Raw genomic sequence first — 1153433 nt, forward strand, 5'->3', positions numbered from 1 at the left:
ATAGCTGTCCTACAATTTGACGAAATGGCCAACAAACTGGAAAACTGTAACTTTGAAGGATTAAAGAGTTAGTCTTTGCAGATATGAGATTAACTCTATTCGCTAGACCCAACTGACACAGTGATACCTGCAGAAAGTAAATACGAATTAGCGAGTGACAATCATTCATTCATGCCTCTGTTGATCAAATATATACTGACTGCCTACTACCTGCCAGGCACCATGCTGGACCTAGGAATTGCTGCTATAAAACAGGTAAGTTCCTTGCTCTCATGAAGTCTTCATTGAAAGTTCAATTGTAGAGAATGACCGTGAGAAACCTTTCTCCTACAATATTTCACCTGTTTTTTTCATTATCTCTGTGCACATTAATTTTCCTGTCCTCATATATTTTGTATCAAAGCAGTCACCAAAATTTACCAAGAGCGCCACTGCAGATATATTGCAACAGGCTAAGAGGTTAAACACCTTTTTGGTCTGTTTTCATGTTAAAAAGTATGACATAGCTTAAGTGAAATCCATCAGTATCAGCAAAATGACTGTTAATCCCATGGACCAGAAATTTTAGTCACGACATATTTCCATGGCCTTTGATTCTAAGTCACCATCGTAAAACCACAAACATTAAAATGTCTCTGGGCTTTATTTTCTGTGCTAACATCAGGCATCTTTTATTATCATTTCAAGTTTTTGGCCTTGTGTTTGTTTTCTCTTTGAAAGGGGAAGAGTGGGGAGATTATCAGGTGTCTCTTAGTCATGTTTAGCTGATTATATAATTTGTCTCCAAGGGTATTCTTTGATAGAATTTTGTTAAAGAGAAAGTAGGTCCTATTCCTTGCTAAGAATGAATTGCTTTCAGAGTTTGTGTCCAGAATGCAGAGGAATAATCTGCAGCAATAAAATGTGTGTGTGTGTGTGTGTGTGTGTCTGTGTCTGTGTTTGTGTGTGCACTTGCAGAGGTGGGGGTGGAGGGGGGGAAATGCATTTATTCTTGTTGTGCTTTAGTTTTGAAGCTGATACTGCTAATATTGCCATTCTTTCTGAGGAAAAAAAAAGACAATTAGTACCAATCCTTAAATACTTATGATTGCAAGTCATGTTCATTTCACCGATGTTTCTCCCTCTCTGATCTCAAACACATCCACATGATGGTTAATGAACAGGATGATCTCATTTCCCAGTTTGTCTAGAAGAATTCCAATTTACACATCAGTGTTGCCAGAGTGGTTATTAATTGTGTTTCTTTTAATGCTCAAAACTGTCCTCATTTGGGCGAGAGATTCTGTGGTCACTTACTGGAGAGGGTCTGGGGAGATTTCAAAAAACGTTTGATGTAAAAAATTAAATTCTATTTGATTTTAGCTTTTATATAAAATGGAAGAAATTGCTCCACAGCTATTATTCCAATGATCCGCAGAATAATCGATGGTATCTGAATCTCAGTCTTGAAAAGTGTTTCCTAAGCAGAAGTCTTAGGTTGACGCCTCACCCTGCAGATTAACAAGCTACGTTTATTTTGGTGACAGCTGGTGACTTTGAGAGGAGACTCATTTGAAGCCATATTTTGGGGATGGCCAGTCCCATGTGGATCAACCTGATAATACAGATCATATCCCATGCCCCCAAACCCCAGACAAAATAAAACCAAACCGAAAGTAACACTGATGAATTGGAAAATCTTCCCAGTCACAGTATGAGGCAGAATGATGGGAGGGTGATGGTCAAGGAGTCAGGACCCAGGTTTTAATCCTGACTTTGCCCTTGACCGGAAACATGGGTGGGTAACCTTGGAAAACCATTCATCTCCTTTGGGCCTTAATTTCATCCTCTATTAACTGAAGAGGTTGGACTCCGTCCAGAGTTTTTGAACATTGTGTGTTTGTGTGAGTATGGGGGAGATGGCAGTGGGGAGGGATGTCAGTCAGAATATCCAGAAGCTCTTTCTTCTCATTGTTATCTCAGGGGGAAAAAATAAGAAAAAAAAAAATAGATACAAGGGAGCTACTTAGGTTGAAGGGAAACAGAGGGGCCTGGAACTCTGTCAACTGGACTTCTATTACCTCCTGTAGTAACTTGTGAAAGCTCTAAGGAACACATTTTTTTAATACTAGAAAAGATCATTGTTGAAGTGCTTTCCTCATCAAAAATTCATAGGCACAGAGATTTCATTGCATGCTGGCACCTCTAAGGTATTCGCTGTGTTTGTTACTCAGGTGTTCATCAAGAACTCACTTGCTACTCATCATTTCAAAACAGTGGTGAGAAATGAAAAACTCTAGTGTGATTAGTAATAACAAGGCATTGAGTTTAGCGCTGGAAGCTATGTCTTATATAGAATCTCTTTTTTGCAACCCAGAGCAAGCACGGCTGGTTGACCAGAGAAAACATGATGATTTCTGCTTTACCGACAAGGAAACTAAGCCTCAAAGATCTTAAGAAGCATGTGCAAAGACAGACAACTGTTTTTTGTTTTTTTTTTTAAAGGGATGAATGTAATTCATATTGCGTCTCTTCAGACATGCCCCATCTCACATTCAAAAGGATAAAAGAATGAACGTGATTGTTTTATTTATGGACCTTAAAGATGGGAGAGTTGAATATCTTATTGTTTAGAAACAGGATGAGTTTCCTAAACCACAAACTCAGTGGCAAAGAAGAAAAATTCATAGGACCTGTAAAATTTTCTCTTGCAGAAAATGTAACATAAGGAGGAAGGTGTAATTGATTGCTAATCTGGTAGATAAATAAAAAGGTCATATGGAGAAGCACATTGCCAAGGAAGTCAGTTTTCAGACAGTTTTACAAAAGATAAAGTGACAAGTAGTGATGGCAGTGGTTGCTCACTGCGTTATGCCTTCAAAGTTCTTGCTTCTCTGGAAATAGAATTCAGCAAAGGAAATTCTATCAGGCTGCTTTGATGGGGAGGTGAATATGGGAGAAAATGGAGGCAGAATTAGTACTGAAGCAGAAAAAGCAATGCAGTTGAGGACAGAGAGCCTAGGTATGTTTTGCCACTAAGTAGCCTTATACTTTGGGGAAAATATCTCTCCATTTATCTAAGTCTTAATTTCCTTATTCAAAACCAGCGAGTGTTGGTCTTAATCATTTTTAATTTCTGTTAGCACAAAAGTTTTCTCATTTTAGAGTCCCCTTTAAGTTGATATGATTATTGATATAACTTGAGAGATCAAGAGGGAAAAGCCAAGTTTTACCCATACTATAAATTCACCAATTTGGAAAAAAAAAATCCATTTCCCTGCCAGTAATATCAGATGTCTCCATGGCAAGATTGAAATGCATGTTCTGTCAGGAAATTCTGCCCACTCCTCATTACACTTGTGCTTGTCAGGACTCTTTTGGTGGCGAGTGACAGAAAACGCAACTCAAACCGAAGTGATGAATAAAGAGAACTTACTGGCTTTTAGAATCAAAAGTGCCAAAGGTATATAAGACTTGAGGTGGAAACTGAAAAGGTTTCATAAGGACATAGCCTCTGTTTTGGACTTTGCTTGTCTTTCTGTTACGTTTAACACCACAAGTTGTTAACATGGCTGCCAAAACCTTCAGGCATGAGTCATCCCACATTCACATTCCCCAGAATCTCTTCAGTATCTCCAGTTCCCTGAATTCACAGAGATTGGAGCATTTTGGCTTTATGCTCTCATCCTTTAGTCAATCATTCTCACCTGGGGAATGAAGCACCCTAACCAGTCAAGCCCACTAAAGATGCAAATGTTAATTCCCACAGACTTGCCTGTTACTGACCTAGCGCATGTCAGTTCCTCAAATTGATATATGTCCACAGCCCCCTGCATAATACTCTCCACAAATAAAGCACTTTTCTGCTTTTTCTCCATAGTATCTATCACTACCTGATAGACTTATTTTTACCTATTTATTTGTGTATTGTCTAGTCCTCCTCAACTAGAATGAAGCTGCATGAGAGCAGGGATTTTTTTTTTTTTTTTTTTGTATCAACTGACCTAGAAAAGAGCATGACATTTAGGATGGGCTCATTATTGAATAACACTGTGAGAAACATATGTTATTATTCAGCTCATATCGATAAGGAGAGGAAACTAAGGTGCCGAAATGTATAAGTGTCCAATAGCATACATTTATTAAGTGGCTGAGCTGGAATTCATACCAGGAAGTCAGTCTCCAGAGATCACACACTTAGGCAATACACCAGTAGCCAGAAGAACTTGTTTCTATGTTATAGTCACCGTTCAGTAGCATTCTGAAATTATCAGTAACTTTACGGACTCTCAACCTTAGGTTTCCACCCTCCAGTGAGGTCCTGATACCAAGAATTATGTCATTTGGATAAAAGAACAATCCAGCATCCCTGGGAATTAGTTCAAATACTAGTTCCATTTGCACATCAAAGTTCCAAGTGAATATTTGAGCCAAATCAGTATCATTAACTTTCACTTGATTGAGCTCAGGCACCCCTAGGTAACTTTCTCAAACTTCTCCCATTCATAGATGACACAGCTGGGTAGAAATTAGTCTCTAAAAATACTTTCACACAACCGGCTTGTTTTCTAGTCACTGTCTGCTTATGTTATGCTCATTCCATCTGTCAATAGATGTGAGTCACACAGTCGACCTTTCAGCTTCACTTGCGCACATAAATTTCTTCCAATTTCCTGTGAAACAAACACTTTTAACTCTTTAGGGTTTTGTAATTTGTACGCAGGTCATTCAGGGATGATTCAAAGAACAAAGTAAGCCCTCGACTGGGTGACAAATTTGGCTTGAGCTCTTTATTGCAGGAATAGATTTTCTTTTATTGTTGGACTAATAGATGTAGGTCTACGTATAGAGACAAGCATGCACACATAATTGTATTTGTATATATTTCTACATACATGTAACCAAACCTTCCAGTGGCTTTCCATGATGTAGGGTGACTAAAAACAAAACAGTTTTAAAGGAGGCCACTACCAAATTCCTCCTACCTCTCCCTTGGTCTACAGAGTCTTTTCTCTTACAATTCATGTCGAACAAGACTTGAACATTCAAGTAAGAAAGCAAAGTTGATTCCTGTCTAATGCCTACCTGTGATTATGACTGTTTTATCAAATTCGTCTGCTCTTCCTTTCCCTACGACTACATACAATGAATAATCTAAGTTAGAAAGATATGTTGGCAGAAACGCATCTCAATTTTGAGAAATTTTATTTGACTGAGTTAAATTAAAACTAGTTCCTTGATTTAACAAAATCCACAAAACTCTCCCCAAAGCCTTTTTAATGATAAACAGCATACAATCAATGAATAACAAAATGATGAAATTGACAACGGTCACAAAAAAAAAGAATCCCAAAACTGTGTTCTTATCTCAAAAGCTATTCTTACCCTGGACAAAAGAGGAATAACAAAACATTTTTCTTCTGTCTCCTCCTTATTTACCAATCCTGAGTGTCTGGAGCGGTGGGGGGAGGGGGGTGCTTCTTCAAGTACTATACAAGGGAGCTGTATCCACAAATCTCCAAGAAAATGGAAAGGAGATCTTTCTAGTTTCGTGTCAAAATGTTAAAGACTATCCCTCCGTGCCCATTTCTGTTTTACTTTTCATCTCCCCTTCCCTGTCCTTGGCAAATCTGTCATCCTCAATAAAATGTTCTGACTGTACTTCTTGTATTATGGATACAGTCTAGGACCATAGGGACAGATAGTCACTTGGAAGAAGGTCTATGATTATATAACCAAATATATAATCAGAACACCTCATCTGAGACCAGGTCAGGTGATAGGACTTCTCCTGGTCACACACTCTGGATGAGGAAGCCAGAGATTCTGATTTACTGACCAGTGCTCATTGGGTCGTGCCTCACTCTCTCTCCCACATCTCTCTGTTTGTGCTCTGACTCATCTTAGCAAAGATGATAAAAGTCTCAGGTTATCCTTAATATATAATTCCCAAATCCTGGTGTGATTGCCCCTGAAAATTGTTTGTTTCTTTTGTGATTAAGTCTTAAATGGAGGAGAAGGACAAAATGTCCATGAACCTGGGAGCAGCAGAGAGCAGCGAGTGCAACAACTGCTCAGGGGGCTCTTTGAAGCAAGTGGGGGTGAGTGGGAGACGGAGGGAATTTTACTGTTGATGAATACATGGCATCCATGGCGGGTTGGAGACATGTCCCCAGTCTCAGCTTTGCTGACCTGGAAGGGACAGGAGACAGAGCCCCCCAGAGGCAATGGAAATAACTCTGTCTTTGAAATAAGGCAGATTTGGGATCCAGTCTAACCTCTGTTGATGAATGGTCTGGCACAAATGGCTAAACTGCCTCAACTATGAAACGGAGAAAATGGGGAAAAGTTGGTAATAATAACTATATTGAGTTTTTGTGAGGATTAAATGACATGGGACCCTGTCTGTCTTGTCCACCACCGTGTCCACCATTCTTGGTGCTGTCGAGGACTTGCTCCTCCAATTCCCTTGGTTTGACACACAGTGGGAGCTCTCTATAGGTTAGTTGTTTCTCTTTGCTCTGTCTTAACTTCCTTTTTGCCCCAAAGCAATTGGTCTTTTTCCAGTTTTGTTTAGATTCATCATCTTGGGAATAGGTGAATAGTGAAAAGATTAACTAATTTATTATGGCATGCTAAGAAATAGAAAATTCTAAATGAGAGAGGGGGCAAATCTGGAGTATACACAAGACTGGAGACGATCCAGTAAGTAAGAAGAGACATGTAACGTATGACAAGGCAGACAAACAGTCACAGGGTCCGTTGTTGTGAAGGCCACCTCACTAAGGAGATAGCCTGTAACATATCCCCAGATAGCTTTGGCAATACCAAGTTCATGAAAGCTTGTGTTTCACTTAAAAGACTAACGAAATTTATTACCAAGAGTACAAAATGAAAGTCCCAAACTAAAAAGAAAATATTCTACTGAAGAAGATGCACGCAAGTAGTTTGGAGCAAAAGAAGAGCCAAAATGATGTCAAATCTGATTTCAGATCTATCTAGAAGGGATAACCATTAAGATTATCAGCCTCTTTCCCCAGACCCCCCAGAATAATCCAGAAACCTAACCAGAAAAGGAAGAAGGCAAAATGTTGGTTGAAAATAAAACTTCCTGGCAGGAAAGTCTGTCAAAATCATGACTCTTTCCAAGAAGGTGATTCAGCTACCTTCCCAGGAGACATATGAACCCAGGTTGCACAGAGGAACAGAAAGAACATCACGGTGAACAGTTTGCTCCCCTAATTCCCTAGCGTACACCGCATGCACCAGTGAAATCTTTCCATCTTGATTTTCTGTGACTTCAGCACAAATTGCTTTGGGGGGTTCCTGACCCCTGCTGGAGCTTATGAAATTGCCAATAGGTGACTAAATCAGTGGGAAAGAGAAAGGTGAGGAGGCTCCTGAATTAGATTACTTTGTAAATATTAGAGACACTTCAGGGGACTCAGTGTACTTGGACACTGACTTCTGATTCAAAAAGCAAATTTGTTGTGCAGGTATCTGTGTTTATGGCCCGTAGCCTACTGTCCAGTTGTTGGTATTTTCACGAATAACTTTCTAAACTTTATTTCGTGACGTCTCTGAGTCACGTTGCAAGGTGATTCTCCATAGGCAGTGAGTCAAAGGGAGGTGACAAACAACGGAACCATTTTTGCAGCCACTTTCCTTTGGCCGGAGCTTTGGTATGACAGGAGATATGCTTCAGGTCGTCTCTCTATATTTCTTTTCCCCTCAATTGGTATCCTTGGATATCTATTGACACCCTGTCTGGAACAAGCTGAGTTTAAATAAATAATGAAAAAAAATCCTATTCTAGTAAGGAAAACCACGACTGCAAAATATGAACAAGATTAGGTCAGAGGAGTAGATAACCTAGTGCCAATTATGTGGGATTTTGAACCAGAAATTCTCTCGCAAAAATAAGACTCAGTAAACCTGAACTAAATCAAATTGGCATACCAAAGAAGGCAAATGGACAGCTGGATGCACAGTCGGAAATTTAGGGTTCAGACTTTCTATTTCCACTCCTCATTTTAGCCAGCATGTACATTTCAGCAAGATTACTCCAAAGTTAATTTAGATATAGCCAACCCCATTTTCCTTTGATTATCTTCTGTATAACCAGGGCAGAAGTTGAAAGTGAAATGAATCTCAATTAGAAAAGCAGTGGTTTTGTTAAAATGACCGGCTCGGTTGCACACTGGGACCTGGAATCCTAAAATAAGAATGTCTGGTGTCTTTTGCATTGTCCAAAGTGGGTTCACATGTGATCCTCCCCTGTTTTTACATGGAGACTTATGGCCAGGGAACTTAATTAAAGTGACCGACCAGACATGAGCGTTTGAAGACAATTTACCCCAAAGACCAATATCCTCCCACCCCTGTGACAGCCCACATGCAGATGACTGGTTTCCCTTTGCATCATTTTGCAGCCAATCTTTCTACCATTGGTATTGTTTTAATTCCACTTTGTTACTCCAGATAACAGATATTTCAGGTCCCAGGTAGGTAAAAATCTCAGGAAGGAATACAGTACCTTGGGGGCCAATGACCAGTGTCCATCAGTGTCAGTTTATCTGGCTGCTCTTAACTGTCGAATCCTTGCTCCCCTCAGTAAGGACTCAAGACTTGGTTGTCAGACAGATGTATATGTAAATCAACATTTAGCCACTTAATTGTGGGAAATGTACTGACCTCTTCTAAAATGGGCATCATAATAACTGCTGTTAATGGTTGTTTTGAGGATTAAATGAATGCTAATGCACCGGCAGGCATATCATTGACAATAAATGTTTTCCTCTTTGACTCACTCTCCACTCCACCCCCTCCCAGAGCTACATGTCTCAAATTAACATAAATGAGATCCTCACTCTCACAGCCAAAGGCTTACTGTAAATTGAGGCCCCATTCTCAATTTACTTAGAAGCAAAACTCAGCTAATACATAAATTGCTTTGTCATGACCATCTTGCTCTAGAAGACACCATGTTTATTTTATCATTCTATTGTGAAATTCTATCTCACATACAGAGATGTGCAAAAGCAAAAAGAGGTACAGAATAATAGCTATAATGCAGACAACTTTGTAATTAACACCTGAGTCAAGAAATAGAATACTGCTACCAACCCAGATGTTCTTGTGAGGGTACAACTTTTCTTAGAGACAGTCACACGCATATATAGAAATTGTGGAGACAGTGGGAAAGACATAGATTGTAAAGTCACACAAACCTGAGATTAATTGTGTTATAAACTTATAAACTCTGGGATTTTGGCCATGTCACCAAATCTTTTTGACCCTCAGCACCCACATCTGTAAAATGGGAATGATAAAACCTGGATTTCAGCACAGCTGTGAGGTTGGTACATATACCCAAACATATACATGTGTAGTGTAGGGGTGGCATATACAGTTGTTCAATGAACAGAAACTACTACCATTAGTAATAATGTGTATTTCAAAGGCATCATGATATATATTAGCTTCAATACATGGCAACTTCACTCATTTCAGTAATTTAAATTATAAATACTTGCCTTTGTTAAAAATTGTCTTTGTGGTGTTTGCAAGTCTGAATAATAATGATTTCTTAAGCAAATGGATATTTTACGTCAGAATATAGATTTATTTTAAAAACCTTTAGCCATTGTTTGCATGTCTGCAAATTGCAAACATTTGTTAAAATATACCCAGCAGAGTCTCCAATTAGACTGTTATTTACTAAGATGCTGAAGGTGATACTTTATTAAAATGTTCTAAATTCACACTTTAACTAATTGACCAAAAGGGCCATCCCCAATTAATCTGACTTAACAGTATTTTGATAAATTACTACATTTCTATCAATAGTCTCTTGTAGCAACACAATTTTTAAAATATCATGACTAAATTGGATTATCAAACTATCTCCATATAGAATAAACCACCTATCAGGGTATCCTAGCATGCCAATTTTGGGAAAACCTATACATAAATTAAGACAATGAGAGAGGTGGTCCCAACTTCTCTAGAATTCTCAGAAACTGCATTATTTTTGTTTAAATTTCTTTTGCAACTGTGTTCATAAGAACAAAAGAAAATTAGATGCCTTAAGCAAGAGCACATGGGGTATATATTTAGATGATTAGCATTTAACTTCTTATGTTTAGTTTTTACTTCTGCCCTCCACCTGAGAACACATGCATGGACAATTTTATTTTCCCACAACAATGATTGTATGTCCTTGTTACGTACTGACTTTGAGACTCGTCTCTGAAACTCTTCATATTTGATATTGAATGATTGCTTGATATCTTTTAGCTTTGGTTTCCTCATCATTAAAATTGAAATAACAATACTGGCTGTACCTACATCATAGATTTATATTAAGGATCAGATGAAAATATATGTAAAATACAGTTTTTTAAAAACATAAATCGATACCCTCATGGAAATTCTGATTACTGTTTTCTCATCCTGCCAGAGTGTAGTTAATCCAATTTTTATGAGTTGTGATGTTCTTGAAATGGATTATTTTACAGATCCTGCTTCACTGTTTACCTTACTTTGGGGATGTTTTTAGAATATAAAAGGAAAAGTTATGTTTATGGCTACATACTTTGTGGATTAATAGTTCTAGGAAGAATCTCAGCTTTATCTTTTTGTTAAGTCTATCAAGTGCGATCTCAGCCCTCAGGAATGCACTAGCTGTGACTCAGAGCTTTCAGAATTCACTTTTACATTAAGATAGATAAGTCTCATTACTTTGACTAAGACATGTAGCTGAGATTATTTTTTAAGTCATCTGACTACAGACTAAGCGTGGATACAGCATTAAATGTGGTAAGCACACGTAAGTCCATCAAGGAAGTTGCTATAACATGGTTTCCTCTTTCGGAAAGGTTCTGACCTTTCTTTTCCTGTTGAAATCTGACACGTACATGTACTTCAGAGTCCAGCTCAGCTGTTACCTTTTCTGTCATAATTCCCCCCAAAAGAACCAATTTATGGCCACTCCTCATTCCTGAAACACTGCCTCTCTTCTATGGCATTTCTGCTGCCTTTCTCATCCGTTAGATCCTGGCATCCTTGAGATCTGGAACCTAGTCTCATTCATTCTTGTATCCTTTACATTATCATAGTGCTTCTCTCCTCTCTGGTGATGGTGGTGAATGCCAGCCCCCTCCAGTTATCTGAAATCACCTTCTTTCTACTAGTCCCTTTTCTGGGAAACTTCTGTATTTTATGAGTTAGTCATCCTTTTGCTCTCAGCTTAGATACTATTTCCTTTGGGAAAGCCCTCCCTGACCTTACAGACTTGTTAAAAATCAACATAATATGGTATGTTTTCCAGCACATATTATTATTACTGCAATTATATAACACTTTGTATAAGTTTTAATTCATTGCCTGATCCAACCCCCCCATTAGACTTAAGTTACATGAGGACAGGGACAATGTCTGTAAAATTTAATGATGTAGCCTAAGGTCCTGGAATATTCTGTGTATTTAATAATTATTTGTTGAAAGAAAGAAAAAGAGAGGGAGAGAAGGAAGAGGGAGGGAGGAAAAGAAAGAAAATCTACCCAGCCATGAAAAGGAGAACTAGAAGCCATTTGGGCATCGGATGATTTGAACTACCCATGTAATGAAGGAAAATATGTTTCTGGAGAGGAGGGTTTGAATCATTAAGATCAATTTCCTCAATTCTCCTCTTCACTGTGTGTGCATAGTTACCATAGTAAAGGAATGAGACTTTATTTAATATTTTTTCAATTTTCTTCCAGATTCAGATAAACCAAAGCTTGCAAACTTTGCATATTTGCAAATCAACAGTTTCCTCCAAAAAAAGATTCTCTATAGCACTCTCAAGATTAATGCTCAGGCTTTTCCATTTTCTCTTATTTCTCAAATCAAAATTTGCCAGGAGGGATTTGATCAGGCCCACGTCTGGCGCTGCCAGCCTGACGGAATGTCCTGGTCCTCTAGGTGGTGTTGGAAATGTCACTGGCAGGAGTGCTGCCAGGTTGGAAATGACTGCTTATGACTCCACATGCAGGTAGGGACAGGTGTCTTCTTCAGGCTGCCAGCAGCTTCTGTACCACGAGGAGTTTCTGTGGGAAAAAAAAATAATCAAGTTTCTTATGAAATAGGGATTTTAAGTTTCCAACACATCTCGGATCAAAAGTATTTGACACAATTGTTCTTTCTGTGCATTGATACACTTGCCTCACTTGGCGTCCAGACTACCGCGTCCGGCTGGCTCTCTTCCCGCCTCCCTGCTCACTTCCTGTGGGTCCCTTCTGCTCATTAGGATGCCTCACAACTAGTCCTGCATTTGCTTCTCTTCCCTTCCTGCACTTCCTTGGTGATTCCATTTCACTTTCACCGTTCTGAGCACCATCTCTGCTGATGCCCACCCCCCAATTTTGTGTCCCCAGCTATGCTCCAGACCCACGTATCCGGCTACCTACATGACAGTTTCACTGAGCTGTCCAGTCATCACAAATTCAACACAGCAAAAACTGAACTTCTCTCCTGCCGCCAAACTTGGGTAATCTCAGCTGATGAAAACTCAAGCTTCAGGTTGTGAGGGGGGAAAAAAGTGACATTAAGATGTCAGCTCTGACACCTCTCTTTCACATTTCACTGTTGATCTGGCAGGACAAATTGTGCTCTCTACCTTCAAAGTATACCCATGTTTTGGACATTTCTCAGTAATTTCACTGTTGCCAATCAGCATCATCTCTTGCCTGCATTATTAAAATAATCTATGTGGGCTCCCTGATTTTACAAAATCTTTGGTCTCTCTCATGAAAATAACAGTCAGAGTCATCTTTTTCAGATGTCCGTCGGATAATGTCACCGTTCTCTCCAAACACTGTAATGGCTCTCCATCCACTCGAAGTTATAGCCAATGTCTTTTTCTCCCGACTTGTGTGGTCTTCCCCCATGGTCTGCCTCACCTCAGCTCCTCTCTCTCTAATGCTCTGCTTCACCCAGGCTGGCCTGGTTCCTGCTCTTCAAACGCACCAAGCACACTCTCACACGAGGACCTTTGCACTGGTATTTCCTCTGCCTGGAATGCTCTTTCCCCCAATATCCACATGGTCAACTCTCTTACCACCTTTGGACCTTACTTCAAATACCACTTCCGCACGAAGCTGACCTTGCACCTTCCCACTGCCACCTGACATCTCCCGTCCTCCTGGTTTTATTTATTCTGTGCTGTTTTTTCTTTAACCATAGTCATTTCACTTTCTAACATTTTATTTAATTTACATATTTATTATGCATATTATGTGTTGTGCATCTCTTCCATGAGAATATGCACTCCATTAATTCAGGGAATTTTCTATTATTTTATTTAATAATAACTGAAAGGGCAGATTCATATTCAATATATTTTTTACATAATTTACATAATTTACATCGTAAGTAAATTAGATAGCATACCAAGTTTATGAACAGGAAAGTGTGTTATTATAGACAGAAAATATTTCTAAAGTAATTGATGATTTTACTGCATTTTAATCAAAATATAAAGAGAAACTTCATAGAATTTGACAATTTACTTCAAGGTCAAATGGAAGGAAAATAAGTATATTCAATACATTTTTAGCAAAGGATTAAAAAAAAAGAGATAATATTAGTAGTGCAGGAATAGAACAGATCCATGACATTCCAAATCTCTTGGAAAAAGATGGGCTAGTAGCTGAATCACGTGCAGAATTAGCTATTTATTAAGAGAGTATAAAGCGAAACTGTAACTGAGACATATACCAATGTATATTTCTGATGGATCAAGGAGCTAAAACTAAACTACACAAATATTGTGAAAAAGATAGGAGAATATCATATAATTTTACAGTAAAGAAGGGCTTCCTTAAGAAAAATGCAAAACCTAGAAAGTATAAGAAATGAATTATCCTTTTTGCCATCATAAAAAGGAACACAAACAATTTTTTAAAAATAGGTTAGCAAAGGCATCATTAACACTCTGGATAAATATCCAGGATGCATAAAGAGCTCTTTAAAATCAGTAGAAAGAAAGACAAATCTCCCAGAGGGCAAATATATATGAAAATAAAGTTTACAGAAAAAGGAAAACAAAGAGAAATAAATATAAAACCACTTAATCTCACTGATAATCAGGGAGATCCCAAACTGCAAGAGAGAGATCTTTTTCTTTTTTAATACATCCAACATGTTAAAAAGTTTTAAAAGATTGCCAAGATGGAGTAAAAGCAAAGAGGTAGGGAAATGGAAATATACACCCCAGGGTAATGGGTGAAGAGTTTTGAAACCATTATTTAATGACTTGACTCCCCTGCCACTCTCTTTTGAATATTGCCTATAAACCCAGGAGGCTCAAAAGCTCCTGTTTTTGTTTTGTTTTTATTTCTTTCTAAATGAGAGAAGGAAGAAATTGAGACGGCATAGCATATGAAAAGCACTCTCCTCTTTTTCATATAGATGCCATTCTCTCTCCTCGATTCCAGTTACTCACCAGTTCAACCATGTATTGATTACTAATTACCGCCCAATTGTAAATGCTATAGCAAAATAAAATAAAATAAAATACTTTTAAAAACAGTGAATCAGAGCCCTGTTAGTTTTCTGGACTACACAATTTGTTGGATGAGGGAGACCCTCTTATATGTAGCTCTTGTTCAAGATAGATTGTTAAGTGCTCCCATGAAGACACATACCAAGTGCTATGGGACCATGGGGAGGAAGAGATTAATCGTTACCATTACCACATTTTAAAAATCAATTTATCAAGATCCCTGCTTTGCAATGAAAGGAAATTTGCCAAGGCACTTAGAACAAAGAATCTGTGTATAATTTTCTTTCACTTATCCTCTCTTCTGGCCTTTCCATCCAGTGGGTTACATGCAATCAGTGTGATTTTTTTTTTTCCTTTCCTTTTTTTTTCTTTTTTTTCCCTACTTGCTAGTCAAAGTATGACTCAGAATGGAAGACCAGCTTTGGATACAGTATTTTGATGCCTTATATGGCTTCACTCTTTCCATTTGTAATCATAGAAATACCATACAATAAAGGTCATTCATTCTACCAGCATGACAAATAGTTTGGAGAAAAAAAATAATAATTGCATGTTGGAAATTGGCATATTCCTTATACTTTAAAATTGTGAAGGGTTTCTACTAGTCTTCTCTTTGGGAAATACTGTTCTGTTGATTATTTCTTGTTTCCTATTTGTTGCAAATTATGTCATTTATCCAAATTTACAACAAAGCATTTAGAAAGTAAACTGAGTGCAAGAAACTAATTTTTGTCACCAAATTACAAATGAAATTTCTCAATTTTTATTCTCTTATTCTTTCACCTAGTATTTGTTGAGCACCTACTAAGCTCAAAGCACTCTTCTAGATGCTAGGAAACACAGGTGAACAAAATACACTAAGTCCCTGAACTCACAGGACTTGTTTTTTTCATCGAGGAAACCAACAACAAACAAGCATAAAACGAGCACAATTTCAGACAGCGATAGGTGTTCAAAGGTGCAGGAGAGGGACAGATTTAGGTGATAGCAAGTGACAGGAGGAAAGGCTCTTCTGAGACAGCCTGGTAAAGAGGGAGTGGTAAAGAGCAAAGTTCAAAAAAAGGAAAGAACGTGCCATGGGAAAACCATTCCAGGGAGACCAGACTCACAAGTGCAAAGCCCCAGAGAAGGAACAAGGTGTGTTCCAAGAATTCCTGGAAGGGGGATGACCATGTGCTCCCGTGTGCCGAGGATGGAGAGGATTTCTGGGATGTTCATGGGAAAACAGAGATAAATTAGTCATCCTCCTTGGAAAGCCACTCTGACCAGAGTGCTTGAAGAGCAGACCAAGTGGCGGGAAGTGAGTTTAGTGAGGCAGGCAGGGGCCAGGTAACGTGGAACCTGTAGAATCTGGTAACGAGAGTGCGCTTTTCAGTGTGACATGACTTTGGAGGGATAGAAGCAGGAGAGCCATGTGATCTGAGTTATTTGTTGTATTGAAATGAACAGGCGTACATTTTACTGGGAAGGCTTACTGTTTTCTCTCAAGTCAGAGAAACATAGAAGCTTGGGCAGCCTTCCCATCAGTCCAAGCAATTCTAAAGATCAGAGTCAGAAAATTCTGGGTAGAAGACTCACCTGCCCTCAGCAGTATTTCTAAGGATATGTTTAGAAGTAATTTTTGTAAGTGCCTTAGACTTCTCTGTTAAGAATCTGGAGCAAACAGCCTTCCCATAGAGGACAATGTTGAAATCAACTACAATGGCTTTGCTGAAATATGTAGAAGATCCCAGACTCCAGCCATGACCTGTTAGTCACCTCCCAGCCATTCTCAGCTGAAGGCACCAGAGTGATCACTGGTATGATTTGAACCTAAGAGCTCTTTATTCAGCAGAAATACTGAAGGTTTCTCTCACTAGACTTTCTGTGTTCATGTCTCTTTTTGTGTGTGTGTATTTCCTGGAAAGTCTCAAAGCAGTTTCTCTAAGCTATGAAAATGTCCTTAACTTTTGGCCTAAACGGAGACATACACCCCTTCATGGGTGGGAATGACTACCTCGAAATGGACCACTGTGTTCAGTCCAAACTGTAACAGCAAAATACCGAAAATCTGAGTCTCTTCGGTGGTGTGTTTCTCTCCGCTGTGCTTCATTTTTGTCCGAGGCACAGATGTGAAAGAATGAAAAAATTAAAATGATTGCGAAAAGGGAGAAAGAGGTAGGGAGATTATGAGCCAAGGAAGTAAAAGATGCAAGAGGAAAGAAAAACGAAGTGAAAGCAAGAAAAGGATTCTGTTCAGCAAGGATGCAGCTAAAGCTCACTCCCTCTTTTGGAGATGATGAAGGACCTGGACATTTCTGAGTTTTCCTCCAACTGAAGGGCTTCTCAAAAGAAGGATGAGGTGATATAAAAGGTAAAGATACAAGAAGAGAAAGAAATTATAAATACAGTGTTTTCTTAATGTCCCTGGACCTCAGGTCTTCCATGAACCAGCCGCTGCATTTTTCTGATCACAGTGTAAAGTTATTTCTTCTTTTTCTTTGTTCTTTTTTTTCTTTTTTTTCAGATTCTACGTATGGTATTTTTCTTTCTCTTTCTGGCTTACTTCACTTAGTATAACTATACTTCAATTGAAAAAATACTTCTTCTTAGGAATGGAGACTGGAAGGAAAGTAAGAAAATTTAAAACATTAATAATAATATTTACTAATAATTTGAAACAGTTGTAACAGAGTGGAAAAATCTTTTTTGTTTTTTTAATGCTTTTTTTGATATGCTTTAAATTGACTAGAAATCAATATACAGAGGGATTCACATAAATAAGACCAAATTCATTATTGAATGTATCTACTTTAAATTTAGTTCAATTAAGTGGACTTGTAATTAATCAGTTTTAACATAGGTATACATAACATAAAGTGTATAGAACACAAGGTTATGTATGTATAACCACTAGATTTACAATAGATTTCCTACTAATCTATACAGTGTATCTAAGAATCCTAACATTGGGAATAACATATTATATGAAATATTCATGTGTTTTTTAAGGGAAAAAAAAAGCTCATTTCACTGAACTCTTATGCCCAAGTTGGAGAAGATAGGCTATTTAGGAGATTATCTTCCTGGGGTACTTGTCCTCAAAGTCTTACACAAAGAATACCCCATGTACAACTGTGGTTTCTGAAGTAGGCAGATAATAAATATGGACACACTGAAAATGTATAATTAAGTGTACCATCTTAAGACTAGAGTTTATTCTGGAAGCAAGGTTGAAGGACAATCTTTAAGTAAAAGCATCTCAAAATCAGATATGTCATGTCTTGGGAACAAGGAACAGAAATTTGAAGAGAAGATGGGACCAAGTCAAGGTCTGGCATGTCGGGAGGCATTCCCAGAGGACTATTCTGCTTTAATTTGCAAACTTAGTAATACTCAGCCAGGCATGTGCTCAGTACCAAAGAGAAGCAAACAAGGGCGATGGACTGGGTCTTAAGAAGCTCTTTTAGAGGAGAATGGATCAGTTATCAGTTATTGAGCAACTTCTATGTGCAAATACTGGGCACTTCACAATGTATTATCCCATTTTATTCTGATAAAAACAATCAGGGCATTTCAGCAAAATGTAGATGACTGTTATGAGGAACATCGTTAATGCCTATACACATCCAGCTCCCATCTCCCTCCTGGCACACGGGAAGACTACAGTTCCCGGGTGCCTTCATGTCAGCAGAGTCATATGACCAGTTCTAGCCAATAACACATGAGTGGAAATGAAGAGAGCCACTTCCTGGACAAGGTCGTGTGAGCCTGACATCTCCACACCCTCTTCTTCTCTCCTGAACACATTTGGAAGCCACATATGAAAATGGAAGAGAAACAGGCTGGAAACAACCTGCATCCCTCAGTAGTCATTTGGAAGAGCTGTCTGACCCTCAAGAGCTGCCCAATCCACGTTGCACCTAGTATGAGTAAGACATCAATCTTTCTTGCCCTAAAGAACTGAGATTTCAGAATTTATTACTACAGAAAAGTTGAGCCTGTCCTTCCTAATATAGCGAATATACAGTGGGCAAAGGGTGGAGTTAGATATCAAAATCTATGCCTGTTGACTCCAAAGACCAGGATCTTTCCACTCTATCATCCTGCCTCTAATAAGCAGAAGACTACTGCCTCTGTGTGGTGGCTTAGACTCTGTGTTCCATGAACGCAGGATAAAGTAGACGTCATCTTTAACTCAGAGTCATGATTATCGGGAGGTGGGCTTTGACTCGGATCTTGAGATGAATGGTGAAGAATGTAGGAACTATCAAAAAAAGAATGGGAAGCTGTATGCAACCAGCTTTGAGGTGGGCGTGAGAGTGGTCTATTTGAAGAGGAGATGTATACAGTGGGAAACCACAGAATATAAGATTAGAGTGGAAGAGGAGCTATTTTCTTGAGAGTCTCAATGTCAGGCTAAGGAGCTTTGATTTAAGACAGCAGGAAAAGCACTGGACCAAGAGTCAAGGATTTTTCATGCTGTTGTCAGTAGCTTCATCTCTGCGGACTGTACTGCACGTGTAAGAAAAGACGGTCAGTAATCTCTAAGACCATATCTAGATTTCTTCAAGGCTACATCTCCAAGTTCCTTTGTGTAGATTCATTGGTTGTTCAATTTAGGGAAGATTAGAACCAATGACATTTGACAGCCATCAGCTCATTAATGAACTGGCTAGTAACCATCTAGAGTGAGATATGTTCCCATGCTGAGGCCCGAACATGCACATTTTACTACACTGATTTTGCCACACAGTGTAATGTCAGAGGAATGATTCTGCTGCTGTGGGAAGAGATATTGACACTTCTGTGAGCTACATTGAATAACTTTTTTTTTTCCATCACAAGTAGGCACTGCCATCATTGCCTCCTGTTGGGCAAATGTTCAAGAACTTGACCACCAAGTCCTCTGTCTTCTAGTTCTTATTTCAAACTCTCTCCAAAGTACTTCCCTCTTCAGAAAACCCTCAGTTCAAAGGCAGTGGGAAAGGTAGCATATATGACTGCATGTGAGCATAGGCAAACATTGACTGTCCTACAAATGCTAGCAATCTGTTGAACACTAAAGATTATATAAATCTTAGCAGCTTTACCGATGCTTCATACACAAGCAGCTGTTGTTTCTTGGTTGCCTGATTAAATATGCTGCCGAATTTCTCCCAAGAAAATCTCACCCAAGTTGATTCCAGCAAATCCTTCACAACATCTCTGCTAGCAACTTCAGTTTCTAAGCGATTCAAAGAAAAGACCCAATCAATAGCAATTCTTTCAAGGGGGCTACTCTTTTTCCTTTCAAGGCAAGGCATTTATAACTCCAGACCCAATGTCCTAGTCTTGGCTCTGCCATTAACCGGCAGTTGCTTGACATTTCCGAGATGGAGTTTTGACTGTTTCCAAGAGAAATAGTGTATGACTATTTCAAAAAGACATGTGGATTGAAATGTGTTTTTGACACTGTGTCTCTACATATGATAATATATCTGTCTATACATATCTGTATCTGTTTATATATATAATATGCATATATGAAATACATATATATATATATGTATCAATTGATGGAAAAATGATGGGCTCCGTATTTAGAGATGAAGTCAGAAATATATCTCTAGCCAAGCCTAAAGCTATCAAAAATCAACATTACATTCATGAAATTCATGAAATTAACCATCTATAAAACATTCGCTGGGGAAATAAATTAAAAATCTACCTAAAATGTGATTTTCAAGACTGTTGTTCTCAAGGATTGGCTTACACCTGAGCCTAGGGAAGGGTTTTAGGGGGTTCCCTGATGCCTAGTGTTTAAACTGCCCTCACGATGCCGCTTCCTCCAAGACTTACCTAACATTCCTCAGTTTGGGTAACATTCCTCATATTCCTTGTATTTATGTCCCTATGGTCCCCAATAGTTACCACCATCATGTTTGTTGGATTTTCCGTTAAATTTTAAGATATGAACCGTCCTGTCTTGATCATTGTGTCCTGTATATCAAGTATTGCACAGAGCTTGATACGTAGTGTGTTCTCAATTTGAAAAATAAATTGGTGAATGAATTACTGAATTTTGCATGTAAGGTATATTATTATCTTAGAATAATGATAGACTTTCAGTGAATGCACCCGATTTTCTTTCCTGCCACAAGACTTTTGTCTATTTGGTTCCCTAAGCCTAGAATTCTTTACCCAGTGAATTCATGAGTGGCGCTACTCCTTCCCATTCCAGCATCTGGTAATGTAGCACCTCCTCAGACAGCCTTCCTTGGCCACTCACAAATCCAAATCCTCCTATTGCGTGCTCTCGTTTATACTAACCTCTCTCTTCATACTTTTATATATCATTGTGTGAGTATTTGTGTAATGTATTTTTCCCCCATGATGGCAGGGGCCCTGAATGGTCTTGCTAATCACTGTAGCCTCAGGGTCTGGCAGAGTGCCTGGCTTACAAAAGAATTCAATAGTGATTAGCTGAGTTAATGACTGGTGACTGACTTTTTATAAATAAAATGAGGGATTTAAAGAATAAGAAACGGCCAATACTTGAATATTATTCATGGGAAGGTTATATTTAATTTACAGATAATGACTGCCCATATAGAAATGTAAAATGAAATTCTCTAGACGTTTAAAATTGGTGGGAGTGAGCCATTAGGAGTGTATTCTTGTGTGTCATTGTTTTCTCTAGTTTGCTGGTCACCCGCAGGCCTTCTGATTGGGAACTTTGCCTCCTTGGTTACGTCCTTAAGAGCAAGACTGTCCTGTGCAGGTACCCAGCACTGAGTCATCTGCCAGAAACAATCTCGACTATCAGTTCCTTTTACGTTTGGTTACTGTGAAATGACTATCACGAGGTTGGCCATATTTATTGATAGACCCATTCATTCACAATAGTCATTCATTCTTTATGTTATTTCCTGAATGCCGACTAGGTGCCAGCACTCTGCCAAGGATCACTTTGATGTGCTTAACTGTGTGTTGGGGTTTAGCATCCGGCCTGGGCTGACACAGAATGGGGAACTCAGTGTCTGTCTTCTTGCTGTACCGTTTCCTTGGAAACGACAAAGTTACGATAAATGTGGAATGTTGAGTCTGCCTGGTCTCCTGGGTGGAACTCCATCTGAATCGGGGCGGCTGGGTTTGGGCACGCAGGCCTCGGGCCTATGTAAATAAAAATATAAAAAATTGCTGGAAAATTAAGGAGTTTTTCTGAGTTGAAATGACCCACACACTTCTTGGCTCTTAACGGAGGCAGCTATGCGCACCCTATACGGGCGTGGGGGCGAAAGAATCTGTGAACTCAGATAGCTGCAGGCCTTCCCCTGAGATGGAGATGGCGTAGATGCTGACCCTCCTTACGTCTGGAACTTGAGAAACTAGGTTTAGATCGAAGCCTGTTTGTGTCTCATGAGACTGATTGCAGTGGTGCAGAAGCCAGGACCGATCCTCCCAAAGCCAGAGCTACTCTTCCTCCTGAAGCAGCTCCCTTCAAAGTACATCTCCCTGTGTGGTCTCACCTCACACCTCGCCAGCCTTTCTCTTCTGTTCTGTGTGCTCTGCAGCATCCGATGCCCTTAGCTGCTTATGCCGATCAGTATGATGGTAGGAGACAGACTCACATTCATATCTCAGTCCCACTACTTCCTGGTTCTGTGGCCTTGACCAGAGATTTAGTTTCTTACATCAGTTTTTTTTCTTTCTTCTGAAAAATGAGATCACACTGGAGAGACAGTAGAGCAAACTTGTTAAAAATACAATCTTTGCGGCCAGCATAAATTGAACTACCATTAATATTTATGAATAGCTGTGTGTCCGTGGCCAAGTTACCAAACCTTTCTGTGCCTTGAATTCCTTAACTACAAAACTGAGAGAATTGCACATACACTGTAGAGCTGCTCTGAGGATTTAAAAAGTGTGTGTGTGTGTGTGTGTGTGTGTGTGTGTGTGTGTGTATGCCCAGCACATAGCAAACCCTCAGTAAACGCCAGCTATTAACTATAATTATAATTGTATTCTAATTACAATGAAATGTTTATTCTTCCAGTGTTTCTACTTCATCAAAAGCAGTGAAATAACAGGTCATCAGGTTGGGAAGATAAACAGTAAGAGAAGGGTTACAAATTCTAAATCTACCTCAGAGAAGACACAAAAGACAACCAATCTAGAGTGGTTTCTTTTCTTCTCCTAAACTGGAGAAACAATGAAATTATGGCAAAATGAAATAGCATAGTTCACACGCAGCAAATTAGTTGAAGACGAGCAAGGAGACCGGGGCACGTACAAAGTCACCATGGTGATCCAGAATGCATTGTTCCCCTTGGCTCAGTCTATTTAATACTTATTTCTACTTGTTTCACCAAGGATTTATACAAATGGGTAATTCCCTTCTTTTATCTAGGGGGGGTCTCGATTTTCTATAAAATGAGAGGGTCAGATGAGATGACATCTATGGCCATTCATAGTTCTAAGTTTCTATCACATATCCACACACATACATATATACATATATACACATATATACATATACACTCATATATATGTATACACACACGTATATATACATATATGCACATATATACATATATATATGTTTCCCCTTTGCCAAAAAAAAAAAACTATGTAACTTAACTTCCCCTTTAATTAATCATCCCAGAGACTTTTTTTTTTTTTTTTAAAGATCTGTCTATCTTGTATTCTTCATCTGCTTATTTTAAGTTTTGTGAAGAATTTCCATTTTCCTCTGTGGAAAGTGAATGTGGAGCCTCTCCCAGAATCTGAAGTCATGTTTGTCTCCCACACAGTCCAATTCTGAAATGTTTTCGTGACATTTTCATTGGTTCAATAAATTACCCTGCAATATAGACTTGCCTTGCCTCTCTCTCCCGCAAGGATAAAAAAATAAATAAATACACACATAAATATAAATGAATCTGGTCTCAGCTGCCGAGACGGTCCTTGTCGCCTCCCACCCACACTCACCCAGCTCACCTGGCAGCTGTTCATAGCACTCATTTCAATTAAAGCAGAAATCACTTTTAATCAGGGAGGCTGGGTGGCTTTGTCTGTTCTGTTTTGTGGCAAAGTTTCCTCAAGTTCCACAGATGCACTGTAGACAATTCAAAGTCCTTTGTCATTCATTATGTTCATACAAGGCTTTAACGTGAGTGGGCTGGTGGAGAAATAACTGCCTTTCTACAGCTGGGGAGGGGTCCTTCAGCTACAGCTCTCTGGGGCCGGAGGATGCTACGGGGATGTTCTTTGTCAACTCAGTCAGCAAGTGGCTGCTCATAGGTAACTAAAACCTCAGGCTGGGAAGCCTCAGGTACAAAACCTCAGGCTGGGAAGCCTCAGGTACAGCAGGGCTCTGTATAGAAATTTATGATCATCCCAGCCTTCTCTGTTTGTCAGGGATGGACTTAGAGTTGGGAAATTTTACATGATGCCAGGTGTGCAGTGCCAAATCTTCATGGAAATCAAAAGTTACAATACTGCATTGTACTATGGGATTTGGAATTTGAATGACTTCAGTTGAAGTGTGTCCTTTACAAGTTATGTACGTGATGCTTTTAAAACCCAGCCTTCACATCTGAAAAAAGGGAAAAATTGAATCTATTTGATTGGATTTTTATGAAAATTAACCAAGCTAGTGTATAAAAATGCTTAATACTATGTTTGGTATCTAGTATTGGCACAATGAATACTTCTTATTATTCTTATTATTAAGTCTGTAACATGGGTCAGTGATTCCTATCAACTCACTCAATTTCATGTGGTAAAACACACATCTTCCAAACATATGCTACTGAGTATACAACAAATGTGCCAACAGCGTCAAAAATAAGAACATGCTCATCCCTACTTCTACAGAGCCATCTGAGATATTTATTTCTCAGGATGGTTTATGGTTTTATTGAAGAATAGTCAGTTTACAACGTGTCAATTTCTGGTGTACAGCATAATTTTTCAGTCATACATATACATACATATGTTTGTTTTCATATTCTTTTTCTTTATAGGTTACTACAAGATATTGAATATAGTTCCCTGTGCTATACAGAAGAAACTCATTGTGTATCAATTTTAAATATAGTAGTTAATATTTACAATCTCAAACTCCAAGTTTATCCTGTCCCACCCCTCTCCCCCTGTAACCATAAGTTTATTTACCCTGTGAGTCTGTTTCTGTTTTGTAGATAAGTACATTAGTGTCTTCCTTTTTTTCTTTTTTTAGATTCCACATACAAATGATATCATATGGTATTTTTCTTCCTCTTTCTGGCTTATTTCACTTAGAATGAGGAATTCCATCCATGTTGCTGCAAATGGCATTATTTTATTATTTTTTATGGCTGAGTACTATTCCATTGTATAAATATAGCACATCTTCTTTATCCAGTCATCTGTCGATGGACATTTAGGTTGTTTCCATATCTTGGCTACTGTAAACAGTGCTGCTGTGAACATTGGGGTGCATGTATCTTTTCGAATTAGAGATCCCTCCAGATATATGCTCAGGAGTGGGATTGCTGGATCATATGGTAAGTCTAATTTCAGTTTTTTGAGGAATCTCCATACTGTTTTCCATAATGGCTGCACCAAACTACATTCTCACCAACTGTGTAGGAGGGTTCCCTTTTCTCCCCACCTTCTCCAGCATTTATCATTTGTGGACTTTTGAATGATGGCCATTCTGACTGGTGTGAGGTGATACCTCATCATAGTTTTTGATTTGCATTTCTCTGGTAATTAGCGATATTGAGCAATTTTTCATGTGCCTATTGCCATTTGTATGTCTTCACTAGAGAATCACTTGTTTAGGTCCTCTGCCCGTGTTTGGATTGGGTTGCTTGTTTTGTTGTTGTTGTTGTTGTTGTTGTTGTTATTAAGTTGTATGAGCTGTTTATATATTTTGGAAATTAAGCCTTTTCTCCTATTCTGTAGGTTGTCATTTTGTTTTGCTTATGGTTTCCTTTACTGTGCAAAAGCTTGTAAGTTTAATTAGGTCCCATTTGTTTATTTTTGCTTTTATTTCTGTTGCCTGGGTAGACTGCCCTAGGAGAACATTGCTGAGATTTATGTTAGAAAATGTTTTGCCTATGTTTTCTTCTAGGAGTTTTATCATGATTTGTCTTATATTTAAGTCTTTAAGCCATTTAAGTCTTTTAAGCCATGTTGAGTTTATTTTTGTTTATGGTGTTACTTGTAATTTCTCTTATTTTCATTTCTTATTTTGTTTATTTGTGTCCTTGCTCTTTTCTTCTTGGAAATCCTGGCCAGAGATTTGTCAATTTTGTTTACTCTTTCAAAAAACCAGTTCTTGGCTTGATTGATTTTTTTCTTTTTTTTTTAATCTTTATATTATTTATTTCCTCCCTGATCTTTATTATGTCTTTCCTTCTGCTGACTTTACATTTTGTTTGCACTAATTATCAGAGAAATGCAAATCAAAACTACGATGAGGTATCACTTCACACCAGTCAGAATGGCCATCATTCAAAAGTCCACAAATGATAAATGCTGGAGAAGGTGTGGAGAAAAGGGAACCCTCCTACACAGTTGGTGAGAATGTAGTTTGGTGCAGCCATTATGGAAAACAGTATGGAGATTCCTCAAAAAACTGAAATTAGACTTACCATATGATCCAGCAATCCCACTCCTGGGTATATATCATCCCCATTTTAAAGATGAAAGAAAGTGATGCTCAGAAAAGGAAAACAACCTGCCCATGATCTCATGGCTAAAAGGCCAGAGTTTGCTTTTAAATTTATTAATACAAACCTGATCTTCTGTTTCCTAAATAAAGAGAAGTTGAGTAACGGTGTACAAGGGACACTAAAAACCCACTGTGCAGTGCTCCTCCTGGATGCAGGCACCTCTTTCAACATCATAACAATTGCAAAATATGAGGGGTCTTTTTTCAAGCATGCCTTTATTTAATTAGTGCCTACTATTTGTCTAGCATTGTTCTAGGTCTAAAGAATACAGAAACAGAAAAATAGAAAAGGCAGTGAGGGTGGAGGACAAAACGATCTTTTTAAAAGAAGCTTAAAATCAACAAATCCATCTAAAAAGCAGCTTCAGAACTCTGTTATTTCAAACCAGTGTTTGATCCAACAATAAATCTTCTGACTTATGCTCCATTTGGAAGCAAATCTGTGGCCCACAGTACACACTAGTAAGCACACAACCTGAACAATCCTCCTCAAAACATAAAATGAATGCTATTATGTTGGAAATATCATATCAGGGATTTACAGCATTGGAGTGACAATAATACCTTTCATGTAATCTTGCTACGGAATAAAAGGGTTGCATGTTTGAAAACCAGTCATTAAATCATAAATTACCATATTTAAAACTGCCAATTTAGCTTGCCGATTAAATCATTTGAATCATAAGCTACAAATCATCCATTTCAAAAAAAATTTAAAAACCCACCTAACAGAACTGAATTTCTAAGATGAAAAAAAAAAAAAATCATATCACTACACCATGGAAACAACTATCAAAATAAGCCTAAGTGTGTAGACTTAATTACTGACTCTGGTAAATTATGTGTATAGTTTGACTTTGTAAATAAATGCTGATATCTGACAGCATTTAGTAAAACTAAACAAAATTTACAAAGACTTCAATTTTATTTAATTATGTGCTATAAATATAAAACGAGTCCAGAGAACACAAGACTCTCATTTGATTATGGATTTGCTTCTGCTCTATCTGAGCTGCTTCCTGTTCTTGTTGCTGTTGCTGTTACTCTTCACCTGCCTGGTTCTAGATTTCTTTTTCTACAGCACAGGACTGATCTCTTCATTAAGACCGTATTACTCCATATACATTTGCTTTCAGCGACTCCTTACTGACAAGGTAATCACGTCTGGGTTTTTTCTGGGTAGGCATTCAAGACATTCTAGTAGCTCATTAAACTCCCCCCCATTCTAGCATGATCTTCCACTCTCCCCTTCAGATGTGGCCTCTGTTTTGATATATTGTTATTTGCTTACGCTCTCTCCACATGAGATTCTCTTCAAAACCTACTCATCCTGAAAGGCAGTGACAGTTCCAGTTGACAGTTCCAATGAACCTAAGCACAATTACCCAGAACATCCATTGGTTCCCATCAGCGCGCCGAGATAAACACCCCTCCTAAATTGAAATAAACTGCAAATGCTGGTGCAGGTTGGGAGACTGATAATAAACATTGCCCATTATGAGGCTGTTTACTAGCACTGACTACTCAAGTGCAAGGAAGCAACATGGAACACAAGATCAAGGATGCAAGTAAGGAGGTGAGATTCTCTAATATCCTTCCTGTTCTGTGGGAATGTTCGCTGAAATTAAGTCATTGATTGGCCCATTAGAATACCAAGTCTACTTGATCAGAGTAGCTCAGAGCCATGGAAGCATGGTGTTTGCCATATGTGGCTGGAGGACAGTTCATGTCAAGAGTCAAGGGTGCACTTGTTAGCGTATATGAATTTTTTACTATGCCAGATTGACACACCCTTGCGTTCTATGTCTGACTACACCATTGGGCCCATCACTAGTTGGTCAGTTGTCCACCACGTGAATAAAATAAAAAGTACTTGCTCTGCAGTAACCTCAGGACAACCCACCTAAATGGGGTACCTTCTTAGCTAATCCTTCAACCTGATCGCTACTTCTAAACTACTCCTAAGCTGTCTCAAGATAATGTTTCAAGGTTGAGCTGAAATACCAATGATGTGGGACATCCTCTAGACATAGTCATGGTCTTTCTGCAACTGAGAGTAACCTTTCCCTCCAAACCATCACAGACTCCTTGGGTTGCTCTCTTGGGTTCTCCCAGTCTCTTCTCCACAAAAACCACTGGAGAGTGTGTCTCATTTTCTTTACCAGACTGGACGCTCCTTGAGAACAAAGATTCAGGTTAGATTCGTTTTTATGTTTTCCCATTTGCTTAGCATGATATTCTTTGAATGAATGAATGAATGAATGAATGAGTGAGTGAAATAATCCAGTCACATCCGCTATCGTGGACTTGAGTATATCAAGCCAGGTACTGGCCAGAGGCGTTGTTGTGCCATTTAGTAGAAGAACAAAGTGGGTGATTAACGTTACTGACTTATTTTGTTGCTTGGACACGAGAATTTTTTTTTTTTTCAGGTATCTGTGGTCCGTGCTCATCTCTGCATTGTGACCCTTAGTCCTCGCCAGCATCACAGGAGGGAAGCCAGTGAGAAAGCCACAAATGCTATCAGGTACCCAGAGGACACAGATGCTTACGTAGTTAGTGCACCAGCTTGGTCCACTGTTAGAAGAATAATCTGAGAAAGAAGCATCTATGCATCTTTAAAAAAAAAAAAAGTGAAATAGGGCAAACTGGACTTTGCATCATTCTCAAATAGAACAATGAATCAGTGACATGAGAAATATAAGCTTCTTCCAAAAGGAAAGATAAAATCAAAAGAATAAGGGATGGAAGAAAATAACCGTTCCATCTATCTCTTTATGAGATGTATGTGCACACTGAAGGGGAAGGAATTAGCATCAAGGGTGAGTAACTGTGTTCTGGGCACTGAGGGCAGTCGCTTGTGCCGTGAGATCCTTCTAACAACCTGGGAGTCTCCATTTCACCAGTGAGGGCATCAGGACAGAGAGTGTAACTCGCCCAGGGTCACGTGGCCTCAGGTGGCAGAGCTAAGATCCAGATGTAAATCTCTGCCTCTAAAAGTGCATGCAGTCTGGTTTGCCTTGGCTGAGCAAGGATAATGCTATTTTGTAATAATTACTAGAGAATTGGCATATTATAGAATGACTATTTAAGGAGAAAAGTGAAACTGTGCTGAGAACCTAAAAATAGATTGAGGCTGGGGAGAGGTTCCAGTGCCAGAGAGGTTAATTAGAAGTAGATATTTAATAAAGTTTTCATTGAAATCCAGAACGGCAGCTGTAATCAAATCCATGAGAAGGGTAAAGTATCCAGGCTCCCACTGTGTGAAGCACGGAGCTATTTCTGAAATCAAAACAGTAACATGAAGAGATTACAGTTTGACCCACTTCCTGGCATAAGAACTTGGTATTTCCAGATTGCTTCAGAACACCAATAACCTTACCACAGCTTGAAAATATTATTTAGGATCAACAGATCTGCAGGCGATGTTGAGAATGGATGCTGAGGCACTAGAAATAGATTTATCTATTACTTAAATTAAAAATGTTATTAATGTCTTATATGCAGAGATGGCCTGGAGGCCAGATGGCTCCACAATCCCATATTCTAAAGCTCACAAAGCACATTTGATTTGGGTTTTGAACTTAGTTTCCACATTAAAAAAAAAAAAATTATTAAAGTCACATATAGGCTCCATTCTCCATTATTAAAAATGACTTTTAAAGACTTCTAAAAAAACTTCTAGCGGACAGCACAGATTTATTTCTAGGACGATTTGTGAAGGCAAGTCAATTTATATTCTCCTTTTGTACTAACTAAGGGAAGTCAAAATGGTTTCAATAATCAGGGATCAAACCCTGTTTCTAGAGGCTGCAGGTCACTGTGTTTCTAAGAAAACGAAATAGATTTAGAGACACATAAAATTTTTTATCTACAAAATGGCCAACTATTCTAGTGAAAAGTGAAAATGCAATTTATTTGTTCGGCTAGTTGGAAATATCTAGATATTTGTATAGCTTCTTGCAATAACATTATATTAGGTTTTGTGTGTATGAATCACGGAGGGGTTTGTCTGAAGTCATCCCTTTATCTGAGTTCATGATAGCTCCTCCTGTTGAACAAGTGTACTCAATAACGATATTCTACAAATTGTCGGCAAAAATAAAGAAAGAGAAAACTCAAGAGACAGCGAATGCTGAATAGCTTGGGCTTTTTAATGGGGTAGACCAAGGCTTAAATCCCAGTTTCACTATTTAATAGTGATTCAATTATAAGTAATTTATTTTAACTTCTCTGATATTTAATTTCCTAGTTTGCAAAATGGGAAGTTGAAAATAATGTACAGTGTTCATATAATACTTGAAATATAGTAGTTACTCAATAAATGTTAGCTATTATTATTTTAAGTTAAATCACATGAAATTGCCATTTCTGCCTGTCAGATGGTCAAACATTGGCAGCTTCACGTGATTTCATATAGTTCTGGCATTATAAATTCCAAAAGTCTTAATGGAGAGAGGGAAAAGTCAAGGCTTAACTTGTGCAACCGGATCAAAGGTGAAGAATTTTCCAAAAGGCAAGAAGGTGTCCAACAATACCAATAAATACACAGTATCACCCATAAGCTGAGAAACTGGTGCTGAGTTTTTAGAAGAGGAAATGCCAAATTTCACGTTCAAGGATGAGATAGAGAGTTCTTTCTGACTAAAATCTGAATATTGAAGATAGTGGGGAAGTAATTATGCACAAGTCTATATTTTTATTGATGATTTTTTTTAAAGTCTCTTTAGATCAAAATGGAGTGAAGGGAAAACAACATGGAAAACAGTAAATTCAGGATACTTTCTTGATGGAGTAAATTTCCTATGAATTCAGCTCAGGGTAAATAAACAGTTCAATGACGACAAAGAAAGAAGATTCCTTCTCCCTGCTCATATTCTTTTTCCAAAATGTTTTTCAAAGCTCTCCCGGAATATGCTTGTTTGAATTTTTTTCGCACCCAGAAAGAGAAGCAGTAAAGATATTTCTAAAATTTTTATAACTGGTGAACAATGCTCATCTTAGTCCTTGTGTGCTTGGAAGCCTTTCTAGTGGTCAGATTTTTATTGTGGTGGTTACTGAGAATATACCAAGGATATCCAGAAAATAGAAGAAATGTGTATTTAAGTTCACCTTGATAAGGACCCAGTGTCCCCTAAAACCTTGGAATAGCCTAGAATTCCCATCTCCTTTGCCTACAGCCTCCAATTCTATTCTTGTCACATTTATGCTCATTCTATCCTTCAAGTAGAGCTGCACGTCAATGCACAAAAATGGATGTGTCCCTGAGATTGTTGATTCTAATAAAACATTCTGCAGGTTGAAATGTGGTTTTTTTTTTTTCAGATTTGCTTCCAAAACATAAGGTTTTCCAAAAACCACGCAATGCTAAATAGACACACTGTACCAGCGTTACATTCACAAAAAAAGAATAAATATGCATCAGAGATAAAGGAAACTGAAGTATCAAATAGAACAACAACAAAAAATGTCCATGGACTAGGTTCCGGGATTCAGGACTTGTTTTCAAAAATTCATTCATTCTGTCCATCCTTCAAGATGTCCTGAACTTCCTACACCTGGGCATACAATTGTGAACAAAAAACATTTAAAAGTTGCTGCTTTCATTAAGTTTTCCGCCTGGAGAGGGAAACAGGTGACAGCCCTCAATTAAATAAATGCTTCAAACAGAGTAAGTGTCATGCAGGAAACAAACTGCACTAGAACAGAGAACTTTTTCTTGGATGGGGTTATGAATCCCTTCCCTGAGGAAATTAGCACTGGAGGTGAAAGATAAAGGATGAAAGAGTTAAGCTGGGAAAGTTGAAGAGCGAATGGAGTTTCAGGAAGAAGAGAAAGGATAATCAAAGTCCCCGAGGCTGGAAGGATGATGGTTTATACTGGAATCTGAAAGGCCAGAGTGGCTGGAGCACAGACAGTGAAGGGAGTGGGACTCCAAGGTGAGTCTGGAGAGGTGAGCAGGGTCCAGACCAAGGACCATGAAAACCATATTAAGGCATTTTATTTTATTTTATTTTATTTTATTTATTTTATTTTATTTTATTTTATTTTTTTTTATTTTATTTTATTTTATTTTATTTTATTTTATTTTATTTTATTTTATTTTTCCTTATAGGCAAAATGGCTTAAATCAAGAGGTGAAAAAAAAATCAAATTATTCTCTGAAAATTCTACTTATGGGAGAGTGAAGGATAACAAAGAGAATCCAGGTCAGAGACCAATACTGTCACTCCTTCAAGAGATGGTGATGATATAGGACCCAAAGTCTAGTGGGGCCAAGGGCTCAGAGACAAGATCTTCTTTTCAGTCAGTTCTTCTATCTCTGCAGGTAGCAAACCTGAGGAGGGTGGCTGGGGATGGAAGGAGGGGGTGCCTATTCCAGCCACCAGCCTAGGGACTGACGTTGCATGGTCTCCTACTTCTGCTTACCAAATTAGTTGTACCAGTCTACCATTATGATGCAAGAACAATTAAAAAAAAATTTTTTTTCTCATCAAGTCTTGGTGTTTTTTAAAGTTAGAAATTCCCTCTCCTTCATAAACTCGATTATCAAAATTCAGTTTGTGGGATCATCTTAAAAGTCATCGTAAAAGATGACTTTTAGATTTTTGTTTGTGGAGAACAAAGGACCTGTTCAGGGATCTTTGTCAATTAGCTTAAAGACAAATGTAAAAGGCAGGGGCAGGAGTGGTTGAAGACTCAATCACATGTGGAATTTGCAAGAAGCAGATAGATATAAGCCGTACTCACAGGAACTGGAAATGTTTCAGGGTGCAACACTGTATGTCTTTCTGAGTCTGCATTTTCTCTCCTATCTGGTATTTTCTCCATACATGTCCTATTCTCTGAGGACTGGTTTCCTCTCTTATTCATAGCATCGTTGTCCCCATGGCTTCAAATGACTTACGGCTTTGGTTTGCCTGGGGACCTCCTGCTCTGACACAGACTTATCAACCTGTGAGTCCTCTTGCTGATGAACTCAGCTCTGTGTCTCTTGGTTCGCATTCTCTTTTAGGCATCTAGATAGGTAATTTCAGTTTGTGGATGCTTTTCTTTTGGTTCAGATGTCTTCCCAGGGAACAATTCATGATCACACCAAGAGGGTTTGGGACAAATGACTGCCCATATTTTGAGTTTGTCACCATGTTAGCTCAATTTGGAAGAGAAAACTGAGCCTAGAAGAAACTGAGTTCATGTCATAGATTAGAAAGAAAATGATAACAACTACAATGATTTTAAAGACGCAGAAGAAAAAAAAAAAAGTTTCGTTTCCACTCTAACAAACACCTCTAGAAAGACTAGAAAGAGCAACTCAGGTAAAAATAATGCTGACAGATTTATCTTTAAGCCTCCCCTGATTAAGCAAGACTTTGAGCACTGGGGAGCTCTGATCTGTTTTTGTGCTGTTACATTCCCTAATAAGCCAACCACCTAAGTTGTGAAATGCTGTAATATTTAAGGACAGAATGTTACTTTACACTTTCAGTTATACACATACCATCTGCTTGAGCTGAGTTTTAGTTCGGAGAAGACCAGGTGGTCTGAGACTTTTTTTCCCCCTTAGAGACACCATCATTGGGCTACTCCTGGAAGATGAAGGAGAGAAAATGAGATCACTTTTGGCTGAGTGGGAGTCAACAGCAGAGGAAGATGGCTGGGACGATGTTCACTCCCATTTTCACATCTCTGGCCTCTCACATGCAGGATAGACACTATGGAGCCATCTAGTGGTTTAGCATCGTTGAACCAAAACATTGAGAAGAGCTGGGTTTAGAACTGAGGAAAAGTCCGTCTACAGTCTCCAGTGGACTCTGTTTTTCGGAACAATCTCACATAGACGTGCCATCATTTCAGGAGGGCAGCTCCTGCTGCAGGTGTCCTGGTTCTGGGAAGGCAGCGGACCCCCATCACTCTGCCTGATTCCCTGTGACCACAGCTTCCTCCAGCACTGTTCCAACGCGTGCGTCATCTAGTAACCTAGGAGGGGTGGAATTTATAAACAATAGATATTTAAAAAAAAAAAAAAAGATTCGATAAAGTACAAGTCTGCACCTCCCCTCTCCAGCAGAAATTAGAATCTGTTGGTTACTTTGCTGTTGACTCCTACATAATTAGACCTATTTTCAAATAATCACTCGGGCTGAGGTTGGGTTGTCAAGGGGTTAGTCAAGGGCTCTGATTTGTAAGGGTGGTGCTTTATTTTGATGGATATTTATGGAGCTTGAGGACTAGAAGGACTGGAGGCATCTTCCTGTCCCTGAAAATTAAAAACCAATTCTCTCTCTAACTATTTGGACTGGCTAGGACTGATTTGAAATACCTAGAAGAGATTTTCCTTAGGATCTGCACTGAAAGTTTCTTTCTATTAATTTTACCTCATTTCTTTTACTTAGTAAACTCGATTAAGCTCTACGGCAGTCGGTCTCAAACTTGAGCACGCATCAGAATCAGTTGAAGGCTTGTTAAAAATGCAGATTTCCAGAATTTCTGTATCGGGTAGGTCTGTACAGAGTCCAAGAATTTGCATTTATATCAAGTTCCCAAGAGAGGCTGATACTTTTGACTGAGGGGCTGTACTTTATGAGCTACCAATGTGGGGAATCAAGGCATGGAGATCTATCCTTTATTGCTGCACTGACTTAAAGACAAGACCCAGATAGTCTTTCAGAGCTCCCCACTGTGCCACAGGCATTTGTTATTGGTAATTCTTCTTCTTTTTTTTTTTTTTAAAGACATGATTCTTTCAATGAGATCCTTCTCAGAATTCCAATATATAGAAGAGATAAAAATAAAGCTTTGATTAAAATGAAGCTTGAGGAAACACAGTTCACCTCTTCTTCCTCCCTCTCCACAAATTTCCACAGCAGATACAGGAACCCCCTGGCCAGAACCGCTAAGCCATCACAGAGCAGTGGATAGGGCTGCTGTCCCCTGAACTCCCCCTTGATGTTTGCCAGCTACACGGCTCTTAGAAAGTTCTCTTCATCACCCAGACTTCTCTCTTTAGTTGTTCCTTCCCAGACTCAAATACCATTTCCTCCAATTTCCCTTTTGCACCTCCCCACTATTTTCCATTGGGTGGGGGCAGGGGAGATTCATGAATAGAAGGATGTGCATTTTTCTTGTAAGGGTAACCATTGCTTACAAATTCTGTTTCACGGTAGCTTGAATTTGAGATTATTGGGAATGAATGGCGTAAAGTATCATTTCTTCTTCAGGAGTATCTTCTGCACAATTTGGTCCTCTAGCACATCCAAGAGTAGGGCACCAAGATCACCATTGCCCTGGGTTCTGTCACTGTCACCAGATCACCACCATGCTTCCCACCAAGCCCACCATAACTATGAAGAAGTTAATTTCTGCTGACACGTAATATGTAACTTATCCCAAACAATTACAAATATTTATTTAGGAACACTTTTAAACCACACCTTTTAACTCAATATTTCTTTCCCTCAATAGCCCAAGGTTGGTTTATTACAGAGCAGAGAGAGAAAACAGACTAAGAATTGTAATTGACTTGCAGATTTTCCAAGTTACAGCCTTTATCAGAAGCTGCCCATGGGAATATGCCACCATGTGAATATTTATCAATGGTAGATAATTTCTCTTTTTTTCTTTCCAAATGAGTTCTTGAATCTAAACCGTTACTCAAAAGCAGAAAGGTGGAAGGTTCTGTGTTTCTGAGTAGTGGAATTGCTTTGGGATAGAAATCTAGAATCAATTCACTGCTGTATTAATTCTTGGGGGATATGAACCCAACATGAATAGTCCCATTGTTGCCGGTGGATCCAACTGGTGTCCCAGGTTCTTGTCCCGTCCCAGAAAGAATTCAGAGACAAGACTTAGAGGTTTAAAAAAGCAAAATGAGGATTTATTAAAGGATGGACAGTACACTCTCAAGGGGAGAGCGGGCACGCTCACGTGAGTGGCTGCCCTGAGTTTTTTTGGCAAGTTAGTTACAGAGGGTGTAAAAATGAATGGATGGCATATTCACTGAGGAGGGAAGGGCTTGGGGTTGTATTTCCTGATTATCATCCCAACTCCACCTTCCCAAAGGGAGGAGGGATTTTTGTCCTTATTTAGTCTGGACCAGAAGTGTCGTGGTGTCAGTGCATGATGGGTACTTCTGACCTGAAAGACTAATTTTATTAAAATGAGGGCATGAGCAGAAGGTTACATTTGGACACTGGAAATTCCTGTCTTTTCTGACCATTCTTTGTTGGTCTCCAGGCCAAAAGGTGTGGGCCCTTATCAGCCCAAAGATTCCTGCTTTTCTTTCTCTGCCCAGGAGCCCCTGGTGCTTACAAGATGTATGTTTTCCTGCATTTGGCTTGTGCCCCTCCTTTCTCTGCTCATATCTATCTTCTATCTGCCTGCTCTAACACCATGATTTTACTATTGGAGATATGACCCACTTTGGCAGCCATGGGCAAACAGACCAAACTTTCCCCACTGGAAGTACCTGTTCACTTTTTGGCTGGCTCTTGTCTTATTTTCACATACTGAATGTGAATTTCATTCAGCATAATTCGGATAGTCAACATTCTTTCTCCAGGAATTTACATTATAATCTCTGTTTTACCCATTGTCAAGGATCTGTTCCTTAATTTGACCTATAGAGAGACTCTAATCTAAAATCATTAACATTTACAATATCTACTCCACACCTTGTTGGGTCCCTTTTTGGGGGAATCCAAGGCTCTCTTGGAGAGGCCAAAGGCAAACTTAGCTAACACGAAGGAGAAATCCAGAATTTAAGAATAAAAGGGATAATCAGGAAGGTAAAAACTAACACTTCTTGCAAAAGTGAGTACTGCACGTGGCATCAGGGAGTTACACTGGAAAACCCAAATCTGTGTGTGACTTTTAGAGGTGAGTGTGGGGTCGGCGCCGGGAGACAAAAGCTCAAAAGTCAATTTCTGAAAAAATGCTGGGATGAGGCATTAAAGTAAGAATAATGTGAGTGGCTCAAGGTCATATTATACAAAACATAATAATAAATGTCTGGCTCTATTTCATGGATTTGTGTTGCTAGGCATATGTATTAATGTTGTATTCAGAGTACACATACAACATATCATAGCAACTCCCAAATGTTTTGTCCACTCTTTGCTATTCCTTAGCTTAGACACATCTCAGATGCCTGAGGAGAGGTCCAGCAAAAGAAAAAAATAAAAAAATTAAGTCTTCCAAATTAAGCTTCCAAGGGGATAATTGTGGGATATATATGAAAAAACATATATCATCTTATTATGTTTCCCTCCAACCTCTTAGAAATTGGCATCAACTGCCATGTTACCCAAGGTGACTATTTATTTAGCCTCAAATTGGGTCACTCTGTGGATGTGCGCTCATAAAACCTCAAAGCAAACCCTACAAAGAAACTCTTCAAAGGACATTCATCAGGGATTTTCCATGTAGAGTACTTAGGAGCCCTGTCCATGGCAGGGTGTGGGACGAGTGACGTTGAGAAATGGTGATCAGATGCCCAACTTTGTATCACAAGGTGATAGTGGAATCAGAAACATCTCCCCAGATTTCCTGGCTTTAGCTCTGGCTGCTCTTTCTTTCTCATAATCAGGGTGCAGTATATGTATCTTTCTCTGTATTTGTGACTTTTACACTTGGGGAAAGGAAAAAAAAAAAAGCACTTCCCCCCTGGAAGCCACTGTTCTGTTTCCTATGAAAAAAATTAAGGTATTTTATAATACACCAAGGAAATTTGGACAGTGGTCCAAATAAATCCTCCAAACTGACAGACCTATAATTTTTCAAGGGTTGTTACAAAGACTGTGCCCTTAAGCCAAACAAGCATCATCTTTGGGGAGATTTTATTTGTGTGATCAGTTCATATCTGGACAGGTCTTCTGCTGGTTGGCATAGCAACTAACTGAAGTTCATTGAACTTTTAGATGTGTTTGTTAACAGTCTAAAGCTGCTTTCCCCCCACAGGGACCAGAAAAGGCTTTCTTTGTTAAACCTCTCCAGTTGCATTAAAAAATACATCGTTTTCCTCAAACCTCCACACACATGCATTTGAGATTTGGAAAGTCATATGAGGAAAATTGTATCTTTCATATAATATCATAATAATTTCCCTCTACTTATGAAAAAAAGGCTAACATTTTAGTTGGACATGACCCTGTTTTATATCCATTTCTAGGTCTTTCCATGCCATCGTAGGAAATTCTTTCCAAGAATTTTTCTCTTTTTTTTAGGATTTTGTTGAAGAAGTCTGGGCAGTGATTTTTGCAGAGCGTTGGTATTTACTTTGACCTTGATAAAGTTTCAGATTTGAAAATGTTCGGCCTCCACTTCTTAGTGAGGTGAAGGTCTCCAGGAATTTACTTCCAGGCTATGTTCATTAAGCAAAGAGGTAAACAATGCATATTTAGAGAGGAAGTCCCATCCTAAACCTGAGCTCAGCACCGTGGAAGTTAAAAAACGAGCCAGGAATGTCATTGGTGGCTTCTCAATAATGCATAATACTATTTTTAAAAAAAAAAGACTAAAGGAAAGGGAATATGAGCAAAGAAGATGTCTCTACCACAGGAAACAGTACAAAAAAGCCTTTTAAAGGACAAATTTTTAGTTAGATTCTGTCTTTTTCTTGGTTAATTCTCAGTTCTGAAAGCCTTGTCACTCGAGAATTGAAGAAGCTTAAGGTGTAGGATAGCTTTCTCCAAACAAATGCATTACCGGACCCATGTGTGCCTTCAAAGATCGTCTTACCATTTAAGGGGATAAAAAGAAAAGGTAGCTTTTTTTTAAAGTACCCCCTTATGTAGAATAAAATGAGTGCTCGTTTAATGATTTGTTTAGGGGATATCTTTGTTCTTTTCTTATTTAAAGTCTGGAAGCAGCACCCACTAGTCCCCAAATCGAAAAGATTTTAACTTGCCTCACTTCACATGTGTGGGGCATAGGAAAGATGTCTCAAACATGGTTTTGTAGCCGTATCTCGATGCTGGATCTGTTAGGGGCCGCGCTGCTCTGATTAAGTAATTACCATCTGACTGCTCGCGAAGGCTGTTTCCCCGTAGCCTGGACCTGAGCCCGTCTACTGTCAATGAGGCCATCACACTTCAGTGACTTTATTGGCGAACAGTGATTAGCTCAGGTTGCTGACAATGTGTAACTGACCGCTGCTATTTATAAACGACTAGTCAGCAGCCCCAAACGAAGGCTGGGTTGCATGTGGTTTTGTGGGCAGCTGGACCCCCGCCTCCTGCGTCTGGGGGGCTTTTATCATGAAGCTGGTGTATTGTATGGCTCTTCATTCATAAATGTCCTTTTTGAACCGAAGGGGCTGCCTTTGTTTGATTCGCAAGAGAGAAGTAAGAAATGTTTAGAGCTGGGGTTGCAGGAGCCTGTGGGCATATGGAGAAAAGAGGAGTTGAGTGCCAATTCTGAACAAAACCCCACTGTGGGGTTTTGAAAGGCTGGCGATGGTGAGGTTTAACATTGGCCTCTACTGCCATCCTGTGGACAGAGGGAGAAATTCTTCTCCTAGTGACAGTGGCAGGAACTGCCGGAAACTTAATGATGAAAAGGAGGCCAAAGGTTGATTTCAAACAATACACTTTTAATTAAAACTATCTTGGAGTCCACATTATTGCTTCAAATGATAGGTTTTGGAGCATTTTCTAGAGTATTAAACAAAGGCATCCTTTGAGATTACTAACCAACGGTCTCTGAGGGGCTGAGGCCAAACCTCTCTTACACAAATGAAAGGCTGAGGCTCGGAACCTGGGCTCCTTGGCCCCTTCTCACACACCAAGGAAAAGAATGAGAAGCCCACCAGCAAAACCCTCTAAGGGTTAGACTAGCGAAAAGAAGAAAAGACAAGAGGCATAAATGGGTATGAGTGGAAGGGAAACGGTAGAAGAAAACATTAGTTTGGAAACCAAGCCGCTCTGAATTTACACCCTGGCGATCATTCCCTGCGTGTTTGAGGTTCTAGGAGGGGACGGCAACCTTCCGCGTAGCCTTGACGGAAGAAAGGTCCTTCTGTTCCGGGGGTGGCGGTCCTCTTCGCCTGAGCGCGCAGCCCCAGGAGCGATGCACCTGGCGTGGGGAGGGAGGGAGGAGGCGCAGCAGAATTAACTCTGGAGACCAATGGGGTGACAGATGGCGGAGTCAGATCGCCCTCACATCCCGTGTGAACTATTACGGTATGTTCTTCTTACGGTGATCGCACAAGTGCAAGAAGCAAGCCCTTCCTCGTGACCCACCTGCTGAAAACTGGCTAAACAGGGTCGCATGGGCAAACCCAAAGGCCAGAGGTGGGACAGTACACTGCCCAGAAGGGCGGGACGGCGGGGATACATGATATTACTACAGAGGAGGCGAGGATTAAGACCAGTCACTCCATCTATCGCAATACGTCATCCGTCTTTATGTATATATTTGTAGCTTCCCCGCTCTCTATACCTTCCCATCCTAAATCTCTAGATCTTCCGTGGTGATTAGTTGTGGGAGTAGACAAAGTACTTGAGCACAGAGCAGAATCTCAGGAGAAGGATGGGAGTGCATTTAAAATATTCCCCACCACAAATTCAGAGGAAAACAGGACCCAAACAAAATCTTGCATCTTTTTGCAAAAACATTTCATTATGCCAGTGTCTTACATTTTTCAATTTTCCTTAAAGGTTTGCCCTTATTGAAAAATATCCTTGTGACAAATTAAATGAAATGGAGGTGCCAGGCTGGAGCCAGGGATTTGAAAGAGCTTGCCACATACAGGGGAAATAAGCAACTATCCAAAGGTGAGCAAAAGATGGATAAAGATGGGTACTTGTCCCCCCCACTTTTTTAATCTCCTCACCTCCTACTCACGCCCCAACTAACAAACCTGAGTCATTTGAGCTGAAAGAAGAATTCATCTCTGAATATAGATCTGAGTTAAAAATCATTCTGCAATGGTCCTACTGTGGCTTTTGAGAACAATACCATCTCTTAAAATAACTATTTTCAATCGTGACCTTCAGTGCGTCTGAGAGTGTGCGATGATGAATAGTGAATGGTGAATAGCATACTACAGAACGCAGCCCCTTAATTGCTCACAGAGAAGTCACATAGGATTTTCAGGGCTCTTGTTTGTGCCAATGCTTGGAAAAGATCACTGAGCCTGGCTCTATGTGGAACTACCAGACTGAATCAGAGATGAAAATTTCCATTTGAGCCAGCTCCTCAGTCTTTCTTGAAGCAATTCGGAGAGGCGGGCAGCAGGAAACACAGGGCCTCGTGATGGGGTTGCACGGACTTTGGCATCCGATGCGTGTGCCCTGGAACTGTGTCATTATCCCTGAACAGCTGTGTGGCCTTGAGCAAGTTCATAAGTGCATTTCAGCAACTCCCTCTGCAAAACGGGCGTCATCACCACTCACCAGGTGGTTGTGAAGACTGAGTGAGCTAATCTATGTGAAAGATGGCACGCATCCTTTGTAAGTGCACAGGAGAAGACAGATGTACTTGGAACTGTTATAATGCACTGTGGAGTTTGTTTTCAGCAAAGGGATAAGGTAGGAACCCAGCAGTCAGCTCCTACAGGGGTAGAGCCTGAAGACAGGATGACAAACCTGAGTTGTGGGTAGGGCAGGAGTGGAGGCCATGGGATGGGTGACAAAAGAATATGGTAAGACAGGTAGGAGGGTGTGTAGGGAAGGCATCTGGAGGACATGGAGACCAGAAACAGTAAAACAGTAACAAAAGGACCCCTTCCCCTTAAGCTACTTCTCCTGTTCTATCCAAGGCTGAACATTGAAGGTTTGCCCCTGGAGTATCAGATTCATGTCGATGACCCCAATTTAGTGCTTTCCAGTACTGGAATAAGAGGGAAAGGTGTGATGATGGATTTTATGTGCCTGTTTGACTGAGCCATGGGGTGCTCAGGTATCTGACGCAATATTATGAGGGTGTGTTTGCTGGGAGAGTGTTTCTGGATGGATTAACATTAGAACAGAGAGTTTGAAAAAACAAGTTTCTTCTGTACAGCATAGGGAACTATATTCAATATCTTGTAATAGCCTTTAATGAAAAAGAATATGAAAGCAAATATATGCATGTGTATGCATGGCTGGGACAGTGTGCTGTACACCAGAAACTGACACATTGTAACTGATTGTACTTCAATTTTAAAAAAAAAAAAAGAATGGGGAGAGTTAAGCAGACCACGCTCCCCAATGTGGATGGGCCTCACCCAATCCACTGAAGGCTTGGAGGGAAGAAAAAAGGCCAAGGGAGAATTTGCTCTCTCCTCCTGGTGGGCTTCTTGCTGATACCTTGGTTTCCTCCTGCCCCGGGGCTTGGGCGACACCTGGCTTGTTGCAGATGTCGGGACCTCTCGGTCTCCATAACCAGATGAGCCAATTCTATAATAAATCTCTTCACGGACACCTCATTGGCTCTGTTTCTCTGGAGAACCTAACCTCATAAGGAGGGTGTTGTGCTTCTGGTTGTAAATCCTAATACAGTGCTCAGAGCCATCCGGGCTTCAGTGCACTGGGGAGTCCCCTCCCGCACCTGTGTTCTGGAGAAAGCAGACAGGTTCTGACATCACAGGCGCCGCTGAAGGCACAGAGGAACCAGCTGTCAGGAAGCACAGCGAGAACAATCTTTGGAGGCCAGTACTGAAAACCAGAGACTTGCTTTCCCTGCAAGGAGACTGAGCATGGCAGGGGGGAATCGCAGGAGCAACACTGTGAAGATTCCGGAAGGTAACAGAGCGAATCACAGGCGTTCCAACTGAGTGGGCAGTGGGAGCGGGAGAAAGAGCCCCCTTGGAATCCTCAGAGAGGGGCGGGGCTGGCAACGCCAGGCTGTAGTCTTGTCACAGCATCTTTGGAGCTAAGGATTAAAATGAGGCTTGAATTTAGACGGGGGGTACAAAGTGATGTTCCCAGGAGCCAGGCAAAAGTCCCCTACTTTTATCTGTACATTTTGAGCCCCCAAAGGATGTTGCTGACATTTGATCGGTTGATAAGAAGGGGGCTGTATCTTTCCCGTCTTGATCCCCTCACCACTAACCCCTCCCTGGCCACTAGGACTAGAACACAAGGCACAGAAGGGCTAGGAGGCGGTGTGACTGGATGTGAGGTACCTGAGCTGCTAACTAGAGCATCCAGGTGGAGGACGGCTCTGACCCACGCTCAACACTGCCTTCCAGACCTTAAGAGACTCTCATAATGATCAGACTCTTCCCAGCAGGGCTTCCGTGAAGTGCGTCTTCCTGAAACCTCTTCTTCCACACCTGGGGAAGGGGAGATGTCCCGTCCTTATCTATCCTTGTCCAGGTCTTTTTATCCATGAAACACCCCCTGGTGAAACACTGTAAGGCAGGAATCCGATACCCCTCTCTCATTTACAAACGAAATCCTGAAATGCTGGCTCAATTCACTTTACTCACAATATAATCTCAAACTGTTTATTAATCTCTGAGTGGTGACCTTGTTATTAGAGCCTTCAATTTTAATTTTACTACATCGCACACTGCGGACTTGATGCTTGATACTGTTTTCATTAGAACCATCCTTGGCTCCTTTCCTTGAACTTGTTGAAGTAGAATGATAACTACACAGGGGTCTAATTATTGAAATGGACTTGGAAATTAACTTTCCCCATCTCTGCCAGCACTCTTGACGGTCAAATGGATTTATCGATCAGTCACGTGCACAGAGGCTCCCCTTCACTTTACCCGTGGTTGAGAATAAGTCTGCTAAACAAACACTCCACCACACTGGGGGCAGCCGTACGTCAATCTATATCAGAGGAAGAATAAGATGGTAAGTTTCGCAGATGTGAAATTTATTACGTTCAATTTTTTTTTAAGAGTTAGCATGGGATGCCAAGTAGTCTGGCAGGGAGTCTTTGGAAAATCAAAGCATGAGATTAGACCTTTCTCGTTAAGGGCAATGGTGACCACAGTAGTCTGTCTTGAAGATCTTTCCTCCAGCTCTGCTGTCCCATGAATATGGGTAATCCCTGTGCCCGTCGAAGTGAATTTGAACTGGGGAGAAGATACATAAGACTTTTTTGAGTTTGAAGAGGTTTAAAACTCATTATAAATGCCTCTCTTTTAGAATTAGATTTGGAGGGGAAAACTTTTCAGATGCTAATGTTATAGGGGCAATCAAATACTTCTTAGAAGTCAAAGCTAAACGGTTTCTGCCTCTTACTGAATTTGTTCTGATGTTCCAGCAGGAAACTAGGCAGTAATTCTTCTCCACTACTAAACTTCAGAAGGTTGGAGGTTACCCAAGCAAGTTGTAGACTCTCTAGCCCTTTGCCTTCACCCTCCTCTCACCCCATTCTCCAGCCACTTGAGATGAGTCAGTTTGAATGAAGGCAGCAAATTCATGTGAATGGATTCTATGACCGCAGGCAAGAGTTCCTGTTGGTCCACAGCTGCCCTCTGTCTGGCAGTAGCCAGGCAGCCTGCTTGAACGTGGTGAGAATGCTCATCCTGATTTCTCAGGCTTTTCTCACTGGAGGAGTCTTTGAGTCGCTGCTTTAAAAGACAAGGGCGCCGTGGAAGCAGAAATAAGCCTTAAAGCCCTTTCCAGTGGGGCTGGTCTTCACTGCGTCACAGTGTCAGGCAGCCTTTCCTCCTCTCTGAATCAGGCACCCCAAAGCCTCTCAGATACCCTCTTCCCTTCATACGTCCATTTTATCCTGAGACCAAGTGCGCTGTGTGGGACATTCTTTTTAAAAGACGTTGAGAGCGAAACATTCTTCAATGACTTACTGCAAAACACTTGTTCTGTAGTGTTTAAATGCTGAGCTCAAATTATGCTTGTGTGTTTATAAAAACCCTCTATTATTTGAAGAAATGCTCCAAAATGTAAACAGAAGCTGTCTTTGGGTTGTAGGATTATAGATGACATATCCCTGAAATTTTTTCTTTTTTTCATTTATTACTTTTTTTTTACTGTGTATACTTTCCTTATAACCTAACAATGATATAAAATTAAAATCCTATTCATTTTTATGAGCACTTTAATATCTTCCTACTTGTGTGTGTATGTGTGTGTGTGTGCATGTTAACGTGGTTGCATCTCTGTGTTTCTACATCACAACTGCCTCTTTCCTGTATTATGCTTTCCTCTTTTTAGCCCCTTCAAATTATTTTTAGGCTGTAATCAATGAAAAAGAAAATCCCAGTCCATTGTGGTTTGCTTTTCTCACCCCGAACAACCACTTTAATTTAGTCTGAATGAACTTAGGTCAACAATAAGGCATCATTACACAATGTAGCATTCAAGAGACAATATAGCTCTCCAGTGATACACTGCACAGTATACGTGCTTCCCAAGGGAACCACAATACAGCAGGCAAATCCAGAAGATTCAGCTTTACTAAAACCAAACACTTGGGAATTACCTACGCCCCCAAGACTGTTAACATCCCCAAGAGGGCAAGAGCATCGGTCTTGAGAATGATGTCTAGATGTTGCTTCTTGACGTTTGCACATTATCTGCCGTGTTTAATGCACTTTGATCTCCCGTCACCCAACACATTTATGTCGTGATCACTGTTATTCTCAATTTGAAATTGGAGAAACCGAGGCCCAGAGAGATGGAATAGCTTTCTATCACACTGCGAAGGAGTGACAAACCAGGACTGAAGGTTTATGCTGTTCCCCGCTGTGGGACATTGAGAATGGGGTTCCTCTGATGTGAGAGGTTTTTATCACCTTTACACAAGTTTTACACAAGTTCCAGCCCACCCTGAACATGTCCTTAGATCCCAAAAGAAGGGGGCATGGTAGATCCATGCTACACAGTGATCTGTTCTGGTCCTTTCTCTCTGTCCTCCACCCTGGGTCTTTTCCTATCACTGGGAGGTCCAGAAAAAAAGATGCAAAAACTAGGCGAGCGGCAGCTCCGCTGTCCGGAGTCCATGTGCCCCACGCGGACCCGAGGTGCCTCCTAGACCACCCCTTCTCATTCTGAGTCCTGTTCATTGCCCACCCGGCGCCGACCAGAGCTCTCTGCCACGACTGGGCTAAGGGATGCTGCAGCGACCCTCCATTTCTTGTCCTTCACAACAATGTGCATTTGGTTCTGGTTCAGCTGCCTCACAGATGAAAACCTTCTACAAAACAGCATTAGGAAGAAAAAGCAAGTCAATGCTGAAGAGGGCAAGGACAGCAGAAATCCTGTATCTGTGACAAATGGGTTTATGTGATTTCCTGAGGCCTTAAAAAAAAAAAAAAAAAAAAGTACATCGCGCTGCTTCGGTGAACAAATAGTGGTCCACTAGGTGGCAGCACACTCTATGCCCGGCTCCCTGCCTGCTGCTCTGGAGCGCCTGCCCCTCTCCAAAGGAAGGGGAGAAGGAAAAGGCAGGGCAGAGGGTTATGGAGGGAAATGAGTATTTCCTGAGGATGTCCAGTGTGTTAGATCCTGATATAGACATTTTAAAATACATTAGTTCAGACACAGTAAAGTCTTATGGTTACTGGGGAAAGAAGGTGGGAAGGGGTAAATTTGGGAGTTTGAGATTTACAAATGTTAGTTACTATATATAAAAATAGATTTTTTGCAAGTTTCTTCTGTATAGCACAGGGAACTATGTTCAGTATCTTGCAATAACCTTTAATGAAAAACAATATGAAAACGAATATATGTATGTATATGCATGAATGGGACGTTGTTCTGTATGCCAGAAATTGACACATTGTAACTGGCTGTACTTCAATTTAATTAATTAATTAATTGAAATAAAATACATTAGTTCATTTACTTTCCACAACTGATTGAGGTAGATATCCCTGTTTTAAAGTTATTCATATTTATATTGAGTATTGAAGATTTACTCTGTGCCAACCACTGTATTCTGTATTCATTTACTTACTTAACTCCCTTAATACCCCAACAGCATGGGTACTATTATAAACCCTCTTTTACAGATGAGGGGGCAGAGGTTTAAAGAGGGTAGGTGAGTTTAACATCCCACGAGTATGAAGCCAGGACACTGGAGTTTGAACTCTGGGAGGGTACTATCAGAGTCTGTGAAGGACTGAACTGAATACACTCCGTGTGTATAAGGAAGATTAAATAACTTCAGATGTAAAAACTGATGGAATTGGAACTAAAAGCCTATGTTTCTAATAGTATTTTTTTCTGAGTGGAAAATGAATGTTTCTTTTCCATGAAGAAATTTAACATAAAGGATATTGACCCAAAGAATGCAATTATTATCTTTAATGACACAATTCAGAGATAACAACTATTAACTTTCTCTTCTACGTCTCTCCGTGTGTGTGTGTATGTATTTCTCATAGTTCCAGTCACATTTTTAAATAGCATTTACTTCACTTAATACTCAAGAATTTTCCCAGGCTATTAAGTTATGTCAAAAGCACAATATTACATGAAATGCATGACATAGTTAATTATACACACCTTTTAGAATCTGGATGGGTTCCAGGGTTTCACTGCTCTAAATTTTGTGGTAATGTACAACTTTGGCTATAAATCTGAGCACACCTCTACTTCCTTCTGCAGGAAAGTCCTATACACAGAATTGCTGGGTCAGAGGAGCTGATCACATTCAAGTCAATACTTACTACCAAAGTTATTTCCAGAAAGATTGTGTCAGTTTTCATTGGCTCCTGCCCTGTGTGAGATTTTCAGATTCATTTACTCCTTTGCTTTGGAGCCTGTTCTTCTGCCTCTTGTGGATTATTTCACCCACTGTTAGATCCTTATTTCTAGAATTGTCAGCCTCTCCATCATCCTAGGCCCCTTTGCTCTGCTTTAAAATAAGCACCACGTTTCTCTATTCTGACTCCAAAGGAAGACTCCCCTATTTTTTTTTATAGGCATAGAGCTGATTAACAATATTGTGTTCATTTCTGGTGTACTGCAAAGTGATTCAGTTATCTATATTTTTTCAGATTATTTTCCATTATATGTCATCACAAGATATTAAATACAGTTCCCTGTGCCATACAGTAAGTCCTTGCTGCTTATCTATTTTATATACAGTAGTATGTATCTGTTAACACCATTAATTTATGCCCTCCCTCTCCCCTTTGGTAACCATAAGTTTGTTTTCTATGTCTGTGAGTCTGTTTCTGTTTTACATATAGATTCATTTGCATTATTTTTTAGATTTCACATATAAATTATATCATATATCTTTCTCCATCTGACTTCTTCACTTAGTGTGATATTCTCTAGTTCTAACCATGTTGCTGCCAGTGGCAATATTTCAATAAGTATCCCTTATTTGACTCTGTTCTCATTAGGCTATTTCACTCTGCCATTTAGATGTATATATAAATGAAATATTCAAAAATACATAAATAATACGTAAAATATATACTTAATACACAAATACATAAAAATAATTATACATAAAATGCATACATAGAAATAATGTTATACTACGTGGGTATACATAAATAAGATGTTCAACTGCTATGTGGGAAGCTCTATTACGTGTGTGTGTGTGTGTGTGTATTAGATCAGTGTGTAAGGACAATGAGATACTCAAATTTTGTAAGGAAATAAGATAAATCCTGTGATGTAGTGGAAAGCTGATATTATCTCCCCTCCCAGAACTCATGTCCTCATACTGATGCCGCATTCAAAATCCTGCTTCCAAATCACTGAGCCTGTTACGCACTATTTCACTGCATGGTTCCTTTTTTTATTTCTATAATAATGATAACAACCAACTCATCAACACCTGGTGAGCAGAGCATTCTACCACCAGAGAAAATCTATTGTGAAAGAGAACCAGTTTCGCTGAGTTGAAATGACACTATGAAAAAAAAAAAAAAAAAGACAGTCTGGTATCTAAAGGGAGAAAGTTTGCTTTCTTAGCTGCAATTTTAGAAAATGGGATGTAACAGCCTCTTTGGGTTTGGTGTCTGCTCATGTCTCAATGTTTTTATGGAAAATGGTAGTATAATTTCTAGTCTCGGAAGTGAGCTGACTTGGCCCGCAATTTTTAGTGGCCTCTGAAGAAGAGGTAAGGCTGATATGAGTTACAGCTTTGAAGTTATCTGTATACTCCCCAGCAACATTCATTGAAATAAAAGCCAGAGTGTTATCTCAGCATGAGAATGAGCCAGAAATGGACAAAACACTTGCTCTCACAATACTTTGCTGCTTCTGGATAAGTACAAATCAAATTGTCAAGCATGTTCTCAGCTGCCTCGTTGAAGCTAAGGGTGGGAAGTCAGTAGGTACAATGATACACGTGCTGGAGTCAGGTGGTTATGTGTGTGATAACTTTCCCCATCACTGACTAGCTGTGTGATCTTGGGCAAGTGACTTGACCTCTCTGAACCATAATTTCCCTTTTAGAAAAATGGGGACAGTAATCATAAAGCATCTGATATAATTGCTATGAAGTTTTTAAAAAGCGAAAATCAGTGTCTATCATAGAGTTATCTTGCCTCACCCAACACCCTTATTTTACTATAGCTTCAAATCAGACACAAGTTCTTTGAAAACAGGGATGTGGTCCCTATTCTCAAAGAGATTGTAATTGAGCTGAAAAAACATGATTAAAAAAACAGACTAAGCAATTTTTCATAAGGTTCATTCAAGAAAAATTAATGAGATGCCTCTCAGTGAGGTTCACTGAGTCGTATAAACAATAAATGTTCCAGGACCTGGGTCACCCTTGATACACATTGATCTAGGTGTTAAAAAACGACTGGTAAGATTCAACTAGGAGTGAAGCATCAGGAGAGAGCTGACCAGCTGCTCAGAGAGTGTCAGCAAATATGAGGGCAGAAAAATACACTTCAGAGTATTAGATGAGGGAAGACCCCTTTCTCATCAAGTTGATATTTGACTCTATTCATGTTCCACAACTGAACCAGAATGTTTTTCACCTTAGGCCTGATGGAAAGGAGAGTTCGGTGATAAGAGAGAAAAAGAGAAACACCTCAACTGAGAACTAGGTGAAGGAAGTAGCCAGACAAACAACAGAAGTGTGAACGACTAATGTGTGTTTTTCACATGTTAAGTCTTAATAGAAAACAAGTACAAACTGAAAAGTGAAAAATCATATTTAACCTTTCAGCTCTTAGATATCACAGAAAAATAGGAGGAGGAAGAGGAGGAGAAAAAATAGCGAGTGTCGGTGTAAATGTGAGACAGCAGCTACTCACATACATTGCTGGTTGGCATGAACTGGCACAGTCTCTTCTTGAAGTCGATTTGATATTACTTACTATACATGTTTGAATTTTCCAAATAATTCAGTCCAACAATTCTTAAGAAATTCATCTTAAAAGAACAGCCATGGACACATATAAATATGTAGCAGCTGCAAGAATGTTCGTGACAGCCCTCAGATAATAGTGATTCATTGTAGCTAATTTATACACCTTACGATGAATGGCTATTTATATAATTCGTCACATCTGTTCAAGGAGATTCTATGAAGTTATTAAACGTTACGTTATACACGTATAAGTACTATCACAGTACGGAATGTAAAACAATATTGCAATGTTAGCTGTTTAAAATATGTATGTACATGTATACAAACAGAAAGAGCCATCCATTGTTATTTTGACAGTGGTCATTGCTTGGTGATCTGGTTTGTGCTTTTAGTTTTTATTTATTTGTTTTTTTTACAATCTTTATTTTTGTTTTGTTTAAAATTTTATTTTATTGAGTTATAGTCAGTTTACAATGTTGTGTCAAATTCCAGTGTAGAGCACAATTTTTCAGTCATACATGAACATACACATATTCATTGTCACATTCTTTTTCACCATGAGCTACAACAAGATCTGTGCTATACAGTATAATCTTGTTTATCTATTCTATGTATACCTGTCAGTATCTACAAATTTGAACTCTCAGTCTATCCCTTCCTACCCCTCCTCCCCGTGGCAACCACAACTTTGTATTCTATGTCTATGTCTATTTCTGTTTTATATTTAAGTTCATTTGTCTTCTTTTTTTTTTCAGACTCCACATATGAGTGATATCATATGGCATTTTTCTTTCTCTTTCTGCCTTACTTCACTTAGAATGACATTCTCCAGGGACATCCATGTTGCTGCAAATGACGTTATGTTGTCATTTTTATGGCTGAATAGTATTCCATTGTATAAATATACCACCGTCTTCTTTATCCAGTCAAGCTGTTGATGGACATTTAGGCTGTTTCCATGTCTTGGCTATTGTCAATAGTGCTGCTATGAACATTGGAGTGCAGGTGTCTTTTTGAAGTAGGGTTCCTTCTGGATATATGCACAGGAGTGGGATTACTGGGTCACATGGTAAGTCTATTCCTAGTCTTTTGAGGAATCTCCATACTGTTTTCCATAATGGCTGCACCAAACTGCATTCCCACTAGCAGTGTTGGAGGGTTCCCTTTCTCCACAGCCTCTCCAGCATTTATCATTTGTGGATTTTTGAATGATGGCCATTTTGACTGGTGTGAGGTGATACCTCATTGTAGTTTTGATTTGCATTTCTCTGATAATTAGTGATATTGAGCATTTTTTCATGTGCCTATTGATCATTAGTATGTCTTCATTGGAGAATTGCTTGTTTAGGTCTTCTGCCCTATTTTGGATTGTGTTGTTTGTTTTTTCTTATTAAGTCATATGAGCTGGTTTGTGCTTTTAGTTTGTACATTTGTGTTTGCCAAATTTTCTGCAAGCAATGAACAAATATCCCTTGTTTAATGGGATATGAAAAAGAAATAAAAACATAGAAGCAAATAAAGAAATATTCAGTATTAAAGGGAAGTGGTTCTTTAGGATCTATGTATGGGCTAAAAATGTGGAGGAGAAGACAGCAGAGGAAGAGAAACTCTAAAACTCAGGTTTGCTAAATTCGACCTTGGCTGATGTCTAATATGTAGTGTATTCAAGGCTAATTAGTGTGCATCTTGAGAATCAGGCTGATTTGGACCACAGTATTATAAGCTGTATAATTAGTGGCTATTATACAAGGTCATCACAAGGGCAGAATTTGTCTAGAAGGAATTTGACTTTTTCTATGTAAATCATTCTGAGAAGAATTATCACCAGTGGGCATGAAATGGTGATTGACAGTATCTCTGCACATTAATGGGGCATTTTCAGGGCTGTTCAAAGCAGATAGCTAATTTTGCATTATGGGAAAGTCTTGGTCTGTAGCTCCTGAGAATAACCACATCTTGCAGCAAGTGTAAGTTACTTTCCCTGTTGAATTTCCCTTCTATTATCACAGAACCTTCAATAACATCTTACTAAACTATACTTTTGCTTGAGGTGTGCCATGGGGCATTAAGAGATTTATGCACAGTATCAGGATATAGAGTAGACCTGTGGCAGAGTGAACAGTGTCCCTCAGACAGAAAGAAAAATAGAAAGGTGAGTTAAAATCATTGTAGTTAGAATATTCAAGATCTTCATATAGTCAGTGATACCTGGAGAACTCAGATGCAGCCCCAGGTCGCATGGCGCTGCCCGGTTCCCAAACATGCATCGACACACCCTCATTCGAAGGGTAGCGTTAGTCCCCGATGCACAAGAATCAGTGCGAGGACTTTAAGTAACTGTGTAGCTTTGCCAGGCCTCACCAATCTGTGAATACCAGTGAAATCACATTCGCCGCAATAACTGACATCACGTCAGCGCATTCCTCGCCTGCACAATGGAGGGCCCCCAAGACTGTTTTCAGGCCTTCCACAATCATTTCTAAAGGTTTTTGGAAGAGTCACTCACAAGCCGTTAGCCTCTATCCCATGCTTTTACGGTGCCTTGATTAAAACGCTTCTGCTGGTATCTGTTCCCACACGACAACAGCATCGTTAATTCCTCTGTCAGATACTGGTTAAACACCTCTTCTGTGACATTTTCTGTTCCAGTCACTGCACAGCAGTGAATAAAACAAGACACATGCTTTCTCTTACGGAGCTCACATGGCAGTAGGTAGGTGATAAACAAAGGCAAATCGATATAAAATAGGCTAAATGGTGACAAATGCAGTGAGGACAAAGCAGAGAAAGGAAGTGCAGTGTGATGGAGATGAGGCGGCCTTTTAGATAAGAGAGTGAGGGAAGAGCTTTCTGTGCAGAGCCTGGTTGGAAGTGCAGGAGCAAGCCAGGTGGATCGTCCACTATCGTGGGACCAGTGAGGCCGCGTGGAGCTTGTGGGCCCTTCCTTCGGTCTCCCAGGTGGTCATGTGCAGACTGAGGAAAGGTCATGTCAAGGAGACAATTATTAATACACTCGAGGCTATATGCTAATTTCAAAAGTTCCCCCTAACATATCACTAAATAGGGGCTACCTGTATTCCATGCCAGAGGGTAAAAAGCTCCCCTGTCACAGTCTGTACTGAAATCCATCACTAGAGGCATCGAAGAAGCTTTGCTTTAATTCACACAGTCCCCACCCCAGGGAAACAGCACCTTTTCTCTTTAGGACTAAAGCGTAACTCAGGAGGTCAGACTCTTCCCTCAGACTCTACAGCACACTTGTGCAACCCTAGAAACCTGCTAGACGCGTGCTACTCACATTTTGCTCAGAACTTTATTTCTAGAATGTAGCTCAGTGCTAAGGTACCTGATGAGTGCTTCCAAGTCAGATATGAAGAAACAAGTGAATCCAACCCCATCAAGGCAGCAGCCATGCCCAGGGGTGTCCGGGTGCCAGTCATGAGCACAGCCTGGGCTCAGATGCGGATGTCTCCATAAATTCTGGGAAAATCCATCTCTGTATATGGATGAGAGAAAGCTAATGGGGAACTGAAATGCTAACATTTTCAGAAAGCATCTCTCACGTTCTGTTATAGAGAGCTTGGGCTTCAGAGACAGATTTAGATTCAAATCCTGGCTTTTCCTGTGTGTCTACCCTCAGACAAGTTCATGCACTTCTTTTTTTCCAGCTTCATTGTGGTATAATTGACAAATAAAGTCAGTAAAACACTTGAAGTGTAAAAGGTAATGTAATTTAGTATATATTATGAAATGACTCCCTGAAACAAGTTAATTAACATACGCATCATCTCAAATAGTTATTTATTTTTTTCCCCCATAAGAATGCTCAAGATCTATTCTCTTAGCAAATTTCAAGGATACTGGTACAGATACTAACTGTAGTTCCCATGCTGTACATTAGATCCTCAGAACTTACTTATCTTATAACTGAAAGTTTGTACATTTAACCAACCTTTCCCCATTTTCCCCACCCTCCAGCCTTTGGCAACCACCATTCTACTCTCTGTTTCTATGAATTCCACATTTTTTTTAAGATTTTACATATAAGTGATGCCATATGGTATTTATTTTTCTGTGTCTTTAAATCTTGCCGTCTGGGACAACATGGATGAACCTGGAGGGTCTCACACTGAGTAAAGTAAGCCATGCACTTATGCATTCATTTACTAGGCACTTGCTGAGTGCACAGTCCCTTTGAGACTTGTGTGGGCACCAAGTATGCAATGGTGAATCAAGCAGCAAAGAATTCTCTTGTCAGGAAACTCATGTTCTAGCAGGGAAGACAGATAAAAATGAGGATGAAGTTACTCCCGTGATTTAGTCCATCTGACCCTCAGTTTCATTATCTACAAAAATTAAGCATAGTATGTTTTGCTAGATTATCATAAAGATTGAACAATTAAAATCCATGAAAGAGCTATCATAGTATCTGACTCATGACAGGCACTCGTAAGTGTTGAAAACAGCACACGGAGGAGAGCATCACCCAATGGAGGGGGTCTCAGACTGTTAGTGCATCAGTAGCCCCCGAAGGGCTTGTTACACAGACTGTTGGGTCCCACCGCCGGAAATTCAGACTCACTAGGTCTGGGGTTGTGCTCAAGAATTTGCATGTCTCGCAGTTGCCAGGTGATGCGGACGCTGTTGGTCTAGGAACCACATCTGAAAACCGTTGACTTATGAAATCAGGTGCTCTCATTCCCAAGCCATTCTTCAGGACGTGTGCAGTCATGAACAAGAAACTTAATCTCTCTTAGTTTCTGATCCCGCACCTCCACACAGGATAGTAACACTTATTTCACAGGACTGCTTTGAAGAGAACTCACCAGTATAGTTCGGCGTAATACAGAAGCGATCAATGTAAATTCTCTTTCGTTTCGGTCTGTCTTCATTTCTCTGAGTTCTGAAATTATTATCTAAACCTCTCAGAACCTTCTAATTTTTACTAAAGTAATTTTATAGGATTATCTTCTCTACTTAACAGAAGCTCCTCATGAGAAAGCATATGATTTTCTACATTGCTCACCTAACGTAGCACCTGGAATAGGATAGATTCTCCCACAGTAAATAGGGATTGTATTCTCTGTATTGTAACTGGGTCCTTCCAAAATCGGGTGTGCCTTCATTGTCTTACCTGCTTGCTTACTTTTTGCAAAACATGGAAATTTCAGTAAGTAAAAAGTTGGAATAATTTTTTTAGCTGTTATCAATAACTTAGAGTGTAATCAGCAAAACCATGATGCTGCATACCCGAAACTAATACCATATTGTGAGTCAACTATACTTCAATTTTTTAAAAAGTCGGAATGATTTTGCTCCGTTTCAAGCATAACTCACATATCATTGGCTACTGATTGATCAGAAAAGCCCTATTACTAACATTTGAGTAGTTGTTCAAAAATGACTATATAAACTTCCCAGAATGTGACTGTCGCTGTTTCTTCTTGCCCTGTGGCCAGTGCTCCTGGAACTGCTGTTCACAGTTATTTCTCCACACACCTGATCCCCATGTCACCTTACCCATGGCTTCTCTGCGGCCCATTCGATGTCGTCCAACACTGTCCTGGCACTCAGGACCAACTTCACAGATGTGTGGCCCACGCGGTCACACAGAGCCCCACGCTTGCTGTGTGCTCAATTTAATACATATCATCACCATCTTTCCCTTGTTCTTAATTTTTGAACAAGGGACCCTGAATTTTACTTTGCACTGGGCTCCGCAAATTACGTAGCTGATCTTGCTGGCATGAAAGCTGGGATTCCTGGGAGACGAGGATGCTGCATCAACAGTCAAAAAAAAAAATCTTCCTTTCATTTTCTGACAGACCAATGATAGATTTCTCAATAACTATATAACCTTGGGAAAAATCACTTCAGTTCACTGCGCCTGAACAACCTCATCTATAAAACCTCATCTAAACTGGATGCTCTCTTAGGTACTTCTAGTTCTCAAATACCACACATCTGTTAATTTCTAAATACCTGAGGACATTACAACTTTAAAAAAAAAAAGAAGGAACCTTCTACTTTAGGGAAACACACTTTCTAAATCTACCTACATCTATTGAATCTATTTAAGAAGAAAAACAGATGATGAATGTATCTTAAGATGCAGTTATTTCTCATGTAACTACATTCCTTGCATTTCCATGTAATTTCCTGGGGACAGTCAATCTGAAAAGCTTCTCTACCTTAGCCTGAAAAATGACACATCAACAACATGCTGAGCCTCCTAATTATCCAGGAATGCAGGGCCCATTAAACTGTGAGCATGCATGTGCACACCTAATTATTTTTATGCTTACTGATAAATCAGCAAAGTGAAAGCATATGCATGCTGAAAATTACCCATCATTAACTTTCCCAATTGCACCCAAATAAAGAGGGAAATAATTCACTTTAGAATATGTTTTCATCCTTTGGGCAAAGCCTACAATCGTCTTGTTTAGGTTTTGAAAAATTGTCTTCCTGCTCATAAGTGGAAATCAATTCTTTGCATGCCAAAACACAACACAGCTCTTCCCTGGGTGTTGAGCTAGAGAAAATGAGAAGATTCAGCCAGGAACATCAGAAGATTAGGGCATGGATGTCGGAAGCAAACAGCACAGAGACGAGATGCTAGGTACACGGAAACAATTCCATCATGATGATGGAGAGTGCAATGCAGATGGTGACAGGCCAACCACAGATACAATAGGATGCAACAATGAGGGACAGATCCTCAGGGAAAGAGAGGCATTAAATTTAGATGTCGACAGAAGACTCAATTTCATGACAGTAATTGAGATCAATTGGAGCACTGTCTGCTCTCTGCACTCACAATCTCCCTTGTAGTTCTCTGAACAATTACTGTTCTATTACTGGCAAGATTAAGATAAGACAGACAGGAGTTGTGCATGTTTAATTGGGCTCCCATATATGGTTTATTGCTGTCCTTAGAGACAGGAAGCAGAAAGAAAGGCCGGGGGAGAACAGGGCTTTTGATGTTCATAATAATAGGAAACCATTCAGGTAGTAATTCAGAGGTGCAGAGTCCTGAATAAGCAATCTGAGGTTCTGCCTGCAGATAATTCTCTTCTCAGCACTTTGCATGCATTATTTCAGTTAGTTCTCGCAACAGCACGGCAGAGGTCGCAGTGGCTGGGCCGGTTGTACAGGTGAAGAAGATACGGAGAAGGAAATCAACTAAGATAGTCCGTGACTAATGGGGGATGAGGGTGAAGATTCAAACTCCAACTCTTTCTGATTTCTGAGCCCTTGTTTCAGGCTATCTCGCCACCCAACTCAAAGGAGCCCAAATTCCCGGATTTAATCATTTTCATTTTGCCAAAGATTCAGGTGGACTTTTATTTTCTCTTCACTTCAATGAAGTTTTCCATATCAGGTCATTCATAATGGCACTTCTACAGTAGTTTCCTCTCCAAGTGTCACAGGTGGAGTCAAAAGAGACTGACAGGTTATGTCTTTCAAATCCTTTGGAATCATATTTGTGTCTACCGTATACACCGCCATCTGTATGTTATGTTCCTACAGATGTCTCACCGGGTATATTTAGGGAGGAAGTCAACTTCACAGGGGTTCAGGCCTCTCTCTGTCACGGTCTATATCCATATAAAACCCCTAAGTCACGTTGAGCCTCACTGCTTACCCTGAGGCAGCTCACCCGTTGCCTCGCACTCCCCCTAGTGCATCTTCTGCATCCTCACCAGCAGCTTGGCCAGGGTACCGTGCTGCAGATGCAGTCCCTGAAACACTTAGCATGTGCCAGCCCAGAAGAAACAAATTATGCTTTTCCTGTCAGATACAGTACCCAACGAACAACAGTTTTCTAAAACTGTTCAGTAAGAGAAAGTGGAGACTGTTGTTCGCATTGTGAGTGTCATATTACGAGTGAGTGTTGTTGCAAGTATAGCAGCAAAGAATTATTTCTCAGCTGATGACATAAAAGATATTACTATCTTTTCTTAAAGCAGCATGCTACACTCTCCAAAAATACTGTGAGTCGTTCATTGTTCTGAGTAATGGGTGTTCTTAAGATGCTGGATAAGAGGTTGACCTGAGATGAATTTCAAGCTCAGAAGGGCTCATGATCTGCGTGGGGAAGCCTCGGCCCAGGAGAACTGTGAAAGGCCATAGTGAGTTAACGAAGCAGCAGCAGGTGTCCACGGAGAGCCCCCGGGGGCCCAGCTCTATGCCCCAGAGCCCTGTTTCTTTGCCAGGTGAGCTTAGCTGTACCATCTTCTCCGTTAGTGGCTTTAAAGTCTTTCATAAATATAAAACTATGCTCCCATTGACTTTCATTCTCATGTCAGAGCGCCACCATCAGCACCATCACTTTTCTTGTACTGTGTCAATATTGGGATGAGTGGTCCCGGACCCAGAGAGTTAGGGCAACTTACCCAGGGTCCCAGTCACCCACATCTCCAAATGCTCAGTTCTGTGCCAGGTAACACATTGCCTTCTGGTAGATTTTAAATAGGATGAAAACTGGTACATTACTTTAAATACATGTCTGATTCTACGCCTCTGTCTTCTTTTCAAGCTGTTGAACTATTTAATTACCTACTGATGAATGCTACAGGCTGCGTATTTCTCCCCCACTGCCCCAGTTCACACGTTGAAACCTAATCGCCCACGTGGGGCCTTTGGGAGGTAATTAAGGTCTGAGAGGCAGAGCCTTCATGAATGGAATTAGTACCCTTATAAAAGAGACCCAAGAGGGCCACTTGCCCCTTCTGTCATGTGAAGACGCAGATGATCACCTGAGCACCTGGAAGCAGGACCTCACCAGGCACTAAACCTACCAGCGCCTTCACTGTGGACTTCCCCATCTTCAGAACTGGGAGAAGTACATGTTTGTTATTTGTAAGCCACTTACTCTATGGTAGCTGGTTAAAGCAGCCCAAACAGTCTGAGACAATCCACATGGAAATGAGTTTTGCACACACAAAAATGAATTATTTAAATAAATCCTAAATTGCATCATTTGGTGAAGCGACATTTATTTCTATTTATTGACTTCATGCTCCATTTTATCTTTTTTTTCGTGAACACAAATTATTGTATATCAGCTTTCCATTTATTGAGTGGAACTTAATTCTCATGCATGTTACAGGATTGTGTGCTTGGATTTCCTGCAGTTAAGGAACACAGTTAAAGAAAAACAAAGCTGTACAACCATAGCACTTAAATTCTTTGGACCGGACTTATTTGAGACACCTGTAAAAGCTATAATTCTTTTCCCAGGAAGAAACACATACACACATGCAACTACTTGCATACAGTTTTCTAAGGCTGATGTTGTAAACAAAGTCTGGGAGAGGACCCCCTAGATGTCCAGGATCCCTGACTTCAAACTTTGCCTTTACCTGTACCTAGAAGTGTCTCCTCAATATTCTGATAAAGGATATTACACAGAAGGAAGTGAGTAGAGAATAAAAAGTTAAGTCCCAAGAAATAAGAACTTAGATGTAAGGGAAATTGTAGGAAGGAGAAGAGGAAGTGGGAGTACGAATGAATGAGAATTTGGAGACCAAATCGGCAGAAATGGCCAAAGTGATTCTTAAGCTCTCCTGAACCTGGTAACTTAAATTATTTACTGTGGGTCCCAGTAGTGTAAACTCCTAGCTTGGACCCTCAAATCTCCAAAGTTTCCTGCACTTGCCTGCCTCATATGAGATGAATTTCTGGGGAAAGTGCTCAAGGATTTGATGCTGTTTTAGACTTTTTAGTTAATGACAAAGCAGAAACAGAGGAACAGATACAGAAGGCAGAAGCCAGAAATCAGAGCCAGGACAGATAAGGAGAAATACAGTTTCTCAGAATGTGAAGAAATCTGGGAATGTGAGATTGTCCACAAGCTCCTTTCATAGTCCACCGCCTGGAGGCTGAGAACATATTGACTTAACTTCACTGGAATCCCAAGGCCTGTAGCTAATGTGTCCACAGTGGGAGCCCTGAGGAATCCCATCCCTGCTGCTGGTAGAACCTTTATCACCCTGTCCTGGGATTCGAAATCAGTCTCTTCTTACAAGTGATATTACTAATAAGGCATAGGATTTGAAGGGTCATTGCTGGTAGTGACATAACTTACTCACATTAAAAGTTAAAAAGAAATGAATGGTAGTCAGGTCAAATATCAATTTTCTAGTCCTGAAGGTAGACCTAGAGCTGTCTCTTTGTCTGAGCCAGGTTTAATGCTGCTTCTTGATAACCCTGACCCACAGGGGAAGGTAAGGCTTACTTCCTTCACGCTACATAAGGTAGAGACAGCTCCCTGCCCCCTTCTGTCCTCACCTGGACGTGACACAGCTGTGCCTTCACCCAGGGGCAGGGACTGTAAGCAGGTGCCCATCTCCATCACCAGCTGAACACACTTCCCTCGCACACAGAACTAGACAGGTACGCATCTCCATCACTGGCTGAACACACTTCCCTCCCAGCACAGAACTAAACAATCAACAGTCCAGCCTTCTCCAGGCTCCAGCAGTCACTCTCTCCTCCTGGGTTAAACCGTTCCTTTTCAGGTCCAAGCTCTGACCCAGTCTTCTGCCTTTAGAGATAACTCTGTCTTTTGGTGCTAAATTTCTAAACACAGACATGGGTGGGGTTTTCTTCAGAACATGCACGGAGGCTGGCGAGGGGTGTGCAAAGAAGAACTGAAAGCTGTAGGGCACAAAGGCTTAGCTGACCTAGAGGGCAAAGTGGGAGGGAATGAAAAATAACATCACCTTTTCATGTCTTTTCTGTCTCTTCTAGAGAGGAGAATGAGATAGACGTTCATTGCACTGTATATTTTCTTGCCACACTTGATCTTATATTTGTAGTTCTCACCAGTGTTTCATTAAGGTGGAAGGAATATTGAATTGACTGAAGATCCAGCTATCACCAACCAATACTCTCGTATACATAGGTCATCAAGGAAAAATATTTTCTCTAGATCACCAGTTTTCAAAATACTTTTGGGGAGAATGCTGGGAGGTGTCTCATCCCCCCAAAGAGTTTGGTTTTAGTGTTCAGAGAAGAGGGGGGTGGGAGGATGGACGGAATGGGTGAAGGGAATTAAGATGTACAAGCTTCCAGCTATGAAATAAGTAAGTTGCAGGAATGTAATGTACACACAGGAAATACAGTCAATAATATTGTAGCAACTCTGTGTGGTGGCAGATGGTACTGGTCTTCTTGCCATGATCATTTCATAATGTATAAAAATATGGAATCGCTAGGTTGTACATCTGAAACGAATATAATATTGTATGTTAATTATAACCCAACAGGAAATATTTCTAGGAAACAGTGTCTCTTAGAGAGCCACATTCACATTTTAAAAGACCATTCTAAATCTTGAGATAAAGACTCCTATTAAATATTGTTTGCCAATTTCATTTATGTCCCCTCCCCCCACCCCCCAGGAAGAGTCTATTCATTATTAATTTTAGAGATCGTGTTCATATTTTGAATATTTCAATTTGGAAAAGATACAAGGCCTGCCCTTGCCCCCTCCCCACCATTTGTAAATGCATGTTTGGGGCCTGATAACCCTTCTTCAGAGATGCTCTGGAGACACAGGCAGAACTGAATTTCTTGGCTCTAATCTCATGTTGATTCTGGGGAAAGACATTGCAATTTGGAAGTAAAAATAGCCCAGGAGATTGTAAATGGCAAAAGCAGAGGGAAAGGGAGGCAGAAAATGATAAGAGATGTAGCTAAATATTTATATATATGAAAAATGAAAATATGAGAAACGTTCCTTCTGAAATACATAATTAAGCTCAAGACAGAGTAGGCAGATGGAGCCAGTAATTACAGGTTCCTAATGTATCTAAAATTCCCAGAGAAGTGTTGCTACTAATTTTGTAGCTTCACAGTTTATAGCTTGTTGCTGTTTATAACAGCCTCTGCGCCATTAACACTTGATGTTCCAGTTAGATAACTTGCATTTTAAAAATACACCTAGCAGAGCAAAGCCGCCCAATTTCTGACCTACTTAGACTATTTAAAAACTTTTTTTTTTAGTTGAAGTATAGTTGATTTACAATGTTGTGTTAATTTCCGGTGTACAGCATAGTGATTCACTGATATATATATATGTGTGTGTGTGTGTATCTATAATCCTTTTCATATTCTTTTTCATTCTATGACCTACTTAGACTATTTACGTGAAGATGCGATGCAAACTAAGATTATTATGCATGTATCATAATGGTTCGTATTACTATCATCTTCATTATTGTAGGCAGTCGTGGTGTCATAGAAAAGACCCCGGATCTGGAATCTCAGTTCATTCCCACGCCTGTTTATTGAATGCCTGCTCTGGCTGGGCACCCTGCTGAGCCCCTGGGATATGTCTGTGAATAAAATAAACTTAGATTTCTGCCCTTGCGGTGCTTTTATTACTGGTTGGAGTTGGGGAGATGGAAAATAAGTAATAAAGTGAATAACTAAATTATATAGTGTATGAAAAGGTGATATGGGAGATTATAAAAGAGGAGATTGTCTTGGGTAAATGGATTTTCCAGTAGAATAGTTAAAACAGTGCTTATGGAGAATGTGCCATGGGAACCAGACTGAAGGAGCTGGCCGAGCAGGTATCTACGGGGCGGTAAGGGGGACAGTCAGAGCAAGAGCTGTGAGGCGGGAAGATTTGGGGTCTGTTAAGGAACAGCCGGAGGCAGCACAGCTGGAAGAGGCTGAGAAGGTGGGAGAGCTGTGAGACCTGTGGTCAGCAAGCTGACCCAGCGGCATCTGCAGAGCCTTGTGGCCGTCGTAAAATCCTTGACTTTTACTCAGAGGGAAACTGGGACTTGTTTCAGGAGTACAAAGGAATGCAGTAGATTAACTTACATTTAAATCTGACCTGGTTGCTAAAGGATTTGATTTAAATTCCCTTTAGATTATCTGGGTTCATGTTTTCTGTTATGTGTTATGTTAATAGAAAAAAAAAATCAATTCCAACCGCCTAGCTCTTCAACCAGGGGGCTGGGTAGAGTGTATTACTTTTAACCAACAGAGTTCTCTGTGAGAAAAGCACTAGAATATTTTTCATAAAAAGGATGCCATTTTCCCCATCGCCATCCACAGATTCTGTTTCTCTTCCCAGGTGTTGAGTGAAGAAGATAATCTCCCAGGTAGGTTCCCTGACAGTGAGAAAAGTTACACAGAAACTCCAGTCCTTGACCCCACACAGGCACCTCCTATCCCATTGCCACTGTCACGGTTATTCTGTTTTTTTGACCCTCACCTCACCACCCCCTTCAAACTCAGGACCAACCACAGAGAGCCACATGTGCTCTGGCACAATCACATGAGAACCCTGGCATCAGCTTAGCCTGGTTCTACCTTCCTCATGCCAACAAACTTCAATCAGGCAGGCACTCCTGAAGCCTTCTCTCTCTCTCTCTCTTTCCCAGTTATAAAGCTTTCCCACTCCCGTGCCTGCATTGGAGTCTTTGCCAAGGGCAAGAGATGGTGGCTGAATCCCTTGTCACTGGAAGCTTTGAATAGTTAGCCTGTTTTCATTTGCACTGTGTTTATTTATACCGAACCATCTCCTTTCCCCCCACAAACATGAAGGGAAAGATGGAGAGGAGCAGCGAGGAGAGAAGCATCCTGGGAGAGAACACACTGGGTCCATCTCTGTAGTTTCTCCCAGGTGTGGACCATGGTGGATCCGGAAGCTGAGGCCAGCTGGCCTCTGCTCTTGTCTCCCACGAGGCTCCTGGTAGCCTTTTAAAGCTTAAGCCCCTTGGTTAATTTGTAGTCAGTGTTTTTCAGGGCTGGTGGATGGTGTTGGATAGCTGCTTTCACTGAACCTGTTGAAAGATCACTGGGGCCGTTTGCACACCTCCGTCTTCCACTGCACAGGGTTCCCTTGGCCCAGTGAGCTCTGCATGCAGAGCAGCATGCGCTTCCAGTACGGCTCGCACACTGCTGCTTGCATCCCTTGTCCCTTTCCTTCTCCTGCATCGGCATCTTAGACTCCATCAAGCTGGTGATCTTCACAGCCCAAGTAAGTGTGGTGTACAAGGCTGGCCTCTCAAAATTCTTTTTCTTTATCACTGCCTCCACTGCCCAGAACAGGTTTGAGCGTCTCCACTCAGTCATTGCTTTCAGGTTCAATCAGAAAGCTTCAGGCAAGCCTGCAACAGAGATGTCTGTGTATAAACCTGAAAGAGAATTCACTGCAGTTCCCAATGGCCCCTGCCAGTCCTGGTTGTTGCCAGAGGGAGAGGCTGGGGTCCCACCACAGGGCAGATTCTGCTGGTCACAACTGTCGAGCCACCCAATGTGGGGAGCCAACTCATGACCTGAGGACGGTCGGCACTAACAGGATAATAAATCTTGAGTGCTGGCGTCAGGCTCTGAGGTTGATCTGTTAAAGACAATCTCTGTCCCGCCACCCCTTGAAGATGTTTGCGTCAAGGAATCTTAAGCCTTAAGGACATCCTATGCAAATAAGATACCAGTGACATTGTTAAAGAAGATATAATCAGCACACAAGTTAACAATCTTAGTACATGGTGGTTTACGATTAGGGTAAAGGTTACAATGCTTATGCCTACATGAAGGAATGCATGCTTTGAATTGTCAAAATTGTATAAATTGACTGCTGGAAATAAACTCGGGGTCCATTCTTGGTCCTGTGTCTTGCGGGCTTAGAGTGCGACCCTCTCAACCCCACCTTTTGTTGTCTTCTTTCTTTTCTCAGTCCTGTAGCACAGGTTTTTGGACCTGCTCATTGTCGGCTGGCTCCGACAACCCAACATGGACAGTTTCCTTTGGACGGGCCTGAGGGCTTGGTTAAGTCTGGGGCACCACCACTGCTGCTGATGTTGTGAGCGGAGGGCGAGGTCCTGGGGACACGCTGGGGGGCGGTGCTGAGCTGCTTAGGGTACAGCCGCCAAGCTTGGAGGGGCTGCACTGAGGCTTGTCTTAGATTCTTGGTGCAGGTGGAGGGGACACAGAAGCCAAGGAGGCTCTGCTTCCCCCTGGCACGGTTAGGATGACTGCCATTCTGGGTGGACGCCTCCCTCTCCAAAAGCAGGGATTTCTTGCTTTGTTGATGCTGGTGGTGAGGCTGAAGTTTGCTGAGGGGAGAGGGAATTCTTTTCCCTCCCCAGGCAGGAGGGAGGCTGGCAGGCACGGGTGGTGCTGCCGGCCTTCCGTCCTCACCCCTGGTCTTCCTCAGGCTGCCGATTCTCTGCACTGCTGCTCTGAGTGGGAACTGAAGCGGAATGGCAGCCTTGCTGAAACCTTGCTGCTTGAGGTTAGCAGATGGGCTACGGTGTACCTTGTGGGGTGGAGAAGGGGTGCTGCTAGTGGTCAGGTCCGTCGAAGGCTGGGCCCTCAGCCTGGTGGTGTAACCCTCCAGCTTGGATGCCTTGTAGCCCTGGAGCAAATAGGTGGCCATCACTTTGTGGTACGTCTGGCCCATCCAGAGATATGGATCTCTTCCCACATGGAACCCACCGACAGCATCTGAGGGTCCGTGGAGTCAGGGGTGGCTGCACGGAAGTCTTCAGTTCATTATCGTCATGACCAGCTTTCATCCATCAATCTTTCATGATTTGCTCTAAAGGGCTTCTCTTGCTCAGACTGTGAATGAGAAATTCCTTGAGCAGGTCACACTCTGTCGACACGGAGAAGAGGATATGGTACTATCCTCTCAGTACTGTTTCCACAGCTCCTTGAATTTCTGTGCATCCTAAGGCAGGGATCTGCTGACCAGGGTATCCAGGATGACTCCCAGGCCCCACGAATGCACTGGGAGACCTTCACACCTTTGATCCTTGAAGAGTTCCAGGCAGCATCAGGGGGGCTGCCTCACAAAGTATCCAGCTTGCTGCTAAAGGTGAATTTGTTGCTTAAGTTAAAGATGGCACTCTTGATGGTCACACCAGCATCCAAGTGCAGGTTTTCCGCCTTTAAGTCCCTATGAACAATAAACTTGCTGGTGATGGTACTCCATGGTAGACACTGCCATTCAGATTTTGGCTTGGGCCTCTTTTTCTATCATAAATCCATGAGTTACTAGGTAATCAAACTTCTCCTGCACTAGTACACGCCATTATGAGATAGAGGGATTAATCAGTCTTGATCACATCAAATAATTTATTGTTGGGATGATTCAAAGTCTTTGTGATTCCTGCTTCACAGGGTAGTTTCTGCAAGCTCAGGGACTCCTACTGAGTCTTATCCGTGATGTTCTGGGCTACCTCTTCCCAGTCAGGATGTGCCAGGCCAACGTCACCTTGGAGACGGGAGCAGGGCTTACAGCAACCAGATCTCAGAGTTTAGAAGAACAATTGCCTCAAACTGGGTCAATGCAAAGAAAACCACGCCTAGGTCTACAGCTAAAAGCCATGCTAGAAAGACAACTAAAATCTTATAAGGAAGAGAAAATAAAGTAACCAAAACTGTTTAAAGAACATCTCTAAAGTACTGAAAGAAGGAAATTACCAGCCTAGTATTCTATATGCAGTAAAAATAAATCACTTTCAAAAATAAAAGCAAAATAAAGATATTTCTTGATTAAAAAAGAAGACAGATATTTTTTGGAAGCTGACCAAACACAGATAATGACAAGTGGAAGGTCTTAGAATAAAGAAAAGGCCGAGTGGAAATTCTTATTTATTGGAAGAAATAAAAATCACTGGAAGGGTAAATATGTTGGTAAATATATCATTATCTGGCAACACAGGATTGCCACAAACCTTCAATTGGTAGAAAAACACAGCATCTGTAAAGCACACTTAAGACCAAGCACAATAAAATGAGGTATGCCTCAAAAAAGCTAGAAAAAGACATACCATGAAAACACAGAACCAAGGAAAACTAGTGCATTAGATTCTACAGACCATAACGAATCACCATTCCTGCCACATGGCCTTCGGGACAACATGGCGGCTTACTTCCTTCAAGTCCAGTAGCAGAGCATCTGCTGCTGCTGCTTTTCTCCTTTGTTAAGGGTTTACATGATTCACCCACACCTGCCTACCCAGGATAATCGCCCCCTTGATTAACTCAAAATCAGCTACTGGATCTTTAGTTACATCTGCAAAATCTCCTCACCTTTTCCATACAACATAACCTAATTCCATCATATTTGCTGGTCAACTCCAGGTGAGGCCATGACTCGAGGGTATGAGTCATTCGGGGTCATCTTAGAACTCTTCCTAACACAGAAGGAATGTCCATAGTAATATCAAAGTAGATTTCAGAAGAAAATCACTTGGAATAAACAGGAATATCACATGTTGATAAAGGATCAATTCAGCAAGAGGATAAGATAATCCTACCTGTATGTGCACCTAAGGACAAAAACAAAATAAATATATGTGCACCTAAGAAGCAAAAACTGATAGAACTATACAGAAAAGCAGAGAAATCCACAGTTTTCTTTGGAGATTCCACCACTCCTCACTCAGTAATCGACAGAACAAGTAAACAGAAAATCAAGGCACAAAAGAGCTGAACCCCCTGAACTAAAGGGATATCACTGACATTTAGAAAACATTTCACCACCAAGAGCACAATACACATTCTTTTCAAGTGTGTGTTTACCAGGATAATCTGTATTCTTGCCCATAAAACAAATTTAAGAGACTAGAAATCATAGATGGTGTGTTCTCTGACCACAATAAACTTACTAGAAATTAACAATAAAAAGGATGTCTAGAATAACTTATTGCTTTTATAGTGAAGAAGGTTTTCGGAGGCCCTTACTCTTCCATTCCTGCCAACATCTCTTCTTTTTTTCTATTATGAGTATAGTTCTTATGAAATTCCTTTGTATGTCTTTTTTGGAAATACATTTTTACTTATCTTCAATAAATACTGACGTTAGTAATAGGGTAGGTATTTATTCAACTTTGTAAGACATTAAGAAGTGATTTTCCAGACTGTTAGTGTACATGTCTTTCACCTTTTTGGTTAAACGTATTCATAGGTGTTTTATTCATGTGGATGCTACTGTAAATGGGATTGTGTTCTTAACTTCCTTTTCATGTCGTTTATTTCTGGTGTATAGAAACACAACTGATTTTTGCATGCTGATATTTAACTTTGCAAATTTGATGAATTTGGTGAATAAATAATAAGCTCAAGTAGTTTTGGGTGGGTTCTTTAGTATTTTCTATATGTAGGATCATTTTATCTAAATAGAGATGGTTTTACCGAGACAGGAGGGAAGGGGGCAGGGCACAGCCAGTCAAGGAATGACAGCAATTTAACCCCAAATGGTGGAAGATTCACCTCCCAGTTGGCCTGGAGGATTAAGTTGGTGGGAGGTTTGACTTTTTAGTAGACCCTGAGCTTCATTATATGCTCATTGTAACAGCGTGATAAATAACATGCCTGCAGGCGCCATGACAGCCCCAAGGCTAACTGCAAAAGGCCAAGGAGTGGGTGGTGGCCCAGTTCCTGGGAATTCCAGCCCCTTCCCAGGACAGTGGAAATGGTCCTACCTGTATGCACGTGAAACTACTGAGCCCATACAAACTGGCAACACCGCGCCTAACCGCCGTTTCTTGCCCCCTCCTCCTTGGAGACAGCCCGCGCTCTGTCTGTGGAGTGTGTACCTGCTTTACTGTAACCTGAGCACCCAACTCCCACACCTCTTTCCTTGCCTTTCTCTTGCCTTACACTCTATGCAGTGTGCATCTCTCTAAATAAACTACCTTTACTTGACTGTGGCTCATACTTGAATTCTTTCCTGCATGAAGCCAAGGACCCACACCTGGCGGGACATGTCCCAGGGGCTCAACTGAGACCTGGGACACAGCCCTCCCATCCTCATGCCCCACATCCGTTTTCCTGTGTCATTACTTCTTCCTTTATAATTTGGATGTCCTTATTTTTTTTTCCCTTGCCTAATTACCCTGGCTGGGACTTACAGTACAATGTTGAATAGCAGTGGTAAATGTGGGCGTCCTTGCCTTGTTTGTGATCTGTTGACTGAAATAAATACGCAGCCTAGAAGTTGAGAGTTATGTTTTATTTGGCGGGAGGACTCGAGCCGGGAGTACAGCCTCTCAGATGGCTCTGAGGGACTGCTCCGAAGAGGTAGGGGAGGAGCTAGGATAGATAGGAGCTTTACAACAAAGACCAGGTAGTTGGAACAAGAAAAGATTGCTTCTTATCTAAAGAAAACCAGGCATCTCAAGTTAAAGAATTTAGTGCTTTTCTATGTATGGGAGGAAGCAAACATTTGGGCTGATTGAATTCATTCCTTTGACAAGCACCTAGATATCTAGGGCCAGTATCCTGTCCTTTCTTATTCTGAGTACCCTCAGGGTGCACCTTTGTGAGTGGTTGCAGAGGCTGGGCGGCAGGCCTGTCCTCACTGGGGGGTGGTGGCAGCCGCTGATGACTTGATGGCTTCAGCATTCTTTGTTTACTGATACGGTTTGCAGTATTTTTTGTTCACAGATTTTAGGGGGAAAACTTTCAGTCTTTCAACACTGAGTATGAGACGAGTTGTAGGTTTTGGTAAATGTCCTTTATCATGTTTTTTGGGTCCCTATACTCAGTTCCAATGTGTGTGCTGGTCTTGGGGGGGTAGGGTGGGAGCAGTGGTTTCCCCATGCCTTGGAAACCAGCAGGCTACCCAGAATTCAACTCAATTCTGACACTATCTGAAGACGACATCAGATTCCACAGGTTAAGGCCTCAGTCTTACAAGGCTGCCCCCACCCACACACTTCTGACACCGGTCACAAGTCCAGGCTCTTGACCTGTACTTCTGACCAACTGGCTATAAATCAGAGGTTCCCATGACCCCCTTTTGGGGTTCAATTAATTTGCTAGAGTGGTTCACAGAACTCAGAGAAACATTTTACTTACTAGACCACCAGTTTATTATAAGAGGATATAATTCAGGGACAGCCAGGTAGAAGAGATGCGTAGGGCATGACATGTGGAACGGGGCACAGAGGTCCTATACAATATTGGAGCATGCCATTCTCCCCAGGTCTCCACACGTCCACCAACCTGGAAGCTCTCCGAACCCCATCCTTTTGGGTTTTTATGGAGGCTTCACTCAGTAACTCACTGGCCTTTGGTGACTGATTAAGCTCCAGCCCCTCTCCCCTGCCCACAGGCTAGGGTGTGGGATGGCTGGATCAAAGCCTCTAATCACTTGGCTGGCTCCACCCCAACCTTAGGTGCTTTCTAAAAGTCACCTTATTAACATAACAAAAGACAACTTTGTGGCTCATACCACTTAAGAAATCCCTAAGGTTTTAAGAGGTCTGTGCCAGAAACAGAGACAAAGACCAAATGTATATATTCCTTAATAGATATCACAGTATCATATTAACTTAAGGAATTTCCTTTCCAGTCTTAGATTTCTGGATGTATTTATTATGAAATGGTGTTGAATTTTGTCAAATGCTTACATTACTGAGATGGCCATGTTTTTTTTTTCTTTCATTTTATTAAACTGGTACATTAAATTGATTAAATTTCTGTGTTGAATCACCTTTGTATTGCCAGGATAAATCTTACTTGCCCATAATGTATACTCTTTTGAATGTGCTGTTGATTTGGCTTGCTAATACTTCTTGAGGATTTTTGTGGTTACATTGGTAAGAGACAGTGAAGGAGGATTAAGAAAGTGGCCGCACTTAGGCTAACAGATTGCTTATTCTTAACCCTTGCCCTTAAAACGATCAACTGACCTGACTGACCTGGTTGCTACTCACAGTTCCAGGCCCATTGTTAAAACTAAAGCTGTTGATCTTATTGATTCTACTTTATTACAGTCATTGAAATTTGGTCTCTGAGTCCTTCTCCAAGGAGAAGGTCACAGGGCTGTAACTTACAAAATAGCCTGAATTACCAAGAAGAACACCCCTTGAGTACTTAAGAGATAAAGAGATCTAATCACTGGCCTCTATAGAACTGGTCGCCTGGAGGCATCACGCCGCCATTCTAAGGCTTCTGATGAGAAAATGATCCTGTTGATTGTTATCGATGCTTTATTGTTTGAGCTATGGCTAGACAGCCACCCCACCCCATCCCCAGGTGGGCTCACAGTGTTGAAGGCACTGGCCTGCTGGGAGTCCCCTTTGCCTGGCAAAGCAGTAAAATTGCCTCTTTTTGTCTAAGCTCCAAGACCTTGTCTCTGGGTTATTTGGCTCGTCTGAGACGGGGCCAATCTTTCGGCAACAATATTGGTCTGGAGTTTTTTTGGCGTGGTACATCTGTCTTTCGTTTCAGGCAAATTTGGCCTCATAGAATGTGCTAAGAATTGGTCTCTCCTTTTGTAATTTTTAGAAGCATTTGAGTAGGACTTAGTGTTACTTCTTTTTAACATATTTGGTAGAATTCACCAGAGAAGCCATCTGGTCCTGGACTTTTCTATGTTGGAAGACTTGCTTATTAATTCAATTTTTGAATTTGTTATAAGTCTGTTCAGATGTTCTATTTTTTCTTGAGTCCTTTTTTATAATTTTTGTCTTTCTAGGAATATGATCATTTTATCCATATTACCCAATTTGTTGACATACAGTTGTTTTTAGTACTCTCTTATAATTCTTTTAATTTCTGTAAGGTCAGCTATAATGCAATGTCCACACTTTCATTTCTGAATTTAGTTATTTGTGTCTTTTCTCTTTTTTCTTGGTCAATCTAGCTAAAGTTTTGTCAATTCTGTTGATCTTTTCAAAGAAATTAATTCAGTAATTCTATTGTTTTTCTATTCTTTATATAATTTACTTCCTCCCTTATCTTTATATTCTTCCTCCTTTAGGGAATAGGGCTACCAGATATCTATCAAATGTTAAATTTAACAGCAAGGAGATTTCAAAGTAGCCATTCTAAAAATATGTTCACAGAACTAAAGGAAAGCATTATTAAAGAATAAATGAAGGTGTGATGACAATGTCATAACAACTCAAGAATAGAAGCAGATGGAAATCATAAAAAAGAACTGAATGTAAATTTTGGTCTCGGAAAGCACAATAACTCAAGTAAAAATACTCTAGAGGGTCTCAACATTAGAACTGACCTGATAAAAGAAAAAAATTAGTAAACTTGAAGATGGATTGAGATTATGCAGCCCAAAGAACAGAGGGAAAAAGAATAAAAACAAATGGAGCCGTGGAGAACTGTAGGACACCATTAATCATACCAACATGCAGGCGCTAGAAAGAACAGAAGGCGAGGAGAGAGAAAGGAAAAGAAAAAACACTCAAGAAATATGACTGAAAAGCTCTTAAATTATTTAAAACAAATAACCAGTACTTCCTGAAAATTCAATAAACACCAAGTAGGGTAAAGGAAAGAGACTCAAAATTGTTGCCAAAAGATCAGCCCCTGTTCCTGACGAGCCAAATAGCCCAGAGACAGGTTCTTGGAGCTTAGAAGAAAAGAAGCAATTTTACTGCTTTGCCGGGCAAAGGGGACTCCCAGCAGGCCAGCGCCTTCAACACTGTGAGCCCACCTTGGGGATGGGGTGGGGAGGCTGTTTAGCCATAGCTCAAACAATAAAGCATCGATAACAAATCAACAGGATCATTTTCTCATCAGAAGACTTAGAATGGCATCGTGATGCCTCCAGGCGACCAGTTCTATAGAGGCCAGTGATTAGATCTCTTTATCCCGTAAGCACTCAAGGTAATTGAGTAAGCACTCTTCTTGGTAATTCAGGCTATTTTGTAAGTTACAGCCCTGTGACCTTCTCCTTGGAGAAGGACTCAGAGACCAAGCTTGATTATTACTTTCAATGACTGGAATAAAGTAGAATCAGTAAGATCAACAGCTTTAGTTTTAACAGTGGGCCTGGAACTGTGAGTAGCAACCAGGCCAGTCAGCTCAGTTGACCATTTTAAGGGCAAGCGTAAGAATAAGCAATCTCTTAGCCTAAGTGTGGCCATTTTATTAATCCTCCTTCAAAATGACACATTAAGGAAACATGCTGGAAGTCAAAAATATCTTGAAGTATGAAATATGAAATATCTTCAAAGCAGTGAGAGAAAAAGAATGTGTCACTTATAAGCAAATCCAAAAGCTGCTATCTCAGAAGAAACGATGGTGTTCAAAAGTCGTTAAACACTGGCACCAGTCTTTACTAACATTTCTTTCAGAACATTACAAAAAATGTAAGTTTACATTTAGAAATTTCTGGACTTTATATTGTCATACTCCCCTAGGGCTTCCTACATTCCACCTACACATTCCACTTTACCGAAAACTTTCTATGAAGACCCAGGCTACCTGCCTCTGGTCCTTTTGTTCCTTCCCCCCTTTTTATTTTCATCTCTTTAGTGTTGTGTGTCTGGACCTAGTCCAAAACTCAGCTGACAAAAATGAGAACTCTCTTTAAGAGACAGGATATTATTGAACTTAAGCAGGTAAATGTTGAATTATTTTTATTAGGAAGGGTTGGACTGTGGGAGTACCAAGGACCATCAACAGTGGCACAGGTTACTCTGTGGGGCCTGCCCAATTCGGGAATTATGTGGGTCTTCACTTTGGTAGAGATGTTTGAGCCAACATCTGAAGGATAACTTATTAGCTGAGTGAAAAATGGGAAAATACTTTTCACGCAAAGAAGATTATTTGCACAAATACTCTGAGGTGGCAATGAGAACGATGCATTGGAAAAGCAGAAAAAGAGAGCTTTGTTGGTTGAAAAGCAATGAGTAAAGTTTAAAATGGCTGAGGCAAGATTTGAGGTAGAGACCACACTGGGGCATGTTAGACTTTGTAATCCACATTAAGCAGTGTGTTTCTCTCTGCTCCTTCCCATAGCTGACAGTCGATGACTAACTCCTTCAGTCATGAATGATTAACCTACTCTCATTGACCTACCTGGAGAGGATCCACCGAAGTGCAGTATCTTAATTCAGAAGTTTCCAAAGGAATGTGACTTTATTATTTTTAAGCACTGGCAGAAATTGGAAATCTTCACCTAGTGCGTCTTGCAAGTGCATCCTAGAGAGATGTTTAATGGGGGGTGAGGCTCATCAGTATTTCGTAGCAACAGTTGCGTATAATAATTAGTCCTCTGATGCCTTATATATCAATCTTCTCTTAAGAAAACATCAAGGTCTTGTTTATACTTAAAAAAAAATTTTTTTTCAAAATGAAAAGCATTTCTGTTAAATGTCACATAAGGGAATGAGTTAAAGGGGTTTTACTAACATGACTTGGCTCACCTAGAAGGCTCCAAATGCATATACAGGATCTCCTCAAGGAGAATCAGTTCTGACTCCAGATCAGGGACTAAGGAAACCTCCCTGCCTGAGGTAAAACAATGAAACAAACAAACAAGCAGAAATAGAATTCCTTCACCCGACTTAAAGAGGTCTTGTCTATCTGTCCGATCTGCCACCTAGCATTTCTGTTTTCTCTACTTTGGAAATCTCTGCCCTGACTTAATCTCGTGCTACACTCCGGGAATGGGGAAAAGAGAATGGGGGAGGAGGAGTTGTATGAAAAATGATTGTACTGGCTGCTCAAACCGCCTCCCCCACCAAGAGATGAGATACGTGTCTGTGATTGTGTAAGGGGAGAGGGTCTGTTTATTAAGGACGAGTCTGTCAGGTTTTGTGAACATAAGTATGTTGAGTTTGAGTCTTGAGTCAGTGTGCGAGCTGTGAATGTATGTGACATATATTATATATATGTATCTTTAAACACTTACTCATAAAACAACAAACTGAGACCGTTCTGGTCTATACATAGCAAGTCCCTTTTCTTTGGGTGTCTGCCCGTGAAAAGCTTATGAAATGGAGACTGAAGTAATTTTGTTTGAAATGTCTGCCTACAGCTACTTACTTCTTGTTTTTTAACTGTCACTGATCAACCTGTTAGCCAGTCAGCAACATTTATTGATTTTACTGTGCTGAGCAGGAAGAAGTGCTAAATATGGAGGCCTTGACTTTACAGAAATAGCGACAAAGAGAAATAGTGGGAATCAAATTGCTGAATATAGTCTACCCTCTTGAGCAAACAAATAAAGGCAGTGCTTTTTAAGAACACTCAAAAGTGAGAGGGCAAAGACCAGGGTTCTTGCAGACGGGGGTTATGATTCCTCTTTCTAAACCCCATCTTGTGGGCTATTATATGTCAAGAAAGTTGTTTGGTAGTTGGCTGGCTCTCATTTCAAGCCATTGGGTACCCCATAAACTTCCATTCTCTATTCTTGTTTCTCACCAGTGGATACTGTGGAATCTGACATCAGTGAACCTGTTCCTTTCCTGCCACTAAGTGGCAGTCTTAGTTGTACAGAGAGGGAAGAAAAACATAAGAAGGGGAGAAAGAAGGAAGGGAGAGGTGAACTCAAGGAAGAAAGGCATTGGAGTACGCACAGTCTGAAGTGATAATGGGAGTAGGAAACCAGAGGTCTCGATTCTAATAATAATTACTTGGCAATAAAATATATGCAGTTATATCCTCTAACCCTTCTGTTAGTAGAATACATTGTTTATCCTCAGTTTCCAAAGTGTATTCTCCCACTTTTGTGAGAATATAGTGATCAATTCCATGGTATTTCCTAAAATCCAGAGACACTTATCACCTTGCAGATAAGAGGTAGATTTTTATTTATTTCATGGTATGAATTTGATTGGGAAAAGACCGTGTCCCTAATAGATAATTGAAAATCCATAATGAAATGCTTTCTTGGATTCTGCCTGGTTGCAAAATGCTCATAATTGCAACACTCATGATTGCAAAACGCTTCCATGCTTCTCCTAGGAAGTCTTGACCTGTCATGGCGTGACTCCTAGAAACTAGAAGGATACTCTTATTTCACCACAGTCTGGTCTCTTGAAAGTGACAGATTCCTGTTCCAGGAATTCAGACAGAAAAAGATTTTTTTAGAAGACCACAAAAGAGATGTTTTAAAGATTTTGGTGACCTCAAGGGGAGCATAATAATCACAATCTCATTTGCAAGATCACCTAAACTGCTACCCTTTTTCACTCTCCTAGTATCTAGATTATTTTTTTCACACCAGATTAAATTTCATAATCAATTAATATAATTACTGCTTTGTATGCATTTCAACCTCCTTGTCCCTCTCTCTAGTCATTCTATTCTCTTGTTAAAATCCCAGTCCTACTTAAATACCACTCCTCCCCTACTCAGATTTGCATCAGTGTAGCTACATGTGGCTGAAGAAAAAACATTTTTACACATTTTAGTATGTTTAACCACTCAGGTTAAACTATGACCACAAATGTCAAGCACACCCTTTACTGCTCAGCAATCAAACTACATTTCCCTAGTCCATTCACTTTTTAAATTTATTTTTTAATTGAAGTATAGTTGCTGCACAATATTATTTAATTTATAGGTGTACAATATAGTGATTGACAATTTTTAAAGGTTATACTCCATTCATAGTTACTATAAAATATTGGCCATATTCCCCATATTGTACAATATATCCTTGTGGCTTATTTTATGCATAATAGTTTGTACCTCTTATTCCCCTATCCCTATATTGCCTCTCCCCACTGGTAACCACTAATTTGTTTTCTATTTTTGTGAGTCTGCTTCTTTTTAGCTTTATTCACTCGTTTATTGTATGTTTTAGATTCCACATATAAGTGATATCATACAGAGTTCATTCATTTTATTACTTGCCCAGAGGGTTATTTCACACATTTCTCTCTCTCATCGAACTCCACTCTCACTCTACTTTCTACTTCATTAGGAAAGTTGAAGCCATGGAGAAGAACTTCCACAGATTTCTCCTGCTACAGCTCTTCACCTTCTAGCATTTGTGTCCATACACTTGACCTTCTGTCCTGTTCCTACATGGGGATTACTCATACTCCTATTTTCATGCCAGTGCCACCATATCTGAACTACGTAGTGTCCTTTTACCCATTCAAGTGCTTGACTCAAAAATGGGCCCCCCCTCTTCTAAGTCGTCATTATTCCCCACTCTCCTGATTTATCACATCAGCGTTCAAACATACTATTTCTATCTTATAAATAAAGTCTACTGAACTTGAATAGGGCAGAATATGGGGGTGGCAAAATGTGCTTCTTAATCTCACTATAAAACTGGTTGATCATCTTTATGAGTTAAACTTGTTTACCTAAAGTAAAATTTTTATTCACTGGACGTCACCCATAAGGATTTAATGTAGGAAAGGTTATCAGAATGAAAGAACTAAAGCTCAAAGTAGGTGGGACGCAGAAGACAGAAGTATAACACAGCTGCCTGCCAGGGACCCCTTGCGAGGATATGTGGGGGTGGTGTTCTGTGGATGGAGGAAGGAGGACAGGGGGACACCTAATCAGGTGTCAGAGAGTCTCAGAGCAGGAAGGCATATGGAGTGAAGAGAGAGAGAAAAAGAGGTTTTCCAGCAGCTGTGCATTAAGGATCATAGTGATAAACTATAAGGGAGAGGAGAATTTTACGACATGTGACTGTGGACTAGAAATTGAGCCCTTTAACAGACATATCACTGATGACGGTAAAAACAGAATAACCCTCAGCTACCTGTTTCTCTGGACTGCTGCTCTGAATTGGACAGTAACAAGACTGGGGCATGAGTGACCCCTGGATTAATACGGTTAAACCTTGCGTAAATCTGTGTCAGTTTTGCTCACAAGGCATGCATGTTGGGTGGCACCAGGACTCAGTTTAGGGAGCTTGACCTTCCTAGGCATACCATATGTAAACCAACGTGGAATGTTCAGATGAATCTTATTTGTTCCTATTAATTTATTCAGCATATATTTACTAAAGATCTGGCTCAGGCTGTCCACAAGCTAGCACTATAACCATGACACTGTTCTTGCTCTCAGGCAGGATACAGATGAGGATGTATAGGACCAGGAAAAAAAATAGATGAAAAGTTTAATATTAGAAAGCATGGCTTAAACTATAAAATGCTAGGTAATTTCATAGTTTAGGGCTAATGTGGCAAGTGTTCTTTCAAGAGAAAAAGTGTTACCTTCTTCCTGGCTCTGGTGGAAGAACAGCCTTTAAACTCTTTATTTACACCTCATAGCAGACTTTTTTCTTTCCTCTTTGATTCCTCTCAACTTAAGTCCTGAAATGTTTAATGGACACCTTTGAGCCTTCATTTGTAAACTTCTTGTGAGAATATAGTGACCAATTCCATGGTATTTCCTAAAATCCAGAGACAAGAATTTAAGTGCTGTAGAGACCTGTTAACGCTCTTCTAAGAAACTTCTAAAATACAATAGTGTCACCGAGTTCCTCCTTCTGCTCTGTCTGCAGTAATCAGTGAAGGCATTTTCCCCTCACTCGGCTATTGTCCATGATAGCAATACTCTTGTGGGGTCCTTACTTTCCTCTCTTACGGCCCCCGGATTGAAGACCCTCCAACTCTGCCTGCCCTTGAAATGTTAATTTCCCAGTTTGTCCCACACCGCTTGCCAGGAATCTGCCTGTGTCCACCCCCTTCCCTCCCTTTCCCGCATTTCTGCTGGTCTCTTTCCCTTTCTCTTCTGGACTCTAATCTCCTCTACTCTTCTAACTTTCTCATCTTCTCTTTTCTCCACCCCTCCTCTCCATACTCCTTCCCATGAAATCCTATATACTCCCTCAATTTAAATATTGCTGTTGCATTGACAGTGTTAAAAAAGACCTCACAAAACTCCCTCATGGCTTCCAGACTCGTATCTCCTACTGCCAGAGGACAGCCCCACGGTGCTCCAGGCTGGTATACACTCTCCCAGACAGCTTCCCCACAGCCTCACTCCTGACTGAGTCATGCTGTCATGTGGGGGACAGTAAATAAGTGGGGGGACAGTAGATTCATGTAATGTGAGCTTTCCATCTTGACTCTGCCGCTTGACTGCTGTGTGACTTTAAGAAAAACATCAAACCGGTTCAAGTCTACATGTTCTTATGTAAAAGGCAGCTAATAATGCCTACTTTATAGTGTCATCATGAGGATTAACTATGATGATGAACTTGTGAAAAAAAGGAGGCATTCTCTCCATTGGGCGTCCATTCAGATGGATTACACTTGATCCCATGTGTGTGGGTGGCTCCAGATACTTCTCTCTGCCATCAGGGATTCTAGAAAAGTTGCTTACCTGTTTTTTTGTTACATTTATTTTTAAGATTCTGCTTTCAGGGAATGAGTGAAGATGATATATTCACTTTTGTAGTAAATTTAAAAAATATATATATAGACTTTAACATCTTATGAATCTGGGATGGATTTGCGACTCACCTTTGACCAACAGCATGTGATGGGAGTGACACTGTGTGATTTCTGAGCCGAAGCCTTACGGGGTCTTGTAGCTCCCACCTCTGTTCCTGCAGAACATGCACGGAGAGCGCCTGCTGTGGAGAAGCCCTGATGTCAGTGGAAATGTTCTAAGTCTGAATTATGGCGATGGTTGTACCACACAATGAAGTTACTGAATGTCACTGAATTTTACACATAAACTTTATGATTTTTAAAATATATCTCAATAAAGCTGTTACAAAAAAAGAAGCCCTGAATGGAGATCACATGGGGAGAAAGGCGCAGGCGTCCCCGATACCCCAGTTAAGCCCATTGCCAGTTAGCTGACCATGCGTCGAATGCCATCAGATGGATGTGTTCAAGCCAAACCAGTCAACTCAAGAATTTTGAGAAACTTTAAAATCAGGGTTATTTTAAGGATCAATAAATAATTAATTATAAATTGGGAGTTCAAGATTTGCAGATACTAACTAATATATAAAAAAATAAACAACAAGTTTATACTGTATAGCACAGGGAGCTATAGTCAATATCTTGCAGTAACTTATGGTGAAAAAGAATGTGAAAAGGAATATGTGCATGTTCATGTATGACTGAAGCATTGTGCTGTACACCAGAAGTCGACACAACATTGTAGACTGACTATACTTCAATTATATATATATATATGTATATAAAGAATAATAAGTAATTAATTATCCTTATGCTACTAATTGTTTAACCCATATATGGAACTCACATTATTCCTTTGAATTACACAACCTCATATACATCTACAAACATTGCAACAAAGTATGTATATGTACATGACAGTCTTTGGGGGAGGATTTTTTTTTATTTAATTTTTTTTATTGAAGTATAGTCAGTTTACAATGTTGTATCAATTTCTGGTGTACAGCACAATGTTTCAGTCATACATATGCATACATCTATTCCTTTTCATATTCTTTTTCATTATAAGTTACTACAAGATATCGTGTATAGTTCCCTGTGCTGTACAGTATAAACTTGTTTATCTGTTCTATGTATAGTAGTTAGTATCTGCAAATCTCAAACTCCCAATTTATCCCTTCCCACCTCCTTTCCCCCTTGGTAACCGTAAGTTTGTTTTCTATGCATGAAGGTCTTTTCTGAAGGTTTGGAGAATAGGAAACTAAGTTCATATCAACAAAAACAACAGTTAAATATTTGATTTTATTTTTCTTAAAATTCTTTTGTTTTCTTTCTCACTGTTTCTCTCTTCCTTCTTCTCTTTTCTCTTGCCTCTTCTGTTCTCTTCCTTTCCAAATATCTGTATTGGACACCCTCGCTTGTATAGTATGGTTTACTTCTTGATTTCCTTACGTTCTATCATCTGAGGTCTCAGTTTTATTCCCAATAACCTGTCAAAATGTCTTCCCTAACCAAAAGCAATTTCTTCCTAAAGAGGCGTTACAGATCTAGCCACTAAGATTATTCATTATCATACTACCGTAAATACACATCATCTTGTCCAATGACTGACTGACACATATTCTAATAAAATTTATTCTTCTTCCTGCATCCCACATCTTGTTTCACAATATGTCAATCTATCTAGTAACTCAGATGAGGGCATTTGGAGTCATGCTTGATCCCTTCCTACATCTGCCCTCCTAACTCCGATCTCTTATCTTATTATTCCCTTCTCAGAAATATTTTAAGAACGCGTTCCCTTATCCACATCCCAGCACGAAAGCTCTCGTTCAAAACCTCTTCATTTGTCACCAAGGTTAGCATAATTTTACCCTAATTTTCCCTTCTGCCTCTAATTCACATTTATTTTAAGCAATGCTCCAGGGAAGGGGTTGTTAAATTATGCCACACAGGCCAAATTTGGCCAACCATCTGTTTTTGTAAAACATAAAACAAAACAAAAACAGTTTTATTGGAACACAGCCATGCCCATGTATTTATGTATCGTCTAAGGCTGCTTTTGCATTTTAACGGAGGAATTGAGTCATTGTGACAAAGATGATATGGCCCGTGAAGTCTCAGATATTTACTATCTGGCTCGCTGAATAAGTTTGTAGATACCTGTTCTAGAATCAATCACAAAAATCTTTCCAAAGCACAGACCCTTTTGCATGCTTTCATTATTGTTTTAAAAAGTCAAATAGATATAGATTTTTAAAACTGCAAAAATAGACATCAAATTCTTAATAGGTTTACATGTGGATGGTGGAACTCTACTCATGAATTTCTGTATCTTTATATTTTGCATAACAGCATGAAATAATATTTTATACAACAGCAAGTGTGATGTACCTTATAAGAACAACAAAATATAAAGACTTGAAAAGCATTTAAACCTGCTTCTTTAAAACTACCAATGACTATTTTTGCTTATAAGAAAATGTCCTAATTCTTTGAAAAATGTATAAGGCCTTCATAATTTCTCCAATCTTTTTTTTTTTTTCCCAATTGCTAATACTCACCTTGCCTGCCACTCTCTCACAGACTCTAGTTTGGTGGATCTCAAATTTTAACATTCTTAATAGCTGCTGAACATCTGAATTCCTGAGCTCTCTTACTGGTACGTTTGGGGTAAGACTACACATTCACATTTTTAATAAGCACTCCTGCTAGTGGTTCATGGGTCACATTTTAACAGAATTTTACGCTGGGAAATCAGATTGACCTAGGTTCAAAGCCTGACTTCAGTACTCACCAGTTATCTGACTTTGGAAAAATAACAAACTCACCAAAGCACAGCTTCCTCTTCTGTGAAATGAGATCCCAAAAGTATCTGCCTCACTAAGGTCTGTGTAAGTTTTAAATGAGATGGTGCAGGTCAAAGATGGAGCACAGTGTCTGGCTCAGAGTAAATATTTGGTAAATGTGATCTGTTTTCCTTTACACTTTCCTCATTATTATCAATGATATCATTATTTTAATTGCAAAACTCTCTTTGAGCCATAACAAATTCCAGGCCATGCCCGTCATCTACAGTCATGCACACTCACCATTGCACATTCTCCCCTTTTTCCATAATGTCCTTCTTCATCCTCAGCTCATTTGTGTTCACTGGCTTAACTCTTACCCTTCCTCTAGGGACCAATTCATGCATTATCTTCAGCTAAAGCCATCTCTCCCTCTCTCGCAGCTGTACCCCCACAAGACCTTGTACGCATTACCACTCTAGTCCTTCTCATAATGTACTAAAGTTATGTTTATTTTTGTGTGCTCAGAAGAGACTGTGGCATCTTTGAGAACAAGCATCATGCCCATTTCATCTTCACGTGATCATCATTTTCATGACTGGTCCCTCTATTTATTCTGGGTTTCCATGAGATAAGCCTTGAGTTAGCCATGTGCTGCTGACACTTTGACATCTAGGGCTTTGCAGACTCTGGGGAGACTGCCCCTCACAGGGCTAGTCAGTTCCTAGAGATAGTAAATGAATCACCTGTGAACAGGTCCTTCAAATGCAAACCACCTACTTTATCAAGCTCCTATCCTCCAGGCCACTATCCCCTGCCCCAATCACTCCGGGGCCAGGTTGCAGACACCTGGGGACAGCCCCTCTGCCCACGTCTGCCGAAGTTACTCAAACTGGCCAATCAGAGAACTGCTCATGCTGCCTTGCTGACTCCTTCTCAGGCAGACCACAATAAGGCCTCTTGCCTACAATTTCTGCACTCCCTCTGCCTCCTGACTGATCCTGCTCCTTCGTGCGGCCCCGCGGCATGGTGTTCCCCTTCGTTATGGGAACTGGGAATATAACGAGCTATTTTTTCAATGGTAGTTGTTTCCTCATCTGTTGGACCTGGTATACCTGAATAACGATAAAACCTATATTTAGAAACAGACCGTTTACTGAATTTTTTAAGTGACTTAAATATTCTTACTGTAGTCATGTGTGGTTGTTTTTAACAGAGATGAGAAACGTGCTCAGCGGTAGGTTAAGTAACTTGTTCAAGGTCACGTGACTATTAGACCATGGCCATAATTCAAATCCAAGTCTATTGTCTCCAAATCCTGAGTTCTCTACTCTGTATGGCCTTGAAGTCCTCCCCATCACAGGATTCACAGGTCAGTCAGGGAAATTGCCTGAGTGCTAACACATTGATTCAAGGTATCTGTATCTTAATTTCATGTACCTATTTTCTCAATGTTTCCCCCTCAACTATCAACAAAATATACTTCTTTTGGGGGCTTCAGGGTTGGGGAAGCAAGAAAACTTTTAAAAGACCCATTACAAAACGGTTTGCATATTTATAAATGACTGCTAAAAAGGAGTACATTTTGAAAGGGATTTTGAAATGAATGTAAATTCATCTGGCTAAAGCTCATTCGAGATCAGGGTAGAAATCATTAAAGCAAAAATAAAAAGGCAATTTGGTTTATTAGCTCTTAAGAAACCAGTTTCATAAGTGATAAAAATTCAGCATTGGTTGAAATCTGCTTGGTGATAAGCTCTTGGAGTCTTTATTCACCAGCAGCTAAGTCTATTAACAAGAAGTCAGAGAGATTAGAAATAAGACCCTTTTCAGAGCAAGAGAACAAGAAAAAGAGAAAAAAAATCTTGAAGCTAGACAAGGAGGATGCATGGTAACACTCAGGTGAGAGAAGCCCTGTAACGCAAAACCTCGTGAACTGAGATTTCAGTGACAAGGTCCAAGCTCGCAGCTGCGCCATCTTGGACAAGCCAACAAGCCACTTCCGTTCCCTGAAGTCTTGTATTCCTCATCTGTCAAATGAGGTAGGCTACAGTAAGGTGCGGCTCTCTGAAGTTCTACTCATACTTAACCTCGCCTTTTAATTTTTAATCATGCCACTAGGTGGCAGCAGGAATTAAACAATGTCGTTGCCTTAGTATTCTGGTTTTTCAGAAGGATTTGTTTTGTGAGAGTAGGAATCACTTTGGAGGATAATATTACCATCATCACCACCGCTACAAGCACACAATCTAAAACAGAACAATGGTTAAGGTGCACGATAATTAAACAAGTAAAACAAACAACTTCTCACTCATTAAAATCAGCATATTGCTACCTAAGGAAAATGCCCAATGATGGCAAGAATTTATTTAACCTGCTTCCCAGTGAAATACGTTATCACAGTGTCTACATTTTTATTACTTGTAAATTAACTGTCTTAATTCTGTGGACTCCAGGCACACAGATACAATGGCCTGCTCAATAATTCCATTTGGATGTCTACTAAGAACTTCACAGACTCAATTTCACTCCCCCAAAGCTGATTCGTCCCAGGCTTTTGCAGTCTCATAAAATTGACAGCACTATTGCCCTCAGTGCTCAATTCAAACATCTAGGTGCCATAATTTGTTTTTCTCCCCTGTCCCCATTCTGCATCTGATCCATTAGAAATGCTTTGCCTGCACCTGCAAAACACATGGTAATAGTTTCCATTTAATTCTAGCTTCACTGCTACCATTTCAGTCCAGACCACCATCATGTCTCACAGGGATGACTTCGAAAACCACCTACCTGGACTCTTCTCTTTTTGTCCCCCTACAATCTGTGCTCAGTTAATTAGCCAGGGTGATGGTTTAAAATATAATACCTATCATGCCACTCTCTGATATAAAACCCTCCCAGAACGAATCAGTGCCCTTCTTACTCTGTAACGTGAGTTATGCACCTCTTCATAACCCAGCAGTTGCCTGCGCCTTTTACAGCTTACACACCCACTCACTGTGCTCCAGCAGTACCACACTTCTCCCATGGACTCTCGCACACACACACACACACACACACACACACACACGTCAGTCACTCCTACCTTAGACCTCTGGATTAGTTCTTCCTTCTGTCTACAATGCTCTATCCCCTGGTCCACCCCGGGCTGGTACTTGTCATCATTCAGATCTCAGATCCTCCAAGTCTCACCCAGCCAGACCATCTACAGTGACAGTGACCCCTTTCTATCACCTTACCCTAGTTTGTTCCTGTCTCTGCACTTACCATGCTCTGAATGGCCTTGTTTATCCATTTGTTTACTTATTTATTGTCTTCTGTCACTAAAATAGGCCAGGGATATGTCAGTTATTTACGACAGTGAGTTTACTTCATGTCTACTGGAGCATCAGAAGTACTTGACAGGTAATTTAAACCAAGTCAGTGAATTACAGACAGGATCGTACCTTTAAGATTGAAAAGAAATACCAACATGGCACTGAGAAACGGGTCACCGTTGGTCTTCATGGAATGCAGCCATTGGCAATAACTTGTTTTCCTGGAAAAATCCTCTTAGCAAAAGCAAGTTTTGCATTCTCAGTATTGGGTAAATGCTTCTCTCTCAATAACCATTTAACAACAAAATCATGTTGTGTATAGTTTCCTAACAATGACAACAGGTAATACTTGAGTACGTACCCAGGGCTAGGCTCTGGGCGAAACCCTGCATTCATAACCCTGTAATTTAGAACAGCCCTTTGATTAGGCTACATCTTGTCATTTCCTTAAATGGTATAGTCAGTGGCTTAAATGAGAGTGAAGGTGGTTGCCAAACCTGCTCAGATTTTGTGCTCAAACCAGGATCTCAGCCCTTGTGCTGCGACCCCCGAGGCTGCCCACCTAATTCTTTTGTTATCTTCCTCCCTGTATTCGTTTCCTATGGCTGCAGTAACAAAACAAACTTAGTGGCTTAAAATAATACAGATTTATTCTCTTACAGTTCTGGAGGCTGGAAGTCTGAAGTCAGTTTCACTGGGTTACAGTCAAGGTGTAGACAGAGTGGGTTCCTTATGAAGGCTCTGAGGGAAGATTTTATTGTCTTGCCTTTTTCAGCTTCTGGTGGCCACTTGCATTCTGTGGCTGTGACGCCAGAGTGCACTGCTCCAATCTCTGCTCCCATCGTCGTGTCATTTTCCCCTCTGACTCTGATTCCTCTGTGTCCCCTCTTAAATAGACCCTGCTGACTCTGTTTACCCACCCAGGTGCTCCAGCTTAATCTCCCCATCACAGGACCCTAACTTAATCACATCTGCAAAATCTCTTTTGTCATACAAAGTCACTTTCACAGGTTCCAGGGATCAGCTGTGCATAGATTATGGCGGCTGCTTTTCAGCCTCCCACACTCCCCCTGCTAGTTACTGATGGGCAGGAGACACCAGGCCTCCTCATTCACTACCTACGTGACTTGTCTCCACACACCAGCCTCTCTCCATCTGCAATTCAGGCTAAGGCTTCAGCAAAACTACAGAATACAGACATCACGGACCTTTGGCATCAACCACAAGTAATTGATGCTAAAAATGCTACGGTCTACTATATATCGATCATAAAGATGCCTGCAAGGTACTTAGGATTATTTAAGCCTTCAAGGGCTTAAATACAGATATTTAAGACTAAGTCCTAATGCATGCCTTTTCTACCTCTTAGCTGCTTTAGCTTGGGCTTCCTACTTAATAATCCCCTTGACATTGCTATGAATGATTTTTATTTGAAAGAGGACAATACTTTTTACAAAGCCCCAAAACTCTTGCCTAGTTCAGATATGACCTAAATGAAATAGCTTGAAAGAGAATTGAGGCTGGGTTTTATTGAACCCAGCTCCCAGATGCTAAAAAAATGAACAGTGATATTGGCAAGGAGTAAAATACCCAGTAAAGTGCTCAATAGCGTCTATAAATAAATTTGCGATTCACTTAGGATGTAAACAGTACAGAGCAAGACTTGAATACATCAGCAGGGCTGTAAAATGCGGCCTTTACTTTCCTTTACTCCTGACCTCTCAATTACAAAGGCTCCTCAAAAGAGGGTTTGTGGTAGAGCATCATTCCCAAATTGCTGCTCTCAGCATGTGGCAACACAGAGCTTTCATTGCAACTTTCACTTCATCATATTCCTGGAGGCAGAACTACTTTCTAAGTCCAAAGTGGTTCTCTTAGAGGAACAGTTTAAGCACAGGACCATCTGCAGTCAAGGTCAACTTGTCTCTTACAGTACATTTTTAAAAGCCACTATAACTGAGAGTTTCAATTCATTTCTCTTTTGCAAAGAGATGAAAATAAAGGGTACCACTAGGAGAAAAGATCATTTTCCTATAAAGCAGCATTTTTTGAATTGTTTTTGGCAGAATGTGAGATAGTTTAGTAAGGAAAAAAATAGTTTTGTTTCAAAGCACTGTTGAGAAATGCTTTGTCCTACGTTCTCTTTCTGCAGATTGAAATAGCACAGTAGGATAGTAAAGGCTCTGAGAAGTCCTGCAATAAGGAAATATCCTCAATTTTGTTTAACCCACTAGTTTTGGCCACTGATTCCACTATCTGCCTATTGCCTCTTCCCATCCTGTAGAAGGATGCTCTGTGGCACACACTCTGTGAAACACTGCTCTGAAGTATTTTTGTAGATGAGGAGACTTAAGCATCACAAGAATGGTGGTGAGAACAAAATGATGCTTTCTGAAATAGACGGGACTAAGGAATACCGATCTGAAAATTCAGAAACTAGCAAGAGTCTTAAGAACAGAGCAAAACTAGCTCAGATAAGATTCTGATGAGTGGATTAGATGCTCCTTGAGAGCAAAGTCGTCTGTCTTCACCAATTTTTTTAAATTCCTAAAAACATACCCAATTCTGTGTAAAGACTCAGTATTTACACCAAAACTCCTCAAATGTGCCATTTTACAGTGATCTGAAGCTGCATCCAACATGGGATCTCTGGTTGTCTATTGACCATATATGGTCCTCTTATTTAGTATCTCTTAAAATGATAGTTTATAAAGACTAAAGGCATAATCTCCAGAACCAGACGCCTTGGGTTCCAGTTCTGGTTCTACCAGTCATGGCCAACATGACCTTAGATAAATCACTCTACTGACTCATGCCGATAATGTCCTTATTTATAGAGTGGGCATAGTAACAGAATATATGATTTCAGAGGGTTGTGAGAATTTTAAAAGATGTGAAAAGATGTGTGCTTGGAACAGTGGGAGTACTCACAAGGGTTAAACATACCCTTTGGCCAGGCAAGCGGGATCCCTGCTCTGAACTCAGCGTAAAGACCTCATTCTGTCCCTCCTTTGACTACTGTAAGCTCACACAAGTCAGGGGTCCACAGAGCCCGGGGGACATGTGCACCAAAAAGCCTGCTTCCCTCACCTCTTAAACCACATTTTAGGTACCTAGGAACCCCAAGCTCCTTGTCTGAACTGAAGCGATGGCTGAAGCATTTCATGGAACTCTAGTAACATGAGATACTTTTTAAAGGGATTCCACGGCCAGATAAATTTCAGCAACACTGTGCACTGTATCTGCTGTCTTAGAGTGTGAACCAAATTTTAGAAATAAGCTCGATTAACTTTATTGAATCCAATTTCCCTAGGTTTACTAGAATCTAAAAATTCCTTGTCCCTCCCCCTCACCCCATAGTAATGATAAATACCCAGAGGAACTAAGTGTGGAAAGTACTTTGGAAACTGATGGTAAGGGAGAATGAACACAGACTTTGGAGTCCGACCAACTTAGATTGAATTTTTGGCTCTGCTACTCGCTAACCGCTTGACTCTGTATGAATTACTTAACCTTTCTGAGCTTTAGTTTCTGTTGGTGTCTCCGAGGTAGCTTCTGGTAAATAGTATTCCTGCCCAGGTTTTGAGGAAGTTTAAAAAAATTAAATATAAATATGGAAGCCATAATACAGCCTTTATTACTAACAGAGGACAGGTTTTAGGACCCAGTGAAGGTTGGTTAATCCCAACCTGACTTGATAATCCAGAGGGTGTCCGTGCTAAAGAGGAAGAAAGGAGAAGCTGAGCCCATCGTGTCCACATTTGTACCAATCAGGTAAGTCTGTCTGTTTCTCAGAAAGCTTGGAAGGGGGATGGAAGTGGTGAAAAGAAATGCCACACCGGTGAAATTCTCTGTAACTAAAGGAATCATTCCTCCCCCAATAGTACAAGCCCACCTCTGATAAATGTCCACACAAAAACCTGAACATGAATGTTTATGTTGGCTCTATTCATGCTAGCCCCCAAGTAGAGGTATACCAACCTTTCCTTCCATAGGTGAGTGGATAAGCAAATTGTGGTACATCCATACAATGGAATAGTGTTCAGTGATAATAAATAATCAGCCACAAAAGACATGGAGGAACCTTAAATGCATATTGCTAAGTGAAAACAGCCAGTCCGTAAAGGCTACATCCTCTGTCTTTCCAACTATATGGCATTTTGGAAAAAAAAAATAACTCCAGAGAAAATAAAAAGATCCATGGTTCTCAGGGGTTTCAGTTGGAGGAAGCACAGGAGATGACTGGGGTGGTGAAACTATTCTGTATGAAACTGTAACGGTCTATACATGACATTATGCATTTGCCAAAACCCACAGACCTGTGCAACACAAGAGTAAAGCTTAATGTAAATTATAGGCTTTGGTTAATGACAATGTGTTGATACTGGTTCATTAATTGTAACCAATGCAAGAAGATAATAATTTAATAATAAAGGAAGCTGGGTGTGAGTGTGGAAGGGAGGTTGGAAATGGGGGTAGGGTAGATATATGGAACTCTCTGTACTATCTGCTTAATTTCTCTATAAATCTAAAACCATACTGAAACACAGTGTATTAATTATTTCAACAAAAATAAATAATACTTAAAAAAAGATGAAGATATTAATACCTAATGTATATGGCTACTCAAATGATTAAACTAAAGTGTATTATATATATATCATCTAATGTAATAATTAATATTCATAGCAGCCCCATTGAATCTATCCGTCTCATTTACAATTTGTTTTCTACTTTCTGGATTCACTTTATAATCATTATTTTCAGTCTCTGCCTAGTTGGGCTTTTCCCCGAAGACATAATCTCATGGGATTGAGTGTAACACAGTTAGCTCAAATGTTTCCTCTCATCCGCTTGAGACCTGCTATGAGAAAAACGAGATCCCTAGTCAGGGTTGAGAATGAGGTGTTTTAGAATCAATACAGGAAAGGGTAAGCTTATACTTAACAGAGGAGGGGGGTGGTGAAATCAAATAGGCAGTTTGTTATACTGACCTAAGAAACTGGGTTCATCCCCATCTGCTTGGGGCAGAAACTACTTTGATCAGCAGATCTCAGAAGGCAGAGGATAATTCAGAGACCAGGCTTGTGTCGGGTGGCTTTAGTCTATCTCCCAGAGATCAAATCACCAAGCTTGCTTTTTATACAACCAGCTGTGTGTTGTACTGATTCTTATCAAGAAAGGCTAAGTATTGAGGGACTGGGACACTCACACAAAAGCAACCCACCAGTTCTCCTAAGAGAAGCCATTAAAAGCCCATTGCATTAGCTTTCTGTGGCTGTGTAACCAATTACCACAAATGTAGCAGCTTAAAACTACACCCATTTAACAACACTGCAGTTTTATAGGTCAGAGTCTGCTGAGCTCAGCTGGTTTTTCTGCTTCAAGTCTTACCAAGTCTTTCAAGTCTGCAGGGCTCTGTTCCTTTCTGGAGGCTTTAGGGGCCAGTCTACTTCCATGATTATTTAAGTCGCTGGAAGAATTCAGCTCTATGGAGTTGTCTAACTGCAAGCTCCATTTCCTTGCTGGCCGTCACCTGGGGGGATAGGGGGAGTCATTCTTATCTTCTGGAATCTGCCTGCCTTCCTTGGCTTCTGGCCTCTTTGCCTTCAGAGCCAGCAACGTTAGCTCGAGTCCCTCTCACGCTTCAAATCTTTAGTCCTTCTTCAACCGTCGTCTTTCTCCCACTGATTCTTCTTCCTCCCTCCTCCCTTTTTAAAAGCCCATTTGATTGCACTGGGTCCAACTGGATAACAAAACATAACCTCCCTATGTTAAGATTAGCTGACTGGCAACTTTCAAATTCCTTTTGACATGTAATAAAATATATTCATAGGTTTAAGATCAGGGGGCAAACCATCACGGGGGACAAAATTCTGCCAACCACCCCAATCTCACTTGATATTTAAAACGTGGGACTGGAGCTGAAATACACACGCCGCTTACGCTCTGATTTTCATTGGCCGTTTCGTTTAACACATCCATTACTGGTGGGGGACAATCTGGTGACGAGAAGGGAAGACCTGTTACAAAGTGGTGTTTGCTTTAAGGAGTGCCCTGGTTTCTCAAAAGAATGCAAGGGGAAAAAAGTCTCATTATAATGCAGCAGTTGCTTAGAGGAGACTCAGCTCCCAGGAAAGGGACAATCTTGGGACTCCTCCCCAGCTGTGCCCCCTCCAAACCATGCCTGTTTTCTCTGAAGATTTCAAATCACTTACTGGTTTCCTGGTACAAGGAGTTAATTTTTCAGTTGGGATGCTCTTCTACCAAACTGGTTCGTAAGCAAGCAGTCATTACCTGCCTTGAAATTCTTTGACTCCTCAGAGCAAATGCTCCAAAACATGAATAGAACTGTACAAATGAACAGGAATCTGTAAGGAGACAGCACCAGAGTGTATATAAACTCAGTTGCCTACAAACCAAGAATACAAACAATGTCCACTAGAATCAAAGGAGGCCTAAGAAAGTAAATAAGTAGAAAACTCCGGGATATCCCGGAGTGGGCTGTGTGCTCTGAGACACAGCATACTAGTTCTGTTTCTGTTTTTATTGAAGTATATAGTCAGTTACCATGTGTCAGTTTCTGGTGTACAGCATAGTAATTTTTGATACTTGTTTTTCTCATTACTGATGAGAACTTGAGACTCTAAAGTTCTTTTCCTCCTTTTTCATTCTGTGATTATATTATCTCAACAACTGCCCTTTTATTCTCTGTCTCCGTTCAGAACATTGTGTTAACGTGTCTAAGGATGATTAACCAGGTGTTTGTCTGGGCAGTCATTATGCTAGGGGAAGTGGAGTTATTTAGCTGGCCCTAAAGAATCTCAGGTTGGAAAAAAGGAAAGGTAATGAGACACATAACTCAGTGACCACAATACAAAGGAATATATTGTGCTGAAGTGTCAGAAGAGGGTGATTCTGAGACAGTTATGCAAATAGCTGTCTAAATCCACCGAAATCCAACAAAGCCATCAGGCTGACTGCAAGGGCAGTTTTGAGTAGAGAGAATAAAACCTTCTTTCATCACAGGAAGTTTCTGAACCTTTCTGGAAAGATTTGACTTTCTACACCTTCTTTGGAAATTCCCTACATTCTTGTAGAACCACCGTGTTGACTGAACCGTTCCTTGCTGGTTTGCTGACCCAACCTATGTGCCTTGTAATAAACACCGTAGCAGTGGCTGTGAATTATTTCTGTAATTAGGTGGGCCCTGTAGCTACAGGACATTTGAAACAATGACATGTGCATAATAAACATTCTCTTTATATTTAGTTAAAAACATTAACTAAGATAGACATGGCTAATAATGTTGCAAATTACAAACTAAAACCCCCAAAATTAAGACCAACAAAGATTCTGTGATATTCTCCCTTATAAGGAAAAATAGTCTCCTGCCATGCTCCAAAGCACCAGGAGAAGGCAGAAGATGCACATGGTTGAGAATATCCAACAGCTCTGAATTCTGTTACATAAAGCAGCCTTTTAAACAGTGTCTTACCTACACTTTGCTGAACCTAAATTGTTTTAATCTTCATTCAGAATTTCTCCTAACAAAATAATGAAAATATATAGATGGGTTTCAGTTTTACTATGTAGTGATGATTCTAAATTCTGATGACTCTCTGTATTGAGGAATGCTATGATATTGAATTTTATAAAATAACAGTATCAAACATGTATTAAGTGCTTATGTGAATGGTGAACTTTCTAAATGCTTTACAAGCATAAGCTGGTAAGCAGAATTCTGAGACAGTCTCCAAGATTTTTCACCCCTGGGTCTGCATGGAGAATCCCATGGATTGGAAAAACTGGTGGATTTTACTCTTGTGATTAGATTATGCTAGATGGCACAGCTGACCTTAAGAGAGGGAGATTTTCTGGGTAAACGGACCAAATGCCATGAGCCCTTTAATGGCAGTAAGTTTTCTCTGGCTGGTGACTAAAAGACGTCAAAGATTTGAAGCATGAAAAGTATTGGGTGTGTCATTACAGTTTTAAAGATGGAGGGGGTCATGCACCAAGACAGAAGGTGGCCTCCACCAGCTGTATGCGGGCCCCAGCAGACAGCCAGCAAGGCAGGAGGGACTGCAGTACTACACCCACAAGGAGCTGAATTCTGCCAGTGGCGAAAATGAGCTTGGAAGGGGAATTTTCTCCAGAGTCTCTAGACAATAACTTAGGTTGGCCTACACTTTGATTTCAGCCTAGTGATACACAGAGCAGAGAACCAGCTTGGGCCATGCCATGCCTCTGACCTACAAAGGCTGCGAGCTAATAAATGTTGTTTACAGGTGTTAAATTTTTAGTAACTTGTTATGCAGCAATAGAAAACTGAGATCAATGAATTCATCTAATTCTCACACCAACTATACAAAATAACAACTTGTATCCTTATTTCTATTTTTTTCCAGCTTTCTGGAGGTATAATTGACAAAAGTTGAATATATTAAAAGCGTACAGCATGATGATTTGCTGTATTTGTATGTGGTAAAATCGTTACTACAATCAAGCTAATTAACATATCCATTATCTCACAGTTTTCATTTTTTTCTGTGTGATGAGAACATTTAAGACGTACCTTTTAAAAAACTTCAGGCATACAGTCCAATAGTATTAACTACAGCCACCGTACATTAGCTCCCCAGAACTTACTTGTCTTGTAGGTGAAAATTTGTACCCTTTAAGCAACATCTGCACATTTCCCTCACCCCTAGTCCCTGGCAACCACCATTCTGCTCTCTGGTTCTGTAGGTTTGACTTTTCTGGACTCTACATGTATGTGAGATACAATATTTGTCTTTCTCCCTAGGGCTTACTTCACTTAGTGTAATGTCCCTGAGGCTCATCCATGTTGTTGCAAATAGTAGGATCTCCTTCTTTTTTGATGGCTAAATAATTGTCAGTTGTATGTATAATACCATATTTTCTCTATCCATACCTCCACTATGGTGTCTATATCTCAGCTCTTGTGAGTAATGCTGCAATAAACATGGGAGTGCAGATATGTCTACAAGATACTGATGTCAATTCTTCTGGATACACACCCCCAGAAGTGTGATTGCTCAATCACATGGTAGTGCAATTTTTAATACTATAGATACCCTCCATACTGTTTTCCATAATGGCTGTCCCAATTTACATTCCCACCAGCAGTGTGAGGTGACATCTCACTGTAGTTTGATTTACATTTCCCTGATGATTGTTGGTGTTGAGCACCTTTTCATGTACCTATTGGCCATCTGCACATCTTCTTTGGGAAAATGTCTATTCAGGGTTATTTGCCCATTTTTTTAATCTGGTCATTTGTGTTTTTTCATACTGAGTTGTTTGCGTTCTTTATGTTTCAGATATTAATTCTTTATCAGGTGTATGTTTTGCAAATATTTACTATACGTTGCCTTTTCACTGTGTTGACTATTTTCATTGCTGTGTAGCAGCTTTTTGGTTCAATGTAGTTTTACTTTCATTTTTTCTTTGTCATTTATGCTTTTGGTGTCCCACCCAAAAAAAAAAAATCATTGTTAAGACCAGTGTCAAAGAGATTTCCCCTGTTTTCTTCTGGGGGTTTTATGGTTTCATGGGTTACATTTAAGTTTTTAACCCATTTCTAGTTAATTTTTGTGTACAGTGTTGAAAAAAAAACAGCCCGGTTTCTGTTATTTTTAAAACAAGGAACCTGAGATACAGAAAGTTATGGTAACTTGTCCAAAGGACACAGGTAGTTAAGTGGAAAAGCCAAGATTCAAAACTGGGAAAAATGAACCCTATGTTCTTATCCACTAAGCTTGTTCAGTTCTAAAGGGAAATGCTACTAAACTCAGAGCAAAATAGGTAAAAGTTACCAAGCAATAGGACCAAACTCAGTATAAGTTGTCAGAAAGCCTTCCAGTATATTTAAACTCATTTAAAAAACAAAGACTTAAAAGGGTGTAGTGGAAAGTAACTGGCATGTACCCAAAAAAACCCAGAACAGAACACACACAGATTTGCCATCAGGTAATCCTGTCTGTATCATTTACTGACTCAGGTGAAGGAAGGCATCTAAACTCACTAGCTTGTAATATTCCATCCACAAATTATACTCAGAAATCTATGTTCCAGCCTTGTTTTGTTAGTTATAAGCTATTTTATATGATGGCATATTTAGCAAACATCAATAGTATTTTTGAAGAATACTTAATAAAATGATGAGACCCAGGATGAAATGTTAAATGAATGGTATTTACAGATATATATATATATGTAATTACAAATGTATTGCAAGTTTGTATATATATATACATATATAGCCCACTTATGTATAGATATTTTAAAAGTAAATAAGCATGCCCACAGAATTATTTAGGAAAAATGTAAATAAATACTATAAAATGTTAACCTCTTAGGGTTTTAGGACAACACATGATTTTTATTTATTTATTTATTTATTTATTTTTGTATTTATTTTAATGGCGGGACTAGGGATTGAACCCAGAATCTCATGCATGTTGGGCATGTGTTCTACCACTGAGCTATCTCCATCCCTGACACATGATTTTTAAAACCCCTGTTACAGTTGCTGAAACTTATAAACATACTATCATTTATTAACTCAACAAAAATGTATTGAATTTATACCATACTCTTTGTTTACATGAACATTATTAGCCGAAGATGTTTGTGTTCTCCAGGAAGTTCCTTCTACTCCATAGATACCCACGCTTAGGTCCCCGGGACTCCGACCGCGTTTTCACCCCGTCTGATACTGAGGAGCAAGGGTTTTGCTGTTTATCTTTTTTACTAGACTGTGATAACCTTTCTATCGGGGACTGTATCTTTTTTATTGTATTTTTAGCACCTGGCACGTTGTCTGGCACATAATAGGATCTCAATAAACTCTGAGTTAATTCTCTTCTTTGTCATTTAAATATTAACAAATGAGTCCTGAGAAATAAAGTGAAATGGTGTCTCAGGACCTGTTGAATTTTTGGTCATGTTTTTCAGAATAAGAGTCTTTCCACTGGATTTGTTTCTTGCTATTTCCCAGGACCTTAATGCCATATTAAGAAGGTTGTTTAGACTCTGACAGGACTGCCTTCCAGCCTTCTAGTAAGTACCAATCCGTAAATTAAGCAAAAGCACGCAGGTTGTGTCTGTAAACACTCTGGTTAATCTAAAAGTAAAAGTCATTATCCAATTAAGATGAAAAAGAGAAGACTTAATTTAGAATGCGCTCACTTCTAATGAGGAGGAAGGAAAAAAACCATAATATTATGGAACAGGTGTTGAGAGAAAAGGAGTCAGGATAGGGAAGGGGAGGATGTATTTATTTAATGAGAGCCTCGGGTCTAGAAAGGACCAGACAGAAAGCAGAGTTGAAAGCATCTCATGGCCATACTGACATTGCCTCCAGAAGTCCTGGATTCGTGGTGAAGAGAGACTGGAGGGGCTGCTGATGAGGAGTTATGCTGTGAAGAGAACATCAGTGTATGTTTTGTAAGATTCCTTTCCTGGGAAATTTTCAGATGCCACAAATAGTCACAGAAATATCATAATTTTCTTTAAGTCATTTTTTCTGCTTCTGTAAAGTTTTGATCAGTGGTCCCATTTCACCACACAAAGACAAGCAGAGGGGGAGTTTCTAGTTTGAGTGGCCTCAGGGTTTTGCTTGTTGGTTACCATAATGGACTGAATTATGTTGCCCCAACGTGGAGTTCTAACTCCCAGTAAGATTGTATTTGGAAATAGGGCCCTTAAGGAAGTAACTAAGGTTCAGTGACGTCATAAGCGTGGGGCTTTATCTAATAGGACTGGTGGCCTTAAAAGAAGAGAAAGAGACACCAGAGATCACTCTCTCCCCACAAGCACACAGAGGAAAGCCCATGTAAAGACAGAGGAAGAAGGCAGCTGTCTGCAAGCCAAGAACAGAGGTCTCATCATAGATCAACCCTTAGACTTCAAACCTCCAAAACTGCAAACATTAATTTTTGTTGCTTTAAACCCTCAGTCTGCAGTATTCTGTAATGGCAGCCCCATCTGACTAATAAGTAGATCTTTGTGGTAGCAAAAACTCAGGTTCAGTGAACAAACTGCTTGATCAGCTCATCTTCTCAGACAGAACGATTCAGTGTGACCAGGGCTCCTCTTCCGGCTTCATTTCCCAGACTGGTGTCAGACAGAACCCCCTTCTTTGCTTAGCTCAACACGGGCCCGCAGAGTAACTGGAGAGTTGAGTAAAGCCTGAGAGACACACAAAAAAGAGCCATGCTCTGCCTCCATGGTTGGCGTGAGAACCCTAGTCCGTCTATGGAAAGGGAAGAGCCATCTCTTCAGGCAGTTGGATCTCCAGGAGAGATGTATCGGTCATCTGAAATTTCTGAATTATGACCATAGTCTCACATGCTGAAGATCTAAAAGAAGGAGAGACCAAAATGGTATGTCAGACCTATGAACATTCCATGTTTATAGCTAAAAGTAGACAACTAGCCTTAGCATGGTCTCCTAGTCCACTGGGAAAGACAACATGGAAGCCACAAGAATATTTTTCACTAAACAGGCAGGTCAAACAGGCTGCCCAGACCTCTTTCCCCTGAGTTTCCAAGACAGAACTCTGAGATAGGTTAGGAGACTGAACCCCCTGCCTGGGAGACTCCGGGGCTCTCTTACTGTACCAGCAGCAGGAGAGAAGACAGTCCAAGAAGTCTCAAAAAGAAGAATGAGCAAACCATTCTTCATGGTCACACAAGATTTTTTTCCCTTTTCCCACCTCATATTGTACATGAAAGGCTGAATGTTTGGCATTGTGACATACTTTTAGCACACCTTCTTATCTTTGATAGGAATGGTTAGGACTTTAATCTTGATGAGGGTACCCTTAAACATTATGCACCTGTAAACTAGTAAGATGTGACTGAAATGGCTCAGTTCCCCCCATGTGTCACACACTGTGCTGAACGTTCTACATATATTATCTTGCATAAGCTTTACAGAACTCTAAGATATTGTGGCTATGTTTCCATGCTAATATCCATTCATTCTAATCCTGTTTAATAAACCTTAATTTCCTTCTGAGGAGCCATCTTTTCTCCACTTTGTTAATTAAATCCCTGTGGATTGAAGTAGAAGTAAAGGATGTGACAAATTTGAGCCAATCAGCAGTTCATACACAGTGTGAAAGACAATGTCATTTTCCCTGGAACGTTTCAGGAAGAAACATTCTTATTTCCCCCATAGCCCAAACTAGGATACATTCTTGGGAGTTGCTGGTTTTGTTTTCTTAAAAGAATACATTTTAGCTTAAGATAGAGAAAGAAAAAAGTAAGGTGAATCTACGAAAAAAATAGAGATAGAAATTGGATCCAGGTGATAGTGTTTGAATCCTGGATCAAGCCTTATCTGAAGTCAGTGCTCATCTTTGATCTGTTCAGTTATGAAAACAAAATTGTTTCAGTTTAACCCAGGTTAGACCAGGTTTTCTGGCATCTGTAATGGAATCCTCACTACTGCATTCCATCTTACATCCAAGTCCCTGAGTCTTAGACAAGCTTAGTAATTTAACCCAAAGCAAAACTGTCACTAAATAACAAAAATCCTGAGCCCTCAACCCAAACATTTGGAGAGCTTGAGTGCAAAGTTCTTCATGTCTCAGCTGAAGATAAATTACTGTCAACAGGTTGAGGGAATTCACCAAAAGAAACAAACTCTGAAGGACGTTGGTCTGACATCTCTTCTTGCTGTATTTCAGTGAACAAGTACATGTCAAAGTAGGACTCCATTCCAGGTCTGACCAGCTCCACACCCTGCTGTGCACCCTGCTACACCCCAGCCTACACCCTGCTGTACTTTTTCATGCAGCAGAAGCAATAAAGGATAATGTCCTGTCACAAAGAGCCTGGCTGTTTCTCAGTGGAGCCAAGATAAGACCAGATAACAGTGGAGGGGGAGGGCTGAGGTTTGGGGGCCTGACATACATGCTAAGATAGAGTATGTGGGCTGTCTTCAGGAACTAACATTGAAATGTTTTCTCTACCTACTTGTCTCTTCTTTGCAGGAAATCCCTGTCTACTGTCTGGCTTAATCAATGGTTTTCAATCCTGGCTGAGCAATAGAATCATCTGGAAGATTTTTTAAAAATAGAAATGCCATGGCCATACTCAGGGAGCTTCTGTTTCAGCATCTGTGATTCTATTGTGGGACTGGAGTGAGAGCCACTGTCCTTCTAGCGCTTCAAGATGGTAGCTCTTGCATTAACTCCTTCAAGTGTGAAATTCTAAGAGCTGAATAATTTTGGTTTTGGCAGAATCCAGATTTATTCAGTTAACACCTTGAGTTGTAAGTATAGTATTTTTTTAAATTGAAATTTAATTGATTTAGAATGCTGCGTTAGTTTCTGGTGTACAGCATAGGGATTCAGTTACATATATATATATTATATATATATATATATAAATATATATATATATATTTTCATTACCATGTATTCAATGCAATTCCCTGTGCTATACTGTAGGACCATGCTGTTTATCTATTTTATATAGTTTATACATAGTAGTTAGTATCTGCTAATCACAAACTTCTAATTCATCCCTCCCCTTCCCTTTCCCCTCTGGTAGCCATAAGTTTGTTTTCCATGTCTATGAGTCTCTTTCTGTTTTGTAAATAAGTTCCTTGTATCATTTTTTTTTAGATTCCACATATAGGTGATATTAAATGACATTTTTCTTTCTCTGATTTACTTCACTTAGTATGATAATATCTAAGTCCATCCATGTTGCTGCAAGTGGCATCATTTCACTATTTTTATGGCTGAGTAGTATTCCATTCTATCTATCTATCTATCTATCTATCTATCTATCTATCTATCTATCTATCTATCTATTTACCACAACTTCTTTATCCAAATGTCGATGGACTTTTAGGTGGCTCTCATGTCTTGACTATTGTAAATAGTGCTACTATGAACATTGGGGTGCATGTATCTTTTTGAATTAGAGTTTCTTCCAGACACATGCCCAGGAGTGGGATTGCTGGATCATATAAGTCTATTTTTTAGTTTTTTAAGGAATCTCCATACTATTTCCCATAGTGGCTGCACCAAATTACATTCCCACCAACAGTGTAGGAGGGTTCCCTTTTGCCACACTCTTTGCAGGATTTATTGTTTGTGGACTTTTTAATGATGGCTAGTCTGACCGGTGTGAGGTAATATCTCATTGTAGTTTTGATTTGCATTTCTCTAATAATTACAAAAGCTGAATAATTTATTTAATATACATGTCCTAAGCATTAGTGTTTTCCTTTCTCTTTGAGTTTGGATTGTCTTCCTTCTTATAAAAAGTAAAAGCCTTCACTTGTATGACCCAAATAATTTAAATCCCCTCCAGCCTATTGTCTCTCAACTCTCCAAATTTCTACAAGTATCTCACCTAATAGAAAGACAGAACTCCTTGAGGATGGGTAGTCTATGTCTTATATCTGGATCCCAGTTATTGACTACATGGCTCAACACACAGTATGCCCCTTAATGCATTCAGTTAAATGATGAATGGTTACTACAGTTTGCATTTTCAGGAAACAGCAAATTTCTCCTCTTCTCAACGTTTCATATTGACCTGAGCCCTAAACTGATTTAAAGCAGAACAATGGCCAAATTCCTGCCTACATTCCCCAGGCCGACTTAAAGTATTTTCCTTTGATCTCAGTTGCTGATGGAGAGACTATGAGGTAACAGAAAATTCCTTTCTTCTTTAGGAAAAAAAAAAGTGATATTAATGCCCAGGAGGGATCTAAGATTCTATTTTTACACCTTCTCTGAATTATCAATTTACTGCTGGCTTTGCTTTGATTTTTTGGCTCTAACAGAGCTGGTTCTGTCTTTTAGCACTTACTGTTCTGTAAGATCATTTAAAAAGCAGCTTTATTAAAATGAGCACTCTTAGAATCAAAACAATTTTCGTGTTTCTAGAGAAATTTCCTGGAAAGGATTGTGAAAAGCAAATCAACTGCTTAAGAACCATTTTATTACCTCTAAGTAGAAGTAGTTTTCTTTCCATGTTATGGTGACCTTTCCGGCAGAGAGGTGGGGCTTTTAAAAATAATTTCTCATGTTTGCCACGTACCACGGAGCCTTATACTTTTGTTTCCTGACCTCATGCCTTCAGTGCCCCTCACAATAGGTTCTCAGGTAAACTTCATTTGCCCCAGGCCCCGTCTGCAGAGTTGTTTACCTAACTTTAACATTTCCATAAATTTGCATTTAAATAGAAGAAATCTTCAAAACATTTTCATTGAATTGATCGTGTGAAAATAAAGGCCGAAGATCTGCGGAGGCAGTGTGATACCAAAGGAAAAGCAACAGATTTGAGGATCAAAGGACTTGAGTCCCCGCACCACATGCATTATGTGACTTTTTGGAAGGTTATTAAACTTCTTTGATTCTCATCTCTCTTATCTGCAAAATGGAAATCCTGAGCACGTGGCTTCTATACACACTATGGATGGTAAAAGAGGGTCAGACATGAAGCACCTGACACGTGGCAGTAGGTGTTCAATAAAACCGGTGTTCCTCCCCTTCCCATGGTTGCCCTTTTCTTCACAAAATTCACCATAACAACCTCTTCTCTGTCAAACTATCAGCCTTATTAACTAATCCTCATCCTCCGCGGCATCTATATTCTGGTTGTAAATGCTGTGGAAAAAAAAAAGTAACCACCAAGGTAAATAAAATAAGGATACTGATGAATGAGAAAAGGCCACATTTTAACTCACAAAGATATTCTGGAAAATGTCATTTATGCATTAATTACACCTCAGGGACCATGCTTGTTATCAACTATTATTTCTTCGCCACAAAGCACTGGCAGTTTGGTAGGACAGCCAGACATCATCACTAAAACTTCCCGTGTGAAGTCGGTGCTGATCCATACCGTGAGAAAGGCGCAGCAAAGGGCTGTGGCTGTTCAAACAGAAAGAGAATCCTTTCATCTTGCGAGAACAGTAAAGGTTTCTGGAAGCAAGGCGCACATTAGCTATGGCATGAAAAATTGATAGGATATAGAAACGGAGAAGCTAGAAATGAAAGCATTGTCACTGGAGGTGCGTGCGATCTGCCATGCTCCCTCCTTCCGTCCCTCATTATCTCTCTGACCCTGGGTCCTACTAATCTTTCTCTTACATCAGCTACACATCCCACCATTCCCCCAACAGGACTTCTTCTCACCCCCGGGCGTATTTACTGTTCTTCTCTCTGCTTGGAATGGTGCTTTCCAGATATCCTCAGGGTTTACTCCTTCCTCTACTTCAAGTCTTTCTCAAATGTGCCTTCTCAATAAGACCTATGGTGATCTCCCGTTTGAAATTGTAACTAAACCCCCAGCATTCCCAAACCCTCTTACTCTGTGGATGTCACGTTCTCATTTATTCCTAGTGTTTATAATTTATTTTCCTTCTTCCTGTGATGGAACGTAGGTTCTTTGGAGGACTTGCTTATTTGCTCTTGGGGCCATTTATTTATTTTTAAAGTGTTTAGAACAGTGTCTGGCACACAATAGAAGCTCAAACAATAGTTGATAAGTAAAATTGATTAAAAGATCTTTCTCCCTTCCCTTTTGACTTACTCTTCCATTTGACTTAGTCCTTGATACCTGTAGCTTCTAGGAGAATTCTTAACATGTAGAGGTGATCAGTAAATATATCATGAATTCAGTTGTATTCCACATTTTAATGGATTCTTTCAGAACCATAGAGTTTGCTCAATAGTAAGATAAAAAAAACCAAAACAAAGCACTGTTAGCTTATGTCTGTTGTTACCAGTGGAATAAATCACCTCTTTAAAAAAAAAAAAAAAAAACCTCTCTTTTGTTAGCAGCAGAATCTGGAACCTGAATTCTCTGTATTAGTGGCTTTTAAAGTGTTCTCCACGTCGTTTCTATGATTCTGAGGAAGTGCTACGAGGGTTGCTGAACGTGTAAAAGTCAGGAGGCACTGTCTCCCTAACCTATCCAGGGTCCTATCTCAACTTTACGGATTTCTTTTCACCCAGGTTAACTCTGTTATTTTCATTTTCCATATTAAGCTAATTGAGCTTTTGCCTAAGATTTTGTTGAAATAAAGAATTCCAGAGCAAAAAGAAAATTTGAAAACAACAAAATGAGGTCATTTCTTGACCCTGTACTTACTTAGATCTGTACAGAAACCGTTTTTCCCTTTCAGTCTCTGCCAATTCTGGAGCTAAATGGAATCGCATTGAATATCAAAAATAGGGTTCTTTAAATTCTTTCCCAAACTGACACTTTCTATTTTTCTTTAAGTAGGGCAAATGATTTTTTTTTTACCTTGTATCCAACTACAGTTTTATTTTATGTATTTATTTTGCCATCTTGTCTTCCTCTTAATAGACTAAATGGCTGAAGAAGAATTGCTTCAATAGTGTCTAGGAAAATTCACGTTTGCTATTAAATAAGACCGATGGAGAAGGAAAAAAGAAAAATCAGAATGACAGAACTTATTATGTCATAACCTGTCATGCTGTCAGATTCTTTAATTTGATGTCTGAAAAAAAAAAAAAACCCCACCCACAGATGTGCTCCAACTAGCAATTTTGAGTCATCCAGGAATATTTAACATCTACTCGTATTCCATTACCTTGCTTGGTGCCTTTTCTCATTTATTTTTAAATTTTCCTTCTTTGGTTTGTTATTTTAGTTGACAAAAGTATATCGATATGTTTCATGTTCTTTCTGATTTGTCTGATTCCTATTTTTTCTAGGACAAAAGAAACATGAAGTTTTCCAAATTTCCTTTCTGCCCCTCCTCTCTCCTCTGCTTGGGGCAGTTTCTCAAATGTGCACTTGGTGTCTATATTCTGTACATAATTTGATCCTTTCAGCAATCTAAACTTAGGAGATAATATACTGTTCAATTGTCAACCACCAGTTACAATGCAGATTGTATTAGCCAAATAGGATAAGTATTTTAGACTCTTGCAACTCCCTAGGTCAGTGACTCTTAACCTGGGCTTCACGTTAGAATTACCTCACATTTTAAACGCTGATGCTTAAGCCCCAGTAAGGACCAGTTAAATCAGAAACTCTTGGGGTGGGGCCAGTCACAGGTATTTTTTAACAGTGCCCTGGATCATTTTGATGTGTGGTTAGCATTGAAAACCATGCTTCTAGGAGAACTGAGTTACTAAAAAGTAGACTAGAAAGTTCTTTTAAATTTGGTCACCAATGCATCATGCTTAAAGAAAAACATTCAAATGCATGAAGAACTGAATTTGCTACTGCTTTGCCAGCTCAATATGACCTAGAATGACCTAGAATGGAACCAGAGGTGGCTTTGCTGTGAACTTGATGAATCTTAGGCTTCAGCGTCCTGTGAGGGCTGGGAGGGGCTGAGAGTTGGGCAGTGTTTCAGGTATGAAAAGCCAGGTAACAATCAGAAAGCATCTCTAAGGGTTTCGTGTAAGCTGCCTAAAGAGAGCTCAGAAACAGGGGCTTGAGTCATTTAGCTGACAGTAATTTATTGTGATTTCTTTTCTTATTTTACTTGAATATTCATTTTCAAGGCTCATTATAGATGTGTAATTTTTGCATGCCTTTTCTCAAAGAAAGACCTACAAATCTTATGTGCTTGAGGTCTCACTAAAGCTGGACCTATTCCTGAGTGGAATCTGATGAAAGTAGAAGGGATTGCTGGTCATATTTCAAACTAAAACTTTACTGTTAGGAATTCAGGGCGAAGAAAGGCACATTGATCCTATTCTGCATAATTGCACACTTCAAAGACCTAGTACCTCTACCCTTCAAAGAACCTTTTAAAATATTTAATCCAAAGAATGCTAACGAGTCAAAAAACAAAACAAACAAACAAAAAAACCCGAAGAAGGTGGTATTTCTGCTTTGCAGTTTTGAGTTGCTTCTCTACCTTTTGGGTTTTTTTGACTAATTTTCATATATATTCTTAATTGCTATTCAAATTAGATATAGCCCGAGAGTTTCCATTTGATGAGATTTCCATCTGATATCCACAACTGCTTTTTCCTCCTTGAATTCAATTACAAAAGACTCTCAGACTCATTATTTTATCATCATTATCATCCTCACAGATATTTTATAGATAATAATTTCACAGAAATTAACTCATGCATTACTTACAATATATCTGTGAATTAGGTACTTTAACTCCATTTTTAGAGAAGGTGCAAACTGAGGGATAAACTCCCCGGACTAGCACCCAGAATTCAAAATTCAAACCCGGAACTATCAGATACAAAAGCATCATTAAACGCTTCTTTTATCCAAACATGCCTATGTTTCTATATTGACCTGAAATGTCAGGATTACCCTGAGGTTTTCATTTTCAAGTCCCAGATCTCTGATGATATTTCAAGATCAGAACTGCAAGTAATTTTTTTTTTCTCACATACCAATTCTAATTGCTAGATAGTGACCAGCCGAAGTCCCATGTTGAGAAGGATTCTAAAGGTGTGTCCGGGATCAGCAGATGACTTTGGTGAGAAAATAATGTCTGTCTCTGATACGTGAAGAAGTGTTGGCGCACAGACCAACATTATATCTTATGTTCTAGGCTACAGATTGTAGCCAGTCCCTAACTGATTTTCCTTCATTTAGACTTTAGTCAATAGCCCATTGCCCTACCAATAATTTTCAGTCCCAATGTTTCTCTCCAAAACACTCATCCAATATCAATTGCTCTATGCAGATCTCAATGCCATTAGGGAAGGTTTAAAAACATTAGGTTCTGTTTATTTCCCTTACTTTTCAACTGGAAGATGTATACTGAACTTTCTGGGATTGTGAAAAAAAATCTTTGCTTTAATGCAATAAAGCACCTGCTTATTATATATTGTACTGTTTTACATTTACATGGCTGGGTAAAATTTTCTACCTTTATCTGCTTGGTCATTAAAAAAAACAATTCAACTGTGTCTTCCTTAGCAAAGCTGTTCATGATTTTATTTTTTCTTTACTGTAGCTATTTCTACAGCTGAAACAGTTAGGGATGCATTTAACTGCAAGTAATGGGAAAGCGTAAGTACAAGGGCTTAAATAAATTGGAGTTTATATCTTCTTGTTTGTTGAGAAATCTAGACTGTGAAGTATGTTGGCATTTAGTGGATCAGCAGAGTCAAGAGAGCTCCTGGCCTTCCTCTCACAGCTGAAAGATGGTTTCTGAAGCACCAGACTTCACATCCACATTCAAAGCCAGAATGAGGGGAGAGCTGTGCTTTTCCCCATCATTGGAAAAAAACTATGCCTTCCCAATTAGAACTCCAATTAGATCCAGTTTATAATAGTTTTGTCACATGATCACTCCTAGCTACAAAAGGAGGCTGTCAAACTAGTTAGCTTCTTCATCTTCTCTGGCAGAGATAACGAGCCAGAGAGACAGGGGTTGAGTTACCCAATCATCAGTGTTAGACAGAGCTATTTTTCCGATCTTAATTATAGTTTTTTTCCCCATATTTTGTCCCTTAAATAAATGGTTTACTTGGTAAGGATAGAGACAGTGTCTCTCATCTCTGAACAAAAGATTAGTTCCTGCTGCAGAGTGAGTACTCAGTACCTGTTGATTGAATTGTACTGCGTGGTGCTACCACTCGGGGCCAGCTTGGCCAAGCCGATGCTGCATTTCTCAGAATCCTCCTCCCTGTCTGGTCCAGGTGTACTCCTGGTGCAACTGTGAAATTTACGTGAGATTTTAGAAGCAGAGGAAGTTGGTAGCCTTTATTCTCTGAGCCTATCATGGTTAGATACAGTGAGAGACAGACATGGAAATGCATGCAAGTTTGAGATTATCCTTGCTCTTCCCTGCAGTAGAAGACAGATACAGAGGTGCCATTGAATTCCAGTTTATTCTCTTCCTCTCCTTTCTTGTGTCCATTGTGTCCAGCTCTTTTCCCCAACCGCTAGTTCTGGAGACCAAGGGCGACAAGATTGGAGGAAATAGCTTTCCCCTGACTTCTCCACCAGTTCCCCCTGTAGTTTTACACCATGGGCTGGACGTGACTGAATTCCAGATGTCCTTGCAAGCTCCACCTTGTCCTCCAGTGCCCTTGCTTCAAGGGAGCTCATTAGTGACTTCCCTCTGATCCTCCAACTTCCCTCCGAAGCCTGTTTTCCCTCAAATTGTATAAACTTTAGTTTCTGCAAGAGAGTCTTCATTTCAATCTGCTTTCCTGGTGTACCCTAACTGATACAGAGAAACTAAGTGACTTACTCATGGTAACTAATTTTATCATAACCGATATCACATTTTTCCTGTATTAACGGAGGTATTAATTAACAGAGTCATTATAATGGTTACATCATTTTATTTTAGATATTTGTCTATATATCTAGGTGTCTGCTCTTGCAACCTCAGCAAGAATTATGTGGATTTTGATGCACTCTATGAATAATTGCAAAATAATTTTGCTTTAGAGAAGTCTTGTTTTTTTCTTTTAAGGGAACTCTTAGAGGAAGTGTCACAACCATTTTATTTCATCTCTGAATTCTTAATATTTCATATAGAATGAGAGAGAATTTGAAATGAAGCTAAGAAATCAAATTGAGTGGATTCTTTTTCTTCAGATAGTGGTTCCAGCATCCTTCATGGCTTAGTGCTTACTTCCCATTAACCATACTCAGAATCGTCCTTTACTTTTTATTTGTGACCTTGTGTGGTTAAGCAATAAAAAGTAGCTGACTATCAACAATAGCAATATGTTCATTCTCTCTTAATATTTAAAGAACCAGCCTTTCAGAACGGAGATGGTGATCAGGTACAAGAGGTGAAGCCCAGTGCTATACCTCAATCAATTACAAAGAAAAAACAAAATCTATGCAAATCAAAACTATGATGAGGTATCACTTCACACCAGTCAGAATGGCCATCATTCAAAAGTCCACAGATGATAAAAGCTCGAGAGGGTGTGGAGAAAAGGGAACACTCCTACGCTGCTGGTGGGAATGTAGTTTGGTGCAGCCATTATGGAGAACAGTATGGAGATTCCTCGAGAGACTACAAATAGACTTATATGATTCAGCAATCCCACTTTTGGGCATATATCCAGAGAGACCCTTGATTCAATATTCATAGCAGCACTGTTTACAATAGCCAAGACATGGAAGCAACCTAAATGTCCATTGACAGATGATTGGATAAAGAAGTTGTGGTATATTCATATAATGGAATACTACTCAGCCATACAAAATGATAAAATAATGCTACTTACAGCAACATGGATATTGTCATTCTAAGTGAAGTAAGCCAGAAAAAGAAAGAAAAATACCGTATGATATTACTCATATGTGGAATCTAAAAAAAAAAGGGGGGGGGGACAAATTAACTTATTTAAAAAAACAGAAACAGACTCACAGACATAGGAGACAAATTTATGGTTACTGGGGGCAAGAGAAAGGGAAGGGATAAATTGGGAATTTGAGATTTGCAGATAATAACTACTATATATAAAATAGATAAACAACAAGTTTATACTGTATAGCACAAGGAACTATATTCAATACCTTGTAGTAACCTATAATGAAAAAGAATATGGAAATAGATATATTTATGTACACATATGACTGAAATATTATGCTATACACCAGAAATTGACACAACATTGTAAACTGACTATACTTCCGTTAAAAAAACAAAAACTCTATGGCTCTAGCCTACATTTGACATCTCTGGAAAGCACCCAAGGAAGCCTAACCAGCTTTACCTGGAGGAACCTATTAAAGATTCAGTGGAGAAGAAAACATATTGGCAAATCAGAGCTGGATGCTTGTCCTTGTTTTCTACCTGCAAGCACAGGAAAAGCCAGAGCATTCTAGCTGTCACTCAGCTGGAGGCTCAGCAGGGACTACAAAAGGCAGAACTAGGCTTTTTGTTTCCTGGAGTCTGCATTGCCAGAGAACATCATTAATTAATTTCACTTTTGAAAATGAAATTCATGTGAAGGCACCAGTAAGGAGAAAGTCACTTTTGTATTTTCCAGGGGACAATAAGCAAGCCTAAGTATTTGACCCCAGGTCATGGCTGAACGAATTGTCAAGACCCACACTGGAAAAAAAATTGAATCAGAAATATTCACGTGGTTTAAAGAAGTAAAAACAAAAAAAAACCATCTGTAAAATATCTCAGTCTTACTTCTATCCTCAGACTCCCACCACATCTCCAGCTGCAAATAACTTTAATTTTTTTTTATTTTCAGGTTTTTTTTTTTAATTGAAGTATAGTTAGTTTACAACGTTGCATCAACTTTCTGGTGCACAGCATAATGTTTCAGTCATACATATATACGCATATATTCCCTTTCATATTCTTTTTTGTTATAACTTTAAATTTTTGTATATCCTTCCAGTGTTCCTATGCAAGTGTAAGAAAATATGAACAGATATACTAAGTTTCCTATTCTACATCAAAAAAAAAATCATATGCTTTGATCTGAATCTTGCTTTTTTCACTTAAAAACTTTTCATATTTGTAAATAGAGAATTTCATCTTTTTTCCCCTCTAATGGCATAGTATTTCATCTTGTAGCTGTTCTACAGATTATTTAACCATTCTCCTGCTGATGGAATCTTGGCTTGTTTCTAATGTTTTGCTCTTACAATGCTGGATGAATAACCCTGCACATTTATCATCTTACACGTGTGCAGATATATCTATTGAATATTCTGAGCAGTGGGATTGTTGAATTAAAAGTTAAAGCATTTCTCATTCGGACAGAAATTGCCAAAATGCCTCTGTTAGCCATTGTACTATTTTGCAGTCTCATGTGAAATGAGTCTATTGTCCCATAAACTCACCAAAATAGCTGTTGTCAAACTTCTGGGATTTTTGTTGATCTGAAAAATGAAATCTGCTACTGAAATTTTGTTTTAACTTGAAGTTCCTTTTATCATAACTGAGATTTAGCACCTTTCACACGTTTAAGGGACATCTGTACTTTTTCTGTCAGCTCTGTGTTTACATCCCCAGCTCATGTTTCTTTGGGTGTTATTAATGCTCTTCCTCTCAACTTCTTGTAGAGCATCTTTTTTTCTTGTGTTATGAGCTGCAAATACTTTTCCAATTTTTTGATTGTTTTTTAACTTTGTCATCTATATTTTTACAGATATATGATTTTACCTTGCAAAGCTCTGTACTGCTTAGTCAGATTTACCAATTTTTCCTTTTAGGTAAGTTAGAAAGGGCATCCTCTCTCTAAACTTATAGAGAAATCCTCCCATGTATTCTGCTAAGACTTGTATGGCTTATTTTTCACATTTAAATACTTGTTTAAAGTTTATTCTAATGTGTAGTGTGAAGCATGGATCCAGCTTTATGTTTTATAGCTGTCTGCCCACAACCCAGTTTTTTATAGACTCTCTATATTGTTCTATGGATCAGTCTAAACACCAGTGTTATATTTTAGTAATTAAAGCATTATTATATACTAGTCTATTTTAAGACTAATTCTTCCTCTTTCTCCCAAGGTCACTTGGCTAGTATTTCTTATTTGTTTTTACATGTGTACTTTAGAATCCTTAGGCTACCGTTATTTTTATCAGCGTAGCATTACAGTTACAAAATAACTACTATTTCCATGTTTCTCCCATTTAGATTTTGCAGACTTCTTTCATTTATTCCCAAGTATTTTATATTTACCCATAATGATTTATTTACTTTCCGCATTTAACTGTTTTTTGTTTCTACATAACAAAGATGCTGACATCTGCCCATTTTTTTTAGCCCACAACCTTATTGAATTATCTCATCATCTATAGTATTTTTTTTTTCAGTTGATTCTCCTGGGTTTTCTATATATACGATCATCTCGTCTGAAAATAGTGATCACTTTGCCTTGTTCTTTTAAATTTTTAGATTTCTGATATTTTCATTCACAAAATTTTATTGTTCAGTTGCTTGGTAGAACGTTAAATGGCATATAAATGGTAGTGGGAATCTTTACCTTATTCTTAACTTTAATGTGTCCCTGTTGAGCATGACACTAGTTCTTTTTTCAAGATATACATAGTTTATCATGCTGAGAAGGATCAATTCATTCCGATCTTACTGAGACTTTTAAACTCAAGAACTGTGTGGAATTTTTAAAAATGTCTTTTTAGCATGTAAGCATATGATCATATAATTTATTTCAATACAATGATCTATATAATACATCATATTAATACATTTCCTAATGTTGGTCCAATATTGTATTCCTGTTATAAAAAAAAATTAGTCATGATGTATTACTTTGTAATGGGCTACTGAATTCTATTTGCTAAAATTCTATTTGTGATTTTTATCAATATTTATAGTAAGATAAATCCTTAATTTTGTGTGTATGCAGTCTTTGTCACATTTTGGTAATGTAATGTGAAGTTAACTTTAAAAAGAATTTTTAAGTTGCCTGCTTTTTGTATGTCCAATCTGGCTGCTACCGACAAGACAGTATTACTGGAATGATCTGATCTTTAAAAACATGATCGAATTCTCCAATGAAGACATATCAGTCTGTTTCTTTTGGTGAAGGAGTTATTTCTTATACTACTTTTGTTACTTTTCCCCAAGAAAATCAGTGTATAAACAGTATTTCCTCATTCTAATTTTTTTTTTCTTTTGAAGAGAAAGGAGGTCGTAACACAAATGACAGTGAAGCACTCAGGAATTATTAATTACCAAATTGAGGAAGAAGGGAGACTATTTTTAGGTGATTATAAAGTGCTAGTCCTTCCTTTTAATTCTCAGTAAAACTCAGATAACTATTACCATGTCCATTTTACAGGTGAGCTAAATGAAGTTCTAAAAAGTTACATAACCTTCTCAAGAAAGTAAGCAGCAGAGCATGATTCACATTCTTGTCTCTGTGACAACAAAGCCTAAATATTACAGATTGCAGTTTTTTCGCTCTTCGGCTTTCCTGAGATGTAATGGGTAATAAATGTATACATGAGGAGGTATAACTATTATATGGTTATTAAGATGTTTGAAATCAAATGACTACTCAACAGCTTACATCATTACTCGGGTCGTTGTCTAGATCTGCCTTCCATCAGCACATCAAACAAGAGGAAAGGAGGCTGAGACCTCCAAGGCATTGAGGGGTCTGACTTGTTAGTGAGAAAAATGCAGCTAGCCTTTGCTGGTAGTGTTGGGACACACTGGCCAGACTGGCCGTATACTGAGTGGCTCTCTAGAATAATCATCCTGTCATCTTTTTTCTAACATCATGTTGAGCCAATTCCTAGAGAACTGGTTAACTTTTTTAAAAAGTATTTTTCATAACAAATGCAACCTGTAAGCTATGCTTACTTCCTTAAATAAATTCCAGACTCGGCGAAGTGAACTGTAGAATTACTTTATTGGTATCTTTTTGCTGAAGCTAATATGGGGATGGTGAAATATTAATCAAAGGAGTGAGAGTTTCCCCAAAATCACATATTGGCTTATCCCTTCCCCCTCAGTAACATTTGTACTCCAAATCACTCTCCATTTAAACCCCTACTGATCCTAATTCTGTAATTATCAGCCTGAAAACTTTTCCTTGCAAGCCTATAATGTCTTGAAGGTTTTCACTGTAAACTAAACTATATGGATTTCAGGTTAATCTATAAGCCTTCAAGAGTGTGTTACCAAATTATATAAATCCTAAGTAGCAATGGAAATGAAAGGGCTATGAGAATAACTGAACTTATCTCAGCACAAAGCACAGAGCATCCTGAGTTTTCTCCTTATTCTGTGGCTGTCAAGTGTCTCAGATGCAGGCAGCGACTCTGTACATTAACCTCAATCATTTCATAGAGAGTGTACTCTTCTAAGAGTTGGAGGAAAATAAGTCAATATCAATTGTTTAGTGTTTATTGTCTCCTCTTCTAATTGTTGGATGGCAGAGAAAAATAAAGCCAAATCAAACCACCTTGCTGATTTTTAATTAAAACCATACATCTCCTGTTTGAATTGACTACATTTGATAAATAACAGCTTTGTATCAACACACACACAAACAGATACACATTCATATTCATTTCAGAAGATCATATAATTGCATACTGTGACTCTTCCATATCATTACTAAAAGTTGGGTTGGTAAGAGACAGTAGAAGTAAAATGATCAAATAATACTTTTCAGAACGTTAAAATTATGGCTTTCATGTAACTATAAAATAAACATACATTAAAAATGGATGGAAATACCAGTACACAGCTACCAGAAAGGAAAGAAATAGAAAAAAAAAAACCAAAACACTGACAATATTAATTGCTGGTAAGGATTGCTGGTAAGCAGCAGGAAAGCTCATTCATTGCAGTTAGGGATGCAGTGGGTACAGCCACTTGGGAAGATAGCTGGACGGGTTCTTACAAAACTAAGCTGACTCCTACCATACCGCCCAGCAATTGTGCTTGTTGGTATTTACCCAGCTAATTTTAAAATGTGTGTTTACACAAAAGCCTGCATAGGAATGTTTATCGTAGTTTTATTAATAATTGCCCAAATGGAGGCACCCAAGACCTTCTCGAGTAGGTGAATGATTAAACAAATGGTGGCACAGCCACATAATGGGATACTATTCATCATAAAAAGGAATGAGCTATCCAGGTGAAGCAAGACCTGAGTGAATCATAAATGCATGCTGCTAACAGAAATAAGTCAGCCTGGAAAGGCTACGTACTGATCCATTTACATGACATTCTGGGAAAAGCAAAACCACAGAAGAAATGAATAGGTTAGCAGTTTCCAGGAGTTGGAGGGGTGTGTGTGTGTGTGTAAGGGGTGAAGGTAGAGGTGTTAAATAGCGGAGGCACGGGAGACTTTCGTGTAGTGAAACCATTCTGTATGATACTGTAACAGTAGGTATATGCCACCCATTTGTCAAAATCCATGAAACTCTATGGCATTAATAGTGAATTTATACAAGTTTAAAACAAAATTATTCAGAAGGCCAAGGGATCCCAGGATGGAATGCAGACTGTCACAAAAGAATCTAATTGGGTGACCAATATATGAAACAGCCTCCCTGAGAGGAGTGGGGATGAAAGGTGCCAACCTATGTTTGAAAATGAGTAGAAACTGAAATTTTAGAGGCCGGGGCAACAGGACACACACTCTACACTTTAGTCGATAAAGTTGTTTCCCATGGGGATAGAGACTAACAATTCTGAAACCACTGCACCTGTAGACTAGAAATGACCAGTAAAGTACATAGATGGCAGATGGTGGGAAAGGGTTCTCCCAGTGTTGGAGTGGAATCTAAGAAGTTTTGTATAGAAGTAGTATTGGATTTTATCCTGAAAGGACGTACAGAATTCCAGCAACAAGAAAAAGAAGAAAGGACATTTCAGTGAGGGGGAATAGTTTCAACCAGCTATCCTCAAACTTTTAGGTCTCGGAAGCCTTTTACACTTAGAAAAGTTACCTAGCACCAAAAAGAGCTTTTTTTAAAAAAAAATGTGCATTATATGTATTGATATTTTCCTCTTATGTATAAAATGGCTAAAATTTTAAAACATACATTTACTAATTCATTTTAAAATAAAATAATCAACCTATTCTTTATGGGTAGGCTTGAACTTCCATGCCCCTTTGAGGTTGAATGTGGCTGCCTGACCTGCTTTAGTCAAGGACAAGTAAGCAAAATAGACATGCAGCGTTGGAACTGGAATATTTTTAAAAGCCAGTGGACAATTTCCCAACTGGCCCTTTTCCATTGCCATTGCCATGAACCATATTTAAAATGGTGGCTGCTTCAACAGCCTACAAGGAGGTACAGAGCAGATGCCTTAGCCTAATCATGACAGACACAAAAATGTGCAATGAATAAACCCTTGTTGTTCAAAGCCACTGAAATTTGGGGAGAACGAGGTGGTTTGTTGCCATCATTAATGTAACCTATTCTAATTGATAGAACCAGGTTATTCAAGATGAAATGAGTCTCTGGCTATTAGAGATATAAACCACTTCTCTGTGTTTAAAACTTAACGTCGTCTCTAACAACCAAGTCTTTACTGTAACCACCATTTCCACAGGGCAAAGGGTTATCTTTTCTGATTATCATAGGAAGACACATGTATCGAGCATCTAACATTGTAGGAAGGTGCGTGCACTTTGTTATACATCTTTTAAGTAGAAATGATTATTTCTATTTTACAGATATTAAAACTAAAGATTAATAAGAGTTCAGTAAAATATACAGGTTGTATGACCAGTAAATAATGGACTCTCGATTTGAGTCAAGTTCTGACATTGATGTATGTGCTTTTCCCCTACCCTACAATTCCTTTGGTTAATCTAAAGACAGAACATTGACTGTCAGCATCTAGGGGAAGTTTCTTATTCTCTTTATTCTCTTTAAAAGGTTTAGAATCTCATTTAAACAATTTCTTGGATCTTCTGGAACTGGTCTTTAAGTGAAGGTGATCTTTACTTCTATGTTCTGAAAAGGAGGCCCTCTTTAGACTCTTCTGCTCTAGATAACTGAGTTCTTACAAAACAGTAGTTCCAGGTAAATTCCAAGAGAAACTGGCCTCCTTGCCTTATGGGAAAGGCAATACAGGGGAAAAAAAAAGAGGAGATGCAGGTGTATTTTTGTATGTCACTCAACAAGATAGACTTTTCACCCACTTGGGGAAAAATAAGGAGACAATCATAACTAGGTCAGTCACTTTCTTAGTCTGTCACTTGGCATAAAAAGACAGTGAAAGTTTAAATTAAAAAAATAAAAAACAATTATGTATAAATTTTACTTTGTAACTTCCTGGATGGACACTTCAGTTTGTCAAATAATCTCTGGCTACATTTTCCTATTTATACAGTCAAGATAATGGTACCTCTCTAACAAGGTTATAGCAAAGGGTTTTTTTTGTTTTTGTCTTTTTTTAATTACATAAAATAACTAGCCCAGTGCTTTATCTATTTCACCGATCAAATTATATTAGAATGGAGGATTCTGTGATTAATTTGGCTGTGAGAATCATTAGCCACCTGCAAAGTGACCAAAACAGCCAAATTATGTTCCATTTATTTTGGAAGTCTAGAGAAAGCCTTAGCTAAAGGGCTGTGGCAACTTACTTACCTTTACCTCTCGTCCTAGTGCTCTGGGCGATCATCATAGAAAATGTAGACACAGCTGAAGCTCACAGAAACTTCCAACCCTGGAGCCACATAAATTGCTTACTCATATGGTGAAAATAAGAGGTAAGATGCAGGATGGCTTTACTTTTTAATAAGCCTTATTTATATTTGTTAATTTTACAAAAGGTAATAATTTAACACATGCATTGTGGTAATTTTAGAAGACACAGAAAACTAAGAAAGTATAACAAGAAACCACATAATCCCATAATAAAATGAAACCCTAATCTCAAGTAACAAATTTTTCTCAAGTGAAAAGGTTTTCAATTGATTTTCTCGCACTACAAAATTAGGATATTCATATTAATATTTAGTTATATCTACAGAATTTAAAATAAAATATTAAACTATATATATTGTTGATTTGCAACTATCAGTTTTTGATTGAATATATCATAGGTTAAATTTCCAAGATTATTAATGGATGGTTGTATTTCAGTCTATAGATATTTAAGTTAAATTATTTTCTTTATTGTAAACATTGCCACGATGAACCTTTTTATTCCTATGTACAATTTATTTAGCAAAACTCTCAAACTGGAGAACATTAGCCAAAAGTTATAAAATATTTAAGGCTTTCAAACTGTCCTTTGGAAACAACATAAATATTAAGAGTTAAATAATACAATCCACTTAAGAAAGTCTTCATTTTTCTATACTTGTGCCAATATTAAATAATATTAAATATAATCAACCTTTTAATATTCCATATTTTGTCAGTCTGATAACCAAAAAAATAGCAACACCAACAAAAAATATTTCTTATGATTTTCTTTGAAAGTTAATTACCTTAAGCATAAATCTTTATGTTCATTATTCATATGTATTGCTTGTTTGAGTTGCCTGTTCAAATTCTTTCTTCATTTGTCTTTTTGATCTGCTCTCCCTTCTTGTTGACTTTTTAATATATATATATATATATATATATATATATATATATATACACTTTTATTTTCTACAAATATTGTATCTTTCTAGTTTGCCATTGGCATTAATTTTGCTTATTTTTCCATTCCCATTAAGCAGTTTTTAATTTCTATATAGTTAAGTGAATCGTGTTTATATCTTCTACCATGCTTTAAAAGTTTTCCCAGGATTCAAATTTCAAAACCCACTTTCTTATGTTTTCCTGGTTTTTAAAATGATCACATATCTACTTAATTCGAAATTCAATGTTATATAAAGTGCTAAGAGATCTAAATTTATATTGGTAATGGTGTACAGCTGTTGTAGAACTGTTCACTGTTTCTTACTTCCCACGCTGTTTTTAAATGTTAACTTTAGCCCGAAAAATATTTCTACTCTACATTAATCTTGTATTACTCTTAAATGAATTTTGGTGTGTAGTGTGAAGTAGTAAGCCAATGTGTGTTTTCTTAAGAATAACTAGCACCCTTGACTGAATATCCTTCCTTCCCCTGTGTTTTACAACACTCATTCTCTCCAGTATTGAATGTCTATACAGCTATTTCTGGACTGTCTACTTTACTTCATGATTACATTTATTTTTTCTTGTACCAATACTTCAATATTTTAATTGCTATAGCTTTATAATAATTCTTATTGTCTGTGGGTTATATCCTCAGCTCCTTCACCTTTTCCTTCTTCAGGTATGGCTTGGATCATCTTGACTCGACTTTTCTACGTAAATTTTGGAATCAGCTTGGAGGACTTTTATCGGAATTGACATTCTATAAATCATGACACTAGTGAATACAGTCTATTAACCAGAAAATGAACTATCTATATCATTATTCCAACATTCTTTTATGTTTTTAAATTGTATTTTATAATTTCTCCTGAAAGTGTCAGAGCAGGTAGATAGCTAGTTATGGGCAGAGAAATGGGGACGCAGGCCAAATAGCAGGAATTGGGCAAAAAGGAGGGGCACGAGCCAAACGAAGGAAACCATATATGTAAACAACAGGGGTCCCTGGGCGGTCATTTATGAAGGTTTACCCTTCAAACTTCGTGTTCCCATGTGAATCTCCTCAGAGCCTAATTTTAGTCTTTGTTCTTACTCTAGGGCACTAGCCTTATTCCTAAGGCATCCTTTTCTTACCTCTCAACTGCGATGGGATGCAAAAGATATTATTAATGAGGATTTAAGGTCTTTCTGCTTTGGCTGGATCCCAGTGGCCCCAGCACTGCTCTGCTTTTAGTATCTTGATTCCAATTTCAACCCTAGAGCGACCCCTCTCATCAGAGTGGTAGCCTCCTCCTCCACGTGTGTATTCCAGTCTGCAGCCAAGGACTTGACATGGACTCCCATACCGACTTCTGGGGTCTGCCCCTGCACAGATTTTTCCTTTCTAGTGCTCTCCCAGGCTGAACCCAGTCACTTTAGCTCTGCCCTGAACTCTAACCTCTGCCTCCTCCTAAGGTTCTGCTTGAATTGCTGCACTGAAGTCATGAGGATGCCCTGTAGTTATAAAACTTTCCTCAGGCCAGGGCAACCCTGGGGCTTACCTTAAGAATGTCCCTTCTCTTAGGGATTACAGTCTTGTGTTTCCAGCTGCCCACCACCTGAAAACAGTTGTCTTATATAATTTGTATAATTTTATGGTTGATTATGGCAGGCAAACTAGTCCAGTACCATTGACTGCCTTGTAACCAGAAGCAAAAATCTCTGCACCTAAAACATTTTCATATATTTCCTCCACTTTTCTTATGTAAATGTTAATAAAGATGTGATTGTGATATACATAAAATTTTGAATCCTTCTATTTTTACTGAGCACTAGAAACATTGTCCCAACGTTGCTTAAGATAATTATTAACCATCTGAAACACTTAATAAAAACAAATAGTTGGATTTGCAATAATTTTCTATAATTATAGTAATTAATTCTGAATTGTAAAAACCTTCTACTTTGTAACTAATTTTATTTTATGTCATAATTATTGTTCTTTCAGAGACTTTTGTGATTAAATCCTTGCTGTCAGTCAGCCTAAAGCACAATACATACAGTTGGCTCATGAAAAGCAACTCAGTTACAAATCAGTGCTTATGATCTAGAGTGACAAATGTGACTTATCACTTGTAATGGCAATATAATACTTATCAGTAACTGTAGGTAATTGAAAGTAGAGAAGTATGTGGCAGATAGATGTTCATTCCCCTCCACTCTTGCCCTTCATTTTAATGTATTTGTAGCTTCCTCCACCCTTTTAAAATTATACTATCTCCATTCAGAATTTTGGGGGCTTGGCTGATTCAATAACAGACTCAATACGACCTTTTCACTGATACAGCTTACACTTTTGGGCTCATCTTTTCATTTCAGGTATTGACATGAGTAGCAGGATCCAGGCATAGAATCAAAGTTACATTCCTTAGTTCATTTGAGTCGACTTTTATATTTGAAACCACAGTTTGTCTCATCCGTCCACAGTGGTTTAACATAATACGGCATGTCTCTCCATATCTGAAGTCACATGAACCTTGTGCTAGAGTCTGGATTCAATCCTGGTAAAAGCTCCTGCTGCTCCCAGTTGGCAGCAATAGGCAGTGGTGCACTAGAAAGCATTTAACAGTGACACACACACACACATCCACACCCCTGAAGGTCTGATTGGTAGAAATTACTATAGAGAAGAGATGTACATGATTTGCTGCAGGATACCACTGGCCATGGGACCTTTTCATCAGTTCCTGGAGGATGAATGACAGCTCATTGAGTGCTCAAATATGCCTCCTGTCAGCCATCAACCTCAGTTATGCCTGATGAGCAGCATTCTTCAGAAAGGTCACTAAACATTTGTTCCATTGTATATCACTTCCATGCGCCTTTGAAAGTCTTTTTTTCCCCTGACAAATATTTAAGCAGTCATCTTCCTGAATGAAATTCAGGAAGTTTCAGATTTCTTTTTAGCTTTTTTTCAGCTTTACTGAGGTATACTTGACAGAATTCTAAGATATTTAAAGTGTGCAACATGATCATACGCTATATGTATCATCATAGAAGGATTCCTCTCATTGAGTTTATTAGCATATCCATCACCTCACCTGTGTTCCTTTTCTTTTTTTTTTTTCTTTATTTTTGGTAAGAACATTTAAGGTCTACTCTCTTAGCAAATTTCAATTATACAAAACAGTATTATCAACTATGGTCACCAAGTTACATATTAGCTTCTCAGACATTATTCATCTTATAACTGAAAGCTTGTACCCTGTTAGCAAATTCTCCCCATTTTCCCCACCACCAATCCCCTGAAAACCACTTTTGTAGTTTCTATTTATAGAAGTTTGACCTTTTTTGTTTTTTGATGCCTCATATATGATACTGTGCAGTATTTGCCTTTCTCTGTCTGGCCTATTTCACTTAGCATAATACCCTTAAGGTTGAGCCACATTGTCACAAATGACAAGACTTCCTTCTTTTTAAAGGCTGAAAAAATTACATTGTCCATTCATCCATTGACAGACCCTTAGGCTGTTTCCATATTTTAGTTATTGTAGATGATGCTGCTATGACAATGAGAGTTCTGATACCTCTTGGAAATAATGTCTGTTTCCTTTGGATACCTACCTAGAAGTGGGATTGTCGAATCATGTGGTAGTTCTATTTTGAATTTCTTGAGGGACCTCTGTACTGTCTTCCATAATGGCTGCACCAATTTACATTCCCGACAACAGTGCACAAGGGTTCCTTTTTCTCCACATCTTTGCCAGTACCTTTTCGACAAGAGCCATCCTACAGGTATGAGGTGATAGTTCATTGTGGTTTTTATTTGCATTTCCCTGATGATTAAGTGATGCTGAGCATCTTTTCATGTAACTATTGGCCATTTGTATGTCTTCTTTAGAAATGTGTCTATTCAGATCCTTTGCCCATCTTTTAATTGGATTATTTTGCTATTGAGTTGCATGAGTTCCTTATATATTTTGGATATTAAGTGCTTACTGGATATGTGGCTTGCAAATATTTTCTCCCATTCTATAGGTTGCCTTTTCATTTTGTCACTGAAGTCTTTTGCTCTTCAGAACGTTTTAGTTTGATGTAGTCTTACTTGCTTATTTTTGCTTTTATTGCCTTTGCTTTTTATGTCATATCCAAAAAATTATTTCCAGGACCAATGTCAAGGAGCTTGCCCCCTATGTTTAACTTCTAGAAGTTTTATGGATTCAAATCTTATATTCAAGTTTTTTTTTTTAATCCATTTTGATTTTTTGTATATTAGTGTAACATCAGGATCCAGCTTCATTCTCCTGCATGTGGCAATCTAGTTTTCACATCGCTATTTATTGAAGAGATTTTCCTTTCCCCATTGAATATCTTTGATCCTTTGTTGTGAACTAATTGACCATATATGCATGGGTTTATCTCTGTAATCTCAGTTCTGTTGCATTGATCTCTGTGTCTGTTTTTAAGCCATACTGTTTTAACTACTGTAGCTTTCTATTAGTTTGAAATCAAGAAGTATGCTGCCTCCTGCTTAGTTCTTCTCCCTCAGGATTTCTTTGGCTACCTGGGGGTCTTTTGTGGTTCCATATAAAATTTAGGTGTGTTTTTCTCTACTCCTGTAAAAAACACTATTGGAATCTTGATAGGGATTGCATTGAATCTACAGATAGTTATTGACAGTATTGACATTTTAATAATACTAATTTTTCCAACCCGTGAGCAAAGAATATCTTTCCATTTATTTATGTCTTCTTCAATTTTTTAATCAATATCTTACTGTTTTCAGTACACAGATCTTTCATCTCCTAAGTTAAATTTATTTCTAAGTATCTTATTCTTTGTGATGTTATTGTAAATTGTATTGTTTTGATTTTCTTTCTGATAGTTCATTGTTAGTGTGTATTTAACACTTGAACGTAGGTTTAATGTAGATGTTTAGTGCTTTTCAGGATCACAGTTTGTCTGGGTTTGTTTGTTGCACACACATTCAAATAGATTCTGAAACAAACACACACACACGCACACATACACATATACTTCTTTCAGAAGTTTGAGCTTTATCAAACATTTCATTTCTTTGGCTGGTTTAACTAAAAGTTAAGTCCTGCAGAAGCAAATTTGTTTGCTTTAAGAATTGCTGTTTGATACAATTTACTTAAACATAGTTAAGTGTAAAGGAAAACAAATAAAATTAATAACTTAAAAATCGTGTCCTAATTCTTAGAGAGGATTTCTCTGACCATGCCTATCATTCTCTGTCACTTTACTTCATGTTTTATCAAAACATTTATGACTATCTGACACTATAATTGTATTTATTTTTTCATCCATAGCAACCTAGAACAGTGGGCAGTAAAAGTAAAGACAGATAGAATAAGCAAATGAATAACCTTAGAAAAGTTAATTAACATTCAGCATCCTCAGCCCACCCCAAAGTTTCCATTAAAATTGATTAAAATAATTAAATTAACAAATTCTTGAACTTTACTCATGAAGATATTTTAAATGTTGATATCATAATACCGAACAAAATAAGAAAGTAACTGAGGTGCTATCCATATATCCATTCAAAGTTAGTTTTATGTGCTCCACAGAACCTATATTTTAGGTCATAATCTCTAGATACAGTGAAAATCCATTTGGCATTTTAGCCTGATGCAATAATAAACAGAAAAATAGACATACCTAGATATGCTTACTCATATTTATATGCATGATTGCCAAAAGCCTTTTCATTTATATTAAGAATTCTTTCTGAAAAATATTTTTAATGGTTACATATTTTATCATCAAAATGTGTAATTATTTACATATCAGCTGCCAAGTTTCTCAAGAGCTGTTGGTATTAATGGGGCCGTATTTGCATTACTCATTCAGATTTCACTGACTTTTGTCAGTGCCTCCCTATATAAGTCCTCAGAGCCTGCAAAGATTATGGAAAATTTTCTATATGACCAAGTGGTCATATAATAGTATCTCACATTTTCTCATGAATATGGATCTGATCTGCATCCACTGGTTTGCCAAGGGCCTCTGACATCCTCTGGCCACCATGATGCCTACCAGGCAGCTCTGTGCCCTCTGACTACCATCATTCCTTCTGGATTCCAGGATATTTTGGAGGAATGGTGGAAAGTTCCTCCATATCTACTTGAAATCACTGTCTGACAAACACTGTAGCCTCTACCGAGTCTTGTGACTGCTGCTTTTGCCTCCTCTGGGTGTGCAAGCAGCCTCCCAAGATCTACCGGAGATTCCCCAAAGCCATCGTAGACACTAGAGTGATCTACCACCGAGTGGGAAGTAACAGTACTTCTTGTGTTACATCAGAGTGGAGCTGGTTGTGCCCTGATACTAGGGAGGTGAGTCAGCTTTATTTTTCACTAGTGATCCACTTCCTGGGAACACAGACAGAAGTCCATGGGGATAGCTGAGAGTATTCTCAAATGACAGCTTTAGAATTATTCCCTTCTTTGTCCCTAAAACTTTTTTTTTTAATTTTGTTTTTTATTGAAGTGTAGTTGACTTATGTTAGTTTCAGGTGGACAGCAAAGTGATTCAGTTATACATATACATACATACATACATACATACACACATATATATTTTAGATTCTTTTCCATTGTAGGTTATTACAGGATATTGAATATAGTTCCCTGTGCTGTACAGTAGGTCCTTGCTGTTTATCTATTTGATATATAGTAATAGTGTTTCTATTAATCCCAAACTCCTAATTTATCCCTCCCCTGCCCTTTCCCCTTTAGGAATGATAGTTTGTTATGTCCATGAGTGTATTTTTTGGTTTGTAAATAAGATTTGTATCTTTTTTTAAGATTCTACATATAAGTGATATCATATGGTATTCTTCTTCCTCTTTCTGGCTTACTTCACTTCTAGTGATAATCTCTAAGTCCATCCATGTTGCTGCAAATGGCTTTATTTTGTTCTTTTTTATTGCTGAGTAGTATTCCATCATGTGTGTGTGTGTGTGTGTGTGTGTGTGTGTGTGTGATCTCAAAGAAATACAAAAGGTCATAAGAGGCTACTACAAGCAACTATCAGCCAGCAAAATGGACAACCTAGAGGAAATGGACAATTTCTTAGAAAAGTACAATCTCACAAGACTGAATCAGGAAGAAATAGAAAATATAAACAAACCAATTACCAGCACTGAAACTGAATCAGTAATTTAAAAACTCCCAACAAACAGATGTGCAGGGCCAGATGGCTTTACAGGGGAATTCTACCAAACATTTAGCGAAATGTGCCCCTAATACTTTACTACCTGGTGAAGCTTGAGGTATTTGGCTGGTGTTCTCCATGGGATTGGTTCTTTCCCAGCTTCACCCTTAGCCACTCACTCAAACTGATTTCCGATAACTCTCCCTCCTTCAACCCTTATTTCCACTCGTTTATGAAATGTAATGACAAACCTAACGGCCACTGTATAACCATTGCCCTGTTATTATACTGGGAGGTTGAAACTTTACCCCCTGTTGTAATAGAAATACTGAAGCTTAAAGCTCTTTTGAGTGTTAGAGGTTATTCCTTTAAAATAAGAGGCTGGATTATTTGAACAAAGGTTTTGAAAAGTTTTAGAATTCTTAATATGCATTTGAAAGTAGATATTCTTATCTGATTTTTGCTTATATATAATCCCTTTACTAATCTCAAGAAAACAGTTTCTTCATTATGCAATTTATGTAGCAAAATAAATGTCATTCTTCTAAACACCTCCATCACTTGCTGTAAATATGTCTAGCTATACTGAGAATGTGTCACACAGAATCACCAAAACCTTGTGATTAAAAAGAAAAGAAAAGAAATTCACTTTAGTCCCCTTGCTGGCAGAGTATTATTCTCACAAAGTTGTGCAATTATTTAAGCTTTCAAATTTGAATGCCAAGGTTTAGGGTCAGGCTTTGAAATCTTCCACACATAACTCTTCAGTATGTTACATACACAGAACAGTTCCTCCAGTCTAACATGAGATGTCAGTGGCCTTGACAGTGTTTTATCGCTCACAGGGAATTAAATGAATGCCAACCTTGAAGTGTTTCCCTGGACTCAATGAAAACTATCTACATTATATTTATAAGTAGCTCTTCTTGGCTCTGGACTAACCAGTTCCCACTCTCTGACTCAGAGCATTATACATGCCAATGTTGTGCTTTGTCCTTGCTTACATCAATGCACCAGCTACTGACATTCAAAATGAGTTTTTAAATGTGTTTATAACTCTTGAATCATTTTCTGTTCCTTTCTTCCATCTTTCTTTTCTCTTTCCCTTACTTTTTTATTAAAAGGCAAAATAAAATGTCTGTAATAGATAAAGCAGTGTGTAGGTATAGATGAAAACATCCCAGATCAGTTTGCCAACAGAATTGGAAGGCAGCTTAATGTAAACGTTTTAAAAATGTATCTTATAAGCCTGTCAAAATAATCTAAAAACAGGTCTCACGTAGGACTACGCATGTTGAATAAATACTTTGAATCTGTTGATTTAGAAAAGGAAATGATCATGATCATCTTAATCAGCATCCTCATCATCCCAGATATGATCTGAATGCCTACCAGGCGTCAGGCGATGCCGTCTGAGCACTTTACTGGTTGTATTAGTTTCCTAGGGCTGCCATGAGAAATGACAGAATCTTGGCAACTCAAAACAACAGAAACTTATTTTATCACAGTTCAGGAGGCCAGAAGTCTGAAATCAAGCAGGTTTGCCCTTCCTCCTAAGGATGTAGAGGAGATTCCAACTTTTGGTAGTTGCCGACTTCCTTGAGGTTGTGGCCACGTAACTCCAATCTCTGCCGCCCCAGTCAAATTGCTTTATCCTCTCCATCTGTCTCCTTTCTGTGTCTCTTATAAGGATACTTGCCATTGGATTTAGGACCCCTCAATAATACAGAATGAACTCATCTCGAGGTCTTTAACTTAATTACATCTGAAAAGGACCATTTTTCTAAGTCAGGTAACATTCACAGGTTCTGGAGATTAAGGCTTGGGCATGTCTTTTTAGGGAACACTGTTCTATCCACTATACTTACGTTATTTCGAATTGTAATAAGTATAGAGAAAAACTGAAAATGAGAGAGGTTAACAGTTTTCTTATGGTTGCATGGATCATGAATGGAAGGACTACAGAAGTAGAACTTGTCCCATTGCATTTTGCTGTGTTTCATTTTGTTTCTGCTGAGGTATTATTGGCATACAAACAAGCTACAGGTTTAATGTATACATCTGGATGGCTTTGAAGATAAGTAAGCATCCATGAAACTATCATCATTACATTTTACTTGTTTATGTACCCATTTGTTTCGCTCTCTGGGTCTAGCTATACCGACTAGACATTCTGTTATTCTACAATATGTATCCAACACCAAACTTTTGGCTTTTGAAACAGACTAGGCATTAAATAATCAATCACTGAATAAATAATGTATAAATTCTCACCAGTAACTTCTCTATCAAGGACCACCTATGGCCAATAACCATAACGTAAAGAAAAATGTATCTGTTATTTTACAGCTATTTTACCTAAAGACCATCCAAATTTAATAGCAATAGCTAACCTCTTTCCAAAGATATTTAGTATGAAAATCTAATTCTTTACACTCAAAGAACAAGCTCTAAGATATAATTACAAAAATAGAAACTAACCATTTCTCACCTTCTTCCTCTCTGCTTTTTTCATTATTGTTATATCTTTTAAAAGTCAATGGTAACTAAAAGAACAAGGAGAACTTCATAAATTACCTCTTTATTTGGTCTTTAGGCACAGTCACTGCCACACATTGGCTGGTGTGTGATTTGTATTGAGAAGTGAGATCCAGTTTGTTGCCTAGCTATTGCTGGTGACTGAAGATGGTTGTTTTTTTTTCCCCCAGACAAATTAAGTGATAACTGAGGACAGCCAAACACCACATCAGAACTACTCAGTCTCTGTGACAGTTGCTTTGTGAGTGAATCATTCAGGCACCCTTTCTCTCTTTGAGGGAATTTGAGTTACTCATTTTGATAGGCAACTAAAATTTTGGTAATAGAGAGAAATAGGATTGGAAATTTTATGAGCTGATCTATTTGAGGAATAATTTTCTCAAAGTTACTTTTTGTTTTGTTTTTTGGTTCTGAGCTATTTCACGCTGCTTTTTTTCTTTGTCATTTATTCATTAACCACTTTTATGCCAAGGCAAAATACCATCCAGGTGAACCTTAGTGTTTTGTTATAGACCTCTTGTTTGGTTCAGATGTACTTTCTTCTTGGGTTGTCCAACATTGGCTTCCTTATCTCTTTTCTAAACATTCCTGAATTTGGCAAGGAGGGTTTGTGCACTGCAAAGAGGCTGACAACCGAGTTTCTATCGTAGGTCATTAAAAGAGAGTTGCTACCAGATTCATGGATTTGAGAACACGGTGGTTTGAAGGAGTCAAATTCAAGGACACTGAAGGGTTAGAACTGAAATATAATTGATTTGAAGTATGCCATTGAGGCAGCGGGACACAGATGTACATGAAGCCAGAAGAAACTAAACCTCCTTGGTATTTCTGATGCTCAATTTCTTCATTTGTAAAATGCATATTATAACACATTTCCACCAAGGTTCACATTAAATTTAGATGAGCAGTACATGTAGAGCAACTGGCACTATGCCAGGAACATATTAGTGCTCAAATGTTATTACTTTTGAAAGTTCAGGTAGGGCAGGTAATTTCAGAAAGTTTTCTCCATATTTTTAGTGCAAATAGTATCATGCAGTTATTAATGTATTACCTTTGCGAATTTTGCAATGCCTAGCGTTTACCCCTCAAGCATGTTAGTTCAATAACTAAGTTGAGAGAGCAGATACATTTCTTGGGGGAAAATTGCATTAACCAAATTTATGACACTGGAAGATAAAATCAGAATACTAATTTCTTAATTTTCTGCTTAAAACATAATTGTCATGCAATTTGAAGTATGTGAGTCCTTATTACTTTATCTCTGTTGGCAGACTTCAAAATATAATTAGAATGCTGTGTGGAATCTGAACAAGGAACAGTAGATGAATAGAACTGTAATTACTATCAGGTTTATGTAGTTTAATAAACCCATCTCCAAAACATGCGTGGTCTTATTAACAGCAGTGGAATGTTTAAGTCACATTGTCTATTTTTCTTTTCCTTAGGACATTGGTTGGATGGCTATTCTATTTGTTTGTTTCCATCACTTAAATTTTATGACCAACCTCCTGGCAGATTGATTTCTTTTTCTTCAGGAATGTTGACATCCTCAATCAGGAGTAGACAGTTCTTCTTTGCCAAGAGCGCCTCTCTGTCCTTAAAAGAAATTCTCAGCTCTCAGCTCTCATTAATTGTGTGTTGATTTTTACAATATAAATGTCAGAAAGCACTCTCATTTTTCTTATTTCTGTACTTTTTGGATCTCCTCTAACTGAAGACACTACTTATTTTTTTTTTAGCTTTATTGAGAAATATTTAACATACCTCATTGGATAAGTTTAAGGCATACAGTACGATGGTTTGACTTACATATATTGTGAAATGATTATCACAGTAGGTTCAAGTGACATCCATCATCAAATAGAAATAAAAGCAAAAAGAAAGAGAAAAAAATTTTCTCCTTGTGGTGAGAAAACTTAGAATTTACTCTTTGAATAACATTTCTATATATCATACAGCAGTGATAGCTATAATCATCATGGTGTACATTACAACCCTAGTTCTCAATTTACCTTACAACAAAGTTTGTACATTTTGACCATCTTCCTCCAATTCCCCCTCTTCCTACCCACCCTCCAACTCTGGTAACCACAAGTCCAATCTTTTCTTTCTTTGAGTTTGGATTTTGTTTGTTTGTTGTTATTGGAATCTAACAAAATGTGATAACATACAGTATTTGTCTTTCTCTGTTTGATTTATTTCACTTAACATAATGCCTTCAAGGTCCATCCATATTGCTGCAAATGGTAGAGATTCCTCACTTTTTAGTAGCTGAATAATATTTATATATATACATATATATACCACAACTTCTTTATCTGTTCATCCATTGATGAACACTTAGATTGTTTCCGTGTCTTAGCTATTGCAAATAATGTTGCTGTAAACATGGGGATGCGGATATCTTTTCAAGTGTTTCCATTTATTTTGGATATATTCCTAGAAGTGGAAATGCTGATCATATGATAGTTTTATTTTTAATTTTCTGAGACTCTTCCATGCTGTTTTTTCATAGTGGCTATGCTAATTTACAATCCCACCAGCAGTGTACAAGGGTTCCCTTTTCTCCACATCCACACCAATATTTGTTATCTCTTGTGTTTTTGATGATGGCCATTCTAACGGACATGTCATGATAACTCGTTGTTTTGATTTGTATTTCCCTAATGACTAGGGATGTTGAACATCTTTTCATGCACCTGTTGGCCTTTCATATATCTTCTTTGGAAAAATATCTATTCAAGTCCTTTGCTCATTTTTAATAGGGTTCTTTGTTTGTTTTCTTGCTATTGAGTTGTCTGAGTTCTTTTTATGTTTTGGATATTAACTCCTTATCAGATATGTGGCTTGCAGGTATTTTTTTCCCATTCTGTAGGTTGTCTTTTCACTTTGACAATGGATTCTTTTGCTGCACAGCAGTTTTTAGTTTAATGTGGTCCCATTATTTAGTTTTTACTTTGGTGCTTGTGTTTTAGGTGTCATAACCGAAAAATCATTACCAAGACTCTTGCCAAGGAGCTTTATTCATATGTTTTCTTCTAGGAGTTTCATGATTTTGGGGTCTTACATTCAAGTATTTAATCCATTTTGAGTTCATTTGTGTGAGCATGTCAGATAGGGGTCCAGTTTTATTTTTTCACTTGTGAATATTCAGTGATCTCAGGACCATTTATTGAAGAGACTTTCCTTTCCCATTGAGTATTCTTGGCTCCTTTGTTGCAAATTAGTTAACTGTCTATGCATGGGTTTATTTCTGTAATCTCTATTCTGTTCCACTGTCCATTTTTATGCCAACACACCATACTGTTTTAATTACTATAGCTTTCTAATATAGCTTGAAATCAGGAAGTGTAATGCCTTCTGCTTTGTTCTTCTTTCTCAGGATTTCTTTGGCTACTTGGGGTCTTTTGTAGTTCCAAATAAATTTTAGAAAGGTTTTTCCTACTTTAAAAAATGTTACTGGAATTTTAATAGGGATTGCATTAAATCCATAGATGGCTTTGGGTAGTACTGACATTTAATAATACTAATTCTCCCAACCCATGATACCTTTCCATGTATTCATGTTTTTTTAAATTTCTTTCATCATTGTCTTATGGTTTTCAGAATGGAAATCTTTTACTTCTTTGGTTAAATTTATTCCTAGGTATTTTATTGTTTTTGATGTTATTGCAAATGGGATCAATTTTAAAATTTATTTTTGATAAATTCATTGTTATTGTATAAAAATGCTACTGATTTTTATATGTTAATTTTGTATCCTGCAACTTTTACTGAATTCATTGATTAGATCTAATAGTTTTTTGGCTCAGTGCTACTTACTTTTTTTGACTTTCAGTTACCTCATTTAAAAATGGAGATGGCAATGGTATCTTCCTCATGTGGTGTTTTTAAAGGCTTAATAAAATAATACTTTGAAAGGACTTAACATAGTGCCTGATAAAAGTATGAACTCAGTAAATGCTTTTAAAAACTCTTAATTCCCCTAACATTTAACAGTGCTTTGCTATGACTTCACTTGTCATAAAAAGGGACCCCTGGTGGGAGGACTCAACATGGCGGAGTAGGAGGACACTGAGCTCACCTCCCCCAACAAACACATCAAAAGTACATCTACATGTGGAGCAGCTCTCATTGAAAACAAACTGGAGACTGGACAGAAAGGCTCTTCTACTACCAAGGCTGTAAAGAAAGAGGCACAGGGAGTCTAGTAGGAAGGGAGGTGAAGCCATCAGGCAGGACCCACGCCCCTGGCAGGGGACACAGAAGAGGAGGGGGATATCATGAGCTCTGAGAGCCTCCCTGGAGAGTGAGGGGCTCCAGCCACATACTGGCACCCCACCCCTGGGATATGACACTGGGAAGACAAGTACGTTTAGCTGTTTTGAAAACTAGTGAGACTTTCCGAAGGGCTAAAAGAAGCCAAGACTCCATTTGTCAAGAGTGTGCACACAAGCTTGCTTACTCCCAGGAACAAGATGGAGGAAGGTAATGGAAAACTGTCCAGGGCTCTGGTCACTTCCTACGAGCTCTTCCTGTCATGTTGGGACTATCCCAGTGCATGCTCTGGCCAGTGCTGGCTGCCTACTCTGGCCCCTCTTGCCCCTGCACTGCACTTCACTCTGGGGTAAAGGTGTCATTGTCGGGGGAGAGCACACACTTAGAAGGATCAGAACCAACTGTCAGGGCTTCTTTTCCAGCACCTTGGGACCTGTCCCCAACCCTGATTAGGTGGTGACAGCCACTGAGCATAGGAGAAGCCCTGGCTCACAGCTGGCTCTGGCTCTAGCCCCTCCATTTCCAGCCCTACCTCCCATAAAGGTGACAGCTGCCAGCACACCAAAGGAGAATAAGTGACCTGTGCTCATTTTGGATCCACCTAGTCCAAAAAAGCCACTTGGCATTTACAGACTGCATAGGGATGTTCCTACTCAAGGATACTCCTTTAAGAATAGGATATGTAACTGTTCTAGTTAATTTCATAGACACAGAGAAAGTCAAACAAAATGAGAAGACAGGGGGATTTGTTTCAAACAAAAGAACAAGAGGAAAAAAAAGAAATCCTGAAAAATCAAGTAATGAAACAGAGATAAATAATTTGCCAGATAAAAAGTTCAAAGCATTAGTAATAAGAATGCTAACTGAACTTGGGAAAAGAACAGTGAGAATTTTAATAAGGAACTAGAAAATATTAAAAAGAATGAGTCAGAGATGAAGAATATAATAACTGAAATAAAAATAAACTAAAAGGAATTAACAGCAGACTAGGTGATACATTAAAGTGCAAAAGCAATCTGGAAGATAGAATAATGGAAATCACCCAATCAAGACAGAAATAGAAAAGCAAAGTTTAACAGAATGAGAGTAATTTAAGGGAAATTTTGGACAACACTAAGCATGCTACCCTTCGCATTATAAGAGTCCCAGAAGGAGAAGAGAAAAAGAAATGAGTTGAAAATGCATTTGATGAAATTATGGCTGAAAACTTCCTGAAGCTGAAGAAAGAAACAGACATCCAGGTCCAGGAAGCACAGAGAGTCCGAAACAACATGAAACCAAAGAGATCCACATCAAGATATATCATAATTAAAATGGCAAATTTGATGAAGTGAGAATTTAAAAGGCAGCAAGAGAAAAACCAAGAGTGACATTCAAGGGAACCCCCATGAGGCTCTCAGCTGATTTTTCTGCAGAAACTTTGCAGGCCAGAAGGGAGTGGCATGATACATTGAGTGTTGAAAGACAAAAAGTTACAACCTAGGATGGGTCTACTCAACAAGGTTATCATTCAGAACTGAAGGAGAGTGGAGGAACTGCTCAGGCAAGCAAAAACTAAGGGTTTAGCAATACTAAACTGACCCTACAAGAAGTGCTAAAGGCACTTCTCTAAGTGGAAGAGAAAAGGCTGTAACAAGAAGTAAGAATGTATAGGAAAGGAAAAATCCCAGTAGTAAAGGCAAATATATAGTAAAGGCTATCGACTGACTACTTCAGTAAGCTAGTGTGGAGATTAAAAGATAAAAGTTATGAAATCAACTGTGTTGGGCTAGACACAAAGATGTAAAATATGACATCAAAAGCACAAAATATGGGGCAAGGGAGTAAAAAATGTGGATCTTTTAGAATATATTAGAACTTCAATCGTTACCAGTTTAAAACAAGTAGATATAGGTCAACATATATGAACCCCTGGCTACCACAAACCAAAAACCTACAATAGATACACAAAAAATAGGGAGAAAGGAACACAAACATACCACTAACTAATATAATATTATAATTCAAATATCCTTCAATAAAAAATAGGGATCTTAACAGAGAAAGACTTTTCTAAATACATATAGCTCACTCTCTAATAACAGTTTCCCTCAGGATCATGTGAAGAGTGAAGGCTGCCTTAATTTTTAATAGCTGGAGAAAAGTGTTGGAAATGCCTGAACTTACTTTGTTGGGTATCTGGAGGTTGGGATCCAGGGATCTGGGATCTAGAAGCCTTAGATCCCTGTGTTGAAGAGGAGTCAGGCAAACTAAATAGGATAATGCACATGAATGTTTTTTAAAAATGGCAAAACATGTTGTATGTGAAAAGGGCACCTAGGAGAAAATGGTAACTTTGTAGAGAACATGGGAGCAGTAAATGCAACAATGAGGCTTTCTGTAGGTAATGAAGAGACAAGTTCCACAAGATTTCACGCAATTCCTCCAATTAAAAAAAAAAAAAAGTCTTGAGAGATTACCTGTTTCTTTAACAATGAAATGATCGATCACAGGGCAATCTAACAACATAACGAGACAAAGTGCTCCGGTTGTTAACGCCTTCGGGTGACATCTCCTGAAAAAGAATCTTCCCTACGGAGATTATAAAATGGCATTATTCTTGCTTCACTATTTTCATACGCAGCAAGAAGAAACTACAGGCTAATGAATCAACAAGTCACTTATCCAGCCTCCTCTTTTCAGCAGTATTGCTTTAAATAATCTCCTATTTGAATTATTCAGTAATTTCACCAGAAGCACAGCAAGGATCATTAGTCAGTCTTTCCTACACCAGGCATGGGTGGAAGGCTTAAGAGTTTGAAACATAAAATGATTTCTTAGTTATATAAATGCTTGTGATCATGTTCATGAAATTTCTCATGAAATAGGGAGAGGATCAAATAAGGTTTTCACTCTGAAGCAAGAAATCATTTATATAGGAAGAAAGCAGTCATGTGTTCTTCAAGAAGAGAACAGTGATTGGGCTGTTAGCCAGATACATACATATTAGAATATACAAATACTGGAATTCTTACGAAGCAGTGGATCTCAATGCAGGCTTCCTCTACACAAATTAATCTCTTGGTTAAAGGCAAGCTACCAGAAAGTCGTTTTTTGAAAAAGTCCATTCTTCCAATTTGAAACTCCACAAATTTCTTTCTAATAATCTCCCAGTGTACAATAATTGTCCCATGCCAGACACGACTTGGTTGCTGCCATCTTGGGCCGAATCAATTTGATCTAGTTTGATCTAGGCTCCTGTTTTAAGTCACTCTGATTGTCAAGTGCTTCTGTTGCTCACAATATCAGACTGGAACACAGCATGTGTTAGCAGTTTACCTCTTCAGATATTGGGGGTCTTTATTCTTATCTGCTTTGCCCTTGGTTGACCTGAATAATCTGGAGAAATGATCTTTGTTCTAATGGAATTACGTTCGATTAGTTCATTCAGTTCCAATATCTCATGTCTTGACATTGTTGGGAAGCAGATGCTTCAGGACCAAAACAGGAGGGAGAAGCAGGCAGAACTTAAGCAGTTCTTAGTAGCCAAAGAGGGTTAGGCTAAAAACTTAATTGAAAATCATGCATTTAAGTGAATATATTACGTTTTCTTGTGGGGGTTTTTCTAACAAAATATTTACTTAGAATCCCAAAGAGGTTCAGCACCAGACATCTGTGAGATAACCTGAGAATCTGTTGAAGCCTTATACTTTGATTTCAGGAGCTCAGCCAGCTTTGCTAAGCGTGGCTATGTGCAATAATTGTAGCTGGACATCATTTGGCTCCTTTTATCACATAGCTTACAGTCTTCAGATGCTCAGCCTTGCTCATCATTAAATAGAAATTAATTGGAAAATATATACCCTTTAAAACAAATGTTGGATTGAACACGTTTCAATGTATGACCAAATGGTGATAGTGGCAAAATTTCCTAGCAGGAACATTAATTGGTGCAATGGTACAATATTTGGGATAAATGTTTAGTGTGTATATATAAGTAATTAAGTTCAATATCTAATTAAGATAAACATGTAATTGCTAGGCATATGCACTTAAGAAATAGTACATAGATATACATTTATACATATAATGCATGTGCTATTCGATCCAGCAATCTCAACGCTAGAGATTAATTCAGTAGTTGTAGCATACTGCTCATTTCTACACTGCTTGATATGGCAAAAAACAAGTGTTCTCTCTCTCTATCTCCTCTCTTCACTCTCTCTCTCCTTCTCCTATCCTTTTCTTTCTTTATCACACACACGCGCACACACACACACCCCAACCTAGAGGTCCATTAGCAGGATTAATAGAGTACTACTTACTATGAGAGGCAGTATAGAAACCAAGCTTCCTGGCTTGAAATGTCAGCTCACGATGCTGTGCAGTCTTGAAGATATTACTCAACCTCTCTCTGCCCCTTTTTTTCCTCATTTGTAAATTGAATGATAGTAATGGTACCTAACACCTATGGCTGTTTCAAGGATTAAGTTAAGATATGCAAATTATTTTGAGAAGGGCCTGATATATAGATGATTCCCTACATTAGCAACTGTTTTATGCGTCCATTAAAAATAATGAATTAAACCTGCTAACGCTGATTTGGAAAGCTCGTTAAGACATATTATTAAGCAAAATGAAAAGTAAATTAATGAATAATATCGTGTATGTTTTATCTCATCTAATTAAAAACGATAAAATTTTCATAAATGCTAAAGATTTCTGGAACAATATACCAGAAACAGCTAAATGGTAGCAACAGGACCCTCTGAGAAACTGTAGTGGAGATTAAAGAAAGGAGAAGAATTTTTCATTTTCGTTCTTTCCTTATTATTTGGAAATTTACCAAATATATTTTTATAAATTAAACAAAATGTACAAGCATCACTGGCTGGTTTTTGATGACAAGTTTAGTGGCTCTTTGTTTTCTTGCCACATTTATCTCCAATGTGACATCTCCTAGTAAGCCACCCACGGCAGGAGTTATTCTAGCAAGGTCTTCTAGTCCTACCCACCAGTGTGAGTTACTGTGACATAATACAGTGATTTCTTCATGATGACATGGTTTATCTCGTCAATATTGAAAAGCTTCGATAATTCCCTCTGCCCTAGCCTATGACTGGCTCTTGCATCAGAATATAAAGTTCATGTTGGAGAAGGAAGAAGCCACACTCCACACATATAGAAACACTAATGGCCATTACTTGTCTCCGTAAGTGACATTTATCTTTTAGAGATTAGGCTTATTTTGACAAAAACTGGAAAAATGATGGCCTTTGACCCTTGTATGTTTAAGGTGACTGGTACACTATTTCAGCTTGGATGTTATTTCAACCCTCTTTTAGAGGAGTTTATTAAAAATTACCCTTCCCCAGGGATTCCCAGGTCTCACTGAATGTCCTCCTGTCTTCCTTGAGGTAATGAAAAATACTAAGCAAATTAAGTCTGAACAGAAATATTGCTGTGTCTATAATACTGAGAAATCCCTTTAAGTTAGCGGTAGAGTCTTTAGGAAGTGATGAGGGTGTGATGTTTTTTCTCACAGTGGGTCTAGCCAAAGATTTTTTTTAATCAAAGATCTATTGGTCCAGGAAGAAAGCACAATTTGCAAATAGTATAATATTTGTGGAAAGTATGCAATTGAGGATTAAATGCCAAAGGGCATTTAAACCAAAATTAAACAGTGTACCTGCAGAAAAAAAGTAGCTTGTGCTACACTTGACCTCAGTGAGAAGCAGTGCTGATATCTAAAATTTCTGGAAAATGTCTACAAGTAAAAAGTTTTGAGTGGAGCTGTCCCTGTTGGCAAGTACAACAGAGAGGTGACTGTCATAAATGGCAATGCACTGCCATCAAGTGTTGTGTGTGTGTTCGTGTGTGTGTGTGTGTGTGTGTGTGTGTGCGTGTGTGTTTGGAAGGGCATAAAAATGAGGTCTCAGCCGAAGGGAATGTCTGGGGTTGTCTTAAAATGAACCTCTCTCAAGACAATGTTGGAGAGGCAGAGGACCTCAACAAAGGTGTGCACTTACAGAAGTCCACTGGCTGATGAGGGAGTCAAAATCGGGCAGCCTGAGGAGGCATAATCTAGGAGGAGGCAACTGTAGCTGGAGGCACCTGAACTCTAAAGAGAATTTCTGAAAAATCTGTACAAGCAACTCCAGAAAAAAAAAAAATTGACAGTGTTGCTCTCACTTTCAGAGGATACCAGTATCAGATTTCAACAGCTGGCCAGGTGAGACCATGACCTTTCCCCTTAATGTCCCTTAATCATCTCCCTCCCTAACCCAACACTCAAGATGTCAGAAATATCTATTAGAAAGGTGGAGAGTGAAAAATGAGAAACTGACTACTCTCCACTCTTCCACTGAACGCTTCCAAACCTGAAGCAGGCTAACACATGGAGTGGCAGGCAAAGCTTTAAATTTGGGTTAAGTAAGGTTAGAGTGGGCACTCCATTATCTAAGAATCACTGGAAAGGCTTTTGGATGTCCAGTTTTGTTTTGTTTTGTTGTGTTTGTTTTGTTGTGTTTTCCGGGTGTAGAAGAGAGCAAGTCTATAGAGTAAATTTAATGGTGAGAGAAGGGAACAAGAAATTTCAATGCCAATCCATCTGTCAGGTCCAGCCCATGCAATAAAGATGCTACACATAGCACAGCTCTTGACTGTAACAATGAATGAATAGATGGATGGATGAAAACTCTTTCAAGATGTAGGAGTTCTTTTCTTGAAAACCAGATCTGGGTTAGCATAATCATAGGGAGAACCAACAACTCTCCCAAAGGTGAAAAGCAACTTTGGGGGCTGTCAGAATTAGAACTGGATCCATCATGCTTCTTCTTCTCCTTTGGTCTCTTTTTCCCCCGGGGAGTGGTTTTATTCAGGCAGAGGCCATATCATTACAATTCCATCTCCAGAGAGGAAAAGAAACTTAGGAACAAATCCCCAAAGGAAGGCTCCACTGGCTTGGTTTTGGTCATGCGCCCATAATCAGACAAATCACTAGCATGGGGGGCAGGGGGGGATGTACAGTGACTGGCAAACCTAGCCAGAAACACTTGGGCGCAACGGGGAAGGAGTTGTTCCTCAAAGAAAATGGGGCATGGGGGAAGGATTCTGGAAAGACAAACTTACGGAGTCTGTTTCCTATATCCTCCAAATTTATTCCTAAAAAATGAATTGCTAAAGTGCTCTGGTGAGAGGCTGACAAATAGATTCATGAGCATTGAGAACTAACAGTTTTTGTCAGAGATTGTGATGACTTACTGACAGCCACCGTTAACAGAGGTCTTTGAGAAAAGACTAATAAATGCTCTGAAACAGGCAGGAAAATAACGCTTCATAACAGTATTTTAGAAAAGAAACGCTGCTCATTTGTCAGCAACTCTGCTCATGGATATGAGTGGCAAGTTCTTCAGACAATTCTCAGGAGACACTTTGCTTATAAGATTACCTCTATTAATTGTATCTTCTTCCCAACCACGTATGTTCTAAATGGAATGAGACAACTTAAGCATATTAAATGCATTTCAGAACAGAAGTTATCAACTGTTTTATGAAGCATTTGTTTTCAGTTGATTTATTTGGGTTTGTAGGGCTAGACTTTCATAGCCAGTTTCCACAAGAATGTAGTTTTTCAATAATTTAAGTAAATTGCCACACTGTAAAGAGTGGTATTTTGGCTCTGTCTTCATGATCCATAAATTCATCTTACTGTAAGTTTGCAAATAGTATTGTTAGAATTATTTTCCTCTTTCATTATTGTCAAATGAGCTCATTTTTGTAATAGAGTTAAGAAAATTCATTTTAAAACATATTAAATAATCCAAAAAAATTGCAGAAGTTGCCTATAGTTTTTAGTGAGAATTTTTTTTCTTAAATATTATTTTATATTTGTATTATTTGCATAACCAATCACCTTGCAGTTCACTAATTTTTTCAAATCACCTTCAGTTAATACCATTGGCTTTTTCAATTATTAGCTTTTTCTCTAATTTTTAATGGAATGCTGTATTTATTAACTTTTTGTCTTGTTTAATGATGTGTTTAAAGCTGAGTACTTTTATCAGATAATCTATATATTCTTCCATAGCAGGTGCTTTTTATTCCCTGGACGCTTATAGGATTCTTTTTTTTATTTTGAAGTTTCTTCTTATTTGAAATTTGAGAACCTCAGGATTAGGTACTCATTTTCTATACTTTGATTCTTTTCTGAAAATAATGAACCTTTTTATTTTCTAGGTTTTTGTCTTTTTACTTAATTTGGAAAAACTTTATTCTGTTTAAAATTGGACCCTTTATATGTTTCATTTATTAGGTTCTCTTTACATTTTAGATTTCAGTTGTCTGTCCAGTTCTTTGCTCTGTTTTTTTAAAAATTATTTGTATCTAACCTGCTTTAAGTCAAATTCTTTTTTCTTTACTACAGTTTTTGTGTGTTGCTGTTTCTAATTTAGCTTGGAATTCTATAGTGTTATGAATATTCTCTTAATAATAATGATTTCTTACTTTAGCTGGAATAATCCCCTACTCATTTTGCTCAACTCCATCCTTATCTCCTGATTATCTTATTCATGCTTTAGTATTGTTCTCTTTTTTTAAATAGATTTAATTCAGCCTTTTGGCTTACAGATGAACAGCTTAAGGATGCAGGAGTTGAATGGTTTTCCAAAAGTCACAGAGCGATAGATGACTCTACACCTCTCTCTGTGTTGTCTCTCCTTTTCCAAACTCGCCATTCCAATAGCAATGTCTTGGTGAGGCTATGTGCTATATACCTTTTGCATATTCAAAAAGAAAAAAGCAGTTTAAACAGGGAGTTGTTTATCTACTGGTTCCATTAATAAATATGGTCACCTTAAGAGTTAATATAAGTGCAGTAAACCAGATACAGTGCTGTATAGTATGAAATTGTTTGAGAGTAGATCTTAAGTGTTCTCACCACACACACAAAAAGTTAACTATGTGAGGTGATTCATGTGTTAATTAACTGGATTGTTGTAATCATTTTACAATGTATACATATATTAAATAATCAAGTTGTATGTCTTAAAAAAAAGAGTTGGTAAGGCATAGTGGTAAAGAGCAGAGATGCCAAAGCCATAGTCCCTGGGCTGGAATCCCACTTCTTCCATTTCTAGTGGTGTGACTGTAAAACCTACGTAACTGCTGTGGGCCCAAGTGTCTGCCTCTGTAAAGAGGGATGACAATACCAGTACCTACCTTAAAGGATTAATTCGGTTTTGTACTTAAAACCCTTAGTTAGAAGTGTCTGGCAAATGTACAGTTGGTGGTGTTATGGCATTGTTCTTGTTAGTACCGAAGCATGATCTCTGGGCCATGGGGGATGAATCATCATGATTCCTGTGAGTGATGAGAGTGGAGACTGGCAGCCAGAGGGCTACGCGAAGACACTCGGGAGAAAAAGGGAAGACAGCAATAAGCTGACTCACTCTGGTCTCTTCACTGTCCGCAGCTTGTCACAAGGATGAGGTTACACCCTTTGCTTCTCTCAGTAACTTGCCTATGTTATGTAAGCATTGACTTAAAAAACACATAGAATTGCTGTGGGAAATAATTAGGCCCATTATAATAGTTAGAACATTGGCAGGAGTGAGATGGTGCAATCAAAACAGATGACTGAAAAGAAAGGACTGTTTACAGAAGTACGGGCAAGGGAAAGGATACCAAATTAGGGATGACAGATGGTGACGCGTCCTCAGGTTAACAACATCTGGAAGTCACTACCGTCCCAAGATATAAGCAGAGGAAGTGGTTACCAGAAGAAGATGAGACCTGCTGCTTTAAGGAATGGTGGCCCCACTGATACTATGACCCTCATGAAGGAAGGCAGCCGGTGCCAGCCTGTGCCGGGGCAGGGAAGGAGCCAAGACAATAAATAGCTCAACTTTTCCACCTTTGCACCCTCCAGGCTCCTGTTTGTACCTCGCATTGGCCAAATTCAATGATAAACTGAAGGAAAAAAGATCTCAGTCTTTAAGCTGTGTCCTGGCAGTATTATCAGCTGTTCATTAATGATGTGCATTAATGACCATATCAGTTATATTTATATTTATATATATATATATAGCATTCAAGCCCTAAACCAAATAACTCCAAATTACCTAAGAGCCCTGGGATGGATGCTATGAATAGGCTCCTTCAGCCTCTATTCCATCTACCTCTCAGGATGCTTTCCTTTAATGGAAAATCTGGAAGGCAATAACCCAAATTTCCTAGACGCATTGCAACTCGTGGTCTGGATGCAAAACAGTTTCTACTGATGCGGTGCATGTGTGTGAAATTCAGAATGCAGATATAATGCAAAGGAAATCACCCTCCTGCTGTGGGTTGTACAGGCAATCAAGGTAATGAATGCTCAGAGGTAATTCCAGAGCACAGGCTCCACCATCCACTGTCCAGTCACCAAATCTGGAGGTAGTTGAGGAATGGTAGCAGCAGTCATGGCAGCCTTCTCAGATCACAGCTCTCCTGTGTCGTGTGCTCTTGAACTTTATACTATCCAAGATTCCTGCTACTTCAGCCCCTTCAATAATTTTATAAGCACATATTTAACTACATTTCATCCTTTGTGGCTTAAAAAGGCTGGGGTGTGCTTTGTTTCCTGCACTGAACTGTGCACAAAACAAGCCTCACTCTACCTACTCCTCAGCACACACTGTGCACTTCTATGTTATGGGCCACTTTTGGGCATCAGATAAACCTCAAACTTCCTCCTCCTCCTTCTTCTCTCTCTCCCTCTCTCTCTCTCTCATTTGCCCTAGCTCACGACAACACCTCTAAATGTCTATAGCGATAAACTCCTTCTCCTATTGACTAGATAATATTTACCTCTCATGTATTTGTCCAGTTTTCCTAAACATATAATAGCATGCTTCATGTTTATTTGTTTGCTCGATCATGTTTTGTGTGTGTGTGTGTGTGTGTGTGTGTGTGTGTGTGTGACAAATTCAGCAGGGCCTAGTTCCATGTCTTGGATATAGCTACAGGTTGATAAATATTTTCAGTTTAATTACTGATGAACTTAACAATTGTGCTTTCCACATGCAAACCTAGTCTTCAAAACTAGAGCAAACAGAAGCCCATGGCATGCAAAATTAACACTCTAAACTTGTCATAGGCCATTTGATATTCTTTAACATGCAAGCCAAAATAAAATGTTGCAAAGATTGTCAATGACTTTTAGTTGAGGATGAATATGTGCTTTTTAATCATCATGAATTTTTTTAAAGTAATTTAATTATTGTGTGCATTGTTTTGAATCTGGCTCAAAAACTAGAAATTCACATCTGCCATTAATGAATTTCCAGAGAAGCATTTGTTAACTCCTAGGAATTAATAAGTTGTTTTCTTTATACTTTTATATCATCTAAATATACATACAAACACATATTTCCATTTCTGTTGGTATATATTCTAACCCTAAAATTTTGGGGTTTTTCAAAAGCACATTACAGAAGTAAATAAACATTAACTGTTAACATGAATGGCTATACATGGTGAATTATGCCAAGAAGTAGAAATGGGTGAGAAAATGCATTACAAAATTTAAAAATCACCATATAAACATAGAACACTGACAGTTTATTTTAAATGAAGATGCTGCCTTTCTGAGCAAGGCAGCTGGGGACTTGAGACCAAGGCTTGGTGCCACACTTTACTATGTGAATGTGGGCAGTTTGCTTCCTGTCACTCGTCTTCATTTTAGTCATGCGTCAAACGGGAAAACAGGAAAACAGGTTCTCTTGAATTAAGGCACAAAGACAACCCCCAGAGGATGCCCCCTGAGTAGAGATGGTGTATTTACAGCAGATGTTGATCACGTCCTGGAAACACTCATACCCCAGCTGAGGAACAGGGTATGACAGCCAATTAGGACACTTCTGACTCACATCAATCATCTCTCAGGTCTGTGATAAAATTAGAAGAGGAAAAAAACAAGGCTGCAGTGCAGTACTTCTAGAAGATACTATTCCTGCCCTACGATGCCAGAACAGCTGCATGCCTGGGAAGTGTGCAGCTCCCTCGATCGTACAGATGTTTGGCACAGAACTGGTCCAGGGTCCAGCTGCTCAACCAGAGTGAGTACTTTGCATCCAGATGTTTCAGCACCATATAAAGCAGGCTTTAACACGTTTCTTTTTTTCCCCTCGGTGATAACTTTTGTTTTTACTTCTCTTTTATGATTCTCAGGACTGATGTTTTCATTTATTCAATCTGCAAGTAGATCATTAGGTAGCTCATATTTTCCATCCAACTGGAAATGAATATTACAAAATAGATTTTTTTTAACCATGGCATTTATTTCGAGAAAAGTTGTGGTTTAATGAGCAGAAACAAAGTTTGAATTTTTTGGCTCTAAAAAATTATTTTAAATGATCACAATTTTATTATAACATTCTGGAGGAAATTAAATTTGAATAAAGTTGAAGTAAATTGCGTTTACATTTTGGGAACTGAGATCATCTATTAATTCTGAGTAGTTTCAATGTCTTTGAATTGATGAATTATGTTCAATCTGGTTACATAACTTAACCCAGAATCCACTAGGTACTATCCTAAAAGTGATTTTTAGGGCGGTCCCCACCAGGTTACATGTCGCAGAATCTCCTCCTAGTGAACGTTTCCTAAAAATTCTGCTTCATTACCATTTCATTATTCACATTGGTGATTTTCACCTAGTATGGAGAGCATTGCAATTTTTGGGCCATCAAATCTTTAGCTACTGAAGTGTCTCAGGAAAAATGCACAGACGATGTGCAGGTGACTTCTTCTTCATCAATATACCATATCACCTTGACAGACTCTCTCCCTTCCTCCATCTTCTGTCTTCACTGGTTAGAATTTAAAATCAATTAGACAACGGTTTGCTGTTAAATTAAAGGCTGCTGCTGGTTTTATAGCCCGAATTTTCCAATGGTGCAAACAGAATAGAATACAGATCTGTGATAATTAGAGCTGCCACTACAGTTACAGTGGTAATATTATTGAATCGGGAATTCAGAAACTGCGATTGTAGTTCTGCTTTATTATTAACAGTATGTGTAATAAGAGATGTTTAGTTTTAATTTTCTCAATTTTCTCTTGTTGAGTTTTAATTTTCTCATTAATCAAATGAGAGCTTGAAAGAGGTGGTCTTTATTGTGCCTTTACTAATTAGCCTCTTGTTCCAAGTTGTGTCAGCCCTGGCATAAACGCAAAGTGCCTACATTTGCTTTGTTAACTAATTATTCAAATATGCCTTTTCCTTCTCACCCATACCATTTAATTTTTTTCTCCATTAGATATGGAGCTACTGCATATACTGTTCAGAAATTTTATATAGAAGGTGCCTTATTGACAAGCAGCCCAAGAACAAGGACTCTGAGGATTAAGACTATAGTCAGAGCACAGAGACTAACACATTAGAACTGTACCAACATGGAAAGTCTAAATCAGCTGAATACTGATTGTGAATTTGAAATCTTGGCTATGCTTTAAAGAAGGGTGATAAATATCACTCTAGACAAGTTACATAAACAACTTTTACATATTATACAATTTAAATTATTTCTAATAAATTATAGAGTATGTTTCTATTTTTTTAACCTCTAGAAAAAAGTCCATTGAATCAATCCAATAAAGCACAACGTTTTAAATGCCTCTTCACTGCTCGCTTGTGAAAGAAAAGGAAAATGCATGTAAGCAGAAAGAGTCTAAAATGAAGTTGCAGAGATCAGGTAAGAGGCAAATGAAGAAAATCAGTGGCTTCTGATGTGACTTAGCACCCACACAAATATTAATTCACCAAGACAGTGAGTTGTAGAGCATCCATGAATGTCATTGACCTTTGAAATGTCAATTTACCAATATTCACAGTTCGTTAGCTGAATTAATCCTACACCTTTGGAGGTCTTCTCTTTAGAAGATACAATTCAATAAGAAAAAATACTATTCTGAAGCAGCCTTGAAACTTCAAATACTATCCATCAAAGAATGATATGAGAATATGAGACTACACACACACACACACACACACAATCTCACACACAAAGAAATAAATTAAATATTTATAGACATTATCCTTTAATAGGAGATTATGGGTAATTTTCCATAAGATGCTTACCTTTGTTTTTTTAACTTTCTAAAAGGAATGTGAATATTTTTGAAAAATAATAATGAATCAGCTGATAAACATGGATATATGTAGGAGTCATTTGAGTATCTCAGCTGTTTCTTCAGCAAGTGGACTCTACCATCTGCAATAGTAAATATCACATTTTGCTGCACATTAGATCATCTAGGGAGCTTTAAAAAAATCCCATTACCCAGACTGCACTCTATACCAATTAGATTAGATGCTCTGAGAATGGGACCTAGAGATTCATATTTTTAACACAACCCCCCACACAGATGATTCCAATGATCAGCCAAATTTGAGAATGAGTGACGTAGAGCACAGACGCATGTTATCTAGAGATTTGAGGACTTTGAATTAGGGAGAAATGACATAAGATGCAATTGCACGGTGATGAGTGTCTAGTGATGGCATTCTTAATCCAATTCTTTTTGTGACCTTGTCTTGGCAGACTTCTCCCTAGCCTGTCCCTTCTTAATTCAGTTCCATTTCCACACTTGGTTCACCAATATTTCTGTAGGTACCTGATATTCTTCCTATAAATTCCACTGTGCTGTAAGGTATTCAACTATTTGAAACCTATAGCCCTAATTCGCATATCCCTAATGTATTATTAACGTAGTAAGTAATCTGAACAAGGGGGAACAAAAAGAGAGAAAAAGGCTCTATATAGAGAAAATTAAATTGTAAATTTTTGAAGAAAAAAGTTGAACTATTTATAATTGTTAGTGAGATGTATACTGGTTATCATGTACCGACATTATGTCTTACATGTCTTTTCTCACTTACGTCCTCACCAACATCATTAGGTAGCTACTACAACTACACTTGAGTCGCACGTGAACAAACTAATATTTAAGCAGGCTAGGAGTCTGAAACCAAGAGGTATGATTCAGAGTCGATTTTCTAACCACAATGCAATAATGCTTATTAAGAGGTGTGGGTTGTGATGATGATGCAAAGAATGTCAGGGTAAAATGGGGGTAACTTGTAAGTGACTACAAAGCTGAAAGAGTCTTGGGCTGCATCAGCTTTTGTAGATGCATGTTTCTTTGACGTGATTTTGGCATATCATTTCATTTACTTCAAGCATTTTGTTATGTTTAATTGTTAACAAAACACACTAAGATTCATCAAGTTGAATCTATGACCCATGACTAAAAGTATAAGGAGAATTATAAATCCTTGTATATGTGGTTAAAAAAAAATATAAAATCTGTTTCTCTCCAATTAACAGTTTAATCATGTCATCCTGCAGCCATGGAATGAAATTCACACCATATAAACAATGTGATTTTATAAACATCTTAAAATCAGGATCTGCTTTTGACTTATCTTTGCATCTTTCATGACATCTGAATATTAGAAGATTTTTTTCCCAGTTTTTAAAAAACTACTGACATTACAAAGTCAGTAGACTCAAAATTCTTCTGTGTTTATTATTTCAAGATATATTTAACAGACGTTTCAATATTTAGAAGGTAGAGACACAAAACTAAATGGAACAATCCTTTCTCTTAAAGAGAATTCTCCAAAGGGAGTTTTGCTCCAAATAGTGAAAAAAGTAAAAATAGTGTTATCTTATTTCTGGTAATTTCAAAGTCAGATAATAAATAACACTTACTTCACCTCCACTGTCTAGCCAGGAGAACTATCAGATTTCTCTCTCCATTTCTGACCCTCCTCCTGAACCTCCGAATCTTATACCCAGCTGTGTGGCTGGCATGTGCATGTGGATGTTTAGACCTGACAACAAAGCCAACTAGTGTCTGAACTTAAACCTACTCTATTCCATGCTCCCCAGCTCAGTAAATGGCAGCTCCATTCTTCCACTGGCACAGCCAAAACAACTTCAAGTTATACTTGCCTCTTTTTTTCTTTTCTTTCTTATATGCCTCATACCAAAGTCTATCAGCAAATCTTGTCAGCTTGATCTCCCAAATTTATGTAAAATCTGATGCCTCTTGTCATCACCCCCATTGCTACCACCTTAGCAATATATGACAAACCCATAGCTAACATGGTAATAGCGAAATGTCTAAATATTTTTCTCTAAGATCAGGACAAATCAAGGGTGCCCACTTTTACCACTCCTTTTCAACACAGTACTGGAAGCCCTAGCTAGCGCACCCAGGAAAAATACATAAATGAAAGGCACCCAAATCTGAAAGGAAGATGTAAAATTGTCTGTATTTGTAGAAAATATTATCTCATAGAGACAAAATCCTGAAGACTCAACCAAAAAACCATTAGAACTAATCAACAAATTCAGTAAGGTTGCAGGATATAAAACCAACATGCAGAAATCAGTTGTAATTCTGTACCTTAATAACGAAATACTTGAAAAAAGAAAGAAAGAAAACATTCCCATTCACAATAGCATCAGAAACAACAAAAATACTTAGAGGCAAATCTAATCAAGGAGGTGAAAGATCTCTACACTGAAGACTCTGGCAAGAGAAATTGAAGAAGACACAAACAAATGTAAAAATAGCCCATGTTCATGGATTGGAAGAGTGACTGTTGCTGAAAATAGAACCACGTTATGATCTGGCAATTTCATTTCTGGGTATATATCCAAAGGAAATGAAAACAGGATATCAAGGAGATACCTGCATTCCTGTATTTGTTGCAACATTACTCCGTCATGGCCAAATGTGGAAACAATCTAAGTATCTGTCAATGGGTGAATGGATAACATATACTGGAATATTATTCAGCATGAGGAAGAACAAAATCTGTCCATTTGTGACAACCTGGATGGTCCGTGAGGACATTAAGGTAAGTGAAATGAGTCAGACAGAGAAAGACAAATACTGCATGGTATCACTTATACAGGGAATCTAAAGCAGCTGAACTTGTTGAAACAGAGAGTAGAATGGTGGCTGCCAGGGGCTGAGGGGCAGAGGAAACAGGGAGATGCTGGTCAAAGAGTATGAGCTCCCACTTAGAAGACGAGTAAGTTCTGGGGATCTAACAGACAGCATTGTGATTACAGATGACAATACCGTACTGTGTACCTGAAAGCTGTTAAGAGGGTAGATCTTACATGTTCTTACCACAAAAAAGAAATAGGAATTATATGGCCTGATGCAGGTGTTAGATAACACTTCAGTGGTAATCATATTACAATATATGTGTACCAAATCAACATGCTGTATATCTTAAAGTTACACATTATATATCAATAAAGTTTTGGGGGAAAAAACAAAACAGAAATTCAGGTTGGCATCATACTTTTCAACATACAGAGCAAGACAATGGTGGAGCACTATTTTTAAGAACCCTAAAAAAGACACTATGAGGCAATTGTGTTATACTCAATATTCAAACCAAATGTCCTTCGAGTATTAAGGCTATAATAAAACTGATCTAAACATGCACAAATAGAGGAAATTTAAGGAAAAGTCATACCCACAAGCCCTTCCTATGGAATACACTAAAATTAAGTTTCATTCAGCCAATAGATTTTTAGGGAAATGAGCAAAAAGATTTTAAGAATTGAATATATTTGTAGAGTAAGATCAAAAATGAAAATTGAGGATAACAGTGGAAGGGTAATATATGAATCTCACATGTTCTGACAGATTAGAAATAACACCACTAAAAGTGGGTGGCGAAGGGAGATAGTGAAAGGAAAATAGAATATGAGTCAGAATTCTTCAGTCTAATGATATAAATGAAAACTCACAAACTGAATAGTAGAAGCTGAAGTAAGGTAAAAGGGAACCAAGGGACAGCATAAAATTATTGATGTACAACTAGTAACTAGAACAAAAATATTAACCTTCCTAATACCAAGAAATAAAGAAAAGAAAAAAGCCAACAAAAATAGTAATGAAACAGCTCACACTGATGAAGAAACAGAAGCTGTAACACAATACACACTTAAGTGTGTCATAAAGGTAACTGACAAAGTGGGAGAGATCCCCAAAATTACCCTATCACATATATGTGAGAAAATGAGTTTCCAACTGGCTCACAAAACAAAGCTAAAGCTTAGCTATATACAAAAGTCTAAAATGATTCAAAAGACAAAATAAAAGAGACGGGCAAATGAATACCTAACAAATAAAAGCAAAAGAAGAGGCTACTATCTTGACATTTAAAAAGGTAAATTTCAAACCAAAAGGCATTAAATGAGATCACGTATACGTTTTCTAATATTCAAGGTTACAATTCACAATAAAACTATAGATAAAAAAGCTATGAATATCTATGCTCTGAATAACACAGTGGTCCAAGTCAGTCAACTGAGCAAATAAGTAAGGTTGTAGAGGACCTCATAACATAATCAATAAAGAGGATCTAAGGTGGCTATTAATCAAATTGCAAACCCTCAATAAGCAGAAAACACGTCTGCTCACAAACTGCCATGATAATATTCATAACATTTAGTGGATTATGATACTATCCATGTAACAGCACAAAGAAAATATGAGTAAATCTTATAAAGAAAAAATAATACCCAAAATTCTCTGATCACAATGCAATAAAACTAGAAAATAAAAGGAAAATTAGACAAAATTGTCTTCCACTTGGAAATTAAAATAAGTCAAAATTTATAAAATTTTAGAAAATAATTTTAATGTAAATATTCTAGAACATATAGAATGTAGCAGAAGAATCCCTCAAATGGAACGCCATCACCTTAAATAATTATGTCAGTAAGAATAAGAAAATAAAAATAAATAAGAGCAAATAAAAACACAGTAAGAACAAGACAGATACAAAATAAGCATAATAAAGACACATTAATAATAAAATAGAAATTAACAATTTAGGTAATGGAATAATAATGAGACAAATGAATAAATTAAAGTGGTTTCCTTGAAAAATAATCAAAAAAGAAAAGGAACAGCAAAAGCATATTTGCCATCGTCAAAGGTGACTGAATTACATTAACTTTCTCTTTAAAAAAAGAGAAAAAATTAATTATTTATTCTGCCTTTTTATGAGGAAATAGAGTTCGTTAACAATTGAAAAGGAAACCCTTTTTTAACCGAAGTATGACAACCAAGAAAACATATAATAGATTTTTTAAAGTACCATTTTGACATCAAATGAAATCACTGTGTCAAGCAAAGATCATCAGCAGATGTTACAAGGAGGCAAAAATTAATGTGGACAGGATATTTGCATATTGCCAAAATCACCACACAGATTACTTGATAACTGCAAAGGGAAATTTTATTTTTATAGTGAAGAAGTTTGGTTGTTGCCCCCTTAAAGAAGTGGCCAAATTTAGCATCACTAATTGTGAAAATACTTGACACTGTGTTTCACCTAATGTCATGTAATATGAAGTAAACAACTCTTATGAAATACTCCTGACAAAAGAAGTATTTAATCTCAATGTCATCAAGCTATTATACCTGACTTTCATTTTAAAAGAAATGCAACAATATATACAGAGAAATACATAAATGACCCTGTGAGGAAACAATCAGATATCTTAGAACAAACTGGCCTCTTACCTTGAAAAGTCATTGCTATTAAAAAAAAAAGTGACAGAAGGAAAATGGGTCGAGATTGAAAGAGATACTGGAATTTCAATCAAATGCAAAGTGAAAACTTGGTTAGATGTTATCATAAAAGGGACTTGAAAATAATTAGGAAATTATTTTGCAGTTCCTGTAGATATAATGTTATTTTGGTTATTGAAGAGTATGTCCTATATGCAACATTTTTAGAGGTTAATTATCATGATGTCTGCAACTTTTTTTGAAATAGTCAACAAGGAGTTTGAGAGATAGAAATAGAGACAGAAACAGATGGAGAAAGAGAGGAAAGGAGAGAAGGAGGGAGGAAGAGAAAAGCTTTGACAAGTTTCGGATAGATCTCTTAATACTAAGTGTACGTTGCTCATTGCCATATTCTTATAGAGTCTGGAAATTTTGATAACTAACAGGTGACAGACTGCTAATTTTTTTCAAAACTGAAGTCTTCAGAATGTAACATTCAGCTCAATTTCAGTCAAAAAAGTTCTTTATGCCTGGGTAGACTTCATTTCTTCAGAAACTGTGATCTGAGGTGCACACCACAAGGCTTATGGTTATTTCAACAACTCCAAACTGAATGAGTACAACTAAAAGCCTTTTATCTGTCTCATTTGTTCAAGAATCCAAAGAGTTCACTGAATCATCATGCCACACCTCCCCTAGCAATGAAATTTAAAAAATGAACCAATCCCCAGTTCCAGGCCAAATTATTTGAAGCCCTAGACTTGATGTTCACAAAGGCCAGAGAAATGATTCATTACTAACCGAGTGAAGGAGAGCAGAAAGGAAAGACTATTCTCGATTTTCATCTCCCTGGGACTTCGGTTATCTATGGTAGTTGTGCGGAGTTCATTATCTGTGCACCTAAAATAAACTGGCCAAGAAACTCATTTTGGCAGAATGTGTTTACCGGTATGGTGGTTGGGAGGGAGGAGATCCACCTAGCCGTAATTCCTCCTTTCTCAAAGAGTGGTACTTGATGATTTGCAATGATGGTAGCCTTCCTCACCAGGATGTTTTATTGATAGGTCTTTTATTTCCCATCCAGCATATTCGAAGCTTGTTAATTTTCATTTCCCTTTGAGTTCTGTGATCCTGGCTCACCAGTGCTGCGCCGGATGTGGGACGGTCCTTAGCAACATGGTGTGCCAAATGTTACTAGTGTTCACCAAAATTTCTGTCTTCTTTCTGGGCATAGGGATCCTGACACTGTCCAGCTGTCTTGTAGTTGAAGGGGAGTCACAAGACTAGATCTGGTCAATACTGTGTAGACAATGAAAAGAAATATGAGCCTTTCCCAGGCTGAAGCAGTTAAAAAGAAAAATCACTGAGAGAAACTCCAGCAACTCCTTCATGCTTCCGTGAGCAAGATCAACCAGAATCCCTGAATATCCACGTGGAGAACAGGGCCCTTTCCTTTGCATATTAACACGAATGAAGCCTTTTTATTTTGGGGCACTGAGATGCAGGAGTTAATTCACTAGCACAGCATAATCGAACCCCTCCTGACCAATGCACATGGCTTCTTCCCTCCCCTGTGAGCAAGGATTTTTGCTTGCTTGCTACAGTGCCTACCAACGATGTCATTTAATTTGGGATTGTTGGGACTGTGAAATTAGCTCTTTAGGGAACCTTAGCAGTATCTCTTCATTTGTTTCAGCTAGAGAATCACCCTTCACAGATTCTTGGACCAAAATGGCCATTGCTTCTGAAATCTATACTGCAGTCACCTCCTGAAAGGTCATGCATCTTGGCATGTACTCCCAAACACTTCCTTTGCTTACCACAGCTACTGATGTTAGGTGTCTCGAGAGCACTGGTTCTGCTGTATCCTTTTTGGCAAGAGTGGGGTCTGCTGTCCTGTTTCTTTCACAAAGGTCCTACTTAAATTTTAGCAGTTCAATATGCTTGTTCATTTGGTTCCATTCCTCCTCAAACATACTAGGACTCACACTGTTTGCTGGGACTCAGGGCCCTTTTGTTTTCTTTCACTTCCCCTTAGTCTTCTGACTCAGATGTTTGTTTTTCAAATGCACCTCTAGATTTTGAAATAGATAGTCTCCCATAGTAAAATACATGAAATAAATGAATTCTGTTCAAACAAATCACTTCATTCTTCACCTGCCTAACTCGGATTGCCCTATCTTGGAGGATTCCAACATCAAATCAGGAAATGGATTGATTTAGCTCTCTGTTGACATAATTTCAATTTGTTGTGACTTTGCTTAATGTCGTAATTCTGTAACTTTCTTGAATATGTTCCCTGAGGACAGAGACAATTGTTAAACCTCCACTTATAATGACCATTTACACAGGATCCCATAGAGTATCGCTTGGGTAGTTATGCTAACCTTTGGTCTTCTCTGTTGGAAGCTGAACACATTTTCTCTTCTTCCTTCCCTCTCAATGCCTGTTGTTAAACAAGTTTCAGGAACAGAGATCTGATTGAAATAAAGAGGCATTTATTTAGGGTTTGTTAGGACTGCAGCTGGGGAGACAGATTCAGGAAGCACTTGAATCCTGTTCCACCAAACTTCTAAATGGAGGAAGATTATAGAGGTGAAACCTGCAAGGCTATGGTTAGTTACATGAGTTGTTTATCGAGAACTGTAATTGGAGCTGGCAAAAAGTAAAGGTGCTTGTTAAACAAGGATTGGTTGGGGCCTGCAATGCTTGCATAGTTACAAGGGTCTTTGGAAGAACCTTGAGATACAAGGTTGCAGCTGGCAGATGCTGTTTTAAAATCAGCTGGAGGCCTTGGGTTAGGTATAGTTCAAGTTCTCAGTGGTGCCGTCATGTCTGAGACCAGGTCCTCAGTGGCCACCCAGCTCCATTTTGGTATGCCTGAACTGTGATTACCCAATGATAAATTTGATCACTATCCTGGCCTGTAAGAATCACTTCTTCCCTTTCACATATCATTAGCTTGGCTTCTAATATCTCAGTTTTGAAGGAATTACCCTCTTCCTCTACCTTAATCGATCGTTTTCTATTTATTTCACTCTCCATCATTCACTGCTTCTACACTGACATAAAATTAAATCATGTTTTCCAAAACTTTCTGGATTTTGGAAGAGGTTGGGTCTTGAAGAAATGATTCTCAAAGACAGCACTGTAGTATGGGACTTTTTTGGCTGCCCACTTAGTCTTTGGGTATTTAATAATTTCACTGAGCTTGTTCTTTCCCCCAGCTGTAGATATTAACTTTACAATATGGGGGGGTGGGGGGCTTCCTTCTATTTGTCTGTTAATTAAATCAACTAAATCACTCAGTGCTACACATGCTTGTTAAACCTGAGTGTTCTAGGCACATTTGCGAAAGCCTAACCCCCCCTCCCGCCACACACACATCACATGAATTGATCATGCATGAGATGAGCCCCTCTCATTTCCTGCACCTAGTCCTGAAGACTTTTTAAAACATCAGATAGGAAGAACAGAATTTGGGTCAACTACTCCAGAAAGTTACTTATTTTGGGTGCTCAATAGTGTGAGCTAAAAGCACTAGAGTGAGCTAGAAGCTCATACAGATCTTCCTTGACTTATGATCAGGTTATGCCCCGATAAACCCATTGTAAGTTAAAAATATCCTAAATCAAAAATGCACTTGATTCAACTAACTTAGATCACAGCTTAAACCAGCCTACCTACAATGTGCCCAGAACCACTTGCATTAACTTACAGTTGGGCAAAATCATTTAACATAAAGCCCCTATTATAACAAACTGTTGAATATCTCATATAACTTATTGAATACTGTACTGAAAGTGAAAAATGGAATGGTTGTGTGGGTACAGAATGGTTGTCGTGGATCAGTTGTTTACCGTCCTGACCATGTGGCTGACTGGGAGCTACCACCGCCCAGCATCACAAGAAGTATTAGACTGCATATGACCAGCCCAGGAAAAGACCAAAATTCAGAATTCAAAGTAAGGTTTATACTGGATGTGTATTTCTTTTGCACCATCGTAAAGTTGAAAAATGGGTAAGTCAAACGCTGGCAAGTCAGGGACCATCTGCACTAATTCTGTTATCGCACATGGAATGCAGCTGTCTCTTTAAGCCTGTAGTTCTGTCTGATAAACATTATAAACACAGGAAAAAATATTCAGCCCATGAATGTCATGCCCTCACCTTCCAAGTTCCTCAGTAGTTTTCATCTTAACTGCTTGCCCTCTGATATGTGATTTATACATGTTATTTCAATTATTCCTTACAGAAGGCCAATGAAGCACTTTTATGTATGTATTATCTATCTATCTAGCCATACATACATATATATATTGAGGGAGAGAGAGAAAGAGAGAGGAAAGTTTTAAGAAGGTCATCAGTTTTCCCAAAGTTGCACAGATAGTAAATGCTGGACCCAGACCAAGAAGCTTCACTTTCTTCATTCTCCTTCTACTGTATGCGATGAATTTGTGTTGTATAGTTGTGTTAAAATGTGACAGAGATACTATCTTGAACGGGAACTGGAACCTAGAGAAGGGCTTAATTTAGGACTGATATCCATCCGTGCTAATACGTTCTTTTCCTGGCAATCAGCACATGAGGGATCGGAGCCTAAACCTCAGCTTTAATGGTAAGAAGACAGATTGCATCTCTTCCTCCTCCTGCTACCTGTAGGGTCTACTTACCATCGGCATTGGGCAGGGACTGCTGAGCTCCTGACTAAACATCCAACAAATCTTCCCCAAGAAAAATATAAGAAAACCTGAATTCCCAGACCTTAGAGTAGATCTTTCTATACATTGTAGCAAACCTGCAAATGAATACTTAGAAAATGAGTGGGGAAGGTTTTCCAGGAAGAGACCAAAAGATTCACAAAACATGTATTCCCCTGTTTTCTGCTGTGAAGTGCTTGCAGTTCACCTTAGTTTTAGTCTCAGAAATACTGCAGCATACAGCAGCCTTTGATGTTTTATTAAAAAAGCAAACGCTTTGATGATCTACTCGTGGGCTCAGGGACTGTACCTCTGCCAATCCATCTTCCCCCAGCCCTTGTTAACCATCTCTACTAGAAGTTGGTAAAGGTTTAGTCTTGCTTTGGTTCATTTTACTAGTTCGTTATATATCCAGAATTTGAAAAATATGCCCTTGATTAAAAGGATAGAAATATCTTATTACATAGTAATGAAGAAAAGTTTGGGCGTTACCTTGAAACATGTTTCAGTGGATGTTTATGAGTCTGTGTAAAAGTGAAATATTTTCTTAAAATATTACCAATGCTTAACTCTTGGAATAGCTTGTATATGCTAGAGATTTTCCATTTGCCCCTCTGGATCCACCTCCACCTTTCTTCACACACTCTGTCCCCCAGGAGCATGACTTCTGTTGACTGCATAGAAGGGCTCCTTAGCTCATTGGTTTCCAATTGAGCTGAGTGAACAGAGGTCCCTGAAAGGAGAGCACAAGAAATAAGAGGCTGAAAGAGATCAAGGCTACAGTATTTATTGTCCGTGATGCCCTCTTTCTAAGTGCCACAGGATGGCTGTGTCCTTTTACCAAAGCCCCCAGCTCCTTTTTGATGGTCCTTTCAACACATCTACCCCCTTGGTAGAGCAACTGCTTCTTCAGATTTAGGGACTGTAATGACGTCCTACTGTTGCCAGTACTGGGGAACCTACTAGCTTTCACTGATTTTCCTAATCCCTAACCACAAATCTTTCTAAATAGTTCCTCTGTTGAGCTCCTTTTCACAACCCAGGATGAGTGTGCCAGGGGGCCTCCTCTTGGAACCTTGACTGATACATAGTGTAAAAAGAATCCAGTCATGCATAGTGCATAGTCTGATGTCAATAAAGGGAATTCAAGGATTAATTGTTACCTGAAGTCCAAGTACTTGCTCTCAGTTTGAATCTGACTTCTTTCATTTTCTACAAGTATTAGAGAAGTTCACTGACTTTTTTGAACCTCATTTTTCTCAAAGGTGAAATATTTTCTCAGAGGACTGTTCTAGCATAAAAGATGAGATAGAATTTGGTACAGTGCCTGGAAAACATGATATCGAACAAATACGGGTTACATGGGTTTTTGAACCGTGTCTATGTAGCTCAGCTAGAACTGTTTGCTGGAATCTCCTTTCCTGTATTTTTTTTATTGGCTCCAAGAGACAATTGCATGATATGTGGAAGGCAGAAATGAAGCAGCAGTGATTCTGCTCTGAACACAGATGCAAGGCCAGGAGCTGAGGCAGATGACACACATCTTTATCAGTCTGCTAGCTCGCCTTGTTGGTGTGGGGGCAGCATTTGGACTCATAGCTCCTCCAGCTTCCATCAGGTCTCTCCTTCAGTTTTGCTGAATCCTGAGTCAGGTTCAAAGGTACTAGTGTCTTTTGCAAGTTGTCCACATCATCAGGGCGGAAGGTGTTGAGAGACAGGTGTTAATTCCAATTTGTTTTCATGGATTCCAGTTTGTCCTCACTCTACCCAATTTTATATCCATTTTCCCCCCAATTACTGGTTCTATGAATCTGTGGCATCTTTAAGCTCCCACCAGACACACAGGCAATTTCCATAGACTCTCACCAGCTCCCACAATTGTGGATGGTCTAATTACCATTATATTAGATTCCCTCCTTCTGTATCACTCATAGTGGCTCTGTTCACCTGATTAAATCCAACTGATATACTGGTCCTCTTCTCTTCTTCCCCTATTAGTAACGTGGTCAGAAATAGGACTGAGCAGATACCATAGAATATTAGAATCTGTTCTCCAGTATGAATGGAGGGTGATGTAAAAAGCCTCTTACCTTGTTGGATCATGAAATTAAGGAAAGACAAACACTATTAAAGCTTAGAAGTCTTTATTTTAAGAACTAAACCCACCCCTCTCCCTTAGTCTCAGATTTTTAAGAGTAGCTTGGAATTTCAGACTCTGTGACTTTGGTTTTCTCCATTCCACAGGCACAGTACAAAAGCTTTGTTCAGAGTTTGGGAAAGGAGACTGATTATTCATTTTCGTTGGGGTTATTGAGCAAACCCTATGCTTCTTTTTCCCCCTCAGATTCCTGTCATTGTCTAGTCAAGTTTAACTTCCAATGCTTTGCTTCAGACAGACTTTCATGCTCATTTAGCACATGATACCTTAGGAGCTGACAGAAGTGATCCACTTGGAACAGCCCAGCAAACCTATGCTTGGTCCCAGAAAGCTACAGAAATAGTCTTCTTTGTCTCCTTGATTCTCTCCGGGTCATTTAATAGCAATAGTTCTTCTTCGTTCTTTTCCTTTCTGAATGGTGCTTCTGTGAGTTGGAGTCCTAATGTGGCTGTCACAAACCTTCCACTTCAGAGGTTAAACTACAAGAGCTAATGAGGGAAACTTATTTTTAGCTTAGCCTCTGGCACTATAAATTCCAGGAAATTTTTGAATTAAACTTTACGACTTTATAAGAAAAATAAATAGCAGGCTGCCAACCTGCCTTTATAAACTCTTTCTCTCTCTCCTTTTTAGTAAAATGTAACTTGGTGATTTTTTAAATATTATTTTAAATTTCTTTTAGTAGCAACTGCTTGGCAGTTCAACTCAGCACAAATCCTCAGACCCTTTTTGTGTATTTGTTTGTCTTCTAATTGAGGCTGTATCTGACTACTGGTGCTAGACCAGCAAAGTATACTGCCCATGATCAGTGCTATGTGAGCATGAACTCTGTTATCTTCTCTTCATATTGGAGAACAGAACATACCCCCTTAGGTCTAATATTGGGGCTGAAGGGAAAAAAACATGCTACTACTTTATCCTTAAAAGTTGAGGTATTTCTCCTAAGGTAGAATTGCATCCTAACTCAGAGTCAATAAATAAAATAGGAGCTGAGTCACAATAGAAACAATCCCAATCATGAATCACTCAGGGACTTCTCCTCTGCAGTGTGGCTTCTCTAAGCCCTAGGCTTCTCTCTGAGTCTCAGCTTTGAACATTTCACTGCTTATTGACAACTCACCCAAGACAGAAGAAGACTGGAAGAAACAAGGTAAAGGTGAAGGAAGGCTGATGATCAGGAAAATAAAATATTTATTGTATAACTACTGTGTGCAAGGCAATGGCGGGATTATGGGGGTCTCCATTTATTACAGATTGGCTAGGAAGAAAGCAACAAATTACAACTAGCAAGTCTGCTAGCACTACTTGCAAACAATGATAGAAGGTGGGCTTTTATCTTCAGGAAATTTTAAATATCTTTGGTGGGAAATGGTAGGCCTTGTGACTGAGGGGAACTACCGCTACTCTCTGATAGCAGGGAAATCACGTTCCAGGTAGGTCTTGTAGTGAGGTTGGGAACTCTCCTTGGTTGAAGTGACTACTGCATATTGCAGAAACTATATGACTAAGGACGGAGGTGGGCTAAGAAACAAAGAAAGACAGTCTCACACAAACAAGATAGAGATCTTGGAATCTTAGTTTGAATATTAAAAAGATGTGCCCATATTTTATTCCAACTACAGTAAAATCAGACTATCAGTCATGATGATAGGGGCAACATTTATTATTTTTATGACCCATGTACTATGTTAAATCCTTTCTATACATGCTCATAGTTATCCTCAAATAACTATTACCACCACCGTCTTATGGAAGAGGAAATTGATGTTTGGAAGGTTTAAAAGTACAAGTTTACCAAGCAGTGAATGGAAGAACTTAGACTCAAACATTAGATCAGTATTATTCCCAAGCTTGTGATTTGAATACTAAAAATAAAGAGAATGGGTCAGACAATAAAATCATTGTCCCACTGTGAGTTTAGGTGGTACGATGAAATCAGAAAACATGGAATTTGAACTGAGTCTTGAAGGACGGGAGAAACTAAGCAGGGATACAATGTATTTTGTGAAAATAAATTGCATGAACAAAGCTGTACAGGCAAATAAAGAAGGCGTGTTTGGAATCGAGCCACTGGCCTGGGTTTTCTTAAAAGGTTTGTGGATTGATAACATCCATTGTTTATGGATACTATTTATCTATAAAAATTTGTTATTGCAACATTTCCCTAAAATGCTATCTAATTTGGAGATATCTGCTATAGAAAAATGTCTTCTTGAATCTATTAAGTTGAAGATACATGAAGTATAGGAAAAAACTTGCCGATTTGTTAGAAATCTCTCATTGGGAAGCTTGGTTGTGTCAATGAATAAATATAAATTTCAGATAAATGTAAAATCTGTATGTATGTAGTATTACTACTACTATTATTATTAGAGTCATTTTTTAAAAAATAAATAAAGTCCCCACAGCTTACCCCAAATAAAACCAAATCTCCATTTGCAAATATTTACAAGGCCATTTTGAAATGACAAAATTCAGAATGAACTTACAACCAAATTATATTCTACCTTTTGGCTTATCCATTAAAACACACACACACACACACACACACACACACACACACAAATTCATCTGCAGCCAAAACTCCTTATGTTTGTTAAGGGAGGCTTAGAAACACAAAACCTTGCTTTGAAAAAAAGAAAATCTTTAGGACATTTTGACTATAGTTTCATTGTGGTGAGGAGCTCTTATTGGAAAAAACGAAGAAAAAATAATACCTTTATTCATTACCCTTAGTAACACATAGAGAGTTGCAGCAGGCAAAGTGGTCTGTAGAAGGCTGAACGTCTGGAGGTCACAGCTGGGAGGGCTCAGTGTGTCATAACCTCAATGCTCCTGATTCAACATGGCTGCCAGTATTACTTGCTAATTTCAAATAGCCCTCGCAATGAGAATGATGTCATGGTAATATTTCTACTGGATCTTTGGATCTTTGCACTAACCTTACATTCTACAAGTCAAATTACAGAAACCCTCTTGCTCCTTTATATAAATCTAGCTTTGTCACATATTAATAAGAATTTGTAGTACTTGCTTGACTCAAATAAATATTAGCAGAGTCTTTACCAGTGACTTAGGAGTTGTTGATCAATATATTTTCCCCCCAAAATGCCTGTGATTATAAATGAAGCTGCACTTTCTGTTTGGAAAGAGTAATTTTCTGCTGCATGACTTAGAGGTGAAGACAGTTTCATAGCACTAAAAGACAAAGCATGGTGTGCTAGATTGATATTCTGATGTGGTATGTTAATACTTTTTTTTAGAAGACTGTGAAATAAAAGACTCATATCTGTGAAGTTGGCACTACAGCATGCACTAAAGTCCTCAATTAAAAAAAATCTGTTTCACATTGTATTTAATTTGCTTACAAGAGAGTACAGGTTAGTGAATCAATCAATGCATTTAAGTAAAGAATTCAGTGCCTAAAATCAGAATCAATGGAATTCTTTTCATTGACGTGGAAATGTTGACTATGGTCCTCAGTAAGATACTTCTGGAGGAATTATCAACTTTTGGAATCCTAAGAGAGGAGATCTGTGGCATTCTTTATTTAACATCAACATGTTATAAACATGGAAATTAAGAGGAAATAGTCATTTTTATTTTACTTTCGGGTTAAAGAGTACTTACTAAGAAAAACTAATAATGAACTATAGCCTAGTAAATGTCATTTTCTTTCTCGTTCTCAAAAACCAGATTTCCACGCAAATTCAGAAGTCAGGATAGGAATGGAAGGGACAGGAAGTCAGCCTGAGGGTTACTGGCAGAAACAGCAGGTTACAGAGGTTACAGGAGAAGGTGGGCACGGGGTTGGAGAGAACTTCAATCAGAGGAAGTTTTTATCATCAAAGTCTAGATGTACTCTTTTGTTTCCAAATATCTTGGCTCTTAAAGAAGCCTTATCCTCTTTTGTTCTAGTTATGGATTTGGGGAACTCAGATATTACCCTCATTTTACTGTATTTTCTGGCTGGACTAGAGGTCCCACAGGGGAATCAGGCAATAAGTATGTATAGCTACCCTCTCCATGGCATTCAAAGAGTATCTTTGAAACAACAAACCTTAACCTTTCTCCCCATTCTACCCCTCAGCATCCACACAGCTGAGCAATTACATATAAACTCATCAGTAATGGTGCCCCAAAAGTTGCAGTCCTTCTTAACAGAGACTGGAGGGTGGGGGTTACTCATTCTGATAAGTGTTCTTCAGGGTCTCAGCTAGGCATGGGTGGAATGAAACAGCACTCCAGATCATTCCAACACGTCTTACTTAGAGAGATAAACACCATTTGCTCCTCTCCCAGTTCCCCTGCTGAGAATCCTTGTCTGGAAGCTGGGTGTTCCCAGGCTGGTGTGGTGCTATCTTATGAACAGGCAGATGAACCATAAGTTTAGGCCAGTGAAAAGCATGGACACAAGTGCAAAGAAGAGAGATTAACTGTTCAGTGTTTGATAACCAAAAAAAAAAAAAAAAGTATTAACATAGTAATCATTAAAAAAATTAGATCTCTGATTTCTTTACATTTATTTTACAGTATAGTTTTGTCTTCATTTTGAAATACTCTGCTTGTGGCCAAGAGGAAGGGGTCTTTTTATGGCTTTAATGTTTAAAGTGGTAAAGTTCTTAATCTTGTCTTGGTTTAGGTTCAGAAAGTCAGCCCCGACAAGGCCCCAACAGACTGTATTGAGATGGTCTCGGCGTAGAACTGTGATAACTCTGGGGCTTCCTCAAAAGCAGGCAGCACCCCCCCCCCGCCCCATACACAGTCCTCTAAACATGCTGGCACACTGAGACTTCAGATAGAAAGCCATGACTCAACCTTTCCCATTTTGCACGGTGTAATTATAAAAGAGTGGCTCCCAAGAGACAGCATACAAATAAAATGCACGGTACAGTATCATTTGAGGTGACTGGACAACATCATATTCTCCTTCAGGTGATAAACCTTCCAACTCCGTCATGACCCATGGGCTGCCATGAAGAGCAGACAGATGAGCAATCAATTCTTAGATGCAATCTGCTTTTAATAGGTCTTTATCTGAGAGGATGCTCGCTCTCTCGCTGCCCTATATAAATAGCATCTGAAGAAAGGCAGTTATTAAGGGGGCTGGGCAGTGAGCTCACCCTTCCCATCACATCAGATATTAGTATTTTTTTGTCCCTTTCACATCTGGTATTTCACATTTAGTATTTACAGATGCTTGGTAAGGCTAAAGCACAAGTTTCAGAAGCCTGAAGTAAAAGAATGTTCTTTTCGGGAAGACTTCAATATTATCTTGATCTGTTCTTTCCATTGTTATTGTTTAGGTTTTTGCTTTCAAATAATTTCAGTCTTACAGAAAAGCTATAAGAATAGTACAAAATACATACGGTACTCCCATCCAGAGTTTGCAGTTAACGTTTTGTAATTCTCGTTTCATCATCCTATGTGTGTATATGTTTGCATGTAATATTTTTTTCTGAATAATTTGGCAAAATGTTGCAGTCATAATGCTGCTTTACTGCTTAATATTTAGCATGCATTTTCTAAGGATAAGAATACTCTCTTTTATAACTGTAGCAAAGTTATCAAAATAATGTAACCAATAGGAGCATAATATATTATCTAATCTAAAAATCTTGTTCAAATGCCACCAGTTTCCAGAAGTAATATCCTTTACCGCTATTCCAGGGTCTAATCCAGGGTCAGCCATTGTTTGTCAGATTTTCTTTGTCTTCCATACTAACATTTGAGAAAAGTATAGGGCAGTAAGTTTTTAGAATGTGTCTCATTTGGGGCTTGGTTAATGTTTCCATGTGGGAAGATTTAGGTGACTCAATTTCAGTGGAACTATTATAAAAGCTAAGTGACCTTTTTAGTGCATCGTACATGTAGGCACGTGATGTTGATTTGTCTATTAATGGTGATAAATTTGATTGCTTCCTTAAGGTGACATCTCCATGGTGAAGTAAACTGGATTTCCCCCTTGTAATTAATAAATACCTTTGGAGAAGATACTTTGAGACTATTTAACTATCCTGTTTATCAACAGATTTTACCCAGTCGTTTAATGAGTTTTGCCTAACTCAGTTGTTACGATGATGGTTGCCAAATTGTAATTCTCAAACTCAATTATTCATTTTATGTTTGTTCTTTTTCTCTTTATATGTTGTTATTTTTCTCCCATTTATGTTTATTATCAAGAAACCTAGACCTGGGTGCAAGGTATGCTCATTGCTACTGACGTGTCATGTACTCTTGGATTTTGGAGGGGACATAACTAGAAAGTAAAGGTAACGTGTTCACGTGTATGTGTGTGTTGTCTGTGTGTGTGTGTGTGTGTGCACACCTACCTATATCTATCTAACCCATCTATCTTTAAAACCAAGAATTTGTACTGACACCTCCAATTCAAATCCCACACCATATGCTTAATTTTCATCTTCTCTCCATATACTTAACACTCATCTTTACTTATTTGATCAATCCTACAATATAGAAAAAGTGGCCTAAGAAATATTAATCTATACTACATCTTTAAACAAATTTAGCAACTGGACTTTAATACTTGGTTACAGTTCTTTATTTAGTCTGAGAGTGTAGAGTGAAAAAACAGTGTTCAAAGGTTACCTTTTGTATTAGCTGTCACACCTCATTAAGTAATTTATTAATTTGAAAGACAATTAAGTTTATGAGTTTCTGTTTGCATTCTGTTGAAGTTCTGCCCCACATCTTCGTTGACTGATTGATTTTTTGTGTGTGTATATAAAGTATTAACATGGTTCTGAAATACAAAAGGACAGATATGTATCAAGCCTCTACCCTAAAGCCTCCCACCTTAATTTCAAAACCTTCATAAAGATAATTACAAATTGGTTTCTAGTTTATCTTTCATGCATGTGTCTGTGGTGTTATTTTTTGTTTTTGAAAGAAATAAGCAAATACATGTATCTTGTTCTTATTTTCCTTTCTTACAAAAGAGCTAACATTAAATAAATGTTCCATTCTGCTTCTTTACTTTTGCATTTAACAACATATATTGAAAATCACATCATTTATTTCTCATTATTTGTTGCAGCATCATAGTAATCTATTGTGTGGGTGGACCATAGTTTATTCAACCAAATTCCTATAAATGAGCCTTTAAGTTCTCCCATTGTTTTGTAATTCCAAACAACAATGCAATTCATGAAATCAAATCTTGAAAACATCTTTTTTCATACTGTTGGCAGTGTCAACAGGGTAAATGATTAGAAGTTGAATTTCCGGGTCAAACACATATATAGTTTTGGCAGATTTGCCAAATTTTTCTCCATAGAGGTTGTACCAATTTGTGTTCCCACCTGCAATGTGTGGGAGTGCCCGTTTCCCCACAGTCTTGCCAACAGAAGGTGTGGCCAGGCTTTAATTTTTGCAGTCTGAGAAATGAAAAATGGCATCTTAGTGTGGTTTAAATTTGCATTTCTCTTATTATGAGTGAAGTTTCACATGTTTTGGAGCCATCTAGGGTAGATTTTTGTGAATTACTTGTTCATTTCTTTGGCCAATTATTGTATCAGGTTTGGGACTTTTCCCTCTACATTTTAAAGAAATAATATTTATATATATCATATGTAATATATATCAGGAATAAAAGACTAATATTCCATATATACTGATTCATAATAGATTAACATATGGAATATTAGCCCTCTGAATTCATAATAAAGTACTATATAGCGAATATTAACCCTCTACCTGTGATATATATTATAATATATATAATATATATTTTCTCCTAGTTTTTAATTTATTTATTTTTAAACAAAATCAACTTTGTTTAAACACATAGCTTTTGCTAAGCAAATGTTTTTATTTTTATTGTTCCTTTTTAATTTTTTGAAGTTATATTTACGCCATCTTAACTTCGAGCCACAGGCAAAATATTTTTTCTTATATCCAAGTCATACGGAAATTCACTCAAGTTTCTTCTGTTATTTGTGTGGCTTCATTTTTACACTTAGTTCTCCTATCTATTTGGAGTTTACTTTTCTGTTTAATGTGACGTAAAGATCAAATTTAATTTTTCCATATAGTTATCAGAACCACGTATAAAATGTTTATTTTTGCTCCAGTGATTTAGGATTCCACATGTATCATATGTTCCATTTTCCTCTGTACTCAGGTCTATTTCTGGACGTCTTACACTCTTTCACTGCTGTGTCTCTTTCTACTCATGTTCTCTTATCACACTGGTTTAGTAGATTTTAATATCGAGGAAGTCTAGTGCCACTCATAGCTCTTCTTTTCAAGTGTGTTCCTAATTATTTTTACCTTTTTTCCCACCTGAACTTTAGTAATAAGAACGTTTGCTGGTACAGTAATTGAGGTTCAGTAAATTTATAATTTAAGGAGAACTGACATATTTATGATGTTGAGTCATTCTATTAAAAAAGATGCCTTTCTGTTTGTTCAAGACTGGTTCTATGTCTTTCCAGAGGGTTTTAATCTTTTTATTGTATAGGTTTTTCAGATTTCTTATTAAGTTTATTGCTAAATTTTTTTTCCATTTTTTATTGTATATGTGGTCTCCTCTATCATAACCTCTAACTGGTTATCATTTCATTTATGAAGGTTATCAATTTCACTTATGAAGGTCATCAATTTCTTTAGGTTAATTTTATGCCAACTACTTATTAAACTCTTAAAGGGTGACTGAGTTAGTTTTATTATTGCTCCTCTAAGGTCTTCTAAGAATACTGTCATATTATCTGAAAAAGGAGTGAGTTTTCCCTCTTCCTTTACAATGCCTATATCTCTAATTGATTTATCTTATATAATTATGTCAAAGTTTTTTTTTTTTCCTCCAACATCTATGGAGATAATGAGAAGTGATGCTGGTCTGTAATTTTCTTTTTCTTCTGCCTTTATCTGATCATTAAAGATTTGGCAGAATTTCCTCATGTACTCTTCTAGACCTAGTTAACTTTCTCTGTTTCTTTTAGAGAAATTAATAAGTTTGAGACGAGACATCTCTATTATATTATCCATTTAATCTATAAAATTAAAAGGGCAGGCCAGTCCCTGCGATCTGTAGGGCCCAGGGTAAGAACACAAATGGAGATCCACGTAATACGTCTAAATATTTCATAGCTTTAAACCAAACAAACAAACTGTGGGGAGAAAAATGCATGTTATCTTTCTGCTTTGACAAAAATATCTCAATAAGGCCCTGTGTAGCCCAATTAGAGTTTAGAATTATCATATTCCCTGCTGTTCTGCTCTGGATCACAGTGGCATGGAGAGATGATAGCAGAGCTTTCCTCTGGTCTCTCTGACCACACTCAGCATATATACGTGCATACATCTGAGACCACACGCTCAAGCTCTAACTAGCTTCTTCTGTTCCTCACTGTCTCTACAAAGAGCTGTCTCTTGCCCACTCTTTGAGTAGTTTGTCCTCAGGAGTACTGACCTGGGAAGACGGCCCCCTCCCAAAGCCTTTGGAAATGAGTTTAGGTTCAACTGAGCATGAAATTTCAGAATGCAATGTACCCAGAGCAAAATGGTCAAAAAGGGGTAACTTGAGTTTGGTGTTCAAAGTCTGCTTGGCCCTATAATCCTTGTCTCTTGGTGAGAGGCATGGCTAGAGGAAGGCCGAGTGGTGCCATAGAGCGCAAGGGCTGTCCTTGCTGAGTCTAAAGGCATGAATGCAGTCATGTTAAAAAGGAAAGGAAAGTTGTTTTCGCCCATTAAATTTTTGTGTTTTGCGTGTGTATGTGTGTTTTGTGATACCACTGAGAATGCAGACGTTGAGATTTTCATTTCATCACTAGTAGTAAAACTCTTTGAAAAGTAATTTGACTTTTTGTATGTATATATTACATATATAATTTATGTATATATTAACCTAGTAATTACACATTTTGGGACTTAATTTAGAAAATAATGTTAAGAATCTCAAAGCTTTAGTTTTGAATATTGTCATTGTAGAATATATATATGATGACCTAAATGGAAACCAGCAGAAATGTCCAAATACTAAGTGATTAGCTAAATAAACTATGATGCTTTCACCAAGGAAAATATTATTTAGGCATTAAAACTATTATTTGAGAAACTGTATAATCCCACAGAATAATGCTTATGGCACAATATTAAGTAAAAAAGTAACATACATGTTGAATTTTATGTATAATTTCATTTAAACTGAGTTAAAATCATCTTTTCACAGAAATAGAGGGAAGGATAAAAATTCTACACAGCCTATCAGTGTTTGCATTTGAGAGTTAAGATGAAGGGTAAGTTATTCTTCCTGGTTTTGCTTTTCTGAGTTTTCAGATATTCTTTTCCTGAGAATTTATTACTATTATAACGAATAGAAATATGATTAGGGTCAGACTCACTTATTTCTGAGGTCTTTTCCAACTCTAGCATGGAAATATTTTTATAGCTGAATAATCAAGACTTTGCTGTGTTCTTCACTCTTGTTCCTTTCTCTGCCCCATGTATATTAATCCAGGATTTATAGTTGATGCCTGTCTTGAAATGCATAAACATTAGCTAAGCTCTCAAATAGATCCTGAAATTTTGAGGCAGAATTCCGTCCTGGACAGCCAATTTCTTCATAGTAAGCATTCATTAAATGTGTCTATGATAAATTTGGAGTATAAGTAGACTGGACCGAGGCCTGTGATCATTAATGTAAATTTGTATTCCCCGCATTGCCAAGAGATTTTGTTCCAGCTCAAAAACATATTGGATGCAGTGAGGTTATCTAGAAAGAGTCAGAAATTGCCTCGGCTGGCGATTTTTTGTTTGCACCAGTTCCTTCCAGGACTATTACTTGCTCCTGATGAAACACGGAATCAATCTACCAAAAATATTTTAATATTAATAAGTGGATACATGATACATCTTTTTGGATTTTAAAACCTCCTCAGAGCTAATATGCTGTCTGTAGCTTAGGTCTGTATCAGACCTTGAAATTTCTAAAATGAAGAAGGCGGTAACACATCCTTGCATGAAAACATTGCTTGAGTCTGAGAACTTGATGGCATCACTGGACCCAGCACGGACTTCAAAGCCAGTCAAAGCTTTATTCAAATGGAAGCTTCATCATTTATTATCTGCCCGAATTTGTACTGGTTAATTAACTCATCTGAATTGCAGGTTATACTTCTGCAAAATGTGGATAATCTTCCTTAACTTGTAGGCTTGTTGCAAATATTAAATGATGTAATTATAGAAAATATATACTAGAACTTCACTTAATTTAAATTCTAGTAATCATCATAATCGTCCAGTGATGTGGATTCCAATATTACAACATAAAAAGTCAACATGAAAATGTTAATTTTTTGCAGAACCCAATGCTGAAGTGTTGGACGAACAGAGTCCACTGATGGGGAAAACACTCATCCAAATATGGGTTCTTGCAGTGAGGCACTGGCTGAAAGCTCAAACGTTAAGAAATGGCGGTCTGATTGGTAACAATAAATTTGGGGGCCTCAAAATTATAACACCAGCTATGAGGCTGAAATAAGAAGGAAAAAGATGCTTCGTAGGAAAAAATGACAGGAAAGTAGATATATACATAAATAAAGTTAGATTTAAGAACCGTTTGTCTCCTATTACTGGTTAATAGGAGACAAGCACTTGCATTTAGGTTACGGTAGAATTTTGTCCTTGCTAATCCTAAACTTTTTACTTCTACAAAGTGGTTAGTCACCTCGTTGGGGAAATTTTCATATTGCTAACTGTAGGCAAAACTTAACTTCCTCATAGTTTTCCTATGGACGTTAAATAAAATAATGCTTTGAAAGCACCTAGCCAAATGCTTGGCACCTTCCTAGAGTTCTGATGCGCCTCAGGCAGGACTGTGACCGTGGATCATCCCCCAGGTGGCAATCTCATCCTGGGGCTGCTTCCTGATGCAGATTATTTGGGGGTTGCACAGTTACGAAAACGCAGAGCAAGAGTAATGCTAGCACGCTCCAGCCAAAGCGTATCAGACCTTTCCAGACACTGAGATACGGAAACCCAGACCCATCTATGAGACTGTGGCTCCCTAGACGTTTATCTGGATGTTAACACCACTTTAAGGAGCTTCATGGGAATCCCCTTCAGTGTCCTTAGAACATACAGTGTGCGAACTGAAACAAAGAGCAGCTGTGTCCCTTATCAGATCTGTGGCCTTACAGAAGTCACTTAGCTTCTCCAAGTATCATTTGGAAAATGGAAGCAAAATTTCCTATCCTGCCTATGGCAAAGGGTGGGAAAATGAAATGTAATCTTCTTTATAACATATACTAGGATTACTATTTTCAGAGATAAAGAGATTATACTTCAAAGAGCCTTTAAATAATGTCAAGACATTTGGCCTTGCCAACATAGGCAGTAGCAAACTAGTTGGGGCAGTGAATGAAGTTGCTAAGATGGATAAGACGTAATTGAAAACCTTTGGAAATCAGGAGCTCTGTTTTGGGTCCTCCTTGACTAGCATCTTCGCTTGTTTCTTGTGTCGTTTGGATTCAGCTACAGGAGACTTGGCTTTATTTTCCTAACTGATGTTTCATCTAGAGAATGCTTCCAACTATATCTAGCCAGAAGAAAAGCAATAGATAGTGAAGATGAAAAAGAAGGGAGGAGAGGAAGAAAAAGAAGCAACAGAGAGATTCCTGCATGGTGCTCCAAGGTTCCTGCTTATGAGGGCCATTCTCACCTCACCCGTTCCTGTGTTTTAGATCTTAGGAACCAGTGGTCACTTAATCAAACATCATGGCTCCTGTGGTGAGTGAAATGATATTGACTCTTTGCCCAGTAGGATATTTGCATGTTTATTGGTTATTCTAGGATGGCATTTATCATTCACTGAAAGTTTCAAGGGCAAACAAGCACACTAGAAATTTGGAAAAAACTCAAGAAGCTATAAAATATTACCTCTTGACAGCAAGATATTTTATAATGATATCGTGTCTGGTGGGCAGGACTGCCGGTGGAACAGGAAGATTAAATCCTCAATTGGCAGTGGATTTTTATACATTGCCAAGGACAGAAACATAAAAGGTTATTCTAAGAAAAGTAGTATCTGCAGAAAGTGGTGAAGCAAAATGAGTGTGGATAGCTAGCTGAAACGGGGAATGAGAGCGGCCACGCACCAGGGGACTTCTGTGAGGGAGAAGGTCATAGATGGTGTTACAGGAATGATCCACGGAAGATGGCAGGCTCCCTGCACAAGAAGCCATCTATATGGAAAGAAAGTAAATTCTTAGAAATTACTATGAGAACCCTTGTCCTTGATTGTCACCTAGTTTCCACAATTCTCAGATCACTACTGACTGACTCCCAGTACTGAGAAGCAGAATGACCCTACAGGAGTTCGACCTTCTTTTATAAATGCATGATGTCAATATGCTAAGATCCACTGCAACAGGCCATGGTTAAAGAACTATTTCTCCAACACCTAGATGAAAAAAGTAAGGTTCAGAGAAGTCATAGTGCAAGCAAGTACTGATACAAGCTAGAGTGCAAATCCCAGTCACGTGAGCTCCAAAGTCAGTTCTCTTTGTCAGCTTGTGATATGTGTACAGGTTCCTATTCATAACAAAGTGTGAGCCAGCAAGGTAGGAACAGAAGGTCATAGAACATTGGAAAAGTTACCCAACTTGTCTTGATTTTAGGTTTTTTCAATGTTTTTTATGAAGGAATTAATGATAACACCTGAGGCATAATAACATTGAATAATGAAGGCACAAAGACATTTTCCACTTTTTTAAAGTATTATATGAATATTAGTAGATAATTATTTCCAATGCCTAGTACATTGTAGAAATTCAATACATTTCCCTAACTTAGTTAAGTATCTTCAAATGTTGGTTTCCTGGCATGAATGGATTAATCTCAAATAGAACAGGCATGATCCTTTGGTTTTTTTGGGAAAAAACCAAAACCAACCAACCAACCAACCAACAAAACGGAACATGGTATATTGGAAGAGAAATACAAGGGGGATGGTATTGGAGACAGGGGACATGTGCCCCCACATTGCATTAGCACTCTTAATACTGAACTCTGAGTCTGAGTGAGGAAATTAAAACTGTCCGAAATGTTTCACACTGTCAAAGATAAGTCAATCATCTGTGCAAAATATAAATATTATATTGTCCAACAAGGGTAAAAAGCTGCACTACTTTGTGCATATATTTCTTCAGCTAATTTTGTGTCTATTTGTTAGAAATTATGCTTGGGAAACCAGGGTGGATAAGACAAATGTGGTTCTGTCCTAACTGAGCTTACATCCTCTTGGAAAATATAGATAAGAACATTCATACAATTTCTACAACATATTGTCTTGTAAAGTGCTAAGAAGTAAACAGAATTTGGGGCAGTATTGGTGCCTCAGATAGGATGTTTATGGGTTGATTTTTCAGACATGAGACTAGATGGCTGTAGTATTAAGAGGATCATAATTAATTGTCAGTTACACTTAGACTCCTGCTATGAAAGGGCACCTCAACATCCTTACCTTCTCTTGAGAAAGTTCAACTTTTCTTCTTATGATAATAGAAAGGATTTGTTTTCTCAAGAGTCAGCTATTTTTAGCACTGAAGAGTTCAAACGCAGTTCAAAATGCCGACTTGATACATTCTGACTGGGAAATATGGCAAAGTACAATTTCCAAGAGTTAATTATGTCATCTGAGACATGTGACAGCAGGTTTTACTGGTCTAAGAACTGAGTCTGATAGGATCCATACTACAACTGTGAAATGAAGAGACCAGATTCTGTTTAATAATTACACTAATTGCAAAGAGGAGATAACTATGAGGCAATGGAAACAGGTACAGACTTTTGGAAATAGCCAGAAAAACTTAAGTCCATCATCTTATCAAACTGAGCATCATTTTTCTTATCTGAAAAAATGTGGGTAATAAAAATGAGAAGCAAATGTTTCTTTGCTGCTTCTGATGTTCCCCTCAGGAACACAGGGAATGCAGTTAAAGTAACAGTTCTGGCTTCTTCTGCCCCTTTACTTGTTCTGTTCCAGAAAAATGGAATGACTTCATTGGGATGGTAAATTCATGGAGAATAACCTGGATGTGCTTTTTCAACTCCTCTCTTTTCTTTTTCGTAAGGAGCTGTGAAAGGGGCAGGCCCTCCCACGGGGAGGACCCACTGAAGAGCTGTTTGGCAGGTGCGTGAGTCAGTCAGTGCTAAGAAGCTGGATGACATTCTTCAAGGTCAACAATTAAGATGATAAGGCGATAATGTGCAGATCTGCTTAGAATTTTCATTTCTCAATATCTCATATTCTGGTGTGGAAGACAAGTTCTATTTAAACTCAACAATAATAATTTGTGATTTGCAGTTCTGTTGTGAGAATCAAATGTGATGATAAATATGAAACTATTGCACAAACTCAAATCTGCATATAAATGTGTACTTTTTTATTCTAGCAATATATTTGATTATACTTTATTATTAAAACTCAAACTTGCTCCTTTTATTCTGTTTGGTCTCTTGATCATATAATATTCTGCATTTTTTTGGTCTCCATATTTATAGCTGATGTTTCTCTAATCTAAAGATGCCCCCGGCTCCTCTTTACCCATCCAAATTCAACTTTCAAGGTTCAGGTTATAATCTACTCTCTTTATGAAACAGCTGCCAGTTATTGTTGCCAAGATCAACTACTCCATGTGACCTGATTGTGCAGCTCCTGCCCCTAAATTCCCTTGTACCTCTGTTTGGTGCTTTGATATTTATGGGGTATGTGTGTATGTGTGTGTGTGAGTGGGAGGTAAGGAGTGAAGAGAAGAAGGTGGTGACCTTGTCTTTGAACAAGATTCTCAGCTCCTTATGGACTACATTATAATATGGATTATATAATATGTATTTTATAATTTTTACATTTACTTCAGCACATAGCACAATGAAGAATACAGTAAGTGGTCAATAAAATTTGACTTGATAATAAAGAAATCTAGCTTTATTATAGTTGGAAACAAAATGCAGTTAAATTGTAGGTACAGAATCTGGGTCAATCATGGGATTCCATTATATTAATAAAGAATACATGCAAATGTTTATCAGCCCCACGTGATAGCGGAGAGTAGAGAGAAATTAATATTTATTGAACATCTGAACTTTCAGATACTGCACCAAGCAATTTACGTATGTAATCTCTTCCAATCCTCAGAACAATTCTGTAAATTCAGGGTCATTATTACCAATTTAAAAATCAGGAAACTGAGAGTCAGAGAGCTTCCTGAAGAAATAGTACTGTTGCCCTCCCATTATAGGTGAGTGATATGTTCTAAGACCCCTCAGGTGGGTGTCTGAAACCACAAAGAATACAGAACCCAATGTAAACTGTTTTTTCTATGCATACCTACCTATGATATGCTAATTTATACATTAGGCACAATAAGAGATTAACAATAATAACTACTAATAAAACAGAGCAATGATAACAATATACTATAATAAAAGGTATGTGATCTCCTACTCCTTCTCTCTCTCAAAAATCTTACTGTACAAATTTAATGCCTTTTCCACCTTAACTGAGCACTTACCATACATCGTGGCCCCAACTTTTGCTGTCTGAGATGCGGCAGCAAAACTAGCATGAATTTCTCTTTCTTTCTTCACAATTTCACCAAAAGAAGATTCATTCTTATCACAGATTTTAGCAACCTCAGCATATAATTTTTTCTTTCCTTATTAACTGGAGAACTTTCCTCTTTATTTAACGGAAGCACTTTACTGCTTCCCTTCGGCAGATCCAAATTGCCAGCATCACTACTCTTGCACTTTGGAGCCGTTACTAAGTAAAACAAACAAAAAGTCACTTGAACACAAGCCCGGCGATACCACGGCAGTAGATCTAATAACCAGAGGCTACTAAGCTAAGATGAATGGGTGAGACACACTGGATAAAGAGATGCTTCATGTCCCAGGGGGATGAATTGGGACAGTGTGAGATTTCATCACACTGTTCAGAATGGCATGCAATTTAAACCTTATGAATTGTTTATTTCTGGAATTTTCCATTTAATATTTTCAGATTGAACCCGGGTAACTGGAAGTGTGGAAAGAGAAACTGTGGGTAAGGGGACCACAGTATAGAGTAAAAGGTCCTTGCACAAACTCTGCTCGCTCATCTCCCTCATTGTCATGTTTTAAAATATTTCAGGGAGCAGAGTAAGAGAATGACTGTGGATTCTGTATAGGAATTCAAGGGTCACATTAAAAATAAATTATTGACTGACAACCACTATATGTCTGTGACAGGACAATCTTGGTTTTGATGACATATGGGAGAGTGTCCTCCCAAGAGATAAAAGCCAACCAGCAGGTTTGCATCATGGAAAACATTAGAAAAGAGTTTCTTTGAAAGAATAAAATCTGCCATTAAAGTTGTTTCAGAGGCATTTTTTAAAATGTGCTTTATTCTCTAAGATTGTGGTGAAAAAGCATTTAACTATCAGTCAGCAAATTGAGCTTTGTGATCTTAGAAAAGACAGGATAATTATTTTTAAATGTTACACTTCCTCCCACTTTTCAGAAAAGAAGAATGAGGTTTAGCCATATGGAATGACCAGAGAAGTGGAAGAATTGTCCATGTTCCTCTTCAGAGCTGGTGATTACTTACGTAGAGTCAGTGGCAGCTCCAGGCATGGGAACACTAGGTAGGTGACAGAATGGATTCAAAATGTGTTCCTTTTCAGTATAGCATAGCATAGCGATTAGGATGCAGATCTAAATATATATCAAAGGATATATATATTTTTAAGTGCAGTCAAGTATATCACTTAAGAACATACTGTTGGAGCCAATGTGGTGTTTTCAAGCCCTGGCTCTGCATCTTAAAAGCTGTGTGACTTAGGTCAAGTTACTACACTTCTCTGGGCCTCAGTTTCCTCATCCATAATATAAAGATAATTATAGTGCCCACTTTATAGAATCATTATGAGGATTAAAGAAGTTCATATTTATAAAGTTTACAACAGTAACAAGAGCTATAGTTGTGTTTTTATATAAAGTAAATTAATCCCTGACCACATCATTTATAGAATCATAAAAATATAAACAGTTTTCTTAGAATCCTTGAATCTAAATGCACATTTTTTTTTCTTTGAAGAAAACTGTCTTGTTCAGGTCACACAGGGAAGCATGGGCAGGGTGAGGGGTAGAACTTCCAGCTCTTAATGGCTATCCCAGAACTTTCTCCAGTCTATGCTGCACCTTCAATATTTGTCAGCCATGGAAAGATGCCATTAGTTCCTCTCCTTCCTTCCTCTCAGGCTGGGAGTTTCTCACTCTCAGAACCCAATGTGGGAATTGACAAGCAGTTCTCTTGGACTTCAAAGCCTTCCTGGTCCCAGAAGCAAAGGGCAAGCAGGACAGTACCCTTCAGAGCTTTTGAGTTAAGGAATTATTTCCTCAAGGCCATGGTCAAAATGGAAACGGTTATTATATGGGAGCACTAAATCATGTATCTGAGTAAGGATGAATGGAGAACGAAACCAGGACAAGTAGATTACCATGAGGTGGTTGGTTTGGGGAAGATGTCATGGGTAGCAAATGACGAAAGAATTGGAGGAGGGGAGAGTGAACAAAGTTCACTGAGAAAGAAAGAGCTAGGAGCCAAACCAGAGCGCGCGAGGAAGAGTAACAACACACACAGTGCCTTCTTCTCATTGAATGGAGTTTTTCTTTCTTCAGGAAAATCATCAACTAGAGAGAGGAGGATAACTGATGGAGGAGCAAGAAAGACGAAGAGAAGATGGAAGCCAGTGTTTATTGGTAGGTACTTGTGTGCAGAGACTGTTTTGGCATTTCCTCATAATAATCCGTGAAACTGGGGAAGTTTCCAGTGGGGAAACAGGCTAAAATAAATTTTAAAACTTGCTCATTCAGCAAACAAGAGGCAGATCTGGAAGTGAAACACAGGACCATTCTCTGGTGTCAAGGTCCTTCTGCCACAGCGCCTGGCTCCCTCTCTGCTGTGATAAGCCTTTCCCCCCACTTGCTGAACCCAACGGGATGGATTCTCACTACAGAGCAGTTTTCTCTTGACCACGCTCCTGCCGAAAACCCTTCACCCTGTATTAGAAGGTACTTGACTGCGTGTCAAAGAGAAAAGAGAAATTGCTTTTCTTTAGTTAACTATTTTTAGGACAAATTAACTGACTAGCCGGTTTATCTTAAGTGATGCTGGCACTACTCATGGAGTCAGGACGGCTCCTGAAAATACAAATGCTAATTGTGCTGACAGCCCTCAGCACAGCTTTTGACTTTCAGCTCATTCTAATTGAAAGGTGAACGATGGGGCCTTGTTTCATGTAAATTTGCATGAACTGGATGATTGTCTTAAGTCCGCAGACTTACCATCCTACACTTGGCTCTATTTAACATGTTTGCCTCCCTGAATAACTCAGTTGCCTGAAAATCCATTTCATCCATGTTTATTGAAATGCGAGAAAGAAGTCACGAAGTATAATATTAGAATTGATTTTGGAGGCTCCCTTTTACTGAAAAACATCCTGCGGAACCCAGTTCAGAATTATAGAAAAAAAATCATGAATGAAAGGAAAGTGATTTCTTCTTCTTCATACTCTCCACATGACCCAAATAACCCCACACTGAAGAGGAATGGTAATGGTGGGTTTATGGCCGAGAGTGAAGACATTCAGATTTACAATTAAAAATTTTATGACCACATGAACATTGTCTTTAGAACATGAATGCCCAGGTAGGGTCATAAATTTTAACATATATAAAACCCTGAAATCGTCCATGAACCTTCACTGGCTACCAGATGGTCTTGTTAATTAATGACGGCTCTCTTTAAAGTGCATGGCCTTGTAAATAACGTTTTGTTTTGCTTTTGTATGTTTGGAAATAATGCTGTATTTTGCCTTTGTGTATTTTTAAAACCATCTTTTTCTATCCCTCTATAATTGCTGTCTCTTCTGTGAGGTACCCAAAGATGACACTCATTAGTTGACAGTAATTAGGACTGAATACGTACACAGCACAGTGAAGGAGTCAAGAAAAGAAACAGTGAGAAAGTTATTCTGCGTTGGCTTGCACATCAGTTCTGTCTCTGCTACTTGTTAGTGACTGAATGACTTTCAGCAAGTAATTTGTATCTGTAAGCAGCAGCTTCCTGAACTCAGAAGAAAATAAATTTAAAAAAAAGGGAGAGAAGACTAATAGCAGTCTTATTTAAAAGGAAGTCTGTGAAGAGTAAATGAAAAATAACATTGGTAGCTGTTTCACACAGTGTCAGTCACATGAAAAATATTCAAGAAATTATATCTTTTAAAAATAATTATTGTGAGCCATAGTAAAAACAGCAACTTCTAATTTCATGTCATCTTATCATTTTCTGTAGAACAAAAGACTAGATGAGTAATGGCATACTTTTCTTTCATTTCAGGTAGCTTTCTATATATTAATTTTTTCTATAGATTGTTTTTATTTATACAGCTGTACTTACAACATTTTGCTTGCTGCCTTTTGAATGTAGTATTCTGTCATAAACACATTTATGTATCATTCACGCTCTGTGGCTACACTGTATCCTATACAGTGTAGATACTATATTACATTTTGGTCCCAGGATGTGGTGAACAAGTTATTAAATTTAGAAATCCTAAGGCTTCACTCATTCCCTGCCCAACACTCAGTTCCACAATCCTTTAAATCTGTCCACGTATCTGTCCTCACGGGTGCGTCCCTCCTCCACACCCGCCTCACTTCCTGCATGTTTCCCCGAAGGTAATGACAGCTGCTTAACTGAGCTTCCTGTCTCAGACCTTGCCTCCTTGGTTTCAGTCACCTCTCACCCTGTAAACAAAGTTGTGTCCCTCAGTTTCCAATACAACTGTGTTTTCTCTGTTTCTCAGAGCCTTTTAATTTCATATCTCAAGAAATGCACTTAAACTCACTGACCTCAAGAAAAAAATTCCAAATGCCTTGACGTTTTTATGAGTCCCTTTAAGATCTGCCTGTCCTCTATATGTATTATTTTTAAATATAAATGAATACAATTCTGCACAGAATTCATTTTTGTTTTAAAGGGTGGGAGTTAAAAGAATTTAAAGTTAACATGGAAAGGTAAACATCCTTGAACATCCAAGAATATTAAAAAAAAAATAAAGAATATTAAAGAAGGATGTGCTTTTTGATACCACATGAACTAGATGATTGCCTTACATTCAAAACCGTGTGATGCTGGCTCAGAAATAGGTTAATAGATTGTTGCAACAGAACCAGAATCAATAAATAGAATAAACTAGATACAAAAACTTAATATCCGAGAAAGATGGCAGTTTATATCACAGGAAGAAGAAAAGATTTATGTAATAAATTTTGCTAGAATAAATGACTTCTCAGTAGAAAAATTAAAGCTTGATTTTCATCTTCACAACATATACAAAATGTAAAAACTACACTACATTAATTATTAAAAGTGAAAATAAATACTTAAAATATTTTCAGCCAAAACAGATGTCTATAGAAAATGGACTTTTTGTATAACTTACAGGTGGGAGACCTTTTCGAGTGTGACAGTACATCTAGAACCTGGACTCATATAGATGCTTATAAACACACCTTTAGTGTGCAAAAGACACTATGAAAGTTGTAAGTAACCACGAGGGGGAGGTGGGTGGGAAGGGACAGACTGGGATTTCAAAATGTAGAGTAGATAAACAAGATTATACTGTATAGCACAGGGAACTATATACAAGATCTTGTGGCAGCTCACAGCGGAAAAAAAAAAGTGACAATGAATATATGTATGTTCATGTATAACTGAAAAATTGTGCTCTACACTGGAATTTGACACAACATTGTAAAATGACTATAACTCAATAAAAAATGTAAAAAAAAAGTTGTAAGTGAGAAAGATAATAGCATTGTAAAAATGTTTATAATAAAAGTTTCTATACTTACTATTTGAAAAGCTTCATCCAGTAACTCAAAAAAGACAGAGAACCTTATAATAAAGTTGTCACTACGTACTAATAGGCAATTCATGGAAGAGGAAAACAAAATGTTCAAAATACATGTGCAAAGGTGCTCAATCTCACTTGTGGTAAATAAAATTTAAAGTAATGCACTGAGGGGAGGGTATAGCTCAGTGGTAGAGTACATGCCTAGCATGTATGAGGTCCTGGGTTCAATTCACAGTACCTCCATTAAAATAAATAAATAAATAAACCTAATTACCCCCCCCCCCCCCACCGAATAAAGTAATACAGCAATTAAATACATTTTTTTTTATCATGTTGGCAATATTTATAAAGGGTAGTACCACCCACTACTGGTAATGATGTGGATAAATGTGTTCCCAATGCATTAATGCTAGGAAAGTGAATTGATACAATATTTTGCAAAAGTAGTCTGCTTATGACTGGTCACATTAATATCACAGAAGATAACAAACAACAAAACAATTTCATTCATAGAATGCTCTCTTACCATGTATAGGCAGAAATAATGAGAGATCTTACATATTTATAAATCATGTTATATATACATATTTATATACATATGTATATATATAAATTATATGCACATAAGCTTGTAGCTGAAAAATGTGCAGAAAATACAGAGAATGTGAATGTATATGGTATATTTGTAGAAAAAAGTGGTTGAATAAAATGAATAAATGTTCATTCTATGTAATATGATATAAATATTGAAAAGACTAAACTAAGCTTTTTGGACAACATGGCTAATTTACTGTATGTGTTTTTTTCCTCTTCTTGTCAAGTCTCAACAAAATAATATTAAAGGGATGAGACAGATATAAGCCAAAATAAAGAGAGAAGTGGGCTGTCAAAGATGAGATACTTTAACAAATTTCAACAAGACGGAAACGTGAAGGGAAGACAGGAATCTGCTACAGGAGATCAGAGAAAGCTGCACAGAGAATAGAGGTACAAGGGACTTCATAACCAAGGAGAAAAATAATTTGCCTCGAAAAATGCTATAGAAATCTGGAAGTTAGGAACTTTAGGTATGATGGATCGGGTTGATGCTAAAAATAAGTAGGTTACTTTAAAAGCTACATACAGAATAGACAACCATCTCTGCACAAAGAATACATAGATGTTGAATGTTCTATTTTGAGGCATGAGAGAGAAGAAGCAAGGAATTGTGAGAAAAAAGTTTTTGATAAAGCAATTGAACAAAGCAATGTAAAATGCACTTAGTGTCAATGTAAAAATGAATGTTTATCTATGCTTTATGCATTTACTTGTGCTTTTAATTTTTGTTCAATATTACAGTTTAATATTAGCCTGTTTCAGTTCTGAAAGTGTAAAGTAGATGCTTGAGCCTAACGTTAATTCACTGATTCATTCATTCCCCAAAAGTTACTGAGCACACGCTATCCTGAGCTATGAAGAACTTTATACAATAACATTAAAAACTTAGGTGAAATGGATAAATGCCCAGGAAAACTCGATCAACAAAACTGAATCAAGGAAAAATAAGAAACCTGAATCATTAAAGAAATATATCAGTAGTGAAAAATCTTCTACAACCATAAAACCCCACAAATAGATGTTTATAGGTGAGTTCCCCAGATATTTAAGGAACAAAAACTTCTAACAGATACTTAATTAAAAACACATTCACCAAATCATTTTATGAGTATTAATATAAAAGATATCAAGTTGATACAAATATCTCATATCTCATATGAGAGATGAAGATTCTCAGCCCAGAGAGAGGGCATATTAATTTCCAAAATCATTCATGAATGTTTAATGCAACAAACCACCATGTCATATAATTCTTTTCTCCAACTTGTTATATATAATGGGAATTTAACATAAAGATGTTTGAAAATCTGTTACAATTATAAATAAGCATTTTCTAATATCTAGTTGAGTCCATATCAATGGACTGGGAAGTTAATAGAAATAGACTAGAAATTGTTTATATAATCAATCAACTAGCAGAAATGTTGCAACCCTCTATAGAGGCAAGGTCCAATAAAGGAAATGGAAAAAAGCAAGATTCTTTGTACTCTTTTCCTCAAGAATTAAAAATATATGTATAGGTAGACAAACTACTGAAAATGTAGCAAACAGTATCACACAGTGAATGATGTGGATGACAAAACCCAGAGGGAATTCAGGTGAGGAAAAATTCCTGTGGGCTGGCTGGGACTACACAGTCTTCAAGGAAGAGGTTGGTAGGTAAACAAAGTCCAGATAGATAATGTGGAAAATAAATTAAAAGGCCAACCCAATTACTCAAGTTGCTATTCATGGTTTTTTTTTCTTCCTTTTTTAAAAAAAAAAAAAAATTGTGATAAGAAGCACTTAACATCAGATTTACATCCTTAGCAAAATTTAAAGTGCAATACAGCATTGTTATTTATAGGCACAATATTGTACAGCAGATCTCTAGAAATTATTTATTTTGCATAACTGAAACTTTATAGCTATTAAATAGCACTTCCCTATTTCCTCCACTCTCCAGTCCCTGGGAACCTCAATTCTACTCCTTATTTCTATGCACTTGACTCTTTTTTTGATCCCTCATATAAGTGGGATTGAGACAGGCTGGAACCTGGGACCTAGGACACTTGACTGCCGTGTTTGCATCTGGACAGATGTCTCCTTGGGAACAGAATACAAAGAAATTATAAGGGACTAAAAATAACTGCACGCATGCCCAGCAGGGGCAAAATATAAACAAGATACAAATTATAAACAAGATATAAATTATAAACAAAAAAGGCCCAAACCCAACTGCCACTTCTGAGGTGCAAAAAGCAGGGTACTGTGCATGATCCCTGCACACAGCACCACCAAGGGGTGTGCAGACTCCCTAAGTTACCGCTTCAGCCTGACCAACCAGTCCTCTCCAGCCTCACCCAATGTAAGGGACCAGCGCACCTCCACTTGGGGAGCAAGCAAGAGAATCTGTTACCTGTTTTCCCTCCCTTGTGCTGCAGCCTAAGCCCTAGTAAAGCCTTGCTGAATTCCTCTTCTGACCTCTCATCAATTCTATTGATTAAAGAGTCCAGGAACCCAGGTCGGTAACAGAACATGCATTTGTCCTTCTGTGACAGGCTTATTTCATCTATAGTTACATCCTCAAGGTTCATACATGTCAAATATGACTGGGTTTCCTTCACTTTTAAAGCTGAATAATATTTTTTTATTGTTTGTATATACCATTTTTTTTTATTCATCTGTCGATGGACATGTAGGTTGTTTACATATCCTGGCAATTGTGACTAAGGCTGTAATGAACATGAGAATGCAAACAGCTCTTTGAAATCTTTTTTATTTAATTAAAAAAATTTTTTTGGTTGGGAAGGAAATCAGGTTTATTTTTATTTATTTAACAGTACTGGGGATCGGACCCAGGACCTCATGCATGCTAAGCACACACTCTACCATTGAGCTATACCTTCTCTGCTCTTTGAAATCTTGATTCCAAGTTAGAGAGGTACTCAAACCAGATCATAGTAGTTCCATTTAAAAAAAAATTTTTTTTGAGGAACCCCCATATTGATTTCCATAGTAGCTATATCATTTTACATTTCTACCAACAGTATACAAGTGTTCTAATTTCTCCACATCTTCTCCGACACTTGCTACCTTTTTTTGGTTTGTTTTTTGTTTTGACAGGAGCCATCCTGATAGGTGTGAGGTGATACCTTATTGTGGTTTCGATTTGCATTTCCTTGATAATTAGTGATGTTGAGCATCTTTTCATGTCCCTATTGGCTTTGTATGTGTTCTTTGGACAAATGTCTATTTGTCTTTTCCTCATTTTTAAAACTGGATTATTTGTCTTTCGTTATTAAATTGTAGGAGTTCCTTAGATATTTTGGATAGCAATCCCTTAAAAAAATTTACGCTTCACCAATATCTTTTTCCCACTTCACAGGTTGCTTTTTCACTTTGCTGATTGGTTCCTTCGCAAAACAGAAGATTTTTAGTTTGATGTAGTCCTGCTCGTCCAGTATTGCTTTTGCTATCTGTGCCTTTGGTGTCATATCCAACAAATCACTGCCAAAACCAGTGTCATGAAGATTTCCCCCTGTGTTTTCTCTTAGGATTTTTATAGTTTCAGGTGGTACCCACTAGTAAATAAACAAATTCAAAGATTTTAGTATAGAAGGAACTCTAAATATACAGTTGCTATTGGTGGCTTATTTTTCTGTTTTAAGACCTCAGAAATTTTTAAGAAAGATGAAGATTTCAAAGTACTCACAGAAACATTATTGCAGGAATAAATAAGTACAATTGAAAGAGGTTAAGTCAGGGATAAATATTAAGCTCAAAGAAAAGCCCCAATTTTCCCAAGAAATCGAGAGCTGGGAAATTAACATGTCATGGAGATAAAAATTATACCTATAAAATGTGTTTTTTAGAAAAAATATAATTCTTTATTAGACATTCATAATATTTACTTGACACTTTATTTTCTGTTATCTTAGGTATGAGTGTGCACAAATATTTATGTTGCTTTCTTCTTCTAACATCTAAATCTGTTTTTCCAAATCTGCTCTGTGCCCCTGCTTGCCAAAGTTGACAAGTCATCCATACCAGTCATTCTTAGTGAAAACCTCTCCCTTTCCAGGACTGTCCAAGCATCCTGGCGTTTACCAGAATGTAAAGACTTCTGGTCTTTTGTCAATCATGCTTACTGCTGACATCCCCAGGCTTGTGTGGACTGGGGATCCATAGCTGATAGCTGATACCTGACTCCCTACCTGATCACCTTGCAAACTGAGAAACTGAGAACTTTCACTGTAGTCTGCAACTCCAGGCACCAGCCTTTATCCCCCATCTTTCTGACCAGTTGAACTTAAATTCTTTCTTTAAGCCTGAAATGCAAAATATTTTGCTCCCCTCTCCAGTGTATACACACTTGCTCAGGCTTTAGAAACATACCACTCTTTCTTTTCCTAAAATATGGGGTTAAAAAATGTGTTTTCCCCAGTGACTTAACAGCATAAGAAACCAAAAAACAAAGTAATTTTTTTGCCTCAAAAGTTCAGCTTTTGACATTTTAACAATCTATGTTTCCAATTAATTATTTGAACATCATCTTATGAAAATGAAAATATGACTCAAGATTCAAAAAAAACCTTACTGAGCTCCTTTAGTCTCCCCCTTGTTTGTACTGGTTTGTTACAGTGTGTGTCAAATATCAAAATATCTGCAAGGCTCCTTACGAAGACCAATTCATTTCTCTTCTAGGCAAACTTGGCCATGGGCAGAAGGAATTCTGGATTTAGGCTGAAAGAGGAGAGTGGAAAGCTGTGGCAGATCTAACGGCAAGTATAATCATACAGTCGGCATCTCCTTTTTATTAAAATTTCCTGGGGTAAAGGCACCCCAGGAGATCATCAGCCCCTTGAGGGTTTCATACTGGGCACTTTTTGTTTATATCTAGGGTAATAAAAGGATTTAGAAGAGAGGGGAACTCAGTTATACCTCATCTGAAGCTTTCAGAGACAAAGGGCTGCTTTTGTACTGAGTAAAATGTTCACAGGGACACAAATATGAAGATAAATTGATAATTCTCCTCATACCACCTCACAAAAGATGGGGAAAGAAGGGGTAACCCAAAGGAGACCTCAACTTTCTTGGGAAATGAGATGCAAACCAGATCTCTTCAACAACAAAAAGGGATCTCACCAGGAGGATGTGACTGGAATTGCCACTCGAGATCTCAGCCAGAGGATCGGAGACATTCTCATCAAAGTTTAAGCCAGAGCAACAACCACCACGGAAGATGCCAAACTCCAGCCAGGGCAGAGATGAGTTTGAATGAGCATTGCTGGACCGCTGGCGCTCCTGTCTGGTTAGCTCAAAAGGCTTCCCTATTCATTGTATTAACCTCATAGTAACAGAACACCACACTGTACTCGGCTGAATTGTTTATATTGGATTCTGGTATGAATCTTAGTAGGCAAAACAGATAACGTTGTTCTGTAATCCAACATAATTTCTATTTTAAACTCACCATTTATCAGAGCAGCAGTCAGAATGGGAGCATTTCTTTTGTGTCGACCTGTGTCTAAGGGGCTTACCTAGTTCCAAGGAAAGGTGTGTTGGGGGATGGGGAGGAGACTGTTCATCGGTGTCCCTTGAAATGTCCATCATCCCAAATGATCACCACTGATCTCAAGGTCGCTTTTGTCTTTCTGGCCTCTGCCTGTCTGGAAGATCTCTGCTGTGTCCACAACACAGAGGGAGGCTTGGGTACATCTATAGCCTAGCTAAGAACACATCTTGGTGGCCTGTGATGAGCCACACAGCTGTTTACTATGTGGGGGCATATCACTTCCTTGGACTCTGTCTGGGGAGAAGGCACAAAACCTTACTCTCTGAATCAAGCCTCCTTCTGTCCCTCTCACCTCATCTGGGGGATCTGTTTTTTGGTTGCCATAGAAATCTCACCTTTTTTCAGAGATACAGCCTGGTTCCCAAGGGAACTCTAGCCCAGGACCAATTCTTATAATGGCTCAAGTTTCCAGTTCTCTCATAAACATGGGTTCATCTCCGAGTCAGTCACTAAATGTAGGGCGGATTCCTTTCAGATCCTGTTATAAGACAGTGTCTGCATCCTTCAACATTGCAGGTATGCACATTTACCTAAGCCATAGTCCTGGGCAGCAGCCACAACTTTCTTTTGGCCATATTTCATAGGCTAGTGAGCCCTGCGCCTGCCCCAAGTTTCATGCAATTAACTTAACTCTGGTTTCCTGCCATGCACATGGAGCTCTGGCTGCACCCAGACCCAGAGCTCAGCAGGCTTTGGCTCCAGTCCCTGATAACTAACTTACCACTGTGAACTTGTACTCCCTTTCTGGTCCATGGAGATACTGTTTTGAGTTCAGCATATCTTAATCATTTTCTTGCTCTTTAATCTTTAATCTTTGCTTGCTGTGTTTAGAGTTGATGGAGAAGTTCAAGCTTAAACTCATAATGTCATCCTGACCCTTCATCCCCAATTTTAAGTTTTGGATTATCTTTTCTCAGAGTAAATTCAGATACTGTGCACATGAAGACCCAAGTAGACAGGCAAGTTAGCACTCCATCCTGTCCCCAGCTCACCTGAGCCAGGAGGGAAGATTAAAGTGCACTGTTTTCCACAACACACTTCATGTGAGAGGCAAAGAATTAAACTGTGGAGGGTATTTTTTCATAATGAAGCCCTTGCTTAAAAACAAAATCCCAAGAAGAGTTATGACTGAATTTTCTTAAAGAATATTTCCAGGCACGGACTTGCCTCAGGGATTTTGCTGTTGTGCCTAATTGCACTCCCAGTCCACATTACCTTCAGGGCACGGGCTGGACAGTCAGAGTCGGTGATTATAGAATCCCTTTTCCAGCTTGGACATTCACAAATGTGTGAGGGATGACAGGGAAACCCCAAACCCTTCACAGCGTGTCTCCCCAGTGTAAAATGAGAATATTAATCCTTGCCAATACCATGGTATGGCTATGAAAAACCAAGGAAACATGGTCGAATGATATGACAAATCTATGTTTTGAGACTATGCTCAGCAAACTTACCCACAAGTAAAATTTTAGCCTTAATTGCATTCATTTTAAAAGAGAGTTAAAAAAAGTGTAGCTAAGCATTAAATTAAAAAAATCTAGGAAAATAACCTCAGAATAAATAATACAGTAAAAACATATTAAATTATTCAACCAAAAAAAGTTTTTTTTTAACATGTGAATGGAATTAAGACAAGATCTTAGATATTTCATTTTACTGAGGGTAATGCTGAAAAATGATAATACCTTTGTGCTTTCCTTGTGTCTTTACAAGATGACATTAGGAATAATTTTATGAGTAAAAAACCTTGAAAGTGTTAGAGAAAATTACTTTTTTCCTAGAGAAAATATAACTATCAAAAATGGCATCAGAAAAAAACCAGCCAACTTAAACAAGTCAAATATTATTAAGAATCAAAATTCCAAATGCCCCAGTATTCACCTGACTGTGTTAATTGTGATTCTGGCCAAACCACCAAGGAATGGATAATCCTTATATAGTATCACCTTTCCAGATTATAAAAAGAGGAAAAATGATCTAACAAACTTTATTTTGGCTTTAATTTTTGATTGTAAGATTGTTCATTTGCTGATAAATTATTGGAATCATTATTTTTATCATTATATATATTATATATATATATTAGTATACATTATTTTATATATAATATATTACATGCCAATATAATTATTTATTATACAATCATTACATAATATAGTGTTCATATTATATATGAATTATAATTATATTTTATATATTTATATATGTATACATAATTATACTCATATATATTATTCAGAGTTCATTATTTTTCTGAAAAACCAGATCGATATACAAAGGTCAATAGAATAGCAGAGTCAGCAGTAATAACAACAAAAAAGGGTAGAGTCAGAAAAAAAATATTCATTATATCAGAAAAAACTAAGACACTAGGAATCTGACAAGATGAAAGCAAATAATTATGGAAAAATAATTATAAAACTTTAGTGAACGATATACATGAAAACCAAAACAAACAGTGAAGGTCTCATTATTATGGACAGGAAAATTCATGACAGTAAGACTGTCAGTTTTTCCAAAATTAAAGTAAAACCTACCACAATAATTTTTCTAGGATATAACAAACTAATTTTATACTTAATCTGAATGCATAATATCCAGAAATACCGCAAATGTCTGGTAGTGGGCCTGCCCTAACAGATATAATTTTTTTGCAAAGTTATAATAATTAGCACAGGATAATATTGGCACAGAAAGAGACAAATATGAGGAATTGAGAGCTGATGTAGAGACTCAAGTTTATAAAGTTTTTCTGCTAAACAGCTTTGTGTTTTCACATATGTACATTTTACATATAAAACTTGCATATGTTTAAAGCAGTAATTTGATGTTTTGACATTCAAGTAAACCCATGTAATCACCATAATCATAAATTTTTGTGATCCTCCACAAAAATTTCCTCTTCTTCCTTTTCAGACCCTTCCCAAGGCCTTCCTCATCTAGGAGTCAAATGATCTCCTTTCTATCATTATAGATTAGATCACATTTTCAAGCATTTTATGAGTCATACTGCATGTATTCTTTTTTGTCTGGCTTTTTTCACTCAGAATAAGAGATTCATCAGCAGTGTTACCTGTATCAATAGTGAATTATTTTTATTGCTGAGCAGTATTCCATTGTATGGATGTACCATGACTTTTCTGTTTATGCATTGATGCACATTTGGGTCACTTCTGGTTTTGGCTATTATAGTAAAAGACTTTGTATAGATGTATGTTTTCATTTCTCTTGGGTGCAAATTTAGTAGTGAAGTGATGGGATCATACGGTAGGTGAATCCTTCACTTTTTAAGAAACAACCAAATCATTTTCCAAATTAGAATAGATTAGAGTGAATTTTTCTCTGCACTTTCTTGACATAGATTGGCACAGTCAACCTATTTTATTATAATCATTATAGCAAGTGTGCAGTGTACCTCATTTTGGTTTTAATTTACATTTCCCTGATGACTAAGGATGTTGAGCATCTCTTCTTGGCATTATTTACCATACATATATATATTTTTTCCAGTAGAAAGTGTCAGTTCAGATAGTTTGTCCATTTTTATTTTGTTTTATGCTTTCTTATTACTGAGTTTTAAGAGATCATTATATATTCCAGATAGAAGTTCTTTATCAGATACATGATTTGTAATTTTTTTTACTGTTACAGTTTGTCTTTTAATTTTCATAACTGTTTTTCAAAGAGCAGATGAAAGCTTCTAACATGAAAAAATTAGAACCAAAACATACAGATGTAATGTGACTTGAAAGAACAGAAATCAATGCAGGGAGAAGAATAATTTTTAAAAATCTTGTCAAGTATTAATATTCCCATAGAGATAAGAGAAGATACTGTGTTTTGAGGGGAAAAAAGAATAGGATACTAGAAAAAAGGAATATTCAGAAAACAAAAAGGAACTCTTAGAGTTTAAAAACACGATAGCTGAAACGAAAATACTTTGTAAAAAACAAAAAAATTAAAAGATAAATTTTGGAAAACATCCCAGAATCAACAGAGAAATGGAAAATAAGAGTGAAATAATAAGAAAATTAGAGCATCAGTGGAGGAGGTCCTTGGTGTTTAATAGGAATTTCAGAGAGAACAGGAAAGCAAACAAACAAATAGAAGGTATAAAATAAACAACACAACTTAAGGAAAATTCCCAGAACTGAATGCTTGGAAGGACACATCAAGTGCCCAGCTCAGTGGATGAAGCTAGGTCCATACCAAGGTCTATCACTGTGAAATCTCAAAACACAGGATACAAAGAGGAAATCCTATAAGCTTTCAGAAAAGAGAGATAGACTTCAAAATTCTGAAGTAGAATTATTTCCAATTTAGAATTCTATGACTAGGCAAAAAATAATAAAGGATAGGGAAAAAAAAGACACTTTCAGAAAAACAAAAGCTCAAAAGATGTACCATCTATGCACCTTTTTCGGAAAGTTATTGAAAGGTAAACAAAGCCAATAAAGAGAAGTTTCCATGAGAAAAGATAACTGGAAATTTAACACGGGAGAGCTCGATGAGACATCCCAGAAGGACAGTGGTACCATTAGAGCAGAGAGACTGGAGAAGCACAGGTGCACACTGGGGGCCGTCATCTCTCATATTTTTTAAGACACCAAGTCTACCAGCACCTTGATTTTGGACTGTCCAGCCTCCAAGATCTCTGTACATGAGAGTACACTTTTTTTCCCCATCGTTAAGAATCCCTGTCTACATTTTAGCATATCCAAATAGTTTTAAGAAACAGGGAAGCCTATATTTGAGGAAAGTTTCTTCTTCTTACAGTTGAAGCTAAGAGTGTTTTTTTCCTGGCACACAGATAAAAATTAGCAAGGCCAGTACCTGAACCCAAAAGTTCCAGCTCCAAATCAAATGCTTTTTTTTGGCTATCTTCTGATTCTATTTATTGTAGCAGAGTTCACTGGTTAAGGGGGAAGATTCCTGCCTGCCACTGAACTGGTGAATGGCATTTAATTAATTATTTGTTCATTCAAAAAATATTAGTTGAGTTCCTCTTGTAGTTCAGGTGTTAAATAGGACTACGCAGGGGCAACATACCGGAAATCAAAAGTTACATGAAGAATCATTTAGTTATAATTTTAATAACTTATTTGAAACAGAAATGTAGATAGTATGACTGTATGAAAAAGGGAAGTTAACTTCGTTTAGGATGATAAGACACCTCAAGGAACTTTAAGACTTCAGTGACAAGTAGGCACTTTTAGGAAATTGATAGTGACAAGTAAGCACTTTTAGGAAATTGAGCTTGCTATGAACAAAATGTTTGGATCCAGTTTCATAGGCTGAAATCCTAACCATCAACGTGACAGTATTAGGAGGTGGTTCCTCTGGGAGATTATTAGGTCATGAAGGTGGAGCCTTCATAAATGGGGTCAGTGCCTTTGTGAAAGAGACCCCAAAGAACTCCCTCGCCCCTTCTGCCACATGTGGATGCAGCAGGAAGATGGCTGCCTGTGAACCAGCAGCCAGCCTTCACCAGACACGAAATCTGCCAGCACCTTGATTTTGGACCGTCCAGCCTCCAAGACAGTGAGAAATAAATTTCTCTTGTTTATAAGCCACCCAGTCTATGGTCTTCTGTTACAGCAGCCTGAAGCCCAGACAGGGATGGACAGAATCTTTCCATGAAGGACACATAACTTGATACAAGATCCTCACACCTTAAAGGAGATCTTCGTACGTTAGAAAAACTAAGTGAAGTCAAATGTGCATGGACTATAATGAGTGAGGGGCTAGGCCATGCCTGTAGATGAAGAAAACTTCTGCTCCACATTCGACTTCCAAAGAGCCACTCTCTTATCTCCTGCTCCATGATGCCGATCTGCTTCTCTGTACCCAGGAGCAGTGATTACCTGGAACAGCTATTTCCCCTCGCAGCAGAGAAGCATTTTAAGTTTCATATATAATTCACAGTGCCATTGCAAACTTTCCTGTGTAGATGTCTACTGTGCTACCTAGAGATGGAGAAATGGGAACAGATAAATAATCTAGCTGTAGAATTCTGGAACACTGTGTAAAGATTTAATTTCCTCTGGATTTCCATAGAGAGGATTTTCAAAAAGGAATGAAAATGAAGCTGCAGCCCAAAAGAAGTATGAAAAAAAAAAAAAAGATATACACACTTTAAATTAGAATGTTTTTAAACTATTCACTTTATAACCTAGCCAAGCACTGAAGTCCCAGCAATTCTAAGGATCAGGGACTTGCAAAGGTGCCAACTGCTGAAACGGAAAAAAATTTTTTTTCCTGTTTTCTCTTATAGTAAAACCATGGACCACAGCTTTTATTCCTCCTTCTCCCTGTTAGTTTGTCTGTATTGAGGGGCCAGTTTTTTTTTTTTTTTTAATCCTAATTAAGTTACTTTTCATTGACATTACCTGTTCTCTGAAGTCTAAAGCCTGTGATTTTCTATGTCTATATTCATTCTCTTCACTATTAGAAATTCCAGGAAGAGATGATAGGTTTCTCCCAAAGAGTTCTCTCTATATTGCTAACCAGTTATCTTTTATCCTTTTTGTTTAGGACTAATTTTGATGAAATAATTATATGTATATATTCAAATACCTTTAAGCTTTATTCACTGTCCTAATTCCACAAAAGACTATTTATAACCTAATTATGCAAAATTACTGGTGGTGCAAGTGTCAGTTTGGCAAACTGTTTGACAAATAATTACATAGTCACCTATAAATTGGCTTGAGAAAGTGGTAAATGCTGGCATCTGTGAACAGCAACATCTTCATCCCTATCAGTATCAGGACTTATTCTGAAGCAGAAAAAAAAACTCTGAAATAATCTATGACTGAGGACTGCATGTAATATATCCATCTAGCACACTGGAAACTGACACAAAGCTAGAACTAACTGGCAATGCCAGACTTCAGCTTATGTCATCCATCTTCACTAAACAATATGAAAGGCCACGCGAAGTGCTGAGTTTAGCTCCCATTCTCAACACTGAACGCAGGGAAACAGTTATCCCCACAAAACTCACCTGCATAGACTGACCCTTCCTTGGTCATGCCAACTTCTACACTTCATGAGTGTCTCAGCTGATTTTTAATGACATTAACTCTGAACTGGATTTTCCAATGTTAGGAATAGTTCTGAACGCACCCATTTATAACTACTTCTAGTCAAAATAGCCTAACATTCATGGAACCTTTCCTACGTGCTGGACAAGTCTTTCTCAAAGTGTGGTACTCTTACTTCATGTAGTATACTATTTGGCTTAGGTATCCTATATCTGTTTTAAAAATCTATGAGTTATTTACTTTAATATATATTAGAAAAAAATAGCTGGCACTCTAAATTCAGGGTTTAATGTTATGACAAATAGAAACTTCAAAAAATTAGTTAAATGAAAACATGAAATATTGCTATAAGTGACAGGCTTTTGACAATGGTTGCTGTGGTGTGTTCGTTAGGAGGAATATAATGAATGCTTGTCTCACCTTTAATGAGGTTAGAAGCTGTAAATCCTGAATGCCTATACCCATTAATTCAAGAAAGTTTCTTAAATTATTGTTTTTGTTATTTGTGGTGATCCCTTGCTTTGATTTTCTCCTTACAGAATCCTGTAAGCCGTATGTTGAATCTTCATCGCCTATCTTCAATACTTGTCATTTCATTTTCTCTTTTTATCTCTTTGTTCATATTTCATTTCATTTCATTTCATTATTTTATTTCACTTCCCAATTATCATAGGATATTCTGATATCAGTAGATGACTCCCAGTGATCCCCACTTCTGGACATGCACATGCTTCTCTGGAGTGTGAGCTGAAACTAGGGAATCACTGCTAATAAATGGAATACACTGAAAACAATGGGATGCCACACTGGGGTTAGGTTACAAAAACACTGTGGCTTCCACCTTGCTTGCCTCCTCTCACTCGCCCTTTTGTTCACTTGGAGAGGCCCACCTAGCAAGGAATCAATAACTAGCCAACAGCTAGAAAGGAGGCCTGCGGCTTGCAATAGACACATGAATAAGCTTGAAAGCTGACTCTCCCCTACTGGGCCTGGAGATGACGTCACTCAGGCTGACTTCTTGATTTTAGCCTCAAGACCCTGAGCTGAGCTAAAGGCATCCAGTGAAACTGTGCACAATTTCTGACTTGCAGGCATTGTGAAACAAACGTTTTCTTTGTTTGAAATGGCTACGCTTGGGGATGATTTACTAAGCATCAATAGATAATTAATACAGGCATTATTTTTGTCTTTATTCACTCTTGTGTTTCCTCTACATTAGTATTCATTGCTTAAATTGTTTTTTCTTCTATTTCTAGTTCATTCCCCCAGGTTCAAGTATCTCATACTCAAGTTTTTGTAACTATGACTTATATTGTTGCTTTTTGTCTTTATCATTTTCTTAATGTCTGTTAGTAATTTTGGAACAGGTTATAGTTTTAATCTGTTCTGTAGTTGTGACTTTATTTCACAATTTCTGTAAAGATATTTTCATTCCTTATTCTTTCTCTTTTTATAATAACCTTATATAGAACTTGACTGTGATGCTCACTGAATGATCATTAGTCCTCCTGAGCTTTTTGGAAACATATTCAAGGTAGTTATTCAAACTTCACATAGTTCCATCTTGTCTGATTTTCATGCAGAGTAATAAAGTATGGCAGCTTGCTTTCTGAGCTTTCCTGTCTCCGTTCTCGCTCCATCTGCAACTTTTTTTCTATTTCTGTTCTCTAACCTGCTCAGTTTTTTTTCCCCTTCCTGCAGTTTCTTCTCTGTGAGGTGTCATGTCGTCCACGGGGACCCCTGTTGGTCAGTTTTGAGAGTTCTCAGACCTTAGACTGATTCAGCCCCTTCAAGCCTTCCTGAGGGTCCTATGTGCTCATTCACTATCAGAGTGGGCAAAATGTCTTCAGTGTCAGCTGTCATTCTCAAATTAGCCCTCAAACCTTCCCAGTGAACTTCTCTTGGCGGTTCTCCAGTTTTTAGGTTTATAATACTCCTCATTGCACCCCTCTGCTTTCTGATACCAAATAAAATTTGTGACTGTTGGTGGTTTTCTCTTACCACCAGTCTTGAGGTTTATGTGGATAACTTGTACCTAGATTTGCTGTAAGTGTTCATGTCTTTTTGATTTTGCTGTCTAGCCCCTTTTTTATGTTTCTATGTGGGATTCTAAGAAGTTCAAAAATTCTGCCCCACTACTGCTACCGTCAGTCTGGACAGACTGTGCATTCAAATATTGTCTGCTACGTCTTCTCATGACCAAGGGCACAGATTACAAGGGTGGGTGGGGGCTAAAAGACAAAGTGGGAGGGTGGTTAAGTCTGCTACAGTGAGGAAATATATCTTATTTTTTAATTTCTATAAAATATGATATCTAACAATTGATAACAATTAGCTATAAAATGCCTCTTCTTCCAGCCCCTCTGCTTATGTTCCCCATGGCCGTCTTATTGCCCAGTGAACATGCTCTATCTTCCAAATGAGTCTGTTGAGAATAGAATGTTAATTTGTTTAGGCACACAGGCTTCAACAATGTCATGAAAGGGAAAAATGTATGCCAGCTCTTTTTTTTTTTTAATTGCCGAGAATGAAACTCTTAAGTCCTTGATAGAAAAACCCAGGTTCTCACATGTCTCATCCATTAATAATAGACGAAGCAAGGTTAAAATACAGAAATTACCATTTCAGAAATAGAAATATAATGAAGAGCAAAACTGGGATCCCTCGTTTTGCTTTTCTCTGATCCCTTTATTCCTTGGTCCGAGATTATTTAAAAGAGTTAGGAACGCCATCCTATAAATGTTTAGCTCTTATACTACATGTCTTTAGATAACTCTTTTCTTTCTCCATAATGTGGCAGGGAAATGGACACAGCACTCAATTACCAAAGTCAAAATGCATGATTGAGTGCCCCTCTGGGCCGTAGGTCACGCCCCCAAAGAGACCTGCTATTTACCGGCTTCCCCTTTTCCCTATACTTACGAGCCACTGCTCAGTATATGAAACATTGTGAATCCCGTAAGAGCTGGCAGGAATGAGAAGGAGAGAATTTGTTGCAACAGAAATAGAATGGACTTGCTCCAAGGCCAGTTCTGCTCTTTTGATTGTATATAAAAAATAAGACTTTGAGCAACACAATGCTAAGAGTTCAAATCATAGTCTAGATTGACAGCACCTTCACCCAGAATGGTCCCTGAGAGTCACATCTATGCTACAAACAAATTTTATTTCCAAAAACAATGGCCATAAAAACAGTCAGAGACGTTTCAGTACATTGTGTCGTGTGTGTATTCTATGAATGTGTCCATATTTGTGCATACATACACTCAGGCATATATATCTACATCCTTTAAAAAGTCAAAGAGAAGAAATGAAACAATGAATCCATTAGAATGTATTTGATATTCAGCTGCTGAGAAATTTGCTTTGATATCTTTAAAGGAAGTAAAAGCTATTAAGCCTACTTTTCATTTGAGCAAGTGTTATTCTGCAGATCTTGAGGAACAACTGACAACCATGAGGAGTTGGAGGATTTTAATTTTATTTTTCTTTTTAACAGAACTCAGAAGAGAACAAGTGAACCATAGTACTACATAATTGAAAAACTTCTGCTAGTAGCAACATAGAGATTAAATATGTTTACAGTTTTGCTGTAAAATTAAGCAAAAAAAGAAACAGCTAAGTATTATCCAGTGTCAACATTAATGATCTTAACATTACAATCATTGTACTTGCAAAAGCAATAGCTATTAAAATAGAGATTGTTTGCTCATTAACTATACTGAGGAATAGAAATCCAGAGATAAAATGCATATAGACATTGCTATAGATTGGCAGTTTTGAAAATTCATGTTTGGTCTTCAGATTTATAATATTACCTGAAGTTTCTATTTTTCATAGACATTTTGATTTTTAAAGACCTTCATGTCAAACATGCATACAAATACACATTAATGCTCTGGTATAAATCATAAGCACACAAAAAGTGTTTGTAAATTTTTCTAATTTATAGTATGTACACTCTTAAGGCATCCTTACTATCCAATAAAATATTTCCAAGTCCTTGTGGTGACAAACTCGTGTCAAGAAACAAATGGTATACATATTATTCACAACAGCTAAGACATGGAAGCAATCTAAGTGCCCATCAGTGGATGCATGGATAAAAAAAAATGTAGCATATACACACAATGGAATATTACTCAGCCTTAGAAAAGAAAGCTATACTGCCATTTATGAAATCATGAATGAACCCAGAGGGTATTACGCTGAGTGAAATAAGCCAGACACAAAATGACAAATACTACATGGCATCACTTACATGAGGAATCTAAAGTAGTCAAACACATAGAAATAGAGAGTAGATGGTGGTTGTGAGGAGCTGGAGGGAAGAGGGAAGTGGAGATGCTATTTAAAGGGTACAAAGTTTCAGTTATACAATGTACATAAGTCCTAGAGGTCTACTGTACAACATAGAGCCTACAGTTAACAGTACTGTATTGCACACTTTAAAGTTTACTAGAAGGTTATGTTAAGTTTTCTAACAGCAAAATAATAAGTTAAAGAGGATGGGAGGAAATTGTTGAAGGTAATGGATGTATTTACAGCACAGGTTGTGGTCATGGTTTCATAGGCGTATATTTATCCCCAAACTTGTCAGGTTATTTGTATGCTTTTTCTATGTCATACATACATACAGCTTTTTCTATGTCAACCATATCTCAATAAAGTGGTTTAAAAACACTAAATGAAAATACAACAATGACTAACCAGTTTTAAAATTAGTCTCTATTTACACATCCTTCCACACATAACAATAGATTCTATTTTAGCTCCCATATTATGGCACCTTCTCTGTAGGTAGGTCTTTCCTATATTTAGCAATATAGTGAAAATGTAATTCAAATTAATTTCAAAGTAAAATATCGAATCTTGCAAAGATGCAGCAATTTATAAAGTCTCAAACTGGGATGTTGGATGTGATTGTTGGGTTTCTTAAATTACAGGTTAAATTAAAAAATTCAGATTAGGTAGAACTCTATTATTTAACAATCAAAGAAAATGAATCCACATGGATGATGACATGGTAGGTGCTCCAAAAGAGTAATGATTTTAATACCAAAGGAAAATTGACAAGCACCTTATATATTTTAATTTAAAAAAATTTATAACATGATATCAATGTTAAAAAATGGCCTTTTATTTATTTTCCTTTTTCTAAGAAATAACTCACAGCTTCATTTAGAACTTAAATTTAAGTGAAGAATTAGAGAAGGGTGCTTGCTTTCATCACTCCTATTCAATATAGTATTAGAAATCCTAGCTAGACTGATCAGGCAAGAAAAAGAAATAAAAGGCATCAGATTTGAAAAGAAGGAAGTAAAACTGTCTCAATTTGCAGATAACATGATTTTAATGTAGAAAGTCCTAAATACTCCACCAAAAAGCTGCTAGTTCTAAACAACAAATTGAGTAAATGCAAGATACAAATTAATACACAGTAATCAGTGATGTTCTACACATGAATAACAAACTATCTAAATAAAAAATAAAGAAAATGATCCCATTTATAATAAATAAAATACTTCGGAATAAATTGAACCAAGGGAGGTGAAAGACTGCTAACACTGAAAACTACAAGACAATGATGAAAGAAATTGAAATCAAGATACAAATAATGTAAAAATATCCCTGATTTTTGGATTGGAAGAATTAATATTATTAAAATGTCCAAACTACCCAAAACCATCTACAGAGTCAATGCAATCCCCATCAAGATTTCAATGGCATTTTTTATGGAAGGAGAAAAAAAGAATCCTAAATTTTATATGGGACTGCTCTAGACCCCCAACAGCCAAAGCAATTTTGAGAAAGAAGAATAAAGTGGGCGGTATCACACTCTCTGATTTCAAATAATACTACAAAGCTAGAGTAATCGAAACAGTGTGGCACTGGCATAAAGACAGACACATACATCAAAGGAACAGAACTTTGGAGCCCAGAAATAAACTCATGCATATATAGTCAACTAATATGACAAAGGAATCAAGAATACTCAATGGAAAACAGCCTCTTCAAAATGGTGGTGGGAAATTTGCATATCCACATGTAAAAGAATGAAACTGGACCCCTACCGTACACTACTCACAAAAATTAGCTCAAGATAGATTAAATACTTAAGTCCCAAACCATAAAACTTCTGGGAGAAAACATAATTAAAAAAGCTCCTTCACGTAACTTGGCAGTGATTTTTTGGATATCATACCAAAAGCATAAGCAACAAAATTAAAAATAAACAAGTGGAACTAAATCAAACTAAAAGCTTATGCAAAGCAAAATAAATGACCAACAAAATGAAAAGACAATCTACAGAATGGGAAAAAAACTGCAAACCATAAATCTGATTAGGTGTTAATATCTAAGATATATAAAGAACTCAAACACTCAATAACAAAAACAAAGCAAAGTAAAGCAAAACAAAACAAAACGAATAATCCAATTAAAAATGGGCAAAGGACCTAAATAGACATTTTTTTTTCCAACAAAGATATATAAATGGACAACAGGCACAGGAAAAGGTGCTCAACATCACTGGTCATTAGGAAAAGGCAAATCAAAACCATGATGAGCTATTGCCTCAAGCCTATTAAAATGGCTATTATCAAAAAGACAAGACACAACAAATGCTAGTGAGGATGTGGAGAAAGGGAAACCCTTGTGCTTTGATACTGGGATTGACTGTGTAGCCACTATGGAAAACAGTATAGATATTCTCAAAAACTCAAAAATAGAACTACCATATGATCCAGTCATTCCACTACTGGGTATTTATCCAAAGGAAACAAAATCACTATGTGAAAGAGATATCTGCACCCCCCCATGTTCATAACAGCATTATTGACATTAGCCAAGGCATGGAAATAACCTATCAACAGATGCCATTTGTGACAACATGGATGGATCTTGGGGGCATTATGCTAAGTGAAATAAGTCAGACCAAAAATAAAAAAAAAGACAAATAATGTATGATCTCACTTATATGTGAAATCTAAAAAAAAAACCAAACTCTTAAAAAAAGAGATGAGATTTGTGATTATCAGAGGTAGAGGGTGAGGGGAAGCAGAATTGGATGAGGTGGTCCAAAAGTACAAATTTCCAGTTATAAGATAAATCAGTACTAGGGATGTAATGTACAAATGATGGCTGTAGTTAACACTGTTGTATGGTACATTTGAAAGTTGTTAAGAGTGCAAATATTAAAATCCTAAGAGTTCTTATCATACAAGAAAGACACCTTTTTCTTTTTCTTTTTTTAACTATATGAGATGATAGATGTTAATTAAACTTACTGTAGTAATCATTTTGCTAGGTAGTTAGATATGCGGGGGCACCGGACAGACAGGTGGAGGAGAGGGAGGATGGTCTGGAAGATAACATTATTCCTGCCTCCAGCATAAAGAGACATTACTTCTTCTAAATGAGTATCAGCAAGAAACCAGTTAGAACCCGACAGCCGTGACTGTGAGGCAGCAGAAAGGACTTAACCGGACATGACCCGGCGCTCGTTGTATTATAATTAGCGTTGCAGTTTAGCCCCCATCTGCCCCCCGGCCCCTGGCCGCCCATGGTTTTTCTGTATAAACCATGGGTAAGGACATGCGCAAACGGGGCCAAACATGGCTAAGCATTCCAGGGGCAAGCGCCGTCAATCAATCAAAAGACCACCTCTAAGCCAGGGTATAAGAGAAAGGGGAGGCAAAACTCCCACTTTTCCTCCCTTGGGTCAGCCTGCTTCCTGTTCTTGGAGGTGAACTTTTTCTTTTCTAAACAAGTCTTTTAAAATCTTTCGCTACACAACGCACCATGTCCCGACTGTAAATGTATATTTTGGGCATGACAAGAACTGGGGTCTTTCCCTTTTGGGGTAACAGTTTCACAATATATGTGAGTTAAATTATTATGCTGTACACTTTAATCTTATACAACGCTGTACGTGAATTATATCTCAATAAAAGTAGAGGGGAGGATCAAAGATACGTGTTTAGTGATAGTCACTCTCATTTGTTAAAGTTAAACCCCCCCCCCCAATTTACTAAAATATGTTGGTTTCTGTTTTAACGGAATCATAGTAGGAAGATTTTTCTTACCAACTGTCCTCTGATATTTCCACACTGCCCTTTGGAAGGCCATTCAACCATCTAAGTTTCTAATTCATTACTGTATAAAGGAAGGGATTGGAACAAGCAATATCTCATTCCCCATCTGAGCCTAGATTTTTAATTAAATAATCCTGTCAGTTATTTTATTATGATTCCTCTCACATGTGTTCTTTCTTCATTTTCCCACAGCTGCCCCCTCAGTTCGTGCTTGGACTATTGTTCTACTTCATACCTTATACTTAATAGTCATTGCAAAAATATCTCCTGAGCCAATACAGGCGACAATGTCAAGAGACAAGCATACACTAATACAATTACAAGAAATCCTTCCTACTTTAATTAATGATTGTTAAAAATTTTTTTGATCACTGTTGTACAAAAACATAAAATTGCTTTAAGCTATAGAAAAGTTCAGGGAAGCAGTTTATCATAATGGTTGAGAGTTTAAGCTTTGAAATTAGAGAGTCCTCAGATCAAAGTCCAGTTAGAGGCCAATTAAGTGCATGTTTTGGGGCAAGTTAAACCTCTCTAAGCCCTACCTATTCCTTAACTGAAAAACTGGAATATAACAGCCCTCAATATTAGTTGAGAAGGATTAAATAAGAACACTGCTCATGAGGGATACACAGTGACTGCCTAGTACACAGAGATCCCTCTACAAATGTTAGCTATTGGGAGTTTCATGACAAAGCTATGAGTATGACTTACTTTTTCATTTTCAGTTCACATGTAATATATTTTATAAATGGATTATTTCTTACAGATGAGGGTTGAATCAGGTTGGGTGCTGTTGAAAGCTGTAGCTTCCTGAGGCTTGAATAAGCTTTTCTCTGTCAATTTTCAGGTGGAAAAAGCAGTTTACCAAATGGTCAGTTTATCTAAATGAATAATAATATGTATGGGTGTGACCAGGGTGATATTCAGGATACTTCTCAATACAGCTCCTGGTCAATCAGAATGCAAGCCAGTTACAAGCAACCTTATGGTTGTATCAATGCTTATCAACTGAATATCATCCTTAAATGTTACAAATACATACTTTCTTACCTCTCATTATCACTGACCGCTGATTTAGTCACCGTTTGTTTTGCAAGTCCACTTTTCTTAAAGGTTGGGAAGTTGTGTGTAGCTAATAAACTCCCTCATCTTAAGCTTAGAGATAAGACAAACAGCCCACGATTGTCATTTAAAAAATACTGCTGGGGCCGCATGAACGAAACTGGCATCCCCAAAGGTTGGGCCTGGGCATTAGCACAGTTTTAAAGCTCCCTGAGTGTCTCTAGTGAGTAGCTAGAAACTATAAACCACTGCTTTATGGTTTAACTGTCAGCCTTCTATTTCTTAAAAATTAACCCGTGAATTTTTGGTTGAATGAACTCTTAAAACATTTACTGTGCCTGCTGGGTGCAGTGGGGGTCGGGGAGAAGGGAAAGATGCAAAGATGACTAAAGCAAGAGTTGCCCATCCATCGACTAAAACCTGTATTATGTTAACACTAGTGAAGCATCCTCTGCAGCACATAGCAGCCCTGTATTTATAAGAAAGTTACAGGGGACAGTACAGAACCACAAGACTAATAATTGCAGAGTTGTTATCACCTCTCAGGCTAAAGAAGCAGGTAGAAAGGGGTCCCTAGTCCTGGATGGAGAGAGTCCTGTAGGGAGGGCCATCTTGAAAGGAACAGGGCCATTTATTGGAAAAACGCAGCTAGTCCACTCCAGCCCTCTAGGGAGGGAGCCAGGGGACATAAAATTCTACTTTTAATGGAAAAAGATATGAAAACGAATGTATGTATGCATATGCAAGACTGGGACATTGTGCTCTACACCAGTGATTGACACAATGTAATTGACTGTACTTCAAAAAAAAATTCTACTTTTCTCTTTCCTTCCTCTGATCTCTTGCCATCACTTACTGGCCAAATGCTATCAGAAACCAGAAAGCAAAGGGCCTCCTTCATGGTGTTTATAACGCTCAGACCCTTAAAACAAAATACAGAATCGAGATGGCTGGAGCATAGATCCAAAAGGGCAGGAAATAAATACCTGATACAACTAGCTTGTCTCTTTTTATCTCATTCTCCAACCAAATATTTAATTCTGAGACCAAACAAATCTATGAATGGTTCTGACCTAAGTTGTCCTGTGATTTAAACCCTCACAAAAGGGCATATACTCCAAGAATGAAATAAATATGACACTGTCATTAGACCCTCCCTGTCTGAATTTTTCCCTTAGAAAAATTAAATGTCTGCTCTTCTTAATATTTAAACCATTATTACATTTTATATCAATCCAGCCTTCAGACTGACACAGGAAGATTTAAAACATAGATCCTTCAACTTACCACAAAGATGTATTTTCCTTAAATCAAAAGGAGAGAGTTATTGCAGACTTTGAATTGGAAAGGCACATTCAACATGCACATGAATAATTGGCTCTGACTCTACCAGCCGAGGGCTCTCACAAATTTTAATAAAATATTATGAATTCCAAGTGAGAGACATTGCTTTGCCAACATTTATTTTTTTAATGCCAGTCGCTGACTCCACACTCCCCTGTAGGGAAACAGTAACAAATTGCAGGGAAAACCCACTAGAAAATAACGTTCCAAGATACAAATAGGGAAGTTAATGGAGCAGTAGAAATTTCCAATACCTTGTGAACACAGTTACCATCTCCCTAGAACAGTGGTAGGCAAATGGTTTGTGGAAGGCTGGGCACAGCTGGGCTCAAAGTTTATCAAGGAGGGAGATGAAGGAAATACACCTGGACTCTCCCAAACAAAATGATTCCACTCACTGTGAGGTCTATGGGCTCGGAAGTGACATTATTAAAGACATTGTAAGAATAAACAGGAAAATCTAAAAATTAGAAAAGGCAATGGAGTGTTACAGGACCACTCTACTTGTGGTGAATAAAAGTGTATTTTATAATGAAAACCAGAAAATTCTCCACAGGGTCTAAAAATCTCACCGTAAAATGGAATGAAAAAAATTGTCACTGGACCTTGTGAATCCCCTCAGATAGAGTAAGAAAGATGAGGTAGTCAGGCTAAGATATTAAGGAGCATAAGATTGATGATCTGCTGTCAAAAAGATCATTCTGCACCCTCCTCCCCAGTAAACTGATATTTCAGTCTTCTTTAAAAAATTTTTTTTATTGAAGTATAGTTGATTTACAATGTTGTGTTAGTTTCAGGTGTACAGCAAAGTGATTCAGTTATACATATATATATATATATTCTTTTTTCCATTGTGGTTTATTATAGAATGTTGAATATAGTTTCCTGTGCTATATAGTAGGACCTTGTTATTTATCTTATTGTAGTCTTCTTTGAGCAGTATGCATTTTATTTCCTTATTGGATAAACTACCTAGTTATGGAAAATCCAAGGGATAGCTTTACTGAGAACCCTCTCAGGCCATAGGTGATTAAGGATTACCTCCAGAAAGTCCAAAATCCCCCTTGGATCCTCCCAAGGGTTCAAGGTCTTCATTTTCCTCCTGTCTATTCAACTTTGAAAAATGGTCCACAGAATGGAATATACTAGGGTAAGCCATTGACTAATTCTGTCCTCTCGATTTTGTGACAGCTACAGAAAAGCAAAAGATTCTGTAAAAGAAAAACAACCATATGCTTCCTACAACCTGAACTTTTCCAAAATTTACAAAAGGGAGACTTAGTACTGAAATTTTAACTCTGAGAAGAGATTATTTCTAAACCATTTACATTATCAATTTCTGACATAGAAATCTTAGGTAATCTATGTAACAGTACTTTGTGTCCACATCTTCCTTGAAGTCGCAGCAGCCACAGAGGAAACAGGAGTCGTGCCAGAAGGCAATCAGAAAGGTTTAGATATTCACTCCAGCCCAGATAAAGCCTAAATATTCAGTGCCAGGTTCAAAGGAAAAACAGGAAACTCAGAAAAACCAATGTTGCCTAGAGCATCCCTGCATGGATATAAGGAGCAAACAAAAATCTCCACTTGTTGGCATGAAAGTGATTTTTTTTTTAAAGCATCAACTGAAATTAAATTTTCAATACTTGTGCAATGAGATAATGAGTAAAAGCTTGCCAAATCACAATTTAACATTTTAACAAAGTCAGTGATCGACTCAGCCATACTTATTTATTTTGCTTCCATTGCCATTGTGATTTTCCTGGAGAAGACAGAAATAAAACTTATCTTTATAGCTGGAAAGGATTCCTGCACTAAAAGTGCTTTTGTGAATGTCTAATGTTTTTGGTTCTCAATCGTCACTATGCATCAAAATCAATTGCTTAGGAGATTAAACAAACAAACAAACAAACAAACAAAAACAATATTCTGGTCCCACTCCTGGAGGGTCTCGTTCAGTTGCTCTGGGATGGGGCTGGTCACTGGTATTAGGGTTTGTGTTCCCAAAGTAATTTGGTTGCACAGTGTGGGCTGATAACCACTGATCTAGCTGAACCTGGGATCACCCATTTCATAAGTAAGAGAAGGACTGCAGAAGTTATGTGAGCCACACAAAACCCCTGTTAGTAGAAAGAACACTGGACTTGTGGTCAGAAGATACTGGTTTGAGTCACAGCTTCCTCACTGAATAATAATGCGAAACTGTGCAAATCACCTTAACTCTGAGTTTCAGGATACTCATAAGGAAAATAAAAATGAAATGCCTGCTTGACTTACTTCACAGGGTTGTTGAGAGGATCAGTATACATAAAACGTTGAGACCTACACTGTGCAGAATGACTTCGTAAAAGGCAAAGTCTGATGCACGTATCAGGATTTGTTGTTTGTAGCGGAGGCGAGACCAGAACAGTAGTCTCTGTGATCTCCTAGTCCTTTTATGTTTGAAACCATTCTCTTTTTATACCACGGACTGTATGATGCCGCCAGTCATCAGGTATGTAAATCAGCACATACTGTTAACTAGCTTATGCTCATACAGCGGTGACTGATTTTCACCATCGGGACCCAGATGCTCTGCATCCTCACTACCTGAAGTATGGTTGGCCCAAGAACCAGGAGCACCTGCATCACCAGGTAGCGTTCCAGAAGCAAGAATCTCACGCCTCACCTCGGACATACTGAATTTGAATCTTCAGTTTAACAAGGTCCCCAGGTGACTCAATGCACATTAAAATTTGAAAAGTACTGTTCTACAAGATCTCAAAATGTCTCTGGCATGATGAAACTAGGTTCAGCTCCATGTGAGCAGTTCCTTTTCCATTTTAATGCTTCATAAACTAAAAATGCACATGATCTATACGTGGGTATAAAAATGTGATTCTGTCTGAAACTACTGGACTGAGTACATGTCCCCTTTCTGTTTGGGCTGAATAACAACAGTCATCTCCTTAATTTAATCAAACTCCCCTCAGATTTCCCCTCATAATAATCAATTCTTAGCAGCAATTTAGATTCATTTGAGCTAATCACTATTAGTTAGGTCTTGTGGAAGCTTAGGGATTTGACATTCTCATTTTAAATGAGATTTTTTTGAACAGAAGTGATTAGACTCTATATGATCAAAGTCCCTCACTGACTATTACATGCCTTTTCTCCCATTCTCCAAAGCCACAAGCTCATTTTACCCAGCCCAGGTGGAAACTAGCTTGTGATTTCCAGGGGTGACCAAAGCATGCAGCTTATTATTTGGATTACATTTTCTTAGTTAGGGAAGACATATCCTCGGTGATTTTAATTTAATTACAAGATTGCAATTTGGGGCAAGTTAAAAGACAAAGAATGTGGTCTCATTATTCAGACATTTTTAAAAAGGAAAGAAAAGAAGTAAATAGTTTTGTCTTTCTTTTTCTCAAAGATGCTATGCTCCAATTAATCACCCTGTCTTAAGTCATTCCCTAGGCTCTGCACAAATTAGGAGTTTCTGAATGAAAATTAAATACATGGAAGTCTTAACACATGGCAGGAACATCAGTCACTCAGCCATCACTCAGACCCTGCACACTGAGTGAGTGGAAATTTTCCTGCAACCCCAGATTTCCCTCCACGTCTAATTGGGTGTAAACTGCTGCCTATTTATAGTCCATCTATGAATAGATGTCAGTCCATAAGTGTCATGGACTGGAGGTATATTGCAAGAGGCTCATGATTAATTTGTTTCCACTAGGAGATAATGATTTTTGAAAAGTGTGGCCACAAAACGTGAGCAGGGCAACAAGATGTGGCAGCAAAGATACTTCCCTAGAACATCTTTTAAACCTTTTGTGAAATGAGCCAGTGGTAAGGAAATTCAAAGGGATCCACAGGGCTTGGGCAGAGGCAGGGGGAGAGTGGCCTCCACTTTATGTCAGTTTCACATTGGAAATGGAGAGAGAAACTAAGGTTCAGACAAGGTAAAAGCTTGTTGACGAGGATGAATTTGCTTGAATAGATTCCACCCCCAAGAAAACTACCGATTGTCAGCAATTAAACATAGGTGACTAGTCGATGTTTCTGGCATAGTTCTCTGGCATGTAACTTTTAGTGAATGAATTAAATCATGCAAAATGTACCACCTCAGTGCTACAGGTAACAGAGTCAGCTATGCATAGAGCCAGACCTGTTTTACAGTAATTCATATAAGTCTATATCATGTCATGTGTCCTTTTCAATTTAATACTACATGAGGCGTGATCATTTTTTCCCACCGTTCAGCATGACTATTTCATGCTAGGGTAATAAGAAATGCTCATTGGTACATTCACAGATACTGACTGTCACCTCAATTATGTTCTCAATGTCTCTCTCACTAGAAGCAGTTCTCCCTGTTCCTCCCCATCCCCGCTCCAGTCATGAGGACTCATCTCTGTCAGGAATTTATAGAAAGTCTGTACAGATACATTCTTTACAGCTATGAGCATGTTCCTCCTCAGCTTATAGACCAAGAGATGATCTATTAAAAATAGCACCTGGGGATGACAGAATGGACATTTACCAGGAGCAATAAATAGTAACTCTAAAATGCTCAGAGGTTACCCTAAAGATGGAGAAGTTTCATTTCCACTTTTCAGTAAATACGCTGGATGATGGAGCTCCTGAGGGGTTCTAGGTCTGGGTCACTAGGTTTAACTAACTAGGTTTCACGGGCCACAAAAACACTGAAATATCCTAGCTTCTGGCAGAGTGTAACAGAAAAAGAATCAGACGAGCAGGTTGCCAATCCTGGTTTTGCCATTCATTTACAAAACATCTTCAAACCCTTCCATGTTCTCATTTGTGAACCTCAGTGTGTTACTCCAATGATAAAATGGGACATAATAAGAAGGTTTCAACAACAACAAAAAAGTTCACGGTATTTTCAAGAAGATCAAGGAAGATAAATTGTGTGCAAATAAACAGCACAACATAAAGACAGGCTAGAAAATGCAGTAAGGGACAAATGTGAACACCTGTATGTTACTTGTGACTGATAACTGAGAAACCTCCCGCCCACGGACGTCGATTTGAACTTCTAAGTCTCTAAGCTGATTTTGCGTTTACTGTGTCACTGAAAAATGGAGTGCTGCTCAGACTCAACCTATGTGTCTAGATTTGCTCTAGAATGTCTTTTCTGTCAATTCATGTAGCTCGTATTTCACACATTTTGGAACTGTAAGAGCTGTTGGTCTTGGAGAATAAAATTAAATTTGAATCTGGAATTTTATAATCAAATGGCTCATGCATTCCATCTCCAGCCAACATCTTCTGGAACACACGGATGTAACAACACCTCAGCCCCTTTGCAGCACTGTATACTCATATACACAGCATAGCACGTGTATTCTTCTGATACCCTGATATTCTGCCTGTGTGTATCAACAGAGCTATATTAATGACCAAAAGAAATACTGAAATACTGCTGTACATTTGGTAAAGAGCTAGCTACTGCCTGGAGCCTTTAAAGGGCCCTTCTACTCCCGCAGCCCTGGCCCTGGAATTCCCTACAGATCCCCACTATCCAGCAACCAAACACATTTGTGCTTCCACGGTCCTACTGGTGCTGGTGCTGGAGTCTGTCCTCGTTGATCCGAGCCTGTGCTGTGCCTGTTAGTAAACAGTCGTGTCCCGTATATATCTGCGTCTAGGTTCTTGCCCTTATTTCTCCCCAACATAGCACAGAAAACCACCACCAGCTTATATCCACAACTCCTTGCATTTCTGCTGGTCTCATACCCTTTGCCATTCCACTGACCTTTGACAGTCATGGTACTGACAGCTTAAGGATAAATCTCCTCTTTTCAATCCTCAATTTTTATCTCTTCTGAGTCACTTTGGATCCTCCTCTTCCTACACAGACGTTTTGGACCTACATCCCACTTTAGTGCCATGATGATGACAGATACTTTCTTTGCATCTGACTGCTCTGACTGCAGTCTCCCGAAGCATCGTCCTGTCCATTTCTATGAAGAAGACTGAGGGGATGAGAGGTTATTCTCTCTTCGTGCCATGGCAGCAGTCTCGTCTGGTATTATACCCTCCAAGAAACGCTAGATGCTTCTTAAAGGGAAGACATGAGAGACACAAAAAAAGGAAGAGTCGATCTTGGTTGACTCTGCTAGAATGCCTTCCAGAATGAGGAGGAGCAATGAAAAGTCAGGATAGATCATGGTCAGTGGTATGCATGAGCTACAGATTGCGGCTGTTCAGTTGATCAGGGTTTTGTTCTGTCATTCTTTGGAAGTGTAGGTGATGAAGTTCTGCAGAACAGTGAGAGGATCTGATAATAGTGAAAGACACAAAGCTGAAGGTCTCTGCTCCAATGATACACCTGCCCCTCCAGATGGCCCTTCCACAAAAAAGAGCTGCAATTGGTCAAGTTCTGCCCCAGTTCTCTCTGCCTTCTGCCTTGGTCCTTGGAAACCTGATTTTTTTTTTTTTATTCCCCAGCTTCCGACTTTTTTTGGACTCTATTTTACCCAATCATACTTGATGATTGATACAGTTTCTCTGGCATGAATCATTGCTCCCAGCTTTTGAGGACAGGGATTTGAATTTACTGTATGACTCTATCCAATTTCTGTGACTCTTGAAAACTACCTGGCCTCTCCTGCTTTCCATGTATTCTACTGGTTTCTATATAATTGTAACCCAACAGAATGTAACCTAAATTGCTTGAAGTCAGTATAGAATTATTCAAAGTTTAACAATTGAATATGAAATTGTTCAATTTATGTAAACTAAGTTTTCCTACTAATAAATAAACCATTCTTCCAGGGTATGGGAAAAGGCCAAAGAACCTTGATGTCTAGATGTGTCTCTGAATTGGTTCACTGAGCATCACGTAGGAAGGGTAATCTCTCTCCTTCCCCAGAGACTAGACAGCACTGTAGATAAATTCCAGTACTGGGCCTCTAGCTAGAGCAATGTGCAGAGACTTCAGCTGGAGACTTCAAGCTATAGACAAGCAGAGGGACCTTACAGAGCCTACAGCAGGAGTAAGTGGCAATGAACGCTGGAAGCACAGGGCTCTTAAGCCCTTTTGTGAGGAACTGCCTTCCTGTGATTCGCTCTGTTTTCATCATTGTTATTGCAAAGTAACTTATCTTAATTGGTTGATTCTAAATACGGTTAGTGAACACGCTAGCGCTATGACCCCCACCCATCTGGCACTGGTCTCCGGACGTGCGGATTAAGCACTCTTCACGTGTTGAAGCTGATGAAATGCTCTGGCCAGAACTGAGACAGAGGAGCTCAGTTAATCACTTAATCCTCTGTTTCTCCCCTCTGGGCTCACTCTCCTTCCCGCCCTACCTCGGGCTCTCCTGTTAGCAAGTCATTAAGGGATGCCAAAGGAAATCAAATGCCAAATTGATTTGGGTGGAAGTCAGAAAGTGCTGCATTTTGAGCTCCTTCCTGGTTTTGCAGCATTTACGGTGACACGAAATGCCTTTCTGTGCATTGAAGCAGACAAAGGATAAAACAGACACCCATTAGAAAAACGTTTGGATTTGTCTTCTTTCCTTCTCGAACCTTTACCTGAAAATCGTCTGGTAATCTCATCTTATTTTTAATAAGGCTCACTAGGCCCTGCCCCCAAAGAATTTCTGGCTTTCTTAGGAATCAGAGCCCAGGAATCCACAGTTTTAAGAAATGCCCGGCACGATGTTGATAAATGCGTTGAGGGCTCAGTCCCCAAGGGATCCCAGGCCAGTTCAGAACAGATGCTGCTGACTTCCTCACTATTCAGCAGATGGGGTCAAATACTTTAAATACGCATCAGTTATTTGATCAGAAAGAAAGATGAAATACAGCATAATATCAACGATAAACCAAAGTGCACGTGGCAATTTGATATTATAAAGGTGGCATCTCAAATTAAAGGGGGAAAAGAGAACTTTTTAAGAAATTGTACTAAGACAAATAGTCATTTGAGAAAAAAGGTAAATCTAGATTTGTACCTCATACTTTATGCCACACACAGGGTACAGAAATCTAAATATAATCAGAAATCTAAATATAAAAACTATATCGTGAAAGAAGAAAAATCTGTGTATTCCTTTACAGTCTCTAAGTGAAGAGATATTAATTATGATTTGATCTAGAAATAATTATAAGAAAGAGTAGTATAGATTGCTGACAGAACTGAATGAGGTAGTATGCACAGGCACCTAACTGCAGATGCCCACCTGTTATTTCTTCCCTTTCCTTCTCTTTCCTTTCAGGCTGGTCTCTAAGGTTTGACTGTCTGTACATAAAGTTGTTTTAGGTAAGGTGGTGACAGAGTCAGGGATGGGGAATCGGGTGAGAAATTGTTCTCAGCCAAGAGACGGGAGGCCTCGTTCTAAGAATCTCCACTGTTCTTGACAGTGTTTGCAGGCCAGCCTCAAGCGAAACAGGATCTTCCATATATGGTAGGAAGGTTTACTTTTTTTGAGTTCCTCAAAATTATAAATCTTTTCCTCTCTAGTCCCGTCAGGAATTTGAAGATAGAGTTCTCTAAGCCTAACAGGGACCAAGATGGCCTTAAGTGTCCCCTCAGATTGACTAAACTGCAAAGAGTTTTCTTTCTGACATAGGCCCCTGGCCTTCCTTTGCTTAGAGCAGTTATTTTAGAAAACTTGCTGTTGTAAATCCTTTTTTTTTTTTTGCCCCTTTGAGATATAAATTTTCTCCTAACCTCTTGTCAGAGTTACAATTTAGGAATGTCTTTCTTAAGGACCTGGGATCCACCCCTTTGAAATGTAATCATCAAGAAAGATAGTCTTCCAGCCTCTGTGGGCGGACAGGAGCCTCACTTAGCTAAGCACTGACTGGCAAACACTGATGGTGGAATCACACTGACCAACCTGCCTACCCAAATCTTGCTTTACTTCCCACTGGCTCACCCCAGTGTCTAAAACCTCCCCTGCCTTTTATTTTAGCAGAATTGAATTCAGTCTTTTTCCTCTATGGCAATAATCTTTAAGTCTTTTTTGCCAGACCTGAGCACTTACTGAAGCCCATGACTGAGACTTAAAATCCAAGATTCCAAGGAAAATTGTGTCCTGTTTCATTATTACTTTCAAAGCTACTACAGCCAGACTGGGCATTTGTTCATATGATGAGGAACTACTTAAACAATTGCTCCTAGGAACAGAAATGAGTTCAAGGAAGACACCATAGCTTGCTGATAGATCTTCCTTACCAGTGACATTATTGATTGTCATTTTCAGTTATTCAATTGTATCATGTGGGGAAAAGGAATTCGGCAGCTTTCTGCACATGACCATGCTCCCCTCCATCTTCATGGTTCAGTCAAATCAATTTCCTACACTTTCCATCTCTCCGTGAAGCATCTGTCTGGCCACTTCAACAGGTAACCAGGTACACCTGAGGGACCCCTCGCTGTGGGGCTCCTGTTCAGTGTATTTCTTTGATACGAAAGCTGAGGAAAAAGATCCCAGATGCCAGGAACATTTATAGACAGAAGGCTGTCCCTAGTTTTCATTTGCATCTCTTTGTTCTTATCATCAAAGACACTTGTGTAACAGTTGCCAAAAGGAGATCCTGCTACTTGCTCATTATGTACATCTTCCTAGGGTAGCTGCATAGCTGACATGTCCCTTGCTAAATCGCAAAAACTCTGATTAAGGCACTGCCCTGGGCGAGTCGCTCATCCAGCCTCAGGTGCAACGTGAATCTCCTGCTTCTTAGAGCTTCCTTTATGTGCTGCACAGAAAGGAGCTTGGAAAAGAAAGCAAGCTCTGTGCAGACACGAGCCAGGAAGGGCGCAAGGAATATGATCTCAGCTTAATCAAGAGCCGTGGGAGCCTTGATTCCATCCACTTTCCCAAAGAAAAAGTCACCTTAGCTAGGTTTGTTTGGAGTAAAGACTGAAAAAAAAAAAAAGCCTACTTATTTATTAAATCAGGCGATTGATAACCTCAAATCTAGCATTATGCCATTTTGAATTGGAAGAATTAGCAGTCTGTTACCACTTCAGAGGGCAAAACGAAGGCCAGAAATTGGGGGATCAACTTAAGGGAGAGAATGTTAACAGCTGAGATGCACAGAACAAGCTGCCTGGGGAAGGGGTGATGTTGTTCCAAAGGGAATTCATGTGTGAACGCTATTTCTACCTTTTCTGAAATGACTGGATTCTTTATGTTAAATTTCCAACAAAAATAAACTAAAGGCGTAAAAGAACGGAAACAGGAATCTGCTCTGATTTTACTGGACTTTTGCAAGGCTTATTAGTGCATTTGAAAGCGTGGATGAAGCAATGGAATGGCAGAGTTTGCCATTTTTTTTCCCTTTATATAGGTTATACCAGGTTACACTTCTGCTAGTGAATTAGGAGGTCTGTTTCCCTACGCTCTGGCAAACCCACAGTGTGTAATCAAACCTTCTGACCTTTTCCAGCCTGACAGGTAAATATGAAGACTAGTATAGTTTTAGTTTACGTTCTTTTTTTTTTTTTTTTTTGATGTGTGAGGCTGAACAGGTTTTTGTATGTTTAAGATGTTTGTATTTCTTTTCCAGTGAACTGCTTGTTCATTCCCTCTGCTCATTAATTTATTGAACTTTTGGACTATTTCTTAGAGATTTATAGAGCTCACAGCCCTTTCTCTGTGATATGATTACCCAATGCTTCTGAGTTTCATATTTGCCTTATGACTTTATTGTGTTTTTCTAACAAGATTTTCAAAAACATTTTTAGTGGAATGTATCCATTTTCCCCTTCACTTCTGGACTCTATGTAATACTAAGAAAAACATTTTTAAAAAATTATTCTCTATTTATTTGAACAATATTTTTAGCAGTCTACATTTCATGTTTAAATCTGGAGTTCATTTAGGTATAAACAATGAATACAATTTTATTATTTTACAGGTGACTGCCCATGCATTTTAACATTTATTGAATAATCTATCAGTTCCTTGCCAAGATGAAATGTCACATTTACTACATACTTAAAAATTCATATATATTTGGTACTAATTCTAAACTTTCTGTGATATCACAGTGACTGGCCTATACACGTAACAGAACTACACTGGTTTAATTATTCTAGCTTTCTAACATGCTTTAATATTAGGACTATCCCCTCCTTCAGTCAAACAATGTTATGAACAGTGTTGTTTATTTTTTCATATGAAAATTGTCCAGTAAGAAAATAATAGATGAAATTTATATTAGTATCATATTCAACTTATAGAATGAATAATAAATGAGTTGTTAGCATTATTATGTGAGTCCTTCCAAGAATACGGTATTTCATTTCCCTTTTTTTTTTGTACTTTGGGTGCCTGGTGGTATCTTTCTTCATGTAGATCTTGAATATTATTTGTCAAGTTTATTCTTTCACGTTTGTTCATTCTTGTTTGTCCTTTCTTGAAAATGGAGTATTTTCAAGATGGGAAGGAGATTTTTATTTTTAAAGGAGGAGAGAGTTGGTTTGTCTGTGATAAGAGGTCAGATTTTAAATGGCCTTGGATGCTATGACTTTCAATTCTTACCCTTGACATGACAATTCGTGTCTAGAGATTTTTAAAAGGTAGTCTATTATTTTTGGAAGATGATAGTTCTGGAAGCAGCATGAAGAATGGACTAGAATCAGGTCAGCTAGGTACAAGGGATCTAATTCAGAAAAATGCTCTGCTCATTTTCAGGAAGAATGAAGACAGAAAGCCAGCACTTACTAAGGGCCTATTATGGGCCCAGACGTCGTGCTAATACTTGCAGATTTTTCCCCTAAAGTGGGCCCAAATTGTACCCTTGCCTCTGGCTCTTAATCCAGGTCAGCCAATTTAGTTATCACCCATTGCTTGCCTATCAAAAGAGACTTAGAAAAAACTGGTTAACTCCTTGTAAATTATCAGCATTCTTCCCATGACTGACCTGTCCTTCCATGACAGTTGGTCATGCCTGCTGTTCATCTTGCTTCCCTAGGTCAAGGTCGTATCTCTGTGGCATTAGCAGCTTCAGATTAGACCTCATCCTCACCTACCACAGCATTTGGGCCTCTGTTCCTCCTCACCAGCCCTGGCTTGGCCTGGTGTTTGGACCACCATTTCTCTTAGTCTCTGGTAAGAATCTTGTTGCTCAGTTCTGACCCCACAGAACTACACCCTCAGACTAGTCACTGGACCAGCTCTTTAGATTTGAGAAGAGGGAAGTTGAAGGTTGATTGTTTTTGAGACTTAATTATCCTAGATGTCACAAGTCAGTATAGAAATGAGGTCACACTCGTGTGTACCTGGCCTTCACTGGCTTCACATCTTCCATTTGCAAAACCATGGTTCTCAGCAACATCCCTGCCCCTCAATTATTCGAGGTCATCTTCCTCCTTTAAAATCTCAGAAGGTTCCGCTGTTATCCCACTATATTTACAAGTCCCTCTGGTTTGTGTGACTAATTTGTCCCCGTTTGCCCAGGGCATTCCCATATTAGCATGGAATTCCCCTTTTCTAAGACTCTTCTCAGTCCCTGGGCGAACTATCAGAGCTGGTCCCCAGTGCTCAGTCCAGGCTCCTTCTTGTGTCTTTTCTTGTAGCATTGCTGTGTGCCACCTTCTGGAATGAGATCTTTCACATCATCATGGACCTTACTTGTGTAGTTACCCGCTTGTAGGACGCTGACATTCCCTTTGGCTGCTATTGGCACCACATTCACCTCTAATTCTGACACCTCTGGTGCACCCTCCTCTCCAATCTACTTGAGCAGACTTCCTTCCTCTCCCTTTTTTTTCCCCCTGGATCTCACTGTTCTGCACATTTACAGGATTCCACAGCCAGCTGGCTGGAGCATTTAGGTGTTAAAAATATTTTAATATTTATAAATATAATACTTCCCTTTCCTAGGAAGCATAGGTACTACTCAGATGGTTGCTTCTGGCTGGGTTTTTTTTTTTTTATGTGTTTTTTTTTTTAAACATTTTTTATTGATTTATAATCATTTTACAATGTTGTGTCAAATTCCAGTGTTCAGCACAATTTTTCAGTTATTCATGGACATATACACACTCATTGTTACATTTTTTTCTCTGTGAGTTATCATAACATTTTGTGTATATTTCCCTGTGCTATACAGTGTAGTCTATTCTACAATTTTGAAGTCCCAGTCTATCCCTTCCCACCCTCCACCCCCCTGGTAACCACAAGTCTGTCTTCTCTGTCTGTGAGTCTATTTCTGTCCTTTATTTACGCTTTGTTTTTGTTTGTTTGTTTTTGTTTTTGTTTTTTAGATTCCACATATGAGCGATCTCCTATGGTATTTTTCTTTCTCTTTCTGGCTTACTTCACTTAGAATGACATTCTCCAGGAGCATCCATGTTGCTGCAAATGGCATTATGTTGTTGGTTTTTATGGCTGAGTAGTATTCCATTGTATAAATATACCACTATCTTCTTTATCCAGTCACCTGTTGATGGACATTTAGGCTGTTTCCATGTTTTGGCTATTGTAAATAGTGCTGCCTATGAACATTGGGGTGCAGGTGTCATCCTGAAGTAGATTTCCTTCTGGATACAAGCCCAGGAGTGGGATTCCTGGGTCATATGGTAAGTCTATTCCTAGTCTTTTGAGGAATCTCCACACTGTTTTCCATAGTGGCTGCACCAAACTGCATTCCCACCAGCAGTGTAGGAGGGTTCCCCTTTCTCCACAGCCTCTCCAGCATTTGTCATTTGTGGATTTTTGAATGACTGGCCATTCTGACTGGTGTGAGTTGATACCTCATTGTAGTTTTGATTTGCATTTCTCTGATAATTAGTGATATTGAGCATTTTTTCATGTGCTTTTTGATCATTTGTATGTCTTCCTTGGAGAATTGCTTGTTTAGGTCTTCTGCCCATTTTTGGATTGGGTTGTTTATTTTTTTCTTATTGAGTCGTATGAGCTGCTTATATATTCTGGAGATCAAGCCTTTGTCGGTTTCACTTGCCTGGCTGGTTTCAAGTACAAAAACAATGCACTCATTCCTTCCCCCATATGACCCTCAGGCTTGCTTGTGGAGTTTGGCTCACTGAGCTCAGTATCCTTCCTTTCTTGAGGTGGATGAATTCTCTCTCGAGACTTCTGTACTTTTGTCCTTCTTTCACTATCCCCATAGGCCTCCATACATGTTCGTATATCCCTGACCCCCAAGTATGAATGGGTTGAAGTTCATAAGTTCATTGCCAGGACACTCCAAACTCCCATGCAAATCACTGGATAGTTGGTACAGGACTGGAGGCAGAAGTGGATAATACACCATCAGTGCAGCACTGATCTGGAACGAGTTGATGTACCCAGTCCAGACTCAGCAAATTTCCACTCAGTTGTCATGTCAAATGCAGTTCCTTTTTTTCCCCTGAATTTTCTCAAGTGGAATGAACTGTTTTCCAGGTATGTTTTCACATCACTTCATTCAGACTGTTTCTCTTCTCTAGCCCATATTACTTTCTATTACAGTTTTTGTTGTTGATGATAATCTATTTCCTTTTTTTTCACTTTGCTACATAAAACCCTTGTATCCCAGGTTGCTAACACACACCTGATACTCAGATACCTGCTGTTTTGCTTGACTGGCCGAAGGCAGTACGTCTGGCCCCTTTGGCGGCTTTCACTTGTTCTCCTGGATATCAGACCCTAGGAGACTCCCTTATTCTCTATATGGTTGAACTCAAGCCAAGAGGGCAACATCAGAGACTTGGGGCCCTGCACTGTTGGTTTGAATCCTGGTTCACTCTAGAATGAAACAAAGCAAAATCTCCTACCTACAGACTCCAGTGTTCATGCCACAAAAGATCTTTGGCTGCTCAAATGTTAGGAGAACTCATAGTTGCTTCCACTTCATTCTCCTTTGAATGGGCTCAGTACTTCTTCTAAGGCATCATTACCAACCTACCAAGTGTTAAATTCTGAGAGCAAGAAGTCATAGGATAGCATCCTTTAGTCCACAAGACACACAGGGGAGACAATGGAAAAGAAAGGACTTCTGAACACTAAAAAACTAGAACTGATTTCTTTCTTGTCTCCACAAAAATGATTTTCCATGCTAGTAGGTACCTGAGGAACACATTCAGACTACATGGATTCTAGGCCATGTCTATACTTTTAAATTTCCACCAGCATCATGATATCCTCTTCAACTAGACCTTCTAATCCCCAGTCTCAACATCAGATCTAACGAGTGATTCTAAGAACCTCATATATTCCAGATGCTCTAACAGATATTTGTACTTACGTTAGTCATTTAATATCCATAGTAATTCTGTGAGGAAAGAAATATTATTGGTATTTAAAGATGAGAAAAGTAAGATTCAGAGAAGCTAAAATAATTTTCCTTCCTAAGCCCAATATCCACTACATTTTGGAATCACAATTGAAACCTAAGTTTAACTCTAATTCTCATCAAAATACTTTACTTCATTATTTTCTATAAGGTGAAAGGATGAACTGTTTCTAGCAAGTATTTGGACTTATGATACTGTGATAAGGAGACTACTAACATGGTCTTCAATGATCCCTGTCTCCTGGTGCTCACATCTTTGTGTAATCCACTCCTCTTAGGTGAGGACTGGACCTTGTGACATGCTTCTCATGAACAGTAATGGGGGATGGTATGTCATTTCTATGATGAGATTCCAAAAGACTGTGACTTCTGTAATGTGCTTTTGCTGGCATTCTCTTTTGCTCCCTTGCTTACTTGCTTCGATTTGAGATGCTATATGGAGAGGCACTGAGAGAGTCTTCCAGGCATTGTGAGCCATTGATGGCTCAACACTCTCTGAGGAAGTGAACTCTGCCATCAACTACATGAGAGATCTAGGGAGCAGATTCTTCCCAATTGATCCCTGAGATGGCTATGGTCCAGCCAATATCTTCATAGCAGCCAAGTGACAGACCTTGAAGTAGTGGACCAGACAAGCCACGACCAGATTCCTATAGTAAAAGTATGTGTATTTAAACTGCTAACTTTGGGAATAATGTATTACACAGCAATAAATAACTAACATGCTTGTACCATCTGTCCTTGTTACTTGTTACTGCTGTATAACAAATCACTCCAAAAACTTAGTGGCTTAGTAAACAACAATCATATATTTTGCTCCAGGATTTTCAATGTGGTTAGGAATTATTGGGTTGGAAGGTCTCTGGTCCATAATATCTGGAGCTTTAGCTGGGGTGATTAGACTTTCCAGGGATGGGAAGAGATGGGAACGCATTGGGCATGCCTCTCTCTCCGTGTAGTCTCAACCTCTCTCCATGTGTCCCTAACACAGTGGCCTCAGAGTAGCCATTCTGCTGACCTAGCAGTCCAGGGCTTCAAGAAGAAGTTGTGTAAGAAACCACAGCAGATGTTCCAAGGCTTCTTATGACCTAGTCTCAGAAGTCACACGGCATCGTTTCCGCCATATGCTATTAGCCACACAAGGCCAATCACATTCAGTGTGGGAGAAACCTACAGAAGAGCATGCATATTGGGAGATGAGAATATCTGGGGACTATCTTGATGTCTGTCTACCATTCTATTCTATATCTATTCCTCTTTCTTCTCCCATCAGATGTCAAGTGCTACCTTAAAAGAAAATGGGATTGAGAGTTGGACAGATCTGCTCCTTACTGTCTTTGTTTTTATTTTTAAGTGAAACACTTAGCCTGTATGTGCCTTAGTGTCCTGATGCACACAATTAGGACAAATTTCTGTACTTTTAAGGGTTATGGTGGAAATCAATAGGTAAACTCCAAAGTAGAGCACTGGTACGTTATGTGCTCCATGTTCAGTGATGCTATCCCTGCTTTTCTAATTCCTATATTTATTCTCTCTCAGTCCCATTTTTTTCTAATCTTCTCTGCTAAGGCTTACCACATCCTGCCTCCTCTTATAGTTGTTTGTATACATTTATTATGTTACCTAATAAATTATAAAAATATTTTAAAAGTAGGAATTTCATTCATCTTTACAATTCCACTAAGTTAGCACATGGCAAGTGCTTAATGTACAGTCATCAATTAAATAGTCACTACTTCCTCTTTGAACTGTTCATCTGGCACTATTTATTCATTGCCTTGTCTCCCAGCTCCTTAGTAGAAGCAGCTATGCCTTGTAATTCTGTCTCCAGTGTTAGCCTCAGGCCCTGTACAAAGTGTTCCCTAATTCAAGTCTATGAAACAAATTGAAATCTCCATTGTTTTCTTAACACATTCCCTTATGCCTTCCATTGGCTCCTTCACACCTCCTGGTAGGAAACAAAGAGGCAAAGTGGAAGGAGGCAGCAGAACAGAGAGTTTAGGTATTGATCCTCAGGGAACCTGGCTTTGAACCAGATTCAGGCAGTTACTACTAGTAAACCTTTAAAATTATTTAATCTCTCTAAGCCTCTTTTTTGGTCATTTGTAAAATGGGGAAGAATAGTTTCTCTTCATAAGGTACTTGTAAGAATAAAATGGTATAATGTATGTATAGAACTTAACACATTGCTTACACAAAGCCAGTGCATAGTAAGTTCTGACTTTTGTTTTTGTTTTTGGGTTTTTTTTGACTTTTGTTAAATGTCACCTCTTCCAGGAAACCTTCTTCAATTGCCCAAACTGAAACTCTGCCCGCACTGCCTATGTAATTTTGCTTGATTTTCCTTATGGAAAATGTCTTCCTCAGCCCTTTATGATAGTGAACTATGTGGTTCATTTTACTATCATCCATATTAGACTGCAAATTCTTAGACTATAGCATCTGGACAAGATGTCACAAGAAGTCCTGAATACAGCATAAGTAAAGGAATATTTTTGTATCCTTTCCCCCTACTTCTGACTCTGTCTGTCTTATCTGCCATAATGACGCTGATTAAAAGAATTGGCTAATATTATTGGTTAAAATCTGGTATTGGGCCATTTTTACTAGGCAGCACTTTTGATTAAGTCTACCACTCTGATTACCATTTTTTCTAATAAGCAGACTCAGAGTTTCTCTTGTAACCAGCATGTCTCTCTCAATCTTGTTCTCTCTCTTTGAAGCCGTATTTAAGTATGTGCTACTTCCAGTGTTTATCCTCCCTTTCCTCCCTCCTTGGAATTGAAGACAGGAAGAGTTCATTTTATAACTTCAATCAGAAAGCCTTGCTTTGGGCACTGTTGAGCACTGACTCAATATTCTTCAATCTCCTTTTGTCCTATGTGTATACCTCTTTCTGGAACTTTGCTGAGAGGGCAGGATCTGACTGTACTTTTGTTCCTGGAACTAATACCATTAAAACCCCATCCCTGAATATCCAGTGCACAGCAAATAGCAATACTAGTGACAGCAACAGTGGCTAATACGCACCGAGTGCCTCGTGAGTCCTTCTAAATATTTTGTAGGTGTTCACTCATGAAATCCTCAGAACAGCCCAATGAGCGAAGAATTGAGGCACAAGTACATTAACCACCTCTCCAGTGTCAACTAGCTGACAAGTGGCAAAGGTGAGATGCAAATGCAGAAAATTTATCACTAGCAAGAGGCAGCTCTAATCTTTCGCTGTATATACTTCCTCTCACTGGATACCTATAAATAGAGGGTGAATATAAAAATCGAACTACTCCAATCTACTCCCATTATTATTCCTGAATGAGAAAGTTAAGACAAAACCCCTACCAGCTAGATATATTTAAATAAAAATGTCAATTATCAATCCATTTCCATGCAGAAATGGGAAAAAATAAAAAAAAACAAAACACTTGAGGACATAACAGACTAGTAGCCAAGTAGCTGACTTGTGGGGAAGCAAGGTTATCAATGCCTAGCTGTCATCAGCAGTGGTAGCTTCTTTTCTCAAGTGGGTTTCAAGTTCTTCCTTTTATCTTGAGAGGCAAGAAATCAGATTCCATCCACACTTCCACTACCAAGATTAACTGAGGCCCAACCATCCACTGATAAGAAGTTACCTGGAATCGGCCACTCCTTCATTCCTTTGTCCCCTCAGTGGTGGGTGGGTCTAAAGCCAATATGCCTTCATATCAACACCGAGCAGGATGAGGTTAGCAGGTTTATTTAGCTAAGTTCAACTTTGGTAATTTACCTGCAAAGTCATAGGCAAAAAAAGCCAGCTTCTACTGCCTTTTAAGACTTGTAACAAGATTTGCAACCTTAAAAAACAGACTGATCAACAACAGATACACTGATGGGGATACAATGATCCTGACCACTGATCAGTGTTCTTCCGCTTATAACCTGTAAACAAGAAGAAATGCATCAGGAAATCAAAATACATTGTTTCAGTAAATATGGGAACCACAGTCTGTCCAGCAGCACAGGCAACGAACCAGGAATGGACCCCCACCTTCAAGCAGCCTAAGGGTCAGCTTAGGGAACTAAGACTTATATAAATAAGACGGGAGTCAACACAAGACAGCATCGAGGGTATCAAAGATATCAAAGACAGTGGGGGAGGCAGAGGAGGTGATGATGGGGGCAGAAAAACTGAGGATATCTCTCAGCTAGCAGTGAAAAGGTACGTCATTACATAACAGTTCCTGAAAAACAGCATTGCATACGCACACTATCATGCACTTAGAAATAGAAATTACATGTTTGAAAATACAATTTTTCATATTTTTTACATGTACAAGGTGTAAGAGAGTAGCTCAAACAACAGAATCCCAGGCTTTATGTATGCTAGGGGAGTGGGAAAATGGTAATGACAGGTCAAAACCCTAAAACTTCTAATAAAAGATGTAATAAAAGAAGTAATCTGTGTTCTTTCTTTGCGTCTTGCACGGCTATTATATTTAGTAATTAATTTATGTGATTATTTGCTTAACGTCAGTCTAGCCCTTTAAAGGGAATTTTGTTTTTGTTTTTCCTGCTTATCCCCCAGGGTCTATTACATTCAAGTCATCTGAAAATTGAGAACTGTAGACCGACATCAGCTTTCACATAGAAAGAGCTCTCTTGTTTTATTAAGGGGAAGTTATGTGTGTGTACTATATACACAAGTTTTGACATGCACACACGGACTCAACTATGATTTGCTTAACAGGTTAGAGAATGACATTTTCCTGGACTCCAGAAATACACTGAGGGAACTTATTAAACGGTGTGCTGTGCAAATGCCAAACATCCCAAATGGTCAGCCTTCCCCAGCCATTTCATAAACAAACTTCAAAAGTCAATTGGTTTAATTGAACTGTCAAAGTAGGTCAGACTGAAAGGGCAGAGAGTATATATAAATAGTCCAATGTCTCTCAGTCTTGGGCAGCTAGTCATTAGATTTCAATCTTATCATAATTAATATATTACTAAAAATCTTCACAAAATAAATCAGCTTCCTTTCAATTAGAGCATTAGAGTCATGTAAAGAAGTGGGAAGGGAGAACATTGAGGGTAACTTCCTGGAATTCCAAATTTGGGCAAATCTACAGAGGCTACATTATTTTTCTGCTTGGTTAAAATAAGAGATCTTTTCATTTAGTAGTAGTGTACTCACAGTTTAAAGTTTTGGAAACTTAGAATGAATGTCTCTAAATTTGTCCGTTATTAGGTCAGTGTCATGAATTTCTCAAGCCAATATTTTGTCTCCAACAAAACAAACAAGTGCAGTGTTTTGCCCACCTGCATGTCTGCCTCAAGGTTTAGATAAGTCCACAAAATATGCACAGTACCCAGCACAAAGCAGAAGAGTACACACATAACAGATATTTGTTGGAATAACTGAAATCTAATTTCCAAGAATAACTCGTTCATGTGTTTTTCCCTATCTTTTTCTAATTTTTCATCTATTTTCTTACTGAATCTATTATGGAATTATCCTGTATCATGGAGGAAGCACAATGTGTGTAAGAAATGTTAAGAAAAATTTTACTGAATGTTTGCTATATGCCAGGCAGTCTCAATTTAACCTCCTTACAACCTTATGAAGGAGGTGTTAGTGGTCTATTTATTTTATATATGAGGAAGTTGACACTTTGAGAGATTAAATTGTCCAAGTTTATGCACAAAAAACCACGAGAGAGCCAGGATTTAAACCAAATCCTTATATCTTCAAAGCATCAGTTTTCCTTAACTCTTTTTTTTTTTGTTTTAATTGAAGTACAGTCAGTTACAATGTGTCAATTTCTGGTGTACAGCATAATGTCCCAGTCATGCATATATGCACATATATTTGTTTTCATAAAAAGTTATTACAAGATATTGAATATAGTTCCCTGTGCCATACAGAAGAAATTTATTTTTTATCTATTTATATATATATATATATAGTGGTTAACATTTGCAATTAAATGTGGTGAGAGAAGCAACATAAGCCCTCTCCCCTTGGCGCTCTTTCTGTCTGTGTCTTCGTATCTCCTGCTTCAGAATGTTTGGGGCTAGGGCAGGAGTAATAGAGGTTTTGTCAAAAACACAAATTCATCAGCTTCACTTAGACCTACTGAAGAAAGGTGGAACTCTCAAAAAACAAAAAAACAAAACAAACAAACAAACAAAAAAATCCTGGCACATTGGAAGGAAAATGAGAGAAGTGAAATGAAGTTCCGATTAAATATTACCGATATTTTCAGGACTGACTAATGTGAAAGGCAACTTTATTGTGTACCCATGGCAGCTAAGACTAAGCTCAAAGCAGAACTTCAGTCACTTCAAATACCACACTTACTCATAAGGACGAAGAGTAACAGGTTAATGGAGGAAGTTCAGTGCTGTCGAAAGGATGAGAAGAATTCTTAACGTAGAAGGAGATGACTGATTTGCATACTGCCCTGGGTGACTCTTAACACACTGTTTAAACGTCTCTAAGCCTCAGTTTACTCATGTATAAAATGGGGGAGGTAACACCTATAAAGGAACATCAACACCAATACTGTAAGTAAAATTGTGTAGCTGAGTGTCTGGCATATAACAAGCACTTAGCTAGAAATAGCTTCTTTTTTCTTAAAATAGCTAGCTTCTCCTGTGTGGATAGTCCTCCATCCTCTGTAGATTTGAACATCCCTCTTTGTCACTTTGGCTACATACTAAGCTAGAAGGCTGCTTCTATAGTCCAACAGCTATACTGCAAAACCACCCCTCAGGATCAAAAACAGGAAAAAACCAAAAAACAAAAGACAACCCACAGCATTGTCTTGTGTGAGTCCCTGGAATAGCAATGTGCTCATTTTCTCACAAACCAAATGCCCTTTACAAACACTGACCTATGCCAAGGTCGTTCTGCTCCAAATATTCTAAAAACGGCATGAAGATTTTTTCAAGTTAACTATCTCTCATTGGGTCAGACTCATAACCTTGGAGCTAAGACAGCAGGCATTATCAGAGAAATTCAGCAACCAGTTTAGTGTCAGATCTGCTGGGTAGAGTTGCTAATAAGAACTGGGTCACAGGTTCAATCCCTGTGTGGGCCTGTTACAGTCACCTTCTTCTGGGACCTCTTGGCAGCACGACTTGGGCCACTAGCACAGCAATGTTCACAGGAAAGATGGAGCAGAGGGCAAGGCTTCGGCACAAACCATCTCTATTCTTTAGAAACCTCCACGCGTTTACTAGATGTGGTGCATTTCTGTCATACGCCAACCCTTGCTTTGATTCTCAAAGCATGTGCTGAATCTGCTTTCATTTTAAGAGCAACTTGAAGAGTCAATGTCTGGGTTGCTGGGTAGAGGAGGGACATGTGTTGCACAATTTAGGACCCGTGGGTATTACAGTGTTTGTATTTTCAAAGAGATGTGCTTCTGGTGTTAGAACAAATGAAAGAGGGGAGGCAGAAAAAGGAGGAAGGAAAGGTAGTCACATTTATTAAGCAATGTGAGAACTTTATAGAAACCCTTTATTTATCCACCTGTTAACTGTTTCCAGGTGGCAGGCATTGTGCTGGGGGTAAGCACTGGGAAACAGAGGAACAAGGTGGACAGTGTTCCTTGTTTTTATAGAATTTACTCTCTGGTGAGGGAAATAAATAACAATCAATTACAGCCAAGACAAGAGTGAAGGGCACTATGGAGGCATATGGCAGGGGTTAGTTTCAGTTAAGATTTCTGCATGCCAAATACAGAGACCATTTCTCACTAAATTTAAACTGAAATGGGTTTATGAAATGAAGATTATGACAGTTCACAAAATCCAACAAAGAATACAGTATCCAGGCCTCTTAGAGGAGGGGCTCCATTGTAATCTTGGAATCTCATAAACAAGGCATCGTGAGTCCACCTGGCGATCCTACCGTGGCACAACTCTGCTACAGCCTCTGCCAGTCTCTATGTTTCTCCACGTAGGAGGGGTGGGAGGACAAATATCTGATCAGTTTATTTTATGTCATGTGTCAACCTTTGGTCAAGATTGCAGGATTTGTTACCAAACAGAAGATGAAGTGACTTACATGTGGAATCTAAAAAGAGATACAAGTTTTATTCACAAGCCAGAAATAGACTCACAGACATAAAAAAAAAATCAGGAGTTTGGGATTAACGTATACACATTACTGTATATAAAATAGATAAACAACAAGGTCCTATAGTAAGCACAGGGAACTATATTCAATATTTTATAATAAACTATAATGGAAAATCATCTTAAAAATATATATACATATATATGTATGTGTATGTGTAACTGAATTTCTTTGCTATGTACCTGAAACTAACATTGTAAATCTACACTTTAATAAAAAATAAAATTAAAAAAAGAAGATGAGGTGGAAGTGAAGCAGTGATGTTCTGCAGACAAAAACTACCACAGAGATCTCACTGAGGTGGTTGTATCAGGGAGTGGAATTTCAGATGAAACTTGAACCATAAGATAGACATTATGTCCACTTTACAGACGAGGGAGGGAAGGTCCAGGAAGGTTTAGTGACTTATCCAGGGTTACGCAACCATTAATTTAAAGGGGTGGGAATGGAAATTCAAGACTTCTGGTTATAAAACTCATGGCTTTTCCATTACGTTACATTTCCCCCAATTTTTAAGTCATTTCTATAATTAAACCATGGGCTCTTAAAGATACCATGGGCCAGGTTTTGAATAATGAATTTTTATGTCATTGGTGATCCTCAAGAAAACAAAGGAAAATCTTTTACTTGTCACTCTAATGTATTTTGCACAAAGTCTATGAAAGCTGTAGCAAGATCAACCTTATCAAACTGTGGTGGATTATATACATATATAACAAAACTTCAAGAAAATCGGTCTTAGAGGCAATATTCAAGATACAACTTGACTTCTGCTAATTACTGCCAGCCTGGCCAAAATCATGGGTGGCAGATGGAGGCACAGTTAACAGATGGGGGTGTCTTTTTCAGCGAGTCTGCTCCTCTATGTATCAAAATGTTGGTGAATTAATTCTTTTCCCAATATGGTGCAGCAAAAGTAAGCCAATCAGCCAAAGCTAGCATAACAATCATTTTAATTTTTTCATCACCTTAACCATGGCAGACACAATAGTGGTGGGGTACCTTATGGAGGAATATAATAAATAAGATGCAATGTTAGTTATTCCAAGCACTGGCTCTAATTTTATCACTTTTCCTCCCACTCAAGAAAGCATTCCAGAATACCCGTGAGAATGAGAGTGACGTTACAATAGAGACAACTTGAAAGTCTCTCTAATGTATGTAAAGTTTAAACAACCCCATTTTGCAACTTTATTTTGCAACACACTCATAAAAAATCATGATACAAAATACATTCTGATGATTGTTGAGAAGATGAAAAGCTTCTTTAAAGCTCAGATCTCAATTCACCTGTTTCACAGGTTATCTCTGACTACTCTGGTCTACACTTTCACTTTACAAAGACCTGATTAAATGCTGAACCACAGAATTTTCACCATGGTTATACACCATCCCTTCAGAATAGGCACCATCTCACAATCTTTTAAATTATCTCACGTGTTTTCTTTCCTGCTGGATAAGAAATGCATTGAAGACAGTAATCAGCTCAAAATACAGAGGTGGGCACAGCTGTTCTGTGAACAGAGATTTCTCTTCTGTGGCTTTGGTCTTTTTCATGGAGATAACTTCAGAAAGGATACGTAGAAAAACTGTACTATCCCCCTGAAGTTAGACAGTACCACAGGAGCAAACTACAACTTCTCTTAAACCTATTCCCAAGGATATTTTTGATTAAAACCTAAGGCTAAGGGTTGAGGGAATCCTCACTGGGTCATGTTATATTTATATACTGCTAAATCTGATTTGCTAACATTTTGTTAATGGTGTCTATGTTTGTGTTCATGAGGAACATGGATTTAGAATATTCTTTTTTTGTAATGCTTTTGTCTGGTTTTGGAATCAGGATAATTCTTTCATAAAATAAGACGGGAAGTCCTCTCCCTTTGTCTGTTTCCTGAAGGAGTTTGTGAAGGATTGGTATTATTGATCCCTCACATGTTTGGCAGAATTAACCAGTGAAGCCATCTGGCTTAGAGTTTCTTTTATGATAAGGTTTTTGATTATGGCTTTCTATTTCTTCTTAAGTCAGTTTTAATAATTTGTGTTGTTCAAATAATTTGTTCTTTTCATCTAAATCGTTGAATATATTCACATTAAGGTGCTCATAATACTCCCTATTCTCCTTATAATGTCTCTAGGATCTATAATGATGCCCTCTCTCTTATTTCTAAAATTGATAGTTTGTCTCTTTTGGTCTTAACCAGTCCAATAGAGATTTATCAACTCAATCCCAAAGGAACAAGTCATGGATGCTCACTTTAACCACCTCTATTCAACACTGAACTGCAGTTATGGGACAATATAATATATCAATGATAGAGAATATAAAATACACACATGGAGCTCCACATTTTTGGTCAATAGATTTCCACAAAGATGCCAAGATAACTGAATAAGAATGTCTTCTTTATGAATAGGGCTGGAACAAGTAGATACCAATACAGAAAAAACCAAATCTCAACCCTAGCCTCACATAATACATGACACAATTAATTTAAAAGGCTCATTATCATAAATGTAAAATCTGAAACTAAAACTATAAAATTTAAAAGAAAACATGGGAGAAAATCTTCTTGACCTTACTATAGACAGAGATTCCTTAGGATTTAAAAAGCAGAAACCATAAAAAGAAAAAAAAATTCAAATTGGACTTCATAAAAGTTCAAAACTTCTGCTCATTGAAAGACATTATAGAAACTATAAAAGGGAAAGCTTTGGACCAAAAGAAAATGTTCACAACACATATATTTGACAAAGCACTTTTATCCAAAGTATATTAAAAAAAAGTCTTCGAACTTAATAAGGTGGTAAATAATCCAGTGAAAATGCATAAAATTTTTGAAAGGGAATCTCACATGAGATGATATACAGTAGGCTGATGTCCATGAAAAGAATGGTCAAAATCATTATTTATCAGAGAAATGAAAACTAAAACTTAATTGAGATACCACTACATATACATTAGAATGGATAAAATTTTAAAGATTGGCAGTGACAACTGTGGAAGAGACTATGGAGAAACTGGAACTTCCATATACTGCTGGTAGGAAAGTAAAATACTACAATAACTTTTGGAAGCAGTTTTCAGTTTCTTACAAAGTTAAATGTGCAATTACTATACATCCCAGGAATTTCACTCCCAGGAATCTACTAGAGAGAAATTAAAACATACTTTCATACAAAAACTTGTATGTGAATGTTCACAGCAACATTTAGTTCAAAACTGGAAACAACTCAAATGTCCATCAACTGAAGAACAGATAAACAAATTGTGGTATATTCATACAATAAAATATTATTCAGCAATTAAAAGGAATAAGCTACGGATACACACAACAAAATGAGCAAATTTCAAAAGCATTACACTAAGTGAAAGAAGCCAGATATAAAATATGTATATATACACATACATATACTATATGATTTCACTTATATGCAAAATTACAGAGGCAAATCTCATCTATAATCATAGAAAGCAGGCCAGTGATTACCTGGAGCCAGGACGTAGGATGAATTATGATGGAACACTAATTAACTTCTGGGGGTAATGTTCTATATCTGAATTGTGGTAGTGGTTTCTGTCCATTGAAATTTGTCCAACTCATAGAAATATACAATTACAAGAGGTATCATATGTAAACTGTATTTCAATAAAATTGTTTTAAAATTAATACAACTCCCATTACAACAATTTTCATCCTCTCCCAATTTTCATTCCTTTCCAAATGCCATCACACATGGGAGAACGTGACAGGAGTGGAGGAAACACATTGTCAAGAGACGTAAGTGTTGTCAGTCTGTCACTGGAATCTCTACCACCTTTTCAATGGTCTCTCCTTTTCTGTTTGTTCCCTGTTAGCACTATGTGGCCTTCAGAACCTGCCCACAGACACTTAAGCATCTCAGCCTCAGTGAGAATTTAGCACTAAAACATTTTTACTTGAATTAACTTGAGTCTACAAATACCTAAATTTTATAGATACATTTTATCAACTAGAGAAGAGATGAACAGCATTGTAAGAGAACAAGGGAACGCTGCTTATTTCCTGTGTTCCTGTTTAATTGACATGGATACAGGATGACAGAGGATTGCAACATTGCCTAATCTAGGAGGGCAGTGATGAAAAAATCTAAAACGAGAAGATTTACCTCCTCTGGTTAAGAAAAAGAGTGTCCAGGACTTCTCAGTTTCAGCAAATTATCCAGCCTTGTATGTTTCCCAGGTCCAATTAATATCAATATATTTAAGGCAACTTTACCTTTTCATTTCCTAGACAGGAGAAGGCTCTATTTTTGAAATGAAGACAGGAAGAGGAAAAAAAACTGAATAGAGGAAAGGAAGATGAGCAGGTGACAGGAATAACATGAAAATAAGTTACATAATTAGTCTTACTTGCTTGGTTAACCTATGAAACTGAACATCCTTCATTTTACAGAATCTGATAATAACAAATAAGGAAAACAAAAAGCCAGAAGATCTTGATTAACCACCTACCCCCCCCCCAAAAAAAAAAAAAAACAAAGAAAAAGAAAAAATAAAAAAGAAGGATAACCTGGAGAAAAGATTAAGGAGAGAAACCAGAGCATCAGAATCCACATTTAGCACACAATTTGAGGAGAGAGGCTGGAGAATCGAGGTTGACATCATAAAAAAAAAAAGTAGAGAACACCTGAGAACCGCTGCAGTGGGTGTGAGAGACAGTGTGACAGAACTGAGAGAGAAGATGTTGAAAGTTTTGCGTAAACGTGAATTAAGATGCCATTCGGTAAGCTTTGAAACTCCAACAGTGTATGAATTGATATTTTAATTATTTTTGGTTATAGATGGTTATGATTTCTTCTGGAAAGTATTTTTAAGGAACTTTGTGGATTGTGTAGATTACAGAAGAAATAAAAGACCTCTTCAAAAAGGCCAGGAGGCAGTCCTTTAGGGCACAGGGGTTCTACTGATCCCACATCTAGGCTGCTGACCAAGAAATCAGCTCTCATCCTCAATCCAGCTGCAGACCCGACCCCCCACCGTCAATGGAGCCCTCCTGCTTCTTTGGTGCCTCAAATAAACACAGATGTTCCCACCCTTAAAAATTAAAAAAAAAAAAAAAAAAAAAAAAAGCCAAGAGAGAAAACGAGGGAGAGAAATAGCATCTCTTGGGTGCTGTGCTGGATACTGACATGCTTTCAATGAAAAAGCACGATTCCCTTTAAATGAATTTTGAATTTCCATCATCTTAGCTTCCCTCCTGGATGAGACTCTCAGGGTTACAGGATGCTCGAATACTTTCTTGGAAACTCTGTAATGATTAAAATCAAATTGCATTCCCTCCAGTTCTTTATGTTTTGCTGTCTTCTCAGAGTTTTTATTTTTTGAAGGGTGACACAACTACTTTTTCACTATTTCACATTTTTTGAGATCCTGAGGATAGTACACAAAGAAACATATCCTGACTACGAGAATGGTGAGAGAGAGTAAAAGATCTATCTATCTGTCTGTCTGTCTGTCTATCTATCTATCTATCTATCTATCTACCTACCTACCTACCTACCTACCTACCTACCCACCTATACGTTTTATTTGAGTGCAGGTATGCCAGTAAGTTCATATGTATACTAGGATATGTTACAGGGGTACAATGAACCTTCAAGAAAAGATGACCCAGCAACCAGAGGAGTTTTTACAGAAGCCTCACCCCATCTCCTGTGGGGCAAGTGGGGAGTCCATATTTGAAGATATTTTATATTTGTAAATGTATATGAGAAATAGCCTGGGAACTCTAATTGGATAAGACATTACAGAAAGTTGGTTATTTGGTATTAAGATTAACAAGAACTAGCTAAACATGAATGATTAATGTCCACTTTTTAACCTGGATTTGGAGTTGGGTAGTCTGAGAAAACTCAGAATATGCAGGGTTCTAAGTTACCTCTAACATTTTGGCAAGTAGCGACAATATGTAAAAAAGAGTAATGCACCCTAGGTAAAATTTAAATGTTTCCTCTGTTACACCGCCTTAATCCAGATGGCCTCTTTTGAAAATTATATAAATGCTTATGTATATCCAGAAATTGTGGATAACTCAAAAGTTACTTTCACTGCTTCTAAAGAGGATTTCCAAACTTATTTCTTTATCCTCTCTACACAAACTGAAGCTGAAATTTTCTTGGAAAATGGCAGAAAGAATTTCTATTAGATTATAAATGATACCTTTTCCTCACTTGCTCACATAAATGGGAATATTTAAGGTATGAAAAAAACAAGAGCTGATCAAATGAGCAGAAGTCATTCCTAGAATAGCTGGGTCTGTGCTAACTCCCTTAGAGGTAGGTCATAAATCACATCAGGGCCTCCTTTCCCCCAATCTGTACACAGTATTAAATAATGGAATATAATTTGAATGTTCACTGTCAAAGAAGATATCAAGGTCATCTGCAGAATTCTAGCCAACATCCATCTTTCTAGCCATTCACCTTCTGAAAATATTATTCAACATTTAGACCTAGGATTTAGGGTAAATTTTTAACGATGGCATAAAGGCTTTGAATCAACTATAACCAAATCATATTTCCTGGAAATATTCATTATTTATGATTTAGAAGTAGAAATATTTCAAATACATATATTCACTTTCATTTGTATCATCAATCTAGACCTGGTATATCATCCAGTACTTTTTATACTTATATGTAAGTTTCATTTTTTTTAATGGTTGCTTTAATCTTTTGATAAATCTTTGTTGAGGATCTAGCATGTGCCAGGTACTGATTTTGGCATAGGGGATAGAGTAGTGAATAAAACAAGAAATTGCTACCCTCACATGCTTATATTTTAATTGTTGAGGATTCTCCTTCAAAAAGATATTTATTGAATATTCAAGAAATGTTTGTGTAAGCCCAGTGGTACTAGGGATATGGAGATGAAGCTGAGTGTTCCAGGCAAAGTAAATGGACAAATTAGGATGTTCTGTTTAGTAAGACCCTAGAGAAATCATGGTAGAGACATCTGGCATTTTAAAGCAAAAGCATCCCCTCTTCGTATTTAAAAACAAACACTTTTTTTTATTAAGTTATACTTGGCATACAATATTATATTAGTTTCAGGTGTACAATATAATGGTTTGATATTTTTATACATGATGAAATAATCACCACAATGTGTCTAGTTACCATTCATCACCATATAAAGTTGTTCTAACATTATTGACTATATTCCCCATGTGTACATCACATCCCCACGACACTTATTTTACAGCTGGAAGTTTGTACCTTTTAATCCTCTTCACCTATTTCATTCATCTTCCCATCCTTTTCCCTTCTGGCAACCACTAGCTATTTTCTCTGTATCTTTGACTCTGTTTCTGTTCTGTTTTGACTGTTCATTTGTTTTGTTTTGTTTTGTTTCTTTTGAGTCCACATATGAGTGAAATCATACTGTATTTCTCTTTCTCTGTCTGACTTTTTTCACTTAGCATAATACCGTCAATGTTTACCCACTTATCACAAATGGCAAGATTTTTTAATGAGTAGTATTCCATTGTATATACATACCATGTCTTCTTTATCCATTCATCAATCAGTGGACACTTAGGTTGCTTCCATATCTTGGCTATTGTAAAAAATGCTGTAATGAACATAGGGTACATATATCTCTTTGAATTAGTGTCTTCATTTTCTTCGGATAAATATCCAGACGTGGAATTACTAGATAGTATGATAGTTCTCTTTTCAGTTTTTTTGAGGAGACTTCATACTGTTTTCCATAATGGCTGTCCCAGTTTATATTGCCACCAACAATGCACAGGTGTTCTTTTTCCCTCACATCCTCACCAATACTTATTACTTGTCTTTTTGATGATAGCCATTCTGACAGGTATAAGGTGATATTTCATTGTGGTTTTGATTTGCATGTCCCTGATGATCAGTGATGTTAAGCACACTTTCGTGTGTCTGTTGGTCATTTGTATGTGTTCTTCAGAAAAATGTTTATTCAGATCCTCTGCCCATTTTTAAACTGGTTGTTTCTTTGATATTGAGTGATATTAGTTCTTTATAAATTTTGGATATCAACTTCTTATCAGATATATCTTTTGCAAGTATCATCTCCTATTCAATAGGTTGCTTTTTTGTTTTATTGGTGATTTCCTTTGCCCTGAAAAAGCTTTGTGATTTGATGTAGTCCCATTTGTTTATTTTTGTTTTTGTTGCCCTTCCCTGACAAAACACATTCAAAAGAACATTACTAAGACCAATGTCATACAAAAGAATATTGTGAAGACCATGTCGAAGAGTGTACTGCCTCTGTTTTCTTCTAGGAGTTTTATGGTTACTAAATCCCTTTTAATTTGCTACCATGCCCTGGTAGAGAGTGAACATCTGGTCTTGAGATACCAAGTGGCTCTGACATCCAAGCAGCTGATTTAAAGAAAACATGGGCTTGGTAATAGAGGCAGGAAGAATAAATATCCACCATGACCCTGTGACTGAAAGAAATAAAGATTACTATATCTATTCATGTTTTCTCTTTTACTATTTATTTACTTCAAATAAACTTCTTCTGTTTTCGTCTTCCTTTGCCTTACTATTTTATGTCAGATGTGTTGTTGTTGGTTAACATTATAATTTACTCCATAAGTTAGAGAATATTTAGGGGTTCATCACGGAACTAGAGGCATAATAGATGTAGCAACATATCAGCAAATGCTTACATGTTAGGGCTTATTTTATGCCAGACAATTTCCCAAGCATTTTTATTATTATTATTATTATATTAATTATATTAATTTATTTAGTCTTTCTAAAAGGATAATGGATAAGTACTTATAAATGAAAAAAAAATGAGGAGGTAAAAGGAGGTTTATAGATTCTTTAGGGTCAGAAGGCAAGAACATGATGGAGCCAGAATTTTTCCCAGGCAGCTCGAATACTAGGGTCCTTGCTCTGTTAACCACAGTGCTACAGGGACCCTGCTCAAATGCTGGGTTGGATTCCATATGGCAACTTGATTTTCCAAAGGTATCTTGAGTTCCATTGGCTCCATCAGGTCAAAAGCGTCACAGGAAAGGTTTTTGCACTACAGACTGGATTATCTACAACACGGAATTGAACCACACCCTAATGAGACATCTGCTATAAATATTACACTCTCCTATTTTTTAACGGAGAGGAAACAAAGATTTTATTTTGTTGATAGAATAATTGCATTACATCAGGCAGAAGTATGTGGTGGTGTACTTCCTGTCTGAAATTTAAATATCATCTAAATGTATAATTTGATATTGGGAAAAAAATTGATACTGGGTGGGTTGTAGTAGATATGTTACTTTAATTTGAGTGCACCAAGTCTTTGAATGCTATTCCTACATTTATGGAATTCAGTTCTTTATGAGACCCTGAGTCCCTCTATAGAGCACCAGATATAGAAGCTTCCACTAAAACTATACATCCATATTAAGTTATTTTGAATCAAAAGCTAGTAATCTGCAACAGTGTGAATGTATTTAATGCCACAAAATGGTACATTTAAAATGGTAAATTTTATGTTATATATATTTTATCACAATAAAAAATACCTAAAAAATTTTTAAGAGCTAGTGATGTGAAAATGTAGGCTCTTTGCAGAAATAGCTTTGTTGAGGGGGGGGTGCATGTATATCTATATCTTAGAGGAAACAGTACAAAGGTTCTAGAAGTAGCCTCTGGAGTCCAACATCCATGAAGTTAACTATGCCAATTTCAGGGTCATATCCCCAACAGTAGTGTCACCACTGTGTAAGTTCTGAAACATGATGTTGGACATTATTCTCACTGCATAGCTTCAAAATTTAGTCTTCATCTTTCTAGGAATCCAGTGAGCTACATGATATCTTTTAGTACATTTATTTTTTTGCTTAAACAAGTTTGGCTCGTTTTCTGACATTTGTAACAATAATCACTGGTTGGAAACCAACAATTTTAGGTATTATCTGTCAGCATTTATTGTGTGCTGGGCACTGTATTATTTATCTTCATTATCTCATTTAACAGTCACAAAAATAAAAAGAAATGTTAACTATGATTATCCTCTTTACAGAGGAAGAAAATCAAGCTGAGTGGAACTGAGTAATTTGTCCAAGGCCACATAGATGGCAAATGGTAGCCCCAAGACTACCCTAACACTAACCCTAACCCTAACCCTAACCCAGGTTTGCTTGATACCAATGCCTATGCTGTTAACAACTGTCCCATAAACATTACTGAGTTACATTAATATATTCCAGTGGTACCATACTTTAAAGACTTGAGAGATATAATGTAAGATTTTCAATTGGTACCTACCAAACCTAAAGTCTAAAGAGCTGATTTGCAGATGTGACTTTTCTCTGAACTTGAGCCAGTGACCCATCTTTCTGGGCCCAAGATTTCTCCTCTGTAGAATGAGGGGCTGGGTCAACTAAGGGTCAAGGTCCTGCACAGCTGTGCCTTTCCACAGCATGTACTCTCCAATTAGAAGCCTCTCCTCTTATCCACCTCATTAAGAAGAAAATGTGTGCGAAAGCTTTGAAGCTGTCCTCGCGTCCTCCTCACCCCCCTCCTGTCTGTGCCTGAAGTCCAGGGAAGTTTTTTATGTGCAACCCAGATAATTTAAGGTCAGTCTTCAGAAGCTGTTGTGCAACTGCTGGCTGAAAATCAATAGTACATGGCCCGTACTCAGGGACATGGACACACAGATAAGCACAAATCAAGTAGGATGACATCTGGGCCTTTGATTCCATCATAGAAATGCCAAAGGGTCATATTTTTCTCAATGTCATCTCATTAAGGCAAAGCATTCCATGGGGGGCAGGCTTTGGGCCCAAGTATGAGAAAGGTCATTGTGGTTGAATTCCAGGATTCTCCCTGGGACACCAGGTGTCACTGCAGAGGCTGTGTTTTCTTTGGCCTTGAGCAAGCAATCAATTCCCCTGCAGCAGTTTTTTATTCATTATGACTGCTGTATCCGTTCTCGTATTACTGATACTTTGATCACCCACATTAGTTTTCAGAACCCAGTGCCAAACTAGGGAACTTCGAATTGGAGACTGTGTTATCCTATTGTAGTATTTGGAGATAGCTGTCTGCTGATAACAGTAAAAACAGTAATACTTAGAGTATTTAATCAGTGCCAGGTATCGGGATAAGACGTCTGCATACATTATCACTTCCATAGGCATGGCAACCTTATATAACAGGTATAATTATTATCAGCTTTATTTCATATATGGAGATACTGAGGCTTGGAAAGGAGGAGTGATTTCCCTGAAGTCGTATAGATAATGTCATAGACCTGCCTGACTTCAAGAACTAGTCTCTTAATCTTCTCATTACGGAGATAATAATACCTACTGAGAATCAGCCTGCATAAAATATACATGAAATAAAATCTTGTTTAGAAATTCTAATAGAGTGGCTGTGCTCATCCTCTATCCATTACTAGAGAAGAGTTTCTTTTTATCTGAGAAGGCCATTCCCTTAGACTGAATTTCAATAGTGGGAGACACATGTGAATGTACTAGAATTGAATGGGTAATGGCCATGAGGCAAGACCAAAAAGAATATGAGGATGGATGCAGTGATTTAATTTCAAATCCAGTCCCAGAGGCAAAGGCTGGATTGAGGACCAAAGGCAAGGTCACTTACTAGGTATCCAAATGAAACATGCCAAGTGATGAAAGAACTCATGAAATCAGTAGTTAGCCAAAAAAACAACAACAAAAATGTAGCTAGAAATTGGTCCTCATTACAGAGTGGTTTAACATACAATCAAAAGAGAGCCTTGTGGGTTCAGGACTGTTTTTGAAGAGCTTACGGTCATGCCTACTCCCTGAGGTACAACTGTATCTGAAAAGATGAGCTGAATCAAAGCTGGTACAGAAGGGATGGACAGACTTCACAGTCAGATGAGGACACATTTACGAAGACTATTGCAATGTATAACAAAGAAAAAATGGGATTCTAACTTGGTCGAGCCCAGATCTGGGCTCAAATACCTTGAGTAGAGAAGAGCAAATAATCAGGCTTATAAAACTTAATAAATACCACTGTGAAATCCCATTCTGCCAGCAAGTTGCTGTCTGTTGGGAACTGCTGGGAACTCTGCTGAATAAGACCATTCAGGCTGGGAGTGAGGGATTTGGGAAGGGCAAAGCAGGGTACCACTTGCAGATATCAGGGTCTGATTGATGCAGATTTCTCCCATTGTCCAAGTCTGTTTATTCCTATTTATTTCACTGGCAAATATTTTTCATATATGTTTTGTGTTCTGGAAATATAATGGTGTGCATAATAGACAGGGTTCCTACCCTCACTAAACTTACAGTCAATTAGAAGAAACAATAAAGTGAATAATCAATGACAGACAAATGGGATAGATACAGGGTGCAAGGGGACCTCTACAGAATGAGGGGATTGGTGATGGCTTCCCAGGAAAAATTATGCTTCATATGAGACAAGGGGTGAGTAGGAGTGGTTCTGGAGAACAGAAGCAGGGAGAAGAGTGCTCTAGGGTGAAGGAATAGCAACTAGAAAGACCCAGAGTCTACTGAAAGTATGATAGGTTTTATAAATGTCAAAAGTTTAATGCACTTGGAGGATCATTTACAAAGGGAAAGTGGAAAAAGATGAAGGAGTCAAGATTCATGGAAGGCAGCTCAAGATGGCCCTGTAGGCTTATATGAAGAAGTCTGAACCTTCTCCTGAGACCAACTGGGAGCTGAGGAAGGAAATGCATGATCATAACTGTATTTTAGAAAGAACTTTGGTTGGCCTTTATGCCATGTTAGTTAGTTTGAATGGCACGTGTTGTTTCCCTGAGACAAACTGGTGAATACCTTGGGTCACCCCAGAGTGAGCTAATGAAGTTGACTTTCTGAACCTATGAGGTTGAGGCATTACCCCTCCAGGTGATACCACCATAGAGGAATCTGGGTGCTCTCACCCTTTCATTTCCAAAATGTAATACACAATGACAGTGACTTGGGAGTCCCAAGTACTGTATTTAAAAACCCAAACTCCCTCCATCTAGTTAATTCCAATTCTAAACTGACCACGAGCTCACATAGCTGTGTTTACAGACAAAAACAGTGGTTCAAAATAGCAAAGGTAAAGAGACAAGATTAGCCCTTCTGGACCAAAATTTTTGATGGCCTTACCCTTTTAAAATGGAACCCCACATAATAATGCCTATTTATTTTTAAAGGTTTCTGGCACTATGGTAAATACTTCATGTGCATTATCTAATTTAACTTCGTGATAATTCTCTGAGGTTGGTACTAATATTATTCTTATTTTTTTTTAGATAAGAAAACATAGATTTAGTGAGGTTGAATAGCTTCCCAAGGACACACAGTTAGCAAGTGGCAAAGCTTGTCTTCAAACCCCAGATCTGTCCTATTGCAAAGTGTGTGCTTTAAATCACAATTCAACCCTGCCTCCTTTTTCATAGAGCGATGTGAGAACTGTCACAATGCTATCTTACCTGGGGATGGACGAAACCAGTGCAGAAATCCGTGAATTTTACTTCCAATCACATTTGAGCTCAAATGTGAATGCGCTCTAGAACTCAGTAGGACAACCCTATAGAAAATGAGGTTGATCATTAAATCAACCTAGTAAAATAATTAACAATTATTGCAGTTGTTAATCTCTGCATTCCTCATGTGAGCAGGCAAGGACCTGAAAACTCAGACTTAGATGGGGATTTTAAGAGTCCAAATTAAGTGAATATATATGTGCTACTGGAATGGAAAATTACTTAGCTTGTATCTTCAGAACAAGATGTTAGAAAAAAAAATCAAAGTAGAAAAAAGTATCTAATTAAAAGAGAGACTAGGCAAAGAGGCAAAATTTTAGTTCAATTTAAAGGGGAAGCAATTGGTATCACCAAGACTCAGCAAGTTTTTATAGTTGGGGAAGTGAATTAAGACAGAGAGATTCCATAGACACTCCATCACGTATAGATCCAGGCTCCCTTGAAAACATGAGTTGCTCTGGACTCACCCTTCAAGCACATGCAGGAGATTTACACATGATGGAGTAACCGAAAACTTTATCACCCACTTCTATTTCGTGGAAACCCCTTCCTAGTAGGTTAGAATCATGGGTATGCCAGGACACTTTCTACAGTCCAGAAAGCCCCATATAGAGGCAGTAGAGGAGAACGGTTGAGAATGAAGTCTCTAGAAGCACTTCTTAAGTCTGACACACAGCTTCAGCATTGTGTGTCCTACAGGACTTGGTTCATCCTCTTTATGCTTCAGTTTCTTCATCTATAAATTAAGGCTAATAATATCAAAGTCTAAATTATAACACTGATGTAAGGACTACATGAGGCAATCCAGTGGAATACCTAATACAATTACGTGTGCAAAATCAAAACCAATAAAAACCATTATCATCATCATTGTCATAATTATATTCGTATTCTATGCTTGTCAAGGTAAATCTTCAGAGTAAATAATTTTGGAAAACAGGATGGAAATTCAAGAGACAAAAAAATAAAACAACCAAAAAATTCAAGGATCTTGAATAAGGCCAGTGGGACTTAATGTACCACACAAATGAGAAAGTGCTGAGACGGGGCTGTAGACATAGCAGGGATCTGATCAGGCAGGCCTTGCAATTCTACTGAAATATTCAATTTTACTTCCAAGGGCAGCACAAATATCAATAAATGCTGTTCTCTTCCCAGTGGGACAGGCAGGCAAATAAATAGATATGTCAGTGTGTGTAATGCTACGGCAGAAATTACAACACAGCTTTTGGAGCAGAAAAGGGAAATGAAACGTCACTCAGCCTTCAAGGAGACGTCCAGACTTTAAAAAAACAGAGAAGGGGAAATATACATAGGCTACATTTTCATGAAAAGAAAGAAAAGAGTTTGGTTTTATCCACATCTTACTGAAGATTTTTCCATTCTTATTGCATACAAAACATCGATTATCTGGTTCACTATTTCAGTGAAAAACAACAGTAAATATGGATGATACTGATGCCAGTAAAGAGTCAGTATCTATATAGGTTCCTCCAACTTTCTCAGCAACACACCTCTTGCCAGAAGTCCCTGTTGTTCAAAGGTTTATAACCTCTCATATCATGACAAGTTGGAAGGAAACTCAAATTCAGCAATGGTCAGCTGGGCAGAAATTAGCAGACAAGCAGAGGCAGATTGCAACAATCTCGAAGGAGAAATTAGAGCTGATTACTTGTTTCCTCCGATGATCATATGGAGAGAACTGTTTGTGATAGCTGGGGAATTCTGGAGAACCCCTGAGATGCTGAAGGACAGAAGGTACCATCTTCAGGCTTTTCCTCCAGACTTCTGTCACTTTGAAAGCACAGTTGGTCAAGTATGTTGGCAATATTGGCTGGAAAGTTTATCCCAGGCTCAGACACTAATGAGTGTGGTCCCAGGGCCCAAAGGGCTGGCAGGGCCATCACACTGGATGACATCTGGCTCTTGTATTAATGAAGAGCATTTGAGTTTTGGCCTCTTCCCCAAAGCTGTTCATCAAAGGCATTAAAAGGCTTAAATATGTTCTAATGTCATGAGGTAGACAGCTAAACTCCATAGCAAGAACAAGATTCCAAATCAAGTAAAGATACCTTACATAACAATTAAGCAAACACTGCATTCTTTTTTCCCACGGCCTCCAATGAGCCTTCCATTCCAGTCATTCCCTCCTGAGCAGACCTCCACATATGGCTTGCACAGTCTTACCTTCCATCCTTGATTCCTGATAGTCAACCCTCCTCTCTAGTTGTCTGAATCTTATCAGTCCTTTCAGATATAGTTCCAGAGATATCTCCTCTATGGAAGAGGCCTGGATTACTCTGTCCCAGAGTGGAGTAATTGCCTTCCTCAGGACTCCCTTAACTTAGTTGATAGGCCTAGAAGCAAACTTTCTGAACTAGACCCCAGAAGATAATAGCTAATATATAGAAAAAGGTAATAATCAGAAATATGTATTCACAAATAAGCTTTCAAATAAAATTAGCCATTTGTAGTTTTTTTTTTTTTCAGTTAAACATATGGTTACTGGTTTGTTTTGTCTTTAGTGAGCACTTGTTAGCAGACAGGAGGTGTAAGTATTAATGCTTTTTTAAAAAATCATGGAAGACAGTAATTCTACTCCTGAGCATATATCCAGAAAAGAAGAAAACTCTAGTTCAAGAAGATACATACACCCCCATGTTCATTTACAATAGCCAAGACAAGGAAGCTATCCAAGTGCCCATCAAGAGACAGTCGGTTTAAGATGATGTGGGGTGTGTGTGTATATATATATATATATATATATATATATACACACACACAATGAAATATTACTCAGCCATAAAAAGAATGAAATATTGCCGTTTTTAGCAACATGGATGGACCTAGAGAATATCATATCAGGTGAAGTAAGTCAGGCAGAGAAAGACAATATTATATGATATCACTTACATGTGGGCTCTAAAAATTAGTAGCAATGAATCTATGAACAAAACAGGAACAGACTCACAGACAAAGAAAACAAACTTGTGGCTACCAAAGGGGAAAGTAGGGGAGGGATACATTAGGAATATGGGATTAACAGATACAAACTACTATACATAAAGGAGATAAGCAATAAGGATTACTGTATAACACAGGGAACTATAATCAATATCCTTATAATAATCTATAATGCAAAATAATCCAAATATGTACACATATATATAAAACTAAATTACTTTGCTGTACATCTGAAACTAATACAATATTGTAAATCAACTATGCTTAAATTTTAAAAAGCAAAATGAAAAAAATGCATGGAAGAAAAAAAAGCTTAAGCTAATGAAAAGATCTTTGTGATTTTTTATACTTTTCTGGAGATTGGAGAAATGTTAACAGTGAGAGATTTCAAGTATGGGATATCTCAGTATAGCTTATAGAAAACCAGTGTTTGTTCTAAACGTATTGGGACCCAGTGACCCAGATTTTTTAATAGCCTGTGTTCAGCTCTGTCCAACTATATTTAGTATGCTTCATCCAGATAGGGACTGAGCCTCCTGAATCAGGCAGGGAATGCTGAACTACTCGCATTTTTGCCTGACTGATCAGCTGGTAAACAGGCAGGCTATTGGACTTAATGTTTGGCAAACTGACTGACAAATTCCACTGGAAAAATATAAGCCCAATAGAAATATACACAAATATGGTATGTTTACTAAGTCCTGGAAAGAACAGTCCTGCTTAGGAGAGAGCAGAATCTTACTGGCTTTCTTTGAACCCGCAATTGACATTCACTTGCTTCTGGGACATGAGATATACAGAGCGTTGCTATCATGGTTATCAGTGGTAATTGAACTGATGCATTCCAGTACTTTAACCCACAAAAACATCTTCCTCAATGGCTACTGGTGTGTACACATGACAAAAAACTGACTGTCCTGCTGTTGGATAGGACAATGTCATCCGTGCAAATGACAGCTCAAATCAGATGCTTTCCTTACCTCCACACCCCCATCATCCCCACTCAACCCATAACCCAGGAAAAGAGGATCTGATAGGAGGATAGGATTAAAGACAAGCGGTTTAAATCATATATGTAAACACACACACACACACACACACACACACACACACACACACACACACACTCTCTCACCCTGAGCTCTTATCTCAAGAGAAAGTCAGTTGTTTTTCAAAAGCACCCTCTTTAAACTGAACAAAACAAACAGGATTAGATATTTGCATCTAAACAAATATTGCCTAAAATATACATGCTCTGAATGTGAGAGAGTTAACTAGGAGCATTTGTGCCCGCGACAGGAAACTGGCACCAGGAAATGTATTCTATAGACAGACAGTCATTCTGAAAGCACGGTTGACCAGAGTTATGTTGGCAATATCGGCTTTTATTGCAATCCGTAGTGCTCCCTGCCTCAGGGCAGGAGGGAAAAGCTAAGACCTCTTTGACGCTTGCTACCTGTTTGTCTTTTCAGAAGGCCAATTAAACAAGGCATGCAGAATCTTTGTGTCTCCAGCAGCTTTCTTGGCCAGAGTACTTGGCTTGGGACTGAGCACACTGCGGGAAGCCGAGGGTTAGATAGAGACCAGTTGGCAAGCTGGCTGACACACGGCTTCTCACCAGTCTAATCCCAGTAGCATGGGCAGGCACTTCATCTTGACTTTTTAAACTTGGTTTGAATTAATTAACTTGTAATACACTCTAGGACCAGAAAGAAAGCTAATAATTCCCAATTCACATGGAAAATATTTTTTCAGCCTCTTAACTTTTTCTCCTAACTGCATCCCCATTTCTGTATCTATCTCATACACATAGCATGCACCACATTACCTGACTCAAGTGATAACCCATTAACATGAGTATGAATAGAGATACATATATATTATGATGAAGATGACTTTAATAGCAGAAATGATTTTAAATTTCATTCAAAATGGGTGGGAATATGTTTTTGATAAAGGATGACTATACAGTTATGTATACTATCGGACCTAGAGGCATGAAATTTGGCTGTATTAAATTTGCAGACTCCTCAGGAAAATCATTTAATTTGCATTGACTTCAACTTATCTATCTGTTATAATAAGACAATAATTTCAGATCCACTGTTGTGGTATGAAAATGAAAATCTCGATAAGAAAAAATTTTAATGCCAAGTACCAATTCAGTAAGGTATTATCAAGAAAACCACACGATGATAAGCATTGAGAACGATGGTTAAGATCTTTAGCTCTGGAGGCTCTGTAATCAACAGCACCGAATTCAAGTCCCAGGTCTTTTTTAGCTGTGCAGTCTTTGTCAGGCCTCTAAACTAGGACATTGACTGCCTCGTTTGTAAAAAAGGGAACACTAATAATAATACCTACCTCACAGACTTCTTTTCTCAGGTTTAAACTACATGATGAATATGGAGCTCTTAACACAGTGTCTGGCAGGGAAGAAGTGCTTAATAAATTAAGCCAGGGCCCCCTTGGGAAAAATATGGCCCACACAGGTTATAACAATTTGAGGAGAGTTCAATAAAGGGGTAATTTGCAAAGATGTGCAGACGGAAGCCACAAGAGAGAACGCAGACATATTACCACAGCTGTATGGGAAGGGATGAAGGCATGGCATTATCTGACCCAGAAGAAGAGGATAAGGAAGAGACAGCTGCTTTGAGAAGAATAAAGAGCTTCGATAGAGGGTCTCTCTTGCCCAAGGAAGTCTCCAGTAGAACTCACTCTTTTCCCCCTCTCCAATCTCCAGCTTTGTACTCTATTCACCAACCCATCTGGAACTTAGGAGGCAAGGAAGCCCACTGCTACACTCCAGAATTAAGCAAATATTTCTTTCTAAGAGTCAGACAGTAATTATCTTAGGTTTACAAATCATAGGTTATCTTGAAAACAGCCAAAGACAGTATGAAAACAATGTGTGAAACTGGGTTTCAATAAAACTATTTATAATCAGGTTCCAGCTTTTTGGACACCTGATGAGTCCATACAAATTCTATACAGACTCCTGGTTTAAAGAGACGATTATAAAATGGATCAGGAGGGGCCGATAGAGGATTTCCAGCTCAAAGTAATGCTAGTTGCTTTAGCTTTGTTATGCTTGCTCCAGTTACAAACACCATTTTAATTATGTACCAATGGAACATACCAGCATATCTTCTTCAGCTGCAAAGTGGCTTTAGTTAACCGTGACAGCCTTACACAGGTCTACCACAGAAAGCTATAAATAATCAAGGTTATCTAAGCTCTGTGAAGGTAGAGACTACATTTTATCCACAACTGTAAATCCTGAGCCAAGTTCAGCATCCTGGTATACTGCAAGTGTTCCGTAAATGCTTGACAAATTAGTGAATCCCAAAAAGTATCAGACGTCCTAAGGAAGATGAGGTCACCATGTTACATAGAAGTATAACACACATATCAAAAAATGCACAAATTTTAAATATACAGGTTCAAATTTTAAGGAAGTTAATACATCCATTTAATCACTCGTATCAAAAAAAGGTCCTTTTCAGATATATGAATTGCAAATATCTTTTCCTACGCTGGCTTGTCTTTTAACTTTCTGAATGGTGTTTTCTGAAGATCAAAAGTTTTTATTCCAATCTTGTCTCATGTATCAAATTTTTCCTTTATAGTTTCCTTAAAAGGCCTCTTTGAGAAATATTTTCAATCTCCAATAACATTAAAATATTCTCCTACATTAACTTCTATGAACTTGATTGTTCCTCTATTATAAAGAAATCATTCTAAAGAAATAGGCTTTGTGTGTGGTATGAAGTCAAGGTCAAGGTTTAGGTGTTTCTTATGGATATTAAACTGGCCCAGAACCATTTATTTTAGAGACTATCTTTTATTTATTGCACAAAAATGTCACCTTTGTAATAGTGCAAGTGACCTGTGGGCCTGTTCTATGCTTTCTATTCTGATACATTGGCTTGTCTGGCTAAATTACATGTTGTAATTACTTCACCTTTATGACAAGTATTGTCTCAAACTTTTCAAGATTGTTTTGGCAATTCTTGGCCCTTTGCACTTACAAATATATTTTAGGATCAGCTTTTAAATTTCCATCAAAATATGGCAAGTATTTTTTATTACAGTTATATTGAAACTTCAGATACATTTGAAGAGAATTTTTATTTTTACTATATTGAGACTCCTGGTACCTGAACATAGTATATTCCCCATAAATTTGGGACTTTAACATTTTGTAGTTTCTTAGCTTACACACCTTACAAATCCTTAATTAGATATATCCCTAGGTATTTTGTATTTTAGGTGCTATTATAAATGGTATCACTTTTAGATGTTCTTTAGTGTCTTCTGCTGATGTATTGAAACACAATTTTTTTTTGTATATTGACCTATTGTCATGCAGTTTTACTGAATTTAATCACTACCCTGTAGAGCCTTTTAGATTTTCCATGTTATGTTATTAGTCTGCTTGACTCCCAAAACAAAATATCACACATTGGGTAGTTTAAACAACAGAATTTTATTTTCTCACAGTTCTAGAGGCTAGAAGTCCAAGAGCAGCATGCCAGTAGGGTTGGTTGCTGGTGAAACCTTGTCCCCTGGCTTGCAGATGGCCACCTTCTCACTGTGTCCTCACGTAGCCTTTCCTCCGTGCTCTGGGAGAGAGAGGACAATCTCGGTGTCTCTTCCTTTTCTTATAAAGACACTAGTCCTATGGGATTAGGGTCCCTCCTTTATGAACTTATTTAACCTTAATTATCTCCTTAAAAATCCTATCTCCAAATATAGTCACCTGGGACTAAGGCTTCCACATATGAGTTTTGAGGGTCCACAATTCAGTCCACAATGTGTAGAAAGATATACAGTAATAGGTAAAGGTCTTGATTCTTCAGAGTGAATCATGGTGGCAGCCATGAACTCCAATTTTTTAATCTCTGTTGACCCTTGAGAATTTCAAAAGGCACTTCTGAATGTACTAGCTTCTTCATAGCAGCTTACTTCTCAGCATCTCACCTTCTTGGTTCATGATGCTTAGGAATCCGTGAATGTCTCCAGAAAAAGCAGTGTAGTGCATCAGGTTCACTCAGCACAATGTTTCTTTTCTCTGAGATCGTAACCCCTCTGTCCAGATGCCTTCAAAGCTCTCTGATACCTTGAAATCATTTATTTTAACTACTCTACCTAGCTTTTCCAGTTGTCTGTGATGGGTGGAGTTGTATCCTATAAAGTAGCTTATTATGGCTAGAAGCAGAAATCCATATAAATTTTGATTGGGGAGTTCTTGAAAGAAGGTTAGATTGAGTAGGAGCTTAAAAAGAATTATAGAGCTTAACAGGGAGGAATAAACATTGCAGAGAGTTAGAAAAATATTAGGAAAGTTGCAGAGACAAAAATGAATCTGTGGAAGTAGAGAGTGCATGTGAGAGGCAACATCTGGCGGACAATCACTTATTGACAGAGCACCAACTCCGGGGCTATGAGCTGATGGAATATAAGGACACAGTGCCTGGCTTCTGGGAGCTTGTATCATCAAGGGAAGAGAAGAGATGTTACCAATTAACCATAAAGCACAGTTTAATAGCTATATGCCTTATAAAGGTCTTCATATGTATAATTAAAAAGGAATTCAGAGAAGGGAGAAACCAAGAAAGGCATTTTAGATGGGACAAGAGAAATAGTTTTTGTTTTGTTTTGTTTTTTGTGTTTCTACCAGGCAAAAAGAAGGAAATACAGAGCATATAGGATAAAATAGAGAAAGCAAAAAGTATGGCCTAAGGCAGTGGTTCTCAAACTTCAGCATCAATTAGAGTCACTCCGTGGGCTTAAAATGCAGATTTTTGGGCTCCATCTCTGGGAGTGAGCACAAATAATTTGCATTTCTAACAAGTTCCTAGGTCTGTAGCCGATGCTGCTGGTGTGGGAACAGTGTTTTGAGAATAACTAGTCTAAAGTAACTGCTGAAAGAATTGTAAAGGAATGTGTAAACAGCTAAGAGAGAGGTAGAGTTAAATAATAATTTTGAAAACATTTGCTTCAAAGAACTGAAATGTGTTTCTTTTGGCTAAAACACAGGGCATAAATATAGAGTTCTGACATTTGTAAGATCATAAGTAATTTGGGCCCAGGCTTATAAAAAATTTTCTAATTTACTAAGAAATGTGATGGCCATGCAGCTAGTAAGGAGTATAATTGCTTTATTAATCATTTTTCCTGAGCCAGCATCCCAATATCTCCATAACTTTGTAAGTAGTGCAATTTCTCTATGCAATATTTGTACTAAAATTCAGCCTGGTTAGTTTAAGAGCTGTTACTAGCACTCCATGATAATTGAATATATTAATAATTGTGAGGAACAAAATTACTATCCAGAATTTTGTTTTAATTGCATACCATGTGACTATCATTTTCCATCAACAACATTCCTGGAATAGATTTTCGTTGAGCCATCCCTTATGATGGAATGAATCTAGGTGAAACAAATTTCCTTAACATGAGGGGAAATTATTTAATAGAAGTGTCAACTTAGAAAAAGTCAAGTTAATATTTAGATATGGCAAAACATTACATTTATACATTTCTGGAAAGTTAACAGGAAATATTACTTTGTGGTAAAATAAAAATTGAAATACACTTACAAATGGTCACCATACCACTTCCATGAAGAAAAGGTTATATTTATTTTAAGTATTGAATAAAAATTCAATTATGGGAAAACATTTTAACTTTCTATTCCTTGGTCTCTGCTTAGAAAAATCTAACTAGGTGTCTGCAATCATTATGCAGCCATTTTCTTCAAGTGAAATGCATGCGATTGTTTTAGGAAAGTTAGACATATGTAAAGAAGGTGCAAATAGTGACAAGTCTCACTGACTGTCCTTCCAGGCTGGGTTAACAGCTGGTAATGGGTTAATCCACATCACTTCTGAAAATTCTTATATAGGCAAAAATCACAGTGGAAATTGCCAGAACTCAGTACATTAGTGCATTAACCATTTGAAAAAAGGTAATGAATCTGGAGATAGAAGAGATGAAAACTGGGGGAAATGTCAATTGTGATAACATCAATAATGAAATTCATTCTATTCAGGTGTAAGTGAGACTGGGTGAGCCAAATCTCTCAGCTCTTTAAAATGATTCTAAAATGTCCAATAGTTTTCATCACCTGCAACCCAGGACTGATCCACCAGCAATAAAGGGAAGGCAAATTGGATTTCTAAGCTTCAAGCACCCAGTCAGCAAATCCCCTATTGGTTCTTGGCTCTTTTAAATAATTGAATGTGTGATTTTATTAAGCAGACATTAAAGACAGAGGAAGTAAAAGACTCCATGAAATGCTGTGTAAAGCATTTTGATTTAATCAAAACAGAATGCCCTGCTTTTTATAGTAAAGCACCAAATTGTTTGCGGTTCTCCAGAAAGAATTTGAAGAGTCCTGGAATTTTTTACCTCCTTCAGCATTGAGTAAGGCACAATGTGTCCTCTCAGAAGGTTCCAATTTTTGATCATCAAAACAGAGTCTTTTGAGCCTCCTGGTGTTGATGGGGTGCCACTCCCTGGGGTTCACAGTTGGACTGCCCCAGCTCATCGGGCCATCAAGGGACACTCCCATGACCACTTTCCCACAGGGAAAGACAATCAGTTCATAAGACAGAGTTCCCATTCTCTCTAGCCTGCCCAGCAATGACAGAGGGCTGAATTACTTGTTTATTAATTGCAACATTTATTGAATAGCTTTATGTTTTTTCTTCTTAACATCAAAGGCAAATTTAAAAATAATAGGTTTTCTCTCCACCGCAAACCAAATTCAACATCTCTATCACAAACTAAATTTATTTTACCAGTGTAGACCCCTTGATTAATGCTTTGTGTGTTTCAGAGTTCTTCAATATGCAAAGATTCTGCACTCTTATTTTCAAATCAGGATATGGCAAACTTCTTCTTTAAAGGGCTAGATAGTAAATATTTTAGGCTTTGCAGGGTATAATATGATCTATGTCATGACTATTCAACTTTGTCATTGTAATGGCACTTAAATTGGAAACAGACCAACCTGAGTTTGATGTCTAGTTCTGCTATTATGTGACCTAGAATAAGATATTTTACATCTCTAGGTCTTAATTCATTTGTAAAATGGAATTTCTTATAGTCTGTCTTGGAGGACTACTGAGTGCCTAGTATGCCCCGGAGACAGCACTACACAATTCTACATAATGCCTCATCCTCCCAACAGCAGCCATCGAAGGCATTATTAGTCCCTTGGAAAGTTAAGGCAACAGACTTAGAGAGATTAGTTCTGGGTCACACAGCTAGCAATTCAGAGCTGGGATTCTAAACTAAAATTTCTGAGACGCCAAAGTCCTTTGTTTCTTCTGATCTGTGATATTGTTACTGAACCAAATTTGGGTCTGCTCATCTACTGTGCAGCAAAGTCAAGCTACTGAAACCAGGTTGTGATGAAGGAAAGTACAGCATTTATTGCAAGGCACCAAGCAAGGAGTACGGGAAATGAATGCTGAACAGACCTGAACTCCTTGATGGATTTCAGGGAAAGGTTTTTTAATGATAGTAAGTGTAAGGGAGAGGGTCACAGGGCGTGTGATCAGCTCATACACAATTCTCTGATTGGTTGATGATGAGGTAACAGGGTGATTCAGGATTCTCGATCATCAACCTTTTGTTTCCAACGAGTCTGGGGTCTACGTGCTCGTGGTCAGCATGCAGTTAATTTCTTCCACCTGGTGGGGGTTTTAGCATCTGGAAAATAACTCAAGGATATGGCTCAAGATATTGTCTATAGCCCTTGAGGAAGAACTAAAGGTCCTTGACTTTGTTTTATGGCTAAACTATTATTATTTTACCTTGCCTGACTGCTTTCCTTTGTCTCTGCATTTTTTCACTTCTCTGAGTAAATCCGCTCTTTGGAACTTGGGGAAGGCCTAGGAGGCTATAGCTTTTCTACAAACAAGAGGCTGGGAATGTGGAAGAGTGGTCCTGTCCCTGAGAAGGCCCTGAAGGGTCCTGCTCAGTTTCAACATCTGGCTCTTGCTGTACTTCCTGTTAGGAATGAGAAAGAATGTAAAAAAGTGACTAGCACATTTTGTGGCCTATAGCAGGTGCTAACTAAGTGTTGGTTTTCTTTCCCTCCCCACAGAGGCAACCCAAGGCTTGTTACTGGCAGCTCAAGGAAGATCATCTGATAAATCTTCCTGAGGAGAGGAGAGAAGGGGGAAGAAACCTATCAGATATTCTCAATAGCTCTGAGTAGAAAATTCTGTCATTTCCAGCTCTCATGCAAGAAGAGTTTCTGACAGGCAACAAAATAGGTCTTGAGACCTGAAGCCTGGCTGCAGCCCTGAAGGGTCCACAAAGAATATGTGTCCATTAAACTTTCAATTCCAGATCCCATCTTGGGTTTGTCTCATTACTTTCAGTGGCATCGGTTCAGTATGCCGAGACATTAGCAATGTGAAGTTCCTCTCTGAAGCTTGTGTTTTGTCCCAGCAGCCCAGAAATGAACCAGAGTATGGGGCCAGGCCAGGGCCAGAAAAGGAGATGTCTGCAGTCAGGACCCAGAGTGCTATAGACCTAAGCCCCCAAACACAGCTACCCGTATGGTATCCCTTTGTTCTTCTTTCCTTTTCAGAGAGAACTGTTCAGGGTCTGACATGCCTGTCCAACAAGGGTTCTATGGAGCCCAGGAGAACTCAACTACCATGACACAAGCCAACTGGCCATTTTTATTAAGCACTAGGAGAAAGATATTGTACCAGTCATGATGAGCTAGGCTGTACTGGGCCAACAAATTAGGCTTGAAAATTCAGTGATGTAATACAACAAAGACTTATTGTTTCGCTTTTATAAACTCCTGTGAAGTTGGGTGACTGAAGAAGCTACTGTGCTCCTGCAGTGACTGAGAACCTAGGTAGCTTCCACACAAGCTTTTGGGTACTTTGGTCGGGAAGTGATACACATTACTTAAGACTTCTAGCCCATTGCCCAGATTGCCCAGAGCTAGTCACATGACCTCTCCTTGTGGCAAAGCTGGTGGGTAAACGGGGGAGTAGGAGGGGAACAGGTGGAAATTCACTCATCTGTAAATGTCTGCCAGAGAGGTTCCCACTGACAACCAGTGCAATGGAAATACACCTTTATCCAACGCAAGAAACATTTAGCACTCTTTCCCACTGCATTTACATTCCATTGGGGGATTTCAGCTCAGTCCCCCAGTGGAACATATGATGAAACACTCTTGAACAACTCTTTATGGCAAGCATGAATCACCTTAGGCTTTACCCTGGCTCTAGTCCTTTGCCAAATTAACGCTTAAGGGATGGCATGCATGTGTTATTCCACGAGGCAGATCTAAGACCAGTGGATGTTACTAGGTATTAGGTCTGTCTTTATATCGGTGGAGAAAGTCTACATTGGGCCTCACTTATGTTTTTATTCACAATAGAGACTAGGGGTTGGAGATTAGACTTCTTTCCTAGACAAAAGGCAAGAGGGTCTAATCTGGACATCAGGTTCCTCAAAGGGGCTAAGGGAAGAGAGTCTGTCTTCCATTCTGCTCTGATATAAAGTGAGGTGAATCCCAGGCACTTATCTGAGAAATACACCAAATGATCTAAGCAAGAGAATCAGAAGAGAGTTGAAGAGTCAGGAAGAGAAGATGGTCAGAACAAGGGAATCTGGACAAACTTCTCTCATTGGCTAACACTTACACCTAGGATTTGTATTTCTTCTAATTGTATGTATAGAATAAGAACATTCAGAGAAGCCAGAAATAGAACATACTGAATAATTTTGACTAAAAGACCTTTGGCTAACAAAGAGATGAATACTTGTTCAACCACTATGAGCAAGTTATGGAGTTTTGAGAAGCCAAAGGTAGGCTGCTCAGGGCAGGGAGGTTGAGGACAATGTGCCTTGTCCTGATACACAATTCTGGTGTAAGTAAAAGAAAATGACCATCCAGTCTAAGATGTTCCCTTCACCAGGAGACCTCTAGTCCTCTCCGTGGGAATGTGGTATAACTTCCTACAGAGGGTTCTAAAGGAGAAAGAAGAAAAGCATCTCTTGTAGGCTAAGAATGATTATGGGGAAAACAAAACACCATAATTGGCACAGAAAGAACTATGACACTCAGGGGAGCAGTAGTTATAAGGAAGGCAGCCACAACACTTAAGGTGTAGTCACTCTTCTAGAACTAGTCCCACCAGTCTGTTGCAGGTCAGTGGTGGTGACGTTGGCAGCACTGCAGAAGAGTAAGAAAGTTGAGGGAAGAATTGCTGCTGGAATTGGATACCCAAGATCTGAACTGAGCTGGAGCTGTATGTCAGTGACAAGGAGTTGATTTCTCCCATCACTGCTATGCCTGGGAGCTGAAAAGCAGGAGCTCAGAGGTGTGGTTGAATGCTCCTTGAGCTACCAGCAGTAGAATGAGTTACCAGAAGTACTGATATTACTGTTAATGGCAATATTTAAGAAAGGGCAGGATGACCACCCACCCAGGTTACTGTAGAAAACTCTCTGCTTTGACTGAGAAGTTGCAAAGGACACTTAAAGTCCCTTTTAACATCTATTGAATTGTGAAGAGTCTGTTTTTTATGGGGTTTATTTATGTCAGATGATGTGTGTGTGTGTGTGTGCCCACTTATTATTCCAAGCTCTGTAAATCCATGGTTGTTTTGAGAATCAAAGTGATAATATACAGGAGGACGAAAGAGGAAGGGATAAGCACGCTGCCTGACGTCTTCAATCGTAGCTTTCTCCCTCTTTCCATCCCTGTCACCAGGCACCACCATCCTGTCAAATAGCTGCTCCCAACCCTCCATGGCAGTGTTTCCTTTAATGACAGTTGGAACCCGGGTATTGATTCAGACCAAGGCTTGAGATTAGCTGGCAAAGCTACATTTTGTGTTTTTCACTGTAAACAGCAACAGGCAGAGTCAAACCCTGTGAATTCCAGAGCATCTCTTGACAGGTGAGCCACCAAGCTCTCTCTGGAAGCCTGCCTCATTCCTGCCCCGAGGCACCATGATTTTCTTCCCCGACTCCAGCCCAGGGCCCACCTACTCCCACCACAGAATAGAAGGAAGCTGGATGTCATCACTCCCTTTGGGTCCAGGGCTGACCACATGGTGGTTCCACGCTGCTCAGTCCCAAAGCTTGGGCCTGTTCTGCAGCTTCCATTTCCCGTCAGCTGGCATTTCCCATCCAGGCCTCCCATGATGAGGCCCAGACTCATCTGGATGCAGCTCAGCCTGCCTCCTGCCAACATGATTTTTCTTCCCCTCTTGATCACTAAGTGACAGGCCTACTGGAGCTTTCCCCAGCCACGAGAGAAGCAGGGCTTGGAAATAAGGCCAAAATAGACTCCTGTCTCTGCCTTCACGCCTGTCCCACCTGTCCCCAGCCCCACCACTGTGTCCGGGCTCTTCCTACTCCCAGGCTAGAATATTATCAAAGGGTGCAAAGAAAGCAGGGAAGAGAAAAGAAGGAAGGCAGGACAGAGGGAGATGAGCAGGAGGAAAGGGCAAAGAGGAAGTAATTATTTGTTGAATAAACACAGAAAGAAAGATGAAACTGTTCATTCTAGAAACAGACTCACACCCTCTTATTCTTCCCATTGGCGTGAACCAGGGGCCACAACTAAACCTTTTCCTGATCCCTGCCTCACACCCTCCTGCTTCCCTCTAACCGGATCCAGTGTCCCCAGCCACACCCTCACTGTACTCCTTAAGGTTCATGGGCTCCCAAACTTGGAGACAATATTTGACCAACTTCTTGTACTTGACAAAATAATATCTATTAGCTATTGACCGCTCCCTGTGATCCAGGCTCTGTTCCAATATGCTCTGTAAATATTCTTGCCTCTGGTTGTCATGACCTCCCCATAAATTACTATCTGCTCCATTGTCTGATGAAGAAACTGAGGTGAAATAACTTGTCTCAGAGCACATCGGCAAGGAAGAAATCATGATTCAACCCCAGGCAATATGAAGCTGGAAATCCTGCTCCTGAAAGTCTTTTCCCGCAACAAACACCACCTCCCATGAAGGAAAGGAGGGACAGGACACTTGCTCAGCTCAGACTCTGAAAGCAGAGCCTTCTCAAATACAGTATCCTCCAACAAGAAAGGAGGACTTCCTCAGAATCAGTGAGGATTTCAGAGATGCAGCCAGTCTTCTCTCCCCCAAGGAAGTGCCCGGAAGCTAAGTGGAACAGAAGTTTGGTTAAATCACAGAACGTCAGAGAGGGAAGAAAATTCACCAGACTCTTTATTTTCTAAATGAGACTGCCATACCTTCAAAGTGAATGGACTCAGAGTCTTGGCTGAGTGGAACTAGGGCCAAAGCTGCTAGGTCAAAGAAACTTAGAACAAGAAAACATCTGATAACTCATCTAGTGTAAGCCACTCATTTCTACCTGCCTCTCTTCTGCAGATGTGGGCTTTAAGAAGCTTAAATAACTGGTCTGTCTTTGAAGTACAGTATCTACTTTTCCACAAAATGTGAGGGCAGCTGTTGTGGTCAATTTCAGAGGAATAGTAGGATATTCTTATATCTAATACAGAATGGACATTGTTTAGAATAATTAGCAGACCACATGAAGGACACAGTGTATCAATGGGTTGGGTGAATTAATGGATTATGAATAAATGAATAAAATTTAAAAAGTGGAAGCAGAAACAACTGAAGTCTTTTCATGTAGTTCCAAATATATACCTTAAAGCCTTCCCTGATGACAAAGAATTCTGCAAGAAAAATTCTAGCATTTTCCCAATTAAGGATCTTGTTTCACTGAGATAAAGTCAACGGGACATTTTTGACACTGAGATAAATGTATGAGTGGGATCCAAAGTTTCTGTTTGATATACGACTTCATCAACCTTCACTGCTATGGCCAACTGAAACAGGAGTCAGGCTTCCGTTATCCTAGTGACCTTGAGACAAGTGTCTGGTGCCTCAGGCTGCTGTCCTGAACAGAACCTCCTCAGAGATGCCCTCGGTGTTTGTGGATTGCTCTGCTTATTTCTCATTCGTCCCAAATCACCTGATGTTGTTAGCTATCATTTTGTGTATGTCTCTACCAATTTAAGGAACATTAGCTCGAAGTATAGTGTAGTGGTTGGCTAGGGGTTTGGACTTTATTAGCTTTGTCTCATTCATATGGTTCTTGTTCAAATTGTGTGTCTATCACTGAATAACTATCATACCCTAAACTCATTGCTTAATCACTCTGAACTCCATTCAGCACTTATCTGTAAAATGGACAGGTACTAATAGTCACTAACTTAACGGGTTCTAGGGGCAGAGAGTTAAATATGCTAGCATTTTGCAGAGATCTCATTTTGACCCTCCTAGAAGTTGCCCCTACACTACAGCCCTGACCTAAGTTGCCCTCCTCCTGACCACTGGTGGACAATGTTACAATGACCTCTTCTCCCTTCCTAGTCTTATTTTTAATAAAACAAACTTCTCCTCTGGTTAATCATCAAGATGTTTAATCCCCAAGCACTAACTATTGAGTTGGAGTCTGAATGAAGGCTGTTTCCCAGCTTTAAAAGACAATTTCAGGCTAGAGTGAAGACAAATTACTTGAGAAAAGAGGTTTGATTCCATTTATGCATATATTTACTGTCCCGACGTTCAGTGAACAGTGTCTCATTCAAAATTCAATTTAGGGAATTATGGTGCTTTCTGAAAAAGGGAGAGAGAAGCATCAATGAAATCACCACTAAATGACATTTGTCTATTTCTTACAAGTTGGAAAAGTCACTGCAAATAGAAATGAGGAGTCTGCTCAGAGGTCTCTTCTGGTAGGAATCCTAGAAGGAGAACAGAAATTGGAAAAGAAGGGAAGTTCTCTCTCTCTCTCTCTCTCCCTCTGAAGATTCTAACTGGCACTGGTGAGCCCCCCTCTGGAAGCTTCCAGAGAGGAGAGGGAAAAGTATGGCTGAAAGGAGAAGCCAGAGGAACTCTTTGTTCCCTTTTTTAAAGTTAATAAAACAGGAACCTAAATGGTGCAGCTTTTCTCAGAGATGATGCATTAGACCACTCACCAAAAGATGTCCTGGGTCACAGGGGTTCTCCTTTCTTTATATTCATGAGAATTGACTATCTAACTTCAGCTTCTTAGATTTGAAGGTGTTTCTAAAACTTGTCCTGGCATCTGATCCCTCTCAGGAGGCTCAATTAAAGATTTCTAATGCTGTTTCTCTTTTCCTATTTTTCTTGGTACAAAAAGGCAACTGACCTGTACTGTGAAATAATCATCAATGAGCCAACTCATTTCTGGGAGAAGCTGGGAAGGAAGGAAACAAGCTTAGAAAAGAGGATTCAGACAGGAGACAAGAAAGGAACACTTCAGCAGCATCTGGCTTTCCATACATCATCTCATTTAGAGCTGACCACCACCCCCTGACGTGGGCATGTCATACCCATTTTAAATGCAAGAGAATTGAGGCTCCAACAGGTTAAATGCTTGCCTAGGGTCACACAGCTGCTAATTGATGAAGTCAATTTAGGATTTCTAGCCTGAGTAGCAGTTAATTCAGGACTCCAACTCCATAGTGAGTGCCTGGGGATAAAACACCTTAATAGTCAGCTGGAGCCCAAGAGGAAGAGTTTGTTTTGAAAAAATAAAACGTGGAAAAGTAGATGAGGTCATTAGATCATTGTTCATGTGTGTTCCTTGCTCTTGCCAAATTGTTCTGTTTCAGTCAAAGAGACCAAGAGAGAATTTCTCCTTCACAAGGTCTTTAGCTTGTTGCTAAATGATTGTAGTTGGAAAGTTCTCTCCTCTTTATATATGCAAACAGACACACGCACACATATACTACATTTCAAAGAGTTTAAGAAGGGTAATCAAAATGAATTTTATACACTTTCATCATCATCATCATCATTCCAGGACAAAGCTTAACTAAGTAGACAAGAAAGTTCCTTAACTGTCAATGTTGGTAAGTGTTTTCCTTATCTCTGAAATAGAACTCTTAGGCAGTTCTAAGAACCAGAAGGGAACCAGACTCTTCCAAACATCTGTCTTTCAAGCATCACTGGGCAGAGAACACTTTTGAGTCCCCTGATAAATGTTCCTTATCCTCCTTCCTTCCTTTCTTCCTTCCTTCCTACCTTCCTTCCTTCTTTCTCCCATCTTGCTTCCTCTAGACAATTTTGCTGAGTGTGTATGATGTAGTAAGTACTAGACATGACCCTGGGATAAAACTCTCATCAGAGTCAGATGTACCTGTTGAATGGAGCTTTGCAATTAGTGAGGGAGACAGGTATTAATCAAGTGATCCCACAAACCATTGTGAGGTTATAACTGTGGCAGGTGGAAGGAAGAAGAGGAGCACAGGGCTTTGAGAGAGAGGTTGGTCAGAGAAGGCAAGGACAGCTTCCTGAAGAAGGGACACTTAAGTTGCAACCTAAAGGATAAGCACGAATCCACTTTGCAAAGAAGGTAAGGAACACATTTCAGGCAGACTGGACAGCATGTGCAATGGTCCTGTGGTGAGGGGGATCATGGCAGGTTGGAGGGAATGAACCAATGCTCAGAGAAGATGAAAGACAAAAATGGGAGAAAAATTTGTTGCAAGATGAGGTTGAAGACATGAGCAGGATCATAAAGGGACAAGTAAATTATTGAATTTTTCATGAAAGCCTCAGAAGGGTTCTAAGTGAGAGATGACATAATCAGGCTTGTGTTTTTAAAACTTTACTTTTGCTTAGATGTGAAGAATGGATTCTCTGTGCAGGGTGTGTGTCTGTGGTAGGACGTGCAATTCAATTCTCCTGCCTACTTGTGCCATGAATTTCTATTCTCACTGAATTTCTCTCACCCCACTCATCGCCATGTACCCTGTGGTTACAATTCTTTCTTTTATCCCTTGATCCCCACACTGGACACTGCCCTGCCTCCTTTAGTCCTCCAGACATTGCTAACCTAGGCAGTAGGTAGTATGTTTTTGACTAATGTTTAGTAATTCAGAAGGGATTTCAGTAGAATACAGAGAAAGCAAAAACAGAATATTGAATGTGAGACTTTACTCTCTTGAAGTTCCTGGTGAATCTCTACCAGAATCGTCTCACTGGCTTCCTTTTACTTTCAGCCCCACCTCACTGCAGTCTGGATACAGCACCTTTTTTCCTCCTGCACCTTTTTCCTCCATCTTGTCCAAGTCACAGGGCCCCCAGGCCCCTCTCCTTCCCCACCAAGCTCTGTCTACCCTTCAGCAGCAATCAAAGGCAGGTACAAAATTTCTCCTTCCACTTATTTAAGTCTGTTATCATGGCCGTGAAGAACAGGACAAATGATGGAAGACTTTGCTTTTCATAACCAAACAAGCCCAGAGAGAGGTTTTTCCTAAGCAAGGAGGCTAATCTCTTCCTAGAAGGAATTCCTTCTCCATGCAGCCAAAAAGTTTAAAGCACAGTCACTTTTTTTTTTAACATTTTTTATTGATTTATAATCATTTTACAAAGCACAGTCACCTTTTAATGTCACAATTCTTTTCTTTCCTTTACATGTGCAGGAGTCATTTGTTTTTATTTTACTCACCGAACTCTATCTGATCATGCCATATTAGCACCAAAATGTAAGAAGTACAAGGGATGTTTAATAAAAAAAATGACCGTAGCAGATGAAAGGCAGAAGACAGGAAATCAAATGGTCATCATCAAAATTTAGAAGAGACGAGATGGCAAACATGTCCTTATAAGCAAGCAGATAAAATAGATCTGGGCGTGAATTTGCAAACGAAAAAAAAAATTGCTGTAGGAAACATCAGCTCCCCAAAGACACTGAGAAGTGACGGCAGAAACGGCAACAGAAGCAAAAAGGAAGGTTAAAAAGAGAGATGAGAAGATGTGAAGGCTGCCAAGAGGAACAGAACACTTTGCCAACACATGTGTCATTCCTCTCATAAATTAACTTCATTGATGGGGGCTTAATTGTTTGAACAAATAGGATGAAGCTATTTTCAGAGCAATTATTTATTCTAATCACCAGTTCCCTTCCAGTGAAGGGAACTGTGAGACATGACGCTTCTCCAGGCTTCACTATTTCAGTTAAATATTTATACATTCAAACTGACACTCAGAGTAGCTGCTGTCTTTCGGAGCTGTAAAAGATAAGGGTTCAGGGCAATAGAGTTTAGTGGCTGCAGGTGGGTCCCTTAAAGAGGAAACCCATCTGTGTATGCACTGCCTGTGCTGGCAAACGGCTGCTTCTTTCTATTCATACTCCTCCTGAATATGTATCTATCCACATGAGTGGGAATCAATTTAATTTCTGGAAGATGGCAAACTAGGCTCTTGCATTGGAGAGCCTAGGTTCAACTGCTGGCTCCATCACTGACAAGCTGGGTTGCCTTGGCCAGCTTACTGAGCCTTTCCAAACCTCAGTTTTCTATCCTGTAAAATGGGGACAATAATGACTACTACCTCATAGGCCTGTTGTGATAAGTAAGGAAAAGGCATTTAAACACTTAGAATCAAAGCTATCATACAATAAGTGTCCAAGTAATCAGTTATTATTATATTAGTCATTCTTTTTGTGAGTGAAGAGGTAAAGCGATGTAAAGCACAGTCATTCTTCCAGATATGTTTGTCTTCAGGAGTTCCTCCAAAGTGAGACTGAGCAAAGGATCTGAGTGCAGGAGGTTTGTGTGGAAGGTACGGGGATGATCTACAAGTAAACACAACAGTGTATGAGGAGGGAAGGCTGTCAATAAGAGTTAAGTTAAACCAGTCATCACACTGGGTGACTGGAGCTAAATCCTGCAGGGACTCCCAGGGAAATGCTTGCATACCACTTGAAGATAGAGAGTGTTGGCGTATTTATACATTCACTTGCATCAGTAATTGGTTGAGGGCAGCACTAATTCCCCAGCATTTCTAGCCAGCTGTTAATGAGCAGAACAGCTTCCTGCAAAGAGCCCTCGGGGAAAGAGATGCATAGACTGGAAGTTGGATGATGTCCAGAGTACTGAATGGGCATCTGATATTAACAATAACTCAGGGACCCGAGGACAACAGCTTTTAAAATGCAGATTTCAGTGATGCCAGGTGATTTCTTTATAACCCTAAAATGGAAGTGGCCTTTGAAATGATCACTGTAGCTGTGTTCCAGCCAAGCTGTCATTTTGCAGGATTTATGGACCCAAAAGAGAATTATATCATTTTTTTCGAAAGCAGTAAGGGATGAAGTATTGAATATAAGTGTCATTACAATATAATAAAACAAATAATTTGGGATACAGAACATGTGTATTTGAGTCTTGGCTATGTCATTTCCTAGTTTATGACTTTTTAACCAAGTGAAGATTTTTAAGCCTCTCTTCTTACTCGTTAAATTGGAAACAATAATATTTGCCATTCATGAATCTTACATTAAAGTCATTGAAAGATGTCAAAATGCTTTTTTACAGCTGTAAGGCATTCTTACAATCATCACATCCAGATAACTGAAGCGGACCCCTCCAGATAACAAACTTCACTTTTGGGACTGTTCTTGATGGAAATGTTTGCAAAATAAAAATTCCCAATAAACTATACTTGATGAGATGACTGAATTATTTCTCGGAGCCCTTATTCCGCAACAGCCATGAGCTCCAGGCCAGCATGATATATCACACTACTTGCTTTCATGCTTCCTTCTCCCTCATGATATGCTGGTCCTGACTTACTGCTGTTAGTTTCTATGGCAACTAAATAACTAAGCTCATTAAATCAGTAACCCAAGTTAACATCTAAGATCGAATCAACTCCATCTGGCTTGAAGGTATGCACCTCGTAAATAAACTTTACTATAGCTATTTTCCTTGCTGTGCAGAGGAATTTTCCACTTAATTTCAGATTCTTTGCTGCATTTGGATAGTTGAAGATTTCAGTAATCTGACCATTTCATAAAAAGTAGCACTATACTATGCACTGACCATAGCATTAAAGAAGATGGGTCATCTAGATGTTCTTCTGTAAATACCTCATTCATTCATTCAGTATTTCATTCATTAATTTACTCATTCAGCAAATATTGCTTCCCATGTGTATATTGCAAATATAATAAAGAATCAGCCATTTACCTCACTATAAAGGAAAATTTAGTTCAGAAATGAAAATAAAGCTTGTATAATTGATTAGAATTGTATTATATTCTCTATTAATCATTATGTTTTATTAAAAATTTATAGGAGTCATAAGACAGCAGATAAAGTGCTTTGGAGTTTAGAGTTCAAGGAGAGAAAAAGATACTAGTTTGGGAGATTAGGAATGATTTAATCAAGTAGTTGAAATATTACCTATAAGAACAGGTAGAACATGGATTTAGGAAGGTAGAGGGAAAGGCTGTTGCAGGCTTAGAATAAAAGCATGAGCAAGGGCACAGAGGCAGCTCCTTAGGATACACAGAATGTAGAAAGGTAACTGGTCGGTTTGACTTAAGACAGCCCCAAAAAGTCATGGGAAATAATTTTCCTAAAGTAAATGTGGCCTGAAAGTAGAAGGCACTGAATGCCCTACTACCGGGTGTGGACAGTGACAGCCACGAATACTTGTGAGCAGGTGTAGGCAGGACTCACAGCTATACTCGGGGTATTACTGTATTTGGTAGAGCAGGGACAGGCTGGAGGAGGGGGGACCAGTCAATAAGTGTTAGGAGACGTGGGGAGAAAGCCATGATAGAAGACGTACTGCCCACTGGGATGAGGAAACATAAATGCTGTCTCCTAAGGAAAAGACATGAGGAAGAGTCCTGGACCTTGACAAAGGCAGAGGGACACTCTGGATCTCTCAGCTCCACAAATCATGTCCTTCTCTTGGAAATGAGGTTATCTATTATGAACTTGTTCCACTTTCCCCTTGTCTGCCATCAAAACATTTATCTCAAAATAATTGCTCCTTAGTCATCCCTCATCCTAAAGAACAAGTGCATGAATCATAATTTCTATTTTACAGCAAGAAGTCAGGAGTCATGAGAAGTTCTGAAATTTACTTACCATTAAAAGTTCAGGTAGGAGCTAAGATAATGACCCAGAATATTAATGAGGAAAACCAACTCTAAGAAGAACAATAACAACAACAAAAAAACCCACAATCTTATTTGAGTTCTAATAAGGTATATGGTAATAATAGCATCAAATACATGCATTACAGATTAATTAATAAGTGATTAAATGAAGGAGTAAATAAATTAAGGAAAGAAGGACATGCATCATTGAATCAATGAACAAATGATCTTTTGGAACAACATTCTAGATGTGACAGAAATGTTTCCTCAATCTTTTATATTCATATTTTTAAAAATAGTACATTCATAACAAGTCTCAATCCATTCAAGGCAAGTCCCACTCTACTCAGCCAAGTCACAATTATCCATGTGTTATGATGAAATAGTCACTCAACATACATTTGAGCAACAACTATGCACCAAGCAATGTTTTAGGTGCCAGAGATACAAAAGCATTTAGAAGCAGCTGGATCTTGACAAAAACTTACTTTCTAGGGACACTGTTATTGAATAACAATTATCTGTGATAGGAATTAAAAGTAGACATTTTTTTTCAGGCTGCAATGAGATTACTGTAAAGTGTAAAAACGAGTTCATTTATACCCACTCTTTAATTTGTAACTATGTTTTTCAGTCAGAGGATAGCAAAAATAATGTTTGACTATAAGATTGTAAGGTTATTGTAAAAATCTTCTGAGTTAAAAACTTCAGATGATGCATCAGTATGAGATGCTTTTACTATTACTACTAATCATCAGACATTCATGGCATCATCGCATCAGCATTTCAAGTGGGTTGCTAGCAGATCCTTCCAGATTTAGGAATAAATGAAAGCAGTACTCATTGACCAAAATCTCAGAAAGTTTTCTCCAGTTATAAAAGTTGAATGACTGCTTTATGAAGAGAAAATTATTTCACTAGAATTTAATTCTGTCTCCAAACTTCTCAGACAGTTGATTTTCTCTAAGAAATGATAGATAACCAGCCCTTCAAAGTGTGTCAGGCAACGTAGAGAATTAAAAAAAAAAATCAACCACTTAAAACCTAATTATTTAAAATGGTAGATAATAAAATGGCCTTGCTCCAGATGAAGACACTTCAATTCGGATTATATTCAAGCAAAGGAGATTTGCAAATCTGAGCTGCATTCCTGCTGCAACTGGCATAGAAAATTTCTTAGAGTTTATGTACAAAAGCTCATCACTAAGAAATGAAATGCTTTTTAAACAAGATAGTTTATCAACAAGAATGAAATACACCTCTTACTGCTGATAAAGGCTGGGCACAGCTGGAATGCAGGACACATAGGGGGAGCTGGATTAGGTCTCCAGATTTCTCACATGTTAAGCTAGTAAACTGGATTGCATCTTGGTTGGACTTAGAATCCATGGTATTCAGTTATAACAGTGAAATGAAAATTAAAAAGAGCAACTTCTTCCTTTCTTATTACTAAACAACATCCATCACAAACACATTACATGTTGGATTTGTACCTGGTTATTATCCTGAAGGTGATGAACCTGTGATGTTTTGGATCAGAAGGAATCTTGGGACTCATCCTCTCCATCAAGCCACTCTGCCCATCCTGTTCTGTGTAGACGAAGAAAATAACAACAAGAAAAGTGAAGTTACTGTCCCAAGGAATCAAGGAGAGGAAAACACAGTGCATAGAGCTTTCAGTGTAAGACACACTGTTTGTGGGCGTTGTGTGTCCCAAATCAGCCTTATCAGCTGATTCCCTGAGGTCAGGAACTGTTTGAACTTTCGCTTTTCTTTTTTCCTCATTATGCAGCATAGTACCTTACACTTCGTAGCTGCTCAATAAATATGTATGGCATGCATGAGTAACTGTTGATTAAACACCAAGCTATTGAGCAAGTCAGTGGCAGAGTGTGGTCTTGAGTCCAGTTTTCCTGCCACCCAGACCCCATGCTTTTCATGGTGCCACAAAGCCATCCCTAAGTGCTGGTTTCCAAACTCAGGAGCCTTCCTGTACACGAAGGGCATGGAGAGGCTGAAGAAAGAGGCAGATAACTCCAGATTGGTAAGTAAAACATTTATTTGCCTCTGACTGACAAGGTCCAGCTCTCTGGTCAACCAGAGGTCACATCCTCTCAATGACCTCTTCCAATGCCAACTATGAGGCTTTTGAGAGTGGTGAGTCCTGTTAAATTTACTCCTAGGAAATATGCACTAAAAAAGACGTCTGTTTTATTTCAAGTTAAAACTTAGTTTCTAGATTTTTGGTGATACCTGATAATTGTCTGTTCAATGTATCTTTTGAAGTTATACTTCCTGAATAGTTTGACCAGGGTAAAATCTAGAATCACAATCCAGGCCAAGCACCATGCTCACAGTGTTTAAGCCAATTAAGAGACCGTCTCAAAAAGATCATTAAGATTAAATAACCTCTAATATCACATTCAGCTTTTACATAACATAGCTTTTCCAAAACATTGTTTACATTAGATTTTTTTGGAAAAAAAGTGAGGAAAATAAAATTAGGAACATCATATGTAAAGGCTTATTCATTATTCATGATAGTAATAATAATAGAAAGCTGCAATTACATAGCATATAAAATTTACACAGAAGATTTACATAAATAAGATTATGATGATTAAATAATATATATAACCAACTTAGAACAACACGTGGCACACAAGGAGAATCAAAAAGGTTTGCTATCCCCATATTATTATTCATCACAGTAATAATCACACTTGGAATTTAAAGTTAGTAAGCCAGAGGTAAAAGAATCAGAGGGACTGAATTTGAAATTCAGTTCCCCCGTTTCAACTTGGACATAACTGCATGGTAGAAAATAACCTTTTCTTGCCACAGCTTGTTGGTTAAAGCTCATGGGTCTGTACACAAACTGTCTCAGCTAATACCGTTGAAATTTTTGTTGGAGGTTTCCAGAAGAACAGTGCCTTAAACAAGCACTTTTCAGAAGTGTATTTTATGGAACAAAATTGTCTTGTGATACTCATGGAAAAAAAAAGGGAAGAGGGTACAGTGTCCATAATCTCAATTTGAGAATTGCTCTACAATTTATTCACCTGTTGTAAATTTACAGTACATGTTAACACATCAATGAAGTCCTGCACCAGACACTTAAAAAATAAATTACACTCTGTTTAATCCCACATTTATTCCCAAAGCCCTGAACACAGAACACTCGTGAGCAGTCTACAGAACCAACTTTGGGAAACACCACTTTCTCTGATGCTAGGAGTTATAGATACATTGGCAAATTATTGAGATAGATAATGAAGAGCAAGGTAGACCTGTATTTTCCTCTTAAATTCTACAATGTATATTGATACTTGACCTATACATGATTATCTTTGAGAGTATTAAAGGCTTTGTTAAAGGTTTTGAGCTGCAAAAATGAGCATGAGAGTTAAAGTGAAATGCTGGACTAATGTCAGAGAGTCTAGGTTCTGGCCATAATTTTATAACTAACTGCATCTTTGTAGCAGTCTTGAGTTAGGGTAAAATCTTATCCCTGCCACCTAATAGCTGTGTGACTTTGGACAAGTCTCAGAGCTCTATGAGCCTCTACTTACTCATCTGCAAAATGGGGATAATAATAAATACCTTTCACAGCTGTTACCAAGCTGAATGTGAAATGGAGCTAATATCACCTACTTAGAACAGTTCTTATAAGGATGCTAATAATGCATGAATAGTGCCCCTCGGAATCAGAGCATCATACATATCCAGTAAATTTTAGTTATAACTTTAGCGTTTTTCATCTTCACTTTTCTTTATCAGTAAACTGGATTTGATACAGACCTACCCACCATTCATTCCTTCATTCACTTATTCATTGTTTCTTTTTTCCTTTCATTAATTAAACATTTGTTAACAATCTGCATATACTGGGGTAAGCACATGGCAGAGATGAATATGGTGTATGCCTGGCATTCAAAGAGCATACAACCCAACAGAGAAGACAAATGTGTATAGGATACTCACAATAGAAATGGTTTAGGGCCGTAAGAGAAGTGTGTAAGAGATGCTAAGGGGGCACAATAAAGGGGGTAAATTACTGCTCAGAAAGGGAAAAAGGGAAGTGGAGAATGTTTCAAAGAGAAATAATCTCTGAGTTGGTCTTTACAGGTTGAAGAGAAGTTCATAAGGCAGATCATTAAAGTGAATATTTATTGAGCCTATAAAATATGCAAGGCATATGAAGAATTATAAATCTAAGTGGGAAGCAGGGCGTAGACTGGAATCCCCATCTGAACCATCTTGATAAACATATTCTAGGAGGTGAAGGTCTGCTTCATCCCTAAGTGCCCCGCATAAGAGCACTAACATCACAATGCCCTTGGTTATGACAATTTATCATTCTCACTCTGGGCTTGTTTTAATGCTGTCCCAATATATTGTGTGACCAAGATTTAAGAAAAAAAATTCACGGCATTTGAGTAAGAGGATACTTATGAAGATGGGATAAATTCTTTACTTCTCTGTGCATTTCCTATTGCCTTGTCTTCATTAACACACCTTTTTTGAATTACAGTTGTCTTTAATATATGTTATGTTAGTCCATTAGTCTAAATTTTAGCATTTTTATTTTAAATTGAAAAAAACCTACATTCTCCCTTTCAACTATGCTGAATATACAGCTTGTATGTTGTTGCTTTGTTGTTGTTGTTGGCTTAGTTTTCTGAGAAAGGAGAATGCCCTCTTTGTGCCAGGTACGTGTAACACTAATTTTAGCTCATGTCTTCCACTTCATTGAGATGGAAATTAGATTGGTTTCATTGGTGTATTCCTCAAAGGGAATTAACATTTCCAAGGAGTTCACATTCTAAAGTTCCCTTTGAGTTCTGATTTCTTGAGTCTGCTGTATGTTCATTCCCTGGTCTGAGTCCTGCCTCTACTCACGGGAACTCTCCACACTTCCTCTCCTTTCCAGGAAGATTTGAGGGTAGTGGTGAAGAGCTCACATAGCAAGTAACAAATAACTTAGCCAGGTGTCAAGGCACTCACCTGAACAAAGGGTCTTTTCAATAATGTAGCCTACTGTCCTTAAAAGACAACTGCCTTCATAATTAACACTTTCCACTTTCTGTTAATTGCTTGTTTTTGTACTAAAAGGACCTGTAGACAACTTCCAATTTTCCAACTTATTCATAAATTCTTCTGACAAATGTTGACTGAGGACCTACTATGTGCCAGGCGTATTTCTTGGCACTGGTAATACTTTAGGAACAAAGCAAACTACCTACTATTAGCCTTAGTTTTTTTTTTTCTTTTTTTCCCATTCGTAAAGAAGTTAAGGTGTTCTGCCCATTTTTAAATCAAGTTGTTTGTCTTTTTGGTATTTAGCTGTCTGGCCTGTCTATATATTTTTGATATTCAGGGCAGAAGACCTGAATAGACATTTTTCCAAAGAAGATACAGATGGGCAACAGGCACATGAAAGGATGCTCAACTTTGCCAATCATCAGAAAAATGCAAATCAAAACCACAACGAAATATCACCCTCACACTTGTCAGATGGCTATTATCAAAAAGACCACAAAAAAACAAATGTTGGTGAAAATGTAAAGAAAAAGGAACCCAAATACATTGTTGGTGAGGAATAAACTGGTGCAGCCACTATGGAAAACAGTAGGTCAAAAAAATAAAAACAGAACTTCCATATGATCCAGCAATTCCATTCCTGGGTATATACTTGAAGAAATTCAAAACACTAATTTGAAAAGGTATATGCACCTAAATGTTCATAGCAGCATTATTTATAATAGTCAAGATACGGAAGCAACCTAAATGTCCATCGACAAATGAATGGATAAAGAAGATGTGACATATATATGAAATGGAATATTACTCAGCCACTAAAGATGAAATTTTGTCATTTGTAACAACATGGATGGACCTAGAGGGTATTATATTAGTGAAATAAGCCAGAGAAAGACAAATAATGTATGTTATCACTTACATGTGGAATCTGAAAAAATAAACAAATAAATGACTATAACAAAACAGAAACAGACTCACAGAACAAAGATAACAGAACAAACTAGTGGGGAGAGGGAAGTGGGGGGGCAAAATAGGGATAGGGGATTAAGACGTACAAACTATGTATAAAATAAATAAGCAACCAGGATATATTGTACAGCATAGGAAATATAGTTAATATTTTATAATAAGTTTAAAGGCGCATAATTATAAAAATATTAAATTGCTATGTTGTACATCTGAAACTATTATAATACTGTAAATAACTATACTTCAATAAAGAAAAAAATTACCCAATTGATTTCTATTGTAACTTAAATGCTATGGAAATAACAAAAAGTTTCTATCCAGCACATAATAAAATAAATCTTAATTAAAAAAAAAAAGAAGAATGAAAGTATAAAATAGCTACTTTGAATTTTTGTTGTAAGGGTTAAATGAGATCTGTACATAAAGCACTCAATAAAGTGCCTGGCACGTTGGTTGTCATCAACATCACTGTCATTATCATCATCATCATCATCACCACCAAACTCAGCAATAACATTAAGGGGAAGTTTAAACTTGGTCAGAAATGTGGGGAAAACATTCCTTACATTCTACCAGTGGTGGTAAGGTGATTGTGATTAAGAGACAGATAATAAACAAATAACCAAAACAATATTATTACAGAATATGTAAATACTAAGAAAACGAAGCATGAAGAAGTTGATAGGGCATGGGAGAGCTAGCTACGTGAGAACAAATGGTACAACGAGACGTTTATGACACGCCCAGGAAGACTTCACAGCACATATAACAACAACTGTAAAAATCAATGGGACAGAATGCTTGTAGGGATAATCTTTCCTGCTTGATAGAGAGTTATATCAAAATGTAGTTATAGAAGAGTTTAAATCTTTAATTTTTTTTTCTTTTGGGACAGTTTCTTTTTGCTTTCTACGAAAAATACAATTCACTCTAAAAATGAATGATACAGTTATCACGATGAGTATAAACACAATGACAGGCTCCAAGACATACACTGAATTTGAGGTGAGAAACCTGCCATGCAGTGGCAGTCTTGCAATCTCAGACACAAAGTGTTAGAAATCTACATGATGATGATGATTGCAAAATGGCAACCTACCAAGGAAAGGCACAGCCCATTGCCTTCAACAGCTTCTGGTGCCAATGGGAACAGCAATAATAACCACCACCACCCCTCTTTCTTCCCAGAAGCGATTTTCTTCTGGTCCATTTGTACCTCCTATAGAACTTGTACAGCAAGAGAGAATTGACAGACTGGGTCCCTGGACCCAGGGGTGCATTTAGAATGAAATCTCTGCCCACAAGTGGGAGTTAAGAACAGAGGCTGGTAGGTTGATTAGCTGGATGAGAGACTCCTGTTGATAGTCTCTGACCAGAATCTCTTCTCCACAGCTTAAGGAATGGAGGTGAGGAAGAGCATTAGAAGGGTCTGCTGTTTCACTAGATCACTGAGCTGGCTGTAAAAACGTACCAACATGCCTGTGAAAAGCGTTCTAGCGTACAGACAAGACAGAGCCACAGAAGTCTTTTTCCTTAGTGCGATGCTTGACTGGCTCACTAACAGAGACCCCACCAACTTTCTTCCATTACTTCCATCTCCATCTCAGTCTCTTCCTCCTATTCCTCACCTCCACAGGCTCCCTTGAAACCTTGCTCTGAGGCCCATTATGTCCTTAGGCAAGGGAATACAGGAGCCAAATTCGGTACCTTAGGTGACTCCCCAGTAAGTTGCTTTCACTTTCCTTCCACTGTAATCCAGCGTCCCAGCCCTGGGAAATAAACTCTTATTATTGGCTACAGTTCCCTTCTTAGACCGCATTTTTAGGAATATTCTCCCCATCTTTCTCCCCAAGCCTGAGCGTCACCGTTATATTACTGCTGCTGTTGTGATTAGTAGCAGGAGTAGTAATATTTATGTGTCAAACATGTATTATGCCCTTTATACATCTACGCTTCATTTAATCATCACGAAAAATATTCACAGTAGCTATTTTTACCTCCAATTATTTTTTTACGTATAATAACAAAGGAGCAGAAAATAAATTACTGACGAGCTAATAAATGGAGGGGCTGAGATTTACATCCAGGTCTGTGCAATCTAAAGCTTATGTTTTAAGCAGAACAGTATCTTGACAAACACCATACTGACCTACTCTATTCTTCTATATTATTGTCTCTAGCTCTCCCTAACACATAGGGTCATGCTACATGATCTCCGACCTGACTCCTGCCAAGTTCTCTCTTGCTTGCGTTACTACGTACTGTTCCCTGTTGAGAATCCTTATTGTGGTAACCTGTTCCTCTACACTCCTGGAATGTGCCTTCCTGACATCTACCAAGGGCCAAAACTCCACGTTCTTACCGCTCTGGAGAGAGCATTCTGCCCTCTGGATTCCTTCTCATTGTGCGGCTGCAGCACCTTCACAGTGGGTGTCTGTTTCCCAATCTGGTCCCTGCCTGTCCTTCCTATTCCTCTGCCTGCCAAGTTTAGTCATCATCCATTGCATGGCATACACAGAGTTGGTGGCCAAATTCAAGGAGAGGGAAAAGCCATTTTTCTCCAAGCAAGGTCAGAGAGAAGCAATGCCCTGTGATCATACTTCAAAAAGTAAGATTAACAAACTTCTTTATAATTAAGCACAATTTTAATTGCCTAGTCAAAATTGTCCATTCATTGTCTTCATCAAAGTCCTTCTGAGATAAAATCTCTAATCTCTCAAAGAAGGTCTGGTCAGTATTCCCCTAAAATTCCAGACGTCTAAGCCCTCTTAGGACATGCCTGCTGCTCAGAGTTATCCATACATGGTATTACTAAATGGCTTCCTTCAATTAATATCTCATTAATTAACTAAATTTAGAGGTGTGTCTATTACAACTCCAAGCTGGTTTATAGTTCCTAGATTATTCATCTCTGCACAAAAAACATTGTTGTTGTTTTTACAGTATTTCAGAGAGTTTCAAATGTCATCTCAAAAATTTAAAAAGTATCCTCTCATTGTAATTGCTTTAATCCCATTGCTGAATTTCCATCATTCCTGCCACCTTTTATAGTGAAAAATCTATAATACTGAAACTTGTTTACTCACTGATTTTAAATTATATAACAAGTAGACCAAATTAGCATATTCTCTACAAAACGAGTACTTTGCAAGGTACACTGAGGAAGCAAAGAGTGGTAAGAAATAACATTTAATAACATTTCTTACAAACTATATGCATTACTTGGCACTTTTTATATGTTACTATTTATATTGGAAATCAATATATCTGGGGTCTGTGTGAAGCTACCAATTACCTGTGTATGGAGGTGGCAAATATGGCCACAAATCCCCCAAATCTGTCTACTTCCCCTTCTGCATTGTGTTCTCTTATTATCTGTTCCAATAAGAGAACAGAGATCAATTTTTTACTCTCGAATTTCTACTGATCCTGTAGCTTGCTTTGGCCAATACATGTAGCAAAAGTGATGTGATGCAAGTTTTAAGCTGAGGCTTAAAGAGGCCTGGATGCATCTGCATTTGTTGTCTCAGAATCTTGAAACCATTCTGCTGTGAAGAAGTCTGGGTTGAAAAATCTGATGGAGAGAGAAAGGTCCAGCATGCTGGCCACTCCAGCTGATTCACCAGCACACTGAAGTTGCAAGAGTGAGGTCAAGGAAAAACAGCAGAACTACCGATCATCACACAGAATCATGAGAAATAATACATTTTTGCTGTTTAAAGCTACTAAGGTTTAGGTGTTCTGTAATGCAGCAAAAATAGCTAAGAGAGAGATTGGCATCAGAAGTGGGATGCCCCTGTAACCAAAACTTAAAGCACACGGCATTGGTTCTAAGACCAGGCAACAGGCAGAGATAGAACTGGAAGAAAGAAAATTATTTAGTGGAGGCTGCATTATACGTGATATACCCAAAGAAACTGCATAAAAATGCAACTAATGAATTTAAGCTATTCAATTTTGATACTGCAGTTGGAATCAGACACCTGTGGACACTGCAATAGAATTGAGTATATTTTGCATGTGATAGAAAGGAGAATGATTTGTGGCCAGTGAGCCAGAAATTTACCAAATTCCCTAGTAAACTGTGAAAAGTTGTAAAATATGGCCAAATCCTTCCATGCCTACTAAACAAGCCTCTTTGCAATATGATTTTGGCCTTTCTTTCATCAGTATGTGGAGTCTACCTTTTGACCTCTTGTATCTGGGCTGATCTTGTGACTAGCTTTAATCAAAGAATGTGGAGGAAGCCATTCTCAGCCAAGGCCTCAACAGGCATTGTAGCTTCTTTCTTCTCATAAGCTGAGATCACCGTGTTGTGAAAAAGAACAGGATGAAAGACTATGGGGGTAGAAAGAGGTTGGTCATCTGGGCAGTTCCGGGCTTCCCATCTGATCCATCATATGACTGTGGTTGCATGAAATGTGTGGAAAAACCACCTAGTCAACTCACAGAATCATGAGAAATAACAAATTGGGGATTTTTTAAAGCCACTAAGTTTTGGGGCTCAGTTTGGTGGTTTATTATACATTTATAGGTAATTGAAACACCATGTGATATATTGTGAAAGTACTTAGCCTTTCTCTATCTCTAACTCATTTGTGATAGAGAAATGAGAATATCAATTTTACCTTCTTTCCAGGGACACTGAGATAGTTAAAGGTGATCCTGAGTATTTGAATAAAGCTGAATAAAAATGATCTCACCAAGCTGCCTCTTATATCTTTCAAAATTAGTTTTCATTCAAGGAATATTATTCAACTGTATTTAAAAATCTTGGCTACAAATTTCTCAGATGAAACTTCTGAATCAATAGTTAAGGAAGTGGTAAGTAACTCAGGATCAGGGGAAGGGAGAGAGCGAGGGAGGGAGGGACAAATAATAAAAGGAAAAGGAAAGGTCAAAATTAAAATTAAACTATCAATCAAAACAGAGGCCATAACTGAAATAAATAGACTTTTTTTTTTTGCAAAATTACGAAGTTTGGGATGGGTTAAACCTTGATGTCACAGAAGCAAGCACAGATATCAGTGTTAGAAATATTTTAAAGGATACGGGGTTTAAAGTTCCTATACAAAACTCAGGCAAGTGACTGTGCTTGGTTGAATACAATCAGGAATGAATAATTTGCTTTTTCCATGAATAATATATTTTATTTCCATGCAGTTCAAAATGCTAGCATTTTCCTCTTTTGCACTGAAATATGACAGCTCACGCAGAAAACATCTCATCAGAGACTTTCATACTTATCTAAATCAGACTTCTCCATGCATTGGTCTCAATTAGACTGATCAGCATCTCCTGTGGTGCTTGATGAAAATGCATACTCCTGGTCCATTTACACTGACCTACCTCATCTGCATTTCAGAATGGGTACCCACATTTGAATTTTTAACTTTTTTATTTTAGGTACCAATGTCTGAGAACCTCAGACTTAAGCTCTAAGCTCCTCAAGGGAAAAAAAAATCATGTTTGACCTTGTATTCCCAGCCCTTGGCGTAGTGCCTGATATATCCATAGGGACTCAATGATTTTTTGCAAAGATGAGTGTTTCAAAGAGTGAATGATGAATAAATGACATATATAGTTCTAAGATTTGAATAATGCCATGTCCTATCAATCACTGCTTCTATTTATATTATACTTAAACTATACTTTAAATGGAGCCAAATCCATATACTGTTTAAAACGACCAGACATGAACATATATCTGAAGCTTTATTCATTTGCCTTTACTCTTAAGTTCACTGATCTTCCTTCCCAGATTCTGCAACCAGCCCTGCCTGACTGTAGTCAGGGAAATTTTTAGATATACAGCCTAATACTCTGGTCCCTGCTCCCGGCACATGATAAATGGCTAACACACAATTGTTGAAACTGTTGAAAGATTGTGTTTTGAAAGTTTTGCTGCTCTTACTTATTGCTTGTTATGAGTACTTGGGCTTCTATTCTGATAACTGAGATTTTAGTTATTAATCTTTTATTCTGAAAAATGTTCTATAGACTCCAGTCCCCTTTCATGGGGATTTGTCAAGTCTTTTACCGAACTCCTCAGATAAGACATTCGACTGACACATACCCAACCCAGTGTGACTTTCTTTGAACTGCTGCCTGACTCGCTTGCAGCTGCCTTCCCAGCACCCAAATGGTGCCTATTCTAATGTGGCCCACCTCTGTGATCTTCCCATCAGTCTTCCCTGAAGGGCTGTTCCTATGGCCTGATCCCATTGCCCATTCCTATTTCCTCAGAATACCGTGTTCTGATTCCATCCACCATTCAGAGGTCCAAGTTCAGATTCTGGCCTCCTGTGGGCCGAATTCTTCCACTGACATGGAATATCATCACATTCTGCACTGACTGTTTTTATTCATTTCCAGTCCATGAACTAGAGAGTAATACTCCTTGCAAATCATGAAAGGCAAGGGAATAATTTCTCTAATTTGATTTGAGAGCTGAGAGTTTAAACTAATTATAACCCATTTTTCCTTTCCAAATGGGTTTAGAATTTCAAGTCAGCCGGAACTGGACCTGAAACCAGCTCTGCTACTCACACCTCAAAAGGTACTCCTCTGAGTAGCAGTTTCACCTGTAAAATGGGAACAATACTAGGGTATCGTCTTTGGACTGATGTCGGAATTCACTGGGATAATGTGGTCTGCATGGTTCCATACACAGTAAATGCTTGAGAAATGGTAGTATTATTAGGACTATCTGTACGGATCCTTTCCAGGAGATCATCATCTTATGTACGGCAACAGGGTGTTAGGAAAGTGTGGGCATTTTTCAGTATCCTCTAAGATAAGAATGCGTCTGGATCATCTCTGGTGCATAGCTTCTCTTGCCTAAAAATAGAACACCTTCTGCTTTATGTCAGAAACTATCATTATTCCATTAGCAGCTTCGCTGAAAGCCACAGACAACTCGGCAGAACCACTGTGTCTGCAGCTTGCTCTTTGACCCCCTAAAGGACCACAGGGGCTGAATTTCATTCCATTTCCTAGTACATCAAACCACACATCACTTATAGCTTTCTTTCTCTTTTATATCTCCTAACTCATTAATAAACATATTATACACACATATTTACATACATTGCTCCTTCTACATAGGAGAAAATCACAGGAACCAACATGACCATGCTTATGATTATTGGTTAATGTATGCATTCATTTCAAGGAAGTGACTGATTATAAGAAGCTTACAAACATATGAAAAACAATTTATACTGGTTGGGGAATGTTTGGGTTTCTCCATGTGAGTAGAGAGACAGATGACAGCCCAGGCTACCATAGATTGATAGTTTGCAACTATTAAGTAAATACTAATATTTGTCCCTGATACAATGCCTAATTCAAAAGGGAGCTGCTTCCACTGCCCACCCCCCCCAACAGTAAACGTCATGGATTTGACTAAGCAAAGAAAGAATTTAAGGCTTAACAATGGTAAAGTACAAATAATGATGATAAAAATAATTGCAGCTTACATTTACTTAGTATTCACTATGAATCACCCATCATATTAAGGGATTAACATGTATGAATACACTTAATTTGGAGAAACATTAAGCAGTAAATATTATCATCCCACTTCATAAAAGGGGAAACCTGTGATGCTGAAAGCTTAAGTACCATGACCAATGTCCCACAGCTTGTGGGTGACAGAGCCAGGATTTCAACATGGAGAATCTAGCTCCAGAGCCATGGAATGAGCATCCATAATGCTCAAGAATTGGAGCCAATAAATTTTTTTCTGGGCCACACAGTATGTATTTTAGGCTTAAAGGATCATAATGTCTCTATCGAAACAGTCACTTCCACTGGTATAGAGTAAAAGCAACCACAGACAATATAAATGAATGAGCTTGGCTGTAAATAAAACTTTATTTACAGAAATAGGTGTCTATTCAGCCCCTGAGTACACTGAGCTTCATTCTTGAAAGCAACCAGCAATCTGTCAGAAATTTGACACTAAAAGCGTTTCATTCATAAATGAAGGTTCTGTCTCTCCTACTCTCTTGCCAGACCTCTCCTTTGGCCTGAGGCAATGGAGGCAATGCTTCCAAAAAGAAGAAGCTGGAAAGTTTACTCTTTTTCCGTATGGAACCAACAGACTCTTAACCTGTGACCAGCAGCCCTTCAGCCTAAACAAAACTGGGTCAGAGTGAATATAATTGCTCTATCACCTGTTTACTCTTTCACACTTTGTGTGTGTGTGTGAACAAAGGGAGGCAAAATAAGTGAATAAATGTTCTTTCAAACTGAAATCCTTGTATGCCCATCCCAACAGCAAGGTAAAAACAATTCTGACAAACTTTGAACTCACTGTCATTTATTGCATCAGAACTACTCAGTAATTAATTGATCACTATCTATTACAGTGCACCGTCTCCTTGTAAGTAATAATAGTCATTACTAAGGGGAGAGACTCTATCATTCAGTGAATGGATATCAGAGCCAGACCACCTGGTTTTAAATCCTGGCTCTGGCACTTGCTGACTGTACAGCTTTGGGCAAATTAACTCACTATTCTGTGTCTCAATTTACACATCTATAAAACGAGGACAATTATTAAACTCATACAGTTTGGTAAGGATTCAGTAAGTTAATATATGCATGCTATGTGCTTGGGAAAGCACCTGGTACAGAGGAAATACTCAAGAAACACTAGCAGTTTTTATTAAAGAACATGGAGAAAACAGTTCTGAATTTTGTTATGTTTTAAATTAAGGAAGTATTGATTGATTTCATAACTCAGACAAGGATCTTTCTTGAATGTTATTGTGAGTAAGACCCCAACTTAGCTTTCAAGGAGTTTAAACTCTAGTAGTCATTCAAATTCTCAGCTATTTCTGGAAAGTTTTAGGAAATGATGCTCTGGTTACATGAAAATATTACAAGCATAGTTGCCTTAATTCTGCTTCCCTTCCTTCTTATATGCCACCAGCATCTATCAAAAGCCTCATGTGTGTACTTCCTAAATACAGTAAGGAAAACGTAAAAAGGTATATCTTAAGTGGAGGAAGGACTAGAATATGATGATTCTGGAGGGAAATATAAAAATAAAAGCTATCAGAGCAAAAATTGGGGAACTGCAATACCCAATGATGATTTTCTTGGACTGTAGTGAAGACTGTGACAGTGCGATAGCCTCATAACCCTCAATAGGTCAAATTCTGTTGACTTACAGTCTAAGTGAGATTCACAGTTTCCACGTGGAACTGGGATCTAGTGGCATTAAAAAGTTTTTGTTTGTGCTAGTGGTTAAGAATTATATCATTTATGGTTATCATCAAAAAATCTACAAATAATAAATGCTGGAAAGGGTGTGGAGAAAGGGGAACCCTCCTGCACTGTTGGTGGGAATGTAAACTGGTGCAGCCACTATGGAGAACAGTATGGAAGTCTCTTAAAAAACTAAAAATATGGTGTGTGAAGGGATAAATTTGGGGGTTTGAGATTTGCAAATATTAACTACTATATATAAAAGTAGAATTTATAAAACCCCACAAATTTATTTTGTATAGCACAGGGAACTGTATTCATTATCTTGTAATAACCTGTAATGAAAAAGAATATGAAAATGAATATATGTATATATGTGCATGACTGGAACATTATGCTGTACACCAGAAATTGACACAATATAACTGACCATACTTCAGTTAAAAAAAAACTAAAAATAGAGTTGCCATATGATCCAGCAATCCCACTCCTGGGTACATATCCAGAGGAAATTCTAATTTGAAAAGATACATGCACTCTAATGTTCATAGCAGCACTGTTTACAATAGCCAAGACACAGAAGCAACCTAAATGTCCAATGACAGATGACTGGATAAAGAAGATGTGGGGGTGTGTGTGTATGTACACACACACACACACACACACACACACACACACAGAGGAATATTATTTAGCCATAAAAAGTATGAACTTTTGCCATTCACAGCAGCATGGATGAACCTAGAGTCTCATACTAAGTGAAATAAGCCAAACAGAGAAAGACAAATACCATATGATACCACTTATATGTGGGATCTAAAATATGATACAAATGAACTTATTTACAAAACAGAAACAGACTCAGAGGAATTAACAGATACAAACTACTATACATAAAATAAATAAGCAACAAGGATTTACTGTGTAATGCAGGGAACTATATTCAATATCTTGTAATAACCTATAATGGAAAACAATCTGAAAAAAAATACATAAGTGAATCACTTTGCTGTACACCTGAAACTAACACAATATTGTAAATCAACTGTATTTCAATAAAAAAGAGGCTGCTAAATGCTAAAAAAAAAAAAAAAAAAATTATGCCATTTACAACATGTGCAGTCTTCAGTAAGAACCATAACTTCAGTAAGTTGATTTTCTCATTTGTAACATAAGTATTAAAATATTTGAAATATTAATGGCTACCTCATTCTGTTTTTATACAACGTCAATGAGACATTTCATGTCAACTGCCTAGCAGAAGGCTAGTTCATACAATAAACCCAAAATATAGTGTTTATTGTTATCCTATCTTCCTCAAGGGCTCAGAAAAATCTGCTATCCAGAATCTTTATCACAAAGGGGTATGTTCTATATTATTCAAATCAGTTGAAGTACCAAAGGAGGCATATTGGGGTCCAATGGACACTGTGGCAGCCTTGAAAATGTGCAGCTCTGATCTTCTGCTGTGGGGAGTATAACTGATTGACAGCTCCAGCAGCTGCCCTTATAAATGTGGGGGTTTATCCCCACATTCATGCCAAGGCCCCACTTCCTGTGGGCTGTTCCCAATCAATAGCTGAGCATGATGGCAATGCTAATGCAGGTCCATCCCATAAGGCCCAGGATTATTTTAACAGATATCTCTGGCTCAAGGATTCCTCATTAACCTGGCTAAATCTTTCTTAGAACTGCCTCCAAACTGAGACTCTTCCTGCCTTTCCTCCCTCCTCACCCTCTCCTTCTCAAGTGTCAGAACTGCACAGTGATGTGAGGTTCCCCCTTCTCCTCTGGATTCCCCACCCTTTTATCCTTCACAGAGTTCCCCCCCAGTGAATGTCCTACAGTTTAATCTCATCTTGACAGCTGCTTCTTGGAGGACCCAAACCCACACAGACACCACAATTTATTTATACAGATTCCTGACCTGTTAGTATTTACCTACCTTACCTTCACTCCTGCTTCCCTTTATCAATCTTGTTCTATTGATTATTTAATATAAACCTAGCCCACTGGACATATGATACAGATTTTTCAAGCCACTGAATTCAGCTCTAATTCCCAGCTAGAATATTATCTCTCTTCCTCAAGTCTGTGCTTCTACAACTTTCACCAGCAATACCACTTCCCCTCACACCTTGTGAGGGTCCGCTGTGAGCACTGGTGCTTCCTTTTGCAGACTGCCCAGTGACTGCCAACGCTCTCGAGGAAGTCTCTCTTGACCTTATGGTGACTTTTGAAATGGTTTGTATAAGTAAGGTAAATAGTCAGGATCTACCTTATTTTTTAATGGTACTTATTAAAAGGGAGACCTAGAGAGACAAATCTTTTATTGCTAGATCTTAGAAGGAACTTTGCAATTTCTTTTTCCAACCTTGGCTTTTCCAAGATGAGGAGCCTGAGGACAAAGAGATGAAGTGACTTTCCCGAGGTCATACAAAGAATAGAGAGGAGATAAGAAGGAAAACTGTGCTCCCAAATAAATAAAGAGCATCCATAGCACAGGCAGCAACTTTATGAAGACCTCCAGCATCCCACAACTGAAGGAAATGGAAAGAAATCTGAAGATGACATGTAGCGACAAGAGTTCTAAAAGAGGAAAGAATATGTGATTTTAAGAGGTTTGGTTTAGAGGGAAAAAAACTTCTAATAAAACTATGATTCAGAATAATGTTCTAGATATTCAAGTGCTTAATAAATCAATTTTAGAAATCAAGGGATCTTGTTTGGACATTTAGCTACAGGCTCAAATATAATGATGTGTGTGTTCTGATAGTCATCACATGCAAATATAGCTACACTGGCCTTCCAGGTAAGGAGAATATAATTTAAGTTAATGAACACTATTTTTTCCCCTAACAATAAAATTGGATTATTTATCCTCAAAATGTTATTTTTTTTCCTATCAAGAGTAATGAACAAAATATCTTTCTTTTCTCTGGGGGCAGGAGAGTTTATCTTTTAGTCTTGGCCATATACAGTTGTATACCTCAATATTAATTATACACAAGCACCAGGAAATTTTTGACAGATGGACAATACGTTTAATCACTTGATGTTACATAGGTTACTTCCATTTCTTAGATCAATAATCTACAAAACCTAACAATCATATCACACATAGCTGTCGGTAAACATTTTTGAATACACATTTCCCAATAAATATACACTGGCTTATTTATAAATTATGTTCAGGTACTAAACTGATTGAACATATGATGAATATTATAATACATAAGCCAAAATAGTACTTTAATGAAGAATAAAATAATTAATATTAATATAAGGTCTAATACTTTATGTCCTCTCCCTCATAGATCATTTTGAATACCTTACTTTTTAGACCACTGTCTATTTCATGAAAGTAGAAATAAAAATTCTCACTGTTTCATCAAAACAAAACTCCATTTTATTGTCTTCATATTCATATTTCTATCAGAATGCATTCAAACCATTTTTTCTGCTATTCTAGCTCTTGACAATTTCTAGATTACCTGTATATGCTATATCTCCCAACATTTCCCAACACCAAGGCTTACAAAGAGGTGGGCAATGGTGAAAATCAAACCTCTAAATATATTCTGTATGGCCTAAACAGTGCTTCTTAAATATCTTAAATCTCAAGCGCATAGGAGGGGAAAGATGCCATCTGACTACATGTTCCCTACCACTCTTTTTTAAATCTCATACCTGTCCTGCTTCACTCATTAAATATGGTGATAAATTCTTTGACATTCCCATTAGGGGAGAGTCTATTTCCTCTCCACTTGAAGCTGGATTAGCCCTATGATTCGCTCTGACTGATAAAATGCAAAGGAAAACGATGCTGTATAAGCCTATGATATATGCAGCTTCTATTTTCACACATTTTCCATTAGATTTCAGATGTCATCTGTAGGAAACCCAGGCCATATGGGGAAGCCATTTGCAGGAGAACCATTGTGCTCCAGTTGAAACCCCTGTCAAGCTCCTAGCTGGCAGTCATCACTATCTGTGAACCATTTTAGGAAGTAATCTTACAGTCCAGCTGATTCAAACCTCTGGACCACCATAGCTGCAGTTGATACTATATGGAGCCGAGGAATGACCCTACTGAGCCCAGCCTACCTACAGAATTTTGATTGCTATAATTCTAAGCCACCAAGTTTTGGATGATTTGTTACACAGCAAAAGAAAACCGAAGCATATCTTTAAGTGGCATGTGAATTTGTGATGCCTTCCCTATGCAAACTTCTCATTCCAGTGGGATTGGTCTGATACTAGGTTTTTAATCTGACTTCACATGTGCATTCTCCATGTCTTTGTCATCATATAGATTTTGTGCCTATGCACTTATGCAAATTCTATCCAACTGTCAAGGCACAACTGGTCACACATTTTAGCTCCCATGTCCTAATTAAGTAATCATGGATGAAATGCTTCATTTCCCTACCCCTCTCCTTGTTTGTAGAGGATGTATAGTAATAATACTTCTCACAGAGTTATTAGAAAGAGTAAGATATACTGGATGTAAAGGGCTTAAAACAGTGTCTGGCCCACAATAAGTACTCAGTGAAGGCGATTTATTATTGAAACCCGCTTCAAGTATTTATATAGACTTCATCTTCTTTCATTCCAATGTTGTTTACCTGAGCAATTCCACATTTCCAGAATTCTGCTCCCAAAGATGAGAATGAATTCCTTTCCATCCCTTCAAAAGTTGGCTGTAATAGATCACTGAAGAGAGTATCTATCAAAGAACTAAGGTTTATCCTTCAAAGTGGAAATATTTTGGTGAAGTTAAGCTCCATAGACAGTAGAAAGTCAATAAATATTTGCTGAATTAATTAATAAATGAGCAAACCAGAAGGCACAGCCGATGTTCAGCCAAAAATGGAAAAACAATCACTTCAGGTGATCTATGCATTATAATGTTTCCAATACTTTATATTTCATTCACAAATTGGACTATTTTACCAAATTAGTTATTTTGGGATGAACCCTGTGTTATGCCATCTTATGAAATATATAAACCATAAGTAAAAAAAGGAGTTGAATTTCATTGAGTCCACCATCTAAGGAATATTCTCAGAGTCCATGTGAGCCTCAGGGTTATTTAATGATGTTGTATAGCCTAAGATCAGGCCTGGAAGATGCTAATATTTAACGTACTTTCTAACTTTTGAACCTCACTTATATCACACCTCTCACTAAGAATTCTAGATACCCCATTGCCCTGGAAAATGAAGAACAGTAGAAGAGGTGACTCTAGAGGGGAGAGGCTAACACCCAGCCAAATAGAATGTCAACTTCGAAATATAGAGCTCTCTTTCTTAAGGACAGTAATCCACTCCTGAAAATCATATGTGCCTTGGAAAAAAATTCAAACAAAACAAAACAATACCTGGAAAGTCTTCTCATTATTTTATATAGGAAAAAAGTATATGTGGTATGCCTCAACACATTTCTAAATATGACCAAAACACATACACACACAAATGTCTTTAGAGAGTTAACAAACTATCATGTCAGAATATAAAATTCTTGGAATATAGATCTGTGGCTATCAAATAATTAACATAGTAATTTTTAAAATTACGTTTAATGCAATAACATTTCAGTTCTATTGTAATCACTTTCTCACTTGCTTGGCATACTTCTCTATTATTTTTATGACTGCTTCCTTTGGTTTGCAGGGGGTCACACTGTACAATTAATTCTTGGCAAAAACATGAAAGGCATTCAGGACAAATGCCCAGTGGTAGAGAACGTCTCACCTTGAATGTGACACTGTGATGCCTTTCTTAGCACCAGACACATCCAACTGATATGTTTCCTTTGTCAACACCCATCATACTTCATACTTTTCAAAATATTTATCACAACTTTGACATTCTACTGTTTGTTTTTGGAGTACAGCTCAAGGCTTTTTCCTAAATACCATTTTGTTTGAACGTTATATTTAACTCTGGGGACACAAATATAAATTTTCTGATGCAAACATAGGCTAATGTTGCAGCTAAGAATTTTGTAAGCTCCATGAAGTCTGGGTATTAAAAGCTAAGGGACACTATTTCATCAGGAAATAATAACTAAGGAGACACTATATAAGTCAGTACCTGTACAATATTGCTTAGAGTTATAAGGAGATAATATCTATACTGAAAATATGTAAATTAATGTGAATTTGTTTTTGCTTCCCAGCATCAATTCACCTTACTTTATAGAATGGTAATAACCATTCTATTTCATTTGGGAGAACCACTCCCCACTCACTGTTAGTCTGTGTGACTTGGGTGGGACTGACCATAATTTTAGCGCCCAGACAAGGCCAAGTATAATACATTAAATATCTGGTCATGATTCACATTCATGGAGAGCGATAAGTACATGATCCAAGCCAATATGATGATATTCAATTCCAGGTTTGTTTGTTTGTTTGTTTAAGAATAAAGGAAATATTGGAATTTTAAAAAGTCCTTTTCTTTTTTACTGGATTCCTAAACTATGAATAAGAAAAACTGGGGCTACTTCAGGGATAGAGACTGTCTAGGAATGGAGTCAACATAGAGAAATGCAAAACTAAGATGAGGAATCACCTAAGTCGAGCTGTTCCCAAAGTCAGTTACCTCTGGAGTTTTAAGTCATGTACTTATTTTTTTAACACAAGCCACCCTGACTCGGTACATCAGGCAGGATATATAAGCAAGACTGTTGTAAGTAAATGTAAGTGGCCCAAAAGGAAAAAAAGATTTATTTCTTACTTACAACTGATTAGGATAAGGCAACTGTCAAAGGAAATTCTTCCCCAAGCAGTGACTCAAAGATCCAGGCTGACCCAACATGTGTCCGGCGCAGTTACCACCAAAGGGGGAGAGACAGCATGAGGCAGCCCATTCTTAAGTACTTTGGCCTGGATGTGACACCCATCATGTCTGCTCTTGCTTCACTGGCTCAAACCAGTCATATGATTTTTGTGAAGACACATCTTGTGAGCAACATTCACTTCCACAAGATTGTTTTTGGATATTTTAAATTGAGTGTCCTGAATTATAAATATCTTCTTTGCTATAATTCCCTACTGGAAAGAGGACTGACGATGAAAATTATTAGGTTGAAATGTGGTGAAGAAGGTGAAACTGAGTCTCTCTGGAGAGCGTATGCCCTGTGTAAAACACTGGATAAATGCCTACTGGGATTCATTTGATGGATGTACCCTAGCACCATTCATCTTGTCATTTTCCAGAAATGATATTATTTGCTCAAACAACACAGCATTATGTACCTCAATCCAACATCCAGTAATCACCCTTTTTTGGTTCTGCACCCTAGCATCAGTCACACTTTGTAGCTGAGAAGTGACAATGGCAACCTGGACTCAGGTGTAAGGTATAGGGCTTGAAACTTTCATTCATTTTGATTAGCTCCTCTGTCTACTTTGTTGCCATTCTCAGCAGCACTATGAGCTTCTCAGCCACCAAGCCAAGGTATTATGCAGTTTAACCTTTTCAGCTCCATATATTCAGCAAACCTTAGGACTGTTTCCCTTCCATTCTGACCAATAGTACTCAAGCCCAGGCCCTCATCATCTAGCTCCTGGTTCAGTTCAATATCCTTCTTTTTGATCTCTTGAAATTGGGTTCACTTCTCTCTGACCCATCTGGTTCACACTTACCGGTCCAATTTTACACAAACACCCACAGTGTACTCCTTCAAATTATTTTGTTGATTTCCCAATGGGTCTCTTATTTTCTGCCAAACCCAATGTAAACTGCAGTTTCTCATTTTATTAATATGGCCCCATCCTTTCTACCCAAGCTATTAGTGCATTCATTCCAACATTTATCTGTGATTCTAGACAAGGCTATCACCAAACAACCTGATGTGGAATAGTCTCAGTGAGGTTTACTCTAAGGCCTGGTAGTTCTTCAGAAGAAAGCTGATTTAGAAGAAAAAAGTCTGTGATCGTGCGTCCAGGGAAATACTCCTATCAGCAGACTTGGACTTCAAGTTGGCCATCAGCAGTTTAAATTTCAGAGACTTGGTAAACTCATCATTAGATTTAAAGGGCTCTCTATGATATATAAAGATACTATAGTAGAATTCTTCAGGATAAAGAATTTAAAAAAAACCTCAAGATTACATCTTGAATATAATTAGACCACTGAATTATACCTTTCAAAAGGGTACACTTTATGGTAAGTGAATTGTGTCTCAATATAACTGTTATTAAAATAATTACATCTTGATTTGGGTACAACCTGCAGTGCCAGATATACAAGCTACAGTAATATTTATCAAGCTTTAGTGTAGTGTTTCTCACACCTTTTCACCCCCAGGTTTATTGAGATATAAATGACATAGAGCACTGTGTAAGTCTCAGGTGTATGGCATAATGATTTGACTTACATATATCATGAAATGATTACCATAATAAGTTTAGTTAACATCCATCACCTCATATAGATAACAAAAGAAGAAAAAATATTTTTTTAATTTTTCAAACTTTCGCAAACTGTGGGAGCTTGTTTACTTGCAAAGTCCAGGGTCTTACATACAGAGATTATGATTTCCTAAGTCTACATCAGGATACTGAAGTCTGCACTTGTATTAGTATCTAGGAGATCCTGTAGGTATCCTATGGCCTATACTTTAAAATAATAACAACAAAAACACTGGTCTACACTGCAACCAGTCCTAGGAAGAAGCTCACCATGGCTGGAGGAGTTGTCAAAGTGCCAAACATATTGTTCAGGGAAAAAGTTGCAATTTTTTGAGCTGGAATATAATTAGACAAACAAGAAAGACACATTTCATTCAGACTGTCTAAATATGGCAGATGCGGTGGTTAGGGGAAGGTTGCAGTTCATTAGCTACAAAAGTACTCTCAAGTTGACCAGAGGGATTCAGAGAATAAGGCTTTATAATAGGCTTAATGCAGCAAGACTAGCTTAGGGCCCCTTATTCATAGATATGATAAGATGATAATATATTACCCACTTTGGACTGAATCACTCAGCGACTCGGATAGGTAGCTGCAGGTCAAAGACATCATGGCTTGCATTAGAAAGGCTGGAAATACAAGAAGTGACTGACAGTACAAACACTCATACTGGTTGCTGCTTCTCTACACTAGGAACCTTTACACACTCAAATACCATCTTCTGAATGGGTAGAGTGCTCTAAGACTCAGAGCAAGAGTATGACTGCAAAGTTGATCCCGCAGATTTACAAGCTGCTGACCAGCATAATTTGTAATTTCAAAGGCAGGTCCGAGAGCAGATGGGTTCTCAGGGGATGCTTAGAACTTACTGAAAAAGGAGAAAACTTTTTTTTTCTAGGAATGACACCTGAGGAGTAGTCTCGGAAACCAGGAAACACAGAACTATGGGTCCAAAGGGAAAAGTCAGCAATTTTGTTATACCAAGGCTGTTATCTTTGAGGCCATAATTTAAGCCATGATTTTAATCAAAGTCATCTTAAAAGTCACTATTGAAGATATGACATAAGATGTCTTGCCTTCTAGCTATGTTTTATTCCTTTTTATCAGGACTTTAGGGCAAGAATCATCTATTCTGAATAATTTAGCCCTAAGCTGTTTCCCTTCCTTTACTAACCTCTTGTGTATTCATTTAGTAAACATTTATTAAATTCTTTTTTGGGCTAAAATGATGAGAAGTTTCTTACTCTCAAAGGGCTTAGAGTTCAATGAATCTTAACCTTTAATACCTTTTGGTCAATGACTGAATCATATCTCCTAGCTGTGTCCATTTTAACATCCATTACACCAGACTCATTTTGTCTTTGAATATAGTTTTGCTGATTATTAAATACATTTATTAAACACTGAGTTTCTTGACATTCTGGGCGCCCTGAAGTAGATTATGCATCAAGATGATCAGTTTGCCATCTGTAACACTGGAGATGCCCAAATCGACAGTTAGCTTGAATCTTTTCACTGAATCAAAAAATTATTCCATTTTTAAAAGTTATTTAATACTTGGGTTTTTAATATAGAACAAATTAACTGGAGTGGTTCCTGGAGAGAGGGAGTTTGTAGAGGTACTAGACAGGCGTTTAGAGATCCAGTCCGAAAGAACCTCTAAATGTCACCATGTGTACATGAAGATGAGATTCAATTAAGTGGGGAAAAGGTTAAAATGGGAGCGAATCCAGCAGTGAATTACTTGTTTGACATGAGTGGTTGAAACAAGACAGCGGGGAGATGGACTCTTTAACTTTTCAATCAACTTCAGAAAAACAAGGTGCTAAATTGGCTGTCCTCTCCTCATTACGACACCAGCAGAAACTCTGAAGTTGAAATCACATTTGCATAAGATATTTATTCACCGCCCTGGTATTTGTTACTGTCAGCCAATTTCAGCATGTTTCATGACCATCTGAGCGATGTCAGCTATGAAGAAAATAGTGGAGTTTGAGACATAGTGACAGGCACTCTGTTTTTTAAAACCAGTGTTGCTCTCTCTCAATCTTACTGTTATCATTATATTTGAACCTGGGATTTCCTAGCAAAGAAAGAGAAGATTTAACTTCCTATACTTCCTCTGAACACCAGGCTTACAGATTGAGACACATTTGAAATGTCTTTGGTAGGTCATCTGGGTACCGCACTGCAGGCTTTATTTCCCAAGATCCTTAAACCAATCAGACTATGCAGACCCAGGATTTCTAATAAGAGAATTATTTAGTCAGATTTCTACTTGACAATTATTAAGATAATGGGTCATTACATTAAAATGATACACAAAATGAAAGAAGTTTAAGTAGAAAAAAAAAAAAAACAGATGTCTTTAAAACCCATTATCCAGACTTGGTGGATTTCCTTGGTTAATATGGGAGGAATATTTAAAATGAGGTCCCACAGCTATGTTCTGTTGAGGAGACTAAGAATGTCTCTTTGCAGAGATTATTCACAGTTCATCTCAAAATTGTGGGGGGACTACAAATATTATACACTACTGATAATTACAACAGGGTTATGGATAAATGTCAGGACAGCTACACCAAATCTAAGTTCATGCTGAAACCCTAGCTAAAGGTTGCTATGGGGCAGGGTGAAAGGAGTCATTGGGTGGTTTCTTGTAACCAGAACTTGCCTGGGAGGAAGAGAAGCAGGATAGAGTTTTGCAAGGGCCTATGCATGAATATGGATCTGCTAAAATAGAAAAAAATGGTGACAGAAGGGAAGTGGAAGAAAAAGCTGGAATATAAGAAATGGATGATGTCATATGCAGATGTGGCTGTCAAATGAAATGGTGAGGATCAGCAAAATGACCGAGACGGACTGAGATTGAGTCACCTGTGTATGTTGTCAGGAATGGAGGGAAAAGCAAATTCTGTCTAACCACCCCATCTGGATCTAAAGTACAAAGAACCAAAAAGCTACCATGAGCAGCCAGTGGAGCCAAAGTGCTGTAGAGATCAGACCTGTCAAAGCACGATACCATAGTTACCTTGCAACTACATTGCCTTGTTTTCTGTTACTCAAGCTTCTTAAGTAAATAGATGCCGTCTCGACAAGGAGGAATATATGAAAGGGGCAAGGGGAAATGAAATTAGAGCCTTGTGTCAGTTCAGGAAGCAAATGGCATGGCAGAATTGGGAGTACAAGATATTGAGTGGGGAAAGGCCAGTGAAAAATAAAAAAGAGAAGGAACTGGAGCAGGCAGGGACGGCCTGGAGATGGGTTCAGCTCTGACACCTGTGAAGGGAGACAGGGAAGGAAGGAGAATGCACTAGAAAGGAGCTCATGCTGTGTTGTATCTCTGAGAAAGTCTCAGCCAACTCAAAGAGGAGCCCAGAGGAAACAAAAATGCCCATGAAAGGAGTCCTGCCTTGAGCCTAAGTGGCCAGAGTCTAGTACCCCTCTGCGCGCAGTCTATCATGGCCTTGATGTGAACAAGGCCGCACATTCCATAACAACGTGGCTGGAGACTATCAGCTCCTCCTCTCCTCACAGGAGCTTCTCTCTTCACATATCTGAGCAGCAGAACTCTGTCCCTGCCACAGTCCACCCCTCATTCTGCACAGATCAACTTTTCCATACAATTTCAAGGTAGTTTCCCTTTGACTCTCCCTTCATAAAAAGAATAGAGAGGTTACTGGCATGAGCTACATCTTCCATGATTGCATTTGGTCTTGAAACTGCAACTGCTTCTGGTCTCCATCCTCTACTATCCATTCTAAATTCCTCTCACCTTCACTTACCACATCTGCAGGTCTTGATAGCTTACCTGGTGTTACCTAAACCTTCATTCCTAAAGGGGTCTAAGCCCCTGATAATCACACACATCTCAAGCCAGGATAATTCCATGTGATAACTCACAGTCATGTTCGTATAAGGGAATACCAAGAGGAACCACTGAGTTCCTGAGTTCCATAGATGTTCCTGTCTGCCCCAAGATGTAAAAGCAACCCTATTTCCTCCTGCTGATCAGGATCAACTTCCCTGGCAAGATGGTGACTTTTCTCATCTGTTGGTCCCTATTCACAAGGAGTCCAAAGTTCTCAGGCAGCCATCACAGCTTAGAGTTGAATGAGCTCTGCTCTGTCTCCTGGCAAGAATGTTTTTCCTTTGGCCACCAAGATCTCTAACCCTACATATCTCAGAGTTTCAGGGATGAGAAGTATAAAGTTCTCAGTAGTTTAAGAATCTGATGATGATGATGATGATGATAATGATAATAATAATAATAATAATAATAATAAACAGCAACAACAACAACAACACATAGAAATAGAGACTAGATCTAAGGATACATTAAACTGCAGCATTCTACAAGACCAGACTCCTTCCTGTGCAAGCCTATTTCCATTATACTACAGGGATCTCAGAGATGGACCTGAAATAGCAATTTTATATATAAAAATAATAAATCAGCAAAAATCACCATTAGATAGCCTTCTTCTCTGAGGCCATTTCAAACATAGTTTTACAAAATAAATAGTATGAAGCATTTCTGAAATCTCTGTCTTCAAGGGCTTCCTGACACAACAATCTCTCCACCATCAAAGCTCTAGAAGGATGATACACATGAAACTAGATATGTTCTTTGCTCCATTATTATCTGTCTGCCCACCTCCTCATTTTCCCAGAGGAAATCTGACACTCTCCCAGTTTACTAGTCAGTATCTTCTGCCTTAAACTTGATAAAGGACTTCCATTCTTAGGGCATCTGTACACTCTCCTTCCCCCAATATTTACCTTTCTCCATGGCTTCTGGATTCTCAACCCATTCTGAGGGTCCCCCTCCTGGTGTTGATGTATTAAATACAGACTTCTCTGTTCTGAGCCTCACTTAGTAATAAGAAAACATTTAACACCTCAAGTCTGAGGTATTTTCTCATTCATAAATCTGTGCATGCAAAATATTTGTAGTGCCTCGTCCATGACTAGAGTAGGAAAAGCAGTAGAAAGAATAGAAAACTTGAACTTGAAGTGGGATTACCTGGGTTTGAGCTCTGCTTCGATAAGTCAAATTAGCATGAAATTGAGACAGCCAATCCTTCTTTCTGACTTACTTTTTCGCTTGTAAAATGGAAATAATACAAACCAACCAGTAGGATATTTCCTCAAAAATCAAAATAAGATAAAAGATATGAAAGTCCTTGGTAAACTCAGAAATGGATTAGACATAAAATGAGGTCATTTTGCATGATAATAATACTATATACAATCCAAAGAAGTGTATCACCGTTAATCAAATCTTCATTTCATCAAAAGAAAACAGTGGGAAGAACGCTGAAGGAGGTGCGCTTTTTGGAATCCTTTACATTGTACAAAGGGTTCCCTACTCGGCATATTCCAAGATCAACCAGCTTCATCCTTCTCTCTTACTCCATGATCTTGGCCAATCATCTACAGGCTAGCCATGTTTTTTCATCTGCCATCAGTATTAGTAACTCACATCTTACTCATTTCTGAAGGTAATTGTGAAACCTCACAAAACAATAAAATTAAAGCATTTTGTACACTGCAATGTAACAAACAAATTATAGGTTCTGTCTTTCTCACCTTCTTATTGTTTTAGGTAGTGTTTTTAGAAAGCTGTCTTAGCCTGGTTTTCTATTTAAAAAATCTTAAAGACAGTATCCAATGTCATATGTGCTTGAAATTTGATACTAAGAATTCTTAAACACATTTGATTTCAAGTCTCTCTGTTCCTGTGTTCTATGTCGATTGTGTTTCAGAAGAGAGCTGGCCAAAAGAGGAACTTGTACATAATTTGGAAGACAGAACTGAAGTCCTTAAAAGTCACTGCAGTCATACATGGTAAAGGTCAACACGAGAGGGACAGATGAAGAAGTACCCAGCAAATCCAACCTTGTCCATGTTCTCTGCTGCTCCACACAGGCCCTGATGACCAATAACAATGCCACACCTAACACTAGAAACTTGGCTTTCGATCCACAAGGGGGTAACTACCTTTTTAGAGGCAAAAGCTTCTCCCGAGGCAGCAATTTCCATAGACCCCTTAAAAGCTCTCCCTTTGCTGTCCCATTGGCTCTGACCTGTCCATTCGCACCAGTGTATCAGGCAGACTGCTTTGTGACTCTTACTTCGCCCCTTTGGCTTCCCCTTTCCAGACTTCCCCTTCCTCATCTCCTCCTACATTTGTGTTAAGTTCGAATTTTTACAATAAACCTCCAATTTCCATAAAACTTATAAAAGCTCTGTTTGCTGACTGCTACAAAGATGCTGTAATTCTCATTCCTGCTGCAAACCTCAGACAGATTTGATAACTAGCCAAAGCTAAGTATGTAAAAATAGTATATTAAAAAAGTAGTGTCATTAGTTTAAAACCCATAGGGATGTAGTAATTTTTTTTCCTTTTGCTATATGGGTTCTATTACTGGTAACACTTAGTAGTCAAAGGAAGTGTTTAATGCATCTGAGCGCTCTGAAAAACTGAGAGACTCGTGAATAACAAAGGACCTCAGAAAGTACTTCCTCTACGTCCTTACGATGAGGACACTGAATTACAGAGATTGTCAAGTTATTCACCTAATGTCCCTCAGAGTCAGTGACTTGCCATTCTGTTAAACTTAGATTTCTTAAGCTGTTTCCTTAGCTCACCATGAGGAATCCAAAGCATCTTACGCGGTAGATGCATTTAATTCATAATGTCTGTGTTTTAAATAACTTCCTTGTCTTATCCATGATCCTATTTCTTACTCTCTGCTCCACTTTCTTTCTGTCTCCCAGCTACCAGCATCGGTGCCATGGAACAAGAATTACATTGCTCTTGCTTTGCCTAAATAGATACTACGGTTTCTTTTCCTCTCCTCATGTTGGCCTTAACGAATAAAATAAACAGTCCCCTAGCCATATCAGACATTTGGTGCATCTCTTATAAAATGTGCCGGTAGTAATATCCATTCTGTGTTATCTTTGCTTACAGGTTGTCATTTCAAAGATAATGAAATAGGAGAGAGTTGGTACAGATTGGATTTTTCGTGAATCAGACTCTCAAATGAATGGAGCCCTGAAATCTATTCAGGCGGAGGAAATACACTCCATTATAGCAAGATGTTACTGCATGCCGATGAGCATCCATCTGAATACAATCATTTGAAATGAAAGTTTCAGAAGCCTGAAATACTTGCAGGAAGCCTCTTTTTAGGTCAGCATTGGAAAGTTTTGGAAATGATGCATTGCTCCCTCAAAATTCACTGGTAATACAGGGGCCCTCTCCAAAATTAAACGTTGCCTTGCCTGAGAAAGAAGATACGTTTCTCAAAACACCACCTGTCTTCTACTTTTCCCTTTGCCCAGATTATTCTCGAGAGTGTTTCTGTTGATTATAACTAGATATTGGTAAATCCAGTCACTAATTTTAACAGGTTTGTAAACTACAAATTTCGTTTTGCATTTTTTATTCTGACAACGCTCCCTGACTACCTCGTGTATACTGGACTTGGTGGAAAGTGTTGGGGGTATGGAAGGAAAATTCACTTGACTGTAAGTGTTGTGAGAGCAGGAACCTTGCACTTATTATGCACCAATAATAAACTCTATGTCTTGTATTACCTGACACAGGACAAGTGCTCAATAAACAAATGATTCTCTAAATTTGGTTGATTGAATGAATGAAAAGTTTCTAATTTCACACAGTTCACAGTCTGGTGATGATAATTACACTCTTGGTAAAAAGTGTGAGAGTAGTGATATAAATGCAGAGTTCAGGGAGCTGACAGGAGGAAAAGTCTAGCTGATATTCTGATTCAGGAGAACCACTACAGAAAGAGAGTTAGGTGCCTTTTTGGACTCACCTGCCAAGACACAGTAAAGGAGAAGGCCACACCTGATCTTCACCTAGAAGGGCAAGTAGGAGAGAAGAATGTTCCAATATATAAGGACCCCAGACATGTTGTACCAAATGCTACTTTTAGCACTTGCCATTATTCATGGAGACTTCAACAAGCTAGAAAGAGGAGCTGAGATTCCTGAGAAGTGAGTGATGTTGCTAAAAACTTAGAGGAACTTTAAAGAATGACAGGGAGGCCTTGTAGTCTGACAAAACAGCCTTGTTGGAACATATTAATGTGTCTTCCAAACAAATAGAATGAAAACAAAAACTAGCAAAGCCAGCTAAACCAGCAAACAAAATAAACACCACTTCATTTCATTACCAATAACCCTATTGGCTTTGTCGGTGTATAAGGGGTTGAATATAAAAGGAACTTGCAAAGCATCTACAGATTTGTGTCCTGGCAAAAGAGACAGAGAGCAAATCAGTAAGTTCACACTGATGGGCTGCTGTAGCATTTTTTAAAAAATATTTACAATAAGGTCTAAAACTATGGAATCTGCTGGTAAATCATAAACATTTTAAATTCAGATAGAAAATCAAGAATATCTAGAGTAGTAGGAAAAATATGAAGCTTAAATCTAAAATTAAACCCATGAGTATAAACAATTCAACCAAGAGCCAGGTGTTGGATGCAAAATCAACTGAAATTTTAGCAACTTCAGTGTTATTTTAGCTAGCAGGAATCATTTCGGGAGGCTGGAAGGCACAGCTTGCCATCCCCAAGAGATTGAGCTTATATCCCCAACCTAGAATAGAGCCTTTCCTGGTTATGCTGTCGGTATTTTAAGAAACATGACAGCTCCATCTGCCATCCATATGAGAAGTCACTCTTTCCAAGATGTCACTGAATTTATGCCTGTAACCCCAAACGAACAGGAAAAGGAAATATCCTTCTTCCCATCTCCTTCCAAGAAAGGTTTGATGTGCAATGATCTAGCACTCTTTCCAAGAAGATAACCAAAGATTTTTTTTTCTACAAATACGTATCAAAGTATGTCAATAACCAAAGAGGATAAGAGGTTAAAAAAAAAAAGGTAGTGATACTCACAATAATTATTTTTACCTTAAAATTTTCTTGCCAAACCTTCACTCCTCCCCTGACATGCATTATCTGTCTTAAGTCTAATCCTTACAATGACTCTAGTTTTGTTACAGTTTTCATCATTTAGTAGATGGGGGAAAAAAATCCTTAGAGAAGTTAAGATACTGGTTTCACTAATCCACAACAATAGCAAAGGTACAGAAGTGGGATTCAAGTCCACATTTTTCTGATGCCAAATTTCACAGTCTGAACTAGGCTGATATAGTATCACTGACATCATATTACTCCCCTGATTACACTCTTTTGACAGCCCCCATCATCTGTAGCAAGGTTCTTCATTCTGCTCTAAGTTGGCTGTGGATAGAATGCTGGGTGTGTATAAACATGGATGAGACAAAAAACAACGTTTTATTTTTTTTTACCAGCCCCTTCACTTTGGCATATCCTTCATTTATGAATAAGGGCAAAACACTACAGGAGCAATAGTAGTACCTCCAACTTTGTCACTAATAGAAACCACAGCTATTTGCACATCACTTTACAGTTGCAGAATATCTCAAAATGTTCTTTATTGCCATCACCATTTTTAAAATTATGTTAGTTGCTAGGCTTGCCACTAAATCTTGTCATTTGATGCACTAATATAGAAGCAATATATATATTATGATATCACAACTGAAAAACCTATTTTGGTTCAACAGAAATGCCTTCCTTTGAAGTCCTAATAGTCTTATTTTATATTAGTTAAAAATATCATTCTGAGAAGGGGTCTAGGCTTCACTAGACCATGGAAGAGTCTCATGGCACACAAAATTTAATTTAAGAAATGCTGTTGCATGGGATTCATTGCACACACTCTAGCATGGCTTCTAAAACTTTTCATGGAGTCTCTTAGACAAAGAGCATTTCCTGGCCCAAATTAAGCCCACCACATCTTTCATAATGATTTTTCAGTTGGACCTGAGGATTGAGTCAGCTTCTCCCTGGAAATGTAATTTGGAAGTTGTTAGCCTGTGGAGTCTTTCGTGGTGGTGTTTTCCCCATTGTGGCCAAAGGAGTCTGTACGTGTTAGGAGAGAATGAAGTTAAATATACACATCCATAAATAGTGATAAATCAGTAGGATTTAGCCACCTCTATCGTCTTACTGTCTCCTCCCAGGCTCAATTTAAAATTCTTCTGACGTGATTGCCCTCTAGCTTTCTATCCTCTTTCACGTCCATCCTGTTTATCATGAAGCTGCACCCCCAGGTTAATCTTCTTGCACAATGACTGCATTCACACCACGTGACTCCACACAACACTTCCATGACTCTCCGTCGCCAACAAACCAAAGTTCAGACTCCTTCAATGGACTCACAGTCCAGAACTTCCATGTAATAGACCCAGCTTGCCTTTCCAACTTAGCCTCAGCTTCTTCCTCTCCATCCACCCTGTATTATAACCAAACGGGACCAATCACCGTTTCCTGTTTGTGGCTCTGTATTTCCCTCCTTCTGTGCTTTTAATTGGACTCTTCCCTGGACCCTGGGATGCCTCTTTAATCTTCACATGTCTAGGTCACACTTACTTGTCAAGGTCCAGCACGAATGTAGCCATCTGAATGTCTGATTCTTTCCAGTATTAGTAACATTTATTTCCCGAGCTTTATTAATAATTCACCTATCCCATCCACTGGCCACTTAATCCTATTCTATCTAATTATATAACTATTTCACATATAACTTTTCTCCCATAATGGTAATAGTAGTGATAGCAATTGAGGATTTTTCTTATGCCAAACAATGCTATCTAGCAAGTTGGATAAACATTTTAATTGAATGGTTTAAGTCTCACAACCACTCTGTGAGTTAGAAACTATTAGTGTACCATTTTACAGATAAAGACACTGAGGCAGTCTGAATTCGGACTCCTCTTCGGCCATGCTCCACTAATCTGCCTTCTCTCAGAGACTGGAAGCTTACTGGAAACAGTTCCGTGTTTGGTGTAACTTAATGGCCTACACAATGCCCAGTATCATGCTTTGAGCATAGTCTGTGCTCAGTAAAGATTTGGGTAAATCACTTTTAGATATTTACCAAAGATCACAGTATTTGAGAGAAAATGAAACTTAGGGAAAAATAGTCTCTCAGTCTAAAAAAAAACCATTTCACTCCTTTTTAGTGGCATTATCAGCTGTCAATCTAACTTTTTTACATTTACTAAGCTAAATAAAGTATGTTAACATGATGGCTACACTTAATTGTTCAGTAAATGTTAGTGTGTGTTTTTTTTTTCCTGTGATTATGATTGGTTTTCTTGCTGCATTGAGTTAGAAAGGAATGGTTAGGCACTGCACATCAGAGAACACTGAGACTTTAGCAGGTTGAACAAAGTGGTTAAGATTATAGTCTGGCTGGTTTCAAAGCCAGAATGGAAGCCAGTGGCTTTTTGGTTTTAGCCTGGGGCTCAAACCAACAGCGCCCACGGCTATCACCTAATCTCAAGAATCACATCTGCTTCTTTAACAAAGAGTAGAAATGAAATCCATTCATTACTGGCCTGTGACATACTTAGTAGCATTCAGAAACTCAATTTCTATGATCATCTTTATTCATTTATTTAAAACAGAAGTTGTAATGGAAAAAAAAATTGAAGACAATTTATGCGCTTAACGAGCACCAGAAAATTCAAGATGTTACGCAACTTCAATTTTTAAATAGCGTTTTCTTCCACCTCAGAATCACAAGCTTAGGAAAAATAACCAACCTTTGTTTTGAAGTCCCCAGCTTTTGTCATTTCATGGCAAATTTTAAAGTGCTTAAAGATAACATCCTTGATTCATTTTGGCTGGAAAGACGAAGCCAGTCTAACAACAAATGCTGGTATTTCAACTTCAAAAGATATATAGTGCTAAGTCATTCCCTGTTTATCATCCATAGTCTCCGAGTAATAAAAAAAAAAAATGTTGCATAGACTATATGGACAGAAGGGGAAAAATTAAATTTAACAGATTTCTGCAACAGACATGCCTTTCTCTGGAGACTCCAATTATCTTAATCGTAATAAGAAGTTAATTGTTAATAGCCTTCCCTCTGCCAGCTTCCTTCAAGTTCAGTCCCCAAACAAGCAGATTGCCTTCAAAGTAAATAGAGATTCATTGCAGGAATGGTGGACTGTGAGCACTCAAGCTGGAAGCGACGACCCAAGTGCTTCACATTCCATTCAATCTCTGACTTTCCTTGTGAATCTAAACAGATGACAAATTACCCCTAATTTGAACTCAACAGCTGTCTACTCTCTCCACTTCAGTCCCACTGCCCTCCCCTCAACTCCCCTAATATGACCTTCCTTCTCTATATCTTGCCTGTATTAATAACACCATTATCTACCCAGTCGCTGTATCCCTTCCCTTCATGGTCCCTACAAAGATTTCTAATCAACTGTGCTGAGCCCTCTTCTAATACCTGCCCAGATGCTAAGGAATTCGGTCCTTTTCATGCTATTTTTTAGACTGCTTCCCCTCCAGATGTTGTCAGCTCAGCTTACCTCTTTAATGTTTTCTCAAAAGCAAAAATAACGATCCCAATCACTATGCCGTGCAACCTGGAAGAGAACGAATCCTTTGAACTAAAAGGGAACATGTTGCAGCAGGAATATCATATTCATCAGCCACAACACGGCCTCATCTTGTGAAGGGCTTGGCCGATTGTCAGACCTCAACTAGCATGCCCTCTTTTGCTAAGCCTTCATTTTCGACTAGCATCTTTCTGATCTTTCAAGCATAGCCAAGGAAGGGAACTCAGAACTGGAGCTCTGACAGCAGCGTGTCATAGAGTTTTATTGTTCATGTCAAAGACAACTGCCACCACTTTTATTATTTGGGTCAGTTTCTTAGTTTCCCAAGTACTAGAAGAATGCTGGTTTTGGCTCCTGGCCACTTTTGGTTGTTCTTTTCAATACCATCCATGTATTCTTCTAACAGAAAGAGAGAGAGAGACAGAAAAAGAGAGAGAGAGAATGTGATGTAAACCTGGTTTCTGACTAGACTTCATGTAGCAAAGAAATTATAGAATGACTGTGGACGGTACTACATCAACTAGGACAAGCCTTTTAGATTAAGAGAGCACGCTCCTAAGTGAAGGCAAAATCATTCATTAAGGTATGGAAGCAATATTAGAACTTTTTTCCTATTTTTTTATCTCAGTGATTCAAATTTTTGTTACATATATGTCTTATATGTACATATTATATTAATAAGGTGGTAAATTTATATAATTCATTTTTAGAAATTAATGTGCAAATATTGGTGGAAGCTCAAAGATATCTTCCTTGTATTGGTGTGTTGTCAAAAATCCTTGGAAACTACTGGATTATGCCATTACCCAAATAATAAAAAATGCTTAGAGGTACAAAAATATCCCAGTTATTTATTTTTGTTGAGCCATTTCCCTTTATCTCATGGACTCGGGGTCAAAGTCATTTTTCTGCTTTTATATATAGTCTAGTCTACAACAGTAGAGGGCAGAGTGATTGGCATTTCCATCCACATGAATACTCTTGAAATACAGTCTTTGGATTTCTACATTCCTCTAAACCAGAAACCTCATAGTCTCCCTAAAATCTCCCTCTTCACACAAATACTAACTGGTCACGAAGGACTGCTGACTTTCACCCCTAAATACTGCCTCAGTCTGTCCCTCCTCTCCATTTGCCCTGAAGCTGTGCCACCATCCGCACTGTGAACAGTGGGTCCCCTGGACTGCATGGTACAGGGTCTTGACTTGTATTTAGTGACTGTGTGTATGTTTACTTCCCTGACTTGGGTACTTATCACTTCTCATCCCAATGACTGCCATTATTGCCCTGGCCTTTTAGTGCCTCCTTCCATCTTCCTCAGGGTTACATATCTAAAGGGCATATGTTATCCAGACCCACACATATATTCCTAGCAGTCATCTGTGGTTTACCATTGCTTTCAAGATCAAGTTTGAGCTCCCTTGTGTGAGATAGAACATGTATTCTATCATCTAACTCCAGGTTCATCTCCCAGCGTTCCCCTTACACGTATACTCTTGAAATACTGAGTTTGCTATATTGTCCCCCCTAGATCTCCTATTTCTTTGGATCTCCATGGTTTTGTGAACTAACTTCCAATTGCCCCTGTTTTTCCTTCAGCCTCTGTTCTGTTCTAAAGGAAAGCTTACTTTAACCTTCACCCTTGGCTCATACTTTACACTATTAGACCTCTATCACTTCATTTAATTTATTAAATTTATTCTCACCATATTATACTCATATGACCTGTTTATGTGTCAGCCTCTTCCCTAGATTGGGAGTTCTCTGAAGTCAAGGATTTTCTCTTGTATCTTTGAATTCCCCAGTGCCAAGCATATCCCTCAGTACTGAGCTAGTCCACAGCGGACACAAGGGAGTAAGCCTCCAAGTGAAATAGGAAAAAAAAGTCCCTTTTATCATATCAAGTGTTTCCTAAAGAACATGGATTCCAGTGATTCAAAGTCTCCTTGTTCTGCTGCACTTTTATGGGTTTGGGTTTGCAAGTTTTGCTCAGGAGCTGAGAATAACTGAATTTCTATGCACAAGGGAGGGGAAAATTTAGAACTTGAGAGGCTAATCTGGGAAGGAGGAGGAGAGGAGACGCCAGAGTGAGAGAGGTGAGCAAGCTGGCAAATGGTAGATAATTGAGTGTTGCTTGAAGAGGTGCCTCCCATTCCTCACCACCCCCCTGCCTCTGCAGTTACTATTACCAATTCACAGAGTCGGTGGCATGAATACTGTATCTTGTGGAAACCAGGAAAAAGGGAAAGGAATAAGCATACGTGTATGTAAGAATGGGAAGTAAAGAGCGTGAGAGCCAATGTCCACAGAAATGAGTAGCAATCGAGAGAAATTTGTATTCCTCATGCATGGAATTAGCTAGGATTGAAACTGATCATGCTTAGATCTCTGAGAAGCAAAGGAGCCCTGGCTAACATACGGAGACACTCCCCTCCTCGTGCGCACACACACACACACGGAAGGTGTAATGCACAGTCCTAGAACTCTATGCGTTTGAAAAGGCATGCCAGGAATCCACTGTGAGGGTCCTCTAAGCAAGCAACACAACACATGTGAAAAGTAAAACGAATAGAGCGTCACCAGATTCTAGAGAGGACAGAGATAATGCGGGGCCAGGTTTATCGGGAAAAGCCTTGTTGGAAAAAGCGGGATCCAAGCTGGGGTCTGAGTGATCTGGAGAAATGAATTAACTGGATATAATTTAGGAAAGGAATAACCACAAGTGCAGAAGCAGCAATTAAAAAAAATCAATCAATCTGACTAGGACAGGGGGTATATTTGAGATAAATAGTATATTTTCATCCAGAAATGTAGCATCTCACCTCTCTGAACTGGTATCAAATAGCTTAGCATTCTGACCAAATGCTTTCATCCAGCTATCAATCATCTCGTTACCAATTTTTATGCTCTAAAAACCAAGCCATTCTATTAACAATTTTCAGGAATAAGAGGACCCTGAGCATCTATGACTAACAATTTCCAATTTCCCCTATGGCCCTTTACTAACCATAGTATGTGAATTATTTTGACCAAAACAACTCTTTCTCTTATTGTTTTATTGTCAAGTCTGGCCCTAGCACTTCACACAGCATTAAAGTCTTTCTAAGTCCTCTGTTATCACTGAGGCTCAACTTCTCACACTGGCATCTAGATGATGAGGTAACTAGACGATATTTTTTAAAGTTCCATTAAAATTATGAGGAATTGCACCTGCCATTTTATATTTATTCGTACCATGGATGCTCACTGCTTTTTATCAGATAGACTAAGTTGTAATTTTCTTATGTGTTTTTCAAATAGAGCAACAGTTAAGAAGCTCGAAAAGGACTACCTCATTTCAAATCCTGGTTCAACTCTGTGTTAAGGTATCTGACCTTAGGAAAGTTACTTCATTTGTTCCTGCAACTCTTTACTCATTTGTAAAATATTGATGCTAATCATAGTACCTATCTTGTTTGTATGGATTAAATGTCTAATGTGAATGCATGTGTATTACTTACAATTATTAGATTAAGCTCTGAAAAACAAAGACCCAGAGAGAGAAGTTTGCAGGGGAGCAATTCGGTATGGTGGCTCTTCTGTATCGGGGAGCCAGGCTCTTTCCTTCTGGTTACTCTACAGTATTTGGCTTCTCTTCTTATGGTCATTTCATTCTTCCAGAAAGCTGTTGAACCTGGATAATTTACATTTCAAGCAGCAGGAGGAAGGGGCAATGGAGAGAGTATTACTTGTAAAGGGCAGTTCTGGGACACCCCACACAACAATCTTCACTATCATCTCGTCAAACAATAATTATCAAATGATCTATATATTGAAGGAGATTAGAGAAAGGGTAGAGGATGGTTATTGTAATCTTGTTAATTTTTTGTTAGTTTTTTAAAAAAATCTTTCAATCAACAGCGTTTCTTGTCTACAACTTCATTCTCATAAAACCAGAGTTACACACAAACTACTTAGAATCCCAGTTAGTTACATGATAGTCAGATAAACATTTCATATGCCATTGAAATCACTGGATCCTCTATCCACTTTCTGGGTCCAACTAAAGCCTGTCTCGTTTCTTATATCAAAACTATTCAGCATTAATATGGGCCTAAAAATAAATTTTGCTTCAGAATGACCCACTGCAAACATCGCTTTGGAAAAACATGAAGAATGGTTATTTGGGAAAACCAATATTTGTATTTGTTGTCCTAAACTAAGAACTTTACAGTTTACCCAGTTTCTATATATGGTGTTTATTCAGAGGTTTAAACTAGAATATTGTAAGTACTTGGCATGGTAAAAAGCCAAAAGAAAATAGGCATGCTTATAAATGATTAGCCTGCAAAATGTCATCTGTTAACACTCTTTCTGAATGAACACAAAAAGTCTATGCTTCCAATTTGTTTTTCTGCCCATTAAACTCATTACTTGGGATGTGATTACTGTACCATTACTTCAATATCACTGATGAATATACTCAGTCACATGGATCACATACTTAGAATGAAATCTTGCTAGAAGTGAATTGCTGGGAAAGTTGAGGTCTCTAAACAGCAAAAATCACTTGCAATTCAATTAATAATATCTTTAGGAATGAAGGCACATGTTCCAGTTGAGAGTAGAGCTGTTCTGAAAATTACATGGTTAACTCTGTTGTTTCTTTTCCTAGGAATAAAATGATTTTGTGGTACTGTATCGGACAAGAATTTGGGTTCATGTTTAAAATGGCTGGAAGTATCCCAAAATAGACTTTTATAGCCATATGCTCCAAAAAATAGTCATCTCATCAGAAAACTAACAACAACGGGGATTGCTGATGTTTCAAGGGCTTACTATAGATATGTCAGCATCTGATAGAAATAATTCTTAAAATCTGGGGGTATGGTGGGGTAATAAGGAGTATAAATAGAACTAAAATGGGTGATAAACTACGGGTATTATTTTTGCAAGGCAGCTTTAAGAAAGCCAAAGGAAGGCAAAGCAAACTGTACTCAAGCCAGGACTTGCGATCCTGAGTTGGTTTCTGAGAAGAAAATGATATGCGTGTAAAAGGGCAGTAAAGAGGACTGATAAAACCAGCCTTCATGATATTTTCGATTGTGTTCTTATGTTCTCTGTCATGAAGGACCTAATCCTGCAAATTGGAAAAGGATTTTGTAGAAATATACTTTAGTGCACATGGTTATTTCTGCCTAGCTTTTCTGGCTGAAAAGATGGGGGAGAAAAAGAATTTGCCTATTTTTCCCTCCATTTAAAGAAAATAATCTAAAATTACAGCAGGACCTAGGAGACAGGAATCAATTGATTCCTTTACAGAAGACTATAAGTAATGGCGCATAGAGTCAAATTTTTCTTCTACTGAGTAGAGATTCCATGTTTACAATATCTATCAAAACACAATGCATAGGGAGGATGAACTCCGTTGCCTGTGGACATAGCTAGTGGTGTGCTGGAGCTGCTAGTACTGGAGAGCAAGAGTCAAATGTTAAGTTTTCAGGAATTTTGTCAACTAGTTTTTTAAACACAGCTACTATTTTACAATTATGTTATATAAACTCACAATTGAAAAATTATATTAAAAACAAAAATTATAAATACTCAAAAGTCATCATTTCCTTATTATTTTTTACTGTATTTTACTATTAACTATGCTCTTGAGGCTACTCACATCTATTTTTATCTGCATAATGGAAATACCATATAATGGTAGATTCTGTGCCCCTCTTCCCAATTCCATATTCAGTGACATTACAGTGGTAGCTCGAAGGTGACTGTGCTGAGAATATTTACACCACAGAAACCATCCAGTGCTATGACTTAGGCTGATTTATTTTTTGTTGATTGTCTAGACTTATAGTGATGGAAAATATTAATAATAAAGATTAAATTTAAAGTGGATCATGTTTTTTGCTGTTATGTTATAAATTTCCCCCCAAAACAAGGAAATATTCTTCCAGTTACCCCAAAATTACTACTCAATTCAGCAAAGAAATCACTTGCATGATTGAAGAATGAATAAAGTTGTAACCAACATTTTCATTGTTTCCCTTTTATCTTACTCATTAAAGTAAATGAAAACATTAATCAATATTCATGTTCGGTCTACACTCATTTATCAATGTCACCAGTGACTCCTTTGTCAACTCTGATAGTAATCAAGCATTTCTTTGTAGTCTGATTCTGTCAGATCATTGTTGAATTGCAACCATAGGTGGGCTGCAGATAAAAGAATTTAACAAAACCAAGAAAAGCATTTACTCAGAATTAATTGATTATGTGGAATTCACAATATAGAATATTGTTTATTTCATTATTCTTTGTAAATGTTGTGCTATGCAGCCTTAATATCATTAAAGTTTATTATAAACTTGAGTACACATGTATAAATATGCTCTTTTATCAGAGAACCAGCTGTTAAACAGCTCCAATATCTAGGTTATATAGCATTCCTCTAACAGTATGCTGCCTCAATAACAGTATGGCTTTGTGCTCTAAGAATTTAACCAATTCATTCTTGAATCTATTTATATTTTTAACTTGCATTTCCTCTTGCTCTCAGTGTTACTGATTATTATTGTGTAAATCACTGCTTCTCTCAGATTGGTTGCAAACTGTAGGTATAGTATTTAAGAAATTGATGAATTCATTTATATTCACCCTACTCATATTCTGCCCAGTTTTGAGTCCATCTATCTCAAGCCACATCTCTTCTCAGCTTCCATTATTTCAAAATGAAAATCCTTCACCAAACTGATTGGGCCTCTGTCTTTCCTTGTTTCTGTTATTCAGAAGTCTCCTAAAAATCAAAGACCAAAATCTGCATTCATTCACTTGACCAAATTGTTTTCCCAGATTATCCATTGATAATTCCAAAACGTGAAATCTAGAAAGCCCAGGAGAACTTATGCCAACATCAGAGGCATCAGTAAGGGGGGGGGAAGTTCCACACTCAACCCTGTGCCAGAGACTGCAAATGGCAGATGAATAAAAGGATCAAGACCCACACAGAAATGAGCCCACACTGGGAATGGAAAAAGAAAATAATGAGAGTACTGGATTATGATCAAGAAAGCATTCCAGTGCCTGCAGGCTAGCACTGATGGTCTTCCAGTTAAGTAATTGGCTGTTAAGTAGAGGACTCTTTGATTTTAAAACATTACTTACACCTACAACATACCATACACCGCGCTACGTGCTGGGGACACACAGTGAGCAAGACATACTTAGCAACTGCCCTCAGGGAGCCTGCACTCCCTGCATTGGGAGAGATAACTTCTCTGTCATTTTCTCTCCCTCTCCCTTTCTCTCTCTCTCTCTCTCTCTCTCTCTCTCTATATATATATATATATAGGTTTAGGATTTTAAGACATTTTTAAGGAATGTGTGTGTGTACAGAACCAACAAGAGAACCCTAACTGATACAGAACTCTAATGGAAATTGCACTCTCTAGAACTTCTAATTCCCCTTATTTTTCCATACTCATTTCCCCCCATATAATTTCCCATATTAAAACATACTCTTCGATTTACTTCTCTCAAGGTACTATTTATTCATTGTCTCCACCTGCAATACACACTAGAAGGAAATACCAAAAAGGCAGAGAATGTTGTCAGTTTTGTTCACTGATGTGCCCCAGTGAATAAAACCAACAAACACACTGCCTGAGACATGGTGGATGCTGAACAAGTATTTCTTGAAGCTATGTTCTCCAAGTATAATGTGCAAGGTAACAATTACGATAATTACTTCTATGACTAAAAATAACATTGGCACCACTATCTGAATGTTTAATAATATTATTATTAACATCCACAATTCCTATAATTTATACAGAAATGACTTTGTCTAAGACACACTACAATCCCATCATTTTGTGTGTCTATCATTTAAAATTATAAAAGCCGTATGAGGTAGGTGCTAAGACTATTCTTGGTTTTCCAATAAGGATCCTGACTTGCAGAGAGATTAAATGACTTGCCCAAGCTCACATAGCTCAGAAGTGGCAGGATTTAGTAAGTGAACTAAAACTCATGTAGGTCTTCCTCTGAAGCCTATGTCTTTAATTACTCGGCTATGGGGAATAACTTTGAGATATTACCTCAAATTATCTCAATTCTCCAAATCACTCCACATAATTGCAAAGACTAATAAAGTTAAACTTGGACAGGTTATTTGTAAAGATAGCAGGATTTTGGCCTAATGAGACTCATCTCAAATGTATACTCATCTAGCAATTTGTCTTGTTTTCATCCTGATCTAAAGAAACTAGGGTTTCATTTTAGCAAGACTTTTATCTTCCCACTCAGTCTTCCACTGTTATGAACAGTTCATCTGTATTTTAAAATGATGAACTATAAATCTTCCTAATATCTGTGCATATCTCCTCGGAAGACCCTTCATGTTGCCTGCATTTTTTTTTTATTACAATTTGTCACATTGGTTGGCAATTGCGAGACAGGTTCTTATCTATCAGCTGTAATAGGTCATGAAATAATAAGCAATTTAAGCACATATTCATTGATCATCTTTCCCCCATTCTTTTCTGTAGTGAAACTCATGTGACTTTGAAATCAAGCTGCTCTACCAGCTTTCGGGAAATAACCAGAGAATGGATGTAAAGAGAAGTAGCTTCCACTAAAGGTCTGATTCAAGGATATGTCCATTAAAATGAGGCCCCAAGAAATGTCTGTGTCTGAAATAAAGGGATCAGCATGTACAAGGGAGTTCATGGTGGCTGCTGGGCCGCCTGCTTGAGCACACTTACAAATTGTGAATGTGACTGAATTTTATCCCCAGGATACGTATAACTCAAAGGCTGTTCAGCTTACATCTATGATAATGACATTTTCTCTCACTTTTATTGTATCAAGATCAGACATTTTTCTAATGATAATCTTCTTCATACAGGGAATCAGTCTCAAGGAAGGTACAAGCTCTCAATGAAACGTAAGCCTCAAACTGCAGTAAACCACTGTATTACTTTGATTGCAAATGATAGAAGAGTAAACTGGCTTAGGCAAAAAATGAAAATTAATGCCTCACATAGCTAAAAGGTCAGGAATTGTTTAACATCAGCAACATCTGAATCCAGGTGCTCTCCATGTCTCAACATCACTTTCTTCTCTGTTGGCTTTATTCCCAGAAGATTTCTGACACTGTGGTGGGAAGTTGGCCACCACTACCTCCAGATTTGCCTCTTCATAGTTTAGTAACTCCACTTGGGAGTAGTGGGGGAAAAAAAAGTTGTAATCTTTTCTTCTGAACATTTTTGGCTGTGAGTTTTGGATTTGAGTCCCGTTGACCTGGTGGGTTTGGCTTGCCCATCACTCAACCTAATGGGGAAGGCAGGGAGATAGAATATTCTCATTGACCAAGCCTGTGTCACATGTCTACCCCCAAAACAGGACTGAGGGTAGACCAGCATCACCCAAAAACATAGACTGAGAGTTGATGAGAAGTATAACCTTCCTTACTATTTGCCAAAATGTCCCTCTCTCTAGTCAATCGACCCTCTTTAAAAAACAGGATCTCAAGCACAACTGAAAACCACTGTCTATTAAAATGAAGATAAACTGCTGCTATTTCTAGTTGGTAAGTTTTTTTTTTCCCTGAGAGGCAGCCAGGCAAAGAATGGAAATCAGTGACCTGGGAATCATGAAGCTCATGGGCCAGTTCTGGCTCAGCTCCCATCTAAATAAATAAATTTCTACAAGTCTCGTGGCTTAAAAAACTCAGGTTCTAGAAACAGCAATTCCTGGGATCAAATCTGTAAGGCTTTCTAGATAGTTGGCCTTGTGTAATGTTACGGATTGAATTCTGTTCCCCAAAGTGATACGCTGAAGCCCTGATCCTGTGTACCCGTGAATGTGACCTTATTTGGGAACAGGATCTTTGCAGATGTAGTCCAATTAAGATGAGGTCTTTAGAATGGACCTTAATCTAATATGAGTGATGTCCTTGTAAGAAGGGAAAACAGAGACATCATAGACAGAAACAGAGAGAGGGAATTCCATGTGCCAAAGATGGACTGCCAACACCAGAAGTCAGGATGAGGAAAAGGATTCTCCCCAGCAGGTTTCAGAGAGAGCATGACCATGTCAACACCTTGATCTTGGACTTCTAACTTCAATAACCATGAGAGAATAAGTTTTTGTTGTTTTAAACCACCCAGTTTGTGATAGTTTGTTACAACAGCCTAAAAAACTAACATAGGAAATCTTCCTAAATTGTTTAAGCCCCAGTTTCCTCAAATACCAAATGGGAGACTGTGATTACCAGCTCACGAAATTAATGGGACAATGCATGTTAGCAGTTTAACACTGGGGCTAGCACAAAATAAGTACAAAATAATGGAATACGTTGTTTACTTAAACTAAATGCTGTCAGCATTAATAAGAACTGACCACTCACAACTTCACATGCTGTAGGGGGTCCTCATTAAAACTCTATTTTATGTACAAGGTATCTGAGACTAAAGTTAAGTTTAAAAAAAGACTTCTCCAAGCTCACACAACTACTTCATGATGGAGACAGAGTTCAATCTTAAGCATTTTGAATATTAGTGGAGAGCTTTTCACCTGTAGTAATACATCTCTCAGAGTAGCATGGATTTCTTCATCCAACAGGGTTGAGGGTCTGATATTACTGAACATCTTTCATGTGTGTCATGTTTCTAGGTGAATTATAATCACCAGTACATGGATCTCTATAACAACCACCCAGGCAGTTGTATGCCCATTTTTAGGAGAGGAAGCTAAGGTTCAGAAAGGACAGTTATCTACTCAAAGTCATACAACCTCTTACAATAGAACTGAGATTCGAAAACCTAGATTCCTCATACTTCTCATTGCATCTTCTCCTGCCGCCCCTCAACACACTAAGGGCCACCTAAGACTGTGTATACGCTTTTGTCTGTGCATAGTAAATTAGCATCACTTATCACAAGCCGTTTGGACAATATGATTTAGTTTTTCCAATACCCATTTGGATATGTCAAAGTAACCTTTGAGTCTTTTTTAAAGACCTGCTTCTTGCCTGCCCAGCCCTGTTAAGAGACTGACAACTTGTCACAATGTTTATCAGGACAAAATGACTTGACTATAAAAGGTGCTGTCTTCTTTAAGAGACAACTTCTAGATGCTTCACTTGCAGTTCCAGTCTTCAAGCCCTGGCTCATTTTATGACACTTGGTTTTACCCAGAATCTTTGATTAGGAAAATAAATAAGGCATGATCATGGAGTTGTGTAACTATCCTGAGGAAACTGGGATTTTAAAATCAGGGGAAAGGGTGAGTAAGACAGAGTAGACAGAGCTCTGACTCAGAGAACCAGACTTTTCAGATTGAAAAGTGGATATGCTTTCACTTCTAAAGGTGTTGAGGGAAATGCCACCAGCCTCTAATGCCCTGCTAATGGTTTCCTTTTGGCCTCAGTGAATGACTGAAAATCTAAAGATCATATGATAAGCATGCAGCACAAGCAGCATATGCTGTTAAATGCCATTTATCAGACATACCTTACCAGAAACTGTCATCTCCTGTCAAGCATAATCAGTAAAGGGAGTCAGGATGGCAGAAATAAAGAAGGAAAGAAACACGCACTCTGAGTCCACACTCACCAACTATTAACTGAGCACCTGCTTTTGCAAGCTTAGGTTCTAGGCATTTCAGATGCAGCAACGAATAAAGCAAAGTGACTTCTCTCACAGAGTTTTCATCCCAGGGTACTTTATTATGTGTAAAGGGCTCTCAAACTGTTTTATCATTTAATCTCCACTAGACTCCATCATGGTAGATGTAGTGGAGATATGTTTCCTTTTATTCATTTTTTTTGACTAATTGGTATTTATTTCCCCTTCTTGTGGTAGCCATCCTTTGGGGAATTGCCTCTCATCTATTGTGGGTGATCTTTTTAAGTCTGTAAATCAAAGTGTCCTGTGCTCTCCTAGTCGAACTATCATGTTAGGCCAGTTGGACTCTCCAGGAACCTTGAAACTTGATCAGAATAATTCAAGGATGGAAGGAGAAGCAGTGGAGAGCATTCATTACAGCAGGAGTGTCTAAGGAAAGAGCATTTCTGTCTCTTGAAACCCTCCATGGGTTCAATTCTCTCCTAATTTCCCCATCTATGATTTTCTATTTCTTTTGTGTGTGTATATATATATATAGTCAGTTTACAATGTTGTATCAATTTCTGTTGTACAGCATAATGCCTCTGTCATACATGAACATACATATATTCATTTTCATATTCTTTTTCACCAATTAGTTACTACAAGATATTGAATATAGTTCTCTGTGCTATACAGTATAAACTTGTTTATCTATTTTATATATATTAGTTAGTATCTGAAAATCTCAAACTCCCAGTTTATCCCTTCCCACTCCCTTCTGCCTGTGGTACCATAAGTTTGTTTTCTATGTCTGTGAGTCTGTTTCTGTTTTATAAATAAGTTTGTTTGTCTTTTTAGATTCCACATATGAGTGATATCATATGGTATTTTTCTTTCTCTTTCTGGCTTACTTCACTTTGAATGACAGTCTCCAGTTCCATCCATATTGCTGCAAATGGCATTATTTTATTCTTTTTTATGGCCGAGTAGTATTCCATTGTATAAATATACCACCGCTTCTTTATCCAGTCATCTGTTGATAGACATCTCCATCTGTGATTTTCATTCTTCCAATAAATTTCATTTTTGCTAGCAACCAAAGAGCACCAAGTATCACAATTGGTATCATCAGCATAATGTTATAGATGAGGAAACTAAGGCTCAGAGAAGTTAAAAGCATATCCAAGTTTACAAAGCTGCCATACAATGGTATTAATTGTCTCTTATCTCAAAGGTCAAGCTCTTTCCACCATACTATCATGCAAGCCTCCTGATGAGGGCAATTTAATGAAGATTATTCCTTCCATAGTTGGTGATATACCCCTGGCTTCTTTCCAAGAGAACTGAATGATAGAAATGACATCAAAGCACACAGAATAGAACTTATCTCATCTTCACAGAAATATGCAAGGACCCATAAAATGCAAAGGCAAGCAGCCTGGAGGCTCCAGGTCCTATCTAATGTCTGAAATAAACAATGCAGGGAGAAATGCTGCAGAGGCTCTTTAAAGGGATTTATTAAACTGCTTTCCTCTAATCCTTCGTTTACAGTTTTTTTAATGCCGAACTTGATTATGTTACCTGAATCCTCTGGCAATTAAAAACAGGTATGCCATGGTTCACAATGCCAAGTAACTAAAATTCCACAGGAAAATACTTTAAAAAGAAAAAAAACCCACCGTAAATAATTAGCAATGGTACGTGTATTTTATGGACCTTGCATCCTCCATAGCCAATTATGACCATGATGGTTCTTATGTTATTTTGCATTGGTTGTGATGCTCTTAGCCTGTACAGAAAGATGGTATAAGAAGTGCTGTCTGAAAATACATTGTCTTATTTACTATAACTTAAGTAGCTATTCAGTGAGGATTTAAGAGAACTTAGAACCATATTTGCTTGTGCTCATTCTGGACTGGTAATTTTTCACTATGATTCATGTAACTGATTATATTTCTGTCTTTCCCTTGATTGTTAAACACTTAGATGCAAGAATGTGTAAGGAACTCACAGCTGGCTTCAAATTGTGTCCCCATCTTTTTTAACTGTTCGTCTCACTTACTGATTTTTCTTTTCCACTCTTGACTCATACTCTCTCACTTTATTTGTGTGTGTTGTTGTGTTCTATTTTCAGCTTTATTTAAACAAAAATAATATAGGATAGATAAACAAACAACCAACTGTAATATGTAATTTCAGGTCGATTTATTTCACCTGTAATTTGTTGAGTGCCTACTTCATGCTAGACCTTAACCTGTGCCAGTCCATGACTATACTATAAATAACAACAGTGCTGCAAAGAATTTGACAATCAAAATATTAAAATATGTAAACTATTCTGATCTAATCCCTTTGGAGAATTAGAGTGATTTGAGAATTCCACTGAAGCATAATGTTTAGGTAATTGTAGAAGTTCTTTATATCCCAGTGCCAAAGAAGCCAGCTTTATGGTTATAGGTGAAATCTAGGTAAATACTACAAACAAGTTTTCCTTTTTTCCCCCTCCAGTTTTATTGAGAAATAATTGACATACATCACTGTGTAAGTTTAAGGCATATAGCATGACGGTTTGACTTTCATATATTGTGGAATGATTATCGCAGGAGATTAAGCTAGCTAGCATCCTTCATTTCATATAAACATAATAAAGCAAAAGAAAGAAGAAAAAAAAATTCTTTTGATGAGAACTCTTAGGATTTACTTCATTAATAGCTTTCTCATATATAATACAGCAGCGTTAACTGTAGTCATCATGTTCTGCCTTACTTTCCCAGTACTCATTTTTCTTACATCTGGAAATCTGCATGCACCCGCCTCTTTCCTCCAATTCCCTGTCCCCCAGCACTCCACCTCTGGCAATCAGATATCTGATCTCTTTTCCTATGAGTTTTGTTTGTTTATTTGGTTCCTTAAATTCTACATATAAGTGAGCCTGGTATTTATCTTTCTCTATCTGACTTATTTCACTTAGCACGATGACTTCAATTCCAACCATGTTGTCACAAATGGTAGGATTTCCTCACTTTTATGGCTAAATAATATTCCGTTATATATACCACACTTTCTTTATCCATTCATCCATCAATGGACACTTAGTCTATTTCCATGTTTTGGCAATTGCAAATTATGCTGCTATGAATATGAGGGTGCAGTTATCTTTTCAAGTTAGTGTTTCTGTTTCCTTTGGGTATATTTCCAGAAGTGGAATTGCTGTTACATGGTAGTTCAAGTTTTAAATCCCCAAGGGATTTCCATACTGTTTTCCATAGTGGGTGTGCCAATTTACAGTCCCACTAATGGTGCACAAGGGTTCCCTTTTCTCCACATCCACGCCAGCATCTATCTCTTGTCTTTTGGATGACAGCCATTCTCACAGGCATGAGGAGGTATCTCACTGTAGTTTTAACTTGCATTTCCTGTGACGAGGGACGTTAAGCATCTTTTCATGTACCTGTTGGCCTTTTGGAAATGTTTATTCAGGTACTTTTCCCATGTTTAAAAACTGGGTTATTTGAGTTTGTTTTCTGTTTATTTTTTATTTTGTTTTGTTTGCTTTTTGCTATTGAGTTCTTTATGTATTTTGGGTAATAACCCCTTATTGGATATATGGTTTGCAAATATTTTTTCCCATTGCATAGTTTGTCTTTACACTTTCCGGATGGATACTTTTGCTGTGCAAAGGCCTTTAGTTTGATGTAGTCCTACTCATTTATCCTTGATTTTGTTCCATGTGCTTCAAGTTTCATTCCCCAAAATCATTACCAAGACCCATGTCAAGGAGATTTATGCCTGTTTTCTTCCAGGAGTTTCATGGTTTGAAGTCTTCCCTTTAAGTCTTTAATCCATTTTGAGTTAATTGTTTTGAGTGGTGTAAAATAGGCATCCAGCTTCATTATTTTACATGTGGATACTCAATTTTCCCACCACCATTTACTGAAGAGACTGTCTTTTCTCCATGAAGTGTTCTTAGGATCCCTTGTCAAATAGTTTACCATATATACTTGGGTATATTTCTGGACTCTCTCTTCTGTTCCACTGGTCTATTTGCGTGTTTTTATACCAGTACCATACTGTATTGATTACTACCACTTCATAGTACAGCTTGAAACCAGGGAGTGTGATGCCTCCTGCTTTGCTCTTCTTTCTCAGGATTTCTTTGGCTATCCAGGGTCTTTTGTGGTTCCACATAAATTTTGGGAGTGAAGCAGTTTTTCTAATTGATCTTCTTCTCTTCTTTTACAACAGAGTTACTGAAATTGGTCATAAGGACTGAACTCATTTTTTTACTATTAAATTTACATTCAATTACTTTTTGAACTGTGAGAGAGCCCTGGTAAAGATTTTTCTCTTGTCAAACCTTAATTTTTTTTTAATACAGATAATTCCCTCCGAATAAGTATATATGAGAACTACTAGGGTGGGAGTGCCTTTGGAACTAATAGACTTAATGGCTCATTAAACAAATCTTAATTCTAAGATATGAGAACTTTTTAAAAAAAATTACACCCTAAGATTTCAGCATCCAAAAGCCCATACCTCATTCAACCAATGTAACACTGTTGTTAAAAGCAAAGACTTTAGGAACAGACAGATTTGGGTCGGTCTCCACTTACTGTTTTAATCTTAGAATATGGCTTTATTTAATCTCTCCAAGCCTCTGTTATCTTTTTCTTCTGTAAAATGTGAATAGCAACACAAACTTTTCAGTGTTGCTCAGAGAATTAAATACAATAATGAATGTGAATTTATTATCCCAGGGCCCAGTAAGTAGCAAATGCACAATAAAAGACAGTTAATAGTGGCATCATTTTATATATGTGTATATGCACATGGGTATACTGAAGATGTAATGTGTGGAATACTCTACTAAGCATCTGGGGAAATGAAAAGATGTATCGGACATAGCCGTAGCCCCAAGCAAATAACATAATTTTGTGAGAGACAAGAAAAAACAAAATGCCGAACTATTTTAAAAACATAAGCTCAAAATTGTTCTGAAATAAAGCCAACGTTTGAAAAAAATTATTTTATGATAGAGGTTTGAGGTCAGCCTTAAAAATTTAGTGCTAATCAGTGTAAATGGGCACTGAATTCAAATCAGAAGTTTTGAAATTTAAAGTTTACTGAATGTACTTTACATATTTCATTACCTTTTCTTTTAGGCAAGCACACATTTCTAATTCTTAATAAACCTATTATTAGAAAATATTCTTTTTGCCTTATATGCACAAAGTCCAGTTGGAAACTTCTCTGTATATGAAAAGATAAGGGCTCTCCTAAATTATCACATGCTATTTTTAATTTAAAACATGGCTAAGATTTTTCTATGAGTCTCCTTTATTCCCTCCAATCAATTCAGAAGAACTTCAGCAAAGTATATATTTGGTGTCACTATGGACATGATACCATCGGTACAACATGATACTCCTGCGTGGCTCCTATTTACTGGATGTTAATCACGCATCAGGTAGTGTGCTAAGCACTTTGCACGCGTTAGTTTATTTAATCCTTGCAACAACATTGGAACATAGGTAGAATCATCCTATTTTTACAAGTAAGGAAAGTGAACCGCAGAAAGAGAAGCGACAGAATTTTAAACGAGGTCTTCCTGAACTCAAAGTCTGTGCTCTTTGCTAATGTTCATGATCTCCTAGCCATAGTTTACTCCAAATAGTTAACAGAATTTCTGGATGGCCTCTCTTTCGATCAGCTGGAGATGCAGGACAAAATCTGTTCTAACTACGTACACAGCCTCATAGTGACCTCTCTGAAGCTAATTCCCAAAACTGGCTCAATTCTCATCCTTCTCTTACTTTCAAGTTTAGGCTAAACTATGTATTTATAAGAACAGGAATTCCTACTGTTCTAGTAAGAATAAACATGTACAAGCCACAAAAAAGAAGAAGAAAAAGGAATAATTTTTTTTTGCACCTTAGTGATGAGCAAAGGCATGCTCAATAACTGTCAATCATTCTTTAAAAGTTTTCTTTCTATTTTCCCAAACCTGCCTCATCCTGCACTTAAAATGTGGCTAGTGAAATATTTGGGGAGCAGTGGGTTGGGAGAGTAGGCTAGAAGGGGCCATTTTGTGCATTTGACTGTGCTTTCTCATGCTTTTAGAAAATGTATTAAGCCTTTCTTGGTGGAAAAATAGGTGTATGGAAAGGGCTAGATCCAAAATTAACTGTATGGAGTCATGGTAAGTAGTAACGGCAGAGTAATTTCCATTGGGCAGAGCTTAAATCTGTCACTTATAAGCAACTTACAAGGAAGCTTTGATTGAGACAGTTTTATATTTCTATTTGAGGGATAAAAATTATGTTTTCTTTTTTCTTTTTTAAAATTATTATCTTATAATAAATGGTTAAGTTGACCTCATGTATTTATACTTTTCTCTCTCCTGCTTAATAAGAAAATTTACTTAAGCAGAACTGTCCTTCCATAGACAACTGCGAAGACGTTACTGTCAAATGCTATGTAAATGTGTGCAGTTATTATTATTACAGCCATCATCATTAGTATTTCTGATGGCCTTAAATATTAGCATCTCCTTGTAAAAGACATTGACACCTCTTTACATAAATAATGTTCTCTGCAGATACATAAGAGAGACAGCCTTAAATGTCACTATGAATACAGAAGCAAGGCAAGGAGAAGGTGCATTTCACAGGTCATACCTGTCCTGATTTCAACTTTATACTAAGCCATAAATCAATCATTGTTCTTTTTCTAAGATAGGTTGATGTTTTTGTGTGCCATTTTTAGTTTTGATTGGTAAAATGTAATGTATCCATTGGAGACAATGTGCAAAATTCAGAAAAAAAATAAAGGAAGAAAGTAAAACTATCACTTAAGGATCAACACTGTTAATGCTTTGGAATATACCTGGGTAGGTTTTTTCACATGAGTACATGTAAATAATCCTCTCTTCTTCAAATTTAAATCCCATTAGACATGCTGTTTCATAACAGCCTACTTTATTTCATACAGCCACGAAAATATTTCATGTTACTAAATATTGTACTACAACATGAGTTTTTAATATCTGTAGACAAGTTTTGAATATATGCATCACACTGCTTAAAAATTGGCTAAATATTTGTTTCTAATTTTTACTACTGTAAGTAATTCTATAGGGAATATCTTTTATATAAAAATTTTTCCACCTCTATGGCATTATAGCTTTCTTGGATTTCCTGGGACAACAGATAGATCAGTCTGGTTTACTGAAACTCACTAGGGATGTCTCCAGGATGTCCACCCTATCCCTGGATCATCAAGTACAATATCTTAGAACCAACTCAAGGGAGTCAATTCCCCAAACTGCTTATGCCCTGTAACAGTATGTTTCTAGTCCCTCCGTTAATTCAGTTTCCCACCCTCAGAATACAAACCCTCACAACATAAGAAAATTCAAGCCATGGTTCAGAGAGGCAGCAATGAGACAACTCTTGGTATACTTTTCAGAGGTCCCATTCCTTTCCTCGGAGTTCTGTCTTACTTTCTCATTAACCCCGATCAACCGCCTGGCACCAAGTATTTGACCACTTGTCAAAACTAGAGAAGCACTAGATATCAAATAAAGATGAGAGATCTTATTTTTAAGTGTCTAAAATAGTTTAAAAGCCAAACCAAGCAATGAAAGGATTCAAGGTAAAAGTGAGTGTAGAGTGTTATCACCATGATGGCCACAATCTTAGAAACAAAAACATAGGCATTGATGAAGATTTTCCCTGTGCCCAGCCAAGAGGATTAAGGTATTGACGTACAGACCAAACTACTGAGCATTAGTCCCACAGACCTGGACAATCAAGACTCTACCCTACCACCCCACACTTTGGAGAGCCTTAATCCGGGCCTCCTCTGCCGTGCCTCTGCAGCAGAGTCCAAGGGTGAAGATGATGTGCTCCGCCAGGATCTGGGCCCACCCTCACCTTCTGGACCATATTTTGAGCACCTAAAACTCAGAATGCCATGCCAGAATGGCCCAAGGCTCACCTCTAGGGCTTGTGCTGGTCCTTTTCCAACAGATTTTACTGCCAACGCACATACTTAAGGGTAAATGAGCCTGAGGATGGCAAAGAGGTACCTTTTTAGGTACCTCTGAATGGTGTTTGGACATGAATTCTGGAGCAAACACTTGGATATGAGGGAGGCCCTTCATGGGGCAGCAAAATAAGAGAAGGGCGCAGGTGGGAGCCTCCACATACTTTTGGCCCAGCCTCTGCAGACCTCAGGATGCGCCTGCTTCTCCAGTCTCTGAATGGTTGGTGCCCAGTATATTTTATATTATGTACCATTTCAGCATCAGTCTTTTAAAGCCTGGAGATAGTTCTTTAGGGATGAGTTGATTAAAATGTATAAATGTGATACACCTTTCAAAGTCAACTTTTAGGGAACATATTGCAAAATTGCAGTACCCTGCCCCTCTCAGAGCTATAGCTAGGTTCCTCTAGATGAGATTCAATGTTTTCAGAGGTGCTACAAAAATACCGTTGAATTCAACTGGGAAAGGGAATGCCTATGTTTTAGAAAGTTTCAAAGAGCTATCTTGCAGCCATCTACAGGCCTGATGCTTTCTCTCTTCCAAGGTCATCTCACCATGGGCCTGCCTTTGACCTCTAGACACAGCCATTGGGTTTGCACTCCTCCTCGCCAGGCCACCATAGGTCTGTTTCCTGAGATAGGTGAGGTAGTGGGTGGAATTATTTCCTCAATAAAGGTAGTTCAAGCCATAACCTCCAGTACCTGTGACTGTGACCTTATTTGGAAGTCAGGTTATTGCAGAGGTAATCAAGTTAAGATGAGGTCACGTTGGCTTAGAGTGGGCTCTAAATCCAATGACTACTGTCTTTACAAAAAGTGGAAAGGACCACAGAGACCCAGGGAAGAAGGTCATGTGATGGCAGAGGCAGAGATTGGAGTGATGCAGCTACAAGCCAAGGTAGGCGAAAGATTGCCCGAGACCCCCAGAAGCTAGGAAGAGGCAAGGAAGGATTTCTTCCGTAGAGCCCTCAGAGAGAATGCGATGCTCTGGTCCCTCAGTTTCCAGACTTCTAGCCTCCAGCATGCTGAGAGAGTAAGTTTTTGTTTTATGCCACCAAGTATGTGGTCATTTGTTCTGGCAGCCCTGGGAAATTCACAGAGCTGCTACTGGCCATTTTCTTCTCCAATCACCCTGCGCAGCAGGACTGCACCCCATCTGTACCACCACCTTTCACCTCTGCCAAGGTGCACTGCCAGGTCTTCTTTTGTTAAAGGTTTTACTATCAGTCACTCCAAAGAAGTGGGCCAGGATGAGGAGGGGGCTGGAGGTGGGGGATGGCAGGGTAACAAAATTACCAAACAGGAAAAGAAATGGAAAGGCATTTTCTAAACGTCACTCCCTGGGCTAAGTGTATTTCTGCTTTAATCCAGGAAATCGTCACAATATTTTCAAACCACTCTATTAAGATGAGAAAGCTACATCTCAGGGAGTGTAAGTCACTTACACTTAAACACACTGTCGTCTGGCTGAAACGGGGAGCCAGGGTTCAAAATGAACTCTGACTCCAAAAAGGATCAAGAGAACTTTAAAGTTGTATTAATTCACAACTATTATTTGTCCTTTTTTTTTCCACTTTGTTAAAAAGAGTCTGTTATATCTCAAGATCAGGCATTACTCTATATATTCTCTTCCTGTGATTTATTAGTTTTATATTAAAATATTATTTATTTTTAGTAAATAAGGCATTGTGTGTGTTAAACATTTCTTACATATATTTTAACTTACATTTCTTATATATACATATACATATCTATGCATGTTTTGTGTGTGTGTATATATATATTAAAACTAATAAATATATATATATATATATTCAAATAATAAATAAATCTCCTTTCCTCTCTCTGAACCAACCACCCACTTCTTTTGCCTGGAGGCAGCCACTGTTATCAGTGTCTTACACATTCTTACCCGAATACTCCATGAATTTACACATTAGTACATATCGCTATCACTGCTTTTCTCCCAAATGGCAGCATGCTATACACCTGGTTCTGCATCTCTCTGAGAGCTTTTTTGCTTCTAGCCAGTCACAGACACCCTCCAGGGTGTATAATGTTCCTCTGTTTCCTAAAATATTGCCAAGCAATCTGTATCATCTTTCTCTCCTTAGTCTTCCTTTTTCCCTTGATGTCTTTCTTCCTAGTTAATGCTGTTTTATTCCAGCACATAATTATTGAAAAAATATTAAGTGAATCAGAACATCCAATAAACCAGAACTCCTCTCTAGCCTCCCCAGCCCTAACAATACCTTATCAAGTCAAAATCTAGGTAATCAAAGTTTTACTGCTCTAGAAGGAAAAGTTTTACAAATTGGGTGTAGGATTCAAGGATTTTTTTTGTTTGTTTACTTGTTCGTTTTGTCTTTATAAAAGATTTGCCCTGAAGACTACACAAGGCAGACTGCTCTCAAAGGAGCCCAGATCCATCATGGAAAAATCTTTGTCATTCTTCCCTCCCACCATAAGCTAATCCATGTTGGTATCAATAGATCAAAAGAGATTAACTTTGTTTAGAGGTTCATGAGAGTAAAGTTGTTGCTCCATCTGATTTTTAAGAAACATTTACAGCAATTCACCTGATTCACATCTGTATTTCAATAGCACATAGAAAGTTCATTTGTTCAGCTTTGTCAATATCTTCCAGCCAAAGACCACTGGGAATGGACCTAGAGTTTACCAACTTGGGTTTACTGCAACTTGTTGAAAGGAGGAAGAACACACACCGTGAGGGATGATGGAGCATCTCAGTAAAAGGGTGTCTGAAAACACAGATTTAGGTGATTTGAGGGAGAGTGTAAGGAGGCGGGACTTTGTTTGGGGCTGCATGCAACAGGAAGCTGGGGAAATTCTGTGACTGGGCATCTTAACAAATCTTATTTAGAAGGAGGAAGACTAGACTGAGACTTAAAACTATTGAATAAAGAAGCAGCAGTCACTCGTATTGGCCAGGATGTGGAAATGTTTGGTCATTTTTGTGGCTTGTACAATGTAGTTTTTTGTTTTCATGCAGACACAGTTACAGAGAGGACTTGTTTTTGTCTTGAATCATAAAGATAACAGAGTGGCTTTGTCTGACGTTGATGTTCTGAGAAATTGTTTCTGTTCAACAGAACACCAAGCCTAGCTGGCAGGGGGCACCACGCCAGCCTGCAGCAACACTGAGTCCCAGCTGACAGTACCGGGTCAGCTCCTACAGGTCAGGGGCTGCTTCTCTCTTTCTGACTCCTCCCCTTCTAACGAAGAGCAGATGAAGCTAAACTACAGGACATTTGCCCATAATACCCACATTTCTACCACGGCCAAGATTTTGCTGAGCAGGAAGCTGTTTAGACAATGTGGGCTATAGTTGGACCAGGGTTAGTCTTTCCTGCTCCTCCTGTTGCAGGAGGAATAGTTCAAGCCTCTGATGTGTCAATGGCTTTACAGGCTGCACCAGCCAAGTGCAACACAAGCCAGTTATCAGAAACAAGCCTTGAAACCAGGAGCCTAGACTACGAACCCCAAGCAGTGAATCCAGCTGGGTCTCTTGTAAAGAGAGCCAAGTGACTTACTGTTTTTCTTAGTTTAATTACAAGCTTATTTATTGGCCTTGTGGCACATAACTACAGCAAGAAATGCCTGTTATAGCATAAATATTCTCTCGGTCAGCTAAGAGCAAATCGAGGAATATGTGGTTGTCCATTAATAACTCGTAATAATGATTTGGACTTGTTTGTGGAGCTCTCAGAGGAGCAGTTGTATACAAGTGAAATTCTGAAAGAAAGCAAAAGTGATAATGGTAATGTTAATAGTAGCTTCGTACTTACGTAATTGAAACCGCAAAGAAATTCTCTGCTGTATTATTTATCTCCACGGCATAATTATAGAAAGGCAAGCATGAAAAAGAAAACTTCCCCAAGTTCATATCAATAATAAGTAGAAGAAAGAGGAGTTGAACCTCAAGTCTGTCTGACCCGATAGCCTGCCCCCTTAGCAATTACTCTCTATTGTCACCAGGCTTCTGGAGTCACCTCTGATGAAACATCCTTGAGTAATATGCCTGAGAAACTACCCTTAGAAACCAAATCTTCGTTCACTGCCACTCTCTGTATTTGCTTGTCTGTAGTGCCACCGCTTTGAGGGTTTGTGGGGAAAAAAATCAGAAGCACCGTGTAATCGGGCAGTTTAGTAGAACAGTAGATGAGAGATTGAGAGGTACCATGTGGTTACACACGTTCCATAGCTGTCATCTTGCTTCTCCGTGGACTGATAAAATAAATATCCATTTTGAAGTGACTGCATGTATTGGAAGCCAAAATGTCAAACAATAATTCAGAAGGTAGACATTTGTCCTTTTTCTCCAATAAGGCAGGCTATGGAACTTTTGAATGGTTATTTGTTTCACCCACTTCTTAAAATGCTATTTTTTTAAAGGTTTGTTTTGTTAAAATGTTCCCATTGAAATGTAATAGAGTGACTCGTCAAACTCCTAACCCTGCACCATATCATTTAACTTAGCAAAATGTGCTGATGGATGCCCCCAACTAATTAGGAAAATGACTCGGAGACCATATCCCAGTGACTCAGAAAATCCTCCTCAACTATTTTTTCCAAGTTAATTATTGGTTTGGGAAGACACATCCTATTTTGAAGACTAAATTCCCCTTTCCTGGAATAAACACCACAGTAATCTATATCAGTGTTAGATTTTTGTGTCCATGGTTCTGATTAAACTTTTCCATTTATATGTATTGCATCCTTACCCATATAAATTACATTTGAAACACAGAGTGGCATGAAAACTCTTGTCTACCTATATTTTACCCTGAAGCCTGGAACATCACATAATTATTTTTAAAACAATTTAAGGTAGAAATCTGTTCTATGAATACATGCTCTTCATTTCATATGAAAGGTAGGATACCGAAAAGTTGAATGTCAAAAAATAATGCCTAGGAAATTGAATCATTCTATGACTGTCTCATGGTATACAAAATTGTTCCTTTATACAGTTGCTTTAAAGCCAAGTGTTGTTTTAAAACTCGCTAGTTTATTTGCGCCTAAAGTTCATATGTTCCTCTCGCAAGTTTTCCCAAAGTAGGCAGGCCAATGCTGTTGAGCAAATTAAAATTCTGGGGGGAAGAAAAAGTGTACTCTCAATACTGCTTACATAAATACCAAGTATGGTGCTGCGTAATCCAGGAAAATGTTATGCAGTGTAGTCATGCAAATGCATCACAATTCAAGGGTTATTTTTATTCTCTGGAACTTTCAAGGAAATTGATGACATTAAGTGTAATTTAACAGAAACGTGCGGCCTATTTAGCTGAACATAAAGTTCTAACCAAATCCAGCAGGAATATAATCTTTGGCCAAAATACTGTGGGTTCTATGAAGTGATATGTGTATTCTAACTTTATTTTTAAAGTCATGCTCATATCTTGGGCAATGAGATCCAGAAATCAGATCCTGATCCATTCCTGATTAACAATGTATGGCAAAGAGCTCATGTTGTTTTATATGTGATTTCATGTTCAAGATGCATTTAGAAGAGAAGAGACAGAAAAAAAAAAAGGAGAAGGAAGAAGGGGAAGGAGAAAAAAAAAAAGAAAAGGAGGAGAAAGAGGTTCGGGAGAAGACAAGGTCAGCTCACATCGCTCTAATAGAATGCAGCATGAAAGACCAAAGAGGAGTCAGAACTTGTTCTACATCCAGCAGCTCATGTGATTTCTAAATTTGGCAAACCTGGAATCACATCTTCTCTCTATAGTGAAGTCTCTTCACACTCTGAGGCTCGTCACAGAAAACCTTCTGGAATTAGGACTATTCATATTTTGCTCTCAGATGTTCCTGCAAAACATTCTGCAAATTTAATTAGAGCTTCCTACTCGTGAAGATAGGTACGAAGGACTTTTTAAATGACACTCGGGAATATGCTCAGGAGATTACCTTAGTAATCTGTCTGATGTCACAGTTTAAAGGCAGCTCCCACTTTAAAAAGCCTGCTTCACATCACATCTACCCCACTAGGCATCTCTGATCCCTTCAGTCTGAAATCACCCAGATTTCTATGCTCCCTTAAGCAACCTGTTTTATTTATTCCTATAAAGTTCCTATTTATTCCTACAAAACACAATTTCTACTTATTTCTGGGTTACTTAAGGATCCACATCCTGAAGCCTTATTCACAGAGTTGAAAATCTGGACCTACTTCCTACCAGCCATGTGGTATTAACCTATCAGTTATCTGAGATATCATCAGTTATCTCAACTACAAAATGGAGATAACATTTATCTTGCATAGTTATTGTATTAGTAAAGGCATTCAAACATTCAATGCTCTTAGAAGAGTGTCTAGCACATGGTTACCTACTATTGTTACTGCTATTATTAGTATTATTATCTCTGTGATGGAACATATCACATACTACCTTTAAAATATTTTGACTAATTTCAATCAGGACTATAAGCCTCACAAGTGGCAAGGATCATACCTTATCCTTTGCATCTACCTCCTGCCACTGTTCTTTGAGATTTAGAAGTGTTCATCAATATGTGTCAAACAACTGAAAAATGCAGTTGTTTATCATTGACAACACTAATTCTGTAGATAACATTTCTCTTCCATGAAGAATATATATAGGCTCCTGGAGGTCAAGAACTTCATTCATCTCTGCTCACATAGCACGCTGTCTAGCATATAGTCGACAATACATACTGTTGAGTGAGTTATGTTAACAAATACTGGAACAGATGCACCATAAGTGGAAGTGCTCTGTTTTATTTATCACTGTATCCTTCTCAATGCACACAGACCTGGGAACAAGACGGTACTCAATAAATCTAGATGAGGAGTATAGCTACTAATACCCAAGGACTTTAAACATGCCTTCAAGTAAGCTCTGTGAATAGGCAAATACTCTGAAAAAGAAATTAGTATCCAAAATGCACATCACCCAATGACATCAAGTAAGGTGGAATGCAGGAAATATGAAACCGAGTTTGGATGAAAATGACTGACACGATCCTATAACAGGGTTATGAATGGCTTCAAGTGACATTCAATCCTGCTTCTCCTGGGGTCACCTACTCTGCTTGCAGGAAACTACCATGAAGTTGCCCAAAACAAGTCCCTTTCCCTAGTTCTTTGCATTTGCAAAGCCCAAACACTAACCCATTTCTCTAAAAAGACGGCCCATATATCTAGGGGCTTGGGAGAGGCACAACAGTAAAGGAAAGATTAATAGCCTCATCCTGCTCTTTCTCTTCTCCAAAATGAACATTAGGTTCCGTGGTAACAAATACCAGCCTCTGACTTCCCTTCTGAGATTTCCAAATCCACAGGCTCACAGTTCTCTCAAGCAGAAAATAACTTATTTTCTCTGTGTTGTTATCTTTCTCTTTCATTTTGGTTTGCAACTTCTTGAGTAATATGTTGTATAATTGACCACAAAAGAGAAGGAGGAAGGGAACTGTGTGCAGCCAGAAGTTTTGGTATGCAGTTGGGCTAGTGATTGCAAGGGGATAGTTTCTGGGCAACAGAGTAAGTCTCCTGGCTATTGTATAAAGAGTTAAGTCACTTGCCTAGTGGTTTTCAGTTGTTTTGGAAAAAGAAAATAGAGTTTACAATCAAAATATTTTGAGGGAGGAATCATAAGAACAAAAATCCTTCAGCTTTATCTTACTTCTCTATCTATAATAGCAGTAAATCAAGCAATCAGTCAACTTTCTGAGTATGTCAGTGTGCTGAGTGTTGTGCTAGATATATATCACTGTTACAGAGAAAGAACTGTGTTGAAGACACAGACACGATCACCTGCCAGCACCATAATACATGATAGAAACACCTATACATGCACGTACGCACACACACACACACACACACATACACGCAATTGTCTTCTGGGTTAAAAACAGAAACAAAGAGAAATAATTAGACATTATACCCAATGCTGTCATAAATATGACTGGTCCTAGTTATTTATGCTTCTTCTTCCTGTGATAGGATGGCATGTCCCTAGCCCGTTGGCATCAGGCTTGGCCATGTGACTTGCTTGCACCAATAAAATTGAAACAGAAAGCAATAAATGTCACTACTATATTTTCTACTATTGTTTTTCCAGTGCCAAGAGCCCAGATAGGGACTGCACTTTTGGCCTAAATCCTGGTGTGAAGAGATGTAGAGCAGAGCCACAGTTCACGTGCAGTGTTAGTGAGAAATAAAATCTCTTTTAGGAAGGCACTGAGATTTGGGAGTCCTTTGTTACTGCAGCAAAACCTAAACCTAAACAGACTATACACATATCTTGAGAGATCAGAATAGCTCATACTCTACTGTTTTGTTCTAGCTCCTCCCCTACTTCATATATTTTCCAAGGTTCTTCTCTGTTTATTATGTAAAGTCAAAACTCTAAAGATGGAATTCAAGATTCCATAGGATGTAGACCCTGACTGCTGTTTAGCCTCATCCCTTCCCTTCCATTCCACCCAATACAGCCATACTGACATATTTACAATTCTTTCATTTCCCCCAAGATTTTAAACCTCTGTACTTCGCTCATAACATTCCCTTGTGGAATCCTATCCACTGTCATTCTCTACTTCCACTTTATATGCCAGGTCAATTTCTACTTATTTGCAAGACACAATCCCTTCTTCTTCTTCTTTCTTAAGTCTCTTGGACCCACCCAAATAATTACTCTCTTTCTACTTCTTGTCACCAATGTAACATTAGACTTCACTGCAATACTTTTTGACATTTCTGACACTGGGAGTTCCTTGAGAGCCAATTGCTTTGCTTTCGAGATCTTTAGATCTCCAACACCTAGTAGAGAGTCTGATATATAATAGATGTCTGATAAATATTATGAAACTCATGAGTAATTAATGAGTGCATGTGTTAATGGTCTTTCTCCTGTTTTCCTTTCACATTGGCATGTAATTTTTTTTTAAATTCTTGCAAAATGACGAAGAGTAAGAGGAAAAAGTAATTAATTTAAATGTGTTAGTCTTGCTCTGAAATAAAAATGTTATCTCCTTACTGAGAATCTCCTCTATAATAAAAAGAGTGCTTTAAAAGTTGAGGTATGTGCTAAATGATATCATCTCAATTAGAGATTATGCCTCTAGTCTCTAATTTGGCTTTAATTTCTGTATTAATGGTGATATTTACCTGAGTTCCTGCAGGATGTTATGTCAATCTTAGAGGTTTCTAGCATATTTATTTTTGCATGTGTTCCAGTATGACGTCACCCTGACCCCATCAGTGTGGTCGTTCACTTCATTTGGAAGCTTAACACTAGAACTCCAGAACCTTACAAGGTCCCATTTGGCACTTCTTTCCATCTTAATGCAGGATGTAATAAACACCCCATACTTCTCAACCTATTGAGGCTAATTTTACTTCTGGCCAAACCATATTGCTTTTGCCCTCTCAAATTAGAAATACACAATGGGGCTTAAAATCAGAAAACCTGAATTCAAGATCCAGCTCAATTATAAATTGATTGTATGACTCAGATGGTGTCACTTCCCCTTCTTTAGTTTCAGTTTTTTCATTTGTGAAATGAGAGTGAAAGAGGGGAGGGAAAAATGAAATTTCTTTTACATGATAGCTGTGAGAAACAAATTAGAGTAAATGAATTCACTTAGAAATTTAGAGAATGAGAGCCCTAATATTCAGATTTGGAGTGAACTAAGAAACTACCAGAAAAACTTCTGACTCTTCCTTAGCACCTAAAACTGAAATCTATAGGACAGGCTGCAACATCAGAGAGATCTGGGGTGGAATTTCGACTCTACCTTTTCTTGACTAGATGAACTTGGACAAGTTGCCTGACCCACCTGAGCTTCAGCTTTCTCATGCATAAAAAGAGGATAAACTGTTTTCTCTTACAGAGTTTTCATTCAAATCAAATGTCTCTACATCTCAGTTTATGACAACTTCTTTCTTCTGATTACTCAAACAAAAATTTTGGAGTCATCTTTGATTTTTTTTTCCTCCTCTCTTATTCCATATCTCATAGCTGGAAATTCATCATAAATCTTGACTGCAACCATCTCTCACAACCTTCACTAGACCATTTAACACTCACAAAAACCTTGAGAATTAATCACGGTGGCAATGCTTATGATATTAATGATAAAATTAATGCTTAATACTTATCTATCAGGCATTGTTCTAAGGAATTAGACTATCTCATTTAATCCTTACAACAACATTATAACATAGACACTATTTTCATTCACATTTTACAAATGAAGAAATTCAAGGACTAAGAGTTAAGTGACTTAGCCCAAAGCCATAGAACCAGTAAGGGGTTACCTGGTATTTGAACCCAGCTACTCTGGCTCCAGGACTCTTAACCTGAATGCTGCACTACCTTCCAAATAAAAACAAGTCCTTGGAATCCAAGAGTGATGGAAAGAACACTGAAATTCAAACCAAGGCTTCACACTTTTGGAGAAATGCAGCCTTTGAAATGCGAGCTTGAATTCTAGTTCACAACTTTCTCTATTACCCAGTGTACTTTCTGAGCCTCTCTGAGATTAATTTCCTCATTCAAACTTGGAATTTTGGTTTTCATCTAGGAAATTTATTAGGTGCCACTCCAATATCCATTTCCCCTTACTCATGTCTAGCAGTACCTAGAATTTCTCAGCTACGTGTATGGAAAAGGCATTAATGGAACTCTGTCCAGGCATGGGCCTCTGTGGATAGGAAAGGAGACCACTCCATCCACTAGGAGCTGAGACCTGCAGTGGAGAGTCACAAAAACTATCAATCCTAGCAGGCAGCAAGCTGAGAGGAAAAGTCCCCGAGTTCCCTTTTCTTGCCAGTCAGTTTTCTGCTGAGTCCAAGTAGAAACCCATGGGCAAGAGAGACTGTGGCTGCAGTCCATGCAGATCAGCCTCCCAGCACAGACACAGAGCAGGATAGAAAAGAACAGGCAGTGAGTCTGAAGGGACAAATGAAAAAGATCCAGCACAAATTTCGTTGTTAGTATCAAGTCTGAATGCCTTGGAATGCCAAACCTCCAACACAAAAGGGAAAAGCAAGAAGAAAAGCCAAGGGACCCCTTGAAAATGAAAATTCATACCTCAGGATAGTGTAAGAAAATACATTCCCTTTCAACTTAATTAATAAAGACTGATTTGTGTTATAATGACTGAAGAGTTTTTTCATGGTGGTTACACGTTTATTTCTCAGCCTTGGCATCTGCATCCTTAACAGTCTTCACAGCTTTGAATGTTGCCAGCAGCTCACCTAAGTCAGTCCTTATTCGTGTTTATTGAAAGTCTTTTCCATCTTGACTAAATCACATCTGGCCTGGCAGTTGCTGTTCACATAAAATAGGGGACAGAGCAAAGACTGAACTGGTAAGAGCTCCTCCTTGAAGAAAATACCTGGAGTTTCCATAATTGGTTTTCTTGATAAAAATAAGTCTCTTCAACTTTCCCCCTCACTTCTGTCTACAGCTGCCTGCATTTTCAACCAAGCCACCATGTAATACTTGCTTTCAAACTTACTCTTTAAAGTGTTTTCTGTCTGATACCAGGATCACTCTTACTCTAGTTTATCTTACCAATAATTAAAGTGTTTCAAGCCTTTTCATCCAGCCAACCCTGTGAATTACCTTTTTTTTTTTTTTTTTTTTGGCAAGGGAGGGGAAGTTTAAGGCTTGCTTCCATTTGAATTTCATGGAATAGAAAGAATATTTCTTTCTCTACATAATTCCCTTGCCACTATACCAGAATCAAAAATGGTCCCAAATTAATGCTGGGAGACCTCTCTTCTGTCCAACTTTTTCACCCTGCAGATGCAAGGCCATCTCTGCTGGACAGGAAGGAGTCTTTGCGAGAAATATCTGTGCAATGATTCCTTCCAAGTATCTTTAGTGACAAATTATCTTTAAATTTTAGAGGCTGAAATTTCAACATCCATCTGTGACTTTTCTAAAAAGTATATAAAATTGCAGTTACTACCTGGGGCAACAAGGTAGTGTCCCCTAAGGAAATGGAAAAGATGGAAATGAAGTTGCCACTTGAGAGTTAAACTATATAATCAGTGCAAAAATATATCAAAGCAGAGTTATGCAGTCATCTTAGAGAAGCAAAACTGGCGGTCAAGAGTAATAGTGCAATGTCTATAGGAACTACAGCAACAAATTAGAAAATTTTCAAATCAATGCATCCTGTATGTCAGACACTTTGGAAGGCACTCGCCATGATTATTTTATTTAATTCTAACAAAACCCTATTGAGGAAAATATTATCATGGTTCTTCTTTACTGATGAGAGGACAGAGGCTTGGGGCCATTAAATAATTCACTTGCTTAAGGTTCACACAGGTAGTAAATGAGAATCAGTACTTGAACTTTTAAAATCACTAGGGTTTATGTATCCAACCCCAGAGAAAGCACAGATGGTGGAAACTCTGGTAGACACATGATGGTAGGTTTTTTTTTAACACCTTTATTGTGGTGTGGTTCCTATATAGCAAACTACGCATATTTCAAATGTACAGTTTGATGAATTTTGGTAGATGTATACACCAGTGAAACCAACCCCACAATCAAGATAGCTAATGTTTCCATCACTCCCAAGAGGTGCAATTTTCGAATACCCAACATGCTGGTAGATTTGTGTAAGGTAAGATAACCCTGAAAAAAGTACCCATTCCCTCTGGAAGGCACCTTCCTATTGTGGAAACAGACATAGAAGCCTGCATTGGGCTTAAGTTACTAAACATGGCGAATCACAGAGCTGACTCCCCTGACTCTGATTCCAGGCTTACTAGTGAGTTTACTAACTTAGCTTCTTCCGTAGCTTTCCTACATGACGATGTTTTGCTAATTCTAGTGGCATTTTAATTATTTGCTGTAGACTCTTATAAGCTATTAGTGTAAGACTGTTTTACACACCTTCAGAAATGGGACATGAACAAGTTTGAATTTAAGGACCTGTGAAATGGGCATCTATTGTTTTTATCATCCAGAATTGGGGACCAACTTTTACCACCTCATGACTGAGGAAATATTTCTTTCCTCTCCCTCTAAGCATGAATTTTGAATGGGAGTTTCCAAATTTCTGCAGATCCAATCTCCCTCGCCACAATGGACCTATGACAGTATTTAATCCACCAGCCAAATTGTGAATCCAGAGATGTGCACTTACTGCAAATGGAGACACTCAGAACTTGTCCCTAGGACTGTTAAACTTGGGATTAGAGAGAGAGAGTGCATTATGTGTTCTTTCATAAAATGGAACCATATGGTTTTAGAGTTATGGGCAGCCTCAGTCTCCACCCTGTGGAAACAAACCAGTCTATAATAATAAACAAGACAACACATACAGAAAACTGGAGTTTTCTTGTCCCTACCACACTGCTACCCCATCCTCAGTTAGAACGTTTTCTAATTATCCTGCCTTTAGACCAAAGCTAGTTCACATTTGGTTTCAACTGAAAGGGTACTGCCTAATATATATGTTAATCTAAAGCACAAACACGGACCAGTATAGTCATAGCCAGGATCACCACATACAGTTGTGCACTCTGTGCACTGCACAAAGGCCCCCAGTCAAGGTGAGGAGCAGAGGACAAAAATTCAGTCATGCAACTCTCCCAGAAGTAGTGATTTCATAGAAAATTTCACAGTCCCTAGTCACAGGGCTTATGATGGCCCTGAGTGAAGTCAACAAAGTAGGTACCAACTTGGAGGTCCTCCTGGTAGCCAAGTATACTGAGAACATGCAGACCTTACCTGATTTCTTCTAACTTAAAGATCTATACCCACAAGTGTGCGACCGAGAGATAGCAATACTTGAGAATGATGTACCAGATACCCCCCCGCAAACACACAGACACACACAGGCCCCGCCCAGTCGCAGTAAATCCCAGACGCTGCTCTTCTGCTGCTACGTGAGAAAAATCAGCCAGTTTTCTTTCTCAATAATCGTGAAAAAAAAGCATATTTTAATATGATGAAATTTCTTACACATACAAGATGTTTGACAGACATTACAGATGTAGCTAACAATTCCTGGGTTGGATTTTCTGGTAAGTGTCAGGAGATGGTATGTACATGTGAACACCTGTGCCAAACTCCCCATTGCAAGTCACATGATCCATGTGAATGCTTGGGCACTTGGATGTGATATTCAATGTTTCCAAGTCCACGAGCTCTTCTTACGGTGTTTCCTGGGTATCTTAAAAGAGCTCTGTTGTTGTGATTGTGGTGAGTGAGCCACCCATGTCATAACAGCCTATCCACCAGCTGCCACCCCCTGATTTGTCACAACTATCCTTTATATTTCTCTTGACTATTATTAGGGAGCATCATAAAAAGATGAAAACTGAGCTCCCAGTGAGTCACTTTATCTCTAAGACATATAGGGAATTATAGAGAGGATGATGATTTAAACATCGACTGCATTAACAAGCAACCAAATGGGGAATTAGGTCACAATTCTTATTATGCATGTCAGTCAAATCTCTCACCAAACACCATCACTGGAGCTCCTGAAAATAGAGCTGATGATATCCACTTACATTTCCATCCATTTGGATTAATCATTGATGATTTATTCTTTTAGTTAAAAGACACTACAGTATAATGACTAAGAGTACAGGCTTTCTAATTGGTACATGACCTTCATAGAGTTATTGAAATTCTCTGGGCCTCAGTTCCCTCATTGGTGAAGTGATGATAATAGTGGTACCCACGCTGTAGAACCAGGGTAAGTGTGATAACACATACAGAGCGTCAAGAAGTACTCCTAGTCTGTGGCAAGGACTCAGTAAGATTAGGTTTTTATTAGTTTGCACGTATTTCATAAATATTTGTTAAGCTTTTTCATATGTTGGGTATTATATTAGGAAGTAGAGAAGGAAAATAGAAAACTGAGTAAGATAGTCCACTTTCAAAAAGACATATTATGTAGCAGGGTGAGGAAATACATGAACAACTCACTCCAACACAAAGTAGAATGAATGAAGTGCTAAGTAGAATTAAAGGCCACATTCGAACATGCTATAGATACTCCAGGTGGCTGATTCTAACTGGGCCTTTAAGAAAGCTTTGCATTAGAACTTCACGACTTAGGTACATGATATTAGGTGATTTAGTTAAATGAGATCAATCATGGAATAAGAGAGAGAAGGAATATTTCCATAGAAATCCTTGATTGACTCCTTTCTTAAAGATCTTGGCCTGCAGTAGGTGCTCTTTGCTAAAGGAATAAAAGGAATGCTATACATCCTTGCTAGGGGTCGGTTTATGACACCTGAGCCTGGTCAATCACTCTGCGCTTGGATGTTCATCAACCAGAACCCTCACAGTGAACTTACTCGTGAGAAGAGTCAGAATGAACCCACCCTTGTGACTGGTAGCAGCCCTGAGGCTTCTTTCTCTTACACAGTAATTGTTTCCACACCCAGAAAAAATAAAATGTAATAAAATAAAACAAAAAACCTCTGGGGGTAATAAGATATTGAAAAAATAAGAAAAGAGGACAACTTGGAAATCCGTACTAATGTATCCTTATCCTCTGGCTTCCTTGCATTTGTCCCCATGACTGGGATGCTGAGGAAGTGTTCCCTTAGTATTAGGGGTGTTGTCCCTGGAGCAGAGATAGTCTAATCTCCTCCCATCCCATCCAGTAATTGTACAGAGGAGGAAACAGGGGTCAAGGTACCCACCCAAGGCCCCACAGCCCATGAGGCACAGAACCAGCTTTCAAACCCAGCTCTCCAGCCTCAGAGGCCAGACCCTTTCACCACAGAGGGCCGTGTCTCTCTGAAAGGTCAGTTCCTTCATTCCTTATTACATCCTGGGCTTGTCTTCTGCCTCCTAAAGTACTGATTTAATGGACTCAGAGATGCCTTGAGAGCTTCTGTCATCAGCCTTTCACTTAGCATCAGAACTTCCCATTTAGAAGCAGGGGTGAAGAGCTGGACCCGAGGGGTGGCTAGAAGGCTGCGAGCATCGTCCCTTGCACAGACCCATCAGATGGAAGCACTTCATGCCTCCTGTGTGTGGTCGGTGGAAAGCGGGGCAACACTGGACACATGAAGGGCCTCGTTTACGAAACGTTTCTCACAGCAGCAGCAGGAGAAAGGAATTGGAATCGGGATTGCAAGTGTTGCCTCTCTGCCTGTGTTAAAAAAAAAAAAAGCCTATTTCTAGCCTCAAACGGGCCTCAGCTAAGTACATAAACATATAGCGAAAGCCATTCAAAACTTAGAATTATGTTCACTGATTAGCTTTTGTATCTCAAAATTCTCCTAAACCTAGTCCCAATTAACCTAGTTCAATCACATTTCAATGTAATAAACATTTTAATTAGCACTTATATTTCTATTTTAGTGCTATGAATTACAAGGTTAATCAGGTTCTTTTGTTTTCCAAACCTCCTCAAACTCAGACCTAATCTAGAAACCTCTAACCAGAGGGGGCCTTGAGAAATCATCAGGTCCAGACTGCAGTCTTTAAGAAATGAATGTGTAAGGCACCCAGGATTGGAAACCAGATATTATTCTTATGAAGATTTCCAGGATTAGAGCCCCTTCAGTCACGTGTCTTGGGTTGTTACCATTCCCACAGTCAGAATGGACCTCTGTATTTCCATGTGAAACCACACTTCTTTTTTTAAGTTTGTTCCGCTTTATTCTAGTTTTCATTCATAAGAAAAACAACCAACCGCCAGATGTCTAGTTGGCCTCTAGGATTTCTTCCAACTTCCAGATTTTATGCCCCTATTAAACTCAGCATCTCCCGTATAAACTTGAAAATAGTAATTAAGTCTGCTCTCAGCTTCTCTAAGCTAAACCACCACTATTCTTTACAATGCATTCATTTACTTACGATATGCCCTTTGCCAGGCATTGCAAATGGCTCTGACTCCAGTAGCTCATGGTCTAAGTAAGGGAGAAAAGCAACTACGTGCAATGAGATGTGGGACAGAGAGAAGCACGGGGCGCTAAGGGAAGAACAGAGCAAAGCATGGAACTCACTGCGGAGTTTCACTGCCAGGTAGACAATGGGGGGTCAAAACGTCCACAGGTGGCGACCAAAGGTGTGAGAGCAGAATGAATTCAGGTGTGAGGAGTGGGTCAGGGAAAGTGGTTTTCACCTGAGACCACAAGACAGGTAGGTGCAGTGTGATCAAAGAAGCAGGCAGAGATATAGACAGGCAGACAGAGTCAAACAGAACAACCAAGAGGTAGAAAGACTTCATGATGATGGATGCAAAATACAAAAACCAGGAATATGCAGAACTTGGGCCTGGTTAGTTGCCAAGCAGAGGACATGGAGATAAATCATGTTTGGGGTTTGAACTCAGGGCAAGGTCGAGGGGAAGGTAGCTCTATTTGTTAGGGTCCAGGCAGTAAAACAGAACTCATACATGCTAGTGCAGTAGAGGGATTTTAATAGCAATGAACTAGTTATAAAGGTCTAGGACAAACTGAAAGCCAACTGGGCAACCTCAAGATGAACAACACCAGAGAGCCACAGTGATACCTGGGATGGGAATGTAAGAAAAGTAACCAGGAGTGAATATTACCAGAGCCCAGTAGGTTAGGCCAGGAAGAGGGGCTTTACAGCATGGCCTGGAACCACAGAGGAGATAGCGCCTGGCAGAGATGCCACGCAGAGCAAAGGGGAGAAGGAAAGAACGTTCTGGCGTCTTCCTTCTGCTGGCCATCCAACCTCTTGCCAGGGCTTCCGTTGGCTGAACCTAGCAGGAAGCCAGCTAGCAAGCAAGTCTTAGAAATATGAATGGTTGAGAAACAGACTCATGAACATAGGAAACAACCTGTGGTTACAAGAGGGGAAGGCGGTGTGGGGAGGGACAGATTAAGGAGTTTGGGATTAACAGATACACATCACTAAAGATAAAATAGATGAACAACAAGGAGCTACTGAACAGCACAGGGAGCTATATTCAATTTCTTGTAATGAGCCATAATGGAAAATAAACTGAAAAAATAATTAGCCCTCATTTTTTTCATTCCTAAAATGAGGATAGCAGTACCCACCAGCCAAGGCTGTTATAAAAATTAAATAAATTCAATATGTGTAAATCCCGTGTTTGTTTGCGAGGCTGCCATAGCAAAATGCCACCGACAGGGTGGCTTAAAGAACAGAAGTGTATTTTCTTGCAGTTCTAGAAGCTAGAAGTCTGACACCAAGGTGTCTGCATGGTTGGTTTGGTCTGAGGCCCCTCTGCTTGGCTTGCAGACAGCTGCCTTCTCACCGGCTCCTCACATGCTCTTCTTCTGTGCTTACACACCCCTGTTGCCCCTCTGTGTATCCAAATTTCCCCTTCTTATGAAAACAGCAGTCAGATTGGATTAGGGATCTGTCTAACTGCTTCATTTTAACTTAATCACTCCCTTTAAAGGCCCTATCTCTAAATACAGCCACTTTTGGTGGTTAGGACTTCAACCTACACATTTGGGGTCTGGGGAGACAATTCAGTTTATAACAAGACTTTAAGAACAATGAAAATAATCTTCCGATAAATGTTGGGTATTTTTTTGAATTGTGCTTCCACCTTTCCAAACAAATGAGTATGATTTCCTCAGGTATCAGGGATTGTGAGGACGGGGACTGTTGACTTAGTTCCCCACAGTATACGCACTGCCTGGCATAATTATTGGCCCATAATAGGAATTTGTATTAACTCTCCAGGGCTGCTGCAACAAATTACCACCAACTGATACCTTAAAATAACATAAATTTACTCTCTCACAGTTCTGGAGTCTAGAAGTCCAAAATCAAGGTGTTGGCAGGGCTATGCTTTTTCAGAAGACTCTAGAGAGTTCTCCCTTGCCTCTTCCAGCTTCTTGTGGCTGCTGGCCAGCCTGGGCATTCCTTGGCTTGTAACTGCATCACTCCGTTCTCTTGTCTCCATCATCACATAGTCTTCTCCCCTCTGTGTGTGTCTGTGTCCCTGTGTCCAAATGTCTCTCTTAAAAGGGAACAGGTTATTGGATTGCCAATAACCTCCTCATAATCTCCACCTGATCCAGCAGAATCTCATTTTAATAAGTTACATCTGCAACAATCCTATTTCCAAATAAGGTCATATTCTGAGGTTCCGAGTGAACATGAATTTTTGAGGGACATTATTCAACCCAGTATAGTACTTAGTAAATACTTAATTGCACGAGTGAATAAATTAGTTTTGATTTTGTACTGAACAACTGAGCCTATTGCTGTAGGAAACAGAGAAAAAGTAAGGTAAGAAACCAGAGTGGCTGAGATTTAAACATATGATGCTTGGTGGGAGAAATATCTCCATATCTGACCTTGGTAGTGGCAGTCAAGAATAAGCTCAAAATCTCCCTGGACTGAAATGAAGGGTCACATCTTCCCTATCTCTCTGCACAAAAACACAAACAAAGGTTTGAGGGGGTTAGCAGGGATTGGAAAGGAAATTGTTGGTTTGTATGTTGGCTGTAAAGTAGACTTTCAGGTCATGAAACTGCATCAACTAAGGAAATACATTTTATTTTGAGCAAAAAGCATATATACCAACTCCAGTAGCCCACAAAAATTAAATGAGGACACCGGGAAAGCTGGAAAACACCCATTTTCTTCACTTTGGTGGAAGCAAGATTATTCTATTGACCTGACTCTTCTGTCTGCAATTACAAAGCTGGAGAGCCCCTTTACAATATAGATTTCTCAATATAGACTCTAAAAATACATCCTACATAGGTGTGTGCATGACTAGTAATTAGTCACTGCTTTATCCATCTTATGAGCCAAAATAGGATAGAGACCATATAGTCATAAAACATTAGTCAGTGCAGAATGGCTAAAAATGGGCTTGGGAAGGTTAGAATAGACTGGGGCTGACCACCATATCTTCCAGTCCCTCATCCCTTCTCTCTCTCTCCATCTATGTGTGGCCTCCATGGAAGATACAGTTAATATTCTGTGACATAATAAAAATAGTTCTAATCTAGATGATTCTCTACCTGGAAAATAACCATTTACTTTGCTTATCCTCTGCATTAAATTTTAGCTAAAGAGGATTAAAAACAGTCAAAACAACTAATAATAATTACTAATATTTACTGATCATCAGTGTCCTGGTAGGGATCTCCCTTCCTATTCTTGTTTTGTCTCATATTTTTTTTTTCCAGAAACATTCATTTCTATATGCAAAGTAACCAGCATCACACATCATCCCCATTGCCATAGCATCTGGTGTATTCCAGGAGCCAAAAGCGTCTGCTTCAAAGGAGGGAGTTAGATGTCCCTAATACATGTAATTGCTCAATATAATCCTCAGTTTATCAGAGGTAGAGAGGAATTTCTTCCCGACATGAAGAAGTCACTAGCTTATACTGCACCTTGACATCACAAACGAGCATCATCTTACAATTCAAGTACAGAGAGGGATTGAGCTTGACCTAAAGTAAAATTTAGCTGGAGGTCAAAGAGGAACAAGAATTGTATCATCGCCTGTGTGCTGCTTCCGCTGCTTATGTTCAACTGCTGAAGGCAGACTGATCTTTCAGAAGCAGCAGGCAGACTGCTCTGAGTTTTGGAAACTTGTTCCATACACACTTTCCTCCTCTGATTGAATATCACAGTTAAGATAGCATCCTCTGAGGCTACGTCAGCAGGCATCGCAAATTTGGCCATTTCAGCTTAGTCATCTCTGATCTATTGATCAGAGAGGCTGGGCCAGGGGTGGGGACGGGGGGAAGTTGGAAGAGGATGGAAAGCCCCCAGACCTGAACTAGGAGGGAGAAGATGAGGATTGGATTCTTTCAGGGGAATCATATGGATTTATAGTATATCAGTGCAGCCCCTCAGCGAAAGAATAATTGGATAGAAAGGGGTTTCTTGTCTAAAAGTAAAATGTATCTCTAATAAAAATTTTATAAAAAATAAAAATAGCATCTTACCATGTCTTCTTCAGTTTTGCATCCCTAACAAATATCACACCCTCAGACGCACAGATTGCTAACATCAGGGCAAAACTGCCCATACAAAAATTCTCAAAAGTACCTATCAGATGAATTCACATCTGCATTAAACATGCAAAGGAATTTCTCTATGTGCTTCCAGAACTGTTCAGGGTATTTGTTTTCAGACCAATTCCTCTTGAAAGATGTTTGGCTACTTAATAAAGTGTGCCCATACTTATTACTTTCTGTCTCTGCTAAAACCTCAGGCTCTGATGCCTGCATTCTACCAGACAAATGTATCCAGTCTTTGCCACATTGTTTTATTATCATAAAAGAGCACTTTCTGTTCTGAAAACAAAATGCTCAAGTAGCTTTTGCCACCACAATGCAGAACCATAGGCTGAAGACTTTTGTTTTAATTTGCTATACCAAATCCTTCATCATTATCCTCCTTTTCATGCCTAAAATGATTTGTGCAAATATGGGCAATGTTAGATGAGCCAAAATGTTTACACTATTGGACTAAAATTTTATGCCAATAAGATGTTTGAGTAATCAGACAACGAACAAAACAGTACTGGGAAAAACTAGGGTTTATGTAAAGCTGATCTTCAAGCTGTCCCCTAAATTAAAATTCCTTTGACTCTGAAGCCATTCAGAATCCTCCACCTTGAAGTCCCACATACGATCTACTCTTTGGGAGTGTGCTGAAAGAGGGCCAACCGATTTCATCAAATCATTTGCCTCACGGTTCAACTAGTGATGAGATAACTTTTTTTAAATCCCCAAATAACATCGTTGTCTACTCCTGATGCTCTAATTTCATGAAAAGACTAATAATGGAGATCCAAAGAGATGGTTGGACATTTAGTTCTCCTCACTCACATCTTTTTCAAGCTTCCAGTCCTGAACTTAGGTACTAGAATCTAAGAAAACTAGATTCACTTAATCTGTATGACTTGGGCAATGGCCATCGCCATTCAGAAAAATAAAAAATCAGACTTTGCAAATGGCTACTGTTCCAATTTTAAGGACTATTGTGTCCTTGGATTAGTCTCATTTTCAATTGTACATTTTAAAGAAAGAAGGAAAGACATCATCTTACCAATTATCTGTATCCTGGGTTTAATGGTGTCCCCTCAAAATTCATGTCCACCCAGAACCTCAGAATGTGACCTTATTTAGAAATAGGTCCATCTTTGCAGACGGAATTAAGTTAAGATGAGGTCACACTACCTTATAGTGAGCCCCAATCCAATGACTGGTGTCTCTATAAGAAGAGAAAATGGAGATGCAGAGATACACAGAGGAGGCCATGTGATGATGGAGAAGGAGATTGAAATGATGCATCTAAAGCCAAAAAACACCAAGGACTGCCAGCAATCAGCAGAAGCAAAGCAGGCTCCTTGCCTAGAGCCTTAAGAGAGCATGGCTCTGCTAACACCTTGGTTTTGGACTTCTAGCCTTCAGGACTGTGAGAGAACATTATTTCTGATCTTTTCAGTCACCTAGTGTGTGGAACTTTGTAACAACAGCTCTCAGGGGAAAAAAAAATCCAGCCTGTGATTATATCTCCACTCTGTAACCCTCTCTATTCAAGTCACAGCAGGAACCCAAAGATGAGGCTAATTTCATGGTTTCTCTAGTTAGAAACAATCTGTCCCCAGCAATTCCAGAGCCTCTTTCCTTGCCATATTATTTTTTTTTCCTTCTTATTGAAGAATGCATCAAAGGCTGGCAATCTCTAGTCTCCTGAGAGATAAAGTCTGGAGAGATTCTGAAATGGAATCACCACAACAGCACCATTATGTTATTATGAGATTATCCCATGAATAAGAATTCAGAATTCTCTTAAGTAACCCCAAGCCAATAAAACAGAAATATCTGCTGGGCTCAGTGATGGTGCCCTCAACAGGCAGTGCTAGGTTCTTCAGCAGCTCAACGCAGCACAGGTAGGCAGCATCTCTCCTTACTGGTAGCTCCCAAAAGCGCTGGTGGGGGGTCTTCATCATCATGGTTTATTTACAGCAGCCTCTCCTCAAGGTGGTGGTTCCAGTGACTGGTGGCATCTAATGACAATAACTTTTGCTTTTGGTCGTAATGACCAGACATAAGGGTTCCTAACGCTGATTTCATCCTGTGTTTCTGGTAGGTGCTCCCTGCCCCTTTGGTGTGTTTTGCTTCCTCACATAGTGCCTAAGACTTTTTAATGACTGGACATCACATTGTAACAATCTCTGTATCACTTTCAGAGGCTTCTCACTGCAGGATTTTTGTAGACCACGAGAGTGATAGGAAACCATCTTGATGCACACAGAAGCATCTGGAAAGCTTCTAAAAATAGAGATTTCTACACTCCACCCCAAGACGTATGAAAAGGGGCCTCAGGATTGGTATTTTGACGTGGTAGGACCACGCTCCAGTGTTGGAGAGCCTCAGCTCTAATGGCAGCCTGGAGTGTTCCATGAAACGAATTTGCCTGAGGGAAGTGAGTGTCAGTAAGAGCCCACAGGCCCACCCTCCAAGCTAGCTTCTTAGCCAGCACTCTCTCAGTTTCTTCAACACGACAAACTCTTGTCTCACCAGGGCCTTTTCCACTTCCTCTGCCTGAAATTCCTTTACCTTTCAGCACCATGTCTCCGCCTCCTTCTCTCCATTAAAAGCTTAGTTCAAAGGTCCCCCTCCCTGACCAGCCATTGAAAGCAATGCCTCCTTTCCCTAGTTGCCCGCTCCTCATCCTGTGCTGCTTTCTTCACCTCGCTCGCCTCCAGCTGAAGTTATCTTATTTACAGATCTCTGTCTTGGGTTGCTGCCGTCTCCCCTCACTGCACCAGGTTCATAATGTGAGCACGCCCCTGGCCCGTCTTGGCCACGGCAGCAGAGCCAGTGCTCAACAAGTGGCTGGTACAACATAGACAAGGAATAAACTAAATGCATACAAAATTGAAAGTAACCTTTTTTTTTTTTTCACATTTCTAAACATCTAATTAGCAAAAGAACTTGGATCAACAAATAGTGGCCATGATTCTGCATAACCTCTTAGTTTCCTTTTGTTAGACCTTCAGGGGAGGCCAGCTCCCCTGATTCTCTTTTATACACACTAAAAACACCAATCACTAAAACTCAGAAGTTTCCAGTATAGAGTTTCCCTCTTGTTAGAGTCTGAATTCAATTATCTAGACTATTTAATAAAAATCCCCAATTCCTCTTTATATACTCCCCACCTATCTTATCCAGGTTTATACATGTATTAAAAATGCATCTTACAGAATAAGACTAGGTATTGTACAATTGTCCACAACTAATGTAACATCTAAATTCTATTAGTAACTCTGGGTAATGTTAGCATTAATTGTCCTGAAAAATCCACAATACAAGACATTTAACTGAAGGAAACGTTGAGCTTTTTGCCCTCTTTTTGTTTTTATACTAGACCCTGGAAGTGTTCATTTCCTGGGAAGTCATTAATAAAATTAAGAAATGACTCCCTGAAATACAGTCTACTAAGAAAGTCAAGAAGAAACTTCTCCAGCCATGCCGCATTTTAACTTAAATCCAGAATGTCCATGGTGCTTCTATAAGGTGATTTACGTCCCTTCCACATGGAAGGCAATAAACAAGTTTGTTCTGGAGAAAAGAGTGTCAGTACCTCACATTCAATCCAAGTCAGCTCCCCAAAAAGAGGTCAAGTGAGGCTCACCAAACAAACATCAAAATCCTTGTACAAAACTTAGCTATAGGTATGATAAGATAGGAGTGAGCACTCTGCGAAAAGTATAGTATAAAGACACAAATTTATTGTGCTATTTAGTGCATCTTTCATTACAGAACTGCTCACAATGTACTCTCCTTACAGTTCTCTTACAATGTACTCTGTGCATGAAAGTTGGCTTCTAAAATACGAACTTTATAGCAAGTAAACCTGAAGTCCACATAAGCCAAGAGAAGAAAGTTGACCCATTGTTACTAGAAGGAAGAATTATGATTTATTATGTAGCTACTACATACATATCAGGCATTTCACAACAAGATTTACCTATGTTATTTTTATTTAAGGCAAACCACCCTTGCTATAGAAATTCTTAGCTCTATTTTTAAATGGGTAAATGGAGTCTCAGAGATGTTAGCAAATTAATTAGAGAATGAGCTTGGAAAGTAACTACGGCTTCAATGTCCATGCTGTTTTCCTTAGCCCACGCTGACTTTCACTGTGCTAATGCCAATGTGTATTATTAGAACCTGGAGCTTAAATCTGCTGCAAGAACTTCATGGAGACTGTTTCAGTCAGCTCGAGCTGCTATATCAAAAGACCACAGACTAGTCGCTTAAACAATAGACATTTATTTCTCTCAGTTCTGGAGGCTGGGAAGTCCAAGATTCAGGTGACAGCAGATTCCGTTCTTGGTGAAGGTGCTCTCCCCGGCTTGCAGACAGCAGCCATCTCCTAACCCACTGCAATATTACAGCACTGTTTAGCAAGGTTCAAGGCTGTTTCCTGTCATGATCTCTCCCAGATAAAGACTCTGCTTAAGTCAAAGCACTTTCTGCCTACTTAATCATTTGATATATTTTGATCATTCACAATATACCATATTATCCTGTTAGCTCAAATTTCCTTTAATACTTTTTAATGCTCTGGTCACTACTTATCTTTCTAAAATGCTTCAAAAATAACATCAACCCCCCGCCCCTCTTTTGTCTACCACCTTGCTTCCTTCCGATTCTAATTGCTTTCATTTGCTATTTCTTACTTGAAGATTGTTTTTCTGAATCTGTTTATCGACCCCATTTCTTCACCCAAGGGATGGTTTGTACTTTTTCTCTTTTTTTAACCCCAAATATGATTTTTGAGGGCCTTTGATTTGTTCCCTTTGCTTCTGCCCTGACTGAAGTATGCCTCATTCTTTGGAAGCAATGGTTTTTTATCTCGACTGGACTGGCTCCCCCAAACCAACTAATAAGATGTTGGATTTTGGATGGAAATAGAAAGAATAAAAAGTTGATGACTTAAAGGAGAAGTGAGAGAATCAGGAAAGGGCTGCTTTGTCCCTAGTACAGTCATCAATTAATATTTATTCAATACACACTGGGTCATGAGATGCAACTAGAGAAAGTAAAAATCTGATGATCAGCTAACTGAATAATTAGAGATCTGTTAAATACTCCTTTTAGAATCACAGACAGAAGTAGAGCTTTAGAGATCACCCACTACCACCCTGCCATAAAATGACCAGAGAGGCTGAATGACTGGCCTGGGATCACACAGAGGAGTAATGCCAGAAGGTCCATGTGAGCTCAGATGTTTTCCAATAGCACTGTGGTCTGGAAGAATTCCAAGAGGTTTTTTCAAAAAGACCAGGCAGTCAGAGCAAGTTTGTAGGTGGCAAAGGCAAGCTCAGAGATGGGTGAGACAGTTAGGAAGCCCAGGGAAGAAACAGCACTACCCCCATTTTATATTTTACTGATTAAAGTATGCATTCAAATCTCTGCTTCACTGACTAGGTGCATTACTTGTGACCTTGGGTGGATTACTTAGCCTTTATCTTAATATCCTTAACATAAAATAGATTTGATAACAATAATGTCAAAAAAACGTTAAGAGTAACAATTAAGATAATGCACATATACTGGCTAGGGATTACATTTGGCTGCTTGTATGGAAATCTCAAATTATAAAAGCTTCATCAAATAAAGGACATTTTTTCCATCAGTTAAAAGCCTAGAAGTACTCAGTCCAGGTACAGAGGCTCCCCAGTGCCCCAGGATCCCTCTACCTTCTCACTCCATCATCCCTCACATGAGGCTTGCATCCTCATGGCTGCCTGATGAAAGCCAGAGGGCTGCTCTCCCCCAGGCTCAGAGCCACATGGCAGGCAGAAAACAGAAAGAGGAAGTAACCAGGGAGTGGCAGAGGTTTCCCAGAAGTCCACAGCGGACTTCTGAATCTACACCTGTTGCCAGAACTTTGTCATGCGGCTGTTCCTAGTTTCAAGAGAGCTTTTAAACTGAGCACGTAATCTAGGATTCTGTTAACACAGAAGAATAGAATAGGAAAGACAATTGACCATGTCCACTCCAACAGTTAAAGTAGTTAGTGCAATGCCTGGCATAGAGTCAGTGCTTAAGAAGTATGAGATATTACTAGTGCTCTTGTCATTAAGAAAGAAACCAAGGCTCCGAGGAAAATAAGAGTGCCTGTCTTAATCCCAGCACTGTGATGAAGAGCTCTGTTTATGTTATTTTATTCAATAATCACCACCACCCTCTGAGGTCAATTTTGCTTGGCATGACAGTAATATTTTGACATGAAGAATATTAAAGCTTAGACAGAAGTGAAGGATCTTGCCCAAGGTCGAATAGCTAGAGAATAACAGCTCAGATTCAAATGCAGGTTGTCCTGACTCTGGAAGCCCACTCGGACACCATTCAGGGAGGGGCAGGAATAGTGACACCATGGACACTGTACTCTTTCCTAATGTGATCTTTTGGGGACTTAACCCAGCTGCAGTAGTCACCTTGAGCCTGGGCCATTTTAAGCTGTGGACAGTGAGGATAAGCTATCGGAAAGGTACTCACAGGCAATGTGAGATAGAAAGCATAGGCAGCAGATCCCAAGAAACATTCCTAACAGACGCCTGACTCACTGGGATCCTGCTCCTCAGCACGCACGGCCCCCACACACGCAGCACCTTAGCGCCGAACAATGCACTCCCACACCTCACTGCTGAGATGATGTGCGGGGTTCTTCCTGCCAACAGATCAGTAGGACCAGATACACCGTGCAAACGAGTCACGTGGTGGACGTACTGCCACGTCTCTACCACAGCACTCTGAGTGCTTCTGGGTTTCTGGAAGACCTTTACAAGGTAGAATTTCTCACTTCCTTCCCAGACAGGATGAGTACTTGGCTGCATTCTAATCTCCCTGAAACTCCTCAGGAGGTTTTCAACATTAAACAGGTGGGAACTGCGCTCCAACACTAGATGATAATTTCTTCCTGACTATTACATAAAAGGTTTTCAGACTAAGTTAAAACAGTACCCTCACCGCCACCACTGGCGAAGTACCTGAGGAACATGAAAGCTGACACATGATGTGAAGGGCTTCATAATATGCAGAAGTGTGAGAATATCCCCCAGTAGTCTACAGATGTGCATAAACATTAAAAATAGCGGTTTGAAGAGACTAGGGAGTAAAGGATGGAACAAACAAACCAGAATGTGTATCAGGTATGGGGAAGGTCTTCTTTTGTAGGTTCATGGCTTGGGACCGGTGGGAAAATTGAAGTGGATAATTATCTAAGGAGACCTTTCACTAACATGGGCACCGATAATCCCTACAGCCTCTGTGCTGTAGGTGTCAATATCTGTACGTTTGGAGTAACAGAAGCTTCCTCACAATAGCTGAACTATTATTTTTTCAGAAACGATTTATTCGTGCCACCAGTGTGGAAACGCTATACCCCAGTGTTAGAAAAAGAGCGGTGAACCAAACAGTCGAGGTATTTGTTGTGTATTCTGTCATGTGGCGTATTCTAGCAGAGGAAACTGATACTAAACAGACAAAATAAAAAGTCAGACATGTAAAGCTCATTAGCACCTGTCTGTGGTGCTAAGTACTACGAGGAAAATAAAGCAGAGTGACTTGGGGTAAAGAGCTTGATGATAGAAACCCTTACGGGAGCAAGTCTTCTACTCGGAGATGACACTCAAGCTGAGACCAAAACTAGTAAGAGAAGCCAGTGATGTTAAAACCTGGAAAAGAGTGCCCATGAACTCAAGAGAAGTGTAGAACCCAGAACCAGGAGCTGAAAATACATCAGGGACTGATAAGCCATCAAGAACCAAAATAACCATTCTCTTAAGGGCCAAACCACCCCTCTCTCTGCTCCTCCCTGTGCTCAACCTGAAATCTTCTGTCCATAAACTGGCTTCATCAGCACTACTTGACAAAGGTTCATTCAGACAAGGTCTCAAATCCAAATTCCAAGAAGAATCCATATGGTCCAGCTTAGGCCAGCTGATTGCCCTTGAGTCAATCTGCGACCAGCTGGGCAGATTCCCAGCCTCTGTTTTCTATGAAGCAGGGTGAGGACAAAGTTGGTTCTCTAAAATGGGGGTATGGAGTTGAGTAAAGTGGATTTGCTGAGAACATTCTATTCTTTAAAGTTCCGATGGTTCATCTAATTATTCACTCATTCACTCACTTATGATTGAAAGAGTCAACTATATACCTGTTCACTCAGTATCTGGATGCAGGAAGTGGAGTGAGGAAAGGAGCTATACATAACTGGGAGATAAATATGGATGTATAGGGTCTATTAGGAAAGACAAGCCATACAAAGAAATATGTATAATATAGAGATGAAAGTGCCATGAGAGGAACACAAATAGAAAACTAAGGTATTTTAGCACAGAGAGAAAGACACATACTTTTTTTTCCATAAATTATATATTTGGTCCTATTTCTCAGAGTGATGATAAAATTAAAGTTCCAAGCCATTGGCAGGACTGTGAGTCTACCGCTGCCTTTCCATGACATCCTGAAAAGTTAATTTCCATCAGAAATGTAAACATAGCAGGTAAGGTAAAGGTTTCTGTCAGGAAAAGTGCTGGGAGGCCAGGAGGCTAAGTGCTGTATCAATAATAAATGAGTGTGAATGCTTTACGGCTTGTGATTAAACCACGCTTTCCAAAGAGTCAAGAGGGAAGGCTCTTCAGAAAGACGATGATCTTTGCCAAGACACCACTGTGCCGGTAAGCATGGAGCTGAGGGTTTTTTGGGTGGGTTATACTGTACAGCAATTTCCATTTCCCCAATCAAATTTGAGGATCAAAATATGAGTCTAAAAATCAACAACCACACTAGGAATTTTAGAACCAAAGCTTTGTTGCTCTGGCTCATGGATATAAAGCTTCCTGGCCCCGTTTCTAGGAGGAAATTTATCTGAGCTGATGTTTCAGAGCCTACGGTATGAGGAGTTGTCAGTCACGCTATGCAGATGTAATAGGATGTGAAATGTAAATTTTTTTTATGTTCTCTTAAACTTCTACAGAGGTCTCAACAATTGAAGACAATGCTATAGGCAGCAGGCCATATAAATCAGGTAATACTAAAAGATGTGATATTGGATAGTCAGTCCGTAGCTCATCAAGCACCTTGGGGTTGAAAGTTAAAATGTAGATGCAGAAGACCACTTGGAACAGCTTTTCTACTGTGCTGGGTGGAAATGCTCTCAGCCACCAACCATCACCCTCAAGGTGAGAAGGCGTGGGAAGAGTATTTCTCTATCATCCAAAGCTAAATGAGTTTTAAGAGAACCATTCAAGAGCTTGGCTGGGGCTTGAGTGGTCTGTAATGGCAGAGGAAGGAGAAGACAGAAGCTAAGGACAGAGTTGTAAGTGCCCACACAGAAGGGATCTCATTTTCATAGCTGTAAATGCCACTGGAGAGGCTCCTGCAGGGAGAAACCCTGAAGACCCCCAAAAAAGCCCAATAAGAGAAGCCCTCAGCTTAGGCACTAGCAAATACAGACTTCGACAAAACCAGACTATATCTTCTTAAAACTCCTTGCCCCAACCCACCAATGCTTGCTTTTAGACAAATCCCCCAACAGTAGCAAATAAATGGGGAAAAAGATGAAGAAAGGAAGAAAGCAGAATCAGCTGAGTTCCCCTTCCCTTTAGCGAACAAGCGCAAGTTGGGGGAAGTGGGAAACTTGAAACTGAGAAAAAGTTTTTGTTAGACTGGGCTGGACAGTTTTACTATCTGAGAACGCCCAGAAGAGCTATGAGCTATGCCTGAGATTTCACTCAGGAGAGTAGCCTGCTGTGATTTTTAAAATGTGTCCACACATTCTTTGAATCTCCTTCCTTCAAGTGGTAGGGTTTAATTCCCCTCCTTTTGGGTGTGAGCTATACTTCATGACTCGCTTCTAAAGAACAGAATATGGTGGAAATGATGGTACATGGCTAGGTCATAAAGGGTAGGGCAGCTTCCTCCTTGCTTTCTCTCTTAGATCATTCACTCTGGAGGATGACAACTGCCATGCCACGAGGACACTTGTGCAGCCCTTATCTAGCCTGTACCTGCCTGCAATCTTCATATGGAAGCCAAAGCCACTGGAGCTAAGTCAGGACTGGCTTTGTGCACGGTATCTTTTCTGGGGCATCAAAGAGGCTGCAGGTGTCCCTCAGGAGTCTCTAACCCAAGGTTTTATCCCTAATAAGATGAACTGACCCTGAAAAGGAGAAGTGATAAAGATAATCCTGTTACCTATTAGCAGACTTTCACAGCTTCATGTGTATCAGGGTTTGTCAACATGGGCAATATTGCCATTTAGGACTAGATCATTATTTGTTGTGTGTGTGTGGGGTCCATTCTGTGCATTGTAGGATGTTTAGCAACATCTCTGGCTTCTACCTATTAGATGCCAGTAGCAACCCCATTCCCAGCTGTGACAACCAAAAATGTCTCTAGGCACTGCCAAATATCTCCTACAGGCACAATTTCTCCCAGTGAAAAGCAGTGCTTTCCTGTGGCAGAAAACCCGATTCAAATGGACTTCAGTGCAAAAGAAGCTGACGGGTTCACACGATGAAAAAGTTTAGGTGAAGAATCTGCTTCAAGAAAAGTGGATCCAGGGTCTCAGATGACATCACTTAGACTGCCCCTCTCCCTTTTCCTGAATCCTTTAGTATTAACCACATTTTCATGCAGGATCTCTAGCTAAGATTACTGCCAAAAATTTTAAATTGCATCCTTCACTTCCAAGATCAATAAAAAATATTTTTTTTCTTTAGTCTTAAGTAGTTCCATTTAAAGTTTGACCCTCATTGGTCTTAACTGAGTCGTGGGCTCATCCCTAAACCAACCATTGTGGTAGTTACATGATAGATACTGGGGTCTGGGTTTCAAGACCACCCCTAAGTCGGTGCAAGATCAGCCCCACTCAATCTCATGTATTGAAAATAAGGGTGGGATGTTTTCTCTAAAGCAAAGTTGGATCTGGTACAACCAAAGGACTGGAGTAGGGGGTGAAGGTTGTTTGCAAAAACAAAGGTTGACTCTACAGGTGACCTTTCCCCGGGATGCACTTGGCTTGTATCCCTTTCACAGTGAACAAACAGGCAGACCTGGCCTCCCAAGTTTCACCCTGGCCCCAGGCCCCCTCGTTAAGCACTGATCACAAAGCCCTGGAGAATCAGTAACACTGAGGAACTGAGACAGCACATAATTCATCCCCTTGGAAACTTTTCAGAAATATCACCTTGCTGTTGCAGAGGAGGATTTCTTTGCCTACTATAAATTAGAAAAAAAAAAAGAAGAAGAAGAAGAAAAAAGATATAGGAAAAGAATCTGAGCTGCCTGACAATTACCCTCACCGTGCATCACTCACACTGCAATCACGCCCACACCCCCGTGCCAGCGCTCCGGCAGCCACAGGCACGCGGGCTCACAGCACCCTCACACACCCTCTCACACACCCACCACCTCAGAGGCGGCCCACCGGGCTGACAATCACGCTGGCAGCTCAGTGTAACCAAAGCCTTTTCCCCCCACACCCCGTCATTTCCTAGGTTACCAGGTCCCCAACCCCAGAGGGGCTGCAGAGAGGGGAAGGAGATGCCCCAGAGGCATGCAGCAAAGCCGGCTGCACAGAGAACCTGGACTTGGTAGGTGGAGAAGTCCTTCCAACAAATCTTCCCCGCAGGCTGGCTGCAGGTGGGGAGCCAGTGCTGGAATTCACCCTCAGTCCCCTTTCTGAAGCCTGAGATGCCAGAGGCACTGACCAGGTATCAGTAACCAATTTGCACCCCTAGCCAAGGGCCATGCTTGCTTGAACCTGAGTTGAAAGACAAAGTGCACACAGGCATTACTGGGAGAGATGAGCAGCGTATGAGGAGGAGAACGGACACCGTGCCAGGAATTCCAAAGAGCAGTCCTCCCCCAGGGAGCTGGGTGCCAGGCTCTGTGGGACGGGCAGGAGACAGAAATAGCACTCTCCTGAATCCCTGTGGGGCCGGTAGTGGGTGGGCAGCTGGAACCCTCAGTGACCCAGTTAGAAGAAGGCTTTCCGAGGGCTGGAGCTGGCCTCGTGTACGATGAAGAGAATAGCGATAAGTGATGATATTATTTCCTCAACTGTAAAATGATGATAACAATATTTAAACTTGCCCTCAGGGTAGTATTGTGAGAATTAAATGTAGTGAAACATACAGAGCTCATTGAGTAGTGCCTGGCTTATAGTAAAATCTTCATAAATATTAGCTAATAATAATCAGAGGCAGCATGGCACCATGAAAAAAAAGCACAGACCTAAGTCAGAAAGCTAATCCTCACCCTTACTTGTCCAATTCAACCTTGAGTATCATCTCGGAGCTTCATTTTCCTTAGCGGCGAAATACTCATTGAGTATTGAGAATACATTGTCTAATACAGATGATGTTTCCTTAGCACTAAGCCTGAATTATCTCAGAATTAGCTAGGAATATCATCACTACCGCCACTGCCATCCTTTGTACTTTTTTCCTGACAAAAAATTATTACAATTATTTATTTTTTTTTAGTGGAAGTACTGGAGATTGAATCCAGGACCTCATGCATGCTAAGCACACACTCTATCACTGGGCTATACCCTCCCTCTACTGCATTTATTATCTCACTACACTTCCTTCAATGCTGTGTGGCATGTTGATGAACAGGACAGATACTACCTTCATTTTCCAGATTAGAAAATGGGGGCTCAGAAAGGTTAAATGACTTGTCTATAATCAAACAATTAAGAGGAGGCATTTGGGATACATGCAGGCTTTGGATTCTTAAGAGGATGCCTTTGGATTCTTAAGAGGATGCCCCAGCATCCCCAAAGCAGAGTGAGGCACCAAGCGATTCATGACAATAACTGCGGCTGTTCTTTACTGAACACCTGTTATGCTGTAGGTCCTGTTCTAGACAATTCCCAGGCTCAGAAAGGATGAACACAGAAGGATCCTGGGAATTCCTGTCAGTCGATTCTTACAGGTGCCCTACAATCTATTTTAGGTGTTCATTTCTCCAAATATCATTTCTCTGCAAACTGCACGCTTTCTGGCAAGACCCAGTCTCCATCGAATCCACATCTGCACCTTCCTATGCACTATTAAAAAGACGCAACTTCTGCCTAGCCTTCCAGAGCTTTCCTGCTGCCTCCTCCACTCTCCTCCCAGTCTTAAAAAAGGCTCCTTCAACCTCACAGCCAGCTGGGTGAGTCATGGGGGAGGAGGCCAGCTTTCTTCATCTCTTCCCGAAACAAGAACCTGTTTTATTTTGATTTCACCACCCCATGCACCAGTGCATTAGCAGAACAGGGAGATAATCTTAGGAAGACCACCACAATGGATGACCAGCCTCATCCACGCATCAGGCAGATCCCACACCCCTTCAGGGTGTAACATCTCCCCTCCTCTCCTGAGGTAACATTTCATTTTTTGTGCAATCTAGATTATTCTACCATTCAAGCGTTCTTCATTTTTCTCGGTAAGAACACTGCTCATTAAATGGTCTCTTTTGATATTAATGTAGGTGTCAAAATGTGGGTTTGTTTGATGAGTGCCCTAACACATAAGCAATTTCTAAAACAAATGTTAAAAAAGAAAATTAAATGGTTGGGAATCAACTTGTTATATAGCTTAACCATACAAGGCTGGTAAGAAAGATCTATCCTTAAAATGTCAGTTTTGACAAGAGAAGGGAAACGCAGAGAGGCATTCCAAAGGCACACAAATGATACTAAGGTTTGATGGGGCTCATCTGACACAGATATAAAATGAGTCATATTTATCAGAGGCCTTTGGGAGAAATGAGAGGTGGAAATACATCCCTATACCGGAATCAAGCAGTGAAAGGTTGTTATTTGCTTAAATGCTATGTTTCACAAATTGAAGAAGTAGTACTCATGTTGAATGGTGTCCATTAGTCTCCTACCTAGCTCAAATCCTCTGACCAGAGTCCGTAAGTAGGAACAAAACTTTTCAGTGGTCAGAAAAGGCTAATTTTAAAATGGTTTCATAACCAACTCCTAGAATGTCCTTCTTCTGCTTGACCCACACCTTGAACTGGAAACCTCCTCAACCTCTAAATGAATCCCAAATCTGTTTCTACTCTTCATTTGGGGTTAATGTTAATCAGTTAAGGAATGCATCTGGCCTCTTGGAGTTATGAGAAGTGAAGATTTATGTATGACACATGCACAGGGACTTGTGGTTCAAGTTCCACCAGAAACCAGCCATTGTGACCACGGGCAAAGCATTTTCATTCTCTGGGATGCACTCATCTCATTTATAAGCAGAAGCTATTGATTAGACAGTTGAAATGTTCACAGAAGCATAGAAAGGTAACAAGAACAGAAGGCTCTCAGGGAAAACTGCGCATCAAGGTTCTGGATTTTAGGAGTTACTAACTGACTGAGCAGCAGTTTTACTGATTTACTTTATCAGTAGATGGAATTTTGCACTTCACTCACTCATTCATTCATTCAATAAACACTTCCTGAGAGTCTGCTATGTCCCAGGCATGGCTCTAGACCTAGGCATACACCAAAGGGCAAGAAAAAATTTCCCTGCCCTTTTGGAGTTTACATTCTGATGAGAGAGACAGACAACAAACAAGTATATTTTAGAAATACGATTTTAGTGAGGAATAATGCTGTGAAAATAATAAAGATCTCCACTGCCAGCAGTATAAAGGAAGAAGCATGAAAAAACACAGCCCAGGCAAGCTCAGGGTCTTCCCTCCAAATGTTACTGCCTCCAATTCGTGAAATATGAATAGATTCATGAGTAGAGAAAAATAAACATGTTTAGTGCTGGTTGCTTCATGAGGAAGCAAAGAAATAAAATAAAGGATCAGAAATCAGAATCAGAAACTTGAATTGTGCTTAATAAGCCAAAGAGAAGGCTGAAGTTGCCAATACAGTGCTCACCCCTGAATTAAGCTCTGATCCTTACGGGGAAGAAACTGGTCCCCAGTAAGTTGTACTAGCTGGCTCTAGGCAAGAAGCAAATACAAACATGACCTAGAACATCCCTAATTTATATCCTCAAGATTTCACATAGTAAGTTCAACCAAAGGTGATCTATCTGGCCTCAGTTAAAATTATAACAACAGAATATAAAAATATATGAAAGATTTAAAGAACTAAAAAGACAGAATAAAGCATAAGTAAACAACAAAACACTACCAAAGATGAAGGTTAGATTTTTTTTAAAAAGGGTCAAATGGATTTCTATTTCTAGTTATTCAGGTGATGAGCTAGGTTATCAGACCAACCTTCTGCTGAAAACAGAAGAACAGTATTATACTGAAACCTCCTTAAAGACATTTTTAAACACTGGAAACACATAAAGGATTTATGGAGCCAACATTTAAGCCAGCATCTCTCAAACTGTGGCCCACCAACGCCTGGGGGAACTCAAGACCCATTTAGAAGATCTATGAGGTTAACACTGTTTTAATAATAATACTAAACTGTTATTTTCCTTTTTCACTAGGTTGAGATTTGTACTGTTGGTACAAAAAGAATGGAAGTTTGGGAGAGAGAAGGATAAGACTGCTGGTACCTTAGCCCAAATCAAGGCAGTACCCTCAATATACTAGTAGTCAGACTACTGGCATTTAAAAAGCCAGTTTCACTTAAAAATATCTTTAATTGAGTAGTAAAACAATTTTATTAAATATTGACCATCGAGTACATCTTTTTAACGCTGTGTGTGATGAAATGAACAGGACACATAAAGCACTGTTTGCTGCATACGGAAGTATAATGTGTGTCAAGAGGAGAAGCACATGTGTGACCTGAGCTAAGAGCCCTACGAGCTGCTTTTTCCAAAGGATCACCACTTTGACTTGAAAGAACGACTAGCAGACATACTATGGTCACCCAGGCTTGGGTGTTTCCCAAGATTTCTCTTGAAAATGAATGAAACAAGCCTGTCGCTTCAAGGAACACAACTGACAGTACTTGCTGCCAATGGTAAAATTTGAGCTTCAAGCAAAAGCTAAAATTTTGGAGAGCGTGTATCTACTACCAGGAGCTTGACAGCTTCCCTACACATACAGGCATTTCTGATGAGATCAGTGATGATATTAACAAACCTATGTTTTTCAATTAGTAGACTTCATTTTTCAGAGAAGTTTCGGGTCTAGAGAGAAATTGGGCAGATAGTATAAGGAGTTTCCACATTTTCCATCTCCCCTATGCAGTTTCTCCTATTATTAACATCTTGCAAAGGTGTGGAACGTGTGTTAAATTGATGAACTGATACTGATTCATTACTATTCACTAAATTCCAGCCTGCATATTACTGTTCACTCTTTGTGTTGTGCAGTTCTACGTGTCTGGACAAATCCATGTGTATACACATTACAGTACCATACAAAATAGTTTCACTGCCCTCTGTGCTTCACTTACTCATCCCACTCCCTTATGCTTTAAAAAAAAAAAAATCTGTAGTTTTGCCTTTTCCAGAATGTCATATAGTTAGAATCATATAGTAGGTAGACATTTCATGCTGGCTTCTTTCAATAGCATATGTATTTAAGTTTTCTCTGTATCATTTCATGGCTTGATAGTTCGTTTCTTTTTATTACTGAATAACATTCCATTGTTTAAATGTATCATAATTTATATATCCATTCACCTGTTGAAGGACATCTTGGTTGCATCCAATTTTTGGCAATTATTGCTGTAAACATTTGTGTGCAGGCTTTTGTGTGGGTTTATGTTTTCAACTAATTTAAGTAAATATCCAGGATCCTAATCACTAGATCATATGGTAAAACACTATGTTTCACTTTGCAAGAAACTGTCAAACTCTTTTCCAAAGTCTCTGTACCGTTTTTCATTCTCTTCAACATAGAATGAGAGTTCCTGTTGCTCCACATCCTTGCCAGCAACTGGTGTTGTCAGGTTATCAGATTTTAGTAATTCTGATAGGTACACAGTGGTATCTCATTGTTTTAATTTAAAATTCCCTAATAACATATGATGTTGAGCATCTTTTCGTATGTTTATTTTCTGTTTACCTTCTTTGGTGAGATATCTTTCAGATCTTTTGCCCATTTTATAATTGCATTCCTTGGTTGTTGTTGTAATTGCTGAGTTTTAAGAGTTCTGTGTATATTTTGGATATAAGCCCTTTACCAGATATGTGTTCTGCAAATATTTTCTCCCAGTCTGTGGCCTGCCTCTTTATTCTCTTAATTGTGTCTTTTGCAGAGTAGTTTTACTTTTAATGAAGTCCAACTTATGAATTTTCTTTCAGAGATCATGCTTTTGGTGTTGCATTTAAAAACCTCACAGCCAAACAGAGGTAACTTACATTTTCTCCTATACTATCCCCTAGCAATTTTTTAGTTTTGAATTTTACATTTAGATCTGTGATCTACTCTGAGTTAATTTTTGTAAAGGGTGTAAGATCTGTGTCTGGGTTCATCTTTTTGCATGTGGATGTCCAGTTGTTCTCGCACTATTTGTTGAAAAGACTGTTCTTTCTACGTTGAACTGCCTTTGCTCCTTCGTCAGAGATCATTTGTGTGGGTTTCTTTCTGGACCCTGTACTCTGTTCCATCTATTTGTTTATTCTTTCACCATAAACACCTGTCTTAATTACCATGGCTTTAAAAATAAGTCTTGAAGTTAGGTCAAGTCAGTTTTCCAATTTTGTTCTTTTTCTTCAGTATTATGTTGGCTATTTGGGACATTTGCCTTTTCAAATCCATAAAAATTATTCCTTTAGAATCAGTTTGTTGATATCCACAAAATAACTTCCCAGAATTTTGATTGGGATTGCATTGAATTTATAGATCAAGCTGGGGAAAATTAACATCTTACTAATCTCCTATCCATAAACACAGAGTCTCTCTCCACTTATTTAGATCTTTGATTTCTTTCTAGTTTTCTTGTTTTCCTCATATAGATCCTGTACATGTTTTATTAGTTTTATGCTTAAGTACTTATTTCTTTCTTTTTTTTTTTTTTTTTTTTTTTGGTGCTAAGAAAACAGCAATGTGTCTTTACTTTCAAATTCCAATTGCTCATGTTTGGTGTATAGAAAACCACTGACTTTTTGTGTATTAACCTGGTATCCTGCAGCCTTACAATAAGTACTTATTAATTTGAGGATGTTGTTTTTTTCTTTCTTTTTTCTTCTTGCATTTTCTTGGGATTTTCTAAATAGACAATGTGGATAAAAACAGTTTTATTTCTTGTTTCCCAATCTCAATACCTTTTATTTCCTTTTCTTCTCTCATTGCATTAACTTGGTCAAGTCCCCAATTATTTACAGGGCAGGCTATACAGCTGATGAATAATTGGCTATAATACATCTTATTTCCCAAGCAGGAGAGAGATAAAAGCTTTACTGCAATAATTCAGTCTCTTGTAATATTCATTTCTTTACTTTTGACACAGCTAACTGGAAAAGTTTGCAGTATATATGAAGTTACAATGGAAGTTAATCTTAAGGAGAAAAAAATCTGCTGTATTACATTTACAAACCTAGAATAGAGTTTGTGCTATCTAACAGATAATCCCAGGGTCTCCTATATGACCATAAACTCCAGTGACGAAGCTGCTGTGACCTTGACATTTAACATAACGCACTGTATTGGATTAAACTCAAGAAATGCTTTAGATTAGGAAACAATAAATATGGTTGGCAGCAGTTTCATTTGTATGGGAAGAAACAGCAAGTGAAAAGTATTAGTGTGAACTGGGTGGCTGTAACTATATCATGAGATCTCATTTCGCAACACCAGAGTTATGACAGCAGGAGGCTAATTCTGCAATCACAATTTGGGCAAAGCTCTGACAACGCAAGCTGCTCAGTTCCATGTTAACGGGAATAGGAAGCTCTCTGAGGGATTTAGGGAAAGGAGGGGAAGGATGGGATGATTATTCCAATTTATGATAGAACAAAAAGTATTCTATCCCCCAAATCAGAAGTAGTCATTAAAGTTTTAGCTACAGTTAAAAATAATGATTTCTCCTAAGGAATCACTCCTCTCTATATTCACAAGCAGCAACACAGTCCTCTTTAATGTTCCTTGTTTCTGTCATTATCTTCCAGGTTAACTCAGTCAGGAGCGTGGGCACTGACATCTGAGGAACCTGTATTGGAAGGCCACTTAGCTGTACAATCCTGGGCAAGTTACCTAACTTTTCTAATCCTGTTTCTTCACTTGTAAAATTAGGAAAATAATTGTATCCACATCGGATTAGTGAAAGGACTAAATGAGCTAATACTGTAAAATACAGTGTGGTACCTAGCACATAGTGAGATCTTTATATAATGTAATATTATTGTTGATAAGACAGCATTACTACTACTAACAATGCCCATGCAGCTTACAAGTCCCACCAGTTCTATTAAAAAAAACAAAAATAATGAGGTATCACCTCACACCAGCCAGAATGGACATCATTCAAACATCCACAAATGACAAATGCTGGAGAGGCTGTGGAGAAAGGGGAACCCTCCTACACTGCTGGTGGGAATGCAGTTTGGTGCAGCCACTGTGGAAAACAGTATGGAGATTCCTCAAAAGACTAGGAATAGACTTACCATATGACCCAGGAATCCCACTCCTGGGCATATATCCAGAAGGAACCCTACTTCAGGATGACACCTGCACCCCAATGTTCAGAGCAGCACTATTTACAATAGCCAAGACATGGAGACAACCTAAATGTTCATCAACAGATGACTGGATAAAGAAGTGGTGGTATATTTATAAAATGGAATACTACTCAGCCATAAAAACTGACAACATAATGCCATTTGCAGCAACATGGATGCTCCTGAAGAATGTCATTCTAAGTGAAGTAAGACAGAAAGAGAAAGAAAAATACCATATGAGATCGCTCATATATGGAATCTAAAAAAAAAAAAAAAAAACCGCACCCACAAACAAAGCATAAATACAAAACAGAAATAGACTCACAGCTCACAGACATAGAATACAAACTTGTGGTTGCCAAGGGAGCGGAGGTGGGAAGGGATAGACTGGGATATCAAAATTGTAGAATAGATAAACAAGATTATGCTGTATAGCACAGGGAAATATATACAAGATCTTATGGCAGCTCACAGAGAAAAAAAGGTGACAATGAATATATATATGTTCATGTATAACTGAAAAATTGTGCTCTACACTGGAATTTGACACAACATTGTAAAATGATTATAAATCAATAAAAAATGTTAAAAAAAATTGTTGCATCCTCCATTCCTCTCTTTCTCTTATTACAGACCTGGAGTATCCATCACTTGATCCAGTCTGATGGCCTCTCATCTCTAGTTTTACACACAAACACCAAGTTAATCTCTCTAAAGCACACCCTGTTTAAAAGCCTTAACTGGGGCCACAGTGTCTACAGAAAAGAGTTTAAACTCTTTACTTTGGCACTCAAGGCCTCTGAAAAACTGACCACAGCCTCCAGCTCTAAACACTCTATCCCTGCCACGCATTTAAATTCCAGCCAGACTGAATAGGGCAGCCAAACTCAGGCTTGATTGAGCTTCACAGTTTCCCAGAATGAAGCCAGCTGGGGAGTGTAAGCTGCACCCAAAGGAGAATGCCAAGGTTTAAAACCAGAGGAAAAAAGCCAGAGCTGTTGTCAAGGCCAAGGGCTAAATTGGGGATCAGGAATGATAGTTAAGGCCAAGAAGGTCTGAGGGTGGTAAAAGCAGGGTGGAATCAAAGAACAAAGTCAGGAAGGAGCAGGGGTCAGGAGTTTTTATATAAATAGGGCCAGAACTGCCAGAATGTGTGTTTATTTGGTTCTATCTCCATGATGTAAATTGAGTGAGCACAATTCAAAATATGACTTAAACATGACTGGGAAAATAGCACATTGCATAAAAAAATCATTACCCATAAAATTTAATAATGGGAATGTTCATCACAGTCCATTTTTGTAACATAAAACTAGAAAACATATATAAGTATGTAAAATTACTAAGAGGAACATACTAAATGATTAATATTGATGGTAAATTTACATTAATGTATATTCATACAAATTTATATATACTTGTATATATAAATATGTATGTATATGCATTCATTTATTCATACATTTATTTTATTTATATATGCATTTATTTATACATTATCTAGGGTAATATGTAATATGTCTAACATATAAATGTATTTATGTATTATATAAATATATAATATGTGCTTACATATAATATGTATTATGTACAATTTATACATTTATGTGCAACATAAATATGTATCCATATATGTATAGATGCATGTACGTATATATATTTATAGAGGGAGACTAGAATGTTAACTGCAGTGAAGAGTCAGCGGTATGGGGCTACAGGCAATTCTGTCTTCTTTGTACATAAGTTGAAATTTTCTGAAGTGAATGTGTGCTGAAGCAACAATGGGGATAAACCAACTACCTAAGCCATACAATTAATCAGAAAGAAATCAGTGTTTTATCTCTTTATGAACTTTCTAAATTCTCTGGTTATATTAACAGGAATCTAAGAAATAGATTGAGTTACATAAAGAACTTTAACTTCTGAACAAATACACTGATTCTTAAGCCAAACAGTAAAAAATAAATGTGACAAAATAAAAGACATTTTCCCATCTATAAACTCAGATATATATCCTGCATGACTATTGCCTTCCTCAGACAGAGGTGCTCAGTAAAGTGCTTTAGAGCACTTTTGCAGACACAGTTGCGTTTGGTTCTCAAGACAATACATACAGATGTGGAAACCTAAACACAGAGAGGTTAAGGGATTTTTCACACAAAGTGAAATTTCACCACAGTGGAACTAGACAGAAGCCAGAGATCTTGTGAATAACATGAGGTCTAATACACTACATAGAACACTTAATTGCATGAGGATTTTTGTATTTTTTAACTAAAGGACATTTTACATGATATACCAAGCACATCTGAATCTTTTTGAAGAAAAATTTTAAACCATTGGAAAGACACTAAATTCTCTATTATAACTGAACAACATCACTATCTTCAACAAATAAAAGGAACCAAACTGAAACAAAGAACAATGAGAAAAAGAAATGAAGGAAGGGAGAGAGAGAGCAAAGGAGAAGAGGAGAGAGGGAGGGAGCGAGGGAAGAAAGTAAAGAAAAAGTTAGATTCTTTAGGCAGTAGAGATTCATTTTTAGACAAAGGGAGGTATTCTTTCTTTGCACGTTTTCTTACAAATAATACAATCCCCCAAATCCACTGTTAATATGACATTGGGGACAAATTAAACTTATAAACCAAGAACTCATTAGAATGGATTGATAGGGTTTGGACTCTGGTGAATTGCCAAACAAAAGAAAAGCAAGCAAGAAATAAGTCTCTCACATTCCATTAAAAATGATTTATTATTTATTAAAGGACTCTAGATATAGATTAACCTGTGACTTTTTTTTTTTTTTTTTTTTTTTGGTCCCTGCTTTGAATCCAAAAGTGCTTTGATAAATGGATTAAAAGATATACCGTTTCTGGGTAGTTTCACTTCTGTCTCCAGGTCCTGGGCTATCATTCTGCTTGTTTTATTACTTCTACTGTTTTATTACTCCTCTCAGTAATAATCCTTATTGAATTACAGCAATACCCAGGGTACCTTCCAGAGCACAGAGATCTGGGTCTGTTTCCCATTTCCTCTGAACAGTGGAAAATGCCAGGGAGGAAAACCTGAGCTAGAGTCTGAAGCCAATCCTTTCAGCACCATTAAGGGCAGGCTGAAGCCATCTATGCTGTGAAAAGGGCCATGTGGGCTCCCTAAAGTGGATGTTCAGCCCATAAATAAAAACAACAAGCAAAACTTTCTGGTTTTCTGCCTGATGACTTTCCAACTTCTGATTGTACACATCCCACCCACTCTCACGAGTCCCGTCCACATCGCCCCTCCTGACCAATGATGCCCGCATCGATCTCTCCTGCCTTTGAACTCATGTATTATCTGTCCCATCCCTTTGGCACTTGCATTGCTATTTACTTTTTCCTATGAACACTTCTTTGTCATTCTACATAGACGATCAGTGTAATTCATAACCCACTGGAAAGAAATGAATCTTGTGAAGCTGCTTTGTTTAAGTGGTCCTGGGGATGAGAATCATGACTTTGTCAGGTAAGGTCTAACTATATCCATCTACAACAGTATCCAGGGAGATTCTTTAAGTCGTGACTTCATGAAGACCAGGAAAAAAAAAAAAAAAAGAATGTCAGCTTATTCAGTAATTCAACCGTGTTTACCAAACATGAACTATGTAGCAGGCACTGTTGACACAAATATAGAAGATACAGGCCCTGCCCTGAAGGATCTCAGACAATTGAGAAGAGTCAAATAAGTAAGGATTATGGTAGAAGATAAAGTAAAAGAGCATTCTGAAACCAGACCTTAGAAGGATTTGACGACACCATGCAGTGAGGTTCTATTTTAGAATCCCAGATTCTTCCCTATGAAGAGCTATTGAAAAGAAAGCCCTTAACCCAGGAGGGGCTCATCTGGATGAGTGGTCTGCCCAGTTTTGTTGAATTTCTTGATTTGCCCGCACGTTGATCTTATCCCATGCCAAGTTACACAGGGGTGTCACTTTCTTATACCAAGGCCATTACTGAATAAAGACAGCAGTGTCTTTTTTTTTTTTTTGAAGTATAGTCAGTTTACAATTTAAAATTTAGATTTAAAATAAAGAAGCATTTGCCCATTGTGTATCACACAGCTGGTAAGATGCTTGACAGCAATGATCAGATTTTTCTCTCTGTGTAGTCCTGGGTCTCCACACCTGTCCCTGAACTTGTTATGCTCTGCCTCTGAATTTCTTATCCTGAAGCTGTCCCAATGGAAGGAGTATTATGTAGTCTTTTGGACTGGCAGAGAGAGGAAGTGAAAGGAATGCAGTTGGAGAGTGACTTCATTAATGTCCTGGCTATAAACAATAGCTCTCCCACCAGATAGAAACATGAATACTAAAACAAATTCCTGTGTAATACTGGTTTACATTGTCCTACCTAAGCTCCCCTCCACTGCAGCTATTTAGGGGTATTTAGGCTCCTTAACGATAGAATGATGGGAAAGCTTTATTTTATACTTCTTTCTAAAAACTTTATTTTCACCACATCCCTCACACCTAATAACACTACATAGCAGGCATTTAAATATTTGACAGACTGATTCTTAATTGTTTTCAATTACAGTTTCCATAACGGAATCTTTAATGCAAGTTTTCATCGTACAAAACCCCACTTTTATATCAACCATTGAGGAGTCTAGGTCTGCACTGTCCAAAATGGTAGCCACATCTGACAAGTGAATATTTTAAATGTGGTTAGTTCACGTCGAGATGTGCTATAAGTGTAAATACACATCAAATTTCACAAACTTGGTGCAAATAATGTAAAATATCTCATTAATGATGTTTACATTGGTTATTATCATACAATGGTATTTTAGGTTAAATAAGTCATTAAAATTAACTTTACTATTTTCTTTCTATTTAAAAAAAAAGTCATCAGTAGAAAGCTAGAAATCACACATGTGGTTCACATTATACCTCTAATGGACAACTCTGGTCCGGACAAGATTATATAATCTTTTTTTTTTTAATCCAAGTGAATTGCTCATTTCCCAGTAAGCGCCAGAAGAAAATAATCCTGGTTGGGATCGATTTGCAGCAGTGCTCAGTCAATATATCAAAACGACACAAGACCTGGGGAAACTGTACCATGGTGGAGCTTGGGACAAGATAAGAAGAAAGAAGTGGAGCTGAGTTTCAGAGTTTCCATGAAGACTTCTCATGTCTAGTCTCTCACAGCTTTGGTTGGTATCTTAACAACCTGCCTTGGAGTCCTGCAGAAAATTATCATAGGACACACAGTCCTAGTGGCAGTGAGAACCATAGGGGCTTACCACAGTGAGAGGGGAGCTGGGACATTGTTGATGATGATCGTAAATCACAAGCACAAGAAATGAAACCTATTAATCGAAGCAAAGTGAGAGGTAAACCAAGCAGGTGAATACAAATGAAAGCTCTCTCTAGTTTCAGGGCAGATAGAAGACTGTCATCAATCCTGTAAAAGCATTTATGTTTCACTTCCCTGTTGCATTGATTGTCATATTTTTTGGTGAAAATCATTATTCCTATAGAGAATTGGGGGGGGCAAGAAAAAAAGGTCTTTTCTTTATTTTAACTTAATAAAATATCTTGATAAATATGATGATTCATTAACGTAGTGCTTTGTTCGCCCTATCTTAGAAAAATCTCTGAAGTGTTTGATATGGCTGTGGACCAATCACTATAAAATCTCTGCTACTGTTTTCTCATTTGTGTATGACAGATGTAGGAATGCCTTCTCTGTCTACTTTACTCAGCTATCAAATAGTAACTTACAGTCTTCTAATAAAAACGAGGCAGAAATGACGTGGATATTTGAAAGAATGTGGGTTTGGAAATTAATAGATATGAAGCTTGCCATTTTCTGACTTAGGAAAGTTACCTAATCTGTCTGAGCCTCAGTTTCTTCTTTTATAAAATGCAACAATGATACATATCTTTCAAGATCACTGGAGGATTCATTGAAATCATTTACATGAGGCTTTAATACAGAACTTAACACATCATAAGCACTCAAAACAAAGCAGCCATTATTTAGAATCCATGTGCTCAGCAGTAAAGTTGACATTCTGATATGTGTGTATATATATTTATAGATAATAAACAGATATAAATTAGAGACATAGATTAAATGACTGAGAATGTCTCCAACTCCAAGTAACTTCACAAGTGAGAACTGCTTATGTGTGTAGTCTCAATGGCAACTTTTCCCATTTTTCACTTAAGATTAAATAAAACCATTGTAAAACGTCATAGGTTAAACAGAACTTTGTGCAAAATGGTAGATTTGCTCAAGTGAGCTTTAAAGTGGGAGGCATGAAGGTAGATGACTAAAAGAAGCTTCCAAGGAAAACGTTCAGATTCCCACTGCCGGATTTTGGACAATGCCCTGGAGGAAAATAATCTTCATATGATTAAGACTTTTAAGAAAGTCCCAGAGTTAATCACATGGACCTCTTCTGGGCCTTCTGCATTGACCAGAAAAAAGTTTTAGTATCACCCTTAGTCTTAAAAAAAAAAAAACAACCCACCTCTCTCTCGAAAACATTTATTATTGTTTCTTAACAGAAAAAGGAAGGAAGAGAAATAAAAGAAGAAAGGGAGGGATGGAAGACAGGCAAGAAGGTGTGAAAACTATCCCAGATCCATGATTGGATCTCTATTCAGACATTTTCTATCTCTTTCCTTCATTATCTTGATCAATGACAGTCTAGTCCACCTTAACCAGAATTTTTGCTCTGCCAGGAACATATTAGTTTAAAAATAGGTCATTGTTTTTTTTCAGAAGGCAGTTCACTTGTGAAGAAGTTAAAAAAAAAAAAAAAAGAATTAAAAATTCAGCTGTCGTGCTAACTGGATCCTTAAATTGTTATTTCAGCTAAGCTCCCGGCTCAGTGAATGGCTATTATAGGCCAGGCAATGGGCCATCCCCATCCCCTGCATCAAGCTGGATGTCCTGTGTGCTTCCCATTGTTACTCTCCTTAACTATTCTGGGGCTGAGATTCCTGGAAAGCACCTTGCGTGTCAATGGAAACCGCTCCCTGGGTCATAGGTGGGCCCCTTCCCTCACCACTCCCAGCTGGTTCCCAACTGCACAGTGAAGGAAACAGACTGCTGGCCTGTCCTACTTGTCCATCCCTGTACCTGAAAAGACAGGCAAGGCTGGAGAGTCCCCTTGTAGTTTTTGCTGAGTCCACCCTGTTGGCCATTATAGAACCAGTCTCACGTGCCTGGTGAGTAAGAATCAGACTATATGTTAAAGGCCTCTGAGCCAAGCTAGCACTATAATTGGTATTTTTAATAATTGATAATAATAGTATTTCACATTTGTGTATCACTTGAAGTATCACAAAATGTTTTTCTTTAATACGTGATCACATTTCATTGTGCATGAGCTGGAATGGAGATATGGAAAGAACTGTGGTGCTGGGCAAATCCATGTTTAAATTTCAGTATTTCCAATTCTCAGCTCTGTGACTATGTGGCAATCACCTAACCTCTCTGGGCCTTGGTTACTCATGTGTCAAAAGGGGAAAATATCTAAGGTTCTTGTGAGGATGAAATGGACTAACATATGTAAAGTTTCTAGGCAAAGCTCTAGGCCCAGAGTCACATTATACTCACCCTAGCATTTCCCGGGGTTTAGTCTCTGGCAGGAGGAGAAGAAGGAAGAGGAAAGGCAGGAAGGAGAGTTGGGAAAGAGGAGTGGAAGAAGGAGAAAAGGAGCTAACCTAGCTTGAAATATAGTATTTATCATTAGCAGAGCACTCACTGTCTGTGGTGAATGCTACTCCTTTTTGTGTATTTTCTTTTTCTTTTTTTGCCAGACTATATGGTAGTTTTATTTTTAATTTTTTGAGGAAATTCCATACTGTTTTCCATAATGGCTGCATCAGTTTATGAACAGTGCACAAGGGTTCCAGTTTTTCTACATCCTCGCCAATCTCTTACCTTTTTGATGATAGCCATTCTAACAGCTTTCAGGTAATATCTCATCATGTTTTTTACATGTATATATATATATATTTGTATCTGTGTGTATTTTCTAATCCACTCTTGCAACAATTCTGTGACATGAATATTATTATTCTCAATTTAGTGGTATGGAAATTGAGTGGAATTTAGGGAATCTGCCTAAATTTGCACAGTGGATAGTGGAGAAGCCTGGCTTCAAGCTCAAATTCATCTGAACAAATAACCCATGCTTATGACAATGTTTCCACCTAGAAGTTACCATCTTCCTCTAAAAGTCTACAAGTTATGGGAACACAGAATTACGTCCCTCCAGTAGAAAGCTAGTAACAAAACAAAATGATAGTACTTTGTATAGAAATGTGAAGTAAACAATTGTGCTTTTCATCCTGGCACTTGCACTAAGTAAGCAGGACTCATTTTCTACAAATTCTACAGATAAGAAACTGAAGGTGAGTGTAATCAGCTCAACCTGACATAAGGAAAAGGTAAAGTCAGGTTCCTCCAACTCAAAGACCAAAGCTTTTCTCAGACACAATGCCTGTCAAGCAAGGTGAGAAAGACCTGGTTTTGATGGATTCTGTTCCCACTGAAGGCAGGGATCTTTGCTGGTGCACTAATTACTCGGAAACCCCATCAGCATGACTTTAGTCCTGTTTCCCGCTTAGATGTCATTGACCTATTCACATTAATAGCATGAAAAATTTGCAGATGGCTAAATGCTTCCTGGTCTGCAAGCAACCATGAAGAAGAGGAATATTCTCCTTTCTTAGGACCCATCACCAGATGTTTGGCAGAAATATTATCAACACCAATGCATTTTCCAGCATCACAAAACTGTGTGTGCGTGTACATGTGTGTGTTCACATGCACATCAGAGCTGAGTAGTAGAGATGTGGGAGGCAAAAGTGTTATTTCTAATCTGTTTTCAGAGAGAGGAGTAACTTTTAGAGGCTTTTGATTTTGTCAAAGGCACCAGCTTCAGGCCTCCTAGACCCAGCACTCCCTGGTCCCATCTCCCACCTCCCAGACTCACACTCTTGCCAGCCTCCTTCTTCCAGTGCTCGTGCCACCTCAGTCCCACCAAGTGCACTTGCCTACCCTTCCCTACACAGGAGACCACAATGCATCACACTCAGAATGCCTTCACAAGTGAGGCAGGGTCTTCTTTTCCCTCTAATTTTTGTCCTACATCATCCTGTGCTGCTCTCCAGCCCCTAGACCCTGCTGCTGGAGAGCGCATGCTGTCTTTCTCTTGCCTTCCAGATCCACTCTCCACCCCTGGCCTCCTTGATCTCCATCCAGGGGGCTGGTCCGTGTGGTCTACATGGACATGGGACCTTGCCCCAACAGCTTCCAATTGATTTGGCCAGTAGAGAGCTCCTTCGGGATACTAAAGGGAAGAGAAACAAGTCTGGATATTTCTTCCTCCAGCTTCCTCCCCGCAGGGTGTCCCTGGACTAGTTCAGCCTCAGGACTGGTCAGTGCTCCTTTCAAGGGAACTTGTCTGTATTACTTTCTCCTTTAGGCTCTGGTAACCATTCTTCTTCCGTTCTTCTGAGCCTAAGGTGATATATGTTCCTCTGCTTTTGCCTGCCTTAGGATATAATCTTTCATGGTTTTGCTATATCCTGCACAAATTTTTATAAAAAGGTCCTTTATTTTACCCTCTTTAAATTAACCTGTTTTGAATATACATCTATTTCTTGCTGATACCTTGACTGATACATGTACTAACTTTCTTTTATATATTATCCTGAAAGTCTCAACCTGTCACCAGTCCTACATCAGTGGCTCAAATTAAGGCCCACTGGATGATTGCAAAAATTACCCAAATACTCTCCCTGGCAGCCATAATTTTCCACTGTATCCTATACCACACAGCCTGAGTAATCTTTCTAAATTAAAATCGATACTGTTTTCCTCCTCAAAGCCTTTAGTGACTTCCCATGTCCCTCAAGTTAAAGTCCATGTCTCTTAGCGTACAAGGTAGTAAACCTACCTCTCACCCACCTCTTCCTCTGCCTTCCACTTTCCCGGCCCTCCTATTGTAAGTCCCATCCAATCACAAAGCAGACTGTAAGCAAGAACTCAGGTAAAGGTAACTTAGTAAGGCGATGTTCTCAGGAAGAAAGGAGGACAGGAATGTGAGGAAAGGCCAGAAAATGTGCATTTAAAAGCCAGGCAGGTGCAGTTCAATTCCACTGGAGGGCTCCTGTGAAACTGTGCGGATCGGGCTTCAAGATTCCCCACCAATGGACCAAAAGTCTAGGGCATTAACCACTGACTCCCATCTCCCATTGGCTGAGGGTCACTCCTGAGGTTGTTTACTCCCCCAACACTCCCAGGTTGCACCCATGTGCAACTGAGCAAGTTCCCAGGCAGAGAAGCAAAGAGGCGCAAGTACTTAGATTGGGAAACCGTCTACAACAGCTTCAGGTGAAAGCAGAGGTAAACTTAAGGATGTGGGCTGATACAGTAACAGCATCTATTACACCCACGCCCCTTATGCAATGTATCCTGTAGCTTAGAAATGCCAAACTCCCCCGTCTCATGCACTTCCACCTTTGCAAGAACTCCTTTATTCCATTTGTTTGATCAGAAAGTCTATTACTCTCACCTTTTTCTCACACAACTCCCAAAGCCCAACTAAAATATGACATCAGAGCAACACCCCAGAAAGAACAATCCATGTTTTCCTAAGTTCCTAGATCATTTGTTGATCATTCTATTTTAGAATGCAGACCCATAAACTAATAAATATTGCATGTTATTTTATTTCTCCACCATATTTATTAAGCGGAATGATCTTAGCTTTGTTGATATCTTTGTGCCTCAGTTTCCATATCTGAAAAAAAATACATTCCCCATAGTGTTAAAAAAGTTAAATGAGTTGGCATGCATAGAGTGCCCAACACTTGACCTGGTGGAGATGATCCAGAACATTTAGTTCTCATCGCTGTATCTAACCCTCGCCTGTGTTTGCATCTCTGTGTCTTAGACACCCAGCACAATCCCCAGCATCCATCCTGACATAGTAAGAATGCATCGATGGCACTAAATTGTCCCATGTCATTCCCATAACAACTCTGTTACAGGCAAGCCAAGGATGATAGGTCTTGAAAAATAACTTTGAAAATTTAAATTGCAGGTAAATAAATGTATTGTATCAGGAAAAAGAACACAGTGATAGGTCTGTAACATTGTAGCCCCTCCCATTATGTCAGAATACAGGGTAGAAACTCCTCTATGAAGAATTCTGACTAACTGTAGTAATGATAGGAAGCTGGATTCCAATGGTTCTGAAATGATCCGACCTATTGTTTAAAATGATTTTTTTCTTCCAAAAACAATAGTTTTAAATGCTCCCTACCTCCTTCTTCTGAAAAGCAATTTCAAGGACAATGTGGGGTTAACTAAAATGGCATACATTTTAAAACCTCAATATAAATACACTGAATAGCTCAAACTGAGTTTCTTTTGCCCTGAGAGTATGATGAGTTGACATATGTCCTTTTAAAAAAAAACTAAGATTTGAGCAAAAATGTTTTGTTAGAAATATATGACTCAAAGGCCTTAAAACATTTTAGAGGAGGGACACCAACAATATTTGGGGAAGGTTTCATGAGTCATTGTATTTAAAATGTGACATCGGTATTTTAGAAATCAGGCAACCTGGTAGTCCTCTTAGGGCTGGACTGTGAGACCACCGCTGCCCTCAACTCCTAGGGTATCAGCTGAGGCTCCCTGCAACATTCTGGGAAGCAATTTGTCTTAGTGGAGAATATACACTGGTTTTTAGGAGACTTCATCCACTGTTGAGTGAAAGGGTGAGTGACTGAAGGAAACAATGACATTAAGAAAGTCCCTCTTGGCCTCAGTGTCTTGGCACATTTGAGGAGAGGGTCAGATGATGGTCTCTAAGGTACTCTCAGTTCCGTAATGTGAAATCCCCATCTATGTCAAGTAGAAAGGAGAGGGTCCTTCTCTCACTGCAGGCGCTTCCTCCTGTCACTCAGAGGGATGAGGAGGCAGCGATGGATTTCATTTTCCAGAGTACGATTTCGTCATGGATGTTGAGGAAAAGGTGATTACCCCCTTGAGCTGAAATCAAAATTTATAAAACCATGGAAACGACAAACAAAGTCTGTGTACAGGAGAAAGAGCAAACCCACTCTCATAAGGAATCTGGTGTTTGTGGTGGAAGCAGCCCATCAATCATTCATCTAAATGAGTCCTGGGAAGGCAGGCGCACACAGCTGAACAGGGTTTATGAATACAAATTTAGAACTACATTCACTTGGGTAAGAGTCTGGTGCTGCCCCGATCACCTGAGCTGCCTTTAGCAAGTGACTTGAACTTTTCACGTCTAGATTCCTCTGCTATAAAATAGGGAGAAAAATAGCTTGTTCTCCAACAGGGTTCTTGTGAGTATTCCACAAGTTAATACATGTAAAATGTTTAGAATGGTGCCTGCCATGTGATGCGTGCTCAATAATTACTGGGTATTATCATCACAGTCCTCCAATGCCATTCAATTTCCATAAACATCAGGGAAATAAATGGTATTAATTTTTCAAAATGTATCAAAATAGATCAGTAAATTCAGACTTAGCTGGAAGAGTGTGCTTGAGAGTCCCCTTGTTATAAATTAGTATTCATCATGATGAGAATGACAATTATCATTTATTTATTGCCAATCTTGTCTTACAGGAACTGTCCAAGGAACTGCATATTTTCATTATTGCATCCTACCAACAAATCTGTGAAGGAAAATATTATATAAATTGAAAACCTGAGTCTCAGATATGTTAGTGAAATGTCTTGTATAAACAACTTTCTAGCTAAGAACCACAGCTCACAATTATGTCTAATAGCTCTGGAGCTCATTTTTCCTTCCATTTTAACAAAAAAGAACACTATGCCTATGAAATTAAAGTTGAACTGGATGGACTTCAAGAAAAAGAAATACAGAAACAGAAAAGATAGGAAAATGACCAGATGGGTTAAAATCTAAATCTTGAACCTGGTTCAGGATGCCCAAGAATATAAATATATCCCAACCTCTCCATTTTAAGGATTAAAAAAAAAAAAAAGTGACTAGGAGAGTTGAGCTAGTTATGCCTCTGACCAGAGTGTCTTTTAACTCTGTATAGTCAACAAAGCCAGAATAAACTTGAAAAATACCACAAGATTAAGGGAAGCTATGAAGTGGGGAACAAAAATGTAGAATGAAAATGAAAATGATTAGAGATGTAAGATCTCTCAGGAAACTAAAGAAAGACAATGGTGAAAGGATCTGGGTGCAAGTCAGAATCCATGCAACAAATCACTTGATTTCCTAGGTGATTAGATTGTCAAGAGAAGTAAATGACAGGTGACACTGGCTAGGGTGAGGGTTGCTGCAATAGAGATGTTGGGAAGGACCACATTTGAAATACATATTTTCCAAATAAATATACCATAGCTTGTCAGTTATCTATTCCTATATAAGAAAACTCCCCAAAATCAGAGGCTTAAAGTAACAACCATTTATTTGCTCAAGATTCTGCCATGTGGGCTGGGTTCAGCTGGGCAGTTTTTGGCTAGTCTCTCGCGGAGTCCCTCATGAAGCTGAAATCACCTGGCAGCTCAGCTGGAGCTGGATGGTCCTAAGTGGCCCCAGCACTCATCTGTTGGTTATTTGGGGCTGCCAGCCAGGGAACCTGCATATACCTCTGCGTGATTTCTTCAGCAGACTAGCCTAAGCTTCAAACATGCTGATAATGGCATTCTAAAGGATAAACCTCAGTGTTCCAGCACTTAACAGGTTGCTGCTTTTGTCATGTGTGTTGGTGTCCTATTGACCAAAGCAGCAGTCCAGGAATACAAAGGATGTGGGGCAGAGCCCCAGCTGCACCATTTTCTAACGCAATAACCCTGGGCAACTTCCCTCATGTCTGTGAACTTGAGTGCCCTAACGTACAAGTTAAGTTCATCAGTTCTTCTAGGACTTAAGTATGGTGACCTTCAGTATAAAAAAACATACGAAGGGTATTTTTTTTTTTTTAAAGGAAATGTCAGTTGTATTTAGAGGTTAGTTTAATTTACAACAAAAAGTTCTATCACCAAATCTAAGCCCCGGTCCCTAGTAATCCCATTTGGATGACTTCAGTCATTACCAAAGTCTTCACAACCAAGTAACCTGGTGGGAAGAATGTTTTATTTAACATCTACCGCCATGTGGCAGTTGGTCAGTTGTTCTAAGAAAAGTGTTTCCTTGTGGATTTAATAATCAGCCCTCACCTGCTTTCAAGAAAGTGAGGTGGGCTAGTCTACACCTCCAACGGCAGCAACTCCCCTGCGCTGGGTGGGACCTCGGTGTCAGCTGTGCAAAGAGGAGCATGGTGCTTTTGCCTCTAGCAACTTCCTGGACTTTAATTCCTCAGGCCATCCTCAGATGACACTTGTTAAGATTCCTTGAGAATGGAGTTTTCTTAATAGCAAATGATAGGCCTCCTTCACCAGCTTCGGTGAGGAAAGTAGAAAGGAAAATGATACCTTTTTCTTCTGTCTAGTAGTGGAGACCAAAAAAAAAAAAAGGTCATTACTTTTGCTTCTGGCTGGAAAGAGTTTCTCACAACTCTGATCAACAGAATGCTTTTTCACACAGAGGCTTGTGGAATGGTAAATGCATCCGAACACTGAGGTTCAAAATAGGTCTCTTCTTTGGTGTAAAATTGCTTTGGGGGTTGGAAAAGATGGGTAGGGAATAGATTTTTGTGGCCAGCTATACACTGGGGACTAGACCTACATCTGCTATTATCCTCTTTTAGAAATTCTGATAATCTACATTAAATATCTTTGCACAGATTTGATCTAGCCCCACTCCAGCCCTAGAGCCTGGCCTGGTGCCTTATACAGACTGGGGAAGTCAATAAATATTTTGTACAAATGAACAAGAAAGAAATAAACAAGCACAACCTAAGAGGCAAAAAAAAAAAAAAAAAAATCAAAGATGTAAGACCCTTTCCTCTCTGGAGGAGATTTTCTCCCCAAGGAGACAGACATCTGGTATTTCAAATACTGGGCACTGTCTTTGGGCCATGTGTCTCTACTTAAAAGGCGTAACCTTGTTTAAAGTGCAAGCCAGTCACTTACTGTGCATAAAAATAGTAACTTTTAATTTTATTCACTCCTACGTGGTCTGCACAAATAGAAGAACTTCTACATGATTGTAAAAACAGTGAACATTCTAAAACAAATACATAATTGGATTTGAAACAGAATTGAGACACAGTCAAATACATGCACTAAATGTCCCTCTGCAGACACTGGCTTGTGCTCTTCCTTCCAATATGCTTATAAGATTAAATGGCGCAACACAGACTTGGTGTGTCCGCTTGTTTGCGAGAAAGAGGTATCCCGGGATTCATCCCTTCAAAATGAGTACAGCCTGGCTCCGGTCAGTGCCTCTGTCTGCCTGACTTCCATCTCCGACCACGTGACTTAAATTTAAGTCACAAGAATTTTCCTTTCTTCCTACCATTGACAGTGTCTTCAGTTTAAGTGCTCTCTGCACTAAATACCTCCATCTCTTTATTTTATTGTATCAACCTTTATTATCTATTACAACCCAGACCCTGCACTCAGGCTTTAGGGTAAGAAAAAAGGGATAAAGAAATGTGACAACAGTCTATCCGGGGCAAGCAAAGTAGTAAAAACAAAACCAAAAAGTCCCTAGAGGAGATACCACGATTTCTTGGGCTTTGTAGCCCAGTGCCTAGGTCAGTGGCTGGCAAGTGCATCTTCAATGTTCATGGAAAGAAATGCTTCGTATCAGAGATAAATACAAGACCTGGGATGGAGGAAAGATTCTGGCACAGTTTCAAAGAAGCTGAGGCCTGAAGGGTGAGTCAGCAGGTAGATAAAGAGGGGAAGGGTGCGCCAAGGAGAGGTGGCCCTGTGTAAAGGCAGGAGGAATGAGCTGGGTGCATGGTGGGCTCAGAGGGTGGAAGGTGATGGGTATGGCTTGTGTGTTGACATCAACTGTGTTGGGAGTGGTAGCAGAAGATGAGCAGGAGATGGGTAGCAGGAGACATAATCAGGGGCCTGGATGTTGTCTTAAGGATTTGTAACTGCATTGCTACGTAACTTGTAACATGTGACAGTTACACATCCCAGGTTAATCTCCTTGGGGCCAATCCCTATGTAACAGTTTATTTGTTGCACTCTAGCTGCATAGCACAGTGCAGTTCACAGAAGGAAATCATCATCATCACCTTGACTATCACCATCATTATCATCATGTGACATTTTCTGAGCTCTTAGTACGTGTCACGTCTTGCTCTGATATTCAAAAAAATGTCACAACACCCCCACTGAGGTAGTAACTGTCCTCACTATACCACGGGGGGCAAACACAGGCTTGTGGAAATTTAGGTAACTTCTTCAATTCCATCTGGCTAGCAGATGCCAAAGAAGCTAAGATTTTTCACTAACTTTGACTTCAGGTTTTATCCCTCTAATGCTCCACTTCTCTTGATAAACATCTGTTGATTTATTGAGTTTATATTTTTTCTCTGTCCCCAAATAGTTTCATTTGATGATCATTTTAACTCTATTTCAATAAGGTTCATTTTCTTTTCTTTTAAGCTAATAATGTGATGAGGTGGGCAAGGTGGACAGATGTGGTATTAGGTCAGCCTAGCCACTGACCTTCTGGACCAGGTACGAAGCCCACCTCCACCCCAGCCCCATCACTTGTATACATTTATTCTGGTAAATCAGAAAGTGCAGAAGTCTGAATGCATTTCACCAGCTATGATAAGCTTTCTCTCCTCTTTACATTTCCCAAAACTGACAGGTATCATTAAAACCTCCTCCATAACACTTTTAGCCATTAACTAAGTCCTGGTCTCCATGGGAAGAATAAATGAAAGCACATTTTTTCAAATGTATAAACTGAATCTTCAGAGGTACAGCGTTGGAGGTTGCCATGGAAACTTCTCTCTCTCCTTCCCACTGTTTTTGGCAAGTTTTTTATTAAACAAAATAAAACAAAAAAAAATTTAAATGCCCTCATTAGCCCCATCTCCATTTCCAGCAGAGTCAGACCATTTCTTCTAAATGTCTTATGGCCCAGGTCATCGGCTCACGATTCCCTGAACACTAGAAAAACATGTACTTTAGCTCTCCAATATTGAGAACTGGGGACTGAATTCATTCAGTCACTCATTCAGTACATGTAATCCAGACTTCCTCTCTATAACGCTCTGATCTAGGCCCTTTGTGAACAGAGACCTGTAAAAAGGCGTCACTTAAAGGAGTCAGTCATCTACTGTGAGATAAAATGAGTACATGGCTATGGTTTAGGGCAGCATCTAAGAGAATTTCAAAATGCCATAAGGGTTCACAGAAAAAAGCAATCATACCCAGGTACTGCCAGCAGTAAGACTTCTTGGAGGCAGTAGCATTTAAATTGATCCTTGAAAGCTGACTTAAGAATTAAAGGTCATGAGGTCAGGTTTAATTATACCCCTTCTTCTATGTCAGGCTAAACAGCCTAGTCTTTACTTACCGGAAAAGCTGTTTTTGAGTCACAGTGTTGTATGATGTGATGTGATATGATATGACATGATATGATATATCTAGATAATAAATCTGAAAGGATCAACCAGTGTGGGGATATGATAGCGTTTTCCTTCCCACGTATCAAGCTTAAGGTAGAAAAGACTGTCTCTCCCCAACTTAACTAACTAGATAGAAAAAAAGTCACATGAATATTTCTTGTTTCAATGCTAAATGAAACCCTAGCCAAGGATGAAACTAAACCTCTTACAAAGCACAGTGAAAGAGTTTTAGGAGGAAGGGCCCATGGTTCTTCCCTGATAAATAATGACTAAACTTTTCTATATGCAAACTAGCCGTATTCTTCATTATTTCCCTTGGTCACATATTTTGTACCACATTTACTCAATGGTGGAAATTAGAAACCAGAAACTACTTTAAAATAAAGAATGCTTCAAATCTGCTCTCCTTACATTGTCATTTCATTGAGGCAAAGGACAGAAACTTGTTTATCTTGGACTTAATAATTCCTGGGACTTAGCAGCTATAAGCAAGTTTTGTGCACTAGAGTAAAAAGGCTTCTTGGACATCCAGCTAGGATGCTGACCTTAAAAAAAAAAAAATCATCCTGCTAGACATTGAGAACTTCTAAAAAATTTTACCCTAAAATTTAACCCAAGAGCTATGACTTAAGTCAGTGGCTCTTAGCCTAGGTTTCCTAAAATGAAGTATTTTTTAAAGAGGGGAAAACAGATTTTTAAGACAAATTTTTGCTACTTTTAAAGCTTAATTGAAGTTCTCCATTTACATATGGCAAGACTGGAAAATTCCTTGCTTTTCACTGGATATAATCATCTCAGTGGTCACACTGCCTGTATCTCATGCTGATCAGAAGATCTACCCGGCAGCTGTTTAAGTCTCTGGTTAATTAAAAATGGGAAAACAAATTAATTATTACTTAATATATGCAGCTGGCTTGATAGCAACATTTTTTATAACAGTGAATCCATAGAAGATACAAAAATAAAAATGAAATAATCGTTAGGTATAAAAATCTGGGACCCAGCAAAGTCTTGTGATAGTTCAGTTAAGTACCTGTTACCTCCGTTATCATATTAAGAAGAATTCATCTTTCACAGGCACTGGGAACAGGACATGGGACAGATAAACTTTGATGTAAAAGGTGGGGGAGCTTGACCTCCTTCACAAATTAGTCTTAAGCGGACCTTGGTCTAAGGCAAGTATTTACATATCATTAAAACAGCAGCATAACTGGCAAACAGCAAGCTCATCATATAAATGGCTGTGACTGACAGGTTAAGTGGAATGAAATCTCAGAATTATTCTGCCATGATGGCTTGTGACACAGGTTAACAGAAAGGTCCAGTGAATTTGCCAGTCAAGCTGGGAATCTCAATTAAGTCTAGTAAGTTCTGATTCTGGACTCCGAATCAGGAAATAATAGATTCTAATTGCTGCTGACTTACTGTGTGACCCTAGGCAAGGCAGCTGCTTTTCTTATAAAATGGATACAGTGCTTTGTTGCCTCTGAGTCACAGAAACACAGTGGAGGAAATTTACGCACGACTATTCTGAGTTCTGAGGAGGATATTTAGAGTCTTCCTGGCTCCAGAAGCTAATGGCTCTTTTGCCTTGGTGTATTTAATCTTAATTGATATTTCTTCAACTTTACTAATTCCAGGGAGGCCAGCTATATCTAGACTTCTTCAGGGCCATTTCACATTGCTGTTATTGAGCAAATTATAAAGGGGAATTCACAGTGTAAATCCATCACATTTCAACCACATTAACAATGACACCAGCTTCCTTAAATTTATATTGTTGTTTTCTTTCTAAGAGCTCTAAGCCCTTTTAGCTCATTTTGACCTCAAAGCATCCCAAGGAGAGACTCGTACTAAAGTCTCCAATCCCCATTACAGATGGAAAAATCGAGAATCAGAGATAAATAACTGGTCCAGGGAGATGGAATGAATTTTCAGTAGAGGTGAGATTAGGACACATATCCCTTGACTTTTTGCCTTGTAGGAACAGCTTGCTTGGTAGAATTCAACCAAGAGATGCAAAAGGATGCACCTCTCACAAAACAGGCCCCTTATCAGCTTCCTAAAGTGTCCTATACTTGCCCTGATCCTATTCCTAAGACTAAATAATAATTATTATTGTTGTTGTAGCCAATAGATACTGAGCATATACCTCATGCCAAATATTTATGACTCGTTTAATTTTCACAGCAGTTTTAGACATGTGCACAATGACAGGCAGCAAGGTTAAATAACTTAACCAGGGGTCACACAGCTGGTGGATTAAACATTAAAAGCCCTTATTAAAGGACAAATGTGACCTGTTTTGGGAGTGGTAGGATGGTTGACAGGAAAAGGGTGAAACCCTTGAGTTCAGATCTGAGTTTGAAACCTAATCCAGTAGTTCATGAACTATGAGCTCTTCGGTATGCTACACATCAAGAACAAAATGAATTGTGTTACTCCCTGAGTGAACTGTTTTCTGGTTTCCCATGGCTCTAGGTCTCCGCATGTTTCACATTTCCTGCCTCTCCAGCATCATCTCCCATCAGCCTCCTCCCTGCCCCCTGGGTCAGATCATATACCACCACCTTCCAGGTTTTCAAATGGGCCATAATCTCTCTCCTATCCCAGAGCCTTTTATGGAATGTATACTCCACCCCATCTCTCACTTTGCATCAGTAGTTAAGCAACCCCCATCACCTATTAAAGGACTCTCATCTGAGTCTAAATTGCATGACTCCACAACTCTGTGTGGCATTCATTATTCTTTATGCATATTAGACAAGGACACTGAAGTTCAGAGAGGTTTAATCAGTTGCCTCAGGTTATATTAGTTAGTACCTGAGCTAAAATTCAAATCTAGTTCTAACTCCGAAGTTTGGGGTCTCTACACTTAACCAAGCTGCCCCTGATCCTGCTCTCTGACATAGCTGTAAAGAAATCAGGGCTGCCCAGTCCTTTCTTGCTGCCCATCAGTTCACTACTGAAAACTAGGCCACCACAGGCCGTAAGGCTTAGACCTTGCTGACAATACAGGACTAAAGTCCACACTGCAAAGGAATATGTGAAATCCTTCAAAACTCTGCCCTCTTGGCCCACCTACGATACCTCAGCCAAGTGATCTATCCCAACAGAATTCCAGAGGAAGGCCACAGTCCTAAGCAACTCTGTTCAATTCTTCCTCCTGAAAGTGGTAACCCAAAAGGAACTTCTGATAAAATCAGGGTCACTGAGATTGGACTGCTATGAGGATCACTTCAGCCAGTCAACTTGAACTTACTTTGAAAACTCCCTGTTATTATGCCATTGGTTCACTCATTGGACACATTTATAATGAGGGACCATCACGCGGTGCTCACTGCCTTGGGTCTTTCATATACTGTAGAGAACAGGCAAGACTCAGGCCTTGCCGTTTTGCCGTCTTGGGGGAAATCAAACGAGAAACAAGAAAACAAATGGAGCAATAAATATTTGCCAACTGTGACTGTGAAGGAAACCCAGGCAATAATGAAGGGGGCAGGAGGGGCTACTTCACACGATCTCTTCGTGGGGCTTGGAGCCTGAAAGATGTGGAAAAGTGTCTACCACATGCAAAGAGCTGGGGGAGAAAACTCCAGCTGGACGGGGATGACAAATGGCAAAGTTACGATTCAGTGTGGAGTGATGTGCTCATGATACTGAAGGAAGCGAGGAGGTTGAAACAGGAGAGTAAAATGAGAAGACATTTATTCAGCCATTCACAGACCTCTAGCAAGCCCCACCGGGCATTATTCCAGGTGCTGGAGATAAACTAATGACAAAGAGACAGAGAAGCTCCTGTCCCCAGGGGTTGTTAATTCCAGCAAGAGTTTGGAGTGACAGGTAGGCTCCAGGCCTTTGGGGTTTGATCAGTCATAGCCAGGAGTTTGGAGTTTATTCTAATTAGAATGAAAAGTCAGGAAGTAACTTGATGTCATAAATATTTTAAGAGCTCACCCCAGTTTCCTCTGTGTGATGGCAGGCAGAAACCTCCAGAATTACTGCTGTTGTGATTTTGATGATTATCACTAATAAATATCCTGGGTCGCTCTTCCCTACGTTTTTGAAGACAGAAGTCTTGTCAACAGTGACAAAAATTTCAAACCACTAGAGGGAATCGTTTACAAAAAGACACCAGCAGAGAATGGTGTTTGCTCTTGGACACTGTTTTCCTCCAGATTCTTTCTAAGCTAAAGCCAACTGACATATTAGCCAATAACGTTTATAAGGCAGAAGCCCCTGATGCAAACTGAAAGAGAGTGGAAGAAACAGGGACCATCTGTAAATACAGGGGTAATTAATAATCAATCATGTCCCATTTCTCTCTGAGCCTTTTCTATCCCTTTCTAATCACAGACTACTTTAGAACGTTAATAGTCAAATTCCATTTGATTCTTCTAGGAAAGGAAGAGGGCAGCTTTCACATCTTTTTGCAAGAAAGTGGACTACCTGCCTCCTTTGTCCTTGGGAAATACTGCTCTCTCCTGGAAAGAACATGGGTTTTAGACTGTGAAATCCTGATCCACATCCCAATTCTAGTGTTAGCTGTTAAATGTGGCTGAGTTACTTAGCTCCTCAAAAATGAGGAGTTAAAAACAGGTATTTAAAGAAAAAATTGTACCTGAACGTTCATAGCAGCACTATTATACACAATAGCCAAAAAATGGGGGGAAAAAACCCCCAAATGTCCATCAGCTAATGGAATGGATAAACAAAATGTTGTGAATCCATACACTGGAATATTAGTCAGCCATAAAAAGGAATGAATATTGATATATACTACAACATGAACGAACCTTGAAAATATTATGCTAATTGAAGGAAGCCAGACACAAAAAGCCATATATAATATAGTTCGAGTTATAAGAAATATCCAAAAGAGGTAAACCTATAAAGACAGAAGACAGAACAGTCAATGCCAGGGGCTGGGGAAGTGGCTGGGGAGTGACTGATTAATGTGTACAAGGCTGCCTTTCTGAGTGATGAAAATGTTTTGGTACTAGGTAGAGATGATGACTGTAACACTGTGGACATGTTAAATGCCCCTGATTTGTATACTTTAAGTGGTTAATTCTACATTTTGTGAATCTTAACACGAATTTTAAAAAAGGTGGGAGTCCCAGGAGCCCTCTCTCATTTTGAATAGTTAAAGCCCAAATTTGGCACAGAAGTTATGTTTACAAAATATGTTTCATGGAAACCTAGAGTTACTGATGGGCCTTTGGAATCCTGGAATAACTATCTTTTCCACTTTATATCTTGACTATCCCATGTCAGATTTAATATCTGCCTTCCATAGAGTTCTTTATAGGGGAATTGTTTTTAATCCCATATTATAGTGGTCAGTCTTTATCTGGTTTTAAATCAAAGAGGTTACAAAATGATAAGCTAAGGACTTAACTTGAACTTGGGAGTCTGTATTTTATATTTAAATTATTTCTGATGTTGAAAAGCATTAGACACTTTAAAGGAGCTAACAGATTAGCCTGTGTTCATTAAGCAATTACTCTTAGACTTGTGGTTTCTCTTTGAAAAGTATAATGGTATTTAAACTTGGTAAATAGTTTTAAAGTCACCATATTAGTTTTCCTGGAATTGTTTAAGTATTTGGGAAGGTTTTGATTATTAGTCATACCTCAAACTGTTTAAAAAACAAATAGATAAATTGGGATAAATTGGGAGTTTGAGATTTGCAGATACTAACTAAATATAAAACAGATAAACAACAGTTTATACTATATAGCACAGGGAACTATATTCAATATCTTGTAGTAACTTATGGTTTAAAAGAATATAAAAACAAATATATGTATGTTCCTATATGACTGAAGTACTGTATTGTATACCAGAAATTGACACAACATTGTAAACTGACTATACCTCAATAAAAATGTATTTTTTAAAAAAACAAATAGAATAAATGAAGTCTAAAGTATTGGAATCAGCTTAATAGACCAAGTTTGGAAATGGAACCAAACTAATCAAAATGATCATCAAAATATGCTTGACATATAAATAGCATAATAAAATGAACTAGGAATTTTAAGGAAAACCAAAGTTTCTGAATTTATAGAGTATTACTTTAAAAATAAGCACAAAAATCATCTCCAAGGAAATCTAAAATTCACTTTGATATTTTCCATTCAATAAAGCCATCCACACTCTACCTAATCTTCTGTCACTAATGCACATACATCACCTCCCTTACCCAGCCCATGTTGAACTTTTAGAGCTTAACTCTCAAGCACAGTGCAGGATAGCACAGCATTCTGACTCTACTCATGAGCCTGCATGGCTTTGCCTCTCTTTTCTCAAAATATAATTTATAACTATCTTAGTTTCCACTTGCAAGGGATGCCAAAGAAAGAGAGGGAGAGAAGAGGGGAGAGAGAGGAGAAAGAAGAAGAAAGAAAGAAAGAAGAAAGAAAGAAAGAAAGAAGAAAGAAAGAAAGAAATAAAGAAAGAAAGGGAAAGAAAGACAAAAGAAGGGGAGAGAAAAAAGACGAAAGAAAGAAAGACGAAAGATACAAAGAAAAAAGAAAGAAAAAAGAAAGAAAAAAAACTAGATCTGAAAAAGAGCGAGAAAGAAAAAGAGAAGAGAGCTCCCGCATGCCCCCCTTCTTTCTTCTCCCTTCCTCAGGAGGGAGGAGGAAGTAAGGAAGGAAGGAAAGAAGGAAGAAAGGGAGTGCTTCCACTTTCAGAGAGCATTCACCATTAATTGATCATGGCACACTTCCCTGCAAACCCTGGCTATTGCCTCAGAATCTTTCTCAAAACAACCTTTTAGGGAACTGCTACCAAATTATCAGAAATAATGCACAGGAACTATATTCAATAGCTTGTAATAGTCTATAATGAAAAAAAAAATGAAAAAGAATATACATATAACTGAGTCACAATGCTATACACCAGAAACTAACACATTGTAAATCACCTATACTTCAATAAAAAAAAGAAAGAAATAATGCACAAAATGAAATCTGTTCATCACCTCCAGTCTTCACTCCTGAATTATTTTGTCAGCCCTACTTCTCCATCTTGTGTCCCTTAAGGAATAGAGTAAAGGTAACACTCTGTACCACTTCTGATATATGTGGTTGCCTGGCCAGGTTCCACTGAAAAAAAAAGTGACTGCTGAACAACACGTCTCATATATGCTCCCAATCTATTCCTTGGCATAGAACACATTCGAATTGACTACTGAGAATATTCAAAGCTAGGTAACTCCAAGATGGAGCCTTGCCTGTTGCAAAAGTCCAGAGAACGGAACAGTCTCTTTCTAGAGGCCACAGATACTAACTTCTCCATGCTAGGTCTATCTCCAAATTGCCCTACAGCTAAAGAATTAAACAGTTCATGTTATCATTTCACTTTCCAGGCTAATTAAATGGAATCATCCTCAGGACCTGTCATTCTCTGGACAGCCTTTTGGAGGAATACAGCATGGAAGCTCTACTCCAGTGGCGTATTACGGCATGTTAATCTATCATCAGGATGCATTACCAGTAATTCTTCTGATACATTAGTGAGTACACTGAGGTTTACTAAAGGTCAACTACATCATCAAATGAGTTTCCAGCTGACAGGATCACTTAAAATTATAGAACAACGAGTCCAGAAGCAAATTCATTAATGGATTTTATTCTCAAGATAGCTCCACTGATGTTCAGTTCCCAGAATACTTAACTCATTCTGCACAATAATTCCAGATGCTACCAGATTTGCAACACCTTTCCTCAGCACTCAACTCCTTCACTCACACACACACACACACACACACACACACGGCTTTTGTGCCTATTTCTGGATGGTTCTTTACCTCCAAATCTCTTTGTTTCATCATATCTTCTTTATTGCATGAGTTCTTCTCAGACTGTAGAAGTATCACACAGTAGAACCAGGACTGTGACGTGGTGATCCAAAAGTGGGACATTCAAAACTTTCTTTCTAGAACATCTTGACACATGGCAATGATTTGTTTATAGCTCAAACGATCTCTTTAAGAAAATAATATTTTCTTTACTTAATTTTGTCTGTTTATGTAATTCAACCTAGTATATATGTGTACACAGTTTAGAAGTAGAAATAGATATATGGGAATGGTTTTCAGATAGTTTCAGATGGAGAACTGCCCTTTAAAAATGACAGACTTTTGCTTCTGGCCATGATGGAGTCACTGGTACAGGCCTTGTGAGAGGGTTGAGTGCTGAGGAAAGGTGTTGCAATATAGCACAACAAGAAGGGCAAGAGTATGATCAAATAACCCCAACATTGGCCCAGCAAGGAGAGTAGTGCCAAGAAGATTTTCAGAAGATGCAGAAGTTCACCCATGTTGGAAGCACTTGGCTTTTTATCATTTGTTGTCAGAACTAAAAATTCCATTGAAGGTTCAACTCTTTATGTCGACTGCTGGATGAAATAATTCTTCCCTCTTTCCATCAAGATTCCTCAGTAAGAAGCACTCGGTTGCAAGCAAAACTGATATTTCAAATGAATACCAACCATGATGATAGTAAACATACAAATAAATATGACTCAAAAAGTTAAGTGCGTATTTCCTTTTATGCTGACAGCACACTATTTTCTAAGTGAAATCAATTGTTCATCAAAACTTCTGATTATTTACAAATCATTTGTGGATTTTCATGAATTGTTGATGTGATTTTGTTTGACAGAGTTGTCCCTAGCCAAGTGATGTCCCTGTCTGAACCGTAATGTATTGTGGTAAACCACATCCACTCTTCCGACAACTTCCCCAATTAATTGGTAGTCATCCTATGACTTGTGGTCTTGCTAAGCAGAGAATTTCTGTAAACTCTCCAATACCACTTGCCTTGCAAGCCTTACACCACTGTTCTCTGAAGTCCCTGGATTCTAAGGAGGGGGAAAGGAGATGAAGGTAGAGGGAGCGCCCCCCGCCAGTAGCTGCGTTGGTGATGTGGTATAAGCACTGTGTGGCCCCGCCCCGTAAAGACAAGTGGGGAAGCACTGGTGGGCCACCAGGCTTTGACAGCCCCAGCAATCCAAGCACTCACCCCTCCCCCAGCCAGTCTCAGTGGAGATTAACCCTGAGGGCAGAAGCAGGGAAGGGGGATGATGGTCTGATAACTCCTATTGCCACTTCCAGTGTAAACCAGATGTGCCCTGCACAGAGCCCTCTTTCTGTTCAGGCAGACATGACCTACAGAGGCAAAGTCACTTAACAGACAATATGTGAGCCTCCAAAAGCACAGGTCACTACTGGAAAACTCCAGAACACAGCTGGAGCTGGCACCACCGAAGACGGAGGTGGCAGAAAGGGCTCAATAGTGTTTCAGACATTACCGTAACCAGGACGACCATTCACAGTAGTCACCGCAACATCCCGTGACGATTATCCTGAACTAATTTCTCTACTCGTCACAATCATTATTGCCAAGAGACGAAGAAGACACAGCAAGTGTCAAACTGGCGACAACTCTGAATATTAACCACGACTTCAAACAGTAGACTACTCGACCAGCAACGGCTCAAGCAAGTAAACACAGGCACTTCACAGATCCTCAAGAGGCCCTGCTCCTCCTGTTTTTCTCCTCCGGCACCCTCAAAAGGCTGGCTGTCCTTCCATATGCCTGTCACCTCAAAGCCACACCGTAATTCTGAGCATCCCACAGCCAGGAGTAAAGGAAGGGAGAAGGAGGAGCTGAGGCCACAGTGACAAGACATTCACATGCCTCTCTCCTTTCTATCAGTAATGAAAATCATTTCCCCCAAACTCCTTAGGAAACCTCCTTCTATTCTAACTTTTTGCCATGAAAGAGAATTAGAAACAGTCATATGCAAAAAAAGGTCAAGAGGAATGAGACCTTAACATCTTGGTTAGACCAGTTATGACTTATTTTCTTGAACTGGTAGGGTAAAGGCTAACTTCTCTGAGATCTAGAACTGTCTACAACTAGTACAAAACGAGGGTTCCTTTAAGGAAAGAAGAGGTAGCACCTGCTGAAAGGCATCTGCCATAACTGGATTTTATTTTGCAGATTTATTTAAAAATATTATTAGCATGACCATTACTATTACTACTAGTAGTACCATCATCTTTCATTGCCAGGAAATTCACTACACTAAATACTTTATTTAATTTACACAATAATCTTCAAGGACTGAAAGGGCCAATAAAATTCATACAGTTAGACAGTGTTTGATTTCATCGAAGGCCTGCATGATTCCAAAGCCCAAATCACTGCATGTTCGTATGATGACCCATATTTCTACACATGGGTGAATCTTAAAAACAGCCCTCTTCACAGCTCAATCTTGGCATTGTCCCTATTATTTAATTCCATGCAGAAGATGCTTACTGAAAACGAAGGTAACTCGTTACTCTACCTTTGTACATAATTGTTTTTAAGTTGTGTAAAGACATGCATTGCTTTTATCAAGTCCTCGAGGGAAAAAGAATTTCGATGATGCTACTAGGAAGTGATGGTAGCCCAGGAGTTCTCCTGCTGGGAGATTAAATAAAATGGTCTATGTGCGCTTTACAAACCCAAAGCTCAGCGCAGAGTGAATGATCAATGAATGCTAGCTGAATGAATGAATGAATGAATGAATGAGATTCAAAGACTCAGAAAGTTGTCAATTTGGATGCTTCTTCTGCAGCCTAGAATGGCTTATGAACATGTGTGCTGTGAATCAGCCCAAGGGGAATAAATGGAAATATTTTTATGCAAACTTTGCAGATCACAGATGGGCAACAGGATTTTGAGGTGGAAGATATAGGTTGGTTTGGGTGCTATTGACCAAAAAAAAATATTTCATAAATAAAATCCCCTTGATCTTTATTTTTCACACCAGTATCAGTACTTCCAAAGAGTATTCAGAGTGGTCTGGGTTTGGATAAATGTATGTTAAGTTATATTATTTTAAATAATTAGAGTTAATATTTTTCAAGCATTTATTAAATACTGGGCACTATGCTAAGATATTCAAATATATTTCATTTAATTACCAGGATAACACTACGAGGTAGACAGTCACTAGAGCTTTACGTGATCCAAAAACTAACACAAATGTCTTAGCAAGCCTGAGTTCTAAATTATAAGACAGATGAAACAATTAGATGGAGACCAAAATATTATTATATATCAGGCTGATCAAAGAACATGACTTTAGATCTGGAGGAAACAGCCCCACCCCATCGCAGGTAGCAATACACTATGGTTGTCTCCTGAAGGGTCAGGCTTCTTTCAGTGACAAGACCACAAGCTGGCCCAAGTTCACACTCCTTAAAAACGAGATCCACAAGAAGAACCCTCAGGGGGCTGAGAGGTGCATGCAGGCCTCCTTCCTTCTCGCATATTCAAAATCAGAGGAGATGCCTCTCTTAGGTCTGGTCCCCTGGAAAGAGACTCTGAGATAGAGATTTACCTGTAGGAGGTTCATTGGGGAGTTCCCTGGGGTTCCACGCCTATGAGGGACAGAAGGAAGTAGGAGTGGGCAGTGGGAGAGAAGTTGAAGTTCAATGCAATTGTAACCGAGGCCTCTGCAGATCCCCTGGGAGCTCTGGAGCAGAAGCCTTGCACAGTTGTCTTGGCTTAGTTAAGGCAGGAAGGCCAGGCCTTTGTACCCCTGCAATGATCAGTCACTGGATGCAGGCTGCAGGGGAGGTGACATAACTTGGGCAAGGCCATCCCTTCAGGTACAGGCCATTCTTGCAATGTGACTCAGCTGTGGCCTGTGGGCAGACCACAGCCTTGCAGGTGAAGAAGTGAATGTCTTGGTCCTAAGGGAGGAGACGGGCAGCTCAGCATTCATTAGGTGAGAAGCTCACGGTGCTTTTCCAGTGGACTTTCCTCCATATGGAAATAGAAATCAAGGGAAAAGGAGAATCTCCAAGAATAGACATCACAACTGTACGCATCTTTACACATGAATTAAAAAATTAATGAGAATACACAGCAGATGGTAAAGGTGGGAATTACAAATAATCTGAAGTCACTCTGTTGCACTGCTTTGTGCTCCAAAGCTCAGATACTAAGTAGTTTACAAGGAAACAAGAAATAGGCGTACCCTGATATATTATTAAAAATATCACATGGATTGGAAACACTTGGTTCATAATGAATGAAAACAAAAAGAAACTGTCTAGCACAGTTTACTTTGGTCAATAATAGTATGTATATAAGCATATGTCTGAATATTAGTACTAATGTTTTCCATTTGAATTTGATATCTTGCTTGTGCTGACTCTTGGCAGTTGTTAATAGTTGTAAGAAGTTCTCCCTTTGCACAGAATGAAAAGCTGTCTTTCTGTACATTGTGCACACTGTTGAGAAATGCTAATTGTGCATCCCAGTCACCCGTGGAGCAGTACAAATACAGATGTCCAGACACTCCCACAAACCTACAGAAAATCAGAGCCTCCCAAGCTGGAATCCAAATTCTGTATTTTAGGGTTTTTTTTAAGACTCTTAGTTAATTCTGTTTTTTCTCCTAGTCACGCACCACTGCTCTGGTGTGACACATATTTAAATTATTTTTAATAACACTGAATAGACATTTACTGTGTGCATAATACATTAATCTCCTCTTACATATTATATATGCCCATGTGCTAACCTAAATTTCTAGGTCAAACAAGAATGTTCTTTCAAGCAATGCTCTGAAGTTGTGGTTTGTAGATTCAACATCCTGCCAGCACAGCTCAACCTCCCAGTGCTACAATTTAAAAATATTTTTTGCCTTGTAACAAAATAACACTACATATACTGCAAACACTATAGATCTGGTCTAGGCTTTTCAACATCTTTGTACATGAAGTACCAAAAACATGGTTCCAAAGTCTAAAAGAAGTGGAAGATAAAAAAAAAAAAATCTGAAATAGGGAGTTAAATACAACTTGCACCTTCACAGCTTAGAGCAATTCTTTGCTATTTTTACATTGTAAGTCCACAGCCACTCTATTTGACATTTAAAAAGCATTTTAAATATTTACTTTGTAAAACAAAATATAGTCACACTAACACATTCTAGGCGTATGTAGTGATTGTTGGACAAGATGAATGCCCACTATATGTAAGCTCCATGAGGATGGGTCTTAATTCTTTGGTTCCTGACTGCAGCCTCGGCATCTAGAACAGTGACAGGTGCACACTCCATGCTCCATCAATATTGTCAACTGAATGAATGAACATCAGAGCAGAATATGAGTGAAGAGCAATTTATGCAAGTGACTATTAACTCATATCCAATCAGTTCATAAACAGAGGGGCCACAGTAGCAAGGATAGACCATCATGTTCCTAGGATGAAAAAGATGGGGAGCTGACTTGGTGTATCTGTATAACCAGATAAAGTCAAGCGCTGACAAGTGGAAGGCTGAGGTCAGCTGCTACAATGAAAAGTCATGATCTCTCACTCATATGCCATATCTGAGTCAGTTCTCATGCCAGAGCTCCCTGACTGAAGGAGAGGCCACGTTCTCTGGAGGAGAAAGTCTGGAGCCAAATCAAGTATGTACAATAATCATCCCCCTATTTCTTCCCCAAAGGGAACCATAGATACTTATCACAGTATCTATATCCTGGGAAGGGACAATACACAGATCATTCCAGGGTTGATGACTATACACATCGTTGCAAGGTCTGAACTATTACAAATATCTGGAACCAGAAATACAAACACGATCTTTGGTTATATCAGGTGCTTTCGGAGGCCAAAAAATAAATCGAATCCTGGCCCAAGTCCATCTCACAGTGGATCCAAAGGGCCCATGGACCCACCCTGAGGTTACTTCCCCAGTCCTTGAGTGCATAATTGGGGTGAGTATGCTTAGTAGCTGGCAGAATTTTCACACTGGTTCCCTGAAATAAAAATAAGAAATACTGTGGTAGCAAGTACTGTGTGGAAGTCCCTTAAATTACACCCACCCACTTGCAAAAAGAATAAATCAGAAGTGATTTCACAGTCTAGGTAAAATCATCTATAAGTTGAGCTACTACCAAAGATATGTCAAATAATATGGCATTTTAAAGCTTGTATATGGTGCCCATGGTGGCAGATTGATAGGCAAGGAAGGAGAAACCATATCCCAACATATACATTAATTCCAGCAGCAATAAATGTTTGCCCCCTTCAAAGTGGAAAGGGCTTGATATAATGAATCTGCCACCAAGGTACTGGTTAGTCTCCCCGAGGAACAGTGACATATCAATTAGCACTGATCCCTGAGGCTGGCACCCTGGCCACCCAGGGAAAGCTGTAGTTACATTAGCCTTGATAAAAGGGAGCCCATAATGGTTAACTCATGCATTGCCTCCCCTCAGCCACCCCGTTACCTGGATTCTCTGTTCATAGACCCACTAAGCAAGTTCTGGGATGGCTAAGGACAGCACTGACTGATATCCATAGAACAGGTTATCCTCATTCTTGTATAGAGCATCTTTTTTGGATGTCACCTGCCATCACATTGAAGGCTGTACGGTGAATTAGATTTAATTAGGGTAAACCATTGAATTAGGGCACAAGTTCAAGGCATGAACTACATCAGACATGCCTTTTGTCCAGTTAACATCCTTTCCACTCCCCCCTTTTCACTCCAGCACTCCAGCCATTGTCGCTAGGACACCCAGGGCACCCAGCTATGAAGAGGTGGAATCTGACTGCATGCTACCGCAACTGTGTCACATAAGCTCTGCTTTCTGTCCTGGGACTTCTTTAAACCAATCACTTCTACTACTTGCAGGGTCCCTCTCAGCTATTTTGATGTGCAAACCTCAGTGAGAAGGAGTTGGTTAATATACTACGGGGCAAGCCTTGATCAAGGGGGGAAATGAATCTATGTATAAATACTTCCTTCTTCTGTCTGGCAGGCGGACAATTCTGAGGGGCGCTCTACACAACTCGAAAAGTCTCCAGCGAGATCAAGCCCCTGTTGTCCACAGCAGACACCAGTGGTAACACATCCTTAAATGGGCCTTCCATCCTAAATCATTCTGTCACCCCTCCCCTTCCCCTAATCCTGCTCCTTAGGGTCACTTCCTAAAATAAATAGCCATCATGGAAGCCTTTGTTTCTGGCTCTGCACTTTGGAGGAACCTAGACTAAGACAGAGTCCTTTCCCAGGTTATAGAAAGAAGTTCAGTAAGAGGGCAGGAGGCCCTGTTCAAATGAAAGGGAAGAGGTCAAAATTAAAATGGCAATAGTGTACAAAAAGGAGAGAAAATGTATTTGGCAACTTCCAAATTTTGCTTTGAGATGATCCTCTGAATTTTACTTGCGTGTCTACAGGGGAAAAAAAAAAGAAGTCTTCTATGTCTAAACACTGGGAAATTGAATGGGAATACTGCCCTAAAGCACAGACTCCTTGATAAAAAACCTGAAAATAGGGAGGTACGCTTTAGTATTTTTTCTCTCTCTATTCCCCCTGCCCTCTTCATGTCCAGAAACCATGCCCACAAAGCCCATCTTTGTACCAGAGCTCATCCCCACTTCTTCCTTTACTTTTCCAAAAGCCCCCACCCTCATTCCAGGCTCTCAGAGTTTTATACCTGATCCTTCTTACCCTAATGTATCGACCACTACTCTCATATTTCTAAAATATCATTCTGCTCATTTTGCTGATCTGAAGCTTCATGGCCTTTTCCACTTTAGAATAACTGTAAACAATCATTCTCATGCAAAAAAAATTTATTAATCACATACTAAATGTTGGGCACCCTAGCCAGGCGCTAGGGATGAAATGCTGAGCAAAGCAGGTATCACCACTCACCTCCCCTACATTGTTACTATTCTCTCATAGTACTCCTAAATCTTCAGCCCAGTTCAATGTAATGATTCTTTGGTCTCAGGACACATGATCTTCCAGTCTCTATTTTAAATGTTTCTGCTGACTAAGAACCACTCCGTGTCTTCCCTCTGCTTATCTTAAGGTCATTCTTTATCCCTAATATGTATCTGTTCCCCTGGGTCTAACCAGATCTGTCTGCCTTCATGGACTGTTTCCTTCTTGAAGTTTTACTGTACTCACTGCCCTTACTATGCTCTTAGCTGGTCCTTAGCATGTGCACAGGCACCTGAAAAAGATGGATGTTTTACATGTAAGCATTTGTTATATATACTCTTTTATTTTTATACTCCCATCTTTAAAAAATTTTTTTTTATTTTTATAAAATTTTTAAAGGTTACTTTCCATTTACAGTTATTACAAAATATTGGCTATATTCCTTGTGTTGTACAATACATCCTTGAGCCTGTCTTACACCCAGTAGTTTGTGCCTCCAACCTCCCACCCCTATGTTGCCCCTCCCCCTACTGGTAACCACTAGTTTGTTCTGTGTATCTGTGAGTCTGCTTCTTTTTTGTTCTAGTCACTAGTTTGTTGTATACATTCTTAAAACTCGCCCCTCATTATATTCTATTTTCCCCATTAACTTATAAAATAAATATAATCTTGGACACAGGTTCATTTTACATTGGCATGCATGAGAGTCATAATTTTTGAAATCACCCTTTAATACAATATAAAATCCAATCTAGATCAATGCTATGTCTCATACACTAAAGTTTCTCCTTTCCCGCTGCTTGGGACCCGTCATGGGTTAGGAAACATGCAATGGGGCAGGAGTTGAGGGCATAATGGCCTCTTCTCTATTTGCTCATCTTGTTCCTCTAGTCCTCCTCCTTGTCCAGCAGGATGGCTCTGGCTCCTCCAGAAGTGGAGAATGGCGGGGAGAGGAAGTGAGGGTCAGGAAAGGCCTTGCTTGACTGACAGAGTCATCATCTGTATTGGGGCCCTTGGAGTTGGCCAACTGGAAGCTAGTCTCATATCAAGACATTTTGGGAGTCCTCAGAGACCCTATTCTTGGGGGTTTCTGACTGCTTCCCTGATGTAGGCAACATCTTCTCTTGTCTCCTATCTTCAAATGGTTCTCCCTTCTGTGGGGCCCCCTTGTCCCTTCAAGTGTTCCTGTGGGTGCTCTGTCTTTGGACAAGCCCCTCCTCCTGCTTCCTTTTGGGGTCGACATATGCTCACATCCATTTCCCACCAAACTCTGGAAGTGCAGGTCTATTTCTTTCTTGGCTGTCACAGACTATTTCAGGCAGAAGCCACATGTCAGGCCTTGCACCATAAACATCCCCACGGACACAAGCCATGTCCTCTAAATGATTCTCTTAGAGTCCTTCATCTGGCTTCAAGATTAGGAAGGCTATCCCTTCCTCCTTCTTAATAGGATGTAGGAATCACTCAGTATACTTACAAGGCTTTCCCAAAATAGTCATATTCGGACTGCTCTCAAGAATTCTTAGCTCTCTAAGAGACTATTACACAGCCTAGACTTGATGTGGGGGAAAAAGCTAATCTTGAGAGGAATTTTTTTTTTTCCACTCCCATTACATTTCCTACATTGATAGTCAAGCACTTCAATGTAGACTTTGAGGTATTTAACAATTTAACATCTATTCTCCTCATTTCTGAGAACTCAGCTAAAACTCCAAGACAAGACCATTTTAGCATTCTTTCATGCATGCATAAACTTACACATCGCTTGTCTTTAAAATAAAGGGTACTCTGCATATGGGTCTGCAACCTGCTCTTTTCACTTAACATGTCTTTGATGACTTTTCATATTTCACATTTCTTTTGGTCAACAATTTTAGGCATAATATAATAATGGTATAGGGATATCAAACATACATACACCTTGCTGATCCATACACATAAACAGAAGTCATTAGAAAATTCTGCAGATTTCAGAACTTTTCATTTTTCATAATGAGTGTCATCCGTGTCACTGGTGAGATTAAAAGCTCAGCTCTTAATTGTGACTGTCAGCATTATCACATGAGTGACAGGGGAAAAAAGTTGTCAAAGACCAAATTTCAGACAACTGAGTTTCTAGGCCATGATGAGCCACCTTGTACAGAAAACGTGGGTCAAGGAGCAAAGCTGTGGATTAAAAAAATACCATGATTGTGTGTATTCTGAATTTTGAGAAAGTAGAATAGAGAAATGATGGTTAATTCATTGTTTACTACCTGCAAGCCACCGTGCTGTTTGTGTGTACTTATCATTTAATACTTTCCCCAGTGGTCTTCTCTCACTTGCCCCTCATTGCACGACTCCAGCCAAACCATCTTCAGGACTTTGCACATGCTGATTCCCCCAGCTGGATTGTTCTCCCCAGACAGATGCATAGCTCCTATCCTTACTTCATTCACAAATTTGGTCATTGTCACCTTTTTTTAAAACACTGTATAAAATAGCACTTCTGGCCTCATAGCATTCATTATCCTTCTACGCTACTTAATTTTTTCCCATGCAATTTATGGCTATCAGACACTTTTGCCCCCTTTAATTTCTTTGGATTAAAAAAAACTGAAAAGCACCTAAAGATGGGGACCCTCATTTTTAGGTTGAGGTGCTGGAAGGGTAGATGCCTAAACAGTGCATGGGAGGTCCTCACCCTTTCCCCATGCCTTGCCCTACACGCCTCTTCCGTCTGGTTGTTCCTGAGTTATACATAAAATGTTTCTCTGAGTTCTGTGAGCTGCTCAAGAAAATCAAATGAACCCAAGGAAGAGGTTGTAGAAACCTCTGACCTATAGCCAGCAGTCTTCAGAAGAACAGGTGACAAACTGAGCTTACGAATGGCATCTGAAGGGGGTGGTGTGGGGCAGGGGTAACACCAGTCTTGTGGGACTGAGCCTTGAACCTGTGGAATCTGATCCTACCTCCAGGTAGAAAATGTCAGGGTTGAGTTGAATTGTAGGACATCCAGCTGGTATGCTGAGGATTGCTCTTTGGTGTGGGGAAGCCTCTCTCTCTATATATATATATGTACGAAATGGGTCTGGGAATCTAATTTAAGCCCTATGACCAAAGGATGATAAAACATCAATTACAAAATTGATGAACGTTGATTAGAACATAGAAGTTCCAATGAAAAGCACTTTAAATAGTTGTTAATTACCTCATGTGCTAGGAGCTGTGAAGGTAGAGAAATTACAGGAGTGGGTCTGAAATACCACCAAGGCCAAGGTCCCTCTGCTTGTCACTCTGCCATCCATAGCAAGCCTCAGCATGTCGACTTCTTCCCTCAGATTTGCCTTCTTCATGCTCACAAATCACTGCCACATCTCCAGGGCTCTATCCTTGTTAAGTGTTACCTCACGTGCCTTTTTCCATTGGACAACTCGGTTGCCAGAAATATATGAAAATCAGGTTTGGTTAGCAAGGAAAATGGTGTGAATGGTTGCTTAACAGGCAACAAATGGTATCTGCTGGAATCAACGTGCCTGGCTTGCATCCTTATCACTAAGTAGTTTTCAGTGTCTGGGGGTCGACAAAGGGACAAAGGACTGTGAAAATGAGAATGTCCTCCATGTAGTTAAGGTGATTAAGAGATATATTTAAAACAACATCCTAATTCCTTCACCAAAATGGTATACAGGATGGGTAAAATTAGTAAAAATCTAATTTTTTGGCTGAATTTACATGACAATATAATTAATTAATTGGGTTAATTCATTGAAAGCCACAGGAAATGGTAAATTTGGTGTCAGAAAGAAAAAATACCACTGAATTAATTATTTCACAGTCTTGACCAATTTTTATAATATTAAATAGAGTGTTATCTTGAGTAATAGAAGATCACTATCATGAGGTTTTAGATCACTATCATGACATTTTAAATGAGGTCCTACCTATAATTAAATTGGAAATTTACTATAATTTCTGTCTCTTGTTCAGGCTTAGCCATATTACCACCAGACTGTGAGATTTTGTTTGTTTAATGTTATCTTTCCACAAGGGCCCCAAACAGTAATTTATATAATTTACATTCTTGTATATCATCTGGAGAGAGAACATTTCCAGTAGGAATGATTCCTTCATTGTCAGGACTTAATGGGGTATATTAAAGGAGAATGTAGATTAATAGAAACTTTAAGGACACTTTCCTTCAAACTTGCATAGAAAAGAAAATCAGATTTGTTAAATAAGAGAACTTTTAATAATCTTGAAAGAAATAAAACAGTTCGCTCAGCTCCATAGCAGGGAGCAATGCCTTCCCCCACAAAAAGTCTACATTTAAATGTAAAACCGTATAGCATTTCAATTCTTGAGAACTGTTCAAAAATACCAAGTGTGTCAGTAAGAAAATGTGAGCCCTATCCTATGTTAAAACAGTTCATATGCCAAAATTTACAAGAAGAAAAAAGGTAAAAAAGCTCAATTTAATTTTCTACTCGTTGTTTCAACATAGTTGCTCTGTTATGGCCCAAAATATTCCAACAGCTATTACACAACTGGTATAGAATGCAATGTGCCCTTTATGCAAACTGTCTGTTGATGAATAGCAAATGGAGGAAAATTGAAGACAAATTTTAAGAACAATGAAAAGGAGTGTAGTTGTTTCACACTAAGTGTGATAGGTTTCCATCACATATTTAGAGTGTATTGGTTAGAGTCCAGTTACAAAAACAAAACCCATGTTAGGCATTTCAAAAAAAAATCAAATTGAGGATTCAGATCAAGATGGCAAAGTAGGAGGATGTGAAGCTCACCTCTCTTCACAAACACATCAAAAATACACCTCCATGTGAACAGTTCTCCCTGAAAATGAACTGGAGGCTTGCAGAAAGACTCTTATACAACTGTGTCTGTAAGAAAGGTACACACAATATTGAGTAGGAAGGGAAGAGAAATGATCAGGTCAAGAAATGTACCCCTGGGAGGGGACACAGAAGAGGAAGGGGATCCTCCCTGGGAGTGAGGGGTTTGAGCCATTGGGTACCCCAGCCCAACAATGGGAAGACAAGTCCCCTAGCTGGTTAGAAAACCAGTGGGAGTAAAAGGAGGGCTGTAAGAAACAGAGACTCTACTTGTGAAGAGCACGCACACACTTGATTACTCCTGAAAAAAAGTGAAGAAAGCAGATTGAAACTGCACTGGACCCTGGCCGGTTTCCTACAACCACCCCAGCACATATTCCAGCCTAAGCCAAGCACCTACTTGGGCTCCTCTTGTTTCACCAAGGTAACTGTTTCACCAAATCTCATAGAGACAGAGAAAGTTAAGCAAAATGAGAAGACAGAAAGAAATTTGTTTCAATTGAAAGAGCCAGAGAACCCCCTTGATAAAAGAAATAATAAAACAAAAACAAATAACTTACCAGATAAAGAGTTCAAAGCATTTGTAATAAGAATGCTAACTGAATTAGAGAGAACAATAAATGAACAAACGGAGAATTTTAAAAAGGAACAAGAAAATATAAAGAAGGACCAGTCAGAACTGAAGAATACAATAACTAAAATGAAAAACACACTAGAAGGAATGAACAAAAGACTAAGTAAGTGATACAGAAAAATGCATAAGTGATCTGGAAGACAGAATATGAGAAATCACCCCATCAGAAAAGCAAAAAGGAACAAGATACAGTAAACCTCCTAGAAGAAAATGCAGGCAAAACATTATCTCACATACATCTCAAAAATGTTCTCCTAGGGCAGTCTACCCAGGCAATAGAAATAAATGCAAGAATAAACAAATGGGACCTAATGAAACTTACAAGCTTCTGCACAGCAAAGGAAACCATAAGGAAAACAAAATGACAACCTATGGAATGGGAGAAAATTTTTGCAAATGATGAAACCGACAAAGGCTTGATCTCCTGAATATATAAGCAGTTCATACAACTTAATAAGAAAAAAACAAACAACCCCATCCAAAAATGGGCCAAAGACCTAAACAAGCAATTCTCTAAAGAAAAAATACAGATGATCAATAGGCACATGAAAAAATGCTCAAATCACTAATTATCAGAGAAATGCAAATCAAAACTACAATGAGGTATCACCTCTCACCAGTCAGAATGGCCATCATTCAAACATCCACAAATGACAAATGCTGGAGAGGCTGTGGAGAAAAGGGAACCCTCCTACACTGCTGGTGGGAATGCAGTTTGGTGCAGTCACTGTGGAAAACAGTATGGAAATTCCTCAAAAGACTAGGAATAGACTTACCATATGACCCAGGAATCCTGCTCCTGGGCATATATCCAGAAGGAACCCTACTTCAAAAAGACATCTGCATCCCAATGTTCATAGCAGCACTATTTACAATAGCCAAGACATGGAAACAGCCTAAATGTTCATCAACACATGACTGGATAAAGAAGAAGTGGTATATTTATACAATGGAATACTATTCAGCAATAAAAACCGATAACATGGATGTTCCTGGAGAATGTCATTCTAAGTGAAGTAAGACAGAAATAGAAAGAAAAATGCCATATGAGGTCACTCATATGTGGAATCTAAAAAAAAAAAAAAAAAAAAGAACATAAATACAAATCAGAAAGACTCATAGACATAGAATACAAACTTGTGGTTGCCAAGGGGGTGGGGGGTGGGAAGGGACAGACTGGAATTTCAAAATTTTTAGATACTAACAGGCATATGCAGAATAGATAAACAAGATTATACTGCATAGCACAGGGAAATACATACAAGATCTTGTGGTAGCTCACAGTGAAAAAAAAATGTGACAATGAATATATGTATGTTCATGTATAACTGAGAAATTGTGCTCTACACTGGAATTTGACACAACATTGTAAAATGACTATAACTCAATAAAAAATATTTTTAAAAAAGAACAGCAAAAAGGAAAAATATATATATATTAAAAAACAAGAACAGTAAGGGACCTCTTCTCTTTCCCTCTAACCACTTTAACTTTTCTCCCCCATCTTTTTTCTTTTCTTTCTGTGTCATATTCAATACATTCAATGAAATATTTTGAGAAAATTAATCTCAAGTCTGAAATCTTTAGAATACTACATCAAGTTTTTTTTTAATCAAGCTCATTGGATTTATTACAACCTTTCTCTTTGAGGACAGCCAGCACTGAATCAGTCTTAAAGAGCGATCCCTTACATCTAGCTATCTCAAACTGGATCCTGATTTTCCCTTTCCAGTCCATGCTTTCACTCCACACACACACAAATCTGCTTCACCAACTGTGTTCTCCGTCTCAGTAACTGTTACTTCCATTCTGCCCCTTGTTCTTGTTAAGAAACTTGCAATTAGTCTCGACTCCTCTTTTTCTCTCATCCTTTAGATCTAATTTATCTGGAAATCCTATAGCCTCTATCTTCAAAATATATCCAGACTCAAGACACTTCTTATAACACCTTCATTGCCACACTGAGACCACCATTCCCCTGTGTTCTGCATTAGAGTAGTGGTTAGGTTGTTTTCCTGATTCCACCCTTGCCCTGCTACAGCAGAATAATTCCTTCAACATGCAGAGCAGATTACATCTCTCCTCTGGTCAAAATCCACCCTTTTCTTTCAGTATAAAAGGCAGTCTTTGCAATGCCTAGAGGCCCCGTACTTTCTGGCTCTTTGCGGATCCTATTTGCCATTCTCCTCACTCCCTCTGTTCCAGACACATCAGATATTTATTTCTCAAACCCATCTGGCATGCTCCCACCTCACCTTCAAGGCTCTTCATTTGCTTCCTGTTGCTGCAAGAACCAACCTCTCCTAAACATCTATACGCCTTACTCAACTGTTTCTTTCAGTGTTTGCTCAAGTGTCAACCCCTTCACTGACACATCATTAAAACTGTAGTTTTAACAGTGCACTTCTTGCACTTAGAATAACCTCTTTTTCTTTTTTTTTTTCCGGGAGGACATACCACTGATGAAGATACTAATATATGCTATTTTAAAATTATATTTGTTTTCTGGCTCCACTCACTAAAATGTAAGCTCTGTGATGGCAGGAATTTTTGACTGATTTTTTTTTTTAAGTGCTGTGAAAAGTGCCTGAAGAGTGTCTGGAACATACATGGTGAAAAATCTATAACTGCTGAATTGATTAAGCACTGAAAAAAATAGGTAGAAACAAACACTGTATCTTACTGTTTGTATGTCAAACAACACAAGGACATATTGTTCAGTTTTTTAATTACATTGTGACTTTTTTGCTCAAACTCCAGCAAACTCCACTGTTGTTTTATAAGATCACTGCTAGTTCAGCTTACATGTTTTCATATATTTATATAGTTGTATGTATTATTTTATATACGTATTTTACTCAACAGTTGTTCTGTTATCTCAAACCTTCCTTCTGGGATCAGTTTCCTTCTATTTGAAAGTATATTCTTTCAAAATTCCTCCAGTGATTTCTATTGGTTCTGTAAAACCTGAAAATATCTTTATTTTACTTTCATCCCTGAAAAATAGTTCAGCTAGTTATAAAATCAGAGGTTGCTACCCTTCATTCTTAGAACATTGAAGACATACTTTCACTGTGCTTTGTGTTCTTTTGTTTCTTCTTTGATGGAGAAGTTCCATGACAGCTAACTAACTGTTATTCCTTTCTAGGTAATCTGAGGATTTTTGTCTGATTGCTTTTGAGATTTTCTCTTTGTGAATCATGGAGCTGAGGATTCATAATTTTAGGAAATTATTAACTGATCTCTTTGTATGCATTTTCTCTTCCATCTCCATTTTCTTCTCCTGGAACTCCTATTCAACACGCATTTTATCTTCTCAATCTCCATTTTTAACAACTCTTGAACAATTTTTTTTGTTTTTTGATTACATTTGAAGGTAATAAGTGCTGAATATTTCTGAACAATTATTTTATAATTTTCATTTATTTATGTCACTGTTATCCATTTTTATCAGTTTCTTAAGGTCTAGTCAATCTTTCAGCAGTGTCATCTATTGTGTAATCCATTCTTCACATTTTTAATTTTAATGACCTTATGTTTTAGAATTTCTACTAGATTTTTTTTTCAAATATGATTTTCTTTTTAAATACTACCTTCTTTTGTCAGGTTTTGTAATCTCTCTTTGTATTTATTATGTAATTTTAAACATGGGTGAATGGTAGGAATAATCAGTTAATCTTATTACGTAAAGTTATTGGAGATCCAGCTTAGCTTTTCCTTAAGTCATTTAGATGTTAGTATCTACTATGTAAAGTTGGTGTGATAATCTTATTTCAAGATGTTTTTCTGGTGTTTTATGAATGTAGGTATTCAAGAAATATTAGTTTCCCTCTCTTCTCTGAAAACCAAATAATAGAGATATGTGTATTATAGAAGAAAAAAAGAAAATATGTAAAAATAGAATATATGTATTCCTTTTCAAAATATACCAGATTATGTTCTGGTTTGTGTATAAGCACATTTTACTTCTGAAACTTCACTCAGACAGGTTTCCTTTGGTCTCATTTTTAATGGTTCACATGTACATGACAAATTATTTTTAATGAATTCTATATACTTTGAGCCAAATAACTAAAATTAAAACAGTTGAAAGGAGCTAGCTACACGAAATTGAAAGATTTCATTTTGAGAATCTCAAACTTTATAGTAAGAAAGAGCAGTTGATGGGTTTCATTACAGAAGTCTGCTAAGCTTAAAAGATGACATTGAAATTGCCCCATAATAGGATACCATTTTAAGTACATAACAGCTCATGGAACGTTTGATTATACTAGCAGCTATGCTTTGTAAAGAAGCTGGAATGGTAATAAATGGTGTTAATTAAATAATAGAATGTATAATTTTGTAGGTATAAATTATCAGAAATATAATCTATATATTTTATATAAATATACCACACAACTGTAAGTACTTTGCGCATCATTGCACAGACAAGTTCTACAGATGTCACTATTCTGAAGAGTTGGTGCAGAGTTTCCATTAAAATTATTCCTGATATATCTAAAGTTCCATTCAGAAATAGTCACGAGAGATGCATTAATCAAACTCGGTTAATCCTTTTACCGTGATTCTAAACATTCTGCAGAATAACCAATACCAATTCCCCATTTTTGTTTTATTGCCTTGAGTATTACATTTTCTATTTGACTCTAACATAATACTTAATGTCTTTAATCTTCAATCCTCAGTGTCAAAAGCTGCAAACATGAAGAATGGACCACTTATGTGACCCATGTGAAATCATCTTGCTGACTGAATTTAAATACTATCTGATCTACATTAGCAAGATTAAGCAAGAAATATTACAATGTATTTTCCTGTATTCAATGAGTAACAGGAAGAAAAAGAAGCTAACAACATTAAAGCTATATTTAAAAGTGAGTATTTGGCCTGAAATAAACTAAGCCAAAGACTTTATAATCAAACAATGCTTTTATTTTACTCATCAGTGTATATTAATGCAGAATTTGTGCCTTAAATTTATTTTGGTTGACAGCATTCTTTATAAGTGACAGTTGTAAATATGGTCTGAATGAACTATGGGGTTACCCTAGATTTTTGTAATCAAAATTTGCTAGCCTCTTTGCATGGCCTCAATAGTATCACAAGAGTAAGATACAAAAACAAGTTTTGTGAACTCATTTTTTAAAGAAGAAATTGTTATATGATCTAATTTTCAATTTCAGTTGATTTTGTCCAAGTGTTGTTCACTGTGTATAAAAGATATATCTTATTCTCAAGGACTATGCTAGCAGAGTTTCTATTATTTGCATATTGTTCCAAAGTTGTCTACAATTATTCACCAAAATTTCACATAGTCTGGTGGTTTTCAGAGAGCATATGAAGCTAAAGGAAAAGAAAATCTATATACAGGAAACTCTTGAGCCATTACAGCATTATCAACAAGTACAATTTTCATTTCTTTCCATTGATGGAAACAATACATCCCTTTTATGTCGACATTTCTACTCACTCCCCTTGGCTCTGCATATTCCATGCACTTATGACTCTGCAAATGCATCACTCAATATTCTATATTAAGGGATAATTCTTGAGCTGAGATCTATAATCTCTTATCATTCTAAAAAATGAGGTGGCTGGTATTTTAAACTTTGGTGGTTTTTCTTATACAGCTGAAACTTCTATTACATGTTTATTATTTAGATTGAATGGAATTTTGATATACATCTTGTGTATGGCTACTTTTTGGGCATTTTATAGATTTAATTACTATAATGCAATTTGATCTGTTCTCCAAATGTATTTCTAAATTGAATTTCACCTAGAAACTGGAATCTTGCACCTCCCTTACTTGGATAGCCAGCTACTGAGCTAATGTTACATAGTGCTGAATCTTAACAGTTCTGACAAATGATTACCCTATGGCTTTCAACAATGCCTGTGGGAATAACTCAGACTGTAATCGAACCCAATTAAATTTGGAGCTCTTTTCAGCGATATTTTTGAGACCAATAATTAACATTTGTTTTAAACTCAGGAAGGCTCTTCTCAGTTCTCTCTGGTAAACTATCTGGCCTATGGTTTAGCTTTTTGCTCCTACAAAACTACCCACCTCCTCCTAATTGCTTACCATCAAAATCTCCATTGTTTTCTAAAGGCTTAAATTTCTCAAAATTCTGTACCAAATGAAGTCAACTCCTTTAGGGAGACCTTTAGAGCTCACTGTCTAATTCTCACAGCCTTTGTCTCCAGCTGCGCAAAATCTCAGAGCCACTGCTGTGGAGCTGGGGGCAGGAATGATGGCGAGCTTCTCCTAAGTGACTCTTGCTTTACTAGCAGAGTTTTAGGTGGAGAAAGTAGCTTCTGGTCTTCTCTGATGGCTTCTCCTAGCTTGGAACCTATGCCCTATGAGCAAACTGGGGTGAAGGTGTTACAAGCACCTTGCCCCATGGAGAGGAAACTCTGCCTTGTGAGTGGGAACTGGGTAGGGGAAAGGGAGCCTCCAACCCTTAAGATGCTCTTGGCTGGAATAGTCTCTGCAGCATGGAGCTGGGGAGGAATGAGAAATGCTGGAGACCTGTTCCTCTAGAGGAGATATCATAATCCTCAGCTGGAAGCTGGAGGCAGAGGGACTCCCATCCCCTTGTCCATACCTCTTCCCAGGGAAGCTGCCATTATGCTTAGCTGGGGGATTGTGTGAGAGGAAGCATGTTGTGGCTCAAGTGCCACCGACTCTGACTGTTCTTACAAAAATTGTCTTGAATAAATAGTTGTTTTTAAAATAAAGTTCACTCATTATGGCTGTTTCACTGGAAAGCAAGTCTCTGGAGCTCCTCACTGCCACCACTCCAGAAGAACAATTCCCAACACTCTTTTGGTGTTTGCTCCATATGTGTTGTGATCAAGTCCATCCATTTCCAATTTACACAGTGATGGTCTAGCCACTCAACTACATTACTGAATCATGCTCATGGTAACTGCTCAGGTTCCCAAGACTTGTATATAGGTCTTTCTTTAAGGGGAAAATAAAAAAACCCCGAGAATTCCTTGAAGCATAAATGTTGAAGTGAAACAGTTGGAAGAGAATCTGCTCTGCAGTTCACTTTCTTATTTTTTAAAACAAAAGAGAATTATATAAATGAAGTACTGAAAGATATCCTGCAGAGTGGCAAAATTTAACTGCAACCCACAACTGTCTAAGCCTATCTGACAGGCAAAGACTGTAACATCCACATGACTGGCAGTCTTTATCACGCAAAGATATATAGAGATATTAGCCAGATGACATCAATCACTTTCCAAAAAAGTATGTGACTTCGCCCAGATTTAACAATAATGAGTAAATTGATCAAAGTGAAATTTTTCAGGTGCTAGGTTGCGGTGTTTCTTATAGGGGAGGAGTGTGTTTCCTTGGAGTGTGTTTCCTTGACTGGTTGCTCTTAAACCAGCCCCATGCATCACTCTGATGAAACAGCGGGGTTGGAAATAGAGTGCTGCACCTTCTACTTGCTACAAATATTACAGGCTTTTTATTTGTATTGACTGAAAAATAAATTCACTGAATTCTAACTCCAATGTACAGGGCTAAAAATAACACAAAGTGCATTTCTGCTCAAATAGGCATTTGAAATCGGCACAGAAACAAAGACAGCTATTTCAAACAATGCATTAACTCTAGCAATTCTGAACGGCCATACAGGCTCACATATGAAGGCTTAAAGTGCTCATCTTTCTAGGACAGGAAGACGGCGTTCTCAAACATGTTTATCCTATAAGCTTACGTTATACTATATACTATATATACTTATAAGCTTATACCATTATCTACCTAAGTCAAGGCCTGCAGCAATTTAGATTTTTGATGAGGGAGTCAGAATGCTACCCAACACAAACTGATTTTTTCAGGAAAAAACTTATAAACTGACTTAGCACATCCAGAGTCAGGCAACATGTTTTTTTTCAGTTGGATTCCAGATGCCTTGACAAATAACAAAACAAAATTTGGGGGGAAGAGATGCCTCCTTAAGCTTATTCTAATATGTGTTTCTCTACTTTAAATTATACTGTCATCAGCCACACGATTTCTGGGTAAAAACGTTTCAGTTGCAAACAAACAGCCACTTCATGTAATCTATATTGATAGGTAGTCATACACCCTATCATAAAGAGGTCTTTTTTCATAGTTAAATCAAAATCAATGGGAAATCAAGAAAAAAAAAGCCCAAAACAAGTTTCTACTGTATAGCACAGGGAACTATATTCAATACTGTGTAATAACCTCTAATGAAAAAGAATATGAAAAAGAATACACGTATGTGTATGTATGACTGGGACACTGTGCTGTATACCAGAAAGTGATACATTGTAACTGACTGTACTTCAATTAATTAAATAAATAAATAATAAAGTAACTTTGAAACGTAAAAAAAAATAAATAAAATAATGGGAAATCTAAGCCCTCCAAAGGAAATCTGGGGAGCAAAATGGAACTTTCTTTTCTTTAAAAAATAATTGTTTGAGTTTCTTATTTAGATTCATGGGTGATTCTTTGGGCATAGATCATACACATGATTCTTTCATCAGGGGCTTTAAAAAAAATCTAAATTATTCTCTACCTGTCTCTTTGTGTTAACACACAGTCTTTATCTAATAACAAATGATCCTTTGTCCATCTGATACAGGAGGGCACTGGTTGAATTTCTATAGTCAACAATATAAATCTTGGCTTTGATTATCAGACACAAAAGCTGTACCAAAACCCCAAATTTGGCATTCGGATGTTCCCTTTACAACTAGCAGGGGGAAAAAAAATTTCATTAGGACAATCTTTGATTTTTCCAAGAACTGAGGGAAAAAGGGATCCTTCAGACTTTCTTTATCAAAATTTCTTTCACAGAAGTATGTTAAAGAAACTTTCTAAGCCTTAACTAAAAACTTTAAAGACTGACTAAATTAAAAGCAATGAATCTAAGTCTTGGCTCATGGTGATTCATCCAGGGCCTGCTTTTGGCAAAACATTAAAGTAGGAGTGTTCCTTCTTTTTAGTAGGAAGGAAACTTAACATCATAGAAACAACATTGGTGTTTGCTATGGACCAATGTGTGTGTCTCCAAAATTCATATGTTAATGCCATAACCTAAAATATGGTGGTATTTGGAGATGGACTTACTGGGAGGTAATTTGGTCAAAAGAGTGGAGTCCTCATGATAGGATTGGTGCCATTATAAGAAGAAATACAGATCTCTCTCTTCTCTCTCTCTCTCTCTCCTCCTGCCATTTGAGGACCCAACAAGAAAATGGCCATCTACAAACCAGGAAGACGGTCCTTACCAGGAACCAAATTGGCTGGCACCTTGATAATTGACTTTCCAGCCTCCAGAACTGTGAGAAATAAATGCCTATTGTTGAAGTTACATAGTATTTTGTTACAGCCACCTAAATGGGCTAATACAGCATTGGACCCAAAAACATTTTAATTCAAATTCCAACTAGCCTTCTTATTAGCTGTGTGATCTTGAGCAATTTACTTCATCTCTCTGAACCTTAATTTCTTCATTGTTGACATGGAATAATTAGTGTTTTTCTATGTTTAAATTAGAGCAAATATGCAACAGTTAGCAAAATAATTGTGCATACTAGTTGATCAGCAAATTTTAGTTTTCTTCCATTGCTTAGCATTTTTAGCCTCTCATTCATAAGACTCCTCTTATATGTTTATTCATTCGGTCTTTATTCAGGAGATGCTACAATCAATTGCTGTTGGCATAACAGTTATTAGTAGAATTATGTGTAGCATGTTCCAGATAATATATTTACTTTTGAATAGCAGCCTCTGAAACAATGGCTAAAACACAAGCAATTATGGACATCTTTTTAAAGAACAGGTCAGTGTTAAACTATTTGTGGGGAGCAGTTGGACCTTAGAGCATCTCATAGGTTTTACCATGTTGGCTCCATTGCAAATGCATGGAGAAAAGTCATTGAGTCCAAAACATAAAACAGTCATTAGAATCACCCATGTTTATTACCTAAGCTGGAGAAAACAACAATGAACATAGGTGGAAAATATATATAAATCCTCTCCTAAACATGGCACAAAAGTTTTCCCTTTGCAAAATACATATGGACACTATTGTGTTCTACAAGACCTTACATGAATTGACCTTGACAATTTCTTTGACTCATGCTCACTGTATTCTAGCTACTAGTCTTCTGGTTGTCTTCTAAGCACACCAGGCTCATTCACTTTTAGGGTCTCTACATTTACTCTTCCTCAAGGGCTTTTCTTGGCATCTGCATTTTTATTAAAGTCTGCTCTTTTCCTTCCTTCCTTCATTCAACAAATATTCACAACGTACTCATTATGTGCCAGACACAATTGTGAATCCCTCAGTGAATGGAGCTTACTTTCCAGTGGGGGAGATAGGCAATAAGCAGTAATTATATAAGTAGACTATGCAACATAATAGAAGATGGTTAGTGCTGTGCAAACAAAATCAGGGTGAGGCCATTAAAGGTGGAGGGTTACAGTTTTGATCACTGCAAAAGTGACTCGATAGAGATGAGAAAATAGCCATTCAGATCTCTGAAGAAAGAACATTCCAGGCAGGGATATCAGTCAGTACAAATGTCTGAGGCTGGAGCATAATGAGTAAAGAAAATAAAACAGAACATGAGGGATACTGGGGAAGTGTGAGAAACATAGGTAGGGATTCATGAAGGGTTTAGAACAGAAAATTAATGGGATATGATTCACAACTTTAAAGAATCAACTTAGATGCTGTGATCAGAATAGATCAGTTTCTCAACTTTGGCATTATTGATATTTTGGAATGGATAATTCTTTGTTGGGGGCTGTCCTGTGCATTGTAGAATGCTTAGCAGCCTCCCTGGCCTCTGCTCACTAAATATCAGTAGCAAACACCTGCCCCTAGCTGTGACAACCAAAGTATCTCCAGATAGTATCAAATGTTCAGGGATGGAGGTAAAATCATCCCTAATTGAGAAGCACCACTCTGGGGGAAAGGGCGGTGGCTCAAAAGTCACCCCTGCAAGAAAAGCCTTCCTTGATTTTCCATCTAAAGCAGCAACCACCAGCCCCGGGCACCCTTCATCACCTCCTGTTCTGCTTCTTTATGGCACAAGTACTGCTCTGAGAAATTATCCTGGCCATTCATCGATTTGCTTGTTTATTGGCTCTCTCCTTGCCCAATGGTAATGTAAATTCCGTAAGATTAAGGACCTCATCTGGATTATTCACTGCTTTGTTACTCAGTGCCTTGAAAGTCTTAACAGAGAATCACAGCTGAAATCACTTAAGATTTTACATTATTTTTCCATTGCCTGAGCAAGCTATCTGTATATACTCTTTAACAAATTTGAAATACTATGATTCTATGATGAAGATTTAGAAAGAGATGTAAACCACATTTTGAGGGCTCAAATAAGAATAGCAAACAAACTTGAGGCAAATCTTCCTGCTTGAAATGGGAAACAGAGGGGGAAGAAGGTAGCAAAGGTCTCTTTGGATGTCTCCTTGACCAGTACAGCTCACATGAGGCCTCTCTGGGATGAGAATGACCACACGGTGAAGCTTGATGTCAAGCAAGAGAAAGTCTGTAATACAGTGGTGCTTTTCTTCAAGGGTCTCACCTCACTTGACCTGATGCTTTAAGGTACTGCCCAATGGACAGTGGACATTTCTCTTACATGGATCTCTGCACTACCAGCAATCTGTCTCCAGCCTTATTATTCTGAACCCAGACATTCATAAATTTAGCCTTGATCTATGAAATATACGGTGAACATAATGACTGCAGACTATCTCAATATAGAATGGAATGTGAAATGCTACCCAACAAAAGAACGAAGATAAGAACTGAGCTTTTTGGAGATTAACTTGGCAATGATATTTAAAAAAAAAAAATGGACTTGAATAAGGGAAAGATTGGGGGCAGAGAAAATAGGGTTGAATAACCACAGAGAGATAAGGAGAACCTGAAAAGTCACCAAAACAGAGTAGGGATAAATTTTAGCAAAATTGAAGAGCTAAAATCAGTATGACAGAACAACTCATTCACCACAAAGATGAAGGAAGATGAGAAATGTACATTTTAATTATATCAATTTGCTCTTTATGCTGTTAAAAAATTAAGGCAAGTTTTAAAAATCTGCTTCTTACCACTCCTTGCCACCTCCTAAAACTTCCCTTTACAGAAGTAGGATTATTGAGGGGAAGTTGTCTGGTTGTTCTCTTGTATCAAATTAATTTTCTTCATCCCCCATATGCCAATCGTTACACAGCCTGTTCTAAATTTTGATGTGGTGCATTATTGATGAGGTCTTAAAAAGAGATTAGAACAACGATCTCCCACTCTCTGAAAAAAAAAAAAAACTTTATACAAAAATGAACTGGCAATTCTAACACGAACCACCCAACAAATCAGTAGATTATATTTATGGCAGACTGTTTGCCAAACCTTATAACAGTTTATTGGGTAAGTGCTTTGAGGGCCTACTGTGTGTACAGCACTATGTTAGACGATTGACTTCTCTGACATTCAGTGAGATTTAGCATCCAATGACTAGCACTCTCAGGTTGTGAAAAAGGAAACATTTGGCCTAAGCTAATCTTACTACTCATCTCTCTTATTTATTAGTACCTCAAACTGAGCAGGTCTAATTTCCCCCCAGGAAATAATTTTAGAGTCCAGCACATCTGTCTTTTGGAGTACACTGAGAGATTTTCACCTTTCAATGTTATTTTTTTATAAGATATTTTAAAGAATAACTAAGTACTCTTTACTTACACTGTTAAGGCAATTCTTTTTTAATATAATCCTCTATGTCTGAATTTGAATATTTGCAGTTAAAATTCAAGTTCTGTATTGTCAACATAATAAATTAAACATGTAATGCTGATTCTGAAGTGCACAAGATGAAATCTGGCCTGTTCTCGTGTACCATATCTGCTAGTTGCCAGGCATGGCCAGCCAAACTACAAAGGAGAAAATGATTATGTTTGTGGAAATAACCTTAACTGTGTTCAAAAATGTAAACAGTAATTAATTCCTTTAAAAATAAATTTTCTAGACTTAGTGAAGGGCTTTTAATCATTTTATTTTTAACTCAGTGATGACTCATTTTTAAATTTACAAATGACCCTTTTGTTATTGCAGAAGCAATATACGCTTATATTAGAAAATTTTTAAAAAAGGTAAAAAGAAGAGGAAGAAGAATAGATTCCAAGAAATGAAACTGCTGAATTAAAAGGGGAATACACTTTAAGATCCCTGATATATATTACTAGGTTGCCCTCTTTAAATGCTTTACATTCCACTGTTTTCACCACAATCTTGCCAAAAGTTGGATGCGTAATTTTTAATGCCAATTTTGAAAGTTGAAAAAGGAATTTATTTTAAATTAAAATAATTTTATTATTAATGAGACTGTTTGCCTTTCCATATGACTATATGGTCATAATTGCCTCATTTATGACTTGCCTGCTCTTATTCTCAGTCTGTATTTTAATTGGAAAACTCATGTTTTTAACTGATTTACAAAAGTTCTTTTAATGATAAGGATACTAATTCTTTTTTAAAATTAGCTAGTTTGGATATTTTGCACTCACATAGCACGTACCTTCCAACTAGCTAAAAAACTCATTCTTCATGCAGTCTGTATCTTGCACGTTGTGGGAAATTTGTATGTCTTTACTGGCAACTCTCTATTAATAGATGGATTTCTTGAAAAACAAACATTTGCCACACTAGTGTGGTTCTCTTGCTAGACTGTTAGCCAATATACCTGCTAACTACTGAATTCTTTATGTTCAAAACAAGACTGTGGGTGTTTTTGCTAGTGACAGCATGAATGCATTCATTATCTAAATCTAAATTATACAATCTCTCTGCATCCTACTGCTTCATCTAAGAAACAAGAACTTAACTGTCTTCCCACATAGAAGGGAGTATAAACTCGCATTACTATGACCCTGAGCTTTTCAGGTACAAGTGGTATCCAAATATAAGGGACCACTGCTACTAAATCAAGTTTCAAATACCGATAGGCATCCTAGGAACACGTTAGCTTTTTATTCTCCCTAACAATTCAGCCATTCTGATCATTTTGGGGATCTCATCCCTAACCATGATTAAAGACAATTCAGACTTCATGGCTTTGCAAAAGCATTTCTACTGATGTATCATTATCATCTCTGGAGACTTCAAAATCTTCCAAAACACAAATGTCACTCAGTGCAACACAGTCTAAGTTGTGCTAATCTCCTCATTTGCAGAACTGGCCGGCCTTTGACTTGATCTCTGCATCAGTGACTCTGACTGGCCAGCCCGACTGTTCAGACCATTTAGTGTATTATTGTTAATTCACTTTCCTCTGGTAACTGTCACAATAATTTCCACATCTTAGCTAACTGTCTCTCCACTCAGAGCCAGCATCTTTTATCATAAAACATGCAAATTGATTAAGCTTCCACAACTGGCAGCACAAAGAAGTCAAAGAACTTGTAGGTTCAGCTGCTCCTCCAGGGCCTCACCTCACTGCTCTTCTGAACTCCTCTCCATCAGGGGTCTTTTGTAGTAACACGTGCTTTGCTTCTCCTTGACACTGCCTACGGCTAAGAAGAACACAAGCACACGTGGCAGAGCTATCTGGGAATACATGCCCACCCTCCACTCACCTAGGACTTCCAACCTCAGTGTAAGCCCAGGAAGGTCATAAGGTGAAGTTCCGATCCCATTTTGCATCCTTATAACTAACCAATAACACAAATATAGCTAATGACAATATTTGTCTCATAATTACTGAGTACTCATGACTTTCCAAGACTGTGTTAAGCACTTTTCAAGTGTCATCTCATTGAATTCTCACAATCATATATGAGGTGCATACTGTTATAACCTTCATTTTACAGGTGAGTGACCTGAGGCATAGGGTTATTCAGGAACTCACTCAAGGCCAAAAGGGCTAGGTTCTAGATTTACACCCAGGCAGCCTGAATATAGAGTCTCTGCCCTTAAATGCTATGCTAGATACATAATAGATAAAATAAAAAAGCAGTAACAAATTGGTAGGCAATATTTTCAATATATTATCAGTCAGTATACAAAGAGATAGGAAGAATGGTAAGAGGAAATTTATGACAGAATTATAAAAGCTAGTAAGAATATAAAAAATTCTCCCTAAATGACTAAAGAGACTTTAAAATATATATATATATATATATATATATATATATATATATATATATATATCTCCAAACATATTGGCAAAATTTTTAAAAACAGTAATACATAGTGTTGGCCAGGGTGTAAGAAAAACTTCCACATTCATAAACCATGAAGATGCAAAGTGTTTCTTATTTATTGAAGAGATTTGGCCTTAGAAATTGCCTATCTTTTGTCCCAGCAACTTAACAGGTAAGATTTTATCCCAAGGAAATAATTAGACATGTATACGGAGATTTATCTATACGGATGATCATTACAATGCTGCTTATAACAATGAAAAATGAAAAACAACCTAAGTATCAAAAATTAAAGATGGTTAAAATAAGAAGCATCCAAGTAACAGAATACTTCCCATCATTCAAAAATGATGTGCTGAAAGACATTAACAACATACAAAAGTTTATGATCAGTGTTACGTTAAAAGCCTTGCAAAACGTTACATACAGTGTAAATTTGTATTTCACATACATGCATCAAAATAGGAGTGAAAAAATGTACACCAATTAATAGTTAATAGTAATTATAGCTGTATAGCAGAACTGTGGATAATTTCTTATTCTTGTTTATGTCTTTTACATTACTTAAACATTCTACAACAGCATTTATTATTTTTATACCTAGAAGGTGCTATTAACACTAATTATGAAACAAGTCTCTTTTCCCCCAATTCTAAAATGGACCAATTGTACAAGCGAGGCAATATGGTATGGTTATTGCAGAGAGAGAGTGGAGCAAGTTATTTATGTCCCGGTTATCTGTCGGGAGCCATCCACCTCTTGCTTTGGGGTGGGGCAGTCCTCCATCTGGGACAGCTAATTAGTGATGACAGCTGCAATCTGTAACTTTACTCGTTTGCTTAAGTGAGACTCATCTCTTTGCTTTGTAGAACGCCAGCTTGTTTTAGGAACTACATACTTCGAAGTTATCTTAAAAAAAGATCAAGGCTTTGAATTTAAACTAAAGTCTCATTTATCAAGCAAGCTACCAAATAAATAAAAGAAAGAACAAAAGAGAAAAGAAAGCAAGGAGAGAGGGAACGAAGGAAACATATAGGAAATTCATTTTAGTTTAATCCTCAGATCACAAATACTGGCTTGGGGATGAATGTTCAAGGATATTTAGTTTGACTTCTTCATCATACAGATGAGAAAACTGAAGTCAGAACAAAAGGGAAAGCCACTGGTGTTCTGGAAAGGTGTGGATTCAGGTTACAAGGAAGCAAATACAGATGGGGTCACTTAGTTTAGCTGGCTTAACTCTGGGCTGATTTTGCAGTCTTTATTCACTCTTAGGAGGCCTGGAGGATCTTCACCATTATAATATGGTTGTCCTAATGGCCATCTTTGAATGTTTCATTTTCATCTGTGAAGTCTCTAAAAAGGCGAAGCCCTGACTGAAATGCTCTATCTTGAAGATTGCCCTGCAATGAAATTAATACAGGCCTCTGAGTGAAACTCAATGGCAACTTGACAGATTTTCTGAAAACGAAGACCTCAAACTGAAAATACAAAGAAAGAAAAGAAAAAGACAAAAAAATCAGTATAGAAGGTGAAATGCAACTTAAAAGAAAATTGAGATCGAAATGTCTTTTTGTCATGTCCTGAGGACTAGAATCAAGAAGAGAAGAAACCCACCCAGAGTGTTCTGTGTGCACATCAAGACTTCTAGGCAGCCTACCTCTTGTTGGACAGCTCCAACCTCTATAAAGGGATGCAGCAGAAAGAACTTGGAATTTGCAGTCCAAGGGACCTAGGTAGAAATACAGGCTTTTCTAATTGACTTGAGCAGGTGCCATTCCTCAACTCTGGCTTCTCTTGCATGTAAAATGAGGACAATAATTCTTATTTTATGAGATAGTGAGAAAAATTACATGACATGTGAAAGAATATGCTTAACACAGCACAGATACTAAATAAATATTTCCTTCTAATCTCTACCTATCGGTCCCAGTTCCTCCTAAGGCCCATTATGCCCCCCACTAAGTATCTCATCTCTTCTCCAGTCCAATCACTCTATTCCAAACATTTTCCACTCCTGCTCTGAAGCCTGCTCGCCATCCCTCGGTACAGTGTTGCCTGTAGAGACGTTACAGTTTTTCAATGACCATCCTAAAGTGACAGCAAACACTACCCTCAATACTCAAGCATGGTTGCTCCTGAAAAGGAAAGATTAAGATTCATTTTTAATGTGATGTTTTTGATCAGTGCAGCCTCAGACCAACAGGGGTGTGTGTGTGTGTCTGTGTGTGTCCACTTAGTCACAGTGTCTTAGTCACTTAGTCACTTAGTCACAGTGACTTGAGACAAAAACCAAAACCAAAAAAACTCCAAGACTTTTCAATGCATGATTATAGCTAATATTTATCAGGCACTTTTTATGTACCATTCACTGTTCTTAGTCTTCTATATGAAGTGCTAATTTAATTATCAAAGCAGTCCAAAGTGGCAGTTACCATTCTTATCCCCATTTTAGGGATGAGAAGACTAACACAGAGAGGCTATTTTTCACCTTTTAAGATAAAGAGCTAGAATCTGAGCTTGTGCAGTCTGACACCATAATCTCTGTGTCTTCTTGGTAACAATAAGATAATTAAAATGTCACATAAAGATGCCTCATATTTTCTTAGGAAAGAGAAAGAAGTTCTTGCTTCTGATGCAGTATCTGTATAGACCAACCCCCAAACCCACACATTAGGAAACAGAAGCTGCAGGGGTCACATAGCAGAGTCAAAGAATAGGGAACACATTTCCTAGTGACCAAAGACAGGCACAGGTAGAAGAAGTTGGTGGGGGGGGGGTGCTTAGACCAAAGGGTCTGTGTCTTTTCCATCAGAGGCAGCAAGAGTAGAGCTTGAACACTTCAAGTCCCAGGTTCCCAGGGAGATATCTTGGGATGAGCCTATAAGTAGAGAATGAATCTGTACAGGGAGGGTCTCCAAGGTTCTAAAACCCAAATTCAGCCTGAGCAGCACCATTCTCTTTGGTTTCATGGGATATTGGGCTTCTCTGTAATATTTTATTTGAAGAAGTGGCTTTCCTGTTTTGAAAAACTTGAAAACCACTCATAGACAGAGTATTTGTTTGGGATCCAAGGCATCAATAACTTCATGGGATTACCTTGCAAACGTGGTCATGCTCAGTACTTTCTCTTAACATTAAAATGTCAACCTGACCTGATGAGGTTATTATAAGGAACAAACATGACATTTAGGAGACACACTTTTAACTTGCTATTAATTATAATAATATTTGACACATTAAAAGCACTAAAGAGTTGTGTCAATGTGAGTGATTTCTTCCATGATCCATCAGCAAGAGTACTTATGACTCTGGTCTACTCATGAGAGGCAGTAATGTTTACACTGAATGGAATTTTGAGTCAGAATCAGCTAGAATCAAATTGCAGCTGATTACTGAGCCATATAGCTATGGGAAAGCAGATTCAGCTCCCTAAGCCTTTGTCCCATGCCCATGAATGGGGGCTCCTTACAGCAGTGAAGTTACGGACCCAGCATGCCTTCATGCTCTGAACAGGGCACAGGACATTCCACAAAGGGAAGCACTGAAGACCTGTTAGTATTTTTATATCAATTCTCACCTCTCAAGCTTTCTACCTGTCTTGTAAGAAAAGCTCAAGGGGAAAACAGACTTCAGGCGCACTCCTTTCCACAGGAGTGAATCCTGAGCCCCCACATCTGATCTGCCTTTGCTAACTGGCATAAATATTCTGTAATTGCTTTGGAGTGTACTGGTAACAACATGGCCAACTGTTCCCTGAGATGACTCATGCGTTGCTCTGAAACAGAATGGATGCATGCTAGAGGAAGCTGTAAAATTCTCAGGTCTGAGTCACTGCAGTGCCACAGCCTTCGAGCTCCAATGTTCACAAGTGCCTGAACAACTCCACACCCATATGTCCACCACCCGGCTCAAACACACCGTGATACTTCTTACCTCAGTGAGACAACACAACTTACCCACCACCAGCTACGTCCTCTCCTGCCTACTAATAGCCTACTCATCCCATATCAGGACCAGCTCAAATGCCACCTTCTCAGCAAAGCCCTTCCAGATGACCCTCATCTGCATCATTAACCTCCACCCCCACAAGACATTACAAGCCCATCAATTTTTTGTTTATGCACACCTGACATCTTAGTGTGACCATTTTCAATCGGTCTCAACAGAACTGTTTTAAATCATAATTTGCTGAGAGCAAGAATGTTATTCTATTTACTCTGTAATCCCCCAAAGTGTAATGTATGCAGTGTGTACTTATTACACAATAAAGTAAAATGAAAGCATAAAATATGTCCAATTCCTCAATCTAGGCTTTACAATGATATGCTTGCTAACTCATATGACATGTAAAAATTGAAAATTTTGACAATGACTTTTAATTCATTCTCATGGATTTTAAAATTTAGTATTTTACGTGAGAGCTTAAATTTTAAACTGGAATCATTGAATTTTTAATGAATACTATAAAAAGAAAATAAATCTTTTAATGTAGCCATTTTTATTTATTTTCCTCATTATAAAAATTAGCTAATACAGCTATATAGTTCTTTTCTTTATGAAGCTGGCTATATCTAAGTAAAATATTCTTTTTAGAGCATTCTTGCCTACTTTTAGCCAGCTTTTCCCCTTGGAGCTATGGGATCAACTTTATATTTTCAGGTTTTTCCTCAAAACAGCAGCCAATGTTGTAGACTATAAAGGTCAAAGGCAAGGAGATTAAACAAAGGAAGATGTTGGAAAACATCAACCAGCATCTTGGCGAGGAGGGTAATTGTTGCAGGAATTTATCCCACTTACCTTAGACCAAACACAGTGTCAGAGACTACTCTAGCTGTCACTGGCTAGTCTGTTTAACCCTGGATACATATGATCTTAGAATGTTATTCAGACTTCAGTAGCAATTGTTTTTAATTGAAGTGTATTTGTTTCTAAAACAGTAATTTGTAGAGCTTTTAGCAGCCAAGGAGTCCTGGCTGCTTCTGAATTTGAATAGCATAATCCTACCTGAAGACTTTGCTGTCCACACAGACTGAAAGTAAACTGAGCTTATTAACCTCCTGCGCTAGCAGTTTCTGTTCTCAGTGTCCCCCTCTGTGTCAAAAATAACATCGTACCTGTCCAGTGGCTCCAAAGTTTTGAGTCAAGTACTGTGAAAAAGAGAAAGGGCCACACTGATATAACCCAGTATATTTTTACCTACAAACGTTCAGCAATTCCTGTTGAAATCTGTGCAAAGTGTTTTTCTTCTCATCTACCTCTCTCTGTCCATTCTCCTGGACACAGATTTTTCCCTCCCCACAAAACTATCCCCTCACACCCGGATTACAGGAGAGGTCTCTCGTCAGCCTCCTTGACTCCCAGCTTGCTTGGTCTAATCTATTTTAAGTGCAGCTTTGAAGCATTTCTTCCTTAAATAGCACTTTCATAATGTTGCTCCTGTACTTAAAACCCTTTCATGGTTTGTGAGTTCTGACAACTTCACAGCTAAACTCTTCTCCCTGATCCTGTGTAGGTACCTTATCTTCCACTTGCTTCTCCAGTTTGAGCTTCTGACCCATTTCACCAGTACACAAGGAAGGTGATTCACTTAGCTCCCTTGAACAAAGTGAACCTTCTGTGCCAAGCTGCGGGAATGAGAGGCCACTGACTTCAAAGATGTCTCGATAAACCGGGGAAGACAGAACACAGTTAGACTATTGATGTAGAATGGGGGTATAAAACAGGAGGCTGGCAAAGCAGGTTGCACAGATTAGAAAGAGCTCATGCCAATTGGTAGAATCCTCCATGATCTATAGGAACTACAGAGCTATTTACTTTCCACCTTCCACCCAGTCCTTCACTCATACTTTGCCTATGTCCAGTCTATGTATCCATCAATGGTTAACCCAAGTCCCAACACTACATGATGAGTCAGGAAACACTGTGCTCTCCAGACAGAGATCCTGAGACAAGGATTCCAGTGAAAATAGTTTATTAGTGCTATGATCTCAAGGCAACTCTGGAAGGGAGTATAAAGAAAGAAATAGTTACAATATATAATAGACATATTATCAAGTAAATTACCCCTATGGGTAACTACAACTTAATCCCAGAAGGCAAATTCTAGAAAAACAGTATAGGACACACACCTTAGAATTATTCCCTGTGAGGAACAGAGAGTTGAGGTATTTATACACCAACTTCTGTCACTCATCAGTTGAGGCTTCAGAGGGTATTAATTCTTCAGCCCTTCCAATTTGGCACAGCAGCCTCCTTACTTGAAGGCCCTCAGGTGAAGAGATGCCAATGTGGGTAATTGGAAGCTGTTCTTAGAGCTCTGATTTGGTGGGGCCATGAGGATATGATCCAGGACCAAAAGAGCCCTCTACACAAATCAGCCGTGAGCGCTAATGGTGGTGCTGCTTCTGTCTCTTGCATGTATGTGCTTAGGAGGAGACCAATTTTCTGAGTCTCAGTTTCTTCATCTTTAAGGGGGGTGGGTAGGTATTATTATTAATTTTTCAATTTATTTAATAGCAGAACCATTGACCCCCAAAGAAAATCTGGATTAGAATCCTAATTTGTAAAACAAGTGAAAGCAGAATTGTTCAGGTTGAAGTTTTGGCAGGGTGTCTTAACTGAAAGAATTATTCTTGGACACCTATAGTTTCCAGAGAGCAACAAGTAAAATATTCTGCGTCATAGATAGTACCTAAGATCCCTCTGGCATCGCTGAATTCCCTCCTGCTTTGATGTTCTATGATGCTTAGGACTCAACCTGGATCTCTGCTAGAGAAAGAAAGGCACTGAGCAGTCACTAAGCACTCATCATGCCCCAGAAATCTTGACTCATACTGAATACAAACTCTCTAATAATGGCTCAGGCCCTTCTAGATGGCGGTATAGTGATGGACAATTAAGTCAGAGCAGTTTATGGTAATGCTAGAGTTCTTCAAACTGTGTTTCAATAACAAACCAATGATTTATTTTATTTAGACTGCACAACCTATTTTGGGGGATGGGGAGAGAGAGACTTTGGAGTAACCAACTTATTTTTGCCACCACCATTTCTTTCATTAAATCTTCACAACTATGTGAGATAGATGTTATTATTATCATTTATTATTATTATTATCATCATCATTATTGTTTTACAGATGAAAAAATGGGACTCAAAGTGGGAAGAAGTCTTGCCCAAGGTCTACAGCAAGTTAGGAGCAGAGCCAAGACTCATGCCCAGTCTTTCTGAGTTTGGAGCCCATCACGCCACACTACTTACTACTGCATCTTGTATTACATGTGAATGTTTCATAACACAATTTGTTTACACAGTCAACTTCCAAAGTCTTGGAAACATCAGGCCCAGTGATTGTTAACATAGAGGCTATAGGAAACAACTAACCACATGTTAGGAACTTAATTAATATCCATTGGATTATTGAACATCACATATGGGATTTCTGCCTGAAAGGAAGAACTAAGACAAGTGTGAAAATTCATGATTATTATTGATTTCAGGGCAGTAAGTCATATACAAATGCTGTAATTGGGAATTAGATTGAAAAGTGAATAATTTTCATTCCTTTCACTCATTCATTTATTTGAACATTTTTGGTATAGACTTTTTTACCAAGCTGTTGTGCCAAACATATAAGGCATATTAAGGGTAAAACAATAATTAAGATACGATTCTGTTCTAAATTATGTTGAAGAGGAAATATAAGGCAAACATATACATACATAAAATTTCACTATACATATAATAAATTTGTAATAGAAGGAAGAACTCACTTCTTGCTGAGAATCAGAGACAGGTCACAGAGAAGGCAGTCTTTGTGCTTGTTCTTAAAGAATGGTTTAGATTTTGGAAGTCTGACTCAGGGCATTCTAGAGTAAGTGAATGGTGACCCAAGGACACGTAACAGGAAAACTAGTGACATGTACATGTTCAGGTACAAGGGCGATGAGCAGGTTTGGACTATAAGGTTCTGAAAGCAAAGGGGAGATTTTGCTACTTGGAGACATATCTAGAAGATCCTGCAGGTCAAGCTGAGGCTTCAAGCCTTTTATTCCATAAGGAGTAGGAGGCCCCAAAGGTTAATGTTTAGGAAAATCACATGGGTGGAGCTGTGCTTTAGAGATGCCTATTTTTGTAAAATAACAACCTAATAACAATAAAAATTGACAAAATCTACTGCGTGTTTACTGTACGCCCAGATACTGTGGTAAGGGTTTTACTTGCGTCAGTTCATTTAATCTTCATTTCACCCTTCAAAGGCTGTATTATTATTATTCCTCTTTTACAGATGAGAAGTCCAAAACTAAGAAAGCACATATAATATCCTGATGGCTTCAAGGTTAGGAAGTAGAAAAGCTGGGATTTAAACAGAAGTTATTTTGTACCACGATCCCAGGTGGTACCTTAGAGACAAAAGACCCTCTGAGAATGTTAAGGCATATCTCACAGAGTCTTGTCCCATAAGTCTCAAGCAGCACAGGGATTGCCCTTGACGAGATCTGTGGGTGTGGCTTTTGCCTAATGCATTGGATTCGAGATTGGTACATTTGAAAAACAAATACAACTTTTTTAAGGAATTGTATCAGCTTAAACTGAAAAGGACAAAAACAGTACCAAATGCAAGAGGCCTTGGACTCTTGAGCTTCTATTAGCAGACAACAGACTGAAAAACCTATTGAGCTGCAAACACAGACTACATTTTACAGGAAAAGCAAAGCCAAAAGCAGTGGAAAATCACTCCCAGAGAGTACGACTAAACCTCAATCAAGAAACTGGCAATACATGCCAGGCTAGTTCTTTTTTTCAGAATTGCTCAGGGTCAATGAATGCCATGCGGCCTAGTTCCTCCTTTTCAAGCGGGAGTATCTGTTGTGATTACTCTGGGGCTGCCCTCCCCTCCCCACCCCCCGCCATTGTGTGTTGGGTGTAGGGGCATGGCAGACAGCTTGTCGCTTTACTTTACAGGTCTTAGATCAGGAAGAAAGATACTCAAGGGACTTTGCTCAAGGAAACACATGGAGGAGCCTCGTCCACACCCAAACCAGACTGATCTACTAAGATCCTGGCCCTTGAGAGTGAGCTTCATGCCATGATGGAACGAAACTTTAAGGGCAGGTGGTCTTAGGGGACAGAGTGAGGCTATCTGGCATGTCGAAGAGACTTGTATCATTGGGACCAGAGAGCAGACTGGGGTACGTTGTGGCCACAAAAATATTTCTGGTCCCATGGCCTCTCAGAATCTTGTCTCATCCTTATTGATAGTGGAGTTTAGTTCTCCTTCCCTTGAACCCACACAAGCCCTTGTGACTGGTCTTGATGAATACAATGTTTCAGAAATGACAATGTGTGACTTCTGAGGCTAGGTCACAAAATGTTAGTGAGTGCTCTCTCTCTCTCTTTCTCAGAAATCTATCTTTGAAGCCCTGAGCCACCATGTAAGTAAGCATCGTTACCTTGTAGCTGCCGCACTAAAAAGACTATGAAAAGGACTAGACACAGACAGAGATGCCCCAGGATCCCCAGCTGCTGCAGCCCCCACCCCCCATCTGTTCACATTCCCCCTCTTCTCAGGATCCAGACATGAGTGAATAAGCCCTCAGAAGATTCCAGCCCTGCATTCCTGACTGCAGCTGCATAAGACAACATAAGTGAAAACCACCAAGTTGAGCCAGTCAACATCCAGAACCTTGGGGGATAAAAATAAAACGATATTTCTCATTTTAAGTCAAGAAGCTTGGAGGTGGTGTGCTATGTGGCGATGAATAACCAGAACACGATTTTTTCTAAAGCTGGAGGAAGTGGTGCAGTCATATAATTAGGCAGAAATAAGGTGGTAGAACCTCGTAGAAGCCCAAGGAAGAAATTCAAGAAGAGAAAGTACTAACCATTATGAAGGGCTGCAGAGGAAAAGTAGAATGAATACTGAAGAAAGGTTACTAGGAATTAAGTCATTTGTCTTTTCTTGTCTAGGATGAAAAACAGACTAGCTTTCTTAACATAAAAGCAGTATTAAACATAGGAAAAAACATATGTTCCCTCTACCTGGATCCTTCTTGTCCCACGCATCAAGCCCTTCTTCTCCAAACCCATCCAAAAGTCTGAGATGAAAAGGAAAACAGTACCCCTTATTTATCAGTTACGGTGTGTTTATTTCCATTAATAATAACAAGAAATCCATCAAGTGAGTATTAGTCTCATGTTACTGATGATTGATATAAGATTTAGAAAAATTAAATAGTCTGACAGTGGACATACAGCTAGTAAAGAGTAAACCCATTATTTTAACCTAGTCCTTTGTGAGTCCGATGGCCAGAATGGAGACAATGACAGACAAATTCTTTATGATCAAATCTAGTCCAGTGGAGACTAAACTGGGTTCTGATGATTTAAGAGCTGGTCCTCTTTGAACTCTTCCCTCCTCCGTATGGCATCCTCCAGATGGTTGGAAGCTCAAAAGAGTGATCTGTGGCAATCAGCTTTTCTCTTTCCCCACCAATGCCAATCCACGTATAGCATTCCCATAATACCCCCCAGACTCCAAGAGAACAGCCTTCTGTAGGCACAAATAAAGCTTGCTCTATAGCAGCATGAGGAAGCTAAGCTCAAAATTCTAAAAATGAACTACAGAAAAGTGTGTTTAATACAGGAATGGGGTTCCAGATTGTGTCCTGTTTACAAAGGCACATATTGTGCTGATAGTAAAAGCAAGTGAGTTCTACTTTCACAATGGCGGCCGAAAACGAATGCCACCCACCCACACCCCCGCCCTTCCCACACTCACATGCCGGCAGTGCAATTAAATCTTAAATTCACCTTGCTCTGAGCTACACAGACAAATGGAATGTTGTGCGTGTATTTGTGTGGCTTGTTTACCAGCTGAAATAAAAGAACTAGCTCACTCACATATGCATTCCAGGCTTCAGGGTTCTAACTCACAAGATGAACGCACACTCTGATTGTAACCAAGGGGGGAAGAAAACACTTAGACAAAGCAGGTATCATTCATTACCAGAAGCCAGTACTTTCAACTGTACTCTAGAGAATTCTAGGCTCCACAAGACCCTAATAGTTATTCAGTAAGATTAGGCTTTTGTGGTCAAATAATTTAGGAAAACACAACAGCTTATTTTACGCCCTTGTAAATCTACACTGCATTAGTATCTAATGGTGTAGGAAATCCTGTAAGGTACAAATCTGTTTAACTGTTTAAACGAGGATTCCCCCAATTTATTTTACCATGGACCCTTATCTTCATACGGTATCGATTATATTTCTTGTAGAACATCATTCCTCAAGCAATACATTAAAGCAAACATCATTCTCTTTCCTCTGAATGGAACTGTTGGTTTAGATCAATTGGTAGAACAATGGAAGGATGAGATTTGAGCTTTTTCAGCTTACTTAAATATCTGATATTGGTCACTGGAAAGAATGAGGAATGATGGAGACAAATCAAACGCTATCAGTATGCAGAAGACTTTGCAAAGAAAGCAAACAGAGCTGGACAATTATTCAGTCACCAAACACAAAAGCTCAGTGAGTTATTTTAGGGAAATAGTATGATATGATAAAAAAGATGATACGCTTTAGAGTCAACATGGTCTGACTAAAATTCTATTTCTAACACTTATTAGCAGCCAAGAGCTTTTTTAAAAAACTGCTTTAAAGAAAGTTATTCAATCTCCTTGGGCCTCAATGCTTTGTATGCAAAAGAGGGATAAAAATAGCTACTTTGTAGGAGTGGCTTTGCAAATTAAATCAGGTATAATGCCTGCCACATTATAGGCATGAAATAACTAATATGTTTCCTTTCTGGCTAAATTACTTTAATTCTTCACTTAAGCAATTTTATATTGTTACGGGTTTTTTTTAAAAAGGCCCCATATGAACTGGACAAGAACATATGAATGTAAGTTCCACGCATTCTAACTCAGGTCCATACAACTACATAAACATCTTTAAGAGCACAGAGGAAACAGGAAGGTTGATACACTGCTCAAGGTTGCTCTGATAATTCTAAACAATCATAAAGGAAGTGTCTTAAAGGAAGAACTGTTCTACCCACCACGTTTTCTTATGCACCTTAAACTCAAAATTTCCCTCTTCAGTCACCAACGCTGAAAAAAAACATTCTGCTATTTAAAAAATCCTAGGTAGGGACTTATGTCTCTATACCTGTTTTCTTACTAAAAGATACCTAAACTTACAAAAATCTAAATCAAGTACTTAACCATTTCTTCTTCCTTCTTTATAGCTCCCAGAGAATCCAGCACTGTCTCAGGCTGATTATCAATCCCTCAGTGAATATTTACTGATGGTTCTGAGCAATTCTCAACTGTAGAGAGGAGCTACAGACAGAATTTTGTCCCCCTGCAAATTCATATGTTGAAACCCTAAACCGCAATGTACTGGTATTTGGAGGTGGGGTCTTTGGGAGATAGTTAGGTAGATGAGATCCTGAGGGTACATGGGGCCCTCAGGATAAGATGAATGCCTTTATGAGAAAAAGCAGAGAGCTTGCTTTCCCTCTGTCCCCACCATATAAGGACACAGCAGGAAGGTGGCTAGTCAGGAAGAGAACCCTTACCAGAATCTGACCATAGTCTTGGTCTTGGATTTGTAGCCTCCAGAACTGTGAGAAAATAAGTTTCTGTCGCTTAAGCCACCCATTCTATGGTATTTTGTTATGGTATACCCATTTGATTAAGACAAGAGAAATAAGGTTTGGAATGCTGAAACTAAAATCAATCAGAAAAATCCCCCTTCCTGGCATTTTCCCTAGTACATGCATGCACACTCGTGTTTTGAACTGTCTCTTTTCAGCTAGCTGTATCAGGACTGAAGGAATCAATCAGTCATTTCTTTCCTAGGTGATTGAGTAAAATGTTATCAAAATATCACTGAAACCTAAGTCCTGGAAGTCTTAGATCTCAAACTCAAGATTTTGCAGCCTAGAAGAGGAGAAGTTAACAGCATCATGTATAAAGTTTACTAGATGGTTTATCAAGGAAAATGCAGTTGTGTGAGCACTCACAATGACCAAATTTATCACTCTGTGGTTATGTGTGGGCTGAAGGAGTGAATACAAGGATTAAGTAAGGTAATGATAATAGTAATAAATAACTGCAGGAGACCCCGAACATACTTGTTACTTGATGTAGTGGGGAAAAAAGAAAAAAAAAATAGAAAATTTTAGCAATATAAAACCATGCTCTGAAATCATTCAGTTTTGGATGACATAATTAAACAGAGGTGAAGAATGCAGAAAGTGTCTACACCTAGAAGATAGTATTCAGATAAGTACCTTCAACTCAAATCATAAAACAAGGAAGTAATACCCATTAGGTATACTGGTGGGCATCAAGGAAAGGTACAGAACAAATCTAACTTGATTTGTTACAGAACAACCTGGGTTAATTTAAAAGCAAAACTTGGAGAGATACTAAAGATATTAATGTATTCCACCCACTAAATGGCAACCCATCAACTATCAAAATTGAAGGAAATTTTAACTATTAAATTGAGATGAATAATGCATAATACAACGTGATCACGTGTAATCAGAGAGATCCCTGCTAGAGAGTATTGTGGTAGCAGAAAGAGGGGGCTTCTAATCCAGAAAAGGGAAAATCAAGGGAGGCGAGAGAAGGTCAGAGACTTCCCCAGGGGAGGTGATTTCTAGGCTGAGACTTAAACATCTCAAAAGCTAGCAAAGTGAAAAACTAGGTAAGGGTATTTTAGAGGGGGAAAAACAGCATAAGCAAAGACAGATGGACGAAAAATCATTTTAAATGAGGAACTAAAGACAGTTTGAGGAGACAAGAGGCTAACATGTGAAGCTGGGAGAAGGTGGGATGAGGCTTGAGAAGCAGGCAGGTCTTGGGGGTCAGCCATGCCATGTTAAGGAGCCTGAACTAATTAGTACCTTCACACATTCTGTTCTCTCAGATAGAATGCCCTCCTCTACCTTTTCTGTTTAAACATATTTAAAAATCAGATCAAATTCCATCACCTCCATGAAACTTTCTTATGAATCAAGTCGACACCAATTGCTCCTTTTCTGATCTGTACCTGTTTCCCGTATCGTAATGATTAGCACCTTATTGTGTATGTTGCGCTGTTCTTATTATCTATTCACATAATTTTGTACCTTAGTTCATCACTATATAATGCTGCCATAAAAGTTATTTTTATTAAAAAAGATAAATAATGCATATCAAACAGAAAAGGAGATATCAGAGACATATACCAGGATAGCAATATTAATGTTTCCATCGTACAATTATAATCTGGCTGTAACAAGGGAGGATAGAAAAGCAGTATCTGTTTTTACTGTCTCCAGCAGGATAACTTTTAAACCCAAATTCTTCCAAGTCCAGGCTTAGCCCTGACAGAGCCAACAACAACTAACTAAAGTGGCACTTTGGAGATGAAGCTGTCCCTCTTTCCTTTCCTCCTTTGCTCTGGTCTGAATGTGTCCCCCCAAAATTCGTATGACAAATTCTAGCACACGATATGATAGTATTAGGAAGTGGAACATTTGGGAGGTTATTAGTTCAGGAGGGTGGAGCCCTTTTGGAAAAGCTTAGCCCTTATTTAAGAGGCTTCCTTGAGATTCTTACTCTGTTCCACCATGTGGAGATACAGTGAGGAGTCTGCAACCCAGAGCAGGCTTTCACTCAACCGTACCAGCACCCTGATCTCAGGCTTCCAGCCTCCAGAACCATGAGAAATAAAATTTGGTTCTTTATTAGCTATGTGTGGTATTTTGTTACAGCAGACCATGCAGACTAAGACACCTCTTGGGAGTTGTCGGCCACCTGTGTCCTCCCTTTATGGCACTGGTTGTCCTTCGTCAGGACTGCGGAGCATGGTGTCCCCTCAAGGTATCACACTTTTCTTTTGTCCCCAGGACTAACCCCACGGCTCCTATGGTTCTGATATTCAAGTCATCATCCCCATGGCAACCAATTCTTTTCTTAACGAGAAATAAAGGGGCCTCCCTAACATTACTGTGACTTATATCAGACCCCAAGCAAAAATGCTTCATTCTTTTAGATTCTTATCATGCCACTAGTGTTGCACAGTAGCTGATTGCCTTGTCTTTGTCATTTCTCATTTACTTGTTTCTCTTGTGGAGAAAGGCATGTTTCCTGAGGAATTAGATCAAAAGCAAAACAAGACTCTAAGAGAGTGACCCTCAAAATTATCTTCCTCTAGTCTCAAAGTTCCCTGAACCATTCTACTTATGGTGAACTCTGTTCTAGCAAAGTATGCTTACCTCCTACCTGGTATATTACACAAACATGGCAGTTTTTTTTTTACCTGAAATGTTCATGTCTCAGTCTTGAGACTAACCAGTGGGTCTATCCTGACCAATCATTCTACCTTCATCGATGTCCATCAGGACTGTAGGGGGCAGAAGAAATTAGTGGTTAACATCATTCTTTGAAGTAAAAAAGATATAGTTTCAAATCCTTTTTCCGTTACTAGTTGTGTGAACTTTAAGCAAGTTACTGAATCTTTCAAGGTCTCGATTTTCTTACTTGTAAAATCAGGATCTATCAAAGGTTGGTGAGAGGAATAATGAAATGATACCCATAACTTAGCCTGGCACAAGACACAGTAAGAACTCAGCACACATTAATATGAGGATGATGATAATGATCTGAATATGGCACAGTTGGCTCACCTTGTCATGTATACAGTCCCGTAAAGAACTCATAGAACAGACCCTCTTTGATCATCCTGATGTTCAGCAAGTATATTTAATAAGGAGAAGAGTAGGATTGGTATCTAATATAACATTGTAAATAATTCCTATGTTGTGATAAAAATTTAAATGCAGTAATCATAAATAAAGTCCACTTTATATAATATACATAACATAAAGAGTTTTGTGAGCTAAAATCTATAAAAAGCATTACAAATATTGTGATATATAACATATGGAAGATGCAAACCACTATTACAAGAAAGTTAAATTAAGTAAGAAAATGTAAGAATATATTTCATTTTTAATGTGAAGTTGCTTAACACATCCCATAGGGAAAGAGATGAAATATTTTTTCATATAAGTGTACTTAAGTATTTCAGAAAACTTCATCACCAGGAGGTTACAAATGTTTCAGTGAAATAGAATCAGCTGGTATTCTCTCTGAGCACAATATGAAAGAGGGACAAAAACAGGTAAATTGAGGACAAATCTTTATCTTTAGTGTTTCTACAGATAGATTGAAAAATGAGATTGCCCAGAATTTTAGGCACATACACTCAAATGAAACATCTTATCACCCATCACTCCATATGGAACAAGAAGTCTTGAAATCGAGCCAGACAGAAAATGTGAAACTATTGACAGTTGTCCCTGTAGCATCTCATATTGGCCAGTAGCCATCATTACGTACGACAGAGTTACTGTGGCTGGAGATGACTCTCCCTTATGCCTTACCAATTTCTGAGTTACAAATGTGATATGATGGACTGCTGATGACACTTACATTCCCTACGTCTCTTGGGAAACAATAAGAACAATAAAATAAAAAGTTACAACCATTTTAAAAATTGGTCAGAACTATTACATTTTACAAAAGAATAGTGTATAATGGGATACTGATTCCACCACCAAAACTCAACCTTCCATTATGCTCACATCTTCTGGATTTGTCTCAATTAGGTTCATCTTATCTGTATTTTGAAAATACATAATCCACAGAGGTTGCTGTTCAGAAAATAAGCATATATTTTTCTAGCAGTTTATGGAAGGAAATAAACCTTGAATCACATTTCAGGATTAGCAGATAGAAAGTTTACTTTTATGGGGGGGTGGGGGGTGGGTTTCCAAGGTTGACTCCTAGTAATTCAGAGCAGTAGGAGTGAATGTCATTTTCTGTTCAAAGCGTTAGTACACGTACTGTACAAGTATGACACCCATCATCTCACTGTCACTGTTGGAAGACTGTAGGAGTATTTGAAAAAAACTCATCTCATGAGAGCAGGTGCCGTTGTACGTAATAATATACTTTGATGCTTGACCAGCCTCTTGGGCAATATTCATTTTTCTCCTTTCCCATTTTATTCAACAGTATTTGTTTTCATCTGTCTATGTTTCTTCTTGCATATAAATAATTCAGTGATTAGTACCAGGCAAATGTAAATTATAGGACTAAAAGGTAATCCTATTTAATTATTTATATATGCACAAAAAAAATGGTATTGTCAAGCACTCTCCCTCAGGAAGCACAATGTGAAATCTGAATGAGCTGAGAATAAATCCAGTCTAAATTTTCATTTACATAAATCTTAAAAGAACCAGATGCCTGAAATGTTGCTCACCATTTTTTTTATTTCCTTTCAACTTTTATAATACATGATCTCTTCTAAACACAGTAAAAACAATGATGACAACATCAATAACCACCACTTTAAATTAATAAGATCATTTTTTTCATGTCAACACACTCTAAGCCATTTGAAAGGCAGAAGCGCCCTATGGAAAAAATAAAAGTGTTTCATAATACCAGAGTGAAAGTATATTAAAACTCATAAGTCAACATGATATTAAAGAAAGGGAATGTGGATTTTAGAATCAGACATATCTAACCAGGTTGGAATCCCAGCTCTGACACTTATTATGTGATTCTGAGAAAGTGAATATTTTTGAGTTTCAATTTTTTATCAGAAAAAAAGATATAAAAGCACTTGCCTCCAGCAATTTCAGTTCTAGGCATATACTCAAAAGAATTGAAAGCAGGGACTCAGATGCTTGTACAGTAATGTTCATAGCAACATTATTCAAATAAACAAAAGGTGGAAACAACCCAAATGTCCAACAACAGATGAACAGATAAACAAAATGTAGTATATACAGGCAACAGATATTATTCAGCCATGAAAAGAATGAAATTTTGATAAAAATTATGACATGAGTGAAACTTGAAACCATCATACAAATTGAAATAAGCCGAACACATATTGCATGATTCCACTTTTTTGAGGTACCTAGAATAGGTAAATTCACAGAGACAGGAAATAGAACAGGGGCCGAGTTGGGGGTGGTGAATGGGGAGTTATTGCTTAATGGGTACAGAGTTTTTGTTTGGGATGATGAAAAAGTTCTGGAAATGGATAATGGTGATGGTGGTACAAAATTGCAAATATACTTAGTACCATTGAATTGTATACTTAAAATGGTTACAATGGTAAATTTCATATATATCTATATCTATATCTTTATCTTTCTCCACAATTAGAAAAACTCTTGCCTTGTGGAGTTGTAAGAGTCAACTGGATAACATATGAAGCACCAACAGGCATCTGACAAATGCAATTCTCAACTCACCCCAACTCCTCTTCCCTAACGTTTCAGAGAACAGCGCACATATTTTAAGCCTGCTGCCATGTTAATTCACAACGGCAAGAAGAGGGTGAGAGGAACCATGGGAGTCAAAGCGTATTGCCTTGATGAGAAACATAAATCCAAATCTTTTGACCAGGAAACTCCTGGACTCTTCATGGGCCTTTTCATTCCATTAAAAGTGCTCTCCAACTTCTCAACGCTCTATTATAAAATTATGTGAGTACTAGTTAAGGTTGTCTCCCTTTTTAGAGAATGTATTTTTCTCATCCCTTTGGAACAATACTTGAAATAAATAGGAGTCACTTATCCTTATAGATTACTAATTTTTAATGATCATGAAATGTATAAAGCATTGCAGAAGATCCCAAGAATTAAAACACTAGGTGCCTAACCCCAGGAAATGAGGTAAAGAAAAGAGACAGATGTAACAGATTGCCTTCTGGAGCCTGGACATTCCTGTGTTCTCCAGAAGGTTCCCATATTATGATGGGCATTTTTGTTGCTTCTATTGTCACCGATCCTCATTTTCATTTCTTCTCTAGCTTCTTCTATAGCCCTAACTGCTCCCTGATATATGTACGTCTATGAGTGTTTATGTGTATACGTCTATATATATGCAGGTCTTTGTGTGTGTATATATGTGGACACACATAAACACCCACAGACAAATGTATACCAGCATACACATACATATATATTTGTTTCTGTTTGTATACACATAAGTGCACACACACACATGCACACACACAGGGAAGGGAGAAAGAAAGAAGGAGGAAAAAGATTGCTTGCGGATTACCTCTACTACCCTCTCTAATTACTACTCTCTGCTGTCTTTGTTTCACTTGGAAACTGAGCGATAGCCTAATTTTCTCAAATTTTTCATATGTTCATCAATCTATTTGTAAGGAATCCCAAAGTACAGTGGCCTTTTCCTAACTTCTTTGCCAAGAAGTTTCTGCTAGATTTGACAACACTACTTAACCCATTGTTTTTGAAATCCCCTCAACCCTTGGTGTCTCTGCCACAAACAACCTGATTCCTACTCTTCATCTCAGTCAGCGCCTCTGTGCACCACTACACTTTCTTCTTCTCCATCTAAATGGTGGGGTTCCCAGGACTCAATGCAGTATCCTATCTCCTTGTCCCTTTACAGCCTTGCCCTTGAAAAGCCAGGATACTACGACCTTCCATACTACACCTCCATTTATAGCCTTTGATCTGATCCTTAAAACGCTTTTTTTCAGAAACATAATGGATATTTTCATTTACATGCCTTGTTTTCATCAAAAATTCCACATTTTCAAAACACAATTCATCAGGTTTCTCTGCCTCTTTCCTTAAAATTCATCACTGTAACTTTTTCACTGACCCAACTATTTGCCCAGGAAATTAGGGTCAATATCATTGATTGACCTCTGATTTATCTACTGTTTGTCCTTTCAACATGATATCCATAAACTTTCCCTAAATTTGAACTGATACCACCCTCACCCAGGTCCTCACCATGTCATTACTTCAATGGCCTTAGGTTAGCTTCCCTGATTTCAGTCTTTCTTACAAACTGCTGGAAGATCAACCTTTAATAGTAATACTGCCTTGAAATGTATAAACCCTATTTTAAAATAAAATCATTATGAACAACAGAAACCTTTCATGAAATCTCAGATACATCCATTATTCCTTACTGCCTACTAAATCAAATCTAAACTTTTGTATTTGGATTTGAGGCTCTCTGTAATCTGAAACCACTCTTTCCTAGTTAACCTACTGTCCCCCCAGGATGTATTCTGTACTCCCTTATCCAGTTAATCACCTTACTGTCCACTCACTTGTTGGCCACACTCACTTTTTCCTATTAATCTCCCCCTGTCTCCCTCTACCTAGAGCAATTTACCATTCCTCTAGACCCTGCCAAAAGCAATCTCTTCTGTAGAATATCCAAACCAATATTCCAACCCAAAGACATATTCCTTTATCTAACTTCTTTGCCTCTATGGTGTAATTCAGCACTTAATGATATCCTCTAAAATCATTTGTCCTTAATTCATTAGTCTCCATTTTGATGTAGTTATGAATTCGCCTGACTAAAGTTTAAATGTTTGCTTTGCTATCTACTAGGTGCATGGCTTGCAAATATTTGTACACCTCTATAAGTATAGCTTGAGTTTCTTCAGAGGAATATAGATAACATTTTCCTGGTGTTAACAGGAATGGTAGATGAAATAACATAGTAGTGTATTAGTTTATTATTGCTGCAATAACAATTACCTCAAATTTAGTGCTTAAAACAATATAAATTTATTATTTTACAGTTCAGGAGATCAGAAGCTTAAAATGGGTAGGCAGACTTGTGTTTCCTGTGGAAGGTCAAGGGTAGTAATAATTTCTTTGTCTTTTCTAGCCTCTGCAGGCTGCCCATTTTCCTAAGCTTATGGTCCTATATCATTCCAACCTCTGCTTCTATAATCACATCTCCTCTCTGATTCTCCTGCATCCTGCACTCACTGACAAGGACCCTTGTGATTATACTGAGCCCCCTGAATATTCCAGGATAATCTCCTTAGCTCGAGATGCTTAGCCCAATGACATCTGCATGTCAGTCTCTTTTACCATGTAAGGTAGTATGTTCACAGGTTCTGGGGATTAGGGCATATATATCTTCAGTCTACTGAATGCAGGTTACACAATAACTGTTGGTTCCATTTTTCTCATCCCCAATATTATGAGTTATACGAAAGCAAAGACCAAGTCTCGTCTCCTTCTGTATAACCGTCCCAGTGTCTATCATGGTGCAAAGCTAATGGCAGATGTTGAATATAATGATGTTAATTTTGATCAAACTCTATACATATCAGATTAGGCAGGAATGAATTATTCCCTCCTGTCTGTATTACACATCCCACTTTGTAGAACTATCATAAACAGACCCTAAAGGCCAACACAGAAAAGAGTGATATTATATCCCAGTTCATTCCCAGTAGGGTTCATCCAAGAGGTTTAATTTTGCTCCCACACCTACAATAACATTTTTCTCTCATTTGCTTGGGTTACTTAACCTAATTTCCCACAATTGTCTTTCATAAAAACCATATAGTTCACAATCTACAGTTTCTTATCCAACTGGGGATTTGATAGAGAAAACATAAGATATTTATTTCCTCATGTGAAAAGAGATGTCATATTACAGATTTCCTATAAATGAACATTGTAGAAAACCCATCTCTAATGACAAATGATTCTTTAAGGGAATAAGTTCTCTATCTTGTTTTGTTTTTAAGCTTCACTAGGTGGTACACAGAGCTGCAGCTCCTCTCCTACGAAGAAATAAAACCTTGTCTTCAGTTCCAGTTGAATAGTGAAACAGTGGTACTCTTCTTAGGAGATATATGAACACAAAATTCTGCACCTCAAAGTAGAAACCCTCTGGGTTAGAATTTAGGGTTTTTTTCTTTAAAAAAAAAGTTTTAATGTTACACATTTTCCTAAGTAATTTCAAGCCTCCTTTGCTGTGAGTTGAGTTTTATATGGTATCCTCACTAAAGCAGTCTTCACTGTCACATCAACTTAGCTGTCAGAGCTCAAAAATGAAACATGAAAAATGCCTCTGAGCTTCAATATGTGTAGAACACGCAGGCACACACAAACACACCACACACATGCATGCACACATACAAGAGTACTATGAATCAAAACAGATACAGGTGATCCCACTTATGTGTAGAATATAAGAAAGTCAAACACATAGAAGCAAAGGGTAGAACCATGGTAGCTGGTGGGGAAGTGCGGGGGAGGACATGGGAAGATGTTGGTCAAAACTTACTGAGTTGAGTTATGTAGAATAAATAAATCTAGAGAACTAATGCACAGCATGATGACTAGAGTTAATAATACTGTATTCAATACTGGGAATTTGCTAAGAGAGTAGATTGCTCTCATCACCCCTACCCCACCAAAAAAAGATAACTATGTAAGGAGATGGATACGTTCATTAGCTTGACAGTAGTAGTAATCATTTCACTATGTACATGTGTCAAATCATGTTGTACACCCTAAATATACACAAATTTTATTAGAAAGAAAAGAGATGCAGGGAGCATGAGTCTTAGATCAATCACCAAAATAACAGACATGGGTCCATTTAAAAATAGGGACTCAAACCTCATCATTTGACTCTCTGCCACACTCAAGCCCATAAAGTCTTTCAGTGGCAGAAATGTCCCCTGATGCCCAAAGAATTGAACGTTCATAGATTAGCTGAAGATAATGCGCCATACTTTGACCTTCCTAGACTTTACTTGATTGAGTCCCATTTCTCTTGTTTTAATGTACTCTTCTGAATTGAATTAATTGTTCAGTTGTCCAAGTACTAAAACTCTTTATTTAACCAGCATTTTTATCTAGTGTCTCTACTTCCTATTACCCAGTGCAATTATCCCCTGGGGAAGGTAGCACCAAGGCTTCAGTGGTTTCACAAACAACACAGGAACGTTTATTATCAAGCTTTGTGAACAGACTAAGATGCTGGATTGCACAGAACTCTCCTCCTTTTTCTCTACTGGAGAAAAACTCCGGGCTTGATATAACGTTAAATCTTCCCATGATATGAAAGCATTCTTTTTCTTATCCTCCTACATTTGAAGAATATTCTATATTATATAAAGTATATTATACAAAAACAACATACATAATATAAAATTCTAGAAAAGTTAAAGCAGGTTACAGAAGCCCCAACCATCTCGATCTGGAGAAAGTCATCATCACACAGTATAAAATGAAACAATCCTTTTCACAATATCCATCCTTCCCATAAATATATGCTTTTTCTCTAATTGCCGTATAATTTTAAATTTTTTAAATAAATCATCATTCCAACTTATTTAAAAAATAAACAGAAGCACCTGCTATGAGAAAGGCCTTTGTAAGTTGTATGAGACATTTGGATCATTTGGATCTGAACATGAACTCTGTCTACAAAGAGCTGTATATAAAAATAGAGTGGAAAAAGAGAATTCATAAACTTGTATTTTAGAATGCTGTTTCTTTGTTGACTGAATTCCCAGTTGGAAGAATTACACCCAATATATACACAAGGTAGTTTCTGGGAAAGACAGAAAGGTTAAGTCAATTTTACCAGCCCTATAAATGATGAAATAACACACGGGTACCAACCAAGAGCAGACTAAATATATTCCCTTACATTTTCCTGCTGAATTTCCATTTAAAGTACAAGAGAAAATGTATCCGTCCACAAAGGAATTCAGTCGTAAAGGAGAAATACAGCACCTTTGTGGAGAACACAGCGTTACGAAATATCTGACCCCCACATCTGTGATCTCATAAATCAGGAAAATGTTGAGGACAGAAGAATTCCTGCTGGGAAGAAGAAAAGGGGTTGGAACTCTCTTCCTCCCCCAGTGGGGCTGCACTCCTCCTAGGGGCCAGGAGGTCTTCTACAGCAGGGGTCCACACCCGCTGGACTTCTGCTGACTCATTTCTTCAGAGCCATCATCCATGAAATTTACTATAAATGCAGCAGGAGGAAAAGGTAGGAAAGGAGTTTTTAAGTCTCATTTTAAGTAAATGTTTCCGAAGAGAAAAGTGAGCTGTTCCATCCCCCACCTCTCTCTTTCTCTGTGTCTCCTTCTCTCCCTTCCTCCCTTGTTTCTCTGTCTACGTATGTATTTCATAAACCTATTTTTTTTCCTGAAGCTGAAGAATTTAAAAGGCAGACAGCCACACAAAAGGTCATAAAGGTGATAAAAATGATACCTTTCTATAAGCCACGTGCTTGTTTGATGCTCCCACGTCTCTTCTTTTTTAAGAAGCTCGTGAAACACTGATTGAATGGAAGGTATATGGGAAAAGAAATGGAACCACATAGTTAGTGTCTAAGTGGACTTTCAAATCAGGACAGGTCAGGGCTTACATTTCTATCCTGATAACTTAATAGTCATGTGTACTCAAGCTAGTTATTTCTCTTCTATAAACCTCAGATTTCTTTTGGGTAAAACAAAGATAGTAATACTCAGTTTATAGAATTATTGTGAGTTAAGCCGAGATGGAGCTATCACAGCATCTAGAGTCTACTACCTAGCATGGAGTAAGTGCTCAAAAAAAAAGGAATAAATGAGCAAATATAACATGGGTGAGAGTTCTAAAATCTGTTCATTCCCTTTTCTGCCTTAGCAAGTGGAAGACATTTGTGATCTACCAAGTTCTCAGAGTCCTCAAACTAAGCCAGATCTACAAGTGTAAAAGGATTAGACCCCAGACCGAATATCTAGGCCGAATCTACCCTTCTTTGTTCTTTCCCTCATCTCTCCTTCCTTTTTTCCTTTCTTCTTCCGTAACAGATCTACATTGAGCAACTACTCTGGGATTAGACTATGCCATGTATTTGTGGTAAAGAAATAAAAGCACAGCTAACGCTTCAGGAAAGTCATAGTCCACTGGGGAAAAGAGGGAAGTAAAATAGTAGCTGTGAAACGGGAAATCAGTGTTATGACAGGTATGTTCTGAGGCGTTGCTGAAACACCAAAGAAGAACAGCTGAATCCGAGTGGGAGGCTTAGGGAAGTCTGATGAACAGTGTCGGTACAGCAAGCCCAGGCGAAACACGTGGACGTTCAAAGATAGTGCAGATGCAACACACAATACCCCAGCCTTCTTAAAGCCAAGTGTGCATGGGGAACTACTTTCCTGATCTGGCCCACTAAGCACAAGAATCTTCAATATCAGATTCTCAGGTTGGTCCTCTTAACTCAAAAAAGTTCTTTAATCCAGAGCTTTAGAAAATTCACAGAAGGTTTCTCTAAGAATGACTGAGCTCTTGCTATGAAATGGGAATGACCTACATTTTACTCAAAAGCGAAACTAGGCAAACTAATAAAACAAACTATGGAAGATTTACAGTGTGATTCCAATAATAAGTTTCATTTCTCTCCTCTCTAAGGAACTGATGAAAACCCTTAGCAGGCCAATGTTTTAGGACTGCTTTCATTTCTCTTCTTGCATTTTCCATGTTTTTTTGTTCCATACTGTTCTTCTGATTCGCCAGGCTAAGGTGATGTGACTTTTTGTATTGGGGCTGTTACTACTATTTACAGATGCCTTCCATCTCTATGAACACGACATCATTTGTTTTGTTCGCTGTTACGTTTGCAGAAAGTAGAACTACAATGTGCTTGGCACACAGTAGTTGCTCAATAAACATTCAAAGTATAAACGAACAAATAACCGGATCTTTTCCATCAAATTGGTTTCTATCTCTGTGCCATCGTCCTGCTTTGTGTCTCTTTAGTCTAGTTTCAGTATGGCTGGAAGAAGTGCTTCTGAATTAGAGTCCAAATTAAAAATAGTAGTGCCATCAGGCAAAAATACGGACATTTACATTGAATCAGTTAGGAATCTGTGTTTGACTTAGGGTCACCTTTGTTGACAACCCACCGCCGAGTGGAATACACAAGAACAGGGAAGAGAAGAAATACATAGCTTGGTTGGGAGCCACACGGCGTTCATTACACTGGGGTGCAGAGGGCCATGGAGGAAGGAAGCCAAGGAAGTCTGAAGGGAAAGTGTGGAGCTGAATCCTGACGGGCCTATGAGACACGCCATGGAATTAGGCACAGCTCTAGGTGTGGAGGGGACATGAAACTGACTCAAAACAACACCCCCCCCCAAGATTTTTTAAAGTGAAAAACAATTATCAATTTTAATACCCAATTTAGGTAAGATTTAGCACGACAGGCACATTCAGACACTGCTACTGAAAGTATAGTTTGGTATCAAAATTTCTGAAGAGTCATTTAACAAAACGTATCAATTAACAAAATATACCAAAATTACTTTAAAAATCCATAAACTTTGTCAAGATATTTCACTTTGAGGTATTTATTATAAGAAAAGGCACAGACATACAGAAAGATATGTTTGTATATACAAACACATTATGTACAATATGTTCATTATAATGTAGCTTAAAAATAGGAAAACGTTCAAAATAAGCCAAATATTCAAAAGCAGTCCTAATCATCTAAATTATAATTTATCTGTATAATAGAATAGGATGATGTGTTGTTATAAATCACATTGTGGAACTGCATGTGCATTTTCAATGGGGGCTTCAAATTGCTGCTTTGCTGGGGTGAAGAAAATCTTGCTCTTTGTATATATAAAGCACAGATATACAGAGCGTACATAAACAGATACGCAGTACATTCGTGGTATTAAAATTTCATGGCGGGGGCAGTGTCTTAAAAAGTTCCTTTTTAGGGGGAAAAATGTCTTTAAAAGCTCCTTTGCGAGCCAATAATGAACAAAACTTTGAGAAATACTACTGTGGAAGAAAATTTCTTGACAAAGAAAATGTTCCTGATGAGTAATTGTAATAACCACAGTAACCACTGCTGTTACTCTAACAATAGCTAATCAAATGGGCCCAAAGTTATGTGCTTTACATAAACAATGTGGTTTAATTCTCAGAAGGTACTTATGAGATAGGTGTGATTATGCCCCCTTTATAAATGAGGAAATGGAAATTTAAAAAGGCTTTCATTTTCCCCAGATGAGAAAACTGAGGGTCAAGAAGGTTATGAAATGCATCCAATGTAATACAACTATAAACACAGCAGACCTGGGGCTGGATTTCTTTGAATCTATTCTACTCTCTCTTAGCCATTATGCAGGTTTCCAAATGATGTCATTATGTACAAGCACGCACGCACACACACACACACACACAACCAGTGAATGGAAGCATGCAAATCAAATTATTAACAAAAATCCATAGAAGTTTAAGTGCTTTTCTCTGTTACCAAGTTTTCTGAGCAGTGCATGTATTATTATTAACAATAAAGAATAAATTGAAAATTCTCTATAAATAATAAAACTTGGCCTCAAGAAACATTTAGATAATTAGGAGGGAGAAGACAGGAAAGCAAATAGTAACAATGTTAGTGGAATTAAGTCCTACTTCAATCACTTACTACCTGTATTCCTTCAGCAAGTTCCCTAAATTTTCTTTGAGTCTCAGCTAACAAACAGAAATAAGAGTATCTGTGAGGATGAGTGTGGAAAGTGTCATAAAAGAAATGGAAAATGAGCCTCCTCCCCACTCCAGCCTCGCTCCTGGGGCCTAGATGTCTCTGATCCCAAGGCTTCAGGGGCAGGATCCAAGGTAGGGCAGTGTGGACATAAAAATGACCTTGATGCCAGGCTGAGGAATCTGGACTAAATCTAGTCAATGTGCTCTTGAATTAACCCCTAATGACAGTGGGCTCCATTTTCTTCTTTCTTTTCCTTTTCTTAATTTTCCTTTCAACCCTCTACTTGCAGGAGAAGAGGCTATGAGATTTTTAAAGTTAACCTCAGGGTTCGTATTAATTGAATTTTTCCTTTATTGCTTGCTGCAAAGATTGCTAGAGATGTCTCCTGTGTTGAAGGATTTATTAGCAGGGAAAATGGCACATTTTGCAGCCTGCCAGCAGAATTCAAAGCAGCCTGGCACCTGCCTTGTTCGATTAATAAGCAAGTAAGGGTTTTATCTGAATGCACATCCCTCTTCCCCTTTCCTCATCCACCTTGAACAATCATGAGAGCCAGACGGGTTCTGTTCTATGCTCCTGGGAAAGGCTTCCTCCCAAAGTCATCCTTCTCTGGACCTCCACTTGTTGTGGCCCTCCTTGGGCAGATGGTGTCTGGAAGGCATGATTGATAAACATGTTTAAATATAGAAGGCAATCTTTTCTGTGTGCCAAGCAATTACTCAACATCACAGACAGGCCTGCCATGGACCAACAAAATAGCTATAGTTTATGATTTAACATGCTGAAGAAATGGAAAATTATTAAGAAACCATCAAATGTCAGTGTGACAGCAAATTCTGGAAAACATTTACCAGTTGCCATTCGCAAGCAAAGCTACCAAAATATAAGAAAGCTGAAAGTCACCTTGCCTTCTCCACACACTGTGTATTCACAGTTTGGTGAGATTTCATCTCTTTTTAAGGAAACTGGCTCTTCTACAGAGCATATTTTACTACCAAACTACATCTCTTCATCAGAACCTGATTATTCTCTTGTCTGTACCTGACCTGAATGAGTGTAATAAACCTGAGTGTCATCATGTCTTTGACATTGTGAGCCTCAGGTGCTGGGTTAAGCACTTGGCACTTAAACATACATGGTCTGGCTTAATCCGCATGGAAAACACACTAGTGGGTACTGTTCTCTCCCAAATGGTAGCTGTAGAAATTAAAGCTCAGGAAGGTTAAATTGCTTAAGATAATGGAGCTTAGAATTGCTAGTGGCAGAATTTATGTCAAGGGCTGTCTGGCTCCAAATCCTGTGCTTGCTCCCTGGGGCTAGGCTGATCCCGCGTTCACCGGAGCCCACTCAACTCGTTGCAGTGCTCTCCAAGGACTTGTCATCACAAATAGTCCAGCCCTACCCTGTCACCTCCTCTAACTCTGAGCTGTGGCTGCGTAACAAAAAGAATCCGTAGTGGAGTGGATTTTCCCAGGCATAGCAATGGCTTCAGTCTTCCAAGAGTACACTATGGTCACTGCATATTATTTATTAAGAGAAAAAGGCAGACTGACCCACTTCATATAGAAGAATTTTCTAACAAAAGCAACGAAAGAAATCGAAAGCAATGGGAGGAGCTTTGGTGCGGAATGAGAGAACCATAGCCTAAGCCCTACGACGGCCCTCCCCACCGACAGGCGAGTGTTTATGACCACAGCAATAGAGCTTTCAAAAGAAGTCAGACATACCTGAAGAGATGAAACGGGGTTAGATTCAAATCAAATAAAAACTTTTATATCCCATTCTTTCACTTCCTTTGGAGGATCTGTATTTGTGGAGTAGCACTGGGTGCATTTCTGAGAGTTGGTGTGGATAAGTGGACAGGGATCATCATAATGAAGAGGGGAGGGGCCACAAGGGAGCAACGGAAATTTTACGGGAGGGAAAAGGCTGCCGTGCAATATTTCTTCTAAAAAAGTTAAAGAATGATGCAGGGGGGCACTGTACAGCTCAGCGGGAGAGCGTGAGCCTAGCATGTACGAGGTCCTGGGTTCAATTTCCAGTACTTCCATTAAAACAAACAAACAAACAAATCTAATTACCTCCCCTCCAAAATTTTTTAAATAAATAAATAAAATATTTTTAAAAATCCAGAAATTGACACAACATCTAAACTGACTATGTTTCAATTAAGAAATAAATAAATAAATATATTTTTAAAAGGAACACTATGTTAAAAACAATTATAAAAAAGAATGATGTGTGTGTATCTATGTATTTATGGTTATGAACACAGACGATCAAAATACAAATGAAACCCTACATCTCCATTCAACTTTATAACCAAAGACATCACAGTAAAAGTGACTGCCATCAGTGGCTTCCTTTTTAGGCTTCTCTGCATCATCTTCCACCAAAGCACATAAAATTTTACAGTATGATGCTCCCTTCATAGTTGAATATTTGGAGAAAAAGATTTGCAAATCATTTGTGGACTGGTAGCCCTATTAACAATAGCTAGTATTTGCTATGCACTTAGTGTATACCTTTCAGCATGCTAGATGTTTGACATAGTACCTAACTTACTCTTACAACAACCTTACAGGTGGAAGTTATCATTATACCTGCTTTACAGATGAAATTAAGTTCAGAGAGGCTACGTAACTTGCTCAAGGTTAAGAGCTAGGACTTGAGTCCAGGTCTGCCCTGCTCTGATCTCATACTTTTAAGAATCATTCTATTGGTAGTTTTATGATTTTAATCTTTGTTTTGACCCATCTGTCAGGACAGTGATCACTTTCTCTAAAGATGCTAATGGAGCACATAATGACTCTGAAACAAATACCCATTTCTTTTAAATATATGACTTTGCACCATTTAAGAACAAGAATTTACAAAAAATAATTCAACAATGTAACTAAAGTATCTTATTTATAACAGCAACCAAAAGTACAAAATGGCTCACTATAAACTTAATTTTTTTAAGCAAGCAGGACCCATTAAAAGAACAACAAAACTTTTTTCCCCAAGGGTCATAAAATAACAGAGATAAAGAGCAACAATGTTCCCAGAAGAGAATGACTTCATTTTGAAAAGATGAGAAGCTCTTTCCAAATTAATGAAGAGGTTTCATGCAATTGTAATCAAAAATCCAATAAGATTATTTGTAAAGCAGTAGAAGAGGCTAAAAGGAAGATCCAGGAGTTCATCTGGTAGGATAAACTAATTAAAACAAATTTTAAAATTTCCCCCAGAGGAACTGGGCAGAGAAACATGCAAAACAGAAAGCTTCAGCATACTCCCTTGCTAGCTGTTTAACCTCAGCCGTTGACTTAAACTGTCAGTGCCTCTGGTTTTCTTTCCTGTAAATGGGGACTCTAATATCACCCACTATTATTAAGTGATATTTGCAGTAATAAATTTCAATATGTCATTGATAAGCACATTCTATTTGGTGGATGACATGAAACAGTGCTCGTGGACCACTTATCAAACCAACTATCACAGAATAAGCACTCAGTAAAGGTTAAATGTTATTGTTGTCATTATTTTTATATTATGATCATTGACTAATAACACACACCAAATCTATTAATTCATTTGACTGGAGAACATGTTAATTGAAATGTTTTGCATGCCAGACCAATCTAACTCTCAATGTTGCAGAAACAGTGGTGAAGCAGACAGGCAAAGCCCATGTTCCCACAGAGCTTCCATTCTGGTATTGGAGACAATTACAAATACAAGAAAAGGGACAAGTAATTGTGGATATTACTAAGTCCTGGGGAGAAAATACAATAAGGTCAAGGGACCAGTAGTGACAGGGGAGCAATCTTTAAGACAGAGTAGTTAGCAAGGCTTCTTTGAAAGAGATGGGCATGGTAAGGAAGAGCCACTTGGAAATCTGGGGAGAGGCTTTCCAAGCAGGGGAATCAAGTGTCAAAGCCTTGAGGGAGGAACCAACTTGAGGTGTAAAGGAAGAGTGAAAAGGACAGTGTGGATGGAGGGTAAGGGAAAGTGAGGGAGATGATTTGGTTTAGTGGGATAGGAATGGACCAGGTCATGTTGGGGGGGCCTATGGGCCGGGACAAGGAGTTCATGAGGGAGCAAATCAAAGTAAACCCCTACATCGTGGTGATATACCAAGATAAGTTCCAGAGAGATCAAAGGGTTAAATACAAAATATGACAAACACGGCAAGAAAACATAGGGATTTTCTGTTTTGGGAATGGCAAAAACTTTTTAAAGCATAAAATTAAAGGCAGAAAACATAAAGGAATAAGTAGATATATATGAACACATGACACCTTAAAATTCCCATGCATTAACAAACATAATAAATAATGATAAATAAACCTTAAAAATAAAGTTTAAAAGTCTATGATAAGCTCCAAAAAATAAGTACAATTCATTTAACAAAGTGCTAAAATTCTTAATCTGTAACAGAGTGAAAAAAATAAAAATATATGAATTCAAATTTTAAAATATGGGAATAGAAATATACAAATATAGATAATTCACAAAAAGTGAAATACCAATGGCTAATAAACACATGAAAAGCATTATTAATAATCAAATAAATGCAAAACTGAATAGCAGAATATAAACTTCTATCAATTCATATCAAATTCATAAATTACATAAAAATTATCAGTTTGGTGTTGATGAAAGGCAATTATACTACCCAGTGGGATATGCATTCCCATTGAGGGCTTCAGAAAGTGTAAATGAGAGTATAAATTGAAATATAAAATAGAAATGTAAATTAGTAGAACTTTCTGGAGGTTAAGAGCCTCAAAAATGTATACACGTTTAACCCATTAACTCCATTACTGAAAATCTAAATTTCAAGATAATCTAAAATACTAAACAAATTTTTATTCACAAAGGCACTGATTCTATGATATATTATCCACTGGACAAAGCAAACCACAAAGCTGCATATGCTGAATGAACACAACTATGTGAGAATGAAGTAAAAAAAGAGAAAAGCCTGGAAGAAATACACAGAAATGCCATCAATTGCCTTGGGATTGGCGGGATTCATGCTGGTATTTTCTGCACCTTCATACTGTTTTAATGCTTTCAATATTTTCAAAAATGAGCATGTGTTTCAGATTTAACATATAAAACAGAAGAAAAATAAGTATTTAATATAAGCAGTATTTTATATCCTACAATTTGCATTCTAAAATGTTCCCAGTATTCCTTCTGTTATTGTCATTTTCTGTTAGTAATTTGTTTGGTCTCTCCTCTTTTCCACCAGACAACCTCTATTTCAGCAAGTACAAATCATAACACACAGACCTTTTTCATCCCCATACCAGAGACATTTGCATATACATATATCTGGATATACTCATTTATAATTCAAACAAAAGAATTATAAGGTTATAAGGCTAACAGAATATATAGCCTAAAACAATTATAGTGGTATATTTGGGAAAGAGATATGTAGGTAGATGGATAGTAGATAGAGATGATAAATTGGTGTAGACATAGATACATTACTTCCACTCTGACCCTAAGGGTGTAACTCTATAATTAAAGTAAAGCTACAACTGAACAAGTATGTCATATAACATCTTGAAAGCCAAATGGTAGGTTGTTACGTGTCTAAGGTGTCATTGTTTGAATCACTGGCTTGACTTTACATGAAATTCTCTGCTCAGCTTATTTTGAGCAATCTAAGAATATTCACACAATTTGTTTGGCTTGGGGCAAAGCTAAGAATAGGCACTTCCTGAAGTCTGTCATCCTCTCCTCTACCACATACTTTCCTAACCTCACCTTGGTTCACCATTCACTCTGCCAAACCCATGGAGATGTTCATGGATACTGAGGGCAAATGAATGAGCTAAAAGAATTCCCAGATTTCAAGGAGGACTGGGAATTCCAGGGGAGCTGAGTTCCAACTTTTCAGGGCACAAACTAAGGAAGAAGGAGAAATTTTTCAACAAGGAAGCCCAGTATGCCTGAACCTATTAATTTCCCTGTTGACCAAATAGATCAAGCACAATTCAGGATTATTTCAACAAGCCATCTTGGCAGGTAAACATTTTCTGCAGACTGTGGCTCTTTCTGGCTATTGCAAAATAAATTGTACAAGCAATGCTGAGGTAATATTGATATGAATCAAACAATAAAGCAATAATTGTGTTTGTGTACCCAGCTGCCCAGCTGTCGATGGAGACTGAGACAGTTTGAAGAGCCTAAACATGCCATTCAAAAACATTCTTTGTATTTTCCTTTAGCAGATGCTGGTTTTCTGGTGCTATTTTTAGCAGCAAAATCTTTTTTTCTTGCACTACCCTAAAGGGATTCACATATGAAAACCCAATTCATAAAACATGTAAGTTGAAGCATTTATGGATGACATGGCAGGGGCCAAACCATTCCAAATGTCCCTTCTGAGTCCTCTCAGGCACTTTCCTGCAACCCTAGGATGCATACAAGATAGACTCTCCCACTTTTGAAGAACTAGGAGAAACCAACTCAAAAAGCAAAAGGACTGATAATGTCTACGTTTGCCTTGCAACGTTACATTATATGAAATCCACTGGGTACAAAAAGATTCTGCAAGCAAAAGTGTCTTCCCATCTGTATTTCCTCAACCACCTACCCTTCCCACTTTTTAATACTCCCTCACCCTCTTCTGGAAAGTATGTACCCCTGCCAGAGACCTTTAGCTAATCAGAGCTCCTTCAACCCTAGTCCCTTCCCCTACTGTCATCGTTGCATCCTCTCAGCATCCTGGCCTCTCACTGGAACAAATAATTGTATAGTCATTACAGGGAACATTGTGGTTTTGCCACCCAGCCTCCATTCCTGACTTTCTCCTGATAGCATTTCCTCTCCCTCAGTATCGGCAGTCTTGATGACAAGGTGCCCTGTCCCAGCTAATTAAGGTGGAAGGCTTCTACCCAAAGATGGGACATTTGGTCTTGGAGTCTCTCCAGAGATTCTAAGTCTTAAGCAGAAGATCTCAAAGAGGGAAAGGCAGGACTGATTCATCCTGGCAAAGGCATCCGGACAGGACCTCCCACTAGTTCCTGTAATTTAGATCCCTGGTCCAGTCTTGGTTACTGTGCTTCTGCACCCAGTATCCCAATTCTGTCTGTTCGTTTAGTGACTTACCCAAGGGCCTTCCAATAAATTATGTTTTTGCTTAAGTTAAGTTCTGTTGCTTATATCCAAAGAATCCTAAATGATACAAGCTTTTATAACGCAGTTTCAGATTCATTTCTTTAACTTGGCCCCTGAAAAAATCCTTTGAAGTTGAGTAGAGAAATACTATCAATTTCATTTTACAGAGAAAGAAATGAAGGCCTGGATCATTTAATTCTGTCATCCAAAGTATAATATTCAGTACACGATGCAGCATCACAATTTAAACCCAGTTCTTCTGACCCCAACACATGACTCTTTCCTCTGCTGTGCTGACTCTTGCTTGAGGTAGCACCTACAGTCTGAATCTAGCCCTCCCAGAGAAATCTGCTTCTTTAAGTTGAATTCCTTCAGAGCCTCCTGAAACTATGACTAATTCAAAAAGCCAAGTCCTGTGGAACAAAGTCTGATAGCGAGTCCATGCGTTTTCCTTATCAGGGGTATTTATTTTCAACAGGAAGTCAAATAAGCATATACTCCCTTAACCATGAAGGGCTCATCAAAATAGGTGACTTTTAAGACAAATATATATATATGTATATATATATATATACACACATATGAAATTCTACATTTCATATATTCAATGATATTGATCCAAACATTGTTTGTCAGGTATTCTGTAGAGAGCATCCAAACACAGGCACTATCTGATTTCAGTCTGGTTAAATTCATATGTAACCCAAAAAGAAAAAATAAATAAATAAATAAATAAATAAATAAATAAATAAATAAATAAATAAATAAATAAATAGGAAAATTAATAATAAGCCACTTAGATTACAACAGAAAGGGAAAAAATAAGATAATTAAATTTCTAAGCTTCAGGAGGGAACTAAATGACCCAGACAATAAAATTCTCCTTTGTGACTGAAATCAGCAAGGGACAATTTTATTGTCCCACCATGCTTATCACAGCTTCTTGTAATATATAGTGAATTGATTACAGAAATACTCCCAGGATCCCTTGCCCATCCCAACACACACACACACATACAGACACACACACACACACACCCTAGACTTTCAGGATGATGGATAGTTTGTGGGAAAAAAGAGGATTTATTTTTTAAGGCTTAACTCTAGTTTCAACAATCTGTCTAGAATTACCACCCCTTTTCCAGGGAAGAGAGAAACTTCCCTCTCCACTTTTCACCTACACGTCCAGGCTTCAGGTTGTCCTACTGACCACAGGAGAGTAGATGAGATCAAATAAAACAATACTCAGTTGCAAGACCAAACTTAGGTCCACATTCCACCATTAACCCAATGTGACTTTGGGCAAACTGATGGACCTTCCTGAGCACTTGTTCAAGTCCATTTAAAACAAGTGAAAATAATATTATATACCCTTCCAACTCATGAAGATTTTTAGATGACTAGTGATGCAGATAAAAGATAAAGCTGTACAGAGAATGGGGTATCATCTAATAGAGACTGGCTAGCCACTCGGACGGATTTGTAAAGCACTTCCCTTAGTCTTACTCAAAAATCTGGACTGAAAAATCTGGACTGTTAGTATACTAAGAGAGGATCTATCTCTCAGGGATGGCCTCATGTTAACTACCATGTAATATCAGAATGCCCTGTTCCTATTTTGTATCAATGAATATAACTGACCCTCAAAACATTTTAACCTTTCTCTATGCTTGGTGAGTGCATCTGTATTAATACAGGCCTGTATTCAAATGAAGTCATACATTAATACATAATTTGCAATGAAGCTACATTCTCACTACGCTTTGAGCAATAATTCTAATATGCTCTACAAGTATCCTTAACCAAAGATCTCTAAAGATCTCCAACAATGCTCATGTGTCCAAGATCCATTGCTTTTCTCCTGCTTCCTGCCTAAAGAGAAGAACACAGCCCTTAAGATTAAACTTGATACCCACTGATATTAGCATTTGTATTTGCTGGCCCCCAACAGCTCTGCTTGTTAGTTTTAATTAGCATCACTGTCACTGAGTGTCTGGTGGTGAAGTTGGGCTTCCATCGTCCACCATGGTTCTCTTGCACATATTCTCACATTGCTTTTAGTAGAGAGCTCCACAGATTCCCCAGGCAAAGATGGCTCCATGATGCGCGGTGGAGGAATAATGTTGTTAGCTTTCAGCTACACTCAGGAGTCCCATAGAAAAGCTGCCTAGTTATCTTGCCATGTTTTAGTGGAGAAGCTCTTTCAATTCAAACATATACAAATGTTTCCCCCAAGGCATATCCAAGGTGTCAAGGCAGTTGTGTCAAAAATGGTTCCAGTGTCAATCATCCTGGGCATGGAGTCAGGAATCCCTCTCCTCCAAAACTTAACATGAAAGAAAGGCTCCCTGGATGTTTTATGCCTGCAGGGGGAGTGGCCTTTCAAGCATTTCATTGCTCTTTCCCAAGATTTGGCCTTCATCAAGGTCATCCTAAACCATCAGATATATTTCAATATCCTTGAACCTTAAACAAAGAGGAACCAGGCCAAATCTCTTTTCTCTCTGGAAGCTCTTCTTCCTCCTGTCAATAGCAGGTGCAAGCAAATTCAAGCAACGGTGGTGCTGTCTGCCTCACCCTGCAGCATCCAAGCTGCAAGAGTTAATAAGTCAATAGATACTTGAGAAAACTGTTAAAGCAATCCTCTCCACTAACAAAGTCTGAGCCCTAGACCGAGCCAAAATGCCCTAACACACGCACACACACTCACTCACACATTCACGCATACTCACACAACTATCATCTGCAGAAAGCAATGCTTGAAAAACCGCAGAGCTAATGAAAATGTACCAAATGGAAACCTAGAATGAAAAATGGGATGAAAAATATGTAGAGACATCAAATGAGCAAGTAGGCCACAAAAATGAGCTGTTTGATGGAGCTTGGAAATTTAATGAGCAACTTGAAAAATCATTTAATATCTGGTTGGGAAGGAACTTAAAGATCATTTAGTCCAACCCCTTCATTTTTCTAGCTAGGAAAATGGAGATCCAGATTGATGAAGAGACTTGCCCAAGATCACACTGCTCCTCTGAGACAACTTTTGGACTAGAGTTTTTCCATGCTACCCTCTCACCTATGATTCCTTCATCTGAACTATTTGCTTGAAAGCTTATTCTTCATTTGCTTATAGACAAGAGGGAAAGTTTTCACCAAATCAATCAAATTTTATGAACCACAATCCAATTTTTTGGCTTAGAAGACACAAGAAAAAAACTCATACAGAAGATTAATTCCATCCTTCAGTTAACCTGCAGCCTTCACAAGTAATGATGGCAATGATACTAATAATTATCATGTATTGAGTATCTCCCATTCATCAGCACAATGCCAGATATTTTATAGTTCGTAGGGGTTTTTTAAAGATCTTACTTTTTAGTTTTTTTATTGAAATATAGTCGGTCCACAATGTTGTGTTAATTTCTGGTGTACAGCATAGTGATTCAGGTATACTGTATTTTTTTCTCCTCATCAATCTGCATAGTAAACACACATTGGAAATGAATTTAAGAACTTAGGTAACTAGTCCAAGGTCACGTGAATACTAAGTGGCAGACTAGGATTCGGGCCTGAGCAGATTGACAGTACTCTGGAGGAGAAGCAGATTGAAGCCAGTTGCTCCAGGTATTAAACTGTTAAATAGCATTTTTAATATCCTTTGGATCACTCTGACACGTGTTCTGCTTTATTCACACATCTTTGGTCTCCATATTTCCCGTCTACCCTTTCCTTTCACCAATCTATACTGTACACTGCTACCAGATTCACCTTCCTGAAGATTAATTTCTCTATGGCTCACCCTCACTCCCCAACCTTCTGTGGCTCCCCACAGTTTATTTAATGCCTTGGTATATAACACCTCCATATCTGTCCCAATCTACCTAACATAAGATTCCACTTCTTCTCTATCAAATGCTTGCTGTTGTCAAGCTAGATAACTTCCTGTCCTCAATGTACACCTCACCATTTATCCTTCATTCTTCAACACTCACTCAGTACCTACTGTGTGTCTGACATTGTGTTAAACATTGAACAGACAAACATGAAAGAGACTCCCCACCTTCCTAAAGAAGTTTAGAGTATTACAGACAGACAGACAGGCAAACAGGTGATTACAGCCAAGGAAAGTGACTGCTTAACTAAAGCTGGTCAAAGGACAGTGGGGACTTAAGTGAGCTCTGAGTTTCCAGTTTATAATTGTGGGCTTTTTTATTTTTTGCTTTTTTTTTTTTTTTTTTTTTTTTTGCCTGACACAACTCATGCTTCCATCTTCCTATAACTATATCCCATTGATCAAGTTCAAATGCCACTTCTTTCATGGGTGCTTGCTCATAATCATGCAGATAAGTTTTCTTCCCCTTTTTGGTGAGTACCCCCGTCCAAAAATGTAGTGAAAATTCATAATAAATGAACCAAAATATATTTTTCTACCTTGTGTTTTAAAATCTTTAATATTCATGCTTAGGAAGGTAAGAGAAGCAGAAAATAAATTTGCCCAAATTCAGACGGTGATTACAAGAGCCCTCTTGGTTGCAGGCTATAATTCTTTCTCGCTAATTTTATTTTGAAACTTCTGACTTTCCTTTCCCTATGTATACTTAGCTAGGACTGGGGTCTTTTATTGGCTTGTAAATGGAGTGAGAAGGGAGGGAGATGGTAGACGATTTCCTGGTTTGAATAGCTAAAAGAGAGAAAACTACTAAAAAGTATATGTGTATATTGTGACAGCAGAGCTGCCTGAAGTGAAATAAACTGGACTGTAGCAATGAAAGGTACCAGAACATGAAGGCACAAGGAGGGTAAACTCCAGCTCTGAGATAGAGCCACGGATTTACTAAAGAAATGCAAAACCAAGCAGTTCGCAAGACCAGCCACCGGGCATCTCAGCCACTTGGTCCTTTAGGACTACCTCTAGGGGACAAGATGGTTACAGGGCTGCCTCTAGACAGCCAATCATATTGCAGTTACCTGACTATGTCCCAGACTGAGGTATCTTGAGCCCAGGGTTCTTACCAAATTCATCTCATGTTCTAAAATGTCTAACGCTCGTGGGCACATAGAAGGTCCTTAGCAGTATTTGCTGAATACGTGTTAAAGAACAAATAGGCAATTACATGGCTGTCAAGAGCAAATCTGAGCCACTGTCATCCATAGTTTTCTAGACCTTTTCTTTGACATGCAATATTGGTGGTGATTCTGAGTGCTTCATCATCCCAATCAACACTGCAATAAATCTCTATACGGGTTGAGTTTACAGCACACCCAAGAAATTCATTCATATCTTTCTTCTCCTCCTTTATAACACAGAAAAGGAAGTAAAAGATGCTAATGACGAGGTCTGAAGCAACAAGCCAAGGGATGGAATGTTCAAAAGTATTCCTGGACTTGAACAACTTACCAGGTTTAACAGCCAGTGTAGACGGGGTTCAGTGCTCAGAACACTGACAAGCAGTTACTGCCCAAGGGCTCTGAGTGCCAAGAAGGCCACAACGAAACCACCGCAGGCAGCTTTCTGATCTCCTACTCACTCTATATTTATTGACCCCCACGGTTTTCCATCCTAAGTCATGAAAACATGTTGTAAAAAGAGAATATGATCCTTGGGAATTAACTGGACTCTTCCCTGTGCCCAGATAGTAAATCATGAGACTGGATGGCCTATAGCCAACGGAATTTTCAGCCCTGGTCAGAGGCTATGATGAAGAACAGTAGTTTCTGTACATAAAATAACCCCCAGCCAGAGCAATAGATTTGGGGGGCTTGAAAGAGCCCTACAACCATCTAAGGCCAGCAGTTCAAGCTGTTCTAGTCATGGAATCCTTGTTTCAAATATAATTGCTCAGACGTTTCATATAACTGAGTAAAAGTTACTGCTGGGGAAAGAGTATGGAAGGGGGTTGAGGCAGAATCTCTAGAGCATCAGAAAATAGTGTTTGAACACACTCATTGTAACCCACCCCGTGACTGTACCTCTACGAAGGGTCTATGAGAAGAGACATGACTTTACCTCCGCTTTCTAATGAGGATACTGAAGCACAGTTTAAAATCTTTCATCAAGATTATACAGCAAGCGCATCAGAGTCCCTCTAGAAAACAGATGGCACAGCCAAATTTGGATAACTTAAAGAGGAGTTAATAAAGGGACTATTTACAAAGGTGTAGGCAGGGTTTCCAAACAAATAAGGGATAACACAGCACCCTGGAGTTGGTAATTTAGGCCTGAGAAGAGGAGGAGAGAATCAATGTGGAAAGGGCAACCTTAACAGGAGATTACATCTATAGTTGAAAGACACAGCCAGCCCTGGGCAACCCTACCGGGAGAAACTAGAGGGAGGCACAGAGCAGCCTCATGCTCTTCCTTCTCCCTGGTCTCCTGCTGCGGCTTGCATTGCCCGAAGTAACTAGGAATCAGACAACAGAGGGTCTATTGATATATTCGGTTTAGATAAGCCTCCTGGAGCAAAGAGTAGGATAGAGAAGAGCGGAGAGTAGATCTCAAGGGACAAACTGAAGTTCAGTGCCGCAGACAGAATTACCCAGATATCTAATGGCAAGATCCATGTCCTTGATTACCATGGTGTTTTACATTCCAGAATTTTTTTATCCATAAACTCTTTGGTGACAAAACTAGTACTGAATATGATTTCTTCCCTGTTGCTCCACAAAAACATGTCTTATCTCCCATTCTACAAATTTAATGAGAATGAGCCCTCCACATGTTCAGCAATATTTCCAAATTCTCAGACAACTTTAATATCATGTTCTCGTAACATAAATATAGGTTACTACAGTCATCCGAATGTACTTTATAACATTAAAATGAGAGTCTGTGTTTTAATAAATACTTAACTACTGCAATTCAATTCATATACCTGCTGTGGGTCAGTTCATCTTCACCGTACGAAATGTTTAATATCGTAAAGAGTGTTTGGCAAATACATGGGACCCCACTTGCTCAGCCTAATGGTTTTCTTTCTTGCTGAGAACAGATACCAACTTTGGATCCTTCTCAGCACAGTCAACAACTTCCAAATGATCAGTGAACACATGAGAAGAAGCCCACGTTTATCTCCACAGGGAAAAGAAGAAAAACAGAGGAGTACAGAAAAAGTCTGTGAGAATCTAAGAGCATGAGCCTGAATGTCCCACCACACTGAATGCCATTTTTAAAGAACTCTCATCTGAAGTGAGTCACTTTTACAACAGGGAAGAGAAAATAAATATATGTTGAAACAAAATACCTCTTTGCTCTAGGGAACAAATCTACCCTTGGTTAAATCTGGGAAGAGACAATATGAGGTAGATAGTTTTTTAACTGTTACAAAATGAACATAATTTCACAATGAAAAACATTTATAAATATCTGTTGGATGGACAGTTTAACTTTTTCTTTGGGTCACACAGGGATTTATTCTGCAGACAACCTGTGGGAAGAATTTTCATTCAAAAAGCTAGTCTGCCTTCCAGCAAAGAAGAAAAAAGATGTAAACAGGGATGAAAAGAAGAGGAGGTGGGGAGGGAAAGAACACAGCATGAACTTTGCTAAGGAAACAAAAACTGATGTGAAGATTCTACGAAATATAGAAGAAATTCTCTCTCTCTCATAACTTTATTAGATCAGGGTGTTTAGTAATCATCCAATGCCTTTCCATGAAACATGCAGAGTGAAAAACAAATTCTTTACCAGAAACAACAAGATCCCTCTATGGTCAACCCACTGCCTATTTCTCCCTTTTAATCCCTTGCCACTCTGTCCCTGTTCACCACACTCCAGTCCCCCTGGTCTATGCACAGTTGTTTGAATATTCCAAATTCTTTTCTACCTCAGGACCCCTGCACATTACTCTCTGCCTGGAATTCTCCCACCCATCCTACCTCATGACTAGTTCCCACCCATTCGTTAGAAATCGGCTTACATAAAGACCGTCTCTGAGAACTTTATTTAAAGTAGGTCCCTTCTGTTGTTCTCTAACTCTGTTCCTTATGTTTGTTATTTTGGTTTTTTTGAACTTTATACTTGCATCTATTTTATTTATACCAGCAATTTGTCTGTTCTTTGCTTGGCTACTGCACTGGGATATGAGTTCTGTAAAGAGCAAAAACTGTCTCAGTTTTGTTCACCCTTATATCACCAGAGTCTACTACAGTAGCAACCACACAGTGAACATTCTATAAATACTTGAGGAATAAATGAATGGCAACCCTTGAGAGAGCTTTTATTTTGTTTCTAGCCTATAAATCTCTCCAGTCTTACCTCTAAGACCTGCAAGTCAAAAGCATATGAAATTTTGTGGAGGTCTGATCTGCAGGTGATAATCACTGAAGCTTACTGAACACCTGTTTGCTATGTCTAGATGTGTGTGTATCATGTCAAACTTCACAAAATCCCAGTGGATTATTAACCCATTTTAGAGATGAATAAAATGAGGATTTGATAGCTTTAGCTATTCAAATGGAGAAAAGTGTATTAAAATGGCAAGTTTTGGAAATGTCAGGATAGGTGATTTTCAAATATCTTTTTCAAAATCCCAAGCAACCAGCATGACCCAGATGTGCTCTCTGGGGTTGTTCCTGAGGAACAGCCATGACAGCATGGAAATGAAATGGGCAGAGTCAAGGCCACTAGAATCAGACCACTTCTCTTTTACTTGATACTTGTATGACTGTAATAAAGTCTCCTCTCTCTTACCTGACCTCACATTCTTCATCTGTCCAAGGAGCAGTTGGGACTAGATGCACAACTTGGTGCTAAATATAACTTAGAGAGCTGCCACCAGGCTTAAGAAATGGCCTCATAGAACAAAAACAGTCTGGCCAACACTGGTTATCCCTGCCTTTTTGACGACACTCATTCTGACTGGTGCGAGGTGATACCTCATTGTGGTTCTGATTTGCACTCACCTGGTGATCAGTGGCAGTGGGCATCCTTCCTTGGGTCCGCTGGCCTTCTGTATGCCTTCTTCGGAAAAATGCCTATTCAGGCCCTCTGCCCATACTTTAATCAGGTTTTTTTTTAATATTAAGTTGTATGACTTTTGAATATTTTGAATCAATATTAATTAATAATATTAATTAATAATATTTTGAATATTAACCCTTATCAGACATATTATTTGCAAGTATCTTCTTCCATTCAGTAGGTTGCCTTTTTGTTTTATTGAGGGTTCCCTTTACTGCAGAAAAGCATCTAAATTTGATTAGGTCTCATTTGTTTATTTTTCCCTTTGTCTCCCTTGCCTGAAGAGACAGATCCATAACAATATTGCTAAAACTAATGTCAAAGAGCATCCTGCCTATGTTTTCTTCTAGGCATCTCATGGTTTCAAGTCTTACATTTAGATTTTGTAATAACTTTGCATGGAGTATAACCTATAAAAAGATCAAATTGCTATGCTGTACACCTGAATTAATATAATATTGTTAGTCACCTACACGTCAATAAAAAAAAAAAACAGAAAAACTAAAAAATAAATAAATATGTTCCAGCATGATATTGATCACCAGAAACTTTGCTTTCTGAAAACTGTTCCCTGATAGGTAATGAGAGATCACAATATTGTGTTTTGAGTGTAAGAAGTTTAAAATTAATGCTGGCAAGTAAGAGGAGTTGCTAGCTGGGATTAAAGTGGTAGTAGTAGAGTTGAGAATGGACAGAATGGACACTCTGTTTAAGTCAACAGAACTTAATGAAAAGAACTGAATCTGAATTCAATTCAAATGCACAAGAGAGATGTGTTTATTTTTATCTCAAAATTACCTTAATTAGGGAAAATGCAACACAACATCATCAAAAAAAAGTTAACATACTGGAAAAATTAATTCTGGCATGTTTCCATATACAACAGAAAGCTATGAATATCTGGGGAAGAATATGGGAACAAGAGAGTCTCATCCATAAAATGAAGGCGTTGAAGCAGATAATCCTTTAGACCTTCTCAAGACCTCAATAACTCTTTGATTCTGAATTTCATTAAGTGCTTATTGACCATTTCAGGTGGACTTCATCCCATCATGGGCAGAGCAAGTCATACAAAATAAGAAATCATCCCTGTCCTCAAAGAGATTCTAATCTAGTTATAAAATCACAATATATCAAACTAATAAAAACAGAATATATAACTCCAATTTCTATTTAACCCTACTTTACTATATAAATCAAACCATACTTACTGAAAGCCTAATTTTTTTCCCCTAAAGTGGCAAGTCTTAGGATTTTTAAAGGCATTATATGTAGTAATATCTTGGGGTTAAAAAAAAAAGTAAATAATATTATTTTTATTATGTTGACCAGATAATTTAAATTTAGTGCATTGTAATAGAAATGGGTTTAGAATGTAATTAGAAAGTTATATTTGCAGGAAATAGAGTTCTCTCATGATGGACATAATGACAACAATGGAAAAGAAAAAAATAAATGACTGGTTTGGAAGAGTGAGAAAAGGGATTCAAATGTTAGTAGGTTTAAAATGTCAAACATTGCCTAAACCCAAATAATCATCACAACAGTGATGTTGACCAGGGATAAGTATTAAATATGAGGGGAAAATTTAAAGATAAATTTCCAAACATAAAATGTAAAAAGTAAGATGGACAGCAGCAACAATAATTGCTAGGAGATACATTAGCCTCATAAATTTCCCATTTTGTGAACCTATGTTCATAAAATCTGAAAACTCTGGTGGAATTTTCCCTTCATTTTGTTAACAGGCTGCGAGTAGAATCAAGATTTTTAAAAAACAGTTGACTTGATGAAGTTGAAGATAAATATTAAAATTTAAAATATTCCTAGCATCTCAGTATAAATATAAGGCATATTTTAAAATTAAATCAGGCTCCTAAAAGATCAAATAGATGAATTAGGTTAATTAGACTCTAACTTTTAAAATGAGGGAGGGAAAACCTAATCCATTATTATCAAATGACAGGAATTCTCATATTGTGAATAAAAAGTAATTTGCTTCTTTTGAGAAAAATTTCCCGGGTATTTTAATTTTTATAAAAAGCATTTTACCCACCTGGAAAAAAATATAAGATATTAACCAAGTAGAGATAACTTAAAATTGTGTGTATAATGGGAAGAAACAAAAACATGAAAAATCATTCATTCATTCAACAAATACTTCTTGAGCATTGCTGTGTGTCAGTACTGTGTGCAGTAATGATATAAGAAATAAAATGTAACAGCATAGATTTCAAGATCCCAAGGAACTTACAGTGAGGACTATAGATAAATGTACAAATAAACATTAAAAAGGTAATCAAACTAGATTCCATAAAAATAATACAGACAGTAAAAATTGTAGGAGATCTGAGTTAGTGATGAGTTCGGGTGATTGGAGATGGCCACAAAATTAAGTAGCAAATGGGGTCAACATTGAAGGATAGATGACTTTTCAGATGTTTGCAGAACAAGTAGAAACAATAAAGATGCTATCATGAGAAACTGACACAAGAGACAGAAGAGGTATATAAGGGCCAGGAGTTGGAAGGCTTTGATTGCTGCAGTAAATATTTTATGCTTAAATTTATGGGCAATGGTGCACCACTGTCATTCTTTCCAGCATATACATGGCATAAAATCACAGGCTCATAAATCTGTTGGAGGTTGGTGGGGAGCAAGGAGTGGTGCGAGAAGTGGTAAAAGAACAGCACACGATGCCATTCCCTCCTTCCTTGCTCATGGCAGGATTCCATAACCAAACGCTGGTTTCTGTCCCACTGATATGGCATGATTCCAAAATGCCATCGGAACACAACGTTCCAAGAAGCCATTGCCGATCTCACCGAGTTAAATGTGAAGTTGGAATCTTCATCCAGTATGTTGCTGTTTTTATTTACTCTTCCACATCTCTTATTCAGCCATTTGACCTGAATAAATTATCAAGCCAGACTCTATGCTAGGCACTACTGGAGAGGAAAACAGACCCAAACTTAAATCAATACTGAGTTTAGGGACTTTAGAAGGAAAGAGTAGTTTATATTCAATGAGATAATTTCAGCTTTTGGAGTAAACAGTCTATTTCCTCTTCTATATAACGATGTCTTTTGCCGTAAACAGTATATGAACTAGGATGACAGTGGTGGGCCTGGGAAGGGAAGCAGAGAGGAGACAGAACACCAAGCCATCTCCAACGTACTTACTGCCTTTCTGTCATTCACTTTCACATGCCCTGTAATCCAGCCATCGCAAAGTTTTCCCTGAACATGCCACGATTCCTCGTGCCTTCACTTGCGTGATTCCCTTCATTTGAGCCCCTCCTTGCTTTCTTCACCCCTCAGTGAACTGCCTGCCCATCAAACCTAAATCACTATCACATTTTCCAGGAAGCTTTTATTCAACAGTCACTCCTTGCTATTTCCATAATGCTTGATATGTCTATTTTAGCACTTATCAACTATGTTCGTCCACTTCTCTTCTTGATCCTCAGGCCTGAAGTGATCTTCATCTTCAGGCAACTGATACTCAACAGTGTGACCACCACCCAGTAGGGTGTTCAGACTGAATCAACAAATGCTTAGCTTCAGAGTATATAAATGGGGTTTTCACCAGGTTTGTTTTGTCATGTTCCCTAAGGCTCATTCTATAAGCTTAAACATGAAGAGTTAACAGAGACCACTTGATGGGTCACAAAATACTGTAGTGGCTACAAAGAACTCAGATAAACATTGCCTGTGACTGATACCAAAAACAAGTAATCCTGAGAGTTAACATGTGAGTTTCTGTGCTTAAAAGAAAACTGTTTCGCTTGGAAGGTTCGTGTCCCAGTTGAAACAGAAGCCTCAAACCCACACATCTTTTACAAGAACCGATTCTTCTAGATGTTTATTGATTTGTGAATTGTTTGTGCTTTCTGTATCTTTTTGGCCATACCATCCCAGGGTTGCTCCACACTGATGAGCAGAGACGAATGGTCCTAGAAAACTGCCTCTGACCTCATGAGACATCCCTGTACTGGGCCTGTCCTCACGAAGGCTAGTGACGTGAGGGAAAACTGCAAGCCACGATGAAGGCTTCATAGAAAGTCTCAAGTTCTACTTCAAGTAACTTCAACATAAAGCATCCTTCAAGGCTGACATTCATTCTTGAGGGCCTTAACACATTTAATGAGAACCCACCACGAACCAAAATGTTGTTGAATTTTATTATTCACAATTCTCTGAGAGGGTTATAGCATCGTCTCTATTTTAAAGATGAGAAAATTGATATTCAATAAGATAGAGCTATTTTTGCCCAAGGTTTTCAACCAGAAAATTGTGGAACCTACACTTGAACCCAACATCGTAAGAAACTACCAGCCGGAAATCATTACCAGTATCTCCCTAGAGATTATTATTATTGCTGGGTAACACTACTGCCATTATCACCAGATTCAAAGCCTGTTTCTTTGATGACTGGGCTCCCTGTTCATACCTAGTCAGCGAACAATGCAAACTATAATAATCCTAGAAAAAATGAGGACAAAGCTTCTTTCCTAATGCCTGATGAGAAATCTGCAGAGCACTCGGTGTGAAAAGGGACTCAAGCAAATTAAAACAATGTGCAAATAAGATTTTTGCACATAGGCAAAAATTTTAAAGATTTATACCTAGTGCTAGAAAAGTTATAAAGATCCACTTTTCTTGCCTCCATTTCTGTTTGTATAGTTGAGTGAGTGAATCCATACCTAGAAATCTCAAATTCCAGCCCTATCACATAGTGGCTGTATGATTTGGGTAATTTATTTCTCCTCAGTTCCCTCATTGGTTAAATGAGAACAATGGCCCACATCATGGGGTGTCATGAGCAGTAGCTGAGAGGCCGTGGTACTCACGTAGCACAGTGACATACAACATGCCAACTCAACAAGTGTTATTAATAGCTCTTAATAATATTAATGAAAGTATTGTAGTGCTAACATGGAGTAGCTATCATTGTCATTATTGTATTCTAATGAGCCCAAATGCTTTTAAATCTTTAAACATTTGGAGATACTTTGTGTGTTGATTAAAGCCTCCTTTCCCTGACTTCATTGCCATATGAGTCTTTTTAATTCAACAGATATCTCCCCTATATTAAGAATCAGGTCCTGACTTTCAGCAAAGAGATTCTAGGTTAGGGAAACTAAACTCTCTGCTTTGTTTTATTTCAAGACTCTAAAATGATGTGTAATATTTATAAAATCTTTGGCATATGTATTACTGGACTTCAGAAACTGCCCTTGTAACTGCTAACTGAAGACCCCCACCTATGTATCTCCTGGCACTTCAGACTTAGTATGTTCCAAAGAGATTCACCACCTTCCTTCTTAAACATCATCTTTCCCCTGGCTTCCTCCTCTAACCAACAGCATAAGCATGCTCCTAATAATTCAGACTTGAATCTGCAATTACAATTGACTCCTCACCCATCGATCCCAATAAATCATATGTAGAATCTTTTCTGTTGCCTGATGTCTCTCTCATCTACCCCACCATCTCTCCATTCCTGTCCCACTACTTTTATTTCAGAACTTCAATGCTTTTTGCTTGAACCTATTGCAATAACTTCCTTCCCCGTTCTCCCCAACTCTGATTCCTTCCCCACTGCATTTTATTGCACTGTCTAACTCTTCTTCTTGAAGCACAAAAGTTATAATATCTCTCTCCTGTTCAGTAACAGCCTTCCCCTCCCCCTTGCCAACTGTCTTACTAATATAATTAGAATCTATAACCTGACATCTAAAAGCCTCCAAGTTTAGGTTCTAAACTCACATTCCATTCTGTACCCTTTCTTGTAACTATCCTCCAGACAAAGGAAAGAATGTAGTGTCCCACAAACATAGGTATGGTTCTGCACCTCTGGATCTTTGTTAGAATTCCCTCAGCCTGGAATGGGTCTTCCACATCCACATATCCAAAACCTATGTATCACTCATGGTCCAATCTAGATGCCACCCTCATCTCCAAAGCCAAGGTAAACTCTTCTTATTCTAACCTCCCAGAAAACCTGCCTGAATTTTTTCAACAAATATTACTTTCATCCTATTGTAATTATTTAAGTATATTTTTCTCATATACAGGATCCTTTAAGGCAGTTCTATGAATGTTTCATTTTTGTCTCCCCATACTACCTAAAATAGTGCCTTGAAAATAGTGGGTACTCAACAAACAGAGCACTTCAATTTTGAATGGCTTAAGTTAGGAATACAAGCTGCAGTATGAGTATGACCTCTCCCAATATTACCTTCACTGCTTTACAGGTTCAGGGACATTGACATCATTTTGGATAAAGCACTTCTGTTTCTTAATCATTCTTAATCTAAGCCATCTTTTGATACGTGCAAATCTAGTATGTGATGTGTAATATGATACTCCTTTCCTCAACACTCACTCTAGCATTCCAACACCTACCAATACCCAAGAGCAGAACACGTGGTTAAACTTTGCTTTCTATAGGTTACATTATGACACAATAGCTTAGTTTTGTTTCCCAGTTATGAAAGTGTTGCTTTCAGTGCTTTCTAAATGTCCCTTATGTTGAAAAATCACTATGACAGTCAGTATTTATATATAGATATTGAACATTAATGATTACTCTTGCCTTGGCCTCAGATGGTCATGAGCGTATATGTTCACACTTAGAGTACAAAGAAACATGCTCTCATCCTATTCATTTGGCCTGGTATACAATTCTGATTTTTATTTCCCTTTCATAACAGTGCAACAGCAGCAGAATTTAACTAATCACACTGATGACTAGAGAACCCTTTGTGGATTTTATGAATCAGTGATAAAGTGGAATAAATCTGTAAAATAAAGGAAAATGCCTCATCAAATTTATTCATTTATTTTGACAAGAGCAATTTTGTTTTAATTACTTAACGATAGCATCTCAGTAACTGTGCTATAGCATGTTTTCCCAAATTAATTAGGCCCCCTTTTCCCATCAAAGTATTCTGCTTATGCAAGAAAGGGGAGGAAAAACCACAAATTTCATTGAGATAGACATTTTTAGGACTTTAGGAGAATATATGAAAATGTTTTCAAAAGACAGTGTCTGCTCCTTTTGAATATATTTTCCATAAGCTCATTTGGGGAGAAAATTAGGTATTGCTTTTAAAAGATAAATTTGGATATGAATTGAATTTGGAGCTGAATTTGCTTTTCTATTTGAAAAGTGTTTTGAAACATGCTCTTAGAGGAAATAGTTTCAACTAAATTGTTTTTACTAATTCACAGAATTTCAGGACTAAAAGCCTTTGAAAAATTATCTAATCTAATCTATTAATAGACACAATATTTTGTATTTTACACACCATGTAAAATATATAAAGTGTTATGAAAGAACTGAATCCTGCCACAGTTGAAATAAAGACTTTTGGTTCTGTTAAGAACATGTAAAATTTTAGATGGCTCTGAATTAATATACTGGAAGAAGGATAAACATTATCAGTTAGGAAAAAGGACCCTGGAGGCCAACCAGTTGGGGTCATGTCCCATTTTCACCATTTCCCACCCACATGACCTTGGAAAAGTTCTGAACCTTAGCTTATGATATTTTTTAAATGCAGGTAATAATAATATATTCCTCATTATAACATGATATGATATATGATATAATATTATATAATATGATAAAATGACATAATGCACATGAAGTGTTTTATATAGTACCTGGCATATAACAAGCACACATGTGAACTACCTTTAGGGAGCTGATAACCACACACGGTTGCCTTGAGGAACAGTTTGATCCCAGAATAGGATTCAGAATCTAATTCCTACTAACATGGATCCACTTACTAACTTGGAGCAAATTAATGAAGTATCCCAGTACACTGACTTCTCAACCCACAAAATGGGGTTTGGTAGCTAACCAAGAAGAAAAGACTACGCTAGATGAATTTAGGTCCAACATAAATGTCCAGAACTCTATCTTACAGCACTTAATCACAATATCCATTATCTTTATTTTATGCATAGAATAAACTACATCACCCTCACTGGGGAATAATAGCGTACTTTAACTCATTAAAGTCTTTCTCTGACCTTGGAAAAAGATATTTAAATGACTGAATTTTGTGTTTCAATTAACACAGTGGCACTGATTCAAATCCACTGCAAAATTTTTTTAAGTAGCACTTTAGCAAACCCAATTAAGAATCATGGCTAATGTTCCACACTCTAATGTTACTTTCCCAACACTCTCTTGGAACAAACAGAAGACAATCATATTACGGGATGATCACAGGCACTGATTACATATGCATAAGAAACTGCCCGGCATCAAGTTGCACTGTGGAAATACCTTCTTGTTTATATAAAGTATTATAAGGTGATCGTTAAAACTCAAAAAACTCTCTTTTATTTCTCTTCAAGGCAAAAAAAAAAATCCCATTTTGTTCACAAGTGGTTATGGCTTCTGGATAACTGAGAGCTGATTCTACAAGTGGATAATCCATTTGTCTTAACCCTCACTCTCAGTGCTGCCTAGGAAACAAGGCCAAGCCTAGAGAAGGATACTGTGTATCTGTGTCTGACAAACTAAAGAAGAATGGAATTGTAAGTACATTTTTAAAGTAAGATTTAAAAATCTGAGCAAACTTCAATAACTAGCATTTTATTTCAGTAACTGATTTAGCACTTGCTTCGACTGAGCTATGAGCTATGCTTCTGATTCTTTCTTCTTCCTCTCCCCAACCGTAAATAACTTTGATTGACATTTTCCCTTGAATTGTCTTATGTTATAGACCCTACCTATTGCCTTTGTATGATTTTATGCCTACTTATAGCCCAAAGACAAATAGACATGATTTGAGGATTCCATCATCAATTTACTTGCTCTGCAGAGAGCCCAGTGCGGGGTGTGTGGGGAGAGAAATATAAAAGACCTGGTCCCTGTTCTCAGAGAGGATTATCCATCATGCTATGATCTCTCCTCCCACATGCACTAGACAATGTAATTTGTTTAAAGCTACATAAAAGCAGATACACAAGCATTAAGAATGTAAGCATAAGCTTACAAGCAGCTCTAAAACAAATGTCTCCTTTTTTTCTGCCTGGAAATCTACATTCTCACCTTTTCTAATACGTAAATGAGAAAACAATATTCTGTACACATATTTGAATTAGCTTTTTATTTTCTTCAAAAGCAGTATTGTAATTATACAGCAACAGGCGCTGAATTTACAGTCATACAGCTAGGATAGATTTTGCATTCTTCTGTAGCTATGATATATACCTTGTTAGAGGAGTCAGAGCCAGCCATCTACATTTAAGAAGACGTGGACACAGAGTAGCCCAGCAGATTATATACAACTCAGAAATGGGGGATGGCTCACCCAGCTCTCTATCCTGACTACCAAGCCAGAAAAGCTCTTATTGGGATTTATATTGGGAACCAGAAAACAAAACAAAGCTGAACAATATACACCACCGACAACACAAGGACATATATATAAGAATACGCACAAGTGCCCAGGGTATTTTATGTCACAGCCAAAATTGTAGTTTACAGTTGAGTAAATCATTGGATAATTCTGAATCTGTTTCCACCCCCGATACTAAGTGTCTATATTAAATTGAATTTCTTCTGCTCCAACAAACTAAGTGTAATGCATGAAAGAAGCATCTTGATTATTATTATTATTAGGGCTTTATTACACAATTATAGGGATATAATAAAATCATGATTCAGACTCAGTTAATTTAGAACTGTTGACATGATCAAGGATCAGACTAAAGCTTAACTTTGTCACAACGACGAAGAAAGTGTTTGTAATCAAAACTGCAGAAAATATGTTTAACTTACTGAAAAGACTTTTAATGACTCCATTGATTGTTTGCAAATAGGAGTTTCTAATTACAAATAAATCTTAACTAATTCACTATAATAAGCCTTCTATGACAAAGAATTTGTTGGCAAGTAATTTGAGGCGTATTCAATCTAAGCACTGAGAAGGGGTATAAAGGAATAACATTGTGTTTATTTTTAGCACAATCCAGACATTTCACTGGAATCTTGGCCAGTTACTGTGAGTACACAGCCTAAAAAGCAATTTTAGTACTAAAAAACAATAAAATGGAATTTGAGGTGAATCATTTTATAATGGCTTTAACCAATTTTTAAGTATTTGACAATGGATGCTAACCAAATTGTAGGGTGCAAAGATCATCCGTTGATAATGTGGTGTCAGCATAACCCAATGCCTTATCAGGGGTGTCAAATAAGCAGCTCAGCTCCTGTGAGGATATTTCCCGTTCAGCGCCCAGCACACACTTCACTAACCAATTGTGTCACTCTTTTCCATCAAGCTCAGACCACAGCCTTGGCATTTTTCTACAGATATCCATTTAGATAATGAAGAAGAAATGAATGGAGTTGGTCCAAAAGATGAACCCTATTTTTTTTACCTCAGCCTTAGATTAAACAATGATAACCCTTTCTGAATCGCTGATAAACTTTTATAGAGAGAGTTAACTCTTTGTTCTAGCCTGGGTCTATGAGTGTTGAAATGGATAAGGGGTTAAATGAATAGGTCTAACTAAGCATTCTAGATGTGTATTTATCATTCAAAGTCGTTGTTTAAACAGAGATTTAAACTCTCCCAGTTTCTCACCACGGACATCTCAAAAGGCCATGGAATTCTTCAGACCCACACAGCAAGTGTCAAAGCACAAAGCTATTTGCTATTGTGTGCTAAATCTATGACTTTGTGTGTGTGTGTGTATGTACACGTGCGCGCACACACACACACACACACATGCGCGTGTATCCCTTACCATCAGGAAAAATTCTAAGGAAAAATAACAGCATATAAGTAATATATAAGTAGATCATCAGGCTTGCATAACTACTTACTCTGTTCAAACTTCCAGTCCCTTAAGAAAATGCCTCTCTAACCAGCTCACCTTCAGGCTCCAGGCAGCAGAGACCATTTGAACACTTTTCACCCAGGAATGCCCTTAAGCACTCATAATGTGTTCCAGAGTATCAATATCACCAGGGAGCTTGTTACAAATGCAAAACCACTGCCCCCACTGAGACCCACTGAATCAAATTCTGCATATTAACAGGATAGCCAACAAATCTGCATGCTCATTAAAGTTTTAGAAGCATTTATCTAGACTCTTAGAAGCCCAGACCCAAGAGAGATGTTACAGAATTTTAATACAAATTTTCAAAAATTCTCTTTTCCAGATTCTATAAATGGTATTGACCAAATTCTGTTCTGTGGAACAAAAATCCAGCGCAATTCTCTGAAAAGAAATAAAAGGGGTAGAGGAGGGGGGTTATGTTTAAAAATGTGGAAGTCCACACATTAACGTTTTAGAAATTCACTATATATACGTGTATATATATATAGTAGCACACTGTAGGCTCAAAGAAGTACTATCACAAGAAACGAGTTTCACTTTAACTCAATCTTCAAAAAAATGACCCCTTTTTTCAACGAATGACTATTAACTGCAGACAAAAGTCTGCAGCAATGAAAGCCTCCTACAACCTCATTTTGGGATCCACATTATTCAGAGACGAAGATACAGTGAAGTCCTTTTGGTATATCTGATGAAAATGTAAAAAGTAATAGAAAAATGAAAATCTTGGCTAGGGCCCCAGAATAACTTGCATCAAAGTGAATTTTTGCTATATAAAACTGTATTCACAAGGCTCCTTTGTATTGGCCTGGAGTTAAAGTACAGATAAAGATCTGTAGGTTGAAACTGACTCATGTCAAAAAAGCAGAACATCCTAAAAAAATAACAATAAGAGATTTTCACGCTCTCAGCCCCATGCTTTAGAGTTAGTTCTTAGAGCAATCTCATTGCTCAAGATGATTCACAAATACTAAGAAGAGTTCTGACCTCATTTATGAATATCTTTATAGATTCACAATAAGAACAGCATTGCTCCCTGAAAACACTAATAAAGAAATTAATCAAATGTAGGGTACTACCCAGTACTCAAGAGGACTACAAATCCCTGTATCTAGAGAAAGCACAGAGAACTTAAGACAGGGTGAAACAACAACTGAATGACAAAGTGAGGGGATAATAGGATGACGAAAACCACTCCAGGTCCTTATACTCCGCACCCAAGTCCTCCACCCCGGCACACGTCAAAACTTGGCTATATGGACTCATACAAATTCTTGTCAAGACCTCAATTTCCATCTCTTTCAAAAGACGTATCAAATGGGTTCTAAAATTTCACAAAGCCCCAGTCTTCTGTTGAGTTTTATTTTTACCTTCTGGATAATTTGCCTAAGGCAAAACTTCAAGCAACTGTTGAGAGGAGCCAGGGCCTACAGGGAAACCTATGCTCTGTAACCCAAGCATTCCTGACCTACGCACTCAGATGAGCAACACCTGATCATAAGATCAAAGGTCGAGCCCCTTTTCTCGCCACAAATCCCTACTTGTTGGATCTCAAATGCAAAGACAGGAACAAAACAGCGCCACGGGTTCCTGCCTGGGGAGCCAGATGTGGCCCCTCTGAGTCCTCATCACCAGTATCTCAGGGACTATGATGTGTTTCAAGAGTGGAAGATCCCCAGCCAAGAATGGAGGGCTAGGCCACCTCAGCAAACAACTGTTTGATCCCAAACCAAAACCAATAGAGCCCTTGGGTAGGTTTTATCACGAACCAGGAAGAAACAACCTCACAACCACTTACCTGAACATTCCCGCAAACCTAAACACATCCTCCTAGAACATTATCATTAACAGCTATTAATAATTAAGAACTTTTAATACCTTACAGCCTAATCAGATTTATCCACCTTGGGGCCAGAAGTTCAGTGCTGCAATTTTAAGGATATTAAACTTTCTTTTTTCAGTTGAGATCTGAAGAGGAAGAAGGGGTTCAATTAACAGTAAAACAGTAGCAACCAACCAGGTTTAAGCTACACACACGGATATGTGTGTACATATATATTATGTACATATATTATATGTATACACATATGTGAATACATATAATAGGCCCCAAAATGGGATCATCTGTCATGTAATAGTTCTAACTTTTGATTCTGAAAATATGATCACTCAAACATTAACAAAGGTAAAGGTATGTGGAATATCTTGAATCAAATTTGGTAAAGAATATATGATTTTGGAGGGAAATAAGAAGGAAATGCCACACTTAAGACTCAATCTAATTCAAGCTGTATGTCACTAGTACCTCCAAATAGCTGCTCAGTAGTGTGTGCAAAATGAGTCAGTTTTCTAAATCAGGTCTTCAGTGAGCTGCAGAGGACAATGGAGGTTGCAGTGCTATTAAGAAGGACTATGGATGCAGTCACACAAATGGAACTAGCTGTGTGGGCAACTATGAAGAGGATTTCCAGCATCACACACCTGAAAGAAAAACAAATCCGAAAACTGCTTTTTTTCCTCCAAAAGAAAATCTTGATTCCACAGGCCATGAATAACTCCCTTCAAGGGCTTCCCTCAAAACTAGCTTAGAGCTCTCAAACCAACCATATGAAATTACTCTAATCGGACTCATCTTACTATCAGAAGTTATATAGGGGGAAAATGACTTGTCTCTTAGAAGTAAATACAATTATTCTTTTAAAATTACATGTAACTTTGAAAAGTGTAAAAGTATCATCCCAGAGTGTCCTTGCAGGAAAGAGTATTAATCCTTGATGGCATATGAAACAGAGCCAGAAGACAGACTAAAAGAGACAAAACTGGAAAACCCAAGCACTGGATAATCCACAAGATATGGCAGAGAAAGCAAGCTGGTGGGAGATAAACCAGGAGATAGAAGCCCAAATCACTGGACCTATTATCTTGACATGTCTAGAGCCTCTTCCTGTTTTAAGGGCCAGGCGAAATGCCATGAAAACACTCCAAGCCCTCTCTGATCCCCATAACATTGTTCACCTCTGACCTCCAACAGCTCCTGATCTGAACCTCTCTCATGCCACTTATCACTTTTGCCTTGTACTACGGTTACTTATAGATAGCCCATCTTCCTACTAGACTGTGAGCTCTTTGAAGATGGAAACTAGCATTTATGAAGCACCTGCTCTGCACCAGCTCCTGTATTTGGTATTTTCACATGCATCCCCCCCACCCCATTTAGTCCTTGTAAGTCCCCTGGGAGACGGGTTTCATTTTCCCACTTTAGAAGTTCAAAGCAGTATTTGCTCACAGTCTGACTTTTACTAAGGCCTAGAGAGAAAATAGGAACTGAAGTTGAATCTGAAGTCGCTGGCTTTCCCACTATAAAAAGTTGTGTCTAATTCATCTTGCTATCCCCAGCACGGTTCTTTTGACATTGGAGATGCTCAATAAATCCTTGCTTATTTGGTTAGGTGATTTAGACACATCCAGTGAATACAAATGACAAGATCAGTTGTCTATGTTTCAGGTCATCTGCTGAAATGCAGCCCAGAAAATAAAACAGCATCAAAATGACTAAATGTATCCACTATAGACTGCAAAAATTCAAACTTCAAAAAGAGTGAAAAATAAAAATGAAATAGAGGCAGTGAGCCAGTTTCTAATTTATCCTTGGGTGAGCTCCATAAAAACCATATATATTGTACATAAGAACACACTGTTCTAATTGACTCTAGCATCCTGGTACACTACACAGAAGAAACGTAGGAAATTAAATGGTACTGCAAGTTTTCTCAACAGCCCATAGTCTATCAAAACAAGCAATAGTACAGCCCTAATCATGCCCTCTTCTCATAAAAAACAATTATTTACCGTTTTTGGTATGGAAGTTTCCTAATTATGGCCTGAATGAGAAATATTCACAAAGATCACATTTAACTCCTCTGAAGAGGAAGAATTCTGGGCTTCCCAATTTCAACTGGCGTTGTGAATTCTATAAGCTTCTTGGGAGAGTCTTAAGTATTTCCCCCTTTTAAAAAAAAAATTCACTGAACTAGTTTTGACATATCCAGCCCTTTTGTCATGTGTGTCAAAAGTGAAGTCCAAGAGGGTAAACTGCCTTCAGATTTCAAAATGGCTTCAAATTCAGTCTAAAACCACTACTTGGAATTTTATAGTATGGCTTCTTAATCAAAAAATAATTAATTGGCCGATGGGCACAGTTTTAAGAAATGAGGCATGAAAACTGTAAAAGTGACCTGATTAGAGATCCACGATCTTGGTTTTAGTCCCAGGTAGTGTAATCCTTCTAAACTATGTTTTAGTTTGCTCATCTCTAATATGAGTGAGCTAATGTACTTTTTAGATCTACAGTTCTGTGATTCTACTGAAGAAGTAATGGTCATGGATTTCACTGGACCTTCCTTGAGGCACAATAATGGACCCCAAATAGATTTACATCCTGATTCCCAGAACTTGTGAGAGGGAATTTGTAGATAGGACTCTGTTACAAATCTTGAGATGGGAGGAGATTATCCTGGATTATGCAGTTGGGTCCAATGCAATCACAAGGATCCTTGTCATCAGGAGTCAAAGGGTCAGAGTAAGAGAAAGGAGATGTGAAGTGCAGGTTAGAGTGATATGATTGCTGGATTTGAAGATGGAAGAGGGCCAGGAGCCCAGGAATGTGGGAAATCCCTAAAAGCTGAAAAAGGCAAGGAAGTAGATTCTTCACTGGAGCCCCCAGAAGGAACGCAACTCTGCTGATACCTTGATTTGAGGAACTCTGATCTCCATAACTGAAAGATAATAAATTTGTGTTGTTTCAAGCCACAAATTTGTGGTAATTTTTAAAAGCAGCAACAGGAAACTAATACAGACCTGAATATGCTTCAGTACTACTTATTTCAGATATGCCACAAAAATATGGAAAGATACTGTTATCTTTCTAACCTTTGTCAATTGACATATTGAAAGGTGAAAATTTTTCTCTTGCTAATGATTATAGGGAATAGTGGAGAAATACTTAAACTATTCAATTGGACGTTATAATCATGAGACATACATGTAAAAGCAAAGTGGAGTAATGAGAATAATAATCATGATAATAAACAAATATTGAGCATTTATTGTGTGCTAGGTACCATTTTAGTCACCTTGCATGTGTTATCTTGATTTCAATGACTCTCTCTGTCTTCTGCCTTCTCTGCTCCCCAAAGCAGCAATCAATACCTGTAGGTGGGAAACTATGGGGTAGGAAGGCAAGGTAAGGTTAGTTAGTATTAGGTAACGTTCTTCAGAAAGAGGACCTGAGGCCATTTTTTTCTGATTTGATTCAGAGAGAATACTCATGCTATAATCATGGAATAAGTCGTCATCTCTCTCCTTAGACTCCACATCAGACCAGCCACACGCAGTCTACAATGTATCAGGCAACCTCTTCCATGCAAGACTCAAACAGACCACACTTTGTCGAAAAGCCATCCCCCAGAAGCCAAGAGCAGAAACTTAAAAACAAACACCTAATTGAGCTGCTCACCTAGAAATTTCCTATGAGGAAAACTGTATTATTATGACTTAACTGAAGTCCATTATATTACATTTTTGTGTACGTGTGTGTGAGAGAGAGGGAGAGAGAAAGAGGGGAGGTGGGAGAGAAGACACAGTAATGGATTAGGTGCTTTCTCATTTAATTCAATTACCTAGAAGAGCAAAATGCCATAAGTGAAATTCTACTGTTGCAAGAGACCAATGCTGAAAAACGATCAAAGCTGTCTCTCTGTGAGCAATATAATAATCAGCTGATGAAATATCAAGTTGGTGATATATGAAGAAACCATGGAAATTAACAAAGACAGATCCCCCCATTCTAAAGTGCCAATATCCAATTTTAGAATTATCTGCAAAGAAAATATGTCATCACTTGCTTTCACTTGATGCTAATCAATTTCCCCCATCATCTGTCTAAATATGAAATATAAAATACTTCTTTCCAATGGGACTTTTATCTCAAAAATAATTTACAAAATGAAATTAATAAATGTAAAGAATATTAAAACTACAGTTCTAAATACATATTTGTAAGAGCTTAAAATAAAAATAGCCATAAGATCAAAGCTGTGTGCTTTCCCCTAAACAAAAATCTTACTGAAGCAGTGGACTGGGTTTGGCTGACAAAATTAGTCTTCCTCTCCCCATTAATTTTCCAGAAAGGTCTGCTATAAAAGAAATGCCAAGGACTTCAAGACTTCCTAGTCACATGTTTCAGTGACTTATCATTATTTGTTCCCAAATCTGTCTCTCTCATATGACTGTAAGATCAAGAGTAAAAATGAGTGAGTGTTTTATTGCTCTGTATACATCTCCATAACATCAAATATTTGTTGGCTCGTAAATGAATGCCTACAGGTACTCACTAAGAGTTTTTTGAATGATAAATTCATAAATTGATGCCAAAAAATCAAGTCAAGAATAGGCCTCATCGAGACTGAAGCCAAAGTATTATAAAGGGGAGCTGATGGAAGACCGTGAGAAAACAAAAAACCAAAGATCTGAATGGGATGTCAGATGCGACCTTTTGAAAAATGTCAATAAAGTGTTGTGGTGCTAGTTCTAAATACATCTATTTTTCATAACACCAAAAAAAAAAAAAAAAAAGAGTCTGCTTCATTTATGCCACTGACACAGCACAGGATTCTTCATACATGATAGGCTCACTAAATATGAATTGAAGACTGAATTAATGAACAATTATACCATACGCTATAAGTGGTGTTTTCAAATTTTAAGATTCATGACATTTATCAGGTCGTAAACATTTTACAAGACCCTTAACTGTCCACTAGCCAAGTCTGATGTATTTACTCCCTGCTGTAAGAGCTGCTGCTAATAAGGCTGTAAATCAAATAAAAATGGCAGTTTTCTTTTATTAATGCTCAAAGACAACCCACCCCAACCTTTTCCCTACCTCTCCCACTGCCCCAGTCACCCGTCCACTTGGCCAACTGGTTCACCAGGGTCCCGATCTGTAATTGGAAGCACAAACACAACTGCCTAATTGTTGTATCACCTTGATTAAGCATGATATAAAGAATATATGATGAGTTGAATGTGAGATGGAATGAAATAGAATCCCAGGAGCCTTACACAGTCTACACAGTCAGTGCAGTCAAAGCAACTAGGAGCAAGAGGAAGGAAATGCTTTGGGGGAGTAAAAGAGGGGGTGCCTTCAAGGGCTTAATTAGCTGTTTAGAGATATACATATGTTTAGAGTTCCGTGTGTGTGTATATATATATTCAAGTATACACACAGACACATATGTTTGTATTTTTATATACATAATCTTTACACTGATGTTGTATGTGGTCACGTACTTTGGCGAAACATTTTAAGGAGATGCATTTTGGCTGAAATTCTTTTAGAATAGCAAACTGAACGATGCTACAAAGATCTTAAGGCAGCTTCTAAAACAGAATTCCCACTGGGACCAGTTCTAGGAGCTTTGCCAGGGTATAGGATATAGAAGTTGCTGCAGCAACACCACTGAGGTCTCTGAGTTAGGAAAGCAAAATTTCATAAGTAAGATGGTCAGAGCAGAGCAGAATTTCTCTTGTGGTGCTCAGTCCTTCCTTGGAGAATCTGTGGCTAGAAGGAAAAGGGGGGAAAAACAGACAAATGTAAATGCAGATGGAAAATGAAGGAGAAAGAAAACTGGAGAGAAAGAGTAGACAGGACAGGAACCAAGAGGGCCCCAGAGAACTTAAAACTGAATGTACTTAGAGATTAGGTTTAGGAGGCTAAGTCTGAACATTTAGGAGATCTAAAAGAAAGATTTTAAAAAACAGGCCTCCTAACTTCATAGCTATACTAAGTTTGGCAGAGGCAAAACTGATCTTCATAAAATTTGCCTTAGTGGGAGTGCAATTCGCTCTGTGAGTGCAAATTCCAGGAGAAGATTGTTACTTAAAAAAAAAAAAAAAGAACTAATGAAAGTCTCAGAGAGCTTAAGTTTCAAATGGGGAACATAGAAAACTCTACATTTCATTTATCAACTTTTATAATTGAAATCCCTCTAAATATCTTGTATTGTTTCTTTGAACCAAGGAATTGCTCTGTCAGCAGACTGCTGGTCTACCTATATGTCAGCATGTCTTTCCACAGAAATCCTCATCATTGCTGCCATTAGAGTGACAAAAATGGCCTGGAGATCAAAGTGACCTCTGGAGAAAAAGATTATACATCGTTGATTAGAAGCAATTTCATTTGGGCAAGAAATCATTAAGAACTGATTTTTTTTTTAAAATATTAAGTAATTCCACTTAAATATACATATCTTGCTCTTTCCTGCCTTTCTCTCCCTGCTGTTCTTCCATGTGACTAAAACAAGAAGGGCTGGGAGCTGCTTCAAAGTGAAGAAGGTGCAGGCAGCTCACTCTTTCTGGGGCTGCCTAAAATGTATCTCATGAAGTATTCAGCCAACTCTGAAGGGCTTCTGCAGAAAGACAGTGTGAGTCAAGACATCCAGAAGCCAGATCAAGGGTTTCCAGTACACAGACTGGAGGAGGTGCTGCCACTGCTAAGCTGTGTACACTCAGCTTTGACCCTCCCTCACATGTACAAGATGTTCTCATCAACATATCCTATATACACTTTTAATCATAGATCGGTTTCCTGTAGTGTATAAAGTATACATCCAAGTAGTAGAGTAAATGACAAAAGGGGAATGAAGTTTAGGTTTAAGGACATGAAACAATTAGCAGGTGGTACTAACAACAAGATTTGGTGGGAAAAAAAAAGACATCAAAAAAGGGTTTAGAAAACCTAAATGTCACCAAGAGGTGAATGGATTAAACAGAATGTGGTATGTCCATACAACAAAATAATACTCAGCAATAAAAAGAAACCACTGTGGACGGATACAACAACATGGGTGAATCAAAAACACGATGCTGAGTGAAAATAGCCAGAATCAAGAGTCCACAGTATATGATTTCATTTATACAAAATTCTAGAAATTGCAAAGTTAATCTAGTGACCAAAAGCAGATTTTATTGGTTGTTGGAGTCAGGGACCAGAAGTCTCCATTTTGATTGCAGTGGTGGATTCATGGGTGTGTACATATGTCAAAATTCATTGATTTGTACATTTTGAGTAGATACTGCTTATTGTACAAAAGCTATACATACCTCAGATGAGATGATTTTAAAAGAAAAAATAATAAATAGAAAAAAGAGAGTATGGATCTAATCCTGCCATATTTTCCAGGATAAATCAGCAAGTGCTTAACATTTATCATAATAGGATTCATGAGTTGGATTTGCATGGTGGGGCCTGTTTTCTGAGAGCTTCCCCTATTGATTGGTTCAACTATTTTACCATCATTGGATAAGTGAGAGGATCAAAAGTCAATGATTTCCATCATCAGAAAGGAGAAGACTGAGGCAGAGAAGACCTCATGAACAGGACAGTCCATGTGGATGAGTGCACTGCAGCAATAATTTGTCCAAAGAAACAGTTTCTTGCTCCCCTATTGCTTTTGGAATATGGTTTTTTCATATTTTATAGCAATAAAAAGAGATATCTGAAAGTATCAGCAACATGGCAAAAGACTCAGAATCGAAGTCTAAGTCTGCCCAACTATATCTGACAAACATGCCATATTGCAAATTCTTCCAGATCCTTCAGTCCTGGTCCCTGTCACCTCTGTTTCCTGGACATTTTTTCTTTGACTTTTTAACATTTGCAACCACATCAATGGGCAAAGAGCAGATGCAAAAAATGAACTATAAGCACACCATGGGTTCCTTTGTGAAAAACTAAATAAATCTTGAAAGAAAATAAAAGGTAAAGTTAGGAAGTAACTTTTGACTACTGCTGTCTTCTTTCAGCAAATATACACATACTTTTTGTGATCTCCCCCTAGAAATCCCTGAAAAATGGAGTATTAAATGAAGCCACACACACTAAGCAGTGGATATGCATATTTTCTGTCAAAAACGTATTTAGAAAAACTTACTTATTATTATTATTATTATTCAAAATTTAATCTCTGTGCATCCAGAGAATACCACATGAGCTCTGTTGCCTCCTGTGTATGGAGAAGTGACTGCTGCAAAAAATTAAATTGATGGAGGTATCCACAGAAAAGTATTGCCTTTAGTTATTAAAGAATCCTAATGTTACCCAAGCCACCTAATGGCTATTTGGAAATGAAAAGGCAATTTTCAGCAATAACATTTAAACATGGCAAAGAAAGCATTCAAGATCTTTTATGGATAGGAACAGAAAAATTCAGACGTTTGAGCCAAAGGAGAAAAGGTACAGCTATATACATATCTTCACAATCACAGCAAGGGAGAGAATTAAGCAACTATTAGTCTATGACTATGGGCAATGGTGACAACCTTCTAAATACATGGGCTTATCTGCTCCACCAATAGCACTTTCCAAAGTCCCTGTAACATTATTTAATGATCTGCTGATAGATAAGACTATCAAATCACTTAGAAAGTCATCTTGTTGTTTCCCATACCATAGGAAAGGGAAACAACATAGTAATTATTAAGGCATTTCCTCACAGGTACGTTAGAAAAAATATCAGCTTTGTTGCCCTATAATGGCAAGACATGTACTACGAATGTGGCAAGAGAAGTACCAAGTTTAACATAACTGTTATTGATGTCAGTAATCAGCCAATAAGAATGCTCTGAAATCACTTGACAATTTCCTACAAGATAGATACTTCACTCAACAGATATCAAACTGAGCACATTTCAATGCCAGATGTTTCACTGGCGGCTGACAAGGATGGAGCCAGGGCTTGATGAAATTCACCTGTGCTGCATGCAAAAAGATCCAAAGTTGGACATGCCCTCTAATTGTATTTCACAGGAAATAAGCTTTAAAATCATGATAGAAAGTAATGTTCTTGGCTCAAAATTCAAGGCACAAATAAGTAGCTCACATTAATGCAAAGATTTTTTTTTTCCAAATAACTGTTTTAAACAACTGTTAAAAAGTGCTGAGTCACAAGCAAACATAACAAATGATGTAATCACGCTTAATGTGAAATTCTTATCTGTGTCTAGACGGTGGAGGCTATAGATTGGCAGTAACACTATATGTGCAGTTCACTAGACTGGGAAAGAATACCAAAAGAATCAATCAATCCTTTATCTCTTGTAGCTTATAATTTTCTCAAGAAGGATTTTTTTTAAAAACCTAATAGAGATAAAAATATCTTTAAAGCACTTGTTATAAACTACTTCCTTCGCAAGCACATATAATCCAGAGTCCATAAATGTCCCAAAGTGCACTAGGCAGAAGAGAGCTTGAAAAATGGACTAAATTAAAATATTCTATCTTTTTTCCGTGCATTCTCTCCATAGATAGGGACAGCGATCTCTGAAATATTTGTTCTGGGATAGATTCTTTATCAGAAGAAATCTGGTCCCATGCTGTTGTCAAATGAAAAATGACCACAAATATTTCACAGCTTCTCTAATCACAAAGAGAACTCTGTTTCCCCACCCCTTGAATCTGGGCTTGGCCATGTAACTTGTTTGGCTAATGGGACATTAGCAAAGAAGATGCAAGCAGAGGCTTGAGAAGTGCTGACATCATATACATCTTCTTTTGCTGCTTTTGGAACCCAGCTGCCATGTGAAGGACAGACTATCTCGCTAGATGCTGGAGGCACATAGATTGATCACCCCCATCAACTTCTAATTTATGTCTGAGGCCATCTGGGATCAATCAGCCAGGAGTAGTCCTCTCTGCTGACTTAGCCACATGTGGACCAGAATAAGAACCAACCAGCTGAACCCAACCCAAACTGCCAATAGACAAAATCATGCCCAGTAACTGTCTATTGTTTTAAGCCATGAAGTTTTGAAGTGACCTGATACAAGGAAAATGCTAGTTGATATACATACTAACATGTAAACCAATTCATAATTGAAACCTTTAAGCACTTACATCCCAACTGGTATTTATTCACCCTTCCTATAAGTCTGGTTTCCTCAGACCCAGGGTGCAGATGGGTAGACTAAGGCATAGAAAAAATAAACAGATCTACAAGATCTGAAGCCAAAGTTGGTGTCAGAACTAGAAACAGAATCCAGAAATGCTAGAAATCAAAATGCTAGAACTACTGCATCACCTGAAGACTGGTCTCTTATCAGGAATGCTATTTAAAGTATATATACAACTGATAAAGCATGAACAATTAAGATAAATCACAGCCTTAGCAATGGAGCTGTTTTTCAGGTTTCCTGACGTATCAGGAGCTCACCCTTTAATCCACGGATCTTAAAGAGATTTAAGGGGAGAGGCCAAGACCTTGGGGCCACTTGGTGGACTCCAGAGAATCACCTAGGTACCCATCAATACAGACACATTTCAACATTTAAACAACTGGTACGGCCAGGCTAGTGCACAAAAGTCAGCCCCAAACACAACGAGTGAGCTTTCAAAGTAGAAACATTATTCATAATTTCGCTGTCTCAGTGAGTCAAAATGTTCTAACTTCTTTCTTTGCTTTTTTGTTTTAAAAATGGAGATTTGGCTCCTGACTTTATTGCCTGTTTATTGGAAATGACTGACCCTTAAAACCCCATAGTTATGGTTTAAGATGTCAATACCTCTCTTTCTCTGAAAAGCAAGGTACAATTAGAAGAAATGCAGGAGGCAAACTGTCCACAAGATGTTGTAAATTGTTTCAAAAAAAAAAAAACTTGTTTATTTCTACTATTTCTTCCTAAAACAAGATGTGGCTCCAGGAATAACTGGAAACTGCTCTAATTTAATTGGATCAATTCTCCAAAACCAGCATTTCCAAAGATAAGCAGATAACAAGAAATAGTAAAGACTTATGGGCTCAGAGTTTAAAATAAGCAAAGTTATTCAAAAATTTCAGAAATCCTTTCTGGAACCCTGGATAAAGAAGCTAAAAATGTGCTTTTAGCTGCCAAATAAAAGGAAAAAAATATGATTTTTCATTCCCCCTCCCCACCCCCAGTCTTTTTTCATTAAAATATTGAATCCAGGAAGTTAGGCAAACAGAGATTATTCTTCAAGAGCAGGATTTAGCATTCCCAGGAACAATCTATATTACTTTCAGAGACAACTACCATAAAAATGTAACATTTATTCTCTGTAAAACTCAGTAGTCTGCACAGCTCAGTTCTCTTACTAGGAGACAGGCTGCTAAACTCTAATCTAAACAGTTTTAAACTCTTCTAAGGACCCTTCTAATTCCAAGTAGGTGAAAAGAACAAAGTAGGCAGAGCATTTCCCATTTGTAATCTGCCCCTCAACACTGAAACATCAAGTCAGTAAAAATCTAGATATTCATCAAAAAGAGAGAGAGAGAAGAAGAAGAAAAGGAATTAAAGGATAAGAAGGAAAAGGAGAATAGTGAATGGGGAGAAAGGGAACTGGAGATAAAACCTGTGTCCTGTTATTAAATATCCCATGATGAAATGACCATGAAACCATTCACAAGCCATGCAGAGATTAGGGAGCTCAAGGTCATATGTTGTCTTAAGGACAAATAAAGAGCTTGAATGTTGTAGAGTTAAGAGATTAGAGAGCTAAAAAGGCAGGCCCTGCAGGTAAGACAAAGAGAGAGAGAGACAGAGTTGGCCCTCCAGATCCATAGGTTTCGCATCCTAGGATTCAACCAACCACAGATTAAAAATATTTGGAAAAAAACCCAAAATTCTAGAAAGTTCCAAAAAGCAAAACTTGAATTTTCCACACACTGGCTAGCAACTATTTACATAGCACTTATATTGTATGTACAACTATGTATATAACATCTACATTGTATTAGATATTATAAGTAACCTAGAGATGATTTAAAGTATGTGGTGGGGGTGGTGTGCATAGATTGTAAGCAAATACTATGCCATTTTATACAAGGGACTTGAGCATCCCTGGGTTTTGGTATCTGAGAGGGGGGTCCTGAAACCAATCCCCTGTGGACACTGAGGGACAAATGCATAATTATCCTGATCATCACCAGCCAGGTGAAAAGATAAAAAGATGAAAGATGAAAAGATACAGGAGTCTGCTTACAATAGGAGAGCAGAGAACTAATGTGAAACACTTTGTCATGAGCTGCTCAAGCAACATATATCATCTAAAACAATTTGCTATATGAATAGGCAAAGCTAAGGTCAATGTATAGCCATTACATTTTTGATAATATTTAAATGATTAATGTTTGCTAAACTGCAGAGAACAGCAAATAATTTTCAAAATTTATTTCTTGCCCCACTAGATTCATTATTAATATATTACATTATATTGGAAAAGACTGCAATATCATTTAAAGTTAAAATCTTTTTATTTAAAAACAAACAACTACCTCTGGGAAGCCAGCTTTAAAAAACAGTAAAAGAAAAAAAATTTAAATACTGTATTCATGAAGATACTCAACAGTTTTATTTATAATGAAAAAAAAGGTGATGCTGAAAATATCCATCATACTGAAATGAACAAGAAAACTACACACATTGATTCAATAGACTATGGTGCAGCCAAAGTCATGACAAAAAATAAAAGAATAATAAAAAACTATGTAGTGATACGGAGGGAAAGATAGTGATATTAACATTCAGGGAAAAACACAACTCAGAATATAAATAATTTATAATTATAATGAGGTAGGATAAAGATGAAAAGGAGTTAGAGTTAAAATAACAAACACCTCCCAACACCTTTCGTCTATTCTACATATTGAGAACATAATAGGGTAGCATTATTTTAGTTTAAAGGCATATTTAAAATAACTCCTCGGGCCTTCACTACATAACTGTTACTCTTTTTGTTATTGATCACATGCCATCATGGTTACATGTGATCCCTGCATTATATCCTGAAATACAAGCATGAGATAAACACACTTCAATGGTACTTTTACAAAATATCTGAAAGCATCTGCACAGCATCCACAAAAGCAATGAGTAAATACTTTGGTCAACTTCATCAATATAAAGGCACAATTCAGATGCTTCCAGAGCCTCTTACAAATTGCTGGAATGCATGGATCACATCATACACCCTTGAGTTTCCAATGCCGTTAAACAGCACAAGCCAAGCTTAGGGAGGAAGCTTATCTTCCACGCGCATGAATACAAATGAAGACTCTTTTCTCAGCTGTGCATGAGTCTCTTTTAAAACACTTCACACAGAGAAAAAGCACACATTAACCACTTTATCCAATCAAGGAAAAACATATGTATGTTATGAGCTGGACGTGGACAAACAACCTAAGTGGCCAAAACTACGAAAAACACAACTGCTTCTCCTACACACTGCTGCCACATGATCTCCATTTCAAGGATGGATTGGATACACTCTCCTAAAAAAAAAAAGTCCTTAAATAAAATAAAATTAAACACTATTCTCTGAGAATTGCAAAAGAAATAGAAAATAAGCTTTCAGCACAAATATGTTCATAGTACTAGTAGCGATGTGGACAGTGGCAAATTCCATGACCATGTCTGCCCATCTGCTAACTGGTAGCTGGCTGCAAAGCCCACAACCTAAGTTTACCACCTAGGCTCCCCTGGAAATTGACAAGTTATTAAAATGTGATGACATTAGCATGCTAGGGATAGAAATGATAAGATAATAGGTTTGTGCTATAGCCACAAGCACAAACACACCACAAAAGCAAATTCTGCTTATTCATGTTTAATCCGACTTTGAACTTTTTGCTGTTGTTATCTGCCAGGTAGAAAACCAAGAATTTCCTATAATTAGAATTTGTTTGCAGAGGTAGGAATCATATCAAAATTAAAATAAAAATGTTATTTTATTTAATAGCAAAACTCTCTACACTTCATCCTCAATTTTTCATTTGACCATCCACTGATAATTAACTTTGGGCAACTAATGTGATTTAAAAGGTTGGAGCTATGGCAACATTCAACTTGCTAAGAATCTGGGCTTTTTTTTTTTTAATGAAATTGAATCACTTAAGTTGTCTGTACTTTCCATTAAATACCCTAGAGCTGCCTATAATACTGTCCTTGAATACCTGCCATGGAACCATCTTTCTGGTGAGAGTTTTATTACAAGATGCTTTTAATACTGTTCTATGGAGGCCAAGAGGTTTATTTCTCCATGGCAAATAGTCAGGTTTTGATAGATAGCATGAGCAAATTACAATAAATACTTAGTGAAATAACATGAGTTTCAAATTTTTAAAAAGCAGAAAAATGTAATTACTAAGAAATGACTCTCTATGACCAATGAAAAGAAAAATGACTCCTTTATGCACTAATTCTATAAGGGTCACATCTGTACAAATTAATAGTCCCTCTTATCTTTAAGGTAAAATTTTATTCTAATAGAAATAGTTAATAATTATTTAATGCCATAGAAACTATACAGTTGGTACTAGAAAAAGTGAAACCAAATTTAAGATCAAGATCTAAAATAAAAGTCAAAGACAGAGTAGTATATTTATATTCAAACGAGTACATAAAGAGACCTTTCTTCTGAAAACATACTGCTCTTTTAGGGAAATAGGCTTTTAAATTGTCAAACTCTACTCTGAGAACATTTACACACAGCCCATTAGGTTATTTAGTATGTTTCTTTTAAGGCCCTAAATAGAAGTAATGCTATATGATATTAATTTATTTTAAAAAAAATCTCAGGAATGTGATCTGCTTAATGTAGTATTACATTTCTAAATTATACTCTCTGGTTAGGTATAGAAAACTTCTAATTTATTTTAAATGCACTTGGCTTCTGTTGAAGGACTTCTGAATGAAACATACAGAATATTGTTCTGTCTGTTACCTGCAGTCTCTTTCAGAAATTATAAAAAAAAAAAATGGCTTTCCATCTCCAATAACCAAAGTGAAAAAAAATTTGTAAGTCATTCCTTCTTCATACTAAATAATGGGCAATTCAGTTATTTGGTTAAAAAGCTTCTAATATTAACTATGTATCTGCTAATTTCAGATAAAATATACATTTTCAAAGTTTGCAAATATTCTCAGGAAAAACTGTGAAGGAAAAATCATCTTAGTTTTAAGAAATCACACAGGTAATGGTTTTGTCTCCATTTAGTGTACAGAATGTCTTATTTCTAAGGCACAGGAATAGTTGCAGTTTACTAAAGTAAAAAATTAAAATCCTACAAATAATGGTTTTACAATTAAAGGTATTTCCCTGGAAGAATAGATAGTAATTGAAAACACCCCAAATTTAAAGAGAATCTAGGATGCATCTCATACTAATGGCTTTAACGAAGCAGAGTTGAATCAATGACTTCACAAGGCTAGACAATCAACTTGGTGGAGTTTTTTTTCCCTTCACTGAGTCGACCAATTGTTTTGGCTTCAAGTTAGGAGCAGCTTCAATTAAAGATAATGTTTGTTTGGCTTGAATGAAAACTAAAAGCCAGGGTCTCTAATGTATGTTCTGAAACACTCAGAAGACAAACAAGATAGTCCTTACGATATATTTCATAGAAGTTCAAGCTGTTCTGAAGAAGTTAAGGCTAGAGAGAGACAGCTAGACACATTATTACAACCAAGTTTCAAATGTGAAAGCCTTAACTCCAAGGGAAAGCCATCAGGCAGCATCTTGAAAGCAAACGGAAATCTGAGCAGTTAGGGGATCTGATCAGTGCAGACAGAAGGCACCTCAGAAAAATCCCCAAAGTCAGCCTCAACTGCCCTGACTTAGCCGTGTAATTGACGCAGTTTCATTTGGCTTGGTTGGTAGCTATGCCCACAAGAAGCAAAATCTTTTCTACGTTGATCCAAAGAAGAAACTCAGGTCTTTACTCAAGTCAAAATTTTAAAAATGCACCAGCAATGGCACTCATACCTCAGGAGGAAGAAAGATACAAATAGGTTCCAAAAAAAAAAAAAAAAAAAGTTTTTATGGGACAGAAGAACCATGGTCCTGGAAAAAAATCTACATTGGAATAAAAAATATGATTACTGTTTAGTGTTTCACAGATGTTTATTATTTCAGTCAAATCTTTGCTCCTCTCTTCCCTGAGTTATAATTTAATCCAATACTATTAAATAGAAGAAACATAAAATATGGGAATTAAAATAAGCAAATACTCATTGTACAATCATCCCTACTGTTTGAATGCACTGACTATTGTTATTAAGTGTGCAAGAATCCTAAAGAATTGGTAAGTTGAATTTGGTCCCATTTACTATGCAGTTTATACAGAAGCTATTACAGAAATGGAAGCACTTCACAAGACACTGGACAGAATTTATAAAAAAAGTATTATTAAAGTGTGATAGCCTGGCAATTCACTCTCTAAAGAGAAACTACACCCAGTCACCTATATAGACTGGGGGTGGGGAGGCAGGTAATCATAATAATAAACAAGAATCCTGCTATTTAGAAGAATGAATCTTTCTGTAACTCAAAAATCCTTCCACATGGATTGTGCCTCTCTGAAGTGTTAGCACATTTAGAGGCTGGGAGCGCAGGCACAGCCCAGTCACCTAGCATGAGCTCAACAAACCTTTGCTGAAAGAATAATTGGTGAAGAAAACGAACTCAGGGCACTCTTTTTATTCTAATTTTAGCCTTGGGTGAGGAACCAACAAACAGCACCTGAATTAAATGCATCCCTGTCACAATACCAAACAGTTCTATAAATCTGCAAATCGTCATCATAAAACATTGCATTGTCTTCGAATTTCAACCCCTCTAGTCAGGGGTGAAGTCAGTCACAAAGGGACCAACCTAAAAATAGACTCTGGTGAGTGAGAGGACAGGAGCCTGCCTGCTCTGTCAGCTGCCCTCACCAGCCGTGAATGGAAAGCTCAGGTGATGTCTCCTCGTGTGTAGACAATTCCCCTTAAGCAAATAAATGTAACAGCCAAAGCATAGCTTCGGTAGCCTAAGGAATATGGCAAGAGGCATCTTAAAATTTGGTAAATGAACTGCTTTGCCTAGGAATGGAAATGAGTGAGCTGTCTCCAACAGCGTGTTTGTAAAGTGAACAATAGTCAAAACTGTTTACCCTTCATTTTCTTCATTACATTCGTAGTAACAACAGTTGCATCAGAGCAAGATTTTTGCTATTATACTCCCAGCTCATTCCACACTGGGGTTGTTTTTACACGGTAATAAAGCATCTGGGTGAAAAACGGGAAATACACAATGAATCATCCAGCTGTTTCTAAAAGCCCAGTTGTTCAGTAATAGGCAGAAAATATCTAGCATAATAACCAAACATAATAGACCCACATTGCAGGTGATTGTAGAAGCTCTCTGGGTATCTGCTGGCATGACCTGATTTACCAAATGGGAAGACATCTACCTGGATCACACACACACAAGAGCTCTCCCTGAGAAATCTGTGAACCTGGGATGGCAGAAGCCTTCTTGATCTGGGCTTTGTTGAAGCAGAGGTGAGTAGGGTGTCAAACATTTTACATATATATCTCTGCAGTTAAAAAAAAAAAGCCACAGGCTTAATAACAGAAGGGAAAGACTGAAAAGGGAAACTAAAAAGGAAACCTTTGAACAAGTTAATATTTGGTCAGAACTTATATTAGAACCTTCTACTTCCTTTCCAAATCCCTTCTGGGGTACAGTAAAATTTTTTTGAAAGTTGAGTGACTTTCTAATCTCTCTTGCAAAGCTTATAACACAACTACAACTTTGCACAACTGTAATGAAAAAAAAAAATTGTTTCCAGCATGTCATTTTCAGCTTATTTTAGCAATGACAGCAGGATTTATCCCATGCTAGACTGATTTCCAACAGCGATAGCATAGACAAACAAACAAAAAACAGGATAATTCCTAAACAGAGCTTCCCCCATCCAAAGATTCAACTCAGTCCCTTGACTGAGTAAATATAGTCTGGTGTCACAAGACGATTCACACCTTAAAATACTGTACGTTGCTTTATCCTTATCTGTCTAATCTAACCCTTTGTTTCTCCACTGTTTCTCACACTGCCTTGCAGCCTGTGAAGTATGTGGATTCTAGTAGTGAAATGACACCTCTTCTCTGTGGATGAGCAGCAGCTAAATCAGCAAGGAGCATGTGACAGCAGCAAGGAGTTCTAATTATGTTGCTGCACAGATTTTATGATTTTTCCATTCCTCTAAGAATTGCATGGCGGCAATAACCAACATAAACACATCATTCAGCTCTGTGTTAGTGATATTCACTCCCAGGGCTTCAATTTGGTTGCTTAATTCTGTCTTGGTTTTAGTACACTACCACATTAATATTCTGTATTAGAACCAAAGGGTGAGCCAAGGGAGGGGGGATTATCCCCTGTGAAATATAAGTGCCCATGTGGTAATCTTACAAGGATGTGAAAGAATCCCTTCCCCGAAGAAAAAAATGTGAGTTTTATCCTTAATAAGACCTATATGATTTAATTCTCAGCAACAGTTTTATGGTTTCAAATGTGAGTGCTCTTGAAAACTAAGAGCAAAGGGAATTAGGATATTGGGACATATACACACACATACCTACTAAGTCTGGTACCAATGCTAAGTGATCAATTCACTTTCCTGGATTAACACATACTAGTAGTTAGCATTATCAAAAGAAGCAGTTTTTAGACTGATGTAGCTATTTTTGCCTTTTGCCATCAAACTAATGACTTCATTTGGGCATAACTCCTTGCCAGTTGCCTCCCTCCCTCCCACCCACGCCCCTACCCCCAATTAGCTCTGATCCTCATTATATCCTATCACTACGGCAAGAAAAAAAAAAGTTTACTAGCTTCTCATTGGCTGGATCAGATCTGGAGGAAACAGGTCAAGAACTCTGAGAACACTTCTAGGAACCCAGAAGGGAAATCTATTCCTAACACTCCTTCTCTGCCACCTAGATGGTAACGTAATATATATGCATTTCTCTGTGCCATTTTTCACATAGACTAAGATCAGCTTCTAGACTGATTAATAGCCAATGTTGCAAAAAAGATCATCAGACATTCTTGTCAACCTCTAATCAATTGTAACCAAGCCTTTCACTTGGTTTGCTAGAATATAAACATGTATATCCACCAGTTTAAACATAATCCACAAATTTGAATATAATGTGGAAAAGTCAAGAAAAAGGGAAGAAAAGCAAAGAGATTTCATAATCTTCTCAAGAAACCTGAATAAATAAATCATTATTTATGGGATAAATCTCCCTCCAAATAAATGGCTCTAAATATAGATTACAATCTCCAAATCTCATATTAATTTCTTAAATATTTAATTAGAGATACTTCACAAGTTAATAATATATATAGTCCCTATTTTCTTATCAAAAATCATGTTAATATTAGGTAAACCATCTTAAAACTAAAATTCATCCCCCAATACTAATGCCAGTAAGGTAGCAACCAGGAATGTCAAATAAACAAAATGACTATAAATCATACTACCTTCCCTAGAGATTCTACCACCTCTTGACAGATTTCATTCCGGGGGGAGCCTCATTAATTATTTCCCACCCTGCCTGATAGCAAATGAAAGCCTCATTTGGATCATGATGACTACCAATTGAAGGAGAAAAAAAGATTCGCTCATGTGCTATCAACACCATTAGTGTTCTCCTGGGGAATCATCAATCCATTCAGGTATGGCTGAGTTAAATTTATAAATAGAATTACACGCATCGTCCACATTGACAAATGTGGCCCCTATCACTGAAAGAGTTCAGATAATATAGCCCTGGGCTCCAAGAGATATTGGGTTTTTCAATTATTTTACAGTTTTGTAGATGAGTGCCTCAGAGGCTGAAAGACACTGAAACAGTCACCAAAAACAACAACAATAACCTGAGATTTTTAATGCTGTAATTGAATCTGAGAATTAAGAAAGTCACATCAGACAACAGCTGCAACAAAAATGCAGAAAGATAATGGCTTTAAGTAAATCTATTTCTAGAGAGCACAAAGTTGATCTATGGGACCATACAGTCCAGGTTCCACACTAAATTCATCCTTCATGTAATGGGAATAAGGGCCAAGAAAAATAAAATAACCATTTTGCCATGTTCCATAAAAAATAAGATTTTCTGGGAATGAAACTCCATGTATCTCCTTATTCCCTGGAATATTCCAGTTCTTAGCCCTAATACATGGCACAAAAACCCAACCAAGAGCGTCAAGAAAGACTTTTGGATCCGTAAGTGTCACCATTTCCCCAAAACACATGGCATTTACACACTTTCACTTCACTTCCAGAATTCTCTTTCAGCACCTCAGACCATTCATTTGCTTAGAAATCTTTTGCTAGAATAAAGGCAGAACAAGAAATATATGATATATGTAAACATATGGATATATATTTATCTAATCATGTTAAAACAAATGTAATTCTTTGGCTTGGCACTGGCACAACTTTAGTCAATACTGGGGCTATTTATTTACCTGTTTTGACTGATTTAAGAGGTGACTGACCCCTCAATAGCTAGAAGCTTAAGAAGTTGTGAATAAAAACACCTTCATGCTCTCTGGCTTCATGTAGACATCCCTGGTCTACAGAATCATGAAAAAAACAATCTAACCTCATTTCCACATAATGCCAATAACTGGAAAAAAACAGCATATTCTTCATGTTTATTAAATATCCCTAATAATTACTACTAAGACCACAGCTAAAATAAGTTGACATCTATCATCCTCACAGAAAATGTTCACAGTGTGTATTCTTTCAGTAAGAATCTCTGCTTTATGTCATCCACCACAACAATCACTACTTGATTATCTCTGCTAATAGTAAGGAGCCACAACAATGGCTACCCTGAAATCCTTCATATTTTGTTCTGATGTGACACATTGATTTGAACAACAGACTTGGCTTCTCAATTAGGTTTTGCTTGGCTTTCTAATTTCAGTGTATTTGTTGATTCTTTACTATTGTTTGTTTGTTTGTTTGTTTGTTTATAATTGTGCATTTCCTGGACTGGCTGTTTAATGGGAGACCATGGATCTGAGCCTGAGTAAAGCCAGCTTCAGAGGAGAAACTAGTTATGAAAAACCTATAGTGCAGACAATTTGCAGGTCAGGAAGCAAAAGTTGTATGTTTGTGGATCAACTATCAAAATCAGTTCAGCTCCTGGTCCTCTGGATACAAATTCTCCTTCTAAGATACCAATGACAACTAATGGATCAAAAACTTAACTGCAGGTCAGCAGCACCATGACCAGTGAATATGGAACTATCCTTTCCTAGATGACAGCAAGACTCTTTATTTAGCACATTACTTGCCTTACATATAGATTACACTTAGTATTACTTACAGGCCTGAAAGGGGATACGCTAAGGTCTCACTCAGAGCCATAGCTCATTAAATATGTGCTGTTTTTCCAAGCACTCAACTCATACCCTGGGATTAATTTATTTACCATTAATAAAGTAACCATATTTTCTGAACCTCAAATTGGGCCATATGGTCTGATATGTATCAGAGTACTTTTTAACAAGAAGCTACTGTAAGAAATTTGGACTGCTATGGAAACAGAAAACCAAGTCAGAAATAAAATTCATATCACAGTCCTAATCTTAATTTACATTTCAGAAGTACATATTCCCATTTACAGCAAAAACAGGTCTGTTCCTTTCAATCTTGAACACAAACCACTAAATCATCTTTCTTTCAAATAAGAATACTGATTTCCATACTAGAAACTGGGATTGTCTTCTAACCTGAGGTGGTTACATTGGCCTGGAAGACTGTGTTTTGAGTCAAGTTTCTCTGCAGGCAGGAAAACCAAGAGGTACCTTTTGTTCACACCAAGTGTCCCTTGCAGAATTCAGAATGACTTTTGGGTCAGAAAGATTTCCTGGAACAGGGCCCTTTGCCAGTGAATGACAACCTGTAATCATTCTAAACTGTATCAATAAATAAATAAAAAAAAAAACCTACAAAGAGCGATGTTACACTCTGCATAGTGCACAGTAGCACATCACAAGTTCACTTAAAAACGTAAATCAAACTGAGGTATGCGTATTTCCTACTTTACCTAGAAGTAGCTGCAATGTTAGCACTGAAGATGGGTCACAATCCTAAAAACCAACAACAATGGAGAACACCCTTCCTGACCCTCTAGGGACATGAGGGAACCACTGTTTATGAGTCCAATGCAATTAAAAATAATTTTCCACTGGTTAATGTTGATTTTCTAAAAAATGGGAAAATATATAGACATATATATGTTAACTCAGAGTATTTTCCTTAGCTATTTCTCATTCATATATTGGATTCCATTTCAACACATGCGTAATGAAAAGATTTTTCACAAAGCTTCAGCGATCCTGTTTAAAACAGATTTGACAAGGAAAGCAGGAGCACTTGTGAAATACTACATGGGTCTAAGCATAGAGTGAGTTCCCCAGCACAGGTCGGGACACTGTTTACTGACAAGACTGTGCAATAACAGCAGGAAATCAAAATGTTTACTTACCAACTTTCACCACGTGTATTTAACTGGAGACTGAGTTGTTTTTTTTTTTTAATTAAGCGAATCCCTTCCCTTTAGAAGTCGTTAGAATAAATGGCTTCAAAGTATACCTTATTCAGTCAATTTAGTTTACATTCTAAAAGTTCAAACTCCTGGTTCCACATTTAACCTAACAGGAAGAGTTCAAAACCATTCTGTTCTTATTACTTAACTATAAGATCAAGGCTGGCATGACCGAAGGGGTACTTAGAAAATAATCAAGTGAATCTAATGTTTCCTTCAACCCCACAGAATTTTGGTGCTGGAAGGAATCAAGGGATAATGTAGCCCAATAACCCAGCTGTACATTTGAAAACAAAAACCTGAGGATCAAGGAGATGAAATGATGTGCTCATAGTCAACAAGTCAGCTGGACCCCCAGACCAGCTGTCACACCTCAAGTACCCGCTAGCTCCCTTTATGCAGAAATTCAAAGGAATATTTAGCCCTCCCCTCTCTTCCGTAACTGTTATGCACTACTGTTTCCCTTTCAAGCCCTTGCAAGAGAGAACAATGCACCTGCCCTTGAAAAGACTGATTAGAATTACCCTCAAATACTGTTCTTCTAGTAATATTTATTATCATCTGAAAAGCAACTAAAGGATCCCAGACCCCAAGAATTAGAATCTCTAAATGGGGTCACTTCTCCTTTATCTTACAACTAAATGTGTACGGTGGCCTTGAAGAAGATACAGTTTCCTAAATCAGTTACAAACAGCCTTTGGAAGCGATTTCTCAGTATAAAATGTTCGCAAATGGTACTAAAGCACGTTGCCCAGCTGTGACTTGGAAAAATGCTACAAACCCACAGCTGTACTGAGGAATCAACCTTCACACCATCTGTATAAGAGAAGCCTGCCATACAGAAGTGCTCCTATACAAGTCTTGAGGGCTTAAACGTTTCCTTCTCAGTGTGGAATCAAGATCTGGACATCCTGAAATAAATGGAACTTGCATGAAAAAACCAACAAACAAATGAACAAACATTTAGTGATAATCTAGTAATATTTGGTTTGGAAGCCCCTGACTGTCACATCTTGACCCTTTTACCCTGAAGAAAACCATGCAAGATAGAGAAAAACCCCAGGATCCCCAAATGACTATATTTCCTGGATTCTCGGAATTACCAAGTCTAATACATATCAATTAAATTTAATGTAACATTCCAGATTTTAAAAGGAGACGTAGTAGAAACAATGAAATGCAATGTTTTCCCTCCCTAACACAGCCAAATCATTGCTATTGCTACACATCCAATGCTGGAGAGCATTTAAACTATTTCAAGATATAATCTGACCTAGTTGGGTATAGCATAAGATACATGGTATCTTGTCCACAGAGCCAAGTTTTTATATCATGACATGCCTGGCATCTTCCTCCAAAAGAGGAAACTGAAGTAATTATTCAATGATGGGCTATCGTGTGTCTGCAAATCAATCTCTTGTAAGGAGCTCAAAATTAAAGAAATACCGATGATTTTCACAATATCCTAATAAAGCGGATGTAAATCATGGGTTCTTAATCTCTTTTTCTCCCAAAGGAAGATTAAGCAATTTAGACCTAACATCAGGCATTTATACAGAACTCGATGTCTCAGAGTTTTCACGTTCTCTTTTGCTTTCCATGATAATTCTATGATGTAACAAATGCTTTATGTGCCCTCTTTTTAATAATGAGGAAACTGGGGTATAGAGATGAACAGAGTGACTTTCCCAAATGAATGGTGACCAACCCAAATCAAATAATGTTACCCCTAGTCTAATGTTTCTTACATTTTTTGCTCTAAATCTAAAATATATCAAAATGCCACCTTTGGAATCTTGTTGAAGGATGACATTTCCTTGTTCTGTCACTCATTTTATTGTCCACTAGAGATCTTTGGTCTGCACATGTAATCAGCCCCCACCCTCTCCCCTCCTTGCTGTTTTTCATTCTCCAAAAAGTGTTCTTGAGAGATGCTTCTCTAAAGTGGTAGGAGAGGGGTGAAGAGAATAGTGTAGCTTTGGTTTTAAACCTAACACTGAATTTTAAATATCATTAAAGGAGAGGTAAGATTTATATTATTATCAAATGATGGGCTGGGATTAAAAGCTTGAGAAAAGCTATTCTAGCTTTTTTTTAGTTCACAGTTGTCAGAGTTAATTACGTGCTGAGATACCTTACCTAGCATTTTCCCCCCAAAACCTCAGAACAACCATTTTATAAAGAATAGAAGTTGAAGAAATATTAGAAAATAAGGCCCCTTATGTATTCTGAGTTTGCTAACCTGTGTCTCATTATGACTTAACAGTGTAAGTCAGATCACTAGCAGCTACCTCACAGTCTAGAACTTGTCGTGAGTTAAAGGCAGTTCTACGTGTCAGAAATCCAATAAAAAATGAGAATGATGGCGATGTCGAAACCAAATGTTCTGATGCAATTCTTTCCTACATCAATTTTAGCAAACAGAATGCTAAATTCTGAGGTGAATCCCCACATTTTGAGCTTATATCACTGCACAAATAAATAAACTTAATAAATCTAGCATTTACGTTGCACATTTAATAGAAAGCTCTTAAGCCATGATCACCTGTAGCTGCTGGGCATCTTATTTCTTCAAGAATTCTTTCAGTGCATGCATTAACTTTGGTTAAATTATTCTGGATTTAAAGGCAGAAGAATATTTAAAATTTCAGAAGCATCACTGTAACAGACCAATTTCAAAAGATTCAGCTGCTAAATCTGACTTCATAGTCTCTCTGCAGATTAGTTATTTAGATTTAAAAAGAGAAGGGAATCATGTGCTGTTATCTGTGTGGCCATTCGTCTCACACAAAGAAAAGAAGAGAACAATAAAATAAGACTAAGAAATCATTCTTCCAATGATTGTCATTGAACTGTTACATTAGTAAACATTCACAGTATGAAGTCTCTCTCAATCTCCAGCATATAAAGGAGTGCAAAGAGGGGGAAAAAAAGAAAGAAAAAAGAGAATTCCAGTCCTGTTATCTGCGAACAAAACTTGTTACATTTTCTCCAATTTCATTTCTTCCATTATTGTTAGGCATTGGCTGTCACATCCTCCCAAAATTAATAATAAAATATAATCAATTTCTAAAGGCCCCTGCAGCCTTTTTAAAAGTTAATTTCCAGTTAAAAATAAACTTTAATTAAATCCAAGATAAAATTGTGACCTATATTCTATTAAATAATTCACTTTCTTTTTTTTTTCTACATATAGTAATTCTTACACGTTTTAAAAAACAACAGCTATGGTATCCAAAGACAGGAGATGCTATTAAAGCACTGATAAATGACTGCTCAAATTCATTACTTACATAGTAAATACTCCAAAATGCCAACTTTTCCCATTACTGCACGATTACTAACAACGTTGACAATTTACTTACACATCCACACACGCACGCAGCACGCACACACATACACGCACATTCTCTCCACGGAACCATCTTTCTTTTTAACATCTTTTCCAGTTAATGTGCAAAATTCTTGCATTCTATTAAAAAATATAAAGATAGATTTGCTCCTATTTAAACCTCCCTCTTCTCCAAGATGTATCATTTATTTGATATGTGGTACAAGTTTAGTAACAATTTTGCCATGTATAACCATTAAATGGCCTACGACTGTGTGCATTGGATTCATTTGCATATTTCTTTTCATAACTGCACTCTCTATGCATAAATATATTTGGAGATGCTGGGGCTAGGGGGAGGGGGCAGTGGCGGGTGGAGAACCCGATTCACACGTCAGTCTCCACAGCCTTCACATTAGAACAGTTGTTTTTATCTGTCTCACTGTCATCCCCCTTTCCCTGACACTTCTCCTTTGCACAGAGAGATTCCTTAACTCCTTCTTCCATCTCTAGATACTCTGACTTGTCCCCTAGGGAAGAAGAAGTAGAGCTCCTAAATTTCTTCAGCAAATTAGAAGGGAGGTACGGGCAACTGACTGCATTCTGCGTCAGCTGCGTCTGTTCCTCATTTTCAGTCTCTCTGTGGTAGAAATAGTTAAAGTTAGAGACAATCACTGGCACTGGCAAAGCAATGGTTAAGACACCTGCAATGGCACACAGAGACCCCACGATCTTGCCCCCCACAGTGATGGGCTTCATGTCCCCATAGCCCACAGTTGTCATGGTCACCACGGCCCACCAAAACGCATCAGGGATGCTTTGGAAATGGGTCGTGGGTTCATCCGCCTCCGCGAAATACACAGCGCTGGAAAAGAGGATGACCCCAATGAAGAGGAAGAAGATCAGAAGGCCCAGTTCCCGCATGCTGGCTCTGAGGGTATGGCCCAGGATCTGCAGGCCTTTGGAGTGCCTGGAGAGTTTGAAGATCCGGAATACTCGGACCAGACGGATGATCCTGAGGATGGCAAAGGACATGGCCTGCTGCTGCTGGCCATTGCCACCCCCCTGCTGCTGGGCCAGATCCGTGCCCAGCGTGATGAAATAAGGCAAAATGGAGACGATGTCAATGATGTTCATGATGTTTTTGAAGAAGAGCGCTTGGCTGGGACAAGCAAAGCAGCGGACCACAAACTCGAAGGAAAACCACACAATACAGACCGTCTCCACGATGAAGAAGGGGTCGTTGAAGATCGTGTGCCCTGAGCTCTCCGGATGGGGGGCCGACGTGTCATTCAACAACCCACTGTGCCCGCCCGCGCCCAGGGCCATGATGAGATCCCTGTCGTCCCGAAACTCTGGCAAGGTTTCCAGGCAGAAGATGACAATGGAGATCAGGATGACCAGGACAGAGACGATGGCTATGCCCCTGGCTGGACTGGAGCTCTCGGGGTACTCAAAGAGCAGCCAGATCTGCTTTTTAAATTCATTCTCTGGCAAGGCCCTGTCCTCCTCCTCTCTCACAAAGCCCTCGTCCTCCCGAAACTTGAGCAGGGCCTCCTCCCCCAGCTGGTAGAACTTCACCTCCTCCGTGAAGATGTCAAAGGGGACGTTGACCGGCCTCTTCAGGCGGCCTCCTGACTGGTAATAATACAAGATGGCATCAAAGCTGGGCCTGTTTCTGTCAAAAAAATACTCGTTACGCAAAGGGTCGAAATACTGAGTCCTCTTTTCAGGGTCCCCCAGCAAGGTCTCTGGAAACTGGGCCAGGGTTTTCATCTGGGTCTCAAAGCGCAGGCCGGACACGTTGATGACCACGCGTTCACAGCAGTCACTGTAGCGCACTGAGCTGTAGCCACCACCGCCCCCATCGTCCTGGGGCAGCAGGTCTGTGTAGGAACACTCGTCTCCGTGGTCCTCCTCGCTGTAGTAAAACCTTCCCTCATCTTCCTCCTCCTCCTCCTCCTCCTCCTCCTCCTCTTCCTCCTCCTCACTCAGATCCCTGAGGATCTTCTCCTCCGAGCCGCTGGGCATCAGGTCCGAGCAATGAGGAAAGCTGCTCTGGCGGTGGTGGGCTTTCTTCTTCTCGGGCCGCTGTCGCCTCCTCCTCCGGCTGCCCCGGCCGCTCTGAGGGTCATGGGAGGTGCAGGCGCCGCGCGGCTGGTGGTGGTGGTGGGCGCCCCCTCCAGACCCCACGCCGCCTTCCACCGCAGCTGTAGCCGCAGCGACAGCGGCTGCCGCGGCCGCCCTGGAGTGAGCCAGCCGCTCGCGCTCCCGGGCCCGGGCCTGGGCTGCGTAACCGTAAGGCATGTGACTGTTGCACCCTGAGCTCTCCGCACTCACCATTGCAACCTCCATGGTGGCGGTTTGGGGGAAATGGCTGCTTCCAGTCGCAGGAGAAGAAGAAGAAAGAAAAATAGGGCAGCTTCTTGTCTCACCAAATTAAGGTAAGTTTGGAACCCTTAAGCAGATTGCTTGGAAGACTAAGGATATTTTCAGTCCAACTTTGCATTTTCTGTTTTTAAATCAGCACGCCCCATGCTCTCTCTTCCCAGGGATTCAACGTTGCTCTCCAGAGCGTGGCTCTTCTAGAGAAAGCGCCTGGCACTTTCAAGCCTCAGTCAGAAAATGGTGGGGTCTCCCAAACACCTGTTTTGGGGTGGCTTTTCAAATCTGGAAGTATGTCTAGATTGGAGAATGATGCTGCAAGATTCAAAGGTGGCAAGTATCCGACAGCCAGCAGTTGTGCCTAGAAAATGGAATATATTTTTCTGCCATGGAAATTGTCCAAAGCTCAGTCCATCATATTTAAATAAAATGCAAATGAGCTTTTAAGTCTTAGCACTTGCCTTCTAGTGACGGCTTGACCCATGTTAGCATGTGACTTGAAGGATGCCAGAGCACTGCCGCTCAAAGCCTTTCAGGGAGATTCTCCAGGCTCTCCCCTTAAGTTCATCACAGGCTTCCCCGACCCAGGGGCAATGCCAAGCTAGCGTTAGAGGCAAAGACCTTGGGAGGTAGAGAAGGTGCAAGATGAGGTGTCAGCGGGGGCAAGCCCAGCTCTGAGGTCTCCATAGAAATCAAGGAAATGCAGAGCATCCTTCAGCTAAAATTATGCAGAAGAAGGATTTCACCTGGAAAAGGAAGGGAAACAAGCATAGGAGAAAAATAAAAAGAATCAAATGATAAAGAGCAAACTGAGTGTCTCCTTCATATGTATCTCTTTCTCTTGTCCTCAAGCAAGCCATATAAAGGACCAAAGTGACCATACGTTTCCAAGGCGTAGGGGCAGGATGTTAAATCTCCCTCTCACTAAACATCCTTCTTTCCTTCTTCTTTGGATATTGTTTCAGCACCATCAACTTTTATGGCAACCGAATTATTTTTCCTCTCTCCTCTCTTGACCCACATGGCTCTTCCTTCAATCCACCTTTTCACTAATACCAGGTCTTAATTCTCACTGCCACTCTCTTCATTCCACAAGAATAATGCTGTCACTTTACAGCTGTGTCCCATCGTTCATTGATCTCAAGGCATGTTTTCCAATTACCACTGACAAAATAATTCTGAATTGAGTGCCCTTCCACTCCTCTGTCTTAATTCAGGTTTAGAGAAGTTGGAAAACCCAGTTTTCTTTAATCCAGACTTCATCATTTCAACACACTTCAATCACCTCATCTACAAAGTGGAGATAATAATACAACTTCCCCCATCCCATTTTTTTAAGCGTTCATTAAATGTTATTAAATGAGATAATGGATGTTGACAGACTACCACAGTGCCTCGTGCATAAGGAATAGCAGTAAACGCTGGAGGTTATTAATAACATGACAGTAACCTACACTTTTATTGTCCATCTACCCACCCCCAAATATGCATGTCCTTATACCACCCTCTAAGCAGGCAGAGGACAGAATCTGGGGACATCTGGGATGTCTTGAGACTCACCAATGGCCTGTACTAAGTTGGCACCTCCCTGACTCCCTGAAGCAGGTCCCTGTTGTTGTTTTTCTGTTCCCCAGACTCCAGAACACTCCCTACCACCCACAGCCTAGGAACTAATCCCAGCTTCCACTTCTCTAATAATCAGCTTCTCTCCTCGCAGTTCCTCCATGTTCACCTCGATGCTTCCTCCTACACTTTGCTCAAGGGACTATCTCCTTAGGTTTTAAACCCCAGTTTGTGTGCACCGTGTTTTCAGCCTGTGATACTTTCTTCCCTATAATTTAACCATCTATCTCCCAAGTTCTCTCCTTCTCCTTCTCCCACCTTCTCTCTCTCTCTCCTTCTCTCTTTCTCTCTGCCTGACTTTATTTCCAGTCCCCCACTTCCTGATCACATCTTTCTTGCAGCCTTGCTCTGTTCCCCCGTCACTTGGTATTTCTGGTCTTTCTTCTTCCTTAGTTTGCTCTCTGTAGATCCAGCTAATTCATCCCCTCTACCCAGGACCTGTAAATGCTCCTGCCCCAATCTCTTCTCTCCTCTTGCTTCTTCTATTCGCTTTGTCCAGCAGGACTTCCAAGAATGCAGAGAGTGGTCCAGAGAATTGGGAAGGACAATGACAGCCAGAATCCAGGGCATCTACCAGCTTCTATTACTGGAAGCACTTGGGGAGCATAAGAGAAATGGCCTTCTGGAGCCATTAACAGCACCCAGCTCTTGACCACCTGCTGCTCCTTTCTGCATCGTGTCAGCCTAGAAGCCTAAACACAACTAGGTTTTATGAAGTGACAAGCAGGGAAGTGGCAAACAAAGGTATTCCCAATCATCCATCCTTTCCCAATCATACACATTCTCCCAGGGCAAGAGGTGAGCTTGACTGGGACACACAACCCAGAAAATACACCTCTGAAGGTATCTCAGCTGACACCCTCCTTCCTTTGCCTGACGCCTAACATCATCTCATACTCTGAAATGCTTACTCTCACAAGGTCTCCAAATCTCACAGGTCTTTCACTGTGGACGGTCAAGTCAACATCCTTTAAGGACTTTCACAGGCCAAATAGCCTGAGAGTTTGCTCAGTTTCTTCCCTAGCCCCCTCAAAGTGGTTATAATACACTATTTAAATAAAGCTCCAGTGTAACCAAAGTGCCTGTAAATTTGTATACTATGCACACCCCCTCTTCCGCCCAACTGACTCCTAGAAGGTCATAAATTAAAGGTTCTTCTAATTCACAGTCAACTCTGCAGGAGATCTAGCCCTGACCTATCTACACCAAATAATTTCTTATTTATTTACTTGTTTATTTAGGTTGTTAATTTTTATTTATCTAACTCCCTCCCACAATGTACAAAAAACCAAATAACCTTCCTTTTAATTTGCTACCAGTTACCTCACTATCCCTGATCTTAGAAGGAGGAGGAGGAGAAAGAGGAGGAAAGAAGGAAGGGGAGGAGGGAGGGAGGGAGGAAAGAAAAAAAGAAAAAGAAAGAAAGAGGAAAAACCCTTCTATCCAGCAAATCAGACTAGTTTAAAATCTCTCTTCCTTCTCAACTCAGGGTATTCATGTTAGGAGAAGCCACTCTCCCGGATTCCCAGGAGACTTCATGGGGGAGATCTTTGTAGGGAAATGTCCCTTTCTCTTTAACACCATCAACTAATAGGATTTTGCTGACTACCTACTCCCCAGTCCCTGCGCCCCCAAACAGCAGCCAAGCATCCTACTCCTCCTCGTCCCACCCCGCCCCCCTCCCCCAACGGCAAGGCTGTTTTCATCTCTCAGTGCTAATTCCTGTAACTGTCTTAGGGTGGTACCTGAACCTTATCAGAGAGAGAGAAGGAGAAAGGGAGATTGAGAGAGAGAATTCGAAGAGCCAATACCGTGAGAAATGCACACTTCAACGCACGCCATTTATACAAGTCCCTATGTGTTGCTCAAATGCTCAGAAAATGCACGCAAATCCAAATGTTGGGAGAAGCAGCAATTCAAACCCGTTCACCAGCTGTTCCCTAAGGAACAGAACCGGTGAGTCTGGGACGAGGAAAAACGATGCTAAATCTAAACCCCACCTCGCTGGGAAACGACATCTTTAATCGCGCCCTCGCCTCCAGATCTAGGTTCCCGCTCGGGCACATTAAGCAGGGCGCACGCACCCCATCCCTGGGGTTGGGAAAATAACAACTGTTGGCCCCCCGGAGCGCCGCGCAGCATCTGCACCTTCCTTCTCCCACCTCCTGGTTTATTTTTAACCGCCTTCCATTCATGCCCTTCTGTCACATTCCCGATATTATTTATCCCTCAAATACCCACTGTTTCTTAACAGCCAAGAGGAGAGTGGGGGAAAGATGAGACAGGTATCATACTTACCACTCCCAGGCGGGGTGAAAAATAAAAATAAAGAAAATCCCCGGTTGGCTTTTTCCCCTCCTCAAGCTACAACAGCTGGAGGAGGGGAAGAATGATCTTGTGGGGAGAAGGAATCACTCCGGTGTGGCAGTTGGAAGTCCAAAATATCCACGGAACAAGTTCTGTTGCCTGGCCAGCGGGGCACACCGTCCCCGCTGCTGGAGCCCGGCGGTGGGGATCAGGGCTGCCCCAGGGAAGACCCCAAGACTCCTGGCTCCTCTGGAGTTCAGCACAGAAGGGCTAAACAGGGAAAGGAAGTCAGGGTTCCCCAGGAAAAGAAGCAAAATCCTAGACAGCAGTGATCACTTGTTAAGCCCGAATTCCTCCTCCAGTATCCATCCCTTTCCCTCTCCCGCTGGCTGCAGAAGCCGCACACGCCTCCCCTGGCCGGGAGCGCGCGCCGGCCGGGGGCGGGGCCAGGGCCGTCCGAGGGTGTGGCGTTCACCGCGGTCGGCAGGAGGGCCTCTCGGCGTGGCGGGGCGGGCGCAGTCACGACGCGGCGACTGCCCGCCCCCCAGTCCGGCCCCTCGACGCCAAGGCTCCGGGGAGCCACTGGGAACCATGCCAGGAACCCCTGGCTGGCGCCCCCAGAGGCGATGAGCTAATCCCGGAGGGAGAGGTGTCCCCATTGGAGCCGAAATCAGGTCCCGACGGCAGAGCGGGAAACGCCAGGAGAGGCTGGTGGGGGTGACCTCAACGGGAGCTCCCGTCTTGACCGCAAGGCTGGGCGTCTTCTCCGCTCCCTGACCCTCTTTCTCAGCATCTTCCCGGGCATCCCACCCTACAGCCCCGGCACCATAACGGGTTTGTGGGGTCGGGGACCAGGTGCATCTCTGGCGAGGTCGCCAGCCCGCCTGCGAGCGCGCCCAGACCCCTAGGTCTCCGCCTCCCTCGCAGAGAATTTGTCGGCCTCAATTCGGGGCGCGGAGGAGACCGACTTTAAACACGTGTTCGACCCCAAGGAGGGGAGGACAGCAGAAACTGGAATCGGGCCCAGGCTACAGGCTGCGCGACAGAGGCTGAGGTCCAAGCGAGAGAGAGTCGGCGGGCTAGGAGCAGGTTGCAAGTCCGCCCCCGGGGGCTGGGGGCTTTGGAAGGAGGGGAGGAGCCCTCGGCGAACCTGTTGCTGCAAAAAGAAATAGGACTTGGCTAGAGGTTTGGCTTCTGGGAGGTCTCTATGGTAGTGGTCGTATCTCCAACGCCACCCACCTCCATTAAATACGGGGGAAAAAACAAAAACAAATACAAAAACCCGCACTACCCCGCCGTGGGCAGGCGAGTGAGTGTGCCAGCAGCGGCTTCCTCACCGATGGACTCCTGGGTTGCTTACTAGGTGGCCGGCGTGCGAAATGCCCCTGGACATGGATGTAAATATGCAATTCTCACAAATACGCCAAAAGAAGATTAGCGGTGGGAAGTGAGACTTTACACACACACACACACACACACACACACACACACACACACACACACACGCACTCACGCACGCACGCAGGTGGCGACCGGGCTCTGGGCACCTCTCCCGGCTCCCTCTGACGGGCCAGGCACGCAGTGGCGGCGCGAGCCCGGACTGCTGGAGCAAATCCGACCTTGGGCGGGTCAGTTGGCGCCGAGGCGGCCACTGTCGTCCTCAGCTGGCAGCTTTGTTCGAGGGCCTTATTGGGCCTCCTCCTTTTGTGGCGCTCTATTAATTATTAAGAGAAATATTCCAGAGCTGAATTATAGATATGCCCTGTGCTCACTCACCTAACCGCTGCTGGCTCGGCGAAGGACACCAGGAGGACTGCTTTTCGCTGCTGTTAGATTTTTTTGAGTCTTTTTAAATAACTAAAAAAAAAATCAGACTGTAATCGGTGAAAAGGAAAATAAATTAAATTAAAAAATATTAATGATATGGGGTCTGGTTTTCCGAACTTCTAGTTAGTGACAAAAGTGAGAAACTTTGTCATGAATAAATTTATCTGTGATCCTCTGGCCTCAACCGCGGATGAAGGAATTGAGAGAAAGGCCCCCATGCCAGCTCTGGAGAGGCTCTGTCTCAATTCCAGCCTCATTATAGTCCATTCCAGAAAGCAGGGAGGGTGGATTTCTCCAAAAGTAAAAATGTTCCCGTGTACTGGCCCCAAACCCTCTCTATACCTCCACAGTGTGAGGCAGTCGCTGTGCAGTTCCAGACATGCCAAAAGCAGATGGTTGAGTTTACTGTTGTCTCATCAGAAGGATGTTTCTTGGGATGATAGAAGGCTGGGCTGAGAGCATAAGATCTTGGGACTAGTTTCCCAAAAGCAATTTGTGAGATCAGTCCCATGACGGTGGAACACTGTCGGCGAGATGACAGTTGAGATTGAATGACGTACAAAAGAGGACAGGTATATTGAAACTTGGATGTTTTAACTGGATCATGTTAAAGCTTTATGAATTATGCTTCCATGTGCCATTGACTGTTCATTTCTATCACAGCCCAGAGAATTTTAAAGGTTAAAATGCCTGAGGTCTTCAAAACTATTTGCACTTCTAAGGTATCAGGAATCTGAATTACTAAAGCACCGCAGTGAAAATGCAGCTGAGGAAAAAGCACTTTCAGGAAGATACTCATTCAGGTCATACAAGGAATACTTACTGAGAACCTGATCAAGAATGATAACATTCTTTTTGAGTGTCGACCTAGCACCTGGCTCTCTCGCTCTCTGCTAAATTCTTTACATACATATTGTTTGATTTTCTCTACAGAGCTAAACACTTTATGTGGTAGAGACTATCATTATCACTATTTTATAGAGAAGGAAACTGAGGCTCACAATGGTTAACCAACTTACCCCTCAAATTTACATAGCTCATTATGTAGCAAAACTGGGCCTTTAACAACTGACTCTGCAATGCGGACAGACCCCACGCTAGTGATAATACCACATGGTCTGTGTCCCTTTGTCCTCGTAAACTAGTAGCTGTTAGAGATGCATAAGCAGTTTAGGAAATAAGAAGGGGCATGCTTTGATGGAGGTATGAGAATAGTGTTTCTGGGATGCAACGAATGGAGTAGCACCTAATTTGGGGGAAGCAGGCAGGGATTGACAAGGAAAGGGGAAATGTGTCTGAAGAATGGTGAGAATTGGAGTGGCTCCCATAAAGAATACATGGGCATGTGGCACTGGGGTAGACTAACTGGCACCTGCGAGATGGGGGGGTCCAACTGGAGAGAACGTGCTCCTCCCCCAGGCTCCTCCCCATCCCAAACATGCGCACGCACGCCCTTACACACACACACACACACACACACACACACACACACACACACCTCTTTGACCTTTAAAATAATTTCTTTATAAAGCAAACAAGAAACATTCCATTTCTCTCTGAAATTCTCTTCGAGATTCCTAGAAACTCACACAAATAAACAGCAGAAAGATTCTTTGCTGTGACCAACAAATACTTATGTTATCTCAGTTTCTAAACTGTATTTTCTTTGGAGAGGAAAAAAATATTTTCTTGCCTTTCTTAGTCATTAACTAGTCAAAATTCTTCAAACATCTCACCCTCAAATATACGTATTACCACAAATAATTTCTCCCTGGCTTTGAATTCTCTCAGCGGTGGTACAAATAGTCCAGACCACACTATAAAGCCTTTGTTTACATAGAAAAGGGCAAAGGGCAGCAGATTTTCCTTTGTACAAAGCAGATAGGAGGCCTTCTGGGATACAAACTAAGTCCATTATAAATGTTTTTGTTCTCTTTGGGGACCAGGGTCCCCAGTGAATTGCAGTGATCCATTGAATCCTCCTCTCTCTCCCCAAGAAGCCTGCAACACCTCCCTGAATCCTGAGTATCCAGTGTAACCAGCGCAATACCTGTCTCAGAATAACACTCGATAAGACTGTACCAAAATGAATGAACAACGGAATTTGCCAAGAGAGTTCAGTGAATGTGTTGGGAGAAAACGAAAAGAAGATTGCCTTTTCACCTGCTTGCCCCAGCCTCTCAGCTATCTGCCTTTTAAAGTTCTAAAGGGATGTGAGGGCGAATGAACGAGTTCTGGGGGCCTTGATTCCATGCATCTCAGTCCCAAGTGTGTGAATGCAGATGTTCTGAGCAGCCCGTGGTTCCTTCTCAACTGTGAGTTACTCAGCTAGTTTTTCCTGGTAGATGGATTTTTCACTGACTTTACCACACCACCTCCCCATTCCACTGTTATGCACACCAGTACTGGTTGGGTCTTAAGACATCAGAATAGCATAATCATTTCTCATTAAAGTGAGGAAACATCAACCCTGGAGAGAAAGACAGACCCCTCACTTCCTCACTCTGATCACAGCTCTGTGTCAGGTACAGTGGGGAGTAAGTCAGGTGCTCTCGGCCCTGGGTGGACACTTGCAGCCTAGAGGGAGGTCATATTATGTGAAGTAAGTCAGACATAGAAAGACAAATATAATACAATATCAGTTATATGTAGAATCTAAGAAAAATTATACAAATTCTGCTTACAAACCAAAAAAAGACTCACAAAGATAGAAAACAAACTATAGTTACCAAAGGAGAAAAGGGCAGGGGAGGGATAAATTAGGAGTTCGGGATTAACAGATACACAAAATTATATAATATACATATATGTATAAAATATATATAAAATAGATAAACAACAAAGACCTACTGTACAGCACAGGGAATTATATTCAGTTACTTGTAATAACAATGGAAAAGAATCTGAAAAGAAAAAATATATATGTATATATATATGTATAACTGAATCACTCTGCTATACACCTGAAACTAACATTGTAAATCAACTACACTTCAGGAAAAAGTGAAAAAAAACTTCAAAAATACATTCATATGGTCAGGGTCTGACAGAAGTCACATAAGGAGCAGAGAGAAGCAGCACTAACTGAGGTTAGAAAAGTCCTCAAGGCAGAAGGAGTCACAAGCAAAGGTTTACTGAATCAGAATGGCAAGAATGAAAGTAAGAATAAGCAAAGCTAAGGAGAGGATCTGATACAAGAATGGGAAAGGGAAGCGGTGAGGGTGGACTGGATATGCCACGGATATGCCATGCCCAAGAGTCTGAACGAAGGTCTGTAATAAAGCACCGCATGAAAGGATGCTCAACCCTTTTTCCACCTCTACACACAGGACAGATGTAGTTCACATGCACAAAACACTCCCCTGGGCAAACCCAGATTAGCAGCTGCAGCATCCACTAAACAGACTGAGTTACAGGTGCTTCCAGGTTTCCTGGCTACAGGGGTGTCTTTTTCCCCCATCTATGAATGCATCTGAGGAGCCAAGTGAGTGAAATTGAGTTGGCATAAGCTTAAATCATCTCAGATTTAGATTTCTGAATGCAAATCAATCAAAAATGTCCTTTAATTGCAGTAACTCAGAGTTTGCAATGCACCCCACCTTTAACCGTAATACAGCAAAGTGGGGTGACACTGCTGTTGAGATTCACTCTGTCAGATACAGTCATCTCTCAGTTCCAGGGCCCCTCACAGATATCAAAATCTGCAGATACGCAAGGCCTTTAGTATACAGTGGCACAGTACTGTCAGCCTTCCCTACCTGCGGGTTCTTCACCCACAAGTTGGTCGCTTGAATGCATGTATGCAGAACCCGTGGGTACTGCGGGCCAGCTGTCCACTATAATAAGGTGAAGTGGAGTCATCCTTTCAGCTCTTTGTTAAGCTTTCCTTATATGTGATGAGGAAATAGGGCAGTTATGAAGACTCAAGATGAAGTATCAACCTTGGTGCAGATCAAAATCGCCCACAGCCTTGTGTGCTGGCACCAATCAATCAGGAGCAAACTTGGGGCAGAGGTGAATGGAAGGAGGTTTAGGTACGGGATGGATTTCAGTTCCTACAGGCATTACCACCACCATGCCTTCCATATTAACTCCTAATAGTTTATTTCAAGGAGCTTTCCCCATACAACTAAATGCGGGGCTTTTTATAAAAACAAGAGGTCATGGTATACTTCCTGCCTGAAGTGTGTTCCAGACTCTCTGAAGGTCCCTTCAAATATGGTCAATGACCATAGAACAAGTTACATTCTGCTCCTTCTAGAATTGGCGCCCTTCCCATCTCCCTCATTCTGATTGTGATCAACACCTTTCAGAACAAGCACTACCAAGCCGTATAGCAGGTCTTTGCTCTGCAACTTAAGAATTACTCACCTCCTCTAGGCTGCCAGCACCCATCACGGCCCTGACTACCTCTCCTTCATCAGATCAACATTACTTCTGACTTGGTTAAGTATTAGAAAGACTTTGTCCTGCACACGGTTTCCAAAACAAGGGCCATGGTTGTAGGAAGGATGTTCTCATGTAGAAGAAATTTCTACTAGCTACAGATTAGTTAAAAAAATCTCCCCCAAATATTTTCTACTCTTTGCTCACTTTTTTCCACTCTTGGCTGAAGACAGAAATAATTCTGGGGATTAGCCAACTGACATACAGCTGATCCTTGAAAAATGAAGGGGTTAGAGGTGCCTATCTGCACTGTCAAAAATCCGAGTATAATTTATAGTCATTTCCCCCCTATCTGTCGTTGCACATTTGTGGATTCAACCAACCAACTATGGTGTATCTGAAAAAAAATCTTGTGTTAAGTAGACCTGCACCATTCAAACCCATGTTGTTCAAGGGTCAACTGTATTTTAGAACCAAAAGCCCAAACAAACAAACCTGAGAGTATGAGTGTCACAGGATGCTAACTTACGATTTTTCATCACTGGTTGCTGAGAACAAGGCATCAGTCATCAGGTTTTATAAACACTGGAATTCCCTTTAATTTATTCCTCAGTCAACCTCACAAATGAGCTCTTATTCTGAATAAACACAGAGAACATAGGCTGACAGCTCCAAAGCTCACAAGGGAGTGCAGAAACTGACAGTCTTCTTTAGAGGGCTTTTAGGAAAAGTCCTTTTCCGAATTTATATATAGATTTGAACTTGAAAGTAAATTACAGGGAAATTCTAATAATTTACAACAGCCCTTGAGGGGGAAAAATAAACATTTGACTAAAGCATTACTCCTAGATTGCTTGCAAGGCTGGAGCAGGGATCAGATGCTGGGGTTATAGGATTGTCTCTCCAGCCTCCTGGCTGCAGAACCTTTAGCAAGACACTTAACCTTTGTGAACCTCAGCTTTCTTATCTATAAAAAGGGGAACTATACCATCAGTCCTGTTTCACAAGATCATGAGTGTGGATCATATAAGAAAATGCAGGGAAATTGTTCTACAACCATAGAAATACTATATAAACAGAGGATATTATTATTTTAAAGTAGTAGTCATCTATTATGGACTGAATGCTTGTGTACCCCTCCCCTAAATTCATATGTTGAAGCCATAAACTCCAACGTGATAGTGTTTGGAGATGGGGCCTCAGGAAGATAATTAGAGTCAGATGAGGTCATAAGAAAGGGGCTCTCATGAGGGGATGGGTGCCCTCATAAGAAAAGAGACACCAGAGAGAGATAACAATCTCCTTCTCTTACAGCAAGATGGTAGCTGCCTCCAAGTCCAGAGAAGAGGTCTCAGAATGAAGCCTACCTTGCCAACACCTTGATCTTAGGTTTTCCAGCCTCCAGACTATGAGGAAATAAATTCCCGTTGTTTAAGCCACCCAGTCTATGGTAATTTTTATGGCAGCCTGAGCTGATTAAGACATCATCAAAACTTGGTAACAGATATTTAAACTATCTTTACTAGCAAATTTTGCTATGGTATTGACTACTGGTACCTGAAACTCAGCAACATGTTGGGTAGAAATAGCCCTTACAGGTTTTCTTTCAAGGTATAGAAAGATCAGTAATCAACTTGCCAGTTGTTAAGATGATGGCAAAATTTTATTAGGCTTTCGTTATCTAAAACTCAACCTAAACCAACTTCAAATTTCTAGCATTTTTTTTTTTTGTAAAATGGCTACAGATGACATTAGCTTGAATATCCCAAATGCCGTTAAGAATATTAACTGTTGATTAATTCAACAAAATTTTATTGAGCGTGTCTTTTGTCTCAGGCATTAGTCTAAGCACTAAGCAGCAGTGATAAACAAAGACAAGGTCTCTGCTCTTAAAAAAAAAGACAGGGTTATTTCAGACAACAATAACTATTATGAGGAAAATAATATAGAGTAATAGCATGTCAGGGAAAAGGGTTCCAACTTCAGTTGGGTAACTAAAGAAGGCCTTGCTAAGCAGGTGATGTTTGAGCTGAAGTCTATATGACAAGAAAGTTGGCCATGTGAAGATTTAGATCAGAGAAAAGAAAAACTTAGTTAGCAAGGATATGAGCAGATGTGGTCCAAGAGTTTAAAATGTCAGACAATGGATAGATAAGGCTTTACCAAAAGGGGTCTTGTGAATAGACAGTATCTAAGGCACAAGAGTCCTAATATGATTTACTTCTACACACCACCACCTAATCATTGCAGATTGGGATCCTGGAAATGCATCCCCCTCCTTCCTCCCTCAGTCCCCAGTTTCAGGCTTAGTCACTCTTCTAAGTAGCAGAGAATGGATAGGAGGGGCCTTTCTAGAGGTTTGGAGAGGTAGATCTGGGCAGAGGGACTGTTCGCAGTTCTGCACCAGAATACCACCCACATTTACATAAGAGGTGCCGACGACTGCTATCCCCAGGTGTCCTGATTTGTAAATGTAGTTCCCAGATTTCTCTCCCTGGTCTGGCACTGCCTATTCTCTAAAAAGGTAGGATGTGCTGCCTCCCTTACAACTTCTGTCTCATTAAGCTTTCTTTTGGTAGCAAGGAATAGAAAGCTGTTCAAGCTAGTTCCTATATAACACTGAGTTTACAGCAAGGATATTGTCAGATTTTACAGAGTCCACAAAAAAGCTGAAGAACTAAGATTTACGAAAACAGAAGAATATATACATACATACATATATATGTATATCCCATTCTTCTTTCTCAGTAATGAGTCTGCTTTCCCATAATATCTCCATGCATATGGTCCCACAACGGCTGATTTAGCCCCCTTTTTCATTGGTCTTTCAATTTAAAGTTCCTTCACATGCTTTAAAATTTCTAAGAGGAGAAAGTCTGATCGATTGAGCTCATCTTTCTAACCAGTGCACTCAATTCAGTGACTCTAACTGAGTCACAAATTACCAGCTCAATTGGTCAAGCCACCTATGTCCCAAAGGGAAGTTTGCGCATCTGGTCTGTGGGTAGAATGCGATTTTCTGAAGAGGGGTCGATACCCCTCACGAATTCTAACAGCAACATGCCAGGTTGTTTTAAGATCTCGGGAAAGCCTTGCTACTCTTACTTATAGAGGATCTTCCTGGTACCATATCGAGCAGACTCAAAATGCTTACATATTCCAGGGGAGAGATTATGTGAACTATTTTACAACTGAGTTGCAGACGACTAGCAGACAATATTACACTGAAATTTTGCAGTATTTTAAGGCTTTTTTTCCACCGTATTTCAAAGCTGAGCTGATCATTTCATTTCAAGAGCGCAGCATTTCATAGTCTCCTGAAAAGCTTATAGGCACATAAGCATTGGCCCAGAAAGAAACCATAATCTCTGACCAAAAAGTGGCTCCTTGATTACTGTCAAATGCATGGCTTTTAAGGTACTATTAACTAATCACGCTGGCTGAGAAACTCTGGATGAAAGGTATACTCACTCACCTGTTTATCTGTCTGCACCTGAACATGTGCTGATGTATGTGAATGCATCCTGTGTTCATGTTGTCTTCTATGTTGTGCGTAAGCTATAATGGGAAAGCTAATTATTAAACTCTGCAAATGCACCCAGAGGCTACTGTGAGCGATGCATCCAAAACTAAATCTAAAAATAACTAAGTAATAAATAACCATTTGCAGATGGGAATTGTTCGTGCAGTTTTCTAAACAACAGCAGGTTTCCTTAAGACATTACGGTATTTTCCCCGATATTTTACTAGATCTACTAAATCTTCTATACTTAAAGACAGATAATTTGAAAAAGAGTGTGATAAAACTGACTGGATCCAAATTAAAGTTATTTTTAGGGTAATATTGAACCATTGCTTTTATCTTAGAATAGCTTCACACATGCATATTCTTCTCCGTTAGTTAAAAGCACCAAAAGAGTCATTTATGAAAGGCAGTTATTCCAGCAATTATTTAGAATCCGACATTGTCAAAAATGTAAGGACCACTCTTCAAAATAATATCTTGATTGCTTAGTGTTTTATTTGTTCAGGTTCACTCAGAAGAAAATGAAAATGAAAAAGGAGATTAACCTAGAGCTTAAAAGTTCATTATAGCCTGGGAATATGCTGCAGAAATATTTATGTGAGAAAGCTGCAGAGTTTGCAACAAGGAACTTACTGAAAAATGCAAGAGAATTAGGGATTCTAAGCAGGGGTGACATACTAAACTTCATGAGCAATTAATTTAATATTCAATAATAATCAAAATTTAAAATCAATTTACAAAGGAGTGGGCTTGTTCTGCGATCATCTAAAGTGGTTTCTCCTATCCAGGACTAATCAAAGTACTTGGTGCCATCTTTCAAGACAGCTCCGGTTCACACAGTCTCCTGCCACCATATAACGTATATGCAGTTCGTGGTCTGGTCATGTGCCTCAGACTCAGCTCAACACAGTCCCTGTACTAATAATATATTTGATAAGACAATTCATTTTCCTGCTCAAGACAGTGCATGTCCATCAAGTGATGAACTCTGGCTCAAGTTTTAAGCTTAAAGAAAAATATACTATACTCTCTTCTTTAACTCAGCAGAAGTTATTGAATATTTCATTCCTAAGTGGAATGTGATGTTTGCAAAGAATAATCTGACTTGTTCACTACAGTGATATATAGATTACAGATTAAGAGCACAACCTCTAAAATCAGCAATATATCCATCCATTACTAGATGTATGACCTCGATTAGTTTCTCAATAATGTGATGTTCTCATCTGCAAAATGAAAATGAGGATACCTGCTTTATAAGGTTGTTGTGAGAACTGGATAAGTTATGGGAGAGACAAAATGCAGAGGATAATTGAGGAGATGATTTTATTCTAGCCATTACAAAATGGAGAACATTCATTAATGAGGAAAATCTCAAAGAGAAGTAAGGGGACCTGGGGTTTCATAGAAGCAGATAACAAGGGATTCATCCTAGAATTGTATAGAAGTCGTGAGGGAAGATAGAGGTGAGTCTTACTCTAGGATATACAAAGAAAATGAAAATCTATGTGTACACTATACTCAGTGCTGATAAATCAGAGAAATCATAGCTTTTTTTATCAAATAAAAATATTAAACAATTCTCATTTGCCAAAGATTTTTTTTGCCTGTATTATGTGAGCTTGGAATCATAAAACATTTCTGATTTGGTTTCTGTAAGGATACTTTTAAAATTTGGTACATTGAAAGTCTTGGTATTTCAATTTCCTTAATTTCTGGGAATTTTAGGAATATACATCTTATATATGCAGTAATTTACCTCTAAGCCAATCAGAATAGAAATCCTTAAAAGATCTTATAACCCAACTTAATAATTCCATCTGGAGGCAGAAAATATTACACACTCACAGAATGAAAGGTAGAGTCTTTTCTGAATGACAAACATAAACATACAAAGAGAGAAAGCATATAGCTTCAATTCTAAAATTTTGGTCATCGGTCAAGCATAAATATAGAAATACAAAACTCACTGATCCATATCAAAGAGCTGTTCTCTTCCCAGTGGGTACAAGCTCTTAATTTTCCAAAGAAACAAATACACCAACAAAAAAGAATAACAAACCAGACTCCATCATCTCTCACCTGACAGACAAGACCTCTAAAAACCATTAATTCCTCTACAGAGACCACCAAGTGGTCAGACCACAAAACCAAAAGAAGCTGGCACCAGAAATCAAGCGTATATTCAAAAAGAATCAAATCCTTACCATTGCTTGCAGTGGATACAAGTCCACAGTACAGGAGCAGGAGTTGGACTTACCATTGTTGGCACCAATCACCAGCCAGGAGCAGAGCATGAAGAGCTCCAAGAGTTCTTCACTGAACACAGTACACAGGGACCCAAAAGTGCTGCCGTCATATCAGAGTTACAGGACCAAACTGTGAAAGACAAATGCAGAAAAGGAGATTATTTTATGCAAACTATTGCAACAGGAAGAATATTCATTAATGAGGAATGTCTCAAAGAACAGGAGGGAGCCTGAAATTTTTCAGAGACAAATAAGCAAGAATGCAATCCTGGAGTTTATGGGAGTCCCGAGGAAGGATGCAAGCAGGTCTTATCTCAAAATACCACAGCACAGGATGGTCCTTAAAGGGTGGGAAGATTTCTTTTACTTTTCCTTTGTTTTTTTTTTTTTTAAGGGGGATAAGATTTCTCAACCATTACTGCTTTCTAGGGTCAAAGGGCTCGGGTAAAGTTCGGCACCGTCACACTACTCGTTTTATAAAATGTTTACTCATGAAGGGCAAAGCATCGGCAATTATTGTTGAAGAGGGCAGTGTATTTAGAAGTACACTTTGTATATTCTGTGTACAGTCAAATACTATACTAAGTGTATGCCTTTGGGGAGATTACATAAATTCTCTGATTTTTAATTTTCTTATCAGTTCACTGGGCATAATACTAATGACTTCTTCATAAAGCTGTTGTGAAGATCAAATATGATAAAGATAAGAAATTCTGATACCAGGTTCTCACCTGGTGAGCTCTCATAAACTATTTTCATCACCATTTAGAACTGAATGAATGCCATCAGAAAATAGTTCATTGTTTTATTCCTAAAATCTGCCTGACAAAAGTAAATATTTTTAGAACACAAGGATTGACTTTTTTATTTGCCAGATCAGTTTGGTAATTTTAACAGAAGCTTTTGATACTTCTTAACATAATATTTAAACATTTTCACCACATCATTGAGGTAAAGGGAAAATTTGAATTTATGTCTTAAAAAATACCACTATTGTAAAGGAAATGGGAAATAAGTTGTCCTTAAATAATTAACTGAATACTAACAACTTAAACCAAAATCAAAGTTGGAGAAAAGTAAATGCTTTTTGTATGTGTTGTGTTAAAATCCATAATTCTGCTGTTTTCCAGCTGAGTTGATGTAAACCAGAAAACTGACTGAGGATGGTTTGAGGGGGAAAAAAAAATGTTTAAATCTTGTCAACTTCTTTTCCTTTTAATTAGTGAAATGAATGGTAAGGAAATTTTGTCAGATCATTGTCTATGTGGACGTGGTTCCAGGAGGATAAAGGTTTTGCTGTTTAAGAATAATAAGTAAAGCAGTCCTAAAAATTCTTGAAGGACCATGGAATTCTCTCCCTCTAGAGTGTGGAGAGCTTTGCCGCAGGGTTCAGAGTCTCTCTCTAACACTTCTCAGCCCCCTGCTGATGCTATTAATGCTACCTAAATTAATGACCTTTAAAATATCAAGAAGGAAAACAATATATGCTGATTTCCTTGACTCCCTACCTGTGATGAAGACTAGCTTAAACGGGGAAGAGGGTTGAGATGAAGGAGTTTTTGTTATGTTGAGCTGAGTCTCTCAACTGGTTTACATCTGCATTGCAAAGGATTTTAGAGCTGTTACCTGCTGCTGACAGGGACCACACTTAGAGCTACTGGCTAAAAAAACTCTAAATCGCCCAGTATGGTCAAACACAAGACCAAAATAAAAACCTTTCATTCCAAGCTCAGCATCATAATAGGCCATTATAGAAAGCAGAGGTTCGTCCTTCAGAAGCTTCAAATCCACCTAAATGCTTGGGATGGCCAGACCAACCCTTGCAAGATACGGTGGCAAATATATAAAATAACATGTATAAGTTTTTGACGTCTCTGAAGTTAGGTAGATTTGGCTCAAATTCTGGTTCCATCATTTATAGATCATGGGCAATTAACTGTAAAATTTATTTAGTTTTTCATCTGAAAAGTGAGAATAAAGGAAGTACACACATTACAGAATTGCTCTTAGAATTAAAAGAGAAAATTTAAGTACTTAGTTACTGGCCCATGGTACCTATTCTAATGAATGTTAGCCATAGTAGTAGTGGTGTAGTAAAATAGTATATAAGTAGTGTATATTATAAAGAATTTATATATAGGCTACACACACAACCTACAATTAGTTTATCTGACAGTATATAATTAAACAGTATTTATTGTGGTACAGATACAAATGTTATAGCAAGTCAAAGGAAGGAAGAACAGTGGGGGTATCAAAAGGGAAATTAATGCTCTTTGTAACATACCTGGCAAGTATAAGGACTTAATAAATGTTAGGTGCTTTTATTATCACTGCCATTGATGCAGCAGGCTTTGTAGAGGAGGTTAAACCTGAGCTGACCTTTAAAGATGGGTAGGATAAAGATAGCAAAGCCTCTGTCCAGAGATGTGAGACAAGAGCAGGAGTGAAGTCACTGATGTGAGATTTAGCACAACACAGCCCACCAAGGTAAAGACACTAGTCTAAAGAGAACCAGCGGGGATGTTAGAGCGGGCAGATAGCTAGATATGAGCAGAGAGAGGGGGACGCAGGCCAAATGGCAGGAATGCGGCAAAAAAAGGAGAAGCACAGGCCAAATGCAGGAAACCACACATCATGTAAACAACAGGGGTCCCTGGGCAGACAGAGAAGAGCAGGAACCTCTGGACTGATTAGAAATCACACATTTTGGAGTGACAGTGACAGATATCCGGAAGCTAACAAAGAAAGGTGGGAAAAGGCAGGAATCTCCAAAGTCTGAATGTAACCTTTTGCTCATTATGCCTTCATTTCAATAAAATTAGCCTTGCAGATTAGAAGTACCCATTGTGCACTGATGCCATGACACTTCCGATTCAGACTAAATAAGGACAAAGATTCCTCCTCCCCTCAGGAAGGTGGAGATGGGATGAAAATTAGGGACTATGACTCCTGACCCTTCCCTCCCTAATGAGTACTCTGCCCATTCATTTTTACACTCTATGTAACCAACTTACCAAAGAAACTCAGGGCAGCTGCTCACCTGAGCCTGTCCACTCTCCCTTTGAAAGCACACTATTTATCCCTTAATAAATTCTAACTTTATTTTCTTAACCTCCACGTCTCAACTCTGAATTCTTTCCAAGACGAGACAAGAACCTAATCTCTGGCAACAAGAATATGCTCTGATTTCTTTATCAACAAGTCATTGTCATTATTCTCCTCATTCTTGAGAGCTGCTCTTCCTTTTAGTGTCTGGTGCCAGTTACTATGTGTAGTGGGCTGAATGATGGACCCCAAAGGAATATGTCCTCTGTGACCTAATCCGCAGAATCTGTAAATGTGACCTTATTTGGGAAAAAGGTCTTCGCAGATGTATTATTTAAAATCAGGAGGAGATCATATCCTGGTTTATCCAGGTGGGCCCTAGATTCAATGACAAGTGTCCTAAGAAGAGAAACAGAGGACAGGTCCACAGAGAAGGCAGCACGGCCACCCACAGAGGCACAGACTGAAGTGCTGCAGCCACAAGCCGAACATTCCCACCAGCCACCAAAAGCTGGGACAGGCAAGGAACACAAGTTCCCCTAGAGGGAAGGCATTGTTGAAGGCAATGCTGACTTTTGAACTTCTGGCCTCTAAAACTGTGAAAAAATAAATTTCTTTATTGACTGAACCACCAAATTTGTGGTATGTTCTTACAGCTGCTGCAGAAAACTAATAAGCTGTGCCAAACTTTTGCTTTATTTAACTTAAAAGCCTTCTGCAATCTTCTACGACCGTCTATAACCACAGAGATGTTACTGTCACCATTTACAGGTCCCACAGCAATGTCTGGCAGGCGTGTCTAACTTCATCTAGAGGGAGGGTCAGGAGGCTTCTTCAGGGAAGAAATGTCTAAACTGCAGTCAGTTGGATGGGGAGGAGTTGGCTGAGACAGAGCTGGGAGGGTGTCAAGTAGGCGGAGGGCCTAGATGAAAGGAGAAGGAACAAAACACAGTTGGGAAAGGCTGGCGAACACCAGGGAGCATAAGGAAAAGCATCCTGGATGCAGCACTAGGGCCTGACCAAGGCGGTGGATCTGCCCAGGCCTGAATGGGTCCCCTACAAACAGTCAGAAAGAGGCTGGCCATAGGAGAGGCCGCCCCCAGGAGACTCTAATAACAAGCAGAGGTCAGCTTCTCCTTGTTTTATCAGCCAATCTACTGCTCTTTTGATAAATAATTGATAGGCCTGGATTATTTTAAACCCATGAGGGTATAGGAGGGGGTGGAGGGCAAGAAAGGAGCTAAAATACACGTGGAAATTGGCATATGCTCTCCAGGGTTTTGCAGAAACCAGGTGGCAGCCCCAAAAGAAAATCAATAACCACTGCTTCTATTTGTGGCTCTGTTTCCACAGAAACACTTTTGTGGGTGAATTTGGAAGGCAGATTTACAGTGCCAAAAACACCAGTCCAAAAAAGAGAAAAATTCCGTTCAAATAAACTTTTTACTGTAGTAAAAAAACATCTGATTTTACTATAATTTTTCCATTTCATTAACCCAATTTGGAAGGGATTATGAAATAAACTCAGCCATGCTCCTGTAGGCACAATAATACTAAAATATTAGCTTTGATATAAGCAGAATATGTGGAAGGTGTAGAAAAAAGTTTGATGGGCCTGTCAAGTGGAACCTATTTGCAAAAATAATGAATATACTCAACTTTATTAAGGCACTATGCTAGTGAGGGTAACACTGATTAAAAAAAAAAAACTCACTCCCTTTTGTGCTTTCCTAAATCTTAAATGTTCTATATTATGCATGTTGTAGGCATATGATTAAAAATATTCTTAAAATTATCTGCCACAAGTAATTTATACATGACTCTTTACCTCAGACATGACAGAATTCTTCCTAATAGCCATTCTTTGGTAGAATAAGTACATTTCAGTATTTTTGTTAGTATCAAACCTAAAATACTAAAAATACTCAGAACTTTAATCATTAAAATATATAAGGTTGTCAAGGTTCATTTCTAAAGACTCTTTAAAGAGTAGTTTTAAGTTTACAACAAAACTGAGAGGGAGGTACAGAGATTCCACACATCCACACACAGGTATAGCCTCCCACGTTATCAACATCACTCACCAGAATAGTACATGTTTTACCACAGATAAGCCTACATTGACACATCATAATCCACAGATTACCTTAGGGTTCACTATCGGTATTGCACATTCTATGGGTTTGGACAAATTTATAATGACATACATCCATCATTACAATATCATACAGAAGATTTGTGTTACCCTAAAAATCCTCTGGGCTCTGCTTGTTCACCTCTCTCCCTCCTTCCACCCCTGGCAACCACTGATCTTTCATTGTCTCCATAGTTTGGCCTCTTCCAGAATACCATATAGCTGGAACCACACAATATATGGCCTTTTCAGATTAGCTTCTTTCACTTAGTAATATACATTTAAGTTTCCCCCAAGTTTCACTGTTTTATAGCTTATATCTTTTTAATGCTGAATAATATTCCATTGCCTGGAAGACAGTTCATTTTCAAACATCAGTCTTTTCCAGTCTCTAAAGGAAATATATGCCTCACTTATTCAACTTATGTGTTAGCATTAAGTCTCAGACCTAAATCTCTCTAAGTCTTCCTAACTTCTAAGTTGCCTTAGACTCTGGGGGTGCCATTCAGCCCACAAGAGGGGTAAGGGAGGGGGCAGGAGGTAGAAGACAATGTCATTGGTCTCAGCTGTGACTCTATGAGGGACTTAAAGGAAAACAAAATAGGGATCTAGGTAGATTGACATATCCACAAGGAAACCTCCTTTTTGTCATAATAAACCATCATCTCCATAAATTATATGAGATGAACTAGCTTCTTTATTTCCTCACTTCTTAAATCTGATTCTTCTCTTTACCTTACCCTCTATTTGCTTATCTAAAGCAGACCTTGTTAGTTGCTTACTTACCATTTTTACCTCTTTCCTTCTTAGAAACAGCATCCTAGACTGAGCAGTCTTCCACCTGGCCCCCATCATCCTTATTCTCCATCACTCTGAAAGCTTCCTAATATGCACCCCAATGCTTCTAATCTTGACCTCTAAGTTTCTGCCTCAAAGTAGAGTTACCTTTTTAAACTTAAATCAGATCATTACACCACCCCACTTAAATGACATCCATTGAGAACAATATCCAAACTCCTTATGAGGACCCACAAGGTCCTAAGTGACTAGGCGATGCCTTGATCGCTGGCTGGCCTCAGCTCCTGTCACTCTTATCATGGACCAGTCACGTTGGCCTTTTGGTTCTTTAAATACACCAAGGTATTTCTATCCTCAGGGACTCTGTCCTTGCTCTTTGTTCTCCCAGGGAGGCCTGACTTCAGTTCTTCGGGTGGTTGGCATCTCATCATTCAGGTCAGCAGCCGAATACCACAGGCCTTTTTTGCCCACCTAACCTAAAGGAACCTCAATACCCAGTTACCATCACAGCCTCCTATTTAATGATCTCTATGCCATTATTATCTGATACACTTATATTTACTTATTATTTAATTTTTTAGCATGAAAGCTTTGTAAGTGTAAATGCTTTTCATTGTTCCATCCCCAGAGTTTAGTAAGTGTTTAATAAATGTTAGTTAAATAAAAGGAAGGAAGGAAGGAGGGAAAGGAGGGAGGAAAGAAAATGATCTAGTCAGTACTTCTTACTGCACTCAATCCCTAAGTAATTAATACACATTCTCAGACTTACCAGACCCACCAGCAGAGAAACATGGAACTAGATTTGTACCTTAAAAATATAACAAACTAAATACCTGAAATAAAATTCTTTAAACACATGACTTAATAAACTCACTGATGACAACTTATTTCTAATGATTGCACTGGCTTCCTTCAACATTGTACCCTAGTTGGATAGAATTGTTCTTCAGTAAAGTAACTGAATACTTAAAAAGGAGCATGAACATTTAGCAGAATAATTGCAAGTAGTCTTTGGTGCCAAAGAGCCTAGGTTCAAATTCTGGCTCTGGTGTTTACCAGGTATAAACTTTGAGCAGTTTACCTAACCTTTCTGGGCTCAGTTTTCTCACCTTATAAGATGAGGCTAATGCTAGTCCTTCCTTCACAGCACTACTGCTAGGATTAGACAAATGGAAGCCACGTCACTTAGCACAGTCCCTGCACCAACTAAGGATCTAACAAATCTCAACGATCATTGAACTGTTTTGTATTATACTCTGTTATCAAGAGATTTTCTAAAGAGGCTCTCCCATTTCAGTAAGACCAAACAAATGAGTCACCCAGCCTTGGGTCCACAGGCAACACTTGATGCTATGTTCTCTGAACCTTGGCAGTTTATTCATTTCCCTTTAATAATGACAGCAGTACTTTCTTCAGCTGCCAGCCAGGCACGCCTGGTTGGCCTTTATTTCCTTTCTGTAAAGCTCTCTTTTATCACAGCTGCACATATGCATTTGATTTGGTCTCTGCTCTATGTGGCTGCCAATATGTGGAATCTGTTTGATCTTGATGAAACTATAGGGGAAGGGATGGAAATTTAACAGGATCCCACAGACTTTCTCATTTTCCCCTCCAGAAAGAAGGGTTGGGTATCATGAAGATAAAAATAAAGCAGCATTATTTTCAGGCTGATTCCTGGAGAAAGCTTCATGTGAACTCAACAGCGGAAAACAAACAAACAAACAAACAAATGTATAATGGGTCCCCAAACCTTTCAATTATAAATACCTGTTTAAGAAAAGCTTATGAATAAAATGTAACAAAAAAGCAGATGCTGGCAGAGGCAGAGAATGAATTATCCAATTACTCCTGAATTCTTAGAGCAAACCTATGTGCTCCCTACAATATAGAATTTCCATGGAGAAAAAACTATAGATGTTCACGTTAAACCAAAGTTCTGAATTTGTTTTACAATTCCATATTTTCCTGATATTTTTGTCATCTCTGTTTATAAGCTCATCACAGCCCATCATGAAATGAGGCATAAGCAAGGAAAAAATGTTTCCCTTGATACACTAAAGCCAAGAAAAGAAGAAAAAGAAGAAATAAGAAAATGAAATTTAGAGGCGAGTTAATTCTCTTGGAATACAAAAAGCATAATTTTTCATTGTGATAAATAGCTCTTCCCCAATAAATGTGGTATAATTGTAAATCTTTCAGCCATAGGCAAAAGTTACAGATGAATCATGCCATCGTGGGGTGGCCTATTTGGCAATTGAGCCTCAGATTCAAAGAACACTTACTATATGCCAAGTGCTGTGCTAAACACTGCCTCGTGTCACCGTACTTATTTCTCACAACCACTGTTTGGAGAAAGCATAATTGTCTGCTTCTGTCATGTGAGAAAACTGATACTCAGAGAAGTTAATCCACTTGTGCTTAGCTGCACAGCTTAATATTGCAGCTTTGAGGCTCACACCTCCGTTCTTGGATTCCAAGTGATTTAACAGACAGACTTGGAATTATCATGGGAGAGAAATGAATACTGGAGAGCTAGAGGCCAGGATGTGTGAATGCAGAAAAAAGGTTACAGATGAGGTTCAAAACAAAATTCGCAGAAAAAAACAGTAGAGGGATTAAATGGGTTCCTACTCCTGAAGAAAACAGTAAACATTTCACCCTTTTGGTCTATCTTGCTGTGCTGTCTCAGCTTTTCATCGTGTCCCTAGATGTGGGTGATCCCCAAGGCTCCGCCCTCAGCTCCTCTTTTTAATTCCTTTCTCAGGGAAATCATCCAGTCTGTTGGCCACCTCTACACAGACCATTCCCAGATTGCTTGCTGCCTCTAGCTTTGAACTTTCTCAAGAGCCTCAGTCATACCTTTCCAAAGGGCTGGATATTTTCAACAGGATATTATAACCTCCTCTCAAACTCAATATTTGTTTTTAAAAAAAACCTCTTCCCACCTACAGCCTCAGAACATTTCTTCATCCTGCTTTCCTTGTTACTAGCTATGATAAATTAGCCGTCCAGGCGCCTTGGTTCAGAATCCACAACATCTTCATCTTTTTCCTCTTCCTTGACCCCCACACTTATTGCTGGATCCTAATTCCACTCTTTTAACCTCTTACACTTACACGTTCTTTTCTATTACAGATATTAAAGGATAATTTTAAAGGTAAAAATCAAGACTATCCCATAAATAATATAAAATGAACATGTGTCAAATATTGTATCAGGTCATTAATTAATAGGGAACCAGTAAGATGTTCCAGTTAGTCAAAGAACCTCACATACATAAGCAATAAGAAATACTGAAATGAATTTATAAAGAGGTGCAAATAATTTATACATAGATATAAAACTGGCTTACTATATGAGTGGAGGGGGGAAGGAAAATGAATTGTCCCCACCACAGACAGATTTCACTTGCATGCCTATGAAAAAGATTCATTTGAATTGCTGTCAATTAACTATAATTTCTATGATAAAACCTTGCAAAATATCTCAGAGATAATGAAAGGCATGAAACCCACAGGATCAGATAACCAGGTAGGGTGCACACTAGAAAAGACCTACTTTTCTACTGAAAGTACCTAGCAATCTTTTTGGCCCATTTCAAAGTTTTTCACAAATTTTCCCAACTCAGGCATTAGTCTTCGTTTCAGATTTTAGAACTGAATACATGGACTATTATCATGGCTTCTAACTCATCTCTCCTGCGAACAAGACGACTTTAACATTTCCCTCAGCTTGATTAAACTTTAGACAAGTTTTTTCTTGACTGTGGGCCCCTGACCTCCGTTTTCTTAGAACGATTTACTTTAGAAAACTTGCAATTATAAATTCTTTCTCTGACCCTTTGAGATGCAAATCTTCTACAATAGAGGAATGTATTTTTCAATACTGACCTGAGAGCCATCCCTTTGAAATATAATTATCGAAAATACAGCACCTCCATCTCCAAGCCTCTGTGGAAGGCTGGAAGCTTAACTTTGATAAGAGCTAATTAGCAAATACAGACAGCCTAATCACACTGATCAACCTCCCTACCAACTTCCTCCACTACTTTTCTGTTAGCACACTCCAGCACTTAAAAACTCTCTTGCCTTTTGTCTTGGTGGAGTTAAATTCAATCCCCCTCCCCTCCCACCCCCTCAGCGCCCCACACCCTCTAAACTTGCCACAACTGCAATAGTCTCTCTTCGTTACTACATAGTTTTGAATAAAGACTTCCTTGCCTGTTTAATTGGTCTTGTGCAATTTTTCTTTGACATCTAACCCACTGTAGTCAGTAACAAACACTGAATCTTCCTAAGACACCATTCAATTCACAGCCTTCTCTTCTGCCACTGACAGCCCTTGGGCTATAAATAAAGCAAATGCGTTTTATTTGACCACCAAACATGACTTAAAAATTTAAGCCAATAATTAAAAACCAGTAGATTTTACATAAATCTAGATTATTTTTGTTTGAATAACCGCAAGAACTGACAACTCTGCCTTGGCTCCCTTTCAAGTATGGTCATAATCAGCTAGAGCTGGACATGGAACTTAAGCCACAAGCAAGGGTTGGTTTTTCACAGCCCTCCCTTCCTTCCAGTGAGGGCTTGTGTGCTTACATCTGGCCCCCTTACTTACTCCTGGGACTTGCCCAGCCCCTGCAAGCATTTCTGGTTTTGAACACTGATCAATGAGGTAAAATTCAAATGGTCCAGGTTCCCCTAAAGTTACCATTTCTTACAGTTGTAGTTTTGACTCTTACTCTGTTTTGCTAACTCAGACTCTTCCCTGCCCCTAAAATAAATTCTACTTGGTTTGTGCTCTTCTATCTGGAAATTCACTTGTCTCTCTTGTTTTCCTCCCCTTATCATCAGCCATTAAATCCTAGTTGAGACTCAGGATTCAGCTCTTGTGCTGCCTCCTTCAGGAAGTCTTCCCTAACTAGATTCCCAGCTGGATCTACATTCCTATTCAGTAATAATGACTGTCTGTCCTACTCTCAACAGCATTGATCAACCCCTCAAGAACAGGGCTGTTCTTGTTTATCTGTATACCTACCTAAACTTTCTCTTAATTTCTATAATCCTTGGTCCAAGTACTTCCATGTAAGGTACAATCAATCAATCAGTCAATCAGCTACTTGTAGAAACTTGGCTGAGAAAGAGTCAGAGATTTGTTGAAGGGATTTTAGGCTCAGAATTCATAGAAACAAGCAACTAATTGGGTTTCCATGTAGTTACAAATGACTACCTTTAGTCTGTACTGGATTTATTCTCTGCGTATAAATTGTGTAATAGCAATCTTTTCTTCTCCAAGAGCAGGATGGTTTAAACAAAAGTGCACGTAAATCTAGAGCACAGTCTGAAGCCTGAAACCCAAAGAGGAAATCCCCTTTAATTGTGAATAGTAGTAGGTCACTAGAAGTGGTACTCTACCATAGGGGGAACATCTTAAGAATTTTTTTTAACAGCTTAAAATATCACACATTTATTATCTCAGTTTCCATGAGCTGAGAATCTAATGCAGTTTATTTGGACGCCTTGACTCTGGAGCTATTACAGGGCTGCAGTCAATTTAAGGCCCAACTGGGGATGAATCCTTTCCTAAGCTCCCTCCGATAGTTGTCAACAGGATTCATTTTTTCACATGGGTTTTAGACTGAGGGCTTCAGTTCCTCAGGGTCTATTGGCTGCAGGCCTCCCTGGATTGCCTGCCACATGGGCCTCTCCACAGACAGCTCAGAACTTGGCAGCTGGCTTCATCAGAGCAAGCAAGAGAGATGGCAAATGAGAGTGCCAGCAAGATGGAAGTCACAAGGAGTGATATCTCATCACATTTGCCAAATTTATTCCTTAGAAGTGAAGCAAGTTTCAGTCCACACACAAAGGAAGGAGCTTATACAAGTGCAGGAACACCACACTTCTCTATCTGTCTCTTGGCCTCACTAGGACATCTGAGATCACGATTCTCCCCTTGGGCTCTTGCAAGATACTCCAATAAGGAGGCAGTAGAAGAGTGAGAAATGGTAACGTGGAGGAATGAGAGGTAGGCTAGGCAAAGCAAACCCTTCTGGGGGCAGGTGCATTGGGAGAGTGGCAAGAGGGGAAAGTGACATCAAATGTAGCAACATTACTATTAATGGAAGTTGCTTCCATCAATTAATTGGTTCATTGTGTATTTATTTCACCCGTATATAACACAAATGAACCTGATAGATATTGTTAGATCTTTAATTTCTTAACTCCAGGGACTTAAAAAAAATTATTATCAAGATAACATTTTAACTGTATCCAAGGGACTATGCTAGACCTTTCTATGTTTTATGCGTTAATGTGACCACTTTAATTTTCCACATACTCAACCATATTTTGTCCATGTGTACATACTTTATTATGTACCACAGTGAACATGTAATTTTATGTTCTTCTTTTTTCATTTAAAATTGTAATATAGGAACTTCTGTGAAAGATGTATCATAGGAAAATTTTAACTGTCTGCTAACTAAATTTTGTCAAACATAAATCAAGGTAAGACAGAATAGAAAATATAACAGCAACAGTACATGTCAGAGTTATGAACGCTAGCCAAGTGTCAGCAGACAATTCATAGAAAATAAGTAGAAAAACAAAAGCAAAACAAAATTACTAACTTCCTCAATCAAAACCAATTTAAAATTTAAATCTTAGAATTTAGGAGAAAAAACAATAAATTCAAATAAAATTAAAAAGACGGAATGGAGATTAAAGCAGAAATAATTTAGGATAAGTTAGAAAAAAAGAAAACTTTTAACTTATAAGCAATTCCAAGACAGCTTCTTTGGCAGAAGGATAGGTGGGGATGGGACTGGGGAAATACAGGTCATCAAGGCAGTAGGAGAACAATGAAATAGATAAATAACTCTTTAGTCTAATTTGAAATAATACACAAAATTAGGAATGATAAAAGGCAAAAAGAATACAGATACCAAATAAATTTAAACAAGTGCATATAGTATAAAAGAGTATTTTGCACAAATCTGTGAATGACATGATGCTTTTTAAGCAAAATATAAAAATTGACTCAAATAGATATATATATCCTAAATGGGACAAAAATGGTAAGAAATTAAGAATTTTATTTTTTTTAATTTACTCTTGTTCAGAAAACAGGATAGCTACATACAAAAGAAAAAAAAAAAGAACTAGACCCCTTATTTCACACCATGCAGAAAAATCAACTCAGAAGACCTGACTGTGAGACCTGAAACCATGAAGAAAGCATAAAGGGTAAACTCCTTGACATCAGTCTTACAATGATTTTTTTTATTTGACACCAAAAGCAAAGGCTACAAAAGTAAAAATAAACAAATAGAACTACATCCAACTAAAAATCTCCTGCACAGCAAAGGAAACCATCAACAAAATGGAAAGGCGACATATGGAATGGGAGAAAATACTGCAACTCATATATCTGACAAAGGATTCATATCCAAATTAGAGAAAATACTTGCAAATCATGTATCTGATAAGGGGGTTAATATCCAAAATATATAAAGAACAGATACAACTCGATAGCAAAAAAAAAAACCAGATGATTGATTTTAAATGGGTAGAGGAAATGAATAGACATTTTTCCAAAGAAAACATATAAAGGGTCAACAGGTACATGAAAGGGTGCTCAACATCACTAATCATCCGGGAAATGCAAGTCAAACCCACAATGATGTATCATGTCACACCTGATAAAATGGCTTTCATCAAAAAACAAGAGATAAGTGTTGGTGAGGAAGGGGAGGAAAGGGAACATTTGTGCACTGTTGGTGGGAATGTAACTGAGTCTCTGAATGATTGTGTGGAAGAGGACTGCCTTAACTTATTCATCCCTCCAGTCCTGTCCCATAAAAACAAACTTCTCTTCTATTTGAACTATTATACTCTTTGGTTCTGTTTTTTGCAGAAGTTAGCCTACTCTAAATATATATTGTTATCTACTCTAAATATTTCTATTAATATAAATCATACAGATGACAAGAGAGAAGATACAATTATTACTAATATATTCTTATAAAAGCATTTGATAAAATTCAAAATTTCATGTTTGGTGTCAGCTATTTATGAGATCTAACAGATTCTCTGACTTTCTTGCAGTTCAGTTGTCCATTCTTTTATTTCTAAACCTTCTGATGAGTTCCCTCTTTTTCCTGAAGCCAACCTGACCTAGCTTCTGCCACTTGATACCATGGTCCAATTAATACAAAAGTCAAAAGAACTAAAGGCACTATGGTTTAAAGAATAATTTTTGTTTTCCACTAGGCAAGCAGAATATCTTCCTTCTTTAGTCCAAAAAGACCACAGAGCTAATTTATTCATTTCCCAGCACTTGCAAGAGTAAGGCCCTGTCAAGATTCTGCCTTCAAATCAAAAATGTCTTCTATTCCACTACCCAGCAGCAAGAAATGGGTTTTGGTGATCAATTGGCATATGTTGGTTTGACACAATCACTCATCCAACAAGATCAATAAATGAACCAAACGCCATCTCTCTCAGGTGAAAGATTCCAGAGCCCTGGCAATATTTTTAGGCAAATAATATAACCCTTCATTATGTAGGCTTACTGTGTTTTTCTGGTTATAACTGTAAATTGATACACAACTATTATCATCCATGAAAGCCATTTTGGTTCACAGCAGCCTTCTTCATAGAAATAATTCCTGTTTCAGAAATTACAAAACTTGCAGAGAAGCAGAACAAACTCCATTCTGTTCTTACAGAATGATCCCTACTGGAAGCTTTTATAAGCAAACAAGGTTAGACATGCTACTGAGAAGTAGAGTTAACATTTATGTTATTAAAAATATGCTGTTACCATGATCAGCCCTTTTGCAACCAGTATTTTTAATTTCTTTCAAGGAATCCTATGTTTTCCCTTATAGATTACAGTTATTCTCTGACTTGATGTGATTTCTGTATTAATCAGGCACTTCTGAAAACACGTAACAGAAACCCAACCCAAAAGAGTTTAATGATAAAAGTGGAGGAGAATACTTATATTGAACAATGTACCAAGAAGTCCAAGAGATTATAAAGCCTAAGCTAGGCTGGAATCAGAGACCCAAATGTCTTCATTTTTAGATAAATTCTCCTCATGTGGTGACAAAACAGCAACTGTCAATTCTAGGTTTACATCATGCTTAGACTAAAGATGCCACTGAAAAGTTCTTTCTTGAATGTTCTGTTTCGATCAATGCTCTGAGTCTTGCAGTCACCCTAAAACCAGTCAGTACACTGAGCAGTTACAGTGTGCAGATCGGTAGGGTTTTGTGATTGACTCTGTGACTGGCCTCTAGCATGAAAATACGTAAAACAGATTCTCTGTGATAAAGAGGATTCTGTCAGCAGAAACGAGTGGTGATGAGACACAAACCTTCTGGGCAGACAAAAATTTCAGCTACACATTAGGAAGTCATTTCTACAAACAGCTCATACAACTCAACAGCAATATTAAAAAAAAAAAAAAAAGAAAACTAATCCAAAATGGGCAGAAGACCTAAACAAGCATTTCTCCAATGAAGACATACCAATGGCCAATAGGCACGTGAAAAAATGCTCAGTATCACTAATTATCAGAGAAATGCAAATCAAAACTACAATGAGGTATCCCTTCACACTGGTCAGAATAGCCATCATTCAAAAGTCCACAGATGTCAAATGCTGGAGAGGCTGTGGAGAAAAGGAAACCCTCCTACACTGCTGATGGGAATGCAGTTTGGTGCAGCCACTGTGGAAAACAGTATGGAGATTCCTCAAAAGACTAGGAGTAGACTTACCACAGGACCCAGTAATCCCACTCCTGGGCATATATGCAGAAGGAATCCTACTTCAGGATGACACCTGCACCCCAATGTTCATAGCAGCACAATTTACAATAGCCAAGACATGGAAACAACCTAAATGTCCATCAATGGATGACTGCATAAAGAAGTTGTAGTATATATATACAGTGAAATACTAGTCAATCTTAAAAAAAGAATAAAATAATCTATCTGCAGCAACATGGATGGACCTGGAGATTGTCATACTAAGTAAGCCAGAAAGAGAAAGAAAAATACCATATAATATCACTTCTATGTGGAATGTGAAAAAAAAATGGACACAAGTGAACTTATTTATAAAACAGAAACAGACTCACAGATATAGAGAACAAACTTATGGTTACCAGGGGGAAAGGGGAGGGTAGAAGGATAAATTGTGAATTCAGGATTTGCAGATACAAACTACTATATATAAAATAGATAAACAGCAAGGTCCTACTATATAGCACAGGGAACTATATTCAATACCTTGTAATAACTATAATGGGAAAGAATATGAAAATATATATATATATATATATATATATATATATGTATAACTGAATCACTATGCTGTATACCAGTGAAATTAACACAACATTGTAAACCGACAGTAAAAGAAAGAAGTCGTTTCTGAAACTTATAATTCAGATTTTGCCTTGAGAACAATGTCAAGGACTGCTATCTACAGGGACATTTGTTGCTGGCATGACTAACTCATATTCATAGGGACATACCTCCTTTAGTTATGGTTATGAATCAACTTATATTCTAAAATTCCCTTTGACTAATCAGTTCCTATTTGGCGAGTTTGACTGATGGAGAATGAAGTCAATTGTGGTTGTTGGGTAACCCTTTTTTTCTGTTGAAAGTTTTCTGAACAATGAGTAAATAAAACTGGGACCACTGCTCCATTAACACCAGGCTCCAACCCACTGAACTAATCAGTGGCAGAAGCCAGCAATAATTATGATTCAGATTGACTGCAGAAAGATACCATGATGGAAGGAAGGAAGGAATAAGGAAGAAAGGATGGGGGAAAGGAAGGAGAAAAATCAGTGTATATCAAGATATTTGTCCAATTCTCAGTCCATATCAGGGATGCAAGAAATACTTCATCGAAATCTGTTTTCAGGCAACCTAATATTGACTCTAATACCCAGTTTCCTGGGTTGAAGGGTAATCTAACCAGTTATTGTTGGAGCATCTCCCATCCATCACTCCAGAGCTGTGCAAAACACTGGGATCAAAATAGCATTAAGACTTTGAAGAGGCTCATCTGGTCTCTGGTCACCCATCCATCCTGGTGCCTGCTCAGACATCAATAATTATCCCAGTTTACATGGTCACATGGTCACAAGAGGTTGCTCTTCCACTTTCCTGTGAGGCTTGAGGCATGTGACACCTAAGCAAGGCTGGGAGGCATAGAGAGAGCAACCTTCTCTCTGAGGTCTTGCCATCATCCCAAAGGCAACCAAATCCCTGATCACAGATGCCTTCTCTTCTCAGGACGCATAAACCTTCATGTCCTCCCAGTTTCTCAGCAGCTCCCTTCTCTGCTCAGCTAATTTCTGACTCATGTACCTGCTCCTGACTCTCCCCCTTTCAGGACACACTAGCATGACCCTTCATGGTTTTAAGATCATAAGAAATAAAGTTTAACAGAGCACAAAGAGCGCACCTCAGCTTCTCTTTTCTACAGAATACATTACAAATATTCCAAAGGCAAGAAATCACAAAGCATGGTTACTATCTTAAAATGAGGGGGAAGGGAAAAATTGAAGGAAAAAAAATCACTATGTCCTGCCAGATCATTTGCCCCATTTCTTTAAAAGGAAGTGGAACTGGAAAAAGAGGAGAAGAAAGAAGCCGAAGTTTGGAAAGTTTAAGTAAATTGCCAAAGCCATTCTGCCAATAAGTGGTAGAATCTGGGTATTTTTTTTATCCAGTGCCTTTTGTAAACTTATCCAGCCCATCACATCACTCAGTGTGAAACATTTTAAAAATTAAACTCCAAAATTAAAATTCTTAATCGATTTTATTACTTCAGTTTTACTGACAACTGCTTTAGAAATAGCCTTGGATTTCTCAGAAATACACTTGATTTTAAGCCCTCAGTCATCTGTTATAAATGTCTTTCAGAACTAAAAATTTCCAGAGTTACCATGGTATAGCTTAGGATTCAAAATGGTGGAGATACTAGAATATTAGGGAAAAAATAGAAGTATCAAAAAATTAAATCCTTGAACTCCTATTTCTTATCACTCCTCGGTAGCAAAGTACGATTTGGGTGTCTTTCTTTCATTTGAAATTGATGTTCTTAGCTGTCTTATTCATAAGACATCAGATATCTGAACCAAAACCACAGTAGATTTTCTACCATTAAATTTGTAACAGCAAAGAATCAATATGTGAATCCTCTGCTTTTACTATATATGTTCAAAGATCTGCGAAAGTTCCCAGAAAGTACGTGGGTTAGCTGAAGTCCAAATACTTATGAGAGAGAAAGCTGCTGTGAAGAATTGTTTAGCTACCAATCTAAGACAACAGGACCATTAGTTCTTTATAATAGTGGGCCTGCCTGAGGACCACACACGCTGAATCCTAGAATTCTTAGAATTTCTCTGAAATCCTAAGAGCAATAGAAGCTCCATTTAAGCAGAGAGTAACAATCCTAGAGGAGAAATTAGTGGAGTTTACAGACCCTTAGACAATATATTCTCGGTAAAATAAGTGATTATGGCCTTTGTTTCAAATATTATTACAGAAATTCAGTAGAATCACATCATACATGCATTTAATTTACTGGAATTGGATCCATGAAAAAATATTACACTTGTAAGTTAGTTGTTGGTTTTTAAACGTCTGCTGGTGACTACAGAGGATTTTTCAGAGTCGTTTTGGGGTTACTCAATTTCTGCCATAAGTTCTGAATTTTGAATCTCATCCCCACAAAATAAGATGTTGCTGAGACTTGTAGAACTGAAACTGATGTCTGGCTGTGTGGCGGGATGAAATTAGAAGTCCTGCATCCAAGACAACACTCTCAGGTGACTCTGTAAGGCACTTAACTTCATTGGAGGTGAATCTTACCTTTCTCATCTGCAAAGTCAGGGTAACAATGACCATTTTCTAACCATCATAGTAGGGCTTTTGTAAAAATCAAATTACATAATAAGCATACTAGTATTTCGTAAAATTTCAAAATACCATTTAAATTCAAGATGTAAGTTATTGTTATTTACACAGTGGTTATTCTTATTTCTATTCTCATTACAATGAGGTCCCTGGTTTGAAGGTTCACCTTGGAAGCGTTTGTGAAAATCGAGCTCAATATACTCCGCACTGATAGCAGTCAGTTCAAAAGGGCTGTTGCAATCCCTTTGTTCAGCAGCTTCAGTGCAACTCAGGGGAGGAAGTTGCCATTAGTACCTACCACTAGGCTCTTCCGGTTTTATCACCTGTGTTTTCAGTCAAGCTTCCCTAAGTGCTTTTCACCTGTCATTTGATTTCACTCCATGAGAAAGGTATTTAAAGTAGATAATGCTCTCCTTTTCACAGGTAATTTGCAGTAGGATAGTAAGTGGCACTTTGTCAGCTGCTCCTAAATGAATTACCAGAACATAAATTTCTGAAAATAGATGATAAGAAGACATCTCAAGTGATGCAGAGCAATAATGGGCAACACAGCCCCTTCAAGTTTTATTAGGAAGCGGTCTAACTGGATCTGATGCCCGCAGGGACCCACTGGAGGTCTCCCCAGTCCCTACACCACCTGGTATCTCCCAGACTGCGTAAGAGGAAATATGAGAACTGCAGGGGTAGGGGATCATAAGAAATCCATGTAAAGGAAAGTACTGAGGCTTCCCCCTTAACTTTCCATGAGACAGGTGACAGGTATGCACTTCCAACACCCAAAACACATGTATGTGTGTGAGAGAGCAGGGCATGAGGAAGCAGGGGTTCTAAGAAAACCACTAGGAGACACCAGGCAAGCCTGCTAGGAAGGGAGAGAGGCGTCCCTTCCCCCTGCTGGACACCTGCTCACACAGTATCATGGCTGTCCTGCTCCCTGCCCCACGTGGACGGTGGGACAAAAAGGACTGCAGAGCTCAGAGTAGGAGTGGCAGCAGAACAACCTCTTCTTGCACCTTTGGTGTGGCAAGAATATGTGACTTTTATCCGGGACAAGTGGAAACTTAGAAAGCACCTATTAAAGAGGCACTTGACGCAAACACCACCAGTTATAGTCATAGTACCCCATTCGATATGTGAGTTTCGCTTTCTTGTCTGTTTCTCTCACCATGAGGGCAAGAACCTTTTTTTTTTAATCTCCCAATGCCTAGAACAATGTCTGGTACATGGTAAATATTCAACCAATATTTGTCTAAATAATTAACATTTGGAGATCTGTCCTGGCTTCCCATTCTAGGCTCTATCTACTATAATCTTCTGGCCTCCCAACTTCCTGCTTGACAGCACTGGTTTATCTGTTCTTTCTATATTTTAAAAACAGGATTTCTTTTTAACGTCTAGATTATTAAATCATAACAGAAATTGATCTCATTAAATTATTGTGCTTATTCTGTTTCCTAATTCTTCTTCCGTTTTCTTTGTAAACTTGTTAATTGGCCCCAGATACAGTAAAGTTAGTTTTATCAATTGATGTATATTGTAATGTATAAAACAAGCAATTGTTTGAGTCAATCAATCTTAAGATGCATTCCAACATTTGATCTCACTCTCACTTGCCAGGGAAAACACAGCAGACCTCATTTCTGGGAAATATATTGGTTTCATTTCGGTTGTTGCCTTGGCAGTTGGCCATGGGGGTAACAAAAAAGAAAAAGGCATGCAAACATCAAAGAAGTTCAATGTTTTAAAACCTCTGAAGTACGAGTTTCTAAGTCATCGCCAATCTCGATCCAACCACGGGTATCTATGCAGATTTTACAATAAAGCTATGCTGTTTACTACAAATCTCATTTTAAACATGAAAAGTGCAATCTATATATAGAACTAGGCTGAATCCATGAACACAGGCAGTCAGGTCCAGGCCTTGCAAAACTTTAATCAAAGCTTCCAGACCTAATTGACCCTAGTAACTGTCTTCCAAGTCCTCTCCAAAGTAAGGAGAGAAGATAAAAGTGAAAGCGGGAGGATTTCTATCCCTGAGACTCTCCAGTGTGTTAATTCCCAAATTCCTGTCTGTGTACCCTTCAGTCCTCCCCACACTGAAGTTAGCACTCCTCTTCTTTTTTCTCATCCTCTGCGATGCAGCCTATTGCACCGAATTCAGATGTTCAAATGGAATTATTTTTTCCTCTTGTGCCAGGAGACACACACCTAATCTTCCCTGTTGAACAGACCTCAGACACTTCCAGTGGGCATATTCACATATCGAATGGGGTACTATGATTATAACTGGTCACGTCAGGTGCCTCTTTAATAGGTACTTTCTACAGTTTCTGCTTGTCCCAGGTAAAAGTCACATATTATTGCCATGCCAAAGGTAGAAGAAGAGGTTGTTATATAGGCTCAAGGTCCAGTTGTGTACAACTAGTTAAAAAATGTAAGCATCCCTTTTCCGCTTGATTTTAACTTTGAGATGTTGGGGGTGGGGGATGTCTTTGGACAAGATTTTATGATGCTCAAAGTGATCCCATGATACTCTGCTTCTCTAATTAACTGAGTCTTCCTCATGACAGGATCTTACTAGTGATCATCTTCCACTAACAGATATTTATGTATTTCATAAGCTTAAATTGATTTTTCCTTTAAGCCAGTCTCTGTCCGTGCCATTAGGTAGGGGGTTTGGCCATGGTAGAGGGGGATCTCAGTTAGTCCCCAGTGGTGACAGGGGAAAAACTCTGATCCAAAACAAGCCGTAAGCTTTGTTGTTTCCAACAAAGAAATAAAAATAAAAATGCACTTGGCAGGGAAGCTGACCTGGTAGGTATCTGGGATCCTTTGAGCTTCTAAGAAGGCAGAGGGCAAACATGGACATAATATGCAAAGAACAATACATGGCTTTATTTTTCTTAAGAGGAGAGAGGTAGCTTAAAATAGATTCCTTCTTTACTTGCTCTTTGTAAAATATTGTGTGCTTCTAACGAAAGGGTTTCTTTTCCACATGAAAACTGACATTCTCCTGCTCTGATACTGCAGTTACAAAAATTCTGATATGAGAAAAACATTCCACTTCAATCCAGAACTGAGCTTTCCACACCATTTGAATCATCCCACAGTCTCTTGCAACTCCGTGGGTGCTAAAAAAAAGAAGTTTGTTGACTAATGCTCCTCCTAAAAACAGACCACATAGTAATTATCCTCTCCCTTTTAGAAGTGGAACAACGGTTACCCTTTGTGGATGCATAGCACCTCCAGTTTAAAACCCCAAGCAACTTGAAAATGTATTACAATCCTAATCAGAAAGAAAGTGTCAGTGTCCCCACTTTATAAGAATTAAAATGAGATAGGGGGAAGAGATTTCAAGTACTACAAACATAATAACAACTCACATTTACGGAATGTCTAATATGTGCCAAGCACTGTTCTAAACACTTTACGTACAAAGCTCAGTCAACCCACATCACAATCCTCTGAGGTTAGTACACTTATTACCCCCTTTACAGATGCACAGGCAGGGATAAAGCAGTGGGGAAACTTGCTTAAGGTCGTACAGACAATACGTGGTAGGGTCAGGATGTCAGCCTAGGCAGCTGAGTCCACTGTCAACCCTCTTAACACTATTCATTATGCCTTTATTTCCTCCAGCTTTCTTGGGGTATAACTGATAAAACTGTAATATATTTAAAGTATACAATGTGATGACACAATACATATACACTGTGAAATGGTTCCCACAACCAGGTTAATTAACACATCTGTCACCTCATATAGCTACTTTTGTGTGTGTGTGTGTGAGAATACATAAGGTCTACTTTCTTACACAATTTCATGTATACAGTACAGTATTACTAACTATAGTCACCATGCTGTACATTAGATTATTTTATAACTGAAAATTTGTATCCTTTGACCTACATCTCCCCATTTCTTCCACTCCCAACCCCTGGCAACCAAAATTCTACTCTGTTTCTATGAGTTTAACTTTTTAAGAGTCCACAAATAAGTGATATCATACAGTATTTGTCTTTCTCTGTTGGCCTTATTTTGCTTAGCATAATGCCCTCCGGGTTCATCCATGTTGTTGCAAATGACAGGATTTCCTTCCTTTTCTGGAATAAAATTCTGTTGTGTATATGTCACGTGTTCCTTACCCATTCATCCATCAAAACATACTCAGGTTGTTCCTGTATCTTAGCTATTGCGAATAATGCTGCAATGAATGTGGGAGTGCAGGTATCTCTTTGAGATAGTGATTTCAGTTCATTTGGATATAGGCCCAGAAGTGGGATTGCTGGATCACATGGTAGTTCTGTTTTTAACTTTTTTGAGGAAACTCCATATTGTTTTCCGTAATGCCTGTGCCAATTTACATTTCCACTAATAGTCCTCAAGTGTTCTCTTTCCTTCACATCCTTGCCAGCACTTATCTTGTCTATTTGACAGCAAGCAACCTAACAGGTATGAAGGGCTACCTCGTTGTGGTTTTGATTTGCATTTCCCTGATGATTAGTGATGTCGAGCACCTTTTCATGTACCTGTTGGCCATTTGTATGTCTTCCTTGGAAAATCGTTTATGCAGGTCCTTTGCTCTTTTTTTAATCAGGTTATTTGGTTTCTTTTTGCTCTTGAGTTGTACGAGTTGCTTATATATTTTGATATAATCCCCTTACCAGATTTACGATTTACAATTTTTTTCTCCCATTCCATAGGCTGCCTTTTCATTTTATTGATGGTTTCCTTTGCTGTGCATAAACTTTCTAACGTGGTCCCACTTGTTTATTTTTGCTTTTATTGCCTGTGCTATTGGTGACATATCCAAAAATCGTTTTCAAGACCAACATCAAGGTTAAATAACGCTGCAGTGAACATTGGGATGGAAATATCATTTTTTAAGTTAGTGTTTTTGTTTTCTTTAGATATATTATTAGAGTTGCTGGATCACACGGTAGTTCTATTTTTAGTTCTGTGAGGAACCTCCATACTGTTTTCCATGGTGGTTGTATCAGTGTACATTCCCACTAGCACTGCAGGAGGGTTCCCTTTTCTCCTCATCCTGGCCAACACTAATTTCTTGTCTTTTTGATGACAGTCATTCTAACAGGTATGAGGTGATATCTTATTTTTGGTTTTAATTTGCATTTCCCTGATGATTAATTATGTTGAGCATCTTTTCAGCACAAATTGGCCATTTCTATACCTTTTTTGGAAAAATGTCTATTCATATTTTCTGCTCATTAAAAAAAATTGTATTGTTTGCTTTGCTATTGAATTCTAAGAGTTCTTTATATATTTTGCATACTAGCCACTAGTCATATGAAAGAAATATATGACTTTCAACTATCTGGGTATAGTTAATGATCCATATCAAACCATTATAAAAAGCTATAGAATCCATTTAAACCTGTAGTCAAATTTGAAGAAAGACATTTTAAAAAGAAGAGATATTTATGACTTCAGAATATAGCTTAGACTTCACAAATCAATTCCTTAACAGAATTCCTTCCCTCTGCCTTTTTGAAATAATTAGTAACTTTTATCAATAAAATATTAAAATTTGATCTTTAGTTACTGTAGCAAATTGAGAACAAAATTAAAATCATTAATCTCAGAGACAAAGATGTCTTGGGTACAGCGACATTCCAGTGGAATGCATTTTTTAAATGATTAAATATGTTTTTGTTTCAGATACCTATATTTCTTTCTTCCTATCCATTTATCCTATCTATCTATCTATCTATCTATCTATCTATCTATCTATCATCTATGTTAGAATCAGCCTCTCAATATTTAAATTATTCCATATTTCAAAATAGACAATAAATACTTCTTGGTTATTAGTGCCCTAAAGGAATAATATAACTATAGTTTTTTAGAGCGTGAGTTATTTGAATATCTGAGGCTTTATGAATATACAGGGTAAAAATGTTAGAAACAAAAATCTAATTTTTGATACTGTGTATATAATAAAAGTTTTTTTTCATTTAGTTTCATTATTTTAACAATACATTTAAAATCCATCCTGGTTGACTTCACTCGTAGTAGGTGCTGAAGATTAAAACTGGTTTGTGCTATGTAGAGGGCATGCATCTGTGTGAGTGTGATAAAGAAGTGATATGGTTAGACATAAAAATGAGAGGACTATCTACCATTAACAATAGAGACCATCAAGACTGACTGTCAGTGCTCACTGCTTCTGCTAGCTTGAACTCCTTATTTTTTTATTTGATGGATCCAAACCAGGAATTGGAATAATCACTGATACAATCTCAATTTTAATATTAATTTTGAAAAATACACACTACATTGTATAGGGTAGAGTAGAAGGAAAAGAAATGGGCTTAGGATCAGGAGGCATAAGGGATTTTGGTACTGTTTTGCCACAATCTGAGTTATAATACAACTTTGGGAAAGTTGCCTTATGTCTCTGGGATTTAATATTCCTTATATATAAAGTGAGAAAATTGATCTTTAAGATTCCTTCCAATATTAATGCTCTAGACTGAATGATTATGACACAATCTAAGCTGCCTTAAAATATTCAAATAACTCAACCTCTAAAAAAAGTGGCCATATTACTTCTTTAGGACACCCAATAAGCTTTTCTTTCCAAGCACAATGGATCCTCAGGGTTCACATACTCTGCATTTGTGAATTTGCCTGCTCACTAAAATTCATTTGTAAGCACAAAATCAATACTCACATTGATTTTATGGGCATTCGTGTATACGCACAGTGGTGAAACACTTGAGTCACACAATGTGTAAGTTACCAGCTGAGGTCAAATATGGCAAAGTTCTGTCTTCTTGTCTTAGCTCTCACATTACAAACAAGTACTCTTTTTGCAGCTTATTTAGTGCCACATTATTTGCATTTTTAATTTTTGTTGGTGATTTCACTGTTTCAAATGGCCCCCAACAGCTAATGCTCCAAAGTCCAAGAAGGATGTGATGTGCTTTATGGAGAAAATGCTTGCGTGAGATAAAACATGTGCATGGCTATGAGTTCCATGTTAATGAATCTTTTAACAATAACACACATAAAACAAGATTATATATTGACTGGTGGATGAAAATGTGACCAGAGACTTGCAGTAATGTAATGCTATATTTCCCCCAGGAGTTTGCAAAAAGTATTCAATATTATTCCTCTAAATACATTCTTTAATAAATATATAATAGAATTTAATTTTAATACAATTTTTCAGGTGCTCATCAAAGTATGTGATGTGACAATCATAATATAAGGTACAGCTAAATACTTAGGAATCCATAATTTCTGTCAATAATACTCCTCTCTGCTATTTCTAAATTTCCTCATTTTCCAACTTATTTCCACTTGAGCTATCTCTGAACAGTCCAAGATTTCATCTGATGTTGTAACTCTTCAAAAACATTATTTTCAAGGAATCTCTCTTCCTATCACTCAGTAAAACATTTAGCTTCCTTGAGTTCACATTCGGCCTGCTCAATATTCTATCTCTGGGAATATAACAGCATCAATTTGACAGAAGCATATCTGAACATCTTAATACACTGGAGGACATGCCGAGGAAATGGGATACAGGTGTGGGAGCAATACAGTTTTAAAGAGTTCATTTGATTTGCCAATAAAAAATTGAAACCCCTTTTATCTGAACCATCTGTGGACAATTTGATAACCGGATACAAGAGGAAGGGTGAAAAAAAAGTTGCTCTTGATATTTCACTCCTTGTGTTAACAACAGATTGCTGGAGTTACTACTCTCGAATTCTGCTAATACCGAAACTCATTTCAAACCAATACAGGCAATGGGTTTTATAATAGCTTGAGCTGCAAGTTAAATAGGAAGAAATAAAGCTTGTTTAACACAAATCATAATAAAATTTATATGGAACCACAAAAGACCTAGAATTGCCAAAGCATTACTGAAGAAAAAGAAAGAGGCTGGAGGAATAACTCTCCCAGACTTCAGATAATACTATAGAGCTACAGTAATCAAAACAGCATGGCATTGGTAAAAAAAACCAGACATATGGACCAATGGAACAGAATAGACAGCCCAGAAATGAACCCACAAACTTTTGGTCAACTAATCTTTGACAAAGGAGGCAAGAATATACAATAGAATAAAGACAGTCTCTTCAGCAAATGGTGTTGGGAAAACTGGACAGCAGCATGTAAATCAATGAAGCTAGAACACTCCCTTACACCATACACAAAAATAAACTCAAAATGGATCAAAGACTTAAACATAAGACACGATACAATAAACCTCCTAGAAGAAAATATAGGCAAAACATTATCTGACATATATCTCAAAAATGTTCTCCTAGAACAGTCTACCCAAGCAATAGAAATAAAAGCAAAAATAAACAAACGGGACCTAATGAAACTTACAAGCTTCTGCACAGCAAAGGAAACCATAAGGAAAACAAAACAACAACCTATGGAATGGGAGAAAATTTTTGCAAATGATGAAACCAACAAAGGCTTTATCTCCAGAATATACAAGCAGCTCATAAGACTTAATAAGAAAAAAACAAACAACCCAATCCAAAAATGGGCAGAAGACCTAAACAAACAATTCTCCAAAGAAGAAATACAAATGATCAATAGGCACATGAAAAAATGCTCAATATCACTAATTATCAGAGAAATGCAAACCAAAACTACAATGAGGTATCACCTCACACCAGCCAGAATGGCCATCATTCAAAAGTCCACAAATGACAAATGCTGGAGAGGCTGTGGAGAAAAGGAAACCCTCCTACACTGCTGATGGGAATGCAGTTTGGTGCAGCCAGTGTGGAAAACAGTATGGAGATTCCTCAAAAGACTAGGAATAGACTTACCATATGACCCAGGAATCCCACTCCTGTGCATATATCCAGAAGGAACCCTACTTCAAAAAGACATCTGCACCCCAATGTTCACAGCAGCACTATTTACAATAGCCAAGACATGGAAACAGCCTAAATGTCCATCAACAGATGACTGGATAAAGAAGAAGTGGTATATTTATACAATGGAATACTATTCAGCCATAAAAACCAACAATATAACGCCATTTGCAGCAACATGGATGTTCCTGGAGAATGTCATTCTAAGTGAAGTAAGACAGAAAGAGAAAGAAAAATACCATATATTATCACTTCTATGTGGAATCTAAAAAAAAAAGAACATAAATACAAAACAGAAACAGACTCATAGACATAGAATACAAACTTGTGGTTGCCAAGGTGTAGGGGGTGGGAAGGGATAGACTGGGAGTTCAGAATTTGTAGATACTGACAGGCATATGCAGAATAGATAAACAAGATTATACTGTATAGCACAGGGAAATATATACAAGATCTTGTGGTAGCTCATGGCAAAAAAAAATGTGACAGTGAATATATGTATGTTCATGTATAACTGAAAAATTGTGCTGTACACTGGAATTTGATACAACATTGAAAAATGATTATAACTCAGTAAAAATATTAAAAAAAACATAGAGCAATCTGTATATGACAGAATATGTATTAGGATATTAATCTGCATTTTATTCTCACAGCTATAAATAATATATTCACCTCTTTGTCTAAAGAAGATAGTGATGTTCTTGTCTTTGCTTCTCCCATTAATGAGAAAAACACAAACATATCCAAAAGATCAGTTCCAAACAGAACATTTGTTTTCAAGTGTCTAGGCTCATAAGGGAATATGGAACTAAGACTATCTGAGAAGAGGGATTTCAGGGTTGGGAAAAGTAATGAGTTAGCCTTTGGAGGAGAAAGGTTTGGAGAGAGTTTTTCTAGAGAGTGGGGGACTAGGAGTCTGGAGAGTTCAGAAGCAATGGAGAATGATGTGCCGCTCCACAGTCTACAACGAGGGAGATGCAGGTCTCAGATGAGATGACTGCAAGCTATGCCTACGAAGGTCAGTGACTAGAGAATGCAGTTTTCGGCTTCAGCAAAGATGTAAATTCCCCTCTGAAGAAGGCAGATAAAGTGCATTTAACAGTGATGGCCAGTGTTTACTGCAGACCAGAAGACCACTCTTCAAATATTTTTCAAATATTGTGATTCTGATATGACCCTAGGCGCCTTGCAAAAACATGAATTTCAATTTTGAATCAGGTAGGGAGGAGTTCTGAGTACACTGATCTGATTTTTTTTAAGAAAAGTAAGATCATGTATTGATCTTATACATTATATTGCATTGGATCATGGACAAAACTCATACCCATATGTGAACTGCAGTATTGGTACTGTTAAACCCATTTCACAGATTAGGAAAGTGAGGCACAAAAAAGTCAAGTACTTTGTCTAATGTCACAGAGCTCAGAGGTAACGAAGCTGGGATTTAAACCCAAGCAGCCTGGGTAGACACTCTGTGCTCCTGAATACTCTCCTCTTCTGCCTGTCCTGTCATTTCCAGGTCAGGCCCCTTAACTCTTTAAAAAGTGGTCTGCTACTAATAATTACTGTGCATGTGTTTGATCTCCTCTTAGCTCCCTGAGGACTGCTTCTTATTCTCTATGTTTCCTACAGTACCTGATACTGACCTGGGGAAAAAATATGCCACTCTCACATGAATATGTAAAAATCTCACTCGCTCACAAAAAAGGTCTGAATACATGTGTGCAAAGACACACACATGTATATACACATTCTTTAAAACATAGATGGATGGCCAGGACTGATCAGATTCAGTGCAATAAATCTCTCTAGTAAATGTCTCAAACTGTGTTAATCACATACGAAAAGACTTTTCCACTTAAGAATACATTGGTATTTTTCATTATCTATTTCACTTCATGACATCAGAACACACAATAAAGATGATAATTATGCATTTTTTAGAGCAGTGAGTAAACGAGCTCTGAAATTTATTCTGAATGCTATTTCAGGACCCTCTTGAGAAAGGAATACATGGTTTTCAAAGTCTGCCATAGCCAACAGGTAGATTCTGTTGTGTGCACTCAAATCCCCCCTCAGACCTGGAGGACTTACGCCCCAGCTGCTGGGACTGCCGGAAGCTGCCAGTCTCCAGAGCAGAGCCCCGCAGAAAAAAAATTACCCACAACTGGGGAAGGCTGCCTCCAGCAGCGAGGCCCAGCATGCAACCACTGGTCAACGTGGGACTGTGAAGGTACAGACCTCCTTGTCACAACGAGAGACCACCCTGGTGAGCCCTCAGAACTTCAGAGCTCTGTGCGGAGTCAGCGATGGCCTTCCTTGAAACTGTGTGAACACCTGACTTCTCCCTCTGCCCAACCTCCCTTTCTTCCCTCTCCTTCCCCAAGTGTTGGTCCTGAGAGCCCTCCAAATAAACGTCCTCAAGCCCATCTTCATGTCAGTGTCTGCTTCTTGTGGAAGTCAAGCTGGGCTGCTTTGTGCATCCAAATGGATGCCACATGCTACATGTGAAACTGCCATTGGTCTTGCTGCTCTGTGGGCCTGCTCAGTGCCTTTTCTTCCAGCTGAAATGCTTATGTAACTTAACGTAATGGAAGCCGAAATAAGCCATGTCCAAAGAGTCAAGAGGCCTATCTGGCCCCAACATTAAAATGAGAAGATCCCCTTCTTAACAATGATTGGATCTTCATATGATAGTAGCCACTGATTGTGACTATATCCGCTAACACTGAGCGCTCACGAGGTGTCCTGAGTTGTGGCAAATGCTTTGCAGGTGTCACATCCTTTCGGCCGTATAACGTCCCAGTGAGGTAGACACTATTATCAACTCATCTTACAGTGAGGCTCACAGTAAAATGACTTTCTCAAGGTTACACAGTGGCATGGCTTTCTGTCCACAGCCTCTTAGTCCTGCTATATTGACTCACCTAAACACATAAGGACAAAGAGCTATGAAGAATTCAGTAATGCATTTAAATGACTTTCCATTCTATTCACCATAAAACAGCACCTGAATTCATTTGAAATATAGTAGTACATAAGTACTACTTTTACTCAGCATGCAGACAATTTTTGGAATGCTTCTGTATTTGAAAACCTCCTTCAAAAACTCTGCACCTCTCATGGGGTCCTCTACTCCTCACTCAAAGGTTAGTGACCACTGCCCTAAAGAATTTATATACACTCCCACCCAGGCCTCGTGATGTGTAAGGTTACCAATTCTCCCTTCCTGCACCTGAAAAATACACATAAAATAGCAAAAAGCAGAAAAACGGAGAAAAGTTCAAAAGTGGCAAACGCCATCAACTTTGAAGAGCCAAGGGAAGATGTAGGAAATTTTGGTATGACTTGGTGCAGATTCTAGCATTTATTTCCATTTTTGTCTCCTGAGAACCATCGTAGTGAAAGAAGATGAATGCTCCAAATCTTGAGAATTTTCATTAATATCTTTAATTTTCAGAGAAGCGGACTAAAGGAATAAGTGGGAATGTAGGAAAAAGAGTCCAGGAAAATTCTTAAGAATAAGTGCCATGCCCAGTAATCAGTGAGCAGGAGCAAGAAAATGCCAGCTAGGACGCACTTCTCCAAAGCTGCATTTTAAGTTGAGTGATTTAACAGGAGGCCTCATGTATTCAAAAAAATAGGATATTCCTCCAACCAAGTGAAACACATAGTACCAGGTGTTCGACGAGATCACAGACGAGAGCAAATCCCTTGTTTTCGTTTTGCGTGAAAGTGAAAATGAGGGCTTCCCCTAACCTTGCCTCTGCCCCTATTCTAGAGCAAGCAAGAAAGAAGACAGCAAGAAAGAAAAGAAGGGGGGAGAGAGAAACAGAGTCATAAAGGCTGACAAAAGGCAGGCTTGGAATCTGCAGATTTCAGCAAATGTCAGCCATTGGTCTTTTTTTTTTATAGAAAATAATGTAAATATTTCCAATGTTGACATAACAAATATACTAATATAAATAACTGATATAAGAATGTGAGGGAAAATGAAGGAGGAAGAGATGTGAATCTGAGTTCGTCCCAGGCTTCACAGCAGGCAGACATTCAGTACCATTTAAACTGAACATCTAGAGTTCGAAAAAGTGACTTGCACATCGTATTTTTTTAAGCTATTTTTACCTACTTTTAGGACAGTCTATTACGAACTGATATATGTTTGGGGAAGAAATAGTTATTGGATGCTCAACTCATTTCTGTTTATTTTCATTTGTTATAATAAAATAATTTAATATATTTAATTTAAAATAGAATGTATTCCATGATGTCATTTTCTGAAAATCATTCCCATTTGTCTATCCACACACCTTTCTTCTATCTACTTATCTACGTATTTATCTGTCTGTAGATGCAAAAAAATATCTGCTATTATGTTGATTTAATGGTGATGGTGGCTATTTCTGGTTGGTGAGATTATTTTTTCTCTCCTGTATTGCTTGAGCTTTTTCGTAATGATTATGTATCATTTTTATAAAAATAATAAAGTTTTTTTGTGTGGAAAATTTTTTAAAAAGATCACCCAAATGAGGAAAGCAAAGACTACTTATTCAAAACTTGTGATAGTAAGAGTGCCAGCTACCATGACTTGAGTTTTGGCAGGGACTCAAAGGCAACTGGAAGAGAAGGGAAAGCTTCCTTGTGGACAGAAGGTAAGGCTCAGGTGTGCGCTGATTGGGGACTGCTGACATGGGGAAGCTGGAGGTGGGCAAACCAGAGATGAGGCATCCTGTGTGACTGGTTAGGCATGCAGATTGGCTTTCTCCAATTGGCCCTAAGTTGGAGTAGTGACAAGAATAGGGAAGCTGTCAGTTAATTAACCAAGTCTTGGCCATGTCAGGGCTGACTGTTTCAGGAATTATTATTTGGCATCCTGAGTCAATCAGCTAGAGATAACAGTCTGACTTCCTGTAAGTCTGACATACAGACAGTAAGCTGTGTTCCTAAGCTGGTTACTATAGAAAATGGGTTGGTTTCCAGGCTGGTTGCTGCATATTATGGCCAGAATTCTCTTTTTTTAAATATCTATCCATTGCTCATTTATGTATTTTGTCTTTCACTTAAAACAAACAGACAAATAATAAAAAAAAAATTATGTGAACAATTCTTAAACTGTTCTTGGGGTTCTGCTGAGAGGCTTCAAAGACTGGAACAGCAATGGATGGACCAACTACTCTCAACTCACATTTGTCTGTTAGTTTGTTTTCCATTTTATCGATATGGCTGTTTCTAAACTTTGGGGTTCTTCCTACGACTCTGATTAAGAAAATATTCTTCAATTACAAAAGTTGGATACTATTCAATTATATGACCTCTTCATCTGAGCTACTCCAAAGACATATTACAATCTGACATAAGGTGCAACATACTATGCAACACGGGATAGTGACTCATTATATGACTTGGGGTAATTGACTAAACCTCATTTTTTCTCAATCTCTAAAGCAGGAAAAATCACAAATAACAAATAATGTCGATAACTTCATCATAAGTATAATAAAGGGTTAATCCATGGAAAAAATTTAAGCTTTTTAACCTGAAGAACACTGCACAAGAAAATCATTATATTTTTAATTTGATGGACTTGATTTTTTTCTACTTACAATTGGAATAATTATGTTGTTTTATGAAAAATAAGTGATCTGATCTCAATACTCTGGTGATGTTTATATTTATTTTAGTCTATACTACGTTTCATTTAATTATGATGAGGCTATTCTTATTTCTGAATAGTAACCACAAATTAAAACAGCTTTGACTCAACAAAACTGGATGCTTGATTTTGTCTACAGTTTTTCTTCAGACTGACTGATTTCCTCTGTTTTCTTTCTACTTTGGCCCTCACTTAGTGCCCATACAACAATTCATCAAACAGTCTGAGAACCTTGTTTCCTTCATTGTTTAATGCTTCTAAACCTGGAAATAGAGTCAAATCATTTTTTGTTTTAAAAATGACCACATCTGAATAGGAATGATTTTAATCCCTTTGTTACATGATTCTCTATTCTAAGTATTATGCATTCTGCATGTATACTTCCATGTATTAAAATAGCAATAGAAAAAGGGGAAATGTCACCACATTGAGTTTTATGACACAAATATCTTGTATCTTGATTGCTGCTCTGTTCAAAGCAGAGACTCATTTACATACAAAGACAGGCACCCTTTCTCTTGCAATAGGAAAGGGAAAGTGAGCTGGACAGAAGCAAATGGCCACAGAACTGTCTTGAGAATTAGAGACGTAAATAAGAGCAAAGGCCAGGCAGTGCCATCCCTGAAGCAAAATACCACATCCAAAGTCACTCGATATTGTCCTTATCATAAACTAATTCAAATATCCTGTCCTTTTCATATCTTATCACTGTGTTCATTTTTATAGCGAATATATTACAAAGTTGACTGTTACTCATTAACAAAGGGAAAATTCATTATCTACTTGTGTTGCATATCAAGAACCCCATTAGCCACAGATATCTGATTGGACAACAAAGCCTCCAAATATTGACAGCCCACTGGCTGATTTCTTTCACTATTGCCCAGGGCAGCACACCCCCTTGGTGTGTAGGTGCTCCCTTCCTAAGTATAGCAAGCTGCTGAGTGCACTGAAATGGGCTAAATTAATCAAGTGGGACTGATTGCCTTAATTGATGGGGAGACAGCAGCCTCTTTCTCAGAACAACTACATCGTATAATTACGGAGGAGACAATATAGCTTTTGTTAGTCGGACTAGACACCTCTAATGACATTAGCCAAGCAAAGGGTATTATTATCTCCCATTTTAGAGATTTAAAAAACTGAGACTAACATCAGTTAAGGAGGTAACAGCTCCAAGGTCATGCAGAAGAATGAAGAGCCAATTCAGAATTCAGGTCTGTTTAACCCCAAACTCTACCTACAACTACTACAACCAGGATGGATTGGGTTATAGCACATGTAAGTGTAAATAAGATACTTCTAGTTGACTTCAACTCTTACACATGTCTGGGGCTGCATACAAATGCTTCATTTGTCCTGGGTCCTTACTTTCTTGGGATTGTAATATGTATTTGACTCCTACTTCCAGTTTGTCAGAAAAATTCCTCATGGGACAGCTCATAAAAGGGTATCTCACACAATCACCTTAAAAATCTTCTTCCTCGACCAGGTTCCCAAGACTAAACTAGGAACTATGCTTTGATTTTCTCCCAATTCTATAGCAACTGTCCTCTCAATCCAAGATCACCTTCCAAAAGTTACAGAATCCCACTTGTCCTCATGAGCATTGATCAGAAGTGTTGATTTTCCTAAGAGGAAACCTAGTAGGGCCTTCACATAGCTGGAACCCTCAACAGCCTGCCTCCTCCCAGGAGTCCTTATTCCTTAGACTTCTCCAAGGAATGGGCAGAAGCAGCCTGCACTGGGGACCCTTGCTACATGTAAAGGGAAGTGTTCATCTGTTCCATTTATCCAGTAGTTCCTGTCCAAATGCTTCACTTAAACATCATTTCCCTCTGCCCTGTTTAAGTCTCACTGAATACCTAAAGCCTGTCTTCAGATGGAGATTCTGAGAGTAACAGCTTCCTTGCCTGAATGAGTTTCTGTTTCTGGACGGAAGATTTCTCATCATAAAATTAGGAGGTCTGACCATTATCTTCTATAGACTTTATATCATAATTTTTAGAATTTCTTCCTATGGAAGAGAACAGCCAAGAAAAATAACTCATTCTCCACTTTCAAGGAACATAGGAAAAAACTAAATGATAATATGTTTCTGAAATTTCTATCCATCTATCACCCATCTGTCTGACTATCTATCTGTCTATCTATATATCTATCATCACTCTTATTTTCAAGCTTTACCCTAAAATATAAATTTAGTTTTATTTAGTGAGAGTAGTGACAAAGTGTAGGAAAAAAAAGAGGAGGAAGTTTTAATCTAATAGACTTGGATTTGATATCCAGCTCTAATATTTACTCTCTCTGCAACACTGGGCATATTACTTTACCTCCCTCACTTTACACATCTGTAAAACTAGGACAAATAATACCAAGTTTATAGGATATTAAGGAGATTCATGAGATACCATATATAAAGCATCTAGCAGAGGACATGATGGATACTAATATAGATTATAATGTTAACAATAATATTAATATTCCTTAGAGTTTATAAAAACTCCAAATGCTGTAATATTTTTTTTCTAAGACCACACAGCACAGCTCAGCTGTGCAAATGCTTGCACTGCATTATCCATACAGATCATTTCAGGCTGCGCGATAGGGGGAGAGAGAGAGCTGACCTCCCTAAAAAGCTTTCCATATCTCTTCTTCCATGCCCATCCTCATATTCAGAAAAAGGAAATGAAAGCATTGAAATGTTAGAGAAAATAATAGTTTTTTTTCCTTTTATCAGTTTTACATATGCAGCATTCGTTCCAAATTAAGAGTCAGCATTCAATATGTGTGTTTGATTTCTAGTGACCTCAACAGCAGAAATAATGTTCTCTGCTCATGATGAAAAATGTTCACCCTGACAAAATTATGCTCATCCCGCTAGATCATAATTTTATATTAACTCCTTATGGCATCAAATAAAACAAAATTGTTTTGACCAGGTCTACATTAAAAAAGAAAAATCTATTTCTCTGATGATTTTCATTAACTGGTTGTGAGCAAAATATTCACTCTTTTTAATATTACTTTAGCTGATTATTACTTGCTTCTAGATCAATGAAACTATTAAGGGTTATGGATTGATTTCCTTAGGAAAATCTGTTTTCACTGAGATCCAGTTAGGGAGAAGGTTACCACTCCAGGTCTCATAAACAGAAGGAATTGATATCAGGAACTGGTTACCAGGTGATAAATGAGCTTATAAACCAATTAGCGGACAATGAGGCAGTCTGTACATTAGAAACCGCAGGAAGCCACTAACACTCCTGGGGCTGGAGGGACACTGGGAATAAGTGGATTGCACAGGGCCAGATGCAGAGAGAGCCTAACGACAAACATGAGTTTCCCTACCTGTTCCACCACCCCAAAGCCTAGGAAGAAACAGCTAGAAATAAAAGGAAAGTACAGAGTATATGTCTGACTGTATCCTACTTTCCTAGTTCTCTGGATCTTTTTAACATTTTAAAATATGAGAGAATTAAAAAGATGGATTTTTTTTTAAAGGAGTTAAAATACCAGTAGAAAGCTGACATGTCAATATATCCACAGATACTGCAGTTATCCAATTTTATTTCTGAGTGGTCTCAATTTAAAACAAATATTTGTTCTACCTTTTTTAGAAACTGGAGCACGTTATTTATATATCTTTCATTTAGGGAAGAGAAAATGCCATCTTTCAGAAGAGCAATTTTACTGTAATGCACTATTTTGTATCAGAAAATTCATTTTTAGAATTTTTCATATTGCTGCTAACGTACACAGTTAAATGATTCTCAGTACACTATGATGCACCAAAGTCTAGCAAAATGAATCTCTTGAGTATAAAAATTAAATCTCTTTCCTGTCATGTTCATACCATTAAGCAATGTGGAACATTAAACAAGAAATACAAGGGAAAAAGAGAGCTGTGTTTTTCAATGAAAGTTCAAAATGCCCCAGAGAAATAAATTTGATCTTATCATAACTTCTTACGTAAACTGACAATGTATTCAGAGAAAAATAAGCAACAGGGTGAACACAGGAATTGACAGTGATATGAATACAGATACAGATAGATCCTAAATTTGTTATCTCAGGGAGTCTTCACATTTTCTTCTTGATGTGGCCAATTTGACACTACTCTAGATTTTCATGTTTCATCTCATGTTGAGATGGTGCCTCGGTGCCTTCCTTAGAGCAACAAAATAGCTCTTCTTGGCCTAAAACTGTATTTCTAGGGAAATTTCCACCCCCGGTTGGAGAAGCAATGTATGGAGAGACGGGAGGTAAAGCTGAGAGGTAACAATAATGACAAAAGCAAAACAAAGTTTATGACAAGCTTGAGCTGATCTACCCTATTCCTTTCCAGAAACAAGACGGTTAATGCAAGAGCACCATGGCCCACTGTCTTTCTCTGAAGGCCAGAGTGGCCGAATAGGGCCCTGATCGGGGCCAGGACCAGTCTCACAGCTCATTAACATCCCAGGTCCTTGCAGAGGGGCCCCTGAGGGGAAATGTATTATCAGACTGAGAGAAACAGGATTGGGCATGGTGTTGGGTCATGGTCCCTTGGGGTATAAGCTATACATTTTTTTTTCTTGGTATTTAGGAGAATCACACATTTTTAAAGTGGATTTCATTCTTCTTGTGTAAGGATTATTTTTGGAATCACCAGCTCCAAGTCATCAGTCCTATCTCCATTCTCAATCAGAAGTTTCAAAGCATCTTGAGAAGAAAACCCAGTTAGTTAGATTTCCCTCAAATCACTGGTAACAGAAAGGAAAGCTGTAAGAGAGTTAGACCTCTCTTGCTTTTCCAGCCAGCCCACATGTCTATGTTTTCCGACCTGGAGAAAACCAAAAGCAAGTTCCAGAGGGGAGAAAAGGAGAGTGACAGTAATGGCTCCCTGGCACAATGACGTGTCGCACGGAGCCAGCTGTGAGCAAAGGGCTGCGGCCTGGAGGGGGAGAGGGAGCAGAAAATGGGTCAGAACACTGAGGAAACCACATTTAACGATCAGACCCTGAGAGTGGCGGAGCACAGTTCTGCTCCAGATTAACACAGAAAACGAGTGCTTTCACAGAAGGTGAGTGAGGGCTCAGCAATGACAATGCAGGGGCTTAATAAACAGTGGGAGTACTAGACTCGGCCGGGTCATTCAGAAAACTCTGTCTGAAAACAAGGTGAGGCAGGGTCGGCACGGGGCCGGCAGGATGTCTGTGTGAAGCAGAGGGCAGGGCACCTGCAATAGCTAAAGCAGAGGGCAGGGCGCCCTCCATCACCCCAGGTGGGAAGCAGGGCATCCCTCGGTCAGCTGAAGCATGGGTCAGAGCACCTCCCTGCTGGCTGGAATAAAGAGGAGGATTTTAGCCCAGGTTCCAGTGTCCTGAGCCAATGGAAGAGGCCCAAGGGACACCCACTGAAGGGAGCAGAAGAACCAGAGCCTGTCTCTTCATAAAAGGCCAGCTAGGTCTCACTTAGGTATCTCTAAAATTCATTCCACAGCACACCTTCTGTTTCCTCCTTTTCTTTACAAAAGCTACTCTGTGCTTTCTTTCTCTTGCTCAGCATCTTCCACTCTCTGTTTCACTCCCTCCACTCCCAGTTCCTACCCCTGGAGCTCTAGGCTTTCTGTCAGCTCTGCCTCCACCAGTACTGCCTGTCAAATGCAGCGTGCCTCTAGCCCCCTCTAGCATCACTCCAGGCCCAGGCCCTCAGGATCGACTCAGTCTGCCTTGGTTCATACCTGCCCCCTCAGTAAGGCCCAAAGCAAGTAGATGCGGTCAGTGGGCAAACTTTTGATGATGTCCTTAAAGGGTGTGAACCTTAAGCCTTTGAAGGGAAGCAACCAAAATTAAATTCCAGACTCTGCTGATCAGTAGGGTTAAAGAACCCTCCCAGACATCTCTCAAATCTTCTGCCCCACATGAACCACAGCTCAGCCTTACAATATCTTGCCTCTAGCAGTCCACAGCCCCCACCCATCTTTTGTTCCCTTTTCCAGTTTTGCACAGTATGCCCACAAATATATTTCATACAACATGGTGAGCTAATTTTCCTGAAATGAATCCTGACCGCATCGTTGCTCTGCCAAAGATTCTTCAGTGACTTCCCCTGTGGTGAGGATAAAGTCCAGATACTTGGATAATGCTTTCCCAGCCCTTCAGACAGGAATCCTCTCTCTTTCTTTAGCACCTTCTCTTTCTGGCCTTCCTTACCCCAAAACTGCAAGCTCCAGCCATACCAAACCAACGCCAGTGTTCTGGACACAGCTGGCACACTCTGCTTCTGCATCTTTACGTGGGCTGGACCTCTCCTCCTTGCCTCTTCTCCCTCTTCTTCTACCTTCAGCTGGATAACTTCTATCCTTCAGGCTTCAGTCTCTTCCAGGAAGCCTCCTCTGTTCCCATAAAATTAGGCCAGGTGGTCCTCTCCATGCTCTTACAGCACTGTGTCCCTAGATCTCTCACCATGCTTAGCTGCAGTATACATTTGTCAGCCACTTATTTTCCTAGATCCCCATTAAATCCTAAGCTCTATGCAGGCAGGATCACTTCCATGGAGCACAGTGCCTGGCCTGAAGCAGACAATTAATACTTTTTTTGCGTGTGGAAGAAACAAAGAAAGAGAAATGGGGAGAGACCACCTGGCTGTGCTGATTACACTCCTGGGTTCCTTATAAATCACGAGCTCCTCACTGTGAAGCTCAGGGCCGGGGCAGCTGCAGGGCAGCCTGACACAGGATGGACGTGCCCCCAAGTGAAGCTGCTGCCCCTTCACAGTGCTTCCCTTTGCAGCATCAGAGTAGACGAGCCCTGTCACTTGTTCACCCTCACCCAGAGGGATGGCCCGCAGTGAACTCAGCGTCACCTAAGTGTGATTGTTCCAGCTCAGATATCGGAGGAAAAGGTGGATGTGGTGCCGCAGCGGGAAGGTGTCAGGAGGGTGTGTGCTCCTCTGCTCCCCAGGATTTATCTGACGCCTGATGAGTTCTGACACATGAAACACAGTGTTAGGAATATGCTGCTGAATACAAAGTTTATCCGTGTGCCTTGGAGATTCCAGCTGCCACCACGGGGAACGACTCGGGAGATACAGAGACAAGAGTAGACAAGAATTCAGGTGCTCAGGTGAATTCCTTGGTCTACTTTCAAACCACAATGGCAGAATCCAGAAAAGGGTCTCCAGCTCACTGATTTCACCGTGATGAGCTCTAAAAAGCAGCTTGGGAAACCACAGAGAAACAATGCTATCTGTGCTCCCTTTCCATGTCTCACTCACAGACTGAATGCCATCTGAGCATAACCAACATATACTCAGGGACGATGCTTAGAAGTTTTGTATTCTAAGTTGGAAATGCAAGTGAGGTTTATCATTTTTCAACTTTCAGCACATTTTTATTGACTCCTACCATATGATGGCTGTTGTTCTAGACACTCAGGATACAGCAATGACAAAGTACAAAAAATGCTTGTCCTCATGGAACTGAAATCCTGTACTGTATCTAGTATATTAGATGGAGACAAGTGATATGGAAAAAAGTAAAGCAGAAAGGATGATATGAAATATGGGAGGGAAAAGAGGTTTTAATTTGAAAAAGGTGATCTGAGAAGGCCTCACTGAGAAGGTGATGGTTATCTTTCACTATACTGGGGAAAATTTTAGTCACTGTTTCCTCAAATATTTTTTCTGCCCCATTCTCTCTCTCTGGGACTCCAATTACACATATGTTAGATATTTTTAAAATAATTTTTCTCTCTGTTCTTCAAATTAGATAATTTCTGTTCATCTTTCTTCAAGTTCATTGATGCTTCTGTCATGTCCATCCTGCTGTGAAGTACAGCCATTTTTAAAATTTCATTTTTGCATCCTAGAATTGTTTCTTTTTTATAAGTTCTATTTCTCTGCAGAAAACTACTCTAATTCTAAACAGAAATTTATCATTTCTGTTTTCTGTCTCTTCCACAGGCACCTGGTTTCCTTTCAACCTTGAGCATATTTATTATATTATAGCTGATCTGAAACCCTTGTCTACTGATTACAACATCTGGGTCATCTTGGTGTCAGTCTCCACTGATTTTCTTTCCATTACAGAATGAATCACATTTTCTCCTGTTTCTTCATATGTCCACTAATTTTGGATTATAATATGGATATTAGTAATGATATGTTGTAGAGATTCTGCAGTTTTCCTGCAAAGAGCGTTGATCTGTTTTTAAGCAGGAAGAATACTTGGGTTGTGTGCAAATGGTTGTCTCCTCGGCATCTCAAATCTCAGTTCAGCCCTTTCCTAATGAACTGGGATTCCTGGAGTCTGCCCCAAGCTTACAAGTTTCAGGCACCTGCTGGAGATTTTGACAAAGTATTTTTACAGAATTTTGCACTTCATTTCTCTGGCTCCATTGCTGTTGTTGTTTTTCTGGGATTTCCCAGAACAACTGTAATTACTTCAAACCAGTAAGACTGTGAACTCTGTATCAGAGTTTTAATTACTCTACACAGGTAAGACTGAGGCCTGGCCTAAGATTAAAACCTCTAAAAACTAGAAAGTCACTCAACACTTTCCTTCTTCCAAGCATTGACTGATATTTCTGTCCAACTTTTTCCCCAAGATTTCTCTCTGCCTTTACTGCAACTCTTTACTGACCCTTTTCTGACTCCCAAACTTCCTTAGTTGAGAGTAATGTGTTCTCTTCTTCAGTTGAGTTGTTTCTGTCCTTGACTGACCTACCTGGCTGACTTCCAGAGAATCTGGTCCAGTCCTAACCAAGACTGGCCCCCAGTGTTTGTTCTGCTCTAAGTTCAAGCCAGGTTCTAGATCCAAATATTGAAGGGATGGTGGAAGGAAGAGTCCTGAATTTGAAGTCAGAGAGATCAGAATTCAAGCTGCCACTTGGTTACTCACTAGCTGTGAGATTGGAGGCAGGTTCTTTAACTTCACTGAATTTCAGTTCCCTTATCGACAGAGAGAATAATTCCTACCCCTTATGGAGTCATTAGAATCAAATGAGATTACATATATGTTAGGATTTGGAGAAAATTTTATCTTTTTAGCAGCTGGTAAGAGATAGAAGCACAGTGTAGGAAGAGGACTGCTACGTTGAGAAGATGCCACTTGATAAAGCTGTGGTACCCAGAGTTCAAGCAGAAGAAAGGCCCAGTGCTGCTGAATGACAAGATGGGGTAGGAGGTGGGGTGGACCAAAGAGCTCTTAGAGGTGGGTTTTTCACTTGCATTATAATTGCTTTCTCTGGCCAAATAAATTCATGGGCTTACCTGATTTCTCATGGAAGTTTGTGAAGGTCTAAATTTTGAAAATCATTGGAAATAGGGTTGAAACAGACTGTGAGACTATAGAGTACACAAGATCCCTGTTTACATGTACAAAATGCCTGGAAACTAGTAGGCTCTCTGTTGTTAGTTCTCCCATTCTCCCATTCTCCCATCTCTTCATCTTGCTTATTCTGTATGGTACACCAGCGGCAGGTGGGACCCTGAGTAGTGACTTACAGCATAGACTCTATGGCCACACCATCTCAGTTCATACCTTGGTCCCATCTCCTAATTTTTTTTAATTGAGTTATGGTCAGTTTACAATGTTGTATCAATTTCCAGTGTAGAGCACAATTTTTCAGTTATACATGAATATACATATATTCATTCCATCTCCTAATCTGTGACCTTAGGCAAGTTGTTTTACAGTATTGGCCTCAGTTTCTTCATCTGCAAAATGGAAATAATAATAACACCACCACCTAGCTCATAAAGTACTTTATACATACGTATAACTGAATCACTAGGCTGCACGCCAGAAATTAATACATCGTAAACTGACTATACTTCAATAATTTTTTTAAAAAAGTAAAGCAGTTTAATTGAGACAGAATTTACCATAGTTTATAAAGTATTAAATGGGATAATGTATGAGAAGCAATTTGGTATGATTCTGGTGCAGAGTAGTCACTCAGTGTTTACTGCTAACATCAGTGTTCCTAGTACCATATTTGCCAAAGTAATACATGAAAAATTCACTCAGAACACAGTCCCATGAATCAGTCTGAAGAATATCTGCACAGAATTCACTGAACCTCAAGTAACAAGGGTGGCAATGACTAATAGTGTATGCCTCAATAAAAATTTCATTTAACTTTGTGTTGTCATTGCTATTTAAATTGTTTTCTCAGCTACTTTAGAAAGCCAGGCTCATTTTACATTTCCTGTGTGTCACTTCGAGAAGGACCAAGCTCTGGCTTCAAAGATGTCACTCTATTTCATGAGATGATGCAATTTGCTGAACTTAAACCAATCTTGGGTGAGTCACTACAAAAAAAAAAAAAAAAAAAAAAACAGAAAACAATGCATCATCCAGGCAATTTTATCTTCTTAAGAAAGAGGCAGCAGGGCAGAGTGTTTTTCTCTGAGCGCCTCAAGTTGTGGCTGAGAATAAAGGCAACTTAAAAAGCCCCACATGCTGCTCTCTGTATTAACTATTCTCACCCTCATGCAGCCGAATACAAAGAATGCAGATTCTGATCTCAGACAGAGGAGGGTTTAGATCCTGGCCCTGTCACTTGCTAATTGTGTGACCTTTCACAGTCTACCTAACGATCCTGTGGCAGGGATGGCTGCTGTCCATCAAAAGTGTATCCTGTTCTTCCATACAGCAGAGCTGCTGTTGGGAGGCAGCTGCTTTTTGAGCCTTTATTAAACCTAGACAGGGCCATGCAAAAGAGCCTCACCGGTGAGATGCTACTCCCTGTCCCGGCCCGTAAAATCTCCTGCCGCACTCTCTTTCCCCATCTCTGCCAGAATACTGATACCCAGGGAGGGCCACCATGCCACCCACGTGTTGCAGATGTTGCAGCCTAGATCTCTGAATGACTGCAGGGTCCCCTACTACCAGCACCCCTCCGCACCACCTTCCTTCCCCCATACTGAACTTTATAATGAATGATAAGTAAAATTCGATCAGAAGAAACCTCGAGATTTCAGGCTTTATCTACCTAATCTATCTATCATAACCTTAACTGATACACACTTGAAGCCACTGCTTCTTCATCATTAAAGTGTGAATAATAATAGTAGGCACTCAGAGTTATTGCGATAATTAAATGAGTTATGTAAAGTGCCTGGAGCCTATTAAATGCTCAAAAAAGATAAGCCACCGTATTCACTAAGATAGACCTGTTTCCTTCTACTGCTTCTGAAACATATATATATAATATACACATACGCATATACATGTGTGTGTATGTGTATATATATGTGTGTATGTGTGTGTGTATATATCTCCTTCACCAGCCATCTCTAAAACAAGCTGTTCTTCAACTTCTAGGGAACCTCACAATCCATGGTTTCTTAGCGTTGAAAAATATATGGTACTATCATTGTTATAACTATTATTACTTAATTAGCCACATTTTTACCCAGAGCATCATACAAGTCATCTCTCTTTTTCTTCCTTCCACTGTTTCCCTCTGGTAACAGTCTGTCTTTTTACATCCATGTTTACGTCCATCCTTAAGAGGAACTTCTGTTTGTGAACCAAGGAAGTGATAAGATATACAAGCCTGCTGCTGGCAACTATCTCAGACCAGCATACAACCTTCAGTGAGTCCTTTGAGTTATTTAAAAGACGGTGCCATGTAAGAGATGCTACTTGAGATACCGTTCTTCATTACTTATTAAATGAAAGCAAGTTCTTTAGTGGAGGGCCTGCCTTGTAAGGAGAGGGGACGGGCAAATCTTCCAGTCAGTGCCGGCTCCCAGCCCCACCTTGAGCGACTGTGGATGCTAAGGCCCTGCCACCTGCAGCCCGTGCCTGTCCATTTCTGAACAGATGAGAACCAGACCCAATATTACCATACAGAGAAGAGCCTCTACTATGCATGATACAGAGAAATGTAAGGCAAAAATTAATCTGTTGCCCTGAGCTGGATGTGCAGGGCCTACAATTTGAATACTGGGCTGTCTTCCAGGCTGACCTCCTTCCTGTATCCCTCCCTGGGTACCCAAGTAGAACAGCTGGGTTTATGCACACCCTCCTCCACTGCTATCCCACTTCTATTCCTGGTTTGCACCATGCTTTTCACTAAGAATGGTACACAGTTCTGAATCATAATGATCAACATCATTATCATTATCGTCATCACCATGAGAGTAACAATAGCTAGCCTACTGAGCATCTTCTGTGTATCAGGAACGGATTGCTTTACACGTATCATCTCTTTTTTAAATATTCATGACATCTCTTCAACACAGACATTATTACGCCTATTTTAGAGATGTGAAAATTGAGGCTGTAAGCAGCTAAGCTGTTTGCTAATAAAGAGTAAAGCCGGAATTCAAATCCAGCTCTGATTTTAGAATGTATGTGTCTTGTCTTTCAGCTGGACATCTTGTAGCAGGCTGTATCCCTCAAACTCCATCTATTTCCTGCCTACAAGAGTAGACCCTGTCCCTTTACACAATGGATTGGCTTGGCCTCCGCATAAACCCAAGTGGGCAGCCTTATACTGTGCTGCTCAAGGACTCCAGCCTCCTTGACTGGAAGCCACAGGTGCTGACCAAAGCATAGGGATGACATGAACACACTGCCGCCCTTTGACATGGGGATCTGGGCATGACCTTTCTGGAGGAAAAAGGTGGAACCACCATGCTGGTTCCCAAGCCCTGGCCTCACAGGTCTCAACTTACTCCCCCTCCCCACAATGGCCCCCTCATTTGTGGTGGGGGGGCTCTACTTCACAAGCACTCTCACAAGTGCTGATAAACCTAATGAGCGAGGCACATCAGAAATTGACACACTGTAATTGACTGCACTTAAATTAAAAAAAAAAAAAAACCCTCATGAATGAAATAGGTATCCAGGGCTGTTATTCTGCTTTGCAAAGTAATTAATCAAATCCTTCTTTAAAAAATCCTTAGGGTGTTATTTAAGTGCTCCTATTATCGGTCACCCAGAGGTAGTTTACGGGTTTCTGAATGCTAAGGATCAAGGCCATAGTCAATTAACGATCATTTCAAAACCAAGCTAAATGGACAGAGTAAATCAAAAATAAGATAACCAAGCTGCTCCCAGTTCTCCTTCAGTTCTGGTAACACTATATGGACAAATCCAACACCGGCTTGGACAGTTTCTCTAAAGCTTATAAAACAAATGATAAAGTATTAGGTGTCACATGATATCTGTCCAATGGTATGAGGTTGCTTACAGGACAAGTCCCTGGCTCACATGAGTGGTAGGGCCATACAGAAATGAAGAACATGGCAATCAGGAACACGGTAACAGTAGCAGTGTGGTCTAGTGGGGCAGCACACAGACTCCAGAACCAGGCTTATCCTGCTTCTGCCCCCAGCTAGCCATGTAACCTTGGCACATTACTCACCCTCACTCCATCTGAGTTTCCTGGACTGTAAACAGGGGATCATGATTATAGCTACCTCAAGGTATTATGCGGAATAATTGAGTGTACATTGCTTAAGATAGAACCTAGCCCACAGTAGGCACTCAATAATTACCAGCTATTACAATGGTCTTCTTTCTCAAACTGGCCTTTAACCGTCTTCTCTCCCCAAACTGTTTTGAAACTCAAATCATTTTTCCTATTTTCCGCCTGCTCTGCTGTCCACTTATGACCCACCAGAGTGCCCATCTGGGTTCTTGGCTTCACTTCCAGTTTACTGCCTGTGTTTTTCCTCTTTGCTTGACATTTTCTGCTTGCTAACATGTTAAAGGTGACTTAACATCACTTCCCTTCTTCCTTCAAGTATTGATGGTCCTCATCGTGCACAGACATACCTGGAGTATAGTCAAAAAAGTAACTTCAGTTTTCCCGAAGACTTCTATATTCCTTGCCTGTTCCCAACATCTATTTATTTATATTTCTTGCCCAGTTGTTTCCTGTATCAGGCCATTTTTGCTGTTTTATATCTCTTTCTGACTTGCTGTAGGCGGTCTAATCAAGATTCTCTAACATTTTGTTCACATGTCCCTCTTCCGCCCCATTATCGGGAACCAGAGCAGCAATGGATGGTTACGGGAGCCATTGATCCTTTGCTCCATTACTTACTCAATGGGCTATTAGAGGACTTCATTCTAGAGAACTTTCTTTTATTTGTCAGTACTTACAAGGTCTCTTCTCTTTTTTGGCCTATATTAATCCCCATCATTGGCAATTCCTCCCTAAAACTCGTGAAGTCTATCCAAGTGAACATGGCTCCCTTTTTAAATTTCTGAAGCCGATATGAGACTTAAAACTTCTCAGACATGGAGTAAAGAGGTGCGTTGCGACACAATGTCATTTTGTCTCTACCTAATGACATAACGACTGTGCTAGTGACTTGCAAAAGAAAGTCTGCCCTCATTCTCAAGCAGAAAATTGTCTCTGGATTTCCTATATAAAAGATGCTTTGTGTAATCAGAAGAAAGGATGAGAGTGAATAGAAATTCAAAAATTCATTCTCTTCTTCTGCATATCTTATTTTGTTCAGAGTCTAATTAAGGAAAGGGCTTGGCACTTATCTTTGAAAGAGGCTGTTAAATTCGTCAATGAATTTTGAATATTTATCCATCAAGGTTTCTGTGTCTGAATGAATAGCCTAGCTTACATTCTGTTCATGCACATGGAGGACAGCCTAAAGAAGCCTGGGTCACAGTTATCATAGTTTATACCCAGTTTACATCCATCTTCCCTCCCTGCCCTGCGATACAGTGCAAAGACCTCCCCACACCACCTCAAAAGAGGGAATTCAAAGTGTTTGAAGAGAAATGGTTTTAATCATTTTAAAAAAATGTGAAGTGTTGGGTGAAACTGATTTTTCAATGTACTTTTTTCCCTTGTATGGGCAGTTTGAGAGTGAAAAGCTCTGTCTTAAGTCTCTGAAATTTCCACTTGATCTTGGCCAGAGATTCTTTGGGGTTAAACTGGAAGATATGTGGAATCATCTGGCATAGTTTCTGGTACAGAGTGTCTGATAAATATTGGATCAGAATCTAAAGTTCTCCTTGACTGACCCAGGCGTCGATGGAAAGATTATCCTTCTTTCCCTCCCAAGCTCCTCCCTCTTTCACTAAGACCTGATCAGCCCAAGACCATTCCATTCAATAGGAGCAAAAGTCCCCAAAATAGTCTGGAAGCAGTGGTAGTACATGGGTTCAAAGTCAGGGAGAGACAGCTGAATCAGGACCATGCGGTCCACCTAGAAGAAACAGGTACTTAAGTGGTTGTCAGCCAAATAGGCAACAGATCATGACTCTATGACCTAATGCTCTTTCCAGTTGTGAGATCCTATAACTCCTTGATCCGTAATAAACAAAAGGGGATAAGACCATAAACTGTGGTAAATTTTAATTTCCTGTATCTCTAGATTGGCAGATCCTTCAATCATCCACAAAGCAAAATTACAGCTGCAACTTTCATTAATCATAACATATTCCTCATACCTATAGTATTCTGAGTCTGTTAGTCCAACTATTTACCCTTCTAGTATCTCTCAGTTGCCCAGATGCCAAGACCCATCTTGAGACACAGAATGGGAAACTGCAGTTGATGAATTTGTAAAGCAGATACATGGAATCTTGCCCAGACAATGTCAAGGAAAATCCTCTGTCATTGATTCTCAAATTCTGTAGTTGAAAAAAACTCCTTCCCCTAAACCTAATGCTCTATAAATACTACCTTGTACTTAGTCTGTGTTCAGTAAACAATAATGATTGATTCTCATTTGTTCTTTCTTTCCCCCCATTTATCCTTTATTAAAGACCTATTCCTCTTTATTTAATCTTGACTTTGTGCGGTGAATTGCATTTGGCCACAAATTATTTTCATCTCTGTATTCATGCTTCTTTGCAATGTGATGCTGCCATTCCTCCCACAAAGAAGCAGAATCTATTTCTCCACCCCTTAAATCTAACCTTCACTGTAATTGGCTTTGGCCAAAGGGTATCAGCAAATGTGACATAGGCAGAGGCAGGAAAAGTGCTTGCTTAATGTCACTTATCCTCTCCTGCTGTCCTGAGACTACCCGTGAAGAAGTCCACACTATTTTCCTGGAGGATAAGAGATCAAGTAGAGCTGAGAGAGGTCACCCAACTGAGGTCCACTAGCCCAACCAGCCTGACAACTGCCAGTCACATGAAAGAGGTCATCCTAGACCATCAAACTTTAGCTGATCCATTAGCTGACCGCAGAACTACTTGGATAATGCACAGACTCACAAGCAGTAACATTTCAAGTCACCACATGCTGGAGTGGTTTGTTATACAGCAATAGATAACTAATACACCTTGCTTGACAGCCATCTTCTCTAAGTGCTATAAGATTTTTAAAAATTCTAATACACAGGATGAAATATAATCCATTTACTATATTTATTCACTTATTTGTATATATACTTATTTATTGTTTATAACTAGAATTCAAAAGATACAATTATAAGATAGGAAAAGAAATAATTCAAGTAAACAGTAAAAACAAGAGGGGAGATGTTAAGACCAAGTAAGGAACACAAATATGTTGGTCATAGAACTGACCTTTAAGTTTGTCTCTAAGATCCCTGGAAGCCAAATGAAAAGCAAGTACGCATTTCTCAGTATCAGGAGAAATTAAGTACACCTTTTCTTTAGAAGAAACATAATTTTTCTTGTACTGGATTCTGAAAGACATTTTTTATGTGGATGCCTTACAGGAAACAGGAAGTAACACGGCAGATAATGTTTTCCCAAGCCAAACTAACAGCCAAGTTTAGTATGTACTATACCACATGAACCAAAAATATAACATGAGAACACAGCTTCATGAAGGCAGTTCTTTAGGGGCTACTGAAGGGTATGTTTCAAATTTTCAAGGACTCCCAAATGTTCCCTGGTATGAGGTACAAACAGCTTTTGGAATCAGTAATCAAAAGACTCTTTGATCACTCAGTAAAAACTTAAGTTTTTTCTTTCAGGAATAGCTCAATTTCAGTATTTTTGTCAGGTCAAAATGTGAATCTATTGATAATATGTCCAGTTTGAAAGTAGAAAAATTAGCATCTGAACCCAAATCTTTCTGGTTTCAAAGCCTATGCCTTTTTAAGAAACTAAATTGTGTTATGAGTGATTAAAGGATTGGTGATTTGAAAAAATGTCAGCCTCTTCTTTAAGATAATATATTTATATTTTAATAGGAGATTTCAATAGCTTGAGGTCAAGGTGAGCATAAAGGCAGGAATTTCTGGTGCTTGAGCCAAACTAAGAAGAGTAGATGAGAGAAAGGGAAGAGAGCAGGTTGAGGTTTTTACTGAGTTCTTCCATCAGCCCTGACATTACAGCATTTGGACCTATTCAACCAGTTCTCTGGGTCTGCTCTATCCAGCACCACTCAATCAGCAAGGCAGTCCTACTCTTTCAAAAGGATTGTATGTGTTAGCAAATGCTAAATGGTGAATTGCTGGAATAATGAAATTTGACATTTTGGCCCTACTTGGATTGCTAATCTTTGAATATTTAACTTAAAAAAAAATGAATGGAACACCATTATTTTGATTTCTCTGAAAATGTGTTTGTGGTCCCTTGTCAAAGAAAACATACAGACTGGCTCTTCTTTGTGACCTCAGGTAAGAGTAAAATGAGTTCACAAAGCCTCTGAGTGCCATCTCTAGTCTGACTATTTAGGAGCTAATAAACAATCACAAAGCCAGAACCAAGATTGTGCAAGGACTTGCCCAGGCTTCAGAATTCAATGGCTATCAATCACAAGCAGCCTTCTTTCCAATTAGCATTTTGGAATGGGCTGTTCACTCTAAATTTGGTTAATGACTGTGGAAACCAGCACCATACATACATTAGGGAAGAGAGTCTGATGTCTGCCTTTGTGCACATTTCATAACAGAGACAACCAAGATGTACTAATTCTATTTGGAATGCATTCATCGGTGTTCAGCCATCCATGGAAATGTGTCCTGTTGAAAGAAATGTCATTTGGACCAGTAATTGACCATTTCAAACATTAGCATGGAAAATTAATTATGACATGGTTACAGCCTGTGACCCTATGAATATCCATCAAGGGATGGGCCAGTAATGAATTGTACCTACATTAACTATACCAGTCCTAACTGAATTGATTGTTTTTCTAACAGATAGCTGCTATCATCAATAGGGAATTAGCTGACTATATCATTGTCCTTCCTGAGATGGAATAAGAATAAAAATATCATGGCTATTATTAACTATGGGCATATTACATACAAGGTATTAAGTATTTTATATGTTGTCACTCATTCATCAAATATTTATGGAGTAAATGTCTAGCACTTTTATATGCTCCAAAATAAGGTCATAATAAGACAGTCTTTATCCTTAAGGAGTGGAATTTACAGCTAGAAAGAGAAACAATAAATAAATAATTCTCAGTTCATTTAATGTTTACAATGAGTGATGTTCATTATCCTATGTTTACAGAAGAAGAAATCAATGCTTAGAAAAGTTAAATACCTTTCCAAGGCTACCGTTGGTATTTCGAGTCTGGATTTGAACCTAGAATCTTCTGACTCAAATGATTTTGCTCTTAACTACATCATTAACTTACTACCTTTTATTTATTTTTGTCATTAACTGGATGCTTCACTTCCCTGATTCTGTTACAAATTTGTCTCTGTTTCCTTTGCACATTCATTCAACCAGCCAGCATTGAATATGTGTTGGGTACTATTCTAGGCTCTGGGGACACCATATCCATTATGAGTATACCTTATGTTAAGCACTGAGCTAGGGTTTCTCCTACTTCATCTGTTTATCTGACTCCATCCCCAGGACATCTTTTGTTCCTCTTCTTACATTAAATGGGAAAAAAAATCTTTCTATGTCTAAGCAATATCCATTTTAGCTTGTATTGACATTGCACAATTTAACAGATGCTTATGAATGAATGTTAATGCCATTTAACAGATGCTCCTGAGAAAAAGTACTCCCAATTTGACTTTCAACCATTAGGCAACATTTCTTTCCATGAGAATCTCTTTTAATCCATACCTGTTTTGAGTTCTGAGTGACTTCAAGTGCCAAGGGAGAGGACAAATACGCTAGGTTTCTTGGAGATCATCTATCTGATCACTCCCTGCCTTCTAGTGTTGATTTACAGAGGTGGTAACTTGTGAAGAGAGCTCTCATAGAATTAGAGTTAGGCTTCTTAGAGACCATCCATCCCAGAGGTTCCGAAACTTGGTTGTGCATTAGAATCACCTATGGTTATTAAAAAATAGACACTTGGGTATAGACCAGTGGAACAGAACAGAGAGCCAAGAGGTAGATCTACATGTGTACAGTCAATTGATTTCCAAAGTAATTGAACAGGGAAAGGGTAGTCTTTGCCATAAATGGTGCTGAAACAACTGGATATCCACTCGAAACAAAAAACAAACCCCAACTTTATCTCACACCATATACAAAAATTAACTTGAAATGGATTAGGAAACTAAAATGCAGAAGTTGAAAGTATGAAATGTTCAGAAAACAACACGAGAGAAAAATCTTAGCAAACTTAGTAAGGGGAAAGATTTCTCAGATAAGGTGCAACAAACACAAGCCATAAAGGAAAAATGTGATCAACTGGACTTCATCAAAATTAAAAACGTTTACTCTTTGAAAGATACTATATTAGTTTGTTAGAACTGCATGACAAAACACCATAGACTGGAGGGCTGAAACAACAGAAATTTATTTTTTCACAGTTCTGGAAGTTAGAAGGCCGAGATCGAGAAGCGGGCACATTTGCTTTCTTCTGAGCCCGCTCTCCTTGCCTGGCAGAAGGCTGCTTTCTTGCTAGGCCCTAATACAGTCTTTCATGCTCTCATGTCCCTGGTGTCTCCCTGCACGTACGGATTTCCTCTTTTCAAAGGGACATCAGTCAGATTCTATCAGGAACCACCCTAAATGCCTTATTTTAACTTAATTTCCTCTTTAAAGATTCCATCTCTCAATACTGTCACACTCTGAGGTACTAGGAGTTAACTCAAGATGTGATTTGGCAGGGGAGAGGGAATAGTTCAATGGTAGAGTGCATGCTTAGCATGCATGAGATCTTAGGTTCAATCCCCAGTATCTCTATTTAAATAAATAAATAAACAAACCTAATTACCTCCCTTCCAAAAAAAAAAATATGAATTTGGGGAGGACATGATTCAACCCACAACATAAGCTGTTAAGAAAATTTCACAGGGAAGACTGGGATAAATATTACTAGCACCTATATTTGACAAAGGATTTGTATCTGGAATATATAAAGAACATTTAAAACTTAACAGGAAGACAACTCAATAAAAAAAAATGGGCAAAAAATTAAATAGACACATCAGAAAAGAAGATATACAAATGGTCCATAAGCACACAATAAGATGTTCAACATCTTTAGTCATAAAGAAAACAAATTAAAACCATACTACATGCTTCATTGAATAGATAACATTAGAAAGACTGACAAAGCCAAGTATTGCCAAGAATGTGAAGCAACTGGAATTGCCACACATTGTTGGCAGGAATCGTAAACTGGTGCAACTACTTTGGAAAAAGTTAAATAGATATTACCATACAATGTAACAATTCCAGTCCTGGGTATTTAACCAAGTGAAATGAAAATGTCCACACAAAGACTCGCATATAAAAATTCATAGCAGTTTTATTCATAATAGGCAAAAATTTAATATGATCCATATGCCCATCCAAGAGTGAAGGAATAAACAAACTGTGGGATACCCATACAGTAGACTATTACACAGCAGTAAAAAGAACAAACTACTGATGCACCTGGAAATTTGGATGAAACTCAAAAATATTACACTGAAGGAAAGAAGCCGGATGCATAACAGTTCATACTATAGATGCCATCTATCAAATTCCAGAGCAAGCCAAACTCATTTACAGTGACCAAAAGCAGATCAGTGAAGGCCTGGAATTGGGAGGGGGACAACTGACCACAGAGAGTCCAAGGTAAATTTTTAGAGCTATGTAAATGTTTTGTCTTAATTATGATGGATATAATCATGTCAAAACTCATCAAAGTGCACTTTAAATGGGTGCGCTTATTGTATGTTAAGTAAAGCTCAACAGATGTCTGAACCCAACTGAGTTGTATTAAATTAAAATTTCTGGGAAAAGGGCCTAGAAATGAGTTTTTTTAAAACTCCCATCCACAGGTAGTTCTGATTTAGCCAAGTGTGGGGATGATGATACGGTCCAACCCTGACCCAGTGCACGCATCCCTGTACTGCATCACCCTCAGATGGTCCTGCAGCTTCTGCTTGATGCCCACCCTACCTCCAGCTCCCTTGCACCCTCCATCTGCAGCTCACTCTCTTGTCTGGTAGCCAATTCAACTTTAGAATAGCTCTTTTCTCACTATGGCCATTTGACGGTTGAAATGACAGATCTCTATGATCTCGTGCTTTTTGCTGTTGCCTCTGCTCAGGCAATTCAGAGCTGCTCTATGCATGTCTAGGAAACAAGGGCTCTAACCAAAGTGAACACGTGACCTCTTACATGTTTAACTTAATGCTTTCAGTTTGCATGTACTGTGAATCACCATTTCCTTAGCACTGGGCTGGATTCCAGGGATAAAATAAAGAATAATATTTATAATCATGGCCCCAATTCAGACCCTAGCTGGAATGTGTGGTGTTAGAAGGAAGCAAGTAGACAAAAGGTGTAGTAGAGTTCCTTTTCTGTTCATGCCCCAAATTAGGGATCCGAGCTCTTTTCACTGATAGCTCAAACTCCCTACAAGTTCTTTTCGGTCCCTACTAAAGGCAACTCCAGATCATCCTGCAGTGCAGTCACTTATATAGCGTCATTAATTCTAGTGCCTGTTTTCACCCCTTTCTGCCCTTCTCCGCTAGTTGTTCTCCACAGTCCTTGCGGACCCTGCCCTACAGCTGAGTCCTGCTTAGACCTGCTCTTCCCCTTGAACCACAGCCTGCATCAGAGTCCAGGACCCACTGGCTGGTAAAGCAAGGCCAATATAACAACTTTAATGTGAAAGAGTGAAAAGTGCTTTCAGGAGTCAGAAAAAAGTTATCCAGGAGCACAGAGCCAGATTATTTCCATTACAAAGTATGTTTCATATATGTTATCTCATTTGAGCTGACCTGTGACTGAAAGTAATACTAGCCACCATTTATTAAGTCCTTACCACGTCTGGATACTGTGCTAAAAGCACTGGACTTTGTAAATCTCATTTGGGTTTTACAACAATTGCATCATGTACGTGCCATGGTATTCTCATTTTACAGATGTGGAAACTGAGGCTGAAAGTAATTAAGTAACTTTCTGAAGGTCACTCAACTAGTAAGTGACAAAGTGGAATCTGAACCCAGTTATGCATGAGTTCAAAGCCTGTACTCTCAACTCCTACTGTCATTTATGACCTCAGTTTAATAATGCCCTGCTCTCAAAAATAATAGGTATTTACTTTCCTTTTGTGGTTGATCTTTAAATGCTTTAGATAACCTCAGAAAGAGAGAGTTCAGTGGAGAACTCACCCAAATTAAAATGATGTAGGCTCAGATTGCTCGAAAAATTCATCAGTGTAAAGGTACTTTGTATTCTGAGGTGACTGTCTTCACTACAGTGCTTGTGAAGCAGGACCTTCTCCCATCCTTCCTGCCTCTTTTTCTGCTTCTTCTATATTGCAAACATTCAGCCTTGCACTGCATGCAGCCCATCAACATCTTCCCTCTCGTATAAGGATGAAGGATAATAAAAAATTACTCGAGACCTTTTTAAAATGAGAAGTTGAACTCCCACTAGCTACTTGGTCAAACACACTCTCTACAATCACAATGGTACCTGCAGTCTTGCAAGACCCATGATTCATGAGAAGGACTCCTTTCCAGGTTCCAGGTTCCAAGAAGACAGATTTCCATCAGCTACGCTCTTGGTCCTGGTTTCTGCCCACTGCCCACTCCTTTGAGGGGGAGTGTCTTCTCAATTTGGAACTGCATATGTGTGATTTAGCTCCTTCGAGGATCTTCTTGGCATCTGCCTGCCTGGAAAAGCATGCTCTCTGACCTGAACTCTGGTCCATGGAAGTTTACTGGGGCAGGCCCTGCCCTTATAAACTAGGCCTGTTGTGTTCTAGCTCTGTCTATGACTGAGTAGAAAAGGTGACTTTTTAGGTGCAATAGTACTAAGATCATTTTTTGCCGTACACATAAGCCACATGTTTCAATCCAGGATATTTGTACCTCATGTAAAAGATCTTTTATCCTCCACAAAGATCAGCCACTACTTTAACTGGTAAATCTTGAAATCAAGGTAGCATAACACAAAAGCAGTTAATTTCTTGCTCATTTACATTCTAGTCTGTGCTTGGGAAGGCTTTCCTTAACTCAGCAATTTGGGGCTCCAGGCTAAAAGAGGCTCTGTTATCTCCAACACTTGACTTCCAAGATCCCCTTGATCATTAGTAGCTAACTGGCTGGTGGAGGGAGAGAAAGGCTAGCAGATCACAGGGAAGGCTTTTCTGGGACAGCCCTGAAATCTGATGTGCCTTGCTTCTTCTTACATTCCACTCTTCAGAAGTCAGTCATATAACCACATCAAACTGCAAAGGAGGATGGAAATAGTCTAGGTGAATGCCCAGAATGGAAGGGAAATAGGTATGATCAACAATCAACAGCCAGCCTTTCTCTGCCACCTACCCAGAATATAGAGAATTTCTACAAAGGAATAAGAAGAAGCTAAGAACCTTTAAAAAAAAAAGTGGGCAAAAGACAAGAATAGTCATTTCCAATGAAATACAAATAGCCAACAAATGCACCTCGAGATCTTAACTTCATTAGTAATCAGAGAAATGAAAATTAAAACCACAGTAAGATATTGTTTTACACCCAACAGATTGGCAAGACAGAAAAACCCTGATAATACCAAGTGTTGGCCCAGATGCTTAGTGCAACAGACACTCTCAGTGCCTGCCCATCTCCTTTGGCTACCCTGGAATCTAGTTATGGTCAGATGAAGGTAGTTAGATAAACTAACCAGGCTAAGTGCTGACGTGAGGTCAAGTATGGGAGTGGCATATTTGGTGTTTAGGAATAGAGACTCTGAGACAAAAATAGATTTAGTTTGGAATCCAGCTCAGCGTTTTGATAATTTTCTCTCCTTGAAAGAATTCTTAGACTCTCTGAGCTTCACTTTCCGGAATCTGTAAAATGCATTAACGAAGCACAAATGAGGACTAAAGCACTCACGAGCGCACGTGCTCAGCATAGGTCTGTGATACTGCACACATTCAACACGTGCTGACTATCACTAGGGAGCAGGCTGAGACAGTGATGGGGGACCACTGTCAGAGGGAGGGAAAAAGGCTTCAACAATGTATAACCAAAGAAATAGCAGGCTGCTTGGGGCTGTAAGTCAAATTGGGAATGAGGGTTCCACTTCCTGATAACTGGACTTTGGGGCTGCTGAAATTATTGATTTTTGTGGGGGTGGGGAGGGAAATAACTCCCAAGATGTGAAGATTTAATAAACTCACAGTATCTATGATGACATAAGCTACGATTGATGACCATTAAGAACATTAATTTCTATGTTGTTATTTATATGTTCATCATACTGTGCCTTCTGGGTGGGTTTTTTTAAATTAGTTTTCCAATTATTTTTCTGTTTTCATTTTGGGTGATTTTTTTTCCTTTAAAGTCTTCATAATCACCTAGTCCTTTTTACTACCTGCATCAAACATTTACCATCTGTCTGGGTCGCAGTTAGCCCCGCAGCAAAGCTAAATCATGTCCTTTCCCTAATCAGGCTTGTCAACCGATCATTTCACCTCCTCCACACAAAATCAGATTCCATATACTGCATGTGTCCATTCCCTCCTTTGGCTTAATCAATAGTGTGTATTACAAAATAGATGTGAAAATACTTCACTTCAACCCTCTCAATGGTTAACATTGAGAATGGTGTATAGAGTAACATACCAAGACTTGTATACATCATGGCCTCAAACTGCAGTTCCACAGAATAAAACTTACATTTATCTTAGAGTCATTATTGAATTATCACCCAGTCCTGTTTTCTTCATGCTAAGAAAGCCTGCTTTTTATCCCTCTCTACAGGTCTGATATCCATCCTCCAAAGCTTTTTCAAGTTCCCGGCATCCATAGCGATGTTCCCCTATGCAAACCTGGAGCTAGTGATCTTGGAGGTTCCTGTTTGGTACCTTTAGTCACCTGGCTTCATCACTGCTAACAGAGTTGCTGGAATTGCGTCAGTTAATAACCACTCCGGGTTTTTAACTTGTTCATACTAGCCACAGTCTTATTCTGCAATATTGTATTCAATACATCAAATGCCAGGACCAAAATGGAAAAGAAAATGAATTAGGTTTTGATTTCATCCCATGTAAATTTTATCCTTTGTCTTTTGAACTCTAAAGTTCTGGTTACCATTTTCTTTTTTTTTTTTTTGCTCCCATCTCCTTTAGATACCCCTTTCATCCCAGCTGAGGATGATTCAAACTAAGCATAACCGTTTCTTTCTTTCCACAATTATATCTTGAGGGCCAAACCAAAGGTGAATATGTCACAATTCCTGCCCTTAGGGAGTTTACCCTCTAGTAATATAGACAAGAAAACACACAGTTCTGGCGCTGTGCCACAGCACTACATCACAGAGGGCTGTGAAGTCAAAAGGGGGAGCAGGGTGGACTTCTTAGTGGTCATGATGCCCCAAGTATTTCCGGAATGGCAAGTGAAGCTTACAAAGAAGAGGCAGGTCATTGAGAAAAGCCATGACAGCCCTTCCCTTCTTCATGAAGTGTCCTGGTATCCACTCTCTGCATATCACCCTAATTCAGTGCACACTCACCCTCAGAGTTTTGTCAGCTAGAACCTCAGTTTCTAGGGTGCTGACAAGCTACTAAAAACAGTGAAAAATGCTACAGATAATTTTTTTTTAAGTTTTGCAAAACATTCCAGATGAATTTCTGGTAATCCTGATACTGATTGCCAATTAGTCCATGAATCACAATTAATACTCGCTTTCCCTTGGCAATGAGGACAAATCTGGGCCAGGACTGGATCGTTCTCCTCAGCTCATTTTTATAAAAGAGTTGGGGGACTGATGAGGTTCATTAAACCCCAGGAGTATTATGTGAACTGTTCAGGCTTGAGGATGTCCAAGAAATAGTCCTCTCTGAATTCAGACAGAATTGAAAATTAGGAAGAGGTGTACAAATGGTCACCAAAATATTAGTTTTGCTACTATTTAAAGTTGGATTGGAACATGTGACTTAGATGTGGGGCAAAAAATGGTCTTGTGAACACTGCACCCAAGAAGTCACCGTACACACCCTACATAATGAGTCATGGGAAGAGCTGTGAACTATCAGCCTAGTTCATAAGGGCAGGGCCAAACCAGTAAACCTAGACATGGACCAGGGAGCAGATCAGAATGCATGGGCCTTCCAGGCAGACAGATGCCAAGAAGATCCTAGAAGGGGCGAAGCCACACACCACACATGTGCAGTTTCAAATGAAAAAGTCACTCCTCCCAGGGAAGAATGGGTGAGGGGTAGAGAGAAGCCAGGACTGAGAGTCTAACTCATAAAGTTTGGTTTGTTTCCACATATATATTTCCCTGTGGTAAACATAAAGCTCTTAGATAAAAGGACTGTGCTTTAATCACCTTTTTTATTTCCAGTTCTTAGCTCTATGCCTGATACATGGTAGATACAAAACACTTGATTGCTGAATTAATTAATATTATGACCTACATTTTCCAGTTCTAGAAATGGTAACGTTCCACTCTTTCCCCAGTTACTTTGACTCTGCTTTTTTGTCTTACTCCTCTTTTTTTCTCCTCTTTCTACCCAGGACTCTGAATCCATCCTTCCTAGACCATTGCCTCTTCTACTCTTATATAATTTATAAACATACTATCAAGTACTTTAGTATTAAAACAACATGAACTTTAGAAAGTAGTGTTAATGGATTTCTAATAAGAAAAAAATGAAATCAATTATTGAGATGACTTGTCGTTTGTGTCTTTTTGCTTATCTCTAAAAAGACAAGGGAGGGAGGAAAAGAAAGAGAAAGAGAGACTAAGAGAGAGTTGTTACGGTTGGCTCTTTGGTGTGTGTGTGAGGGGACAGGTCCCATGGAGAGATCAGAATACCTCCTGCCCTGATTAAAGAAGCATAGTGGTCACATGTAGGAACTCTAGAGCCACACTACCTGGTTTAAATTCTGAGTCTGACACTCACCAATTGAGATTTCAGGCAATTTTCTTAAACTTTCTGTGCCTCCGTTTCCTCACCTTTAAAATAGAGGTAATGAAAGAACCCCACAGGGTTGCAGGTGAAGAGTCAATGTATATAAAATGCTTAGATCAGTACCTGATACCTAATAAGCATCACACAGGGGGTGGGGGGTCCCAGCACGTTTAGTGGACAAACGGAATAAAGAGTCTGGATGTGGAACTGGGTGTAGCATGCACTAGAGGTCACTTGAAAGGCGGACAAGATGTTCTAGGATGACAAACGCTTGATCTATGCCGTCACTACCCTACCTGTGCCTAAGACAGGCATTTCATATCAACTATGGGATCCATTCTCTCTGAGCTTCAGAATTTTCCTCCAGTGTCGTCCCAGGTAGCCACTTCCAGTCAATCAGAGTCAAAAAATAAAATGAAACCTATTTGCTATCCCTGTTGGAAGCCCAGTATGGGGTCAGTGGCCAGGAAGGTAGCCATGATCCGACTTTGGGTCTCCTGGAGGCCAGAAGTAGAGGGGCCTTCCTATCTATGGCCCAACCGCACTAAAGTTCTATTGATAAGAAGTGAAGTCATATTTCAAAGCAAATAACAAGGAAAACTTCCATAAGAAAAACATAATTGTTTTCTAAAAACTTCTACTTAATTTCTACCCCCGGGTAAATTTTGCAAATGGAGGCATTGACAGAGAGGGGAAAACCTGACTCTAGAATCTGGTGGAGAATGAGTGGCACTTTTTCCTAAATTGTTGCAATGGGCTGACTGTGCATATCAGTCATGTTTTTCTTTCAGCTTTACTTCTCCTTCTCTCTGATGACTTGTTTTTTGAATCCTTGCCCATTGGACATCCTCATGGGATCCCCCAAAGGAGCTGGGGATGAGGAATCCAATTCGAGTAGCTTCCAATCCCCAGTTCGCCCCACTGCTCAACATTTGCATGTGGCCGCCTCTAGAGGGAGCTAACTTCACTGTCTTAGTTCATGATGTAACGGGCAAGGAACTGTCAAACATGGAATTTTTTTCAGTGTCTCCAGGATTTGATCAATCAGGGCATTATCCCTTATTCCCACACTTTCACGAGACCCTATGATAATGCCAGAGGGTGGTCATATGGGGAGGCAACCAATCCATGAAGGCGAGGAAGAGGCTACTTGCAAAAAAAAAAAAAAAAAAAAGAGGCTTGTAAGTTTCCTCAACTTGTAAACACCAAGTGCAGGAAAAACTAATGGCTTCACTTTGCTGTCCCAAATCCTCTTCAAAGGGATATTGTCAAAAAGGTTTTCCTCTTCAAATTTCGCTGTTTCTCAATTTAAAATATCTGATTCCAAGTAGATATTTGGAATGTTATAAATGTTAACGCCATAAAACATTAGTAGTGACAGAGGTAGAATAGGAAGGCTGTACAAGAGTGAAGACGAGATGCACCGTGTGGCTTGTCCTTCATACTTTATCAAATTTACAGAACACTGTCAATGGAACATTTGTTTATTCTGAGACACAGATATTCGGGTTGGTGGGCTCTAACCAATGCCAGGCAGAGAAACAGCTGTGGGGAACCTGCAACTCCTAGATATTTTGTTAAGATTTGGCTGAATCTCTGCAACATCTCAAAGTTTCCACATATCACTCAGCTAAACAGTAAATAATGAGCATGGGTGGAATCAGACAGAAAAAGTACAGCTTCAGGCTGACAGCTGACAGACGACCTCCGTCTCTGCGGGATTCTCTGCAGGTACATGGGGCTCCCAAATGATAGCCCAGGATGGAGAGAAATAAGGACAAGATGCCATCAGCCTGCTGCAGCCCAGGGCTCCCAGAAGCATCTGGTTGACTCTACACAGCGATGCCAGGAAGAGTGGCTGAGGACAGCAGAGAGGCTGCCAGAGGCTCAGCACCCCAGTGAAAGGAGCTGAGTTCTGTTTCACAATTTCCAAGGCAGGATAAATACCAGGTCTCAGCCTGAATAGAAATAACCTCCATAAGCAGTACCCCCACTCCCAACTGCAAGGGGCTTAGCAGGCTGAGGACTGGGGCTCAGCCTATGCAAAACAGGACTCTCCTGTGTTCTAATTAGTGAACTGAACAGGCTTAAAGGATGACTGGGATCAGGGAATTTAAAAAAAGAGTATTTAAGGGACTGTATTTCACCTGCAGTCACCCTGAGGCCAGAGAACACATCAGGAAAAAAAGAAATTTGAACCAAAGTAGATCCAGAATGGCATGCCTCAGAGTAAGATTTACCCTGGTGAAAACTGCAGTGACCTCTAAAGAGAAAGCAAAACTGCAGATGGGGAAACACTGTTTAGCTGAGACCTTCATGGAGTCACCTCCAGACCACAACAATAGCATCCCAGCCCAGGGCCCTTGCCTCTGGTCACCCCTCTCCAAGTCTTCCCTGCCTGCACAGTGGTGGGACATTCATCTTCCCCAGACTTTCCTTTCCTCATGTCATCACCCCCTGCTAAGGGACATTAAATGCATCCTTGCTAGAATTCTTAGAAACTCAGAGTCACATATCCAGCTGTCCTCACTCCTCAACATAGAACCTGGCTCAAGGTGGGACATTTACTTACTTCTTGGACCAATAAGTCATGAGGAGACCCGGCAGAAGCAGAAAGGACAAGTGCTTCCGTGTCCAACAGACTCGTGTTTGATGCCAGCCTTGACCAGTGGCAGATCTTATTCATGTCATTTGATTTTTCTCAGCCCCAACTATGAAACCAAGGTAATACCAAACCTCACAGCAGTTGTCATGACAAAATGGCAAAATGTGTCCAAAGTGCCCAGCACCACAGAGCTATACCTCACTGAGCACTCACTGATGATATTTTTTGCTTATTAATCATTTCCTGTTTTCCAAATTGTCTGTGCTGTGCTATTTGTACTTTTATAAATGTACAATAACAAAGAAGCCTAGCCTATCACCTTATCAAGATGAGGAAACACCAAAACCTACGGTGTCTCAGGAAAACCAGTCAGATTCTGATGAGGGACGACAGGGCCTGGCAAAGTTCTGAGAGTGGGTAGCAGCTGTATTGGCTGCTTGGCCTCATTTTGTCTGCAAAGTAGTACACAAGTTCTTCTTAACTGTTGTCTGCATGTTTTGTGACACGTAAGCTGCTCCGTGACTTCAAATGACAACAGCAACAGCGGCTGTGTAGAAGGGCTCAAACAGAAGCCACAAGCCTCAGCAGACACAAGAGCTTAGCCCACAGACAGTTCCAGCATTTAAATGGCGCTGTGTTGGATCTGCAGTCCTTCCCTATACACCTCATGTTTTCTTCAACCTGTCCTGCAGTGTGACATGGCTGGTTCTACACCTTCTAAGTTCTTCATCAGAAGACTTATTTTACATGACCGTGGCTTTGATTTGTTTGTGAAGACACCAAGTGAGTTGTGCATGAGGCTGTGTGGGAACATTTGCCAAGGCTTTTGTTCTGAGTGCCTACATACATACAGAATGTATTCTTTTCCCCTAGGAGCTGAACTCTCATTTGTCTGCTCCAGTTTCTTCAAAGAACTAAGGTAAGTTTCATCTTCAAAGAAGTAATTAAAAAAGGAAAGGAAGTTGAAAAGGAGATTAGATGGCGATCATCATCTTACTGCCCAAATTCAAACATCCATTCATCTTCAGGGCATGAAAGACATGGAAAAGATCTTCAGGGCATAATAAACTCAGAAATGATAACCTCTAAAGAGGAGAGGAGAGCAAGGGCAAATTTAGGATCAGAACAAGACACTATATTAAGAAAACAGAAGATGACTGATAAGTAGAAATGATAGATTTGTTCTGTTGAAAAATATCAGTATCTTCTGGAAGCAGCAGAGAACAAAAAATAAAGAAGTTTTCACTAGTATACTTTTTCACAAGCTGAGCACCATAATCCAAAAAGCACTCTACTCTTAACTATGTATATGACACAGAAAAATGAATACCTGCCCCAAAGGAGTGAAGGATACAATAATTCGCTAAAACTAACATTTTAGGAGGGAAGAGAGGGAACTTTTACCCTTAGGAAACCAAATTCTGCTTATGCAACTGAAGACAGCAGGTATCCAAGTGGCGAGGGGAAATGAAAAACGACCTTGTTCAACTTCATGCTCACATGCACCCCACAAACTGACCCCATCAGGAGAAAGGACTGGGTAATTTTGAGTCCAGGTCCCACTGCATCATAAACACAGGGTTGTTTCAAACCAACGCTGTGTGGAGCTATTGCCTTAACAGAGTCTGACGCCCAAGGCCAGAAACCGCAGCAAGACTGGGACTAGGGAGAGAAATAGTAAGCTTCAGAGAGTGCCATCGCCAGAGGATTAGACAGAGCTTCTGAGAGAGCTCAAAATTTCAAAAGGAAATAGTTTCAGCAATTTGAGTTATTAGTTGATTGGCGCCTACTAAGAGAAGAGGCTTTTAGTAAGTTTCCAAATAAACTCTATAAACCCAAATTAAATAGGCTGTTATTAGAGCCTTAGGAAATATTCAGAATATCGTAACTTCTTACCAGATTTCTGCCAACGCCTTTTATTTATCGTTTGCTGCCACTTCTTCAATGTCTCTACTTCCTTCTGCTCCCATGCCAAGCACCCCTGACCCTCTTCCACATTATTGCATGTAAGTACATCCATTCCTTTAAATACTCGTTTTATTTTAAGGTTAGTGCATTGTGTGTCCTCTCCAAGAAATACAAGTCACAAAGATATGCTCCAATATTTTCTTCTAGAAGCTTTATAATTTCAGCTTTTATATCTCATGACCCATCTTGAATTAATTTGTGTGTGTAATGAGCAGCAGTGGTAGACGTTACTTTTTTCCATGTGTTTATCCCAGTTGTTCAAGCGCCATTTGTTGAAAAGGTTTTCTTCTCCTCATTGAATTGCCTTGGCACCTTTGTTGAAAATCAATTGACCTTATAGGCGTGGGCTTATTTCTGGATTCTGATTTGTTCTGTTTTTTGATGTATTTGTCTGTTTTCAAGCCAGCACCACACTGCCTTGATTACTGTAAAATTCATAGTAATCTACTTTTAGATTTCACAGATAGCTTGATGCAGAGGCCTAAGGTCTAAGTTCTCGGGCTGACTTTGACATTAACTAGCTGTGAAATTTTGAACAAGTCATCCAATTTCTCCATGCCTTAATTTTTTTGCTTGTAAAACAAAAAGGAGTAGAGCAGGCTTGCAAATAATTTTTTACATGAAAACTTCTGACTTAAAGCATTGTGCAGGCCAAAGAAAATACAGATGCTCTACCCCTGAGTGACCAGTTTGAGACCCAGGAACTAGCAAATTTCTCAGAATGGTTATATGTCTTTTACAGAGTTATTGTAAAGAATACAGAAGTTAAAATATGAAGATGCCTAGCACTGTTCCTGGTATATAATAAACAGTAAAAATTCTGTCTTTTCTTCGAGATTAAACGTTCCATCACTTGTATCCCAAATCTCTACAACCAGGCTCGCTCTTCTTATAAGCTAAGAACCATCTCCTCCCTCATGTCTGGCTATTAGCTAGCTCACCACTGAGTTCACAACCTAGCCCTGTGTTGGAAACCTCTGGCTGCCCCTCCAGAACCTCCTTCCCCCTTCCTCCAGCTCAGTTTGTGCCCAGGTAAACTGACTTATGTGAACTTCATGAACAGGGTTTGTTGTTGTTGTTTGTCATTGGCCAAAGGAAACATCAACAAAAGATTCAAAGGTGGGAGAAGAGGAAATGGGAGTTTGTATCCCCCCAGTGCCCTGCAGACTAAGCCACCAGGGTTGACTGTGGCCTAAAGCCATAGCTCTCTTCAGGCTGCTCCCTCCAAAGAGCCAACTGCCCTCTTTGGGTTCTATTAACCATTTTCTCCTGCTGAACCTTCAGGACAAGAGGTGGTTAACAGTTCTCATGTTCTTTTAAAAGCTGTCCGCTCACTTAGACAATCATTCAGTTTCAAAACGCTATGTGATCTTGTGCATAGAAACTATCTAATATGCCAACCCCTCACTCCAGGTAGAATTCCCTCCCCCGTTCCCTTTCTCAGTCAACAGCACGAATATACTAACAATTAGCCAGCCTTCAAATTATGGTCCTTTAGTGGGAAAGAAGGCTCTCCAGCCACTCTTATGCCTTACTCATTCTTAAGGCTGACCCAGAAAGAAAGGCAAGAAATCCCATCCACCAAAGAGTATGGGGATTGGTTAAGTTCAAGGAAAATGAGTTGGCCACATTTTCTAGGAGTAGAGCTTCAAATGGAATAATGTTTACTGCTTTTGTGGCTGCAATTTTTTCCCCTCTTTATTAAACCAGGCCAGAAGGATAAAGGCTCAGGGCTGCTCTGTACAACTCTCCTTTCTCTCCTTTGTGAATACTTTCTCCTCATTTATGCCTGGAGCCACCAGCACTTTTCCCCCAGCACTGGGTACACTCTGAATTGGTCTTTCCACACCATCAGTGGAAGATCTCCTACCCTGCTATTATGAACTTAATAGCAAGCTGTTTGGCCTGCTTTGGATCAAAGGTGCGTATAGGCTGCTTCCGGTGTCTTACAAACTGTTCTCTGTTGTTCAACCCACCTTACTGCTATTTTGCACTAGAATTTCAAACAGAAGTCTCCTGCTAATAGTAATATTACTCTGCCTCCTCATGCCTTTTTTCCAAGGATCTTCCTTAGTGGCCTCAGAAGCAGGAGGCCTGGATGGACAAGGCAGAATTTGTGAACTCCTGATTATATCAGTATAAAATTCTGACCCAATGTATAGTCAATGTAAAATATTTGGTATCAGTTTTCACTCATGCCAAGTCTTCATCTCAAGTGTTCACAATATCACATGCCCTTTGTTTCTTGTTTCAAAATGCCACTCATAGCTGTCTCCTGTTCTGTATTCTTACCTCCACTCCCTTCATCTTAGTCCCTGACCCATCATCATGCCAACCCAGTCATAAGAACCTTGTCCTCGTCCCATCCATCCTGCCCACCTCTGCCAGATCTACCTTTTTTGCAGAGTGTGTCCATCACAATTCTTTATTACATATTACTTCAAATATAAATTCCATGGCACAAGTTTTAATGTTCCCCATAATGTGTTCCACCAATCTCAATTGTCCTGACAAGAAGAGTGGGGGTGAGCAGAGTCTTCTCAGGGTTTCTTCTACGTACCATGATTGTTTCCATTTCCAAGCTGTTCCCTTGCTTGCTATGCCATGTCATATTCCTTCTACCTGCTCAGCTCATATACTACTTTCTCAATTAATCCTTCCCTTCTAAACTTAACCACTACTTAATTCCTCCTGTGAACTCACATGAGACGTCCATACAATATAAGCATTAAATACACAGTCTCTTGTGTTGTCTTCTAACTGCTTTAAGTATACTTGCATTAAGTATATTGCTTAGTGTTAGTGGTGAGGGTTTTGATGATATCATGATTAGAGGATCGAGGAAATGTTTCCACCTTGTTTGTGGTTCAGCCATTTGTTCCTTCTCTTTGAGACTTTAAAAGACATATTGCTGACAAGGGGGCAATGACAAATGGGAATTTAGGTACCATCTTTTGATGATCAGGTTTATCTGTCAGTTTGGCTTGGCTGTAATCCCCAGTCATGCAATCAAACACTAATCTAGGTGTTGCTGTGAAGATGTCTTGTAGCTGTAATTCAAGTCCATAATTAATTTGCTATAAATAAGGGGGGTTATCCCAGACAATCTGGGTAGGCCTGATTCAATCAGTTAACAGGCCTTGGAAGCAGAGCTGAGGTTTCCCAGAAAAGAAATTCCAACTGTGGACACCAGCTTCAGCCTGTGCCCAAGAGTTCCAGCCTCCTTCCTGACAAAAGGCTCTATGGGTTTTAGACTTGCCTCGCCAGTCCCCAGAGTCGATAAAGCCAATTCCTTGCAATAAATCTCTTAAAACATAACTACTATGGATTCTATTTCTCTGATTTAAACCTGACTGATACAGGTTTGGGTACCTATCTCTGGAGTGCTGGTGTAAGAAATCACCAAAAAATGTGGAAGTGGCTTTGGAATTGGGAAACAGAGGCTGGAAGACTGTTCAGCAGCATGATAGAAAACATCTATACCGCCTTGAACAGACTATTAGTAGAAATATGGTGTCAGTGACTCACTGAGGATTCAGAAGGGAGTGAGGACTCTGGCCGAGAAAATCCATAGCATCCTAGAGAATACCTAAATCTTCAGTAAAAGACTATTGGTAGAAATGTGGGCATTAAAGGCACTTGTGGGAGGGCTCAGGAGCTCATGAGGGACATAAGAACCACAGGGAAAGGGGTCCTTGTTATATGACTGTGAAACACTTATAGGATTCGTGTCCTTCAGTCATGAAGGAAGTAGACCTTGTAATCAGGGCATGTGGATATTTAGCTGAGGGGATTTCCAAGCAAATTGTTGAAGGTTCACCAGTAGTCTCTACTTGATGCTTATAACAAAATGTGACAGGACAGAGATAGCTTGACACAAAAATTGTTAAACAAAAAGGAACTGGGACTTGGCGATTTGGGAAATTCTGTCTATCCAGATTGGAAGAGATACCAAAATGAGGAGATTTACCATCAGAAAAGCCTGCTCTAGAGAAAAAGCCAGTGGTATGACTGGACAACCTTCTGCTAGTGCCTCAGAAGAATCAGTCGGAATATTTAGTCACACAGAGGTCTCCTGGGAGAGATCAGGCCTATGACTCAGTGGGTCTCCTTAGCCATCTAAGCACAGAGATGGGATCATCCAGGAAAGACCTGTGGAGGAGCCTCTTACCTAAAGGAGTGAATCCACAAGACACATGGGAGAGCCATAAGGATCTAGAGAATTTTATACCAGCAGGAACACTACCAGCTTAGACTGAAAAGGACAGAGAGGATGAAATGAAAGCAGGCTGTTGGACTACCAAAATTCTACAGGCGGGAGACAGGCAGATAAAACCAATCAGCTGCAAACACAGGCTATCCTTCATGAAAACAGAAGGTTGACTCAGAGGTGCCAGCCTTGCACCCAGGAAATAAAGCCTCAAATCACAGAAGATCATTCCCAGGACCTGAAATCTACTGGAGTTTGCCCTGCTGGATTTTTAATTTGCTTGGGACCAGTGGCTCCTTTTCCCTTCCATTTTCTCCCCTTTTTGAATGTGACTATAACTGACAGCCTATGTCTGTACCACCATTACATTTTGGGAGTAGATACCCTGCTTCTTTCTAGTTTCACAGGTCCAAAGATGATGAGAAATATTGCTCCAGGATGAATTCTATGAATCTTATCCATACCTTATTCAGATAATTTTGTTGATGAAATTTGGGGCTTTTGAATGATTTTAGGATGAGATTTTTGACTTTGAGTTGATGATGCAGTGGGTGAGCCTTTGGGGGATACTGGGGTAGGGTGATGTGTTTTGTATGTGGGATGGACATGAATCTCCGGAGACCAGAGAACAAACTGTAGTAGACAGAATAAGTGTCTTATCTAAGATGTCCATGCCCTAACCATTACCCCAAGCCTATGAATGTGTTACTTTATAATGGCCAAAGAGACTTTACAAGTGTGATTCATTTAAGGATCTTGAGAAGGGGAAATTATCTTGTATAATCCAGGTAGATCCAATGTAGTCACAAATGTACTTATAAGAGAAAGGGAGGAAAGTCAGAGAAAGGAGATATGATTATAGATGCAAAGGGTCAAAATCAGAGCTTTAGAGATACTACACTGCTGGCTTTGAAGATGGAGGAAGGGGCCACGAGCCAAAAGAATGCAGGTGGCCACTAGTAGCTAGAAAAGAGAAGAAGATAGTGCTTTCCAAGGGAATGTAGCCCTTTGATTTCATCTCAGGGAAATTTACTTTCTAACCAGCATAACTCTGAGGTGATAAATTCATATTGTTTTAAGCTACCAAGTTTGTTGTAATTTGTTATAGCAGCGTAGGAAAGAAGCACATGTCTTGTTTATAGCTGGGCTTGGTTCCTAATCCCGAATGTTAACCTGTCTGGTAATCTGGGCCTTGACTTGAAACTTGGGCCTGAGAGGAAGCCTCTTTGCAAGTCGAATTTACTATTAGCTGCCCAAGACTGGGTCAGTGAGAGTTCCATGTGCATATGACATAGAGAGAGAATATGTCAAGCATTCTACCACGTAGACTTATCTTGCTACATGGAAACAAAGAGAATGCAAGAGTCACACTTGCAAGTTCATGGATATCTAACCTATACTGAGACAGTGACTGCACCCACTATTACATAGAGCCCATTCAGGAGTGCTAAATCCTGATCTAGTCAGATTAGTACTTAAAATAATGTTTAAAAGCTTTGGGTTTGGAGTCAGATTGCCTAGGTTTGAACCCCAACTCATCACTGTAACCCAGAACAAGACACTTCATTGTGCTACATTTTCCTTATTTGAAAAACCACAATAGTAACTGTACCTTCCTTACAGGATAATTGTGAGAAAAGATTTGCAATAAGATTGGAACAGTATCTGGCACTGTCATGGAGAAGAGAAGAGGGGAAGACAGAAAGGAGTGCACAAACACACACACACACACATACACACACACACAAACATTACAATAATTCTGAATGATGGATGACATGTTGCTGAGCTCAGAGTAAGTTCTAACTATAAACTTATTTACCAAGATGTCTGACAGTACCAAGTATCCTGTGTTTACCTTGAGTTGACGAAGAGACCAGATCTGGAAAGGATGTGGAGCTGAACCCAAATAACCCTGCTGACTTCGTTAAAAGATCTGAGGAATGAGGAACAGTGCCTATTTACTGTTTGGGGGACCCCCTCTAGTTTCTGGAAGGCACGGGACTTAACTCTGATTAGTATGTCTGAAATACCATTTCATATCTTTGCTTATACTCTTGAGATATGAATTTATTTCTGTAAAATAATTTCTCTCCCAGGGTCACTCTCCAGAGAAAATGAATAAATGTCATGTTAGATTCTTCCATAGTTTGAGCCTGCAAAGTGGAGTCAACAGTAACCAGGAGACAGTGATCAAGGCCAGCTCACAGGTAAGCAGACGCGGTGCTGCCTGCCTCGTATTGATTTAAGCGGCAGCAAAAATATCCAGTGTGTCCCAGGCTTCCCTCTGCCTCCTAGAGAGCCTTGTGCACCAATGATCTCAGCTACGTCTTTCCATTATTTTTATTCGTAAATTCATTTGGTCATTCATTCATTTATCCATTCTCTAAACACTAATTGAGTACCAGCTAACTAAAACACACACATACACGATGAATCCTGTGCAAGGTTTATAGGAGTTTAGAGATGAAAAAAACTGCCCTGCCCTTAAGAAGCAAAGATATTGGGGATCTTACTGGAAATGAGGATAAGTATCAGCTTCACAGGGTATTGTGAGGATTAAATGAGAATGAATACAGAGTTTCTTCACAATTCCTGGCACATGATCAATAGCCACCTTTTGTTACTACTAACATTAGTATTGGTAGAGCTGTAAGGGACTGGAGAACTTCGAGCCCAGTTTCATGTGCATCAGAACCAGCTGGAAGGCTTGTTAAAACCCCAAATGCTGGGCCCCACCCCCCAGAGTTTCTGATTCCATAGGTCTGTGGTGAGGTTTGAGAGTTCGCATTTCTAACAAGTTCCTAAATGATGCTCCTGCTCTTATGGGGGGGGGGGGGTCACACTTTGAGAGCCCAGCTCTATTCCAGCCTCCTAATTTTATAAATGAGAAGCTGCAGCTCAAGAGGGTGAACTGATTTGCCCAAAGATTCATCTATAACCAGCTCTTCTGACCCCCACCTGTTATTACTACTCTACTGCCCCCACTGATAATTGCATATCATATCAGAGGCTTTCAATTTATTAACCTTAAGGAAAGCAGTATTATAGATACTATGTGTTACAGATGTTTGTGCATGAATAGGTGAGAGGAGGAGAGATAGCTCTGGACAGGCAGGGTATACAGGTGGTCACCTGTGCACAAGGTTATCAATCAGTTTGAAAACCACTAGTATCATTTATAATAGCCAAGACATACAAGTAACCTGAACATCCATCAACAGATGATAGGATAAAGAAGATATGGAATATTACTCAGCCATAAAAAATGAAACAATGCCATTTGCAGCAACATGAATGGGCCTAGAGATTATCATACTAAGTGAAATAAGTTAGAGAAAGACATATATCATATATCTTTTATATGTGGAATCTAAAAAAATGACACAAATGAACTTATTTACAAAATAGAAACAGACTCACAGATACAGAAAACAAACTTATGGATACCAAAGGGGAAAGGGCAGGCAGAGGGATAAATTAGGAGTTTGGGGTTAGCAGATATAATCTATACAAAATCTATATAAAGTAGATAAACAACAAGGTCCTAGTGTATAGCAGAGGGAACTATATTTAATATCTTATAACAATCTATAATAAAAAAGAATATATATATATGTATAACTGAATTATTATGCTGTATACTGGAAATCAACACAACATTGTAAATCAACTAAACATCAATTTAAAAAAAAATTAGTATTAGTTACATATTGTAAGGTAAAAAAATTCCCTTCCAATTTTTTTTCTTTTAAGTCATACTCCCCCAAAAGGGGTAAGACCTTGAGCTACAGGATGTAGACGCCTTAAACATAGAAGCTCAAACAATGAACATTTAACTCAGTTTCTGTGCATCAGAAATTCACACCTGGCTTAATGGATACAATGCTGCAATCATGGAGCTCAGTAGGGCTGAGCTCTCATCTGCAGACTTGCTTGGGCAAGGATCTGTCTCCAAGTTCACGTACATGGTTTTTGGTAGGATTCAGTCCCTTGGGGCTTTTGGACTGAAGGCCTCAGTTCCTCACTATTTATTGGCCAAGGAAGCCTCCCTCATTTCCTTGCCACGTGAGTCTCTCCAATAAGTAGCTTGCTTCATCAAGGCCAGGGAGGTAGGGATACAGAGTGTATGCTGGGAAGACAAAAGTCACAGTCTTTTGAGACCTGATCAGAAGGCAACATCCCATCAAGTCTGCCACAGTCTACTGGTTATAAGCGAGACACTAGATTCAGCCCAGTTTCAAGAAAAGAGGATTACACAAGCGTGTGAAAACCAGCAGCCAAGATGACTAAGGGCTACATCCAAAGCTACCTGCCACACCACTCATATAAACCAAACTCTTCATTTTACAGATGAGGAAGTTGAGGTACAGAGATTGCAGGTGGCTTAAATAAGATCACATATCCAGCCTACATCCCTGACTAGAACCTTAGTGCTCTTTGCATTACATCAGCACAAAATTCTCTCCATTTGATCTCTATTAGACATCACAGACAAACATAGATTAAAAGCAAAAGAACAAATAAAAAAGTTCTGACGGAATAAGAGCTTATAAATTAATCATTCCAAAACTGTAATTCAAATAGAATTTGGAAGGCATTTGCTTAATCATCATTGTAATCAAGAATCCAAGAAATAAAAATGCAATATAATAGTGCTAACGGATTATCATTTGTTTGGTGCTTTGTTCCAATAACACAAAGATAAGCATCTTCTTTTGGATCTCATACATACAGCCTAGGAGACAGTTTCCTTATCTCTTTACCAAGACAATGTATATCTCTTCTGGACCCTATGAGGCTCTCCCATATCTTTCAAAACTAAATATACCTCGTAAATATACAGATCATAGACCTCCTCACATGATACTTATTCCCCAGAAAGCTGACTAGAAAAGGCTAAAATACAGACTCATTTCAGTTTCAGTAAACATTTATTTACTACTAACCATACATAAGGTATAGGCCAGGCTCTAAGGAACCAGCAGTAAATAAGACAAGAGGAGTTACTGCTTTAATGCTTCTCCGCCTCTACTAGGGAACACAGACATTTTTTTAACTCTATAGATAATTAATTCATGTGCAGAATGTTTTGAAGGTAGAATACAGATTGTTATGGGAGAATATAATTGTGGGTTCTTACTAACACAAGGGTATAGAAAGGAGTGATAATTAAGCTGAGATCTGAACTGGACTTAGAAATTTGCAAATTCTGTTCCCTCATCTATGCAAAAGGGGAAAACAAGGGTATTCCAGGCAAAAATCTCCAAGGTGAGAAAGCTGATTTTATTGGTAGGAGGAAATTACAGAAGACAGAAAATAAACCATCAATACAAACTATCTTTACACATGCAAAATAGTCATCGTTATTATATGCAGTTATGGCAACAGTGTTCATGGAACCCTGGGTCTGTCAGACTTGGCAGTTTGGTTCCAGAGTTAATCTGACTTCTTGACAAAGCGTGTATGTCTGGAGACTAAAGCTCATGGAAGTAAAGCTTCCTTACTTAAAGCAGATATCCAGTTATTGACTTTGGGACAATTTCCCGAACTTCCAGAATGAATCCAGGTCAGGGGCATGTCCCATGGGTTGAGAGGGGTTATGCAGGACAGATGGGTAGTTTTCATGGGGAACAGACTCTGTGGGGGAAGCAAGCTTTCCAAGGAGAGGTCTTAAAAGATTAATCATTGGTAATTTTCATTAATGATGAGTCATTAGTGATAAATCATTCACGATCCCCTTCTCGACAACGATGGATAAAGGGATGCATCAGAACAGAGAGCTCTGAGTAAAAGCTGGGATGCCAGCCACTTGGGAGAACTGGGCCCCAAGACTCCCCGGAGGGAAACGCATTCGCTGAGTCGGAAAGCAAGCTCTCCCAGAGGAAGCCACGGCCCTTCTGAAAGCATTTTTCACAATGCCATCTAGTGGACATTAAAACAACTGCACAGCAGTCCCAACACCTGGGTTCCAGTCCTTGCTCGGACACTGAAGCCAAAGAGCAGATTCCAATTCTAAAGTTCCAGAACACCTCTGTGCGGTGAGTAACACCAAACGTTATTTTTGCTATTACAATAACCTCCGTATTATAGACAAAGTTTCCTTTGTCTACAATATGGAGAGAAATAACAGTTACCTCTCAGGGTTGTTATGTGGATAAAGTATTTTCAAAAGCTGGAGTTGTTCATGGTTTTAGGAGAATAAAGGCAGAAGAGGAGGAGAGAAAGTCTTGAAATGGTAAACATGGTCAATGGTAAGGATTAGCCAGCCAGGAGTTTCCTGCAGGTGCCCCAGTGTCACCGAGAGACAGCCTGGTGTAGAAGAGAAAGCACAGGCTCTCGAATAGATAAAGGTGGGTCAAAAGCTGGTTCCATGACTTGACGGTGGTGTGAGAGCAGGAAGGAGACTTAGCCTTTCTGAATCTGCTCCTTCAACTATAAAAAGTCATAGCTCTACCAACCTCACATCGACATTAAGATTAAAAGAGAAAACAAAGGCAGTGCTTCCAAACAGAAGATGCTTAGGGATGTGAGTTCCCTTCCCACTTTCTGCAACAAAACCCACAGCTGGTTTTAGGGCTCAAATAATTCATCCTTTTCTACTAGGTCACTTGAACTAGGGCTCTGGCTCTTCCAAATCCTCTTAATCCCCTCCGCCAACTTCCTATTGTGACACTCCTCACCCCAAGGAAGCAACTGGTTCCAATCTGACTGTCCATCACGAGTCAGACATCTCTGGCCAGCCTTTTCCCAGAAGTTGCTGGAAGGCTATTCATGCTTCTGTCTGCTCCTTACAGAAAATCTATGCTCACTCTTCTTCCCATGGGTCACCCACCACAGAGAAGAAAGCTGAAGCAGGCCTCTGACTCCTGACCCAGAAGATAATTTGCTCGGTGGATACTTCTTTCTGCACATTTCCCCCTATTGTTCTCTCACCTTCGAAGTTTTCTGTTTTTCTTCCTTGGGACATCAGTCTGTTGCCCTCACAGTGTGAGACAGCTTTCTGCCTCCCTATCCTGTATAACTATGTGAGTAATGCCCCAGAGCTGGGAGAACAGTAAAGGATGCCAAGGTTTTAATTCAATACTGAAAAAAAAAAAAAAAAAAGGATATGCCCCTTATTTCTCTATAAAGATTCAGTCTTAGTTGGAGGGAAGTATCACTCCTTCAAAAAGGTTTGTCCCTCTCACAGACAAAAATAATATTGCTCTCGGCAAAGGTGATTTTCCTCCTGTGAAGCCTGTGGACAACTGAATTGATTTTTCAAGTCAAAACAATTTTAGAGTCTATTTATAATCTTCTCAAGATAATCACCTTCACCAAATCATTTTGTCATCTCTTTGCTGCGAGTTTCTGCAACAGAGAAGATTGTAGACCTTCATACTTAAAAGATAAATAAATAAACAAATTCTACCTGTCTTCTTTGCTGAAAGCACCCCTCACCCCAGCCTCTGAAAGAGAAAACTGTAGACATGTAATAACACAACAACATCCAGGTAACAGGTGGGAGTTAAATGCTTTATTTTTTTTTTTAACACTCTAGCTTGGCTTTCTCCAAAACCTCTCCAAAAAATCATCTTATAGATAAAATGTAGTAACAATGAGAGGGAGACACTATAAAATAACTATATTGAAGACTCAGGTTTCTCACATTTATTTTTCTTCCCTTTGGAACCCTGAGAAAGAGGCTGAGGACATGAATTTTACTTTTTCATTATAAAATCAATGCATGTATTGGTTTAAAAAAGAAATAACATAAAAAGTATAAAAGAATTTAAGGTGAAAATTGAGTCTTCCCCTACCTTTATCCCCAGATACACTCTGTGTATACAGTTTTATGTGTGTAACTATATGGGTATATACATAAATAAAATCCTATTACCAGCTTCTTCCAAAACTTCAGAGATCTTTTTATACCAACACTTAATAAATCTACCTCATGTTTAAGTGGCCACATATCCTGAATATTTATGCATATACCATGATTTATTTACCCAGACCCTGATTGATTTTTTTCTCAGAAATTTTCACCCATAACAATTACAAACTATGCTCCAAAGAGCATCCTTTAAGGTATATATATTCTGGGATGGGTTAAACTGCATCTAATAGTTGAGCAGTAGAATCATTGGGTCAAAGTGGTAAGAGGGGCAGGAGAGAGGATGCAGAGTTTCCCAGATGACACGTTTGCAGCTCAGATTGACAGGCAGATGCTGACTCAGTGTGTCCAGCCCAGTCTTTGTGGGGGACTGACGGAAATAAAAATCAGGATCTCTTCAGGATTTTCTATAGTTTGTTTTTGCTTTTCCCCATTTCCCCTCTTCTTACCTTCTCCCTATTTAAGTGGAGGGAAGTAGTTTTGACAATATCATAACGATGGGAGAGGAGGCCTCTAATCCAAATTTTGTCCTCCTGAACCTCCCTGACGCCACCGAGGTCTGGTTCCATCTCTGGACTTGCTTCCCTGATCCCTGATAAGGCTGGCTGACCTGCAGCAGGTTTTAAGCATTGTGCAGGTCCACAGCTGATACCCTTGAACTCTACCACTGCCTCTGGCCATGAATCCCCATATGCTACAGCCTTCTCGTCCTAACCCCAGATGTCTTCAGTCCACTTGTGCTCTAAAGCAATTCCATGTTTCTTGACTAGGGCACAAAGGATCTTCTGAATTTCTGATGTGTCACACCCAGGCTGGGGACACCTGGAGCACCATCTTAGGTTCATGGACATCAACACCATCCTCCCCCAAGGCTGCTCTCCAGCTCCTGGACTATTCTGCACGTGGCAAGAGGCAGGGCACCAACCTGCGTAAACTTGGGTCCTCCTTCCACCCATCTTCAGTTTCTCTGGTGCAAAGATGGGCAGAGTAAGTGGCCACAGGAATTCTATTTCAGATCTCAGGGTCCTAGACTGTATCAGAACCTAATGTAATCCCCTCTGATTTTCTCTATTTCATCGTCTTCTTTTACTTGATTTCTTGTCACAGTCTTAGGAAAGCTGTTGTCATCATATACCACATCTCTCTACATTACAGCTTCTTGGAAAACTCTGCGTTCAGATCTCCAGCTTAATTCTTGATACGTAAAGGGAAGCTTTTCAAATTTTGTAAATTCTTTATTCTGTTAACCACACAAGTCTTTCAAGACTATAGGCTTGCTATGCACTAAAAATCCTAATTTGCAGCTCAATGGTTCTTGTATTTTACAGTCCCTCTGCCTAACCTGGAAGCAAGGCTTATTACTGATTCAGTAGGTGGAGAGCTTCAGAATATCATGGCTGACTGGAAAAAAAAGTACGTCGGGAAAACTTCCACTTCTAGTGCAGGCAAGAAAGCTCCTACTGAACTCATCTTCCTGGAGACAATAATACAAACTCTCAAAAAAAGAGGAGGGTCAGGAGAGTGAATTCTGTAGAGAAATGAAAACCCTCAGTCTCTCTGACTTGAAGAACAAGAGAGAGTTTGGAGAAGCATAAATGCTAGAAACACAAGATAAAGTGAAAATATTTAGACTAGCCAGAGAAAAAAGGTCACATTATATTCAGGGGAACAACAATTTCAATGACTCAAGTCCTTCATTAAAAAAAAATTAAGGCCTACAGACAGTGAAAATAATACCTTTAAATCAAAAACCAAAATAAAACAAAATAAACACAAAACCAAAAACCTGTCATTGATAACCACTAGAATTTCCTGCAAACAGAAAAGCACCACAAGAAATGCTAAAGGAACATCTTCAGGCAGAAAGGAAATGAGACTAGTTGGAATCTCTGATTTTTAAGGAATGGAGAGATCAGAAATAGTAATCCTGGTAAATATTTTCTTTAAAACTATTTTCTGTCTTAACTTCTTTACACAGAATTGTTTAAGGCAACTATCGGAACATTGCCTTGTGAGTTTGGTAACATGTATAGTTATAATATACAGGAAAACACACAGAATGATTTTTTAAATAGTATTTCAGACAAAATTGATCATTATTATTTTTAATTATAAAATATTCTTCTTTGACAGATAAGGCCACTTACAATTTGGTGTCATAAACATTTCAAAATGTCTCCAGAAATATGTGTATTGTATGCATTTAGGCATTTATACTTCTGTGTGGGCACAGATTGAAATATAAATGTGTTACACTGTTACAATGGCTAATATTAAATATTTTATATGTGCCAGGCATTTTGCTAAGTTTACATGAATAATCCTAAATCCTAGGACCTAAGTTTTCATATTCTGCACTTAAAGGATAGAAAGATATAACTGTTGATGTTACTAAGGTGGTTTTATGATTACTGTTGCGATCTTGACTATTTCACCCTCTAGTCAACAAGGACAATCATATATATGATAGGTTAAAACAGCATATCTACAGAGGAAAATGTATATTGATTACAATGTTATAAAAATATCTACGCATATGAGAGCTTATATTTTAAAAATTCACTGTGTTACAATAAGATGGGTTCCATGTTGGGTTTTTTTTTTTTTTTAAAGTTAATTCTTGTTCTATTATTTTCAATGACAACAGAAAGAGGAAGTGTTTGACTCAGGAAAGGGATTCCTACTTTGATTCAGTAAGCCAGTTTCCTAGTTTTTTTTTAAAAATCTCCTTTCGTCGCTATTTCTTGCCCATCCCAATTCACAAAGTGAGAATGAAGAAAAAAAACAGAGAAGGGAAGAGGGAAGACATAAAGGAGAAGAAATAGGAACCATGGATTCCTCCCTTGAAATGGGTCTCACATTCAACCAGGCACACATTTGCCTCCACTCCTTTATGCCACCCCCATCCAAGTCAAGACCCTCCACCCCCCGGATTCTTATAAAACCACCTGGTAAGGAGTCTTTTGCTTCTATTCCTGTGACTACCTGCCCACAGCTCTTTCTCAGCACACCAAAGTAACTTTTAAAATATATGTCACATTATGTCACCACTCTTGTTTGAATGTCCCCTATCCCAGGAGTTCCCCTTTCCAAACCCCTTAGCAGGGTCTAGAACAACGGTTCTCTGGGCATCCCTGAGACCAGTTCAGGGGATTCATGAGGTCAAAACTATTTTCAGAATAACACTAACTTGTCATTTGCCCTTTTTACACTTGTTTTCTCATGAATATATCAACTGAATGCAAGACACAAGAATCCAGCTGTCTTTTATTAAGCCAAGTATTAAAGACATTTGCAATTCTGCACCAGCCTGTAAGGGGTCCCTATTTCTTATCACGACAGATTTTGAATGTTTGACATGACCTGACTCACTCTTTTTGTCCAACTACATTTCCTCCTACTCCTTACACATACCCTTTCCTCTATTCAGGCAGCATCTTCAGTCTCTGCAATAGTTACGCTCATCACCATCTCTACACTGCAGCTCCTACAGCAGTCTTTCCCAAGATTGCTCTTCACTTGCCCAAAATGCACCCAACCTGCAAAGCCCAACTAATGCCGTCTCTTCTACTGGGCCATGCAGGATGCTCCAAACATTCACGATGTCCCTTGACTCTGTACCATACAACTTGGCACAAGAATGGGAACTCAATTTCATCTCATGCACTAAATCCAATCATTTGTCTGAAACATGGTGTTGAGAACAATTCTGAGCTTCAGAAGGGAAAGGAATGCCATCATTGATGAGCGGTATCCAGGAGAAGCAGTTCCAGGTACTAGGTACTGCTTGTCTCACAGGGCTGCAGTGCAGAAGTACTGGTTCCAGCTCTGCTAGCGATTTTATTTGCCTTTTTCCCCCTAATACAGATGTCCCTTTTTGTCTACTCACGATCCAAATCATCTAAATGGTATATTTTCTAACACTTAGATTGTGTCTCTAAACACTGCCCCCACCACAACACTTTGCACCCAGGACAGAACTGAGGTCAAAGCAGCTGCTTAGTGTCGGTTGAATAAAAAAGAGGGGAAGCAGAATTATACCTTGATTTTGAAGCTCATGGGACATTTTGTCATGACACAAGGGAGAGTTCAATGATTCTGCAGTACTCCATACCCATAGCCAATTTCACTTCCCCTGTTTACAAACACCTGCCCCACCCTACTTTTGATGGGGATGCCATCCAGATTTCTAACGCCAACAATCACTTTAGTATGAAGATCTCATCAGAGGTAAAAGCCAGAAAAATAAATATTTGTCAAGGGACAAAATATCAGGAAAATTTCTGCATATCATCAGTGGACTGTTCCTTTAAAGCTGAAGCTTGATATCAACCTGATCCTCTTTTCTTTTATCAGGAAGAAATCCAATATTCTGGTTTAAACCTCTCTAACCTAGCTTTCTGATACAGAGCACTCCCTTATCCTCTCTGGATTCCAGCTCCCTCATCTGTAAAGGGAGAGATGGGTTTAATGTTTCTTCCAGCTTTATAATGTCCGTGATCCATCATTTAGACTGATATTTTAAGTATTGAATTTGCAAAATGAAACTATTTTGATTAATATTTGATACAGAAAGTGTTCTGTGATGAAGGACCTGCTTGGATTTTAAACATTTGGAGGAAGCATTTGGCTATTTTAGAGCGTGTACTTTCATCAGCCTACCTACCTACACTTTTGGAAAACACTTTATAACTGGAGAACTGGGGAGACTGGATTTGATCACAATCTCAACTGCCACTCAGTATATTCCTTGCCAGTGCAGAGTGGCTTTTTACAACTTTTCTGTCTCCTCATTCCAAATGCAATTTCAAAACCAGCAAAGTCAGAGGCACCACTGCAGTTGGAGATATTCTTTATTAAATGATTCAACCTTAAATGTCCCTTCCTAGTTCTCCGTATGCTCATGCCATTATCCCTACTTTCTGCCTCTGTCTCCTTCAACTGCCTGGAATCAAACCAGCCTACCTGACTGCCCCACTCTCTATCCAAATATTGCTCCAAGTGACATCCTTTCCTGAGCACTCAGGATTCAGGACCTCTCCCTATGGTAGCAGGCTTCTTCCCTTCGTGAAATAAAGATGGGAGCCTACTGCCTTCTCTTTGGAAGGATAAGCCAGCCAATTCTCTTACACTTTCTGGAATGCACCACATCTTTGTTCTCTAGCAGTTTCTTCTGCCTGAAACAACTGTTCCCCCAACTCTTGGCAAAGCTAAATTCTTCTTGTCCCTCACATTTCAGCCCACACACTACTATCTTCATGAGGCCTTTGCTGATCCCCACCTCTCCAACAACTGCCATTCTTCCGTGATCTCCGTATACGCTTCCAAAATAACTTTAGTGATGACATCATGATAACATTACTTTTTCAGTCTCTGTAACCTGCCTTAGAAAATAACTGTATGAGGTTAGGGGCTGCGCTTATCTTAGTCATCGGCTCATCAGTAGCCTGAGAATCCGTAACTATGCCAGGAATGTTCTAGAATGAATGGAAGGCAGAAAGGAGAGAAATGGGCGAAAGAGACAGAGAATGAGTGGGTCTGGCTCTGTCTTAGAGTGGTACCTTCCCCTTGAGTTCTCTAGCTTTGATCACTGCCACAGCCACCACCGTGGTGCTGTTGGCAATAGAAGGCAGGATGGTATTGTGTGGAAAGACCAAGATTTAAATTCAAGTTCTGCTGTTTACTAACTTTAGGATTTGAGCAAGTTACCTAGCCTGGCTAGACATGATTCTTTGTCTAGAATATAACTTGCAGGGTTACTGTGAGGACAAAATGAGATCATGTCTAAAAAAGTACATGATGGTTGCTCAATAAATATTAACTACTTTCCATCTCCACTCTCCTCAACCCTACCCCAAGTACACCACTGTTCCTTTAACACTTTGGCTCAAGTGTGGACAAAAGCATCTTCTCTTGGTTCTCCTTAGCACACCTGAGACAGACTGGCACTTTACTAATTGCTAAGGGAAAAACAAAAAGTAATTAAATACAGTATAAAGCAGTCCCCAGGACAGGGTTTAGTTTCCATCATAGTTACTTATTTTTCAGACTCAGAGGCTGAAAAAATAATCGTATTCTGAGCGGAATCCTAGAGAGAAAGAGAATCCTATGGAGCAAACTCTTTTCTTTTATTCATTTATCTCTTCATTCATCCATTCAGTAAATATTGGTTGTGTCCTACTTGGGGAATTGATGCAGACCACCTGGCCTCTAAGCCACACAGCACTGTAGACAGAGGGAAAAATCTTACCTTAGAGAAAGAAAGAAAAAAAAAAAAACAGCAGAAACTAATAAGAATAAAAGGAAATGAGGGTAAAATTGTGGTCTTCAAGCTAGGAAGGTAGGGTTGCCAGGTGTTAAGGGGGGAAAAAAATCAGGATACCCAGTTAAATTTGAAAAACAGCTCTGTCATATTCTTGCCCTTTTTTGAAAAACACTCAAATCAGGAGGCTTAGGATGTCATGACAAAGTCAAGAAAGGATGCAAGTCAAATAATAGACATGTCTTGTCTATACAGGATGCTTAGCAAACTCGCCCAGGGGGAAGGGCCCATAATGAAAGGCCAAGGTCTATCCATTAACATGAGGTTTGAGAGGAGCGTGGATAGAGGGAGAAAACTTCAATCCTTGGCAGATGCTGCGTGCGAAGGGATCAGGGATAGGCTGCGCAGAGGACTGGAGGGGGTCAAATACTGTGAGGAAGGGTGGTCCCAGGTCTCAGACTTAGAGCTGGCAGGACCAAAACAGAACATCAGCAGGCTGGGGAGAGAGAAGAAGCCTGGAGGACCAAGAAGGAGCTCAGACAGCTGCTCAGTTACCCACTGAAGAAGGGTGGTACTCAAAATACTTAACAGCTGCCAAGCAGGCACCAGAGCAATCAGAAAGGGTGCAGTCCTGGAGTCCCTCTGCCATGCCAGCTGTTAACTCTTCAGTTGCTGGACCATGGGGAGGTCTAGGAGGTCCTGGAGAGGGTCTAACTAAGGTGGCCAGGGTGCCTGTATGTGGGGTTATTAAGGGGACCAAAGGCAGAACCATTTAACCCAGGGGAAAAAAGTACTTCAGTGTTTTAACAACTAGGTTAGCTGTTTCTCTGTGTACTGGAGAATGTCACACCTGCCCCAGTGAGTTCTCAAGAAGGGCAATGTCTCCACAGGGCTCAGGAATAGGCTCTGGCAGGTATTCTGACCCCTGCTGGTTGTAGCCTGGTCCTTCTATTAAACATCTGCGGAAGGCAGCTGAGCTGACTTTGCGATAGGCATCTGGTATCTTTTGGAGCTCGGAGAGGCTGGGACAGAGGCCAGACCAAGCAAGCATTACACCTCTGTCACTTATCTCACATCCATCTCTCCATTTGATAAGGATGAAATCAACGTCGCCTGGACTAGAAGCTCCAGGAGGAAAGAGACTGAGATAAGTAAACACTACTATAGTATCAGGCAAATAGGGGAAATAGTGCCCGCGTAGAAGTTTAACCAATATTGAAAGTCATTTGTTTATTCAACATGCATTCATTTTTAGCACCTATCATGTGATGGGCACTGTGCTTTACCCTAGGATGGTAATAATTAAAATAAAAGTACTTTTTAAAAAAGTATTTTATTTAAGTATTAAAATACTAACATACTAAAATACTAGTACTAAAATACAAATAAGTAGTTTATTTTTTTAATGCAGCTGATGTAAAACAGAGATCTTTGAATCATATTCAAAATATTGACTATATGTATGTTAAAAAATAAATAAACTGTTAATAAAAACTTTATTTTGTGAGATTCCAAAGTGAGCCATATTCATTTTCTTTGGGAAGCACTTTGCATTGCCTTGCTTGGTAACAAAAAGAGGAGTCAGGATAACCATCAATCTGCAGTTATAGTAAGTATTGTCTTTCCCAGAGGCAGGAAGACAGACAAAATCAACTCCCTTTTGGTCCTGTGACTCTGGCAATGTTTATTCTGACATACTCTCTGTGAGAAGAATGAGAACTCCGTGGCGTAGCCCTTAAATGCATGAAGTCTTGCTACCTATCTTTTCTACTTAGTTCTCTATGCTCTAGATTTGTACATATGTACAATTTTCTGAGTATGGAGGGAATTCACTGGGAGTTTGGCTGCCAACACAAGCCACCACCTACATCTTTACCTTCAATTAGGGACAATACATGCATGGGCAAAAATTCAGATCTCCAAATAAATTAATGTGAAAGAAATGATTTACTGAGTAGGTATTAAAATTTTTATTCATGGTCTGTACATTTAGATGTATACTTTTCTTTGACAGTAATGATTTTTATTTCTTTAGTGGATTATGTAGTAAAGGAAAATCACATTAACTTATCGTTCAAATGAGGACAATCCGGAGAGTGAAGAGGGACTATTAATACTTGTGCCAGGACAGCAACAACAACAGAAGCAGATGCTAACTTGCATTTGCTGAAGGCTTCCGTTGTGCACATCTATGTGCTGCACTCGACATACATGTATTCATTTAACACTCAAAAAGGAAGATATTAGTAGACCCATTTTACAGCTGAGCTAGCTGAGATGTAGACAGTTTAAGTACCTTGCCCAAGAGTACACTGCTGTTAAGGGACAGAGTCAGGACTTGAACCCAGGTCCACCTGACTGTTAAGAACCTCACCTTAAAGGAACCCACCTCTTAGTAAAGGAGAAAAACAAACAGTAGGACTGCAAGGTGCTAAGGGTTCTGATAGAGGAAAAGGCAAGGTACTTAGAAGGCCAAAGGTGAGCCCTGGCCCAGACTGGGGCTATTACGAACAGCTTCTCAACACACTCCAAAGAAAGTGGCATTTGAGCTGGGCTGTAATCCCAAATGATCCTCAAATCATTCCAAAACAACTAAGTCAGCAACTACTTACACTGACTAATTTCCTTAAATATACCAGAGGCAAGGCACTTAAGAAATGATTACATCATTGGAGAATTTCAACAACTGCCAACAAGACAGGGTAATAGGAAAAGTATAAATCTCGGTGAACAACTCAAAAGTGTAATGGGGCGCATGGTGAGTGTCCCAATTATGTATTATCATATATCCTATCACAGTGATCGATGCTACAAAATACAGTTCTGTGGAAAGACTATCTGTCTTGTCAAAAAGACAAGTTGTAGCTGCCATCTGATGGCTGTGTGCTGCCCGGCTTCCTAGGGAAAAGGAGTAGACGCTAATTCTCGGGAATGGTAAGAATGGCATAAGCTACCTAGAAATAAACAGCTGCTAAGTGAAGGGCTCACCTTAAAGTGATGCTCTTGGGCTCAGACCATTTCCCATGCACCAGTAGAGAACAGCCTCTGTTTCAGAAGTGGTGGAAGTGGTTGGCTGTTGTCAATAACTCCCAGGGTAAGGGGGCGGCAGGACAGAGCCGAACCAGCACCAGACCAGGCCTCCGGGACTCCGCTTCTCATCCCAGCCCTCTTACTGCATAGCAGTGTGATCTTGGGCAAGTTCTCTGACCCCTCTTGATCTGTTCCCTCTCTATAAAAAGAGTTCAGTACCAGGACGTCATCATCTGACATCCTCTCCATCTCTGAACCACGAGCAACTCACTAGGCCAAATTCAGCGTTAGTATTAGAAGAGTCATTCACGTATGAAAGAAACCAGAAAAATCCTTGGTTCTGTGCCTAAAGATGGTCCACTCAGAGGAATCATAGGAATCTATGTTTAATGACAAAGGGTTAGCTTCCCATCCTTTTCCCACAAACCAGAAAAGACTTACCAAGGCAAAATGACATCCTCTCTGATTTTTGACCTGGTTCCACATCCTTTTCAGTATTAAATTAACTTACGTGGCTAACATGCTCACCACATGATCAGGCACTTATTAGATGGCTCCTCAAAGATGTTACTTCCCCTGCTTTCTCTTTCAATTGCCTTGTTGGATTTGTGTTTTCTAAGTAGAGATTCTCTAATATCTGAAATTGTACCTGGAGATACATGGAAATTGTTCCTCATCAGAGATCTCCACTCAGCTAAAGAGAACAACTCTGTTGCTGACTCTCAGCGGCTGGCCAACATTGTCTCCTCCAAGACCCAAATAAATAGCATTCAATAACCTTTCCTGAGCCCCCTGAATTTTGAGAAATAGAACAAAGAGTATATCAGAAGGAATCCCACACTCCCTCTTATTACAGACAGAGGCTACGCTGAAACAAGGCATGGTGTTAAAAAGCAACACTGGCCCACTAACTCCTCCCCAAACTTCGGTGGGCACCCACAGAGGCAGAGGCTGGGCTCCCCGTCAAAAGGAGGAGGAGCAGTGCAGGAGTGTTCTCTGTGGGCAAGTCCATGCCAAAGAGAAGGAAGGCCAGGGCACGGTCAAGCAGACTCAGCATCTCCTTCCAAGTTTACAGTCCGGTAAAACTCACTACCATCCCAAGGGTGACTAAGGCCGTAAAGATTTCCAGAGAGGCTAGGACATCTCTTAAGCAAAATCCCTCTATACAAAAACTGGGAATGAGAAAAAGGCATTCTCATTCACGCAAGACAGTCCATATAGAAAACATCATGAAAGAAAGGAAGGAAGAAACAGTAGGGAGAACGAGCAGAAGCAGGTCCATGCAACTGAAGCCCTACCCTGACCACACAGAAGCAGTCAAGATGATCAGAACTCCCTTCCAAACTCTCCAAATCTCTGAATGTATGCCCTTCACACCCAAAGAGAAGGGAGGCTCGAGTCAAAGTCCTACCCACTTTGAGGAGCAAGGCTGGGGCTAATTTGCTGTGGCCCAGTGAAATGAAGGGAGCTGTGTTAACGGAAAAAGATGTTCTCTGGGATGATCACTGGGCTGAAAAACCACTGGACTAAACATCAGCCAGGAGGCAGCCCCACTGCCCAGAATGGGGCAGCTGCTAATCACAGTGGCTCTCGGGAGAAGTGCTTCCAACGGTATTTCTGAGTTATTAGTCGATTAGGTTTTGGTTAAATCGATAAAGCCTCTAGGGTTAGCTGTCTAGGAGATGTTGCTCTAAAATTATAATGCACAAAAAAAAGTGTTTATTATCAACTTTCTCTTGTTTTGGCTTAATTATTTAAGCACTTGAGATTCCACAGTAATCTTCTTGCCTCCCGAGAAACCAATCTGAGAGAGAAACTGGCAAACATTTCAAAGAGACAAGATCTATTTCTAATGGACAAGGGAATCAAATGAAAAATGGACCTACTTCTCAATTACATTCAGGAGGAGCACAATTATTCAATAAATCACTGGGCATTTAGCTTAGGACAGTAAAAGCCACAATGTATTGAGTACTTACCACATGTCAGGTCCCAGCTAAGTGCTTTGCCAACATTATCTTATTTAATCTTTATAATTTCCCTGCAAGATCAGCACTATTATCCCCATTTTCAGATGTAAAAACACAGCAAGTCACTAAGAGAAAGGGACAGGATTCAAATTCAGATCTGTTGGTGTTATGGGTTGTATTGTATGCCCCGCCAAAATCATGTACTGAAGTTCCAACACCTGGACCTAAGATTGTGACCTTATTTGGTAATAGGGTCATTGGAGATAGAATTAGTAAAGTTAAGATGAGGTCATACTGGAGTAGCGTGGGCCCCTAATCAGATATGTCTGCTGTCCTTATAAAAAGGGGAGATTTGCACACAGAAAGAATGCTATGTGAAGGTGAGGGTGGAGATCAGGGTGATATTCTACAAACCAGGAACTCCAAAGATCACCAGCAAATCACCAGAAACTAGGGGAGAAATCAGAACAGACTCTTGCTCACGGCCCTTAGAAAGAACCAAATCTGTTGATTGTGGACGTCTAGCCTCCAGAACCATGAGACAGTACATTTCTGTTGTTTAAGTCACCTGGTTTGTGGTACTTTTTTATGGCAGCTCTAGCAAACTAACATAGCTTATCCCCCAGATCTGTGCCTTTCGGTTGGGTCATGCGATCTAAATGGGCAGAGTTTCTTGATGTTCTTGAACCGACCCACCTGGAGAGATACTCTGGGACCACCCTTTACTGGAATTTGGACTGAGATTGTGCAGATACCTCTGACAACATGTGTAGTGTGGCTTCCTTCCCTGAAACCTCACCTTCCCCTGGCCTGACCATCTCCAAATCTGTCTTAGTTTTCTAAGAAATCAATATTGCCTCACTCTTCGAGTTAGCAGGCTATGTGCTATTCATTCACTCACGAAAAAAAAAACTTAATGAGCACCTTCTTTGTTCCCTCTAGTCTCTCATGGAGTCACAGTCTAGCAGAAAAGCATGATATTAAGAAAACTATTACACCTAGAATCAAGACAACTATATTAAGAATGCTTGTCTTAGACCTCTACCACCAAAATTGAGACTGATCCTCTTGTCTGTTCTAAGCCTTACCTTGATTCTTTTTCAAATAAACAATAAGATAGATACTTTACCAAAGAGTTTTTTTTAATTGAAGTACAGTTACAACGTGTCAATTTCTGGTGTACAGTACAATGTCCCAGTCATGCATATACATACATAAATTCATTTTCATATTCTTTTTCATTAAAGGTTATTATAAGATATTGAATATAATTCCTTGTGCTATAAAGAAGAAACTTGGGTTTTTTAAATCTATTTTTATATATAGTAGCTAACATTTGCAAATCTTGAACTCCCAAGTTTATCCCTTTCCACCCCTTTTCCCCTGGTAACCATAAGATTGTTTACTATGTCTGTGAGTCTGATTCTGTTTTATAAATAAATTCATTAGTGTCCTTTTTCTTTTCTTTTTTTCTTTTTTTTTTAGATTCCACATAAGAGTGATTTTTTTTCTCTTTCTGGCTTACTTCACTTAGAATGACAACCTCTAGGTCCATCCATGTTGCTATAAGCAAGGCCAAAGAATTATTGAATTGCTTTCTTTACTCTGTATTCAAGGCAATGATAAGCAATATTTGGCAATTATCTGTAAATTTTCTCAAATTTAATAAAAGCTATAAACCTGTATATCCAAGAAGCTCACTGAAACACAAACAGGAAAAACTCAAAAAAAAAAAAAAAAAAAAACCACACCAAGGCATGCCACAAATAAGCATAAATTCAGCAAGGCATGCTGCAAATTAGTGATCAAGATAAAATCTTAAAAGCAGTCAAAGGGAAATAAGACACTACATAGAGGGGATAAATACGTAAGATTGCCGAATTCTCATCAGAAACAATGCAAATAAAGAAAATGAAATGTTGAAGCAAAACTACTAACAAACAAATAGACTTGCTAACCTAGAATCCTGTAACTAGGATCCTTCAAAAACTAAGTTGAATTAGGACATTTTTACTAAATTTAAGATTAAGAGAATGTACTGCCAGATAACATCCATGACAAAGAGTTTTAAAGAATATTTGTTACATAGAAGAAAAATAGTGTTGAAAAAAGTAATATGGAGTAAATATAAAAGATTTTTTCTCATTTTTCAACTTTTAAAAAAATATAATTGACTGTTTAGAGCAAAGACAATAACAATGTATTGAGAGATTAGAACAATGTTGTAAAATAAGCAACAACTGCACAAAGGATAAGGGTGAAAGAAAAAGAAGATGTAATTTTAAGATATATACTTTCCTTATGTGTGAAGTGGAATAATATTATGTGAGATAAAGATAATGCATTTTAAAATTGAGAACAAACAAACAAATAAATAAATAAAGCAAATGATAAGCCAATAGTGGAAATAAAACAAATACTAAAAAAAAAAAAACTAATCCAAAAGAAAACAGGAAAAATGAACAAAGATGAGACAAATAACACTATGATGAACATAAACCCAAGATTATCAAAATTATATTAAATGTAAAGATTCTGAGTACCCCCATTAAAAGGCAACAATTATCAGACCAGATTATTTTTTGAACCAAGATTCACCAAATGCTGCCCATTCACCAAATGCTGATAAAATGCACTTTAAATACAAAGACACAGGATGGAAAAAGATATATTTCAAAAACATTAACCATATAGCTGGAATGATTATACTAATATCAGGTGAAGTCAAGCTCAGGAGAAAGAATATTACCATGCATAAAGGGAAAAATTTCGTAAGATAAAATGATCAGTTCAGCAAGAATATGTAAAAATCCAAAATGTGCATCACCTAATAATAGAGCTTCAAAGTGCATGAAGCAAAAACTGATAGCCTTAAAGAAAAATGGATAAAATTATAGTTGGAAATTTCAACATTCTTCTCTCAGTAATCAATAGAACAAGCAGATAGAAATGAACAAGCATATAGATGAGTCAAATAGCACTATCAATCAGGTTTAATTAATGAACATCCATAGAACATTCCACCCCAAAACAGCAGAAGGCACAGTCTTTACAAATACACACAAATGTTCAACAAAATAACCCATAGTCTGGGCTTTCAAAAGGTTTAAAGTGATAGAAATTACATAAAGTATGTATTCTAAACACAGTGGAATTAGTCAATAACAAAAAAATCATGAAAATCCCTCCAAATTTGGAAATTAAGCAACATGCTGCCAAATGAATGGGTCAAAGAAGAAAGCAAAAGAGAAATTAGAAAATATATTTAACCGAATAATAATGACAACTCAACACGAATTAAGATTTGGGGATGAATCTAAAGCAACTCTTACAGGGAAATCTGTAGCTTTAAGTGCTTATTATAAAAGAAACTAGGCGTAAATAAACTATCTAAACTTCTATCTTAAGAAGTCAGAAAAAGAAGAGTAAATTAAACCCAACATAACTGAATTAAAAATATATATACAATTAGAATAGTATATTTAGTAATAAAACAGTAGCTGTAATTTTGTAACATTATTTGATACTACCTAAAGAAACTGGAAAGAAGTACATATTTTTTCAGACATTAGTTGGTATTATTTGACTAATAAACAATATATGAAGTTTAATTATATGTTCATTCTCAAATTGTAAATAGATACTTAATTGCCTCTATATATCCGCTTCTAATGGCTTACTAAATACTTGTAGTTTCACTTTCATTTATTAATACTTAATCATTTGCCTACTTTGTGCGGTCTTTGCTAAATTCCAAGGAAATATGCAAGAATAAGTATCAACTCCTGCCTTCAAATATGTTATAATCCACCACAGAGACAGACAAGGAAACAAATCACCAGTAGGAGTATGGCAGTCAGAGAAGATAACATCTTTACATCACTTCCCTGCTTCAAGTAGAGGTCCAGAAAGCCTCACACTTGGGTCACGAAGGATAAAAGGTCTGTGTATGCTGTTCCTTCTCTTTGGAGGTTTTAGCTCCGTGGTAGACATAAGAAGGTCATTTTCATTTCAAAGCAATCCCCTGTGACATTTTTTTTATTGAAGTATAGTTGCTACACAATATTATAAAATTTACAGGTGTACAATATAGTGATTCACAATTTTAAAGGTTATACTCCATTTATAGTTACTATAAAATATTGGCTACAGTCCCCATGCTGTACAATATATCCTTGTAGCTTATTTTTTACCTAATAGTTTTTATCTCTTATTCCCCTACCTTATAGTGCCCCCTCCACCAATTTGCTCTCTATAACTGTGTATCTGCTCCTTTTTTTACGTTACAGGAACACCCCACATATGTTAGGTGCTGCAGCATCAGAGGTTACCCTGAGCATTTGGATGTTAGGGATTTAATGCAGACTTGTTCATGAGTGTCATTTTCTTAACTGAAGTATAGTTGATGTACAGTACTATATAATTTTCAGGTGTACAACATAGTGATTCACAATTTTAAAGGTTATACTCCATTTAGAGTTATTATAAAATACTGGCTATATTCCTTGTGTTGTACAATATATCCTTGTAGCTTATTTATTTTATATGTAGTAATTTGCACTTCTTAATCCCCTACCCCTATCTTGCCTCTCCCCCATCACTCTCCCCACTGGTAGTCACTAGTTTGTTCTCTATATCTGTGAGTCTGTTTCTTTTTTGCAATATTCACTAGTTTGTTGTATTTTTTGGATTCCACATACAAGTGGTATCATGTAGTACTTGTCTTTTTCTGTATGATTTACTTCCCTTAGCATAATGCCCTCCAAGCCCATCCATGTTGCTGCAAATGGCAAATTTTCATTCTTTTTTATGGCTGAGTAGTATTCCATACACACACACACACACACACACACACACACACACACACACACACACACACACATCTTCTTTATCCATTCATCTGTTCATGGACACTTAGGTTGCTTTCATATCTTGGCAACTGTAAACAGTGCTACTATGAACATGGGGTGCATGTATCTTTTCGAATTAGAGTTTTTTTATTTTTCAGGTCTATACCCTGTGACATTTTAATCCTTAAAAAAAAATATGCCTCCACTTAAAGAATTATATGAGGATTTCTGATCTGTAATGTGTTTCTCTTTTGTCAAGAAGTGATTGCTGAAGCTGAATGTGATGGTAGAGTCTGGGGAGCAAGTTTATTTCAGTTCAGTTTGATAGGATCAAAGTCCACGACAGTTGAAATACTTTGGGTTTCTAACTGTTTGCTTCCCAGTGCAGGATGAAGTCAGTTGGCTTCCTCTTTTGTTGTTGGAAAGCAATCTGCTTCAATAGCTGTAAGCTGATCAACATCACCATCACCGTGGAGAAAGGGGAATGTGGCTTCTGCACAAGAAGCATCAACACCACGTGGTGTGCGGGCTACTGTTACACCTGGTAATTTGCTTCACTGGAATTGAGGGTGCTGAGCGTCTGTATGAGGCAAGCTTTGTTAATTCCCACTTTATCAATATTTTGTCTCTTCTGAATAATAGTCACAAATCCCTTAGCCAACACTGTCTGTGTTGTGATTGAGGTAAATTACCATGATATCATTTAGATGTTTGGGTTTGGATTTAATTTGGGTAAAACAAATTTGGGGCAGCTCAGACTGATGTAAATGAATGCTTCAGTAATGTGCCAACCCTGCATTTTAAAACAGCATTTTCATGCTAGCTTTATCTATTGAGAGATAAACATGAGCATGACTACATATCTATATTTAATCATGGAATATTTTCAATAGTCTTAAAAAGCCAATTGCAATCATAAAAGGCATACCTCTGTAACAGGGATAGTAACAACATTAATTTTAAAGCCAAATTTTAAAAATGCAAGCAGCCAATTATAAAATTCATTTATTGGCCCATCTTTGATAAAATACCAACAAGCAGCTTGAGAACAATTAACCCCTGTAGACTAGAACCAAAATGAATCAGCAAACCCACACCGTACTTTATGCTGGTGAGAAAATTAAGGCACAGAGGTATTAAACCATTTGTCTGCATTCTCACAGCTTCTTCAGAATAGACCAGTTAAAGGGGAAAGTGTTTCTTTGCTATATTTCTGTAGCACCTGGCTGTGCAGAAGTTCAATAAATTGGCACTTAAAGTGGCTACATTTTAATGAAAATACTTTATTTGATATTAAATGAATTGATCAATAAAACTCAACTTGCTGCACTTTGGGTGAGACATAAGACCTGGTGGCCGGCGAGGGAAATGAATTAAACAGCAGCCCCTTTTCTCCCTCAAAGCCAGCTATATTCTCACTGGGCAAGTGGAAGAGTGAAACCCATTTGGCCTGAATTAAATGTTCTGATATTGAAATTATGTCATATACTTTTGGACTAAGAACCCTGCAAAGGTACAGAATTTAAGGCAGTGGCAAAGAAACACCTAGAAGGCAACAGAATGTCCAGACTGCAATATAAGACTTCCCAAACACTTTAGGCAAAATATCAATAATTTAGCTTACAACTCTTATTCCTCTTTCAAATATACATAGAAAAGAGTACTTGGAAATATTTTCTGAGCAGTTAAACCCAAGTGCTATATGTTTTTACCTGTCATTATAGCTTCAGATTACTAAGTACAAAAAAAAAAAATCCTTAAATTTCAAAGATCATGTCTTCTTTATTCCTTTATTTTACATGTTTTCATGCCATACAAATTCAAGGTTTTTACAGAGTTTTAGAAATATTAAATATGTGGGTACTATCATGGTAGAGAGAAAGGAGACAGTTGTATTTTTTATAACACATTCAAGACAGTTTAGAAAAGTGGTGTAATATAAGAGTTCCTTTACGAGGTCAAGTTTCCTGTGCTTAAGGATCCTAGAAGCTGGTCTTCAGAGAGTAAATATTAGAGCAAGCAGTATTCAATCCCTGTCTCATACTGACTAAGCTAAACAGAAACCTGCAGCATACTGTGATCTAACTCTCTCTCTCCTAAACCACTCGAGACACAACTTTGGATTCTTGCATCCTCTTGAACTTCTTGCGCATGACACATACACATGTATTTCTATAGTATTAGTGGGAACATTATTAGAAATCTATTTTTAAATGTTTCTATAAATATTACCTATGCTCACTGTTCACCTGGGAATATCAATAAGATTTTGCTGGATCTTAGTATCTCTTTTTCCCTAAAACATACTTTGTGCCATTTCTTGTATCACCACTTTATTAATTTATCTCAATTGCTCCATGGCCCCTAGTCTACATTAAAATTGATTTATTCTCAGAAAGCTCTTAGCATGCCTTATTTAGAGCTCAGACTCAATGGAAAGTCTTCCTTATACCCTTTGGAATCTAGTTAAATGCCAGAGCTAATATACTTTCCAGCATATGGACATCAGGGATTATTCTCAGAAGATGAAGAAAAGGCATTTGATAAAATTCAAATCCTTTCATGATAAAAACTCTCAAAGAATTGGGTATAGAAGGACTGTAACTCAACATAATAAAGACCATATATGACAAACCCATAGCTAACATCATATTCAATGGTGAAAGGTTGAAAGCTTTTCCTCTAAGATCAGGAACAAGACAAGGATACCTGCTCTCACTATTCCTATTCAAATATTACTAGAAGTCCTAGACAGAGCAATCAGGCAAGAAAAAGAAATAAAACCTTCCAAATCAGAAAGAAAGAAGTAAAACTGTCTCTGTTTGCACATAACATATATAAATCAGTTGCATTCTATATACTAACAACAAAACCATCTGAAAAAGAAAGAAAACAATTTTGTTCACAATAACATCAAAAATAATAAAATAGTTATGAATAAAGTTAACTAAGGAAGTAGAAACTCTATACACTGAAAATTATAAGACAATAATGAGAGAAATGGAAGAAGACACAAATAAATGAAAGATGTTTCGTGCTCATGGTTCAGAAGAATTAATATTGTTAAATGTCCATACTACTCAAACCCATCTATAGATTCAATGTAATCTCTGTCAAAATTCATTTTTAAGAAATGGGAAAAGTAATCCTAAAATTCATATAGAACCACAAAAAACTGAACAGCCAACGCATTCTTGATGAAGAAGAACAAAGCTAGAGGCATCACAGTTCCTGATTTCAAACTATACTACAAGCTATAGTAATTAAAACACTATGATACTGGCATAAAAAAAAAAAAAAAAGACACATGGACCAATGGAACAGAATCAAGAACCTAGAAATAAAACTATGCATATATAGTCAACTAATATTTGACAGGGGAGCCAGGAATACTCAGTGGGGTAAAGACAGTCTCTTCATTAATGGTACAGGGAAAATTGGATACCCACATGCAAAAAAATGAAACTGGACCCCATCTTTACATCACTACAAAAATTAACACAAAGTAAAGACTTAAATGTGAGGTGTGAAGCCATAAAACTCCTAGAAGAAAACACGGGGGTAAGCCCCTTGCCATTGGTCTTGGCAATGATTTTTTGGATATGACACCTATAGCACAAGCAGCCAAGGCCAAAATAAACAAGTTTACATCAAACTAAAACTCTTCTGCATATCAAAAGAATTGATTAACAATATGAAGAAGTTACCTAGAGAATGGGAGAAAATATTTGCAAACCACATACCTAAGGGATCAATATCCGAAATATAAAAGGAACTCACACAAATCAATAGCAAAAAAAAAAATAAATGATCTGATTTTTAAAATGGGCAAAGGAACTAAATAGGCACTTTTCTAAACAAGACATACAAATGGCCAACAGGTACATGAAAAGGTGTAACAGCACTAATCATCAGAGAAATGCAAATCGAAACCACAATATGTCCTTTCACATCTGTTAGAATGACTATTATCAAAAAGATAGGTGATAACAAGTGTTAGCCAAGATGTGGAGAAACTGGAACCCTCAGCATTATGCACTGTTGGGGGAATCTCAATTCTTACAGACCCTACGGAAAAAGTATAAAGGTTCCTAAAAAAATTAAAAATTGAACTACCGTATGATCCAGCAATCTCACTTGTGGGTATATATGCAAAGGAAATAAAGGCACTATCTCAAAGAGATACCTGCACTCCCACATTCATTGTAGCATAGTTTAAAATACCTAGGACCTTGAAACAACTTCAGTGTTCTTCAAGGGATGAATGGATAAAGAAAATGTGGTGTGTATGTAACAACTGAATATTATTATTCAGTCACAGAGAAGAAGGAGATCCCTCCATTTGTGACAACGGGGGTGAACCTTGCGGGCATTGTACCAACTGAAATAAGTCAGAGAAAGACAAATACTGTATGATCTCACTCACATGTGGAATCTAAAATAAACCAAACTTACAGAAACAGAGAACAGACTGGTGGTTGCCAGAGGCTGGTAGCTGAGGGGGAAGAAATGGGTGAAGGTGGTCAAAGTTTCAGTTACGAGATGAACAAGTTCTGGGGATCTAATGTGTATCATGGTGACTGTAGTTAACAATACTGAATATATACTTCAGAGCTGCTAAAAGAGATCTTAAAAGCTCTCACCACAAATAAATGAATAAATAAAAACAGAAATAAAATAAATAAATTAAAAGGTAACTATGTGAGGTAATAGATGTGCTGACTGACCTTATTGTGGTAATAATTTCACAGTATATACATATATCAAATCATCACGTTTCACACCTTAAACTTAATGATGTTTGTCAATTATATCTTAACAAAGCTGGAGAAAAATTTTTAAAACTCCTAAAGAAAAAAAAAAAACAATTATTCTTTCCAAATGACTTTTTTTCCATCCAATTTGAAATTCTCAAATTGAGTACATGTTAAATCAGTGGGCCTCTCATAATAATCATCTGCCCTGTTCTTCAAGAACAGATGTGATTATATTTTTTGACTGTACAAAGATACAAGAACAAAATGAAAGCCGAACAGGATCATGGAGTGGAGAGAGGACTGGAAGCCACTGAGTTCTATGTTGCCATTTACGGTACGCTGGCACTGAGGCCTGAGATCACACACACAGGCCATAATAGGAACAGAATTAGAACCCTGTACTCCTTCTTTTTCAGTCTCTCTTTGGAACATCTCCCATTATGCCATCAAAACATTTTGCCACCCAAACTAGCTCATTCACACATGGCTATCTATAAAGTGTAGACTATCACATACATTTATATTCTCTGTAACATTTTTATGCTGAGACTAGTCTACAGCTCCAGTAACCAAAATAATAAGTCAGTGACTCTGTAGATGCAAGGATTCTGTCTGCCTTTGTCTCTCTTTGGCGTAAACCCTTGGTGCTTAGTAGGCACCATGGGTGGTCTAACTTGATTGATTCAAACTGAACAGAGAACTGCCTGCAATTTCCATCCAGTTTCCTCTTCTGGAACCATCCAAAACAAAATTAATCTCTTTTCTGCTCGATCACCATTCAGATACAGAGAGCAGCTATACTCTCATTTCCAGCCTAAAGATTAGCAGCTCATTCAACGGTTGTTTCAATAACCCAGGGTCCAGACAGGCCCTTCCACAATCCTGATCAATGTACTTTGGTGTTAAGGGCTTATATAAAGTATGGGGATTCATAAATGGCAGAATGGACCCAGACTGGAGACATTCAATAACTGCAGTCAACAGATTCAAATGGAAGGTCTTTGAAGACAACAAATGTATCACAGTTACGTCCTGAGCGCCCGGCCCAGTCAGCGCCTGACACACACACACCCTAGGCTCCGGTGTCCACATCTAAGTCACCTGATCAGAGCACTCAAACTGCCTTCTATCCGGAACCATCAGGGCAAAGCCTTCTGCCCATTTCAAAGGTAAGCGTTCTCTTTCGCACTCAGTGTTTCTACCTACCAAAGTACTTCAGTCAACCTACTGAGTTTGGGTTTTATATCATTACTTCTTCTATTTCTTGTCACATAGAAAAACAGGAAAAATATTCGAGGCAAGAATTTAAAAGGAGGAGGTGAAAGATGTAAGACCTACAGAAATGTCAACATTTTACTAGCATAAACACAGAAACTTTGTTTGCATACCATGGGCTGCCCGGAGAAGTAGCCAAGGAATACTGGTCTGAGGAAACTTGAGTTGGTAACAGGTAATATAATAGAAGAATGAGAGCAAAGATGTGAGTCCAAACCCCAGCTTGGCTCCTTTCTGTATGTTGTTCATCAAACTACAAAACCTCTCTGAGCATGTTTCCTCATTTTCAAGGCAGCAATGATTTTTTTTATAGCTAACATTTACATAGGAGCTCTATGAGTCAGGTATCATTTTATACCTAACTCATTTAATCCCCACATAGTCCTTTGAACAAAGTAGGTACTACTACAGTCTTCAATTTACAGAAGAAGAAATAAGTTCTGAAAGGTTAAATAATTTGCACAAGTCACACAGCCAATAAGCAGTGCAGCTGGGATTTAAATCTAGGCAGTCAGCCCCAGAGTTTCTGCTTATAGCCATTAGACAGCACTGCCAATACGATCATAAGCATAAATTCTAGAATATTCTCTCTCTATCGCCATCACTCCCCTCAGCTGCAGGAAAGAAAAGAGAGGATTGGGCTAGAAGTAAGTCAGGAGCCCTGGATTCTACTCACAGCCTCCCCCTGACTACCTCTGTGACGCTGAGCAAGTTATTTTCTCTCTCTCTCTGGGCCTCAGAATCCTCATCTGTAAAATGAAAATGTTCAGGAGTCATGAACTCATGCTGAGCGATGCTCAAAGAGCAATGCAATGAATGGAAGGGACTAAAGTACACTCATTCCATAGAGAAGCATTTTGCCTGCATATATAATACATCAATTACATGAACACATAGGAAGCACTTGTTACAACTGCATCTGTCCTTATCATTTACTTTTCCTTTTCCCTCTCTGCCCTCACACCTCCAGAGCTTTCAACCTTAGGAAAAGTTAGGAAAACTATATCTCTCAGTTACCCTCATTACTTAAGATCCCAGAGAAAAGTTATTAGCTTGGAAATAGGCTTGCAGAGATGAGGGCAGAGCAAAGCCAAGGACCGGCCCATTTCTGAGCTTGTTTAGTCTTCCAACAGCTGACCTTGGCTTTCTAGCCAGCTCTGATTCAGCCACACTAACAGCTCTTCAGACACAAGGCTGTGAATGCAGTGTTCTACAGGCAGTCATAACCTCCCAAATCCACTTAATCCCTTAATCCTCGCCTCCCAGCATGGCAGGAGCTCACACTGAACACCTGCCTCTCAGCCTTTACCCAATAGCTGACACAAAGATCTGAGCCCACTCACACCTACTTTGCTCCGACCTTCTCAAACCCTGAGGTTCCTGCGTTCAGAGGAAATGTTCTTGTGCAGAGCTGGAGTTTGCTAATATGGAAGAGACGAAATCCAAATTACATACGGTATTTGGACAAATGTCAAATGTTTCCCCTGTGCACCAGATTTAAAATATAAATGGGAAAAGTTAAAAAAAAAAAAAAAAAAGCAAAAGGCAAGCAAGCAGGCTGCTCTGAGTTTGGTGCTACCTCTTCTCCTCCAATAGAGGATTCTACAAAGGCAAGGGAGAGTCCCACTGCCTCCTAGAATGTTGACCTCATTATGTCCTCTTTACTGCCATTACTCCTACAGGAGCAGAAAAGAAAAGAGAACACAGGGCTAGAAGTCAGTCAGGAGGCCTGGGTTCCAGGCACAGCAACTCCCGGACTAGCTCTGTGACGACAGGCAAGTCACTTTATCTCTCCTAGCCTCAGAATCCCCGTTTGTAAAATGCAGATGTCTGCAGGTCACCAACGCGTGCTCAGAGAGGCCCAGCGAGCAAGGAGTGAGCAACGAGCAAGCAACACAATGAGTGAAACTGACAAGAATTTTTCCACTTTCGTTGCATGTTTAATACATAATAATGTTCTCCACTTTCATAAAGAAATACGCCAATTAGTAAACTTTGAATTTTAGAAGACTTTAACATTGACAGAGAAGTTGTGAAAATAGTAAAGTTCCAATATAGCCCACACCCAGCTTCACTTTTGTTAACACTTATCACAACTATTTTTCTTAAAATATGCAGCCCTCTCAACCTATCTACAGGCATGAATCCAGGGAAACATATTGCTACTAAGGGAGAACAAAGGCAATTTTATCTTGATAATTCAGCCTGAATTAGAGAAACAGTAGGGAGTGGAGACTACAGTTAACAGGCACAAATCCCGAGAATGGAAGGAGTTAGGGATGAACGCCACACAGGAATGCAGATCCTGTATTTCTAGATCTCTGTACTTTGTTTTTGTTTTTCAAATAAACCAAAGGGCCAGATTTTTCTGTGAAACATACCAATTTTTAAAATTTTAGAGGTTGGCTTATTTCTTTTTCTTTTTCAAAATACTACGCTGGCCAAACAGGACAGACATGCTGACTGGATTCGGCCTGTGACTTTTAGTTTACTTTCACTTGGCCAAAGCCAGCTGTCAGCAGGACTGGTTCCTTCTGGAGACTCTGAGGGGAGGGTCTATTTCCTTGCCTCTTCCAGCTTCCAGTGGCCACCTGTCTTCCTTGGCTTGTGGACCCTTGTTCCAGCTCCAAAGCGCATCACTCCGATTCTGCCTCTGTCATCACGTGGCCTTCTCTGCTGCCTCTGACTGCTCCCTCAACCCTCTTAGGAGAAGTGTTATGACTACCTCGGGTCCACACAGATAATCCAGGATAATCTCCCCATCTTAAGACCCTTCATTTAAGCACATCTGAAAATTCCCTCTTGCCATATAAGGAAATATTCACAGGTCCCCCAAAATTAAGATGTAGATATATGAGTAGTGGGGGCGGGGGGAGGGGGGAGGCGCCAATATCCAGTCTACCACATTACTTCGGTGGCTGAGTTCCTTTCTGGCTTTTGTATTTAGGGATTCTCTATCAGATCACGTTCTAATGATGCCATCTTCTTTCTTATGCTTCCATCTTCTTGGCCTTCTATCAGAGAAGCCACTTCAGCAAATATTTGGGGGGGGGGCTGTCATGCACCCAGCAGTGTGCAAGGGACAGGGACAGGGGGGTGTGATCATGGAAGAACAAATAACTCTCTTCTGTTCCAAAGATTCCTGATACACTTGATAAAGGACAAGAACTTACAGGAGATGTAAAGCTCTGAAAACTCACTTTACTAGAAAGATTTTCATCAGACCTAGGAGAAAAAATTGGGGATACACACATTTTTTTGCAGGAGAATATTACACAAGTATGTATCATCATCATCCATTTAATGGCACTTGACAGGACACTCATTAGTCACCATTGTCACATATGAACTTCAATAATCCACACTAGAGAGGACATGGGCTGCCATGAGAAAGGGCAGCATCTCCAAGATGAAACTCTTGGAGGTGACAAGGCCAGAACCACCCTATTCCCCAAACCGAGCTTTATGCCAAATACTACAGCCAGAACCTACTGAGCAGGAAGGGCACCTTTTCACTGGAACCCTAAAGTGGACACCTTGTGGAGCGTCTGCCCCATATAAAGTCAGTGGCCTACAGCCTTTCTCTGAGAAACCCATCTCCCGGTTCACTCACTGAACTGCCTTCTTGGCTTATCTTTGCTGACTAAATGTGACTGAACCAGTGGGCATTTGATGCATATAGTTCCATTCCTGGGCATTTGTAATTAAAACCAAGAATTGAGATAGCCGAGGCCTCTGCCATAGAAATTCGGAAGGTGAAGGATTATTATTTTTCTCCATCGTAAACTAGGGATGTAGACAGAACTCTTCTACACAAAGAGGGAGCGAGCAAGGCGTAAAACAGTCACACACAGAGAGAGACTAAAGTGATATCCAGTGAAGCCTCATGGCTGTCACGTTGCTGCTTCTAGTCACTTTTTGGTTTGGCTGCATTATTGCCTTGAGTTCCAAAAGACAACTCTGTTTCTTTAAATAAATTCCACGTCTTAGGTGAGACCAAGTTGGCTTCTACTATTTGAAATGAAAAAAGTGTTACAGTCCCCTGAGATCTCTCAAAGAGCTTCCCCTAAAGGCTCCTACCGACTGCCGTCTCTACTGAAAATGTTTCCGAACCATTATTGCGTTTGGATGCCTGTCCTTCAGGAACTATTTCAGAAGAATTTGGCACCTGGCATCTATAAGATTTGAGAACAGAGGACACCTTAGGCAACACAATTCACACATCAGTTTTGCAGAAGTGAACTGTTTGGCCTAATTTCTCAAAATAAAGTCATTTTTATGGATGGTGAAATTTCTCAAGTCCCAGTTGCTGAATGGTTTCATGTAAACCTTGAAAGTCTGCAGGAATCTGAGCCTCATCCCAGGCGCTGTCCAAATTTTAAGGAAGGAAATGAGGCTTGACAGATACCTGCTTGGTGCTTCCACTTATTAAACAAGTATTATTAGTATGTAAAAACAGAATACTCAGTTTTTCGCCATTTACAGAATTATTTTCACTCACATTTGATTCTCACAAAAGTCCAGTGGAAAAGACCCTATATTCCCATTTTAGAGATTTCAGAGGTGCTGAATGATTTGACCCAGGGAAATGGCACTGGATTCTGAACCCCTGAAGGGTAAGTGCCAAGTCTAACTAATCCTAATATGCTAATCACCCTGCACAGTAAATGGCACATAGCATTTCAGCAGTGACCAGTCATTTCATCTTACATAATAACTCCAATCCACTGACAATGGCTGCCGGCAATACTGTGTCGAGAAGGATTCTGAGGGTGCATCTGGACTCTATGTGAAGAAGTGCTAAGACTGAATAGTGCTGCTTGCCAACAGGTGAGGGAGAGGAGAGTGGCAGCACAGAGCACAGCATTTCCATCCCTATAGCAAGGGCTCTATAAACGTTCACTGACTGAAACCAAAGCGGCAGATCCGGGACTGAAAACCAAGTCACTTGACTGTTTGCTGGTGTTCTTCCAGTTACGCTAGACGGTGTCTTCCCTCCCAGCTCTAAAACCCTAAACCAAGGGTGAGAAAACGTCAGCCTGAAGACCAAACCTGGCCTGCTACCTGTTTCTGTAAATGAAGTTTTACTGGAGCACAGTCATGCTCACACTCGTTTGTTTACGCATTGTCTGCACATGCTTCCATACAACGACAGAGTTGAGCAGTCACAACAGAGACCAGGTTGCCCACAGAGACTAAAATATTTACCATCTGTCCCTTTAGAGAAAAACTCTGGCCAATCCTACTCCTAAACCAAATCAAAGAAGTTCAAAGTAGCTCCAAACAGATCAATGTAATCTTTTTTTTCTTTTTTCTCCATAGAAGAAAGCTGCCCACCTTTGTGCTTTGATGGCCACATTAAAGTCCACCTTGCCATCACTAACATTCTAGGATAAAGCAGCCAAGTGTGTACTCCTTATTTGCATATTCATGGATTGCCATTTGGAAAAGAAGCATCTCTAATATGAATTAAGGACTTTAATTATGTGTGCCCGGGGTGATTTATTAATTGAAGCGTAAAAGAAATATACAACACAAAATGGTAATAATCAATTAAAACCTACTGTAAACTCCTATTCACCCAGTATCCAACCAACCAGAGACTCATTACATTTCTTTTTCAGTTTTGGGGGAGAAATAACTAAACAAAGATTGGTTAATGGAATTGATGAGAGAAACAGTTTTCAGAATATCCATTCAAAATAAAAGTAACTGACTTTCATAATTACAACCCGAAAGCCTTATGAGTCATGCAAAGAAGATTTAGTAATCTTTGTGAGACTTAGAGGGCAATGTTAAGCTACCCAGCACTACTGAGCCAAGTTGCCTAAGTTCCGAACACACAGGAGAACACTACATTGGTGTATCTTATAACTTTTGGGTTTTATGCAGTAATAGGAGTTACACCAAGGAACAGAAAGAAAGAAAATGTATTGAGTTAATTCTCTCCTTCTCCAGCAGACTGTAGATTACCACACTAACACTGGAACACTCACCTTGGTGGTCATTAAACACTGGTGAGCAATAAGGTAATTTATATGTAGCCACCAACTGCAGTGGGAGAAAGTGATAAATCATCAAACACATAAACATACAACGTAGTATCAGATAATATGGGGAAAACGTTGTGACCAAGTCTATGCTGGGTTGAGTGAAAACTATGGCGGCTAATAATGCCTCACATCCAAGTACATACACATCACTCCTCAGAACAAGATGTGAGTCTGTTCTCAGTCCCTCTTGAATCTCAGCGGGCCTTGTGGCTTACTCTGACCAAGGGAAGGCAGCAAAAGTGGCATTCTAAGATTTTCCAACCAGGTCTTAAGAGACCCTCTCTCTCCTGGAATCTAGCTGTCATGCTGTGAAGAAGCTCAGGCCAAACACCAGAGTGCAAGAGGCCACGGGGAGGGAGGCCTGCCAAACAAGAAGCCGTCCTGGACATTCCTACTCCTAGGAGCGCCCCTCCAAAGGCAGCTGCCTGTACAATTAGAAGCAGTAGCAACACCCAGTTGAGCCCAAAAAACCACAGATAGTTAAGTGTTGTTTTAAGCCACTATATTTTGGGGATGGTTGGTTACCCAGAAGTAGATGCTAAAACAAGGGACAGATTTTGTGGGGAAGATCATTTAGACTGTTGGTCAGAGACGGTCTTAGGAGACACTGTCATTTAGGGTAAGTGCAAAGAAGGAAGGAACCAGCTGTGACACTCTGGTGGCAGAGCATTCCAGGCAGAGGAAAGAACAAGCACAAAGCCCTGGGGCAGGAGTAAGCTTGGTGCACTTGGGAAAAAATTAGAAGCTTGAAATTACTGCAATGTAATGAGAGAAGGTGAGTCAGAGAGGGACGCAGGGACTAGATCCTGGAAGGAGTTGTAAGCCATAGTTAGGAGTTTTGATTCACATTTTTTAAGCCAGTGGAAAACCATTAGAGGTCTTTAAGCAAAAAAAATTAACAAACTGACTGCGTTTTTCAAATATCACTCTGGTTGATGTGTTGGCTGTGTAGAGCATAGATGGGGATGGCACAAGAGCACAACTTGGGGAAACCAATCCAAGCATTCTGGAGAGGGAATACCAAAGCTTATGGTACCTTTAAAAAAATTATTGAGGACACCATAAAATCCACCCACTTTTAAATAAACAATTCAGGGAGCTTTTGTAAATTTATATAGTCATGCAACCCTCATCACAGTAGAATTTTAGCATATTTGCATCATCTTAATGCCCCTTTTCAGTCAAACCCCACGTCCACCCCCAGCCCAAAGTAACCTCTATAACTATTACTTTCCCTGAAAGTTTATGTAACCATGGCTTTGTCTTTCCTAGAAATGTTATATAAATGTAATCATACAGAATGTAGTCTTTTGTGTCTGACTTCCTTCACTTAGCATAATGTTTTTGGAGTTCAAGTATACTGTATGCATCACTAGTTTCTTCCTTTCATGCCTAGATAGTACTCTAGTACAAATATATGTCACAGTTTGTTTATCCATTCACCAGCTGATGGGCATTTGGAGTATTTCCAGTTTGGGGCTGATATGGGTAAGTCTGCTATGAGTATCTACATATGAGCCATGATGTGGACATGTTTTCACGTCTCCTCTGTAATTACCTAGGTAAGTATATGCTTATGGAAGGGTATGTTTAATCTTTTAAGAAACCGTCCGACTGTTTTCCAAGTGACTGTAGCATTTTACATTGTTGGCAGCAGTGAATAAGAGGTCCAGTTTCTCCACAATCTCATCAACAGTTGGTGCTGTCCGTCTTTTTCATTTGGGCCATTCCAAGCAGGTGTGCTACGGCATTTCATTGTGGCTTTAGGAGGGGTGGGTATAGCTCAGTGGTAGAGCTTAGCTTGCACGAGGTCCTGGGTTCAATCCCCAGTACCTCCACTTAAAAAAAAAAAAAAAGGACTGTAACTCATTGTGACTATAAATGCATTTCCCTTTTAACTAATGATGTAGATCCTTATTTGCTTTAATGTGCTTCTTTGGAGAAACAGCTACTCAAAGCTTTTGCTTACTTTTTTACTATTAAGTTATAACAATTCTTTATATATTCTAGATACATGTTCTTTATCAAATATATGCTTTGTAAATATTTTCTCCCAGTCTGTGGCTTACTTTTTTTAATTTTCTTAATGGACTCTTTTGAAAAGCAAACATTTCTAATTTTGGTGAAATCCAATTTTCTAATTTTTTGTATAGCTTGCTTTTGTGTCCTATGTAAGAAATCTTTGCCCAACACAAAATCAAGAAAAATTTCCTCTGTATTTTCTTCTAGAAATTGTATAGTTATAGCTGTTACATTTGGGTCCATTATCCATTTCTTCAGCAGAATTTTATGCACTGCCAGGTTTCTGGGGGCACTTCTGCTTATTTTAAGTAGCCTAAATTTGGTAGGTAAAATATACTTTATGACTCAAACAAAAAAATAAGTAATGTTTTGAAAAGGAGGAATCTACATTTTAATCACTGTATCTTGGCCAGAACTGTATCGTTCCTGGTCAGGGCCTCATTTACTCTGTGAAATGCATCTTGAAAATTCCTCACACCCTACACTCTAAATCTTTTTGATGTTGGGGGTGAGAGCAGGAGGTGGGGACTGCTCTTCCTACTCTTAATATTTCCTTTCATGTGATGGGAGATCCACTCACTTAACATCTCTGAACTCCTGCCCCATCAATTATCCTGCAGGGAAGAAAAGAGAGGTATCTATTTGTATACTTGTAACCCTGGCCCTCATCTCCTCCTTTACTTGGGAGATGGCACATATGCAGAAAATATGTGTTCCCACCTGCCCTCAGCCATGCAGTAAACATTCCCACCACTGGGAATGGGGAAGTTGGGGGCAGGAGGGGTGGGGTTGATGACCAGCATTGCCTGTGCCTGGGTGGTAAGTCTGTCTACTCAGGGTTTTATTATTCGGAAGCCCACTAGCCCATAGATAGAAACCACATCCCACAATATCAGCTTTATTCATAATGAAGGTTATCTTTGCTTCTATTCACTTAATCTGTCCTCTGGCTTCTCATTTGTTTCAGAATTCAGATGCAGAAGGCTGTTATTTGCTTGAATACCCTCAAATATCCCCCAAAGATCTGTCCTGTGGGTTTCTTAACTCTATCCCTCTGACCTTATAAATCCTAGTTTCTCTCTTCCTATGGCGATCACATTGAGAACTCATTTTTATAGACAGCTAGCATTTTTATCTTTAAAATATTATTACAAAATTTTAAATAAGTGCACAAAAAAGGAAGAATATTAACATTACTTATCTTCTACCCTCTAGAACTGTGCAGTCCAATAAGGTAGACACTTGTCCTACATGGCTACTTAAATTTAAATCTGAATTGAAATTAATTATAATTCAATTAAGTTAAAAATCCAGTTTCACAATCACACTAGCCCCATTTCAAGTACTCAGTAGCTACATGTGGCTAACAGCTACTGTATCAGGCAACAAAGGTATATAGAACATTTCTATCATCAAAGGAAATTCTATTGGATTGACTGCCTTCCATATTAAATATATATATTTAGATGTATATAAATGGACATATATTCTAAGAATAGATGGCCTTCTATATTAAATATGTACATTTACATGTGTATATATGTACATATATTTAAATTCCATCCCTCTATAGTACCATTTTTGGTGGCTACAAAGTATTTTTCTGTAGCAATTTCTTTACTATAATTGTAACTAGATGTTAAACATGGACTTTTTTCCAAACTTTTTTCATTTCAGCCAATAATACACTGAATATCCTTGAGTATCTTCAAACTGTCTTAAATTCTTGGGATGACTATCAGAGTCAAAGGGCACAGGCACTTGTCACACTGCTGAGAGGTACTGTGGGTTAGAAAGAGAACCCTGGCTTGGAACACATGTCCAGCCCTCCTACTTGTCTGAAGGAAGCAGAGAATAATTCAGAATGACTTTACTTCTCTACAGAAAGCGGTTGGAAAAACAAAAAGGCCAAAAAGTGAGCTGGTAGCTCATATGCTAAGGATTCCTGGGAGTCTGTTGATTGCAATCACACGAACATGCCTCCTGGAAGCTGTTGTTCTTTCTTATTCACACCCCAGGAATAGTTCCAGTGCTCCTTTAAACACCGTGAGAATCAAGTTGCTCTCTTAGAGATGCTTGGAAGCTTTCTCAGTGGCAATTTGATAGTAAACCGAAGGCTAACCACAGCATGTTTTCCCACTGGCATGTCCTCATTCCCTGCTTGGCCTCTCCTGCCACATCATGTGTGATACTGTTACCACTTTGCTTTCACTAGGGTGGCTAACTGTGGAAGGCACTGAAACACTTTTCCAGCTGTGGCAGCAAAGTGTAGACTCTGGGGACACACTGCCTGGCTTTGGATCCTCGCTCTGTCACTTGTCAGCTGTGTAGCTTTTGCCACATTAAGAAGCCTTTCATCTTTCACTTCCCTCATCTATAAAATGTGCTCATTAATAGCATTGTTATTACATGTCTGTCACATATTAACCATTATGTAAGTGTTTGGTAGCCTCATCAGCATAAAATGTAGTGCTCTCTTCTATTTTTATCCACACATCGTGCTTGCGGTGGTTTGAGAGAACAGCAGGTCCAGTCCTTTTCCATTAGCTAACACTGAACCGGAGTTAATTCAGATACCTAGACCAGCATTTCCCAGAGTGTGCCACATTTTCTCTATGGGAAGAATAGGTTATGATTAAGTAAGTTTGGACAATGTTGCACCTCTTCTAGAATTAGAATACACAGTAGCAAATCTAGGGTTCTGAGAAGTCCTGCGATATAGAAACCTGTTGACTTTAACCAAGCATTTGCCAAAACTATTGATAAGAGACATGTTTCCTTGACTAGCCCCTCCTTTAGAACAGGCTTTGGGCAATGCTGCATACCTATTAGCACAACGTCTTTAAAGACATCAGTTCGGGAGACGCACCATTAGCTGTCCTTTCCCTCAGAAGCATCTGTCAGGCTTCCTCCTCTCACCTCCACCTTGTGCTTGTACTATTGACTGATTTAAGCTTTTGGCAGAACTTTACATTCTTTCTAATCAGTTCTGTCTTATCTAGTTAGGTTTAGTCTTTTATTCTAGCTTACCAAGATCTGGGCAGAATCTTATGATTAAGTATGCATTTCAGGTTTATGTCCCAGAAAATGCATCAGCCTGATTTATGTTGTCCTCCTCCAAGCATTTGGCAAAAATATCAAGGAGAGTAGGCTCAGGGAATAGTGCAGGTCTGCTCTGGATTGTTTTCTAACTGCCCATCTAGACAATGTCTAACAACCTTGAAAATAACTCTCACTAATGTATCGGTGGTGATACATTAAAATATTCTTCCAAGTATTTTGATGAAGACATTATCTTTCATGGAATGAAAAATTGGTTTTATTACAAGTACTTACTGATCAATTGGTGGTTGCAGGGGGCATACTTTAAGGTAGGTTGGGGCCACCTCAAGGACCCATGTATTTGCCATGGATGCTAACGGAAGGAATTGCTGTATGTAAGTCACATATTTGCAGTTTGGCCTTACCCTAAAGCAGAGACTACTTCTCTTCCTCCCACCTGATCCAGCAGCAGACCTTGAAGCCGTTTAGGGTCAAAGATAATTTTAGAACCTCCTAGGCTTGCTGTCACCCAATCTGTTCATCCCTAGTGGTAGCCCCCTCAGTGTTCCATCAATTAACTGGGATAGGATTTCTTTAGCAAAGCACAATTCACATTAACAAAGCAAAGGCAATAGTTTAATAAAATTGCCTTAAAGCTAGCAATAGAATCAAAGTCATCAGAACCTGGAATCAAAACAAATTGTGAAAACAGGAAATCCAGCAGTTTTTTTTGTTTGTTTGTTTTGTTTTCCTTTTTGCAAAGGAGCAGTGGGATTCTATTAAAATAGAGTTTATAGTTTTTCACATGCAAGTTTATTAAGGTTATAATTATGCCAAGGTCCCATCTAAACAATATTATCATATTTTAAGAGGTATGTTAAAAGTGTGTTTTTAAAAGGTTATTGAGAAAATGAAGTGCCTTTGTAGTACATAAGGAATGCTGGAAAGAAAGGGGGAGATAAGTGTCCTAAAACATCTAAATAGTGAAGCGTGTTCCATTACAGCTTTCACTGGCATTCAACAATGAGCACCAGATCCTTAACGTCAAGCCAAGACCTGGCTGCTGTGGTCCAGACCAACATCTCCAACAAACTAAAAACTTGTCTCTGCAGGATTACAGAAACATCTAAAAATCCACATGTCCAAAAGTGGACTCATTATATCTCCTCAAACTGGCTGCTTCTTTGTTTCCTATGTTGGGAAATGGCACCAACAGCGCCCGGTCACCAAATGTTACATAGTGTCATCTTAGACTCTCTTTTCCTCATCCCCGCAATCAGTGACTCAGAAAATCCAGTTCCTACAAAAAGCAACTAATGACAACAATAGCAGCTTACACTTTTTGAGTGTTTCTATGTGCTGGTCCTCATCCCAAGTGCTTTACATTCACTAACTCATGAACAGCCTCAAATAAATGGCCTTAAAAGAGCCTTTCTAATACTGAAACTTGATCCTGTCACTTCTCTGTACAAAATCCTTGCATGGTTTTCTGTGGGCTACAGGATAAAATTCAAACTCCCCGGGACGATGATGCACAAGCAGTCTTCAGCTGTTCCTTTTACTCTCCACCTGGTACTTTCATTATAAATCGCTTCCACGTCCTGAAACACGGCATGCGGATTCACTCCCGCCCCCGTGCCTCCACACGGGGATGCCGCTCCCCCCTCTGTGCTGGCCCTTGAACTCCCTTTCTCCTTCAAATCCCAGTTCATGCTTCACTATGGCTTTGAAGCCTTCCTGATCCAACTCCAAAGTGCTAGCTCTCTATTTGCATTTATTTTCTTTACAAATGTTTGTCCCCTGAGAGGCAGTGAGCTCCTTAAAAACAAGTTTAAACTTTAGATGTTTTTGATATCTTCAGGTCCTGACCACACAGCCTCCTTTCCGAAATGAAAGTTACACTCGATGGAGAGTGGGAATACATTACATCCCTTCTAGTTCTAACATTCTATAATAAATACCCTTCCAGACCTACCTACATACAGGGAATGCCATGTGTACAGACATCATGTAGATATGAATCCAGCCCTCCCTCCAGTCGTTCACAATGGCTTTCTGAAGATAAGGAGCTGATGTGTGCCAGACTGTATATCCCAAAACCTGCCACAACAGTATCTCCCATTGCCCAAGGTCTTTTTGCAATGTGACATTGACTCTTTGCCCATTGAGAAATGAGACATGTTCCTTCCCCTTGAATCTGAGTGGGCTTGAAACTTTGAAAGACATGCCACCATGTGACTTTCAAAGCAAGACCATAAAAGATAATACAACTTCTGCCCAGGACTTCTGGGGACGCTCATTCATGGAACACAGCCACCACGCTGTAAGGAAGCCCAGCAGCCATGGGGGGCTGCCTTGCGTAAGGGTTCCTGCCAACAGCTCCAGCTGAGGTCCCACCCCCTCCAGACTTGTTGATGAGGCTGCAAATAATATCAGCCTTCAAGACACCTAGAGCTTTGGAGTCCTTACTGCTGAGAATTCAGACAACATGGAACTGAAATGGCCCATCCCAACTGTGCCCTCTACAAACCCCTGGTCCACAGAATCCTGAGTACAATATAATGGTTGTTCTTTTATGCCAGTAAATATGGGGTGCTTTACTATGCTGCAAAAGAAAAATGATACAGTAAGCAACAAGGTAGGGCAACACCTCTTGCACTACTCTAAGAGAAACCCTGGTGTCCTGGGAGAGACCACGAAATTTCCTGAGAACAAAGAAAGGTAGGAGAGAGAGCGGTAGTTCTGTGGCTGGTCATACTGTATCTCCTGCATAAAAGTAAATTAACGGCTTTAAGAACTCAAGAAGCCACAAATCAAAGCTCCTACCACTGTCAACACAGCATACCCCAAATATACTTGACAATGGAACTCCTTTGGTCATCATGTACAAAACACTCCCCCCAAAACTGCTGTTTGTAGAATAGTCTGAAACACTGGGTTACATTAATGTAAACTCACCACATCAAACAATCCCAAACACCGGCCAACTGGAAGAGAATCTTATTCTGTTGCTAAAGCGCTATACTCAGTAGGGGTGGCCTTAAACGAGAGGCATAGAGCAGTCAGGTTGCGGCTGGAAGGCTTAGTGAGCACACTGTGCCTCCCCTCCAAGGTTCTCATAGGAAACCAGCCCCTTTGTGGTAATAAGAGGCAGGAGGGGAAGGCATTTGACAAGACCCCGTGTGTGTCTAATTTGCACAGAGTGTGCAGGTCCCAGCTTCAGTTGTACTGTCAGGAGCACAGCTGTGCCTGGCAAAGAATGGTAAGTCTGACTGCATTCAATGAAAGGAAAGATGGGAAAACAGGGAGACACCTGCTCAAAGGGAGTCTATATTTCCAAATGGTAAAATCCCTGTTTTCCTGCATGGCTTCTTTTTATTTCCAAATAAAAAGGATTCACAAGCCAGAGTGGGAAAGTGATCCTCAGATGGCCCAGAACAGTTAATCTTGGTTGTTCACACGGTGACGGGAGCCTTTGAATCAGTGAGTCTGTCTCATGCCTGGGGCTTCAGGCCTAGGTGGCATTTTCAGTTCTCAGGTTTCCCATCCACTTATGTTACTAATGTTCTGCATCAAAACACCCGAGCCTTGCTCTTTCAGTGTGATTTGATGCTGATGAGAGGCAGGGTGGTACACAAGGTTATCCATCACCTCCTGCCAGGTGGCTGGCTCCCAGCACGGGTTACCTGGACTGTGGGTGTGCGCCACTGCCACCTAGTGGCCGTCTTCTCAAAGCACACTCTTCTTCCTCAACTCTGAACAGACTTGCTGAGACTTCAAGGAAATGGAATTCTCCAAATCAAGAAAGACAAAGTAAAATATACTATATTCAGCTTTATTCCAAAGACATCCACTGGTTAGCACCTTGATATTATCTTTCATTTGAAAATAGAAAAGAGGCAGACCATATAGCAGAAATTTCCTGGACTCCATCTAAACAGAGCTGGACTGACAGTTTAAAGATGGGTGATTATGAGCCATAACAAGTATCACAAACTAGGTGCATTAAAACAACAGAAATGTGTCATCTCACAGTCCTGGAGCCCAGAAGTCTAAAATGAAGGTGTCAGCAGGGTTGGTTCCTTCTGGGCACTCTGAAGGAGAGTCTGTTCCATGCCTCTCTCCTAGCTCATGATGGTTTCTGGAAATCCTCGATGGTCCTCAGCTTGTGGACACATCACTCCAATCCCTGCCTCCATCGCGAATGTGTTCTCCCTGTGTGTCTGTGTCTCTGTTTTCTCTTATTATAAGAACACAAGTCACTGGATTACGGTCCACTGTAATCCGATTTGACCTCATTTTAACTAACTGCATCTGCAAAGATCCTATTTCCAAATAAGGTCACATTTGGAGTTTTGAGGTGGACATGAATTTGGAGGAGACAATGTTCAACCCAGTATGATGACAGTATGTGGATACAAGGAAGGAGCAATCCGGACCGTTTTGCATAAACTGCATTATCACTGCAATGATGAAGGCTTTATATTTTTCTATTTTATTTAAAGGGGATTTGCTACTCAAAAATAAAAACTGAAAATTGTTGGTCTAGGACAATCATTTCCTTTAAGAGACAGTGAAACTCAGAGATGGAAAGTAGATGGCCCCATTTAGTGGCAGAGCCAAGAACAGGACCAATGCAGATGGCCTCTCCTCCCTGACACTGCAGCCCCACCTGAGGCAGCAGTCCCACTGCTGCGCTCCTGTTGTCTGGGTGTGCTTGTTTAATAGCACAGCGCCCTGCTGGGCCCTGTGGCAAACAGCATATAGTGCCTCCCCCAAAGGTGTCCACCTTTTTTTAAAATTCATTCATCTCTTCATAATTCAAAACCCATTTGTTGAAGCTCTGTGACATTGATATCTGAGACATTTCTATTCATGTGTTCCCTCACTGAACCTTTTCAACAGCTGTTTATTAAGAACCTACTACTTCTAGGAACTGTGGATTCAGAAGTGAACAGTCCCGATACAGTCTGCCCTCATTGGAGCTTACATCCCAGTGAGAGAGACCGAGAGTAAACGTGTTGTCAAATGATTACAGAAGAGTTTCAAATAGTCCTAAGTGGTGAAGGACAGAGTGTAACTATGTAAAAAACCAGAGGACATGAAGAGCACTGTAGCAAGGGTCAGAGAAGGTCACTTAGGGGGTGTGACATTTAAAGTGAGATCTGAAAGAGAAGAAAGGCGCAGCCATTTGAATATCTGGGGAATTAGTATCCAAACAGACAGAACAGCAATGGCAAAGACCTGAGGTGAGAAAAGCCCTATATGTTAAAGGGATGAAAGAAGGCCAGTGTGGATGGATGACCATGACTAGCTAGGGGTACGTGGTGGGGACGCTGGTGGAGAATCATATACAATGAATTCATAGGCAGACTGGGGGCCTTTGAGAAACATGATATGGCATTTAGATTGTATTCTAATCACAAAGAGAAGCTATAGGAAGATTTTAAGCAAGAGAGAGATATGATCTCATTTGCAATGAGAGAAACAAAGATTTATAGGAACATCTTCCCTGTTTAGGAAGGACAGAGGAACTCAGGGGTGTAGCCTCAGTCCAACACATGTAGGAAGATTATGGGAATGGCTGGGGGAGGAACTAAATCATCAGATGAGCCTTCATATCTGATTTAGGCAAAGGAAGCAGAAAAAAAGAGAAGAGACAGAGAGCATCCCATGAGCTCAGGCAGCATAAGCAAAGGCACTGTGGCAGGACACAGTGTGTGTGGGCAGGGAATTCTAGCAGGTCAGAATTAATAGAGAAAGACAGTTAAGACACAGCATGGTGAGGTCTGAGGTACAGCAGAACAGGGTGACTCATGGAAGACTTTGTATATGCTGGGATAAGAAACATGGATTTGACCCTCTGGATAAGATATCAGAAGATTTTAAGCAGCATAGCCAGAGTCTAATTTATGATTTAGACAGAGTCACCTGTCAAAGTCAAATCTGACAACAAGAAAAGATACGGAAGGAAAGTTAGGAGGCTGATTAAATAATCCAGATAGCAGTTGATCAGACCTTGAACATAGCTATGTTGATAGTAATGATACTAACAGTAGCTTTAACATATTGTAGTACTTGCTCAGTTCCAGGCACTTGTTTAAGCAATTAATAAATATTAATTCATTTAATGCTCACAAAAATCCTATCAAGTAAGACCTATTACTGTCCTCATTTTACAGAAGAGGAAACTGAGACAGAAGATAGTTAAGTAACTCTCCTAAAAGTACTAGAGCAATACAGTGATAAGAAATAAGTGGTAAAGGTGGGAGTGAGGATGAAGGGAAGAAATTCCAGAAATACTTAGGGGAAAAGTATTTCAAGGAATATCTAAGGAAAAAAACTGGCAACATTTTGTGAATAGGAAAAGTTATGAAAAACCCTACATTTCCAACTGTGTCTTGGCTGTTTGACTATGGCACTGAATGAGACAGAAAAACAGTGGGTACAACATTAGGTCCTTTAGGAAGTGGATGGATTCAGTTTGAGATGCTGGAAACACCTGCGGAATATCCACATGGGTTATCAGTGAGCAGGAATTTGGAAAACTAGTTTATTATTTTTCTTCCAGTTTTATTGAGATACAATTGACAACATGTCCACATTTTAATCTCTGGAACTTGTGAATAAATTATGTCACATGGCAAAGGAGAATTAAGGGTTGCATTTGGAATTAAGACTGCAAATCAGCTGACCCTGACATGCGGAGGCAATCCTGGACTAGCCAAGTGAGTCAAATGTAATCACAAGGGTCCTTAAAAGTAGAAAAAGAAAACCAAAGAGAGTCACTCAGAGGAAGATGTGACCACAGAGGAAAGGCACAGAGAGATGAAAGGTCATTGGCTTACTGAAGGTAGAGGAAGGCAACCACTTAGTCACAGAATGCAGGTGGTTTCCAGAAGAAGGAGGAAGCAAGAAAACATTCTTTTCCCTGGAGCCTCCAGAGAGGAACGCAGCCCTGAGGACACCTTGACTTTAGCCTAGTGAGATCCATTTTGGACTTCTGACCTCCAGAACAGTAAGATAATAAGTAAGTTTGTATTGTTTAAGCCTCTAAGTTTGTATCTCTGTTATAGGTGTGATGAGAAACTAAATATAGACACTCTGGGGGAAGATTCTCTGCTCAATAACAAGAAGTTTGCAGTTAGCAACAGCAGAGTGGTTCCTTGAGATGCTCAGTGAGATCACGAGGTTCCCCCTAATCAGAAGTCTCCCCACCATCTGCCAATAATGCTTTACTGTTATGTCTTCTCGGTCCAAACTGGGTTATACAGCGATACCTAGTTACAAGGGAAGGTGCGAAATCTACTATCTGGCAAAGAGGAATAGCACTGTCAGGACTAGATCAGCCAAGTCATGACTCATTGCCTGGGGCTGGGAATATTGCTGCCCTCAAACAGGCTGGCAAGGATGCAGGGAGGATGGAAGTCAGGGATGTAAATAGCCTTTGGCAAAGGCATGATCTAGCAGCTGCCCAACGTTTAAGAAGCTTAAAACTCACAGGGTGTTGGGACAACTATTCATTTCTACAAAATCTAAGAACTCAAATAAGGCACTTAAAACCGGATGCACCCAATACAACCCACAAAGGGAGGAGGCTGGGTTAAGTGATGTACCCAAACCCCTCTAGTGAGCAAAAGTCTAAGCCCAGATTCTCATTCTGCTTTTCTCTGGTTGAAAGAGTAAAGTGGAGTGATCGGTGCTCCCGAGACGCTGGTGGTTGGGAACTCTGCAGATCTACCTAGCAGGGCACCTGAGGGGCAGTAGCCAAGCTGTTGTTACCGGGAGGCCACTGAGCAAGGCCAGTTTGGAGGACTGAGGAAGGAAAGCAAAGACGGACGCAAGGGCTTTTTGCCTCTCCACCCCTGGAACTCCTGAATCAGAGTATGACTCTTCCTCTGTCCCAAGAAATTAAGTTTCACATAGCTTCAAACTCTTCAGAAATTGAAGTCTACTTACAGTCTTGGTTATAAATAAAACCATTCCCTTGGCCTGCACCAAAGGGTGATTTCATAATAGTGGTTACCTCTGAAAAGGAAAGAAAGGGAATGTGATCAAAAGAGGTATACGGGGACTTCCCACTAAAGCTGTAACGTTGAATCTCTTAGAAATATGAAAGGTCTGAACACAAAACAAAATGCCACAATATTAAGAAGTATAACGCTAGCTGATGGGTAGAAAAGCATCTGTTATAGTATCCTGCTTTTTTTTCTCTAAATGTTTGAAATATCCCCCAATTTAAAACCATTTTTAAAATTAAAGATAACCTTCTTTATCTTTAAAAAGTGAAAGTGAGTTTTCTTCATTATTCATTAACCAAAAATGTGAGTGAAATGGTGGCTCTGTGCTAGTCACTCTCCTAGACGCTATGAGAAAGACCCACAAAGTCACTGCCCCATGGAGATGACATTCTAGTCAAGGCAGATCAAACAAGGCCACTGCGGTGAGTGTTAAATGTGTGACAGGAACAAAACAGAGGAATGTGAGGACGAGGGGCCCAGAAATTGCTGTTCTTCATGAGGTGGACAAAGAGGAACATCACTGAAGAGTTGGATCTAAAACATGACTAATAAAAACAAGTCGTTCAGAGAATAAGGAGAAGGGTACTCCGTGAAGAGCAATCAGAACAGGCAAAGGCCCTCAAGCCTTACAACATGCGAAGAACCAAGAGTGGCCCGGTTGTGAAGGCATCCTAGCAAGCAGTGTGGTGAGACACGTGGTCAGAAAGCGGGGCGTCAGGGTTCTGCAGTTGTGGCAAGAAGTGTAGATTTTATTTGAAGTGCAGGGTAGCCAAGGGATGGAGAGGTGAGGGAGAGGGTTTAAATCAGGGAACAAGATGATCTAGGACATTATTAAGTTATCATCATTTTAAAATAGTGTTCTGATTGCTAAGTGGGTAATGATGGCAAGAAAGCAAGGAAAAAAACAGAGAAACTTAACAGCCTTGGTAATAGTAGTAATTTAAGCAAGAGGTGAGAAGTCCTGTATGTCTAAATATATGCATATATAAAATATATTCACAGTATATTGACAAATGAAACAAGCATCTTAAAGAACACTATGATAGTAACATATGTCTGTCCCCAAAATGCATGTTGTGTGCACAGCAGAACGTTGGGAAGTACCTATTGGAATGCGGTGGATTTCAGGTGACTTTATTCTATCTTCTATCTACATGTTCTTCCTTTTCTTTCATGGCCCAGACACTTACCCCGACTTCTAATCCAGTACTCTTTCCGGCGAATCACAGTTATCATTCCGTATCTGGCTGCCCTGATAGGTGTTTTAAAGATAGTTCTACTGGCCCTCAGAAAAACTTTGGATCCTCCCCTATAGGTGCCCGATCTTCAGTGCCGGTGAGGGTGGCGATGGCAGGGTTTCATTTTAAATATGTCAACTGGGAGGTTTCTATATTTGTTAGGACAAATATAAACAAAGTACCACCAACTGAGTAGCTTACACAACAGAAATTAATTTTCTCACAATTCTAGAGGCTGGAAATCTAAGACCAGGGTGTCGGCAGGGTTGTTCCTTCGGGGGCCTCTCTCCTTGGCTGGTAGGTGACTGTGTGCTCTTTGTGTTTTCACATGGTAATCCCTCGGGTGTCCGTGTCCTTCACCTCTTCTTATAAGGACATCAGGCACACTGGATTAGGGCCCACTCTAATGACCTCATTTTAATTAATTACCTCTTTAAAGAGCTTACCTGCAAATATAGCCACATTTGGAAACACTGGGGTTTAGGACTCCAACAGGTGAATTTGTGGGGAAGGCGACAAATTCAGCTCAGAAGCACGTCCACCCAGGGGGAGATTTTCAGAGGATGCTGGGAACATAGCTCTGCAGCTGAGCAGAGCACACTGGCCTGGAAGTAAAGACTTGGGAGTCTTTCCTGTGTAAGTATGAATGCGCTCACCCTAGGAGAGCCTGTGGCATGAGGATGGTCCATGACAGAGGGACGAGAGAGAAAGAGCCTGTGAAAGAAACAGAGAAGGCCGCACCCAAGAAGCAAGAGGACAACTAGGAACTAAGGACATCCAAGTGTGAAGAAGGAGAGAGGTCAGCAGTGTCAAACTGTAGGTTCTGAAACCGCATCCCACAAACAATCCTTCTAGGGCCCCTCTTGGACTGCACCTGTACCGTTGGCTCAAGGTTACCACCATGGCTCCCACTGGCAATAAAACAATCAGTCCACCATTGGAAGCTCTCCACAATAGGATTCTAACCCCTTTTAAACATTACCTCCCTTCAGCATCCCCCAAAATCTTTCAGCACCAGTGACACAGAATTGTCCCTACATACTTGCCCAAAACATAGTGGCCCCTGTCCCTATGCACATGTTACCTCCGCACTCAGGAATGCCCTTTCCATGTGTCCTGCTCATCCTGATCCTGCCATCCTTCAAGAACAATGCCACCCCTCACAATTTCTCTATACAAAGTTGATTTCTGTGTCTGTCAGCCTGTTGCACTGGGCTGTGGACTCTTTAGGGAAAATCCTGTCTATCATTTATCCCTGGCACCCCTTGAAGCCTGCCATGGTGCCTAGCAGGTACTCAGAAAATGGCTCTTTTTCCAAACGAATGAACTAGTGCTGTTTTGCACCAAGCAGAACTAAATAGAACCCAGCAGCTGACACCTGAAAATGTCGACGTTACTGACTCGCTTGTCTGGGGGAAGGCATGAGTCGTCTTTGATGACTTCGTGGCTGTCACATCTCTCAGGTGTGTTGTATCCTCTTTAATGTGGCCACTCATTGCAAGGAGAAACAGTTACTCAGGATTCAGGTATTTTCGTACAGTTGGATTATTATGTCTGGAAATTAATATTGTTCTGTCCTTTGACATTCATTTCAGGGTCAGTAGAAACGTAACCACCCTCACTCTCTATTTGTGTTCAATCTAATCACTTAGCAGGAGGATTAGAGCTAGTACATGCTGATTTTTTGAAGACTTGGAAATGATTTTTTTTTTAAATTTTGACACTGTAAACATCTCCCAAATGTTTTCATGTGTAATAATTATTACTTAATACTTCAATCTTCATAATATGTTGTTAGTCTGAATACTGAGAATGATACACATGTTAGGTGGTAGAGACCTGTATACATTAATTTTTTCTACAACGTTTTACTGTGATTATCTGTACAGATAAGGTAGGGTACTGCTTCCTTCAAGCCTTTCATCAAAGTTAAGTTGGAATTTTACTGTGGGGTATGAATGTTAAGGCGTTAATTACTGTAATATTTTACGTATGATGCTTTTGAAAACCTTTCCAAACCCATCAATTCATGTAACAATACTTTGAGATAGTTTGACTAATGTCATCATCACCATTTTAACTACTAAAAAAAAAAAAGTGGACACAAAGAGATCAAGAAGATATCGCAAGCTGACAGATCCATGACAAGAACAGGTCCCGTCGATTCTGTGTACTTGCCAAAAGACCTTAACTGAATAAACCTCATTCCACAAATAATTAGTAATGGGAGTAAATGACCTTTAAGGTTCTCTTCTAATTCTGAGATTCTATGAGTCCACAGATAAGTATATTTCTTTCAATAGTCCTTCATATACAAACCTTTATTTTTTCTTAGCTGTAGTGCTTAATAGTTAAGAGCCTGTGATATAAGGTGAATCAGAAGCATAATATCCACCTAAGCCAGTTATAATACTGCTTTAGGCAAGTTATATCATTTTTTGAATTTCATTTTTCTCATCTGTAATTTGGGGATATCAGTAGTACTTACTTTCCACAGTTAAAATGATGCTTAGAGGAAATAATATATATATAGTCCTTAGCAAAGTACCTAGGACATACTAAGCATATTATCAGTAAACATTAAATGCTGTAATTAATGTTGCTATTATTATTATATCACTATTATATCAAGGATGTATTTGTACTTTTAGAACTATGTCCTAAGGATATTAAGAATAAACTAGCTAAACGTTTTCCCTGTATGAATTTTATATAAACCATGATCATGAAATATATTAGTCAGCTGATCACTCATGTTGTAAAAGACAGAACATTTAGCTGCCCTGGAACTGGAATTTAACCATGAATTAAAATACCTAGTCTCCTTACTGTAATAAAGACAAATTCTCTAGTGGAAATGGTTCACTAAGAATTTATTAAAACTCTCCTGTAGGAAAAAAGATTCAAAGGTTTCCACTATAAGTAGGAAATACACAGAATCAGAACTTAAACCTCAAGGCTTTGATCTTTCTTTATAAAATTCAACAGAACTCCTTTTAAAAAGTGTAATCCATTTAAATATTTACCAAACCTTACTCTCAGCTGAAATGGGTGTCAAATCTCAAACTGGAAAATTCCCGTATTTGGTAAACTCCCACCGGATTTGGTTGCAGTGTTTCCCATTACTTGCATCGCAGGGAGAAGAGCATTAGCACAAAAGCTTCAGGATGGGTGATGGAAACTGACAAGCCAGTGGAAAAGAAAACATGACAGCCAAAGACAGAGAGGATTTCCTCTGTGCTCTTGAAAACGGAAAACCATTTCTTTGGCTATTAAGGATACAATTAAAGTAAAGCAATGTTTCTATTGAAGACTGAAGGGATGAATACTGAATCCCTATTATGAGGCAAATATACATACACTCTATCAATTATTCTTTACACAATTTTGTAACAAAAGAATATTATTCTTTATCGACCCAAAACTGTGCAGAGACTTAAAGAGGGAAAGTAGCTGGTGAAATATGTGTCAAGTCCCAGAGCCCAACACCCCTCAGCTAGCTCCAGCTGTTCTTTTTTATTTATTCAACAAAAGTTTATGGAAGTTTATCATTTTAAGTTGATTAGGAATCAGCTGGAGAAACAGTGGTGAATGAGATATAGTTCCTACCCACTGTGAATTTATAGTCTTGGAAGAGAGACAAACAAATGTGCTAAGACAGCAGTAAGAAAAGTCAAAAAAAAAAAAAAAAAAAAAAGCAGCACAAAAAAGAGGCTCCTAACTCGGGTCTGCTCTCTCATTACAGGTCTCAAAGGGAGCTGCATTTTCAAAGACGCACCTAGTACACCATATAGATTTACAAGTATGCAAACTGTGAGCGCATCATGGTCTGATTTCACTAGCAGGACCCCCATGAGCCAGTCCCCTAGGCAAACACCCATGGCTGATCTCTGGAGCTGTTTCTGAATCTTAACCAGTACCTCCAGAGTTCCCAACCCTGTACAGATATCAGCATGAGGATGAGAAGAATGAGAAAGAAGGTAACTGAGTGACTCTAAATTGTACCTTAAACAAAAAATCGACTTCCCTCTCAGAGATACCTGTTTACTTTCAATATCCCAGTTGAATTTTAAAAGACACTCTTTTGGTTAAGGGAGAGTATAGATCCACACCACAAGGTCAAACGTATTAGAGTTAATTGCTTTACACGCTGTCCCACATCAGCACACTAGCCAGAAGCCAGACTAAGGGGGTGCTAAAGCTCTGTTGAAACTAGAGTGAGCTCAAAATCATAAAAGCTCACACACAGTTTTCACGTCTATAGATTCTCTCTTTTCTTGTCACATTGACCCCATATACAGTCAGTATGTCCCACCATAGTCACTATCCTTTGTGCCATGTTCCTTCATCTGAGTTGGGACGCTGGGATGTTCAATCCTTTGTTCATTCACCATCAACACTTTATTGGGCTTCTATTACACGTCAGGCAACATACTATGGGCTGGAAATACTAGAAAGAGAATGAAAGGTCCCATCTTCTCCCACATACGTACTAACATAACAGCCCATCCACTGCTTGGGCAAATCTGCCCACTTAAACAGTGGCAGCAAGAAACAGCTGCAGCAGTTGAACAAGCCCAGGAATGGCAAATAAGCTGGCCGAGGAAAACGATTAGGAGCACTAGAGTCAGCCTGTCGACACTTGAATCTTGCTTTCGCCTAGCTGTTTGACCTTCAGCAAGTCATTCACGTCCTCTGTGCCACAGTTTCTCCGTCTTAAAAATAAAGATCATAATGGTTCCTAGCATGTAAGGTTGTGTGTGATGATTTAAAAAGAAAATACATATTATGTAGAACAATTCCCGGTGTGTGATAGGTGCTCAATAAACGCTGGTGCGTCTTTCTTGCCAAGCTGATTAGTAGTTGTGCTGGCTGGGGTTATTTGGATGTAGACATAATATGAAGTTAGGAGTGCAAAAGGTGTATTAGGGAGTAATACCTGTAAACGGACATGGAGAGAAGTGGGACTGGACAGAGGGAGCCATCTGACCAGCCCATCTAGCAGCTCGCGAGCACAGACTACCCCTTAGCGGTGTCCCACACTGGGCACAGGTGGCCGGCTCTTCTACTGCAGGTCTGCTCAGGGACTGGAAAGGGGCAACCCAGAGAGGAGTGCAGCCCTGCTCAAAAGCTGAGACAGACTCGGAGGGATCTAAGAGCGGAAGGCTGTTAACTAACCACACTCTTGGCAGCTGGGCAGCAAGCCCTTTCCTGAAAGGGACTTAGGCAGGTATCTCCATGTGGGCCGTGGAAGTCGCCGTCCAGGAAGCTGGCTCAGCAGGATTCCGAGGAAGTATCGGAACTCAGTGGGCAAAAGCAAGTGGAGACATCATGATTAAGACGTCAGCCCTGGGTCTGAGCAAGGAGGAGAGGGCCACCTGCCAGGAATTTGCCTACTCAAATAGACTGTCTTAAAAGACTCCTCCACCTCTGACAAACGCAGTTCTTTACTCCTTCTTCAGTAGTTTGTTTCAGACCCAGGGTGGCAGGAGGGCCCTGACCCCAGGACCTTGCTGGTCCCTACACATAGTACTGTGTATACCGTGCTCTTCTAAGAGGGGGGAGCTGTAAACTGTCCGGAAGCTCCAGAGTTACAGAACCATGGAGAACGATGGCTCGAGGCCCCATCCTTAGCTTTGGCTCTGGGTGTCCTTCTCAGAGCCTCTTCCAAGGCCCAGAGTTTCTCATCTGCTTTCAGACTATCAGTCTAGGTCTGGAAGAAAGACAGCTTGACCTAGAGCACCACTCAGTATTTACACCCCCACCTTATTCCAAAAAGGATTTACAGAATCTTCAAATACAATATATAACTAGGCTACTTCCTCTAATAAAATCTTCATCTAAGTTAATGATTCACCTTATTAATTAGCAGGGGAAACGAACAAAATCTAGACAGAGAACAACTGTGGGGAAAGTTTCTGGAGAAAGGGGGCTTTGGATAAGAGTAAAATGCTATCAGGGAACAAAATCAGAGTTATCAGCTCAAAGAGGTAATGAATCTTTTAGCACTTAAATATTTTCTTGTTGTTTTGCAACTGTGCTTTCAGTAGGGGGGATCTGTGATTTAGTAATAGGGCTCATTTCTGCCGTCCATCGTATTTCATTTATGGTTAAGCACAGTGAGGATCCGGGCTGTGGCGGCTGTGTGTTCAGCTGCGCCTGGCAGAGAGCAGGAAAGCTGAACAGCTGACGACAATGATCTAGTTCCATCTTTCACCTGGTGGCAGCCGCCTGCAGCGAGGAAAATCTCCTAGGAAGAACTAGAAGTCTCAATTGCAATATTAAAGTCTTAAACTTCAGAACTCTAAGTGCACAAAAAAACTAAAACAACCTCCGATGTTGATACCTGAATTTTCTATTTCAGATGTTTTTAAATTTTTTAAAATATTTCTTTGTGAAGCCTAAGTGGTGGTCATGAACAATGCCTAGAATGGAGCTGATTTCTCAGTTCCATAAACGCTTGCTGACTGTTTAAGAAATACCAAGGCCAAGCTGTCTTCCTTCCTTGAAGCTCACGAAGCAGATTTACCAAGTTTAAGACCCACATCCCTCACATACTATGTCTTGGTCCGTATGTCCTGTGATTCCAAATCATGGAATCATCACTCTTTTCCCCACTTAACCACTCCCCCCCTCACCTCCTTTAACATCATCAACTTCAACAACACCTGCCCCTGATCTTTGTTCCCAACAGCCTGTGACAACAGTCGAGCTCAACAGAGATACCCATCAGAGCCCCCGGTCTGAGCTGCCCATCCCTCAGCTCACCTGGCAGATTTAGACTGCAGCTCACTTTGAAAGTCAAGACTGTAAGTGATCTAGACATGAACCTTGGGACAGTTCCATCTGAACTGCAAATGGGACTCCTCCAAAACGCCCCAGCCATGGCCAGAGACCCCTTTCTCATTTCTAGGCAACAAAGTCACAGGGACTGCCCCATGACTTATCCACGGCAGCTGTTTCAAGGGCACTGAGCTCTTCAGGCTGAATAGGTCAGGGTCTGTCTTCTCTCACTTATCTGACAGGGCTTTTCACAGTCAAGTGCCAGGAGGAATGAAAATTACAGTCATAACTCTTAAGTACCTCTAAAGAAACACAGGGTTTGCCTTGGGCAAATGTTTATATCAGGAAATTGGGCTTTAAGGCCCTCCAACTTCATTTTTTGACAATCCTCTTGCTTTGTGATGCTCCTGATAATCATACTCCAATCCTCCCCTAACATATATTACCATATACCTATCAGGAAATACCTGTGAGCATCTGAGACAGCTGCTCTGACTCTAGCTGGGAGCAGCTCCCTTTTCTGTGATCTTACTGGAACATACTGTAGCCCAAATCATACTGCGTTATTGCCTGTTAGCCACATATCGACGTTGATTGACTATAAGATCCCTAAGGGCAGATGCCAGATATTATTCATCTTAACCTAGTACCTAGTTGAATTGTAACTGATTTGCATTGAAGCATTAGAAGGAAATTATGAAGGAACATATTATTTGGATATATTAAAATTTAAAGACACTTTATGAAAACAGATATCCTCTTATTCATATTTAAAAATGAGCAAATTAGGTGAGCCAACAATTCACCAAAGAAATGCAAATAAACAAATAAGAAAATGTTCAACCTTATGAGTAGTTAAGAAAATACAAACAAGTTACAATTTTTTGAGTTGCAAACTGCCAAATACACTAGATACACACACACAGATCCCTTCTTTTAAGATTTTCAGTTTAAATTGCCAGCAGTGTAAGGAGGGTCCTTGTTACTATAACCTCATCAATTGTGGAGGGGGTGCGGTGTATGTATGTATATGTGTATTGCCCCCCTGTTTAGGAACATCTGCCCTTCAATTTGCATTTAAAATCTGTTTCTTTAAATATTTCAGTTATAAGTTCTGAAAAGTGAAGATACAGCAGATATTGCAGGAACCTCAGTATTGGTTCCCACTCCTTCCACTGACCCCAGCCTCCGGCCTTGCTTCGTTGCTCAAGATACAAATGAAGACTCTGTACTAAATAAATAGCAGCCCCCGGATCAAATGTCAGCAGCGTCAGGCCTGGATGCAGTTCAATATTCCAATGATTGTGTGTGTACCTAACGGGCGGTGCCTCAGAGGTGACATCGGCCATATCCCCACTGTACTCACAATGTGGGGTTGGCTTCTGCCATAGACAATCCTCCCTGAAACCTGTGTTCTGCAGAGGAAGAGTCAAATGCCCAAGCTGAGACCTGAGTCAGAATCCTCATTGCAACAAGATTCCAGGTGATCTGATGTACATTAAAGTTCAAGAAGCACTGACACAGGCCCCTGCCAACCCTGGCACTTTAGAATGCTGTACAAAATCCAGTCCTCCAGCCGTCTCCTCCTCTACTGCAGTGACTTCAGGCCAAGAGTACCAGGTCACAACGCTACAAAATAGAGGCCACCCAACCCACAACATAACATAAGCAAAAAAGAAACTTCTAAGTTAAGGCAGCAAGATTTGGGGGACTGCCTGTTGTGGCAACTGCCCTTAATTATTCTGATTTTCAATAAGGTATTTATTTGAGCTAGCTTGGGTAGATTTATTTCTTGCAACCAAAGCTTTGCCCACAACAGTGGTTCTCAAACACGTGTGCATCAGAATTACCTAAAGGACTGTTTAAAACACATATTGCTGGGCCCCCTACCCCCTAGAGTTTCTGATTTAGTAGGTCAAGCGCGAAGCACAATAATTTGCATTTCTAACAAGTTTCCCGATGATGCTGATGCCAGTGGCCCTGAGACATTTCCAGAACCACTGGCTTACAATTTCATTGTTAGATGCTCTCTATCACTATGTAATTCAACTCAGATAATACAGACCAGGAGTCCGCAAACCATCGCCCACAGGACAAATCCAACACACTGCAAGTTTTCAAAAATAAAACTTCACTGGAACTTTGGAACATATCCACACCTATTTATCATCCATGGCTGCTTCCTCCCTACAGGCGCAGAGCTGAATCACTGCAACAGAAACCAAAGGGCCTGCTGCTATGGGCTGAACGTTTGTGGGTTAGTGTAGGGCTAATCCACTAAATTGGCTGGGTGGCACTTATACTAGTCTGTTATATAAAATTCACATGTTGAAACCTAATCCTCAGAGTGATGGTTTTAGGAGGTGGGGCATTTAGGAGATGCTTAGGTCATAAGGGTGGAACCCTCAGGCATGGGATTAGTGCCCTTATAAGAGACATGAGAGAGCACTCTTACCCCTTCTGCCATGTGAGAATACAGTGAGGAGGTAGCTGTCTATGAAGCAGGTTCTCACCAGACACCAAACCTACGATGTCTTGGACTCCTAGCCTCCAAAACTGTGAGAAATAAATTTGATGCTTATAAGCTACTCAGCTTGTCATATTTTGTTATATCAACCCAAATGGACTGACACCCACAAAACCTAAAATATTTACTACCTGGCCCTTCACAGAGAAAGACTGCTGACCTCTGATAAAGACCACAATGGAATGAAGTTTTCTTTATATTATCCTGCGACTACAGAGTGCTGAGTTAACTTGAGTATATTCATTGATCATCCTTGATGTCTGTGATGTCATTTTCCACTTTGACAACCACAAGAAAATTCTTTGACAACCGGTATTTACTGTTACTATTATGGCCTACTAAGAGCCATTTGCTATCAATGTCCCTCCAATATGGAAGGGAAAGATTCTTCAGAAGCAATAAGAATTCTCAAACAACTTCTTGTGTGAAAGCTGGAGAAGCCGGGGTTGTTTTAGCATATCTGGAAGAGTGCTGAGGCAGAAGGGGTGTTGCACGAACAACAACCAGGCACTTTCCGATGCTATGAACACCCTCTTATTAGCTCACGACCTATCTGCTAGAGTTACAAACCAAAATGGGCCTTTATGTCTTTCATCACTCTAGGGTCAACTTAGCTTATTAAAATTAAGCTGCCTGTCGTCTCCCAAAATGGTATATAAGATCATAATGAACGCTTTTTCCACTCACTTCAAAAGCCCTATAACCCATTTTTTAAAAATCCTTAAATGTTCAACCCACACACGCAAAAGCGCTATCTTTTTTTTTTTAACTATTCTTTTAGGCTTGTGCCATTTAAAATAGTAGTGTCTGCAGAAATGGCACATCAAAAGCAACTGCCAGAGGTAGAACTGAACGGAAACGGCTTTTATTAGTATATTGGGAGAAATATGCTGGTCTAAGAATGGAAAAAGGACTGATACTGAATAAAAAAAAAAAAAACACCATGGTGCCAAAGGGAGATTTTTTTTTTTTGCTATAAAAAAATCCCATCTCATATTTTAAAATCTAAAGCTGCAGCCAGTTTCTTTTTGGCTGTAGCCAGTTTCTTTTTGTTTTTAAAAAGAATAACCCTTTCAGAGTGTCCCCAGAATTCTAATCCTTAAATGGATCTCAGGACCAATCCATTAAGTTGGCTAGCTGGCACATAACTAGTCTCCATATAAAGTCAGGTCAGTCTCTAACTGCACAGTTGTCAACTGTGTCAGTCCCCCTCACATCCCTTTAGAGCTACTCACACCAGAGCTCTTACTAGGCACTGCGTCCTCACTTTTTTCTGAGCTTTGCACCAGAAAAAATTGTGCTTTTATCTGCACAATCTTAAGTCCACTGTTTTGATTAATCCTCATTCTACTACCTTATGACTCCGCATATTCACAGATTTTTAAGAATCTTTGCTTCCTCCCTTACCCACCATCTCAGGAAGAATCCTGACCCTCACCCCCCTCCAAAGTGTCCCCAACTTTTTAGGAGGTCCACAAAGGGATGGCGCACATGCCCAGGGACCAGCCATCCAGTTTCATCCTTCACCCTATGCCTCTCTCTCACCCATGTCTCTCTCATGCTCTGGCTCCCCCTATCCAGGACTTGAGAGCAGTCCCCATTGCAGGTGATGCCAGTCGTATGAATGCCAAAGTTCTTGCCAAGGATGCTGTTGCTGACATTGCTAAGATGGGAGAGAGGGGTGCTGGCTTCCCTGCTGGGTAGGAAAACGTGCCTCTCCCTCTGACCCTATAGCACACACTCTCACTTAGGCCCCAAAGAAGACAATTCTTTCATCTTCCTGGAGCAAGTCCCCAAACAAGAACCCACACATCTTCCACCAACAATACGCAACAGTTCTTCCCCCTCAGAACAGTGTGTGTGTATATGTATTCGTGTATATATATCCTCAAGTTCTCATTTTACCAACATGGTATTTTCCTTCCAATTAGTCCCCCAGTCACACTTCTACAAACATGCCCATTTTATAAGAAAGATTTAGCTTTATGTAACCCCTCCTCCTATGATCCACAGCATTGGGCAGACGTAAACATGAATGAATGTATTATTAGAAATAAACATCTTATTAGTCTCTCAGGAATACACGTGGAGAGTCATACAAATATCTCTTCACTGGTCCTGGTCACTTCTGATCCATACTGAGTCAGCCTCAGATGAGCGTCTGCAAATCTTCTCCCTTCCTGACCTCCCTCCAGTTTCTCTTTCCTACCCTTCTCTCCTGGCCTGCTGGTTTCCCAACTCCCTCCCAGATCAAGGCCATTGATGTCTTTTTTCATGGCTCCTCCACAGTTGCAGTTTGTATTTTTCCACTTCTTTATAGCTGAGCAGGTACAAGTGAATTCCTTTCTTGTCTCTAACAGCATCACATTGATGCATTAGGCCAAAAGACCCCTTTTCTACCAGTGCCTAGAAGGAAGAAGAGTGCGGGAAATGGAAACAGAAAATCCCTCATGTCACATACACATCTGTCTAACTAAAAAGTTCTGCACCAAAGATGAGTCAAAATCTCAATCTTTTTAGAGGACAATAATACGTGGTTTTAAAATGGCAACATGCCCAGTTTTGATGTTTCCACAATTAAGTCCAAGACTCAATCTCAGGTTCATCTTAAGGTACCACAGGCATCCTCTGCCCTCCATAGATTCTATAAAAGCTACTTACCCCTAAGCATTGGACCTAAGAAAGGGAGCTCTGCCCTAGGACAACAGCTTTGACCCCATGCATCAGTGAAATTCATTCAGCTTCAAGTAATGGAGACCCAAAACAGCAGTGGTCTAAACAAGAGGGAGGCTGCTTTCCCTTTCATGTAAAATTCTCAAGTTAGGTAGTCTGGGGCTGGACCGGCAGCTCTGCCCTGAAAAGCACTTGGGAACTCATAGGCTTCTAGGTCACTGTACCACCAACTCTAGAATGCGGTCCTTGTCCTCTTAGTCCAAAATGACACGCCCACATTACAAGGAGCAAGATGCAGGAAGGACAAAACAAAAAAAAGAAAAAGGGGAAAAAGCTGCTTGCCACCTGTCTCCTGAAGTTCCTGAAAGCTGCCGTACAACATTCTATTTATGTATCTTTTTGCTCAAAACATGGCCATCCCTGGCTGCAAAGGAAGGAACAGACATTTTACTCTTTGTTCTGGGCAGCCATATGCCCAGCTAAAAAGTCTATTCACATGGGAGAACAGAAAGAGAATGTATATCAGGGGACAAACATAAGACTCTGTCACATTGTGCTCCTGAAATCACTATCTTTTTCTGTGCTAAAAATAAACTCTGGAGTCACCTAAAATAGAATGCTTTAAATTCCCTGTTTTTATAAAAAGTTGAGCTATGAGTCAAAACTCTGCCACTCAATATAAGCAGAGGTAAGTCACCCAGTGGTTTAATTCAAAGAACTATTGTAACAGTGATGTCTGTCCTGCCACCTTAAAAGATTGTTCCGAGGATTAACTAAGAATAAACTGGAAGAAAAAGGTAAGAGTAATTTTTTAAATGTGATATAAATAACTCTTGAGGCAAAGGAGAATTAAAGCAAAAAGTATCTTTTGCCTTTTTTAGACATATATGTCTCTCATTCAGATTATCTCCATTCTCCTTTTAGGTTTCTTAATGAAATGTGGCAGATAGATGTCAAGAGAGCCAAAGACTGGGAACAAAGGTATGTGGTCTGATACTAAGTGAGTCAGACAGTCACTGGTATCTTGAGAAAGAAAAGGAAATTCTCTAGAAATCGCCAGTATTTTTGAAGACTCACACCATCATCCTGGTCTCTCAACCTTCTACCCATACTTAATTGTTATTATTAGATATGAGATTAGACCTTCATAACAGAAGACATTATTCCTCAGGCAAATTCTAGGTTCTAGCAATCTGGTTTGCAAAGAAAGCTAGCCTGGCCATTTAGAACAAGTGGAACACTTATAAAATCAGCTGGTGTGTTTTAATAATTTTCCGGAGGATTTAGTTTCGCTGCCACTGTTGTTGCTTCCGTTGTTTGTTGAAAAGTAGTGGAGAGATGAAACATCTGGAAAGCACCTAGGAATTCTAAACTCCTTCAAGAAAGGAAACAGATTCAGGTAAAGGGAGTCTTGTTAGAAGTAACTTATATAGATGCTATGGTTTTACTCTGCTCTGCTGGAGGAAGAAAGAGAACACTGAATGGTGGGGATTGAAAGTTTTGGAAAAGCAAAGGCAATTCTGAGAATCATGTAAGAGCACATTCCAGACTTTCGATGTCTGTTTTTTCGCTCTTCCTGTGGTGTAGCATCACACAAAGTCAAGCCGACTGTTATGCCCTCCAGATAACCTGGTAGAGATTTATTAGTCAGAACAGGCTGGGTTATGGCGCAGTAACAAAATAACCTCAAATTCTCAATGACGTAGCACAACAAAGGTTAATTTCTTTCCCGTGCTGTTTATCTAACATGGGTCAGAGGAGACTGTGCTCTACCCATCAGTCCAAGGACACAGGCTGTCAGAGCCTCTGTCAGCTTCTGGGTGCATCACCAAGAAGAGGAAGCCTGGGTAGTACCCACAGAAAGGAGAGAGAACACTGGAGAGTCATGAGCCTCAGCCCACTTCACTTCTACTCATAGCCCATTGGCCAGAACTAGTCACATGGCCCCAATCTAAGTACAAATAAACTAGATAACATAGGCAAGTACACAGAAGATTTGGCAATTTTTCTGTGCCATAATGATGGTTGGATTATTTAAGAAATGCTTCCTGCCTCATTTTTTCTTCATGTTTTCTATGAATGACAGATTCTATTTCAAAGAACTTTCTTCTTCTGTAGAAGGTAAGATAATATCTTGGTCTTCCAGCATAATTCCCTCTATTTACACACAGTGAAAAAATAAAAATTTATTCAATAGGACACAGAGGTACACATGTATTTATTCTAAGATAGTCTGAGTTGTGTTTTGATGAGAGTGGCTAGTAGAACAGTGCTAACAGGTAAAAACACAGGCCCTAGAACCAGACAGCTTGGGTTTGAATTTCAGCTCCCCCAACTTACCAGCTACATGGATTTGTTAAAGTATTTGAACTCTTTATGTCACAGTTTCTTCATCTCTAAAATGAGGATGATTCTAGTACTTATTATATGGTTCCTGTGATGATTACATTAATTTAAATGGTGCATATAAAATATTTAGCACTAAACTTTAGCACTTATGTGTTCAGTAAAAGTTAACTCGTTGTTTAGTGTCCTGGCTTTTTAACGCATTGACTCAGTTTCAGATTCCAGTTTTCTAACACACTCCGTGGATTAATGATTCATTGTATAATTTCCAAACCTTTTTCCTCCTCTTCTTTCTAAGTTTCTGCTTTTCTAATCTCCCCAGTTGTTAGTTCTCTCTTGTCTAGAATCAAGTGGGGCTTCTCCAAAATTAAAACACGCAGACACAGTTAACGCAAAACAGTGACAATGTCTTTTAGTCCCTGGGTGCTTCTCCTCCACTAGTCCAATCTGTCTAGCGAATAGTTATGTGCCTGAAGGAAGAACACCAGGGACTCAGGAGTCTTCTTGCCTGGTCCAGGATTGAAGCTCTGCCACTTATTTACTGTGATGTTGTTTATCTTAGTGCACCACTCGGATCCTCATTTCTTCATTTATAATGTACAGGCAATAGTAATCTGAAATTCATTAAGCTGTTGATGTAAGCATTTAGCACAGTAGTTGGTATAAGTAAGTGCTCAATACACATTTCCACTCTGTAAAATGAGGACAATAATACTTTCCTTAAAGGACATACATGAGCATAAGGAAGCTGTGAAAACATCATAAACTGTTATGTCAGTGTTTTCTATGTATGTCTATATGTATATGTGTGTATGCAGAGATCCTCTTTCCTAAAACAGAAAGACGTAAAAACAACTAGAATCTGCCATTTTTGTGTTAGGGATAACTGCTGGCCCACTCGTGGATTATTATCCTTTCAGCACATCCCACATCAAGGATCAATATACTGCTAGTTACGTGGATGTACGTCTCATTCTTAGTGCTTTATGCTTTAGTTTCTAGAAACCTGACAACCAGCATCAAAACAAAAATCAAATCCATAAGTATTTACTGATTGCTTACTCTATGCAAGATACAATTGCTTTAAAGCCTAGGAAATATTTTTAGCTTCTTGCATTGTCAGTTGACCCATACCAAAGGCACTGACTTCTTACTGGAACACTATCATGGAATATTTTCAGTGTCATTTCTGCTTTTAAAAGAGCTCCTATCAGGAGAACTCTGTGACATTTTGCTCTGTCTCGCTCTGAGGAAAAGAAAATGCAACAGATGAGCATTAGGACTTTGGTTTGTTGTTCACAATATGGTACTGTCTCATCTGATGAAATGAACTAGAGTTCCATCTGACTGCCCCTGCAGATAAGAACAAGTTTACCTGCTAATATGAAGACTGACCCTCCTGCCCTCTTCCCTGAAAAACACAAAGTACATTATTGTGTCTTCACATTAATAGACATCGGCAACCAGTGCGCCTTTCACTTTATTATTTTTCACGGTTGTACCAACTGACCTTGCCTGGCAATGTGTAATGCACAAGGACCAGACGTTAGACCAGTGAACAAGTCTTGTAATCTCTGAAAATTAGCTGGCAAGGTCTATACTAGTGCTATCCAATAGAAATATAATGTGAACCACTTATGTAATTTTAAATTTTCTAGGAACCACATTTTAAAATAGTACTTTTAAGTTAAAAAAAAAAGGTGAATTGACTTAATAACATTTTATTTAGCCTGATATATCCAAAACAATGTCATTTCAATGTAATCAATACAAAAATCATTGAGACAGCTTACATGAGCTTTTATTTTGTCTTTGAAATCCAGTGGGTATTTTCCACTTACAGTACATCTTACTTTAGACTAGCTGCATTTTAAGTGCTTAACAGCCACATGTGGTTGGTGGCTACCATATTGGACAGTGCAGCTCTATACCACTGTTGGGTAATTTGGTAAGTTAAAACTTACTAAAAATTTAGCACTTTACATAGAATTATCACATCATATATGTTATCTATTACTTTGTAATATAAATAAAGGAAATAAATTTAAATGACTAAAATGGGTAAATTTAAATTAAAAACAAAATTAAATACATTAAACAATTTTGTTTAATTTACATTACAAAACATTTATCCCATGAGCAAAAGAAGAGGATGAAAAGGATACCAGACCATAGAAGGAGCAAGTAATTTATCAAGATACGAGCACAGGTGCTTAATTTCCTATTTTTAAGCCCAAAGATAAAGGAATGATTTGGAAAAAAATCTTTATAAATGAAGGAAGGATGTAGGTCATTGAGCATATGCACAGGTAGAAATTCTAGGGATGCTCACACAGTTGTGGACATTGGTTCACCAGAATTCACAAGAGAAGTCTGCTGTTCATTTAAAATGCAATGTGATGAATGTTAACACTGAGGTGGGCACTGGGAACTAAGGAAACAAAACAGAAAGGACTGGACTGAGAGTGAGTACTGAATACTGTGTAACGTGGGATGAGTGGATGTCTCCTAGAAGAAGCTACATCTAAATGGAATCTTGTAGGAGTGCTTGTAGGAGTGGCTTGGATGAAAAGGAGATGAGAGACATATCTCCAGCCAAAGGAATAGAATTTTTTTCTCTCAAGGAAGAGAGAAGTAATACATGTGACTTTGGGAAGTGGGGAGATGCTTCAAGCCAATGAAGTGGGAATCTGACATAGGGTCTCCTTAAATAATGCTCAACATTTTGTTAAATATTGAGTTGATTAATGTTACTGTACTAAAACCCAGTAATAGAGGGCTAGAAACAAAGATGTGGGTTATCAGTCAGTTTCCAACCAGGAAAACAGAAGCCACTCCTAACATGTAAAACAGATGGAACTTAATCCAGGGAATTCATTATCCAAGTGTTAGGGCTGCTGAGAAGCCAGACAGGGGAAACCCAAAGGTCAGCAGCCATGGGAAGCCCCATTTACCCTCTAGATTGGAAGGACACAAGTAGGGTTTCCAGAACCAAAAGGTGAGACCAACCAGCGGAAGTTTAAGCCACAAGAGGGTTTTCCTCACAAAAACTGGGAGATCTAAGAGAGGAGCTATCTGATGCGACATGGACCCAGGGAGAAGGTGCAGCTGCTGGCAAGAAGAGTGCAGAGCTTTGCTCTGACTCCTTCCTTCCTTTCACTCTCCAATCTCCCTCCCCAGAGGCAAAAGTCTGCTGACACTGCAGCTTGGGAAAGGCAGCCTGCAGAGGTCCCTTCTCCCAAAAACAGACAGCAGAACAGAGTAAAAACAAGGAAGGCATCAGAGAGCAAACAGGCTACCGACCAGCAGAGCATAAGTGAAACTGTGAGTGATTTGTGTTTCAATTTGTTCAACAAAAGTGTATGAGTGCCTACTGTGGATTAGAAACTCTATTCGTACTGGGAATACAAAGGTGAATAAGAGCTCTAGATTTTCATCAATAAAACATTTCAACAACCTAGGTATGAACACAATAACATCTAATTAGGAAATACACTAATCAGATAAACTAGGCTCTAAGAGGCTTGACACTGGGAGACACGTCTTGGGGCCTCTTGACAGGCCAAGGAAAATAGGGTTATATGGGGGGAACCTCTGACCTAAATGTGGATGGAAGTATAAACATGGACATTTGGAATATCTGCCCAAATTCTGGATGGCTTCTGTCTTGGCCTCTTTCCAACTAGCGGGATTGTTGAGAATTATAACCAACTGATGTCAGTATGGTTCGATGAGTAGCTCTCTGCTTTGGAGACAAACAGACCTAGATATGAACCACAGCCTCGGCGCTTACAGGTTCCATTGTCTTGGGTCAGTCATTTATACTCAGTTTTCCCATCTTTCAAAGAGCAATAATAGTAACTCCTTTAGAAAGTTGTTGTAAAGATTATATGTGATTGTGTATTTAAAGTGTTTAGTTAAGTGCCTGGGGCATAGTAGGAGCACAATTTTTAAAAAGCTGTTAATATTTTAAATTGAATTTGTAAAGAGCTAATACAACTGTATATACATTAGTCATTAAAACATAAGTTCACATATATTCATATACATGTACTTCGTGAACACACATAGATAACATAGAAAGTTAATTTCAAATGCAAGGTATAACTGATAGTCATAACATTGTCAGTATTCTTTTAGGAAAATTGAAAGGATTTATAGTTTTCTAGGAATCATGAGTATATTTCATTTAATATGTATTATATGAAATTTATTCATCCTATAACTTTGATAATATGTTTACTTGCCTATTACTAACAGATTTTAACTAACTACTACATTCCAGAGATCACTTACATAAATGCTGAATTAGTACTTGTAGTGCCCAGTACTTTGCTAAGTTTTTATCTTTGTCACACACATTTGATAAAATCATAACTCTGGATAAATCCAACCAATTGTCACCGATGAGCCTGATGACAGGCAAGTTCAACCCCTGCCATTAAACTGGGCAAAAGGAAAATGCACATCCGTGTTGAGTGGTTTCATGTTAAATTTTTTACCATAAACCTCAAGTGGGCCCTTAAGGCTGGTAGGCAATTTTACTATGCCTAACTCACTGATAACTCACTCCCTCTCCCAGTCTCAGACAACAGTTCAAATCTTTTTGTCTCTCATTCTTCAGCAATTCATCCACCATCCTCATTCGCAAATGATGGCCTTACTTCCCACTTTACTGAGAAAATGAAATTAATCATAGGAGAGTTTGCATAAAGCCCATCACGGTACCTAACACCCACCATCTTTCGTACTCACCACACCTCCCCAGCCAGCAGCATCTGCACCCACAACTCTGCCTCCTGCCTGATACAGGATGAGCTCTCCATTCTTCTGTCTAAAGCCATTCCCTCCACTTGTGCTCTAAAATCCATGTCTTCACACGTACCTAAGAACACTGCAGAAAGTCTCCTCTCCTCCTCCAACATCATTTTTCACTCTCTACCCGACCATCTGCATCACCATACAAACAGAGTTATTCCTTCCGTCTTAAAACATAAAAATCAAAAGAAAATTACCTTTACCCCACTTCCACTTTACCAAATCACCAATTTCTTTCCTCCTCTTTGTATCAAAATTTCTAGGGAAAAAAAAAAACAAAGTTGTCTATATTCAACTCTTTTTCTATTCATCTCTTGCCAATCACTTAAAGACACACCCATCAGGGTACTGTTTCCCCTCACCCCAAAGGAATTTCTCTAACCAAGGACACTGATGATGTCACATGCATTGTGCAATTTCCTCACTTAAACTGTTGGCAGCATTTGGTACAGCTGTCACTGTCTCCCCCTGATACACTCTCTTTACTTGACTCTGGGACACCACATTCTCTCCATTCCTTTTTTTCCTCAATGACCCTTCTCCATTTCCTTTGGATAAAGGAAGGGAAAAACAAACAAACAAACAAACAAAAAACACTTCGTCTTATTCTTGACCTCTTAATGTTTGAATACACCAGGCTCCACTCTTGGTCTTTTTATCTTCTCTATTTACACCTACTCCCTTGGTAATCTCTTCTAGGCTCATGTCAACAACTCCCAAATTTATACCTTCAGCTAATCTATTTGTCCCAACATACAGATTCTACTTGGATGTCTTAAAGCTACCTCAAGCTCAACATACCCATACTGGACCCCTTATCTTCCCCCCAGACTTACTATATCTACAGCCGTCCCATTTCAGTTGACAGCAAATTTATCCTTCAAGTTGCCTGGACCAGAGTCATCCTTGACTTTTCTTTCTCTCACACTCAAGTCATCCATCAGAAAATTATGTTGGCTCTATTTTCAAAATATATCCAGAATCAGATTATGTCTCATTACCTTCATTGCTACCACAATAGTCTAAACAAATATCATTTCTTACCCAGCTAGCTGCAGTAGCATCAAATAGGACTTCCTGTTCCTACTTTTCCCGCTCCTGCATTAGTAACACAGCAGACAGAGGGATCCTTTCAGACCTAAACCAGATCACATCACTCCTCTACTCAAAACCCTATAATTGGGGATGGGTAAGAGCTCAGTGGTAGAACGTATGCTTAGCATGCACGAGGTCCTGGGTTCAATCCTCAGTCCTCCACTGAAAAAGAAAAATCATGTTAAAAAAAAAAAAAGATTGGAAAACCCTCTAATCAGTCCCCTCTCACAGACAGTAAAAACCAAAGTCTTTACATTGGTCTAAAAGATCCTACATGATTAGACTTCTGTTACATCTCTGACATTGTATCCTAATATTTCCACCATTTGTTTTTGCTCCAGCAACACTGCTTAATTTAAAAATATTTGTTAAGCAAATCAATCCCAGTCTCCAAGGAGTTCATAGTCTGCTGGGAGAAACAGAGACATACAAAGGATTACAAAAAAGAAGGTGGAAATTAAAGCTCTCCTCTATCTCTCATCCTAAACACTGGCAGATGAGTGTTGAAGGTTGAGAAATTTGCCAGGGGTGGAAATAGTGTAGGGGACCCAGGAAGGAAGCAAGGACATTTCAGGCAGGACAAACACTGCACATGCAAGGACTTAGAGAGATGAATCAGCAGAGCATTTAAAGAATTACAAGTAAAGCATCAAAGAAAACTTGAGGTTAGAGGATCTGGATGTTGGAAGTAAAGAAAAATACAGTCTACACTTAGATAGGAGTCACATCATGAAAGACTCTCTATTTGTTTCTTCCCTTACAGCTTTCAATTTACTCTCGGAGTAATTTATTAACCATATCTTTTTGATGCACCTCAACAAGGCCCAAGCAATACTTGGAAAGGACTCGAATTCCCCAAGTTAAAGCTGCAAACAAAAAACACAGAGTCAGATTTAATTTGACAAGATAAAGGAGTGGGTGTTCTACTACATCAAATTTAATTTGCACAAAATCATCATCTCTGGTAACATTATGTTTCCTGATCTACTGTGTTTAGACTACTTTAGTTTGGCTTGATCTCCCTGTCTAGCTAAACACTGATTCACTTACAGCAAGCTTCAGGCTAACACTGGTCTTACTAATACCCAACAAATCCACCAGGTGTTAGTTTCACATGATTGTGTATAAAAGGTGAACTGAGACTAGACTCAGCCTACAGCTTTCCCCAGACAAGGCAGCAGACCACAGGTGAGTCTCAGCACCCTTAGTTATCAAGTGGTGACTGTTACTTCTGAAATTTACAAATTTTTCAGGATCTGGAGAACAAACCTAGAGCTTTTCAACTTCTATTGTGTAGGGAATTTGTGCTTGTGAACCTAGCTTCTTAAATATGGTTAATATACTGTAATCACTGTCAGCAAGCAATTGTCTTTCTATAGGCCAGTTCGCCTGGTGTCCGAAATAGTTTTATTTTAAACAAAGGGGGGCAAAAGCAAATGATAATATTTATGAGATCCTAAAAATGAACTAACTTTGTAGTATAGACGTTCCTTCTTCTTTTTAAATAAAACTAGTCTTTAAAATGATAATGAATGGACAGATATGAGGATCGCAATTACTTGCTTCAAAGTAATCACTTTAAGAAAGTCAGTAGTAATAATTTAATCTTTAAACGTTGCTCTGCTTAAATCTGGAGTTTTAATCTATAATAGTTTTCTACTTTGACAAAAAAAAATTGAGGAGGAGAATAAGAAGACATGTTTGTTCAAGAAACAAAGAAGTAAAGAAAGAAAGGAAAAAAGATTGCTGGAGCAAAATGTGGCTGCACAGGATGGGCAGACCAATTATTTTTGGTTTGGTCAACTTAGGTAACAATGATAATTCTTTAGTTTTTCGGTTTCTCACAGGCTTTAATTGTTAGCTTCCCAGGCCAGGATGAAGTCACTCCACTTTTGCTTCCTCTTCTGTTGCTGGAAAGCAATCTGCTGCAATAGCTGTGAGCTGACCAACATCACCATCACGGTGGAGAAAGAGGAATGCGGCTTCTGCATAAGCATAAACACCACGTGGTGTGCGGGCTACTGCTATACCCGGGTGAGTACTTTGCTTTGCTGGAAGTGAGGGTGCTGAGGGTCTGTGTGAGGCAGGCTGTGTGAATTCCCACTTTATCAATATTTTAAGTTTCCCAAGGAATAGCCATGAGTCCCTTAGCCAACACTGCCTGTTTTATGATTGGGGTTATTTACTAGGATATCAGTTAAATGTTTGGATTTGGATTTGATTAGGGTAAATTTAGGGAAGCCTCAGATTTGATCTGATCAATTTGGTAATATGACAACTCTATTTTTCAAATTTTATTTAATTTTTCATTTCAAAAAAAATAGTTCTATACTAGATTTTACAGAGAGATAAACACGTAAACTTACATCTATTTAATAAAAGATCTACAATATTCTCCCAAAACCAATTCAGCAATCGAAGCCGTATCTTTGCAATAGAGAAAGTACCAAAATATATTTGCAAGCTACATAAAAACACAGCCACATTATAAAAATTGTCTTGTTGGCCCGCCTGAATACAAAGGCCAACAAGCAGGCTGAGAACACAATCGATCCGTGCAGACGGCTGGAATCAAACTGAATCAGCAAACCCACTCACTTCTTTGTACTGTTGAGAAAACCAAGGTACAGAGACATAAAACCACCAGTTTGTATTCAGACAGCTTCTCTAAATTAATCCAAGAGGCAGTTTCTACTTTTTTTTTTCCCCTACAGCTACCTATGCAGAATTTCATTCTATAAACTGACCCTGAAAACAGCAACTTTTTAATGAAGTATACTTGATCAGGTGGTAAATGAGTCTGATCAAACTCCACTCACTGCACCTTCTCAGGACGTAGACTTGGCGGCATGACACTGAAATAAACAGAAGTGTCAATTTCTTCTCTCAGTGCAAATATACACACATATATATATATATATTTTTTACTAGAAAGTGTTAGAACAAAACTATTCTGCCAGGATTAAAGTTCTTATATGCAAACCGTTTGAAACTGAGAGCCTTGCAAAACATACAGCATATAAGGGGGGAAGATGTCTACAAAACAGTGGAATATTTACAATCTGCCATAAGCCTTCATAGTCATGCTAAGGACTAACATTTCACATTATGTATTTATTTTTTGACTTTTTATAAACACCCAGGGACAGTGTGTTTGAAAATTTTTTTCTGAGAAATTAAACTTCAGTGTTTCATGGTTCAAGCTGTCATTAATATGGCTTTCAACTAAGTACAGAAAGTCAGATTAAAATGTCTGCTATATTTCCCTTTTCATCATTTCTCTATATTGAAATTCAAGTTTCTCTAGAGTTGAAGAAATAATATTTTGACATAGACATAAGGAGTAGGAAAAGGAATAACATATTTTCTGTAAGATTTCCAGAACAATCAGGAAGCGTGGTATGGCACATAGATCATTTATGAGGTCATGCTTCCTCGGTTAGGAATTCCATAAGTGAGCTTTAGCGGGTAAATGTTAGAGCAAGCAGTGTTCAATCCCTGCCTCATTTTGATTAAGCTAAACAGAAACCTGCAGAATACCGTAACCTAACTCTCTCCTTCCTAAAACACTCAGGATCTGGTGTACAAGGACCCAGCCAGGCCCAACATTCAGAAAACATGCACTTTCAAGGAGCTGGTGTACGAGACGGTGAAGGTGCCCGGCTGTGCTCACCATGCAGACTCCCTGTATACGTACCCAGTAGCCACTGAATGTCACTGTGGCAAGTGTGACAGTGACAGCACTGACTGCACCGTACGAGGCCTGGGGCCCAGCTACTGCTCCTTCAGTGAAATGAAAGAATAAAGTACAGTGGACATTTTGAGTTGCCCACCCTTGTCCTGAAGGACCAAGATATCCAAGAAGTCTGTGTGTGTACAACGTGCCCAGGCTGCAGACCACCGTGGGAGACCCCACTGACCCCTGTTCTCCGGCAGAGGGGGAGCTCCAGGAATGGAGAGTGCTGGGGCCTGGGGCCTGTCACTACTCAACCCTGTGTTCTAGGTCTGGTTCCATAAGTTTTATTCAGTCTTAATTAACTTACAGACACGTGGGTGCTTTCACATCTAATAATCTAAGAAATCCTCTCAGGCAATCCCTTCCTCTTAGAGACAGGGATACTGGCCCAGATGAAGGAAGTGAGCTAAGAGTGGGTAAAAGTACTCAACGCAGCATTCTCCTGCTAGACTCAGAGCCCTGAAGAGCAGGGCCAGCATCTTCTTCATGACTGTGCCTCAATGCCTAGCACCATGTGTAGAACTTAGTAAGAAACTCAGCATTGGTTTCCTTAAGGAAAGTAAGATCAGAACGGTAGAGGGTAGGAAAATACAGAAAGAGGATGTTTGAGGCTATCTGATGAAACTGCTCTCAGCAGTGCCAGTGAGTCCTTGGAAGTGGAGCATTGGTTCCAGTATCACCTCCGGCATGTGGAGGATAGAGACAGGATGCCTCTCTCCGAATGGATCAGGTGGAGGTTACTGAGCTCAGGACTTCCAAGCTATTACTGCCAACCTCTTCCTTTAGTTAAGGGTGAAAGCAAGAAATGTTAATGTCAGCTTGTGGAAATTACCCCCATCTATTCCACTATCGAAATAAATTGAACAAATGCTATCATGCTCCTGCAAAACTCCCTTTGGGAAGTAAGAAAAATTATATGGTCCTGCCCTCCAGGCTGGGATCTACTCCTTTGGAGAGATGTAGATTTGAAAGTAGGTTTGAAAGGAATTTTGGCAACTTTATAAGTGCATTTACCTTATCTACAAATACATTTGTGTAAAGAAATAGCTCTTTTAGAATGAATTAGCCATGAGGAAAAAAACAAAACAGCTAACGGCTGTTTTCTAGAATCCTCTCTGCATGCATCAGTCTTCTCTTTTGTCTGTCCATATTCTCTCAAATCTGTTTCTTTCAAGAGGGTAAATATTGTAATTATTTCATGAGTTGATTTCAAGACTTCTCTTAATAATATACTTGTTTCATACTCATGTTGTTTAACTAATTTATTTAAATCTTATTTTTTTAATAAAGATGCTAGCCACCAGACTTACGGATTTGGATTTTTTTCACATACAAGCAGATGACTAGAATGTCTGTATGTTTATAATATTAGTAGAAAGAATGTCACCAAAAATTTCAAGTCCTTCTGTAATATTTATCTGTCTGTCCTGACCTTTGGAAATATTAAAATTAATTTTGTTCCATTTCTAAAATTATTTCCTTATTTAAATGTGGGAGCCCATGATTGGGTTAACAAATTGTAACAGACCCCAGCCGCTTGTCTCCTTAAAGAAGAGCAAATGTGCTTAGTAACTGCCTTGCTTGCATAGTTGAGGTTTTAGATAGCACTCTGCTCATTGCAAAGCAACAACCCAGGCCCTCGGCTATAAACGCTGGGCGTGTCTGCTGTTAGATAGTCTTCTATCCCCAAAACAAGGAACTGGCTGGGCTGGTGGTCTGCTTTAACATATCTGTAAGAATGTATCTTGCTCCCCTCTTCCCATGACTTCCCTAAAGATAAACTGTAGGCCCCTGATTGTGGGACCAAAGGAACAAGTCTTGGGCTGGAATGGTAAACAAGTTATAAAAAGCTGCAGACTCAGAGGTGAGAAGGCTGGTTAGCCAATGATGGGTAAGATCCCCAGAGTGGGGCAACCTAAGACAGGCACAACCGCCTGAGTCCAAGAAAAATGTTGTTAAGCAGCTGCTTCTCATACGTTCCGCCCTGATAAGCTGTAAGGCTCGCTGGTGCCAACAAGAACATGATTTACCAAAACATAAAGGGTCTTCTGACCTTGAGCCAGACTCTACAATCTCGATTCCACCCTGTCTTTCCCTAAATTCCTGCATTCCATCACACAACTGTTAGTGATTTCTCCTTTGATTGTACACAATAAATATGGGAGCATTTGAGAGGTTTGTGGAGTTGGCTCCCAACTCCCTCTCACTCTCTTGACTTTTTCCACAAAGTCTCGAGTAATTCATTCTGTCTCGGTGGGACTTCTGCTGTCCAGAACCCACAGCTGGTGATGAACCCACATTTAAATTTCCTGTCATGTTTTGAAATCATTTTCTGATGTAGTGGAGGAAAAAAGCAAAGAGAGAATCACAGAGTGGATGGGGACACTGGAGAGACTCTAGTTCATTTCTCTTGGATTTCTGAGACGGAAAAACCGAAGCCCAAGGATGTTACGTGACCCACCCAAGATCACAAAGACTGTTTATGGCAGGCAGGCTTCCCAGATTTTAGCCCAGCTCTCCTATGGCTACCAAGTCAACCTCTCTACCACTTTAGCTAAAAAAGATCAAGGTCAAAATGCTAGGAAGCAGCAGCAGTTTTTGCTTGAGGCACCCCCATGCCAAACTGGAGTGCAATCCTTTCTAAAGCAGCAAGAAAAGAAAACTTGTGAGCCCTCCAGGCTCCTGCCAAGAAAAGGCTCTTCTCCACCGGCCACCACTTTAGCTGAAGCTCATACTATCTCTGCCCAGCACTATAGAAAGGGTCTCTCTTAGCTCTGGACAGAATTCATACAGCAACAAGAATTATCCTTCTAAACCACCACTGTGACCATCTAATAATAGGATTCCCTACTGTTTTCAAGAGGATGAAATTCTAATCCTTAGCCGACACATGAGGCCTGTCAATCTGACCCGTGATTACCTCCAACTTCGTATCTACCTCTTCCCCAAGAGGCTGCTGTACCTGGAGACTAGCTGTAAGGGCTAAGGGAGGACTCTGTGCCTTCCACTCCTGACATGGTTTAACCAGAATACCATTCCTTTCATCCCACAAGAGACTTGGCTGACTGTGACCGTAAACGAGTCAGTAAAACAGCAGTACTGAATTATAAGGGATTAAAAAAAAAAAAAAAAGATTCCAGTACATAAAATTAATAAACAATGGATTCATGATAGTGAGGAAAAAGAAAGAGGAATGGAAATGCTTAGGGAGCCTCAATCTATATCTGTAATGTTTATATTATAAAATAAATCTGAGTCTTGAATACGGTACAACATTAATACAAATCTGGGAAAGGGCAATACAGGTGTTTATAATATTCTTGTAGACATGTAAAGAGTTTGCTAGTTGAAACTAACAAGGCATTCTTATGTGCTTTGTACTTTTAATTCTAATTTTGTGTCTATTACAAGAAAGATGAAATGGGCCCTGAACCTAAAGTCACAAAGCTAGTGTGGAAAGCCTCAGTCATTAACATTCATTTAGGAACTGGGGTGATGAATTCAGTGTGCTCACCAAGATTGGTGCCTATTTCTTCCTGGCTGTAAAGCTGGACTACATTTCCTAGCTTTCCTCATAATCAGGTATATCCATGTTCCAGCCAGTGGAATGGGAGCAGAAGTACTATGAAATATTTCCAAACCTGGCCCACAAAATCCTCTCATAAGTGATTTCCATTCTCTTCCTCTATCAGTTGCAAGTCAACACCCATGGTGGTCTTGAAAGCTTTGTGCTGGTGATAGCAAAGCTATCATCAGCCTAGATTCTTGAATGTCTGTAGGGAACTGTGTGCCTCAACATCAACAACCCTTTATAGCAAACTGGGTGGACTTGACTTCTGGGTTAAGTTGCTGACATTTGTGGGTTTACCTGCTAGGAAAAAAATTGCATTATTTTAATTAATACATTAATTGGTACTGGAAGTGGAGGGCTACATTAACAAAAAACTTAGCATATGTGGCACCCGCTCAGTGGTTATGCAACACAATAAAAGTGATAATCAGAGCAAAAATTTCACCTGTGAAAACATGAAGAACAACCACATGCTTACTGAACCTTTAGCTTGGAGGTCAGCAAAATATGACCCAGATGCCAAATCTGGCCCTCTTTTTTAAAATAAAGTTTATTGGAATACAGCCACACCCACTTGTTTACATATTGTCTAAGGTTGTTTCTTCACTACAAGAGCAGGATTCAATAGTTATGACAAGACGGTACAGTCCACAAAGTCTAAAATATTTACAATCTAGGTCTTTATAGAAAAAGTTTGTCAACTCACGCTCTAAGGGAAAGATCTGCAAAGAGTCTGAATGTTAATTGGGTTAGGAATTTACTTTCTAGTTATTAAAGAGATGGCCTGTTTGCAAAGAGACATAAAAGGAAATGGAGAAAGTTCAGGAATTTGGAGCCTTGATGGTATATCAAAGCCTACAGCTTCTAGATCCTAAATAGTAAAAGAGAAGATAAATTTGAGGAACAGTCATTAAGATGCAGCCCTGAGGCAAAGATAGTTTTAGAGTGTGGCCTTCCCACCCAGGTCTTTTATCTCAAATGGTATCATGGTGGAACCATTAAATTGTGAGGAAGCAAAAATATATACATCAAGATTGAAAATCATGTTTAAGAAAAGAATCATGCTTAAGAAAAGATGAGTTTATAGGCACCAGGAACTAAATGAAAATTTTTGAGGAAGCTGACTGCCAGATTAAAGACTAGATTAGTGGGGGTGTGTTTAGCTCAATGGTAGAGCACATGTTTAGCATGCATGAGATCCAGGGTTCAATCCCCAGTATCTCTGTTAAAAAAAAAAATTGGGGAGGGGTAGTGTCTTTGTCTGGTTTTGGTATCACAGTGATGGTGGCTTCACAGAATGAGTTTGGGAGTACTCCTTCTTTTTCAGTCTTCTGGAAGAGTTTGAGAAGGACTAGTATGAGTTCTCTGTATGTTTGGTAGAATTCCCCAGTGAAGCCATCTGGTCCTGGACTTTTGTTTGCAGGGAGGTTTTTTATTGCTAATTCTATTTCATCTCTAGTGATTGGTTTGTTCAAGTGGTCAATTTCTTCTTGATTCAGTCTTGGTAGACTGTATGTTTCCAGAAACTTGTCCATTTCTTCTAGGTTATTTGATTTGTTTCCATAAGTTGTTTTTAAAAAAATGTTTAAGTAATTAAATAAATTAATAACCACAAACAAGAGGCCAGAATAAAATTGTCTGATTCTCTGAACAACTTCTGGGCCCCCAAACTTGACAAGCAGGAAGTAGGTTATGAAATCTGTACAACCCCAAGGATGACAACTGTCCAATACCTACTTCAAATGTGGCTTTGGAGGATAATGGATATGGAAAAAGCTTCTACAGGATGGAGCCAGGAGATATGGAGAACAATGGGCAAGGAAAGAATACTCCTCCAGAAGAATCATCATCTAATTAAGGAACTTCCTCCACTGCTAAGAAGGATTTCATAGAACTTGCCCAGTAGGGTTTGATCATTGCTTAATCCAGTGAGCTGTGTCTCCCAGTCTTTCTTTTTATGAATGGAAGTGCCATTGTGAATAGTGTTATCGGGTGGAAGTGTCCCAACTTCACCACTGGATACTAGATGAAGAGGGACAAAAAAGATAACTTGTCCTTTTAGTTCATGGGTTGCCAGCCATAAGAAGCCATACCTGGAAAATGGAGAATTGGATCTAGAGATAGATGAGATCTTTGGAGAGGAAAGAAAGTGGTTCTACATGAGGGAGATAGATGAAACTACATTTGTTCTCAGACATTTGTACTGTGACAGAGATTATTATGTGTTCACCAAACCCCTTTCTCTATTCTTCCTGGGGACAAATATAATCTACTTTTCCCAGATGCACCTGTAGAAAGGTTTGATGATGTAATTAAATCCCAGCAATGGAAGGTTATCAGAAATGATATGCACTATTTCTAGGTCTGGCTCATAAAACCCTCCCACAGGTGAATCATACTCTGTTCCCCTCTTAGATGGCTGAGTGTTTGTTGATGCTTAAAGCAAGTATGGAAGCCCCATATACAAGACTGCAGACTATCCATCAGCCTGGATCCCTGAATAACCAGAGGACCCACAAAAACCCATGTATCTGCTCCCTCTGAGAGGCCTTAATGTCAGCAAGGATAAACTTCTCTTGTGTTAAGTAACTGAGACTTAAGGGTTTAGGTTATAGCGGGTAATGCTACCTTAACAAACAGGAATCCACAGTGTTCAAGGAACAATACAATGTTTCATACCAAGTCACGTGAAACAAGCACAAAATCAGTTATTTAATATTGCCATATATACCAGAGATCACCAGCTTCTGGTCAAAAAATAAAAACAGACTTGTTTATTAGTACTTTAACTTTGATCCTGATTATGTGTTCCTGTGTGTGTAATTTTCCTAAATGTTGGAACTTCCTTTGTCTTTCAGTCTGAAAGTGGATTCAGGGAATGACATTGAAGAGCCCTACTGACTAGTGAAAGATCCTATGCAATAAGTCAAGCTAGTGCCTCCTGCCTGTTCCCTTGGTAAAGTTCCTTTCCCTGAGGCAGTATGATCAGAGAGCTATTAAATGGGGAATACAGAATTCAGGAAGTTCTCACGACTTCAAGGCCTGTGTGCTTTCTACTATGTTCCACTGTTTCTCCACAGGCTTCACTGCAAAGGTATTTTAGGGGAGTACACATAGAAGTAGCCTTCTTGGCATCGGCTAGAACTTAAAATTCGACCCTCAGTTCACTGATGAGGTTTTAATAAATCCAATAACTCACCTTGCACTAGGATAAAATGTTGCCTTTCAAATGGGATTAATTCAAAGCCTCAACCCACTCTGGAGGAAACAGTGGGTGAGACTGAGGGAGAAGTAATATTGGTTAGACCAAATGTGAAAGATTAGGACCAGGGAGAGTGATGAAGAACAGAGGAGCTAGGAAAAGAACTGGGGTTATGAAGCAATAAGTCTTCAAAGGCTCCCATACGTAGAGTATATTTATTTCCATCTTAATATAATTTTTCAAAATCTAGAGCAAAATGTCTTTACTCCATTAGCATTTCTTTCTCAATCTCCAGTATAGAGGCTGAAAAGATCAGCAAATAACATCAATAATAACAAAACAATCTGAGCCATTTTGAAGTAATATATATATGTAATGATCATATTTAAAGCCTGTATACAGAACATGGTCTGTAGGCCCATGTGAAGACACAGGTATTTAGACAATCAGTTCACATTAAAAGATGGAAATAATAAACAAACATTCAGAACCAACTGAAATAATAGATATTGCATTTAGGAAGTCAGCTGCCCTTAAAAAAGCAGAAAGACCAAGGCCCATCACACAAGAGCTGAGATACAAGCGAGCACTGAAGATGTGGCTACATGATGAGTGTGCAAGGAACTCGGCACTATCGGGTCAAGTTTACCACATTCCTCCAGCCAGAGCTTCTTTGTCGGCAAAGGACAGACCCCATCAAGTTTCTTTGACAGGAAAGGAAGGTTCTATTGTAAGGATGTTCACAGAAATGGAACTAAAACATGAAGACCTAAAGGGATCAAGGCAGACATTCTTGCTCAAGGGCCCCCAAGGCTCATTTCTAGTATGTCTTTCCCTCTGCATAGCAGCTCCAACATCCTCTGGATGGATGTGGTTGTTAATCATGGGCTCATTGCAACACGGCACCCAACATCCAACAGAACTTCTCTTTGAGTCTCTCAGCTTAAATTCCCAAGAGAAAGGACCTGACTGGCTCAAATGTTATCATCTCTGTTTGGGTAGACTCCTCACACAAGGCTATGATGAAGCTTACTGGGTACCCCAATAGCAGGCATCTGAAAACCCTAGAAGCAGGCTGCCTTTGGAAGCAGGATACAACCTTTGTCCCTCCTGTGGTCTCCCATCAGCAAAGAACAGCCTGATGCTATTCTCTTGAGCAAGGGGGAAGTAAAAAGGCAGTTTAATCTAGAAGGGGAAGTTGAACAGAACAGGCACATTGATTGCTGTATTTCAAATAAATATTTTTCTGAAGTCAGACCCAACAATCTTAATGGCATTGAAAAGATCTAAGTAGTTGTTCTGCATTTGAAAAAAAAAAAAAAAGATTCATCCTTTTGAAGATAGGCATATTGATCTGAATTCAGTCTATTTTCTGTACACTGGCCTTAAGCATGAATGTTATAGGCTACTGTCATCAGTACACCAAACAAGCAGGATTTATGGGGTGTAATCCTAAAAGTAACTTTATATTGTACCCCCATCCTTTTGCATTTGCTCAGAGGCAGCTGTCCTTCCTCTGCCACAGCGTGAAAGCTGATCAGGCTACAGAGCATCACTGGCCACTCTCAAGTAATAAAATCTTCATTATTACTTCACTAACACAACAGTAACCCAAAATCTCCAGTTCTGGTTAGTAACAAAAACTTTAAAGGAGTTGATATTAAACTTTTCCTATCCTTGGAGCATGATTCTTAACTCTCTCTCTCCATCTGGGATTTGCATTCCCTACCCACAGGCTGCTGGCCCCTCTGGATTGGAATGTAGAGTCATAGGGAAAACAGGAAGGACAAAAAAGATGATTGCATACTCTTAGGACCCAGCAACCACTTGAAGCTGACTCTTTCCTGAGCAAATGTCTGTGTTCTTCAGAGGTGCCTCTGTTCACACGGATAGAAAATAAGTTCTTGTCTCGCACGTGGAAGAGTTCAAGAGCGAGCCATAGTAAAGTAAAAGTAGATTTATTCAAGGAGATACACACCCCCCAGACAGAGTGCAGGCCATCTTAGAAGGCAAGAGGTGGCCTCGAGATGTGGGGGTGGTTAGTTTTTATGGGCTGGGTAATTAAATATGCTAACAAGTGGGAGGATGATTCCAACATTTTTCAGGAAGGGGCAGGGATTTCTAGGAATTGGGCCTCCACCCACTATTTGGCCTTTTATGGTCAGCCTGGGAATTGTCATGGGGCCTGTGGATGTGTCATTTAGCATGCTAATTTATTACAATGAGCCTATAATGAGGCTCAAGGTCTACTGGAAGTCGAATCTTCTGCCATCCTGAGCCAAGTTGGTTCTAACCAGTTTACGTCCTCTCCTCAATTGCTGTGTCATTCTTTCAATGGTTGTTCCCTGCCCTCTTCCCTTCTGTCTCAGACACACCATCCCACACCACAATTCCCTCAATATGGGTACTACCTCTCCATAGGCAGGCCTTTCCTGATCCCCCTCAGTTCCTTCACCCAACACTATACCTCTAGCCTCTGGCAAAAACCCTCTTAAGCAGGATCCCTTATTAAATAGACATTCTTGAAGTGAGTTTCCCATTCAGATCCCAGAATTCTTGAATCATTGGCCCAGTATTGGAGAGAAAAGTAATTCCTTTCCAGATCCAGCCCTCTACATTGAAGCCAAGGGAAGCTTTGGCCAGCTTCTGAACTTACAACTTTCTCAGGCACAAGTCAGAATCAGTCACTGCATCCACCAACTCTAGGGAATGTGTATCAAGTTCTCTGAATGGTTACATTGAAGCCTCCCATCCTTTAACTTGAAGTGAGGAGAGGGTCCCTCTCTATTTTACCTCCTTAACAACAGGGGATATAGTGGGAATTTCTCCAAAGTATTCTTCATTGTAAATTCTTTTCATTTCTAACTGAAACCTAGCAGGGCCCTGAGGGGCCCTCCCAGGTACAAAAGCCCCTCCATGTTCCCCCATTTCTTGTTTGTGAAAAAAGGCTTTAGTCTGTAGGCCTTCCCTGAGTTCCAAACAGCAGATTCAAGCAGTTGTTAATTAAGGAAGTAAGGGAGTGCAGAAACAAATGAAAAGCAGTCAAGAAACAATAGTTCAACCATAAAAATGTCTTTGTTCCTCCTCAAGGGATATACATGACAATCTGATACACATCTCTGAGTTGTTCTGCAAGAACTAAGACTCCCACTCAGGTGGAGAATGGTAACTACATGATGACACCCCGGACTGGTTGTAACTAGAAGGCTGATGATTGAGATTCCTGGAACACCACTCTGTTACCTCACTACCAACCAGTTAGAAGAAATTCATGCACCCTGCAGTCCTCGTCCCATGTTATGTTACCTTTAAGAGTGATTCCCTGAAAACCAGTGGGGAGTCTGGGTCTTTGGTGCACTAGCTACCTGTTCTCCTTGGTTGGCCCTTCAGTAAGCCTTTGTCTGCTCCAGAATCCAGTGTTTCAGTTTGTTTGGCCTCACTGTGCTTCAGACACGCAGACTTGAGTTTGACAAAAATAACCATCTACATTTTTTTAATTCTTTAATGAGGGTCAGAAGTTCTCCATGAAGTTTTTGGCCATCTGCTCTGATATTCCTAAAGGATGATCTATGTCAGGGTTCATTCTGACATCTAAAATCTATTACATTTTGATGTCTCGAAACCCCAATTTTAAACATCCTGTTTTACTGCCTAATACATTGTGAGAAATCAACTGATTAAAAATGAAAAAGAAACATTGTGCTCATGATTTTTATTTTTGCCCTATGTTTAGTCCAGTGCAGGAAACTTCCCCTCATTGTATACTGACCTGCAAATCATTCTTGTGTAATCTATTCTTGATGATCCCAAAAGAAATGTAGTGGGGAGTGCCGGTACATAACACATGCAGGCAACTAGAATGAAAATGATCTTTAGATAGACACAGGCACTGTGAGATGAGTACATCTCCACTCAAATGCAATTTCACCATCTCCTAAATTACATTTTCCCCACCAGTTCACTTAATATGCACCTGCAGAATGCTGTTTCCCAATTTAATTTTCCTCTGGGCAAAATGTTACATTCTCATCCAGCCTTGAACATGTTTTATGTCCTTTTTATTTTCTTAAATAAAAGTCGGGACAAAGACAAATGGGAAGAACTGCAAGGAAGCACATATGCCAGTAAGTGAAAAAGGAAGAAGGAAACAAAGCAGTTTGGGAAACTGTCTTAGTTCAGGCTGCCATAACAAAATACCCCAGAATGGCTGGGTTAAACAACAGAAATTTATTTTCTCACAGTTCTGGAGGCTAGAAATCCCAAATTGAGGTGCCAGCCAATGTCTCTGCCAGTATAATTCCATCTCTAGTCCTGGTTTTTGCTGAGATGGCTGATTAAATCCATGAGTCACACCCACGATCTCTTTATCAAATGGTTGTTCAGCCACATCCTAGTGTTCTCTTCAGAATAAGCTTTCTCTCTCTTTTCTCTTCTTCTTCTAGTTTTTTTTTGGGGGGGGGCAATATAGATAGGCTAAGAATTTTCCAGATCTCCAAGTTCTGGTTCCTTTTTGCTTATAATTCTTCCTTCAATTCATCTCTCTCCTCTCACCTTTTACTGTAAGTAGTAAGGAGGACCCAAGCTACACCAGCAATACTTTGCTTAGAAATCTCCTCTGCTAAACATTCAATTTCATAGGTTGCAGGTTCTCCCATTGTTGAACTCAAGTCTGTGTGTCTGAAGCACAGTGAGGCCAAACAAACTGAAATACTGGAGTTTGGAGCAGACAAAGGTTTATTGCAGGGCCAAGCAAGGAGAACAGGTAGCTAGTGCTCCAAAGACCCAGACTCCCCACTGGTCTTCAGGGAATCACTCTTAAAGGCAACATAACATGGGATGAGGACTGCAGGGTGCATGAATTTTTTCTAATTGGTTGGTGGTGAGGTAACAGATTCCAGGAATCTCAATCATCAGCCTTCTAGTTACAACCAGTTCGGGGTGTCATCATGTAGTTACCATTCTCCACCTGAGTGGGGGTCTTAGTTCCTGCAGAACAACTCAGAGATGTGTATCAGATTGTCATGTATATCCCTTGAGGAGGAACAAAGACTCTGTTTTATGGCTGCACTATTGTTTCTTGACTGCTTTTCATTTGTTTCGGTACTCCCTCACTTCCCTAATTAGCAACTGCTTGAATCTGCTGTTTGGAACTCAGGGAAGGCCTAGAGACTGAAGCCTTTTTTTCACAAACAAGAAATAGGGGAACATAGAGGGGCTTTCATACCCAAGAGGGCCACAGGGTCCTGCTCCATTTCACTACCTTTCACAAAACACCAGAACACAATTCCACCAAGTTCTTAGCCACAGTATAACAAGGATCACCTCTCCTGTAAACTGTTCCCCATTTCCACCTGAGACCTCACCAAAATGGCCTTTATGTCCACATTTCTACCAACATTCTATCCATGATTGTTTATGTATTCTCTTAAGAAAATAGATCATTTCTTTCCAAGTCTCCTATTTGCTAAGCTCTCACCAGAATCCCTTTTAACATCAATAATTCTACCAACAATCACTTCATGACAATTTTGGCTTCTTCTAGCATGTATCTCTATCTTACACATCACCCAGTTCCAAAGCCACTTCTACATTTTTAAATATTTATTACAACAGTGCCCCACTTCTTGGTACCAAAATCCAGCTTAGTCACTTGGGCTGCCATAGCAAAATACCATAGAGTAGGTAGATGAAACAACAGAAATTTATTTTCTCCTAGTTCTGGAGACTAGACGTCCCAGATCAAGGTGCCAGCCAATTTAGTTCCTGGTGAGAAGATGGCCACCTTCTCGCTGTGTTCTCCTATGGCAGAGAGGGAGAGAAGGGGAGGGGGAGAAGGGGAGAGGGGAAGGGGGAGGCAAGAGAGAAAATGAAAAAGAGAAAAAGAGAGTTCTCTCATGTCTTTTCTTATAAGGGCACTAATCTTATTTGGATCAGTACCCCACCCTTATGACCTAATTAAATTAATTAATGAATTATTAATTATTATTAATTGATTAGCTCCAAAAAGGCACTGTCTCCAAATATAGTTACATTAAGGGTTGGAACTTCAACATATGAATTTGGTGGGGGGACAAAAACATTTAGCCCACAAAAGAAATGGTTATATCATAACATTATTTTACTCCATGTCGTGATAAAACTAGCAGATTCTACAGCTGGAGTGAATAAATGTGAAGGCTACAAGGTGTTAAATTTCTTTTAGTGAAACACAGACCAAATCAGGGCCCTTTATCTTTAACCTTATATAACCTGCTGTGGTAGGCAGAATAATGGCCCCCAAAGATAACCATGCCCTAAACATTGGAGCCTGTGAATATGTTACATAGCAAAAGGGACTTTGTAGATGTGATTAATATAGAGGCACTAAAATGGGGAGATTTTCCTGGATTACCCAGGTTACCTCAATGTAATTACAAGGATTCTTAAAAGTTGAAGAGGAAGAAAGAAGAGGAGAGTCACAGAGAAATGTGACTATGTAAGGTCAGAGTGACACAATGTGAGAAGAACTTGACCTGCCACTGCTGGCTTTGAAGATAGAAGAAGGAGCCAAGAATGAAGGCATGTGGGTGACCTCTAGAAGCTAGAAAACGTAAGACAATAGATTTGCCTCTAAAGCTTCAAAAACAAGAACACAGTCTGGCTGACACCTTGATTTTAGCCCAGTGAGACCTATGTTGGACTTCTACACAACTATAAAACAATAAATTTGTGTTCTTTTAAGCCACCAAGTTTGTGATTATTTGTTATGGCAGCAACAGGAAACTAATACATCTGTCAAAGGCTCTCATCTTCCTTCCCCAAAAGTGGGCCTTAGCCATTCCAGTCAAGATTCATATCTCAACTCTCTGCTTTAAGTGAAATGTGCCCCAAGCTACACCCCGGCATGACTGACTAGGCTCAAGATACACGGGGACCTGAACCAGGAAAGTTTATGGGCTGTCTACACAATTCCATGATAGCTTATAAAGTAAACAGACTGGTGGAGGTAAAGACTAAAATTCAGGATGCTTTCAGGAGATAAGTTAATGTCTGTTTCTGATGCTAAGTCTTCTAGACTCTAAGCACTCCTGAAGGATAGGAACTACTGATTTGTACTTCTGTATTTACAGCCTAGAATTTCAGTGCTTGAATATGGTAGGCACTCAAAAATTACTTAATGAATATTAAATAAAATAACTATCATGGACTCTGATTGAAATTTGATAGATTAAGCCTTAAGATACTTTATGATTTTTCACTCTCAATTTTATTATAAACTTATATTTGTCAGATTTTTTTTTTCTTTTAGTTTACAAGAGCTAGAAACCCAAGCAAATGAAGGACTTCATAACACATGTAATTAACTTAATTATGGGATAGCATGGTACCAGCTTCAGTACTTCTAAATCCAGGACAGTTCTTGCACTAGGGTCTCAGGATCCTCTCCCTTGTTTGAAAAATGGTTCCATTACCAAAATTGAAAATTAAAAATATAGATCACTAAACTAGATAGCCTTGATGATTTCTTTCTGTTCTAATAGCTTATTGTTTCATAAGAGAACATCACTTACTCACCCAGGGAAAACATTAAAATGTGTTTCCACTTACATAAAAGATCTCTCCAAAGACACACCAACAAAACAGGATTGATCATATCCACTCCTAAAGACATTCTTTTCCTCCGCCTAAAGTCAGCAGATACAGAAAACTATTTTTAAGATGGATTATTATAAATTTGAATATACTATGGGTGAAATCTTCTCCCTACTCCTCTCTCCCCTAGGTTTTGGCAACAATGGAAACTGTGATAAATATGATATTTTATCCTTTAATAGCCTATAATGTAACCAGGTACTGAACTAGGCACTACAGATACGATGAATGCATTTTCTGAACCAAAGTTGGTCTGAAATACATCGCTCTTGCCATTGCCTTCAATATCAGTATGATTAGCTACTGTTAGCTCCATAATTAGAGCAGAAGACACTATTCTTGCAATTAGGACAGTTAATTTTGCCAAAGAATTGCAATATTACTTCAGCTATGAGATTCAATTTGTTGGATCGAGTTTACACACTGTGGTGTTGGAATTTTGAGACATGTTGATGGTCTGTGGGACGACATGGCAGAACATTTAAAAGGACTGGCTAGAAAGTCTGGAAAATAAGACCTTATCAAACAAAGAGTTGAAGGGATAGAGGAGAAAGCAGATAAATTATCAGACTTAATTCTGATTTATAAGCAGCTTGTATATAATGTCAAGTAAAATAATACTTAACCAGAGGAAATAACAAACACTAGAAAACAAAATACAATTAACTGCTATGTTGTACAGTACAAATGATGAAAGCTACAGAAGAAGGCAGAAATACATGTTCACTTCAGGTATTACAGATTAATTTCCATTTGAATTCTGAGTGATTTTATACATTTTCTCTTTCCACAGCCATTCATCTGAGCATTCTGGTGAGCTCAGTAACTGGGATTCTTGTTAAGCAAAAACCTGATCGCTAATCTCTTTTTTTCTAAATGATTTTGCATCCTATTCACTTGGAACAGAGTCACCTTCAAAATTACTTTAGCAGATCCAAAATTTAAATCATTTAAAGTAAATATATTTGTGAAAGAAATGTAGTAACTGGAATATATAGCCCCTGATCATAATAAGCAAGTGTTTTATTTTATAAGAGCTGCCCAGGTGGAGTGTGGGAGGAACATTTTGGCCCACTTAAAAAATACATTAAGAAAGGTTTAGAGTTCTCTGGAACATGACAGGCAAACGAACTATTGAAATTGTTATGGGAAAGGTAATTATATGTGACAAGTTATAATTTGTGAGGCAAGGCTAGAAAAGCAAACCAGTGTATCTCACTCAACTCCAGCAGGGATCAAGTCAAGTGAATTCAACGATGTTAAACCAAGCCACATGCTAATCTACTTTTAGTTGAAAACAATGTTCTCAAAAACCAACTTCTTATGCCCTAATTTCAAAATCTTTAGATCTTTCCCTCTATCTTCCTATAGCTGACTTTGACATAAATATTTCATCTACTTTAGAATGTAAATTTAGTTTAACAAGATCCTTTCCCCATATTAACAGTTTACCATTATGATCTTTGCTTACAGGATCTACAGGCAATCTGAAAAATCCTTAGGTTGAAGACACTAGATCCAATATACAGAAATCCTAAAAAAATTCTAGGATGAGCAATATCCCAATGATGGTGACAACATTTTAAGTTTTGCGAAAATAACACAGATGTATCCACTTAATAATAAATAAAAAATAAATAAATAAGTCATTTGGTATGGAAACAACTACAAATGGACATTTAAGCCCATAGTTAGAAATAACCAAAAGTTTAATACTATAAATATTCCCACTTAAAACTGCAAATATTTGCTGAAAAGCTATAATATATAAGAAACTAGACTATGGACTGCAAAAGACACTAAGAAGTACAAGCAGATTTTGAATTTAATAAATTTATAATCTACTAATTTTTTTAAAGTTAATTTATAATATTGTGTTTGTTTCACATGTACTGCAGTGATTCAGTTATATATATATATGCATATTTTTTCAGATTCTTTTCCAAGTTATTACAAGATACTGAATATAGTTCCCTGTGCTATACAGTAAATCCTTGTTGTTTATCAATTTTACATCTAGTATTGTGTGTCTGTTAATCCCACACTTCTACTTTATCCCCCTCCTTTCCCCTTTAGTAATCATAAGTTTGTTTTCTATGTCTGTGAGTCTGTTTCTGTTTTGTAAATAAATTCAATTGTATTATTTTTTTGATTCCACATGTAAGTGATATCATACGTTTGTCTTTCTCTGTATAATCTAATAATTTGACATACAAATATAATGACTTTCGGTCTAGACAAGACAATATTGACTCATTTCTCCCTGCTCCTCCCTGCTGAGCACAACTATGAATCCTGAAATAATACAAAACGCAACCAAAGGAGAATTCTGAAAGGCGGTAGGAAGAGAATGAACTTATGTGGGATTCCAACTGGAAGAACAATGCAGCAGCAGGACATCTTAAATCTTTCCACCCAAGAAAAGAAGGCAACTCATGTTTACCAACAACCTAGGGAGGCTCATTCCTCCTCCATGATTAAATTAGGGTTCCCCTGACAAGATCAGGTAAGCCCAAAACCACTGGGTTGATCAGGAGCCCTGAAAACAAAAAGTGGCCAGGCCCCTCCACCATCCCCTCACACCTCCCTCAAGAATGTGTTAAGAAAGGACCTAACTATATGCTGTTTACAAGAAACTCATTTTAAATTCAACAACATAGGTACTTTGAAAGGAAAAAGATACTAAATGGTGCCATGGAAACATTAATAAAACATATGTTAAGCAGGACTGCCTATGTTAATATGTGATAAAGTAGACTTCAGAGGAAAGAAAATTACTTAGAGACAAAGAAGGGGGTGCCATAATGACAAACCCACAATTACAGCTGAGTACCTCAATATCCTCTTCTCAGCATGTGATAGAACTCCTAGAAAGAGAAGCAGCAAGGATTTAAAAGATCTGAACAACACAATCAACTAATAGGTTCTAATTAACTTACATATAAAACATTCCACCACCATCAGCAGAATACATCTTTTTTTCAAGTGCCCCATGGAACATTCACCAAGATACACTATATCCTGGGCTATAAAACAAACCTCAGCAAATTTAAAAGAACTGAAATCATTCAGTGTGTTTCTCAACATAATAGAATCAAATAAGAAATCAACTACCCAAAAAAAAGACAACAGAAAAATCTCTTAAGATATGGAAATTAAACAGAAAACTTCCAAGTAATTGATGAGTCAAAGAGGAAGTCTCAAGAAAAGTGTAAAATACATTGGACTGAATGAAAATGGAAGTACAATATATCAAAATTTGTGGGATACAACTAAAGCAATGCTGAGAGGGATATTTTTATCACTAAATGCTTACATTTGAAATGGGGATAGTCTCAAATCAATAATCTAAGTTCTTATCTCAAAAAACCACAAAAAAGAGCAAATAATCCCCAAACAAAAGCAAGAAAGGTAATAATAAGTATCGAAGTCAATGGAATTGAAAAATAGGAAAACTGAGAAAAATCAATGAAACAAAAAGGTGGTTCTTTGAAAAAAAATCAGTAAGTTGGTAAATTTCTAGCAAAAAAAAGAAAAAAGGGAAAAGACACAAATAACCAGTATCAGGAATTTAAAAAAGGACATCACTACAGATCTAACAAACATTAAAAAGATAAGGAAATACAACAACCACTTTATGCTCATACATTCAACACATTAAAAGATATTGACCAATTCCTTGAAAGCCACAAACTACCAAAACTTAACCAAGATGAACTATCTATTATAAATAGCTCTATAACCATTAAAAAATTGAATTTGTAACTTAAAAGCTTCCAAAAAAACAAGGCCCAAATGGTTTCAGTGGAGAATTCTCCCAAATATTTAAAGAACTAACACTAATTTTACACAATCTATTCTAGAGAATAAAAGAGGAAGGAACACTTACATACTCATTTTATTAGGCCGTATACCAAACCAAAGATAATTTAAAGTAAAAAGGAAAGATAAGAACAAAAAAAGAAAACTATAGACCAATTATTCTCATCAACTTAGAAGCAAAAATCTTCAGCAAACATTAGTAAATCAATTCCCAACAATGTATAGAAGTATTTATACACCACAACCAAGTAGGACTTACTGCTATGAAAGGCTGGCTCAACACTCAAGTCAATGTAATCCACTGTATCAACAGGCTAAAGAAAAATCATATGACCTTATCAACTGATACAGAAAAAAAAAAATCATTCGACAAATTCTAACAACCATTCATGCTAAAAACAAAACTCAGCAGTTTAGGAATAGTGGAGAATTATATTAATTTGATAAAGAGTCTGTAACAAAAACCTACATTAATGCCATACTTACTGGTAAAATTTGTATCTTTCTTCCTAAAATCAGGAACAAGGCAAGCACGTTCATTCTTACCACTCTCTTTCAACATGGTACTAGAAGTTTTAGCTAGTACAGTAAGAAAAAGAAATAAACAGCATACAAATTGGAAAGAAAGGAATAAAACATTCTGACAGATGACATGACTGTCTACATAGAAAATCTCAAGAAACCTACAAAAAAAACTAAAATTATCAAGGTTGAATGGTACAAGATCAAAACACAAAAACCAAGTGTTTCATTTTTAAACACTAACAATGAACATATGGAATACAAAATTTTAAAACAATACAATTTATAATCACTCAAAAGAAAGTGAAGTTTTTAGGTACAAAAACTTCAGTAAAACATGTACAGGACCTGTATGCAGAAAATTACAAAATGCTTATGAAAGAAATCAAAAAAGATCTAAATAAATGGAGTGACATAATATATTCATGAATTGGAGGATTCAACTTAAAGATATCAATTCTTCACCAAAGTTATCTATATGTTTAATACAATTCCTATCCAAACCTCAGTAAGGTGTTTTTTCCTAATAGACAGAATCAAGCTTATTCTAAAACGTATATTTTAAAAGCACAGGCACTGTAATAGTTAATCTTGACAAAGAATAAACTGAAAGGACTCACTCTACCTGATGTTAAGGCTTACTATATAGCTACAGTATCAAGACAGTGAGGTATTGGCAGAGGGATATACACAGAGATCAACGCAACAAAATAGAAAAACAGAAATAGACCCACACAAATAACAAATACACTCAACCAATCTTTCACAAAGGTGAAAAAGCAATTTAATGGAGGAAGAACAGACTTTTTTTTAAATGCTGCTGGGGCAACTGGACATTCATAGGTGAACACACACACGCACACATACAAAGAGAATCTCCACCTAAAAGTCATACCTTATACAAACCAACTCAAAATGAATCATGCAATTAAATATAAATACTAATATTGTGAACTTTAAAGAAATGGCAAGCCATCACACATTAAGGTGCTTAATTAGGACAATGAACCAAACTGAAAGTAACAATCAAACTTTTATTTACTTAATGTGACAATGTCCAAGGAAATGGAAATATCCCAGATATCCTACAACAGGCAATCGTTAAACAAACTGACATACCGTGAACACTACACAGCAATAAAAGGGAACAAGCTACTAATACATACAACATGAATGAATCTCCAGTAATTACACTAAATGAAAAAAGTTAATCCTCAAAGTTTACATACTGAATGATTCCATTTATACAGTATTTTTGAAATGACAAAATTTTTGAAATGGAGAACACAAGTAGTAAAGGTAATGATGGTAGGAGGAAGTTTGGTTATAAAAGGTCAGTATGAAGGTTTCTTGTTGGAACTGATCGTTACTTTGACTGTGGTGGATACCTGAGCCTATACATTCGCTAAAACTGGAAAGAACTAAATACATACTTATAAATATATGAGTACAAGTGAAACTGGAAAATCTGAAGAAAATAGGTAGGTTGCATCAATGTCAGCATCCTGGTTGTGATATCATACCACAGTTTTTCTAAAAATGTTACTATCAGGGGAAACTGGGTAAAGTGCACATAAGATCTGTCCGTGTTATTTCTTATACCTACATGTGAATCTACAATCGTATTAGTAAAAATTTCCTCCCCAAATACAGTCTTAACTAAAAAGCACATATTTGTTCTCACGGCAAATGTTTGTCATAACCACTCTCAACACACTTTAGAAACAGGCTAGAAATTAAAGGACCTTTCTAGATTATCTATAGATTGCTTTCAGTTTTACCAGTAACTAATATTCCTTTCTTGAAGTCAGTTTGACCATTAGACTAGCTTTGACCAATACAGTGTGTAAGAAAGTGATGTGTCCTTTCTGGGCAGAGGCTTTAAGAGCCAATGCGTGCTTTGCCATCTTCTCTCTTTCCCCTGCCATGGCCACACCAGTGTTTTAGGTAGTGGCTGCCCTATCAGCCTGAGGATGAGGATGACTTGGAAGGAAAGATCCCAGCTGACTCATGATGGTTATCTATAGGAGAAGCAAGATATAAGCTGTGATTGTTTCAAGCCTTGTGATATGGGTGTTCTTTATTACTGCAGCATAACTTAGCCTATCCTGACTGATACATAGTCCAACACTTCTCATATTACAGGTACTAAAGCCAAAAGCCAACAGCTTAGAGCCCAGGCTACCTAGGAAGCTAGAGATAATACTATGACCTAGATAGCAAGAGTCCCAGAATTGTGCCATTCCCAATACAGAGTTTATTAGTGTGCTTCAGGCTATTTGTTCACAAGAATAAAATTGAAATACAAATAAAAGATCTTTATCAAAATTAATAATCAAATTAGTTTACTAATGGATAAACCAAAAATGAAGACAGATTTTTTAAAGTAGATGATGAAATACTGGCATTTCTAACTTTATTATATAGTTCTGAATCAGCAGTTCATCATTCAGAGGGAAAAAAAGCACTTGACTCCAATGAGTCACATTGGAGAAACCCTTGATATTTTGAAAATTCAAATGTCAACAAGCCACATAATATGAGAAATTGGAGGCATTGGCTCCATCCTTTTGAATGTTTCAACAAAATGAAATCAACCCTTGAGGTTTATTAACCTACAAATAGATGTTTGGGGATTCTGTAAAGAGATGCTCCAGTGGTGAGCATGAATATGTGTAGAGTTAAAAGGGAATTTGTGAAGGTAAGCAGCATGTTTTCTTCTAACAAAGTGATTGTCTTACTCAGCATAGGTTTTCGTGAACGTGCCAAGGAGCTCAAAGATTTCCCATAATACATGTAAAAAATTCAAAATTTGATTTAAAAAAAAACCTTAAGAGATAAGCCTATTCCAGAATCATTTAAGAAAACAGCCCTCCATCCTCATTTGCTACATGTCACTCAGGAAGAAAGAATGTACGCAATCCTCTGACTGCACGACAGAACCTCTTAAAAACTGCCAATCACCCAGCCAGTCAGGCATTAAGGCTTTATTGCAAACATTCTACTATGAAACACTGAGCAGTTCATGAAGAGAAAAAGATACAGCTCATATTTTCTTGGGGAAAAAACTTAACCTTGTCCTTGATTAATTATTCTATTTATTTTTTTGTCTCTTGAAACCATGAGTTTTTCCTCTTTTATTTTAATTCTAACAATGATGATCATAGTAGAAAATTCATAAAGTTTAGACAAGAAAAAATGCAAAAAAAAGTTTTCCTATAATCCCACCCCCCAAGTAAAACTAGCATAATTTTGGCAAATTTCCTTTCTCCTTTGCATTTTAAAATATAGTTGAAGTGATATTGGTAATTTTGAATCCTTCCTGTGTTCCAGTCATTGCAATGTCAATAATATGTTCTCATATTATTAAAAACTCACTATTAAGCTCATTTTATTAGATGCACAAAATTCTATTGTAACGTATACTGTTAATTATTTAATCAGTGCCCCAACATAAGACGTTTTGGTCATTTCCTCTCTTCTGTCATCTTAAGGTATCTGAGTTAATTCAACTTTATTCCGTATTCTTTTTTCATTATTACTATGATCTATCCTGAGCTTTGAAAAATTATTTAATATGGTCCTTTCATTTCCAGGTTGCCTTGCTTCCCTCATTAGCTGCTTCTCTCGATTTTCCTAAGACCCAAGGACAATCTTCTCTCCAAAGATACACTTCAGCTTTGGATTCCAGCAAATGCTTTCTGGTGCTCTCACTGATACCTTTCTAGATAAATTGGTAGATAGATATTTAGATAGATAGATAGATAGATAGATAGACAGACAGACAGACAGATGAACAGAGAGACAGAGATATCTAGAAAGAGAGACTATTTCACAGTCATAAAATAAATGCATAGATACTTGCCTAAATTTTTTAAATCCTTCTTTATTTTTGTCCATTTTTAAAGGTAACTATAGTGTGATAAAAATAGAAAAGCAATGGATTGAAATCAGATTCTTAATACAACTCTACTTCTTTCTTACATAAATCACTAAATTACTTGAGCCCTGTTTCATCATTTGTAATATAAGAAATTTAGAGACTACTAAGTTTTCTTCTAACTCTGTCCCTCTCTGTATAGTCTTTTGTGTCTTGGCTTATTTCACTGAGCTTTGATATTCATCCATTCCTTTATATTTCTTAGGAAAGGCAGTCTCATATATACAGTCTTTCAACACCTGCTCAGTCACACAAGAATGGGCCTTGGGCCTGGAAAACTTCCTTACCAAGAGAAAAAGAGCCCACACAGCCTGCGCCAGGCTTATCACCTCGTGTGGGAATATCTTGCCCTGTTTCATGCTGAATGAATGTTCCTTTGTTCTGCTTTAGCATGTGTGCCCATGGCCTTCAGGCATGGCCCCAGCTTTCAGTATGTCAGTGTGGGAGAGACATGGGAGAGGTCAGTGTCCTTTTGCTGCAGCATGAGAGGGGTACACATAGGCCAATTTCCCTGTGTCAGCTGCCAGGGGCACCTGCTAGCCATCAGAGATGGACACACACTACTGGAGCTGATCTTGCTCTGCCTCCTCCCTATGTGAGTAAAAGCACTGTCCCACCCAGGGCTTGACTGTGTTGTGTTTTCCTTGGCAACTCTGATATCAAGACACAGTGGAAAACCGTGTTTGGACTTCTATTCCAGGGAGCTGGCACTGGGATGATCTTTGCTATCCTCCATGCAGTTGGAGTCCTGCTCAGGCACTGATTACTGGTACACAGTGTTCTGCCCACCATATTCCCTTGTATGGATGTATCATAATTTGCTTATTCTTTCACCAACTGATGGACATTTGGAGTGTTTCTAGTTATGGGCCATTATAAATAATGTTCCTCTTAACATTTGGGTACAAATCTTTGTGCAAATATCAGGGGAAGGGGGTTGTTGTCTTTTTGTTTTCACTCTTGGATAAGTACGTAGGAATAGGATTACGGGTCAGTATGCTAAATGCACATCTAAACTTTACATATATAAGAACTGCCAAACTTCTAAAAGGGCTGCAGCTTGCATTCCCACAGCAATGCATGAGTGTTACAGTTGCTCCTCAGCCTCACAACTCTTGTTATTAGCTATTTTAATTTCAGTCATTCTACTAGGTGTGGAGTGGCATCTCACTGCATTTCCCTGATGACTAATGATGCCGCACCTCCTTCCATGTGCATATTTGCCATTTGTACGTGTTCTTTGGTGAAGCGTCTATACAAATAGCCAATTTTTTTAAAAACTGAGTTATCTTACTATTAAGTTGTAAAAGTTTTTTTCTCTAATCTCGATACAATTCTTTTATCAGCTATAAGTTCTGAAAACATTTTTTTCTCAGCCTGTGGATTTTTTTTTCCTTTACTTAACAGCGTCTTTTCAAAAACAAGTTTCCGGAAGTCATCAAAATGGTGTTGTAGGTTGTTCCCAACTTCAGTTCCCCTCCCAAGAACACCAACTAGCAATTATCAACAGACCCATAGACAAAACACCATTGTGAAAACCCCAGAATCCGGAGGTGAGGCTGAAGCACCCACCTGGACCACAGAGACAGACGGCATTAAAAAAAGGTAAGAGAGACTACACACTGACCACATCACTGCTCCCCAAGACTGGCACAGTGTGGCAGTGAGAGGGCCCCTGTGGGCCTACAGTTTCTCCAGGGTAAAGGAGAGGCCCAAGGTGGACACCCAGCTCCCCTGGCATTGCAGAACACTTCCCAGGAGGCCCACTCAGGTCTCCCCCGGGATTACTGGGGTAATCTGCAGGGCTCCACTGCAGGGATCAGACAGAGACAGGGAAGCAGGCAGGACTTACATCGATCAGTGCTCTGACCTTGGTGGACCAAATTCCGGCTTGTAGTGGCACCAGAGCAGAAATCTCAGCCAGTGGCTCTGCCCATCCACAGAGCAGAGCTCGTAGGCCCGTCATTTGGCCTGCGAAGGGATCTCAATCTAAAATGGAACCAGAGAGACAAAGATGGAAAATCTCACATATGTGTCTTTAGGAAAATGAAACAACTGAAACAATGGTTCCCCATAAATGCCTAATTTACAGAAAACCGGAACTTATCTCCTGACCAATGAACATCCACCAAGAATCTCTCCCCATCCTCGAGCCGATGGATTTACTGCTTGAACCCTGGCTAGATTCCCTCCTCCCCCTTCTTTGCACTCCTTCCACATTAATACAGCCAGCCCCAAACTCTCCACAGACTTGCCTGTAGCTTGCTACAGTTTGAATCTCCTGAATTGCAGTTCTTCTGCTAGTCCCAAATAAACTCAATTTCTGATCATATGAGTTTGCCTCAGTTTACCTCTTTTTTTAGGTTGACAGACAGTTCTGCCTGATTTGGGAGCCTTACCAACAGGCTATAGAAGTGGGGCCATTACACCAACCCTGTGGAGGCAGGAAAGCAAATTTGCAAGCCTGCCCAACCGTGGAGCATTGCCTCCAGTCCCGTCCACCTGGAAGCAAGGCCACAGAACACAGGCAGCCACAGAGCCATCCTACAGCCCCAGGCTGGCAAGGAGCCAAGCCAGCAGCCCTGCCCAACTGTTAAGTTTGGCCTCTGGTCCTGCCTGACCAGGGAGCCTGAACAGCACCCTGAGCAGCCCTGGAACCCAGCCTACAGCCCTGCGCAATCATGGTCACCACCCAGCAACCTGCTTGAATGCAGAGCCCAGCCAGCAGGCCCAATTGCCTACACAGCCCAGCCAGTAGCACCCTCCACAAATACACCTCCGGGCAGAGGCAGTAGCGTTGCCCAAACAGAGACCCTGAGAGCAAGCCCCACCTATTCATGGACTCCACCGGTGGACTTGTTTAGTACCTCTAACTGAGCTGAATGGCAAAGGGCTTTCCCTGCCAAAATGAACCTGTGAAGTCTAGAAGAGGAGATGGAAACATCCAGATATCAACACAAGGAATCAAGGATCACGGAGAATCAGGTAAACCTGACACCACCAAAGGAAACCAAAAAGCTCTAATAATTGACCCTAAAGAAATGGAAAGTATGAATTCACAAAGAATTCAGAATAATCCTCTTCAACAAGTTTAGTGAAGTACAAGAATACACTCTAAAGGAAATTAGGAAAACAATGCATGAAGGAAATGAGATGGCCCTTGAGGGCATTATGGTAAGTGAAACAAGTCAGACAGAAAAAGACAAATGCAGTCTCTCACTTATATGTGCAATCGGAAAAAAAAAATGAAAGAAACAGAGAACAGATTGGTGGGTGCCTGGAGCAGGGAGGACGTGTCAAAAGGTACAGATTTTCAGTTATAAGATACGTAAGTTCTAAGGATGTGAGGTACAGCATGGTGACTATAGTTACCAATACTGTATTGTATATTTGAAAGTTGCTAAGAGAGTAGATCTTAAAAGTTCTCATCACAAGAAAAAAATGTAACTATGTGAGGTGATGAATGTTAACTAAACATATTGTACCAATAACTCTACAATATATACATATATCAAATCATGTTGTACACATTAAACTTATATACTGTTACATGTCAATTACATCTCAATAAAACTGGGGGGAAAAATGAGTAAGTTCTAATGATATAATGCACAGCATGGTAACTATGGTTAAATGATACTGTAATGTATATTTAGAAGTTGCTGAAAGAGTAGGTTTCTTTTTTCGTTTTTAATTTTTTTCTTCTTTTTCCTCTTTTTATTGAAGTATAGTTGATTTACCATATTGTGTTAGTTTCAAGTATACAGCATAGTGATTCAATATTTTGGCAAGTTATATTCTATTATAGGTTATTACAAGATAATGGGTATAATTCCCTTTGCTTTACAGTAAATCCTTGTTGCTTAAAAGAGTAGATCTTAAAAATTCTCAACACACACCCAGGATTGTAACTATGTGAGGTGATGGATCTATGAACTAACTTTCATTGTAGCAATCATTTTGTAATATATACGTATATCAAATTGTACACCTTAAACTGGTATCATGTTTTAGGTCAATTATATCTCAAGAAAGCTGGAAGAAAAAAATTTTTTAATGAAAAGCAAGTTTTTCATTTTGATGAAGTCCACGTTACCATTTTTTGTGTGTATTTTTTCATGGTTTGTATTTTTTGTGCCCTGAGAAATCACTGTCTAGACCATGATCACAAAGGTTTTCTCTGGTAGTTTCTTTAAAGCTTCTATTGTTCTAACTTTAATATTTATGTCTATCACCCACTTCAGTAAATTTTCTATATTGTGCAAAATGCGTTCCACATACATTTATCTTATCAATATACCCATAGTAACTTTTGTCTAGGATTGATATTAGCATTGTAATTTTTATTTTTTTAAAAATTAGTTCCCTGTCTTTAAGAAATACAAAGAGGACATCTTACTGAAGAGATGACATTATTACCGGGGAGTGTGAGGGAGTAGGCAGAAGTATAATAGATGAAACAGTGTTGACCACACTTTATACTTTCTGGGACTGAGTGATGGCTACATAGAGTTTGTTGTACTAGCCTCTCACTTTTCCATGTTTGAAATTTTCTATAATAAAACTTTAAAAATTGCAAAATGAGGAAACTAAGCTGGAGAAAAATTTATTCCTGGTCAGACTTCAAATGAGTTACCTGATTAGAAAGAAGAAAAAATAACATAAACACACCAAACATGTCATGATTACAGTTGAGATCCTTAAAATAAAATCCCAGATGTATTATTTACTGTAACTCTACAGAATTACACACTATGCCATTTGCTTAGACTGAGATTTGCACTTAGTCTTCACAGTTGTGAAGATTAAAATTAAACATTAGCAAGATGTCTGGCACACAGAGGTCAGTCTGATTTCTTGAGTTTCATCACCCATCCCAGTGCCTACCAGATATTGGGCATATGTTTCACATTTTCAAATTGATTTGAGCAGGATTTAATCTCATACTGCTCTGATGGCCTATATTAGATGAGTCTAACATAGAGCCAAATGGCAAAGAATTGAAACTCTTAACTTGTTTTTGTAAAAGTTTTGCCTTACAAAAGTCCTGGCACACTGTATGCGTGCATTGGAGCTCTCAACTGTACAATTTAAGAAGCAGCAGCCACACGTAAAAAGTCTTAAAAGAAAGAAAAATGACCCCTGGTTTCTTTTCATTCTGCAATAGCAGCTCTATTTAAAGTGAAGGAGGTGACAGTTCCAAGAATCAATTTGGTAATCAAAAGAAGTATAATTCCCTCTTCTTATGAGGAAGTTCAAAGACAAATGCACAGCTACCTACCAGGCTGTCTGACTCTTTTTTGGGTTTCTTATTTGTCTGACATAGCAGCAGGAGAAAAAGACACTAATTTTGGAATCTGGCAGACCTCAGTCAATCCTAAGTTTCTCCCTCCTGGTAGGTAACCTTTGAAAAGTCAGTAAATCTCTTCTTTGCCAATGTCATCTGTCCACTAGGGTTCAACAGCAAATATTTACTGGGTGCCCACTGCTTGCCAAGGAATCGTCTGAGTGTACAAAACAGAAATTCCCAGTCCATGTGCAGTTTACATTCTACTGGTTAAATAACTTCCCGAGTCACATGCTTACTAACTGGTCGAATCAGAATTCAAAGGCAGGTAGTCTCAGTGTAGAATCTATGCTTGAAACCACAAAGTTCTACCACCGTACGATTGTGAGATTCAATGACTTATCTGTGAGTAGACAGGAACTCAGTCACAGCAATTGAAAGCATTTACTCATTTTCTTTCTTTCAATCAACTTTACTGATATAATTTACATATAATAAAATACAACTACTTTATAATTTTTATGGGCTCAGGTTGTTCAAAGTATTACCTAGCTATTCCTTTAATGTTTACAGTATGTAGTAATTGGTCATTTGTGTCTTCTCTTTCCTGATCAGTCTAGCTAGGTGTCTATCCATTTTGCTATTTTTTTAAACTAACCTTTGTTACCAGTGATTTTTTTTCTATAGTTTTTACATTTTATACTTTGTTGTTTTCTATTCTTATCTTTATTATTTCCATTACTGTACTAAATTGGATTTAATGTGTTCTTTTTCTAGCTTCTTAAGTTGGAAGCTTAGATTATTGATTTAGACCTTCTTTATTTTCAAACATAAGCAAGTAAAACTAAAAATTTCCCTCTAAACACTACTGGAGCTGCATTTCACAAAGTTCAATGTTTTGTTTTCTTTTTCATTCCATTCATGTTATTTTCTTATTTCCCTTATGATTTATTTTCTCTCTCTCTTTTTCATCGTTCTTCTAGATTTACTGACTATATTTTAGTTTTCATTTTTATTTCCACTATTGGATTATTGGCTATATCTGTTTGTAGTATTGTTTTAGTGGTCATGCTAGGGTTTATAATATACACCTTTAATTTATTACAGTCTTCCTTCAAATAATATGATACCATTTTACTTATAAGAAGCTTCAACAACATGCTTCCATATCACCCTGCCATTCTTGTTTTTATACATTTTACTTTTACATATTTCATAAGCCTCACAACATATTTATAATGTACTATCTTTAACAGTCACTTATCTTTCAAAGAGATTTCAATTAGAAAAAAAAATTTTTGACCTCTACCTCTTTACTATGTCTGGCACTCTTCACTCCTTTCATGTACACAAATTTTCTTCTGGTAACATTTTTCACCAATGTTTTTTATATTTTACAGTGCAGGTCTTGTAGCAACAAATTTTCTCAGGTTAAGTTTGTCTGGGGAAAAAAAAACGTTTGCCCTCATTTTGGAAGAATAGTTTCACTGGGTTTAGAACTTAAGGTTGAAGTTTTTTTTTCTTTTAGCACTTTAGAGAAATCATTCCACTGTCTTCTAGATTACTGTGCGTGCATGTGTGTGTGTGTTTGTGTAAAAGATTTCAGTTTTTCTTTGTTCCTCTGTACAGAATGTATCTCCTCACACACACCCCAACTTCTCTTAAGACTCTTTTAAAATCATTTAAGCTTAGCAATTTGATTATGATGTACCTCCATATGGTTTTCTTTGTGTCTAATCTGTTTGGGGTTTCTTGAACTTCTTGGGACTGATCAAATATGAACATTTTTCAGCCACTATTTCTTCAAGTATTTTCTCGATCTCCATCCCCTTTACTAGGACTCTGAATGAATTAATATTTTCTACAGGTTGTTGAGGCTCTGTTGATTTTTTTTTCATCCTTTCTTCTGAGTTTCAGTTTGGATAGACCCTATTCATATATCTTAAAGTTCACTGATTTTTTTGCAGTGTCTAATCTGCTATTAATCTCATCCAATAAATATATTAGATATTGTATTATTCTGCTCCAAAAGCTCCATTTGGTTCTTTTTTATAGTTTTGTCATTATTGTCATGGTTTCCATTATATCTTTAAGCATAATAGTAATAGCTGTTTTAAGGTTATTTACTGCTTTAGTATCTTTTATTGAATGTTGGCCATTATTAATTTTACATTCTTGAATGCTAGATTTTGTTTCAACTTTTAAATATTTCTGCCAGAAGTATTTTCTGGACATTTTTCTGCCAGGTGGTTAATTTACTTACCAATAAGGTTGATCTTTTCAGAACACTTTTTTCAGCTTTGTTATGAAAAGTCTAGGGTAGCCTTTACATTGTGGCTAGTTTTGCCATACTTCTAAAAAATGACCTTTTTGGAGTCTCCATGGAAATGTCATAGGTATTAAATGAGAACTCTCCACTCTGGCAGTCAGAATTTTAACATCTCCTAGCCCTGTGTGAGCTATGAGAATTTTCACTTAACAACTACCCAAATTATCTTTCCCCAGCCTGACTGGTTTCCACTCTATAAATCTCTGGATTTGTATTCAGCATCAGACCCAAGGGACTCATAAGAAGATTTCTGGAGCTTTTTCTCTGCACAGCTCTCTCCTCTCCTGTACTCTGGTACTCTGTCCTGCGAATTCCAGCTGCCTCTTCTCTCCTTCACACTGTGATCTCTTGTCCCCTGAAATCAGGGACTCATTTTGCTCGTCCTGGGATTCTCATCCCTGCTCCTCTGGCAGAAAACCAAAGGGATCAGAGTCCTGGAATGCCTATTATCTAATTTTTGAAAAATGTTGTTCCATATATTTTGTTCAGTTTTCTGGGCATTGGAGGGCTAGGCTGGACCCAATTACTCCATCAAGTCCAGGAGTCAAAATCCACCTCATTTTCTTTTTATATTGCTAAAATTATAGCTTCCAACTATCAACAGCCTCAAGAGAAACTTAATAGAAAAGGTACATAAGACTTGAATCTCTGGCACATAAATTTCAAGGAACTGATGCTACAGAATCATGAGACAATTAATCTTTCAGAGAAAGTTCAGGAGAAGGACAGCTACTTTGGAGCTCTTTGCTGCCAGCAAAGAATCGTAAACAATTGATTTTGTTTTGTTTTGTTTCTAGCCTGTAACTATTTTTGGCTAAGGTCACTGAACCCAGGTCTTTTTTTTTTTGGTCAGTATTTTTCCTTCAGTTAGTAGAGCAAGTATATTCCACAGTCTGGCAGCTGGGATAAGCTGCTGACAGGCACTGTCATTTGGTTTGCAACTTTGGTGATGGCACAGGGAAGAGTCTCTCATCTAGGGTAAGCAGATGGGATACTCGAAGGCAGAAGAAACAGAGAAGACATCATGAACTGAAGATGAATTTATTCCCTCATTGTTTTTGTCTTAGTGAAGAAATGCCATGGAAGGTGTTGGCAGAAGTCTGACAAGGAAGAGCTGAAGATAATCATTTCCCTCCTCTTGGCACAGGGTAGAGCAGTTGGCTGCTCTTGGAAAAGGGAGAAAAGTTTCAGGGAAAAGCAACAAAAATAATTAGGCAATGGAAAAAAGAATCTGTGGAGGGAAAAGGCTTAAAACTGACATTGTTTATATCCTGAAGAACACTAAGATGTCTTCGCATATTAGATTAGTTTGCATTTACGAAGCACATTAAAACCCTTTCACAAAACACTGCCAGATTATCTGATTTTATCTTCGTAATAACCCTGTGAGCATAAGGTATTATTTCTATTTTATAGAGACATAGACTAAAGAAGCAGAGTTTAATGGATTTGACTCAAATCACAGAGCCAGTCGATGACAGAGACCAAAAAAAAAAAAAGGCTGTCCCAGGCCATTCAACAAGGGACAAGGGTATTTCAGCTGTCATTCTTCATCTCCATAAAGGATGCCACTAGGAAAACAAGTTTAAGAGTGAAATCAAAAGCACAACAACATTGCAAAAGACTCCAGAAAAGTTTCCTGGCATTTTCTGGGCTTCTGGATAAAGACAGAAGACTGAATACACATACCTACTTTCACGACCTATTAAAAAGCCACTAAAATAGTAAAGGGATTTTTTTTAAGGCACAAACCCACAAAAACGTGGAGAACACAAGATGAAACAAAAACTAATTTTGAGAGAGAATGTAAAGCAGAAGAAAAAGAACTATGTGACTTAGCAGACATAAGAAAACTGAATCTTCAGTTGGCAGCAATAAACCCTGGAAATAGGCAGTATCAGGTATCTCTGAAAATGTGGGTAAAGGGGGGACTTTTAAAAAGAAAATTATCTGAAAGTCTTACAGGTCTCAGATCCCCAACCCACTCTGAATTGCCAGGAAACCAGCAGTGCTCTGTAGCAACGAAAGACTGAAGGTCTTCTTTTTAAAAGAACTTCGGACTGATGTCACTGAAAACAGCTCAAGGGTCAGCTACTAAAAATAGCTTACTAAAAATAGCAGAGGTTGCTATCCCACTGGGCTCACAGAATGCTGTCAGCCAGCCTTCACCCTCCAGGAAGGAGACTGAAGATCTCTGCAGAATCTCACCAGCTGTAGAGGATATAAACATCAGAGGTCCCCCATTCCAAAGGCCTAGTCAAAGTGACCTGTAAGGGAGCTCTCAGTGACAGTATGCACTCCTGTTTTCATATTTTCAGTTAGCTTTTTAGTCCCCTCTTAAAACTGAACAGAAAGCCACAGATCAGCACACATCTAAGGAAAGCTTCTTCCAGTATGTGTTTTTTCCAATACCACTAAAGCAATTGTCCAGTTCTCAGTAGACACTGATTGGGTGTCCTACAATTTAACTCACTTCTGGCACTACCTACCCAGAAATAGCATCAGATCCCACCTGTTAAGGACTCAGTCCTACAAGACTGCCCCCTTCCCGTTCAGACTCCAAGGACAAGTCCAGGTTGTCACCTGTGCTTCTGACAAGATGGTTATAGATCAGAGGTTCCCACAACTCCCTCATCGGGTTCTATCAGTTTGCTGAAGTTGCTCACAGAACTCAGAGAAAAATTTGCTTACTATTACCTGCCTGTAAGAACATCCAGATAAAGAGGTAGTACATGGGGTGAGGTCCAGAAGGGTCCCTAGAGCAGGAACTTCTGTCTCCAGGGTGTGCCACCCTAATGGCATCTGGACGTGTTCACCTACCCAGAAGCTCACTAAATCTTGTTGTTCAAGAGTTTTTAAAGCTTACTGTGCAGTCTCCCGTGCCACCTCCTTCCCCATCCCCAAGGTCCGTGACTGGGGCTGAAAGTTCCAACCCTCTAATCACTTGGTCTTTCTGGTGACCGACTCCATCCTGAGGCTGACTAGGGGCACCACCCTAGGGCACCTCATTAAAGCGCAGGTGTACTCAAAAGGGGCTCCTTATGAATGACTGACAAATGATACTCCTATCACTCAGGGAATTCCAAGGATTGAAGAGCTCTGTGCCAGAAACCAGGGGAAAAGACCAAATGTATTTCTTACTATACCATTCTTATAAACTAAAAGATGCAGGAGGAGGGGAGAATTGGGAGAGGAAGGAACGAAAGAGAGAGGCTATGTAGAGAGAAGAATCACCCCAACTCCTCACCAAAAAAACAAAGCAAAACAAAACCCATCAGGCAATTTCAGATTTCAGGTCAGTGGAGACAAAGAGATCATCATCCCTCAAGCAACAAGAAAAGAAAAATGAGATTAAAAGTGGCTTAATCTCAGTATTGCAATCTAGATAACAGTGGTGAAATCCTTTTAAAATTCTGAAGGAAAATTATTTTCAACCTAGAAATCATCACCACGCCAAACTACCATTTAAAAATGAAGAAAAAATAAATATATTTTCAAACATGAAAAAATTTCAAAAAAAAAATCTTCTATGAGAATTAAGTAGGAAACACACAAAAAAAATCAGAAACAAGCTATACAGCACAAAGAAGAGGTAAAGAGCATCTCAGGATGATCATGAAAGAAGGTTCCAGGTGATCAAAGGTTTACCAGGCAGAGAAGGAGCCGATTCAGATAGGTACAGGTAAGAACAGTGCCACGGAGAGAAGTCTTCAAGAAGACAAAATAGAACCCTGAATGCAAATGGATACATTCAAGGGCATTCTAGATAGTCGTCAAAGAGTCTAAGGTTGGATTGACAATAGGCACATTAAAATTAAGCAAATAAAAGAGGACAAATATTAAAATTGTGTAGTAAAGAAAAAGTAATCATGTTTTTATGCATGGCTCAGCTGCGATTAGGGAAAACAGTCTTAATATAAGAATGGTAAATATATTAAGCCAAAATTAGATCATCACTATATTGGGAGTATAAGAGATAACAAACATGCAGTCTGTAGCATGGCCAGTGAGGAAGAGGCATGGAGAACCTTCCTTAAAACCAAATGAAAGAAAATCTGTAATTCGAAATGCTTGGCATTTTATGATTTCTGTCAGAATTGAGAAGATGTAAACAAACAAAATCTTAGCTGAATATAATCAACTATGAAAGTTAAGTCAATGATTTAAACGCATACATTGTTAGACACATTTTTTAACTGTCTTAGGAATTTGCATTTCATTCATTTATATTCACTACAACAAAACCAGTATTGCAATTTATAAGGTGCCTCCAGGCATTTCATTTGCTAGACTGATTTGCAGTAAATTGGCTTATTCCAGCATAATAAAAAAATAGTCTTTGCTATATGCCACTAAAATAAATTAATCAAGCAATTTAAAATTGAATTTTCACACCACAATCTTGTTTTGTTTCCTCATATATCTAAAATAATTGTATCCATCATCATTTAAAACCAATAATACAATTAGTGCTTTGTAGAAACCAACAACAAATTAAAAACCAAACCTTTGCATTAGTAGCAACAGAAACTGCCAACAGTGCTTGAGAAATGAGTATGATTTTTCCTTCACTGTTACTATAGCACATGAAATCTGGGAGTAAATGGAGCCTAGTACAATCTTGTGACTGGTTTAAAGGCTGTAACACTTCAGGACAATGCAAATGGCTTCTCACATTAAAAGGACATTAAATCGTTTGGCAGTTTAGTAGAAAAGGCATACAACTGCTCTCAAATTTTAAAACATATTTCTGTGAAAAATTACCCCAGGGTTGCAGGAGACCCTGAGGCTACTGTAATGTACCTCTTCATGTGTGCTCTAAGTGATGGCAGCCTTCCCCAGGCTTTCCAGGGTTGCAAAAGGCAGCAGTCCTGTTGTTCAAAATATTTAAAGTGAGTGATTAATCAGGAGCTGTGTCACAGGCATACAAAGCAATGGAGATGCAAAAACTGAAAAAAACCCAGGGGCTTTGTGGAGGAGGTGTAACAACCCTTGATTAATTCTGCTAATGGAAAAGAGTGTTGTGGATAACACAAACATCATTAAATGCCAAATGAAAACCAGCCTGAGTTTGTCCCAAAAATATAAATTGAAATTTTAAGATGTGAAACACATTTTCCTCCCATGAAACTGTTATCCTTGGGGGTGGTTCTATAATTTAACCCAAACACGATCTTCAAAAGAATAATGTTCTGCAGTGTTAAAGGAGTTAGAGTAACAACATTTGACAAAGGGAAACACATCCCAGATACACTCTTCCTAGAATAAACATAGTTTTCTGTGTACTGCCCCACTCCCCCATGCCTATCCCCTAGCCCTAATATAGAGAGACTAAAAACTGCAAAGGTGAAAACTAAATTGTTGGGGAATTTTTAAAATCTGCTAGGGTTTCCCATAGTCATTGAGAATAGGTGCTTTGATAAAACAGATTAAAATAATCCAGATTTACTAAAGCTGTTACAGGTACACAAACTGGTGTGCTACATAAATACACTCACCAAGACAGGGAGAACAGCTCTCTATTCATCAGTCATTTCTATCCAGCCTTGCAGCATGGCTTTTCATTCAAGCTTTCAACAGATAACATTCAGTGGGCGTTATGTCCCAGGCACCATGCTAGATACTGAGGATGAACTAGTGAACAAAACAAACCCGGTCACTGCCCTCATAAAGTCAAGCACCCAGCAATTCTCAGCACATAATAAGAGCACAATAAATATAACTCTTTTTCCTCTCCCCTTGGCTTCTTTTAGTTAGTTTACTCTTCTGCTAAATGAGAAGAATGCTATATACCGTAGAACATTACTAAGATTAAGAGTTCTAATAAAAGCTAAAAAAAAAAAAAAAAAGCTCACCGATTCTGGAATCTGACTGCTCAGTCCAGCTGCTAAAATATCAACTTATATTAAAAAGGTGGGAGGAGGTGGAGCATAAGCATTTAGGGCAACATACTAGCTGTCACTTCCTCTATAATGGGAAGTGCAAATAAGAAAAGAAATCAAATCTAGTATAAAATCCATGGGGAAAGATAGGTTTTTAGGAGTGTAACTGATGGTTGTCAATATTTAAGAATATTTAAGAAGTGAACTGAAAGGGCATCAGATTCCCAAGGAGATTGTTCTAAGTTTAGTGCCAACATGGCAGAAGAGTCCAAAAAAGGTTGGGAAAATGTCAAATAAAAAACACACAAAATTTAAAATGATACTTGCTTATACCAAGTGAACTTTGGGAGTTGGGGAAGAAGGCAGGAAAATGCCTAGTCAATAAATCAGAGGTTATTCTTAAATATTTTTACTAGATCCCTTATTATTCACATTTATTGGTTGGCTTTATCACTGTAATAACAAGAATCACAAGATTTTTGACAACCTACACACAAACATCCATGCCTCTAGAATTCCATCTGGAGCATTTTGCTTTTTCTTCTTTGGGGACATGTGTATGGAAATCAAGTTTCCCCAGTTTCCACCACTTGTCATTCTGAGCATACAAACCCGTTGTATTATCAATGGTCTAGTACCCAGCTGAAATAAACTCATATAGTTATTTCTATGAGTGGAAAAATACATGTGAGAACAAGCAAAGGTTTCTTTAGACTCCTCTCTGTACAGATTAAAGTTTTACAGATTAAAGATTAAATTGAAATTCAACTGGAAAAAAGAACATATATCAATAGCCAGCCAGGAAAATTCTGAAAAAGAAAATGGGAAAGGATAAGCTCACCCTGATACTTAGACATGATAAGAAGCTACAGTAATTAGTTTGGGAGTGAAGAAGCAGAATTTGAGTCAATAGAATTGACAAGAGAATTCAAAAACTGATATAAGCCTATTTGATAAATGAGTATTTCAAATAAGTGGTCAAAAAGAATAGATTATTCAATAAATGATTTGAGGCAACTAGATAACCCATTAAGAAGAAAATGAAGTCAGATCCCTATCTAATTTGTAGCAATTAAGTAACTTCCAGGAATATCTTAGATTTAAAGGCTTAAAAAATGAAATCATGAATATTCTAAAAGAATCAATAAATGCATTCAAAATTTCAGAATGGGAAAGGCCTAAGCAAGATACAATTCTGAAATCATGTGACTACATGAAAAATTATTTATTAAAAATTGTATGTTGTTAACCACTATATATAAAAATAGATTAAAAAAATAAATTTCTTCTGTATAGTACAGGTAACTATATTCAGTATCTTGTAATAACCTTTAATGAAAAAGAATATGAAAATGAATATACATATGTGTATGTATGAGTGGGACATTATGCTGTATACCAGAAATTGACACATCGTAACTGACTATACTTCAATTAAAAAAAAAAAGAAATTGTATTTAAGACTGGGGAGGATATTTGTAATACATATGTGAAAGGAATAATTTCTTTAACATATAGAGAAGTTATATGAATCAAGATTAAGATAGTCAAAAAAAATAAACAAAGGATATAAACAGATAATTAACAGAAAAAAACAAAATGGTCAAACGGCATGGGAAAAATTCATCACTTATAATTAAAGAAATGCAAACCAAAAGAAAAGGTTAGTTCTGCCCACGAAACTGGCAATAACTTTTAAAGTCTGACAAGGATGAGGGCTGACACTGTTCGTAGAAGTATAGGTTTATGCAACATTTTGAAGGCAATTTGATAATATCTTGCAAAATGTAGAGTATATGCACTCTTTGACATAGCAATTCATTACAAGGTATTCATCTAAAGCCACACTTGCAAGATATACAGAATAACATGTTTATTGTAGCCAAAAAAGGAAACAACATGTGCTTTTTTAGCATTATAGTTCTTATTAAATAAAATATAACATCTATACTGTGGATCATATCATACAGCCTGTGGCATGAGAAGGAAGACCTATACTAGCTGATAATGGAAAGGTCGCCAAGCCATATTATTGAGTTACAATAGGAAATGCAGAATAATGTGTAAAGTATAATCCTTTTGTATGAATAAAAAAATAGAAATATTTTTATATGCTGGGATATGCATAATTTCTTTTCTGGAAGGAAGCACAGAAAAACTATTATTAGTTAATACCTATAGACAAAGGACTGGGAATCATTTAGAACCTTTCTATACTGTTTGACTAGGCTTACTATGAGTGGGTCATACTTTATTTTTAATGTCATAAGCATTATGGGCAATTTCCTAAAATATATTTCTCCATTCTGGTACTCTTAATGAAATAATGGAATTAGGCAAAGATCACAAAAAGAAAGACAACTAAATAGCATATGCTTCCTACTATAAGTACACAACACATAGTACAACATATTTTTGGCAAAAAAGAAAAAATTGTCAGAACTGAATCTGATTACCTCTTAACTATAATCTATAGGAAATACAGAGGTATAGAAACATGTTTCACAACACTGTAAGAATAAAATCAGAAAAATCAGACTCCTCAAGACAAAAAAAAAAAAAATCAGCATTTTCTTCAACAAATAAATTGCAACAAGGAAAATAAAAAGAGACGGAGGAGGGGACACCAATAGATTAGAAGAGTCTTAAATGATATATCCTCAGTAGTTCACAAAAATTGTCCCATTCTTCACCCCATCCTATGCAACATAAGTCTGTAGTGCTTTCTAACCTGACACTGTGACTGGCAGTATGACATGCTTTGGCCAAAAGAATGTGAAGTGATGGTGCACCACAGGTAAATGTAAACCTCAAGACACTTGCGTATTTTTGCTTGCTCTCTCACTCCTTTGCCGTCATTGTGAGTACATGCTTGGGACAGCCTACTGGATGACAGACGTGTGGACCAAGGCCAAATCATCCAAGTCACCCCAGATGAGGCAGTCCACGTAGACAACAACCAGCCAAACCAGGTATGCACATGAGCCCAGATACAATAGCAATAAATTCTCATTTGTTTGTTTGTCCTGAGAAGTAATGCGGGTTTTGCTAAAAGCAGTGCTGTAGCAATAGATGAATGACACAGCCACCAAACTGCAATACAGAGATCTTATTTGTATTTTGATTTGAACAAACTGTTAGCTAAATGTGAGTCAACTGGGAAAGCTAAAACAGTGACTGGATATTTATGGACATTATGGAAATATTCTTTTTTTTTTTCTGTGCTGACATTATGGAGTTACAGCTCTTTTTTTTTTTTTTTTTTTTTTTTTAGCATGACACTGGTATTGTAACTATGTATTTAAAAAGTCCTAGTCTCTTCCTTCAGTGAGTCACAGTAGTAATATTCAAAGATCACTGATCACAGATCACCATAACAAACATAATAATAACAAAAAAGTTTGAAATATTGTGAGAATTACCAAAATGCGACATAAAGAAAAATTTTTAAACAGAGTCCTAGTCTCTTAAAGATACATACTGAAATACGATTTTCTTGGATTTGCTTCAAAATAATTTGTGGGCCAGCATGGTGATAAGAACGTGGAAATAGATAAGACAAGATTGATCATGAGTTGATAATCATTGAAGATGGATCATGGCTACATAGGACTTAATTATACTATTTCCTCTATTTTTATATGTTTGGAATTCTTCATAGTTGAGAAGACATGAATGGGGAAGAAAAACCCAGACTTTCACCAAAAGCAAACAACAAAAACAATAATATATCAGGAGAAAAAAATACCAGTTAGTTGAAATTCAACTGGTTTCTAATAAATATGCCATTTATTCATTCAAAAAATAAGTGTGTGCCTAGCATTTGTCAAGTACTGGGGATATAGGAGTAAACAAAACAGACAGAAGTAATTGCCATTGGGGAACTTACATTCTACTGAGGCAACAGACAATAAATAAGTACAATACATAATGTATCAGATAGTGATCAGATTTATGGAGAAAAAATATAGTAGGGAAGCAGGACTGGAGATATTAGGAGACAGGAGAAAGTAGTTTGCAGTTTTAAAGAGAGGGTGGCCACGAAGGGGCTGGCTAACACCTTAGCACTTGAGCAAAAATGAGAGGGAAAGTAAATGCCTGGTAATTTACATCACAGAAGCAGAACAAATTTCCACTCACTTAAAAACACCAGCATTGCCCTCTCATACTGCACCTAGGCCTTCAGGAATTTTCATCCTTCAGTCTGGGCAATACAGATCTATTTCTCTTTTACTTGCTTCACTCTTGAACACTGAACAGTTACCGGCCATATTTCAAATTTCTCAGGACACCTTGCTGTAATTCTTTATGTTCTATACTCAGGTACATGACTATCTGAATAAGCTTAGTAAATTATATTTTATACAGAACACAAGCCTAAACATGGAACTACACACTCTGTCTCTATCAGGAATGTGACTAGCACTCCTCATTTAAACTGCTACTGTGTGAACCCACGCTGCTGTCCACACTGAGTTGCTGCATCAGACTCCTAACAAAGTCACTGTGCTCCCAACCTTTCCTACTATCTGTTACTAAGACAACAGCCAGAATGATTCGTCTCACATTTAAGTCAACCTTCATCACTCCTCTTTTCAAAACTCTAATACCTCTTTATTTCACTCAGAGAAATATGCAGAGTCCTGACAATGTCCTAAGAGGTGCTACCTGAACTATGTCCCCATCACTAACCTCTGACTAGTTCCCGCCACTCTTGTCCTCATCCATCCTATTCCCGATGTACTGACATCCTGGTGTTCCTCACGCATCCCAGGCATGCCTCCACCTTGGGCATTTGTACTGACTGTTCTCTGCCTGGAGAACTTTTCACCAGATAGCCACATGGCTAACACCCCCACCTCTTTTAAGTCTTTGCTCAGATCCTATCTTCTCAGTGATACTTCCTCTGGATAAAGGGTTAACAACACCCCTTCCCCTCTCCTGCAAATCTGACCTTGGGTTAACATTTTAGCGCTGTTTCCTTGAAAATCTGATTAAGGTAGAAGAGCAATTCTGTCGCAAAGCAACAGTGCTTATGGTAAAAACAACCCTAGATTGGTAAGTAGAACCCGGATTGAAAGTTATGTATATGAACTATAAATTCTTGGTTGGAATCTATAGCTTTGGAAGGCTTGGAAGTGAAAACCATTGTAACTAATCATGTCCCTTGCAGGAACACGTCCCCGTGCCTGAGACTGTAATGTGAGATACCAGGTCAAACTTGGGATACAGGGCTCCTAAGCCAGGGTGCATATTTACCAGTTAGATCACCTCTCCTCACACCTGAACCAAAACCTGGGTGGGGGTGCAAAAAAGACTGGCTCCTGGATGAGAATAAGGACTGCTGCAAAGACTACTCCCACTGAAGAGACACATTTGACCGCCCTGCTGGCATCTGTTTTTCCTGACCTCTATCCTTCTAAGTCAAGCTTAGTGCAAGTATGGCCTATGGCAGTTTAGCTGAACCAGAGACTTCCCAGGTGGTGACCATAGTAGGAGCTAAAGAGTAAATGAGCTAGAAATCAACCACGAATCAGACCAGCAGGAACGTGGGAGAGCTAGGAAGACTTTGAAAGAGATATCCGGGCATGTGGACAGTCCAGGAAGACACGACTAGAGGTCAGGAGCTGAAGGCTGTAGGCACTGAAGGGGCATCTGCTACCCTCCCATGACCACCCACGTCCAGGATGCCTGCATTTGGCTTCTGGCCCTTGGATGGATCCTAGGGAGCAAACTCAAACTCCCTGCCACTGTTCTTGCACCTGGGGATGAAACTGACAATTGTCTGCACCTGGCCGGAGTGGGCGCCACCGCCAATCAGCAGCAATTGCCAGGAAGCCCATCCCGACGAAGCAGAGTAGATGAGTCAGAGCCTTGAAGCAGTCAAAGCACACCCGTGCCGAGGCAACTCTGGCAGCTCAGTGGAAGCGTGTGAGGAGCTGCGGCCCTAGGTCCAGGATGTTGAGGGTGGTTTGGAGGGTTTGTTTTCCTATCCCATTTCCCTGTGCCCTGCACAGTACAGCTCCCATCTCTTCTCTGGCTCCATCAGCCTCTGCTCCAGACCCTTCCTGCTCCTGTCATGCTGTGCGTCTCACCATTGGTTCAACACATGAGGCCTTTTCACACCCCCGGACCTTGCTAAACTGCCTCTGCGTGGTGTGGACCTTCCCACCTCACGTCCTCTATGCCCCCCAAAAAAGGTTGCTGCAGGCTAGCTGAGTCCCTTGACCTAAGTCACCGTTGCTGTAGGTGACCCTCTCTCCGGCTGCTGCCACTTCCCTTTTCCCTTAGAGCCACCCACATCTAAAGGTCTCCTCAAATTATTCAATTATTGTGTGTTCCAACCCTTTTCAACTGGGACTCTGACAACATTTACAGAAAGGTATTGAACATTTTTACTCATCAATTTCTTCAATAAGATTATACCTTCCTCAAAGTGCAGACAATTATTTTATCTATTTGTTTAGTAACTTAACAAGTATTTACAAGTTTCTCCACTATGTCAGGGATTGTGCTGGACCCCAAGGTTAAAATGAGAAGCAAGAAATACCATGCCCTCATGGAATTACTGTCTACTAAAGGCCATTAAAAGACTTTCTTGGGATCTCTTAATTTTGGAGGCCATATCACATGTCACATCAAACATCTTCAAATGTACCAGTAAAGTTATGAAAGCAGTCTTACAATTTTGTATGTGACATTATTAGGTACAAACAGCAGGTATAAACCATGCATTGTTATGACTGTATGGCAATCATGCTTATTGAGGACTTCAAAATTAAGAAATAAACTTTTCAAATGCAATAAAATATTTATGAATACCCAGCTTAATAATTAAGTCAATGTTTATTAATTTGGATTTTCTTTGTTTTTTTTAATTTGGGATTTTTTATTAATTTAAATTAATGAATTTGGATTTTTGGTTTTATTTTTACATTTTGGGATTTTTGGTAGACATGATAGTAAAATACTCACTAGTATCTGGCCCTGCCCCTGCTCTCCTCTGAACAAACAGAAAGCTATGCTTCTCAGTCCCTACAGTTGAGTAAAGCCATGTGATTAGTCCTGCCCAACGAGAGGGGAGTGATGGGCAGAGAAAAATCTCAGTTCTTCAGACTCTCCCTCCTTTTGCCTTGGCAGTCAAGAGGGCTGGGTTTTCTAGATGGTGCAGAGGTTCTGTTATCTCGGGTTCCTGAGTGACTTTGCAGAGCCCAGAATGCCCCTTCCCTCGTCATTAACCTGCAATAAACATGTAACATAAGCTAGAAATAAAGCTTTCTGTATTAAGCCACGAAGGACCTGTGAAGTAATTGCTGTTGCAGCACAATCTAACCAGTGCTGACCCATCCAAAGCCCCATTTTGGTTTTTTTTAGATTTTGTTTCAGGTCTCTTATATTTTCAGAGACCCTGCCTCTATGCCTCAGTCATTACACCAACACTATCTAGTAAATGAAACAACCCTAAGTCTACTAAACAGGAGATCAAAGGAGAAATTAAAACAAAGTTTAATAAATGCAATTCATGCATCAGAGATTTATTGAGCTCATCCTGCATGGAAAGAGGATGAAATCACCTTCCCCTGAGTCACATGAGTTGCATGAGAGTGTGCTGGATACTGGAACAGATTTCTCAGAACAGAGTTCTAAGTACAAGAAAGGGACAGATGCTCTGTAGACAACCACCAGTATCTGCTACAGGGCAGCAACTCCAAAGTTATAATGACTTCTTTCGCCAAATGGTCCCAAATAAAATAAGGGCAAGGCACTTCTGATACTAAAGAAAAGATGATTTCTCTAGGAAGATAAACAAGGACACTGCACTGTGTTGTTTTAGTCTGCAGGCTATTAAGGGAGGCTAAGGAAGATGGGCTCTTATAAGGAAAAAGAAATCATTCCATTAAAGAGAGAGGAAAGCATTTTCCCTTTAAGTCAGGTATGAGAAAGAACTTGGCAATCTGAGAGATGACAGTGACCAGAAAAAAATAAGGGGAAGAATGCAAGAAAAAAAGATCTGAAGGATTCTGACCTGGGAAGATTCTATCTTTGGCTGCTAGCAATTCTAGAGTTAAAATATTACCTTGTACAATGCTCCCTGTGAGGCTGAGAGACTGGGGTTCAGGCTTCTTCTTCTGTTGATATCTGTACTTTTAAAAATACAGTTTTCTGTATATTGCAACAAAAGCAAGCAATAATAATTTTTAAATTTGTTTTATACAGGTTAATTTAACTACAATAATATTCACCAATGTTAAGTTTACAATCTGATGTGTTTTGAAGGCATAAAGTTGTGTAACAAGCATTACTATCAAGATATAAAGCATTTAGGACCTCATTGCGCAACGGTAGAGCATCTGACTCCAAGATATAAAGCATTTACCTCACCCAGAAAGTTCCCTCTTATTCCTTTGATACGCACTTTTTTGAAATGTGACCTTAAGAAAGTCTGCCAACCTCAATTCCATGAGTAGACTCTCAGTAGACTGCATCAAAGATGATAATCATGTACCTCTTGCTAGTGACTGGTAGGGAAGGAGTATGAAAATCTAAGTCTGGCTTAGGAGAGGATTGCTATAAACTTCTGGGAAAGAACAGTCTTCCTCTTCTGCTCCTGATAGAGTAACTGATGCTGGACTAGACATTTCACCATAAGCAAATAGAAAACTGGACAAAATTTATGAAAGAACAGACTTTGGACAACAGGTAGTACAAGACTGTCTCCCCTCATGTTTACCCCTAATTTCTGCCCAAAGGAACTGTCCAGACTGCAAAGCCAGGAGGTATAAGCCATGCAGAGAGGGCTCATTTACAGAGCCAAAGAGACAGGGATCAGAGTCAGGGAGGCTGAGCAGCTGAAATCTGTGAGGCAGAATACCAGAGAGAAGGGAACTAAGCAAAGAAAGAATGCCAGAAATCTGTGTCAGGGTCTCAAGGCTTGGCTGAATGCTAAGAAGCCACACAGCTGCTCAAAGAGCAGCTATAACGAAAAAAAAAAAAAATCAGGCTGCTAAAAGCTGAATATCTTAAAATCTTCCCCCCTTAGTCATGTCATCCTACTCTATTAGTAATCCTAGAGCAGAGGGGCCTCTCTCCCCTTTACCCCACCACTTTCTACTCTCCTCTCTGATGCACAGAAGACTTTCTGCCACAAAAATGCAATTATGTTCATGCTCTGAGATTGACTTGTGATTTAAAAAACTTGTTTGCCTTATAGCTGGTCCATTTAAGAAAGTAAAGGTTCACCATGGCCATCCAAAGATGAAGCCTAAAATAGGTTTCTTGGGGCAGTAAAATTTCTCAGAACCCAGCAGGAGGCTGGGGAAAGGAAGGGAATGGAGGCAATAAAAGGAGAGAGGGCCAGAGACTGAAAAAAGAAGGTATTTCTTGGTGTCCATCTGGTGGTTGCTCTGGATTGAAACATCACCCAGCCGCAACAAGAACATGTTCTACGTCATTCTCTGAACTATGAATGCGTTCAGAAGAAGCCACCCGTGAGGTTAGATTATTTCTTGGAATAACTGGACTCACCTATTTCCAAATGTTTTTAGACAGAGTTCCAGTCTAAAGCACACCCTCTGGTTCTCAGTGAGATAGAATCGTTCCTCAACTATCACTTTGCTAACATCTATCTGACTTAGGAACTTCAGGGTGTCCACAACTGTAATTTAATTTCCGCCATTGAATTTCAGACGAGGATAAACCATGGCAAAGAATGGGATCAATATGCTGAGCACTGTAGAAGGGGAGTAGGGAGTGAGAAGATAAGCGATGGGGAGTTCAGAATACGCACTTAAGCAAGGAGCTGGGAAGAAGAGTTTTCAGGTCCTGTCTGCTTTTCAGTGCTGGGATCATGGAGCTTTGTTCCAAGCCAGCAGGTGAAACAAAAGATAATGCCCAGCATCTTCTATTTGGCTCTGCTTGGTACTGTAAGCTTAAAATAGCTACTATAAATAATGGATGCCATGGCATTGCTAATTTATTTAAATGAAAACAGTCCTCATCTTTGATTTTCCTTTCTATGTCCAGCCAGCTGAACTGCCTCAAGCAGAGAACATGCTGGTGGTTACTAGACTATTATACTCGTAGGTTTAGCTCATTAAAATGATTTTGGAGCCTCCCAGTACAATAAGCATGGCCTGTTGTCACTATTTCTATTTTTATTTCTTTGGAATATCACCTAGAAAGGCTGGATTGGATTATAGTGACAAAAGCTAAGTGTGAGGGGATGTGAAAAACAGAGTCTTCCCAAGCTTTTGCTACACCCTCAAGAATAGGTGGGAAATGACGCTGAGGACTTTAAAGTCAGTTAGATCTGGATTTGCCAAGGGGAAGTTATTTAACCATTCTGAGCCCTGACTCTCTTATCAGTAAAGTTGGAACAGTAATATATATGTTGCAGAATTACTGTTAATAATTAGAAGCAACATATATCTAATACTAAGACAATTGATAGGTGGTTGATACTAAAGACACAAGATACTACAGAAAAGTGAAGAGAGAGGGGTGAGCTGGTACGTTTCTTCTTGGGGAATTTCCCAATTCTTAGTGCTGGCTGAAGGGCGAAGAATCTGGGCAGAGTGTAGTTCCTCAGAGGCAAGGCAGCTGAAAGAGTTTCAGGTAATCGAATAGAACAGAAAAGACACAGAATGGAGTCCAGAGTTACCAAGACAGCAAGGATGGGGGAGAGGCCAGTCTGACAACACAGCCAAATTTTTAAGATACACAGGGCAAAAGGGTAGAAATCGAAGGAGAATGCCACTGAAAAGCATAGCACAGTTTTCAATGTTTTGACAGTGCCAAGGAGATAAAAGCATGTGACCCAGCAAAAAGAAGTGGCCCTAATAAACACCCCTGGCCTCTCAGGAAAGACCCTTAGAGGGCTATGTCCACAAGACTGGGGGCAAACCAGTTGTATATTTGTCTTAATAAAAATTGCAACACCAATGATTCGTGACAACCTCATTGTTGATCAAATTAAAGTGATCTGACCCCCATCCTTGGCTTCCTGACAGAGAACAGAAGGAACTCTTTCTGAGGGAAGATAAAAGTATCTGGAAACTGTGTAATTTTTTCATACAATATCCATCATTCAATGGAAGATGACAAGGCATATCAAGAAATAAGACAGAAAGAAAACCCAGATGATACAAACAGACCTTCAGATTATCTAGATGACTGCTGTCCAATAGAACTTTCTGCAGTGATGGAAATGTTCTATGTATGTTCCGTCCAATACAGTAGTGACTGCACACGTGTAGCTACTGAGTACCTGACATGAAGAACTGAATATTTTATTTTAAATAATTTACATTCATATTTGAATTTAAATAGCCACATGTACCTAATGATCCCTGTATTGGGCAGCACAGCTTTAACTGCTAATAGAATGCATAATTTTCATGCTGATAAGGGGAAAAGATAATAAAAAAAAATATTTGATTAATCTAACAAAGGAGAGAAAAAAGACACAGGACCAATGCAACAAATGAGATAAAAAGAGAACACATAGCATAATGGTCAATATATACCCAAATACATCAGTAATTATGTCAATTATAGAATATATACATATTCTAATAGAAAAACAAAGATTGTCAGACTGAAAAAAGAAACACAATTATATGCTGCTTACAACCATCACACATTCAATTATGGAAATTTCATTATATATTGCCTCTCCTCCACTGTCTCTTCTTCTCTGGACTTCTCATTATTTTAGATATATGCTCACCCTTTCAGTTTATCCTCTATGTCTTGAACTTTTTTCCTATTTTTCATTTTTCAATCTTTGCTGCATTTTGGTTAGTTTTCTTAACTCTTTCTTCCAGTTCAGTAATTCTCATTTCGTTATGACCCAGGGGCTACTATTTAACCTTCCATTGAATTTTTAATTTCAGTGATTTTATTTCTAAGAGTTTTTTTCACTAACACAACATTGTAAATCAACTACACTTCAATTTAAAAAAGGAGTTCTTCCAACTGTTTTCAAATGCACATATCCTAGTATCATAATGTCCTATTCTTTCCTTTTGGTTTTTACTCCTTTTATCACTTTAATAGTGTTAAGCATAGTCACTCTATAGTATCTTTCCAATTGTTGTGTTTTCCCAAGTTCTTAAAGTTCTAATATTCTTCTTCATCATGTCTCATTATTCTCTCTCATGGTGAATTATTTTCTTCTATGATTTATAAGTTTTAACCACTAACTCTTCTTTGAAGTTCCTTATTGCTCTGGACTATTGGAAATGTTCCTACGAAGAGTTTTACTACTACTGGACAACCTAGGAGTCCACTGGCATGAAAGATTAGTGTTCACATTAAAATCCTAGGAAGAATGTCAAATGAGATTTCATATATGCATATGGAAAACGTTCGGAGCTTTGATTTCTCAGGGAAATTGTCTTTATATTTTAGTATTAGTGTTCAGTTTTTCTAACTCCCCTTTCACTGAGAGACAGCCATCCCAAGGTCCTGCCTTTGTGCAGGGACTTGAGTTTTAACTTTCTGCCTCACACAAGTCAAAGCCTGTGTTCAGTCCCCAGGAGAACTTTGAAACTACAGCCTCTAGCTTCTAGTGGCTACATGCAGTCAACGGCATCCTTGATTCATTTGTACAACTACATCTTCAACTACATCTGACCCAGTAAAAACAAAACTTCGGACCAACTGATGGTCTGAGTTCACTCCAGTCAACTAGAAAGCTTAGCATTGAGAAAACCTCAAAACTATACTAAAGCTTACCCTTTCCAAATATGATCGCTCACCTTGGCTGAATCTTCATTCAGTTTCACTTTTACTCATCTTTGATCAGCTTGCTTGATGACTGCCCCATAGTGGGCCCTCTGTATCCTCGGGCTCCTATCCTCAGTTGGTGGAACCCGAGGATGTGGGACCCGCAGGAGGAAGGGCTGACTGTACATTTTATATAAGGGACTTGAGCATGTGTGGATTTGGGTATCCGTGGGGGTCCTGGGACCAATCCCCCACAGATACCGAGGAACAACTATACTTTCTTCTAACGCAGATAATCTGACTTCCTGTTACATCAATAGAATCAGGCCCATCAAGCAGCATGTCTGTCAGAATTGTCTTCCATGCGTATATCCACATACATCTCCACCTACTTTCCTTTAAGGCCAGAAGTTCAGTGTCCCAGCTCCTATTCAAGGTACACTTCTCCACCTCGGAGCTTTTTCTTATTTCCTCCCTCCTTTGTGAGGCCTTACCTCCAATACCCTCTCCTGTATCTTCAATCTCTCAACTGGCTTCTTTTTCACAGCTGGTAAACATACTTTTGTCCCTTTCTCCCTAAAAGACTAAAATAAAAACTAAAAATAAATTAATAAGTAAAAAGTGTCTTTTCTCCCAGAACCTTCATCTAACTAACATCAGGCCTCTTTCTTCTTCTCAATGAAAAATACTTGAAAGATTATTCTTCTTGGCTGTACTTCCCAATCACTTTTTCTACCGCATGTCTGGCTACTGCCAAACCACTTGACTAATATTGTTCTTACCTAGGTCATCAATAAACTCCTGGTTGGCAAACCTAATCGATATTTTTCAATATATATTTTACTGGCCCTCTCCACTGCATATGACACCATACCATGCCCACCTTCCTATTTCCTCCTTCCCAAACTCCCTATTTCTGTTTTCCCCCATGGCACTGCACTCTCTGGGTTCTCTCGTCTCTGCCAATCACTTCTGTGTCTCCTATGTGATACCACCCAAGGTGTCCTCCTCCACCCAGGACTCACTGTACACAACCTACTTTCGTTTCTAGACCTCACTTTGTATTTTTATTTTATTGACAACTTAATAACCAGTGAATCCAATCCTTCAGCAAAGGTGTTTTTAAACCCATACACATTAGCTTGCAGATGGACACTGTCTTGAGGTCATCCCACAGGCCTCACCCTCTCTATGTCCCAAATCAAATTCATCATCCCCACTGGCAGAAGTACTCCTGCTCTGTGTTCTCTTCTCCAGCTGGGGATAACATAATTCAGCTATGATAGAAAGCTGGGAATCATTCTTGACTCCCCTCTCTCCCCTACCCTTCACATCTATGTGCAGTACTATAGCATCATGATCTAGACATTAGCGTTGAACCGGTCCCTGCTCCTGATTTAGTAACTATATTGGGCAAATTATTAGATGGCAATTTCATAAGTTCAATCTAGTACTTAGTCTCCTTAAGCTTATTTTTTCCCTATCTGCAAAATGGGTAAAGGTATGGTACATTACACAGAGAACTGTTGTGAAGATTAAATAAAGTAATGCATGCACAGCACTGAGCCTCCTGCTTAATACATAATGAATGTTCAATAAATACAGCTAGTTTTATCAAACTCATCAAGCCCTGACTATTAACTTCCAAAACATATCCTGAATTTATCTATCTACCTCATCACTGTTTATTTAATCATTTACTCATTTACTCACTTATTAGCCAAATATTAATGAATTTTGCTCCAGGTACTAACATAGGCCTTGGGAATTCATGATGAACAAAGCAAACATGGCCCCTATCCTAGTGGTACTCTCAGAATGGAGGGGAGGATGGACTGTCACATACTATTAAATGGAAGGCACAGAAAGTCATGACCCTAGGGCCTGCTCTGGTTAGTGAGAGCACATTTTCAAGGTCCCATCCCCTTCCCAGAGGGTCCTAGGTGAGGAAATAACACATGACTAGCTCAGAGATGAGAGAACTGTTGAAGAAACTCCTGCCAGAGTGATCTATCTAGACTACAAATCTATGTCACCCACTTTGTAAACCATTCTATGGCACTTCATTGCCTTCAGGGTAAAGTCAGACTCCTTAAAATGACAGATAACCCACTGCATCTCTTAAAATGAGAGAGAGAAAGCGTGCTAAGATATGTTTCAGTAATACTGAACTATTTATATTTCTGTATACATGCCATTCTTCTTTATACTTTTATACCTTTGTTCCTATGGCCCCTGAAACATCCTTCACCCTCTCTCTGCTTTGGTAACTCTTTATACCAGCTGGGATTCTTATGGGTTCAAAGGAAAGCAAGCCCATTCAAACTAGCTTGAGAGAAAAAAAGAAATTTATGATAAAGATACTGGGCTGTCTCATGAAACAGAAGGACAGGTGAGTGGTTGCACATTTATTATAGGTAACAACAGAACCAGAGGCTGGAATGCTGGGAACATGCATTCTCTCCACAGCTTGTCTCTGCTTCTCCCTCTGAGGGTCAATTTAACTCAGATTTGTGTTTTTTTTTCTCTACCAAAGGGCAGAAAACAAGGCAGTTGACAGTTTTCAAGCGTCATGGGGGCCCATACTGAAAAATCGTAAGGAGAGACACCGACTGGCCCAGCAAGTTTGAGGTGTCCACTCCTGGACAAAATTCTGTAGCCTCAGGATACAGTGTCATAGTGAATCAAGTGGTTGTCCTTCCCATAACCACGTGGATAGGGGAGGGAAGCACCCAGAAAAGCTGAGGAAAGAGAACAGGGTGGACTAAGGAATACATCGGGTAGAATACATCCCTACTGATCCTTTATGATAGCTCAGGTGGTCCAACTCCAGGAAGCACTCCAGATCCCCCTGATTGGGTTAAATGCCTATGTTCTGTGCAACTTTACTGCCTCACATGTAGGTCTAATTGTCTAATATTGTCCTTAAAGTTTTCGATGATCTATTTCTGTCTCAGTCTCTCATGAAATCCTTGAAGACAAGTATGTATCATTTTCAGTTTGATTCCCCAAACTCTGAAGATACAAAAACAAAGCAATAACGAATCTGTAAATTTACTGAAGACTTCTGGAAAAACAAGTGGATGATTACTTGAACGAACTGACATATGAATTTTATTTCTAAAACTGTAGCTATAAAAACTCATCATTTCAAACTTCTTTGGAGTCAGTACTCATTTATCCTCTTACATGGCAAAATTAAGTGACTAGGGAGATAATTCCAAACCTTATGACAGTGTTGTTTTTTCTCTTAAGTAATTATTAGAAGTGAGAGAATCTGTATAATAGATTTGATTATGCATATTTAAAATCACTTAATTAACCCAATACTATGGAGAAAAGCATGTGAAAGCCACACAAAAAAACCACTATGTTTAAGAACTTTCCAAACCCAGCTCGTTTGATAGCTTACTGACCAATAAGTTAAATAAAACTCCAATTCACTGAGAAAGACATTCTCTGCTCTCCCTGAAAGTGTAGGGAAGGGAGGTATTTTTCTCACCACTGTCAAGGAATTTATCCAGTGTGTGCAAAAAAATGAACAGAAGGTAAAACAGAGTGAGGAACTTGGTGAAAATTGGCAAAACAATGTTCTGCTCGCCCTCTGCTGGCTCCAAGGTAGTATTGCTCTTCAAAGGCCCGCCCAGAGGCCCAAATGAGGGTTCTCTCGTGGAAACCCCAAAATACTCAGACTTGTTCATATGTTCATCTAAATAAGCACCCCCTAAAGCCAAAGCATGCCCCAAAGCCATCAGTGTCTTCCCTCCCTATCAGTAATGATAGCTAATACAGAAAGCATGGGACAAGAAGGCTCCAATGGTTCCTAATCTTCCAAGAGAGTAATTCAAAAGAACAGAGATATATGTAACAGCACATTTTTTGGTTTACTAAGAATATGATACTTACTTATAGACTGAGAGGCACCCGGAGAGAGTGAGGGAAATCCTGCACGTTGACTTAGAAGACCTGGGCAGGAGTGCTGGCTTTCCCGTGATCTCCTGGCTGTGTGACTTTTACCAACTGTGACTTTTAGACTGGGTGTGTAACATCACTGTTTCTGGAACTGAGCTTCATCAGCCTCTAAAGGAAGAAGTTATACAACAGAACTGTTGGATACTTTTCTTTTTCTAATATTTTATGACTTTAAGTGTTGTTGCATTACAGAATGTTTCTGCTTTTTCTTTACACCATTTGAGTCATTCTCAGACATAAGCAAAATGGTTGAAGCCTTCCCTGTCATCATCAGCCTCTTTCGTTGCTGCAGTGACACATGGTGGACTCTCAAATGAATCTTAATTGAAACGTTAATGATTGGGGATGGCAATGAAGAGCCCCGTGGTTTTAACTTGGGCCAAATTCTCTCCTGGCTTTATGGCTAGAATTTTGAGTAGCAGCTGTGAACAGATCTGCATTTCCTTCCCCACGCCACCCCCACAACAGTCTGAAATCTTTGCTTCAAATGAGAAAAATCAGAAGCAGCTAAAAATGCACTTTCAATCTGTCTTACTGTCCAGTCATTACTTAAATTCCCTATATCACATTTCTTTGAATCAACCAACTCTTAAATATTTTTGCAAGGAAGGAGGGTACAAAGTAGTGAGAGGAAGTCTGGAGATATAGTTTCAAATAACTCCATTTCTCAGTTTGATATCCATCTTTTAAGACTAAAATACAGCATGTCTGGAATGAGAGGACATGTGTGAGCTGATCACTCCAGCATTTCCAGATATAACTGGCGGTCTATAAATAGTAGCAAAAACAATTATAGCTACCAACTATTGAGAGCTTTCTTGTGGCAGACAGGTATATATCTCATATATATGAAGGAGATCTTTATTTATATTTATATATATAAAACACACATATAAAGTGATATTGTGATCTACAATAAGAAATTTATATATGGCCTCAGTCCCCTTTCCCGGCACAGAGCTCCTAAAATCCTTAGAATTTCCTAATTGATAAGAGTGATGAACAAGCTCCTTAGAACAACAAAAGAGTTTATGTTAATGAGGGGACATTGGAAAGCCCCAAAGGATAGGGGTGGTTGCCAGGGGAACCAACCATGTGGTTAGAGGGTTGGAACTTAAAGCCTCCTGCTACCTCTGGGAGAGGAATGGAGCTGGAGATTGAGTTCAGTCGCCAATGGCTACTGATTTAATCAACGGTGCTTCCTTAGCTTCCCAGGCTGGTGAACACACCTAAGGTTCTGGGAGAGTGGTGTGCTCCAGAGAGGGCATAGAAGGCTCTGCCCTTGTGTCTACCTGCCTTGCCCTACGTATCTCTTCCATCTGGCTGTTCCTGACTAATATCTTTTTCTAATTAACCGGTAATTTAGTAAGATGTTTTCCTGGGTTCTGTGAGCTGCTCTAGCAAATTAATGGAACCAGGGGAACATGGGAACCTCAGAATTATAGCCAGTGGGTCAGAAGCACAGGTAACAACTTGGACTTATGATTGATATCTGAAGTGGGGAGGAGGCAGTCTTGTGGGACTGAACCCTTACCCTGTGGGTCTGACACTCTTGTTGAACACAAGTTCACATGTCCGACACACAGTGAGGCCAAACAAACCGAACGTCAGAGTTTGGAGTAGAGAAAGGTTTACTGCAAGCAGAATGAGCAGAATGGGCGGCTCACAATTAAAAACCCCAAACTCTATGATGGTTTTTGGGAAAAAGTTTTCACAGGCAAAATTTGGGGTGAGGGCTGCAGGGTGTGTGACTTTCTTCTGACTGGTTGGTGGTGAGGTAACAGGGCAGCATTCCAGGACTCTCCTGCTCAGCCTGAAGTTACCATCCTCCACCTGGATGGGGGGCCTTAGTTCCAGTAGAACTCAAAGATCTATTGTTATACATGTTTCCTGAGGAACCAGGACCCTGCCCCATTCCTGCACTATTGTTTCTTCATGGCTCCTCCTTTGTTTCTGCATTCCCTTACCATCCTAGTTAGAAACTGAACCTGCCCTTTTGAACTTGGGGGGAGTCTAGGAGGCCAAAACTTTTTTACGAACAAGAAACGGGACACTAAAAGGCTTTTGTACCCAGAAGGGCCCCATAGGGTCCTGCTCAGTTTCACTGTCTCCAGGGAGATAGTGTCAGAATTGAGTTAAATTGTAGGACAACCAGCTGGTGTTGAGGAATTGTTTCGTGTATGGAAAATCCACACATCTGGTGTCAGAAGTAGAGAAGTATATAGTGTAAAGAAAAACCCATAGGAAGAAGTATTTTTTTTTCCTTGACAGATTTATACATATAACATCACATATACGTAAAATACTACATATATAGAACACCATATATGTATATATGTTAAAAATACCATACATATGTGTGTATGTGTGTGTGTGTGTGTGTGTATAGAACTATAAAAGATTAGGAAGCAGAAACCTCAATTGAATGCAATTGGGAGACTAGAAGAGGGGAGTTCTCACACCCTGCACTGACAGCAGAGCCCAACAGAAAGAAAGATTTCTTTTCTGGTAAGGACTCAGCCAGTGAATAGCCATGGACCCCTTGTTTACTATAGCCCTCCCAGCTTCCCTTCCTCTCTAGAACAGCATTGCCTACCCTTGCTGTTCAGGGACTTGCATGTTGGCTTCCATGGTTGCAGAACCCAAAATGCAATTCTCTCCTGACCCTGAATAAACCCATCTTCACTGGAGAAACATCTGGCAGTCTATTTGTCTCAAGTCAACAATATCATATAGGTATACACACACACAGATAATACCATAGAGGTATACGTACACAGGTTTGAATTGCCTGGCTCACTTATCCACGGATTAGTTTCAATAGTAAATGTTGTGGACCACAACGGGGCTGCCAATTGGTGACATGGTGACACATGGGTTGGTAAAAGAATTTACCAGAGATAAAGTCTGGAAACAGGAGTTTATTAGGGTTACACTGCCATAGACAACAGCGGGCCATACAGACAAGAGGTGCCTGTGTGAGCCCCGAGGGCCAGTTGTTGGGGTCTTTTGTGAGGTTGGTCTCAAGGTGCCTAACTGCTTTGTGCACAAGTCTCTGATTGGCTGTAGGTGAGGTAAGAGATTTAGGGTCTGTGAAAGGCGGTGGCGTTTGATAAGGTGGGCTGAAACAAGCCAGCCTGAGCTATTGTGAGCTTAGGCATTACCTGGGGCTATTAGTTTGTTAGTGGAAACACACCCAGTAAATAATGTACTTTTACCTGTTGAGGGATCACAGGCAGACAGACATCTGAGAGCCCAGAAATGGGGTCCTTGGACTTTTGTCCTTGGATCATTTGGCCCAACAGTAAACACTACAGCACTACACACAATCTACGGTTGGTTGAATCCGTGGATACAAAGTCATGGATATGAAGGGCTGACTACATACACTATTAAAAAGAAAACCATATAAAGCCCATAATACCAAACCTAGATTTAATACCTAATCTAACTGTAGTTTTGACATTCTGCAGAAATATAATCTTAATCAATCAGTTTGGAATTTTCTGGTCAGCACCATAGAAGTAATCTGTCACAAAGGCCCTCTCCATCTCCCTCAGAGGTAGAGGCAATCTGCATGATAAAATCCTTGCCATTATCACCCACCTCCCAAGTCCAAGTCTAAAAACAATACTTTCTTTTCTTTAGCAAATAGCTCCCCTGCCCCACCCTTCCTCCTACAAAAATCTTCCATTTTGTACCACTCCTTGGAGGGCCCTTCTAGTTGCTAGAAGGGATGCTGTCAATTCATGAATCCTTGAATAAAGCCAATTAGATCTTTAAACTGGATCTAATTTTAGGAGTCGTACAAAATGAAAGACCTTTACAGGCAGAAGGGAGCAAGAGCAGGGAAGTCATGCTAGGCAGCTGCTGCCTGGTCAAAGCAAGGATATTTTTCTCATCTGGAGCAAAGGGGAAGTCTTGGAGCCTGGCTAGGTAATTTGTGCTGAGTATGCAAGCACTGATAGGTTGACCTCAGCCTTCTTGGGAGAGCCAAGAATAGAAACTTTATTAAAGTTTTGGTTTGCTGACATGGGGCTTAGCACAAGCAATTCCACCTTGGGCCAAGGCTGGTACTTTAACATATTATGTATTATACATATACATATACACACAAAATATGTGTATATGCTTGCTACACACACTTATTCCCTACAACAACCGTATAAGGCAGATGATATTATTTCTATTTTATAGATAAGGATTTGAAGCTCAGAGAATTAAAGTAAATAACAGAGGTTATTCCACTAATAAGTGGCTGATCTAGGATTTGAACCAGGCATCCAGTTCCAGAGCCCATATAGAGTTTTTTTTTTTTTTTTGCCCTGAGTTGACACACAGAAGCAACTTAGTGTTAGGAAACAATTAATTACGCAACCTCCAGAGTAAAATGAAAACCAAAAATAACAGCTGATAATTCCAAGTTCTGGTGAACATGTTTAGGAGTGTCAATTGGAGCTGGAAGGACTGTAAATAGATGCAACCACTTTGTACAACTCTTTGGCAGTATCTACTCAAACTGAACACACACACTGCCTACGATCCAACAATTCCACTATCCACTACGTATCCACACACACTACATACATTCACACAAAGTGTGAACATACGTGCACCAAAAGACAGAATGTTCACAGCAGCATTTTTTGTAAAAAGCGAAGTGAAATCAACTGAATGTCTATCAACAGTGAAATGGATAAAATGAAATGTTCTCACCTTCATGTCACATCAATACAATTCAGCAATGACAAAGAACTACGCTGCACACAACACGAATGGATTTCAGACATGATGTGGAGCACAAGAAATTAGACACAAAATTGAATATTTAGCTCAACTCCAAATGTCAAAAACAGGCAAAAAATAGTCTGTGGTAAAAGAAATGTGAATGGTGGTTACCTCTGGTGACAGGTGACAATAACTAGGGGGGAACATAAAGGCAGTTTCAGGGCTATTGGTCATTTGTTGACCAGGGTGGTGGTTATATGGATATAATAATTCATCAAGCTATTGACTTAAGGCTTGTGTTCTTCTCTATGATGTGTTAAAATTCAACATGAAAGCTTATGGAAAAAGAAGAGAAGGAGAAAGCAGTTACTAAGAATCCATCTGCTTTCATTTCCCATATTCCCTTGAGAGCGCCAAGCCATCTCATCCCAAACTTGGGACCCATTTTCTGCTAATCCTTCGTGTTTTCCTAATTCTTGGTTCTTTAGCACATGACCTTCTTTCTCACATATATATCTAATCAGTTACAAATTCTAACTAAATCTGCTTGCTTAACTTCTGTCTTCTCTATGCTTTCTTAATTCCCTTAGTTCAGGGTTTCTCAGTCTTGGCACTATTGAAATTTTGAACCAGGTAGTTCCTTGTTGTGAGGGGTTCTCTTGTGCACTATAGGATGTTTAGCAGTTTCCCGGTCCTCACCCTACTAGATATCAGTAGCATCCTCTAGCTGGAATTAACAACAGTGTCTCCAGACGCTACCAAACGTCTTTGGAGTAGGGGCATCAGCTCTCACTCCATAGAGCCACAGCCTTAGTTGACTGACATCTTCATTATTTAATGACTTGCATTCGGGCAAGAGATTCCACCTGGCCTTCCTGCCCAGGACTGCACCTCTTCTCTATTCTCCACACTCCTTACAGTTTTACAGTTTTCTCCAGGATAAAATCTAGTGTCTCTAAAACAGCATAAAAAGGGCATTATCTTTCCCCTACTTACATCTCTAGCTTCCCACCCCAGCTATAGTGAACTCCTTGCAGTTTCTTGAAGGATGGATGGAAGTCAGAAGTGTTAGTCAGAATAAGTGTTAAGTACAATAACAGCTTATGAGATAAATGCAAAACTCCTAGGATGTTTTATATATAGAATATGAGTAAGCATGTACTTTGTGAAACATAGACAGAATTGTGTTAAATATGCCTGGTAAGTTAGTAAACTATAAGGCATACCAAAGCTAAAATAAATCAAAAAATGTGATGGAACAGAGGGTCATTTATAGTCAAAAAGGGATGGAAGAACAAAAATATGAATAATTATGCCATCTCTGGGCTAAAAGCTATGTCACTCTTAAATCAGCCATCCATACGTGACACCTACTAAAGTCTCACTCAATACTCTCGCCAAGAAATGCAAAAAAACTCATGTCTGTTTATTGAGCTAATTAGTAAGGCCTGGTTGTGGCCAGGCATGTTTCCCGGCATCTATTCAAGAAAGCAGGTGTATGCCATTGGCCCAAAGCACTTTCCACCTGTGGGTCTCCCTGCTGTAGCCTCAACACTAGTCCTCATAAGCATACCATCTGTGGAAAAAGCTGTTGTGGCAGACAGAACACACGAACACCACATAACTCACGACTCAGGTGATGGTGCCCTTCCACTTGCTTGCATCCTAGCCTAAATGTGTCAACCTACTCCAACTCTTTCCCCTTGCTTCTCACTGGATATTTACATTGATTCAGTAAACCATGTTATTCAAGCACCTTAATTTGGTCCAGGAGCCTTCTGTTTCACTACCTCTAGGATAGACTGCCTAACAGCTTACTTAGAGGCCACCACTGCATCAGGTTAGTTTTCCACATGACAGTTCAATTCAGGCTTTCCAGGATGTCTCTGCTTTAGTACCTCTCATTTTACCCTGTTCATATCCTTGAGTCTCTAGGATGGCATTTATCACACAACGCTGTGGTTAACTGTTCATTCCTGTTTCTCTCACTAGTCTGAGAGCTCTTTGAAAGCAGGAACAAGTTTGTTTTTGTTTTTGTGTTTTTCTGTCATAACTTAGCAAAGTACCAGCCACAAAGTAACTACTAGAAGAACTACTGAATATCACATCTTGCAGACAGTTGAGAGAATTACACACTGTTCCTGCCTTTCTCCCATTCGTCATTTCTAAAATTGGTGTAATTTAGTGAGTGGCAAACCCCTGCCTGGTTGCAAAGCAACATGGAGGTGTTACAAAGGACCATAGGTTCAGTGCGAAAAACAACTTACGGTAGCTGCTTATAGTATTACTAGTAAGCTTGGGCTTTGGTGGACCTTACTTGATTTCCCTGTCTCACATTTTTCTCTTGGCTGGTTAAAAAAACACAATAGTTTGGGAGGACAGGGATTTCCCCCTTACCTCCACCTGAAACTGGTTGAAGGCTGAGACCCTTCAGTTTAAGGGATTTTGAGCTCGCAATGATTCTAGATGAATAAAATCTGCTTTGAAAATTAATGCATTCCTAAACTGGGACAGACAATAGGGATACAAGATACAGGGTTTGGCTTCCCCTCAGAAAATTCACAAGCACCTCCCTGGTGCCTACCTTTTACTCGAAGTAATAACCATAGCTATTTTTCTAGTCTATAATAAAGGAGATGTATTTTATAAAATATCTCGCTTTAAGGAATAAAATCAAATAAAATGTGAAACCTTAAATGAAAGGTCTCCTCTTGAAGTCCTTTTAACTCATTCACTTCTCCTTCAGGGATTAGGCGGGTCGGGGTGAAAAAATTTGGCGTCACGCACAGACGTAGAGATTGGAACACAATTCAAATTAGCCAAACCTGTATCTTGTTAAGAGGCAGCCTCAGGGACCGCCCAATTACTTAACGTCCGAGAACAGACGGCAAAAGCAAACCAGCTTCTGAAGCAACTATTGCCTCACCTTGAATCATTCGCCAATTCACGCCGCCCCGCCCTTTCCGCCCCGGAGGCAGCCAGGCTCGGTTCCGCTCTAGGCTTCTCTCGGGCCTCTCTTCATGATAGCGCGGAGCCTCTCTAGCCTCGCCCGCCGCCCTCTCGGTGGTAGCGCGGGGAAGAGCTGAAAAGCCGGCGGCCCGAACCGCGCTGCGCGGCTGCGAGTGCGGCCCGAACCACCCTCCCGGCGGAGGAGTGCCGACGCTAAGGTGGAGAGGGCCGGGGGGCGTGGAGACGGGTCCGGGAAGGTGGGGGTGCGGGTGACGGAGGGCCTCGAGTCCCTGAGGAGAGGGGGGCGAGCAGGCCGGACACATGAGGGGGTTTTCAGCTGCTGGCCGGGGCCTCCTGCAGCCGGCCATCCTGAGCGTCCCCTCTCCCTCCGGGTCGTCTGCGGCCCGTAAGGCGAGGCCCAGCACTGTTTCTGCCGCATCTGTCGCCCCTGCGGGCTGTCGCCTCTCTTCGGGAGACCTGGAGCCCTCCAAACTTTGACTTAGGCTTGTCCCGTTTAGACGAGGGCTGTTGTGGCCTAGAACCCCGTCCGCAGCTTGTATCTCTGCTATTTGGTTTTTATTTTTTTAAATCAGAACCCTCCCAGCCCTAGCTGTTGAACTGAGGCCGGATGCTGGTAGTAGTCACTTTTCCATCCCCGTAGCATGAACATGGTAGGTGCTCGTGTGACATTGCCGGTGGCTTGCAACATTCTGATACAGCCGGAAATTAGGGGTGTTATGTTGATGACCACAGGGTTGCGGGGGCAATAGTTGTAGGATCCTGGGCACCTACTCATACAAATTTGGGGAGATTCAGCCTTCTTGGTGTGAGATTCTGGCGATTTAGGAACCTGTATTCATTGGAAAGATGTCAAGTTTCTACTAAGTGCCAATATTGTGCTAGAGAAACTGCAGCTGTAAACAGGACCCGGGTAATTCCTTGCCCTCACAGAGCTTAATATGTAATGAAAGAAACTAACAAGAAAGCCTGTGATGAGTGCTGTGAAAAGGGAAGTTCTTGAAGTTACTCTTTCGCTTTGGGTGATACGGAAAATAGCACCATATAGCTACTGTCTTGCAATAGCTGAGAAGTAATAGAGTACAAGTTTCAAACACAGAGGAAGGACTTATTAATTTGAGTAAGGCACAGCAGAAAGGTGAAGACACTGACACTGTTTTGAAGGAGAAGTTAGGTTGACTGGCACAAGTGGCCAAAGGCTTTCCAAGCAAAGAGGACAGTATAAAGGCTTAAAATGTAAAAGAACTTTTCAAGTAGAGTAGTTGGAGTATGAACAAGTAATGCCATGCTAAAGAGTCCAGACTTTGTTTTCTCGGAAGAGACACGTGTTTTCTACAGAATGGCTTATAGTTCCGTATCAGGGTCACTTACTCAGCACCGATAGTGTTAAATACTGTTGGACAATTTTGACCACATCCAGAATTAAGGTATCATGAAGAAAGCTTTGTTCATTCCTCTTGGTCTGGAAACATTCTCTCAGTTGCTGAAGTTCCTTTTCAGTTCTCTTTGGCCTTAAAGGACCTAAGGAATAGAAACAAATCACAAATGGAGTTTAGGGCCATGAAGAGTTTGCTAAATTGTTCCAAATATGATCTGAAAGTATACTGAATAAAGCATTACAAAATCTGAGGGGAGTGCATTAGGTGAACCTAGAGGAAACCATTAGGACCTAAGTAAGAGAGCTTTATATAAAGTGAAATTGGGTTATTTTCTTTTTTTTTTTTTAATTCATTCAGCAAGTGCTTGTGTGTCTGTCAAATCAGGCACTGTGCTAGGATTTTAGGATTATTTTTTATTCTCTGAAAAACGCCATGGGTATTTTGATAGGAATTGCATTGAATCTGTAGCTTACTTTGGGTAGTATGGATATTTTAACAATAACAATTTGTGGATATTTTATGGATGTTTATGGATAACGATTTATAGATATTCTAACGACTTACTCTTACAGTCGGTGAGCACAGTATCTCTTTGTGTCATCTTCAGTGTCTTTCACCAGTGTCTTACAGTTTTCAAAGTATAACTCTTTCACCTCCTTGGTTAAATTTTTTCTAGGTATTTTATTCTTTTTGAGGCAATTGTAAGTGATGTCATGTTAATTTCTCTTTTCTGATTGTTGTTAGTGTTTAGAAAATGCAAGAGATTTCTGTTTATTAATTTTGTGTCCTGCAACTTTACTGAATTTTTAAAATTAGTTCTAATAGTCTTTTGGTGAAGTCTGTAGGGTTCTCTCCATATAATATAATGTAACTGCAAGTAGTGACAGTTCTACTTCTTCCTTCCAATTTGGATGTTTTTTATGTTTCTTGTCAGATTGCTGTGGCTGGGACTTCCAATACTATGTTAAATAAAACTGTCAAGAGTGGGCCTCCTTGGCTTGTTCCTGATCTTAGGGGAAATGCTTTCCTTTCAGCTTTTCACCATTGAGTGTGATGTTAGCTGTGGGTTTGTTATGTTTGTTATGTTTATGGCCTTTATTATGTTGAGTTATGTTCCCTCTATACCCACTTTTTTGAAAGCTTTGTTCATAAATGGATGTTACATTTTGTCAAAAGTTTTTTCTGCATCTATTTGAGATGATCATATGATTCTTACCCTTTGTTTTGTTAATGTGTATCACATTCATTGATTTGTGGATCTTGAACCATTTGTACATCCATGAAGTAAATCCCACTAGATCATGTAGTATGATCCTTTTAATGCTCTGCTGAATTCATTTTGCAGATATTTTGTGGAGGATTTTTGCATCTGTGTTCATCACAGATATTGGCCTATAATTTTCTTTTCTTTCTTTCTTTTTTTGGTAGTGTCTTTATCTTGTTTGAGTATCAGGGTAATTCTGGCCTCATAGAATGCATTTGGTAGTGTTTCTTTCTCTTCACATTTTCTGGAATAGTTTCTGAAGGATAGGTATTAACTTTTCTTTAAATGTTTTAGAGAATACATATGTGGAGCCATCTGATCTTGGACTATTGTGAGGAGTTTTTAGATTACTGATTCAATCTTAGATTCTGTTTCTAGGAAACAGAATTCTGTCTTCTAGGTTGTCCAGTTTGTTGAGGTACAAATGTTTGTGGTAGCCTGTTATGATTGTATTTCTGTGATAGTGGTTGTGACTTCTCTTTAATTTCTGATTTTATTTATTTGGGCCCTCTTTTTCTTGATGAGTCTGGCTAAAGGTTTATCAATTTCATTCTTTTTTTTTTTTCAAAGAACCAGCTCTTAGTTTCATTGATCTTTTCTATTGGTGGCTTTTTTTTTTTTTTTAAGTCTCTGGTTTATTTCCATTCTGATCTTTATTATTTTCTTCTTTCTACTGATTTTAGTCTTTGTTCTTTTTCTGGTTTCCTTAGGTGTCAAGTTAGATGGTTTGAGGTTTTTCTTGTGTCTTGAGGTGGACATGTCTTTTCTTTGCACTCCCTCTTAGAACTGCTTTTGCTGCATCCCACAGATTTGGAAAGTTGTGTTTCCATTTTCATTTGTCTCAAGGTATTTTTTAATTTCCTCTTTGATTTCATCATTGACCAATTGTTTAGTAGAATGTTGTTTAGCCTCCACGTGTTTGTTTTTTCTAGTTTCTTTCTTGTAATTAATTTCTAGTTTTACACCGCTGTGGTCGGAAAAGATGCTTGATATGATTTCAGTCTTCTCAGATTTATTGAGACTTGTTCTGTGGCCTAACAGGTGATCTGACCTGGAGAATGTTCCATGTGAACTTGAAAAGAATGTGTATTCTGTGGTTTTTGAATGGAATATTCTGTATATAGCTATTAACTTCATTGGTCTAACATGTCATTTGAGGCCAGTGTTTCCTAATTAATTTTTCTGTTTGGTGATCTCTCCATTGATATAAGTGGGGGTATTAAAGTACCCTGATATTGTTGTTTTAATGTCAATTTCTCCCTTTATGTCTCAATATTTGCTCTATGCATTTCAGTTCTCATATATTGGGTACATACATTTTTACAAATGTTATAGCCCCTTTTATGTAATGCCCTTCTAAGTCTTTTGTTACAGTCTTTATTTTTAAGTCAATTGTGTCTGATACGAGTATTGCTATTCCAGCTGACTTTTCTTTTTCATTTTCATGGAATATCTTTTTCCATCCTTTCATTTTCCATTGGTGTGTGTCTTTAAATCTGAAGTGAGTCTCTTGTAGGCAGAATATAAATGAATGTTTTTTAATCCATTCATCTACCCTATGTCTTCTGATTGGAGGTGTTAGTCCATTTACATTTAAAGTGATTATTGATAGGTATGTACTTATTGCTGCTTTTGCAATTCTCTGTTCCTTTCTTCTCTTGGACTCTTCCCTTGTGGTTTGATGATTTTTTCAGTGTTATATTTGGGTTCCTCTCTTTGCATTTTGTGTATCTGTTATGAGCTTGTGGTTTGTGTTGCCACGAAGTTTGTATATTTTGATCTATATTTATAGCAGTTTAATTTAAACTGATTCTTGCTCAAGTTTGAATACATTCTAAAAGCACTACATTTTTACTCCACGTTTTACATTTTTGACGTTATTTTTGGTGTCTTTTTATTTCGTGTATCTTTTCACTACTTATTATAGTTATTGTTGATTTTACTATTGTTTTTTAACTTTCATCCTTGTTTTTAAGAGGCTGATGCAATGCCTTTATATATTTCCCTTCACCAGTGAGGTGTTTTTTTTTTTTTTCTGTTTATTTCTGGTTATGGACTTTTATACTCCACTTAAAGAAGATTTTTTAACATTTCTTGTGAAGCTGGGTTAGTGGTGATGAGCTTCTTTCTGCTTGTCTGGGAAACTTTATCTCTCCTTCAGTTCTGAATGATAACTTTGCAGGGTAGAGTAATCTTGGTTGCAGGTTTTTCCTTGCACTGTAAGTATTATCATGCTAAATTTCTGCTGAAAAATCAGCTGCTTGTCTTATGGGAGTTTCCTTGTATGTGATTAGTTGTTTTCCCCTTTCTGTCTTTAAAATTCTCTTTATCTTTTAACTCTTGCCATTTTAACGTTTGCCGTTTTATATGGTATGTCTTGGTGTGAGTGTCTTCGGGTTCATATTGTTTGGGACTCTGTACTTCTTGGACCTGAATATCTGTTTCCTTCCACAGGTTAGGGAAGTTTTCAGCCATTATTTATTCAAATACATTTCTTCTTCTTTCTCTCATCTCCTTCTGGGACCCCTATAATGCAAATGTTAGTAAGTACTAGGTATAATGCTGGTCAGAGTGACTTGGCTAGAGCAAACTCGTCCTTTCCTGTGTTTAAGTATGATTTTCCACAAAAAAAGGGGGAGGGAAGTAAAGTCATGACTGTCACACAGATATAAAATTAGGAACACGTGGTTTTTGTTTACCTTTTTTTACAAGGGGACTGATAAGGTGTAATAACCAGTTCAAATGACAGTCAAGAGAATAGACACATTTATTGATCAGGAATATTGAAATAAATAAGCAAATGTAAAGGCACAACTGGCTTCTTCCACAGTGGGCCAGGGGAGTCAGTTCTCTACCAGACAGAATATACAAGAAGAATACAGACAAGAATTGCTTTGCATTGCTGTCAGTTACCTACAGTTGTCAGTTGTAGAATAGCTATAGAATAGCTCGAAGGCAGTGAGAGACTCAGAGCTCTCATATAATCAGAATGTGAAACCCCCGAACACTGTGCTTTCAACAGTGCAGTTTTCCATTGAAGCAGGTATTTTTCTCTATACCTATTTTTGTGAAATTTGAAACTCCCTTTCTTTTATAATCTTCCCTAAGTATCAGACTTCCTGGAAGGCATATACGTGTGTGTGTGTGTGTGTGTTCCTTATTCTTTTTTGATATGCTCCACAAGTATATAGAAGATGCTTGGTTAATGTTTTTTTAGTTGAATTATCCAAAGCAGTGCATCTCAAACTGTAATGTGCTTACATATCACCTGGGAATCCTTTTTTAAATGCACATTCTGATTCAGTGGGTGTGGGGCCCATACTGAGAGTCCTCTCTTCTATTAAATTCCCAGCTGATGCCAGTACTGGTTCATGGATAGTAAATAGTAATGTATTTCTATTAAGAAAGATATTAGATAATCATTTCTGGAGAACATAACAGGTAAAGGAAGCAACTTGAAGCTTCTGGACTGTCACTTCAAGAAAAAAATAAATATTAATTGTGGGCCACATTTCTAGAACACAGACCAAAATGAGCAAAAGAAACAGTTGTTAGAAAACAGGTCCAAGGAACTCTACAGCAGAGCTTTAGAGAAGGAGGACAGAAATGAAGACACTGAGAGACAGCAAGGGAGGAGCAACCAGAGGGTGTTAATTTTTAGAAGGCAGGGAGTAACCACTGAAGATGACTGCCTAAAATTGTATACCCCTTGAGCTTTTTTGACTTTTCTTGAGCAGTGCTTGAATATACTGCCTAATAGTAGATCAGGAAGCTAATGTAAGACTTTAAGCATAAAACTGCATGGACACAGTATATATACTTTTATCATGACAGTTTCACTCAAGTGAATGGTATAAGTGTGCCATTGAGTTTTAAGCAGCGTTTAAAGAGTACTGCTTAAAACTGGTGTACTGCACCTGGCGATTTGTCTTCTATTAGAGCATTTTAACTCTTAATTGAGCAGGTCCTATAATTTGTTCATAGGTAGTTCATCTTTCTTTCCGCAGCAAGTAAGGTGGAATATAATGTGAAGCTGACACCAAAGAACGATCTCTACTTACTGGAAGATGCAAAAAAATGCATAGTAAATGAGGTTCCCGGATTTAGCAAATGAAAATACAGGTTGCCCAATTAAATTTGAATTTCAGATAATCAACAGATTACTTTTTAGCAATATTTGGGATATAATTAAAATAACTTGTGCGTTGTCTAAAATTCAGATATAACTGAGCATCTTATCTGGCAACTCCAATAGTAAATAATTATACCCTAACTATGACACCTGAGGGATGGCTTTTTAGAAACTAGTATAATGATGTAGCCGTGTAATTCCTTCAAGGGTTCCTTCAAAAATTACAGTACCCAGAAATGTGCCAAGAGTTCAGAATGGTTGCAACTATTTACCAGAAGGGGATGTTTTCAATGACTGATAGTGTCATGGCTAACTTGTGGAAAAAACAAATTTAACTGTGTACTCTCCAACTAAGAATATAGGTTCATAGTAGCAGTTTAAGATTAATAAAAGAATTTACACTATTGTGGAAAATGGCCAAGCAAATACTTACCAGAAAAATTGATTTACTAGGAGTTAATCATATTTTCAGGTTTCCAAGAGAGCCAGATCACTTAGAAATAAGAATTTGACTTCACTGGCATAACTTAAGAGTCTACTGATAAACTCTTGTGAAATAAGTAATAATTTAGCCAAGACTAAATGAAAGTAAAGGAACAGGAGTCCCCAGTAGCCAAGGAAACAAAATTCTGTAATGGATAATAGTGTATTATTACTGTGGACAGATAGAATTTCTAGAATTTCCAAGCCACAAGATGATTTCTAATCAAATATGGTCAGGGTGCTGTCCAAGTCTTTGAATGCTAAGGAATAGTTTTATGTTAAAAAAAATTACATTATATATTAATGGCTACAAATTGGTGATAGTTACCTACAAATGTAAAGAATCTATGAAATTAATAAGACATTAAATGTTAACAGTTTCTGTGATGTGCTAGGGAAATAGTTGATCAGTTTCCTTCTTTGTGTTGACAGTTAAGAAAAGTCAGGCCAGATTTGTATCCTATATCTGCTAAGGTTTAATTTGGTGGTGGTGTTTTATAACCATATATCTGGCTTTTTCTTTTCCATTCCTTAATTTATCTTAACCCACTTTTCTGTTAAAAGAAATCTAATTATTTGTATTATACAAACCATTTTATCTGATGTGTTGGGAACTATTCTCAGTTAAATTTTAAAAGTTGGTTAAAATGAATTTAAAAAGATAAATATGCTCTGTTTTAATCAGCTTTAAAAATTTTAGGTTGAAATGTTCAAACAACTTAAACAATATTCTATTTTTTAACTTTTTAAATTTAGTATTTTAACTTAAAACATAGAAATGTGTATTTACTCACTATTTTTTGTTACATGAGGCCAGTCTTTGTATATGGTTTGGTCTGATTATGATTTCTCTCTGCAGAAAAATAAATCAGAAAGTATCTTAGCTTTCTATTTTTTTTCTTTTTTTTTTTTTCTTTTATTTTTTTGGTGGAGCAAAGCTTGTAAAAACACTTGGAAAGTTGCAGGATCCTAGACTTTTCCAGTACCCTTCCACCACCCAGATTTCAGTGGTTCACATCTATTTTGAACAACAGTTTTTCTCCTAGTGACTTGTATTTGTTAAATCTTAAGGATTCAACTTAAATTTTGTATTTGTTTTGAAAATTATTTAGTTACGAAAAATTTCAGATAGAAAAAACACAAAATAGTGAAACACTCGCGTGCATGCCACCAAGCCTTACTTCTGTAAATCTCTCTTAAAAGAATCCTCCCTCCTTAGAAGTAAATATACTGCAGAGTTGGTGTGTTACTTTTATGTATATTTTAGCATATATTCATATTGTCATCCATGATGGGGTTTTGATTAGAATCAAACTGAATTTATGAATTCCTGGAGAATTGCCATATTTATCGTCAAACTTCTCATGATTCATTTCTACAGTTATTTAGGATGTCTTTTTTTTTTTTTTGTCTTTCTCCATTAAAGTCTTGCATATCTTTTGTAAGATTTATCTATTTTATAAGGTATCTTACAGTGTTTTTTGTTTCTAGCATGCTTGCTGAATTATCTTACTAGTTCTAATGGTTTGTTGAACCTCTTGTATTTTCAATGTAGGTATTTATATCATTTGTGAGTAATATTTCTTGTCTCTTCCTTTTCAGTCCTTATACTTTTTAATATGATGTTAGATGGAAACTGCTACAGTTTTCTTGTGTAGTTTTAAAATTACAGGGAATGCTTCTCATGTTTTATGATTAAATATAATGTTTACTGTAGGCTTTGGGTAAATACCTTTCTACTGCATTTCTTGCTAAAAGCATTTTCTTTCTATTATGCAGGCGTTGAATTTTATCAAATGTTTTTTGAGTTTCCCAGATAAAAAATTAGCAGTACAAATCTTGGCTCTTCAATGTTTTCTCTAGGGAGATCAGCATATAACCTACTGGAGAGAGATCTCTAGACAAAAATCCAAAAAAGAATGATGGATCCGTGTTCGGTGGGAGTCCAGCTTCGTACCACAAATGAGTGCCATAAAACCTACTATACTCGTCACACAGGTTTCAAGACTTTGCAAGAATTGTCATCAAATGACATGCTTTTACTTCAACTTAGAACTGGAATGACACTTTCTGGAAACAATACAATTTGCTTCCATCATGCAAAAATTTACATTGACAGATTTGAGGATTTGCAGAAGTCATGTTGTGACCCATTTAACATACACAAAAAACTAGCCAAAAAAAATTTGCATGTAATTGACTTAGATGATGCCACTTTTCTGAGTGCAAAATTTGGAAGACAGCTTGTACCTGGTTGGAAGCTTTGTCCAAAATGTACACAGATAATCAATGGAAGTGTGGATGTTGATTCTGAAGACCGGCAGAGAAGAAAAGCTGATTCAGATGTATGTATAGTCATTTTTTTCTGTTATATTACTTCTACAATGTGGGGTTTTGTTTAATTATAAGGAAATCATATTTACATTATTCCATTGGATGCTTGAACAATGCGGGTTTGAACTATGCAAGTCCACTTATCTATGGATTTTTTCAGTAAATACATGTGGTACTACACAATATGTGGTTGATTGAATCCAAGGATACAGAGGGTCAACTCTGAGACTTGAGCATCTGAGCATTTTGGTATCCACAGTGATCGGATCTTGCAACCAATCCCTTACGGATACCAGGGGACGACTGTATGCTAATTAGCATTCAGTGACTTTAAAGTTGAAAGTATAAATATGAAGGGAGGTGAAAATAGTGTTTCTAAATATTTGCATAAACCCAAATTAGATGATAAAGAAAATAGACTTGGGTAAGGAATAACATAATATGCCCAGGATTCTCAAGCTGTAACTCCTAGTGCTAAGACATTAGGGGTGGCTTTTAGAACATTCTGGCAAAGCCAGGACTTAACTGTCTTAGCTTCTTTTGTGATACCAAAGTAACTCAGTGGAATATGCCAGCCAGCAAGGGTCTGAAATGTAGCAGAATGAATTCCCCTTTTTATGAAGAACTTAAAAATTACTACTTTAAAAGGAATTTCAGAAGTGACTTGAAGTAATTGTTTCTTATTTCAACCATTCTTTCTCCTTTGACACTCTCCCATTGTTGTTTGGGTTTATAAGATACTTGTGAATTTCCTTTGCTTCTAGCTCTGAATTCTTACTTGGTAAGGTTAAGGCTAATTTTAGGACTTCCTATGGTCAAAATGCATACATTTCACATTGTAAGTATTTCATATTTTATAACTCTTCCTTATTCACATGCCTACATTTAGATTATTTATTCTGTATCAGAACAACTCAAGATTTCATAAAACTATCTCTGATGTAGATCAAGGACAGGTATGTCAAAGGAGAACTTTTTTATATTTTCTATTTATAACCAATTTATAATTCTTGCTGCTGGGATATTTTACTCAGTTTTCTCCTTTTCATCATATTAGTAAACCAAATTAAAAGATAATTAAATTTTAGATTATATATAGCACTTTCCTTTTGTTATCCCCTCAAAGACGTATCTCCAGGACCCAGTGTTATCTTGAAGTTCTTACTAGGTACTTACTGCTGTCACTTCAGAGGTCTTCTCCACTTCATTTATCCATTGCTAACGTGGAATGTATCACACAAGCCTTATCCTCCTCCCTGCCAGGTAACGAAATTAAACCCTTAACAAGCAAAATTTTTGTTTTATCAAAGCTTTTAAAAAAGATTATAATACTGTTACAGAACTTGAAACCACATTACTTCTCTGCTTTTAAATATATATATGGAATATATATATGGTAGAGCCTTTTCTTAAGGATTCAAGATTATTACTAGGAACCTCTGCTTTGTGCCATTGGGTTGTACAGCAGTTTTTCTGCCTTTCCCCCAGCTTTTGCATTTTCACATGCCTGTCCTCCTCTTCTCCTAATATGCCAGAGATTAAAGTTAGATAATGAAAATACTATAAATACATTAACCAGCGAACTTTGAATATGGCCCACGGCCATATAAACTTTGTTACACTTGGGCTCCAAAAAAGTCTGTTTTGTAATAAGTTCCAGACTCTTCCAGGTTAAGGAATAATCTGGGTTAATAATAAGTGAAATATTAATCTATTTATGGTCTAATATCAAGATTTGAGTTGATAATTTCTTTACCTTTTTTCAGGGAAGAACTGCTAAAGCTTTGAGGTCATTACAATTTGCAAACCCAGGAAAGCAAACTGAATTTGCTCCAGAAACTGGTAAAAGAGAAAAAAGAAGGCTTACAAAAAATGCGCCTGCTGGTTCAGACAGGTAGCCCATGTGTTACTTATGGCATATGTTAGGGTTAACCTGCTACTTCAGATCTGTGTTATTTTCCTATCTTTCTCTTAAGTTTTGAATTTTCTGGTTAGATATTTTAAATTCAGTTATCTGAAATTAGTAAGATCCTCTGAGGGCCTCATAAAATTAAGGCATCCCCTTCCACTCTAAAAATTTGTTGCTAAGAAAGTATCAGTGAAATGAGCAAGATAATATTTTTTGCACAAGAATTGAAATAATTTAAACATATCACTATAGGAGGCAGCTAAAAAATAAATTTTATGAGAATGTGAGATTGTGTTTTTTTTAATGTCTGAAATAGAAGCATTATGGCACAGTCAACAAAATGAACAAGAAAACTAAATTGTTTAGAATTTGACTTTTTAAATCGAGCATTTCTAAAATACAAATTGACAAAGAAATGTTAGTGTAGTCATTCAGAATTCTTTTCTGCATATGCCTTTTATTCCATCTGCTAAGGTTTTCCAGTGAGTCACGTTAACTGTTTTTAGGCCAGATTTGCTAGAGTTCATTAAAGAACAAGAAACAGATTAATTGCAGTATAAAAAATAGTTGGGTAGTACACTGTAATACAAATGAAACTATATTCAGAAAGCAGTAAAGAGATTGGTAGCTAAAAAAAAAATGTACCACTATTACCTAGCCTTTTATTTATTTTTTTTGGGGGGGGTAAGGAGAAAATAGTCTGAATGCATATGTTTATTTTTTGGACACAGTACTTGTCCATTCCTTTGGATTTGTCTCAACACTTTAGAGCGAGGTATTTTCTCACATAGAGTTCATTAACTGCTAATTGTAGAGTTGCCTTGAGTCTGGTAAGCCATGTACCAATTTGGCAGGACTTCATCCCTAATTCAAAACATTTTAATCTCCTTAATTTTTTTTATTATCTTATTCTCAGTTAAATATTCATAAATAATAGTGTGACTATTCATAAATAACAGTGTGACTATTCATAATAATAGTGTAACTTACCTTGTGTTTTATTTTACAGACAAGTGATCCCAGCGAAGAGTAAGGTCTATGATAGCCAGGGCCTCCTGATTTTCAGTGGAATGGACCTCTGTGACTGCCTGGATGAAGACTGCTTAGGGTGTTTCTATGCTTGTCCTGCCTGTGGTTCTACCAAATGTGGAGCCGAATGCCGCTGTGACCGCAAGTGGCTGTATGAGCAAATTGAAATTGAAGGAGGAGAAATAATTCACAACAAACATGCTGGATAATTTGTGGTATCAAATTATAGGATCTTTAAAGGTCTATTCTCTAGTTCTAGAATTCTGTCATGTTTAAGATGCATTTTAAAGTTGATTGCCAAATGACAAAAATTTGAAAACCATCTCAGCATACACTCAGCATGCACTGAACAGTTGCTTTCAAGGTGCTTTAAGATTCATTATTTGATGTAAATTTAGATAGACTGTTTATTACTCAGCAGTCAGCTTTAAGCCCGTCTGGGTCAGTATAAATAAGCAGGGTGTAGGGAGTCCTCCATTAGCACAATTCACAATTCCCATGTCCACAAATTTCAATGACAATGAATTAGTTAAATAAACCAGTCCCCTAACAACACAGTTCAAATTTCAGTTGCCATAGTATGTTAACTGAGTAGTTTCGTAAAGTACACACTTCCCTGCTAGCTCTTAAGTCCACAGATCACCATGTGAGTAACGTGCTTCGTGATCAGTAACCAGTCACGTTACTTCTCTCGGATTCTGCTCATGACTAGTGACTGCACATCTGTTACTCAGTTCCCTCACAGACAGCAAAGCCCTTAGTTGTGTTGTCTCCTTGTCCCCCCCGTGGCGTTTTTGACCAAATGGATAGAAGAATTGGCCAGCAAAGATGAAAGTGCAGTGAAGAAATGAAAGTGCTGATGCTAGAAGTGAGATCTGAACTGAACGCAGTTGAAGTAGTGGAAAGATCACTGATCACAGGCATGCTAACCCTGCTGCTTTTCTGGAGCCTCTAAGTAGGCAGCTGGGGGAACTTAGAGAAGGCAGACTTACCGTAAACGAGGAAGAATGTGATGAAAAGGCTGAATGTGCCCCAGAGAAGGTGACAGTAACAAATCCCACATAAAAGGAAATTACAGAGCTACTTCAACATTGAAAGCACAAATAATAAAATGGGGGAAGCTAATCTAAACTTAAAGGAGTATGACAGATTGCAATGGTATAGGAAAAATGCTTGCCTGTTATCATGAGTTACTTAACAAAAAGGCGCAAGTACTGTCAAAGTACTCTTGATTAGTTTTTTAACAATGAAATAACTGTCTAATGTTTTAAATTACAGTGTACTAAGTACTTTTGTTTTTACAACTTTTTAATTTTCTTTTACATTTATAACTGACAGTTTTTAATATATTGACAGATTTTTCAAGGTCACAGAACAATAATAATTATTTTCCCCATTAATTTAGATTGCTTTGAATGGTCCCACACTACTGTCCATGCAAGGCAAGGACTGCCTACAGGTGAGGACAGTGCCCACTTTAGGAAAAATTAATCAACACTATAAACCTTTCATTGTTTAGACCTTGCATTCTTGGTGGAAATTTGTTTTTGGTGGCAAAAATCTTATTCTGTGTATAAGGAGACATATATCTTTTAAGTTTAATAAGATGTTGACTAGGAGTAAAAGGACTAAAAACAGCTCCTTAATGAAGTAATATGAAGAAAGGTGGAGAAACACTGGTTGAGACAGAGTATAAACTATCTGGAAATGAATTCTTGATGTTGGTATTTGTGTGAGTACCCTTTGAAGGATGAGGGTGAATGATAACTTTCGCTGCTCTTTTTTTTTTTTTTTAAAGACAGCTACCTGCCAGTCTGTCTAAAATCTTTTTATCATCTAGGGACATGGCCCCTAAACTAGGATTTTGTTTTGTTTTCCCTAAATATAGTACTTTAGTTTAATCACATGAGCTTTTAGCAATTTGAAATACTTTCCAGTTTTATTGAATTAACCAATAGAGGTTTATTTGTACTCCTGTATACTTTTGGTATCTGTTTAAAATGACTGGTTTTACTTTGATGGAATGCCATCTTCAGCCATGGAATTAAATGTCATTTTTAAGTTATAATTGTTCACTGACCTGGTTATTAGAAGTATAGTTTATCAATTCCTATCCATATGTTTCAACAGAGCACTGGCAAAAAGAATATTTTAGCTTTATATACTTAAAGTAGGTGCTAGATTTTTTTTTCCTGAATTAAGGAAATATTTTATTATAGAGGATACGAATACAGGCTCCCGCTTTTATCTGAACTTCTAGGTTATTAGACCTTCTTAGTTGCATTATTGCCATCATTTTTGTTTAGTACATTGCTTAAGCTCTTCATAGGGACAAATTAAAATCTTAGATTTTTTTTGTTTTAAGCAGGAACATATGTTCAACAAAATAAATGACCTTAACATTCAAATTGTTATATCTCAGTATTCCTTTGTAGAATACTTGTTATTTTTCAGAGATGATGATAATTGTTTCAAGGGAGATTTTCTTGAACAATTTTGCAAATATTTGATCATTATGCCTGTTTAGGAGACCAAACTTTCAGTGAGCGTGCAAAATATTTACACAAAAAGGTAAATCGATTTATAGTAGGCTGTAATAAAAGCTGTGTTTCAGAAAGATTACATCACCAGTCCACTTCCTGTTTCCTTAACATAAAATTACAGAAATACAGAATACAATGAAATTGTCTAGATCCTTTTCATATTTTACGTAAGTATGATTCAAGGTGGCTGAATTATTTTAGAATGCTACTAATCTAAAAAGCAAAAATAAAAATTCTATAAACACATAACTTTGTATGTCGATCCTGGTTGAAAAGTTAAGGCCACAAACATTGGTCTTATACAATGGTACACTCACAAACGTTGGAGTAAAAATGCATGCATATAATTGAATAAAATAACTGGCATCCCAGTGACCTTTTTCCCAATTGTCTTTTACAAGTATAAGAAAAGAGCTACTTAACCTTTGGAATATTAATGTATGAGATTCTTCTATTTTTAAAATATTATGTCTAGTTCTGTGTAACAAGCTGTGCTACAACCTGCCAGTCTATTCTAAAACTGCTTTCCTGGCATGGATTCAACTAAGTAATTTTAAACAGATGTATTTTGAAACATGTACTTATATACACACACATATAGTGTGATTTATTAATTCAGAGACTATAACTTATAGTAAGTTCTAGCATGGTTCTTAACTTTATGGAGGTCAAAGATCCCTGGTGAGAAGCTGATGAAAACTGTGCACTATCTCCCCAGAAAGATGCGTTCCAAGCATTCACAAATATTCCATGTTCAGAGTCCCTGAACATGTGGTGCGTGGGTAATTGACTTTCCTGTAAGCCATTTAATTTTATTTTTTTTTAAGGGAAGATGGCTGTTAGTGTAGTGTAGTTTGTTATGTAGTGTTGTAGATGGGTTTTGTTCAGCAAAGTCAGAGTGGTTCACTTCTCTGGAAGAGCTGTTGCTACCCCAGAAAAGCTAGACCCCACTGAGGCCTCTCCTTCCTACCCCTCCCACCTCCAAAAAGGTAAGTACAAGTCGAGTAGCAATGTAGAAAATGGAGCTGTCTCACATGGACCAACCTCTGCCTACCAGCAGGGATTTTCTTAAATTAGAGTTAACGCTGCTAGAAATAGCTTAACGCCCTTGTTCAGATTCGTGTGGCACTGCCTTAGTTTTTGCTGACATCTGCTGGTATCTTCATGAAAATAAACTCTTTGCTGCTACGACTTAATGCTTAATCGCTTCACTTCTAAATTAACTGTGAGCACTGGTAATTACATTGAAGTGGAATATTTTTTTAAATTCTTAAAGTATAATGACTTCTCTTTTTAGCATTCTTAGGTCTTGCCCAGCAGGAGTCAACATGTTAAGTTTAAAGTTTTAAGAATATGAGTGAGGACATGAAGATATACATGGACACTTCTGGGTTTCTTTTCACTGGTTTTTATAAAAATGCTTTTTTTTTTAAATCATCAAACACTTCATTGAACACTTAGTTTGAAAGGTGTAAGAGACTTCTGTAGTGTATATACCCTGACTTGTAGGTTATCTGAAACAGCAAGCATGCTTATGAGGATTGACTAATCTTACCAAGAGAATTTAACTTCCAGAAGATAAAGGAGATTTATCAGATAAAACAGGTTACTAACTCAGTTGGATTAGTAATTCTACATCTTTATGTTCAATTTGAAAGTATTTAATTACAGCCCTTTGAAGTGGCACAACTGAAGTGTATTTTTTTTTTCCTTTGAAACCACGAGGGAATAATTTCTTTGAAACAATGATTAGAAACTTCAAGTTTCTCATTTCATATGCAAACAAATGTTTTATTTAAAAGTTGTTGTAATCTTCCTAGACTATGGTTTTGAAATAAATGAACTTAGTGAAAATAAACTGTTTTCAAACATTGCTAAAATAGCCAAACCTTCCAGTTCCCCCAGCTTCAACAGCTAATATGTGAAAACTCAAAAGAGGTTTTGGGCTCGTGATTTTTATTGTAAGCAGGCTGGATGATATGTGTGTGTGTGTATTTTTTTTTAAACAATTCAAAATGCAAGCACTGCTCTGTAAGTATCCCTTAGCTATCAGCTACCAATTGGTTACGTTCACTTGGTGGCATAAGACAAAGTAACCAACAGTGGCGATACCGGTGTGGCGTTGGTGGGTTCTCCAAGGTTCTGGGTAAACTGCAAGTTTAATTTTGGCATTAAGAAAGGTAAAGTGATTCAGGGATGTTCAGTGAATTGTGGCATCCTTCAAGTTTGAATAACAATCTCATGCACTCCCCGAAGGTTAGTTAGCCTTTTGATTTGGCTCTGCCTGTTTTTCAGCTCAGCTTGGTATAGTCGTATATCAGGTAAGTTATTAAAAGAGAGCCTAGAGGGGCCAGTCTGAAATGATCTGGAGAAAACTGTCACTTGAGCTTTTTTTTTTTCTTTCCTTAAAAGAGTTTTTTTTAAAAATACCAACAAGCTTCTAGTCATTTATGGCTTAGTGAATGAGACTATATAAAGAGAATTTCTGCAGAAAATACAGGCCCTACAATCTGGTGCATGCAAGGAAGATTCTTTTTATTTCCCCCCAAATATTATGGCTCATGGCATTCCTAAATTAGGCCACAAGGAGACTCCTATGGGAAATACTGAAAGGGAAACATTCGCAAAGCATTTCAGTTTAAGTTTCCAACTCATCCCCAAAATGAATAGTTGAACAAATGCTTAGTTTCTCTTTGACGTCTTTCTGTGTCAAAGAACTACAGATAGATTTAAGGGTCAGAGGACAACTAAACATCCCTCCCGGACCAGTCCTACCGTGTGACATACCCTAAACCCACATTAGGGGGCCCAGACCTTTAAGGGAAGTGGCCCTAGGAGGTTCTTAACATTCTGCATTTTGTTTTCTCCTGGTCCCGACTGGGCTTGGAGGGAGAACTGATCCAAGGAAAGCCAATCTTCACACTGGACAACAGAGCTTATGAATTGGGCAGTTATTAAGGAAACAGTATCCAAATGATGAAGGTGATTAAGCCAATCAGATTCTCTCAGGAGTTTGAACAGAAGGTAAACGAGAAAAACTCAGTAGTTTGTGCAAGGAGCGGTGAGGTGACAGCATGGCTAAGGCACTATGACGGGCCTGTAGGGCCCTGTACACTCCACCTTCGACGACTGTCACCAGACCTGCTGTCGGGTTAGCACATCTGTTGTGTCTTGAAAACACCCAGTCTCAGTGAAGCCTGGCCACACAGCCAAGACCCCTCTCTTATTTTCGTACGTACCGTTGGAATAAACACCATTACTTAAGAAAACCTTAATGGAGAGTTAGCTCTTGCACCTGCTACACCTGCCCTTCTAGTTGAGAGAGTAGGGTGAGTTGTTAGGCTCCTGCTTGCACCGGCACTGTGTGGTTGGAGAACTCTAGACCCACGGTGCTCACATTTGAGCGTATTCGTTAAACCACAGACTGCAGGGCCAGGGTTACATCCAGGGTTTCTGATTTAGTGGGTCTGGAGGAGGGGCAGAGAATGCATACCCAGCACGTTTGCAGGTGAGGCTGAAGTCACTAGTCTGGAAACCATGCTTGAAGAACAACTGCTCTATCAAAAAGTACTTTTAGCTGGGCCTCACCTCCAGAGTTTTGATTTAATTGGTCTGAGCAATGGGAGACCAGCCCTTCTGTTTCAGTGTGGGAATTCCTTGGAATCCAAGTGGGCAGATTTTATGTGTCAACTTGGGTGGGCCATGGTATCCAGTTTTTGGTTAAAGATTACTCTTGATTTTGCTGTGAAGGTATTTTTTAGATGTGATTAATATTTAGATCAGTAAACTGAATTAAGCAGATTACCTTCCATAATGTGAGTGGGCCTCATGCAATCAGTTGAAGGCCTTAAAAAGACTAACATACCCCAAGGAAGAAGGAATTCCCCCTACAGACTGCCTTCAGACTAGAGCTACAGCATCAACTCTTCCCTAGGTCCCCAGACTGCCTGCAGATTTTGGACTTGCCAGCGCCCACAATCAGTGCGAGCTAACTCCTTAAAGTAAATCTTTCTGTGTGTGTATCTGCACATTCTCTTGCTTCCATTTCTCTGGAGAACCCTGGTTAACACAACAGCCTAATTAGTTTCCATTCCCAATTGGTTCCTAGAAAGTTTCTGGCTCTAAATCAAAGAGTATAAACCCTTCACTAATTCCTTTCCTTTTCCTTTTCCTTTCCTTTTTCTTTTCTTTCCTTTTTCTTTCCTTTTTCTTTTTCTTCTTCTTTTTCTTTCCTTTCCTTTTCTTTTCTTTTTCTTTCCTTTTCTTTTCTTTTCTTTTCTTTCCTTTTTCTTTTTCTTTCCTTTCCTTTTCTTTTCTTTTTCTTTCCTTTTCTTTTCTTTTTCTTTCCTTTTCTTTTCTTTTCTTTTCTTTTTCTTTTTTGCTTTATCTAGCCTTAGGAGAGTCAATGAATACATAGCTTGGTCGTTTATTTGGTTCCTCCTTGGTGGAACACAGTTGAATTTGCTTTGGGTTTATTCTTCATTTTTACTTTGTCTCCACCGCTCCAGTTAAAGCCCAAATGTTTTGCATGCCCAGTATTAATTCCCCCTTTCGGTGTCAGCACTGAAACTTGCCTTTCAGCCCGTGCAGTTCAGGTGGCGCTGACCTCAGTTTTTGGTTTCAGGAGTGGGTCCATCCCTAAGCCCTGGCCTTTGAGAGTACAGCATCTCCTAAGCTTTAGTGAATGTTTTAAGGGGGGGATGCATGATTAGCCAGGCCAAAGCCAATAAACATCAGCTTTGCTGGGACTAGAGAAAAAGAGATGCTCTTTTTCTCAATGAAGGATGCTCAGCTTATAGATTTAAGACTGACCTATTGGAGCCTAATTTGGACACCACCTAAGCAGAGTCTGCCTTAGAATGAAAACAACAGGCAAAAGCAGAAGCCAAAGACCAAGACACAAGTCAACCGAGGACTTTTCATTTATGTGAGGCAATCGTTTTGGTTTGTTCCCCATGACTGGACATTAAGTGAATACAAGTGGTGACCAGATGGAGAGTTAGCTCTATTCATCTGAAGTTAAAATACAATCAGAGCTCAATGGTAAAATGGTCTGTTTAAAACTCATACCCTTGGAACATACATATATATATTTTAAGGGAGGAGAGCAAGCAGCTGTGACCTACAGCCACATCTTTATTCCACTTTTGAATCCTTGCAGAATCTCACTCTATATCTCTCATGGATTCAACCTCCTTTAAAAGACAAATGTAGATAAATTCATTAGTGTCTTTTCTTCTCTTTTTTTAGATTCCACATGTGAGTGACACATTGTAACTGAATATACTTCAATTAAAAAAAAAAAGACAAATGTAGTATGGACTGTAGTAATTTGCCACTAGAGTCCTAAATTCTATAACAAAAATAAGGGACTCATAATTAAGCTATCAATGTTTGATATTTTGGTTGGTATTACTGGCTTTTAAAGCACTTAGAATGTTTGAAAATTGAACACTTAGGTATTCTCTCTATAATCCTATGCTTCATAGTTAGAACTCAGTCCTAGGTTAAATGATCAAAAAGTGTTAATAGCTGAGTCTGAATTAACTTGTAGGCAATTACCGTTGCCTCAACTTTGTGATTTATGATACACTGCTAGCAAAGTTAAATTTAACCATTACAGCTCCCGTTCTTCTTCCCTTCTGCCCTTAACGACCATTTAATTCTTCGTGTTTGAAGGCAGAATGTGAGGCAGTGAAAGGGAACTCAGCACCGTTGAACATCATCTGTATGTTACTTCCAGTGATAATAGTGCCCCAAAACGAAATGTACAGTGACTTTCTGATATTTGCTAGGATTTTAGAAAGCGGGATATTCTTACTCATTCATGATCAGCATATTTCGGTGCTTCCATTCAGCTCTTTTATATTCTACTATAATAATATATTTTTTAACTATTTAGTTTTGAAATTAGATAAAGTATAGATTATCTTTGCCATGAATTTCATAGGTTCACATAGTTCTGAGGTTTCTGTTCCAAAACATCTATGTACAGATATCTCTGATTTTCTTGAAAAGGGATACAGGTCTAAAATTTAGATAATTTAGAGAAAAATTTGGTTTGTTTAAACCTCAACTATTGTTCAAAACTTCAGGGGAAATAAAGGCACTTCAAAAAAAAAACAAAGTTTTTATACTTCTACATTGTTGGCTTTTGCACTTCAAAACTTAAAATAGCTGATGCTATACAATTAATAATTGGGGCAGACCTAATAATAAAATTTCGGTTCACACATTAAAGTCTAACTCTTAGCAATACGCTACCTTTATTAGGTATTATCTCACTTCATCTTCCCACCTGGCCTACTTAACTGCTTTTTTTTTTTTCAATTATATAATACAGTGTTATCAACAATAGTCACCATATTTTACATTAGATCCTCAGACCTTATTCATTTTATAGCTGAAAGCTTGTACCCTTTCACCAACCTCTCTCTCTTTCCTCCCCCACAGCTCCTGCCAACCACTTTTCCACTTTTTGTTTCTTAGACTTTGACTTTTTTTTTTTTTATTCCACATGTAAGTGTAAATGACTACCTATATTTACTGTGTCCTTCGTTCATCTTATGCACGTGAAATTCTTCTCTTTCAGGACGCATTGGAACTATTTGATTCTGATGATTTAGGTGTTATTATTATGGTTAGGTATTATTATAGGTTACTGAAGGTATGTCCTGAAAATAAAGATTTTACCTACTTCTACCCCCAGCACTTGGCCACCTCCATAAAAATGGGTAAAAAATTATGGCTCAGCAAGTTCCAAAATGTTCTGCTTCCATTCTGAGGAGTCGCTTTGAAAAGTAACAGATGCATCTCATAAGTGATAACAGCTTTTCATTTTGTCAGTGGGCACATAATTGAATTGTACTTTTGTTCCAACTTTGTAATCCTTTGTATCCATCTATGTTGTATGATGCCCATGTGTCCAGAAGAGGGCGGTGTTTTACTACAATCTTCCACTGAAACGTCCTCAGATTTGCTTTGGAGAAGGTGTACATGTAGAAATGGAATTTTAAGGGAGAGTCAAAGTACCATTTGCGTAGTGGTTTGAGAGGGGAGGAATGTTTCTTCTAAATATTATGTAGTGAAGAGAAAATTTTCCGTCTCATTTTTATATAAATTGTTCTTTCTCCTGGAAATCAAATATTCTACTGCAGTATGGATTGTAGTGGAATATTTCAGAACCAGTTCATACTTGAATTAGAAGTATTTCTAATCCAGAGAAAAGAACATGGGCTTTGGTGTCAAACCTGTATTTGAATGCTGTCTCTACTACTTCCTGGCTTTGTGACTTCAAACAAGTTACTTGATTTCTAGAGGTCTCAATTTCCTCGAGTGTAAAACGTGAATAGCGGTACCTATGTGCTAGAGATAACTATCAGGATTAAATGTGCCATGTGGATACAGATGCACAATAAAAAGCAATTTCTGATTTAATAGAAATAGGGTTCCCCAAAAAAATAGAGGACCCCCGTGAAGTTTGAATTTTAGATAAGTGACATGATTTTTTAGTATAAGTATGCCTGATGCAATATTTGGGACATACAGCTACTGCATAAAATACACTAAAAGATATTTGTTTACCTGAAATTCAAATTTAACTGGGTCCCATGCTTTTATTTGTTAAATTTGGCAATCTGAAACAGAAAACTCTGGCACAAAGGGGAAAAAATAAGATAAATATGACTAGCGATGTTAGTCAAGACTTTTAGAACTCTGTTACTAAGTGACGTGACATTTCTAGTACCAAGGAAAATTAATATAGGCAATATTCTAAGTTTTTGAGTAGCCAATCTGAGCCAAGTCATATAAGGTTTTTTTATTTCTTCAGATGAGCCTTGGTCGTTTCCATTCTCTATTGCATTGAACACAGTGCTTGGCATATAGTACGCATTCAGTAAATCTTGTTGAGTAAAATCCTTAGGGAAGCAAGTGTAAAGCCAGAGATGAAACTGGTGAGATGCCGTCTGATAGCTCCGTTTCCACCTTCTTCCCTTGCTGTTCTTCTCCCTGCCCCCAGGGGAAGAAGTCAGCCCCCTCCTCTCTTCTCTGAGTGAAGAAAGGGAGTCTGGCATGTAAGATCTGGGCAGGAGTGAGGATCTCCTGGTTGGGCCATCCAACTCAGCCCCCATCACTGAGACCCGGAGGGCGAGAAGAAACACAACGTCAGGGATTTAGGTAAATGCTTCACTTGAAACTGTTTGATTGTGTTCTAGGCAGACAGAAACTGCAGGGGTGAAAAATAATATCAGCAGAATCCTTTCAGAATGAAACGAGGAATGAAGAGTTCCTGTGACAATCAATGCAAAGGCCACCTGAGCAAGTTCTGACCGTGGCTCGGTTTACTACGTGTCCTTAACCCTCCTGTTGTCCTCCTCACAGTTTCTACCTATATGGCCCAAAGCTCCAGACACTGTTTCTCATACATTCCCCATCAAGGGAAATCCCGTGAAAATTTCTGGAAAAAACAGTTTGGAGTGGCTCAAAATATAAACAAACAACCCTCAATTTAAAAAAAAAAAAACCTAGACTCAAAGTTAAAGATTATCTTATTATTTTTTTATAGTATAAGTCTGAGCCAGGTCCCATGCCAAGGTGTAATCCTTAAACAGCCTTATGAGCTTGGTGCTTTAATTATGTCCATTTTGCAGACACATGGAAACTCTATGAGATAGTTTTGTTCACTCTTTTGTCTCAGGACCTACAATACTGGCTGGTATCTAGTGCTTAGCAAGTATTTGCTGAATCAGTTAACAATGTGAAGCAATAAACATAAGCCACACAGCTGGAGGGTGGGGTTGGGGTCACGTCCAGGCTGGCCTAACTCCAGAGCCTACGTTCCCGCCGCTGCCTCTGTTTACCTCTCTTCCGCTGACTGCGTAAGTCTGGGAAAGAAGACAGGCACGGGCTGGTGGAGCTACTTCCCTGAGTGACATTTAGAGCAGGTGCATGCTTGGAAATGACTGGACGTACAGTGATTTCTCCAGGGTAAGTGTTTAGTCGTTACAAATGATCCAGGGCTGCTCTAATTTGGGAATATGTTTACATATCAGCTGTGAAAACTGAAAGCTTCTATTTAATATAATTCTCCAGGCTTTCTGTAATGCAGAATGATAAATTATAGGCTACTTACCCAAAAATCTCTAGATACAGGCAAATGTATTGCTAGTACCACTTAGCACTTGCTTGAGAGCTTCGAGAGTCTCTTGAAGACAGGCAGTTGAAGAAGTTTCCCCCCAAAGAAATGACCAAGCTCAGGGCTCGGAAGGTAAATGCAGTTCCCATACCTTTTAGGGTCTACCTATTCTAAGGTGAATGGATTGAGTTTGTATTTCTCTGTGTGATTAACATCAAGCACCCTGTGTTGGTTGAAAAGGTTCATTATCTGGAGAAGAATTTGAAAGGCAAGATGGACAACTTTAATTTAGGTAATTGTTGGATGTGATGGAATGCTCTTCAAATGGGTCTACATGGGGTGGGGAGAGGGGCCAGGAAAAGCACCATCCACTGAGTGCTGGAAAGGCTCTCAGAACCCAAAGACAGCGAATACCTAAGTGGAGGAAGCATGATGTATGGGATCAGAAGCCTTGAGCTTCAGCTCTGGCTCCATCACTTACTAGCTGGGTGGCCTTAGGCAAAATCACTTAGTGTCTTTGAGGTCAGTTTTGTCATCTGTAAAAGTGGCAATGGCCACGCCTAACTTTTAGGGTGTTGTGAGTATCCAGTGAGATGGCTGAAATGCCTTGTAAGCGCTCTGTATAAGGCTTGGAACCATCATCATTATGATGATCGTTATTACTTTTTAAAAAGTAAGAGGATTCGGGGATGAATAAGACACTGTATTTCCATCCATTTTTATAGAACCTGAAGTTATTATAACCTTGAGGTCCTCTTTAAGGGAAAGAAGGCAAAATTATAAATAAAATCAAGTACACTGCCTTGGAAAGGGTTTTGTTGGTCATAGTAAATGCGCCTCTCCCTCCATGAGAAGAGGTGCAGTCGTGGTTAGGAGCCTGGACTCAGGAAGGCAAAGTCCCTGGCTTAACTGTGTCCCCTTGGGCAAGTTGCTAAACCTCTCTATAAAAAGGATTAAATAACATAAAATACATAGCATATCAGCACATAGTAAGAAATATATGTATTTGCCACTAGCATTTTTTTGTTTTTGTTTTTTTGTTCTTGTTTTGACGGGAGGTAATTAGGTTTATTTATTTACTTATTTAATGGAGGTACTGGAGATTGAACCCAGGACCTCATGCATGCTAAGCATGTGCTCTACCACTCACTGAGCTATACCCTCCTCCCCACCACCATTTCTTTTCTAATCTCCTTTCAAGGATCTTTTCACCTGGAAAAATGGAACATAAGTGCAAATACTACTTGAGACAGAGTGTGGTGAGCACTGTCCAGAAGTACAAACCATGAGTTCTGGAGAAGAGAGGTCATATCTACTTAGGGTACCAGGAAAGGCTTCATAAAGGACAAACAGGGAAGGTTTTAAAAGGCGGAATATTCGAGGCAGAGGAAATAGCCCACACATGGGATTGGAGGTGAGAATGGCTGGAGTATTTGGAAGCAACAAAGGTCTATATTTACACACAAGAAAGGAAGTGGGGGATGAACCTGGAAAGAGGTTGGGACCATACGCTGGTGGGAGGGGTTGGAGGGTCCTAGGTGCCCGGACGAGGAGTTGCAGGCAGCGGAGAGGGGATTAGAGCACATAGGTTTGAGGAAGATTAACCTGGCGTCATTCAGCAGGAGGGATGGCGTGGCTTCCGCGCCAGTTAAGTAAACATCCAGGTAGTGGGTAAGGAGGGTGACTGGAGTCCTACACTGACAATCCCGACAATTTGAACTGTGCCACCAACAACACTGGGGAGGACAATTATTTCTTTAGAGTCTGACGAGAGAACTCCCAGTTTGTAGTTTTTCCATTTTTCCCACTCACGTTCGTGGCTGCCTTGAGTTTCCCATTCCATTCCATTCCATCAAAACGAAAGGGGGCCCTTTGGCGCGCCACGAAAGACCCTGGTGTGGCCATGGGCCGCCGCCCGGCGTTACGGGCACTGTAAGGACAAGCTGTAACCAAAGTCTCGCTTCTGCTGAGGTGTCCCTGATGCCGAGATCAGCGTCTTTGACCTGCGGCGGAAGAAGGCGAAGGTGGAGGCGTTCCCGCTCTGTGGCCACATGGGGTCAGATGAGTGTGGGCAGCTCTCCTCTGAAGCCCTGGAGCGCCCCCACCCCCGTATTTGTGCCAACAAGTCCCTGGTGAAAAGCCCGGGCAAAGGTGGTATTCACGCCCGAGTGCGGCTCCACCCCTTTGCCGTCATCCGCACCAATGAGCTGTCCCTGCTGGAGCTGACGGGCTCCAGGCAGGCTTGCGCGGGGCCCTTGGAAAGCCCCAGCGCACGGTGGCCAGGTCATCGCATCCATCGGCACCAAGCTGCGGAACAAGGAGCCTGCGACCGAAGCCCTACTGCGGGGCCAAGTTCAAGGTCCCTCCTCCGCCAGAAGAGCCACATCTCTAAGTGGGGATTTACCAAGCTTAATGCAGAAGAATTTGAATACATGGTGGCAGGAATGCGGCTCATCCCGGGTGGCTGTGGGGTCAAATACATCCCTCATTGTGGCCCCCTCTACAAATGGCAGGCCCTGAACTCACGATAGCCTTGGCGCTGTCCCCTCCTTACTCACGCCCACCAGTAAGTCCACTTTCCTGTCAAAACAACAGCAACAAACAAACAAAACAAAAGGTGGAAAAGATGGAGGGGTTTCGGCTATGAGAGAATGTAACTGTCGCCCATCCCAGTGCAGGGTCTTCTCTCACAGGCTCATTCCAAAGGGCTCAGGAGGGCTTCTCCGGCATAGGCATAGCCTTTCTCCCAGTGGGAACTTCTCTCATTCCCTCTTACTAGGACTGATGTTTTGCAAGACTTCTTTTGCTGCCACCTCTTTGAGTATATTTTCTTGACAATTACGTGCTCTCATGCAGCTGCCTGGCATTTGGTTTTCTCCCCGGCAGGTGGGGCAATTGTGCACACCGCACGACCTAAATCACTGCATGTGGATACCCAGCCACCTGGTCAAAGCCTTATTGCGGAGGACATTTGGAGGGCTGCTCCCAGGTACAGCCACCCCTCGGGGAAATGTAGTTGCTAGGTGTCCCCTTGGGGATTCTGCCTCCTTGGCCTCAACTGGTCCAGGAGTGGGCATCTGACCTCAACCAAGACAGTCAGCATCCTTCCCTGGAATGTTTAGAACCGCAACTAAGGAGAGGAGGACTAGCCTCCTCTGGGTGGTGGGAGCAAAAGGATTTGAATATTGGGAGCCCCTATCCACCGGGTTCCCAGAAGAAGACAATCTCCACAGTAGAGAAGGATGCTCTCCCAGGAGAAGAGCAAAGTTCTGGTTGAATTTGAGTCCCTTTTCCAATTTTCCCTGAGGATCAGCTTCACCCTTGTTCTACTCTAGACTGAGTGTGATGCCCTTTCAGAAAGTTCCTTCTTCTTTTTCCTAAACTATTTTGACTTGGATTTCTTCCACTTTTGATTAAAGGGTCCTGATTCATATACCCATGCTCTTATCCTGTGCTCATCAACGCAAGCTTACTCAACCTGTTTCCTTTCTTTTCAGAGTCCTAAACGTTGAACAGATAACATCGTAAGTGCTAAAGAGAGAACTCTGTGTTAGCCCTTGATAATCACAGTCAGTACTTAGATCCTGCTCTGCAGATTTCAATGTGAGTTTTCTATCAGTACTTCACTTGATCCACATAGACCTGCAGAAAGACAGGGCAGATGTTTTCTTCCTCATTTTATAGAAGAAAAAAGTTAGGCCCAGGTACAGTTAATTGACTTTCCCTAGTTCCCGCAGTCATTTTCTCCTAAACCCTGGATTTTTTTTCTTCCAAATCCTATATATTTTTCCTAATCCCTTCTTGCCTTAGAAAGTGACCCAATGCTTAGACTTTGGGATATTGGTGAAGGCCAATGAGGAAGATGCTGTGGTCCAGGGGACCTCATGGGATCCTTACAGCTCTCTGGTGAGGCAGCTTTCTTCTCTGCCTTCAAGGAAGAGGGTGATTATATTGATTATGTTTGTTGGGACCAAGGGAAATGGCATAGGGCCAGGACCACAGTGAGGCAAGTGAGGTGCCGAGGAGAGACAATTTAAGGAGATGCCTGCTCTCAGAGTTGTACAAGGGCTTGCCCTCCTGTAACACCATGAAGGTCATAGCTGCAAAATTCAGACTCCAGGGGTATGTGAGACAGCTCCTGAAACAAAAACACCTCTTCTAGGCTAAGTGTTAGGAGGTATGTTGGGTGGAAGAATCAGGTGACCAGAAACGGGCACCGGTAGTCAGTTCTGTCATGCCTGGCATCAGACATCGTTGCCCTAATACCCACTCTCAGTGCTTGCCTGTGTCCTTGATTCACTTGGCTAGCCATGCTTTCAAGAAAGATTATTACTTTTTTTTTTTACTCACCCTGATACACAAATGCTCTTAAAAGTAGACTCTTAGGTGAAGGGAAATTGCATTCATATTATGTTGGAAACCTAGTAAAAGCCAAAGAAATACTAAAAATCAATGTTTTGAAGCCTAAAGCAGATCCTAGAGATAATCTATTTCAAGCTGGATATCTGCCACTTTTAACCAAAGAGTCTCAATGACTATATTCATTCTCTTCGGCTGCTCCCATCGATCAAAACCTATTTGTCCTATTTCCCTTCCTCTCAGAATTCTACAGGTTTATCAGATCAGGAAATTGAAAATGATGGAGATTACGTGGTTTTTCTCAAAGTCATACACCCAGTTAGTACAAATACCGGGATTGGAATCCAGGTCTACTGACACAGAGTGTTCATTCCACCACATCATGAGTTCTATAATGAGACACTGGACTGAGAGAGTTATTGTCCAAGCTACAAAAAATTTTTGATACTAATCGTTTCATGTATGTATGGTACTTAGAACTTCCCTAAGTACTTCTGCATCCATTATTTAATTTCCAACTCACAGAAGTTTTGTGAATAAATGATACCTATAATAAAGGTTAAAAAATCATGTTCACCAAACTATGTGGCAAGCCAAACATGTCTAAAATTCTTTGTTTGTTTAATAACCATTCTCTCCTGCCCTGTATTAGTTATCACATGCTACATGACAAATCATCCTGAAACTTGGCAACTTAAAATAACAAACACTTACTACCTCACAGCTTCTGTGGGTCAAGAATCCAGTTACCACTCAGCTGGGTGCCTCTGAGTTAAGGTCTCACCTGAGGTTGCGATCAGGGGTCATGTGGGGTTGTGATCAGGGGTCATGTGGGGTTGCAGGCTCATCTGAAAGCTCAACTGAGGGGTGATTCACTTACAAAATGTTAACAGGATCTGGTTCCTCATGGGCTATTGAATGAGGGCCTCAGGTCCTTGCGGGCTGTTGGCTAGAGACCAACAGCCTCAGTTACCACATGGCCTCTCCCCTGAGCAGGTCACAACATGGCAGCTGCTTCCCTCAGCATGAGCATATGAGAGAGCAGAACAGAGAAACCCGAGGCAGAAGCCACAGTACTTTGTGTAACCTAACCCTGGAACTGACATCCCATTACTTTTGCCATGTTCTGTTCGTTAGACACAAGTCAAAAGGTCCAGCCCACACTCAAAGGCAAGTGATTAAAAAAGGGTGTGACTATCGGGAGACTGATGTCACTGGAGCCACATCTTAGGCTGCCTGTCACATGTCACAGGCACCAAATTAAAATTACACCTTCGAGGTGCCTAGGATGAAATAACACTAGAGCTAGCTAAGTTTCTTATCCCTCAGTTTTTAAGGAAAAAAAATTTTTTTTCATTGTAAAGCAAAAAGGATTATGCATCCAAAAATTATAGCTGGCAGCTTGTTTGGTATTTTGAAGCCACTGTGCAAAGGGGATGTGTATCCCAGAGGGATAGCTCTGTGATTCTCCCATCCATCTCTCTCCCCATCTCCTCGGAGCATGCTAATTTCATAGTTTGATTTTTTTTTTCCATCTGAACCAAAAGCCTTGCCTTCCAGACAGCACAAGTGAATGACACTGCCTGCATGTCAGAAATTGCTACTGACATTTCAATTTTGCTTAATTTTTTTTCTTTCTTTGATAGTATTATGGAGAAAATTTACATTTGAATAAAAAGCAAATAGTGCATGTCAGAGTAAGCATCAGGGAATGTCAAATTGTTTTTTTCCAATTACAACTCTATTTCAAATAGGGTAATGCAATTAAAGGATAATTACTAGAAGCACAAAGCCAAGGTTACGATCAGAAATGGTTACCCTTTCACTTTAAGTCCTGTCTTGCTAAATAAAATATTCCTGAGGGGCAAGTTACTGTTTGAAAATAGAATAAACTCATCCAGGAACAACCAAACACTTGGCAGTGTTGACCAAAACATGTATTTGTGCACAAATACAAGTGTTTAAAAGAGATGAAAAGACACTAAAGGTGAGACACATTTTCCTTGGCTTTATCACTCTGATTAATAACATAATAAATTAGCTGTAGGATGCAATATTAATTAACAGTATATTAGTTGCATTTTATTGCCAATAACATAACAAGCTCTGAAATAGTAGTCAGACTAAACTGCTGACATGGGCTTTTCTGCAAACTGGGCTGTAGTTTGATTCCTCATTTGTCCAAGTGAAGCATCAGCAACTGAGTAAAACCAATTACCTCAAAACCTACCAAGCCCTCTGCAGCAACTTAGTGCATCTGAGCTTTGCCCAAATGTTATTACTTTCAAATTAAAGCCTGGTCTGAGATGGGGCACTGAAGAATTTCTACCTCTGAAAGTAATTCAATATGGCAGTCTAGTTGTGTAACACTTTGCCGAGCCAAATAGCAAGCAAAGACTCCCTTCAGCTTCTAGACATCTTGAATCCATAGCTGTCCGCTTCTGGAAGGCAGGCTGGAAGTACGGAAGTCAGAAACGAAAAGAGGCATTTTCCTGACTCCCTCCTGTGAAAATGTTGTAGGGAAATTTCCAGGTCGTAGTGTTCTTTTTTGAGGTGAAGTCCTGTTTTTGGGTAGGGAGGGGGCGCTTTAGGGAAAATGATGCAAGGCTTAAGGAGGTATTATTTATTATTTAGCTTCGTTAGTTAGATATTGGGAGTTACCACACCTCACTAAACAGTAAGAAACTGTAGCACAAAAATTCACCAAGTAAAGAGAGAAGTTACTGAGTTACCCCAAGGTCAGAGAGGTTAAAGCAAGCTGGACAAAGTGACTTGTGGGTACCTGAAGGACTCTGTCCATTTATTTAGTCCCTTGTCTCCCCAGCATCTCCCTTTGCTGCCCTCTCTTTCACAGACACTCTTGCTCTCATACAGAGTCATTTTTTATTCCCTCATCTTGCTTAATTTCTTTCATACTACTATCCTAAATTACATTACAGACAGTTTACTCATTCATCATTCATTTACTTGTTTATTGCATGTATCCCTACCAAATTGTAAACTCCACGAAGTCAGGGGATGTGTCTGCCTGTACACTGCAGAACAGTGCCTGGCACAGAGCAGACACAGGAGTAACTGAATCAGAGAATGAATGCATTCACTGAACTTACATTTACCAAATACCCCATGTCCAAGTGCAAAGGATTCAAAGATGATGATGATCAGAATTATCATTCATTGGTTTTCTGTGTTCCCTCAATGAGCTAAAACCTTTACATACAATATCTCATTTAATCTCACAGTAGTCCTGCAATGTATGTGTTTCTATTAACTTTTTTTTAACCCCAGATAAAGACTTAGAGGCTCAAAGAGCTTACTTCTTTAATACCACACAGCTAGAAAGAGGTAAAGTCACGAATTAAACGGGGTTTGCCACTCTGATGCCAGGCATCATCGTATTCAAAGATGGATAAGACACAAACATCCTCTCTGAGAACATCATAGTCTCGTGGTTTGAGTCTGAAGCATCACTGTCTTTAGAGGATCATCTTTGCCTGGCATGGCCAGAGGAAGAATCTAGCATTGAATCCTAGAGAATGGGAGATGGGACATTTGCCATCCTGGGAACTTCAGGAATGTCCTTCCTCCTGGCAGGATCTAGTATTTTTCTGCTGTTTTGCCTTTGGGTGAGGTCAGCTTCTATCAGGGGTTCGCGAGAGCAGCATAAATTCTCACAGCCCTAGTTCTAGGTTATGTGAGCCCAGCAGCTGTCAGGGATCCTATTTGCTTTTAATAAATCTAACAAATGAACGATAAATAAGTGATGAGTCTTCTGCCTCAGAGAATCCAGCCAGGGCAGGACCCAGCCAGGTGCATGGGAAGCCAGACTCTTTCCCAGCATTCATAACTGAATTCCAAACAGCCAACCCCAAACTCTGCAGTCAGTTCAGACCACAGAGTTTCCATGTATTTTACAGGTCGCAAAACTATTCCTCTCTCTGGTCCTCTGGAATCAAAGAAAATTCCTCAGCCTATTCATTCCATGAATTTTTAAACAAAAATTTTAACAGGTCTCCCTCAGTTACAATGCTGTTCATGTCCTTTGACCAGAAAGAGTTAGAGAAAAAATTCAGGATTGATCTGAGGGACGCAGAGCCCAGGTTCCATTAAAGTGTATTAATGCCAAGGTCTGTGCAATTAGTGAAAAGTCAATTCCCATTAGTAGTTAACACCATTGAATATCTGCTTTCTTTAATAAAAAGCCGTGTCCAGTACAAAGACAATAAATCAATAGGTTGGCTGCATTTAGATCTATTCTACCTCCTTCCAAAATGCACAGAGAAACTCCCTGTCAGAGCTCTGCTGTCTGTCTGCCAAGCCCAGCCTGTGAGCTGGCAGCGGGCCCCAACGTCTCTGCCTGGAATCTTTCATTAGCACTCTCTCGCTTTAGCTCTCATTTCTCTAATCAGAAAATTTGAATTTTACCCCACACCTAAAAATCCTCTAGTTGAGCTTGATCTTGATCAGTCTCTGAAGTGGGCTTGTTCAGAAAACAAGCCATGAAGCAGCATGGACATACCTCTAAACCCCAGCAGTGGCTAGCATCGGCCCTCCCTCTGGCTAGGAGAGGCTGGGGAGGACCCAGCCTTTTACAAGTGGCTGAAGATTCCCTGGGGTATGAAAGAGTTTGCACCTTCAGATATACTCTTTCCGTTATTTTATAGCTGGTTAACCTTCTTGCTGCCACTTTTGGAGCAGGCTGGGATGTTTCAGATTCTCATGTGTGCAGAGCCAAAAAAAAAAAAAGGATACATCTGTCTGCTAAAGTTTACAAGCCCTCTTGGTCCTCGGCACCTTCCCAGAGGAAGGACAATTTCACCACCCGGCTTTGGAAGCTGCCTTTCTGTCGTTAAGCCAGGCTATTCACCTTCTTTGGTGAAGACCACAGGAAGGAGAAAGCTGTTTATAGACACCACTCTCATGATAATGCTTGGTTTACTACAGATTAAAAGAACACTCTGAACCCCTCTGCCTCTCAGGTACTTGCTGATTATATGTAAGTTACTCTTAAGTTGGAGTACTGTATTTCTATTAAAGTGAATTATATTTTCCCAAATCATTTCATTTTATTTACCCGAATCCTCAGTCTTCAATTAAAAAAGAGGGATTGATATAATTTTGCTTTATTTTGGGTTCACTGTGCACAATTATTTGATATTCTTTTTTTTTTTTTTAATCTTTTGGCCTTTATTTTTATCCATTGGTCCTTATTCACTGATTCAATACTTCTGTACCCGCTCTCCCTTCCCAGAGTGTGTGTTGGGTGGATGGGTAAGCTTGGTGGTGATATTGGTCTGGGTCATAGTTTCAGTGGGAGAAAATATTTGAATTCCACTCCTTTCAGAAGTCAGCAAATTAGTATAGATTGATCTGGGATTTTCAATTGGTTTGAGTCTATTATTTCTCCACCCAAGAAGGCAGACATATCTAATGAGAGCTGGCCGAATGCATATCTGCTCATTCAAGCCGCGGGGGTGTTTCCATGCCATTTGCTGTGACCTCATTTTTGGTGCTAAGGGCAGGCCTGTCACTGCAGATGGTCGCGAAATGGACCCTATGCTGTGAAACTCAAGAATGATCCTACCACTGAGGCGGGTGCTTCCTGGACCCACTGACGTCACCCAGAGTGGTGGGAGAATGCAGGGAGGATATTTGCTCTGCTACTTCCCGAGCAGCTTGTGAGGCGATAAGGACGGAAGCACATGGTGGGAATTTATACCCTCCTAATACAAGGGTGAGATGTGTTCAGTGGTGAGGAGGCATTTATGGCTACACAAACAACCAGTTTTTCTTTACATTCAAGGTAATAGATTTTGAAAAGGTAGATTCATTAGGTGACAAGGGAAGGCTTAAAAGTCATCAGACAGGCTGGCCGAGTGCTCTGGATAGCTCGGATGCCTCTGCTGAAGGGACACTGGCTAAGGAATAAAGGACTGGATCAAGGGACGATACATCTTCATCACCCCAAGTAGATGAAGGCTGCCCACTCGGCCGGAGGCATCGACTGAATTCCCATTTTAGGGTGGAGCTTGCAAAGTGATGAGCTGGCTGTTGTCAAGAAATTAATCCAAGATGACATATGATAATGAATGTTGGGAAGTGAATAAATGCAGTTGCCGGCAGTCTGTCTGTGTGACGTTTGTACCGGAAAACTGCCTTTTAAGGGGTTGGCAGTTGTCTTTGGTCCTTTAGCAAATCCTACTATGATAATTCTGCAGTGAATAGCAGGAAGCAGAACTGGATTAAATAATTTCATTTTGACAAAATATAAAGAGATGATTTTTAAAGTTTGAAAGCCACAGAATTGCCTCAAATGCTGCAAACCTTACGGAACACCAAGAAGTCAACTCCTCTTGCTATCAAAGTGGGGGTGGTGTCAGGGATGTTCCCCACTCTGTAGGCATTCCAGAGAACCATCTTTTGCAGGGGGAGTCAAGTTGCCAAGCCAGAGCTGGCAGGAGAGTTGCTCCGTGAAATGAGAACAGAATGGAATGCACTCTCACCTTTGAGTTCAAGTACATGTTGAGATTTTTACCTGAAATACATTCTGATTAATATCAACTTGGACTAAGGGAGATCAAAACAGTCAAGCATGTGTTTATACTTGTTGACATGCATAAAAGATCCACCTTAAGTCTGAGTCATAGTACTGGAAGAAAAGACTATTGAGAACTACATACCGCTGATACAGTCTCACCAAGAATCCAAGAGACAAGAATTCCAAATCCCCCAAGCGACAGGGAAATTTGTTTCAATGACTTGTCCCATCACCCTGCAGCCATAACAACAAGCTATGTTTGAGTGCCTTCAATCCTCCTCACGCCACTTTGTTCTTTTAGTTACTGTCTCATTTTCTCACTCCAATACTTCATTTTCTAATCATTTTAAGGAGAAAGAGGAATGGACATACCTTCCATGAATGCTTTAACAGCCTTGTTGCAGGTCCAGAGAGGAGAGAGGGTTGAGTTCCATGTTCTAGGGAGAGTGTCGTGTCCATAACAATGGACATCTCACACACACACAAACAAGAGAATGAAACAAGCCGGTCTCCTTGGATGAAGATGCCAGATGCCTGCAGTCAGCTCTCTTTATTAAACCTGAACTTTTGCCTTCAGCCAACCTAGGTCCTTCAATGGATATAAGATGGAATTTCCAAACTGGCAAGATTTGGAGCTTGGGTGGATTAAGCCTTTTCAGCAAGAAGAAACAAATTTTCCCCCTTCTCCATCTTAGCACACTGTCTACATCCCCAGGATAGACACACTTACATTATCTTGTCCTCCTTCCATGGTTTCTCATCAGAAATTATTTTAAAATTTCTTTTTTTGGTGGTGGTGGGGGAGTGGAGGTAATTAAGTTTATGTATTTATTTTTAGTGGAGGTCCTGGGGATTGAACCCAAGACTTAGTGCATGCTAAGCGTGCACTCTACCACTCGAGCTATATCCTCCTCCTCGTCAGAAATTATTTTAAAGAGTACAAAGCAACTATAACTAACAACATCCCATCTCACTCAGAGTAAAAGCAAAATCTCTACAAAGCTCTCATCACCAGCCAACCACTCACCCAGCATCTTTATTCCTTCTCCAGCCTCCCCCAGGCACACTGGTCTCCGTGTTAGTCCTTAAGCTGTCCAGGCACACTACTCACTCTGTCTGGATTGCTCTTACTACAGTGTACATATGGTGAAATCGGGTCTTAACTCACTTGTCACTTTCTCAATAGAGATTTCCTGAGATAGCTTTCCTAAAATTTTAACGTTCCCCTACCTCCCGAACAATTCCTATTCCCTTTCCTAACATATAATATAATTCGCTTTTTCATTCAGTTTAATCTGTGTCCCCCTCAAATGTAAGCTCCATGAGAGCAGTTTTCTGTTCACTGCTGTGTCCTCAGTGCCTAGAACGATCCCGATGTGTAGTAACGGCTCAATAAATACTGATTGAACAAATAAATGAATGAATGCATGCATGCATGAATGAAGATCACTGATGTACCAAGAGGGACAGACACCATTTCTTCATTTACATATAAAGGCCAGGTCCTTTCCCTGGGCATTAGAAGCAGCAACACCATGATCTTCATTCTAAGTGGCTCCTAGCTCTTACCACGCCCCAAGTCTTATGGGAAATGCCTTACACACTTTATCTTACTTAATCTTTACAACCAACCCCCGTGCTGAGTGTGGTCATCCTTGGTTTACAATGAATAACAGATGACAAGCCAAGGAGATCAAGTAATCTGCCCACATTGGAATATTAGCACGAGGTGGAGCTCAAATACAAGTTGAAGTTTGTCTAACAGAGTAGGTCTCGACCAGAGGGTGATTTTGCCCCTCTGACCCAGGGGACATTTGACGATGTCTGCAAACATTTTTCATTGTCACAGCTGGGGTTTGCTACTGGCGTCCAGTGGGAAGATATCAGCGATGGTGCAATGTAGCCCACAAGACACGCAACAGCCCCCTCCGCCCCGTAAAGAGTTCTCCAGTGCAGAAGGTGAATCGTGCTGAGGTTGAGGAACTCAGCCTAACTGCATAAACTGTTTTTAATCATTTTACAGTTTTGCCTGATTAGTTGCTAGTCGCAGTAAAACGGAGTCAACCCTTTTATAAAGCAATATGATAATATTTCTCCAGCGTGCTGAAAGTTTTCATACCTTTTGACCCTGCAATCCTATTTCAGTAAGTCTGGCCCCAGGAAATAATCTGAAATGTGGAAAATGTCCTGCAATATTTATCATGACATAATTTGTATTAGCAAAAAATTGGAAACCACCTCATGTCTGGTGATAAAGGAACCATTAAGTCAACTCTGGAATGTCCACTTGTTGGAACCTTAAGCAGCCATTAAAATGTCATTTATTAAATGTTTATAAAGAGATGGGAAAATGTTTACACAGAAATGATACATTTTAAAGACTAGGTTTCAAAATTATCTATGCAGTGTGACTATTTAAAAACTGACCAAAATTATACATACAAAAGAGGTGAAGCAGGAATACACTAAAATATTAAGTGTTGTAGGACTATGACTGGTTGATTCCCTTCTTTTACCTTTCAGTGCCTCCAGAATGTTCTATTCATTTTATAATCTGGAAAAATACGTAAAAAAAAAAAAAAAAAAATAAGGGTTTTTTTCCTTCTTGTAAAAAGAAAGGATGGTGAGTAAAGCAACTAAAGTGAACTCCAGACCTGTTGTAGTAGGTTTTGTCTCTTATATGAACTTACTCATTGTGTTGAATTAGTGTTTATAATTTTTCCTTTTAGGTAACTAACTGTCTTTTGCTGAAGGAAGAAAGGTGTAGTTAGTTATATTTTGGTAGCTGGAGCTAGCTCCGTCTTTGGGGTTTATAGCTACGAAACACATTTTACTCACTCATCTTAAATTTGTTTCCTGATGTTTTGAAAATATTTAGTTCCATCAGATCAAAGAATTCCCACCCTTAGAACTGGGACTGCTGATAGGATGGTTGCTGTTTGGGGCCCCGAGAGACACACTGGGGGACAGTGCACGGTTAACCTCCTCCACGTGGACATTCAAAACCGGGGGCTAGCAACAGAGAAGGTAGGCTCTGGACTTCAACAGGCCTTGGTTCAAGTTCCAGCTCCACACTCAACAGTGTGTCCTTGAGTGAGTTCTTAACCCTTCTGTGCCCTCTCTGGATCACAAGCTTGTGTTCAAAACCCCTATAAAATGCTGTTAATGCCTGACAGACCCAATACTCTTTAAATGCCATGACTTGGAGCCACTGTCTCACAGCCAACCTGTCCCACAACCAACCTAGTTCCCCATCCTCATCCTTCACCCCACTTTCCAGATGTCTTTAATCTCAAGAAAACTTGAGGCTTAGCCTGTAAAAGTTATGACACTGCCTATGAAAACCTCACCCAAGAAGCTGTGTCTTTGGACTCTGTCTTCAATAAACCTGCATTCACTCTGTGGACTGAAAGGGGTAAGGCTTGGCTTTCTGGTCAACCTTGGGCTGCAGCCCAGAATGAGTAAGGAGCACAGATGAAGTGGCTGCTGCATCCTCACTCACTCACACGCTATTTGGGAAACAAAAGAACAGAGAACTCAGTTGTTTAATGAAGTCTCAGAGTCTCTGAAATGTAAACATCTTCTTTGTAAAGCCCTGAGACCTCTCCTGTTTCTAACCAGCAGGCCTTTATTTCTGCCTCTCCTTCTGTTCTCTCTGCACTTGACCCCCCTGTAATGCATTGTCAGATGACTTGTTTGCACAGAGGGGCAGAATTTTTTTCCCCCCAAATTCTTGAGTCATTGGAAATTTTCTTCCTTATCAATTTTCCACTCACTGGCCCTCTATTCCCTAATGGCACTGGATTGGTACCCACCACAAACACTGGCTCAGAAACAAAAGGGAAAGCAAGAAGATAGAGATACACACCGCCAGCCTCCCCGACTATTCCCAGTGTGTCCCACTGACAAGGCTGCGTGGAATGGAAATTGTTCTATCAGCGACTGTGTTAGATTCATGACCCCACCACAACCTTGAATTGGCCTTTAGTTGTCGCTGATGGGAACTGAAGAACAGCGCCTGTCGACATGATTGCTACTCTCCAATGAATCAGAACATACAGGGCGAGGAGCAGCACATTAAACCAGCAACAGAAATATATCACTGTACTTTTATATAGATGTATTGCTTTTGCCCAGGCATATAAATGATTGGGCCAGCTACTTATTTTTTTTTTCAAGGACTATAAATTAAAAATAAGCTAAGGGTTTTAAAATTATGTTCTTTTTAAAAAAAAATCAGGGTAGCTTTTTTAAGGCAACATCAAATATTTAAAGATCATCTTATGTGGATATTTCAGCCATTGTCACGGGGAGGAAAATCAGCCCTTGTTAAGTAACTGAGGTTACCTAACACATGGACACGAATTTATCATGGGCTGTCACTTGCTAATTGATCTTTTTAAAAAGTAAATATGTCTTATATTTACTTCCCTACCTGCTTATTGAAGAACGTATATTTCACAAATTTAAGTTGTGATTTAAATAGACAGAGAAAGGTGCTGTAGGAGTCAAGGTGTTCAGAGAAATCTAAGATCAGGAATCAATGATTCTTAAATTGGGGGGTTATAAAGCCCCATTGAGAATATGCTGAAGCCAGTGGACCTTCTTCCCAGAAGCACACATCCATGCTTGCACTTACAAACAAAAATTTTCATTTTTGGTTCAAGGATTCACAAACTCTCTGAAGCCCCTCCCTGGAGCCCAGGTTGAGAGCCCCTGCCTTTGAGGTTATCTTATAAAGCTACAAAGTTGTGACATACTAGGATGGGGTGATCAGTTGTAAAGTGTGTCTCAAGTAATTGGTTGTTATTAATAAGTAAAGTATAGATGTTTGCAAATGATTTACTTTTTAAAAGTATATACAGTTGAGAAGATTCAAAGGTTTTCCTATAAACAGCTTCATTCTCATGTATCACCATAGTCAATAAGACCTATGTGATCTATCCCCTGCCTACCTCCCTGACGTCAAGTCTTAACCACTTTTTTCCTCATCCCAAAAGCTCCAACCACATGGACTCTTTTCTCATTTCCAGCCTACTAAGTTTTTCCTGCCTTGGGTCATTTTCATGTTCTAGATGCAGTCTGAATGAGGCCACAACATCTGTCTTGTGGATCTTCTATTCTGTGAAGGGAAACAGACAACAGGCACATGAATACAACTATAAGTTTGATCACTTCAAATGGCATGAAGCAATTAAAATAGGATGATGTTGGAACAGAGACTGACTGATGGATGGCCAAGAAAGACCTCTTTGGAGAGATTTTACCTGAGATGGGAGAAATGAGAAACACCTGCAGGTCAAAGGAAACATTTTGCAATAGCAAGTGCAAATGCCCTGGGGCTGAAAAGAACTTGATGATCTGGAAGGTCAGAAAGGAAGCTCGGTGACATCTGATATGCTCTCTCTGAAGGAGAAACTTAAATGATCTATGCTGCTGTCCAACTCATTGATGTGCCATGAGCAGCAATTACAAATTAAATGCTTTATTTCCCTGCAATATTTTTGAGTTTTTGTAAAAATCTAGGTATGCAAGTTGAGGTAATTGAAGACCTAACTTGAGATGGAGTAACATGAGGCCCCGAGAGGTTAAGTAATTTCCCCAAGGTCACACTGTGATTAATAAGTTAACTTAGTGGGAGAGACAAAAGGAAAGCCCTGGCTTCTGCATTTGCAGGGTGGTGTTCTTGCCTCACACCAGTCTGCCTCCCTTAGTCTTCATATAATTTACCAAAGGTTACTCTTTCTTGAAAACTAGTCTGGTGTCTGGTTCTATATGCAATTATGGCCCAAAGACATACTATCATTATACTTTTTTAAGCTGCTTTGAACTTTTGTTAAAAATCTTGCTCAGGGTTCCCGATTTCTTGGGCTTACCTGTAGCCAAAGATGAGTTAAAAATCTCTCACTCCTAAAGGAAACCAAACACTACTATCCCCTTCAAACCAGGCATTAAGATCATTGAGATTACTGTAAGTTCTGGGTTCTCATCTACCTCTGGCTGGGCTAAGATGTTTGATGTTTGGGACAGGATGGATATCCATGTGTATCCATGTCAAGGAGGATAATTATGCCCCGCCCCCAACTTTGTCTCTTTGGGCCCCTACAGCACAGGAACTGACAGCAGTCTTGGTTCTGAGTAAGTGTGGGAATTCTCTGATCTAATGGACTCAAATGATCTTAAAACATTAGAAAAGAATGGAGACAGACATGTGAAATATTTTTGGTGATTATAAACTGGCAAAGACTGAGCTAGTTCCAGCCACTACTACATAACTAACCATCACTGTACCAGTACTGAACTCTCTCAAGGGAAAATGCTAAAAGTCTAGCCCAGTCCAATACTGAAATGCCCTTTCAGTAAAGTTCATAAAAATGAACCTAGACTCTTCTCTAGAACCCCTGATGAAATTCAGGTTTACAATACTCTCCTCCAGCATCTGAAATCTGCCTTCTCTCCAGCAAGTTTCTGTCTCCTTTCTTATACTGCTGGTGAGAATGTAAAAAGTCATTCCTTTATGAGCACAACTTGGCCGCTGGGTATCAAGAAACTAAAAACTACATAGACTTTGACCCAACAATTGTAATTCTAAGATGTGATGCTAGGGAAATCAGAGATACCTGCAAGATTATATGGCAAGGTTCATATCCCAAGATAGTCACAGCAACTTTACTTATGATTCAGAAACACTGAGAATAATCTAAAGAAGACTGGAATCTCTCAAGATGCTTTTCGTAGAAACTGGTCTCATAATATTCTCCAAACACACACATACATACATGTACACACACAGGATTGTGTGATTAAATAAGTTTGAGGCTATATCCTTCTTTTGAGGTGTCATAAAGCATATTAGCAAAAATCTTCTCTGAAAAATTCCTGCAATAAAGAAATCTATTTAACCATGATTCAGTGTTTCTCATCTGCCTATGGAACCCCCTTTATTGCACAACACATCTTAATACACTCCAGATCGAGGGCTCTGCAAAATACACTTCAGGAAATACTAGGGTAAATAAATTCACACAACCATATTATGGAATGATTTGTTACTATTTAAAACAATGTTAAAGATTGATTCTATGGGGTGAGTGCTGATGGTACATTGTTGAGTGGAAAGAAAGCAGGTTACATAACAATGAATATTTTATTATCCTTATTTTGGAAACAAAATGAATATGTGCACAATTATACCAAAGTAATAACAGATTTGATCTTTCGGTGATGGAATTACTGATGGTTTTACTTTTTCCCTTGAGCTTTTCTAAATTTTCCTGCTTTCTGTTATTAATAGGCATTGATTTTGTTATGAGGAGAAAAATATTTTTAAACTTTTTATTTTTAAATAGTTTATGCTATAGACGGATTTGCATCCAACCCAAAATCCACATGTTGAAATCTAATCCTCACTGTGAGGGTATCAGGAGGTGAGGCCTTTGGGAGATGATCAGGTCATGAGAGTGGAGCCCTCATGAACAGGGTTAGTGTCCTTATAAAAGAAACCCCCAAGATCCCCCTCACCCTTTCTGCCATGTGAGGACACAGAAAAAGACAACCAGGAATCTGGCCTTCACCAGACATTGAATTTGCTAGGGCCTTGATCGTGGAACTTCCCAGACTACAGAACCGTAAGAAATACATTTCTATTGTTTATAAGCCACTCAGTTATGGTATTTTGTTATGGCAGCTTGAACAGACTGAGATAGTTACTGAAAAGTTGCAAAAAATATACAGAAAGTTGTCATACATCTTTACCTAACTTCCCTTTGTATTGATATCTCATAAAACCATAGTACAATGATTGAACCCAGGGAATTAGCACTGATGGAATGTTCATTTGAATTTTACCAGTTTTCACACTAATATCCTCTTTCCAGTTCAGGATCCAGCCCAGGATCCCACACTGAATTTAATTGTCATGTCTCCTTAGTCTCCTACATCCCGTGACAGTTTCTCAGTCTTCCCTTTGTCTTCAATGACCTTAACTCTTTTTTTTTTTTTTTTTTTTTTGTGGAATGTTCCTCCACGTGAGTTTGTCTGAGGTGCTTTGTTTTCTGATGAGATTCATGCATTCGGCAAAAAAGTCCCAGAAGCTGTGTCCTGCCCTGGAATCTAGGTGCATAACATCAGGCATTACATGATGTCAGTATATTTTATTATTGGTCTTGTTAATTTTGATCACTTAATAAGCAACTTGTGAGAAGATATTTCGAGACTGAAAATCCTGTTTCTCATTATATTCTCATTATACTTCTACCTACTAGTCTTAGTATCCACTGGTGATGCTTGTCTACAAAAGTTACCACTGTGTTTTCCTAATGATTTTCTATTTTCATCATTCCACATTTATTACTTGGAAACCTACTATAAGGAAGAGTTGTGCCTTCGTTTGTTTATATGTTCAATTATTTTTATGTAAGTATGGATTAATGGTTATTTTTATTCTTGCATTATCATTACTATAATTTTTTTTTCCTCAAACCATCTCAGGTTGGGCCATTGAGTCTTTATAAGTTCACTCCATTTTAAAGTGTCTTTTCAATATGTTCCCATCCTTTTTTGAGCACTTCCTTACTTTCTGGAATGCAGAGGTATTCCAGAATCATTTTATGCTTTCCTTTCCCGGTTCTGGAATCAAACATTTCTCCAAGGAGTTCTGGTTCCTTTTACTGGAGAAATCAAGCTCTGCCACAAGGCAAGCTCATTGCTACCAGGGTATTATTGCTTGCAGACCTTCTCAATGGACAGAGCTTGGGAATCTACAAAGTGTGCTCACACATGCATATAGAAACATTTTTATCTTCATACATACTCATTACATGTAAATCTTTCATCTACCGCCATGATTTTATGCTGATAACTCTGATGCCAATCAAACTCTACAGGATTCTCTTAGTCTTCCTCCTTTTCTTATTTGTCATCCCTTTCTCCAACAATGAGAGACCTGGGGCTCTCGTTACCTACGATGCATTTATGTATTTGTTTGGTTATTACTGGAATATATATAGTTTCAGAATTGCTAGCCCATACCCCTAAGAAAAAATTAAGTTGACCAACTGGAGTAGAATATTTGTATAGGATTCTTTTTGTCTTTAGGTGAATGATAACTGAGCACTGCTTTCCAAAGCCACTCAGGTTAGTTCTTTTCTTCTCCTCCCCTTTGGTGTAGTTACAGACATTGTCCCTCAGTGTATGAGGGAGATCGGTGCCAAGACCTGCCACCGATGCCACAATCCAGCTAATGCTCACGTTTCAGAGCTGATCCTCTGCATCTGTGGGTTTAGAAGCCACGGATTCAATCAACCACGAATGGTGAACGTAGTACACAATCTGCGGTTGGTTGAATTCACTGATGCAGAACACTTGGATGTCGGGGGCAGATTGTATACGTATTATTAATTTGTCATCCAGGTAGGTTCATTTTTATTCTTTGTATTTCACTGGGGGAATCTCCTCATATCCTAGTTGATTTTACTTTTTTAAATTTATTTTAAGGATATGCTAAATATAACTAAAAGTCAGAGCAATGTATTTAAAAAGCTCTACTCAGAGAAGTGTCTCACTCCCTCATTCCTGCTACCCCTCTCCCATTCCTCATTCTTGCCATCCTGCTTCCAACCACCACTTCTCAGTAACTAATTCCATTAGTTTCTAGTTTATCTTTTCTGTATTTCTTTTGTGTAAATGAGCAGATACCTGGATATTTCCCTCTATTTCCTTTCTTACATGAAGGGGTAACATGCTATAAATACACTGTATACTTTGCTTTAAAATAATTTAGCAGCATATCTTGGAAATACTCCAGCATTTGTTAAAAAACAGTTACATAGTACTCTGCTGAGTGCTGTATAGTACAAAGTACATGGTACTCTGCCACAGTTTATTCAACTACTCCCTTCTGTATGAGCATTTTATTTCTTTCTAATATTTTGCAGTTGCAACCAATGCTGAAATTAATAAATTTATGCATATGTATTTACATATTTGGGGACATATATCTTAAGGATAGATTCCAAGTAAAATTGCTGGGTCAAAAATAAAGTGCATCTGTAGTTTTGTTAGGCATTGCCAAATTATCTTCAAGAATGATTGGACTAATTTGCATTTCCATCAGCAAGTGTATGAGAATGCTTAGTTACTCAACAGTCTTGCCAACATAATGTGTTTTCTGGTTAATTTCTCCCAATCTAACAGGTGAGAAAGAGTATGTAAGTTGAATGTCGATTTAATTTGTACTTCTCGAATCATGGTTGGTAGTTTGAATATATTTTTGTATGTTTAAGGACAATTTTATAGGGTTTTTTTTTTTTGTGAATTGTCTGTTCTTTTTTTTTCTTTCATTTGTCTATTATGCTTTTGGTCTTTTATCACTTAATATTTTAGAGTTCTTTATGTAGGAAGTTGATCTGCCCTTTGTGGTATATGTTACAAATATTTTTCCCAGTTTGTTGGGTTTTTTGGGTGTTTTTTTTTTTTTTTGAGATTTTTAATAGGTATTTCTTGCCCTGAAAAAATTTTTATTTAATTTTATGTAGTCAGTTTCATCAAACTTTTTCCCTAACCTTTAAATTGTATTATGTGTTTTAAAACATGTGCCTATCCCATACTTGAAAGACTTAGACAGTAATTCAGCGCAAAAAAAAGTAAGAACTTACTCTAGGATACTTTACACCTGAGAGAGAGTGGGGAAATGGAAAACTGAAGGGCGCTGTAGTCAGAATTCTATTCCCACTCAGTTTATTTTCATCTTTTTAGCTGTGAGACTTTCTGACAAAGTATTAAACCTCTCAGAGCCTAGCTTTTCTCATCTGTAAAATGGGATGTAAATCCTACCGTGCACCACTATGAGGATTTGAAATGCTAATTTCAGTGCTTGGAGACTTTATTATTATTATGTACATAATACATCTAATTCTAAATGATAATTTAATAAAATCTCAAGAGATGTATCTGACATTTTACTCTCAGCATTAGCTCAGCAAGGCTCCACCACTTCTATACAAGAGAAGAATCTGAGAGCTTTCCACCCACTCATCCGTACACTCATCAAACTTGTTCTCCCCTTGGCTTTCTGAAATACTTTATTTTCTGCAATGCTGTCATGTGTCTGTTCTATAATGAAGTCAGAGAAACGTTATGAGGGTGAAGGAGTTAACATCCGTAAGGCACACGGAGCTGGCAGATAAGAGTATCAAAATGAGTTCCAGAAAGGATTCTAAAGAACCCAATTTATTATCACCTTATCTTTCCAAAGCCCTTTCCTGCCCCAGCTCCAAGTTCAAAGCTTTGTGGTCATTCCCAAAGGGCACATATTCCATAGAACCAGGAATCTTCAGCTGACACTGGTTATTGTCAGTACCACAAAGGTACTCGTTGGAATTCCAGTTGCCAAATGTGCTTTTCCCTCAACAGGCAATTCCTTTTCAGTATCCCTGTGACACAAAACAGATGCCCCTAAGGAAGTCTGATGTCACCTTTGTTTTCAATACCACTTAAAGCAAACACAACCAAGAGGAGTCCCCTAATCCTTTGGCAGCTGCCTCCAAATTATTTGAACATGATGAAGTTCCCATCTACCAATAAGTGAATTAAGTGGGTATGTGTCCTTATAAAGTACAGATGTCTTGCAAGGCAAAAAAAAAAAAAAAAAACAAAAAAAACAAAAAAACAAACAAAACCGTCTAAGGGCCCCAGGGATGGGAATGGATGTTTTTCTCGTTAACTGATTTGTTTTTCTCATTGCCTTATTCCCAACGGGGTGATTTGGACATAGTTGTCCTCTGATCCTTTTGCAACTCCTCAGTGCCTGAGGGCCCACGCAACTGATGGAGGGAAGAAGAGTGGAAGTGACAAAGGAAAGGTGAATAACTCTAATCCTGCTTCTCCTGTAATCTGGGCACTTCCTTAACGACTTAGAGATACATTATTTCAGTGGTTCTTAGTCAAAGGGATACCACCCCCATGTGGCATTTGGAAATTTTGTGGAGCCAGGTTTTGTTGTCATAGTAATTGAAGAATATGACTGACATTTATGAGGTGGTGTGGTACAATAAAAAATAAATATTTGTTAGTTGTTCATGTTTCCTGGTACAGAGCCCTAAAACCCTTGAAATCTCCTAAGTGATAAGAGTGTCCTATTGTGTTCTAAAGAGCTGACTCTTAGGCAGGGAGCAGAGGGTGGGATGGGGTTTTGGGGACAAGTATGGGTGCCCTAGATAGCTTCAGGATAGGGGGTGGTTGTCAGAAAGACCTGTCATATTTAGGGGGTTGGAATGTTCAGCCCAGCCCCACCCCTGGGGATGGGAGAGGGGCTGGAGGTTGAGGTCAACCACCAATGGCCAATGGTTATATTCATATCATCTATATAATGAAACCTTCACAAAACCTCCTACACAATGTGGTTTGGAGAGCTCCTGATTTGATGAAAACACACTGTGCTAGAAAGAGGGCATGCCCAGAAAGGGCATGGAAACTCAGCACCTCCCCCCAAATCTATACTTTGCCATATGCATCTCTTCCATGTGGTGGTGCCTAAGTTGAATCCTTTCTAATAAATCTGTAATCATAAATATAGCACTTCCCTGTGTTCTATGGGTCATTCTAGCAAATCATTGAACCTGGAGTTGGGAGACAGTGGTGGCGCCCAAGTCTGTCGTCGGTGGGTCAGAAGTGTGGGTAGTTCGGACACACAATTTGTGACTGGCATCTGAGGTGGGGGCAGCCTCGTGGGCCTGAGCCCTGAACCTGCGAGATCTGCGCTAGCTCTGGATAGTTAGTGTCATAACTGAACTGAATCATTGGACACCCACTTGGTGTTAGAGAAGTTGGAGCTGAACTTGGAGCTGGGGCAGGAAAGTTGGGGCTGGAAAAAAACACAGGTGGGGACCAAAGATGCATCATGCTAGACATTCTGCAATGACTGGAACAGATCTGCAGAAGGAAGGATTGTTTTGCATCCCACTTGATTCTCAAAGAGTACACTGGTGAAAACTTATTTATAATTATCTGAGCCTAGAACCTGACTTCATCATATTTAAAGAGTATGCTTTGCATAGGTTTTTTTTTAATATACCTATAACTTTCCAGAAATGCAACTATTAAGTAAACTGAGGCAAGACTGCACTTGATTTTGTGCCCTGTGGTACATGAGTTGCTTGTACAACACACCTGTATTGGTCTGCATTTGTACCTGTCACATATATGGTGAAAAATGTAGGTGCAAACGTTGGTCCGCTTTATTGTGTTGTCTAGTATGGTTGTACCTGAGCATTTACAAATTATTTTATTATAGATTACTTTCTTTTTATATTCTCTTTATATCACATATGGGCATTTATTGATTTTTATGTGTGTATATAGGTCATATTATTTACGAATTTCATTTCAGGATAGTGAAGGAAGCATTGCGAAATATTTGCCATAGAATTGCAGCATTTGTTCACTGTATCATTTCATCATCTTGCAATGATTTTGAGAGGATCTCTTAGTAGCCCCATTTTGTAGCTGCAAGAATTGGAGATCAGGGTAGTTAAGTCTCTCGCCCAAAGTCATGCAGCTGGTAAGTGGCAAAGCCAGGATTCCAATAGTTTCTGTCTGATTCTGAAGCCCCAAATTTAGTGGAAATAAGAGGACAAAGGACAGAAGGATGGATTAAGGGAAAAAAATTAAGAAAGCAAAAAAGACAGAGGAAAAAGTATAGAGAAGAAAGAACACGCAAATTAATTTTCATTTCAATTGTTGAATAATCTAAATATATGTAAAAGTTCTCAATGGCCAACATTGTTTGATGTCTGCTATATATAACATATGCTAAAAAAAGGCTGAGGATACAAAGTGATTTTTTAAGTGTATGACATAACACTATCCTTGAAAAACTCACAGATGGGAAGATAGAATACATTTATTTAAAGCAAACAAGCAAACAAGCAAACATGGTCTAGTATACACACATTAAGCACAAAAGGAGAGGGGCAGCAGCATCTCTTCATCCAAATGCAAGACCTTGTTTCCGGACAGCCTTTCCCTTCTCATGCCGCAGTCAAGGACTTGGAAGCTAATTGGTTATATACTCAGTGAAAATGTCATGTGACAGGCGCACAAACTTTCCCTCCTAAGTAAAGCTGATCTGAGGTTGATCCTGGCTTTATAAGACACAACTTATTGCCAGTTTTCTCCTTCCATGATGGATGCCTCAGGAGTACCCAAATTTTTACTGGAATTAAATGCCACAGCCCCCAAAAGAAGGCTCAGTCAGGTTGCCAGTAAATGCATCATGCGTTGTGCTCTGTCCAAAAACCACAGCCACCGCAGGGTGGATGGGTGGCCCACTTCCTGATCCTGTCTAATGCTACTGGTGTTTTGCCATTCTCATGCTCACTGGCCCCAGGACCAGTCTTCAGAGGAACTGCTGTCTCTTCATCCCAGGGAAGTTATTTACTTTTCAAGACTCATGGGCAGAGGCAAGTTTCTATGACACTCAAGAAGCTTGAGATTCAGGGCCCCTCGTTCACACAGCCCCTCCTAAGATCTAGGGAAGGGGCCGTCATATGTTCCCATGGTCATAAGTTTTCATAACATCTATGACAGTAAGATATTGTCACTACAATTGATTAAGGCCACTGTCTCTTTCCACCTGGGCTTTGTCCCCCTCCCACGTCCCTTTGTCAGGAGGGTGTTGGAGTAGCAGCCCGTGGTTTCAGCTCCAGCCAAGGAGAACTTGAGACGGGGAGACATCTAGGTTGGGTGTAATGGGATATATTTTTGTGGTTCACATTCATTTCTCTACCTCTTTTGTTTTAGCCTTGGTCATTGTGTTTCTTTTCCTTGATTTATGTATCCATTTTTTAACTGAGATATAACTGGCATATAACGTTGTATTTGTTTCAAGTGTAGAGCATAATGATTTGATATATGTGTGTATTGTAAATTGATCACTCACTTCTGTGCACAGTGAAGTGTGGCTAGCTCTTCTGGGATAAAAATAGCTTCCCGGAATCTCCCTTTCACTGATTATGCTGGCTCCCCCAACATCGGCTGTGTCACGAGGGTGCAAGACTGGGGGCTGTATGGCATGACCAAAGTGTCATACGGTGCCAGGCATCAGATGTTTATATGTAACATGGAGAAGCAAGGTGTGAAACGCTTGGAGCCAGAGGTTGGTCTATGGAAAATGCTTCCAAATCTTAGAGCTCATATACAATAGGCACTTGCAGAGGCTTTCCCAAATTTGACAACAATCCCCAAAATGTACTGATGCTACCCATCACAACTGGTGTAGCTGAAAAACCACCGTTTATCACAACGAATTATGTTCAATATCTTGTAATAACCTATAATGGTAAAGAATATGAACAAGACTATATATAAATGTGTAACTGAATCACTATGCAGTACACCAGAAACAAACCCAACACTGTAAATCAACTCTATTTCAATAACAAAAAATTAAAAAATAAATAAAAGACAGATTCTAATGTTAGAGGAAAGATTGGATTTCCTTTCCCTTAGAAAATATTACAAAATCATTCTCAAATAGTTATGTGGAATATTGAGCCAAAAAAAAAATGTGAGGAAGAAAAAAGTATTAGTGAGGGAAAGGTTCTGAGCACCCAATTCCAACTTGTGGCAGGGTTCTCCCAAGCAATTCTCAGACACCAGCTGGGTGTTCCACAATTCAGCTCAATTCTGACCCTATCTACCTGAAGATAGGGTCAACTCCCACAGGTTAAGGGCTCAGTCCCACAAGGCTCCCCCCGGCCCCATCACCACTCCAGACGCCAGCTGCAAGCCCAGGTTGTCATCTGGAGTTCTGACCAACCAGCTCTAGATGGGAGGTTCCTGTGACTCCATCCCTGGGTTTGATTCATTTGCTAGCGCGGTTCACAGACCTCAGAGGTAGGTTTTGCTTTCTAGATTACTGGTTTGTGATGAAGGGTACAACTCAGGAACAGCCCGATGGAAGGCATGTATAGGGCAAGGCATGGGAAAGGGGACACAGCACCCAAGCCCCTCAGAGCATGCCATTCTCCCCAAGTCGCCACACGTTCACCAACCTGGAAGCTCGTTGAAGCCTGTCCTTTTGGGTTTTTATGGAGGCTTCATTACATAGCCATGGTTGATTAAATCATTGGCCATTGATAACTGATTTAACTTCCAGCCCCACTCTTCTCCCCAGAGGTCAGGGGGATGGGACTGAAAGTTCCAACCCTCTAATCATGTGCTTGTTTCCCTTGGCAACCAGCCACTATCCTTAGTCACCTCATAATATAACAAAAGACACCTTTATTTTTCTCATCACTTATGAGATTCCGAGGGTTTTAGGAGTTCTGGGCCAGGAATGGGGACATAGACCAAATATATATTTATTATAAATCAAAGCGTCACAGAGGTGTGTCGAGCAATCCATTAGTAAAATTATTATGCTCCTTTTCTGGTTTTGTGATGTTTAGATTCATTTAACTTTTTAAAATGTGTAATTTGTGGATTTATTTTCTTATTAGACATAAACATTTTTGTGCCTAACTTTATATTAGTAATTTTATGTCATTTTTATGAAAGAGGGCCTCTCAAGTTGTATAAGCTTCAGGTCCCACAAGACTCGGATTCATCCCGGCTCACGAGGCCTGGAGCAGCTATTTTCAAATTGTTGTTATGCAAAGACGATTTGTTTCATATGGTACCGGAGGGCTAGAACTTTCATTAATGGTGGGAGTAGCAGGAGGGCAGATTTCAGGTCAATTTACGAAAAATATTTAAATATTCAAAACCTTGCAAAGATGAAGAGGGAAATGGCGAGGAGTAGTGAGTTCCTCGACAGTGGAGATACTTAAAGTTAAAGCTGCACCACCATTTGGCATGGCTAGTGGCGTGTGGGCCCAAGCTTGGAAGGCTCGTTGAGCTTTCAGATACACTTTGGTGCCTGGAATCTCTGCTTCTTCCTGTCCGCTGTCCCCACAGACCCCTTCTCATGCCCCCACATGGCTTTCAGAGTACGCTTAGTGGGGTGAGATGGGCAGAAGTAATGAGGACAGAAAACACGCAGCACAGCAATCTTTTCATGAGGAGGAACCAAGGGCTCAGAAGTGAGATGAACGGCCTGGCATGTTCGGCAGTTGAGAGGAGATCCAGAGCCGACAGATTCTAGAAACATGTTCTACCAGCTTCCCAAAGCCCTAATCACGTCCTAAGGGAAAGGCCCAGCTTCTCACTAACGGTGGCGCCAGTTGCTTTGCCATTAACCTTTCCAAGGGGTCACCTCCACGCCACGCGCCCAACATGCCACCCAGAAAATCCAGCCGAACGCCGGTTTTGCTTTTCCTCGTGCTTAACTGTTTTAAATGTCCTTGAACTGCATTTCTCCACCAGGCTTAATTTTATGGATTGTGGATTACATTTACTGCTCAGCACTTCTTGCTCAACCCTGGACAATCGCAGGCCCACTGAGTTGTTAACTCACATGGTCAGCATTAATGTCTGAGAGCAGTTGTACCAAACGGCTGGAGCAGAGTGCTATTAACACCTGGCCTCAGAGAGTCCCAGTGAAATCAGCACTTTGGTTCCTCTTTCTCACGCAGCCAAAACCCAGGAGGCATGTACGGGTAATGACTTGGGTTAACTCTGCTTGTCTTCCCAAGAGTTCAGATTTCTCCCCCTAGTCTTACTAGCTGCCTTATCTTGGAAAATTGTGTTTGAAAGCTGCCGGATGGCCACTCTTCCCACCTTACAGGCAGGTTATAGAATTCCAGAGAAAAAGATGTAACTTCTTCCCAGGCACACGGAAAGTCAGTAGGTCATCCTGCTCCATTTTTTTTCCCCGCTAGCCCAAGTCACTTGGTTAGGAAAGTTCCAAAAAGATGTTGTGGAAGCTACAAAAAGCTTTAGAATCACAGAATCTTAAAGCTGACGGAGACCTTAAAAGTCACTCATTATTTGCATGTCTACACCTTGAATATCTCCTCAGATAAAGGTGACTAGAACCGTCCTCATGTATGACTCCAGCTGAAGCTACCGTATCTGCTGATCAGGATGAGAACTCCACTCCCATCCGGCGGGTCAGCCCAGGAGAGGGGAGAGCAGTGAGTATGCCTGGCCTCCAAAGGGCACTTGAAGTCATTGCTAAAGGATTCCTAGTTCTGTGTTAATAACTTCGTCGACTTTCCTGGGTCTTTTTCTCATTTTGTCAGCCCTATTCAGTGTAGATTGTCGTCCTGTGGAAGTGTGACATGTGTTGGGATGCTTGGGTTCAGGATGTCAGCAGTTCTATTTAGGAGGAGGACAATGTGCAGCTGCTGAATGTGGGGGGAAAATTCTGAAATGTCCTCTCCTGATTCACTCAACCATCCCTCCCACTGCTCCCGTGAAGGGGAGGTTGACAAATTCCCAATATCAAAACCAGCTGTCAGGACAACATAGGGTAATAGCTGTCCTTGTCAAATGCACCAATTAATTCAACTGACTGTCAATGCTTAGGATAATTGATAGACTCCACAATCTGGCTGAGTAATGAAAGTCGAAGGCATTACTAAGTCCTTCCCACCTCCTAACAGGCCTGGTAGTGAAACAGGGGCTGTCAGGACTGGGCAATATCGATTAGCCTCTGCAAAAATTAAAGCTTGATTTTTTTTAAAGTCTGTGTGGAGGCAGGGGAGGGAGACTCTCTAATCAACTTGATCAGTTACTATGCCACCAGTTCCCAAGAATCTTACTGGAAAATGCTCAGAGGATAACATGGCAGATTGGTAAACATTCTACCGCTTCATTCTGAAGTTTGTTTGCATGTAGACACTTCACTGCTTGGGGATGCCACTGCAGACTGCAGTAGCCTGGATCTTTCTGCGTTACTTACTCACTTTGTTAAAAGTAGAAAGTAGAAATGTGGATCAAGAGAAGTCTAGCCAAGAGGTTTGGCAGGAAATATTCTTCATTCTTATGACCGGATAAAATGACTATCATGCAATGAGAACATTCTCATGACTAGAGATCTCTGCTGAACCTATGATGATGTAATACAAAACATTGTGGCATTCCAGGGTGACAGTCACAATTAGCTAGCTCTGGCAAGAGGGACCAGGGAAGTTAAAGGTCTGCTAGACCACCCAGGAAAGCAAAGGGTCATTTCCAAGGAGGTCAGCTAAGAAGGGGAAAGTAGGTACCATAAGTCTGAATAGGCAAGATGTCGACTATACAGGTCCTGAGCTCTATACCTGTGAATGAGGTTGAGCTCCGATCCGTGCATCTAACCTTGCTGCATGTTTCTTGCACTAATTTATACTATTTGCTGAACATGGACCGTCCTCTGCCCAAAGGTAATAGCAATGACTACGATTTATTGAGCGCTTACTATGTTCAAGCACTTTGCTTAGTTTTTATCTCATTTAATTCTCACAACAACCTTATGAGGCAGATTAAACTAATAAACATTTTTAATGTTCACAGACTTCTAGCCTAACAGAAGGACCCCTGGGATCTTCATCTCAGTTTCCCCCCTATTTCTCCCTCTCAAAGAGGAGGGATTCTGTCTTGCTGGTAGAGGGGCTGAAATGGTCTAATTAATAAGATACTGATAGAGAGCAGAGAGAGAAGGGTGGATAAGTGCCTGTTGATGGTGATGGGAGGTAACGTTTAGTTTTTTAGGAGTATTTGAGGAGACAGTCTTGGAGCAGCTGCAGAGAGTAAATTAAGTGGGTGGGAGACTATAAAGATTGAATAAATACTGTTGTGAATCAAGTATGTAAATTCTGTATCATGTCCTTTGAAGGAGTCCAGCAAAAAACAGAATATCTTTTCAACTACTTTTGGGCTGTTGAAATCAGTGCTTATTATATGTGACATTACTCTAAGCGAAAACTGTGTGATCTCTGAGTTCATTAGGGATTGGGGTATAACTGTTACCCAGGGAAAGACAAAGATTTTGGACCTCAGAGAAATTACATTAATTGGCCCAAAGCTTTCAGGACATTTCTGGAACTGTGATTTAGCAGCCCAGATGAAACCACTCATTTTTGCCTTTCTACCCATGCCGTTACAGAGCAGTCCCATATCCACGGATTTTTATTGGCTAATTACACCAATTTCCTCCAAAGCCTCAAGTTAGAATGTAACTGCTTTTCTCCCAGTTTCATAATACTACTTCCAAGCATCCAGCGCTTCCTGTGCGACAGGCTGTATGCCAAGCACTTGACTTGCACGCTCTCACCTAATCCTCACCTAATCCCCCGAGGTGTAGGTGTCATCATCTCCAGGATGTAGAAGAGAAAACTGAGGTTTCTGGAGTTTAAGTAACTTGCCCAAAGTGGCATAGTTAGTGTCCAGCTGAGTCTGAGGTGGAACCCAGCTCTGCCAAGCTGCAAGCCTCTGCCTCCCTCTTATTCTTGAGGGTCGTTCTAATGCTCCAGGTAAATGCAAATTGTGACTCCTGGGAGCAGGAGAATCTTAAATCTTGCTCCAAAACACTCTAGGCATCCTTGTCAGCTTGGCCTCTTCGCTTTCCAATTGTTTGGGTGGCCACACTGCTTGCATAATCTGTGTACTCAGAGGAGAGAAAGTTGAGCAAAGAGTGGAGCAGTGAATTCCAGGCAGGCTGCGGCGCTGGGGATTAGCTTCCTTGGAGCAGCCTGATTGATAAGATGGGATTTGTCTGGGCAGGCACTCTTCGATTGGGATTTGTCAGGATCAGGAAGATTTGTTTTCTTTGGTAGTAATGTGAGGCTTGGGGTGAGTTCAGTGTACTGTTTGTTCATCTTGACTATGATCTTTAAAATCATGACTGTGTTTCTCCAGCCACCCACCTAAGAAAACACAGAGATAGATTTGTGTAGTGTCTTCCCATGGAAATTGTTTCTCTTGAAAGTACAACATTTTTCTTCCTTTCTATAGTTCATCATGTATAAAGTTATTTAATGAAAAAAAGATACAAAGTAAGAAAGGAAAAGGAAGGAAGGAAGGAAGGAAGGAAGGAAGGAAGGAAGGAAGGATGGAAGGAAGGACGGAAGGAAGGAAGGAAGGAAGAAAGAAAGAAAGAAAGAAAGAAAGAAAGAAAGAAAGAAAGGAAGAAAGGAAGAAAGAAAGAAAGAAAGAAAGAAAGAAAGAAAGAAAGAAAGAAAGAAAGAAGAAAGAAGAAAGAAAGAAAGAAAAAGAAAGAAAAGAAAGAAAGGTGCTATCCTAATTTTCACCCCAAGGATCCTGACAATGAGATCCCCTAATTGGACCAGAGTCCTTGTATCAATGAAAAATAGGTATTTGGTGCCCATTAAAATCATCCTTCCTCTTACCTCCCATCACCCCAATTCAAGAGACTTTCCTTTCCTTTCCTTTCCTTTCATTTTCACATTGGCCAACTGAAGCTGTCATGTTCCAGAGCTAAATGTGTTATCCTGCGTGGGCATCACATCCATCAATTAACGTTTCTGCCTTCTGTGCTAAAGGAATTATCTCCAAGTTCATCTTGATGAAATTTTCTCTCTACCTCATTACCCACGCTAGACACTGCAGAGACTTTTCATGTTTGATGGCGACCATCTTACATGCATTCTGCTTCTTTCGAATGTACACAGTCCTATTTATAGAGACCCATGAGCATCCCGTTGACTACTTTGCATTGAGAACCCTTAAATTACAACAGCCACGCAAGTCCCTTGAAAAATAAAATCAAACATTATAGAAGTGTTTTTAAAAAGTGAAAACCCTTGAAGAGAATTTCTTTCCAATGCGCAATCATGAGTCAAACCACACTCTGTATATGTACTACTGCAATTTGATTTTTTTACATCCTTTTTTTCAAATCTGAATACATAGTAATAAGACGGTCATTAATAACTGATAGTTTTCTTTACATCCTTTATTACTAAGAAACATACATGTTTAGAGTACATTCAACTTTTATAGCACATTCACATTTAATTTCTTAATAGCTCCTTAGATGGACCTATGAGGTTCTATTAGAGGGGACCCTGAGTCTCTAAGATTCCTAAGGTAAATTCCTTATGTCCTTCTCTGTGTTTGCTTGCTTATTTTCTGGCTCTCTCAATTGAATGCAGACTTCATGAGGGCAAGGGACCTTGTCTGTCTATACTGATTCTCTCTGGTATAGAGTAAGTTGCCAATAAAGATATGTATACAAATACATAACAATTTATTCTAAATATCTCTATCTTCTGGATAATTGACAGTTTGAGGTTTTAAAAATCTTAATGAATTTATTGCTGAAATATAAAAGGCTTTCTTGCCTTTTTAAAGACAGTGCATATTGTCTTGGGACACATATCTCTTGGGAGCACAAGACCATGATGGTGTCATTGACAATGACTTTGTTGTGTATTTTACCACTGTGATTTTAAGGCTTAAGATGTATCAAGCTCTTCCTCTCTACCCTAAGTGACCTAGACATCCAGTTCCTTCTGGTTGAATCCTTGAGTCTTCTGACTTAAAAAAAATAATGACAAGGGATAGCATCAGTTTCATTTCAGCAAACATCTGAATTGAGTGCCTCTTATATGCTAGGTGTAATAATGAGTACAAAAAACAAAAAGCAGTGACAAGGTCCCAGTGCACAGGGATCATGTGATCATATGTCCTTGATGGCAGCACACAGGACTCCTTCCCATTTTGAATCTACTTCTGCTCTGTAATGCTATGTAGTGAGTTTAGGAATCAATAACCAAGTGGGTTAGCAATGTGTGTAAAGTATGAGAAAGCAGGTATAGAAAGGAGTCTCCTACTGGTACTGTTAGGAGACTTTGTACATAGATTGAGTGATACCTAGTCTGGTGTTTATGGAGGATTTTTTTAAATTGCATCAACTAAGTTTAGGAGACCTAGGTTTGTTTGTTTTTTAGAGGAGGTATTAATCTATACCCATATGATAGAAATGAAACAGACTTGAAAGAACAAATATTTTGTAAAGTTTGCACTTGCTACTTAAAAGCAGAGCCAAAACCAAACTTCACTTTTCCTTGATTGCTAATTCTTCGTGTCTCCCACCAGACTACAGACTCACAAGAATTTGTTACAGAGTGACGAGGCATACAAGTAAGCCTTGTCTGCATCTCTGTGTAACACTCCCAGTACCTTTCCAAAATAGGGGATGAGAGCCACTTACTTTCTTCCCTAGTAAGCAACGGTCCTATGTGAGTCTACAAATATCAAATCATAGAAGAGCAAAGAGTTGAGGCAGAGTTTTGCAATGTGTGTGTACGGCACGGGGACTTAGGAAAAACAGCAACAGACACGGTGGCCAATTCAAAAGATAATCGGGTGTTATGCCTCACTCTTCTCAAATCCTAAACTTTTACAGTTGCTCTGGGTACTGATTTAGGTGGTGCCAAAGTCCCAAACCTGTAGGAAACGCAGTGTAAATGGAGCTTCACTTAGTGTGAGCCTGTCCTCACTGTGGGCTTTTCCTGGGCTTCTTGTTGATAGGAGTTTCTAGAGCCGGGTCCCTCATGGCTCAGGCCTCTTCATGTCCTGACTTTCTGAATGTTTGTGACAGGTGGTGGCATTGCATTGACGGATGCTGTGATGGCTTCTCATGCAAGTGCATTGTTACTGAACACGGTAGCCAGAAGGACCTTCCCAACATGTAAATCAAATCATGTCATTCGACTCCTTAAAACCATCCACCTTCTTCCTATAGCGATTGGAATGAAATGCTACATTGAAATTTGCTAAGAGTAGAATTTAAATGTTCTCAACTATATATATACATAAATATGTGAGGTGATGGACCTGTTAATTAACTAGGTGGGAGGAATCCTTTCATAATGTAAATGTATATCAAATCATCATGATATATACCCTTTAAATGTCTTACAATTTTCTTTGTCAATTATACCTCAATAAAGCTTAAAAAAAATATGAAATCCTAACCCTTGCCGTGTCTTGTCAAGGCCTGAAGGACTTTGGTGATCTGGCACTTGCCCCTCCCTCCCTCTTTCCCACCCACTCTGCTCTGGCTACACTGGCCTTTTCTTCTGCTTCCTTCTTCCTAGAAGCTGAGCACATGCTGCTCCCTCTGCCTGAGCACCTTCCCCCAGATCTTCACATGGCTGCTGCATTCTCATTGCTTAGGGCTTCACTCTGTCTACCCTCCTTACCAGACCCTGCCAGTCAACTTCTAGTCCATGACTTGGTTATTTTTTTCACAAGGCTTATCACAATTTGAAATTCTTTTTAAAATGTCCATTTGATTTTCTTTCTTTCCCCCCAAAATATGAGTTCCATAGGGGCAAGAACTTTTAAATTCTCATTTATGGCTGTTTCCCCAAAGCCTAGAGCAGTGCCTAGCACAGAGCAGGGGCTTGAAATCTGGTCGTTGAATGAATGAATGAAAAACAGAACTCAGGTTAGATGAACTTCATGAACCTGAGTAATTCTGATCACTGCTTAAGTACCTAGTCCTTCTCTCACACTCCTTCACAACTGTCAAGCCTCTCTGATTGAGTGTGTTAGATTTACAGTCAATAATTCTCACCCACATTCATAACAGGAGGATCGTTATGGAAGCCCTGCTAACAAATGTGTTTACAGGTCACGCATAATGTCAGCAAAAGCAGTAATAATGATACTGCATCATCATCCTCATCGTCGCAACACCACGTATTGAGCGCATGCCAAATAGTGGACACTACACTTGTCTCACATTGATTTCTAACCACAGTCCTGCAAAGTAGGTGATAGAATCCACATTGTGCAGAGTCGGAAAACAAGGCCACACATTCATTATGTCTCAAACATATCTGAATCTTCCCCTACTCCTCTCAGCAGGCTTATCAATCCTTATTAATAAACTCCTCCTCTGAGCAGATATTCTGCCGCGGACTGAGGACAAAAGCGGTTCTCAGCGAGGGACAGGGGATGAGAGTAGCCCCAGTGCTGCCGACCGCAAGGGGCTGGAGAGACACTGTTCCCAGGCTCTGCTCCGGCCAGAAAAGGAGCTGGGCAGTGGATTGGGGAGGGTGTGGGAATGACCTGCATCACAACCACGGGTGAATTAATTTCCTGTTTGGGGGAGAATACTCAGAAGCTTGCTAAGCACGCCAGATTCTCTGGGAGTCTTCAGTGCACAATCTGACCCCCTTCTTGTCGATGCTGAACAGCTCCGGCAGAGCCCCACGTGCAACAGAAATCTTCACGGTGCCCCGGTTCTCTGCAGCCCTCAACTCTATGGCACTCCACTGCCCTCCGCGCCGTGACAGTGATGGCCCTAATAGCCAGCAAAGACCCAGGCTTGGCCCTTTCAGAGTTCAGAGGTGGGGACCAGCAGGGGAGGGGCGGTCACGTCGTGTCCTTGGCAGATGCCAGACACTGACGCGGGGGAGGGCTTTGTGGGGGGAAGGTGGGAGCCGGGGTGTGCCCAGCTGGAAGCCGCCCGTAATTTAACACTCGCAGATGGAGACTGAGGGTGATACGATACCCCCAGCTGTCTGCCGCTGCCGCCCTGAAGGCCCCCCTCGGCTGCCTGGGACTCGGGACGCTTTGGGAAGGGCCCGGTGCGGGTGGGGGCGGCCTAATAAAGCAGCTGGTCTATTAGAAGATAAGCTTTGTGGAGAATCACACAATCATTCCGAATCCCCCTAATCCCAAAGTTTATTGCCCTAGATAATAAGCTTTGGTGGCGACGCTCCATTGAAATATGGAATTGTCTGCAGGCTGGAGGCACCTGCTGTGTCACTCAGCTCCCGGCCGGCAACCGCCGCGCACGATTCAGAGGCAGGTGCACAGCGCCGGCCCCGGCTCCCGGAGGGAAGGGGGACAGCCGAGGGGGCCGGCCCTGCTCCCACCGAGGGCTCCACATACCGTGCCCAGGAGGCCCGGCTTGGACCTGAGAATGTTCTCTCTGAGGCTTGTGCTTTAAGTTGTTTGGGGGACTCCGGAGAGAAGGAGCAGGAGGGAGCGTTTGTTTGCTGGGGACGCTGAGGCTTAGAGGAGGGACCAGCTCTGGGGGGTCAGGGGCTGATCTGTCTCTCCCTTCCTCCTTTAGCTCAGCGTTGTGGCTACCTAGGCCCACCTTGGCACAGGCTGTTTCCTTTTATGGCTGAGTTCTCCCCTGCCCTGGTACCCACATGTCCACCTGGTGAGCTCCCTTGTCCCCACCTCTGTGATGCCTTCTGTGTCCCCACCAAGGAGATTTATGTGTCTTCTGTGTTCCTCTCTAGTTCAGGATTCATGTCAGGATTGTAACCCATGCAATATTAATTAATCAAATCATCAATTAATGGGTTCTATGCCTGTCTCTGCCACTAGATTAGGAGTCTTCGAGGGCAGGGACAAAATCTCATCTTTTAGTCTTCAGTAGCTTCAAAGATGCTCAAAAGACTTACTGAAACCAAAAGCCAAAAACCACAACCCCCCACCCCCCCAAAAATACCTAGATGCAATCTAAATGCACATAAAATGGAATTCTATGTGGCCGTTGAATCCGGAGACAGATACTCTAAGGAATGAAATCCAAAGCATATTGTTAAGAAAAAAGAATTCAGGGTGCCAGGGTCAGAATGTTATCTTATGTTAAAAAAAAAAAAAACAAAACCAATGGTGGTAAGAGCTGCCTCTGGGCAGAGTACTTGGAAAGGGGTTACGATGGGTGGAGGAAAGGAGACTGATTTTGTAAAACTGGAATTTTTAGCATGTGTGAATATACCTTTTAAAAAGGTAGAAACAAATACACTTGCACACGTAGAGATCCTTGTTAGATGCAGGAATAAACAAGCAGTTCGTGCTCAGGTTGGTCTCACTCCCTGTTCATTGCCCAAGCATGATCTGGAACGATGGGATCTGTCTGCCCAAAGGCAACAGATAAAGGAAATGTACCATATGAGTCCCTCCACGTGGATGAACATTTTGGGCTGGAACAGGAATTTGTCAGTTGCCATCAGTGAGCTGAGATGCTCTGGATGAGCAGCTCAGAAGAGGCAATACAGGATTTCAGTGCCTGCTCCAGACAGTACAGCTATGGGTGAGAAGAAACCAAGGGGCATTTAGTAAACCTCTGTTTTAATAAATGTGGCAGAAAACATCTTTAAAGAAAACTGTCAGTTTTTCCCTCACTGCCCTGATTAGGACAAAAATGTTCCCATTCCCCTTTTTAGCATGTTCTTTTTTTGTCTTCCTTCTTCCTCTTCTCGCTCTCTCCCCACCCCCACCCTCACCCCCAGCTACGGTTATGGAAGGTTATAGATGCCCTTTCTACAAGGTCTGCCCTCCCTCAGATGAACAGGACCTAAATTATTTGGCTCCCTCTCTGATGGTGTATTGATTACTTCCCCATTCCCATAAACAACCCCTTGGCACCTCTCCAGGGGACTGACTGCACTAGATTAAATTAAGAGTAATCTTGGCTCTTAACAGGGCCTCTCCACCGAGCGGTTGCCTTGCAGGAGTGATTCATGAGTTTAGTTTATGATCCTAATGGCCTCTGGTAAGGCTGACCCCTTCCTCCAACATAGCCTTTATGCTACATAGACTGGATTTGGAGAACCTTGATTAAGGTTGAGGATGTTCCCAAATACAAGAGAGAGAATAAGAGAACAAACCTGGTGTGTGGCCACCTGCAGGACCAAGCTGCAGATAGCTCCACTGAGGTGGAGGTTTGGCTAGTCCTCGTTTTTGAAAATGACGTCTGGGGCATTGGCGAGTCTCCGTGGGTTAACTGTGGCAATAAGAGCTCTTTGTGTTCCCCCCACTAAGCGGCTGTGCCAGCTTTTGCTTCCGTATTTTCATAACATGTGTGGTTGTGGTCATGATTCTGACAGTCAGGAATTCAGGAGTTCTCTGCTTCCTTTCCTCAGGAGGGACTTAGATTTAAAATAATTCTCAATTAGTTAATGAAGAATTCAGTTGTCTTCAATGGTGTCATCTCTGTACCCCATCACACACTGTGCTGTGCTCCCACAATCCTGTTTCTCTAGAAAACATCCTTTTGCTTTTCTACAGGCTGTCTGCTGAATTTAGTTGCCTTGACCTGTCTCAAGGAGCCTCTGATTGTCTGAGGCAGGGGACTCCTTTTTGTAACTGACTTAGGTAGATAGGGTACCCTTAGTTGTAGGAACTCCACAACTAATCTTCTTCCCAAGGACAGGATAGTATAACACAGCTCGACTTGGGGCATCAGAGTAGGACTTAAAAAGCCAAATAAATACACAGAGTTCTGAGGTCCATCAACACACAAAATGTCCGAGATATTCAAGATGGTCATGGTCCCCAGAACCTTTGGAAGATGCATCCTGTATCACTGATTCAAGCATAATGGTCCACATTGAATATGTTTTATATATACACATGTGGAAATGTAGGCAACTACTTGGAGAGTTCTTACATTCAATGAAATATTAATTTTGACTTTTAGCTTTCATTTTAAATATTGGTAAATTTTTTCCCTAGATCTCAAATATTGTTAGTCTAGTAATCTGAGTGACTTTTCTGTGTTGCTCAAAGGATAACAGTCCTGAAATCATTCAAGTTTCTCTGGAGGGTTTATGGTAGTGGCAGCAGGATTATAGAGAGCATCATTTTCATTGATTGCATAGAGGCAGCCTCTGATGTGTTCCAGAGAAGAGTGTCAATCGAGGATGTACCCTTCCAGTGCTCTGAACTTCAAAGGAACACTGTTTCAGTCAGTCTTTGCTGTGTAACAAACCACCCCAAAATGTGGCTTAAAACAGCGATTATTTTTTCACAGTTCTTTGAATCGGCTTCAAAGTTGCACTGCCAGTTTTCCCAGGGTTCACCCAAGCAGCTGCATTCAGCTGGAGGCTCAGCTGGGCCCAAGGTCAAGATGTTGGGCACCCTGGCCTGTGTGGCAGTGGGTGCTGGCTATTGGCTGGGGTGGCTCCCTTCTTCCCCATTTGGCCTCTCATTATCCAGTTAGCTAGAACAGCTTCATTGCATGGTGGCTTCAGGGCAGCAATCAGAGAGGGTGGAAGTGGATGGATCAGAGCAAGTCATAGCACCAGCCCAGATTCAAGATGGTGGAGAAACAGATTCTCCTCCTGGATGGGGAAGGGTGTAAAATTAGAGTGCAGAGGGGCCTGGACACTGGAATGGAAGGAATTCGCAGCCATTAAATGACATGCCACGGTTATGCCACAGAGGGACTGCAGGTCCCAGAGGCGAGGGAGAAGGGAATGTCTAGAGCCTCCAGAGAAGCTGGGGCCATGGGTCTGATCCGCAGGCTTTGGGTCCCACTCCCTTTATAGAGCGGCTTCCCCGTGGAGGGGAGCTCAGGGGCACTTTGGCTGAGCAGCTTGTGAGACAAAGGCTTAAGGGGCACTGGTTTCCCATATGGTCTGTCATTTTGCCATTTCTCTCCCTCCATTCCTCTCTGTGCAGTGAGGCTGCTGCTGAGCAGCCTGGAGATTCCTCACTAGGAAATCTGGGAAAGGCACTTAGCTTTGTCAGTCAGGGGAGGGGGAGAAAAGCCATGGTGCCTGAACAAAACGCAGACCGGAGTAGGCTCTCAAATCCAAACGTCTGGGTTGGAAGTCTGGTTCTCCACATACTGACTGTGGTACATGAACAAGAGACACTCTGTAAGCCTCGGCTCCCTCCTCTGTAAGTCGGGGCGATGATGAGCTCTTCTTTGACTTTTAATCAGTTGTGTATGTGTGTTGTGTGTGGATTTAATGAGATCATTCCATTTGGCTTCAATATCTGGTGGGTGTTATCTTAAATGTTAGTTCTCATTATTTAAAAAAGACACAGAATCAAACTAAAAAGAGTTGACTGAAATAAAAAAAAAAAGGACACAAATGAATTTATTTGCAAAACAGGAACAGACTCACAGAGAGAGAAAACAAACTTGTGGTTACCAGTGGGGGAAATGGGGTGGGGAGGGATAAATTGGGAGTTTGGGATTTGCAGATACTAACTGTTATGTATGAAACAGATACTACTGCTATCCCTACTGTACAGCACAGGGAACCATACTCAGTACCTTGTAATAGCCCATGATGAAAAAGAATATGAAAAGGAATATATATATATGTATAACTGAATAACCACCGTGCTGTACACCAGAAATTAACACAACATTGTAAATCGACCATACTTCAACAAAGAAAAAATAAAGATTTTTAAAAACCTCATAACAATTGGGAAAAAAGAGCTGACTGACATGAACATCTTAATATATATTTATAGAATCTAAAAGAACAAATAAAAATTCAACGTGCTCAGTTATCCTACCATGTAAGCCCTGTTGTTGTAATTTAATGTGGGCCAGGGGGTGGGCAGTGCAAAAAGGGTCCACATACTTAGTCAAATCAGTCTGGATTCTCATCCTGGCTCTGCCAGTTTCTGTGTAATCTTGAGCAAAATCCTTAACTCTCTAAGTCTCACTTTCCTCATCTGCAAAGTGCACAATTACATTGTATACAGTTACATCAAAGGAGTAGATCATTTATGTGAAGCAACTGGCATCTCGTAGATATTCAAAGTATGCTAGTTCTCATCCCTCCACTTCTTGAATTTCTAACTTCTCACTTGAGTTCACACAACAAATTCAACAACATCTGGGGGGCAGTGGTCTGCAGAGGGTGGGGCTTGACTCTAGCCACTCTTTTGTTTATTTGATTCGGAGGCCTTTGCCAGAAGGCACAAAAAGAAGCAGCCTCCCCTCTCTTGAAACGTCAAGTGTGTTTTTATCCTTATTGACTGTTTGCACTGTTCTGTCCCTTTAAGGAAAAGACCCTGAACAAGCTGCTCACCCCATTAATACTAAAGGCTGTGAGTTTTTCAGTTCTACTGAACTCTGCATGACCCTCGCAGACAATAATTGCTTTAACATAGGGTTAGGCAACAGCAACAAACTTGTCTGAAAATAAGCCAGGGCTTAAAATACAACTTAACCTGGGAGATTTAAGTAGGTAAAGAAGATGGCTTCTCTCCGGAATTGCTTCTTGATTAATCACCCCATCTGAGGCCGTTGGAAAAAATGACAGTTTTCAAACAGGGCTTTAAATGTCTCCCACTCTGCTTTTCCACACTGGCAGGAAGCCAGTCCCTGCGAGCCACTGGTTCTTAAAGGGGACGGGTTCCCTTGGATTTTCCTGAGCTGCAGCCCAGGGACAGAGTGGGATAGTAATGGGCAGACTGATGGGAGGGGGTTTTCATGCTCCTCACTTAAGATTTGTCCATCTTCAGGATAAACTCAAGGAGCAGCCATTGAGCCTGGAAGGGAGAAGAAGTGATACGAGGGGTATTTTCAGCTGCACTCAGGATTCAAGGCAAACAGGCTTCAGTAATGTCCACTAGCTTCTTTCCAGTCACATTATCCACTATCTTGCCATCTACACTGGGATCCTGGCATTTTTTTGACTTAGTTGTAGTCTGCTCTCTGTCCCTCCTGCTGGCCTCTGTCAACCCTAGGATCTCCCCAGACTCCACTTTTCTGAACATCCATGCCTTGAGTTTGGGAACCTTCCATCTGCAGCCAACCTGGGGCTCACCACCCATCTACAGCTGTTTCCCTTTCTCAGGTTAATTATGAATCATCTGGGCTGGAGTCATGACTTTTCCACCACACCGGCTGAGCACCCATAGCATCAATGAAAGATGGCCAGTCTCCAACCCTCCATGTCCTCACTAATGGACAAGCTGGTTTCTTCTCTCACCACATCCTGGACATAGTCTCTGGCGTCTTTTGGTGGCTTTGGTTTTATCACCTAGGCCCAAGGCACACGTGCAACTGATGGGACTTTTAGACAAGAGTCCTGACTCGGCCTTGATAAGAGATTTTTCTTACCCAGGTTGGATTTCTTCTTGACCTCAAACTAAATATGCTCAGTACAGGGATGGGTTGGCCTAGTGGTTTTCCCATTGTGTTCCTCATCTAAACCCTAGGGTTCTGCAAGGATTCTCTGAGATGTCAAGGAGAGTAGTTCGACTCTGACTGGTCTTGTGTACTGGAGTGGAGCTCCACCTAAGATTACTCTTTTTGTCTGCAACATTCATCCCAGGATATCTGCATAGCTTGCCTCTCTCTTCCTTTGTGTCTATGGTTCAGTTGTTCTCCACAACCACCCTACATAAAATGGCAACACTCCTTCCCCCAATTTCCTATTTCCCTTATCGTAGTATTTATGCCGTCTGACATACCGCATAGTTATTACTATAATGATTCAAGCTCCTGTGGGCTTTTGTTATGTTTAGTACTTCATCTCCTGCACCTAAAACACTGTGGACTCATAAGTGCCCAACAAACATTTTTCCAATAAATGAATAAATTATACCTACAGAGAGCGTCTTAAGAGTTCTAGGGTGTTGTGTCTTGTTTACCGTAAGTCAGACTGACTTCTTGATGGAATTAATTTCTTTCTTTTTATTTTGTTTTATTTAAAAAATAGAGTCAATTTGAAAATTTTTGGCCTGTAGTTCTGAGTTTTAACATGTATAGATCCGTGTAACAACCACCGCTACCACAGTCAGGGTACAAAACAATTTCATCATCTCAAAAAACTGCCCTGTGCTGTCCCTTTGGGGTCACATATTCCCCCCACCCTAACCCCTGGCAACTATGGGTCACTATAGTTCTGCCTTTTTGAGAGCATCACATAAATGGAATCATACAGCATGTGTCCTTTTGAGACTGTCTTCTTTCACTCAGAATAAATGCCCTTGAGAGTCATTCACATTGTCGTGTGTATTAATGGTTTGTTCCTTTTTATTGCCAAGTAATATTCCATTGTATAAATGTATTAGTTTGTTTATCCATTCACCCACTGAAGGACATCTGAGTTGTTTCCAGGTTTTGATGCTTCTGAAAAGATATGTGATCAACATTTGTGTACGGGTTTCTTGGGTGAACCTAGGTTATCACTACTCTGGAGTAAACACCCAGGAGTGGGATTGCTAGGTGACACTAAATGTGTACTTACCTTCGTAAGAAACTACCAAACTCTTGTCCAGATAGGTGTGCTATTTTGTAATCCTATCACTACTGCATGAGAGTTCTAGTTGCTCTGCATTCTCATTAACACTTGGTACTATCAGGTTTTCTTTTTTGCATTTTTTTGGTTTGTTTTTTAAGCCACTCCAATAGGCATGTAGTGGGATCTCATGGTTTTAATTTGCAAGTAGTGGTATCTCACTTCCCTAATGGCTCATAATGTTGAACACCTATTCTCAGGCTTATTTACCATCCGTATGTCCTCTGTGGTAAAGTGTGTATTCAAGTCCTTTACCCACTTTTAATTTGATTAAATTTTAAGGCTCATATCTTCTGGCCACAAGACCTAATGCAATTTATAAATATTTCTTCCCAGTCTGTAGCTTTCCTTTTCATTTTTCAAATAATATCTTTGACCCAGTGAAAGTTTTTAATTTCAATAAAGTCCAACTTAACCAATTTTTTTCCTTTATGGATTGTGATTTTGGTATCATATCTAAGAACTCTTTGCCTGATTCCAGGTTATGAATATTTGCTCCTGAAAATTTTTCAGACTTATGGTTTACAATTAGCTCAATAATCCATTTCGAGTTAATTTTTGTATAAGATATGAGGTTTAGGTCTAAGTTTATTTATTTTTGCATATGAAATCCAATTGCCCTACCACCATTTGTTGAAAAGACCTGCCTCTCTTCCTTGAATTGCCTCTGCACTTAAACGAAATGAATTGGTCATACTTGTGTGGGTCTGTTTTCGACTCTCTATTCTATTCCACTGAAGTATGCATCTAACCTTTCCCCAAACCACCCTGTCTAGATTAACATATCTTTATAGCATTTGTCAAAATCAAATAGAATGAATCTTCCAACTTTGTTTTGGAATAATTTGTTAGCTTCTGTCATCCTGTGCTACAAAAGAAGGAGAAAGTAAAGAGAAAAAACTTTTATTGAGCACTTATCTATGTGATAGGCAGTGGACCATGGGAATTTAAAGTATTTAATTTTTAAAACAATGTATTCCAAGTGGATATTATTTTCTCATTTCTGAAGATAAGAGAACTGAACCTCAGAGAATTTTAATAACATGCCACAGGCTCTAGAGTTAATAATGAAGCAGAGACAGGATTTAACCCAGGTCAGACCGACCCTCAAACTCATGACCTTTCTACTACACAATAGTTCAACTCGTCTGGATTCTGGAGGTTTGAGATATGCTTGAGAATACCTTGGATGCTCTGCTGGATTTAATTTTTAAGAAACCATTTATGTTTAAAAAAACCCTCTGTGGTTTCCCCAAAGTCATTTTGTTCCCATGGTTAAGATGCAAACATATTCTTATTCATACAGTCTGAACAGAAGGTTTGGTTTGGCCTCTTGAAAAACAGTGCCGAGTTAATAATCTAAGAGTAGATTGTCACACTGGCTACAGGAAGATAAATAATCAAGGATTATAAGTCTTTAATTTAATATAACTTATTCTCATTAATTAAATGCCAATTACCTGCATGTCTTTCCTGGGAACTGGCCTTTGCAATTAATCTTTTCAGAAACATTGTACACACATGCTCACAGAGGTATTAATATCACTCCCAAGATTTACAGGCACTGGACTCTTTGGCTTAAACCATCCTCAAACACTCTACACTGTAACCGCAGATAATCGTCATAAATTTCCTGATCTTTGACCTAACTGGTTCTTAAATTTCCATTCCCTCACGGGCTTGAGGAGTTTGTATTTATCATACTGAGGCGCTTACTTCTAAGGATCAACGCGTTCCAGCAAGGCTCTGGATTTCAGCTCTCTGACCCATCCTCCCACTTCGGGTTTTTGCTAGTCACAACAGATGAGAATCCTTGGGGACTAAGAGAGTACTCTGTCCTCTGACTTGCCTGTGCAAAATCATTCATTCACGGACAATATAACCTTGCAAAGTACCTGGAGCGAACTGACCCTGCAGATGCGTTTTGAATGCCCCACCTGCACTGATTTAAGCGTTCAATGACAGCACATATCCGTGGGTGAAAGTGTTCCCATTCCAACCTTTAGCAGCTGCCTCTGTGTATCTCCAATTTTTATTAAATCCCTTACCTTCTCGACTGCTTATTCCTATGCTTGTATATAACTATACATTTTATGGGTGCTATAAATTTAAGTCTTGCAAGCGGCTCGTGGTTTGCTTTGCAAAGCTGGTCCAGAATATGTGCCTTCTACTTCCATATTTCAGTTCAACAAAACAAGGAGACAGAGGAGGAAACTGCATTTGTTGAAGGAAATCCTAGGTTTACTTGCAAGCTCAGAGTCACACGTCCCTAACATCTGATCAGCTTCCACTCTTTGTTAACATTTAGATTTGAGTGCCTAGAATAGAATTAGCTCCATCTCAATCATTAGCTGAATGTTCTTTTTGTTTGCTTATTTTTTGAATTAAAAATTACACATGTACATGCAAAGTAGTAGAGTGTAGAAAAGTACAAGGAAATCGTAAAAAGTATTAACATGTACAGAAGGCCTACTGAAATGATTTGATAATGGTAGTGTACCCGTGCCAGGCACCATGCTAAGCTCTTTGCCTCCATTTAGTCAGTACTCTCACTGATCCTGATCAATGATCCAATGATCCAGGTCAATACTGTTATCACTCTCATTTTAATGTTGAGCAAACTGAGGCTCAGAGAGATTAAGTAATCTGATCAAAATCTCATAGGTAGTGAGTAGTGGAATCCTGTCCTGAACCAAATCTGACACCAAATCCCATGTTCCCAACACACAAAAATGTGAGCTGTTCGCCACCATTATCATCTCAGATTCCTCTTTCCCACCTTATCCCTTGTCAGGTAGCTTAGCCATGTGACTAAATCAGTTTATTATGGGTCTTTAATGTGGACAGGGCCAAACATGTTGCAAGAGATGCTTCAGAGCTTCTCTTGGCCAATTCATTCCTCCAGTTCGTAGGAAACAAAGGAAACTGGGCTTGGGATTTCTTAATTAGTCATTACCTTTGCAGGTAAGCACAGTACTACTGATTCCTACCAGTCTATCCAGGGCTATGAATTTTTGAAACTTTTTCCCCTTTCAAATGCAGAGATAGATCTGCCTCAATTTACTCCTATAATTTCAAGCAATCTCTGTGGTCATACTGTTGAGCTATATAGTAAGATGGTAGGGCTGAAACTGTTGGGGGCCTTGGACAAGAATAATGAAGACTTGTTTTCACTAACACACTGCTCTGACCTAGATTCAGCTATTCCACGCATTCCCAAAAGCAGGCAGTTCGAGGTCCTCTATAACCTTGGCTACTGATCAGGGTAGACACCTGAGCTGGGGCACCAATTCACGGACTAGGAAGAAACTAATCAACTGAAAAAAAAATCTATTAAAAAAAGAAAGAAAGAAACTAATCAGTTTTTTCCCTAAGCATCAGATGGAAGATTCATGAACAACTTCTGTTGAGGTGCCTGGAGATTCTTGGTTCATTCTCTCCTTAGGCTTACTTGTTCCTGCTTTTTATATGTCTACATCCTATAATAAACTTTTTTTGTTTTTTTTAGTGAATTGGAGTAAGTTTTGGTTCCTTGCCATCAAACATCACCCCGACAAGAGAGATATTTTAAACGTTCTTTAAAATCAGAAGAATTCTTTGGAAGTACAAATAGGTGAAGGTCTATTAGCTAAAGAACATCGCATGGTATGTATCAGATTTGAAAGAGTTAACTTGCCCACAAAGAACGAAAGGGTTGACTTCCTTCTCTTCAGTGGGGCCCCGATTAATTTTGGTTGGTTGTAAATGGTGTTTTCATTCAGGAGGCATGGGACATATGGGATAAAGGTGAGGACTATCATATGTCTTATAAAGAGCTAATTGTCTGTGAAAGACGCTCTCCCAGTGACACACACAGGTCTGATGTACACTGGCTGCTGGCTCTTCTAGAACAATTTCATTAAACCATCAACCCTCACACCAGAACATAATGTGACAAAGCAGAGATTGTCTTCTTTGACCTTGGCAGGATCTGGAAACATTAAAAAAAGATCAAATGCTCTTTTTTTTAATAAACAACTTTATGAAGACCTAATCACCCAGCATACTAAATTCAAGCCCAGAACTTACAAGTCGACCGTTTTCTCATTAACACTGTTGTTAATTTTTCATGCTGTATCCAATTTTCTCCATGTCTCAGGCTAACTACTTACTCTAATTTATTAGCTTAAGAATTGCCGAATTACAAAGGTAAGAAAAAATTGTATGTTCTGCCCTTTCTCCAGAATCAGACTCCCATCCAGGGGAACTAAAATTCTTCACTCAAGGAATCATTTCTTCCCATCCTTTAAATTGATATTTTATCAAATCTCCGGCCTCTGGAATGTTGGCAGGCATTACCCAGAGTAGAATGTAATGTACTGTTTCGTGTCTTTGTAAAAGTCATTTTGCATTTATCTTCAGAATTATTTTATCATTTTATGAGCAGTTTAACATATTTACTCATGTGTAAATGGACAATGGGTGAAGATTAGAGAGGCTTCATTTGCAGTGAAGACCTCAGTAAAGTCTCAAAAAAAAAAAAAAAAAAGCTGAACTACCAGCTAATGATTATAAATTCTGGATATCAAATTACAGCCATAATCTCTAACCTTTAGATATTGCTTTTAAACAGAACAGACAGAAAGTTTCTGAAAAAAAGAACATATGTTAAATAGGTATCTACATATTAAACATATATGTATCTACCAGTTACATATATGAATACTTCATATGTGTGCCTGATCTCTCTCTCTCTCTCTCTCTATCGACAAAGAGAACCCTGAAACTCAGCAATCTACTGGGGAAATATTTTGAAGTCTTGAGTTTGTAGTTAATTCTTTCACTGTAATTAGAGAAACACAGTTGTGGAGAGAAGTTTCTTGACTGACTTTCACTTAGAAGAAAACATTCAGGAACGGCCTCAGAGCTTTAGAGCAGTCAAGGTCCTGGCCCATGGGAGATGTATTTCAATCTTCATTACTTAGGTGTCCATTTCAACATCACTTTGCAGATGTTAATATTAATATTAGCCAGAGGAGTTCTAAGCCCTTGAAAAATAGAGTGCACTCATTAGCCTGTTTTAAGATGTATCATCCAAACAATGAAAGTTTAAAAAGCCTAAAACTTTAATTTCTTGAGGTTTAACATTAGCCAGACCTCTCCAGCTTATACACATGCACTCCTAACACGTGGTCCGAGGGTCATTTACTTTGTAGTCATTTCCTTTTCCAATAAAACATACTGATCACCAAACATTATTCACTGATACCTTTTCCTGTCTATATACATCATGGCTGAAAAATAAAAGGTATGAAATATAAGTCGAGGTCTGCAAAAATCACTACAGAAGATTGAGACTGTGTTACAGAACAGCAGGTGGAGAAAACGGAGTAGCGGCACCGATTTTCACACAGCCCACTTGAAGGAAAGCAGGCTCATTCGCTCTGATGGAGGTTAGACCACTGTGATTAAGGCTTTAGTTGGAGCCTCTCTTTGGCCCAACTCTGGACTGAATATCATGCTAAGTACAGTGCCTGACGCAGAGTGGCCACATGAGAAGTATTAGCTACCTGGTGCATGGCTATGCAGGTACAGATTGGCACCTCTGACCTCAACCTAACATCCCCCAGGTGTGTGGTACTGGCCATTAACCCCTGAAAAGTTATCTGCTGGGGGGAGCCACTTCCAAACCTCATTCCTAGAATGAGGACTAAAACAATTTCTTTGACTTTAGGTGAGTCATAGGAACATTTTCTGACAAACTAAAAAAAAAACAACAACAAAAAAACTGTACATAGATTCAACTAAAGAATAACCATTATAATTTTACAAAACTTTCACGTGGAAAGAGAACTACATAAGAGGAAAACAAAATGGCCAACATACATCTCCAGCCAGAATGCTTCTAGGTCAGCAACGATTACTTGGGGGACTATGAAAGGAGACTGCCTCTATTGCATTGCTTTTAACATTGGTCCAAAGTGGTTGTGATGAAGGGCTTCCCTAAATAGCTTTGAGAATGCTGAGCTTTAAAACCAGTAGGTGATGTCCTCGGCATCCCAACCAAGCTATTCACTGCAAATACTACCAAGCAGCCACAGTGTGACTGGTGTGGATATAAATATTCATGTCAATAAATGGGATATTGCTGAATCCACAAGTAGAGCTGGAATAGCCTGCATATTGTCACCTCACTGGAGATACATAATTTATTTCTTGGGAAAAGTCTTCTTTAAGAGTAATAACCTCATAGAACAGTCTCCCCTGTGCCATTGTGTTGATTGTGTCGGAAAAAAACCCATCACATATAGATTGTGATGGGGGGTCCAGCTCTCCTTGGCCCCTATAAAAGCCAGCAGACCTCATATGAATGAAACAACCAGGGGTCCTAACATTAGAGTAGATATATCCATCAATTCATAGTTAAAAAAAGGAAAGTGATCATAAGACATACACTTATTGATCAAAGTCACACCTATTGGCCTGGCAAATCCAAACGTTCATTCAATTTTGGACCTAGATCTCTTGCTTTCTCTCCTTCCTATTCACATTCTCTCACCCCCACCTCACCTTTTTATTGAGTACATTTCTTTGCATAATCTCTGAACTCAAGTCTATTTTACTGCTATTCCTTGATGCTGTACTCATAGGCCTCATTTTGCTTTGGGAAGATGATCTGTTAAATACAAATGCAAGAGAAATACAGTGCCCACCTACCATAGTTTCTGACTTTTCTCAGGACACACAGCTTCCATTCATAAGATGTGAAACCAAGAGATTGCTTCCACTACAACTAGAGGTTTTACGATTGGCTCCAGATTTTTCACTTTGGTTATTCAGTCCTTTAGAAAACAATGTAAGGAAAGTTGTTATCCTTCTGTACATCTTATTTCAATTCCATTCATATCCAGAAATAGAGCCAGTCAAGGAAAAGGGTTAATTTGTTATATATTAGACACAATATTGTTGAGGTATAGTCTATTTCTCTCTCTCAATACTTTAATACAGAAACAAAGTATTTTCTTTGAAGCAAAGTATTTCAAAAATTGCTATTTTTCTTAGTTCCTTAAAATTGATGTCATCAAATTTTCTCAGGTGAAAGAAACCCTTCAAGTTATATTTTTCAACTTTTTGAGATAAGAACTAAGGAGCTAAACATGGTATTTCAAATCTTGCCCCCAATTTTAATGCTACAGATAGGAGTGCTGTGTTCAATGTTCCAGGGTCTCTATACTATTTGATGCTTCAAATTTTTAATCCTTACTTATCACCATCATTTAATCAGATAAAAACTTTGCGGTGTTGGAGTCAGTACCAGAGCTTACTTCAAGAAAGCCATCCTCTGCCTTCTCTCAAGGACACTTCAGTAGATAAAAAGTATCTTTTGTAAAAATAAATTAATTAATTGAAGTATAGTGGACATACATTATTAGGTTAATTTCAGGTGTACAACAGTGATTCAACATTTTACTGCTATTGTGAAATGGTCACTGCGATAAGTCTAGTAACCATCTGTCAACACACAAAATTATTGCAGTATTGACTATATTCCTTATTTTGCATATTACATTGCCATGACTTATTTTATAACTGAAAGACTGTAATCCTCTTCACCCATTTCACCCAAACCCTCAATCCCTTTCCCTCTGGACAGTTCACTTTCTGTATCTGTAACTCTGTTTCTGTTACATTTGTTCACTTGCTTTGTTCTTTAGATTCCACATATAAGTGAAATCATACAGCATTTGACTTTCTCTGACTTATTTCACTTAGTGTAATATTCTCTAGGTCCATCCATGTTGTCACAAATGGTAATAGTTCATTCTTTTTTATGGCTGAGTAATATTCCATTGCACACATATATACCACATCTTTCTTATCCAATCATCTATCAATGGACATTTAGGTTACTTCCATATCTTGGCTTTGTAAATAATGCTGCTATGGACATGAGAGTGCAGGTATCTTTTCAGATAGCAATTCTGTTTTCTTCTAGTAAATACCCAGAGATGGAATTGCTGGATTGTACAGTAGTTCCATATTTAATTTTTTTGAGGAAACTCCCTACTGTTTTCTGTAGTGGCTGAACCAATTTACATTCCCACCGACAGTGCACAAGGATTCCCTTTTCTCCACATCCTACCCAACTCTTATTTTTTTGCCGTCTTTTTGATGATAGCCATTCTGACAGGGGTGAGGTGATATGTCATTGTGGTTTTGATTTGCATTTCCCTGATGATTAGTGATGTTGAACATCTTTTCATGTGTCTATTGGCAATCTGTATGTATTCTTTGGAGAAATGTCTATTCAGGTCCGATAAGAGTTATCTTGATGTTCCTGTTTATCTTTCATTTCTGCTCTAATGATGTGAAAAACTCTGAAGGGGTAGGGGCCAGATGTCTCCAGCTTGGGGAGAGAAGTTCAAGGAAGTGGGACAAACTGAAAGAAGGAAGGGAACTGCACTCAGGCATGTAATAGCCTTTCTCTTCCTGGTGAATGTGAGTTCAAGAGAGCTCATGGGGGAATCTCATTACTTGTTCAAATGCCCACACCCAGCATCAAAGGCCAAGCCCTATTTTCCACACTCCATAACGCAACCCTAATGGTACACACACAGGAATACAAGCTCTTATATCTGAGCGTTACAAACCACAGTGGTCCCCTGGACCAGCTCCTCAGGAAACACTGATCAGGAGGATATCAACGTAGCCCAGGCTAAAGTCACCCTTCAATACAAGTTCAGAGCAGCATAAAGAAACACGTGCTCAGGGCAGTATTTCTCCAGGGAGCTATTTCAGATTCCACATAAGAGTAACTGGTGGCCTTGGATAAATCATTCCTCTCGTTTATGTGCTGAACGGGAGAAAACAAGTCAACAACTGATGCATGCAAAAGCATTTGGAGGTGATGGATGAAGACATTATGGTGCATTTCGTCAATGGCATGCCATTAGAGAAAACCATTTCATAGAGTAAATTAAGAAAACAAACCAGCTACGTGACACACTTGGAATTGCCACTGGCCAGACCGGTTTTTCTTCTCCAGGAATGAAGCTGCACAGGATTGACATTATCACTCAGACTCCCTTTGCTAGGGTGGCTGCTGCGCTTGTCTGAGACTTACACCCTTCGCTAACACCTCCCCATAATGACGGCCACTCACATAACTGGAAACCTGTGTATCACAGATCCTGACTTTCTTTTATTACTGTCTTGGACTATTATTTAAATCTCTTATTGCTATTTAACTTCATGTGTCAATATCTTTTTTTTTTTTTTTTTTTTGACCAAATTGTAAGGACTTTTCATGGCAAGAACTGGGTCTTACAAATGAAGCTTTCTAGTACATCATGGGGCTTCCAGAGTTCAGTAAATATTTGTTGATTTCAACTGTGATTAATTCCTCCTATCTTTCTCACACATCTGGCTAATTTCTGCCGAACACTGGTTAATTTATTAACAAAGCATTTCTTTGGATCTAGATGCTGGGAAAACAGAGACAGAAGCCCTGGCCACTGACATCAGGAAGCTCACAGGCAGACAAGCAACAATCAGAATGTGGTGCAGGTAGAAGTCTGCATGTTTCTGTTGCGGGGGTCTTGGGGGAACCAAAGAGGGGTGTTCTGAGTATGGGTAAGGGAACTCAGGGGAGGCTTCTAGAAAATATGAGTCCCTTTAAGGATCAAGTTGTTGTTCCCTAAGCATTATTGCTGTGTGTGTGTGAGGGCATGTTGGTGAGCCATGGAGCATTTGGGTTCCAAGTCATTTGCTATTTCAGGAGCTTCTACTGAAAAGCTCAGCCTATTCCTGAGGTCATCCACTAAGGTCGGGGCAGAAATGGGCTATGAAATCACAGGCCCTTTCTCTTGGTAAGCGGGCTCTGAGAGCATTCAGATGCACCTCATGGTAACTGTGGCTTCATAAAAATCAAAGCTGATTGATGGGAGCAGGCTCTCTGCCTTCGTGTGTTTAGTCTACCCGTGCTTTTAGGACCACTGTGGCCGTGCTTCCTAATGGAAATGCATTTCTCTCTTTCACCGTTACCCAGATATAGATGCTCTCGGATGTGAAAGGCCTTTTACCTCAAGGTTTTTGTCTTGTAAGACATCCCTAATTCAGGAAGGAAACAAGAAGGTGTTGAGAAGAACCTGCCACAAGTGTTTTGTCAGGTGATTCACAGAAAGAGAGACAGGAATTTAAGGAGCTTGATTTATATATGGCTAAGGTTTGCAGCAACTTAACCCTGACTCAGTCCAATGCAAGGAATTCACTTTCTCTGGCGAAGGCTTCTGACTAACAGAAAAATAAGCAAAATGTTTTTTTTTTTGCCTTTCCTTTGGCTTTAAGAAAGTAGCAGTGTAATAAAATCTTCCATTTATTATAATAGCTCTCTGGGCCCAGGGCCCTACTGGTGTTACTATATCAACTCTGACAAATCCATTGTCAGGAAGGAAATATCCCCATTGTCCCCATTCGAGAGAAATAAAGCAGCTCAGCCAACGCTACCTGGTGGCACATGGCATGGCTGGGCTTGAAAACAAGCATGTCTGATGCTTCTTACCAATGCCCAACGTCTCCCAGACTGGACATACATGTGCATGTCAAAATGCAAGCTGTCGAAGTTCAGAGGTAGAAAAAGCAGAACCCACGTACCCATCTCTTTTGCAGGAGGAGGAACTGGGTGCCCATCAGAGGAGTTGTAGGTGGACTGGTTGACAGGAAAGAGAGTGAACTCTCATGGGAACTTTTGGAGATTAGATTCTGAGGGTTTTTTTTTTTTTTCCTCAAATAATTTGGTTTAACAAGTCCCATAAAAGCAACTTGTTTTCTGCTACAAAATCACATTATGCCTGGTCAGACTGATCTCCCCATCTTCGATTATTCCTAAATGCCAACCTGAAAAAGCAGTTCACGTTCAAAAAGTCCAAATGCCAATGTGGGCTATCTCTCTGAATTGCTGTGTGACTATGGTGGTGCCACTGACCCTCTCTGAACTTCTCATGAGCTGTAGAAGCTGACTTTATATGGGTACCAGAGAAGAGGGAGGCTTTTGAATCAGTGTGATTTTCTTTTTCATGGGAAGGCAGGATAGGGACAGAAAGGTAGAGATGACATCTTGAAAAGGAAGGGAAAAAAGCTCTAAACTTCTGGCAGAGTCATGCCGGAGAGCGGACACACATGCCGCAAACTTCACTACAACACAGGAGGAAAAACATTTTGCATTAAGAAGCTGACATCCAGAAGTGGGCTTAGAGCCTTCTATCCAGTCCAGGAACCCCCTCCATCTCCAATTACCTCCTGCCTTATGCCCAGCAGTGTTTCCAAATGCCTCAGCTCACAGCCAAATTCTCAAATTCACTTAATCTCTGAATTCACTGTGGTTTTATAATTAAACAAAAAGTACCTTAAAACCTTTAGGAAAGTGGGAATGAGGCAAGAGAAGGGACTGGGAAACCAAACAGTATGTGGATGTTAACTATGTCGAAGCAGCACATCCTTGATGGATGCGGGTTGGGGGAGGGGGACATTATTCTGGGCTCAGCAAGTGTCTTATCTGCCATCGACAAATCCCAAATCCTCGCAGCTTCTGTTTCTTCCTATTTAAGACCTAGGTCACAGTATTTATTTACTTAAAGGATGGAGATGAAGGCAGGCTTAACTGCTGGCCACCTGTCAGAATAACAGTGACCTGCCTCTTAAGGGGATTTCAGCAACCCTCCCACCCCAATGTCTTTGTAAGACAACAGGGGACTGGGAGAAAATGTAGAGGAAAAAATCCACTAATTGAGCTTGAAAAAGCTAGTGAGATGAAATGTAAAGACCCAAAGGGCAAGAGATGCTGAGATCCTTGGGTGTCATTTAAAGCGACTTGAAAGAATACAGGCCCCTTCCTATTCTGAGATTGGATGGGATTTGGCAAAATAAGATACCCAAACGGAAAAGTCAGTCTCCCTTATCTGCCTCTCGCAAACGCCCTTGGCATTCTTCATATTCTTATAGAGATTTGTGATAGTTTCCAAGGAATGCAAACAAACACGCTTTTTGGAATCAATGCCATGGGTGCTTCTGAGGGTGAGAAGTCAACAGGGCAGGTCCTACGTGGGAAACCTCAAGGCAGCATGGAAGACCTTAGTTAACAACCACACGTGCCCCACTTACTCGATGCCAGGTGGCGATCTCTACATTATATAACGCATCATATAACAACTTCGTCATCATCACCACCCCCATTCTACAGAGATGGTAAGTACCCAGCCAAAGGCATCAGTGCCAGTCAGAGATGGAGCCAGGACCTGGGCAGGCACGCTGGCTCTAGGCTCTGAGCTTCTCTGCACCACACCGTGCCGAGGTTCAAGCAGAGAGGACGGGGTTCAACTTGATGCTGTTGCAAAGCCATGTGCAGTGTGCTCCAGCAGGGACAGGAAGTATCCCCAGGCCCGCATCAGTCTTATATCAGCACTTGGAGGGTGTCAGTTTTTCCACTCCAGAGGCAAGGCAATGAAAAGGGCCATGGGAGATGGAGTCAGACAGACCTTCCATTTTCCTAGAGAAAGTTCTTTAACTTTTGGAGCCTTGGTTTCCTATCTAAAAACTGGGGCTTATGTCACCTCTCCTAGGGTTTTGTGAGCATTAGAAACAAAAAATTAGACCCCTTCAGCAGACTAGCCTGGTGATAGAAAGTACCCGATTTGTAAGAGCTATTTCAGATGTGTCCTTGTTGGAAGGCCCAGTGGAGAAAGCTTCGGGCCTTGGGACAATCATCCGGCTTCCCCCACCCCCAGGCAGATCATATGTATGGCATGATGAACCTGGACCAGCTGAAGGAAGCCCTGTCTGAGCCCGTCTACCCTGTAGATTTAGCAGACTGGGTTGCTTCCTGCCCCCACACAATGGAAAGCAATTTTAGTAAGTGCTTAGCTTAATTAGTTTGTGTCCAGACGTGCTCTCAAGGGCTGTGCACGCACACTTATCATCACGATCATCCACCTGTCTCTGGAAAGCCAGCTTTTCCAGAAGTCTGAGCCTAACTCCCTGTACAGTAACCAGATGAAATTTCCATTCATTCTACCACTCAATCCAGCTCCCCGGGAATGAGCCTGAAGTCACGACCCTCTTCTGCTGATGTCACAGGTCAAAGAAGGGTTGTTAACCTCTCACAGCACATCTTAGCTACTATGGTCATGGACCACCTCCAGCTCCGGGTGGCCATCCAAGACCCTTAGTAAGTATTAACAACTATGATGGCCTGGGATGACTACATGTGAGTCTGAGCTGGAATTCTGGCCTAGAACATTTTCTGTACTCTGCTGGTACTGAAATCAAGAATTCACTTTTTTTTGCATGTGGATGTCAGGTTGTTTCAGCACCATTTGTTGAAAAGACTATCTTTTCTCCATTGAATAGCCTTTGCTCCTTTCTCCAAGGTCAGTTGACTGTGTGAGTCTATTTATGGGTTCTCCATTCTGTTCCATTGATCTGTTTGTCTATCCTTTCACCAGTATCACACGATTTAAGAAAAAAATTTTTTTTGGGGGGAGGAGGTAATTAGGTTTGTTGTTTGTTTGTTTGTTTCGATGGAGGTACTGGGGATTGAACCCAAGACCCCATGCATGCTAAGCATGCACTCTACCACTGAGCTATACCCTCCCCCTGAAATCAAGAATACTTTTCAGGAATTACACCAAAGGATCCACCATGGGTAGGAAGGACAGAAGATATGTCAGAATATAGCAAGACTGGAACGCAGACTTCCGGGATATACTTGCAGATTCAAGACTGTGCTGCTTTTCTTCAATGGCTCTTCCAGAGAAAATGCAAAAGCCATAACGTGGCTTTCCCCACCCTGCCCTCTGCCACCTCCTGGCTGCCACAGCAGTCTAGTGATGGACATCATTAACAAAACAGTGATGGGGAGATGCTAACTGCTCCTGGGGACAAAGGAGAACGTGCCGGGGTTACTCTATCACCCACTCGTTTGCCCTCTTACTACCACGCACACGCCCACAACAGCGTCTCCAGCCTCCACTGCATGGCCCCTGTTTCCTGTAGAAATTACCATGGCCGAAGAAGAAATCTTCACCCTCTAAAATCTACAGCAAGATAGATGACAGCGTGATGGAAGGAAAGAGTACCCTGAGTGCCTTATTGATCTACCTGCCAGCCTGTGAATGGAGGGTAATAAAAATTTATTGAAAATTGGGGAAAAAAAAGTAACTTATCCTAATTCCTCTAAAAGGGAGTACTGAGGTTGCATATGAATAAATCCTTCCCTCCCCAAGACGAAAGCACGATCCTCCCACCAGCCAACCCTCCAAACAGCACGGAATTAAAAATCTTGCAGTTTTATTTGCATATAAAGGCCGCTAGATATAGAATATCACAATAAATTTAAAGAAACAACTGCTTTCCTAAATTTCATTAACAAGATAACATAAAATAGAATAAAGCTCAACAGCATTTACAATGGGAAAACAGAAATGACTATTAGCGACAATATTTTGTGCTAGCGAAGATTGCATCGACACACAGTGCAAAATGGGGGGGTGGGTAGGAAGTAAGAAGACAATTCAGGGTATTTAAATATAAAGGACAACTAAGCCTTATTTTAGTTAGCTTCCGTTGCATCCATTTAAGTCTATACACGCCTGCGACTGTACCTAGATTTAACTCAAGCTCTTTAAGACCTTGAGTTCTGAGAAAATGTGTCAGTTCCTTCGGACTTCTGATGCCCTGCTATCAAGCATCCCTTTACAGTTGTACTGTCCTTGGCAATATTAAACTCCTAACTTAGTCATAATACACAAAAAATATTTATATATATATATATAAACCCATATTGAAAAAGGAGTCTGCACTCTCATTTTATTTTTTACTGCATGAAATACTTGCTCTTGACAGATTCCATTTCCATATTTTTAAAGCTAAAATAATTTAAAAGAACAAACAAACAATGAGACCTTGTATAACCACAATATGGATCTCACTAGCTAAGCCATCCTTTAAAGGAGGGCCGTTTTCTTCCCTTGACACAGCTTTCTTTATAGTAAGAGTGAAGGGAAGTCTTTTCCGCGCCTACTTTTGTTGAAAAGATTGCTCTACATCCGGGCCACGTCTGCAAAATAAGAAGCATTCCCAAGAAAAATAACAACAACAAAAACATCAAAAAATAAAATACTTCAAACAATACTCTTCAACAGTTGTGCAAATCTGGGTGGTTTTTTTAAAACACTGCCTACCTGTTTCTTTCTTTTTTTTTTTTTCTTTTCTTTTTTTTTTTCAGCTTAAAGCATATTAAAATAAGACTTTTGTCACCTTTGCAAAAGAAAGCTTGGCTGTCCTTTGGCGAACACTAACAATTTACAATGGCGTGGCCTTGGAGAAAAGAGAAGTCATTTTACAAATTCACAATGCTCCTTTGATTCCAAATGGACGCCCCATTTATAAAAAAAAAAAAAACAAGAAGCACAACTTCTAGCATCATCTGTGTTCCAGCAATTTACAAACAAACAAAAAAAAAAAACCTCACAGGACCTGGAAATAAACAAGTAAGAGAATGTAAGTTTATAATTAGAAAAATGGCAGTTTTTAGATCTTCCCTCACATTCCACTTGGACGTTCAGAGCTTCAGGAGCCCTGTGGGTTTGGAAGGTCAAATATAATTGGAGGGTTGGTTGGTTGAAAGCTGACGGTACAGGCTGAGGCATTGATGTACGTGGTGTAACCGTCGGTCATGATGCCGTACCCTGTGGAGAGAAGAGCGTCACACTTACTGTAATGCATGCCGATGACCGTGACTCAACGTGGGGCCATCACACAAGGAAAACAACAAAATCTTTGCCAGTGGGCAGTGAGATGAAATTCAGTGCAGCATCCCCTAGGTGGGACGGCTTTCAGAAGCTGCCTCCTGATTTGATTTTAATTTCTTAAAAGGGAGCATCTGCTACCTCAAAGAAAAGTGATTCTTTTTTCTTTATTTAACCACTAGATTTGTCGGGGAGGGGCTGTGATTTCTTTACTAGTGAGAATAAAGAAAAAACTTTTTTCCCCCCTATTTTTAAAGTATAGTTTTCATTTCAAAGCCCTGTATGAACGACTGAGTTCTAGAAAGGTGGATGAGTAGCAATAAGAAACTCCTCAGAGGAAAATGCATCCAATCATCCAAACCCCAAATGGGCTTCAGGACTGGTGAGAAAGGGATGAGCTTTGCATGGGGAGCTGGGAGAGGTGGATGCTTAGCTTCCTTATGTATAAAATTAGCTCTAAACTGCCTCAGTGAAAGTTAACAATAAGCGATCTTTTCCTCCTTGAATTGCTGAGTTCCGTTTCCTTCAAAAGAATCAGGAAATCAAATGTCCAAGTGATCTGGAGAGACATCACCATGGGACACTGCTTCCTATGCCTACCTGGACACTGGATCAAGCGAAAACACTTCCCATATGCATTCTAAATCTCTTGTGACCCACTGGAAGAAAGTGAAGAAAGTTTCTCTGGGTATTTGGTACGTATGTTCCTTTTATGCATTTTAACGTGTTGAAATTTTTAGCACGTTTGCAAATTTGCACATTCCCTGGATACCTTGTATTTTGTCTTACAGCCTCTGCAATTCAGTTTGTAATTCTACGTGTGTATCAGGCTCTTATGGCATAGAAAAATAGGTCTGTGAAAAAAAAATTATCAGGACTTACAGAAATAACTGATAAGATTTTTTTTTCCCCTTCCATTTGCTAAAATTTCTCCAAGTCAGCCTGCAGAGAGCTTAATGAGGGTCAATGGAAAAATCTCTTAAGAGAAGAAAAGAGGCATTTAAAATGTGCACTGTTTAGTTCTGGGGTCATAAAGTCTTGTTATCTCTCTCCATCAAGAGGTTGGTATTTGCCCTCTCTCTGCCCTCTTCAGCTGTCTTAAGCGAATACAAGCGAGACAAGTTTATTTGAATATGATCTCCTCCCTTTTAAGCAAGTTTATTATTTTGGGACTGCAGTGGAATTCCCCAATTGTCTGGCTAGTTTAAAGCTAATTAATGATTAAAAAAAAAAAAAAAGATGAAATGCAACCTCACAGGCATGATGCAGGAATTCAGACCTGATAACTGCTCCCCAGAAATGCAGTTTAGGCATGATCTTCCATCCCGCTCCCCTCCAGCCTGTGTCATGCCCTAGAGAAGTGCCCTCCTTTTCAAAGAGTATGGCTCAAAGTCAGGGCAAGATGAGATCCACTCTCGGGGAGCTACCCCAGCTCCCCTTTTCCAGCCACTTGGCTTGTGCCTGCACTTGGCGAAAGCTGAGTTTTCTCTGGCCTCAGTTGGATGATCCTCAATACGCTGTTTATTACCTGCCTAACCAGAAAGCCCCTGGATTTGTGGGCTTTGAAAAGCAAACTCTTTTTTTACTGTGCCAGGCCTAAACACCTCACCTGCAGATGCACAAATAATTCTGGGGAACAGTCAGCAGCTGGAGGGAATACGGAGGCTGCCCATGTCCGTGCACCCACTGCACACCAAGATCTATAACCAGAGAGGCCTGCACTGCCAGAAAACCGAAGGCCTGCTGACAGAAGCCTCGTGTCTGTCCAAAGGCCCAGTTACCCTCGGTTTGAAAAAGTCAGAACAGAACAAACCTAGAGCCCTGAAGCTTCCCGTGAGGCTTTCAGGTTCTGTGAACTTGATTCCAGCTTACTTTTGAAAGGCAGAAAATGGCCACTGGACCGATTCCCATTTAGGGGAGATTTAATTATGCTGTTTAACCTCGGCTTGAGCTGACAGTGCTGACTACTTCTGAGAAGTCCGAAAACGGTTTTCCGAGGTGAGTAAGGAAATGTCTACCTGCAGCTCTTTCATTGCGTGTCCGGGGTTATTTTCTGGAAAAAGTCTTGCCTTCCTGGGTCTTCGTGTGCCTTCCATATGAAGCACAATATTTATAGGCGGGAAGAGGCCACAGAAGTTATTTAGTTTAAAATCCAGGCCATTTCTTCTGACACTCTTAAAGAGAAAATCTGTCCTTTGTTTCTTCAGGGCTGCTCTGCAGCCATGGTTATCAAACATTCTTCACCAGAGCCCTGAGATTCCTGAATTTCTCTGGGATTAGTGCTGGGTTTTCCAAAAGGTGGGCCAGGCCTGGTTTCCTACTGTTCACTCTCTTTAAAAAGAGAGTAGGTCCATATGAAATATTTACAGCTTTGGATGTGGGTGTCTGTCCTAACATGTCACCTCATGGAAGGGTCCCACTGGTAAGAAGAGTTTGGAAACCACTGCTCCAGTTATCCCCAGTGTAAACAGGTCCCCACTGTGAAACGAGGTCACGGATAATGACTCAGCATGTTGTGAACTCCTTCCTCCTGGCCTTACCTTCATGGATTCCACCGAACACATGGAGTTTGGGCCGGACCCGCCTCTGGACTGTGTTTAAAAGCTCCACGCAGCCCACTCTCTGAAGCTCCTTTGGAACCCAGTCTCGAAAACCTAAGGGCGAAATGTAATCAATACGCTTAATTTTCTGTCTTCAGGTAAGATTTCATTTAGACTTTCAGGAAGCCGTAACTCACAGAAGGTTTATTACATTATCTGTAATCTTAGCCTCTCCATTAAAGCTCACAATGGCTTTTAAGGAACTTTTTACTCGTCACTTTGTCTTCTTGAGGTTCTTGAATTTTTTTTTTTTTTTGGTTTCCATTTTTTTCCCTTCCTGCTAATTAACATTTTTTTTTTTTTTCCTGTAAGGGATTTGATTTATTCAGCCATGGGTTTCAAATCTTCTTCATGGGCCCAATGACATTTATTCCCGGCAGTCCTATAATCTCTCTTTTCCCCTCAATTCAGTTACTTTCTTTCTCTCTCTCTCTCTCTCTTTTTTTTTTTTTTTTTTTTTACTGTATCTCTTACAGCAGACTACTTTCAAGCTTGTACAAAGGGCTAGGAGGGGCTGCCTATAAACTGGCCACAAGATACCTTGTTCTCTTTAGACACATCAGCTCTCAGCCCTTGGTGGTTCCTGATGATCAAAGCTTGGGAATGCCAAGTTTGTCCTCCGGTCTCCTCTCAGCAACAGGGCAACCCTGGTGACCTCATGGTGGCCTGCAGTGAGCTGGGGCTAACTGACTACCTTTATGTAAAAGCCACTTAGTTCTACGCCTAATGCAGAAAATCCATAAGAATTGACATCAGTTATGGCAAAAGTCAGCTCCCTGAATGATTATGGCCCAAATGGAATCCAGTCACCTTGGCAGGATGGGGTGCAAAGAGGGCAGGGGGACAGAAGGCTAAAGTGTGGTCGGGGGGTCCACCCCGCAGCTCCATTAGGTGGCTTCTACCACTCGGGAGTGACCTGGCAGAAAGGGACAGACCAGCTTTTTGCACTTTGTTTGGCAAAACTGTAGAAATGACGATCTAGCATCTCTATAAAGACACGTTGGCTGGCACGTGGGGAGTGGTTAGAGACTACAGGATAAACATCGGATAAAAGTTGGGGGCCCAATAAAAATCCAACCAGGGGTTTCAAAACTTTGCTAATTAGAGGGAGAAAACCTTTAATCCCACCGTGACTGCCATATTCTCTCATGCATGTGTTTTTCTTTAAGAGGGAAAATATCTCATCTCATATGTAATCACCTGAGAAAGTGTCCCGCTCGCACCTTAATAGCGAAGTCCCACGTGCCACTGCTCCCTCCCCCGCCGGACAGAATTCAAGGCCAGGCTTAGTGCCCACCCCCACCTCCTAGTCCAGAATGTTCCCGAGAACCCCAGCAACAACACTGATTAAGGCTCAACGTGACCTCATGAAAACTTTGCCTGGCCTTTCAGTTGGAACTCCTGCATGTAGCTCTTACTCGGCTAAGTGCACAGCCCCTCTCCGGATTACTCCAGCTTCACTGCAAACAGTGGGATGGGAGCCTCCCTCTCGTAAGACTTCCAGGGGTGTCTGAATTCTCTGGAGGCTAATTCAGATCTACTACTGCTGCCACTTGCTTTTGTACCAAAATTAACGACTTGGTGAAGTCTGTGAATCAACCATTGTGTTCAAAGTTATCTTCCAAATAACACTTCAGGCTCGTATATGTTTCCACGCTGAGGATGTCCAAGTCCCTCCCAGTAAACAGCCTGAGGGGGACCATGCCCACGCCCAACCAGGCTGCCCAGGGAGAGGACCCAGCTAGCTGGGATGGGGTCTCTGGAGGGTCTCCTGTGTAACTCGTGTGGATCAGAATATTTAGCCGGCAATGGAATGATTTAGTTAGTCTCGAATGACTGCAAAATAGGGAGATGAATTAATTATGACTTGATAAAGCTTACTGATAAATCTAATCTTGTAAAGTATGGAGTGGGTAGTATGAGGGAGGGGGGAAAAAGGTCAGGGTGATTCTGAAGCTGGAAAAAGGCAGGAAGTGCCGATCTTATGCAGATCTGTACAACTTCCCCGTCTGTGACCGACCTGGCTCCCCTTCTCTGGTTTCTCCCCATCCCTGAAATGTGCCACCATGGCTCTGGCCCTGGTCCTCCCTTCCGCTGTTTCTGTGTGAAACACACAGCACGTCCCTGATAAAGGCAGGAAGGCGGCACGGAGTGGTGTGGAGGGGAAAGTATCTGCAAGGATTAAATCCACATTAGGGGTTGGGTGTTAGGTTTTTTGTTTGTTTGTTTGTTTTTTCAGGCTGACAGAGGAGAGAACTGGCATGGGTAGCAACCCCAAACCACAGGAAAAAATTGTGAAAATCATTTATTTCTGTATTGAGTGTTTTCCCCCTCTCTCCAAACCAAGATGATGAAGAACTCTGCTAGTACTGCACATTTAACAATTTGTTAAGAGAAGAGATGTCATGTTACGTGGTTTTCAACACAATTAAAAAAAAAAAAGGAAGACTCTCTTACTAAAAGTGAAGCATCTGAATTGCCTGGGCATGCCTTAGTTTGACAAGGAAGGGGGCTGGCATCATAGACACCTGGTAGACGGAAGGACCCAGGTGGTAGTCCTGTCAGAATAATGTTCTGTGGCTAACCCAAACCGCAAACAAGCTCACGAATAATTAGAAGATAATTATATAAATCAAATAACCATCTTCTGACCCGTAGTCTGGATAACTGAAGGCAGCTTTGAATGCTGAGTGCAGGCTCATTGCATCTGTAAGATGGGTATCTTTAAGTAAAGTTCACCATAAGTCCTTAACACCTTAGCTAAAAAAAGGGGTTTCTTTTCTTGTATAATTAGCGAATGTCATACTTGAAAGGTCTCCTGGGTTCCACTATTATATAGAAAAGGAAAATGAGCTTCTTTGAACAGGAGTTTCCATCATGTCATTGCCATTCAAAAGCCCTGTGATTGGGGGGGTCTGTGTCTTCCTCCCACTCCCCACCCAACCCCCCTCACTCCAAGGTGAATACAGTTCTTAGAATACATTATCAAGCTCAAAAGACTGTGGTGCTCCATACTCATTTGATTTTCCCTGACTTGACTAAATCAAAAAATGCAATTTTAGGAACACCTGTAAGCCCAGCAGAACTGCTGAGTTTAATTATTATACTGGGTTTCTTTAAAGACACTGACTTTTCTTTTTGTATTCACCTTTTTTTTTTTCCTTTGGAGGAAATTGATTATGTCCCTGAAGCATGATTCATCCTGCCTGGGGAAACAGGCATCACGTGTGACGAAAGGATCACCTCTGCTTCACTTACCTAGAGGAGGTCCGTGTGTCATGAGTATGTCGATGCCCTCGGGGATGAGGTTCCACTTGTCCAGCAGGGACTGGCCTCTGGGGAGGTTAAAGCCCCATCCATTAAACCACGGGGTCCTTTGGGGGAGATAACGGACATGGTATGAGGTCAGCAGAACCACATTTCTGCTCTACAATGTTTCTCTCTCGCACATTCCCCCACGGTTTGCATCACTCTTTTCTCGTTTTGATGACTGGCCCTGGCAGCAGGATGCTTTTTTGTTGACTGCTTCAAAACCAATCCATTTGAAAGCAAGCGTGGAGTCCACGAATTGTTCAACTAGAACGGGGCACAGGTGCCTTTACAGTAGAGACTCTGCCAGCCGACCTCTATCAAAACCTTAACAATGCTTTGTCTTCCCCCAAATCTCAGTGCTTCCTAAAGATGCCCCGCCCCGATCCAAAGACTTTCCGCCCTTCCTGTAGTGCCTGAGAGCTTAGAGATTCCATCAGTACCCTTTCTTCCTCCTTATCACTGTGGAACTGCTTCACCAGAAGGATTCTTACTGAAATCCTTGGAGAAAAGGACAAGTGTGTGCTCTGAAGGCAAAACCCTCCACACATGGAGATGTTCTGAACATTCCCGACTGAGAATACTGAGGAAATACGGGGGGCTCTGAAAGGTAAGAGGGGACACAGTGAACAAAAAGCCACTGTGGAATTTTCCTCCTGTCACCAAAGGGAAGATTTCTGGGCACACCCCTGCTCCCTCTGGAATCCCCTCTCCTGACAGTGAATGTGAGTACTCCATTCTCTCAGGAACTTCTGCTCCAGGAATGAGTTTCTGAGATCGATGCTCCCTGTAGAAATGAATGGGGTCTTTGTCCATCCAATGAGCATTTCTAATGGAGCTGAAAATGTCTCCACCACTATCATAACAGGAGAATGATCCATTTCTCTCTACAAACACTACAGGCTAAAATCACACCAGAATGAAACAGTGCCCACTGCTGTCCTCTCCCCAAACATCCAGATGTAACCATTATTTGTTGAAACTGACTCTCTTGTGTTCTGTAGGAAAATTCCCACTTGCTATAAGTTGGTTAAATTTCTGCCTAAGCCCAACTCTTCCCTTCATGCCCCTGCCATGCCTACTGAGAGGTAACCCTGTGCACCAGGGCACCCGGTCTGTCACAGCTAATCAAACAGGGGGCATTTACTATCTACAGCCGATCAGGGGCCAGACTAATCAGTCCCTGGAGACTCTGCCCTCAGAAACACTGACCAGCATTCATCTGGTGTAGGACATGTACAGTCAAGGCCAGAGATGGAAGGATGGCGCCTGAAATCCACGTTACAGGCGAGAGCCTCAGTTCCCACTGAGGTGGTTGAGAGAGTAAGTTCCAGAGGTCAGAGACTGTGACCTCAGCTAGAAAAAGAGAAACCAGGGAAGCATCTGACTTGATTCCTAACCACTTTCTAAGTCCCTAAGTCATCCTTGGGAAACCTACTTGTAATAACCATAGCAATGTAATAATAATAATCATCATTAAAGCTATTATTTGAGTGTTTATTCAAGGTACGAGTCTAAGCACATTATTTGTATTAACACATTTAAACCTCACAACAAGCTCATGGGGCGGGTACTATTATTAACCACATTTTACAGATGAGGAAACCGAGGCACAGAGACATCAAGTAAACACAACCGATAAACTGGACATAAACCCAAGCAGCTGGGTCCCCGAACCCAGACCTTAACCACCATGCAATTCCTCTTTTTAGACCTCTTACGTATTACCTGAATTAACTTACTGCTTGCCCTGAGGGAGCCCTCTTCTGTACTCTTTCAAGTTTGAGAGTCTTACTGCTTGAAGTCAAAGGAGCACTGAACTGGAATAATACATCAATTGCACGGCTCTGAAATCCAGCCATAAGACGCTGGAGCGCAAACCCATGGGTCCTGCCTGCCCAGCTCATTCCCCCTCTTTTGGAAACAATTTCTTCTGCAGTACCTTTCCCTCCCTGGGCTCTGGTAAGGCGGACTCATCCCTGCTCTAGAGGGAAGCACGTACTGCCTCTCCGGAACAGCAAGTAGTCTAGGGAGATACACATGACTCAAGCTGGGCCAGTGAGAGTCACCCTCAGGATTTTGTTGGTGCTACCTAAAAAGAAGTTATGGTTTCCTCTCTGGGACCCTGAGTCTTGAGAGCTACGTAAGCCTGCCAGTGCCTAGGAGCTAGCTTAGCCACCATGCAGACAGCCTGTGCCTGAGAAGCAAACCATCGCAAAGAACAGAGTGCCCTGATGACCTTGTTGGGCGTGGGGAGCCAGCTGTGCCTGAAGCAAATTGTGTTTCCCTTCCAAGCATATAAGCCAGCAAAACCCTTTTCTTCTTGTTAGCTTGAGTTCGATCCTGTTTCTTGCAACTGCAAGAGTCCTAACATACACAGTTATTATATTCAGGGTAGACATGACCTATGTATCTACCGTAGGCAACAATTACCCACCCCCCAAGATGCCCAAGAGGTCCATGTCCTGTTCCCTTGAACTTATAAATATATTTCCTTACATGGCAAAGGGGGATCAAAAGGTTGCCAGTGGAGTTCAGGAGCTAATCAGTTGACCTTAAATGAGGGAGATTCTCCTGGATTACCGAGGTGGGCCCAGTGGAACCACAAGGGTCCCTTAAAGTGGGCAAGGGAGGCAGAAGAGGAGATTGGAGCCATGCCACGTAAGAGAGGCCCCACCTGCTGTTGCTGACTTTGAAGAAGAAGGAAGAGGAGCACAAGCCAAGGAGTGTGGGCAGCTGCGAGAAGCGGGAAGAGGTAAGGAGAGAAAACAAACTGCACCAGAAGGGCCTCCAGAAAGGAACGCAGCCCTGCCGACACCTGGATCTCAGCCTAGAGGGACCCCCGTCAGACTTCTGACCAACAGAACGTGAGGTAATAAATATGGGTTGTTATATGCCACTAAATTGGTGGTGACCTGTTACAGCAGCAACGGAAAATGAACACAACACCTGAGCTCTCTGGGCAGGTAACAAAACAGCGGGACTGTGAATGGCCTGACCCTCGCCAGGTACCCGGCATCTGTCCATCAGCACAGCTCTCCCACAGCCGCACTGTCTTCTTGCTCAGCTAACGCAGTGCTTCAGGTTTCTTCCAAGGAAAAGGCTGTGCTCACCCTTCACCCCAGTCCTTCAGGGATGGACCCCGCGTTGCCTGGGGGTGACGCCAGGTAGACTCCTTCCACGCTCAAGGGGTCAGCCTTGTTCTCTCTCACCTCCGAGGACTTCCTGCCTTCAGGATCTTAAGCATTTTCATTCGAGTCTAAAATAGAGCTTTCCCAGTTTGGAATGTCCATCTCTCCCCTTTATGTTACAATAATAACCCCCGTTCCCAAGATTTGTTGTAAGAGTAAAAAGAAAAAAAAATGCCCAGTTCAGAATCCAATGAAAACTCAGTGAGCGTTCTGGCATGAGAGAGAGAAAAATAAGCAAAAACATCTGTTTTCCTAGATTTTGAAAACAAGCTTCTGGGCCTATGGTTCCCGCCTGAATGGCGAATAAAGAAGGGTTGGAAAGAGTCCCAAGCACACCCAAGTAGTTGGTACAATGAGGGGCTCTGATTTCACTGCCAGAGTCTGTCCGAGAGCAGCCAGCCTTGGAACCCCCAGGATATCCTGGGGGCTTCCAGAGTCAAACAAACAGGACTTAACTTTTTCACTCTTTCCCGTTTCCAGCCGCAGAATTTTCTCTTGGAAACCCACAGCCCTATCCCCTCTCAGGAAATGCTCAGTTTTACAAGTGCTCTGTAAAAGATTAAAACAGGCCCATGGTCTACAGATACCTTAACTTTTATTTGGTCAATGTTAAGCTTGTGACAAAATCCAGACGTTTCCAAGTTAAGGGTAAACTTTGAAAATGTTGGGCTTTTATTCTGACTTCAACCTGTATGTGTGTGAGAACGAGAGAGAGGTTAAGTTATAGGAAAATGAACATTTATCAAGTCCCTGAGATGCTCTTCGTCGGAGTTTGGTTTTACACAGACTATTACGTTTAATTCCTCGTAACAATCCTTGAGCTGGGTATTAGCCATTCTGTTTTTAGATAGAAAGCCTGAAAATCCGTGACATCAAGTAGTTTGTTCATGTTTTCGGGATTGGTAAGTAATGGAGACAAGATTTGAACCCAGATCTGCTGACTCCAAAGCCCATGTTCCTTCTTTGCACAAGGCCAAACTAAAATCTTCCAGCCCAATTTTGGTTTTGGCTCTCAACATTCATAAAGTAAACAGGACTGAACCATACAGCCTCTTAGGCTGTGCACTGTGCAACTCCAGCAGGTGCCATGGCACTGGGTGATGGAGGAGACCCTTAATGCAAATGTTAGGTGATCTCAACAATACTGGTATGGCTTTTCTGAGGTGCTTTCTGTTCCTCTAGATCCTCCACATAAGGCTTTTTCCTTAAGACAGTGACCAGGAAATGGGAAAAGCAGCCCACGAGGGGCTCCAGAATTATCCCCATATGGCATAATAAATGGGGCATAGAGAGGTGGGAGACCACCATGCTAATTCACATTCTGGCATCACTTCACTAACTCGCAGGACCCTTAGATAAGAGAAGGACCTCAGTGGGCCGGTTTCCTTACCTGAGCAATGAATGAGTGGGTGGATGCGATTACAGGAGTTCAGGAATGCTTTTAGGCTGCAGACATCTTATGCAGAAGCCCCCGATCCAAAGCAGGGACATGCCAGGGCGCTCTTGCTGGGGGATGGGGAGGAAGGGGCTGGGAACCTGCTCACTCACTCAGCCCCCTCCTCCTTTCTGACCTATGCCTCTGAGCACAGCTGGCAAAAACCTGGCACTTGATGATCTTTCCGTGGTCTAGAAATCTTCGAATTCTATCATTCTGTGCAGGACTATCAATGTTCTGAGTAAATGCTGCGAATTGCCCTCAACGAATTACTTAAACTGCCTGTAAGGGACCGAGTCCAGTGTAGGAGAAAGAACAGCACAGAGCAGAGACCATACGTGTCAGCATCAATGAATAATGCTTTATCCAGTTGAGTTTCAACTTGAAACATGAAACCCCAAGCTGTGAGCCCATCAGGGATTCACTGGAAAATGTGTGCACAGCCAACCTCCAGAGCCCCACAATGAGTTTTGTTTTGTAGCAATGGGGAAGCGAGGGGGGAAAGAGGAGGAGGAGGAGGGAGGAATCCTAGGGAACAATGTCTACGGCCTCGGCCAAGGACTTAATAATTAGCTGTGACTAACAAATGCCACATGGGAACCAACTTGTAAGAAAATGTCCCACAAAGCACCCTATTGCCAGTCGGGCCAATCGGAGCCCACGGCCGCCCCTCCCAGACAGGAATTAGAAAGTCCTGGAAAGGAGGGGAGCACTTCAGCTGCCTGAAGCCAATGGACCGAAGACTCAGATGGAAGGAAGCTGCGGGTGCTTTCAAGGCACCCTCCCCCTTGCTCTCAGAATTAGAGGCACTTGGCCTCTCTGGGCTGAGAGTCCAGGGCAGGTAAAAAGGGAGTTCACCTGGGCAGAACCCGTTCCGAACAACGTCAATACAAAACAGGTCTGCTGTATGGAAGCACGACGAGATGAAACCGCTGCAGAGGTCATCTGTGTTTGCCATACACAATGCTGCGGTGTGGGCGGAAGGGAGCTGCCGGAACATAAATCCCAGGTTTGGACAGGTGAATGGCTGTTCACTCCCCCCCCTCCGACTTCGGTGGGGGCAGGGTGCACCCCAGGAAAGCAGGATTTGACCCTGAGAAGTTTTGACTTATTCAGCTCAGGTGGGGTCCTCAGGTTCAGTGCCCTGGTGTCAGTCAGTGCCAACAAATTCCCCTTGGGCCATGGGTCGTGGGAGGCTGCATCACAAAGACTTGGGATTCTTTGAATACAGTCTTCTAGGTGCCTCCTGCAGAGATGAGGGCTTGGAAGCCCTAGGTGGGCTCTGCTGGGATTCTGCATGAAAGCGGTGAAGGAAAAGGTGCAAGCTCACGGAACACCCAGATTTCATTCAGAGCTGTGCCACCTGAAACTATGAGAACCTGGGGTTTTGTACAAGTTAGCCATTCTTGTTTTGGAGACAGTGGGTATGAATATGGATTATGGAGTCAAACAGACACATGTTCAAGCCCCAGGCCTGCTCCTTACTGGCTACTCTAAGTCCCTGTCTCCTCATCTTTCAAAAAGAAACAGAATATCTGCCTATGTGGATAAAATGAGACACGGAGATACTTTATGTAAAATCTTTGGCAGAGTACAGCCACAGAGTAGTAATGTGCAGCTTTTAATTTATAGATGATAAAAACTGGCAGTGTGTGTGTGTGTGTGTGTACATATACACATGTGTACACACACACACACACACACACATACACACACAAAATTGCTCATGTTATTTTTTTTCCTCTCTAGAATTTCCCAAGCCACGGCTCATCAAATCATAGACCCTGCTGCTCCAGACTTTGGAAAAGTCCCCAGTGCACAGGCAAGCATTACTAGATGGCTAGATAGAGCCTGGTTTCCTCTGGCTGATTACTTATTAAAAGGCACTTCCTCAGCTCCCTTTTGAGTGGAAGTTTTTCAGAAAGGCTCTCCCTCCCTCCCTCGCCCGCTGGCCGGCTCAGTCTTGCATAGACAATCCCATGGAATGTGAGCGCACAGGGCAAAACGGTTAGTCAAGGCTGCTTAGCTGGCAAGTACAGGTGGCTAGATTTTGACAGGATTTTAAATTGGGGAAGTTCAAGGAAGGGGATTGCTTTGGGTCCTCGGAATATTTATAACAGGGGGCTCAGAAAGTTCACTGGGGGAATCGACACGCTTCTAATTAAAGCCATCACCGCCGCCTGGCACCTCTGTGAAGCAAAACTCAGAAACCGGGAGCCCGTTTTCACATCCCCTTTCTTTTCTAAATGGTGGTGCTTCAGGGCTGCTACCTCCTCGGGGCCGGGCATTCCCAGCCGCCATCGGCCCCTCTTCGGCTGCACATCACACCAGGTCCGAGGGAAGCTAATTTAACCACCGCTGGTTAAAATCACACCGCACTTCACAGCGCCTTTCACATGCCATGAAGCTGTCATGATAATTCTTGATCTCTGGCTCACCTGACAGCTCAGCCCTCCCTCGACTGCAAAGCTTCCCGTCAGTTAGAAATAGCAGTTTCCCTGGCACCAGATGTGTCATCCTGACTATCCAGATGAAAGGCAGACACCTGCCCCACTCCCCTCCCTGGCCTCCTTTGCTCTTTGTAGCTCTAGAGTTTGTTTAAGAAGCCAGCCTTCTCCCTCCCCAAGTCCCTCCACTTGGCAGCCTGGAAGTTACTCTTCCATGCAATTAGGACGATGTCTCGCATTAGCCCATGGAAGAACTTCACCTCTTGTGCAGCAAAGAGACGCACACGGCAACTGACATGACCAGGAGAGGGGCGGAAAGCTGAACTTCAGGGCCAGGCTGACACCCCGGGCAGCTGCCTGGGAAGCCCACCTCGCCCAAACCACGGGCTCACCTGCCTCCAAAGGGCAGAGCCGGCTTCGCTCGTACCAGCTGTCTAGCCCTGTCATGTCACTGGGACTCTGTAGCTTGGTCTTTCCTTACGAGGTTCTTGGGATGAAAAGAGATATTGTTCTGACAAAGGGCAGGCCTGGGTGAATAACGTGGTCTGCTGCCATAGACAGGACAGGAACAGATCACACCCGAGTAGTCACCTGAGGCCCGTGAGCTACAAACAGGTGCTTTGTAAACCAAGGCAGCACACACCAGGGTCTTCACAAACACGTCAACGGTGTGCCCTTTTTATAACTAATAAGGAGCAAGCGTCAGAATCAAGCCTCCGTTACCCATTTTCCTCTGTCCTGCTGGAAAGGAGATGTGTAAGCATTGTTTGCTTTAGGAACCAAGAAAAAATAAAAATCACTGTGACCTGTTTTTGAACTTGGTGTGCCCTGAATTATTAAAAATAATCTTACAGCATCTGCCTGGCCCTCCCAAGCAAACCTGTCTTTAATCTTATAAACAAGTTCACAGCAGGAAGAGGAAGATTTTTCAATCCATTTCCCTCCCATAGGGCTGTGAGGGAATCCATTCCCGTCCACCATACAAAGAGCCTGACAAGGGAGAGGAAAGACCGTGGCAGGACTTCTGCCTTGGCGGGCAGGTGAAGTGGACTTGGCGTTATGCGGTGGTGCTTGCAGACGTGGCCAAGGAGATCAGAGGACCATGTATCAGGGCGCCCTGACCAGAGGACAGGCCTTGAACGGAGCAGCCCCCAGTGGAACTTGCCCTGACTGATCTCTAAGCCCCAGCAGGAGAGATTCCTCAAAGAGGGACATCACAGCCAAGACTGAAAGAAAAAGGGAGGCTCGATGGACAGAGAGAATTAAAAAACAAAAGCAGTATTCATCTTTTCCTCCAGTAATTTTTATTGTGGTAAAATGTGTGTAACATAAAATTTAATATTCTAACCACTTTTAAGTGTATAATTTGGTGGCATTCAGTACATTCAGTGTTGCACAACCATCACTGCTGTCCATCTCTCGAACTTTTCCATCAGCTGGGATAGAAGCTCTGTCCTCATTAACAACAGCTCCCCATCTCTCCCTCCCCCAGCCCATCTCCATGAATCTGACTCCTCCAGGTGCCCCACCTTCCCACATCTGTCTTTTTGGGTTTGGCTTATTTTGCTTAGCATAGTATGTTCAAGGTTCATCCATGCTGCAGCACTGTCAGAAATTCATTCCTTCTTATTGCTGAAAAATATTCCATTGTATATGTATCCAGCATGCACTTTGTTCACCTAAGGTTTCTGAAAGTCTAGGATGTGCCAGGCACTAAGCCTGGCCATAAGGAGTCGTGGATGGTAAGTCTGAGTCCCTTTCTTCAGGAAGTGCATAGGTCCTGAGTTGGAAGCCCGGAGGATGGGATCGGTATGGTCCTTCCTGGGGCATTTAATCATTCAACAGACATGACCTAGATGCCTATTATGAGCCAGGTTCTGGCAAGGCAGTTGCTGGGAATACGAAATTGAATACAGTTTCCAGGATAAATCCACTAGCTCGCCATATTATAGGTAGAAAAGTACCCCTGGACAGAAGTCTTTAAATAGTGGCCTTTATTTCTAAGTAACTTAATTTCCAAGGAGCTTGGGGACCATCAGAATGATCTGAGAATTAACCCAGCAATTCCAAGGGCAGACTGGCCAGGTAGTGACCTGGGGTACAGCTGGCAGGACTTCGGCGGGAGGTGCGGGTTCTCCTTCCACCTCCTCCTGCACACTCCTTAAGAAGGCTCTGCAGCTAACCCCAGGACCACAGAACCACATCCCACTAGACAATGAGCCTGCGAGGGGCGTGTGTGTCACATGCCTGGCTGGCTCCAAAGCACAAGATGAACAGGACAGGGAGGAGGCGGAAAGATTGCCAGGTACTCAGCAAACTTGGCAGAGAACACCTGCCACCCACCCCTACTCCCCCACCCTGCCCCTTCCTACCTGTAGACATGTCACAGAAACCTAACCAGAAGAGAATTTTTCTAACTTAGCTTTCCCAGAGGAGTAAGAAATAGAGGCAAGGTGGGGCTCAGGGTTAGCTGGATTTTGTCTTGTTACACAGTGAACCCTTAAGAATGGATGCTAACAGGCAGGGATGGACTGATGAGATATCTGCCCCACAAGAAAGGATAATACAATATTTTATTATGTTGAGTTGAGTTCAGAGTGTACCTGTGTGGCTGTGTGTCATTACACATTTATTTTGCTAATACTGGTTTCTTTTTATGCAATTTCATATTTGAGGGCACCAGGGGCATATATTCAGGGTGCACTGCACTGGTAAGAAAGACAACCTGGAAAAAGTAGACCCAAAGAGAGTAAGTGATAAGTGGACCATGGAATACTAGGCAGCCATTCATTAAACGTAACAAGGAGGATTTGATGTTCCATGACTTTGGTCTGATTCACCACCATGTTCCAAGCACCTGGTGCAGAGCAGATGCTTACGAATTTGTCATTGAACTGAACTAAGAATGAGAGTCCATGAAGAGTTTGTGACTTTATGAGAAAATGTGCATTCCTTGATGGCCTGTGGAAAAGCCAAGTATTAATGTGCCAGCTCAGCATGAACCCAAGTATGTAAGACATGCTTAGAAAAAAGAAGCAGACCAAGATGCTGAATGGTTATCGGGGGTGGGAGGAGAATAGGGGTGATTTTTTTCCCTCTCCTTCTATTTGTCTATTATTTTCTACTTTTTCTATACTGACCATGTATCATCTGGAAAAAATGTATCCAGCGTAAAAATCTCTATACAGCCAAATGAAAGTTGAGTGTGGCTGGAGAGATTTGCAGTTTCTTCTACTGCATGAAGACATTGGTGGATCTGGGGGATGAGCTCAGGAAGCTGACGTAGGGCTTGCCTTCTTTCTTTCCCCTCCCCACTGCCATTTGTGGGGACAGAAAGGAGTCTTGAGCAGCAGAGTCTTTTCTTCATCCAAATAATTCAGTACATATTTACTGAGCACCTGCTACGTGCTAGGCATCAGTCTGCTGGTGGTAATTCATCTTCCATTTCACTGACGAATTGCAGTTTAACTGTAGACAACATTATATAACTGCATAGCACTTTACTTGTTACAAATCATTCTCACATTCATTAGCTCACAATAACCCCAAGTGGTGGGCAAGGTATTAATTATATAGAAAACAGTGTAAATAGGAATTTTAGTATTTTCCCCAGGCCACCTAGAGCTGAGGTGGCGTGGACATCATTCTGTAGTCCAATGATTTCATATGCAGGGTGAAAAGTTAAACAGGTCTGGGTTCAAATTCTGACTGCTTTCCACTCAGCAATGTGACCTTGGACAAGTTCAGCTGTCCGATCTCAGTTTTCTCATCTACACGGTGGAGATAACAGGACCAATCACACAGGTTTGTTGTGAGGACTGGACGTGATCATATATGTGATGCATTTAGCAGTGAGTTTGCCCTATAGTGGGGATTTGATGTTAGCTTCTGTGGTCATCATTCCTATGAACGTTAATGTTATTATCACCAACCCTTTGGGTTTTGTCCCCTAATTTATCTTCTTCATACCCCCATAGAGTCTAACCTTCTTTCACCATCTCTCAGATTTAGAATGTAGATACCAAAGAACTGAGTGGATCTCTCTCAAAGCAATGAGCCTCTGGATACAGGGGGACCAGTTTCGGATAATGAACAGGAAGGCACTGACTGGACCCTAGAAGACATGGGTGCTGGTCTTGGTTCTTCCACCTTATTTCCTACATAATTTTGAGCAAGTTACCTCCTTGATCTCTTGCTTCCTTAACCGTGGAAGGGGGTTAACAACTCCTATGAAACTTGCGAGCTTGTCAAACAAATGACTGTGTAAACGAGTTGCAACTACACACAAAGTGCCTTTTGATGAAGCGTCTTCTAATTCCCATGTCGCTGGCTGTCCGTGTTGCCTGTTTGTGCCATTTGAAAAGCTCAGAGGAGCCAGAATAAGTGACAAGTAGGTCAGATGTAAGTTAAAGTGCTGGCCTCCATTTATCTACCATTTTGGCTCTAAACGACCAGTTTCAGTCCAGACCGATTTAGTAAAGTGAGAAAATGGTGGCTGTAAACTGTCAGCACACACAGTCAGAGGAATGAGTGAGAACCTTAAGCTGCCCCTTCAATTCAGAGGTTAAGGCGAGCAGACAGACCCCAGTGCCTCCTGCCCCTGTGCCAGCTGACCATATATTATTAATTGGGCTCAGCAAACAATAACAGAGCACCTTCCACATGCAAGGCTCTGGCACGGCCTCCGGGGATCTAAATACAATGCAAGACCATCCCAACCTGCCATCTGGTTGGGATAACGAGATGGTCACAGGCAAACCTGTTCCCCCTGAGCTCTGCCCATTAAAATTCTACTGAGCCCTGACGGTTCAGCTCATATTTTCCCTAAGAGGCTTTCCCTGATCCCCTTGGCACTTTGTTTAACCGTCATTTGTGGGACTTCTCAGACTCTGAATTATTCCCGGCTTGTGTGTGTACATGTGTGTGTTAACTTATTTCCTACCTTATTCCAACAAGCACATGAGTCAAAGCTGTGCTATGAACACGTCTACACTCCCTGACGGATTGTGAGCCATGTCCTATTTATACTGGGGTCCCCGAGATCTAGCACAGCACGGGACACAAGAGATGTCAAGATGATAGTCATAATAATGAGAAAAGCAAGAAGAGTTTAGAATAAATGCCCAAGGGAGTGACCCAGATAAGATGGTGTGATCGGAAGTTAGAATATGGGCAAAACAGGTGAAGGTTTGGGTTTTGAAAAAACAAAGGCCACCTGAAAATACTGGCTGATATAGCTCACAGACCTGTGCTGCCAAATACAGCGGCCACTATGGGGCTGCTGAGCACCGGAGAGGAGCTAGTCTGAACTGAGATGCACCGTGAGTGTGAAATACACGCTGGATTTTGGACACTTCACCCAAACAAAGAAGGGAGAAATATCATAATTTTTATACTGGTTACATGGTTCAGTGATAACATTTTAGATATACTGAACTAAACAAAATACATTATCAAGATGAATTTTACCTTTTTTTCTTTTTCTAATGAAGCTACCTACCAGAAAATTCAAAACTACATATATGGTTCATGTTATATTTGTATTGGACACTGTGATCATAGGCCCCGAAAATGTCTGTACTATGATTCAGTAATCCCTATTTAGGGATTGTATCCTAATGAAACAATCTGAAAGCAAGTCTAAATGCTAGGTACGAAGTTGTTCACTACAGTGTTATTTATAAGAGCAAATGGTGGCTGTAAACTGTGTATCCAAAACTCGGTATAAAAATAAGAGTGATTAAGAAAAAGAGACAGTTGTGTATGCAAATGGAAATGCTTAACAGGTGAGATGACCATCTGAAGGAGGTGAACAATAACCAGGAAAATGTGAAGGAAAACAGGAAAGCTATTCTTGGTTCTTGAGTGATACGGATTTTTCCATGGGTTCCCAAACTTTCTAGGATTTTTACCATAAAAAAAGCGAAGAGCATCTCTGGTGAGCCTCTCGTCCTGAACAGGTATGGAGTCAGACCTGTGTCTGAACCAGCACTGACACCTCCCGCTACACCTCTCTGAGTCTTTGTTTGCCCATCTATAAAATGGAAATAATTACAGTATCTACCTCATCGATACATGGCTGAGAAAATTAAATAAAACAATCCATGTGAAGTTCTTTGCAGGGTGCTTTGTATACCATAAGCAGTGAATAAATGCTGACTCTATGACTATTACTGTAAAGATTAGAGGAACAGCATGACACAGCTGGCCAGGATGGCCGAGTAGAGGGGTAGAAAGTGCGTGCTCTTAACGCTCCGTTCTGGTTGTACTGGGTCACTTATTTTCAGCTTCAAGAGTCTTTTATAGCCATTGAATTTACTCAGCCAAGGTTTCTCTTTCATTTATTTTTTTCAATGCCTTGAAGGGTGATGGGATTATAAATGTTCTATATAATGTGATAGTGAAATAATTTAACCAGAGAATTACTTAGTTTCTGCTGTCTCTTATTCAGCAGCATAACTCTTAAAAAAGCCAAACTGTACTCTCATTTCAAATTTCTCTTTTCTCCCCCTAGCATGTTATTCATGCAGTTTCAGTCTACTTAGAATATGAAGCACAATTTAGCAATCTCCAAGTGACCTCCCATTAGTCAAAAACAAAACCAGGTCAATCTTTTGTTGTTTCTTGCAGAGTTGCTGATGAATTCAAGAAACCTAGAAACATTTCGTTTTTCTGATACTCAGTCCTGCTCTTTCTCTAGTAAGAGACTAAGCAAGTTTGTATGAAAACAGACTCTTTGTTTTATAAATAGAACATTGTTCAAGGTTTTCTAGAGGTGTCTGCTAAAAATAAAGAGGGTTACCGTTTACTTTTTAATAGCTTTCAAAACAAAACAAAACAAAACACAAAAGCCTGAGCTTAACTGAATGTGCTCTATTTCTATTTTGAAAGGTATCTTTATGTGAGCCAGGCCTGATCTTGAAATGAAATTCCTCCCCCAGAAATTAGATTTCCCGTGTTTATACAGGGTGTGCTTGTGTAATGACACCATAGTGGTTTGTGTTTTCAGACACCATAGTGTTTTGTTTTGTTTTAAACACCTGCCCCAGAATGAATACAACTGAATGTTATACTTCCACCCCGTAACGTGCTCACACAGTTCCTCCTTGAAAATTGCTCACTTTGAGGAATACGATAACCATTTTGATGTGTAAGTTCTAGGTTATTTGCTCACAGATTGACAGCATTACTTTGAAGCTGAACCCAAAGGTCCCCAAATTGTGAACAGACTGTGTTCCAAACTGTTTCTAGGTTGCCCACTTGGAACTTAAGTGTCCTGTGGAAACAATGCCATTGTTTCCAGGCAAGAACCCAGGAGTCAAGCTAAATCATAGGATGACTAACATACAACGACAAAGATAATGCCAAGAGCTCCATCAATGCTTGCTTAGAACAATGTGAACTTGGAAAAAGGCCTGCTTTTCAGCTCTGGACGCTAGGGACCCATTTCTCCTTGCCCTGGTGGGGTGGGGGCTCCCCAGTCTCCAGTTCGGTGTTGGCTCTGGGTCCAGGGGCAGAGACTATGAGTCAGATAGAAGTGAATTGATGTTTCCTGGTGGAACTTTCTAGGGCAGTATTTCCCACATCATGTCCAATAGTGATCTGACCTGCTGAGATTGTTCTGGATAACAAAGGGTTCTATTGTTAAGTAAGTCTGAGAAATGCTCCGGCATCTCCCCTCTGCTTTGGGGCTGTAGAGTGAACACTACCCCAGTAAAGCTCTGAGAACCAAGCAGAAGAGAAATATGTGTAACTTCATGTAACTGAACATGTTCCAAACAAAGCAGGCCCCTATGAATCCTGTCCCACCTTTTTCTATGATGCCTATTAGTAACAGCCAACATTTATTTAAAGCTTATGGTGTGGCAAATACTGTTCAAAGCACTTCACATACGTGAAATCATTTAGTGCTCACACATCCATCCCTCTGAGGTAGAGACTAAGGTTAACCCTATTTTAGGGATGTGGAAACTGAGGCAAAGAGAGGTGACAGATTTCCAAAGTCACACACACATGTTTAATGACCATGCTAAACAAACCCTAGAAACCAATCTCCTTGAGAATCCTTTTAGGAAGCCCTGTCCAAGGAGCAGGCCCGGGCTGCTTCAGGTGGCCTGTCACCCCTCTCCTTTCTTACATTAGTCCCTCACTCTCAGGTCCCAGCTCATGAGTCTATAAAAGCTGGATTTGGACATTTTCTAAAATGAGAAAGACAGAGAAAGACAAAGTCAAACAACGGGTCCTTATTCAGAAAAGAGATCCACGCTTCAGAGAAAATCAGATTTACTTTATCCTGGTGTATCAGTTTCTTGCTGCTGCTATAACAAATCACTGCAAACTTGGAACTACACACATTTATTATCTTTTGGTTCTGGAAGTCAGGAGTCCAAAATCATTCTCATTTAACTAAAAATCAAGCTATTGGCAGGGACGGTTTTTTCTGGAAGCTTCAGCAGGGAATCTATTTCTTTGCCTTTCCCAGCTTCTAGAAGCCACCCCTATTCTTTGGTTCCTGGCCCTGTATCACTCTGACCTCTGCTTCTGCAGTCCCATTTCTCACTCTGACCTTCTTGCCTCTCTTGTAAGGACCCTTGGGATGACACTGAGCCCACCGAGATAATCCAGGATAATCTCATGGTCCTTAATATAATCACACCCACAAACTCCATTTTGCTTTTGCAAGGTGACATTCACAAGTTTCGGGGATTACGATGTGGACGTCTTTGGGAGGCCATCAGGTCTGCCTACCACGCTGGCACTGACTACACTCTTGGGGAGCTGAAGAGGAAAACGGGGACCTGGACTTGGCAGGGAGTGGGAGGGAGGAGACAGAGGTTCCTTTGGGGCTCGGCAGTGCCGCTCCAGGGGAAGGGGGATGAGGCAAGGCCATGGGGCTCCTCCCTTCCTGACCTGTCTCCTTTGCCATCACCAGCTCAGCTACGACGGCCCCTGAACAGCAGAGGAGAGATCAAAAAGGCAGGCGGAGCTGTACTTCTCAAACAGGTGCCTGTTTATCCTCAGGCGGTATGGTTCTATGCTGGGAACACTGGAATCCATAGATCATGCTGACTTATCACTCTGGAGCAATAGTTTTCCTTAAAGATGTTGAGGTTTTTAAAACTGAAACCACTTTGTTCATAATATGGCAAGCACAGACATATTTCTGGTGTTGCTTAAAAACAACACTTTTTACATCTTCCTGGTTGTCAGAGTGTATGAGATAACACAATCTACCTCCAACGGTACTAGTGATGTTTACATAAATGAATACCTACGAAGAGCTTGGATCAGTGCCTGGCTCATAGAAAGCTCTCAGTCTGTGTCACAATTCCGTCTGGTTGTCATCACTCCCCAAACAATCACATAGTCACCTGCCAGGTGCTTTCAATGCATTACCTCCTTGTAACCTCACAACAACCCCGTGGGACATGACTGTTATTTTTTCTGTTTTACAGACGACCAAATGAGGCGAGGTCTACAGTGTTTCAATCACTGAGAGGGTCACACATCTGATTGGCAGAGTCAGGATCCTGGCTCTGCCTCCAGAGCCCAGTTTTGGCATTTCCTTTTCTCCTTCAGATCTGCTGCTCAGGCTCCTCTGGGGCCCGTGGAGCGTGTCACAACCATGGGCTAAATCAGAGTCAGCAGAGCTTCTGAGTGAGTCCTAAAGGGTTCTTGTTTTTAGGCTTTCTGAGTTATTAATTCTGCAAAGAACACATTCCTGTGTAATTCCTCATCGGTGCCAGTGTTTTAAAGAACGAGGGACCACAATTGGTATCGTCCACTCTTCCCGGGTCACCTGTCCTCTCTGATGACACACCATCTCCTGTGGTCCCAGCTCTAGCTGGTCAGATACCTTCTTCTCAAAGCCTTTTAACGAACAGTATCAAAAGTGGCATTATCTGACTTTTTCAATAACTGGAAATTTCCAAGCATCAGAATTTTGCTGGCTCTCCCTAAAATGAGCCAGCAGTGGCAGTGACAGTCAATCGCAGTGGCTCTACATTTGGAAGAATACCCAATATACACAACTTTGTGCTGCTTTTGAGGATTCTGGCTAAGCATACCACAGGGAGAAAGAGGGGAAAATGTATTTCTCCAAACCTTCACGAGGGTGGAGAAGAGGAAGTTTTTGGGCCCTGGAGCAGGGATGCTCGGCTGGCCCCCAGAGCCTGCCCGTCCACCGTTCCCCTGTCTTCCCTGGACTGGAGTCTCTCTCAGTTTTGTGAACTAGACGTAGCTGGGGGTTTGAATTTCCAACAACTGTCAAATTCCCCATGTTAATCCACGTGGGATCCATCTATAGGTGGCAGAGCAGGGCTTTGGTCTCAAATCAGCCTGTTTGTAAACCTCACATTTTCCTCCTGACGAGATACAGGGCAGAGGAGCTCAGGAAAGCATGTCCAGCACTTAGACACTCCAGGCGGGAAGCAAGAGACCTGGGCTTTAAACCTGGCTCTGAACTGAAAACAGTCGTGGCACCTGAAATAAGCTGCTAAGCCCCTTTACCCGGCCGTTCCTTCATCTGCCTGTGGGCGGGTAGAGGGCTGAGGTTCAGCTGATTTCTTCCCCCCTCCGCACTCACTGACTACATTATCCGCCAACCTGAGATAACAGAGCTTCGCACATCAATTACTTCTTTTTCTTTAGTGTCTGCCTCACTCTGGAAGCTGTCTGCTCTAGGAGGGGAGGCATTTTAGTCTCTGCTCTATCTCCAACAGTGCCCCTTATTAGATACTTGAGAATTATTTATGGAATGCAAGAGTCTGGAGAGGGAGAGCCTTTTTTTGGGTTTTTGTTTTGTTTTTAAGAAAAAACAAATGCACTGGTTTTCAAACATTAGAGTGCATCAGAATCCCCTGAAAGGCTCATTTCAAAGTTCAGGAGGTTTGGGGTGGGGCCTGAAAATGGGCATTTTCCAACAAGGTCCCTGCTGGGGCTGCTGGGGATGTGGGTAGAGCTGGCTTCCGGGGCAAACTTCCTTTGCTCAAATCCTGGCTGTTAGCTTCCTTCACCTCTGTACATGTCAGCTTCCTCACTTGTGAAAAATGCAGACACCAACACAACCTACCTCACAGGTTCCTGTGTGTAGAACACTTCCAGCAGGGCCTGATGGCTCACAAACCCCGTGTTTGCCGTTTTGACGGGGAGATTTTTCTCTCCTGCTTTGATGTTGTAGTCTGTGTTTACTTTGGTTCATCCAACAACGAAATGAGTCTGTGTAATTTGGAAACCCTGGCTCTCACCCCAATAGTCATCCTGGACACTTCGGGGGATCAGCTTTATCCCATTAAGAGCTACATGGACTTGGGCCTAGGCTGAGTAATGGAAAGAGATTTCTTACTTAGTAAGTCAAGAGACCTTTCGACTTTTAAAGTGAGCACCTATATTTCCCGAGCCAGGCAACATCTAGGCTCCAGCGATGGATAAGGAGGTCACCTTCTGCCTAGAGAGTTTGGCCATGCATGATGGTCAGCTCTGGATGGTCAAGGCCACTGATGGCTGTCACCTCTCCGAGGCTAGCTGTGGGAGGTGCAGAGAGCTTCTTCTATTTAAGCTGAAGGAAATCAGCAGTGAAACAAATTAAAACAACAATCAGTTTTAAGTGGCCTCTATCAGGAAATTAACTTTAATGGATATTGTCATCACCAGGCCTACCTCAGCGCTGCCAAGCTCACCACGTTGGCATGCAATAAAAAACTCAGCCCAAACACTACCCACCCACAACTCAGAATAGATCTTCTCTCCACTACCTTATGCCGGCTTTAATATGTTCTTTTCCCTGTTCATTCAAGCTCTTCTATGATTCTATTAAACTGGTTACACACCTTTGCAAATGACCACAATACCTTACCTGAGAAGCTCAAATGGGGACTGAGAGAAGGATTCACCTTTTTCTGTCTCTTTCTCTTTAAGTGAGAGTTGCAAAATTCTCTTTTCTCCATCACATTCCAACCCTAACATGGTGAGGGTGCTTAGAAGGGACTGTTTCTAAGTCCTCTCTTTGCAGGAGGATAAGAACCTGCTTTGTGAACTAGGCATGGCCACGTGACCTGAGGCTCTTCCGATTAACACTCACTTGAGTTCTAGATGGAGCTCAGCCTCCAGCCTTTCTCTACCCAGCTGGCCCTTCCCTCTTCATTCAAAATGCCTCTGGATTCTGCACAGAAATTTAGGCCTGGGGTTCAGCTGTCACCTTTACTTGCTCCTTTAGGATCAAGAGAGAAAGAGAAGAACGAGGGAGGCAATATGAGGGAATCTGACCCCTGGGAGAATCTTTGACTTGCTAACAAAATGGGCCTCCGGGGTCAAGGAGCCAGAATGTGACAGAGCTGCCAGGCCTTGGCCACCCTGTCTATTGGACAGCAGTGTGTGATGGGTGAGAATGTGGACTCTGAGCCGTGCAGCTGGGTTTAAATCTGTCCCACCACTCGTTAGCTGGGTGAACTCTGGCAAACCTCCTCGTGCCTCAGTTTCTTCGTCTGTAAAATCATAATAGTAGTTTTTCTACCTATTATTAGGGCTTATCAGGAAGCTTAGTTCAAATACTTAAAACAGAATGGTGCCAGACACACGTTAAGTGTTAAGGGTTTGTTAAATGAACAAAGCGTATGAGACCTACTGAATGTCAGGGATGGCCACGGAATGGTTCCTGTTTTTAAGGGGTTCCTGGTCTGGCTGAGGAGACAGACTTGAGAAGAAGTGAATGGTACCAGGGTGTGTGGAGCGATGAACTCTAGCTGGAGGATGAGCAGAGCAGCTGCCATTCATGAAGCCCCCATTGGTGCTTTTTCTACATTTGTCCTTGCTTTAATCCTTGCAAGAGTTCTGCAAGGTAGGCCTTTTAGTCTCAAGTCACCTGCAACGAGCAAGGCTAAGAAAGTTTAAGTCACGGACCTAAGAGTCACAGCCACGTGGCTGACTGGGGTTAGGATGCACAGCTGCCTGACTTCAAAGTCCACGCTCCTTCTCCTGACCAGATAAAGGGGTGAGACGCTAGGAAACCATGTGCCATGTGTCCTGCATCCAGGAAGAAACAGGTGGGGCCAGAGGACGGGAGACTAGGTTGTTTTTTCTTTTAATCTCAGCTCATTGATAACTTTGTGACCTTGGAGAAATGACCCTTTCCCCTGTGCTTTATCTTCTGCAGGTGTAAGGCTGCTCACCTGTGTCCCACCCACACTGCCAGGGAGAGTAACTGTGAGATCAGTGGAGATACCGGGGGAGCATGCAGGATGTGAGAGAAAAGTAGGGTGCTCCGGCTCTAAGCCTCAGAGCACAACAGCCTTGACAGAATGATCTGCCGCCCTCTCTTTCTGGAGCTGTTACCACGCAGTCCTGTCTCCAGGAAGCTTCTCAAGGGCAGAGGCAGCATCTCCCCCTTTTCTTGTAATCCTGTAGCATTTTAACTGCTGTTAAGACCCAGAGAAGGAACACACTAACCAGCTGTTAAGGAACAGAACTCCGGCAAGGGACAAAGATTTCAGTAGAAAATGACAAAACGTGTCCAAGGAATCAGAGGAGGATACTGGGGTTTGGTAGAACAAGTCAAGCAGGACTAAAACAAACAAACTGGGAAAGGGATATTGTCTGCTTTTGAAATATCTGAGATTCCGATAAACTCAGGTTAGGCCGTTGTACTTCCAGATTCAGAGAAGAACAAACTCTCTAAACCTCTAAAGATTTTGCCAATCACTAATTATGTGGCAATTATTCTATTCTGGGCTTTTGCTAATGAGATCTGGGAAGTGTCTTAATTACCCGAAATTATGAAAATAATTTCAAACTTGACTCTAGGGCTAGTTTTACTCCACTTAGGAAGAAAAATATAAATGAATGTACACGGGGTTATTTTTTATTAAGAAATAGTCTGAATTCGCTGGAACTCTGGGTTCCTATTGTAAACCCAAGTCAACAGCATCCTGACACTTTAATGTTAGAAGTTTCAGGCACGTTTGCAGTGTCACTATTATGTTCAATAAACGGCTGGTGGATTTTTGGTAATTTCCAGAAAACAGCGTTCTCTTTCAGCTGTGGTGCCTTAGAAATCCCAGTGACCACTGCAGGAGAAGAGGTGAGTAATAAAAGCTGGGAGGGTGGGTAAGGGGGGCACGCCGGGACGTAGTATAAAAGTGGGAGTGGAAAGGACAAGAGGAAACCATAAGCTTGTTATATAATACGCGCCTTTCCTCGTGAACTGCCTCCTATAGTCAAGCTACACGGAATTTGCTCAGGTATCGCTACATCCTACTTGCCTATACCTTTGTAATTAATTTAGGACCTGTTTTTGTGATGTCACAAGGGAAGGGAGTTTAGTGTGGCAGGTAGGAGCACTTGTCTTAATCCTACTTAACAACTACCTCGCCTTAAGCAAGTTACTTAACATCTCTGTGCCTCGGTGTCCTCAGGTATAAATCAAGGTAGTAACTGCATCAGCCCACAGGGTTAATCAGAGGCAATGTATGTAAAGTCCTCAACATGCCCCAGACCGAGGGGTCAGCAAACCAGAGCCCATGGGCTAAGTCTCGCGTGGTGACGGTTCGTGCAAGGAGTTTCACTGGGACATGGCCATGCCTGTTCCCTTGCGTACTGTCTGTGGCCGCTTCCACACTGCAGTGACAAGGCTGAGGAGTCACAGAGTCCTGCCAAGTCTAAGATATTTCACTATACGGCCCTTAATAGAAAAGGTTTCCCTAACCCTGTTCTGGACTCGAGAGCACTGAGTGAATGGCGGTTATGAGGGCAAAAGAACAGGGACTGTTACAGCATTTTGCAGATAAAGGAAGGGAAACTCAATAGGGTGACAAATAGGGGAGCAAAGCTAGTAAGTGCCAGGCCTGGGAGAGGCCCTGACTGTCTGACTCCAAGCCCAGTGTTTGACCCACTGCATTCTACTGACTTGTTCACTTCACTCAATAAACAATCAGGGCTGAGTTAGTCCTGCCAGCAAATCAGAGGCTGAGCCTTGCCACTGACTTCTGTATGAGAGGGACGCCTGCTTGTAAGTACTGTCAGCTCAGTCATCACCAGGATGACTAAGCCATCTCCCAGTCATCACTGACAGATTCCACTTAGAGCCCCATGTTCCAAACTCCGCTCTATGAAATGATAGTAGGTCTTGGGTAAAAAACAGCGTGCCGAAGTCAAGCACCTCTGTGAGAAGCTGAATGAAGTGAAAAGAGGCTTCTTTGCTGCAGGACTTCTCAGAGCCTTTAGTGGATCAGCACACACTGTGAGTCTCCAAGAGGACACAGTGAGCAGCACTTTGCAAAACAGTCCCTCCTCTCCCAACTCATCCCATGAGTTACCCAGCAGGACTCGTGGTTTTCAGAACACTCTTTGGGAAACACTGCTTTTGGGGTCCCAGAAATATTATTTCTCTGTTCCTAGGAAGGGACTAGACCTCCCCATATCCAGATGACATGTTTTTTAATTAATTAAAAACATTAAAACCAAGGAAATGCCCTTTTAATTACAGCCAAAGCGTTTACTGTCCAAATAGTTCCCAGGAGTTACTACTAGAAACACACGCTTCCCAGTGCTGCTGAGGAGAGATTTAAGTAGCAGTTTATGCTCCTTTTAATCTTCCTAGACTTTTTATAATTCGGGGTTGACCATGAGACAATCAAGATCATCTGTTCCATGTGGAAAATCAGAGACGGAACAAGTGAGAGATCATATTTTTATACAACATTTGCCACAATCCCCCCTCTATGAAACCGATCACTTTTAGCAACATCTGTAACGTATGAAATACTTACGACTAACTACAATCTTGTGGTAATAGCTTAATTATGCTTCCAAAAAAAAAAAAAAAAGAAAAAGAAAAAGAAAAAGAAAAATGCTCCCTCATTCCAGGAGCCTGGCAACAGATCTGTGATTCTGTGGTTCAGTCTCATATTTCTCTCCTACTTTGTCCTTTCATTCAATCCCAACTATGAAAGTGGGAAACATTTCTAAAGCTTTGGTCCCCAAAAGCTGTTCTGGCGCCACGGCCTGCGTTGTCTTGGTCCCCTTCCTTTTTTGCATGTTTCCCCGTTCCTGAGACCCAGTGGGAACAAGGGCCTGGGGCCCCCTGGCAGTCTTCAGAGCCGCACCCTTGGGCTGGCCGATGCTGCCCTCCCATTCCCCGACTTAGCACTCTGCAACGTTCACCACCCTCGAATCTCTCCTTTCCTGCGGTCTCAGTCCCATAAGGCTGGTTCCGTTTACGACTGTATCCCCACAGCCTAGTCCAGTGCCTGGCACCGAGTAGATGTTAAACACCTATTTTCATTTGTTGGTCTCTGATTCACCAGAATAACTGGCTCCAAGCCGGTGAGAAGGGAGAATTTCATATATGTCCAAGGTAACTGGTTTCAGTAGAAATCTAAGAATTGTTGGGAAGTTGTGGAAGGAAGTGGGAAGAATCTGAATAAGAACAGAGAAGACCTCTCAAGCATGGCAGTTTAAGAAGAAAATCCTGAGACTTTGGAAGGGAAGGAAAACAGAAGACCGTCTCCAGACAGAACTACTTCAGGGGTGTTTTAGAGAAAAAAGAAACAGAGCCCAGTTAATTAAGATGTATGATGTGGAAGACCTAGTCAAATGAAGTCACAAGTGTTCGGAGAACTGTCTCTGGTAGGAAAAGGGTCTGCAAGGGCAACAGAGAAACGATTGCTGACTGCCTGCTGTGTCGGGGCAGCAGGGACGGGGAAGCGACAAGAGGCCGCTCTGGATGTGACCAATTTCATGGTCGGATAAGGGAACCAGATATGAAAATATTTTAAAACAATGTGAAGAGGGTTGGCATTCATTCATTACTTCATTCATTCAGCCACACAACAAAGGTTAGTCTACACCCCGCGTAGAGGCTGGAGTGACCACCTCCACTGGGAAAGTCTCGGGACATCACATGCAAGGTGACATTTCAGTGGATGATCTATTGGGACTCTTTTATAAAAAGACAGTTATTACTATGAAGCTTTGACGCTAATCTGCGTTGGATCCATCACAGTGAGAAATTCCTCAAACACAGTATTAATACCTCCCTTTGCTCACAGACGCACAGGCTCCTGAAACCAATCCTCCACACCTGCTTCCCCAACCACTCTGCTGGGGACCTAGCAGGAAATAATATATTTTAAAAAGTCATAAAACAGAAATAGCATTTATGATGAGAAGACAGTAAAAACAGTTAACACCAACGAGCGCTTCCTCTGTGTCCGGCACTAGGCAGAGTGCTTTACATGCGAGGACTGATGATCACGACTTTTTGGTATCTGTGTCGCCCCTCCTATTGGCTGAGGCATCTGAGACTGAGCCAAGTTCAATAACTTGTCCGAGGTCACACGGCTCGGGTGGGAGTCAAGCTCCGGTCTGCCTGACTTCAGGGATGGTGTCATGTCTCAGTGAGCTCCCTTTCTGTTGTGAGAGGGGAGGGAAGAAGGGAAGAGCAGAGGCAGGAGGTAAAGAGAGAAGGTGGTAGGGAGACAGAGTGAGGGAGACAGGCGAGAGGTGGCCAGACACTTCCTACAAGTGGTGCGAGAGAGTGGAGTGGACCCAGACTTGCAGCCAGACAGCAGCAGAATGGATTTAGGGAACAGGCAACACTTTGCATGCATTTGGGGGTGATAAATAGGAGACACCTCCTCGGGGATTTCTTGTCTCTAGAGAATGACCGGTAACTACTTGGATGGAGTTCTGTCTACTTGAAAGCACTATGAGTCAGTGACATTTTTCACCAGAAGGAAGACTACCTAACATAATAGGAAACTCGTCTTAAACAAGGATGAGCCCAGTTGCTTGGAGCTGTACACTGCCCTCAACCCACATTTGATATATGGATGAATGCAAATTGCTAAGGGACACGGGATTTTCTGGAAGAAGCACTACTCTCAAAGCCGAACAAACGTCTGTTTGTGTTCTTGCCATCTCGTGAGAGTTAAAGCAAAAGCAATTATTTTGAAAGGAAGATGACTAAAGCTTTTGGTAATGAGTTCAAAAACAAGCAACAAAACCAAATGACTATACACTGGAAAAAGTCAAAAGGAAACCAAATAGGATGGAATCAGAGTGTCTGATGAAAAGTTTGCCCTTATAGCACAGAAAGGTGGAATATATGAAATTGAGAGAAGCAACTGATGAGAGGCACGATTTGCATTCCACCTGCATTGTAACGTAATGAAAATAAAGCCATGCGCTCGGGGCAGGGCTGTCGCTTTCAATCGCTCCAAATTGTTTTGCTTGTCTCTCAAAGTGCTTCAAACATATCAAATGCACTTGCCTTTCTGAAGAAGTGGTCCATAACAAGACTAGAAATTAATAGTGGTTTCTGAATTACTCTCAAACACACAAAACATCATCGTATTTTTTTTTTTTTAAGACGGGACACATTTTTCCAAGATGACCTAACTTCCATGATGGCTCGATCAGTTTAAAATAAACATTCCAAATAAACTCTCCTCTGGGCTGACACAAGAAATAAAATGCACATTTACTGTGATCCCAAGTCGTGTTACTGGTTGAGATTTAACAAGAATGAACAAATTAACTCACTTGAAAAAGACATTTACTGTAATCTTGTTCCATTCCACTTTTCCTTTTGGTTTTATTTTTTATTATTTTGGCTTGTTGGGATTTTTTTCCACTTGTTTAATTTATAGTTAAAAAGTGTTTACATTATTCAGCAATGCACCAAAACATTAAACAATCTTAGATGTACTTCAGACAGCATTAATTTATTAAATTCCTATAGATGTGTGTCACATGGAACTAGCCCCTGTACCACCTTAATTAAATAAATTCAGCATGTCCTCTGACTTTGTCAGGATTTCTGGGAGTCAGTGATCACCCACGCTGGGATGAAAGAACAGGACACACAGCAATTTCTTGACAGCAACTGTATTAATTCTTTTTTTTCCCTCTTTGGGAATTGTGAAATTAAGTTTGGGGGAGAGGAACAGTCCCTTTAAAGCATTCGTCTTCTCTTTCCCTCTTTTCCCCTGACAACACCTAGTCATTGCCTGAATGACCTGGACAAGGAAAATTCAGACAGCAAAAGCCAGGCTGGCTTCATTAAAATACTCAATAGGAGAACTGAGTAGATGAGGAAGTACCCTGGGTGTGTGAGGCTGGCATAGTGGGGATATTGTTCAACCCTTTCACATCACAGATAGGAAATGAGGCTCAAAGGCTGACCTGATTTGTCAGAAGAGTTGCCTAACACACGGACCTACATTCCACACTTTCTGACTCCTAGGCAAGGATCTTTCCATTCCACTATTGGACTGGGAATTAGGGGACCTGGGACCTGAGCACAGTCCAATCTGTCACTAATCAATGCAACTGTTTTTTACTGTGGTAAAATCTACATAATATAAAATTTACCATTTTAGTGAATTTTGGGAGTTCAGTTTGGTACAATTAAGTACACCCACATTGTTGTATAACCAGCACCCCCTTTGATCTCCCAAACTTTATCTTCCCCAACTGAAAGTCTGTACCCATCGAACACTTACTGCCCCCTCCCCCTTGCCCCTGGCAACTACCAGTCCACTTTCTGTCTCTATGAATTTGACTACTTCATCTAAATAGAATCATATAACCTTTATCCCTTCTTTCAATTAGCATAATGTTTTCAAGATCTACCTATGTTGTGTCATGTGTCAGAATGTCCTTCCTTTTTGAGGCTAAATAATATTCCATTCATGTATATACATTTTGTTTATCCATTCATCTGTTGATAGACACTTGCGTTGCCTCCAGCCTTTGATTATTGACAATAATGCTGCTATGAACACAGATGTACAAATTCCTGCTTGAGTTAATGTAACCTTTAAACCAGCAATTTCTCCCTTCCCCAGTATCAATAATGTCATCTCTAAAGTGATGGTAGAGGGATATGTACCTTCTTGAGTACCACATTTTCTACTAGTACAAATCATTTTTCCAAAGACCATCCAGTTTTTCACTAAGCTGGTTGCACAAAGAGGCTAACCCAGCCCAAATTTAGATTGCTACAGAATGAAGAGCTTTGCAGTCAAGGTCAAAGTTTGCAAGTTCCTTCCTCACCCTGGGGATTCCAACCGTGAGCAGAATATGGAATATGCTAAGGATACTAGCAAGTTTCCTCTCCTGCTCTTTGCTCCTAGCATTTCACCCACTGGAAACTCATCCTGCGCCAAAACTCAATTCAGCTCAACGTGACAACCAATCATTTACTGAGCACCTAGCTTTGTGCATCGAGCTCTGGACTAGGAATTCACTGGCTGGATCTCAGCGTCACTGAACTATTTTTCTTCGGAAGACATTGTAACAGAACGGCATGTTTTAAAAAGTGCTAGCTGCTACAATGTGTAACTTTAAAGGAATAAGTTAACTCACTGCAAAGGAAAGAAAAAAACAGTGTTAAGTAAGCAGAAGAAACAAACAGCTTTCCATCTCCTGGCATCTTTGTGTTTGCTTCCCTCCTGCAGCCTCCACACTCTGCCTGGCTGTTCCACTCTTCCTTGCAGGCAGGATGTAAAATTTCTACAGAGCCTGCTCAGCAAAGCAGTTAGAGGTCCCCGTGTACATTTCAATCTGGCTAATGGCTTCCCAAGCCATTCCCTCGCTAAGGAAGTGTCTAACAGCACAGGCAGCGAGGAGCACCCCCCGACTCCCCGCCCCTCCACACTCCCGTAATGGAAAACAAGCAGCCCGATTTATTTGCCAGGACTGTCGGAGGTCCCTCGATGCTGAGCTTCAGTCTAAAATGACTTTGTCCAAGTTACTGATTTCCCTGAAAACAGTGACTTATAATGAAAACGTGGGCATTTAACACGAGCGCTCTATTGTAACGGCTCTGCATTAGGTTCTGCCAGGCAAAGCAGCCCCGAAGTTAACACACTGTGTTTTCTAGGAGGGAGGGAGGGCCAGAGGCAGAGAAAAGCTGCTGAAAAGGAAAGGTCATTTTATTTGATAGCACTGAAAGAACATTAACTTTGTACTCTGTGACCTGGGCTGCGTAAACAAAGGGGCATTCTAGGCAGACAGGCTGCTGTTTGTCAGGTGGGCTCTCCTGGCCACGGAGCACCTGGCATCAAGTCACATCTCTAAGTGTCAGAGCCCAGTGGACCAGAAGCGGTCCTCCTGGGCTGCTGCTCGCAATGGAATCTCATACAAGTTCGGAACTTCTGACAGTCTGATTTGATAAAAATCCCAAACCCACAGTAGCCCATTATGTGGGCAAACTATTCATTTTATATTCACCTCCTTGTCGTGTTAGAGCAGAGGTCACCCAAGGAGGAGGCCTAATTAATCAAGCTGTCAGAGGCGATGAGGAGGAGCATGTTAATAGGGCTTGTATTTCACCCAGGAAAGCGGCGGCCTGACAGGGGCCAGAAAATATGGCCTTGCTGTTGCTGTTTATTAGCGATGCTGGATCAGTGGTAATGGGAGCCAAGCAGTGTGTGGTTGATAAAGTGCGGGGTGTCAACCAGCAGTGGCAACTTGAAATTAGACTGACAAGAGCCAGCGCGGGGCGGATATCAATAGCTGATAAACGGAACCTTGGCACAGAGGGGCACATCACAGAGGGTGCCACAGCCAAGAGGGGTTTGCCCAGGTAGGCAGGGGCCGGGGGGAAAGGCAGAGTTTGGACTCTGTCCTTTGCTGATAGGTGGAACGGTCTGCTTCAAAATAAATCTTTTTTTTTTTTTTTTTAATGAAGAAAGTTAAGGGGAGGGTATAGCTCAGTGGTAGAGTGTGTGCCTAGCAAGCACAAGGTCCTCGGTTCCATTTCCAATACCTCTATTAAAATAAGTAAACAAATAAACCTAATTATCTTCTCCTCCTCAAAAAACAAAAACAAAAAACAAACAAAAAACCCCAAAAACCCCAAAAAACAAAGACCAAAAAACAAACAAACAAAAAAATGATAAATAAATTGAAGGATAGGTGATTGACAATATTATATTAGTTTCAGGTGTATGGTGTACAGCATAGTGATTCAGTAGTTTTGCAGATTATACTCCATAAGTTATTGCAAGATAATGGCTATAAGTCCCTGTGCTATACAACACTATACAACACATTCTTGTTGCTTATCTATCTTATACTTGATAGTCTGTAACTCTTAGATCCCTGCCCCTGATTTGTCCCTCCCTTCTTCCCTCTCCCCTTTGGTAACCACAAGTTTGTTTTCTATATCTGTGATTCTGTTTCTGTTTTGCATATGCATTCATCTGTATTATTTTCTGGAGTCCAAATATAAGTGATATCATACAGTATTTGTCTTTCTGTCTGACTTATTTCACTAAGCATAATATTCTCTAGGTCTATGCACATCGCTGCACATGGCAGAATTCCATTCTTTTTTATGGCTGAGTTATATTCCATTGTCTATGTATACTCAAAATGAATCTTTACTTCATTCAACTGGTATTTTTCCAGAGGCTGGTCTGTACCAGTCCTGGGTTGGGTGTTGAGAAGCCAAGATGCACAAGATGCCACCCTCACCTGCTGGGCTTATTATTTTGGAGAGCAGACTCTTGGAAGTGTGACAAAAGCTACAGTCCTTCAAAAGAGAAAATTCACACTTACACCAAAGACACAGGATTAACATACAATTTCAAGAGGGTTACACACTTCAAGCCCATTCAGGAGCATCTGCAGAAAGCAACTCTTGCTTGAGTCCCCCATCTGCTGTCACCACCTACTATTGAAGGGGTATATTTTCACGGGTGAATGAGCATCACTGGGGAGGAGAAGGAGATACATCACAAGGGCACCATTTTCATAACAAGATTTCCACTGGAAGACCAGACAACGTCTTCACATCATTCCCATTGAACCCGTTACTCTTTCTGCAGCAACATCTCCATTGCTGAGGAAGCAGCCACGATGATCAGAGGTGTCAGCCAGCAAAGAAATCAACAGCTCCTGGAGCGACAGGGGCTCTCAGACCTGAAGGCATAGCAGTTGCACCCAAGGAGTTCCATAAACCTCGCACAGATGCCAGGCCCCCAAAGCAGTCCCTTCTCGACCTCTGGGGAGGGGACCAGGCTTCTGATGGTTTTGTGGGATCCACGACGAGCACGATATGCACTAAAGATTTACAGCTTTAGCACCTTGATCCTTAAAACAGCCTTTAGGGAGGCTACTGCTAAGTATCCAATCAGATCTACGAGGAAACAGACTAAACCATTTTAGACAACTTTCATCAACCAGGCAGAAGTGCAAAGGTTTAACTTCCTTGTTTTTACAAAGCATCCCCTCTCTCTGTTTCTTTCTTAGCACTTATTCTCATTCAAAGCTGGACTTACTTGTTTTACTCATCTGTTTACTTGCTTGTTCTTCAGTCTCCCCTACTAGACTTCAAGGTCCCCATCACAGGAACTGGGTCTATTTTATGCCTAATACATATCCACATGCCAAGCAGCGAGCCTGGCACATAGTAGGTGCTCAGTAAGTGTTTGTGGACTGAATGAATGAGTGAACATCCCTAAGTTCAGCTGAAAATAAAATTAATCAGAATATCATGAATCTTAAAGTTCTATTGTTTTTGAATATGAATTCATTACTTCAATTCAAAATACTCCTTGAGCACCTATTATTGCCAGGCCTTGTTAGAATCTGGGTATTCAGTTAACAGGAGAGCCTTGCCACTGCCTTTAAGAAGCGCTACCGTCTCACTCCTTGTCTGGATCAGAATAAATAATAAATATAATGACCGAAACAATATTAGTAATAATTGATGTTAAATTGTTCCCCTATTTCAGGTTATACAAAGTAATTTGCACGTATTACCTCACAGATGCTCACAACTATCTTATAAATTAAATGCTGGTTTTGGTCCCATTTGACAGATGAAAATCTGAGCTCTGAAGGGGTGAAGTAAGCTGCCAACGACCAGCAGCGGGCAAATGGAGGAGGTGGGGTTTGACATCAGCTGGGTCTGACTCAGAAGCCTGGATTCAAAGGATCAGCAATAAGGCCACCCCCGAGATGCTTCTAAACCAGCCAGAAAACAGACACAGAAAACTAACAGCTACATACGTGAACATCCTCGGGTCCTGTCCTGCACCCAGGTTTTACAGCCAAGAGTTTAACGGCATGTGTCATAATGCGGTTTTCCAGTTTGGAAGATTTGGAGGCAGGAAGCCGGTGCCCTAGTTCCTGCTCTCCCTGTAACTCGATGCCATCAGGGGCCAGTCACTTAACCTTGATTTCTTAAATTGAGAATGGAATCACATCAGTGAGAGCGAAGGGAGCCAGAGCTGGTTCCCATTTCCCGCCTCTACTCCTTTTGCCCTTTCTGTTCACTTAATGTCGCCTAAAACAGCCGCAACTGGTCACTACAGCATAAAAGCAGAAGTCAGACTGCTTCACTCCTCTGCTTGAAATTCTTCCAGGCTCTTCATTACCTAAGAATAAGCCCCCAGGTGGTGAGCTCCTTACACAGCGTCCTCGCTGCATCCACTCCTCTGACCCCTGTGCCCTTTACTCTTTGCCTCGGGCTCCTTGATCCTGCTGTTTCCTGGTCCCAAGCCTGCTCTGTCCAGCACGGCCAGGGAGCCATGGCTGCATCTTCCTTCCAGATCTGGCTTAAACAGGACCCTGTCTTTGGGTCCATGAACATGCCCTGGCCCATCGTCAGCATGAATACTTCTCTTCTGTCCCTACAGCCTCTGTGAGGACCTTCATTCAGGCAGTTTTGTCATTAATGATGGTTCCAAGCTCTCTCCTCTTAGTATATCGGTGTTTTTTTGTGGTCCTTGCATCAGGATTACCTGTGGTGCTCCTCAGAAATGAAGACTCCTGGGTGCCACTCAAGTTCACCAAATCACACCTCTGGCGGCGGGGCACATCTTGGGCATACTAAACTTCGAGAATCTCCACATAAGCAAATGGGTTCTTGAGTGGCAGGGATCTGCCTGATGGTCTGTGTGTCTTCCAGAGCTCAGCACGGTGCCTGGCACGGAGTAGCAGGCACTCAGAAAACATTTGTGAGTGCGTAAATCACTTGTGCCCTAAGGACACTGGCAAGTGGAGTTCTTGTCCTGAGGGTCTGGCATGACGATGTTTTGCCTTAAGATGTCCCTAGAAACACATTTTGTCTAGCAACGGAGCAATAAAAACCGCCATCAGGATGAAAGGGCTCAGAGAGCATTGCCACGTTTCCTTGCCAACACTGTTCTATGTGGCTTTGCAAAAAAGGATGGTGGGAACTTGCGACGCAACAGTGGAATTTGGGAAAGAAGGGCATTAAGGGGCTGCTGCAGATGGTGACCTTGCAGAGGAGACCCTCCTGCTGAGTCTGCCCAGCATGCACTGCCCCTTGTCCAAGTGTGACTCCTGGGTGAAGCCAGCAGGCGTCCCCTACAAGGATGCACAATTTAGTTATGTGCTGCGGGCACGGAGAGGAAAACACACTCCTCTGAACATTTTTTTTTCCCCTACTCAGATACAAATAAGTATAAAAAATAGAAAATAAATAAAGATAGATATATTTATGCTTCTATATATTTATATTTTATATAAATATGAAATAAATGCAAAATAAATATAGAAGGCTAAACAATGAACTGCTAAAATGTAGCCAACCTCTGACGACGACTCAAGTGGAAGAAAGGGATTCCCCAGGACCTGTTCACTGAGAAGAGAATTTAGGGTCCAAGCATAAAGAGGTGTGCTGTCCTGTCCAGCTTCAGGTTCAGTCTAGGAAGCTGTATGCCTCTCAGGCATCCGAGGTCCAGAAAGACGTGGGGACCTGCAGAGCTGGATGAGCTGCCTCTATTATCCATTGGCCCTCGGGCATCTTTCCACTTAGCCTTCTTGAAAACCCATCTCTTCGAATTGAGGCTTTGCAGGGGCTCTAGCAAAATGAAGATGGAGACCACTTTATCTTATTTCTGAAACAATCAAATTTCTCTCCAATTGGGCAATTTCAAGACTGGCTATTTTTGTAAATAGCGTAGTGCAGCCCCGGCAGTATCACCACACCCTGCACACCTGGCTGTGTACGGTGACATTCTCACTGAATGCGCTCCTCAGACATTAGGAAAATAACTGATTTTCCCTTCCCATGGGGAAAATTGAGTGCACCAAAATTTCTGGTCATTTTCTCCAGTTTGCTCTGTGATTTTGAAACAGTAGAAATCATTGCGCACTGATAAGACCAAGCAAAGAAGACTGTTTCTTCTCTCCCGAACTTCCCCACTCTGCCCCAAAAGGCAGGTGCCCTCCTGCTGTGTCTAACTTGAGTCCTCCCTTCCAAGGCTGGCCAGGTGTCCTCAGGCATGGTCTCTGTGGGGCTGGCTTTGCCCTTCCTGAGGAGAGACCCAGGACAGCATCCAAATATCATTTGCATGGAGCCCATGTGAACAAAGCAACTTCCGGTGCTCTGTGGTGCTGTAGGACCCAGAAGAGGTCAGGGGAGTGTCATTTCTTTCCCAAAGAGGTCATCCCAGATATTGTCTCTGGGCCAGGCACCTTTGTTTCACGCATTCCTGTGAGCAAGCAACAACTTCTTCAAAAGATTCCTTTAAAAGGGAAGGGGGTTTCTTTTTACCTTGGCAAGGAGACTGTTGTTGCTTGAAAACAAAAGGATTCTGCACCTTAATCCCGATGACATTGCTAGAGGAACCTTATTTACAGTATGACAGAAACCCGTTCCATTCTTACAGCCTCATTAAATCTAAGCCTCATTTAACTAGTAGGACGTTTTTACAATGGGTTTACTGGCACACCATGATAAATGGCTGTCTAACATCCTTCAACAATAGCCGGGCTCCAGCCATAACCACGGTGTGCATAAACACAGCACCAGTTTAACAATGCACAGTGCTGAATAGCAGGAAGTGAAGGCAAACATTCTCCCCAAGCGTTTTTTGGTATGTTTGGGGGGGGGGGTGGAGAAGAAGAAAAAAATTCACTAGAGGGAAATTTATAAATTTTTTTTCCACCAGTTTAATGTTTCTGCTGAGGAGAGTAAAGATGACCTTTAAAATTCATGACCCAGTTTAAACAAAGTTTTCCTGAAATTTGATAATTTGATCCCTGAAAGATAAAAAGGGTTGGCAACAGAATGAAAATGACCTTGTTCTCCTTTTTAAAAAATCCTTTATCTGAAAAATGAATAGACTGGTTTGCCAATATATGCAGCTCACCCTTCTAGAAGCTGAAGTCATGCTTGCTTATTGGAGAATCTGGGTTAGGTTGCTGGGCAAATTAAAACAACCAGTGCCGGGTCAGACCTTAAACAATTTAAAAAAAAAAAAAAAAAACCGAAACAAAACCCCAAGAAGGTGTACAAACTCTGCATTTTTTCTCTTTGATAGAGCATCTCACCACCACATTCAGATTCAGGACTGTGGAGGCCTCTTCCAGGTACCTGTGGATGCCAAAGGATGGAGAAGCATACGGTTTCCTAAAATTAAAGGGAGAAACTCAAATGTACTCAGCACATTTAGATCCTACTCGGATTTCCACCGGCCTCTGATTTAATTTCACACCAAATGCTATTGCATAACTGGACAGAGCAAAGCCTCTAGTATTTACACTGGAGACTAAGGTCTGACATTCTGTCTAAATGAAATTTCCCAGATGTCCCAAGCAGTTTTTACCTTGTTTCCACACTAGCAGTTTGAAATGTCACTACGGATTGCTGCAGTGACAGGTGAGCAAAAGCCAAACCTGGCTTGGCTGGCACTCAGAGCAAACAGGCTGGGAACCAGCCTAGGGTCCTCTGCCCCAGTCCCCTCCGGGGCACTGGGCATGTTCTGTCCCACCACGCAACTCTGCCAAAGGGGACCCAAAGCTTTGCCGGTGACCCTCTCAAAAGGCTAATTAGGAGGGACTGTGGACAATTATCACTGAAAAGAAAGGACATTTGATCTCTCTGTCTCTTTCTCTCTTTGTGCTTTAAGAATAAAAGGCTGCCCTTTGGGGTGAGTTTTGGCAACAGCTCTAATTTTATTATTAGAATATACATTTATTATTAGAATACACATTTAAAACCATAAAACTAGTTTCCATAGTGTTAGAAAAATGAAAAAGCTAAGTGTATGTCCTTAGGTGACTCCAGCGTCTTGTTTTTTTCTTCTTTTTAATACCAAAAGGCAGCTTCTCCACCGACGCCTTCCTCCCCATGTAGGATGGGTGGTAGTAACAGAAAGGCAGGGCTGTGCACCTCATCAACAGTGTAAATCAGTTAAGCATCGCTGTTCTCCCCAAGAGGCTGTCCCTTTGCAGAACAGCCTGGCTCAGCATGATGAGATAGGGGAGCTCCCCACCCACAGAGGTAAAGAGTCCTCACCTGGACAGTCCTGCGGAGATCAGAACAGCCTTCGGGCATGTCCAGAACTCGTTAGCCTGCCAGCCCTTCTGCTCTTCGAGACTGACCCATGGATGCTCTAACCAAGAGGCTCTGTGACTCAGTTTCCCCTCTCTAACATAGACTGGACACTGGCCTGGGTAAGGTTTTGTCACTCCCCAAATTCCAAGCCTCTGTGTCTTCCTTTTGAAGAGGAGCATAACTTCCAAAAATTTAAATCTCTCTCCAGGCGTGACTTGAGTTGTTCCTTATAAAAATTGTTTCTCTATAGGAAACCTGCCATAGGACGAGTAACAGAGGAAACCTTGTAGCAGTTCCTTGAGTTTTGCTTGTCACCCCCAATAATGAGGCTCATGTGAAGAGTCTGGGGAAAAATTCACCCAGAGAAGCGATAACAATTAGGGAAAATACCGAATTCCCTCTGAGTATCTGAGGGGCTGCCTGACACGTGGAATGAGGTGTGGACGGACAGGGTGCATGAAGCCATGCCTGACGAATGGCCCTGCGCTGACAGGAACAAAGGCATCACAGTGGGAGAGGAAGGAGGAACAGCACCCAGCCAGCAAAATCAACCCTGACCACACAGGGGGTAACAGGTGTCCTGGCCACACCCCTTCTACTACCAGAGTGATGAGGCCGGGATTGTATGAATTCATTCATTATCATTACCTCTCATCCTTAACCCCTCCCTCCTGTGTGTGTGTGTGTGTCTGTGTGTGTGTGTGTGTGTGTCTGTGTGTGTGTGTGTGTGTCTGTGTTGTGTGTCTGTGTGTAGTAAAGGACTATCGCAGAGGCACCAGATGGCTATTTGGAGATTCTGTCATCCTAAAAATCAAATGGAAATAGGAAATGAAAAAGAATGGCCTCGCGTCCCATTTTTTCAGAGGGACAGGATACCTATTTTGAGCCTTTCCAATTTCTTAAACAGTGACATCTATTTAAGACCCTTCATACTAGCACTGTCTTCCTAGGAAGGTTAGGCTTTTAAAGCACTATGTGAGCACTAATTATTTGTTCAACCACAGCTAGCAGTATGAACAAAAACTGTTTAGACTGACAAATACATGGCAATAGGAATTAATTCACACCTGGAAAAAACAGTGATTTATACCCCTGTTAAAAAGTGATATCTCATTGTGAGGAATAAGTTGTAGGAAAAAATTCCTGGTGGGGGTCAGACTTTTTAGTCTCTAATCAATTTTATTCTCCATCCTTCTACAAGAGGAAGTTCACTCACAGGTTTTCAGTCTGTCTGTGAAGAAGGCTCACATCAGTATTTAGGGAGTAAACCAACACGCTCTGAGAACGCTCGCCCAGCTCTGCTCCCTGGCACGTTCTAAAGGGATGCTGAGCAAAGGTGAGGACAGAGTGAGAGAGAGGTTCTCTGCCCTGATCTGGGACAGGGTTCTCTCAGGGCCTGGATCCTCAGTGATGACATAAGACAGCTGAAAGGGAGTTTCTCATTCATTCATTAGTCTGGCATTTTGACCTTCTAAATTTCCAAAATGGTCCTTTCTTTTCCAATTGCTAAAAACCGACATCCTCTTTAAGTCACATGAGAAGCTTAAAACGACCCCCTGGCATTTTCAAACTGCTGATATGTGCCCCAAGTTTGTAAAGTTTCAGACCCTAATAATACCAAAAAAGTAAATAAAGACTCATAGAAGAAAGCTAGCATTTAACTCAGTGCTCACTAAATTTCAGAAATCTTTACATAGGTGGTTGCATTTCATCTGCAAATCATCCACTTCACAACCTTTATGTTGCCGAGACTCAGAGAGGGAAAGTAACATGTCGAGGGTCCCACAGTCAGTAAATAACGGAACCAGGGTCAGACACAGTTCTAAGTCCAAAAGCCACACTCTTTCCAATGCACCAGAGGCTCCAATAAAGTCTGCAGTCTATGTTGCCCTAGCATTCTAGACTTAGTAACAAGAGTCCTCTGGGGTTTACTTGGGGACTATCATATTCTTATTTGGGTCTTCATTCATATTTGGGTCTTCCCAGAATCTATGGTCTCAGAATGAAGATACGGTTTGATGATACATGCATCCCAATGTTCATAGTTCACAGCAGCATTATTTATAATTGACAAGATATGGAAGCAACCTAAATGTCCATCAACAGATAATGGATAAAGAAGGTGTGGCATACACACACACACGCCACACACACACACACACACACACACACACACACACACACACACACACACAGAGGAATACTACTCAGTCGTTAAAAAGAATGGGATTTTGTCATCTGCAACAAGATGAATGGACCTGGAGAGCATTATGCTAAGTGAAGTAAGTCAGACAGAGAAAGACAAATACTGTATGATATCACTTAAGTACGAGGTCTAAAAAAACGACAAACTAGTGAATATAACAAAAAAGAAATAGACACAGATATAGAGAACAAACTAGTGACTACCAGTGGGGAGAGTGATGGGGGGAGAGGCAAGATAGGAGTAGGGGATTAAGAGGTGTTAATCACTATACATAAAATAAATAAGCTACAAGGATATATTGTACAACACAGGGAATATAGCCAGTACTTTACAATAACTCTAAATGGAGTATAACTTTTAAAATTGTGAATCACTATGTTGTACACCTGAAAATTATATAACACTGTACATCAACTATACTTCAGTTAAAAAAATGACACTTATGAACCAGTCTGCACTAAATCCCTAATATCCAAATGTCCAGGGCAACCTCTGATGCTGCAGCACCTAACGCGTGTGGGGTGTTCCTGGAACGTAAAAAAAGGAGCCCTTCCTGTAACACACAATTCATGTCACAGTGGATGGAGCCCTGGGCTCTGGTTCTGGCTCTTTCAAAGCAGCACCTCCCATCTGCTTCTCAGCCTCTTTCCTCTTGTGCTACATGAGAGATTAAGATTAGATGATCTCAAAGGTCCTTTCCAGTTCCATCCTGAGAAAATGTTATGTAGTTGGGGGAGAAAAAATTCAAAAATAAAATAAGAAACCATAAAATGTTAGAGATGTAAAGGAACTCAGAGAGCAATTAGTATTTTCACTTTATACATGAAGAAAGCAAGGGCCAAAGGGACAAGGTGACACCCAAAACAACATGACCAGGAAGTGAACTATGTATATATAACTGGGGTCCCGAGTTTTCCATCACATCTCTGCTATAACACAGAGCAGAATGAGCTTGAAATGAAACATACATCGGGGGAAAATATGAAAAAAATCAATAAAAGTCATAATTATCCATACCTCAATCAACCCAGAGTCCTGAATTAACTGGATTTTAATTTATTCTGCCCTCCACTTTTACAGGAAAGAGGCAAAAATATATCCCAATCAGGAGTCAGTTGACAAGGGGCGATTCGAGGAATAAATACATGGCCAACTCCAACACCTACAACTTCAAAGCTAGTTGTTCTCACATTTTAGGGAGCATAAAAATCACCCCGGGTGCTAAAGTGCAGATTTCCTGTCCCACCGCCACAGGTTCTGATTCAAGTCCAGGCAAGGCCCAGCCACTGGATTAACAAGAACCAAGGTCAAGGCTGAGACTTGTGTTCAGGAACCACGTGTTCTGAAGCTGGGTGAGTGGGACCAGTAAAATTTTGTTAATCATGGTCACCTGGAGACACTAGGTAACCCTGACTTAAAATTCCTAGAGCAATTTCCAGCAGTTTTTGAAACAAAAGAGTTTTTTGTTTAATCCTCAGAAATTTAAACTCACCCAACCACTCCATCTATCAAAGACGCCTGTTTATCAGGGTAGTGTCACTTTCCGTGCACAATGTCAGCATGTTCATAAACAAACCCGGTTTCCTAAAGTGGGACTTTCATGGGACAATGGACTCTCCGGTTTTGAAATAGACAAAGTCGCTATGACAGCTCTAATTTCATAGTAAGAAAACCCACAAACATCCCAGCCGAGAAAATAAAACCTAAGCTATGGCTTTTGAAATGCTGCATCTCTTGAGGTTTTTCTGCAATTGGAAATGCTCAAGTCTTCACAAGAAAGAAGCCATTGTAGCGCTGGGAGATCACATCATAAGGCAAGGCCTTGACAAGAAGATCATAAAACATTCAGCACTGTAGTTTTCTAATCCACAAAGTTTCACATAGAAGCTCTTTCTCTGGGTCATATTATTCCAAGATGTATTTCAAGCTAACAGAGTTAAATGAAATTGGAAAAAATGTCCTTCTGCCCGGTCCCCTTCTCTTCACCCCAAACCTGCCACACAGAAGAGGTGGTTGGGTTGGAATGCATGAACCAGCAGGAAGCATGTCTTTCTTTTTGGAAATGCTGAGCAGAACATGTTTATTGGGACAATTAGTTTTGCCCAAGGGTGGCAACTGATTTCAGAAAGCCAAACTGAAGCTCTCTTCTTCCGGAAATGAAAGGACATGGTTTGAACTATCTGGAAGCAAACAGCAGCAGGAGAGTCATGCTGGCGTCTGCCCCACTCTGTGACCCCCACGGACACTTGCATAGAAAAAGAAAACACTGGGGCACATAGGGCATTTTGCACTTGGCACCCACGAGACCAGGCGTGTCCTAAAATGAAGCAGTGATGGACAGACGAGAGTTTCACACCCTGTTTACAGCATTTTCTGTTTAAATCCAGAGGATCCTGTGTTCTCTGTGGAAGCTGGTTTTTCTTCTCTGAATTTATTATGCCATAGTGTTAACTTTTTATTCTTCTCCTCTTTTCACACATTTCTGTTTCCCTTGATCATAATATAAATGTGGTGTCCAATTCCCCACTCCCCAGCCCACCAAAATGGAGAAAAACCCTGTACTGACGAGAATCAGTAGTCTACAAGTACCACTATTTTGTGGGGACTGGGTGAGTGGGAATTATGTGTGCTAGAAAGAACCTGACAAACTGCTGATGGGAATGTGAAATGGTGCAGCCACCATGGAAATGGTATGGCAATTCCCCCCAAAATTAAACATAAAATTACAATATAGTCCGGCAACTCCACTTCTGGCTATATACCCCAAAGAAGCGAAAGCAAGGACTCAAACAGAACTCTGTGCTCATGTTCATAGTGGCATTATTCACAATAGTCAATAGGTGGAAGCAATCCAAGTGTCCATCGATGGATGAATAAACCAAATGTAGCATATACACGCAATGAAGAATTATTTAGCCTTAGCAAGGAAGGAAATTCTGACACATGCTGCAATGTGGTTGGACCTTGAACCCCATATGCTAAGTGCAATAAGGCAGACACAAAAGGACACATATTGTGTGATTCCACTTACATGTGGTACCCAGAGTAGTCAAGTTGATAGAAAGTGAATGGTTGCCAGGGGCAGGGGGGAGGGAGCAATGGGAGTTATTGTTTAATGGGTTGCAGTTTGGAATGGTGATAAAGTTCTGGAGATGGTGGTGGTAATAGTTGCACAACCATATGAACGTACCTAATGCCACTGAACTGTACATTAAAAATGGTTAAAATAGTAAATTTTATGTTATGTGTATTACCACAATTAAAAAAACCCACCCTGATTGGAAAATGGTGACGTTGCACCAGAGATCCCGCTGAATGGGGACTTGGTTAATATTTTATTTGAGCCACAGCAAAGTTGCACTCCAGCCTGCCTATCCCCGCTGGAGTGGAAACGATGCTCTGCCTTCTGCAAATCACACCCCCACATCCATGTCATGAGAAGAAGCCCCAAAGAATGTCAGGGTTTCTAGGGATAAAGAAATGGCTACACAAGCCAACAGTGCAAAGTCTGGCACCGTGAGGCAGGCATATGACAAAAAGGACCTTAAAAAAGGGAGCATATTCCTTGAAAGTTGACTACAATGGCTAAATCTTTATGAGGAGCACAGGTTCTTTTGGCCTCCACATATTTAGGTGCAAATCACCTTGACAACCGAATCTCCAGAACTTTTCTCCCCAAGTCTTATGTCAGATTCTAAAGGTGAGCATCATACATTTCCTGTAACTGATGGGGACGTTGCTGTGTTTCTGGAGATGATCCCGTGTAAACATTCAGGCAGAGATGCCAGGCACTTACCGTCCTGCATAAACTCATCTGATAAACGTATCCATTGTGGTTCAACAAGTTCACATGCCCCCTTCAGGTGTTGCCAGACTCAGAGGTCTGGGAAGTGGGGCGCGGGGAGAGTCTAGGGGAAATACTGCCGTTACCAACACAGTGATCTGCACTAAAGAACTTGGAAAGCTCCCGTCTGGTTCTGGGCACATTTTGAGAACATAAAACTGAAAATTCACATGCAACACCTGTTCTTCATTACCCCTTTCCAGGGTAAAGATATCCCCATACCAGAGAATAATCAAAGATATAAACATTCCTTTAACCTAACAATAAACGGAAAACAGCGTAAAGCAGAATGCAAACAAAACAAACTACAGGCACCAGCCCCCAGCATGAACTCACTTATGTTACTCTTCTCCCCATCTGGAGAGAGAGAAAAAATATCACCCACAGCCTACAGATTCAACTTGGGCATGAAGGAATAACAAGACTTCAACGTATGCTCTGCATGAAAATCATGCATAAATAATGCAAATAGTTTAAAATAAAAATGTCAAAAATCTTTTAAATGTATTTTCAGAAATATTTTTTAAAAGGAAATGGGGGAGTTAGTCTCTTTTAAGTATTATTTTAAACAATGACTTCCTTCATTTAAGGCGAAAAAAAAAATCCTGTTTCTATTTCTGGCCCTCAATCTATTTTCTTGGACTGGATCTCCAAGAGAAGTTTACTAACGTCCAAGTACTTGCAAACAAGGAATCCAATAATATCCCATTCTCATCCTCTCTAACGTCCACACAACTGATCAAATAAAAAGCCACTGTAGTATGTTTAATGGATGGAAACTGAAATAAATAGATGTATTTATTACCCACATGGCAAAAAGTATGGAAAAGGGCACAGTTCCTATCATCTGGTATTTATTTGATGGATGGAAAGTTTAACAAGAAGTCTAAAAAGGCACATGTGAAGAGATTTTAAAGGAAAGAATCATACAGAAGGGAGCTGGCTGGAGAAGAGAGTTTTCATTGTTGGAGAAGAGAAAGATGGAATTTCCTAAAGCACAGTGGTTTAGAAAAATAAGAAATAACAATAGTTAAGAAGAATTGAGTGACTTTGGGATTAAATCAGGCCATTTTTATTCAAATGGTAAATTTGAGAGGGAAGAGGTTAAAAAAAAACAAAACAAAAACCCAGCATCTTTTCTTTATACAGATTTATGTCACTAAGATAGGTGTCTCTGTTATCTATTCAGGCTGGTCTTGAAATATCAGTCCCAATATACTACTGAGAACCAATGAAAGAAATAAAGACGAGTAGGTGTAATTATGTAAAGGAAAGGAGAGTCAAAGGGCCCCCAGGAGGCAGCTCCGAGTGGACCTGTGTTGTTGGCTGCTTTCCCACGCTTGTTCCCCAACTCTGTCTTCCCCACAGCCCCGGCTTCCTCTTGGGGAACCATGGCAAGCTGCCTGCTCTTCAGGCCCAGTGAGACAGAGTGCGCAGCCTAGGCTGAGGCCATCAGTGCCTTCCATCACCCTGTTATTATGGCCAAGTCAGCCATCCGGATTCTACTGAGTCTGTCTTCCCCTCTATATGCTATCTCTTTTCCCCTCAGTCCCCCAAAGCCACAGGCAGCCGTTTTGAAAGCATGAGGAGACAATAGGTCTGAGACTAGAGTCAACCTTTAAGAAATGGAAAGGGAGAAAGTGTCCCAGTCACATGACTAAGGCCCTGTTAAGACCTCCTCTAAACTAGATCTACCTTTGGATTTTTTAAATGTGTGCCAATACCTTTGTTCAAGCCAGTCTGGGTTGGGTTTTCCATCACCTCCACCATAAAAATCCTCACGGATACAGTGTTACCCCTAAGCCGTTACAATATATATTTTAATATAGTAAAACATCATCACATGGACCCCATATTGGTGATTTTTAAAAAATGTACATCAGAGAAGGGCTGGCTTGAAATTTATCTGTGCAATGTCTAAAGAAACAAGGCTCAAAGAGAACATTTGAACTAGTAGACCATAAGCTGATATACAGTAAGCACTCAATAAAAATTTGAATTAGTTATATTGATATTTTTTAGGCTATCTTAACAACTAGGCAAATACTCATTACAAGTGAGTGACACAAAATAAACACACATCAGATTCTTTGATTTGAACTTTGATCATAAAAAGCCAGAGGTAACCAGACTTTTGGATCTCATGGATTTATACAATTTCAGGAAATGTTTTAGGTACTAATAAGTTGTTAATTATTTTTTCTAGCATGAAAGGATATGAAAACACAAACATGCACACACACACACACACACACACACACACACTCTCCCAAACACACCACCCTCGACTATCATCTACTACGTTTCATTAAAAAAATTAAATTAAAGCCGCAAATGTAGAATGAACATAATTTCAGAATAAAGGATAGTCCTTCCCAAGAAAAGTTGATAACATTCAATGAAACATGACCCACATGCACACACTGCCTTTCTGTCTCACTCGGTCATGATAACACCATGAAAGGTTACGTCAGTTCCTTGATTTACTTAACTGTAATACACCGTTTTGAAACTTAGGTACTTCACTAATTCAGACTGGTTGTTTCTCAACTGTCTGGATAAACAGCATTTCACGCGTCTCCTCTATGCACCAGGCAGAAACCTGTCAACGTGAGGCTATTTTGCCTTTAAGAAGAGTCTCTGATCAAGTTCAGAGAAAAACGCAGGAATATTCAGAGCTGTTTCTTGTTGCTCATCTTCAATCAATTCAATTTTATGATTTATAATTTTATAAAATTACAATTTTATAATTTATTTATCTTTGAGCTTCTATCCGGAGGGTGCAAGGATTTAGGTGAGTTAGTGCTCAAGGAATTTATCGGGCTGGGAAACCAATACGAACGCCCCTGAGACATGTGGATAACTTACAGGCTTTCTGGTACCATCCAACTCAGCTAAGTGCTCAGCTGTGCTATTAAGCAGACTGACTTCTGATTCCTATTTCTGCTACTCACTAGCACTATGATTTTAGGCAAGTCACCTGTTGGTCTCGGCTCCGGAGTCTGCACAATGATGGGTAATATATCTTTCTCACTAGGTTTCGAAGATGGAGTAAAATGTTCAGCACCGTGTCTGGCACATGGTAAGTTCTCAATCAAATGGAAAGAGCGATGCTAGGCAAATTAAAACGGTCTCAAGTGTTCCAGGCCAGAATTGCATTTAGAGTTCCTGTAGGTGTGTTACGTAGGGGAAGCTGGGATATTGAAGCAATCGGAAAAAGTGATGGGGTCCATCGCCCGTACATCTGAAGACCTTAAACTTATTTGTTTAAACAAAACACCATACGTGGAAAGCAACACATCTGAGATTCAAATGAGCCGTAATTCCTAGCTTAGGGCCTTTGCCAGGGAAAATCTGGAAAGCCAGCGAAAAGAAGAGTGTTTCAGTGAATGGCGTGCCTGAGAAAGCTGCACCCAAATTTGTAGTAATTATCATGCCCTCCTTAGAGTAGCCACTTGCTAACACATCCATCCATTTCACTCTTGTGCACAACACTTCTCGGCCTCTGATATTCTTCTTTTACATTATTTTTGTTTTGAGTCTGCTGATTTCTTGCTAGAATGAAAATGTATGGAGGGCAGAGACCTTGCTCCTAAGCCTGGCAAAAGAACGTGTTCCGTAAGTATTTGTTGAATGACTCCAGGAAAGTTATTATTATTTGGTCCTGTAGATTTCTACACAGAATCATGACTTTCAGACTAGGAATTTTATTTTCTGAAATTTAACGGATTTATCTCCTCCTCTGAATGAGGACCCAGCTAGGAGATGAATGTATGGTAGCCACGTAACTCAATAAAAGGATTAGTAATAATATGAAGAGTTAGTTTCAAAGGTGCTGAAGAGAAACTTGGATTTAGCAACTGTAGGATGCCCCTGCCCTCCCGTGGGGCTGGACTGACAAAGACAGAAGGTGCTGTTGCTGGAGGCCAGGACCACCGTGATGACTGGGGCCGTGAGGGCCCACCTGGCGGAAGCTGTGTCCACTGAGGACAGGGTTCTCCAGGGAAGCCAGACGCCAGAGCCCCACTGGATGCCAGCTGGCGAAGGAGCCTGGAATCCTAGTTGGCAGCGGTCAATCTGCCCTGTGATGCAGAGAGGAGCAGGGCAAGGACAGAGAATGGATCTGAATGCAAAGGAGGAAGGATCAGTATGGTCTCTGAGTTTTAAAGCATTAATACCAAAGGGGCAACTACTCACACGGGTCTAATCATAGGCCAGGGACTCAGCTGGGTCCGTTAGCTTCCCCTACTTTAAAGGCTTTAGCAAATTCAACTGAAACAGTACTTTTTGGCCCCCAAACCAACTAAACTTTTGGATACAATGCATCTGAAAGAGATAATTATTAAGACTTACACAACCAAGCCCTTCTGCTTCTTTCGGGAACCAACTCTATTTGGTAAGAATGGGAAACCATGTTCAATACTGACTATCTGAATACACTTCTGGGTCCCTGAATTGAACGTGTGTGTGTGTGGGGGGGGTACTGGAACAAATACTTTCAGCATGAACACATATTTCAAATTTTTACCTTTACACATGACAGAATAGTTAACAAAAATATTAATCTCTGTTTGGTTTTCCTCTGTTTTTCTCTCCCTTATTCTAAGAAGGCCTTTGTGTTCCTTTGCCTCAGGGGTGTTTGTATATCATGGTTTAAGTGGAAGTTGCCAGAAACACTCCCTCCCACCCTTCCTGGCTTTTGTTTTCACTGAGGGCATGAAGCTAGGCCAACACCCTGGGGAGGGAAGCTGGGTGAGTGAGCGCCCTTGGGGAAGGAGTTGGGGTGAAGGACAAGACGCAGTCAAGATAAGCAGAAAGGGAACTCCTCCACTGTGAGCCCAGAGGATGGTCTGGAGTCCTGAGGACTCAGTTGGATTTCCTGGCGAGGGGGCAGGGTGGATGGGGGAGTGACAAGCCCTCAACAGCAACAGCTGTGTGACATCCCTCAGGAGGCCAAATCCTGCCCTCACCCCCAGCTTGGGCAGAGATCCCCCAGCTCACGTCAGGGAAAACAGCCATCACCTGCTTTCATGGGACCATGCAACGCCACCAACGGGCCCTTTGGCAGTGGACCAACGTCCAGAGGACACCCCCCCTCCACAATGTCCTGGTTCTTCTCTCCAAGGCCCTGGAGTGGGAGCCAGTGCACAGGGGCCCTCAGTCATGAGTGAGATCTAATTACCTCCTACGCTAAGGGGCAAGGGCTCAGATTGACATTTATTCCAACTCTACAAGCAAACAAACAAGTAAGCTGATGTGAAATTTCTTGCATCTGTGCATCCTAGTAGACTAACTTTCACACCTGCTACACATGTTTAAATGTTTAAAATCTCAAGTCGCTGGTGCAGAGTTACTGCTCCCGCCTTGGGCTTCCATCAGGAGACGCAGCTGTGGAGCTGCTGGCAATGGGAGGGGGTTGGTTATAGTCCAGATTCTGAGCTTGGAGAAAGACTTGCTAATGGGATGACAGAACCATGGCAAGACGGCATGGGCGTCTCTTAGGGTAACTTAGGGAGGGCCAATCCCACGCTCTGCAGGGAAGGCACCAGAGCTTCCCAGAGGCGCCGGATACAGGTGAAAAAGCCGCAAGAGTGTATCCCAAGCTTCAGTCCTGGTGTACCAGAGTCATGATTCATTTGGCACATCTGTGTACCACCTGTACTAATATTTACTAAATATTTCTCTACACACAAACTTGTTTTTATTACTTAAATAAATTCATCCTCACCCTAAATAGTAATATCCATGAAATCACAAGTTTGGTGTGCTACGTGTACACACACACACACACACACACACACACACACACACTCTCACTTTTCAAGATGTATGCAATAAATACAAAGTCACTAAAGAACCGGTGTTCATCTGTGCACCGCCTAAGATTCCGTCACGCTTCATGCAGTGGCGTGACTTTAGCACAGTTTGGGAAACTGCATGGGTCACGTCCCTGTAAGAACTCTGGTGGTTCTGGATGTTCCGGTTGCATTTTCTCTCCCCTTCGATCCCAGTTTCTAGACTTTGATAACTTTCTGATGATGAAAGGTCTGAACACAAAGTGGTCCTGAGAGAAAGAAGGAGGGAGAGGGGGAGGGGGAGGGGAGCGGGGGCAGGAGGAGGAGGAAAGGTCAAACTAACAAGGAGAGAAGCAGAAAGAAAAAAACGAGGAGGAAGAGAAAGAAAAGGTGCCCAGGCAAGGGATCCAAACAAAAATATTAACAGCCTAGGAAGCGCTGTATTTGTGTCTGTACGTTTGAGCAACGCGGTCACACCAGGAAGTCTGTTTATCAAACACACAGTTACCTCGTGAAGGGGCAGTGTTCACCCGAACAATTACACAAGGCTGGTCCCAAGCGTCAGCTGGGAAGGATGAAGCATTTATGTTCTAATCCTCCAGATTCTCCCCTGGTCATTCACCCTGCCGCTTGATCTTGGCCTCTGGGCTGGACGGAGACTCCCAGCGCACTGCCCCAGGCAGCCCTCCCTTCTCCCCTTCCCCGCTTACCTTCCTTATCAGCGCAGGAAGAAATTTCTGCAAAACTCTTCCTCTGGTCACTGATATCTCTGGGAACCAAACCCATTAAGATATTTTTGATCCTTACTCATGCTATTTTGAATGTCTGGTGCACAGGAAGGAACCGATAAAAATAGAATTACAATGCCCTGACCGCCAAAGTAGCAAAGGGGCTGATTAAGATTGATGTCTGAATAAATATACAATAGCAGGCCCTACAGTTCTAATAGCCTTTGATGGAAGTAGAGGAGTAATACAGTTCTCACTGGCTGCATGGGTCTACTTTTTTGTTCCCTCACCATGCATGTTTTCCTTAAAATATGGCCCCTCTCTTTTTAAGTATTAAAAGTCATGCAGAAGAATAACAATGATAATATAAAATAAAGACTAATATTTGTTGAGCACTTACACGATGGCAGGCATGGTTCCAGGAAGTTTACATGGACCAACTCATCCAACCTTCACAACAAATGACCTAATAGGGACACACAGTCACTCTTATTCCTTTTTATAGATGAGAAAGCTCAGATCAGAGACGTAGCAATGGCGCAGCAGAGAGATCCAAGTCTAGCCCTGTTTCTCCAAGTAAGTGTATTCGTATGAGAGTGACTGAACATTGCCTCTTTTCAGTCTCCTCTGTAGTGAGAGGTTTCTAAGATGCAGGCTGCTATGAGGACCAAAGGAGAGGTGTGCCAAGTCCTTCAGAGACTGCCGGCCACCGAGTAAGCCCTCAAGGGCAATACGTCACTATCTTCACCATCACCGTCAGTCCTTCTTCCACATCCTCCACTGACTGGGATGGTAATTCTCTCTCTATGAATCTGATGATATTAAACAAGTAAATTTCAAAGCAAGGAACAAGGACTAACCTCTATGATCTCTCCAAGGAAAAGCACTTGGGCTCCTTGTCACCATGTCCTGGAAGGTATGCAGAGAACTCCACTGGGAGTGCCTTGAGCCCAACTGGAACCCCGTCCCTGAATCAGCAACATTCAATGTCTGGTTTACAGTCACTTCAACTCAGAGCCTCGCTTGCCTGTGGATGGTTATTCTTGTGCTTGGTGGTTGAATTCTTTCAGCCGCCTGCTTTAGTCATTCTATACGATTTTATTTTAGCATCTTCTTTTATGTAACTTTCTTCTTGGATTTCATTCAACATTTTGCTTTTCAGGTGTGAGCTGGATGGTCCATCATGGAGTGGTCAGTGGGCAGACAGTCCATGATTTAAACATAAGAAGTTTTAGAGAACGTTCTCCCTTCACTTATCTCCTACCCTACTGGTCCAGCAGGGACCTTCAAGCAGACAAGCCCCCCACAACCAGCAGCAGGTGCCAATTAAAATTACAGTGCCCACCTCTTTATATCATTCACAGCCTCATTTAAATCATCCGTGCCCTGAGATACTTGTATCTATGTCCCCCAAATCTCCCGTTCCTCCCAGTTGAGGGCCTGGGAGCTTGGTCCTTTCACAGGCACCTTGCCACTACTTTAACTCAACACTCGGCACCCAGTGTCTGGTTTCAAAGGCTGCTTCTCTCCTTGCTTCCTCCCCAACCTCATCTGCCCCAAGTTATCCTGAGGTTTCCAACCTCTAAGACCCTACGTGAATGTGCCTCCGAGGACAGTGAAAGAAGGAAGCTTGGAGGATGTGCCACCTAGGAAGGTGCCCAGCTCTCTCCAAGTCGAATAATCAAACACCTCTCAAAATGGGACTCCTCAGGAAAAGACTCAGTTAATACTAATGGCCCATTATCAGGTCACTGGAATTATTTAATACTAGTTGGCAAGCCAGAAATTGAATCTCAGTTCCTCCCTTACCCTCAGCCCATCAATGATAAACCCTCCAGCTCTGTCTTCTCAACGAGCCTGGCGTCTTGCTCCCCTCTTCACCCGCCTGACCATGTTTTAAGGGGGACTCTCAACACCTTGTTCCTGGGCAATTACAACACTTCTGATTATTGTTTCCCAGCCTCGTGTCCTTCCTCACTCTCCTCATTTTGGTCTACATGCTTCCTAGCGTTCTTTCTAATAGACAAAGAGAGTCAGATAATCCTCCTGTTTCACACCTTTCTGTGGCTCACCAGAGCTGGAGGAGGTAAAGCCCGAACTCCTTCAGCCAGTTCATCAGGCCCTTTGTGGCCTTCTTGTCCTTCCACACCCTGCATTCCAGGGCCATGGAATTACTCGCAGATCCCGAATTCTTAATTGCTTCTATTCGTTGTACGTGTGGCTCCTTCCGCTTTCATATTCTTCTCAGTCTTCCCGAAGGCTTTCTTTACCCACCCAAAGCTGAGTCAGGTGCTCGCCATGTCCGTCTCCAAAGGAATATTACAAAATTGGCTGTAGCACTTGTGACAATCTGTTGCATGAGCTACTTGTCTTCTCTTTAGTAAGAGACTTACAAGGTCTTCCAGGGTCAGTGTTTTGTTTTGTTCATTCTCAGATCCCCAGCATCTAGGGCTGTGCCTGACATGGAGCAGGCAGTCAATAAATGTTAGTCAAATCAGGTAAACGTTTGTGTATATTTATTTTTGGTGTAAAACAGATTTTTTATTGTGAGTTGTGGGCAAAATAGTTTAAAACCAGTGTTACAAAAACTATTTTTAATAACTGCATGACAGTCTATCATATGGATATACTGCAATATTTAAACCAGTCCCCTGCTTTTAGACATTCAAATCATTTCCTCCCTCCCTTTCTTTTTCTTTCTTTCTTTTTTTTTTGTTTTTGCTAATTCTCTATGATAAACATTCCTTAAGTATAACCCTTTGTGTGCACCTCTAGTACACTTCTTATTATGCAAAAATTTTTTGAGTTTGTTTCTGTAATTATTTTTTTTATACCCTACAATTCAACTTCTAACCATAAACATAAAACCCCTTCCTGCCAAAGCTCCCACCCTACTGCTGGAGCTTCCTCTGTCCACTTTAAGTACCAGGTCACCAGCTGAAGTTCCTAAAAGAAAACTTCAGTGGCAAGAGAGATGGGAAAATTCTTTCCTCTAAAGCCATGGCCACTGTTACTGTGATGGGCAGCTTCTGAGATGCTCCCAGTGATCCTGCTTCCTGGTATTCATGCCCACGTGTACTCCTCTCCCCCTTGGGTAAGGGTGTGGCCTGGGCCTAGTGACGTGCTTCCAATCAAAAGACTGTGGTGAAAGCGATAAGATGTTACTTCTGAGATTAGATTACCCAAAGACTCTGGCTTCCACCTTGCTGGCCCACTTCCTGCTCTCTCACTTGCTCCCTCCAATTCAAACCAGCTGCCATGTTGTGAGCTACGCTATGGAGAAGCTCACATGCCAAGGAACTGAGGAAGGCCACTGGCCAATAGTCAATAAGAAACTTCCAGAAACTGAGGCTCTCAGTCCAACCACTTGCAACGAACTGAATTTTACCAACAGCCACTCAAGTGATCTTCAAAGCAGATTCTACCCAAGGCCAGCCTTGAAATGAGACTATCGCTCTGGACAACACCTTGATTATACAGTCTTGTTAGAACCTCTGGCAAAGAACCCAGCCACGCTGTACCTCAATCCTCACCTATAGGAATTATAAGGTAACAAATGTTTGTTGTTTAAGCAGCTAAATTTTGTAATTTATTTTCGCAGAGTGACAGATAACCAATACAGCTGCGATGCCAGAATCGAGGGCCGCGGGCCCCATGTAAATAAAGGCACTTGCCGTTCCAGAATTTCCAGTCTGTTATCGCCACCCCCCACTGCTGAGAGCACCTCTGACTTTCAGGGCCAGAAGCAAAGACACTGGAACGAGAAAATGACCATGGTTCTTGAAAAAAGAGGCTGCAAGATATGGGATGAGAAATTTAAAAAAATTTTACCGCCAGCAAGATTCCTCTTCTTGCTTACCCACATCAGGTATCTTGCGTGAGCACGTGTGAACGAGGAGTCTATTACTTTTTGGTCTGTGGAACATTCAGTCCACCTTCTGGTAACAGCACATCAATTTTCCCTTGAAAACTCACCTCTGTTGCACGTGGTTAATTCACATGGTACAGGTGGTGCCCACCCCAAACCCTGCCTGCCTCAGGAAGGAGTGCAGGGCTAGGCCTAGCCAGTCAGAGCATTCCATCCTTCCTCCCACCTGATCATTTCTAGGGAAAACTTTTAAATCAAGCCAAATCATTAGAGTCTCCTGATTCAGTTTATTTGCCCAAGTACCACTGACTGAAGACCACTGTTCCCCTTTAAATTGCCTTGGCACTGTGTTGAAATTCATTTGACCATATACGTGTGAATCTTTCTGGACTCCTTTTTCTGTTCCGCTGATCTGCATGTCTATCCTTCACCATTACCACACTATTTCATTATTAAAAGCTTTATACTAAGTCTGGAAATTAGATAATGAAAGTCCACCAATTTCTATTTTTTAATTATTTTTGGCTCTTCTAGATCTTTTTCACTTTCAAAAAAATATAAGAATCAACTTATTTATTTCCCAAAATCAAAAGTCTGCTGAGATTCTGACTCAGTTGGTACACTATGTTGCACCTACCGATCAATCTGGGGAGAACGTTGACAGCCTACAAACATTGTATAGCTTCACTTGTTTACGTCTTCTTTAATTCTTTCGGCAATATTGTTTAATTTTCACTGAAAAGATACTCCAGATCTTCTGTTATATTTACCCTTTGCATTTCATGGTTTTGGTGCTACTGTAATTAACATTTAAAAAATTCATTTTCAATTTTATGTTGCTCGTAGTTAAATAAGCAGTTGCTTTTTGTATATTAGCCCTTTATCCTGTAACCTTGTTAAATTTACTTATCACTTCTTAATTCTTAGAAATTCCTGAGAATTTCATTTTTCTATAGATTCCTTAGAATTTTTTTAAATTAACAACCATGTCACATGCAAAAAAGGACAATTTTACTATTTCCCTTACAATCTTCATTTCTTTTATTTCCACTTTGTGCTTTATTATATTGTATAGGGCCTCCAAAAGATTGGTGTCTAGAAGTGTAAGTCCAAGAAGTCTTATATTTTCTTGATCTTAGTTTGAAAGCATTCACTATTTACCATTAACCATGATGCTAACTGTAGGTTGTGACCCTATGTGGGATGATGAAGTTCCCTTCTACTCCTGGTTGCTGAGAGTTTTTACGGATGAATGTTGAAGTTATCTAAAAGCTTTTTCTTTATTTGAAAAGACAAAATTCAAATTAATGTATACCTGGAGAAAAAAGGCAGAGCGGTAAGAGGGGGAAAGCACAGACATACAAGTCAGTGGTCTAGTTCTCTGGCTGTGTAGTGGGCCAATGGATGCTCACTACGTTATTCATTAATGGATAAGAAACATGATAATGATAAGGGTAATGCATAGATCAGTGATGATGGTGTGCCAGGAACCAACCAACTTTATTTTGTCCACCTAAAAACAAATGTTTACAGAGTCTTCAGTCTTGGTCCTAGAACCTGAAAAGTCTCAGTACCAACAAGATTCTGAGACCCTCTGGTCACAGGGTCTGTGAAATGGCTAAGGATTTATGAGATTCATTCACAGGTAAAATTTACAGACCATTCACATTTAGGCACATCTTAGACACACAGTTAATGATGAAAAAAATCCCCTAAATAATGCTGTCATTTTGAATGAGGAGACTAAAAAGACAAAACCAGGCATGTGTGTGTTGTTTCTTTGTTCGCAATACGTACAGGCTGTTTGACCGAGACAGGAAAAGTTCCTGAGGGTTTTGAAGCAAAGAATAAGAAGAAAAGAGACAGAAGGTAAGAACGGAGCAGCAGCCGTCTTAAAACAGGAGAAAACTTGAGCTTGCATGCCTGGAAGCATACCCACGGGTCAAGGACCGTGGGACATTTTCCCAGAGGGGACTGGGAGCAGCCTCTCTGGTCTTAGCATCTTAAACTAGGCTGAATGGAACACCAGGGAATATGCTGGAGGCAGCACGCTGGCCAAAGGGGTGGAAAAAGTATATAGTCAGAGAGCTCCTGCCCGTCTCTAATTTTATGACTCTCCGTAAAAAGGAAGGAGAATTCAAATCACTTCAAAATAAGATCACCGGAGACCTGGCTTGGAAGACTGGATCTGATGAGAAAGAACTTTATGAAGATTTATTTTCCTAGTTGATAATCACAGGCCATGCCAAAACACACCTTCACCTGACTACTGCTTTATAGCAAATACAGGGCAAAATTTTAAACTAATGTAGAATAATTTCTCTGGGAATTGGGAAGAGCAGGTGGAGAATCTACAAACAATGTCACTGAAAAATAAAGGCTTTCCTTCCTGCCAATCGAATGCCTGACAAACCACACCAACGTTTTACTCCTCAGGACATTTAAAAGAACACAACAAATAGCTCCCCGCCCCCACCTGCTTGCTAACTAGTTTGATTTTAAGGAGCATGCACTCCCAAAGACAAATCTCTAAAGAAAAAATAATACCATTAGATTTTCTTTTCTTTTTTCTTATTGGATGCCATTAATAATAAATTGTATGTATTTTCTGTTCCCAAATCAAGGAAAAAAAACCCTTTTGTTGTTTTTTACATAAAAGTATGTTTTAAAAGTTATGCCTTATAAAAGGACATTAGAAAAAAAAAAGAGGACAGAAAAATCTGCTAATTGCTCTAAAATTCAAATCTCCAATCAACTGAACACTCCCATGGGTGCGAGGAAACAGGGCCTCTTGAGGGGAAGGTAATCCTAATTATGTGGCATGAAGCACCCAAGTTTCTATCAGTGGCAGATCCTGATAAGACAGGCACCAAAGGAATCACGTCTGGACTGTTTCAATCGGAGGGTGTTGGTGTAATGTTGGTATTTAGCTGTGATCCCAGGGCCAGCAAAGGTTAGGCTGGACAAAGCAGAGCCTAATGAAGCTGCTAGTGTCTGGGGTGAAAGGGCCACAAAGCCTTTCAAATTAGCAGCTGAATCCTGACACTCATTAGTGATTATATATGGAAGGGCTGCAACTTAAGTCCCAACCAGCACGGCAGCCCAGACACCCTGTACACACACAAAGGAAATAAAGTAGCCACAAAAATAAAGTACCCGAACCTCGCAAATGTCTTCCCTTTTGCATTTTGACATTTTTTTCTTTTTCTTTTCTTTTCTTTTTTTCATATTAATGACAGAACTGCAGTGTGCTTACCTTCCAAGTTAGCACTAAAATAATTACCACCGCGACTAAAAGGAGACTTCATTTTTTTTTTTAATCAAGGAAGGTCTAGTCAGAAATTGCTTCTGCTAAGTTCTGTACAAGACATAATATACTCTTGTTAACTAACAAAACCAATAAATCAAGCTGAAGCACTTATTAAAGCACCTTACAGCACTAAATTTATCACTGATGACAAATTTAATTTGGGACTCTGACAGTTTGCTCCTTACATAAACGCCAACAGATTTCTTTATTATTTTTTGGAAGGGGGTGGTTATTTCACAAGTAATGAATGCTGAGATTCACTAGAAATGTTTAGAGATGTCAAAGATGACTTCTGATAGAAAACTGTTCTTCTTACACAGTGTCACCGTCACTGGGAAAAGTTATGCATTGAAATTCTTTTTCAGCAATCCGATCCACACGTTAAAGTTAGCAGAATTTTTAAAATGGTGATAATGAGCATTTTACAAAGCAATTTATAATCAGCACTGAATTCACCCACACTCTGTCTCACAGTTAGGTCAAAGCTCATGCCTTGATAATGAAGATAAGAAAACTGAGATACAGCGTTTCCCCCTACCTAACAGGTAGAATAATTTTACTCTGTGGTAAGGTCCTTCAGCACAAGGGAGGGTGGGGAGAAAAAAAATAAGGAAATTCACAAAATTGTGTTGGGTCTTTTTATAATTACTCAATATCGTGGCTAAAAGGATGTTGTTCCCACTTCAAGTATCAAAAGAGAATTACATTCCACATACATATAAAATTATTATTAATAGGCAACCATTGCCGGACACCATATGTTGACTATATAATATAAATAATGCCTTATTTTCTCTTCTGGTATCCTACAATGCAACCAGGCTACACAAGTTACATTTTCTATAAACTTTTCCTCTTCCTAAAACATACCTCTACAGTTCTACATTAGCATTTTCTTGTTGTCTTTTCAAGCGGTATTTTCTTTCTTGACAATGCCATCAGCATATAAAAACCAAATTTCCCCGCCTGGTCCCGTTTAAGGCAAACAGAGCAGCCTGACAAGGAGAACACATTAAGCCCTGGAACAAAAGCGGCCAAGTCGACCTGTTTTGCAGGCTGATTAATAGAAACAAGCTCCAAGGACTAATCACAAGTCGAGCCCTGTTTTGCAGACTAATAGAACAAAGACACACGAGAGGAGGGGAGGTTACAGCACCGGAATACAAATAAGCAAAGGTAGGCACCAGGCTTTCCTTGACTGAAGTCGCATCCCGTTAAACCAGACCCGCAGACCCAAGTCACACTCAGGGATGAATCAAAATGCAGCACCAGGGAGATCTGGCTTCTGTCAGTCACCCCAGCACCCAAATGAGCCACCTGGGTTCCATGGTCTTTGGAGATTCTGACTTAAAAGAGGAAATAAAAATTTTCAGCACAATGATGCTCAGCCCTGGTGCTTTCAGAGAATCTTTCCATTCCTGTATGGCACACACAACACTTGTTGATGAGGACAGACACGCCTGCCTGCCCACCTTTGGCAACGGCCTGCCACACAGGTCATCCCTAGAGTGTGCACACAAGTGCAGGCCCACAACTAAACAGGAACTACATACACAATGACAACGGTAGAAAGAATAAAGGAGTCCATTTCCAAATTACCCCATGCACACGTCTGACAACCAGAGAGTGCGGTCTTTTCTCCTGACTGTCAACATACAACTTACCCACTGCAAGAACATACAAAGTCTCAGGCAAGAAGAAAGGAAAGAAAGAAAGCAAGAGAGAGAGAGAGAGAAAGAAGAAAGAAAGAAAGAATGAATGAAAAAGAAAGAAAGAAGGAGGGAGGGAAGGATGGGAAGGTAGGGAGGAAGGAAAGAAGGGAAAAGAAAGGAAGGGAAGGAAGAAAGAGGAGGAAGAAAGAAAGAAAGAAAGAAAGAAAGAAAGAAAGAAAGAAAGAAAGAAAGAAAGAAAGAAAGAAAGAAAGAAAGAAAGAAAGAAGAAGGAAAGCAAAGGAAAAAGAAAGAAAAACATTCATAAGAGAAAATCATTGTTACACTTCTGGTGTCTTGCCTCTGAGTTTACATTTTCTCTATATATACATACATTTTTTTGTAATGCTATTGATACCTCTGTGTATTTTTGGTAAGTATACGGCTTTTGAAACATTTACTGCTAAATTTTAGAAGAAAAACATACCAGTGCTCTCTGATGTCAGAAGCTAATTCTTGAATGACTAAAGCCAGGTGAATAAATGAGTTTTTCCTGGAATTGTAAAGTCTTCATCCATGGGAGTGTCTGGTTAACTAAGGAGAGTTTGCACAGCTTGGGAAACAGTCTTTAGGAACTGAGATGTCTACTTTTTGCATGATTTTTATCCTTGATGCTCTGCAGTAACTATTTTCCTTCCACCTTTTTAGGGGGTTCTGTTCTTGTAGAAACCCAGAGAGACAAGCTTTTTGAGTATCATTCTTAAGAAGAGTATTTGAGTCAACGGACCAAGAAAATGGATTTTTCTCTGGCATCTTTGTATTCAGTTCTATCAGCAAACCACTCATTCTGTTTATTGCAACAATCAACAAAGTAAAAACACATTTATAATGGAAATCATAAATATCGACAGTTACAAAAATCTCAGAACTGACTGTGGAGTACAGTTAAGCCTATGGTTTACAGACCAGCCAAACTTCCATACTTCCAAGGAAGTGATCTTGTTTCTCTCAGGCTTCTCAGAAGAGAGGCTTCTCAAACTCTACAGAGGTAATTCCTATAGCAAATAACCTTAAAAGCCAATACTGTCCTCAATATCAGATTTTCCCTTTAATGGTGGTCCTGAACAGTGTGTGTGGTGTGTCTGAATGCAGGCAGGCACTCCGTACCTGTAAAATTCCCCTCACTTCTCCGTGGACCTGCCTCTGAAACTACTACGTCAACCAGCATCACACGGACTCTGCCTCTGGTAAGAGCTGTTTAAAAGCACGAAGGTCAGGGTCAGCATGACACCTGTACACTTAGGTCTGCCGTGTTCCTCGCTCATTCTGCTGGACCTGCAGGTAAGGACCTCTCCTTACAGAATTACAACATTTTAAGGGAGAGGCTGAATTCCGGTATGGAAAAGAACTAGTCATTGCTGTTGCATCTGAAAACGCGGGAAGCATCAAGGAATGCTGAGTCACGGAGATGTCCCAGGTGTTGCCTAAACCCCCATTATCAAGCACTTCCTGCGAATTCATTTATTTAAATAATAGAAAAGCAAAACTCACGAACTGAGTGTCTTGAACAAATTTCCTTTCCACAATTTCCCCCCTTAAGTCAAAACACCCAAGAAAAGAAGAAAGAAGAAAGAGTGGGGTCAACAGCCCATTTCCAACCGGCCTTTGCCATCAACAAGTTCTGATTAGATCTTAGCCCAGCAGCTTTGATTTTGTTCTGAAAAGATCAAAGCTAAGAGGTTTTTTCCTATTAACTCCTGATTCAAAATAAAAACAGAGGCCCCAGTTAGGGCTCGTGATTTGAGGCGCTGGACTTTTAAATCATTAAGGCAAATAAAAACTTTCCCCCGCCCCAGTTTCTGTCTTTGATAACCCTGTTTCTGGAATCCTAGTCCTCCAGGCCACTTCCTGCTGTTTATGGAGACTTGTGTGGCGTGGAAAGTCAGGACACCTCACGGAATTCAGTGTTAAGGTCTGGTCATTTCAATACAAGCAGCTTGGAATGTAGTGAGAGAAACAGGCACCTCTAGTTCTCAAGCCAGGGAGGCATCAGAGGGATTTAGTTTTACGCGCAATCATTTTGTACACGCTATGTAAATTTCAGGAAGAACGAAAAAAATCAGTGTGTCAGCTCTGACCTTTTTTCCCCCTTTACACATACAGCATCGGTTTTACTTAGTCTTTAATGTGGATTGACTGTAGGTTTTATGAAATTTTAGCACCACTTTAAAAAAAAATGTGATCTGTCCTAAACCCACCATACCAGCCATTAGGCTTTTATAAAGCCAGATGATTTTTTTCATTTTTTGCTGCAAATTTCATAGTTGGACATTATCAGCTATAGTTACTGTATTGACACAGTTACCAAGCTGGTCTTATGTAGTATTTGTGCAAAACAGTCTTCCTATATCCTCTTCTGAATCAAAGCAGATTTGCAACGCATCTTTCCTGCTCTTTACAGAATGCAGGCACATTCTGCTAACCCGGAGGCTTTTGACTTTGACACTAACTTCCTGTTTGATCAACCCTCACAGAACATTCCACATTCAATTTCTAGTCCCCATCCAAGATTACCTTTATTTTTCTTGGGTGAAAACGCAGTACCAAGCGTCACTCATACATTTAAAATGATACTCCATGTAAGTAACCTTAAAATGCCCCATATGTCTTCATTTAATAGACATCTATACGCTCTTCCATGTCCTTTGACCAAATGCTGCTGATATACGGGGTTCCTTTCCTAAATGGTTTCCACTTATCCAGATCATAAGCAAATGCCGTGCAAAGAAACCATACATTTGCTTTTAAGAATTCTCTCTCTCTCACACACACACACACACACATACAAACAGGGGTAACCGTTTTTCTAGAATAAGTTTTCTATTCACCTAATTTCTGTCCCTTTTTGCTTCTCCTCTTCTATCCTCGTATACCATCATAAAAAGGAAAGAAAACAAGTAAAAATAGCCATGACAGAACTCCACAATACTGTCCTTTCAGGGAAGAAAATAATATTTACTGAGCATTTACTGAGTACCAGGAACTTAACATATATGGTTGCATTTTAATCCCATGAAAAACACACTGAGTAGTGAAAAAAATAAAGGCTTTGAGGTTAGACTTCCAGTTCTGCTACTAAGGAAATGAGTGTCCTTGGGTAGTTATTTAACTTTCCTACTTTCATCATAAAAGTTCAATTTTATCATCTCCCAAATGGGGGGAATATTACACTTCCTTTACAATTGTGTGGTTTAAAAACCACTGCTACGTAAGGTAGCTGTATGTGGGTGATGCTTAATAAAGAATCATTGTTCTTCTTTGCATACCCATTTCACAGATGAAACTGCAGCTCAGAGAGATGAAATAACTTGCTTAACAAGGTAAGCGAGTTCTAAATGATAAAATGGAGACTCGAGTCTGCTTCGGACAGCGGTTTCTGAAGGCCGAAGCTTGCAGCCTCTATAAACACCGTTTCCCCTGCCAGCAGGCAGAGCAGAGTTGCAGCTGTTTGCGCTACGTCCAGCCTGGGGATCAGTCCTTTCAGGGTGTGTCTCCTGCTGGGTGCATAGAGGGGCTCCCGCTGGAAGTCTGTTGACCTGAGAAACTTGATGGTTTAAGGGAAAAAGGAATCAGCAAGAAGAGCTCAGCCTGGTTTCAACAAACCCTTCCCCACCAAAGGGATGTCCCTGAGCACAACATGTTTTTGTCTGTCCCCCAAAGAGCCTCCCACGGGCATACAGGTGACTCTTTGGGAGGCTGAGTGACATCCTTTGACCGCCCTCTTCCAGAGCAGCCTAGAAAGGCAGAGGGCTTCTCCCCTGTTGAGCACAGAACACAGCCTGGCTTTGATTATCATGACTGTCGTGAAACAAGGCTGGAAGCAGACAGCCTCATCAGAAGGGGCACAGGGGTGACTTGAGGCTATGCAGATGCGGTGCCTGGCAGAAAGGGGCACTGAGTAGAAGTGGCAGTCTCCTAGCTGTGTGCTTCACAGCCTGTTCATCCTTATCCCAGGTCATCAGGAGGATTCCAGGAACCTGCGTGGTTTCCTGGACATCCCTGTGAGCACACCTGAGCTACGGGGGAAGGCATGCAAGAAAGCAGAGCAGCAGTGCCTGGAACCAGCAACTGTCAAGGGGACCACAATGGGCTCACAAACTAGTTAACATCTGGAGAAATTCACATTACACTTATAGGTCAAATATGAAATAGTTAAGTAAGAAATCCATGTTTGTCAAATAGCTTGAAAATAAGCGGTACAGATTCGACTGACTTTAACTCAACTCTGAGAATCCAACCATTGAGAACTCAACCATTGAGAAGAAAGAACACTAAATGTTCGATAACTGGTCGCTAATGTCCGAAGGGCCTTCTGAGGGCCAGGCTGGACTAGCTTCTGCCCAAACCCGCTCTTTACAGTGACTGCTCTTACTGCAGTTGAAGAGACTCCAAACCTGCCAGAAACTTCTGCAGCTGCACAGCATGGGGCTAGGGCATCGGAGGTAAAGAAGTAACAATCAAGAGCCTAAAAAACACTATCAGAGGCTTTCTTTGGGAACACTCACTGCCTTCAAGTTAGGTCTGTCCCACTGCTCCCCTGCCTCACCTTTATTAGACCATGCTCACCTGAAGAGATGCTACACGCCCTGTTTCTGAATGTTCGGGAAGGATCTAGACACGTTCACGAAGAGCTCGTGGACAGAGGTTAGCGCATTGTTTGGTTCCACTTTGTTCCACCATCTCTAGTCATCCTTGCAGATTCATGGCTATGCTTGATCTTGTCTTGGAAATATTTTCTTCTCTTTTGCAGCTGGATGTTTCATACGTGTAGACTTTCAGTCTAGCAGCCACAGACACACTCTACCACCACCGCCCTCATTCACTCATTCATCAGCAGAAATGGACTGAGCATCCACTGTGTGCCAGGCCCGAGGCTGGAGGAGAGTGTGCACAGAGAACAAAGTCCACAAGGTCCCCATCTTGGCAGAGCTTATAACCACTGCATCATTTCCTTCCATCCACTGGCTGCAGCCTGTCAGTGTAACGTGAGGAAATGAAAGAACACCCAGCAGCCAGCGAGCTGGGTCTCAACGTGAAAGTCCAGGTCTTGTCTGGAGAGCGGTGCGGGGGTCCACGCCAGGCCTGACTCCAGCGGGGGGCGCTGCCAGCACTGCCTTCTTGGTGCGTGTGGCCGGGGCTGCCGTGTCTCCCAGCTGCTACTTGGTGCTCCAGATGGAAAAAGCCACATGCACTCAGTATTTGGCCTTTTGATGCGTGTGCAAAGAAAGCAGAAGTTGTCCCCATGGAGCAGAAGGACCACAGGAGCTGATCCACGTCTTAGGACACACTGAGATACAGATTTTCATTTTCTTAAATGCTAGGTTCTGGAGCACATCATGCAGAAGATGCAGGATCAGTTTTTTGTCTTGTTCCCTCAACAGTCCCACTGTCCCCCTGCAAGCACCTTACCACTGAATCCTGAGAGCTCCGGAGAGGACCGGTCTGGATTTCTGTTTGCCCTTCTTGCAACTAGATGGGAACAGCCAAGGCTTCTAAGTGGCCACTTCCTGAGTTGCCTCAGGTCAAGGAGTAGAGTGACATCTGTGCTTACTAGGATATCCTGGCTTCAAGAGCTCCGCAAAGGAAGCCTGGATTCTAGTCTTATTTCTCCCCAGACTAATTTTGGACAAGCCACCTTCTCTGTCTAAAACTCTGTCTTGATCTCTTCTGTCAAAAGGAGGCAACACTACGCAGCACCAGCGCTTGTAAAGCTGCAGTTATTAATTACTATTATTAATACATACCCTCTGCATTTTTATCATTTAGAGTTGTTTTTTCATTTAAATTTGAATTCCTTAGGATGGCTGTGAAGCCCAAATGAGATAACACAGGTGAAAGTTCTCTGAGTGAAATACATCCTCCAAATGGAAGTTTAGGATCCTTGTTTGCTAACTGACTTTGTCTTTCAAGATGCTCAGGTAAAAATATCAAATTATGCCAACGGTTGACACTGAGCATAACTGAAAGCACATGAACACTTATATACTCCCACCCACATTAGCCTGCATAACCAGCACCAACACAGCAGCTGAAGACCCATGACTGGCTTTAAAGGTTTGGACGGGGCAGGCGGGAAGGTAGGAGTTGGATCCAAGGTCCCAAAGTACATAAACTGGTTTTCGCAAGGGTGTTTATGGATGCGGCTATCAATGGGGAGGTAGGAAGCGAAATGACTGGTTTTGCTTTCTCCTTTCCCAAATAAACAGGGCAGCTGTTAAACCAGACGTGAGTCTGATCCTGTGCAGCTTTAAGAGCAGCCTGCTGCATTCTGAAGCAGGCAAAAATGTAAACAAAGCCTGTAACTCTAGAGCGAGGCAGACCCGCCATAGGTTTCATAATGGGACAGTCCACGGGCCCTGCGCCAAGAAAAATGAAATGTTAGCCCAGGCCTTTAAACTGAGTCGTGTAGAAGCAGAGTGCATATTTGTTTAACACACACACACGCAGACCATCCTCCCTGCCAATACATTTCTGAACCCTCCTGAATAAAAGCTGGAATCCTCGTCGAGATCGTGGTTCAGAACCAATATTGTTCGTATAGTTCTGCTCTTGAGTGTGAAAAGACTTTCCTGCTAAAGGTGGAAGGAAATGTTTCTTTCTCTCTCTTTTTTTTTTTTTTTTTGGCGCAAGTTAATTACGAAGTATGACTGTGAAAATAAAATAAATGAGCCCATTTCACCCATCTCCGTATCTGAATTCTATCATACGAGTTGCCAATTGGTTTTCTCATCCTCTCACTCAATATCTGCTGTTAATTTGTTTGCTATTTCAAGAACTTGAAGACTGTCAGCAAAATACATGATGCATTACAAAACTTATAATTGGAAATAAAAACATCTGAAGCTTTTCTGACAGGGTGAACGTAAAGTATCATTGCGCTGTGGATCAGAACAAGGAAACGGAACACAGAAACGTGAGCAACCTTGTAGCTGTTTGTGTGCAAATACAATTATAAACGCTGCAGAGAGGGGATTCAACACTTAACTCCCTCTTTGAAAAATGCTGAGAAAATTACATCTAAATGAATGAACGAACTCAACATGTTTATGATTCGAAATGAGGGGAAGAGAGAAAGGGAAAAAACAAACAAAAAATCCTGCTCCCACTTCCTTTGAAAATGCAGCTCCCTGGGCTTTCTCTTGCTATTTCCCCCACTACAGAGTTACACTGCGTAGGCACCGTCTAATTTTCCTGCTGCAGAAGTTAAGCCACTTCCTCCACAGTTACTAAATCTGACAAATTACACCTGGGTCTACTCTAACATGAAAAAGTATGCTCTTTGTTCCTGACCCCTTGGTCAACATGGAGATCAAATTCCTGGACATCGGAAAGGCCCCACTCATATTCATTAAAAGCCACGGGAGACTAGCTCTGTGTTTCTGTTCAGGAGGGAACGAGGTGCAGGCTGTTGCAGAATAATATGACTGCCACGCTTAGGTTGGAGCGAGATGGACCTTTTACAGTTTTTCAGTTTGACTGCTGATTCATTGGTACATGGATTTTTTTTTTTTTCCCTAAATAAGCATCTTAGTAGTAAAAGAGCAATTGAAATCAGAAAAAAAAAAAAAAAAAAAGAAGGAGCTAGTTGATTTTTAAATGCCAAGTCCCACCAGTGAGTTTATCAAATCTGCTTGCATGAAAACTCTGGCTACAAAGCCAGTAACCAAAAATACAAAGATGATTTCAAAATGCCACCTCCCCTCTACCCTGGCCAGACAGGCAGTTAAGTTACCACAGTGGCTAATGTTTGACAGGCAGGAATTTTGTCTCCTCTACCTAGCCATAATCAGCCTCTGGAAAAGATGAGACGGAGCTGAGAGTGATCACAAGAAGAAATCGGGAACCATCTCAGTGGCGGAGAATCAACACGAGGGATATAAGAAATCCACGAGCTTTCCTTTGTGAGAGCAAAGTCCTATGTAGATCGAACTGCCAGGCCACATAAGACCCTCTTCTGTCCCCCAAAGAGGGAGAAAAAAACACAACAGAAGAAAAGCCACGACTGAACTGTTAGTCCCGTGACAGTACCTCACACTGATTCCTTTCATCAAGATTCTTGGAAGAATGAGGTGATAAAGGAGTATATACAGAAGCCACAGAACCTGGTGGGAGACCTCCTGAGGCCAAGTTGACCCCAAGAACTGGTCAACTCTTGCCTTCCTTCCAAGGGAGCACCTTTTTTCCAAGACAAGGCATCCCACTTATAATTTCTTCCATGTAGGCCACGGAATTTTCCCAGACCCATCAAGCCACATCCAAACTTTCTTCCTTGCAGATCTAATAAGTTCTGCAGTGCACTCCAACAGTAAACACCCACGAGTGCTCAGGACTGTTTTAAGTTATTTTCCACATACAAATTCCTCCTAAATCGTCAGCCAAGAGACACCGCTTTAATTCCCTCTGGTCTTTAGGAAGCTTTCTGCTGTGCTGCAAGTTATAAACGTGTAATGAGTATGAGCGAACACTCATTGTTTACCGCGAAACCGAGTGACAATCCACACTTTGCAAATACACGAGTTAAGAGCTATCTCCCTGGTCAGACGGCAATTACTTTTAAAAAACCTGTGACAGGATGGAAATCCTTAATATCAAGGTTTTTATTTTGATTTCTGTTTTTAAATGAAAATCATTAGCAGTATCAGCAAATCGGAACTTAATATTTCCTCCAGATAAGTCACTGGAAAGGCAAGGAAATCAAACTTAAATCAGTTTATATTATTTGGGGGCTAGAATACCTAATGGGTTACTAAGCAGGCGTCCATCTATGTGCGACTCTCAGGGATGAAAAATCCTTATTTCTGACGGGAGGAAAGTAGCAGCTCTGGTATAAGTCCCCCCAAACTTTGCTCGCAGTCAAATTCTTAATAGTGAAATAGGCTAAAAATCGCACAAGCTATTAAAATAATCAAGCATGCCCGCAACCATGTACGCTCTTCGACAATTCTAATTTTGGTGACTATTTAAGTGAGTGGCATCCGAGAGAAAGTGGGGCAGCCCTCACTGCCCCAGTTTTACAAATAGAGAAGTTAAGGGATTTGCCTCGTGTTGCGCCATCAGCAGAGGCTAAACTAAGGCTGGAACCCACCCCACAAGACTCCTGGTGCAATCGTCTTCATATGAAGGTGGGCAAAGGTATAAAGCAGATGGGAAACACTAACCCCATGACGTCAATAACAGCTATAACACTTATCAAGTGCTTACTCTGCCAGGAAGTCTTCTGCGGGTTGTGGATGCATTAACTCACTTGTAACGACTAAGAGAGAGAAGTCATGTTGCTATTTCCCACTTTAGAGATGGGGAAACAGAGGCAAGGAGATATTCAGAAAGAAATGCCTAAGGCTGCAAGGCTGATTATGCAGTGGAGCTGGGGAGATCTGTTCTTCCCTGCACAGAAATGCTAACGCAGGCATTCCTAAATCAGTGTTCCCATTACAGCCATTCTGGGAATATTAATTTTCACAAGATATCTTCACAGTGAGATCCAAATTGTTGATGCCTCTAAAATATACGATGAAATTGTCATGTCTTTTTCATCCACCTCTGTATTCTTGGTCAAAAGACAAAGTACCAACAATTCTTATAGGTGAGGCAGATTCCATTTAAAGATCTCCCTCATTGTAAAGAGATGTTAGGCTGGAAATAGTTCAAACTTTCCAGAAATCCCAAAAAATGGTGGGTAAAAACAACTTCAGGATAACATATTAGAAAACGAATGCTGCTTATTTTCTTGTCTCTGCCACTTTCCTTGATATTAAAATAAAACTTTTTTGAATGATCTCAATCCAGGACAGACATAAACTTTGTCCAAAGTCTATACCACTACCAAAAACAAATTATGCCCCATCACTTCACATATTTGAATGACTATGTTTTGTTATTTCTTGAGGTGCTGTAAGATCTGCCTCAGGATCCAAAAATCACTCCCTCGTTCATCACTGCCATAATCTGGTTTAGCTAAACCCTATCCTAAACAGATGTGAATCTGCTCAGATAAGGCAGGAAGTTTGTCTGCTGTCATTATTCCAGCAACCATCCATCCGGGGACTCTCTGAAAGTCTTGTTTGTTCAGGAACGACCTTAAATGTTCTGTGCTCTTTGAAGATTTTTCAAAAATCATCTTAAATTATTGAAAAAGTCATCTTAACTCCATAGAGCACTTCTCGGCCAGAGGTCATTCCTCAACTACTGTATAGTCATTAAGAAGTGAGCTGAGAAGCTGAAAAAGCTCTCTCTCTCCTGCCCTTAACCCAGAAATCGCTAATACCGACACCCGACGTCACCCTGAGATGGATTTTCAGAATATGGTTGGATAGGGCTAATTTCTGCTGTCTGTTCTCTTGTCCTTTATCACCTTCTAACATATAAAAAGCACTAATAAAGCTGGGTATAATGCAGTTCATAACCACCAGTTACCACACCACTATCACCACCACCACAGGCATACCAGGTACCCGGCTGTCAGATTCAAATTAAGATGCTACCACTTAGCATCTGTGTGACTCTTGAGCTGTTACTTAACCTTTCTGTGCCCGAGTTTTCTCATCTGCCAAATGAGAATCACAATAGTGCCTGTCTCTTAAAGGTAGTTTGAAGAAAATGAGATAATAGATATGAAGGACTTAGAACAGTGCCAGGCACTTGGTAAGTACTCAATAGATATGAAGGACTTAGAACAGTGCCAGGCACTTGGTAAGTACTCAATTAAGAGTTCACAATCACTGTCAGGTTGATTTTAAACAGAAATACATTTCCTGTATCCACTCATCAGTTCTTCTGGATACCAACTAGTAACACCAGGGGAAAAAAAAATCACAGGCAATCTCTCAACTTACTAGTCTACAAAGGACAATCCAAACTGTTGCACGGGGTGGCCAATCTGAATTCACTGGCTGTTCTTGTCCAGGCTTGTCACAACTCCTAGGGCGGGGCCAAAGGACTTTTCCATGCTGAGTGAGTGAAGGTTAGTTTTTCTGCTCTCTATGCATGCAGAGCTCTCAAAAAGTAAGTAAGCCAATAACTAAACATCCAAGATGCCTCTGATACTGATATTCTGATCTAACACTCCCATTTCAAAGATGAAAAAACTGGCTCTACAGGCTAAGAAACTTGCTCACGTTCACCAAAATACTTAGTGGCAGAGCTAAGGCCCCCCAAATGGTAATTATTCTAAGCAAACCACCAGGCACTCTTCTCGATCTACTGCATACATCACCTAATTTAATCCTCATAATGACCCTCTAAAGGAGGAATTATTTTCACTGCCTTCGAGATGGAGATGCAGAAACTGAGGTTCATTTGCTACGAATTACCTTCTTCAAAACCAGACTACTGGCAACTGATGAAGCCAGGATGAAAATGCTTTCTCGTCTGGCCCCAAAGAACAGGAGCCAGCTTCAAGTTTTCTAGAACTCAGTACTGAGAATTCTAGAACTAAGTTCTCAACCCGTAACTTCCAAACTGTGCATCAGTCTTGCCTGGGGAGCTTTAAAAAATACAGATACTAACTACTACATATAAAACAGACAAATAGCAAGTTCATACTGTAGGGCAAGGGGAACTACATTCAGGATCTTGTAGTAACCTATAATGAAAAAGAATCTGAAAAGGAACAGATGTATGTATATGTATGACTGAAACATTATCCTGCACACCAGAAACTGACACAACATTGTAAACTGATTACACTTCAATTAAAAACAAAAAAACAAAAAACAGATCCCTGGGCTCTATCTCAGGGAGAAGAGAGTCTGGGGAGGATACAGCTTCAAGATCTGTATTTCTTCGGAGTTGCTTGGGTGATTCTGATGTGTAGCAAGATTTGAGAAACTAATCTAAGCAAGATATTTCATGAGTGCTTCCAATGGGAAACGAGAAGGAGATGAGTCACCAAAGGCTGATGGACCTTCAGAGTGACTGAATCTGTGTTAAGGGTAACGGTGCCCTTCCCGCAAGTCCGTCTGGGTCCCCTAGACCGACGTGACATACACACGTCTACCACAGCCCTGCTCGCACTGATCTTGCCTGAAGAAATCTGCCTCACAAAGGTAAACAACAAGCATCATGCTCAGCCGCGGTGGCAGAACATGGGTTCTGCCGGAAACGCCGCAAAAAGGTGTCCTTCCACCCGGATCCTTTGCGTTTCAAGCACCGAAGTCGGCACCATCCTTTCTTAGGGCTGAGCTAAAAAGCGGAGAGGGAAGGCTGAATGAACACTTACCAAGGTGCCCCGTATATCCTGAATCCCTTCACTGTTACCTCCGAGTCTTGTAAGTAAATACTGTTTGTCAGGAGGGACTGCACGTTGTCAAAGTCCTCTGGTTTCAATTTGGACACAGAGGGGAAACGGTAGTAGTCCTGTTTAACAAGGTCTGCCATGAATTCCTTATCAAATGTCAGTTCATGATTCCCAGCAATCACTATTTTATATTCATATGGCAGGTTTCCTGAAATAAGAAAAAAAGAACACCAATTAGCACGTTCATTTCCCATCACGAAGCACAGCAGCCGAGGCTGTGATTAGCAGACAGTGCACCCAAATGAAACAGCTCCCACATTCCTTTATATTTCCATGGGAACCAAAATTTATGACTACTCCATTATACTAACAAAAATGACAATAAACAGGAGATAGGAAGCCGCTCAGAAGCTAAAAAGCTACTAAGGAGACACTAAGTTTTCTAGTTCCATTTCCCTCTTCTGTTTGCTACAGATTCACTGGGATGAATCCACCCTGCGATGAATCCCCACTTTACAATTATCCAGCAGAAAGCACTTTAATCACGAGCCTTAAAAAAGGTCTGGACTTGGTTTTGAGCCTCAGAAAAATAAGCCGACCGGCTATTTTTCACAACTCAGATAACTGCTAGATTTTTAGAATAACCTTCGTACAAAAGACAGGGCACAGCCAAGCATTCCACAGTTTACATAAATGAAAGGAACCACACACAGTACAAGTTAGAGTTTACCGTTTTGGCTTGTGAATAAAAGGAACATTAATAATGGACCCCTGATTAGAAGGCTAACTTTCCTCCCATTGGGATGGGAGAAGAAACTGTAAAGCTTAACCTCCTTTTAATATTTATGGCATGGAAATGTGAGTTCTCGGTGTGTGCTTTTTATGCAAAAGTTTCCCGATCAAAATGAGATAATTCTGGGAAGAAGAATGAAGGCTATAAAGGAAAACCCAAACACCAGACTTCTGCATAGATTTATAATGTTTGAATAAAGTACAGATCATACATATTAATAACTCACCGTGATGTTATAAGAACCAAAATCCAAAGGGAGATAGTGCTGGGCAGCTGTCCCCATCCTGAAATTAATGCCCTTTTCTCTTCTTTGTCATTATCCATCCCTCAAGCCTCACCACTGGGCAGCTGCTCATTTTATTTTATTTCATTTTATTTTGAGGAGGAAAAGGATGGGATGATGGTACCTATAATTCCAGCTTCCTGATACTCCTGGGTCCAATGCAAAATTAATGTTTCCTGATATTCCAGGAAGAATGCAAGTTACCACTAGCAGGAAATTGGATACATTTGTTGTAAGAATTGGTCCTTGCCAGCAAGCCAGACTCAGTGATTCAATTAATGAAGCTTATAGTTGGGGAGAGAATTATATTTTGGGGGAGGGGAGCACCAGTTTTGTCATAGGTCCACTCGGATTTCAGCAATGTAAACTGGAGGCTACAGTGGGAAGTCCACAATCTCAGCAGCACACTGCAAACATAATCTGCTAATATTTAAGCTGTTTTTAAGATTGCCAGAATATGCTTTGCAATGCTACTGATTTTTCTCTAGTTTTAAATTTCTAGGTTTCTAACAGTATTAAAATAGTATACACAGCATGTGGGTTAATGGGGAGATGAAAGGAGGGAGGATGAAAGCAGTCAGAAAACAACAGTGCAGAAAGACGAAACCCAAAAAGTGGTGGCCGAGCATCAACAGATATCCTTGGCTACTAGCCTCCAATGCTGTGTGACAAGTCTCTGGCCTCAGCTATTTGCAAGGCTGCAGCGAAGAGCTCATACAAAACAGGAAGCCTTTCTCAAATGCGAGTTTATAATCTGCACTGGCATAAGACAATAAGGGGTGTGATGTATGTTGCAAGCTCCTTGGATAGAATGATTGTATTTTGCACAATTCCCTGCACTTAACATACAGATATATTAAAGAGACTGCAAATTCCCAGCACTGACCAGGATGGAACTTTCTGAGATGTGCCACAATGCCAATATCATGGCTCTGTGACCCCACCGGCCTGATGCTGCATCCCCAGACTCACCTGTGCCCCCAAGGCTGGCACAGGCTGAAACGTTTTCCTGGACAGTAATCTTTTCCAAGGCAGGTCCTACCTGCATGAATCTTTGAGCACTTCTGTTGGTACAAATCGCGCTGTAGCTGCCGGGGTCCCCTTTAATCATTCATGATGATGGACTCACTGTAAACCCTGTCTTTAGGCACCACTGCTCTTGCAAGAGGCCTTGGCTTCTTGCTTTTTCCATTTTAGAGCTTTGGTTCAGGGATGGTATGGGTGAGATGGGGAAACAGGCAAAGGAAGTATATTTCTACTCTTCAGATCAGTTTAAAAAAAAAAAAGTAAAACTGCTGCAAAGTAAATCTTTCTCAGGAAGACAGGCCTCTTCAGTGTCTTTTAAATCAAATTTTGGAGACTCAGCACAAAGCAGCAGCCACCAAAATGAACAGCCGCAGAAACTGTAATGATATTTACACATTGCCAACAAACTCATCTCTTTCTGAGAATGCAATAGTAGTTTCCAACTTCCCTCCTCTGTTACCTATGTTATGAGATTGCCTGACGTATTTTCTTTTTGGCTGAACTGACCTTTCATCTATAATCTGCCAACCTTTATGTTTTATATGAAAAGAGTAAGCAGGGCAGCTGACAAATCTCCTGTTACTTGATGGCATTTTAGTTTTTTTCCAGACTAGATTAATTTGGAAGGCTCTGCAGTCAAGCTCTGACTTATTGGTATTCAAATAGCATTATTTTAAAATTGTCAGACAAAGAGGTGCCTGCCTTATCCATTTTATTCAGATCAGGCCATTGAAGCTGACCTGCCTGAATAAAAACCAAGGCCATATGCAGCTATTCTAATGTAGAAAATCTCTTGCTTTGAATGACCTAAAGCATTCTACAAACCAAGGAATTCTATCTTTCCCAAGACATGGTATTTGCTCTACTGATGAGACACACGATTATTTTAGGTATAATAGAGATAAGCTTTTGACAAAATGTCAAGTAGTTTTGTGTGTTTTAAAAATGTATATTTGGAAAAATACAACAATGCAAGTAATGGCATATGGCTTCATTTCTCTATTTTTCATTTCTGTTTTCATTTTTCTACTTTTGTATATAAAAAGAGATGATTTAAAGAAAACTATTGAGGAAATAATAGAACAGATAATTCACAGATATGGCAAAATGACGGCTGTAGCAAGTGAATGAATGAAATATGGGAAACTATCCCATCAATTAGTTCAGTTTAGACCTACAGATCATTTAAGAAAGACTTTAACATCTTGGAGGCAGCAATCAAATTTTATTCAAACTTGTGTCTTTTACTGTAGCTGTGCTGCCTTGCTGTATCACATAAATAGGCGCTCACTTAAAAACTAAAGGATAAATGAAAGTCAGCTGGGTCCTCACTGCTATTCCCAGCTCTAATTATCCTACACTCTCGCCACTGCCTTTTCCCTAAGCAGCCATCACAACTTGTTCCTCCAGCTCGCAGGCTCCTTTTGACTCCCCACTTGACATACAATATGTCCTGTAACCTCAAGGTAAGATCTCTCTTTTTTTTAAAAATTTATGTATTTTTATTGCAGTATAGTCAGTTTACTATGTGTCAATTTCTGGTGTACAGCATAATGTTTCAGTCATACATATACACACATATATTCATTTTCATTATAGGTTACTACAAGATATTGAATATAGTTCCCTGTGCTATACAGAAGAAACTTGTTGCTTATCTATTTTATATATGGTAGTTAATATGTGCAAATCTCAAGCTCCCAATTTATCCCTTCATTTCTTTCTCTTCACTTCCTGATCACTTCATCTGTTTACATCTTCTCATCTTTCTAATAATTGGCCTCTTAATCCCTTTCCTGCTACTGGCACTTTAATTTTTCAGACATCTTTCTATGATGTTTTGGGTCTGTTTATTTATTTATTTCTCCTCCTTAGTAAGTTTATGTTTACCCACCTCAAGAAAATAAAAACAAGCAGCTATTCACACAACAGACACACACACACATACACTCACCATACACCTCAAATGCAATCCTAAATCATCCCTAACCTTAGTTCTTCTTTGAGATGCTTCCTCAGTTTACTTCTAAACCTCTGGAAAGAGGATTCCAGAAGTTTGCAGCTGGTAGGTCAAATTCAGCGCACAGATGTATTATACTTGGCCCTCAACTGTATTTTATTTTATTTTATTAGTTGAACTAACATTTAGAAATCAGGAGATACCACAGAAAAATTCAGGGTTTCTGGCTTCTTTTGGAAAATCAAAAAATCAGGCAGTACTGACCTCCAGTCTGTCACAGACCTCCTCACTCCATGTTCCTTCTCACACCTGGCCCACTAATCACGACTGTGTTGCCTGATGGGCCACCCTGTTATTAGAATCAGCAACTCAGAGACAAATGGTTACTCAGAATTTACCCAATGCAATCTGCCTTTGTTTCCGTACTCTTCCAAAAGCATCCCTGAACATCAATCATAACCTCCTAAGAACCAAAGCCAAGGCTTTTTCTCCATCATCATTGCCACAGATCATATACCACAGTGACATCTCTGTCTGTCAAAGTATTTATTCCCAAGATTAGTGATGCTGCCCTCTCCCTGCTCCTCCTCCCTCTCCGATCCTTCCTTTCCTGTCTTCTTCCTCAGCTCCCTTTGCCTCCCATCTCACTCTCAGCTGACTCATTACACTCTCCCTCTTCAGCTTTACTTCCATGAATATTACTTAATATTTTCTTACTGCATGTGTCACATTTCTCTTTGCGATTTGATTTTTAAATTATTACAGTTGATACTGTGGAGGCAGCATGAGGGTAAGAGTGGGGACTCTGCAGGCTTCACACATGTCAGCTGTATGACCTTGGACAGAGTCCTTATGTCATCTAAAGTGCTTTAGCAGGACGGGGACAGTAACTGTACTACGTTGTGTTCCAGATAAAATTAGATACAGCTTCTAAAGCACATGCATGGTATGGAGTAAATAATCAGTGCACATTGATTATTATTTTACTGCAATATTTTAGTTTTGCTTTTTGCATGTGACTTGTCTCCTCCTAGACTGTGAGGTCCATTGATCCTGGCTTGTCATTCCTTGTTGGACCCAAAGTACCCAGTTCAGTACCTTCCAAATGGTAGGCCCACAAGAGTATCTGTTGAACAAGTGAAGGAATGAATGAATATCTGCCACATTCGCCAGGAGCTTCTTTACCCTGGGAGAATTCCAGGAATGAGCTTGTAGTCTTGAGCTATGACAAGGTTTAAATGAGTGTCGGATTCTCCTCCAAGTTTAAGCCCTTCTGACTTGCTAGTTCAATTAAAAACAAACAAACATAGTTGAGGGCCAACTGTAATACATCTGGGGGCTGAACTGGCCTACCAGCTGCAAGCTTCTGGAATCCTTTTTCCAGAACTTTAAAAGTGAAATGAGGAAACATCTCAAATCCAGTCTAGCCAAAAAATCTCCAACACAGTTTGAAACTGCAGTTTCTTCAAATATAAATGGGGTGGAAATAACAACACTACCCTTAAGGTTGGATGCACACTAAACAACATACTGCTTGTAAAGATTTGTACAGTTCCTAACACTTCATCATCACTCAGTAGATATTAACTGTGTTGAAATAATTTATTACAATGATTGCCCTTCCCCGCTGCCAACCAAGAAAATATTAGTTTACCCACAAATTGGATCACTCCCTAGTCACAATGGCACAATGTCACTGCCTTCAAAGAAAAGCATCTGAAGATGAAAAAGAAAACTTTGATTTTTGAAAGGTAGAAACTAACACGGTCCATTGTGTCCTCTAAGTTATCAAAAGTATTATTAGGGTCATTAGAACCTCTGGACCTAGAGGTGATGATGGCCTGTACACAGTGCAAACCCAGTGGCCTCTTTCCAGATGTTTCTAACTTTGAAAATGTGAGGCCTCAACACATCACTCCTTTCTTCCTTCTGTCATCCAGTTACCCATCTCTTCTAGTATATACAGAATTTAAAAACGTGTTGGCCATATTATGAGAAATGAGACTTTGAAAGGAGAATATAAGTCCAAGGTAATAAACCCAAATGTCTACAGAGACCAGTGAAGTCAAACAAAAATGTGAACTGAACTGGACAGAAGTAATAGAAGCAGCGAGACTCAGACACGTGTGCACCAGCATTTTAAAATAAACGTACATAAGCCCTGCTCTGGCCAAACAGGCTTCCTTGCTAGCTTGTCCCTCTGACACCAGTAAAAGTGAATGTCCCTCAAAATTAAGTATCATAACAACTGAAACTTATCTTTCTGTTCTAAATCATTATAGAGCGTGTTCCTCTAGAAAGCTCAAGTTCAGGTCAGATCAAAATCCAAGGTAATTCCAGAATACTTCCCTTTTCTTGGGATCTGCATGCCACCTCCCAGAAGTTGGCTCCTGCCCCACAGTCTTCATTCTTCATGAAGTGGGGGTATGGGAAATAGGGGCAACTGACTCATGCCAAATACACCTTCCCCGCGCCCCAATCTTATCAGGGGTGTGATAAGCAAGGTTAATTGACTGCTATCTAGCTCCTGTTTTCTTCTCCTAAAATCCAGGGGAGGGGAACCCAGAGTATAAGAGGAGTTCTTTGAGAAGGAGAGCACCCCTAAAGGCTTACTGGGGCTCTGCTGGGTTTCCTGGGTGAAAGAAAACCTCCTTATATAAAGGTGACCCATCAATTTCAAGACCGCCAATCCCTATGTCCACTCCCCTCCATATTCGTAAATTCTAGACTTTGAAAATACAGGAGGAAGCCAAAAATATGTGTGTGGCGTTACATTCACATTAAATAGATCTTGCTCTATGTAGCAAGAAGATAACAACCGAGATGACCAAGTCAGAAGAACCTGCAATGGCTCCCAGGTGCCCAGGAAAATACAACGCACAAGGCACAACCTTCAGGCTCACCTTCCCCTGCCAACATGCTAGAAAAAAATGAACTGTCTGAGATTAAAAAAAAAAAAAAAAATATATATATATATAGTTGGACCTATTATCTTGGGACCATTTCTAAACATATGAGAGACGCTGCAATTCAGTCACATTTCTGAAATCTTTGGTGGGCATGGGGCACTGGTGGTGGCCTGTTTTCAAACACTGTTCCCTAAAGCCAATGCTACCCCCAAGGTGGGTCAAAGAAGGCAATTTCTTCTGTTTAAAATTATTATTATATTTTTAGTATCATGACTCCAGCAGGGAGGGAAAATATTCAAACTCCTGAAGGCTCTCTGTTCCACTGAGGACTCAATAAGAATAACTTGGGCTTGAAAACTGGCCAAGCAGAAAATTTTGCAGGATGATAGAAGGAAAAAAATAATACCAGTAGCTACAAGGATGGAAGAACTATGGACGAAGGAGATGCGTCACCTAAATTCATTCCTTGGGGACTACTGGGGGCCATTAGCAGAGAAAGGCTGAGTCCAGTGTGGAGGCAGAGCAAGGCTCTGAGGCCAAGAGCAGGCAGAGCCCATCTTTCCCTGCTGTACTCACAGCACCTCGAAAAATGCTTGGTACTTCGCTGGTGCCCACTGTCTACTTGTTAAACAAATGAATGGACCTCCAGCCATCCCTCTCAGCTCCATGGTTTGCACTCACTCGCCTCGGCTGCAAAGCCACCAGAAGCGTTCAATCAGGGAAAGCTCTGTCTCTGACCTCAGTCTGTCCCCCGTCAGGCTCCATTAATTTTCACAAGTCCTGACAGCTCTACCGTTAATACTCACACTTGCTGATGGAGCCACACAGCAGGTTCAGACTGCTACCTTCTCCTCTGAAACTCATGCATTAGGGTTTCTTCCATGCTTGCAATGGGAAACCAAGTCTAAGAAATATTAAACACAGAAAACTAGATTACAATAATGTCAGGGCTGAGCCGGAAACCCAGGAGAATGGAGGGAATGACGGCTGAGTGAGCGCCCAGTGATCCGCTGCAGGAATTAGGGCGAGTGTGAGAAACCACTGCTGAAATGCTCCCTCCTCTTCTCCAGCCTCCTCTATAAAAAAAGAATCCCAAGGCAGCTGGAGATGTTATAAGCCTTAATCCACACAAAGGAGACAAGAGCTCAGCCCCCACCCAGGACAGCAGACCACCTCTGGGCCTGAGTAGTCACCAGTATATGGACTGATGGCAGGTAAGGGATTAAGAAATGTAAACCACAAGGTCATTAGCATCCATAATTATAAGGGGCCTGAAAACAGCTCAGAGATTTGCTTATTGCTCAGTAGCAACTTATCTGTAAGTATTCTTATCTCAACCATCACCTTATTCCAATACAACTTTTTGTGACACACACACACACACACACATCCATATACTTTACTACCACAAAGTTGTGAAAATGAACGACAATATTCTCCTTGTTTCTCAGCTGAGGACCTCTCAGTTGCCACCCAGACCAACACGGCACGTTCTGCACGTGAAGCTGTGGTAGTAACTGTCCCCAGAAGCATGGCTCCAGTTCTACTTGAGCATAACCATCTGGCTGGACAACAGGAACCACAGGTTGTCTGTTCACTGTTTCTTTGTCCAACCTCTTCCTTACAAATGAGGGCCCTTGGCTTGTTGAAAAGGACTTAGATCGCATACAACAAATTCTATCTGAACAATCAGACTATATCCTACAGGCCCTTCCATCTATTTCCTCAAACTTCAGAAAACTGAATCCAAATCAGGGTTCCACTGGACAGTCACAAGAAGAACTGGTGGTGACACTGTCAAGTCTCACCTTGACCAGCTGCGGGCACGTTTATGTCAGTCGAGCATATCGGGATGTGGCGAAAGTAGCACGATGGAAAGATCATGGCTTTGGAGTCAGATTTGGGACCAAGTTTCTCATTCTTTCACTATTACCTGTGAAACTCAAACTCAAAACATGCCATTTAACATGAAATAAGGCTAACAGCGCAACCTGCACGACAGAGTGGGCAGGCAGATGGAGTGAGATCGGTAAGGGACCTAACACAGACCTGACACCTAAAGGACGATTATTATTATGGTCATTTTTATCCCATCTTTGTTTTGCATTGTAACTTCATTCAGGATAAGAGGTTCATCTCCTACTTCTCATTATATTAAAAGAGTGTTCATTGGGGTGGGAGGTATATAGCTCAAGTGGTAGAGTGCGTGCTTAGCATGCATTAGGTCCCGGGTTCATTTCCCAGTACCTCCACTAAAAAAAATTAAATAGATAAAACTAATTACCACTCCCCCCAAAAAAACTTAAAAAAAAAGTATTCAATGAATATCTTTAATAAACTAGTGGTGTGGACTTGCAAAGCCTGTGGTGAACTGAAGAATAATATGTTGGGTTTTTTTCTCCCCCCAAAACCCCTTAAAAAAGCAATTGAGAAAACAGATGTTCCTTTCAGCAATAATTATAAAACAAGTCGCAATTATTCTACTGATAATTAGAGGAACAAATGCAAATCCTATGTGTCTGTATTTTAAACCATTAAGTATGGTGAAAAATCAAATCAAATAAAAACAATGCTGGCAGGAAGGCCATGTTCTTTAAAAGAAATAACAATTTTAGAGGCTTTTTAGACTCCCTCCTCACTTCAACTCCACAAGTAGTTATAAAAATCTTTTTGTGATAACTACTATGATTTTTGCATGCTGAAACAATGCTTGGGCAGACGAACACAGGACTTGAGTGATTTCAGGAGGCTGGTCCACAGAAGCCAGAACAGAGGGTTGACAGTGGAAATAAAATCTCTGCCTTAACAGTGCCACTGGGGCTAGAGGAAAATGGTCTTCCAGAACTTGATTAAAACTAAATTGAAGAAGAACATATTTGGCTAATATTACATTAGACTAAAATATAGAAATGAACCCTAATACTCTCGAAATCTAATAAGAAAAAGCCATCTCAATTTCCAAACTTTCAAAAGCATCTTCTTTAAATGCATCACAGATCAATTTACATGGTACTTTTGCCAATAAGCAAAACCAAATCACAGGTTCCAATTGGCTTATATTGGAAAGTGTGAGAGCAAATGCTAGAAAATGCAATTACTGCAAACAAACTCCATTTTCTCCCCCTGAAGGGAATTTCAGAGAATATTTTATTGCCATCAAATACTGTTTCTGAAGGCATCAATATACAATTCTATTTTCTTTTCAGAGTGCCCACTCGCTATATAATCTAATCCACTCTATGGAATATCTTGAAATTTAGAGAAGAGTCTACGAAAAGAGATATTACCTTGCACACACATCCTATGTCAATTTTAATAATTTGCGCTCTGGACAGGAAGCCACATGGAGCACAATTTAGGATCCAATAAAATCGACTTTTCCCATTTTATAACTCAAAATTTTAATGAAGGATTCCAAGGGTAAAAATTTAAAAGAAACCTCTCAGGGAAGGATATTTTGATCAACAGTGACAGCAATGGGATGGAGAGAATGGAGACCACATTCATTCCCTTTCCAATTTTCGCTTCTCCTCCACCCGTCAACTGGCAAGGTTTTCTACTAATAAGAGCTCCAGATAATCAGAAGCTACAAAGAAGATTTTCCAGGGAGTGTGAAATCCTGCAGTCTCCTATGATAAGGTTTTGGTTTCACTGAAACACCAGTTCCAACAATCTCTGATCTCTTTCCTTGGGAACAGTTTTGTGGCCTAATGCCACAAGCCTCTCCTCGGAGATGAAGTAGTGCAAAGGATATATAGTATCATTTCTCTGGAAGAACGGATTTCTGGAAAGTCCATCATGGTCTTTGGGGCCCAAGGTTCCAGGAGGTGGAGCTGGAGGTATTGTTCACTTCCCACATCTTTATTCCTTAACTATGTGTTACGAGCTGAAGGTCTGTGTCCCCTCAAAATTCATATGTTGAAATCTTCAATGTGATGGTGTTTGGAGGTGCAGCCTTTGGGTGGTGATTAGACCATGAGGGTGGGGTGGAGCCTCCATGAATTAGTGTCCTTATAAAAGAGACACCACAGAGCTCCCTGCCCCTTCCACCAAGTGAAGACACAGTAAGAAGGCACCATATATAAATCAGACAGAAGACCCAGAATTCAACCATGCTGGCACCTTGATTTTGGACTTCCCAGCCTCCTAAAGAGTGAGAAATAAATTTCTGTTGTGTATAAGTCACCCAGTCTTGGGTATTCTGTTATAGCAACCTCAATGGACTAAGACATTGTAGTTTACTAGTTTCCAGAGATCTAGCCCCAGAATCTTGCAGCTACAGCTCAAGACACAATTTGCATCGTGTCTTCCTTAATCTGTTTTCTCATACATAGTATGCTTAAAGCCTAAGGTGTTCTTGAAAGCTCTCCTTTAAATAGTTCAATTAAATATTTCAAGGAATCTAGGTAATCAGGCCACAGTTGGAGAACACACTCTGTCTGTTGGACACTGCTCCCAGCAATACAGTAAAATGCAAAAAAGAGCAGAGGTGGTCTTGTTCTGTGAGGGTCCCTGTTCCCGAACATTTGAAGTCAAATGAATACATACAGCTTTAGCCTTAAATTGTTCATGAAAACACATGTCCATTTCTGTCCTTTATCACACACATACATGCCTTCTGACCAGGTGTGGATTTCCCCTATTTTTTGGTTTGCTGCTTTTATGGGCTGAATAGTGTCCCCCTGAAATTTGTATGTTGAAGCCATCTCCCCCAGTACCTCAAGTATGTGACTGTCGTTGAAGATGGGGCCTTTAAAGAGGTAGTTAAGTTAAAATGAGGCCACAGGATGGGCCATAATCCAATCTGACTGATGTCCTTATAAGAAGAAAAATTATGGACACGCAGAGAGACACCAGGAATCTGTACGCACAGAGGAAGGACCATGGGAGGACACAGAAAGTAGGCAGCAACCTACAAGCCAAGGAGAGAGGTCCCTGGCGAATCTAAACCCACTGTCACCGTGATCTTGGACTTCTAGCCTTCGGACTATGAGAAAGTAAATTTCTGTTGTTGAAGCCATCCAATCAGTGGTTTTTCATTGTGGAAGCTCTAGCAAACTAATATACATTCTTATAAGGCTTAATCCATCCTACACATTAAAGCTACAGTGATTCTATCAGAATATAAACCTAATCACACATACTCCCTCCATTCACTCACACGCTTGCTCATGTTAAAATCCTCCCAGACTCCCTATTACTGCCGGCAGACAGAAGGCCAAGCTCCCTGTGCCACGTGCACAGCTCTGTGTGATCTGGCCCCCCGCAGCCACCCCTCCACTCATACTCTGGGCTCTGAGTTTGCCAAATGCTTGCAGGTCACAGAATGCAGAATCTGTCTACAGGGCTTTTTCTCCCACTTGACTATGGACTTCATTTGGGTCAGACGATGATATTCTATTCCTCTTCACAGTTCCAGCAGGCCTCAATAATTATTTACCAAGTGAATGAATGACTGAAGAAATAATTTTATCCTGGTTAAGAGTAATGTGAATATGAGTAGCTAGTATCTCAATTTTGGATTCCACATGGCCTTAAAGCGTTACAAATCCTATTTTTATTTTATCCTAGGACGGCATCTGTTGTTATGTATCACAAGGTATAGTATTCATCTGTCATTAAGAAACCAGATCTGATTAAAAAAAAAAATCTGTTATAACGGGACATTTTTATTGGGGAAGACCGACAAAAGCAAAGAAACTGGCCTGCACGTAGTAAAGATTCAAATTTGTTGAATGCGTGTACAAATGAATGGAAAAATAAATGAATGAACTATACACATCAAGCAAATAATGTGCTTCAATTTCAAAAGAGAAGGGAATTACTGTTGTTGCCATGATTAACGCTGTTCATTTAAAGATGTTTCCAGTCTTTGTTCCCAGGATTAGGCAGCTCAGAGGAGACAATCAATAGTGGAGTTAATGGAACAGCCATTCATTATTTGAAGAAGATGCCCGTATTTCTTCTTCGTTGTATTCCCTTCATCGGAACGTTTTCACTCCTGGGCCTCTCAGGCAAATCACTGCTGTTTTGACAGCTGGCTTTGCAGAGGCCACTCTTTATAAATGAGCCTCCTGACCAAGCCAAACAGGACACGTGTGTGCATCTTCTCAGGCCCCCAAGTCACTGGGTCAAATGAAAGAATCCAGGCTAACATACTTGCAGGGCCAGCTTTTTCCTTTTGCTTCCAACAGAAAAAAAAAAAAAAAAAAAAAAAAAATCAAGAGGCAGCAGGGGGCTCCTGACCTCTTATCCTCTCATTCCAGGCTCACCGAGATTCTGACCTAAGTGAGTCCTCCAAGATCAGAACCATTCCTTGCGTGGAATGGGAAACTAAGACCCAGCAAGGCCAAATGGCTCAGGTCACCCAGGGAGTGGGCTGCAGGCAAGGCGGAACTCCTGATCTCACAGACCGAGCCTCTCCTCCTCCACCACATCGTACAATTACAGTCAGAGCTTTTGAGTCGGAGATTATTTAAATGATTCACTTTAAGATGAGGACATTTTGGTTCAGAAAAACGGAGAGGCTTTTCTGAAGCCTGTGCCTACAATCATGAATCTTGACTAGAATCAATCTGCCACTGCCTGCAAGGACCATCCAATAACCGCCAGGCATATGGCTGCTAATTTCTTCATATGTCATGGACACTCAAGACTCAAAAGTTTATTGTTGGGACGCTCTTTCCTGTTCTTTTTTAAACCTCTACTATTACAGTTTGAAATTATTTTCCTTTCATGTGACCCATGGAAAGCATCTTTTTAGCCACCTTAACGATGAGCTTAAATCAGAGAATCACTTAATAGAAATGACCTCTTTGAATCCAGCCACTATCCTTCCAAACTTTTCTTCTGTCTCTAACACTACTGCTGAGGCATCTTTGATGACACCTAGTAGTAAAGATCTTCCATGAGGCCAACACCCAGTTTTTACTTATTCTTTTCCTTCAGTAGCTAAGGGGCTGCATTTTTATTCAATCAATACAATAGCCCTTTTTCATATCAAATACCAAGGTGGTTTCTCAAAGTTGTGAACAGATTTTCTTACAACACACAGGCTTATCTTAATCACAGCTTTTCATGTCTGCATGTCTCAGAAATACTAGCATTTTTCACTAGGATTATTCCTCTCAGAGTGGGAGGTAAGGCCAGTGTTACTGATTCTTTTTTTTTTTTTTTTTTGGTATATATTTATTTTTACTGAAGCATAGTCAGTTACAATGTTGTGTCAATTTTTGGTGTACAGCATAATGCTTCAGTCATACATGAACAGACATATATTTGTTTTCATATTCTTTTTCACCACAAGTTACTACAAGATATACTGAATATAGTTCCCTGTGCTATACAATATGAACTTGTTGTTTGCCTATTTTATATATATATTAGTTAGTATCTGCAAATCTTGAACTAGCAATTTATCCCTTCCCACCCACTTCCCCTTCTGATAACCATAAGTTTGTTTCTTATGTCTGTGAGTCTGTTTCTGTTTTGTAAATAAGTTCATTTGTCTTTTGTTTAGATTTCACATATAAGTGGTATCATATGGTATTTTTCTTTCTCTTTCTGGTTTACTTCACTTAGAATGACAATCTCCAGGTCTATCCATGTTGCTGCAAATGGCATTATTTTATTCTTTTTTATGGCTGAGTAGTATTCCATTGTATAAATATAGCACAACTTCTTTTTATCCAGTCATCTGTCAATGGACATTTAGGTTGGTTCCATGTCTTGGCTATTGTAAATGGTGCTGCTATGAACACTGGGGTGCATGTATCTTTTTGAATTAAGGTTCCCTCTGGATAAATGCCCAGGAGTAGGATTGCTGGATCATATGGTAAGCCTATTTTTAGTCTTTTGAGGAATCTTCATACTGTTTTACATAACGGCTGCACCAAACTGCATTCCCACCAACAGTGTAGGAGGGTTCCCTTTTCTCCACACCCTCTCCAGCATTTATCATTTGTGGACTTTTGAATGATGGCCATTCTGACTGGTGTGAGGTGATACCTCATTGTAGTTTTGATTTGCGCTTCTCTGATAATTAGTGATAACGGGCATTTTTCATGTGCCTATTGGCCATTTATAGGTCTTCACTGGAGAATTGCTTGTTTAGGTCTTCTGCCCATTTTTGGATTGGACTGTTTGTTTTTTTTCTTATTAAGTTATATGAGCTGTTTGTATATTCTGGAGATTAAGCCCTTGTCAGTCTCATCTTTTGCAAATATTTTCTCCCATTTGTTTTGTTTTGCTTATGGTTTCCTTTGCTGTGCAAAAGCTTATAAGTTTAATTAGGTCCCATTTGTCTATTTTTGCTTTTACTTCTATTGCATGGATAGACTGCCCTAGGAGAACATTGCTGAGATTTAAGTGTCATTGATTCTTAACTGCTGAAAATGGCAGTCAAAATTTTGGAAAAGACTGCTAAAAAAAAAAAAAAAAAAAAAAAAAAAAAGAGTTCTTTCAGACTGTTTTGGCCAGAAACTGGAGATCAGATATACTAGTAGGAAAAGAAGGTATTTTTGCAAGGTCTACTAACATAATTCTCCATAACCAAGAACTCCAACCACTTTGATTCAATCCCATCCAAGGCTTGTAAAGTTGATTCTTTACTAGGAAGGTCTGGCCAGATTTCAATTCTTTGGGTTCAGATATTCTTACTTTTTAACTCTGTCATGTGGCATTTCTCTTTAAACTCCACATTCTCAGATTCACCCACTTTGTGATTTCCTTTCCTTTTTGGCTCACTTCAAAGCTCTTGTAAAGTCGGGTCACAACCTGATTTCCTAACTCAGCAGCCTTGGGGGAAAGAAATCCTGTTAGATCCCATTAAATCTCACTAGATCCCTGACCCTCTCCAAAAGTCAGGATGAGATCTGAGAATGAAATAGGGTCCTGGAATGCCCACGGAATGATTGTTCTTTCTACAATATTCAACAACTATTCCCTGGGATCCTAGGGTAGGGTAGGCAGTGTGTTCCATATAATGAAGCACAAAACGGAAAAGCTCTCCTCCCTTCTGGAGCTTATACTCAGCTGAGAGCAGCAGACAATAAAGAGGTAAATACCTACTTACATAACTCAGGTTATGATAAGTGCTAGGAAGGGAATTAGCAGGCGGTATGAAAGAGAGTAACAGAGGAAATCTACTGAGATGTGGCGATCCAGGATGGTGTCTTTGTAAGAAGGCAGGAAGCACATCCATGCATGTGTACACAAACACACCCCCACACACACGCAGCCCAGAGATATTTAGAACAGTATATCCAACATGTGGTTCCTTTAAGATCTCAATTTCCATGAGAATACCCATCCTCTATTGTTGACTAGCTGAAAATTAACTAGTGGATTTTTTTTTTAAACCTACCCTGGTGATTGAAAATATTTCTAAAATGTGTTTTTTCAACATCCTGCCCCGGGAAGACAAGCATTTGAAGGAACTGATGTTGAAACAGCCACGCAGGAGGTGAAGATGTATAAGACGGGGCTGGATGTGCAAATACCCTGCAAGTTCATTATTGCTGCTGCCTGGGGGCAGTTGACAGCCATTCAACAAAGCTGACGTATTTGCTTCTTCTCTTAGGCTCTACCTTTGTCTCCTTAAAAATTCTCTTTATTATAGGGAGTTGGGTTTTGGGTCGCTGAGGTTTACCATAGCACAATAGCTTAACTGAGAGGATGTCAAACAGGCGGCCACAGCACGGCCCAGGAGGACTGTGCTGACGGGCGTGAGCCCCAGGAGACCCAGCGGAGGAGATGACCCCCTGACTAGGGCTCCGCTCCCTGGCTCCGGCCTCCCCTGCTGTGGTCATTCTGTGGCCATCACTGACCATCCAGGTTCCATTCATGTAACCTCAGGCCTTCAAGGCCTTACCAGGATTTCTCTCAGCTCTCCAAAGATGACATGGACAAGGACTTACAAGAAGTCGTACCACTCTGTGTCTTGGTCCAGAAGCAGACTGCTTTTGTTTGTGTGGTGGAGCAAGTGGAGTGAAGGGGAAACTTTGTTCAAACAAAAGTCTATAAAGAAGCTTGAATGAAAGAAAAGGAGTCAAAATGTGGGGGCAAGACGTAGAGTTTTGCCCCCTTGGGACCCCATTCCTAGCTCCTCAGGGCCCTTGCAATATGGCCTTTGCAACATGGCTAAAAGATCACTGCCCTAGAAGTTAGATTGTGCAAACCCTTTAATTGTTGTAAGATCTGAAATAGTCACCCTAGGCTAGGTTCCCAAGCCTGTTCTGAATTATGTAGGGAAAAAATCAGATTCCAGGCTCCATCCGGTGGCTTTCCAACCAAGCGATTTTTCTTCTCTTGATGATCAATTGATGGTGCCAACTAATTCACTGGCATTATTAAAAGGATACTTCGTATGCTGTTGTTAAGAATCTTGACCGCCAAGTTTAGATGCATAAGAGAGAAAGATTAAGCTACTCTGAACAGCCAGCCATCAAACATAATTGCACAATTATGAGTTGTGCCTCTCAAAATTTTAGAATCTGACTACATAGCAGGAAGCTGTAACCTTCTCTCTGGACATAATTTCTACTGGAAGGGGACAGAGGCGACTAGAAGCCCATCATCCTCTTTAATATATGGGCCTGGTAGTTGCTCTATGGGAAGAAATGAAACAGAAGAAAAGAGAAAAAGAATCAAAGAAAAAGGAAAAAAGTGAAAAATTTCAAGATGAAAATAGGAAACAGGTGATAAGCGTGCTATTTTAAGTGTTACACAAGACGCTAGTCACTGGCCAAGCCATGCCACAGTGGCTGTCTCCTGAATCAGTAAGTCATACCGAATGAACCCCATTCTAGGAAAACAGCAGGCGACTCTCTCCAAGGTGCCGTCCAAAGAGGCTTCATTACTTGACTCATAAAGCAGACTCTGTTGATGGCCTATTCGATCCTCACCCCAGCTTTCCAATAGCAGAGCCTCCAATTTGGTTCATATATTCACCCCCCTCCCAACCACCCCCACAAAGCCAAGTGCTCAAGAAAGGTGAGCCTATCTTTGGACCCAGGAGAGTGGATCTTGATTAATGGGCAATTCTCTTTCCCTTGCCAGTAACTGGTTTAAAGAGGTGCATGGCACCCCATCCCAGCCGATGAGACCTGAGAGGCAGTCTGCTGAAGGGCTTCTGGGAAATAGTCACCACCTGTACAAAGAGACAATACAAAGAGGAAATGGCCTTCTTTCCCCCCTGAACAGGGTCATGCCTTCATGCTATGCCTGGAACTTCAACAATCTTCAACTTTAGTGGCAAGACTAGTAACATATGAGAACCAGAGAAAGGAAGGTGGAAAGAACCCCTGAATTACCAGATCCTGAAAAATGCTTTACTCTCAACCTTCTTGTTGTATGAGATAAGAAACCCCTTGTTGTTAAAGTCATTCGTTTCTTGCAAAAGCCTCCTGGCTGATTTAACTCACCATGTTTATACTTCCACATGCTTAATTAATAATGTTTCTCCCAAACAATATTATTTGTACATCTTCCTCTACTCCTTACAACAGCCTGGTAAGAGTCCTTGATTTGTGATTTAGTGCCTCTGGCAAAGTTACTCAGAGTCCCTGTAAACAAAATCAAACGATGATGACAATTATGAGGCTTAGAACCAACATACAGAACACTTACCCTCTGTTGGGCACTGCCCTAAAAAGCTTTATACATTAACCTACTTAATCTTTACAACAACCATATGAAATGAGAACTATTACCCCTTTTACAGATGAGGTAACTGAAGATCTTTCAGCTTGATGAAAGTTTGCATAATGTATCCCTAAACTTGACTATGGGACAATGTCATGAGCAAGAATGGTAGCACTGTACTGACAGGAAAGCCACAGAAGAGCTCATTAAAACTCCAGTTTATTCAGACCCACCAGAAGAGAATCTGGTTCAATAGGTCTGAACCAGACTCCAGGAATCTGAATTTTCAACCATCTACCTGGGACATCTGATCAGCAGTTTCAGGGGACAGGGAACTGGAGAAAAGTAAGCTGCCCAAGACTTGGGGGAAAAAATAGGATAAACTGAGCTGATCTACTAGTTCCTTTTCAAGTAGGTATGCAAAAAGTTTCAAAAGTTAACTCCCATCAGAGTGGTTAGACAACCTTGATTCTTTATTAGATTAGGATCATAAACCAAAGTTGGTTTGCTTCCTAAATCCTATAGAACACAAGCAGTTGTATGTGTTTCCTTGTCTTGACTGCCTGAGTCATATACTAGCCTCGACCTGCCTCAAGATACGCCAAGAACCTCTTGCAACAGACATGGAACTGCCCACAATGTGAAAGAAATTTTAAAAATTCCACCAAGCAAAGGTCACAGTCATGTCAGGAACTTTCTAATACAGATACTATAAAGTCTGGATTGGCCATAGAGTTAAAATAAAGCAGGGGTAGATTTTCACTACGGCAACTTTTTGTCTACCACTGTCAGAGAGCATGAATGTGACCAAGGACAAATGACACTAAATCAGGAACTGCAAACACTTAGCTTGTGGGTCCATCTTCCCTGCCCACAACATGGCAGACATTGCTAATTGATCATAACGTCTTTCCCACTGAGTCTGAATGTGGCCTGAAGATCCCTCTTAGCAAAGTGCCTCAGGCTGAAACTCCCTAAGAAGATGGATGAAAGTGAAGATCTTTCACTACTGGAGGAAAAAAAGATGTGAAAATGTGATGTGTTCATTCCCCACACACACTTATGGGGCATTCAAGTCTCATTGTTATTATAGCTCCTTGTTTCTCGTTCAGAAAGAGCCCTTGGATACATGTTTTCTGAATTTAGGGTTTGTTTGTTTTTTTTTCTCTACTACTTCGGCCAAAGGATTTAGCATTTCCCTAGCGTGAATATTAAACTTAGCAGAGCCCATGAAGTACTGGAACCAAAACAGTTAATTAGCCAGTCACCAAGACTAGAGCAAGAAGTCGGAGGCACGGCTTACTTAGGAAGCTGCCCATTTTTCTTGTAATAAAGAAAATAAAGACAGTAATTCTAAGAACATTTATTAACCCCCCGGTATGCGTAATTGCCATCAGATGTGGGTCTGTCAGTCTTGCATTAACATAAGCTACCGCGTCTTGGTTTTCAATGGCATAGTAATGCCTAGGATACTGCAGATAAGTGCTAACGCTGGAGTTTTGAGAACCAAGCCCTGTGTCCAGCAAATGCTTTTAAAAGAATTTCACTCTCAATGGTTGCTTGCCCAGAAGAAATTCATTTTATGTTAATAAAAAAAAGTAAGAAAGAAAACAAGGAGGCATTCAATTGAGCAAGCATTTTCTTAACTCATTTTAAGATAATCTCTTGCATTCACCAACAATTTCTCCAGTGGGTGAAACCACAGAAAGAGACTTTGTATGCTTCATTCTATATTGGTGTTCGACCTAAAATAATGGAATGGCGATAAAACAAAAAAAAAAAAAAAAAAAGAAAGAAAGAAAGAAAAGAAAAGCTTTATAATAGTCAGGACACGCCAACCAATTTTAAATTGAATTACACAGCCTGCTAATCTTTATGATGGGATAAAATTTCTTTCGACATTATGCATTATACTAAAATTTGCAGCACCTCCCTCTGCCCACTTCTTGAGCTGAGAGCCCCCCCCCACACACCTCCCTGGTGATAAAGCTTCTCTCCAACCCCAAAAGCATTGTTTCTGCTGCCTGTGAAGGCAGGGCACGGCTAGTGCAAGATTTCATCTTTATAGCTACTGTTAGTTGGTGCGTACCTGTATTTCACACCAGCGTATACACACACAGGATGGTGAACACTGGGCCTATTTTCCTAATGCCACAAGCACACATTTTTTATAAAGGATAGAATCAAACACACCCGCATGGGAGAAAAGATTTCTAAAACCAACACTCGCAAGCAGCTTTATTAAATTTTAAAAACAGATGTGCAGAACAGTGCACGCCGTGTATTTGATGAAGCAAGTCCGCTTCAGAAACGCTGACCTCTCCAGGTCTAGAAGTGGTAGCAACCCCTCTGAAGGATGAGCCTGTCTGTGTGGGCGGTGTTCTTGCTTATTTGGTGTGTTTCTCTCACTCTCTCGGTGATGAGCAGGGTAACAATGTGAGGGGAAAGAGCATGTTCTATCAGCAGGGACGACCTCAGACTTCAACTGCTCTAAGCCCAACAAAGGAAATGAAAAGAGGACGGTGAGAACTGCCTTGACAAGTCTCCTGACCCTTCTTCCTCCTGTTGTAAGAACTGACTCCGCATTGACCTTATCCAAACCACGTATCAGATAGTTCTAGGAAACTTGACTCTTCTCAAAGACTCAAGCTCTTTCCTGACACCTCAGACTATGGAATCTTACTCTGTGATGCTTTTTAGCTCAAGTATAACAAAAATAAAAGACACACTCACGTACACTGACTTATGAACACGTCCGTGTCCCCTGTCACTGAACTATATCCATGACTTTTTTTTTGAAAACATTTGCAAGGCAGTCAAAGAGACCATATGTAAGAATAAAAACTTGTATCTGAGAACTACTGAAAGAACATATGGCAAATTGTGAGCTACAAAACAGCTAACAGAAGCCATACAGAGTGTCTGTGATAGATCTTTCTAGAAATCCTAGACTCTCTTAACTGACACTCTCTAGTCCCTCTGAGACACATACTGGCTGCTGCCCACAGTGCACTGACTCATATGACAGTCACCGTTATCCCTGGTGACACCTGTGCACTTATGCTCCACGTCTGGCATCCCAGAGCCACTTGCTTATCCCCAAACTAGTTTATGCCAGTGGTACTTTTTACCATAATTATCTAACACAACTGTATATTACTTAAAATGACTAAAGAACATTAGAAGACTGTATAAATTTGCTGCTGCAGGAAGAGTAAAAGGACACCACTTTTAAAAGTGCAGGAAAAAGAATCATAATCATCTAGAAGTATTCTGCAGGCAGATTGTTTTGCAAGCATCTTTACATTCTTGCTCACCAATAAATAAACCAAAATGGAAATGGGATAAATATGATAAATTTTAGATAAAGGTGATAAATTATATGTGCGGTTTACCCAAGAAAAACAGTGTTGATCTCTAAGTCACCGTATCTGTATTCAAAGAAAAGGCTTTGGACAGGGCGATTAGGGATCCTGGCCAGAACGTGATCATCTGTATGTTTCAAGTTAAAATAAAACTATTTAGCTATATGTTTATCAAAGTCATAGTTTCCCGCATTAGCTGACTTTTTGATTACTGGCACACCTTCCAGTATCCATCACATCGGACAAGAAGGCTTTAGCTGGAGCAGGAATTGCACAGGCAAACAGTTGTGCAGGTGGATGTCACACCTTTCCCCAGCTCTAACCTTCACCTGGCCTTTTCAGTTGGAACAAAACATCCAGATGCAAAACCTGTATCTGCACCACAAAAGACATTACGTGTTATTTTGGGTTTCTACCTATCTTTATAGGAGAATCATAAGTTTCCCCACTTTCCCACTGCTAAATATTCAAGTTTAAAGATTCATTTATCAATTCACACATAAGGCATTTTCAGGCTTTGTGGTGACACTGCTTTCTGAATCCAGGACTTCTGTGAAGGAAGGATTCATAAAATGAAGAATATGCAACTGTGCAAATATCAGGTTGGTTTCCTAAATCCCCAAGAAACTCACAAATTACAGCTAAGTCCTCTAGCATTCCTACTAGGAGCACTAGTCCTGCCACTGCCACCACTACCACCATCACCACCACTAAGACTATTCCTATGGGCTCTTGTTTGACTTAGCAATTCCAAAGTCAAATGATTAAGGGAAATAAATGCACAGGGCTTTGATATACTGCAGGCACTGAATCACAAACCACTGATGATGTAAAATATTTTAGAGTCTTTAAGTAAAGAACTAACAACCTCATTCCCAACATTTTATAGAGAAATCAAAGCTCGGAAGCTGTGTGTTTTCTATCAGATATCTGCCCTCATAGGCAAGTTTAGTCTCCTCAAAATAATAAGGAAGTCTATCTCCCAGCCTTATTTTCAAACAAAGGAGGAAAATACAAAGGAAAGGATAAGTGAGATGCAGAGAGAAGGAAAGCAACCACGGCCACACAGTTTAATTGTACGAGTTTACTCTGAAACTACGAGAAAAAGCGTGCTGTTTCTTTCCTGCTCCTGAAATTTCAACAGAATTTAAGAAACACCAGGGGAAAAAATGTATTTCAGTTTCACAATGCACACAAAACTTGCTGCAGTAACAGCTAAATCTGAAAGATTAATAATGCATGTTACAGTTAGCTGCTTAATGCTTCATTTTGGATGTAACCAAATAGGTTTTAAAACAAACTCTGAATGTGAGAAGAGCTAAGGAGTACAGGCAGTGTAATCAAAACCAGAAGTTCTTCCCCAGTGTAATTTTCTTCTGGAAGATCATAAAAATCTCCTTCAGTTTTCAAAATTAGAAAGAGACATTTTGGTTAAGAATTTTACATATTTTGTTACAATTATGTGTGTTTTATGGACTATTACAAATGCTAACATTGAATGCCTGAAGTATCCCATTTCAAAATACTGTACATAAAATGGCACATATTACAATATCAAAAGGTCACAAAGTGACAAATAGAAGTAAATTTGAGTTTAAAAACATTAACAAAGATACACAGTAAAGAGGGAAAAAAGCAAACAAAAAGAATGTTCATCTGGGGGACAAATCAAAATAGAAGACTAACTGAAGGTTGCTATATATGGTTGTAAAGGTTGTTGACTGCAAAAGAGCAGCAGTCAAGGAGGGTGAGTGGGAGCTGTGTGCCGTTCAGTAAGCACATATCCCCCGGGTTCAGGAGACTCCTCTTCGCACTTTGTACAAAAGCACTTTATGGACGAGCAGCAGCCCTGATCAGGAATAACATATTGGAAAAACTGAAAAAAATTTACATGAAAATGCAAAACTACTCCCATTTCCTTCGCCAAGTAATAAAATAGAAAAATGACAAGAAGAAAAAACAAAAGCCAAACCAGGTGTGGAGATCTGAGTCCCAAAATGAATCCCCTCTTTTAGGCTAAATTATAAATGCTACTAACCAGCTGTCCTTGTGGGAACCCTTCAATCCACAGCTCTGGAATGTGCCTTCAACTTTCCACGAGGATGAGCTTAGCCATGCCAGAAGCACACAAGAGAATCCAAGTGTGCAAGTTTCCAGTACCACCAGCCAGGTTATCAAGGCTCTTTTGATCTCACTCTGGCACATTCTGGCCAGCAGTCTAACAGCCTTCCATCAAACCTAATTCATTTGACAGTCATTAATAATTTCACTAATTTTTAAAATTAAGATACCAGGCAGTACCTCTTGGAGCAAAAAAACAAAAGATAGGTAACTAACTAAACATAGTTTTCTGGTCTGTGGCAGTATAATGTAAAAACTAGAATTGATAGCCAAACATCTCTAGGACCCTGGAGTCCCACCCTTCCTGCAGGGGTGGAAGAATGCAGACTCAGGGCACAGATGCTGCCTCCTAGAGCTTGGGGACCTAGGTTATGGTACGTACAGATCAAGGATAACCTCCTTGTTTTCATATTCTTTTTCATTAAAGGTTATTACAAGATATATGCTTGTATATGCATGACTGGGACATTGCGCTGTATACCAGAAATTGACACATTGTAACTGACTATACTTCAATTTTAAAAAATGATATAGAATTGCAGGGAAGGGAAAAAAAAAAAGAATAACTTCTTTGTATGTTTGCTCGGAGGACTGAATGAGATAACAAATGTGTTTGTAAAACACCCACGTAGCATGTCATCTTGTCATTTAATAGACAGCTCTTCTTATAATATTACTTAGAAATGCGGGTATAAATAGACTAATTTCATAGGGTCAAGTTTCCTTTATAACCTCCTCACTCTTTAAGGGTAAGAAAGTGTGAAACACTATTTTGATTTAGTCTGATTTGATCTGATTTTTAAAACTAATTGCAAGGCATGATTCTGGACTGGATCCTAGAATAGAAAAAAAATTGCCAGAAAGGACATTACTAGGACAATTGGCAAAATCTGAAAAAAAAAAAAAGTCTGAGATTAAATAATAGAATTGTATCAATTTGTACTTGATTTTGAAAACTGTAGTGGGTTAATGTAAATGAATAGCCATGTTCTCAGGAAAGAGACACTGAAATATTTAGAGTAAAGGGGCCTGATGTCTGTAGCATACTCTCAAATGCTTCAGAAAAAAAAAAGTAGATAAAACAGACAGACAGCTAGATATACATAGGTGAGAAAGAATGATAAAGCAAATAAAGCAAAACATTAACAATTGGGGAATCTGTATAGAAGAGAGTTCATTGTATTATTCTTGCAACTTTTCTGAAACTTGAAATCAGATTTAAAATAAGAAGTACAAAAATGTTAACTTAAAAATGATTAATCAACTGGGGCCACCCACGGCTGTGAGAAGTACTGTCTACACATGAGTGGCCCTTCTGGTCCTCCACTCCACGGCCTGCTCCCTGGGCTAGTGGCTGGCCCCACGTGCAGGCACGGCTGGACTGAATTACGTGGACAGAGCTATAATTATGTCCTCTTCTTTTTCATCTTCCTTGCACGACTCCAAGGGAGACTGTGGAGCGTGAGCTAATGATTTGCCGTGTTATCTCCGATGAGTACTATATTATTTGCATCATAATATTTTCACTTCTTCCCCCTGCACATAATGCCACGTTGACAGCAAGGTCAGCTAAGTTACTATAAGGGATTTTTAATGAAAACAATTATAAATTTAAAATAACTGTGTTTAAGGCATTTAACAGTCACTAGGGTCAAGTGATTACAGCAGTTACAAGACCCACGGGACATGTTCACACCAAAACAAAGTGAATAAATTACCTCAGCTGGCACATGTGATCACTAAGTGACCACAGGGGTCAGGCAGAGTGGAACCCTGAAGACTCTCACGCAAAACCAATAATGAAAATTTATCAGTCAAAGTGGGGGAGGGAGGATGTCAAGAATTAGTGAGTCAAGCGACAGGCCAGAAGCAGAATGGACTCTCCATGCAGCTTGCAGGGTCAGGAAAATGACAGACGAAAACCCAGGGGACAGCTGGAAAAAAGATTCCAAGAAACAATATGCTGGCAGGCTGAGAGGAGGTGAGAGAGCTAAAATGGAGGTGATCCAGGCAGGATCGGCAAGTTCAAAGCCAAACCCAGGGCTGATTTGGTATAAGGATGACTGTCCTTACCCAGAAACCTGTGGTAGGGTCTGGAGAGGCACTTTGGGGTTTCCGAGGTAAGAATGAGAGATGTGATGTTAATGATAAAATGATCGTCTCTCACATTTACACAGTGCTCAACATCTAAGGGTGCTCCTCAAACTCCACCCGCATATCTCTATTCCTCCCAGTGGGAGGAACGGGGTGGCTGAAGATTGGGGAGGCGATGCACTTTGTTCATGGAAGTACTACTGAGGTGGGAAGCCCCATGAAAAAGACAGCAGGACCCCCAGGCAGGGCCACTACCCTCCTGCCAGCACCATTCAGTTCCTGGCCCTGCAACATTATCTCGCTTTTCAAACTCTGAAATGGCTTACTTCTATGAAAGCAGAACTTATCCCTAAGATTCTATTGGTTCCCTGAGCTAACTCCTGATTGGTCCACTTCCCTCACTCCTGATTGGTCCATTTCCCTCACTCCTGATTGGTCCATTGATCTACAAAGCTTGTTCCTAATTAGTCACCTTTGTTATAACTTATTTGCATATGATTTTATAAAATGTTGCAAAGTCTAGACTGGTAGCCTATAAAAGCCCATGTAAACCTACAGATGGGGTCCAGAGCTTGGAGTGTTAACTCCTCTGGGCCCGCTGGCATAATAAACCTGAGTTCCCCAACCCTCCGAGTGCTGCTTGATCTCTCGCCTGGATCCAGGTTGTTGGCACAACTAAGCTGTAACATACTTTTCTGCAACACAACTAGGAAGTGAAGCAAACCAATCATCTATTGAAGATTCACTAAAGATTCCACTGGAATATGCTCTCAGAAGACTCGGAATCAAAAGAGGAGACCAGAAGCCCTGAAAGTAACATGTGCAAATGGTCTGAACACCATGTGAAGGGAAGGAAGGGATGACAACCAACTGGGAAAGCAGGACCAGTTCCCTAACAGAGGTAACCTTTGAATTGGGCCTTAAAGAACGAACGAGAGTTCACAGAAGAAAGCAAACAAGATTAGCAGGCAGGCAAGGGGACCCAGAGGAGCAAATATTCAGTTATTCAGCAAAAATCTGTTGAGCGCTTACTATGTCCATGGCGCCCTGCTTGTGACCTCATCAACATTAGGGGCAGAGAGACACACCTCTGCTCTCAAGGAGCTTGCTTTCCTTCCTCTACCCGTGCACTCAGTGCATGTGTGTTGAGCAGCCCCTGTGCGTCAGGCACTGTTGTAGGTATAGAGGGTCCAGTGGTCCATGTGACAAGTCCAGACCCTCACAGAGCTTGCGTTCAGTGGAGGGAGACTGATAGCAAACAAGAAGACACAGAAGTAGGAAAAATAAGATCTCACCAAGGAGGTGGCGTTTGAGAAGAGACTAAAAGACCCAAGAAGTACAAAGGTTCAAGGTGGGAACAACCTCGGACCAGAAGGCTGCGGTCAGAGGAAAAGATAGAAGGGAGAAAAAGGTAAGACATAAGCCTAAGGAGAGGGTGGAGAGGAGTGTGGTGGGGAGGGAAGCTGGACAGATTGAACCAGCTTGTGAAGAGCCTCGAATGCCACAACAGACTTAATTCCACGGGTAAAGGGTTCCTACAATGCATTGCGGAAAACACCCAGCTGATGAGCTGTCCCATGGAGAAAGGATTCTGTGCCTCCATTTCTGGATGGCGATAACAGCATCAACCCACTTGAATGCTGTGAGGACTAAACAAGTTAATTCCTATAAAACAAAAGGTCAGGCAATAGTGAGTGCACAGTGTTAGTTACTATTATTAAATGGTTCCAGGGCAAATGAGCAGCAGGCCGGGCCTTGACAGTGACTTTAGGCACAGAAGAGGTCCGAATGGCTCTCAGAAAGTAAAACTGATGAAACATGGTCATGTTTAGATAGAGGAGGTTGAGGTGCCTGGGTTAATGGTCACGTAAATCAGAAGGGGAATTCAAGAGAATGAGCAGCATTTGGAGGAGATACTAATTTGGTTTGAGATAAACTTGTTTTGAGGTATCTGTGTACTTTCTGCCGTTTATGCCAAAACACCTGGTCTCTGGTTAGATGCAAGTATCTGGAGAGAGAGAGATTAAGATAAAATCAGGACTCCATCCCATAATCAAAAACTCAAAGAATGAGGATAATATCCCCAGTTTTGATATGCAGAAATAGTGTAGGATGAGAAATGGCGTCACACCCAGCCCCTAGTCCCAGGCCCTCTACTAACAAATCTGCAAAATTGGGTAAGTCTTTTGAACTCCCTGAGTTCTAGTTGCCTAATTTATAAAACAAGGGAGATAATACGGACCCTCAGATGCTGGACACTAAATGCAGTGACATTGCTGTCTTGTCCCCTTCCACCTTCCTGGCACCCAGCACAAAGCAGGACCTGGTCCACAGGAGACATGTACATCATATGAAAATAATCCTGTGAGGATGAAGTCCCTTCCTGCTCTGGGATACAGGAATCCTGCTCCAGGACTTAGGATTATACAGTTTGGGGCTCCCATTCTCCTTCATCAGATGGTTTGAAAAAGTTGGGGACTTTTTTTAATTTCCAAAGAGGTCCCCTTTTATTTCATTTGTTTATTTGTTTTAATAGTGATACAATTTTCATACAGTAAAGTGGGGAATGATTCACCCTGAAAAGTTGCTACCTGGCTTTTTCCTGGTAGGCTGATGAAGTAATGGCTATATGTGTCTCGGCCACGTCTATTTCTTTTCAGGAGATGGGGATATCTCAGCAAAGGAGGAAGTAGGAAGCTTTAGAATTGAAGGTTGGAAGAGTGGAGACAACACCCAGGGACTTTAGCTCTGGTCTCAGCTCCGGGGCTGGCTCCCACTCTGACCCCAGTCTGTCCTTCTGCCTTCCTAGATCTCCATCCATCAGCAAGACAGGGATAATACTGTCTGCCCATATCAACTTCCCTGGACCATTATAAGCATTAATGATCTAATATACTCCAAGGTACTTTGAGTCCTTTGGAGGAAAGGTGTCATATAAATTAGAGGCATTATAATTAATGTAATGCAAGAAAATGGCTGGCCATAACAGAGAGGATTATGTTTGCACGGATCACAAACAACCTAGTCTTTGTGTCCTCAGGTCACTAACGATCCTTTCTAGTGGAACAAAATCCAATCTTACTTCCTTGAGCATCTTCAACTATTCTGTGTTTGGGTTTGTTTTTTTAAGTACTTAATGCTACATCAAAATCGAAGTATACTTTAAAGTTACCTTTGTCCTCATTGGGAAAATGTACTTATATGTGAATTAAGTCATGAAGTAATTTACTTTAGGATTAAAAAGGTCTTCAATATAAAGAAGGACAAGTACCTAATAAGCATGAATCAAGTGCCATTTAGATTAAGCAAACACTCATCCTGTACTGTTACAGACAAGAAAACGGGATGTCTGGATTCACCTGACAGAATATACAGGCAACTCATAAACACTTTGAAATTCTAGAATCTCATACTAAGGGGAAAAGACCCTATGTGAATTGCTTAGAAAGAGATGCTATAACTAAATTTAAATAGAAAAAGAAACTATTAAATAAACTATCAGTCCGGGATGATAACTGGGAAAACCAAATTATGAGTCAAAAGCTGAACAGTACAGCATGTCAGATACAGTTTTTTTGTGAGCAAACGAAAGATTAAGAAACGTCTTTGATATTAACTCTAAACAGTAAGGATCAGGGAATTCCAGGCGCTAAGGAACTCTCTGGCACATTCTCTTCTATAAATCATGGGAAAAGTCATCTTGTTTGCCCTTCTTACAGCCTCTTACCTTTACTTCATTATTAGAGCTGACAATTAAGTGGTTAGAAGGTTCTGTCACTATAAACAGTCCAATGAACCTCTTCTGCTCAAATCATTTCAGAAACTTTTCTTTGGGAACGGCTAGGCACCTTGCTACTATTGGAGATAATTCAAAACAGAAAGTAGAAAAATTTCTCAAATGCTACACATCAAACAGCAATTACTCTGGAGATGGGATTATAGAGGAATGTATATTTTCCACTTTGCACAAGTCAAAAGCTTGAATTTGTATAATGTATGTGTATCTTATTTATATTGAAAGTATTCTTTTCTGGGAAGAAAGCATTTTAGCCATATTTACTGATGGGGAAAGTTGTTCATGAGCTATTTCTAAGAAGGAAACACAAGACTACAAAGCAGTACTACAGTAAGATCTTTATTTTGGTTAAAAAAAACAAAAAGCATGTGTGCATGTGCACATGTATCAAAAGAAAACATTCTATACAGAGTCACCCTATTCCACTCAATAGAAAAAATTCTATAACAATGTTAAGGGTGGCTATCTCTGGCCAGGGGTAATTCTGCTATCTTCTTTTACTTATCTCTATTTTCTAAGTTATCAAGAATGAACATGTACTACATGTATTGTAAGAATAAAATAAATAGCTCAGGCTGTGAAAGCTTTTCCTAAAGACCAGCTCTAAAACTTTGGGTCAATAGCCAGATGACTAGAAAAGGAAACAGTCTCCCAATATGACGATTCTGAAAGGGGCAAAATCAATGTGTGTGCCCCCGACGGGGGATGCGCGCTGCAGTCACACTCCAGTATCACTGTGCCTAATACAGCGCCCCTGCGAAAACGAAGAACACTCCTCTTGCAAATTCTCCTGGGGAGTACTTTCATTCTTTCTTTTAGGTCTGGAGAAACTAAAACTCAGAGCTATTAAATGACAACTGAGGCCAAAAAAAAAAAAAAGCCATAATTATAAGTTCATGGCACTGGTGCTGTGTTAAAAGGGATTTTGAGCAACTAGATTGTTAAATAGAAACTTCCAGCTGACAGAGTAGGACACCCAAGAACCTCGTCTTTCTAAGTTTAATATAGGAAACAAAACAACCACCGCAAACCCTTTTTAAGTACTTCTGCACAGAACGCAGCAATCACTAATAACAGCCACCTGGATACATACTTTGAGGGGGAAAGGAAAAGGAAAGGTGGGACAAGGCATTTTACACACAGTACAGCATAATCTTAAAGTCTGGGCCAGAAGCGCAGGCAGGGAAAAAAAAAAAGTCCTGTCCTTTATGCTCATTCACTCACTCCGTGATTGAACCACCATTCGTGTGCAACAGGTGCCTTCCAAGCCCTACTGAGCCCTGGGTGTACCAGGAGCACTGGCTTGGGTTGGGGACAGACAAGGAAACAATGACGTAACAGCAGAGGCCTGACCAACATGTTCAGGGAAAGAGAACCGGTCAGAGGATGAAGGAGTTCTCCCGGAGGAGAAGGTCACTCCAGGAAGTAGAAACAGCTTGCAACAGGAAAGAAGTGTGGAAGTTGGTGTAGCTGGGACTGAAAGTGGGAAATAAGAAGGTGGGTGTGCAATCAAAGGATAAGGGCTCCATCTGAGCAGCGTCCACGGGCATCTATGCATATGCAAGAAACGGCTACCAGAAATATTCCGAAGATGAGAGGACAGGAGGGATGGAATCCAGTGAACAGTGGAGGACATCGAAGAGGAAGACCACAGGGGCAAAGGGAAGGAAGACCACACGCGTGTGACCCACCCCTTCACAAAATGTGCCTTCAGGCATTTCATGTGGTTCAGAATTTACTAGCAATAAAAATAATCATCACATTTTAAATGGCAATTAGTCTAAAGTTGGCAAGTTTCTTTTTAAGCCTTGTCTGTGATTGAGATGCAGTTCTGCCATGATTAAAAAAAAAAAGAAAATGCCACGATGGTTGACTGGCTAGGATCTCAGTCCAGCTCACCAAAGCCGGTTCATTCAGGATATCCCTATAGCATATCTAAGCTAACATATTACTGGAACAATAGGATTTAACTATCACCTTAAAGAGTATTTCTTTAGGAAAGGTTTATATGTACCTCTTTCCCACAACTCTAACGTAGGAGAAATTACATGAACCCACCTTAGGCTCTGAGCCTTTATATGCACGAATGTGCGTGTCCAGAAAGGCAGTTCTTTAAAAACCACCATTTTGCCCAGGATGTGGTCCCTCCAGCAAGGATTCCAAGCTCCAGACTGGGGACAGAGAAAGATGGGAAAATACACGTGGGAAGTGGAGTCTGACGGACCCAAGATCAAATCCTCCAGTCACCTCCTAGTTGTGTGATCTTAGGTAATTTAACTTCACCAAGGCTCAGTTTCCTCCAAAGTAATAAAGAAGCTAACCATAGCTTACTCACTAGAAATAGAAGCTGCTTCACAAGTTATTTTGAGGATTGCATGAAATGACACATGGACCTGAGGGGTGGGGGAAAAGACAGAGTGTCTAGCCCCTGCCACCCAGAGACAATACGTGTTAGTTCCACCCCCGCTCCCCGTCCAAGTTCCAGTCCCAACGTGACTATTAATTATCTGAGTGACCTTGAGTAATTCATATACTCTCTCTGGTCTCCGTTTCCCCTTCTCTCATATTACAAAGTGGGACTTCCAAGTCCTCTCACGGTCCTAACCTTCTGTCCCGTTAGTGTAGTTGTTAAGAGGGAGGCTTGTTTCCCGCCTCTACTCTTATGTCTATTTGGGCTCCTTCTTACTCTCTAAATTCCTCATCCAGCCTGCGGTGCCCATCCTTCCCAGCTTCTGCCTTTTGGATCCCATGCCACTGGCTCTGTCTTCTTCCTCTACACTAGCTGTTGAAAGTTGTCTACAGGCCAGGGGCTGTGCTAAGAATGGTACCAGCTTTATCACAAAGTATATCCTCACAACAACCATGGGGTTTATTACTATTATTATTATTATTATTATTATTATTATTATTATTATTATTATTACACCCATTTTACAAATGAGAAGATCAAGGCTCAGGAGTTTAAGCAACTTATCAAAGGTCAGAATTCAACGCTGGCTCTTCCCAACTCACTACCTTTCCAACATTTGGCTGTGTTGGGTTTGGGGCCTATCTTCTTATGACCCTGTGCTGTGTTTGCTTATCTCATAAATTACTTTGTATTAATAACGTGCGTGTTACTCCTGCCAGGTGACATATGTCCATATTAACCAGGCCCCATCCTCTCTGAACCAACAGGGAACTCATGATGAGAGTCTCAGCCCCTGTAGCTGATAGGTCAGGATGAGACTCGAGATGGGCAGGGCTTCAATATGCCTTTCAAAGAACAGCACATGGTCAAACAGCTACTCAACTTCCACATGAAACTGCTGGAAGCCACCCCATTTTAGTTCAAGCCTAAAGTCTGCAAGCTTCCTAGCAGCCATCAGCCCACTGATAATATCACAGACTGGCAAAGAAAAAGGCTCACACTTTGAGGTTTGTGTGAAGACCCCAGGTTTACTCACCCAGTGAACTTGGGTGGCTTTCTTAGCTTCTTTGAGTTTCTCCTCTGCGCAATGATCTTGGTGAGCTAGCCCAACTGAGCTCCAGCTTCCTCATCTGTAAACTGGGGACGACGTGAGCAACCTTGGAAGGATATTATAGGGACAGGAGGGGTGCCTGCCCTGTAGCAGAAACAGATCAGCTTGCTGTGGGAAGTAAAGGAGACTGAGGGATGGTCGGGTCGCTCCCAAGAATCAGGGTGGTCTGGATTTGAGTAGAGAGATGGAAATCAATTAGAGGCTCCCTGGACCCTAAGTGCCGGCCAAATCTGTGAGAGCCCGGGGCCAGCGAGAGTTGGATGTCCTGTTACATCTGACCCGCAACCACTCTGCTAGGCCACCTGGTAGCTGTTGCTGGAAGCCCTTTCTTCAGGTGAGAGATTCCCGACCTAGCCAAGTGGTAGAGGGTAATCACATATCATCATCTCTCACCCTGGGAGCACCCAGAGGTTGCCGGGGTAACCGAGCTATTCTGGGCCCTCCCTATTGGATCTCAACTTCTCTATCCTCATCCCTTGGGCTCCCTTCAGCCGCACATTCTGCGCCCCCTGCTGAGACCTCTTCCTCCTGCCTCAGGGGAAATGGGAAGAGAAGGAGCTGACCCTGCAATCAGACCTCAGTATTTTCTTTCTTTACCATTTTATCTCCTTAGTTATGGCACTTTTCCATTTATGAAGTACGTTCCCTTATGAAATCTCCCAGTGTTTACTTCCAATTCACTAAATAATTCCTTCGACCTCTTCTTGTTTTTACCCTTTAAACATCTGTTGATGGTTCACTCACCACATTCCCCATTCAGTTATTAATGGCCCACAAAAACTTGCTAGCTGCAATCACTAACTGATTAATCTACACAACAAACCAGAAAGACAGGTAGTATTAATCCTTCGTCCTGCAGAGGGAAACCAAGGGGAAAAGCGAGGTTAACTCAGCTGCCCAAGGTCAGTGGCTAAACAAGATTATAACCAGGATCTACCCCGTCTTGTATTTCTGTAAACGCCTCCCGCAGGGTTACTCCCTTTCTTTACAAATCAACGTTGTCAATGCAGCTAGGTCATCTCTGGGTTGAGATTCAGTTGTCACACAACAGTTTCACACTGTCAAAATTCCACCCCCAATAATTCTGTCTGCTAAGAGTTCATAAATACAAATTGCTAAAATGAAGAGATAACAGTACTTGAAAGCAAATTTGATACACACAAGAGAGGTGGAAAGATCTGGATTATGGGCCCAGCTTTGCCATAAGGAGGCTCCGAGAAAGTCACTTAACTTATCTGCCTCTTAATCATTTGTAAAAATGAAGTAACGCTGAATGATCTCTGAGGTATCTTGCTATTTTAAATGAGATGATGGAATACCTACTGAAACAGCGCAAAACATAAAGCTCCAACACCCAGTGTTGCCAAGATCACGGTAAACTTGGGGAGTTCAGTGCACAGCTATAATCCTCTTGGAAAGCATGCTGCCAATATACAGTAAGAACCATAAACAATTTCACATCCTTTGATTTAGCAATTTAACTCATGCAGTATTTTAACCTAAGAGATAAATCAACGGAAGCAAACAGGCATGTACCAATAAAAACGCACATTTCAGTGCTAGCTCTCAGAGGAAAAATTGTTATCAATTTAAGTGTTCATTTTTAGAGGGATGTCTTATCAAATAAAAGTATAGAACAATACAAATGTCATACTGCTATCAAAAAGGATAAATATGAAAATTATGCAAAGTCATTTACAATCTTACCAATATTGTCAAATGAAAACAGACAAAAGTAAAGGAGCAGATACATGCTCTGACGTCAGCTACACAAAAGGTGGTGAGACGGGCAAGGTCACAGGAAAACTCAAAACAGTTATGTTACTAGTTAGGCTTATTGCTTATTTTTCAAATATTTTAACCGTTTTAGAGGAATATCGTTTTCCATCCACACATACATTTTATCATTCAATCAATTATTTAAACATTTCTCACACCTGCTTTAGTTTGACAGAAAACGAATTTTCAAGTTCTGCCTAAATCCCCTGAGTAACTTTCGTTGGCTGACGTATTATTCACCTGGAGGGAGTTCTGCTCTTTACCCCGTAATTCTTTAGTGTCTTTAGAGATTCTAAAATCTCAGAGCTCTTGCACTTCTTTCTCTCACCTAAGGGATTCGTAAAAAGCTCTGTCATCTAATCTCACTGTGAATAACCCCCTGGTTTGCCTTGTAATGCTAATATTTGGCAAATTCCTGACCCAGGAGTCAACATTTTCTCAAAAAACCCAACCCGTGGGTGCCTCCACGGTAAGCACAAAGTCATCATTCCCCTTTTCACGGTGTATACCGTGGTTGCATATTCCCCATTTTTGGAGCTTTACAGCAGGACAGCTTGTCTTTTCAGGGGTCTTAGGACACCCTAGCAGCCTTGTGCTGGGACCCTCCCTTTACATAAGGGCTTTTACACCCTCCTTCTTTCCTTAGAAATGCTCTCTTATGAGTAGGTCTTTGCTCATAATATCTGGGAAGGATCACAGAGCCAATGAATTAAAAATATGATTCTGGGTCTCATGTGTGCCAACGCACGCCCTCATTAAAGCAGGATGAGTGAGATGAGATCGGTTTCAAAGCTTCCCATCCCTTTGCCCTAGAGCCGCCGAGGCCAGGCACTGAAAGGATGCACAGTAAAATTAAATATCTAAAAATTCATCTTTAATTAACAGAATTGGATTAAAGCTAGACACCACCACATATCATACGAGAAATGGCTGAGCTGGCTTCCAAGTGCTCTAATTCAATTAGGACGCAGTGAGTGACACTCGGACGGGAAAGGTTAATTGGGGGCGCCAGAACGCAATCATTCCTTACCTAACCAGTCATTAAACTTCTTAACCTCTGAGGGCAGTCCCAGCTCGGTGAAATCGCCTGTGTGGAGAAGGATGTCCCCATAAGGCATCTGGATACCATCTGTTCTGGAGTGTGTGTCTGAGATGCAGACAAACCGCGTGTGGCCCGCTGGTTTTGGAGTGTCATATGGGATGGGGTCGACCCTAAAGTAGACATAACAGATCCCGTAACAGTTAAATATATTAGAATCCTCGTAATTGTCATCGCACATACATATTGACTGTTACCTGTGAACGCACCCAGATACACTGATGCAAAGGCAGAAGGGCCCACTGTGACAAGGGACACTTTTGGGTGCAAAGGAGACAGCATCATCCATCTACGAACCCATGGGGCAAATTCTTACTTACCTGGTAGGAAACTTAAAAGGCAAGGCTGTCTTACACGTAAGAGTCAGAAATAACCCAGGAAACGGCTAGAGTGATTAACAGTGAAGTTTAGGGATACTGAACCCCAACTGGGGCAGCCAAATTATGCCATTTTCTCTCATCATGCTCCAATTGATCCCACTACTCATTAGGAAATGGATAACTAATTTATTCCTCCTTAAACATGCATAACTTAAGCAATGAACTAATTTACGGGGAACACTCTGCGCATGCTCGGCCGACTGAGCTGCGAAGAGACATAGATAGTACTTATATGTAATTTCCTCCCTAGAACCATTCAGCACCTCTATCTTCTTATTTTCGCAGATTGATTCACAGATCAAATTGTGGGGAGGGAAAGTGATGCCGAAGTCACAGGGCTTTGAAACAAAACACTGGATGTTGCAAGAACTTTGTCCGGCTCCTTTGCCACCGTGAATTATCTGCAGTCCCAGCTACACCTTAGGTTGCTTGGAATGCTCAAATGCCTGGGGCAAAGATTCAATTCAGTACAAATAGTAAGACTTTTAATGGGTGTGTATAGATCTATACATGCATTAATATATGTGCAGTTTTAGAGACCTAAGCACTGTGAAATTACACCAGGGCACAAGAATCAAAAGGCAAAATGATCAACCCGAAGCAAAGAAAATGAAACAGAACATTCTCATTTAATTGAGTGTAACAAACTGTGCTACATAAACTCGGTAAAGAAATGCAAATCTGACTCTTCAAGCATACAGTTTTAATTATTTAAGGGGTTTATAGCAGAGTTAAGGATGCTTTAACTATATTAACTCTACACTGACAGCTTCCTTTAATTCCTCTGTAGGAATGTACACTTACTCTGGATGATGAGGGGAAAGCAGCGGTTATAAATGCAAAGAGAAGGTCACAAGAGAAGCAAATACACAACGTGGAGATGAGAGTGTAAAACGTTAAGTAAGGGACAATTTTTCATATCACAGCCCCGCCCTGGGTTATTAACATGCAGCGGAGCACCCAGGGAAAGCTCAGCACACGACTCTCTGCACACGCTGCCTCTAAAGGCTTTGTTTAAGTTCCCATTCTTTTTTCCACTTTTTTAAAAAGAAACAATCTGTTGTAACCACGGCAATTTTTGTGAGCGAAATAAAGACAGTATGTGGCCTGGACAGTCCTGCATTTCTTTAATGGTTAATCTTTTCATTTTATTTTATCTTTGTCAGAGAAGAAGGAAAGTAAGGAAGAAAGGGGCCCTGGAAGAAGCCAGGGAAGGAGGGCCTAGGAACCAGTGAATGCAGTGGGTCTCATTGGAAACCCAAAAAGAAAGCTTAAATTCTGTAATAATAATAATATAATAATAATAATAATAATAATAGTAATAATAAATAGTGGATTTTTTTTCCTGTAAAGGTTAGAAATTAATAATGCCATTATCATGGAGAAAATTCACTAATCCACTGAGATCCCATGAGTAAACCTGGGAACCCTCCTGATTATAGCCAATGTTAATTTTTTTTAAATATATAAGAAAACGTTAGGTGTCTTCCTTTCCGTTAGTGAGACTGTATACTCAGTCCCAGTGGTTCTAATCGTATCAATTGATATCGCCCGTGTTCTAACTGCAGTTTTCCCAGAGAAGGAAGGACTGTTCCTTGCTGCAGCAGACCGTCACCCTCTGAAAGTGATAGGTAATATTCTCTTTCTGAATCTCAACGCTCACCAGAATGGGACTGTGCACATTAATACTTAAACCACCAACATCTGACTGAAAGTTAAATAAATCAACCCACTGGACTTTATATGAATAAATTCAATATTTGTATGTCTTTTTATTTTCCAGTTCAGTTCTCATCCTAATGGCACACTACAGACACAGTCCAGTTTCTCCCTTTCCATAACTCAGCTAAACTACCCGCACCATCACTGCATCAAAATCCGTTATGAGTCCATCCGAATTTATCAGAGGGGCATCACAGTCACCATTTTGAATTTATAAAGCAGCAAGTAGCATGGATATCAGTCCCTCACCGTGGACAGGCCCCTAGTCTCTGAACTACCCAGTTCGGAGAAGTGAATCATCACATGGCACACAGTGTGTTTCCCATATTAGCTCTCTATCGAGCAATCACTTTCTAAGACTGTTGGAAATTTCTGAGTGGCTTCAACTTCCTTCCCAGCCCTCCCACCTCCTCCAGAGAAACACTGAAATGTCCAGTAGAACTAACAGTGAAATAAAGGTCAAGGAATAGAAAAATAGAGGGGATAGAAAGAAGGGAGAAGATGTGTCTCCTCAGCTTTGAGCTGAAATAAAATAATGAGCCAGGACACAGGAGGACTGGCAGAGAAGGCTTACGCATCAACACCACCAACTGATGTCATCAAAGAGGAGTGATCAGTAGAAGTCTGGGAAAGGTATGGAGAATTGAGGGAAGGCAGAGGATTAGGGAAGCAGGCGGGGGAGTATAAAGATACAAATGCAGAATTTATATACCTCCCCTGACCCAGAGACACTGATGTCCTTTGTTGCCCATGGGACTAAGTACAAGAAGACAAGACGGTAGCACGTCAGAGCCACACTGCAGGATAACATGATAAATCTCTCCCGGGGGTCACAGGAAGGAAGACATCCACCCAAAGACATTGAGGGTTGAAAATAAGATGTCTAAAAGAGCAGGCAAGTGGCAGTGAATATAATGAAAACTGAGACAACCCTAAGAAAACTCTTTCCAAATTGGTAAACATTTGATAAACACTTTGAAAAAGCAAGACAGCCATTTTCCTGTAAAAGCATGTTTAAGGGAGAACTTGACTGCTATTGGAAGATCTAACTGTTCACACTATGTGAAGATCCTCAAGCAACATTCTCCCCCTTAGTTAACAACTTTACCCCTTCCTGTTCATGCCACCGACTTCTCACACGACCTAACATTTCCCCTAAGGCATCATGTCAAATATCCTAGCAAGTGAGTATCTTACCACGGCAATCTAACCCCTAGAGCCACATTCAAATAGCAGAGTGAGATTTGCACGTACATCTGAGTACACCCAGGGGAAAACAAGATGACATGGGAAGATGAGAAGAAAACACATCATCATAAAACCCCAGAGCTGGACAAAACCTTACGGGGCGTCGGGTTTAATGCTTTACATGAAGCCTGAATCCCCTCGATCCCTGCCCTGTGTACCCGACGTAAATTTTCTCTCTCCATCTCCAGAGAAGGAGAGCTCGTGGGTCCCCTCCCCACCCCTGGGCAGCCCACTCTGGTTACTGACAGCTCTACTTGCTAGAAAGTTTCCGATCCAGAAACTCTGAGAAAGCTGAGCGTGGTCCAAAGTGACCTGGCCTGGAGCCTGAAGACTGAGTAACAATTTGGCTGAGTTACTTGGCTTGGGCAAGTTACTTCATTCTTTTGGCCTCATTTTTTTCCTCATCTGTAAAATGGGAATACTAATGCCCAATCTACTATACTGCTATAAGGATATAAATTGTCACGTGCCGGGTTTGGTGCACAGCATGCGCTCCAAATGCAGAGATGTAAGGGCGGAGCATGTTTGGCTACAGAGTTAGACTATCTAGTTCAGAATCCCACTCCATATTTATTGACAGTGTGACACCAGGCAGCATGTTAAACTCCTGTGTTTATATTAAAACGGGTATTAAAAAAGGGACCTAACTCATAGGACTGCCATGAGGATGAAAAGGAATAATGTATTCAGAACACTCAGAATAGTGCCTGCCACACTGCAGACAATAAACGTTAGGATTTTTTTTTTTAACTAACTGGTAATATTTTTGCTACTACCAGTAGTAGCAGTAGTTAGTTTCTCTGACACCCATCTCTCCTCTGTTAGAAGGAGACAGTAAGAGCTACCACGCAACTTTGTGAAATTAAAGGAGAACACACACACACACACACACACACACAAGCTAACACAGCACTGGGCACATTAACCAAAGTCAATATAAACATTCATCTCCCTCCTGTAACTTCCCACTTAATCCCAGTCCTGCACTCTGAGATAACAGAGAAGAATTCGAGTCCCTTCTCCGTTGGACCGTTTTTCAAATATTTGAGGACGTGTATTATAATCCCCTGAAATCTTCTCTGCCCCAGTGGAGGAGTCAGTTTCTTCCACTTTTCCTCATGTGATAGGCTTCAAGTGCACTCAGAATCCTGGTGATCTCCTTGATACAGTCTGACTGGTTGGAACCTCTCCATCTGCAGTGCCAGACATCATGGGCCGTGTGAACTCATGGACCAGTGAGCTGTTTATCAAAGACAAATGCTAGTACAGGTGATGGAGAACCAACAGGGCTGGATCCCCCGGAAGACTTTCCTAGAGGAGGACTGAGCTATCATCTTGAACAGTTTTCAAATTAAGTCTCCAGGTTTTGTGCCAAGCCTCCAATCTTGTTCTTGAAGCTTGACTGTCAAATGTTTATATATCCCATTGTCTATTCAAACAAATAAACCATTCTCATTTACTCAGTCTTGACGCATTAGAGAGTTTTTTAATCAATAAAAAAAATAGATAGGATAACATTATTGCTTCCACTGTGGAATTCTCTTCTTGCCATATCTGTCATTTTTTCCAATAACAAATCTATACAGTGTTGCAATTCCCATTGATAGATTGGGACAAAAGCTGTAATCGCGTTTTTGTTACGACATGGATTTCTTCTGTAGGCCAAGTGTGCAGTAAAAGTCTTATGTACACAATTAGCTTGTAATTCAGTGTCAGAACAGACTATAAGCCTTACAAGGCATTTTAACAGGATTTTAATGCATTTACCATCCCCCACTGAACTTGAAAATTCTGATGTGGAGCTTATGCGTTCCACAGAATTTAATCTCTAAAAAGTTTTCAAATGTGACATTAAAGCTTTCATTTTTACCCTGAAAATTTAGATCGCATGAGAGTTAAACTCATGTTTGTGATGTTACACCATCCGCCCTAGACATAAGAAGTCAGTCCCTTCTCCATTTGACTGATAAAAATATGCAAAACTGGCCAGCAAAACAATGAATAAATAAATATCAGGCTTAAGTGAGTATAGTAACATAATTTTTGGATTGGAAGGGACTTTAGAGATGATCTAGTCCTGTATTTTGCTCTTCTGAACAGCCTCTTCATGGTTTTTGCCTTTCTGCGTACACTATTACTTAATGTTTAAGTGTCTTGGTTTTTACTTTTATTTTTAAGTTTTGCCCTAAACAGTATCATCTATGAAGTCATGAAGCAAAAAATATGCCTGCACTTTCCAGACAATGCAAAGGCATATGCAGTCAAGACCCATCCAAATATCATTGGAATTAGGCAGACTTTATATAGAAAGGGAAGTGAAAACTGCAATTTAGGACCATAGGTGGAGCTCCCAGGTATTTCTAGTGTAAAAGAGAACAAAGAAGCCACAATTCCAGTTACCACAATAAAACAAAAATTAAAGGACATGGGATTTAATGAGTTGCTTGAAAAATAGGGGCTGATTTTCCTCAAACTCTGAGCTGGGGAAGTTCTCCCAGTTTAGTCGTCACACCCCAGAACAGTAATGGTGCTGAAACACAGTAAGGAAGCGTAACAGAGCCAGATGTATAAATATATTCACATTTGTACCAAGGGCACTGCTTTCCTTTAACTGCTGAACTGCTGTATCAACACTCTTCTACCACCATCTAATTATAGTTAACAAAGCCCACTGCACAGAGTGTGTCTCGTCTATTTTCCCCTAGTACAAAAGTACAGTGCTGACATTCAATGAATATTAAGTGGTAACAATTTAATTCTTTGAGCACTGCATGTGATAGGAATTCATGGTCCTTTGACTGTTCCATTGGAGGTGTTTTGGTGCCCGTCAGGCTAGCTACCATGTGAGCCACTGAAGCCTTTCGGACAGCATATGGTTGGGTCATAAATATCCCACTGGAGATGTGCTGTCCAGGGTTAAATGTTTCCCACTCTTTTAACCTAACAACCAAGTTAATTGGCTTACACTTCTGGCCTTGCATCTGAAAAAAGAAGGCATGTGACACTGTGCTGAGTGCCCATTACTCCACAGTCAGTCAGGTAGTCAGTCAACAGTGATTTCTTAAGCTCCTACCTACGTGCCAGGTGCTGAAGGTAAGTTCTAGGAGGACAAAGAAACAGCGACAGTGTTTCCTTCAAGGATTCTACAGTTGATCTGCCAATTCATTACAGGCATATCTCAGAGATACTATGGGTTCGATTCCAGACCACCACAATAAAGGGAATATCTCAAGAAAGTGAGTCACACAAATGTTTTGGTTTCCCAGTGCATATATAAGTTATGTTCACACTAAGCTAGTCTAGTAAGTGTGCAATAGCATTATATCTAAAAACTAATGTACATGCTTTAATTTTAAAAAGTTATTGCTAAAAAATGCTAACTATCATTTGAGCCTTCAGCAAGTCATAATCTTTTTGCAGGTGGAGGGTCTTGCTGGATGTTGATGGCTGCTGACTGATCAGGGTGGTGGTTGCTGAAGGCTGGAGTGGTGGTGGCAGTTTCTTAAAACAAGACAATGAAGTCTGCAGCATCCGTTGATTCTTCCTTTCACAAATAATTTCTCTGCAGTATGCAATGCTTTTTTAATAGCATTTTACCCACAGTAGAATTTCTTTCAATATTGGAATCAGGCCTCTCAAACCCTACTGCTGCTTTCTCAACTAAGTTTATATGATTTTCTAAATCCTCTGTTGTCATTTCAACAGTCTTCACCAGGAGTGGATTCCATCTCAAGAAACCACTTTCTTTGCTCATCCATAGGAAGCAACTCTTTAACCGTTAAAGTTTTGTCATGAGGTTGCAGCAATTCAGTCATCCTTTCAGGCTCCACTTCTATTTCTAGGTCTCTTAATATTTCCTCATCTGCAGTTACTTCCTCTGCTGAAGCCTTGAACCCCTCAAGGTCATTCACTAAGGTGGGGAATCAACTTCTTCCAAACTCTTGTTAATGTCGACGTTTTGACCACTTCCCATGAATCACAGGTGTTCTTAATGGCATCTAGAATAGAGACTCCTTTCTAGAAGGTTTTCAGTTTACTTTTCCCAAATCCATGAGGGGAATCAGTATCTATGGCAGCTAACACCATACAAAATGTATTTCTTAAATAATAAACTCGAAAGTCAAAATGACTCCTTGGTCCACGGGCTGCAGAGTGGATGCTGTTGGCAATGTGAAAACAACATGAATCTCACTGTCCATCTCCATCAGAGCGCTTGGGTGACCAGGTGCATTGTCAGTGAGCAGTTACATTCCGAAAGGAATTTTTTTTCTGAGCAGTAAGTCTCAAGAGTGGGCTTAAAATATTCAGTAACCCATGTTGTAAACAGATGTGCTGTCATCCAGGCTTTGTTGTTCCATTTATAGAGCACAGGCAGAACAGACTTAACATGATCCTTAAAGGCCCTCGGATTTGCAGAATGGTAAATAAGCACTGGCTTCAACTTCAAGTCACCAGCTGCATTAGCCCTGAACGAGAGAGTCAGCCTGTCCTTTGAAGCTCTGAAGCCAGGTATTGACTTCTCCTCTCTAACTATAAAAAGTCTTAGATGGCATTTTCTTCCCATATAAGGCTGTTCTGTCTGCATTGAAAATCCACTGTTTGGTGTAGCCACCTTCATGAATGATCTGAGCAAGAGCTCCTGGAAAGCCTGCTGCAGCTTCCAATCAGCACTGGCTGCTTCACCTTGTGCTTCTGTTACCGAGAAGGTTTCTTTCTTTAAACCTCATGAACCGACCTCTGCTAGCTCCAAACTTTTCTTCTGCAGCTTCCTCTCCTCTCTCAGCCTTCACAGAATTAAAGAGGGTTAGGGCCCTGCTCTGGATTCGGCTTTGGCTTGAAGGAATGTTGCGGCTGTTTGGATCTTCTGTCCAGACCACTCAGACTTTCTCCACATCAGCAATAAGGCTGTTTCACTGTATCGTTCATGTCTTCACCGGAGCAGCACTTTTAAGGTCCTTCGAGAACTTCTCCTTTGCATTCACAGCTTGGCTAAGTGTTTGGTGCAAAAGGCCCAGCGTTTAGCCTGTCTTCACTTTTGACTTGCCTTCCTCACTAAGCTTACGCACTCCTAGCTTTTTATTTAAAGTGAGAGATGTGCGACTCTTCCTTTCACTGGAACATTTAGCGGCCATTGCAGGGGTATTAATTGTCCTAAGTTCAATATTGTTGTGTCTCAGAGAACAGGGAGACCAGATGAGGAGAGAGACGGGGGAGCAGCTGGTCAGGGAAGCAGTCAGAACACACATTTATTGATTAAGTTCACTGTCTTACACGGGCATGGTTTGTGGTGCCCCAGAACAATAACAACATCAAAGATCACTGACCACAGATCACCATGACAAGAATAATAATAATGAAGAAGTTTGAAATATTACAAGAATTACCGAAGTGTGACACTGAGTCACAGAGTCACCAAATGTTGCTGGAAAAATGGTGTTGATAGGCTTGCTCGATGCAGGGTGGCCACAAGCCTTTAATTTTGTTAAAAAAAAAAAAAAAAAAAAAACACTGTACCTGCAAAGCGTAATAACGTGAAGCACAATAAAACTAATTCTGCTTGTATTCAACAGATGTGTGTTGGCATGCCTGATTTCTGCTCAGACATTTAGTCATTTCACAGGCATTTATTAAGGACCTTCCACGGACCATAGATTGTGCTAGGTGCTAGGGAGACAGCTAAAACCAAGTCCCAGATGGTCTCTGTGATCTGTAAACAGGTTATTTATGAAACAATTCACAAAATGCTATAATCAAGGATGTGCGAGGCGCTGTGGGGTAAAGGAAAAGATATCTGGCACTTTTGAGGGCTAGGAAGAAGGACAGGGGACACTACAGTGGGCACAGAACATAAGGTGGTGCATCAGCTTCAAATGCCTGGGACAAAGGATCTTCGTTTCATAAAGAAGCGGCAGGAGAGTAGCCTAAAGCTGGAACATGAATTGGGATTTAAACAAGCCCATGACTTGGAGAGTCAGGCAGAACAGAAGGGCTGTCCAGGCGACAGTGGGCGCTGTACTGGAAGCACTGAGCTTATTGAGGGACTTGTGAGTAAAGAGCCGAGCCATTGCTGGAGCAGAGTCGCTGTGTCAGTGAGCAGGGATGGGTCTGAAAGGCTGGTGGGATTGGGGACCGCACCACAGCCAGCCAAGCCATGGGGCCTGAGCCAGTCCTGGTGGCCGTGCGAAGCATCTTCCTCCCTCACTCATGGGAAGGTGCAGGGGGCCACAAGGAAAGCTGGCTTTATGAAAACTGAGCGGCTCCCTGCAAGACGTGAGGGTGATGGAGCTGAGGGTGGGGGACGATAAAGGAAAGGAGGCTGACTTGAAATTAACTGCAAAAATCCAGGTATAATCCAGATGCTTTGCTGTACAGCTGAAACTAACACAACATTGTAAATCAACTATACTTCGATTTTTTTTAAATCTATGCAGATTATGATAAAACGAAGCCCAGTGAAACAGATAGAAAGGAGGGGCTATGAAGGAAAGGCAGCAGAAACCTGATGATACAATAAACAGAAACTCTCATCATGAGTGTACTGTAAATGAGGACGGGAGGATTAGTCAACAATGGCCTACAGCACCCTACACCCAGACAGCTCCGGCAGCTCCAGCCAGTCCCCTTTTTTATCACTGACCTGATGCTACAGGCTGAGTGTCTGTGTCCCCCCTAAAAGTCATAGGTTGAAGCCCTAATGGGATGGTACTTGGAGGTGGAGCCTTTGGGAGGTAATTACGTCTAGTGGGTGGAACCCGCATGAATGAAATGAGTAGCCTTACGAAAAGTGACACAAGAAGGATGACCCTGACAGACCGAGAAGGCAGCCGTCTACAAGCCAGGAACCAGACTGGCTGGCACCTGGATCGTGGGCTTCCCAGCCTCTGGAATTGTAAGAAACACATGTTTGTTGTTTTACAAAGCCACCCAGTCCACAGTATTTGTTACAGTAGCTCAAACTGACGAGGACGTCTGGACCCTGACGGAGAATTTTGCGGCTGAAAACAACAATGGGAACGATGGGGTGCAAGAGTGACGGTTTTCACTTCAAAGCCAGGCACTGCGATGCCCTTCACCTGGACAGTCTTCATTCCATCCCTACAGCGGGTAGGCCCTGCCTTTCCCCCATTTTACAAATGAGGTCACTGAGACAGACTAAGCAAAGGCACAAGGCCAGTAGGTGGCTCTGCGGGAAGCTGACCGCCCAGTGTCTGCTGTATCCATCACCTCCCAGCTTTACACCCTCTTCTTACACAACACAACCACCCAGATGGAAAAGCAGATTCTGTCCTAAAATGGGGCACACAGGTTTTTAAATCAATGATTACAATTACAACTTCAAGAATAAAATGTGGGTCATTTTCAAACACTGGGTCCACCTGAAAACATGTCTTTATTTGATCCAGCCCAGTAGAAAGAACGTGAAGAGATATCAAAAACACAATCACTTAATTTTTTAAACGTTGGGGGGATATTCATAAGGAGGTATTGGGTCTAATGGATAAAAATATTTTTTTTGTATTAAAACTGCCAAAGGAGACCTCTCTCTACTGTCTTTCTCCACTTCCCAAGTCTCCAAAGCCAAGTTTTCCAAGGGCTTAATGTCTCACAAGTAGTTGTTAATGGCATTCATTGTTTAGTTAATTGTCCTTATTAGATGTGCAGGTAACTTCATACTTGCATGGCTAATGGGCCTTCTTTAAAGTGTGTGGCCAAATGTTGGGTTTTAATGGTCCTTAATGTTTTTTCCAACTTTGGGTTGGGTTGACTGCCTTACTTTCAAAAAACTCAGTCGTGCCTAAGGCAGAGAGGCCATTTTTGGCTACACATGGAACATTACATAAGGCCATTTCAAGACAAATGCTTATTTGTAAGACCACTTAACATGATGCCAACATTTAACAACCTTTCAAAACTAACGCAATACAATGATTTTCAGACTCAGTATGTTACTCTGGAGACTGTTTCATGACAATAAGAGAAACTTTTTATCCTACATCTTTATCGTTTGCTGAAATTGCTGGTCCACTATTCAGCCATAAGCATCACACAGTTTCCACAGAATGGAAGAACCCACCGAGGGCTACTTCTGTCCCCCTCTAGCAGTGAGGACTTACTACCTTGGTAGAGTATTTTGTAGTTTACATTCCCCCACCATTATCGCAGGGTTGGTGTATCCAAGGTACAGACCTGGTGGGTAATCTGCCTGTGATCACCCAGCTAGTATGCAGTTGAAAAGATAATCAAATTGATACCGAGCAGCGGTCCCCTACCCCCACCAACCCTGTCCCTCTTGTTCATAGAAAAGCTGAAGTCTCCCAGGCCTCCCTAAACCTTAGAAGAGCAGGCTCAAGCTGCTGATTAGGAGAAGCCTACAGGCACTGGGGGGGTGGCAATGACTCTGACCACCTATCTCAACAGTTAACAGAGTTTATGCCCCCATTTCCCTTTAAAACTTTCATGGCTGAACAAAATCTTCAGAGATTTTGGGGTTTTTTTTGGGGGGGGGGTGGTGCTGGGTCTACCAGATTGCAGCCATTCTGATTAAAAGCAGCTTTTCTTTTTGTTACCAAGGTTGTTGCCCCCAGGATCATACCCCTGCCCCTCCCCCAAACAGAAACCAATCACTCTTATCTAAGTCTCAGGTGGCAAAGAGAAGACACCAGAACTGGTCAGACCCAACAGCCAAGACGGTGGAGGATTTGACTTCCAGTGGACCTTGAGGCTCAGTATACGCTCACTGTAATGTATTAACATGTTAAGTGACACACCCACCAGCGCCATGACAGTTGACAATTGCCATGACAACAACCAGAAAAACCCATGCAAGGACTGAAAAGCCTGTACAAGGACTGATGGGCTCCATCACACCCGGAAGGAGGACATGATGGCAGAAGCCTCCCACAAAAGACCACGTGGCCCGACCCGGGCCGGAACTGTCTCTACAGGCCATCTTGGCTGACGGCTCCCCTCTTGAGCACTTTTCTTTCCTTCTCTCTGCTTGAGCACTTCCCTTCCTTTTCCTCTTTTGGGAAATAAAGCAATTTTTTCACTTTGTCCCTCTGCCTCTACTGCAAAATCTTTCACAGCCAGTGGCAAGGACCCGCACTTTGGTGGGCCTCCCACATTAGAGGTCTCACTATCCGCTAACAAAATCTAAATCTGCAACTAAATCTAAGACTGCAATTCCAGCATTCGATTTCCATGGAATAATAACAAAGGGGAATACTCTCTCCTGTGTTACAACTTCTGATTAGCACTGGCTAACCTCTGCCCAGGTTTTTCTGTTGAGTGACACTAGCAAAGTCTACCAATAGGTCTGACTAGAATTGAATCCTTCACCCTACGCTTCTGAATTAGCCATTTTAATCCTCTGGGCTAGGGTCAGCAAGCTACAGCCCAAAGGCAAAATCTAGCCCAGTGTATGTTTTTTTAGGAGGAAAGTTTTACTGAAACACAATCACATTCATGCATTTAAATACTGTTAGGACTCCTTTTGAGTTATAACGGCAGAGTTTCACAGTTGTGACAAATGCCATATGGCCTGTAAAGCCTAAAATATTTACTATCTGGACCTTAATAGGAAAAAGTCTGTCCACTCCTGGTTTTGTCACTCAACAAACATTTATTAAGGAACAACTACATATTAGGCACTTTATTACTAACAATGCCTGACATTTAGCAGTATCTACTGTGTGCCGGGGGCTTTTCCTGTATTACTACATTTAATCCTCTCCAGATCGCTCTCTGCAGGTTGTCTGTGTACACACGCTCGTACACACATGTGAACTTTTTTGTATTCTTCTACAAATTTTTTACTTAAGGGCACATAGTAAGTTTGGGGCTTTGGATTCAGAGTCTGTCTAACCATGAGCATCTGCCCTTTGCTGTGTAATAAATACTCTTTCTCAAAGGTGTGGGGAAAATTGAAGACTTTGGAGTGAGCATCTTTTTAATGGAATGATAAACCCTCAGGTATCATCTGATCCCACAGGACTACAGGCTTCAGTCCGTGGACTACAACTTTGTAACTCGTGGATAAGCGAAAGCAATGCAAACAATTCTTCTCTATAGGTGCAAAGAAACTGTCCAGTGGAGGTTCAGGTGACTTCCCCTCCAGTTTTGTATCCATCTGTAAATTCATTTCAACAGTCTTTTATACCATATAAATTCGTGGTCCTTCTATGAAGCTATTCTAACAAATTTCTTGGTTCCCTCATTTATTAATGAGTTATATAAAATTTTTAACAAGTGTTCATTTTATATCTGTATGAGAGTCAAGATTTTTAAGGATTATGCTTTTACTAAGGTTGCCATTTTTACCATCTTGAACCTCACATTTTTGCTTTGGAGGGCATACATACCAAACTGTAATTAATGTGACCATAAATTCTATATCCCTATGCAGGTATGGGAGGAGGGAGAATAAGAGAGAACAAAGTGATTAAGAGGTCATTTCAGAGGTCATTTATGTCACTCAGAGCATCAACAAGGCCTGGGTTTAGGCCACGGCTCTGTCTCTGCCTGGCTTTGAGACCGTGGACAAGCTACTAAACTTCTTGAAGCCTCAGTTATCTCATCTGTAAACTGGGGATGGTAACAGTTGCTGCCTTATAAAGTTGACACAAAGATTAGACAATTATTGCTTATAAAGGGACTAGTGAACATTAAATGCTCAATAAGTGCCAGCCATCATTACTGGAGATTCTTCTATGAGAAATATTAATGGACTGAATTAGTTCTATTTGGGGATGGGGACGGTCTTCACAGGGTGGGTATATTTTATCCAGGCCTTCAAGGGGCAGCAGGAGTCACCAAGCAGAGAGCTAGGGTGATGTCATTCAACATAAAAGGAACATTACTTAAAAAAGAGAGAGGTAAGAAGGTGAGTCAGAGTGCCAAGTTCACAGGAAGGTAATTCCCTGGTGGACACTGCATTTATAGGTGACCTGAATTTTCCTAAAGTTGTGAAAGCTGGCACTGCTCTACTTTACAGTGGTATTCGGATTGCTAAGTTGAGGAGGAGGAATGCATTATCCAGATTCCAATTTTCACAAAATCCGGACAACAAATCATCAAGACTACAGTTACAACTACTCACCCAGATCAGCTACCCATCAGAAACAAGGGGTTATTTTATAAAAACAACTTTATAAAAACAACTAAAGGTATGAACCAAGGATGACTGAGCCCAAAGTACAGACCACATTTTATAGAGGCCAAACTTTGAACTATGTACTTTAACAGTCAGCTTTCATTCAGTGCAAACACACAGACACACACACACACTCTCTCTCACAATCTCCTATACACCCACGGAAATAACACACAAATCCAATTAGATCCTGGTTCTTACCCTGGCCAGATCCAATTTCTTTCAGTGCCTGGCTAGGTGTCATTTCAACATTCTTTTATTGGTCTCATGATACACTTCACATACAAAATTACCCTGTTCTAATTCCAATCAGTGACTTTCCTGGATCCTTTGGATAGGGGAATACACTTCAGATAATTCTCATTTGCAGGTTTACTAGAGAGTCTTCATCCACCTTCACATCATTCCGTTTGCTCCTTTCCATGCCACACATACACCCTTTTGAAGGCTAAACTGCAGAGGGCCGTTACCTCAAGTGTGCGTTCTGCTAAACTGCCCACTGCATTGCCCTACCAGTCTGCTAAGACTCAGGACTGACCGCTATCTCTTTCTGCTAGCGCAATGATGGATAAGAAGAAAAGGAGATCAACCACTTTAGCTTTTTTGGCAAGAAGATAACTTCCTCAAAAAGTCTTTGCCTTAAAAAAAAAAAAAAAGAAAAGAAAAAAAAACCCTGCAGGTAGTCCCTGTGCCCTATCATCAGATACCATCCAGCCCCCATTCTCCAGAGGTTCTGCCGTGTGATCGTTTCAAGCTCTTGTCCTCGTGAAGAGGTGACCACGTGACCGCTGCTATCCATAAAGGCTGAAGTGAGTGTACTTAGCTAAAGGGCATTGCAATAATTTTTCTCTTCCATGTGAGAAACTTAGCCTTGAAAATTCTCTGGCTCACTGCCTGTTTTTAAATCATCTTTTAGGGAGGGGTGGCCAAGGGGGCATGTTAAGTTCCAGCCCATCCCCTTCTCACTCCCATATCAACTGCTCTTTAAATAATAAAAGCAACAACAACAATAATAAGGTGGCCGTCCCAATCAAGCCTTCAGATAGGCTTTCAAGGAAGTGCTGAAGACTTGCTATTCTAATAGGCAATGCCTCCAAACGTCTGTTGTACAAAAGCAGTCCTGGCTGACAAATTAAACTTGATTAACATTGGAGCTGGCGCTGCTCTGTACAGACAACGTGATTCCAATTGGAATCTCGGGTGAGTGGTGGCCTAAGTTGCTAAAAACATTTATAACCCCCAACTACAAATCAGCTTCTGATTCCAAATAAGTTATTGTGTCTTTCCCATCCATGTTGTAGCATGTCACCATACCAGGAAAAAAAAAAACATGGTAAGAATCACGAACCCACTTCAACGAGCGCAGCGGGACTAGAATATAATTTCTCTTTGTCCTGACTCTTAAATGTCTGTAGAGGACCCACGGCAGGGGAAGGATGTGAAAACAGCCAGGAATTTTGATGTGAGTTTGCCTTTAGCACACAGACAATTTTTGTAAGTCTGAGAGGTATGGACAAGCTCACATGTCTACACTGGATGCTTCCACAGTCTGCCAGGCTGGAGAAATGGGCTCTTTTGTTCCTCTTCTCATTCTTGAGTGAAAGAATAAACCTCGGCCAGGCCTGTCAGGGAGTTAGTTCCCTAATAGCCAAAGGTGCAGCCCTCAACTGGGAAAGACACAATTAGACTTTCCCCAAGGTCCGTTCGGGGCTGGCCCTTTCTTGATGACGGGCCACAAGGCAGGCGGATCTGCGAATGGTGCTGCTGGGTTTCTGGGTTAAAAAGCTTTTTTTCACAGAAGACAGTAAATACAACTCACTCAACTTGTTCTCTGCAAACAGGACTCCTGTGGGAAAGTTCCAGTTACAACCTCAACTCAGGTCAACGGCTTTGCCCTTCTGCTCTGCTTACTGTTCCTTCATCTTTAACTTGTACATTGGTACCACCTTTCCTGCTTTTTCAGAAAGCCACTTCATGTATAATCTGAAGATTCTAGTATGTAATCTTCATATATAATTTCATCCTCACCTTACTGGTAAAGAGGACATATGATTGCCACAGGGGCTTAAGATTCAGATGGGCTGGATCATGGCCATTGTCAGCAGCAGAACTAGCTGCAGGTTCCATGTGTCCCAACTCCCAGGAACAAAAGTAACGGCTCCCATCAGTGAATGCCGGCTGCCAGGCATCAGGCACTGTGCCAGAATTTTAGGAACATTACTTCATCTATTCCTCGCCAGAACCTTATCAAGTGGGTATTATTAATCCCATTTTACAGATGAGAAATACTGGGTTAATGAGGTTAAACAATTTCCCCAGGGTCAGAGATGCCATAAACGGCGAAGCCTCAATCACAAGGGGAGTCTGTCTGACTCCTGGCTTATTCGCTGTTAGAGAGCCTCCCAGCCCAACACTTTTTCTATGCCAAACCCAGTGTTAAATTGAAGAAACAAGTCTTCTCCAGATCTGAAGATTTCAAATATCAGTATTACTTTTAAATACCTAAAAAGCTTTTGAAATTTGAGTTTCGTCCACTTTGATACTGTCCGACAGAAAATACCCTAAGAACCATAAAGCGCTATCTTTTGTCAGGTGTTTTTACTGGTCCAAACACCGTTCGCATCCATCTCTTAGTTCATTTGAAAGAAAAACAGATGTTTCAATATAAATTCCTGCATGAGATTTACTAGAATCCCCAGAAAAGTTTATGAGCATAGTAAGTTCTCAAGACAAACAGCATGGATTCAAGTCCCAAATATGCAAACGGACAATTTCTGGAACATAGACATGTTACTGAACCTCATACTTCGGTTTTCTCAGGTTGATGTTAGGGGTAAAAATACTTACCTCATAGAGATGTAGTGGGGAAGTAGTGAGAACCCCCTGAGCACAGTGTGAAGGACCAATAATCATAATTATTACTATGTTGTTGTTATTTCTGTCTCTGCAAAATTTCTCAGGATTGGTCTAATTTCACTAGGAAAACAAAACCCGACAGTCTCCTTAATGAAGTACCCCAGCTAACAAAGCAGCCTGCACCCTAGCTGGGAAAGAACACACCATTTTGTGACTCATAATTCAACCCCATCTCTCAAAACTATTATTCACTTGATACTATTAAAACCACCAAGTCTTCTAGGTCACCTCAGTGCTCATGTCAAACAGGTGTTATTTCACACAAAGTCATGTGTTAATTCAGCCAAATAAGAGTCATCCCAGAAACCAGAGTCACAGAGGACAAGTGAATTTCCCTGATGCACAAAGGCGCATTTCCCCCAAATATGAGAAATTATTACTTTACTGTTAAAACAAGCCTTTTTCCTCCTAATCAGAAAATGTTTACTAAAGTTACAAGTAACTAACATTAATAAAATTCCGAATAGGTGTATAAAAATCAAAGAAAGATGAACGCACCTTCACCTGCCCAGGGAGAGCTACTAGCAACATTTTTGGTATCTTTCCATTTCGTCTTTTCACTGTGTATTTTTAAAATGTAATTGGGAGCATTCTGCATTCAAAATGTTATATTCTGGGTTTTGTTTTTTTTTTTGGCTCCACTTAAACCATTATAACGTCAGCATTTTCAATGTTACTGCAGACTCTTTGTGAACGTTTTCACTGGCTGCAGGATACTTCATAGGTTAGTTTGTCATAATTTTCTTAACCATTTCTCATTGCTGAACTCCCCCAAGAGGCTTTTAAGCTATCAAGCCCAGACAGGATTTCTAGACACACAGCCCTCACAACGGGGCCTGCCTGCAATCGTGAACTGGGCCATTTGGGGAACTAGCTATATTACCTTCTCGCCATAAGGGAGAAATACCGTGGGTCTTACTCTTCAAATGCCAACAGATCAGGAGTTCAGCGATGTGTGAACCCCCAAATGCCAATAGTTCTGGGCAGAAATTATAGCAACTCCTCTAAGATAAATAAAATTGTGTTCTCGACCATCCTGGCCACCCACATGGAGCACGGAGCTCAAATACCTCCCACCTTTGCAGCATGGGCTCCAACGTAAACACAGGGCTCGCATGTTCCTTCTCTCCTCCTCGTCCCCTACACTGTTTATTTCCAAAAATCACTGTTCCATCACCACTCAATACTATTTGCTGCCAACTGCATCATAAAACCTAGTTTTTAAAGTAAAGTACCATGTTGATTCTATTGTTTTTCAGGAAAAAAAGAGAGGCAGAGGACAAGGCTTATGCAGGAAAAAACAATGTAGACCTTGCTTAGGGTCACAGACTGTAAACTGAAGTCACAAAACACACTCATCAATGCTCACTCACTACCTTCATGATCACGCATAACCATCATCACATCTTAAGATCCAAGACACACTGTCATGCTTTTCAAATTTAGGAAGAGTGGTGTGGTTTCAAGAAACAACTTGTGAGTCATGTGCATTTCCTACAGTTAAAAAACACACGCATATTTCTGTCCGAAGGGCTTAAAGGTTAAGCAAAGAGAAGACGGCATTTCTTTCAGTGGATTTCTAGGCACAGTAGCTGGAATGTTGAAAATCTTCATTGTTCCTGCTAAAAACAAGAATGAAAAACAGAAAAGAAAGTACTTCAAGTGGAAAGTCAGCATAGCCTCATGGAAAAAAGAATGGGCTTTGTCACGAGAAGAGCTGGGTTTCATTCTGATTCCAGCCTTGCAAAGGGGGGATACACAGCCACTTCAAAGGGTTCTTTGAGTATTAAATATGGTCTCTACCCCTCCAAGGACCACCTCTGGCATAGGGCAGGTCTGTCTTATAGGATTTCAGTATTACCAACAGGAAAAGCCTAGACTGCACCTGCACGAGGGAAGCTGTCAGGTAGTCAGGGTAAACTGACTGTTTTATGAGTGTAAATAATCATAGACATAAGTCAAGGACCTAGAGATTAAGAAATTGAGGGCTACTGTTTTTTTTTTTAACCTTATAAAGCAAACTAAGCACTAGGGAGAAAGAACACACCCTTCCCAGACTTCTTGGCTTGTCCCCGGGCAGCTTAACCAACACAGGGGCCTCCGAGCACGTTGTGAATTTCCCAACAACTGCACAGCGAGGTTCCCGGCCCCCACGCCAGCTCTCCACCCACAGCCATGGTAGCTGTGTGCCCACCACTTGGGTCAGTCCCAGGCCGGGCTCTGAGCTGACCCTGACCAACCCTGACCACAGATGGCATCCAGAAAATCCTAAACCAGACCACCAGCAGCTCGGGACAAGCCATCCCGGCATCTCCCTCTGCTTTGCCTTTCCCTCCAGTTCTGGTAAATGGACTTCTGCCTCCTCCTTCCTGCTATACGCCTTTATCACCTACCACAATTCCAGGAAATGCAATCAATTTACCCTCACTGTCAAGGCTGGGTTCCTATTTTAAAATTTCTTCCCCCAAACTCAAGTATATCCACTAGAGGTCTGCCAGCTGGGGCCACACCTTTGGGCTAGAAGATCCCCCGTATTTGCCTTCCCTTAAACCTGGTCTCCTTGACATTAGTTCACCAGTACACAGCTCCTCCTCACCACGTGACTTCGCGTCCTTTGCAGACCTGCAGCTCACACCAACCCCAAAAGCAGTCTCCGGGATGCCACAGCAGTGCTGGACTGGACATCTGGCTTCCTCCACCACCTTCCTAGATTCCGTAGTGGACAACAGTAGAATCAGCATCACCTATTTAACTCATTCCAGAGAACAAACCGTTCTCACTCAACTGCAAATTACTTTTTTCACGTTGGACTCTTCTTCTTCCTCCCCACAGACATGACCTGAGTCCAGGTCCTCTGAATCGGTCATTCAGCCTTAACTTAAGTCACCCGGGAGCCCTGTCACTCCAAACACCACCTCAATGCTGTCACTCTCTTGCTTTCGTGGGATCCAAAGATACACTGATTCACAGATGTTCCAGCACCAGCAAGCAGTTTGGGGGGCCGACTCTACATCCTACAGATACGAAAGCAAGGCTGGAGAGCCATGTCCAATATCAAAGCGTGAGTCAGTGGCAGTTCTGAAACTGGAGGCTCTCAGGCCCCTGACATATTCTTAGATGAATATGTCTATGAACGAGTGAAAGAAAAAAAAAGATCCTTGACACACTTCTCTGGAATCTCAGATTCTTCACTCCAGTCAGTAAAAGGCCCAGTCTCCACATCTTTATTTCATGTTTCCATATCAATGTATTCTTTGAGGAAATTTCTGTCTTTCAAAGATCCAGTCCCACATGCCCTTCAAGGTAGAGAAAATCTTCTCTTTCTTAAATTTGTATGCTCAGGTTCAGGTGTTTAGCTCAATGGGTTAACAGTCTTGGGTGTTCCTCCTGGAATTCCATGACCTGTGAGGGTGACGTTTCCATCTGTAACTCTCTATTGCATTACCTTCCAATCCATGCAGACTTTGAGTGCAAAGTCCAGGAAGTAATAGAAGGAACTCTGAGTAACTTCAGTCTAAAATCTTAGAATGCTTGGAATGCAAATATCTTTGGAGACCATCTGCTCCAACCAGTACTAGTTCCATTTCACAGATCAGGGAACCGAAGCCCACACCATTTGAGTCTCAATCCAATATGCTCTTCTCCATGGACGCCCCAGCCTCCAAATAATGAATTCCTCCATACTTGTGTTTCTGTCTGAGTGGAAAAGTCATCCTAGGTCATGCAGCTCTACAGAGCCTCAATCAGTGGAACTATTCCAAAAATATGTTTGTGGATCTGGATTGTATTTACTTCATGTTTCTTCATGACTTCAGTTCCACATGGTTTTATCATGAGCTTTGTTTTGGAAAAGAAAACAGTCAAAATCCAAATCTTTAATCCAGGGGTCTGCTGCTGCCTTGCTGACAGACCAGCATGATGCATAGAATCAGGCAAACATGTTCCACTGAATAACTGTGAAACCCAGGTCATCCTAGGCAACTTCTTTTAGCCTTGGTTTTCTTATCTGCAAAATGGGAGTAACACCACCTACTTCTAAGGGTTATATTAAGAGTTAAATGATATTGCATTAAGGCAGTTAGCACTTAGCTGGGTACACAATGAGCATTCAAAAATGGTAGTCATCATTTTATTGTTATTATAATCTTTGTGGATTTTGTCTTGTCTGATCTGGTTTGCCTCATTTTAACTAGTTTCCTTGGTCTAACTTAGGCTGCATGCCCTGGGGTTCGGAAGATCTAAGATGCCCAGATGGAGAGGGGGGAAAAGGGTTCCCCAAAAGAAGTGTTTAGTTAACTAAGTAGGTAGACAAGATGAGGGGAAAGCTATTAAATGAAAGATAATCAAAATAATGAGGGTTAGTTTTATACTCTAAGTGATAACAAATTTTGTATCAAGGCTGATACAGATCATCAGTGGCCATTACACTGAACTATTTTCCCCCATAATAAATTTATGAGGCCATCATTTCAATTTGCTAAACAACCCCAGACTCAGGCGGTTTGCTTGCTTAGACCACAGCATGAATTCAAAACATATCTGAATTGTGAAGGGATAAAAAAAATGACCATGCCAAAGAAACAAATACATATCAAAACGCTGAGAGACTTGTATCCACCCTTCTATTTATAAGATTAAGTGAGTTTTAGAATATTTCTATCTTAACTAGAGGTATCAGTCCAAACTTTTTGTTGGAGACAATGTATAATTTTGTATAATCAAAATATAAGAATTCAAATATATTTTTGGAAATGTCTATATATTTATTTGTGACTCCTGATAGCTCAAAGCAGCTATTATGTCAAGACAAATTATTAGCTTTCACAATTGTGTAATAAACAGAGCTATAATTCATGTTCATTTGGAAGTGTTCTTCACTAGTTATTATGAGAGTTAACACACATACATAGCCAGATCATCTATTATGACTGTTAGTTTCCTTTAAAAAAAATGGCTACTTGTTAAGTAACCAATCAGGAAACACCTCTCATCAGCCATCTCGGCCATCTAAACGGAATGTGCAATTATTTCAGTCTGAAGGCTGACAGACCGTATTATACAGGATCATTTGGGATCAGCTTTCTAGTAGTCAGTCCAATACCTCTGTGGACAAGTGTAAGGTTGCTGTAGAACCATGTATATAAGCACTCTTCTTGGCAATGATCAACCGAAGAAGGTATTTGGCCTGGTGAGTCTAAAGACCCCTGTGGCCAGAGTGAGAAAGTCAAAGATGGGAACTCACTAATGAATTTTATTCCTCGGGCACTTAAGGGCCTCGCCAGGGAGGTATTAATGAGTCCGTGTGAAGATGATTTTTGTCGCTGGAAAATATAGAGAACTCTTTCCTTACGTACCCATGAACTGGCTCCAAAGACAGCTCCTAAAGAAATGGTTTCAGAACCATACTAAGCAGTGTAGGTACTGCAGGAACAGATGAAAATGACATCAAACGGAACACACACGCTCGCGCACGTGCGTGCACGCACACGTATGCATTTTATTCTCGTTGTATTTATTCTGGTGAATTTACGGAAAAGGAAAGAAAACTCTGGGTCACTAGCTTATAGTCATACATCAAGCCCCGCAGTCTTTCTCACTTCTGGAGTCCTTCTTTATCTTTCTCTTTCCTCCAAAGCTGGAGTTAAGTTATTCCCAGGTAATAGCTGTCTTGCTTGTATTTTGTGAACTGTTCCCCCACCCTTTTTTTCCCTCCTTCTTTTGTTTCTGTCCTTCTTTCCTCCCTCTCTCCTTCCACGTTTCCTTTCTTCTTCTTCTTTTTCTAGCTGAGAACACACCAAAATTTGAAGAGAAAAAAACTGAAAGCAGGAAAATGCTTTACAGTCACAACCAATTCTTTTCAAACAGTTAGCCAACCTAGTCCTCATTTGGACAATTACAGCCAAAACCAAGGATCTAGTTTCAAAGGGCAGCTGCTCATTTGAAGTGGGACAGGCACAGTTAATTTTTTCAATGAGAAAATGGTGATGAATGGAATCGAAAATAAAGATATCTTTAGAGCTAGACTGAAAAAAATTATTTTAACTCAAGAAGGTCATCCATTTGGAAATATTACCCAGAGAATTATCAAATCACAGAGAGGCACTTTCAGGAAATCTTAAGTGACTACAAATGGAAAATATGCCTTGGAGACCAGTTTAAATGAAAGTCACAATAGTCACATATAAACGAAACCCTGCAAATTCCAGTTGCAGACGAATCCTAGGGAGGCCACTGGGATCCCAAAGTGTCACAATTACCTTCTTTGTAAACCACACAGCACTAGTAACAAAGGCCTGGACAATTTTTATTAATAAAAGTTTATCATAGATTACGATACTTAAATTCTTATGACTTTAGAATATTGTTTTGCAGACTAAAACAAACACATGATCTTTAAAACGACACCCAAGACTGGTCACACAAATACGTTCCCTTTGTGAAAACTCATTTCATCAGATACAGTTAATTTGTACACCTCTCTGTGTGTTACGCTTCAATTGAAAGTTTACTAATTAAAAAGAAGTTACACTCCATCCTGTCCTTCATATGAAATGTTTTTCCTAGACATATATATTTTGTTAAACATGGGAACACAAAACTGCACATCTCCTTCAAAGTCTTTTTGAAAGAAACCTGTAAGCTATTTCAGAAGGTTAGGTTTCCTTGTGGGTTTAGTGTTCTTAAGTCTTCTCTTTTGGTAGGGAAAAAAAATGTACCCTCTGATACTTAAATTCCCTATTCATCACATTTAATTCCTCCTATTTTTCGCTACTAAAATCTTTCCAAACAGCCAAAGATCATCATGCGTTATTTAGCACTTTCATTTTGTTAGCATATCACTGTCACCAGCATACTTTTTCTTTTTGAAAAGCAGTTTTCACGTTTACCAAAGGGCATAATCAGCAGGACAGCTGCCTGCTGCCTTGTGAGGTTTTACCAATAAAGCAGTTAACAAACAGAGGTTTTGCGGATAACCACACCGTGTTCTAGGTTATCTTTTAAGAACTCATACCCTTCCCTTGACTTTCATCTTAAAAATTCATGAACTAAGAAAACCTCAGTAGAAGAGGGAAGTGATCTGTGAAATAGGGCATTCTCATTTGTCACTGAAATTACTGATTTTTGAAGTCAGTGATTATTACCGTTGTGTTAAATTATTTACTTTCAAGGGAATTGGGGCGGGGGGCAATCTCATAATGACTTTTAAGTCATCTGCCTTCAGGGCTATCAGAAGAGCCAATTAAGATATATATTTTATACTAGTCACTAAAAAAAATGGTGACTCACTGAAGTTTTTGTTTTTGTTTTATGTAAACCATTTTCTGGAGCCAACTGCCGGAAAAGCTTTAGATTGCATTCTACTTGCAACCAACAGTGACTGGCATTGACTCTCAGTAAGCAGAAGTTGTCTCAAACAACAGAAAGTGATTAGCCATCACTTGCTACACGACTGAGATAGTCTTAAAACTCCCATTTACCCCCTACTGAACCAATATCTTGGCTCATTCTAGAGAACACGAACGGGTGTTTCTCCAGCAAGTAACGTTAAGTGAAAATATGAGCCCTAACTCTGTAGAATGCAACAAATTTGGTCACAAAGGAAAATGAAAGTAAGCACCCTAATACTAACTCAAGACACTTCAGTTGGAGAAAAACAGCCTGCATCCCATAACATTTTATGATACCAAATGAGATGCAGGCAATGTAATTTCACTTATGTGATTCACTTACAAGCAATGCAAATGCAATCTTGCTGATTACATTTAAAACAAAAGACTGAATCTGCTTATTTATAGAGCAGACCCATAGTCATGCAAAAATCATGCCACCCCCCACCCGGTGTGGAACAAAAAGAAAACAATCTGGCTGAAGACCTTTTCATCTCCACAGAAAGAAAAATGATGTTAACCGTGAACTCCGGGTTGACCCAATATGCTTAATAATGTGGCTTCTCGGTGCCCTCAATGGAAAGCAAGGTCAAATGTGTTAGAAATCCTTAGTGGAGGTGTTCAACCCACATGCAAACAATGTCCAACGTTTTACTTGGTTTTTTTAAAAGTGTTCAGAAAGCACTTTCCTGTTTAATCTTAAACCTTCATTTATCTGTGGGTGTGTGTGCAGGTACACACACACACACACACACACACACATCTGTACAGGGACAACGGTAATGTCTAATTTCTACAGGGAGCAATTGACTGCTACAACTAATTATTCACTAGCTGGACTCCTCATCTTGCATATTTTATAAGCTTCTCTGTCTCGTACGTTGGGGTCTTGAGCATTCCAGAACTACTCATTTTAATCACCACCAAAAACGAGAGCTTTTGTTAGCTAATTTTCCTATTACGAAGTTCAACTGTTAGAAGTGAACGTGAAAGTAGCTGCCAAATGCCATCCTGGAACTTCCCAGAAAAGCAACAGAGCTGGGAGAATTCTACTTTTTGTGCTGCTCAGCTTTGAAAGATCTAACAGGTACTTCTGGCTCCCCACTAGCCACTGAACCAAGACCCAGCTGCAGCCACCACACCGACATCCCCGGCACTCGGCTAGAGTCTGACTGATAGCTCGATCTGCAGCACCCTAGGCTAAGAGGACCATGGCCAAAGCCAACTTGGGCCCAGCTGCAGCTTTAACATAAAGAACTTTAATAGGATACCCCACACCTGCCACAGAGCTTTTTCCAGAAATTGCATGTGGCTGGAAATGCTCTTTCCGGAGTGACTTGTGGCTGCAGGGTTTTTCAATCCTAATGAAGAAGACACACTTCAGTGGTCTCCCAAGTGATGCCAACATTGATCATGGCTCACAGAAGCAATTTTTCTGTGCAGTAACACCACTTCTTTTCGGCTGGAGATATTATTTCCAAATAGCAATCTTTGAGAACTTCTCAAAAACAGAGGTGCCTTTAATATTACCCTTGATATTCAACCACCGTCAACTCTCAGAACTGTTCTCAAATTGAACTTTGTAAAATTGATTGGGTTGAAGCATCCAACCTTCCATCTTTATGCGTCCAAGTGGAAAAGACCTAGAAGCATGTAGGTTTGCTCACTTCCACACAGCACAAGCAGTGGGCCAGGAACCATTTTACTTGTTTGGAATGTGAGCCACTATCTAAGCCCAAGGCATATGGCTGCATGATTCCCGATTCCCACATCCCAGCAAAAATGCAATTGCTGTCCAACGTGCATAGTCTCTGAGTAGGAAATGGCAGTGGTTTCTGGAGCTCTGAGGTCCAGAAAATGCTGCCAGACTTTAGAGGAACCAAGGGACACATGGGTGGTAAGAAGAGGAGGAGCAATTACGAAATGAAAGCAAAGTGTGACCCTCCAGGGCAGAAAATAGCTGCTCCTGTTTAAGTTGAACTGTTTTCCATCACAGGGTACCTCCTACAGGGAGCCTTCCTTCTTTCATGTTTGGGAAAAGAATAAGAGCTGAAGACACTCTGACTAACCCAGACACTCTGACTAATAGTGGAAAATTAGGAAATAAAATTGGAAAGCAATTTAACGGAATTAAGTTGGATTATTCAAAAGAAAAGACTTATTTCAGATGTGTTCTTGAAGAATTTCTCCCTTGTTTCTCCTACTTAGTTAGGCTTTATTGTCTGCCCCAAACTGTATGTTCCTTAAGCACTTTCTGCTCACTAAGGGTCATAAAAAGACACACAGTGTACTGGAAACCAGTGGTTCTGTGTGACCTTGATTGAGTCATTCAACCTCTCTGGTTGCCAAAGGGCCATACGTGAAACTCTATGTGTTTCCCTCACAGTGAGCACCGCACACAAGTATGCAAAGATACACTTCAATCTTCTGTCGCTAATAATGCACCCGTGATTATTTTATCAAATATTATTTAATTCAGGTACACTTTACTATCTCTCTAAACAGGCAAAACACCCCTAACAGACAAGGACTTTTTACAGTTCTACATTACTTTGACTGCCAGTCCCAAGGAGATGTCCACATATTCATTTCCTCGTCAATACCTATTTACTGTACCAGGCACTGTGCTAGGCCCTGGGACTACAACAACAGGCAAAACAGCCACATCCCTGCCCCCTGAGCTACTGTCAATAATACTTACTGGTTAGTTGATTGAAACATTTTCATCCAATTTCCCCCAGACTTCCCACTCATCTTGCTCATTTCCTCCCTGTCCTGCAGATGGTTTCCAAGGCTCCCATCAAGCCAAACAACTTTTCCCCTTATTCAAATATTCTAAAGGTTCTCACTTCCAAGCAGAGGTGTTGGGGGACTGTAGAGTCACAAAGGAGGCGCCTAAAAACCAAAATATGAGAGCTGCCAACAAACCATCCCTAAGATATTGATGAGTGAGTGACAGGAGGTGGCAGGGGCACTGTCAACAAACTATAAAGAGGCACACTGAAGGCAAGCAAGGCTGGCAACAGCTAGTGCCTGGGTGAGCACAATAATGGGAGGATGACTCTCTGAAGAGGATGGGAAGGTTTTTAACTCAGAGAATTTACGGTAAGGACAAAATGACACAAGAAATACATACTGAAGACTTTATCGACTTGTTGAAGATGTATGTCATTACCGAATCCAGGAGCACTGAAGACAATTCAAGATCAGCCAGCATCTGCCCCACCTGGACACAGCTTCCAGTAGAGGAAGGGAAATTCTGGCATCTGTGACTGTCCCTTTATCCTTGCAAATGGAAATTCCAAAATGGAGGTGACTGGAGATGGAACGTTTGTGGATTTAAGTCACATGACACTGTGTGAGGCTGATCTTTTGATCTTTCTATCCTAGGCTTCTTATTCTGAGAGTAGGCTCTGAGGAACAACCGGGAAAAGGAGATGTTACAGACATTTTATTCAACTCTGGGGAGAGGAGAGCTGCCTCTCTCTCTTGTTATTCCTTAACCTTTCCCCAAGTTCCCATGGTCCTCTCCCTGGGTTAGGTGGACCAGAAAGCGACAGATCTAGTAAGTATTTTGTACTTCTAATGGCTTCTCGCAGTTGACCCAGAGGTAACTGTCTCCTGACTTGGCCTGCCCTCAGCCCTCCTGTGCACATACATGTCCACTCAAGCACACATGTGCTTAAGAACCGGGTCATACCTCGTCATCCCAGCCGCACCAGAAGAAGGCCTTCTCCCTCTGATAATGATGATGATAACATCAACAGCAGCAAATGCTTTGATAGGACTTACTGTGTCCCAGGAAGTGTTCCAGGTACTGCCGCACAAAAATCAACTGATTTAACCCTCATGACAGGCCTGAGGTAGGTACTAGTTTTTTCCCTCACTTACAAATAAAAACACAGTGGTGTACATACATTGCCCCCAGACCACACAGCTAAGAAGAGTCAGACCAGGACTCAAAATGCTGGCATTCTGGTTCTGGAGTCCATGTTCTCAAACACTACATATACTTAACTGCTTCTCTATCTTCTGGTCAAGTGAAGCACAGGAATATATTCCAGACCCTTAGGCATTTATTCCAAAACTACTTTTCAAAGCCTCGTTTGTTAAAACTGACTACATTTTCTTAATTTACTGAAGATTCACACTGATTTTTAAAAATCTAATCAAGATACCAAAAAGAGAGGGAGAACAGTGGAAACAAATGCACCCAAATGTATGTGCATCGAATGCATTCATGGCCCCCTAATCTGACTCCAGATGTGGGCAAACAAGATACATAAATCTGAGTAGATTGGTTGTTCATATAAGCAATTCAAAGCCTTATCATACCTCTCTGAACTGACTCCAATTCATCAAAAATGTAGGAACAGGTTATATATGGCACCGTCCATTAACTGAAACACACCAATAAATTTCCAAAATGTAGGACTCAGTATCAAAAAACAAATATATATATATATATATATATATGGGTGCAGAAATCCCCACATATATTTCGGAGCTCCGTGCGGTTTGCGTCTTCTCTGTGCAGTCTGGAATCATGCATAATGCAACACCGCAACTGCTAACAGCAGGCGCGCACCAGATAATTTACACTTGTTTTTATGGACACGAGGAACTGATCTTTGAAGCTGTCCCTAATGAGATTCCGCTTGGCCCTAACAGCATCCTGAGAGAGTGTTCCGGTTTTCTACTTGGCATCCGGTGCATATTTATAATGCAGAATACAAGCTCATTTAAATTGCACATGTGGATTTTGGTGTCTTCCCTATGTTAAAGAAAGATTTTCCTATACTAAGGCACACTGACTCCTCAATTACTAAACCATACTTTCCCTAAACAATGTCACTGCCAGTCACTTACAGATACCTATCAAAGGGACAGGTCCATCAAAGGGTTTCAACCTGCAGGGCCAAAAGCTCCCCCAACTCCAGCCCAGCATTCTAGTCCAGAAACTCAATTAGGTCCTCAGCCAAAGGGGATCTCCCGAAAACCTAATTATACGACACAGAGTCATAGGACAGTCAGAGAGAAAACCTGAAGCCAGTCACCTAAATTAACAACTTCCTGCCCCAAACTGCTTGCAATGCAAATTTCTCTTATTATCTCCCACCTTTTACATACTGCCCCATGTAAATTTTTTTCTTAAGTTTGGCACTCCTTAATAGTATACATATAGATACATATATAGATGTATCTACATATTTCTTTTTTGGTTATTTCATTTTCAAGAGGTTTACACCTTAGTCACCAGGTAATTAGAAATCCTTTACATACTTATTTTAAATTTCATTTGTTTTACCTTTAAATAATTTTTAAAAGGCTTTCAATCACTAAAATATACATATAATATATATATATATATAATATATATATATAATCACTATATAACACCAGTCAATGTTGCTATGATGGTGTTATCTGTATTAAACCCAAATCCCAGATTTATGTCAAAAGAGTTGTGTAATTAGAACCAGAAGAATTTACTAGTTTTTTTTTTAAAAAAAAAAAGGAAAGCAGTTTAAAAAATGATACAGAATAAAATTGGTTGGCTTTATGTAAAATGCCTAATTCCCATGATAACAAATGCCCCATTTTCATGGTCTTCATTTTAGGTAAACTCAACATATTAGGGACAGCCGTCAGTCAGACTCCTGGTAAGAGAACTAAAATATATCCTAATTAATTTCATGCTTCTAGTCAATGATCACTGACACCACATAGTATAAATAAATAAGCACTTTGCAAGGCTTTAAAACAATATACATTCTAATGTCTCAGTTTTTAAGCCAGAGGACAATATAGAAAATCCAAATCTTTAGGGTCAAGATGAAAGTGAAACTTCGATATTTCTCCTGTGTTAGAAATGAGAGTCTACTACTGTCAAAGTCAAGTCAGGATAGATTACAGCATTAGTGTAGGAGCATCAGAAATACTCACGCTGAGCTTCATCCAGCTCCATCCTGAAAAAAACACGGGAGACTCATAAGTTACCCTTTTTAAAGCCAAGTGTACCGTCAAGTCTAAATACAGGCTCTCAGAGTCAATGAATAAGTACAGGGGAGCACAGACTTCCTGGGGAAGCACGCAGTGAGAGAAAACGGACTCCCTGAAAACTCAGCTGTCACTCATTCATTCAACGGGGATTTGGAGAGTGTCTAGAATGTGCGAGGACTGTGCCAGGTGCTGTGGATACAGACGGGCAACAAGATAAAAGAGCCGCTGCTTCACAGAGCTCACAGCCTGATGGAAGACAGACACGTCACAAACACTCAGGAAACACATTTACAGAAAGCACGACCAAGGGAAAGCATTACTTGTAGGATGCACATAAAGGGCTCAGCAAATCCAGAGAAAAGGGTAGGGGGTCCCCAAAAGCAGGGACAAAGGTAGAGGGAGGAAGGGAAAGTGTGTTTAGGGAGGAGGAGCATCAGCATCATTCCAAGCCTCAAGGCTGAGGGTGGTGACCAGCCTGCCGCTCTCCCTGCACCCCTCATGATCTCTCCACTTGGAAAAATAAAAAATTCAGGAGGCCTGCCTAGGAAGCTGGATTTACAATATATCTTCTCTTCAATGTCAGCCCTGAATCCAGATGGAATTGAAGACCTTGGGAAAAACTGGTGGACAGATCACCGAAGTTGGCACTAACTGCTGCCAAATGTCTGGCTGGCACCAGGAGACAGGCTAAATTGGCCATAAAAACCTCACTGTAGTCTTGCTCCTCTCAAAGGAAATCATTTTGCCATCCACAGTGAAGCTTACCCAGAGGCCAGTCTTAGGGGGAGGCCTTGAATTTTGAGCTTAACTCAATTGCATGGTTTAGGGCAAGAGTTTCATGTTTCAGATGTGCAGTCAGGTAATCTGATCCCATCAGAGTTTTAATGGCTTCTGAAGAATCCAAAGTGTTAAATCCTTTTCCCAGCCTCCCCCAGAGCAGTCTCAGGGTGCTTTTTTCCAACCTCCATTCTCCTCCATTCAGTCTCTTATTCTCATACTCAAACTGCTCCTAAATCTGAGACACTAAATAATAGTCATTTCTTAATCCTAAATCCTCACTGTAATCTGCATTCTAAAATAGTGCACACCCACCTACCGTACCCCCTTAAAAGAAAAACAAAAATAAAAAACACTGAGAGAGGAAATAAAAGGATAAGGGAAGTGGAATGTGGGGAAAGGGTTTTTTACTTCAGGGACTACATCATTATCAGGATTCCATCCTTTTAAGCCTGGGAAGAACATTTTCTGGTTCTGTGGAAACCAAAGGCAGCAAACCCAAGGAAATTCCTCAACTCCAGTAAAAGGCGCATCTCTGAGAGTCCCCGTTGTCCCAGGCAGCATAGAGGACCTGAGATCAGTGTTTATTAAGTCTATGTCCCCGGCTATCAGTAGGTTAACACAGACTCAGTCTCTCCTTCCCAGTGTGGGAATTCCTCAGGAGACAGGACCAACCTCAACACTTTAATAAAAGTGAGAGGAAAACAAAAACAAAAACTTCTCAACAAGAATAAAACAGACACACCAAACTTAACGACAACAAGAAGTTATGGTCATGATGGGTCAACGTGTCGCCATTAAAACTCAGCTTAAGTTCAAGGGTTGACGTGGTGGGTACAATCTTGATAAACAATATTATTAATAACAATAGTGGGGGGGGGGCTACAGCTCAGTGGTAAAGCACATGCTCAGTATGCACCAGGTCCTGGGTTCAATTCCCCAGTACCTCCATTATAATAAATAAAGAAACAAACAAGAGAACAAAAATAACATGCACTGAGCATTGGGATACTGTGCCAAGTGCTCTGCTCAGTACTATGCATCATCTAATAGAACCTTCGCCATCAACTGTTGGAACATATATTATTATGACCCCCACAGTGAAGGTGAGACACTAGTAGCAGAGAATATAAGTGAACACATGCAAGGGGCACGGGGGTGGAGAGACAGACTGGATTCTGGATACACTCTTTTTTTTTGGAACTTTTCAAATGACTTCATTTTTTTATATTTTTAAATGTGCCTAGATTTCTGCTTAGCAACAACCACTCCACTCCCAAAGTCTCCCCTGCAAAACCCATGCATGCATTCCTCCCCTCTCCTGTGCTCCCGTCCATCTCTTTGTGAGGATATTAAGTCCAGCGGTGGCTCCTGCAGCCCACGGTACAGCACCTGGCAAAACAGCGCTGTTTGTTTACAAGGTGACACTACCTTCCCTGCAGAGTGCGGGGGCATGACTAAAATCCACTAATGGCCAGAAAGCTCATTTTAATTCTACACTTGACAAAATAAACACCTCATAAAGGTAGGTAAGCAGAAGCTACTTTTCACTTTGGACGGCTTTGTCTTCATAACCTTTGAAAGTGAGAAACCAACTGCAGGGAACAGGCTCTCCCACACACACAAAACACAATTACGGCAAAAAGAGATCGCAATAAAAGCACAGCCCCTCACATAAAGTTAAATTATCCTTTTTCCTCGAAAGGGGGTACCTCTCACAAATATAGACCATTCCCGAATTGCAAAGGTCCTTTCACTGCAAATCCTGGCTGCATTAGCAGGATCTAACCCAGTCGGTCTGAAAAACCAGGGCGTTTGATTTTCCTGAAACCAGTTCCCAAAAGGGCTGATTTTTCCCCCCTCTTTTGTCCACAGAAAATGAAGCTCCACTTACATGTTGGAGGAAATATTTCAAAACATTCCCTTTTTTCTCAAAGTGCAGAATTTATGGTAACAGATAATTAACAACAAATGACAAACAATCTGAGCAGTAAAGGTCCCCGTTTGGTTGCCAAGATGATGGTATCAAATTCCAAGATAAACAGTGGAGCGTGCCGGCTACCATTAACGTGGCGGAGGGGTCTGGATGGAGAGATGCAGAACAGGCAGCCATCCGCCACCAAGGGGCACGACGAGGAGCCAAGAGCCTCCCACGGGGTTATGCTTTCCCTTCTGAATTCTCAAGAGCACCAGTGGGAGAGGGGGTAGGGCTGGGCTTACTCTTCTGTGCAGAAAAGGACAGCTATCTATGCCTTTACCTTTCATGTGGGGAAAACATTAGCTTCCCCTTTGAACTGCATTATGAAAGAATTAGAAATTAATATCCTTTAGGAGTTAATACCCCCTTCCTAGTCTGTCTGTTCTTCCCAAAGACTCCCCCCTCCTCATTCTTCTTTTCTCTAAGTTGGTGGAGTCAGAATAGGTTTCAGTGCATCCAGCTGGGCCCAAAATGTGAGGGTGAGGAATAAAGTGAAAACAAGTTAATCTGTAAAAGTTAAAATCTGAGCACAGAATATGGGAAGTCTCCTAGATACTAACAGATGGCAGACCTGGGGCAATTGAAATTTCAGGTATGTTTACATTCCTCCAAAGTCAGTTCATAGTTCACTATTTGTCAAATGGATTTTTTTTTAATATTAAAATGCAAACCTGAAGTTTTTTTTTTTTTTTTGATTGAAGTGTAGTTGATTTACAATGTTAGTTTCAGGTGTACAGCAAAGTGATTCACTTATATATATACATACATATATTTTTTCTTTTCAGATTCTTTTCCATTATGTTATTATAAGAAATTGAATATAGTTCCCTGTGCTGTACAGCAGGTCCCAGTCGTTTATCTATTTTATATATAGTAATGCGTGTCTGTTCATCTTCAGTCCCTAATTTACCCCTCCCCACCCTTTCCCCCTTGGCAACCATAGTTTGTTTTCTATATCCGTGAGTCTGTTTTTGGCAAACATAAAGTTTCCAGTTACCTGAAAAAGGCCTAACAAATTGTTCCTTCTCTAGGATCAAAACAGGTCAACATATCAAAAATCACTATTCTGATTCTTTCAAACGCTGCATTCATTGGTAGGTGGAGTTGGCATGCATGCCCCAGAAAGCAAAGGTGAAATCTGTCTTATCTCCCCGCTGACTGATATGCAGGGATGCTGACACACCCTCCTGGTGATAAAGTCAAGCCCAAGGCCAGGAACATCATAATTGCAAGAAAGAGTTATGATCTAACAGACTATATGTGCTAGGCCCTCCCTCTCCTTTTCTCTCTCTCTTTCACATAAACCACCATTTCCCCTCTTTTCCATAAATGTGCATCTCTTCCTTATATTCCCCGCCTTCCCAAGCAGGACCAGTACGTAAAAGTTGTGTGTGTGTGTGTGTGTTTTTAGTGGACTATATTAAATACAAGGCAAAACCAAGAACGATGGGTATGATATTTGTGATTTAAAAAAAAAAAAAGTCTAACACGGTCTGATAGGCTTCTGTGCTTGTCTCTGAAGTCTTAAGGCAAAACAAAGTGAAACAAAAGGGAGGAAAAATTTTCCAAAACTTAGGACGAAAATAGAGCTATGCCTATGTCACTGTGAGAGGCTAACTCAGGAAATTAGAGAAACATGCTGAGGTTGCTGTGCTGGTGGGAGAAACTTCACTTTTTTTTCTTGATTTCAGTTTTTAAGTCTTTGGGTAAAACACATTTTAAACTAAGTGTACAATATGTAAACGGTTTGAAACTTGGTCTACGGCCCAAATACCTAAAACTAAATCCCACAAGTAAGCCACTTTTCTTAGCCAATCAGCCTAAATGCCAAAATAGCTCACCAAAAGTTGGGAAAAGATATTTTTCCAATCCAAGACTTATCGACTCTTTGAGCTGTAAGGTTTCAGAGACTGTTTATCCAAAGAAATAAATAAATTTGAGTAGAGTTCATGTTATGGTATAGGGCCCAGCCATCCTTTAAGGAAGCCACTACCGACAGATGAACTTCAAGAATGGTTCAATTCTCACCTGGAATTTTAAAGCTCAATAGTATCAAGTCCTGAAAATCTCCCTGTTTGTGTTACTAAATGGTGCTAGAGTTTCTTTCTTTCTTTTTTTTTTAAACTAGTATCAAGAGCTTTGCTATCTAATATAAAACTGCACAGAAATTTAAACCAACCAGAGGGGCTTAGATTCTTGATTTGTGGTAAAGGAAAAAAACGAAAAGCCTGCAATGGTGCATTTTCTTATTTGCATACATTTTACCCTTTCGCAGGGGCAGAAACTGAAGGAAAAAATATCTTCAAAGCAAAACAGAAGAAAAATATGCAGACCCAAATACTGCAAAGGCCAATAAATCCAACAGAGTTTCCTCTTTGCAGAGTTAGTATTTCTACATAGACAAAGCCTCCAAGTGCACTTTTTACATAAAAAACAAACAACAAAAAAGGCAGACGAACATGGTGGTCTGGAAAAGTGTGGTCGTTTTATCCGTACTAATATTGAAATAATAGTGTCATCACGCCAGGATAGCTACTGAAGCACCCAGGTCCCAAGGTGCTAGGAAAGTCTAAAACGGAAAGAGACACGGGAAGGGGAGAGCTAAGGAAATACTGAAAAAGAAGACAAACAAGCAGATGGATAGATCTTCCGAAACTCAGTGAGCTTTTTCTCCTTTTTGGAAGTAGTTCAGAACTACCTAGAGTTTGCTAAACAAGACATGGTAGATTTAGTGGCATTAGCTTTGTTTTCATATCTTAAAATCTACTTCTTCATAAGCTCTAAAATCTCAGAATTAAAATTAAGTACGTTTCAAATACAGACTCCCTACTATAATACTTCCTGTTTTCCTAATATGTCCTTGCCATTTTGTCTATTTTTATCAAAGCCTCTCCGTGAAAGAAATTTTCTTTAAAAAACTGTACTTAGAGCAGGAGGCAAATGAAATCCTTCAGGAGAGGTAATCAATGAATTGCCAATTTCAGGATATGTCTATCCACTGACTGTGGCCACACTTGCCGTAGAATCTTTCTTTCTCTCTATAAATGTAGGTGACTGTTCCAGGATTTGAAATCCAGGCACACCATAGTAGATAGAATCTGTTTTATTTGTCAGAATTCTTTATCTTACCAGTGAGTCAAGTAACCAAAACAGACAAACAAACGAACAAACAAAAATACTACCTAGTTATGCAACACACAGCTAAGGTTCTAAGAACAAATCTGTTCGGACAAAAAAAAAAAATTTATCTAATTTTAAGTTGCCTTTTTAATGCTGGAATGCAAACAAAGAAATCTACGGAATTGGAAAAAAGTCTACTCTAAAATGAAGTCTAACTGTCACGGACCACGAGACCAGTGCCCTCAGGGAGCATATAGGAAAAAGAACTTATTTTTTAAAAGAAATGAGAGAGGAAAAGAAAAATACCCCGTGTTTATATATGAGCACAAACTAAAAGGGCCATTCAGCATCTCCACGACGAATTTCAGATTGAAAACATTAACAAAAATTATGGCCATGCTAATGTGCAGGCCAGTGATAAATCTGTAATGAGAATGAGAAAGTGGCTTACCAAGAGAAAAATGTTTAGAATTTTTTTTTCCACGCAGCTAATGCAGTCCAGCTCTGCGACAAAGAATGAATTTCTCCCTTGTTAGGAAAGAGCCCCAGACATTCACTCAGCCACTGGTACCCTTCTTTCTCCAGGTGAGAGTTGGGGGTGTCACTGGTCTTCCCCCTCCACCATATCCCCATGATGTCTCACAATTATATTCTTTCCCTACAGAACATCACTAGTGAAGAGGTATTTGTGTTCTTAATTTCAAACAGACTAATGAAAAGAGCAGAAGAGGAGAAACCCCAGCCTGCCAGAGAGGGAAAGGGCGATGCTAATGGACGTCAAGTCCAGTGGCTGGTGAGGAACTTCAAGTTCAAAGAGGCTCAACTTGCTCGCCATCACAGACCTAATTAGTGACCAAAACAGGACCAGAATCCAAGTTCCCTGAAACTATCATCTGCTACTGCAAGCTATTTATTGACTGATACTGTATACGCTGCTGCCTTCCAAAAATGAATTTGAAGGTACTTCTTAAAAAACTTCCCTTTAGTTGTAGGGCAAAGAAGGAGGCAGCACCCTTGGCCCTGCTCGCATCTTCCCGCACGTGCACAGGTTGAATGATGTTGAAACAATGAACAGCCTTTCGTCTATTCCTTGATTATAACATAAAACAGAAGAAGGTACCGCCCAAGGCAGCGATGCCCAAAGAAAGATTTGCATTAGAGTGAGCCTTTAGTGCAAATCTGACAAAGCGGAAGGACTTGTAGACAAATTACATTTTTCTCATTCTTTTAAAAAATGTTTTTTATCATAAAAGTATTACACAGTTCTTATAAAAATAATTCAAATTATACAGAAATGTATAAAATAAAAAATGAAAGGTCTTTATCCAACACTCCCTCCCCCAAATTCATTTGCAAATGTATTCCCTATGTAATCACCAGTAATGTTGGTATTTATCTTTTTAGACATCTTGATTTTTTTTTTAACCAAATGGCACCATTCTGTAACTCTTCTGTAACTTTCTTTGTTCTTGCATCTAAGGATATCTAATACAGACCTGAAGTAAACATTTACTTCCTACCACGGAAGAATGAAACTTCAAATCAAACAAAATTCTGTAAGAATTTGGCACAGAATGATCACCCAGATACCCTAAAAGCTACAGATCATTTCTGATTAGCAATGCCCAAGCAAACATTGACAGATGCTAAAAAAGGCAACAAAGCAAAAGAACACAAGTTGGACTTGTCATGTGTTACACAACCGAGCAGTTCAGAAAAAAATATGTTAACACTTAACGCTCACCAACTAATGGATGACCATAAATATTATCACAGCATCTATTTCTCAAGTGCCATCTTCTGGGCACTGCATGTCATATACATCATCTCATATAATGCTTACACCCATCTTACAGAGTGATCAGACCCATTTTACAGCTGAGAAGACTGAAGTTCAGTAATCCTGCCCATAAGCATCTACCCAAGCCAGTAACTGGTGGGATCAGCAATTGTATAGAAATCTCTGATTGCAGACCACATTCTCGGTGACTGTGAGAATACTATCCTCACTCCCCAGCTCAGGCTGTGCCCTTTGTACTCAGTCCTGGTTAATCATGGTTAACTCTTGGTGCTTCTGTTTTATCCACAGCCATGGATGGAGAGCCTGAGACACTGAAGGGGGAATGAGGGCCTGAGATCAGCACAAGTGAGTGAAGGCCACTGTGATTCTGTAGAGAACCACCAGGCAACACCCAGCTCTTGGGACTCCTTACCCTCTTGGGACAGTCACTCCCATGCAGTAACTAGACTTGGGTGAGACACCCCTTGACAGGCACTAAGAAGTCAGGGTACAGACAGAGAAAGACAAATACTGTATGTTTTCACTTATATATGGAATCTAAAAAATAAAACAAAAAAAATACAACAAAACAGAAACAGACTCACTGATAAGAGAACAAACTGGTGGTGGCTAGAAAGGACGGGGCAGAGGATGAGGCAAAATGGGTGAGGGGGATTAAAAGGCACAGAGAACTGGGTATAAAATAGGTAAGTTACAAGAATGTAATGTATGGCACAGAGAATATAGCCAATAGTTTGTTGTAACTTTATATGGGGTGTAATCTATAAAAATACCAAATTACTATTTTGTACCCCTGAAACTAAGACAATTTTGTAAGTCAACTAGACTTCAAAGTGTAAAAATAAAATTAAAAAATTTAAAAAAAGAAGCCAGAGTACCTTCCAACCATGACACCCCAAAAATCCCACCCAGACAAGTTTGCTGGTAATGACAGGACAAAACTTACTGGTGACTCTCTTATTTATTCATTTATTTATACCCCACTGGTTTTCAAAATGAATTCAGATAGCTTAGAACAAAAAAGGCACAATCAATAAAACACTCATTAATGAGAAGAGCTAACGTTTATTGAGAAAAGACTCTGCACTAAGCACTCCTCTAAGAACTTAACCAGCAATAATGTTTCTAACCTTCACAGCAATCTTTGCAGATAGGTACTACTTTCATCATCCACATTTTCCATATGGGAAGAAAAACACAGAGAAGTTAATCCATCTCTCCACGGTTGGATACACAGCCAGTAAGTGGCACAGTCAGGTTTCAAATCCAACAATCTGACTCCACTGAAGACGTCGACCACCACACTACACTGCCTCCTCAAAACAAGTGTAAAAGAACGAGAGCTAAGTAAAATTGCACGGGTGCTGACAACGCAAGCAGCAGACAAGGAAAGTAGCCAAAACTGAAAATAAAATTTGATTTGAGCTTCCTACCAACCAATCCTTAAAGAAAAGGGTGAGGAATCAACCTCAGTAGGGAAGCCAAACATCTTAGTTTGCAGAGGGACTGAGGGGTCCCCCAGAAAGTGGGACTTTCTGTGCAAGGACAGAGAAGGTTGGATACCCTACTAAAAATGTTTCATGGTGTTCTATTAGGCCTCGGATAATTTAAAACATACAAAATCTTGATGATGTTTTCAGATCTACATTGGTTCCTTGAGCACCTCCTCCCAACATCAATAAAATTACTAAATAAGTTCCTCAACAGTCTGCTTGGGAAGGATGATGGGATTGTAGAATAATGAAGCCCTGTTAATTGTTGGTTTTCAACCATCACATCCATCAGTACGTTCAAAAGTCTGGATAAGAGGGGCTCACAAATTCTGGGTTCAATTCCAACCTGCCTACTCCAGCTGTGCTTGAATTTTCTTTCCCAAGGTAATATCGGATTACTTTCTTTAAAAAAAAAACATCTTCCCAGGCAGAGATGAAGGCCAGTGGCTCTTAGAAAGCTTGGTGGCAACCTAGTCAGAACGCACAGGAGAAACTAAGCCATGGCCAGGTGGTAAACTCTCAAAGCCAGTTGAAACAACAGCTCTGAAATCAGTGATGAGCTTATGAAGATGGGGACCGACAGGGGTCTTATGTATCTGTGTTCCCACCGCAGCAATGCCTTGCAAATAAATATCTTCACTGCAATATTAATACGTCAGAGCTAAAAAGGTCCATACCTATCATTCGGTGCAAATGTTCACAGATGAGTGAACTGAGGCCAGGAGAAAGAATTTGTAAATGACCAAGCTGGGTCACCAAAGCTGAGATGAGATGAACTGAACTAAATGGGAAGTGATGCTGCTCTTCCTGAATTAAGGTAAGAAAACCCCAACTAGGTTTCATGAAAGAAAACAACGGATCATTTAAGGGACCAGGACTGTAACTCCGATCCAGGTGATCTGGCATGGATCTTCACAGACCTCACTGTAAATGAAAAAGGAAAGCAAACATTTTAAGAAACGCATGCAAAATAAATGAGCACCTATTCAAGCGGAAAAGACAACAATGTCTCCAGGCAGAAGAACAAAGCCCTACCAGGACATGCTGAAAGTTTTAGAAAAACTGAAGGAATTTTAAACTAAATATTTTATAGATATTTTGCAGCCAATTTAAGTTTCTCTTTAGACTCAAGGCAATCTTTTTTTTTTTTTTTTTAATATAACATGATCACATTAAACCAAGATACCCGAGTGCCTAGTAGGGGCCGGTCACTGGGCTGGGGCACCAGGCCCGGAGAAGAAAAGCCAAGGGAAAAGTGAAGCAGCACCTTGATAAAACACACACACCTTCACACAAACACTCAAAGTGTTAAGACAGCACAGAAAGATCCCAACAAAAATCTCCAAATCTCAATCAGTTTCTCTTCTCAACACACAGTCAGGTCAATGGATCCATCCATCAATCAACTAGTATTTCTAAGCACCTGTTACCTGCTCAATCCCTGAGTTTAAGAAATGAACGATGTAGTTGACATATGGGGTGGGGGGAGGGAGAAAAATAAGAACGGAGGTGGTCTGGTTAGAAGTAAAAACCAAGTGATGAGGAAGGTCGTGCTGGCAGGGGGTGCACACAGTCAGTTTGCATTGGGAGAGATAGGAGGAGGGTCATAGTCACAGAGGGGCCTGAACCGGCTCTCGGCCGAGCATACATGTGAGCATCTCAGCTGTGGAGAAGAGTGAAGCAACACGGTCAAGATGGAGAGGGGCAAGGTGTGCTCATGTGAGACGGCCAACACGCAGGGCTGGAACAAAGGGCTCAGGCGGGAAGCCCTCCTGAGGGGTGGGTGAGGAAGGTAAAAAGGCCAGCTGGACCCGACCGTGGAAGAATCCTCTACTCCAGGGGAGAAAGTCTGGTGAAAGGGCTACCCAGCTGGCCAGGCTGCCACTGCAAACTCCGTTTTTCAAGCCTTTTTTTCCATAAAAGGTATAATTTGATCCTTCAAATTTTCCATGGCTAGATCTAAACCCATCAGTCCTAAGGTCACATGATTTTTAAAATACCTCTGTGCCTTCACAGTTCACCAATAGAATCAAAGAGCTATAAACAAGTGAAGGCTAAGCTAAGATTCCCTGTCAAAGATTTTCCAAGGAATCTGGGGTGCAACATATATTCTTTTGCTTGGAAGGAAACAGAATCTACAAAGTGCTTTGAGATTCTTTAATACAGAACGTCACACACCAGCAGAACAGAGCTAAAGGAATCCTAAGTCCAGCCTGCACACATTCTGTAACACACTTGAAGAGAAAGAAATGATTAAAAGCAGAATAACAGGCCTATTTGAAATGAACACATAGTTACTGTTCAGAAAAGCCATTTTAACAAAGAAAAATCATACTCATCTTAAACACCTTTCCTTAAAATCATGTTAGCCATCCTTCATAATCACGAGTAAATGCTGATCTAAAGAAAGTAAAAAAATCTTAGAAATAGTTTAGCACTAGCCTCTTGCAAGGATTTTTCTTTTTCTTTTTACGCAGAAATCTCATCATAGATAATTGAATAGCTTTACAGAACACGGGTACTTGCGAAGTAACATCCTAGTATTTACGCTAACACCCAGACAGTCAAGAGAAAGACCTTTTTGTTGGGTTAGTATTTCTAAATTTTGGGGGGGGTGCACACGCACATGTGTATACTAGAGGGGGCGGTCCTACTTTTTTTTTTTTTTAATGTTCAAATAAAACAATTACTGAAAAAAAGAGCCTGTGACTTGGACATGCCCTGAGTTCAATTTTGCCAGGAATGGCAAAAAACAGTCAACAGCACCCTAACCTCCTTTCTCTCTTGACTACACAATGGTTTTCAAAGGGGTTTAGTCCTACCCTGAAAGACTCATGTTAGACATTGGAAGGGTCTAATAGAGAATGAGCACCAGGCCTTGAATAAACAAGGGAGATGGTGACCTTTTGCCCCTGCTGCTGGAAGCCCAGCACATCCTGCAGCCGAGGACCAGAAAAAAAGCTGGTGTGCATCCAGGTGCTGCAGAACCCCTGCCTCTGGATTTCTCCCACACATTGTCCCTTAAACAGTTTAAACCGCAACACGACTTACATAGTATTAGGGAGTGAGAGAAAAGTACAATTCCTGGAACCAACTGTCCCACTGTCCCTTAATCCTTTGTTCCCCAGAATTGTTTGAGTCCTGCAGCATGCAGCACACGTTCTCCGAGCAACAGGCAAGACAATGGATTTAGCAGTGGCTGGACAATTAGTCCCAATTAGGCCTATTTCCCAGCTGAATGTAAAGGGGTGGTGGGGTGAGGTATGGGGGGAGAAAAACTACAGAAATTTTAAAGACATTTCATCATGGAGGCAAGCAATACAAAAGAAAGCAAACTGAACTAGGGGTCAGGAGACTCTGCCAACATTCGCTGTGTAACATTAGGCAAATACCTTAACCTCTCTGTTGTGATGCACAAGATGCGGGGCCACCACTCTGAGGCTCTAAAGATCTAATGTCAAATTGTGGTTGAAAGTACACACCCTGGAAATGTTGTTTTCCACAGATGCAGAGGATTCCTCTGAGTTGTACTTGGAACCACAGATACCCATCTGTTTGGTGAATCATGAAGCTTTTATTCTCCCTGGCAGAAGTCATTAGTGATTTTGTCATTTTATTTCTAGTTTCCTAAAGGCTAATTTCTTTAAGTTTGTGGGTGATACTTACATATGTACATGTGGCGGCTGGAATCTGCTCTGGTTGATGTTGTAGTGCGTGAATGCCTGGGTGGGGTTGGAGCTGTACTCATCCACCGTTATGGTAACCTTGCCTTGAGAAGGAATCCCATGTGCCATCCTTCCTCCCTATAGGCATGAGCAATTCACAACTTTCCGGAGCAAAGGATGGAAGCAGGCATGGTGCGTTTCAGCCAATCTCTGAACCCAAGGATCTACTCATCAATACCGCTGTGCGTTTCTGAAAGACATAAATTTAAAAATGAGAACAAAGGAAAAGAGGATGTTCTAAGGTAGCACCTGGACATGAAATTGGTTCAGGAAAATCTTAATACGTGTTGTCATCTTGTGGATAAAACCTTTCCCAACTGTCTCCCCTGCATGTACTTCAGAATGGACATTATACTCTAAATGACACTGCTGGCTGCTAGCAAATCATTTCAATGGTGTTCAAACTAAGATTTCCTCTTTAATTATAATTATGGCACTTAATGTGAATTACGGAAGGGGCACATCCACAGTTGCCATGGTGTCTAACTATAAATGGTTTGTGCTCGAAGTGGAGAATCTTCCAAACCTTCCCTGCTAATTGGAATGTTTGGTCTGCACAAAGTTGGTATCACAGAATAATTTGAAATCTCGATGCTTAGCACAATGACAAATGCAAACTGTAAATGCTGTGCTCATAACAGATACCTGTGTGCAACTGTAACACACACGATATATGCACACATTACACACAATTTTTTCTTTCACAGTGGCTCCTGAAATATACAGACACTCAAGGCCTGGTATACATATGGACTCCACTCTGGCCAAGAACTTCATGGTAAGGCAAATCCTTCTTGCTAAATGTAATATAATTTCTTTAAACACTCCAGTCCCTCTGGAGAAAGAGAGACACATCCAGGCTTGAACCACCATTTTGGATGCATTCATTACTATCCACCTTCGAGCCCAGAAGACTGGTAAAGAAGGCAGGCCATTACCGCTCCCATCTCCTTCCTGCTTCGTGCTGCATAATTCTCAGTAAGTGGTTTCATACTTCTTCAAAATTTTTTCCATTCGTTTTGATTCTTTTTATAAATGTCAATATATTATTTGCTGCACTAGGTTCAGAAATGAGGATGCTTATTTTTATGGCAGGTGTGCAAAGACTGAGAACAGAACACATCCCTGCTTCAAGGCTGCTGCCATTGATCAGTGAAGTACTGAAGAAGCAGGCAGCACGCTCGGTGGGTAACCCATGGGTAACCCACACTCTTACTTTAAGTGCTCCACATCAGAATACGTTCGCCATGTGCACCATTAAGCTCGGAGAATCTTAGCTGCTGTCTCAAATAAAAATATTTAGAATAATAAGATTAGATTTAAATTTGGCATGAAACACCTTAAATATCCAGCAAAAAGGCAGATGGCCTGCCATAGGCCATTTATTTTATTATTTTACAACCTGGGGCTTGTGTAGTCCTCCATATGCTGGCTGGGCTAAGAAATTCCACCGCGTTCTCCTCAAATCATTGCCTTCCTCATATTAGCAAAGCAAGCTAAATAACACCCACCTTGCCTGTGTCGCTAGTGTACAACTGGCACTGCCAAAAGATGAATCCCTCCTGCTCTGGCATTTTAAACAAAGTGTCACTTTGGGTTCTCTTTCCTCTTCCTGACTTCATGGGAGGTATGACTCCTCTAAGCACCAGTTGACAGACAACCAGGCCGGTAGGATTAACTAAATTAAAATCTTTCCCTGCGCCTCTGATGTAGGAGATCTATGAGAACTGCTTACAAATCATAATGTAGCAGTTTTCATACCAAGTTTGCAGCTGTTTCCTTAATTTCCCCCACAATTATATTTTACTGTTATTTTGCATAACAGTAAAACACAACACCTGCTTCAAATTGCAGTCCTGTTCTAAGTACTGTAATTCTCTTTTGAGACACAAAGTACGGAGACACGACTGAAGCGCAAAACTGCATAATTGCGCCATGCTGAAAAGTAAATACAAATGAAAACATCTTCCTGTTATAGAAATGACTGTCATTAAAAAGAATGTTAGCCATCAAAGCACAGAGGGAAAAAATACACATTTTCAGACTACGAGAACTTAGTGTTTGCATAAATTAGAGAGTGGTGTAAAAATTACATGGCAATTCTTAGGTTCCTGCCATCAATGTCTATTGTGCGAAATACAGAACATTAAGAAGCAAGACAAACAAAATTCATGTCTAGACCACTGTGACCTCTCAGTAACAATCTCTGCACCCCATGCCAGAAACAGTGTAAATGTTTCTAGAGTAAACTCGCTAATTAAATCAAGCAAAATGGCCCAGAAATGAAAGATATATACCTACCATGTAACTATCCAGGCAATGACTTACAGTGGCTAGCCTCAGACCCTCAAAGCCCAGAAAAGGAACTGAGAAAGTGATCACTCTGCACTCTTCTGTGGTCCACTGAATCCTAAAGTTACCACAGGATTGCCTTTTCTACCAAGTGAGATCTGCGTCTCTTTGCACCTTTGCCCCAGTGGGACCAACAGAACTTCTTTTCATCAGCAAGCACAGGCCCCTGTAACTCAGAAGGACTAAATGGGTGGCTGGCACCTCATTTGAATTCATCTTTACCATGTTCTCTTTCAAATGTTTTATCGAAACAGTGCACCTGCAGCGCCTATCTCCTTTAATCTGGAGTCCTTTGAAGAAAATGTCAGACTGAGGCAGAGAGCTTCAAAACTTTCACAGGAACCTTTACAGACAAGTCAAGAAAAGGCTTATTTAAAAAAAAAAATGCTACCTTCACCCCCACTCACATGACAAGATAATCATATTCCAAGAATATGAAACATCAACACATGGGGAAGGCATTTTTTTTGGCTAAACTCTCAGAGACAGGGGACAACAGCCTCCTCCTCTAATCTGAGAAATTTGGAAAAAGCTTGAAATAAGACAGAATGATACACTGCCTGAAACTACCAAGAAGCTGTATCACCTTGCTTCACATATTTAGGCAGTAAAACCTTCCAAATGATCAGATTTAGAGCATCTCATCCTCATCATAATTACTTTTTACATATAATATTTAAAGATATCAGTATTCTTTTTTTTTCCATTTTTATACTTCAATACATTTGCTCCACAAAACAAAGGAACCCAGTACTAAATGCCAGGAATCTTTAAGAAAAATCTAAAAGGGACTGACATTGCCAAACATTCATGCTGGTGCTACATTGATTTTCTCTCTTGAAAAAAAAAAAAAATCATGTGAGCACATTTTGCATTTCCTAGACAGCCATCACTTCTCCTGCGCCTTAAGCTGTGCAACTTGCAATGTTCTTCTTCAGGAATCTAGTTGGAAAACCTTTTAAAATTCTGCTGGCAATGAAAGGATTAAAAGCTGAGGAATTAAGTAACTGTCTCCACCTCCTAGACACCAGAAGTCCAATTTACCAAAAGTTTCAAAGCAACAACTCATGACCTGTCTACCCGAGCACCGCATTGCACAGCCTATGAGAAAGGAGCCGGTGATTTCCTCCTTTAAACAAGGATGCTCATTTTATTCACTAGCCCTAGGAAAACCGTCCGAAAGCCTGGCCGGACTTTGGAACTCGCCTGCTCCAACTCCGCCAATCTCGCTCTCTCCTCCCTCTGCCGCACAGATCGAGTGCTTTCTCAACTCACGCCCTTACTCTTTTATGCCCATCTCCAGTTACTCATCCCTGTATCCCGGATCGATGCCCAGAAGCCTTCCCAGCGGCGTCTCCGCCAGGGTTTTTTGAAGGATGCACAAAGTTCCATGTGCCTCTGTCCACAGAGCGCCCTCCCTTCCGACGCACTTACACCTGAACTTGTCTCCAGCACTGCGGACACCCGGCTGGCACATTCTTTCTGAGAAGGGCAGGACTTTTCTCCCGCGCCTCTGGCCACGCGTAGAGTCTATATATGGTGGGGCGGGGGGCGCGGAATCCTCTACTTTGGATTGGTGTGTTTGTTTTAAATCTAGGGTGGGCAGTTGGCGGGGGGGCGGGGGTGTCAGCAACTACACACACACACACACACACACACACACACACACACACACACACACACACACACCACACACACACACACACACACACACACACACACACACACACACACACACACACACACACACACACTCTTGCTCCCTGCCCTCTCGGCTCACAGCCGGCTCGTCCGGGATACAGCTCCCCCTTCCTTCCTGGAGCACCAGCTCGCCTTACTCGCTCAGTCCCCAGTTGCCACCGCCGCCGCCTCCGCTGCCGCCGCCGCCGCTGGCACTGTTGGCGCTGGCGCTTGCGGCCCCAGGCTTTGCTGGGCGCCTATCTTTCTTTCTCTCCCTCTCCCCCAGCCCCGAATTGATTGATGACCACCGGCGGCCAATGGCTCTGACACCGCGCCATCCTCGCTCGAGCATCACAGCCCCACGCCCCCGACGTCAGCCTCCAGGGCGCGTTGGCATCCCCGAACCCTCAGAGCGGATCCCGCGCGCGGAGCCGCCGCCACCTCCCTGCTCTCTGCCCCAGAGCAGCCGGACTACTTCCCTGGAGCCAGAGAAGGGAAGGGAGGGAGCCAGCGAGCGCTGAAAGGGGGTGTGGAGGCCACGGTTTCTCCCACCCCTTCTTGGGAAATCTTTTCTTTCACTTAAAGTTTTGTTTTTTCCACCCTGACCTGTTTGTTTGCAGCATCTCAAATCAATTACACATTTTTCATGACCCGCATTTGCACTTCGTCTGGGGTGTGTCGGGGTGGGGGGATGTGGTATAAATCTACCCCACTGGGGCATCCTTAATTTCTTTCCTTGCTGGTGGATTCTAATCCTCTTCCCAATCTCCAAGAAAATGCCCTCTTCACCTCCTAGGCCGCAAAACCCCGGAATGCAAAGGCTTTACAAAGATAACCCCGTTAAATGTAAATAGCAAAGAAACTCCTGCCTCTCGGGAAGAAATCGGGCGGCAACGGTTACTTTTCTCGCCGCTCGTCCCCCGCAGCCCAGCCCCGGTCGCCGGCTCGCACGGCAGGCTGCGATCGCGGAGACCGGAGACGGCGGGGAAGAGCGAGGTTGGGGCGCGGGGAGAGGGTGAGAACAGCCCCGCGCGACAGCGGCGCGCGCGCGGGCGGCCCGGGGGCGGCCGCGGAGCGCAGCCTGAGCACAAAGCTGCGCGGCGCCTTCCCGGCCACCGCACCTCTCTCCGGCGGCCGCGGGCGCCCGGGGCTCGGGCCAACACAATGCACCTGGGCCTAGGCCGGGGCGGCTCGAACACATAACCCCGGGACTTTCTAGTAAACAGCTCGCCGTACCCTCGTCCCCACCCCCACCCCAGCAGCCGGGCTTTCGCCGCTGCCCCTCGCGGACACCCCTTCCTCCCCTCCTAAGAAATCCCAGCGGAGAAGGGAGCCGCGAGGTGGGGACCCCGAGAGGTCGGGGACCGAGGACTGGGGGGAGGGGAGAAGAGCAGAGGGGCAAGATGGGGAGTGGGAGGGAGACAGCTCCTAAAAAATAATTCGCTTTCGCTCAAGGCTTGAAAATAAGCTCTCCTCAGATTCCAAATTGCCCGGGAAGCGCCGGCTCGAGCGAATGTCAGGGGCACCGGGGCAGTCGCGATCCGCAGCCTCCGAGCCCCTCGCACGCGCCTCTGACAAGGCACCTCTCACCCGGGCTCCGCTTTGTGTGTGCATTTTTTTCCCTTCCTCTCGCGCGCGGCACCGGGCGCCCGGCCGCCTCCTCCCCCTCCCCCGCCCTCCGCCTCCCTTCCCGGGGCGGATTACCTTTCCCGGGCTGCGCTCCGGGTCCCGGGGATGCCTTCAGCGCCGGGCGAGCAGGCGATCCATCGTGGAGCGGCCGGAGCCGGCGGGAGGCGCGCTGGGGGCGCGCGGGGGCGGCGAGGGGCGCGGGCGGGCCAGAACCTTCGACCCCGGAGGTCCCGCCGCGGGCTGGGGCGGGGGGTCGGGGGGCGCGGCGCGTGAGGGAGGAGGGGGGTAGAAAGGACGGGAGCAGCCTCGATCTGGGGAGAGAGCGAGCGAGGGGGCGAGGAGAGGGAGCGAGGGCGCGGCGAGCCGGAGGGAGCGAGAGCGGTGCAGTGACAGGGACTGCCACTGGGGTCAAAGGAGCACAGCTCCAGGAAGCAGGGCGGCCAAGGCGCCGCTCCGTGCGCGCTCCCCGGCGGGACCCCGCGCCCCTGCACGCCCCTCCTGCAGTCCCGGCCCGCTGGAACCCCCACCGGCGCCCCGAGGCCCCGGGGTTGCAAGAGGAGGAGGGATCTGAGGGCGAGGCCGTCAGCCTGCTGGTGCTCCCGGGTCAAGCAGGCGGCAGGAAGCTGAGCTGCAAGTTCATCATCATGAGTGCGATCAGCGTAAAGATGATAGGGGACCCGGGAGGGGGGCTACGGAGCCCCAGGAAAATAAAGGGAGTTTTCCCTCCAAATGGGCGTCTTCTGCAAAGGGAACACCCAGGCCCCAGGCCCCCCACCCACCGACCTGCCAGGCGCTGTCTGGAGTCCTGGCACAGCTCCAGGGCTCAGAGCTTGCTGCGGGGGCAAGGGGAGCGCCTCGGGCACTGCGCTCCAACCATGGAAGGCGACCCTGGGTCCCCTCGCGTCTGCTGAGCTTAGACTTTCCTGGAGGAGAGCTGTGCTCCTTTTTCTCAAGCCTTTCAACTCGCCAGATAAACACACAGACACACACACACACACACACACACACACACAGTCACAGACCCACACACACGTCCCCCTTTCTTTCTGCAGTGTTGTTCCTGAGAAAGAAAAGGCCAACCCAGTTGATCATTTCTTTCACCTCCATGAACTAAGGCAGGTTCAGTATAAGGAGGCAGGAGAGGCAAAGAATCTAATTGTTTCCATTTTTGTCTTTGGGGGATATTTCCCCCAAAGGATAAGCAATTCAAAAACATGGTAAATATCAAAAGTTTGTCCCTTTTTCTCTGCTACTCTGGATTAAGGAAGAAAAGGTTTTCAGAATTGTATGCAAACAACGTAAGGAAAAGAAAAGTCGCTGAAATGCTAGAAGACAGAGGACAAGGAAGAGAAGGCTTTTAGAAAACTTGGTTGGCGGGGCTGACTGTGAAAGACGAGGTGGCCCTGTGATGTTATGCCATTGTCAGAGCTGAAGGATTTGGATGCCAACCAGCTCCAATTCCTTTCCAAGAGTCAGACTCAAAAATCTAGGCATTCTCCAAAGGGAAATCCAATGGACGTGTGTAAGAGGGAGAAGTGTGCTAAGTATGCTATGTGACAACTGACTAGACATCCTGGCTGAAATTATATCCCCTAAAAATAAAAGGGAGCCATTTCAACCTGGTCTCTGGCTTCCGTACTGAGACTAATTGGTTTCCAGGGTCTGGGGAGGAAGGGAGAGAGGCTGGTGGGAGCCCCTATAAAAAAAGATCAAACGGAATTCACTTGAAAATATTTCCCTTTTACAATGGGCTTTCCTGGCACTTGAATTTTAAGTAAGCTATCTCTTGTGCCTGAAATGAAGGGGAAATGGTCTTGCTAATATATTTATTTTGTTGTACATTATGTCCAGAGTGTCGGTACTTGTCAGATGTGCTGGGATCAAGAGGACAGTCACTTTTCTTGCCCAGCACAAACCACAGCAAGTGGCATTGACCTTAAAGAACAGCAAAGGTGGGGTGGGAAGCACTTCATATTTTGTTTTTGTTTTCCAGCCCAGCGGCAAACATGGGCTAGAATCAGGTTTTTGAGGGAATGCTTAATTTTCTTTATTCCCTAAGTACACTTCTTTTATCTAAATGGTTAGAAATTTTAGACTGATTTTGATGGATTTAATCAATTTGAAAAAAAAACAAAACAAAACAGCACCAGCCAAATAATTTTTGTGGTTTTCTTCCTTAAAAAAAAAAATCTGATAGCCAATCAAAACAGCAAAACTAGTTTGTACATAATCCTGAATTTAAATAATGTGCACACACAAAATAAATAACTTGTTCTACTTAAGTGGGACATTTTACAGGATACTTAATGCTATAAAAAAAAAAAATCAAGTGAGTGACCCTTTACAAAGCTGATGAAAAAAAAATGTTTATCATTTTACTGAGTGGAGAAAACACTGAGGCAAAAAAAGACCAAAATTGTTACTTATAGTGTAGGAAGAATTCAACCTCTCCTGTGTCCCTGCAAATCAACTAACCACTGGGAGGTAGTGACCAAACTGTGTTAGAGTTATTTTTATTTCCAATAGGCTAACAAAGTAAAGAAGCTGAAGAAGTATAAGTGAATTTAAATAACAAATCAGGAGCCAAAGGAACTCACTTTTTAAATAATTTTCATCCCATGGATTTGAACATACTGCATTTTGTTAGATATTCTCCACCAAGATAGCTATCTATATACTAAAAGCTTGTTTTAATACGATTGGATGTGAACCATGTCTGTCCCCTGACATCAGCTCATTAGACTAAATTTTAAATGTTATCATCTGGGAAGTTTTTTTTTTTCCTTAAAGATAAGTAAGGAAGTTCCATTTTGTTGTTGCTGTTATTAAATTCAATTTTTATTGTTTCTAATGGAAAACAAAAGAAGGATAAAAAATCAAATGCCAAGTTTATGCTTGCCTCTATACAAATATTACAAATTTTTTCCTTTAATGGAATGTAAATCTGGTCCCTTTCTCCAGTGATTTCATCAAGGGAACTGGCAAATATACTTCCTGATAGCCTGCTGCAATATCTTTTAAAATATCATTTCAGAATTCATTTAAGGAAGAAGATGAGAGAGAGGAGCGTGAGAGAATCTTAGGTGGAAGCTTAGAAAGTGAATGCTACTTCCCTTGAAAGCTCAATACTTTATTTGGAGCTGGCTTTCATTCTTCCTATGAGAACAAGTTTTCCAATACTTAAGGGATACTCGTGTATAACTTAAAACTCGGTTCAACCTTACAGTTCTTCAGAAAAAAATTCAACTATTTTCCCACTTTTTGTCTTTAAATCGTCTGCATTTTTATCATTTCCAGCAAAAGTTAAGATATATATTATCAGAAATCAGAGCCTGTTAATATAACTAGTATTATGATGCCACTCAGGAAAAAAAAAAAATGACCCAACCAATACCTTTACTTTATTCTAAATTCCTACTGTTTTTACATTTTAATATTTTCACTGTAACCCTCTCAAGTTGAAGAACTGTGCCCTCTATTCTTTTGTGTTTTTCATTCTGATGTGCTGTGCACATAGTAGAAACCTGGAAATATTTGTTAAATGAACTTATAAGTCAGTAAATGAGAAAATGAGTGAGAGAATGCAGGAGTGACTGAGGCAAGTACACAATGAAGGAAAACCCCTACCAGATACGCAGGAACGGAAGTGACGTCATGAGACCAGCGTGGAGACAAAAGCTAAGGACTTACCATGGAGTTCAAATAGTAGAATTAAAGGAGTTTCTTAAAGTCTTCAGAAACATGAAATAGTACATAAGACTGTTTCATAAATTGATTTTCTCAAAGAGAAGCTGAAGATTGTTATGTATCCCATCCATTGAAATGCTGCCTTCTTTTTAAATACAGTAGGATGCAAAAAGAAAAAAGAATTTGCATCTTAAAATGTACAGATATAATGTACCAAGATACAGTCTCAAAAAGAAAGTTACATGATTAAACTGATTCTTTCATAATCCTTTTTGAAGTCCTCAAAATAAATATATAAACAATGGTTTTTTGTCCTTTTATTTAAAATGGTTTTTGGTTAACTAATAAAATGTGTATGGCTAAGAAAAATTCAGGAAACACTAGAACGGATGAAATTTTATTTCATAAAATAAATTTCTTAGGCATTATCTTAGAAAGACTAAATCTGATCCAGCTTTGCCAACAGCTTAAACAATAAACATGGAGGGAGTGGAAATCCTAAAATTTTGCAAAACACTAATTCTTACCATACTTACTAGTTAATGTCTAGCATACATCAACACACTAGATGAGTGTACTTATGTAATAATAATTTTAATAATCAATTTCAAAAAAAAATCTTAGCAAGATACTGAGCATGTGCTGGTGTATTTTCCATCCTAACAGACTTGTGTGATCTCTGTTATCAATTAGTATTTTCTGAGTCCTTCCCTATATCATGGTCCCAATTCTGGAAAAGTGGTAGAATTTAGTGGTACTTGGGCTTGTCATGGTGGAAGAGCAATCTCATTGAAGTAAAAGCCAAAGTAATCTCTTTTGAAAGATGGGCAGTGTGGAAAGCCCATAATAACCTGATTAAAGAAAACGTTATGTGGGGGTTTTCCAGTTTAATAATTCAATTTGACAGCTAGTATAAGAGATATCAATATTTTGAGTGAGCAATGTATAAAGTAATTTTCCTTCTCAGCAAAAAAATAAATAAATGAATGAATACATTTTTTAAAAATTGACTTTGAGAGACAAGCAGAATCTAAAACCCATTTCTCTCAGTATTATTAATGTCATGGTTCGATTATTCGAAAAATATTTTTTAAGCTCTGCTCTGTGCCAGGCAGAGTACTCAAACCATGCTGATGGTCTATTGATGCAAAAAGCAGTTTTCTCCCACATGATGAAGTATGTAATCTAATGAGCCTGGGGAGAGACTGCCTTTAAACAATCACACAAATAAATAAAAATTCTATCTATGGAAAGGGGAGGCAACTGGTACAAAGAAAACACAAAATAGGAGTACTTTTCCTCCTCTGAGTGAAGACTTCCCTGAGGGAGGAAAGGACTACAAGGGTGTCTGAGGAAGGAGAAAAGCAGCATGGTGGGTTGCTGAGTGCCAGAGGGTCTGCGTCCAGATCTGTAAGCAGAGGCCAGAACTGAAGGGTCAAGGTAAAAACATTTGAAGGTCATAGCTAAGGCCCTGTTGAAGATGTTTGACTTCATTCTGAGGACAACTGGAAGCTGTTTAAGGATCTTAAGTAGAAAGGCTAACATGATTAGATTTATGTTTTTGCAAAGGTCACTGTTCCCTCAGCATGGAGAATGGATTTGAGGGGGTTAGCGTGAACTTCGGGAGGCCATTTGGAGGCTCTTGCAGTCATTGGGTTGGAGGTGACTGTAGCCTTCAGCAGAGCAGTTTGGAGGAGAAAAGACACAGAGAGACATGAGTGAATTTAAGGAGATCTGAATACATTTAACATAATAAAAACAAAGATTACCAGAATCTTGAGTATTGTCTGAAGGCTGGGTGGTACCCAGGCAGAGAGGCTGAGAGCTCTTCTCACCCACTGACTTCCTTTCTGAAACCTCTCTTTCCACTCGTAGGTCTGCCTTCCCTTATCTCCAAACCATCTTCATTCTGTACACACCTTTTGGAATCCCATCTTGTCATGAAGAACTGCAGTAGTAAATACAACACTGGCATAAAATGTCACTCATCTAACTTTTTTCAAACATACAGCTCCTAAAACTTTATCCCTCACTCCATGTCTCACACCTATTTTGGGCCCACATATGAACTTATTTTGTATGAACCTTAAATGCAAGAAGTAAATGTATTTCTGTTTTCCTTTAACGTTTTTCTTTTTATTTATTTATTTTTAAAAATTTTTATGGGAGAAGGTAATTAGGCTTATTTATTTATTTAGTGGAGGTACTGGGAATTGAACCCAGGACCTCATACATGCTAGACATGCACTCTACCACTGAGGTATACCCTTCTCACCCCTTTAATGTTTTTCAATGCTACATCAATTCCATATCTGTTCTCACTAGAACTACTTCACTTATATTTAATACTCCAAATAATATTCTGAGTGATTCTTTAAAAATGGTTGTTTTTTAAGTGAAATCTTCAGAGAAACAGATATACTGTCAGAGGAAATATACAGACACTGATTACGAGTAAGATTATTGTTCTTTTGGTGTAAGATTATTCCATGTAGACCCAATCAGTGTTCAAAAACCCATTGTAAGGAAGATATTCTAGTTGCTGGGTTCCTTATTGGTACAAGCTAGGTCACTATGGCCCTCCTTAGCAACACAGACTGCCAAGAAAAAAATGCAATGGAAATACATACAAACATTTCAGGACATCTATAATGGCAACCATGATTTCTAAATTTACCCCTTTCTTGGCATTTCTACATTTTGAAGTTTCCATCAGTTTCTTCTTCTGTTCTCATGATTCCCCTTAGTGACAATCTATAAACAGAGCAAAATCTGCACACAAGAGAACAGATAAATAGCCAAAAATCTACAGGCACATGGTTTTACTAGATGCTAAAATAAAAAGGTTTACTGGAGAGAAGTTTTAAGAAAAATTGCTATATCAAAATCCCTATTTCATGCTCATTACAGAAGGAACTATAAAAAGTTTTTTTTTTCCTTTTCAGTATTTTTTCTTTTTCTATTCATTGTTTTGTGAAAACTGGGAAATACAGGCAAAAAGAAAAAAAATTAAAAAGAGCCATAATTTCATCATTGAGAAATATCCACTGTTAACATTTAGTTATATAGTTTTTCAGTCAAATGTATTTTACAGAAATGAAAAAAAAAGGGAATGCAGTTAATTGTATGTTGTAGCAGTTGAGAGCAAAGCAGGATTGGAATTGTATCTCTGCCTCTTACTATCTGTGTGACCTTGGGTAGGTTGCTTAAACTCTCTGTGCTTTGGTTTCCTCATTTGTGAAAAGGAGATATTAAAATACCTTCTTTGTAGAGTTGTTACAAGGATTAAATGAGTTAATGTTTGTTAAGAGCTTAGAATAATGCATGATACATATCAAGCAGTTATTATACAGTCTTGTAATTTACTTCTAAATCTTTTTAATACAAAATTAATACACAGTCATTGTAAGTAAATTAAATACTGAAGTACATTAGGAAGTAAAAGTTCCTCTTTCTTCCTCATAACCCATTACCTGTATAAGCTATTCTTTCAACTGAATAGATACTATGAGCATCTTTCCATGTCATTAGGCATCTCTCTATGGCCCTGCAGACTAGAACTGTCATTAAAAGGAGTGCTATGCATGTTATAAGTTTAGAATATCCAACAGTCCATATTCCATTTCAGGATACTGCCCACAAATTATAATCTGAGAGATTACTTTAAAAGATGCTCCCTTAAGGATTTGGTAGTCTTAAAATATATTAAGAAAATCTTTCTGATACTCACATTTATGGGAATGATTGAATTGATCTTTGAAAGACCAACAGACTTGCATTTAGTTTCTTGTCAGATTATTAATAAACAATTTTTTGGGCAACAGCAGTATTCTACAAAGCAAATTAAGGATTTTATCTTTTGCTAGCTGTAGTCAGTTTTTTATTTATTTATGCTGTTTAAATTCATAAGCAAAACAAATAAACTGATGGTTTGTTGAGAAGTGATGACTAATTGATACTTAAACTTTGCTAAAAATTGTTATAACACTTATTTGCATACTTCAGAATTTTCTAGAATATTATAATGAGCTCTAATCTGTAACATTCGATTGACAACAGGAGGTTCAAATGTGATGGCAATAACATGAGAAAGTTGTAGAACTTAAGGGAGGGAGGATTTAAGAATTCTTCAGAACTTGGCAGTTCTTTGGCAACTTGTGTGAGTTCTGCATTTCCACCAGCTGGGATATGAAGTGTATGGAAGTGTACATGGCCAGTGTTTATCTTGTTATAAGATTTGCACATCAAAATTAAATAGTCTGTGGTAATCCTCAACCTTCACCATACACATAGGCTAATTTAGTTAAACAAATATGAATATGCTTGGGTGTCAAGGGTTTGGCCCGGTGGAGTCTACAATTTTTATTTTAGAAAAGGCTATTCTAAGAGAAAAACATATTCTGCAGCAGCTGTTATCTGGTATCCGAGCTCGATAACTGGTCCTTGCATATCTTTGAGGCATGCGGAAATTGACGATGAACGTGTCTAGAGTAACTAGAATTATAATTTGATGAAAACTGAAGCAATGAACTGTGAGAAACTGTAAACCAGTGTCATCAAACAGTGCTTCAAAAATAATGAAACAGAACTACTAGCCGTCTATGAGTAATATTGGGTAAAAATGACAAAAGCACATGGTATGTACAAAATGTTTAAATATATGAGGTAATGCTCTTTTTAATTACTATTATTACAAAGAGCACTCCAAGGGTCTACACCCAGACTCCTTTCCATTTATCTCTAAGTAGACAATGACATCACGTCTCCCCTAAATTATTCAGACTCAGGGGATGGAATTGGCTCATTCAATAGGGAATGCCATGTTTGGTGTTGGCACGGTACTTAAAGTCTCACTCCACATTAGCCCCAAACTGAAAAGCACAGTTGACGGTGGCCAAATGATTTAAAAAAAAAAAAAAAATTCCCTCTGGACTTTAAGCACTCAGAAAATCATGAAGAACAAAAATAGAACTGCACCATAAGGTATTATCATAAAACGTCATAGAAGGAGAAAACTTGAAAAGCGGAAAACGCTCGAGTCATCTAAGGCGAGCAGTTCGTGAAGTCATTAGAAGTCATTCCATACGAGCTGAGTTTGAGGAAAAGTCAGAGGTTGCTTTGTTCTCGACTCTGAGTGAAATCAAAACCTACCCAGACTCCATACAAAGGCAACTGCGGTCTGCCTTTTTCCTGCTCAGTATCTGCCATTAAACACACGTAAATGACTTATGTTCAGAAAAGTCTGTGATTCTGTTCATATTAATCCATGTCTCAGGCTGGCCAAATGCCTAAGCACAATCAAAGAAGGGGTAGAGGCCTGCCTTTTCAAACAGCCTAGAAAATTTTTACCGAAAGATCACAGGGCGACAGAGACAGCTGGAAAAATTGGAGCTGGGGCTCTGATTTTCGTGCCAGAGCTACACCTAATGCAAAGGGAATGCAGAGGATAGATGGAGAGTTATGTATGTTGTTTAGATCCTCAGCACTGTACTTACACAGAAGTGAAAATGCGACATTTAAAAAGTAACCTTATACTAACATAACACAAAAAATCCTTGCTGTTGCACTGAATTAACACAGCAGAATTCAGCAACAAGTTGCTAACAAAAATAAGATAAACATATACAATGAACAAAGAATGAAGCGATAGCTCCAAAATTAGTTAATAGAAAGGTGTCTCACTCATGTCCCTTAGTAATCATTTCTTTGGAAAAATAGCCCCAACAAGTGTTTTTACACACCTAGAGTTTTCTGCAAGGTAGCTTAAAGTGCTTGAACCACAAGGGGTTTTCAAATCAAAGGTTTTAAGACATTTGTGCTTCTGAAAGGAATGTATATGATTTTGCTTGGGTTTTAGCAGTGGTTTTATTCATAATGGAGAATAAAAAACCAAGATATTAGAGATACTTCTCTGTATCGTCCTTAATTGAACGGACCTCTTCATTCAAGGTGCTGCTATTCAACAAAATTTTGTTCAGATGAAATGTGTCATCCACAACTGAAATACTGTGTGTAGAACGGAGATTGTTGCAAGTTTTATTGAGATGTGTTGAGGGTCGCTGGGGTCCATGCTGTTTCAGGCTATGTTTTCAGACTCCAGCACTCTGTGGCCTTTGACAGGCACGAAGAAAAGCCAGACCAAAACAGTTCTCCCAGCACAGCCGGTGGTCACAAAGAACAGCCCGTGGAGATGTCTGTCACTGAATGAGCAGCCTCTGGAAGAGAACCAAAGAGGAAAAGAGGTGGAAATGGAGTGTGTGTGTGTGTGTGTGTGTGTGTGTGTGTGTGTGAAGAGAAAGAGATTGAGAGTAGATGAAAATATAATATTTGAACACAAAAAGTAAAAATTAAATCCTCAAAAAAACTCAGTGACTGACATCGCAGGCTTACATTTTCCTCCCCCCATCTCCAAGAACTTCATTAATAAAAAAGCTTCAAAGTATAGGCGGTCAGTCACACAATTACATTTAAAAAATCTTCTAGAACCTTCTGGCATCTTTGGGAAATTGACTAATAAGTTCCAGAAGGAGGGATGGAATATTCCTAGAAATAATGTGCTTATTCTCTTACTTCATTATTTATTTTTAACATTTTCCCTTTTAGGAAAGCAACATCATATTCTACGTATTAATTATATCATTAGGTATTTTTTATAACCTTCTTTTTTTCACTTTTATAGTTCTTATCTTAAAATTCTTCCCTTTTTAGGGTGATATTTTGATGATTGACTGATAACATTTAATGGAACATACATTTTTATTTAAAATGTGTACACATGCCCTGAAGCTCTTTTAAAAAAGGATTAAAGTGCTCTAAACATACAGATACATAAACTCATGCATCCCCTAGTATGTAAATTCTTCAAACAAGCCTGGTTAAGATAAAATCGTAAGCTAATATGTAGCTAGGCTTCTATCCCACCATTCTCTCACCACTTTTTTTTTTCTTTCTTTCTGGTTTTCCAAATAAACAGCAGGCCCTGAGGGCTCTTTGAACTCACTAGAGTGTTAGTGCCAGCAATCACTGGTTCATGTAGCTTATCTTTTCCTGGTATTTCTATGTGATTTAATAGTTCCAGCCTGACCAGGGGAATGAAAACTTCTGGGTCTGTTTCTGGAAGCATCGCATTCCCCATTGCCATCTGTGATAAACCAAATAACCTTTCTCTGCCTCAGCTATTTTCTTATAATCGTGTCTGTTTTGCAGCGATGGAGCGAAGCTGGATCGAATCTTTGGAATCGCTCATCAGTGAAGCAAAGCCTGCTTCTGAGTCACGCAGGTGCGTCTAGTAATTAATTAATGAATAAGCACCAACTTTTTGATGGTGATATTAATTAAATATCCAACATTAAAGTGGCATTTAATTGCCAAAGGATTAATAAAAGAGATCCATCCTCTATTAGATTGGGATTCTTTAGTTAGAAGTAATAGAAGCTGACCCTGGCTAAGATCAGCAACAGGGAGTTTATTGAAAAGTAACAGGATTACATCAACCGGAAGGCTCAGGGTGGTGGATTAAATTTTCTGAAAATGATTGCGCTAATATACATTCTATCCCGCATGTTCTTCTTGCAATGTGATGTCGACGGTACTCTGTTGAGAAGTGAGAGGGTCTATGTTCTTCCCCTTGAACGTCGGCGGACTTTCACGTTGCCCCTCCAAGCCTTGCCTTCCAGCCACCCCAGACAAAAATGAATGGAGGAGAAACAGGCTGTCTCTGCTGAGACCTTCCCAGAGGGCAGAGTCTTGAGCAAAATGTTGTTGTCGTTGTTGTTTTTAACCCACTAAGTTGGGGGTGGAGTGTAACGCAGCCATAGCAGTTGGAACACTGGGAGGGAGCAGGAATCAAGAAGAGAAAATGGGAAGAGCTGGGAACCAGGAACTGGAGAAATACCTCGTAGCATTTGTGGTGTGGTTATGGTACCGCTGCTAGGGTGACTCAGCTCCAAACGTCTCTTCAATCGCCTACCACTTGTTCAACAGTCAAAGTCCTGGGAAGGACAGCCACAGACCAAGCTGGGGCTGTAAGTCCACCTCCTGCCTGTATCTGAGTGAGTCAGGAAAGATTCGGCACAAAGAGACCCCAGCAGCCGCTGCGACTCCCCAGCAGGAAGGCAAGCACCTGGATTGATCAGCCCCAGCAAGACTATGACATGGGGGGGAAAGAAGTTCTCCAAAAAGCATCTGACTATGCTGTACAACAGAAACTAACACAACACTGTAAGTCAACTCTACTTCAATTAAAAAAAATAAAAAATAAATAAAAAAGAATTTAGATGTTTCTTGAAAGGGGAAATGGAGACAGAAAGTAAAAGACAACAAGTCTGCTCAGATCACATTTCATTCTACTTAAATAAACAAATTTCTATAATTATAGGATACTTGAACACAAATTAATAGCACATAAAATGTATGTCTTGTCTGTTAATGGTGTTATTGAACGAAGTCACTGAAATTGTCTTCAAGATCAAGTAGTTCATTGGATGTTGGATATTAGCCTCCCTCCTTCCCTCCCTCCCTTCTCTCTTCTTTCCTTCGTGTCTTGCTTTCCTTCTTTCTCTGTTTCTTTCATAATCTTTGATAATTTAGTATTTAGCATTCAGTCTACAAAATATTTGCAAACATAAGACAAGAGACTGCAGATTATAAAAATTCTCAGAGCTGCTTTAAACCTTTTTTGGAACAGATGGAGGAATAAACAAATAAATTAGTAAAATACTAAAAAATTTTCTTTGTTGTTTGTCATTGTTCTCAAACTATGATCCTTTTTCTCTTGTATTTAATCTGTTATCAAATGTGGGGCTCAACACACACACACACACACACACACACACACACACACACACACACACATTGCCTTAGTCATTTTCAATCAAATAAGCTGCTCAGTTTCTTGAAAACAGTAAGACTCACTGATTGTTCGACTGGACCAGAGGTTTATTTGACTGAATTGAAAGGCCATTGATCCAGTGGCCCTGTGATAGAAAATGTAAAGGATAATTTTCCCTTACTGTCATGGTTCATTCCAGTTTTAATTTGTTTTAGTTATTTAACAGGAGACACTGTTCCCTTTTAAATGATAGTACATGCAGTGGAAAAAAAGATTCTTCATCACTGAGATTTTTCTATGACTTTAAACAGGAGAAATAAAAACATCTTTTAAATCAGGACACCTTCTTTTCTGTAGAAAAGAGGTCTGTAAGAGGACTCATGATTTTCACAAGAATTTAAATCAGATTACATATATTTAGACACAGTATATGCGGAAAAAAATACATCATTGCTAAGATCGTTTATTATCTTTTCCTTGAACATGCATAGAATAGACTTGGGAATACAAGAAAATATGAAGAGTTCAAGCCAAGTTTGGACGTCTTACATACTTTCAAATTTTATTTGGTGAAATTATTTCATAAAGAGAGAAAAAGAGAGAGAGAGAGAAATATAGATATCTCAGAAATCGAGAATTCCAAAATTCTGTTTTGAGGTTTAAGTGATTGTTTTTCTCCTTTTTTTTTTTTTTTAACTACTTCTGCTTCTTTTTGCTTGATCTGGCAGTGAAATCTGGTGAAATTTAGAAAATGGCTCAAGTGTGGAAAATCAGGGTGAAAGTGAAAAGACAAGGATCACGGGACAGCCTCTTACTGTTATTCTTTCAATATTGTATGAAAGTGAGCTTTCTCAACCTCAGTACTGTCGACATTCAAACTGGAAAATTCTTTGATGTAGGACCTGATTTGCACATTGTAGGGTGTTTAGCAGCCTACCTGGCTTCTACCCCCTAGATGCTAGTAACACTTCTGTCTTTTCTTTTTAATTATGGTAAAATATACATACATAAAATTCACCATTTTAATCATTTTTAAGTGCTCAGTTCAGTGGCATTAAGTACATTCCCACTGTTGTGCAACTATGGGCAGCATCCATCTCCAGAGCGTTCTCTTCTGCCCAAACTGAAGCTTCATACTTACTGAACAATGACTTGCCTTTCCCACCTCCCCCCAGTCCCTGGTAACCTCCATTCCATTTTCTATCTCTGTGAATTTGACTACTCCAGGTACCTCACATAAATGGAATCATACAATATGTGTCTTTTTGTGACTAGCTTATTTCACTGTTGTAATGTCTTCAAGGGTTTATCCATGTTGTAACATGTCAGAATTCCCTTCCTTTTTACAGCTGGATAATATTCCATTGTATGGATATACCACATTATGTTTACTCATTCATCTGTCAGTGGGACTTAGGTTGGCTCCACCTTTTGGCTATTAATACTGTGAAGACTGCTGTGAACAGGAGTATATGAATATCTGTTGGAGTTTCTGCTTTCAGCTCTTCTGAATATATAGACAGAAGTTGAATTGCTGGGTCAAATGTCTCCAGACATTGCCAAATGTCACTTAGGGAGCAAAGCCACCCCAGTTAAGAACCTCTTGTCTAAAGGAAAAATCTTCCTGAGCAATGGTGTTTCCACAGAGCTGAATCATGGACTGTAAGGTTTAGAAGGGACATTAGAACCCATCTGGTTGAGTGAACGATCTCTACTTCACCCCTGGACACGTATCTGGCCACAAGCTGTGATTGGTAAACCGGTCCCCCATAGGACACCTCGTACTCATTCTATCAGATCTTCTCTCCTTAGTCTCTTTTAATCTCCTGGCTCCTTTCCCTCATGTTCTACTTGCTCATGTCTCCATATCTTGTATCTTCCCCCTTCTAGTCACCAGCAAGCTTCTTAACAGAGTAATCTATAAAACTTCAACTTTCATTTATTCTTTAATCAATTAACATCTGAAACTGCTTCGAGTACAATCATCTAATTGCTAGATTTAATCACATTTTCTCTTATCTTTCTTGACGTAGTCATACAAATATCCACTTCCATCTGACCCAAGTCTCCAGTGGGTCATTTATTCCACGAGTATTTATTGCACCTACTAGGCACCACTGTGTAATCTTTATTACACTTTATTTATTTCACTGGCCTTTGTCTCTGGTTCCTGGAAGTAACCTCTAAACAGTTGGAATTTCCCACGTGATAGGTGTATCTTTGTTATTCATGGTGGGCCCCTCAGACCACACTTGAAAGTTTATGCCAATGAGGAGACTTCTGGTGGACCTCCCCTCCAAGGTAGTTTATGTTAATGAGATGAGTCCGAATCGGGGCTGGCCATACCAGAAGGACCAACCCTGCGATTAGACTTTGGAGTTTTGAGCCCCTAAAGTGATGTAAGCCTGGCCTCTGAGGAGAGAGGAGGGGCTGGAGATTCAGTCACAAGGGCAATGATTCGACCAAACCTGCCTACATAATGAAACCCTGGTAAATACTCTAGACAATGAAGCTCAGGTGAGCTTCCTTGGTCGGCAAATTCTCTGTGCACTGGCATCGGTGTGATAGGTGTGAGAGGGTCCTCCATCCCGAGGACAAGGAAGCTTCACATCTGGGACCTTCTCAGGCATCATCCTATGTGCCTCTCCTTTTGACTGCTTCTGATGTGTATCGTTTTGCTATAATAAAACTCTAATCATGAAGCAGAGTGCCTCCCTGAGTTCTGTGGGCTGCTCTAATGAATGCTCAAACCTGAGGGGGTAGTGGGAAATTCTGAGTTTGTAGCCAGCCAGTCAGAAGTGAGTGTGGCCTTGGGACTCCTGAGCTTGGGGCTGGTGTCTGAAGTGAGAACAGTCCTGTGGAGGACTGTGCCTTCATCTGTAAGGGTTGCCTTAACTCTACAGAGTTAACATCAGGGGTCATGGTCACTCTGAGGCACTCTGCAACACCAGGTTGAACAAAACATTGATTCCTAGTTTCATGGAGCTTAGGGGAGAGAGAGAGAGACAGAGATCAAAATATAACCCTGGAAACCAAACACAGAAACTCCTCGGGGCACAAATAAGTTAAATTTCCAAAGACTATCCCTAAGTCTATGTGTGCCTAAGTCCAAAATGATGCCATACGAGTGATGAGCATATGAACGTCAATTGATGTGAGGTTTCATTTTGTTTTCATCATAATCTTATGCCACTAATTAGTAGTTTTCATCACTCTCACTGCTTGTACATTCATTGGGCATAATGAGATTAATAATGCTCATAAAACACGTCAAAATTAAGCAAAAAACAGCAAGCACTACAGAGCTAAGAAAAATGAAAACAAGGTGATTAAGATTAAAATGGCTGTACGTGACCACTTCTGTCTTCAGCTGTTGGTGGACAGCGTTGACTCGGCTTTGTTCAGGGCAAAACTTTGTTTAGACAGATGTCTATGAATTTCTTAAGTCGGACTTCACAAAGAATGGCTATACATCCATACAAATACACGGACAAATAAATTATGGCTTAATTATATGGAAGTTTAGGGAAGGCTCCTCAATGATCTGAAGGTTGAATAAGAATAAGGGGAGAGAACCACTGAAGAAAGAAGGTTTAACAGGTACAAAGATTCTGAGATAAGAAAGAGCTTGACACATTGGTGGCAAAGGATAGTCTATGGAGGGTGTGTGTCTGGGATTGAGGAGGAAATTAGGTGAAGGAATCTGCCTCAGCAAGACGGCGCCAAGGCTCAGGTATCGAGGGTAGTGATGGGTGAAGACAGGCTTGGGTAAATAGTACGGCTAATACTGGGAAACACACCAAAACAGTCCCTGCACTGGGATGCGAGCCTCCCTGGGGCTATGGGTGTGGGTGTGTGTCTGTACTTGTTCGTGTGTCTGAGTGACTTGATCTGTAATAACTTGGGGTGCATGTTAGGGAGACATCTGGCAGGAATTAAAGCAGGAGCTGTATGAGCACTTTCCATGGATTACTTTAGCGAACATTAACCAGCATATGAGAGATGCATTATTACGAAACTATTTTAAATAAGAGAAAGAAATAAGGTTGAATGGTTAGACTGGGATTTGAACTCAGGCAGTGTGGCTCCAGAAAGCTCTCTCAGCTAACCTGGCTCTGATAACCAGGCTCATGTTGGATTGGACCACAGTGGGAGGTGCGTTCTCTTCTCCACTGTGTAGGGGGTCAGTTGTGAGACTGGAAAAGCTCTGACTGAATTTCCACACATCCAGCCTCCCGTTAGCAGTGGCCGTGAATTGCTCCCACAACCATCCCTGAGCCAGGCATCCAGACTTGGGACTAGTGGGGTCGGAGTTGACATGTAAGACCTCTGACAATTAGAAATATGTTTGGGGAATGGGTTTCTTTAGAAGACTAGTCTTTGACGACTGGACAGGTGAAGGGGACTTGGTTTATGGAACGATACTGGGATATTCATGCAAAGGGGACTGAATAGCAACTCATAGCTGGAATATTCTGGTCCTAGGAAGTTATCCAGCTCATCACTGCTCTTCATTTCCATAATGGTATCAGTACGGCTGCCCCCATCCTGACCCTTCTGTGCACCAGTGGAAGCCACTCCTCTGAACTGATTTCACTTCTCAGTTTGTATTAATCTAGCATTAATACTCTCTAAATTGAGCCTTATCAAACTTAACGATATTTTCTAAGATTTTTCAAAGTGTTCCTGTCGTGCTAGTCATGCTGATGTTATTATTATGTCCCAAACTTCTTGTGCCTTCCCACTTTAGTACACATTTGGCCAAAATAGTTTTCCCCATTTTATTCCACCTTTAAAGCCTATTTCCACATCCTTCCATGGAGCTATTCCTTGAAAGTCACTTCCTTTTTAAATTATCCATTGTCTGTGTGATAGTTTTGGGGCATGGTTATATTTGTTCTTTATTATATGCCACTTTGGTGCTTCCCTAAATGTTTGGTGCAGAGTTCTTAAAATGCATGGCACAAATTCCTGGCGGGCATAGAAGAGGTTTTAGGTGGTCCTGCAGATGTAGCAATGAACAGCATCTTTTCACATTGTGAGAAATGTATTCTTTCTTTGATTCTTTTTCAATAATTGGGATTAAGAAGACAAGTTCAGGAGTCATGTCACTTGGATCTGAGTCCTGGTTCTACCACGTGTTAGCTGTATTAACTTAGATGATTACTCAGACTTTAAGGCAGTGCTGTCTAACAGAACGTTCTGTGATGATGATCTGTGTTCTGTATAATTTGACGTGAAGAGTAGGGTAGCCACTATTGAGCACTTGAAATTTGGCCCAAGGGACATATGAGGGACAGATTTTTAAAGTTTGTTTAGATCTGTTTAATTTGAACAGCAACATATGGTTACTTCTGAGGCTGTGCAGTTCCAAGACTCAGTTTTCTCATCTATAAAATAATGATAATATTTGCCACTGGGGATCGTTTGAGAATTAAATGAGATAAGGCACATGAAGTACTTAGTTTAGTACTTGGTACAGAAAAAGAACTTAACATTAGCAATATATTTGACTGGCTTTATTGGTAGTTCGTTTAACAGCTCTGAGACTCAGTAGTTGCTTTTGATCTAATTTAATGGAGTACTAATGTGTCCTGTTCCGGTCTGCCACCAGACCCAAGTGTAGGTAGCGTAGTAAGGGCTCAGTAACGAGGCACAAAGGAGAGCTTTTGTTGGGAGTAGGTTTTTAAAAAATCTTATTTGACCTCAGCTTCAAATTTCTTGGAGCTGTGAAAGTTTAAATGTCTAAGGCAATAGAAAAAATAAGGCAATAGAAAAAATTATGCAGGGTGACCAAAAGAAACTTTGAGTAAATTAAAAATACTATTTCATACCAAAGAGGCTCTAAGTTGGATCTTAAATCAAATGTGAAGTTTTGTTGAATTGATACTGTCATGTGTTAAAGTTGCTGATATTCTAGTCTGATTGTATCAAATAGCCTCTACCCTTAAGAATAATAAGGGTTGCCATTTATGGAGAGCTTATAGCCTGCCCAGCACCTGCCTGGTTATTATTGCTTATTTTGCAACAATCTTACAATGAAGTGCTGTTATTCCTATTGTAGAGGTCAGGAAACTGAGCCTTGGGGAGATCAAATGAATTGTCCAAGGTCCCACACCTAGGAGTAGCATTCAACCCTACCTCTTTCTAAAGCCTACTATCTTTCCATTATAGTGCAATGCATTTCTGCAGGCACATCTAATGAAGCTATAATAGCTGTTCAATCACTATATGATCCAGTTTGCTCATAGTTTAGTTTCATTTGAATACATATAATTATTCAGACTCCTTTCCCAAAACTATTGCTAAGGATTATGATTTTGTTTTATGTTTTGAGAGGTTTTGCCGTGCAGGCTAGAAGTGAAATTACTAAGATATAGCTGTGGCTTTTATACTTAAGATTTGTTGGCAATTAATCAGAATCAAGATCCAGTTGCTTTACTTAGAATATCACACTCAGTCTTCATAATCCAATCCTATACAAGCCATTCTTATACCCATTTCATTGACAAGTAAACTGGGGCACAGAGGGCAAACAACTTAATTAAGATCACTCAAACACAGCTAAGATTTGGACCCAGACAGTGTGACACTTGCCTCCAAGTCTGGCAGTCCTGCTATGAAGACTGAGCGTGAGTTTTTTTATGTGTGCACTGGACACAGGGATTTCTCTAGAACCTTCCTTATCATCACCTGAGTCCTTTTGCTGCCTTCTTCCTTAATACTTTCCTTCTTCAAACCTCTCCTTCTCCAGTTGGCTTTTTTGTGCTGCTAAACTCCAATTCCTTTTCTCTTCTGCTTACTTTTACTATTAAGATATTTTATGTAACATTAGGAAGTGTGTGGATTTTCTGCCAAAAAAGAAAAAAAAATCACTTTTGACTGGAATAGTGAACTTTCAAATACCTGGAATAGAAAACTGTTATGTGAATTCATTAAGTAAAAAAGCCCAAATCTCAGTTCTTTCTTCATTTCGCTGGTATAGTTTTCGAGCGGTAATAGAAAGAGCTGCTACTGTTGTACAGAAGCTCCGATATTTTATTTTCTGTTAAAAGAGTTTGGTTAAAAAAAAATCTGTGTAACTTTCTGCTTCTAGAAAAATTGCAGTTCTCAGGACTACAATATTTAAGGGTATTAATGAGGAATATCCAAGGGAAACACTCATCATTTGAGGGGGAAAATACATTCTCTGAGTCAAGGAAAAGACATTCCTGTGTTGTAAGTGAGCCAAATTATGAGAATTATTCCCAGACTTTTTTTTTTTTTTATAGCACTTACCAGAGCAGTTAGGATAATCTATGCTCTATTGCATCACATGGTACATTCAGGATCTGGCATTTAAGTATGATACATGCTTAATTGAAAGTACCCACTTGTTAAAAAGAAAGAGTAAGAGAATTCTATGAGTGGTTTTTCACCTGTCAGAGGTTATCGGAAGCTGTAAGTCAGGGGAAAAAAAATGAAAGCAAAAGATATAGGTTGCCCAATAGATTAACACAACTTAGTGAACTTTCAACCCCCTCAGTGGCATTTGATAGCCAAAGACGTGAACCACTTTGAGGATGACAATCTTGGGAATCCAAAGGCATTCAGATAGTTTTTAGAATTGGTACAGAATATGCACAGGATATGCAAAAAACACTCCAGCTAAACTTAAGCAATCATTTCTTTTCTTCCATTGCTGCTGGCCTAGAGGTGATGGAACAAAATAATAATGAGTTGGATGCTACACACCAAGCTCTATCATTTGTAAGTTTATGTGTGAATTTATATTTATTCAGGCACTTGCTTTGTGCACATGCTCTGAGGCTGTATAAATATTGTTAATATTTGGCCGCTTTTGATCTATGAAAATGTCAGTTTTATATGGTTCAACCTAATATTTTAAGATGTGACTAAACCACAGGCAAAGATATTATTTTTGGATTCTGACAGTAATTGGAGATACACTGGAATTTGTTCCACTTTACAGAAGCTATGGCAAACATTTGAACATCTTTACTTTATGATTGTATTTTGATGTGATGGACTGAAAAATAAGTACAGTCATGTGCCTTGGTGTCCATGGTGGATCTGATCAGGACCCACCCAAATCCATGGATGCTCAAGCCCTTTATGTTAAATGGCAGAGTGCAGTCGGCCCTCTGTTTCCACACACACACACACAGAGTCTATGGATACAGAGGGCTGACTGTCGAATTTAGTGTCCTCTGACGTTCTTAAATACTGTATCAGACTTGTTCAACACAGCAGACACTTTCAGAATTATCAGAGACTGCAACAAACATTACAAATAGGTAAGGCACAACATCTAGTTACTGAAGTGGGTGCTTTCTGTGTCAACCTGGATAGCAATTTGATGGCAAAGAGCAACACAGGTTGTTCTCTCCCAGGAAACTCTACAGCCATACAAAGCATCCCTTGCTTTGACAACAGTAATTAGGGGAATTAAAACAAGAAGAAAAACGCCACTGAACACTAGGGGATATTTAAGACCTTGATTCCTTGATTTAGACAGATGGGATTCACTTTACCATTTAAACCATAGAGAGACCTCTCCAACAGTGAAAATAAAGTGACTCGTTAAAATTATGACTACTGAAAATCAAAGGTCAGCTAGTTCCCCGAACAAATAATTAGCAAATGAGCAAAGTATTTCCCCCCATTGTTTATTTTGAAATATTTTAAACCTAAAGGAAATTGGCAAAACAGAAATTCATATGCTCACCAAATTCACCAATTGTTTGATTACTATTTTGTTCTCTCTCTCTCTCTCCCTCAGTAATTCTATTTATTCTGACAGTCAGAAATAAGCAAAGATACAGTTTAGAGTTATTTTCAAGGATTTTTGAATGTTCTTCATGTGAAATGTGAATCTCTCCTTTGCCCCAGTTTAACCAATGTGTTAAAAATTCATAAAGAGTTTCCAGTCTTTGGAAATTACCAAGTTTCCTCAGGAATTCACTCCTAATCCAGCCCACTTCATACCATCGAGTTCTGAAGTTCATCCTTCCAGAGAGAGGAAACAGATAATTCTATCATTTATCCACCGGGCGTGTAGGTGACAAAGATATATTCCCTTGGTACCTTCAGCAACAAAACAAAACTCCAACAAATCAGTTTAAAAGGGGGAAGGGATTTTATTTCCTTCCTCCTATCAAGGTCTAACTTTCACAGCAAAACCCTTTGGTGAATTTATGTGTTCTTTTCACCTGATCTTGTGCCTCTCCTGAAACAGCCTGCGAATTGATCTCCCTGCCTGCAGCGTCTCCCTCCACAGTCTAACTCATCCTGCACGCAGCTGCCAAGTCCATCCTTCTGGAAACTCTACTTTGATCATGTCATTCCCCTGGCCAGAAACTGCCACTGCTGTTCTATGTCCAACAGGATAAATTTCAAACTTCTTAGTCCCAGACTGATATTCAGCTGGTATGACTGGTATGGCTGTATCTAGTTTTTAAAGTATTAAAATACTTCCATACTGATTGTAAACAGAAATACTCTACTGGCTCTGTAAACTACCAAAAGTTCCAGCCCAGCAGCAGCTATGGTGGGAGAACTGGGGCTCGGGAATGGTGCTGGCATGGAGGTGGGTGGTTGTGGTGATTACTGAGGGATGAAGTTAACGGAGGTGGTCCCAGTAGTGGTGGCCTGGGCAGCTCCTGTCTGCTCCAAACCAAGATATCATTCTTGTTTCAGGTCTTGCCTCAGATCATACATTCAGTCCATTAAAAATAAGTAAATAGATTTGAAAAATCTGCCAGTATCTCGCACTGCTACAACCTAGTCCAGCCCTCCATCAGCTCAGCCTTCACATCAATACAGCATCCACCACTGACCAGCCAGACTGACCTTAATGCTTACAGCAAAACGTACCAGGGCAGCGCTTAACAGTCATAGTAGCTTCCCTGCCCCTCACAGATGAATATCCAACTTCCTGATCATGGTCTACAGCACCATATGGTCCTGCCCACCCCTGAGCTCATCTTCTTCCACTCTGCCTTTGCTCTACTCACACTGGCCTAATTTCCACCCCTCAGTTATTTCAAACTTGTAGCCATTTCAGGATCTTTAGCATTTGCCTCTTCTTCCCAACTGGGAAAAACTTCACACATTTTGCTTCATGACTGCCTTCTTCCCGCAAGCCATGTCTTTATCCAAAGTCAACTCCTCAGAGGGCCTTTCCTGGACCAGTTTTGAAAACTCTTATCTCCCCTAGTATAGTCACTCTCTACTCCATTACCCCATTTATTTATTTTATCACAGAACATTTGCAATTATATATCTCTTGTTTACACATATATTTACGCTCTCCCTCTACCAGACTCTAAGTTTCTGGAAGGCAGGCGCCTCTGTTTTGTCATTGCTTTATCCGAGCACATAGAACAGCACCTGGCTGAACCCATGTTTGTTGACTGACTGTCTAATTGACAAAACACTGAGCACAGTGGCTGGCACATATAAGTACTCAATATCTGTTAGCTATTTTATCAGTATTCTATTTAGCTGTACATCTGTTGGCCTCCCAGATTTTTTGGTTCCATCTCACTCACTTTTATATACCCGCGTGAGTAATATGCTTGGCACTTTGTCAAACCTATTTTTTTTATTACAATAAATAATTATCTACCTGTTCTACAGCTCAGACAGACTTTTTGGGGTAGCTTTATCCTTTTCTTTCTCTTGATTTTGACTTTGGGAAAAGAAAGAATCCGATTTCTTGCTAAGATTGGTTCTGTATTTCTCAAGTTATGCATATTTCCTATAAAACAAATGTTGTAAACTGACAGCCCGGGGGTTCAATATAGCACTTGGACATGATTTGTTTTGCTCTGCAGTGTATTAAAGTATATTTTTTCAGTATACATTTAAAAATCAAAAGAGTTCACAGTTTGACTTGGAAGAAAGAAATTATATTTTTAGTTTCTCTTTAAAAAAGGGAGGCAATCTGGATACAGTAAGCTCAATTTCATGCAACAGTTGGCTGGAGCTGAGTAACAGTTGCTCACTTAAAACTGGCCATGAGCCACTGAGGTTGTGTTAGTTCTCACTGGTCCATTTTCATTCATTTGTCACTTGCTTGGATCCCTGGAAGAATTTGAGTTTGTGATTCCTATTGTAAAGAAAGTTTCCATAAACGGAATATTTTTTTTAACCTTGCTGGATGGAATTAAAATTTCTCCAGATTATCTGATCCAAGGTCTTCGTTTCATTTGATGAACTAAAAATTAAAGAAGGAAATTTGAGATGGAAAGCCAACTTAGATATAAGGGGATGGAGAAGACAGCAAGTAGAAAAGGGGCAGATTTTATGGGCTGAGACCTTTTTACAACTTTTTGGACCCTCTCTTTTCAAAATGAATTTATAATTATACATTTTTAAAAATAGGATATTTCCCAGGGCACTAGAAGAGGCTGGAACAAGGGTGGGGCCCTGACCTTTCAGAATCATTAGCTCCATTGTAAATCCTCTTTGGTTGGAGTGAGGAAGATGCAGAGAGAGCTCTATTAGCAATCATTTAGATGTTAAACATCTGTGTTTACTACAATATCAAATGTGAAACCAAAGACCAGTTCGTTAAGTTGATAGAGGCTGAAGTGTGGGCTTTGTGCCAAAGCATACTTGCATTTTCCTCTTTATTATCTACTTGGTTCTGGGGGTAATCCTCTTCTGAGATCTGAGGGTTCCTAGATCCCCTGCAGCCTGGGTTTCCCAGGCTCCCATGTCAGCTGATTTTGGCTAAAGGGAGCCACTGGGTGGAGATGGGGGTGGGAGGAGGGGAGGAGCTAGCTCCCTCTCTGTCTGGGTGGCACATTCAGAAGCAACGGCATCTCCCTGGGGATTCCAGTTCCCATGCGATGAACACGTCATGGATCCAGCTTCCAACATGAGACTATAGCCCCTGGGCTCTGTTTCTGCTCCCCTCCCTTGTCTCTCTAGCAGAGGGTGGTGGACATTGCTGGGGATTGCCAATTTCTGAGTGATCTTATTGTTCCCTCAGTTGGTTTTTCAACTCCTCTGTCACCTGTGTAAAAAATCCCCTGCATTAAAGTCCTCTTGTTTTAAATACTCAGAGTGGATACTCTTTTTCTATTGGAATCAGATTAATGTTGGAACATTTCTGTCTAGCTTTATAAATACATTGTACTCATGCTTAATTCTATGATCCCACTGTTCCTATTATGAACTCTGATTTTTAATGTAAAGTCTTTATACTTTTGCCACTATATATATGTGTGTGTGTGTACATATATATATATATATATATATGTATATATATATATAATTTTTTTTAATGGAGGTGCTGGGGGTGGGATAATGTAGCTCAGTGGTAGTGTGTGTGCTTAGCATGCACAAAATCCTGGTTCAGTCTCTTCTATTAACAAAGCTTAACACTGTGGCAGCTGCAAAAGAGAAAGAAAAAAAAAGAAAGAAAGAAAAGAAAAACGAGTAAGATTTCCAAGGAATTCACAGTCTAGTAAAAAGGACAATTAATTTATAGATAAGTATAAAGTTAACATAAGTATTATAATAGAGATACATTAGAGGTTTTGTGGGAACACATAAGACAGATATTTAATCCAGCCTGGCAGGATTTAAGTAAGAGGTTTATTATAAAAAGGAATACCCTAAGCAAAAATATGGAGATATTTAAGAAACCAAAGGAATAAATAAAAAAAAATCTCAATTCACTTACAAAATTTCTTTAAGGTATCTCATTAATTTTATTTCATCTAAACAATTATTTTGTATCTCACATTGTTCCAAATATTAAGGAATTAAATATAAATTCTTATGAAACAGCTCACAACATACCCAAGGAAAAAGGAGATAAAATCTAGAAATATATTCTCTGAGGGTCTACATTCCATTAGACATTTTTTTCACAAGCATTAATGATAATATTAATCCTCACCAGGACTCTTTGAAATATTTTTTTCCCAATTTGCAGACAAGAAAATGGAATGTCAGAAAAATAAAATAACACAAAGTCATATAGAAAATAAGAAAAATCAAGACCAAAACCCAAATTCATCTGCTCCAAAATCCATGCTGTTTCCATTAATTTTATAAAAAGATATTAAGAAAAGTTCTAATATTTTATTTTTATACCATTTTTAGAAAATAAAAATTAATATATCATATTATATAGTTTAAAAAGTCAAAAATTCTATGAACTTATAATTAAAAAAAAACAAAGTTCCACAACCATGAAAGAGCATCTAAAATGGAGAATTACATTCCAAAGTATAGCAATTTATATACAATTAATACTTATTTAATATTGATATAGTATTATGTTTGTAAAATGATAACACGTACTAAGCATACAGAAAATGCTGTATAATTCTAGTTTAAGTCACTTGTCATGTGCCTTTAACTTTGTGGTTTCAAAGTTTACGCTGAGGTTTTAACTAGTTGACAGTGTGCAGTAATGAAGAGGTAAAAATAGTAAAATGAAAGTTCTATGTCTTCTATGTCAGGTAATTTGATAAAATATAGGATTAGCATTAGTTCAAATAATTCCTGAACACAGGTCTCAAATTCTGGGAAATTATCACAAACAAACTGGAAATCATTCATCACTACTTCAGGATAGAATTATTCAGAGTATACACGTTGCTTTGAAAGGCTTACTCTCACTACTGGGTTTACTACGGTATGCAAAATGTTACCCGTGTCATTTTATCTACTAGCTGAGTTTTGTGAAGGAAACCTAACTTTGGATGCTATGTCACACTCAAGACACCAAAAAGGCATTTCCTCTTGTGTGTCAAGAGATAAAACAATACTATTTCAGAGCATAAAGGGGACCTAGTTATGTCCTTAGATAAAAACAAAACAAAATAAAACAAAACAAACATTCTAAAAAGAAAATAGCAAGAAAAATAATCATGCATAGGGAGAAAAGTAAAAGATGACCAAATTTTCAAAAGTGCATTGGCAGAATTCTTAGTGTACTTAAACATATTGTGCATTTAGTGCACTGACAGAATTCTAGCACACTTAAACATATTGACACTTTCTAACAAAATTTGTGTTTCAGAAATTTGTTTTTTGAAAACACAATTATATGATACAATGTAATCACTATCGATAACATTCTTTTTGAGAAAACATGGTCTATTTTCTTCTTTGGAAATTTAGAAATACACTTTCCTTTGTGGAGACGGCTTTAGTAGTCTTCTAGGGTTAGAGAGAGATGCAGAATGGGTCTCAAGCCTGAGGAAGTCACGACAGAGGAAATTGCAGAGGATAGGACTCTGGGAGGGGCAGAGAAGTTGCAACCATGGATGTGAATAGAATTAATTGAATGATGTTTCCAGCAAAGCCCTTCCAGAAAAGGAGGCTAACTCAGCTAAAAGGAACACTCTACTAGCTCTTCTTCTTTATTTTTTCCACCCAAAGTGCAGATATGATGGTTGGAGCTACAGTGAGAATCTTGTATTTATGAGCTGATTTTAAACATAGAATTCATGTACTAAAGAATTCATGTTGAAGAAGAAAGATAGAGTGACCCTCGTTAATTTGTAAAAATGGGAGTTATTTTACCAGCCCCAGTCTGTCTGCCTTTAAACTTCAGTTATGTGAAGTAAATATGAATCTTGTTCAAGTTGCTCATATTTTGGGTCTTTGTTCCTAGTAACTAAATACTATTTATAAATAATACAAGGGACATAATGAAAATTTATCGAGAAACTTCTTTGCCAGGCACTGTTATGAGGATAAGAAATGGAAGACGTTACTCGTGCTTTCAAAGTATTTTGTCTACAGCAAGCAAACAGATGACTATAATAATGTATAATGAGTGCTTAGTGTGTTGGGAGAGCACTTCGGAAGGATATTCAAACTCACTTGGAGCATTCTTTTAGTTCAAGAAAAATCTTGTGTTATGCAGTCATGATGCTGATTTAGCTAAAGAATTTCAGTGTATTCCAGCTGTATGATACTGGTAGAAGTAAATTTTTACTTCTTTTCAGTCTTTCCCCAGTTTTCTTCATCCCAGTGAGTAGAACTTAGATTTTCATTTTGGTTTTGGTGATATGTCTTGCTGTGAAGCATTTTCACTTATCCTCTCATGATCTGTTGGGTTTGTTTGAATCTGTAGATTGATATCTTTCATCAGATTCAAAAATTCTTAGCCATTTTGTCTTCAAACATTGCTTCTGCTTATTATCTCTTTCCTATTCTCCTCAGGACAGTTAAATGTATATTAAACCCCTCCTTGTCTATTCTGTGTCACTTAAGCTCTCTTCTGCATTTTCTATTGTTTTATCTTTCCCTGCTTCATTATGAATCTTTTCTTCTAGTTCAGTAATTACCCCTTCAGCTATGTCAACTGTCCATTGAATTCTTTATATTGACACAGTTTTCAGTTACTGAATTTCTATTTAGATTGTTCTCATGTTTGTCTCATCATGTTTTAAGAGTTTCTGATTCCTTACTTGAAATTATTAAGCCTGAATTTTATTCCCTTGAATATAGTTGATTTACAGTCTGTGTTTGAAAATTCCAAGATTTAGAATATTGTCCATTTCTATTGGCTTTTACATCTGCTAGTCTTGTATTATCATGTATCTAACCAGATTTTATTCAATGCTGGTCTTGAAACAATATTTGTAGAAGAATTTGTGGAGGACACTATTTTTCTCCAGAAGGCATGGATATTTGTCTTATATAGGCACCTATGCAGTAGCAATTGAAGATCATCCTAATTCAATTTCCATGCCTGAAATTCTTCTGAGTCTTGCAGATGACAGGAAGCTGGTGCCATCTGTGCAAGGGCTGGTGTGCTTCTAGTTCACCCAAACCTCATGATGCAGCCTGTCAGAGCCCCAGGCTGAGGCAGGAATGGCTCAGCAGAGTTCCTACTCTTGCCAAATTTTAGACTCTGAATTTTTTTTCTCTAATTCTCTTGAAGATGTTAAAAAGAACAACTCAACTGCCAGATCTCCTCTTCTGGCTGGGCAAATATAGGGAAAAATAGCCTCAAATATTGGACTTACATCTCTGGATTCCTATTGTCTTTTATCATAGTCTATTGATTTCTCACTTGTTAGCAGTTCAGTTACCTTAAAAGATTTTTTTTTAAACTGTGTATTCCACCTCTATTACTAGTCCTCAGTAATGATTTGGATGATCTAATCTGCCATTACCAAAAGTAGAAGTCTAGTTCCATCAGTTTCTCTCTAAACTGAATCTGGAATCCATCCAGTTCTCTCCATTTCACTACCAACATCCTTAAGTAAACATCATCATCTTTTACTTGGACTACTGAAATAGTCTTTTAACTTAATTTTCTTGTATTCTGGATTGCCTCCTTGAATCTGAGGTTCTTCAACCTCAGCATTATGGACATTGTAGGCCAGATACATTTTTGTTGTGGATTGTGGTGGCTGGTGGGGAGCAGCTGTCCTGTGCATCATATAATGTTTGGAAGCATCCTTTGTCTCTACCCAATAGATGCTAGTAGAACTTTCCCCCCTTCCCTCCCCAGATATGACAACCAAAAATGTCTGTACACATTGCCAAATGTCCCCTGGGGGACAAATCCCTCTGTTGAGAACCACTGTTGCAATCCATCTGTTATACAAATGTCAACCTAAAAATTATATAAGTTATCAGCCCCTCATCATTGAATGTCCTTTAGTGGCTCTAAAAACACTAAACTTCTTGTAAAGCCTTTCCAGACATTAACATACAAGGGTTTCTGCTTATTTTCCTAACCACATTTCATGCCAATTTTCTGTTTAGACTTTATATTGCAGCTGTACTGATCTTTTTCCTTCTCAAAACTTTTCACAACTCTTGGGAATTTGCATGTGATGTTTCCTTTACCTAGAATGCTTTTAATCTTGCTTTTTCATTCTATAGATCTCAGCTTAATTGACATTTACTTAAATAGACATTTTGTTTGAATGAGCATAAAGGGAGGAAAAAAGGAAGAAATTTAAAATTTTAATTCTAGGTTGGATACTATCTCAGATGAAACAACCTCTTAACAAAACAAGAGAAGCCAGGACAACACAAAACAAAACCAAAATCTATCAACTACTCTTAACCTTCTCTACCAAGGCAAATTATGATTTTCTCCTGGTTTGCTGAGTCCCAGGAAACAAAGGTCCTGAAAACACCACTATCCCATTCTTAGGACTTTTTCTGCTCATCTTTTTTCCCCCTAATACTATCCCTCAGGTTGTTTCAAGATCCTATTATGTTTTATGACCAAACCAACAATTTCTGAGAGGATTAAAAACAAAACTTTTCTCCTTTTTTTCTTTTGTATTTCATCTACCCTTTCTCCATATTCCTATAAACTACAATTTTAAAGCGCACAGTGAAATCACACAGATCATATTTCTCAAAGGGAATTATATCAAATGTGTTTTACTTCATTAAGACAAATTAATTTGACTCCGAATTTCTTTCTTTTGTGTTTAGGTTCAGGACGATGTTAAGTGACAGGATTTCTATTTAGCCCATTATCTCAAGTTTCAGCATAAGGATGCCCCTGCCTTAAGGTAGAGGTTAGTTTAATTCTTCGAATCTCAATTGAAATAATTCTGGAGAACTCTATCCAAATCACCAGACATTTATATTAGCTAACTTCCTGATGGAGGATAAACTGTCTGCAGATGCCAAATATGAAAGGTAGGAAATAATGCCCATTCACAATATTTTTCCACTATCCCTGCTACAACTAAGATTATAAAAGATAGAATGTTAACGTGAATAAAAGAGAGTTTGAATTGACAAGACCTATAGTAGAAAATATTGTGAAATGCTGTACTGTCTTTTCATATGTATAGTTTATCATCATTATTTATATCAGACTATGAGAAACAGATGTCTGATTCTGTAGTTTTCTCTAGGGAGAAATAACTAATAGTCATGAAATACAGATTATGTTTAAACAGATAATCAAGAATTAAAATTTATGGCACCAAACAACTCTTGGCAAGGGAATAATCTGCTTGAAGCTTCTGGAGACAACGTGCACCTGAGAAGAAATATCAGATAGTCTGAAAAGGAGAAAGAATACCTGAAATGTACACTCCTGAAATATTGATACAGCCTTAGGAAAATTCTGAAGTACAAGTGAGTCTAATCCCCATTTTCTCAACATGAGTCAGGTATACAGTTTCAATCAGGACATAACTAGAGGAGCAGTGTGGGAACTCATGAAAGAGCAAGTCAAATTCTACAAAGGAGAGGGCACATGACGAATAAATATTTTACCTATCTTTTCAGGGTAAGAAACAAAAATGAAATCTGACAGCAGAATGGGAGCCCGGTGTAAAGGGAAAATACTGGGCTGAAGAACAGGAACTCGAGCTTCAAATATTCTCTCTGATTTTGTGAACTTGGATGAGTCGTTTGCTTTCCCTGCCCCATCCTCCAAATTAATAAAGTTTATTTTTTAGAGAAACTTAGGTTCACAACAAAATTGAGCAGTACTCACAGACTTCTCACAAACCTGCTTTTCCCACACATGCACAACTTCCCATTGTCAGAGTCTGCACCAGAGCCCTACACTCATTACAATGAGGGGAACTTCACCCACCATTATCACTCAACATCCCTGATTTACACTGAGATTAACTCCTGATGCTGTACATTCTATGAGTTTTGACAAATGTATAATGATGTGTATCCACCATTGTAGTAAGCACAGAATAGTTTTGCTGCCCCCAAAATCCTCTGTGCTCTACCTGTCCATCCCTCTCTTCCTCCTCACTAACTTTTTATCATCTCTGTAGTTTTGCCTTTTCCAGAAAGTCAAATAGTTGGAATTATGCATTAAAGTTTCCTCCGTGTCTTTTCACACCTTGATACCTTTTTTTTTTTTTTTTAAGTTCTGAATAGTGTTACCATCGTCTGGAAAGTATTTATCCATTCACCTAATGAAGGAAATCTTTTCTTTTTTAAACACACAATATAAATGCTTTATTAACAGTCATCAGATTATCCTTGTGGACCAAGTGGTGGACCCAGACATCCAGGACCCAGCCACAAGTTCAGCACAGCCTCTGAGCCTCTCGCTCTGACTCCAATATGGTGAGCATGTTGCCTGCGCCAACAGGGCCTTTCACTTTTCAGATGATGGAGTGGCTTGTGTGGTCCATGAATTCCATGTGCACCTGTGTGCACTGTCCCTGCAAAGTGGTTTGGCCCAGCACCTTGGTGACCCTAGCCAGCTTGATGGACTGCATATGACTCATGTCCATGATGGTGGCATAGTGGTGGTCAGGTGGACCTGAAGGGCATCTTGATTGCTTCCAAGATTTGGCAATTAGGAATAAAGCTGTTATGAACTACAGATGGACATACACGTTTTCATATACATTTTTTGTGGACATATGAGTTTTCAACTCTTTTGGGTAAATACCAAGGAGCATAATTACTGGACTGAATGGTTATTAATAATTGATTCAATTTCTTTACTAGATAAAGGATTATTCAGACTGTTTATTTCTTCTGAGTGTGAGTTTTTGCAGATTGTGCCTTTCAAGAAATTGATCCCTTTTATCTAAGTTATGGAATTTGTGAGCAAAGCTGTTTATAATATTTCTGTTCTATTTTTTTAATGTCCATAGGTTCTGTATTAATGTTCTGTACTTCATCCCTGATAAAAGTAATTTGCATCTCTTTTTTTCTTAGTTAGCCTACCTAGAGGCTTAACAATTTTACTGATATTTTCAAAGAACAAGCATTTGGTTTCATTGATTTCCATTTTTCAATTGGTTTATGCTCTAATTTTTGTTATCTCTTTGTTCTCTGCTTACCTTGGATTTAATTCATTCTTCTTTTTCTAGCGTTCTATGATGAAAGCTTAGATTATTGATTTTTAGATCTTTCTACCTTTCTAATATAGATATTTAATGCTACAAATTTCCCTTTAAGCACTGTAACACAAATAACTTTGATAAGTTGTATTTTTCATTTTCATTTAGTTAAGATATTTTAAAATTTTCTTTTGCGGTTTCTTCTTTGACACATGTGATTAGAAATGTGTTGTTTAATCTGTAAATTTTGGGGAATTCTTCTGCTATCTTTCTGTTAGTGATTTCCAGTTTAAGTCCTGTCTAAGAGAAGGCATTGTACGATTTCTCTTCCTTTCAACTTGTTAAGGTGTGTTTTGTGGCCCAGAATGTGGTCTATCTTGTTGAATGTTCTGTGAGAGTTTGAGAAGAATCTGTATTCTGCTGTTAGATGAAGTAGTCTAGAGATGTGAATTACATCCAGTTGAATGATGGTGCTGTTGAGTTTAACTACATTCTTATTGATTTTCTTTCTATTTTTGATAGAGGAGTGTTGAAGTCTCCAATTATAACAGTCATTTATCTATTTCTCTTTGAAGTTCTATCAATTTTTGCCTCATGTATTTTGATGCTGTATTGTTAGACACATACACATTAAGGAGTGTTATGTCTTCTTGGAGTGTTGACCTTTTTAATGAATATGTAATGCCCCTCTTTATCCTTGATAACCTTCCTTGCTCTGAAGTGTGCTCTTTCTAAAATTACTGGGGGAATGATTATAAATCAATAAAAAAATAATTACTGGAGGGAGGGTATAGCTCTGTGACAGATGCATGCTTAGCATGCACAAGGTCTTAGTTCCAATCCCCAGTACCTTTGTTAAAGAAAAAAAAATCAAATAAATAAGTAATCCTAATTACTTCTCCCTCCTAACAATAATAACAAAACTAAAACTAAAATGAGGCATGAATATAGAAAGCTCCAAAGATACCGCATAAAATGTAGAGCTCATCTGTTGCTCATCAGAAAACAGAATATGTCAGACCTTCACAGAAACTTCTGTGAGTATGAGTGAGAGGGATGGAGGCATGAATAGGGGCTGGGCTTTCAAAGGAGAGGGTTCATTGGTTTGAGATTCATTTTAAGTGTTGAGTGGAGCAAAGGGACGAGAAAGGAAATAATGATGTCACCAGAGTAGAAGAACTAAAAGGATTTCCTGAAGATTATGGGTCAAGAGAATGATACAGATATGAGAGTTTTTTTATTTATAGTGGCATCAGCTGTTGAAAAGTTTGCATTTCACACATTGCCTAAATGGACCCAGATTTGCAGAGGTGAAATGCTGGCCTGCTATTCTAATAAGTCTTTTAGCTTCAGAAGACAAGAGAATATATGCCAATTATTATGCAAGGGGAAACAGATGGAGGTGATGTGGACATCCAAGTGATGGGGTGATGGATCTGGGACCATTCGAGCAGAAATCCTTTATCCTCCTCAACATGTTGAGTGTTTGTTCTCTTCTCAAGGGAACTGCCTGACTTTCTGCTCACTATTTTTCTGGTTATTTGGGAAAAGAAATTAATTACCCACATAAATTACATTATGTTCTTCATGATTTCAACTCTTCAAGGCAAACCCTCTGTCAGCAAACTCAAACAGAATAAGAGTCCCTCTTCTATGTCCCTAAATGCCTGTGCATATCTGTGCCATAGCACTTATCACTCCTTATAGCAGTGGGTTTCAGCTTTTTGGTTTTTGAGCGTAGAATTTTTTGCCAGAATATTTGAAGACATTAAAACATATGTATCAATGTCACTGTGTTCATTGGGTAGCACTTCAGTCTTGTGTTGCTATTTGAGAGGGGTGTTAACCCCTGATTTATACCCTCAGGAGGAAAACGTCTCAAGCTTTTCAGTAAATGCACAATTTCTCAACAGCTATGGTTTAATATTGCATCTCTTACTCCTCTTGGTTTTCATCCTGTAATGTGCCACTTTGCGTAAAATGTTCAACTCCTCTTTGATCTCATTTTAGTATCTTGCTTTGTAATAAATAAAAATTCAAGTGATCAAACTTTGGCACATGGACAACTTAGAGTATACCAAGTATACCAGTGCCACTTCACAGTGGTTGAGAACCACTATTGTATCAAAATTTTTTTTATGATTATGATTAATGGATGAATCATTTGAATTGAGCATAGAGACTATCAGTATTGTCTATATATTACAAATGGATGAATTTGAAGGACTTGAAGTAATATGTCATGCTTCAAAATGTAGGCATTTAATTTTTTAAATCTCATAATTCTTTGCCACCACTGATATTCAAAAATTTCATTTAAAGATTTTGCAAATGTGCTTACTCTTTCTTCCTTCATCCTGATCTCTTCTCTGTCTTTTGCTTGGCACAAACATTCCCTGGTTCTTCCCAAAAATTTCAGTACAGCTCAGAAGTTACATACCACCTCATCATGGGAAACTTTAAAACATTAGACTTCATTTTTTTTTAAACTGAGAAATGTATTCCCAGGAGAGTTTATTATCTCAAAGCTAGTTGTGGCCCCTAAATAATTAACTTATAACCAATATACATGTGAAATTACTGCTTTAAGCTCACCTTGGTGACTGTTTGCCATTAAATTAGTAGGACAAATAATTTATGCCAAAATGTAGGCCTGAGACAACACCATTAAAACTGATAGGACTTGTTCATTAATTATAAGAAATTAGATGAAACACAATTCCCAAATGCAAGCTATCCTGTGGCATAAATGGGGTGTTAGTTCTGCAGCTGCATAGAGGAATAGGTGAAGATTCTGGAATTGCTCAGCTGATGTGATCTCTAATGGAGTAAGTGTACAAAGCATTGTGCTAAATATATGTGGAAGAAAAGGCAAGTATTTGTGTGAACCAAGCTAATGAGAATGAAACATTTCTTGGGTTAAAAAAATAGAACTGCTTATTTTTTATTTCAATTTATGGCACTGATTCTTGAATTTTGTTTAATCTCAAATCATTTATCCCCAGAGAAAATCTGATTCAATAGGTCTAGGGCGAGCCCAAAGAATCTCTCTTTAAGCAAGCACTGCAGGTGTTTCTGATGCTAGTGGTTAGTGGACCAAATTTTAAGAAGCAAAAGTCTATGCGATTTGATGTGTTTGACTGCCATGTTGGCCAGGTCCCTGTCTGTTCACTTGTATGGCTCCAGAACTTCACTTGGCACCTTGATTCAATAAATAATCACTTTTTCAAAGAGTACCTTGAGCCTAGGTCTGCGCACGGAGCAGTCAACCAGGCAGACAGGAGCTCTGACGGCGTGGGTAGAGGGAGCATTTTCAACACCTCACCTCTTAGCACATTGGCTCAAAGTGGCTCCTTGTTGACAGCTGACATGCTGGTGGGAACTATGATAAAACTATAACTAAGGAAATTGTTGAAACCAAAAGTTAGATGACTGTTAATACAAATGGAAACTTCGGTGCTTTCGTGGTGAGTGTCTTAGTCTGTTTGGGCTGCTATAACAGAATGCCATACCCTGGGTGGCTTATAAATGACAGAAATTTATTTCTCACAGTTCTGGAGGCTGGAAGTCCAAGATCAAGTGTCCGGCGAGGGTCTTCTTCCTGGTTCGTGACAGGTGACTACTTGATGTGCCTTCACATGGGAGAAGGGGGGCAGAAAAGGGACTGCTCACTTATCCCGTGTTTCTCCTTTACTCTCAGGCTACCACTCTCAGGCTTACAAACACTTCTGACACCAGATGTGGAGGTTTATTTCCTGGCACCAAGCAATTCTCTGTGATGACACCTGGGTGTCCGATGATTAAATTCAGCTGTGACACTAACTGAAGTTAGCACAGACCCATAAGGCTAAGGGCTCAGTCCCACGAGACAGTCCCCCACTTCAGATGCCAATGGCGAGTAGTAGGTCCCCAGGTCACCCACAGTTTCTATCCAACTAGACTACAAGTCAGAGGTTCCCATGACTCTCCCATTCTTGGAAAGACCAAATATTAGAACCAAAGATGCCCCTAGTACTCTGATCACTTAGGAAATTACAAAGGTTTTAAGAGTTCTGTGCCAGGAACCAGGAGCAGACAACAATAGATGTATGTTCTACTATTTCACATGGGTTGGCAGGCTTTCCGAGGACTTTTACAAAGGCACCGATCCCATTCCCGAGGGACCCATCTTCATGACTTAAGCATCTCCCTGAGGCCCCACCTCTTAATACCATCACACCAGACATGAAGATTTCAGCCTATGAATTTTAGGGGGGGATACCAACATTCAGCTCCTAGCAGTGAGACGGATTGGGAAAAGGTGTGTTGCCTTCTTTATATTTTGTTTCCCCACAAGCTAACAGGGCTGACCTCATTTCCTGGCCTAGACCCTCTCCAAGGATGTTCTCCTATCGTTAGAACCAGGGGGTTACCCTGGCCTAGTGGAGAACATCAAACAGGCAGTTTTCAGTCTTATGATTACACAAAAGACGCTCAGTGAGCATGTAATAAGGGTTGCTAACTTAGTGTGAGGTGGTCGGGGGATCCTTGTTGAGGAATTACTGTTTAAGTTGAGCATTGAAAAGTCAGTAGAATTGAGCTAAGTAAAGAATCTAAGAGTAGGGTTGAGTGGGGGAGATTTTCATGGAAAGCAAACTGCATGCATGCCAGGGTGACTCTGAGGAAGAAAGCCTAATTTGTAACAAAAGCTGAAAAACCAGTAAGGCTGGATCCCTGGAGGATGAAGGGAGATAGACTGGAAAGATAAGCAGGGTTAGACTGAGGAGAACTTTGCAAGTCACTGAAGTTTTAAACTAAGTGACTAAGGCACTTAATAAATATTCTGATCAAATATCACAATAATCTCAAAGTTGAGAAATAATCTCAAGGTTCATAAAGTTCTTTGAATCTTGATGGAGCAGTTCCTACTTCCATGCAAACAGAACTCCAGTTTGTTTGAGGCTAGTACATACCCAGTCCCGGGGGATGCATCAGAACCAGTCTAATACAGTCAAGCCTACTTTCTTCCCATTTGCCGGCAACTTATTATTCCAGCCTCCGTAGTGTCAAGGAATGGCCTGTATATGACCTCTATCTGGTCAATCAGATGAGAGGAAAGTCTGCTCGGGGCGTGTGTTTAGTTTCTTGTTGCTCCTGTTATAGATTGCCACAAACTCAGTGCCTGAATGCACAAATGGGTTCTCTTGAAGTTCTGGATGCCCCAGTCCAAAATCAGTCTCGTTGGACTAACGTTGAGATGTCATCAGGGCTGTTCATTCTGGGAACTCTAGGAGAGACTGAGTGTCCTTGTTTCTTTTAGCTTCTGGAGGCCACCTGCACTCTTGGCTCCTGCTGCCACCCTCACATCACTGCAACCCCCTGCCGTTCATGACATCACCTGCTTTTCTGTGTCAAACCCCCTCCACCTCCTTTTCACAAGGACCCTGGTGATTACAGTTAGGGCTCACCTAGGTAATCCAGGAGAATCTCCCACCTCAAGATCCTTAATTTCATCACCTCTGCAAAGTCCTTTTGCCCTATAAGGTGACATTCACAGGTCCTAGGGCCAAGATGAGAATATGGTGGTCATTATGTCACCTTCCAGGCCTCTGGATAACTTTTGCTTTCCAATCATTGGAGAGCCCTCTTTTCAATATCTCTCTTCCTTGCTAAGAATTTTTGGGAGAGATTTTTGTTCATGTTGTAGCTATGATTTTTGTATTAAAAATTTTTTAAATATATATATCTTTTGGCTTTATTGAGGTATGATGAACAAATAAAAATTGTATGTATTCAGGTTGTACAATGTGATGTTGTTTTTTCAAGGTGTACAACATGATTTAATATACGTATACACTGTGAAATGATGACCACAGTCAAGTTCATCAATATGTCCATGAGCTTACATAGTTACTTTCTTGGTGAGTGTGTGTGTGTGTGTGTGTGTGTGTGTGTGTGTGTGTGTGTGTATGTTGAGAACTTAAGCTCCACTCTCTTAGCAAGTTTCAGGTATACAACGCAGTGTTATTAACTGTGATCACCAGAACTTAATCAGTGTATAATTCAAAATTTGTCCTCTTTGACCAGCATCTCCTCCATTCAACTCTAAGTTTCTGTAAGTGTGACTTTTTTAGATTCCACACATAAGTGAAATGATACAGTAATTTTCTTTCTCTGCTTGGCTTATAGCGCTTAATATAATGTCTTCCAGGTTTACCTTTGTTGAAGCTCTGGTGCCTGGAGCCGCTGCAGCCATTTTATAAGCAGCAAATGACCTTAAAGGAAGAAAACCCCACACACTAAGGACAGAGAGCCTGGGTTCTTGAGAGCAATGCTGAGCTGCCAAATGGAACCTTGAACAGCATACCTCCAGATCTCCTCTAGGTAAGATAGTTAACTGACTTTCCTGTTCATGCCACAGTACGTTGTTACTTGCAACTGAATTCATCCTCACAGCTCCATTAGAGAAATGAAGCTCGGTGCTATTCACAGCCAGGAAAATGTTATATTTTTATTATCATTTTTTACTGAAGTATGGTTGATTTACAGTATTGCATTAGTTTCTAGCATACAGCATAGTGACTCAGTTATACATATGTATTTATATTATTTTTCATTATACGTTATTACAAGCTATTGAATATAGTTCTCTGTTCTGTTCAGTAGGACCTTGTTATTTATCTATTTTGTATACAGTAGTTTGTATATTATTTTAATATTAACATAGAGAAGACTTCAATAATATAGACATTAATATAGGAACAGAGACTTCCACAGACAGAAGAGAATTAAGAGATCATCTGGTTCAGCCTCTTTATTTTAAAGATTACTAACACGAGGCTCAGAGAGGTGATAGATTGCAGCAAAGTCAACAGCCAAAGTTAGTTCACAAGTAGGGTTATAATTTCAACTGCTGGCTCCTGGTTCAACATTTCCCCAACCCTGGAAGCTTTGGGAGAATTGAAATGATAACTTAGAGGGGGAAAAAAGGCAAAGAGCAAACTCTTACCCTTTCTCTGGGATGCAAGCTTTAACCAGGTTTCAAGTTCTTCTAACATGATATAATGTAGTGGGGAGAGCTCTTGACATTAAACGGCAAAATCTGTATTTAAAAGGCTGGGATGGTGACACATTAAAGGGCTGTTAGGATGTTGGCAACGAATACCAAGAATAACTGATGATTGTTATTGTATAAGAACAAAGAAGTGGATTCTCTGGAATTAAAGGTGTTTCAGTGCTATTGTTGCTGTGGGGAGGAGTAGGCACCTAGATTTTTTTTTCTCAGGACAGCTTTATCCACATAACACTCGGTGTGTTTCGCCCCCCATAATGGAGAGTGCTCGTCCCTCTTTGAATATCATCATATGGTTGGTGGCCAATGGATAATGGATCACTGAGTGTCAAGGTGACTGGCTTTCAATGCACACAAAACTAAAAATTATAGACCTGTCATTCCAGAGGCAGGCCACAATTAGCTGTCTATGCAACTTGAAATTTCCATTTTGTCAGCCGAGTAATCAGTTGACTGGAGTTTCTCATTTTGGATGCATTTCTAAGGCTTTTGTGGGCTGGCTTTTTAAATGTGCATTCTAAAGTAAATAAACAGTGCACTTAATCAGATGTATTCTTTTTAGAAACACCCCCTTCCCAAACACACAGACAAACCCCAATATTGTTATAATAGTAACAACAATAGTGTGAGAAAACAATTTAAGCCTTGGGTATGTTAGTCAGGGAGAGTAAAAATTCACGTTGAAAAATAAGAATCATGCCTGAAAAATTGGGAGTCCAAGGGTGAGAAAGAGAAATAGAGTTTTTTGGCAGCCAGGTAAATTGGTAAGGTCACCACACGAGAAGTAAAATCAGTCCTAGAAGTCAAAACTGGGGAATTTTAGTCTTGGAAACACTCACTGACTGAAAACTGTTGGTTTACCTGTTTTCTATCTAGCTTTGGTTTCTAATTCTCTGAGTTCTGTCTTTCCTCTCTCCTTGTCTTTCAGAACTAGAGAAAATGATGCCAAAGTGAAGTCTATTGAAAAATTGTATTGCAATTTCTTTCTATCCGTTTCATATAAATGTAGTAAACTCCAGGACTCTACAGTCTTAGATCAGATTCTAAACCATCTACTTGGACCTGGATCTTGTCTACCCTCCTGGCCTCTTGCCCCCAGCCCACATTACTCTCTGCCTCACTTGGACGACACCTGACTAAATTTAAATTACCAAACCATGAGGATGCAAGTAGAGTTAACAATCAATACTAATTAAGCAAAAAGATCAGAAGTCTGAGATCAGAAGTCTTTGAGTGAAACCCTCTCTATGAGTCCTGGAAATCTCATGATTTTATTTAACTTTCTATCACGATTTTGATTACTGGGCATGTTAGGCAAGGTTACACGGAATAGAAGAGGTATGCTGGGCACAGGAAAAACATTGAATTTGTATTGTATTGAAATAGGTCCTAACTAGACTGTTGATGGTGAAATATTGACTATTCCATTGTTTTGAATAACTGAGTGTCATATTTTGCTGGAATTGATTTCTGAGCCTCAGTCAAGGAGTGACTTAATTTGCAATTAGAGTCACTCTGTTGTGTAACTCAGATTATGCAAAGATCATTCTGAAAAAGCAACTGAGATTTAACCCAGGGTTTGGTGCATGGTTTCTCTTAAATTTCCCTTTATTTGTTGTTGTATATTCAGTATTTAAAGGAGCAAAAGACTTTTTTCATCTCTCTAGGAAAAAGAAAAAGGACATAATCTAGGATTACAGGAGGCTGACTCTCTGTTTTATAAGAATCTAAACCTAGCAGTTGGTTAATATCCTGTCTCCCATTTCGAAAAACAGTAAGCTTTGTCATTGCTTCCTAATGATTAGCACAAAAAGGGAAAGGCTTTTCAAAACCAAGATAGAATCTCTTTAATTTCAAAAGTGTCCATTTAAGAAATATAAACTGTGAAGAGAAGCAAAGGCTATTTTCTCTAAAGGAAAGCATTTTCAAATGAACAGAACAAGCAAATGTGGATTTAATTAGGTGGAGTCAGATGGGTATTAATTATTCACCTTTCCAGGGCGAGAATGGCGTTGCTGAAGAAATGAATAAGGCATACAATCGGCTTCTTTCCTTTCCTTTCCTTTCTGGTGCTGCTGGTCTGATCTGAACTGGCAGAAGATGTCATAGCAGGAGGGCAGAATGAAAATTTGTCTTTCCCTTCACAACTGGGGGTAGACTGTCTTTGAAAAGTGTAGTACTTTCCATTGAAATAAAAAGTTATTGATTATCTGCTTTGAGGCATAATAAACCTTCTTAGGTTTCTCTCTTGTGTTTGGAATACACACATACTCATCTGTCACACTCTCTTTAATACTTTAAAGAATAGCTAAATAAAGTTTGTTCTCATTTTCAGAGTTCCATATATTCTAGAATTGGGGCTAGTAGCCAAAGTGGTCAATAATTCAAGCTGAGGATAATCATACAAGGAATAGACCTGTTTACTTTCGCACAATCTCTTTTAAAAGCATTAGTTTAGCATCTGTTCTCTTACCCAAGTAAGATTGCATGATGCGTATGGAGTCTACCAATGAACTACACTTAAAACCCGCGCAGTGAAAGATCAGCACTTACTTGAGTACCGAAAAATGTGTTAGAGATTATTGCAAGATATTGAATATAGTTTCCAGCTGGTATTATTTTTAAAAACAATATTCCTTTTGCTAAAGTCTGGCAAAAAGAGGGGTCAGAAAGAACCAAGGGAAAAGAGTTAGCAAATTTTGGTTCTAGTCCTGACGCTTATCGTGACTGCATGTTACACGCCTTTCGATATTTGTCAAAATATCTGTCGCTGGATGCTGAGTGGTGATGAGAGCATGTGACAGGATGGAGCTGGAGGGAGTAGAGGCAGAGAGAAACTCACCAACCCTGAATAGTGTTTCCAAGGAGTGAAAATACTCTTTTATCATGTCTACATTCTAATTATACTCACAAGCTATATACTTTTAAGTCTTTAGGAAACCTCATGTTAACTGCCTTTTGTAGCAGAGGAAACCAAAACCCATGAAGACAAAGTGACTTGGCTCAAATTGGACAGCTTGTCAATAGCAGAGCTGGAACCAGACTCTAAGCCTCCAATTTCCTGTGTAAGATACATTTTGTTCCTCAATGAGTTGTTTTAACCATGGGACTCAGAAAATGTGTCATCTTTTCAAAGTAGCACTGCAGGTTTTTGTAGATAGCTCTTCTAAAAGTTGAAATAACTGTATTGTCTTAACAAGTCCATTATAAATTTTGATTCAGGATAGACAAATATGATTTAGTTATGTTAATTAACGATGTTTTAAATCCCATGACTGTAAAGGAAAAGAATTGTGGATATATAGGATAAAATTCCATTCTTTATTTTAAAAACCTATTTTGTTGGGGGAGAGGTCTGTAAAGAATAGAATAGGAGTCAAAAACACTGAATCCCCTTGTGCAATAGCTGTTTAGGTAAAATACCTTGGTGAAGCTGGAAACCACTCAAAGAAACGTATAGTTGTATACATGTGGCAGAACCTTGCCTTAAACTTGAATTAACTGATATAGTTTTTTAAATTGCTGTATAGTTGATTTACAATGTTGTGTTAGTTTCTGGTTACAGCATAGCGATTCAGTTAAACATACATCTATTCTTTTCCATATTCTATTTCACTATAGGTTATTGCAAGATATTGAATATAGTTTCCAGCTGGTATTATTTTTAAAAACAATATTCCTTTTGATAAAGTCCAGGAATTTATGTAACAAAATGTCCCTTTCTTTGTGAGAGAAGTTAAATAAGCCCACCGTTTCCTTAAATGATTGAAAGATTTATGAAAGATACTGTTAATCACTATAAACATTCTGTTTCTACTAACTATAACAGACTTTTAGTCTCTCAATTAAGAGAAATACCAACATACCTCTGCAAATATATTTTTTCATACTAGTTGCTGCATTTGTAAAAAGGTGGGTCAGTCAGAAACAAAATCAATGCTATGGAAAGTTATTTATAGACAAATGTAATGAATAAATTAAACTCCAAATTAGTGTAACCCTAATAATGAGTTCTATTTCTCTTCCAAATCTCAATTTATTACTATTTTGTAACAGACTTGCTGCATATATAATTCACTGATGCCTTAGTGTTGTTTTTCTGTGGAAAAGAACCTGTTGTTTTTTTTTTTTTTTTTTTGATGGACTAGAGGTTAACCAAATTTTATAGCTTAAACTATTTTTTGCAGATGTCCAGAATTATGCCATTACTATAAATTACCTTAAAATTATATGTACATAAAGATTGGCCATTTAACGAATGTATTATTCTTTGTTAAGATTATAGGTGGACTTATATTCCACACTAAAGTGGTCATAAATAATATAGTGACTGCTAAGTAAGGTTAATATGAAAAGCTGTGTTTTGTGGTGCATCTTAAATACCGGCGTTCTTAGGGCTCTGGTTTAAAAAAAAAAAAAAGTCATGTAGCAGTAGTTTATCTCTCCTCCCCACCCCCAATTCATCTGACTAAGTTTTGTGGGGCTTTTTCTTCTCGTGAAAATTATTCTGTCACATCGTGCGCGTGTATCTGTCACTGGAGCTGAATTGCATGTGAATTATACCTTGAATAGATCCCCCAAATCGGAGAAGTGAAAACGTTCCCCTTCTGAATATTTCAGACTTGTATGAGTTCTCTAATATTTTTGTCTTTGTGCAAGGCCGCTTGTAAGGCGGCCCGGAGCCTTGAATGCTGACAGCCTCCATTAGCATTAATGCTGTTCCCTTATCTCCGCTCGCTCTGCTCCGCTCCCCCCTCGCTCTTTCTTGTCTGACGGTTCCCTGACACCGTTGACAAGGCTGACACCACCAATCAGCTTCGACTCAGCAAGGTCACTGTTCAGACTTGACTCGTGATTGGCTGCTGCGCTTCAGCGTGTTATTACTGTCTGATTTGATCAGAGGCAGGGGGTGGTCTCCAATCAAACAGAGAAAAGGTCCTAGAGAAGGTAATTAAATCCTGTCAGAGGCAATTATCGGTTCCAGGGCCATGACTCTGGCCCTGAATGCAGATGATCTGAAACTGTATTCTTGTAGAAATTCAAGAGGGCTCCTGGCATGGTTCAGCTAGGCATAAAGGAAGCAGCAGGCTTTCTGCAAACAATGCAGCTCTGTATTTTGAACCTTTCTGCCTTTTTTCCCCCTTTACCCGAGGACTTCTGTTTTCACTAATCAAAAATATTCCTTTTCAGGTCACATTCTAATTAATTTAATAGACAAGGTTTTCCTTTCTGGTACATAAATAATGACAAGTTTTACCAAAGAACTTCTGCCCCCAACACGAGATGTAACAAACAGCTTTTATCAAGGCAAAGCAAGCAAGCATTTAATGGAAGGACACTAGCCTGTAGTTCGGACCAAGGCAGGAAAAGGAATTTAAAGCCTCTAACGTGGATCCTGCCTTGTCTGTTTATAGCTTACCATGCTCATGACGGAGTTTGCTGCTGGGACAAATCTTGAAGTTTCTCCAAGGTAGTCTAGTGATGACGGTGTGCATTTCATGACTGCAGCAGAGTTCACCATGTGAGGAAAATGCCTCTCTCTACCCTTCAAAAGAATATTTAGGAGAGTTAGATTTTTAAACTGAGCCTGGAAAATAACAACAAGAAAGAAAGAGATGTTGCCTTTTTAATGGAGAAGAGGAAGCGAAGACAAAATCCATAGATGCACTTCTGCTCATAGATGGAAGACTTCCGTTTTGTTTCCTGGGTAATTTCTCTTCAATTGCTATTAAATAAGCTTTGCAGTATGGTTTTTGCCCAAAGAAACCCAGCACTAAAACATAAACCTCTCTCCAGTTCCTGAATAGTATTAATTGTTCCCAGTAGTATTAGCAAGTTTAGCATGAAAAATATTTGATGGTACGAAGGTACATCATAAAGTGTCTATATGCTCACACTACCAGCTCTAACAGACTTTATGAAATACTACATTCAATAAATGTCAGCCTTCCAAATGGATAGCTTTGATTTCAACCTTTGTGTTTTGTGAGCATGGGTATTACTTTTTCAAGAATAAGATGTTCAAAACACCATTAAAACAATTTCTGTATTGTTGCTGATGAAACAGTTTAACCACCAGGGTTTCTCCCTAGGGAACAGTTAACTTTCCTCTAATCTTGGTTGTTTTCTTTGTTTCTGAAACACCATATTCCTTAATATGCCTGACTTTATTTGTTTTGTGGAAACATAAACAGATGTTTTAAGCAAAACATCATTTAAAAAAAAAAAAAGTAGTCCCTGCTACTAGTCCATTAATCAGGCTGAGGTATCAGGCTGGGGAAGAAATTGGTGGGAGAAGATGTTAATAATAATGAAAACTGCTTTGGACACTGGTTGGCTGAGTCAAATAAACAAAAAACAAGAACTCAAGTCCAAATCTGCACACATGACTGTGAAAATGATGTTTAATTCATCCCATATTGTGTTTTTGGAACATCAAAGGCTTCATCAACATCCCTAATAAAGATAAAATAGATATGTAGACGGAAAAGAACTGGTGACGAATCTGGCAGCGTGTTTTGGATCCTAAGGCTCCTGCTATTAGGGAACTATCTCACTTTCCCTCCATCTGAGTGACAACTGTTTCATTTTTAAGGTAGAGTGCTCATTTTTCTTTGACCAACCGCTGTATATTTTTGTGTAGAAAGACTGTTTTGTTTTGTTTTGTATTGAAGTGGTAGCTGGTTTACTGAAGACACCTCTTCTGAAAGAAATCTTTATCTGTGAAGAATAGAAACAGCTTTTGTAAATCAAACACAAGGGAAAACACAAATGTTTTCCCCTAGTCATTAAGATCAGTGCTCCTAAAAGAGGGGGAAAAAAGAAAAAAAGGGGGGAAAAAACTGGCTCCCATGTGTCTCATTTACTGGAGTCCTCTGTACTCAAGGAATCTTTATCCTTTTTGTTCTAAATGCTTCTTTCATGCTCCCTCCCATGATTGGGAGCTACTTAAGGGCAGGGTTGGTGTCTTATTCCCTCCGGTGTATCTAGAAAGCCAATAAATGGAAGATCGTTTAATTCCACAGACCTTTATAAGATCCTCATGTGGGCTTGTGTGAGATGGGACCACTCCCAAGTTGAGATCCTGGAAATCATCAATAACTAGTCAGTAACATTATTTAATCAGACATTTAACTAAAACGTCCTTTTGGGGAGTGGACCCTGATCTAATGGCTTTTAGCTGTGTCAGAGTGTTTAAGTTGTACTTTAAATAAAGCTTCTTTATGCTGTTACTGAAGTCTGTGACCATTTAAGCACCAGCCATTAGAACTGCCTTCATGCAAAATATCTGAAGTCATTAGAATTAAGAAGGTGGGCTTTCTGCACAATGTGTCTTTAAGAGGTTTATAGACAGATCTCTCCAGGGGACGTTATGTTGTGTTCAATATGAAAATGCATTTTAAGATTTACAATGATGATGCAAAACATAGAAAATAATTCACATTTATCTCTTTATGTTCAGTTGCTTTGGTCAGTATTATTGGATTGGAAAAGAGAAGATTTGCCTTTGTTTTTTTTACTTTTTTTAATTGAAGTATATTCAGTTTACAATGTTGTGTTAATTTCTGGCATACAGCAAGGATATGCCTTTTAATTGGTCTTTTCCAGATTTCTGGTGAGATTCACACCACCATTGATGGCAGGGGTACACAGCGCAGACAAAGCCCACTGAGGTACCTCTTCAGGATGGTGCATATGGGAACAATAATTTATGAACAGTAATAGGAGCTGGGTATGCAATTCCCTGCCCAACACCAGAATAAGTGTACCCCACTGATTACTGAGTGCACTGAACATACTTGAGTAAGTAAGATAAAAGTCATCTGCTGTTCACCTCATTTGTAAGTTGGAATTCTTCAAAAGCAATTAAAAAAAAGAATGACATGAAAACCACGATTAAGCAATATGTACTAAGGACTATATATTTTTAAAAGGGGGGTTGGCAGTGAAAAGTGAGCTGGACCTTGCCACATAGGGGATGAAAAAATTAACTTTCACTGTTTCTGTGATGTTGCTGCAAATTTGCTGTGTCGTGAGCTGCATTTCACCCCTCAAGGGATCTGAAAACTTATCAGATTTTATTAATTTATTGGCTCTGCGCTGAGGTGTATTGTAAACCAATTTTAAGTACTTCATTTTGCTATTTATTCACTGCTTACTAAAAGAAGCAGCCTTTCCTACAAACCCTGAGGGTTTCCATAATCAGTTATATTATAGCTTTCCTCAACCGGAGGATATGAAATCTAAATACATTTAAATATTTTATTTGATGTTCTTTAATGGGTGTCACCTTCATTCCTGATTTGCAAAATTAGGGACCTATGCTTTCAGCGTTGGTGTTAGGGTCGGGGATTGAGGGTGTGACTGAAGGAGTATCTCGTCTTCCTATTTATAGCAGGTGGCAGTTTTACCCTCCGTCTTCCAGAGACAAAGATCTGCAAATGTGGTTGGTGGAGGAGAAATGCTTATTGTAGAATGAGTGTGCAATTGACTGGCAGGGTCAGAGAGTGGTGACGGGGACAGGAGAGATGCGGTTTGGCACAAGGAGATCTGAAGATTAGGAAACTGGAAGGAAGAAAAGATGGGAGTGATGCTGGGACTGTTGGGAGAGAGGTGGGGCAGGGGTGGGGGTGGCGAGAAGGGAAAACATCTCTTGGGTAGATGTAAGTGGGGAAGGGCCCCCAGTTAGAAGTCACAGGACTTGGTGGTTCTAGATGGGGTTCTATTAGCTGCCAGGGACGACAGCTGTGATGGGCTTCCTTCCCTCACCCCAGGGTTGCCAGCTAAATTACAGGGTGTTTAGTTAAGTATGAATATCAGACAAATAATGAATAATGATGTAGTAAACATATGTCCCAAGTGTTGCGTGAAACATACTTGTATTAAAAATAATTCCATATTTATGTGAGATTCTAATTTTATTGGACATCCTCTATTTCCTTTGCCAACTCTACCCACCCAACCCACAGCAATGCCTGGAGTTTAGTGCAGGCAAATGTACAAGTTCTCCAAACATGGGGGCCAGTGGCATTGCCAGTATGGCAATTGTCCTGTGGTCAAATTTCTACTAAAATCCTTGAGGGTAGTTTGTTTCTTGCCTCTTACCCACTGTCATCTTTAGATACCACTGCAAGTATTTTCTCTTTCATGTCCTAGTACCTGAACTTCTCTGTCTATCTACTGCCCTCAATTAATCATTCCCTTCCTCTCCTTTTCTCAACTCTTTTCACAGCGTCTCTGGGAGTCCACAGCGCATTATTTGACAAAGTCCCCTTTATCTAAATGTGTGAGTCTTCCCGTCTCTTACTGGAAACCCTATTCTTCCTTGAGGATCTTGCTTCCTTTGTAGCTGTCTTGAGTGGAGGCCACTCTTTGTGAGTCACTCCGGGAACTATGGAGCATGGAAAAGTGGTGGTGGGGCATTCTCATTGTAACGTCCAAATCCCATGAGAGCGCATTGCCTCTGTCTTTACCATACTCTTCCCTTCTTTGCTGGCAACTCCTCATCTTCTGTTCTTTCTCCACAGGTAACAAAGCCTTGGTTCTACTGGCTCTTTATATGTGTATGTATATGTAAACTTCTGTCATCACCCATGAAGCTATCAGCATCCACACACAATGTCTGCGAACATCCTCTTTTGTGTGCTGCTGTTTGTCACAAACTGCCTCAAAGTGTTTGCAGCTCCTGTCATCAAGAGGTGGGTGTCCATTCGCCCGTTTTTTAGATCTGGACTGGCCTTGCAACTTCTTTGGCCAGTTGAATGAGCCAGAAAGGGCATCAAGCTACTGCTGAGGGGAGATTTTAAGAAGCCTTGCAGCTTCCTCTCTGTCTCTGTGTCTTTCAGAACTTCTACCCTGTGAACAGACTGGGTAGAGCTGATGGGAGACAGAGACCACATGGAGCAGAAAGATACACACCAGCTGAGATTCAGCTTCTACATGAGTGAGGGAGGCCATTCGAGACCCTCCAACCCCCAGCAGAGCTGCAACCCACTTCAAAGGCCACGGTTTCCACCTAGAAGAGAAGAGCTGCCCCTGGTCTTTTTGGCTGCCCCAGTCATCTCAGCCAACTCACAGACCGTGAGCAAAATAATATTTGTGGCTTTTAGCTACTAAGTTGTGGAGTACTTGGATCATCTTTTCCTTTTCATATATGAATTCTATAATTACCCTTGAGAATTTCAGTGTCCTCATAGAGATTTTATAGATATCTTTTCCTTACATGATTTGGCTTCTTCATCTTTGAAGAATTTCACCTTCATCCTGAAAAAAAAATACAGCTAACATTAATGTTTCGGATATGGTGAAAGAGGCAGAAAGTGACATAAGGGAATAAGAACAAGACTCAAGGTTGTGATCTAAAGAGTTGGACTATTTTTTTGGATTGACAGCAAAACTGGTGACAGGCAAGTGGGAAACCTTCTGTTAAAAGATAGCCAAGTCTAGACAATTTAATCAAACTCTTCTGTCTAAAAAATCTTCCCTCAATCTTCCATGGACCATACTTTCCCAAATAAATACCCAAGCAAAAAAATTTGAACAATTGCAGTCAAGGTTTGGTTCAAATGGGTTGTAATTAAAGAGTGTCTGTAATTAAGGGGTCTCAATCTAACAATTGTGTGATAACAATGAATTTTTTTCATTGTTAAATAATTGACAACTTGAGGTCTGAAGACATGAGATGCTGACAGATATATTTCAGTGCTTTCCAGGGAAGAGATGGGAGTGATAATCCCCCAGTGTCAGTAGAGGTATAAAGAAGGAAATACTATGGGGATGATGGCAGTGTGGAGGTAAATTTTGTGAACTGGCAAAATTGATGAAGAATAAGCATCAAAAGTGGAGGAAGAAATCCACAAATGACAAATGCTGGAGAGGCTGTGGAGAAAGGAGAACCCTCCTACACTGCTGGTGGGAATGCAGTTTGGTGCAGCCACTATGGAAAACAGTGTGGAGATTCCTCAAAAGACTAGGAATAGACTTACCATATGACCCAGGAATCCCACTCCTGGGCTTGTATCCAGAAGGAAATCTACTTCAGGATGACACCTGCACCCCAATGTTCATAGCAGCACTATTTACAATAGCCAAAACATGGAAACAGCCTAAATGTCCATCAACAGGTGACTGGATAAAGAAGATGTGGTATATTTATACAATGGAATACTACTCAGCCATAAAAACCGACAACATAATGCCATTTGCAGCAACATGGATGCTCCTGGAGAATGTCATTCTAAGTGAAGTAAGCCAGAAAGAGAAAGAAAAATACCATATGAGATCACTCATATGTGGAATCTAAAAAACAAAAACAAACAAAAACAAAGCGTAAATACAGGACAGAAATAGACTCACAGACAGAGAATACAGACTTGTGGTTACCAGGGGGGTGGAGGGTGGGAAGGGATAGACTGAGATTTCAAAATTGTAGAATAGATAAACAAGATTACACTGTATAGCACAGGGAAGTATACACAAAATGTTATGATAACTCACAGAGAAAAAAATGTGACAATGAGTGTGTATATGTCCATGAATGACTGAAAAATTGTGCTGAACACTGGAATTTGACACAACATTATAAAATGATTATAAATCAATAAAAAATGTTAAAAAAATAAAAGGAGGAAGAGGCTAAAGAGAATAGACTCTACTGGGCACTTCATCAATATTATAAATCAGTAAATTGTTTTCCTCCTTTGTAAAATCAATGAGTTAGGCTAAGGCTGGGGCAGCACATTTTTGGCATGCTCACTACCACTTTCCCCTTCCATGGCCAGCCCAGACTCTGATAATCAGTTACAGTCCATCGTCCTGTTCAGCTTGGATGTAGCTTCTAGAATTTCAGGTCTCCAATCCAGGAAACTCCATCAATACAGTAGAAGTAACATCTGAGATGAACACTTGTTCCTTTACCCTAGAGTAGATTATCTCAAACAACATTTGGAGTTTAAAAATTCATCATGCTTAGCATGGGAAAATCTCAACGCTTCTCTCCATCTCCGCTTTAGTCACAAATGGTGACATCTCATAACCCTGGCCACTCATATCAGATTACTTCAAGTTCCAGAAAACAAGTCGATATAGATATTTGTTCTCTTTAATCTATTTTTCAAAATTCTGAACATAGAAAACCAAAAAAGACATTTAAATTTAATGTTATCAAGATGAAGGGGAAATTGATTTTTGACATGCCTAACCACCACATTACCAGATACATAGATTTCAAGGAACCAACATTCAATTTCATGAGCTTTTTTCCCTCTCCCATATATGTCATACTGTAAATCCATTTTGAAGTTACAATGACAGTTTTTAAAAATTTATTGTTTCATTGTACTTTTTCTACAGCAGAACCCAAATCTAGCCTTGAAAACAGAAGTCTCCTCAGAACACAAAAATCAACCCTTCTTTCAAAGAGAATCTCCATCTTTCCTCTTTGTTCTGACAAAAAGGGGCACTTTCCAAATTATGCATTTATTTTAGAAAATTGTAGAGCGGGGTGACACCCTTTTTTAAAAAAAAAAAGCTTATTAACCTATCTTGAGTAATCTTACCCTCTACCTATGACACCAAAGTTTGCATAAATGTAGGCTAAATGTGTGTTTTGAATTTTGTTCCACCAAACAATCTCAAAAAGGGCCAATATTGAATATATATTAAATATATAGTCGAATTATAAGAAAAATCTGTCTTCTGACACTCACATTTTTTGGGGGGCACAGTTCATACTTTAAAAAATTTGTTTTTTTCTCTTCACAAATATCATCAATGCTTAACGTGGAAAACTTAGAAAACAGAAAGGAAAAAAATGAGATATTTCTTCCACCCCAAAGTTGCCATGCTTATCACACTTTTATTTCCTTTCTTTCTTTCTCCCTCCTTCCCTTCCACCTGCCTTCCCTCCCTCCCTTTCTTTCTTTTTTCCTTCCTTTCTTCCCTCCATCTCTCAGGCATCATGAAGCATCTATTGTTTTTACTGGCTCTGTTTTACCTTCAGCAACAAACTATGAAAATGTTTCCACATAAATGCACATTCCTTCTCAGTAATTTTTATTGAGGTAAGTCTTACAATGCGCTGTACAATTGGATGGGTTTTACAAATGCAGACAACCACGTGACCAACACAATCCAGATATAGAACTATTCCCCCTTCCAGTCAATTCTTAACACTAACTCAAAGATAACTAATGCTTAGTTTTGCCTGTTCTTAAACGTATGGAAATGGAATCATACAATATGTAGTCTTTTAGATTTGGCATATTTTGCTCAACATAATACTTTTGTAATTTGTTCATGTTGCCACACAGAATTCCATCTTTTTTTTTTTAATCACTGAATGGAATTTCAGTTGTGTGAATATACCACACTTTGGTTAGGTTATCCATTCTCCACTTAATGAACATTTGAGTTACTTCCAGTTGCTTTCTTTTGTATTTTGAGTACAGGTACTGGAAAGATCCTTGTACAAGTCTTTTTTGAACCTATAAATGATTTTCAGTAACTGCATAATATATCATTGAATCTGCATACTATTTACACAACTCCTATTTAACTCAACCCCTATTGCTGGTCAGTAAATTATTTCCTGCTTTCACAATCATAAAGAATGCAACAGTGTAAACCTTTGTGAGTTTTTGTGTGTGTGTGTGTCCCTTTATTATGGTCAATATACATAACATAAAATTTACCACTTAATCATATAAGTGTATAGTTCAGTAGCCTTCAGTACGTCCACATCGTTGTGCAACCATCACCACAATATATCTCCAAAGATTTCTCATCATCCCAAACTGGAAACTCTACACTCATTAAACAATAACTCCCTCCCCCAGCACCTAGTAACCACTATTCTACTTTCTATGACTTTTGCTATTCTAAGTACCTCTTGCATCACACTTTGATTGAATATTTGTTCTTTTGTGTCTGTCTTATTTCACTCTTAGTGTATATCTTCTGGTTCATCCAAGTTATAGCATGTTCTCAGAATCTAATTCCTTTTCAAAGCTGAATACTGTTCTATTGCATGTATGTACCATATTCTGTTTGTCCATTCATTTGTTGATGAACGTTTGAGTCGTTTCCCCTTTCTAGCTATTGTGAATCATGCTCTGAACATTGGGGTACAAATATCTGTTCCAAGTCTTTGCTTTCAATTCTTATAGGCGTATGACTGGAAACGGAGTTTCTGGATCATACAGTAAGTCTATGTTTAGTTTTCCTGAGGAACTTCCATACTGTTTGCCACAGTGGTTGCACCATTTTACTTTTTTACTCTGTGGAGTGCACAAGGATTTCACTTTCTCCACATCCTTGCCAACACCTGTTACACTTACTATTTTCTGTTTGTTTTGGGTTAATAGCCATCCTAAAGGGTGTGAAGCAGTAGCTCACTGTGGTTTTGACTTTGTGAGTTTATGTACATAACTTTGAGCATATCCCTGATTATGTGTCTAGGTGAAGTTGCTAAAAACATCATTCCTGTGTACAAGGTTATATCCTTCTCAAGTCTCCTAACATGCAGTCATATTTCACTCCAGAAACATTCTGCCGATTTATTCTACCAGCAGTGATATGAATCCTTTTTAATTTGGTTTTTTATTTCCTTTTAGACAAGTCTAAGTGATTCTAAATCCTTCACTTGATGGTTTCCAACATCTGGATATTTTGCCTGTGTTGTGGCAATTATTCAGTTATTTAGAAATGTTTCATATTTTGCATACTGGTGATCGCCGATGGTTGTGATGATGGCCAGCAATTAATGATTATCCATAAATAACTTGAAATCATGTATCAATTAACTATTTTTCCTCCATATTTTGCAGATGGTGCCTCTCTTGCTCTTCTTGTCCTCTATATAATGCTTTATCTTCTTAAGGAATCTTGAGAAATAATAGCAACAATAATTATTCCTTGAATTTGCAAAGATCTTTAACTATTTAAACTCTTCTACACACATTAACTTCTTAGAGTGTCATGAAAACCCTTCCAGGTAGGTAGGTCAGAAATGTACTCTTTTATTCATTATTATACATGAAGAGACTGTAAGGCCAGCCAGCCAGTGAGTGGCATGGGCAGGGTAGAGACTGAATGTTTTAATTCCTATTAAAGCTCTTTCTCAGACACTTCAAAACCTTTCATAAAGATACAAAAAAGAGTCAGTCTTTAAAAAAAAAAAAACTCCATATGTTTAACATTGAATGTAAAAAATTTAACTCAAATAGAATTTGCCACTTTGTCAGGCTCAACACATTTAATTTTGATGTGATTCCAGGATCTAATGAGGATAGGCTTATAATTTCATCATTACACTGAAAATAGACATTTCAAAGCAAGCACAGTGGACAAATTAACTCATCGTGGACAGATGATAGTTATTATTTTCAATTACTTCGTGAGTTCTTTTCTCAAAAATATTGTACAGTCGCCACTGCCTAATGTTAATTGATGTCCGGTAAGACATTTGACCTCTAGGAGAGAAAAAAAAATCTCTGTAATGCTTTCTTAGTCATGAAAAACTTATTAATGTGAAAGATGTCATGCTTTTAAAAATTAAACTAGGAGGTAAAAAATAGAATCTCAATTTTAAAATTTACATTATTGCAATATGAAGAAGAGATAAGAATTTTTCAAACTTCGAGTAGAGCTGCTTTCTGTAGAAATGACATTCTTGCCCGGGTGACTGCTGATTCAGTTTTGGCTTTAGACTTAGAAGCCCGGCAAGATAAAGAAATTTCTAGCTCATTACTGTCAAAGATATTAAGCCAGTCTTTTTTTCCTTCCTGTTTTATTGAGATATATTTGACATACAACACTGTGTAAGTGCAAAGTGTACAACACAATGACCTGACTTACATCCATCATGAAATGATTATCACAGTAAGTTTAGTGAACATCCATTCTCTCATACAGATACAAAATTAAAGAAATAGAAAGAAAATTTATTCCTTGTGATGAGAACTTTTCAGAATTACTCTCTTAACAACTTTCATATATAACATCGAGGAGTGTTGATTGTATTCATCATGTTGTACATTTCATATGGAGTATTTGTTCTGTTATAACTGGAAGGTTGTACCTTTTGACCACCTTTATCCAGTTCCTTCTACCCCCTGCCCTCTCCTCTGGTAACCGCAAATCTGATCTCTTCTATGAGTTTGCTTGTTTGCTTTTGATATATAGTTGACCTACAACACTATATTAGTTCCTGTTACACAACACAGTGATTTGTTATTTCTGTACATTTTAAAATGATCACCATGATAAGTCTAGTTACCATCTGTCAGCATACAAAAGTATTACATAATTATTGACTACATTCCCCACACCATACATTTCATACCTGTGACTCATTTATTTTGCAACTGGATGTTTATACTTCTTAATCTCCCTCACCCACTTCTCTCCTTCCAACATACCATGTCCCTCTAGCAACTACCTATTTGTTCTCTCTGTGAATATATTTCTGTTTTGTATGTTCACTCATTTGTTTTGTTTTTTTAGATTCCATACATAAGTAAAATCATACAGTATTTATCTTTCTCTGTTCGACTCATTTCGCTTAGCATAATACCCTCTAGGTTCATCCATGTTGTCACAAATGGCAAGAGTGCACTCTTTTTTATGGCCAAGTAATATTCCTTTCTCTATATATACATCATATCTTTATTCATTCATCTGTTGATGGGTACTTAGGTTGCTTCCATATCTTGGCTATTGTAAATAATGCTGCAATGAACATAGAGGTTCATATATCTTTTCAAATGAGTGCCTTCATTTTCTTCAGATACAAGAATCGTTTACATCATGCACAAAAATAAATTCAAAATGGATTTAAGACTTCAGTGTAAGATCTGAAATCATAAAACTTCTAGGAAAAAAACATAGGCAGTTCACTCTTTGACACTGGTCTTAGTAATACATTTTTGGATATGTCTCCTCAGGCAAGGGAAATGAAAGAAAACATAAACAAATGGCACTACAGGCAAACTAAAAAAGCTTTTTCACAGTGAAGGAAACTATCAACAAAACAAAAAAGGCCCCCCTACTGAATGTGAGATGTTTGCAAACAATATATTTAATAAGGGGTTAGTATCAAAAATATACAAAGACCCAATGTCAAAAAACAAACAACCAGATTAAAAAAAAAATGGGCAGAGGATCTGAACAGACATTTTTACAAAGAAGACATACAGATGAGCAGCAGTCACAGGAAAAGATGCTCAACATCACTAATCATCATGGAAATGCAATCAAAACCGCAATGAGATATCATCTCACACTTCTTAGAATGGCTATTATCAAAAAGACAACAAATAACAAGTGTTTACAAGGTTGTGCAGAAAAGAGACCCCTTGTGCACTGTTGGTAGAAAGGTAAATTTGTGCAGCCACTATGGAAAACAACATGGCAATTTCTCAAAAAATTAAAAATAGAACTGCTATACAATCCAGCAATTCCATATTAATTTATTCTTTAAAGAGAAGTCTTTATGAAATACCAGTATATGAACTAGAGAAGCATGGAGCAACCATCGTTAAAACAGGGGTGAGAGGAAGCTGAATCCCTAAACACAACAAGATTTATTCACATTCATTCATTCATTCATTCATTATTGAGCATCTGCTGTGCTTACTGATGGGGACAAAGAGAAACAAGGTCCCTTGCCCTCATGGAGCTCATGATTCGGTACAAGAGATATGTTAATCAGGTAATCATGTGGTCAAGTGTAAAACTTCAGGTCTGACTATAATGCATAGAAGATGTACCCAGGGCTACAATAAATAATAATGGCAGTCAGGATCTAGTTGAAGAGGTTAGGGAAGTCTCTAAGGAGGTGGTGCTAGGGAGTGAATCTGAAAGATGCATAGAAATTTACTAAGAGGAAAATTAAGAGTATGCTAGGAAGAGGGAGAATTATGTGCAAAGTTCTGTGCCCAGACTTGGTTCAGAGAAACTGAAAAATAACAAAGTATTCCTGGATCAGGGACAAGAGAGGGATACATAGAATGGGATGAGGCTAGAGGAGGAGGTAATTAGCCAGACCAGGTAGGGGATAGCTGGCTGTGTTAAGGAATTTTTTGTCATAAAAACAATAGGATGCTACCTGGAAAAAACATGAAAATGAGAGAAAGATAATGAATTTGATTTCATACCCATGTGTTTGAAGCGCTTTGAGAATGCCAAGAGATGACGTCAAGTAGGAAGTTACATACGGAGCTTTGGAAGTGGTATAAATGTACACATCAACTGTATGATGGTTGTAATAGAGTTCATGAATAGGGATGAGGTCAGTTGGAGGAGATTAGAATGAGAAAAAGAAGATGCCTAGGACAAAGCCTGGAGAAACTCCATCATTTAAGGGCCAGGTAGAGTAGTGGTTAGAGTGTGTGACATCAAGGAATATGGTGTGATGGAAGCCAGGAGTCTTGGTTTTTGATGGCTGCTGCAACAGCAGTGCCAGGGTGGCTTAAAACAACAGAAGTGTATTCTCTCATGGTTCTGGAGGCCAGAAGTCTGAAATCAAGGTGTTGGCAGGGTTGGTTCCTTCTTAGGGGCTCAGAGAGAATCTGTTCACACTTGAGTCTTAGCTGGTGGTATTGCTGACAATCCTTGGTGTTCCTTGGCTTGTAGATGCATCGTCTCTAGCTCTGTTGTCACGTGGAGTTCTCCCCTATGTGTCTGCGTCTCTGTTTCTCTTCTCTTCTTACTGGATTAAGGGCCCCCTCTACTCCAGTAGACCTTGTCTTAACTAATTTACATCTGCAACAACCCATTTTCAAATAAATCACATTTCAACTTTTGGAGTATACACAAACTTTAGGGGGACACTATCCAACCCGGTATACCAGGGGAAAAGATAAGTTCCCAAAGGAAGCAGTGTTAGCAGTATCTGAGGCTGCAGAGAGGTCCAGAGAATGATTTCAAACTCGTCCTGGTTTATTGGGAAGCAGAGATCTGCAGAGGAAACTATAGTAGGTTATCCTCGAATCTGAGTGTACAGATTCCCTTCTTGTTTTCAGTCATCCTAGAGTTTTATTGATGATTTGTCCTGGAGAGTCTGTCTTCATCTTTGAGAGATGGCCCGGTTGGTGCCCCTCATGTGGCCCAGGGGTCCTGGCTCTGGAGCAATGTGAGAGTACAGATGCCATCTCTGGAATTTCTCTTTTTGATCTCTGTAACCACTCGATTTCCCTTGGAGATCTTTTCTTTAGTAATAGCCAAGTCCTCTCCTATTTTCGAGTGCACCAGGGCTAATGGGATCACTAGCTGAGGTGAAATGGTTGCAGATGGTAATATGAAGACTAATTTATTTTCTGAGGCTTTTAGGAATTCATGTGCTTTTAATGATATCTTACTATAACCACAAATCCCTCATTTTCATTCTTTAAAGGGAGAGGATATTGCCTGTTATTAACAATAGAGGAAGACTGAATAGGCGGCTAATTGACCCAGCAAGTCTGACACAATTGTGGTGGGGTTATGAAAGCTGGAGAGTTTTACTGTGCTCCATGGACTTTGTCTCATTTTTTATATCGGCTTTTTAGACCTCTTTGCAAGCCATTTTCACCTGCCCGTCTTTCTTCCTCAATCAAGCATCCATCTGGCGGGCCCCAGAGTGAGGCTAGTTTTCGATCGTCCTTTTTTCCGTCAAAAAGCTGATATAGCCTTGTGTTCCCACCATTGGGATGGCGACTTTTTCTTGGAGAGGGTAAAAATGGGTAGGATTACTTCCTGTCCATCACTCTGCTTTGGGGCCCTATTATCTGCTACTTCTTAAGCCAAAGGGTGGGGATGACATGTTGGCTGTCCCTAGTCTGGAAAGGAGAAGGAGGAAAATGGGGGTGGGCAGGGAAGGAAAGGTATGTTTTCTTTTAATCTTGACATGAAGGGTGAAAAAAAAAGTCTTCCATAGCAATAAATCATTAATTTCAGGAGGAAAAAAGTTGGTTCCTTCCTTGGTCCTTACTGCCAGCTGGACTTGGTGATACCATGTGTCTATAATTTGCAAAGACCAGAGGCTCTGAGACAGCGTTCAGCAAGGCCTGAGCTCTCGTTGGCTGAAAGTTCCTTCTTCTACCACCATCTCTATGGATGTTGGACTCTTGGTTCTGCCTCTGATGAGTTGCAGGTTTACTGTTAGTCTTCCCAGGTCTTGAAGCTTGGACTTCTCTGAGAGGTTTTCACAAGGGTTGCACTTCTGGCTCTTAGAGGCCCCAGTTCATCCAGGGCTCTGGTCTGTTTGATGCTCCACCCATCTCAGCCAGGAAAGCCCTAGAGCTCTGGCAGCTGGGACAACAATCCGGTCCTGAGACCCAGAAGGAGATGTTCGTTGTGTCAGGAAGGAAGCAGCGCACCACCATTCATAACGGGGAAGTCAGGTCTGCCAGAGATTGGATGTCAGGCTCTGACCGTGTCTAGTGTTACTTTTGGAAGAAAATTCCATTCTGTATGTTCTACAAACAACACAACAGTGTTTATGTCTAAAATATACATGTAAAAACAGGGCCTAGGGGTATACATCAACAATGTGTGATTGTTTTTGCTCTGAGGTGAATCTGGGAGCCAGATGGTAAAGAGAGGAAACAAGGGGGATTTTAGGTTTACCAGTTATGGCTTAGGTCTTTTACATTAAAAAAAAATCTGAGGATATGATGATGGAAGACTAGTATTTTAAAAATTCTGATGGTGTGTTGTGTTAGTCTCCCTGTTTTTCTACATCAAGCATTGGCATCAAGTTGCCATTTTTATTTCTTCTGTGAATCGTCTTCTGTGAATTGTCATAATTGCTTCCTATTTTTTCTATTGAGTTGTTTATCTTTTCCATACTTCCCTGAAGTGATTTACATATTCTCATATCAATTCTTGGTTAGTTATGTTCACTGTGAATGTCCTCTCCTTGTGTGTGGTCTATCATTTCCCTTTATTTTGGGCATCTTTTGGCAGACAGTAAGTGACAGAAGTGATAGTTAGAAGTTGACTTAACAAACTTTTTTGGGGGAGTATATTGTCTTAAAAGTCTGTCTTTATATAAAGTTCATAAAGTTGGTTATTTTCATATATTTCCTTTCAATAGACTAAGTTTTACTTTCCATTGTAGGTATCTATTCAATCTGAAATTAAATTAATTTTTTGGCATGGGTAATTTACAGATTTAATTTAATTTTTTTCTATATGGAAGTCCAATTGTCTGAAACTATTTAATGATTGGTTACAGGAACAGTATGGATTGTTGTACCCAGAAAAATTGCTGAATTCTCATACATTTTAATAAGCATAGATTTTATTCCATTTTCTGTATAAAACAAGTCCACAGTGTTGCAAATAATGACAATTTCATGTATCCCTTTCTAAGTCTTATAGATTACATTTCTTTTTCTTTGTTTCTTATAGTGTCAGAGTCTCTAGTACAATGTTGAATAGTTAGTGAAATAGTGGGTGACCTTATCTCATTTTTAACATGAACGAGAATGTTTTGAAACATTCACTATTAAGTAAGAAGTTTGCTATAGGCTTTTGTTAGCTATTCCTTTATCAGGATAAAGTTCCCTTTTATTTCTAGTTTGCTGCAAATCCACTTTTTAAATTATAAATGAAAGGGGCAGAGTTGTTTATTTCTCTCTCATTTAAACATTTTTACCATGTGAACAGTTCCAACTAGTGGCTGAATGCTGTCGCTTGGGGTGGTTTAGGGACCAGGCAACTGCTCTGCCTTTTCTTAGGCCATTGCTCTTATTGTGAGAACAGAACAGAGAGACATGGAAGAGGATCTTGAGACCCTGGCCCCAAAGTTACACATGTAGATACCACTCACAGTTCACTGGGGAGAAATTAGTCACAGGGCTACACATAACTGTAAGGGAAGCCAGAAACTGTAGTGGACAAGAGTCTTTGCCCAAAAGATTAATTAATGTATTAAAAAAATCTCTGTTTTTAGTTATCTTTAATTAACATTATTGTTTATTTGTGTTATTTTTTTTCCTTGATCCGTTGCTGAAGTTTTTTTTTTTTCTCTTTTATTAGTTTATTCTTTCCTTTAAAAACTCAAAATGACATTAGTGCAAAAAACTGGTGGCAAAATCCAAATGAAGTCTGGAGTTTAGTTAATAGTAATGTACTAGTGTGGTGCCCACCACCAACAGGGTGTGTGAAGACCTAATAAAAGTAGCCAACTTTTATAAGCACTTACTACGTGCCAGGCATCTTTCTAAGCTATTTTCACCCTCAAAATTGCACCATGAAGTAGTTTCTAGTAGTATCCACTCTGTTTTATAGGTGAGGACACTGAGATGTGAAAAGTTAAGAAATTTGTTCAAGATTACATAGTAGATAAATGATCTAGCCATGAGTTCAACCCAGGCATTTGGACTCTCACACCAGCACTTGGAAACATTATGCTCCAAATGACCCAACACTGTGGTTATGGAATTACTTTGTAGACGAATTCAAAGGTAAATGTTATCAGTCAGAGTTCCAGCAGGAAATGGATGACATACTCAACACTGGCCAACTGAGGAATGTTTAATAAGGGCATATTACAGAGTTTGGGGAAACCAACAAGGAAAGGAATGACCCTCAGGGGCGAGTCACAGTGGGGCACAATTACCACCTCAGACACAGAAGGTCAAAAGGAAGGAATGGTTACTGGGGTCTGAAGAGACTAGATACAGACGAATGTGAGAGCTGCCAGGTAAAACACGTGGCGTTTAGTTGAGGAATGCAGCCAATCTGCCCTGACTACGCACTGAGGGAGCCAGAAGACATAACTCCCTCTCACTCTCCTCCCACCCACCCGTCTCCTGCTGTTCCTTCCTGTTGACTAAACCTAAATGGAACCTGGAGAGCCCAGCAGCCAGTTGACACATTCTGTAAAGCTTTGCCTCCCAGGGTCCAGAGCAGGACGGGGGGCACCTTGGAAGGGTAACAGGAAATACCCAGCAAAGTAAATTTCTCTCTTAAGGAAATCTTTTTGTTCCTGGAATAGTTTTTGGGGTTTTTTTGTTTGTTTGTTTGTTTGTTTGTTTTACAAAATTGAATTCTAAAGTAAAATTAGTGTATTCAGCCAGGTGTTAAAAAGATCCTTTTCTTCTGTTTTCCAATCTTCATCGCTTTTGGAAAAGAGCTGGGCTTTGGCAAATGCCCCCATGTATTGTTTGCTTAGCTAAATCCCCATGACAAAAATGTTTCTATGTCTTTGAGTATGTAAATGTAACTGAGTGGAGAGAAGCCATGTTTTGTTCCCAAACAGTTACCAACTTAGGAATAGTGATTCACACTTTTAGGCTGTTGTGCACAGTCATCACAATACATACAGGAATGCTCAAGGCTGGAGTAATTGAAAACCAGTCACGTCTTTAATTCTAGAGATCTGGTTGATCCAATCACGAGAAGTTCTACCAGACCTCTAGAAACTGGGTGAACCTTTTGGATTATCTGGTTTAAGTTCCCACTCACTGAAGGAATGTTTCTATGAGAAATCTTATGAGACCATTTGGAAATCTATAAATCCATAAATCAAGGAAATAGAACTTCCTGGGACCTTATGACATTACTGATCTGTAATTCTCACCTTTTTCAGAATGGACTTTTCCCTCTCTTCCACTATTATTTCTTTGTCTCCTCCTTTACACCAATCAGATAACTATATTCAATTTTTAAAAATATTGCTTCACATTATCCAATTTCTTAAATGAACACTAGCTGGTATATGGCAATGCAGAATGGAACAGTGAATTAAAACTCTGTTCACCTATCTATCTCAGCATTTCTCAGGGAGAGAGGAAAGGAAAGTTTAGATACTACGCTTAATTCAAGCTAGCGTATTTACCTGGATGGGTCTGTGTACTTGAATATGTATCAAGTATTGTGTTTTACATATTCCATTTGATCCATACAATAAGGTAGTTACACTGTTTCATAAATAAGGAAATAAATTCATTTCCTGTTATTAGATAGAACCAAAATACTGTCCTCATTTTGTCATGTTTCAACCAGTGTTTCTCAAGAGAGTAGGAGAGAGAAGGAAAAATCTCTCCAGAGGGCATGCGTGGAAACATGTGTGAATGTTTATTTATTTGATTGTCACATGACTAGGGAGTGCTCTTGGTGGCCAAGATAGTGCCCAATTAAGAAACACTGACCTATGGTTTAGACTTATCTAGGAAATCCATTCCTGGGCATGTATCTGGAGGGAACTCTAATTGGAAAAGATGCATGCACCCCAATGTTCACAGCAGCACTATATATAATACCCCAGACACAGAAACAACCTAAATGTCCATTGATAGATAACTGGATAAAGAAGCTATGGTGTATACACACACACACACACACACACACACACACACACACACACACACTGGAATGCTACTCAGCCATAAAAAAATAAAATAATACTACCTGCAGCAATGTGGATGGACCTGGAGACCATCATTCTAAGTGAAGTAAGCCAGAAAGAGAAAGAAACATACCATATGATATCACTTATATGTGGAATCTAAAAAAAAAAAAATACAGAAATGAACTTATTTACAAAACAGAAACAGACTCACAGACATAGAAAACAAACTTATAGTTACCAGGGGGAAAAGGCATTAAGAAGGGATAAATTGGGAGTTCGAGGTTTGCAGATACTACTATATATAAAATAGATAAACAGCAAGTTCATACTGTATAGCACAGAGAACTATATTCAATATCTTGTAGTAAGCTATAATGAAAAAGAATATGAAAACAAATATATGTGTATATATGTATGACTGAAACATGCTGTGCACCAGAAATTGGCACAACATTGTAAACTGACTATACTTCAATTTAAAAAAAAAAGAAAAAGAAACACTGACCTATGACACCCTCAAATAAGGTGGAACATTCAAAATGCTTATGTTTTAGAAGTGACAATTAGAATATACAAGCATTTTTTTATTTTATGGATTTTAATCATGTATATGTATTTTGGTAGGAGAAGAAGCTAGATTTCTATACAGGAATCTTATGGATCTGGATGAAGAAAGTGGAAGCCAAAAGAAATCTGTCATACTCTGAAACAAGCAGAGGGCCATGTGATTGCAAGCTCTGCTGAATTCTGGAAGCTTCATTTTACATGATGATTAAAGTTGGAAGGAAGAAGTATATTGTATGGACAGCCAGTATTTATCAGTGTCTCAGGCAGTACTTTTTAAGCAGCTGAAGTGGTGCTTGAAAGGTTTCTGGGAAGCCTTATTGTTAAGCTCATCTCCTCTCTGATAGCAAAAGAGTTACAGCACAGCCATTGGCTCGTCCACTTCCTTGTTTATGTCAGATAATGCAGATTGGTTAGGGGGGAAGAGCAAACGTTTTGAACTTACTAACAGTCTTCTTTTTGCTCTGATTTGAGAGGTGCAGACAAGGAGAAGCATCTTCTTGGATGATTCAGTCTCTATGTTAATCTTCCCATTTCCAGGCCCTGCAATTCTTACATAGCATTTCCTTGGTGGTGGTGGGGGGGGGTCACTGTAGGAGGAAGTGGGGTTGGGATCAGGGTGGAAATGAAGTGAGGGTGGGGGTGTGGGCTCCAGGCAGTCTGACTCCAGAGCACGTGCTCTTTTTTTTATTTTTATTTTTTTTTCAAATTGAAGTACTGTTGGTTTACAATGTTGTGTTAATTTCTGGTGTACAGCATAGTGATTCAGATATATATATATACATATATACATATACATATATATATATATATATATATATATTCCTTTTCAAATTCTTTTTTGTTATAGGCCATTACAATATTGAATATAATTCCCTGTGGTATACAGTGGGACCTTGCTGTTTATCTATTTTATATATAGTAGTTAGTAACTGCAAATCCCACACTCCCAATTTATGCCTCCACCCAATCACTACAGTATAGATTAAGTTCAGTTCCCGCTCTGCCCCTTATTGACTATATGACCTTGAGCAGATATATACTTAACCTCATATGTAAAATGGGAGGAAAAAGTAGCACTCATGGAGTTGTGAAAATTAAATGAAATAAGGGGAATAAAGGCACCTGATCTATAGTAAGCACCCAACAAATGCAAACTATTATTACTATCCGTCATCTGACCCTTTCTTATGTCCCCAGCTTCTACTTCCTCTGGACAATTCCACCCTGTAGACCCTAGTTACATCAGACTAACTAGTCGGCATTTCCAAACCACCTTCTCCACTCTCTGGGGCATAATCCCACTGTCCTCCCAGGTCCAGCTGAAATGCCTACCTAGTTCACTTATCAGGATGACCTGCATGCTCTCTCGGCTTCTGTGGCAGACACTCAGCCAACATCCTGCCCCCAACTCCTCTTTGCTGACAGAACCCAGCTTTGTTTAAAGAGCAATAGGCCAAACCCTGGGAAAGATCGTGATTTCTCTAAGTCAATCACGATATTGTTCCCTGCTTTCCCCAACCTCACTCTATCTGGGAGCAGTCACGTGACTCATTTCTGGCCAGTAGGAGATGAGGGCAGTTCTGCTGGAGGAACGTCTGGGGAGAACCTGCTTTCCTGCTAAAGGGACCAGTGAGGCTGCTCTCCTTCTCTTCCCTCCCTTTCCTCTTTTCTTCATTGAAGATGTTAGGTCTGCAGCAGTAGCAGCTGCCATCTGTGAAATGGGCTGTAAACGCAAAGGAAAAGTCAAGAGAATTGACACGAAGTTGGCTCTAACAGGAATAAATTGCTGAACCAATGCTTGAAGCCACCTAACCTCATACTTATTATGTGAGAGAATAAGCTTTTAATTTTTAAGCCATTGAAAGTCAAATTTTCTACTCTTTGCAGCTGAAAGCATTTTGATTTAAAGAGGAGTAAAATTACTTAAAAGTCAAAGGCTCAGATATTTTTCTTCTAATAAGTATTATAGACAGTCCTCGCAGAAAATTTGAAAAGAACACAAAGGCCTGTGTTAGACTGTCTTATTTTTAAAAAATATTTGGAGCCTCTCCTTATGGGAGGAATGTAGCTCCCCACCATGGATGTAGGGCACCACTGCATGTCTTGCTTAGACCAACGAAAGGTGAGGAGAGTGGAGCATCATTCTCAAGAAAAAGCCATTTGTTTTGACTTCTGCCATGAGACTGGACTGTCCCAAGTGGAGGCTTATCATCTGGCCATGGATAAGGAGAAAAGGGATGTGGGGCAGAGCTGTATCCATCCCCACCGCGGACGCACAAATGAGCGACACATCAAATCTAGGGATCCTTTCTTCTTAAAGCATACGTGACCCTAAGCTGATTGACTCAGAGCCAGGACAAGAAGAAGAGGAAGAGGGAGTGGGAACGAGAATTAGTGATTATTAGTCTTCATTAAAATTTTTAGTAGTGATTTTCAATGTATGCTTTTAATATTCGAAATGTCATATTTTCTCAAAAACTTTTATAGTGTAATTATTTCCCTGCTCTTTAGATTTTTCTCTTTTTTTATGTTGAATTCTTTTTGGGGGGATGGGCAGTTAAGTTTATTTATTTATTTATTTATTTATTTATTTATTTATTTATTTATTTATTTAATGGAGGTACTGGGGATTGAACCCAAGACCTCGTGCATGCTAAGCGTACCCTCTACCACTTGAGCTATACCCTCCCCCTAGGTTTTTCTTAGTGATTACAGAATGTCCGATTGTTCAAAAACACTTTTTACAAACCACAGAAAGGCATTTGTATAATTATTACTTGGGTGAACATCTTGATCCCTCCTTAGAATTCCTAATGTATTTGTGGAACCAAGTACCTAGCACAGTTTCTGGTACGTAAGCTCTCAAAGCGTTTTGTTCAGGGGAAGAGGAGGGATGATAAAGTTCTGTCGCAGAGATGCAGTAGGAGGCCTGGGAAACGTGTTAGAACGTAAACCACGTTTTGTCTGGTTCCCTATTTCTTTTTGGACTTTGTTGTTTATCACTTCTTTATAACCTTACATCCCGTTTCTCACCACCTTATTGATTTTGATAGGACTCCAGAGAACTATGTGCTTAAAGGTGACTGCTTTCTATCACACAATCAGTGACATACTTTATTCACATTTTTATTCAACAAATTTTTTATTGAATAAATGCCTATTATGTGCCAGGTCCTGTTCTAGACCCAGCAGGTAGAGCAGTGACTATGACAGACACGTCTCTGCTTCATGGAACTTTAACTTCAGCTAGGGACAGAGGGGAGGCAGGAAACAAAGAAATAAATAAATGCCAAATGATTTTGCACAGGGATGTGTTATGAAGAGAGTAACACCAGGTCACATAGAGAGCGCATGGGGAAGTGGGGAAAGGAGTGGATGGCTTCAGCCTGGGAGATGAAGAAACCTCTCCTACCCCTCAGGAGGTGATCTGTGAGCCAATGGTCTGGTTGTCAAGGAATATTCAGTTATGTGAAGATGTGAGGTCTGAGTGTGCCAGCAGAGGGAAGGGCAGGTGCAAAGGCCCTAAAGAAAGAATGAACTTGACATAATTGAGGACAATGTGATGAATGAGGCTGAGAGTAGAAGCTAAGGTGAGGAGGTGGACAGAACCCAAACTCTATACAGTTTTAAAGACCACAGTCAGGACTTAGGATTTATTCTAGGAGGGAGGGAGAAGCCAGTGGAGGGCTTCATACATTGGTGCAAAATTGGAGGAAAGTCTGGTTTATATTCTAAAATGTTCACTTGGCGACTGTGTGGAATCCAGGTTGTAGGAGGCTGAGAATGAAAACGGAGATTCTAGGTGAAGCTCTGCAGTTCTCTGGATCAGAAATGATGGTGGCTAACACGCTGGGGGTGTAGGTGAAGGTGGAGAAGGAGTGGACTGGCAACAGGGTTTGGAAGTGGAGCCAGCAGAACTTGCTGCTAGGCTGTGTAGGTGTCGGGTCTCCTTTGTGTTTGGGGCATTGTTACTGGGTGTGAGCACTGGTGTCAACTTGCTTCACTTGGAACCTGGGTTCTACCTCTTGTTAGCTGTGCGATTTGGGGCAAATTATTAAATTTCCATAACTTCCATTTCTGCATCTGTCAAATACCTCATAGGGTTGAATGAAGGAGCTAATGCATGTGAAATCTTTGGCATGATACTTGGCTCAGGAGCAATACTAGAATAAATTTTGGCCATTTTTAGTCTGAGGACTATGCAACCTAGAGCATTTTGTTTAAAGACAAGCATACTTAAACCACTTGGCTTGAAGTGGGTAGTGACAAGAAGATGTGGGGCGAGCAAGTAATGCAGGTAGTTTATCTCAGGAGACTTCTGTCTACCAGAGGGATAGCTTCTGACTTGGCTCGAGACTCAATGGCTGAAGACATATTCCAGTGGTAATTCAGCTCAGGATATAAAAGACTGTTCAGGAAGAAGCGTAATACTTTTTTTTTTCATCTTTGGTAATTCCCCCTAAGATCCCCCTTTTTATTCTAGCACATTATTCATCTGTAATATAAAGGAGATAATGTGGAAATTAAAGTGCTAATTTCAGCTGTTATGGGAATCAGGCCACAGTGTGGGGATTAAGGGACAAAAGAACAGGGGGGAAAAAGGAAGAAAGAAAGGAACTTTCCCAGCTAGGTTGCTTTGAGTCTGTGGATTTTTATGGACAATTTCCCCAGCGCTGAATGGAAAACGCCCCTTTTATTGATAAATTTCTGAGCACTGTAGAGTTTGGTGGCACTCACAATAAGTCATGGTTCCTTCCGTACGTGGGTTACAAATGCTTAACTGACAGACTGTGAGAAATGCTGAAGGCAGAGCGAGTGTTCTACAGTCAGCCTTATTGTTAGATTTTTGTTTATGGATCATAAAAGCTGCCTTTACTGAGTGTTAACCGCATACCAGGTACGGTTGCTAACATACCCTATCTTATTTAATTCTTACCATACCCTTGTGAGATAGGCATTGCTATTCAGAGATGATTAAATTGAAGCGCCAAGAGGTGAAGTAACCGGCTCAGAGTTATACAGAGTAAGGAGGAAAGCTGGAATTTGAACCCAGATCCATCTCTAAATCTTGCACTTTCTAAAATAAAAATTTTAAAAATTTTATACGGTTTTAAAAGGCTGCTTTCCGTTTACAGTTATTACAAAATATTAGCTATATTTCCCTGTGTTGTACAATACATTCTTGAGCCTATCTTATACCCAATCATTTGTACCTGGAGGGCATTTTGCTAAGTGAAGTAAGTCAGAGAAAGACAAATACTGTATAATATCACTTATATGTGGAATCTAAAAAGTATAACAAACTAGTGAATATGACGAAAAAGAAGCAGACTCACAGATACAAAGAATAAGCTCGTGGTTACCAGTGGTGGGGGGAGTAGAGGGGGAACGTTAGGATGGGGGAGTAGGAGGTATAAATATTGTGCTTTTAACGCAGTGTTATAATACCTATATCTGCCAAATATCATCTTAGACTTCACATACATTACACACATATGTGAAATATAAACCCATGCAAATAAAAACTATAGTTTTTAGGAGTAGGAGTAAAGGCAAACAAATTTACATCTCATAATTCAGGTGGAACAGGACACCTTGTTAGTAACTCACTGTGTGCTGTATGTTTGAATGTGTAAAACTTTCTTTCTTTTGAGTAAAAAATGACCTGTCCTGTAGTTTAAAGACAAATGAACATAGGAAATAAAGCCTGAAATATTAGATTCATGTACGGCTTGGTTTTGTCTTTGAATTACTCTCCTAATCACTTCTGGCCCTGAACCTTGTCAATTTGACATTTTGTTTATTTCAGAGAGAAATCATCTCATAATGTCAGGAGAGTGAATAGAAGTCCTCCCCACTCCATCTCCTCCCGAGGAAAAGCGCAACGCACTGCTGCTCACAGATTAACTCCTTCACTTCCCAAGTGGAAAATGGTAACACAGGCTACCCAGAAGTATTGAACATTTGAAGTGTAGCCAGTCTGTACTCAGCTGTATTTGTCAGTGGGAAATGCACACCAGATTTTAAAGACTAAGTATGATCCCCCCCCAAAAAAGAAATGATCTCAACAATCATTTTTTATCGATTACACGTTGAAATGATAATACTTTGAAAACAGTGGGTTCAATAAAATAGATTATGAAAATTCATTTCACTTGCTTCTTTGGCTACTAAAAATTTAAAATTGCACATGCAGCTCATGTCATTTTTTGCTAGATAGTGCTGTTCTGGAGTCCCATATTTAACATATTTATTTTTCAAACTCATTTTTGAGATTAATGGGGGAAGAATTCATGCCCTCAGATATAGCAAGAAGTGAGTCCACTTCTGATACAGTGAAAAATCAATACCAGACCCTCATCTAATTACCAAGGGTAATAAACTCATGCTTAAGTTCCACTAAGCCAAATATCTTCTTAGGAACTCATCTGAATTATGGAAGGCCTCCAGGGCTTGCGGTCGTGCAGGCCTGATTTCCAGCAGTGACTAGCCTCATGACCTTGAGGATTCACCACCTCTGTGTATCATTTCACAGCCTCCCAGCCCCAGCTCTTGTTTAGCCACCATTGTCCTGGCCACTTTGCATGGACTTCAACAGCTTTGCACAGGAGAAGCAGGACAGTGTGTTGCCGCAATCTACCCATATCTCTAGCTTACTGCCCTAGGGCTTAGATGCAGGACACACCCATGGGAACACTCTTGGCATTGTATGCGGAAAACTAGAAGGGAAAGAGATTTAGCACCTCTGGGGCCACCTTGACCCGTCAGGGTAGAAAAGTAAAGATTAATTATTCTTCTCCCTTTCCAAACCCAGGGGCACAGTTCTGTGACAGACCTCACAAATCTCTTCCGAAGGGCCTGGCAGAGTCAAGCTCAGTCTGACTTTATAATGCATCCTTGTATTAGCTTTTCCTTCTTCCTCGTTCCTTTCCTGGTGTCCCTCAGTCCTGCTTCCTGGCTCACTTCCCAAATAAACTATCTGTACTCAAGTCTTTGATCAGGCTCTGCTTTAGAGGGGACCTAAGCTAAGGTACTTCGTGAAAATGAGGTGCCTTCGTGGATCTCAATTTTTTTGTAGATAAATTGGGGATGATAATATTTATCTTTCAGAGTTGTGGGAATTAAAGAGAATGTATAAAGCGTCTAGCAGAAAACTTTGATCGCCGTTATTATCTTCTCCCTTGACATTTCTTAAGGCAAAATTCCACGTAGATGGCAAAATAGGGTACTTTCACAAGGCTTGAATAGTTTTGAAAAATGTTTTTCTGGCAGGGAAGGGTCTCAAATTTAACATTCTATGAAAACCCAAGGGGACTAGAAATAAAAATACATGTTAAAGGAAAAATATCTCTTCCTTGGTAAAGTAAGCACATTTTGAAAGGTAAGGGGGAAGGAGATGATCACTCCATGGGACACGAGGTTCTGGTCTGGGGTCCATCGCCCTGGCTCTTTGTCTATAAAATCTGAATGTGAGAACTACAAGCATAGGTGAGAGCACGCAACAGGTTCAGAAAAGAAAGCAGAAGTGGTCATTCTAGTTTAAAAAAACTGTTGGAAGTTTAATATGCATTAAATATTAGATGATAAACTCAAATATGCTTTTTATCCTCCTATAAATGTACCTGATTTCTACGTAAAGACCCCCAGCTATTGACTGTGGAAAATTTGTCAATTGCAGGAAAAAACCAGTTGATTTGAGGTACTCTATGTCTTTTTTCTCCCTGAGGTTGCATTTAAGTTTACAAGGGGAGGGTAGGGGAGTCAGGGCACTATGTGTCACAAAGTCACTGGGGTCAGGAGAAAAGATGCTGTCTGGTCCTTGGCCGCCATCTTTCTCTGCTGGCAGCTACTGGAATGTACATCAGCCTCCTTGGTACCTGGTTTTTCATTCCTAGTCACTGGTCCACTATACAAATACCCTGCTATGGTCTCCTGAGCTTGACAGGACAACCTCTCTGGGTCCTCCAGTACTTACTCCCATGCTATTCTCAACTGCGTGAGGAGGAAACATTCTGCTGTTCCCTATGAAACCTTGGGCACTCAGTGAAGTTGTGTCAGTCATCACCAACAGCACAGCTGCTGTAGGTAGAATAGCGGCTTCCTGAAGATGTCCCTGTCTGAATCCCCAGAAGCTGTGTCTATGTTATGATTCACATGAGGAGGGAATTAAGGTTGCAGAAGGAATAAGGTTGTCAATCGGTTGAATTTAACATAGGGAGATTATCTTGGATTATTCAGGTGGACTCAATGTGATCATAAGGGTCCTTCAATGTGGACGAGGGAGGCAGAAAAGTTAGCAATAGAGTGATTCAGGGTGAGAAATCCTTGGCTGGCCATTGCTGACTTCGAAGATGGAGGAAAGCAGCCACAAGCAAGGGAACGGAGGTAGTGTCTAGAAGCTGGAGAAGCCTTGAGAGCCTTCAGAAAGAAATACAATCCTGCAAAACCTTGATTTTTAGCCCACTGAGACCCATTTTGAACTTCTGACCTCTGTAACTGTAAGAGAAGAAATTTTTGCTGATTTAAGTCACCAAGTTTGTGGTACTTTAAAGGCAGCAATATGAAACTAATATATTCAGCCATTTCTGTTTTATTGCCCCTGCCGTACTGACTAGGGGGCTTTTGTACACAGTTGTCCCTTTGCTTAACCCTACACAAAAAAGGGGCGCAAAGATCTCCTCTGATCTCAGATCACAAAACTTATCAGGAGATTCTGTCACTTTGTCTGCTTGATGGCGTGTTGGGACCCTGCCAACACTTAGACTGTGTGCTTTCCCTCTTACTCTCTTTTCTTTCCCCAGCTCTTTATCAGCTCCGGACTGGGGAAAAGCCCAGCTCTGACCAATGAGATCTTCTTCCAAATCTACTAGCTATGCCAGGACCTCAGCAAGACCCTGACTTGTTAGCTGTATTTTTCCCTTCCCTCAGGCAAGAAGTCTAGAACACCTTAGCGGCCACTTGGACGGAGGAAGTATCCAGAAACCACAAACAAGACAAAACAAAAAGAACACTAATTAATAAATAAAACATTATCTTATTGCAATATCAGCCAATTATTCTTTAAAATAAAGTTTTGGTTGAATTCAAAAGTTGGCATTTTCAGAATAGTTTGTCTGAGTGTGTGTGTGTGTGATCCTATACAACAAACAAAGATGCACTGGGAGTGCACTCATAGACAATGAAGGGGAGAGAGAGGGAGGACAGATAAGAGGAAGGCAGAAGAAAGAAGATAAGAGGCAGGAGGAAATAGAGAAAAGAGAACTAAACACGACCGAGAGAGGGAAGCAAGTCAACTACCAATGACCTGCTGAGAAGCCGGCGAGAGATGCTTGTGTCAGGAGAAGGAGGGACTCAGAACCAGATAACTCCCTGCTGAGGATGGAGAGACTTCTCCTGCATCTCCTCTGGGGAGCAGTGACTCCCTCTTCCTGCCAAATCTCATGAATGCCTCGATTTTCATCTTTTCACCCAGATTTTCTTCCTCTCTTCATTACTTTCTTTTCTGGGAGTTTCTCATGTTTATTTCCATCATTAAAATTTTCTGGATGTTCCACTGGAATTCATAACATTTGTCAACATTCAGCAAACATTTTTTTGAGCATCTTTTAGGTAGCGGAGGTGAGACAAGCTAATTTACTGAGTGAAGTAAACACAGATGATTTTTTTGTTAGTAAATAAATATAAAGGTCAGAAATAATAATAGAAATGATCGGAGTGGATACAGAGCCATTTATCTCAATATTCTCCCTGTTTCAAAGAATTTATAGCTCTTTAACAAAGAAAATGATAAACTACTTATGCTATGAGATAGAAGAGAAGTATTTGCATAACACTTTATATTTAATATAAAAAAATTCTCTCTCACCAAATTGATGATATATTATCATTATCATCATCCTTCCAGTAAAGCAACCAAGGAAACTGAGTCTCAAAGAAGTTAAGTGCTTTGACCCAAGTCTTTTGAAACAGAGGCTCAAACCAGGTCTCTTAGCTCCAAATCCCATAATTATTTTATTATACTATCTTACTGTACCACATACCAGATTACTAAATAAATGTGAATTTTATTATGTATTGCATTTCATATTTTATTTTACAAGCTGTTAAAACCCTACAGTCCATTCAATAGCCATTATATGTTTGTAGCAGTTTTTATAGAGATTGGAGCATTCAAATTAGTTTTATTCCAGAGGAGTTCACTTTTTCACATTTAATTGATAACAGATGCTCTCTTTCATTGGGTGGAAGAACATTTTCAAAGTCTCCCCACACAGAATCTTCCAGTGTGCCGAAGTGTGGATTATTCTGTGTCAGAGAATAAATTCCAAATCGATCATAAAAGAAAATGTAAAATCCATTGGTGAGACTGGGCCTCTGAGCAACTTTGCATAAATCTCAACCGTCATTAATGACACTGAAGAAAGGAAACTTTTAGGAGAATAAACATTTGGCCTGAAAATTTTACATAAGGTTGACCAGCTATTTCATAACACAAAAAAATAAAATTTTAGAAGTTAAAAAAATCAATTTTATTCTAAGATGAGCTCTGAACACTGGTCATCTGCAGACATCCCCTGACCTGCTAAGGCAAGGACAACTTGGAAGTTATTCCCTGCAAAATGGATAGAATAACTTTTTAAAAAGGAAGAGTACAAAATCCTGGAGAACTCTACCGTTACAAGGTAGGCAAAAGAAGACAAAGTATCCTACAGAAGATCGGTCCCTGCCTAAGAGGATAAGTTTGAGTGGGGAATAAGAGGTGAAACTCTTGTGATAAATATTTAGTTAGTGATAAGCTTAGAGACAGCAACAGAATAAAATGGTTGGATTTGATAGTGTTTGTGATCTCATCTGGCTCTGAAATTCTAATTCTTATCTAGAAAGAATTCAGACACAAGATTCTGATTTATGCAACCCGCTTATCAAGTTATTATTATTTGTATGTGGGAACAGCAAGTGGATAAACGTAGTACTCCTTTTTGAAACCAAGATAGGTAACTTTGAGCTTTTTATGTAAAACAAAAACAATTCTGAAATTTAGTTTTTCTTCCTTACCCTGTGAGGAATGATACGGCTGTTTCTTTTCCAGTGGTGGTAAATAATCTAGGCAGGGACTCAGGGACCCCTGTCAGTGGCTCTGATGGTCCCTTTACCTTTTCAGCAGGAAGGGAATGAATGGCATATGTCTCAGTGAGCATCTGGGGACAGCCCAAGAATACACAGGCACAGAGAGGGGATCGACCTCTTTCTGGATCCCTGTGGATTGAAGAGCTTGCTTCTGAGCCTTCGGGAATCCAGAAGAAGCATGGAAGATTTTTATGAGGTAAAATGACAGGTAAGTTTGGATGAAGTGAAAGAGAGAGAATCTCATGTACTATTAAATCCTTCCTTTAAAATAATAGTCAGTTTTGGTTTTGTCATATAACATACTGTTGCTTTTGGTTTGATTCACTAACTCCTTAAAGAGTTTCAGTCTGTTTAGGCTGCTCTAACAAAAACACCGTAAACTGAGTGGTTTGTAAATAACAAGTATTTATTTCTCGCAGTTCTGGAGGCTGGGAAATGCAGTACCCTGCTGCTGGCAGATCTGGGGAGCAGTGAGGGTCTGCTTTCTATAAGGCTGTCACCTCACATTATGGAAGGAGCTAAACTTGGGGTTTCTTTTCTAAGGGCACTAATCCCACTTATGAGGGCTCCGGCCTCATGACCTAAGCCCCTCCCCCAAACCCAGCCTCTTAACACAATCACATTGTGCCTTGGTTCTAGCATGTAAAATGTTCAGTTTATAGCAAAGAGTAAACTGATAACACAGAGAGGAACTTCTGGGAAAAATTTCCTGGTCCCCTCTCTGGCAGGGCTGCCTTATGACTTATGTCCACTCTGAAAATACCTGCCTTTTTTGGCTCCTGCTGCCACCAAAAAAAAAGTCAATAATTATATTTTATGGCTGTGTTAGTATAAAGACCAACATAATCAGGCTGGGTTGATTATTATACATTCATTATTATCATATTCTTTTTTTCTTCTGATTTTAAAAGAAACTAAAATGGAAAGATTTCACGGACCTCTAAAAGTATTGTGGGCCATATGCACTGTGCCAGCCATGCTGTTGGAAGCACCTTGTTGTTTTCCCCGACTGCGTCCTAAGTCCCATCACAGGCCCTCCTCCTCCATGAAGCCCTCCTGCTTTTGCCTGTGGGAATATTTTCAACAGTTATTGTCTAACTCATTTTGTAGTTAGTATATATCACATTCTATTATCATTTATCTTTTATGTATGAATCCTTTGATTCCAAATAGATTTGAGGTTGCCCAAGGGCAAGGGCCATATTTTACATCTTTTCTTTTCCTTAGCACTTACCATGTTCAGTGATAGTTACCATTTATTGAACACATACCATGTGCCTGGCATGGTTCTCTTACACAGACGGTATAAGCCTCTCTTTACAGATAAGGAAAACGAAGTGCATGAAAGAAAAGCAACTTGCTCCAGGCTCCCCATCCAGACTCAGAAATGCAATCTAAATTTCTCTGGTTCTAAAACCAGCCATCTTTTTATTCAATGCTACTGCCTCCGCACGTGGGTGGTGGTGGTGAGGATGAGGAAAATGAACCAGGAGAAATTTTTTAAAAAAGGAAAGGAAAATAAAATCAAAGTCAAACTTAGCAGGCATTTAAATTCTGTATATTGGAGCAAATTTAAAGCCAATACTGTTAAGATCTCTTTCATAGCTAACTCAAAAGCTTAATTCTAAGCACTTTTGACAAGAAGAGGTAGCTATTTACAATGGTTGCTATGAGGTGGGTAACCTGCTTTTGGTGTAAAGGAATCCCTCACTTCACATGGTGAAGATTTCACTGTCATGTCTTCTTCTTTACACTTTTAATAAAGAGAGATCAGGAAAAATGTAGTTTCTTCCCAAAGGCAATATGCTCAGGGACAACCTCTTCTTTCTGTGTGTCATATCACATCCCATATTTCAGCCAGTGTTGGCCAATGTCAAGAATTAGGCCTAATAACTTCTACTCAGTGATTCCAAGTTTGGAGTAATCCGAGTTATTCATTGACAAATCCAGCACCAATATATCCATATCTGATATGCTTTCATGACATTTTCTCAGGATGTCGTGTAACAATCATTGAGTATTTAGTCCAATTTTCTTTCTTAGCTATTTTCCCACCACTGCTTCAAATGTGAATAGATTTGGGTCATGTGCTGCAGTTTGTCAATTTGAAGTCTCCTCTGCCTAAAATGTGAGGAACCACAGGAACCCAGAAGAGAAAGAGAAAAACTGTGTTTGCATATGCAAAGTTTGGGGTCATGGAAAGACTGTGAGCTCTGGATCTAAGCACACCTGACCTTGAATCCTGCCTCTACCACTTAAACCTGATGTGGCCTCAGGAGAGTCAATTCTGTTTGCTTATCTATAAAACAGATGATAAAAGTATGCACCTTTACAGGTTAATTGTGAGGATGGGAGATTACCTATAGAAAATACTTAGCGTGGTACCTGCACGTAGCAGGTGCTTAATAAATGCTGGCTTATTGGTATTGGTATTATTGCTACCACCTCTGAATGATGCTAAAGGACCAATTAGGAAAATTAAGATAAAAACAGCTCTTGAGTTTATTCACTTTGGCCCTGAAATGGGATAGGCTTTTTACGTTGCCGAAATAGCCAGGGAAATATAAGTGTAAAATCACATTAAAATGTTTCATGCAGGGAAAAATAAGTGGTCCCCTAACTTGATTTTGCTCATTTATTTTTCCAGCAAGCATTAAACCATAATCAGACCCTTAGAACTGGGAACATCTCATGGCAATTAAAGGTTCACGTGTAACGACTGAGGTCTTTGGGGAAAGAAATGGTATCAATACACCAGCCCATTCTCTCCTCTGCAATCTAAAGCCCTCTGTGTTACAATGAGCATTTGGTAACACACTTTTGCTATCCTGAAATGAAACTCATAAATTAAGTCTATCTGTGCAAAGAATTTTTTTTAAATGCCCTAATTATAATATGAAGGAAAAATAAAAGGAAAGAAATACATAATAAAATAATATAAAGTGCAGGGATTTAATGAAGTCGTCAGATGATTATGCTATGTACAGATGCACCTTGACTATGATAAATACAAAAAGGGGTTGATACAGGTGGCTGAATTGGCAACTCAGATGCCAAGAACTGTATTGCATCATCGATGTCATTTTCTTAAATGGTGAATGACCCTTGATAAAGTTCCAAACAAATTAACGTACAGTCTCTCCTTGATTTACATGATGATTGTCTTCCTGGAAAATTCAGTGTGCATTAAAACTGCAAAAATATTTTGTATTACTATTGGTGGGAATGTAGTTTGGTGCAGCCATTATGGAAAGCAGTATGGAGAGTCCTCAAAAGACTAAAAATAGACTTACCATATGATCCAGCAATCCCATTCCTGGGCATATATCCAGAGGGAACTTTAATTCTAAAAGATACATGCACCCAAATGTTCATAGCAGCACTATTTACAATAGCCCAGACATGGAAATGACCTAAATGTCCATTGACAGACGACTGGATAAAAAGTTGCAGTATATTTATACAATGGAATGCTACTCAGCCATAAAAAAGACTAAAACAATGCCATTTGCAACAACATGGATGAACCTGGAGATCATCATTTTAAGTGAAGTAATCCAGAAAGAGAAAGAAAAATACCATATGATATCACATATATGTGGAATCTAAAAAAAAAGACAAACGAACTTATTCACAAAACAGAAACAGACTCATAGACATAGAAAACAAACTTATGGTTGCCAGTAGATTATCCACTGTGGTCACCATAAACTTGCAAACTGTTATTGCACAGACTGAATTAATCCTTTATCCTTAGTGCCTGACTCATGTCTACCACATATGAAGTATAGATGAATGGATGGATGTTTGAAATGATCAATAAATAAATGACAATGTTTCTACTAAATATGTATTATTTACTTTTCTAAGATACCATGATGGGCTCTGGGGGAAACAAAAGTGGATTCTGCTCTCAAGATGTTTGTGGTCAAGGAGGGGACTTACATCACTCGTGGTCATTTTCAAACACAAGTGTAAGTTACAGCATGTTAATTAGATACAGGTTGAAAGTAATCTACACGGTGCCATCTACTTCACTTGGAATTAGTAGAGAAAAAAAGGCTTTTGTAAAACCGAAGTTTAGGAATCATTAGTGTTATTTCAGTTGGGTTAGCTAGGTTATTCTGATATGGTGCAGAACAGCAGAGAATTGTTTTTAAATAGCAGTTTTCATACTTGGGGTATTTTAAAGTACTTTAAAGTGCTTTACAAAGTAATGAGTTAAACGCTGGGAGTGAGAAACTATGTATGCTAATGGAGAAACCTATTATGCTCTTGACAGTAGCTCAAACGGGACTGTGGAAATTAGAGGCGGCTTTCTTGATATTGGCCAGGATTGGGGATTAATCCTTGCTCCTTTTGAAAATTGCCATGGGATCTTTAAATTGCACTTGGATGGCCACTGTGTTTAGTACGATTGGTTTTAGGACCTGAAACTCAACCCAAAAGTTTTTGCACTGACATTCTACAAGTAAAGCACATTTGGAGATAGCAATTTTTTTTTTTATAATGAATTTGGATAATGAAAAATTTTTGTAGATGAAGAAGAAGCAGGGAAAAAAGAATCCCCATGACCCTTCCTTAGCTTTTGGAAGTAACCTCATTGGAGGTTCTGAAATATTCAGATAAATGTGTTCCAATTTTGCCTTTGCTCTTCAGGGTTCTGGCTGAGACTGATGTAGAGGTGCCAAAAATCTAATGAGAAAGCCTGTTCATGAACAATTTCCATACCACTTTCAACAGACTTGCAAGGTTAAGAAGATCTGAATAAATACACAAACTTTATGATATTGAATGGGATAATTTCTCATGCCTTTGGCCTTTTAAAAGTTTTGCGTGAAATTCTATCTAAATTGTATCCAAGTATAAGTGACAATTTAATTGGAAAGAGTAAACAATTTGAAGTTTAAAATTTATTTTAATATATTGTATCATCTATTAAGTTAATAGGAAATTTAAAGTTAATACCATTATTAGTATGCTTGAGAAATCTCCACCATAAGCTACAGTGGAATCTGCAACTTATACGGCAGATGTTAAACTAACCATTTAACAAAAAATCTGTTAAAATTTTGTTTAGAACTTGCTGAAAATTATGGTAGCATAATTCACTATCCATTTGTTCAACACGATTTGATTGGGTACCTCATACCTCTAAGACAGGGATACATATTAAGAAATGAATCTTGGTAAAGACTCTAAAAGTAGATGTTTACTTAGTCCAGATTTTAGAGTTAGCAATAGCAAGACCATATATTTGCCCTGGAATTTAAACTAATCTCCAAACTATCAACTTTTAGTTATGAGCTCTTTTGATATCAGAGGTTTAGTATGCCAAAATCTTCACTTTGAGATTTGCTTCACACCCAAGTGTTTTAAGTCCATGCAGAATACATCAACCAAGCCAGCTTTCAAAGGCGAGTAAGAAGGAACTGTGTTAAGCAACAGTGTCTGCATTACTTGCCCCATTGATAGTCAAACAAAGTATTTTTCTATAAGTAAAAGTTACATAAATTTGATCACAGAAGGGCTTGCCTGTCTCAGTATAAGCAAAGCTTGAGCTCATCATTAGGGCTTAGGGTTCACATTAGGTTAGCCCCAATGTGGGTTATACAAATGGAGAAGGGTAAGAGGCAAATACTTCCCAGATCTGAACATTTCAATGCAACCCTGAAATTTTCTTAGCAGTGTGAGTGGATAAGGAGATGTAACTACTGGAAATGCAACAGATCTTTCATAAACACAGGAAAAATTGGAAAGATAAGTTTTTCTCATTTCAGTGATGTTATGTCTCTCTGAGTTACGGGGACTGTAACGGCAGCCCAAATTAGGACAAAAGGTGTGTATCATAAGGCAGGAACACTGATTTGGGGTATAACTCAGCTCTCATCATCTTACCTCTGCCATTAACCCTATCTTCCTTCTAGGCAAGACCCAGACCTATCTGATTTGCCACTGTATTTCCAACGCTCACTGTGTTGAGCATGTGAACCTTACCTATGTTTTGAATGAATAAATAAATGCCTATGACTTCTGTCTTGGCCTCAGCGTCTTTATCTGTAAGATGAGTGACGTAAGCTAGATGATCTCTTTGTCTCCTTCCAATCTAGGACAATTTCTTAACTAGTAGCCTTGGTTAAAAATAAAAATTCCAAGACCCAACTGAGTCAAAGTCTTTTGGGTGTGGAGCCCAGGCCCTTGCCCTTCTAAAGCTTCACAGATTTTTCTCATGCACAGTAAATTCGTTCTAAGTTCATGGAAGTATCTTAAACAGGTTTAGAAATAGGAGCGAGGCATTCACATGCAAGGGGCAAGTGGAGAGTGAAGATGATCATCTGAATAATTTGGTTTTCTAATTCCTAACACTCTTTCCTTGGAGATAAAGATATTTTATACAGGGCCTGTCTATCCAGAGAATTACCTCTCTTCTTCTTTCTTTCTTTATTTATTTAACATTTTTTATTGATTTATAATAATTTTACAATGTTCCTCTCTTCTTGATAGAAGTAGACAAAGATGTAGTATTTCCAGACTTGGTTGAAAATCTATAACTCTTAAATAAAACAAACTCCACTTTTCCTTTCTTCATGAAGATGTCATTTTCAAGCTGTTCATCTTTCCATTTGCAGCTACACTGCTAAAGCTGGGTTTTGAAACATTATACTATGCATACAGAAAAATTTTTTTAACTGACAGATAAAAATATAATTGGCTTCTCAATATTCAAACAGATCAATCTCCTAAAATGTTAATTGACATCTACTTTTCTGGATAAATGTTTTCTTTTACAAAAGTGTAATTTTAAAAAGGCCTAAATTTAAAAGTTGGCACTAGTAGATGTAAATTCTTCATATTGACAATAGAAAGGACAACTGCTTTTACTTAAATTCCTCTAACCACAGAAAGTACCCATGAAAAACGATTAAACAAACAACTTGAAGTCCTTTGGTTGACATTCTCAGAGGCCAAAATTAATAGCTGAGTTTAGGATGCTCAATCACATCTTTGTTCTTCCAAAATTCATACTGTTGATGAGGTGTAGATGGATACGACTCAAGAGAAGCCAAAGCAAAGATGTTTGGTTTGCGTATCTGAACTCTGGTCAAAGTCAAATAGGTAGGCTGTTAAGGTAGACCTAAGAGCCAGACTTTCAGACATCACTCAGGCAGAACTTGTGCTGGGCTCCCTCTTGTTTGGGTGAGTTGTCCAAACCAAACACAGCCAGTCGTTTCCAGTTTTTTCCATCAGTGTGCATAGTTTCCAACTGCGGAAATAGAGAGACAATTTGCTTGACTTCACGTCAGATGTCAGGCCTGCTGACCTTCAAGGAAAGCTGAGCTTGACAGTGGTGAACATTGCCCAGAGTGTGCGAGTCTGTGGTCCCGTCTCAAATATTTGCTCCTCTGCCAGAAGTACAGATGGATGTGAAATAGGAACATTTTAAAGGTTTAAATTGCAAGAGTGTCCTTTAAAGGACACATTATTCTGAAACTTATATTTTTTCTTTAACTCAGAGCTGTAAAGTATTTAAGTTGTAGGTGCAGAGTACTAAGCTGATTGAGAAGATAAGACATTTTCCCCTCCCCGTAGTTTAAAATATGCCATTGATTTTCAGGGCATACTGCTACATAAAAAAGCAGAGTACAAAAAAGACCTTGGTTTCTAAAGACCATTTGACAATGAAGGGAACCAGGGCTCCAAAGAGAAGTGGTTGATTCCAGGGCTGAGTCAAGAAAAACACAAGATGAACCTGTATATCTTATGGTTCCAGAATACATGGAAATGCTCAATAAAAGACGGAGCCTCTTGAAATTGCTCTTTTGTCCAAAAGCCAACTTGCAGGAGCACCACATGGCCGAAACTAGAACAATTTGAGCAATGAAATAGATGACAGTATTCTAACCTGTGGAATAAAATACATATTTGTGTGTCCACAATGATATAAGTAAATTATTTGGTTAAAAAAATAAATGAGGGGGAAGAAAAAATTCTTCCTTACTGTAGAATTATAGGTAATAAATGTTTAAGGGAGGAAGGAAATAGAAAATCACCAAAATGTGTTCTCCAAGATATTTACAAAAGGAAAAATAGTAAATTTTCAGTGGTGAAATGCAGCAGACACCAACTTAACCAAGTGACCAAGATCCACATCACTAGCAATAAAGACACATCAATGTCATGAACTTTTCGCCATGACTACCATGAGAAGGCTACAACATCATTTCCGTGGTATTCTTGCCCAAAATGCATAACCTCACCCCAATCACAAGAAAACATTAGATAAACCCAAGGATTGGTTTTGTTTTGTTTTTTTTTAACAAAATATTATACAAAGTGTCTGATCAATACTCTTCAAAATGTCAAGGTCATGAAAGACAAGGAAAAAAAATAAAGAACTGTTAAAGAAAACAGGTGACTAAGGAGAAATGAGAAATGCAATGTAGTACTTTAAGTGAGATCCTGGATGAAGTCCTGGAACTCAGAGACAATGTTAGTGGAAAAATAAAATTCAAATAACGTCTACAGCTTAGTTAATGGTGTCCTACCAATGTCAATTTCCTGGTTCTGATCATTGCACTGTGGTTGGGTAAGATGTTTACAAAGGAAGCTAGGTGAGGTCCACATGGAAACTTCATGCTACCGTTGCAACTTTTTGTAAGTGCAAAATAAGTTAAAAATTTAAAAAAATAACAAATGAAATATAATGTGATTAATGAAAATTGTTTTAAAGACAACTTTCTGGTGTGTCTTAAAAATTTTTAATATTTTTAATTAAAAATTTTTCCTTCTTTTTTTTGAGATATAATTGACATACAGCAGTGTATAACTTTAAGGTGTGCAGCACAATGATTTGACTTACATACATCATGAAATGATTACTATAATAAGTTTAGTGAACATCTGTCATCTCATGTAGATACAAAATGAAACACATTTTTTTTCCTTATGATGAGAAATCTTAGGGTTTCCTCTCTTAACAACTTTCATATATAACACACAGCAATGTTAATTATATTTATCATGTTGTACATTATATCCTTAGTATTTATTTATCTTATAACTAGATGTTTGTATTTTAGACAGCCTTCATCCAATTTTGAAGAGCGTAGATTGTCCAGACTCTTTACCATGGCTTGCAAAAATTTACACCATCTGGCCCTTTCTTTCTTACCTCTGCTCTGTCATCTCCAATTTTGTGCCACCCACACTGGTTTTCTTTCTGTTCCTTGAGCATGCCAAATGAATTCTCAGCTACACACACACACACACACCCTGATCTTAAAATTGGCTCCTTCCCATTGTTCAGCAGTATATATCAGTCAGCTTTTACCAGGTTGTGCTGTCTCGCAAAAACAAAGTCTTATTTTTCGCTTATGTTACACAGCTGATCCATGATCTGTGAGTTAGCTGAGGATCTGCTTCCCAAATCATCTTCATTCCAGGATCCAGGCTCAAAGAGCAAACTCAATCTGGAAATGTCAAATTCATGGCAGAGGGAGAGCCAGCAAGCTGATGAAATCAAACGCTGGTTCTCAGAGCTTCCCCGTGGGGCTGGCACACAGTTGCTTGTACTCACATTACGTTGGTCGAGGCACAGCAAACAGCCAAGGTGGATATTAACATGGTAGGGGAGGAAACGCCTTCTGCAGAAGACACTGCAAGTCATACGGTGGGGTTGTCTCATCTTCTTACAGGAAAGAGGGAAAGAATTGGGGGACAACAACACAGTCTACTGTAAGACTCCACTTCCCATGAAACATTCTCAAAGGAACCTTCCTATACCACCTGCACCTTCTGTCAACCCTCTTTCCCAGGTTATTTTTCCATTATTTTGTTTTATTTTCACATCACTTTCTAGAATTTTCTTACTTTATTAAGGTTTTCTTTTCTTATTGGTGTCTACCACTAGAGTGTAAATTCTATGAGAGCAGAAAACATATAAATTGTTCATAGCACCATCCAACAGTTCTTGGCCCGTAAAGTGCTCAATAAATATTTGTTAGGTAAAAATGAGGCACAGCCTGGGGCCCTTTAATTTCCATGTCTTTACAGAATGTATCATATACAATGTCTCACTAATAGTAGGCATTGGTAAATGTTTGTTAAATAAATAAATGAATGCATATTTATAGTGAATAAAATTTAAGAGGAAATAATGTATATTTATATATACAATTTTTACATGACTAAGACTACAAGTAAGAGAAAAGAATCTCCCCATTAAGAAGGGACATTTTTATGCAGTGAATTTTTCTCCAAGTACACTTTATGAAGTCGATGAGATTTGATTTTTCTCATGCAGTTCCAACTAACCTCACCTATGAATAAAACGTTTGAGGATTCAGGCTGGCAGATGCAAAGCAGGTCTGCAGAATAGACAAATTAACAATTTGTCTTGGAAGCAAAGCAGCAGCAAGATGGGAGACTGAGGGGCGGGTGGTGCTGGAGCAAAGGCAACAACCAGCACAGACAGGCTGGTGTTGTGATGTTTCGAGTGCTTTTTTTCTTCCTTCTACTGGTAAGAGATACTTTTGGTAGCTCATTTTAATAATTCACACTTTGCAAAATTCTCTGTCCCTCTGGCCTTTCCATAATATCTGTGAACATTCTGGATCATTCTCCTATTTGAGTTCCTACCCGCCCTCCCCGCAAAACAACAAGATGACATTCTAGTTTCTTTCAATGGATATGACCCTATAGAGGTTGCTTTGCTTAGCAATGACTGCAGGCGCAAAGTGTTCACAGACCTGCTCAGATTTAGCCTTATGTATAAACAGAGTCAGACTACAATTGCAGAAATTTGGGGTAGACTTTGCCTTCCCTGAACATAGATTTCTACTGTTAATCTGGCTCATTTCCATTTGAACTAGATGTCCCAAGATACAAAGATTGGTTTCAGTTGTAACTATCTGAATATGCAAAAGATTTTGATTCTTTTCTGAGAAAACTTTTAATTGGGTTCCAGGAAAGAGTACCAGAGTGGAATGTCATTACTGGGAAAAGGGACTGGAAGAACACGGAGAGGTAGAAGCAGAAAGGTTCCTGAAGACAAACCTGTTTTATTTTCCAAGTTTACCTTGAGCTGGCTTTGACCTTAGAGTAAATTATCCACTGTGGTGGCCATAAACCTGCAAACTGTTATTGCAGAGACTGAATTAAGATGAGGTCTTTAATAAACCCTGTGAAAGGAGGTTCAGTTATGGGAAGTTATCAATGGACCAGTTATTCCAGTGGTCCTTCAGGGCCAAATTTTAATATCATAGATGCCATTAGAGGAAGTTTCTAGAATGTTTACTTCTTTTCAATATTTCTTAAACTCACAGCTTAATGATTCTGGACAATAAACAATATTTCCAGTGGTAATGATGAATTGTAAATCTTTGTAACAAGAGATTCTGTGATTTAATCTTTAGCCCACTGTTTGTCAGTTATGGGTAGCTGAGCAAGATACTTAACCTCTTGAAGAACCTCAGTTTCTTCATCTGGAAAATGGATACATGAATAGTATCTATCTCAGAGCACGTAAGGATTAAATCAAAACATTTATGTGTGCTGTCAGGATGTCATCAGTTTTAGATCACAAAAATCTGATTCAAACCAATTCGAACAAAAAGGAGAATTTATTAGTTCGTGCAATAGGGAATTGAAAGTGTAAGGCTGACTTTAGGCATGGTTGGGTGGAGACATTCAATGAACCTATTCAAAATCTGCCTCTTCTTCTCCAACTTTTGGCTCTGCTTTTCTTTGGTTTGGCTTTATTCTCAAGTAGTCTCTCTTCATGCGTTGGCAAAGAAGATCACCAATAGCAAGGTCCAAACTTAACATGTTTCAGCTTAGCAACTACCTTGAAAGATAGTACCTCTTTTTCCGTGGTTCCAGGGTCTCATTTCTGGGTCCAGAGTCATGTGCTCCAGACTGGGGCCAGGGGGAAGGATTCTCAGATAGTCCTGGTCCTGGAGCCAGCTGGCTATGCCAGCCCCACCCAATGCAAACATGGACAGAAACGTGGGTGAAGGATACCTCCTCTCATCCAGAGGCAATAAGGCTCTGTACTGCTACAAGAAAAATTGAGAGTAGACAAAATAAGAGATGCTCACTACAGTATTCAAGGCATTTAGCACACTGCCTGACATGGACCAAGCCATCCATGAATGTTTGCTGTTATTAATAACATCAATCTCCTGGAGAAAAGAACAGATGCTGACTCTAGGCAAGGAACTAGGGGAGGATCTGGTTGATTAAGAAGTGAACAAGAATGTTAAAGGTATGAACATGACCAGTTCTTTTTGAACTTTCTATTCCCAGTATCCAGCACAGTAGCTGGCACATAACAGGTGCTCATAAATGCTTGTCCAGTGAGTGAATACATACCAGAAATCATGCCATGCACTTCCCATCCAACTGCCTTTATAATAGCAACATATAATAGCAACATTCTTGGTCTGTTGTCCCAATACTGTCTCTTTTCTAACAGATTTGTTGTTAAATTTGGTGTTTTAAACTTGGAGGTGCCAGTGGGTGAATCACATGAGGATCTTGTAAAATGCAGATTCTAATTCAGTGAGTCTGGGGTGGTGCTCAAAATTTTGCTTGTTTCCAACAAGCTCCCAGGTGGTACCATGATGACCAGTCTGCAGTCCACCCTCTGAATATCTAGGCTCTAAAAGTTCAAAACTATTTCCAGGTAGGAGCGGACATAAACCTCTTAGCAAGGGTTATTGAATTCCACTGTTCTGTAGAGAACCCACTCTAGGGTGTCCTTATAGCATGCTATTTCTTTCATGAGCAAGAAGGCAAAAAGAAAAGAACAGAAAATTTATGCTAAGGATAGTTCTAAAAGCAGAGAAACAGAGAAAACCATATAAAATGCGAAAACAAAGCAAACAATGTAAAATGTAGTTTTGAAGAGGTTAAATCAGTTTCCAGCTCTTACCTTTGTTCACTATTGATTAACTGCCCTTTATTAAGCATGAACTCCGTGCCTGGGCATTGTGCTTCACATCTTCTATGTCACTTATGTGATTAAAAAATAAAACACATGTGCCTTCTCTGATTTGGCTACCCCGAGAGAAAAGCTGACCTTCTGCAATAAAATTTTGAAGCTGCTTCTGATCAGTTTGTCTGAATGTGCACACTCCAGAGAGAGAATATGGAGTCACTTGGGCCCTACAGTGCAGACGGATGACTTCACCATGTTGGCAGTCTTGGGTTGACTGGAGCACAGATTGTGGGCATTGGCGAAAAAGACCTGGGCTGGATTCCTGGTTCAACCATCAGCCAACTCTGTGGCTACAGGAAAATGGTTTACCTTTGTTCTGGCTCTATTTTTTTTTTTTTTTTTGTATGTAAAATGCAGATGATGACTGCCATCCCTATATTATAAGATTGTTGTGAACGTTAAATTTAATTATGCAAATGAGGAGCTTAGCTTAGTGCCTGGCACTTAATAAGCACTAAAATTAAAAATACGTATACATACATATAAGGGGTCTGAACAGCACCAAAGATGTCTTGTTAAAGGTCAGTATTACATACCGTTTCTTTTCTCTTTTGGCTGTAGACCTCATTTTAATGCGCTCATCGTCTTCCTCAATCTCTCCCCAATCAACTCCATTTCCAGGATTTTGAATTCTTGGCTCCACACCTGAGATTCATAATTGCTTCCTTCTGTTTAGGCAGCTGTAAATTCACATGAAAATAGCCTTCTTCCTTTCTCTGGGTGCATGACACTGAACATGCGTTTTCCCTCCTCAGCAATTACATGGAGGTTACATAACCTACTTGTTGAGTTGGAGTAGCAAATCTAGGCTAATAAAACTTTACCATTGACAGATCCTTATAGGTGATCTGTGGTAGATGAATCAGAAGGATGTATTTGCAAATGTAACACATTAAAGCAAAAAGATTTAGATGGATCTAGACAAAGGAATCCAAAGAGAAAACAAAGTTACTCTGCAGCGCACCTGGCTTTTTGAAAGCCTGTCCAGGGCAGCAGGCACACCCACCAGAGCTAGTGGCTGATATGGGAGTTTCTGTCCAGACGTGACTATGTTAAGCCCAGACTCTGTCCAGCTACTTAAATATATAACCTTCCATCTGAAACTCCCTTTCGAAGAAAGAAGAGCTATAAATCCAGCATCTCTTCCACCTAACTTTAGACATTCCTCAGACTTCTGCCTCTTAAAGCGGGAGGGAGATGATGGACACATTGCCCGTTTAACTTCATTTCTCCAGGGGCTCCGTTTTAGGGAGAAATGTACCGTATTGTTGATTCTTCTTTTGTCTGACAGTTTGGTTCCCAGTCGTATTTGGGGGACTCCTTAAGTGTGCTTCTCATGTTGTGTAGGTGGGAATATAGGGAAGAAGTCTACCCACGTTCCAGACTTCTTCTGTCAGAGCAATTTGCCACTTAATTCTTTCTTTTTAGTAATAAAATAAAATTAATACTTACTCAATAGTAAAAGCAGGACTTGTTGACAGTAGAACATTTAGAAAACATAGAAAGGTTATAAAGAAGAAAATAAATCCCTATGGAAATTCTATCCTCTCATAAATAAACACCACTAATATTTAGTATTTAATTTCTCTCATTATTTTCAATTCCCCCTCTTTTTTTTTTCCATTTTGTGTACCTGTGTATCTATTTTTAAATCATATTGGGATCATACTGTAAAAATAATTTTGAATTCTTTTTTGGCATTTGGTATTATGTGAAGAACATATTTCAGTATCCTTAAATAGTTCATAAATGTTTTCTTCCTTTTAATTTTACCTTTTGATCCCCTCCACTCATCAAAAAAATTTTAAAAATCTACAAGGCAATTGAGTTGTAAGGAAGTACCATAATTTGTATAACAATTCCTCTATTATTAGATGTTCCACACCACCCATGTTTTTCATTACACATCTGGGGCTGGCAAAAGTTTTCTATAAAGGGCCAAATGGAAAAATATTTTCAGCTCTGCAGACCATGATGTCTCTGTAACAACTACCCAACTCTCCTGTGGCAGAAATAGCTATAGACAATACGTAAATGAATAGGAGTGGCTGTGTTCCAGTAAAATTTTATTTACAAAAGCAGGTGGCAGGTAGGAGTTGGCTTGTGGGTTATAGTTTGTCCAGCTTTGACATAGACAATGCTAAGATCAACATCCTTGCATAAGACATTAGTAGTTATTTCTATAAAATCAAGTCTTAGAAATGGAATTATGGGTGAAAGGGGATGAACATTTTCAAGGATCTTGATATACATTACTAAATTTCTCTCCCAAAATATTGCAAAAATTATATTTTTACTAGGTGAGAATAAAGGTCCTGATTTCTCTATGCATTCACCAATATAGATTACAATCAGTTTAAAAATTAATTTGATAAACATAACTTAGTGATATCTCACTATTCTGATTTATTATTTTAATTACTATGTTTAAAATGTACCTAAATATTTATTGGGTATTTTAATCTATTTTCTGTATGTTCAAAATGCTTTTGATCAATAGGAGGTTTTTATTGCATGTTATTTAATTATTTTCTTAAAATCGAACATTAAAAATCCACTGTAACACCAAATTTAAGGGAGACATACCCAGAAGTTGAACATATGTGGACAATATTAATATCTGGGTAAGTTAACTATTGTAACAATCAAGCCTTTGAGTCTTAGAAGTTTAATACAGTAACTCTCTTTCATGACACAGTCCAATGCAGGTCTTTGGTGACTGCTCTGTGGAGTCACTGAAGGACTGAGCCTGACAAAAGCTATGCCTTCCTCATTGCATCTTTATCCTGCACGTTGAAATCTGGCTTGCAGTTGGGGAACCACAGTGTGGAGAAGGTGGACTCGCCCTTCACCATTTGAGCCCACAGGTAACACAGTCCTTCCCCTCCTGTGCCACTGACGATACCATCACATGGCTTCATGCAGGAGGGAGACAGAAATGTAGGTTTGCCCTATGCCCAGGAGAAGGAAATGGATTCGGTGAACAACTAGCCAGTCTCACCATGTAACTAAAATTTAAACTCCAGACTTCAGGCCTTTTTTTACCCCTAGTCTTTTTAATGTTTTTGGTGATGACTAGTACTCTTTGATAGAAAATGTTGGCTAGTGAACACAAATATAAAATGTCAATGTCTATAAAAAAAACCAGAGAGCTGATGGTAAAACTAGAAATACTTTTGTGGGTTTTTTGGAGGTTTCTTACACTAAAATATTAAAGTGTATCTTTGCATTTGTAACTGGCCGCATGCTATTATAACAGTATCTAAAATTTGGTCAAATTTTGCTAATTTTCTCAAAAATAAGAAAATTTAGCCATTGGTTCACACCACTGAGTGACACCAAGTAGGAAATCAGTAGGTTAAATAGCAAAAGAAGGCGCATTTTTGAAGAGAAATTTCAAATTTTGTTTAAACGATTTCTGCAATTAATCACCGTTAAATGCAAAAATAATAACATCACACGTGACATGATAACACAGTCTTCCTAACAATGAAGTCAGGAAAACAGAAGCAAGCAAGAGGAGCTCATTAGAGATGTATGCACAAGATCTGAATGAGAAAACTTTAAACTTTTTCTTAGATAAATGCGATTGCAAGTGGAATTCGTGTGCTTGTCTCTTTAGTGCTCATGTGTGTCCTTCTCACTGAGGAAGCTCAGAGGCATCAAATCACTGTGTCGCTCCTCATTCTAAGGTGTTTATTCCGATGCAGGATAACCTGGCCAGAAAAGCACAGGGAAGTGAGGAGGCTGCTTAGTGAAGGGAGGTTAGCACCAGAAATTCCAAAAGAATAGATTAACATTGTCTGCCTCTAAACTCTTCAAAGAAGACTGTAATTGTGCCTTTTATATCATACCCCATGCTCCAACTGCAGAATTCCTCAGCTCCCAGGAGGAGCCACATAGAGATGCTGTGCTTTTTGATTTGGCACTATTCACAAACCTTGGCAGATGATCAAATAGAGGGCACAGAAGTGCAGGAAAAGCCTTAAGAAACTGTCTTCGCTGTTGTCGTTACTGCTTTCATGAATTGAAATCTCAATGGTAAGCATAAAGAAGCCATAGATATTAACCGAGCGTGCATAACTCCAATTTAGATGTTTAACACACCTTGGCACGGGGAAAGCATGCAAATTTACCACTTTATGTGCTTTATCTTGGGTTACCTTTGTCTCAACTTTCAAATAAACCTGCTTTCTTAAAATAATTATGCATTTTTGCCCCCAGAGCTTTTGGACTAACTGTGGGCATGATGCCTGGGCAAGTCTTGGCTTTGAACTCAAAAGATCAGTGTTCTAGTCCTGGTACTACCAGTTACTAGCCGTGTAACCTTGGGCAAGTGGCTGAACACCTCTGAACCTTTGTTATTAATTGTGATTATTAAATAAATACACACTTGTGTGGATTTCTGTTTGAAGCAAATAAAACATTATAGTTGGAATCATGCAAAAAAAAATACATAGAAAACATTTGGTAAAATATAAAGGGCAATACTGTCGTGAGAAATTATTAGCATAATTAAATAGAACTTTACAGGAATGTTATAAGACGTCAGTAAGGGACAGATATATTAAGCAATCTATGTTACAGTGAAAGAACATAACCAGAAGAGAATCTACTAAACTGGTTCTTGATTTAAAATATAAATGTAGAGAAAGCCTATATGAAAACCAACCAAACAAAGGATAGGCAGAAAGAAAGGACGTAGACACAAAATTGAGAAAAGTCATGCTACCTATGGAAATGATTACCAAATAGTGGAATTTCTAAGTCATGAAATTCTCAAAAATTTAGTTTAATTGGAAAGAAATAGATGAGGGAGATTAAGAGGTACAAATGTCCAGCTGCAAAATAAATGAGTCAAGGGAATGAAATGTACAGTGTCGGGAATGTGGTCAGTAACTGTGTAACAACTTTGTGTGCTGACATATTGTCACTGGGCATCGTGGTGATCAGTCTTAAGTGTATAGAAATGTTGAAGCACTATGTTGTGTGATAGGAGCTAACAGACTGTTGTAAGTCAGTTATGCTTCAAAAACTAACTCACAGAAAAAGAGATTGGATTTGTGGTTACCAGAGGTAGAGGGTAAGAGTGGGTAGAATTGGATGAAGGCAGTTAAAAGGTACAAAACTTGCAGTTGTAAGATAGTACTAGGAATGTAATGAACAACATGATAAACATAATTGAAACTGCTATATATTATATATAAAAGTTAAGGCAGTAAATCCTGTGTTCTCGTCACAAGGAAAAAATTTTTTTCTATTTCTTTAATTTTGTATCTCTAGATGATGGATGTTCAATAAACTTATTGTGGTAACCATTTCATGATGTGTGTTAAGTCAAATCATTAGGCTGTATAGCTTAAACATATAGTCCTGTATGTGAATTATATTTCAATAAAACTGGGAGAAAAAGATTAATTGTTAAGCCAACTATACGTCAATTAAAAAACAGACTAATTATATATGTGGGAGATCTTTTTGGAATGGATTTGGTGATCTTTGGATGGCCTCTCTCAGCCTATTCATTCGTTTATTCTTTCATTTTTAGAATGTAAACTCTTTTTCCTGTGTTCCCTAATTTATTCTAAGGGCAAAGAGTAGCTGCTCATTAAATATTTCTGGAGTAAATGAGTTGGTGGATTAACGAGTTTATTAACCTCCAGTTTTCTGTGCTTTTCATTGTGCTAATTGTTAGAGGTGAAAGAATTTGATGGACAGAGTTCCATCCTCTGGGAGCTCCTAACCTAGACAAGGAAATAGGTGCACAAATATATAGCAATATATGAGTCCCATGGTCCTGCTCTTACTGATTCTTTTGGAAAACAATTACAGATAATTAAAATATAAACATAATAATAACATAGACATATAAATACAGACATACTAATAAATATTAATATGTAAGTATATTTATATATAAATAATAAAATAATAAATTAAAACAATCACAAATTTGAGGTTAAGCTGCTCCACAATTTTCACTGAAATCCTTTAAAAATTTCTTTTGAATTCCTATTTATCTCACTCAAAATTGTAACATTACATATATGAAGAGAGTTCTTTAATAGTCACCTCCACCTTAGTCCTTTCCCCCTTCCCCTACATGTAATTATTGCTGTGACTTTAGTACATATCTTTCCAGAGATTTTTCTATGGATGTATGTACACACACACACACACACGTTTTTCAAAAATACATTAATCTTTTTCTTTCCTTTTTTTTTTTTTGGTGGGGGAGGTAATAAGGTTTGTTAATTGATTAATTAATTAATTAATTTAATGGAGATACTGGGGATTAAACCCAGGACCTCATGCATGCTAGGCACGTACTCTACCACTGAGTTGTACCCTCCCCCGCCACAAAGTATACATTAATTAAAACAACAGCATGCATGTATACCCTATCTAAACTTTCTTTCCCTCAACAACCTACCTTGGAAATCTATCCATATTAGTACGTTTAATCTAGCTCATTGTTTTAAGAGGCTACAGCAGAGGCCCCAACAGGATTACCATTCACACATGGCACCTGTGGGGTTGTGAGGTGAGCAGCGGGCACAGCTGTTTGTGGCAGCTCTCAGCCCTGCCTACATGACATTAGTATACTGCCGCTCCTCTGGTCGTTCCTCTATCAACGGTCACATAGGTTGCTTCCAGTTTTCCAGTATGACCAACAATGCTTTAATGAGTATTTTTGTACCATACTTTAATAGCTAAAATGTCCAGACGAGTCTAACAAAATCATTCTTCTATTTCAAACCCTTGACCTAGCATCAGACACTCTTTCCTGAATTCTTGCTTGTGTGTGTGTGTGTGTGTACACTGAACAGCAGAAATATTAAAAAAAAAAAAAGCCAAAATAAGCTTTTTGAGAAGTTGAGAGATGAACAGCTCTCTTTTAGTCTTTAAACCCAGAAGCTTTGAAAGATGAACGCGCTCCCCCTTCATTTTGCCATGCGGTACGCACAGAAATTAAACTTTTCCGAGTCAGTCTTTTTGCCTCACCCCTGATTTGATTTAGTTGTGGGACTCTGAAGATGTAATATGTGGGCACTATTTGAAGCAAGCTGGGGTTTTATGTGTTTTTGAATGGCAACATTTCTTTTCCACAAAAGATAACTTTATGACAAGTCGCATTTATATTGTACTGCTTTGACATTGTGTTCTTATAGATTCATATAGCTTGATGCATTCAGCAGAGATGGATGCTTCCCCTATAATGCTTTGATCTTCTTTTTTGTACAGAGTACTTCTGAATATTGAAGGCTGTTTGTCTGAGGCACAGCCACTTGTAAACATGTAGGTGCCCCTGAGGAGCGATGATTGCTCAGGTAATGGTGCAGGGACCAGGTTTTTCTGGTGCCAAAGATAACGTTTAGTGCTGGCCTCTTAAGGAAACATGGACTAATGAAACTGACTTAATGAAATTGCCAAGCGTTAGAAATGGCATTTTTTTAAAGGGAGAAAATGGACAAGAGCCTCCTTGTTGTCATTTGGCTGTGATTTGTGATATTGACTCTGGCCTTTGGCTGGATCTTGAACTAAGTACAGCAGAGGTCCAAGTACCTTGACCTCAGATGGAATGTTTACTCCATCCCAGAAGAAGCCGGCTTCCTGTATATGAAGAAAGGATGGTGGCGTGGAGGCTGGGAGGAAGAGAAAGCTGGAGAAAGAGCAGTAGAAGCCACTTCCCTGGCCTGAAGGTCAAAGGCCACTTTCAAGGACCAGATGGACCTGCCTCTCTAAGAGAGGGCTTGATAACCTGACCCCCGCTGCAGTTTTGTTTCAAGATGTTTGGCAGAGGATCCTAAGGCTGTAGGCAAGTCTTTCCACAGTGGCGCTGTGAGACCCTCCCGGGGCTGGTTCTGTGGCGGGGACAGCTGGCCTGACTGCGCAGCAGGGTTAAAGAGGTCCCTCCTGCCTTGAGATCTGCATAAAGACTTACAATGCAACTTGTTTCTCCACGAGGAGTTACTGAATTCTCAAACTGGAAAGGAGCATAAAGATGACCTAGCAAAATCATTTTCCCTTGAAAGATGAGTGTATCCATCCCCTAAGAGGCCAGGTTATTCAGCAAGTTAGTGATTCTACCATTTGCTTTCCTTCTGGGCAATTTGACCATCTCGGATTCTTCCTCCTCTTCCTCTCCCTCCTCCTTATTATCATCACCACCATCAACTTCATCATCTTGGGTTCTTTTGAGTGTGTTTTCCATATCTTCTGTTTAGCAGATTCAGTTCTGTTAGCATTCGGGGGAAAGGACCCAGCAGCATGTGTCCTTGTATAATGAAAAGAGCTTCCAATTCGGAAGCAGACATATTTGGATTTAAAAACAGACTCAACCCTTTACTTTCCTCTGAGTGACCCTGAAAGTCACTTTATTCCTCTGAGCCTGTTTACTTGTCTATAAAATGTAGACAATGTTAGCTGCTTTAGAGCCCCTGTGAGACTTCAATGGGGGCAGTACCACGCATGGTAGGTCCTCAGTAAAGGGCACCTGGGGTCACTATCATTATTGATATTACTATTATTTCCAGGAGGCTTCTGTTTGAGTCCTGGCTCTGGTATGTAAGCTTGGGCAAGTCAGTTCCCTTCTGAGAGCCTCATTTGTAAAGTGGGGAGTTAGACCAGAGTCTTTCTAAAACTCAGTGCATGAACTTTGTGATGTATCATCATACAGTGGTTCTCCAGCATTGGTGGACCTCCCCGTCATCTGGAGGACCCGTGTCCAAAGATCCTGATTCAGTAGGTCTGGGAGGGGCCCACGAATCTGCATTTTTAACATGGACTCCAAATCTTAACTTTCTCTTGTTTTACCTGGAAAAAAATATAATCCTACACCATGCGGTAGGATAATGATCAGAAGAAAATGAAATTACATCCATAAAGCACTTAGTGTAGTTTCTGGCACACGACAATTACCCACTAAATTGCCTATTGCTGTTATTCTTCTTTCCCTGTCACCGTGTATAGCACAAATCCCCAGCTGGGGATAAAGACATAGACAGATTTTACCATATGTGGGTTAGATGCAGATTAAAAAAAAATTGGAAGATTTTTGGATTCTCTTGAAATCCCAACAGATCTGGCAACACCAAGTTTGCAACGAGTTTACTGTGACTGGCTGCCCCTGGACATTGGCTGTCCCTTTAGCCACGAGCTCCCTATTGGAGCCAGTCCCCACTCACTCTCATCCACTTACTTACATTTCTCTTTTGTCACCTGTAGGCATTTAGATATGTAGATGCTTGTTTATAGGATCTAATTCAGCCTCTCTACGCAGTTTTAGAAGAGCAAAGAGACTACCCTTTCATGGTGTTATTGCAGCTATCCTAGATCAATTAGCCAGCTGTCCAGGGGCAGAGGCACGCCCCCCGTCACAGTTCCCTCTTAACCTAACAAAAATAATGGAGAGAGTAGTTCATCTTTATAACTTGTATGATTTAGTGGCATCATTTAGGATGAGTTCCAAGGGGTAGCATTATGAAAGTCTACTGAAATACTTTGCCAGGGAACCTAACCCACGCTGAGAAGTCGCCTAACAGAATCAAAGCAGGGTTTAAAGTCAGCTGCTGCCTTTATTACACACTCAAAACTTGGCAGAGGAAGTTCTTTGGGTTGGGACCACATGAAAGAAATCAAGGCAAGTGAAGGGTTGAAGAGAACAGATGGACTGGGACATCTTACACCATCGGAGTGATGCTGTGACTCCCAAAGATACCTGCTTGGATGCTCTGAAAGTTATCATCATCTTTGTATTTTTTTTTCCCCTCTAGCTACGGGTGTCACACATGAAAAAAAAAAAATGAGGCAAGAAAGGGCTTTATACAAAGGTATCGAGGCCACATTTGTCAAACCCAGAATCCCACGCAGATTTGGGAACTATGTTTCAAGCTGAGCTCAAAACTTTCAACTCTCAAAAGTGCTACTTACCCCAAGTAAAAGGCAATTTTCCAGCTCAAAGAAAGGCAGTTCTGCAAGGTTCAGGAAAAAAGGTCAGAAGACTCCTTGTACATCAATCAGCTCCTGGAAAACAACATGTCAATGAGTTAAGTGAACACGAATCAGGCACATATGGATTGAGTTTCCCTCGAAATACTCCTGGGGCCCAAGTTTAAGGGGTGGAGTGGAGGATGGGTGAAAATTCTTTGTAAAATTTAATGTATTTTTCTGCAGACCCCAAGCACTTAAAAATATTTCCAAGATGTCGACTGGCCAGGCCGAAAGCCCTGCTGGGCTGAATCGGTGCCGAGTCCAGCTGACCTTCGTGTCTGGAGATTAGAATGTGTCTAAGGCCCATCTGACAGCCCACGGCTTCCCTGCCTTGATTTAAACTTCATTCCATGGCCTGGAGATAGGGAGATCTGGTAGAGGGAGGCTTTGAAGTTCCAGGGAAGAGAATTAGATTTATTTCAGAGAAAAAATGAACTGTAAGAAACATTCAAGTGTACCAGTCATTCCTGCCAGTAGCCTATGTTTCTAAGGAAGTAAATCAATCCTTCTATGCTTTCTTCTTCCCTGGAATCATAAGAAAAGCAGCTGGGAATTAATATAGTTGTGGAGAGAAAAGCAAAGTGCAAGGGGTTTTTCCTGAGATCATTCCTCATGGAAGTGTGTGGCATGGTGAACACATGCTTTATAGAGGTTCTTAGCAATTCTCGAAGAGAACAGAGCAGCTCTGAAGTCTGTTCTAACCCAAAGCATTAAACAGTAAATGCAATGAGTAAATAACATTCAGACGTCGCCTTCCATACAAGATCATATGTGTTGGGACTATTTAAAATAAATCTGATTTTAGAATGAAATTCTAAGAATTCAGTGTCAACAGTAAGCTAGTTCCATTAGCGATAATTTGCTCAGTACCAAATCCTTTTCCCAGAAAGCTTCATAGAAAACTTGGAAGCACACGTTTTAAACTCTTTTAAAGAAAACCTGTTGAGAAACAATATGCTTCTTCTTCTTCTTTTTTTTTTTTTGTTTTGTTTTGTTTCCTAGGGCATTTGGAGGTTGAACTGTAATTTCTGTTTAGGAAAACTACCAAATGAGAAACTTCTTGGAGGCAGAGAGAACCATTAAGCCTTTCTTCTTCCTTCCTTTCTTTCTTTTCTTCCTTCCTTCCTTTCTTTCTTTCTTTCTTTCTTTCTTTCTTTCTTTCTTTCTTTCTTTCTTTCTTTCTTTCTTTCTTTCTTTCTTTCTTCTTTTTAAGGCAGGAGGTAATCAGGGATAAATGTTAATGGCTTTTTTTTTAGACAAATGATGTACTGTCAAGAGAAAATTTTTTTCACAATTGTCAAATTGTGCAGACAGTGTTCAAATGGCTCATTCATTATCAGCAGCACCACCAAGTTGAAAATGTTACTTTTTCTAGCTTGCAGTTGATTGATGTCCATTACTCATATCAGGCTAATGGCACTTTATTTTCCAACAGTAGCAAGTAATGAGTGACCTTGAGTGCATATTGTTTTCCTGAAAGGGTTTGTTGCTCTGTTTCCTTCATAAGCACCCCAAGGAAACAAGGCCCTTGTACCGGTGTTTTGCAGCAAACCTCATTTCTTTCATGGCTTTCTGTAAAAGAATTTGATACAGGGATAGAAGCTAACCTCAGTGAGTAAATGAAATATTGATCCATGCTCCTCTGGCCTTGCCTCCACCTTGTCCCAGGGCGGTGAGTTACTGACTTTTCCGTTTTGGCTGTAATAGGAATTATTACAACAGGCCTGTGCAAGTAATTACTTGGCATGGTAAAAAAGGAGGGACCATCATATATTTCTGGAGAGACGTTCGTTTCCATCAGGCCTGCAGTCTGCTTTTTTGGCTCTGTCTTTCCTACTCTTGATTCAATTCTTTTAACCATCATTAATCACACTCCTTGTCAGCAGAAGTTTATCAAAAGTATTAAGTGAGCAAGGTTGCCTGGCCTCCTTAAAAAAAAAAAAAAAAAAACCAGCCAACACGGGGCAGTAAATTTCGAAATATGGAAGGTTGGTTCCGTGATATATATGAGTGTCTCTTCAGCTAGAATGAGCCGTTTGTTTTAGTGATAGATATTGTAGTTTGAGCTGTGATAGAACCCTTCTCAAGTTTATATGTCGTGGGCTATCGTTTATGAGAGACCATGTGTTTCTAAACGGTGAAGGTCATGGCTGATGGCAAAAGTAAAAGCAGTGGTGATTCATTAAAAATAGTTAATAGTGCCTGCGGCTGACAGAGATAAATAAGAACATGTGGTTTGCTAACCCGCCAGCGCCTAAATTGACATTGTGTTTCTTCAGCCCCAGCTCACCACTTCCAACAGCCAGATAGCTGTGAGCGGACAAACAGACAGACAGCAGGCCAAATTGTCTCTTGTTAGTAACAGATGCAGAAAACCTTTTTGGGAACACAACTGCAGACTGAGGCATGGAAACTCACTTCCCTTCAGTGTGGTGTGGCTAAGGTTTATTTTTAAAATGGTACTGATTTTTTTTTTAACGACCACAAATATGTTTATTGCATAAATTCAAATGTCATTGGCGCAACATAGAAAAATGAAAAGCTTCTTTATCACAGCTAAAACCTTTCATTTCTTTTAAAAAATGATCTGAAAGAAAATGTGGTATAATGTTAGGATTTGATTAAGCTGAGAGATGGTTTTAGAGGTGTTTCTTATGTTAGTCTGTGTTCTGTCCCTGTCTGTTTGAAATAGTCACAACTAAATTTTTTTTCAATTTTCCTAACTAAAACGAAGCCTTTCCACACTGAATCCCATCTCCCAGGGAGAAGCAGTTTTATCAGTTTGTGTATATCCGTCTAGTTTATTTTTGTTTACTATGTATGTACATAGGTAAAAAATAATATATTCAATATAATAATATATAAATAATATATTTCATATAATAAATAAACTAATATATTCAACATAATAATTTAATGTGTAATATATGTTTAAATATTAGGTCATGTTATAGTACCAGTTCACAGCTTGATTTAACAACATTGTGATATTTAACTGCAAATATTAAACTCATGGGCTCATTCATTCATTCAGAAAATATATGGACTGTTAACCACTAGCAGAATACACAAACACGGGAAAGAGTTAAGGGCCAGTCCGCATCCAGCATTTATCTAACAAATGTTTCTGCTTCTGGTTTTAATATAGTATACTTTCTCCTTGCAAAACTTCCTGGCTAATTTGGAGACTCCTAAGAACTAGAAAACAAAAAAGATTTTGCTGATTAAGATCAATAGAGTTTGGCGATCCATTTAAGAAGTGTAAATCAACCCAGGGATGTGTGGAAGTGGATGCAGCCCTAGGCAATTTCTAAATGAGCAAGTCTGGATTTTCTATACATTACTTCTAATGAAGATTTTAAAAACAGCATTGTTTGAGGATTTGTGGAGTTTTGGTTATTTGGGTGTTTTTGTCTTGCTTTTTCCTCTTTAACTTGAGAAGTCAGTGAAAAATGGCACAGTGACTTGAAATCATACTGGGAGATAAACATCTTCACTTTTCATTTTAGATTGCCCATTTTCCCTAGAAAAACAAATTGTCTAGGATAGTTAGAGAGTGGTTGTGGCTTCCAATAGAAAATCGGAGTAACCAAACGGCATGGGGGAGACAGTTCCTGCAGTCATTAGCCAAGCTTCAGGGCATAAAACAAAAGCCAAAACAAAACTACAAAATTTTATGTAAGGATATAAGATAGAAGGAAAAAAAGAAGTAGGGGGGAAAAAAAAGAAGAAGCTGGTCTTTGACTTCCCCCCTTGGCAACTGCAGCTTTGGTCAGCCCTGCCAGCAGAATCCACGTTGATGCTTGCAGAGGGCTCTGCTTGTGTTTGCAGTCTTGGTAGCAGTTCTGCTCTAGGAACATCCATCTCACAGAAAAACCATCCTTTTCCACGATGTGAAAAGGCGCAGGCAATCTCACAGGACACAGAGGCTGGGGTTTTGCAAGCTAAGTCCTCCACCTAACCTTGAGTTTTATATTGTGGACGGTTTAGGTCTGGGGGCCCCGATCTTTACAGCAAAACTGCCGACGTAACAGCAGTGTATTCAGTTGAGAAGCGTTTGGCAGTAAGATAGAAGAGCATGGTAACTGAACGTGTTTACAGAGAAAAGCACTTCGCACCACATCAGCGAGAGAGGACGGGGCAAATGTGTTGTGCTTAATTCAAGGCCAAGTGACTGTGGGCCCAGAGGATGTTTTCGGATCTCATCATCTTGAAGAAGACAGTCCCAGTGGTTACAAATTGACTTTTTATGGAGAAACTAAGACTATTTCTAACCCATTGCACTGAAATTATATTTAGTTAATATTTTATGAAAGAAAAGTCCTCCCATTAGAGGTAGCAAATTGCTTTATAATTATAGTGCTTCACAGAACAGACTGTCTGCTTCATTTTATGGCAAAAGCACAAAATACAGCTGCCTTTCCCACATAACTTCTTTGTGGAGTCTTTGAGGTAAAGGACTCTCCCTCCTATTTATTTATTTTTTTCCCTTATTTCAAATATGAGTTTAATTTGAACAGAAAGTCATATTGCATGTTTGGTATAGGTTAATGACATAATGATGTAGAAATTTCACTGAAGCAGAGCTGGGGTACACGGGGGAGCAGGGGTGAGCAGATACCGCCTTCATCTTCCAAACTCTGGTCCTTCTCCATGCCACTCTGACAGTGACTACAAGCCATTAGACACGATGGCTGTTTGGGCATCATGACGGCAGTAAATTGGCAGGTGGAACAGCATCAAAATTTTCATCAGAAGTCTCTGATGAAAATTAGACCGCGTGGGAATGGAGATTGGGCTATTTTCTCTTCCTCTCCCTTCTTTTTCTGCTTTCCTCCATGATCTCCAATGAGAAGGAACAGAGCTAAGTTTCTAGCAGGCAAGGAACATGCTGTATTTATTTTTAAATTCCAAGGAACATCACAGGTCAGCACTAAATAGATGTTGCCATGAGCAAGGCTTCCTTTGATTGAAATGCGCTGTGTAGCAGAAGCTGTTAGTGCCCTGACGTAGCCGGTTAGCAGTCCTCACCCCACCCAGTGCGCGCCTGTGGAGTCTGGCTGCGGGCACCTGGGACTCTAAGCCCAGGGGCTTTCTCTGGCCACTGGAGCCTGTGCCACGGGATCATGGGGGAGCATGACCGGCCAGTTGGGATTGCTTTGGGGAATTACTGCCCCAAGAAGCTACTCTCCACCAGTGATGAACGGGAGTTGGTGAAGAAATCCCCTCCTCCTCACCCCTCAGCTTGGACAACCCAAAGTTGTATTTTACAGACTATTCCGGAAGTCCCCAGTAGGACTGAACTTCAGTGACCACCCCCCCCAACAGCAATCTGCTTGTGAACATTCCCTTCCTTTCCTTTCATGTTTTGCTTCCTTGTGACGCCCCTACCAGGACTTGCAGGGAACGCATCTCCAATAAATTACTTGTGCTCAAATCCTTATCTCAGGTCGTGCTTCTGGGAAACCCCACCTCAGACAGGCTGCTATCCCAGGTCACCAGGGTGATCAGTTGATAAGAGCTGATGGAGAGTCTTCTGCGTGCCTAACCTTGTGCCAAGTACTATGGGGCTATTAAGTCATTTAAGATATTTACTCTTACGCTGCTCCAAAATCCCTCGCAAATTAGCTTGGAAGGTAAGACATACACATTTAAAACAATTAGCGGGCCAGACAGCATTATACAGGGCTATAACAAAGTGTAAAGTGTGTTTTACAGATAATTGGAGACACGGGCAGTGGAGCAAGGATCTACTCGTGCAGTATGGACGAAAGTCATAAAAGAGTTGCTTGACTAGGGGGAAGCTAATGGGAGCTGATGTTGTGGAAGATTCAGAGACACTGATGCATTAAGGACAGAGGATGGGTAGATCTCCAAGCATGGTGCTCTGCATGGGGTGGAGGCTCCGTAAATGCTGTGTGGATGGAAAAATGAGCAGGCAAATGAGTTCATCATCCAAACCCAGATGAGCTGTGCCATTTATTCCCCCTACTAAATTTTTGATTTATATTATATAAATGCATAAGTGCAATCATCTCTCATATGTTGGGATTTTTATTTTAAGTATTAGCTTCCCCACTTTTCAACTCTTTCTCTCCTCCACCTACATCAGCTTGTCTCTCCCTCTGAGGAGATCTGCCATTTCCTAGTGAGAGGACCATAGTAAGTGTACTATTTAATCTCTTTAGTCCCACGTTCCTCATCTGTAAAATGTTCAAAGGCAGACTACGACCCTGTGGTTTACCTGACTAGTGTCTCCTCCATCCCCAGGAAAAACAGAATCTCAATCTCTCTCTGCCATCTTATCCTCAACCCTTTTGTTGTACTTTTGTTGCCAAGCTGCTAAAAATACTGGAGTTTGCCATCCCTGAATTAGATGACATATAGCATTCTTTTTAACAAAAGGTTTGGACCTACAATTTTATGGCCTTGAAGAAGTCACTTAATCTCTCTGAGACTCAATTTTCACTTTCAAAAAACAAGGCCGTTGCTTTTGTAACAGAGATAATTGTGTAAAGCACTTGGCTCATGAATCCTCAGAAAATTGTACCTTTTTTCATCAATTATATTGAGATATAATTTACATGTAATAAAATGCATGCGTTTTAAGGACACAGTCTGATGACTTTTGAAATGGGTGTACAGCCATGTGACCACTTCAGTTCACATATGGAATAGCTCTCTCACCTCAAAATGTTCTCCTGTTACTCTCTGCAGTCAACCTACCCCTTTACCCCTGGCTCCAGGCGAGCACTGATCTGCTTTCTGTCACTACAGATTACATGTGTCTTTTTCTAGAGTTCTGTGTAAATAGACTCATACAGCATGTGTTCTTTTGTGTCTGACTTCTTTTGCTCAGGATAATGTTTTGTGATCCATTCATGCTTTTGTGCGCCTTGGGGGTTTGTTTCTTTTGAATAAATGGTAGATCTTATTTTACTAATGTTCTTTCTTTCTAGGGAGGGCTTTGCACATCATGTATTTTGTAGTTATCACTGTGGATGGAAACAGACATACAAGTAGGCTGGAAAGATGAGCAGAGGCCACGTCACACAGGGCTTCCAGACTGGAAGGAATTTAGATTTTATTCAAAGGGCAGTAGAAAGTGTTTTAGGCAGGGGAGTAGCGTGCTTTCGATTCTAGAAGATGACTCTGGCTGCCATGTGGACAGTAGATTGAAGAGAGGCAAGCATGGAGTGAGAAGACCATTTGGGAGACTGCAGCAGAAGTCCATGCAGAAGTCCAGGAAGCTGGCTGAGGTTGAGGCAGTGAAGATGGAAGGAAGTAGACAGACTATAGAGATAGAAAGTGATGTTCAAAAGTACAAGACTTCCTCATTAGCTGTGGAGAATCAGAATAAGGAAAAAAGAAGAATCAAGATTGATGGCACTGAAGTCAGAATATTCTTCCTCAAGTAATTGAAAATCCCACTCATTTAAAATGTGGACTTTATCCATCATGGGACCTTCAAACTTAGAATTCTTTGTCACTGCTTTATTGCTTATAGGAAAAAATCCACACTCAGCGCAGCATAAGGCTAGTCTCAATCAGTCCCTTGTTTCAATGTCCATCCTCACCTTTTCACCTGCATCTAGTCATTCCAAGCTGTTCATCCTTCTAGGAACATGGCATGCCTACAAAACACATTCCACCCCCTCTGCCTGGAATGGCTTTCCAGCTCACATCCATAAAGCCTTCTGTATCAGCAAGGTGTTTCCACACCCCACGTGATTTGCTCTTGACCACCGTATATTAATTACTACCTCACCATATGTTATATTTGTATGTTCCATTAACCAGGGGCCTCCTGAGATTAAGAAAAAAATCTAGTTCTTATTTTATATCTGGATTTGCTCCTAGCACTATCTCTGGCACCTTGCAGAGACTCAGAGTTTCTCAAATGAGTAAGACACGGGGAGGGATATTTGCCAGCTATTGGTAGGTGGAATCACTCCTGCTGAACATCAAGATGTCATATTCTTTCTCTAAATTAGAATCCGAGACCCCCAAAGGCTCACCGGAAAAGACGATAACACGATCCACACATTCACCAAACCATTCTCTTGACGAATACTTGCTGAGCCCAGTTATGTGTCTGCCATGGCTCTAAGCAAAGGGAATGGGATCAGCAAGGCCTGGATTCTCAGAGATGTGATGTTCTTTTAAGAAGAGACAAAAAATAATCAAACGTACAAAAAGATGCATAAGGTAAATCACTTCTGGTGGTGATAAGGGCTGTGAAGAAAAGAAATGAAGGGCGAAATGGTGGCGATGAATGGTGGTCTTTAGAGGTGATTAGAGAAGACTTCTGTGAGCCAGCCACGTGGAAATCTGGGAGAAAAGTTTCCCCATCAAGCAGACCTTGAGTGTAAAGGCCCAGAGTGGGGACCGTTGCGGTGCGTTTGAGGGGGAAAAGGTCAGTTACACGCAATAAACTCTATTTCCAAATTCCATGGCAGGGTTTATATTGAAGAAAATCAAAACAAAATTGTTAATATATTTTGAAACAAATTTGAAGTGTCATTAAAATTATACTACATAGCTAGATAGCTCTTACTCCCCTTTCTTATCTTGCATTACCAATAACTGTTTAAAAAAGATTTTATGGGCTGTGTAGTATTTTCATATGGATGTAACAATGGTTTAATCAAATCTCTATGATAAGCATAGATAAACAAACCTGTATGGTAAGCATCTTTAATTCTAAGCATTTTGTCCATACATGATTATTTTTCTCATGATAGATTCTTAGAAGAGAAACTGCTGGGTCAAACGAGTCGAATTCACATGACCAATTTGCTCTTAAAAAAAAATTTTGTGACGGTTTACTGCCCCACTAGCCGTGCACAGGTAAGAGGGCTGCCTTAGCAGCAATAATGGAGTTTAAATACCTGATCAGGGTTCGCTTGTTTTGTATCATATGAACAGAAGGAGAATTATGCAAGTTACTCCCAAGCAAAGCCACAAATGTAATTGGAGCAACCATCATTCAGACTGCCTCCATGGGTAATCTTCCTTCAGCAACTGTTTCTACAATCATCAGGGCTGTAGGTGTAGCCTTGAGCTGTTCAAAGCAGCTCAGGATCAGCCAAATCATTCTCAGGGGACAGAATGAGAGGAACACCTGGTAATGAAAAGCTCATGTGGCCATTTTCTGATTCAACTATCAATTTTTTCCCAAGTATGTTACCTAGACAAGGTCTAAGAGTTCCCAAGCTTTTTGAAACTGATTACCAGCAGTATAAAAAAAACAGCCAATTTATGGAAAAAAATCACTGAAGATTCAAAGGAGCAGCCATTGCTAAATCTACCAGCTTCTGCTTCTTAATGACTATCTCAATATCTCAATGAAGCATTGGTGCTTCACTGTCCTTGCCAAAAAAAAAGAAAATTCTATATATGAGTGAGAAAAAGTAATCTAAAGGCAAGTTTAAAATTCTTGCAAGTTTTAAAAAGTAATAATCAAGTCATTTAAAGTCTCTCTTGCAATCATAGAAATTTACAACTGGGAGGGTTCTGAGATACCATCTTGACTTACGATTTCTTGCCTTTGAAGAAGCCAAGGCCCAATTTTAATGTAGAAATATTTTTAGCAGTCCTGATTTGATAGTAATAACTCTTTTAGTTTGTTGTTTGAGAGCATACATCATGTCAGAGTCCATAAATTCAGAAATCCTTTTTTAGTTTATTTCAGTATTCCACAAACAAATCTACACCCCTCTTAAAAAGAAGGATGTATATAGCAAAACATCACTTATTCAATCTACAACATAGATTATTTGCAAGGAACTTCAAGTCCATTTCTTGCCCCTTCTCCATCTTAGGAGACTATTGACTGCAGACTGGGAATTATTGAGCTCATAATTAAACCGATGAGGAAAACTGAAGTGCATGAAAGTCTTGTTAATTATCTAAGTCACAGAGTTAGAAAGGAGCTAGAAGAGAAACCTGAAGCCCTGGCTTTTCCTCTAAGGCTCTTTTCTGGACTGATTTGGAACCAGAGCTAAACCACTTATTAGCAGTGTGATCTTGGGCAGGTCACTGAACCTCACTAAGCCCCATTACCTTCATGCATGAAATGAATATTGAATTACATAACTCATGTGGGTGCTTCCTCTGAAAGCACAATGCCTGACCTAGAGCAAGTGCTCTATGTGTATCTGTTTTTATTATTATTATTATTATTATTATTATTATTATTATTATTATTATTATTATTATTATTATTATTATTATTTTGATTATTCCTTTTCCACAATATCGCTGCTTCAGGCTTTGTGATGAACAAATTAAAGAGCCTCAAATCTTCTTCATAATTTCCCTGCCAGAACCCTTTGCTTATCAATTTTTAATTACCTGATGCAAATCCATATAATTCAAGGCTGCAGAGATGCCTTTTAATTTGGAAAGGAGGAAGCAGTTCCTTCTCTGTGACTTACAAACTAACCTTGCCTCCTGGGTATTTACATAAGAACACAAATACATTTGTCCAGAAACTGTGGGAGTAAATTGCCTTTAACTCTTCTCCTGCAATTATGTGCTACACATTTGCATCATTTGCAACTATCTCTTAGCAGAGTAAAACTGTTTTTAAAAAGTGAAACCTTGTATATCTTGACTTGTAGGGTCATGAACTTGGCTGAAAAAAAAAACTATTATTTTTGCTAGGAAAATTGGTCTATGTACTGGGTTTCCATTTAAATACATTGCTAAGGAAAAACCAACAAAGCATAAAACAGCAACATCCTGGTTTCTCAACGCTACCATTAGCGCATAGACAAATTCAGAGATTTCCTCGCCTGTCTTTTTTGCTGTAATGGTCACTAGGACAACATGCAATCAAAATGTTACCCTAAAACAAATTAGAGCAGGAGCTAAGAACTTGATTACATTTTACAAAGAGGGTTCTCATGAGTTTATTTCCAATTGCTTCTCTATATGCACAAGTGACAACATGTCTGGTGCTTTCCCTTCCGGAATCTACGTGCATATCACACATTATCATGCATGATGGAGAGGTTATTTTTGGAGACAAAAATAGGTAGGAGAGAAGTTTTCACTATTCCTTTGATGTAAACCTTAAACTAAACTGACACAAGTCATATTGGCTAAAAGCTTTCTGAATCTGATGCAGTAAAATAGTTTGCCAGCATGGGACGCAGTGAGCTCCGCAGTCATAGTCCAAAACCTGAGTTACGTGAGAACTGGAAACAGGAAAGCGAGTGAGCGTGTGGAGAAAATGTCCCGGCTGCGCATTCACAAGACAGCGACTGCGTCTTGCTTCAAACTCGGGCGATTTGATCTCAGACTAACCACTTCACCTCTTTGAACACTTACGAATTGGGGATAATCATCATCTCAGCCAGTTTTGCTTCTTAGGGTTATGATGAGAATCCAACCAGATGATAACCCTAGCAGGGTTTTGTAAATTATAAATGTTCACAAAACCATGTAAGTAAAGGTATAGCGATGTACAAGTCTCTCTTAATCTGTCTTCACATTTCAGGGGAGAAATCAGATAGGACATAAAGGCAGACTCAACTCTGATTCCTTATTTTCACATGTAGTGAAATAAATCTCATCTGAGAGAGAAATAAAACAATGCTTTTATTCTTGCGTCATTAAACAAACCAAAAATAAGATCTCCCCTCTCTGCGCATTGTGATCTAATCGTACTTTGCTGTATTTCATTTCCTCTATAGTGGACACTCTTATCTGACTATCAAAGGTTGGGGTCACAATGTTGAAACTCTATATTCCCTTTTATCTCCCACTTCTCTGGCAATCTGTTTGATGCAATCAGCATCAGAACCGCCTTATCTGCCCTCTAAAATATTTTTCTGTTAATCACCAGATAATTCAATTGAGACAGAAATTGCTTCTTAAAAATAACTGAATGTATACAGTTTCCTTTTTGATGTGTACTGGTATTCAAATGATAAACTTTCTTCTTTGGGTATATATCCCTCTGTGACCTTTTAGAAATTATCAGCAGCTTTAAAGGCATCACTTTTTTTCAAAAATTTTGAACATGAATTATCTAAGCCAATACCATAATAAAATATGTTACTACCTAATTTTAAACTAATGATCAACTTAAAAAAAAAACCCTCTTTTCATGCATGTAATCAGGCGGGGCATCCCACATGGTAAGAAGTATCTCTCCAATAAGAGCTGGAGTGTTTGGAAAGGGGGATATTATTTGTTCTTTTTAGCAAATCTGAATTTCTTCATGTTCATGGAAGTCATCAGTTACACTTAATTTAAATCTCTGGTTAATATCCAGGGCCCCTGGCTCCCTGGCTCCTGGGGCACATACTACTTTCTGAACATTGCTTTAGAAGGATTCTAGTGCCCATGTGCTCACAATAGAGCAAAAAAAAAAAAAAAAAGAAAAAGAAAAAGAAAAAAGAACTGAAAGGTGAAAATCCTTACAAATGAATTGCACAATGAAACACAGACACAGGGTGTTTTCTTAGTGATGTGTGGATGCTTCTGGCTCACAGGGTGACATTCGTGGCTGCTGTACTAGCAGCCAGAGTGTGTCTGGTGGCAGCACCCACATGTTCTAAGCCTGTAGGCACAGCCAAAATCATCACTGTGTGATTTACCAGGGAATCAGTCTGCACTTGGTCCTTTTAAGAAGAATAGTGCCTGTATCTGAAAATCATGAAGCACGCACAGTTGGGCGCCCTTGGTGGCTTATTCATTATTCTGTTTGGTGGACTGGTGAGGTAGAAGAATAAAAAGAGTTATTGTTCACATAGCCCTGTGATTTGACTCAGGCCTGTTTAAAGGGTAGTTTTTGTACCATGGAAATGAAGAGTTGATCCTGCATGGCTCCTAGAGTAAATATTTATACTTAATTTTATCTAAATGAACATTGGACCCAAACATTATTTTTTCCCCCTGGTATTTTCTCTTCTCATTAAAATCTCTGATGCTGTTTTGTCACAGTTTCCACCCCGACTGAGGGTCTCATGCTCATTATATGCTAGCTCTGAGTTTTGGGACAAAGGTCACTTAAAGAAGAGAAAATCATGTTATATAAAACTTGGGGAGAAAATTTGAATATGGCAACAGCAACTACAAATCTGTTGTAACTATAATGAGTTCTGACTACTTTTTCTCTAGAGAAAATTTCAAGATGTCAAAGAAAATTCTTTAATGGGTAAACTTTTTTATTTCATAAAACATTGTCTTTTAACTTCTTACTGATTTATCTTCTTCTGGAAATGTAAGAGATTGCTTAATGACATATTGACTCTTGCCTAAGCCACAAGCCAATTACTTCCCTTTCCACATAGATTTATTGCATGGAGGGATAAGGATCCTGATGTATAGAAGATATAAGTAAAATTTTAAATTCATTGGGAAAACATAACAAAGCCATTTAAACGTGAAATCAGTTGTAAGTGACAAGGTTAAAAAAGGAGGTGAGTTATATCTTTTATAGAATGAAATGGAAAAATTGGACTAGATTAATGAGAAAGATGTAATAAAACTGTAGCAATAAGGTAACACCAACTGCCTTTTATTAAATGCTTTCTATGTGCCAGGCTTGTGCTAAGTATAGTCTTTCAGCCATAAAAAAAGAATGAAATAATGCCATTTGCAGCAACATGGGTGGACCTAGAAATTACCATACTAAGTGAAGTAAGTCAGACAGAGAAAGACACGTACCATATGATATCACTTATATGTGGACTCTAAAAAGAAAGATACAAATGAACTTATTTGCAAAACAGAAATAGACTCACAGACATAGAAAATGAACTTACGGTTACCAAAGGGGAAGGGGGGAAGAGGAATAAATTAGAATTTTGGGATGATCAGATTACACACTACTATATATAAAATAGGTAACCAACAAGGATCTACTGTACAGCACAGGGAACTATATTCAATATCTTGGAAAGCCTATAACAGAAAAAAACCTGAAAAAGAATATATATATTTATGTATAACTGAATCACTTTGCTGTAACCTGAAACTAACACAACATTATAAGTTAACTATACTTCAGTTAAAAATGGTTAAAAAATATTGGCACATAATCATCATCTTATACAAGTTATTCTAAATATTAGAATGAAAAGGAAAGCTGCCCACTCATTCTTACGAGTCTATCAAAACTAGACAAAAATAGTATTTAATTGGAAAATTATAGACCTATCTCACCAAGGAGCTCAGATGTAAAGAACTTCAATAACATATTAGCAGAATAAATAAAATATTGTATTTAAAATACATAATGACCTACTGTATAGCACAGGGAAATTTATATAAGATCTTGTGGTAGCTCATGGTGAAAAAGAATGCAGCAATGAATATATGTATGTTCGTGTATAACTGAAAAATTGTGCTCTACACTGGAAATTGACACAACATTGTAAACTGACTATAACTCAATAAAATAAAATAAAATAAAAACATAATGACCAAGTAAGATCTGTTTCAAGAATACAAAAATAGTTACCATTGAAACTTTGTTGGAAGCATATTCAGGCTCAAGAAATAGGAAATTCATAAACTTGTCTAGAATGACTTGAACAAAATAGGCATTTTCTTTACTCAGAGGAATCTGGAGGTAGGCAGTTAGTTGCTGGTTTTGGCTCAGCAGCTCACCAATATCAAGATTGATGAATTGTGATTCATTAGCCTTTTTTCCCTCATGGTCACCTAAGGGCTGCTGCTATCTCCAGCGCTGGACCCAGGTCCAAGAAAGGAAGGAGGATAAGAGGTGAAGGGATCTGTCTGCCACATTTCCTCCTTTTATTTTCCTGGAGTCTTCCTGGCAGAACTCCACTTACAGGTCACCAGCCAGACTGGCCAGAAGGCCACTTGTAACTGAAAGAAAAGATGAAAAGACAGCGAAGAATATAGTCATAGTTTCCACCATTGCCGCCTGGAACAAAACCAAGATTCTGTTTGGAAGGAAAAGAAAGAGTGAATATTGAGTAGACAACTTGTTGCGTCTGCCTTAAATACCTAGCAAAGAAATTCATCATATTAAGAGATTAAATGAGATGATATATGTGATCATCTCATTAGTGCAAAAAAAAAAATCATTTGGTAAAATAATAAAAACTCAGTGAACTAGAAACATTAGAAAAAAATTTTAACCCAGTGAAACAGCACATGTCAAAACCCTCTAGCAAACATCATACTTAATGCTGAAACCTTAAGAATATTTCTCTTTAAACTGAAGAACAAGAAGGGGATGCCCATTATCTCTGATACAGCAGGGAATAAATAAATTATAGTCCCTTCCTTCCTTCCTTCCTTCCTTCCTTCCTTCCTTCCTTCCTTCCTTCCTTCCTTCCTTCCTTCTGAAACGCTATTCATCACTTAAAATGAAACAGTAGGTTTTTAATCTATCAACATGGATACATCGCAAACATATATAAAAATATCGAGTAACCAAAGGATATATGCTGTATATATCCTGATGCCTCCGATGTAGTTTGAAAATCTAGACAATATTTACTACATATTTTTAGGAACATCTGCATTTGTAGTAAAAGTAGAAGTTGCAGCACCCTTCATCGAGGGAGAGAAGGAAGGGAAAGGGATAGGTGGCAGCTACAGGAGGCTTTTACTGATTTGAAATATCTTCTTCTTTTTTAAGATGTAAAGCAAATATGTCAAATTGTCAGAATGTGTTCAGCCTGGATTATATAGGTACATAGTTGTGTCTTTTAAATTCTTTTCTGCCAATTTCTGAGTTTCATGTGTTTTATAAGAATAAAAACCTCCAGAATGTCTTTCCTTAGAACCCCAAGAGTGTTTCAGTGTCTTACCTGAGGTGAGACACCCAGACCCCAAGCTGTAAGAGGGTGGGGTGTGCGGAGCTCAGTTCCCCTGCAAGTTGCCCTGGACCCTCGGTCTCTCACCTCCCCCCTCAGTTAGCACCTTGCTGAGGCCCCTAAACTGGGAGCCTACAGTTGGTTCTGACTCTGTGGCTTCTACAGAAACCCCCTTCACAGTCTTTCTAGGTGGGAGGAAGATACTTATATCTCAGTTTCACTCCCAGAAGATCAATTTACAGCAGAAACAAATTGCTTCAGGGCCCAAGTATTGTAACTGGGTACTGCCCTTGTCCCTTCTGCTAGGCAGACATACTGCCATCTTCTCCAAGGCTGAGTCACATTTCCCACGTGGGCCAAGCTGGAGAAGCCCCCTTCGCAATGCCTGCAGTCAGCCACTCCTTCCCACCTGCCATGACCCCAAGGCCTCAGGAAGAATCCTGCTCTCTCTGGAGATAAATTCATACAGGTTTCTCTCTGCTTTTAAGTGCTTCTTGAGGCAAGGGTTCTGCCACCCCTGTTCTGCACCACTACGTCCCATCAGGGGAGTGGTAGGAAGAGTAGAAGGAACTAGAAGCTCCGTGGAACCATTTGCACTGGAAAGGTCTGGCTACGTAATTTGTGGGGCCCAGTGCAAAACAAAAATGTGGGGCTCCTTGTTCACAAAGATCCTCTAGAACTGCACTGATTACACATTCGTGAAGCTGGTCCCAGCACCTGGTCTACTTCTTGTGACCTGTGGTCAGCTCTCTCACCTGCTCAAAAATTGTCTCTCTAGCCTACCTGCACTTTCCAGCCAGACCCCAAAACGATGAAATCTCTCCCTTCTCATTCACAAGGGCCACCTCACTGGCAGTGGATGATTGGCTGTGGAAACACCCACGATCATTGTTTCCACGGCCAATCATAATAGAAAAATCATCTAAACTGGTATATTTCCCAAGGTCTAGACCAACTGTCATATGTTGAACATTTTATTATCTCATTTAATCCATATAGAAAAATTTATATGTTAGCATTATTATTCCCATTTTATAGACAAAGAAACTGAGACAGACAACCATTACAGACAAGCAAACTAGTTGTAGCTACCCAGACCAGTAACACCAAAACACGTCTGCAACACTGTCCATATTTGACTTGTCTTTCAGTTGCCAACCTAAATGTAATAATAGCAAAATATATATACAATGCTTACTACGTGTCACTGTTCAAAATGCTTTCTAAATACTAACTCAATTCGTCCCCACAACAACCCTGTAAAGTAGGTATTTTTATCTTAATTTTATAAAAGGGGAAGCTAAGCCCAGAGAGGTTGAATATCTTTCCTAGGCTCACACTGCTAGTCAGTGAGATGGGAATTAAACTACAGGAGTCTGATTCCAAAATGCCTCCTTTTGACTACAAAACTCAGCTTCCTCTGGGTAACTTAAAAATTAAACCAATTAAGGGAGCACAGAATTTGCTTTAGAATTGTAGAGAACATGGGTTTCTCACCTCCTCATCTTGCAAATTACTCCTCACACCCTCTTGCTTTTAGCAGTGGTACTCTGGTTCCTTCTGGTAATTCTCTCTCATCTACCTTCGCAAGGTGGTTTGAATTGGGATTGACCCAGGTCTGCTTTAAAAAATACATCTGGATTGCCTTAAACTAGCCAAGCTGTCTCCTCCCTTGAATCACTCTGGCAATCGGAATCAGGGTGAGGAGAGGCTAGCTGGTGTTTCTGGGGGGAAAGGAGAGTTTCTTTCTCCACCACTGTAATTGGCAGAGTATGGATGTGAAGCCTGAATCTGAAGCCACCTCAAAGCTCCTAGAGGCAAGACTGAAATTCACAAAGCCTGAAATGGAACTCTCCCACAGGAAGCAGAACCAACGAGTCAGATGCTCCTGACTTTGCTAGAACCATGGATCAAGCCTCACCTGCAGGCAGCTGTACCTGTGGACCTTGGAGTTCCCTAAGCCAATTAATTCCTCTTTTCACCTTAATCCATTTTGAGTTGGTTTTTCTGTCACTTGGAGCAAAAAGATTCTTAACTTACACAAAAGTAAACAAAATGAACAAGAGCAATAATAAAATAGACTGGGTTCTCTAAGAGGTATAACCTATTCCTTTCTACTTAAGGAGTGATGGCCAATCTGAATTATTGAAGTGGCTGAATTCATCTGACACTAACACAATATTGTAAGTCAGCTATACCTCAGTGAAAAATTAAAAAAATTAAAAATGGCTGAATTTACCATTATTCAACAGTAAGAACGGAATAGCATTTCATTAACTTTGGGGATATCACTAATAAAGTATTTAACAGCAAAGGGAGACATCCTGTGGATCTTAAATAATCTATGTCAATTTTCTTTTTAAGCAAATGACAAAGAGTCACCTTTAGTCATTGCTGTAGTACAAGGGACCTGCTCAAATCTGTTTCAAGAATTTGTTAGATTTACTTCTTAGGATGGCTCAACGCATTCTATTATGCCATTAGTCCTCCCTTTAAAAAAAGTAATTCTGGGATCCCTTTCAGGGTAGAAGTTCTATTTATTATTTGTTGGTTAGATGACCCAAAGCTCCTATGTATTATCTATTACACAGCATTTACATACATATGGAAAACAGTCACCTATAGTTGTACTGGCTCAGTTCATGGCAATGCTTGCCTCACATGTGGATTCTCAGATCTGGGAACTAACTCTCTAATCCTCTTTCCCCAAATGAGGCTGAAGCCCAATTTCTTCCGTAGCTTTCCAGCTACTACACTTGTCGAGTCATTATGGTCTACAACAGGGGTTGGCAACTTTGTCTGTAAAGGCCAGGTAGTAAATATTTTAAGCTCTGGGAGGCATATGATCTCTGTCATAACTACTCAACTGTTTTTCTGGCATGCAAGCGACCACAGACAACAGGTAGGTGGGTGGGCGTGGCTGCGTTCCAGTGAAAGTTTCTTTACCAAAACAGGCGGCTGGGCACGTTTGGCTCATGAGCTATGAGTTGTCGACCCATTGTCTAAAATGAGGACATTTTAAAGTGTGGAGCAGACATCTCAAGCCTGTGAGATTTCTGTTCCCTAGGTTTGAGTGGTTTTAAGTGGTCAGATTATTTTGATTTGGGGGAGTAAAAGCAAATACCTTGATTCCTATGACTATTTCTTCTGGTTAGCATTGGCTGTAATTACTATTCCTTGTCAAATGAAGAGAGTATGAAAAAAAGCACCAATAAGTGCTTTATTTATATGGCATCCTTTAGTTCTCCTTATAGCCCTAAGGAAGATATGTGTTTAGAGGTAGAAGAGCCTAGTTGGAAAGAGGAAATTTATACCAGTGAGAAAATGAATTCGGACAGATAGATCTGATTTCAAGTCCCGGCTTCACCTCGATATTCCATGTGACCTTGGCTAAATTTGATACCCCTCTCAACTTTAACTTCCTCATTTATAACTGAAAATATAAAATTATATGGTGATTATAATTGATACCATCATCTACTCTTTAGAGACATTTCGGGGGTTTATTGAAGTGAGCAAATAAAGCACGTAGCACAAGAACGTGGTCAGCACTCATTGAACTTGAACCATGCCGTGTTTTACCCTTGACGGTGAAATGACTTGCTGGAGGTCACACCGTAGCATGGGGCAGAACTAGGATTTGCACCTCAGCCTGACTGACTTCAAAGCTTGTGAACTTTCACTGCATTAGACTGACCCTCAGCTATAAATTTGAAATGGTGGCATTCAGTGCATGCATGGAAATTGCTCAATCTATTAAAATATAAAATTTCCAAAGTCAGTCACATGGGGTGAATTCCCTGTGTTGGGCCGTGGAAGCTGGATAGGTGCATGTTTCTGGAAGTAAACACAACATATCAGGCATAGCTCATGGCTGAAGCTGCCATGGAATAGTTGATTTGTCTTTCCTCCTCACACAGACACTGTGGGAAATACTCTTGACCTTCTAAATCTAGTTCAGAGTCTCTTGCTGCCAAATTCCAAAATAGCCATAAAATGTGACCTGCACTTTTAGCCTCTCAGGAATCTCTCCATGACCTCAGAGGGCCTGGCCACAGACAGATGGGGTGGAAACAGGCCCACTCCCTCGACTCCTGCCCTCTTGAAAGAGGCAGGATAAGATCAGATCAACAGCTTCCAACCGTGGCTCATGACATGCCTCTGGTTATGTCAAGGACATTCTCAAACAAGATGAATTTAATTTATGAACCCTACAGCTGGAGATGGGTAGAGAGACTCTCTGGATCTACCCCCTCATTTTGCAAATGTGAAAACTGAAACCCAGAGCTGTTAATCACAAGCCTGACTCTTCTTAATTCATCTCATACCTTTTCCCCACACCACATATAATTCTGGAGGGGAAAAAAGCCTGTATTAGGGTTGCCAGATTTAGCAAATAAGAACACAGGATGCCCAGTTCAATTTGAGCTTCAGGTAAATAAATACTGTTTAGTATAAACATATCCCATGTAATATTAAGGACAATATTGGAGGCATAACAGTTACAGTAAATAATCATTATTTATTTAAAATTCAAATTTAACAGGAAATCCTGGGTTTTATCTGGCAAACCTAGGCTAAATCGAAGAAACACGCTAAGATTTCTACCTTCTGGAAAAACATTTGAAAGTGTTAAGTTAGAAACCTGGCTGATGTGGCAAAAAATTGTGTGGACAGGAAGAACTCAGACCTCATTAAATGAAGTTGAGAACAACCCATAGCTAAACAAGAAGTAACATGAAGCTGAGCAAGGAAGGAAGGAAAGGAAAGAAAAGAAAGAAGAGAAAGGAAGGAGGAAAGGGTGGAAGACAGAAAGGAGAGACCGTGGGGGTCTCCCCTCTGTCGATGTGCGCTCTGCAAAAACGATGCTCAATTCACTGCCTTTTTTGACTTTGCCCCATTCACCACCTGTCCTTCCCACTCCACTGCGATTTCCCTGCTATACACAGTTACATTCTTTCCTCTCCACTAAAATAGAATTATATTTGAGTTTTCAACTTTAAATCAAAGCTATACATGTCAGTAATTTAAAACTCAAATATTATCAAAGGGTTTATAAACAGAAACTTTTGTCTTTTTCTCCACCTCTTGGTTTACTCTTTTCAGGAAGCACTTTTAAACTTGGCATCTATTTCTAAGGTGACCAGTTGTCCCTGTTTCCCCAGAACTGAGGGTCTTCATAGGACTTGGGACTTTCAGTGCTAAAACAAAGACAGATCCAAACAAACTGGGACTAATCATTAGTCATGCCACCTCTTACTTCAGAGATGTTTTTGTCTCTCTAAATAATATCCCTTATTTTTGTTTAATTTATCCACTTTTGGCATTATCTGTTGATTTCCTCCTTTGAGACGTAAGTATTTATTTTGGTTATTTCCAAAAGGCTGGTAAAACACCTTTACCCTTCAGTTCAAGTTCACCAATTCAGCCTCAGTGGCTTCAGAGAGGATCTTCAGAGGGAATATGTTTTCTCTAATCAGAGAAAGCAAGAATCACATTGTGCGTGTGTGTCAAGGAGCCATTTTATTTTCCCACTGAAACACTTTCCCCACCTAGGAATCCTTTTAAATATTCTTAACTTTAATTGCCTTTTTCCCCACAAAGAAGTCAATTTAAATTAAGCAGAATCCATCACTGTGATAATTTTTTAATGAGTAAAGATAATGTACTGTACAGAAATTGAAATGAGGTGTTCCCAGGATCATTTACAAAGTCTCAAGAAGTCCTCCTAAGAATCAGCTGAAATTAATGAATGTCAGTCTCAAGGCCATCAATAGCTTATAACTGAAGATGGGGTTCAATGAAAAAAAAACCCCGCAATAATAATAGTTACACTTTCCAATTTGAGCATTTAGCTCCTTTCATCCCGAGATCTTGAGGAATTTTATAAACATTAATTAAGCCTCATAGGTGTGATTTGTTAGATTAACTCACTGATAGCCATCGAGAACTCTAAACGTGCACAGTCCTGTTGAAGGGAGCCGGATAGAAAGGAGAAATAAATTAGCATCGCAGGCAGGCTGCCACCCTGGGCTAGAGCCCCCAGCATCTGGGGGAAGCTAGTGAGAGGAGATGTGCTTCTCAGCTCAAACTTCTTGAATGAACGCTGATCTAAAAACAGAGTGACCATAGTTTGGTGTTTCCTAATCTCCACTGAAATCTCCCCCTTCACAGCTTATCTGAGCCCCTCTGTGTTGCTCTGTCCTCATTACACAGACAGACATGGCTTGTGAAATGAGTGCCTTCAGTTCAACAAGAGACGTTTTTATGCTCTATGGAAATCCAAACATCTCTTTGGTGAAGTTCTTTGGGCAGCGGATATAGTCATGACACAGATTCAAGAACTAAGGTTTTATTTTGCGGATTTTTCAGGCCCGTCTTGGGGTTGAGAGTAGAGAGAAAAGAATCACTACACTTTGGGTACTACAATGTGAGCAATAGGTTGCCTTGAGACATTTCTTTGCTCAGAACTCAAATAGTTGCAAATTAAAAATACATTCTCAACGATAATTTTCAATAATGGATTGAGTTTATGGAGGTAAAAGGGAAATTTCTGTCCTCCACCCTGAGAACTGAAGGGTTGATTAATTAGAATGAATAATACAAGCTCAATACACTGAGGGATATTGTCTTGTTTTAGCAAATGCTGAACTGAAAGGAGTCAAACATGATGAGATTGGGGAATCGGGAAAGACAATTCCCCACAGAGTCTGGGATTCTACCATAGCATTGGAATCCTAGACTTGAACTTTTTCCTCCTGGATCAGCAAATTCCAACCCATTTAGAGAACTAAAGTGACTTGAGTAAGTTAAAAAAGCTAATTTATGACAGGTCCCGGATGGGAGCCAATGCCTCTTTCTATCCTGATCCCTGTAGCTCTGCTACAAAACCACATGGACACGATGGCTGTTTTCTTCTAACATTGCACTGGAAAAAAAACATTTTCTGAAGGAGAAATGAGAAGTCAGGTTTGTTTATCTGACAAACATGAAATAATGGATACAGTTGTTGGACCTTCCTTGGGAGAGTGATAATGGTTTTAAAATATGGCCTCTTACATATGCTAAGCAATGGAGGAAGGCAGCCAAACATCACGGATAAGCCAGACTGAGAATTTACGGGGATCCACATAATTTATCAAAGGTTCAACAAGAGATATCAGTTCCCACTTATCAGCCATCAAAAAGGCCCCCAAAATAGTGAAGTAGGGGAAAAAAAGGTAACAGATTGTAATATTTCATGAAACACGAGTATGCTATTGGGAAAAAGATTATGAATAATAGTATCTTTGGAAACAAAGAACCATAGGCAGAAATTCCATTTACAACAAGCCCCCTACCCCACCAACAGATAATCATCCAACTACTGATCAAATTTCACAGGAACAAGCAGCTCACTAATTTATGTGGCAAGCCTTCCCTTGCCACACGGGTTGGGTCATTGGAATATTCTTCAGCGTAGGGCTCTAATATGATCACTGGCATTGTATAATTGTTGTTCCATTGGCCAGCCCTGCAAATATGTGAGGTCTTATTTTCGGGGGCGTGCTGGGTTTTCTCTGTGGGTTTTCCTTTTCTCCATACTGTCCAAGATCGATTCTCTGCCTTACATGCCCTGGTATGAGTCCTCGGAAGCTGAACCCTACAGAATGCAATGCAGGGCTTTCTTACCAGTTGATTCCCCTTTGGGCTGGTCAATGGGAAAGACCCAGGGGAAACTGGAGTTCAGAAGGAAAGAGAGGTCAGTGAGTTCTTTCCTGTACCTTCCTGACCTACATTTTTGGTTGTGTTTATGTCCTTCCATGACTGCAGCTCCTGTCCAATAGCCTCTCCTCTGTAAATCCTTTAACCTTGTCCACAGGTCTGTAAACAGCCACTTCATTAAAGTCCGTGAGCCATGTGACTTAAATTCTGTCTCCTACTAGGACTTTTATTGATACCCAGGTTAAAGAAACGGCCTCTGTTTCTTGAACTTCTCAATTAACACGCTTTTCTGAAACTCTCATTATTTTGGTTGCTTTTATCTGGACACACTCGAGTTGGTCAAGTCCTTCCTAAAGAGTTTAACCCCTGGTGGGCCAGAACAATCCAGATTTAATCTGTTAGTGCATCACTTTAACCTCTCTCATTAACAATATCTTTTCTCTGTTAATTCATGCTGTATTTTTCTGAGATTTCTTTTGTTTGTTTGTTTGTTTTGGCAGCTGTAGTTCACTGGCACTTCATGTGGAGATTTCCTTCAATTAAACTCCTAGGTTTTTTTTTTTCCATGTGATTTTCTGTTCAGCCAGATCACCTTCCTCTTATAGAATTTACTCCTTGTCAGGAGTTTGAATTATTTAAAAGACCTGGCCTTGATATTAACATGTTGTTCCCAAATGGGCACAGGGCACAATATTTTAAAAAACACTTTTAGAAAAGAACATTTTAGATTATCTTGTCCTAGACTCTATTTGCTCTCGGATACGGCGTCATAAAACTTTCATGAACGTTAACTTCCTTTAGCTTCCATGGCCTTATTTCTCTGTTGACTAGTTTTCCTTTTTCTCCTCTTTTAGTTTTAAGTGTTTTGCAAGGTTCTCTCTAAGGCCTTTGTTACTGCTTTCTTTGCAAAACAAAGACACCTCTATTGAAGGCCTATTCTGTGCTCATCATTGCATAAGTCACTCTGCAATTCACCCCCACAAAAACCTTTGGAAATACCTGTACCCTTATTTGATTGATGAAGGACTTGACATGTATAAATATACTATAGAAGAAAAGCGAAGGGAAAGTTCTGCCTTCTAGGGATAGGCCAGACTACAAAGGAGGCAGTCTTTTAAGGCACGTTGCCCTGGGTGAGCTTGAACAGCCTTCCTGCCCACATTGCTGCACAGTAGTAAGAGATGAATTGAAGGAAGGGTGCTATACATGTGGATGGTCTGGATGCTAAGCCGCCTGGGTAGTTACTACTGATCAGCATAGTCATTTCATATTTGTCAGAGTGCCTTAATGGTCAGCTCACTGGGCAGAGGGCCCATTTCTCATATTTCACCAGAGCAGATAATTAAATATTCCCCACCTTCAAGGGACATCTACTATTTTTACCACACAATCTTCTATTAAGGAAAGAAAGACTATGACAGCATTATTTACAACAGTTACAGGTATATGGATTAATGGAAAATATTGCTCTTTCAATACATAATTGACATATTAATTATTAAGAAAACTGAAAACTGAAAACTGGGAGGTAGAGAAATCCTGATGAACAAACACAAATTGAGTATAAGATCTAAAAGCAAAGCATTCTATGCTAACTGCACACGATTAAGTCTGGGATAATATTATTTTCCCTTTGTCAATTGATAAAGTAGATTTTTATAACATGTGTTAAAATATAATGCTGTGTTTATGTTGCCCATTAAAACTGGCAAGTAATTGAGAGGCTCCAAGATTTCAGCATTTCTTAAAAAGTAAATTTAGGTAAGGAAAATAACACTCACATTCACACACACACACACACAGACACACACACACACAGAGACACACAAAATAAAACACTATGCCATGCCCACCCTGTAATTTATCAACTGGGAAAGAAATTGGCATGTCTTTTCCTGCTGATTTATTGGTTAATTCCAACAATTCACTGTAGAAAAGGTCAACAATGAATTACAATGTGGGAAAAAAAATTAAGCAGAGCATTTAGAAAGGTGTTTCAGTATACAGCCTTTAGAAACAACTTGCGTAGCTATTTTATAGTCTTAAAGCAACTGGTGCATGTGAAATGCAGTATACAGCACAGGATATATACAAGAAAATGTCGCATGTCTCACTTTTCGTATTTAAAAGAATATGCCATGCCAAGGGAAGATTAGGCTTCTGCTTTATCTGCAAGCTAGAATCATTAGATCTCACTTACTATTTGTTTTGGGAATCATGTTGGAAGGGCAGTAACAAATGTGAGTCATCTTAGAGGAGCCAGTGATGGACATTCTGCTTTAGTGATAGAGACATTCATCTTTGATCCAAAGAGGGCAGAAACACTCATGAGGTGGAACAGTTGCTGAAAATTTGAACTCCTGTCACTACCAGGCATCCTCTCTCCAGCCCTGCCCCCACACATCCAGAGCTAGTTGAAGGAGAAAATTTCCCCACCCGAAGTCTCCTTTTCTATTTTCTCAAATATGGTTTAACAAGCCCATTGCCTCTATTTGTTGTCCATTATGAGTTCCTTTGAAATGACTTCTGACACATGTAGTGGTTCATTTTATGTGTTAACTTGGCTGAGTCATGAGACCAAAACCAAATATTTGGTCAAACATCATTCAGGATGTTTCTGTGAAAGTTTTTGTTTTTGTTTTGGAGGGGGGGATAAAATTTACAATTAAATCAGTGGACTTTGAGTAAAGCAGATTTCTGTTTACAATGAAGGTGGGCCTGGTCCAATCAGTTGAAGGCCTGAATAGACTGACTTTCCCCAAACAAAAGAGAATTCTGCAGCAGACTGCCTTCAGACTTGAACAGCAACATCAGTTCTTCCTGGGGCTTCAGCCTGACAGCCTGTGGACTTTAACAGCAACAATGGTTGGTCCTCAGTCTTTTGGTCTACCCTACAGATTTTGGACTTGCCAGACTCCATAACTGCATCAACCAATTACTCAAAATCAATTTCTTTCTCTCTCTATGTATATCCCATTGGTTCTGTTTCTCTGGAGAGCCCTAAATAATACAATGTACAAAGTAAATTGTAGCTTAAAACTGTAGAAAGCATTGTAAATATGATTTATTAACGTCAAAGACAGGAATACTAACACTTTTTATAGGCTTCTTTATTGTTACTGTGCTTCAGGTGGGAAAGGAGAGGAACAAATATATATTGAATGCCTACAATGTGCCAAGCATTATGCTTATGTATTTATTTGTTTTATAAATACCATTGATTTTTCACAATGTTCCTATAAAGAAGCTGTTATCTCCTTTCTACAGATGAGAAAAAGGAGACCCAGGAAGATTAAGCCACTTTCTGGAGGTCACATGGCTAGTGTAGAGCTTCTGTGGAGCCATTTGAATCCGGACTCTCTCTCTCTGTGTTTGTTTTTGGTTTGGTTTTGTCTATTTGAGTCAGTGCTTTCTCTCCTCTTCCATGCTGCTTTCTCAGGTAACACGATAAGTCCTGGTAGAAACGCGTGTGTATATGCCTTTGTGAATGGAAGCTACCATTACTTGGCACTTACTGCACTGGGCATTATGCTAATAACTTTTCCTATATCATCTCTAGTCCTCATTTTAACCTTGTCAGCAAGGTATTCCCATTTGACACCCAGGGAACCTGAAGCCTAACATTGAATAACAGACTTCAGGTCATACAATTAAGCTGGGATTCACGCCCTGGTTGGTTTGCCTGACTCCAAAATCCACCCACTTCACTCCTACAGTAAGCCACATGCTCATTGCCTAGGAATTCTATGCCAGCGCCTTTCCACAAATCAGAATCCTTGTTTTTCAGGCAGAAGAGCTTCCATGTTGTTGATTTTCCTTCTCACTGGCTGGAGGAAACAGCAGAAGGATTGCTATCTACAGAGTAGGAAAAGGAAAAGCAGTGTTCCGCAGAGAGGGCAGAGTAAGTGCTGTAGTTTCTACAGACATATTCTTTCTGTTAACAGCAGGGTCTGGGGTTGCCTCCTCCCCGACTCTTTGCTTTCTGTTGGAGTAGCGGAGCTTGTGGCAAGGACTGTTTTGGTCTTCCTGGCTCGTTTCTATCAAATGATCTATCCGCACCCACCTTCCGTCTTCCTGTTCGATGCCTGTCTGGTCTGAAGAACAAAGAAGGTGAAATAAGCAGTAAGGGTTATTTTCCCACCACCACTGTTTCCTAATCATACCCAGACATCATTGTCCTAAGTCACGTACATATCTAGAAAGAAAAGAGGAACAAAATAAAATTTCAAAAAAAAAAAAAAAGATTCATAAATGATATTGAAAGCAAGGTGAGTTCTTGTGGATGGGTGAAATGTGGATACCTCTCCTGGATGTTTGTAAATGTGCAGAGAAACCTGTCTCGATGCGGGAGCAACGATGTGCTTTTTGATGTATATGCCTCTGCAGGCTTTGAGAAGGTGAGCCCATTTTTTACAGAGGGAGAGTGACAGAAATCTATCAACCTGGCTTATCATCCCACAATTACAGCAATTTATAGTGTGCTTTCCACAAGGTCACCTGCACTGGCAACCAAACAAAAGCTCTCTCCCTGCCTTTGTTCCGAAGAGACCTAACGTGCTCGCTGGAACTCAGGTTATCCAGGATATTTTTCAATTAATTTGCAGCCACTTGGGCTTAGCATCTCAGAAGACTGGTGTATATATAACATTTTTCATTGGCTGGAAACACTGTCACAACCTCCATGTTATAGAAGAGCTGCTTTTCCTGTTTCTTTCCAACTCATTTCATTCAGCTTTTTCTTTCCTCTTGAGATAAGGAATTTGAAGGGAGAAAAAAAGAAAATTCCTTGTGATTTCAAGAAGGAGCTTTCCTTTCTGATAAACTGCCTCTATTTTTCTATCATTGTCTGAAGTTGTCTGAAGCAATTAAAAGCATGGCTAATTCTTCTGAAAGGATGTAGAAACCTTGGTGTTCAGTCTGGGACTTCCCTGAAACAGAGTTGGACAACAGGGTCTGGTTCTTCAACCCCCAGGAGCAGTTTGCAGCGGGAATGGGTGGAGACAAGGACTGAAATTTTTAGGTTGAAAATGTGCTCATGGACATTCTGAGGGAAGACACTGGAAAGGTCCTCAACCGGCCTTCTTTCTCTATCACTGTCTCTCTCCAGTGCTTTGCTTGCCACGAAATGTTTTCTGTGGCCACTGGCTGCGGTGCCTGCCTTCCTCCCTGCGCTGCTCGCTTAGGCTAAAGGGCTTCCGCTCTGTTCTCCGAAGCTCTAAAACCATCCGATCATCTCCCTTATCTTGGTGCACATTCTCGAAGGTTCTCAAATCCATTATCCCACTTGCCCTTCAGATTTGAGGAGAAACCTGTCATTCAAACACCTCCTGGCTGAGAGAATTTTTCAATCTACTGCATCCATTCAGGCCACAGGGAATGTTCTTTTTCTCTTTTTCGGTCGTTACCCACCTCTGGGTGCCACTGTCCCCTTACTCATTTTAATTTTCAGTTGCTTTCACTGTGATTTTTTTCTGCCATCTTCTTTCAGCACTTTAGGGGGATATTGCTGAGTGATTAAAAGACAGTGTGGGCTCTGATATCAGATGCACTTGGGTTCAAATCCTGGTGTCTCCCCCTGACTTTTGCTTCCTCAGTCTCCCCACTTGCAACTGTCATGACTTCATAGGGAAGATATGCTCAGATTTGGAGCGCGCTTAGGATAGGACGTCCCCACATATTTTTAACAAATACAAATGGTAGGAATTATTGTTTACCTAGAACTTCCCCTCTAATCTCCCCCTTTTCCCTCTGTCTTTTGTTTTATTTTTGTAAAGTCATATATTGTGTGCCCTGTTATTTAAATGAACATAACTGCCACCTGTGAAGTGCATACCGAGAATCTGGGAAACAACGTGTTAATGCAGTGCGTGCATTTTACCACGGAGAAAACTGACGCCCGTGGGCATACCCCTAACGTCAGAGCTGGAAAATGTCTTCTCCTCTCTCCAGGGTAACACCAGATCAAGGAAATGATGGGACACATTGTCTCAGATTGGTAAGCAAGCTCTTCACAGGAAATGTAATTGGTGCCACAGGTCTGGATTTGCAATCGATCAAGTTCAAGAAGCAAAATAGGTGGGGTGGGAAGGTGGGCAGCAGCCAGATTAGTGAGCAGGACTGGGAATGCTGACCCAGGAAAGAAGCTATTTCCTCTCCTCTACCTTATGTGCTTTGGGTTACAGGCACTCTTAGCTGCATATGTGGTGACAGTAGCTGAAATTTATGTTTTTACAGGCATGCACAATCTAAACCACTATTAAGTTCCCCAGAAATCCCATAGTCTACTGTTGAGGCAAGTTAAGAATTCTAACTCTCAAGTAGCTACTCATTTACTAGCTTTTTCCTAGCCTGGTTGAAATATTCTGAAGATTTTCTAATTTCCTTTTCCATAAATTCATACCAGTCAAACAACTTTTTCCTGATTAATTTTGTTTCTCAGAGACATTGAAAAGAGAAAAAGGGTATTCTGGCTAAAGGAGAAATATGTTGCCAAACAATATGCCAAAGTATCTTATGCTTATGCATGCCATTTTGTCCTGCTGAATTTGGACCAGATCTCAGAACCCTTCCCAAGAAGTACCCAGATATTTCCTTTCAAATCGACTGCAGTTGTTGTATAACAGTGCTCATTTATATTCCATGTGTTCTACCTTTCTCAGCTTCCCTTGGAACAACTCGGGCCATATGGCTAGTTCCACCCAATGGACAAGGAGTGGAAGTGATGTAGTGTGACTTCACTTAATTTTAATTGCCTAGAGCAATCAAAAGCTAATATGATCCTCTATCTACGCCTCTTTCACTGCAGCATACTTGGAGGTCATGTGTCCCAGGATGCATAGCTTAAAGAGGAGAGATGGATGCCTCATGTGCACAGGATTTTACATGAACAAGGCATACCTGTATTGGATACACCAGTGAGGTCTAGGATTTGTCTATTGTAGCCTGAAGACTCAGACCTCACCTGATTAATAACATATGCCCGGTGAACCTTCTTTGCCATTCCTCCTGGTCACTAAAAAGATAGAGCAGCCAGCTTTAATAAATATATGGTCAGCTGTGGGTAAATGGAGTCAACTTTCTGGACCTAGAAGTCCAGGGAAATGCAAGTCTGCTCACATCCTGAGTCTGCACCTGAACTACTGATGGGCTTCCCTCGATGGCATCTCTTTACTTTCAACAGATCTAATTTTCATAGATGAAGAAACAAGGCCCTATGAAGTCAAATGGCTTGCCCAAGGTTACACAGTCAGTGCATTAGAGCTAGAAGCCAGCTCTTCTGATTCCAGACCCAGGAACTCTACCTGCCATTCTCTTTCTCTGCCTCCCACCTCCCTCCACGTTGATGACAAATGGGAGCAGTGGTGACTCCAGCCATAGATCTGTTTCCCTTGATAATGTGGAATAAACAGCCAGACAACAGCAGTGCACACACTCCAAATTACAAAGACCATTAGTTTAGTCTTACGAATTATCTTTAAATCTGCAAACTCTGCCTCCCATTAAGGAGACCTTTTTTATCCCACTCCAAACTAGTCATTGGGTTCAGCAAGTAAAGATTCTCATTGCAGCATCAGGCATGACTTTCTCTCCTTCTTGATTGATTGATTAATTAGTTAAGTGTACTTGGGTCCAGCAGGGAGCCCAGTGACAGCTGTGACATGAAAATTACCAGAAAGTTACAAAAATATGTAGCAGTGTTGACTTGCTGAAATGTAGTACCAGGGATTGATTAGAAACAGACACGTATAACGATCACATCTTGAAATTACCTGTCACTGATGAGACCTTGAGAAGAATTCTTTTGATTAGGATAAATTAATTCAGTTCCAACCTAATCCCCTGCAAAGAAAGTAGTGAATATTCTCTAGTCTTATTTCAACTTTTTTTTTTTTTATCTAGAATCCTGGAGTTTAGAAGAATAACATCTGCAGAGACAAAATGATCTTTCGAAAACTCAAGCTCAATCAGATCATTCTCTGCTTAAAATCCTCTAATGGTCTCTTGTTGCTTTAAGGATAAACCAACTATTGTAATGGCCTCAAAGGCTCTGTCTTGTCCAGGCTTCAGCTTCCTCCCAGCCTCACCGTATATCCCCTCTTCCCCTGCTTCTCTGTGCTCCAGCCATACTGGCCTTCTCTCCTGACCAGGTCCCACTTTGACCACCACCCACCACAGGGCCTTGGCACATGCTCTTTCCTCTTTTTGAAATTCTCTCCCTTATCAATGCTTTCTTATTCTTCAGGTCTCAGATCATATCATCATCTTAGGGAGAATTTCACTGATCTCCTGACCAAAGATTCTCTCTACCAAATCTCCCTACCAAAGATTCGCCTGGCATCTTGTTCCTCCCTTCATAATGCTCATCACAGATATAATTCTACATTTTTGTGTGTCTGTGTGTGCAACCACAGAATTAAATTTTCCTTCCCCAAATTAGAAATTGCAGTTCCACAAGGACTGAGACTGCCTCTGTTTTCTGCTTATGATGCTTTCCTCCAGCAGAGTCCTCCTCTGGCACAGAGCAGGCCCTCAATGTATATTTGAAGAATAAATGAATGAATGAATAGCTCAGAGATAGAGCCTGGTATAAAGTTAATAGAAATCACAACCAGCACTTTTTTCCAGGGCTTTTTTTGACAAAGAAAATGAAAACATAGATAAGAATCTTAAAAGAATCCAAAGTTGAGTGTGCTTTCTAAGCAGCAGATTCCCTGATGCACAAATAAAACAGCAGCTGCAAATTCCATCTTTCAGATTCTCACCTGTATGATTCTCAGATGGTTTAGCAAACCTGAGGCATTCATAATTCAGAAAAATCTGAAAGTTGTCTGGTGCCTTGCATGCCCAAGAAAATGATTACCTTTGTGCTTGACAATCTCTTCTGACTGCAATACTATTACGAGCAAGAGGACATGTGTATTAATAGTGGTCAGTTGTGTCAGTCAGGGGTCCAGCAGGAAGCACTTGGCTCATTCAAAAGGGATGAACTAAATGGTGTTTAAGGAAGAGACTATTTACAGAGGTGTGGGCAGGCTTAAGGGAACAAGCAAAGCACAGTGAGGCATCCAGGAATTAGCAGCAGTGGGACGCTGACTACCCTTAGGTCTGGGGAAGCGAGGAAAGGGAATGGGGTAGAGAAATCTCATAAAGATGGGTGCCCTGGAGGAGGGGCTGCCATCAGGAGCTGGAGCCATAGAAGGACACAGCCACTGCCAGGACCTTCGAGGGAGGGTGGAGTCAGGGAGGAATAAATCCTGGATCCTCTGTCTCCTGCAGCCCAACTAGAAGTCAGAGGTGAGAGACTCTGGGGAATGAGGTGTATAGAGAGCAGGTCCTGGGGCCCAGGGCAAGCAGAGAGGTGTGAGGGTGGATTTATGAGGGGCTAGGGAGTACCAACGGAGAATGGCCAGCATGCCTTTGGTTTTATAAAGCGCTCACTCTGTGCCACTGCTTTAAACTCCATGTGTATTAATTCCATCAATCTTCGCAACAACCCCGTAGGGAAAGCACCAATATTTTCCCCTCTTATGGACGAAGAAGCTGAAACATAAAGAGGTTAAATAACTGGCCCAAGGCCCCACAGCTTGTTAGTTGGTGGAGGAACTGAAGTTCAAACCCAGGCATTCTAACTCCAGACCCGTTCACCTCACCAGCATGTTATATTTCCAAAGAATGGTTCCATTTTGGGGTGAAAATTCAAGACTTCTGTCCTCTTGCCAGGAACAAATCACCAGTGTAGGAACTATGGAAGAAATAAACTCAGACTTTCCCCCAGAACTAGAATAACTACTAACTAGCCGTTTGGACATTGGGAGAATTCAGTTAATCTTATATATACTGAGAATATATTGGGAATAGTAACATCTGTTTGGGGTTACTGACTACTAATTTTAGTGGTGATTTTCACATATTTGAGCATTAATTAGGCACCTTGATTAAGGATATAACTGAAACTAAACCAGGAAAGAAAATTTCCTTTTAGCAATATCTAGCCAAATAATTACCTTTAGAGATGGAGTTAAAAACTTTAAAGTGGAGGAAGAGAGCACATTCACAATTTGTAAGCCTAATATTCACCTGTTTACCATGGCTTTGAAATTCCAATATTTGATATAGGCTTGAGAATGGAAACTAAGTCTGAAAACAAAGTAATATCAATAATATCTTATTTCTATGTAAAATAATGTACTGTTCTCTTTGTTGTAAATTTAGGAAACACAGCTCTCCAAAAGAAAATAAAAACCAACCATTATCTCATCATCTAGGAAAAAAAACTCTGCACTTGTTGTGTCTCTGTGTGTGTGTGTATATTTACAGAATTAAGATCATACTGAATATACTGTTTTACACTTTACCTATATCAGTATTTTACAAGCATCTTTCCATGTCATTAAATTTTTTTTTCTCATTTTCTTTCCTATGATAAGATTTTCTTTTATAAGACTAGACCTCATTTTATCTATTTAATCCCCTAAAGCTGGACATTTTGGTTGCTTTCAATTTTTCTCTACTATAAGCGACATGCTCACAACCAAGTCTTTGTGTGATTCTTGTAGGGAATGTATCTGTGAAGTTATTTTTTCTCTATTTGACATTTCTGACACCACTTACCTAAAGTTAGGGATTTTCTATTAATATTTGGCTTTTTTACATGGTTAGCTTTGGAGGATGACAGGTCTTTGAGAATTTAATGAAGTTGACTCAGCTCACCAGTGTACATCAGAAGCTTTAATCTGTATTCTAAAATCCAGTTTTTAAATGTCAATTTCATTCTTGCTAAACTGAAGTTAATACTGGATAATTTTTTAAAGACCCTGAAATTAAAAAAAAAAATACATGTAGGTCAAAAGCATCGTTCTGCTAGGGGAAAAAAAACCTATTGCACAGTGGGCTGAGCACATTTAGTTAAGAAACTGTGGCTCATGAAAGCAGACCTCTTTGTTTCATTTGCCGTATGAGGCAGTAGCTAGCTGCATTAGGTTAAAATAAAAAAGCTGCGCAGACCTGTAAGTCTATAAAAAGAATGTAAGTGTCATGCACTGTGGTGGCTCCTCTCTGAAGTCCTAAAGGCATTTTTAGATGCTTGAGCAGTTCAGTCATAAGACGAAAGGACTTTGATCTTTCCTGCTAACTTAGCATGAAAAGAAATTAAGAAACCGGTCCTTTATGATGATGGTATTAATTCTAAGCAAATGTACTTGCAAAATTCGGGGACATGTCAGTATCCTAAATGGAAAAGCAAAGTATGGGGTGGGGGAAGTGATCTAATTTCTCAATCTAGAGGAGAGACATCCAATTATCCAGGCAAAAGATACTTCCCTGTTTTGTACAACTGCTGAGAAAAAGGGCCTTCCTCCCAGATCCCGCTATAAGTTTCCTGTTTGCGGAACACTACTTGACCTGCAAGCTACTAATTACTACGTTTTGTGTTATTTTCTCATTTCAAAGACTCTTTGTTGAAGTTTTTTAGAAAAGTCTTGCTAGATTTGATAGACTATAAGCCCTTTAAGATTCAAAATGAGGAACATAACTTCCTTTAAGAAAAATAGAATAAATCCTATTGTGTGCCAGATTTTGCATGGATCATGCCCTTATTCCCGTAGTAACCGTAGCAGGGAGAATCCTCCGAGGAGCTGAGAGCTAAAAAGCGTCTTCCAGGTCCCATAGCTAGAAAGTGGCAGGACCAGGCTTTCAATCAAGTCTGCCAGACCCTAAAGCTCACGCTATTTTAAATACACTATATATACACACCACAGAGTGACATCCTTAGGGTGTACACCTTATTATAATGTATTATCTTTGTAGCAGTCACTCTTTCTTGGCTGTCTGGCCTTCAGTCATTCTCTTCCCCAGTTTCCTTTTAGGTGGACGTCCTCTTTGAATGTCAGTTTAATGGGAGGGCTATTCTCACCCACATCCCACTATAGAAGCCTAGAAGGTTGATCATTCCCTCTCAGGCCCCCGGCACGACTAAGAGACAGTTACGTGACCAAGGTGCCATTCGGATGCCTGTTCTGAGAGGTAACGCTCATCAGAGCCACAGACGCAGCCCGGGGAGGAGATGTGCACTTTCCTCTCCAGCTCCAAGAGCCTCCCCCGCCCATCCTGGTCCTCCTAACTGAGGTCCTGCAGCCCCTCCTCGATGCTGTGAACTTGCCTCTCCTTCTGATATATTCCATTTTGCTAAGAAGTGAGTGTTTGCTTCTAAGCTTTACAACCAAGAGTCTCAACTGATATTAGCTCTCACTTTTATGGGTAACTGGCCAGAAAATAACCCATAGTCTTTCCATGGTACTGAAATCTATAACAGAGTTTCAAGGGACCCTCTGAAAATTATTTCTGGAATATTAACAGCAGTATATTCATTTAGATCAATAAGAAGCAGATAAATTATTGGGGCCAAGTGTGGTGCTTAATGATTACCTTCATCCTTTCACCCATTATTTTGTGACTGTCCCCGCTGACCATTTAGAGTTTTACAACTCTAAGGGACCCTAGTGATCATCTAGACTAACACCCTCATTTCCCTTTTACGAGGCTGCTTCCTCATCATTCTCTTTACCCTTTGGACTTCAATATTCACAGTGTCACTTCCAAGGCATCCATTGTCCCTTTTGAACATTAGCCCAAAGTTATTAAGCTTAATGCACAGCTGCTTAATGCACAGGGAATGACAAAAGGGTTACTGAGGGAAATCTATGCTTCTCATTTATTCTGTTTTGTGGGGGTTTAACTTTAAGTGGCTTTTCTGGCCAAGTCTAAGACGTTTTATTTAATAATAATAATAATAATAATAATAATAATAATAATAATAATAATAATAATACAAGGAAGGGAGAAATATGTCATCGAGGGAAAAAAAAAGAAATGAAATCTGAAAATCATTTAAGTGATTTATAATGGCATAAGAGAACTCATTGAAAACCAGAGAAAACAGCAACAGTTCATAATTCTACCTGGCAGCATAGGGCAGCCTGAAGTAGAGGTCTGACAGGCTGATCCTCTTGGGAGCGCCTTATTAGGTGTTTGCTGTGAAAAGATTATATGCTCCAGTTAAACAGTTCCATGGGTCCGCCTACTGGGATAGCAGGAGCACCCTCGGGAGCAAGGCATGCTGGGACTGGGAGAACCGAAGTTTCTACTGGGGTTAGCAAAACTCTAGGACCTGACAGATACGACCGGCTGGTCAGCTGTGATGGCTGATTTTATGTTGACTTGACTGGGTTAGGAGATGCCCAGGTATATGGTTCAATGGTATTTCTGAGTGTGTCTCTGAAAGCGTTTCAGGAAAAAGCATTTGAATTGGTAGACTGAGCAAAGAAGACTGCTCTTCCCAGCATGGGTGGGCATCGTCCAGCCCACTGAGGGCCTGAATAGAGCAAAAGCGCAGAGGAAGGTTTAATTCTTTCTTTCTGCCTGACTGAGCTGAGACACTGTACTTCTTCTGCTTTTGGACTGGGAGTTGGACTGTCGACACTCCTGGTTCTCAGGCTCTCAAGCTCAGACTGGAATTTATGCTATCAGCGTTCCAGATGCCCCAGCTTGCAGATGGCAGATCATGGGGCTTCTCAGTCTCCATAATCACGTGAACTAATTCCTTAAATTAAATCCCATGATAGCTAGATAGATGAGAGATAGATAGTAGAGATAGATAGATAGACAGACAGACAGATGATCTCTTTTGGGTTCCATTTCTCTGGAGGACCCTGACTAATTTTTCTGGAGGACCCTGACACTGAGCTTTGGCAACTGGTACCCGCACAAGGAGTTACACAGTTTGAAACACAGTGTCAAGGGATGCTGTAAGCTTAGAAGCAGTTAGGGAATTGTTTGAAAGGGTCCAGAGTTGAAAACATCAGGCAGGATGTTGTAACTGCCAGTGAAGGTAGAATTCTTTCCTGGTTTTTGAGATTGTCCTGGATGCAGAAAGACTCCTGTCTCAGGTTGGAGTTCTAAGACGAAAGAGCTCAGTGGGCTATCAGAGATCCAGTCAGGTAAGAGCCAAGCCAGGGTCCTGGTCCCAGGGGCAGATGGAGTGCTGGGCAGTGTAGTTTTAACCCTGTGGGTGCTGAAGCCAGATTACCCAATTCAAATTCCATCTCTGCCACTTACTGGGTGATTGGCTTTTCCATTGCTTAATCCCATTGAAAAATTAGTATCCTCATCTCTAAAGTGGTAATAACAACAGTACTTACCTCATATGGTTGTTATGAAGATTAAATGAAATAATCCATTTAAGGTATTGAGCACATGGAAAGAATTTAAAGAATGTTGGCTATTACATTAGTGCAGAAGCCTGTGGAAAGGGGTATAATTGTGAGTACCTGCTATGGGCTGAAAGTTCAGGTCCCCCCAGATTTATATGCTAAATCCTAACACCCAATGTGATAGTATTTAGAGGTGGAGCCTTTGGGAGGTAAGTCATGAGGTGGAACCTTCATGAATGGGATTAGCGCTCTTACAAAGGCGACCCCCAGAGAACTCTCTGGCTCCTTCTGCAAAGACGGCCATCTGGGAATCAGGAAGCAGGTCCTCATCAGACACTGAATCTGCCCGTGCCTTGATCTTGAACTTCCCAGCCTCCAGAACTGTGAGAAGTTAAGTTTTTATTGTTTATAAACCACCCAGTCTGTGATATTTTGTTATCACAGTCTCAACAGACTAAGCGCCTGAATCTATGGCCTTGGTTGGGGGCAATGTTATTACTCAGAGGCTTTAAACACATCTTGGGCTCTCTCTGCCAGGAAAGCTAGTGAGCCTGGTTGACCATCTAACCCATTCTAAAGCCTCAGGCTCTACACGCTTCCTGTGCTACTTCCAATTAACCCAGAAACGGGGGCAAACCTGAGGCTGCTGGTCAGGTCTGTCAGGGAATGTAGATGAGGGCAGTGAGACAAGTCAAAAGCGGAGAGACCAAGCCAGGGGCTTAAGTTATGCCACTATCTTTTCAGCTTTAGAGATAAGGTAGCTTTGCTGTGATTGTTTTAAATGGATAACCACACTAAAGCCTCATGTGCTACAGTTAGTGTGAGTCTTTTCGCTTTGTACAATAACTCATAGCTAATTTTACTACATGATCATGCTAACCAATAAAGAGCATCTATCCGCAATGTGTGCTGGTGGACAATGGGTTAAAATTTCCCATCTGATTTGTTGACTGAGCCAGGTGAACTTGATCAGGCAATTTGTTAGGAGAGCTGAAATATAGTCAAGAAGACTCTCTTGGCTTAGAGTTTGCATTTGTTTTTCTTTTATCTTTTCCCCAGTCATAAATCTTTGATGGGGAAGAGAGTGAAAAGGGAATGAGGAAAAAAAAAAAAAAACAAAGCACGAAAAGGAATCTCTTGCTCCTCACACATCCATCCTCTGAGCTGGGCAGCAGTGATTACAAATCATACTACACAAATCAAAAGTCTCTCCCAGCTTCCACGGAGGAAACCATTTCGGAAATATATTCTCAGGGCTCTGTTCACCCAAAACACAGCTCATCATGAACAGGCTCTACTTAGAGGAGCATGGCATTCTGACTTGGGATTCAATGAGAAGTGATGAAAAGTACAACAATTTCCATTCATGGTGGTGCATGAAAATGACAGAACTGGGAATCAGAAGCCCAGGGTGTCCTTGTTCTCGATGACTTGCTGCCAATCTGGGTGTCAGCGTCATGGTCCCTAAAGGGGAAAAACGACTCATCTTGGAGGACAAATGGTCTCTAAATCCCTTCAGACTAGTATTTTATCTGATTAGCACAGCTTTTCTCATCATTCCCATTCATGCTCGCTGTGTCCTTTCATTGCAAGCCTAAGCTGTATTTAGTTGGATTTTATTATGTTTTATCAAATTTGATAATTTTTATTTTTAAATTGGAGTATTAAAAAAAAACTTGGGTTTATATTTATTTCAGGTTTGTATCTACTTATTTTCTGTTTGTCTCACTTGCTTTATCCTCTTTTCCCTCTTGTTTCTTGACCAATTTTGGATTTTGTTGTCTGTGTTTTCCCTCTTTATAAGCTGATCAGTTATCCATTCTTTTACTAATGTACATCGTTTAACGTATCTTGATTTATTACAACTTAATGTAAGTACTTTCAGCACTTCACAGGTAACACAGGGACTATAGACAGCTTCAAATCCATATCCCCTTTCTGACTTTTTTGTTACTGTTATTACCATGCATTTTCATCCTGTGTATTTTGTAACCCACACATACACACATACTGTTTTGTCTGTTCGATGTTCACTTATATTTATTCACTTACTTAACCTTGACTTCACTGTTCATTGCTTCCTATATTTCCATGTCTGCTTCTGGGATCATTTTCCATCTGCACTTTGGTATTTCTTTTAGTGTCGGCCTCCTAGTGATGAATTCACTCAATTTTTGTTCATCCAGAAGCATCTTTATTTGGCCTTCAGTTTTGAAGAATATTTTTACTTAGTATAAAATTATGCACTGGCATTTTTTTTCAGTACTTTAAAGATGCTTTCCCACTGCCTTCTGACTTTCATCATGTCTGTTGAAGAGAAACCTGTCAGTTTTAATGAAACTATTTTACATTATTACAAATTATGTTATCATAAATGCATTATATTATAATATATAATGAATACATTATTATATATTATTTTACATATATAATCTTAAATATATATAGAATATAATTATAAAAATATACTGAGATATATATATATATATATATAAAATCTCTGACTGCTTTTAGATTTCTTCTTTGTTTTCTCAGAAACTTTATATTCTGAGCTTAGGTGAGAGGTTTTCTGTTTGTTTGTCCATATATGTTCCTAGGGTTTCATAAGGCTTCTTGCGGTCAACATCTTCTATGAGTCTTAGATAATGTTTACTTTTAACCCTTCAATATTTTTTCTTTCATTTTCCTTTTCTCCTTTCTTCTCACCGTGTCCCATGTGTCTTTGTGCTTATTTCTATTTTCTATCCTTTTAGCTCTCTGGGCTTCAGTCTGGATACTTTCTACCAATTGGCCTTCCAATTTATTAATCAGCTTTTCTTCTATGTCTGATCTGATAGTAAACTCATCTATTGAGATCTTAATTTCTACTACTACATTTTAATTTTATAATTTACATTTCATTTTAAAAAATAAAGGCCAGGTATCTAGTGAAATTCTCCATCTTGACCCCCTTTCTCTTGAACATATCAATGACAGCCATGTTAAAGTTCATTTCTAATAACACTGAAAAGTGGGTCATCTGCAGGTCTGTTTCTATTGTCAGTTTTTCTCTTGTTTCTTTTTCTTATCACACCTGGTAATATTTTGCCAGTGGACAGATATTCTTTATGATATGTGTTAGAGGCTCTTGATGCTATATTCTTCCACAAAGAGTTTATTTTATCCTCTGGTAAGCAGGTGGAGTAGTAGCAGACAGCTTCAGTCTAAACCAGCACTGGACTGGCTCCAGGCTGGACTACAGTTTTCCACACTTCTATGTATTTCTAGTTCGTTTATGCTCCTGGAGTGTCACCCTCAGAGTTTTTCAATCAATAGTCTGTTGTGCTTACAAGGGCCCCTTCCCAACGGTAGGTCCCAAGAATCACTTCTTTTTGATCTTCCCAGCACCGAGAGTGAAAAATACATGAATACCATCCTCCTTTCTGTAAAATCAGCAAATATCTAAGGGAGAATAGGCAGAGAGTTAGGCTCACTTCCCTAGGTCTCTCTTCTCAGCAGAAACTTGCTCCCCACCAAATTCTGACTGTCATGGCAGCTCCAAATTCTAATTTTTCACTCTGTTGCCCTGTGAGATTGCCAAATTTTCCACTCACCTCTCTGCTTCTTAACAGAAGCTATATGACTTGGCCTCCTGGGTGGATTCTTGGCTTCCTCTCCTAAGAATCAACAAATGCCCTGAGGGGAAAATGTGGTTGTAAGATGTCAGCTCAACGTCTTTTTTCTCTGGCATCTTAACCTTTTAAATGTTGTTTACATCAGCAGTTCCTTAAGAGCTGCTACTTAAAAAAATTTTTTTTTCCTGGTCATTCTCAGAAGGAGTATTAGTCTGTTACTGTGGTGGTTTTAAAAAGATGGCTGTAAATCCTTTGACCCCACTTCTATTGAGAAGTGAGATTTATGACCCTTCCTCTTAAATTTGGGCAGATTTGTAGCTGCTTCAACCAACAGATTACAGCAGAAGTCATAAATGGCTATCTAACTTCTGCCTTGTGATCTGGGAACACTTGCCTTAAAGCCCTGAAAGGCCATCTAAAATACCCAAGTACTCTGTGACTTCCGTGTTGGCTAGACCACACGTAGGTGATCTTGTGGACAGTCCCATCTGATCTTGTCCTTTAGAGACCCCTTCCCAGGTTCCATATGCATGCGAGAACAAGCTGTCTTGGAAGCTGATCTCTGAATCTTAACTCTTCTTGCTCCCCAACTGTCTGAATGATCCCAGCTGAATCCCCAGATATCAGAGAATAGAGGAGAGCAATTAACCACTGTGTCTTTTCTGAATTCCTGACTCACAGACTCTATCAGCATTATAAAATGGTTGCTAAACATCTACCTAGTCCAGTAAAAATATACCTCCTTTGCTCCCATTACTTCATGATTGTACTCTCTGCTTACTAACTTCAGTCCAATCATGAATTATAGGAATCTAAGAATCATGGAATCTTCAGTTGAAGCAAGATGATCTAGTCTAACCTGCTACCCAAATCAGATGTCCCCATCCCTGAAACGTTGTTATTCAACTTCTGCCAGGCAATTTATTTCTCTTGGCAAATTTGAATTGGAAAATTTTCAAGAAAATACAACCAGTTAGTAAAGGATGTCACAAGAGTGGTTTTAGTAATATTTATTATTAAGAGAGATGCTGGGAAAATGAAAAAGAATGAGACTCAGTCACTGGCCTCAGCAGTATCATTGTATACAATGGAAAAATCTCTTAATATTATTAAACAGTCTACCTGAATGTGTTCCTTCTATTTTTTTTTACTCTATGTATTTATTCAATTCTATTATTTCATCAGCATTTATTTATTCTACTTTAATATTTTATCAGCATTTTTATCAACCAGGTCATAACTGGTCCATATACAGCTTAAAGTGTATTTAAGAATTTTTTCCACATGGGTTGTTTTGTTCTTGCTTTTCTTTTTTCTTTTTTTTTTTTTTTTTTTTTTTTTTTTGGTTGGGGGAGGTAATTAGGTTTACTAATTTATTTTATTCTTAAAGGAAGTACTGGGGATTGTATCCTGCATGCTAAGCATGCACTCTACCACTTGAGTTATACCCTCCCCTCCACATGGGTTATTTTGAAGTCAGGTTTTTGTGCCATTTATATTTTGAACCTGCATTCAAGACTTTAATTCTACATCTGAGTCCAGTGTTTCAGCATCTGGAGACTTTTACTGGGAGACCGGGGACAGCGTAGAAAGGTCTGATCTCAAACTAACAAATGAGCTCTTCCAGGTCGATGTCTGAGGCCAAGTTAATGAGAGAGCTTTGTGTGACTTTCTCCAACGTGTGTAATCCAGGCTTGGACAATAATATATTAATGCATTTCTCCTATTAGGTGATTTATTTGCATTTTAGCAGTGGCCTTCTGGAGAATAGATATCTTTACCCAGAGAAATGATGCAAATGATAGGAATATTAGGCAAGATAGATGGCCACTTGGGGAGATATTACTAGGCATGGAGTCCTTTCATGCTTCTTAAATCAGACCATCCGGGCAGCCTTCCATTCAGCCTATTTTAATGTGTCTCCATCATTCTCAGACTCTCCTGCCTATGGGAATCCCCCGGAGAGCTTTAAAAAATACAGAAGCCTGAGTCCCACCCCTAGTGGTACATCCTGGGCTTTGGCAATTTGGAAGTTAACCAGGTAATTCTAATGTGCAATGAAAGTAGAAAACCACTGCTTTTGCAGAAATGAATCAACTCTAGAAGAAAGAGTATGGGGTTAGAGGTCAAACTAGGATAAACTCAAATTCTGTCACTTGATAGGTTTTTGACTTGGACAAATTGCTTCATTTGAGCTTCAGCTCCTTTATCTATAACATTGGAGCTACAAGCCCTACAATGCAAGGCTATGTTTAAAGTAACTAGTGCAAAGTAGGCAGATTATGGGATGTCACCCCTCTTCCCTTTTCTTCCAAGAGTCCTCCGACTTGATCTATGGAACAAGACCGACTATGGCTGAGGACAGATCTGATGCTTCTGCTCTCTTTCCTGGTGTTTCTCTGTGTCTGAGCTCTTCTGCCTCATGGAAGGACTTACACATCATTTAAAACACACAAATGTAGCTTGACTGGGAAATTAAACATATAATTGACTTTAAATTGCCAAACAGAAATGTTTCATTTTCCAACTGTGGCCATAGAAGACCACGCATTGCCCAAGTTGCATCAAGAAGACTTTCAAATGCACCACCTTATTCTCAGTCTCTCACTAATGCAACTGTCTATGAATATGGAATTTTTTGTGGGTGTGAGGCTCAGTAAGAAAATTATGTACTAGGCAAAACTTTTATTATTATTTTTAGCTATTAAATCCTAACCAAAATACTAGTTAAAGTTCTCAGCATCTGAACAGCTAAATGGTTGTTTGGAAGAAATTAATTGCAGTGATGTATGGCATGTGTACTGAAAATGCATGTATTCTCAAATTTTTGAAATGTGAAGATATAGAGCGAGAAGTCAGAATATAGAATTTAAATTTCACTAAAATTTTAATGTCATTAAAGCTTATTGTTCCATTTATATCCTGTCCTCAACTCAAAGATACACCAGTAATTGTTTAAATAATAGGAGCAAATGAGCCCAAATTTATTTACTCTTCTCTCTTGCCTCTCTCCTCTCTTCTTATTTTATCTCATTCATTCCAAAAATATTTATTGAGCTCCTAGTGTTCCTTAAGCGTCATGAATATAAAGATGAATGAGATAAAGGGTCCCTGACTTTGAAGAGCCCACAATCTAGTGTAAAAAATAATCAAAGCCAGTTACAGTTGGTGAAAACTGAAGAAAAGTGTGTAATCCAGTTAGCAGTATTGTACCAATGTCAGTTTCCAGGTTTTGTTACTGTACTACAGTCATGTAAGATGTTAGCATTGGAGGAAGTTGAGAGAAAGGTACATGCTACTATTTTTGCAACTTCCTGTGAGATTATAATTGATAGGAAATAAGAAGTTTGAAAAAAAAATCCAGCCTCGTGAGCTAAGCACTAGAGAAGGGCAGATTTTTCCAAGATAACTGAATAAGGAGACAGGGTCCTACACAAGAAAATGATGGAAAGCTTCACAAAGGAGATGGCAGGAAATCTGGCTCTTGAAAGAGGGCTAGGAAATTCCCCGGTGTCTTAGTTTCCGATGGCTACTGTGACAAATTACCACCATCGTAGTGGTTTGAAACAACAACAAAAATAGATTCTCTTACAGTTTTGGAGGACAGAAGTTCTGAATCAGCCCATGGGCTAAAGTCAAGGTGTCAGTAGGGCTGGTTTTTCTGGAGGCTCTGGAGGAGAAAATTTCCTTGCCTCTTCTAGCTTCGGGAGGCTCTCGCTTTCCTTGGCTTGTGACCTCTTTTTCAAACCACTCCAACCTCTTGCCTCTGACATCATATCTCCTACTTCATCTTTTCTCTGTCCCCTTCTTATAAAGCCACTTGTGACTGCATTTAGGGCCCAAGTGGCTCATCTAAGGTGATTTCTCCAACTCATAATACTTAATCACAGCTGCAAGTCCCTTTTGCTTTATAATTTAACATTTACAAGTTCCAGGGATTAGGACCTGGATAGCTTTGGAAGCCCTTATTCAGCCTCCCACATCCAGCAAGGGCAGTATTCCTTGGGGTTTACAGCTGTGAAAGACGATTTGCCCAGGTGAGAAATGATTAATAGTTCGCCGAGTCTGGAATGCAGGGAAGGGAAGGACTGGGATGTGAGACGAGCAAGATAGATGGGTGTGTTGATTGGCTTGGGCTGCAACAACAAAATACTATAGCCCGGGAGATTGAAACATCAGAAATTTACTTCTCACAGTTCTGGAGGCTGGGAGTCCAAGATCAAGGTGTTGGCTAGTTTGGCTTTTCCTTGAGGACTTTCTCCTTCACCAGCAGTTGGCCGTCTTCCTGCTGTGTCTTCATATGACCTTTTCTCTGTGCATGACGTCCCTGGTGTCTTTTCCTCTTTGTTATAAAGCCTAGAGTCCTATTGGATTAGAGCCCACTCGGATGACCTCATTTAACCTTAATTATCTTTAAAGTCCCTATCTCCAAATGTAATCGCATTCTGAGGCACAGGGGGTTAGGACGGCAACCTGTGAATTGGGGGAGGATGTAACTCAGTCCATAACAACTGGGATCAAGTTTTGAAGGACTTTGATTGGGGTCTGGCTAGTAATCTAGATCTTGAAAGTTATAGTGAACTTAAAAACGCTTTTAAGGACTGGACTGACAAAATCAGATTGCTCGTTTGGCCAGTAGCTCTGAAAATAGAAAGAAGGAAGGAGTGCGCTGTAGCAAGGAGAACAGGGAGAAGCTTGTTAGTACTTAGGCAGGAGGAGTGGCACTCCGTGCTGGTGGAGAGGGCAGCGTTGGGAGTATGCGAAGACAGGGGCCATGGGAATATAGGAATCTTGCCTGGTTTCTCCCACCACAAACTCATGGAATCCTGAATAAACTATTACAACAAAGCTACCTTTTGGGGTGGGGAGGAGCACATAGCTGAATTTAAAATAAATGCCCAGTTGTCAGCAATTAGGCAGGAAATGAGAGCCAGAGTGGTGAGAAGGGGCTAGCACTGCAAGGATGGCAGGCGAGATACTGCACCTACGGTCTGGGAGTGGATGTTTTAAAGCCCACGTGAGGGATCGGATCCACCTGTGGGTCCACAAGGCACATGGAGTCTACAAATCCAAGAATATCAAAACACTGCCATGACTACGGAAAAGGAATAGAGAAACTTTGATCTCTTATTCTGGGAAGCCACAGGGAAGCTTGCTGACTGTCCCAGAATGTAGACGGAAGAGAGGAAGGTGAGTACTCTTTAAGAAGCAGAACCACTGGCCCCACTTTAAAAGACTTGAAAAGGTGTAAATTTGTTTTTCATCTATGGCAAGGGAAACCCAAGCTAAGAAATTAACTTAAAAGTTCTTCCACTACTATTGTAACCCCTACAGCAAAAGGATTAAAAAATGCAATGTAAAGAGAGAAAAAACATAAGCAAATGAGATGATCAAGCAACATCTCAATGTCTGAATAATAGGAGAGTAAGAAGACAAAATGGAAAGTCTAGCCTCAAAGAAATAAATTATGAAAATTTCCCCAATTCAAAGAGCACGAGTCAAATTGAAGGAGTCCACCAAGTACCCAGAATAAATGAATTTCAAACACTAGGGACCAAAAAATTTTTTTGCAAGTTTTCAGAAAGGAAAACAGAATTCATACAAACAATGAGAATTGTTTCAGTGTGTGTGTGTCTGTGTCTGTATGTGTACAAAAAACAACTAATCTTCTTTCAAAGTGCAAAGTCAATAAATAATGCTTAAAACTGGGAAGTCAAGAAGTGGCAACATATGTATATTTTTTTGAAATATAAAGTAAAATACCACAATTAATCTTAAATAGTTGAAAGGGACTACTTTTGGGTCAGGTTGGGAATCCATGTCTTTTTTGTTTCTTCTTGCTATTCCTGGACCCTTGTCCCTTCCTTCACCATCAAAAGCTCTGATTCTTTTGACGCAGATGGCGTTGGATCACACCAATTTTTCCTCCTCCCTATTGGAGTCACCCACCCCCTAAACACTACCCTCAGTCACTGAAGATTTTAGCACTCAGCTACTGTCGTCCCCTCCACTGGTTTTCCTACCATTATTCTTGTAAATGTCAACGTTCACACCCTGCTTCTCATTTCCTCTCTTTACTTCCTACAAACTCTCATAATCCTCCCAACAGCTTCCATGGTCTGATCCCAGGACTTGACAGTGTTAATAATTGCATCACTTCCAAAAGTTTTAGTGTCAAGTCCCCTACACTCTAAACATCAAAATCTTAATTAAGGAATTATTACTCCTGGAAGATCCCAAGCCTTATTTATTTATTTACTTATTTAGATTATTGTCACAATGTCCTTTTATTGTAAAGATGGTGTTTAATTGTATTGAATAAAATGACACTGTGATTTACTTTTAGATATGCTGAAATTTCTAGGTAAAAGCAAACAAATATTGAGTACACAACTTTCAAAGAAAAGATATCAATTATAATATAGAATTATTTAAAAAATTGAAAAGTTATCATAAGTTAAAGAATGAGCTGTACTGATACCCAAATGTATCAATTATTATATTACATTTAAGTAAACAAACGTTTTAATCAAAAAATATTTTCCATGTTCATTGAATATTTTTCCAAGAGTGATGGCCAAAGAGTATGAAAATGAAAAAATATTTCATAGTATTTTAACAGGCAACTAGCAAAGGAAAGTGCTCTTCAGATAACATACACACTAAGATTTGTCAATATTGTAATTAATGCCAAGCCTTCTTTAAAATTTACCCCAATGTCTGAGCAGCTAAATAGAACTGTAAACAAAACAAAACAACACAAAACAGAACTACAAAGCTATACAGACTGGTTTACTTTTAAATTGATGATCCAAATCTCAAAACCTTCAGCACAGCCTGGAAATCCTACTATATTCTATCGATCGATTTGCTTTTCCATTCTCTAAGACAATTCATCTCACCTTGTGTTCTATTTTCAAAACTCCAAAACTCATCCTTTTCACTTTCAACTAATGATGATGCCTTTTTATTTCACGCAAGAAAAAACTGGCAGTCGAAGAGGCAGCACTAGTTCACATCCTAGTTGTGCTGCTCACTGGCTGAGTGAACTACTTGGGCCAGTTACTTGCTCTCCCCTGGGACTCAGTTCCCTCATCTGTACAAGGGGGACGATAGCAATAACAGTGTCTGCCTATGAATGAGAGATTGTTTATGCTTTAAAGAGAAAGAAACTGAAAACTACCTCTTCTTTCCATCATCAAATCTTCTATCCTGCCAGCCCGTGTACGCATGGACCTTGCTTCCCCTTTTGATGTGTGCATCTGTGGATCTCACCTTCCTGTCTTGTGCGTATATCCATGGACCCTGCCTCCCTTCTGCTGTGATGATGAACTGTCCTTGTACCTGAGGACAACCCTTCTACATGCACATTGGACTTCATCCCCTTTCCCTTATTCAATGACTTTGGCCCTGCAATTATCCCTCCTCTATCCTGTCTCCTTTGTTTTTTGTTTTGTCTCTGTCTACTAGATCATCCTATCAGCATAGAAGCATTCTTAACATCTCCCATCTTAAAAGTTCTCCTCTGATGTCAAGGCTCTTTCCATCTACCACTCATTTCTCTGCTTCCCTATGTAGCAAAACCTTTTGAAAGAGCCGTCTACATTTGCTTTCCTTTTCCTTACTGTTTTGAATCCATTGCAACATCTGTTGTCAAGGTTCCTCTTTCAAAATGCTCTGGTGAATTTCTGCCCTTCTCTCATTGAGTGTTTCAGAGGCACTATCTTTCTAGGTTTCTAGACTTTACTTGGTGTCTTAGTCTTAGAGAGACTGGGAGGCTTAAACGACAGAAATTTATTTCCTCACAGTTCTGGAGGTTGGGAAGTTCAAGATCATGGTTCAGTCAGGGTTTGGTTTCTGGTAAGGGCTCTCTTCCTGGCTTGCCTTCTCTCTGTGTCCTCACATGGCCTTTCCTGGGTGCAGAGGGAAAGAGAGAAGAGCTCTCTCTTCCTCCTCTTAGTAGGGCAACCATCCTATCAGACCCCACTCGTATGTCCTCATTTAACTTTACATCCTAAAAGCCCTATCTCCAAATATAGTCATTTGGAGGGTTAGGGCTTCAACATATGAATCTAGGGGACATAATTCAGTCCAAAGCACTTGACTTCTAGGACTTCTAGGACAACATACTTTCCTGTTCTTTCTCAATATTCAAGTTTCTGCTCAAATGTCACCTCCTCAAAGAGGGCTTCTCTGAAACCCTCTCTCCCCATCTAAAGTCGCTTTCTTTGTGTAATATCACTGTTTTCTATACTACAGTGGAGCTTTGGGTTTAAGAGCCTGGAATCTGGAGCAGACTGCTTTGGCTGAAATCCTGACTGCATTACAAATGTGTGATACGTTGTATCTTGGCCAAGATACATAACTTCTCCATTTCTTGGTGTCCTTATTGGTAAAATGAGGATAATGATAATACCCATATCCTAGGAGTAAAATGATCTAAATGAATTAAAATATGCAAAGAGCTGAGAATGTGGTCTGGTGCGATTTAATGGCTTAATAAATGTTAGCTATTTTTTTATTCATATGTGTCTATTTTCCTCAATAGAAAAACAAACACTCCAAGAGAGCAAGACTTTCTGCCTCGGTTACCATGGCATCCCCAGTGCCTAGAACACTACCTGATGCATAACAGATGCTCCATACATATTTGTTGAAAGAACAAATGCATGAATGAATGGTTTCTTGGAAGAGTTTCAGGCAGCAGGGTGGATGGTGTCAAATGCTTCAGACAGCTTGGCAGATGAGGACTTAAGCCATTTGTCAATCAGAAGGTCATTGGTGACTTGAGTGGCAATCACAGCCGTAATTTATTGAGGCACCTTGCTAAGTGTGCTAATCTACACAATGACCCTACAAGCAAGACATTATTATCACCATTTTATAGATGACAGAGCATTTCAGCAGCTCTGTGGGACAGAAGCGAGACAGAAAAGGATTTAGAGATGAACAGGAATTAAATATATGGGGAAAACTTTATTATGACTGGCAGCTTGTTTAAATATATTAGCCAATGTGAGGGAAATGAATTGAACTGGTCAGAGACATAATCTATCAGCCAATGTTATCAAAGAAACCAGGTACTATTAATGAAACAGGAGTGAGTGAAATAGAAAATAAATCAAATTTCTCAATTTTATAAATATTCTTTTCCCCTCAGGTCATTCTAAGTGCTACATCAAGAATGACCTCAGTTTCATCTGGTCTTTGGATCAGAGATGATAAATGAAAATCACCATCTTGGCAAGGATCTTACTGGATAAGAAAAATCTTTTTATAAATCAATCTACTTAAAGAGATTCCAACTGGATTTGGAATCCAAATTAACTCAGCCTGTGGCAGAATGACTTCAGAACAAGTCCCTGGAACATTTGAGAATTTCAAACCTGTGCTTCTGCAGACTGCTGTGTCCTGTAGATGGTGGGTAAGGGGCTTGGAGGAAATTTTCTAGGTAGATTTACAAAAACAAGCTTTTCAAAAGCTTCCAGTGATTATGAACTACATTTCTGAAAGCTGGGACTAGGGTTTGAGCGTTTATGTCGATTTTTCCTGGGTAATTAAAGACACAGGTGCCCGTATCAGAGAATTTGCCTTCTTCTACCTTGCTTTCTGTAGTGGTCTGACCTGGACTTCTTTGTCTGTCCATCCTGCAGCAGCAATGAAGAGGTTAACAGGCAACCTGGATATGGAACATTCTAAAAGTTTTTCTTTTTTCTTTAAATGGGAGGCTGAAATACCATTATTCGTTTTTAGGGCAATCGAGGACCATGAGCAATGCTCCAATGGTGAAGATGGATTCCGAGAAGGTGCGGTACATATGCCTCAATGTGTTCAGCTCTTTAATCTGTGTTAGTTTTCATGGGCTATGTCTCCCCTCAGTCCATCTCCCTTGCTTTTGTTTTTCATCAGCTCTTTACAATTCTCCATTCTCTTAGTCCTTAGTCCTATCTGTTGGACGGTTGATAAAGATGCCTGCTAGAGGTTGGCAGGGGCCAACAGTGGTTAGAAAGTCTGGTTGGCCAAAATAAGTAAGATAATGCCATAATGTACTTCTCACTTGGAGAAGTGAAAATTAAAGCTGAAAAATACAGCTCATCAAGTCTTTAAAAAAAATTTTTTTTTATTTAAAGCTTCCATATTGCTAGGGTGACCTTTCCTGTTCTGTCCTGTGCTAACATCACCATGTGAATTTTCAGTCCTCCCCTGTCCCTGTAGCTTTGTTAGCTTGGTGGCTAATTCCTGGGCTCCTGCTCTGTTGTGCTGCACTGCTCATCTCAGCTCCGGGCAGCAAGGGGTTAACTGAGTCTCCAGCACCTTCTGAGTTGTAAAAGGAACTGCTGAAGCTGATCAATGACCACTGTTAAGACCTGGAAACCAATTATAAACCTGAAATTTGTGATGAACAAAGCCCTGAAACACTGGGATGAAAACTACTGAATTAGTCCAGTTCATTAAAATCATTAATAGTCATGAAATGAAAACCACCAGAGTCCAAAAAGGCTTAATGCTCTATCCATATTAATTAGATGGGAGCAAATCTGAACTGAAAAGCAGCACATGCTTTGTAGAATTAGCAATTGGTCTCTACAGACTACACAGATCTCTATTAAAATTCAGTTTAATTAAAATTGATCACGTTAAGAAACTGATGTGGTTAATTAACTGAATTCCTGGACTTCTTTTCATACATTTCACAGACGCCTTGTATCCTGCTTTCCTGGGTGACACTTCATGTTGCACAGAGCAAATCCAATTGCAAAGGTTAACTCTCTGTGTTCCTGGAGAGTATACAGTACGGGGAGGAGGGTGTGGGTGGGGGAGAGAATCACACCCCAGGCTAAACTCCAGTAAACTCCTTTGGAAAATGTACCCACTTCACGGTGTGTAAATTAAATGTGTATCTGGCAATGACAAAAAGATTTTCTCTCCCAAGCTGCCGTCTCTGGGGGAGCTGGGAAATATTACTCAAAATTAAGAGAGTTGCTCTAACATCAAAGGTAGGACAGTGCAGATCTGGCGAAGTTCAGCCCTGAAGCTAAGGGGATGCCTTACCACTATCCCTGCAGGCAAATCAGTTTTACTGTCCTACACAGCTACTTATTCTGTTGGGCTCAGAATAAGTCATGTTGTGTTTTTCCATCTGCAGGATGTGGATGATGACATTTGCAGATTTCACCAGGGTTTCTTGGGGCTGCCCCACTCCCCCTGGCCACGTCTGCTCCTCCTCCCCAAGTCCACCAAGCAGACTGCTGCCAACGCAGCCTTCCCCAGACTGCTGTTTACTATGTCTTGACCCGCTCAAGACTCTCTCAGGACTAATGCACTGCCAACAGGATAAATTCCAGATTCTGTAGATTTGAATTCAGAGCTCTCCACCATCTGCTCTGACATACTCTCGTCTTCCTCCTTCCTGGCTTCCTATGAAATAAATATACTTCCTTGTTTCAACCAAACTGGCCACTTAACAAACTTTGACTTTCTCATTTTCTCTCCAGCCTCTAATCGCTTTTCTTCTTAGAAATTGATTTTTATCTAGCCCATCCTTCACAGTTCAACTTGAATCCCACCCTCAGGAAGTTCTTCAGTCATCAACCTGCCAACAGGGGTCCATCCCTTCCCTGTTCTCCCGTAATAGGTATTATCTCAGTTGCCTGTTTCCACAGAGTCTGAATAATTATTCTTGTATACATATCAGCTCCTCAAGATTTTAAGTTCTTGGCAGGTAGAGGTCAGCTCTCGTATTTCACTGAGAGGTAAGAGGCTTTGGACAGAAAGTGTGCTGCAGAAACATTTGTTAATAGCGAGAATGATGCTTATCCTTTGGTGGTTTCAGGCGATTTTTCTCAGCAAGGGAAGTTTGACCTTTATCTTACAATGAACTGCTAGAGTATTTGAATGTGATATGCTAATAACAATAATAACAATAATAATGATAGATGACATTATTAAACTCATATGTAAAGCACTGGGCCAAGGACTTAACATTTTTCAAGTAAATCACCCCTTTCCTTTGGTTTGTTGCCAGGGTTGCAAGTGCCTTTCTGAGTGTTCTCTTGATTTCTTTTGCATCTATGATAGTGTCTTCCATCTCATTTCTAGTCTTGTATATTTTTGCCTTTTTTCCCTAATTGGGCTTTCTAGCTTTAAAAAAAAATTTACATCTTATCAAAGAATCAGCTTTTGAATATCTGTTGGTCTTTGTTCTTTGTTCTTGTCTTCATTTAATCAGTTATAGCTTTTATCTTTATTAACTTTCATTTACTATTTTTAGTAGATTTTGTTGCTTAAGTTTTTCTAATAATAAGTTAAAAATTTCTTATTAAGTATTCAGTTCCCTTTCTCTCCCTTTTCCCTTTTTTGTCTTTCTTTTCTTAATGATAAAACCATTGAAAGCCATACATTTTTCTCTAAACACAACCTTTATTACGATCCTTAAATTTTTGAAGCAGTATTATTTTCACTCCTTTCCAGACCATTTATCATTTCAGGGTTGATTTATTTTTTGATCCAACTTCTTTTATTAATTATTATTTTAATCTGTTTTAAAAATTATTTATTCCTAGCTTCATTATATTTTAATCATACAGCATACATGTCCTATACAATTTCTTAAGCCAAGTATGTAATTAATTCTTATAAATATTCCATGGACATTAACACAATGTATTTTTCCATTTAAAAGTTATAAAATTGTACTATTCAGTTCTTTTACGTACGTCCTTGTTTGTGGTCTAACACAACTGTCTAATTCTGAAATATGCCTATTAAAGGGAACCTCGATATTTATGTTTTAATTAAATTTTACTTGTTTTCCATGCATTTTTGCTTTATATTCTGTTGCTATGTATTTTAATACATGAAGGTTTATGACAAGTGTGTTTTAGCTTAGGCTGCCTAGTATTTTTGACCTAAATTTGCTATATGACTCTAATTTTGTCACTCTTTTTTCTTATTGTTTGCTTTTGCCTATTATTTCTTTGCTCAGTCCTTTACTCTTAAACTTCTTTTAATTTTTTTATGTGTTTTTGGGTCATATTTTTCTCTGAAATATATTTGTATGTAGGCTCTTTTTTTAAAAAAAAATGTATGCTATATCTTATTACCAAGGGCTTTTCAAAAGGTATACTATATCTTGTTGTAAAACTTATTTAAGGCAATTTACAAAACTATAGACTGTCAAGAAATAAAATATCTGGGAAAATTAGTGCCAAAAAGGAAAAGTTAGGAAGTTCAGAGCCAAAATTTTTGCTCAATTCAAAAATGCAAAGTTTATGCTACATATTTTTCTATTAAATAAGTAATATTTTTGCCCCATCTTATTTTTTAAAACTTTATTGTTTTTTATATTTCAACCATGGTAAAGAAAGAAACAAGATCAGCTGATGACTGGCCATATCCATCTGCTGGATTTTTTCCTGCTGATTTGATTAAGCAAACTATTCCAACCTCTGTACCTTACCTGCACCCATTTACTTAGCAGGGCTACTGTGTTTTCCATTTCATTGGTGATGAATTCTCCTTTCCTGAAACTCACACTTTTCCATTCATACTTCTCTGTTATTATATGAAGCTAAGGTACTAACTCTCCCCTTCCCAACCTTTCATCCCAACCAAGAATATCTATTTTCTCACAGTTTGTCTACTGTCTCTTATTCTTTTCCCATCTCCAGCACCTTGACAATTTATTTAGCTAAGCTAGTTCAAAACTTTCAGCTCTAATCCATTAGGTCTTCTCTTGAAATATGACTCTTGTTTTAGGAATCCTTGTATTTTCATGTGTTTATGCTCTCAGACAATTTTTTAGCTACATATTTTGGAAGGTTTATTGTTTTTTTTTTCTCCCCTTTGTCTTCTATCTTGAGTTCTTTGTTCTGACTGAATTTATTTATTTTTTGATGAAAGTTCTTTCCTCAAAAGGAGCATATGGGCACTAAATTCTTTGAACTCATTCATGTACATGAACATGTTTCCACCCTCCTGGTGGTTGAATGACTATAAATCTTTCTCTCTCAATCATCTACAAATGTTATTCTGATGTCAGAGTAATTATTTTCCTTTAGAAATAGTTGTTATTTCTTCTCAAATAATACTTGGAAATCAGTGAGGCCTCTTACTCATCAGATTCAAGTTTTCGTTAGCATGGGTACTTTAAATCTATGCTTCTCTTCCATTTGTTTTGTTTTGTCTTGTTTTTTTCCCCTAGATTTTCTATTATTTAGTTTTAGTCATCTTTCAAGCCTTCTACCTTTTCCCTCATGCTTGCTTTCATTTGGAGTTTTGCAATGTTTTAGGGTATCTATTCCATTTGATATGCTGGAATACCAAATCATTTTCTCGTTCAATTTATAAATCAAATTGTTTGCTCAAAAATCATGATTTCTAAGTCCACAGTTTCCTTGGGGGCTGAAATTGAATCTTCTAAGTGCTTGCATTGTCCTTGTTATATTTTTTTAGTAGTTGCTTGTTTATTTAACAGCTCTGTTTAGCTAAGGACCACATTTTCTGGATGTTCTGAGTGTTCTGTCTCTCTCTGGCCATTAGGATCCTTTACAGAAATTATAGTTAATCTTTGCTTATTCACAGGACTCAAGCTGAGCTTGTGGGTTACTCACTTCTGTGGGTGGTGAGATGCAGAGGTCTCTGCCTGTGTGGCTAGTCCAGTACCAGCTGGCAGGTGTCAGTACCCAGTTGAGGCTCCCAGGGGCAAGAAGAAAGGAAAATACCTGCCCCCCCCCGGAAATAGTTTGGGGGAAGGGACTCCTGCTCCTCTTGGAATGCCATAGATTTCTAACAGCCTTGCTCTCTCCAGGATCATAGGTGTGCTGAGTTTTGCTCCAGAATTTTCCACAGTTCCAGCCTCAGCTGTGAGACAGGTTAGTGAACAGCTGGGACACATTCAGGGTGCCGTGCTCTCAGCATTCCCCAAAATACATTTTAAATGTGTTAAATGTGAAACATAAAACTCATACAGAAATGTGCATAAATCATAAATGTCAGTATAATAAATGATTATAAAATGAACTCTTGTGTAAGTACTTCCAAAGTCAATAAATAGAATATTACCATCAACCCAGAAGACCTGTATGTCTTCCTTTTTTAACACAATACCCTCTCTGCCTCTCTAGAGATAAATCACTATCCTGTTTTTTATGGTCATCAATTTTCTTGCCTTTCTAAAAAATAGCTATATACATACCTCTCCTATTGTTTCTGTTTCTCTGGAGAACCCTGACAAATTTAGTGTGTAGTCTTTCCTCTGAGCATGGAAAGAGAGAACTCTAGTGTCTTCTTCTCTTCTTAGAAGGACATCAGTCCTATCGGATTGAGATCCTCACATAATCGTTATTACCTCTGTAAAGTTTCTGTTTCTAAATACAGTCACATTGAAGGCAAGGGCTCCAACATATTAATTTAGGGGTAGGGAGGATACAATTTTGTCATAGCAGTGCTGTTATAAACATTCTCAGTATGTACTCTGTGTACACAAGTTTCTCTAGAACATATCATTAGAAGTAAAATTGATAGCTAATGAAGCCACAAATTTTTGATATTAGGTGATGCCAACCAACTTCCAAATTGGCTGTATCAATTTACAACAACCAGTAATTTATTAAAGTTTTTATGGCTCCATGTCCTTTTCAACATGTTGAATGGCCAAATTTTACTATATGTATTTACTTACTATATATACATTTACCAATCTGCTGGGTATGTAATATTATCTCATTCTGGTTTTAATTTGCATTTCCCTGATTCAAGGTTAAGCAATGTTTTCCACATAAGAAAAAAAGAGATAAACCTAGGAAGTCATTTAAAGCTAAGAGCGTGGAAGTAACATAACTATGCAAAGTGTTTCACAGAGTTGGAAACCTTGTAACAACCCTGGAGGTAGGTACTATTATTATCCCATCTTACAGATGAAGAGGTTGAGCTTTAGTGAAGACATACAGCCAGACAGCACAGAACTAAGATTTGAACCCAGACTTGAGCATCGCAGCACTGAATGCCCTGCGCTTTAAGATGCTAACAGAGCAGCCATGTGGACGAGAGTCTAGACACAGGAGTTACAAATGGTATGGAGAATGGACACGAGGCTGTGGTAGTTAGTGAAAATTTTCAGAATTAAGTCACAGAAGTATAGCTGTTAAAAGCTTGTTATCTAAGGACTTAGGAAGGAAAAGCAATTGTCAGATTAATTGAGATTTAGCCTGAACTATGCCACAGGGATTTTAGTACTTGCGGCACTTAAAGTGAGAGGTTTTTGGATTTTAAGATTCAAAGTGATTTTCAAAAAATGACATTTAAATATTTTTTCCTGATATTAAAAACGTGCATTTTTACCATCAAAATTTTGGAAAATTCAGAAAGCCCCCAAAATGAAAAGAAAAATCACTCAATCTTACCACCCAGAATTAACCATTATTAAGATTTTATTTTATCTTTCCAGCATCTTCGAACCCATCGATATATATTTTAAACAAAGATCAGACTATTTATGCTATTTTGTGATATTTCTTGCCCTAAACAAAATACTGAGAATAACTTTTCATGTCATCAAAAAATCTTTCGCACATGATATTTACTAGTAGCTCACTTCATGGTTGTATCATAATCCTTTTATAATATTTCAGATAACTAACTCCATGATGAACATCCACACAGATAAATCTTTGCCAAATTTCTAATTATTTCTTTAAGTAACCTTCCTAGAAATGTGCATGACTGTGGATTATAGTCCACAACTTAGACTGGCAAAAAAATACATCACCTGTGTAGTTTCTTTAGCTCAATTCAAATTTGATTCCAAGTCCCTTTACCTTTAATTGGCAGGCAATCAGATTGGCCCCTCGGATTTTAAAAGAATCCGAGAGGCTTACATGGTGTCTGGAATGCAGGGGAAAGACAGAGTCACCCCATGCCACCTGGGTCAGCATAGACCCAGCACTGGCCAGACCCCTCCTGTTCCCTGAAGCCATATGACTCTCCACTCCTATAGCCCCCCGTGAGACAGGAAGACTTCCTGAGACCTTAGAACCTCAGTGCCCAGTGTCTCCAGGAACACCACACAGCAGCTTCTCTCTGAGCTTTTGTTACCATTGTGGGTGCTGCCAGGGAGAGGAGATGGGTCACTGCTGCCCCCTTACTCAGTTTGGGAGTGAAAAGCCCAGTCTTTACCTTTTCATGTTCTTCAAAGGCACTCTCTTCTCCCACTCTCCCTGGGACACTTAACACAGGCTCCTCCACGACTTTAGGCTTTTATATGAGACAGAACCTGTTCTTGACAGTAAACCCCTTCCTCCTTCCAGCAAGCAGCAAACTTTTCTTGGGGCAAGGGAGCCCCAAGATTTTGCCACCTGCTTGAAATGGGGAGGAGAAAAAAAATTTGAGCACACCACCAGTCTAATTACTTGTGATTCTCATCTTTACACATTTTTTTACCACCTTCACACATTTCATTCAACCCCAGCCCCTTGCCTTTCATAACCAGCAATCTGTCCTCCATACTTATGGGTTAGTTATACTTGGTTCGTTTATTTTTTAGATTCTACTTATCAGTATGATCACATGGTATTTGTCTTTCTCTGTCTGACTGATTTCATTTAACAGAATGCCCTCCATCCATGTCATAGCAAATGGCAGGATTCCAGTCTTCTTTATGGCTGAATAATATTCCACTTAGGTACACATGTATCTCATTTTCTTCATCCATTCATCCCTCAGTGGGCACTTAGGCTGTTTCCATGCTTGGGCTATTGTGAATAATGCTGCAGTGAACATAGAGGTGGAGACATCCTTTTAAGTCAACATCTTTCATTTCCTTTGGTTAAACACCCGGGAGTAAAATTGCTGGATCACACAATAGTTCTATTTTTCATTTTTTTGAGGAACCTCCGTACTGTGTTCCATACTGCTGCACCAAATTACATTTTCATTTACACATTTCTAACATAGTCTCTTGCCATATCTAAAATGCTTGTCAAGGTGATTTCTGTCTAGTGGTGAAAAAGTGAACAGTACCGTAAGAAAGACACTGACAGAGCTCTAAGGAAATCAGAAGCAAACAAACAAAAAACCCTCAGAACATCTCCTCATGGAAGAGGAAGCTTGAAAATGGGTGAAAATTGGACATTCCAAGCAGAGAGGACACTGTGAACAAAGGCACAGAGGTGGGAACTCAAGAATGTTTAAAGTCTGGCTATGGAAAGTGTGGTCCACAGACCAGCCGCAGCAGCATCACCTAGGCACTGGTTAGAAATGCAGAAACTCGGGACTCGCTCCAGACTGAATCAGAATCTTCATTTTAACAAGAACTGGAGTGATTTGTAGGCAATTAAGGTTTGAGAAGCACTGCTCTAGTGCCATGATTCTCAAAGTGTGTTCTCTGACCAGCAAGATAAGCTCTCTTTGGAAACTTGTTAGAAATGCAAATTCTCAGGCCCCTCCCCACCCCAGACCTACTGAATCAGAAGCTCTGAAGGTGGGGCTCAGAAGGATGTATTCCCAAGCAAGCCTGCAAGGTGACTCGGATGCCTGTGCAAGCCGGAGAACCACTGCTCCAGAGCAGAGATGGAAAATCTAGACTACTAAATGTTTTAGACTTTGCGGGCAATGAGGTATCAACCACAACTGTTTAAATGCTGTTGTAACAAAAAGGTACCAATAGGCAACATGCAAACAGACGAGCACAACTGGGGTCCCATGAAACTCTATCTACAAAATAGGTGCTGAATTTGGTTACGTCCACTGGTTGCTAACACCTGCCCTGAAACACGGACTTTTAAACTAGACTGTGCATCTGAATCACTTGGGGGAGCATCAAAAATCTTGATACCCAGGCCGTGCCCCATACCAGTTAAAACAGCATCTTTGGGATTGGGGTGAGGAATCAATGCTTCGAAAGACTCTCTAAGTGATTTGAGTGCAGAGCTAAGGATGAGAACCAGAACTATAGGGTGGAATAGTTTGCCCCAGAAAGAGGGTGTGAGAGGATGAAAGAAGGTTAACTATAAAGGATGACTGGAGACCTGAATGAGGAAGACTTTCAAACTGGGCTATTCCCCAGCACCACAATCACACGGGGATTTAAATATCTGTAAAGGTCACGGTGCATATTTTCAATTTTTTTCTTAACTATGTGTTACTGTATTTACACCACAATATTAAAAATGAGAAACATTTGAATAAGGGATAGGCCAAATGAGCTTTTAATTCCCCAACAGCAAAACCCTGTTAATACCTTGCCCTGTGTCAGCAAAATAATTGTGGTTCAAGTGAATATAAAACACTTCCATTCAATCTTCTCCCTCCTCCCTAAGGCAAACGCTTTCTTATCGTGGAGAAACAGTACTCCTCGAACTGTCAGACCGCATCAGGGGAGTTGAACAAGAATTATAAAGCCAGGCTAAATCAAGGCATCAGCTGAGAGGGTAAAATTCTTCTGCAGGTGAGCTTTCTTTAGCCTCTTCTCTGACCAGAGCCTCCCTGATGTTGCTGTGTAAATGCCGGGAGAGAGGAGGCTAAGACGTTTGCAAAGGAATGAATTAAATTTCTTTGCTAGCAAAAGCTGTCACTGGCTCACTAGAGTGAAAAAAAAAAAAAAAAAAAACCCATTAGCTGGAAAAATCTGCAGTGGTCCGTAGATCTGGTCCTTTGTAACAAGAGCTGTGGACAGTCTCCGCACGGCGCTGCCTTCAGGTGGGTGAGCTTTGTCTAATTTTTGCCCTAGAGTTACTTCATCTAAAAGCCAGTTTCAGGAAGGCGCCATCTGATTGGCCAAGCTTGGGACCTTAATGAACGGTCTCACCTTGACTGATAGTTCCCCAAAGTCCAACTGGGATTCTTTGACCACAAGAAGGGGCAGAGGCTCTGGGAAGGCAAAAACAACAGATGTCCACGACAGAGGGCAATAACCAATATTTTTAAACACTGTGTCTAAGTGCAGGGTTTAACAGTTTGTCAGTAAATCCACACATTGACCATGAGTCTGGGGCACACGATCTCTTAAAATTCTGAAAGGAAAGTGCCCATTGAGTCATACGCTTTGGAGCAGAAGCAATCTTAAAGATCCAACTCCTCTGCTACAGGGGAGGAAACTGAGGAAGATGGAATACCTTTCCTACTCCTATTTATGTTTAATGCTATTCATGAAAATATCCAATTAAATGAGAAACCAAGCTAGACTCTTCTAGATCATTCTGCCCATGCTTGTGAAAGTGTTTTTAATTTCCCTGAAGACTGTGCATGCATCATAGTTGCTCTTTTAAAGATGAAAAATAACAGTCTCTCCCATTTGTCCAGAGCTTCCTATTAAAAGCACCAATTCCTAGGCCCCAACCTCCAGAGATTCTGATTCAGTAGGTCTGGGTTAAGCCCCAGGTCACTGCTTTTTCAAACAAGCACCTGTATACAGATGGTCTGTACACAGCACTGGGAACAACAATGTGGTCCCAGAGGCAAATGTTTGCAGAGGTCAGGAGGTAATGTGAGTAAAGCTGGGTGGGTATAAGACAGTAAGATGAGGAGGTGAGGATGGTAAGATAGTAAATGGGAAGATGATAAGGGTATTCGGATTCAGTCTATTTTTTTGAACACCTTGCAAACCAAGTAAATCCTATTTGCAGGACAAATTCTGCTCTCCTAGATTTCACAAGTCGTGAGACCTCTTCGGGCTCTCACAAGAATTTTATTACTCACTGAATTTCGAAGATAGATAAAATGACTATTATTCCCACTTTCATGAATAAAAATTGAGGAGAGAGAGATGTAAAGTAATCCATTCAAGGCTCAATGACATCTGCTGAATTTGAGCACAGATCTTCTACATCCTAAACTTAGGTAATTTAAAATACACCCAAGTAATGCACCCGGCCCTTTATTTATTTATTTTTTTTAACCCTTCTCTGTGATGTAGTTTGCATAAACAACATTCCTTTCAAATGTGATTATGTTGGTTCAATCACAAACAGGGCAGGAAAAAAAGCTTGGCTGTAATTTTTTAAATATGTGAAAAGCATGTAAACCCTGCAGAATCTTTAGGATTTTAGATCATGATACAAAGCTTGGCACATCATTACGTAAAATTATTACATGCCTTTTTAAGATTGACCCAGTTTTCATAGTTTTCTTCATTTTATCCAATAAAGTTGATATATATTATTTTTATATCACAGTTGGGTGATTTAGAAACAAAAAATATGTTTGGCACAGATTCATGATTCCTTAGTAAAATAAAAGACTAAGTCCCCACAACAGTTAGAGAGTTAATAAAATTATTTATCCTGGCCAAAGTCTCCAGATGTGCTATGAAGCATTTTTCAAATAAGGTGGTTATTTGATGTCAAGCTTTGAAAGTGCTGGGCTGAGTCCCTCTCACAGTAATTGGAAATTCTGGACATATCTGACTCAACACTTCAAACCACTGCAATATTCCTATCTGATGTCAGGGTCGGAGAACAGAATTAGGACTAGATTAGAGGTTAACTTTGTAACATCAGTTTTTGACTGAACAAAGCTTGGATCAGGGAACATGCTTTGACTTACCGTACCCTAAAATCTTGCTCATAATGAACCAAGTTATAACAAGGTTTTGCAGTACATGGAAGAACGTTTGTAGACATTAGAACTGATCAAAGGAACAGAGAGGAATACAGCTCCTTTTGTTATAAGGAAACATATAGTTGTGACTTTAACTGGGGTAAGGTAGGATTAAATACTTACAAAATTATATTAAAATAACATTTAATAAGCAGTTTTATATTAAAAAAAGAGACATAAGTTACTATCTATAATATGTAAAGTGTGCTTAAAAATCAATAAAAATATAAAACCAACCAACCAACCAACTGGAAAGATAGTAAAAGGATATTGACAATTTACAAAAGAAGAAATCAAATGGTCAATAAACATGTAAAAAGGTGTTACTTTTACTAGAAATAAAGTAAGTGCACATGGAACCAAAATAAGACATTTACCTATCAAATTAGTAAATATTGTTTAAATGATATTTGAGGGAGGAAACTGTGCAGTGAAACAGGAATTATGAAACAATGCATGTAGAAGTAAAACTTGGTACAATAATTTTGGAAAGCAATTTTACAAGTTATCAAAATTTTTAAATTTTTCTTATCTGTGAGTATATATTATAATTGAAACACTAGAGGTTCAGGCCAATATTAATTTATAATCACGTTTATTGCAGTATTTTTAATAATTGGAAGCACCTTCAATATCCAGTAGAAGATTATTTAAATTATCCAGGGTGTATCAATATGGTGAAATATTATATATGTATTTCAACAATTCGATTTTCAAAGAATATTGAAAATTTTGGCAAAATTCCAACCACTTAAAAGGAAGAATACAAAATGGTATATAAAGTTTACTCTTAATTTTGTTTAAAATACATATTCTGTTGTGGCCTGCTCCAGCCACCACAACAGAATATCACAGGCTTGTGGCCTGAATAACAAAAATTTATTTTCTTACAGCTCTGGAGGCTGGAAGTTCAAGTTCAAGGTGCCATCAAGGTTGATTTCTGCTGAGAATCTCTTCCTGGCTTGCGGATGGCCCCCTTCTTGCTGTGTCCTACCATGGCCTTCTTCATGCTTGCACACTTCTGATGTCTCTTCTTTTTCCCGTAAGGACACCAGTCCTATTGGATTAAGTCCCCACCATTATGATCTCATTTAACCTCATGCCACCATGCAACTCTGACACCAGCTGGATGGTCTACAATTCAACTCACTTCTGACACCATTTACCCATAGATAGTTTTAGATTCCACAGGTGGAGGGCTTAGTCCCACAAGACTGTCAACCTTCAGTCACAGGTTCCAGGTTGTTTCCTGTGCTTCTGATCAACTAGCTAAAGATCAGAGGTTCCCATGACCCCCTCCTCAGATTGTATTAATTTGCTAGAGAGGCTCAGAGAACTCAGGAAACCAGTTGGCTCGTGAATCCACAGTCAGATGAAGAGATACATAGGGCAGGTTCCCAGACAAACGGGCTCTGACCTCCTGTAGTTTGAGGCGGGCATGGTGGCACGTGGAAGCACTCTGGTTCACCAATCCGGAAGCTCTCTGTACCCCATCCTTTTTTGGCTTTTATGGAGGCTTCATTACATAGACATGATAGATTAAATCATTGGCCATTGGTGACTGATTCAACCTCCAGGCTCCTTTTTCCTCCTCTGAAATCAGGGGGTGGTACTGAAAGTTCCAACCTTCTATTCAAGGTTTGTTTCCCTGGCAACCATCCCCTATCCTTACATGGGGTCCGAAAGTCACTTCATTAACATAACAAGAGATACATTTTTTTCCTCTCAACACTTGGGATATTCCAAAGGTTTTAGGAGCTCTGTGCCAGAAATGAATGGGTCTAATACCAAATATATATTTCTTATTGCGAATCACAGTATCACAATTCACTTTGAGAATATGTACACATGCTGCTTCTCATCAAACTTCTACCCAGTATTTTTAGCCAGGACATTGATGTTTCTTACTTGAATCAGGTATTACTATGATGGTTGCCAAAGGGTGATTTTCTAATTTCATCATTTCTTCCACATTGGTTAGCTGGCATTCTATCACAAAGAAGAGGTTTTACTTCTCTATTTCTGTGTTTATTAATTTGTATCCATGTTGACTCATGGATTCTTATTCAATAGTATTTACAGGTTCTAATTGTTATTATTACTTTGATGTTCAAATGGTCCCAATTGCTCTGCCTTTTTGTATTTTGACTTCTCCTGCTGCTTCACTCTCCTGTTTTTCTTAATCTTTTCTCCTGTCACATCTTTCCCTCTTTCTCACCCACCATCCCCTGGGTCTCCTATCCCCACCCTATTGTCCCCTCTTCTTTACTTGGTCCTGAATTCATTTTTCTCCTTCATTCACTGGATGGTCTGAAATGCATGGGGTTTCTCTTTCAACACAGTTTTCACCCTCATTTCCTTGAATGTGCCCCAAACTGCACTTGCTGCTGGAGCAACTCTGGTAGTTTCTAAAAGTGGTACTTCTCTTGATCTAACCATAAAGATGCCAACTGCAGTTAAGTGTCTCAGTATTTCCAAGGGTTTATAACTTAGCTGTAAAAATTCACTTTAGGCTATAGCTTGACATATAATCTTTCAGTCCAGCAGTGAATTTCGTTAACTATTTTCCCTTTAATTCAACATCCCTTGATTCAATGTAGCTTTCATCCTCTAATAATATATGTTCATGAATTATTACTGCATCAATACAAATCATGTCCTTTGCTAAAGTAATTACTGTGGGTAAATAAGAAAAAAGATACAACACCCCTGGTTCAAGGGTTTATAGGATGAAAAAAGTATTGATCTTCTGTGATGTGTTCTCTTCTAACCCACAAACCCCCAACCTATGAATCCTGAAAAAAAGTCTAATTTTTTTTTTAAAGGTAATGTGGTATTTGTAAGATACTGGCTTCTCCAGGAGCAGCCTGCATCCAATCTTGGTTTCATAGTCTGGCTTCATACCAAAGGACTTAACCTGCCCAAATGATTGGTCAGCTCTTTTATATTCTGAAGCAGGTAAGCAGAATTTGGAGAAGGAAAAGATTTAGAAATATTAACTGGAGGAGACTGGGCAAGTAGCTGTGCAGCTGTGGACAAACTGTAGGAAGAGAAACACTGTGGAAGAGAAAAGGTTGAGTTTGAAAGCAGGAGCCTGGGATTCCAGGTCTGGTTTAGTTACCAACGATCTGCGTACATCACTCATTTCAGCTCTCCTCTGATTCACTGTTCCTCATCTGTAAGAATTGGTGGTTTGGGAAACAGTGACCCTTAAGGTCCCTTCTAAATCTCACATATTCTATGGTCCTTCCAGATACATGAAAACAGCTGCTCCCACCTTGGTGTTACCTAGGTTGGGGAGCCATGGAAAGGGGTAGGAGTGGACTCATTTCTGCTGGAACTGCTGCTTTAACTAATCCAGGGGGGAAAAAAAAGAATGAAAACTAGGGCAATTTCGGTGGGAAAAGTTGTTTACTGATTTGCCTAGTTTCTTGTTTAAACTCATTTAATCCATTTGATCAAAGTAGTCTCCTGTGTCTATCCAGTCTCAAAGGGCAGCTGGAGGTAGAACCATCTCCGAAATTGACTGTGCACACTTTTCTCTCTTCCTGGTCTTTTATCATTATATTTATAGGAGGAGGCAGGTTCCTCCTGGACAGAGAGATGAGTGTTTAGGAATCTTATATACGGACTCATCCATTGAACCTAGCATAGTGCCTCAGACTTAATGGGCACCGAAAGGACATCTATTGAATTGAATTGCACTGAATCTAAATAGCAGTCTTCTCAGTTCTTTGATAGTTACTCTGTGTTTCCTTCTCTTTGTTTTTCCAGCTCTTTAAAACAAAAGGTGGTCTCAAGCATTTTCACTGGTGCTCAGTAGCCTTAGTCTATGCTTTTTCCTAAATGACTCCAGTTGACTTGATTTTCTGGTTGCATTTACCTCCTGAGTGCCAGAGACTCCCAAATCTTTATTTCTGAACAGACTGAACTAGAATTTTTAAGTACCATTTTCAACCAGTGACTCATCAGCATCATAAACTCAATATGATAAAAAATGGAAGTATTTGTTTTCACCAGGACGTAAAGTGGTCTGTGTGACAGTTAAGATGAAGATTCTTTTTGCCTGGTGTGTTGGCTGGACAATGAGGTGTCATCTCTGCTTTGTCTCCTTACCCTCTCTACCTTTTTCTCATCCCCGAATCTAATCAGATTGCAGACACTAGTCAAGTTGATCTCCACGTCAAGATTCCTGTATTTAAATTCTGGCTCTGACAAGAGCTAAGGGACCCTAGGCAAATGATTTTAACTCTTACATTTTAGTTTTTTTTTTTTCCTTTACTGGTCTATGGTGAGGACTAAAGATGATAATGCAAGGGAAGTGCTTAGCACAGCTCCTAGTGCGTAACAAGCACTCCATAAACACTGCTGCTGTCTCTGCTTTTCCTCTGCAGTCCCTTGACATTCCTGCTTTACCTCCTACAGCATGTGAATCAGTCTGTCTTGTAGTATTGCTAGGTACTCACATGCCGATTTTATCCAGGGCACTATGAACTCATGGAAAGTGTTCAGCCAGACCCTCTGTGATCAGCAGTCCGATGACCAGAGAAAGCAGATGAGGGATCCTGTTTTAGGGGCCAACTTCTCCTCTTGCTACGTTTCAATGACCAGAATTATTCATATGGCACCTCTGGGGAGAGAGAGGGCAAGGACTTGTCTTCCTGCATACCCACACATACAACGGCGTGGCAAGCCACGGCATTGTCTGTCCCACAAAGTGTGGTGATAGGAGAAAGGGGCACGAAAAGTGAAAGACAAAGTAAAGATAATATAGCCTGGTTTCTCCCTGATGTCGACAGTGTCTTACATGTAATGGTTCTCAAACTTCAGACATTCCAGACGCACTTAATAAATTTTACATTATGTTACATACCATAACTTTTTCTTTATACAGACTTTTTTTTTTTACTAAATACGTTTATTTTTTAAAATGGATTTTTCTTACCATTGCTGTAAATGGAAAACCAGTATTTCTCTAATCTGCATTAAAATAAATTATAAGTGTTAAAATAAATTCCTCCATGTCTCACCTAAAACACGTGTATGTCGCTAGCGGGCATTCTGCACTTGGGGAAACACTGCCTTAGTGCAGGAGAAACACACACATATACACCCATCTCAAAAGAGGAATGTTTACTGTCCAACACGTGTGTTAAAGAAATACATACCACAGGGAAAATTCAATCAGGAAGACGTCTTCCTAAAGTAGTATCTTTCTTTTCTTTTTACTCTCTCTTCCTTCCTTCCTTCCTTCCTTTCTTTCTCTTTCTTTCTTTCCTTTCTTTCTTTCTTTCTTTCTTTCTTTCTTTCTTTCTTTCTTTCTTTCTTTCTTTCTTTCCTTCTTTCTTTCTTTCTTTCTTTCTTTCTTTCTTTCTTTCTTTCTTTCTTTCTTTTTCTTCTTTCTTTCACTTTCTTCTTTCCTCCCTCCATCACTTCCTTCTTTCTCCTACTCTCTGTTAGATTTTTGAAGAGGATAAAGTAGGGCAAGATCTTGAGAAAAATAAGGGCTTTATTAACTCCCCATAGTACTTTTCTTGAGTGTTGGTGAATTCTGACCATGAGGGCAACAACACAGAAGAATTTAAAAATCCTGTCCAGCTAAATGCTCTTCCCACCTCCGTGCCCATCTTCATTTTCCAGAGGGCGCCCTCCTCAGCATGCTGGGCTTCTCGTCACCCTTTGTGGCCCCTCTTCAGAACAGGAGGGTGGCAAAAATGTTTCATCTTTGCCCGTGAGTGTTAACAGGAGCAGAACTGGTGGAGGCCTTTGAGTGTCAGGTCAGTTTAGGCCTGTCAGCCTCAGCCACAGGGCTGCAAAGCTGGAGTTGTTATGTTTACCTGCCCTCAGTTGTGCTGAAACAGGAGGCAAGCCTTCTAGCAAGGTCTGGATTCAGTGCAGTGATCAAAACCACTCAATGAGAGTGCCTGTGAAAATAGTTCATTTTCCTATCAACAGAGTTTTACGTCTATCCAGTAAATTTTATCTAAACCCTCCAACTCTAGTAAAATACAGTGAAGTGTAATAAATTTCACTTTATGGGTTTTACAGTTTAAAAACTGCTTCAGGGCAGTCTGGTTACTGAGTGGACCCAATGGGAGCAGTGTTCAATGCAGGAAGCCCTGGGGATGACCCCTGGAGATGACCCCACACCCTTTCGTGCCCAGTCCACTCAGGTGAGGCATTGCCCACCACTTGACCATCATTTAAGGCATGATATACGTTCTGTGTCTATCCCTGCAGAGTTGGCTTTTAATAGTGAAGAAAGAAAGCCATTCAGTTACTAAGCAAAGGGCTGCTAGCTTGCCTGGGCAATGAGAAAATGAGCCTCATTAAAGGCCAGGATTAAGTCACTGATGTACTACAATATAGCTGACTGTCCCAGAAGGTCCCTAGGTCTTTCTTTTTCTAAGAGTTTTTCAACTGGGAGTACATCAAACAATATTTCTTAAAGGAAATTCTTCCAACTGTCTCCCAACCAAAAATGTTTTTGTAATTTACTTGGAGATAGGCTTTCTTATTTTCCACTGGCCTTTCATTGACAGTTGTTCTCGTCCTGTTAATAATTGAGAAGTTGTCTTACTCTTATGAGTCCTGGTCACTGTAGCAGTTTGCTCCACGTAGGACCTTGCTTTACCCAGACTTCAGCCATCAAACTCTGATCCTATTATCTTTTGCTTTCGCTTTTTTTTCCAAATCAGTTAGGATCTATGTAGAATCTTTCTGATGAAACCACTGTTGAAAGTCTTCTACCTTCATGTAATAAAACTTACTGCCATGAACTATTTGTCAATGACAGTTGGAAGCACTTTATCTGTACATCTTGTTTCATCCTCACAAGGAGCCCAAGGAGCAGAGCTTTGATTCTAGTTCCTTTAACAGGTAAGGACACAGAGGCAGACTCGGATGGTCTGTTGGAGTGGGATTGGAGGTTGAATGTACTGGTACAGAAGTCCTTAACTAGGGACCGAGAGGCAGCATCATTTTGGACTAGTGAAGTCCTGGACACTTTATTACAAACATCTCAGTATGATTACAACCTGTAATTATATATTGCTATTTCCATTTTGCAGATGAAAAAGCAAAGTCTCATAAAAAATTAAATACATTACTTTCCCCTGGTCCTATAGCCAATAGGCAGAAGATCAGGCATCTGAAACCCTCTCTTGCTGTTTCTATAAGACACACGATTTCCATTATCCCATGTTGGTTGACGACTACCCTTGGGCCTGTTTCCCATCCGTGAGGTGGATGAAGGGGAAGAGACAACATGAGCATAAATCTTTCAGAAGAACAGCCGCAGCATGTCTTTTGTTTTGACAGTACCATGCAGGGAAGAAATTAGAAAACAAAACACAAGCAAACACGGCCAAAGTTCATGGCCTTTGACTGCCAAGGCACAGCCAAAACAAAAAGAAGATCTCTTTGATGTAGGTGATCTAAAATGATCTCTTCATGGCCAGCTTGTGACATAAAAGTGTTTTAAAGCTGCTGTTGCTCAAAAGTGATACTGAGCTATCCTGTTTCCTGGCCCGCGTAACCCTCTAGGTACCAGAGCATGTGACTGGAAAGGTCACTCAAAAAGAGACCGTGGTGCTGACTACGTGAGGTCTCCCTGTTTAAAGCTAGCTTCTTTCTATTGTGGTGGATAATCGAAGGATTTGCCCGGTTTTCACTGTCCTTGAAATATCTTTTCAAACATCAGTGGTGGAGTTTTTGTCCCACCCTTCTTTTCCTCACAACCCCATGAGGACTCTCAACCTTATTTTGCTGGGTGTAAAGAGAATCAATGAGCAGTCAATGGTTGTAGCTATTCAATATCTTATCCCCAGTTCGATGTCAACAATGGAGAATGAGGTGACTTTTAAAAGACCAAAGGAAAATACTTTTACGAACATCCCACAAAGTTAGGATTAAAATGAAATCTTCCATCTTTTGCTAAGAAATTCTATTTCTGTAGATCATTTATAAAAAAAAATGCTAAAAATAGAAGACTTATGCAAAAAGCTCTTTATTGAAATAGAACTTATGACATTGGAAAATTGCAATTAAACATCTACAGCAGATGAAAAGACATGTAGGCTATCCACATAGGGGATTATGAAACATAGTAACATAAGGAATTGGCTATGTTATGATGTTAAGTGGGAAAAAAAAAGCTGAAAATAAAAGTGAATATTTGGAATTAGAGTAACTATAAAAAATTGTTTTAATACACAGAAAAAAGATTGGAAGAAAATCCACCAAAATGTTTAAGGGGCTAAATTTGTGCGATGGGACTATAGATTATTTTTCTTTCTTTTATCATCCTATCTTCATTTTTTAGGCATGTTTCTTGTTTACACTGAGGTGGGATGCCCCATAAAAAGACCGGCAGGACCCCCAAGTAGGGCCACTACTCTCGCGCTGGCACCATCCAGTTCCCTGGCCCAGAGGCTCTATCTCACTTTTTGCCTCTGAAACGGCTTTCTTACCTCTAAAATTCTATTGGTTCCCTGAGCTCACTTCTGATTGGTTATTTCCTTCACTCATGATTGGTTATTACTCTCACTTCTGATTGGTCCACTTCCCTAACTCCTGATTGGTCCGTTTGTACTACTTCATTTGCATGGAGCTCACTCCTGATTGGTTATTTCTCTCACTCCTGATTGGTCTATTTTTACAAAGCTTGTTCTCGGTTGGTCAACTTCTGTTATACTCTATTTGCATATGATGTTGCAAAGTGTAAAACTGGCATCCTATAAAAGCCTGTGTAAACCTACAGACAGGGTCCAGAGCTTGGATGTTAACTCCTCTGGGCCCTACTGGCATAATAAACCTGAGTTCTCCAAGTTTCCAAGTGCTGCTTAGTCTCTCCCCCAGATCCAGGTTGCTGTCACAACTGAGCTGTAACACTGAGGTGTAACACATTTTTCAGCAACAACACAAGGTAAAATATTCTAATAAAAATTTTTAACTTGATTCTTTTGAAAGCTTTCCAGCCCTGCTCTAGAAAAACAAATTCTTATCAAATAATTTTTATTTCTTGATGACTATGACTTCAGACTGAGGAGCAGTCTGCCTGAAAAGAATCACCTGACCTCTTTTAGAGCTTTGTATATGAACTGACGGATATCTCTGAACATCCCTGAAAGACACAGGTGCTGTTTAAAAGTATCCCTGACCTCAAAAGAAACTGAAAATTAACAGACCACAATTCTCATAGCTGAGTTGTGCTAACATAACCGAGTTAGAGAACACACTGAAGGAGGTAGACAGAATTCTAAGATGGTCCCCTAAATTCTTGGCCTCGGGTGCACACAACGCTTCTCCCAAATATTCAAACACTAACCTAAGTGCTGTTGTGAGAGGATTTTGCAGACATATTTAAGCTCTCAGATCAGTCGACATTAAGATACAGAGAGGTGGCATGACCTAACCACATGAGTCCTTTAAATCTGGATCTAGAGTTCAGAACCTGGGAAATCAGAGTCTACGCACAAGAAAGACTTGATACGGCTTGGCAGACTTGAAGATAGAGGGGCCGTGTGGGAAGGAATGTAAGCAGCTCTAGGAGCCGAGAACTGGACCTCAGCTGACACCTAGCAGGGAACAGGGACCTCAGTCCTACAACTTCAAGGACCAGAAGTCTGCCAACAACCGAGAAAAGCTTGGAAGTGGGTTTTTTTCCTCAAAGTCTCCAAAACACAGCCCTTTGGGGGCTATTCATTGATTGCACCCTCTGAGAGTAAGCCAAAGAGCTAGCCATGCTGTGCTGGGCTTCTGACCTACAGAAGAAATGCGTGTTGTTTTAAGGCACTAAAGTTGTAGCAATATGTTATTTAGCAATGGAAAGCTAGTATAATGCATACAGAGTATTTACTGTGAATTAAGGAAGTTTTGGACTCTACAGAAAGAGAAATTTTTTCCTGTCTTATTCTCACCCCCAATCCATTTCCCAAGTGCACAATTCACTCCGGAACATTCTGCAGTGTTAATGATGACTTTTCTCCTTTGCAGAAGTTCAATGCTAACTAAGATAGGAGATAAATAATGGTCATAATAGTAACAATAGATAACACTTAGAGCACATTTCTCATACAAAGCATTATTCTAAACACTTTATCTGCATTTTCTCATTTCTCTAATTACTACAACGATCTTCTTAAGGCAGGAATTATTATCAACTACATTTTTCAGATGAAGAAACTGAAGCTTATACAATTATAGAAACTTATTAATCTTTGTATATGAACTGAAACTCAGGTTTGTCTGATTCTAAGCCCATTTGCCTGGTGGGACATTATAAGTGGTGTTAAAAGAGTTCCCTGTTCTCTTTGTGTTTCATATACTCAGATCTGTTGGCAAACACAGGAAACTGTGAAATTAAAAGGAATGTGTAAAGGAGATGGAATTTAAAATCTCAAAACGAGTTTGATCTAAAGTGAAATTCGGCAACCATTTTATAGAAAATTTGTAGAATGCGTTTTCCTTAGAAGGATAGATAATGCAATTGCTTAAATTAAATAATTGTCTAGGCTTGGTTCACTAAGATTTTTCAACTTTTTTTTTTGTATTTTCTTTCTTTTCTTTCTTTTTATTTAATTGAAGTATAGTCAGTTTACAACGTGTCAACCTCTGGTGTACAGCACAATGCTTCAGTCATACATGAATATACATACATTCATTTTCATATTCTTTTTCACTGGAAGCTACTATAAGATTCAAATATAGTTCCCTGTGCTATACAGTATAAACTTGTTTATTTATTTTATATATACCAGTCAGTATCGGAAAATCTTGAACTCCCGATTTATCCCTTCCCACTCCTTTCCCCTCTGGTAACCATAAGTTTGTTTTCTATGCCTGTGTCTTTCTGTATCTTTCCATGTCCTTTTATGTCTGTGAACTATTTTTCATTTTCAGGATTTTTAAAAAAATTAAGGAAGTTTATTTGCTGAGAGTTGAGTCAATCACTGAAGTAGAAATTATGGATTCCATTGAGAAGGACATACTAATCTGATTTTCTTTATTACATTATGGCAGTGCAGATATTTTGAAACCTGGGAAGTAAATTCTGTAGAACAAATTAGCTCACACAAGTAAGAAGCATTAGAGATTATTGCTAACTATTCACTGGTGAATAGAAAGATTATGTCTATCAGAAGGGCCAGGTGTGAGGAACTTACCCAAAAGCAATGCTGTCCAATAGGAACAGAAAGCGAGATATATACATAATTGCACATTTTCTAGTAGCCATGTTTAGAAAAGCAAAAAGAAGTGAATTTTAGTATTACACTGTATTTAACTTAATATATCCAAATACTACTATTTTGACATGTAGCTAAAATAAAAATACTTATGAGATATTTTGCATTCTTCTTCATACTAAGACTTCAAAATCCAGCGTATATGCTACACATAATATTTCAGTTCAGACTAGTCACATTTCAAGTGCTCAGTAGCCACTTGTGGCTCACTCTGGCGCGAGCATTCTCCTCGGGGATGATGTCATATACAAGGGAGCAGAGGTTGAAACTGATTCCAGGGGGTGGGGATCCTAGTCGTTTTATGTATGAAGCACAGATATACATACAGTGCACAAAAAGCTGTAAAGTTTATCTCTGGTATTAAAATTTCATGGAGAGGGTGTATATTAGTCAGGGTTCTCTGGAGAAACAGAACCAGTAGCAGATATATAGATAAAATAGCTGAGGGCTGACCCTTTTCATTCTGAGAGAATAAAATGCCATAGAAGAGCTACTGAAACTTTGGCGCAAAGCACAAAGATCAAGCACACGTTCCCCAGAGCTGTGCATTCTGAGATGGTGGACACTATCTAAAGGCAATTCAGATATAAACGAAAGTAAGACTGAATTAATCACGATATGGCACTAGCCAGGTTTCAAGTGGCTACATGTGGCTAGTAGACGAATTTTCATCGTTGTAGAAAGTTCTCTTGCACAATGCTGGTCCAGAGTGTGATGAGTTCAGGATTCAAAGCCCCTTCCACTCACCACTTGCTCTTTGGATAACCTTGGGCAAGTTGCTACGCCTTTCTTGTCTCTGTTTCCTCGCCTGCAACATGAGCTAATGATAAAACTACCTAGTTCAGGAAGTTTTGTAAGAAGTAAACGAGTGAATGTGTGTAAAGAAGCTAGTGCGGTGCCTGGGAAATGATGGGATATTTTGTAACTGGTAGCTGGTTTTTTCAGTTATCTCCTTTCTGTGGAGGGGTTTGTTTTGTTTCATTTTGTTTTCCTTTTTCATGGGGTAACATTTGTAGTATTATTTGACCTGAAAAAAAAAAAAGAAATATAATGCCCACTTGGATAACCTAATTTTTACCACTTAAATTAGATCATCTTGAGACAGTCTCAATCATTTGAGATGTTCTCTTGGTAACTCCATAATTATAGTATTTAAAATATGATTTTCATTTTGGACTGCTTTTGTGACAGATAACTCACCCTCATCGAGGTTTTAATTAATGCCTCAAATACTGCGGTGCTATAATTTCATCTGTATCATAATTTAGCTGTTACAATGTCAAGAAAACAAATTGCATTAATCAGAGTGCTTAGTCCCTCCCACAGAAGTAGCACTGGAACTAGCAAGGCCATTGGCAAGTGTTATGTGGGAGGGAGGTTGTGTCACTTTCTTTCAGAATTGCCTGTTTTGGTCATTTTATATCATCTAATTCTGATCTCCTGCCCTTGTCCAATATGTTTTCCCTCAGTCACTTTTCCAGTGGGTACAAACCAGAAGCAGCTCTCTCTCACAGCTGATATATATTGATCATAAAATGTCATATCCATGGATACACCAGTTTGGGTCCTGCATTTGGAGATTTGGTGAAAATAAGAATTTCTGGTCCTTGACATTGCTGGCTTTTGATCAGCTGAGTTTATATACAGTCTGATTATGTAAAAGCTATTATCCAGGGATGCTTTCCAGGAGAAGGGGTGAAGCTTTAGAAATGGGCAAAGATTTAGCAGTGAAGAAAGGTGCCCAAGTTTCAAATTCTTTGTGGTACAAAAGTAGTTTTTGTTTATTTAAAATAAATGTCTGATGCTGTTCAGTTATAAGAATTCTACAAATGAAACGCAGGAAGTGCCATGTCTCCTTTAATCAGTGGCTGCAGATCAGGATACACTGAGAGTGAAAACTGGAGAAAAACTGGTGGACAGGTGTCTCCCATCTTCTTGTCTGAGGCTCGGAGAACACTGACCGAGTGCATCGGACGAGCAGCTGTCTAGCGGGACCTGGGACTTAGGTAAGCATTTTCCCCTGTGACATCCCAGAAGCTTGTATAGTTTGAACAGTTTTAGTGATTTCTAAACTTTTCCCCCTCAATATCAATCTAATGTGGAACATCAACATATATTTAAAGGAGATACAAGTGAAACTGCTCTGGTTAGAAGTGAAGCGAGTCCCCTTCCGCCTCCCCACCCGAACACCACCACCTTTCTACCAAACTGCTGAATGCACTGACACCCTCTCTTATTAAAATTTGGGAGCTTAAGAGGCTTCTGAGTTCTTCCACTAAATAACCCTGTGTAACATCTCTGAGAGGACATGTGGGACCCAGGGCTTCACAGAATGCTGTAACGAAATCAAATTGAAGACACAGAGTAGAAGGAACTCTTCAGCTCACATTGCTCTGTGGAGAACACGCTTAGCATCCATGGCTCATCTGCAGAAAAAAATGAGTTACAAAGGTGAAACCAAGAGACGAGCTTGAGTCCTGGCCCCCACGCAGCAGCGGGGTGGTCTTCAGCCTGCCATTTAAGCGCTAAGCTCTGAGTACTTTGATTTCATCATCTGTAAAATGAAAGGATTGGAATAAACTCTCGTAACCAGGCATTAAATACTACGATGCTGTGATTGTGACTCTAGATACATACAGAGAATCCAACTTGGGTGGGTGCACAGTACAAATACAGGTTGAATATTGGTCATTTCATGTGGTTAAACCTAGTAGTGTCTAGAGGAATCCAGACAGTGACCTAATGCACACACTCACACACACACACACACACACACACACAGAGCAGTCCCCTAACATTAAAGTGTATTATATAGGACACAGTAGGAAAACAATTAAGGAAAAAAAAGAAAGGGAAATGTTAGAAAATGTATTCTGAGTCATCTACGTATCAATAATGTTTTCAGGGAATACAAGGAGGCTCTGTTACAGTAGCAGAATGTGTCCGAGACCTGACACTCCCAAGTCATTTTCTCTGTAGTGTACGGCGAGCCAAGGAATGGTGACAGGAGCCCGTGTTAATTCTGTCTGAAAACACCATCTGGTTCTAAGCACTTATCTAGGCCATGGATGTCACAGCCTAGATGTGGTCACCACGATATTCAAAGGTCAGAGAGGGGTCTAATTACATGCCCCAGTACTTAAAGGGCAGATTCACCAGAGCATGAACATAATCACTCAGGCCAAACAAGACCCAGTTATAATTTTAATTATCAGTGAATCAGACAACTCTATCAAATACCAATTATTTGGCTGTTGCTGAAAATAACTGTCTTGTCTTGTTAGTCTCTAGAATAACCCCTTGAGGGATGTCGAAATGTTCCCCTTAATGTAAATATTTGTTAATATCCATCAAGCAGAGTTAGACTCACTTAATGATGCTCAGTATTGGTGATTTATTTTATTCATTGTGAAGGAACCCCCAATATAGGAAGAATGTCATGGAAAGGCTGTTAACATGGCACACTGTTGCCGCCCAGAAAGGTGTGTCAGGACGCAATGCAGGTCCCGCTCCCAAAGCTTGCATTTTGTTTCCATTTAAAGAAATAGTTCAGCTTACAATTCAGCAAAAATCTAATTTGGTGTCTTTTTCTATAATTATCGCTCAGGGACAAACACTTTTGTGTGTGTCTGTGCACCTGGGACATAACAATAGAAAAGACAGGGAGCCTCCCTCAGGAGTCGACTGAGAAATGAACACATGCTAAAGAAAGATTTAGCTTCGGGCTATAAATGATTTATTTTTCTTTAATTCCAAAATTATGTTTTGCATAAGGGATTCCAAGAAATAGTCCTCAAATGATTGATCTTCACTTTAAGCAGTGGTTATCCTGAACATTCTATTAAATGAACCATATGAAATGGCCGATTCAGTAACTGTTGAACACCAGTGATTTCATATGGTTCAACCCAACAGCATTTGGGAGAGAGAGGGAAAAAAATAACATCCAGACTGTCCCAATTTTTTAAAAATGGACTATCTTGGGAATGAATAAGTTTGAATAAATAGTTTTTCATCGTGTCCAGGGCTGTCACTCTGAGCCCTGGCGTCTTGCGAGCGCGTCTCAAAGACCATCCGGACCCGCACGTCCCGTGCTCTGCAGTCATCACTCCACTCTGCTTTCCACCTACAGCAATTAAGACACGAGTAATATGTCATCTCCGTGGCTTTGATATTTTCATTTCGTTTGCAACTTCAGAGCTCCTCAGTCATTTGTGACACTCTCATCATTTTTATCTGCAATTACACTTTCATTATCCTCCTTCCCGACATTTCAGATGTCCAGGAAGCCTCTCAGTTTCCTTAATTAACGTGTAACCTTCCTTCTTCGTGCTGAAGGCTATTTTTATTCCTACAATATTTATTACTAATTGGCACACATACACTTTTATACTAATAATGATTTTTCTGGTCTGCCCTTTATTTACCCTCTGTTTCTCTCTTCTAGAAACATTCCATCCTCCATGGTAATCCTCAATTTTAGTTCTTGGGAGGGGCAACATACTGTCCTTTTTCCTTGGACATACTTCGAGGTCTTACTCTTCATTTACAGTGGATACTTTGTGTTTCTGGAGTGGTTGGCCCCCATCACCTCCTCCTCTTTTTTTTCCCCAAAGAAATTATCACCAGAGAGCCCTGTAATCAGAATCCTGAGTTCTTTCTCTGTGTTTCTACTTGATTTTGCTGGGGGGTTTTGGGGGAGTTTTTTGGGGTTTTTTTTTTTCATTTACCACTTAAGTATCCTGCACCTCTCCTTCTGGCCTTGGAACAAAGAATCCGTGGCGTTGGTCAGATAGCACCATTGACCCTACTTCCCTGTTTGTTTGGAGCACGTCTCAGAGACGCCACCTCAATTACGAGTTTATGTTGCCAATCGCTTCTTCCTATGAGTAGAAACTAGACTTCTGCGAGGTACGTTCTGCATCGTCAGAAACACATGAGAAATTAGCATGTTGGATGTATGTCACCAGAACATGCCATGCCCTTTTTAAAAAAGTAAAACTCTCTTTAAAATGTATATGTTTCATTAAACCAGAAATACAGATTAAGTGCAGGTATATCAGACAATACAGATAAGAAAATAAAAATAACCATCTGTGTTACCCTCCACCCAGAGATAATACTGCTCTTGAATATTTTTAATGAACTTTTCTTTTACCAAGTCCCTTTCTCTACATTTCTACTTTCCAATATATATTTTTCATTCTCCTAGAATAAGCTTTATTATTTTCTCAAGAGGTTTATGATGAGTTTTTGCTTTTTCTTTCATCTAGGAAGTCTAATTTTTAATTTACCTATTCTTTAAGAATAAATTTCACCCTAATTCTCTAAATATATCCACCGTCCATTTAGCTGAATGAGTTTCTCTCCTTGGGTTTTCCTTCTCAATTCTGCACTACACACAAAGCTTGGGGACTCAACTTTCCTTCTAGTCTAGATAAAAGGTCTAATTTCATACATTGCAATGAGAGGCCATTAAGTCAGAGATTAAAAACTCTCTCCTGTGCTTAAGACAGAAACAAAGGACAGATGGTGGTTATGATGAGGTGTCTGCTCCACAAGTCAAGTGTCTGCCCTGAAAGCTGTGTGATTGTAAAATCCAGCAGGAGAGTAAAAGAACATTTGAACTAAAAGTGTATTATCCTAAAGTGCACATTTTTATTTAATTCGAGGTAAAGCAGAATGAATCATAATAGGTCAATAATAATGACTTATGGCTTCCTTCAGATGGCACATTTACAATAAATGGTAATTTACCATTAGAGAGTGGCATATTCCTTTCTCGTGTGTGCAAGAAAAATTAGCATTAGGTCATACTGAAAAAGAACAGGTTCTCCGTTCTTACGTTTAGGATTTGTATTCAGTTATGCAGTCTAAAAATATCATATGCAGGCTGTTTCCTCCCGGCTTCCCCGCTCCCCATCCCCATTTAGAAAGTACAGGAAGGATTAGAACGTAACCATTTATGACATCATTCCACTGTACGCTGATGGACTACAGATCCATTCAGCAGAGCCCTCTGGAAAATATTTCATGTTCTAGTCGTTAGACTTGCTAAACGAGTTCAGTCTTGGAATTATACAAGTTGGGAACGGTAGAATCTGTAGGTATAAATGTATGTGATGTGAACATATCATCCAGGCTATTAACTGTTAGCTTGATGTTTCAGTGTCCTTAGACCCCTGCCTTTCTCCCTCCTGCCCTTTCTTCCTTCTTCCTTCCTTTCTCCTTCCCTGCCTCCCTTCCTCCCTTCCCTCCTCTCTTTCTTTCTATATAAAACACTCTGATCCTTGGTTTGGGGCATAGGTAGATTGATTTTGTTTATTGACAAACTTATAGGCCATTATTGTTTTCACCAATAAATAAGGATCTCAGACCTGGACTCTAATTAGGAAAAGTGAAAAGCGGAAAGTGATTGACACTAATTTGTTTGGCATCTAACCCCATCTTTTTTTTTCTTCAGAAAAAGAAGTATCAGTGTAAAGTAAACTACAAAAATGCAATTCTGAAAGTTCAGTCTCTCTATCCCCCTTTTAAGTATTTGGCTTTTAAAACCCTCCTCTATCTCAGAGAGATGCCTGATTAAATTATAGAGAACATCCTAACACTTTAAAACCCGCATATTCTATTTCTGTGGTCTATCAGCTGGCTCACAATGACTTAATTAGAGAGGAGTCTTGAGGAATTGGATGGAGTCAGGCTCAGAAGATGTGCCCAATAATCAATGGACTCTAGTGCTCCTAGCTCTGCTGCGTCCACGCTGCTTTTCTCTCTGTCCAAACGGCCTTTTCAAAGCTGAAGCTGCAAAGAACGAATATCCAGTCCTCAAAACTGAGCTAATTTCATAAGCATTTTGAAAGTAGATTGGATTTAACAGGGCTGTGCTTTTGGAAATGAATGGTTGATATAAATCAGAGGTAGAGGAAAGGTAACGTTTATCTGATTTGATTTAGCAGCAATCTGGTCCAGATGGCAACGCAGAGTTTAAAGATATTGAAATATACGGTTGCAGCTGGGGACTGTATAAACCTAAATATAAATAATTCAGATGTGCTTATACATTTAACAATGTCAGTTTTAAATATAGATAAGAGCCAAGACTTTAGGCTAGCATTTGAAAACGGGAAGATGACTAAATACAGGTGCGCTCACGTATGTGACCATATTTCAAGGCCTAATTTAGCTCCGATCTGAAAATGCAGGTAGAATTCATCAGATGTACCTGTCTGGCTTAAGAGAATGAAGCACAAATTAGTATAAGGTTAAATCTGCCATAGCAGAAGCAAGAGGTCTGATGAAAAACAAAAGTAAGATGAACTTCTGATTGAATACGACTCAAATGTACAACTTTCTACCTATGCCAGGATCACAGACTTGCTTTTTTAAAAAGGAAAAAAAGAAAGATGGATCTGTGTCAGCTTGAGTCAACAAAGGTTCAATGCTCCCCTGAAAGCAGATTGGGAAGAAATCCCACGGCACCAGAATGTTAAGTAGAGTTTCTAGTGTTTGTCACACTGCTCACCTGCCATCACAAAGAACCCTGGGTTTAAAGACCTGAATTCAAATCTTGCCTGTCACTCGAGAGCTCTGTGTCACCCAAGGGCCAGTGCATAAAGGAGATACTAACCCATGTCTCCCTGGGAGCCGCGAGGTCTTACGGAATCAAGGAGTGTGAAACCGTGACCCCGAAATACTTGCCAGTTTCTTTCCCTGCTTTTGTCTTTCCTTTTCTTTTCTCTCCTCTTCACTTTCTTTCTTTTAATATATTACCCCTCTGGGCCAGGGTTGCACAAAGGCTTGTCTGAATTTGGGCTTTCCTGAGATTCAGAGAGAGGGCAATTTTTGCCCATGGCACCGACACCAGGTGATCTTGGCTCTCAAATCAACCCTACACACCTACCCTTGTTCAAGGACAATCCTTTTTATGTTGCTTTGGGCTCTGAATCTTTAATTCTTCCCCTTTACCGAGGGCCTATTGAGAGGACCCTCAAAATGATGGATTGATACTTGGTAAGATCTTAAACTGAAGTTGAGGATAGAAAAAAGGCAGTGACTAGAGAAGAGATTGTAAATAAAAAAATTAACAAGAGTTTTATAGGGTGTCTGTGGAGGGGGAATGGTTATGATTAGGAAACGAAATCTTAAAGATGACTCCTGGGCACCACACTTGGGTCTTATAACCAGACCTAGAGTCAAAAACCTTGCTTGACTATGAAAAATCTTCCTGGCATATTAAGTGACTTGTCGAAGGTCACAGAAGCTAATTATAGTTCGGCTTAGAGAGCAGGTTCCCTGGCTCCCAGTACAGAGCCTGCTGGGTCCATCTCCACAGAAAAATTGGGTAGAGAAGCTCACTAGAGTTGTGGGGAAATCAGGATTGATCTGGAAGATTTTCATAATTGAAAACAGGTCTGCGGGAGGATGCTGGAACCTTGGCATCCTTCCAAAATAGATCAAGGTCGTCATTTTTCCTGGAGTCTATTTTAGGAGAAAAAGCAAGAAAGAAAACTCTTTAATGGGAGACGGGGAAGGTAGGGAGGGTTGGTCAAGAGGCGTTTTCGTCTTGACACATCAAACCTTGTCTCAGCTGCTTAAAATCATTTTGTGAAGTTTTTAGTATCGCGTGTCGTAAGGCAGTGCCAGCAAGTCACACCCTTACATCAGACTTGTCACACAGTGCATTCCGGAGGCTCACAGCATCCGGTCTGTACTTCTCTCGTGGACCGTTGAGCTGCACTCTGTGGGAGCTAGCCATTTATATGCCAGCCTTTCCCACTCCACGGTGCGTGGGAAGGGGAAGGAAGATTTTTTTGTCTGTCCATCTTTGTATTCCCAGCCCCTAATACGGAATCTAGAACAAGGGAGTCACACTCTGAATGTCAGATAATATTATGATAAATTATTCACATCTGAATTTAGTCATTCATTCATTTATTCATCCATTCAAATTTCCATCCCCAGACTGGGATGATGGGAATGGGGATGGGGATGATGATATAATCCTACCCTAATATAATCTTGTCATTGACATAGCAAATTTAAAGGCGATTCCAATAGAGTGTAAAAAGTAGTATGATAGTGAAAATGTAGGGGGCTTTATGTGGAAGGGCCAAGAAAAAGCACCCAGCTAGATCTTAGGGACAGAGAGGTCTTCTCTGAGGAAGCAATAACTAAGCGGAGATTCAAAAGACTGAAGGAAATGAGGGAAGGCAGGAAAGAAGGGAGAAAAGAGGAAAAAACTTTATAATGTTTGGAGATGAACAGGTGAGAACGCGGTAGAGGGCATTACAGGTAAATGTGGGGAGGCAGGAGCACAGTCAGGAGCTGCGTGGTCTCTCATCTTCACGAGGACTTTTATCCCCACTATCTCGTTCAGTCCCCAGAGTCATTGGGGAGACACTGTGTTGGGGCTGAGGCTGGGTTAGCTGTTAGAGATACTTTACAGGAGAGGAAAGGGAGACCCAGACTCAGAGGTTGAAATGACTAGTTCAGACCACATTTGCAAGAGGCTTCTGGCTCCAGTTTCAGTGCTCACTCTCCCACATCACAGTGAAGATCATTTTGGCCTTGCTTGATTCCTGAGGATCATGCCTTAGTGATGGAGGCCAGGCTGGCCCCTGGGCCAGAAGGGCACGCTGTCCCCAGTGCCTGGGATAACACTGACCTTGCTCAGCCCAGTGGCCTCTGGCCTCCGCCTAAGTGCACAGATGCCCAGAGGTTTTAACTTCAAAGACATGCCAACCCCAGAGGCTCCATCTCTTCATGGCTTCTCCTGGAATCCACACTCTCCGTGCCAGGAACTCCAACTGCTGTCAGAGGAACAGCTTGCTCCTGGGCCCGTCCTAAGGCACCTTTGGGAAAGGCCCTGGGAAACCAGGATGATGGGACAGCTCATCTAGGCTGAGCTGACCTCTTGACTCACCACCAAATGGACACCAGGCTGCACCAAAGTCCTAGCGCTTCTGGGACAAGGATGGTCACCAGGGTGAATTTCAGTTCTTCTCCCTCTCTTGCCTTCAGCATCCAACCAGGCCCCACCTCCAGAGGAAACTGTTTCTTAAATTCCAGTAGACTCTGTTCCCTGCTGTTGACAACTGTTGCATGTTCAAAGCATTCCAGATTCCAGGAGAACATTTACAGAGCCCTCACTGGGTGGCAGGCACTGTTATAATTGCTCTGTGTAGATTGCCTTTAATTTTTATAACAACCTTATAACGTTGGTAATATTACTATCCTCATTTTACAGATGAGGAAACGAAGCCAGAGAAAGTTTAGGTGTCCTTCCCAAGACTGAACAGCCTGGTACGTGGAACCGTCAGGTTACAGACCCCAGAGCCTGGCCCCAGGGGACACACTGAACTGCTGTTCTCTCAGCCATGTTGCAGACCGAAGTGTGGAAAGGAGGGCCGCGGGGCCGCGGGTGGACTTCCCCACCCCCCTGTGATGTTCGTGCCTTCCCGCTGCCTGAGCTGCCTGGCTCTCTTTACCTTCTTTCCCATTCTCTCCCTTCTGCTCATAAAACTAAATTCAGCTCATTTGTTCAGTAACAAGTAAATGTCATCTCCCTTCGGCTTCTCCTACCTCCCAGCCCCCACCAAGAACAGGCTGAATTTGTCACCCCTTAATCAGCGTCGCCATGGGTATGCAGCAACCATGTTACTCGGAGCCTGATTTCTTCTGCCCCCAGCAGGCAGTACTTTCCTCAAGGGTGAGGCCTTATTCATTCCGCAGCCCTACCACACAGCACAGAGCCTGACCTATGCTGACAACTCACAAATGTTGAGTTGAGAAAACAGGGAAACATGCAAAGGCTACAGGTGAAAGAGGGTTGACATTCGTCCCTCAACCTAAGCCCAAAGAACAGAGAATGGAAGCTGCCCCAAGCCCTAGTTACCTTAAAAGAAGTCAAATCCAAGGGTGCAGCAAGCCAGCAGGGGGTACTGAGTCCCTTGTCACCTGCAGCTTTCAAGCAGGTCTGGGCAGTGACGTTAAGGAGAGGTTAAGAGCGGGATGGCAGGTTCAGCTGGGGAGGCAGGTGAGATTCTGAACAGACTCCGATTTCCCCTGCTAGGGTCCCCACAAGTCTTACCTGGATTAGTACAGTAGCCCTGGGATGGGACATTTCGTGTGTGCCTTTGCCTGGGCTAAGGGGCGTGCAGCTACCCAGTCAGACACGATTTCTGGGTGTGTCGGTGAGGGTATTTCTAGGAGAGGTTAACATTTGGATCAGCAGACTGAGTAAAGATCTCCTCCACCAATGTGGGTGACATCATCCAATCCGTTGAGGGCTAGAACAGAACCAAAAGGCTGGGGAAGGGCAGTTCTCTCCCTGCTTGCCTGGGACACCTAACTTCTGCCCTCAGACACTGGTGCTCCTGCTTCTCAGGTTTTTGAACTTTGGCTAAATTACACCACCAGCTTTCCTATTTCTAGAACTTGAAAATGACACATCGTGGGACCTAGCCTCCATGTGAGCCAAATTCCATAATAAATCTCATTTAGATATTATTACCTATGTATGTTCTATTTCTCTGGACGAATATAGCCTTCTAACTGGTTTCCCTCCCAAATCCATCCCCATGCTAATGCCAGTTACTGCTCTACTCTTTATCTCTTTCTCACTCTCTCTCTTTTACACACACACACACACACACACAAGAGGACAATTTCACTCCCTAAACAAAAACCTTCAAACCCTCCCATTGTGCAGAGAAGTTGTTCCTAAATTCTGTTCTGGGTGACTCTTGGGCTCTGTAGCATAATTTAGTGCCTTCCCTGTGGAGTAGGGGACTCAGCCAAAAGGGAGCTGTAAACCTTCTCCTGTTTGACAGCAAAGGTAGCCTCACTTCTTACCTTTGCCCCCAGATGCCCCTTGGGTTGCTATCTCTAGGTTGTGGGATATACTGGAGGTGGTGGGGATCTTGTCAGTCACCTTCTCATCCTGGTGAAATAGTCTTCTCTTTAAAGGCTCAACTCATTTATCGTCTCCTCTGTGAAGCCTCCTGTTAGCCTTCCACTGACAACAGCACTTACCACGGGCTTAGCACCCACTCCTTAGATATCCATCCCACTGAACCATGAACTCTTCATGTCTTCAGTGCATCTCACACCTGCTGACATACTGTGGGTACTTAGTAACTGCTTATTAAAATAAAGTGAAGATGATACCCGAAGGAGAAGAGCAGTGCTTACCAAAGGTTGTAAGAAGATCTCAGGTCAAGTCTTCAGAAGCAAAGTAAAATAATAGCATGAAGTAAAAGTGCACGCCCAGAGCCTACGGTCTAACTCAGTTTTGCTCTAAATGTTGATGGTCGTGAACTTTCCTGCCTGAGAGTCACGACTGGCCCCAGAGGAGAGGAGAGGAGGTGAGCAGGACCTGAGGTGCAGTTTGGGATGGAGCACTTTGCAGAGCCCACCGAGCTGCCCTGTGCCTGCATGATGCCAATTAACGTAAATCATACATCGTCCCCAGCTCCGTACAGAATTAAGGGAAGCAGGAAGATAAATAGCCCAATGAGAAAAGGGGGGCCAGAGGAATGATCAAAGATTCCAACTTGAACCTTTTCTAACGTAATGAGATAGATATGATGTCCAAGTGTTGTCTTGGCTGGGAGCAAAGGAGTTGGCCCAGGTCTCACCAGGAAGAAATGCCCGGGGCACACAGGAAGAAAACGATGTCGGTTCTGCCAACTTTCCCACAAGGGTCCCCTGAGCTGTACTTACTCTTACGGAATATGCACTTGACATAAGCAAGTATATGTATATATCTATACGTATGTTATATATACATAATATATATTAGATTATTTTATATATATATATATATATATATTAGATTAGATTAGGAAAGCTGTGGTATTCCCCAGCAAATATTAATTTCCCTTCTGCTCAGTAAGAATATTTCTGTTGTGAAAATTCAGCTGGTAGCAAAGAAATGTTACGATGTGTTGTTTCTAGAGGCCAAGGAGAAAGTTTCAGGGGCATCGTCTGAAAACTGCTCTTTCATATCTGGGTTTCTGGCAACTAATATTTTTATGTTATAGTACCAAGATTTTTAAGAATCATTAATGCCAGGAGTTTCAATTTATGAAGGCCAAATCTGAAGCCACTTGAAAGATCTCACCTTCTCGTACCTGGTCGAAGGAGAAGAGAAATGAAGGGAGCTTTGATTCATTAAAGGCTGGGGTCTCCAGACTCCAGGATGGCCCCACATGATCGTCCCCTTCTGGTTTTCACAACTTCGAGTAGTTTCCTATTTTTATTATTCATTAGGAGTATGCTTCATATGTGTTATATCAGTAAAATTTATAATAAATGAGTGCACATATATGTACGGGCACATTTCCTGCCCTTCCGCCCACAGAGCGCTGGTCATTAAACATTTACCAAGATATTACTGAGTAAGGAGTATATATGCAGCCTGATATCAGGCAAATAATTTGAGGCTGGTCTGTAGGCAGTGGGAGCCATCAGGGGTTCTTGAGGAGGGGCGTGGCCTGACTAGATTTGGATTTCAGAAAGTTCATCCTGGCAGTGACAGGAATGGTAGATTAGGGGTTGTGGGGAGGTAGGGGAAGAAGAGATCAGTTAGAAAGTCTGTCCAAATTCATAAGCAACTGATAATACCCTTCCGCTAAATGCTAGACATATGCTAAGAAATTATTTCTTGTGCTCCTGACAGGTTCCCTACTGAGGTAGATCTCAACACAGCACAGGCAATGGGGCTGGACAGAAAGGTACAGAATTAAGAAGGAAACAGAATGAATCGGGCTTACTGACTCTCGCACCAGTGTGGACTTACAGAGCTGTCTGACAACCAGTCCCTCTGGTGAACAGAACCACTGGTACCCTCTGAACAATTACCTCTCCCACCCAGTGTATGCACTGGCCCTCGCCACCCAAAACGTAACCACATCACTCGAGCTGGACTGTTGGGCTTCTCTCTCCTTGTGTAAAAATTCAAGGGTGGGAGAAGGAATGGAAACTGGGCAGAAGACAATTACTCCAGAGGTAGTGCTTAGCGTGGCTGGTTGAATAGTTAGTTCCGCCCGGACCTAGACCCCACTGGTTTCTGTCTTATTTTTAAAGCTAATCTCCAGCCTCCTAAAGGATTCCCTCTTCACTTAAGTTTTCCAGAATTGGCCTCTATTGTTTGCAACCCAAACACTCTTATCAATAGTGTCTGATGAGAAGACGAGGCACAGGAGTGAGTGATGCTTAAGGAGACAGGAAATAGTTCTGGTTTTGAGATGCCACTGGCACAGGTTGAGTATAATTTGTTCTATGAGTTTCTTTTTCTCTAGAGAACTAGCTCCATTTTAACACATGTGTACGGTGGGTTTTCTGAGCTCACTTAAAAGGGAAACTCAGTTCCTTTATTTCGTTCTCTGTCCCCACCAGCTGCACTGAGGTGCATATTAATGAAGGCTTGGTAGACCCCTGCCCACAAGGCTCTGGAGCATGAAAGACACACCTGTGTGTGTGTGTGATCTGTGCTATCAAAGCCCAGAACATCAGTGAGAAGGAAAATTGACACAGTGACAGAATCCACCCCTTATCAAACACAAGGTCTCGATAAATCCTCATTAGAGCGGGCTCCGTGCTTTGGCCTGATTGAAATGTTTCAGTCTGCAAGGAACCCAAAGCAAAGGTCAAAGTGGCCTTGCAATCAGGTCTTCTAGTTTCTCTTTCTGTGGAGGGGATGAAGGGAGGCCTCAAAATCAGCCAGGACCAGACCCTGGGCTAGCAGGAGCGCTTAATCAGCTGCCCTAGGTCCCAGACAGGAAAATTCTGCCTGCTGCCAAGGCAGTATTAATGACGGAGACCATAAAAGGCAGTGACCTCATATCTCTCAACTTCTCTGTCAAACTCCTCATTGGCAACAGATCAAGGAGGCAGGTTGCCAGGCTGGTCACATCTGGCTGTGTCTATAACAAAGATCAAAGTGACAGACCTGTAAGTATGAGAGAGGCCCATTTGTCAGCTTCCATCTTAGCAGCCCTCTGCTTGGCGCCTGGAGGATGCTCAGAAAAGTGCTTGCGGGGGAAAAGCAAGAGCAGTGGAAGAAGGGAGGGACCACCCAGAAACTGGGGGCAGTCTTCTCCTTCTCATCATTGCCGTTGGGCCAGAGGGAAGAATTTCCTCCTGCTCCCTCACTCCTTACATCCTGAATAAGGCATAGGCTCTTCTGGTGGCAGACGGAGGTCTGGGACACTCCTGACATCACTTCCCATCATTTATCCTGGGGACCGCTTGAAAAATAAGTTAAAAAATAACTGGAACCCCTACTTTGGATATCCCAGCTTTGCCTGTGACCATAATGCCTTCGAGCATCAGTCTCTTCATTTGTCAAAAGAAAGAATGAACCAAATAATTCTAAGGGTCCTGCTCAACAGTAACCTTCCCTGTGTTGAGCTGAACAGATTCGTGTCTGTCACTGCCACCCTGTATGACAGAATGTGTCTCTACTTAAAACACAGGGTCCCTAAACAGGGGTAGAATGCCGCCTTTCATGTCATTACTATTGTAACCTTTCTCCAACATTATCGAAGTCCAGAAAGCGAACGCAGGGTGCCAGGGATAACAGGGCAAAAGCCGGCACCACACAAAGCCCGAGTCGTGGTCAGAGCCACCACGTCACCTCGGCCGGGGGTGCAATCTCTCAGGTAAGCCGTTTCCTGGAGTGAAAACCCACATTTCTTGACAGAGCCAACCATTCAAAGCTGCCCTCTCTGCCCTTTCAAATTTAATTTGTTTCAAATCTTGTAGGAGCCACAGAATTATTTCAGGATTGGAGTCAAGTGAAAACAGGTGTGCTGCTCTTTTATCCCTCTTCCTCCTCTTCAAAGGGGACTGATGAGGCGCCAGATTAATCAGACTGGCCAATGGGGATGGAGGAACCTCTCCGCTCTCCTGGGCACCAGTCACCAGGATGCTGACCCAGACTGCTGGAGGCCCCAGTATAGGACCCGTGACTCAACTGACCTTCTCATGCCCCATCCTAGGGCCCAGGCAGTGGCAGGACCTGGCAATGGCGTCACCCATTCCGTGCCCATAGCCTTCTTTTGCTTTTGTGCCGGTCAGTCTGACCTTGAAAGCCAAGGCTCGGTGGTCCTGCCTTCCAAGATAAACCAGAGCTCTGTTCTTGGCTATCTCAGCATTTGCTTTGGCAGTTCAATTTAGGCTGCCCTTCCTGATGTGTCAGTATTTAGGGGGCTGAGCACAGAAAACATTCACAAAGTTTAAAGTGATACAGAAAATTCTTACTCAAATAGGAAAATTGGAGTTCAGCAAAAATTCAAACTAAAGGTACAAGTCACTCTCGTTGTGCAGCCCTGTCACAGTGCTTCCCGGGTCTAATGTTTTATTCTTACTATATCACTACCAGCCTAGCAGAAGCCATCAGTTTTCTGCCTAAAAATTGTAGTAAGCCCCTAGCTGTTCCCACTACTGCCACTCCACTCCTTCTGCCCCGCTAT

At 39.6% G+C, this 1153433-nt stretch overlaps 4 protein-coding genes, 2 long non-coding RNA genes and 3 pseudogenes across 16 annotated transcripts; 3 read left to right on the forward strand and 6 right to left on the reverse strand.

The window, feature by feature from the left end:
* Positions 1–65142: 65142 nt before the first annotated feature.
* LOC102507241 lies at positions 65143–67559 on the reverse strand (annotated as a pseudogene).
* A 28374-nt stretch (positions 67560–95933) lies between these two features.
* Positions 95934–719917, reverse strand: LOC116666334. 5 transcript variants are annotated; one of them, XR_004323130.1, is made up of 7 exons: positions 719570–719798; positions 712085–712258; positions 695066–695201; positions 683804–683940; positions 515426–515544; positions 266059–266155; positions 95934–97990 (listed from the first exon to the last, which is right to left on the reverse strand). It is a non-coding gene; the product is annotated as an uncharacterized LOC116666334 (long non-coding RNA). The 5 variants fall into 5 exon arrangements; XR_004323129.1 differs by lacking the exon at positions 95934–97990 and adding an exon at positions 248015–248208; XR_004323128.1 differs by lacking the exons at positions 95934–97990; positions 719570–719798 and adding exons at positions 261048–262246; positions 719805–719917.
* On the reverse strand, positions 495516–503818 carry KCNA4 (potassium voltage-gated channel subfamily A member 4). The gene is made up of 2 exons (XM_032488393.1): positions 503418–503818; positions 495516–500242 (listed from the first exon to the last, which is right to left on the reverse strand). Exon 2 carries the CDS (start codon positions 499464–499466, stop codon positions 497499–497501), a length of 1968 nt encoding a protein of 655 aa, XP_032344284.1. The 5' UTR covers positions 499467–500242; positions 503418–503818; the 3' UTR covers positions 495516–497498.
* FSHB (follicle stimulating hormone subunit beta) lies at positions 647601–659583 on the forward strand. Of its 2 annotated transcripts, XM_032488394.1 has the most exons (4): positions 647601–648064; positions 648192–648248; positions 657374–657560; positions 659101–659583. In XM_032488394.1, exons 3-4 carry the CDS (start codon positions 657402–657404, stop codon positions 659329–659331), a joined length of 390 nt encoding a protein of 129 aa, XP_032344285.1. In that variant the 5' UTR covers positions 647601–648064; positions 648192–648248; positions 657374–657401; the 3' UTR covers positions 659332–659583. The 2 variants fall into 2 exon arrangements, with proteins under 2 accessions (XP_032344285.1, XP_032344286.1); XM_032488395.1 differs by lacking the exons at positions 647601–648064; positions 648192–648248 and adding an exon at positions 656698–656714 and having other exon boundaries at positions 657388–657560.
* Positions 719895–734997, forward strand: ARL14EP (ADP ribosylation factor like GTPase 14 effector protein). The gene is made up of 4 exons (XM_006195078.3): positions 719895–720045; positions 728967–729448; positions 731204–731331; positions 732356–734997. Exons 2-4 carry the CDS (start codon positions 729023–729025, stop codon positions 732582–732584), a joined length of 783 nt encoding a protein of 260 aa, XP_006195140.1. The 5' UTR covers positions 719895–720045; positions 728967–729022; the 3' UTR covers positions 732585–734997.
* Positions 734998–745957: 10960 nt separating this feature from the next.
* Positions 745958–746585, forward strand: LOC102506987 (annotated as a pseudogene).
* A 55589-nt stretch (positions 746586–802174) lies between these two features.
* MPPED2 (metallophosphoesterase domain containing 2) lies at positions 802175–964918 on the reverse strand. Of its 6 annotated transcripts, none has more exons than XM_032488397.1 (7): positions 964475–964918; positions 958680–958928; positions 914967–915148; positions 878629–878854; positions 809510–809625; positions 806192–806305; positions 802175–803591 (listed from the first exon to the last, which is right to left on the reverse strand). In XM_032488397.1, exons 2-7 carry the CDS (start codon positions 958805–958807, stop codon positions 803473–803475), a joined length of 885 nt encoding a protein of 294 aa, XP_032344288.1. In that variant the 5' UTR covers positions 958808–958928; positions 964475–964918; the 3' UTR covers positions 802175–803472. The 6 variants fall into 6 exon arrangements, with proteins under 6 accessions (XP_032344288.1, XP_032344292.1, XP_032344289.1 ...); XM_032488401.1 differs by lacking the exon at positions 914967–915148 and adding an exon at positions 945788–945810; XM_032488398.1 differs by lacking the exon at positions 964475–964918 and adding an exon at positions 962929–964062.
* On the reverse strand, positions 892292–910675 carry LOC116666335. The gene is made up of 3 exons (XR_004323132.1): positions 909540–910675; positions 907890–907893; positions 892292–892302 (listed from the first exon to the last, which is right to left on the reverse strand). It is a non-coding gene; the product is annotated as an uncharacterized LOC116666335 (long non-coding RNA).
* Positions 964919–995846: 30928 nt separating the features above from the next.
* On the reverse strand, positions 995847–996175 carry LOC116666599 (annotated as a pseudogene).
* Between the last annotated feature and the right edge of the window lie 157258 nt (positions 996176–1153433).

Source organism: Camelus ferus, chromosome 10, assembly GCF_009834535.1.
Source record: "Camelus ferus isolate YT-003-E chromosome 10, BCGSAC_Cfer_1.0, whole genome shotgun sequence".
Classification (NCBI taxonomy): Eukaryota; Metazoa; Chordata; class Mammalia; order Artiodactyla; family Camelidae; genus Camelus; species Camelus ferus.

What these genes read in the sequence shown, in the direction of transcription:
- KCNA4 (XM_032488393.1), bottom strand. Translation starts at nt 499,466, where the DNA reads ATGGAGGTTGCAATGGTGAGTGCGGAGAGCTCAGGGTGCAACAGTCAC.
- FSHB (XM_032488394.1), top strand. Translation starts at nt 657,402, where the DNA reads ATGAAGTCACTCCACTTTTGCTTCCTCTTCTGTTGCTGGAAAGCAATC. An exon ending in CGGGCTACTGCTATACCCGG is followed by an intron (nt 657,561 to 659,100) that starts GTGAGTACTTTG and finishes TAAAACACTCAG; the next exon opens with GATCTGGTGTACAAGGACCC.
- ARL14EP (XM_006195078.3), top strand. Translation starts at nt 729,023, where the DNA reads ATGATGGATCCGTGTTCGGTGGGAGTCCAGCTTCGTACCACAAATGAG. An exon ending in GAAGAAAAGCTGATTCAGAT is followed by an intron (nt 729,449 to 731,203) that starts GTATGTATAGTC and finishes ACCTTTTTTCAG; the next exon opens with GGAAGAACTGCTAAAGCTTT. An exon ending in GCGCCTGCTGGTTCAGACAG is followed by an intron (nt 731,332 to 732,355) that starts GTAGCCCATGTG and finishes TTTATTTTACAG; the next exon opens with ACAAGTGATCCCAGCGAAGA.
- MPPED2 (XM_032488397.1), bottom strand. Translation starts at nt 958,807, where the DNA reads ATGGCACATGGGATTCCTTCTCAAGGCAAGGTTACCATAACGGTGGAT. An exon ending in CAGCCGCCACATGTACATAT is followed by an intron (nt 915,149 to 958,679) that starts GTAAGTATCACC and finishes TGTCTACTTTAG; the next exon opens with GGTCGACCCCATCCCATATG. An exon ending in GACACACGGACCTCCTCTAG is followed by an intron (nt 806,306 to 809,509) that starts GTAAGTGAAGCA and finishes TTTCGCCCTTAG; the next exon opens with GTTTTCGAGACTGGGTTCCA.